At 36.4% G+C, this 1,138,431-nt stretch overlaps 9 protein-coding genes across 25 annotated transcripts; 5 read left to right on the top strand and 4 right to left on the bottom strand.

The window, feature by feature from the left end:
- The first annotated feature begins 2,233 nt into the window (after window positions 1–2,233).
- LOC102696041 (claudin-8-like) lies at window positions 2,234–5,580 on the top strand. The gene has a single exon (XM_015341832.2). The coding sequence runs from the start codon at window positions 2,375–2,377 to the stop codon at window positions 3,032–3,034; it is 660 nt and encodes a 219-aa protein (XP_015197318.1). The 5' UTR covers window positions 2,234–2,374; the 3' UTR covers window positions 3,035–5,580.
- Window positions 5,581–16,675: 11,095 nt separating this feature from the next.
- On the top strand, window positions 16,676–106,975 carry grik1a (glutamate receptor, ionotropic, kainate 1a). 8 transcript variants are annotated; one of them, XM_015341945.2, is made up of 18 exons: window positions 16,676–17,610; window positions 52,187–52,354; window positions 55,327–55,584; window positions 68,761–68,942; window positions 69,782–69,835; window positions 70,079–70,252; window positions 73,138–73,281; window positions 77,464–77,571; window positions 78,766–78,810; window positions 83,341–83,454; window positions 84,765–84,968; window positions 86,335–86,558; window positions 91,043–91,161; window positions 95,280–95,497; window positions 98,230–98,455; window positions 99,777–100,027; window positions 101,591–101,755; window positions 106,494–106,582. In XM_015341945.2, the coding sequence occupies exons 1-17, from the start codon at window positions 17,487–17,489 to the stop codon at window positions 101,738–101,740; spliced, it is 2,763 nt and encodes a 920-aa protein (XP_015197431.2). In that variant the 5' UTR covers window positions 16,676–17,486; the 3' UTR covers window positions 101,741–101,755; window positions 106,494–106,582. The 8 variants fall into 8 exon arrangements, with proteins under 8 accessions (XP_015197431.2, XP_015197430.2, XP_015197432.2 ...); XM_015341944.2 differs by lacking the exon at window positions 106,494–106,582 and having other exon boundaries at window positions 101,591–104,071; XM_015341943.2 differs by lacking the exon at window positions 101,591–101,755 and having other exon boundaries at window positions 16,677–17,610; window positions 106,494–106,975.
- Window positions 106,976–131,987: 25,012 nt separating this feature from the next.
- Window positions 131,988–147,901, bottom strand: bach1b (BTB and CNC homology 1, basic leucine zipper transcription factor 1 b). Its single transcript, XM_006628243.3, has 5 exons — window positions 147,774–147,901; window positions 144,746–144,991; window positions 142,847–144,145; window positions 138,114–138,320; window positions 131,988–136,763 (listed from the first exon to the last, which is right to left on the bottom strand). Exons 2-5 carry the CDS (start codon window positions 144,977–144,979, stop codon window positions 136,380–136,382), a joined length of 2,124 nt encoding a protein of 707 aa, XP_006628306.2. The 5' UTR covers window positions 144,980–144,991; window positions 147,774–147,901; the 3' UTR covers window positions 131,988–136,379.
- A 7,868-nt stretch (window positions 147,902–155,769) lies between these two features.
- On the bottom strand, window positions 155,770–181,151 carry map3k7cl (map3k7 C-terminal like). Its single transcript, XM_006628202.3, has 5 exons — window positions 180,758–181,151; window positions 178,416–178,496; window positions 176,105–176,166; window positions 162,924–163,039; window positions 155,770–158,292 (listed from the first exon to the last, which is right to left on the bottom strand). Exons 2-5 carry the CDS (start codon window positions 178,489–178,491, stop codon window positions 158,112–158,114), a joined length of 435 nt encoding a protein of 144 aa, XP_006628265.1. The 5' UTR covers window positions 178,492–178,496; window positions 180,758–181,151; the 3' UTR covers window positions 155,770–158,111.
- A 3,030-nt stretch (window positions 181,152–184,181) lies between these two features.
- Window positions 184,182–193,392, top strand: cct8 (chaperonin containing TCP1, subunit 8 (theta)). Of its 2 annotated transcripts, XM_015341804.2 has the most exons (16): window positions 184,182–184,327; window positions 185,707–185,797; window positions 186,094–186,173; window positions 187,015–187,164; window positions 187,364–187,544; window positions 187,786–187,847; window positions 187,925–188,062; window positions 188,383–188,561; window positions 188,787–188,853; window positions 189,331–189,418; window positions 189,794–189,909; window positions 190,171–190,242; window positions 190,326–190,490; window positions 190,965–191,084; window positions 191,657–191,774; window positions 193,110–193,196. In XM_015341804.2, the coding sequence occupies exons 1-15, from the start codon at window positions 184,268–184,270 to the stop codon at window positions 191,762–191,764; spliced, it is 1,677 nt and encodes a 558-aa protein (XP_015197290.1). In that variant the 5' UTR covers window positions 184,182–184,267; the 3' UTR covers window positions 191,765–191,774; window positions 193,110–193,196. The 2 variants fall into 2 exon arrangements, with proteins under 2 accessions (XP_015197290.1, XP_006628264.1); XM_006628201.3 differs by lacking the exon at window positions 191,657–191,774 and having other exon boundaries at window positions 184,184–184,327; window positions 193,110–193,392.
- A 1,708-nt stretch (window positions 193,393–195,100) lies between these two features.
- On the bottom strand, window positions 195,101–211,954 carry usp16 (ubiquitin specific peptidase 16). Of its 4 annotated transcripts, none has more exons than XM_015342050.1 (18): window positions 211,689–211,954; window positions 211,135–211,233; window positions 207,399–207,577; window positions 205,872–205,975; window positions 204,225–204,340; window positions 203,615–203,829; window positions 203,041–203,136; window positions 202,810–202,940; window positions 201,896–201,983; window positions 201,295–201,376; window positions 200,922–201,013; window positions 200,280–200,333; window positions 199,796–199,960; window positions 198,822–199,458; window positions 197,953–198,044; window positions 196,983–197,069; window positions 196,293–196,443; window positions 195,101–195,873 (listed from the first exon to the last, which is right to left on the bottom strand). In XM_015342050.1, exons 2-18 carry the CDS (start codon window positions 211,193–211,195, stop codon window positions 195,749–195,751), a joined length of 2,475 nt encoding a protein of 824 aa, XP_015197536.1. In that variant the 5' UTR covers window positions 211,196–211,233; window positions 211,689–211,954; the 3' UTR covers window positions 195,101–195,748. The 4 variants fall into 4 exon arrangements, with proteins under 4 accessions (XP_015197536.1, XP_015197535.1, XP_069046289.1 ...); XM_015342049.1 differs by having other exon boundaries at window positions 211,135–211,213; XM_069190188.1 differs by having other exon boundaries at window positions 203,615–203,826; window positions 211,135–211,213.
- A 56-nt stretch (window positions 211,955–212,010) lies between these two features.
- Window positions 212,011–216,336, top strand: rwdd2b (RWD domain containing 2B). The gene is made up of 5 exons (XM_006628200.3): window positions 212,011–212,099; window positions 212,554–212,771; window positions 213,728–213,795; window positions 214,016–214,378; window positions 215,733–216,336. Exons 2-5 carry the CDS (start codon window positions 212,565–212,567, stop codon window positions 215,977–215,979), a joined length of 885 nt encoding a protein of 294 aa, XP_006628263.1. The 5' UTR covers window positions 212,011–212,099; window positions 212,554–212,564; the 3' UTR covers window positions 215,980–216,336.
- A 507-nt stretch (window positions 216,337–216,843) lies between these two features.
- Window positions 216,844–248,810, top strand: ltn1 (listerin E3 ubiquitin protein ligase 1). Of its 2 annotated transcripts, XM_006628199.3 has the most exons (30): window positions 216,844–216,984; window positions 218,174–218,377; window positions 218,809–218,907; window positions 220,030–220,260; window positions 220,500–220,552; window positions 221,036–221,216; window positions 222,142–222,315; window positions 223,618–223,808; window positions 224,456–224,603; window positions 225,109–225,912; window positions 226,417–226,458; window positions 226,778–226,967; window positions 227,337–227,576; window positions 228,273–228,426; window positions 229,524–229,674; window positions 230,237–230,441; window positions 230,791–230,953; window positions 231,165–231,269; window positions 231,803–231,945; window positions 233,017–233,152; window positions 234,621–234,765; window positions 237,038–237,251; window positions 238,330–238,567; window positions 239,015–239,095; window positions 239,811–239,997; window positions 241,642–241,813; window positions 242,349–242,569; window positions 243,730–243,924; window positions 245,118–245,285; window positions 247,207–248,810. In XM_006628199.3, exons 1-30 carry the CDS (start codon window positions 216,943–216,945, stop codon window positions 247,267–247,269), a joined length of 5,340 nt encoding a protein of 1,779 aa, XP_006628262.2. In that variant the 5' UTR covers window positions 216,844–216,942; the 3' UTR covers window positions 247,270–248,810. The 2 variants fall into 2 exon arrangements, with proteins under 2 accessions (XP_006628262.2, XP_015197486.2); XM_015342000.2 differs by lacking the exons at window positions 242,349–242,569; window positions 243,730–243,924; window positions 245,118–245,285; window positions 247,207–248,810 and adding an exon at window positions 242,007–242,342.
- Window positions 248,811–412,067: 163,257 nt separating this feature from the next.
- On the bottom strand, window positions 412,068–1,110,550 carry LOC102695255 (cell adhesion molecule 2). Of its 5 annotated transcripts, none has more exons than XM_015342014.2 (12): window positions 1,110,151–1,110,550; window positions 619,364–619,390; window positions 561,666–561,815; window positions 506,896–507,048; window positions 496,978–497,115; window positions 461,329–461,490; window positions 460,873–460,963; window positions 457,571–457,749; window positions 444,411–444,530; window positions 437,220–437,258; window positions 417,187–417,312; window positions 412,068–416,052 (listed from the first exon to the last, which is right to left on the bottom strand). In XM_015342014.2, the coding sequence occupies exons 1-12, from the start codon at window positions 1,110,206–1,110,208 to the stop codon at window positions 415,934–415,936; spliced, it is 1,362 nt and encodes a 453-aa protein (XP_015197500.1). In that variant the 5' UTR covers window positions 1,110,209–1,110,550; the 3' UTR covers window positions 412,068–415,933. The 5 variants fall into 5 exon arrangements, with proteins under 5 accessions (XP_015197500.1, XP_015197502.1, XP_015197503.1 ...); XM_015342016.2 differs by having other exon boundaries at window positions 444,411–444,497; XM_015342017.2 differs by lacking the exon at window positions 437,220–437,258 and having other exon boundaries at window positions 1,110,151–1,110,547.
- Between the last annotated feature and the right edge of the window lie 27,881 nt (window positions 1,110,551–1,138,431).

Below are 1,138,431 nucleotides of genomic sequence, written 5' to 3'. Positions count from 1 at the left end.
TATGTTGCTATTCTTTAAAGAACACAAACCTATATACTATATCTCTATACCTTGTTCTTATTTCCATTGTAAATTCATCAGCGATTTCTTTACAAATAACAAAGTCCAGTTGTAATTTTAAGAGCTAAAGATTCTCTTTCCTGAGGACAACTATGTCACAAACAATGAAAAGTGATTAAGATTGAACTGTAATTTCCAGAGGAGTGTCTACCACTATACTGTAAGGCTACTGCTGTTACTGAGACAATGCAAAACATTAGAAGCATGCTGTTAATAAAGCTGGCATAATGTTGTTAGCATGTCTGCAGTCTAGTAATTAATTCCAGGCAATTTTGAATAGAGAATTCTGAAAATAACCTTTCTCCAAGTGTGTCTATAATTGGAACAAATGAGAAAGGTATCATCATTTCCTCCTGGGGGTAGCTTGCACTAGCAGCAAATTAATGCTTTGGATTCAACTGATGTCTGTTTTAAATTGGCCTTTGTAGATATGAGACACTGCATGACAACTAGTTTGTTCAGAAAACTTCAGTGTTTTGGCAACACAAGACCCTCCCATTATATGATAAAGGATTCTTATACTCTTTACAAACATGTCTTTTTCTCATTTAATTTGCCTGCAGTTAATTAGATATTTTTGAAATGAATTAAAATCGAAGCGGTAACAACACAATAAGGATTTGCAATATTATTGGGGAAAGGGTTCATGAGATCCACTGGGCAGCAAAATGCATTCATTGAAAATAATTCTTAAATAATTCTGACTAATTTGATTTTTACATTAGTTTCTGGTGCCTAGTCACTCTTTGATGTTATATTTCTGAAATTACTATAATGGTGCAAAGAAAAACGTAGTTTGGTTAAACATGTCAGCTGCTGAACACTTTTTTTCATTTGTTTTCTATCTGCCAAAAGCACCTCTGTGATAGTGGAAGACTTCTACAAATAAAAAAAAAATGACAGTAAGATTTACTTTTGTGTCAAGGTAATAGAACAAATCAGGAGGATTACATTGTTTTAGGATTAAAGAATAGTGGAAAAAGTTATAGATATTGTTTTAAACAGATAAGCTCCTCCATCTATCAGGCTTCAGATTCAACTTAAAACACAAGAGTTTTGGAATAATATTTTCTGTGGTCCTTGAACCTCGACACTTCAAAGGAGCAAGCACACTCAACTAATTCAATCTAAAAAAATAATTGAAATAATACAATTCTGTCAAGAAATCAAAAGATTTGAAAATTAAAAATAATACATTTTCAATCAAGTATTTAAATAATTATTGAGTCGAAACTGCAGGCTCTTCCAAAAAACCTGGAAAATGTGTTTTACTTTGATATGTAAAAAGCTTGTGAAAATCAACTAATTCTTTTTACTCCACACATCCTTGTCAATAGCCAGGATTTATTAAACATTCCCCACTGGGAAAACATCCAAGCTGTGCAATTTGTATCACTCATGGTCCACAAAGTCTCCACAGAAAATCTTGTTTCAAAACTCCAGAAAATTTGGTCTCCTTTCCATAAATTCTCATTTTGTCATGTGGCTGTTCTGCTTTGGGAATTTCAAATGTTTGATTTTTTCATGCCTGAATTGATGTGCTGGCAGATGTTGTGCTGAACATTTTTCACTGTTATTACCACTACATTTCCACGTAGGAGATGACTGTTTTGGATGTCTGCTACTCATATTACACATATGATGCTGCAGATTACATCACAACATGTTAATAGCCACCTTGCTGAGGGCTGTAATTTTTGATACACATATGCTGTGAGGTTTTATTACTGTCAAAAACCTGACGAGTCATTAGATCATGAGGGACATTATTCTTTAAATAAATTAAGTTTTGTTTATCCATTAACTTCAACACCACCTATACGATTGTATTAGACTTTCAATTGGAAGCCAAAATGAAAGAGATATACAAAATTTAATATGAAAATATAAAATGACTTTAACTTGTTTTTCGGTTGTATTGATAAGTATACACACTGAAATGATACATTAATAAGTATTGTATATATGTTTAATAATATATACTGTATATCTATTTTTTACATTCTACATATTAAGGTACACATTCCATTCATATTAAATACAGACAGTTTACAATGGGAAAATAATTTCTATAAAGGAATTGCTTGTTTTCCAATAACTCCATAAATCCTTCACATACCCTTGATCCGTGAAAGCTGCCAGACCAGTTCAGCTTTCAGGGAATGTGAAAACTTGGGAGCAGCAGACCATGATGCCCACACATCACTTGGCCAGTCAGGTGCAGGCAATTTTGTTTTCCCACAGGCAAGTACAGAAGATTTTATCGGCGTGTTTCTGTCAGGGTCTGTCAGAGCACCTTGGCCAGGAGTGAAAGATGGATCAGCGGCTGTTGCAGATCGTTGCCTTATGCCTGGGCCTCATCGGCCTTTTTGGAGCCTCTGCCGCCACGGGTATGCCGATGTGGAGAGTGACAGCTTTTATCGGGGAGAACATCATCGTGTTCGAGACCCGCTGGGAAGGGCTGTGGATGAACTGCTTCCATCAGGCCAACATCAGGATGCAGTGCAAAGTCTACGACTCCCTGCTGATCCTGCCTCCGGACCTCCAGGCCGCCCGGGGACTGATGTGCTGCTCGATTGCTCTGGGGGTCTTGGGCCTGCTGATAGCCACCATGGGGATGCAATGTACTGTCTGCATTCAGGACAATGACCACACAAAAGGGATCATCCTTGCCATTGCTGGTTGCATTTTAATTGTCGCCTGCCTTTGTGTCCTTATCCCAGTGTCCTGGACCGCCCACGTGATCATCAGGGACTTCTACAATCCCCTGCTCCTGGATGCTCAGAGACGAGAGCTGGGAGAAGCCCTGTACATAGGGTGGGTGTCTTCGGGTGTCATGTTTGCTAGCGGGATAATGTTTGTATGTTGTAACATTCCCCACAGTAAAGCGTCACAAGGATCTTTTTACCCACCAAACCCTAGACTAACTGCATACCAACCAGCTGTTTTGCAGCAGGATCTGCCGGCAGTGTAGGAGGAATATGTGTGAGCTGAAAATGGGACAAAGAGCAGCTCTCTTCTTCTTTTCAATACAGCTGACAAGAACGAGGAACTGAAGTCTTCTTAAAAAGATCTCTATTCTCCTTAAAACCCTCGTGTACCTACTTGTTGTGAAGTTGAAAGTGGGACCTTACTCACCACAAAGCCCATCACTGTGACGTTAAGCCTGAGACATAATAAGAAGAGGAAGGTGAAGTACAGTAGGAGGGTTAATGTGAAGTGTACTGACTTGAATGAGATGAGTTTACTGTGGTCATTTCTAAAGTGCTTACTTAAAACTCAGTAAACACTGGGACTGCTATTTCCTCAACATTGCTTTGTTCATATAAAGAAGGAAATACTTACGTCTCATTGTTTGGTGCAATTCATTAACTTTGCCAGATATACTTGTATTCGTCTTTCATGTGAATTTTCATCAAATTCAGGCAAAAACTGTTGCAAGAAAGCAAGTTGAGCTTTCTGATGGTTAAATTAGTCTTAAGGCTACTGTATATTAGGGTAAGACCACTAATATAATCACTTTTGACAAATAATTAAATGGTAATAAATCATATATAATTTACTTTATACGGGACTTCTATTTTTTCATAAAATAAGTGGTAATAAAACTCCCTTTCTCTATCTGATCTTTTTATTTTGTAAAAGAAACTCCTTTTCTCTATCTGATCTGTTTTATTCAAATTCTTTATAGTTACTGTTTTTTACACACATATTCATAATATATTCGCTTGGTGTTTTATATGGCTACTTTCTTGACATTTTTAAATATTGAACTGATATTTTGGATGAAAAATTGCTTGGGATTCTTCTGTTTCATTAAATAATGAGAACAAGTGGTGTTTGCAAATGTTGGTCAGAGATATGTTTAATTTACCACACTATTATTATCTGTTTATATGCTGTGTTAACATTGAGTGCTATTTTCAAAACACTTACGTAATCTGAGCATTTCACACCCGATTACTTCTCCTTGGGATTTTAGTGCCTAAGTGTTCTGTATATAGGATCTGTTTACATTGCATTTTATATTATGCTATTAACATTCTTTCCTTGATTTAAATCATATTTGACACCATTTGTGACACCAGAACTTGTCTTTATGTTCTATCTGTTATCTGTTCATGATATGATAAATATAGCCTATACTGCATGTAGCCAAATCAGTACCTTTTACTTTTTATAATTGTTACTTAAATAATATGTCAAAGAGATATTAAAAAGGGCTTTTAATAGAAAAGGCATTGTTTCTGAAGTAATGTAAACTATAATTTTTGACAACGTTAATACAACATGTATTGACTGTCAACACAACTCAATAAAAAACAAACAAATGTGCTTTTAAATTGAAGGTCAAGGCCAGATTTGAAAAAGAAAACAAATAATTTCTTATATGTTATTTTCCATTTGTTTATACTGTACAATCTGGTACATTCTTCCAGTAATTGATGTGGTTTTATAAGTAGCCTTATGCCAAAATAATATTTCCTCAGAACAGGAAAGATGGAACTAAATTTGGAGTCTGCATTTTTGCATGCAGAATATGTAATGCAAAAAGTCAAGGTGCAGCCTGAATTTGACAATTATGAGCATTGCTAAACCCTGGAATTGTGCAAATTACATTTTGAGTTATAGAATACACTGGATTGAAAAACATAAATCCAGGTCCATACAGTAAAACATACCATTAATCTGACATCATAAAGGGTCCAAAGCTGGAAGCCCTCTTCAATTCAAGTTCAGTAGATTGTGATAATGATGTAATTTGGCGCTAACTTTCAAATTCTAGGAAAGTGCTCCCTCAAGGCATCATTTTATGCTGAACTGACCAGCCTGCCCTTGAAAATATTTTTAATTTCAGACATCCAAATGTGATCTATATCTATACTTCTGCACATAAATCCTTTCTGGCTCAGATTTACTAATTAATATTCCATTTTAAATATTCAGTGGCTCTCCATTATCATGTCTGATTTTTATACCCACTCATTTTTGAATTATCATTCATTAACCACAGTGCTTGCACTGGTACTGGAGATAATAAATACCATGTAAGAAGTACACTTCTCAGAGTCTTGGTGTATTTTAAACTCCATTTTAAACTTTTCACTGCACTGGAGCCCTGGGTTCAATTCATCGGGTGCTATCTGTGTGGAGTTTGTATATGATGCCAGATTTCTCCTGGGTTTTTGCCAGGCACTCAGGTTTGTCCACCACAGTCCAAACAGGTTAATTGGCTTCTGGGAAGATTGGCCCTGTTATGAGTGTGTGTATGTCTGTGTGTCTGTTCTATGATGGACTGGTATCTCTGCCTTGTGCCCATTATTTACCAGGAAAGATTCTGACTCTCCCACGACCCTGTACTAGATAAAGCAGTCAATCTGTTTTGTCTATAATATTTGTATATTTTTAAAGTTTTTCATAACTGATATTACATGTGTAGTGACCTGTTTGTACCTTTCTGTAAAGCATTTCATAATTTGAAATGTAATCTGTAAATAAAGATTCTTATTCTTATTCTTATTCTGCCTCATAGCTTGTTTGTTGTAGGTTTGATTCTGGACTGGGGTGCCTTCTGAGCAGGGTTTGCATTGTTCTCCTTGAGTGTAAATGGGTTTCCTCCATCCTTCCCAAGACATGTTGGTCAACTTAATTGGATTAAATTGGTGCTTGGCCTTATGATGGGCTGCTGTCCCCATCAGGGTGTAGTATCATCATAGTATCAGACCCAAGAACGCGACAGTCCTGGGGGAGTGGCCAGCTCACTGAACCTCGGGATACACAACACAGCACCAGCCTAGGGTGAAAATGTCTGCTTAAGTCCACCAACTAGAATATGGGAGCAAGGGCCACTGGAGTGCTGCTCTCATTAATGTCGGAGTGGACTCCCGCAGCCAGGTTCCTGCGGAAAAGGGGGCCACAGAGGAATGACGGGCAGCCCAGGTTGCAGGCAGGCGGACTTTCAGACTGGAGCATAGGAAGGGGGAACTGCAAGGAAAATTGGTGTAGGACAGGGTGTAGGATGAGCCACCAAAGTCCAGAGCTGTGCTTAGTCTATTAGGCATCTGAGCCCAGTGGAGTCTGACGTCGCAGGTTGGGTAGGAAACTGTGGTGCTCTGACCGGAGGGAGCCAGGAGCTAGCTGATTCAAGACCAGACAAGCACTGTTGGAGCGGTCTCCTGGAAGGCAGTCCTCTGGGGAAGCACCTGGAAGAAGACAGAACAGCTTTCACAGGCACCATGTAGACTGGGCTGACAGTGACATCAGATGCCACTGGAATCTCCAAACCGAGCTGCCACGGGCAGAGCTCCTAGGCAGAGCCCGAGGGATCTGGAAGGATCAAAAACTGCATACCAGAAACTGCTTGGAATGGACAATCCAAAAGCCTGAGGAGTTTTCCCAGTACTTTAAAGGTCTTCATTTTTAACCTAAGACAGAACTCAACAGACCTGTACAACTCTTCACTGACAGGAAATCGATGGGTCAATTTACATCATCTAATTTAATACACGCATCCTGTAACATGTTTTCTCTGGTATTTCTTCTGTTTTCACATGGGCAGGCCACTTCATTTCTGGTTCTTTCTCTTACAATGTTCAAACAGAGCTCCTCTGCAGTGTTTGAATATACTTTGGAACCTTTAAAGGCTGAAAGATATTATAATAAGCACACATTACATTGCTTCCTTGTGCAGTATGTATTGTATTTAATTCTTGTATATAATAGCATATTTTGTTGTATGTAATTCTTCTTGGGGTATTACATGGCCAGAATTATCCTGTAACATGTTTTCTGTGGTATTACGGTATTTTCTGTGGGACCATTTGTTCCCTGTTCCTGGTTTAAATGCAAATTTGATTTAATCGGTTTATTCATTTCAACGGAAATGCTCTCTTCTGAAAAGGGAAATGCCATAATTGTGTTTCACCAACAAACAAAAAATCACAAGTTAGGGTACACCCTGTAAGGGATGCCAGTCCATCGGTGGCCACACGGACATGTATACAATCACAGCCGAGCCAATTCTCCCTGCGTTTTCTGCCCATAATACACTTATTATCATTCTTAAATTATGCTTAGCATTCTGTTTAGTTCCTTGTTCAGTTCCTTGGATTTAAAAGACAACTCTAAAACCGGTTGGAGTGCATTAAAATACAGTATCACACAGGTTTAATGCAGTTATGACTGGTCTTTAAAATACAGTATCACACAGGTTTAATGCAGTTATGACTTGTCTTTTGTTCCTGTATTTCACGCTGATGTGTGGCAGGTTCTGTCAATGTTTTAAAAAGGTATCTAAGATCAGCTACAGTAAGTGGTGCATCAGGTGCATTGAAATTGCTTCCCCTTGACAGCAAGTGTCCTAAACACAAACAGATTTTTTTTCAAATGAATATTCATCCTAACATTATGAATTGTCATTTGTTTTGTCCATGCTACAGTACATTATCTTAAGACAAATATATTTTTGCTTTACTTGGTTGATTTTTGCTAAATGAAGTTTGTGTTCTGCACGAGTTACTGTCTATATCTAGACTGCGTTTTTTGAATCTGTTGTTAAACAGCTTCAGCATAGTCATTTGAAAACTCAAATCAAAGACAAATGGAAGCAGTCTAACAGCTCCATGGACTGGCTAATAAGCTTTCATTGATTTTCAATGAACAAAACATCTAACTCAATATAATAATTGAAAGTCAGTTTGTTTTTTCAGTGATTGTTAACAAGTCTGTAGGGTAAAGTGATCATAGAGATCAAATATGGATGCATTGCAGTAATATGTACAATGTGGTCAAAAACAATACCTCGGAAAACATGTTTAAGGGTAATTTCGGTCATCTAATGGCCCCAGAGGGTGGCACAGCTGGGCAGTAGTTCTAATTGCTGCTCACAGTTCTGAGGCCCTCTGTTCAATTCCTGGGGTGCTATCCACATGGAGTTGTATTTTCTCCCCTTGTTTGGATGGATTTCTTCTGGATGCTCCGGTTTCCTCCCACAGCCCAAAGACAATTGGCTTCTGATTAAATTGACCCTTGTGCCTGTTACTTGCTGGGATAAACTCTGGCTCATATTCAACCTTTTACTGGATAAAATAATTAGAAAATGAATGGATGGATGTCTCTAGAGGAATTATATACAACAAAATATGATATTAAAACAAAGAATATGTAAACATAATATGAGAAGCTATAAGTAAAGTAACATGAAAAATCAGATCAGTTTAATCTGCACTTTAAAGCATATTATTATTGAGGCGTAAGTTCAATTTAGTATGAATCATACCAGAACAATTTGGCTAAAAAAATAAGAAATATTAATTTGCAGCCAAACCGTCTAAAGGGATGTCACAGGGGGCAACACAGAGTCAGTACTGGCTTGTCTGAAATTCCCAGAATGCCAGCTCCATTCCAAAACAGGCAGAAAGGTGACTCTTGGTAAAGTTGATACATATGAAAAAGACCAGCAGCCATGAAGCCAAAACAACTTGTTAATGTTTGTCAAAACTTCTGAACCATTAGGCTTTCATTAAATCATTAAATAGCACTCAAGACTTTTGCCAAAACATAAATTGAATCGTGATTAAGGTAGGATTTTCCAATAGTAAAGTACTTTGGAAATAAAAAGATTGATGTGTTTCTAATACCTCCATCATATTTACAATTATGAATAACAGCCACATTCATTTTCTACCAAATGGACTAGATGGAATGAATGTTCTCTTGGTTATAACTGTTCTTATGTCGCAAGGTCTCAGTACAGCTGAATGTACCTTCATTAAAAAAAATGTTTTTGCAGTACAAAAAAAATGCCATCTCTAAAAAATGTGAAGTGCACAGACCAGTTCCAACTGAAATTATTTTCTCCTTCAAGTCAACCTTGAAATAAAGCTTGACTAATGTATTTGATCGCTACCCTGTGCGTCACTGTGGGAGGCACAGTCTGCTAACCTTCCCAGTACAAGGCTTGACTCATCAAGTAAATACTTTTTCTTGCCAGTCTAAAGTACTGATATAATAATTGATATTTTAAGACACGAGCATAGTGAGCATTAAAAGTAGATAAACAAATGTAAACCTTTTCACTGGCACAAAGAAGAGTGAATCTTAACACATCAAATCAAACAAGAAACAATGCTTTTTGTCCTCTTTCCAGACAGGTAAGTTACAAACTTATTGATCAGAAGAAACTTGTCAAGCCAGCTCTTGAAAGATCATAAAGAAACATGGGATGAATAAGGTGAATCAATAAATCCCTTGGGAGAGACTGTAACTATCCAGTGGTGTTATAAAAGAAGAGACAGCACTAAAACTCGAGAGAATGCTTTTATTACCCGAAGTTCATGTTTATATCTGGTAATGCAGATCACTTTCTCGGAAATCTCATCTGCTGCTTTACAACAATTGATGTTACAGACAGAAGATGACAGACCAACCTCTATACCAAGACTAAGCAAGACATGAAGGTACAGTACTTGAACATCTCTATGAAGGGCTGCTACCTTGTTCTTGCTCCTTCATGCATGTTTTTATTACAGGTATAATATGAAAGTTTGCTGGTCAAATTGTCAATTCATGTCTTTTCATGGACACTTTTGAAGACGTTAATACACAAGAAACAAAGTAACTGAAAAAACCTCAGGTTCAGGATAGGAATTTGGAAATTTTCTGAGACTCAAATTTCAATGGGTGCTCTTATTCCAGTTCTCTAAAATATCTTAGACTCTTGGTTAAACCACTCATCCATAGTGAGAGGTGGCTTTATGCAGAAGCTACCATCTTGGCTCAAAACACAGGCCAACTGGTGTGGCCTTGAGCCAAGATGGCCAACTGTTAGTTGAGAAAAGCTCCAGAATGAGACACAGCTGGTGTGGATAAGTGGTTGGCACTCAGAGGAATGGGGATTCCATATGAAGGAAAGGAGGTGTCAAAATAGGCTCTGTAAGGAATTAGCCACTCCCCTGGGCTAATTAAGAGACTTATAAGACCAGGTGGAAACAAAAGGGGATTCAGTCTTTGTTGATAGTGGGAGGGACTGGAACACCTGAAAAAAAAAAACATATAGCCAAAGGGAGAACATACAAACTCCATGTAGAATGCACCCTAGGCTGAAAACAAATCCAGGAGTCAAGAGCTGTAAGGCACATAAACCACATAACCCTGCCACCCTCTTGGTCGAACAAGTTCTTATTTTTATGTGAAAACCATGGGCCAAGATGGGGAATGGGAGATTACTAATATACAATGGCAAAGAATATAAAAAACGATTTGACTCAGAAGAGACAGGTAAGTGAAACTGCACAGTTTCAAACCACATATATGCATAGTCTTATGGTTTCATAGTTACACCTACAAACAAGTACATTTACTCCATCTTGCAATAAGGTTTTATGTTCCTGTAGAAAGAATAAATTAGGCTGGTGTGCTGGTTGTTCAGCATAGTTTCTTTCCATGTGTTCTAGTCATGTGCAAGTATTTTTTCTTGTGCTGCCTCCATGCCTTGTGAACTTTTTTTTTCTATTTCATGAGAGTTTTTAATTCAGATGTTAAAAAAACAGCTCCATTGCATAGTCAGTTCCCTACAGGCGCTGTTATGTCTGAACCAGAGCCAGTACCTTCTACATAGGATCCAAGATTTAAATTGTCCAGGTAGCACTCTTGTATCATATGAAAGAAACTGAGAATACAACAGAATAGGGGTGTCCAATCCTGGCCCTGGAGAGCCAGTGTCTGCAGTTTTTAAAAGTTCTTTAAAACAGAAGCAGCTGAAGAACTTATGGCAAACCCTATGGTAAATTGGTCCAATTAAGTCAGTAATTGACTCGGAAAAACCCGCTGGGATTCTGGCCCATCAGGACCAAGATTGGACACTCCAACTATTCAGTCATAGATACTTCTAAATAAGTATCAATGTACAGCATAAAGAACATTTTCTCAATGATCAGACAACTTGTAAGATATGACATGAAAACATTGTAAACTTTGACATAATTAAACTCTCAATTGCCTTATACAGTACTGATAAAGGTACAGTATCTCAATTCAGTGTACCTGATCAGCAAAATAAGAGTGGCCTCAGCATAACAAATCTGTTTTTCAGAGACAAGACTGTTATTTTCAGTTGAACTGGAAAATGAATGAAAGAGGAATTCATGAAGGGGGCATAGGCACTAATATCTAAGAAGGGAAGAAATCAAAGAGCTAACCAATAGCTTACACATACTGTATAATAAAATCCATCCATTTTCTAACCATTAATCCAATTCAAGGTCATGGGGGACCTGGAGCTTATCCCAGCAAGCAACAGGAACAAGGTGGGATACACCCTGGAAGGGCACACCAGTCCATTGCATGGCACATACTGTAGAATAAAATTCTAATAAGATTTTCAGGATGGATTTCAGCAAGCAAGTTCTTCGCCTGTTCTACCCCATCCATCTGTTCCCAATTATGTCCTGATTGACATCACGTTTCAAATCATATATAATTTGCCATGTGATTGACTACTATACACACTGCACTGGTGGGCGGTGCAGTGGCTCTGTGGCTAAGGATCTGTACCCACGGCTGGAAGTTTTGCCGGTTTGTATCCCGCGGCTAGTAGAGGAATCCTAATCCAGTGGGACCCTGAGCAAGGCCCTTAACCCCAACTGCTCCAGGGGTGCCATATAAATGGCTGACCATGTGCTCTGACCCCAAGCTTCTCTCCCTGTCTGTGTGTCTCATGGAGAGCAAGTTGGGGTATGCGAAAAGACAAATTCCTAATACAAGACATTGTATACGGCCAATAAAGTGATCTTATCTTATATAACTACAGTTGATATCAACAAATTGCTGATTTAATGGTGATCTGTAAAGCCTGCTGGGCAGAGGCTGTCCAGGTCCAGGGCTGGAAATGCCTATTATGCAGTTTACTCCTTCACCAGACGGAAGAGTGCCACCTATTGGTCAGGTAAGGTTTTTATAGAGACAAAGGTTCTAGCGTACTTTAAGGGGGTAGTGAGAAAATCTGCTGAACCCTTTTCAATTATCACCAAATTTTGCAGAAGACTTTTTTTTTATTCAAGAGTTGCGTGATTAAAAAATTATGATCCAAACAAAAGGAGAATAAAGTCAATGATTTCTTCTATTACAAGTTCCATGTGTGCTCCTCTTCTTGTTAGTAACCCCAGTGTCTCTGGTACACAGAATGTGTGAACTACGTACGTGTTACATTTTCTATGGGAGTATCTAGTGTGTGATCCCATTGTTTTAGCTGGCCTGTGTGCTTGGCTGTGTTGTAGCAGTCATGGAGGTCTGATCGCTTGTATATACTAAAACACTGTGTGCAAATAAAATAAAATGAGAAGTACTGTATTCTGTTTGCTTTGGTTAAACGATTGGATTCCCACAGCAGCACTTAAGTGCTACATTGCTACAGTATGCTAGCTTGCAGTGTGAAGTGGCTCAGATCCATGTAGGTTTCAGTGTATCAAAGGGCTCTTAACAGAGAGTGCTTTGCATTCTTCATCAGGTTTAACATTTCAAGATTTCACCTGACTTACCAGCTGTCTTGATTGCACATGTCATTTTAGTTTCCAAGGGTACAAACTGCGACTTTCAAGCACATCTCTAGAGAATGAACATTGGACAAGGCCCATCTCTACTGTCAAACATTTACATTTATTTCATGTCCTGGCTAAGGGTAAAATGATTTCCAGAAAACAACTGCATATTTCAAAATATGTTGTCACCAGTATATGTTTGTAATAGGAATAGATATCCCCTATAGATTTATTTTCCTTTTGTCTGTTTGTTCAGTCTTTCACTTTATTAAAAATATATTTTCCTGATGTATTAATGAATATGCTTACACATGCTATAAAGAAAAATGGGTTTGAAGAGTGATTCTGCATTAGTCTTTGCTAGCTTCTCCATGTGCAGTGTAGCTCTTCAAACCAGGGTTGAGGGCAAAGTGGAGATATAATTATCAAAATGTGCATTATCTACGGCAATAGAACATACTAAAAATCTTCTGAAAGCATTCTAAAATACACTTGGGTAAGCCCTTTCAACCCCGAAGAAACTATTACAAATCACTGCCTTAATGGATAAGAGGAAGAAAAAAGTGCAACTGCAAATTGCAGAGAATTATGGTACAAAATTTCTGCAAGGTCTGACAGGTCATTCTTAACAGCAGGAACTAAATCCGGTAGTCTGTGAGGTGAGCAGATACAGTACATTTCTTGACAAAAAAATGGCAAACGAACGAAACAATTCAATTCTCAATTTGTATGCATGTAACGTACTTTTAGTGATGGGCTGAAAGGCTATTTTTTATACATTTATAAGGCTTAATATAAAAAAAATTAAAGGCATATAGCATTGCTCATCTCCCCCAACACTTCCTCAATGTGTTAACCTTTTAACAGAGTGTGTGAAATTGATCAATAAAAGAATGTGAAATATTTTATTTAATTTTCATATTATTATGATATATAAACGCAATTATCTGCGTTTTAGCATCGATAAAATACAAGAGTATTTCGCTAAATTGTGGAATCGTAATTGTAAAAGTATGTCTCCACCTTGTGGACACTGTTAAAAACCTGTTGTTTTCCAGACTAATTTTAAAGACACCTTTGATTTAGCTATGTATCGCTTCAATATTTGTTTGCACTTTTGTACGTGACAACAGAAAAACAGATATTTAAGATAAAACATTACACATTGGTAAACAAGTTATTCAAAAAATGATACTTTGATCAAACACTACAGTATGGAATAGCCTGAGATTGATAATGCAGGTTTCACAGGTGGCTCGGCAAAAAGAAGCAAACTTGAATCCCAACCGACAATCAGACCCTGGACCCAAGATATGTGAAACAATTGATCCAGCTGCCACCCCGGCCCACCGCCCCTGCCCAAATTCTTGTACTCACAAAAACATAGAAATTAATTTATATAATTAGAATACTCCGTCTACAGTTTGTTCTGTTTAGCCCCTTGATGTCGTCGTGTGAAATGGTAAACATAAAAAGCCCTCTGAAGCTGAATATTGTGCATTTTTTTTAATTGAACAATATACCTATTGTTATCTAGTATGATGTACATAAAATTCTTATAATTTATTTTAAGTAATACAAAGTAACTAAGTTATTGTTATAATGAAGCTGGTTTTACATCATAACCTATTGAAAAAAATAACATACAATAGTGGATACAGTGTAACAACAACTGGCGATTAAACAATAACACACATACTATTATGTGCTTTAACTGTAGATTATTTTTCCATTTGATTCGTCGTAATGATTTTCAAAGTTATGACTTTAAAATACTCAATATACTTTGTGTTCCTTCTCGCTCTCTCTCAATTATTTAATTGAAATCACCTGATCAGTAGAATGACCTTTTTTAAGAGCTATTGAAGCTCACCTGAATTCGGAGAAGGGATTGTAGTGATAGGTGTTGTATGGCGAGTTTTTTTAATCAAGCAATATTTAAGATGATTCATCCTGCAACCCTGTTTATTTTTAGAATTATTAAATGCGAAACGTTTCCTGCTGGTTGGGTTACTCTGTAGTCCGTGGACTCGCCATTAGGATTGGTCGTGTGCAGACAATGAAAGGGACAATCAAAGACTTATTCAAACGTTTAAACAAAGGCTCCCTTCAGCCCAGTTCTGGACGCTTAATTAGCAACAATTGCAACATCGATCTAATTATACAGCCTAAAGTGATATTTCCGAATAGACGCAGAATATAATGTGCGTATATTATAATGTTGTATACAGTATAATATATTTAGTTTTGTATGGGTTTTTAATCTGTTAAAGGGGTTTAGAGTGCTCTTGGATATATCCTCATACGTGTATCACCGTTTTTAAATGATAAATAACACTTCCCGCCTCTGTCGGCATTGGATTAGATATATTCCCTGGACGGGACATACTAATGCATTGGAATCGAATTTCAATGGACACTGCTGTCTGTTGTGAATTGCAGAAACTATTTGTCTTAACATCCCAATTTAATCGATGTCATTGAAAGGGTTTATTTAAGCCTCAAAGTCTCACTTTGGTCTCGAAGATGTTTTATAGCACAGAAATAATATTATTATTTATTACCACTTTCCCAGGTCTGAAGCAAGCGATGAACAGAGCCCCTTATCGATAAGAGCCCTTCTTATCGGTGAGGTACTGTACTATACATTTTATATCAGGTCAGTGTTTATTTCTTCCAGAACTGTTCGGGGCAGAATGGGTGTGTTGGTGTGGGACATTTACGATTTGAAGAAGGTGACCTTCACCTGGAACTGTACATAATAACTGGCCCGAAGTGTCTGGTCCTGGTTCTCCCCAATTATCATGTAATAATAATAATACAAAATGAGACACTACACTGTAAGACATTGTGAGAAACTACACCCTTAAACTGCTAACTGGACAGATTATTGTGAAGATACATTGTATGTCGATGCTTAAAAAAACAACCATAAAATGATGTCATCCATCGTTTGTGAAGTTGTCTGTAATATATAAGTTTACAAGCTAAATTGTATCTTCCTGCTCGTGGGCCTAGTCTTAGGCATACGTTAAAATTGAAATCATTGAGTTAATAAGACAATTATCGGCTGAGATAAGGGTTTAGAATCCGAGAAACCTGTGGCTCTTCAGGAGGTTACAGAAAAGGAGTTTCTTAAAGGGCTTTCTTGTAAGAGGACAATGCCAGCGTGACTCACTGTGCTTCTTAACGAAGGTGACGATTAAGATTCTATATTACTATATTTTATTTCTTTTAACTACAATTGATTTGTTATGCATGTCTGTTCTACCCAGCAGATGGCAACAAAGATCTGTTGATTTCATTAACTGTCAATGACGAAATAGACCAAATCTTTAGTTGAACAATTTTGTTAATCTTTTCTCCATTGTCCCCAAAGTTGACCAAGCAGGCAACATTCAACAATAGTTTAATATTATAGTGTATATCGTGCCTTTAAAAGCATCCAGTCAGTCACAGCTGGACATGATAAATATCAAGAGTTGCTTTTAGCTTTCATAAAAGCCACGGAAAGCTTTTTCACTCCTAACGACGTTGTTAGTAGTGTTGTACCAAAAGAGCGCTCTTTGTGGAATATCACTTTTCTGTAGAGATGTGTTTTGAATACATCTTACACTACACTCAGTCTACCTCTCAGCTGAAACAGATTAGATCAACTCCTTTGTACCCGAAAAAAAAAATTACACAAAGCAATTAAATGAGAATTCTTACAAAGATTTATCAAATAAAACACATAAGCTCATTATATAAAGATCTAGTAGGTTTTATTATCGCCTATTACACCAATATAGTGGTAAATCACCAAGCATCCTCACAGGAACGCATTTCTAGCAGGCCACATCTAAAACTTATTTTTTGTAAAGAAAAAGCCCGAAGACTTACTGTGGCCTATGGGTGTACCCCTACACGAAGAGCATAAACATAATTTATATTGCTATTAATACAGTTTCGTTTATTAGACTAATAACGTTTTTCAGCTTGTTCAATGTGACAGCGTTACAAAGATGACGAATCGAGTATGAAGGACACATAGGGAGTATAAAGGCCAGTGTCATTTACAGTTCTTATAATTTTCAAAGCTTTACACAGAGACCACATTTAAAAAGGCAGATGGCCTGTTTTATTTGAAAAGATTTTCACATAGCGCTTCCAAGCAAGTAACTAACACGCGATTTGCAAAAGCGCTGAAATTTCGATGGCACAGTTGTCAGAGAATTCGCTTGACAGGTGGTAGCTGAACAATGCGGTGCTTTTTTCCAATTGTTACAGTACCGATGGGATTGCAGGAATAATCAGAAAGCATTTCTGGATATTATACGCATGCCTAATTAAAACAAAGCAATTTTACAGCGAACCTAAAAGAAAAAAGAACATGGTTTCTAACAGCGCAGAAAAGCCGAACTGAAGAGGTACTTAATCTTCCGAGAGAGCGTCACTGGCTATTATGGAGATTAGATCTGCTTTTTCATCAGGACTCGAACGAAGATTTAATCATTCCTCGGTGTTCCATCGTAAAGAAGTTGTTGAGGGTGAATGCTGCCAGATTTGAGGTTAATCCGCAGGCTGTAGACTCTGCAGATTGTGTTCTTGTTAAAGTGTATGCAAGGGTAGGACATTGCAGTTCGGTGTTGTAACTCCGATATGTATCGAAAGACCTAAACAAAATACATGCATTTCTGGGACGTCTTGAAGATACAAAATGTTCATTTGTTAGCACTGATGGGGTAAAGAATGGAGAAGCGGAGCTCACTGTGAGTTTATCATCTATAGCGAGTGAGTTTTTTTCAGAGCAGAACGCGAAAGTAGAAAGAATGATGGGGGAAGGATGCCCAATTTTAAAGGAGTACTATAACAAGGACTGACGAAAGTATCCGCTTTAATTTAAAGGAAATGGAGATTAAAGCTAATTTCGACTCCAGCTTGTTCACAATGGAGACGAGAAAGGGACTGTTATTTTCGCTGGTTTACTTAATGGCAGAGTTTTATTTGAGTTCGCAGCAGGTCCTCAGAATCGGTAAGTCGCACAGGTTTTACTGTTGCAATTGTTTCATTGTGTATAAATCGGCTCTTCTTTTTTTAAAGCAGTGTTTTGTTTAATAGTTATATTGTCAATTTGCAACAATTTGCATTGTTGATAGCAGTTTCTTAAATGGACCAACTCTTTTTTTTTGCTATTGGTTGAAAAACTCACAGCAGTGAAAATCCGTCTTCAGGCAAGGATAAAACTGATTACATTCCTGGTGACAAATTGTTACAGAGGTAAATAATTAAAAATATGCATATATTGTAGAATAATTCTAATTAAATTACATCTTATACATGTTTTAACATTTCAAAGTGCGTCTATAGCCTTGTTAAAACGTTACTTGTATGGTGTCAGTTTATTCTCGTGAAAAAAATACCGTTTTGCATGGCTCAAGAAATATGTATTTTTCTATCTCGGTTGCATGATATTACTCCTATAAAAAACAAATGATAAAAAATTATTAAAATTAGACAAATATTGAACTTATTATAATAGAGACATTTTCTAAATAATATACAGACTTGACCCCACGTATTCAGTGCAAAATACTACATTTTAGTTGCCTAAAAAAAGTTGTTCATTTTAGAACATTATACAAAATGAGGGATAATTTCAGTTTTCTATTTTATATAAATCAGTGTACAATTCTATAAAACATGCTATCCCATATACAGTACATATCTTGATAATGTTTGGTAGTGTCATCGATAACGGATTAATAGGTAACGTATTAAAGCTTTCAAATTTAATTTCATTCTAGAGCATAGATCAAAGTCTTAGATTTATTATAATAGTTATTCATTGTCAGTATTACACGATTATTCACTCCATAGCCTTCAAAATAAATTGAAAAAAAAAAACCTGATAAGTCAAATGTTAGGCTATTGAATGGATAAAGAACGTTTGTGTGAAACCACAGTTTGTCTGCCCTAGAAAACACTAAAAAGTTCCTTTTTTATTTAAAATACCAACTATTAGTCTGTATCTAAGAACACATTTCTATTCCTACCTGTTTGACTTCATTGAACTCCACAAGAATGCACACATACTGTATGTTAACACAAAGTGTGTATAACAGAATTTATTTGTGGAATTTGTACTTTTGTAATTGGTCAAATTTTAATTCTTCACTATCTTCTAAACTGCAGGCCTTTAACTCCTTTTTAACAAAGCAGTTCTTGAGCATTGAATTCTTGCTTGTCTAGGAGTTTTGTAGCTGTGTGTATTTTGTTGCAAAATGTGTATCCATTTACAGTATGACACAGAGCCTGCTGTTGGGGCTCTAAAAAGCTTTTTAATGCTCTTCCTTGTTAGTGATTGAAAAAATCTGAAGTGAAGGTTTTAAAGAAGGTGAAATAAAAACACGAAAACACAACCGATAGATATTGAAACATCGTGCTTCCTAAAGCTCTGTATTTAGCCATTGTCTTTCATTCTCTTTGGACTGTTATGTCCTTATCTGTCCTTAATTTTGTAATCATTCCACCACCCCCCTCCTCCCCTCTTTAGTGTCTTCTAATCTTTGTTTCCTTATGACTTCTATTGAATACTCATAAGCTGCCCCATATGGCTTGGACTTCAATTAACATTTTCCATTTTCTCAGTGAGGACATTGCCGCCACTGATTTTTGATTACTGACAATTTCCATCATCCTTGCTGGTAATAATGGTAAATCTTTCCCCCAAGCAGTTTAAACAACCAACACTAATCTTCTTTACTCAGAAAGGCTTGATTTGACTCCCTTCCTCAAAGATTGCACTTAAGCAGAACCCGAAATCCCATCCAAACACTGACAGTGATTATTTTTACAGACAGCTCCTGATGTAGGCTGCACATAGTCCTTTCCTCTCTAATCTAGACTGACACTAAGATTCCAAGCTGGTTAAAATATTTATTTTCTATCTAGGACGGTCTTTATTAGTACTTTTCTAAATTCCCACTGGGACAGTATTGATATTTGTGATCTGTTGTTTGGTTAGTGACAGGTAAATTGCTGTCACTTCACTCTGTTCCCATGAGATGCTTTTTAAAGTTTGCATCTTAGTTACTCGGTCCTTCACATCGTGAGACCTGGGTTGGCTGATATCCTGTATTTTCATGTATGCCATTCACCGATTGAAACGTAAGTTAGTTAGGAAACATTTATATTAAATAAAAAACAATAATGCTTTTAATATCCAATAAATGAAACCGAGATCTCATAAAGTGGTCTCAAGAGCAGCAACACAGTTGGGTGGTGCTTCGACTGTGGGGAAAGATTTTTTTCTGGTGGTCTGAGTCTCAGAAATATTTCTGATCATAAGTTGAATGAGTATGCTGGTCTCAGTCTCATCTGGACGAAAAAGTAAAAATCCTATACACCCGGCAAAAGTCCAGAACGTAATGATGGGTGAAAATAAGGATCATCTGCTGTGAGACAAGTCTTTCATTGTATAAGTTGGCACTTTGCTCAGCTTCAGCAAAGCCACACTACCCTTACATACTAATGAGCCCTAATTTCACAGACATTGTAAATAACCTCTTTGGTAAAAGACATGGCTGGAGGACTCAGTACCAGGATACTAAGATTGTAATTGTGGCTGTAGGATATGAAGTCTCCAAGTAATACATTTCATATTGTTTAGACACCTCCTAATCAATTGTTGAATATATATGCAAATGCATTTAGGATTCACCCCAGATTTGGACAGAGAAACCTACATCAAAATCTACTGGCAAAATTCTCATCCTATTTGTTTTAAATTTAATTATCACATGCATTTTAATACATTTATAGAGCTTTAATCAAGACAGCATTTTCCAAGAGAGCTTTTAAACGCAGTCTGAAGTATTTTTTTATATTTCTGAAAAGCAGTCAAAAAGAAATAACTCACAACTAATGTGGTGCCTTAAGACAATGAGAATTAATACAAATCAGAAGAGACTATAAAGTCCATCTTGATTTTATTTAAGTAGTTAATTGATCCAGGATCTCATTCTTCAGTTTAATTAAAGAAGCCATGTTATGGCTTCAACAACCTGGCTTGGTAGCTTGTTTCACATTCCCACATTACTTTGGATAAAGAAGTTCCTCTTTCTTCTTGGTTCTTAATGCACTTCTACATAGTTTCCATTTGTCACCTTTGTCATGTTTCAGTGTTCACTCTGAAGAAGTCCACTGGGTTCACATTGTCAGAGCCTTTGAGGATGTTGAATTCTTGTAACAGGTCCCCTCATCATCTTCTCCATTCCAAACTGAACAGGTTCAATTCTTTCAGCCTCTCATCTGAGGACATTCCCCTTAGTCTGAGAACGTATCCTGTTGTCTTCTCTGCACTAATTTCAGAGCTGTAAAAACTTTATCATGTGGTGATCAAAATTGTACACAGTATTCAAAATCAAGCCTTACTAATGCATTATACAATTATACAACATAACATCACTTTTATAAGTGTTATGCTTTTAACTGTCTTAATATTTACTTTGCCTTTTTATCTTAACCTTGCAATCCATTTAATTTTGATATTTGCCCACCAAAGTAATTACCTGTTGAATTGTGATTATCATATTGCTGGACAAAAGATTATCTTGAGTTCATTATTCATATTAAAGTACATTACAAGATTCCCCTGTTCCTGACTCAGTTAGAAAAGTGTAGAATTAAGAAAGACCACACCTTAACCCTATTGCATAACTTCTGTATTGGTATACCCTGCAATATTTATGAAATATTAATTACAGCAAGGGATATTCCTTCTAATTAAAGCATCAAAGCTTTAATTAGTTGCTTTAAAGTTCTGTAACACACAATATGAAAGGGACACATTGTGGTCAGTTTTAACTTGCGGCTTGTTAGGCAGATGTACTAAACTAGCTCTTCTTCATTAGAGTCATGTAGATAAGGGTTTTGAGTAATTTTCAGTATATTCCTGTGCAGAAAATAAAGTATTGACTGTGATGTAATATTAGTTTTGAAAATCTCTCCTTATCTCTGATTTTGCAGAGAGTAAGGGGAATTGTAACCCATGTGTAACTGAATAAAGTAACCTTTTTCCACTTTAGTTGTTAAAAATAAATCATTCTGGTGACCGTGGCCCAAGGACAGACTTGGAGCCTAAGCACACTTTTTCTTATGGATTTGTGTAACACAGAACACCAGCAATATTATCTGCCTGACCAATTTTGGCTCTGCTTGACATGAAATTTAGATCCCTCAGAAGTGAAACACTTTGGATGACACATCTCTTGTAGCCTGACTATCTGAACTTTAATGAAAGTACTTGTTTCTTGTTTTCCAGCATGGCTACAGGAAACATGTTAATGGCATTTAAATTCTAACACTAAAAGTCATTCTAAGACTGTTATAATACTATATTTATAAAAGGCAATTTTGGATAAGACTTTTTTTTTGGCTGTGGAAGAGTGCCTATCAATTCTTTCCAGGAGAGTGATATGTGTTAGTAAAATTGGTGCCATTTTAACTTCTTATTTGTACTGATGTTTTTAAATTCTTGTACACATGTAGTGATGTGCTAGATGTCTTCCCTAAAAGTCTAGGCTTCTTGTTTTAATTCCTTCCAAAACTATGAAGCTGTAAACTTAAGAATACAAAAAACAAACCAAAAAACAAAAAGATTAATATCTGTAGTAAGATAGAAAGACCATATTTACTGTGCTGTGGCTAACACTTGCTGTCTTTCATCACATAAAAAATTGCCATGCCAGAAGCACAGTGCTATAGCATTTCTGATACGTGGTGCATACTGTGTATACGTAGTGTCTGGGGCACTTTACAGGATAAAACTAAACAGCCCCCCAAAAATCAAAATATCATTTAACAGAAATTAAGATGAAGAAAAAAAATGTGGAAAAAGGGGAAGAGGTAGACTAATTAATTAAGCCTGACTAAACAGATAAGTCTTCAGTCTAAAGTTTGTGAAAGAGTTGCATTTATATGCAGTTACAGTATATATACAATTACTTGTATTTATATTTGGACATTTACTTAGGAAGTGTTTTTAATTATCCTTCCGGTTTTTAAACCGTTTTATCCAGAAGGGTCTTGGGGGAAGCTGGAGCCTAGCCCAGCAAGGCAGGATACACCTTTGACGAGGTGCCAGTGCATCGCCGGGCTCACATAGACACAAACATGCTCACACTCACATCAGGGTCAATTTACAGAAGTCATTAACCTATGTCCAAGCCTTTGGATTGTGGGAGGAAACCAGAGTGCCTGGAAGAAATGCATGTAAAGAGCACCCCAGAAATTGCACCCAGGGCCCCAGAGCTGAGAGGCAGCAATGATAACCACTGTGCCACCTCACTGCACAGTGACAACTTAATAACGTATATTTAATGTTCTCAAAGAACATCTTCCACAAACTATACATAATACGTGACCTTGCTACAATGCTATAAATCAGTGTCTCATATAATCAAATTACTTTATTAAATTAACAATATCAAAATATTTATAAAGCACTTGTTATAATATAGCTGAACCATATCCTTTCCAGCATTATTTGGAAAAGATGCTACAATGCTTCATTGTTGGTGGAGGCTGAAGGTGATCTTGAGTGGGGGAGAAACCCAGAACAGTGAGCAGCATGTTGAAAGGACCTACAGTATTGCGCAGAACTGAAATCAAGAATTAAATGCTGTAAATCAGTGAGGAGAACTGAGGGAACTGGTGAACTACCATATGATAAAAGTCTTATTAAAAGAATTACCAACGTTTTATCTGCTTGTTCTGTGATGAAAGCTGTTGATCTTTACTAACTGAAATTTCTGGCTTGGTTTGTTTTTTGGGCAGGGGGATTGCTAATGCAGATCTTGCTGCTCCTCCTCTTAAGTGCTTTAACTGAAAAATATATATTTCCATTGCTTCTTACAAACCCTTGAAACAGTGCTGTGTTTCAAAATTCCTTAAATATTTCATTTCACTCTAGCACAGAAGAGTGTTAAAAAATTTGGAACTCTAGTCTTGGAGAACACAAGAAAATATTACAAACAGGAGACTATTCTTCTGGCCTTACTCATCTGGTTGCTAATAGCATATTGACTTAATTTATTGATCCTTTTGTCATCTTTAAAGCAGTAACTGTAGGCCTTTTAAGTCCTAGCAGTATTTAGTATTGTGTAGGGCTGCTTGTTTTCTTCATTCAGACATTGAATTCTGTAACCTCAGCTTGTCCTTGGACCCCTTTGTTCAAATTTCACCATAATATACAACATGAGTACTGTATGTGGTAGCTTTGCAAAGATGCTTTATTGTTTGAAAGGGGATCGTCGTGCAGAAGGAAGAGTTTAATGAGGCTTTTGTTCAATTCTGAGATAAGGTACTCCAGTAATAGATGTGATAATCTCAGAGGACTGTAAACCACATTATGAATTGTTGACTAAAATCACCACGGTAGACTGAACTCATCAAGCAGAATCCAGTTCAGGGTTTAGCAGAGGTGCCCCACAGATTCTGCTGGCATCACCAGATTTGTCCCTGAACCCTAGTTATATTTTAGAGCTGACAGTATGCCCCCTTGGCCAACTGAGAGACTGTTACCAAAAGACAGCTGCATTAAGCACAGAGCTGAATCTTTACAGTTAAACTAATTTGAAAGAAAAGGTTGGGAAAAGCTTGCTCAAACTGTGAGCTTTGGTATAAACTTCAGGTGGGGTGGAGGGAAGAACATTGGATTCTCTTCTTCTAGAATAGTAAATACAGCAAAAAAGTTGAATGTGTGCTTTGTTGTATTTTCAGTGAAAGCAGGAGTGATGCTGATGATTTAAGGTGCTAAAATGCTTATATTGTTAAAAACATCTTGTTCAGCAGCATTCATTAGCTATCTGGTTCTAAGTGATTTGCCCTCCAGATTTTTGTTTCATTAATTTAAAAGCCAGTAAACTTTGATTTCTTTCTAGCAGGAGTAATATGGATTAAATGTGGGACCAGTTTCTGATGTTTTTAGAATGATGTAAGGCAAAGAAAATCAGCAACAAATCCTTCAAGTGTAGCACATTACAGACGGACATCTGCATAGCTAAAAGATGTAACTAAATCTTTATAGTAACACTGGACTACAATTTCTTTCAAAAGTGTTGTTTCCCCAGAAGTTTTTGGTGATTATGATAGACCTCTTGAAGTTGAAGACAAATACTGTATAATTTTAGACTGTTTGTATCACGTAGGATTATTGAGAAAAAAGAAATTAACGTTGATACAATATAATGCGTTTAATCACATAATGGTGCTGAGCCCTTGCACGAGTTTAGCTGAGCTAAAAATGTTTTGTGGATGATTTTCATTTGTACTCAGTATCTGATGCTTCTCTGATCAGTATGCAACAATAATTGGCCAGCATCGATGGATTCCAGTTGCCCTAATACCTGTTTTCAGTGTCGCGATGTCCTAGTGAGACCTTTCACCATGCTCATCACTGACTGCACCAAGGGAAGAAGTCCAAATGTGAATGAAGAAAATTAATCTTTAGTGATATTGGACATTGTTTGGCACTCTGTAGTTGCCACGAAAGTTTTCAACAACATCCTTGAATGACTTCCATATTACTTTCTCGGGCCCCACTACAAGTTCTTCAAACTGTCTGTCACTGATGACCTATTTGATTTATGGACCAACGAAAATGTCTTCCTTATTCTTGGCATCACTTATTCTTAAAAACACAGTGGAAATATTGAAATCCTCCACATTCTTGTTCATTGCCTTCACAAAATTTTGCATGAGTCCAAGCTTGATGTGGAGAGATGATAAAAATATCTTTGTCGGATCAACAAGTGGTTTATGTGCCACACTCTCCTGGCCTGAAACCAAATGCTTGTGGAGTGGCCAGTCCTTTTTAGTGTCATGAGAATCGTTAGCATGACTATTCCACTCACAAATGAAACAACAGTACTTGGTGTATCCGAGCTGCATTCCTAGTAGCAGCGCCACTACTTTCAGATCACCACAAGATGCATTCCCACTCTAGTGTTTTGTGACCTGCACTGGGTGCAATGGCATAGCATACCCAGGATTGTCTGGAAAACTTTCTAGCATACATTGGCAGCAACATTTTAATAGGCCTAAGTTATGACTTGAAATAACAAAAACACTGCGTGATGATGAAATTCCATGGTTATTTATGTCATCAGCAGCCCAAAATCCATCAGATTTACCCAGATGTATTCAGGAAACAAAAACTATGTTGTCCAATTGAAACTCAAAAGCTTTTGTGTTTGTCTGTTTCTTTGAAAACACTAAATTTAAAAAATCTTTTTTGTTTTTACACACAGGTTTTGAGAGGCCAAATTTGCATAAAAGCATACAATGATCACAGCATGACAAAACTCCTAGCAAAGCGTGTTATATTGAAATAATTAAGCTTGAGTAAACCAACAAAGCTTTTACGTTTTAGGGCCAGATTAAATCAGAATTATTGCAGCACAGTAGTCATTATAAGGTATAGCTACCATGAATTAATATATTCCTAGACTTTTTGAATGTAATAATGAAAGCATCTAAAAATAAGTCACTTGTCAGATGCTTTCATCTGTAGTGATTTAGTGATTTAGAGATTGAACAAAGCATCTGCAAAGCATCAATGTGCTTGCATGGTCACTTAAAATAGATCCTCACTTTTGCTACTCCGCAGGCCTGTAATCAAAGCCAGGGTAAGAAACAGTTAGACAGTGGTAGATCCAGGGCTTGATCAAGGAGCCTCTTGATAACTAGTAGCCACCAGCATGATCTTGCATCTAACAGTGAAAGTTTTGTCAGCACACTTGGAATGCTGTGTTGGCACTTTAATGTTATAATAAATGCTGAACCCCCTTTTCTGATTCTTAGAACAATTAAATCTAACTTATAAATCAAACTGGAAAGAATAGTGTAAAGTATATTGAAAATAACTGGAATAACTGCTTGTAAATACATCTGTATATTTTAGGCAGATAATGCAAAATAACCCACTTTAATTGTACGTTTGACTTTTTTGCCTTTTCACTTTGTAAACTGCATTTCAATAAACCACTTAACATTGGAGTACCCTGTGAGCCTTAGTGTGCATTGGACAACTTTCAAATCGACAAAGACCCCAACAAACAAAGAAGAATCTCACAATACTACAAATGAATGCCAAACGTTTTTTTATGAATAGGAGAGCAACTAGTTGAAGTGAAATGTAATTTGATTAGAACTGCCGGCAAATGGTGAATGTAACCATTGCTTTTTAGACTGTTTTTTCTATGTGATTAAATGCTACTGTTATGTCACCTTTTATTTATGAAAAAAGCTTTTGAAGGAAGTGTTTGTAGTGCTGCCTTGATGCTGTTTATGTAGCATAGTACTTATAGGCTGAATGACACATAGGGAAATTTGAAATATTTGAAATATTCAGTGCTCATAATGTGTAGTCAGTCATTGTGATAACATTACTTCTTCCTCTAGGTCTTCCTTTCTTTTGCTTTGGGTTATGTGGATAAGGCTCTTGGACTTGCAGGCACATTTTTTGTGGTGGAAGAATCTGGTGTTTGCTTGTGCTATCTTAGTATTTCACCCTCCTCTCCTTGAAACTGACACATTCTTCTATTTTTTGTTAAAATTTCTCAGAGTAAGTAACTGTAACTAGTTATGATTTTGCTCAAGTAACCTGAAAGTGCAACGGATTATTCAACATCAGTTCCCAGCACTAGAAAGGAATTGCTTTTAACAGGAAGCACCTAATGATACTTAATGATATGTCACCAGCACAATTCCCTGCTCTGGCCCCTGTAAAGGGGACCTGAAATGGATGAGAGACCAGAGGCAATATGTAAAGGACTAAGGCTTTTCCTGAGCTGGTAGTGACTATATATTAGTTTTTATTTGTAGTGATTATGTTAATAAAGATCTACTGGTAGGTGAATTGGCTTCTGGGGAGTCTGGCCTTGGTGTGAGTGTGTGCCTGTCTCTGTCTGCCCTATGATGGACAGCCATCTCATCCAGGGTGTATCTTGCTGGGATAGGCTCCGGCTGCACCACAACCCTGTATTGGATTAACTTGTTAGAAAATAGATCGATGGACATAATAGTTTACTCTTTTTTTAGTGACTTCAGATAAACAGCTACAAATAGTCCCAATCACATGTATTTAAAGATCATAAGATATGAAAACGAACCTAGTTCATTATTCTGTAAAAGTTAAATTGTAATTACTGCATAATATATCTTATTATGAGGTAGAACATGCTGTAAGATCCAGGGCTCATTTTATGTGGTAGTAATGCCTCTTAGAATTGAAGTCAACGCAGACAATATATTGAAATAGAGAAATATTACAGAATTACTCAACTGACTTTATCACTGTATATTTCTTAAAAAAACAATTACTTCATTATAAATAATTATATAAGGCTATTCATCTTTTTTCAGCTGTTCAGAAATACATTTTCTTATCTTTCATTAGTGTCAGTGCCATTTTCATTGCTGTGTTTATTGTTGAATACTTCCCTGCCTGTCGCATCTTGGAGTCTGTGATAAAAGTAATCTTTGGATTACTCTGGCTACTTCTGGTTTCTCATCATGTCTCTGTGGAATGCTACTGTATCTCAATCAGTTGTTTAGCACTGGATGTTTGAGACTCTGCAGTGGTAATTGCACATTATTGGTGGACCAAGGGAAGACTGGACTGAATAATAAGAGTCCAAAGTGACCAAGATGAAGGTATATGGAAGTGGTATCCAAGTTCTTGGATAAATCTTGGGTAGGACTTCATCTTGCAGCAGATCAATAAAGGCTCAAGATGATGACTATGTTAACAACATGTATAGGGCCCTGCAAAAGTATTCACCCCTTCATTTGAAATTCGCTACCTTATAGGCAGGTGTATTCTGAAATTATGTTGCACTATTATTGCACGCATCAGGCAATTGTTGATTGCTTGTTAGTCCGTCAGTGATCTAAGGATGTTTCTTGAAGATCCAAGGAATCAGCCTCAAAAGCAAGTGAGTTTGCAAGTTGAATAACATTTTATTTGCCAATTTTAAGTGTTAGATTTATCATGCCCTCTGCAGGGAGATGTTTTTCCAGATTAGATACTCGTAACACCTGTGGTTTAAAATTGCAATATGTATCTGGTCTGCCATATAATGTGGCTGCAGAGCTGGGAGGAAAACAAAATAACTTCAAATCGTTAAAATCTGAGAGCATACCTTTTCAGAACAGAATTATTAAAATAGTGTGAAAAATATTACATTGATTTTCAAATAGGATTGCCATTGCCCTTTAAAGGTTCATATTAATCATTATGTTATACTATGTATGAGCTGTATTAAAAGAAAATATTTAATTTACGATTATACAAAGATAATACGTCTTGTGTACTAACAGGATAACTGTGGCTAACAGTGATTTATCTTCTGAGCTATGACATCAATAACTGGAGTTTATAACAGAAGTCGGGGAGGAAAGTTAAATACTAATCTCTCCCCTTTCTGCTGGCTTATGTTTCTAAGTCTTACACCTGGGACTTCCCTTCATGTATCTCACTTTCACTGCTCATCCCAACCCATCTGCAATATTGTAGCAGCTCCCTAGCTCATTTTTTTGCAATAACAAGAGGGGAGTGGGCAGCGGACTATCTCCTCTCCTAGGATGCCATTCCGTCGGCTAGGTGAGTCAAACTGAATACTCTGTTTTGTCTAACCCTCTATCACATTCATTATGAGCTTACCTCTGTGAATTGGCTTCATTACTCTGCTCTCCTCCCCACTGCTAGCTGATGTGTGGTGAGCGTTCTGGCGCACTATGGCTGCCGTCGCATCATCCAGGTGGATGCTGCACATTGGTGGTGGTGGAGGGGAGTCCCCATTACCTGTAAAGCGCTCTGAGTGGAGTGTCCAGAAAAAGCGCTATATAAGTGTAAGCAATTAATTAATTAATTACCAGACTTCTGAACTACTCAGTAACACTAAAAAACTGGAGTCATATAATTTCTATAAACGAGAATTTGATTTTATCAACTTCCTTGCATTTCCGTGAAGACTGACCTTTCTCTTGTCTCTTGCTGTTGTTTGCAAAATGAATACCATTGATTGAAATGTCAGTTTTCTGTCAGGTTTAAGCCTTCACATTTTAGTACATCTCTTCATATCTGTTCTACTTCTTAAAAATAACGTTATAAACATTTACAGGTATTTAAAATGAATGTTGAGAAGTACAGATAATACCATCCCAGGGGATGGTTATATCATGTTACATCAGAGCTTAACAGTAACATGGGGTCACAACTGGAAACTAAAAGGGGAATTCATATAGGATGGACAATGGGAAATGCGTCTTTACACAAAGAGTTGTGGGAATGTGGAACAGGCTTACAGGCCGAAGTTCTAGGCTCCTTCAAGAAATGGCAGGATAAAGTTTTAGATTCAATTAGCTACCAGATGAGCAGGCTCACCTCCTTTTGTTTAAAACCACCCATCCATTTTCTAACCGCTTCATCCAATTCAGGGCCACAGGCCCATTACTTGTCTCCAAGTAATGGGCACATGGGAGGATAAACCCTGGATGGGATGCTAGTTAATCTCAAGGGAGACAGGCACAGACGCAAGGTTTGGAATTGAGCTCATTCCCCCAGTGTTGCAAGGCAGTAATGCTAACTGTTAAGCTCTAATGGTTAAAAAAGTTAAATTCGAGTAATATTTCATTTAAGCAAGGGCACGAACTATCATTGTCTTTTTTTAGTTTGCGTAGGCATGCTTGATTTTATGTTTTAAGTATGCTTCTCTTGCATAATACAGATTCCAGACTGATTGCAAATTATTGATGCTTTCACATCACCCAGATTTACAGGTGTGAATGTAGGCATTTTTGTTGAACTTTACTTAATTGAAACCCTTTGTTAGTCTCTTGTAATTTCCTTTTTGTGGTGTTCATTTTCAGAGATTTCTTACCCTGGTTAGTTAAATGCTAATTTTGAACCTCTGAAGTTACTTCTGTCTTTTTAAACATCATAGCCCTTTACTGCTGATAATTGCTGTGGAGGACATCTGGAGCATACTGTAAGCTTTCCTTAGCATTTCTCCTGCTCCTGCCTGAATGATTGAGCGCTGGTACAGCACAGATGGCAAAAGTACAATTGATGCTACTCAATGTGAAGTTTTTGTGACAGATTTATTTGCATAATGTTCTTCTTTTAAAACATTACATATAGAATGTGTCCACATATTATGCTTTTAGTATGCTTTTCTGTTGTTCATAGCTTTGACAAGTAAAACTTGTACTTTACTATTCTTTATAACTGTTGTTTATACTGTTGTTTATAACAGCATATTCTGACTTAATATGTTTAATTATGACGGCAAATTCATAATTAGACATTATTGTTCCTTTAATGTTTCTAAATACAAATGTGAAATACAGTAAGTGCTCTACTAACTGTTCCTTCCAACCACATGTGTTTTAATTTTTAAAAACCAACCTCCAAGTACTGTCAGTGAAATTTATGGAAGGCCAGACATGCTGAACTGTTCTGATCAATTCCTCATCTAAGACCAAGGATATTAAGTGTAGTAATAAAACTCTGTGGGAGAAAATAATGAGTGCAAGCATTTATAGGGAGCTGATACTTCCAGTAGATTTAAATATAATTGATACAATTTGCATGGATGTTGTTGTTATTCTTGAGTGCATATGAGATTATAGTCATTCCATTTGCTGTGAAAGTCTATGGAGTACAGTATGAAACCAACTAAGTCTACAGAGACCAAACGCTATTAAAATACTCAAAATTATCAGACTTCCATGAACTGTTTTGAAATATCTTTGCACTTATGAGTACGAAGTTGTTTATATATTCAGAGTGGAATTCTGTAACAGTGTTGCTGTATGTTTTGTAATTTTCATTATTAGAGCACATTTCAGAAATGAATGTTAATGCACTTATGCTGCAAATGATAAGGGCACTTATTTATTAGGTAATACGTTAGTTAACACAGCAAGTGATGCTTTTTATAAGCATAAAAGACAAGCTTTTCTAACACTCATTTATGCAGATACAGTACACGTATGCATTGATAAATCATTTTTAGATGAGAACAGTCTGACATTAGTTAATAGATGTAGTTTATCTTTATTAGAATTCAATTACAGGTTATTCACAATCTGGTAAAGTTCTGTTAAAATAGAAAATGTTAGAATATATAGAAGAAATCTGCCATCTCAAATAGAAAAAGTAACCACTATCCCTTAGGGTAAACTACCCATGGTTAATTAATTATATGGACATAGCTAGCCCATTAAAAAAATGTCTGTTATTACACTATAGAAATGTTGCCAAAATAACAAAATGCTGCAGTGTTGTTATTTTTTATTCATTTAATTGGAAGTCAGACCATTTCTGCCATGGTAGATAAACTGTATGTATGCTCATTGCTTCTGAGACAGCTTATTTATATTGGGCCTCTGATCCCTGCTCTATCAACCCCAAGTTAAACATACAGCTTTCTGCAAACAAATCACTAAATCACGTTTTACTGCAAAGTCTCTAAAGAACAGGAGTTGCAAATTGCAGGAGTTGTTTCCAGATCAATTAAAATACCAGAAGGCACTGAAATTCTTAAAGGACAAGATTATAACATATTCCTACAGTATTTCTTTATGTCAGAACTATGTTTTACCACTATTTAGTTCTGCTCGTCTTGGTGAGATGTTTGGGTGCCATTCTGATTTGTAGCAAAAGCAATAACACATACATGGATATTACTCCCCTTTTCTTTTGAGTTTAGAATAAAGATCTAATATTAGGTAACAGTCAAACACTTGACCTACAAAACTACAGATGCAGCCATTCAAAATGGGTGAGGTATTTCGCGGCATACCCCGGTGGGTGTGTCACGGTATCACGCGGTATCACGCATTTCACGTGTGTCACGTGACTAACTATCCGGCGTCGCCTTGTAAAACCTCCAGGGGGAGCTTAACCTCTCATGTACAGCATTTGAGCCTTTAATTTTGAACTGTGTATTACAGCATGTTAATCATCAGTCATTAAAATGTTGGTATATTTTATGAAAGCAAGATTGCTCAGTTGGACAAAAGTACACAACCTACCTTTATCAGAAATATGTATGCATCAAAGCCTTTACTGAAGATATTACTAATAGTATTAATAATGGATGACTTTGGACAAGCTGTATACTCAAAGTATAATTTCTTTAGCACATTTGTACAAGCACTTGGAATCTGTCCAAGCCATACTTTGTCAGGCATTTTGTTTTACTTCAACGGACATAAAAACTTCCTTGCTTTTAACAGGGCGTTTCATAATTTCTAGCTACGAAAATGATTTAAAATGCGACACCTATCATTCAACTAGAGCTTAAAATATCACAAGGAAAAATACACACCGGTATTCCATTTCTCCCTAAACATTGTAAGCTTCGAAGTCTTTAACTAACGTGATACCGGAGTCAACAAGCATACTTTTAGAATTTGATTAAAAGGGAATATAATATGGAATCGCGTATCTAAAGAATTTAATAACGGTATGATTATATCCGTGTACTGCGGCAGGGCTGTGTAGGGCTGTTTCGCCTGCCTGATCATGCGAGCTGTCTTGTAGCCTACTGGTCTAGGTGCGTGACTACCAACTGGCAGGTCGTGTGTTCGAATCCAGCTGGTGCTGGACTTTTCATTTTTATTTATTTATTTTTTAATCGCGTAACATAAACATATTACCGTATGCAAACTGTACTGTATACAGTATGTATATGTATATTTAATGTCTTAACTGTGCCCGTTTAATTGAATTAAAAAAAAATTATTTAACACGAACATTAAGCTGTTTACATCTTCCGCCTGAGAACAGTCACCCGTTGCTACCCAACGCAGAATGGTGATTGGCTGACACTATCTGACACCCCTCTGATTGGAGAAAAAAGACATGCTGGTTTGCTATACACACTGTACCAGGAAGAGGATTTCTTTCTATTCAAAACGTGTATTTTAAAAGTTTAAGAAGTAAAAACCTTACAGCGTACACAGATTTCTAAACTGATCAGGATAGTTATCTTTGTCTTATGCATAATAATGTTCACCGCTCTGTCCAGCAAATTAATAATAAACTTTATTTTATATAGCGTTTTAAATGAATAAGTAATTAGATTGCTCATAAACCTAATCACTTGCTTTTTCTTTTTATTTAGGCTCAGATTTCAACTATAGATCGTATTATTAATAACCATAATAACAACCAACCAACAAAAACAACCATATAAACATAATGGTGGTGCTGGACCTTCCAGTTTTATTTATTTATTTTTTAATCGTGTAACATAAACATATTACCGTATGCAAACTGTACTGTATACAATATGTATATGTATATTTAATGTCTTAACTGTGCCCGTTTAAGTATTGAATATTCATATCTAATTTTACCACTGAAGGGAAATCTTAACATAAACATACAGTATATGGCTGGTCTCGGTACACAAGACCGTGTACACAAGACATCTCAGAAAGCTGCTACTGATAAAACGTTTGGAATTAGAAATTGGCAGGAGTACTTTGATTTAGTCGTCACTTTTCTATGGGTATTGTTAGTAATGTATTAATAGCTCATGCTCTAAGCCTTTATTTAAATCATGTCTTAGAAACAATTATTTTCAATTAAAGCAGGACTGGAACCTGACTGTGACCTCACTCCTCCATCCATTAAAAAACTTGACCTTAAGATATGGGATTTTCTCTGGAGTTATGACTATAAAAGCTCAACCATTCCTGTCTAAATTGGCCACTCACTGGCCAAAATATTTTGACACCCCCAGTCAAATTAATAGACTTTCTTTTTGGCAGGCAGTCTTTTGTTGCTCTGTGGTAGATGAGACATTACCATCATTGTTCCTAGTCAGAACAGGGAACAATCTGCTGATCCTGGAATGGAAAAATATTAGAGCCCACTCCAAATAAGTGAGATATACAAGAGGCATTTCTATACACAAAGGGTTGTGCGGGACTGGAGTAAGTTACCAAACTATGTACAGTACTTAAAGCTGATACCCAGTTTCTTTTTAAGAAATGGCTGGTCAACATCCTCAGATTAAATAGTAATCAAAAGCATTAGGTGGGCTGAATGGTTACTTGTTTATACCCTTCTTATGTTTTCAGACCAACTTAAGCCAGGGGGCTGTTTCACAAAGCAAGACAACTTTTTAAACATGTTGACAGATTTTCCATTTCATGAAGCAGGATTGAATTACATCCAGTTAAGTATCTATAGTAACATATTGTCTATTCTTGAGTTAAACTTAACCTGTGCTGGAGCAGTTTAAGAATAGAGATAAAGCTGCAAAAAACAAGGTCACCTTTCTTCAGGAATGTATTTGACATTAGAACTTTGTGGAGAGAATAAACGTTGTCCGTACTTTACAGTTCGCTGATCATTTTTATTTGAAAGATACCTGTTCAGCAGAGTATACTTTACACTTTATTCTCTTAAGCCCTTACATTGTTAATACAGCTTGTCATGGATGAGTGTTAAAAGAGACGCAAACTCTGCCCATAGGGCTATAATTCCTTGTGACTGGTACTGACAAAGTTGATGACAACTATGTTGGCAACTTGCAGTTCTTCATTAAAACTACAGTGTGTCATGCAATAAGGAAAATGGTGTTTGCATTTAAACAAATTTTGCGTGCGTTCATTACATTTCCCTGCCATACTGTACAGTAGTGAGTACAATCAAATAGGGGTTTCATTATATAGCTGGTAATACTCTCATATTAATTCTACCCACTGTACATGTAGCATCTGTTCTACACATTTCTTGCAGCATTTCCTAATATAACAGTTTTTCTGGACTACACAGACATCCTCACTAAAGCCCCCAGAGGGCCAAACAAGGCTCATTTTTTAACAGAAAATCAATTCACAGCATCAATGTACAGTTAAAAAATAAAAGTCTTGTCTAAAACATCCAGACATTTTTGTCTTCCCTGGCTTTTGCAGTGGCTACAGTATAGCTTTTTGCTATTACAAATGTTTTTATCCTCATAGTTTTCCTTTAGGAGCCACTGGATTAAGAAGTATGTTTTTTCACTGTGGTTTTGCTGGTGCAGATGAAGGATTCGATTCTCAACTCTCCTTTCCTACTGAAGTGTGGCATGAATGTGCAGTTAGTCAGATAGTTTAACCCTGAGTTACTTTAAATGGATAACTTGAAACTGAGTTCGTCTTCATTAAAAAGGAGTTTATCTGAACCAGGTTATCATGTTAAATTTAACTGGATAATTTGAGGAAATTAGTTAAACATGCTTTGTGGAACACCCCCCCAGGTCCTGTGTACCTGTAGTAACATTTTTGGAACCAGTAAAATGTGCAGGTCCATTACATTACCATTTCCCTTCTCACAATCTTAGTTGAAGGGGATGTTACTGGGAGATTGAGATTGGTCTGTGCATGACATTTTTTAAAACCTTGTGAATCACATGGCTCACAGAGCAACAGGTAATTCAGGGTTCATAATGTTTTGGTTTGCTGCATAAAACAAAAACAAATTAGAATTTAACTGCCTTTGAAAACATATACACCAGAAGAAAGCAATGTCAGCTAAATAAGAAAAATGGACACCGTTTCAGGGGTTTTGAACAGTGGGGGTATATGTCTTTTTTATGGTACTGGTGTGCAACACAACAATTCATGGATCTGGATTAACTTGTTGCAATTTAACAGAAGAAACATCAAGTACAGTACTTGTGCATTCAAATTGAAATCATTTGAAAAACGTAAAGGGCTTTGCAATGATCATGTATATGCAGGACCAGTGCAATAAATGAACCAGGAATGATGCCATGAATAATGCATATCTGACAGAGAAAGGTATTGAACTCTATCAAGCAGTGTCCCATGGTAGTTAAGGTACTTGCAGGATACTTTAATTCATCTACATCAGCTCACTGTGTTTCTGCTTGGGTGGTAGAATAGATCATTTAGCAAGAGAAGAATACCAGTGAATAATGTCTGTGAGAGAACTGTATAATTTCAGCAATGCTTAATGTTGGAAGTATGTACAAGATAGACAAATGGATCTGTTTTTTATGCCAGTTTTGGAAACGTTTTTCTGTTATGATGAGGGAAAGATGCTAGATTAACAGGAATGAGAGTGCTCCTGGCTTTGTCTTGCTGTGAAGACTTCCTTCCCTTGTTTGATACGCAAATGAGTATCTAGAAAACTGATTCCTTTCTCTGCTGACAATTGATGTTATCATTTATTTAATCATAAAAATGACACATGCTACCCATATTTGTGGTTTCTGCATTCTTCACAGAACGGCTATGTGATGCAGTATCATGGATTTCTGACAGAACAAAATAATAAATCAGACCAGTGGGACACTTCAGTTCCTTCAATCAGGAGAGTGGAAAATAAAGTTCTTTGCTTTATCCTTTCCATATTCAAACAGCACTACCTTTGGTATAATAAAGTGAAGAGATATCCCCTCTAGTGTTTAGCTAGGTTTTTTAATCAAGTCAATATTGTGAGTTGGTACTGTGTAAATTATAATTAATTGATTTAAAATAAGTATGATTAGAAGTGCCAGAAGATGAAAAACGAAGAAAGTAGAAGGCTATGCAGTTCTTCTGCTAAAGACTGAAGTATCTACTATATACCAGTTTTGGTAAAGACCAAAATTGTTCACATCCCTGTAATTAATTTAAAAATGAATATTTCCCAGCTAACATTTATTACTGTTATGGTCTATCTATAATACTAAATATAGAAATTATCAACAATATTTTAATAATAAGATTAATATCCAGTAATTATCTTTGGAGAAGTATGTATATGTGAACTTTAAAGTAGAAGGTATGCTTCAGAAGGTTTTGAATTGTCTCAAGATTTCAAGTCCAATTTTATTTAGTCTGCAAAGATAATATACACACTAATAAAAAAAGAGCCCAGCACAAAAATATTGTATGACCTTCAGTCACTAGTACACTTTTCATATACAAATTCAGTGAAAGTTTGGTGGACTGTGTAGATTCAGCTCAAGAAACACAAGGTATTCTGCTCTTCTTCACATTCCACTAGGTCTCCATTGAAATGGGATATACTGGTTAATTAAGCTGCAAACTATGAAGCATGAAAAATTGATATTATCAATTTCCATAGTGTGTGGTCACGGGCATAAAATATTTAAAAGATTTCAAGCTCACAAAAGCAATTAATGAATTAGGCGGCTGACTAGGTAGTGTGGTAGATTAATTCACCTGCCCTTGATGCATGCAATTTTATATTTGGGATTGCATTTCAAATCACACAATGAGTAAATTGAGTGTGGTGATCGTGACATAGTTCAGCCATAGAAGTCGGTGCACCAAAACCAAACAAAATCCATAACACATTCTTTTACTGATGCAGGCAAACTTTTGTATGAGAGGCAGAAGATAAGTCTGGCATTATGAGTTACCTCATCTCAGGAAGTTATGTGCTTTTGTTGATCATTGGGCACCCTGCCCACTTGGAAAGAGTTAGAAAGGCCACATGTTGCCTGCACTGCACAGTCCTCAATCACCTTGTGAACTGTGCTGTCCAAGCAAGCTCTTAGACTGAAACTGAGTTCAGTTGTGTGCCAAAGTGACCCAACTATTGCCACACCAGATGGTGCAATAATGGGCCAAACTGGTTTATGTTATGTGGTCTTTTATTTCCTCTCCTGCTTTTTAACAGTTTTTGAGATGATGAGACCTCTAAATTAAAATATCACAGAAAATATTGAACTAACATCAACTTTGACTTTTGATTTTTTTTGTGGCTTGAATACACCTTTTTAGTGATGATTCCCAGAAGAAAGTGGCCTCTGATTTAGGTGGAATTAAGGCAGTCATCCCTGTTTGTGTAGCAGCCTTACTTTTGCCAGATTCTCAGCTTTCATCTCCTCCTAACATGTTACCCTACATGTAATCAGGTTGTTTTAAACGTCTCTGTTTTCACTGTAATTTCACAAGCCTTTTTCCCATAAAAATACAGAGATCTGTTCTTCTCCACAAAATCTCCATTTTGACAGCTGAAATTAGATTAATAATAAAGGTTTCAGAAATGCAATATGTGAAATATCATTAATGATTTATAGGTTTCGCTGCTGTAAGAGGGCATATTAAATAATGATTAGAATTCATTTGTAAGTTATTTGAGTTATGGTCTGGCAGTACATATTAATAATGTGCGACAAGTGTGGTTTCAAATTTATTTTCTAAATGGAGATGAGGGAAGGTTGTTAGTTTGGTAGAAATAATTGAATGGTTCAAGATTCAGTAATTATAATTCAATACTATGGACACGAGGTGGACATTACTTGAGACATTCTGCAAATAGTCCCACAAAAGAAAGATGTAAGCAATTCAGTAATGTCCTCAAATAGGCATAAAGGACAGTATATGTGCTTGGAATTGCTTTGCTTATGAACTGTTTTCAGGTAACCTTTTAAATGGGTAGTCTAATTAATCACATAAACCTTTAAACAAAACCATTTTTTAAAGAAAAAAGGAAAATCCACTTTTTTCCTGATACGTCAATTACATAACTTTAAGGTTTCCAGAAACCACATTTCTTTTTATAGTCTGAAGTTTTGTTTGTCTTTTCACAAACAAAAAACACAAAATCAGAACTTTTCTGGAAGTTCCTCTATAAATACAATGCAGAGAAATGTGGTTCAGTATTATAACTGCATTGCCTGTGGCTACTTACAGTACTGTAACTGGTGTATCATGAGAAATGCTCAGCTATATTGTGACAAAATGGCAGGGTAGGGCGGCAATTTCTTCATTATGAAGGAAACAAGTGCAGGCTAATTACATCTCACTATGTCCCCTATAGGCTTCTGGAGAATATCCAAAACATTTGAATAGGACTCCTTGGGACATTTGCAATTATTATTTGATAATTATTCTTGTGCTTGCTTAGGATTTCAAAATCCATGTGATTTCAGTTCATCTAATGTGTTGGCTGTAGTATAATTTTTACCTTCCCATATACAGTAGGTAGAGTATTCGGTGAAGAAACTCGGACTATAGGCAAAGTTACAGGTTTTTTTACAGAAATATGGATAGAGTGGAGTTTGCTGGAGGTCTTTTACAAAAGTGTTGGGCAGTTTAAGAGACTCTTGAACCACTAATGGTGACAGTATATGTGAAAGAATTAATTCTCTGAGTGTTTATTTGCCAAAAACTAGTACTTGATCTGCAGAGATTAATTAATTGTATTCAAGGATCTTTGCTACAGTGTTCTGAATGGGATAAATGGTGAGGATAAATGTAGGGCCTGTTTGCCTTTAGTGGTTGGTTCACAGTGCTGCGAAATTAGCCAAAGTTCACAGCCAGTGAACTAGCTTCTAGGTGAAATAGGCAAAAGTAGGAAGCCCAGGATAATAAAAAAAAAACTACATGTGAAAACACAGCACTGAGTTCACGGGGAGAAGCAAGGTTTATTAAAGTACAGAAATAAAGCACTTGGACTGTGCTGGGAACCCGAGTGGTCCTTATGGGCTGGTTGGCTCAGTGGCCATGACATGAAAATATAACCACCCCTGACTGGCTGAGAGTCATGTGAGAAGTGCTGCAGGATTTGTGAGCAAATCCCTAAAGGGGAAAAAAAGAAAGAGAAAGAACACCTTGACTCAAAGATTAACTTTGAGAGGGGCTACCCCAGGAGTAGAGAATGAAGAAAGAGAGTGTCCTTGACTCACTGAGAGTCACTCTGGCAGGTGCTGTCTCAGGACTGGGGTTGACCTGCAGGGGAACTAGGAGAGTAGGTTTAGAAAATTAGTAGATTCGAGCTGCTGAGAACAGTGTGGCCTGGGGTCCCTTCTGACTCCCACTGTGAGAAGCTCCTCATAGGGTCAAGGGATCCAGGTACGTGCAGTGATTCAGAACGAGGCAACAAAACTTCCCGTGATGTGCTTACTTACTACATTGTGGACAAGCAGGTTCTCTTAACCAAATAGGAGTCTTGCTTTTGATTTCGAGGCGATCAACGGATTGATTTTGTTATTGAGATTTAGTATAGAAGTAAGTTGTAAAATATTAAATTGGGACTGCAGTTCCCCTTTAAGGTTAAAATAGGAAGATAGATAATTGAGTAATAGAGGAGAGGAGATCCCCCTCAGATCCTCCTGCTTCTGTCCCTGAGCCTTCACTTCACAGTTATCTTGTCAAACAGACCCAGCCTCATCACTAAAAAATTAGGTGTGGGGGAGAAACACAAACCCCCCAAAATGTAGAGGTAAATACTGTATGTCAAATATTGAACTTTTTATTTTGAAACACAGATCAATAGGATAAATGTTTGTATTATCATAACCAGAAAAATAGTGCACAAGCATTTTTCACCTTCCATATTCTATATTATGATTCACAGTTGCTTTTTGTTAACCGTATAAATCTGTTGTTAATTCAAGATAATTTGGCTGTTTTTTGTACCAAAGCATTAACTGTCAAATATGTTGTTTATACGCTATACTGTGTGTCAGTTCTGTCTTTAGGTTGAACTTTGAAAGTAAAAGAGATCACTTTCTAGTGATTAACACTGATCAAACACTGATCAGTGGTGTGTGGGACTAATGGCAGGTTGTGAGATGCAAGTCCCTAGGGTTAGGGTTAGAGGTTGATATAGGGTTAGCTTAGTTTCCACTCTTGGCTGATAGAAAAAGCCAAAATGCAGGTGGAGGCCTGGACTGACATAATTGTGGACTTTAAAGGAACAAATAAAAGTTTATTCCATGCTGAGAAGAGAAGAAAGGAAACACAACGTTTTAGCTGTGGAGCCTTCTTCGGATGTGTGATTTTATATTGTGATCAAATCAGATTTTAATTGTGGACTAACAGGGAAAGCATATCGCCTTGAGTTTGGAACTTTATTTTCGGGTTTGTGGTTTATTGCATATTGTTTTATGTTCAAATGTTCAACAGTTATGTATCAATTCAAACTGGTAAGACATGCTGCAAGTATTCAGGTGAACCTCAAATCTTCTCACCAATGTGTGCTTTAAAGGTTTCCTTGGAAATTTTGATAATTTATTTCAGTTAGGTTGCCTGTCCAAAACATTGCTTTGTTCATTTAAAAAAATTGCCAGTAACACCTTACAAGACTTATCTTTGCTTAGAATTGAATTACAAATGTCAGGCATAAATAGTGAAATGTAGTGTGTTCAAGGGCTATTCACATGACTTTCCCTTTTCCCCAGGCATTAACCAGTCCCTAACTGTCACTGAATTGTCTTATAAATTTCAAAGAATTTAGGTTTACTAAGAAAAGTGAAGAGCCAGGTGGACAGATTAATAGTTGGTACAAAAGGCACAGATTTTAAACCATCTGTACAAGAATCATTAATTATCAGCTGTCATCCAACAATCTCTTAAAATAACCTTGAAGATAGCAAGAAAAGGCAAGCTTTGAAGGAACATCTTGAACAGACGATGCTTTCCAGTCTGAAAAGCATTATATTAATGCACAATTCACAAACAAGTTTCACAGCCAAATATGTTATGACAATTAATGTTGAAAATCCCTCTAGTGTCTGAACATAATTGGACTACTGAGATTTGTTCTGTAGTCTTTTGTGCTATACTGAAAAACATGTAAGAGAAGAGTGGAAAATGAGTTGGAAACTCAAGTTACTAACTGATTAGGTGTGCCAGAAAATGTCATTTTTTTTAAAGTAGTGAGTTTCTGGTTCTCAGTCTGACATAATTTGGCCACAAGCATGTGTACCAAAGTGAGGGAGATTTAACTCAACTTCAATCAACATGTTAAAATATAGATTCATATTAATATATCGTGGGTTATATTATTATAAAACCCATGTGATATTTTCTGGACACTCCACTCAAAGCGCTTTACAGGTAATGGGGTCTCCCCTCCACCACCACCAATGTGCAGCATCCACCTGGATGATATATTATATTAATATAATTATATTATATTAATATTTGAGTAGTTGTGAATCTCAGTGTTGAAAAGTACTGTAGGCTTAAAGCTAATTGAGTCCAGTAATTTCCTTCTCAACAGAATGTTTTACAGTGACAAACCAAGCTTAGCATAGCTTAGTGGGGGGCAAGGAGGAATGAACAGGGAACAGACAGCCGCGTCACGGGGGCTATTCCTCACAGACTCTGTACTGGGAAAGGCTATCAAGATGGGCCGATATCCATTTTCTTGTTGCTCATTGGATGCTTTAACATTTTCTTTGTCTTTTTTTTTGGTTTGGGAAAAAAAAGCATCTTGATTTTGTAATTTACAAAGACTCATTTCTTTGGTGGTTTTAACATGTTGTTATTACTGGCATGCAATGTATTGTTTCTAATGAGAAAAATATTAGACAGAATTTGCATGAAAACAGTTCAGATTTGCTTTTCACAAGCAGCATGTGTTGCAAACCAGAAAGTTAAATCAGTTTTTCTTCAAGAAAGTAAATGGAATCAAGCTCACTGTTACAGAAAAATATAAAACAGGCAAATAAACTATTTCGTATTTATTAAATATATAATAGATTGTTTTCTTCAGGCTAAGATTTAGCATTGATACAAAATATCTTACCCAGCACATTGAGACTTGGAGTCAGCAAGTTCACTTTTGTTTTTCTTCTACTGCTCCTTGATAAGAGCAATATATTATAAAATTGTTCATGAATGTGTTCTGATTTTAACAATGTTTATGCACAAAAGAAAAAGTAGCTTCAAGCATGCGAGACAGGTGTTTAATATTGATGAATGTTGCATTCTTCATGGGATTAAGTTTTATTCTCTGTTGTAGTTAATCTTCTCATTTAACCTCTTCATACACATTTGTGTTGAGGTTTTTTTCTGGCATTTTTCTCAAAACAGTACAGATAAATCTTTTGCTGTATATTGAAACATTATCATTAATAAATGGCCTTTGATTTGCATAGCACTTTTCATCCAAAAGGATCCCAAAATGCTTAACATTTGGGCTGCATTACATCTATTACCTGGGTGATGGGCAGCAGTCATTCTGCTCAAATAGATAACTGTATAGCAGATAAGTGTCACGATTGTCATCCCTTCTTTAGAGGGCACTCCCACCTTGTATTATTTGTCATTACGCGAACCTGTCACCTGTTCCACCTCTTATTATTTAAAACTGGCGTCTCTGGTGTTCAGGGCTCAGCATTGGAAGACGGACGCCTGGAAGCCCGCCTACCAGCGGGTCCAGGAGTGGCCCGAGGGCACAGGCAACACGGCGTCCTGACCATCTGAGTCCGGGGCTCATCGCGCCTGGTCTCGTTATGGTTTTTAACTTCCGTGTTCCTGTTCCTGGTTCCACGTCCCCATTCCCTAGTTCCTGTTTTAAACTGTTGTTGTCTTGGATGGATCTTCCAGTACCTGGACCCTGGACTCCACCCTCTTTTTCCTTTTGGACTTCCCTTGGATCTGGATTACTGTCTTCACCGCCTCCCTGTCCGTCATCCCGTCCATTCCTCGCCATGTCTTCCCTGATGTCCTTCTCCAGTCACTTCCGGATTATACTGTCCCGCATAGGGTCTTAAACTACACGCTACAGGTGGTGGAAATGACCATCTGAGGAAGCCTATATCACAAGGTAGCCAGGTTACTTGGATGAATATCCCTAATCCTCCCAATATTTTCCCTTTGGGTGCTTTTATAACAATGGATGGCCAAAACCTTAATGTGTCATTCAAAGGATGGAACCCCTCAAGCACATTGTCCTCTGTCATCGATTTCTGGCCCATCATACTGGTTCTAACGCCAGCCTGATTTATACTAGTATTGTCCTAATAACATACTATACTTTCCAAGCCCAGTCCTGCTTAGCTTCTGTCTGATGAGATTAAGTTTGTAATTAAAGGTGTAGCTGCTGTTGATGTATGTAATTTGGACCAAGGTTACAGAGCGAGTGGCCTTTCACTTTTCTACTGTGATCCAACCAGCACCTTAATTGTTTTATGGATCCTGCTATTCATTAGTTAAATAATTGAGTGATTTATTGTGGCAAGATTTTGCAAAGAAAAGATTGGAAAAAGTCAATTAGTCCTGATTTGTACAACTGTGGGTCAATCTCCTGAAGATATAGAGCAGTGGTCCTTATTCCTTATTAGTCCTGTATTACTGTAGTCTTGCAAGTTTCATAGTGAACTCATAGTGAGCTGTTAAGTCAATAATTGATTAAATGATTGTGATTTGGATCACAATTCGGAAAATGAAAGATACCAGATCATGTGATTGTATGGGAAAAAAACATTATTGAGACACCTTAACATTGTATTCATAATGTCACTATTTCACATCTGTGAATCTACACAACAAGCCACATGTAATTGGGCAGTAAAATCAACTACTAAGCATTTGTCTTACATTAAATGTAAAATGTATAGTAATTACGATGAAACGCATAATAGAAATCAAAATCTGAGATAACAGAGAATGACCAACAGAATGTCAAATAGGTAGACCAAGAGAATACCTTAATTGGGAGGTTTGGAAAATAACCACCAGTCTAATTTTAATAAACCAAAAACTGAAAGGTAATTCAGTATGTTTCTAAGGTGAGTTGCTATGGCTGCCCTGCACACACACATCAATGAATAGAAATAAAGAATTTAATAAGGAGCAGCAGGTGCTCATTCAAGCATTCACTCGGTAGCCAGAATTAAGGACTACATTTAATAGCCTTCTTGTGAGTAGTTTGTGAAACGAGACAAAGGCTTCTCAGTTTTAGTGTGGAGTCTGCACTTAACAACTAACTAAAAGGTCATTCACAGTCACGTCCCAAGGAGAGCATTTTTCTGTTTACAAAATCAATGACAATTTCTCAAGCAATTCCACAAAGAACATGTTTATAGAAGACTGGTGATCTAGTACAATTTGCAAGTTTATTGTTCCAAATCTGCAATTTTCAATCAGGTGTGCAGCAGAATTAGTCTATTCTGAGTTCCTGTAATTTCAACAGAATGCAGATACCCACTTTCTTTTAGTTCCATTGAAGATGAAATGCCTATTAGGAGATAACTGTTCCATGAAATGATAGAATTCCATTTTATATTAAGTCCATTTTGCTGACTTTGAATGTTTAAGGTAGACTTAAAGGAAATGGAACTAAGCTAAAAAGAAAACAATGAGCATAAACTAACATAACATAATTATCTTTTTGCTTTTTAACTTGCCTGTCCATAATCTGTCCTATTAATAAAATATAACTTACAATGCATGACAAATTAATAACAGAGTTAGATAAATTTTGAATGAACAAGTACTGTACTTAGTGATCTGTTTGTCTGTCAAGGGTTTCAGCAGTTTAACAGATGCACATTTTTGTCTTCCTTTCTTTAATAATAATAGATTGTTTAATAGATTGAAGTCTGGGTTTTGGAAAATGCAGCACATGTTTTCACGTACTTTCGGCTCGTCTGAATATGTTGCAGTGATGTATTTTATGAGTTTTGATAAAGAGCTTCCTTGAAGAGGCCAGTGACTTTAACACTCAGGGCTAAAACTGTCTTCTACTCTTCCTCACGCTGACAATCACTTCTGGACTGCTAGAGCACCATGCGGCTCACCGGACCATCACTCTCTCTCTGCTGTTCATCTCTATTTCACAGTTTTCCGATCCTAGACATCTTCTGTTTTTCTCCCCTTGTGTTCTCAGTCCATTGCCTTGGCAAATTGTTTCATTGTTTTTATATCACTCGGTGATATAAAAGCCTTCCTTCATTTAACTCGGCCCTAGAATAAGATCTGCATTTGATTTTCAAAATTTGAGGTAAGGTCTGCCCTTGAACTCGTGCACAGTCCATACTTGAGTCCAGAGGCTCATTGGCCCAGAATTTCTCCCTGTTCCCTGAGCATAAAGAAGACAGGATGGGATTCATGTCCATTGCTGGGTACTTCTCAGATAAGCTGGTACCTAGTTGTTCAGCTGGGTGGACTGGAGCATTCAGGATAGAGTACCCTGGACCAAATTAGGCCATGAACCCACAATCTCGCAGTCACAAGCCCAGAGCCCAGAGATCACTATAATTTTCTGATACCAGCCCAGAATAAGACCACATAAAGACAATAAGGTTATAGGGTCAAGGTAAGAATAAGGGTCATGTTCAAAATACTGTTACATTAGAAGTTCAGAAATAGAACACATTTCTTTGGAAGGTAACCAGTACTGCTGCATCAACTTCATTTAAAAATATTAACAGAAAGACAGGAACACATTATTTAAGTTAATTATTGCATATGTAGTACACACAAATACTGAAAAAAAGTGTTGAAACATTTAAATTTTAAATCCGTTTTGACCCTGTCTTACTTTGGTGGGAAGTTGGAAAGTGTATCAATTTGAAGTGATAACGGTTTGTTCATTATATTTGTGTGTAACTTTTATTCTGCCTGTATTAAAAAGTTTCACTCTTAAAAGTAAAACTTTTATTTAATCACAGTGGCAGAGGGATGTCAGTCTGTAACATTTTTTTTTACAGTACTTTTAGATTTGTTTTTAATATTTGGGGTATTTTGTTAAATTGAATGCTTATTCTCTAGGTACATTTTTATTGTTATAGCAATAATTTATAATTTTATAAACTCCCCCCTTAAATTGCTGTTGCAAATTTTTTGTCATTTAAAAACACAAATGCCACATCTTTATTTAAAATTAATGTCGTATTTAAATGTGCTGTTTTGCCTACTCTTTAATTTAAGTTTTGAGCCTTTTCTCCTAATTGTCTACTATCAGTTTTGTCCTCTGAAGTAAATATTTTCTTTTGCTTTGTTTAAAACCTCTTCTCGATTGCAGCCTTGAAACAATAAAGTGCTTCCCCTCAAGTCAAGTCATAAAAGCTGCAATCCTTTGCATGTCTCTTTGAATAATGACTTCTTTCAGACCATATAAGATGTTAAAATTGATTTGATTAGTTCAATTAGGCGATATGGAACTCATGTGTAATGAAAACCCAATAGGACCCATGTTTTGCTGTATGTATAGGGAAAATCTGTCCTCTTTCATGAGTTATAGCCAGTTGCTTCTCAGAATTATCTACAACATCCCGATCTATCCACACCAAAGCCTGCACCATCTGAAAAAGATATTTTATCTCCAAATTAATTTCTGACAGACTCTGTCTGGGTTCATTTTTTATTACCATTTGTCAATGTTTCTTCTTCTCCCCTAAGGGCTGTGGCAAATCACAGAGTGATACCATGAGCAATGAATTTGGCAACAGCAAAATGCTAAATCACAGTATTGCTATCTCTGCAGTTGTGCTCTAATCCTATTAGTCTCCTGGAATGATATGGTCACCTCTGAGGCAGGCTGTTTCTGCATATTCTTAGTGTGCACCAGGTTTGCCTTCTGTTATACTGCCTGTTCCTTTCTAAAAGAAACAGCTGCAGTCATCAGTATGTTTATCCCAGACCATTTTCTTCTACCACAGGTTTAATTCTCTTGCTTGTATAATTTTAAGCTTGATTTTCTTAAATTCTTCACTAAACCATCTTTTTGATAATTAATTCAGTACTAGAAAATGGTAGTGAGTAGCGGGCACAGATTAGGATTTGCTTCATATTTTCATACATGTTGAGTGAAAAGGCTGTGACTAGTTTTGAAATGTTTCATATTAACATTGTGTCTAAAATTGAAATTGAGTAGACTGTAAATGCCATGGCAGGTCATTGACCATGACTGTCACCAAGAAGTAGCCCAAACTGACCTTAGAAAAACAGATTAAATTGTTATTGTTCATTACCAATTTTTAAATACATACAGGTAAACATTCTTCTGAGACTTCAGTTACTGGCTTTACTCTGAAATGGATTGGATTTTACATGTCCTTCATTAGGTTGTTAAGATGTTGTGAAATGTGCTTATTTATTTCATTAAATTATGTTGTTTAACATTTAATGGTCCTTTCAAAGGTCAGAGATTTGCATGAATGTTGTAGTGAAACTTGAGAGACAGTAGTGATTGTCAGGGCTATGAAACACATTAAACAAAACCAGAGTTGACTTGGCATGAGCATTTTTAAATTGGATTTTCAGTGGATGATTAGCTGATTGTGAGGGGAAAATTTTTAAATGATTGATGATAACACACTTCATTTTCCAGGTGAACGTGTCTCTGACAAACTGCAATTCATTCTATTTGCTCAGTCTGTTAAATGACATACTGTACAGAGTAACGGAAACGGTCTTCTTATCAGTATATTACTATAAAATAGTTAAAGCATTAAAAAGTTCAGTTTTGAGGATCTAAATCTACCATATGTTTTGCTTCCATTAGCTCAACTTCCCAGGCTCCTGGACTTGAAATTCAGTCAGTTTTAGGTTTTGAAATTTCATTTATTTTCCTTTAGAATTCTTTTCCTTACACAATTTAATTTTTTACAGGACTGATGCAGGAATGTAGCAGAATCTCATGCTACCAAGTAAAGATGCATTTTCAAAGCTTTCTTTTGATCACCTTATCTCTTGCTAGGCTCGACAACAATGCAAGAGTTACCATTTTGTGTTACAATATCATACATCTATGGGGTGTTGATACCCCTGATAGTTAATCATTAGATGAATGCAGGTACAATGTTGTCTACAGCAGGTGAAGCTTTAAATAATCATTGACCACAACATTAGACAACATTAGACATTATCTTTGGATCTCTCATGGTAAACTTTTCCTGTCCCCTGTGGATAACCTTATAATGAGACAGTCAAGGACAGATGGCATTAGGAATAACTGTATTGACTCTACATTTACACTTCTTTAGTTGACAGTTGTGTCTATAGTCATTGGAGGTAAATTCTTCGACTTTATGACAACTGGCAATCTAGGGCAGGAATGTCAAACTTTTCTGGTTGCAGGACATCTAAATCTGAAATCTTTTTTATCAATAATGCTGCTATTACTTACATAGTTTTGACGGCTGTGCTGCATGTCCACTGATCCACTGTAAGTGCTGTCAGATCAGGTACTGTACACTGTAAGAATACTGATTTTACACCACTTGCTGATAGCCCTAGTCTAGTAATAAAAATTAATAATCTAGTTCTTGATTGTTCCCTTTGTCAAAAGGTAACCTCTCATCTATTTGTAAATTGCTAACTAACATGAATTTAATTAGTTTAATAGGTTGTATCCTGTATTATACAGGTTACAGTATATTGAATTGAAAAAGTATGCTTGTTTGACAAGAAGGAATTATAGGTCTCCACTGCTAAACAAGATAACTTCCTTTAAATACATCAGAAAAACCAGAAGTGGTCTCAACAGATCTCTTATATTACTGTACAGTACGTGTTCTAGTGTCTTCAACTATCCTAGTTAAACACCATACTTTATGGAATATAGTGAGCCAATCAAACAAACCTGCTTGTTTTAAAGCCCAATTAAATAAGAAGAGGCTCTTTCTTCTTTGAGACCTAGTTCCTTGAGATGTACACATAAGTAGACTTCGGTATGAAAGTCAGTTGTGCAAATTTGGATATATACTGTACATTACAGTGGTTTCACAAAAACTCTATGAATGCCTACTGTATGCCAATGCCACATATTTGCTGCAAAGTATTTGCAGCTCACTTGCCATTCCTAATTTAGCACTTTGAGTTGGAGTACATCTATTTTTGAAAACATGATGATTTTATTACATGTAAGAGGTAGATGCTTCAAATGATCAAAATTCAAAAACAGCTTTAATATATGGTTGTGTGTGTGTGCTATAAAATTGATCTCTAACTGAAAGCTCTGGCAAGAGGACAACCCCTTGGAATACATTCCCATTTAACTATAAATATGGCTACTAAGCACCCTTTCGGCTGCATGATGCTGCAGTGGTCAGCATTGCTGCCTCACAGCACTGGGGCCATGGGTTCAATTCTGGACCAGGGTGCTATCTGCATGGAGTTTGTATGTTCTCCTTGTGTTAGTGTGGGTTTCCTCCAGGTGCTCCATTTTTCTCCAGTAGTCTAAAGACATACTGGTAGGTTAATTGGCTTCTGGGAAAACTGGCCCTGGTGTGAATGTCTACATGTCTGCATCTGTGTGTACACTGCAATGGACTTGCATCCCATTCAGGGTGTGCCATGCCTTGGGCTCGTGGCTTGCCGGGATTGGCTCCTCCTTGACTCTGAATTGGATAAAGCAGTTAGCAGATGGTTGAGTGGGAGCTGCCTTTTTCTACCCCCTCTTCTTTTCCTTAACCACCACCATTGCAGTAGCTTCTCTGTTCCAGTGTGGGAAATAAGAGAAGTGCAGTAACCTTGTACTGATAGCCAAGTTGTCTTTGCCAGGTGGGTCAAAGCCAAAACAAAGTCTCAGATTGCTTACCCACTGAAATCATCAATACTATGGTGGGGGGGGGTTGAAGATTCTGAAACATTATTAGGGAGAAGTGGTGACCAATGCCAGTTCTGGAAAAATACACTACTATAAATATACTATACACTACTTGAAACGTGTGTGTTTGATCAATTTAAGAAGTTAATTTGTGCAATTAACTCATGAATGGCCCACGGTGGGGGTAACTCAGTACTCAGAGTTAAATCTTAAGCAGAGTTGAAAAGAGTGCTCGGTAAACTGATACGCATTGGCAGGTTCACAGCCTCTGCAGGACTCCGTATTCCATTAGCTGCTGTGTGCAGGCACTGAAGCACTTCCACAGCCTGCTTTCTCTGCAGTGTAGCACCAAGTTCCTACTGCAGGTATTCAAAAAACTAAAGCATTCTGCTTGAAAGCACTGCGGCTGCTTTTTAAAAATTGTGAATGCTCTTCTCTAATAATAATAACAACAATTATATACAGTATTATTACATATATTGGAATATCTAAAAAGTTGTGATCAAAATGAGCAAAATAATGCAGCTTGGATTTTTCCCCTTTTTTGCTTTTCTCACAAATTAAATATTATTCTAAATGATTCTATATACTGTAGATTGGATCTTTTTATTTTCATTTTGTACTTCACAATAAAATGTGAAATATATATGTACGTTAAACCTTAAAAGCACAGGATTTTGTCTTAATCTATTTGTGGTGGTCAGTAGACTGTAAAGTTGTGCAAAAGATTATTAAATCATTCCAACTTTTCAGAGCTTTTTGACTTTCACACTTAAATAGTCATTAGAATACCTCGCCAGGTGGAAGCAGAAAGCTGCCCTTTTCAATTTACTTCCTTTGTCTCCAACAGATTTGGCTACTTTTGACCTTGTCTGACAGACTGATGGGCAGGGAATACTTTGTGTGATCATGTGTTTAGTTGCGGCCTGTCGAATAAGAATGTTGAATAAGAAACCTACTGTGCTTGCTCCTTCAGCAAAAAGTATCCATCTAAAATGTCTCAAACATAACCTTTTACATATTTGTGTTAAGGTTACAGTAGGTTTACAGTACTTCTTCTATATGTCATCATGAACAATCGCAGTGACAATAGCCTGATATAACAATGTTTCTACCCTTTTGTAACAGCACATTTTTCTATTGCTGTTCCCTAAAACTAATTAGAAAAGAGAGAAGCCAGTTTTAATATGTGTGAAAACCTTAGAAAGTGTGGAATTCTGTATTGATTAAACCTTGGATCCTCAAAGAGTCTTTATTTCTCTTTTCACAGGGGGGATTTTTGAAACCCTGGAGAATGAGCCTATAAGCGTAGAAGAATTAGCCTTCAAATTTGCTGTCACCAATATAAACCGAAATAGGACCTTAATGCCAAACACCACACTTACCTATGACATTCAGAGAATAAACCTCTTTGATAGTTTTGAAGCCTCCAGAAGAGGTAAGTCTTTTACTGAGTAAATATTTGGAAAATATTGATTTCATTTCTATTCCTGTATGTAGACAGAGATCACCCCATTTTGCTGAATGTAATGTACACTTGTCCTATGTTTGTTGAATAGTGCTGTATGCATTGTGTGATTTCATGCTTAATTATTTGGCTTGAAAACTATGGATTTTATGGAAATAAAGTAAAACATGAATGTTTGACGTTGCAAAGTAGCAATTTTGCACTTTCAAAGAAAGGGCCATTCTATCTAAAAGATTGTACAGTAAGTTTATCACAAAAAACTAATATTTATGTTAGAGATTGAGAACAACTACAATAATATATTTATTTTATGAAAAAGCTTTCAAATGCAAAATCTTAAAACCCTTGTATGGTTATCCAAAACCTAACAACCAAACCTAAGGTTGCTTTTTTTAGTTGCATGTGATCTGAAGAAGCCTCATTTTGGTATTTCAAGAATATTTAGTTTTACTCTGTAAGTCCTTTGTATTACTGTTGTTATTAATATTGCTTTTTTATATCAGAATTTACAGGTAGTTAATTCTCAACATGTTGAGTGAACAGAGTGTTGAGAATCTTGTTTTCTGACCTAACCATGGTGCAGAGAATTATGAGTTATTCGTATTAGTGAGACATCAAATCTGTGCTTTTGCTAAACTTCAGCATATATGTTTTTCCTAGAAATTAGATTAGTATTTTTTATTATAAGATCCTACAGTATATTGCACAAATGACAGTGAACAATTAATCCAGGCAAACTGATGATGACGTATTGGGCTTAGCCTGAAATGTAATGATTTTCAACCCTACTGAAAGTTTATTTTTTCAAACTTCAGGATTTAAACAAATACATTATACCACACTCACAAAATTAAATTGTTTCAAAAGCCTGAGCAGTTTTGTAAATGCGCTTCTCTGATTTCATTGCTGTGTATTAATCATACTGCAGGTGACACCTTTATGTAATTTTAAATAAGTTTGAGACTTAACTGGCCATATACTTTTACAGAACACTTGCAGAATCGTGTATAAATGTATAAATTATAAACTAGAACTCCTCCACTCCAGAAGTCTGACAAATTTTGATGAGGGGGCATTTGCAAAGTATCTGTATTTTTATTTTTATAGTCTAGGTTTTAATAAAACACATATATCTTCTTACAGTTCAATGACATGTTGTCCTGGTTAACTGCATCTCTAAAGTGCTTCCTGTTGTTTCTGGGCTTTGGGATGGACTGGCATCAACTTCAGGGTATAGACCTGCTTTGCACTGTGTATGTGCTGGGTTAGGCTCCTCTTTGGCTGCAAATCTCCAAACTACAAAAGTAGATGGATGGATACAGATTTGGCCATTTCTAACCTCTTTAGCAAATACAGGGTGGCTCATATCCTGGCAAACAATGGGTGCAAAGTGGCATACACCCTGGACAGGACACTAGTCTATCGCATGACTTGTCCACTGAATGAATGACTAACATCATTTAGCAGGCTGACTAATATTAGCACCCAAGAAAAACTAGTCTAGTCACTGGTTTTCTAGTGTTTTCCAGTCCTGCACAGAAACTATTTTCGGTATAAAATGTTGATTATCTTCTACATTGAATGGTACATGGTAACTCTTCTAGAAATGTTTTCTGCTGTGAAAGTTCCCCAAAATTTGAAAAACTTTCATACAGATTGAATTGACATACGGATATTTTACAAATGATCCACTGTTTTATAACCTAATTTAAACAGTTATACCCTCTTGAGCTCTTGAGTGTACCAGAGTGAGAGCTTCATCTTGATGATGATAAATTTAAGATTATCAAAATGATTGATTACCCCCCAACACATTAGGATTTTCATAATTGCACAGCTCATGACACAGTATGAGGGACTGAAGATTCATATATTCCCTAAAATAACACTTTGTTTCAGGAGTAAAGTAAAAAGCTAACATGTTTTTATAGAAGTGCTGTAAAAAAATGAATAGAAAAGCAAATTTACTGTTCCAGCAGCAGAGATGATTCTTAGCTAAAGCCATAATATTTCTCCATAATCCTGATACTCTCATAGTCTTCTGATTTTCTTTTCTTCCATTCATTATCAGAAAGATGCCAATCCTTGGTAAAGATAACCTTGGATCTACACCCTGAAGTCCATCACAGGGCAGAGACATGCACATAGGGACATTTAGACACTATTTAACCCAGCCTTCATTGTGCCTTGGGCTGTGGGAGACCACCCAGATAAAACCAATACTCCTACTCACACATGCAATCTCCATCCAGAAAGTGCCCAGAGTAGTGTTGAACCCAGGACTGAAGATGTGGGAAGCAGTAATGGTAACTGCCATGCAACTGTCAGCCTATTTTAATTTAATATTTACTGAATTTATCTGAATTACCAACCTTTTAATTTTGTGATGCTGAGCTGCCTTTAAAGCTGTGTTTATAATTTTAAACTTTTGAAAATAAAAACACAATTATGACACAAGGTAAATATGAACTTAACAAATTTCCTGGATGCCATTAAAGAAAACTTAATGGCGTTGACTCAGCCATTGAGGGGTTGTAATACTCAACAAGACCTGTAAAACGTATGGCTCTCCAGGACCAGGAATGACTGCCACAGAGCTTTACCATCCTGCTTCTACTTCCTAAGCCCAGAACTGTCTTTTCTAGTTTTTTTTAATAAAGCCTATTGAGATTCTTTATCATTTGTACAGTACTATTTTATATACAGTCTATATATAGTATGCTTCCTTTACTACTACTGGAAGGGTACTGTTTGGCCAGAGGGGAGGAGAGGGTGAGGGGGAAAGGCAGATGGGATGGGATAGCTTGAAAAGGGAGAGGAGGGTGAGACGAAAGAGATTCATGTCGTTCTTGTATTTTTGTACTATACCATTTGTTTGAAACCAGCCTCGTGAAAACCTAAAACACATTGTTTAAAAATAACACTGTTCTGCTTCTCTCCAGCCTGTGACCAGCTCGCACTTGGCGTGGCTGCAGTTTTTGGCCCTTCTCACAGCTCCTCGGTCAGTGCTGTGCAGTCCATTTGTAACGCGCTGGAAGTTCCCCACATCCAGACCCGGTGGAAGCACCCCTCAGTGGACAACAAAGACTCGTTTTACATCAACCTCTACCCAGACTACGCTTCTATCAGCCGCGCCATTTTGGACATGGTGCAGTATTACAAATGGAAAACGGTCACGGTGGTCTACGAAGACAGTACTGGTAGGTGCTAGTTGTGTTAAATGGTGATGCTGTCAAAATGAGTAACCCCTCCTTTCCTGTCAAACACTATGGATTCTCCTACCCTCATTTGCAGGGAGCACAACCACCAGTCAAATGCAGAGAGCTTAAAATGTCTCTATGAATTTATAAATTCATTTAACTTGTACAGTCAAAAGCTGGTTCACACAAATATTGTTCCTCTGAGCTTATTGTTTTATTTTACTCCTAACGTGATGTTCATAATATTAATAATGTTTTACCTGTCTTTGTTGTTCTCTTGATTCATTTGTGGCATTACGTGGGGGCGTGTCCAGTGTGGCGGCGGAGCTCTGGTAGTAGGGCGACGCCTTGCCTCTGTAGTCCCAGCTGTTTTGGCTTCCAGCTGATGAGCCCCAGCTGGGCGGGTCTTATAAAGGCACACTGGACACACTCCGACTGGACGAGCAAGGGGACAGCAGGAAGGGGGAGAGTTTTTTCCGACAGCCCCCGGGGGATTTCAACCGATTTAAGGTTTTCTTTTTCTTTTTGCCTGTTCCATCACGCACTTACACTGGGGCAGGCATACACATGCATTTTTGTTACGCAATCAGTTCTTGTTTTGTTTTTACCTTACGCGCCTTCTCACCAGACTGGACCCCGTCTAGCGGCTCTTTTTTTCCCAGGCTGAACCCCATTAAATAGGGTAAACCCACCCTAGGGGTAATGCAGCACTTTTTCTTTTTGCCTTTTTGTTGCCTTTTTGCCACTCTTTCTGTATTGTTTTTGATCCCTGATAACCTCACACTGGTGCCTCCGTCCCCTCACGCGGGGTGTTGAGTTTTTACTGGTGCCCACTACACTGTCACACATTTGATGTTTGTGTATTGTTATATACATATAGACACTGCAGTTTGTCCTTAATTGTCATATTTTCTTCTTAGTATAGTGAAAACAACTAAAAACAACACAATCAGTAACGTGACTGCATCAGGTAATCTTTGGAATGGAAGAACATGTGGATTGAATAGCAAAACTGGACTGAATGATGTACTGTATAATAATGGCAAATATTATAAATAATGGCAAATATTATTGATCTGAGAGACTTTTAGAGAGGTGTTGTGGTAGAGGCTGTCTAGAAGGGTATCAGGGGTGTTTCACACATGGAAAATGTCCGGCTGGGCAACATGTGGGCTCAACATGTGTAAAGGAATAGGCACAGTTAGCTTCAGATGTGGTTCTGATCCATCCATATTAACGTAAAATGCAGTCAATATTACTAAGTAGGGGGTCCTAATAATTTGGCTAGCCATTATAGCTAATATGACTGTGTGTAAGTACTGTTAACTGTTCTGATTTTTTCTGTGAATGCTAATGAGAGTAATCATGCTTTTTCCACTGCTTGAACAAAGAGCATTGGTTTATATATCCTAAATCAAGAAAATTAATATGTAGATTTAAAAAAAATAAAATTAAACCCACTTCTCTGCTGTTAATTGTTTTCACCTTTATAGATCCTGTATTGTGGGATGTATGTCATTTTTTTTTACATTTTTTGTATGAGTTATCTATTTAATACTGTGTTGTTTCACTTTATGGAGGCAAATATTCATTGGTTATAGGTCTGGGGTAATAGGTTGATAAGTAGACAAGACCTTCTGTGTTTCAACTTTGTGTTGAAAGGAATTGAAATATATTTCGAACACCCCAGGGGAAGAAATATTATCAAATTTCCCCCAGTATATCATTACTGTACAGCATAATTTTTCAATAAGTCTGAATGGTTCCTAGCAGTCGCTGTTGTAGAAATAAGATAAGACAGAAATGCTCATTTAATTAAGTTGTGTTGATGGCAGTTACATATGTGTCATGAATCAGCACAGAACCTAATGAAGTTTTGAACTGCATTTAATGGCTGGAATGATTTGGTCAATACACAGACTTAAAAGAGGAAATTAGACACCAGCGGTTCAATTTTCAGTTCATATCAATTTCTTAGACCTTCCCGTCTCCCCATTTTACTTCCAAGTCAAAGAACATCCTTCAGCTGGGGATGTTGTCTGAACTGAAAGACAAAGTGTATTCTCAATGCCTATTTTACACCAAGAAAGAAAAAAAATGAACCCCCTCTGCATATTGTTGGCTATGCAGGCTGTTTTTTTTTTCATTTTTTCAAAAACATAGCCTTGTGTAACCTGATTTATTTCATTTACATGTGGATTCTGTGTATTTCTCATAGAGCTCCATTCTTTGTACTGAGAATTTGTTTGAGGACCTGATTATTTTTTGCCACGGTAATTATATTTTGTCTTCATCTGCACAGCCCTTTTGTTCTTAGCTATTCACTCCTCTGCAGTCCAATACAAAGAGGAACTGATGACATCACAGCAAGTGGGCCTTAAGCCTTTTAGAAAAATGAATTAGCATTTATTTTGATTACTGTTTCTACGTGCTCTACATTCACTGGATGTGCTGTGAAAGAAATTAAAATTGTCCTTGTGAATCTGAAAACTAATAACTGGAGTTATTATAAAAAACAACTTTTTTTTTTCATTTTACATTTGAAATGATCAGTGGGTTAGGAGCTTCCACTGTCATACTTAGAAACTGAAGTTTCTTAAACACAAATTCATATTCATTGATGTGGGATAACTATGATGAAAAATGATTCAGTGACTCATGGTGAAATAAGCAATAAAGTCAAAATAATACACAATAAAGTAATCCTTCAAATTGATCTATATGTATTGACTTTCAGGATGTCTGTGACCTGCTGAATAACAGGTGAAAATCAATAAGATACAAAGCACCTTTTCCTGTGATTGAAATAAACTTTGAAGAGGAAAAAATAGAGGATGAAATGCTTTAGTGTCAGACTACTGCACGTGTGGTAAAGGTGGATTTATTGAAATAATCTATTGCTGCTTAAGTACAAGATCTGGGGAACCTAGGATGCAGTACTGTATGTGTGAAACTGACGATGGAGGTGGATGTGATGTTCACTGCAGGGGATGCACACAGACAGCAGTGATTCAATGTTTGACAATTAACTGACACCTTAACTAACACCTTCAACTGTGGCGTTATAATCAAACTCCAGTAACTACCATCCGTACTTAGTTTACTAGTTATTCTTTTAATGCATGAATCTGAAGGTTTTAAAAAGCAACACAGGTATTTCTTTCATATTGGCATGAGAATGGCTTAAGTAAACAGAGAAAAGAAGAGAATCAAACAGCTTAACAGGCAGCTGGCAGCAAGCACCAGCTGCTCTTGGCACTAAACATCTCACCTCCCTGAACTTGTGCAGAGGAACCAATCTTTATAGGCTTTTGGGGTCGGTGGTGAAACAGTGCTGTTCAGGTTGAAGTCAGTAGGCCAGCTCATGCCAAACAGGGTCTAGAAGCCTTTATTTTCTGCAATACAGTCCCTCAGGCCCTTTGCGTTACCAGTTCCCACCATCAAAAATTAACCATTTGCATAGTGTCTGTCTCCCCAAGAATATACTATACCCATGACAAGTCATTAAAATACTGTATTCCAAACTGCACTGCAGGGGAAATAGATACTCAGTGTTTCATTGATTTTAAAACTTCACATTTAATCGCTGTAAAGCTGAGTGGTAGTGATTGGGTGACACAAGAGGGCTGCTTTATGTCTTTTAAAGACACACTGCGGTTAGTGTAATCAATACACATAGAATCTCCATTGCTTACATCTACATTGTGCGAAAGGGTTTTCTGACAGATATGATGTTTAAATTGATATACAGTGTGTAACAATTTGGTCTGCACAAAATAATTATGAAATTAAATTATATTTATGTTGGCTTACTCAGCAAGACAGTGGCTAGCATAGCTGCCTTTCAGTGTAGGTGTCCTGGGTTTAATTCCTGGTGTTCTATCTGCATGGAGTTGGCATGTTCTTCTCATGTTTGTATGGGTTTCCTCTGGGTGCTCCAGTTTCCTCCCACAGTCTCAAGTCATGCTGGTAGGTTAACTGGCTTAAAAATTGGCTCTGCTGTGATGGTATACATGTCTGTGTGTGCACTGTGATAGACTGGCATCCTGTCCAGGCTGTATCCTGCCTTGCATCAAACGCTTCTCAGCCTAGGCTCCAGGCTGACGTGACCCTGAATTAGATTAGAGTTTATTGAAAGTGATGTGATGTAATATCTATGTTTTTTTCCTTTGAGGTTTGTGTTGCAATGGAGCAGACAGAAGCAATCACAAACCACCAGTCTCAAAGTTAAGATACGTCACTAATTCTCATCCTGTTAATGCAACCACGGTGTTTTCTTTTAATGAGCAGAGAAGGAGGGCATTGCTAAGCCTGTAGCACTTCCAAAAAGCTGAGTTTTGTTGATTGCTGTTGGCAGTGCACTTAAGGCAAACAAAAATCTAATTTAGAGATAAGTCCATAATGAAGGCAAAAGCATCAGAGAAAAGGCAATTATTGTATTGACTGATGTAAATAACACCACCTTTCTGAGCATGGCAAAGCAGTACTAAGACATCATACTTGAGTGTAATTGCTTGTAATTAACTTAAGCCTATTTGAAAAATTAATAACAAACAGTGATCACCAGGGACCTTTGTTTTACTGAGAAGTGGTTAGCTGAAATCACTACTCTGTGTGATGCAATGTAGGAAATGTTTGTTGATGCACAAAAGGGTGAGGTGACAAATGGCAGTGCAGTCAATATCTATCTTGACACCACAGGTTCAAAGGTTTGCTACTTTCCTTTACTAGGATACGCAGTAGCATGTGGTCAGGATAAGCTTCATATAGCCACATCTGAATATGTCTTAATACAAGCAATTGACTGGTAGAAACTGCTTCATTTTACAGATTAATTGGAAAACAATCCTCAGGCCCAGCTGCTTAATTGGAATGAAGTACTGTTAACCATTTATTTAACGGTATTTCCACTTAATGTTCACTTGTGATGGCGCAACATGTTTCTGTCACCTTCTGCATAAGATCTGTCTCTCTCACTTTTATTTATTATTTATTATGTATCTACTAGTTTTCATCCCATCTGGGCTCTAAATTGCTTGATTGAACTAATAATGTCATTGGTATGTAATTGCGTTTTTTCCTTAACAGAATTTGCAATTCTGAAGTTACAAATATTTATACTGTAGAAAAGTTGAAAATCTGGAATCTGAGATCTGGCGGATCTGAAAATCTATGGGTCAATTAAATAGTCAAAATTTCAATTTGGGTAAAATCCAGCATATACTGGAGAAATTAAGATTTGGATTGGGAAACTCTAATCCTATATTAAGAACATTTACTATTTCCTTCACCTCTTACCCTCTTTGCCTTCCCCTTTAGTGCTCTCTTATGATTGTGATATTGGAAAAAAAGTTGGATTAATCTGGACACGATAGCAATTTTCTTCTCCACTTATCTTTCAATAATCTCATTTCACCAAATTCTATAATCTCATTTCATCAATCCCTTTCCCTTGACTCAGTCACTGTTGAGGTGTGTTATATTATTTGATAAAGTGACCTTTTCTTGTCAGATTATTTTCTGTGTTGATCTCCAAAGGCATATTATTATATTACTGTCTAGAATGCTTAACCTTTAAATTGCTAAAATTGTTATTGAACTTTACCTACCTAGTGTCCGCTGATTCTCTCATTGTCTAAACTGTTTATATTTTTCCTTCTGAAAGCTTACAGTAATAAATATGCAATTTTTTCTTTTAGTGTGGCTTTCACCTTACATTGAGCCATTTGATTTAATTGTACTTCTTTATGGTTATGCAAGGACTTTCATTGGTCTTTACTACTATAATCTAAGAACCACGGCTTGTTTGGAAAAAATAATTATAACATTCATGTTCTTTGATTCCACCAGTTCATCATTGGACCAAAAACAGGACTAAATCACTGCACTCTTTAAGAATATTGGATGTGCTCCTATAATAATAAAGTAGAAAAAAGTATCAGACCAGGACACTATTATTTGCACTCAAAGTAATTGCCATTCACCTCTGGAACCACATGGAAACCTCTTTGTGACTTTTGATTACACACAACATTGTTCAGTTCAGCAAAAGACCAAAAACAAAGAACAGGTTGCTCATTGTTGACTTAAGGAAAACAAAATTTAGAGGGAACCTGGGCTGATGTATAGGAGGGATGGCCATTCACTTTATGGGTCGCCTGTCTAAGTCAAGGCATCAGTCCTGCTCTGGGATCCCTTCTGCCACTCATCAAACCATATGTGCTGAAAAAGGGAGACACCTTACACGAACAGCAGAGCGGGATGAAACCGAGCCAAAGGTTAGGTGCAACTCTCAATTTAACTGTGCAACAGACTAGGATCATGAGATGAATCTAGCTAAAGAGTGAACCTCTCTCTACCCACTCCCCAATTACTCACAACCCAGTACCTGCATCTCAATGTAGTCTTGTTTTTATATTGTAAAGAGCATTCCTGGGTCTGTGTTGGTGGCATGGGGAATGACAGCCTGGAGACAATTTCACTATTTTATTGCCCTTTTCATGACAGTGGGGCATTCTAATCACCAACACAGAGAGAGAAAGTGCAGATCAACTGGACGCAGAGGATGAAATCATGTTGTTTATTTTAGCTGGTTACTATAAGCCTGTAGTGAATGTTGATCTATGTTATTTTAATTAACTTAAATGCATGCAATGCATGCAATGCATTAGTAATTTAATGATCATATAAGGGTTGGTTACTTATGTCTTTTAATCATACTTAATATACAGTACTAATATACTAATGTACTGCATAGTGTAGTACTGTACATTATGTGACAGTATAGGGATAGACTTGGAATTATATGTGATTTTGGCTTTTAGCGACAGTTCTCCACACTGAGCAATTGTGAATGTCAAGACACTATTGTCATATACGGTACTGTATATGTGTAAACCTGTATTCTCATCATGCAGTCCCACATTGCTCCACTTAGCATTCACTATGGCAAATAATGGTATTAACATAATTGAGCATTACCATAGGAATGTGATACAACTGCACATTTAGTGGGGAAGGCGGAGGTAGTCGGCTTTCCTGCACTTTCAGAAGCCATGTTTTGCAATTGAAATTACATTCAGATAATAATTGTCATGATCATTTGTCCCCAAAGACTGTCTAATATCTATTGATTTAAATCTGTCTTGGCTGGTGGAAAAATCTAGGTCAATCCATGATTACCTCGTGTAGGGGCATTTGAAAATTGAGTTCGAAAGACGTCATTTACAAGTTCAACCATTTCAATTGCAAAACTCCCAGCTGAGCTTTCCCAATCAATGCACGGTTTCTTCATTATTGTAGTGTTCCCCATCATGGGCACACTTTCAATTTTGTCTGGATTTTTCATTACTTGGAGATCTGTAACCTACCACTGTTGCTATTTTTTAATTATCCTCTTTTTATAGCATTCATGGATTCTGAGCAGTCTGTCTCTTCTAGGCCATTGATTTTATTTTAGTGAGTGAAGAGTTACAAAGAAATACATAATGTAGTAGCTCAAATAATTTCTGTGTGCTCTGTTGTGTGCTCTGGAACAATTAAAATGCATTCAAGGCAATACTTTTCAAGCCTTAACACGTTTCATTTTCATTTTAAACAGCACTTCCTTTATATTCTGTGAGTTTTGTGTCTTTATGTGTCTGTGAGTCATTGCTTTTGCTGTGGCTGAAGAGGTTTCATTTCTATTGTGTGTAATACACACTAACGTGCTAAATGATATTCAAATTGGACGGGGATACAGTCCATCACCATACTGTGCATGCTTGTTTTGTACTTCTGAAATCCATGCTATCGAAGTTCTGCGAATGTAATCCAAAATGTAGATGGGCAGTATAAGAATTTCTAAAATGTAACTGAATGCTTGGAATTTGCAGTTTTATGACAAGGTCCAAGGGAAATTCACTTTCACCTTGTCAGTGACTATCACATTATACCAATAGGTGCAGATTTATCAGTGGTCCTGGCAAACCCACCTCAGTTTGTCTTGTCCAAAGGGAGAACTCACACCTCGTCCTTGACAGCCTTTCCTATGTGTTCTCTTTCTAACGGTTGTCTCAGCTGAGTCTCCTGGCTGCATTTGTCTGTTACACACTTGGCATCCTTCATACCCTTTGCTAAACATATTCATCTGTCTCATGATGTTTGCCAGTTAACTCTTTATAAACTGTAATCTAGTCTAGTCTGAAACATCTTTACACGGTACTGCATAGGGAATCTTTCAAGGGGATACAGGGATTGTTTCTTACTAAAAATAGGCTGTTTTCTTTTTGAAAAAGCAAAGGTTAACAGTTTTGATTATTTGTGCAGTTGATGGATAAACATTTCACATGGTGTCTTTACATCAAGACATTACATCATTTTTTTATAAATATTTTGCTTCATGTTTACATATGCCTCTAGTGGACATGTCCTGTATACATTTGAGATCCACCTTAGGTTTTCATAATTTTCTGTCATAACCGATGAATATTTACTGTCACATTAGGCTTTGCATTTCTAAGATGTGCTGCTGAATAATTTCTGGGTTATTAAACTATCCCATGGCAGTTTAAGCTTATATAATTAACTAGATGTACATCTGCACGTCCCTTTATTCATACATTTTGAATCATGAATGGAGTACAGGAAAACAGAAGTCTACATAAAAATTAATAAAAGAGTTGCAACAAGAAAGATTCTGAGGTTAATTCTGAAGACCTAATGTTGTTTTTGCTTAAAGTAAAGCATATTTTAGAAAACAATCTAGCCATTTGCTCATTGTCCAAAAAACTAGATTAACATAAATAAATAAAGAATACAAACATAATGACCTGTCTCTCTTCTTCACCAGCTCTAAATTCAAAATCAGTCAATAAAACTGTTTTAACAAGCGACTTTCATGGACAGAATTATTTGCAAAGTGCTGTAGACAGAAATTGAATACCATAGAAATGTATACAGTATATTAATATCAGAAGGCAGCTAATAACTGTTGATGCCTTTAAGCAATTCTGATTGTAATTACTGTATACTTCAATTTTGTTCAAAAATAAGAACTGCACAGTACTGCAAAATATAGTTTCAATTATTCTGTTAGAAAATATTTTTTTCCACCAACTGTTTTCGCTTTTCTTTGGGCCAAAATCTAACTGAACTTCTATAAATGATCTATTTTATGTTACTGTTAAGTGTTTGCCCCGTGGTCTTTCAAATCCTCTTGTCAGCATGTACTGTATGGTTAGCCAACTAATAGAGCTTTTACATTTCTTTGATGTTGTGTTAATTCTCCGGGTGTTTATTTGAAGTGACATGGCTGCATAGCAAAGGTACTTCTTTAACCTGTATTTCAGACAAGCCACATATTAGTAAATGTCTTTGGCTTTAACATGCTTGGTCACCTAACTATACACCTAACTATACTAACTAGGTGCCCATCCCTCCCAAATAAGGAAGTGATACTGGTTGTGGAATGGGGATGACAGAGTTGCTGAGCAAAGATTGCAGGGGTGGAAACACTGATTGTTTGTCCTTTTTTAAAATTCAGAACTATTCGGACATGAATTGCTATCTTTTTCCTACCTTTTTCCTTAAGATTAAGGCAAAGGGATTCCTAGTATGCATGAGAGATTCAGTCTCTCCAAATTTCATTTTGTTGAATTCCGATAAAATGGTAAAATGAACGCCTATTTTTTATCTTCCCAATATCTTGGTGATTTTACCTGGCCAACTATGTATTGTAATTTTCTATTACTCAGTGTGAGGGTTTTTAATTTTACAATTTTTCTTTACAGTATATCTTAGGTTAGTTTCAAAGGCCCTAAATAGCTCTAATGCTTGTTGACTCTTAAGGTTTGTGACCCCACTGGTTAGAGTTTAATAAATGTACATCTCAGTTTTCTATTTTCAGAAGCAGAACTTTCAAGGCTTCTATATTGATTATACAGTACTATGACATTTCGGGGTTATTCATGGCAGCATGGGTGTGATCAGTTATCAATGCCCGCTTTCTTTTAAAAGTGCAGTTTTTACTCTAATTCATGACTTTTCTCCAGGATCTTTTCTTAGAATAGGAAAGATGGGGAAGATCTTTAGTAGAGAAGTATGGTTTCTTTTGCCTTTCTCTTATATTATTTTGAATTCCACAAGCCATTATCACTGCGCAGCTTTTAATTATCAGACCTGGACAATTTCATTTGCATATTGACTTTTATTGGCTTTGGAAAACAAAATTTACCAGTAGCTAATATGTGACAGCACAATATTATCCTGACAGTGTGTTTAATGAATGAGGAAAATGCACTACTTTTAAGAGGAAGATGTAAATATCCTTTATTTTTAACATCTCTGTTTGGTGTTTTATTTCTGTTTTGCCAGAAAGCCTTGAGGGTTGACCACGCAGATGTGTCTTTCTCTTATTTCCGAACAATTACCTTTGAGTTTAAGATATTTCTGCATAGTTGCCCTTTGTGGTGATTTTTAAATTAGATGCATAGCTATTCATAGACAAGTGTTTATAGCTGCAGGAGGCTGGCAAATTACAGTAGGAATGATAAGAGTCTGAGAGTTCTGATAGCCTGCCAATCACTTTCACAGTGCAGAAGAATGCAGAAGTTGCCTTCAGATGTACAGATTAGAGCCTAATAACTACCAACACATGACAAGCTGTATTTCCACAAAGTATACTGCAAGCTAAACGCAAAGCTGCATTAGGAATAGTTTTGTAGTGCTCAGTCCCAGACTAATTCAAGTCATTTTTGTATAAGAGCAGATGATTTTGGTGATTTAGAAAAGAAAAGGGTTGTGCTGTTATAGTGTTCGTCAAAATAATTAATTGGTACTTTGCATTTAAGCAGAGCAGAGATTAATCCATCAATAGAGAATATATTCCCATTGTAGTCCCTTGTATGAGGTATACCGTAAACGGCATTCAGCAGGATTTTGTTTGTGCCAAGGGATGCTGACTTTTATACAGATCAAATCTGTACATTGAAAGAATTGAAAAACTGGGGTTATATAATGTATGCAAAACATGAGAGGAGTGACTGTACATTGTGTACTGTTGTTAAAAGAATCTTCAAGATTATGGTAACAAACCACTGTTTTTCTTGAATTTGTCATTTGTTATTTTTATTCTTCTTTTATTTTATTTAACCTTTTATTTCTTATTTAACTTAAGCATTCAATTTGTTTTTGATCATCTGAATTTTATATTTTCTTTCTGTGTTGTTTATTTTTTTCTAGAACTAGTGTGTCAGCTTTTCTCTCAATATCCTACTCTTTCTGGTATTAAAATTGCTATCTGTTTTAACAACTAGTTCCTGGGTTCAGTTTGAGGCTCCTACAGAACATTTTGTTCTGTGGCTCCACAGAACTCTACAGACTCACTTTCAGAGTGAACAATGAGAAAATAGGAAACAGGATAAATTACAGCAGCTAATACATGGTTAATATTGCACAGTTTAAGATTTGAAACTAAAATAATATATGTACAGTATACACATTAAATATTTTTTTATTAATCTTAAATACAGATACACATACTTCTGTTTCTACTTTAAATTTCACTTCGTCCGGCAGCGTTTTGACTTCCAGGTTTGAAACTCCACAGAAGTTAGACCTTGACTTCATCAGCACCAATGAAATTTCATTTCTCTCAAAACTAAGAACATCTGTCTTTCTCAAAGGTTTGTGAGGAAAAGATGAAGGCCTGATAATCCCATTTTCTTTTGAGAAGGCTAGAGAGCAGAGAATGTAGTTTATTTTCCGATATTACATGGTATTTGCAATTTAGTGAATGGAGCATACCATTTTAAATGTGGAAGACAATGCCGTGGATGTATCCTTATTTAATGCTTTAAATTAATTTGAAAAATTATGTAAGAAAGGGTGCTTGACAAGAATAATTAAATATATTGAAGCTGTATTTTTTTCTCTTTTAAAAGTTAATTAATTCTCACATACCTTAGACCTTATAATTATATATTTACTGGGGTTGTCCTGCTACCCAGAAACAGAAGTCAGGTCTCGAAGTGTCAAATCTTGACTGAAGGCAGGTGAGGTGCTGCTGTTGCTCAACTGGGCGATGAAAATAAGAATTTAAACCCTTTCTGTCAGTCACTCCATGTTCCCTCTTGCAACTTCTTATATTTGTAGTGATTTAGAATTTGGTGATAATTTAAAATAATAATGATTAAGGATGGTATGGTGGCACAATGGTTAGTTAATTGGCTTCTGGGAAGATTGGCTCTAGGTATGTGTTTCTGTGTGTAAGGACTGCAATGGACTTGTGTCTTGTCCGAGGTGTATACTGTCTTGACCTGTTGCTCTGGCTCCCCCGTGACCGTAAATTTGGATGAAGTGGTTAGAAAATGGATGGATTCATTATTTAATATTGACAATCCATATTATCCAATAATGGATTGTTCCGAAGATTTCTACTGTCCTTGGTCATTTTTGCTCATCCCCTTAGTAGCAGCCAATGGCTGGAAGGAGTTAAGGCTGAGCTAGAATGGTTTTAGTCATAGGGTTGACTCGGTGAGACTTCTGTAGCTGATTGACATTGAGAAACAGTGAAATAACATTAGAAAAACAAGGGCAAAAACAACAACCACATTGATTTGACAAAAACCTTTAAACCATCTTAAATTGAAGTTGACTTAACATTTATCATGCTTTCAGGTGAAGGATACGACATTTGTATCCAAGGTCACAACTCTTGAATGCAATTCTTGTACTAAAGGCATAAATATAATAATGTTTATGTCTCAAGCCAGTCAGTGGTGAAGTCGTAGTATTCATTGCTGGCAGGTTGTGGTCTTTAAGTCTACCCAGCTGTATACTGTATTTTGGGACAGCAGTGCTGGGGGGGTAATCCCTGTGATTAACCAGTTTCCCATCCATGGCTGGAGGAAGGTGCTCTCTCTAGTCTGCTTAACACTATAGAAACTAGAATGTGTTCTAGTCCAAAGAGATGTTCTGGTATAAGAACAAAAGAATAAGAATAACAGGCATCTGGCCTGTTTGGTAGTTAGTAGCTTATTGATCTCATAATCTCATCCAGCTTTTTCTTGAAGGAAGCCAATATATTGCTTCAATTACATGGATGGGAGAGTACAGAAGTGCCATTTATTATCAGTTTTAAATGCACTTTCATGTTCTTTCCACTTCATTTCATTGCTTATTTTTATTTTCTTTTAGGTTTGATACGCCTGCAGGAGCTGATCAAAGCACCGTCCAGGTACAACATAAAAATTAAAATCCGGCAGCTTCCCACAGGAAATAAGGATGCCAGGCCATTGCTGAAAGAAATGAAAAAAGGAAAAGAGTTCTATGTGATATTTGACTGCTCCTATGAAACAGCAGCAGACATTCTTAAACAGGTGAGCTTAAAGTACCATAATGTTAAGGCTGATATCTTTGCAACATTTTTTAATGCTTAAATATATAGTCACGTGTTGGGTGTATTCAAAGTGATCTCAATGTACAAAAAACAAGACCACGCTTAAGTGTAAAAAAGATACCCAGTGCTGCACAGAGGTTTTGACTGTGTATATTTGAATATATTCTTCTGGGGAAAGTATGGCATGTTTTTTATTCTCTCACCACCTTTTATTATTTCTGAAAGTCGCAATATTTTCAGCTTAGGTCCCAAAGTAATTCTGTATCTACTCAGTACGTAGAGAATGTTTTAAGATCTCTCAGAGATATCTTGTTAATTAAGAGCTGTATATCCTTTTGCAGATACTTTAATATCTACAGGTGTGAAACAACAGTGAAAGACAGAGTTAGAAGCTAATTAAGTGGGCCATTAGTTTAATTAAGAGCCAAGTGAAGAAAGTGAGAAAATCGGTCTAGGTGACATTCCTACTGGACCAGGATCAAAAATACTTCTTTTCAGACTGCAGTATTATCCAATCCATAGAGGGAATGGTACAAAAGTACACTCATTTCACTGAGTAGAGAAATGATGTAGATTTTATTGCTGGGTCCTGGGTTCAATTCCTGGGGTACTAGTTAGCATGGAGTTTGTATGTTCTTCCCATGTTAGTGTGAGTTTCCTCTGGGTGCTCCAGTTTCCTTCCACAGCCCAAAGACATGCTTGTAGGTTAATTGGCTTCTGGGAAAATTGGCAGTGGTGTGAGTGTGTGTATATAAGTAGGTATTACTACAGGTATTACAGGTACAGGTATTACAATTCATGACTGTTTTGCCTTCACAGATTCTTTCCATGGGGATGATGACAGAATATTATCATTTCTTTTTCACCACCCTGGTAAGCTGTTCCTGTAAGAGTATGCTTTGGCATATGTACTGTATAAATTAAAATAAAAGGCTGTTTTAATTTTAAAAAAGCAAGAATACAGATCTGATTGTGCTGATCAGTTACAACTGAATAAGTAATCAATAAGTACTGTAAGTATCCTAGTAATTAACTCCCAGACTGCCTGACAGACGTTATTTATACAAATTAAAGGTGTATATTAGAAAACTGACTTCGAATTGTATAACTGCTTAGGACCTGTTTGCTTTGGACCTGGAGCCCTACCGCTACAGTGGAGTGAACATGACTGGATTTCGACTTCTCAACATAGACAACCCAGGGGTGGCTTCTGTCATTGAGAAGTGGTCAATGGAGCGCCTTCAGGCACCGCCCAAACCTGAATCTGGACTGCTGGACGGGATGATGACAGTATGTAGAATTCAGAACATGAAAACCTGTGTTCTGAATGCAGGAATTCCGTTAAAAAATAATAAAGGTGCCCAACAGCCCCAGAAAACTTTAAGTGTCACGTAGTAACTAATGACATTGAACAATGACATGTGCCAAGATTCAGAGCTGGTAAGGGGATCTGAAGTTTGTTCATAAAGTGTAGAAGATGGTAGCTGGCATTACAAAAGTGACTTTCTGAGCATAGCACTAATGTATTACTTTAATTTTAATATCGATTTGAGTATGTTTTGCTTCAGAACACCTCCATTAATCTTGTTCAGTGACTGGTCACTGAACTGTCAATGCCGATGAAATTGTCTGTTGGTTACTGTTGTATCATATTTGACACGCAATATATTCTGGCTATATATCACAAAAAGCAAACTTAGTCCTGTAATGGCTCACCATTTATGTTGTGTAATGAGATCACCATGTGATTATTAAACTCACAACCGGTTAACACCTGAGAGAAGTGCACTTGTATGCAAAAAATTGGTTCACACATGTAGATGGATTCCTCCCTCTTTGATTGCTTTCAGTATACAAAGTGTATTTGCAAGTTGTTCATTGATAATTCAGCCAAGATTATGCATAATGCTTTGCTAGTCACGATATGGCATGAAATCCAAGGATTATCTGTGGGATTAAAAAAATTGTATAGTATTAACAAAAATTCTAAAATGAAAAGTTCATTTAGATTTTCTGAAACAACATTATACCCAAAGGTACTTGAAAAAGCATAACCCAAATTCAAGTTTTCTTTTTAAATGCATTAAGAGGATAAATGAAATTATAACAACTTATAATAGAAATTCTTCCACTCACCTGTGTATGGTGGCTATAAAAAGTATTTAACCCTCTTGGACTTTTTTACATTTTTTGTGCTTCAATATGGAATCGCAATGAATTTAATTGGGAGGATTTACCTACGAGTGACAGAAAACACTCTATAAAGTGTCAAAGTGAAAACAAAATTCTATAAATTAATTATAGATATAAAGCGCAAAATAACTGGTTCCTAATTTTATAGTGTAACGTGGTAAAATGTTAAAAAGTCTTAGGAGCATGAATACTTTTGATAACCATGGTGTGTACAGTGCAGTAAGTCTGGTGCTTTCCATTGTGAATGTGTCTTTTAAACCTCCCACCACCCCATCTACACCCTGCAGCAACTCCCTGGCTCAATACTTGAAATACAGAAGGTGGCTCTGGGCAGCTTCATCCTTTTGGTGAGGCTGCCAGAACTTCCCACAGCCAGGCGAGCTACTCCGAATATTCTCTGCATAATAAGTCTCCTACATTTATTAGGATTTAAACAACTACTGAACAGCGTTTTGATAGATAATGTGCCTCTTTGAGAACTGCAGATAAGAAGTTTGACAAACATGAACGACTTTTGACTGCAGTGCAAACATGTGTGAAATCCAAAAATGAACTGATGGGTTTTGATCATTTCCAACTAATGCATTTTGCTACTTGTTGAAGTTCCCTTAAATTATCAATCTTAAATCCTCAAACGTCTGCCAGTCTAACATCCTCATGTTCTGGAAATAATACATTTCATTACTGTCATTACTAATAAAAATAAAAGATTTGACTTCTGAAATGCAGTTGTGTCACATCTGTAAGCATGTTAGCAGAGAACTACTCAAAGTAATCTTTATGGGGTCATGACCCATTATGAAATATTATGGACACTTCTGTAGAATTGATCTACTTTTATAGTTGCCCTCAGTCAACGGGCCTCAGAGGTTGGTATTTGACCAAATAGATCTGTTTGGTAAAGCTGTGGTTTGTCTCTCGTCCTTGTCAGTTACCCAGAGTATATTCTTAAGATAAAAACAACAAAAACTCTAGTGTAAAAAAGAAGTCTATATACAAGCAGTTTTCCAAAGTGCTCTGTTATGTGTTAATTGTAGCCTTGCGTAAGATAAGTGGAATAATTACCAAATCTTATTTGGAAAAGGAGAATTGCATGACACACTGAAAATAATCATTAGGCGGTTACGGTTTCAAAACTGTACTCGTTTGCAATCGATTTTCTGACAAGAGATGTGAACATTTCCTGCTGTGGGGCAAGCTGATAAACAGTGTTGTCTTTTCAGAGAGATAAAAATATGACTCCTAGTCACATAAACCCTACCCCCATCCTAAAAAAAACTCTTCATTAGTAAGCGGCACATCATACACAGTGGGACATTGAAGGGAAGATGACAAGATGGTCAATTCCCTCCACTTTTCTTCATTTCTTGGTCTCCCTGAATGGAAAACTAGTTTAATATCATTTTAAAGCCATTAGTAAGGAAGATGTATGATAAGTGTTTTTATGCAATAAGCTAGTGCTTTCTTATTTTACCTTATTATGGTTTTGTAACTGAGAGTACTTGTTTGTTCTGATGGATAGCATGGAGGCACAATGCACTAAACATCATATTGCCTTTTAAAGTACTTCACTTAATCTGTGCTGAGCTTGTATTTAATAACCTTGACATTGTTTTGCAGCTTGAAAAGTTATTCTGTATCATGGCAGACTTAAATTCCAATCTACTCAGAAACACAAGGGCGGATGGAAAGATTTAAAGCCTAATCAAGAGAATAATTTTGCCATGCCCTGCCAAATTCTCCTTTGCTTCAGTGCTACCTAGCATCAAATGAGGGCCAGCATGGTGCTTGCATTTTATGATGTTCATCATTAAGTGCTGATTTGCTTGCAAAACAAGGAATAAAGCAATCTGGAATGTCTTGCTGCTCAGCAGCTGCAACAGCACTAGTCCCTTGGGTTGTCTTTCTCTGTTCAGAATCTTTTAAACCTCCTCATGCGTGCCAGTTGTGTCATTGTGTGCAACACTTTTTGTGCTTTCCAGACAGAGGCTGCCCTGATGTATGACGCTGTGTACATGGTAGCAGTAATTTCGCAGCGCGCCACTCAGATGACGGTCAGCTCTTTGCAGTGCCACAGGCATAAACCGTGGCGATTCGGCCCAAGGTTCATGAATATGTTTAAAGAAGTAAGTGCAGCTTCTGTTCACAGGTTCTCTTCCCTGTCAGGTGGACATGTGTATTTCATTTAAATGTGCTGCTTATGTATTTTATGAAATGAAAAATGAGACACTATGCTCATTTAAGTCCTTGAACATATTTTTTCAAAAAGATGAGAAATAGAAAAGAACATTGCGATTCTAAAAAAAGCATACGTTTTTTAATATCACAATAAGAACGGAACAGGATAGGATTTGTTAATGTGTCTCAGAGATAATAATGGAGAAATGTTTAAACAAATAGAAATAACCAATATATTAAATACGTGTTTCCCTCAGGTGTTTATCAAGAAAATAATTGACAGCAAGCCTCAGGCTGGGCAAAGACAAATGTTCTAAGTTAAATATGGTTAGACACAGCAAGGCAACTCAAACTTGAGAAGTAATGCATCAAAACTCAAATATCTTATTAACGTTTTCAGTCTGCAGGCATTGTTTGTCAAATTAAAAAAATGATATTAAATTACTGAGAAAATTAGGTTGTTGACACTATAACATTTTATGCTAATATTAAACTGTGCTTTAATACTTTAGAAATGTTCACCATTCAAATGTTCACCTTCATAGCCTCAAGTATTCCAGATTTCCATACTATATGTTCACACAATAATAATGAATTGAAATATTCTCTTCAGAATCTCTGCTGTAATTTTTAAAGAATATTGCAAGGGAAGATGCCTTGACTCTGGACTGTAAAATACAAGGTTGATACTCAGAAAATGTTCATTCCTTTTGCAAATCCCCTAGTTGTTACTGTATTTCTGAGAGCTGAGCAATAAACTGAGAGCTTCTTTTATAGCTATAGTGCTAAAACAGTTTTTGAAATGTAAGATTCTTTAAAATTAAAATGTTTGATAAGGAAAAATTATAAACCCTCCTCCATAACAATAGTGAAGTAAAGTACATAGCAAAATGTGTATTTTGTGCTCAAAGAATGCAATACTGTACAGTACATAGATTCACAATATTGCATCTCCTACTCCTCTACTACATATTTCCATGAATATACTACCCTATTTGTATATATTGTAATAAATGATGTCAATTAAGGAAGATTAAACTGCAGGAAAGTAAGGTCAATTTTAAAGAAGTAAATGCAGATGTATCCCAATTCACAGTGCAACATTACTTTATCAAGGTGTGTATCTTTCACTTACCTGTTCTATCCTAACTTAGCAGGTTACCTTCTCCAATAAGCCCTCCTCAGCCCCTATGAAATCTGTCAAGCATCTATTAGAGACATCTATCAGTTTGAAATTATACTTTCACTTCAATTCTCATACCTGAAGAAGGCTCGACAGCCAAAACATCGTGGTTCTCCTTTTTACTTGGAATTAACCTTCGCTTTTTCCTTTGTAACCAATGCACTCTAACACAGCCCCCCGCTAACACTTTTAAATTATTATCATCATTAATTTAGCTCTTACATTTATTCCAGGCAACGAACATTGGTACCCGTTTATACAGCTGAGCATTCTACCAGAGCAATCTGAGTGAACAGTACAATGGTGTCCCAACAGAGATTTCAACCCACAACCTTCCAATCCTGAGCCCAGAGAAATTATTCACCCTCTAATGTGCTGCAAGTCAATTGTTTGGCAAAATCATTGATGTAGATCCTCACTGAAAATCTGTCACTCAAACCCCTTCTATTAGCTCAGCAGGGGTAATAATGTATATTTCACATCCTGATGCTCTCAAAAGGTTTTCTGCGATTCAGTGCGGGTACTTTATGAATCCATTAGTAAAAGTGAGAGTGACAGTGGCAATCTGTTTCTTTTTCTTTTTGTTTGCATCGGTATGATAAAAATTCTTTTCTCTGTTCAGTGCAAATGCATATATGCCAATAGACATTATGAAGGAGAGAAGCTGTGATGTACAGTACTGTATATGGATGTACCTTTTACATCAGTAGCTCATTGGGAACATGTTGATTGCATTTTACGTTTTCAGGTGTGAGTAGTGTTGTGATTTCATTTTTTAAAAATCTCTCGTAAAAATAACAATTCAGAAAGAAAAAAATTATTAATGCAAGAACAGTGAAATCTTAAAGCATATCTTGATTTGGGATCATCTGACATGAAAGACACTATTTAAATGCAAGGAAGTTTCGCGTTTGGCAGGAATAAAGAACTACCCTAACTGCCATACTACTGTATCTGTAAGGACTATTTCTCTCTAAAATAGGCTTCTTCAGTTTAGTTATTCAAAGAAAAAGCCTTGTTTTCAGGAATTCATGATAAAAACTTGAATTTAAGCTTTAAAGAATGTTTTGTTTCCTGAGAATATTAAATGTGGAATCTATTTCAATAAACCTATATGCCATACAGTATATGAACATGTCTCCTAGGATTTATGTACTGTTTACTTTCAAAAATGATAATATATTTTACATTTAAAAGAGAGACCTAATTCTTTAAGCTTAATTTCACTTTAATTGCTTTTTATCTGTAAATACAAATGATGCATCATATAAGAAAAAAAACAATTATAAAATTTAATGTGTCTTGATAACTGAAAAAAAAACAATATTCCAAAGTGTGTCTACAGTGTAATTATAACAAAAGAAAAGCTTATGCATTAAAATGTAATAAAGATTTCTAGTTCGTGTTGACTTTTGTAGGAGAGCCATATTGGTAATTGACCATGATCAGCAGTGCATGGAAGCGATTGAATGTAAATGACAGATGTAAGAAGAAATGGATGATATGGTCTTTGGGAATTATTCTCACTAGCCTATTATGATGCAGTCTTTCTCATTCAGTCACAGCAGACCTAGCAAGCACGTCTCATTAAGGGTGTTTAGCTGTTCCATCCATCAGTGAGGGAATCTGAATTAATTTGTTTCAGCTTCTTTCTCCTGCAAAATCTATTTTTCAAGGAAAAAATGCGGCAGGACCAGAGCTCATCCCTGTCGCCACTGAGTAATGAAGATTAGAGGTGACTTAGTTATTTAACAGAAAATACTTTATTAGTGGAAGTTGTAATGAATTCATGACTAGCTAGGTTCCCAGTGCTTACCCTGAAGCTTATTAAAACTAAAACGTTATTTTGGACCAGTTCTGAAAGACCCAGCCTCTTCTGAGGAAAGTGTTTTTACAAAAATGACCCAGACTGCCCCAGGAAAAAGGTTACTTCATGTCTGCAGATGCATCTCTCCTTGTAATTTGTCAGGAAACCTCTAAATTCATTCTTCAAGAAGCATACCAATGAATGAAGTTATGAACAGCTAATCTGGAAATGGCTTTGGAAAGATGATGTAATAGCTAAGAGCTAAAATAAATCCACTTTTTCTTCTAGGTGTCAGGTAATTTTTGTTTAATTCCTTCCTATCTCTTCTGGGATAGGAGGGAGCTAAAGCAATTCATTTATGATACATTCACTATCTTTTAAAAGCATTTAGCAGCACTTGTTGGGACGTAGGTTTTTCTAATCATACTGTAATAGTGAACAATCTTCTTTGTAAGAATTTCTTTACTTATCACCTGACTGCCTGATTTAATGAATGTTAATTGAGTATACAAAAAAATCCTACAATGTACATTTCAGGTTGTGCCAAGTAGAAGAAAGATTAATATCATTTGGTACATAATAAAGAAAATATATAAAAGTGTTGATATTTTCTCATTTTCAGTTTTAAACTAAATGCCAAAACATTTTCACAGAGCACAGGTTTTGCTGTCGATATTTCAGACAAACTACAGCTAGTTTATGAAAGAGTTTTTTCAACTTTCAGTAACTTTTCCTCTCAAGATGTCTGTATCCACAATTATTTTACAATTATTTTTTAGGAAAATAGGGGAACCATTTTGCTGAGAAGCAGACATTTTTTTTAAAATAATAACTTCCTATTAATCTAGATCCAGAAAAGGTGAGGAAAAAGTAAACCAAGTTCAAAGGATGACGTGAAAACAAAAAACAATTTAAAATACATTTAAATATTTGCTTAAAATAATTATTAAAACTATCATTAAAATAAAGGTGAGAAGTAACTGTTTTCAGTCAGCTCAAGGAAAGCAAACCATAGGGTTAAACCTAAACCATACAGAAAGCAAACCAATTCTGATAGATTCTCAAATTTTGGAAAATTGTTACAGAAGGTAAGGACTAAAATAAGCTGAAGAGTGTGTATCTCTTTTTTTTTGCTTTTAGGCACAGTGGGATGGTTTGACAGGACACATCACCATAAATAAAACAGACGGTCTGCGGAAAGATTTCGACTTGGATATAATCAGTCTTAAGGAGGAAGGAACGGAAAAGGTGAATAATTTCAGTATGAAGTAGACTGGAGATCATTGCATTTCTTACATTTATGAATTTTGTAACCTATAGAATTGCCCTATCAATAGAATACCTCCAATAGTGTGACTGTAGTCTGCCTCCAGTAGTAATTACATCTGCCACACACCATGACAGTGAATCCACTTAGTGCTACAAGATGTCCAAAGAAATGTGAGAACATCCAGCCAGCAGTAGCTGATGTAGCTCTGCATGAGATGGGTTACTAATGCACTGCTCCTAGTGTGCAAAATAGAGTGAAATCCAGCGACTGTAAGTGTTGTTAATGAAGTACCAGAGGCAAGTGTATAGACTTCTAGACCTTCTTTCCCAAAGCACATCACACTAAGGAATAGGTCTGGTCTGCTGTCATTTTACAGCAGTTAGGAAGTATATAGTACTTAGCAAGGATATTCCACAATCTGAGCCATTCCTACAGCTTTGGCCAAGACTGGTTCATCCTATTGAACAGAGGCAATATGGCAATGTCCAAGTTATTATCCCAGTGCACTCACTTTTCGGTTATTAATTGAGTGCACCGGGGGTGTGTACTCAAGACAGCTGTCTGCCTGATATCCAAGTGTTCTAGCAGCTGCATGTGAAGCTATTAAATACGCTTCGAAGATTTTAAAGGAAAGGCATTTCTTAACCAGCAGCAAGTGACTCCAGACAGCAGTCTCAAGGACACACTCCTGCTGCTCTGAATGGAAGCTGAGTTCTTAGAATGAATACCCTGGACTTAAAAGCTGAAAAATAATAATGTTACAGTATATGTACAGTAACATTTATCAAATGTCTGAACATATGAGCATTGAAAAAAGAAGTCACAGTTGTGTTATTTAAACAGCTGATACATCAAATGGTGTGAGTTGCCACGTTTTCTGAAATTTCCACACTTGGCTAAAAAACTAAATCAGCAACTAAGCATAACAACAGAGTAAAAACATGTACTTATACACTGAAAGACATTGAAACCAATAGCAGTATTTGTGTTTTATACAGTGGCATATTGATCAGGTTTAATTAGATGCCTCTCAAATTATTTCAAGATCAGATAAATTATACGGTAGCTTCATTAGCCAGGGAATGCTGGAATGAAAATTACAGAAAATGTGACATGTTTGGTAAGTAACTTAATTCAGAAACATGTTCTTGTATTTTTTTCTGTTTCACAAGCCTGCTGGTGAGAGTTCTAGCCGCCTAAATAAAGTATGGAAAAAGGTTTGTATTGTGACAGATCTGTCACAAAACCCATCGTGGTGTGCTTTCCCTGCAAGTCCCAAGTTTCTAAAGGAGCCCTCTTCTTTTTCCTCTGCTTTTTCCCTTTCCCCATCGGCAACATTAAATTGTGGTATTTCTAACAAGCTCCTCTGGCTGCTTTTAAAATTTCTGGTTAAGTCTTAGTATGCAGCAATTGGGGTGTCAATTCTAGGTCTTCGTAAACCACAGTCGAGCATACAGTAGGTCTTTTTAAATCATTTACATCTTAAAGAGCTATAGAAAAGGGCTAAATGAATCCAAATTGGTTTCAATATTTTGATTTGTTCAGTTCTACAACCTTACAATTGCAGAGCTGAAAACAAAATATCTAATCAGACAATTGTCAGTTAACTCAGGGGGGGCAATTACTGTAAGTATTAAAGACCTCTGACCTAAAATAAACAGTGGATACTAAGGTCATTTGGACTTGGAATGGAAAGTCCTATACTAAAATGAGCTCTTTTATGGAAAATGGCACCCATAGTCCTTTCTGTGAAATTGAATGTGCTTGTCTCTTGGGTTAGGACATTTTTATCTCTTGCTCCTAATATTAAGCTCCAGAATGTATTGCAGTAAGCACATACTGTAGCACCCCATAGCAATACTAAGAAGGAAGTGGGGTTAATTGTATTAATTTTTGGAGTTTTACAATGTAATGTTATGTACTGTATATCTTTAAAAAAGTCTCATATTCTGAGTAAATTTCACGTGGAGCACAGGTGTGCCTCAGGCAATTCCTTTTATTTTGTGTTTGCCAAATGGTGATTGCTAATATCACAAACTCCCATGAATACTGACTGGATTATTCATTATTTTTGTACCTTGGAAGTTTTTATTTTAAAAAAAGCAGACAAATGACTCTTTATTTGAATATGTGACCAAACATCCCCTGCAATCCTCACCAAATATTTCTGGAAATTGACATTATTTGGGGTTTTCCTGAGTGAATTATGAGTTTAGTAGTTTAAATAAATCTTAGTTTGCTTCAGACATATCTGCAGTCAACTCTGAAAAATGGGTAAAGTATATTACAGCTGTCAAGACCAGAGATCTGCAGAGACGTGTACCGGGCCATTAAGAAGAAAAGTACAGATATATTTTCCTTAACTGATGCCCATAAAACATCCAGGCTGTCTTGCATTTGAAGAATGTGTTTCTCAAAGGAAACAATAAATAATCACTGCTGTGCCCAGGTTTATTGTGTTGTGTGGAGAGATTATAGAGAATAGTAACCCAAGAAAGACCTTATACATAGTAGTTCTTTATGCTGTGAACACAAGTACATCAAAGGCCACACTCAGGAAATAATCTTGGCATACTTAGATAATCAACCTTCCACAAATCTTTGTGCTGCTAAGAATAAAATTATTCCATCAGTTACAAACATTTCTTGCTTACCTCTACCTCTTCAACAGTTTTCAAAGTGCGTTTACTTTGTTTTAATATGCTGTACTTTCCTACACTGGTGAGGACAAATTACAAAAGTTTTATTGAATGGGGTTGAAACAGATTGTTATCTTAGATTTATTACATAATAGATCTCCAAAAAAAGAGTAGACTCCATATATAACATCCCTTTTTTAAGGAACAAGTAATAGGTTTGTTCCATGCTGAAAAGAGAAGAAAGAAAACACAACGTTTCGGACATGGAGCCTTCTTCAGGTGTGAGCTCACACCTGAAGAAGGCCCCACAGCCAAAACGTTGTGTTTCAGCTACCCACCTGAATCTCTTTTTAAGAGCCTTGTTAATAAATGAAAGATCACATCATGTGATGTGAACTATTGACAGTGCGTTAAATGGCTCATGTAATGGCTTTGTCTTGTGGAACAGCCATTCCAATTCTGCTAGTAAAGTTGCTTAATTATTGTTGGGGTAATTGCTAGAATTTAGTGTTTATGTCTTTTTATCCTGGCTCTGATTGCATTTCTAGTATTCAAGTACTGTGATAAAGCTTTTTTTAAATATATTTAATTATACACTTAACATATAGTGTACTTCAACATTTTCTACAGTGACGCCTTACTTGAATAATGCAAAACAATCACCATAATTCCTTCTTAAATATTACGCAGCACAATGAAACAACAATTCTTTTACAACCGTTTGTCCAAATGACATTACATCCCTGTGCTCACAAGGGTTTCCTCCCACAGTCAAAAGATTGGCCCTGTTGTGCATGTGTGTCATGTCAGTGTTTGAGTTTATCTGCCCTGTGATTGACTGGCTTGCTGTCCAGGGTGAGTCCTGCCTTCAGCGTATTTCTTGCCAAGATAGGCTCTGGCTCCCACGCATCCCTGAAATGGAAGAAACAGTTAGAAAGTGGAAGAATGGATGGTTTATAACAAGACAGTTGCTGTCTAAAGCTAAGAGCAGAAATCCCGTTAGAGAGGAATCAGATGAAAATGATTGAAGACACCAATAAGGACTTGAAAGCTGTGCTGAGAAGGACTTTCTGCAGCTCAGTAACAGTAATTTTGGAATGTTTTAGGAATTTGTATTTTGCTAAATATTTTGTATGCATGTTATTTCATCATGTCATGTGTACTGTTTATTAAGGAGCTATAAAGGTGTTTTCACTCAAGTAATGCCTTATAATTTTTATTGTCAGTACAGGAAGCATTACTTTTAAACACTTAAAGGAAGATTTATAAATGAATGTTGGTTTGCTTTGTTTGTTTAAGCTACCTAAATGTAAATTCACCATAAACTGCTTTTTAAGGTTTTTGGTCAGCAAATGTGCTAGTCAATCTAGAATGGGAGACCTCTCAGGAAAACCAGGTTGCTACCATAAATAACATTACTAGACTAGTAGGAGGCACATTTCACTCTAGACCAGAAGTTTCAAATTAGTGACAGAGAGTTATAGGAGGTTTCATCCTTTGGAATGAATTATGAAATTCCATCTCATTAAAGATCCTATTGCTTGGTTCTTTAGTGTAGGGGTGTGAACCCCCATGTCCCAATTAAATTCTAAATTGACTTGCACAAACCTTAATCCAGTTGATTAAGGAAATATGCCCTGCTCTGTACAGTCTGCTCTGTAGCATTGCTGCTGATGCACAATGGCTACTGTATGCCACTTAGGATTGTGCACGTCAGTGGTTTTTAACTATAGCAGCGTGGCACAGTGGCACAGTCGTTAGTATTGGTGCACTGTTCAATTCCTGGAGTGTTGTTTGTATGGAGTATGTATGTTCACCCCAAGTTTGTGTGGGTTTCCCCTGGATGTACTGGTTTCCTCTCACAGTCCAAAGACATACTGGTATGATAGTTGGCTTCTGAGAAAATTGGCCCTGGTGTGATTGTGTGCATGTTTGTTTCCCCTGTGAGCCTGTAGTTAATTGATGGATAAATAATATGAACAGCTTTTTGGTATTCTTTTGTATGAAAAGAATATAAAAGGATTGGTTTTTTCTGTTCTTTGAGCCTTTGACACTGCAAAAGAAATGGGGAAAAAAATAGAAATTCTGTAAAGCAGTTTGAGTGTCATTGTGTTGGGTTGTTCATTTTCAACGTATCGTTTTTATATGTGCATATACAGCAATGTGATAGCAAATAAATGACCTTTTTAGAGTTTGTCTTGTTTACTTTAAGTTTGGCACTTTTAAATTATTTTATTAGTCTAGACTCTAGAGAATGGAAATGTTGTCTGTGAAAAGTGATAGGTTTTTTATGTATTACTCTCTGTCCTTTAAGTATCTGTGGGTTGTATGTTGTCACTCAGATGTGTTTGATAGGTTTTAATGAATATATTGAATTTTAAGAAAAGAAATATATTAGAAAGGTGACAATCAATAAAGATCTACACTTTATTGCACACTGTATCACTGTATACATTGATTTACAAGTTATCACAGTGCACTCAGCCAAATCTTCTGCCTGAAATAAAATGGAAGCAATTGAAAATACATAAACTAAATCAGACGTCTGATAGATCCAGCCTGGGTTTCCCAATTCTAAGAAAATGAAAGGAAAGAAAAAAGTAGATACTTCAAACGCATCTAATCTGCCATGTGCCCAAGTTGAACTTTTAAGCGATCTCTCTGTGTCCTAAAGAAGTGTCAGACACATTTCCAAAACATCAGTTTTTACAGAAAATATTCTGTCAGCTTTTCATCTTTGTAAGTGAAATTACCTTCATCCTTGCATTTCTCCTTTCCTTCAGTGACCCTCGTCACCAGGATCTTCTTGAATAATTTTAGGTCTCTTTGAATTATTAGCATCTGAAGAGCTGTTAAACTGTTCCAATTAAGACCAATAAAGAGAGGTGCTAGAGTGAAAACTTGCAGGATTGTCTTGGGGACCACTTCTCCATACCACAGAGAGAACATATATATTCCACATATATAATATATTTTGCATATATATTTGCACTGTGAACCCCACCGGCCTGACTTTTCATTTTTATATTTGATGTGTTGATTTAAATGGAAAAAGCAACAAGTCCCATCCAGTCTTTTAAGCTGTTGAGTCTTGGTATTGCATTGCAGATTGGAGTTTGGAACTCAAACAGTGGCCTTAATATGACGGACAGCTATAAAGAGAAATCAACTAATATTACAGATTCCATGGCAAACAGAACGCTCATTGTGACTACAATTCTGGTAAGTGTCATTCCCGACGTGTCACGGGAGACGAATCCGACTCCTGTGGAGTGTGTTAAAGACCCTATGCGAGACTGTATAATCCGGATGTGTCTGGAGAATGATGTTAGGGAAGGCACAGGGAGGTAAGGTAGGGATGACAGACCAGGGGCGGTGACTGAATTGATCTGGTGCATGGGGGAAGCGCAGTTGAACGAGTCCAAAGGAGTTCCAAGAGGGTGGCGGGGTCACTGTCCATAATCCAAAAAGCCAGGAGGTCCATCTGAGACCAACAATTTCAAACCAGGGAAGAGGGAACTGGAACCAGGAACATGGAGGATTAAAAGCATAACGGGGCGAGGCGCTTCGGGCCCACAACCCAGAGGTCAGGACACCATGCTGGAGCCTATGCCCCAGGGCCACTCCTGGACCTGGAGACTTCCGGTTGTCCGTCTTCCAAAGCTGAGCCCAGAACCATGGAGACACCAGACTTAAATAATAAGAGGGGAACAGGGGACAAGTGCGCGTAATGACAAATAACACAAGGTGGGAGTGCCCTCTAAAGGAGGGATGACAATCGTGACACAAAGGAGATAAAGAGACCTGGCCTTTTGTGGAGGAAATATGATCCTTTGTAGAATGTGACTAATAGATTTACCCCGAAATGATCAGAAACAGACATTTCTGCTTTAAATAAAATGGGAAATTGAAATGTTCTACATGGACTGAACAGAGACAATTATGAGGGGACCTTAAACCAGAGATCAAACATGGAAAAGATGTTGAGGTGCAAAACTGAGAATAGAATGCACATTTTACACATGGATCAAGCTGCTCAACTACAGTATGTCATAGAACCTAATAACCTTGCTTCTTTCATGGAAACACTGGATGAGAAACCTGGATCACTTAAATACTGAATAAGCAAATTGGGCACAATGACATGCTCTCCTTTGTAACCTTTGTTATGTAATACATTTTTGTATTACAGGTTCTATTCTGTTCAGTTCTATTTTTAATTAGCTTTGATTTCTGCATTTGTCAGTTACAGCATGTGCAGAAAAGCTGTTGGTAGAAATGATGAGAAAGTGATATTTAGAATACTATAGGTGTCTCTTACTAGAGAGGCTACGTGAGTATATTTTAATGTTTGTATCATAATGGAAGAGGGAAGAGGGGTTAATAAGATCTTTTTAGTGGACATTATTGTGTTGTGTTGTGTTGTGATGTTGAGAAGATGTTTGGCTATACAGTATATTATTTTAGCACTAATACATTAAGGCTTTCAACTACACTGACTTTTCTATTTTTTTTTTCCGGTTATTTTACAGGAAGACCCATACGTTATGTATAAGAAGTCTGATAAACCTCTGTATGGAAATGACCGATTTGAAGGTTACTGCCTGGACTTGCTGAAGGAACTCTCAAATATTCTTGGTTTTTCTTACGAAGTGAAACTGGTATCAGATGGCAAATATGGGGCACAAAATGACAAGGGCGAATGGAATGGAATGGTCAGAGAACTCATAGACCATGTAAGTAGTGCCATTTTTTACCATACTGATTTCTTATGCTCATGCTTTTAATGGTGTACAAATAAGTAGCAAACGGGGAGTTCAGAAGCTGAAGCCAAATTAGCCACAGAGGTTTTTTGCACTGTTTTTAAACTGATCGCATTGTCCATCTTCCTTTTCAAATGTCTACCACCTGCATGTACTTTACCCGGCTCATGTGCCTCTCCAATCAGTCTCTCCCCTAACACACGTTTATCATCCTTCTGTGCTTCTATCCATTTGTTTTTAATTAATTATTTATAAATTAATTATTGTTTTTAACAGTTTTAAACCCATAGACCCAGCTCAGTCACCTAGTTATAAGGTTTTCTCTTGTTCTTCCTATTTCAATGCCCAGTGATGACTTTGCAGTAAAATCAAGGTTTAGAACACCTAATAATAAATTATAGTTCTTAACAGGTTATAATTTCATAGTAAAGGGAGGAAATTAATTAGCTGCAATATAAATTATGCAATTTTTGCATGCCAACAAAAGGGGTATTGAGCCTTTGTAGTGGGTACTTATCTAATAAAATCGTCATTTTATGATAAGTAATGTCAATCGAGATGGTAATGAAAACAGACTTTAAGTACAGAGTAACCAGATTATATTTGGCTTTGCTTTAGCAGTGGCCTCTTCATGGTAAGATGGAGTTAACATGAAATTGCCAAGTGGGAAAAGAAAAGCCAACAAGCATCAGCAACAATAATGTAAAACATTTTTGGAAGGATTATGAATATGGATTTCTATGCAGAGCTCATAAACAATAAGAAAATGTGAAGATAAACTGTCAGTTTAATAGTCTAATACTCCATTTAATTCTAAATGACTTTTATCTCTCACTGGGGGGAATAGGATTTAAACAGGTTTGATTCAATTTAATTTGTGGGACTTGTTTATGTTTTGCCTTCACTAGGCAAAACGTGCTATCCCATTATGGCATTTTAAAATAATTATAGCTTTTCAGATTACTATGTTTCTGTCCCACTTAAATGTATGTACAGTGACTGTGTAAGTGAAACCATGGCCGGAGATGTAATTATGGTAATCTAATATTTTAAATGAGCACAGAAAAAGCCTTTAAAACCTTGAATGGAATAACACTGTGACACTGAATCAATGGGAGCTCTTGATCAGGAGTCCAATACAGGGCTTCTTTTGCATCTTCAGTGTAAATAAACACAGTTAAAAAATAAAGACTTGACAAGAAACTAAGACTAAGAGTGTGAGATTGTTTTTAAAACAATTAGGGTAAATGTATGTGGAAATACTCATATAGGACAGTTCAGAGAACTAACATCCCTTTGTTCATTGATTTTCATAGCAATTAATTATTTGCTCCTACAGATTGCAGATCTGGCAGTGGCTCCTCTCACCATAACCTATGTGAGGGAAAAGGTGATTGATTTCTCGAAACCCTTCATGACACTGGGCATCAGCATCCTCTATCGCAAGCCGAACGGGACCAACCCAGGGGTCTTCTCCTTCCTGAACCCTCTGTCCCCGGATATCTGGATGTACGTCCTGCTGGCTTGCCTGGGTGTGAGCTGCGTGCTCTTTGTCATCGCAAGGTATAGTACAGCCAGCAGAGGGCGCTCTACTGTCTTCCTCTGTTGTGATGAGACAGGTCATCTGGATGGGTAGGAATCAGCACCTGCATTACCTGAATCTTTCCAGTCCTCGTTATTACCATTGGAGAAGTCAAATGGCAACTGAATCCCTTGGACTTAAATGGAACAATTTGTGGGTAGTGCCTAATGTGTTTACCCTTTCTAACACAACATCTTATTTTTACCTGAAACATAATGTTTACAGAAATGAGAATTAACATTATATCCAACTGCAGTGCTACATAAGGACAAACTTCATATATATTCAGATAACATTATATATATGCAAAAGTCTATTAATACTATTAATATGTATTAATAGTCTAATGAGTTCCCAGATTATTTTAAGGAATTAACTTTATTTACAGCAAATAAATTAATAAAGACCCTTAAGAATATTGAGGGAGGAGAGTTACTTTTAGTGCTTTTATTGCCCCTCGTTTATTTAAACAATTTTCAGTCTCATGCTGCACTGTTGGGAGTATAGGGAATGAGAGAAAGAACAGGACACATTCAGCACTATCATACTGTGAACCAAATCTTTTTTTCTTTTTTTTTATTAGTCAAAACAAATTCTTAAATTCACAAAAAATAATTAAAACACAACAAGAAAAAACTATGAACCAAATCTTATTTATCTGCCCCTTACAATAACACAATAAAATAAAGTAGACAATTTATAAAAATAGAGAGCATTTATCTTTGTTTCCTCATTCTTCAGCTTTGTTATTATTGGGCCAGTTACCTATTTATAAAACGCCCCACTGCAATACAAGTAAGGTATACAAAATTCATTCCTACAGTATACATGTATCCACTTATTCTATAATACCATTTGTTAGGCTGAGGAAATTGTGTAAGTTTCCATAAAACTGCAAAAAACTTTAGTTTTTCCTCTGAAACCCTTTCACATTTCACTGTTCATAGTAGTTCTTCAAAGTATTTTTTTCTTACAACAGATTTTTGGGCTAAAGCACATATTCATGGCAGCTGATAAATACATTTATTATATAATTTTCAATAATCGTGACACTACAGAGAACACTGACTAATCAAGAGCATTTCTTGGCACCTACAGTACTGTATATACTGTAAGCTTTGTCTCATGTCGTCTAACTCCAAAAAATATTGATCACATATACAGTAAATGTGTGGTTTCCATTTTTACCTTATAGTCTTGAAAAATACAAAAAAATATACATACTTTATTATCATGGACTGTCATCTATATAAACAAAAATATTACATAGAAATTTGTGGGAAAGAAAATTCTTCAGATGGAAAGTACTGTATAATTATGATATTATAAGACAACTGTGATTACAATCAGTGTGCAGCTATCACAACTAAAATAATCCCACCAACAGCTGTCAGTAGCACATTTTTAGATGTAGAATTTTGAGCATTTATTTTGACTGAATTCCTTTTTATGTTGTCCTGAAACAATTTCGTTTATTAACTAAAACCACATAAGTCTGTTAACCGTAAAACAGTGTTAGTTCTCTTAACATCATGTCTCAATAAAACCACTGTTTTGTTCCACTGATAATTCAGGGTTGGCAGATGAAAATGATCTCAGTCAACCTTAACTTACACTTCATTCCTCTACTGACACAATGAATTACCTTGGTGATACTGTGATTATTGCAACTAGATCAACAAAGTTCTCCTGGCAAACAAGTTACAACTTTGATGGTTCTGGATGCATTTCACTTAGGGCAGGGAAAGCCTCAGAAGGAATTAGTTAAGATTTAAAGGGAACTATGCCATTAAAAAATATAAGCCAAAAACCAGAATCCCATGTTATTAATCAATGTGAGAAATGATTATTTTCTTGCCGTAAAGCTTTCTTCATTTAGTTGAACTAGTTCATGCAGCTAGTTGATATGATTGGCACAATTACCTACCACCATAGTGCGTTTCTGTCGATTATTGTTTTCATGCTTGTTTGAGATGATACAATTATTTCTGGAAAAGAGCTGAAAATTTTCAGGTAAAGCAGTGCCTAAGAGAAAAACTGTAAAACATGTAGCTGGAAAAAAGCTAGATTAAGGAATTTAAATATCTCAGTGCTGATTCTGTGCAAGGAGAACTGAAAATCCACTATTTTAAAAAATCACAAACTTGATTTAAAACGTACTGTATAATCTTATTTAGTGTGAGCAGCTATATGCTATTGTAGGTTTAAAAGCATATGAATCTATATTTAGATGCTATTCTAGGATTACAGTACAGAACTGCTCTATGTGAATTTGTAATGTTTAGCAGTAACCTTACAGTAATATTGACAGAATTGCTGATATATTTTCTAAAAGCGATGTTACATTCATGTTCATTTTACACTCATTTTACACTCTGGTCAATTTGCTTTACTTAAAAATTTTAAAACATTAAAAAGCCCAAGATGATCAATCAAATACACCTTACTTCCTCATATCTGAACAGTTGTGAGTGGTAAACTACACTTGAGGTACAGTACCTATAGTATGTACAGTACTGACTTGCACATTTGTGATGATAATCTTTTTTAAAGAATATCATTGATGATAAATATGGCTTACTTTAGATGTTATGTAAAGTGATGAAATTATGCAGTGGTACCATAGCCTATTTTCTTGTTTGGAACAGAAAAAATACTGATTAATATTCATTATTTCTGTACTGTAATTGTAGCTGTGTAATGTCCATTCTTATATTGAAAGTTACCTTACTGTGGATAATATGTAAGGCACTGAATTCACACCTATACTATATTGAAATTTGGTGATGTCTATGTAGTCAAAGAATCTCAGCAATGTATATAATCAGCACAAGAACTAAACATTTAGTGTACACTTTCATTTAGTCTGATATTTTTAAATGAGAAACGGTCTTTAAAGATTGTAAAACATCTACCCATTTAATCAGGCTAATAACTTGCACTTAGTATCACTTAATTACTTAAGAAACCAATGTTTCAGTCAAAATGACCACATTCAAATACTCTTCAAATGATCATTTGTTCATCCAGTTGCACATATGTTAATTGTTAACATTCAATTAGTGTTACAGGCAAATCAGCATTGAATAATCACAATTCAGTTTCCAGTGCTAGACAGTGATTAAAAATGGAGCGATCGGTAAAACTGACAATGACTTCAATAGTGTGGAGTGTTTTTAATAAGCACTTTTTTACGGTGATTGCTTTATATTTGATATACAGTGTATAATTAAAGTTAATTAAAATATAAAAAACCTTACTCTTACTTAAAAGTCATTACTTTTATATCTACATTGTTTTAGTTTTTTTAATCGAATACTAATGAATTGTAAAAGTTTTAGAAATTAAACTGTTTCTGAATAACAGAGAAGACAGTACAGAGGTACAGCGGTTAGCATTGCTGCCTCGCAGTCCTGGGGCTCTGGGCTCAATTCTGGACCTGAGGTGCTATCTGTGTGGCGTTTGTACATTCTCCCTGTGTTTGTGTGGGTTTCCTTCGGGTGCTGCGGCTTCCTCCCACAGTCCAAAGACATACTGGTAGGTTAATTGTTTTCTGGGAAAATTGCCCTGGTGTATGTCTATGTGTGCCCTATGGTGGACTGGCATATGGTCCAGGGTGAACCCATAATTGCTCCTGTGAGCACTGCGGCTCTCCCATGACCCTGTAATGCATACAAGTGTTGAGACAATAGATGGATGGATCATAAAAAGAGTTTTTCAAACAAGAAGGACATCTTGATTAAAAAATGGGCTTTTTAAATACATTGTAACAAAAAAAATAGATTTGTAAATGTAGCATGTGGGAGCTCTTCTTCTGTTCAGCAAACTTGAAAATGAATCTTTGTGAAATACATCCGTGACAGCTACTTCTTCAGTTTTAAGTTTTGTTAAAGCACAGCTGATATAGGGAAACTGGAGGTAAGTTGCATATTGCTTGTGAGTGTTGTTGTTTGTTGTATTGTTGGACATAATATTATTCCAGTCCTCATCAAAAAATCTGTCTAGCCTAAGATGGCTTCAAAATAGGCCTACTTTTTAGGAATCTTGATTGCTAAGTGAAATATGCTGTTCTCCAAACCGGTAGTAAATGTGGCCTCTCATATTTACATCAGAAACGTGTTGAGAATGACTACCAGAAAGGATTATAAGCAATGATCAGCACAGTATTTCAAGGATTAAAAATGACACAGTCAGCTTCCATGAAACGTCAGTACTGATTGCTTCAGAATATTTCCTCAGTCACCACAATACAGCTAGCAAAGGTAGAAAGCAAAGGTTTAATAAGATGTCCATTATTTAGGCAACATTTTGTTTTACAAAATACTGTTATAGCTACCAACTCAGACTTATTTTGATGCATTGTACTCATACATGATTTCAGTTGGTTTTCTCATTAAATTTTGCTGGAAGCACTGTTTCTTTTTGATGTAATGATTTCTGGACTTGTTTTTGTCCACTACCACAGGTTTACACCTTATGAGTGGTATAACCCCCACCCATGCAACCCTGACTCTGACGTGGTGGAAAACAATTTTACATTACTAAATAGTTTCTGGTTTGGAGTTGGAGCTCTCATGCAGCAAGGTACATAGGTCACATGTCAATATTGCACACATCCCATAGTCTGCTGGGGCCTCTGTGCTGGTAAACTCCATTTTCAGTGAATTTACTGCTTACTGTAAAACCTGATCAATGCTTCTTACGTGCCTAACCTGCATCAGCATGCGGTCACTGCACCCAGTTATTCCAATGCCTAGTTAAGACCCTTTTTAAAAAAATTGAGAAGAAAACCTCTAAAAAACAGAAACACAGGTGCATGCACAATTAGCTGATCTGCGATGTACTGTAATAGATGTTCGCTGTCAGCCATCGTCAGGAGTGATTGCATTACAGGGCTGTTGAAAAGACATGACACACACATCATCCATACACTGAATTTTCCCCTCCTCCTTTTTCTTTTCTCGCTGTCAGTTATAAATGCAACACAGACACAGGGATATGCGACTGGACGCCCTTGCTTCTCAGGCAGCGTGGGGGCCGTCGTCTCCATGGCTATGACTTTTGCAAAGACATTCTTGTGACCTGCAGGCGCTATGGGAAACTGAGCATGTGAAAAGCAAGCCGACACCCAGTCAAATTAAACGATTTCAAATACGTATGTCAGGAAATAAAATGTTCTGAGACGGAAGGAGGAGAATTAGAGCTACCCCTGCACAGTTTTTCTTTTCTGCAAAAGGATGTGCTGTAACAAGCATGCAAGTGACATCACTACTGTTGTAACTAGACCACATAAGCTTTGAAAATCACTTCCTTAGGTCACTTTGGTATGTATGCAATTCGCCATTTTTATAATGTGGGCTCATGCTTGCATTATAAACGGAAACCTCAATCAAAATCCAATTGTAGCCAACTGCCAGCCGACTGGATCAGGTCTTACAGTATTTGCTAGGTGTGTCCGTGTGGCTGCCCCAGGTGTGAGTGAGTGATGAGAGCTGATTGTGAACCATAGTTTCTGGTAAATGTCCTACCGCATGGAGTTTACCGTCATCCACAGCATTCTGTGGGATGCAGTGTCTGCTAGTTACCACTACCTTGGGTACATGACAGTCAGCCCCAACCAGATTCTGCTTGTCTTTGCAAAGCACGATAAACATTTGTGAGCTGACAAATGTTTAACTCTGTACAAAGTCATGGTAATTGTGAACGTAAGTGCTCTGTCTTATCTATTTAGAAACTAATTAAGGAGAGGAGGAAAAAAGCTAGAAAAGCTAGAAAATGCTAACCCATGCAACTGTAGCTGTGTTGTTCATATCATTTTTCTTTGTGTTAGCAGTTGTTCTGTTTGTGTTGAATTTGGAGCCTTTTTTGTTGGAAATTAAATGTGATGATCAGACTTTCTCTCTTCTACAGACCGTGAGCAAAGTCTGGATCAGGATTGGCTGTCATGTCTGCCATAAGGCACTTAGGAGGCTTCAGCAAGTACTGTCTCTCACCCAGAGTGTTGCTAGCGAACACATTTTGATTTGAATGGTATAGCTTGGGTTTGTAATGTACTGTAGGTATAACGTGCACCGCCTGCGATTAGTCCCTTTAGCACGTACCATTCTGCACACTTTACTTAAAAGTGTGACATTAAAAGTACAGCCATCAACGGTGCCCATAGGAGCCATATGACTCCATAGGGAATATATCAGAAGCAGCTTAGCCGAGGCAGAGAAGTACAACAGTGTCTTTCATTTCATGCCTCATTTCAGTATTACTTTGTAATTCAATCATCCTCATCCATACCAAAACCTTCATAAATTACTCTGTATCTTGTCAACATATTCCTCCTACATTGCTTCGCACCCTTAACAAATACTGGATAGAACAAAAAAAACGTGCAAATCACGAATAATTAAGTTACCACCCTTTATAATTATTGGATCTGTAAATTCTGTGTTAAAGCTGATATCTGCTTCTCCTCTTTTCATATGTCTGACAGCTTTAAAGCAAATTTAAATACTATGTTTTAGTAAACGAATTTAGTTTTTAGAAATTTATTTGGACCATTTCCAATTTACTTGCAGGCCTTGTTATAATAATTATACTGTTTTAGATTTTTGCAAATTAAAGAAAGAAAGCGTATGTTGAAAGTGTGAGTACAATTTTAGGGTTCTCTGCATATGTCTGACAGCTTTAAAGCAAATTTAAATACTGGGTTTTTCTAAATGAATTTTATTTTTTAGAAATTTCTTTGGACAATTTCCAATGTACTTGCAGGCCTTCTTTGATATAATAATTAACCTATATTATTATACTACAGTAACATTTCCCTTCTGGAATAAATTCCTGGAATACAACCTTTAAGGTAGCTTCCTATAATTCTGTCAGCATTTTAACTTCCTAAAATGATGCTTGATATGTGACCAAAGACTAGGTACTTTTACACCTACAGTATGTAGCAGATGAATTCATAAATAGAGCTAATATCATACATACAGTAAAGCAACCTCATTTACTGTATCTCTTGCAAAAAATGCCCAGCTATCTTCTATATGTTGGGGAAACCGGAAGGAGACTAGGAGATTGCTTCAGAGAATATGTTAGGGCTGTGAAGATTAAAGATTTCTCCAAGCCCATAGTTTCTCATTTCACCACAGATGGCCATCATCACACTGATCTCTCTGTCTCTGTTCTCAAAGAAGGGTTTCTCAACTTCCACAGCAGAAAGACAACAGAAACTAAACTCATCCTGAAAGTAGGTTCACACCTCCCCCCTTCTCTCAATGATAGATTTATTTTCGTGTAATCTTCTCTATTCTCGTGCAAGCTTTAACTTCACACCTTTCTCCACCCCTCTCCACTTTGCACTTCCTGAGTGGCCTCACTACCTCCCCCCTCTCCCTCCTCCTCCACTTTTCCAGCTTTTGTTCTCCTGTGCTATTTAATCTTTGCCATCTACCCTTTCTTTCTCACACCTGAAGAAGGCTCCACAGCCGAAACATTGTGTTCCCTTTCTTTTCTTTTCAGAAAGGAATAAACCCGTTACCTGATCCTATGTATTATAATGCATAATATATATAATATATATACTGTATATTAGTAAGGATTCCCAGTATAATGTTGCAGTGCACTGTTAAAAGCAGTCTACAGCAGGTTCTCTAATTATGTTGGATTAGGATTCATGACCTAGATTTCAACTTGTTTATCCAACTTTCTTGTATTAACATAGACAGGACATTTGAGAAGGCAAATATTGTACTCTCTGTATTTAAACAATTATCTTGAGCCTAAATTTAAGGGAATCACTGAGACATTTGATTGTTATTAACACTACTTGTTTTTAGGAGATTCCCAAATGATAAATTAATTTGAGATTTTAATGTTAAGTTAAGGGAGATGCTAGAGGGGTGGCTCACAAAAATAAATAAAACACACATAAAAATGTATTGAACAAAGATTCCCATTCAGTTGAAAATGATTGTTGCAGAAGTTTAAACAACTTCTGAATCTTGCCTCACAAATATCAGCATTATCCCATCCCAGAATTTCAGCTTCCTGGAAGATGCAATAATGCTGAGTATGCTAGACAGTGTACAAATAGCATTATTAAAAAAAGTTTTAACATAACAAAATAACAGGTGATAAAGTTCACTTTCTGCTGACTAGAATAAATAATCTGTTTGAACAGTGTGTGAAGACAAATCTCTACTTTAAGCACCTGTGTCTGCTAAACAAGCATTACTCAGTACTGCTGCTGACCCCATTAAACAGTAAAAAACTCTAGCTGTAGCTGATGTGACAGCTTCATTTCAAGAGATGCAGTACATGAAACTAAGAGTCTAAGGAATAGTCAGCACAAACTGTTAAGTTTTTTCAATTGCTACGAGCAATTCTCTGCTTGGTAATAAAAAAAAAAACATCTTGGATTTAACATTGGAGTTCAACACTGGTCTCGCTGAAGAATTTAGAGATGCTTTGTTTTAATGTGAATTCAGTGTTAACCACATTGTACGGCCACAATTATCATGTACATCTTCATTCATTTCATTCACCTCCACGCATGTCTCAAACATGTCTTCATAAATAGTCCTCTGTTTACTCGATTTAATGAAAAGACCTGAACCTGCCTTGTTTTAGCTTGCTTAATGTGCCTTGTTGTGTTTACTGTAGCAAAGCTGTCCATACCTAACAATATATTATTGATGCTGTTGTAACAGGATCAGAACTGATGCCCAAAGCTCTTTCCACCAGAATAGTTGGAGGAATCTGGTGGTTTTTTACTTTAATAATAATATCATCCTATACTGCTAACTTGGCTGCCTTCCTGACTGTCGAAAGAATGGACTCGCCCATTGATTCTGCTGATGATTTAGCAAAGCAAACTAAAATTGAATATGGGGCTGTAAGAGATGGATCAACCATGACCTTCTTTAAGGTAGGTGTAACATTCTGCTGCATCCAGTTTTTCAGTCTTGTTTCAGTATTCATGAGATCTATTGAACCAATGAATAGATCTTACACCGAAATAATATAAGGTGAATTGTAACACATAGGGTGGTTAGACCCCCACATCCCATGTATAAACTGTGTGAGAGTGATGCAATAAATGTGTTATCTTTAATTATAAACTTACACAGTCACTGGGCCTCTCATGTTGAAATACAATGAATCAGCATGAAATATTGATTTACAGGAATCTTTATTTACCTTATCAGAACAAAATGCAGTAGAAGGCTTATTTAGCTACCATTAGACTACACACCTTTCTTGTAAAAATACTTCTATGTTGCTATTCTTTTTTTCAGCACTAAGGCACAATCTTTTAAGCAGTTGTAATTATATTATGTGGGTTGCAGTCAGTTTTTTTTACTGTTTCTGTCAACAGCAGTTCAATGAATTTAAATTCTGGTGAGACTAGCACTCCAGTTTTAAAGCCCGTTGTTTGTCTTTCTCATTTAAGTCATTTGGTGTTAATGAGGCATTGTGTATAGGGCCATTATCATGGTGAAAACAAATCTTTCAGGCACAAGTCAGGATCCCAGGAAAGCCACAAGAGACAAGTGTAATGATAATGTACAGTAGTTGTCTATTTCTGCAGAACAATCTGAGTCTCAAACTGAGACCTTAAACAACTTCATACTTTGTTGCAGACACTACAAAACATCTTGACAAGGCCTTCCCTCTTTGTCTTCCTAGACATTCATTACTTTTGGATGTGAAAACTATTCGCATATTGTTTTGAACACATATTCTAGGCCTCTCAAAGCTCTTTGAGCAACAACTCTCACATCACAATCCACATTGATTTTTCTTCCTTTGACAAGGAGAGATCTGTTGTGAAATAAGGATCACTGATTAGGAAATAGTAAATATTGGACACTGAACATATAGTTTTGTCTTCTTGCTCGGATATCACATTTCCCACTTACTGTACCTTAGGCTAGTGCCTATAGTTCAACATGGATGCTGAAGTGTTAACTTTCTACTGCATGCCACTGAATGAATGGAAAACAGAATAAGTAGATTTGTAAAGGTACTGTATGGCAAAGATTCAGTTGTTAAGAGTCATATACAATATGGTGTTTGGGAAAGGGTTTTTAAAACACATTCAATGTTTAGCAATGGCTTTTGAAGTAGGTTTGAAGCAGGCTATGAAAGAGAGCAAACATGACAGTTCCCTGGAAATTGTTAGGACATTCTTGATATTAATTGGTGACAGAATGCCCATAGCACGTGAAGCTGTGATAGCTACAGAAGCATGAATATTTTGATGAGTGTGGTTTGTACCACTTTGATGGATTGGCATCCATCCAAGATGTATCCCGCTTTGCGCCTGGTTGCCATTATAAGCTTCGGCTCCCCCGTGACTCTGAATTGGATGAAATGTTTCGAAAAAGGATGAATGGTTTGTACCAAATTATAGCAAAACATGTTTGCAGGTGCATTTCCCTAGAGGATCGATAAATCAATCATTTTTACTGTTCCTTTTTTCCTTGGTTATAGTTCAGGAAGGTTTCACCACCAGTGTGTACAAATGTGATTATTAACTTGTGTGAGTAATCTAAGAAGAAAGAAACCTTTCATCATAAAGAAACTCACAGACACAATGGGATGAATTATATATTAAAATTAAAAAAAACGCATACAATGAGCATCCACGATACAGTACCTCCTACATGTTCTGTTTTAGTACTAACAGCCAGTTGTTTATTTGTACAGTTACTGTACTGCCACTTACACTACAATGCACAATAAACTTTTTTCCCCACAGTGTGCATTTTTTTAAACCTTGCAGAGGTAGCAAAGTTGTATTTTTTAGCTAGTAATCTAGCAATTCCAAAGTTAGGAGGTGTTTTGGTTGATTTTAACAACTTAATGGTAAAAAGGGCTATAATTTCTCTCAGTTTGAATATTTTTTCTCGGACATAAGCAATACTCTTCTGAAATTTGTCGATGCAATGTTACAACAGCCATACATCTTGTCAGTTATCTCACAGTGTGATGATTCTGCAGTAGGCCTGTTAAACGTTTTGTGTTTATAGGCAATCGAAGTTGAAAGCTGTAGGGGATTTATAGCTAAAGAACCATGCCAAAGATTACCACCCCCCCCCCCCCCCCCCCCGTCTCTATATACAGGCTGCAGATGTATATGACAAATTGAATCAGCTGGAGGAGAGTTGTGTGCAGCTGTCAATCTTACTTTGATTGAGTACCACAAAGTATATGTGATGTGTGATTTCTATTTTGCTACGGGCAAAGCAGACACACAGTGGGTCTGGATTCTAATGTTTTTATAAGAAAGTCAGCACATATTTAACTGGTCATCACACATTCACACGTCCAAATACTGTCCTTATGCTTCTACTTCTACTGAACTCAGATTCAGTGCGTGAAAAACCTTATTGTAGGGAAATATATATGTATATATTATATTTATATACAGTATATTGTATGTCACTGTATGGTTATACTGAATAGAATACATTATTAAAAAGGCAGATTTCTATTTAAAATATACCAGAAAATCTCGAAATCTCTACAATGGCGTTTGCACTTCTCTGAATACAATACTTGAAACTGTTTTCTTTGTTGTGGTCTTTCTGTGAAAATGAATTGTGAAGGCACTTCAACCATGGGATAACCAGATTTTCTTTTTTTTCCCTTTAGAAATCTAAAATTTCCACATACGAAAAAATGTGGGCATTCATGAGCAGCAGGAAGCAGACAGCCCTGATAAAAAACAATGATGAGGGCATTCAAAGAGTCCTAACCACTGATTATGCACTATTGATGGAGTCTACCAGCATTGAATATGTCACACAGAGAAACTGCAACCTCACACAGATTGGGGGCTTGATTGACTCCAAGGGCTATGGTGTGGGGACTCCCATTGGTAAGACTCAGCACAATAAAAAAACTCAGAGAATCCTCTGGGCCTTAAGGGTTTCAATTAATTATGGATGTCTTCACTCATTTTTTGTCTCTTGTTTCTTTTTCTTTCTTTTGTCCTGTTAAACAAATTGAACAACAGCTGCTTTTGTTTTGCAAGATCTCTTGTATTTCTATACTAATTCTTTCATCTCTGTAACCCTGGGTTTCAGTCCCAATGAATTGAACAATGATGTGATTTGGACAGCCTTAGCCTGTTTCATCATTAAGACTTAAAAGTAGAAAGCTGTTCTTTGCAGTTGTGCAGTGGATAAAGGGAAATGCTGAGGTGCACCTGTGTGGTTACTAAATCAAAGGACTGGATTTAATTACTCTTTCACTGTGGTGTTTTTCATTTGTATCAAGAAGCTCAAAATATGCATCCAATAATATCACTGGTCATTCTGTATAAAACATGACAACGATTCTCATAATATATCTATATCCAAATTCTTAGTGGCTCAAAGGCCTGATTTTACTTCCAGTGTACAGTATATGTGTAAAATGACTTGGTGGACATGAAAAATGTCACCTGTGTTAGCTATCAGCTTACTAACAATAGTAAACTGTAATGATTGTAAATGACTACATTGGATAGACGGTGACTTTCCGGGACCCCTTTTAAAGTGTACTTGTTTCATTTTGAGCTGCTGCACTCTAGATGCTGGCTGATGGCATCAGCATGTAAGCATTTGTACACTGTTTCCAATAAAAATAATAAAATCAACTGGGTTGATTTTAAGTTCCTGCTGGTCACCTCTTCCTTTAGTCCTGCGTAAGCATGTTCTTCAGTTTCCATGATCAATATGTCATGAGTTCAAGTGTGGGTCAGGGCATTGTTGTCTGTGAGTGCACACACCTGACCTAATGCCTAGGCTGGGAATTTGTTTGCAATGGCTCTCTCAGCTCCCAGTCTTGTATTGTCTTGGGCACCTGCAGGCTTGTAGTGACAGTAATAAGTGCCACTCATCCAACTGGGGCCAAGTCTCCTTTAGGCATCTAAAAGTCACTGTAGAGGTTGTTGAGTGTGGAAAGGTGAATTGCCCTATGAATAGCCTGTTTTTGCTATCTTCTTCTTCCTGTGTCAGTACAGGTGTCTTTGCTGAGAGTAGGCCTGTACAGACACAAATGGCGGTTCCCGATTGTGCGGACACATAGTTATAAACATAATTGACAAGTTTTCTTTACAAAATTTGGAAACCTTGTGTGATCACCCTTATGTGTAAGCTGCTGTTTATGAATAGGTCCTAACTTGCTTTTTGTTTTGTGTGCTCTTGTATACTTAGGTTCCCCTTACAGAGACAAGGTCACAATTGCCATCCTTCAACTGCAAGAGGAGGGCAAACTGCACATGATGAAGGAGAAGTGGTGGCGAGGCAATGGCTGCCCAGAGGAGGATAGCAAGGAAGCCAGTGCTTTAGGGGTGGAGAATATCGGAGGCATTTTTATTGTGCTGGCAGCTGGACTTGTGCTTTCTGTCTTTGTAGCCATTGGAGAATTTATATATAAATCCAGGCAAAACACGGATATTGAACAGGTGAGTGTGGGGCAGTGCGCATGGCACAACAGATATTGATGTGCACAGCCTGTGGCAAGTGCAGCTTCCGATGGCTTTATGAAACCTAAAAAAAAAGAGCTAGTTGTTGAAGCTGCACAGAGTATGCATGATAATATACAGTACAGTCAGGAGAGCACAATTACATTTTTGTTATGAATGTTATTTCTTTTTAATGAAGACTGTTTTATCAGGCCAGCAAAACCATTTTATTTCACTTCACTGATGTGAAAAACTGCATCCCCGATGGCAGACCCCTCAGTTTTGACCATATTACCTCCATTTTATAGTTTCCTTTTAAAAGTATAACATACTAGTACTTTAGGCTTCTATAACTATGTTGCAACGACACTTATATTGAAATTATGAGATGCAAGCATTTGTAGCCTGTCTTACGCATGCTGTTTTACACTTTGACGATTTTTTAATAAAACATTTACACAAATGTGCAAAGTGTACATTTGTCTGTGTTGTTAAGTCAACACAGATGTACTGTATGGTGAGTAACTGATATTATGGATGGACAAGGACATATACAGTAAATGTCAAGTTCTCATTTTTTTTCATGCTAAGATTGATAATTTGATTCTAAAGAAATGATTCCCTGGGATCAGATAGTGTTTAGATATTTAACTTGTGTCAGCATCTTTAGGATTGCCAGCTTTTGGTGTTTATTTCCTATGAATATTACTTGCTTGTCTTTTGTGCCTCCAGAGTGAGTAAATTAGTGAGATAAACTTAAAACTCAAACTCACTGCACAAACATGTGGTACATTGACAGAAGGTCCTTGCTCAAAATGGTTCATTGCTCTATGTCCTGTGAACTGCACTCTTTTTCTGGAACAGAATTAATTATTTATTATTTGCTCATTTGAACTATATAGAATTTTTCTTGTAATGACTATATCCTTTTTACATTTCATATTTTTAAGGACAATGTAACAAAAATATCTGGTCTCATTTTGTCATTGTGAGACATGCGTTAATTAATTAGGGAGCTGAAGCATTATAAAAAAAGTGAATTAGAACTTCAAAGACAGGTAGAGAGAGCAGAAATGAAAACCAGCAGCTGTCAGCCCCAGCTATACAGTATATATTTCAAACTCAAGTTCAATATGCTATTGAAATAAATGCAAATGTTCTCTGCACACCTCTTCAACAAAGACATGAGGAGAAGTTACACAAATATTTTCGGAAGCTTGGATCATATTTTGAAGTGATAAAAGAGAAAAAAAACAACTTTCCCTTAATTTCTCAGTCTGCTCTGTTGACTAAAGACACCACATGGGAAATAAGCAGAAGGCTGAGCTTGAAAAGAAACTCAGTTTGACATTGAGCTTTTACACCAAGTCATTTTGCATGTGTATCCTTTGCTTTTGTATTATCTCCAATGCTTTTGTTCATGAGAAATGCACGTTTTGTTTTGGCTTGAACATTTGTGACTGATGTGATAATAATGCCATTGAATGTAATGCTTTTTTGATTTATTTTTTCCTCCTGTGATTTTGCTATGACTCCTTTTCTGTTGTTTATTCTGCATGCAAGGCCTTTTGTTTCTTTTATGGAATGCAATGCAAGCAAACGCATCCCTCCAATTCCACTTCTGGAACCACGTTATCCACGGAGTTAGAGTGCAGGAAGCTTCTCCGGGAAGAATTGGGGATGCGACCTCAGCACTCTATTCGCACTGTCTAGTCGTTGTGGTGTGAGGTGTGTCTGCCAGCTGCAGATGGGTAACTCCTTATGTCAAGGAAAAAGATGGGAATGAGCACACCTGCACTGTAGATGCTCAGATTGTGGAATTCCTAAATTACGTTGAAAAGAAGAATGTAAATTTAAGAGATAACAAAAAAAAATCATTATCACTAATATTTACTATTGGCACTGATTGGTTACCAAAGCCTGTCTCTGGCCAGACTGAGATACTGTACCTATTATTTTGATTTCTCCTAGAATCCTATTAGATCATATGGCCACTATTTGGGTCATGGCACCTACACTGTAGATGCTGAGCTCATACAATCCATCACATTGGGGTCTATTCTCACCCAGTTTGCTCCAGTCTGGTTGTTTTTTTTAATTGTTTTGTCCCTCTCCTGGTAGAAGCTGTATTTTTAAAAGCTGTTCTAATGTAAGCTATGGTGAAGATGGTTGTGATTGGTTGATATGGCTGTCCCTGCAAAGCTTTTGTGTTCCCTAAGGTTTAACTTCATAGAAAACAACTGGATTCCTTTTGTCAAGCACTGGTACAACGGTGGGTGTAGTAACATATAGCCTCAGGAACCAGGCTGGTCTGATAAATGTCCTTGTCCTTGAAACAGCTACAGGTATGGAAAATTGCCCCAAAAATCTAAAAAGAATAGATGTAAATAGAAATTAGGTTATAAAGAGCATTTTACATTGTCCTTTCCAGAAACTGAAAAAGACTGGAGCTTAAATATTTGAGAATAGTGCTCAGTGCTTTTAATGCTGCGTTCTTAAGTAATATTTTCTAATATAGAAAAGAAAGGCTCTTGTAAAAACTGGAATCTTTCTTTGTTTCACAGAAGCATTTCAATAGTTTAAACTATGCATTTTTTTACACAATCATTAATCTAGTTTTTTACAGATTTAATTTTTTTTTATAAAATGGATTTTTAAAATAGAATTTATACATTCAGCTGAACTTAAGGGACTTCGCAAAGCACCGTAAATTGTAGAATTTTTGGTCTGACATCTTGAAGGGTACAAAACCGAATGTTTTTAATGGTAAAATGTTTTCCGATATTTTATCAATAAGATTACAGGGCAGACTTGGAGTCTTCTCGGTTTCCAAATCTACTGTTGTGTTAATAATCAGTCCCAGACTTGGACAAGTCAAGATATAATTTTTCTACCAATCATTTGAAATCTTTCTTTTGATTATTTTTTTATTAAATGAAAAACTGCATCTCTCACTGTTAGGTGTGGCAATATAACATTTCATCTGTCAATCAGACAAAGTGTTTATAAGACAGGCCTCTTTTCCATCATCTGCAAGTCATTGGGCACCTTTTGATAAGTATTAGGCACAAGGTTAGTGAGAAAAACTTACAGTCCTCGTTTCCAGTGAACTGAAGGGTGGAGAGATGTGACAGACCTAGTGCACTTTTCAAAGGAAGCAGATGTTTGCTGTCCTCCTCACTGAAGTGAAATGGAGTAAAAAAAAAAACACCAGGCAGATGATAAATCTTTCTTCAGTGACAGTTTTGTTTTTGGCTTAACCTACTAAAAATAATAACTTCCTGCCTACAGAGATTCAAGTAAATCTCATTAACTCATTACTTTTTGGTGCTATCACTGGCATGGGGTGTAATTGGCTTATGGTGCGTGGCTTAAGGATTGAAAGATGTCTCTATCCAGGAAACACCAAGGTTGTTTGGCTGTTGAGAATTGTATCACTGTGGAAATTTGTCCCTTACTGGTAGATTTCAGCCATAAATTGTAACAATTAGAATGAACAAAAAGGTACATATGCATGCTAGAGTTACTTTGCTCAAGGTGCTTAAACTAATATAAAACCTCTATATGTTATTTAACCTTATATTCAGTTTTTAACATTTTCATACTCCAAACATGATAACAGAAATGGACTGTTTCTGTCCAGCAATTTCTTCAGTCCTATTTCCTACTTTAGCTATCAAATTATAACAGGACCTTGCTGTGATCAGAGTAATTTGTATCACTCTGTATCTCTGGCTCCCATTCATCTATTGATGACCCTTGTTTTAGCTCTAAGACTTACTGTTCTGTCATTTTGTTCCATCTGTATGTTTTCATAGTTGAGGATGGCCTACAGCCCCTTAGCTAATAAATTTGAGAAATAGAGAGCTATCAAACTGACTGCTTCAGCTTCACAGGTATGGGAATTGGTAGCTCTTTAATGGACTTAGATGGTGATATGGTGGCAAGTAATAAACACATTAACTGTCCATTAATTTTCTAACCACTTTATCTAATAGGGTTATGGGGGAGCCAGACTATCCCGGCAAGCAATGGGCATAAGGCTGGATACGCCTTGGATATGAAGCACTCACAGACACAAACACAGACAATATGTCTTTGGACTGAGGAAATCTAATCCACTGGAGAAAACCCACACAAACATGGGGAGAACATTCAAACCCTCATAGCACAAATGAAAGGGGAACTGCTATGCTAATTTATATTTTGGGGTTAGAAATGATCAGCATTGATGAGTGCATTTCAAACCCCAATCAAAGTAAAATGTACAACATAACTTAAAACCTCCAATTTACATAGTAAATTAGGCAAAATTTCCAGATATGCACAGCTCCATATTCTCAGATTCAAAATGAAGTAACAAAACCTTGGTGACGTGATGCAGCCTTATTGCATTGAAAACAAGCAGGCTTGTTTTAGAGTATACATCATTTTTAATCCAATAGAAATATTTCACTATGAGATGGTTTTGCAGAAAAACACTACTTGTTAACCCTGCATGTACTGTAGATCATGCTGGAACATTTCTGCAGTGAAATGTCTGCTGCACAATCTGTACTGAATTCATTCATTCATACTGTACATCACATTACATTAGTCATTACAGTAACTAGTGAGCAGGAAGGGCAGTGTCACATCACAATTTCTGGACTCTCGCTCTTAACTGTGGTGAGACCAGGGGTTTGTGACAAGATGGTGACTTACACTGTATAGTACTTTCACAAAGTTCATGATTTTGTGCTTAATTTGAAATTTGTAGGAATTTTCTATACTGTCAATTAATTCATTTTGTTACCAAGATATAATAACCGGTCTGAGAAACTTGAATGGCGGTTTGCCTTTAAATCCAAGAATTGAACCCAGGGCCCAGTGTGATTTCACACAGTGCGACTTTTCTGCCCTAAACATATTATAAGGAGATACAATATGTTTATATTTAAATTTTAAAAAGTTAAATTTGATTTTGAAAGTAATACACAACTTTATTACAGTACACACTCTTCAAAAAATTGTATTTATTTGAATTTTGTGTCTAAACATGCTTTTAAGGATTGCATTTAAGGAAAATCATTGTGCTTTTGCAATGCAAAAGAAAAACTTAACTGTCACCAAAAGTTGTATTTTTTATCAATAAGATTTATTGGATATAGATATCTGAGATAGTGAGAAAACCATGAACTCTTCATAAACCTTTTCTTCTCAACTGCAACCAATTGACTAATTTTCTACCCCCTGCTTTAAATTATTTGGATTATTTTGATCAATTGAATATCCTACAAATGATGTTTTGTAGTTAAAAAATATATTAAAGACTGCATTCTTTCTCAAGGAATCAACATTATTTATCTTGATAAGTGAAAAAGTGTGAAATTGCAGATACCAAATAACCCCTTGCTAGTGATTGTACTATTTACAAAAACATTTATTGTATTTTTTTAAACATTTCAGTGGATACAGGGAGTTATAACAATGTGAATGTAGGTAGATTCCGATTTACACTATAGGACATGCTGTATGTGTTATATATAATCATATACATTCAATATCCAAATGGTATATTAATATGAAAATCAATATACTGTATATGAGGTCTGTTTTTGACCAGGTTCATTTTTATTTAAGGTAAATAGAAAATAAAACAGGGATCTGTCACCTTTTAACATGCAGCTTTAAAATGTTAAAGTACATGGACTACAAAAATTCTGTTAAATGAAAACACAAAAGTTATAGATAGCTGAATTGTTAGCTATTCTGCATACCTACACAGTTTGATGTTAAAATTTAGAAGCCTATGAAAGAATAATTGAGATAAGGATGTAATGAATCAATATCACCATCACTTAAAAATGGTATCAAAATTTTCAGAAAGCCAAAATACTTCACAACTCTACTTTAGAGCAGTAATTCTAAATCAATATCCTATGTTAAACTGTATGTATGAGGCATTGGATGTTACTGACCTATAGAAAGTCAACTGCATGTCTGTTCCAAATTGAGAACTTTGTTGCTCAGCTCACTTTGTAACCAGCATGTTAGCTTTCTCCCCAAATTAACGCACAGTGACTAATGAATGGTTTTATTCTTTTGGAAAACTAGTGAACTGTATTACTCTGCCTAGTGCCTTTTGTATGTGCTTATTACAGAATTTTAAGAAATCTGTAGGAGTAACTTCAGATAACAAGGAATAAAAATAGCATGAGGCTTAGACTGTTCTACCTTCTTCTAGAAATATCTGCTTTCTAAAGGCTATCAACGGGACTTAATGCAACAAGGAGAAGGAACGATAAAATATACCACCAACAACAAAAGACTTGTACTCTGCTGCACCATATTTTTTTGTTTTTTTTCCCAAAGAACTTGTTTTGTTTCCTCCCAAATTCTGTTTTCATTAGCCATGAAGCTTAACATGAGACAAGGCTTTCCCTAAGGTGATTCTCATTGAAGTCCTTCTGTTCCTTTTTGACAGTGTATTTCGTTTAGTGCTGTAATGGAAGAACTTGGCATCTCTCTTAAGTGTCACAAAAGTGTAAAGAAAAGGTCAAGGATCAAAGGAAGAGCAGGAATCTCGAGCATTCTAATGTGCCATCCCAAACGTATTCTGAGGAAAGAAACCATGACATAGACAATGGACTCCCTCAGTTTCCTGTCATGTAGGATGCACTGTAAGACATGGACTTCATTCTTGTTCTTCAGATAATCTTTGTATGAACTTGTTAATGCTTTTTAAAAAAAAAATAATGCTGCCTATGAATATCCAGGTTTGATGATGATGCATTATACATCATTTTAACCTCCTAACAACAACAAAGAAAAGTTTTTTGTTTTGAGTGACATTAATTGAAAAATACAATGTTTTGAATAACACCCTGATCATCTCATTATGTATAAATCCCGCATTTTCCAGTGCTGTACCTGCTTTTCAAATAAAGATGTTTACATTTTTTTTCACAGCTCTCTTTCCTTTTTTTTCAAAAAGCAACTTTTAGGTGCATATGTAGCCTGTTTTGAGAACTTAGAAAAATATTTATGAAAGGCATTGAAAGACAAATATCACCATATTATCTCCCAAGTGTTTTTAAGAACACCATAGCATGTTAAAGTTTTGAACATTGCATAAAGTTCATGTAGGCCATTTAAATATTACATTGTTTTCTACCAATTTGTAGAAATTGGTAGTGTTTTCTTTTAAAAAAATAAAAGGTTTGCTTTATATCCAGTAAAAGCTAATAGTTTTAATATTTGAAATTAATAAAAGGAAATCTGTCTTGCTAAATTTATAGCATATTTTAGCACTTGGTGCCAACACCAACCCAGTTGTAGTTCAGACAGCAATGGTAATGGGTTCCCTCCCCCAACCGGGTGCAGTTTCAGTCCCTGACTCTCTCTTCCCACCCTGTGCTTTTCCACCTGTGGCGTCTGTGGACACCCTCTCAAATGTACTGGACTCCTATGTGACCTCAAAACACCATCGCTATATAGAAGGGTTCTGCTTGGAACCCCCAAAAAATCATTCTCATTCATTCAAATGACACAAAAGGAACTGACAGGACCTGACATTCATTACTTCGCTCTCGATTCAATTATGAACCTAACGAGTCTGTTATTCTTAACATTTCCTTTGCTTATCTCATCCATTCTGTCCAACCCTCAATTCTCTGATGAACATCCTCAAGTGGTAACTCACTACCAGTTCCTACATCTCCGACACATCAGACCCACCAGAACTGACTGCTACAGCAGAAGTTTTCAGATTCTCTTTCGAAGTAAAGAGAATAATAAAGTAAATTACATTACACTACAAACATAGGAGGCCCAGATAATGTCTAATGAATAAGCTCTAGTGTTAGTCGCTACTAGAATATAGACTTGATAAAGTAGGAAAAAGAATGTGCTTTTAGACTGAACATGGTTTAAGCCTAAGAGAAAAATGGAATTTCCTTCATTGCCTCCTTGTCACACAATCAACTATGATCAGAAAGTGGCTCACAGGGTAAAAGGACGGATTACAACTTGAATAAGACTCCAGTCCGTTGCCAGGCACACACACAAGGACACACACACCTAACCTGTGTGAAATTGGGGAAGGAGATAATACTTTAGCTCCTTTTCAAAACATAAGTGGGGAAATCACGCAAACCTACAGTCTCACTCCAGAATCAAACTCTGCACTCAAGACCCTTAGGTCAGCAACACTAACCATCACACTATTATGCTGTTTCAGCTTTGCAAAAATACTAGAGTAGAGTGTAGAAATCCCCTAGTGACGGCCAAAACATACTTCAGTAAATTTCTACCCAGGCTTTATCCTTCACTGCCACTCCTTTCTACTTTTAAAGACAACTATTACATTATTTACTGGTGCTCAATATTGTTTAAGCTTGATGAGAATGTGTTTATGTTCACAGCGAGTAAGTGCATACACTAAAACCATGGTGATATATTACAGGGAAAAATATTCATTTATTGTAAATAAATTATTTTGTTTTCAGAAAACAAGGGATGACTGCTGAAGAACCAAAATATTAATTTAACTTGAATATGACCTTTTTTTTGTGACATGGCAAAAACAAACATAAATCCATCAGCTAAGTTACTAATTAGGAGTCATAGCTGTTTGATTTCAAAGGTCTTTGAAGCTGTGTGAACAAGGTGTGGCTTGTCAGGTTAGTTGTGTTAGTTAATCCATGTAATTAATGCTGATGCTGTCTTTGATATGAGCACCGTGAACCCGCTGGAATAGAACAAGAACATTCCCACTCCTAATGGCAGGGAAGTTCAGGCACTCAAGACGAATTACAGCTGATTTCATATTTGTCAGTGGTCTCTTTTACTTTTTTTTCAGATATGACTCAATCTGTTGTTTAAATAAACGGAGGGTTCAAGTCTCCTACAACTGTGTAGGTTGGGTTTTATCTCCAGTGCTGTTGAGAAATATCTTGCGGAGGTCTTCACTTATTTAGATAAAGAAAAACTGTCAATGAAGCAACTTGAGTTCTACACAGATTTTCAGTCTGAATCTCAGTCATGTGGCACAGTGGCTCATCTCCAGTGTACAGGCTAGAGAAGGCAATTAAGCAAAATGATGGCTTAGTCAGAGAACTGACAGTTCCACAGCATATCCACATGATTCATTACATATCAGCTGCAGTAGATTCTAGCCAAATTTATAACATAAACATCCACATTTAACAAATAACACAGTATAGAATTATGACCTTATGAGAACTGCAAAGATTTTATTTCCCAATTGGATCGTGCATACTTTCAAAACCATAATGCATTGAAGGATCTCAAGAGGTTAAAGAGTACTCTGTCTATTGCACACCCTTTCTTCACATTACAGTCTGCCTCGACATTCCTTCTGATTTCTCCTTAGAGTGGAGTAGTAGCTATTCTGCATACCTACACAGCTTGATGTTGGTGGCGCATTAAGTAGCAGCTAGTTGTTTTGAAAGCAAGGCATTTTAAAGAGAAATGCCCAAGGTCAAATAATATAAGGCAGCATCAAGATTGGTTGTTTGTGCCCTTATAAACAGCTTATTACAGCTACTGTACATAATCACTGGGCATAGCAGGGTGTGAGTTAGTGAGAGATAGCTTTGTGAGCGTGCAACCTGGAAAAGGCCTATGGAATTAGACATACCTGGGAATGAAATTCCACATGAGGAAAAAGTACTGACAGGATATGCTCAGTGTGCAATTAGTCACACCTCTGGGCTAATTAAAAGGATTATAAGAACAGCCAGGAGAGAAAAGTGGTTTAAGAGTGTGTCTTGACTTTAGGCTGTAATGTGTGAATGAGTGTGGTACAGTGGGGGTGGCCTCATTAGTAACAGATTAAGTTGGTGAGTCTAAGTATGATAAAGACTGATGGTAAGCATTGCTCAGTAGTATAGTGGTGTATAATAATAATAAAAATCTGTCACATAAGCAAGGGAGGGTGAATGCTAACTATTCTGAATCTTAACATCAGTTAAGATAGGTGGGCAGTGTCAGAATGTATGATTTGAAAGAAAACTACGAAATGACTGCTGCTGCTGTGTCAGGGGTCAAGTCTTGGTTTAAAGCAATGTCTCTGGCTAAACAGAATCAACTGGAAGTTAATGATGGGGAAAAATTAGTGGTTGATGATAAAAGAGTGATTACATTGAGTTTAAGAAAGCTGTGATTGCAGTGACTAAAGCGAAGATTGAGAGCTGGGTGTTGCAGGATAAGTTTAATGTTCCAATGTCTCCTGAGTTAAAAGACATTTTTTTAGTGAATATTGCAAAATAGTGGTATTGAGTTAATTGTTTGAATTCAGTAGAAGAGTGTAAGAACATAACATCACTTTATTAGCCCAATACCATTTCTTGCATTAGGAATTTGTCTTTTTGCATACTCCAGCTTGCTCTCCATCATACAAAGACAGGGAGAGAGAAGCTTGGGGTCAAAGCATAGAGTCAGCCATTGTATAGCCCCCCTGGAGCAGTTGGGGGTTAAGGACCTTGCTGAGGGGCCCAACAGATTAGGAATCCTCTGCCAGTTGAAGGATTTGAACCAGCAGCCTTCCAGCCACAGGTGCAGATCCTTAGCCACAGAGCCACCACTCCACCCGAGCTAGATATTACAGAGTGAATATGAAGTACTAGTGTTAGTGTGAAAGTAGAACTTAATTAAAAAATATAATTGTGAAGGAAGATAAGCCTTCCAAGAGGAGACCAATGTATTAAATGTAGGATCTGGGAGGGGGTCTAAAACACAAGGACACTTGTCTTAAGACCACTTAAAACATGAAAGGCTAAAGTATGCTGGCAGTGTTGGACCTCTGGGGTTGACTGTGATGATGTTGTCACATTGGGTATACCTTTAAATTAATTTACATTCTGACAAAAAGGGAAAATGTCAGTTAAAAAAGTGCATAGTAAGCATCAGCGGAACCCAAATGCAGTTGAAACTAAGGAACCTTAGTCTTGTCTCAATAATCGCGAGAGCTCTTTTTCAGCAGCACAAACAGATCCAGCTAAACCAGTACAGAATGAACAGAGAATACCAGCCAACACAGCAGCTTAAAATCAGTAGAAGCTAAAGTTCAGGGCCCTCCCAAAAATGAAGAGTTCAGGTATCTAACTCCATTCATGGTGAACAATTGAAATATTATGAAAATTCAGTAAAAATGTACAGAAGTTTTTACTTTATTTTAGTTATTTCAAAGACCCATGATATATTCAAGGATAAAATAGGGTTTTGCAGATGTTATTCAAGAAGCAGAAAGCTCCAGTCCTTTTGTGCCGGATTCCAGCGGGATTGAGACACACCTTAACATTAGCAACCGATTAAGACCTAGTCATTTCCCTTCTTATCCATTCTTATAAACCCATTAATGTCCGAGATTAAAAACCAAAAACAGATATTCTGGGACCAGGGTGATTGAACACATTGAACAGAATATAAGCCAGCAGGAATTGCTTCAGATGGAAAGAACACTGATATTTCCATGATGAGTGGTTTTCATCTCACATTCCCCCCTGTGCTTTCAGCACCCATCCAATTGAGAGAAAAAAAACTCAGTAGTACTGCTTGTAGTGCCTTCAGTATCCAATACGGCATTAGTGGATATGAACCTAAAGAATGAAAGATAAGGCTGAGGATAAGAAAAGTTTGCTTGAGTACATCGTGAGTACATTTTATAGCATTTCTGATCAATGTCATTGTGAAGCTGACTTGTGCCAATTGCATAGATCCCATGACACACTGCACTATACACAAGGGTATTTTATATCACATCAAGATAATCAAATTATGGACTGATTGCATAATCCTCAATAAAATACTGCCGTCTTTTATGCTTTGTACTCATAATCAGCTGTTCTGTGCCTTGTTATCTCAGAAGAGTGGTACAACAGGAGTCAAAGGTTGCACACTAACTACAGTAAATAATGCTTATAGGAATATTTTAGTTAAAACAAGGGGGGTGAATTCCATTATGGCGGATAGGAAAGTGGTGACAGAGAGGTTTACAAAAGGAAGCCGAGATAATGCTTAGGAAAAGCGGGGGATAAAAGCTGTGAGTCTCCATGAGGAATATGGCTGGGGTTTTTGCAGATACCGAGGAAACATGGAGTGAATGCAAAGACTGAATAGTGATCTTATGTGGTCACTCTAGACTAAATACAGGAGTGAAAGGGTTGCTTGCTAATGAAGAACATTTAGAGAGGCCCATTTTACATACACTGTGTTTTTCAGCTGAAAGAAAAATGCGTGGCAGGGGACCTGTTTGATAAAACTAACATTTAAGCAAAAATCTCCATTATTTCTTGGAGTGGTACAGACCCCTGAGTGTAACTAAGTAATGGACTTTACAAGGTCATTTGGAGGTTTGTGTAGCTTTGCAGGATGACTGTGGGGAATTAGAATATGTTGCATTTAGTAGGATTGTGAGAGAACTAGACTGTGCTGAGGTTATTAAAAAAGGGACCATTTAGATGACCTAAAAGCAAAAAGTAATATATAGGGATGTGTAAACAGATTATTGTGTCCCTTATAAAGAAAACATTTGTTTACTCAGTGCACTTCTGGCATGGAAGCCAGGACTTTACAGGAAAGTATGAAAAAGGTTGATGGCAACCATTTAAAAAAATAATTTAATAGAATTGACACTTGAGCAGGCTATGGCAAAGTCAAGATGCCAATCTTTAGAGGACCAAAAATGTTTTACTTGTTTTATACTGTATATTAAAAATTAATTTCTGTCCAGATAAAATAAACATTTCATCGGCCACTGCATCTCTACAGTACATTGTTTTATGGTTGATCAGTATGCAGACAGGCTACACCTCACCTATTGAAATTTTGCCTCTAGGCCTGCCTTAATTATGAGCAGGGCCAGATAATGGCATCATGACTCTTCTAAAGCTCATCTGAGGAGGGAGAAAAATTATTCCCGCCTAGGGCTAGCTCAAAGCAAAAGAGTCTAGGGAGCTAAAAAGCTTGACATCAGGGTGTCCTTTTCTCAAGCAAAGCACCACAGAGCTAAGAAAATAATCCAGACTAGAGACCTTTTCTTAACTACTGGCATAGTCATCTCCAAAACTGCTCTAAACCTTTTTTGGTTTTGTTTTCACGTTGAACAATTATTTCCCACCACGTCATTCTCAAAGCACATTTGCCTACTGCATAGACCATTCAAAAGCAAGTCAACAGGAGGAGTCACAATCACTTCAAAGTTATATGACATGATGTATCAGAAGAAATAGTGAACAATAAAATAGATTACAGTACATTTGGAAAACTGCTGTAAACCCAAATCACAAAATGGGAGACCAGACATGGCTGTTGAACAATGAAAAGAGTAAGACAATGGAAATCCTTAAGAAAATAACATTTACAAATGAGAGGAGGCCTTTTCACCCCTCTACCCTGTTTGGTGTTTTGTAGGTCATTGATCCAAGGATCTCATCCAGCAGAATCCCAAGAAGAAGTCAGTATATGCTGTAGGTTTCAACAGCATAGTAAAGCAGTTTGCTCCAGATTCCCACAACCCTTCAAAGCAGCTTGTCCTGTTCGTAGTTTTAAATGCACTTCCACATACGGTAGCTTTCACTTGTACTAGTGCTTCACTCTTTATTGTGAAGTTCATTGAAATTTACTTTATCAATTCCATCAAATTCCATTCCATTAAATCAATTCTCCTTGTGATCTTTCTTTGTTTAATACTAAAAAGGTATACTGTAGTTCCTTTAGCTTGTCAATGTACAGTAAGACATTGCCTTAAGCCCCAGAATGCATCTGGTTGCACTTCTTTGGACTGATTTCAGAACAGCAATATGTTTTCTATAACATGTTAAACAAAACTGTATTGCTAGTATTATCTGTAATACTGTGTACTAGTGTATAAGCAATTTTAGCATAACATCCTTTGATTTATATTTTAAGCTTTTAACCACATATCCTAACATTTTATGTGCCTTTTTAATTGTTTCCTCCTTTTTTTAGAAGTCTTAAATAACTGAAACAAATTGATGGAATAGATTATATAGTTTCAATACAACAGACAACCTCAACAAATTAAAGAAAAAATAGCTTTCCCTTTAAGCATTACAAACTGTCTTTACAACATTATCACAGCAATTGTATAAAAGATTATCTGCAGGGCTAAGAATTCCATCATAGTAGTGTTTTTGTGTTTAACCTTCATCATAGGAGCCTGGATGTTTCACACAAATGGTCTTTTATTGCAGATGCACTCATGTGAATTATAACTATCATAAACACACATAATGGTGACACTGAGAATACATAATTCATATCCAGTGTTCAGCTTTTCATATATTGTTTATTCAGTTACTTTATTTAAGTGTATAAATTTCCTTCAGTGAAGATCACCCAATACTTGTGAGATTACACTACCAGAACTAAAAAGATAAGTGTTAATATAAAACATTTTTGTACTTTTGATATATTTGTTGATGTAATAATAACGACAAAACCAGAGAGGAGCACAACCTTCACATAACCCAGAATGCATTTTTTTTTAATTAAATGTAGCGTATTTGGAACTTCGGGTTCAATTGTGCCCATGCATGTTTGTTGGACATAATCTAGTTGATCTGTCATAAAACAAAAGACACTGAAGATAGAATAAGGGGAAACAAATGTCATATATGTTTTTCAGATAAAATTAGTACACTTTTCTATTGCACCAGAAATAGAGCTCTGTCTGGCAGCATGTTGGTACAGTGGTTAACATTGCTGCCTTGCAGTGCTGGAGCCCTGGGGCCTGTTCTGGACCTGGGGTGTTATACTTTATGTGTGGAGTTTGTATGTTCTCCCCGTGTTTGTGTGGCATTCCTCCTTGTGCCCCAGTCTTCTCCCACAGTCCAAATACAGTATGTGCCCTGAGATGGCATGGCATCCTGTCCAGAGTGTACTGTATATTGCCTTTGTGCCTGTTGCTTGCCAGGAAAGGCTTCAGCTCCCACATGACCCTCAATTTAATAAATCGGTCAGAAAATTGTTGGGTGGAAGGAGCCCTGAAGATGTAAGTTCTGGTGCTCCTTTTTTTGCCATGTCTACTTGTCAGTTTGAGTGTATGTGTGGTCCTGTGAGTGTATGCTTCTCTACTGTGCTGTCTGTGTGCAGCTCAGAGCCAATTCTGGCATTCAGCAGCTATGTACCACCATGGGAAGAGGAGAGACTGTGTGATAACTGTCTGTATCTGACAAAAGTCTTGCCCGGCTGCAGAACTGCACTGATTTAGTTCAGTTTTCAATATACGGATGATAGAAAGGCATTGTCCTCTTAATAAGCATGGTATATTAGTTCCTTTCTGTGTTTTTTCCTGATTTTTACCAGGTTTCAACAGTTTATCAGCTCTGAATCTGGGCTTCTGGCAGTAATGTCAAAAGACATTAAACTGCAGAATGTTGTTGTTGAGTTTCCCAGAGAGCTAGATGCACATTCTGTGTCACCAAAAATCTGAATCTCAGTCACATTAAAGATGCACGCATTGCAAAGTTTTCCTTTGTGTGAATGAGAAAATGTTTTGAGTTACACCACACATAAAAGTTTTCATTCAATTCTTGAGTCACACTTTGTAGCTGAATCATTATTCTATCTCACTCATCATCCTTGAAAAATGTGTTTTATCATAATTTGTATAATATATGCACACTTAGTATGCTCCTTATAACATCATATTATACAACAATGGTACATTCAACTTACTGTAGGTTGCTGAGAGACCTATTTCAGCTAAGTCCCATTGCTTGCACAACAATGAAAATTTGTTTATTTTTCTAGCAAAGAAAGCATGGCTGCATATATAAGCACTTCTTATTTTTTACTGAGAAATTTACAGAGAAACCAATAAAGGGTTAAATCACCTTATCATCTGCGCCCAGTCAGTTTTCTCACTTATGTTTTTTTTAATCACTACAGAAGTTTAATGAATGTCCAAAATTCATATTTTAATTTTCGAAACAACATATGTGAGTAGTCTAGAAAATGTATTTTGTTGCTCTGTGTATGTTAAAGTGTATAAGAATTTGTGGAATTTCCCATTAGAAGCTGTTCTGTTATATGCATCAGTGCTTAGATGCATTTGTAGCAAACAAATGTGCTAGCTCGTAGAAGTATAATCTTAGATAAATTAAGTTGTGGGTGTTTTAATGCATTAAAGATCTCACAAAATGTGATTTGTCAGATGTAATGGTCCAATATATATGCAAAATGAAATCATACGAGGTATTACACTTGAATTACTTTACTCAAATAAAAAATTACCCAACTTGGTTGTTCAGGTTCCATTTGTAGGTAAAAAAACAGAACTAAATATAAATAAATAAAACTACTGTAAATGGTTAAACTGATTCCTAGGGTATCTCAAAATACTTTTTGTGTGTGTGGTTGATTTTACTAACTAGTGTTCACAACTCTTCATTATGTGCCAGGACATAACTATAACAGAAGATCCTAATTTCACACACTTCTCCTTGTCTACATACAGTATATACGGAACAAGTAAAGGTTAATTCCATGCTGAAAGGAGATGAAAAGAAACATAACGTTTCGGCTGTGGTGGTATGGTGTCACAACTGAGAAAGGTTTCACAACCATTTCTTTTAATCTCTTTTCAGCATGGAATAAACCTTTACTTGTTCCTTTGCAGCCTACGCATGCTGATGCAACTACCTACTGTACTTGAACTAATACAGTATATAAGTCTTGCACCCAGGACTTCCCTTCCTGCATCTCTCTCGCATCCCTCCCACCACCCCATCTGCACATTTGTAGCAGGTCCCTAGCCCACTCCTTGCAATGGTGGGGTGGTGTTAGTCAAGCCAAATACTGTTGACATATTTCGTCCCTCTATCACATTCATGAAGATCACATGCTAAACAGCAGGGCCATTCCTTCTAGGAATTCCTTCTAGGAATTAACCTACAAGTATGTTTTTGGACTGTGGGAAAAATTGGAGATCCTAGAGGAAAGTTACACATAGACAAGAAGAACATACAAACTCCATCCAGATAGCACCGAGGACATGAACCCAGGGCCCCAGCACTGTAGGTCAACAATGCTGAAACAGTCAATGATATAGTAAAGAATATTTTTTTTTCATTTTTACAAAATCATTAAGAAAGCACAAGCCAAACATCCTATCATAATAGCTGTACAATTTAAAATTATGTAGAAGCAACAGTTGTATAGTATGAATGCTCATGGGGGAATTAAATAATTAAATCTGTTTGATATCTGCTGTAATTTACAATGTCTAAAGGTATTTCTTAAATACAAATAAAATGAAGAAATCAGCGCACAGGGGAGCACTGTGGTTCTTCCCAAGAAGTCAAACTATTCCATCATCCCACATAAAGCCTAGTGAGAGCTAGTTTACTCTGGTTTTAGGCAGAAATGCCTTGTTTTCTTTTGCTTTTCATATTGTTAAGCACTTTAGCTAAATAAAACATCAAATGTATTCCCAGATGATTCTACCATTAATAATATCCATGTTATTGGAGAAGGGGAGAAGTGACACCTCACTAGTAGGCAAGCTGCTCAAGGTTGCAGGTACATAAGAGACAAAAGAATTATCACTCTGGCTTATCAAGCCCCTCATAAATATTTTATTCCTTCCGTGCACTGCGTGTATGAAATATCCAGTGTGCTTCAAATTCCTTCTACTTCCTCTCCAGAGTCTTTCACTCACCACCTGTCACCTAACAGATGTTTTTTTTTGTTTAATTCCTACACAGTACCAGCTTCCTGCCTTTGACCCTTCTAAACAATTAATGGGAGGAGGGATAAGAATGCAGGAGCTATAGGCTTTCTGCCTTAAGATGTCCAGCAGCTAATAATCTCCAAGCTTATGGACGGATATGCTGAATGCTGTTAAATAAATCTTGAGCGCTAGATCAGATAAGAATTTAAGCCTGGAGTTCAATGTATTTCCCCAAGTGAGTCTCATTGCAGGGATCATGGGTGGATGAGGAGCTAGGGGAAACCTGTTTTGTGCATTTGTCACTAGAAAATGTCCATCATGTCTGTGTCATGTCTGCTGTTTTCTGTCATATTTGTGCTTACATATTCTACAAATCCACCCTTTCATTTTCTAATTACTTTATCCAATACAGGGTCACCAGAACATATGGTCAATGTTAATAGACATAGACAGCTATTTTACACTTATCAGAGCTCATCAATGGATAAGATAACTCTAACGAATGGAATAGTTAAGTGTCCATCCTAATAAACAAAACATATCCTAACCAACACTAAATCTCCCTCTAAATGGATCCTCAATAGGAACAAATGTTCCTATTCTAACAATAATCCTCTGAAACAGGAGAAATGGTTTTAGTCTGTGAATTCCACAATAAGGGGAATCAAAATTTCCAAATAAATAAGACAGCAAGTTCTCCTATATAATAAAGCTCTGAGAATCTGGTTTCAAGCATAACAGGGGCACTCTCTCACAGCAAAAGCTTCTGATTAAAATTAGGATGATGATGGTTGACCATCTGATCTTGGCTTCCTCCTGCCCTTGCTTACCTGTCTGTATATCTGTTTTGTGTTTATGCTATGGTCTATTCCTGTGCAGGCTACTTAAAGACCTCACTAACAATGGCCAAGTTACTGTTGAATATTTATGATTAAATAAAGCTGATTTAATGATCTATCAGTGACTTTGTTTAGCCTGAGTTAATTATTATCACATGATAATATTTTTACTGTTAAATTTCTCAGAATTATCTTTTACATCCAAGCAGCTTTGCACACAGATACTTACAAGAACACATAAACATTACATTAAAAATAAATCTAATATTACATAAAAAACATCAACCCACACAAAGGCATTACACACCAGTCCTACAGGAATCCACACAGGTTACCAGAACTTGTAAGTTTACTCTCCCACAATCACCCTAAACCCTTTAAATTGCACAATATCCTTTCATTTTTGCACATAACCATTAATTGCCCTTGCATCTAAACCAATATTCCTTTATTGTCAACTCATTTATTGAGTAACTTTGTTGAATGTGGGTTAAAGAAATTTTGTTTGTTACACTTGCATTGAGGTACTCTAAAACATCTGTTTGAAGGCATTATAACTTCTTAGGGATCAGAGAAGCTAGTCTCTACATACATTTAATGTAAGCAGTTTGAAAACTCTCCTCAATTGGCTCAATGGGCATCTCACTATCTTAGAACACATCTTCAAGAATCTGGACATCTAGTTTATTATAGGGAACACTCCTTTGATTGTATAGAAGATTAGGAGGGAAGATGACAACCAAGCCTTTTGGTTAGCTTTTCTAAATCATAATTATTTCTAACTTAATTTCTAGATCTGTTTTAATTTCTAGATCTTAAGAGTGTGGAGTAAAGACACCATTACCTTGAAATATGTTATTAGACAAGAGAGACATTCAGTCAGAAGATTGATTCATAAAGTGTGTACTTGGAGGTTACAAATACATTGAACTGTATAATTTGGGAATTATTTCCAAAAGATGATTTATGCTATGGATTTTCTCATAAAAAAACACAATATTAGAATTCTTCTAGTAAAATTCCATTCTCCTCCTCAAAGGGAATTTCTCCTACTGCCTGAAAGATACAACAAAGGTACTACAGGTATATGGAACAGGGCCTTCATCAAGATTTAAAGGTGGTACAGGCCAATGTGTTCAAAGAGTGTTTTTACCTGAATTACAACACTAGCATTCAGCCAAACTGTCTGAATGATTTGCTAACTAACTAAGGGACGCTTATCAATTAACCTTTCCTCTATCACTCGTAAAAGTTTCTCCTATGAAGTTCGCAGATACTGAAGCCGGTCGGTGTGAAAGAGTTCAGATTTCCATCTGTGCTCCAGTTTGTTTGTAGTAAAGAGTGCTTACAGTAGGTTATTAGATGAGCTTTCATTAAAAGTGGATGAATCAAAAGTTCATAAAAATAAAGAGATAATCTGAAGACTGAATGAAAAACAACTCTGAGGTATACAATCCTGTTGCATAACAAAAGGATCACAGGAACAGATTGAGCCTCCGTGTAAACAAACAAATCTCTTTAAGGCAAGTGTCCTGTACCCTGACATGAATATTGAATTGACCAAATCCCAATCTGCAGATGGCAGACTATTACTGATGAGTTAATAAATTATTATGATACTACATCAGCTGTTTCTAGGGACTGTTTTAAAATGGGGGGAAATGGGTAGGTGTTTACAAGATTCAAAGTATTAAACAATGTATAATTTTCAGATCTTAAATGTGTACAGTATATACAGTATATGTTTGTGGGGGATGTCTTGGCATAGTCTAGTGCCCTTAAAAGATTAATTTACAAAATGAATTGCAGTTATTTGTATTTCCCACAAACATAAATGCCAGCAACAGGGTAAACTGTGGTTACTAGTGAAATGGGAAATTCTGACAGGTTATAGACTAATTTATTATGGAATGATTATGGATTGAACATGGTATCCTGCAGTATTCCATTCCTTTTATACAACAGTTTGTTACAGTAAAAGAAAGGAACATCACCATATTTTTGTCCATTATAATGAGATTAATGCATTGGAAAATAGCCTTTTACCTTTTAGAATAGTTCCTGTCTCATTAGTCAGCATTGGAGGTGTGGTATATTAATACACATTAATGCAGATAATTTAGACTTGTTGGGACTTAATCTGTGATCTTCTGCCAATCTGATATATTGGATCCTGCCCTAGATTCACTAATCAGAGACCAGCATCCTACTTGCCAATTCTGTCTTGCCAATGCAGTCTGTCAATGTATGTGTGTCAAGGTATTTTCTTCAAGCAAAATTGTCAATATTAAAAATCACCACTGTGTCCATACCGTTATTTTGGTAATTAACTCATCCTCAGCACTAAAATGATTATTCCTGCTGCAGGGGAAATCCAATCAAGAAGAGCAATTACTGGCTTGGTGATTTAAAAAAAATGGTTAAAAACTTTCTTGAATCCTTAAACACAATGTAAATTACAATATGCATTTTTATATTTTCCAATGGGGTTTAAAACAAAAGTTTAGAAAGAGGTGAAACTCTAATCTTGCTCACTTCTTGCTTGGTCACATGCGCACTTTGTCTTTGAATTAGGCATTTGCATTCACAAGCAACAGACCACACTTTTCTCCATGGGTCCTCCATTTCTTCTGCTTGCTTGAAGGACACCAAACCCCAGAGCTTCTTCCGACTCAGTAAGCTAAGAGAGAGACACCAAGCCCAAAAGCTCTGCTGTCAAGGGTTGGTTTCACCACACTATCCCTTTACAGCCACAGGAGTCTGCTCATCTTCTGCCTCAACTTTTCCAGCAGTTAAATTCATCTTCAGCCCAGCACCTCTTCTCTAAATCTATTTTTTTGCAAGCAAGACCCTCCAGTTTGACATCTGAATGCCTGAGAAAACAAAACTGCACGAGTCTTCAGCATCAGAGGATGAGTCTCTTCTTCCTTACCCCAACCTGTTGACACAACACCAGCCAACAACAACTACGCCCCCTGGGGACACCCTCTGTCCTTCCTCTCTGCCCACCTTTTCTGACTATTTCTCCTTCCGCTGTTTGCTGGGAATGAAATGTAAGAGAAACGAAGAGTGCAAAAAAATAATGAAAAATGCAATTGGCTTCACATGATACTATTGTATGTATGCTCCAGACAGATAAGGACTTTAACTGTGGCTTCTTCTACAGGCTCAAAAGAAATGTTTTGTCACCATTTAACCAAGTAAATCCATTTCGAGCTTTTACACATTTCCAGCTTTACAGTTTTTAGGAACCATCCATTTTCTCAGAGAAACAGTGTGTGGCATTGGCACACAGCATGTGTTCATTGATCCTGTTCAATGCAGGAGTATGCATGATTCCTTGGGAATCACAGAGTCTTAGATTTGATTTTTTAGAGTCTCAAATGAGAGGTTGTGGGTTCAGGTTACTCTTGAAGACACCCTTTCACAAGCCATTTTGCACCAATTATTCCTGTTTGAACCAGCATCGACCAGCTTCCAGACTCTGGTTTCCAGTTTTGCAGAGATTAAATCTGAGATGAACTAGCATCCAGTCCATGGGATACTCTGGCCTGATGAGCCTTTTAATAATGGACTACACATTGTACACATGGTTATGGCTCTTGTTCGTTAACTTTCCCATCAAATATATACCGTATTTTTGGTTTAGGGGAGGAGAGGTTAAAATTAAATTTGGTGTCCTGTGGTGTGGTTTTCTAATGAATTAAATACATAAGAAACTGGGTGTCGTTATGATGATGAGGTTCAATTCCAGATTTTTGTTCCTTGCATTGCATATTCCTCCCATGGTCAAATGGCTTTTTGACCAGATGTTCTGATTCCATGCTGGTTAACTTATTCAGTGTCTCAGATTGTCCCTCTGTGTGTGCTCTTTGATGGTCTGGCCAGAAGTCTTCATTGATTCAACAGTAGCTATAAATGCAGTGAAATTAATATTACAGTAGTAGAAATAAAATGTAATATACACAGCCCTAGTCTGAGCCTGGACATTGACATTAGCAAACTCTGACTGGGATTCCACAGAAATGGTGTTAGTCCACCAGGAAATGTGATGATTTAAATACTAATTGCTGATTCTAATGTTGTTCAAAAATGAATGCTTGAGATGAATGCAAAAAAAATATTTCACATTAACAGTATATTTCTGATTGCAATTTCTGAAAGAGCTTCATTAGAAGACAATGGCTTTAATTTGGATGCTCATTTTGAAATAGGACTTATCCTGTCTTTAGATATGATGGGGTATAAGATTAATCAAAGGTTCCCTATGCTAGATAATGATCTGGGTCCACCCTGCCAGAGAGCAGATAAATAAAAAAGAGGATATCAGTTGCATTTACTGAATATGAAGAACAAATATTAATAAAGAATTATGCAAATATCTTGCTGTATTATAGCACATCTAAAGGAAAAGAGGTCAAAACAGTTCCTGCACCTTCTAGGACATAATTGGTAGGATAGACAATGTTTGTTACCTTACATGAAAAGTTGATGCTCCATTAAAAAAAAAAACAACTTACAACTGCATACATAACACCAAATCCTAACGATTTCTCGTTAAAGTCAGGCTCAATATTTCACAAGATTCATACTCAAGATTCTATACCCACCATTCCATGTGAAACTAGAGCATTGAAGCTAACATAGAAAATAAGATAAAGGTTCAGGGAAGCTTTGTACTAATCTCATGTTGTAATGACAGCTTAAGGTTTTGGTACTTTGATGAATTCTGGGATTGGACTTAAACCGCTTTAATTTAGTTTTGTGGTATTTAATCTTTTAACCCTGCATCCTTAATCAATACTCAAAGCAGGTTTTTAATCTTTGTTGAATGAGGCAGAGGATTAAAGACCTTTGACCTTACACTGATGCACAGCAGTCTCTTTCTCAAATCAAGGTATTTGGTTTTCTTTTTTCATATAACAACATTCTGCAACATTTTTAGAACCATCAAAATAGTGATGCAACTGCAAAGAAGAGACTTAATTTGGTGGAAATTACACAGCAGTAGTTAAATACTATAACAGCATATTAAAGGAAAGTGTCGTCTCTTTAAGTTATGAAAAAGTTTCTGAAACAAGCATTTTTACAAAACCAAATAAATCTGAATCTAAAAGTAAATTAAAGTTGAAGAAATTACATAAATTATACATTTTTCATTTCTGGTGTATCTTTGTAGTACATACAGCTCTGCATAATGTAACAGTGTAATTTTGCATTTTTCATTATGTAGAGTAATTGTTGAGTCTTGCCTTAAATTATTTTTTGGACTGAAGCATTCAGTGCTTTGACTGGATCACTCAAGGACATTCACTCTCTTCTTGTTAGACCATGTCAGTGTGGCTTTGGCCTTGGACCTTGCTTCCCGTTATTATCCTGCTGAACACAGCTGAATACGGTATCTCTGTGTGGAGATGTAAGGTGGGTCTTTTTAACTAAAGAGTTTTTTATTTGTCACTTATCTAAACAGGCCACCTTTGTGTAAGGATCATGACATTGCTGATGTTTGAACAGTGACTCCCATCTGAGACATCCAACTTTGTAAATCTTTCATAGTCACTGTTGGCTGCACAGTTGTATACATAGCCAGTTTCCTGCTCTATTTGGGAAGTCGGCCTTATCTAGGTACTGTCTGGGTGGTATATATTGTACATTACCCTTAGGCATTGTATTGTATTAAAAGGGATTAGTAACTTTCTCCTGAGCTGTGCCCTTCTACTTCTCTCTATTCCTCTGCATCTGAACTGGAATATAGTAAGTTGTATACACACTAGTTAAGTCTTATATGAAAGTGTCATGATTTCAGGATCATGTTGCAGGGCGGTAAATGCATTTATATATATATGCAATATGTACTGTATATATTCTTTCAATTATTGAGAGGAAAAAAAAGGAAATCTTTTTTTCTAAAGAAAATGTATGCGCATATGTATTGGTATGTAAAGGTACATAAAAATCTGTACAGTGAAAGCTGTCATCTTTGCAGCAAAAGACTATTAAGAACTATTACTTCTATAGTACCTTCACTGTCTGTTTTAACTGAAGGGCTCAAAGATTGGAAAACAACTTAAATTGGAATATCTAGATAATCGCCATACGTACTGTATATGTTTTATCCCCTTGTGTGTAGTTGCACACTCTCACACAATTGTGAGAAGTTAAGTCTATGTGCCAAACGCCTGCAAAATCCTATAAAAAGATGATTCATTGGAACTGAAATGACAGTGGAATGACTATTGAACTGGTTTTAAGCAGGATAATAATATGCAAATAGCTTACAATCAAGGATGTGACAATACATGAATAAAGATACTGTAATCTTTTCTTTTACAATAAAAGCTGACAAATTTGATGAGGCTGCTCATTGATATTAATCATTTTCCTTTGTTAATGAATAAGGAATGAGTATGAGACAGATTTCAATCACTATCACTGTCCAAAACAATCCCCAGTGAAAACTGTTAGAATTGGGGAACATTTTTGCACTTCATTTTCACATCCTTAGCTGAAAGCAATTCTGCTCGAAGGGAGAAGACAGAATTGCAAATATTTCAAAACCTCTTGAATTACGCTCTTCGTGGTGAAGTTATCCTTGCTGCTCAGACGTCCTGACACATTGGTGGGGTTTCTATTATTTTGGCCAGTTTGGGTAAATTATTTTTTAGAACTTCCTGCTGAAATGACTGACTAATGAAATGAAGTTAATTGAGATTCTGGGAATAAGATATCAAGATATCAAGATATCTAAAACCTGAACCGACTTTATTGGAGATTTTTGCGTTAATGTACTCACGATATATTTCATGAAGAAGGATGAATGTTTAGTGGCCAGCTCTGCTAAAACATACTCACACACTGCACTGAAACACATTTAGTCTATTCCCACTCTCATCTCTTTTCTTCTGTTTTCTTACATTTTTCCCCAATATGAACCTTAGTCATACGTTCCCTGCCTACCTTATGCACAGGGTAGAGGCAGCTGAATGTTGCTCTGAAATTCAAGAACAGAGGCTTAAAATAAACCTGTTTGAATATTGATAAATATATCCATACCTTCCCTGATATGATACAATTGATCTACCACATTTTTACAGAAAGGTGTTGACAAGATTTCACATGAAATACTTGTTACTTTAACTCAAGGAAGATTTAAGCCTTCGTGATCTTATAGAAGTTATCTCTGATATGCTACTGTAAAGGCAACGACGGATACAAAAAAAGCACAGTGAAATCTTTGTATATGCATGGAAAGGCATAAAAGAGATTGGTAAGGAAAGCTGAAAAGTGCAGGAAACCATGGCAGAGTGAATAATAATCTTTATTTTACTGCATAGCACCTTTCATGACACATAATCTCAATGTACTTTAAAATATAACAACAAGAAGCAGGCAGGCCTACAGAAATTTAAACAGTTAAAAACTAAAGTGAAAAATGATTTTTAAGACAGGATTTGAAAGTGCTGACTGACTTACATGATCTGATATGTGCTGGGAGATCATTCCTCAGCCTTGAAGCAATGTAGCAGAAAGCTCAGTCTCCTGGGGTCTCTCAGTGTTTGGAGCCTCCTACTGGGAACTGAAAGAAGGCCAGAAACCAAAGAGGCCAAGTCACGTATAACTGTACAGAGGGGAAACAGCTCACTGTAGTCAGAAACCAAACTGTTCAAGCCCTTAAAAGGTGAGCAGCAGGACTTTGACAGACAGCCAGTGCAAGGAAGTTAAAACAGGTGATCTACGTTTAGTTTTCAGTATGATCTGAGCTGGTGAGTACAAAACATGCTGCAGCTTATTAAGAACATGTTTGGAAGCAAAAGCACAGACTTCATCACTTCATTTCAAGTTATAAGCATGGTAAAGCCTTCAGAAAAGCATTAGCATACACTGTAAACAGTCCTAAGAGCATCGATAAGAATAAAAAGTGATTAACATACAAAGTGCAGAATTTCTGTGATATGAGGTAGTTGTTCCCGGCTCTGGCGTACTGCAATCAGCACACCTGGGAAATTAGCAGATGATTGCCTTTTGGATGTGTGTGCAAATGTCTACCACTAGAAAAGGAATTTGAAAAATGAAATGGGCCTGATGTAAATATGAATGTAGGGATGGGAAGTAAACTTTGGGAAGGTGAGCGCATGTCCCGAAATGATAATTAGTCCAGAGAAAAAAGAGCAAATTTGAGAGAGTTTGAGTCATTATGTGGATATGCTGAGTCATTAAAGCCTTTTTCAATGTGGGGAAACAAAGGAAAAGTTTGTAAAATATTTCTTGGACATACAATATAACACAAAAGGTTAAGTTGAATTCAAAGGAACTGAAGACAACTTCACAATCATCAAGTAGGTCCTTAGTTATTTCATTTATAAAAAGTAGGATCGATTTAATAATAATAATAATAATAATAATAATAATTGCTTACACTTATATAGCGCTTCTCTGGACACCCCACTCAAAGCGCTTTACAGGTAATGGGGACTCCCCTCCACCACGACCAATGTGCAGCATCCACCTGGATGATGCAACGGCAGCCATAGTGCACCAGAACGCTCACCACACATCAGATATCAGTGGGGAGGAGAGCAGAGTAATGAAGCCAATTCATAGAGGGGGATTATTAGGAGGCCATGATTGGTAAGGGCCAATGGGAAATTTGGCCAGGACACCTCTACTCTTTTTGAGAAACACCCTGGGATTTTTAATGACCACAGAGAGTCAGGACCTCAGTTTAACGTCTCATCCGAAGGACGGTGCCTGTTTACAGTATAGTGTCCCCATCACTATACTGGGGCATTAGGATCCACATGGACCGCAGGGTAAGCCCCCCCTGCTGACATTTTTAACAAATTTCATATTTAACAATTAAATAATAGGACCTGGTTACTAATGTACTGAATAAACTGTATTGGAAAGTTTGCAGTTTGAGAACACCTGCTTTGGAACAGTAACAGAGCTCATGACAAGAATGGTCTGTCCGCTTTTCAACATAGTAACCTATTCTATTTCAAAGTCAAGGTTTTACTTGAAAGTATCAAGTATCAATGTATCCCTGGTGCTGCTGCATCATTTAAAATATGGGGTCTATCCACAAACCTTATTGCTGCTCTCCAAAGCCACCAGTGAGTAACAGCCTTCAGGACTTGATTGGCACGGCACAGAATACTCGTAATCACAAGGTGAACACACAATTGCTTATCACTCAAAAAAGACCAGAAGCCATCCTTGAAAAATGAAGAGACTCAAGACTCCAGAAAAGGAAAGCTTTCTTTATGAAAATGTTGAAAGTGTATGGAGCAGACAGACAGAGTCTATATGTTTGGCAATCTAGCTTGTTGAGATGCTGGGGTCAATATAGTTTTAATGAGCAGACCATTAAAACTGAGAACAGGAGGCACTTTTACCCAGAGGGTTGTGGGTGTATGGAACAAGCTACTCAGCCACATTGTTAATACCCTGATGTATTTCAGGAAACGTCTAGATGAGATCCTTTTCACAATTGGCTACTACCACACAGGCTAGATATTTCAAATGACCTCCTCTTATTTGTAATCTTTCTTATGCTCTTATCCTTTACTCAAATAGATTAATCATGCATTTGTAAAGCTCATCCATGGGGCAACAAAGATGATTGATATCATTATTTGCATTTTTCAGTTTTCCCTGGACTTCAGGTGCTCCAACAAAATGACAAGCCAGATATTAAATCAATAACTGTCATATCACTGGTCTTATTTATACAAAACAAATGTGTGAAGGAGTTAGGGTTAAGGTGATGTTGTCTGTTCTGGATATGCACAACATTCAGTTTCAATGTGAGCAGAAATGTATTGATTGCTATATCCAAAGAAAAAGGTCTCTGTAAAGAAACCCACCTATATTTTTCACTACATTTATAGAAAAGATTGTTCCAAATGTTAGAAAACATCTATTCAATCAAAAAGAATGACAGAATTTAAAAGTGACAGAGGGAAGCGTTTCTCAAACTTAGTTCTGGAGGAGCACTGAGTCTCCTCCAGTGCTAATTGATACCTTAATTGCTCTGTTTACAGAAATTATTTAACATCAGCTCTGAGCATTAAACATACTGTACACTACTTCAAGGGTACTGTTTCCAACAGCTTCACCACCCAGACTTTATGCAGGTTCTCCTCAATTTGCATATTGCTATTTCTGACTAAACAGCCCTTACTAGCTGATCAGCTGATAATGAACAAACACAGGTGGGAATGACAGTGTATCAGACAAGCCCACAGTGAGTGATTTTTACATCTGCAAAGGTCCAATTAGTTATATTTCAGGCAGCACATCTGAATAAGGCCAGTTCTGAAACTCAGTAATTGGTACAAGGCATGATACCGATTACAAATCCCATCTGACCTTTTAAGAGCTGAAAGCAAATTTACAAATATGCTCCAGATAAAAAAATGGAAATCAATTAGCCTGTGATTAAGAGCTCAGCTGGAGCAAAAACTGGAAGATACTGTGCTCCTTCAGGACCTGAGTAGACAACTAAGCTAAGGTAGGGTTAGATAAATACTATTAAATTCACATTTTATTCTCACACTTTGAAATGTTTTCACTTTGCTCTTTTTATTGATTTTGTCTTAATAACCTCTTTTAATCAACTGACCCATCATTAATTGTGTTGTCTCAGATTCTGTTATCTGTGGTTGAATTAATGAAAACAATATGTTTACCACAGCCGCGAGCAGTAAAGGCCATTGACCCTGGATAACAAACAACCATGATACTTATCTGAACATGTTTACTCTAAAAAGTGATAGCTGCAGCTGCAGTGATCAATAATAACGCCAAATGGAAAGTAGCTTGGATTCAGAATAGAAGTGGCAATTTATCTTGAATATCGCTTTACCACATTAATCCAGCTCTTACAGTCTAATTAAAATGACTTATATGGCAATTACCTTTTGTGATTGATACAGTATGCTTGTGTTTACTGATTAGGTGCATCATTTATAATTGGCTTCAAAATATAATTGCTTTTTAAACAATTTCTGAGGCAGTTTGCACTACTTATGATTCATTGTAATATTTGCTTTTGCATGGTTTTTAGGCAATTTATGATTCAGGAAGTGGCACATAGTCATTTAAAAAAGTGCAATATAAAGGGTAATGAAATCTGTATCTTAGGTATGCCAACAACCAACTGAAAGCCTTAAGCACTTTGTGTTTGCACAGGTGTTCAACTAATACTGGAAGTATTAATATTGTCCAGTTTGTGTATTTGTCGGAGAACTGCCAGATCCATCACCAATGAGTGTCACTATTGCTGTTTAGAAATACATTGCCATCAGGTCAAATTCATCAATCGTATTACTCATCACTTTACAAACAACAGAGACAGGCAACCTCACTTAAGGAGTCACCATTTTGCAGGACTGATAGGTCAGAAGTAGCTACCCTCAACCCGTCCAAGGTGATCCATTTCAAGATAGTACCAGAATAAAATTGACAGGACATCTGAAGATCACTTCAATAATTAAAGTTGGAACAAAGACTTGAAGCATGTGATGCATAAAAGAAGCGCCAAGGCTGTTTAACCTTGTAACTGATCACTCTTAAATCATCAATTTTAAAAAATTCAAAACAAGTGAGTTTGTGATTGATGTTTCAAGTTCATTCGAACTGTTGAGTCAGGGATGCCCCACCAAGAACCTTGAGAGCTGTAGAATGTGAAATGTTTTAATTTCGAAGAATCTCTTAAAAATATCAAAAGCTAAAGTACTTAATTCAGGGGTGACCAACTCTAGAACTGGGAAGCAATTTTTGCAAAGTTTGTAAATAAGGAATTACAGATGTAAACATTGGACGTCTGTATCCAACTCCAATCTTTTAAAACTCTATTCTTTCTAGAAAATGGCAGGTGTTCTAGTGTAATTAAATTTGAAGATACTGGGTACTTTACCCTCATCTACAGTACCTATGGAACTAGACACTATACAATATTGTGTCACTTAGTTGTCTTCATTTATAGTATTAATAGTCAACATAATTGTGACACACAACTATTTCATGCCTGGCTTTAGTTTTTTTTTAGCTGTGTAGAAGGAATTCCACTGACATTCTTACTAAAACATCCTTAGTGAACACAGCATCATTATTTCATAGGAAGATACAGCCCTCTGCTGGAGTTGCTTCCACGAGACTATTTTTTTTTAATCTGTTCAATAATATGGCCAGGCAAATTACCATATGTGGATATTTTCTTTCATATGAAATGATGAACACGTCTGATAGAAGAAACATATTAATGGGTGCTGAATTAAATGTACTATACTATTACAATAGAATAACATATGGTAACATTGGGTCATCAGGTTTGCTCTCTGACTGTTTAATGACATTGCGTACTACATTTGATCAATTTTGTTTTATCAATTGCATACCCAATATTTCTCAGTCCACACTGTCTTTAAGACATGTTTCTGACCTGACAACCACAGATCACAGTGGCCAGTGATGGCCTTTCTTTCTCAAATCTCAGTATTTTTATTGAAGCCCCAACTTAGCTAATGCTTAAGATTTAATTGTACTTGTTCATTTTCCAATCATAAAAAAACATGCAGTTTACATGTTCCTTAAGCTTTTGTTATACATGAAACCAAATCTGCAAGCATTCGGGTCTCAATCATAAAGATACTGTATTCCTGCCTTGCAGAAATGAAGTTGTGTGACCTCGCCACACACGATTCTCTTCGGTACACGTTGTCAGTGCATGGAAGTCAGTTTTCCCCCTTCATTAACATGACAGTGCAGGAGAGATGAACGGTTCACAGGAACACAAAGAGGATACAAATCTTCATTTGGCTAAAAAAAAAGCTTGATCTGAATTCAAAGACTTGGGGAAAGTGATCTTGCAGTATGCTGTGGTTTTAGGGTTCAGGTTTCCTCTCTCATGAGGGGTCATCTGTGTGTTTTGCTCTTACCAGAAACGTATCAAAAGCCAAAAGCTTGAAATTTAAAACAGACCTAGGTACAGTATTTTTTATTTTTCTATTTCCAGAAGTCTATCTTTTTGGTAGGTTTTGATCTCATTTGATCCCAAAGAAGGCACAGCATTACTGGCTCGTTGTGCTCTGGGCCTGGAGAGCTGCTGTGTGGAGCTTGTCTGTTCTTTGTGTTTGTATGGGTTTCCCCTGGGGCCTGAGGCTCCTTCCCAGAGTCTGAAAAGCTGACAAGCCAATTGGCTTCAAGGAGAATTGGCCCTGGTGTGAGTACGTGTGTATCTTGGGATGGACTGGTGTCCCTTTCATGGTGTACCACGTACCATGTACCATATCTTACTGGGATAGGCTCTGATGACCCCAAAGAAAAACAGATTATTAAATTTATTATTTTTTAATCCATATTCTTTTTGCATCTAAAGACAAGATAACTTTCAGGAAGCAAGAAATAACCACCGTGATTTTAAAAGTTATAAGTGCTTTTATTCAATAAATAAGCTTATACATTTCTAAATCATTCTAGGTTAATTTTGTGCTTTCAAAGATTTAAATGTTCAGAAGACCCTTAACCCAGTGATAGAGGATTTGCAAATTTCAGGTAATTTTCATTTTCTCCTTCAGAATTTAAATCATGCATTAGAAAAACATTTCATATTACTGTTTCTGAATTAAAATTCTTGATATATTTACTCTACTGTACATAATGTGCACCTTGTCTTACCATTAACACATCTCCTGCCCTGAGGAATACATTAACTGACCAGTAGAGGGTACTCATGTTACTAGTTTACCTCTACAACACTACCTAAGGCTTTACAAAACTTATAAAGAACTGAAACAAAACCTCTTTAGGATACTGGTAAAAGGCAGTGACAATCATGAATGAAAACTTTCTAAAAATAAGGTGAAACACTGGTAGCAACAGAGATTTTCATACAAATGGAAGCTTTTTCTTCTATAATGTGTTTGAATATAAAAGAATTTAAAATCACAAAAACAGTGCTTACTCAAATGAAGGTCTTACATACCAGTGCCACCAAGCAAGATGAAGACCTCCTGGATTTAGCTGTGGGAACCCAACCTAGACACACTATAGATAAGATGTTAAATTTGAATAGTGGGTCTGAAGGATTCTGATAACTAAATTCAAGCCAATGTAAAAAAAAATAATGAAAATGCATTTCAGTCCGTTCAACAATTACATCAAAGTTATACCAAACATGTTACATTTTAAAATACTAACACTAGATGCCCCACCTACACAGTTTCACAAAGAAGGCTGAAGTGACAGTTTGCCACTGATACACCAAGAGAACTTTCTCAAGGGAGCATGGCGTTTATTGGTTGCAGCACATGATGGTATGAACAAGCCTCTCTGATCGTGTAGCGGCACAGTTCTGTACTCCTACGGAGAAAAACAGCAGCATACCTCAAAGCTCCTCTCACCTGTCACTGTCCACTCCTGTATCTGGTCATTTTAAACAACATGTCGCATGTTTTTGAAATTCCTGTTGCCTCACGACTTTGCTCTGCTGTCACACATTGGTACAAGGGTTGCCCCTTAGGAAGCTTGATTCTCTATATATCAGAGGTCTCTAATGCGAGCAGTCAAAGTAACTCATGTAAAACATTTCACCTGGATTATCCACAAAAAAAGTTACACTACTTGGATTTATCTTTAATTTGTAAAATAAAACAGCATCACTGTTTTTGAGTAAGACAAAGTTTACCTTGTTTACAAGACAAGTGTATTTCACACTGAAAAGAGTGCATCAATCAAAGACAGCAAAAAGAAAAGAACATTAGTACAGAATCAAAGAACAGGGAATTGTAATTTAACAATGGCTTCTTTCGTGCATTTTTTACATTAAAGACACTGAGTAGGAGATCATTTCTTTGTAATATTGATTAACCAGACTGTCTATACCCAACATTAACCTGGACACACCGCTTTTCTCTTATAAATAAAAGCCTTAAAGCACGACTATACATGATGGAAGTAACATTTGAATTGGTGATCCCTGTTCTTCACTTCTGTATTATTTCAGGAAAACTTGAAATTCAAATTGCTTTCCAGGACATGGAGGAAATAAGACATAGAAACAAGATATTGTGGACATCAGGAAAGAATGTGTGCTGGTCAACGCTGTTATGATAAAAGTATCACTTTTTGTGCAACTAGTTACAAAACCAACATGGAAGACTTATATCTTGCATTAAATAAAAATACCTTAGAAACAGTAATCATTTAACCCTTTATGGCCTATCAGGCCTTAAAGAACCTGCTAGTAGAAAAAGTCCATGAACTCTGAAATTTGGGCTTCTGGCCTGACAGAACTACAAAGTAATGTCATAAGACATTAGACTGAAGAAGCAAGATAGACATTGGCCAAACGTTTCTCCTAAAGAGCCGGATGTGAATGGTGAATTGTGTTCCACTTAAAAAAAAAACTCGGCCACATTCCAGGTACACACACTCCATTCCTTGAAAGTAGGTGGAAAAAAGACTGCATGTTTGAGTTTTAACACACCATTTTTCATTGAACTCTTAGCTGAATCACTATTCCAAGAAACTTGTTCATCTTCGGGAAATGTATAAACCTGTTAATTGTATGTTTCTAACAAAGCATCAGATGCACACACCTTATATAAAAACAACTGACAAATATAAATCAATCAACCTAATAACATCAGAACATTCAATGTAGGTACAGAGAGACCTGTCACAACTTCCAAAATCTTCCCATAAATATTGTTTTACAACAGGAACACATTTCTTCATTAAAGAAAGCACTGCTACAATACATCACTCTTTTTAGACCACAAGCAATAAAGGTTCAAATACCAGGAAATTAAAGTGTGACCAATAGCAATGGCCAGTCAAAAGCCAGAGTGATGCTGTTCTTTACTGATCAGGAGGTTTTGTAAGTGTTCTTAAGTGAACATGTCTCTTATGACAGATTGCACAGACTTGGGCAGCTGACCTCCACCTTTCACCTGTCCATCTGGAAAAAAAGGAATTCAAAATCGTACGAAACCAGAAAATACAGAAGTATGAGAAACAACAGCACGTTTGATTTACAATACTTTTAAGGAACCAGAAACTAGAAGATCTGGAGTTGCACGGAGTGATGTCATTACCCCTGGAACTGTATTTCCAAAAAGACTTACGCAGAAAACCTTTACGACATGGAAGTTGTTACAAACTTGTTTTTTTAATTAAAAAAAACTTGAACAGATTCAAATTGCACCTTTTCTAAACAGTGTAGGAGAGATTCAAAAGCACGTTATGACAATGTCCATTCAGATCAATCAACTTCCAGCCAAGAGCAGCTTGATCTGGTGGTAAAACATGGCAGCTCAGCTACCCTCAAACCACACCACAGCCTGGTTCCAGGAACAGATGGAATCACTGGCCAAGTCTCTTACAGAAGAATTAGAAGGGAACATACAGATTGTGTAGTATATGCTTGTTTGCTCTGGTCATACTGCAATTTGTAATTAATAAGCAGCCCATTTTTCTGTTATCATGTCTACTACTACTTTTGGCATTGCACATTGAGCACCACAGCTCACAAACAGTACATTGGGAGGCAAGTGAAGATGAAACATGCAATAGATCCACAAAAGTTTAGGACCTACATGTTTTGTTAGCATTATTAACATATGCACCTTTCACAAGTTAGGAATATTTATCAATACTGTTTTACTGAATTGCAACCACTTTCCATCCAATGAAACCAGCTGCACCTTGTACTGGGATCTACTATGGATGTTTCTCTGTACAGGAGTAATAAAGTCCTGCAAAATACACCTGCTCTTCTTGGATCTCAACATGGTCAATTCGATTCAAACATGACAAGCCTCAAATCACAGCCCCAAAGCAGAAAACTGGCTAAATCTTAACTGGAGTTGTCATTCATTCTGCCCTCAGTCGCATCCCAATGTGCCCTTTTAAGTGCCTGTAGAAGACCAGACAAAGCTCCGATTGTGCACATCAAATTCTGCTGTCGCCCAGAACTGTGACAGATCGATGGTTACTGTTATACAAAAACCGGTGGGCAGTACAGCCCACATAATCCAAATGCATCCAGCCCAAGTTTCACAGCAACAGTACACTTCAGTGCACTCTTGACAAGACTACAGAACCTAGTTAGAAATCTGTCCTTCCTACATTTGAGTGTTTTTATTGTGTCACATCATAGAGCAGCACCAAGTTATCTTACTCTTTCTATACTATTAAGCACCATAAGCTTTGAAAGATTTCATGGGGGAAAAGATGCTTAGTGACTTTCATAATGACAAAGCAAGACCGAGTTTTGATAAGAGCGTTTTGTGAAAGAATCCTTCAGCTGCATCTCACTCGTGAGGTATGTGTTGATCTCTTGGTCCTGAGGCTATCTAGTGTTGAGCCATTATCCCGGATGCAGCACCTTACTTTCCTTTTAAATCCAACTCAGTACACTAACCAGGATCTACTGTGCTTAACTCCTGTGATATGACAAAATCAGGCACCAAGTTTATTAAATAATGCTTCCTGAAGTGACGGTATGCTCCTTTAAGAGTTCCTGAAAAATACATAAGACTCCAGTGTAGCTTTAGGGAATGCTTTATAATTATCTTGCATAATGACATTGTTTTAATATTGTTTTGAGAAATTACATCATTAAAAGTTAAAGAAAGGTCTCCAGCAAGAATATTAAAGTACCATACTAGTGGAGTATTTACAATTTCCTTATGAAATTTGCAATTTCTTTATCAATTGCATTTTTTTAATAGGTAAAAAGCAAAATAAAGGCAATTTTAAAATGGGGATTGGGTTTTAAAGTGTACATAAATGATAAAAGCAGTAATTACTCTGTGGTACATTTGCTTGTCATTTCCAAACAAAAGTCGGAGATAACACTCTGGCAGCAGTGCTCTGTGGAGGGAGGGTCTGCAGTCCTGGGGGCAGACTCTCCCTCAGGCTCCCCTGTTAGCTCGGTACCACAGGAGTCTCCCGCTAAGGAGGAAAGCAGAGGCCCGAGTTCTGGGCAGGCCGGGCTCCCGCTGGATGCAAGCAGCGAGGAAAGGGGGCAGTTCGGAGAGGAGTACTTGGCAAACACCTGCAGCTGGTCCTGCGTCAGCGCCGCCTCGCTGCATAGCCTCTGGTACAGCTTGGACAGATCCTGCCGCGTCTCTCCCATCCTCATTTTGAGCTGCTGCTTCTCCTCCAGGAGCTTCTCCTTTTCGGTTTTCTGTAGGACAAGTGGTTTTGAATGGCTGCGAACCTTTAGCCATTTGAACATGATTCAAAAAGTTATCGAACATACAAAGAGTTTTAATATTAGACGGGGCACATGATTTTTGGGGAAAAGGCACAATTCCTAATAGGCTGTGTGATTTCAGAGGCTCATACACATCAAGGCCCTGGGTACGAATGAGGCACGGGCTGAAGCTGGGAATGAGCACAGAACAGATGTTATATGAGAGCTGGAGGACTGATTCACTGAACAAATGGTTTGGTGTCATGTGCAAACACGTGGCACAACCTGACAGGGGGAAGTCAGTGTTTGGCTGAAGGGAAATCTGCAAAACAAGGCCATGCACTGGCACGGTAAAGACTTGACAAAGTACGCTTGATTATCAGAGTGAGAAATTCACAGTGATTATTTAACAGGCCCTATCTTTTGAGGTAAGCCTACCCATGTCAGGGGGTCCCTAGTCCTGACCTGGGCCTACACTCTGTTGCTGTTCTTCTGTCTAGCTGAGAATTTAGTTGGTCAATTGAACCCTTACTACCTACAGCTGTCCTACTGTCTTCAGCCTTTTAGCTATTGCACTTCCGTAAGTAAAATAAAATCCCAAACTTTTTAGCAGAAAAACTTCCACACAGAAATCTGATAGCTACAACTAGGTGATTATGCCTGGCTGGAATGAAAACCTAGTGATCCTAGACAAGAATGGGAACCCCCGCTGTAAAAAACCTTTCAAAGCACAGCTGTTTAACTGTAATCATATCTTTAAGACCAGTCAAGAAAGTGGGTAGAGACTGAGGTGGAGGAGGATTGAGTTCAAATGCCCAGACTAACTGATATTTAGAGGTAGCTATAAAAACCCCTTGCTTTCCATTCAGTGCATGCTTGTTTATAATTAAATGAGTGCTTGTTACTCATCCTGTAATGTGAAGGCATATAGTGAATGAGGCTGAGATCTAGCCTAATTTTTTTTTTCGGCTCACAAAAGAAATTGCCTGTCTGTTTCACTCGATTTCTTTCATTTTAAGGTCCAAGAGTGAGACGCATTAAATTACGGAAATCCCTTACAGCACAGTAACACCTTTGTCACTTGGTTTTAACTTCTATGCTTATGTGAGGGCTGGTCTAATTTAACTGATATGATAATGTACAGTTGTGTTCCTTCTAATCCCATGGTATAGCCTTTGTTATGATTCTATATCTGCTACACAAAGAGTGATTAAGTGTAGAACTCGTTTTACTTTTAATAAAATCATTTTGAAAAGTTGTGAGCCTAATTATAGGCTGTTTTGCTTATTTCCCGTCATGGCCACAATAATTAGACATGGACATTCAGAATGGCATACACACCAGCTTATCGATTTCAGACTCCAGGTTTTGAATGCAGTCCAGCTTTCTCTTGCGGCATCGCTGGGCTGCGATTCGGTTTTTACTTCGTCGCCTTACGTCGTGAACAAAGTCCAGCTGTTCCCGAGTTAGTTTGTGGTATTTCAGCATTTGCTGGAAATCGTTTCTGCTCAAGGAGGCAATCTCTTCGACAGAGAATGGCAATGCTACCTGGAATTGAAGAAAAAAAAAACACTTAGCAATTGACCATAGAGAATTAAAGACTTTTTTCAAATTAAATACTTTTAAAATTGGTGCTCATTTGGTAGTCAGCTAGAAATGGGTAGAGGAAGTCTAACAGACTAACAGACTTTGGATTTAATGGACTAAATGTGCAAAAGACAAAATTTGTCTGTAAAGACTTTCCCTGCAATAATGGGAAAAGCACAAATAATAAAACAAGATAAACATAAATATTGCATACGTTTATAATTCAGGGGATACAAATGTTGCCCTATAGTGGTAAATCAGTTGCTTATGAAGGGTGCTAATTTTACACAGTATATCTATGACACATTAAATAAAGAGTTTGTATATTTATGATGAAATGGTAAAGGAACAATTATCATTGACTGTGTTGATTGCAATTGTTAAAAAATAAACCAAAAGAAAGCATTAGTTTATATAGTATTTATATCCTCAGTGTGTTTTTAGGCTGAAAAAAAATGTAATTTGTGCTTTGAAAGACTTTTTTCCCCTTTCCCCCTACCAGTCCATTAATCCAAGAGTTTACTGTAATTACAGTGCCATGAAAAAGTATTTGCCCCCTATCTGATTTCCTGCATTACTGCATATTTTTCACCTTGAATGTGATCAAATCTTCAACCAAAGCCTAATGTTATATAAATGGGACCTTGAGTTAATAATTACCACAAAGTCATGATAATTTATTAAAGAAAGTTATACAACACCCAATGCCCCAGATGACAGTAGTAATGGCTCCCTTAGACTCAATAACTGGTAACACCACCTTTAGCATCAATAACTGCAACCAGACATTTCCTGCAGTTATTGATCAGTCTCTCACAGTACGGTAGAAGTACGGTAGATCTTGGCATACTCCTCCATGCAGAACTGCTTCAGCTCGATGATATTTGTGGGTTTTTGAACATCAACTGCTGGTTTTAGGTCCTACCACAAAATTTCAATGAGATTTAGGTTAGACAAGGCCATTCCAAAAACTCAAAATATCTTGTTTTTCCACCATTATGATATAAATTTACTTGTGTGTTTCGGATGACTGTCAGCTGCATGACCCAGCTGTGCTTCAGTTTCAGCTAAGATAGTCTGACATTCTCCTCTAGAATTAGCTGATCCACAATGGAATTCAGGGTTCCTTCAATGATGGCAAGTTGCCCAGGTCCTGACACATCAAAGCATCCCCAAATCATGACACGACCACCACCATGCTTGACTGTTGGTATGAGTTTCTTACTGTGGAATGCAGTGTTTGTTTTCTTCCAGACATACCAGGCCCCACTTCAGCCAATAAGTTCTACTTTTGACTCATTGGTTGTTGGAACACTTCCAAAACTCGAGAATTACCCAGGTGTATTCTAGCAAACACTAATGTTCTTCTTGAACGTGAGCAGTGTCTTTCTGATGCTGGAGTCATGAACACTGACCTTAGCCAAGGTGAGAGCGGCATGCAGATCCCTCGATCTTGTTTAAGGTTCTTTGCAACTGCAGGATGGCCACTCCAGGGAAGATTTAATGCTGACTCAAACTTTCTCTATTTGGACAATATGGGTTTGACTGTGGTTTTGTGAAGCTCCAGAGCCTTAGAAATGGCTTTGTAACACTTTCACACTGATACTAGACATTAACAATGGAGGTTTTCAGGAATTTCTTTTGATCATGGCTTGACAACTCACAACTTGACAACTCTGATGATAATGGCTAATTACTCAAATTTATATTGGGAAAGGCTATTGGGAAAGGCTGGCCTAAATCAGGTCTGACTGTAAATCAAAGCATTCTAACAGCTGACCCTAATTAGCCCTTTAATTGGGTTGAGTTCACTGGGGGAGACTAACTTTTTCACACCTGAAGATTGCATATTTGATTACCTTGCACACCAAAACAAATGAAAGAAGTACCAAACTTTGGTAACTTTGGTGTCATTTATCTCACAGACTCTCCACTATATACTGCTACAACCCACAAAAAGACTTAACCAAATTCACTGTGAAAAATGTGCAAATTTGTAGAAAATCATACTGGGGGGCAAATAATTTTACATGGCACTGTAAACGCATGACACAAGACATGTATGAACCACACACTACTCATTTCAGTCCCAATTGTTTTCTAAAATTCAATCATTATTCTTATAAACTCCTCCTTCCATTATCAGCAGCAAAGGCTACTGCACACCCACTGAAAAGACGCTATTCAACATTTGATAGTATAATTTGAAAAAAAGTATGAAAGCTTTACCAAATTGCAGTTCTGTTTCATATCTACAAGTGCAATCGGATGTAAATTGAAACAAAAGAAGTGATTGAGTACTGGGAAATCTCTGAATATTCCATTTTAGCCTCGTTACTGTTCACTATTGCAGCCAATAATTAAAACAGCACAAAAGTGAGAAAATCAGATCTGGACAGCATTCATCTGAGCTTTCCTATGTTTGAGAGAACTGTGGTAATCCAGAGGCTACATGACAGAATGTTTCCATTGCTCATCTGTGCCTCAGAATAAGCAGAGATAAAGATAGAGGCAAATTCATAAGAATAAGCAGAGATAGAGGCAAACATGGCCAGTAGAGTTATCGCTTACAACCTTTATTGTAAAAGAGAAGAAAAGAAACACACCCTAAAAAAGGCTCCACAGCTGAAACGTTGTGTTTCTTTTCTTCATGGAATAAACCTTTACTTGTTCATTTGCAGCCTACACAAGCTGACACAGCTACATACCTGAACTATAACAAAAAAGTGATTTGTATTTCAGGACTGCAATGTTTTATAAAAGACCACATTCAAATAACCCATCCTCACCACATAAAACCCCAAACCCTTTTCAACTACCAGGCAAGACATCAATTTCTTGAATTTGTCCCAGAGGAGCCCAAACTCTATATACACAGGGGATGCACCTTTCATATATATTGGAGGCTCACTGCAGCTGAAACATCTTTGCTAACGGAGTTAGGGGGAATGTGGAAGTGTATTAAAAACGAGAAGAGGAGGCACTTCTTTACCCAAAGGGTTGTGGAAGTATGGAACAAGCCACCTAGCCATGTTGTTAAAGTTGATACCCTAGCTTCATGAACAAAATGGCTGGATAAGCCCTTGGTTCAATTAACTGTTGACTATCAGAGAGGTGAGAAGGGTAGAATGCCCCCCAGTTTGTAACTATTCTTATGTTCTTTAGGTAGGCCATAGAGAAAGTCCATAGAGAAATTTAGGACATCCTACCTAGATACCCTATATCCCTACCAAGAGTATCATGGGAATTTTAATGACAAAATAGTTAGGCTTGGTTTAAATAGTTATCCATTTTGTTTTGTTCCTGGTTATTGCTAACTGCTTGAATTTCAAGAGATCATTTTTATTTCACCAGGATACAATATAACGTATTACACTATGAACTTCCACAAGCAGTAAGCCCATTGTATGCTCTTTTCCAAAAGTGCCAAATGCATACTGATCTGACTGAAAAAAAAAACAAAACATTCTGTATGGATACACAGAACCTACCCTACATTTTACGCAGAATCTATGCTACATTTTTAGCACTCAAAAGCAGGTGAGTAAAGAATTAAGGATGACCAATGTTATAAATAAAAACTATATAACTCCTCAATAAGCCGTCTGTGATTATATAAATAAAAATAAAATAAAAAACAGCACCACAGGCTCCAATAGCTGGTTGATTAACCATCAATTTAATTTTTGACATGACCGGATTGTCTTTTAGGAGGGCAGCACACCTGGTATCTCCAAAGACTCCACTCAGCAGCTGTGGAAAAAGTTTTCCCAGTTACACGTCAGTCTGCCCCACCTAACAGCACAGCCATCCAACAAAGACAGACATGCTCAGCTGAGTCAACTTCCTCAGTGTACTCTGTATTTTTTTAAAGAGGAATAAGTCTCTGGTGGACAAAAAAAAAAACTCTTATGTTTCAGAGCCCAAGAAAACTGCATATGAATTATTTTAAAGATATCAAAATTGGTACAAGGAATATAATTATTGACTCAATTTATATGTTTATTTATAAGATTTTAGTTTTTTTCTTACAGCAGCTGTACTGCATTCCGAAACTAAACATTGCAGTGTGTAATAGCACTTTGCATTTTTTTTATTACACCGATTAGATAAAACATATGAGTAAGACACTAGACCAGTGGTGAAGTTTTAACTCTGTGTAGTGTGTAGATTAAAACTGTTCTGTTGTAAGTTAAATTTCAATGCGTCTACGAAGTACTATTAAAACCGAGTGCCATTTTTTACCTCTTCTTTTTAAAGTCAACCATCTTTTGAACATAATCATTGGATCATGTATACTTCCATCACCCACCAAAGGTCATCCTATCACTTAAAACATAAACACCATTAGGGTTACTCTTTCTGAAAAGCACTCGGGTAAGTGCCTAAACCTGTTCAAAACTGGATCACAAAAATAAAACTGATGACCCAAGTTTCAACACTTAGGTAGCTGTGCAGGAGAAACCCCAAATCCACTACCCACTCACCTCACGGGCTCGCTCTCTTGTGAAGGATTCGCTGTCCCCCTCCGTGTCAAAATCGGAGTCGTCCCCCGAGTTGATTGAGGAGATATAAGGGCTCTTCTCCGGCTGCGAGACGACCCCGCACTCGATCTGCTCCTCCGTGAGGTCACAACAGTCCTGAGTGTCCAGGTCCCTCAGGAAGGGGCAGTCCGCTGTGCTGGCAGTCAGATCCAGCTGCTCGTAGCTCTTGTTGATGTTCATGGAAAGCCAGCGAAACTCGGTGGTTCCTTCCGAAGTGGCCTGCTGCGAAGGACCCCGATCTCCATCCAAGCCTTCTGCCGGAGGAGGGCAAAGCTCACTCCAGAACCCCTTGGCTAGGTGTTCAGCTACCTCCCTCTCTACACTGCTCCTTTCTCCACTCTCTCCAGGGCCAGGCTGGTCCTTCAGAACAAGACCAGGGAGCACAGGATCTGGCAGGCCAGCTTTGATCGCTTGTTCTTCTCCGCCATCCTCCAAAGCCCTGTCCTCCAGAACACCACACATTTCCAATGGATCGGGACGCAAGCCGCTGGACGCCGGGGAGCTTAACGCGAGAGACCGACTACAGCACGGTGTAGACGTCCCCGCGGCACAGAGAGTTTCCAAAACCTGCTGGCCACAAGGGTGGCACTTGTCCGTTTCAGATGTTCCATTGTCATGGTGCTCCTCCATTTCCAAATCGCTCTGGCCAGTCACGTTTCCCAGTGGATTCTCTTTCCTGTTGTCACCGGCTCCACATGGCTGGCTGCTGGGGCTGAAAGTTTCAGGTGCCGCCGAGAGAAAAAACTGCTGTATTTCTTGGCCGCAGTTCTCAAGGCAAAACCTGTCTTTCCCACAAGCAATCTGAAACTTCCTGTATTTTGGACACAAAGAAGAGAAACCAGCCTGGGTACTTCTCTCTGAACAGTTTGGGCTGCAGCCTCCGGGCATTTCTGCCTGCAATTCAGGGCACTGGACTGTATCACTCTTCTTTTTCAGAGTCCCAGTGTCAGGGGATTCAGTATCCAAGGCATCCTCTCCCACATCATCTATATTTACAGACTCTGCTGCCAGCAATTTCTCTTTCCAACATCGGCTCCTGCAGCATAATTTTCTTGGACTTCTTTGTGTGTTTCTTCCACTCTCAAAAAACTTTGGAACAACAAAATCAAAGCAGGCTTTGTCCAAGTTGTGGAAACCCAAGACCTCGGCACAATTTCGGATCTCAAGGACATTTTCTTTGGTAAAAAGGAGCTTTGCAGTGTAGGCAAACTGAAGCAGTGGGTCGAACCCTTCCACTGTTACCTACAGAAAAATATGAAGGTAACATTAAGCACAGCAGGAAGTTTTCCATATACCTGAGTAAACATAACCCTCCTTGTAGTTATCCACCCTTTGAAAAGGAAATGAAAACGGAGGTTTATTGTGATAAGCAGCCTAATAATGCATACAGGTTAGAGTAGGGAGTTTTGTCAGCATGAGTCGGCTATAAATGAACAGGTAAAGGTTCATTTCATGCTGAAAGGTTTTTCAGCATACAACAGAATGAACCTTTACCTGTTCCTCATAATGCATATCTGCCTGACAACTATCTAAAATGTATACTATATGAAAATAAGTTAATATAATATAAGTTCATAAGAATCTGCCCTAGTCTCCAACAGCATAGCATAAAAGACTATCTCCAAGCACAAGCAACAGCAAGGGGCTATGTTCTACGCATGCGATATATTCTTTAGCTAGACTAGACCAGTTTAAAGCTATGTCAAATTTTTCAGCTCTGAGCTCGTGTTAGAAGGACATTTGGGTACATGCGCATGGCCCCAGGGAAAGTTTGCAGTATTGCTAAAAACAAATCCAAAGTTTTTGGAATGAACCAAGATGTGCACGTCTCCGTTAGCTTACCTCCTTGGGAAGCGTAATGACATGGTCATGGCGGCTCGTGACTCTTGACCGGAAGTAGTCGCTACAGGCTGCAAGCACCGAGCGATGAGCTTGAAAGCTCTTGTCTTCGACCACAACAGTCACATCGCACAGAATCCCCTTCTGTCTCTGCTCGTTAAGGCACAGAAGGACGTGCGAGCTGTGTATCGAGGACTGGTAACTGAAGGTCGACGTCCTTATGCTCTCGAAAGTCATTGTGCGGTACAACTGCAAGAAAATGCAAAACATTGTCGCAGTCAAACTTCAAAATTCTGTCTGAGTTGCACAATGTTGTAGTGAAAGGTTTTTTTGAAGTGCGGCTATCAAACGTTGGAGATTTCTACATGGGTGCACTACGCATTCAATTGGATTTGCTCTTTGTGGGTGCTAAAATGCAACAAGTATCTCAAAAGAAAATGCCAGGTCTTTCAAGGCTGTCCCCTGCACCCGGTTCATGGGTGTAGTGGAGGTATGGAGCTCATTTCAACTGCCAGCACCAAGCCTCTGGAGGTGTGTCTGTGACCCTAGGGTTCAATCACCTCCCTTACTCAAGGAATAATGCGGAAGCTGTCACTGCCCACTTCAGAAAAAATATAACTAATCTGAAAATGGATCAGGTGTTGTACCTTCCAAAAAAAGACCACAACTACAAGCAGTCACTGCAGTCAGTTTGGATGATTTAGTTCAGAGTTAAAGGATTTATGCCAGCTAGTGTGTTACACTGCTTGCTTTCAGAGGACTTGCCACTACTATAAAAAACTATTCAGCTTTGCCCAATTACAGCGTCACCTCCATGTACACAATACAACACAAAACCATAAAATACTTCCAGAGCCACACATCAGAGTGTAAATGTAAAATTCTACAGATCCAACTGCCTTCCCTTAATCTACACCAGACTTTGAGAAGCCAGTCTGTCTAGCTGTTCCTGAGGCAGACAGATCCTGTATCAGTCTGAGATGCAGTCATGACAGGCAGACCTCAAGACTTGCAACTAGAAAGGTTTTGTATTTCATCTCTGATACACATCTTTCTGTGGCTCAGTTTTGGTAGATTTGATTGTATTATACAGTGTGAAAGAAAACATCTGCACGTCTGTATTCCATCTTATCAAGGAGGTCAGTGTTGTTCTATGCGTGAAAGCAAATGTGTGAATTATGGGCATAGTGTTTTGGACTAGTGCCTCACGGCGCTGGGGCCCTGGATTCAGTTCCGGACCAGGGGTGCTATCTGAACAGTTTGTATGTTGTGTGGGTTTCCTCTGGATGATCTGGTTTCCTCCCATAGTCCGAAAAGATACTGGCAGGTTAACTGGCTTATGGGAATGAGTATACATGTCCTGTAATGGACTGGAGTCCCGGCTAGGGTGTGCATACTCCTTGTCAGGATAGGCTCCGTCTCCCCCTTGAACCTGAATTTGATGAAGTGGTAAAAAAAATGGGTGGATGTGTGAATTTTGATATTTCAAAAATAGATGAGAAAAAAAATATTTACAACTTTAAAACAACGTAAGACCTAGTATAAATCATTTAAAATAATATGCATATCTACTACTAAGCCAATGCGATTTAAAACCTAAAATAAGATCAACGCTTCATTAAATGAAGCAGGTTGCAGCTTGGCGCAACTACAGCTGAGCGATGTCAAGTCATGCAGTGTGGTTAAGCAACAGCGTGCTGACTCACTCGCTTCTGCTGATAAAGGATGAACAAGCATTTTCCTGCTTCTCCGTTCATTAGTTCCCGCAAACAACTTCGTTACCTAACCGAGGCAGCATTCGTTGATATATTATTACGAGACAATAGTAGTCTAGTCGCTGTAACTGCTAAGTGTATGATGAAGGTATCTGAAAAGGGTGATGTATTTTTCTTTTTTTGAGCATGTAAACAAATGTCGGAGACTGGTTTCCACTGTTAAAATATGCATCATGTCATCTGGTGAACGGTGCAGGTACTAAAATAATAATCTACACAGTGTCTAGAAAGGCTAGCCCTTCAGCCCCAAGCTTCGCGTTTTCGTATTTCATGGTAGCCTTTTTCTTGCAGCTCATGTATATTTCCTTGGATATTATTTTTTTAAGCGGTTTGAAAAAGAGGAAGAGAAACCTGCTCTGTTTGCTTTTATACAACCCGTATTTTATCTATGGTTTGCGTAACGTCTTTCCAGATATGTAATGCCACATCATATTCTCCAACTGAACTCGTGCGGAAGAAGATACTCTAAATCGTGACTTGTAAGAGAGAAACAAAGTATTTTTCCCCGCATCCCAACGCGAATCCCGGATTTGTTTAAACTGCTTGGCACACGACACCCTTCACCGTATATTTTCGGGTTTCTGTAATCCAGAAACGTTAGCTGAGGCGAATAGTTTAAGATGCCACGGTTAGCCATGCTGTATCAGTGTGTACACTCTGATCCCCCTCTCGATGATGAAACCCTGTTACACAAGAAAAGTGGGACGTGAAATAAACAGGAAGATAGTTATCCTGAGATGGCAGACTTTACTAACCACAGACCAAACAGACCACTACGATCGTCCACGTTTTTGTTTTGTTTAAATGATTTCTCGTAGATGTCCAGTTAGCACGAAACACACAGGTCATTTTGTAACGAATAGTAATGGCACCAGCTAAATATCACATGTGTTCCTACCGTAATAAGTCTCTACTACTATCATCCTCTTTGCCCGAGTAAGGAATTTCTTAACAACCATAAACTACCACTGCAGGAAAAGACACAAATTTAGCTTGTCACTCACGACAAAATCCAAATTAGCCTTACCAAATACACATCTTGGCGTGCACAGCTACAGATTTCACCGTGACATTTGCTGGGCCTACCGAAACTTTAAAGGCTGGGATTCTCCCAAATGCCCCCTCCCAGCCCGACAACTGCAAAGTTCCTCCGTACCACCACAACACATCGCAAGACACTCCGTGGCACCGAGCGCTTCGATCCCTGTTTACATTAACCCTGACATGCGAGAGAATGCCAAAAGAGTCTTACTAACCTGTCACATCTCCTCAGCAAGAATCGATTCGGACTTTTACCAAGGAGCCCCGTGCTGTGGCAGTAAACATCCTCCTACTACCTAGCCCCATTAGAACCCTGCCTGACTGCAAGCCCTTCGCTCGGGCTGCGATCATGTGACTTTAACCCAGGGCGTCCTCGTCCCGCCCTCTAACGTGCAGCTCTTTCCTGCTATTGGCCGAAATGGCTGCCAGCTTCGTGTATTTTTATAAACCCTCACTTCCGGTTTCAGGCACTGATAAGCTTCAACTGGGTGGCTTTGTGGGTTTACTTTCAGAGTCCTTTTTTTTTCTTTACATTTTCAGAGAAGGCTGGCACGATCAGTTTCCTATCAAGGGACGGTCGCAGAGCGACAGAAATCAAAAGTGCTTTGCACTGAGTGAGAACACGAAAAAATTAAAGTAATGCATGATAATAAAAATACTACCTAAACATGGACTCGGGGGTTTAAACACATCGTATTCAAAGCACCTTAGGAACAACCTCCGTACAGGTATTTCGGGTATTAAACGTGTGTCAGTAATTATAAACGTTTTTAAAAACGCTATAAACTAAAACCTTTCTGAGACTTGCAAGTTTTATAAAATTCAAAATCTTCTATTTCTAAATGTTCCTGGTCAAAACCATGTAGAAAGGTACTAGACTACAACCACACTGTTAAAACTTTTAGTTCTTTTTTGTCTTAAATGTTTATTCTTGATTATCACGTGTCCTCTAGTTTTGCTTCATTGTTGGTTCTTAGGAAGGCCATTGGGTTGATTAGGGCAGCAACCTCCGCTTAGAAATGTGAGAAACAATTTTAGAGTCAGAAGAATGAAGGGAAGGACGACGTTAGAAATGAATGAAAAGAGACGAATAATCCAGCATTTAAAAAATGTCTTGGAGGTAGGAGCAACTAAGAACAAGAGTTTTGTACTGAATGGGTGCAGATATAAGGAGCCAATTAATAGTCTGATTTGAAGATCCAGTTGTACATTAGGTGAGATTAAAAGTAACTTGACTGTGACAAATAAGTGTTATTAAGAATCTCTGGCTTCCAATAATTTGGCACATTCTAACTGAATTTGAAAGTTATAAATGGAGGCGGACGTTGACAGATGTGATATAATGTGGGTTTGAAAGAAAAAAAATGCTAATTTCACTCTACATTGACCTTAAAGTGTTCATTTGAATGTAACTTTGTCTTTTTGCTTTATGTGCATTAAATTTGTGTTTTGTGTTGAATTGTACCTACTCATTCTTCCAATAGTGTTTTATGCTCTAACATTTTGTGAACTATGACAGATTTTACTTATTTTTGATTATCTATCAGAAAAGTGACTTACAGTTGTTCACAATAAAATAAAAAATGAGATTTTTTTGTATACAAGGAGCGATTGTTTGAAAGGACCTGCTCAACCAGCTATCTATGAGATATATCGAGGTGTGTCCACGCAGAAATGTAAGTTATTTTTCTGTGAACATTTTGCTAGACATTTCAAGATAATTCTTATTATCTTGAACTTTAGGCAATACTGCTTTTGAGGTACTACAGATGTTAAAAGCAGCAGCATCTAGTGTTTTATCTGTTTTCTTGGTTCGCTTGGTTTTAAGATAGACTCTAAGAACTAATTTTGTCGCAGAAAACCATGCTTTGTGATTATGAGACTAAAGACAAGAGTGGTTATTAAGTTGATTGCCTTAGAAAAGCAAAACTGTAGAAGACATTCCTAGGAGATTCCTTTACAGTTTTGCTGCTTACACATTTGACTTCTGTTTTGAAAAAGCTGTAGTTCTGGGAGATGTGTATTTTTTTATTTGCTGGGACTGTTAATGTCCTAGGCTCTTGTCTTTAAACTAATGTGTTAAAAAGATCTTACAGAGATCTTGTGGTGTTGTCATGCATTCATTTTGTAACCATTTTATCCAGCACAGGGTTGTGGGGAAGTCAGAGCCTATTCCAGCAAGCAGTGGACACAAGGATACACCCTGGATGGGTTGCCTGGCTGTCAAAGAACACACACAGACACAAACATAGTCATACTCACATCATGGCCTATTTTCCCAAAAGGAAATTAGCCTACTAGTATGTCTTTGGACTGTAGGAGGAAACTGGAACTTGACGAAAACAGAAGAAAACACTGAGAGAAAATTCAAACTACACAGACAGCACCCCAGAAATTGAGCCCAAGTCCCCAGTGTTGTGAGGCAGCAATGCACAGTGCGCCACTGTGAGGTTCCCAGTATTTCATGTCCTGGTCAAATTTAATTTCATAGTTTGCGCAGGCAACAACATTAATTTCTGTATCTTTTTATACTTTTTTATTAACATTGGAAGCAGGATAGAGCAGTAGTTAGGGTTCTGGACTTTTAACTGGAGGTATGTGGGTACAAACTTCAGATGAGACGCTGCAGTAGTAACATTGAGCAAGGTACCTCCCCCATATTTGCTCTAAGAAAATATACAGTTATATAAATGGATACAAATGTAAGTTGTTTTGGATAAAATCATTAGCCAAGTTAAGCCTAAGTTAATAAATAGTAAAATAGCATTCCTCTTGCAGGATACATCTTGTGCTTTTATATTTGCGATGTGTGATTGTAATTTTTGATTGAACCTATATCCATATTTATCAAGCAGATGTTCTCCTTAAGGGGCAGTGCCCAAACTGAAGGTCACCGCCAATGCTGTCATCCATGCAGCTTCCTGGAGAAACCACGATCAGCTGATGGTTGTTTCGGAGTTATTGGCTGAATTGTGAAATAAATTTTCCCGGATTGTGTAAAAGTAAGTCGATGTTTTGGGCAAAAGTGTTACATTTTGTACAGTACATTACACATAACACAGTCACAGGGGTAAGGACAGAAACAGATCAACTGTTCATTTGTCTCTCAAATATCAGGAAGAATTATTAGTACAGAGGAAACAAAGCAAGTATGTTTCCTTTTCTGTGATTTTAAAAAAAGAATTCTTCAGTTCAATACACTAAGCTCCTCATTTCATAGTGTAACAATCATTGAAAGTATGAAATTGACAGCATTGTACTCTTCTGCTTGTATAAAGGATAATTAAAAAAACAACAACACAAGATTAAAAACAAGGCATTTGAACTTAAATAATCTCTAAATTAAAATTAATGTAAAAGTATATAGTGATATCAGGAATCCCTATTGAGTAATCATATGGTCCTTTGAGACCAGTAAGAAAAGGTTGAACAGGAGGTCTCATGGAACTTGAACTATCTGCAGTCCAACTACACCCCATTCATATAATAGGTTGGCTCTCAGCTGGTCTTAGTAATAGTGTGTGGTGTGTACACTCCATCCAGTAGCTTAGATAGTGAATGAATGGAGGCTTGTGTACAACTGAGTATATAAATATGTCATAACATTAAAACTGAGCAACGCTGAATAGTGTAAACATCACTAAAATAAACAGAAATGTTCATTTTAAGATGTTTGTGCAGAGCACCACAATTTATTTGTCTTAAAATGTCAGATGTTATCAACAACATAATTCCTTGAGGATACAGTAAGTGCACCTCAGCAAACTGATACCAAGACAGCCCTAAAGAGAAAGCTCTGCCAGGAGTCATAGGAATCAGTCAGTTGACCGTACATTTGGAATTAACATTGTAATGACTGTCAGAGAATAGGAACCCTGTCCTCAAGGACCTGAGTCTTGAAGATTGTACTTTTAGATAACGTTTAGCAAATGAAACCCAACGAAGCATCAGTTCACTGGTGATCTTACAAGTAGGTTGACTGTCTGATCCTATCCAAATAGTGAGCTCACTTAAATCAATTAAGTCATTACATTGAGATTTTAAAATGAATACCAGACCCTGCCATTTTCTACCAGCTGTTGTGGATATTTTATGATTTTATTTAGGTTAAACCCGACTGGCACATTTGTTATTGCTGCCTCGCAGGCTTGCGGCGCTGGGACCCTGGGTTCAATTCTAGACCTTGGGTACTATCTGGGTGGAGTATGCATGTTCTCCCCATGTTTGTGTAGGTTTCCTCCCAGTGATCTGGTTTCCTCCCAAAGTCCAAAAACATACTGGATTTTGATTTTTAAGAACTTTTATTTCCTTTCACAAATAGATACAGAATAACACAAAGAAGAAACTTGACAATATTAAATAGCTAAAACAGTATATATGCACACGTTCAGAGAAGATTACAAAGCCAAAAGAAAAGTATATTTGCTCAGGTAAATTAGATCGTATATCATACATCATCTTCTGAAGAACATTTGCTGGTGTTTTTTTAATGAGAAATTACATTTTTCCTTGCATGCTTCTTCTTTTCATTATTACAGAGTTTTGAGATGCAATCCTACTTCCTCTATTTTACACAGATTTTCTGTTTCCTCCTTCCTCTCAGAAGTAATAGTTATCTTTAATAATGGATAGCGCCAGACTACCCACTCCTTTGATTGGAACTTCGATGCCTTTTGACACCCCCATATTCCTCACTTCCCAGGGGGTGTCTTTTTCACTGTTTACTATAGCCCAAAACCTGTCAAAGATGTTGGGGGGTAGTTTGACAGGAGAGATGCCAAGCATGATGAAAGCAGAGGTAAGGAAAAGCTAGGCAAAAAGGCCTATAAACTGGGCCCAGAAAGCCTTAGCAACATAGAAAACCACAAGAGAGTGGTCAAAGTCTCTTCCTCACAACAGGCCATTCCAACACAGTGAGGGCTGGGAGCTGGTGGTACAAGAAGGTTTGTGCGCTCCAGTCTAAGTTTTTGTGAATGTCACACTAAAATGCAGTGGATGTGTGTTTCCACACTTTTCTTGTTTGGGCTTCTGTTAAAATGTCCACAGTGCTCAATCTATATTTATGAGGCATGTCCAGATCCTCCAGTTGTTGGAAGCTGACCTCTCTGAGGGGAATGTGACCAATTGAATAAGATCTAAAAAAGTTTCTTAACATCCCATAAAGTACTGGCATGTGTCAGAGAACAGGACATCCAGCTTGGGTCTGAACACCTCCCTACTTACCTAAAGCAAAATAAGTCCAGATACCCAGATCAGGTGCTGTCGTGAAGCCCTTCAGTACGGAGGTACGGAAGATGCACACCAGCCTAGTAGTAACATCTGGGAAGTCTACCTTAAGGACAGCAGCCTATATATTATTTTTCCCCTTAATCTTTCCTGCTTCCCACCCATAGATTGAAATATCAGTTTCCTCAACACTGCCACATAACCATGTGAGTTTGGGAAGGTGGAAGCCAGAAATATCAATGCAGGCAAGAGCTCGGCTTTAGTAACCACCCACCCTGTCAGGATGAGGTCCCGGTCTTTCCACTGCATATGTTTCCCGTTTAGGATTGGCAATTTTTTCTGCTAATTCACCATTTCCATCCCTTCTCCAAAAATACACTCCCAGGATCTTAGTTCTGTTCTCTCGCAGTTCAAGATCATGTTCTAACTTGTTCCCTCCAGTTACGATAAAAAATCTCACTCTTTGACATAGGGGTAGGTTAATTGATGTCTGGAAAAAAATGCCTGGTGTGAGTATGTGCATATTTGTGTCTGTGTGCCGTGCAATGGAGTGGCATCCCATCCAGGGTATATTCTGCCTTGCCCACATAGCTTGCCAGGATAGGCTCTGGCCACCCTGCAAACCTTATTGGATAATGCTGTAAGAAAATGGATGGACGGATATTTTAATCTTTTATTTAACCAGATAAGTTACAAATAACTCAGTTAGAAAACAAATTCTCTTTTACAATGATGACCTTATGTCCCATGTGTACAGCAAGGCAGAGACTGGAGCCATGTACAGTAAGGGAAATATCATGCTCATGGAGACAATACCAGTGTCCTACCCAGGACTTGGGCTAACAGCCCATTGGCTGGGAGTCCAGAACACTCATCATTCTTCCACACTGCTGTTAAAGCCAGTTGTAAAATGTGACACTGCTGTAAACATGAATTGTGCATTCAATAATTAGATCACATCCTTCATTTGGGTCAGTGGTACAATTCCCTATTGATGATGAGATTCAATCTGGACTGCAGGGGCAAATACTGTAATGTGGTTGTCTTGACTGAAATTGCTTGAGATGGGATAAGAAAGTAAAGGAATCTGCGTTCTTTTTCTTACTAATTAAAGGTGGATGATTTTTGAAGCAACAGCACACATCACACACATTTTCCTGTTACTTAATGTCTTACTTAATGTCTTTTTCAGATTATGCACAGTGTGATATTTCCCATTTTAGTCATAGCCTGGGGAAGGCTCTGTCAGACCTGGATGTGAAACAATTGAGTAGGAAGTGTATTAAAATGCCACACATTTCAGTTGAACTTAAAGAAGAAAATCAGATTTTTCATTAGTAATTGCTGAAGTTGGTCAATTTTTTTCAAAGAGTATTATTGAGTACAATTAAGAGTATTATTGTTATTATGTATGTGGGTCATTATATACTGTTTACATTCCATTTGTCTTTCGCTAATTCAGCTGAAAACCAAAATAAGAGTAGTGTTACTATGTTAGCATTAGCTGACTCTCCGTCTGCCTTGGCATGAAATCAGAAATTTCTGGTACTGCTTTATGATAATGATGTTGATCATCGCATGTCGAAAGAGGGAAATGCCATGAATGTATTTAGATTATTTCTGTGTGTTTACTTCAAATGCATTTGATATGAAAGCCATATTAAATCATCTTATTTACTGTAAATGTATTATTGCATTTCAATTAATATATAAAGAGAGTTTAACAACAAAACAAAGAAGTACAGTATTGGTAATTTTTGTGTTTTTAAATGCGCCTTAGATCATTGGAGAGAGAGATGGAAATAAACAGTTCATGAAATAATAAGGGATTAGTACTGGAAGATAAAAATGAAAATAGTAAATCACACACGTGTTTATAAAATATGTTAATCAAATGTTCTTTGTTAAATAAGCAGTTCCGCTGGTACTGAGTAATTTTAAGCCAAACTAATAATTATTAGAAGGGAGATAAAACAAGAACCTACTGTATAGAGCACTAAGTCTTGTTTCTATTACATTTCCTGTATAATTCTGGATTATGAGACAGTTAGTCTTATTTTTTACTAGGAGTATTACTAACATATATATACTGTAGGTAATTATATATACATTCCATGTGTCTTTTGCTAATTGTGCAGAAAACAAAAATAAGACTAAGAATGTATGAAGACCTCAGCAGTGGAAAAAAGAAATGTTGTTGGAAACTACATTAGTTACATTATGGGAGTTAATGTAGGGTGAATAATAATAAAAAAACTCTTTACACTAAGAATTGTGGGTGTATGGAACAGGTTTTGAGGCTCAAACTCTGGGTTTCTTTACAAAGTATATTTTATTTGACTAAACTTCAAAATGTTCATGACGGGTCAAATGGCCTATACGTATGTTCCAATTACACTTATTTTAAAGTGTTGCCCTGTTTTCCTACTAATAATTATTGCCCACACCAAGGTGCAGATGAGAAGCACCTTTGGCGAGAGTGGCTCTGTGGCTAAGGATCTGTGCCTGTGACTGGAAGGTTGCCGGTTCAAATCCCGCGGCCAGCAGAGTAGTCCTACTCCCTTGGGCCCCTGAGCAAGGCCCTTAACCCTGGCTGCTCCAGGGGCACTATACAATGGCTGACCCTGTGCTCTGATCCCATGCTTCTCTCCCTGTCTGTGTCTGGTCTGATGGATAGCAACCTGGGGTATGCGTATGTGAAAAGATGAATTCCTAATCCAAGAAATTGTATAGGGCTAATAAAGCAACATTATCACATTAAGAGACCATGTACAGCTTGCTTGACTACTCCTTATCTGTTTGTTGCTTCAAACCCTGTTAAGGTTCTTCTCATGCTGCCCTCAGGGGCTTGGCAACTGCAATGTGACATGATAGTTTGTGCCGCTTACCCACAAAGTGTCGCACGTTGTTGCTCCTCCTGTTCTGTTACATGGCTCTCTGCTCAGTCTGACGTACACGTGTAAATTGACTTTTCTTTTCTTTTCTTTTCTTGGAGAACAATTCTTTATTGTTTAACAAAGTACATGTACCCAGAGACAGCATACACCAAGAACCTTCAAACATGAAGCAACAATTCAGGAGCCCCAGCCCATCACATACTCAGATGAAGATCATCTAGAGTCAGCCAAACTAAAAGACCAGTATAGGAGAAAACAGATGAGAAAGGAATGCCAATAGAACTTAAAAGGTTGCAACAGAAGCTGTATGATTTCTATTGCAGATGTGTGAACATCCCAATTAAAATGGACTTTTCTTAAGCTGCAGACTTCAGCCACGAGTTATTTAAAAATAATCTTTTTCTAGACTGGCTTTTAAGCTTTTTAACCCAATGGCCCACCAGTATATACTGTACAAAAACACTTGGATTTATAATAAAATGTACTTTGAAAAAAACATACAGATAATTGTTAGTTGTATTGCCATTCTGGTCTCCTGTTGCAGAGGTTCCTGAAAATTATATTGTACCTGCAAGTTGTGTGTCACATTTTGTGCCACAATCCTGCTGAATGCTGATTGCCAAAACATGCAAATGCTGTTTCACAGTGTCTGCCATTCAAATCTTGCATACTCCAAGCAGATGGATACCACTGATTCCATCCTTTCACAGTTTTAACACAAATCCTACAATAATAATGTCAACTGTAATTTTCAAATTTACATTTTAAAACAGACAATAGTGACCTACCTGAGTATTTCGTATACGCTTGCACCCACAAATTGAAAACCACTAGGACACCCACACTTTCCTAATTGATTTTGCTATTATGCTTCTCCAGATTCTTCTGTAATTGTTCTTGTTTTTTTTTTCAAGCAGTTATTTAGCATGAGAGAGTATCTTTTGAGCCAACAGGAGAATCAAACAAAAGACCACAGAAAACACAACGAGGTGACACCTAATCTTGTTAGAATTTTTATTCCCAGTGAAAAAAAACAATTAAAAAACAATTCTCAATTTTGGAGGCAACAAAATATGAAGAGTGGGGAGCTGAGAAGAAACAAGCTCACACTGAAAAGAAAAAAGAAAGGACACAAAGTTTATGCTGTAGAGCCTTTTTCAGGTACTGTATGTGGAGGAAAGAGATACTGTATAGTGGGTGAAGTGGTGAGATAAAGTGGAGTAAAGAAAGAAAATGAGAAGATATAGAAGATAAACCTACTCCATCTTAAGGTAATATCTTATTTAACTGAATAAAAACAGGCTTATCAAAAATTAGGTTTATCATTTTCTAATTAAACATTAATTTCTAATGAAACAAAATTAATTTAGTGTAATAGCCTGATTAAATTATTTGTAAATTTGTCTATGTTTTCTGATTCAGATACTTTCACAAGGAATTTCAAATATTTCTCTGTTTTATTTTAATGATGTAGCACAACTTCAAACATCTGTTCTTAATGTTGAATTACTGTACTATCTGTAGATTACAGTACCTGATAATACTTCAATAAACAGTTCCACCTGAGTAATACTTTACTTTACCTTTTGTAAAGATTTCAACTCTTAGCATTAGTGTATACATTGAACATGGGTTGCAGAAAAAATACACTGATTGCAGTTAAATATTTTTTACAATTTTTATATTAATTTGTTTTTACTTTGAATACTAGAAAACCAATTTTGAAATTACCTTTTAGTTGAAGACCTCAAGAATAACAAATAGGCCTTTAATTAGATAACCAAAGTTAAGTTAATATGTTAGTTTTTTTTATTTTTATATATTCATTTTGTCTGGTTTTGTTTAAAAGTCTGGATTGGTTCTATTATGAGGAACAAAGTTTCTATAAAAAAGGCAAAATTAGTTTTTTTGTGTTTCTGTCATGTAAGTCCCCATTCACAGTTTTTACTCGGTTTGGTTCTCTAAATGGCCTCTAAAAATTGTCATGGGTGCCATTTCACGTACATTTAAAGCAAATGAGCTAACAAACAATAGACCTTGCAAATGAGATTCAAACATTTTTACATTGGACTTTAATAATACTCCTAATTTGTCTAATTTTAATTATGCTATAATTCAGTTAAACATTTTGATGTATCTGGAGTGGAAATAATAAAGACAAACCAACTATTAGTAGTAGGTTTCAGAGTGTCCCCAGTAGTAGTTTTTACTTATCAGTCTGAAGGGCAAGAATGAAGAGGCATCACTGTGTGCACTATTCCATTCCCAAGACATCATGACCTTGTTTTTCCTTGGCCTCTGTGTTGGGGCCTCTCTCAAAGAGCAGTACAAACCACAATGTGCCACGGAATTGCAGAAATCCACTGGCAGGGCTAGGCTACTCCATCGTCAGCCCTGGCTGATACTGGCTTAAAGGTCCTACTGCAAGGGTCATGAGGATCCCTGTCTCTTCTGGTTCAGTACGCGGAGTTTCTCCAGCTGCTCACTGCGCTGGCTCTGGACTGTTATCAGCGTCCGATTCTCCTCGGCAAGCACGCTGAACTCCTCCTGAAGATGAGAAGCTTCCTGGCTCATCATTTCATCTTCAACCAGGGCAGCTATCAGCTCTTTCCTGTGACAAAAAAGAGGAATCTGTCATAGTCCCATATTTTATACTTTTTTAACTGGTAACAGCTGCAACGAATGAGGCATTCAAAGTTCCAGAATTAAATTTAGAACTAACAGTGGGCTGAAATTAAAAAATAAAATATATTTGAGACGTTGTACTATTTTGGTTCCATCAGAACCAGAGTGGAAAAAAATCTGACTCAGAAAATCTGTTCAAGGTAAGTTCAAGGACATGAAACTTAACACTGACCAAAAGTGTCAAATTTGTGTTTCCTTCCCCATGCTTAATGTCAAGATGAACTCTTACATTAAAGTCAGGAAAAACGTCATGTTCTATTATCATCATTAATATAAAACTGATCTGCCGGTGCTGCAGATTTTTTTAATTCCAATGCGTGAGCCAAACACTGCAGAAAAAAAAATCTGTTCATGAATGGGATTTACTGTAGCTGAAAGAAAACGTGTGTGTTTCTTTGTTTGATTTTATGCGGAAAATTAATCTCTATGCCTTTTTTTCCAAATGAATCAAATTGAGGAATTGAAATCTCAGCAGGGCATTTCCCTGTGACACACTTGAGTTTCCTGTCAAACACAGCAGAGAGCACAGAGACAAGGATTGTTTCCAGTCTTACAACCTGTGTGTTGCTGATAAGTATTTAACTGTTACAGGGTTTATGCTGATATGCCTCTGTAGATCAACAACACAAAAAAGGAACATGTGGAAAAGCTTGTAAAAACCGGCCTTTGTACACAGAAAAGCTTTTTTGTGTTGTGCTGAGGGGAGGTACGGTAAAGTATGGTGCAATAACCTTGGATAAATTCCAAACTAAGCATTGTAGTTAGGCCATAAAAAAAGCAGAAAACTGACTTTTAAAATGACAAGGAAGCACTATGAACTATAGCCAATTAAAGGAAAATGAAGTCTTGTTTATAGACAAATATTGCTGTATTTGAAGTGTGAACATTCATTTTTGTTTTGTTTAATCCAATAAATATTTTACACAGTGCCCTGAAACATTCATGCCAAGTCACAGTGTTTTCTATTTTCTCCCTATAAACAGCAAGCACGTACTGTACATAAACACAATAGAATGATATGTCCTTTGAACTCAAAAACTAATGATTTGATAAGTGCTAAGGATTTATGTTAATAATGCAACTTCTTATGTTTCATTTCAGAGCATATGGGGGAGCAGTATGTGTCACTGGTTGCTGCAGTACAAAAAAAGTAAACTCCGTATCAGAGCCACAGTGACTCATCAGGCCAGAGCTTATTTTGGTTTCCTACCACAGTAGAAGTAAAATCAACCTTGTCCCATGACTTAAAACTCAGATGAGTCTTGGCAATAATGCACAACCAGTTGTGTGTAGCTCATGTATGTTTGAGCAAAAGAATTTCTCAGACTGTGAAGAAATGTAGACTTCACCCAGTCATTAATTTCCTAGCCACTTCTTCCAATTCCTGATCACAGGTGAGTCACAGCCAATTAACATACCAGTATGTTTTTGGACTGTGGGAGGAAATGCACACAAACACAGGGAGAACACACAAACTCCATGCAGATAGCACCCCGGGAAATGCTCCCTTTTTATTCTGGAATTTTACTGTAATGTACAGTATGTTTCTCTCGCCTTTCATGCGCATGCTGAGTATAAGCTGTAGTTGCATTTCTTATCTAGATTATACTCTGTGCTGTAATAAACAGCTGTTTATTTGGATTTTTCTTTTTCTGACCTTCCAGCACCAAAGTGTAATAATCTTACCTCTGTGAGCATGTCTTCTGTTATTGTTCATATTATGTTAAATTCTATAAATCCAAAACTTATTCCATGTAAAACGTATTATCTTTTTCTCCCATAAAAGCGACTAGCTAATGAAGATGGGAATAAGAAGAACCAGATTAACAAACCTCAAGAGGCGGATCCTCAAAAGACACTAAGTAACATGATTTTAATAAACAAGGTTTGATTCTTTGCTGATTTGCTTTCCCTGTGATTCATTTTGTAAGCTTTAAAAGTCCTTTGTAATGATGTATGTTAACTACAACTGTATAAGGTGAATTTGCTATATTTTTTCTGGACAAGTACTTTTGTCATATATAGAAATGTTTTATTTACATCTGGCCACTGGCCCAAATCTGAGATGGAATCAGTTCAGACTAATAGAACATGTGGCTCTTGTTATTTATTTCCTTTGAATAAGTGAAAGTATACATTTATGATTTTGCCATTTTTTTCTTTCACATAAATCTAGGGTCATGCTACAGCCCACTGCCTAAAGTCAAGATGGGAGAACAGGACTATCCTTCTGACCTAATCTGGGATATTAGCACATCTTTTTAAGAGATTTATGGAGACTGGTTGCTTACGTCAGGATTTAGTGAGAATTGCAGCAGCTGTGTCGAATGAGCGCGGCTGCCTTCATTCCTCCCGAACTTTCATTAAAAACTCCATTATGAAATGTTACTCTTAACATATGTAGAGTAACATATTTTTTCTGAAGGAATTACTCTTGTATTCAAGGCATTGTCCGGAAAGTTACAAAAGTCTCTTATACTCCTGGAAAATGAAGGCGTGACTCCCTAGAGTGTACTGCATTTAGTTCTACAGCCTTAATGGCAAATTCTTGAAGATCATTACCCTATTTCTTTTGCTAGGGATTAGAATTTTCAGTAAAATAAGGGGTTTTCATGCAGGATGATTCATTGAATAGGGCACATAAAATATTATGTTAAAAGCTGACTTTCAGGGAGCATCTTAAGACAAAGTAATAAAAAAATAACTTTTAACGTTAGCGATTTGTTGAAATATGGGTTGGGAAGATAGGGCTTTTCAGAATATTTACTGCTGTTTGTTTTTGATTGAGTAGAGAGGTATTTTATAATGACGTATTTTGAAAATAACAAGGTATTAGAGGTACTGTAACACGTGATTGATGTAATGATAGGGTGTATTTTTAAACAATGCCACAGCACATCAGTATGGTTACCTCCAGATCATACAGTGCTGAGCACAGTGTGTGGAGTTGTGTCAGACTGGCAATGGACTCTGCAAGGTTTAATGGCTTCAATTACAGGTTTATTAAAACAATTACATTTATTCTTTTTTTTAATTCATAATGTGTCCTAAAATGTCAGCCAAGGTATGGTATGGTTTGGTTTCACTACAGTAAAAATAAATAAACCCAACCCAACAGACAGTTTTTTAACACTTTTGTTGAGTTATGTTCAGGGAAACGGGATTATGATTATTAAAGGAATATTTCAACCACAGCAATGTAATTGAAGCTACTGGTATAGGAGTCATAAGATAAATAGTTCTTTCTACAGTGTGATTATTCAAGATTCCAGACATTTTTTTGCAAACACTAGAGCATGTAACCTGTAGTTATACATGATTTGATTCAAGCTGTCCAGAAAACAACTGCCCGTCCAAGTTCTCCTGAACTGAAATTAATTCACAGATGGAATTCCCCTATCACTCTACACACCCCCAGCTGTACTTTTAATGTTCTGCCTTATCTCAATCATGGCCTAACCTCAGAACTAGACTTAAAATTGTTGAATAGTGAATACCTACTCTACATGTGAGCAACAGTGCGCTTTTAAGACATGCAATATTCATTACCATGGAGTTGGTTTCAAAACTTCAAAATAAAAACATTGACGCAACCTGGAAATCCCCTGATTTCATATACAAAGTGAACTTAAAATAAAGTTGACTAAGCTTTTAATAGGGGGCAGGGGCCAGAGTGACACGGAAGAGACACCGTTGTAATCTTTTAATGTAAAGAGGTTCTCATTCCTTCTTTGGATCTATAAGTACAGCTATAGTGTTTATATCTTGATACAAGTCCAAGATAATCCATCCATTCATTTCTTAAACACTTCATCCAGTTCAGGGTCACTGGGGAGCCAGAGCCAATCCTTGCAAGCAGCGGGTGCGAGGTGGGATGCATTCTAGATGGGACGCCAGTCCATCCCATGCCCATCCCAGGGCCCATCCCATCCCCATGTCATGCCCATCCCAGTCTATCCCATCCACATGTCATGCCCATCCCAGTCCATCCAATGCCCATCCCAGTCCATCCCATGCCCATCCCAGGGCAGACAGACCCAAACACTGTATGCTCTTTCACCACGGCCAGTTAACCGACCAGTATGTCTTTGGACTGTGGGAAGAAACCAGAGAATCCGGAAGACACTTACACAAACACAGGGAGAACATAAAAGTCTAAGTAGCCTGTTTCTCTGTGTACAAATCTGTATTTGTTCATAGTTCATGCATGGGGGCTTAGATAAAACTAGAAGTTATTTTGATAGTTTTCAAAAGGAAAGTAGCATAGTGAATTGTGGTTGAAACCTATGCCAAGTTACTGAGCCAGTAATATTAACAGCATTAGGAAATGTGAAATGGAAATTTGTTTTCATTGGACATTTCTTACCTTAAAGAAGTGAAAGTAAATGACATAACAAAACAGGAAGGGTGACATCAGCAAACAACATACCTAGATATGAACAGAAAACCTATTTAGCTGGCAACAAAATATTGCTTGTTTTGTGAACTTTCTGATGCTCCGTTCCTATAAAAGATGTCAATTTGCATTTTCCAAATCTCCTTTTTGCAATGACTTACTTCCGTTCCTCCAGCCGAGCAATCTCCTTCTTGACATCGTGAAACTCTTTGGCCATTTTGCAGTGGTCCTTGTACACTTGCAGGGATTCAGGCAATGACTGATAGGGAGGCAGCGGCTGGAGAAGAAGTGAAGAAATGAATTTGTATGCATGAGAAGAGGCAGGGATAAGCATTCTGATAAAAGCCAAGTGGAAGCTGGGGCATGTTGAGAAGCAGGTCAGAAATAACAACTGAAAGGAGTGTGATAAGCCTATCAGCTAAGGCCAGTCAACTCTCAGCACTGCTGTGAGAGCTTAAGCAAGCTGCCTCTGGCATGAAGATGACACTCTTGTCTTCACTTGACTGACTAAAGAAACAGGGCAACCCCAAAAAAAGCTGAGAAAGACAGTAATAAAAGTTTATGTCGATAATTTCGTGCAGCATTTTTTGTAGTTTTTCCACCGATTTTATAGTATTAAAACTCACATTTACTTTACTACGACACAGCATTTCTCATTCATCATTTTACCATATACAGTATCTATATTTATGTTTTCTCACGCCTTACTAATCCTTACTCTGCTTTTCCCTTGTTATACCAGTGAAGATTCTTAAGGGTCCACATTTGCTCATTAATGCCTCATTTTCCCTTATATGAATTTATTGTTGTTATGTACTGTACTGCTTATGCTAATTGCTAAATAAATCATAGTAATCCTGTGCATTTATATGGCACTTGGGATGTGGAGGTGACCCACAATGGATGAAAGGTCCAACCTTGAGCTATAAATAATAATACTGTATCTTGTATTTCCTTTTCTTTTAACATACAGTATGCTAACATGTTTATTTCTTCAAATTGGTCCCATATACAAGAATTCAATTTCCAAATCCAAGGGTGTACAGTAACTTGGCTTAAAATGGATGTAGTTATAATAATACAATCAAAACATTTAGCTTATTCCTTCATGAAAGTATGTAATGTAGGTTTATTGTGTGCTCTAACTGTACAGATACATTTCAAATTAATTATTTTCGTATTGTCTGTTTTTTAAGAGCCCCTTCTGAGAGATGCATGTTAGCAAAATATCTAAGGAATTTGAGATGGGAGGTAGAATACTTCATTAATCATACCTGCAAACAGATACACACAAAAAAAGCCTAAAAATCAAGATATACGAGGGATATTGTGCAATTTGAGCAGCTAATTGTGATTGTTGGGGGAGTCAACTTTCAGGCTCTGGTAAACTGTGGGGATTCCTGTAGGAGTGCTATAAGGAATATGTGTGGGTTAAACTAATTTTACTCATTTTTAATGTGAAGTTTATACATATTGTTTGTAGAGTTTTGTAGGTACTTTTCTGTGTGTGAAACATAGCTGCTTAGACACAAACTAGTTTCTGATAATAAAATAATATTATTGTATCGTATATGAATTATAGATAGTCTATTTAGAAGAGTGACTTGGTGGTGAGGTAGATAACATTGCTACCTTGAAGCGCTAGGGTCCTGGATTCAATCTGTGTGGAGTTAGTATGCACACCCGTGTTCATGTGGGTCTTCTGGATGCTCCGGTTTACTTCCACAGTCCAAGACATTCTGGAAGTACTGTATAATTGGTTTCTGGGAAATTTGGCTTTGGTGTAATTTTGATGGTGCCCTGCAATGGACTGGCGTCCAGTCCAGAGTGTATCCTGGCTTGCGCCTGTTGCTTGCTGAAATAGGCACTCTGTATTGGATAAAGTGTTGGATGAAGCTATTAGCAAATGGATGGATGACTATTTAGAAGTCCATGTCCAATATACTGTACATCTCAGGAAGACCTACTTCAGAGCTTTTGTACATTGGAAAATTCTGACATGATGTCTTGGCAAGTCTTTGACAGTATTACTCTGTCTTCCCAAGAGTGAATGAATTGAACCAAAGGAGCCTGAGTCTTTGTTCTTATAAGTGGGACCATCTGGAAAGAAATGAAGTGCATTATACGTGAAGCCACAGCAACTGTAAAATGGGTTTTTAGAGGGAAACCCTCATGGGGGACGAACAGTAGCAGCCCACACACATGCTCTGAAAACAGTTACAACACATGGAAATTCGATGGCAACACCACTTCCCATGTGTTCCCTGTGGTTCTTACTTCTGCTTTCAGTATGAGACAGAACAGACAAGTTAAAAATAAATTTCCCTTTGAGACTCTGACTAGCTCTTTCTGAAGTTTTAATTCCCTTTTAATTCCCACTCTGAATGCCTTTTAACTTCTGTTGTGTCTGAGATCATGTGTTTAATAAGTACTAATATACTGTAATACTAAATACACTAAGGTTTCAGACCACACACCTTAGAAAAGGTTTGGACAATGCCCTAATCATGGTCAATGTATTGTAAGTAATTAAAATATAGATTTTTTTTAACAAACAGCAAATGTTGGTTATTTGCATTTAATCCCTTAATTGAACATGTTTGATATTTAAATTAAAATCTGGACAGTTACCAAGTGTCAAAGACAAAGACACATCTTGCAGTATGTTTCGTTGTCTATAGCATTTTGGTTTCTGTAGTACAGTATATGGTGGTCTGAACTGAATAGAAATTTAACATGTAATATACTCTATAAATATTACATTATATATAATATTCATGCCTCCATAAACAGAATGCATACCCAGTAGAAAAGAAATAAGCAAAAATGCAAGTGCTGCTACCTATGAGGTTATGGGTTTGGTTACAGATTGCAGTTTGCCTGTTCTCCTTGTTTTTTCAGGGTTTTTCCTGGGAGCTTGTATTTCTTCCTACCTCCTAAAGACATACTGACTAGGACCATGCAATGTAATGGACTGGGTCCCACCGAAGGTACAGTCCTGCCCTCCGCCCTATAATACCAGGATATACTCTGCACACATACAGTACAGAATATAGTTCTGCAAAAGTATTCATATCCTTCCTAGGGTTTCCCTTTTTGTGAAATTACAAAATTATACTCTTCTTTTAGATTGAATATTTGAGTTCAAAACCTAATTGCTCAAACTGAAGACTCCTAAGGGTTAGAAAAGTTGATGTAAATGTCAGCAGAAACTAAATAGGAAAGTCTAAAATGTATTGATTGCATTATTAATCAGGCTCTTGAGTTCAATATTTTGTGGGGACACCTCTAGTAGCAATTACAGCTGCAAGTCTTTTTAGGTAAGTCTGTGCCAATGGTACAGATCGGCTAGGTGCAATTTTTGCCCATTTTTCATAGCAGATTTGCTCAAGCTCTCTCATGTTGCTTGGGGATCACTTACAGGCAGCAGTAAGAGTCAACAGTCAGGACTTTGACTGGGCCACACAATTTATTCTTTTTAAGTCAATCCAGTGCAGTGGTAGATTTGTGCTTTGGGTTCCTGTCCAGCCAAAAGGGGAATTTTTGTCCCAGTTTGAAGCAGGTTTTCTTCTAAGATTTGCACGTGCTTTGTTCCATCTATGTTTCCATTAGTCTTGATGAGCTTTTCATCCCCGGCTGCTGAACTATAACACAATGCTGCCACCATTCATGCTTAACAGCAGGAAGATTGCTGACTGAGAGATGCCCCATGCTGGGTTTGTTTGAGATGTAATACTCTGCATTTAGACCAAATAATCCGAACGTTGGCAGGTCTGACCACCTAGCTTTTTGCCACATGTTTGCAATATCATTTATAGAAAGTGTTCTGTTGCAAAACCCCAAGTGAGATGTTTTCTTTTCAGTTCTATACAAACCCCTTTGTGAGATGACTGGAGTACATTGAACCAGAGATGTTTTCTCCCATCTCAGGTACTTATCTAATTCTTTAAAAGTCACCATTGACTTCATGGTGGTCTCATTAACCAGTTTCCTCCTTGACTGGCTGCTCCATTAGGAGTGATGCCCTGATCTAGACAGTGCATCCAATGCCTTACACTTCTAAATGATCAACTTCACCATCATAAAGAGATATTAAGGGTCTTTGATTTTTTTTTTGTCATTTCCTCATCTGTTCATTTATACAATTTTATACCTGAGTTGTTTTAAAAGTTCTTTGGTTTTTGTGGTTGAAGGTTGATATATTATTAAGATAGATATACAGTTGTATTTATTTTGAAATCCTGAGATTTATATTTATTTTGAATGTGCATTTGCCAAAGCAAAGGGTTGGAATACATATGCAGTCATAATTTTCAGCATCATGATGGAAAGCTTTAAAACAACATAATGTGAAAAATGTGCCAAGTTCTGAATACTTTAGCAAGGCACTGTATACTGTACATACATATTGTATATTTACTGAGCAGAGCTCCAATTTACTGTGTGCCAGGGGTCAGTGATATACTGGATCTATATTAATATTGGTCCCCCCTTCCTACATTCATTTAATACACATGGAATTAATACTAATGTTAGCTGCAATGAATAAGTGTTCATTGAAGACTGAAAAACATAGATAAAGACTGAAATATATATAAGAACAAGTAATAGGTTTATTCCATGCTGAAAAGAGAAAAGAAAACACTGCGTTTTGGCTGTAGAGTCTTCTTCAAGAAAAACAGGGCAGTAAACAAAGGTAATGTAGCAGGAGAACAAAAGCTGGGAGAGAGGAGGAGTAGGAGGCAGGAGCAGGGGACATACAGAGTGGTCAATCAGGTAGTGTGAAGTCAGGATAGGTAGAGAGAGGTGTGAAATGAAACCTACAATGAATAGAGAGAATTTAGAAGAAAATTAGCCTGTGATCCTAGCTGCAGGATAATTTTAGTTTCTGTTGTCTTTCTGATGTAGGAGTTAGGAAAACCATCTTTGGGAACAGAGACGGAGAGATTAGTGTGTTCAGGGCTGTCAGAGGTGAAATGAGAAACAATAGGCTTGAAGAAATCTTTAATCTTAAGAGCCTTTCCTGTTTCCCCAATGTAGATGGTTGGACATTTACTGCAAGAGATACAGTAAATAAGGTTGCTGGAGATACACAATGTCATCTGAGTGATCGGGAATTGTCTTGAGGGGCCTTGGATGAGTGTGGTGTTAGATATGTACTTGCAGGTGATACAGCGAGCTCTGTTGCAGGGGAAAGTGCCTGGTGTGGATGATTGCTGAGGGTGGTCAAGGGAGCTGTGAACAAGAAGGTTATGCAGATTAGGTGGTCGGCGATATGAGATGATGGGGCAGTCAGAAAAGAGGGCCCCAATGGAGGGATCATCCTGTAGGATGGAAAAGTTGTCATTAATAGTCCTGGGAATAGAAAGTGTGTTGGGGTGGTAGGGAATGCGGTTGTTACGGTGGGAGTTCCTGATTAAGTTGATGGTCCGAGGGGTGTTTTTGACTCAGGCAAGGGCCCTGTCAATAACACTGTTAGGGTATCCTCTGTTTAATGAAAAATAGTACATTTTGAGGGTTTGGTTCTGGAAATCGATGTCGTCGCTGCAGAGTCGTCGTAGCCGAAGGAACTGTGAAAAAGGGAGAGAGTTTTTAGTGTGTTTGGGGTGAAATGAGCTATACAGGAGATAGTAAATCAGTGGGTTTGTAATGGACTGAAGTAGAGAGTCGGATGTAGTTAATGGAGAAGTTGATGTCTAGAAAATGTTTGTCTATTGTTTCTAATTTCACCTCTGACGGCCATGATCACACTAATCTCTCCGTCTGTGTTCTCAAAGATGGTTTTTCTAACTCCTACATCAGAAATATGACAGAAACTTAAATTATCCTGCTGCTAGGATCATACTTTCTGTCTTCTCTCAACAACAGGCTAATTTTCTTCTAAATTCTCTCTATTCATGGTAGGTTTCATTTCACACCTCTCTTCACCTATCTTGACTCCACACTACCTGATTGACCACTCTGCCTGTCCCCTGCTCCCGCCTCCTGCTCCTCCTCTCTCCCAGCTTTAGTTTCCTGCTACATTACCTTGCTTACTGCCCTGTCTTTCTTACACCTGAAGAAGCCTCCATGGTCGTATCATTGTGTTTTCTTTCTTCTCTTTTCAGCATGGAATAAACCTATTACTTGTTCCTTTGCAGCCTACGCATGCTGGCACAGCTAACCACCTGTGATATTTAAAAATTACTCTAACTGAAAAACTTGATACTCGCAGAGGTCCATTGTGTTACTGGGTGGATCATTCAGAATATTTTGGCAAGCATGTATCGGTAAATGTTTGATTGCAAATTTACCAGTTGCAAAACTTCATCATCAGTTGCATGAACTTCAGTTCATCATGAGTGGTGTTTGGAGTTTAGAGGTTCAGTGTGGATGAATGTATCAAAATAGCTCACTCATGCAAATCTGATTTTAGTAATGGGTATCAACCACTAAACTATTATAGTTGTGTTGTGCTTGTAACATTTGATTTATTTCCTCTACCATTTGCTTTTACAGTTTTAAGTTCAAGCCCAAATGCAAATGTAAGTGCATACTTGGCATTATCCAAAGTCCACGTTCTTTTTTTATAAATTCTACAGCAGTCATAGATCATGAAATTCCCAAGGAAACACTAAATGACACAACATCTGAGGAGGACAAGAATGACCAGAAGAAGGACACAAATGCAAACATCATTGGAAAAAAAGAAGAAAAGCTGTCGCTCAAGAAGGCACCTCAGACCAATAGCAATAGTGTAGCTGTTAAAGGGCTCAGAAACCTTGGAAACACATGTTTCTTCAATACTGTTTTACAGGTAAAATCAGTTTTCATAAAGCTATAGCAGAACAGAATGTGCCCAAGCATGTTCATGTTTGTCTGTTAATGCTGATATTCTTCACAGGTATCTCCTTGCTTTGATGTTATTGTCTAGTTATTTAATGTGGGTCTGCAGATAGTTGCTTTGTATGTGTTGGTATTTTTTCAAAGATGAAGAACAGTAATCTTTTTACTTCTTGTATAGACATCTACGTCTTATTGGATTTTTCACAGTTTAAAATGCCTATTTTCTCTATAGGCAGTAGAAGCCAGTATTTATACAAATGAGGTCAAATAAAAGAAAATTACAATCACTCCTTATGTAAATCTTTGGACATAGTGCTGGTTGGTATGTGTTTTGGGTGTAATGTGCGCTTTAGTTCTGGGAAAAGGTTCTTGGATACCAACAAAGTAAAAAAAACACATTTAAATATTTTATTTCTATTAAATTAAGATTAGAAAGATATAGATAGATATTGACCATAGCTCAATAGCTCAATAAACAAAATAAAAAAATAAGTAATTAAATAAATCAACAAATAACATTTTTCAGCTGAACATCTTCTTTCATCTGTGACTGTATAAATGTGCCTGAGTTGTATTAAGACTTAGCTCTCTTCACTGGCTTCTTGTCAGGTACAGGGCGGACTTCAAAATCCCTCTACTTACTTATAAGGTTCTCAGAGGTCAGGCACCTGTCCATCTAATTAAACTTATTAATGTATACAATCCAAGTCGCCCGCTTAGATCACAGAATGCAGGTCTTCTTCATATTCCACACATTAATAAAAAAACGGTAAAGCCTTTAGTTACAGGGCCCCTAGCTTATGGATCCCATGTTTGGGATGCCAAGTCAATCTCAGTATTAAAATCCTGACTGAAAACCTATTACTTCAACCGAGCCTACTCACACCTTACATCATAGCCTGCTGCAACCATGGCTGCTGGTGCTGCTGTACATGTCATTGTGTGTCTGTATGTTGGCCCACCAGAAAGATACATCTGTTCTGACTAAACTATTCTATTTTCCTCCTCACATGTCCGGATGGCGCCCGGGTTGGGCTACATCTGAGTTTGATGCCATGGATCCAAGAGGGACATTGTGGATATAGCTAGGATAATTTTGCTGGTCTACAGAGATCTGCATGGAGTACTGACATACTGTACAGAAGACATGATAGATGGATTAATACCCTGTTTTTAATTGTATAACGTTAGCATGCCATAAAGGGTTTAGACAAACAGTTGACCTTGGACCCCTAGAGATTTTTTTCTCCTTACTAAGGAGTTTTTGGTACCTCTCCTCCGATGTCTTCTGGTCTTTTCTGTTCTGTATTCACAACATGTATGGTCACTTGCTTTGTTAAGCGCCTTGGGGCAACCTTGTTGTGAAAGGCCCTACAGTATATAAACATAAATTGAATTGAAGTGAATATTTAAATATAAATAAATGTATTCTTGGAGCACATTTCTTGAAACGTTTTAGTGTCTCTTCATTTATAATAATAATAATAATACTACTACTAATAATACTACTACTACTACTAATAATAATAATAATAATAATAATAATAATAATTGCTTATACCTATAGTATTATACCATAGCTCTTTTCTGGACACTCCATGAAAGCGCTTTACAGATAATGGGGACTCTCCTCCACCACCACCAATGTGCAGCACCCACCCAGATGATGCGACGTCAGACACTCATCACACATCAGCGAAAGCATGAAGCCAATTCATATATAAGGGATTACCAGGAACCCTTAATTGGTAAATGAGAAATTTGGCCAGGATGCCAGGGTTACACCTTTTTTCAAGAAACACCTGGGATTTTTAATGACCACAGACAGTCAGGACCTTGGTTTTATTTCTCATTCGAAGGACGGCACCTTTTTACAGTATAGTGTTCCCATCACCATACTGGGGCATTAGGACCTTCAGGGTGAGCGTCCCCTGCTGACTCCACTAACACCTCTTCTAGCAGCAACCTTAGTTTTTCCCAGAAGGTCTCCATCTAGGTACTGACCAAGCTCACACCTGCTTAGCTTCAGCGGGTTGCCAGATGTGAATTGCAGGGTGACATGGCTGCTGGCAATTTATTTAGTAGTTAGAAGTTACAGTAATTGAGGGTGATGGGTCTCATCTGGCTGTTTCTTGAAAGAAACCAGTGTTTTGGTTTCAATATTATTGCTGGGTAGTTTGTTCCATACTCCCACAACCCTTTGGGTAAAAACATTCTCCTGTTCTCAGTTTTAAATGCTTCCACATGGGGCCATACTGGCCATTCCATCCATTTTCTTAGAGTGTTCTTAGGTTAGATTTTAAGCTGGAGCATAACATGACAGGTACAGGGTTCAAGGTGGGACTACAACCATGCTGGGATACCAGTTGATTTCAGGGCCCATACACCATGATGGGAAGGAGCAATATAGGGAATATAGGCAATTAACCTGGACAGAAACTCAATATACAAAAACATGCAAACTCCACATAAATGCTCCTGGTCTGAATCCAACCCAGGACCCAAGAGCCTTGGGGCAGAAGTAGTAGCAGCATTTATTTAACTTGCATATGGAAGGCAACACATTTTTGTACCCATGCGATTTATATGAACAATTAAAGGTATTTAAAATGCAACACATACTGTAACTAAGCCTGTCTTAATCAGTGACTTATTAGAGCTTCACAAACTTGTTTGCTTGATGATCACGGTATTAAAGTCCACTAAGTGAGTAGGGTTTATTCTGGCATATTCTGAAAATGTGCTTCCAATATGCACTGCAGTCCAAGAAAATAGTCGATTCAGAAAAATCTGTTTTTTTATCAACACAAAGTTGTAAGCATGAATATGCATACTAAGCATGAACAGACACATACCAACCCTCAGATATCTCTACATACATACAGTATGCAGCATTAAATCTGTTTGCCTTATTAATCTTCATTCTGGGCAGTGAATGAAAAACTATAGGAAACTCCTCTTCACAGTGTTTACACAGTTGTTCTTTTCTCTTACCTTTGGCTGGGGAGCATGTTTACTGTATCACTGTCTGCTTTTCCTTCCTCATGGTAAGAGAAAACAAAGCTGTGGTTTGGCGGTCTCTAGTGGATATCAATTTATCGCATATAACAACGCCATTCTTTGGAAAATACTCTTGCTTGCAGCACATTTACTCAATTTGTTGGAAATCTATCTGATTTATGAGGGTAAATAAGCTTGAAAATAATTTGATTACATTTATTGCTTGGTAAAAGGAATCTCTCTTCAATATGGAATTACCTGTTTCAATCTGGAATTACCTGTTTCTAACACTTCCCCCTCAAGCTCTGTAAATTTCCGCAACTGGCAATAAATTTATCACCCAAGGTTTGCTAATTCTGTTCTGTTCTCCTTATCGTGTTTCTCTTCCTCTGACCCTCTAGAGGACAAAATACAGTTACTTGACAATGCTCTTATCTACCCTCGACACCTTTGCTCCTTTAAAAACTCGAACCATCTCCTTCTCTCGCCCTGCCCCCTGGTACAATGACCATCTGCGATTCATGAAGGCAGCCTCTTGCAAACTTGGTGGCGTCTTTCCGGCCTAAGTGTACATTATCAGACCTGGAGAGATTACTTATCTGATTATAAGTTTACTATCTGTCACACTTCAGTTACATAACCACCCATGACAAACAACCTTTTCGAACCCCTCCAATCTGGCTTCCGTGTCAACTTCACAGCACAGAAACCGCCCTAGTCAAAGTCACCAACGATCTCCTAATAGCTTCTGATTCTGGTTCTCTTTCCATATTCCTTTGACACTGTTGACCATAACATCTTACTTTCTCGTCTCGAGACTGTGTTTGGAGTCTCTGACACTGCCCTCAAATGGTTTAAGTCTTACCTCACTGATCGCTGTCACTTTGTCTCTCTCTCTGGGTACAGGTCTGAAATTGGTCTTGTCAAGTCTGGTGTCCCCCAGGGCTCAATACTGGGCCCCTTGCTCTTCAGCATTTACATGTTCCCACTTGGTCAGTTTTTAAGATCACATGGCCTCAGCTTTCATTTTTACGCTGACGATACTCAAACATACACCCATACCAAACCCGACACTGATGTGGCTGTCTCTATTCTATCTAATTGCATCTCTGACATAAAAATTTGGATAACTCAAAACTTCCTTCATCTTAACTGTGACAAGACTGAAGTCATGCTTATCGGTACCCCCCATCAACTTCGTAAAGCCAGTCCTGTAACCCTGTCTGTAGATGGCTCTGTAAAATTGAAAAACCTTGGGGTTATATTCGATTCTGGCTTAACATTCGACCCACATGTACAGCATACTGTCAAAACATCTTTTTTTCACCTTAGAAATATCGCAAGACTACGCCCTATGCTATCATTAACTGTGGCTGAAAAGCTGATCAACATATTTGTATTCTCTCGAATTGACTACTGCAATGCTCTACTCCCTGAGGTATCTAAATCTACTCTGGACAAGCTGCAGTATGTCCAAAATTCAGCAGCCAGAATCCTGACCAGGTCTAGTGCAAGTGTTCACATTACTCCAATCCTGGAGTCCTTGCACTGGCTTCCGGTCAAATTCCACGTAGACTTTAAAATCCTCATGCTCACTTATAAGGCTTTACATGGCTTGGCACCTCAATACCTGTCTGAACTTTTATCGCCCTACTCCCCACCTCGCAACCTCCGCTCTTCAAATTCTGCCCACCTTACTGTCCCCCAAGCCTGTCTACATTGTATGGGCGACAGGGCCTTCTCCCGCTATGCCCCCAAGCTCTGGAACTCTTTGCCCAAAGATATTAGAGAGTCACCTTCTCTAAACTCCTTCAAATCCAGACTCAAAACCTTCTTCTTCAGAAAAGCCTTTACTTAACTGGTTCCATTCTTCACCCCTCTGCTCTTCTTAATACCACCTTCCACGGTCTCCTCTATTGTTATTGTTGTATTGTTGTAATTATAATTGTGTCCTATCTTGTGAAATCTTCTTATTTATTGTTGTAGTCTTCTTATTTATTGTTATTGTCATCCTGTAAAGCGCTTTGAGAAGCCACCTTTAAAGGCGCTATATAAAATAAAGTTTATTATTATATTATTATTATTGTTCATGTACATGATTTAATCAGAACAGAAGACATAGCTGCTGCATCAATATTTGAGGGAGTTTCCATGTGTATTTTAATTTTACTGTGGATGCATTGCTTGACCCAACAACAGCCATTAAAATATGGACAAATACTAAGGCTTCCAGCTCTCCTTCCTTGTGAGCCCATTTTCTGCTGGATTTTAGGGCTTATTTAATTGAACACCCAAATCAGCTCATAATATTCAAATTAAATCATTTCGATTTGTTTTCTGTATTGGAAAAGAGATTTTACCTGAACTAAAAAAAACCTTGGTAACTTGAAAAAGTCAAATTATTTCGAATAGAAAGCTCTTAAAAAGCTTTTGTTAATTACAATGTTAATTCAATTAAGGTTCAAACTGAGCAACTGAAAGCCTTCCTAACGGACTTTAGGGACTCAGAGCTGACCTGCATACCCGAACATCCTCACTCCTACTGACCATCTTCTTGCTGATGCTGCAGGTCCTGAGGGCTGCAGACCAGCTGCTGTACTAGACAGAAAAGTTGTTCCTGACCTGTGGGCCATTCACATCACATTGCTGATCACACTGGAGCTTCTATCTCCAGTTTCTCAGTGCTTGGCTCTCTTCTCCAGCCTTGGAAAGACATTTCTAGTTGCTGCATTGGTAGGAGGTGAATTTCCTGTTACACAGTAGTGCAACCTTCTTAGTGCCACTCTTTCATTGAGACAAAGATTTTTATTCTAATTATTTTGCAGTTCTATGAAGGGATGACTCTCTCTGGTCCATTCAGAATCTGAGGACACCTAAATCTACTCCTTTCACTTTTATACTGCTTTTGTACCACCTACTGTAACTGATCTGGGATTTGAATTAACTGGGGGAAGAGCTCTCTGTCGCTGCTTCAGACCTCTCTGTTTTTGGGAGTAAGACTGGATTCAGTCCAGACAGTAGTGATGCTTACAGAGCAGCACCAGGCTTCAACACCTGATCAGTTTTTTTTTTCTCCAGGAGCTGTGTTGAACTTTCCACCCATTCCTGGAGCTGATAGTGGCAGCGTTGCAGGTGATACCAGTGGACCTGGTGGTCCAGGGCACTGGAAGCTTGTTTCAGACTCCCACAACCCTTTGTGTAAAGAAGTGCTTCCAGATATTAGTTTTAATACACCATTGCTTAGTTTCCACGTGTCCTCTAGCTTGAGTGTCACAGATCCTCACAAAAGGTTCATCCCATCATTTTAGTTTATTAAAGTAAGAGGCTATAGGATGTACAGTAGTAAAAACTTTGTAACAACATCTCCTGCTGAACCCAGCTATCAGTGACAATGCCCAGCCTGTCATGTTGTTCCTATACTTTACAGTACTGTTCAAAAATTGACTGCTCCATAAATTTCTTAGGAATGTCACATGGTTTTGGAGTACCACAATGCTACTCAGGTGTTAAAACTTACCTGTAATTGCTGCTCAAGATCTGGAAAAGTCAAGGGTAATGACTCTTCAGCATCCTTCAGATCTATAAAAAAATGGACCAAAAAACATTATGCTAAATCAACAAAGTTTCTTTAGCAGAGCAAATTGAAACTCTTTAAAATATGTTTTGGCAAAACATTATATACAGAAATCAATACAAGGCTTTACCTAGCCTTTTCTTTAATCCTGCTCAGTGTCCTGCTGCAAAAGTGCAACATTATCAGCACAAAAAGAACACTTACTTAAAATACTTCACAGTGGCTGCACTGCTAAACTCCAATGAATATTTATTGTCAGCTTCTTTGGAACTGTTTAAAAATTAGGTCTATGCCCTGCAAGGCTGGTCTTAGCAGGATTCAGTTACAATTCACCAGAATTACCCTTGAGTTGGTGCCATTAAGGTGTCACTTCACAGCATTTGCCCTGAGAATGCTTGATTATGTTTTTATATGTCCTAGGGCTGCTGTAGAAGTGTATTTTTTCAGCTTCACAATTGTGTAATGTATTATGTATGTTAGTGTATATGTTTTAGTACTGTAGAAAAAACATAAGTTTTTCAAAACACTTTACATGCCAATTTGTATAATGCAAAATATATCCAGTAAGTACAGTATATGTAATGTACTACAGTATATAATTGTACACAGATATATATTGATTGTACCTCTAGAGCCTGTTGTTCAACTAATTATTCTAATTTCTGTACCTTGTACTGAATTATTTAGTTAAAAAATTTCTTTACTGTGTTAACTAATTTCTTTTAGTTTACACTACTCTAGATTGTGTTTTGCACCATTAAACTTTTACAGGTCTTTTGTTATTTCAGATGTAAAGTCGCCTTGGATAATGTGTCAGCTAATTAGCGGAATAATGAATTATTATAAAAAGAATTATAACATCCATAACATTTTTAAGGTCTCCTACAATGTGGGAGTGTCACAGTCATCATTACTTTAAGTCCAGGTTTTGCTGCAATTAAGGCTTGAAATTATGTTAATATAAAATTTTGTATATTATAGTGTATAAAGAGACTGCAATTTCCAAGTGTTCTGGGACTACTCTTGAGTGTTCACAGTCAAGTAGGAAGTCAATAGTGGCAGGTGAAGTGTTAAATGTTTTTAAATAGAGGTCAGTATTCTAAAAGCAAATGAGTGAATCATGCGCCATAGAGGTATTAAACAGGAAATATGATGCCAGGATGTCAGCTGTTCAGCTGCTCTTGAAGCATTTGGCTGAATAGCTGTAAAACACTTTGACAGCAGTATAGCAGAGAGTCCCACTGTGCAGTTAGGGTGATATTTTGTTTTTAAAATGCCAAAGCTTACCAAAATAGAGAACACTTGCCAGGCTAAAGAATGACTAAAATTAAACTGATAAAACACACAAAGGCCTATGGTGAATAAGCTCTGGAAGTTTCCCACAGAGCAACCCAGTGGAAAACTGAGAGACGGGTGATTTTATTAAGACCAAAAAGAAACAAAAATGAGACCATGATAATGAATCTCAGCATCCCTTTACTTTTCTTTGAAGCTTATTTTTTGTGGCAATGTCCTTTTAAAACCAGAGTACCTCTTTTGTTACAATATTAATAATTATCCCCTCAGTCCAGGTGTGACAGATGTGTCACTTTTTATGTGGAGCACATATATTGATAAAAACATATTATTTAATTGTCAAGGCTAAATGTCAATGTCAATTTTAATTTAATTTCTGAGTGTTTTGCTCATTTTCAAAAAACAACCATGCCATATACAGTAGTCTTAGTTGCCACATATGACCCCACTAGATGGTAAGATATTTTAGGAAAACTGGCAGACTTCTTGATACTTACAAAGAAAATATGTATTTTATGTCATAAACGGAAAATTCTAACGTAGCATTTTTGCGGTAGTGAAGAGGCTAAACCACTTAGCACTTCAAATGGCTTTAAATTAGAAAAAACAATATAATACATTTTACAAATGAGAGGAAGCTTTTTAGCCTTCAGCCTTCTAGCCCACTTGGTTGTTAGTACAGTAGTTAAATGATCCAAGGATCTCATCCAGCAATTTATTGAAAGATGCCACAGTATCAGTTTCAACTACATGAATGGATAGCTTGTTCCATACTCCCACAACCCTTTGAGCAAAGAAGTGTTTTCTGTTTTGGGTTCTGTTTTCCAGTTGTGCCTACTAGCTCATGTTTCAACATCTATTCTGAAGAAATATACTAGGTTGACTTTGTTCGATTTCAAGCCTAATCACCTTGGGCTTTTCAAATACCAAAATGAGACAACAGAAATTAACCTCTTACCTGTGGAATCATTTAAACTGAAGGCTATTTGGACTTCTGGTTTATCAGGAGACACGTGCCTTGTTGTGGTGATCATTTATCCTTTTAAAGAAAGCAAAACTTAACTGAAACAGCAGCTATTTAGGAGCAATGGGTTCCGATTATAATAAATCAGTGAACCCACTGTTGTGTTGAATAACAAAAGTGGCCATACAATAATCAATTATAAAACAACACTGTCATTGGAATGATTTTCTTTTGCAATCATCCATATTACACTAATAATGTGTTTGAATTTAAAATTGAAACTTAAGTCAATATACAGTATAATATAAGCATATTAAACTAAGAGGAGAACTTAGTCTTCAGCTGTTATTGATTTTTTAGAAGACTCAGTAATAAAATAATTTTAGTACCCTGTAAAAATGCTTTGGGGGGTTATTGTGTATTTGAGGGACAACCCTAAGCAAGATTTTTTTAGGTTGTCTGGTCCAGGGATTCACAAGGATGTTGTTAACAATTGTCAGGCATGTTCCAAATGCCTCTTCCCTGCCCAGATCTCTGCCAGAAATAAGTGTAACATGAATCCAACACTGTTGGTTTGAGATTGTTTTCAAAGGGTTGCCATGGATATTGAGGGGCCTCTCCCAACCAGGTCTTTATGTAGGAGTCATGGCTTGGCGATTAGTTACTGTTACCCAATATTCTAAGTCTTATGGAATCCTGTTGATAAGTGAATAGCATAGACCTTGAACAGTAAAGGCCTTAAGCATGGTGGAAATTAATTCTTTTTTTGGCTCACTTTTCCTGGTGAGGGTCACAATAAATGATACAGGGTCACAAGCAATGACCACATGGCAGGATACACTTTGGACAAGACCTTAGCCTACCTCAGAACACACACAGGCACAAACATGCACAAACATGCACACACAATCACAACAGGGACAATTTTCTCAGAAGCCAATTAACGTGTGCACCATCAAAATTTTACCATATTAAACTGTATTGAGAAGGTTTATTTCTGTTCTGGTTATTTGTTGGAAATGTCTTAGGCTTATGTGTAGGCCCAAAGCTCTCTAAACCTCTATGATTACCACAGCTTGAAGAACTATTTTAACTAACTTTCTTGTATCTTTAATAATTAATACTTCTATTTTGTGGAGTGGTTTTAGCTGTACCATAAAATATTTAAACAATATTGTTTTATTCTCAGCTTTTTTTTTGCATATTTTGAATCTTGTGTTATTAATCAAAGCTGAAAACTCAAAACAATTCCAAACACTAATATATAAAGAATTGTAATTTATCCCTGAAACAACTCAACATAATTTTTCAGTCTCTAATGTCCAGCAGTATGACAAAGTATATTGAAAATGATGATATACAACCTCCAATCAATACATACTGAGAGCATCTATTTACTATCTATCCAATAAAGTAGATTTAAAAAAGCAGTGGAAGTTCAAAGGTACAAACACAGCTTATGAAGTCCAAACTATCAGTCTGATTAAGAAATGTTGGCCTTCTTCCTTATATTGTCAATATTGCTAACACTTTTCCTGTTGAATTGTTTGAATTACCACAGAAACCCTGTTGTAACCAAAAAGAAAATACAAAGCAAATCACATAGGCTCGCCTTTCAGCTGGGTCTCGTAAAACAAAAACATGATCCCAACATGGATAGAGACAAAAACTTAACATACTACAGTACCTTCACTGATAAACAGGATAAAACAGTGAATACACACATTTTGAAATATACATTACTATTATAAATCAATTGTATTAAAATACAAACAAGTGCAACAGTGTATCTTGCCAGTCTGTCACTGTTACTCCTCATTTTCTGAGTAGAGACAATTTTGTTTGAATACAAACTGTCATATTAAATGTTCCAGAACAGAAAGTTTCTCAAAGTAGGAGGGACCTAATTTGGCTCCATTTGAATTTGTGCCTGTCAAAATTAAACTAACAGCTACATCTGAAAATGACAATATTATATTTGAAACAGATCAAAATGAATGACTGCAAGCTGCCAATGCCAACAAAGCACTGTAGCAGTGAAAAATTATTTAAAAAACACATGCTCGCTAGAGAAGGCAGGAACTACTCTCTACTAGAAGCTGAGAATGAAACTCAGTAGGCACAGAGCAGCACAGTATTCTGACACTTGATTAGAAATCAGTAGAGTTTCCAGTTCAGGAGAGAAGATGCTTTGTGTTAAACATTACAGGCACATTTTGGGTGAAAGTTAACCAGATACAATAATCTATCATGCCATGGTTTATTTATACAGTATGTACTTCAATAAGGGTCCAATAACAAAAGGATAAAGGCAATATTAATTCACACTGACTTACCTTTAGGAAGTCAATCCTAAGGGTGAGGTAAAACCAGGGCCAGCCTTGTTTGCCTTGCTCTCCTACAAACAAAAGATCTGACAGCCAACTGCTGTCAGCACTCATAAGTTAAGACCAGAGATGGGTAAAGACTGCATATTGCTACTAACCGTCCTTTCTCTGGTGTATTTCTAAACTCTAGTCTCCCTTCTTTGTGGGTGAGCTTTAGATTTTGTCTTCGGTTTTTGATGGGAATGCCCGTTTATGCTCACAAGGATGTCTTGAGAGAAACCTTCTCACGAAGGGTGCTTAGCAAGCTCTTCACTGCACACAGTCAGTCGCCTCCGAACATGTTCACATTGAGATAGCTTACAACACAGACAGCGCTTGGCAGCTGAGGGACGTTGTCGGCATGCCCCTGTCTGTCAGTTGGGTTCCAATTAAATTGCTCAGATGGCATGACTCTAGACACGAAAAATGCCTCCAGCTCCAATCAGCTTTGAGTGACATAGTTGTGCTGGACTGAACGCAATAACTCTGGAATGATGCAGTGTACCAGAAAGAGGCTGCCTAATTACTTGGGCACAACCTTAACCTTTGCAGTGCAATGCTCCCTGCTGACGCATTCGGCATATAAAAGAAAAGGACCAGCTGGATAAAAATGTTTTTTTTTTAAATAAAATGTAAATTAATACTACATAGAGGAATGGGCTAACAGAAGCATTGCCTTTGACATGGTATGATGACCCAGAAAAAAAACAAACTGAACATAAACAACAACAAGAGAATATAAGGCAAGTTCAGATCAAACAGATGCCACAGGACTCATCCATGTCCAGTTGATTTGATGCATGGACAATCCAGACATGTAATAGTTGCTACAGTAGTTAGGAGGGAAAAAACACTCCACAACTAATCCTCTGATTACATTGATCCTCATGACTGCATCACATTTCTTCTTCAAGTGTCTTGCCGTTTCGTTTTAAATAATTCAGTGTTATGTGCCATACTTAAAAGCTTTCATGTTTGCTGTAAAACTCTTCCTTCTCCCTTTGTTCTGAGGTTGTCTTTCTTCCAAGGCTTTCCTCTCTGGAACCTTTAAAAATAATTCTCCACTGCCCTCCTTGTGCTACAGTATATGCCTTTTTTACAATGTATAGAGCAGGTTCAGAGTTTCCATAACATGATAATTTAAGACTAAATTAAGGTTATAGACCACATACTGTAAATAGATACCAAACGGCAGTACCTAGTGAGAATGATGAGAATACGACGCAATCCAGAGAACTCCGCTCTTGCAGACAGACTTGTTTAGCATAGTGTATTGACTTCAGCAAGCACTAAACTGAAGATACTGCTGAGTTCAGAAAACATTTAGGATCATTTACACATGACCAGAGCTGGGCAGTGTTAACCTTTACTACCAAACAGTCAGAAATTACAATGTGTAACTATACATGCAGTAGTGAAGAAATGGTGGCATAGTGGTTAGTATTGCTGCCTCAGGGATCCAGGATAAATTCTGGTTGCATGCCATCTGCAAGTTCATGTGGATTTTCAACAGGTGCCCCAGTGTACTCCCACCTCCCCTCGACATGTTGGCTAGGATTGATTGGCTACACTAAATTCTCAATTTATGGTGCCGTGCTAAGGAGAGTGCAACAAGTACTGGTTAAGTGACTATAGAAAGAGAGAACCAAACGAGCTCAGTGGGCTCTCATTTGTGACCTTTTCTGCTGTGTTTAATTGACTGTTACCAATGTTGCAAGTGCTACCTTTAAATCCAGGTTAGGTGTTTTATGACAAGGTCCATGGTCCTTTGAATGGTCCACCAGTTCTAGTTGGGCCATGAGTCACTGGATATGTACCTACAGTACAAATAAAAATTACACTAAATCTGTTTGAGAGTGATGTCTCAATTGACTGATTGAAGTGATTATGTGCATAAAATTAAGTTAATACTCAAGATCATTGACTCATCAGCCTGCATCTTATCCTAGTTATTATGCCTTTTATATGTATTTATACAGTATGTAATACATGACACCCCTATCTCACGGGAATCATCAGAGATACCACTCTTTTAAAATATTGTCCAACTTCACTAATTTAAAGTCATAGATTATCATCAGGCAATATAAAATACAGATTTTAAAGAAGAAAACATAAATTAAATCAAGAGGGTACCCACCACGACATATTTGCTTAATAATGGCTAAAGCACTTTTCTCTAAGGATTAATATATAAGTAGTTCAGGTGGGTAGCTGCATCAGCATGCGCAATCTGCAAAGGAGCAAGTAATAGGTTTATTCCATGCTGAAAAGAGAAGAGAGAAAACACAACACTTCGGCAGTGGAGCCTTCTTCAGGTGTCATCATGTGCCACACTTTACACCCGAAGAAGACTCCACTGGCGAAACGTTGTGTTTTCTCTCTTCTCTTTTCAGCATGGAATAAACCTATTACTTGATCCTTAATATTGTAACGCAACGGGGGCTCCGGCGGGCGCCCTTGCCGCATTAGGTCGGCCCCTGCACCGTCCGGGGCTCGAACCCGGGACTTCCGCGTCTCTCTGCAGCGACCTAGCCCCGTGAGCCAAAGAGAGATCTCTCCACAGCCCAGTAGCTGTGGTCCTGCTATCACAGGGAAGGGCGGTGACGTCACCCGCTCTGGTACGCCGGCTCTTACACAGCGCCTGTCGGCCGTAAGCGTTACACTCTCCCCCGCTTAAATCGCCGTCCCCGGCGAAGGGCTATCCCATCCCACTTCTGACACCAATGTAACGCAACGGGGGCTCCGGCGGGCGCCCTTGCCGCATTAGGTCGGCCCCTGCACCGTCCGGGGCTCGAACCCGGGACTTCCGCGTCTCTCTGCAGCGACCTAGCCCCGTGAGCCAAAGAGAGATCTCTCCACAGCCCAGTAGCTGTGGTCCTGCTATCACAGGGAAGGGCGGTGACGTCACCCGCTCTGGTACGCCGGCTCTTACACAGCGCCTGTCGGCCGTAAGCGTTACAATATACAAGTGTTTCATTCCTTGTTACAAATACAGCATATCACCCATTATTAACAAAATAGTTTACCTATTATGATTGTGATCATATTCAAAATGTACGGTGAGTAGGGACACCTTTCAATGAATACACATATGGACGTTTAAATTATAAGAAAAGCTTTGAAGATCACTAAAACAATTTAATAAAATAATACACATGGCATTGCTCTTTTAAAATTACTTGTATGCCTTTTTAAATAACGTTTTTTACAAGAATAAAAAATATTAATAATGATGGAAACGAAGTAATCACGAGTGTAATCTACCATCAACAAAAACAGGTAGATGTTAATCCCATGATGAAAAGTATACGAGTTGACGCACATCCACAGGTTCAGCCCACTACCAGCTACAGCGATGAACTCGATACTCGATTTACTTTTCCTGCTCCGCCTTTGCTCGTAGCTCGATTGTTCTGACTCTCCGCACACGCACCGGTTCTTTTTCTGTCTGTACCGGGGAGCAAAACCACTTGAAATATGGCTCTTCACGTACCTAAAGCTCCGGGCTTTGCCCAGATGTTAAAGGATGGTGCAAAGGTAAAGAACATTTAGTCATCTGTTTTGAAGATTAACCTATGTATGACCTTTTATGTCCAATTTTGTATCAATTGCAAGGGAAGTGCGGTTGGACGCTGTGTCATGTGGGACACTTCTAGAAAAAGCCTGTGTAGGCCACAGTTAGATTAGTTCATCCTATTGTGATATATAGCATTCGTTTGCTCGTTTTGTACGGGCTTTTTGAAATTGTAGGTTGTTGTGGCACGAATAACTCGTAAATCATAACTTATTAAACGATCTTGCAGCATATTTGTGTAATCAGTGCCTCTTTAAGCATTTTCTGTACTGTAGCTAAATGCAGTAAGACGAGGGACATGTGCTTTCTAACGGCAGCCGTAGTGGAAATCATTCATTGACGACACTCCGTTTTTACCCATACATGGAGATATTTCGGGAGCTGCCATTCGGTGTTAAAACAGCTCTCGAACAGGAATGTAGCTAAAATCCGTAGTATTATTATTGCTAACGCTTTTGTTCATGGAGGAACAGTTAGTACCAAGCATACGCCAGTTGATTTTCATGAACTGAATTTTCCGAATTCAGACTAATTCGGATTTATAATAGAGAAGGGCTTGTTTTAAAATCGCTAGACGCTTCTGTACTTCAAGTAACAATTGTATATACAACACAAACGTATTCGGCATGATGCTACAGGGCGTTGCCAGGCAAAGTTGCCGTAACTGTTGTCAATTCTACAGCAGTGTCGCGGCAGTAGACTCGAACTCAAAATTGTAATTGAATCTATGGTAAATGCTGGGCTTATTGTTTTATCACTGCTATTTCTGGAAGCATTGTTGTTTAACGTTAATGCAGTCTGATCACAGGTGATAAAGATGGCACAAGCAGTACAAAGCCTAATTTGATTTAAAGTTGTTACTCTATGTAAAATAAATAATTTACAGGAATACATGCCTGCAGCCATACAGTAGTTTGTTTATACACACTTTCATGCAGTTACTCTAGTTCAGGAGACAGCTATCCAAATGTTAACATCAGAAATAATTGCTTGACACATGGCAGATGTGTTCAGGGGGCTGAACTACCTCTGTGTGGAAGTGAACAATATATGCTTAGTACTGTTAGGTCATCATTGGTTCCATAACCTGTTTTAGTGGAATAATTAGGCTCCATGAACACGGCACAGTCTGTATGGAATGTCCCATATACAACAGTATAGACATAGCTCTTATTTGCAGTACTTCCCAAAACAAATATTGTATTGTTAGTAAATGTTATGGTGATGACAGTGAAAGGAGTGGCATTCACAGATGCAGGGCAGACCAGATCAATTTTCAGTTAATCATTAGGCTAGCTGTTTTAAATAAGTTGTTTTATTTTTTAAAACCTGTTCATTTCAGCACTACTCTGGGTTGGAGGAGGCAGTCTTCCGAAACATTCAGGCCTGCAAAGAGCTGGCACAGACCACACGGACAGCCTACGGTCCAAATGGTAGGTCTGGACTGTGCTTGTCAATATCAGATGTTTGATCAGTGCCCAATACAATATTACAATAGAGGTTGAGTCTATTTTTTTATGAGATTCTGTGATTTAAGACCTACATGGATAATGAATAATTTTGAAATGTTTTTTAAATAAGAGATGTGACTGGGTGTACTACTACTGATTTGATATTTTCAGGATGTGTGTTTAATGCTATAAGCCTACAGAAAAGTACACATAAATATTAATCTATAGGAATGCAGAATTCTGTTTTTTAATATCTGGGCCTTTTTACTTCTTTTCAGGCATGAATAAAATGGTCATCAACCACTTGGAAAAGCTCTTTGTCACTAATGATGCTGCAACTATTCTGCGAGAACTTGAGGTATTTAGTTCATTTTTGAACCGCCTTAATTCCTAATTGTTTAACTAGTGTTTTGTGAGAAAAGCCGAAGACAGAGATCAGCAGAAACTTTTAATTTCTTAATGATGGATCTCCAACTCTGGTTATGTGGAACCCAGTCCAAAAGTTTTTATGGGTAATATTCCTAAAGGTTTGGAACAATTTATCTATGATCAATTAACAAGGCGGTTGACTTAATTAATTTAGATATCATTTTGAACAAAATCAGAATATCTTTTAGCCTGTAAGGACCAGTATTCCTTTTTTTAAACCTTTACTGTCTATGTAGTACTTCACCCTGTGGCTTAAATATTTTGTACTCTAGCAGAGAGTGTGCTACTGCTGTCTCCATCATTGTATGTCAGGCTAGGAATACGTAAAATAATATATGAATAAAATAGGTAGTCTTCATGCTATAGTTGTAAAGGCAGAGGAGTTGTAATGGTGAAATCTAAAAAAAGACAGGGATAGTACCCATGAACTGTAGAATAGTGCCCATCAATAAGACAAGTGCCCAAACCGACCCAAATAATTATAGATCAATTAGTCTGAATTCTATTACATGTAAGGTTATGGAATTAGTTATTAGAATTAACCTAGAGGATTACCTATATGGAATATAGAGTCCTTTGAACAAGTATCAGAATTAATGAAACACATGGAGCATATAATATTTAGATTGGTAAATTTAGATTGTCAAAAAGCTTTTGATAAAAGTCCCCATTGCAGGAGAAAGGTATTCAGTGACATGTGTACAGTGTGAGAATTGGAGAAGAAACAAGGTGCATAAGATCTTTTTTTTGTTTGTTTGTGCACCCACCAGGTTCAGCACCCTGCAGCTAAAATGATCGTCATGGCTTCCCACATGCAAGAGCAGGAGGTTGGGGATGGGACCAACTTTGTTCTGGTGTTTGCTGGGGCGCTGCTGGAACTGGCAGAAGAGCTTCTCAGAATGGGACTGTCAGTGTCTGAGGTGAGCCTGTAGAATCACTCACTTTCCACTTCAGTTTAGGACGTGAAGTACACATGTAATACTAACATGTAATAAGAAAATAATTTCTTATTTTCATTCCTCTGTTTTGTGGCCTGGGGCTTGTGAGCTGTTTGGGGTTTTGTTTAAAACTGTTCCGCTGTATAGGAGTACAAGGAATTTAATGTCTTTTTCAATGTAGGTGATTGAAGGATATGAAATGGGATGCAAGAAAGCTCTGGAAATACTTCCAGACTGTGTGTGCTCTTCAGCCAAGAACCTCCATGATGTGGAGGAGGCCACCTCTCTGATTCGTCCTTCTGTGATGAGCAAGCAGTATGGAAACGAAGACTTCCTGTCGAATCTCATCGCACAGGCTTGTGGTGAGATATTTTTACTGTACATTTGGATAGATTGGAAGTTTTCAAACCTCGCTGAGAAAAAGTGGTTTAAATGCTAAGAAAGCACTAACCAAATATTTCAGAAATGCAGAAATGTAAATGATGACAAATTAATTGTTGAGTTGATGATCAGAGTGCAGACTAAGGTACCTGCAGAAAGAGGTTTTATATTTGTCAGTACTCGGGTAGAGTTTTATTCAATGCACAATTATTTGTTTTGCAGTTTCTATTTTCCCTGACTCCGGTAATTTCAATGTGGACAACGTTAGAGTGTGCAAGATTTTGGTAAGCCCCGTGATCTATAATAATTTAAATAGAGCAGGTGCTATCTGTTGTACTAATGACTGTTGTTGTCACTACAGGGTAGTGGATTGACTGCCTCCTCCGTTTTGCATGGAATGGTGTTCAAAAGAGAAACAGAAGGAGATATCACTTCCGTCAAAGATGCAAAAATAGCTGTATTTTCCTGTCCATTTGACTGTATGGTTACAGAGACCAAGGTAAGGCAGTGGTTGACTGAAGGTGCTAATTCATATTTGTATCGTGTACATTATTATATTTAAGCATTTCCCTAGGATTAAGAAAATACCATTTATGGATTATTTATATCTGTTAGATTCATATTGTCGTGTGTGGGGAAGTAGTGTCACATTGTAAGTTAGAAATAGTCATCTGGGATATATCTGTGGAAATCAGGCTTGGATCTCCTTTCCCAGGGTGGGGGGTGGTATGGAGGAAGGAGTATAAGCTGATTGGTGTTGTTGGGTGGATCTGTGATACATCGCCAAAGTACTTTAACACATGTCATTGCCTACATCAGGGAACCGTCTTAATTAAGAATGCAGAGGAGTTGATGACCTTCAGCCGGGGAGAGGAGAATCTGATGGAGACTCAAGTCAAAGCCATTGCTGAAGCTGGAGCCAATGTAGTGGTAACAGGTGGCAAAGTGGCAGACATGGCTCTGCACTATGCCAACAAATACCAACTGATGGTGGTGAGGTAAGGCTGTGAAAAATTCAACTGCTTCATCTGTTTTGGAGCTGGAAAAGGTTGTTGTTTTGACCTTTTGTATGATAGCTTTAGTACTTCTTTTCAGGCACAGGGAACTATAAAAGAGTTTCATTACATGTCACTCTGAGGAGCTCAACTACAAACAGGTCCAGCATTAGTTCTTAAGTGAGTTTTCTAAGTTATGTATTTAATACAGTATTTGTTATTTCACAGGCTTAATTCTAAGTGGGACTTAAGAAGATTGTGTAAAACATTGGGAGCAGTAGCACTACCCAGATTGGTAAGTTTTATAAATGAAACTCACGAGTGAATGAATGATACATATACATGAATGATACATATACAGTGCCTTTCAAAAATATTCACCTCCTTCCATTTTGTTGAATTTGTAATCAAGACCTGAGTGCTTAAAGCCAAACATTTATTGGGGAAAGAGTAACAAAGAAAAATAAAAAAAACCTTACAGTGTTAAGTTTGAGCATTCAAATATTTATTGTCACGTTGGAATGCCAGTTCTATTCATTACAGTCAATTAGTAACGCCTATATAGCTATATTGATCTATATTTGCCTGCTTTGCTATAGATATAGGTTATAATTAGTGTGAATTGATTATGCTTTCATACATTTCATATGTGATATGGAGATTTCTATTTCAAATAAATATTTGTATTTCACGGTGAAACAAGTTGATCTGAGTATCAGATTCATAGTTTTAGTTGAAATCCATGGACTCTAACCTTTAACTCTTTCCACAGACACCACCTACTCCCGAAGAGATGGGACACTGTGACAGTGTTTATCTCTCAGAAGTTGGGGACACACAGGTTGTTGTCTTCAAACATGGTAGGCATCTTGAATTCATGATTCTTTGTGAAGGTTTGAAGAAACAAAATTGGCCTAGACAAGAAAATTGAGACACATTTTTTATCTGAATCCACTTGTTTTTGTGAACATACACACTTAAAATAAAGAACATAAAATGGTAACTCTGAGCTTATACTTTGTCCCTATTAGTTAATTATGATAAAAGTAATGGGGAAGCAATCATTCTGTGGCAAGAGTTATATATGTTTAATAATTAGCACTGAGCATTTAAGCATTTTTGAGCCTGCTTTTGTGAATGACTTATTCGTGAACTTTCATTTATTAACTGTATGTATGAAATGAATTATTTTTTCTGAAGTTTGTACTAACCACGTTGCTTTTTAACAATTTCAGAAAAAGAGGATGGTGCCATCTCTACTATTGTAATCCGAGGCTCGACAGACAATCTCATGGATGATGTTGAACGGGCCGTAGACGATGGAGTCAATACATTCAAAGTTCTTGTGAGGGTATGTTAAACAAAACAGTGTGTTGTATTAAAAGAGCTGATGAAAGCAGTACTTGCCTAAGATTTCTAATTGAGTTTAACAATAAAATATACATAACCTAAAATCTGATAATATATTGCTCTGCATTTGAAAACTAAACATAAACATACATTTGCATAATAATTGAAGATTATATTACATTTCAAGTTTTATATAATCAATTGGATTAATGTCTTCAAAAAAGACTGCTTCTTGATGCCCTCACCCAATTACTCTTTCTAGGATAAACGTCTTCTACCAGGAGCTGGAGCAACTGAGATTGAGCTGGCCAAACGGATCACGTCCTACGGAGAGGTAAGTTTGGGGAAATCACAATGTCCGATCTGTGTGCCTGCACACAAGCTTCTACCCTTACTGCACTGTTTTTTTTGTTTCAGTCGTGTCCAGGTCTTGAGCAGTATGCCATCAAGAAGTTTGCAGAGGCCTTTGAATGTGTACCCCGTGCTCTGGCAGAGAACTCTGGAGTGAAAGGCAAAGAACTTATTTCCAAGCTGTACGCAGTTCATCATGAAGGCAACAGAAACATTGGATTTGATATTGAGGTGAGGTGATAGGATACAACAGGTGTCATTTTAAAAAGACACTCCCATGATAAGTATTTGGTATGTTAGAAAGAAGAAAATTGAAATCAGTGGAGAATAGTGGTTGAGGACATTAGACTTTCTTAAGATCTCTGGGGTACAAACATGATGTATCCTACAAAATGAGATCCAGACACTTTCGGAACATTTCAAAGGAACTAAAGGATATTTATAAACTTAAGTCTTAGTCTTCAATGTGGAGTAAATCCATTGTGTGACTTTTGGAATGAATGATTGGCTGTCACTGCATGCGTTTCAACACAAACATCTAGGAATGTAGATACTGTATTAAACATTAGCTGAAATGTGGTGTGATGTGTGATAGTTGGGGGACCATATTGGGACAGGGATGATTCAAAGTTTATGTACATTGTGATCTTCTTATTTTCTGATTTGGAAACCTATCTTAAAAATAAACTTTCTGTTTGTATAAAGGGTGAAGGTGCTGCTGTCAAAGACATGCTGGAAGCAGGTATCATGGACCCCTACCTGGTGAAGTACTGGGGAATCAAACTGGCCACAAATGCTGCCGTCACAGTTCTTAGGGTGGATCAGGTGAGATCAGTGTTTCTGGTATCCCTTAGAAAATTTTAAGTAATAAGAATGAAAAGACAGCTTTGTTACAAAACATCTTTTATGTAGCTTTTATGTAAAGGTTGTTTTCATGCTGCAAACACCATCTCCTCTGGATAACTCGGTTCCATGGGAGACAGATGAATTTATTTTACATATTATTTTAAATAGAAACAGTGATGATTTCCTTACAGTTATTCACACTGTAATACTCTGGAGGAGAGGTACACCGTGTTATTGCATAACACAGCTAAACTTCCTGCCCCCGATAACATTTTGTGTACATTTATTGAAATACTCAGGAATTGACATTCCAGCCATTCAAGTTTTAAACATTTGATTTGTAGCAGAATCCTTACTATGTACCTTGAAGATATTTCTCACTTTTAAATCCCACACTAGAACCATTCTGTTCAAGTGTTCGTTAAGTGCCTGGCTGGAGCATGGTTCTGAAGTTCAGATACACTGTAGATTCCATATCAGACCTTTGGTAGCCATCTTGTTTTGGTTTTTCACATATTGATGTTTCAATCCTTTTTGTGTAATCTTGTCAGATTATTATGGCTAAACCAGCAGGTGGACCCAGACCTCCCAAACAGCAAGGACATTGGGACAAAGACAGTTGGGAAGATGAACCAGATAAATTTGACACCCATTTTTAATTTTAAAAAGGTGCCATGAGTGTCAGGAGTGTTTTAATGGAATGGGACATGCCATAATGTTGAGCACTGTTTTTGCGTGTGAAAGTGCAACTCCTATGTCACAGTCAGTTCACACTAGCATGAGTAAAGTAGAAAGAGTTTTGTTAAAATCACTACTTGAAACTAACCAATACTAACTTTACACAGGTGTCTAAACATCATTTTGCACAAGTTGTCGAAGTTTGATTTAGATTTCATTATTAAATTGTAATTTCATTTATTGTGAGCTTCTTCATAGATAGATGTCCATGATGTCTTGCTAGAGTTTTAAATTAAGGACAGAAAGTGAGAGATTAGTGGATTTTTAGCATTTTAAGAGCCATTTGTGGAGCTTTTCAGTATGTTTTTGTTTATAGTACATAATACCAGAACAAAATTGTGTTTATAGATGTGAAAAATCACAGACTGGGGAAAATATTGTATATTATATTTTATATTATATTTTTAAAAGCTGTTATGGAAATAATATGGAAAATTAGTGGCCATTATGTAATCATAGAATATTCTATTTTTTTTTGTACATGCCTGCAATGTTGCACCTTTTGATTTTAGTGTAAATATATTGTTACAATACAAATGAAAGAGATATGCATGGATTTCTTGCATGTATTTTGCATGGAGAGAGAGTTACCGTGTTGTCAGAACAGTTACACATTCTGTTCTACAGATGTCCGAATGTGAGAAGGACAGTTATTGACCTTTATTTTTTAAAAGGTCATTGTGCATATTATTTTGTGGGCCTACTCGGACAACTATAAAAACTATATGATGAAAACTGCATGGTGGAGTAATGAAATTTGGTGCACCATGATTTTAAACCGTGAGAAATGCTAACCAATTGACAGTGACTACATACCACAAGGTATCCACATTTCCAGTGTCTACCATAAGCCATACATTCTATTCTATCTATACAAAATAGTCTCCTACCAGTGTTTGCCTTTTTGAGTTTAGAGTTGTTGCCCATTGTAGTGTTACACATGGTACCATCTGTATGTGTACCAAGCCTCATTGCTTAATCAAGTCTGCTTTTCCAAATTGTTGACTGAATAGGCACCATAATTAGAACAGTATACAGTAGCTGCACAAGCATTTATCACAATTCTGCAAGTTCTGTTAAAGAGCAAAAAACTTTGATTCAGTTGTCCTTAATAATAAAATCACAGTCTTGTGATGTTAGCAAACTAAGAAAAAGAAGAGGAAGATCCAGTTAAGTGGTTGGAATTGTTGGACATGGAAATCACATGGTCAGTCTGGGCCTCAGTTGTGAACTGTCCAGTGATACACTTCTCTTGCCTCTTCACAGATCATCATGGCCAAGCCAGCAGGCGGACCTAAACCCCCTCAAGGAAAGAAGGACTGGGATGAAGACCAAGACTGAGTCAGTGTGCTGGTTCTCTTCCCCTTACTGACTCTGGGTAGAACTGGACTGACTCAGACCACCCGGTCTATCAGTCTGTCCCATATTCTGTTTCACATTTATTTAATCTGTCGTGCACCGTGTTATTAATATTTTTAGGGAAACTGAATTGTGATGAAGCTTTTGTCCCCTAATAAAAAGGCACTTCAGCTGTCAGTGTTTTTCTGAACTGTTTCATTGTCTTTTCTTTTCTACACAGCTGTAAGGTTCTGAATTTCTGAATCATTCTTTGTTTTTATTGATGATGGTACTACATTGTTTTAATGGGATTGTTGAATTGTTGCTTTTCATTCTCAGTAGGTCCAAGTAGACCGAAGTAAAGTTTAAATAGATTTCACTTTATGCATTGCATTCCAGTGCAATTTCACATTTAAATTGAAATAAAAGATCTACATTTCTAAAAAAAAAGGTAGCTGCATCAGCATGCGTAAGCTTTAAAGGAACAAGTAAAGGTTTATTCCATGCTGAAAAGAAACTAACTTTATATTAGTAAATTAGCTATATTTTGCTATAGTTCTTATCAGAGTCCCATCTGGCTAGAACTGAGACATTAAAATCTATCTGATGTTGACTCAAAGTCAGAATAGGTTATGCTGTTGGAAGTAGTTGAACTAATAATTCAAGTGTCACTGTTGAGCCACCTTTTTAAAGAACCTTTTACTGTTTACTTGAATGAACTCCACATGAAATGATCTCCTCTAGAATACCTGTAATCTTTCCACAGTTGGAAGTCTGGCATGAGGTGGGTCATCCCACATACAGAGAAAACATCCTGCCATTGCGCTGCTCTTCAGCACTGTATTGTAGGTGTACTCTGCTGTACCTAGTGTTACAGTATGAAAAGCAAGCTACTTTAAATATGATACTGCTACCTATTACCACCAATTGTGTTTTTGCTTCTAGCTACATCCAATGTGGGATATGAATGGAATAAAGTGACTATTGGGAGTCACGCTGCTTTGAGGAATACTTGGAATAATGCTTTTTGGAGTAGAACTGAAACCATAAAGTTAGTTACTCATGGAATAGATTCAGATTTGTAGCTCTTTTGACTATGTGATCAGGAATGAGATGGAGACAAAAGAAACTTGCCTAGATGAATCCACTTGAACTGTTAAGGTATACTGTACATGCGTCAGCAAAGACAGAAGAATCTTGTTTACAGGAATCTATTGTTCTTGTTTAATGTTTGCTAGATGAGTTGCTTAGAAAAACCCATTCTTTACACACAATTACTTCAGGAGGTGACTGAAAAAAATAAATACAATTGGTGTGTTAGAAAGGCACCAGAACAAAGTTAAAAACTTACAAACCATTTATAAGCTTGTTTATAAAAAGACACAGAAGAAACAAGTGTGAAAAGTTTTAACACTATATACATATATAAAGTCCTGGTTAGTATTGTAACAACCTGGAACCCATTCTGGGAGGGCAAGGCAGGGTTACACTCTGAATAAGACACCAGTCTATTGCAGGGCACATCCTCACAAGCATACATGGACTATTAAGATACATAACTTTACTTAGCCAGCATGTCTGTGGAAGAGTGAAAGAATTCCAAGTGCACGCACACAAGGAACATGCAAACTCCACTCAGAAGGTGACCTGTTCTTTGGATTAAATAACGTCAAGGTAGCAGACAGCCATGTCATTGTGACACACCCATTCTGGAATAGATTTTGTAATCTTTTTAATAGCAGTTCTGCAGTGTAAAAGCGCTCCACCTTGTATTTTATGCCAGAAATCTGTGGTCACGGATTCTACAGAATCCAAGGTAAGAGTGATTTTCTCCATACACCTGCTCAATGTCAATCAAAAGAAGTAAAATTTCACAAAATTCATAGCTTTAGGGAAAAACAATCACAATTCACAATGTATAAAATAAAAATACTTTTTAATTGTTTTTGCAATATAATATAAAAGGTTACAGAAATAAATCTTGTATTGCATACAAATTAAGTTTATCTGAAATATTTTCAGTCAATTCAAGTTTACTGCTTTTCAGTACATTATTTTAGCTCCTAGAGTTCTTAGAGTTAAGCAATAAAATTACTTGATGTATTCCACAACATACATAGTCCTTTCACTGCAATGTAACAAATACACATACACATGACGTCAAGCTGAATGTGCTGTTTGCAGAATTCGCCACCTGGGATCACAGGTTACTAATGTACGACTTGTGACACATTTTCTTTCCAGGATTGCTTATAAGACGCTAGTGAGGTTTTTATTGCTATAACAATGAACTGGTTCCCCCCAGTGGTGGACTCTGGGAATGCATCTACCATAACACCACACACAACATACATTCTACAAAGTGCTGTGAATTAGGGATTCAGAAGCAGGAAAATACATTAAATAATTTTATTGCTAATTTTAATAGAATTAAACATTTTGCATTTTTTATGGGATTATTGGTTATTTAAATATCCAAGAAACGGTATACTGTATTGTTCTTCCAGGCAACACAGCAGTTTCCAAAGCAGCTGAGGGTCAGTTTTTTGGTGTTTCCAAATTGTCAGTTACAGAATCCTCTCGTAGAAGAGAAGGTAGGCCTGTGAGTTCAGCACCTTGGTTTCAGGTACGGCTTGGACGCTTGTATCACTTATGTGGAACCACGATCCTTTCACTGATTCACTATCACTTGCTAGGAAAAAAAAAGATTTTAGTATTTGAGTTAGTATTTCTTGCAAGACTGTCCTCACAATCATGATAATCCACATCCAGTTGCATGGTGCAAAAGTGCAGTAAATTCTGACAACTCTTTATCAGAGTCTTGAACATAGTAAATGAAAGTAACTTCATATTAAATTCTTGTAACCCCAAATCCAATCAAAGATGCTTTCTTTCTGCAAAAAAAACATCTTACAACAGGAGAAGACAACTCTAAAACCTGCTGGTAAAAAGCATGAACAATGAGTCAAACAGGACCACGTGTCACTGTGAGACAAATAAGAGTCAATGGCCCACTGTGTTTGTACCCTTAAATATTTTAAAAAGATAGCTGAAAAACAGCATTGCCCCTGTAGATGGTTTAACTGGAATTATACATGTTCTAATACATACCTTGAGGCGTAAGTCCATTGAGCTGATTAGTAAGACAGTTGTTTGGTCGAACTTTGACATAAGCTGTGTAATGGCCCGACCTCATTGTGCCACTGTGTTCCACTATTCCATAGAGACGGTACAGCACTTTTTTCTCTCCTTCAGGTACGTTCTGTAAAGAAACACAAAGGTGAAATATATTCTGTTTAAGATTTTCAAACACATATGGTGCAGCATTCAGATTTCCCACAATTCCTTTTTCTGGTAAGATATTTTAAAGGTTATGTTGAGGTGGTTCTGAGTGGCTCAGTCACTGAAGGTGCTCACCATGAAAGTGGATTGACATCTAAAGTCCAGGAGTCCCTAGCTCGAGCCAATTTTGACCAGGATTCCAGAGACATGCAATTGAGTTCGGTGATGGTCGGTCTGGGATTAGTCTGCTGGCCACCTCAGTAGTCTGGTAAACAGCACCTCCTGCTGACTTGCCATTAGTTACTGATCAGTTGCCTATGGGTTCACTGTGATGTTGGGGAGAGATGTGCCTCCTATCCACTCAGTTTTCACTCTCCTGTTGGGATGCTGGGTGACTTGTGAGGTGTCAAGTGGCAAATGGCTGTACAGGTGGGTTTTGATGGAGCATGTGCGCATTGCCTCAGGACTTTTTCCAAGGCTATAATACAGTCTAAAAAACTTCAATTAAAAAAAAGTTACCTTGCAGTTTGTAGTGCAGAAAGGGGCCAAGTCTAGGACTTGAGGAAAAATTACATGTCTATTCACTTTACACACACTGTATCCAACCTAGAATAAAAAGACAAGAGACAATAAATAACGTGTTGTAGATGCAGCCTAAACTGACAGCTTGGAATATGTGTTTAGATCACCTTTTATCTGGTTCATGTCATATTGATCTGCATTCAGAAATATCACATATTTGCTATTTCCAAGGATTAAAACAAAAGTAAAGAGACAATACAGTAAGTAGCAATAAACTGCCTATTTTATAGATATGATGTTAAAGTCAGTTTTAATTAATGATAACACCAAACTGGTGGCAAATGCTTTTACATTATAGGTCCTTTTGTTCTAAATGTTCTGTACTGATAGAACTCCGGTTCCTGGCCACAGTGTCAGAATATTAAATATTGCAATGCTTATAAATGAACTATAACTGACATGATTTGGATTAATCATGTTGTCCATTTAAATAATTTAAAAAAAGGACAGGACTACATGTTCTATATTATTCTTTATATAAAGAATAAAAGATGTGTGTAATTGATTTATGAAAGATGCAGGGTGCTTTAGATCTTACATTTACTTTTAATGTTTTTTTTTTTCTTTTACAAAGCATTTAATACTAACAACATGAGGCACAGGGGTTGTGGGACAACAAGCAGCCCAGCCACATTGTTCATTTCACTTCTTTCAAAGAAATGGCAGATTGAGGTCACTGGATCAATTAGTTACTGAAAAACCGAAAAATCGAGAGATGAGGCCAAAGGCCTGTCCTCGCGTTTGAAACTGTTCTTATAAAACCTCGACAGGTTCAATTCAATTTTAAGTAAAACACAAAAAGAAGACAATCACAATGCAACAAAACCAAAGGTTTCAGCACAACATCTTCCTAATAACCTAATGCTACGCTCACCGGAGCAGATTAAAATAAAGGGTGAAACTTTACCTGCTGGAATCGTTTTAAATGAAGAGTAAGCACTGGTGGAGGCAAAGAGATGAGCATCTGCTTTAGGGCATCGGTATATACACACTTCTCGCCTGGCCAGCAGGGATTCAAAAGAAGCATCAGATTAGCACAATTAGATATTTGCTTTTGGAAGTAGTGCTTTCATTTCATTTTGAAGCGACTCAAATCAGACTGGTGCTGTGCTCTGCTCCTGGTCTAAAGCCACTAAGACTTGCACTGTGTGGAGAAAAAACACTACAAGGCTGCCAGTTCACCTTCCTTACAAAGAGAAAAACCAAAGAACACGCTTGTCACCCTCTGCCAAGCCTAGCAGATCAAAATGTCTAGATGTAGGACTAGTCTGCACATCAGGAGTAAAATCAGAAAAGGAGCACTAGATTTTAGCCTTAGACCAAGGTGATCTTTTTAGAAAGGCATATCATTTTAGAATAATAATTTAATTGCCGGTGCAAATGTTAAATTACAAACTGTTAAACAGTTAGAATTACATAGCTTTGATTTTCAGGAACTTTGTCAAACACATTCTAATCGATTTTTCATCTACACAAAAGCCTGAGGGACAAGCAAATATTGCTAATTTACAAAAGCAAGTTCTTTTGCAAACCCCTACAGTGGGTATGGGGCACCTCCACTCCTCAGGAGCCAGGTACTTTTAAACTGGAAACAAATAAAGACATAATAGTAGGCAGTTTGACTTCTGATTCAGTTAAATAATTAAGCTCAGAGATTAAATCAAAGCCAAAGGATGCTTTGGACCTCAAACAATGGAGCTACCCTACAGTACCTTCATGTTTTACTTTGCGATATTGTGAAATGTATTAAAAAAACAACAACAACAACAACAATACCATCCGAGGAAGATCTGGACCCCTTGTTTTTGTGCTGCGTACAAGTAACGCACTGCAGGCTGTTGTTGGTGGTGAGGTGTTCCACTTCGGTAAACTGGTACAAGCAGGACTGGACAGAGCAGTCCTGTTTCCCCGGGGCCTCTCGGTCCGCAAGAGTGGTGAAAGCCAGTTCTGGGTCTTGGTCCACCACAGTGTATGCCTTCGTGTCTACTGCATCGCCGCAGCTATCGATTTCGAAGTCTATGTCATCAGGAGATATGAAATCTTCGTTTATGGTAAGGGAATTCATATCCTTAACAAGTTCATCTTCCCCTAAGCCCTCCTTGTTATCCAGGGCTTTGAAGCGGTTGTCACTACAAGATTCCGAAGGTTCACAATCTTCAGGCTGTGCTTCCTCTCCCGAGTGGGTTTCCTCATCGCAGTGGTCTGGCTGTTTGCTGTTCTGCGAGTTGCTTGGCGGCGCGTTATTCGGTTCGCTGCTTTCCAAACACGCTTCTCCTTGTGTTGTGGCTCCCAGTTCGGACTGATCTATCTCCTCCTGTGCTGCCGACTCGTCCCCATTAACATGCTCTATGTCCTGACTTGATGTGGAGCCAAGTCCCAGCTTCCCTGCCTGTTTTTGTTGACGCCTTTGGATCTGGAAGCAAAATGCATGTCAAGCTATTTCAAAATTTGCATCGTATTGTACAATAATGTGATTTTCATAGATGCATTGGTTTATACTGCATAAATTGTTTATACCTCTATCCATCAATTTTTTAACCGCTTCATCTAATTCAAGTTTGCAGGTACTTGTGATACTGTCAATCAATTTATTTTGTTATCGAGATTTAATAACTGGTCTCAGAAATTGTGACTGCAGTTCCCCCTTGAAGTATACAGGTTGTGCTTGAGCACAATATGAAAAATTAAAAGATTTCGCAAACTGTAAATGTTTATAAAAAACAGAACACCACCCAACGTGACTCTTCTACCTTTGCTTGCTTCTTTGCTTGTTTCTTTGCTTTCTTTTGCTGATATTTGCTGCCAGAGGGAAGTTCCTCAATTTCAGCAGGAGACACAGAAGTCTTCTTAGAATCACCTTCCTCATTATCACTGGTCCTTCTCACCACTTTCTTTGTGGACTTCTTCCTATAAGCCTTGAAAAGGACAGAACATGGAAAAAAACAGGAAAACCACTGGGTGGACAAGAAAAAATATTTTTGTATATGAGACTACTTCATTGTAATGTATAATACTGTGTGCAGTAACATGTACAGAACAGATACAGTAATGTGTGTATGAAGCTCATTATTTGTTCTCCAATCTGTTTTTCCATGTCTGTCACATGTACCAGAATTCTGAATATAACTCTATTGGTGAGAGAAAAATGAAAACACTGAAATAACAGATGCAGATTTCAGCACCACTAGATTATTTCCCATCATTTTAAACAACACTTTGTAAAGGAATTATTACCTCATCTGAAACAGGGAGAGACAGATCCAAGAACATCTCAGTGACTAGAGAGACCTGGAAAACAGAGCAACTTGAATGGGGTGGCTGTGTGGAGTAGTGGTTAAGGTACTGGAATGGTCATTGGTTTGAATACCTGGAGGAGACACCATTAGCAAAGTATCCTGCTGACACTATCATATCCAACTTGGAAGTCCAGCTGCATAAACGATCACCATACATATGTAAAGAATAATTGTAAATTCATTGCTTTAGATAAAAGTATCACCCAAATAATAGAGAAACCAGAATCCTTACAGTGCTGCTTTAAAAGTTTTAAACTGAATGCTATGCAATAGCTGCAGAAAAGTCATGTTTATGTTTCGAATCTATTAAACAGTTCCATATAAGAACCTAAGATAAGGAAAAAAACAGTACATTGGTTTAAGCAGCGGACAAAGAAAGGTTTATACAAGATCAGTATCATACAGTCTGAAGCATAAACGTGTCATACTTCACATTGGTTTGGATGTAAATTCCTGATTTATTTAGTTTCTCCTTTTTTCTTTTGGTAAGCAATAAGTTTTAAGATTGCTGTTTGATATCAAAAACAGTTGCAACAGACTAGGCAAACACAAATGAGGAAAAATCAGATTTGCCACTCACAGTTTTGCATTCCTTACACATAACCGTACTTGTGAGCTCTCCACCGAACACTTGGTCAACAAAGTTCCGAGGTGCTCCATTCTTTTCATACTCTAGGAGGACAGAATGGCGATTCATTACTGTTCAGGGACTAAATACTTTGCTTCAAAGTAAAACCCAACTAGCTATTTCTAGAGCAAAACACAAAAGTTTCTTCGTCACTAACATGTTTATTTAAATTAGGTATTTAAATGAGGTACTTAAATTCCCCCACATTTGAGGAAATTAATATACAAAATTAAATACAGATTAATCAAATGACTGATTAACACAACTTCTATTAAAGGAGAATTCAAATTACAATAACGTATTGTCATGCTATGTAATCGCTTACCTTTAACTAATTTTTTGGATTCTTCTGCCTCTATGAGTTTGCCAGAATTATTTAATGCTTCCAATATTCCTGAACTTACTCTCTACAGAAAAAAAAACACGAAAAAATATGAAAGGACATCAGTTTCAAGATTACTTTAATACCGTTTAATTGAAAACAATGAAGACTTTACAGTGAACATGAACTTTGTAACATGGTGACTTTTTTGGGTCCCTGCCAATCTGATGCGTGCCAGCTGTATGCAACAGTACTACAGGCAAACTGATAAAAGTTGCAATCTGCAGAACCTTCCAAGAAGATTGTTGTCTTTTGAAAAAGCAAATATCAGATAAAGCTGAATACAGAATACTCTGTTGCTTTTCTAACTTGAGGTAAAAGGCATTGGAGAAGAAACCATCCTACCAGGAGCAACAGATAACGTCTGATACTGAATAAATACTAAACTCTTAGTGACACCGAGTAGATATGTCCATACAACTCTAATGGGTAAATGCACAGATTCAGTGCACAGGTCTTAAGTATTTGCTTGGTACCAATTCTAAGACACTACTACCTGGAACCCTCTGCACATATAAAGCAGCTCTGCCCTAGGTTTACTCACCTTCATCTCTTCAGCCTTCATACCATCCAATAAGTAACGTAAAAGCTCCTGGCTGTCTTGTTGCTGAAAGCCTTTGAATCTAGCGGCCCTGGATAACACAGCAAAGAACCATTTACCATGTTTTACAGTGGCGTAGACATTTAACTGTGGTTGAGCAACGGATGCCAAGCCACAAAAATGAGCTTCACACATCCTTGCTCATTTCAAATGATGGAGGATGCAAGGTAGAAAATGAAAGTGTAGCTCAAGTGGTTGAACACCAGACTGGCCCAGCCTACACCACCACTCCTGCTAGCCAACCTGTTACCTGTGACATCAGTGCCGTGGATGTCACTAGATAAACCATGCGATGTTTGGATTAGGTTCTCAGAAGCATTAGTGAGATGGCAAGTGTAATCTGGACTCGGATCAACGAGAATGATGCCTATCACACACCGAGTTTGCTGAGGAGAGTGTACACAGGTCTCACGGTGTAAGGCAAGAATGCTAGGACGATGTGACTACTCAGGACTCGAGATTAAAAAGCATTTAACACTATGCAGGAAGGGACTGATCTTTTGTTATAGGGGATTAGGCCATCTAATGTTTGGCTGAAATAGTTATTGAATATGGGGTCTGACCCCATACATAACAGGAGACGTCAAACTGCACAACTATATAAGCCCCAAACCCACTGCAATAAACAAATCAGTCCCATGGGTTTGCAAACAGGCTTAGTGGACAATATGACCGCCCTTACACAATCCATTTATTCCCATTTTCTAACCTACAAAAACTGAAGCTGAAGAAGAGAGAACCTGCAACATTTTATCCATTAAAAATATACTGTAAACTTCTGAATAGCAAGCAAAGTATTATCCCACTTTCATTCAGTGACTGAGAAGATGAAAAAGAACACTCTTCTTTTAACTTACTTTTTACAGACTTGGGAGAAAAGTTCTTTTGGAGTAACAACACCCTTCTTAGTTTCTTGAATTTCATTCAGCACCTGACACATCGCCAGTGTCAGAGAGCCAGGTCTGTCCAGGTTGATGACAAGGGGCTCCTAAAAATACATCAGTTTCCACAATCATCATTGGCATGCCTTTTCATTCATGTCAGGTACAAACCAGAAAAAAAACACAATGCACACAGTTGTGACATACCAGTTGAGAGGACAGATGTGGTGTAATTTGAAGAGTAGTCTTTTCATCTTTCATTTCATTGAGAAGCTGTCTCAGGAACTGAGTCTGGGAAAGGTTCTGTTAGAATAAATTGAAACTACAATATAAGGATTATTTTTAACTTATTTTGGTATCCAAGAACCTTTTCCCAGAACTAAAGCACACATTATGCCCAAGACACATACCAACCAGCACTATGTCCAAGGATTTACATAAGGAGTGATTGTAATTTTCTTTTATTTTACCTCATTTGTATAAATACTGGCTTCTACTCCCTATAGAGAAAATAGGCATTTTTAACTGTGAAAAAATCCAGTAAGACAGAGATGTCTATACAAGGAGTGGGAGTTCTTAATGTTTGAAAAAATACCAGCACATGCTGTACAAAGCAGTGAAATAACTGTTGAAGTTTTTCTTCAACTATTTGAAGACCCACATTAAGTAAGTAGACAATAACTCCAAAGCAAGGAGATAGCTGTGCAGAATATCAGCATTAACAAACAAACCTGCTTGGGCACATTCTGTTCTGCTATAGCTTTATGAAGACGGATTTTACCTGTAAAACAGCATTGAAGAAACATGTGTTTCCAAGGTTGCTGAGCCCTTTAACAGCTAAACTATTGCTATTGGTCTGAGGTGCCTTCTTGAGCGACAACTTTTCTTCTTTTTTTCCAGCGATGTCTGCTTTAGTGTCCTTCTTCTGGCCATTCTTGTTCTCCTCAGATGTTGTGTCATTTAGTGTTTCCTTGGGGATTTCAAGATCTATGACTGCTGTAGGATTCACAAAAAAAGATTGTGGACTTGTGGATAATGCCAAGTATGATCTCACATCTGCATTTGGGCTTGAACTTAAAATTGTAAAGGGAAATGGTAGAGGATAGGCACTCTCCCTATCTGTGTGTCTGTGTGTCTCATGGAAAGCAAGCTGGAGTATGCGAAAAGACGAATTCCTTATGCAAAGAATTGTATAGGGCTAATAAAGTGATGTTATGTTATTTTATGAAAGCATGACACTGAAAAAATCAACTGCAGAAGCTCAATTTTGGCTTGTGGGAAATGAGGCAGACAGATGATTTAGGGTGATATTTCTGAACAGACATGCCTAATGTTTTAAATACCACTATTCTTGTAAGACAACAGAGGAAAGCAAGCAAAGCTGGACTTACTTTTAGTCAGAGTTTTCTTGGTCATCTCTGAAAGGGCTTGCTTCCGAATGTTGTTCACGAGCTGAGCCAGTTGTCCAGTACGGGAATACTGAACCTCATCATCACACATATAGCACCTGTACCAAAATACACAGACAAAACAGCAGGTTAACCTGAAAACCTGCTATCAAATGTTCACAGGAACGACACAAATTAAAGATTAGGTTTGACTCGCATTAAGTTCTTAGCACAGTTGTTAATATCACTTGTTTCAGTGTGTGTTCATCTCCACACAGCACAAACACTGACAAGAATATTGGCAACACAATGCTGAATTAGTCCCAGTCTAATGTTCACAGCTGCTGTCTTTCAATGTTTCTTTTTGTCCTCTGCAACTACTTTTAAACATATCAACAGAATTCTTATTGTATCCATCCATAACTTTTTTAACTACTTTACCCAATACAAAGTCATATGACAGTAGGAGCCTATCCCAGCAAGCAACAGGTGCAAGGCAGGATACACCCTGGACTGGACACCCGTCTATCACCAGGGAGAACATACAAACCCTACACAGATAAAACCCTAGGAACTGAACCAGGGCCGCAGCAACTGTGAGGCAGCAATGCTAACCACTGCATTACTATGCTGGCCAATTCATATCATATCTACTTTTTAAATAACTCGTCAACATGATATCTGATGATGGTGAAGCCAGTATTAATACAGGGCAATTTTTATATTCATCCGATTGTTCTAAGCATTCAGAATTCTGTCATGTTTGAACCATGGTGTACTTATTTCCTGAAACTGCAAAAGGGAGGAGAATCAAATCTTCCGGTATCCCGAAATAAAACAATACAGTTATTAAATAAGTACAAAAAATGAAAGCACTGAGGCTATGTAAAGAAAAAATCATTATTTGAAAGTTTTTATGTACGGACAATACTCTGCTCTAAACATTTATAGTGACATATTTTAAACAGGTTCACTAATATCACCAATGGAGGACTTAAGCCATTTACACCACCTGAGCTGAATCCAAGTGAAGGGTGACATATTCTTAGTCCAAGCTACACCCTATTGAGAATATAAAGGCAGCAGTTGAGGAAGGTGAGAAATGCCTCAGTATATTGTGAAACGTGACTGCTTGGTTGAGGAATGCGTGCACTTGCTGAACATATTTTGAAAATGAATATAATCGTATATGTATTAAACACAATTCACAGATACAAAAATGTTTAAATCTTTCAAATACTTTAAGCAAGCGAAGTGATAGGAGGAAGAAAAAAGAAATCGCCACTGTTAGCTTTATATCACACTGCTTGCTGTAAAAAACATTTACTACACTTGAAGTACAGAAATTCAACTGCTGTAGAACGAAGCACAGTGGAAAAGAACAACTAAAATTGAAAACAGTTGAGGAGATCCATTAATCATTTTCACTGAAAACAATGTTTAATGTACAACCTGCCTGCATCTGCCGGAGGACCTGTCAAATAACTTAGTACAGCTGCTCAGTGTGGCATGAAAAGAGGTTTCACTTAAAGTAATTTTACTGTTAATTAATATGCTTCATAAGATAAAGAAGATTACAGGGCAAAAAAGTTTGGCAGGTTTAAATGCTTACCATTCAACTAAACTGCTTTCTCTCACTTTTCAACTCACCAAACACTCCAGGTGTCCGGGCTGAGCACCAAACAATGCGGGTCTGAATGAGGCTTCTCATAGTGCTTAAAGGCATGCTGATTTTCAGAGTGTCTTCCACAACCCTTTAACACACAGAAAATCACTTCCTTAACAAAGTCAGAGTCGTAGGTATAATTGAAATTGACGATGCAACATCCATCAGTATGGATCGAAAATGACTTGGGGTGCACTGTCTAATTAGCTTAATTAGAACCGATATGCTTTTAAAGCATGAAAATTCTCTCAAGGGTTTAACCTTATTCAGATCTAGCAGATTTTTAAAAGAGAACCAATAACAAGCAAACAAATTACTAGCTGACCTTAATTTTTCTGTGAATTATGATTGGCCTTTCCGTTGCAAATTGTCTGTTTTTTGAGGTACCGGTACAACTACTAAACATAGGTGCTGTGGCTCCTTTAAAGCACTTTTATAGCTTTAAATCATATGCTTTAAATCACCTTACCAAATTAACTTTCAAGTTTAAATCCAATTTTGAATAGGTAATCACATTCACTTACAGTTTCTTATTGTTGAGATCTACAGTATTAAGAGAGATCAAAAGAAGTAGGTTCAACCCATTTAATTGATGTACAGAAAAAAAGAGGCGAAGAGCCCTTCAATAGCTAATTCTGATTTCTGTAGTGTTTCTCCAGTCCATCACCGCGATTACCCCCCAGCAATGCCCGTTTCCATGTATATAGCTGGGTAGACTGGAGACACTGGGGCAAAGAACTTCACTTAAGGATATGAAAGCCATGTCTGCATGCAGTGGGGATTCAAACCCACAACCTGTTAGTCATGAGCCTAAAGGCCACACTATGCCACAACTTCATGAGGATAAAGTGGGGATGAAACTTTAAAAATATACAGAGAAGACAAGTCCATGTAGAATTGTTTTTTTACAGCAAGTCAAAATATTGACTCAACCTAAAAAGATGCTGGAAGGAGTTAAAAATACACTCAAAATAGTAGGAACCTCCAAAAGCAACCAATTGTTCTTGCAGGAAAGCCATTGGTTGATAGTGTCAAGAGTTAACTGCTACTGAAATACACATTTCTACCAGTTCCACTGGTTTTCAGTAAGAAATCTTGGGTTTATTCTGTTCAGCAAAATATATGGTTACATCTTTCTCACAAATGTTTAATCAGCTGCCACTAAGTGGTCTGATTGGGAGTTCCTAATATTTTGGCCACTAAGCCGTTTCAGCATTGGTTACAGCCTCTTCAATAACTAACCCCAACTGCTCCAGGGGCACCCTAGAAATGGCTGCAGGGTCAGCTCTGACCCCAAGTTTCTCTCCCTGTCTGTATGTCTCATAGAGAGCAAGTTGGGGTATTGGAAAAGACAAATTTCTAATACAAGAAATTGTATAGAAAATAAAGTGATCTTATAACTGAGGCTAACCAGATCTCTTCTTTAAAACTGTCTAGTATTATCTTGTTAAGTATATGAATTCAATTTGTTTACACCTTTGATTCATGTCCCTAATGTCATAGATATTTACCCGGTGACCACATTTGAGGCAGAACCAAATCCCCGGGCCTTCACTGTTTTCTTCCGCAGATGTGGATGCAGGAATCTCCTCACCCTTACAGTCTTGGCAGGCATTCCAATTGACATCTTGCACAGTCTTTTTAAGCAGACTGCTGTCTATTCCTTTCCGAATGTGCCTGCAATTAGGCCCTACAAGAAAGAGTTCAGTACTTTCTCACTCTCACTGAAATAAAAATAATTTGTCCCTCATAAACGTTTTTAAAACATTATTTAAAATAACTTTGTAAAGTGGCCAAGCTCCTGTGCCACATATTTTCACTGCAAACTGTATACACAGTAATAAGATATATATATATATTCTCTAATTCAATCAGCAATATACTAATTCCTTAATCTTAGATTATATCCACAGCAACTTTTCACATCATTTTATAGTTTAATGCTTAAAAAATATTAGCAGGTTCTTATTCCACACAAATTGGTTTTAAATGAATGTCCTACACAGATTGGGTAAAGAAACTGGATCTCTTTCAGCATGAAAAGTGGAGATATAATTTCAAAATCTTCACACAACACAATGGATGGCTACCTTAAGATCAACAACAAAACACAGACAAGGTCAAAAGTGTATTTTTAAAAAGAAGAAGCATTTAGAATGGAAAATACCAGTCTATATATTATACATAGTGCCTTGCAAAAGTATTCAGACCCTTGACCAATTCTCTCATTTTACTGAATTACAAATCCTACACTGACATTTAGTCCTCTGTGATATTTTTTATTTCTAAGTACTGAAACTCAAAATTATTTTAAGGTGTTTTATGTTAGAAAATATTCTTAAGAAAAAAAAACAACTGAATTATGCTGTTTGTATAAGTATTCAATCCCTGTGATGCAGAAGTTCTGACAGGTGAAAAACAATTGTCCTAACGAGGTCACAACTGCCTTACAATTGGACTCTACCTGTGAATCATTAAAACAACTGCCACATTTTTTGGGATAAACACCCCACAGTTAAAGGATCATTATTCAGGTTGTGAATCTGAAGGACTTCTGTGAAAATGAAGACTAAAGAACATTCTAAAGAAGTTAGAGATGACTTAAAAAATGCATAACTTAGAAAAAGGGTACAAAGCAATATCCAAGTGTTTGGATGTCCCAGAGGGCTGTGTTGATTCAATTATCAGGAAGTGGAAGCTACATCAAACCACCCAGGCACTGCCTAGAAAAGGTCGTCCCTCAAAACTCTTTATGCAAACAAGGAGACTTCTGAGAGAAACCACAGAGAGGCCAATGATCACTTTGAAGAAGCTACAGAGTTCAATAGCTGAGAGCGGAGTAAAGGTGCATCAGTCAACCATATCAAGAGCTCTGCACAACAATGGCCTGTATGGGAGAATGGCATAAAGAAGCCATTACTCAAAAAGAACCATGTGAAAGCATGTCTGGAGTTAGCCACAAAGCATGATAGTGACCCACTTGTGATGTGGGAAAAGATTTTGTGGTCTGATGATACCAAGATCGAATTTTGGCTAAAAGACTAAGCGACGTGTGGTGCAAATCTTACACTACCCACACCTCAAAAAACACCATACCTACATTAAAGTATGGTGGTGGTAGCATCATGCTATGGGGCTGCTTTTCATCAGCAGGGACCGGGCATCTTGTTAAAATAGAAGGAAGAATGGATGGTACAAAATACAGGGAAATACTGCAAGAGAACCTGTTTCAGTCTGCTAGAAAACTGAAGCTTGGGAGACAGTTCATCTTTCAGCAGGACAATAAACCCAAACACAAAGCTAAAGTAACATTGGAGTGGCTCAAAAACAAAAAGGTGAATGTCTTAGAATGGCCCAGTCAAAGCCCTGATCTCAATCCAATTGAAAAACTGTGGCACTATTTGAAAATTGCGGTGTACAAGCGTCATCTGACTAACCTGAACAACTTGGAGCAAATCTTCCTGAAAGAATGGGCCAAAATCACTCCTGAACAGTGCACAAAGCTGGTACAAACTTACCTCAAAAGACTTAAAGCTGTTATTGCTGCAAAAGGCAAAAGGTGTCTCTACAAAATATTAAAATGTGGGGATTGAATACTTATGCAAACAGCATATTTCAGTTTTTTTTTCTTAAGAATGTTTGGCAACATAACATAATGTCACATTAAAATAACTACTTTTGAGTTTCAATGTTTTGAAATAAAAATATCACAGAGAACAAAATTTCAACGTAGGATTTGTAATTTGGTAAAATGAGAGAATTGGTCAAGGCTCTGAATACTTTTGCAAGGCACTGTAGTTTTATACATTGCGCAGTCAAAGTCTTGAATCTGACACACTGTGATCTGTCAATAGAAAGTTTTAAGGGAATCTGGGACCTGTTTGTTACCCACAATTGAGTAAGAAGGATGGGCCACATAGACTCAATATACAAAGATTTTAAAAACGACTTAAGTGTACATTTTAAACATGTCTATTTCTGCTCAAACAGCATTTCACAGGACATCTCCTTTAAGGGATGAACTCAATATCAACAGTCAAATGTGAATTCACAATCAAGACAGTTAAACAAACCTAACGATAAAATGACTGTGGATTTAATTAAGAACATACCATGAGAACATAAGAAAGGTTACAAACAGATTAGGCTATTTGGTCCATCTGTATTGTTTGCTTCTATTTTTCAAAGAAACTAGAGTATTATGGCTGGGTAGCTTGTTAGTCACTCCCACAAGTCTTTACATAAAGAAGTGCTTCTTGTTCTTGATTTTAAGTGCACTGCCCACAGTTTCCACTTGTAACCCTTGGTTTATGTTTCACTCTAAATTCTGAAGAAGTCCTTTGGGGTATCTTTATCAAACCTTAAAGGGATGTCACATGAAAATGGGTCCAAATTTAAGAACATACAGCAAACCCTCAGGGAAGGGGTGTCCATTATTGTTGAATGTCTAGTAAATTACAAATGACTTTTTCAGCCCCAAAACACACTATTATATGAGAAAAAAAACATATATACAGTATATATACACACTATATGCTTACTGGATCTTTTGACTTTTTTATCAACTGTAATCAGCAGTCCATGAAAATTGTTAATAAAGCCTTTGAATATACATAAGCAAGTTCTTTATTTCTGTCATAAACAAACTGTATAAAATTTGCTAAATCATTAGAAACACAAACCTATCGCAAGCAATTAACCTACCACAATAAACCACAGCTGATATTCTTGAATTTCAAACATATAGTATTTATTTGAACTTTGCTTTATTCTGTCATTTCAACATTATTGCAGGGAACATCAGAATTTTGGATTTTACCTATGTAATTCCCCTTTAGCAGATTTTGTCTGTTGAATCTGAAGTCCTTTACACCAAGGGTTTACTATAAATGTCTAGCTTTGTTACAAAAATATAATGTAAATTACTTCCATCAAAGTAATTAAAACATCTTTAACGGAAAACAGTACAAATTACCTTCTATTCAGTACTATAACAAAAGCAAAGGCCTGAATCAAAAGTACTTGCAGTTTCAAACAGGCGCGTTACACATTTAAATTAAGCTAGATAGATTCAACACAGACCTACAACACATATTAAAAGATAAGAATACCAAACATACCGATCAGAAAGTTATGGTTAGTAGAAACAACAACATTCTAAGAGACAGACAGGTTTAACAGTTTAGATCCAACTGAGATGTGAACATGTAAGTAGCAGTTACTCTGCAGTTATCTTCCTTTTCTTACCTGTAACGTCAACTGGATCTTCATCTCTGAGATGTTTTTCCTTTGCTCTCTTCTTACCCATTACTCTCCAGCAGGGTGACTATATGTGACAAAGAACAACTAAAAAGTTAAAAAGAAAATAAAGCTGGCTTTCGATTGCTCTATTTGCAAAATAACTCACGAGATCGATACAATACAATGATCACATACTGTTTCTCGTTACTTTTTTTCTAACAATATGCTGCAATACGGTTATGATACTCATTTTGGATGAACTAAATTGTCTACTGCTACAACTATGTCTGATGGGATAACTGCGCAAGAAAAACATTTCTAAGAAAGAAGAAACTAATATTCAGACGTATGTGTATATCACTTAACATGCACAAGAAGTATTATCAGAAATCATCTCCTGGGTTAGCTACAGTGCTCTCGTACTGTTCAGCGATAATCCCATTTCTCACTTCGTTATACCATCAACTTTATTACCGAGGTAGAACACACATGATAAGTATTTGAAGTACAAAAGCAGAAAACTGAGTGTTTTGTAACCTTACAACATCTTATATCATTACCTGCTTAAAATGATCAGTCACAGTAAGACTGAGATCCCCACTATAACCTCAATACTAGGTATATAGATTTCGCATGTACACTTTTGCTGGTAAATAAAAGTACTGTATGATCTTGACAGACAACTACTTAAACTAGAAAAATACAAATCCTTTGTACTAAATCTAACAGAAATAAAACACAAAAGCTAGCAAAACACCGGTATATTTACGCTGAGACCAGCATATGGTTTTACTTGCAGCAATACATGTAACGTGTAACGTGAGCCGCTTCCCATATCCGGGGTCATACTGATAGACAGAGCACGTGTTTCCTATGATCCCGGAATCAGTTCAACGTCAAAACGTGGACTTGTTTTGATTGTGTCTGGGAAATGTTAGTTACAGTGGCTCTAAAAATACATTTCCGCTGAGGTAATTCACAATTTTGAAAATCAAGTTCAACTTTGATATGTTTTATGACTTCTGCATAAAGCATAGAACCATGCCTTTAATTATATAATAACTGTGTTAACTGAAAAGGTATAAGAAGATAAAAACAGCATTAATACCGCAGTAAAGTTCTCAATGATAGTATGTATAATTTTGTCACAGGCACTGTTACGTTTTATTGGGTATAATTATCTTAGTATTTCACATTTCGTAATGTTTTAAACTTGAAACATATGTTAAAAATGATTTTGTATCTGCATAGTTATCGAATCTTCAAAACTGTATTTCTTTAGCGTCTTTAAATTAGCATTTGTAGTATAATATAATAGTATTATGACTAATACTAATAATACCATTCCCCTGAAACCTCAGATTTGCTAATTCTCCTGTTTCATGTATTAAAATCAAGTCGGTGTCTGTTTTTCTCTTATTGCAGATAATTTAGACATGGCTGGAATAGAAGAAGCAGGCAAACAGCTTTCTGAAATTGAGCTGCTGTTGAGCATGTTTCCTAGTCAGGAAGAGTTGGTCATTGATGACCAGCTGGCTTTAGCAGAGCTCAGAGACTATGTTGAAGGTAGAACAAATGCCATTCCCACTTCCAGGCCTCAGTTTACCATACAGCAAAAACTGGACATTTACAGTGAGAACCTGGTAAATATTGGTCACTGCAACATGAGACATTGTCTTCTTTCCGCTTGCATAATTGTACCAATAAGGAACAAGTAGACACCAGCTTGTTTTCACCTTAAACCTGTTAGTGTACAGCGGTTAAAGCACAATTTGCAAGTAGCCCTTGATCGTACAGTTGTCACTGATCCATTTTGAGAAAATATTTGCTGACTGAAATAAATGTTGTTAGCCATGGTTAATATTCTAGGTACATAACTGTTAAATCTGCATCTAGCTTCATTTTCATGGCAGAAAATATCCTAAAGGCAAGGAGCAGGGTACAGACTTTCATGGGAATTAAAGAGGATGGCACTAACATGCATTACTGTTGGGTAGCCCTGGTCCTGGAGAGACACAACCCAGCAGGTTATATTGGGTCAGCGTCCAGTCATGTTTTGAGCACTTCAAACAATTTTATTATGATATACCAATAAAGTTTGAGAAATTCTAACTGACTAAGTGGTTGAGAAATTTTGGGAAATGAAAATGCTAACACCTCATAACTCACAAGAACCACAGTTGTAAATTCCTGAATCAGTTAGTTTATTGAGTTGATCAAAATTATGCACTTTAGAAGTTTTTTCAAATGTGATTATTTAATGGTGACCTATGAGACCTGCTGGACTGTAGCTCTTCAGGATCCTAGTTTACACATCCACTCTGAAAAGAGAATATAAGAAACACAAAGTTTCTGCATCTGAAGAAGGTTCCACAGCCGAAACATTCTGTTTCTTTTCTTCTCTCTACAGTATGGAATAAACCTTTACTTGTTCCTTTTCAGCCTATGCATGCTGAGGCAGCCTTTAATTCTTTCTACACATCCACCCTTTATCTTTCTGAAGTTTTGTTGTTAATAGAAACTCTTGCCTCTACCATGTTGGTAGATGGTTTTGCTGTAATGGCACGGAAAATATTCCATGGGCTGTTTCTTGTTGCAGGTGACTTTCTCAATCTCCTGCTCCTATCTTGTAACCTATCCCACAGTTCTACCAGAAATCACGGTCAGGTATGTATTGAAGAAAGGGGTGTTGAGTAAAGGATAAAAACTAAATCATGGTAATGCATACATAATAAGAAACAAGTACAAAAATGAAAGGTACAGAGTAGTAATATTATAATATACAGAGTGTGTGTATATATATATGTACTGTATTATATATTATAATATGCAGAGTAATATTATAACCATTCACCCTTACCCTTCCAACATTGTGCTTTCTTTTTAGGTCTTCAGAACTCAATAGGACACAACAGACTCAGTTACATACAGATCTAAATGCATACTTGAATGATACCTGCTGTGGGGACGTCTGTGTGTTGGCTGCGATTGAATGGGTTAAGGACAATGCTCATCTCTATATTAATAAAAACCCAACTTCAGCTCTGAAGAAGCAGGTGGATTCTTCGGTGGCAGAAAATATGTTTTCGAGGCTCTGGATTTACAGCCATCACATTTACAACAAGCAGAAGAGGAAGAATATTCTGGACTGGTCCAAAGAGCTGGGATTAACTGGGTTCAGCATGCCTGGGAAGCCTGGTGTCGTGTGTGTTGAAGGACCCCGGTCTGCTTGTGAGGAGTTTTGGGCAAGGTATAGTTAATCTTTTTAATTTATTTTTAAAGAGCCATTCACTAAAGATCTTAAGCCTTGTCCAAATCAATATTGTAATGTATAATGTAATCAATATTGATGCGTACTTGGTTTGTTGCTTGTGAACATTGTTTTGAATATGCATGCAAGGAGAGGAGGACTTGAAAGCAGCGTGAATTCCATAAAATAAACAAATCAGTGAGTTCTTGTTGCAGTTTTTTACATTTGGGGTATTTTTCTTATTTTCAATATTCCAACAAAATTGAAATCTCAGATAGTCCATCACCTTGACATAAAACCTTTATAGAAGTGTAGGAGAGATGACAGCCATGTTGATTATCTGCTTTTCTGTGTCACCCTGAGCCCCTTGGCACCTAAAGGAGCAGAAGCAAAAAGTGGTGGCCTGATGCGGCTCTTACTGATAACATGACAGGCAGCAGACATTAATAAGGAAATCCTAAAAGATCATAAAAATGTTACGTAATGCAGGGGTGATTTAATCCATGACTGAGGTACAACAGCCATTATGTGCCAGCTACCCTGCTCAGCACTCAGATTAGATAAAGACAGAGAACACAAATTACTTAACACAAAGGGAAACTTTAGGAGGAACATTAGGGTGGAATTTAACCAGGACATTGGTTAGTTCCCCTACTCTTTTGAATGTTTTCTGGGACAAAGTAGATGGGACTTCAGTTTAATGTCTCGTCTGAAATACAGCACCGCCTACTGCACAATGGCACCCAATCACCAATTGGATTCTGGTTTAAAAATTCTGCTTGCCCACAAAATTCACTTACTGTAGTAATTTCCTTTGAGCTCTCCCGTCCCAGTACTGACCAGACCCAGCCTTGCTTAGTAGAGATTTAACAAGACCAACCAAGAACACCTTGGCAAATACAAACCCATTTGACAGAATTCCACTTGGAAATAACATAGCCCAGAATCGAGAGGGGAGGAGCTGCACTGGACTAGCCTTCACTAGTTAAGCTGCTCAGAAGTCTTACATGACCAGTGATTTTGGACAGTTAGCTGTTACTTCTACCACACCAGAATTATGTCTCTTCATAGATAATGCAGAAGAAAGTGGGAATGATCCTTGCCGTCTTGAATCATTAACGTTATTTATTTCTAAATATATTTGTTTTAGCAGCAAATATTCTGGAAATGTGTGCATTTTACATGTATTTTTGCTTTCAGGTCAGTGAAATTACAGAGAATTTGGAAACCCCTTCTAGACTGAAGTGGTTTCATGACTTGGTAGCAACGCTCATCAGACCCATCGACTTGTACAAAATGGTTAACATTTTGTAATAAATGCTGAGAGGGTTCTTTTCTGTTCTTTATTTCCTAGGGTTAGGCGTTTGACGTGGCAAAGAATCATGATTCGCCACAGGGAAGACATTCCTCTGGACAGGGATGGCGTCGATACTCACGTAGAGCTTGATTTGCATCGTCGATTCACTGTGTTTGAGGAAGCGATATTTGATGCACATGGAAACAGGGGAAATCACATGGACCTTGGGCAGCTCTATCATTTTTTGAGTGAGAAGGGCTGTGGTGATGTTTTTCAGCTTTACTTTGGAATTGAAGGAAGGTAGTTAATGTTAAACACTTTGTATATGAAGAGTGTTATTTTAGTTTGAAATGCTATTATTGATTAATTGTTCCACATCTTTTTGAAGGTGCTCTAGCTTTTGCAGTTGAGACTGGTGACCTGTTGTTATATTGCATACAACCACTACTGAACTGTTAAAATGAAAACCAAGAAAATACTCATTTATGAATGAGGCAAATTAAGTCGGATAGTGATAATGCTGAGAAGCTAGCTTGTCCATTATACTATTATTGCATTGTTTTTGAAAGAAAAGTTATAAAATTTCACATTTAAGAATTTTGTTTTTCCCCATTTCATTTCCAGGATTTTACATTTTATTAAAAATTCTTTGAACTACGCAGCTCCTCTTACTGTGGTTTTTATGGCATAAATAGCATTGTTATTGCCAATTTTAAAAATAAAACTTGTGGGGATGATATGTGTGATATGACTGCATTTTTAATGTTACTTGGCCTTATCCTTTATTTTCTAAACTTTATATTTTACACACAAGCCATTAAATAGCCATAAAATATGTGGTATAGTTAAAAATGTTAATAGTCACCATATTCACGTTGTGTAAAGGTATACTTAATGCGGGCTAAAAGATTGTTATATAACGTGAAAGGAACGTGCAAAAACTTTCTGACATGCCTTAAATATAATTTATCTATAAGCATTTGGGGATTTTGATTAAAAAGACTGTTTTAGCAAGTGCAGGTGACAGTTAATATTATCCTGGGTATTCCAGACTTCAGAATTGGAAACACGTCACCACAGTGTGCCAGTACTAAAGATGGCTTCCTTCATGTACACATCTTGCCACAAGTGGTATACGTGTTTCCGTGTCCGTTCCGACCTTCCTGGTTACAAGCACTGCTGGCAGAGGAGAGCTAGTTTCATGTCTCTGTCTAGAGCGTCACTATTGTACAGTGAATAAGTTCATAGACCTTTAAACCTTTAAAACATGGGAGGGAAGAATAAACAGCGAACAAAAGGAAATGTTCGGGTAAGTTATTTCCATTTTAATTACTACTTATGATTTGTACGTTTCCCAAGGATCTTGAATGTCCAAATCCATTCCTGTATTTTTTAGATTAGTCAGCCCATGTGCGTTGACACTGGCAGTGACAGATCTGCTTATATAACTTCTTTCTGGAGCTTATAAGATCGTGTATATAACTTCCAATAATTAAAATAAATCTGTCATTTCAGAAAATATTTCTACCAGGATGTGTCGTGTCGGTATCTGTCAAAGTGTTTAGTCTTGTGTCTGAGTTCTGATGTTCTCCCTACGTGATCATGACTGAATTTTAGTGTTGGAGCGATACATAAGAGAAAGAAACGAGATATTGCAATTGTAGATTATATCAAAATACTAAAATAACAACGCTTGTGGTAAGCATTCAATTTACTATTTGGTGATAACTGATATTGCGGCCCTTTTTCCTAGCAAGTGTCGACGCTTTCTTGCATAGGAGTTAAAAAATCGAAAAGAATACAAGAACAATGAAGTTATCAAAAGCTTTATAGTTTATACAGTTTCTTTGTAGTTTATGGTTAGTGTTTGATACATTTGTTAATAGAGATACAGATGTAGTTCATGTCGTTTTGAGAAATGTAACTTTTAGTGACCTTTGTACTTCTTAAATGATGCCACTGTATAAAAAAATAAGACTAGCTTATCACCAGCTGTGTGTCACTTTGGAGTTAATCAGAAAAGAAAAAAAGGACCAACCACTATTAATGAATGTTATTGTACTTTTATAAGCATCGTTGCATGTTCTACTTCAATTAAGATTGCTTGGAAATTTAAGGGATTAACTAAGGAAGAATTCATTATAAATGGCACTGTGATCAAGACCGGAGAAGCTGATGAACTTTATAAGCCCGTCTTGGATTTTTTTTTTCTCACAAAGTTCAGTGAGAACTCAAGAGTACATTTTTGTACTTTTGTAAAATACATATTTGAACGTTTTTCCCAGTTAGCCCTGAGATCAAGTAGAAAAAGAGGCGGAAATGCATATGACATTAAAAGGTTTATTGCTGTTAAAATTTGGGCTCTTCCTAATGTTTTTTTTTTATTTTGAATGGGAGGATCTTCAGCATTTGACTGTTGGTTCATGGTATCCCTTTGCATCCCTTTGCATCCCTGAGTCCTAATGATGCTTTTTTTGTCCCATTTCATATTGTTATAGCCATCTAGCAGTGGCAGGGCCGCAGAGCTGCTGGCGCGAGAGAGGGGGTCAGTGCCTGGGTTTGTGGGGTTCAGCACGTCATCAGCTGACCTGGGCTACGTCCCTGCGGTGCACGGCGTGGAGGAAATTGATAGTCTTGTGGATGCTGATTTCCGCATGGTTTTGCGTAAACTCTCAAAAAGGGACACCGTTACAAAATTAAAGGTAAATGTCAAATTTATTTCGTTTGTCTAGAATAGATCGTTATAAGGGTCTGAAAAAAATCTGATTACTGTTTATGTCACTGTTAACACAATTTTCTAAAATTACAGCAACGCTAAAAGGATAGAAAAAAGACCATGTTTGTACAGCTGAACAGAAGTGAACACTAGCAGTGCTATGTCTTCAGTTTTGCAGAGACTGACAGTCTTATTTTCTACATTTGCTTTAGTAACTTTCATATGTATCTTTCATATGTTCCTAACAACCAGATACTCACTGATTGAGTTTTGAATTATATTTAATTGAAACTCCCAAATAAAAATAACAAGCCAACTGTTTTGTAAATGAAGCTGACACCTAGGGCTTCTTTCTAGAAAATGTCCTTCCTTTGCTTAACCATTCTTAATCTTATGTGAAAATGCTTTATTTTTAAGGCAGTGCAAGAGTTTGGGGCAATGTGCAAAGAGAGAGATTCGGAGATTGTGAAAGGTGTTCTGCCTTACTGGCCCAGGATATACTGCAAGATATCAGTGGTAAGACTTTGAGAGCTTATAGTACCTTAATTAAAGTCAAAGTTTTAAGTCTCTGTGTCCTGAAACGTATCTGGAAACTTTTATTTCCTTTCTAGATACTTGTATAAAAATGTACATTTTTATAAACTTAGCTTTGATATTGTTATAGACTTGGTTCAATAGAAAGCTGTCTTTAGGCTATGGTGCCCTGTTTTCTGTACTCTACACTTTTGAGCTTCCAAATAGCTCAATCACTTTAGCAATATAGTTTTTCACTTAATCTAGATAAATAGGTTCGAATTCTCATAGACTACCGTGAAAACAAGGCTTCAATTATATAGAAGGTCAAACGTGAAGAAATAAGTAACTGACAATGATTATGCTAGGCCTGAACGTAAGAAGATTTTCAAGCATAAATAATGGGTAAATACCTTTGTAAATAGGTATTTCCATGTCAGAGGGAAAAAAAAAACACAAAGACAGTCTTAATTCTAGCAAAAGTAAGTAAGTAATCCTTGCCATCTGTCGCTTTTACTATAATAATTGTTTATATCTAGAGGAAAGGTCAAATAAAGCAATTTGTGGTACCAACTCATTTGGAGCTTCCTGAATGAGTAAGTGAATAAGGTGGTTCTGTGATCATGGGTTTGATCCGTGGACCTGTTACTAGCCAGCTGGAGTGATCTGGAGTGTCCAAGCAGTAATGTATGTTTGTAAGAGTGCTGCTGGGTTTGGTCTGAAATGTGCAGGCAGTGGTTTCTTGTGATTTACTGGGCCCATGCAGTCTTCAACCTGCAGGGATTTAAGTTAGAGAGACACAGCTCTTCCAGTTGTCTCTAATTTTCCTGTCAGGCATTGTGGAAAGTTATGCACAAAATTACCTTAAATTTTTTTTTCAAAATTTTAGAAATATTCATAGATCAGAATTATGTTAATATAATATTAATAGATTACCATGCCAAAAATGTAATCTCTTACCGTTATTTTCCATACAAGTATACAGTGCTGCTGGATAAATGTATTTGTTTAATTTAGGTTTGTGACATTACGCTCTGGATGGCAACAATATGCAGTTTTTTTTTACAATATTCCCCCGGTTTTGTAGAATAGCCTGGATTTCTGAGTTTGTGTCCTTTTAAACAGGATCATGACCGGCGTGTTCGTGAAGCCACACAGCAGGCTTTTGAACAGCTCATTCTGAAAGTGAAGAGGAATCTGGCCCCTTACTTGAAAAGCATCATGGGACACTGGTTAATTGCACAGTGTGATACTTACTCCCCTGCAGCATCAGCTGCAAACCTCGCATTTCAAGCTGCTTTTCCAATAGGCAAGCAATCGGAGGCTCTAGCCTTCTGCAAGGAAGAAGTCCTGAATGTGAGTATGAAAAACAGCTTCCAATAGGAATCCTTTCAGGGTCGTCTGTCTTAATTTTCTTGACACAGCTTAGCTATTCTCTTGGAACAATTTTGTATTCATGTGGTTTTCATATGCAAAGGTATTGATTTAAAAAAAAAAGTTAGTTTTTTGTTGACTTTGGAAAGATTGTGAATAAACTGAAGTTAAAATATATTTCTATGGGGCTGTTAAAAAATAATCTGTGATTCTCTTCCCAGATTCTTCAAGATAACCTTCTGAAGGAAACTCCGGATACACTCAGTGATCCTCAGTACGTTTTCCCATTCTGACTAAACTAATCAAACCTTTTCTTTTATTTTAGTTGGCTTTGTTCTTCCTGGTAAATAATAGCATTTAAAACTGAGATAGGAGACATAGATTCCGTGTAAGGAACAATGTGGTGTTGAATGTTTAATATATTGTCAATAATTGGTTGTGTATTGGTGTGTAATTTTAGGACAAGATTCAGCCTGGTGCATTAAGTTTGCAAAGATCACAATAAAGCACTTAATGGATTAAAATGTAAAAAGCAGCTGTTTTAACCATATAAATTTTCTGAATACTCAGTAAGTTGTCAATTTAAATGTTTGGAACAATCATAGGCCTTTTTTCACGGTAACGTGCTTCCTACTATAAATCGTATCTCCTCCATTTTTCTGTTTTCTAACTGTTTCATCCAATTTAGGCCTATAAATCATATCTCCTTAAACTCAGAAAGTAAAAGGTGTTGCTTATGTCTTCTGTCTTTCCTCAGAAGTGTTCCAGAAGAAGAAAGAGAAGCTAAGTATGCCCGCCTGGTTACCAGCTCCCTTTTAGCTGTAAAGAAGCTTCTCGTCACACTGCCCAAGCAAGAAATTGACTGTCTGACAGAGAGGCTGACTCAGCTCATATCGCAAAGCAAGTTCTGGAAATACAGCAAACACAAAACCTCACAGGTAATCATTGTGCTAAACTGTATTGATGCTGTGAATGTTATTTAAAGCTACTATTAATATTGCTGTCCTAAACAATTGCCCAAAACAATGCAAAATAAACATTTTTATTTGTGGTAAGCTACTGGAGTAAAGTTTTCTTACCCAGAATTATTTTTGAGAAAAAATGCATATCCCTTTGCCGAGTTTCATTTGGTTGTATGTTTTTGTAGGTACTAGTGGTGTCTGGACTGTAAGACTCTTAACTAATAAATACAGCCCCTGAACTACTGAAAATATTTGATAAAATATAAGATATCCAGCAGCTATTTCACCCTGCAACTCACAACTGGCAACCAACTGAAGCTAAGCAGGGTACCTGGATAGGAGACCTCCTGGGAAAGCTAAGGTTGCTGCTGGAAGAGGTGTTAGAGGGGCCAATAGAGAGTGCTCACCCTGTTGTCTGTGTGGGTCCAAAAGCTCCAGTATAGTGATGGGGAAACTATACTGTGAAAAGGCACCGTCCTTCAGATGAAACGTAAAACTGTGGTCCTGACCCTCTGTGGTCATTAAAAATCCCAGGATGTTTTTCGAAAAGAATAAGGGTATTACTCTGGTGTCCTGGCCAAATTTCCCATTGGCCTTTACCAATCATTGCCACCTTATAATCCCCATCTATGAATTGGCTTCATCACTCTGTTCTCCTCCCCACCGATAGCTGATGTGTGGTGAGCGTTCTGGCAGACTATGGCTGCCATCGCATCATCCAGGTAGATGCTGCACATTGGTGGTGGTGGAGGGGAGTCCCCATTACCTGTAAAGCACTTTGAGTGGAGTTTCCAGAAAATTGCTATATAAGTGTAAGCAATAATTAAGATATTTATTGGTGCAGATAGTGTAAAGGAAATGTGTTATCTTTTAAAAATTTACTAAGCACGTGATCTTACAGATCCGGGGGGCTTTCTTCGAAGCTGTGACCGCTCTGTGTGAACGGACCCCAGAGCTGATCCAGAACGAAGGTAGCCGGGCCTGCCCTGCAGTGCTGCTGAGCATCGATGACACTGACCCTGTGGTTGTGCCTTCTCTGTGGGAGGCAGTTCTTCACATCATTACTAACATTCCCGTGAGTACAACGGCTCATTTGCTGCCACAGGAATTCTCAAGACTATAGTTTTAAGTAATTTGTCCCAGGTGTATCGGTAAAAACATCTGATCTGTTATAAACACGGGGAAATCATGGTGCCTATTTCACTCGTTTGTTGTTGTTAATTGACCCAAGGTTCTCATCCACCTGTTTTATGGAGTAAGCCAAGATGTCCGCGTCAGCAACATGACTTGGAAAGTTTGTTCCATACTGCCGCACCACTCTTGGTTGAAGTGCCTCATGTTGGTGGTTTTAAATGCACTTCAGTGCCTTTTACACTTATGCCCCGTGGTTTGTGTTTCACTGTTAATATGTAAGAAACCTGCTGAGTTGACTTTAATTCCTTTGAGGATTTTGAATTCTTGATATTTGTATCAGGTCCCTCATAGTCTTCCCTGTTAAAGATTAAAAAGGTTCAGTTCCTTCAGCCTGTCAGTAATTATTTATTTTTGATTCAGAAGATAATTTATTCTGTTTCTCTTTGGCTTTTCATAGTTTGTGTTTGCTCAAAGTGATACACTGTAGTGTAATGTCTCAGTAAAAAACTACTTGTGAAAGCCGAGTGAGTTGGAAGGATATGTCAGGTATATTGATTATCTGGAAGACTGTTCTTCTATGAACATCATCTCTTTCTTGGAATGCTAGCTTCCTTTCTTCACAGCTTCTTTGTGTACTTTTAAGAAAATTCTTTTGGGAATTTTAATATGGCTGTTCATACCACAGCCTGAACAGAAAGGCACTCAAGCACAATGCAAAACAAAATGCAAAATGAACTATTGTAGCAGGAAAATGCAGATTGTGGGGACAATAGACAAGTGATATGACAAACATTACATTACATATTTTCCCATCTTAAAAATAGATTGCCCGGTATCTTTGAAAGAGTAGTTTCTTCCTCTGTAGTTAAAATCTTTTTGAAAGTTTTTAAAGCTTGATCTTCACCTGATTGCACCTAAATCAATATTTAGCACGTAAGTGTGGCTTTTAGTCACATGTGAACCCAAATTTTACTGCATTGGTCTGAGATGAACTATAATGAGAGTTAAGAAAGTTAATAATTAGTTGCTTTTGTTTAGTAATCTGTATTATTTTGAAGGATTTTTCATTTTGAGAAATGAACAAAACAGACTTTTATGGAGGATGTCTAAGTGGTGTTTTTGTCTGCTGTCTGCTTGCAAATGCCTTTAAAATACATTGATGTTTGTCAGTGTTCTATACTTGTAGTTGTAAGCTTGCTTTGAGTGTTGCTCTTCTGTGTTAACAGTGCTTTGTTTTTTTCAGGACTGCTGGAATTATGTTAACTCAAAGAAAGGTTTTTTGCCAAAATTGTGGCTTTTGCTCAAAGAAGGAGGCAAAGGCTTAGCCACAGTCTTACATCCCAACCTTTTGCCTTTCATTAGTAAATTACCCAGTGAAGTCATCGACCCCAAACTAGAATTTTACAACACATTCTTCACTTCCATTATCCTTGGGTAAGAATCCACTCCTCTCCAGTTCTCTGCAGTTAAAGAAGATCGTACAGCATGAAGTTAATCCAAATTGTGAAAATAGTAAAATGTAATTTTACTACTCCATCTTTATTACAGGAATATTGTTTCTTTTTGGGGTGGAGACTGGAAATCTTTCATATTTGTATTCCAACATATCTTATGCTTGAGGGGGCAAGCTGATCTCAGTTCATAGATTTCAGCAGGAAGGACATCACTAATGATCACCTGCTTGGATAGAAGGAGAAGGTTTATGTATTTTGATGGTAGAAGAAACTGGAAAATATTGCATAGAAATTCATGTAAAGCAGTCCAAAAGTCGGATAAAATAGAAATGTGACACCTTTCCAACATCGAACTTTCAGGCTTAGTTTGTCCACCCAGGTATTTTCTGATTAACAGATGCCTTTTGGTTCAGTCTAGGCTTCATTCAAGTTAACTGCAAATAATAGGGAAGAATTCAGTAAACTTTCAAGCATGTAATTTTGCCTGTTGACAAAAAATCTACCCCAGTTTAAAGAAAAAAAGATGTGAGTTGTTCATTAAAAATGTGGGTACCTTTTGATCGATCGTATTTTATGCAGATGTTGCCGAGGACCTGCAGTAGATGTTTATTCGCTCCCTTCTTCTAGGTTATCAAGCGAGCGTGCTGTGGTCAGTCCCTCTGAGAGTGCTGCCATTGTTTTCGCCACAATGGAGTGCCTTCGTTTTAGTCTTCTGCAGAACTGTAGTGAGGAGGAGGAGAGTCGTAAAATCCAGCAGATGCTTATCGCAGACCAGGTAAAATCACTCTTTCTATTGAACTTACTCTTCAGAGCTTGAGTTTTGAAGACTTTTATAGAATGATATCATGAAGGACCCCCAATTAAAAATTGAAATAATGCTAAACTGTATGTTACTGCCATACCTGCTGTCAGTTCTCTGAATTTACGTATTATGCTATGACAAGGTATGGTATCACATGCAGTACACAGTTGCTCAATTGAAATATCAGTTAAATATACTCATTTGTACTGAAATACTCAATTGAAGTATTTGCTAATATAGTATTAGGGTAATGCTATCTCACCGCACTTTGGTTAGAAAATGGATAGATGGAATATTAGGCTAATGTATTCCAAAACTTTTGCTTTTATTTTTTGATTTATGAAGTGGTTGAAAATTTGAAAGAAGGGGTTCACTGAAGCCCTGCCGTATAGTCTATTTTCAGATTTCCCAACGGTCTAAAATGGAGAATTACAAGATAAGAAAGAAGTATAACTCAAACTTTCCTCCCCCTGCACAGCTCCTGCCCTTGGTGGACTGTGCCCTGAGGAACCCTAGGCTGCAGGGCGGCCCTCTTTTCTACCATGTAACAGACATGCTGGTTTCCTGGGAGAAACGAGCAGATTCTGCAAGTGATAGCGTCTCGGGGGACAGTTTCCAGAGGCTCCTGACAGACTTCTGGGAGGGGCTTATGCGCCTCTGCGTGCAGCAGGTTGACAGGACTGACGCAGAGGAAGGCGCGCTCTCCGGCATCTCGACCTTACTGCAGGCCATGCAGAACCCAGGGGGGACCAGGAAGCAGTCCAAAAAGAAAGCGGTGAGGATTTGCTTCTCCGGTCTGGAAGGCTCCGACGGGAAGGAGGGGGATGTGAAAGATCAGCCAGTGGAAGAGGAAGGCAAGCATGTGCCGCTGTGCTCCAAGCAGTTGCCTCTGAAATCGGGGCATCTGGAAGAACTTGTGTGCCAGCTGGCAGAACTGAACATGGTGTACGTGAACGAGCAGAACTCCGAAAAACACCTGAAGTTCCTCTCCTTGCTCGTCGGTTCCTTCTCCTCCCGAAGGCTCTTTGAAGTGCTCCTGGACACCCACAATCGGATGGAAGGAAGGGTCTTGGGGCAGGGTGGTGAGCCAGAGAACTGTGGTGAGCTACAGAGCGCAGTAGCTCAGAACCCAGCCGTCCAGTTTCTTTTGCAGAAAGTAATCATGTGGCTCAAACAAGACCATAGAAAAGACACTGATTTCCTAGTCAATATGGTGTTTAGTGTTCTTCACTGCTGCAGCACCAAGGAGGAAAAAAGGCTCCTTTTGGATCATATTACTAAGGTATTTTTTTTTACCTGCAGAGATTATCTAAAATCTGTTGTCGTGCAAAACCTTGCTTACACCAGATATAAGAGGTAATATTTTATGGGCAAATACCATCATTTACAAGACGTAAAAATATAATAAAGGGATTTTTGGTTTGAGTAAAGCAAGGAGATTATTTGTGTAGCTTTTTGAGCACACATCATTTTGACATAATCTTTGATTCAAACTCTGTTGTTATGCTACTTAACTGACAGGTCATAAACCTTTACTTCTTTAACTGTATGTTAATTACATTCATAAACGTAATTAAGTAACTTGGTTTGTCTTTCATTATTGATATCCTTGCCATGATAAAAGGTATCTCAGCAGTTCAAATGGAGTTTACTGAGCTGAAAGAAAGTCAAAATTATTGATCACAACTTTATTAAACATTTCTCATGAGGATTACCAATATTGGGGAAAAAAGTATGGCTGTTTTTTATGAAATTCTAATCTTTTTCCTATGCTAACATTTTTTAGATGGATCTTAAATGGGGAATCCTACTTCAGATCATACAAAAGGTACTCTTTTCATTTTCATTTAATTTCATTATACTCTTTTCATTTTTTTGAAAGATTTTGAAGAAAGAAGGCTTTTAGAATATTGAATAACGTTGCTTCTATTTCTTGTATTGGTCAAACTCCAATGATGGACCTCAGAATGTTTTTTTTATTTAAGTATAAATAAATTAAATACATTTTTCTTGTCATTTATCTTGTTGTTTCTAGAGCATTGGATTTTTAAAATCAAGTGTTTTGTTTTGCGGAATTAAATGTCTGTGGGGTTTTGAGTGCAACTGAGGAGAGCTGCCTTCTTAAAAGCCGATGCTTTGTGTTTAAGGCCTGCGCAGATTCAGCAACGTTTGAAGCCACTTCAGGCTGGCTTAAAGGAGGTGTGCTGGGCGAGAAACTGGTGGTGCTGGCAGAGGCCCTGTGTGACACAGGGCTGAAAGAGATCTCCGCTATGAAGCCTAGCCATTCAGACAGCTGGGCTCTAATTAGCATGGCGCTATCACAGCACGTTCAAAATGGTAAGTAAATATCTCAAAAAAACAGACAAAAGAAAAATTAAATGTGATTGATGCAGTACGTTTTACTGCAACAACTTCCTGAGAAGTCATCACAGTGGCCCATATTGAAGGAGTCCATCCTGTGTTTCATTCTCCTGGCTTTAGTACTCAATACCAGGCTTATGAATAGTAAAGTTTTATTGCTTATATACATTTCTGTTAAGGTTCTGAAATTGGTGTCAGATACATTTATGCTTATTTTAGTGATTAGACAACATCAACATTTAGTGACTGCTCTTAAAGTGTGATTTATGAATTGTTTTGTTTAACTTTTTTCAGAACATACGTCTTCACAAGTGTTTGTTTCTGTTGTTTTGTTTTTTTTGACAGAATCTCTTGTTGGCGAAGCCTATGTGGAAAAAATCATCGATAAGCTCCACAGCACTCTGACAAAAGCTAAAAATCTGTCTGATGCTGGTAACATTGAGCCTCTGGTGTCCTTCATCTGTGATGTGGCCTCTAACTTCTTTGGCTCTGTGAAGGACTGCCTGCTGCTGTCGTCGGCCGAGGAGCTTCTGCTCACTTTATTTCAGCTGTGTGCACAAGGACAGGAAATTACTCACCTGTCAGGTAATAACATTGACAGTCTTTTTTTCATGAATACACAGCTGTCGCACTTTATTTCTGAATTTTGGTCCGTTTCTCTTTTGAATAGCTTGATGCCACAGTGCAGTTACCTCTGCTTGTATTAGCCTCTCTATAACGTCGCCCAACTCGCGTTTTCAGTGCCTGTTACAGTTTTGGTGGTATGTGAAAGGAGAGATGCTTCCTTCACATCGCATTTTAGCTGCTTTTGCAGGTAGACTTTTTCCTCGTGTTAATTTTTATTGAATTTTGGATTGAGCTCGTTTTGCCATGCTCTTGTTTGTATTAAACATAGTCGCTCTTGTCTGGGAGTTAACTTCTCTTTAGTTTGCCATCTAATGAAACAATGAGCTGATCTATATACGTCTGAGAATTATTGCTCCTAGGCATTGCACAGGTCAGCATCTATCTTGAAAGGATGCATCAGATATAAACACCAATGTTTGTAGGCTACTGTTGCCTTTTGTTCTTATTCTACCTCCGTTCGTAACGACTTATTTGAGCCAGGTGCTACGTGTTTCTGTAAAACATGCATGACTCCAGGCCTGCTGAACCATTGTTGTCTAGTCCTGCAATAAACACTGTGCTCATCTAATGCAGTTCTTCTTTCCATACTGACAACTCGTGGAACAGATAATGTCTTCTTTGTGAGCATTAGTGACCTGCTGGCTTGTTTGACAGATTCGCTCCTTCAGAAGCTTAGCCACACTTGTTTCACTGGAGTGCACTCGTTGGTGAGCTGTTTGGACACAGATTTTAATGAAGGGACCTTCCTGCACAGTGCTGCACTTTGGGTCAAGAAACAAATTCTGAATTCATCTTTTGGTGTGAAAAGGTAATTTTTTTTTTGTTTGTTTCTTGGTGAACATTATGCTTGAATCACTTAACGGCACATGGAAAGTCAGAAGACTCTTTTAACTGCCGAGACATGTTGCTCAAGCAATCTGGATCAGCTTTGTTGCAAATAAAATAATACTGCAATACAATTTGCAAGATAGGCCATTTAGCCCTATTTAATTTGCAACAAAATTCTGCTACATTTGTAGATTAATGTGTGAATCTGCATACAAATACATATTAATATTATGAATTACAAATATTTTATGTGAATTGCAAAATATCACAAACATTTTTGTTAATGCAGTAAATGTATTCTGATCACTGCCTAGGGCTTGCATTGCTGAATAGGACTCAGACGCCTTGTTTATCCTGCCTTGTGCCTAGTGTCTGCTAGGCTCCAGCTCATCATGACACTGTTAGACAAAGTGGGTTTTGAAAACAGATGGACGTCATAATAAAATGGGATTCAGTGTAACTGTAAAGGAAGAAAAATAGGTTGGCGTTAGCAGTGCATTTTGAGTTATGAGGCCTCTGAAAATAATGCAAACTTTTTAGTCTTCCCTAAAGAGTTTTAAGATGGTCTATATTTATATTATATTTATAAACTGTACTTGTGCAGCTCTTTCTTAACTTTATTTGTGTAGCCGTAAACAGAATCAGAGACGAGACTTCATTTCGTCCCTGTTATTTTTGTTTCTTAGAAACAAAATTTGGGCGCTTCAGTTTTGTGACGATGTCCGATAAACTGAGGACACTTGGGTGTTAGGATAGACAAATAAGATGCCTGCCTTCTATTGTAATGATAGCATGAGATAATGAAAGCATTATGCAGAGTGCAATTGCTTTTTTATCTTATTGATATCCTTGCCATAATGTTTAAAGTTACCCTGATATCTCAAGTACCCCCAATCTGTGGTTACTGGCTGCTTAGTATGCAGTGCTAATGCATGCATTTTGTGACACTGAAAGCCATGTGTTAAGCACAACATCTAAATGAGATGGAAATGATAGGCTTGGACTGTGAAATGACATTGTGGGGATGCTTAAGGACTGTTTACTGACTGGAAATATGATTTGAATTTTTTTTTTCAGCCTACAAGTACTTGTTTCTGCTGTGCAGAGTTTGGCAGAAACCCTCATAAAGGCCAATAAATCCAGTCATAAGATTTTGGAAAAATTCCTTTCTTGTTTAACACCCACTGATTTGGAATGGAAGATGATGAGACTGGCACTGCCTCCACAGGTTGTGAGAAAATTGCACGTTATCAGACGTTGTGGATTTCTGTAGTGCTGTAATCCCATTTTAGCTTTAATAATAAGTGCGGGGATTTTTCTAAACGTTTTATATTATGAGTTATGAAGTATCCAGTGACTCATTCTTCTCATGTGAAAGTCTGATTTGTAGTCTTTTATGAAGCAAGACCTCACGTATACAGAGTCATGGGGGGTTTTATACACTAAATGTTAACAGTTTGTGTAATTAACCCTGACAACTGTTGTAAGAACCAGAAAAAATGGTGCTACAGCTAAGAGCTCTTTGTAAGTACTCTGAGACTTTTTTCCTTTTCGTGCAAATAAAGGTTTTCATATTATTTTACAACTCTTTCTTCATCTGATTGAAGAGAGGCTGTAATTGCATGTGTTTGAAAGACCCTGAAACGGTGTATTGGTAAGGTTAGAAATACTTTGTTGAGAATGATTTTTGGAATCATGTCCTTCCTACATTACATAAATTACTAATGAAGAGCCTTGTCTTGGAAAACTTCATTTTTTATAACTTGCGTGTTGTCAATTTGGTTCTGCAGTGGTTGAAATATCCTCTGCTATCTGGGAGGCTGCGGGTAAATTGTGAATATCCGTGTTTGGAGGTGTGGAAGTTTCGTGCCTCTCTTAAGGTTCCCAGTCACCTCTGTGCCTCAGCTCTGCTGGGCCGAATCATCTTCACTTCTTCAAGCTTGGAAAGCTTTCATGAGAAAGACTCTCTTCATCTTCCGGACGTGAAGCGCACAGGTAATACAGATCATTTTGAGATCAAGTTCACATAAGAAAAGTTACAAGCAAGAAGAGGCCCATCTTCCTCATTGAGGTGTAAGAGGTTTGTCTTCCTATTATGAAAGGGGAATAAGCATATCTGAGAGGATCTAAGAGCATCTTTATGTGGTATTGATGAGAAAGAACTGATTTTGCCTAATTCATTTCACATTATTTTCCCAAAGGATTTTAAAGGGGAAGTTTGGTACATGTTTCCTGTTTTTTTTTCTGTTTTTCACTTTGCATAGTCTTTTTTGAAGTGTATGCATTTGATAGTGATATATTTGATGTCTAATGAAATTACTCTTCTTTCTGTTTTTCTAATTAGTCTCAGAAATCCTTTATGCCCTACAGTGGTGCGAAGAAATGGAATATTCTCCTACTGTTGTATCGGAATATCATGGAATACTTCAAGAAATGAACATAACACAAGACAGAATTAGTAGAGAGAGTGGAGCATGGTGTGACGTCCTTGAAACACTGTATTCTAGGTGACTTTTTACCATAATCTTTTAAATGCTATTTTAATCGACAGTAACTTTGTTTGGGTTTTCTGTGCTTCTTATTTGTTTGTTTGTTACAGCCCCTTGCTTCATCTATTCTTTTTTTTCATATAAATGTAAATGTTTCTCTCAAAATAACGGGGGTCTGATAAAATCACTTCCCAAAACAACCCGACAGTTGAATTTCTTCTTCAATTAGGTCTTTGGAGGAAGGCTCGTTGTGGGCCCTGACTCTGGCTAAATACATTGAAAGAAGAGGCCCCAGGAATTATGATATTCAGAACCTATATGGAACAGTAGAGAGGTAAGGGCTTCACGTGAAGTGATTAATCCATACAATTGATAAATGTTGCAGGCATTTTAAAAATGTTACATATGTTTAAATGTTACATATTACAAAGTCTTATTGCCATTGTTTAAGTTACAGTTGTGCTTACAAACACCCATTACTGCTTGGTTTGTGAATCTTGTAAAGGTTGTATTCGTTTGGTTTTGATAGGGAGCTTACATGTGTCAGACCATAGACTCAAGCAGGACAGCAGACATACATTATTCTAAAACTTTATAAAACTTTTCCATAGTCCTTGTAATTGGTTTTGGGAAATATTTTTAAAAGCTCCTTGCAAGAAAAAGATTTGTTGCTGTGATGACATTGTGAAAAATGTACAGTAGGCAAGAAAAGGAAATGTGCTGCATGATTTAAACTGGCTCGTCAAGACATTTTATACAAGCGAGTAATTTAAAAAGTCATAGAATTTTTCCTCTGGAAAGTTTAGCTCTAGTTTGTTTTGGGTGAAGAAAACGGGGATGATAATAACTGCTCCTGCTTTTTCTTAGCTTCTTCCCACTGACCGAACAAAACATCTCTACCATTCAAGGCCTCTGTTCGTTCCTGTCAAGAGATGAACAGGAGTCATTAGTGGCTCTCTCCATTGCGGAGCTTCTGAGGTGGCAAGAGACTAGTCTCTCCAGCATTCAAAGTAAGTGCTAAATGTTTTTTTTTAATTCAGTAATTCAATAACAACTGTATCATATTGAAAGTTAATGACACTGTTTATCAAACCACACAGTTAATTCCTTAAAGAGATTGTTTAAAATATTTTTCTTCAAATTATTCTTGTCCTTTCAGTAGTCTTTCAGTAATAGTATTTATATTTAAGGAGAAGAACTATGATGGTTAGGTTATTTCGTTTGTGTGCTCTTTGTTCATGCAAGCTCGTTTGTAGTGTTGTACACTCAGTTTCAAAACCTTTTGCTTTTAACTTCTTTCAAGTGCTTAAAATGAGTGCTTTGCTCATAGTGATAACTGAGGTTTTTAAGCGTATTGATTTCACGACCATTTTTGAAAGCAGTTGGAAAGAAAACCACTTAATGGTATAAAAATGCATAATTTTCAGGCCTCCTGAGCAGCTAAATCAGTAAAGGTGCTTGTCTCAAGAGCAGGTTGAGGTCTATGACCCAGATATCATAAGTTACAGCTGGGGCCCTGTTATGGGCTGGCAGTAACCATGATTTCCCCAAGCAGCTGCGCAGATTGGCTACGCACTGCTGGGCATAAGTGAAACAGTGATTACTGCAGTTTGCCAGGAGCCTGTGGGCTTGCAGTAGCATTGATGAGTGAGGCGCCTGCCAGGAGACGTGTGTGCCAGTTTATAGCACGTCAGATAACAAATGGTTCTGCAGGTGTGCGTGTTAGAGGGGCACATTACCTGTCTTATTCTTTTCCCCCTCCATGCGGGTACAGAAGTTGTTGCCAAATAACCAAGTTTTTAAAAACCAACAGGACAATTCCAAATGAGGTGATTTTATTAAAAACTGGTCGGTATGAAGTGCTATAAAGAAAAGAGGTAATCTAATGCAATTTTACAATACAATCACCAGAACAAAGCAAAGCGGCAAAACCTTTGCAGTCTTAAGATGAGTGTAGACATCATAGACAATAGATGAGACTGGAATAAAAACCTATTTGGTATCCTTTTTCTTCGATCTCTAATTCAGATTGATTCGTCCTTTTACGTAAATCATTTTTTTTAAACATTGTGCTGCTGTAGGTGGCCGTGGATGCCTAGCTGTCCTCCACTGCTGTTTAAGAAGTGAAATCACTGTAGACCAGGAGGTCTTACTGGCATTTCTTACCACAATGATGGAGTGGAGAAACAGAAAAGAGGAGTCATTTCTCTTTAATGTGTAAGTGATTTTTAAAATGAAAGTGCTATATCAGAATTTGCTATTTTTGCAAAGTCTGTTAAATTTACTATGCTGTTCATGCCGGTCATAAAACTATAATACCATAATTAATTCTTTAATTAAATCGGCATTGAACCTTCTTGTGTCCTTTAAAAATCCATCTTTTGTGCCATCACAATTTGGCTTACAGAATATGTTCCATGTATTTAAAATTATTTATAACAAACTCTTATAGCAGTGCAGACTTAACTATTGACATAATTTCACTTGTGCTTCTGTTCTGCTTGCTTGAAAGAACTGTTGAGGTTAACCTTCTTGATTACTTTTATAATTTTATATATAATTTTTTTATATAATTTTATATATGACAGTCTTGAAATGTATTTGTTTCTATTTTGTTAGTAAATAATATCCGTGATCTTAAGAATTAGCCTTCTCTGGTATATGATAATTGTCACTAAAAGTAGCCAGAGTACTTTACTTTAGAATTGACAGTTTTGTTGAACTTGTAGCTTTTCTTCCATCTCTCACCGACAAGTTAGGTTGTTGCAGAGCCGATATCTGAATTCTGCCGACACAAAAAATGAATTAAACACATTTAAATCCTCAAATGTTATTTGAATGCTGGAAAGAACAATGATAAATTGGCCTATTTGGTCCATTAATCTTCCAAAATATTAACCATGTTAATATTAATTAAACTATTAATCATTGAGATTCACTGCATCTCCAGCTGTTTCAAAAGTATGACTGAATAAAATGTATTAGTGTAAATTAAGTTCTCCAGCCTTAATTCTTCAATCCTGTAAAATATTTTTTCAAAATTATTTTAAAATAATTATTGTAAAAAACATTTCAAATGTGTTTCCCTGGTAAGTGTAGAAAATGTTTGGTAATGAAAAACACAAATTTCAGCTATTTTGTTTTAACCTAATAGTTCATCCTGATAGATCTGTAATTTGCAGCATAAAAAACCTAAATTCACCTTTTTTAATATGTATTGTGGAACAGAAGGACGAAGAAGACTCAGCAGGTAGATTTAATAAGTAAAAGTGATGGATTAGTTACTCAAACACATCTTATTAGCTGTGATAAGGTTTTTGAAGACTGACTCATGTGAGTTATTGTATTTAAATGACAAGATTTTTCTTCTCACCCAAGCTAAGCAGTGTTAATAAACCTGCTATAATAGCAGAAAATTCTTCTGAAAGCTTTGAGTTAATTATTGAGTAAATTGATGATGTTCTTAATGTACATACATTGTGACTCCTGATTGTTTCTACAATAGCTAAGATTTTTGCACAGCAGTATATGTTTTCATTTTTTTTCTCTCCATAGAAATTGTAGGATGTTTCACTTAATTATATGTAATCAAAAGTGTTCAGCTCCCTTTTACTAACTACATCTCAGTTTACAAGCTAATGTTAAAGACATGCTTTGTCATCTGATTTTCCTTCTTGTGTTCAAGTGACCTAAAGGAGGCTTCTCCAGAACTCTTGGCTCTCAATGTAGAAATGATTCGCTTCCTGTGTTGGCTGTCAAGTCACTCTCCATCTTTTCTGAAAGATTCTCAGTGGGATTTTATCCTCTGCTCAATGCTAGCTTGGCTGGAGGTAAGGTTATGTCAGTTCATTTCAATTTTCACTTGTATTTTCACTGTCAGGGCTTGTTGAAAATGTTCTCATGGAGAAGTGGTTATTCAAATTTTATTATGAAAGACTGGGATATAAAACTCTCTCTGATAGTGGTTATTTCACATTCTTTAGTTTCTTTGAAAAAAATCATTTGTGGTGCATTTTATATGTTAAAAGGAAAGGTGAAACTGGAGGTTTTGCCTGTGTTTTTTTTAAACAGACTCAACTGATCATTAATTTTTGCAATTTCAGTTTATATATTGTTTTTAAACAATAAAAGTTGTTGTTTCTGGTGAGAAATAGGTTAATAAAAGTGTTTGTACTAAATGCAAAGAAGTTTAAAATCAAGTTAAGATCATAAAATAAGTTAATATAAATATATGCATGATCTTGGTCATAGCAACCTGGAAGTATAGGGCATAAGGCAGGACTGGGTTATCTGTCTCTCACAGCACACACACGGAGAATTTAGAGTTAGCTGTTAGGATATGTCTTAGGGAGGGGGAAGAAAAGCAGAGCACCCAGAGAAAACCCATGCAACCCAGTAGAACATTCATCCTCCACACAGATAGCACCTCAAACCAAAAGCGAACCCAGGACCCAAGAGCTGTGAGGCTGCAGTGCTAATCGCTATACCATTTATACTTTATATATACATTATAAATAATATTATTACAAGTTAGCAGGGCCAGGAAATAACTGAAGTATTATAACATAGATGTACAAATCTACAGTATGTCAGAAGGCCTATACAAATAGAGTAATCTGCATTTTTAAGAAATGGATCCTAAACATAATTAAATGTTACTTCCTCCAACATTGATGCCCCAAACTGAATGGGAATCAATTCCTGTTTTAAAAATGGAGCACTAAAATCAGATCAGATCACTTTATTAGCCACATACAATTTCTTGCATTAGGAATTTGTCTTTTCACAAACTCCAGCTTGCTCTCCATGAGACTAACAGACAGGGAGATAAGCTTGGGGTCAAAGCGCAGGGTCAGCCATTGTACAGCACCCCTGGAGCAGTTGGGGTTAAGGGCCTTGCTCAGGAGCCCAACGGAGTAGGATTCCTCTGCCAGCCGAGGGATTTGAACCGGCAACCTTCCAGCCACAGGCACAGATCCTTAGCCACGGATCCACCGCTCCAAAATAAAATAGGATAGAAGTCCTGAGTATTACACAATAAAGGAAACCAAAATTTCCTAAACTAAGTTAGACCTCATGCTTTATATTCCAGTCATGAAGAAGTCAGGAAATGGTCCTCTTGCATTGCTCAAGCTCAAAGAGGAGGGTGGTGGTGATATTCCTTCTCTTTCCTCTCTTTGTCTTCTCTGTTTCTTTGTCTTTTTTCCTTGTTTTTTCTCTCCCTTGCCTGTGTATTTTGGATGTGTTGAATCTCTATCCTTTATAATAGTTCTAATGATTGACCATGAAGTTCATTATCCTGAGTAAATCATCAGAAACACGCTTTTTATAATGTGTTTTACCTTCCCTTTAAACCACCTATGGTATAGGCAGACAAACAAGCAAACGATATTGTAAGATCTATTGTAAGACTCTTTTAACCTTGTTTTTGCAAATATTGCCACTCCTCCTGGGTCACAAGGATTTTAAAGTGAGTGTTTTTCAGAAACTATGCATCCATTTTCTAACTGTTTCTTCCAATTCAGCAAGCAACTGGCGCAAGGCAGGGTACACTTTTGATGGGATGCCAGTTCATTTCAGCGCACACACACAAACAAAAACACGCGCACACACATCTAGGGTCAATTTTCTCAGAAGCCAATTAACCTAACAGAATGTCTTTGTACTGTGGGAGGAAACTGACCTGGAGCACCTAGAGGAAACCCACATGAACACAGGGAGAACATACAAACGTGCAGATAGCAGCCCAGGTCTAGAACTGAACCCAGGGCCCCAAAGCTGCAAGGCAGCAATGCTAACAACTGTGCCACCCACAGTTTATTCAGTATTGCAGAATTGTAATGATTTCACACAGATTCTCTGTCTAATTTTATTTTGATTGTAGTGATTTTTGAGTAGCACTTTTGGTTGAAATTATGAGTCCTTATCAATATTTTGAAAGCCTCCAGAAAAGTCTAATAAGTACTTTGTTTTTCAGTTCAGCTAATCCTTGCAAGGATTAAAGTCCTGGCAATGTGTTCCAACAAATTTATTACAGGCTTTTACTAATGTTGCAAAAAAAGTGTTGCCCCAATGATGATTGCTTCCCTTCCTCTCTTTTAGACTGCAAGTGAGAACACTTCACTGTATTGGAATCCTTGGGTACAGCTGTTTGTGTGCCAGACATGTGACTTAATTGTGGCTCTGAGTGAATTTTTCACCGCTCCCCCTGCAGCTATGGTGGAGCTCCTCCCAGTTAACCTGATGAGCGAATGGGAGGAGTTCTTTGCTGAGGGGGTGCATAGCCTGCTTCTACCGTTGCTGGTAAAGATCACAGGTGAGCACAGTCCTTCTTTTGCTCAATCTCTTTCTTAGCCTCCAGTTTTACTTCTTGAATACTGAAACTATGTGTAGAATGAAAGTGTGAGACACTTTCAAGCTTTTTAATAGGAATAGAGAAACTAGGGTTACAATTCAACAGTGATGGAAAGTACTGCACAAAAGCATTTTCAAATTGTCAAATTATGAAAAATCATTTGCAAGCCTGTTATCCGACACTTTGCACTATTGTGATGTTTTGGTTTCACCTAATGCTGGTGTAACCAATAGTTCTAAAGCCAAGTAAAATAATGCCTTTGTGATATACTTTATTTTGGTAAATGTGATAAGTGAACAGCACAGCTTGAGGCAGTTACAGGAACCATGAAGATCAAGGAGCTTTTGAACACAGATCACCGCACAGATCAGAATAAAGTTTTTTTTTTTCCTTCGATTACAGTGAAGTCCATCATTAGAAATATTACTATAGGCGAATCTAGATTTCAGCAGAAAAATAACCTGAAGCACTAGACCAAAGCCACACTGGTGGGGTTAGAGAAGAAGAGAGTGAATATCCTTGAGTGGCCCAGTCAAACTCCTGGCCTGAATCCTAAAAACAGTGTATGGTGAGGCTTGACTATTGTAGTTCCTCAGCTATCAGCTGTGCAAAGTTGGTAGAGACCTTTCCAAACTACTGACAGTAGGAATTACTGTCAAAAATGTTTCCACCCAGGTATTAAGTTAGGGGTCTGAATACATATGTAATCAGTAACTTTCACATTTTTGATATTTTTTGCAGATTTTTCTGACATTCAACATCCTTCACTAATAAGAATCTTCAGTTTGATTATTACATTTTTGAATAGTACTTTTGCAAAGGCATTGTGTTTGCAGCTGGATCAGTTTCAAAAGATCTTATTGATATCAGTACTATTAAAAACAGTAATATACAGCATATATAACGTTAAATTTGGCTATTGTATACAGTGATAGCAGTCAGTTTCGGAATAATAGATGTGTGGCGTTATCACCTCAGTTTTAGTTTAATCTACATGTGTTATAAAAATGAACTAATCTCTTGTTCTCTCTCTCCACAGAAGAGTTTACTGAACCAGATGATCCCCTCTTCCCTCTTCCTGTACTGAAGGCTTTAGGCGATGCCCTGAGTTATATTCCAGTTCAGCAACTGATCCAAAATAAACTGCCTCCCAGGTTTATAGCAGGACAGAGAACAAACCTGCCAGATAAATTACAGACTTTACTTAACACTCTTGCCCCACTCCTGCTGTTTAAAGCCAGGCCTGTCCAGATCACAGTCTTCCAGATGTTGAACAAGTAAGCTGAAAGTTTGCGTGTGTGTGAAACAATTATCTCTTCTTTAATTGGAAACTAATACAGTCATATTGTCGTGCTGTTCAGGAGTTTTGTTTTTTTAGTAAATAAGATAACATTTGAAAATGGCAGTGGTGCTTTTAAAATCTCCTATCTGATATTACATCCACTCAATGTGATTTCTTAACCTCCAGTCACACATGAACCCAGCAAGTTACTTTTAAAGATTCAGTTTTTTTGTGACACAGGTAATTGCTTCATTAGTAATAATGAAAAGTCATGCCTGCCATAGAATCTGTACAAGTGTATTAATCATTACAATAAATCTATTGATGCTAATAATTGTGATACAAATGACAGATAAATTATATTTCTTTCCGTTTTGTAATTGGAAATTTAAAAAGTTTACTAACATGCGTTTTACTCAGCATGTGTTTTTTTTCTCTCAAGGGTGATGCCTCAGCTTCCAGAGTTTGACAGTGAGAGTGACAGTGCCAGGTCTGAGGATGACGAGGGCGAAGAGCCATCTTTGTAAGTGTCTTTAACCTACAACACCCCAGCACAGTCTCAATACGGCTTTACTAATTTTGGCGGGGGGGTCATGGTGGCTCAGTGGTTAGCAGTTCTGCCTCGCAGCACTGGGGCACTGGGTTCAGTTCCTGGGGTGCTATCTGTTTGGAGTTTTTTTGTTCTCCCTGTGTCCATGTGGGTGGGTTTCCTTCAGGTGCTTGGTTTCCTCCCACAGTTCAAAGACATGGTGGTAGGTTAATTGGCTTCTAGGAAAATAGGCTCTTGTGTGAGTGTGTCTATGTGTGCTCTGCCATAGACTGGTGTCCTGTCCAGAGTGCTTGCCTTTCTTGCGTCCTTTGCTTGCCAGGATAGGCTCCAGCTCCCCAGCGACCCTGAATTAGTTAGTTGATGGAAGAGTACACTAGGCATATCGAATCCTGGTCCTGCAGGCCTGTTTGTCTGCAGGTTTTCATTCCAACTCACCTCTTAACAGGTTCAGCTCATTATTGGCTTGATGGGACGAGTTTCACTCTTAATAACCTGCATACACACCAGCCCTATAGGACCAGAGTTGACCACCTCGGTATTAGATATTTTAGAGTAGTTTTGAATATATGTTCTCATGTAGTATACACTGAATGGCTTCTAGAATTCTTAGTTAATGAGGCTATTTTTATTACCTTACTATGATATGTCATGTATCATTATGCTTTTAATCTTTGTTTCATAAATGTAGGTCACCACCTGCTGCTCTAATGTCAGTGTTTGCTGCGACTGAAGAACTGCTAGATAACATTCTTGGGGGTGTCCAGGTCGGAGAATTTGCAGTTGTCCAGAGCTTAAGTGACGAGTATTGTTGTATATTGGGGTATCTGCTGACCTGGAAGTTGGTTCTGACTTTCTTCAAAGCTTCTTCCTCTCATGTAAGCTTTCAACACTTTTTTTTTTTTCCAAAAAAGAGCTGAACATATCGGGGAATATTAGATTCTAGTCAAAACTGATGACTTGTCTTTTTCGACATGTTACATAAGAAAGATTAATTTTATTCATTTTAGTCATTTTATCCCTTTAGAAAGTGTTTTCCTGCACTGCATGATGACAATGTTGTTTATCAAATCAATTTACACAAGCATGAATATTTATTATTAATAATAATGCCTTTTTGAGTGGCTTCTCAAAGCTCTCCAAACTATAAATAATATTGAGTATAAAAACAAAATATGAAAGTCTTAGACTTTAAATCCACCAAACATCTATATAATCTTCTCATTGATTAAAAAGACAAAATACAAAAGTTAATGTGTATTATCTCTCTGTTCATAATTGTTGATTTTGTTGATTTAACAATTATATAAAATCAAGAATGTTGTGTTTTGATGTGTTGATAAAATCATAAGGCCAGAAACCTTTTTCTAGTGATAATTTTGCAAAGGCAACATTCTGGACAGCGCCAGTGGGACTTTAGATCAGGTGAATGCACCCCAACTACGGTATATCTGCATAGATATTAGCACTTCATAAAATGTATAAATGAATAACAGATACCACTAAAAATGTTAAGGCAAATCAGAATTATGTTCAAATTAGAAAAATGTGTAAGAAAAACTTGCCCTAACCCTTTGGAAGTCATACCATTGGAAGTCATACCATCAACTGTGGTGTACTCATGGTGCATATGATCACTCCCAAGACACTGGCTGTTTATTAATTGTCTACCAGAAGCTCTTTCCTGCCCATTATGGTATTTCTTTGCACAGAACATTTTATATATGGTGTAGCATTCTTTATTTTGAGCAGCTGGCTTTTTTGTGAGCTGTTTTCATAGAGATTCTTTGAAGAGCAACAGTTCTTGTTTTATTTCACAAGACGCCTGACAGGTCTATCAGTAAATCAACTAGAGTTCTAAAAGTGTGTCTACCATCATAAATTGTCTTGAAATATATCCCATGTATCAAGATTCCAATTATGTCCTTTAGTGTGGCTCCACAGCAACTAGAACAGTCAAGATTGTGGAATGACACTTTTAAACAAACAAGATGTTGCAGTGGTGTAAGCCTCACACAGGGTGTTTGAACATTAAGTAAAATGAAATGCATTGTAAATAAGAATTCCAGTCTTCTGTTTAACAAACGAAAGATCTTGTGATGCTTAATTTGCTTGGAACTTTTACTGGCTTCCTACCAGTCTTTCATGTATTGTGTAGCTGAGCTTTTGTGCTGGTGACAGTTTTCCGAAGGGTGGTAACTTTTATTTAAATTTGTTTAAATCTATTCATTCTAATTGCTGCACTTGATTACTGCCCAGCTCCAAATCCATGGTATCTATTGGCAACTTTAATGTTCATCTGTCATCTATAATTATAATTATTTGAGTCATAAACAGTCTCTTTGAGTCAGGAAAATGCTTTTAAAACTTAATTATCCATGTGAAATAGCATACAAATCTAAACATTTTGTGACAAAATCTTAAAACCTAAAGACATTTAAAATTCTTAATTGAAATCCTCTTTACAGCTAGACTACAAGGTTTTATCTTTTAAGCTGACCGTGCTCTTCTGCTTTCTTCAGTTGAGGGTGCAGTATTCTCTCTATTTGCGGAAAAGCAAATCTCTGAACAAGCTGCTCTTCCATCTGTTCCGCTTGATGCCGGAGAACCCAGTGTATCTGAGCCAGGCGGTAGAGCCAGGGAACAAGGACAGCAGGACCTTCTTCACAGAGAGCCTCCTCCTGTCTGTTAGAGGTAAGTTTGACAATCGCAGTAGTGGCAGATCTAGTTCAGGGCATTCCTGAGTGGTTCATCTGATAAAACAAAACTGGCAGTTTAGGAATCTCCCATGATAAAGCCAAAATAGTCTGAATACTTTCAGAAAAGCATGCAGTGATGCTGGCAAGTGAATCCTCATCTAATCTAAGTGTCTCCTGTCTCTGGCTAGGCGTCTCAGGAACCTAGTGATAGAAGAGCACATTTACCCATTTAGCAGTTCATTTTGCTTCGCCGTGGAAAGAGCCTCCAGGAGTCCTCAGTTTTGGAGAGGTTGTTTGTCTTTGTTCACTTGGGTAATTTCAGGACCATTGTGGCGAGAATGGTTCGCTAATCCACACGGGCGTAGAGGTCAGACGAAACAATTACAATTTTGTGTGCAAGCTTTTATGTGAAAAATGAAAAATGGAAACTTTTGATTGGAGTTCATGGTTGAAGCATTAAAATCCAAAGCCCTCTCAGTACACTGGGTTAATAGACATCCGGTTGCAGTAACGTCATGCCTTGCTTCCAGAATCAGATGGCTTGAAGTGGGAGATTCCCCACCTGGCATGCTCCGTCTACTACAGCACATTGAAAGACCTGCCAGCAATGGTCCGGCTTTGGTGGAATGGTCAGGAGAAGCGCATCTTCAACACCGTCGATAAATTTACCAGCAAATATGTGAGCAGCGTGCTGTCCTCCCAGGAGATTACATCCGTGCACACAAGCACGCAAACATTTGAGAGCATGACAGTAAGTTTTGGTAATAGAAAGGTTACTTTTCAGTTTTATTTTGCCTTGTAAAGTGTTTGTGCCAAACAGTTGCAGAATTAACTGCTGAGGACGTGTGAATTACTGAAACATCTCAGCTGCCAATTACTAGGAAGAATGATTGTTCAATAAAAACAAGAGGTGGTGAATAATCATTTAACATATCACTTAATCAACATTCCCTTATTACTAAGGCTCAGGCAGTTAATTAAAGACAAATTATTTTTTAATGCTCATTAATTGCACTCCTATGCTCTAACCCTCTTTATTTGCCTTGCACGGGTTTCTGGCAGAGTTTCACTAATTGTAATTTTTTGTGTTTTCTGTAATTTGAAGTAGTTAGCTTAGATTTTTAAATGATTTTATGGAACAAAGCAGAGAAATTGTAGCAATTCAGAAGATTATTAATGTACGTCTAATTGCATTATCTTTTACCCCTAAAGTTTCCTCTTAATTAAACTAGTGAAGCTAGTTTCTGACTTCTTTAACCTGTTGTGCAGTGGGTTTGCAGTAAACTGTCTAGGTGTGGTGTGATGGCTGTGGTCTATCAAGTTTGATCACTTCAGTGGCAGATGAAATGGGACCCCATCTGTACTTGAAATGCTTTTAGATCCTTTGGCTTAAAAAAGAGCTATACAAAGTATTAGTATTAGTAAAGGCCCAGTTCACAGCAGATTAGGTGGAGACATGACAGATTCTTCTCCATTTGGGAATGTCAGGTCAGTCAGATATTTTTTTCAGTCAGGTTATTTTTGTATTTATTTGTATTTAATTAAAGCATTTCTTATGCTTTAATTTCCAATACGTGAATGCAGTTTGTTAATTATGCTTCCCAAATAACTAATTTTAAACTGCACAGATAAAATGGGAATGTGAAAAACATCATAATACATACATTTTCACTTACAAACTGTGCTGATCTTCACTCAATGAGACACATTTAGTGGCAAAAAAAATCCTCAAGATTAAATAAATCATTCAATAAATACAGTACATGATCTGAGCCATAAATATAATAAATGAAAATATGTGCTAATGCAGCATGTTTGAAGAAAATTTGGAATCAAAAGTACTTGAAAAAAGTAGAACCCTGTCAAAAGGCATTCTGGTATGGGTGTGTACCTTTGTTTTCTCTGTATCAGGTAAAGGCACGCTCTGCCACCCGAGAAGTGATCGCGACCTACTCAGTGGATGACATTTTCATCGAGCTGGTGATCCAGTTGCCGCCCAACTATCCGCTGGGCTCTATATCGGTGGAAAGCGGGAGGAGAGTCGGGGTTGCTGTTCAACAGTGGCGCAACTGGATGCTCCAGCTCAGTACTTACCTCACCCATCAGGTACACTTAGTGTGGTGGGAGGCAACAGGCAATTCAGTAATTTTGGTTAGATGGGGTTAAGAATGGAGTAAAGAATGCAGGATTCGGCTTGGTCCAGGCTGCCTTGCACCCATCAGGTTAGGCTCCAGCTCCCCCTGCAACCCTGTATTGGATAAGAAAATGGATGTAATAACGTTGAGTTATTATATATTTTGTATAGCATTTTATCTTTTCATTTTTTCGAGACCATTTAAAAATAACCAATTCTAGTATTCCATGCTTTCCTATTGTCTATAATAAATATATAGATTTTTTGTCTTGCCAATTTATAGCCTAATCGATGATGCCAAACTCATGAATCCAGGAGTATGGAACTGGCTATCATTTGCCTCAGTAAAGTTCACACTTTCCTGGATCATGTAAGGGATATGGTATAATACAAGCTGCAGAAAGAGTGAGAACAGCAATTGGAAAATCAGGTTGGCTTGACTAAAAAAGAAAAAGGAGAAATAAAACTGAATTCACCAAGCATGTAATGCTTCATAAGAACTTCCCCTAAGTGATGTTAATGCCAGAGGAGCCATTGAGAGCCAAGATAATAAATAATAATAATTCTTAACATTTAATAGCACTTTTCTGGAAACTCCACTCAAAGCACATTACAGATAATGGGGACCCCCTTCACCACCACTGGTGTGCAGCCCCACCTGAATGATGCGACAGCAGCCAAAGTGCTCCAGTACACTCACCACACATCATCTACCAGTGGGGAGTAGAACAGAGAGATTAAGCTAATTCATAGATGGAGATTATTAGGAAGCCATGATTGGTGAAGGCCAATGGAAAATTTGGCTAGGATGTTAGGGTAACACCCCTAGTCTTTTCGAGAACCACCCTGGGATTTTTAATGACCAAAGAGTCAGGACCTTGGTTTTACGTTTCATCCAAAGGACGGTGTCTTTTTACAGTAGAGTGTCCCCATCACTATACTGGGGTATTAGGGCCCACACAGATCACTCAGGGTGAGCGCCCCCTCCTGGCCTCACTAACACCTCTTCCAGGAGAAACCTTTGTTTTTCCCAGGTCATCTCCCATCCAGGTACTGACCATGCTCACACCTGTTAAACTTCAGTGGGTTGTCAGTTGTGAGTTGCAGGGTGATATTGCTGCTGGCTGTAGATAACCTGCTGTGTTGTTTTCTCTGTGGCCTTCAGAACGGCAGCATCATGGAAGGCCTCGCACTCTGGAAGAACAATGTCGACAAGCGCTTTGAAGGAGTGGAAGACTGCATGATCTGCTTTTCCGTTATCCATGGCTCCAATTATTCTCTTCCGAAGAAGGCCTGCAGAACTTGCAAGAAGAAATTCCATTCCGCATGTCTGGTAAGAAATGCTGTTCTAACAATCATCTTCTTAGATTGTTGGAAACCATATGGTACTAAAAGATTGAGCTATTCCATTTTTTGTATTTACTGTGTGTCGTCATGGCATTGTAATGTTGCACAACCGGGGTTTGACTTGGAGCGCAATCCAGGAGAGTTAGAGAGCCCCACCTGCTGAATGAAAAGAGCTACATGTTACTGAATCTAGAGGGAGCGGGATATGCACTTTCTCGGAATGAGGAGCAGGATGTTTGCAGACTGGAGAGCCAAGTAGCCACGCATGCAAGCAGGTGCTGTGGCTATCTGGGGTACCAGAGTGTGATGCAGGCAAACAGTCAAGGGTCAAAATCCAAAATCCAAATTAGCAAAGGTTGTTACCAGGGAGACACTGTAACGAAGCACTAGGGGATTTAAGATAAGATCACTTTAATGGCCATACACTGTACAATTTCTTGTATTAGGAATTTGTCTTTTCGCATACCACAACTTGCTCTCCATGAAACACACAGACAGGGCGAGAAGCTTGGGGTCAGAGCGCAGGGTCCGCCATTTATACGGCGCCCCTAGAGCAGTTGGGTTAAGGGCCTTGCTCAGGGGCCCTACGTAGTAGGATTCCTCTGACGGCTGGAGGATACGAACCGGCAACTTTCCAGCCACAGGGATAGATCCTTAGCCACACAGCCAACGCACCACCCAGGAGATAAGTTAAGGTCCAGTCCAAGTTAAAAGCCAGGGTCAAAGTCGACACAGTTGGGAGACAAGGCAGGTGCCAGAGAACCAGCTAAGCGAAAGACAGGGGCAAACACAGAGACAAAGGTGCTCTATGTTCAAACTCAATGGCAGAGCCCTGAACTCCAGGTGCAGCAACAAACATAGGTCTCTTATTCCAGATATACCATCTTCGTCAGATCCAATTAGTACTTTGCAGTATACACTCATTGAGGCTTCACTTTTCAAATAACATTTTCTAAATACTTTTTCATAGTCTCCAAAATTACTATCCTGGATTCTAAGTACATTTTTTAAATGGAAAATTAACTACCATTTGCTTTGTACTGTTGTAAGTATTGTAGTAAGCATATGTCAGAATGCTCTTGCTCAAAATAATATACTTTTTTGCCAGGCAGTGACCCTGAAAACAATTTACTTGTAAAGTATAACATACTTGTATTGATCAGTTTTGAACATTTTCATTAATTGCCTATCAAGTGTGTTTTGAAACTGGTCAAATTATATCGGTTGACACCAGTGCATGTATACAGGTCAGAAGCAATGAAAACAGCTGTCAAAGGAAAGTTTGTAAAATATATTCAATACCACCTTGCTTGTCAGCTCTGGACATGTTCTGATACCATTAGTTATGCAGGTGAAGTATAGTGAAGTCTAGTCTGGCTTGCTTTTCTACATCAGTTAGGCACTCATTTTCATAGTGCAGTGTGAATGATAAGGACTATCTTGTCTTTACATAACTGAAGGGGAATATTACCTTCATTGGCCACTGGTATTTAAGACCACTGAAAAGCATCACAGTGCTAAGTTTCTAAAGTTGAAATAGTTGTGATTATTTCACTCAAGTGATAGGATAGAAATACAGAGATAGTTTTGATGGCAAATTTGATTGATAAAAGTTAGAATATTAGAATTCTAAAAAATATATACTATTGTTTTTGTTATTTTTAAGCAGACATGCTAGAGTCAGCTGCTAGAAGTACAAGTAATGGGTTTTATTGACTTTATTGATTTGGGTAGGTCAAGTTACTTATCCAGCACCACAGGAAGATTTTGTTTACAGTATCATCTCTCTGGTTAAAGTAGAGGTTGTATCACCTCTAGCATGTCAGACCTATTGAAGCAAACACAATCAGGATATTTACTCGGTGTAAAAAAATAATCATTAATAACGCTTTTCTTTTGCCTTGCAGTACAAGTGGTTCACTTCAAGTAACAAATCGACATGCCCCCTGTGCAGAGAAACCTTCTTCTAATGTATGCATCTTGAAAAAAACCAAGAAGAGCTTTCTGCTGTCTGCATTTGTATATTTGTAAATAATTTATTAAGTAAACCAGTGTATCTGTAGTAACACAAGGACAATGTAACTTAGGAGTTTAGAAGGTATGACTTATCACAAACTAAGAAGCAGTGCTTCACTGGAAAAGATTGGACTGAATTATGCCAGAGTTTTGCCTTAAGAGATGAGTTGAGCCATAAAATCTACAGGAAGAATCAATCGTTTAAGACTAAAAAAATGTACATGCCTCCTTCATTGTTTGTCACTTCTGGCTAGTGAAAAGTGCAAGCTGCATAAACCAGCGAGAATTTCCAACAGTGCTCCTTTCCTGAGCAATGATGATCTGGATGATTAAACAGTACAAATGTGATCGAAATTGGAAAGAACTTTCTTTTTTTTCTGAGAATTGGAATTGGTATGCTTAATGCAGCTTCATAGCTTTCAAGACAATACTTATCAGAAAATTAAATGTTTACAAACAATTTTTCCAACATAACACACACCCACAGACATATATACACACATGCATGTTTTCGTAACTAAAATAATCAGTGAACTTTTCCAAGCTGACGAAATCTTAAAGATTGTACCTGTGACGTGTGGTTTGAATCTTGTCAGCAGGGGTGATTTTTACACTGAAATTTGAGTCCCTTTGTAGTGTAACCAAGCTATTTATCAGTTACAAGACATCAAACTTTAACATGTTGGAGTGCCTCAATGCCATGCAAATGGGATTATGGGTTGGGCCACAGAGTTTAGATGTTAGTGGCACATTAACCATAATTCCTTCCTTATATGGAAGTTCTTAAATGTTGGTGTTTGCGGCTGGGGAATGATTAGAGGGAAATGACTAGGACATCCTCAACTGTGACAGTGAACACTGTATCTTGCCAGACAGCTGTGAGCTTGCAGTTTTACTGGAAAGAGCCTGAGCCCTAGCTCTCTTCTTGCAGGTTCTCTTGGCTCACAGCCTGAGTAAGAAGTAAATGGCTTGATGCATTTCAGATTTGAGGTCACCTACATCCTTGATACCTTTCCCCTTTGCAGTCCTGTTTGTGGTGGATGTTCCTGGCACATAATAAAAAACAAAGTTTGAGGTTTTTTAAACAAAAGGTCTCTGTACAGGAGATCAGACCATTACACCTCTTATCTGATTTTGCAGAGCAGCTCTTGAGGATCCTGAAAGAATCTGCAAGATAACGCCAAGAGGGTTTTTTTTAGGTGCAGAGGTACATTAGGTATTGCACGAATAATACTTGATGTATTGAACTCTCGAGCAAGGCTTTTTTAGAAGACAGTGTTGTCAAGATGAAAACTGCTCTTGATCAACTCATGCAAGGCCAAGATATTGTTTAAACTGTAAATATTTAATACTACCACTGAACATTCAGAGTGAAAAGGTGATTTGGAGGCTACAAATTTGATTGTACTTTTTAAAGATCAATACTTTTTATCTTACTGTTTTGTTTTCTTGCCTTGGAAAGTATTACTATGAATAAACAATGGAACTGAATGAACACTGCTTTTGTCTAAGTGGGTGTCATTCTGTTTTTCCCTCTGTTAAGAATATAGTATGTATTGCATACATTTTGCTCATGGTTAGGATAATGGTTTTCGAGTATTTTACTTTCCACATATATTCTTCTCAGAACCTTAACATTGTGCTAAATTAACACCTCCTTTGGCCTTACAAGAAAACACAAAACAGGTTGGGAAATGATCTGCTTCTGATAAATCTTTTGGGACAGTAATAAACCTTTTTAATGTTTTAATTATTAACAACTGTATTTCCATTTACAATATTCTGTGTACATTTTCATTCTGCATAAAAGATTATCTAGTGGAATGCCTTATTCAATTATTGGTAAAAATATTCAAATTAAAAGTGGTGTATACACATTTAATTAAATTGAACATTTTAAAACAAGACCAAAGATGTTCATGTATGTTAGCATAAAACTGCAAAGGCAAGTCAAAAACTAAAGTATGTGGATTGCATAAATATTCCCCCATTTTGTTCTGCAAACCCAAATTGTCTCAGGTGCACAATTTTATTTTAACAAGTCTCACAATTAGTTGATAGCCTCTTTGTGCAATATTATTGGTTTAAATGATTTCAAAACAGCTGTCTCTATAAGATCCCTCAGTAGTGAATCTCAAAGACTAAGCAGCTTTCAAAACAGCCTATGTTTTGATTGCCAGATTTTCAGTCCTTAAATCTAATTTTGATCTCCATATTTACTGACAATGCTTATTTTGCTAAAAGCGTCCAGTCACAGAAACTCTAAAGTTCCAAAACTCCAGTGGTTTAAGGTGAAAGTCACATCTGTGAGTGACACCAGAATTAAGTAATCTATTGGGTTCCTGCCAGTTTCCTGAACCCTTGACTGAAATGAGTTCAATGCTTAATGCCTAAAGGGGAAGGGTGATGTTGTCTTTTACTATAACACAGAATACAAGGTCAAATTGGTGAATGCCGCCTTCTATGCCTGTTGTACCAAGAGGTCATCAGCCAACAAAATTCAAACTTTGTTGTTGAAATTTTTTTGTTATACTGCTTTAGGAGTATTGTACAGGCTGTGCAGCCATTAAAAGTACTTTGTATGTGACTAGGAAAAGTAATAACCAGTTGCAAGAAAAATGTAATAAGTCAGAGGTAAATTATTGCTCCCTTACATAATGTGTCCAACCATTTTAGATGCAGAACAATTGTATCCTCTAGTTGTCTGAGTGTTTTAAATATTTAATGTGTTTATATTCCATTTTTTCTTACAGCTTTATAACATGGATGATTCATACACTTTTAGGTATTTACTGTGGATTCTGTATTAAAACGGAATTTACAGTTCAGTTATACAGCTATGCATTTAGTAACTTACACAACTTGTGCTTGTCTGCAGAGAGAACTACAACAAGAAGAAAAGTCAGTAGAAGTCACTGATCAATAAATCACTAAAGAAATGTTGTTTACTGGTTCAGTTGTCCCTTTAACCAATTCTGAAACACTGTTGCAAAGCCACACATGAATCCTCTAAATAGGAAATGCCTTTATTTTTCAGGCTGATTTAAAGTATTTCCCATGTTTCTGCCAAAATTGATAAAAGAGGGAACTATTCCTTCCCTCTGTGTCATATTACTGATCTACAGGGTATATGTATGCTCCTCCACTCCGTTGGAAAAATGCTATTACTTATATTTTAGTGCCCTGGTAGCCTAGTGATGAGGATTTGGTGCTCTCAGTGCCACAGTCCATCGTTTAAATTCAGAGAAGCTTTAGTCACATGTTAGGCTGCAATCCAGTTTAGGTGCCATGGTGACGTGACTGCTGTAGCTTCCTCATAGCCCATGAGTCTTGGGGCATTCAGACACCTTTCTGAATGAATTCTGCATAGTCTTCCTGCGTTCTAGTGGGTTTTCTTCAAGTACTCTGGGTTTGGCTTAGGATACTACATTTAAGCCCCTCTAAGTTATGTCTTTCTCACTGGAGGAGGTGGTTCTCAATGTGACTAAAACTAAATGGCAACGACAGGTATAACAGCCCCCTCTCATTTGTAGACATTCTGATGTACTTGGATGTTTTCAGGTTTTGATTTATTTTAGTTCTAGTTCTTAAGAAATGATCCAGAAATATCAAAGTGAGTTTTTTCTCTACAAGGTGCTTTGGCAAAGATCTTGCAATGCAGGGAGAATCTGGGTTCTCTTATGCTTTGGACAGCACTGTAGTGATGTAGGAATTTGGTGTGATACCCCCAGCAGTGGGTGAAAACCCTGCCCAGATGAACCAGTTGTTTGAAGGTTTTTTCCCAGTGCATCACTAGGCAATTCCCTTTGCAGCCTTCTTGAGATCTTCAGTACATCCGGTGTGTAAGCAAATTATAACCCTAAATAAGATAACTTAACTGTAACATAGTTACCAAAGTCATAAAAGAAAAATATTGAAATGTGCGTTAGTTATTAGTTTGTTTTTCCTTTCTTAATTAAATAAGGACAGAATCATCACTTTTCTTCCCTGTGTTTTGTCTTTTTCTGAAATAAAATGAGCAGTCTCTGTTGACAAGTCTGAAAAATTATAGTTTTCTTCATGAAAGTACTAGGAGTCATCTCAAAATCTACAGTGGACTGGCAACTCATTAATTACCCTGAATTAATGATTAAATGGAATAAACAAGCAAAATGCTGATTTTCTTTTCTGTCAACCATTTCTTTGGTGATTTTGAAGCATGTTTTGGAATATTGTCATGTTGAAAGATCCTCACAGCCTCCTGGCAGAGGCAACTAGGTTCTTGGCCAAAACTTTTGAGAATTAATTATGGGCTCCAGGACCACTAGCAGAGCAAAGCAGCCCCAGAGCATCAAAGATCCCCCACCATATCTTACAGTAGGTACTGTATGATGCTCTTTTTGGTATATGCTTCCCTCTTCTTACGCCCCACATACCTGTGGTAATTGTGGCTAAAAAGCTCAATTTTGTTCCCATCTGACCACAGCACCCACTCCCACTCAAAATGTCAATTGCGTTTGGCAAATTCTAGGCACTTCAATTTGTCCCTTCACAACAGCAGGAGCTTTCTTCTGGCAACCCTTCCAAATAGCTTGTTGGCATGGTGTTGTCAAATAGTCGTTTTTGGAACAGAATGACCCCACGATACCACCAATCCTTGTATTTCTTTAACTAAACCCTTTGGATGTTTCTTTTTCCACCCTCACCATCCTTCTCACTGTGCATGGGGACAAGATCAGCTTGTGTCCTTTTCCTGGCAAATTAACCACTGTTCCAGTGGTGTTGATTTTATTTTAATTACTGCTCTGCTTACTCATTGCATTGTCTGTTTTGAAGGTTGAACAAAAAAAAACTTGTTGGTCCAAGGACTTTTATCAGTGTACAGTAATGAGGCCCTCATTCTATATCAAAGATGCTCTGAAATGCGATTCCTCCCCATATGCTCACACTACCATTAGAACTTTAGCATAATGCTCACCACAATGTAGTGATACCTGTGGTCTTCTTTCAGTCTTATCAAGGCAAAAACTGCAATAATCAGTTACCCTCTAACTCAAAAGACAGAAATGTTCAATTGGCATCACGTTACTATTGAACCACCTTTGAGCATATAGATCGTTTTAATGTACATGTTGAGCTGTAGTTATTCTGGTGTTGTCTTACTTCTTCCTGGAATTGCACATGCTATAGTCACTGCAGTCTGAGAATGATTATTTAGATGGATTTCATGGATGTGACTTCCATAGGCTGGTGTGATGACCTACTGTCTTTCCTGGTTTCTATGGGCAAAATAAACAGACTATGCCCATAGCAACCAGATCATTACTCCAGGTAGGTGTCTTTCACCATTCTTATGTTATTTCAATTCCCATTGTTTCGAATGGCTATTTACATTGATTCTTTATCAACACATTAGTGCAATTTTAACTAATTTTAATGTCAAATACCAAAAAACACTAGTCCTGTTGGTCTTGATATGAAAACTGTTAATGCCAAGGACAAATATTACTCAAACAATCAATAAATCTATCACTTAAAATGTAAGTAACACATTTCTGCCTGATGAGTAAGTTATGTAAAAATTAAGTCTTAATGTGTATTCATTGTGTGTTAGTATAATAAGTATGTAGCTGGTTTAAAGGAAATGTCTTAAGTGTGTGTTTGTAGAGCATAGATAAGCATCTCTGAAAGGGATTTAATATTCTTGCAGATGTTTGATTTTAGAAATAAACAGTAGCAAGGATTCTGAAGCACTGAAGAGATTAACCTGTCAGGAGCCCAATCAAAATAGTGAATAGATGAATAAGGTTATTTTGGTAATGAAATCCAGTATCTTATTTTTAGTAATTTATCAAATTATGATAAAAAACACATACGCAGTCTGTCATCAAGGAAGTGTTATTAATAAATGATGAATCTAAGTTCTGCAACTATAAAAAATTGCAGTATCCTTTCATTACTCATCAGCTTTAAAAATGTTGAAATGTTGGGATGAAAGGAGAAACACAGGTGTGCACAAAAAGCCAACACATGAATCTTCATTAGGAAAGTTTAAGGGTTTCTCTAACAAAAGAAACAACTTCATTAGTACCTTTATTTTGATATCACTGCAAGTAAAATTCATTCAAAACATTCTTCTCAACTCAGTATAGCTATCCAGATTTAGAACTTCTAATTATTATTAAATATGGATTATGAGGGTCATAATTCAGTTTTATTCAAATCAGACAGATATCCCAGTCTCTGCATCTACTATTTAGTGTGGAAAGAGTGTAAGAGTTAGTGAAGAGATGCAGTTTTAAATACAGCAGTTTTCTAAAACCCGTTTCCACGATGGCTGATCATAAGGATGGATATAAATACCTACTCATATATTATGTTTACAAGCAACATAGCCTTTGGCTCATTATTTCAGTAAACACTTTTAATATGATAGAAATGCCTGGCATCAGTTGCATTCAGTTACACAATATGCTTTTCAGATCATGTGTAAAATAATTTATTGGCTAGTGGGCATGAGGTATCAGAGATGCACATATTGAATTCATTGTGGTGAACATGATGGATGGAATTATAATCCTGCAATATCAGAGGGTGTTTTTGTAAGGTTTCATTTGCAATTCAGTGTTTTACACAGAAGATGGCACCCATTCACTGTCAAATTGTAAATTCGTCAGTGGCCATGAATTGGTACAGGAAAAAAATCTGATTCTGTTGTTTTTCTAAATCTTATATTCAAAATAATATTAATACATTTTTGGGGGGATATAATAAAGAGGAACCTTTAGTAACTTAAATTTAATTCACACAGCAAACACATTTTAGAAAATCACTTTTTTTCCACTACATTCTGAGCAAATATCATAAATTGTCTCCACCCTAGATTAGGTCTGCCAGAAAAAACAACCTAAACAAAGTTTTAGATTTCCTTTGTAATACAAGACTTGAGGCTTGAGTGTTATGGTTATCAGGTTCGAGTTTTCATGTATCCACAGCACCTGAATGATGAGATATTGGTTTTGTGGTGTATTATTGTATGGGTGATTCTAGTCTGCAGTTAACTTCAGTTCTTAAAAAAACATTAATGTTCAGTGTAAAATACATGTATAGCCAAGGGTGTTCACCTTCAGTGCTGGTGGAACATCGCGGTTGATTCCACATTCTTGTTCGTAAATACTGTAACTATCTACTTAGTTTTAACACTTTTGTTATTTAACTGCCACCTTTATCAAACATGACTCACTCTGAGAACAGGTCCTGAATTATATAGATTTAAAGCTGAAGTTTATGGTATAGAGTGGCTTAACATCCTTTATCCTGAGGAGAGCTGTGGCGAGTTTGTCCTGGTAGACAAGGGCAGGACTGTCACGGATGTCTGAAGGGAAAAACCGTGGAATGGCAGGAGAGCGAAAAGACCCTATGTGTAGCGGTGACACGGGGGTTAGCCCAGGCTCAGCTGTTCAGGGAATGCCGTATAGAAACCTATGCCCTCAGGTAGTGGACGTGGGGCGATCTGGTGCTAGGCGGGTTTCAGGACATCTGAACGTCAATGCTGAGTGAAGGCAGACTGAAAGACCCGGAAATATACAGCCCCAGAGAGAGAGAAACACCGGAAGGACAGCAAAGAACCGGAAATGAGAGACAGGACAGAGAAGGAGCGCCCTCTGGCTGCAGAGGGCGTGACAAGGACTCCACCATGTAGGGGAAGCCAGTCGTTAGTGGTGTAACGAAGCATTTTTCAGGACCCTATACAGACGGCAGAATCAGGAGGGGAATGAAACAAACACCGGGAAAGCAGACTAGCATCGGGGCTGGAAGAAGAATAGGGGGGCGTGTCGATGGTGCGCTGGTGCTCAGGGGGGCATGATCCAAGGCAAACAAGTCCAAAGGGAGTCCGTAGAGTAATCCAGAGTAGGCAAGGGTCCATAGCCCGGTAATCCATCCAAGACAGAGATGTGACAGAACTTAAAAGCTGGAGCAGGATCAAGCGAAGTGTTGGGGGAATGAAAAGGGGTAACAGGACCAGGTGCTCCAAGCCCCAAACCCGGATGGTCAGGACGCCGTTGCGAAGCCTATGCCGTCGAGTCACTCCTGGACTTGCTGGTAGGCAGGCTTCTGGGCATCCATATTCCAAAGTTGAGCCTGGAATGGTGGAAGTGTCTGGCTTTTGTAGGGAGGAGCTAAAACAGGAGGCTGGTGCAAAAAATCAAGACAAACAAGAAAGAGCGTCCTTCAGAGCAGGGGCTTACAATCGTGACAGTGGAGCACATACAATACACGCAGAGACCATTTAGTCACTCCAATTAACACAGCTAGAGTGTCTTCAGAAGGTGGGAGGAGACCAGAGCACCCAGAGTAAATCCAGATGAACGTAAAAACTCCACATAAAGACCCATCCATCTGGAATCAAGAACTGTGGGGTAGCTGTGCAAACCACTATGGCAATGCGCTGCCTAATGGTACAACTAACAAAAGGATTTCATTATCATACAGTAAGATATAAAGCAGGCTACTTAAAGTTAAACAGAGCAGCTCTAGTTATTACTCTACAATTAAAGGAAGTACACAGCACTATTTTGTTTGAAAACATCCAATGTAAGGAAAGCTATTTAAATATCTGGTGTAAATTGGTGCTGAACATTGGCTATCGCAGCTTTCTAAATTTTCTTTGCAGTGCTTGCTTGGTCCAAGATTTGTTTTATCGTGGGTCTATTCTCAAATGCTTTGTATTCAGTAATTCAATAATGCTGCTGTTGTCCCTACAAATAAGACTGCATCAAAAATGTCTGCTGTGGTGTATATATTTTAGTCAAGGAGTTTGTTACAGTGCCCTGAATTCAGGAAAGGTTTAATGTAATTCCTCTATTATCAACCCTTTTAAAAAAGGAACACCATATGAATGAAAATGATAATGCATTAAGTCACAGCACACATGGTCTAATTTATGGATGCTCTGCATGATTAAGTCATTCTTTATTAACGTTATGGTTCATATACATTTCTATATCTATATCTATATGTAATTTAATGGTAAGTGATGATTATGGGCACATGCGTCATTCGTTTCAATGTACATGGTGTGTTTTTGTTTTTTGCAACTGTCCAGGTTCTGTCATGTTTTCAGCTCTCAGTACTTCAGTTTTTCCTGATCCTACCTGTTATGTCAGCACATGTAAGGTATAAGGTTTGTAGTTGCGACAAAGTTGTGTTCATGTTTTGATATTTCATGACAGCATGAGCAAATATTGAGCTCACAGCCATTTTGTCAGGCAGTTCTGTGACGTGGTGAATAAAGCCTTTCTGCATTATAACACTATGCAAATCAATGAGTCCAGCATATCCCCTGCCTCTATCATTTAGCCACACCCTTTTAGTTTATTTTTGTTTGTTGCATTCTGGGACTTGGTCATGCCCAATTACATTGTACTCGCAATGAAATGCAACAATTTCTAACAGTATCTTAAAGCCCATGGCCTTGAACATTTTAATATGTGTTGCATCTTGGCTTGCAAATGGCCTTATTAAAGTTTTATGAAATTCTACTATTTCTTTTCCTCTTTATTAACAATTCTATTTGACACAGGCATTATCTTATGTGGCAGGATTTTACAAATTAGTTAAATATAAAGAAGTAACAGTGACTGAATATAGATCACTTGACTGGAGGAAAATCACAGCTCTTCTTTTCCCTTTTCCTATTGATAACTGACATTGCATTCTCCCTTGTATTTAATAAATAACAACACAATCAGCAAGCAGAGTTTATTCATGGCCTCTCAAACCATATTAACTATGAAAGCTAAGCATCACTACTAAAAATGAGCCATAACTCTTGCGTCTTAAATATCAACTTCAGCGATGATTTTAACTTGTACTTGCATGTTTACCATACTATCTACCTGTATTAATTATAAAGCTATCTCTAATACAGGTCAAGCCTGCAAGAATTAAGCTACATGAATTATAGCTACGTATAATGTAATTATTGTTTATGTTGTTTTAGCTTCTTAAACATCTATATCTCCATTAGTGAATTCTATTTTGCCTGTTTCACAGTTATGATTGTTTACCTTAATCATCTGACATTTTCTGCACTTTGTATGGGACATAAGGTGAATTGCAATTGCCTCTAATAAATTGTCTCGAATCTTCAGAATACCAATAAACCAACAACATCCAGAGAGGCATTAATAATACATGAGACTCAATACTTCAGATGACTCCTTAAGTGGTGTATGAAACCATGGTTTCCCCAAACTGAAGGAAACCAAGAAAGGTCAGTTCTGGTTTGAGTACATGCAGCAATCAGTGGCTGTTTTCAATTACACATTTTGATGGTGTCCGAAGTTTTAGAGAGATTTGAGCCAGAAACACATCAAAAATGCAACACTGGACTCTCTTCCTAAAGTTTTACAAGTAAAATGTACTGATGGGAGTATATAGATGTATGCCTGCTGTCAAAACCAACCATCTTTTGATTTGTTGGTTTACCTTTTACCTGTTAATTACTGTTGTGAATTCATCTTAACATTAATTTCATCATGTATGACATCTGTTCTTTGACATTTTTTCATCATTGATGATATCAAATAATTGTTGTGTTCAATATTTAAAAAATCGCATTATTTTTATATAGGCATTTGTATGCAGATGGTTATATGTGAAAGATATAGTATAGGAATCAAAAGGTATTGTCACATCTAAGAAAGAGCTTGAATTAAATGTAAACATTTGTCCTTGACTACATATCTCATTACTAAGGAGGGGATTGAAAGATAACTACACACACCACAATCTCAATTTGTATGTTAATAACAAAAAGGGCTCCAGCACTATGTTTGTTTCCTTTTTCCAAGGGCTTTTAAGCTGAAATATATCATAAAAATTGAATGTAATTATGGCAACGGGAAAACATGTTAATGTAACAAACAATACAATGCAATTTCCTTTTGTTTAGTGTCGAACCAAGAGAGGCAGTAGTAGCAAGGAACAAAATTAACTTTTCCCATAAAACCAAAACTCAAATTTATATACATTTTAAAAGACCCTTTATAGTCATTGACACATACCTTTTACTGAATTACAGAACCAGACCACCAGGACTAAGCAATTGCCCCTTAACAGTTTTCTTTGATGATTATTTTTTTTCAAGAAAGCCTATTGTATCGACTGGAATCTATGCAGGCCAAGTATGTGTATCTCACACTCATTACGTTCAGTTGAACAGGCCGTTTCATCTCCCTCACCATTAATCTCTATCAATATTTCCATCTGAGAATGCTGCTTTATGGTTTGGATTTCATTATGAGTGGAGGCGGAGGAGTCTTGATATGAAATGGGACCCAAATTGCCTGTAGTCTTCAAGAAAAACAGTTGGGTAGATCCTTTCATCTCAGAGTCTTTAATCTCTTCCATTTGTGAACGGGGATATCTAAATTAGAGTCACAGGGCAAAAGGACACCTCGTTTTTCATGATTTCTTGTTTATTCACTGGAATGCTTGAAGCTGGGTGCTCTAAAAAAAACCTCTGGGGTAGGTTAAGACAAATTCCTTTAACTGTAGCATTTTAAAAATGGAGAAAGGCTGTTGGAATATGAAGCAAGTTTTAAATTTGCTTTTTGATGCAAATGTTTAACTTATGCTGTAGTCATGGATGTTTAACGAGATATGTGTAAAATGTTATATGTGTCTGGAACAGTTTACTAGGTGATGCTATTGAAGTAATGGCAGGTTGAGATTCTGGGATGAATAAACTGATAATAAACAAGCAAACACATAATCAGGAGGCTGTCAAATAGGTTGTCAGCTGGAATATTTCTTAGATTTTTAGGTTGAGATTGCATTAGTTAACTCACAGTGCTCTGCCCACTTAATTCAAAGGACCTACCTGAATACCAAATGTGTCAACATTTTGAAAAATCAATCTCACTTCAGCACTACTTTAAAAAACACTGCTATTCTACACTATTGTTCCACTCCCCAAAAAGGCAAAAGTGACGTGCCTGAACAATTGCCACCCAGTAGCATTAACATCTGTGATGATGAAATGCCTGGAGAAGTTGGTGTTGTCACACATCAAGTCCTCCATCAAGGAGTCCCTGGACCCCTTGCAGTCTGCCTACCAACACAACAGATCAGTTGATGATGCTGTCTCCCTAGCTCTACATACAGCCTTGGAACACTTGGACACTAAGAATTCATATGTGAGAATGCTGTTTGTGGACTACAGTTCAGCATTCAATTCCATTATACCCAGTCAACTGGTGACAAAGCTCAGGGGATTAGATCTGTGCAACTCTGTCTGCAACTGGCTGCTGGGCTTTCTAATCAAGAGACCACAAGTAACGAACAGTTCTTTCTGGACCCTATGCGGACGACACAGTCCGACGGAGTGGGGAAACACTGGGGAAACGTCATGCAGGAAAACGGGGCTGAAGACAGGGGGGCGTGTCCAAAGTGCGCTGGTGCACGGGGGAGGTGTGGCCGAGGCGAACAATCCGAGAGTAGTCCTTAGGGAAAATCCAAAACGCAAGGGTAAGTCCAAAACCAGGAGATCCATCATAACAGAGAATAAAAAACCACGAAGGCCGGGTCGGAACCGGCGGACAAGGAACAGGAACGGGAACGGGAACCGAGATTAAAACCTTAACGGGACCAGGCGCTTCCAGGTCCCGGACTCGCACGATACGGAAATCAGATGCAGAGCCCGGATGAGCGTCAGCGCCTGGCTTTTAAGGTGGGCTAGGTAAAAGGGATCAGGTGCACAGAATGAAGTCTTTAGTGAAAGGGCTGGAGCACCCTTAAGGAGGGGGGACTATAATCGTGACACCACAGGTGTTGCGGATAGGCAATAGAACTTCACCACTCACCCTGAGCACTGGAACCCCAAAGGCTGCTGTCTGAGTCCAAGGTTGTACTCCCTGTTCACTCACGACTTCACAGCAAGACACAGCACCAACCGCATCATTAAGTTTGCGGATGACACCACTATAATAGGACTGATCAGTGATGATGACGAGTCCACTTACAGGGATGAAGTCATACAGCTGCTTAGGTGGTGTCATGCAATAACCTCGACTTGAATAATAATAATAATAATAATAATAATAATAATAATAATAATAATTGCTTACACTTATATAGCGCTTTTTCTGGACACTCCACTCAAAGCACTTTACAGGTAATGGGGACTCCCCTCCACCACCACCAATGTGCAGCATCCACCTGGATGATGCGACGGCAGCCAAAGTGCGCCAGAACGCTCACCACACATCAGCTATCAGTGGGGAGGAAAGCAGAGTAATGTAGCCAATTCAAAGAGGGGGATTATTAGGAGGCCATGATTGGTAAGGGCCAATGGGAATTTTGGCCAGGAGGCCAGGGTTACACCCCTACTCTTTTCGAGAAACGCCCTGGGATTTTTAATGACCACAGAGAGTCAGGACCTCGGTTTTACATCTCATCCGAAGGACGGCGCCTGTTTACAGTATAGTGTCCCCGTCACTATACTGGGGCATTAGGACCCACATGGACCACAGGGTGAGTGCCCCCTGCTGGCCCCACTAGCACCTCTTCCAGCAGTGACATGGAGTCACCAGTTTTAGGTTTTTGGGAATTCACATCTCTAAAGATCTAACCTGGACTGTGAACACTGACTCTATCATGAAGAAGGCTCAGCAGCGCCTTTATTTCTTGAGGTGCCTCAAGCGATGGGGGATGCCAGTACCTGTGTTGGTGAACTTCTACTGCTGCACCATTGAGAGCATCCTCAACGGGATCACCGTGTGGTACGGCAACACCTCTTCTCGAGAAAGAAAGGCACTGCAGAGAATGGTCAATATGGCCCAGAAGATCATCGGCTGTGGTCTCACCGAGATTAAACAGCTATATGTGGACCGCCGCCATGGTAGAATTCTGGCAATCACAGAGGACAGTCACCACCCCAGGCATGAGCTCAACCCCACTGCCCTCAGGCAACAGGCAAGAGATAGAAGAGTATACGGACACTTACCACTAGATTTTTCAATAGCTTCTATCCACAAGCAGTGCGATTGGCGAACACATTTAGCCATGCCCCTCGGACCACACCTGCACCATCTACCTCATTATGATTTCTCATTTATTGCACATCTCCAGTCATTGTTTACACATCTGTATTGTTTGCATTCAAACTGTTTACTTGTACATTGTCTACTGTTTGTTTGTATATTATCTCGATGCACCGTCTGCACTTTGTGTTTTTACACTTGTTTTAACGATCGAGAGACTTTCTGTAAGTAAGAATTCCATTGTACCAGTACATGAACCGGTTACATATGGCAATAAAGTTCACGTTCAAGTATTCCCCAAACTGTCCTTTTTAGAGTTGGTCAAGTTCACTGCTGCCATAGGTTGTGGTTCCTTACAGGCTTCTGGAACATGGGGCCTTCAGAAAGCTCAAAACTACAGAGCAATGAAGTTGTTTCTTGCACAAACTAACAATTACTGGATAATACAAACAAACCCTGTTATCAGCTTCTTTTGGCCCTGTAATCTATTTAGTTTTGTCTTTGAGTCCACCTTTTCAATACCACCTAGCAGCTGTAGAAAACCTTCTATACTGCTGAATGCTTCCACACAGTGTTCACTACACCATAGATTATACAGCAATTTTCAATGCCTTTGCCCTAGTAATTTTCACCTTCACCTTTGTGACTGTGTTGTGTCCCCATTTTCAGCAATTGTGAGAAATCTTATCTCAAAGAGACATTACCTCTCCAAATGTATCGTCCCCTGACAGACCTTATCACTGTCATTATGATAAAGAAATTGATATAATTCCTGCATACCAACAGGTATTTTTTTTTACTTTTGCACTTGCCTTTATCCTTATTGGTGACTCAGAAATACCTTTTACTTTGAGGCAAAAATATATGATAGAAAAAGTTGCTCATGTGTGCAATTGGTTGTGGTGTCAATCTGAAGTACAAGGGGTGCCATGTGTTTGAGGATGAGGTGGTGTCTGATTAGATGGTTCTTTGTAGGCAATTGTAACCCTTTTTCACCCACTTTACTTGCAGCTATATATCTGTTTAACCTTTCTGTCAACAGGCGGTTGCTACTGGGTTCATTGTCAGAAACTGATGTTTCTCATCATGTCCAAAACTGCAAACTTCCCCTCTCCATTTCTACTCATCATTTTTAATAATTCACACTCCTCTAAAAAAGAAAATACTTGCATACACTTACTGTATATACTGTAGCGCTTTTCTGGTCAGCAATTTCAGATTTGCACTTCTTCAAACAAAGAGAAGAAAAACTTTTCTCACATGGAATATGGAAGAAATAACAATCGAGAGCAACTGCAAAAACAAGAGAAAAAAATCATAAAGAAATTAGAAAGAAATCTCACTTTAAAAACCAAATCTGCACACATTAGTCTGAAACTCTGTTCTGCTTTAAAGTTTATAGTGATTTTGGGACAATCAGACTAGGAGATCTCTCAATTGTAAAACTGTGTGGACAAATCTAAATATTTATTTCTCTTCCATTGTATTGCATATGTAGTGTGCTCTCTGAAGGCACCAGTTCTGTAGGATATGGGCATTTACTGGGACAGTTATTAATTGTAGCAGTAAATAACTAAATTGATTCTTTTGATGGCTTTAGAATCCAACCATGCGATATAACTCAAACAACGCACACACACAGGTACTAATACACGAGGATACATTTATTAATACATAGAATATACATGTAAACCTAACAGATCTTATTGAGAGGGTTATCAGAATACAAAAGGTATATATTCAGTCAGTTACAAAGAGTTCCATATATCAAGAGGACATACGTTCAGTATATCATTCATTTAGACCGTTTCGTAAATGCACTTGGTTATAACTTCTACATTGGGTACTCAAAACAAATACATAACTCTTAGGAATTAAATTGATATCAACTGGTTGGGATAACAATTGAATTTTCAAGGTGTAATGCATTGAAGTTGAATACTCATCCAATCTCTGGGGATTCAGATCTCCTGCGGGCTCAAAGAAACAGTTGCAGGCTTCTAAGCTGTCCAATCCGCGCTCTCGGTGCCAGGCTGTGCTGTGCTGCTTGCGACGGTGCGCTGCTGATGCTCACTGACCGGCTAGTTATTGTTGGCTTTAACTAGCACAGTTTGTGCACAGGAGAAAAGATGACTGTGGGTCCCAGCAAGTCAGGAAGAGGACCGGTTCGTTCCTGATGAAGCGCTAGTTCTGAATAGTGATTCAGCTGTCCACAGTTCCGACCTGTTCATGAGGCTAGCTGCTGATGCTAACCTCGGGTGGATCCTCTGGTTACTCTCTGGCAACCTCCGCTCTAGACTCTTAGAACAAAGGAAAGTTCTGGCACTCGGACACACTGGCCGTTCCGTTGTCCGGTTGTCCGGGCTGAGTCTCAGGATGGTCAGGAGGTGCGCTGCGAGAATGTCCTGCCCTTGGGAGCCTTCTGCTCTTGGGCCGTCCTGCCCTGGAATTCTCCTTTGAATTCCCTTTAGAAAAGTCCACAGAATTCTCCTGGAGCTCTGTGTTGCCTGTTTTTACCTGGAGGAACTTCAGCTCATTCATTGGCTGAAAGTTCCATGGGCATCAGAGTCCCACGTGGGTTACTCAGCCCTACCAGTCCCTGATTGGTTGATCAAGGTGAGATATGAGTCACTTACTCCTGACACTTACTCCTGAGATGTCCATCTGGCACCCCCTAGACAGATAGGCGCCAATGGATGACCATTGATCATGATAGCCAGGCTTAGCTAAGTGCATCCCCATTTGGGAGCTGTCCCTTATCAAAAGAAAACATCTTTAAATCAGCCTGCATGAATAGTTTCTCTGTGGCTGCACCACAGAGATGAACAGAGAGATGAGGCCTCATTTGGGAAAGCACAGCAACACTTAATTCTGTCTTATTAACAAGCATTGCCGCTACACATAGCTTTATATAACCCGAATGATGCCTCTGAATGTACATTTTCCAATTTTCTGTATTTCTTTTCTGCTGTGGTACACAGGGAGGAGGGGAATTTTCACTATTTTCTTGACAGCTCAGGCTCACAATGATGTTTTAATGTGTTTCACTCTCCTCACAGATCAATATGTTATGGGTTTTGAAGGTTGATGTAGATCCTGTGAATTCAATATTCCTTGTTTTTGTTCGAAAGGGATTGTTAAAATAGAATTTAATTTGAGGACTGTTATAGTAAAAGGCAATCGTCAAACAACATTTAAAGTATTGGGTATTGGGTAAAATCTACCTTTTGGTCACAAGGTAAAAAATTAAGTATTGATGCTCTGGGATCAGTCCAGAGAGGAGCAACCAAATATGTTCCATGGCTAAGAATGTCCTTTGCTGACAGCTTAAAAGAATCTTTTTTTGTATTGAACAGAGAAGACTATTAGGGGACATCAAAAGCACTGGAAAAAGTCTGCAGAATGAACAGTGAAACACAAACCAGAGGGCACAAGTGGAAAGTTCTTTACACAGATGGGGTGTGGGAGTATGGAACAAGCTATCCATCCATGTTGTTGAAGCTGATACCCTGGCTTCACAGATGTAACCCATTTTACATGTCTTGGAAAAAAAAGAAATATATTTCTTTGGATTTTATACTTTATACAGTATGTAAGCCTCAATTCCCTGCTTAACTAATTTTAACTTTCTGCTTCTCAAAATGATGTGAAATACTTAAACAAAAAGAAATGCTGGTTGTAATTTCTTAGTTTGGGGGTGGGATCAACACAAGATTCAATTTCTTTTCTGAAATATCACCTCTTATACTGTACTTGCGAGGATGAATTTCACATTTAATGTAGTTTATTTCCAGGATGGACAGAGGTGAAAGTCATTCTTCTTTTGTTTCTTCCTATGATTTATACAAGATCTTACTTCAGGACATAGTGGCTCAAGATGCTGTGCATTTTTTTACTTTGTATATGTACCTGTATGTATTTTACAGTATCTACCCAGGAAGTTACAAATATCTATTGTGTAATATATTTACAGTATTTGCATACTCGTATTTGTTCTTTCTTTAAACATTTTGTATTTCCTGGCATTTGTGCAGGCTCCTTGTTTGAGTATTTACCACTTACGATTTTTTCTTGGCTACTGTGATAAAATCTGGCACTTCCTATGAGCTAGGAACATGATTGTCTTGTGTAGAATGTGCCTGGGTAAAATATTGGAAAATGAAATGGGGTGTTGCTGGAAAAGAAAATCTTTATATTACTGAGAGCAGCAGGGGGATTGAGAGGGACAGAACTCGGCAAATAGCAAAGGTAACAGATGTTCAGAAAGAGATAACAGGCTGGATGTGAGAAGTGGACTTTATGGTACCTACAGAGAGAGTGTATATAGACAAGCCACAGTAAGCAGCAGTATTAAGCACAGTGCAGGGCACAGATAGATAGATCAGCAACAGCAGAAGTATAGGTGTTCCAATGTTGCCTAGCAACTGAGATTGTTTCAGAATGGGCTCATCTTAGTTTAGGTCGTTCTTTGAAAAATATATGGTTAAATATTCACATTATGAACCTTGACTTCTGTAGTCTTTTGCAGTGATATTATCTCTTACTAGCTAACTACAGTATAAGTTCCTATTTTATTTTACTTCCAGCATTTACTTTCTTTTACAAGAAACTGTTGCTCATAGAATGTGATTTCAAAATGATGTTTGATAACTTTAGACTGCTACTCCATTCATATGATGTACATTATAAATAGTAGTTTCTTGCAGTTAAATAACTCTTTTTTATGGATGGAGAAATGAGAAATTCCTAGAATTAAAGTCTGGGGGAGAGAGCTTATATAACACATTACATAATTTTTGAAAGCCCTAGAAAGAAAAAAAAAATAGACCAAGAAATTACATAACAGCTAATACTGGAAAACATCCTAAAACTGGAAAACAACAATGAAGAACATCCTAATACTAGAAACCAGCAATGCAATCACAGAACTAATACTACTGTATGTATAGTTGCCAATGAGCCACAAAAAGACACAAACCGTGACACACTTTTTCCAATCACTAACACAGTATTTGCTCAATATTTATGAGCAAAGTTCAAACCATTACATTTCAATGTGAAAATAATATTTGTCATGTAATTGAATGTTAATATTCTATATTTCCCTTTGGTGTCTCGAATTATATTCTAGCACTTGATACCTCCACATACTGTATATTCAAATCGGGATCATAAGTAATTAATAAAGAGTCTTAACAGTTAAAAGGTTTTACTCTAGGATAGTGTAGTCACGCAAAGTCACAAAGGGAATCAGTTGAATTATTTAAACCATAATCTGAAAGAAACCACATATTTGTCTAGGTTTGCTAGATGAGCACAATTCAAATGCTGGCAATGATGGGCTCAATGGGTGTTGAACTTTTTTTCAAGGCTGAAGCGAATAAAAGCGCAATAAGCCTTCAATGCTGCGTGACTTCAAAGAAGACATCTTAGTTTCACATTCTAACAAGGTCAGAGCTGTCACAAGATGAAAAGGCAAGAGAGTAATGTAGAAAGTTGCTGGAAATACCATTTTTCAAATCCTTTTAAAAGAGCTAAGGAGACTGCAGGATTTTACACTGTGGAGCCAATTTCTGAGTCCACTATAACTTTGAACAGCAGGAGACATGTGGATGAACAATTTTTGCAGGCAGTTTAAAACTAGCTAGTTGCTCCCAAAAGAAATGTAAATTTAAAGTGGTCTTCACCCACGAACTGACAAAATCAATATTCTCTCTTTCTTTGCTATGACTGTACTTGTGATTTCTGTCTTTTAAGCCCAAGCAAAACAGGACACATGTACTGCACAGAAAACTGGAATTTTGCTTCTCTAGAGAATCATCCTTTCATCCACTCTCAATAACACCTTACTCCAATATAGTGTCATGGTGAGGTGGAGCTTAAACTGACCCACAATGGGCACAAGGCATCCCTGGGTGGGATGTGTGTCCATAGCAAGGCAACCACATTCACCAAATTGTATACAGTGCCGAGAAAAAGTGCCTGATTTCCTTTATTATTGCATATTTGCCACACTGGATGTTTTCAGATCTTTAGACAAAATCTAGTATTCGATAAAGGTAACCTGAGTGAACAAATAACCCTTTTTTATTATTAATTCCCCAGTGTGAAAAATTAATTGCCCCCTTACACTTAATAACTGGTTGTGCCACCTTTAGCTGCAATAACTGCAACCCAATGCTTCCTATAATTCTTTCACATCACTGTGGAGGCATTTAAGCCCACTCTTCCTCGCAGAACTGCTTTCATTCAGAAACATTGGTAGGTCTTCGAGCATAAACTGCTCATTTCAGGTCCTGTCACAGCATCTCTATTGGGTTTAGGTCTGGACTTTGACTAGGCCACTCCAAAACATTCATTTTACTTCTTTTCAGCCATTCTGATGTGGGCTTGCTATTGTGTTTTGGATCATTATCTTGCTGCATGATCCAACTACGCTTCAGCTTCAGCTCATGGATGGATGACCGGACATTCTACTTAAGAATTTCCTGATACAGAGCAGAATTTATGGTTCCTTCAATTTACTACTGTTCCAAGTGTTCTCCATTTGGAGATTATAGCTCTCAGTGTGGTTCAGTGGAGTCCCAGACCCTTTCCACATTGATAGATATCAATAACTTTCTTCAGATCTCTTTAGGAATGTCCTTTGATCGTGGCATAATGCGCTTATTGAATCTGTGTGCTCGTATCTTGACTCTGATGGTAAGGGTAAAGAAAAGTGAGGTTTATATTGAACAGGGCTATAATCAAGCTGACTGTATTAAATCAGCTGACTCTAAATTATCCCTTTAATTGGGTTGATTACTTTTTCACACAGTGCCAGCTGGTGTTGGATACCTTTGTTCATTAAATACATGAAATAAGCAAAAACAATGTTATTTGTTCACTCAGGTTCCCTTTATCTAATATCAGATTTTGGTTGAAAATATTCAGTCTAAAAAATCTGCAATAATAGAGGAAATCAGAAATCAGGGCAAATACTTTTTCACTGTATATTATACATTCATGCAGAGTGACATGCATTAAAAGCAAATTAAACTTGTGCAGTATTGTATCACTGAGTCAGCAATATATTTCTACTATAACATTACATTGTGGCAGCAATGCTGTCCTTAACGGAAGAAGGGTTTGGCATCGCATGATAAATCATAAGTGGATAGTATTTGCTTGAGCCATGGTGAATAGTTTTGACTACTACTGCTACAAACATATTATTATAATTAATTAATAATATAAATAATTACATTTAAATTATTTGTTCATCCAAATAATCTGAAACAATCCTGTAAACTCAATACAGTGCCATAATGGAGAGTGTGATCATCAAAAAGAACTGCAGTAATTAAACGAACTAAATTAAATAACTGACCCAACGTAAAGGACTTATTGTAATTCTGAGGTAAATCACAGTTGGTTCTTAATGAGGTACTCGAAAAAACTCAAAGATGTTGCAGTCCTGCTACAGCACTGTAGGTGTCTGGTTCAGTCCCAAGGTTGACAGAGAAGAGAAAGAGCAGAAAGAAGCAGGAGAGTGCAAAGTAGAAAAACTCTACAACCAGCAGATGAGGAAACAAGGGAAACAAGGGAGCAGAGAGATGAAGAGAGCTGCAAATGCAGACCAAGACCAAGGTGAGGTTTAATATGAAATACATTGCCTGTAAAGAGGGTGCAGTGCAGGGGTGGCATGGGAGGAGCAAGCATTTACTGTAAGGGTTTTGCCTTTGATGTACAGAGCACATGTACAGTAAAACACCCAATTCAGTAGTATCACTACGTGTTGCCTCTGAACCAAAAGAAAGGCAGAATTTTAATGGGAGAAATAACCAAATTCATCAGCCAGTCCCAATATCATGAATGAAAAGTACAGCAATAAACTAATCTCAGTGTATCAAATCTCCCTGTATAGCATCCAGGCGAAAGAGGTTAACAAGGTGACATAAGACTTACCAACAAAAATGAATATGACCTGCTGCTAAGTACAGTATAATTAAAGATCATGAAACCATTTGCTGATAGTAAAGTGCCATTAATGAAGATCTAAAAGAGCAAAAGGAATCTTGTCCTCTTGCTACACATAGAAATTATAAATTTAATAGGTTTATATATCTCAACATGTTATGTTTTGCTCCAGGTTGCAGCTTGGCCTACAGTGCCTTGCGAAAGTATTCGGCCCCCTTGAACTTTTCAACCTTTTGCCACATTTCAGGCTTCAAACATAAAGATATAAATTTTTTATTTTATGTGAAGAATCACCAACAAGTGGGACACAATTGTGAAGTGGAACGAAATCTATTGGATTTTTGAAACTTTTTTAACTAATAAAAAAATGAAAAGTGGGGCGTGCAAAATTATTCGGCCCCCTTGCGTTAATACTTTGTAGAGCCACCTTTTGCTGCGATTACAGCTGCAAGTCGCTTGGGGTATGTCTCTATCAGTTTTGCACATCGAGAGACTGAAATTCTTGCCCATTCTTCCTTGCAAAACAGCTCGAGCTCAGTGAGGTTGGATGGAGAGCGTTTGTGAACAGCAGTTTTCAGCTCTTTCCACAGATTCTCGATTGGATTCAGGTCTGGACTTTGACTTGGCCATTCAAACACCTGGATACGTTTATTTGTGAACCATTCCTTTGTAGATTTTGCTGTATGTTTGGGATCATTGTCTTGTTGGAAGATAAATCTCCGTCCCAGTTTCAGGTCTTTTGCAGACTCCAACAGGTTTTCATCCAGAATGGTCCTGTATTTGGCTGCATCCATCTTCCCCTCAATTTTAACCATCTTCCCTGTCCCTGCTGAAGAAAAGCAGGCCCAAACCATGATGCTGCCACCACCATGTTTGACAGTGGGGATGGTGTGTTGAGGGTGATGAGCTGTGTTGCTTTTACGCCAAACATATCGTTTTGCATTGTGGCCAAAAAGTTCGATTTTGGTTTCATCTGACCAGAGCACCTTCTTCCACATGTTTGGGGTGTCTCCCAGGTGGCTTGTGGCAAACGTTAGACGAGACTTTTTATGGATATCTTTGAGAAATGGCTTTCTTCTTGCCACTCTTCCATAAAGGCCAGATTTGTGCAGTGTAAGACTGATTGTTGTCCTATGGACAGACTCTCCCACCTCAGCTGTAGTTCTCTGCAGTTCATCCAGAGTGATCATGGGCCTCTTGGCTGCATCTCTGATCAGTCTTCTCCTTGTCTGAGCTGAAAGTTTAGAGGGACGGCCAGGTCTTGGTAGATTTGCAGTGGTCTGATACTCCCTCCATTTCAAGATGATCGCTTGCACAGTGCTCCTTGGGATGTTTGAAGCTTGGGAAATCTTTTTGTATCCAAATCCGGCTTTAAACTTCTCCACAACAGTATTACGGACCTGCCTGGTGTGTTCCTTGGTCTTCATGATGCTCTCTGCGCTTTCAACAGAACCTTGAGACTATCACAGAGCAGGTGCATTTATACAGAGACTTGATTACACACAGGTGGATTCTATTTATCACCATCAGTCATTTAGGACAACATTGGATCATTCAGAGATCCTCGCTGAACTTCTGGAGTGAGTTTGCTGCACTGAAAGTAAAGGGGCCGAATAATTTTGCTCGCCCCACTTTTCATTTTTTTATTAGTTAAAAAAGTTTCAAAAATCCAATAGATTTCGTTCCACTTCACAATTGTGTCCCACTTGTTGGTGATTCTTCACATAAAATAAAAAATTTATATCTTTATGTTTGAAGCCTGAAATGTGGCAAAAGGTTGAAAAGTTCAAGGGGGCCGAATACTTTCGCAAGGCACTGTAAATACAGTAAACATAGACAGAAGGACTTAGGCATTTTGCAGTGCATAAATTCACAAGAATGTTACACTCCTTATTGCTATTCTGTCATATGTTCATTAATGCTTATCACATAAAGATCTGTCAATGTTCAAATGTCAAGAGCTGGTATTGGTTTTGAAAAACAAAATCAGAAGGTATTCCAGAGAAAAAAAATATTCTACAGTGTTACATCATTGCCATACATCATAAACACAGATGTCTTGCCAACGAAAGATAACCTCTACTGGTATCCTGCTCCTGCCCAAATGCATGGAAAAAGACTTTACCATCATTACACCCTATTCCACCAGTAAAACCAGTAAAAGGCTGCGTAACAACTCATATTTACTTTTGATTGACTGTCCTATTGTGTGTCATTGTTCATTCCATAGTAGGAACAATTATGAGACCAATCACCAAATATCAGGCAGTTTCAGCAGAAGCAATGCAGACAGCAATTCAACATTGAAGGAATTCAAGGACCCAATCAAGCAAGACCTCTTCCAATTGTGTTGAAATGAAAGATTAATGAGCTCCAACCAAAAAGAGTGGGAAAGTGCCAGAAATGTTTAGGGTACTCTCAAGGGTATCGCGATCAGTGCCTTTGAAGTGACACTTGAATTGGTTTTGATAACATCTAAGAAACCCACTATAAAATCAAATTCCTCCTTGTAAGAGTAAATGCATTGGAGGTGAAACTACGGGAACTGAAATGACATTTTAAGATGAAGGAACTAGGAAACACTGGCCAACACAGAGGAACTGACAAGAGGAGGTGGTACCAGGTAACATCTATAGATTATCACTGAATAGGTTTGCTCTACTGTAGAACTTGGTGGCTGATGATCACAAACTAGAAATTCAAGGCAATAGCTCCTGCTGCCATCTCACAGAAGCTTTTGACTCCATTAACTGAGATGACCAAAGATTCCAGAAATGTGTTAGTTTTTGTCACATAAGTCATGGCAATGCAAATAAGAATTCCAATGTGCTGTACATGTGCATATGACAATAAACTCCTCTACACTTATAGATAAGCAATAATTTTCTGTAATGGATCAATCACAAGCTCTATCTGATGTGAAGACAAGAATTATGTTGAGGCTGTGGCATTGCCTCAACACCCCCACACAAGCTTCCAGCTAGAAAGAAAGTAATTTACCAAATGAAAGACAAATTATTTACCTTCATTTGACTCAGACTCCAGACAAGAGCAAAATTATGTCAGTCAATGAGCTCCTGTATTGTGATGATGCTATACTATTGTAGTATCCTCTCACGAGACACCAGTAAATGTAGGGGTTTGTGCTTAACTGGGACAATTATTAATTGTGGCAGTAAGTCACAAAATGATTCTTCTGATGGCTATTAGAATCCAACCTTGCGGGACAACTCAAACAACGCAGACACATGGGTACTAATACACGAAAATACATTTATTAATACATAAAATGTGCATATAAACATAACAGATCTTATCGTGAGGGTTAGCAGAATACAACAGGTATATTCATTCAGTCACGAAGAGTTACAAATATCAAGAGGGACATACGCTCAGTATATCATTCATTTAGACCATTTCGTAAATTAACTTGGTTATAACTTCTACACTAGATAATCAAAACAAGTACATCACTCATAGGAATTAAATAGATATCAACTCAGGTTGAGGTAACAATTGAATTCTCGAGCGGTAATGCAGAAAGTTGAATACTCATCCAATCTGTGTGGATTCAGATCTCCTGCAGACACAAAGAAACAGTGGAAGGCTTGTTGCTGTCCAATCGGCGCTCTCTGGCTTGGTGCCAAGCAGTGCTCGGTGTGGCTTGAGAGAAATTCCTGCGATGCATTGCTGATGCTCTCTGAAGACCGGCTAGTTAGTGTTGGCTGAAACGAGTTTGTGCACAGGAGAAAAGTGACTGTGGGTTCCAGCAGGTCAGGAAGAAGACCGGTTCGTTCCTGATAAAGCGCTAGTCCTGAATACTGATTCAGCTGTCCACAGTTCCGACCTGTTCACGAGGCTTGCTGGTGATGCTAACCTCAGGTGGATTCTTTGGTTACACCCTGGCAACCTCTGCTCTCGACTTTTAGAACAAAGGAAAGTTCTGGCACTCGGACACACTGGCCATTACGTGGTGGTCTGGGCTGTCTGAGGATGTTCAGGAGGAGCCCTGAGGCTGAATGTCCAGCAGGCGCACTGCGAGAATGTTCTGCGCTTGGGAACTGTTCTACCCTTTGTAACTGTTCTGCAGACGCTCTGTGTTGCCTGTTTTTACCTGGAGGAACCGAGGTCGTTCATTGGTTGAAAGTTTCATGGGCATCAGAGACCCACGTGGGGTTAACCTGCCCTACCAGTTCCTGATTGGCTGATGATGAGTAACCATGCACTCTGACCTTAGGGTTGTAAACCAACTTTGAATAACACTTTCCCTTGGAATCTCCCAGACTTTGAGGTGCCAGATGACCATTTATTAAAGTTGCTGGAGAATATCAGCATTGGGAGTTGCTCCTTATCAGGACACTATCAGCTAGAAAAACGCCTTAGATGTGAACCAAATGAAAATGGCCTCTCTGTATCAGGCACCACTGAGATGAAGGAGAGAGGGACTGGCAAGGGAACAGAAAGCTTAATTCCTGTATTTTAATAAGCCTTGCCGCTACACTATCTTCTTATTTAGAAAGACTTGTAAACAAATAGTGGGGATAAATGTTAAATAGGACTTAAATATTTGCAACAGACTGTGAACTGAGTCTTTGTACAGTGTGCATTTGAAGTAAATGTTTTAGAGAAGAAACATCTGTTCAATTTCAATTAAACTTTCAACACTTTCAATTAAACTTACCATGAAATAATATAAACAATCTCACAATCATTAGGGTTTACATTTGTGCTCTTTTCACCTTACTGAGTCCACAGCTATTAATGGTTTCCATATTGAGGGGCTTCAGTTAATCTGATTGCTCAGATTAAATATTATACTTCATTATTCATTTTACAGTGTTGTTCCCATCTCCTGAAAGTACTGTAAATGTTATTTCATTGTTGTTTTTAAAAAAGTATGTTTTAAAGTGCTTATAGCCAATATGTGTTAAAACTCACAACGTTTAATTGACAACAGACCTTGTTTTGAATCAAACTACCAATTATTTTCTAGATGTATTTTTTAACTGTGTTTCTAGCATTTAGTCCATGAAGCCTGTAATGAGACAAAAGACAATGCTGCTTCTCCAATGATACCTGCACATTTATATAGCTGTAAGAGGTAAAAATAGAGTTGAAGCACAATTGCCAAATTACTTTACGCATGTCTATACAGTAAATACAACCTTTCAAAATTAGTCCCAGCAGGCCCAATTTAATCACTGTTCATTCCCACCACAAGATATACAGTATATGGAAATACCTCTTAAAAGAAAGTAAGTGGGGATTGTGTTTTATTGGGGCCAATTGTGATTTGAAAATATTTCACCAGCACTGAATCTCAGTATCCCTACTGCCAGTAGAGCCTCAGGGCTTGATTTTAAAAGTGATTGGTATATGCAAGACCACAGGGAGTCAGTAGGGAATGGACATTTGTGATCTTCTTTCAAAAATCAAGTCGCCTTTTGCCTTGGTAGACAGCATTTCCCAGGTGACACATGTTCAGAAGATAACTTCCCTCCTTACACAAAACATTCTTTGAAAACCAACCTTTTATAGAAAACCGTCATTCACCTTAGATCCGCATTATGATTAAAACAGAGGTCTTTTGTACTCACAGGTGTTTCTGCTTCATTTTACTGTGTCTGTCTACTTTTAACTCCTTGGGGTTTCTGTTCAAATATTGCCTGCAAATGTTTTCAGTTTTTTGTGTGCATAGCTGACATAGTGCTACACATTTGACATTTTATGTTGATAATTTGACTGAAAATACAAACATAAAAAATGCAAAAAATAAATATGGCTTGTTGACAATGCCTAGGCTTCATAGTCTTTATTAATAGTGGGTTCTGAAGGGGTGTTTTGTAAAGCAATGAACAGCAGAGTATATGTATATGATATCATTGCATTATTCACAGATACTGTACATACACATACTGTAGAAACAAAAAAGTTGCATGATTATGTGAATAAACAATACAGTTTTGTGCAAATCCCCAAGCGGTGGAAATGCTAGGTTTCTAAGAGAACTCTAGATGACCTATTCTTACCCTCAGTGATGCTCAGTCACTTGGTCTTTCACAGTCACAGTACAAAAACAAGATGACCCAGTCTTGAACCAATGATTATAAAGCTCATATAAAGCTCATATTATAAAGCTCTATCCGCAGTTACTGGTTGAGTTACTTGGAAGGCCTCTCTTATTTTTATACTCTTTATGGGAGTTAATCAACCTTAATGAACGGCAACACATATTGTGAATTCAAAGGGTGCAATACAGAATTTTTATTAATACAAAAATAAAATGTGCAAAACAAACCATTGGAAGAGTGAAATTATACAGTACATGGATCTGCCTTGATCCATGTACTGTATAATTTTTATCCATGTTTATCCATCCTGTTTATCCATGTATCATTGTAAGTATAAAAGTTGTATGATAGTAAAAATACATTGAATATAATGTTTGTTATTGTAGCCAGCTCACTTCATGTCTCATGATGTCTCACATACTGTAGCACATCAACATTCTTACACTTCAAAGAGAAGTTAATATTTAATTATTGTTGTGAATTAATCTTTATCAAACGCATTTGTGGTACAATACTTAATTGTAGAGGATTATAATGTGAATACTGAAATTACAGTATACTCATCCAATCTAGAATTGTTTGACCATGGCATTCTGCAGAGATTTTAAACATTCTGACAAGGAGAGAAATTTTGGATCCAGGTCATGTCCACTGCACCTCTGCCAGAGGAAGACCCTGTAGCACAGAAAGGGAGAAGCGTCACACTGAGCGTAGGTTGTATGCAAAAATTCAACAATCAGGAATATCCACAAGTCAAGACTTAAATGATGAGACAGTCGGCTTGACCTTCTTTCTGGCTGTTACACTGAATGTGTGTTGATGTTCAAAAGTTGAACAAAAGTTCAACAGTGTTATTTCAATAATCGGGTGAAATTAACATTGAGTAGTTCTTCTCAAGACTTTTTTTTTAGTAGTCTCAGGCAGAATTTTGATGTAATAATCCCTGTGAGTCTGACAGTTTACATTCAGTTATGTCAGTTGCAGCTCCAGGTAAGACAGCAGTGGTTGCACTAACATGATTATTTAGCAGGAAAGTTGCCAGGATCTCAAAGTGCTAAAGAAAGAATCCCAGTTGCTTGACTTTTAAGTGAATGCACTATGAGTGGTGATTGGACATGTATTGACAGGTGATCTCCAGCTGGGGTTAAAGTCCAGATATCTCTCCCTCTTGGAGAGGTAGACTTAGATGCAGTGTTCAGTTCATATTGGAATTGTTCATTGTTGGAGTTGATGTGTCCATTTTATAATGTTCTAGTTTTTGGTGGAATCCCAACACATCTTGCTTATCGGGCCTGTCTTACTTGCATTCCCAAAGAGAATGACTGAGAGTTCTATTTTAGATCTTTACTTTTCTGAACGCCTTCATTCTACTACATAAAGACATCTGTGTTACAGAGTTCAGACATCCAAAGAAACACCCATTACTAGTATATAGCCTTTTGGCTACTTTAAGAGTTGTATCCTAATCATGTGTGAGCAACTATTGGCAACATCTTAAATTTTTTTTAATAACATATTCAAGTTCTTTTACCATCAATGGAGTTTACCCCTCATAAAATGTTTGGGTTGAAAACAATCTTAATTTTCAATGATGGATATTTCATAAGCAGATACAATATTCAATCCAGTTTGAAATCACCCATATTAATTTTTATATTAACAGCAATGTAGATTTATTCATATTTAGTCTTAGAATATTAATTTGAAACAGCATGTAGCATTATTAATTCCATGTATAGATTACGTCCATTTTCTATTTGTACTTTTTTCCCTTGATTCTAGAACCTCAGATATCTTGTTAACATCACTGTAGCACAAAAGTGAGGATAACAAAAGGGTTCTTGAAATCTGAACTAAAAGTCTTTGTTCAAGATATCCCTAAGAGCTTCTTACTTTTTTACCAATAGGTACATTTATCCTCTGGTGCTGTAATGAATATGCTGACAGACAATTTAGCAGTGTGTGGTGTACAGGATTAATGGATGTGAGAACTGTGCCTGTTGGACAGAGATAGCAGTTACTGTTATTTTTATGGAAAACATTAAGCAAATGTTTTATGGATATGTATTTTATACCAAGCACATGATTTGTAGAAGCTTTTCAAAGTTGCACAATAGCATAAGACGTAAAGTCTAACAAATGGACTGTCATGTAACTAGAGTAATGCTCATTAAGAGTATGATGCAATACATTTAAAACTTTCAGAAACTGTGTGGTGGGATGCACATATTGCGCCACCAAAAATGAAAAGATTTTGAAATATCGAAACTTTAATTTCCTTTGACCTCCTTGTTACTGGATCGGGTGATCATTTGGATGGTGTAACTTGATGTATTCCACGTACCGAGCTGGAAGAGATCAAGATTGTGCCTAATCCCCTCTGTCCTAGATGCACTTAGTGCGTACTCAATTCACCTGCACCAATAATGGTAGTCCTTTAACAGACTGGTTTTGGGCGTACAGTATGTGACAAATGCACTTTAAGATGCAGCCATTTATTCTGTGGTGCTAGTTCATGAATGTTTTCATTGATGACTTTCAAGTTAGTCCCTAGTTACTTCCAGTAAGCACATGCTTTACTGGCAGGTCAAACTAAAGCCTACACATCTTCCTTATGTGTCTGGATGGAGACATCTTTAGATCTTATTTGGTGGCTTTCTTTTCCAGAAATCGCTCTTAGAACCATGGCAAGCTTAGATTTTGCCAGTGCAAAAAATTGTTATAGTATGGTCTGTTGCTTTATCTCAGCTCCAGAACCTGCTTATTTAATCCTCATTCCCTTTTGTTTCTTAGCCTGAGAACTCACATTTTCGGTACATGGTTTATTTTTGTTCAAATACTGTAGCTTTTTCCTTGTTCTGAATTGAAAAGCAAATAAAAACAAGTATACTTGTGGATGCTATCTAGCAGGTCTGTTAGTGGAAAGTTATTGATTGAGGAAATTTAAATTAAGTTTAAGGAACATCCCTTATTTATTTTTAAATAATGATGCACATGCAGGTGAGACTGACACAGTCTGACACATAACACAGCTTTAATAACATATACCTTTTTAGTACCTTATAGGTCTATTGGTTATCTTCAGACAAATCAATGAAACAAACCTAAATGAGATAAGACATGCCCCACATCTGGCACAGGTTTAACTCTAATGTCTATCCTATTTCTGCTGTTTAAGAGTTGAAATTGTTTTAAAAAGCAGGCAAACAGTTTAATGTAAGTACTTGATGAGCCAAACTAACAATGGTTAAACAATTAAAAAACCCACCAGGATTAGGAAGCACTATCATTGACTGTCCTTTTTGGGGTTTCTTTAAATGTTTTTTTTAGTGTGGAGCGTCAACACTTATACTGTGCAATTGTGCAGTTTGCTCATATCAAAACAAGAGCTTTTCTAAGGCACTGTATCCATTTTCACTGTATTGTTTTCCCAGGACTGAACCTAGTTTAAATTGTATGAGCTGTATTTTTAAAATATGATTAAAATATTATCAGATATTTGACATAATTTATATTTAAAATATCATTTAGAACTACAGTAATTGAACTTTTACTCTGAGGACTTCAGCATCTTTTATAAAGTTGACCTATGAAGGTGATCATACATATGTTTGCTCATTCTGTGCATGCTAAATACATCTCAAATTAATCATTTTCCGTGTTTCTTCCCAACGTACTTAATCAGTCTCACTAAGATATCTGTCTGTGAGTAATCCCCAAGGCTAGCTGCTGAGATGACTGGCATTACAAAGATTTATAGTGCGTGTGCATTTTAAAATGTGGTTCAGCTCATTTTGAAAATGTCTCAGGAGGTTCCAATTTCGCTTTTTAGAGTGGCGAAGTAAAATGCTTCAGTGATGAGGCTGAAGTTATGAATTTTACACCATGGGATTTACTGTGATGTTCTAAACCTAAGCTATTCTCAGCACCATCGGCCCTTTTTTATCCTTGGTTATCTCATCCGTGTCTTTCTTTCATTTAGGATTTATTGCCCCTCATATTCTCATTTAAATTGTGGGACAGAACGTAGCCTAGAAGCATCTTAACAAGTTTTAACCACAAAAATGGACCTCTCCATGCTTGATAAAATGTACCTATCAAACATTACTGCTACTTCCACTGGCAAAACTGTGGTGAGATTACACAGGTTAACAGACTTCAGAATTAACAGTGAAATACAAACCAGAAGGGGTGTGGGAGTCTGGAACAAGTTGCCAGGTCATGAAATAGAAGCAGATACCCAGGTTTCTTTCAAGAAACTGCTGGTTGAGATCCTTGGATCAATGAACTACTAACTACCACACAGGCTAGATGGCCAGAATGTCCTCCACTTGTTTTTTAACTTTCTTTGCTGCTTAGGATTTCTATTTATCTATGTAGGCTGCCTACCCACTCTCTGCAGTTTTGCTGGCTTGACACCCTCTTGGCTTTTATGATAAAGATACTAACATTAAGTTTGCATTACACAAGAAACAGATATTGCTTCTACAATTCCACCTTGATTGTAGACATTACCTGAATATTCAGATTCCACAAATGGTGTCCATGCTTAGATAAAAAGACAAAAAACACATTTTTTCTGTGTCTTAAGACAGTAAGTGGAAAATCCTTCCTTTTGTCCAGCTTCTCCAGGAGTCTCTCTCTGGTCCCTCTAGCCATCCACTGTTTTCTTAGCTGTGTCACTGTGACAATATATTGGTGTGACAATATATTATTACACCCATTTTAGCATTGCTGTTTTGTGTGCCTTTCAGCATCTCAAACTCTTATTGAGCATCCAATGCATCAGAATGAATGACTCCATTTGAGCCTCATGCAATAATAAATACGTCGTTAGAACCATCTTATTATCATTGAATAAAGCTCATTAAAGGAGATGTATCAATTGCTTCCACATTGTCTTACAACAGTGTAAGAGCAAAACTATTTCATTTTATGACCTTAAATGTGCTGTGTACTCCATTTGTTTCTTGTTAATTGAGACTGTGACAATACATTGATAAATCACTCATTTTAATTTTTGTTTGTTTTTAAACTGACTATATGCCATTAGGTTATAGTTTTCTCTGGGACTTTGACATTTAATTCACAGAATCTGTTAATCATTTAGCACATTTTCCTCCTCCTGCCTCATTCCTTAAAAAAAAACAATTTTACATCATAGATAACACTACTAACAAGCTGCTGAGAATAGGGATACATTATTTAGCCTTGTTAATTCTTCATTTTATGATTTAAACAATTTTTCTTTTGACATATATTTGTGTTTGTAACAGCGGGTTTTTCTTTAACCTCCAGTACAAGTATACACTAATGAGGCAGGCAAGATTGCCTTCTTAAATCACTAGTTGCAGAAACAATTAGGTTATTTTCCTTATAATTATACATATAAAGTTTTTATGTAGAAATTTCAAATTAATAAATTTCTGGGTTATAAACAAGTTGAAAAAAGTAATGGGGCCCTTGTTAATATAACAAATCTTCAAGTAACAAAGTACAAAGTTTCAAAATGAGATTCTTGCATTATACAATAAAGAAATTTAAGAATACTATTATTGTAAAATTTTTAATGGCATTGTTTAGAACTAAGGTTCAGTTGTAGCCCGGTTAGATTGCATTCCTTTAAAATAAACCTTGAGGCATTTGTCTAATCCACTTGATCTGTTGTCTGTTATGACAAAACCTAATTTTATTTCTAAATTGTTGGGTTTAATATAGAGAGGTATGAGGCTTTGTTTTCCCAATTTATCAATATTACAAAGTGTCCTTGTATCGGATAGGACTTCAGTCATTTCTAAACTAGAGTATTTTAATCAAATCAATTGCTTTGGTCATTTCCAAGTATTTTGGAATGAATGCAGTATGGTTGTGCACATATAACTATGATTTATAAATTTACAAGGTATTTTGATAAATATTAGGCCCAGATATAGATTTTCCAGAAATCATAAAAGAACATAATATTTAAAATTAGTGGAGTGTTTCTTAAGATTTCTAACATGTTCTTCATGTTTTTTTTTTTGTTGAAAATGGTTTTGCACCAGTTCTCTCATGATGTTATGTTGTATGTCAGTATTTTTACATTGGGTTTTATTAAAAATTGCTGATGTTGCTCCCAGTAGCTCAAGGTGTGAAAGTTCATGTTGGAAGTGCAGGTCAAGATTTGATGATCAAGACATTGCAAGTGTGAACCTGGTCACATCATTAGCCACCTGTGATCAGATTTCTCCAAACTTCAGCTCAGATTCAACTCAGTACCAGAAGGAATTAGCACGGAATCACCCAAGGTTAGGGATTATGCCAGGACTCTTAGTTTCCACCACACCAGTGATCCCAACAACCTCCTGGCTCCCTGTATTGTTGTGGTGATACAGGAATAGAGAAAAAGAAAAATACTGATTAGATCGATTTATCGATTGAGTATTACTGTTCCTTAGGATAGTCAAGTCATGGGATTTCATTAAAAAGCTCAACATTTAGAAATTGAGTTGGGACAGAATTGCCAAAATAAGATGATTAAGAACCCATATAGATATTCAAAAATACATTATTTTAATGCATACATATAATATACAGTAAGACCATACCCTGTGCAGGAACAGTATAAAGCTGATATGGTCTTTCCCAGAGCATGAGATGCCCTTTTTCGACAAACTGCATAGAAACAAGTACAAGTCTATAGAAACTAGGAGACCAGCAGCAGGATTTACTTTGTCCTAGAAAACAGCTGGTCACCACAGTGCAACCAATACATTCACCTGTATAATTGTAATTAATTGAACTTCTCATTTAAAATGTTTTCAATAATTATATAACACAAAATAATTGATCAAATTAGGATTTTCCTTGCCCCAGGTCTTTGCAATATTTCAGATGTGATTAATTTTGTTTTTGTTCCCAATAAAGTGAAATGGATAAAAATTGAAAACATAATAGCTACTCTTAGGGATTCATTTAGAAACAAACAACTAATCTTTACCTGGGCTACTTCTTAGAAGTATTGGAATGTGCTCCTTCAGCCATTGAATACATATTTTGCTTTTAATTGAGTCCCTGTTGAGATACAGAAAGCATTTTCTTGCCTATGATTGAAACAGATGGTACGCTATTTTTATACTCACCTCTTCTCACATGCATTTTTGTGCCGCATATTCTCCAAGGCTGTCAAAGAAGTGGCTTTAAGTTCTTTAAAAAAGTTGCCAGATGCTCACTGGTATCATACTCCACTTCAGAGGTATATAATATTTTACATTCAAGACTCTGGCATACCTACTGTAAATGCTTGGAAGAAGCAGATGGAAATCACTTGATTTTAGCTAAATTCCATTTTCTGGAATTCAATTACCAGAAAGCATCCAATTATAAGTTTTAATTAGAAAGAGAATCTACCTGGATTAAATTTTGAGGACAGCTATTGATGTTCAGTTCCTGTTCTGGTTTGTCTAATAGATCTCCTAGTATAAGATGACATTAGTACTGGTGTTCAAGACTCCTACAGTATATGGGATAATTTAAAAAGTGTTAAATTCTATAATCTAGGCAAATGGCACCACTCTACTTAACTAATACAGCAAGGCTATACCAGCTGGCAAATGGCCACAGGCAGAAGTAGAGGTTAGTTAAAGATAAAACAGCTAAGTTTGTGTTATGACACGCCCCCACAGGACTCAGCATTCCACCTTGCATTGCAGCACGGTTCCCAATTAGCCCTTTTCCCCAGTCTATTTAATGCTCAGTATACTGGTGCTCAGTATTAGGTTTTCCTGGCTAGAGCTACCCTGTCTTCCTGCGATTAGTTACGTCTTGGTTTTTGGCTTCCTGACCTTGGTTTGTTCTCAGACTACGTCTCGTCTCAGACTACATTTTCTCTTCCTCTGTGGGTTCCAAGTAAGGACTTGCCTTAGTTGTTGGTTTCCACATTCTATGTCTGATCCAGCACCATTTTCTGCATTTAAACTCTGCATTTAAAAGTTTGGCCAGTGTATGTCAAGGATGTTTCTCAGGCATTTGTTTATGAAGTTTTGAAGTTGATTTTTTTTTGTGTTTCTTCTTGTCCTCCATGTCTCTGTATTGTATAATAAAACTGACTTGACGTTGGATTGAAATATTCATACTTTGGCCTTTGTTGATATATATTTGGAGCACCATATTTGTTGTATCTTTAGAAAAGCTGTTCTGGCCTGCCCGATTCTGGTCTGGATGGCTTTGTCACTCCCTCTGTTTTTCCCAAAGACACTTCCTAGATAAGTGAAGGTATCCACTTTCTCCTGTTCTTTTCCATCACATGTGATGGGCTCGTCTATTCTTTGATTAGTACTCATTTCATAATATTTCAAAATTCATAATATTCCCTGAGTTTCCATAAGGTTTTTTTTATCAATGCTGTCAAAGGCTTTTTGGAAGTCCACAAATGTGAGACAGTGTAAGGATATATTCCACTCTATGGTCTGTTTGACAATGATATGCAGTGTAGCAATATGATTGATGCATGATCTGTCCTGTCTAAATCCTGCTTGCTGGTCTCTCAGTTCTTTATCCAGAGCTCTTGACAGCCTTCACAGGATAATCCTGCTCAAGATCCCTTTCCCTGGCACAGATAAAGGCATGATACCCTTGTAGCTGTAGCAGAAATTGCCTTTTTGTTGGAGTTTTACTAAATGACTTTCTGTCAGCTCTCTGGATACTTTTTCTCCTCCCACCTCCACCCAAAGTGTTGGTGAAGCAGGTATATTGATTTGGCTGCATGTGCTTTAATGGCATCTGGAAGTATTCTATCAGATTTTTATTGCTTTGTTTATTTCTTGTTTGGGGGGAGTTGCTAGTTTTAACCTGCAGGGGGTGTTCTGATGGGGGGATGTCATCTGGCACTGGTGGTGCGAGCCTCTTTAAGATCTCCCTGAAATGTTTGCCCCATCTCCTTAGTTGATCATCTTGCTTTATGTTTTTCCATTTTTATCTGTGACTGGTCTGTCAGGGGCAGAGTGTCTTACTGCCAGCTTTTGAGTGGTATTGTAGAGCTCCTTGTTATTTTGAGTGGCTGCATTTTCTGCTTGGTTTGCAAAGTTTTTGATTGTGTTGCTTTTTGTTTCTTTTGATGCTCTTTTTCACTTTTCGTCTGCTTGAAAGTATTCTTGTTCTGCTTTTGCAGCTCTGGTGTGGCACCAGTTGTTGTGTTTAGCTTGTTTCCCTGTTTGGATTTTTCTGAGTCATTCAACTGCAATCCATTCTTTTTGCAATCTTGTTTACCTGCCACAGGATTCCTCTTTCCATTCCTTCGGCAGTCTTTGCTACCTCTGTTTTTTTTGTCCCTGGGTTTGTGCTACCTCTTCCTCATGGGTAATGAGAGATTGGAGTCAGTTTGAGAGGGTGATTTGGTAATGCTCTTGTATGTTTTTGTCCTGGAGTAGACCAACATCAAACCATGCCTCCGCTTTCTTTTTTATCCAGGCATCTAGCAGGCTAACTGGAGCCAATTTGCAAATCATTCTTCCATCCATCCATTTACTAACCATTTCTTCCAATTCAAGGTCATGGGGTCATCTCAGCAAGCAACGGAAAAGGTCCACTGCAGGGCAGACAGACACAAACACTGATGCGGACACACACACTCACAATAGGGCCATACTTTCTTATTCACTTCTTCCTGTACCCACAATGACTGTACTCCAACACCACTGCGTACATGACAACTGAATGTAATCCGAAATTGTACTTAAAACTGTACTAGTTGTAATATTTATTAATCACCGTATTATTTTTGCACTGTTCCCCAAATTACTTTTGCACTGTTTTTGTCCTGTTGTATTCTTTTCTCTGTGTATTTTCACAGTTTTGATTACAGTTATGTTATTACACTGTTATTGATATTGTGTTACTGTCTATTGTCTTGTCTTCTGTTCTATTTATATACTGTACCTGAGTGACTAATGAGAAACACTTTTCACTATATTATGCACCTGTGTAAGTATAATGACAAATAAAGTTGAATTGAATTGAACACAAACTGAAAGATCCTAATAACTGTTACAGTTCCAGCATCCCGCCACCAGATGGCACCCCAACCTCTAGTGCCCACTTCATCTGTGCAGCAGAGGTGCAGATCAAGCAGACGGCAGTAGCCAATCCCTGTTTGCCAAGTGTCCCTACCACACCACTCCTCCCCTCAAAACTTACTTAAATCCTTAAAGTAAGTAACTTAAAGCTCTTTGTTCAAGCTGTGCTCAGTATTGTTTACAACTCTTTGAGCTCTTGATCTAGCCTTTGCTGGATTCTTCCTGGACTCCTTGCCTGACTTTTGGATTTTGGCCTGTTTCCTGACCTCGGCTTTGGATTGTGTTTCTGGCCTTAAATTTGTCTTCCTGCTTTGGACTTGCGCTTTGGACAAGACCCTTGCCTTGGATTTCCCTTATTTACTCTCTTAGGATTTTTGTGACCTTGAACCCTGAAAAGGGTCCATTCCTTGTTTTCTGAGCTGTGGACCAGCTTAACAATAAGTATGAAAGATTTAGCGTAGATAATTTGAGCATTTTTATGATCAATAACAAACAGGATTGTATTTAAATACAGTCAAACTTCTTTAATTAACCAAAGGACAGATGAGAAAGGGAGAATTCTCATACTCCTTGAAACCTTGCTATTTAAAATGGGGAACATAAAAAAGGTATATGGTGGAATCAATTTCAATTCTATTAATATTCTGATGTAAAAAGTAAGTGATAAATTAAAATAACCAGGCAACTCTAAGGTTTTATGAAAAATGTCATCGCATTTCAGATTTGTCCATTTGTCAATTACAATGTTCTGTTTATAATTGCTTTTCGGATTGGAACGACATGTATTTGAGACTGTTTTAAGAAAGAGCTTAATTACACAGTAAATGGATTGATGCCATTTAAAAAAAATGATCCAATTTAGGCACTGAGGGGCAGAGATATGGGGACAATGTTCTGTCTTTACTTTAATTAATAATGCCAGCTTGAAGCCTAGTCTTATCAGATCTAAGTGTGGTGGGTTATTTTTGGAATGAGAGGCCTCTAAAGATTTCAGTTTCCAGTAGAAACACTATGATTGAACCAGGAGGTGGCACATTTTCTCTCTACAAGAAAGGTCAAACCCATAGAGCTAATAGTTCAGTAACAGTCTTGTTTTGGACTGTCCTGGCCTACCTCTTACGACATCCTTCAGCACACTTAATAGAAACATGCAATGACAGATCCAAAATAGGATAGAAAAACTACTTTTTAAACTGCTGTGTGGTGTCAAAAAGATGAATTCCAGGCACAAGGTGCCTAACCTTCATTGCATGAAAGTTAGTCCAAATGGAATGTCTGGTTAAAGACTGTAGCTTTCCAATCCCAGGTTGATGGAACACAGGCAGTTTAGGGGCTAAATAAGTGTATGAGGAAGTAATTTTGATAATGCACTGTCAGTTTACATGACACATTCATCATATGCACTGGAAAAGGAAAGTTCCAGTCTACAGGCAGCCATCTTTGGTGAGCATCACTAAACTATTAGCAGCTCAGAGATGTTACAAGATTTTCAATTAAATGAAGCTTCAAGCAAGGTTTTAACAGAAATGTTCATGTACAATTGAGAGAACCAGTTAATAAATGTTGTGTGCATAGTTCAGTGTTGCAATGGATTGTGCTATGGTATAAAACAGATGAGATTAGCTTAATCTATCCACAGGTTACACAGGGAAGTAAATGTAAGGAATTTAATTTTCCATCTGGTTTTAGGGTCTTCTATTAGCTCATAAAGGTGGTGTGTCAAACAGAAAATGACATGAAATACTCAGACAAATAAGGATGGAAGTTTAAGTTAAAGGACAATATATTTCATTTCTGATCTACTATTCAAATAACCTAGATAATACTTGCAAAACCTATGCAGGCATGTTTTACTTTCATCTTATGAGATACTCAGGATCCTTAGTGCCTCAACCAATAACCAGTGCTTGTTTGGAGCTCAGTTTATTCAGCCCAGTAATTGCGGATTTGACCTTGGATGGTGTTATTAGGCAGTTGAGAATTCCCCATACAACAGTGCACAACTGGACAAACATCACTTAGATTTGGTGGATTTGAATTCTTCAGATGTTCCTTGGCTAGCTGTGTAACAGAGCTTTCTACGATCTGCTGGACTCCTGCCAGTGACAGCAGTGGGACATGTCTTTCGTCCAGTTGGTACTAGGTCTGTTATAAGCAGCTATGGAGCTAACAGCTGTAACAGGTTCACAAAGTGTTTGCCCATGTCCTCATAGCAGTAAGCCCAGCTAATTAAAAATTGGGGAAGTAGTCCCGGATGGTATTAAATTTAAAAATGAATGTAAATGGAGATTTTAAATTAAAAAAAAGAACAAAAAACTGCAGAGCTCTGAGCATTGCCTTTAATACACATTTTGTATTTGTTTTTCCGACAAAGCCTTTTTAGACACAGATTTCTGTAAAGGTGTGTAATAAAGTATGTGTAAATCACCCTTATTTCTAGTGTTAAGCTTCATGAAGTTAAAGGTTTTCAAGGAATTAATTTAAATTAGACTAATAAGAAATACATAAACACCTGCCGCTGAGATGATTAGCGGGAAAGAGAATAAAATAGTCACCCTTTCTTACACCTGTGAGATTTCCACTTAAATTGTTCTTTCTTAGCTTCTCTGTACCTAGCTGGTTGCTAGGTTACTGCTAAGTAGCAGCTATATGCATTTCGGAAACATGAGCAGAATGATGACTGAGTGGAATGAGCTAAAAAAAACTAAATGGAACAAATACAAGTTTTATAAATCAGATAGGACTGTGCATGCTATAATGAACGATATTCATCAGAATCCTTCTGTCTTCTTATACCTGCTCATTCTTTATGCTTTAGGGCATTTTGTCTGACATCACTTGTTAGAAATGCATAACACATCATAGTCTGGAATTAAGTGCTTTCTATTCATCATGCCACTCAAGAGTGAATGGGATGGCAAGGTAAAGGTCAAACCTCACTTTATTTTTATGCTTTAGCAGAAAACAGGATTCTAATTATTTCCCACTTGATCAAATGACAACATTGAAGGGATGAAGATTTTAAATCTTTTCCCTTCTTCCTCACCTCTCTCACTCAATATACCATGTACCTTCTATCACACTCTACAGCTCTACACTCTTTCTTTGTCTGATTTAGTATTAGTTGGCATATACAGGTTTAATACATTACCATCTAGATCTATATAATGTCTTTAGTGAGGATCTACCCTTCCAGACCCTTTACAAAAATTCAGAAACCATAAGGCAGAGGGGTACACAAAAATCAGTCCAGGAGAAACTGCCTGACAATTAAGCCCAAAGATGTTAAGTCCAGAGACTTTAGAAAACAAAATACAAGTACCAAGTGAAATCCATATTTTTAGCAGCACAATAGAAAAGTAAGACCAGAACAGTTTTTTATATGGCAATAAAACAAATTTTCAATTGAAGGAAAAATAAATTGAAGGCCAGTATACATATTTTTAATAGGTGTCACTTCAAAATTAAGATGCTCTTAGAGAGTGCCTTGGAAAAGTATTCAAATCCTTGCACATTTTGTTTAGTATTTTGTTGCTTCGGGTCTTGCATTCAAAAAACTCAAAATAGCAGTTAACGTTTGTTTTGTACACAACCTATTTCACACATTCAAAGCAAAAAAAAAAAACAGATATACAGTAGGTAAGACAGAATCCTACTGGTGCTTAATTGCATGTTAACTAACAGTAGTCAGATTGTCTTTATGAATATAATTTTGCATTATTTATTTATTAATTAGTTTTTGAGAGATGATAGTTTGACATACATCTGTAATAAGTCAAATTAAGTTTAGAAGAATTTAGGACAGAAAACAAGGAAAGACTTCTTCACACAAAATCAGGGTTCTAGAAAAAACATCCAAGCCATTTTGTTAAAACTGATTCTGTGAAATAATTTAAGATTGAGCCTGATGGGATTCTGAGTTCACAAAGCTAATAGCTCTCCAGTAAACAAAATAGGCTGAATGCCCTCTCTTTGGTAATCTTTCTTACTTTTCCTATGAAACTGGTTTCTCACATCTTTTGCCTGTCACTATAAAAGCCAAGCAACTTTCAAAACAAGTATCTTTTATTAAAGCACCATTGTAAACAAATATATTTATATGTAGCTGTGGCAAATGTTTAAGTCTTAGCAACTCTGAAGTTATCCATCCATTTTCTTCTGGAGAAAAGCATGGAAGGTATCTGCACACTCTTGGTAATACCATTTTCAAATGTGTGATATGATGCAGATATCTTGAACCACGATTTCTCCAATGTACAATATAGTCTAAAAATCAATAATGTATCCTTCATTTGAAAGTATGGCAGGTGCTATTTTTTATACATGAATAAAATCTATATTGCATGATGAAAGTAAATCTCTTTTACAGCATATTACATTCAGTTGTTTACTCCTGTCCTTCTGATGGATTGTAAAATAATAGTAATAAAGAACTTTCTATCAAATTCAGACTCCCTGGATAACCTGTGCATGTTCATACTTAAGAATTTACTTACAACACACATTACATTCAGCCAAAAGCCTATAACTGTGTACCAAGACAATATGACAAATTGCGCAAGAAACTAAGTGAATTTTAAAACCCTGTATTTTCTTTTTTTTTATTAATGCTGTTTAGATTGATAAAACTCATAAAGTTTTCAAGAAACTATAGAACCATATAAGAAAACACTGGAAACTAACCTTATAAGCACAAACCTACATAAAATATATCACTGTAAATTGAAATTTTACAGTTATGATAAAGCTTTAATTTTTTCCAACTTCATAGAAATAACATGCTTGCCTTTTCTAGTGATTGTTGCTATGCATCCCTTCCTGTTTCCCTTGATGCAGCAAGTACTTGGTAAATTCTGCCTAGTAGGGTGCTCCTCATGGCCAGCCTTGTAACCCAGTACCAAATCTGTACCAAATCATAAAAGTTCTTATTTAAGAAAGCAATTAATCTGATTGTTTGGTATAGCACTTGCAGAGAAAATAGGGAAAGGTCAAAGGACCAAAGAGACAAAATGCACAGAGCTCCTGTGATGGTGTTCTGGTAAAAGTTGGTTTAGAGAACAAGTTGTCCTTTTAGGTACAACAATGCTTTGGTGTGTCTTCATAAGCATACCCAGTGTTTTGGCATTGTCTTAGTCCTTCTATATAACTATATTCTATTATATTTGTATCAATGTCTAATTCATGGCTAGTTTCCAGATTCGTCTTTGGTCACAATCCCTTTAGCTCAATGTGGTCCATGTGGAGGGGATTACCTAGAACAGCTGTCCCTGACCCCCAGAGCTTCTCAGAGTAATTCTCTGGAGTTTCATGGCAATGTTGTGCAACATACTAATATTTTTCAGTCCTATACTGTACCTATTGGTAATTTATGATAGAGTTAAAACCTTGCTTATTTCATAATTTGAATTATACAAAATCTTTCTTTTAAGGGCAAATGTGACATCCACACATTATAGTAAGAATTTTAGTTATTTTTTTGGTTTAAGGTTATTTTGAAAATAAATTTGAGGTATTTTTTATTACGTATACAAGGAAGGAAAAGTATCTTTAAATGGTCAAGGCACTGGACGGTGTAATTTGCATAGAAATATTTGATTAGTTTCTGGTTTGTAAATATGAGAGTATCAAACAATCTCCCCTGTTGGTTGAAGGAAATACCATGGTTTTATTCAAGAAATGGATGATGCCTTTGGATCAATTAACTACTTTTGTTTAAAATGTTTTAAATTGAGCTAGTCATTTCCCATTGGCCCTTACAAATCATGGCCTCCTAATAATCCCCATCTATGAATTGGCTACATTACTCTGCTCTCCTCCCAACTGATAGCTGATGTGTGGTGAGCGTTCTGGCGCACTATGGCTGCCATCGCATCATCCAGGTGGATGCTGCACGTTGGTGGTGGTGGAAGGGAGTCCCCATTACCTGTAAAGCACTTTGAGTGGAGTGTCCAGAAAAGCGCTATATAAGTGTCATATTTTTATTATTATTATCTTGTGGACGTTTGGTGGAATCTCAGACACACACCCTATTTAGACAACTTGTAGCTGTGTTTTGGAGGTAGGAGTATTTTAGTGTTATTATCAGACCAATTGGAGCCAGTATGCTATACTCATTTGTACTGTACATGGCCATTTTTGTTGCATCTACATTAGCTTCTCTTTTGATCCCTCTTACTTAGTGGTTTTTATCTTTGACAAACTATTTTTAATATCATGTTGGCAAAATATATTACCAGCAGTTCAGGTTTTACAAAAATAAACTCACCTTGCTTCAAAGTTATCTAATTTTAGGAAAAAAACTGGGAAACAGAATGTGCAAAACTTTTAAGGGTAAGCAAAGGTGCATGTTTTTCAGCTTTGCTGTTAGAAGTGGTGTTGGGGGACTTCTAGGTGTTGCTTTGTGCTCTTAATCAGAAATTCCAAATAAGCGGTCTTGGAAAACTCTAATGAAGAAAGTGACATCTTTAAAATCCAGTATTAAACCGAGTTGAGGACAGGGCTGCAGGGCTATAGATTTTCAGAGAACCCCCCCCACCAACACACATCACTCCCAACTAACAAACACAACTGTGCCCTACGTGTCATTACATTTAAAATTCTAATTCAAATCTTGTTAAAAACGTACAAAAACAGAACTTCAGATCAGTTCGATTCATTTCTTAATAACACAATATTATATGCTACTATAAGTGAAGTCTTTTTGCATACTGGCTGACATACAATTTTTTTTATTTTAGTCCAACATCAAGAATTTGAGAGCGACTTAGACAATTACAGTACGTCATATTGACCTCCCCATTTCATTTGTTTAATTTTCTTACTGGTTAGAAACGCTATGACAATCATCACACCATCATTTCTGTCTTTTAAATGACTGGGTCTGAGAGGAATCTCTCTTTGCCTGGGTGGCCAAGGCTCACCCGTAGCTACGCCCCTGAATTGGAGTATTGACATTTTTTCTGGGGGGGCACAAAGGTCCATCTGGGGTGGGGGGGGCATTGCCAGAACAGACCTTTCATGTTATAGAGTGACTTTGAAGAATGATGTATCATGACAATGAGCCTATCGATACGTGCATTTCAAAAGTTTGAATATCATAATTTTATTCATTGGATGACACAAAACATGACACAAAAGGTTTCCAATCGATAGTTTTTTTTTTAAATGGTGGAGGGCATGGAAATGACCCAAAAGAGTATTTGATTGAAAGACATTAACGGTACCGGTACTAAGTGATATACGGACAAATTGCAGTAATCTATTGTCGTCTCCTAATTATACCTCAAGTGCCCCAGTTGGGCCTCCCCTGGGCTTTGACAAACTAGTAAGCACAGTAAACCCATGCATTAATACATCCCTGGCTGAGGGGTGCAATGTTTAGAATTGCTGCCTAATGGTGCTTGGGTCCTGCATTCAACTCCTTGGGTGATATCCGTATGGAGTTTGCATGTTCTCCTCATGCTGATGTGGCTTTCCTCTTAGTGCTCTGGTTTCCTCCCACTATCCAAAGACATAGTGGTACTGTAAGTTAATTGGCTTCTTTAAAATTGGCCCTGGTGTACGCATGTTTGTCTCTGTGTGTGGCAAGGTACAGTATATTCTGCCTTGCATCCATTGCTTGCTGGGCTAAGCTCCATCTTCCACCTAGATCCTGTATTGGATAAAGCAGTTAGAGAATTGATGGATTAAACTGGGGTTGTAGTTAGTGTACTTTTATTCATTGAAAATACTATGACACCACTGGATATATCTTGATCAGCTTCTGAGACCTGATGTGACCAGGCTAAATCAGACTAGAAAGATTATCCCTTTTAATTGCTTTTAAAAGGCTAGTTTTCCTTTTCTGTTTGACTGTTCATCTCTGACAGCTTCCTTAGAGGAGTGCTGTTGCAAGGAGTAAATGATTTTCATTAAAGCCAGCTGAGTGAAACTCTGTCAATCATTGCCTCAGGAGAGAAAACTGCAGGTGCTGAGAACGGTGATCACTGACACAGATGGGTTCCCTTGACATAAAAAGAAGGTGGATATTGACAGAATGTGTATCTTTAGGAGCATATTAATGCAAAAGAATATTTTATCTAAACTGTGTACTCCTGCACTGGTCCAAGCTAAACGCCTGATCAGACTGCAAAAGACTGAAATTAATGGGCTGAAACAGGAAAGCAAAAGAAAGGCTGTATTGAAAGGTCAACAACAAGCTGTGCTGATATGTTCAAAAAAAGAAAAGGCCAAATGCTGGACAAAATGTATTCCTCTCTGCCATCAAAAAACATTAATTACTACTTAGCTGATTACTGTTAGTAAACCAATACATTTTTATCAGGAACATACAAATTATAAGCTTTATTCTAATGTACTTTTTTCATTTTAAGGTTGTACCATTGCTTCTTAACAACAACTCCACAACAGCTGTTTTGTCTGACTTACTTGTTTGTCATAGAGGTTTATGTACCAAGATCGTGCATATTTAAACAGCCCAGGTATTTCCTATTCCCCAGAGTACCACACCACACAGGATAAAGAGCAGCAGCTTCTTTGCACTCCACAATGTGTTTAGTCCTCGCACAGCATTAAAATTCTGAACTGTACTCTTGCTTCTGTTATTACAACTTTTGCTATATGAGAAAGAAATATCTGACATATATGTGACAACTGCCAATTGATAAGAAGAGACAGCAAAAGAAATGAAAGTGGTTAGAGTGCAAACAGGAGTCTGTGATGTCAATGCAATGGGGACGAGACTAAAATAGCAATGGTCTGGAAATACAGCAAAAAGAATGGATCATCACTGGAAAGAGGAAATACTGGGCTGGATTTCACAACACAAAAGAGTGGAGTTCTTGGAAGAACTGTGGACAAAATAAGAGGCACCCTTTGTCTGAAAATATGTTTTCTGCAATTCATTTACTTTGAAAACATTATAAATTGATTCATATGTATTGATCAATGATATTTTTTGCACATTTACTGAGCAGTGATTCTGAGAGACTTGTGCTAAGGATTACATCTAAATTACACAGGGGTAGCACAACTTTAGGTTTGTAATGAAATAATTTAAGAAAGGCAGTTGAACCAAGAAATTAACTGGCATGCTTAACTTAAAAAAACATTCTTTGTTGTATTCTGTCATCCTGAAATGACCTTCACACTATCTCATAAGCACTTCCTTATTAAAAAAAACTTTTAATAACATAAGACCAATGAATATTATATGACTATTATTGTCAGACAACCTTTATTCATAATTGAAAATTTCATTTGCCATTTGAATGTAAAACCCATTAACAGAAATGTTTATTCTGTGACTTCACACAGACTTTTTCTCCTACTGAGTCAGAAGCTTTTGATATTATTCTCTATGTAAGGATAGCTGATTAAATACATTTTCTGTTTGAAAAAAATAATCTTAAGGGACAGAAGAAGGCATTAAGATTGACTGCATGCTAGTCTTTCTGTGTTTTAGTCAGAGTAAGAGTCAAATTCCTGAATGTTTTAACTTTTTATGTTTAATCAGGGATTACATCTTTAAAATGTTTGTCACGGACTTATAGTAGACCCTATGTGATGTGGTAAGAGCTGGAGAAAACAGGAGGCTTGGTAAAAGGGAACACACAGGGGTTAAATAGTGCACAAAATAGTGACAATCCGTGAAACAGTGAACGGGGAAGACAAAGAACTGCATCCAAATCCAAACGGGTCCAAACGCAGGTCAGGGTACAGTCCGAGAGTCCATCAGCGAGAAATCCATCCTGGGACGCGATGAGGTTAAAATCCTCGGGAGGGGGGAACACACGGAGAGACAAAACATGGAGGTCCAAGGGTGACAGAGCGAGATCCTCCAGACCCCAGGCTCAGGAAGCGGGAGGGATGTTGGGTGTGACATTTATGGAATGTTTTAGGAAGGGAAACAAATAAGTACGAGTACAAAATTGTTCCTCAGTGAAGGAATACCCACTAGGTAAGAGAGTTTTCACAGTCTTATGAAACACTACTGTTGGAATATTCAAGATACAGCATACAATTGTAGTGTTGCTCTTGGTATTGCAAGGTAACCAACATTACCTTTTCTAGCATTCCTAATCCAAACACCTGACCAGTCATGACACGTGGATGAGGATAAGAACAATTGGAAGGCACTAACCTGCCTAACTAAAGCAATACACATACATTTTCTTCTTTCTGCAAACCCAAATGTAATAAAGTGAGCAACCATAATTTATTAGTTTGCTCAATGTTTGTCAACAGTCAACATTTGTTTGCCAGGAACAGCAAAATCAAAAGTGCTTTGTTCTAAGTACCTTTTGTAAGTAGCTGAGATCCTTTTGCATTATGTATGCACATTATTTATTGACTAAAAATGTATTTCCTTTTAATTTTTTAATGCTTAAGGCTTTAGAACACGGAGTGCATTTAAAATGTTTGACAATTTCAATTAATCAATTTGTAATTATTATTAATTCAACAAAAGCCAGAATTTTCTATGTTAATAATTCCTGCTACATTGACAATGATAACATACTGTAATGATTCATAGTAGCTATTGTCATAGAGTAGTGATATGTAATAATTACTTACTGTATTATATGAGTATGATCACTGAAGTGCTATATGAAAAGATGAAACACCGAATCAACCAGAACCCTGCTGTCCCTCACTGGAGATTTAATAAGGTAGGGAAATAAACTACATTCCTGAAAAGCTGTAGTGCTTCTGGCTTTCATTTCAATCAAGCTCTCAGCTACCTAATTGGTTAACTGCTACTTAATTGTCTCATTAACAGGATGAATTTAATATTTCTCTGCAGGCTTCAAAAGGTTCTACAGATATTGTATCATTTGAAGTATCTGCTGCATCACAAAAAAAGAAAATACTAAAAATCTTAAAATCCTAATTAAGCAAAAAACTAGATTAATTAAGTAACTGCTCCTGGGATGAAAATCAGAAGATGTTGCCTTCCAGAAATGGAGTTTCACACTATGTTTTAAGGTTTAACGATATAGTCTCAAAGGAACCAACAATCTTGCATGGAGAAGTCAACTGAAGACCTTACAATGCACTCATATACAGGTCTTTGAAGCAGCCAGTCCCTTAATTATGAGATTGATCAAATTATAATTTTAAGACACAGTTAATGTGAGTTGTTTGCACACAGTACAATCAAATATGATCTCATTTGTCTTTTTAAAACTGCAATTATTTGCAGACAACTTACAATTAATAAAGAACACACTATAAGGTGTTACTAGAGTGTTAATTCTGGGGGAAATAACTTGTGTCTTCACTTTCTGTGATCAGAGAACACTTTTTAATGTTGACTTAGAGCTTATTCCACAAGACATATCAAGATATGCCAAGGCTGGTAGGAAATCTGCCCACTCAAATGTGATTCTGTTAAATGGCATATTGTGGAGTGAAGTCACTCTTCTGATTAGGTCAATCATTGGTGGGTCCTTTACTGCCTTTCCTTTTGAATGTAAATTCCTTTTGGTCATTCTAGGTAGTGGTATCACTGTGTATTTAACAGCACACAGTATACTAGCCGTTATCCACAGAACTTTAGTTATTTTACAAAAGCATCACCAATAGTGTAAAGGTCTTTTCTACCTTCACCCTCCACTCTCATTCAAGCTCCTTACTAACTGTAGAGACCTCATTTCTGTGTCCAAATTGTTGGACGAGTTAACACACCTGCAATTGCTCTACCGTGCGGCACGTCGGGTTATTTATACCATTCTTACCTGATTCCCGTTGCTCGGTATTGAGTTCACTACTTGTTGCTCTGCCTAGCGTTCTTACCCCCTTTTGCCTTCCTGGAATTCTGCCTACACCTTTTGCCTTCGGACTTCGGATCTCGTCTCGCCCCTTGGATTGTTTGCTATCTTTGCCTATTTAGGATTTGATCCTGCAGCCCTCTTTTCGACCACGATTCTGTCTCACATTTTGAATTGTTCGCCACCAGTGCCTTTACTGGATCTTGACCTACCTTCGCCTTCGGAATATGACTCAGCTCCTGGATTTGCTCAGTATGCTTACTTACCTCCCTGCGACTCCTGCATCTGCATCGGATCCTTTTCACCTCTACAGAGCAGCGTTACAATTAGTATGTCTGGGATTCATTTGATGAGCAAATGTGGTCATTCAAAGCATATATTTAAGATTCTTAAGTAGATTAATGTTGTTAGAGTCAGAATGTAGTCTGTTATTAATTCATTTTTCAACAAATAGATACTATTATTATTAATAATAATCTGATTTGTATTGTGATAATAATATGATTGGTAATGTTCACGCAGTACACTACAAAAGTAAGAAGAAACTGGAAATAAAAAGTACAGCCAACAGAGAGTAAGTGTAAAGGAATGCAGTATAGAAACCTATGCCCTCAGGGAGCGGACGTGGGGCGCCCTGGTGCTAGGCGGGTCTCAGGACATCCGAACGTCAATGCTGAGCCAGGACAGAGTGCAAGACCCAGAAATAAATAGCCCAAGGGAAAGAGAGGGACAGGAAGGACAGCAGACCGGAAACTAGGGACAGGACAGAGAAGGAGCGCCCTCTGGCTGCAGAGGGCGTGACAGTACCCCCCCCTTCATGGGCGGCTCCCGACGCCCATACAAATAAATAAGCTGCCCAGCACTGGGGGGAGGAAAAACCTCATTTAACTGAAAGGAAACCTTCGGGAATCCACGGCTGAGAGCTACCCCTTCCTCCGGGGTATAAACCTTTATTGGGTGGAGGAAGGGGGGGTAGAGAAGAGCTCCGGAGACTAAAACAAAAAAGTACACAAGCACAAACACAACAGACAAAAACCTGGGAAAGACCAGGGAGACAAACCACACAAAAAAGATAGGAACCAAAAACAGGTAGGAACCAAAGTTCCAAAACACAGAGAGCAGGGGGGGGACCAAAAAGGAGGGGAAACCAGGAAGAAAAAAATTAAAACAAAAGGCAAAAAAAATACAAAAACCCCGGGGAAAAATACCGCAGACTGGGCAAATGGCACATTCACATTCTAACTCTGATATCGGAGTGGACAACCTGAGGAAAGCCAGACCGAAGTCCACTCACAGACACAGATGCCCGGAGTGATATCCAGCGAAAAAGAATGGAGGAATGGCAAATGGGCACGTTCACATCCTAACGCCGATATCGGAGTGGACAACCTGAGGAAAGCCAGACCGAAGTCCGCTCACAGACACAGATGCCCGGAGTGATATCCAGCGAAAGGCATGGAGGAACGGCAGAAAGCTTACCATTCTATCACTGATATCGGAGAGAGCAAGACCAGGAAGAGCCAGGCAAGAGAACCCGCTCCAGACACAGAAGCTCGGAGTGATATCCAGTAATAAGAATAGGCAAGCCAGCTCAACATTCAATCACCGATAACGGAGTGATCTACCCGAGGAAAGCCAGGTACAGGACCTGCTCACAGGCACAGAAGATCGGAGTGATATCCAGTGATTACAATAGAGGAACTGAAAAAAAAAAAACAGCCCGGAGAACAAGAAAAAAAAACTGCGGCAAGACAAAAAAAAAACACCGCTCGCGGGGTCAGTAGGTGGCTCAGCATTCTGTCACGGACTTCCAAAGGGACTAACCGTGGGGAGCAGGAGAGCAGAAAAAGACCCATATGCATAGCGGCGAGATGGGAAAAAGGCCCGGGCTCATTAGTGCAAAGAGTTCAGGAATGCAGTATAGAAACCTATGCCCTCAGGGAGCGGACGTGGGGCGCCCTGGTGCTAGGCGGGTCTCAGGACATCCGAACGTCAATGCTGAGCCAGGACAGAGTGCAAGACCCGGAAATATATAGCCCAAGGGAAAGAGAGGGACAGGAAGGACAGCAGACCGGAAACTTGGGACAGGACAGAGAAGGAGCGCCCTCTGGCTGCAGAGGGCGTGACATTCATGCCATGATGCTGATTCTGGTGATAAACTCTTAGAGTAGACTGTTACAAAAAGGAATATGGGCCTTTTATTTTACAGACCCAGAAAGGGAACACTATACCTATGAGAGTTGCGAAGCTCTCTCATAGACTCTTAAAAGGTTTATTGTTACGGCTATACTGGGCAGGGTTGTAGGAAGTCAGGACCCTATGAGGTAGCAGGTCAGAGAGCAGGGATCGAGCCAAAACATAGAATTGTTGTTATAAGAGTTGTTATAAGGACTTAAATGAGGAGCTCTACTGGTATACCCAATACTGAGCACCGTGGTAGTGGTAAAGAGCCCTTAAATAGTGTGAAACCTGGAGGAGTGGTGGTGAACAGAGGGGCGGGATTGGATAATTAGTTCTGATCCCTGCATCTTCTGGAATTGGAAGAGGCTTGTTTCAGATTATGGGGAACCGTGACACTTATCTCCTGTATAAAGATGCTCCTGGCTGTGATGGGACATGAAGTTCACATTCTGGCAGGAGCTGGTCCTGCACGGTCATTTTCATAGAGAAGCAACCACACCACCTTGAATGTCATTTCTCTGTGTGCAATTGCCCCAACTCAACTTAAATGTTCACATCCAGATGTACAAGCATGTGGCATCAAAGTGAGCATGATTCAATGAGTGCAAACTCTCTTTAAACCGCACCCTTGTTTAAAATGCTCAAGCAGATACAGTATATGCTTACTTAAGGTTTCCAGATCTTCAGTAGATCAATCAAGAGACCGTTTCACGTAGCGGGTAATATGATTTCACAGCACAAATGCATTATCCTTCACGAAGAATAATGCATTTTGCATTATTCATTGGATACTACTACATATTTTTCTGCAAAATGTTTTTTTCTTCTTGTTCACTTTTATCTTCCCATTTTATTAGTTGCATGTTGATGAACAATGAATTATTCAGGAGAATAAATTTGAAATGTATTCACTTGATCAAAAGGGATATTAAAAGATAATCCACTTCAGAGTTCCTTGTGTGTTATTGTCAGGTTTGTACGGACCGCATCTGACAGGACAGGAAGGTTTTCAATTGTACTCATACTAATAATGCCATTGATTCTGAAATCTAGGACAAACTCTGAAGTGAAGGGTAACAGAATGAAAAAAGATGTAGACAGGGGCAGGACACATGGTGAGATTGAGACACTTGGAAGAAATTTAAATTTATATATTTTTTTTCAAGATAATTTGATTGCCAGGTGAAAGAGAGTTGGAGGAGTAATAGAAGTTTCAGCATGAATAGAAAATTGTACTTTCCAAATGTTTTGTATTTGGTTTTGCCTTTTCTTTTCTTTTTAGACATCTATATTTTAGGGAAATGTACTAGCAATTAAATTTTGTTTATAGACAGCACAGTTAAAAAAAGAAAAAAATATTAAGCTCTTGCAAAAATATATGCATCAGATTCTTGATCAAGGAAAGTAAGCCAATGGCTCAAAATCTTATGTTGTGTGTGGGTAAACAGATAACTGTATATTTTGCGTATTAAACATGGACTGCAGATTTTAGTGTCCTTCTTTGATCACTTTTTCATTCATTTCTGGTAAATAAGATGATGAAGGGTACTTCTAAAATATGATGGGAAAAATCTGACGTGAGTTCAGAGTTTAAAATAATTGATCATTCGGAACACTTTGATCTAAGGAAACAAAAGAAAACTAGATGGGGATTTTAATTATCTACAAAAAAGTGAATTGGTTGATAAATTAAAAACATCTTGGGAAGAAAAATGTTTCTTCTACACCATCTTCATTAAACATCTGACAATATTTATTAATATTAAAAAATGCTAAAACAATGAAAGTGACTCAGTATTATCTCTCAGCTTCCAGTCAATATTCATGGTATCTATTGGAAAGGCCACTGGAAACATGATGGCTGAATTAAGGCAAGTAATTTCTGCTCTCAAATCACACATTAATAAAATGGTGTTTGGTCTCACCAAGATGTCCGTGTTCCCTTGGGATTATTATTTTCTTTTTTTTTTCATTTACATCCAAGGTTTTACCTGCTGAACAATGGTTAACCCCTTCTCTGGCATTAAAATAAGATTAACACTCCATATACAGTACTGTACAGTAGCTAGAATAGTCAGCATGAACTCTTTGCTCTACGTCAGTGGTTCTCAAAGTGTGGTCCACGGTCCACCAGTGGTCCAGGACCGTGCTCCAGGTGGTCCACGAGCTGACCTAATAATCTGTCTTAAAGCAAGTCTATGCTGTTTAAGTCAGCGGGAAGAATATTGTAGTGTCCGCTATGAAGGAGCTCCCCCTAGGAGCACTGTTAAGAACTGCAAGCTGTGTGTTGGTTCTAGGTATCGGAGTTTCACCAGCCTTCCTCCGATTTCTCAACAAAAGCAGCTTGATTTTTCAAATTAACTTTAAGTAATAAAAACATTTGCAAAATATGCAGCTTTGATTAGTACTTTTCATAATATTTTATTCAATATTAGTTATTTTTAGTACATTAGTAGGTGATGATTTTTACAGGGTAAGAGGTGGACGTAGGCATAGGTGGTCCACCACATCTGTGACTTGGTGTAAGTGGTCAGTGGACCATAGAACTTTGAGAACCACTGCTCTAGGTAATCCATAATTATCAATGATCTTCACTGCCTGAGTTAATTAAGCAGTTAAGGATCAATTTCAGTTATTCATTTTTGGAAGTATCAAACTCCTTACGGTATTAGGGTATGGAGTGTCAAGGCTGACTATCTTTGACTGCAGAGAATTCAGACTAGAACTGAGAAGCTAGAAGCTTAAACATTATTAAACAACATTTCCTTTTTAAGATGTTAAATCTGTATGCAGGATGCAGGAGCCCTTATATTGGTGATCTGCACTGGATTAAGCTAAGGAAAGTTCAATCACTTAACAACACAGATTTGGTAATATATCAGATAGGTTAGCCAATTACTCAAAGTTAATAAATGGTAATTATTGCTAGAAAATTAGTAAATACCCTTGTTAGAAGCCACCCTGGATCACTAGGTGGTAATTGTAATTATATGGCAATTGTACAGTAAATGCACATTGGCAAATAACTTATTAGTTTGACTTCCAACAGCAAAATTCTCATTTGATATATGTTTGATGTATGAAGAGTTTTGAGTAAGGAGCTGTCCCTGCATGTGTTTACTGAAAAAAGGTTTTGGCTTTTGATCTTTTTTCGGGTGTGTGAACACCAACACCAATGTATTTATAAATTGTAAAATATGTAGTTACATGTATCTGTCATGTTTTTATTTAGTGTCACAGTTTGTAGCATAAAAGGTTCTCACATGGCTCCAAAGCACAAATATTTATGTTTGCTTGATAAATGAATTGTGTACCTTCATATCAAATCACACTGCAGTTGTGTGCAGGTGTCTTCTCAGAGTTTACTATACCTCATCAAAGCATACTTTCCCAGTTTCTGGACTTTCTCATAAACAACTCATGAAAACAGGAATGTATACAAACCTGTTTATTGTACCATTATTGTGCATTTATTCCTGTCAGAATTCAGTGTGCTGTTTTCAGTCCTGGAGCAGATGTGGTGTTTGAAGTTACATCAGCACTGAAGTCAATAATTCTAGGCAACAGCAGACATAACATTTCTATTCCTTGCTTAACAGTGCTTATAAATAAACAGAGACAATAACACATTAAAGACAATATAAAGTGTTGAAAAGATGTACTTTTACTCATAAAAGTGATAATATATTGAATACTTAAGTTACAAGTGGAATGAACAAAGAAAAGATGGAAAACAAAGAAAAGCAGTGGAAACAAAACTGACAGAAAAAAAAACAAGTGTTTAATGAGCAGGTAAACTAAAATATTATCGAACAGCAGTTCTTGCTCCTTAAGATGTGGCAATTAAAGAAAGATACTGATCTCACTAGCTTATTATTACTGCTTATTTCATATGGATTCAACTGCAAGGTTGGTCTCTATAAGGAGCTGGGCCGAAAACTGTTCAGAATTCTGGTAGGAGTAACTGGTCTTTTCATAATGTAACCATGTAGGAACATGAAAACAGAAAACCTCTGAAGTAAACATGGAGACAGGTGGCAACATGGAAATTAAATGTTAATATTTAATTTAGAAGTCTATTTCAACAAGTTGTCCAGATGTCCTGGTATTAAGTACAGCGTTAACATCCCAACATAAGGTACTGTTTTGTCTGGGTTTCTCTTTCAATAGATTGTTTGCTCCTATAAATATATATATATATTTTGCATATAACCTTTTTCTGTTTCAATTTACCATTGTGTCTTATTATGAAATATATCATTGACAAAATCAATCAGGTAATGATTAATTTAGCATGGCATTGAATTGACTTGTATTTGCATGTTAAATTTAAATGTGGGCCAATTAAAGGGCATTTCATGTTGCTCATATTCTCTTCTTGAAAACTTTTAATAAACATGAACTTAATTAAATCTAAAAATAAAAATTATTTTAATAAATATTAATAACTGTATTTCTTTGATATAATTTTGGCTACTTATTAGAACATACAGTATGAAACAATACAGAGGACTCTGTGAATAATAACAACTGCAGACAAGTGCACCAGTAAGTTTGCCAAACATCAGTTATCAGTGGGGAGGAGAACAGAGTGATGAATCCAATTCATACAGCAGATGGGGATTATTAGGAGGCCATGATTGGTAAAGGCCAATGGGAAATTTGGTCAGGATGCCGGGGATTTTTAATGACCACAGAGAGTCGGGACCTTGGCCTTATCTGAAGGATGGTGCCTTTTTACAGTATAGTGTCCCTGTCACTATACGTGGGCATTAGGCATTATACTATACTTGGGCATTAGGACCCACATAGACCACAGGGTGAGCACCCCCTACTCTTCCCCACAAACACCACTTTCAGAAGCAACCTTAGTTTTTCCCAGGAGGTCTTCAGCTAGGTACTGGCCAGGATCTCACACCTGTCAGTGTTGAGTTGCAGGGCACCTGACATTATTTATCATTGTATTTGTGGTATTTGTGGGATTGTGCATTTTATGTGAGCCAACAACTGTGACTAGGTATTTGAAATCAAAAACGTTTTTTTCTTTGGAAGCTTGAAGCTCCACATGACCCAATACCTGCTTGGTACAGCAAAGACAACCTGTTATTTTAAACATGATGCCCATGGTGGTCAGTGGGAAGAAGAATTGTCAACATGACTGAAGAACGTTATGCTGCACATGGTTGTAACATTATTCTTAAGATACTCTTAGAAAACTTGTTGTTTCCTTCTGTGAAAGAACTCCTTTGGATATACTGGAGAACAAGAAGGTATGTAGTAACTCTTGTCTAAAACAATAAGTCACTACACTACAAGACAAAATGCAAACATACTCTCATACTCACAAGTCTTTTACACAGTCACACCTTTCTATAAACCAGCTAGCCACATTTGATTACTTAGTATCCTTTAATCTAGCCCATGTAATGCTTTACATAAGAATGGCATTTCAAAAGAACTATAGGCAGGGATGTAGTCAGTAAATCACTAAAGCAACAAGCCATTGACTGTGCTGTAATACAGATATCTATACATCAATAAAATGGCATTGATTGAAAAAAGATACCTCTCTTATTTCCAACATACTGTACGATTTAGTGAATAAAGTGGTACTGTAATTGAGGGGTCAGGTATTCTCTGTGTACCCCAGACATAGAGCTACTCTTTGCTTTTTTGCATGTCCCAGTAATGTAGTTATGGGGTATGCTTATGTAAAGTTAAGGCAACATCCTATGAAAGAAAAATTGGATACCAAGAATTGCAAAAGAAAAATGTCATATATACCTCAAATTAAACCTCTGTTTGTCTACTTTTTACGTTCGGTTAATGTTTTTGAAAGTACACATTGTTAAACAACACCTGCAAGGGAATGTAATAAAGTGTTGCAAAGTAAATTTAACAGTATAATTAAAAAATGCAAAGTTGTTGAGAGACCATCTGCCAGGGAGCAAAAATTAATTTGATTTGTGAAAACATGCCAGTTCAACAGAAGCCATGGTTTCTAAATACATGAAAATAAAGAAAGATTTTAAAGTAAGAAGACCTCAATAAACAATTTGAAAAAAACAATGTAGAAATGTACTTGCAGTCATAGATGTGCATTTATTTATATTGGTGTATTGTAAAGACATTAAAGACATTGTATTGCTACACTGTTTATGAATTCCCTGTTGCATAACAAAGTGGCTTTGTGGTTAATGCAGTGCCCTCCCAGAATTTGAGATCTAGGCTTGATTCTAGACTGAGGTATTTTTTGTAAGGGGTCGGCTCATTTTTATTGTGTCCACATGGAACTTCTTCCCATGTTAATTGGCTTTGCAATTCATGGTGTAAACCCTAAGTCTGCTGAATAAGTATCCAGACCACTGATACCCTCCAAGAACAAAGTTTTTACTTTAAATTAATGGGTGGACTTCATTGTCAACTTGATGTTCCACACTCTAAACAAAGGTTAAATACATAGGGACAACAAGAGTCATGATATTTTATACAAAGCTAAAAACAGGGGCCGCAGAATTAGAAAGGTAATGAAGCCGTGTGTGATAAAGCAATACACTAGCTCTGATTCTTTTTAAATAATTAAAATTGAGTTTTTTTTTAAATACAAAAAGGCATTAGCTTGATGTTTCCACTCATTTGTTACCACACTTGTTGTTTACACTGGTAGTCTAAAATCTCTAAAATTATCTTACACACAGTTTAATATAACTCAAATATATCACATTTTAATATAATTAGAGAGATAATGTCCTAATTCTCTTTGTCTGATAGCTTCTGGCATTTACATTTAAGTTCTTTACAGGCACACTCCTGCAATATGTATTCCCAGATGATCCACCATTGCTGCAGAGTTTGACCAGACAACACACAATTACCCAAATCTCCATTCTGTATGCCAGAGGATGATTTGTATCTTAATTAACCTGTGACAGGGTGAAGGCTCTTCTTCTTGGAACTGTCTGGCCTTCTGTCTGATAAGAGGGCTGTATAGACAGCACCTGACTTTCCTCACAATGATGTCTATGATCTAGTCAGAGATCAAAAATCATTGTGAGTTGAAGGTCTGGGAACTACAGGAAACAGAAAAATCTGACAAAAGTGTTTTTTTTTTAGTTACTCCTATCCACTTCACATGTGGATATAAAAAGTACTGTATTTCACTTTTAATATATGAAATTACAGTAAGTGTCTACTTGGTGGCTCATGTAAGTAATTATGTAAATAAGAACACTGGGCCCATCTAGCCCATCTATCTTGTAGTAGTAAAAAGATATTACTGGCTATATGACATTACATTTTGAAATTGTTATAAAATATTAGAAAAGTCCATTGATATCTGTCATTGCGTAACAATTGTTGACAGTGGTCAGCCTTGTATTTGGAGGAATTATTTTGTGCAGACTTGATATTATTTCACCCAATCAAATATTTTATGGCTTATTTTTAAGGTTAATTTAATATTAATTTTGGATAGTTTATGAAAGGTGCAAATGCATTTAAGTCTTTCATCATGTGAGTTGATTGGAACCATAATCACCCCAGATAAGCATCATTTCTTTGCAGAACGCATATTTTCGAAAGCTACTAAGCAGGTGCTGTACATATTTAGCATATCATATACTACTGAGAGCATTGTTTATTAATATTTTCACAATGCAGCGCTTCCGTGTTTTAGCATACTAAGCAGCTGAATACACATGCTGCATTATTTAGTTGAACTAAGATTCCTATTAAGGTAAAATAAATGAATCAGGCAGTTGCCAGCACTACATCTCCTTAAGAAGTTAATCAGGCTTCCTCCGTGCTGACTTAAAAACAGAATAAACAGTGTCGTTTTTACATTAACTGGACCCCATCTGTGGAAATCCCCAGATCCTTTTATTCCAGACTAATCACATCTAGGATTATTTCAACAATCACTCTTGGATAGTGTGAAGAATATGCATTTATTTTCATTTCAGTAGTTTATGACTAATATAAACCCTGCATTGATTCTGACTTGGCAGGAAAGATACACAAGCAAAATTAAGTCTCCAAGGAGCACTGAAGAAGGGGATTTCATTTCTGATCTCTTCTGCCTCAGCAGATTTGAAACAACTATTGCTGAACTGAATCAAAAAATTAAAAAATAACAACAATCTAAATAAACAACCAATCCTCCAAATATTTAATTTCAGAATACTGCAGATATTTTGTTCTGCTTCTGTTAACACATAACATTATCTTAAAATTGGAATGTCTTGTTATGTACAACTATATTAAATGCAGCATTTTTCAGGACTTTTGTAAAACATATTGTTAAAAATAGAGGTTACAAAAATAGTGAGTTTAAGAAAATGACTGAGCAGGTTAATAAATATTAAAATAAATAACCAAACCCTACAATTGTAAAGATTTTGGTAAGAATGTACCCAGAAAGTTGGTATAATTGGAGGAGACTGAGTTCTTTGTTCACTGGCACAATTTTGATGAAAAGCCTAATAAGTCAGGTACATTGGGTTAAACAAATATGAAATATCATTATTCATGAATATTTGTTATTAAATAATAACGATACACAACAACTAAGCAACACACAACATAAACATACGACATACAAATTATGCTATTTACAAAGGAGTCCCAGAGACCTATGTCTTGAACAACCAGAAAATAGCAGACCGCTACCAAGTATTCAACTCCTACTGTACATAACACCTACACATACCAACAAAAGAGATAAATCTGTCATCTGCACCTAACAGAATACAACCTAGAGATAAATCTCTCTTCCTATAAACACAGATCCTTCAAAATGAATGGGGAACCAATCTCCCTATTCCAAAAACATATCATCTAACCTGAAGAATCAAGGAATCCTTGATACAGAAAATCAGAGTTTCTTAAAAACAACAGAATGGGAAATTCTCTTAACGAGGTTCAAATACTTGATCAAATCTGGTCTATACAGATGATCTGGAGAAGGACCTTTTTCTTGGCACACATTGTTCTCTTTCCTGTACTTATTTTCTCTTGTACTAAGTTCATACAGTGAAATATGTACAGTACTGTACATTTCTCTGATTCTTCTTTTCTCTTCTATGTTCTGTCCTTTTCCTGTTTTTTTATGCTGAGTTTCTGTACTGTTGATGACACTTAATTATTTACCCAGAACTTACAGTAATTAACCAAGGTAAGCCAGATGATTCCTTTGATCAGTGTGTCTCAGACCAAGTACAACTCAGTAAACACCTCAGTTCTTCTCTTGCTTTGAAACTCCCCAAGAGCTGTAAATATTGAGAGAAACCAGGTGTTAATTATTTATTTCAACATTCTTAAAATATTTCAATAGTCGCTTCCAATGACCAAAGCAATATGATGCATGAAGATATACCTGAGTACCTTGCTGTGGTGACCTATTGCTTTTACTGCATAGCAGTCATTTGCGTAAAGAAATTCCAGTATGGCACTATTTAACGTATAATGGTGCTTATGGGTAATTTAGCATATCCACAAAAATACTTTCAACAGCAGAAAGAACAATGGGAAGAGATTAACTGTTGTTCCTTTGTCATTTCATAACTTGATTTGGGCCGACCTTACCACTTGGTATTAAAATTACTTACAAATTACCTAGTATACTCATTTGTAAACAATTGCTCAAAGTATAGGAATAATGCCAGAATTAAACAGTAAGCAAACAAAACCCCCTAAACTTAAAAGTTATTCTTTTAGAGAATATCTTCAATAGGCTCGGATTTTTGCTTCGTAAAAGCAGTGCCACATTTAATTTTAGGGAACTTAATCTTTTTAACAAAAATGTTTGCCTGGCCTTGACGCAGGTGATCAAAATTCTAGATATGTTTTAGAAAGCTGACTCCATGGGATCCCAGTAAGAAATGGTTTCATGGAATGCTTGGATCATTAAGTTTCATTAAGCTTCTAGCTACCTTACAAGCAAGATAGACCAAACAGCCTCCTATTGTTTGTGCTTCCTATGCAATTATATTCTTAAACACTGCTGTTTCCTTCATTTTTATACATCATTTCACTGCTAGGCAACAGAACTACTGGCCCTGTAGTTTTCAATGGAATTTGAAATTTGAATGACTTCGAGATTTTGAAATGAGCTTGCTACTAACAGTTTATTCTAATTTCTGATGTTTATAGCATTCATGCATTTTTGTGGACATAGAGTTTAGATCCATAGATACCAAACCAGATTATTGTTGTACATACATAATTAGTTGGAGAATCATTCGTGGCAGGCTGATAGGTCAAGTTCTGTTTTACACAACAGGATGGAACCAATTTATATATGTTTGGCTGTGTGACCTTATCAGCCTTACTCTCATTTATATTTTATTCATCTTATTCATTAGTACAGAGCCAGATTGGTGAAAATATGGACGCGATTTCTAAACGAACTCTCCACATTTTAAATTAAATGCACTTATCATTTACCAGCATATTCAGTCTTATTAGTTGGTAACCTTGGTTACTTTTTTGTGAGAATGTTCTTTTTGGGGTGTGGCATTAAAATAATATAACCAAGAACAAAAATTAAGAGAAATCCTCCCACCTCCATGACCAAGGATCCCTCTCCCCAGCCACAGAGGGCTCAGTCAGTCAGTCAGTTGCACCAATACAGAATTCCAGATGAGCAAGCAAACAGAAATCAAATAGGCTTCTTTATTTTTTCCTGTGTGTGTTAGTCAAATAGTATTTGTGCCTGCATGTGTATATAAACTTTTTTGTCTTTCTTTTTTAACATGGACTTGAAGATCGGCCTTTTTTGTTGATGTTGCAGAAGGTCTGCTCTTTTGCATCAAGCGCGTCGTTCACATTAAATGGGTGCTTCACCTCCCCACCCACGCAGGACCCCAAAAATCTATCTCAGTCAGATACAAGTATTTAAAGCAGGGGGTCAACAAGGTTTAGATGGAATCCCACTGCTAAACCCCAGCCTTGGATAGTCCCCTTCCTGGCTCCATGGATTAATGTAAGAGAGAACTCCATACATACAATAACAAAAAAGGAAATGTCTCTCTGACACCAGAGTGTCACGCCCAGTACACCTAGAGGGGGCTCTACTTCTGTCCTGTTCCTAGTTCCCTGTGATTATTCATGTCTTTCTGATGTCTTGTTGTGTAATCTATTAACTTCATAAGTCTGCTTTGCTCTTCGCTCAGCATTGAGTTTCGGATGTCCTGAGACCCGCCTAGCACCAGGTCGCTCCTTTTGTCCGTGGCCTGAGGGCATAGGTTTCTATACGGCATTTCCTGAACAACTGTGCCCGGGCTAAACCCCGTTATGCATAGGGTCTTCTTTTCGCTCTCCTGCCATTCCACTGTTTGCCCTTTTCGATATCTGTGACAAGAGTAGGAAATACAGGAGGCCTTTATAATTGGTAGGTAAAATCTAAAAAATAGATAACTTATAATACTCCAATTTACAGTATTATTGGAGAACCAATGATGTATTTGGCTTTACTTTTAAAAATGTGTAATTTGAAGAGCATGTTAAGAGCCTCAAAAAACATCTTTCTTCTTATTACCTCTCTACCTTTATTATTAAATGCACTACTGTAAAATCAATACTATAATGTAAAGGTTACTTTCAGAGCTTGGTGCATGTGTTTTAAGTGTGTTATTGTTCATCTTTTTAAGATTATTATTATACCTTATCTTACTACCTTTATTATTATTGCTACAGGTCTGTGACTGATGACATGGAGATCTGGGTGATTTGAATGCTCATTACCTATTTATTAATTGTTCTTTCCTTTACGACATAAGCAGGCTAAATCACAAGATAGGACAATTATAAAACTATCAAAAAAGATCCCACTGTACACAATTGAAGAAAGAAAGACAGAAATGTTCATAAAACCTAATAAAAACTCTGAAATAATTTTTTTGTGTTTTTGTGTCACAAATAAAGATTCTGTGCGAACAATCTTCAGAGTTGAGATCAATACTTTGAATATGAAAAAAGTTTTTTGTCATGAATCTATTAAAGAAGAATCCACAGGAGGTTTAGACATTTGAAAGTTATGTAGAAATTTTGAAATTGATCATTGATCCCCTGCTGATTCATAGATACAAAGCCTGATTGTTGTCGAATATATGTAATTAAATGGAAAGTGGCATTCAAGTGGAGCTGATGAGTCAAGTTCTGTCGCACACAACAGGATGTAAAATCTGAGAGTTGTTCTCCTTGTTTTGCTGGTAAAAGATCAAACTTTTGGCAGAGAGACCAGTGGCTCTCAGCACAGATCAAGCCAAAGAGAATTAGCATGTTGTTGATCTCATTATAAAGCCTAATCCTGATCTAGGTTGTTTGATGTGCCATGCTGACTAACTAAGTGTACAATTTTGATTCATCTGTAATGGAAACAGCAGGGGAATTTCTTGCAAGGCAATAAATACCTTTTGATAAATAATAAATGGGTTACTCAGTTTAAGAACAAAATGGAAATCAAAACTGCATGCTGTTGAGCTATTGTAAGTTTCTACTTCACCACACATGGGAGAAGAAATTGGTTGAATGAGAAGAAACTGCTTCTGTGATTTTCTTTGCAAAAGAAAATATAAAAGATGACAGGAGATGCTAGAAGTTCCCTCTGTAAAGTGTTACAAGTAAACTTGTAAGTCTGAAGATCTATTGATGGCTAGTCACATAGGAGCCGGATTTGTACAGTAGGTACCTTATGTACTCAAGCACTATTACTGCTAATGTCACGAACAGTTCTTTCTGAGCCCTATGCAGATGACACAATCCGGATTAGTGAGGAAACACTGGGGAAAAAATCATGGAGGAGACGGGTATGGAGACAGGGGGCGTGTCCTAGGGGTGCAGGTGTCCAAGGGAAGTGAGTCTGGGGTGAACAATCCAAGACGAAGTCCAAACGGGGAATCCAAAACAGAAGTGAAGTCCATGGCCAGGCGATCCATCCAGAGGATTAAAAACCAGGAACTGGGTCAGGACCGGCGGGGGGGATCAGGAACAGAAAGCTAAAACCATAACAGAGCCAGACGCAGCAGGACCCGGGCTCTCACGAAACGGAATTCAATGAAGAGCCTCGAATGACGTCTGCATCTGGCTTTTAAGGAGGAACTGAAATAAGGAACAGGTAATGGTAATGGGGCAGAACAAGGAAGGCTGGAGTGCCCTTAAGAGGAGGAGTAGCGATCGTGACAGCTAAGTTATGGGTGAATGTATATTTGCTTTTTTGTGACCAGAGGACTGTCTGTACAAAATGCTAAATATTATGTTTTGTGTCAGATAGTATAGTCACCTACTTTGACTGCTAGTTGATGTGTTGTTTAATGACATAGGAAAATATTGAACACATGATAAATTATGACATAAAGGAAATACATTCAGGTACTCATTAGTAATTGAAATCTTTTTCTGGATGTTGTACAGTAAATACTGTAGATAACTTAATTAACAAGAGCACAACATGTAATATTTGGAAAAACTGGCTCTTAAGGGTAGGTACAACCACTGTGTCAATAACATCCTTATCGTTATATACTCTGAGATATGGTAACAGAAGTGTTCACAGTGAGTCCAAACAGGTAAAAACCAGTTTAATTGTCTGTGTCATTTCAGCTGACCAGGCTTGATCACCCATCGATTTTATAATTGTTATATAGCAGAATGTATGATCAAAATGTTTTTGAATTAAAAGGTATACTAGTGAATTTAAGCTTTTATGAATAAAAGCTATACTCGTGAGATATATACAAAGGACTTTCAGAAGTTTTAGCATTTCAGATAAATAGAATATCTTTATTTTTTAATTTAATTATCCTTCATTCTTAATAATCTCTACAAAATACAGCAAATGAAACTTTGAATACTGTATGTACTGTAGAGTATCTATTTTTCTGACCCATGATTGCAAAAATAATAGTGACTTAATAAGAAAAGGGAATAATGAAGGCAACCAGAAAATCTAACGAAAACAAAAATCTCTCTTTTCATGTAATGAAAACTGTTCCTGAATTTTAGCAAGATTTTAAAATATATATATTTAAATTCTCATGAAAATATATTTTTGCATCTCCTTTTTTCTCCCTTGTATACCTCAGTTTGGAGTCACTTTGACAACTCCCAAATCCACTAAATTGAGCCAAGCATTAATGCATAATGGCCTATGAGATCTACAATCACACCAGTAGACTATATATGCTGCCAGTGAGAATACACACAGTAGAGCACTGCTAAGCAGGAGACAGACCCAGCTCTTTTTGACACTGCCAACTCAATGCTGCACAGCTAATTTGGCACTATTGCTGGCTGGAAAACCTTCACTGTCATTGGTAAATGACATAATTGGGGCTTCACTTCACAAATTCAAAGATACAGAGTTCATCCGCCATACACAAAGACGTATTTGGTAGAAGAGCATCACCAGGACAGGTTAATTAGTGTTTCTACATTGCCCATGTATGAAAACTATTAATAAATTAGTGAAAACTCACAATATAGAAAAATAATTAAACTAGTGGTGTCTAATAATTAATACATTTAATGGAGTTTATAAGAGAAGTCTGGGAGGAAGATTAGATCCTAATCTTTGACAGTTCCACTGGCCAGTGCTTATATATCTCACGAAAAGGGCTTCCCTTCATCTGTCTCTCTTGCATCCCCCTCACTTCCACATCTGAACCCTTGCAGCAGCATCCTAGCTCACTCCTCACAATAGTGAGGGGGGTTTGGGCACCTTATCCTCACAGCTAGGCTTCTATTAGGTGCGTCATGCCAAATACACTATACAGAGAAACACACTGTAGCTTATGTACTTTCACAAAAAGTTGTCAATTTGTTTTAAGCCCTCTGACCAGCAATACAGCTTGTGCAGTGAGGCATTGCAACTTGCTAATCACATGAAAGCTCGTTAGATGGTCTTTCACCCAACAAGGTCCAGGTGGAACAATGCCTGATCAGGTCAACTTTAAAAAGGCCTTAATTCAAAGCTTAGGTCACTGCAAGAAGAAGACCACACTTAGTTTTCATAATGCCTCGAATGTCACCAGGAGCAAGGGAGAGGGTCATTGGCATGCTGTGGGCAGGCATGTCATGTGCCAGCGTTGCAAGACACTATGGAGTAACCCTCTCCACTGTGTCCTGACTGCAGAGAAGGTTTCAGCAGACCGGTAGGACAGATGACTGTCCAAGATCCGGTCGCCTTCGAGTGACCTCACCAGAGCAGAACGGACACATCAGACTGGTCCATCTGAGAGATTGTTTCAGATCTGCCACCCATACTGCTGTTGACACTGCCGGCAGACACAATGCCCGCATCAGTGAAAGAACAGTGAGGCTCCATGCTGCTGGCCTTAGAGCAAAGTGACCTGTCAGATGGCCTCTGCTCACACTTCCTAGACATTACATCCAACTGCCTTGGGCCAGACAGAGGCTTAGTTGGACTCGTCAGCAGTGGCATCAGGTCCTCTTCACAGATGAGTCACTCTTCAGCCTGTTTCACGCAGACGGGAGGCCCAGAGTGTGGAGGAGAGGGTATTGCGTTTCGTTTTTCCGTCATTTCGTCTCTCTATTGCATTCGTTAGAATATCACACTTTTCTTCCACGAGGATCTGCCACTGAAGTGCAACACCCCTCTGGATGACACACAGCAGCCATTATCTGTATGTTTCAGTAACCTTAATACATAACAGATTTGATAAAAAAGTGAGAAACTACTTCGCCAGGTGAATTAAGTTTCCATCAACAATTAAATGAAATTAAACATGAGGTTACATTGTGCAAGCCTAGAATGGAATCTAGCCAGGACTGCAGTATTAAAATCAGTGTCATAGTATCTTTTAGTCTAGAGTGATGAGTAACACTTATTGACCCACCAACATCATCTACAGGAGCAACCTGTCCTTCCTTAGCAGCCTTTTATCCCGGTACTGACTAGGTCTTCTTTAGCTAACAAGAAATGATGAGATCAGGTCAAAAGGCTATAACACTGCTGTCTGATTTTTGGCAACATACAGTACCTTAATTAACTACAGTTCAAGATCTGATCAAGAATGGAAAGTAATTTTCTTTTAAATAACTTCAGTTAATAAGTGTCATTTTAAAAAAACTCATATTAATTTTGTATCAAGTTCTTGCATTACTGTAAGCAAATAATATGATTTGATTAATTTTTATAAATTGGTTTAGGGTTAGGTAAACAAAATGTAAAGCTCCAGCATGAATATTTCAAGTACGTTTGCACAATAAAAGCAATTAATAACAAGCTCATTTCTGATTATTTTGAATATGTGCTCAAGAATAAATCTGTTGTAGTTTTTCAATGTTTGTTTCAAAAAGGAAAAAGCAAAATCAATATCAAAAGCATGACATGAAATTTGCAGAAAAAAATAAAAGAGGTGACCATGGTTTTGTGAAGTTGTAAAGATGAACTTTACAAAATTCACTGGAATACAAAACTGAATTTTTAAAAAACTGATTCTATGATTCAGAATCAGCCTTCAACGGTACTCTCTACAGCACCGAGGAACACACTTTTCACTCAGAAGTGCATTAAAGAATTCAAACAACTAATGTTTGCTGATTATTAACGCTATGATGCTGATGCGAAATCTTAATGGCACATCTTTACTAAATATTTACAGGAGTGTTGGGAAGCTATTAAAAAACATTACTTTTAAATTACTTGGGCACCTCTACAAAATCATGGAGATAGCAATCTTTCCATTTAAAGGAAGGACAGGGAATGAAAATGAAGATCCTGGCTTAAATCAAAGGCTGTATAATCAGATTAACAGAGGTCTTGCTGAAGTGAACAAGATATTTTGGTTCTGACTGGGATTTTGGCTTTTCAGTTGAGAGATGATACCACTTCAAGTCACCAACAGCCTAGGCTGCTTAAACTCACATATCAAAATTACCAGCCATTATGCTGATGAAAGCTCCTATGGTGAACCTTATAGAGCAGAGAGGTCTTGAACCCTTCTGGCACATGTACTGTAATTAAAAATAATATACACATAAAGTAGCTGTACTACCCTGTTCATGAACTGGAGTCCAGATCTTTGGTATGAAATACAGTTTTCCTCATAAAGCTGGATATCTGCATACAGTGAGACTAGGCTAGTGTGATATTTACAGTACAACCCCAGGGTCAGAACTTCAGATCCACACTTCCTGGATAAATTAACAACTGTTGGAAATCATTAACACCTCTCGGGTATGGTTTTCTGTTAAAGTCATGATGCAGCAGTGCCACAGTACCACCTCTTACACTTATAAATATGCCATTCGCTGTCATATGTACATGTTTATTATAGCAAAGAGAGGTGGCAATTTTCATAACAGTGGGGTGGAAGGCATTGCACATAGTGCTGCTTCCTCTCAGCATGGGGAAACCCCAAATCATGTTCAAGCTCAGCCTGTCTGTCAGTGTGTGCTGGGTGTGCATATTCTCCCGATGTTTGCAAGACGTTCCTGGCCTTTTGTATCACTAACTTTTTAAGATAAAACCTATTGCCATTTTGGAAGCATTGCAATACAATGCAAAATATTTTGTTACTTACAGCATTTATGACTTTGTTTTCTCTTTGTTTGGTAAGACGATGCTTGTAGTACCTTTTTTAGTTTTATTTGCAAGGGTGATTAAAAATCTTTTTGTAGCCTTTCCAGAGTGGTCCAATACTTTTTAGACCTTCACCTGAGCTTTGTCTTTAAATGAATCAACTGGAGAGCAGCTGTTATTATACATTGAATCTGGGAGGGCTTCTATAAACAGTTTTATAATCATTTGTGTCAGTAGTTGAGTCCATTACTTAATTTCTATTCAGATCAGTTTCATTCGAAATGGCTGAACTGACATTTTCACGGTTCAGGCTGAATTACAGTATAGCCAAGTTGCACTAATTCTCCTCCTTATAATGTAGGACCTACTGACAACCAACATGTTCAACAATGCTGGAATGGAAATGCCAAAAGCAAATTGAAACAAACTGCAAGAGACTTAATTAGGCTAACAATTCTACAGGTTCTGACAGCAAAGTGATAGGGTATGTGGCAGATAGGGAAGATGTAATAGGGTAAAATGCCTATGGAAGTTCTCAAACACAATTGATTTTCTTACTCCATACATTGAAGCACTTCTGGTATCATGCATTCTTCTTTTTCAATGAGGCTTAGAAGACTGGAGGAATTCGCTTTTGTATTTCTACATTCCAGTCATGTCAATGAAAGGGGAAAGAGTGGAAGGTTAATAATAAAAACATGCCCAGTATGCAGATATTTGAAATATCATAATTTATAGCCTGGTACTTTAAATTTCACCCATTAACCACTGAGAGCACAATTTTTAATTTAATTGAAATTGTATTAAATATAAAATCTACACATATGTATTAGCATTTACTTGTACTGTATATGTATTGGATAATCCTTGGATGTGATTTGGTAGTGTCAAGCAGTGTTTGAATAACACCTTGGACCGGGTTCTGCCCTGTATGGAGGAGTGTGCTCCAGCTGCTCTCAATTGGTGGGCAGTGGAAGTGTTTTCCTTGGCTACCTACAGAAGTGCTCACACAGGCTCTGTGAGGTCTAGATTTACAGTCTTGTCTCCTTCTACATTACTGGTAACTTGGCTGTGTGGCAGATCGTAAAATCTTTCTGAAATGAATTTTTGAAAGACTATGAAACACCTTCTTGGAATGGGGGAATGGTAGGAGTTGGTTCGGTGATTGTCAATGAAAGCCATGTCTCTATTCCCCCACCATTCCTAGTACCAGGCCTCACCATAACACTGACATCAACATGCTGAGCTGTTCTGTGCAAACAGGATGGCTGGAATTTGTCATTCTGTTTTCTTCACAATCATACATGTCTTCTGTAACAGAACTGCTAAAACCAGGATTCTCTATAGATTACTGCTGTCCTTCAGAACATAAGATGGTGATGCATTTCAGAGCCCAGGAAAATGTCTGCCTTACATCTGCTGTAGCCACCAAAGACTTCTTCAGAGCTACAAGACTTTTGTAGCTGTACAGGATCTGACTCACTGCATCATCAGCCCTGCCTGCTGTTTCTGCAATATCTGACAGGTTCTGAGGGGGGTCTTTTTGAAAGTGCCTTATCAGTGCCTTTTTGTCATGTGATGTAACACTTGACTGACATCTAGAGCAATGGATGGCAGCTGTTGTGATAAAACTGGAAGACGATGTTATCCACACATCCATTTGACATGCTGAGAGGTCATATGATAGCTCCCTCACTCTGGCTCCATTTAAATTGACCCTTTACCGAAACTTTTGTAAAGGGAAAAATAACCCGAATACAAATTGTGCATGACATTCTAATGACGGATCTGATACTTATATACAGTAACTTATTGCCTCTACTGTATATATCTTTTACACATGAAGTTTAATGGATCACAGTATTTTATAATTTATGAAAATTAAATATTTTAGGTGTGCTAATTTTATTCTGCAAGGGCATTGCATATAAGTTTGATTTTGTACGGCTCTAACATGGTTATTATATTTTAATTACATTAGCAACTTACACCTGATTAGCACGTTAATGATCTTTAAAAACCGAAAATTCATACAGACTTTCAAAACATGTTCCGCATGGCTTTCTCTGTATTCTTCACATTTTCCTGTTTTGCAGGTGTACAGCTAAATTCTGCAGTAGCCTGAAGTGTATCCAGTGAGATTGAACTTTCTTCCATTTTGGTTGCTGCCTTTAAATCCACAATGGTTTGTGGGCTAGGCTGGAGTATTTGACCTTTCAGGTATCCTCACTGGTACAAGGTCAGGTGACCAAGAGGATTTTTAATAATGGATTTCAAGGCACCCTCTTGAAAGAATTTTACATTCAAAGTTTTCTGTTTGTGCCAGGATACCTTCCAAACAGGTGGTTTGTGAGGCCTGGGTATGTGGAGCCTGACACCGATAGCAAAAGATCTTGAAAAAAGGTGTTATTATACAGCCAATACTTCCTGACACTCTAAGAAGACTTTCTCAAAATCAACTCGATGCCAATGACTAAAGTGAGTTCCTTTATATGCTGTACCAAAGAGTCTTAATTTATCCTCATGTGAGAATGTGGCTTTTAGCCCCTCACCATTAACTTACCAATGTACCCCATGTGAACCTACAAACAGACAACAGGGTCCTTAACGGCCTCTAGTGAGCTGTAGTAAGGATATTAGTTGTGAATGATCTGCCACTATTTTGAAGAAACATTATCACCTTTCAGTCCTTCCTTTAAACAAGGGCAGCCAATTTTCACTCCAACAACAAATTTTCACAATTGCTCAAGATGTATGATGCCATCTTCAAGAACAAGTCTAGCACTGTGTATCTAGGATATTGATTTTTAACTATATAATCTCCTGATGTTTTTTGAGTTCCATAAAAAAATCAATGGCCTTTTCGTACATAGTTTGGAACATGTATAGAGAACAAACAAATAAATTGTCCCTTACATTCATATAACAAGCCCCTGTTTTAATGTGATAATGCTAAATTTTTTTCGAATTAAGTGTACTTTGGTGTATGTGAGTACTACAGTGAGAAATACGTTTAAAAAAACCATAATGAGGAAGAAAACAGTTCATACAATGATTAAAAAAGAACAGGTTTCAATTAAAGAAAAGGAATCTAATGAATTGCAGGCAGATACCAAGCGAGAGATGGATAATATCATTGCAATTGAAAAAAGAGTGCAACAAATAAAAAAATATACATTGTAAAGGAAGAGGAAAAGTTAACTTTAATTTTTTAGATGATGAAAGTGAAATGGGTAATATATTAAATTTCATTCAAGTATTTGTGAAGGAAGAAATGAAAAACATTCCTCAGGCTACGTTAAGACAAACTTCAGTATTAAATGGAACAAGTAATAGGTTTATTCCATGCTGAAAAAAAGAAGAAAGAAAACACAACATTTCGGCCAAGGTGCCTTCTTCAGGTGTGAGCTCAGAAAGCCTCACGGCCGAAATGTTGTGTTTTCTTTCTTCTTTTTTTCAGCATGGAATAAACCTATTACTTGTTCCTTTGCAGCCTACGCGTGCTGACGCAGCTACCCACCTGAACTACTTCGGTATTAAATGATATTTGCATTACAGCTACTATCCAACAATGCATTTTCCAACTGCTTTACCAATGAGGGGGAGCCAGTGCCTATCCCATCAAGCAATGGGTGCAAGGCAGCCTAAACCATAGATGAGACACCAGTACATTGCACGACAAATTAATGTTTATCACAAACACACACACACTCACACCAGTGCCAATTTTATAGAAGCCAACTAACCTTCTAGCATGTGTTTAGACTGCTGGAGAAAACCCATGTAAACAAGAACGTGGAGATACAAATTCCACACAGAGTTGACCCCAGGGCCTCAATACTGAGAGGCAGCAATGCTACCCGCTGACCCACTGTGCTCCCTTTGTTATAGTTGCTAGTAGCACTTAAATGAAACAAAACTTCACGGTCTAATGGTATTCTATCAATAATACTTTAGGAAACACGATTTTATTCATGGGCTGTTAACAAAACTATTCCTACATTCACTCAAGACAGAAGTAATTCCCGTTGACTGAAAAATTGCTAATGTAGTAACAGGTTTGGAAAAACAAGTAAGTCTTATTTGTAAGATTATGAAAACATTAATTGGAATTAAACAAGAAGATCATATATATGACAATGGTGTTCTAAAGTATAGTCAGTATGGATTTAGAAAATCTAGGTCTTGCTTAACTAACCAGTTTGATGACTGAAAGAACAACAGTAATAATTGTAATTACAATTGCAGAGTGTTAAATGCAGAGTGCAAGCACAAACTGTAAATATAAACTGGGAAACACTGAACTAGAAAAAACTGTGTCTGAAAAATGCTTAAGAGTTTATGCTCATGCATCATTTACAGTATGCAAAAGAATTAAAAACAGAGTTAAAAGAATTAAAAACAGAATTAAAAACAGAGTCACCAGTGACACTTAAACCACAAACACACATGGAAACTACAGGGAAGTGTATTTAAGCAAATGCTATACATAACAGGAACATTTTTGCACACAAAAGTCTGGGGAGTCTGAATCAACCTTCTCTGTCATGTTTTTGATTCTGATTCTGATGCCTTGTTTTGTTTAGAAACAGTGGGCCATTCTTAGATCAATTAACTACTAGCAACCAAAACCCCTCTTGTTCCTAACCTTTCTTATGTTCTAATTTCTAGCTAGCTTTTCGAAGTATTAACTATAGTTAGCAAGCAAGTTAACGTTTCTCTTCCATGGGAAACTACATAGCATTGTGCTTGAAAAACACAATTACTGACGTTAACAGATTTTAACAAAAAAACAAGAACATGAAAAGGGTTCCAAAGTAAAAGATATTATTCTACTTATCACACTTGTTTGCTGGCTGGGAGCTTAATGATCTGAGAATCCTATAAAGATCCTATCAAGCCATGTTTAAAGAATATCACAGTCAGCTTCAACAACAGGGCTAAGTTTTTTTTTAACCAAAAATCAGAATTGTGTAGAGATGCTTCTCCTTTTTATTCAACAGATTTGTCAGACACTTCATTTCCACTTGTATGTCTGTTTCTTTTGTTGCTGCTGACATTGCACATGTCTCCAGATTTAGCCATGTCAGGATGTTGAATACCTGATACATCCATCCATTTTCTAACCACTTTAACTAAGACAGAGTTGCAGGGGAGCTGTAGCCTGTCTTGGCAAGCAACAGAGGCAAGGCAGGGTACACTTTGGATGACAGTCCATTGCAGGGCACACAAATACAAAACAAGCACACACTCACACCAGGGCCAATGTTCCCGGAAGCCAATTAACCTACTATACCGGTCTGGCTCTTTGGACTGGAGCACCTGCAGAAAACCCATGTGAACCCAGGGAGAACATACAAACTAAATGCAGATTGCATCACAGGAGCTGAACCCAGGCCCCTCTGCTGTGAGGCAGCAATGCTATCCACGGAGCCACCATGCCACCCCCATACCTGATTCAAGTCTCCTCAAAAATCAAAACCTGTGTATGACATTTTTTAGATCTCATTTGTATTGCCTCTAGAGCAGCTCTCCTGTTGCATGATGACCACAATATTCCAAATGGGTTCTAACTAGTGTCTTGCATGCTTTTAATAATGTTTCTCCTATATGAATCCTATACTTTTAAATATGCTGTACACCCAAAGATTCTGTTGTTCTTAAAAAAAACTTTTTGTGACAAAAATACCACCCTAAACCATGTAACTAATTTTTCTGCTGGTCAAATAGTTTCTCTATGAGTAGTTGCTTGTTTAGTGAGGGTCCTAGATCTCAGTAACCAAAATACCACCCTAAAATGCTTATATCTTGTATCTAAAGCTGAAGTCTATCTCTTACGTCTGTGGTATTCCCCTAAGTGTTGCTTTTATCTCAGTGTTTGATGAATCTTAGTTTCTTTTTCCGTGATTTATTACATCACTGTCAAGCTTGTTTCATAGCTATTTTTCTTGATTCGGCACCCTTCTATTCATATAGTATAATGTAGTTTACTTCACTTCTTCAAATCCATGACAAAGTTACTATGTGCTTTTCTTATGTGTGTATCTCTGGTACTCACTTTAAATGGATACAGTCAGGGTGGCAGAAGAGATTTTTTGCCCCTATGTGTGTTAGTGGTTTGGGTGTGGTGTACCTGATTGTCTTAGAGTTCACCCTGCTTATAGTATAAATTTAAGCTAGGAAATCAGTGCCTTTATATGGACTATTCAAAATATCCATTGACTTCTCAGTTGCAGCACCCCAAAAAGACCTTGTTAGAGATACAAAAGATTAAGGATCACCCTTTTCTTAAGCAGTGGAATTTGGTAAGATTGTGTACAGTATGTATTACAAGGAAGGAAAATGGTAGTCTTACAGTGAGTATAGGACATAAAAGCAATTAGTTAATTTTGGCTTATTCAACAGTAGCAGAAAGCTGACCACAGACAATCACTCAGTTATAGTTGCCCAGATCCCTGGCTGACTGTAAAAGAGACATCATCTTTAAACTGCTAGTGACACAACACATCAGTGTGCAACAAGAGTGACACTCCTCTCGACTGCATTGAGTAAGCTCAGCTATAACTCTCCCTTTACTGCAATGTCAGCAAACATACTAGTGCCACATTATACATAATTTAAAATATTTGTTGACAGTAGTCTAACATCTAAATTTCTTTAGAATTTAATAGAACAGTCAGAATAATGTTAATACTTCAGTGGTTGCCTCACTTCAGTATGCTAGCAGGTATTGACATTCAGTGAGGTCTCTGCATATTTTATTCATTTGAAATACAATATTAATCTGTACCTTTAGACATTTATTTTTTAGGGAAACAAAACTGAAAGGTAAAGACTATCTACTACTACTATCTACAAACTCAAGGAATTTGACATTCCTATTAACTCAGATATTATAACATTTTTTGTTTAAATTCAATTTTAATTGTTAAATTGCAATTATGATAGTATGCAACAATTCACTTCATATATATATATTCACTTTGTAAATATATGTATTATACATACAGAAATATTTTTGTAGAAATACTTTCATAGAATGAATGAATATGTTTGAAGCATTTATAAATTCCCTTTTTATTAAAATTTTAAGGAAATCGTATTACTCATTCTAGGTTTTGTTTATTATTTAATAAATGAGTATTAATGTCTGACCAAGTCTGTAAGACAAATAGTCATGTTTGGGACTTGTTTTGAATATTATGTTGAAATGTACAGTAAGCTACTGTAAATGTATTACAAAATGCCTTGAAAAATTAGATCTAAACCCTGAAACAATTCAAAGTTGCTCGACCTTAAACAGCTCATACTGACTAACCTGACAATACCTGAACATGAATCTGTGATTAAATCCCTCCATCACTATAACACACCTCTCTCCATTATTCTGAAGAGGGAGTAAGAGCCTAACTCTAATGTTCTGAGCAACAGCAATTCTCCACTTGAGAATCATATTATTTCAAAGGTATCACAGTAGCAGTGATGGCAGCACAGCATTAAGGCTCAAGCCTAGGTAAAAAGCTTTTGTTTAATGACTGTTAGGAGAGGCTTCAAAAATGATGAGAGACTCATTAAATAGTTGAGGATTGCCAAGAGCAGTCTGCACTGTCAAAAAGTAGCTCTAATATTTTCCAAGTTGCTGTAACTTTCACTTTTAATGCCTATCATTTTCTTCGCTTTCTCGGTCAGCCTACTGTTAGTTTTTCTTTTTTAATCCATTACCTCTGAATATATTACAGCAGCAATTTTTGGTTTTACACTTTTCCAGTAGGCACTGGGGTATCCAGTGTACAAACATGTCCATGTGGTGGCAGGCATAGGAAACTCTGCTTGGGCCTGTGTACTGAACAATGAGGTAATAAGAGGCTTAAAATGTGGACCAGTACTGTATATGCTTACAAAAGGGCAACTCTCATTGCAAACCAGAGTTGTGTTGGCTCTTGTTAGACACATCAGCCAATTGCCATAGAAGAAACAACTGTAGTTCTAATGTCAAGAAGTTTGATATTATAAGCCCTGTTACAATAAACTCATTAATCCAGATGCTAAATACCTTGCTGCACTTGTGGCGCCTCCATCATCCTTCCACTTTCCCTCTGTACAGGGACTAAGGTCCCAAACACATTAGGTAGTTATTATTTGAGGATGACACTTTTGCAAATTTGACAAAGAGCTGGTGCACTCCTTCATCACATGACCTCTGCTGAGGTCTATCACAAACTTTTATTCTTCTGTTGTCATTATACTGTACTTCAACATGTCAACCTCTTTATAATTACTGTATAATTATTGTAAATAAACTAATATATATACTGTATTTGTTGTTTTGTATGTATATTACCTGTTGTAGACCCACAATATTGCTCTTATCTGTTTGTTCTGCCATGTTTTGTGAATTATTGTACAGAGCCTGTCTCACCATTGTTTAAATGGTGACTTCCTGTCTATCAATAAGAACTGGGGGTGGAGCTTAGAGTATCTTACCTGTAGCAAGTAACTCTTTTTCTAACCTTTGGTAGTGTAGTATGTTTATTGCATTTTGTCTGTGTAGCACAACCTGGTGTTGGTTTAAATTGACTAAGTCTTGAAACTGCTAATTGGATCCTTCCTTGAAAGATTGCAGTTTACTTTTTTTGCTTATTGTTTTTTTTCTGTTTCTGTAAATATTTTTCAATACATAATGCTTTTAGTAGACAAACAGCTTTTTTAATGTTTTATAACTTTTGTGACAACCCCTGGATTTATTGGCATGTTTTTCTTCACATGATCCAACAAATTATTAATCATTTTCAAGATGTTGCTTCCAAATTTGGATTAACATTTAGCATAAAGAAAATGAATTCCCTACTGGTCACTACCTAACACTTTGCCTTTTGATCCCCTTATTCCTCTAATATCAGAAACTGAAAAGGGTGACATAGAGCACTTGGAGGCTATAGTCACATCAGGGAATATCTTGCATAATGATCTTATTAAACAGATGCACTGAGCTTCCTGAAGCTTTCCAGAAATATGGACGTACAGTATGTGATCACAATATAACTTCAGAACTTTAACAAAATTCAAGTTCCACAAAACCATTGTTTTCCATTTTATTTTCATTTTGCTGAAACCCATACAGTGTAATACCCTTCACTGGATACTGACCGCCTTATGAAGAGATAAAACACCAGAGCTCTAGGTTCTAAAATGTGAAAAGCATGCAAGCCCTTTTGACAGTCACTCAGCTGTGCGGGACAAAAATATATGGTAAAATACTGTAAGGGACATTATTTTATGATTAGTTAACTACAGGCCAATAGATATCCAATTCAGGGTTGCGCGGGAGCCAGAGTTTATACTCGCAAGCAATGGACGCAAAGCAAGGTATATCCTGGACAGGATGCCAGCCTATTGAAGGGCAGACAGACACAAACCCGCACACAATCAGACCAGGACAATTTTCACAGAAGCTAACCTGCCAGTATGTCTTTGGAGCACCCAGTGGAAACTCACATGAACACAGGCAGAACACAAAGAAAGCACCCCTGGAATTGAACGCTGGGCCCTAGTGCAACAAGGCGGCAATGCTTACCCCTTTGACATTGTACCGCCCCAAATCGGTACAGTATAACACAGTACAAAGCGTAACAGCAGAAAACACGTACCAGTGGGTGTGCCCCACTCATAGAATTCTGGCAGACACACAACTGGGATTTTGATGCACCAGGTGGCCTGGCCTGGTAGCACAGCAACCACTAACAAATACAGTACACCATCCTTGGGGGTTCCTTCCAAACATACTGCCAGAAATTCACATACTAAATTTGTGTTTTATAAAAACATATGCAAACAATCATCCTTATTTAGATAAAAGGGAAGCTTTAGTAGAGTATAAACGTGAAATAGTGTTAAATAAAAATAATTATAATACTATAATTTGTCTAAATGTAGCCTGCAATTATTCAGTCAACATACATATTTACAGTTCAGTGTCTGACTTTTTAATATTTTTTGCTGTCTCTAGTGGCAAATGACAACAGCAAAGCAATTAAGTTTTTCCCTAGAATAAATGTTCAAATTCATGGTTGCTACATATGAAGAAAAAAATTAGGTTCTCAAAAGAAAATTAAAATTATTTTTGTTCATTAAATTAAATGTAAGTTTCCGCAAAGAAGATGGAGACAGAAATAGAATAAGGAAAAGTTTAAAGATAAGCAGCCTACAAATATTTTCAGAAATGTAAGAGTGGTGAAAGGGAGTTTTATGAGTAATATTTCCTTTGCCACAAAGAAACTAACTGTATTGAACATGTGAACACAGATTATTGAAAAATCAATCAAAACCTTGATTTAAAATGTCCTTGACATTGTCACTCAAAGAGACTATAAATTCAAACCACAATTAAATTGTTTCACAAACAAAAGAAAGCTTGAAACAGTTGAAGTTCTATGAGAAAAAAGAGGTGTGGTTTACTGTTGCTGCATGCAACAATCATCCAGAGAAAGCCTTTAAAAACATAGATTCTATTTCAAGGGTCAAAGGTTTAAGACCCGATAATCCAAATCCTCACAAAGCACACAAATAAATCCTTATTTTTATTCCTTCAGCTCACAACTCACTTCATGACAGACTTTAAAGGTTCATTTAAGTGAGGAATTCGAATTTGGATTTGCAGTATAATGATCAAAGAAGTTATTTATATCATGTACTTTCCTTCTCTTCCAATTAGCTCAGCAGTCTCAGCTTTGATATATAGGATCCCCATAAACTCTGGTAAAATAAAGTGGACAGTTTTTTTTCTTTAGGCAATCTGTAACTCCAGTTTTATTTATATCAAAGACAAATGTTAAATGTGGTGTTAAATATCCACATTTCTGGTGTTCTTGGCCATGAACAGTCACATCTGCAGGCAATGCAGAATGCAGTGGCTTAGATTCTCAGTATATGTAAGAAAGAGTCTGTATTGCCACGGCTCCTGCTCAGTAAATTGACTTCCAGTAAAGTTCGGAATTGATTTTAAAATTTTATTACTGAGATCTAACGCACTAAAAGGAAATGCATCTGAATATTGAAGGGAGCTTCTCATCTTCTCTGTCCTTCTGTGACCTTGGAGGTGATGCTCATCTTCCGAGTCTTGGTTGACACATACTGTAGAAAGGAAAATAAGCTTCACCTTTTGCCCAAATCACTTGGTTATACCTGTAAATGTTTTGCTCTTCCATAGGCTTTTCTTTTTAAAAAGATAAATTCCAATTGTAATAACAATTCCTTACACTTATACAGTATAGCACTTTTCTGGACTCCTTACACTCAAAGCACTTTAAAGGTAATGGGAAAGCCCCTCCACCACCAATGTGCAGCACCCACCTGGATTATTCGATGTCAACCATAGTGCACCAGTACGCTCATCACACATCAGCTATCAGTGGGGTGAAGAAAAGAGTGATGATACCAGTGCATAGATGGGGATTATTAGGAGGCCATGATTGGTAAAGGCCAATGGGTTACACCCCTACATTTTTCAAGAAACAGCCAGGGATTTTTAATGACCACAGAGAGACAGGACCTCGGTTTTACATCTAATCCGAAGGATGGCGCCTGTTTACGGTATAGCGTCCCTGTCACTATATTGGGACATTAGGACCCACATGGACCGCAGGGTGAGCGCCCCCTGCTGGCCCCACTAACACCTCTTCCAGCAGCAACCTTAGTTTTTCCCTAGGAGGTCTCCCATCCAGGTACTGACCAGGCTCACACCTCCATAGCTTCAGTGCTGCTGGGATTATCCTTTAGAACCTGTGACACTGGCCCTTTATTGTCTTTCACAAGGCCCTATTTCAAAATTACATGACAACAGACAGTATTCAGATCAACAGCTAACAGAGTAACACAGAGAAAGAATTAGTTGTCAGAGATTACCTCATTTGAATACCTGAACATTTAGAAATGTTACAGCTCAAACCTTGTCAATTTGTTTTACATTATTAATTCTAGGAGTTAGTAATATTAATAGTAATAGTTTCTAACCTTTGTTATTTTCTTGTTTAATATTTTTGCATGAACCACTAGATATTAATTATGTTGTTAATGTCGTATGCAATGAGGAGCCTTATCAAACAATTTTGGTCAGGTTAAGGTAATAATCTTTATCGGCATGTATATGGGATATGGGATAATGCTGCTGTGCCCTTGTAGAAGTAAGGTGTTTCTCTTCTACAGTATTTGCTACAGGAAAATGCCCTTTTGTATAAGTGAATAGAAACATAATGTCACGATCGTAAACCCCTCCCCTTAAGGACGCTCCAGCCCTACCTTGTTTTCATTCATCTCCAGCACCTGTCTCCAGTTCCAGGCCCTGTGTTATTTAAACCAGACATTCCCGGCTACTGGGGCTCAGCTTTGGAACATGGACACCCTGAAGCCCGCCTACCCGCGAGTCCAGGGATGGCTCGACAGAATAGGCTTCACTACGGCATCCTGACCATCTGGGTCCGGGATCAGGGAGTGTCTTGTCCCGTTACCCCCTTTTTATTCCCCCGACCCTCCACTGGATCCCATTCCAGTTTTTAATTCTTCTGCGTGTCTGTCAGGATGGATTCCCCGGCTATGGGCTTTCGCTTCATTCTTAGATTTGCATCGGACTCCCTTGGACTGTTCGCCTCGGCCACACCTCCCCTGAGCACTAGTGCACCATGGACACACCCCCTGTTTTCCTTCCAGCCCCTAGCATGCCTCTTTCCTCGTGTATTCCTCATTTCCCTTCGGATCATGTTGTCTGCATAGAGTCCTGAAAGAACTGTTTGTGACACATAAGTTGCTTTTTAGACAAAAGAGATCAAATAAAATAATAATAAAAAAATATGCAAACTCCCACGTGAACAGTGAGATAATGTACAATCTTGACACAAACAGACACCAGAAATCCCAAACCAACTGCTGAAAGTGAAACAGAATCACCCAAGTAAGCACCCTATAATTCTACAAAAACAAGCAGCAAAATTGTTATGAAAATTAGACTAAAATATCAATTTGGATACTCTTGTGAATTGAGATTTGGCAGATTTCCTGGGATGAATGTATTGATGTGCAGCAACAATTTAATTTGGAACAAGTAGAGATTAATTCCTTGCTGATCCATCCATTTTCTAACCGCTTCATCCAATTCAGGGTCACAGTGGAGCCAGAACCTATCCCAGCAAGTAGAGTGCAAGGTGGGATACACTCTGGATGGGACACCAGTCCATCACAGGACACATAGAGACACCAGGGCCAGTTTTTCCACAGAATGCTTACTGTAGTTAGATGACTTATCATAGGCAATTATGTTTAAGCTGCCATCCATCCACTAAAAACAAATTACGAACTAAACTTTATGTGTGACTGAGGTTTAATTCCTTCTTCCACTGGCAAAAAATAGAAAATAAGTTTTGTGTTTGAAATCTGCAGCTGACATATAACAATGGAGGATGAAGATACAGTATCTCTTATCTGTTAAATTGTTACTCTTACTGTTACACCACCACAAAGATAATTATATTACAACTTAGGGGCTTTGAGAACCCTTTCACCACCTTGCTAAGCCACCAGACACTGGACATCTCCCCAATCCCAAGTTGACCTTTTACTGCAGAATTCGGCTCAGAGCACATTTTGCTGATGACACATCCTCACCGGCAGCTGACAACAACCCGGTTATCGATGCCATTAACAATGTCAATCCTAAACAGAGCTGTTAGACTCCCCCTTCCAGCTGTTTTCCACCAGTCGATTACTTCATTAATCAATGCAACAATCAAGCTCCCAAGACCCTTTCCACACCCATGAAAACCCAGGTCTAACCTCACCCAAGGAGAAATTCAGGTGCTCCAATCTCTCTCGCCCATAGTTTCTCATTTCACCTCTAATGGCCACGATCACATTGATCTCTCCATCTGCGTTCTCAAAGAAGGGTTTCTTAACTATGTCAGAAAGCCATCCGAAGCCAAAATTATCCTGAAGACTTGGTTCACACCATCCCACTTCTCTTAATGACAGACTCATTTTCTTCTAATCCTTTCTATTCATTTGCAGGTTACGACTTCACACCTCTCTTCACCACTCTTGACTTCTCACCACCTGAGTGCCCACTCTGCCTCCCCCTGCTCCCGCCTCCTCTACACTCCTGGCTTTTGTTTTCCAAAACTATATAATCTCTGCTGACATACCTGTCTTTCTCACACCTGAAATAGGCTCCACATCCAACAAACCTTCTACTTGTTCCTTTCCAATATGTAATATATTTTTGGATATTTCAAAATAAATAAGATTTCATTTATTTTTGTTGTTCTACTGTATATTTATTAAACTACTACTGGAAAACCAGGACAAAAAGTTAAAAACTTCAACTGTTATACAGTAAATAAAGTATACAGTATAAATTTATATGTGTAAAGTATATAGCATTTTAATGATAAGGCAGTATGGATGGATTTGAAGTTGCTTTAAATTGTTAGAAGTGCTGAACATTTGCAGAAATAGACTGATTTTTTTGTTTGTTTTATTCTCTTAATTTTAAGATTTGAGTTTCAGAAATCCAGATCAAGAGGCATGTCTGTTACATTAGGGACATTTTAAAGTGGTTTGAATTAGGCACAGGTAAAAGTTTACCACTTACTGTTGCTGATGGGAACTGTAATGTATTAAAAGATTACAGTTGTTTTGAGTCAAGTATTATTCAGCACTTGTTTAGTAGGCAGTAATGGTTGCTCTGGGATGTCCTTTAACAACATTTACAGTGTTTTGCAAAATGGTTGGGTTCATAAGTGTAACCTTTTTAAAAACAATGTCTGAATACCCAAATTAGCTCTTTAACAGGAAATCAATTTTCAGCTAAACAAACAAGCTTGATCATCCATAAGCAATGTGTTTATGCTTTTTTAATGAATGAAGCAGCAACTATGAGTTGGCTGTTGGTTAGAAAAAAGTCAGTTCTTTTGTTTGACTATTTTTCATTTCTTACCCACCTACACAACTTCTCTGTCTTTACTTCCCAGCTCCCATCAATGATTGCTTTGCTTCTTGACAAGAATCCAGATGGGTAGACATGCTCCTTCAATCCACCCACACTGTCTGAATTTTGTGCTCAATCTGCACTTGAAGTGAGTCCCTTCACTAGTTGAACCATTCAAGTTCCTCCTCATATCTAGACTTTTCTTCATCATACATTGCTGTGAAAAGCAAAACCATGAAAATCAGTAATCAGACAATTATGATGACCTTGTTATAGTAAATCAATAATGGAAAAGGTTTACTCTACATGCTGTAGGATAAGCACACTCCATCAATTCTAGCTGTGTCTTTATTTTGATGTTTTCAGCAGATATTTTTTTAGAAATCCTATTAGGTCTGACAATGCAATGTAAAGGGAGTGGGTATGATGCAGTGCTACCATTATAAAGCTGGAAATATAGTCATGAGTAATTTTGTTCAGCACTGTGGCCATAGGAGCTGGAAAGTGACAGTGCCAGCGTGCCAGGTGAATTTTCAATGGAAACTGTTCATTCCTGCTAAAAAGGCTGTCAGGTATTTGGAAATGAATAATCATTCACAGAATAAAAAGGAATAACTGTACTTCAATTTAAGTCTGACCTCCTAGGGAAAATAAAAGGTTTTAATACAATTGAATTGGAATGTTTTGTGTTTCTGCTACATGGATAAGGTCTTTCCTCAGCAAGACAGTTGAGGTGTAAATGCTTCTGTATCTTCTGGTACAGGTGGGTTTCAGAGTTTGCCAACATGAGCTTAATTCTTTTTAGGATGAACATTTATTTACAATGCATTACGTCAGGTTGGTAATGATGAATTTTGTGATCCTTCACTTCACACTGTAATAATAATAATTATTTTAATAATTACTGTAATAAATAATAATAACTCTGTTTTGAATTTTTTCATGGTATACAGTTTATACAGTATAAAGTGCCTTGCAAAATCACAGTTGTCAGATTTTGTTGCATTAAAGCTTGGTCATGCCAGTTTGAAGTAGCAACTACTACTGGGCGGTGCGGTGGCTCTGTGTCTAAAGATCTGTGCCTGTGGCTGGAAGGTTGCCGGTTTGTATCCCGTGACCGACAGAGGAATCCTACTCAGTTAGGCCCCTGAGCAAGGCCCTTAACCCCAACTGCTCCAGGGGCACCGTATAAATGGCTGACCCTGTGCTCTGACCTCAGGCTTCCCTCCCTGTCTCTGTGTCTTATAGAGAGCAAGTTGGGGTATGCGAAAAGACAAATTCTTAATATAAGAAATTGTATATGGCCAATAAAGTGATCTTAAGTAATACACATTATACATTTTACACAACCTATTCCATGCATTCAGAGCAAAAAAAAAAAGAATTCCACAAAATGTGACTCCATAGTGAGGATCAGAATACGTTTGCAAGGTGCTGTATAGTATTCCAACAGGAAAGACAATTGATAACAAATTCTCATTTACAATGACAACCGAAACATCCATTTATACAGCAGGACACCTACTGGAGCAATTTGAGAAAAGTACTTGAGCAGCAACATCCTACCTGGGACATGAATCCATGAACTTTCACTCTGTATTGAAGATATCCAATCCCTTGAACACTTACAGTAGGTACACCACTTATAGCTAATCTAAAACGTACAGTACAGCTCAGTGATTGTTTTGGATGTAAGTCGCCTTGGATAAAGGCATCAACTAGATAAATTAATAATAATGTAAAACCTGGTGTAAAACCTGGACTCTGAATAGCATGAAAGGGTAGAAAAGAGTGAGATAGAGGTAGGGGGAGTATTGAAATAATAGACTGCATACATACTGTATCAATACAAATTGATCACCCCAAAACCAAGGAAATTCTAAAACAGATCCAAAGAGAGAAGATTGAACAGAAAAGACGGCATTAGGAAATTTGCAGGACTAAAACTGATGTGAAGAGCCAGAGATGGGGAAGTATCTTTCTCAGAGGCCTTAGGGGATTCAGGGATTGGACTTGAAAAGAGCTGTTGATGATTAATACTACTAATACAACTCTGGTAAAGCGTTCCCAACCTTCATTAATGGTTTAAAAGTCTTACATTTCTCTGTTCTGTTTAGGTTGCTTCTGCAAGCATAATTTCCCTCTCCTGCTTTTAACATTACAGGTTTCAACACTTGGTTTTAACATTCATTTTTCAGCTCAGACCCAAATTGTTTTTATTTAAACACTTAAAACAGACTTTGTGCTCATAGTGATATTCTCCTTTTTCCTTAGGAGTACTTTTTTCCTAGGGATAAGTAATGTTTCTTTCAAGGAACTTTCTCCACAGCCATTGAATAAGCTTCATATAACAGTTACCCTACCTTAAAATTAGTTGTTAGAACATTGCTTTAAAATGTAATTTTGGTGATTAGGATGAACAAGACCTTGCCCTCCCACTGTATTGAAAATGCCATCACTGCCTTCACTAGCGATGAAAGTACAAATGCTGTGCAATTAAACTCACAGCGGTAATAATTACACACTTGAAGTAACCTATCTGTAAAATGTGTACTGCAATGCTTTTACAATTTACTGCTAATTTTGCAGATTTTAATATTTTTAGCTTTTGTCTCACAACACAGCTTACAATTTTCATTAATGAGAAATATTTGCAGTCCACCCTTTTAAACGTAAAGACTTTTCTTACTAAAAATGAAATTAATAGTGGCTGTAGTTCAATCACAAAGTATATAAAGTATGACAGATTTTCTTTACACTTTAAAATATTTTACATTAATAATTCATGTACACAAATTTCAATATTTAAATAAAATCTGAAAAGGCTTATTTTGCTTGGATCTGCACTTATACCAGTAGTGAAAACAACATAGCATAAGGCAGCTCACAGTTTGAATTTTCAAATATAATTTTGACTGCAAGTGGCAGCCCTTTTGGAGGTGTTGTTGAAACATTTTTGTAATAAAAAAAACCTATTGTGTTACCGAATGAACTGGAGGTAATTAAAGCTGCAATAAAATCCAGCACAAAGTGTGATAATTTAATACAAACAAAATTAGAATCTAGTTTAAATGGCAATAAAGCAGTCAAAACAACTTTGCCACAAAAGCTAAACTAATAACAACATTGCTAAATTAGGCTAGTTAAAATTTTCTCAGCATGCTAAAGACAATTATGTGCAATCTTCATGCTGTTAGGAAATCAAACTATCAAGCGGATCTACTGAAGTCTAGGGTCTTTTGTAAATGGTTTATTCAGCTATTAATCAGGCACTATCACCCTAGAATAAGAAAAAGTAAAAACAGTAAATTCAGGCCATCCATCATGCTGTTCTCTTCAAAATTGCATAAGCAATTATTTTCTAGTTTTCAGAGAGACATCACACAACACAACAACTCCAAGTTCACATTTATTGTCAGAATGCAATATGGAGAGAAAGCAGGCTTTTCTTGTTCGCATAGTAGTTTTCATGAATATCTGTTCTTTCCAATATACTGCTTTTAAAGTAATACTGATATGCATGGAACTGATTGATTTAAAAGTAAAATAAAAGCTCTCTTTATCACTCACCTAGAGAATGCAGACTTACATTTGAACGCACAAAGAACAAAGCTTACATTAAATGTAAAGTGCTATCCTCCATTAATTTGTAAAAATCTGGTCTGTTGAATTTCACCTTAGAGAATTGTGTGCTAATGAGCATATTAAAAAACTGCTAACCTAGATAATACTTTGATGTTAAAAGTCTTAGTTCTTCAAATTGTAGAGCCATGCAATTTGCAGTGGAATCTTGTCACCTCTACTTAAACCAGCATACTGTATATGTAAAAGTGGTTGTATATTTTAACAAAAGTTAAGCATGTCTTTTACTAGATGCTTTGATTGAAAACAGATGGATATCTTTGTGAGCTAAGTACCTGCTTTTATTTTCCAGTATCAGAACATCCAATTTGAAGTATGTTTTTTTTTTATTTTCAGAAGCACTAGTAGCACATCTCATTTGCATAGCTCAGCGCTTTCTCTTTAGGGAAATTACCACTTCCTTTTGAGCAACTAAATTTACCTTGGCAGGATTCCTGTGGAAGCACTTAAGTGAATAACATTTCTACCTGTATAACAGATCAGACAAACTTCTGATGATTTTAAACCTGGAGTGCTCTCACTGACCAGAAATGTACTGTCAAGTCTTGACAGCTGGTGATCTGATGACTTGTGACTGCAAGAAAAGCAATCTAATGAAATTTTAGCTCAATTTCAAAATATGTACTTGTACTCATTACCATTCTTGAGTAAAACATTCTCTTGTATAGTTAACGTTCCCTTATTTAACATTTAATAGATATCTACAATTACAGTACAGTACTACTGTATATGAAAGTTAGCAAACGACAGACAAATGTAGCAACCATTCATTCACTGAGATCTTTATATGTCACTGATTGAATTAAAAAAAGCATGTCAGCATAACAGCCCAACAGGCATCTCCATCATATGATGATGGTTCTGGTTGTGTGTGGTGAACTACTCCCTACATTCTATGCTGGTTTGCTGTTTCCTCTGGACTAGTCTTTAGATTGCTGAAGCAGAACACTTCATATCCCATACTGATCCTTACTGACCCTTACCACACAGCATCCACACAGTATTCATATTTTTTACTTAAGTGAGATGTGGTCATATCTATTTTTGTTCTAGCATCAATTAAAATCGTATCTTTTTGAATGACTGTGATTCTTGATCAGCTCATTGAAGTGATCATAACTATTAAATTAGACTTAAGCTCCTTATAGTATTTTTATGCTGCCAAGGAACGATGCCACTTAAACATTTACGTTTTTTCTATTCAGTATTTAAAATGTAAGCAAAAATATGTATATGTGGTGTGTGCCTGGATTTGATCATGATCTCTCAGTCACCTCCCAGCCCAAAGCCATACAGAGCCTCCTCAAAAAGAAGTGTATTCTATTATGCCAAAATGCTTGTCTCCTGCCATGTGATAATTCAAGACTATTGTTGTTCCTAGGGGATTACATCACCGTAAAGGGCTTATGGACCAAATGAGCATTGTTTCAAATGTGCCCATTGAGCTCTTGTCATAAAAATAAGACTGTTGTGTTTTCACTGTAGAAGATTATAGTTAATGGCAACGGGATTTTTCTGAAATTTGAAGAGATGCAAATAAATAATTTATTCATGTGAAGGTCGGTAAATAGCATATTTAACGACTTCCATGTTTAATTCCACATGAACACAAGTTAGTGAATGTCTTTGGCAGGACAATGAAAATAATTTCAGTTTGAATCAGCTGCCAATGCATGTGAAACACAACATTTTATTTAAAAATTGCTCTTAATTATTTGGCAGCTTGTTATTTGATACTGCTGCACATGCATTCCGTCCCAGCAGAGACCAGTTAGGTAATACATAATTCTTTATCCACCTCACAAGAGAATGATAATCATAGCGATCAAAAGAAAATCCAAAGATATATCAACAAAGACATTGCTAGATATTATCCTATGTTGCCTAGCAAGAACAGAGTAAATACACTGGAGAATAAAGCTTTGTGCATTCAGAAGAGTAGTGATGTTTACCCTTGGTCTCAGAGAATCACATCCTGAAATCTTTATTAGTACTGTAAGTCAACACCCTCCATTGATACAAGTAAAACAGAGCTTTTATAGATCAATTAAGTGAATAATTGATTCAATAAGGCCATCAAGGATTCAAGCAGAAAGTAAAGTCAAAGAAATACAGTATTAAATGGAAGAAATATCATAGGTTCTCAGCAAAGATAGTATGTCCAGACTGTAAAGTAATGATGTAACAAACTTTACTAACAATTTGACACATGGTCAAATATTTTTGTTAAATCACATTTTAATAATGAACTGAGAATTTTGTTTGCACACATCAGTATATGTACTTTATTTATCTGCCCGGGTTACACATTTTGTTTTCTCCATATATTCGGTTTTCAACTGACCATTTAATTATCATAAATGGCACAAGATTCTTATGAGGAATTTAAATTTATGCCAAAATTTTCTTATAAAAGAAGTTTGATGTAATGAAATGACATGTAATGACACGTATAGTAAAGTCACATCACACTTTCATGTGTGACTGGTGGACTAGCAGAACAACTAGAATAGGCCACTGCTTAGGTGGCTCTTAAAATATCAAGTGAGTTCATCAGGTGTCACAGGCTAAATATACCTGTGAATCCTGATACCTGAATCTTTATCAAATTTAACTTGTTGTCATCTTGTTCAGGTCTATATCAATTTAACCAGTTATTTAAAAGAAAACATATTATCAATATTAAAATAAAGTTATGAACTTTACTTGTACTTTTTACGTTAGTACTTGAACTTTTTGTTTATGTTAACGTTTGATTCTTTTTGTGAACATTAGTTATGTGCCTTTACATCTTCTGTAATTCTTTGTTATTTCTACCCGATGAATAAAAAGTTTATCTGGTGTAACCATATTATGTGGTTGTGGCACAGTGCCTTTTGGGTTAATAACTGACATGTTGTGGTACCTTGAATGAGGTATATTAAACCACTTTTTCAAGTCCACCCACTAACTAGTATACAGAATGAATGGCTCCATCAGAGGAGTAATCCTTGAACACTACAGAAACCAGGATGAGCCCTGGACAGATAAGCTGCTGAGGCTTTTAGTTTTTTTATATGGTATTATGTTCTCTAAAGAAACTGTGGCTTTCACAATGAGGGCTACACAACTGTAAAATATGAACAGGATAGTTCAAATTTTAAAATATACTGGTTGCATGAGGGTAAATAGAAGTATGTTGCAGTTAAGTTGATGAAGGTCCTATTAGCATCTAATTTGCAGCTGTCTGAAAATTGAAAGCATCTGAAACTTATTGTAAAATGGGAAATAAATTGCCTCTGTTGTACCCATTCTAGGTACATGGCAGTCTACTTTAGCATTGTTTTTTACGTGCAGAGCTTTTTAAGGGTTTCAGAAAACTTCATGGTCTGTAGATTGTTTAATTTCAGCCCCATTTTTCCTTTTTACTAGGGTTTAAAAATAATGCTATGGACGTGTCTCACATTGATACACAATGTGAAGTACAGTAGGTAGGATCAATGGAACCTACTGTAAATCAATTGAATGTAGGAATAATGTGCTAAGGTGAATAGTGAGAAAATGCACTGGGACAAAAGCCAATTAATTAAAAAATAGATGCAAATAGACTTCCTTGGGGAAACCAATTATTTTATGTTGCCTTCAAATTGGTGTCCTAGCAAAGGTGAGTAAAATAACTATCCTAGTAATTTTTCTTTTGCACAGAAAGAAACACTCTGTAAAAACATCACCTGATGAAGCATCTTGTTATCAAACAAAATACATGAACCCCTTGCACGAATATTGCACAATACATATTGTGTACCGTATATTGCAGACATGTTGGGCAACTTAGAGATGCCTGTTAACCTAAAAAGTTTGTCTTTGGATTGTGGGAGGAAGCACAGTCTCAGGTACAGGTACAGAAGGTGCCAGAATTAAACCTTGAACCCAACTGATGTAAGGCAACAACTCGCCACACCACTGTGTCATGTGCTTGACAGCTCTGTAATATTAATTTATCATCAGGTATCATCTGAACCAGTTTGCACATTTTAGTTGTTTTGGTGTTCAGTGATTTGAAGAAACCTGTGAACCCAGCTACAGTATGTTGTCCACTACTGTCTTTGCATCAGTCTTATCGTCACAACAAATGTCCTGCAACCAATCCATATGGGCCAGATATAATCCATAAAACATTATTTTACTGTAAATACATACTGTATGGACACATGGCAAAATAAATGTTAACTTCCATCAAGCTAAAGCAATGGTTCCAGCATGGAACTCACTTGTGTAACTTAAGTGTATTCAAAGTATGTTCGTGATGCATTTGAGATCCTCTTAAGTTAAGAGGAGTTTGGCAAAGTCATATCCAACAATTACTCTTTGCTGTCACCTCCTCCTTGCCTCCCCATGATTTTTTGGCTTTGTCTCAGGAACATTGCTGACCCCAACTAAGGGAATCCCATTGGCCAGGATATTTGCCAAATTGCTTTGAAAGCAAACATAATCCATAGAGCATTCATTTAAATATGCACTGTGTGGATATATGGCAAAAACTGAACTTTTTAGTGTAACAACTAAACAACAACTAAACAATTGTGTGAAGATCTGAAGCCAGGGATCATGGTGGAGAAAGAGTAAAGAGTATCCCAGAAAATGTCACATGCCATTTTCACAGTGTTACATTCTTACTGGCTGTTTTATCTGCCTTATCCAAATAAAGATGAATAATCGGATGAGGAAGTAAAGATATATATGAACAATACTTTGATCCAGCAGGAGTATAAATATAAGTAAATCTCAGTGGATTTGGGCAGGAAAAAAGGAGCTGTTTCCAGCTCAGTCTTGGTTATTATCTTAAATATAACATCCTCCAGATATCCACTGTAAGAATTCCACATGCTGATGAAACTATTCGAATGTCATCAAATATAGCTATATAAGTTAAGCAGGACAGTGATTTTTGCTTACTTTAGTGTCTTATTATTAGCCCTCAAGGCTAACTGATGGTCATAATAGTACCTTCAAAATTAGATATGGTAACTGTCACTAATTCCATTTACAGGCACCCAGAATTGAAATGCAACTGTAAGTTAAAAGAAGATAAAATATATTTTTAAGTTTTGAGAGTCTTGATTTGCATTTGCACGCAATCAGCATTGCTGTTTATTTTCAATCCATGTTATTTTATGTAATTTCCCAGGTAAAGCTAAAGATATATACAGAAAAGATTTCATCCACATAACAGTGTATTTTTTTATTAATTATGAAATTAGACTAGTTCTGCTAGGAACCTATAAATAAGGAATCCCATGGAAATGAAAGAAAATAGAAAATACAGCACCTTACTTATTGTTAAAATATTGTTCAACTTGACTCATTTTCATATTAGAAACCTGTGTAATGGTAATGAATACATAAACTTAGTATGCCTGAATAAATGTTTATCATGAATGAATAGATAAATAAGGGTAATTATTTTTTTTTATTTTACACTGCACCTTATGAATTCAATTCATCTGCTGCAGGCTATCAAATGGAATTACTCTCATAATTCAATATTTCTGTAAACAACATTATGAAAAAATTGAATATTAAATATTATTAAAGATACACAGCATTGTATCTACAGAGGGAGACAATATAATGGCAACAATGTATTATTTTAATTTAATACATTTTAAACATTTTAAAGTGCATATTTTAGAAGCCTTCAAAGACACTAATTTTACAACAGATCTGACTGATCTTTCCACAAAAATGCCTCCCAAACACTGCAATATCACTTCACAAGATTTGGTGAGTGACCAGTTTTCTTTTGATTAAGACCCTAAAGTCACCAAATCATCATCATCATCACCATCTTATTATTATTATTATTATTATTATTGTTATTATTATTATTAATAATAATAATAAAAATAATATATCAAAATGTGTACTGTAGTTACATGTTTTACTTTAGCAAACATCCTCATAGATCTTGCTGCCTTCAGAAATATTTAATTCCGAAATGGAAAGAGACCTCATGTCTTTGAACAACATCCAAGCATGTTTGACAGGTGTGGAACTGGAACAGTTAATACTAAGATGTGTTAGCAATATTTTATTACTAAAGTCTGCAGACTTACGGTTAGTAATTGGCTCAAGCCCTGGAGAATACTGCTGGGGCAGAGTATCAAAGACAAAGTAATTATTGTAGCATGCCCTCTGAGGCTTAAGTAATTAAGGTTCTTTCACCAAAGCCATAAACTTCTATTGAAGTGTTATTTCTACAGGACTCTCAATTACAGTGATAGGACAGGACCAACTCGTCATTTTGTCATTGAATTTCATGTTCAATTACAGGTCTGTCAGGGTACACAAATACATGGAGAACACATAAATTATCTTGTATTATGTATTTTAAGGCTGCCACTGTGGCTCTTTATCAGAGGCAATTATACATTTAAAAGAAGAATCCAAAAAGAGGAAATCCAGTCTTTGAAGAAAACATCTGAGAGTTCTCAGTTCAAAGATACGGTGGAAAAGCACAAGTAATATGTTTGTTCCAAGTCTGATAAGATGGTTGAGGTCTGTATTTTTTCCAGGCCTGAAGGGAAATTCATATTTGGACAATTCTTATTTTCATTCAGCCTTCGAGTCTTAAATTGCTTGATTTAAATCAATTATGCACTTAATTGGTCTATATTGTCTATATGGTCTCCAGTTATGGAGGATAAAAACTACCCATAAAACCAAGTGAATTATGTCACTCCAGTATGAATCACTCCAAGAATGAATACCACTGTATTCAGGGAAATTAATCAGTTTAACCTGGAAGAGAGATGATGGGTCTTTATTCAGGTACTAAATACTCTGAAAGACATGGGTCTTGTCAGTTCAAGGGAGTTCATATGCTGGTAAAGCCTTATTTTCCAGATCTAACTCTGTTGTACGATGAAATGAAAAGACACTTTTATTAACTATGTGAGTTACTGCTGTTAAGCAATGAATGTATTGACCTGGAAGTAAAGTTTTAGATGTTATTGCTGGGCTAAAACATAAGAACAGAATAACAGCCATGTTTCTTGAATGAAGTCAAGGTATTGGCTTCAGTTACTTGGCTGGGTAAGTTATTCAATGCTCCACCAATTGTTTGGGTAAAGAAGTGCCTCCTATTCTAACTTTCAAATGCACTTCCACATAGTTTCCATGTGTACCCTCTGGTGCATGGTTTACCAGGATAACTTTAACAGTGCTAAAGATTTTTGAATAGTTTCATCAGGTCCCCTCATGGTTGTCTGCATTCACAACTAAAAGGTTCAGTTTGGCAGGTCTCATTTAAGACATTTCTCAAAATGCATCTGTTATGACCCAGCTAACTGACACTAAAGTCACCTCTTACTGATAGGCTTGGAATCCAAATGTTTGGAGCTTGGTGATCTCCGGGGCCCTAAGGAGATTGCCAAAGAGGTGGAATATGGAGGCTGCAGAAGTAGGGTGAGGAAGGAGGAAGGTGGTGACGGGAAATGGCAGTTTTGAACAGGGCTGAAAAGAGGGTGAGTGCAGTCTCCAGGGCGAGAACAGATTTTGGGAATCTGCACTGCTGTGAGGGAGAATGGTGGCAGAGACAGAGCCACTGACCTGGTGCTGAGTAGGAGGCTGATGTTCTCTGGTGAGTGAGGTTCGGGGCTGATTAGGTAGTCTCGGGCAGATTCAGGCAAGACAAACTTGGGGAGATGCAGGTCAGTACTGAAAGCACTCCTGAGTGTCTGAAAGCAGCTTGATGACAGAACACTGTCTCAGTGACATAAAAGCATTTAAATAATGAGATACAATCAGTGAAACACAAGTTACATGGATGAAGGAGCCTAAGATACTTGGCCCGAATAACCTCTGATTTCCCTGGGCAGTATGATGTCTCTCATGGGAATGTGCTTGGGCTCTGAGGAGAGCTCTCCTGGGCATGACAGCATCAGGTTGTTTTCTCTGAATGAATTCCAGAGCACCAATATCTTCTTTGTAATGTGGTGACTCAAATTGTACACAGTATTCTAAATGAAGGCTTACTAATGCATAATACAATTTTTACATGACATCCTTTGATTTGAATTCTAAGCTTTTAAATATTGTATGAAATGAGATCAAACTCCAGAACTTCTAACATACAATCATCCTATTTAAGATTAGGCTGATTTGGATTCAAGCAATTTGAGATTAGATTCACAAAGTGGGGTCTGGTCAGTACTGAAATGAGAGACCTTTAAGTAAAAGCTAATTTGCTGCTGCAAGTGGTGTTGTAGGTGATAACCGTTTTCCTGGACCAGAGTTTCCAAACCAAAACTCTTTAGATCTTTAGATTAGATGTTAATCCAAGGTCGTGATCACTCAGTTATTAAAGATCTCAAGGTACTATTTTTCATAACAGGAGTGTTAATACTGGAGTCTAGGCTAATGTCTGCTCTGGGCTTGTACAATCTATCCCATAATTCAATTAGTCAAGCCATTTCTTACTTTTGCTCGTGATCTGCTGTACAAGAAAACTGCTGGTGCATAATGGTTCACTTTGCTTCACCCAGGTGGGAGATGCACTTCAGTGGTTTGAGGTTGGTCTCCTAGAATACTGAAGTTCTTTGGGATCCCTTGGGAATATAAATGTGAGGCCTTATAATTATTATTAGAAGGTTTGGCCAGAAAATGCAGTATTCTTTACTCTACTTTATAAATAAACAAAAACAGATTTTTTGAAGGGATAAGACCATGTAAAATGTTGAGCTTAACAGTCCTATTATTGAATAGAAAACAAAACAACTGTAATAAATTACATGGCTTCATAGAAGAGCAAGATATAATTGTACAGAGGACACAAAGGAAAATGCTTGCTCTACTGGTCCAGGAATTCATGAATTATTTTAAAATGTGTTTCAAAGCCATTAACCTCTGATCCACATTCATCTTTATATAAAAATTAGAGATCTATTTTTCCCCACAAAATATAAAAACTTGTTTTGGTATAAACATGCATTCTACCTTGTGGGTCCAATTAAATGTAGGAAGTACATTAATGCTTCAGATTCATTAAGATTGTTTTAAAATTTCCAATAAATATGTAAAAAAAGAAAATTTAGACTGGTGTGTCTTTTTCTCATTTCAGTGCTGACCCCCCTCCCCACTGTAAGTGGTTGAATGCACGGGAAAAAAGGACTAAATTTTTTAGCTGATCTTATCAAACAGAGAATACGTTTACAAATGGAGTAGAAAGCAGTTTGTCAGGAACAACAATTTCTGTTTGATTCATCCATATTTTCTGTAATCAGAGTAATTTAATGAAATAGTATATGTAATTTGTTTCACAATCCCCTATCTTCAAGTTCCTAACTTCCATTTTCCTTGGTGACTGTTTTAATCACTCCTTGCGGATGGATGAAATTTACAGAAAAGCCTTCCAGCTCAGAGATAATAGCACATCTTCAGGAAGTGTAAGTTCATCCACATGAGAAAAATAGGCAGCACAGGCTACAGATAAGAGAAGGACATTTGACCTGTCTTGCGTATTTAATAGCTACTGTAGTAGCTTACAGATTTAAGGATCTCACATGATCCTTTCTCACAGAATCCCAGAGAAGCTCCTTTGTGGTTCTCTGTTTAGCCCTTTAGCTAAAGAAATATCCTATTTTGAGTCCTAAATGCAGTAACAACAATAATAATAATAAGGCAGCACAGTGACACAGTAACTAGCATTTCAGCCATAAAATACTGGGTCCCAGTTTTCAATTCCTGGGGTGCTACTTGTGTTTGTATGTTTTTTCCTGTTGTTATATGGGTTTCTTCCAAGTACTCAGGTCTTCTCTCACAGTCCAAAGATATCCTGGTAGGTTAATTGGCTTCTAGAAAGTTGGCCCTGTGTGGTGTTTGTGTGTTCGTTTTTGAGTGTGCTCTACAAAGCACTGGTATCCTGTCGAGGATGTATCTGGCTGTTGTGCCAGTTGCTTGTTTTTCTTGCATCAAAAACAATTCAGAAATAATCTAATTTACTTTGCTTTTCTACCTTTTATGGCTGTGTCTTCTTAACAGCTCTAAATGAACTGATGATGAACTCTTAATCCATCGTTTGAGGTTTACAAGCCTGCTTGTTTTCTATCGGTGACAGCACATGCTGTCTGTCATAATGAATGATGGAAGGGTGCCTATCCCCTTTAAAGTGTGCCTTGCTGTGACACTATACAGAGATTCTTGCTGTTGGGATTAGTGAAGTGAAACACAACTGATTCTGTGGCTGTCCTCTTATGGGAATGTCAGTGTCACAAAGACCCTCCATTTGCATTATTAAACAAGATCCAAAATGTGACACAACCAGAAATCTTAACAGAAGTCATGCGAACATGCCACAGTTTACGAGAATGATTTTTCTATTTGTTTAATCACTGTTGCTCATTCTAGAACAAATGCCCAGACAAATACATGCGTGCAAATTTGAAAATATCCATGTGTTCTTGCAAAGGTGTGAATAAAATCCCTTTCAATGAGTTACTCTTTGTTTTTCAAGTTAATCTACAGTATAGTTCCCAAGGAGAGGATGCACACATGGAGTGCAATACAAATTAATGTGAGAAACAGTGAATGAGAAAAAATAGAAAAGGGCATTCTTGCATGGCTCAAGCAGAAGCCTCTACTTGAAATGCTGGTTCAAATCTGCTTTATAATTTGCCATCTTTGAGTAGAATTACCCTGGGGATGATATGTTATTGGCAACGAGGATTGAAAGGGTTTGAACTTGGCTGTGGTTTGCATGGTTTTGTTGTCCAATAGCAACCACTGTGACTGGAGTCTGTTCTCTAGAGCTGTGAAGCAGATGGCCTGATGTTTCATGTTTTGAAGGATGCATTTTATGTATCAACTTGCATCTTGCATACTGTAGGAGAATGAAGGTTTTGAATGTGGACCAAGTTGACCAATTATAACATTTCCTTTTCAGTTTGTTTTCTGGGGGGTTGGGGGGCATATTAGGCCATAGCACTGAAAAGACATATTGTGTCCAATGGGAACATTGCTTCATACAAACATGGACAAAGATCTAAAATTGATTAGCTTTAGTTATGTGGACTCAAATGATCTAAGAGTTATTGTTATCAATTGCTGCTCATTACTTATTTAGTTCTGGACCAGAGTTTAATTACCAAATATTTTTCAGAACCTAAATACTTAAAATGTGTATGTATGCTGTAAATATGACTCAGGTTTATGATTAAGTTGAGAACAGCCTATAAAGTTCACTATTTTCAAAAAAACGTATTTATGTAATGGAGCAATGTTGTCTTATAGTGTACATTTTGGTATGACTGAGTATTCAGATAATGTTTTACCATCTGCTCGGAACAACAGAGTTATCTCAATGACTAGCAGATAAATCTCAAAGTGTGAAAATCGCATATTTATACATGAGTATAAATACACATCCAGAGTTTTATTTCCTTGATAGCCATTTGAAGTCTGATTAACATAAAGCAGGAGAACACTATTGTCTCACTGACAGTGCTTGCAATAAACTTCATAAATGACTCCATTGTATGAATAAGAAAGTATTCAACTGTGAATGTGATTTTAAAAAATGAAGCACCAAATCTATGATTCTGTATTGTTTAGTCCTGTATGGGAATGAAAAATTAATGGAAATATTGTATCAACTGAAAATCTAATCTAATCTAATTAGAAAAATCTAATTTGTCAGAGAATTTTAACAGGATTTTGTCCTCATTAATTTTTATTAATTATCATTAGTTTTTATTTGTTTCAGATTCAGATGGCCTGAACCACAGCTAGAGATAAACTGACGAAGAAAAAATAAATGAATACTCTACATGTGAGAAAATGCTTGTGTTTCTTAGTGGTACAGGGAAGCATACACACATATTCCAAGATAATAAAGAGGATGGAAAAGCACAATTTTTTTGTGCATAAAAAAGTGATTTTTAACTTTTAAAACATTTTTTTACCTTGATGGTTGCACTGTATCCTTGCAGTGGGGTGGGCACTGAAAGGCACTGTATGTTAAAGACTACAAGATCTACAAGAGCAACACTGAACATCTTTTCACTGTTTTTCAAATACATTTCTTCCCAAACACATATATGTTATTGCAATGGTGTGTCACTCTGATTGGATGACTGAATGTGTGGGACACTAGGAAATGCAGTTTCTTAATTCATATATTTAATGCCACAAGCTAAATTACAAACAATATGCGTTGCTTTGTGATGAGTTTATTTGACAGGGAGTTTCATTTTTCCATTACACAGCAACGAATATTTCTAAAGACAGAAAGACATGGAGTCATTTGAATAACTGGTTTCTGGGTTGATTTACATGACAAAGACACATCCCATGCAATTTAATGCCAAACAGCTTTTTGCCAACTGCAGAGAATGATTTGAGCACTTTTGAACACTTATCAAAATAGCAGTAAATATTTTTTTTCAAAAAGCTTTTATTATGATAACTTGCTTTAAATATGTATACTGTACACACATCACATAATTTAGAAATGTGTTTGGATCATTGAAGAACAATTCATGGATATTATACAGTACACCACTTTGAGTTCCTTGACTTATTTTGATTTTACATTTTTAGAAATAAAAGAAACTTACACTGTATTAAATATCACAAAGATGAAATCACAAAAAACACATTGTGGTGTTTTTCTTCTTACATTTGAAAATCACATTTCAAATGAAAGCTTTCATAAATTTTTCTTCTAGACATTTCAAGTAGCTCATTTCTCTTCTAGCTCATTTCAAGTAGAGGTATTTAGTGCTTACAGACACCCACCAAAATCTATCAGTGCATTTTCTCAGAGAACTTGGCTCTGCGGTATATTTACTGATCATAAACACCCACTAAACACTACTGGAGCATTTACTCAGAGCACCTCGCTCTGTGGTGCATTAACTGCTCAGAGACACTCACCAAACATGAACACATTGACCTTACTTAGACTTATAAACTTATAAACTTATATAAACAGACACTATATACAGTACCAGCTATTGTTATCCTAGCATCCAGCCAGTATTCCCCTTGACATTGTGTTGGTTACTCCTTGACATTGCACATATCAGTTCACTCCGTAATCTGCCACTCTATCCTGCAACATTGCATCAGCATACAGCCAGTAGCACCGGTCAGCAATATTAAAACACAAATATACAGTACATGTACTTCACAGACATAAATCACACAGAGAAGCAATATAATTCTCATACACTGTCAGAGGCTATTGCCTCTATGGCTGCTCCTGCTCTCTGGATTTCACTCTGCAGACTCTAGCTTCTACAGCCCTGTTCCTTTGGCATGCCTCCTGAACACACCTGTTTTAAAGTCTCAGGGTACGAACATTTTCACGTTCCTAGAATTCACTCACTGCCCTTCCCAGAGGGACCTGCAACTAGGTCTGCTTAATTTTGTAGTTTTCTGTTACCTGGTTAACCTCGATAACCTGTTGTTAAAACAAGCACACTCAGCAGCCAGCCTCACTGAATACCCGGCTGTTTTAAACACACATGCAGCAGTCAGCATTACTGAATACTGACTGTTCTCAATGCATTCAGTGGCCAACCTTACCAAATACCTGGTTGCTTTCAACACACAAGGAGCAGCCAGCCTTACTAAGTAAGTGATTGCTTCAACACACACATCAGCAATATAGCCTCGCTGTCACGCCCTCTGCAGCCAGAGGGCACTCCTTCTCTGTCCTGTCCTTAGTTTCCGGTCTTCTGTCCTTCCTGTCCCTCTCTTTCCCTTGGGCTATATATTTCCAGGTCTTGCACTCTGTCCTTGCTCAGCATTGACGTTCGGATGTCCTGAGACCCGCCTAGCACCAGGGCGCCCCACGTCCGCTCCCTGAGGGCATAGGTTTCTATACGGCATTCCTGAACTCTTTGCACTAATGAGCCCGGGTCTTTTTTCCGTCTCGCCGCTACGCATATGGGTCTTTTTTCACTCTCCTGCTCCCCACGGTCAGTCCGTTTGGACGTCCGTGACAGAATGCTGAGCCACCTACTGACCCCGCGAGCGGTGCTTTTTGTCTTGCTGCAGTTTTTTTTTTCTTGTTCTCTGGGCTGTTTTTTTTTCAGTTCCTCTATTCCTATCGCTGGATATCACTCAGATCTTCCGTGCCTGTGAGCGGGTCCTGCACCTGGCTTTCCTCCGGTAGATCACTCCGATATCAGTGATTGAATGTTGAGCTGGCTTGCCTATTCTTATTACTGGATATCACTCCGAGCTTCTGTGTCTGGTGCGGGTTCTCATGCCTGGCTCTTCCTGGTCTTGCTCTCTCCGATATCAGTGATAGAATAGTAAGCTCTCTGCCGTTCCTCCATTCTTTTTGCTGGATATCACTCTGGGCATCTGTGTCTGTGAGCAGACTTCAGTCTGGCTTTCCTCAGGTTGTCCACTCCGATATCAGCATTAGAATGTGAACGTGCCCATTTGCCGTTTCTCCATTCTTTTCGCTGGATATCACTCCGGGCTTCTGTGTCTGTGAGCAGACTTCGGTCTGGCTTTCCTCAGGTTGTCCACTCCAATATCAGCGTTAGAATGTGAACGTGCCATTTGCCCAGTCTGCGGTATTTTTCCCCGGGGTTTTTGTGTTTTTTTTTTGTTTTTTGCCTTTTGTTTTGATTTTTTTCTTCCTGGTTTCCCCTCTTTTTTGGTCCCCCTTGCTCTCTGTGTCTCGGAGCTTTGGTTCCTATCAGTTTTGTGTGGTTTGTCTCCCTGGTCTTTCCCAGGTTTTTGTCTGTTGTGTTTGTGCTTGTGTACTTTTTTGTTTTAAGTCTCCGGAGCTCTTCTCTACCCCCCCTTCCTCCACCCAATAAAGGTTTATACCCCGGGGGAAGGGGTAGCTCTCAGCCGTGGATTCCCGGAGGTTTCCTTTCAGTTAAATGAGGTTTATGCTCCCCCCAGTGCTGTGCAGCTTATTTATTTGTATGGGTGTCGGGAGCCGCCCATGAAGGGGGGGGTACTGTCACGCCCTCTGCAGCCAGAGGGCGCTCCTTCTCTGTCCTGTCCCAAGTTTCCAGTCTTCTGTCCTTCCTGTCCCTCTCTTTCCCTTGGGCTATATATTTCTGGGTCTTGCACTCTGTCCTCGCTCAGCATTGACGTTCGGATGTCCTGAGACCCGCCTAGCACCAGGGCGCCCCACGTCCGCTCCCTGAGGGCATAGGTTTCTATACGGCATTCCTGAACTCTTTGCACTAATGAGCCCGGGCCTTTTTCCCGTCTCGCCGCTACGCATATGGGTCTTTTTCCGCTCTCCTGCTCCCCACGGTTAGTCCCTTTGGACGTCCGTGACACTTGCAGTATACTGTAGTGCTATGGGAGGAATACGTCCAGGGTATACGCTATCTGTTATTGGATACAAGTATACAGAATATTATTTGCTATGAGCATACATTATTCCTCTCCTGCCAGCACTCTTCCTCCTAGGAGGCTGGCAAGTAATACCTTTAAATAATGCTGCTGTAACAAAGCCCACAGCTGTCATTTGTCAAATCACTGACCATTGACAGCTGTAGGCCCTTAAAGATGCTGCTTCAAACCAAGAAGCTCTTCCCCTTGATACCTTGGGTGGCTTTACCTTCCCTCCCCCTTGGACAGAGGAGAAGTTGTGCTCTCGCAGTGCGTATCTCAGGCTGCAATACAGGAGCTTTGCGGAAAAAAAGTAACGCCCTGGCAATCCCTATCTCTGGTTGCATTACAATGGGTAAACTAAGAAATGTAATATATGCATAATAAATAGAACTACACTTCTATTTATTTAAACATAAACATGTCAGCAAAGCCACATACTATATTTCCTCCACCAAGCAATTAGTGGCTCAGTCACTACTTGTGGTTAGTCATTAAGTTGGGGTTCATACAAACTCCCAGATAAACTGTCCTGGATTGGTGAAAGCTGGCTTGTGGGCCAATTTGCAGATAATAAACCATCCACATGTCACAGTGCCTTAATTTGGAGTGTGCGTATGCATACACAGAGGTGTCAGGATAGTATCCAAGAATTTCCACATGCTGCTCACAGATCAAGAAAGAGACGGAAGTGGAGCACATACTAAAAAACTCAATCTGTGTGCTTCTGCTTTTGCACTGTGAAAATATAGTATGCATATTTGATGTCCATGGACACCAATTGCCAGCATTGACCAATTGCCAGCACTTGTTAAACTCATGGGACCTTAAAGACTTTAAGTGGATTCAACCACCAGAGGTCCAAAATGGGCAAGAGGGATCTATCTTTTTGGGACCAGGATGAAGGTGGAGTAAAAATCCTCCTGCTTCCATGTAATGGCCTGGAGGCTATCTTAGAGCAACATTTCTTGACTCATGTGCTGTGGCACAATGCTGTGCTCCAGAATTTTGGAAAAGTCACATATGAGAATAAATATTTAGATATCTTTATGGGGTAACTGTAGTATTACTTTGCACCTTCAGTGTACAGTATATGCTTAAAAAAGAGGCAATGCTCTGGGAATACAGTGTGGTGTGATTTAAGTTTTTATGGTCTGTCAGACATATAAAGTCTGAGAATGTATTTCACCGGCATCAATTCCTTCCAGGATAGGGTGATTGTGCACTTTGGGGTAAATTACAGTAATACTTAATATTGAGTTTATAATATTGATAATAGGTCAATGTGGCTGGAGAGGGGTGGTATGCCACAATATGATTAGATTGACAGTATGCAATTGTCCTGTGGAATGGGTAAGTTGAGAAACACTGTTTTAGCAGGACATTCACTGACTTCCAAAGGCCCACTGTTGGCTTCACACTCTGTTTCTCCTGCATGCAACCTGAAAACCACAGTGTTCAGATTCTTATGCAGTTCTGTTAATCTGCTGTGTCCCAGCCCCAGCCCCCTGGGCAGTGTCCCTATAATTCCTAGATGGGAAGAATGGAAACCAAATTGGTCATGGGACTGATGACTCAGAATCAGGTGTCGGCATGCAAGAGTCAAGCAAACATATAAAGCTCTCAGTGCTCCAATCCTGCTCCTCCCCTTTGGTGATAACTGCATTCTGTATGAAAGGGAACAAGTAGATCTGGAGAAGCAAGAACTTTATGCACAAGCTGGCACCGAATAAGAGAAGCTGAAAGCATAACAGAACTGTGTAGATGTAGCTATTCTGCAGGGTTGGATGCTAGCAATAAGCTCCTATGCTAAACAAGCTCAGCAGGACAGGCATTGTGGGCAGTCAATAAGAAGGTTGAGAGTAGCATAGTCCAAATCAAAATAACTTGTGAATAGCCCCCAGGAAGTAGACTTGAACAGAAACCATAAGAACAACGACAAAGGTGCCACACAGAACCAAACACAGGCATCAGTGAAAATGAATCTCAAATGCTCAACACTACTGTTTAATGTAGATAGCTTTAAATATCTTTAGGAGCAGATACAAACAAGAGGAAGCCATTCGTCCCATCAAGTTTGACAGTTAGCCCCTTATTAATTAAAGAATTTCTTCCAGCAGTTTCTTGATGTAAGCTAGGGTTCAACAACATGGATGGGTAGCTTAGTACATACCCCCACAATTATTTGCATAATGAAGTGCCTCTTGTTTTCACCTTTAAATGAGAACCTTAACATTCATTCCTTGCCACTCATTAGATGTGTTTGCTTAATTAATATATACTTATCACCTGTTTTGCTCTTTGCAAGCCCCTACTGTGCTAAATAGATGGAGCATTTCACAAAAGGTGATCTTCTTTAAGATGTCTTTCAGCATGAATCTAAATGTCATACATATTCTTTTAAATGTTAAATAGCCTGAATTTATACTTAGCAGTTATTCTTTTAATTTCAGAAAACAACCAAATAGGGAGGGTACAACCAAAATAATTGCCAAGAAATCCTCACACTTCCAAAAGCCTGTTTTATAAACACATACTGTATAGTATTTGGCAAAAATAGATTTATTGATACTATAGCTGAAAGACAGACGTCAAAACCTACAGCACTCTACCACCTAAACTCCTACAGATGTACAGTACATTCTCTGTGTTGTTTGAATCTGCAGCCATAATGGCTATCCATCTTTCTAGCTCTGGGGGTGGTAATTCAGAGACACTTGTAAGTTAAAATAGATTTGACCTTTAATGACTGCTGTTGGTGCCATGATAATAGATGAATGAGGAGGATTTTGTGACATCTTACATATGAAACATACCTATTGATTTTTGATACAGAATAACAAATGACTTATACGTGGATGGCTTATATAAGCTAGGGGGACTTTTGTAATTGCACCAGTGGTTATGAAACCAAAATCTCTGCAATTTGAAATTGACTTGTAATTAATGGTTGTGTTTCAGCGTAATATTACTGTCTCTGAGGGTTGTTAAAGGGACATTGCTATAATGACCCGACAAGTATACCAGTCCATTTTCCAGATTAGTTCCATGTTATACATACTATAACTAGAATACAACCCTTGTACAGCTTGTAAATAGCAGTGATTTAGAAAGGCATCATTCCTTTGCTGCGAAGATCAATGATACTCACTCCTGATCTTTGAGAGCCAGGGTCTTCTGTTTTTTTTTTCCATGTACATGAACTCTTAATGACTTAATTAGCCCCTTATGATATTAACTGGTCTTAAATGCCACTATGTCAATTATTTTAGCATTTATAATTTTAAGTTACATTTTAAATCTCCAAAACTATGCTACATGCAGGATCAGGAGTAAAACTAGTTTACATCATTACTATGTGCCATAACAGCTGCCAGTGCTGCTTCATGGCTGAATGATCAGTATTTCTGGAAGACACTTATGGTACATAAATCTGATTGAGAAAAGGTCAGCACCGAACACGATTAGCCTGTTTACTTTATGCAAAAAAACATGTCACAGCAGTATTTAAAAAAGTGCAACTACTAAATATTGTGCCCTGGTTACATTCAGTTCAGAATTTATATGGCTGGTGATCTAAATGTTCCCCTCTAGAAAAGGTTTTGAAAGTAATTACAGTAACACGTTATTTAAAAATTGCTGAATAATGGCTTCATAATCCATTCATAACTGCTACAGAAGATATTTTAATCACATACTTCACAGGGTCATGTGCATAGGTCATGGCAACTGTTTCACTTTTAGTAGTTGGTACTATGACTGTCAAATAGCATGACTTCTTGCACACGTTATGTCATTTGTACATAGCCTTATAAAACATTATGAATGTGATTATAACATCTTGTGTAGCAGTTACAAAGACATTATGAAGCTATAATGCAGTGGCTATGGCTGTTTCAGAGTATAGTCCAAACCTGACGCAAGAAAGTATAATTTCTCAGTTCTCTTTTTGCTTGGAACATAAGGATACAAAACAATGCTTACAAACTAAAGAATTCTGTACATTCTGTTCATATGAGTATTGGTGGGTTACTCATCCTTTCACACCATTTGTTTCAGATGACAAGTTGTGGTACAAAATGTGCTCCAGAAAAACACATCAGATGACGAGCAGCACACTCTTCAGTGATGAACAAAATATGTCTTATCTGGTTCATAATGTGCAAGATGAAAACTGATAGAGTACAGTCTATTAATGGAAGGCATAATAATAGAATTCGTGGCATTTATATTCTCATAGTAAAGCCTAATTAAGACTACTGTTTAGCTATGCAAACAGTCAAACGAAAAACTCCTGTAAATATTTTCCTTGAATGTTACTCTACAGAAAAATATTAACAGCCTACATATTCTTCCATATATAGCCTTAAACATTCTTCTGAATGCTTAAAAATACATAGATTTTTTTAATTTATCAAATTGGAACCAAGATTTGTAATTTAATTTACAATGCTTGAGTCCTAGTTCCAAAATTAAACAAAAAAAAAACAACATCGACTGAAATGGATTCTGGTGATGAAAAGTTCCAAATTACTGTTTCAGTCATCCAGTCAAGCTCTAATTGATACAACAAGGTGATGGAGGTCATAGGGAGGTAATAGGGTTCAATTAACTTTATTTGCCTAGCTGAAGAAATTGCAACCTCACCCTAATGTCGAGGATGATGTTACTCCCTTTGTTTAATAGGGAATGAGCTGGGAGTTGCTGCTAGGGTGGTGGTGGGGTGAAAATAGAGGTGCAAGAAAGTTGTGCAATAGTGTGCTCAGGAGTTGAGACATTTATGTGTAGTAGAGCAGAAATTGTTAAGTGGAAGCTTTTGGCACCAAGCTTGGCAGAAGTTAAGACAGAAAAGAGGTCGTCCTTGGTTAGAACCAATGTGGAGGTGGTACATACTGTATACTGTATAGTAACCACTAGACCAGTGGTTCTCAAACTTTTTGGACCAAGTGCCACCCCTAATACAACCAAAGCATCCAAGTACCACCTACAAGTCATCATCTCATAGGAACCCCAGAAATTCTCAATGACCAACATGAGCGCGCGTGCACACACACTCACACATACATATAATAAATATTATAATAATAAACTTTATTTTATATAGCGCCTTTAAAGGTGGCTTCTCAAAGTGTTTTACAGAAAAAAAACATTAACAACAACTAATAAAAAAGCACCATTTCAGTGAGAGGGGTGAGCCTGTTTAGTTGAGCAAAGCAGATGTGAATTAATTTTTCAAGACTTAATACAATTCACAACAGAGTCTAACAGATATTAAATCGTCAGGCATTTTCTTGACGGCAAAGGTCTCGCGGTGGATGTTGTAATGCGTACATTAATTTCTGGAGCAACCTCTCTAATTCGTGCAACTACACTGTTATGACAGCTTGTCATTGCTCTAGCACTGCCTGTACAAACTCAGACGCATTTTATCCAGTCGAGGCCATTCTCTTCGATAAATTCATTCAGAAGCTGAAATATGTGCTCTCCTGTAGTTCCTGTTGGTAGCGATTTACAGAACAGAAAGTCTTCATGGGACATGTGTCACGCCCTCTGCAGCCGGAGGGCGCTCCTTCTCTGTCCTGTCCCTAGTTTCCGGTCTGTTGTCCTTCCTGTCCCTCTCTTCCTTGGGCTATATATTTCCGGGTCTTGCACTCTGTCCTCGCTCAGCATTGAAGTTCGGATGTCCTGAGACCCGCCTAGCACCAGGGCGCCCCACGTCCGCTCCCTGAGGGCCTAGGTTTCTATACGGCATTCCTGAACTCTTTGCATTAATGAGCCCGGGCCTTTTTCCCGTCTCGTCGCTACGCATATGGGTCTTTTTCTGCTCTCCTGCTCCCCACGGTTAGTCCCTTTGGACGTCCGTGACAGAATGCTGAGCCACCTACTGACCCCGAGAGCGGCGCCTTTTTTTTGTCTTGCCGCAGTTTTTTTTTTCTTGTCCTCTGGGCTGTTTTTTTTTTCAGTTCCTCTATTCTAATCACTGGATATCACTCCGATCTTCCGTGCCTGTGAGCGGGTCCTGTACCTGGCTTTCCTCGGGTAGATCACTCCGATATCAGTGATTGAATGTTGAGCTGGCTTGCCTATTCTTATTACTGGATATCACTCCGAGCTTCTGTGTCTGGAGCAGGTTCTCTTGCCTGGCTCTTCCTGGTCTTGCTCTCTCCGATATCAGTGATAGAATGGTAAGCTTTCTGCCGTTCCTCCATGCCTTTCACTGGATATCACTCCGGGCATCTGTGTCTGTGAGCGGACTTAGGTCTGGCTTTCCTCAGGTTGTCCACTCCGATATCAGCGTTAGGATATGAACGTGCCATTTGCCCAGTCTGCGGTATTTTTTCCCGGGATTTTTGTGGGTTTTTTTCTTGTTTTTTGCCTTTTGTTTTGATTTTTTTCTTCCTGGTTTCCCCTCCTTTTTGCCCCCCCCCCCCCCCCTGCTCTCTGTGTCTCGGAACTTTGGTTCCTACCTGTTTTTGGTTCCTATCTGTCTTGTGTGGTTTGTCTCCCTGGTCTTTCCCAGGTTTTTGTCTGTTGGGTTTGTGCTTGTGTACTTTTTTTGTTTTAAGTCTCCGGAGCTCTTCTCTACCCCCCCTTCCTCCACCCAATAAAGGTTTATACCACGGAGGAAGGGGTAGCTCTCAGCCGTGGATTCCCGGAGGTTTCCTTTCAGTTAAATGAGGTTTTTCCTCCCCCCAGTGCTGTGCAGCTTATTTATTTGTTTGGGCGTCGGGAGCCGCCCATGAAGGGGGGGGTACTGTCACGCCCTCTGCAGCCAGAGGGAACTCCTTCTCTGTCCTGTCCCTAGTTTCTGGTCTGTTGTCCTTCCTGTCCTTCTCTTCCTTGGGCTATATATTTCCGGGTCTTGCACTCTGTCCTCGCTCAGCATTGAAGTTCGGATGTCCTGAGACCCACCTAGCACCAGGGCGCCCCACGTCCGCTCCCTGAGGGCCTAGGTTTCTATACGGCATTCCTGAACTCTTTGCACTAATGAGCCCGGGCCTTTTTCCCGTCTCGCCGCTACGCATATGGGTCTTTTTCTGCTCTCCTGCTCCCCACGGTTAGTCCCTTTGGACGTCCGTGACAACATGCCCTCAAACTCGTATCTAACGTAAACGAGCAAATTGGCCAAATCGACTACAGACTCATCTAATTGCAGTGAAAAACATCTGCTCATCTTAACGCGCTCTATCACTTTTGATATAATCCTTCATTTCAACAATTCTATGAATGACTATGTCTTTCAGGGGGAGGGGGGCAGCAGGTCGAGCTGTTTAGCATTTCTTTCTCTACACATAATATGTATCAGCTCTTTTGCCAACGGTAAATAAGGTTCTTCAAAAATAGTGTAGCTTACCTGCTTTAGCAATACGCAAGCTTGCATTTTTCCGCGTTTCCGTTTTTATTTCCGTATTTTTTTAAAGTTTTTATTTCATGCGCATGGGAGCTAAACACAGAGACGCTCAGTGTATTTTTCTCAAATTAGAACAGTTCTTAAATATTTTTCTTTTATCACGCTTTCGTGTGCTGACAAGATTACCTGCGTTCCTAGCACACATTTCTATGCATTCCTGTGTTTAGAACGTTGGCATTGTTCCAAAATCACGCACATTCTCCTTTCTCCCTATTTGCTGGAGATACAGTAGCTTTTTTTAAATACAATTGGTCACTTGCATCCATAGCACGCATTCCTTAAGAGTGGTATAGAATTACAGAGTATCTCTTGTGTCCACTGAAGTATTAGCGCGCACTGTATCGTAGTACGTTGGCTGCGTATTCGACACATATTAAAATACAAATATGAAAACCCGTCCCGATTTTTCAGCGCACGTGACACAGTTCCAGGGTCATTTGGCGTACCACTTGGCGGCACTCCACGTACCACTGCCGGTACACGTACCACAGTTTGAGAACCACTGCACTAGACGATGCTTGTTTGAATGTTTGTAGGCAAAGCAGGATCTTTCCAATAGATATTAAATTTCAAGACCTGAATGTTTAACAGCGGTAATTGGTATGTCTTAAAATCAAGAGATTCGATTTTTTCAAAGCTCGCGCTGTTTAAAGGTTGGGTTTAATTTGTTATAATGGGAGGAAAGGATGAAGAGGAGAGGGAAACCGGAAGTGGCCCGGAGGGCATGGTTGTGGTGGAGCTCTGGGGAGGGGTGTCGACATCGAAAAGATCAAGAAGAGCAGACCAGACAACATAGCAGCTATGGGGGGCTGCTTGCTTTCTGTGGAGCATGAAGAGGGAAAAGTAATATTATTGTTACTTATATTAAGAGCTGCTTGCTTGAAGTGGAGTGAGAAGGAGACTCCCCACACTAGCTTGAAAGAGGTGAATGATGGAGGAATCGCTAGGTTTAGCTGTGTTAAAAAAGCCTGTGAGTGAAAGCAGATTATTGGCCAGAGGTCGAGTGACAAACTGAGCTGCAGGAAGGGGAGGATGGAGGTGTCAAATATAGGGGATGAGCTAGAATGAAAAGTATATAATAAGAGCTGAAGAATTGGGAGGCAAAGCCTGTCTGGAATAAAGAAGCACATAAGGGTTCTCAGGAGACAAAATATTTATACTGTATATAGGAGAAAAGACATGGATAAGACTAAAGCTTGACCTCCCCCTGAACCTCTGTTTAAAAACTCCATTAGGAGTTTAATTTTTTGTAAATCGGAAAAGGCTCCCGATACCAGTTTAATTATTGTTATTGACTTAAATCCATCAGATTGAGCTTTTTATTAAACTAATGTAAAATAAATGTTTTAAGCATATTATTGATACATGTAGTAATGTTTAAATGCCAGGAAGTTAATTCACACAATTCAAAATGATTGTATATTACTGTATACACATACTATACTGTACAATACAGTCTATGGTTGCTACAGAATGTGTTTTTTAATACAATTCAGACAATATTGAAACAGGGGTTTTCTTAGGATGTACAGTACCTGTCTCTTAATGGCTTTATGTACTGTATATTTTAAAATTAGAACTAGAAATTGACTCATGGGCTGTGACAGTAAACTCATAATCTCAGTGAGAGCTCTTTATATTCTGAGGGGCACACATGTGGAAGGTAGTGTTCCACAAGCTTAGTGCTCACCAAAATGTGAAAAGCTTTTTTGCCCACTTAACTCTGATTTTGTGAAGAAAGAGAGACCACTGAGCAATGGTAAATACTGACAAGGCCAACAGGGAAAAAAAATCATGTGAAAAGTAAACAAAAGAAATCCATAATAACTGTGGTCAATTTGCTTTGAAGATAAGAGATACATTAAATATAATTAAATCAAAATATATAGATTTATCAAAGAAACAAAATGTGAACATTCTATGTTTTTAACCACAGAATTTTAATTACAGAATATTTACTGATGTTGTGTAAGATACAACAAGCCATTCCATGAATTTTGAAAAACAGTTTTCTAGCGCCGAGATTTAGCTGTAGTATTAATATATTTATTTTTAATTTTAAGTATTCTGAATATAGCTCTACATTAAGCATTATGGCTTATTGGAACATAGAACTATTTTTGTGAAACAGAGTTAACATACAGTAGACTTTGATAATGTCAGGTAAAATGTTTTTTTCCTAAGACAATATTTTATAGAAATTAAAAATAATTGGAAGGAATAAATTGGAATTTATGTCACTCTTAAACATTAATTGGCCCTGCAGAGTGATGAATATACAATAGTTGATTACATTCTCTGACACCCAAATCCCAAAATGCAAGTCTTTCGCACTGAGGAAAACAGACATACAGTACAATAAAAGCAATGCTGTGGATATAAAAACACAATCTGTATTTGGACCTCTAAATTTAAAGCAAGATAAAAAAAACAATTATGTCAAAACAATTGCATATCACAAAATAATAATAACAAATGAAGAACGCCTCCATCATACAAATTGTGTATATATGATAACCTTATGTTAATAAATCCACATCAGCAAACGACCATTACAATCTGTCAAATATGCAAATTGGCGAACATAAAGATATGGAAGGCTCCGTGCCTAAAAAAAATTAAACACGCTAAGGATTTCAGAACGATCTGCTATGCCGGTGTTTTTATAAGAATACAGAGGCAACATTGTGGTCGTGTTCAATTATTGACCTTGTGTGTTATCTTTGTGGGCTTTGTTCAGATTAACTGGTTTCCCCTTACTATCCAAAACATGCAGTTAGGCTAATTGGTGTCTCAAATTGTCACGTAATGCATGTGTCTGCTGTGGAATAAAATGGTACCTTTCCTGTTTCCTTGCACCCGGTGCTTACCTGACAGGCTCTACATTGGTGTAATCTTCACTAGTAATTAGTGGCTTTCTGCTTCTATACGGTTGCATATAAGAATATGCTTCATTTGCTGTGCAGAATAATACTGTATTTACCTTCATATTTCATCTGTAAAGATTACTTACTTTTGTTAATTTATTTTGCAATATTTCAACTGATTATGATCTTTTGAACCAACCCAATTCACATTAAATAGCTTATACATCTTGGATATTATTGTCCTTATCTGTAACTCATCAGTTCTAAAGCAACTGTTAAATTAGACAGCTTGGTAAAAATTAAGTGGAGTGATGGCAAAATTCTACAGTTTCTAAACATTAATCAAACACTTGTAAAAGTAATGTTAACAGGATTTTTTTTTCTCACAAGCATTAGTAATGCCCCTTAAAGGTACTTATAAATTGAGAAGATACAGTATCTATTTCCCGTGAGCAATTAAGGTATACATTATACTTAAAAGCTATAGTGTAAATAAAAGAAATTGATCTTTTTCCAATTAGCATCACTTTGCATGTAGATTCTCTAGCAGGTTTAAAAGAATACTATTCTAATATTGTGGGGAACATGGTGAAAACAGCCATCTAGGTTTTAATATTTTACATTTTTGACACTCACAGCCTAATTGAAGCATTTTTCCTCCATAATTTCCATGATAGAAGCAGAATATAATAAAGGTTCTATGTGAGAGAATATAAGACATATAATAAATAAAAAGCTTTATTGTATATAGTGCCTTTAAAGCTGGCATCTCAAAGCGCTTTACAGATAGACGACAACAAAAATATACAGAAGATATGCACAATGAGAATACACAATGAGAGGAGATGGGGGTACTGAATATGGTAGAGAAGGTGACTATGTGATACCCTTAAGGATGGAGTTTCAGAGCTCTGGGACATAACAGGAGAAGGCCGTGTCATCCATAGAGTGTCGACGGTCCTGGGGGACAGATAGGAGACCAGAATTCGAAGAGTGAAGGTTGCGAAGTGGAGAGTAAGATGATTGTAGCTTGGATAGGTACTGAGGTGCCAAGCCATGCAGAGCCTTATAGATGAGCATGAGGATTTTGAAGTGGACATGAAACCAGTGCAAAGACTCCAGGATAGGAATAATGCGATTACTTGCACTAGACTTGGTCAGGATTCTGGCTGCCGAATTTTGGACATACTGGAGTTTGTTTAATGTGGATTTAGAAACCCCAGTGAGTAGACCATTACACGATAGTCAATTCGGGAGCAGACAAATGTGTTGATCAGCAACAGTTAGAGATAACAGGGCATAGTCTAGCGATATTTCTGAGATGAAAGAATGATATTTTGAGAATATGTTGCACATCTGGGTCGACTGCTAAGCCTCAATCAAATATCACCAACATGGTTTTTCAATTTAGACTGAAGCTAAAGTACAGTACCATCCACAAATAGAGTTACAGCATTGGCTTTTCAAATTGATGACGACATTGTGCTGTTCATCCCATCTTGGTAGTTCAGAAGCTGAGTAAACCTAAGAATTCATTATGCTGCTTCTTAAAAGAGTACAGAGCTTGGTCCTCAACTAAGTCATGGAAGCCTGCTCCAGAAACACACACTGTTTTACATGAAGAAGTGTTTCTTATTCTCAGTTCCTTTATAGTTTGATGCTGTGTCTTTGTTATACTTCTGAACCTAAAACAATACGTCAAATTGACTTTATCTTTACCCTTTAGATTTTTATTAACTTGGATCTTCAGTAATTCACATTTCTTCTAGACTGAAGAGTTTAGTATCTTAGTATCTATTAATCTGTGTGCATATGACAATTTTCTGAATCCAAGAATTATTTTTATTTCTGCATTCTGAACACTTGCTAAGGTGGCATGGTAAGCAAAACTGAACACAGTAACTTTAATAAATTTACTGTCAATTCCATAATTCTTGCTATATTCTTAAGCTTTATGCTTGTTTTTATCTTGCATTGTCTTGATGAGGCCCAGAATTCTTGCACATGTAGCAGCTTTCTGCTGCTCTTATGTTATGTATAGTTCTGTATACTGTATGTTACTAGATCTTGCATGGATTACTTTGCATTTAAATTTGTAAAATGTAATTTGCCAAGTGTATGCCCAATTCATACTTTTTTCTAAGTCTCATAAATAACATTATTTTGTAAAAGGTCTTTCAGTTTAACTCTAATCATCGGCTCCATGCTTTTACCAGCAATAGAAGTATAACTGAATTCCTGGTTCAGTTTTGCCAAAATGAATTGGTGCTAAATTTGTAGTTCTTCAATCTGTGAATCCTGCTCCCATCTTGACAACTGAAATATCCTGGTTTATGAATAATATCCATCATATCCTGATATACCACTGGGAAAATACTGCTACATCATGGTGATTTATTATTTTGAAGCCATCCAATTCCCTGTAATACCTCATTGGAAGTTATGCTGAACTTACTTTATACTGATAGAGCGCAATCCATAACCTTAGCCAGGTTGTTGACATTTCATTATGAAACCCATTTTATTATGAAACAGTCTTTTCTTATTTCATATTCTAGAATTAATTCCACATTATCATGCAAAATTTTTGCTTCTCCCTTTACAGCTAACGAAATACTATAGTACTACACTATAATTCTTTTCTCTCTTCATGAATCTCCACCTGTAGTGTGTACTCCATATACCCTCTTTCTTCTTTTGAATCTTGGATCCTTTTATGTAATCTGAAGTATGCTCTCTTCCATATGATTTTGTTCTTAACTTCTCCATTGAGTCATTTAGGTCATGTTGCCCTACTGGTACTGTATAACTGTCCTTCTGAGATTGACTTTGAATCCATCTGTTCCCAAATTAACTGTAAGTTCTACCTCATTCCTACAAAGTCTGCTTTTTGAGAAATGCATTTCTAAAAATGCTTTATAATCCACAAAAACATAATTTTGTATTCAACCTTTACAAGTTTAAAGCATACATCAAAGGTTACCGTAGTGTGGTTACAATTCCCTATGGTTCTGTTATACAATCCTTTCATTTTATCTTTGATATCTGAAAATGTCCAGTATTACAAAAGATTTAACTAAAACAATCCTTAACTATTTCAAATATATAAAAGTTCATCTTCTGCATCTCCTATTCCCCCAGTTTGTGGATGGGAAGTCAAAATTACTCATTAATAATGTCTCACCTTTGCCACAGTACATACTTTCCATTACAGTACATTACAGTAAATATGTAGCATACTGTGTAACATTTGTTAAACCTTTAGAATTTTTATTTTTCAATTTAGCCCAATTGATAGTTTTCCAGTTTATTGATTCTAACACCCTTGTATTGTCTTGTTTCTGTTTCAAAAGGGTGTGAGCTAAAAATAATTTCAAGAAATCTAGAATTTTAGAACAATGTTAATCTTTTGCTTTCTAAATAGAGTGAAAACAGTAATTAAATGATACCTAAAGTTAATTAAAATGCTTATTATATTCTTTTTAAATGATGGTTAAGGCATTATTTCAAAAATCATCCACTTTCCATAATTGCCTAAAGCTTTCACACACAAAAATAGTTCCAACAGAAATGAGTGATTAGAGGGGGCAGCTTTTCCATCATAAATCCAGATACATTTTCTCAGTTCTGCATTGTATTCATTTTTAAATTGTTCAAACATAAACTTCTGTCATCCTGTTTTCAAGTGCAATGATTTTTTGGTACAGATGTAAAAAAAAATGTCATCTTGTTTTAGATCATAGGGTAGAAAATAAATGAATAAAGTTTAGTAACCAGACATTTTGTAGTTTATAATGTAGTGTATAATATTTTTCATTAAAGCTAAGGCAATGTGTATAAACTATGCATGTTATACTATATACTATGTGCTTTTACATTTCTAATACAACCAGTACTGTATATTACCCTAAATTTAAAGCTTTTGTTTAATTTACATACTCTTCTATCTTTATTCTGTGGGTCTATGACCTTCGCCTTGTAGATTCCCTTTTGTTTGTCTGTGTCTCAGCCAAATGTCTATACTAATATCTAGCATGAATAAATATATTGAATCTCCATAAATGAATTCATAACACTGTCATCCAGAGGCATGAGAAGGGGGCTTTTGTTGTCAGAATAATGAAAAATCAAAGTGTGACATGCTATTCAGAATACGCATGGCTCAGTTTATACAAATTGCCCAAGGAATTCAAGTAGATCATAGGCTAACAGGCTCTTATTAGGTCAACGCTACATAGCATTCTATATGAAAATACATCAGCTGTATGGGATGAGAAGCTGTATTAATAGTGTGTGCTGCTTAGATGTCTTTACCACAGGGTTTAATTGAAATGCTGTGAGGCCTCCGTATATATAAAAAAAAACACAATTCAATGAATATCTTGCTCATGTTCAATGTCTGAAATGACTGTTTCTCAGCAAGAGAAAATAAATCAAATGAAGCTAGAAAAGAAAGGGTGAAAATATTTCTCTCCAATACAGAAATACCCAGAATGTGTTTATTATTTTTGCTGCTGTTACTGTACTGTTGTTTTTCTTGTCTTAAGCTCTCCAGTTTAAGACCTTTCACATTTCTTGACTTGTATCCATTTTTTTACACTTATTTAACATTATAAGAGAATTTTGATTAAGCTACAATGTGTGAATGAGAAAGACTGTATCCACATGATTTAATTTAGGAAGCAGACGTCCCATGCCCCACTAGCATGTGTCACATTAAATTGAGATTTAAGATCAAATTAAAGACTACTTACCGCCTCCTAGTGTTTCTTTTACACACTGGTGACTAAGTCAAGACATGTTGGACTTCGCTATGCAATCGTTACCTTCAATAATAAAATGTTTGTACGCAAAAAAAAACATTTTACAGTAAATAAACTAAAAACTTCTCAAGTTGACATATCTTTAAAAGTGATGGTTGTGACAAATAAGTGGCTAAAATTATTAATTAACTGTTAATTAGAATTATCAGTCTGCTCTCTCTGGGATATGACCAGACATAATTATTTGCACTTGCACCCATTTCTCAGCGGCACTGAATAAGCAAGCTTAATTCTTCCCTTTTATTGATAATTAATAACAGTTAAAAGTGTGAAGCTCCAAGCATAAAAAACATGTGGGATTACACTTATAATAGTTAAAAAGCTGAATAATAATGACTATTTTTTACACTGATCCTCAATGTATCCCATTGCATATTCCAACAAAAACTGCCAACATACAATCATGAAAGCAGCAATATATTTAAAACAGACTGAGCAATCAAGAACAAAGTATATTTTGCAATTATCTAAAGACAATGAGTGAAAGAAAATGGGATTTTGTGGTATAGTCCATCTGCCTCTGTATTGTGTCATTTGCACCCTATGCTAGTCTACTATTTGCCTTTTTTGTGATTGCATTAATCATTTTCATTTTACAGCAAACCTACACACAGTCAAGGGAACATGTTCTAGATATGTCCCTGCAGTTCAGCCCCAGTTAGAGACTATTGCAATTTTTTAATAAGGAAGAAACATTTATTTTCATCTGTAGATGGCAGTAATCAGCCACGCGTTTTGGCAAAGCAATTATGGTTAGCCTGAGAAATGACAATGTTTTTATGAGCCCATCCTAAAATTGGTCAACCTTCTTTTTAACATTTAAACCCCTTTTTTTCTTTCCAGAAAATAATTGGGAACTGAAAGCAGCCTCTTTTTGTGGGGAAAAATATATTTCCAATGCAAATGGTCATCAATAATAGAAATCATTAAGGGCATGAAAATACTATACAGTATGTTCAGATACTTCCTAATTAGTCTCTGAGATTTTACAGACTTGTGTACTTGATATGGTACGTGGGGTATGCATTAAACTTAACATCCCAAATGTTTATCTATTTGTAATAAGATTATCTTATTATTTTCTAAAAATTCAAAATTAAGTTATTTTAAGAACTTAAAATTACATTATTTCACAAGATGTTGTCAGGCCCATAAGCACTGAAGGCCAAGCTGTAATATACAGAGGATTTTTGTTTTCATGTATTTTTTCAGTTTAGAGTTCAGTTTTTCTTCTGATTAGCTTTAGTTTTTCTAAAAAGATAATCAAAATATGTATTCTAACTTGTGCTGCTCAAACTCTTTTGTATTGCTCTGTTGTGTAGCTACTGTATTTACTTCTTCAAAGGGGAACAAAAAGGAAACTGCAGTATTTAGTTTTAAAATATATCCAAGTACTCTTAGGCCACATTTGTAAGTAAAAACATGCAATTTCCCTATATTTATTCTCCTTTTTTTAAAGCCAAGATGAAGAATCCTGACTTATGCTGTATACAAATTAACTTCCTTCTACATTTCAAACAAAGACCTCTTGAGACTTTACTCTCTAGAGGCTGTGCTAATGTGTGAAAATTACAATACTTTGTCCCAAAACCCGATGGTTTAATCTTGCTGTTGTTGAGGCTTAAAGGTCAGAGTACAGTGAAAATCATTAAATGCCTGAAAACCAAAATGATCTATTCATTAATTTTCTAACGGTTTTATCTAATATAGGGTCTTGGGGGAGCTGGAGAGCAAGGCAGGATACACCCTGGACAAGATGCCAGTCCATTACAGGGTCCACACAGACACAAACACACATACCAGGGCCAATTTTCCCAGAAGCCAATTAAACTACCAATACTGTACATCTTTGGACTGTGGGAGGAAACAAGTGCTCCTGGAGGAAATCCACATGAACCTGGGAAGAACATACAGACTATGCAGATAGCACCACAAGAATGGAACCCAGTGCCCCAGCACTGCAAGGCAGCCATGCTAACCAGTACACTACCATGCTACCCTACCAAAATTAAATACTTTCTTAAATATTTCAATTGGTTAGAATTATTGATAATACTCTCATTACTTTCAGTCCCCAGGCATAATATAGATTTATTCGTTTCCAGATAATAAATGATTAACAACAAGAACAATAGAAACCTTTTACTGTCTACCTGCTAGGTAAATACAGTAATGTACTAACTACTTTAACATCTCACATCTTCAGAAATTAACCTGACGCCAGGTTTAGATTTTTTAAACTCAGGTGAAGAGATATTTATTCAGAACTTTTATCCATCAGTTACATAATAATAGTTAATAATAACATAATAACAGACTGTTAATAGTTTGACAATAATGTGTCAATGTATACAGCTTATAGTGATGTATTAAGCTTCAATATGTAGAAAATAATTAAATATTCAAGATCTCTCCTACTGACACCTGAGGTAAAGACCATTAATGAAGATTTTAAAAACAAAGTTATCTTCTTTTTTTTTATAATTCACTTTCAGTGGTGTGAAAAAGTAAGTACATCCCATGAAAAGGTTTGTCTTTTTTTTTACATTTTTGGACAAAAGGATATTTGATCATCATTTCAACAATACTGATAGATAAAGGTGATCTAATTTTAAAAAATAACATTGAAAAATTATATTTTGCACTCATTTGTACTATTTAAATCAACAAAAATGCAATTTCCTTGTGCGGAAACAGTTAGTACACCCCTACCTTTATTATTGCATCAAATGCCTAAAATTAGAATCAGGTGCACCAAAAAAGGTGCAAATGATTAGAACATCATTAGAGAGTAACTTGGAGGGCACTGCCTTCTATAAACATCAGAAACCTGTTGTCTGGTTTGGTCTGGCAATTGAGGTGTGTGCCTACATCATACAAAGATCAAAAGAGCTCTCTGAGGCACTCCAAGGAAAGATTATTGATGCCTATGAGTCTGGGAACGGTTTTGAAGCCATTTCACTGTCCAAAAGATCATCTACAAATGGACAAAATTTCAAACCACTGGCAATCTATCCAGGCCAGATCATCCCACCATATTCAGCCCAAGGGCTGACCAAAAGATGCTGCAGGAAGTCTCCAAGAACCCCAGGATAACATCAAGAGATTTAAAGGCAAGTCTTGCCTCAGTCAATGTCAAAGTGCATGAGTCAACCATCAGAAAGAGTCTGTACAACTTTGCCCTACATGCGAGGCCAGGAAGGAAGGTAGAAGCCTCTTCTCTCAAAAAAGAATATAGATGTACAAATGAAGTTTGTCAGACAACACCTAGGTGAAGATCAGGACTATTGGAACAATGTGCTCTGGACGGATGAGACAAAGGCAGAACTGTTTGGCCCCAATGTCAGGTGTTATGTTTGGTGAAAACCAAAAATTGCCTCAAGAACCTTATACCAACTGTAAAGCATGGTGGTGGAAGCATCATGGATTGGGGCTGCTTTTCTGCCTCACGGCCTGGCCAGTGTGCCATCATAGAGTCAACCACAAATTTCACATTGTACCAGAGAGTACTTGAGGAGAATGTGAGGCCATCTGTCAAAAAGCTGAAGCTGAACCGTAAGTGAACCTTGCAACAAGACAATTACCCAAAACACTCAAGCAAATCCACAAAAGAATGGCTCAAAAAGAAGAAATGCAGGGTTATGGAATGGCCAAGTCAAAGCCCAGATCTTAACCCCACTGAAATACTGCGGGGGGACTTGAAGCGGGTAGTACATGCAAGAAAGCCCTCAAACATCACACAGTTGAAGATGTTCTATAAGGAAGAGTGGGCAGAAATTATTCCAAGTCAATGTAGGCGACTGATAGACAATTATAAGAAACGCCTATAAGAAGTGATTTCTGCCAAATGGGGCAACACCAGCTATTGAAGCTAGGGGGTGTAGTTATTTTTTCCACAGCACACAATTGCATTTCTGACTTTTTTGTTGAATAAATGATTGCAAAGAATTATTTCCATTGTTATGTGTTAAAGTAGATCAACTTTATCTTTCAATATTGTTGAAATGAAGATCAAATATCCATACATGCAAAAAGTACCCTTTTCATGGGGGTGTACTTACGTTTTCACAGCACTGTATAAATGACACATTCATCTTTCTTTATTGTTTAGACAGTATTGTTTATGTGAAGGCACATAAATCTACTTACAACAAGGTTTATCACTAGGGATAAATATGAGGGATGAATTAAATTATGCTTTTCTTCTCCTTTTGGAGAAGTGCATAAAATAGTCTACCTACTCTACAATATATATGACTGAATATTTTACATTGATTGCATAAAGCATGTCAACCTATTCAAACAATTCAATTGTGTCATAGAAACTGTGATCAGTCAACCACAGAATTGTACAAGTACAGTAAGGAATATATTCTTCAAGGAATATATTCTCATGGGTAACACCAGTAAATACAGTATCATTTTTAGGGAACTATTGCAGTACTTTATGCTCTCTTTCAAGGACACTCTGGAAGGCACACAGCAATCTTCAACAAACTGTTGGGTTTCCTGGCTAAATACTCTAGATTTATTGAACATCATTTATTAGGAGCTATCAACATTTATTAGGAACATTGCTTGCAAGGTTCATTTTTGCATGTCTCCCTTTGCCTCATCTTCTCCTCATCTTCTCCCTTGCAGCAAATCACAGGTTCATCCCAAATTAATGGGGTTTCTGATGGCTCTTACATACAGTACAGGTGTCACTAACATCAGTAAGACAAGTTTCCCTAATTAAGCTCACAATTCAAATTTCCTCTTTGCCTCAGTTAAGGTTTAACCAAACTACTGAAATTAAAGGGTTCCTAAGTCCTCTCTCTTGTCCCTAAGACTTAGTGATGACTCATGTGGGTCCAGCAAGAACAGGACTCATTCAGTTCCAGAGCTGCTTTGGTTTCAATGAACGTCTGTTAGGATTCTTACATCCTCACACTCAACAAACAGGGCTGTGGGAAACAAGCCTCAGTTGTAGAACAGGTGGTAGAAATTCTCGACAACACCTGCTCAAGATGTAAGAGACTGTGCAGATCTCATATTGGCCTTATAAATTCAGGTTTACTTAAAACAATCATCTTCAGTTGTGAAGGACAGCCATTAAATTAATAAGTTACAATATAATTTAATTCTAAAATCTCTGCGAATTGCCAATGATATGAAAAACAGCTTTAATTCATTTGATAGTCTTTCTATCTTATTTCAGCCTACAGTAAATAAATCTAATAATAGAACCATAGAATGAGCTCTCTCCAGTTTTAGTGTAATATGATTACTACAGTATAGGCTAGCAAAATGCTGTTTGGTCACATTGTGCTCTTAGTAAAACACTTGACTTTCTAATTAATCAATGTCATCTTACAGTTTCTAATATCCAAAGGGCATTGTAAATCATAGGTTGAGTTGATACACCCCTGAAGTCAATGAATTTGAAAGCCTAATGAATTAACAGAAATGTTCAATTGGCTACTATTTCAAAGTAGGTTTAAGCTTTTATATTCTTTTATAAAGATGGTGTTCTCCATCTTTATTGCTACTTTAAAACATCCAGTATTGAATAGTACTCGGCAAACAGAGGTCACATCAGCTACAGATTGCTAGATAGCAAACATGATAAAATGTTATGAAGGATATTTGCTTCAGATATACATAATTGTGAGGTTTTAGCATTTTTCATATTGGGTGTGACAGCAACCACTCAAAATTACAAGAATTTGGTGAGTTAACATCTTAATTTTTTGGGGATAGTTTAGTTGAGTACACAGCATCCAATGTTCAAGGGGTATGTGCTGCATGTGGATAGGAATAAACAGAAAAATATAGAAAATAAAAGTCTGAACAAAACATGTCAGTCTTAAAGGTGCCATGATGTTAACAAGATGGAGAATAAATTGCTTCAGATGGAATTTACCTGAGATACCCTAATGTATGCACATTTGTTTAATAATGAAGATTTGGTATCAATATTCATGCCCTTTAAAGTTAACAATGTTGATATGAGTATGGGGATCTATTCAGATAACACTGAAAAAGAATTTCAGATAGTATGAGGCATTCGGTTGGAAAAGAGATGTAAAGATAATCATAGCAATTGCACATAAAAGACAGCATTCCTTTAAAGTCAATTTGTGTGGGAGAATACAGTGTGATTGAAAGGGATAGACATACAATTTGAGTACAGTTCCAAGAATATTTGGAAGCTGATAAGTTCCCCTCCTGAACATGTACAATAGTACATTCTGCTTCAGCTCCAGAGCACAGTACAGTACAGGAAGGTTCTAATAATGACTTTCTCCAAAGCTTTGGTGTGTGAGTTTGTGTGACTGTATGTACTTTAGGAGAGAGAGCCCTTTCCTTAACTGTCAGTATTAACTAGAACGTTTGGACATTTTGGAAATAATGTTTTTGCTAGATAATTTTACAAACACAAAAGGGTAATGCTTTTGGAAACAGTACTCATAAATAGTTAATAAACAATCTACCAAGGCTAAATACTGTAGACAGTGGTTAAATGGTATTTTAAGGATAAACAATAATAATTCCTTCACCATCCTTTCTAATTGCTTCTTGCTACTATATGGAGTATTAACATTTATCCATAGACTGTTATACATAATCTAAACTATATTGGGTACCATATCACTGATTATTGCAACAAATTCATTATTTTTATTGGAGGTGGAGCAGGTGCACTGATATCTTATAGAAAAGGCATGGTATAGATACTGTACATTAATTATGTTTATTAACATTTGTCATCATCAGGATTGATCCTCATGGGATTTACTGTAAAAGCCACAGGCTAGTAACAGGACGGGCCACTGCTGGAAGCAATACAAGCTGTACAAGCTGTACAATAAAACTGTACATCTGCGACACATACTGTATTTTGCATCAAGCTGCAGATTTGTGGGATTCTTTCTTATTCCTCTCATATGTCATGGACCGCCATGTGCCTGATCACTTGTCTCAGAGCCATAGGCATCACGTGTCCTGTCATACTGTACAGCTTGACCCACAAATATTCACTGCTACTCACATTCACCTACTGAAATGATGACAAATCAGAAAGGACAGCAAGTGAGGTTCCAGGAGCAGATCAATGTACTGTAACACCAAGCATGTAGAGTGCCTTCAATCAGTATAAGTACTGTTTTGTGGTAATCAGAGACTCATGGCCACTTTGTCACAGTTGGATCTTCCCTTTAATTGGTCTGTTGTACATAACAACTAGCATATGATTCTGCATATCTGCAACATACTTTGTGATATCTACAGTATGTAGGTACATTGCTAAAGAATACTTGGTTCCACGGCAAATGACAGTGCTATTATTTAGTCCACCCTCCAGCATAATTGTGGCACAAAGCTTTTCTGAATAAGTGGGGTATGCTGCTTCCTTAGTCATTTGTTCTCTGATTTGCACCAGGTTTGACATTGAACAGGTCAAATCACATCATCACCTGTTCCCAATAGATTAACTCGCTACTGAGGTCATTAATTGCTCTTAATAAGGAGCAGTCAGACCCACTCAAATGTATTGTGGTCAGTCAAGAATGGTCAATTAACCAAAATGATGCCGCATAAGTTAGTCAATTTCCAAAACTGCATGGAGTGTGTAGTTTCATCTGTTGCTTGGTCTATTTAATCTTTGTAGGCTATTAAATATTGTATACCTTATTCTAAAGCATTACCAAACAATTTTTGTTAACAGAGATTTATTATGAATGAAGTAAAACACAAACATTTTGTTAACACGAGCATTTTGCTGAATGCCTTAATTCACAATTATTAATTAATTCAAAGCAAAATTTAGTGGGAGAGCAGAATAGTGGTTAAAGTTTTTCATTAAATTGAGATGTTTGTTTGCTTGTTCAAATTTCTATTTTTGAACTGTTCCAAGAAAGCAAGGTACTTTGAATACTATTGACCTTCTACATTTAATTATATGAATGGGTGGCAACATTGCTGGATGTAATCCTATGATGCACCACGTGATACAGACGAAAGGGTATACTCTGGCTGGATGATCCTCTGGGTTTAATTTTAGCAAGATTCTCTCTTAATATTTATATGAAATGTGTTTCTACAAATGGCTTATTAGGTATAAATTCTGTAGTGCAGCAAATGTGCAATGATTATTAAAATTGTATTTATGCTACAGTGTAAGAGGGACTATCTGGTGCACTAACACAAAATTCCAAAGCATTGTCTTAACAAAATTGCTTTGCATGAAGTTTTTACATGCTCTGTTTTGTTAAGGCTGCTTTAAGGTAGATCTGGAGCTCAAAGGTAGACTTTTCATCCTGTATCATCTTGTGCTCTCCTTTTCAGGTTTAGTTTATTCAAAAAGTCTATTCCCTCTCTGTCTTCTGGGACTCTTATCCCTCCTAACCCTCCTAACCAACAGCCTCCAAAACTGCACTGCCCTATCTGTCGCAGACAAACAGAGCTCTGTAACCCTTTCCCCTTTCTGTTTCTCTGGCTTCAGTGGAATATCTATTTTTTTTATAAACCGTATCTTTCACAATCCTACATTTGATGTTTACGGGAAGGTTTTAATAGATTTTGATAACTGATTTTACCTGTGATCCCTGCTCACCTTAATGTCTTTTTATTATCCATGCAGCAGTGATGATTTCACCAAAATATTTCTGCAGTGCCTTGTAAGGTTTGCTTGTGCTTGAGGGGCTGAAAAAAGGACTGACTTTATATTCACCTGCTGCATTCTTTTTCCATTCCAAGTGCTGTTTATTTTCTCGTGGACAAAGGTATCCATTAAACTGTATGATTCCACTGGGACAAATAGACAATATATTACAGATGTGCCACTGTAATCACCCAGAAATGTGTGACTCCTCTACCAAACCATGTTGAATTGAATGTCATACATGTTATAAAGCTGTAGATTTTATCAAGATTTAATTTTGTTTGATATTGGCTGGGGACACAGCTGCAGTCATAAATATTAAACAAGTGTTTGATGAAATGACAGCAAGATGACCTCCGATTCTCCAAGGAAAAATTTACCACATTGCAATTTCCACATGCTGCCATGTATGCAATTCTAATTAAATCAGGGATTTGACATTCTTAATGCATGGTGCAAGAGCGTGGGTGGGCATTCTTAAGGATTTTTTTGTTAAAACTATAGAAAGTGGTTCATACAGATTTATTCATGAATACTGTACGTAGTACGAGATTAGCCTTTGGACTGCTGACTGACAGGTTGTACATTCACGTCCCCACTGCAGATATATACAGTAAGGGTTGGACCACTGCATTGCTGAGTGGTAATCCCTATGATGGTCTGGCAAAGTCAGGTGTTCTCTAGACTCTTAATGATAAAGAAACCAGAAAAAGCAGTGGTCTGATGAGCTACCATGGTATGAATGTCATCTACCTTTTACTGTACTGTTTTTAGTAGAACATGTATGGGCATGAATATTAATTACCTCTTGTCCAGTCTTATAGCTGCCAGAGATGGGCTATAATTGCATGAAAATAACTATTGTTCATACACATAAACACTTGCACCTGCTTACTCATAAGACATAATAACTAAGAAGGGAATTCCTTTCGTTATGTATAATCTATATTATATACAGATATAGTATCTTTGTTTTCATAACCACAAATGCACTTCCATTAAAAGAATGAAAGGAAAGCCAGGTGAAATGTGTGATTGGTTGTCTGTGAATTAAACCTCTGTTCAGCTATGGGGTAAAAATACAAAGCCTGATACTTATGATTGAAGGGCTTCTTTCTGACATGTACACTAATCAGCCACATTATTGCCCCAACTCCCCCTCCCTCTGTACTTGTGATGAATAAGCCATTTATTTTCATAAGGAGTGCTGACAGAAGAGGTGATTTATCAGGTGACCCGCTGAGCCATAAGACTCCAGAAGTTCTCATGCCATTATGAATACAATGAGGATAAGCAAGGATATAGCTAACTTTCAAGGTTGCAGGGCAGTGAGCAGAAGGAATTCTATTGTAAGAGGGCCCGTTTCATTGGCTGTTTTTTTTCTCAGACACCCGATGTCACTGCTTCTCTAAGAAATCATGGTCAAAGTCATAATTTAAAATACAATGCATATAAGAAGTGCATGACATGCTGAGTTCATGTGGGGAGGCTAGCAGACTGTCTTGCACAGAAAGAACTATACATCTCATTATTCCTAACTGAAATCTATTCATCCATCCATTTTTTAACTGCTTTATCCGATAGAGGGTTGAGGGAGAGTTGGAGCCTTTTTCAGCAACCAATAGGTGAAAGGTGGAATAAACCTTCAAAAAGCATTCAAATGTTCCCCAAGGTTTAGAAGGTTTTGAAACAGGTTAGTTTTGGCCTACGATGATCTGGTGTGACAGAAAAAAATGCTGGAATCTCATATCAGCTCATAGGATAAGAATAGTGTACATTCGCAATCTTAAATGAGTATCCTATATGGGCAGGTTACAAGAGCAGAATCTTATTAAGTCTTAAACAAAGAAGACTATGTGGAGACCTGATTCAAGTATTCCTAATTCTTAAAGTCATCTCAATGGACTTTTTCAAAATTTAGAGTTAAACATGGAGACACAAGTAGAAACTATGAGAGGACACAAGTAGAATCTATGGAAGCAGTGTTTCATATTGTCCAGTAGGTAGAAACAGATAAGAGGAAACCTAGTTGCATAGAATTTTAGAAATCAATATATCAAGCTGTTTTGTTTGAAGCCAAAACTCTGGCTTTAAGTAATGTCTAAATGAAATCCTCAGATCAATTAGCTACTACCAAACAAACTACACATGTGCAATATGCTCTTATAAGATAGCAATTCGCATATTAACTTACTAGCTGACATCGGTTATCTCAATAAAACATAAACAAGCACCCACACAAAATTTAAGAACAATGTCACAATGTGAAAAAACACAAAATGGAAAAAAATATATACAATAATATAATAAATAGAAAATATTTATATAAATAAGATCCTTTTTTATCAAACAATCAGAAGTTATGGCAGTTAACGTTGCTGTTTGATAGCTCGGCTTGGGTTCTGGGTATACTTGCTGTCTGGTGCAGCTTCTGTGTGGAGTTTGCATGTTTTTCTGTGTTTCAGTTGATTCTTTTGGGTGTATTTCTTTAGTTTTAAGAACTTGGACAAAAGATGATACGTACCGTCTTTACATTTTCATCTGCTCTCTCGTCATTTAGAACAAAGAGCACAGCTGGAAAACTGGAACTGTTTGGAGACCACACTTGATGCACAATATGAGTGGGGGGGCACTTAATAAGGTTAATGGCAGTATAATGGCAGACAATTATCCTTAAAACATCTTTGGGCCCTGCCATCTGGAGTCTTGTGCATCTTCTTTACAGAGGACACAAGGCTACAGCTGTGTTATGTGTTACTTATTGAAGCTGCAAGTTTCAAAGGCTGAGATTTTATTGAATACTGAATGCATAAGTATTTAAAATTGTTACACTTGTATTTTATTATCTTGGTTGTTTAGAAACAAGTAGTATTTTGCTCTAAAAGCCTCATTAATCTGCTTCCTAAATGTTTAAAGTGAATCAGCTTTTAACTAAGATGGCAGTCCCAAACACCTGCTGATGTTTGTACAAAACAGCACTACCCATTTATTCACATAAATGCACTGGCAATTGCACCCCATTTGTCTCCTCTAGGCTTAGTTTCTTTCTTTGACCTGCTCACTTAACTGATATTTTTTACAAAATTCTGGCAGACTGTACACTTGAGTCCATTCCCTCTAAATTCCTCTGTGCCCTTAGCTAATGGGATTGAGTTTTTCATGTTTTAGTGTTTTAGAGAATGAGGCACCATTTAGCTTGGTTAATTTCTTTGCTATCCTTCTCAGGGAAGCAATATATTTTTGGTAATAAAACCTTTTTCATTCAGGGAGGCATGGTGGCATGGTGGCCTAGTGGTTAGCATTGCTACCTTGCAGTACTGGGGCCCTGGTTAAATTCCTGGGGTCCTGATGTACATAGTACAAGTATGTGTAGATTGTGTACTGTATGTTCTCTCTGTGTTCACATGGTTTCAGCTAGGTCCTCTGGTTTCCTCCTACAGTTCAAAAATATACTGGTAGCTTAATTGTTTTCTGGAAAATTGGCCCTGGTGTGAGTGTGTGCATGTTTGTGTCTGTGTGTGTCCTGTCATCATGTCCAGGGTATTTCCTGCATAATAAGATCACTTTATTAGCCATATACAATTTCTTGCATTAGGAATTTTTCTTTTCACATACCCCAGCTTGCTCTCCGTGAGACACACAGGTGGGGAGAGAGAAGCTTGGGGTCAGAGCACAGTGTCAGCCATTTACACTGCACCCCTGGAGAAGCTGGAGTTAAGGGCCTTGCTCAGGGGCCCAACGGAGTAGGATTCCTCTGCCAACTGCGGGATATGAGCCAGCAACCTTCTAGCCACAGGTGCAGATCCTTAGCCACAGATCCACTGCTCTGCCCACTGCTTACACCCATTGCTTGCTGGGATAAGCTCTTGCTCCCCCACAGCCCTGTATTGGATAAAGTGATTTTAAAAAGGATGGATGTTTCATTGAGTACAGAGAACTTAATGTTGCTTAAATCTAGACCTTACTTAATGTATTAATCTCATACTTCTCTGAGAAAAATAGGAATCCTAACAACCCACTCCAATCCAATACCTTGAGAAAACCTTGCACCTCTTCCGTGAGCAGGATGTACTGTACATGTAATCACAGCTTGCTATTATATGAGCAAATAGCTATCAGTCACAAACTAAACTGTGCATGACAAATGCATGTATCTATCACATTTCCTTCTGTTTGCATACTGATAATTGAAAACCCATGCAAAGCTCACGTCGGAAACTGCATAGATGTGAAAGCAAAGCAGACTTTATTGGTGTGTATGAATGCTTCTGTGTGCACCTGAGGGAATTCAGAGTACAGTATTTTAGAATGCACAGTCAGGAGGAATGAGTGGTCTCTTTAGCCTATTTAAAAATTAAGGTATTAAGCTTTTTCAGCCAAAACCTTGAAATACAAGAATAGATTTCTGTGCAGTTCTTCGGGTTTGCCCAGTGACATAACACAAATCTTATTGAAATGTCACAAAAGGTATTCTTCTCAGTAATGAAAAGAAGTACTAAAGGCAGCCTGGCTTTTTTAAGGTCACTGTTTGGTTTCACTATACTGCTAGACTACCTTCAATAAAATTGAGTTATTAAGCTGAATCCACATACCTGTAGGGGCATTGGAAGCATCTGAAATGGACAGAAAGGATTGGAGTTCAGATATTGTGCTTCTCTTACTAATTCCTATAGGAAATTAACAAAATAAGAAACTATATGTTCTACAAAGAAAGAAGATATTTCTTGAAATTAAATGTTCCTTCTGCAGCTTAAGTGATGAGCTGGTTTGTGATGAGACAAACAATGCACTGATTATTCTGAACAAGGAAAATCTCATATGAAGTAAAGTAATTACAGAGTACAAAAAAGTAAAGTAAAAAAAAACAGAAAGCTGCTGTAAGACTTGTATTAAATGTATGGCTGTCCCTCTACACTGCCTTATTTCATGACACTGCTCTTCCATACCAGCAGCTTTAGTGCAGAACAATTTTGCACAAATACATATTGTCTCTCTCCATATTGCCCCCTTTTTAAAATCACCCCTGCTGTTCTTCTACTCCACTAATCATCTGAGGCTTGGTAGCATATACTGAGTGAGAACTGTTTCGTTTGAGACAGATTGCATGAGTAAAGTAATAAGGACCAAGGGCAGTACAAAATGTATATTCCCTGCAGTCCTCTTCAGTAAGGGCAGCCAAGAAGTCCCATGGGATCTTAAAATTAACTAGGTATTTTATACTTGGTTAGTTGACAAAATTGTCCTTAAATTAGAGACAAGGTATTCCTTTTTTGTTTTGGGAGAACTCCTCTCTTGGTCACAGCTTGGAGATAGACAAAAAAATATTTAGAAATAAACAATTCGAGACATATTTAAATTAAAAAAATATTTTTACAGAAAGACATTTGAGAAGTGTATTGTTTATGTTTGGAAGTGAGACAGCTAGCCAGTCTTCAGACAGTATTGTGATGAAAAAACCTACAGTAGTTAGGACTCTAAAAAGGAATGAGATATTTGTTTCATGTTTGAGAACTCAGTAAATATTTTGGATTTCCAGAAATCCTTATGTTGATAAATCGCCATCTGCATTCTGCATCTGCATGGCATCTGCATTCAGAAACACATCACTCCCTCATCATTTTTCCAGAAACTGGATCATCCCTCTTAAATTGGGGGAAGGATTTCTGACAGTATTGTTCTTTCAGACAGGCAAGTTCTGCCAGATAAAAATACAGTACATAAAGCACATACTGTATACATAATTCAAATCACATATGTTGTTCTTAAATTAGGATTTGAAACGTCTGAAATTGGTTTATATAGTAGATTAGCTGCCTATATTCCCAAAAGTTTTAAAATCTCTGTAAATTCATTCCATTTTCTGATTTAAATAAAAGATCTCTGAGATATAGACTTAACCTTTGGTTGCAAAAAGCAAGCAAGAACACATAAACATTAAGCCTAGTTTAATATTATGAGCCCCCACCAAATAAAATATTGGACGTCTCATATGACACCGATCCAAGCACATTTCAACTGAAATCCATCCCTTTTTCTAGTAACATAAAACAATCAGATGAGGTTGTGATGATGGCAATGGTGTTTGTTATTGAGCTACACATTTCTCAGGTTTTTAATACAGTTGAGATCTGGGGAGTGTAAGGTGCCATGTGCAATGAAAAGTAATAGAGGTCTCTTCAATCCAACAATGTTTTTTTTCTGATACTATGTTCCAAATATTTTGTCTAATAATTGGTTCCTGCTTGATCAAATACTTTTATAGGCCAGTGTTCTTTTTTAATTGTGAGTTTCTTGGGATTTGTCCATAAAAAAACTTCTTAACATCATAATGACAGTACAGATGCTGACATCTGCTCTCCTTCCATTCCTCACCGATTTGTTAATTGCAGTGGTTGAGGCATTTGGTCCTACTTCACCTTTCAGACAACTTGGGAATCAGCTGTTTCCTGCAGGTCCCCCAGAGTGTACAAAACCAGTAATATCCACTAATCACAAATCAGTAGTTGAAGACAAGTTTCTATTTAATGGAATAAGAAGTCCTTCACAAAACAATGGTACAGGTCTATAGCCTACAAGTTCTGAATGAGTTAAATTTAATTCAGTCCAGACAAAGGTCTTTCTTTGGCAGCAACATATGATCTAGTTTTATAAGTTTTTTTTGTGTTAAGTCATGGATCAGGGCTACCATACCCTGTCTTTCTTACCCACTCCCTTGTAGTACACTGTAGGACATTAGTGCAGTCTGCATCTTGATTATAGTGATCTTTCTAATGATAAATTAAAGAATGAAATTATGTTGTTACAAAATCTTGCATTGGTTGAACAGTCCTTATTATAGATGTAATCTGCTATCACTGTTTGCACCTAAAAATTGGATTTTTGTGATCAGGCAATCACATTTTCAATTCAGGACAGATGAAATTCTAGAGCGGCTGAGATTATTTTATGTTAAATGGCACACAATTTTAGGAAATTGGGTTCCCAGGTCATTTGCTCATAGTTAATGAGTGAGTTGTTTCCATATAGTAGATCAAGCATTTATTAATGTGTATTATACGAGTCTAACAATAATTTTTTGTCACCCCTCTTCCAAATGATGATGATGTAAAATCACCTGCATTGTATATGGTGGATCTGGAACAGTACTTGTAGTTAGTGCATTGACATGGAAATCTACCTTTAATTTCTTTTAGAATGAATAGTAGCATCATTTGTAATAATTACAGACTTTAGATGGACTACCTGTGTAGTTTAAAAGAGGAGTAATTAAATAAATATATTAATTACATTTATTAAAAAAGTAGAAGGATATTCTTGAAAAAAAAACTACAGCTAGAAAATGTTTAAAAGCCTTGCCCTACAGTTAACCATCTTTGGTTTCTAAAGGATGTGAAACAAGTTCACACTTCACACCAGTCAAAAATATTTATCTTCTCTCTCGACAATACCTATCGGTGGGGTGTCGTCTGTCTTCTAAGCGCAGCAGCAACAGAGCAAAAAATAAATCAGTAACCCATAAAGATGGAACAACAACAACATGCACCTGTTCACTGAGTCGCTTCTGAACACAGAACTGCACTGGGATAATTACATAACCATCAGTATGTACCCTAAGAGAAAAACAGACTCACAGGAGTGATTTGATGCTGTCTTCTAAAACAGGCCATGTCTGCAATACCTCAAATACACAGACCAGAACCTTCAGAGAATCTCAGAGCTGAACTCTTTCCCCTTTGGACACTTTCATTTTCACCTGAGGTGGAGAACAAAGAACTGTATTTTTTTAAAGTCAACCAAAATCAAGCCAAAAGCAGGCAAACAAACCAAAGGAGCTAAGTGCTTCTTACATAAACTAGGCATTTACCGGGTTAATATTATTACAAAACTGACCTGATATTAAACTGTGAATTGTCTGAGATACAGTATGGAAATAAAAAAAGGCAGGACTCATAAATACAAAATCCCTGCTTTCAGCACCTGTGGAATCCTGTATTCCGTTCAGAAATGTTCTGTTTGTTACTTATTGTAAGTGTCTGGTGAAGCTGGTTTTATAAACAAAACAGCTTTTCTCTGGCACTTTGATAGAACAGTGGTGTGTGACCCTTCTGGGAGTGTGCCAACAGGCAGCTCTGGCTTTAACTTTCATGAGAGCACTGACAGTAACTTGACAAAATTTGCATTAAGAGAGGCTTATGACCAGCATCTATTGCAGAATTACACTCTCTTAGGCAGTAGGTTGACAAGCAGCTACAGCTGAAATATGCACCTTGAGGGAGGATGTTGACAGGCAACTGTGACCACAGTATACCTTTTGGGAGTGCGATAACTTGTCAGAAAGGCTTTAGAATTTTAAGGAAATGAATATCAAATGAAACTGCATTTTGTTACAGCAAATATTTCTTACCATCTTTTAAGCAGAGGTTTTGTGTATTCATAAATGGAACTGATAATAGATATACACCAGTGTCTTCAGAAGCTTGATGAATAAAATTTACAGTGATCTTTTGGAGTGGTACAGAGATTTACCAAAACCATACTAGGTTTAGTTTCTTTGGTAACACTTCAATCTAATGGCTTATAAATGCATATCGAACAAAACGTTAACAACACGCTATGATGCATTAATACAGTAACAATATACAACACCAGTCTGACTATAGAGTTACTGCTTACTTCATTACTTTCATTTTGCTGTTGAAAAGTTTCAAAAACAAAACTCAAGAATATTCAGATGTGGTCTTTCGATAATATTGTTAATCATAAAATGTTTGAGAGCTGATCCTTTTACAACTGGTTTTGGACCTTTGACCTGTAAATGTGAATCTAACATGCCAAAGAAGAAATAAACCTTTACCAGATAAGGTGAAAATAATGTAATAGATGTACAGTACTAGAAAATCAAATCTTACCTAAAGATCTGCCTGAGGCTCTAAACCTGATAGATTAAAAAAACGAAAAGTCCTCAGTTTTGAAAATTGAGAAGACCACATATGTATTTGAATTAATGCTTATACAATATTGACAAAGTCAACTCAAATGATTACCTGAAGCTCAAAACTGAAATAAATGCCTTGGATTAAAAGTGGAAATTAACTGAGATAAGTGACAGTTAATAAAGGGGTGTAGAACAGTCATGATTTCTAGGATTCTTCAGCAACAGCTGGATAAAATTCAGATAACACCGATTAGCTGCTAGCAACCAAGCAAGATGGTATTGGCCTCATTTTCATTTCAACCTGTTGTTGTTCTTATGTTCTGAAAAAAATGTGCTACCCATAACATAGAATACAGCAGATGAAAAATTACTTTAAGAAAATGGGGTGTTAAGAGAAAGAAAAGGTGTTATGGTAAAAGTTACTGACTTCTTTTATTTCTGTGACATCATCATGGAATCTGCTATGTGATATCAATATCTTGTAGCACATTCCCATTTTCAATCTTCCATACAAGCAGAAACAATATTACAAGGGAACATGGTCTTTGTTAGCACTTATAGTAGATTAGCACTTACAGTATGACACATTTTATTTGGCTGATAACATTTTCTTGGAGTTTATTCCAAGACATCCTCCAAGATATGATACAGAAGAGTTTCCATTTTTTTTTGTTCACAGGTTAAAATGTATCGGGTACAGTAGGTCTAAAGTCCAGTAAGTTAATGACTAACCTGATTTGATGGGTGAACACTGGTGTTGATCAGCCTTGAACTTAATAAATTCACTTACAAAAGTAATTAAATACAGTAGTATCAACCTTTAAGGATACAGGGATGCAGTATTCACAGTCTTGTCACACTAATAACAAATTTTCTGTTAACCTTTCCTTCATCGCTTCCTACCCCTAAAGTATAAAGCTGGATACCTCTCTCACTAAATATAACTTTGTAAGTGACTATAGTGAAAGACACACAAGTCATTCTTTGGCCTTGACGTGTTCTCTTCAAACTAGAATATGAAGATGAAGTTTCTAAAAACTGGCATCCTTGCTTATTACTGTACCTCAAAAAACCTTGGGGCAAAACATCTAAATAATTTGTTTGACTCTCTACTTCTATTACAATACCTCTAAATTGTGCAACACAATCACTTAAGAGTGTAGATTAGATTCAGAAGACAATATATGGATATTTTTGTCCAGACAATTACCTTGATAAACATCAATTATTCTACATCAGAAAAGATGCTTTTCCAGATCTAAAAAAATCTGGAAAAGCTTTTTAACCACCACCCAGTAAGAGACATGACTCTAAAGGCTGTAAAAGTTATTATACTTTTCAATTCATCTTCAGAAATAAAACAGTATTTTCTGTTTCACTCACTTTAAGATATACTGTACTTGCACCAGGAGGCATCTACAGTAAGTCAAATCTAATGATTCTCTTTTATATCCAAACTTACATCACAGCAATAAGTTGTACTTAATTTAATTAATTCTTGCCAATTTTTTATATTTCATGACATAATACTTCAGCACTTGTTTTTTTTTACATATGTGCTGTCTGTACTGCTGGAACACCCTTCATCAGAGTTTCCAGTTTCCAGGCTTTCCTCTAGCTTCCAAGCAATTAGTTCTGAACAACAAGCAAAACCCTGAAGATACTTTCAAATACAATATTAAACTGGAAATATGATCATTCGGCATCTACAACACTGAAAAGTATTTATACTGTATCTCAAGGACCCTCTAAAAACACATTAGTACACATTACATTATTACTGTATACCGTGCCCTCCAGATTTATTCATATTCCTGGTGAAATGGAGAAATAGGAACAAAATACATCATATATCAAACAGATTTACTAGGTGGGTAATGTGTCTTGCAGTTCTAAAAATATTTTACTGTAATCTGAATGGAATAGCTCATAGAAAAGAGATATTTGTCAGTGAAGTAAAGTGTAGAAAACACCAGGCACATTTATTCACATCCCTGTAGTGAGAATTCACTACAAGTAATCTCTTGTCATGGATTAAACTCACTACACTGACAAGATGCCTGCTGTATTACAGTATATCATTAGATTCTGGCACTCCTGAGAAGTTGCTGGAATGTCCAGTTTAGACTAAACTAGAGCTTTTTGGCAGAGGGAACCTACAGTAGTGTTGGGCCAACATTTCCTGAAATGTGTTGGAGGTTATGATTCATTCATTTTAACAAGGCCTCTAGGACCCATAGAAGCAGAACAACCCCAGAACATGACAGAGCCCAACCATATTTCACAATGGGCAGGTGCATATTATTTAAAATGTCATTCAGATGTAGGCTGGTAAACTCAGTTGCCTCATTTTATGGTTCATTGTCAGAAGAGCCTGTTCCTTTCAATCAAGCCATGAATACTACTGTTATGCAGTCAATGTTGAATGGTAATTTTTAACACATTGTATCTTCAAAAACCAATCTGTCTCAAAATGCCACCATTAGTTTTACAGTTGCCTCCTCAATCACTTGTCTCACAGCCCTAGGTAGCAAAGTATATTTCCTAGCAGGGTTGCCACTATACCAGTAGCTATAAATTTCTTAATGGACACTACAGTAGACAGTAGTGTCCATTGGTGGTAAGAACAATTTAGTTTTTTGTGGATTATTTTATAGCCAATGACCCGCAGTCTTCTGCAAAATTTTCTGTGTATTACCTTCTTTTATACCCCAGGGAAACAGGAAACCTTCAGAGGATTCTATATAGTTCCAGGGGCTTCGTCTGCACTACCAAAGATCAGGATGGTATTGTACTGTAGGTTGTTTTTGTTAGATTAAATAATTAAAAAAAAAACTTAAAGATGTAAATAAACGTGACCCTTGTGCTTTCTGAAATTGAAGTAAGCCAAATGTGGTTTTGCTTTGTATAATACTATCAAAATTTTTTAAGCCATGCTGATGCAGCTCAAGTAGGTAGCTGCATCAGCATGTGTAAGCTGCAAATGAACAAGTAATGGTTTATTCCATGCTGAAAAGAGAAAAACAGAAACACAACATTTTGGCTGTGGAGTCTTCTTCGGGTGTTCTTCTTTATCTCCTTTTTCTTCACACCAGCAGAAGGCTCCACAGCTGAAATGCTGTGTTTCTGTTCTTCTCTTTTCAGCATGGAATAAACCTTTACTTGTTCCATTATATAATCTAGTCATTTTTTTATTTAATATTTTGTTCCTATAGGAAGAAGGAGGGTACTGTAAATAAATACCAATAGTGGACAACAAATGCAAACATATGGGTAAATGAAGAACACTAATAATATTGAAAGCCAGGTCTTCCAAACAGGAGGAATATATTTATTGAACATATACCATCCTAGTATGTTTAAAAGTAGGTCATGAATAACATGCTGGACATGTCAGATTTCCTATGATTAAAGTTATCACAGCTGCAAGGGGAAAGCTCAGTGACTTTTGGGGCAGTTTTGGCAGGAGCTTCAGTGACCAAGATAGTATCATGATATCCATTCATTTGAAGTGCAAGGCAAAACATGTGAGCAACTGCATATGAATTGCAAATTTCAATCTAGGATACGAGCTGTTCATGGTCTACCAAGAACTCAACCGAGTTGGGTTGCAGTGCTCAAAATATCCATTCTACCAGCTGTGCACATTTGTGAGTCCAGTGATTCAAAGAGCACAGGCATTGGTCTATTGAGAAGTGGAGAAATGTGATATGGTCAGATGAGTACAGGTGTGGTGTCAACCTGAAAAACTCTACAGCACTCAGTGCTTCATTCCAACAGTGAAGGAGTCTGGTGATTCTGTAATATAGTAGGGTGCAGCCATTCCCTTAGAAGGCAAGGTCAATGCTAAGGTTAATCACTACTTAAAAGTCCTGAGACACCATCTTCACCCCATGTTGCAGCATTTCTTTCCAGCCTGGAATACAGTCCCCATTCACAGATCATGTGTGGTGGACTAATGAGCATAACATTGATGTTTGGTCAAGAAATCTGAAACAGATTGAGCATTTATGGGATATTGTCTGCATCTATCCTGCAGAATTCCTAGGCACATGATTCTCTTTCCCTAGGTAGACTCTTTGCTGAGGTAAATGAGGGCCACATGCTTCAAAAGTGTTTGACTACATTGTAGTGGAAGCCAATTGGAAAACCTTGTACAATACCAGAAATCAGACAAATACATTTCTGGTATTGTACAAAAATGAACTGTTTTTGACTTTAAATTCCTTATTCTAGCCCCCATCACTGATGTTTTGGCCAGGTAGACTCCCACCTACATTCTTTGACACACTTTGGTAGGTACTGTATCTTGTCTCCATGGTCTGTTGCTGTGGATCATGAGCCGCCTGTTGTCACGACCACCAACCTGCCCAGACCAGCCCCCAAGAGAACTAATCAGTACCAGCAGCAGGGCGATAATTACAAATGCCGCTGCACGTGTTAACTCAACATCAGACGCCCTACCGTGCAGCAGGTTGCACTATTTAAGCCTCTCCAACCCGCGTATTGCTGCTCGGTAATGAGTAAACTCCTTGAGAGTCCTACCTAGCGATTTCGATACCCTTTGACTACCTGGATTATCGACTACCCTTTTGACCTTCGGTCTTCGGATTTCGCCTTGCTACTCGGATTGTTTGCCACCTGTGTCTTTCGACCAACCCTCCGACACATTGGATGCTTTCATATCTCATTTAAAAACATTTCTTTGAACTAATTTTGATTAATACATTGGTTTTTGGTTTTACTATTTATTTTGTTTTCTTCTCTATAATTTGATTTTCCTTGTTTTATGTTCAGCAGTTTCTAAGTTAAAGATTATTCTAAACCTAAAATACAATGCAGTGTTGATACCACATTATGGTATTTCCATAATGTAAACTACTGTAATTGAATATTTAAATGGCTTTTAAACAATGTATTTTAACCTCCCTGATTTAAAGTACTGGAAAAGAACAGGCATTATGTATAACTGATTATAAAAAGTAGTACTGATTTCCATATACTAAGATTTTTCTAATTCTAATGACTTTTGTGATCTTGACATTACTTAAAATGCTATTTATTTTGTCTGTTTTGAAATTAAAAAAACTTTAATTGAAAGGGTGGCATCCTTGTTAGAGGTAAGACAGGGAAACGATGCTGTATTCTTTTATGTAATTAACATAATAATACTGGAATGTACTTTAAGGTACAATGCATTCACAGACTATTCATATACAGTAACACCCCCTATTCCCTGTTAATTAAACAGGAATGCCTGCACAGAACACAAAATGGTGAAGAACCAAACAAAGCACCATCTCTGTCTATGATGCAGGGTCTGACAAAGAAATACTGTATGCTGTATACAACATAATCCTGATATTGATATCACAGGTGCAAAAATGTGGTAAGAAACAAATCAGTTCAATTTGAGCGTGATCATTTCAATATGGAATCAATGCATCTGTATCTCAGAATATTGTATACAGTTAAGTTGTCCTTTCTGTAAATCGATCACTCATTTTGTTTACAGCTTTAAAAAATGAAAAAGGAAATGTTTATTAAAAACAAAAAAGCAAATTAAGTCTTAAAAGTCCCTTATTTTGAAAATATAGTGTAATTATTTCCACATCATTTCACCTTTTGGCTTTTGGAGTGCATTAAATACGAACCCTAAAGACCCCATGACACCCATGACTAATCCCCTTTGGTACTGGTAGTCTCCCACTAGGTGTCACTTTAAGACTGGATTCATTGTCCAACAGAACTGCAAAACAGCCATATAGTATATAAAAAAATGAAGCATAAACCATAGTGAGAAAAATGTTGGCTTTTTGACTATGTAACCATATAATTCCTTAAAATGTTATTTACAACACACATTTAACTAAAATTATTAAAAGAGCTCTAAAATACATTAATCCACATTCTTATCAATAAATTAAGACTGTCATGTAAAATCTCCAGCACAAAGAAAATACAAGAACATAAGACTGAGAAACAGTAAGAAGCAAAAATAATTATCTGTAATGAGCAATTTACTGGTGCACAGTTAGGGCAGATTTCTGGTTTTAAACACATGGTCGCCTTGTCCTAATGGAGTTTAGCATGGCTTTCTTTAATGAAGATGTTTTTTCTTTTCATTTCTAATACATTAATTAAGGTTTTACATGTTTCTTTTAACCACAAGAACGAGGATCAAGAGTTGGGCTTTCAAGAGGATTTTCTTGCCTTGGGCTTTTCCTTGTAGGCTCCCAGCTCCATTTATTGGCAGAACTAGTCATGGTGATATACAGCAGAGAGCTATTACTTGTGAAAATGACCCAGAACAGTGACATTACACATCAGTAGTAGAAACAAAGTTCTGACCATCACATAACACACACAATCAAAGAAATCAGTTGTGTCTGTGTGTTGGGGTCATAGGGTCACTAAGAAAGTCATGTATTTGTAGAGAAAGGAATCTGTAACTGAGAAATACCAGAGTGGACTGTATGTTCACAGAGCTTTGAAACCATCACAAGAACTGAGATGCCAGGTCAGACAGTTTACACGCATACTCAAAACCCTCGGGATAATATTCATATCAAATATCCTATTAAACAAGGGCATTTGAGTAGTCATAAAATAGAAAATGCAAATAAGGGTTAGAATCCTGTGTTGTATGGTTAAGCTACTGTATAAACGTGCCTAGTTACAGTATAAGTGAGTAGGTTATTACATTGTTTTACAGATTTCATATTTAGTTATTCACATGATTCAGTCATCCAGTCATATCAACTTCTAATGAGACTAAAAGGTGAATGGAAGTGAACAATTTGTTAGTGACATACCAGCTTATTTACGTCAAGAGGCAAACATTTGCTGAAAGCTGAGTCCCCCACCCACCCACTCAGTAACCCTCCTTATTTTCAAATGAGTAGACTACTTAGCAATTAGGAGCTGTTTCCAGTCTGAAAATACTAAGGGTCATTCCTTTAAACAAAATTGTGTTGTAATTACTTTAAAATATTCTGCCTCTATTGAGGTAAAACATTTTTAAAGAAGCCTTGCATGAGTTTTGGAAAGGAACTACTTGAACACAATATTAGAAAGCCTAGAAGTTCATTAATTTGGGGGTGAAACACAATGCTCATTAGATTCAGATGCAGAAAAAAAAATAATTTTGATGAGTGTCTATTATTAAAACTCACATTGGAGCCAACATGTTCTTCACAATAAAGAAAGTCCAAAACTGCAGTGTCATTGCGGAACCAAATCAGCTGATGCATTATACTGCATATAATACAGAAAACCTATTAGTGCTGCTGGTGTAATTCAGGTTGCTCATTAAGCATGGGTTCTGAAAGAGGAAGTGATGTTGTTTCAGAAAAAAAATATTTAGGGAGCAGCCTGTGCCATTGGGTCAGTTTGGCAAATAAGACATGTCCTTACCACATGCCTTAATATAGGGTGCCTGTCTCTATTGGCTCTCTACAAACAGAACATTCTAAAGCATTTCCAAACATTCACATCTCCTCACAATGGGAGTTTGAGTAAAATACACACTAAAGCCATACTAAAGCACAAACTGAAGAACAGCGAGAGGCTCATTTTGAATTCTTATGAACTGTAAAATAATTCTTCATAATTCTTCAAATAAAATGTTTAATTTCTATAGGTGTTATAAAGTATAAATTACATTTTTTAGTGTTGTTTTACTATACATGTAACAATACCAATACATAATAAATATAAGACATTTGGTGCAGTTAGTCTAATGAGATATTCATTTCTATTCTTTTGTTTCTGTCATGTTTTGTTCTCCTTAACATTATTGTTTTTGCATTCATCACAGACAGTTTTTAAAGGCTTTTTAAACAATTTTTATATTTAAGAATTAATGTTAATAAGGTTAATAAGGATATTTTATAATTCAACTATTTTTAATAAACAAAAATAAAAAGCCAAGTGTGGCCTTTGCAGCATGATTGGCTTTCTGGACACAGACTTTCAGGAAGAGTCTAACTGAGTCCAAGATAAGATGGCTTGAGCCCCAGCTTGTAAACCTCCATTGCAACACAGTTAGGAGAGTTGCAGAAGCTACAGTATCTGCCACTCCCAAAGGGAGTATTGTGCAGTGCCATCAGCAGAGTGGCAGGGCGCTTCAGACCAGAAAGGTGGAGATAAATGGGTGACCATAAGCCACAGCCACAGGGAAGGGTACTGAGAGCCTGAAAGAAATTGGGAGGACTGGCATATTGCCTCATGTGATGTGTTGCCTGCCTGTTTCCCAGGCTGCAGACTGTGGCAGAGCTTACAAGCAGTGATGTGGAAACAGATGGTTATAGAGTCAGTAAACAAAGGGTGGTCATACTTAGTATAAATCTAGGAAAACACTGGCCTAGATGGTCAAATGGAAATTTAATAAAATAATTATAAGAGAGTACTCCACAGATTCTGAAAGAGGTCCAAGGAGTATTTGGAGCTACAGAAACAGCTTAAAAAAACTTGCCAAGAGGGAAACAGTAATTAATATCACATCAGAAGCAAAAAAATAACGTAAAGCATTTTCTGCTGTACTGCAACAGTAAAGGAGCTGTAAAGGAAAGAAAATAATGATTTAATTTTAGCAAAAATTTTAGATAGATCTTTATATAAGAAGACATCAATAAAATTTACCATGTTACAGAACAAACTAGTGGTCTGGGTAACATCAGCATAATTGACGCTTCATGTTCTGACAAAAAACAATAAATCACTGGTTTTCCCCATCATACTTAAGGACATGCTGTGATGTTATTCATAGACCCTAGCTGGGATTTTCCAACTTTTACATTGAAAGGGAACAAAGACTGAAGAATTGCAAATATAAACATTTCAGGAGCCTAACGCCTATTACCCATGACGTTGTTCTTTGCGGTCAATCTGCCCTTTGTAGTTAGCCTGTTGCATCTGATATTGGACTAGGAACAGAGCTGGCACAAATAGAAGGGGTAATGGGCAACCAGTTGGCAGGAAATGGCAGCCTCAGAAAATTCTGCATTCAGTTGCTGAAAAAGAATGCTTGGCTACAGTATATAGCTGGTCCTTGACAGTTGTTGGTACTACTTATAAGGATGATTATATTTCACTGACTGAACCCTGACTCTGTTAAATCTTATGTTGGACTCCAACCACCACATGGAACCATTACCCAGATTGCAGATTTACAGTATTTCCTGCCATCCCTTATTTTACACTGAGGGGGGGCTTACCTGCATCGGCCCAGAGTCTGCTTTGTGGGAAGTGGGAGGCAATGTAATGGGGACATTTATACAGCAAACTCTCTCCACAGGCTGATGCATAAAAGAAAATGAATGATTTAATACTATTCTTTCATGTGTTTCTGGCAGATCAATATCCCTGACAAGCAAGAAAAAATGTAAATCACCAACGTTTTATTCTGGAGATCTGTGGTCCATTCAATAAATACATCAGTATATACATTAACTATTCACACAACTACAGTATGTACCGTATGTACTCCTCAGATCTAAAAAGCACAGGCTAATTGTTCCTTTGTGTCTTTCTCATGAAACTCTAGTTATAAAATTGAATAATGATCATTACAGAAATGGTGAATATGATTCTGTCACGACCACCAACCTGCCCAGACCAGCCCCCAAGAGACCTAATCAGTGCCAGCAGCGGGGCAATACTTACAAGTGCCACCGTACATGTTAACTCGGCACCAGACACCCTACCGTGCGGCAGGCTGCAGTATTTAAGCCATTCCAAACCGCTTCCTGCTGCTCGGTATTGAGTCTACTCCCTGTGAGCTCTACCTGGTGATTACTGTTCCTCGTATGACCTTGGATTTTGGACTTCCCTTTTGCCTTTTGATTTCGGACCTCGCTTCTCAACTCGGATTGTTTGCCACCAGAGTACTTCCCGGATTTTGACCTACCTTACTCCTTTCGACCACGAACTCGCCTCTTGTTTCAGATTGTTTGCTTCTGTCGGACTTCCTGAATACTGAACCACCTTTTCCTTTGGACCACAAACTCGCCTTTCACATTGGATTGTACACCTGCCGTGTCTCCTGCCTACCCCTGCATCTGGACAGGATCCATATCTCTTCATTAAGGATTCCTAACAGATTCAACTCCACCATATATTATTGGTTGTCTACATACTGCTGTGTCTGTACATATCTATTACCACCTTCCACAAGACATGTGCTGCCTACTGTTTGAAAAGCATGGACATCACTGTACAGTACATTAATCTTGTTATAAAATCCAGAAGAAAACTCTGCAAATGTGAAAATAGGCCGTTGGTGCCAGTGCCATCACCTATAACCAGGTGTTATAAAATGTTCACAGCAGTGTTTAAAGCAATCATCACTAGTTTCAATGTAAGTAATACTGTACTTCTGCACATAAAGTGAACTGTGTGCTGAAGAGTTGGTCTTCTCCTGTAGTTCAGGCGACTATTCTCTTTGTTCTTTGTTGGTGAAAAAATGATGAAGTCTGATGATGATCTTGTTTACAAATAGAACATAGTTAAGGCAACACTTTAATTTAACCACTAACAACCTTGTTGTGATATGGGATAATTTATTAGTTAAAATGACTTATCACTGTACATCATAACCTATTTTAAACTGGGGCAGTAAACACTCCTTAACATTTTTGTTAACTTAACTGTTTTATTATTTCATATTGCAAATAAAACTGATTGTCTGTTAGTCTCAATCTCAGATCCTTAACAAGGCCTGAAGAACAGAATACAGATGAAAATAATATTAAAGAGTAGAATAGTGCACTATTCCTAAACATTCTAATTAATGGATTGATAATTGATAGCTGTTTTAGCACATCACCTGCTCTATCAAAACCTATTGTAAAAAAATACTTTTTTACATCTACATCCTCTGCTCTGTCTGTAGTTAAGTAAGCCCATTCCATCACATGTGGTACCCTACTGTACCTACCAATCCCACTGTTTAATCAAAACACTGCCCTTAAAAAATTATCTTAACCTATTATATTTCGATAAATAAACATAAGGTAATTATAATGAGAAATCCAGTTTACTGTTGAATAATGCACGGGAAGCCTTGATTGTTCTCAAGGTAAAAAGGAAGAGCTGTGAATATCCTTAGTGGGAAGATGAAGAAAATGGAGAAAATGTCTATTTTTGCTGTGAAAATGTTTCCTGCTACTCATCAAGAAACCTTTTTTACCCATTTATTCATTTGAACATGCACACCCGAAGAAGGCTCCACGGCCGAAATGTTGTTTTCTTTCTTCTTTATTTCAGCATGGAATAAACCTATTACTTGCTCCTGAACATGCAGATTACAGGAGAACTTAAAAAAGGATTAGTCATTCTACTAATAACTTGCCAATCATTGCCTGTTGTTAACAAATTTAGAAAGGAACTTCAGTTACTTTCTTAAGTCACCTTCAAGAAAGCTTAGTATAAAATGATTTTCTGACCTTGGTAAAAATGCTGGGGCATTCCCTTCAAAATACTGGCAACACTTAATAAATGCTGTTCACATCTTAGCTGTTAGGATTCTATTTTCTGAAAGGTAAGTTCTGTGCTCTGGTGCTACGTTGTGATACATTGCGCAAAATATACAGAAACAGAATTTAAATGTATAGGCTTCATTTCATAATTGTTTTGTAAAATGGGATGCTAATCCAATTCACCTTGTTTCTTGGACAAGGAACTGATCCTTAAGAAAGGCAGGGCTCATTAAATAGAAATGACTAAATCTTTTAAAATTGTGTCCGATAGCTCAAACGCCTATCAACAAGAATTCCTAATTAAACTGCAGTTCTATAAAAATTATAGTATGAATAGCTGGGTTTGGACAAATCATATTAAATAAAAACCAAGGAGGGTCCTTAAGCAATGGGGTAGCAATGGGGTAGCCTAAGAAGATTTAAATGGTGGGTTGTCTGGTCTGCCTCTGCTCCCACCAACAGAATATACAGTAAGTGTTGTAAAATGTACTGAAAACACATTGAAAAATAGGGCCTGCAAATCACATCTAACAGTGCCTTAATCACTGTTTTTATAACAATTCTAAATTCCAGTTTAACCTTATTGGTCTCAATATTACCTTGCACAGTACATGGAGTTGCGGAAGTATCAGAGTCTTCAGTACATGTTTAAAACAGCCAGACCCTTCATAGCACAGTTTAACACCATTTCAGTTGAAGAAGACTTAGACCATTTAGAATACAATGGCATTGGTGGTTACATACAAGCAGCTGTGTTCTCAGTTGTATGTCTTAATCATGCAGAGAGACATTGACAGACCTGTGGGGATCAGGTACCATCAAATTAGTTTTACTCAAAACAGTGCTCTGGAGGTCTGGATGGAAAATGCCCGACTGTGACAGCACATGTCCTGTGTCTAGTCTGTTAGCATAATGTTTTTCAGAGACCACACTGACCCAACAGTGTTATCACATGAAAAGTACTTCAGTTGAGGCATTTCCATTCTCTCATGCCTGAGTAGCAAGTTATAGGGAGTTACAATATAGTGAATCATGACTTGATTCAATTCTGGACCTAGGTGCTATCTTCAGTATGTGGAGTTTGTATCATCTCCCCTTGTTTGTGTGGGTTGTCTTCCAAAGATGAAAGTAACTTTCCAAAAAAAGTCTCACAGCTGTAATTGCTGCTAAAGATGCTTCCACCAAGTAATGGCTCAGAAGGGTGGGCAGTTTTTGCCACTAATTAACTTATTTTACTCTAAAAAGTATTTGGTTAAAGCATTCACATTATTCATTTGAATAAAAATGTGTTTGTTTTTTGTAATTAAAGAAATGGGACATAGAAGGGGTGAAAACATTTACAAGGAACGGTCATTCATTTGAAATGATTTTTCGTTTAGTATTTCAATTTTTTTTCTACACTTTCTTAGCACAATATCAGATTCTTCTCCTTCCAATTTCAATACATGTTCATAGATGTCCATGGTGATATGGGACCACTCCCTGGTTATCTCACACCATATGAATCTTTTAGTTCAGCAGCATCTTGAAGTCTGAATTGCATATCAAGTTGGTGTTTTTTAACCAATAGCCATAGCTTACAAATGTCTGAGGCTGTCTGAACATATTATCCAGGTGCACCACTGACTTCAGTGATGGCCTCACAGATGCCTGCAACAACATGCCTCTTTTGAGACTGTTTATTTGTGCTTTCTTTCCCATTCAATTACTGTATTTAGGGCAGAGCATATACAGAACACACACATATATATATACACCCTACAATGAGCATCAAAATACATTTTGTATTCCATTTATGTATGTTTTTAGAAAAAGTATACAGATGTTGAATAGTAAATTGATTAAATATGGTTGACATAATTTTGATTAAATGATTATTCATGACTGTGATAGAGTCAAGTGACTGACTGTTGCTTAAACACTAAACCACCTCATTAATGAGGGAGTTGATTAGGCACAGGTGCTGGGATTTAACCCACTGAATGTCAAGTCTGATGCAAATCAATAAAGAACACAGAAAGGAGAAAATACACCCCGCTTATCAAGATACAGTAACAATGCCCTTGTTTTATAAGCATTTTGTAGCAATAAAAGGGGATTGCCATCCTGGGTGTTCACACCATAATTTCTAACCTAAGACTAGACTTTACAAAAGCCAAACACCACACATCAGTCATAAGCCACAATCTGGGAGATCTAGAATCATAACACCTTGCCTAGATCAATGGGGAAGTCGAAGTGTCATGATTTGACCAGAAGCAGTTAGTTGCTTTAAAATTTTGATTTTTAATTTGTTTTCTTCGCAACCAAACACAGAAACAGATAAATTAAACATATAGACAGGTGTGTTGAATGGGCAATAAAAAAACATACAATACATACAAATGCACAGTACAGGAGAACGGAAACTTAATCAAATGCAGTAGCCGGAATATTTTTAGAGTGATACTTAGTCATCTGAGTGAAACTGATATTTTTAATGTTGGTAGGGGAAATAATAAACAAATGAAAGAAAGTATATTATTTATAAATATTAAAAGAGAGGGAAGAGTAGCTGCAATTGAAATGACAATAGTCTATTTAAAAGCTTTAACTGTACAGTAGTGATAGACAGCAATGTAATTGTATGGCACTACATAGAAAAAGCTCTGAGACCTACTGGTGTTTTTGAGGTCTCATCCTGGCTTTCCATCAGGACAATGCAGGTCCTCATGCTGCTTGTGTAACAATGACATGTAAGAACATTGTTGCACCATGGGTGTCTTACTCATCAGCCCTGTGAGCAAGCCATCTTCACAAGCACTGAACAGGCATGTCCAGACTCTATGAGAGGAATCAGAGAGATTCCCACAAGACAGGATATGTAACTAGCTAAACAGCTTCACACATTATAATTAACACGAATGAACGTCTGTCTCCTTTGACTACTGGAGTGACCTAAGAAACATCCTTACCAGAAAAGGCATTAAATATTGCTGTCATAAGGAGTAAAGAAATCAGGTCAAACTGTAAGTACACAAGCAATGTATTTAGCAAATAGCAATGGCTGAGTCAGATTTCCTGACTGGGAGACCACAGAATGTGAGGGTCGATAGAAAGCTTTCGACCACGCTGACCGTAAATATTGGTGCCCCTCGGGGCTGTGTGCTTATCCCCCTGCTGTTTTCCTTGTTTACCCATGACTGTGTGGCCAGACACAGCTCCAATTCCATCTACAAATATGCCGATGACACTACATTAGGTGAATCACTTCTAATGATGAGACAGCCTACAGGGATCAGGAGTCTGGTGGAGTGGTGCCTCAACAATAATCTTTCCCTCAATGTCAGCAAAACCAAAGAGCTGGTCATCAATTTTAGAAACCAGGGTGGGAACCACACCCCTATTCACATCAATGGGGTGACTGTAGAGATGTTTAGCAGCTTCAAATTCCTGGATACAGTACCTTCATTACTATTGATTTAACGTGACCCCAGCATGTAACTGGAGCTTTAAAGAAGGCACAACAGCATCTTTACTTCTTCAGACAGTTGAAAAAATTTGGTCTGTCTTCAACTGTCCTTACGACATTTTACAGGTGTGCTATTGAGAGTGTGCTCACTTGTGTTATTACAGTGTGGTTTGGCAGCACCTCATTTTCTGACCAGAAGGCGTTACAGGAGGTGATCAGATTAGCCCAGTCCAATATTGGAGTACAGCTCCCCGCTATCTCTAACATTTTTACAACTCACTGTCTCAGGAAGGCTGGAAGTATCGCTAAGGATACCAGTCATCCTGGTTTCTTATTTTTCTGCGCCCTTCCGTCTGGTAAGCATTATAGAAGCATAAAGGCATGCACTTCAAGATTCAGAGACGGATTCTTCCCACAAACTGTGAGATTACTGAACTCTACCCCTACCATTTTCTCAAACTGCTGTTTTTTAAGTTGTATGTTATTTAACTTGTTGTTGTTGCCGAAGTTCTGTGTTTATGTTTTTGTGTTTTCGTTAATGTCTTTGTATTGGAGCATACATGCAAATCAGCATTTCATTACACTTGTGCATGACAATAAACTGAACTGAACTTAAACAGCTAGCTTTTAAAGCTAGGAATTAAAAATATCCACAAACTAATCAAACTGCTGCTGGAACATGATTAGGGCCTACTGAATGTTGCTCACAAGTGGGCAGGGAATTCAGCAGAAACTGTCTGAATTATGAGTGCTGATAGATGCATTTCCAAGAAAACATTAACAGTAATGCATTCGTTTTAGTTAAAAACATTGGTTTTAAAGTAAGCAAACCACAAATCAAATGACACATTTAATCAAGTCAATTAGTGGCAACAAAAATGAATGATAGGTTTTCTTGGTTCACAGAAGAGGATTTCAGGCACAGAAAGACTTAGTGGATGTATCTTAAATTGTTATAAACAATGTGGCACAAACATTAAATAAAATAACCCATCGATGATTTATTAAAATTAGAATGAAGGAAAATGCTTTTACAGCTATACACTTATAGTTCAACAATCGAAATGCATCATAAAACTAGTCCATTTTATTTTAATGAAAACTGTCACACTGTCAAACCGTAATAAGGGTGAACTTCTGTGGCTACTAATTGTGACTTTCTATGTACAAAAAAACAGACTGAGAAGTCATAAGGCAGTTCTGGTTCCCATTATGTTGCAATTGGATGTAAGCTAAATAATTATTCTCACCATAGCCATAGCCATTACTATAATGTGAATTCCTTTTCTTACAGAATATACAGACATACAGACAGGACATACAGAATACAGTAGTATTGAAATACACGTAATGTAAAAGTGTCAGTTTGACATTCCGAAGACGAATAGTTTTATACAGTATATTGAGACAATAAATGTTTGTAAAATGTCCACAAAATAACATATTAAGAAAACAAAGACTTATTTTAAGCAAGATACCATGACACAAGTCAGATTTCTTGTCCTTGAAAAAGCTGCAAACAACAATGTGTACTTCAGCTAATTTTGTTAAGCAAAAACCCATTAGTAAATATGAACCAATATTTTGCTCTTGAGCAAAGTGCTATCTGATCTATCTACCCTATTGTACAATCAAGGTCAAATGTTCTGTGTTTACCTGGAAAAAACAATGTGTCACTTCATCTGAACAGCTTACAATTGCATGTTGTCTTTAGGTTTTGCTCCTAACAGTTTCTGAAACAGGCAGCATTAGCATATCTGCACATTAGGGTTCATGGCATATTTTACCTAACATAAAAAGGTACTAAGATTCACAGTTGCTTTCTCTGATCCTCCTTGTCCTATACAACAAAATATATACTGAGAGCCATTACAATGTATTAAAAGATTTTGGTTAAGATATTCATTCACAGCTGAGAGGAGTTCCACACATGGATAGCCATGTATCACCACACCTGCACAAGATACAATGCTCTCCAGGTTCATTTAGATGCCTGATGGAAAAGGGAAAAATATCATATAACAGAAGGACTTATGGGCTGGATAATTTGTCTTTCTTAAATGAAATTCTGTAATTAAAGCAGCCTGACAAAAAGTACGTCACATTTATGTCTAAGACACAAATTATTTAAATTCAAAGGTCAAAATTATTCTTGCTAGACATTTATTGTAAAGTTAAATCCACCAAAACATATCTGCAAAATATTCTGCTCATTTGGAGTGCAATGGAAGCCTATGAAGGTTTTGCAGCATAGTAAAGCCAGAAAGATGACAAAAGTGTACTTTGCCACTGTGAGGCAACCATAAATCCAAAGACAACAACTGCTGATCTTCAACACAAACTGTTATCAGAAGAAGCCTCTACTGTGAGTGAACCATAAAAATAAGTGATTTTATCAAACTACTGTACACCTGAATGACAACTGAAACCATGTTTTATGGTCAGGAATTTGAGCTTTTTCTCATCTATGTTTAGAGTAGTGTAGAGGATCACACAATGTAGACAGTAAATTACAAAATAGCAATAGTATGTACAGTAGAACAATAAATACGTGGTAGTGAACAAAACACATGGTAGTCCAAGTCAAAAGTGCATAGTGTAAAGGTGCATTGGGTTCTGAGGCATTGCACAGTTGGTTGTAGTAGAAGCTGTTCTTAAGCTGTTCTTAAGTGTAGTGGTCCGTGCTTTAATAATGCCGGAGTGCAGTGGAGAAAACAGTTTGTGGCCCGGATGGTTGCGATCTGTAGCACACTAAACAAGTCTGTCAGTGTAATACCATACCAGAGGAGGATTCATCAACTACAGAATGTTAATTTAAACAGTGTCACAACAAGCACAGTCCTATCATAATTTTCCTTTCACAGAGTGTGAAGACATATTAGTAACTGTCCTAAGCAAAAACATGTTCCTGTGTTGTAACCTTGTATGGCAGCTTCTTCGTTGTTTTCTGCTGAGCTCTTATACCTTTCTTAATACACACAGTGGAACATCCTTAATGCACTGTGGAATAATAATAAAATTAGTTATTACACTATAAATGGAGAAAGTAGATGCTTTGGGAGGGGCAGATATCTTGCAATTTGAGGCATGAAATGCAAATTAATTAGAAAGCTAGATTTAATATGAATTATGCATATACGGTAGCACAAAAACATTTCACAACTTGCATATGGTGAAACCTGCATGCTCCAGATAAGCACTACACAACCAATTTTTTTATTTTTAAAAACAGAATCGCAACTGTTTCCTATTACAGAAACCCCTGCAGTAAGATTTGTAGAGTTGCAGATGAAATTTATCAATTGTCATTTTTCTACTTTTTAAATGGAATTTCCTCTGAGTTTCCAGAAATCCACAAAGAATGTGGAATGACAGCCTCCTGCTATGAAATGCAACATGACCATAAAGGCTGCTGCATCAGCTGAGATTCCTGACAAGTTAAATTTAATAAGTAAATTACAGAGTTAATTATATGATTATATCAACTTGCTGATGTCAGAGAGACTTGGTATTGGACAGAGGTGCTTTGCTTTAAACAGCAGCTTACTGCTCACTTCAGTTGCAAATTCATACACATTTCAGCCATGATAAACAAGATGACTTGTCTTCTGTTCCTTTAAAGCTTTAAGATTCCCCAAGTGCTTAATTATATTGCTACTTAGCATTTTAAGAACTCTGCTAATAACTCAATGAGGTTCATTTCATTGTCCTTTCAGCTTGTAAAAGGTATCAAGCTTAGGGTAAGGCATAAGGACAAGCTTGCTGCTATGATAGCTTTGCTATCACTTTTAATTAATACCACATCATTCTGTAAGGGGACACCAATTTAAAAGCAATCAAATGTCAGCTCTTACATTTCAATGTATACAATATCACAAGGCCCCCTTTTTAATTTATATTACACAGCTAACCTTTAAAGGGAGAAAGTCACCTATCACAGAAATTCTTGAAGAGGAACCTCTGGGAATGTTGTTGTACTCTCAGGCATTTAATATGGATTAAGAATGTGTTTCTCTGGTGTGTCTTCACAAGATGAATATCTTCATCTTTAATGGTTACCTATTCAACATCTGTTGAGTTCATTGGAATTACACCTGACCCCACTGATACCACATGAGCACAGAAATAATGTCTGGGCAGAGATATACATCATATTTCGACAACCTGGCTACATGTAGCATAGGAACTATTAACAAACCCACAGATAGTCATCTCGAGGTGCACCAATAACACATTTCCCCTTTGCCACCCAGTTGTGGGTTTGCCATCTGTTTTCTCTGGGTTGTTCAAAGATTGAGAACTAAATTATGCCTGATGACAGAGAATTCCACCAAGCTGGAAATTCTTAAAATAGATTCTTAAATTTTTAAAATATAACAGGTTCGAAATTCTTAAAACACACTGTACTAATGAGTAGCACTAATGAGTAACATAAACACGACTTAAGATTTAAAACACGACCAGTTACAAATCTTTTTCTTCTTCCATGTATTGAGGATGGAAGAGAAAGTCTACTTAACCCTAACAAGGTTGACTTTAAGGGACTTATTTTTTTTTTAATTTGCAATTATGATTTTTTTATTTTTTATTTTGGGTTTATATTATGGTGGAAAAGAGAGTTTAACATGATCCAAAACATTTGCATTATGCATTCTGCATAAATTTTTAAAAAATGAGAGGGGGAGCCAGGAACTGAGGCTAAGAAAGAACCTACTACAATGTTGTTCTGCCTCTTCAATGCATTCAAGTTCCACATTAAATGCTGTATTATTCAGTCAACAGAAAACACATAACAATAACATTTGTGCTCGTACTACAGTAGGTGTCATAGAGTGATTCAACTTGTAATTCAGGCAATAGTTTAATGAACGTGGGGAGACTTTCTTTCATATTTGTTCTGCCATTTGGACAAAAATTAGATGCTTCCATTTCCTAATATAGATAATAATAATCAGACTTTTTACAGTGAACCCTGACATCTTCAACATGCAGTCTTTCCATTTGAGTATGTAAAATGAAAGTCTATAATTGGTTAGGGTCAGAGAAATGTAGTTCTGTCTCTATGGGAACCTCTAGCTGTCTTTGTTTGACAATTTATACCACTTATCTGAAACTCATTTGTGAACAAAATGTGTCAGGCTCATCTGCGAGGTTGAAATTTTTTTTATTCAATATAAATAACCTTAAATACCATTATTATTACCAATATAGAGAGGTATTCAGGAGGAAAAACATTTAAATTATTGTGCTTGGTTTCATATTTTTGCTTCAGGTTTATACAGTTATGGAACAGTGTATTGTTTAATAACTGATGTATTGTTCCAAACCTTTGTATTTGTGTGCTTCTTGTATTTATATTGTATAACTTCAGGTATTTAGATTTAAGTACAACCCCCCCCCCCCCACCCCACAAAAAAAACAAAATTCTGTGTAGTTGCAATGCCTTGGAATTACATTCCCCTTGCAATGATGCCCCATATCGTAGATTACAGATGTATTTTTAAAAATAATATTTCAGTTTAAATGTGAATGTTCCAACTGATCACTTATGATTAAAAGAACTTAAACATCAACAAAAACAAGTAATAGGTTCATTCCATGCTGAAATGAGAAGAAAGAAAACACAATGTTTCAGCAATGGAGACTTCTTCAGGAGTGAGAACGACAGGGCAGTAAACAAAAGGTAATGTAGCAGGAGAACAAAAGCTGGGAGAGAGGAGCAGCGGGAGGCGGGTGCAGGGGACAGACAGAGTGGCCAATCAGGTAATAATAATATTAATAATTGCTTACACTTATATAGCGCTTTTCTGGACACTCCACTCAAAGCGCTTTACAGGTAATGGGGACTCCCCTCCACCACCACCAATGTACAGCATCCACCTGGAGATGACCATACCTCCCACTAGCCAAACTTAGTTCAAGACTTTAAACTCTCAGACACATATAGATGTATATATCCCACAACAGCAGGATATACATGGTCAGGGAGGAATAGCAGCTCCAGAATTGACTATTGCTTTGTCTCAGAGAGAGTGAAAGTAGTGTGAAGTCAGGATAGGTGAAGAGATGTGTGAAATGAAACCTACAAAGAATAGAGAGAATTTAGAAGAAAATTAGTCTGTTGTTGAGAGAAGGGAAAGGTGTGATCCTAGCTGCAGGATAATCTTAGTTGCTGTAGTCTTTCTGATGTAGATAGGAAAACCATGTTTGAGAACACAGAAGGAGAGATTAGTGTGATCATGGCCTTAAGAGGGGAAATGAGAAAAAATAGGCTTGGTGAAATCTTTAATCTTCACAGCCCTAACATGTTCTCTGAAGTGGTCTCTGAGTCTCCTTCCTGTTTCCCCAAAGTAGATGGCTGGGCATTTACTGCAAGAGATACAGTAAATAAGGTTGCTGGAGGTACAAGATGTCAAACATGCTGATTGCATATGTTTTCACTTCCCCTTGAGCCAATACTTGGTGGAAGCACCTTTGGTAGTGTAGCGGCACGGCTTGTTAAAATACAGGAATTACGTTTGCTGCTCCCTTGCCAGTCTCTCTCTCCTTCATCTCAGTGGTGCTGGATACAGAGAGGCCATTCCATTTGGTTCACATCTAAGGTGTTTTTCTAGCTGATAGTGTCCTGACAAGGAATACCTCCCAAAGCTGAGATTCTCCAGCAACCCTAATAAATGGTCATCTCTGGCGCCTCACTGTCTGGGAGATTCCAAGGGAGAGTTTCATTCAAAGTTGTTTACAACTCTAAGGTCAGAGTGCATTGTTACTCATCATCAGCCAATCAGGAACTGGTAGGGCAGGTTAACCCCACGTGGGTCTCGGACGCCCATGGAACTTTCAACCAATGAACGACCATAGTTTCTTCAGGTAAAACAGGCAGCAGAGAGCCCCTCTGGCACGCCTCCTGGACATTTTTCGACTCAGGGTGCCTCCTGGACATTCTCAGACTCAGCTCCTCCTGGATATTCTAAGACTCAGCTCGGACAACCACGTAACGGCCAGTGTGTCAGAGTGCCAGGACTTTACTTTGTTCTAAGAGTCAAGAACGGAGGTCCCAAGTGCGTAACCAACGGATCCACCCAAGGTTAGCCCAGCAGCAAGCCTCGTGAACCCACCGCAAAAGCTCACCTGATCAACAAGTGAACTACAGTCAGAACTGTGGACAGCTGAATCTAAGTATTCAGGACTACCGCTACATCAGGAACGAACCGTTCTTCTTCCTGTCTAAAGAGTGTGACCTGCTTGGACCCGCAGTCACTTTTCTCCTGTGCACAAACTCACTAGTAAAGCCAAAACTAACAACCCAGAGAGCATCAGCAGCATGTCGCAGCAGGAATCTCTCCCTCCTACTCCCACACCACCAGCCACACCGAGCACTGCCTGGCACCGAGCCAGAGAACGCCGATTGGACACAGCAACAAGCCTGTCGCTGTTTGTGTCCACGGGAGATCTGAATCCACACAGTGAGTATGTTGGATGAGTATTCAACATTCTGTATTACAGCTCGAGAATTCAATTGTTACCTCAACCACTGTTGATATCAATTTAATTCCTATGAGTGATCTACATGCTTTTGAGTATCTAGTGTAGAAGTTGTAACCAAGTTCATTTACCAAACGGTCTAAATGAATGGTATACTGAACGTATGTCCCTCTTGGTTTGTAATTCTTTGTGATTGAATATGTACCTTTTGTATTCTGCTAATCCTCACGATAAGATCTGTTATGTTTATATGCACATTTCATGCATTAATAAATGTATTCTCATGTATTAGTATCTGTGTGTGTGCGTTGTTTGAGTTATCCCACAAGGTTGGTCTTCCAATAGCCATCAAAGAATCATTTTGTGACTTACTGCTACAATTAATAATTGTCCCAGTAAATGCACAAACCCTTACATTTATTGGTGCCTCGTGAGAGTATGCCTACAGTATTAATTGCTGCTGCATGTCCTTTTGGATAAGTCTGTACCGGTTTTGCACAATTTAAGAGGGTGCAGTTTTCACGCATTGTTCTAAGCAGATTTGCTCAATCCTTCTCAAATTGGTTGAGGCTCATTGACGGCTGGTAATTTTCAAATCATGTTACAGTCTTTCTATTGAATTAAAAACAGGATTTAGTGAGACAGATGTTGCATGTGTATTTGCTGTTTTGTTTTAGTTGTTACCATCCTAATATTGTTTGCATGCCTGTTACTGTCTGAGATGCCCTCAACAGCTTTCTGGGGTGGCAAACTGTCCTGAGGGAGGTAGGAAGGGCATCCTTGGACACAATGTTCTTGGTTTTCTGGGAGAAAGATTGGTTTCTCTTGCCTCTTAACTTTCAACCACTAAAAATCCCAATCCCTGTCTGCACTTCGCAACTGCATTCTTCCAATCAAACCGCTGACTACATGCTTTCTTCTTCAGTTCCCCATGGCCATTCAAGCTTACTCTCCATCAGAACAGGTTGGAATACTTTATTTAACTCTGTAAGTGTGTTATCATAGGATTTGCATTTATTCTGCCTTATAGTATGGGGAACTCATTTGGTTTACTTCCCTGAGGGTCTGACAGACTCTTCCTCATGTCCTGGCTGCTGTCCCTCTTCCCCGGCAGGTTAATCTCAAATATGCCTATAATCTAAATTCCTCATCTCCTTACAATGTCATGGATGGAACTATCTATATTTATTTAATAGTTATCTCTCCTAAACTTGTACTTTAATTGCTAATCCTGTAACTAGATATGTCTTTATTTTAATATTTATATTATGCTTTGGCATAAGTAAAAATCAACTTGGGTTTCAGACTAGCCATTTCCCTTGGACAAACTTTACTTTACAGACTTTACTCCTCAATTCAAATATGCAAAACCCACCAGTATATTAGCTTACTGCTAATATATTCAAAATCATTCTTGCTCAGTCACAAAAGTATTAACATTTTACACAATGGCATTTTTTCTCTTCCCTACTAATTATGTTTCATTTATTGGATCTGTTATCTTGTGTGTTAACGTGATGTGTTCAATCTGAAAGTTATATCTGCATTATAATATTATCATTTGGGGTTATGTCTGCTTTGTCCCTTAGGCAGCTTTCAAACATCAACAAATAATGTGCCAATTTATCCTTAAAACTTGATTTTATTAAAGCTTATTAAAGTATTATCAAGCTAATGATTATTTTTTTTTATAAACTAAGTTTAAGATATTTGATTAAATCCGTTAAAGCACAAGTGTTGCATTTCTTTCGGATATCCTTAAACTGCACGTGTCATGTTTGTCACAGTGTCATAGTGGTTAGCCCTAATACTGTACCTCCCAGGGTTGGGGCTCCAGGTTCAATTGGGCCCTAGTGTGCTAGCTGTGTGGAGTTTGTATGTTCTGCTTGTGTTTTAATGGCTTTAATCCCACAGTTTAAAAGAAAAGACATGCTACTAGGTTAATTGGCTTCTGGGAAAATTGACCCTGGTGTAACTGTGTGCTTGTGTGTGCCTGTGTCTGTCCTGTGATGAACTGGCATCCAATCCAGGGTGTATCCAGCCTTGTGTGCATTGTTTGCCAGGATAGGCTCTGGCTCCCACGTGACCCTGTATCAGATAAAGGAGTTTGAAAAGGCTGGACATGCCATCACACTTAATAGGACCCAGTTTATTACTTTAATATTGCAGACACAGTTGGTAGTACAGTACATCTACAACATACTGTATATAAAAATAAGTGCTCCCTAAGACAAGGTTCCAATATTGGATGGTTTTGGCATCCTCTACATTTATCAAGAAACTCAGACAGATTTGCACAGCTGACATTTTAAAGCAAGGAACTCTAAAACAATGTGCAAATGCCTCTACCAGGGGTCATATATTGAGTGGTTTTTCATCTGCCTACTTAGAAACTAATCAATGTAAATAGGGGAAACATTGAGAACAATTCTATTAGTTGCGTTTAATATACTGTAACACAAGCAATAAGGTTTAACTTTAAAAAGTCAGCTCTGACAACTAAAGCTAGAGTTGAAAATGAGTCACGAGAGATTACAGGTTTAATCGGTTGCAGCTGTGTAGAGAAAATTCAGCCATAAAAGAAGGGGATTTGAAGACTCCATCAATGCAACCACTTACAATTACATTACAATGAAGAAAGCAGTCAGGAGATGACAGAATTTATCAGATCCACAAACAAAATATAGCTAGGAAAATGTTTCCTTTGTCAAGGGACAGAGACCATAAAGGGTCAATAAGAATTTTGTTTTCTAGGAAAAGGTGGTCTTCGTCTACCTTCAAACAGTAATTAAAAAAATGAAGGTGATGACATGATCATTCGCTGTCAGCTTTTTTACCTGCACTGTTTTTTCACAATACATTTGTCAAAATTGCAGTCTCCTGGCCTGCTGCACTTCAGATTCTTATTTTATTCTATACAGTACTATTTCCTTGCAGTTTACTAATACATGATAGGCTCAGAATGCTCCATTTGATTTCTATATATCCAAGATGCATGACAGCAATTGTAAAAGAATCATCCAAGTGTCCAAGGCAGTACTTTGTTTTTCCAGATGCATTTCTTTCCATTTCTTTCTGAGAAACTATTATTTCTAGTGGGGAAACTAATATATTAGAATAAAAAAGTACTTCAATACACCTGATAGAGGACTTTGGCCCACCTTTTATCTCCTAATACTCCTCCACTCATCCTTGGCCATCTTGTCTTTGGGGTGGTAACTTCAATCATAAAATATAGGTCAATTACAAACTACAAGAGACTGTGTGCAGAATCTAGCCAAATGAGTGAGCCGTAATGTTGTATTAATTTTGAATAAAATGACTTTGTTATACTATGTACTGTATTCCAAATGATATTTTTTCAGTGTCCAATATGCTTTCATTCCACAGAAAAAGGAATTCCTCACACACTTTGGAAAATTCTGGGAAATGGGCTTATTGGCACACTCTAGGAATCAAAGCAAGATACTTGAACATACAGTACGTAACATATTTTTCAATCATGATTTCATGATATTCCTATTCTATTGTTTAGAATTTCCATGTTATTTTTTAATTTATTGAAGCATTGTTCTTTTATCTAGCATTCAGTTTTACCCTATTAAACTCATGTTATTTAACTGTCTTAACAGAAATAATCCAAATACATTTAATTGATAGTATGCCATGTTCTGCATTGTTTTTTGAAAGTCAGAATGTGAATGTAGTGACTATTAATTCATAAGTAAGAGGACATAGAGCGTTACTGCGTAAAAGGACTGCATTGCATTGAACAGAAAATAATGCCAATAGAACACCCGTAGTTCATTTTCCATGATGTAAATGCATGTGTGAAGGTTACTAAAGTGTTAAAGTAATTTCAGCATACCTCCAAAATAAGAATCAGCAAAAGAACAGCACTAATTACGCTTGATGAAATTCATGAAAATGAAAACTACCTTGTCTGATTAAATAATTAATGCTTAATTCAATGCCATGATTCTAATCTTTCATGCAGCCAGAAGTTTCTAAATGGGCTCTGTTCTCAATGAAAGGCACCTCCTTTTAATGGTAGATCAATTTCTTCCTAACAAAATAAGGTACAATAGAGTGTCCTAAAGGAATATTTTGTAACATAACATCACAAATAGAGTTCTACGTTTTTCATGTTTTATATTTCAGACAGTCACATTGCAATATAAAAGGCTGATCCTTCCCCCCCATGGGGCCTTGGATACAAATTACCATTTTCAATTTACTTCCAAAAGCTGTGTTTTTTTTTAAAGCCTTTCTGTAAACAAACAGTTCATACAGGGAAATACTTACTCGGTAATTACACTGTCATTCAGCATTACCACATTATCATTCTTTTCATGAAGAATTATCATCCAACTTCATAGGTTTTAGTTAAAAATTCTATGTACAGAATTCATAACAACAAATAATTGATGTTTTTCAAGCACATTAAAGCACATTAAGAATGAAAGCAAGGATTACTGCATGTTGCAAAGTTGTAATGCATAATAGATATCACAAGCAATAAAGCAATAAAGACACAGTTGGTAAAATGTAGCTGGTCCTCTAGGATCCTGAGTGCTGAATCACTTTACTGACAAATAAATGAGCTAGAGACCACATCTCTTCCTTTTTTTACCATTTCATTAGGTTCCAACGTCCATATTACAACGTACTGTAGATCTTCCCTTTGTCCCTTCTATTCTATCTCCCCTACATGTGCATTCCACATTCCCTTCAATTTACAACACAATCAATGAACCCAGGTGAATCTGTCGGCAAACTATTTTCTCTATGCGGCGGTTTCTAGTGGTGAACGAAACTACAGTACAACTTCAATGGAATTTTAACAGGAAACTGTCATAATTTGTACCGGACGCCACATCTCAAGGTCACCCTGCAATAGACCTACAGTAGTTCCTCTGCCAATCCAAATGGAAACTTCAATTTGAAACTTTTCAAGAGTACAACAAATAAAATACTGAACATGGAATAAACTGAGATTCCCTAAAGGAATATGACCCAGAGGGATGTTGCTTTTCTTGTTAAAATGACCTTTATCAGTACCCTCTCTTTTATGTAAAGGCTTGGCATCTCGGTATCGCCATTAGAGATAAAAAGGAGCAGATGCTTCTGCCTATTAATGCAGTAGGTGAGGGACCCTGAAGGACAACAGTGATGGAAATTATGCTGCTCATCTTAAAGGTCAATGCATAATATTAAACAAAAAAGTTTAACCAGGTCAGAGTTATCTTGCAGGTTTTATTTGACGTGGTTTTGCATTAAATTGAGATGTTGAAATGCCTTTGAGCATCTTTTTTTCTCCTGATCTAAAGATTCTGGATCATTTAATTCTGGACACAAATGCAGAGAGCAAGCCTTCACTTCCCCTTGGTTTTCATAGACAACACTATTAGGAAAAGTTGAAAGTGAGTATCTCACCTCTGTGCTTTTTGTTTTTATGTCTAAAAATGTTTTCAGCTCTTTCCCTTCAGTAGGTTAACACTGTTAAACCAGACACAACCCAAGGGGAAATACAAGAGACACCTGCAAGCAGTGATGGACAAAGAGGTTTTGCTGTCAAAACTGGTGAGCTGTTTTCCTTCACAGTGGAAGAAAAATGGAGACATAATCTTCTGCACACATTTTTATTTCTTTTAAGCACACTCGGGAAATTAACTGATGATACTAGTCTCCACACACGGACTTTTTTGTGCTGTCAAAAAAACCAACTAATCTTATGAAATTACTAAAAACTACATGTTATTATTTTTTATGTTTTTCTCACTATGAATTGGATGATTAACTTGATAATGAAATTTAACTCTTTGGTTAATTATGTATGCTCACAAATTTTGAAAGCTGTACAGTTTGGTAAGGTAATCAACAATGAATCGTTGGGAAAATCCTTATATCAGGCAAAGATAATTTTTCAACATCTAAAAATATTATTGTTGTGTGTGGCTGTACTAAAACTTTTAACTGTTATATTGTATATTACCAATGTTGATAATTACATTTCAGGGTCTTGATGTGGGGTGTAACAAACATAACAAGTTATGTTTTAAAGGCAAAGAAATAAAGCAGACATCAGACAATGAAAACACGAAATTCTTTTTTATTAACAGTTTAATGGTTAAAAACCCAACATAACCAGGGTTTCAATGAACTGGGGGAAACAGGGTGAAGAGTGTTCTGGTTCTGAACAGGAACCAGTTGAAACATATTCCTGAGATGCAAAAAAAAAACTACACTACTTTTAATTATGATATGCTGTACTAGCCTAAATTTATGTAACAAGCTTTTTATGGCTTCAAAATTAAAACATACATAAATTAGTATTGAAAATGGTGAAGAACAGTGCGAAATGTTAAAATGTCTTGTTTCCATTATTTGTTTCAACACACACAGATACTGTCCTTTATTTCAAATGTTAAAAAATACATTATGTGGAAGCCACTGAATGTCATGCAACCAGTTTGAACTGTTTAAACACCAGACCATCTACAGTATATGCAAGAACAATGTCTTGGATTTTTTTTGTGTTTTCGATTTTGCTGTTTTTTTTCCACATTTTTTTATCCAGGAAAACATTTATCCTAAAAGATATCTTTCCTACTCAAGCCCATACTCATGTTAAATAACATCAGTGTTTTTTTTTCAAATAACAAAATGAGGTTAATATGTGTTGCTTACAGGTTGAGAGAAATTCTTCTGCTTTATATAAATGCTGCATTATTATCCATAGTGCCTTAAGGGGAAAGAAAAAAATTCCCAGTTTTAGTAGCAAACACAAAACATAAGGTCAAAAGTTATTAAAGCTTGCTGTTTTAAAATAATTACAATAAAAAAGATACAGATTACAAATGCAACACATACAACATTAACCTCTTATGTTGACAGAAATGTTTTGGACATCCCTATTTTACCTCTGAAAGCTGGAGCCAAATTATATACTGGGGGGCGAGACAGGAGAAAGGGAGATATTTTGACCTTATGGAAGGCACAAATGTCCCAGTTTTCTTTACCCTTGTTTAGAGGTGACACTGTCTTGCTTCTGCATTCAACATGAGGTCTCAACTTTGTTTCAGTGAACATTGCAATTGTCCAGAATATTGTTAATCAGTTTGCTAACAACACAATTTCACCTAAAAACATTAAAAAGCTCAACAGCTCTTTTGAAACAAACTTTCAATACAATACTTTTTTACCATAGATGTGTAGAGACAGTAAATAGAAGTCTGGATAAGGGCACAGTAAAACACCAATGTTTTGAGGAGTATTTTTAGTACAAAGGAGAGAACAAAACTCTCTGTTGAAGTGTTGCATTGGTGCTACAGTGGATCTGGAGGTTTTTTTGAATTCCTGCTTACAGGCCTCTGCCTGGCCAATGAATAACAATAGCCTACCTAGAGAAGAAAACAAAATGATACAGTATGTAGCCTTTTTTATAACATTTTACTCTACACCACTTCTTATTTTTTTAGTTGTTTTATTGATTTATTTTTACAATGGTGTTTCGATAGCTTTGAAAATAGACATTTTAACACTGGAAACACAAACACTTCACACACTCCAAAAAAGAAGGCAATTAAACAACTTAATAAAGAAAATAAAATCATTAGAAAAAAGTTCAAATCATGCTTGACTGTATCCACATTTGTGTTAAGTGTTTTCATCTTTGATAGAATTTTTCTGACATTTTGGGGTGAACAGTAATTTCCCATATTAGGGCTTACTATTCAACATGCCATCAACATTGTTTGCTGCGAACACAAAGGCAATCATGGTGATTGTTATATTGAAGCTGCTTGATTAAGTCATTTAAATATTCATTGATGACTTTTGCCTTGGTGAAGAGAAGTTCATCTACAAGACTGGAGTTCCAAATGACCTTAATTATGAACCAGCAAAATTTTCCAAACGTAGTCATTCTGCACGAATAATAAGTAGTTTTCCTTCTCCCATGCTCATGGTGCTCATGTGATGAAGAAACAGTACAGTAAGAACATAATGCAACACAAAAAAGGAACAGTTTGCAAGTAAGCAAAAACAAGTCAAAATAGCCTTCTTTTTCAAGTGCCAAAAATGAAGAGTTGCTACTTGAATGTTTAAAGCTCAAGTTAGGAGATAAAATCAATTGAGCAGCGCACTTCAGAAATGCAGTTTATCTCACCTAAGCCTAAAATAATGAATGACGATCATACCATACAAAATGACTGTTTGGTCAAGGTGAAAAAGTGTATTCTCGGCCTTAGTTAACACTGTGTTATTTTTACGCATTTCTATTTTCCACCCACTATGTGAAACTGATCACGTGAAATCTGGTATTGCAGCAGTTTTTACCTTCTCAGCAAACTTGTAATGTGACTACTGAAGGTTTCAGACTTTAATGCTGACAACCCCCCTTCAAAATTAACAGACTGGTATTTTAATGTTTGCAGAGCAGTTACAGAAAAAAAATAAAAAATTGAAAAAAAATCAACAAATATGTATTACTAAATTTTAGTACTTACACTGTATATACATGCTTTCTGGTGAAAGAAAACAAAGTTGTCATTTTTTAATATGAGCAATGACAAATAACAGATAAATTGAAAATATTTATAGATTATTTTCAATAGATAAATTGGCTAATATACAAATTTAAGGTATGAGGGATTCAAAGTTTAACAACAATTTTCACTATTAACCACATTTAGCAGACATAATATACAGCTGTATTAACAAGGGAGCTTATTTATTATATAAAGAGAAAATAAAAGATGCAGATTTTTATGTTCAAAAGGACTCTAACCCTTTATATTTTTTCCTTGTTGAATGTAGACTAGTTTGCTTAACCAACAGTATTTCTTAATTGGCCTAAGTCAGGAACAGCCAATTACAAATCACATCTCTTGATAGCCTAACAGAGTTAGTTCAAATCCTGAGGCAGTCTACAGGCTGGTAGATTAATACTGTTTCTCCTTAGATATTTGTGCTTCCATTTCTTTTATCAAACTATGATCAGAGAAAAAGCCTACTGCTAAACAGTGCTGGAATATACAGACAAAAATGTTAAATATTCATTAAGGATGCAACACAAATTATCATACAAGATTATAGCTTCACCTTGTGCTTTAATGGTGAGAGACCAGACATTTACATCTACGTTAGACACTTTATGTGTATTTCTGTGTTTAAATGGACACAAATTCAGGTCAGGACTCAGACCTTTAGTGAGACATGTTTATTGTGATCCACTGTATCTTACAATTAGCTACTTTTCAAATACTACCAGGTGGTACCACAAGCAACCACCTAGAAACCTTAAAGTCTGCACGACTGTCTTTAGATCCACTTTTTCATATCTAAAAACTATATACTTTAAGTAAATGACCTTGCTTCAGCCAATTTATAAATAGTACAGAAAGTTCCATATACAGACAGACACAGGAACAATATCTCCTTTTTTGTTTGGTTTGCTATGAGATGTTAAAATAAAAGGGTAAAGCACTTTCCTGCATCTGAACATTTGGGTCTTGTGATGGCACAAGTTTACATTGTTTGACTTACATGTGGAACTAATTATTTCCTTCACCTGCCCTTCTGTCTCCAGACAGATTAAAAGGTAAAATTAGATTAAAGAAGCAAGCTCCTTTCTATGGGATACATGAATTAAGCCAACAAACTTCAATGGATGTCTGTATATTTAGGCACTGTGTAAGCAAAGGGTAAACAGTATGGTCTAAATGGTACTGGAGGCTTTTGTTATATGGATAGAATGTAAATATAAAAGGCGACATCTTCAGCAGCTCGTTGCTTGTAAAAACCGGCAATTAACAGAAGGCTGTAGAAGTTTTTTTAAAGAATTACAATGAAAAAGAAAGAGTACCAGGGCAGGAAATGAAACTGAATAATAATGAGCTTAGGTGATTTGCCGGTTTTTACTTTAAGCAACTCAAATAAGCAGAATAGCCCGAGTCTAAATAAAATACTCTTTTTTTTCCTCTGCATTGGCCTGATTGCCTTCTGCATTGATGATGGCTGTATCGGCATCAGGGGCATCTTCAGCTCCTTTGGCTTCATTTGTTAAATATGTCCCTGTGTAGAAAAACAAGAGCAACAAAATAATAAGGACATTTGCAATTTTAAAAATATATTTGTTCATGGTTGGACCCCTGTGAAATTCAGGGGATTGAAATTGTGAAATTCCCTCATAGGCACACCTCTGAGCTCTTGGCAGACACAAATGTGCTATTCAAAACAGAATGGTGTGCTCCCCACAGTTGGAATATTTGTTAGAGACATCCTCAGTCCATTGTACACTAGGATTTTTTGCAAGTAGTTTTATATTAAACTATTCTCAGCATACAGTGCAGACATAGTGCATTCAAATTAAAGTTCACAGCAGGATTGCTGAAAATCTCGACTTTCTAAAGTCCAAACAGAAAACAGAATTGTTTGAATGTGCTTTTATGTAACTACTGATAATTACAAATCCACTCTGTGCTGTTTGTGACCTTTTCTTGTTTCCAATTTTGTAAAGGGCTCTGGGATGAGTTGGCTGTGAGGCCACCATATAAAATAAAATTGAAATGCAACCCATTTCAATTAAACTTTAAACAGGTTATGTGCTTTTTTACTTAATGTTTTTTTTACTTTTTATGTTTATTTTAATACAACAAAAATATGCTAATATATACATACTTTACAAGGCATGACCAGTTCTGTTATTACACTGTTCAGCTCCCTAGCTGTGCTGCAGCAAATCTGTGAAATGAGAGCGCAGTTCTATATTTTACTTTGCCCTAGTGTCACTTCAGCATCGCCTGTGGTCTCATCTCATCAACAGTACTGCTCTTTTGTGCCTTTTGCATCATGTTCAGTTTGTACAATACCTAATCCTATTAAACATGACTGAACATATCTATCATTACATTTCAATACTAACATTGATTAATGTTGTTCTTGTTGTTTAAAACAGAAAAAGCAAATATACTGACACAGGAAGCTCAGTTGCTCATAAGTATAGGTTTAAAATGTGAAAAGTCAACCATCTGGGTCTCTGTGATCTATAGTCTGTTTCAACATAGTCTGCATACTCCTCAATAAGAATATATACTGTAGTACTGTATGTATACTCTTATATTGTCCTCTACTGTATATAGTCTGTATGCTCCTTTACTCATGAATGACCAGAGGAGTATACAGAAATGACACTGATGTGAAACATACCTTTATGTCTTGCCAAATATCGGCCAAGGACAATTATTAAACACAAGGTGACGAAGACAACAACAGCAACTACTCCTCCAATGACGGCATGATCTGGCCCATTCTGATCATTCAGGGCGTTGGGATCTAGACAGGTGCATGGAGAGAAAGAGAGTGAAAACAAACTTATGTTACCTTCTTTAATGTTCTGAGATATTATGTCATCTTTTCACATTTTTGTGCACAGTTCATCCACCGTTACTGAATATTTGCAGCAGAATAATGAAAAATCAAAGCTGATGCTAAAATAAAGAGGTGCAAAGCTCTTACAGACTCTTAGAGTGGAAATACAGTACAAGCGCTGGGTGGTATGCTGAATAATTTAGAAACCCCCTGAAGTCAATGTTTCAAGCAGATGAACAGACTGCCAAGAATATAGGAAAAAAAGCTGACTTAAAGGATTTAAAGGCTCCTGAGTCTCTCCAGCGCTGCACTTGAACTGTAAATTAAATTGGAAGAGAGAAGCCTGTTTCTAAGTTAAATTCTTGTGTCAAAAGGATGGGTGGACACAGCATGTGACAACTGTTTTTAGTGTGAAGTGAAATGACATTACTAATCTTTACTGCTCATAACTGCAGTTATGAGTTTTGAGTCCAACTATTTTTGGGGCTCCCAAGTGGCTCAGTCTCAGCACAAACTTGAGCTTTGTGGTCCAGATGTCACGTTTGAGTTTGGGTCATGCCACTGACTACAACTAGGATTCCAATGATATTAGAGCATCATCAGGGGCAGGCATAGGATCAATCAACCAGGGATTTCCAGTCAAAATTATGAGTCCTTTAACTTTTATTGCTCACCTATAGGCTTTCAGTGATGCCAAAGATATCTGAATCTGAATGGGAGAGGAAGATATCTGCCTTTACATTTACTCTCTGTGCATTACAGAAGGAAACTTTAGAATTTGACACATCCAAATTGGTTGACTATAAAATTAAAAATATGAAAATGTTAAAAAAGGAAGCACTAATTTTGCTCACTCCAGCAAGATTTTTCATAAGAAATTGACCAACTTCTGTTCTTATGGATATAACATTGGAATATATGTCCAGCTTCTACATAGTACTCCATAGTGCGGTTCTGTCAGGTATAAAACGATAAAGCATTAGCTAATAAACTGTGAGAGACATCATTGTGAGCTTACTACAATTGCCTCTGGGGATCTTTCAGGAGACTTCACATTCCATGTGCCAAGTGGTCTTTTTGCATTAGAAAATTATGAGTCTGTGTGAAGACAGTTTAGATTTGGAGTTCAGCCACACATACTGAAGAAACAAAAAGTTGGTATTAAACTATTAAGTTTACAATTTGAAACTGTTGGGTGTGCCCTTGCTTTAATTTCAACTTCCCCATTCTTTCTTTGTGTATTGGCCCACAGTAATAATTTCTGTGCTGCACATGAATAAGGAAGGGCAGACATGTTTCCCTTATCCACCCACTCATCAAGTCTTTTATCCTTGACATTCTTAAAGCTCTACAGTGCCTGACAGAAACGTTAGTTCTGATTGGAATAATGGCATGTCAATCACTGACAACACCAAGAATCCACAGGAGCTATTGCTTCTCTGAGAGTTGCAAGAGTCTCAGCTGCTTAACTGAACTCTGCCCCCTGCAGTTCTCTACCCATGATTCTGATGTTTGTGAAATCCCAGACACAGTCAGCAAGTTACTCAGACACACAATGTCTGAGATACAGAGCTTAGTCTGCACCTTTACCTGGCTGGCAGAGCCACATAGAAGCCCTTCTTTTCTTTTTTTACAAGAAAGGTCTTAATGCTTTTGTAGGTGGCATAAGAAATAAACTGAAACATAAGAATACAGCCATGAAAAAGACATTTAACAGAACACAGTACAATATATAACAAATCTGAAGTCATATTTCTAAAATGTATTTTCTGCTATGCTGATTTTAGGTAAAGAAAAACACTCTAGCTGTCGTAGAATCCCACAGAAACATGTAAAGAGCCTTCTGGGACTCTGAATTTGGCATTTTGAAAGATGCTTCTGATGACTCTCTCCTTCAAAGTGATGTTTTTTTTTTTTCTGTGTGACTTGACAGTAGCTGTTTTAGGGAAGCCAGCCTAAATAACAGGAAAATGCAGATGAAAAAATGTTTGAACTGTACCTTTGTAGATCACCTTTCACATAGCATCTACAGTTTAGAGTACTAAATAACATTTAAATATAACCCACAAGCCATGCAGTAGCTTTAGAAAGCAAGGTGCCACATTTTCATTCAATTCATCTCTTATATATGATGGATCTCTTGTCAAATCAAAGAACAAGATGTTCAGGAGAGGAATAATATTGCAATTCATTTCAGCGTTAAGTTCTTATTGTGTGCTGCCCTGATTTTCTTGTTTTTGTTGTCTTTTAAACTTCATTAAAACTAAGAAACATACCACAGAATGCTTACGTGTCATTATTCAAGTGCTAGTTTTGCATCTCTCTTTAATTATGCCACTTGTACGCTCTCATTAGTTCATCCTGATTAATGGCTTTTACTACCAGCAACTCTGTTTTTTGTTTTGTCAACGACCATGGTTGCATGGAGGTCTTGTAAACAGATTTTGCTAAAATAATTATCCTCACTGTTAAGTTATTTATTCACATAGTTTAGTCATTCTTAATGGCTGTGTGGCCTTGAACTACATTAGTACAACAAGGACAACCTGCTAATCTTGTATCAATTTACTTCAGTAAAGGACTTTAGGTTTTGCAAAAATAACACCAATGAGGGGTAAAAGTAAACGTGTTTCTTAATATGCTAGATATTAAAACCCTAAACATCGAAAGATGTGATTGTGGAAGTAATGGTTTTCCAGCAATGCAGAAATAATACAAATCTTTTCTCTTTTCACATAATGACTGCATTTCTTTCATGAGGCAAATACGCAACAGATATTTTCAAAAGCCACTCGACTGAAGGAGACCAAAACTGTCATGTTGACTAGCAGAAGAAAGGTCTTTGAAGAGAAACTTGTAGTATTGAATTATTTCTGCTGTCAAACAATTGCAGAGAACAATAACACACTTAATTATGGAAACATTAAAAATCTAGAATATGCATTATGTGGTAGATCCTGTCTTAGCACATGACTTGGATGCTCTTTTAGACTTCAACATAAAATAGCAAACCTACATTTATTCATATGTTTGGCTTTTCCCTGCATGCTCTAAATGACCTCTAAATCACCTGACCACATGGATGAGGAAGTTGGAAGCTCTCTAAACTATCAAAGTTTTGGTACTTGGGATTGGGAATGGGCATTAGCATGATGAGCACTGAGGAAGTCAGAAGGCCTGGGTTTATGCCATAGAGTGCCACCAAATAAGTAGTGGAAACTTCAGAATAAATTTAATATAAGCTTAATTTCTGAGTGATGCATGAGGAGAACAATGTTTTGATGATGACTGCTGTCGGTGTTCTGCCTGAGGAACTTTGAGAACCACTTCACATGTGGTTCACTTTTCCCTCAGATCTGCAACCATAAATCTGCAGAGGCCAGTTGCATAAACATTGACCGATAATTTAATTTCCAATAATTTCAATTCTAAGCTTACCCTCAAAATTAAAGGTTTTGCACAAAGCAATTTAACATACTGACATCAGTAGCAAAGTTCACAAGGCAAAAATCTGCATTTAATACTTAAGGAATTTACTTTACACAATAAATGTTTTATACACCTGGGGCCTTACTCATTATTCTAAACTGTACTATGTCCAGCACAAACATCCATCCATCCTTTTTTAACCACACTATCCATTACAGAGTGCCATGGAAGCAAGGCAGGATACACCCTGGCTAGTTACCATTTCATCACAGGTCACCACCTCAGCAACACTTTTATTTTCATTTAGTAATCATATTTTTTTAAGTAACAATGAAAACTTCACCTTGGCAAAGCATTCTTAAAAATTCAGCCGGAAGACTGCATATCCTTCTCTGTTTAATCTTGTTAAAACAGCATAAAAGTTTCCTTCCCTCCTGCAGAGTGTCTTGTCAAAACTGCCTGTGAAACATACGACTGTTCTCCACGGATAACAAATCATGAGCTAGGCAATGAAAAGCCCAACTCAGACGGATAGCTACAGTAGGCTAAGGAGCTTGTACCGGGACTCATGGGGAGCCCTGCTGCACTCTTCACAACAGCACAGTAAGACCTAAGCATGCTTCACAAAAACACATGGAGATCCCTCATGGCTAGACCTTCAATAAACCATTAACCTAAAGCCAGTTGCATTTCTTCCTCACATGGACAGATATTGTAGTTACTCAGATGCTCAGAAAGCACCCCTAAGCCTTTTCTGACCATAAATTAAACATTAAATTAAACCATAAATCAAAACATTGCCATGGTTCAAGGCAGGTATTTCACTTAAAACCCATCAAAACAAAAAAACAACAGGACCATTCAATATTTATTAATACATAAATAATAACATTATTTAAAGAATGTATTTTGCTTATTTAATAATCAGCAAGAATCAACTAGAAAGTAGGTCTTTTTACATTTCTACATGTAAGTGTTGTTGTTCATTACTAAATCTACCTCCCCTTGCTACTTATTGCAACAACCCAACAACCCACAAAAACAGTAACCCCACCCTAGGATACAGTGAAGATACTCTGAATATGATATTCTAAGCTAAATCCAGAATGAAAAAAAATGTTTCTTACCAGAACAATGTTTTCCACTCACCCTAACATTGACCCCCCACACAACCTATGACACAACCTAAACAAAATGTTGTGTGTTGTATGTGGATGTATCACTGGAGAGAGACAGCTTCACATAGGATCCATTTATTTTCACAATATGCAAAGGTGCTAGGTTTTGGAAAAATTAAAATGACAACAGAAGGTACAAGCCCTGCAACCAAAGACAACTAAAAATCTAAACTATTACTACTACCATCAGTTTTGAATGAGATTATTCATTTATTCAAACTAGCTATGCATTTTTGATATATAAATGTTATCATAAATCAAGGACAGTGAACCCCTTTCTTCAGCTCAAGAATTGAGAGCAGATGCTTGCTTACATTAAGGGATGATTTGATAAGAATTTCTTAAACCACATTTTTCTGGCAAAACCATTTGTGCATTATTGTCAAAAATAATAATAAAAAAAACTAGATGACAAAGCCCCTAGGAACCTCTAGAACTCTAAACAGACCCATATAAAATATAAAGATATTCAGTTACTCAACTCAAGAATTAAAAATAACTTTGCTAGATAATTCTTATTGTTTCTGCTTTTGAAAAGGCTGCCGTTTCTGTCCTGTGTAGATAAGTAATTGGGAGGCATCTTTCCGGTTACTATATCCCTTTGATATGAAAGAGTAATCAATGCAAGCATGAGAAGTAATGGACTCATCTCTTTACACATATAAAGCAAAACACACTGCTTTAATCTTAATGAAGTCACTTATATTTTCTTAAACCAATAAACACTGCACAGATTAGCCTCCAACCTCATTCTTCCTCAAATGTCTTTTTTAGAGAATGATGGAACAGTGACTGATGAGGACTGTCAGAAATCATCAGGGTTTCTAGTCTCACAGCATTTTCTAGTAAAATTCAACTGGACTATATTTCATTAAAGTTTTTTTGAATGAAGCACTTCTAAAGCTGTTACTGGCTGAGCCCTACACTTGGCATTCTGTTGCCTAGCAACACGCAAGGTCTGCCACTGTCACTAAATACTGGTTAAAACCAGAAATAATTGATTAGTGATGGCGAGGAGGTCAGGCGGATGTTAAGATTGTTGATTCCAGATGGTTTTCTATAAACAAACAGTTGTACAGCCATGGTCATATCAATTACACCAGTTCCCATCACATTGAGAAATTATATATTTCATTTATTCAATTTTCCAGGGTGTGACTTATTTAAACATTATGCAGCATATCTGTGTATGTCTGAACTATACATCGTGTTGCAAATCTGTTGGGAATATTTCAATAGAGTACTACTGTATCTAGGAATTCAAAATTTTTTATCACTTTTGCATTGGCAATTAACATGTAACAGTAGTATATAAATGGCAATTAAGTGAGTGCCCAATAGTGACCCCTGGTGTATACCAATAAAAATAGCTGTTGTGGTATAGATACAATGAACAGATGATACGGATTACTGTATGTCCTATGATAAAGACAGGGCTCAACACAGAACTTTAATTGTAAAGCCAATAAATAATTCAAGCGATAATGTTATGTTGAAGTCTTAAAGTGAGGAGCACAAAACAGCAAAGGAGTGGACATCCACAGCCCCTTAAGGTACTGTAAGTAAGGTACGTGAGGTGGAGTTGGTAATTATTCTAATATAGTATAAGTCTATCAAATCAGTTGGCCATATAAATTGTTCTTTAAGTAATAATACATTATGTGTTGCTGCTGTTCATTCCAAAACATGATCCATTAAGAAGTAAGTTTTTTTCTCGTGCAATCATACTGGGCAGACTTCCATATTTATTGGTTTCAAATGTAATTTTTCTGTTGCTTTAGAAACATCTTCCTAAAAACAGTAACAAATACATTGCTGCTAGATTTTGTTCTTGGATCTTAATCCATATATTCATTACTGCTTTTCATCTATGATCTCCTTATGCCCCAACCTGCTAATTTTCTAGACTAGCTTTTAACAAACCACATCCAATGGAAATGCAATCCACTCCTGCTTTAATCAGAGGAAGATAACAAAATGCTGTAACTTTCCACACCTGTATTTTCCAATATATTTTTTAGTGTTATTTAGCATAAGCATTTGTAAAAATGGGATGCAAATCACATCCAAACACTGTACTTGATGCTTTTTGCTTGGCTCATGTTTTGACATTGGTTATTAAACATGGTGAGAAAACTATATTTTATATGTGCTACCCTAGAAAGAGGTTTAGAAGAAAGAAATAAAAATGTACTGTATACTGTACATACATTAAATGTAGTTTTGCAATTTGAGTCAGAAAGTATTTGGAGATGTCATTAAATGACAGAAATTATAACACACATTTTCATGGATTTTCTGGAAAGACATCTTTACAGCTCTCCAGTAGAAGTACCTAAAGCCTTTTCTTTTCATTTCCAAGGAGATGATTCATGTGATACTATACACTGGCAAAATGTTCATTAAGGGATGCCTCAATTCACAACCTAAGGCTTCTGCGCTTGAGAACAGTCTCTTATTGCTGTTTCATCAAGGTGCTATACTGTTTGGAACACATAAACTATAATAAGATGGTGGATTTTGCCATGTCTCCAAAACAACAATTTGACCAGAGGCAAGGAAATTGGTTTCTTCCATTCTCAGAATCTGGACATGAAATCTATAGAACATGATTAGCAGCTATGTAAGGACCATATCAACACCACATTAAAAATGACCAACCAGAAGGAAAGACTCACAAAATATAGCTAGTGCAAACTACGAACCTTGCTGGAATCCTGGGCAGTCGGTTTAAAGAACAGCTTAACTGGTTTCTAAAAATATGGGCTAGGGTGTGTATATTTTTCTTTCCATGTATATCATTCTAGCTCATGGATCACTTTTATAACTTTAACTACACAGGGGTAATGGGAAAATTCTTAAATGTCAGTGAGCATTAAGTATGATTTGTTTATGTATTGTTACTATACAGTACATGAAGAGACAACATTGTCACGCCCTCTGCAGCCAGAATGCGCTCCTCCTCTGTCCTGTCCCTAGCTTCCTGAGCTTTGCTGTCCTTCCAGTGTCTCTCTCTGTCAGGGGCTATACTGCATATTTCCGGGTCACTCATTCACCTCCGCTCAGCATTGACGTTCAGATTTCCTGAGACCCGCCTAGCATCCAGGTCACCCCACGTCCACTGGCTGAGGGCATTGGTTTCTATACGACTCCTGAACTGCTGAGCACAGGGTGATCCCCCATTCCGCCACTACATATATGGGTCTTTTTCTGCTCTCCTGCCTCTCCACGGTTCGTCCCTTCTGACATCCGTGACAAACATTTAGCAATTACCACACCTTTTCTGCGAGTGTTAGAATATTACCATGAACAGTACATAAATGTAAACCTGAATGGCTCGCATAATGGATGTACTGCAACGCCTATGAATCTCTCAAAGCCACCTCCCCCCTGCACAATTCGTAATTTATCCAGCCTTGCTACAACACTTGCATTACTGTATGCAGAAAAGAGGAGAGTATTTAATAACAACAGCTTTCCAGGTTAGAATTTGCAAGTGCAAAGCTAAAATGCATATTTCGAAGTATAAAACTATGCACTTACTTTAAGGAAGAAGGAGAATCACTTAAGAATAAAGAAAGGGTAATGTAACGTGTGTTCTAAACTGCTTCTAGCAATGCATGCTATTATTCAATATTAATATTTCAATGATCTCCCAAACTATTGTGAGCTACCTGAGGCAAGCACTCCAATGTTTTTATAATTGGATATCATGAGCAGAGACTATTTATGATCATCATGTAGCAGGCCACCCTATAAACGCTCCCAAGGCAAATTTACTGACTGCCAACACTTTAACCAAAATGGATAATAATATGAAAACTAATTTCTTCAGTTCTAAAGATTGATATGAATAATACAGCACATTTCATTACTCTCTGATGTTTTGGGGTTCATTATTTCTCTTGGAAATATGGCGGCTTAATAAATTTACATTTCATCTGCTACAGATTGACAGAATTCATCACCACTGGCTCTTAACAGATAGAAGTAGAAGCATGAAAAAAAAGATACATTTTTCGCACTGCAGAACACATTATCTTTTAATAAGACCGGAGACAGACCTTTCTATATGATTTAATATTGGAATATGTGTGCAAATTTCTGTTTAAATATTTATATTCCAATCCTCAATCCCTGCATTGCAAATTTTCCTCTAATAAATGGAATTTATTCAGATAATGTTATTCTGTCTCGCATGCAGAAATGTTTACATGCCTGTGCATTGCCTTTTCTGTATTCTGTATTATTTTCTACACAGATTTTTAAATTGTAACATTCTTTCATCCATCTGAGATAAAGACTCATAAAATGCTTTCAGAACTATTTTCCATAACTTTTGTTTCTGAATAGTTGTATAGCAACAAAAACAGTGCCAAAAGCGCTCCAGTGACACAAAAATCTGTAAGACAAAAAATAAACAGAATGGATTTTTCAGTAATAGAAAAGACACTGCTTTCTTCTTTAAATACATAAAATAGCTATGATTTCTGGAGCAATTCCTTTTTCATGAAACTCACTGTCAATACTCTAAAACCACAAAGACACTCATTGCTCATATTATAGATGACAACTTCTCTTCCAGGGATATTTCAAGGTTAAAAATTAATATTAATGAAGCTGGCACCTTCTGTGTGCTTGTCAGGATAGCAAGCTCAAATATTGTGCGATCATTTACACTGTTCATTACATCAATATTACAGTATACAGTATATAGTGGTATTTGAATACAGTAAATACTTGGAAAGGACAGTGGGGTTCCATTTTAATGATCTGCAACTGATATTGGGAAACAAAAAAAAGCAGAAAAACTAAAATGTGGTTATATACAGATAATACTGTGAAACCATTCAAAACAAAATAACAGAATAAAAATAAAGATGATGATGAAAGCCAGGCTATACACCAACATTTTAATCACTGTTGTACTAAGAAACACCCATAAATAGGCAGATCCAGACAATACTGTTAGACGGTGTGAGCAGCAATTGGGTTCTTACCAAAACATAAGAAAATATACTGTATTACAAAATGAGATACTGGACCACTCTGACCACCTTGTTAGAAATTAATTGTTAGAAATTAATTTGCCACCAACATTTCACCCACCCCTATTTTTTTAAATATCCCAGACTGTTATAAATCTCCACAAGAGAAAGAAAATCTTACTGTCATTGCTAAATGCACCTTCTCTTATTTTCCATGTGACAATGTCCATTTTTTGTAGTTTAACTTGACAGCAATCTCATGGTTTGACCTTTTAAATACCCCTGAGGATTCTAAGAACCTAAATCAAATCCCCTTGTAATCTACTCTGTTTGAGACCAAAGGAAGTCAGTTCCTTTTGCCTGTCTCTACATGAAATTCATTTGAGACCAGGAATTAGTCTGGTCACTTGTGTCTGAACTCCTTCAAGGTGGCAATATCCCTTCTGTTACTGTAGGTGATGATCACACCTCACCATATTGTTGAACTCAATGTTTTATTAGTGCTGGTTATAATATAGTACAACGTCTTTCAGTTAGAACTGTACATATGTGTTATAATTCAGAATATTCTGTTGGCATTTTTTCAGTATTATATACAGAATATTGAGCACTGATGAGTCATTGTAACTTACTAAATCCAGTTCATAAGCTGTTTTTTTTTAAAGCTATACATTTGCTGTTTGCAGTACATTTCCACTACCTGCATGTAGCACATTTGACAGTATGGAAAAAAAAACTAATATCTAATATCTACAATTTCATATAGATAAATATTAATATCTATTTTTTGCATCTGATACTTGATACTGCTATTACAGTAGTGACTTATTTTTGTATGATCATTGATAAATGTTTTAAAAAAGTGTGTGATGTTCCTAAGATAGGTTCTTGTGGTATACCACTAATTAACCAAGCCCTGTTATAGGTGCCTTCTTTCATTCTTTCATCCTTACCATTAGTTTTGTTTGCATCAGCTCATTGGTAATCAATGCATTTGCATTGTAGTTGGATAATTTTATATTTAAATTAAAATGGAAAATATAACCCTTTTTGGTGAACTTTAGTGAAGTCTTGATAATCTTTATAGTTTAAATGCAACTCCATTTTGCTAATGAATAAATAACCATGACAAAATTTAAATTTACTGACATTGACACCTTGATTATGAATAAAATAAATAAGGGAATTAGTCATGCTGAATTTCCATATCAGTTCAATGTAGTCTGTTTCAATTACAAGTCACTATTATTTTTTCATTTTGAATAGGGTGAGAATTATCTGATATTTAAAGTAACAAATTCATGTTGGGATTGTATCACTGTAGCCTTGGTTGATTATGCATTCTTCAATTAAGACTCTAGGCAAGATCTACTCAGGGATTAATTAATGCCTTTGTCTGTAAACCATCTGTAAAAGATTTTATACAAGCTCTGAGCAAACCTTGGCATGTTAAAGGAAGTTTGAAAGCTCAGATCCATTATATGAAAATTGAAGGACAGTAAATTACTCTACAGCAGTCACAGGCACAAGTAAAATACCTATTCTTTCCCATATAAGCAGACATGAAACATAAAAAAATTCACTGTTGATTTTCAATGGCACTGAAACCTACTGTAGACATTTATTTTCTAAAGCACTTCTATGATCTCTGATTATCTCTAATAATATCCTTGAGACTGCATCAATGCAATATTTGTAACGTAGCACAATGATGACAATGTACCATAATAATATAACTTAAAAAACCAAAACCAATAAAACAAAATTAACCATAACCCCAATTACCTATTGTTTGTTCTTTTAGTAACACTTGCAAAAAAAGGTTTAAATCATGACAAACTATTATAACATTTCTGTGAATAAAAAGCCCATAGTAATGAAATACATAGAAAAAAATTCAAGAGTGAAGTTTGTTTTCTTGTCATATATATACTAAATATACTAAAACTTGCCTCAAGGAAGAACCACTTTAAGGTAGTTATTATAGTGTTGACATTTTGACCTTGAAAGCGGTCTTATGATTCTACTCCTTTTTTCAGAAATTTGAAATGATTGAGGGGCTTTTTAGGCCAAGTCTTACCAGAGACAGGTAAACAAACTACAACTCTGGCATAATTTGATTTTTTTTAATTTTATATGCATTAAGAAATGTTCATGGATCCTGCTTTCATGTTTAACAAGCACTTCAGCCATAAAAAAATAATTTGCTTAATGAATGAATAAAATACAGTATCTATGATGATGAGCACTCCTTTTGACCCTTATGATTAGTATCCAATGCAGAAGGTGTAATTTGTTAATGGAGCAGTTAATTTCATTAACCCCGTTTGTCATGCTTAATAATATTTATCTATCCATCCATTTTGAGGTTGTTTTTCCTAGTTAGGGATATGAGCTTGTAACTTGCTCTTAAGTGATTGAACATTTTGAATTACATCAGGCCTGAGTTCCCATAAAATGGCCTTCAAACACACCACTTTAAAAGGCATGTAGGCTTTAAAATCTAGTATTACATTCCTAGTGGAAATGCAGTAGAAAGGATCCAGTGGTACAGTATCTATCGATGACCCATACCTTTCAGGACACAGGATTTAGCACACCACTTGTACACAAGAGACGTTTTACATTCTACTGAAAATTATTAAACAACAAGTAGAATTTAACTAGAATTTAACAGTTGAGACCAGTAAGAAGTGACTTGCTAATTTGCACTGAAAGCACCTGAAGTTTCCACTAGAGATTAAATTATCAATTGAAGATAAACATGATTTTTTCCAATTAAACACTAATAGAAATATATAAAAACATAAACAAGTAATCAATATTCTGAATTAATATATTTTCAAAGCAACTAAGATAAAAGTACAGTTGAATAGTTAATAGAGATTGTACTACAAGTTAATCTCTTAATTTGATAGTTTTTAAACAATATAGCTATAAAGTCTTATGCTCCATTACCAAATAAAAAAAAATCAGTCCATCTAACAAATTAAATGGTCAACATTTGTTAAACTTTTCCATTTCCAAAAAAAAGAGTTGTTCTTCTCTTTGCAGCAAAATAATTGTGTAAATGTTTTTGTTAAAGTGAGCATAAATATCAGTAAGCCAAACACAAGGTTGTGAGTATGTGTCAACAGTGTTATACTAATTAAAAACAACATTAAAGAATGATACTGACTTGGACAAAATTATGCTTGTGCTTTGAAAATAATTGGTTATGCAAACTAAATTGAAATTTGATCTCTGTAAACATGAATGAAGAATAAGCGAGATTGAATTATCTGGTCATTTAATTGCTTTCAAGCAACACCAACAATCCTGCAAAAAATATGCACTGGTTGTAACTACTTCAGCATATTTTGGGAAGCTACTGTAATAGAACATGGAAAATGTAATTCTAGAAACCCCTTTCGACAACTAATCTTTTCAATCCAGTTAAGAATACCTCTCTTTAAGAGTCTATGAACCAATGCAATCAATTTTCTTGGGAAGTATTGTGAAGTATTGTGAAGTACCTTAAAATGCTGTTTTCTGAAAAAGTAGCATTAATAAAACATACAGAATTCTCAAAATAATCTTTTTAAGCAGTTCTGAGATTCTGTTCTGAAAGATGCAACATGATGTACTGTAAATAACATTTATAATAACACTTATACGGTAGTCTAAAAATACCTTTTATCATCTTTCCATTTCTATTTTTCTGAATTTCAAAACTACATTTATGAAGTGATGATTCATAAAAATATACCTAATCAATTATGCATTGAATGTATGCAAAAATAGGCATTTTTGGAAAAGGATGCACTGAAAAGATTCACTGGTTACAATTTTAAGGTATTTTTTTTAAATAGAAACATTATTGTTATGCATCACCATGTGTTTCTTACAATTGTGTAAAGTTCATATTTGAGCCTTGGGGCTTATCACACTGGAGCTTATATTGCTTTTTGCTGTGTTAAGTGGTCTGACAGTATGTGATTCCCCCCTAGCAAGAGATGCTAACCCACTGCAGGGTATGATTTTTGATGCATGAACTAGGGCAATCAGGATAAAGTACCTTACTCAAACACACAGCAGAAGTGCAGTGTCCATTCGAGTTAGACTTGAACCCACAACTTTCCAGTCAGAAGTCCAGAGGGCTTAACAGGTGACAAACTGGATGGGATTTTTAATTACTGTTATAGATATCTTTTTATAATAGTTCACTATTAGAGGCTGAAATCCTTGTTAGGCTTTGCATTCCCTTATGCACTGTCCTTTTTATGTTTATGGCTTACACCTCTGATATGCCCTTCAGCATCACCAGAAGATCATAAAAAACAGCACAGCAAAAGCCTTAGCTTTACTATTCCCTGGGATATTACAGGCTGATGTTGGTGTGTTAACAGCTCAGTATTTATACAGTAGTGTGTGCAGTAATAACAATAAGTCAATGGATTTTGTGTTGACATCCTGTAAGAAGGAATCAAAGGACACCAGTTGATCATGCTACCCGCTACATATTGAGCTGATAGTGAATGCATGAACAAAGACATCTTGAAAACACAGTGCAAATGGATTTCACACTTATGATAACACTAATGTTAACTATGGGATGAAAAATGGGAGGTATATTATTAAAACAACTCTAGCAACACAGGAACGCACAACAAAATATGCCGTCAGAGACATCATTGCTTGCTCTTCGGAATGGTGCGTTTCTTTTCCATTTTTATCTATTCTAAGTAACTTCTAGGCACCTTGTCTTTGCACTTCCCATGCAGCTTGCAGTGTGAGCCATGCAGTTAAAACATTTTTAGACAGAGTAAAAAGGATCAGGCCATGCTATGTTGTCAAAGACAGCTGTACTGTGTTTTACTGCTTGATGGGGGAGGCTGTTAGGTTATATAAGCAGGTGAGGATGATTCACATCAAAAAGATTAAAATTAAAATTACTGACTAGACGGTTCAATAAGTCAATTATGCCAATTTCCTGCTGAATTCAAAATTCAGCAATTTGCATCTGACGTGGGGATGGTAGGCAGTTGCCAAGACAATGGGATTTAAGGATGCTTGTTAATGCTGAGCACCTCACATATGGGTTGCGGCAGTAATCACTTTTGAATTCAGCTTTTAAAGTGCAATAGAGCAAAGAAATTAATAAATATGAAAATATATATTTTGTCAGCTTCTCTTCACAGGCAGTCCACCTTAAGACAGATCACTGAATAATTAGTCAATTTAGAGGCACTGGACACTTCAGACTGATTAAAAAGAAATGAATGCACAAAGGTGTTTGTTGTGGGTCATGGTGGTTTAATTAGATTGAAAAACAAATTACAGAGCCTGATTGTTAAATATTGGGAATCTGGTAGGAGACTGTCATTTTAAGAAACGTTGTTTTTAACCTGAAACAAGTATGATGGCTACTTGAAATTTCAATTCATTGAGGACAAAGGGACCAAATTGTCTTAATTTCTATCTCTTTAGTAGAAAACCATAAAAGCAAAAGTGGAACTTGTAATGTGGTTTCTAAGATTATTTAAAGTGTCTCTATTGAAATTTAATGAATAAGCGAATATTTGGAGTAATTCATATTCAACTCCAGTGTTTAATGATTTTTTCCTTGTGCTTTATTTTAAATTGTAGCAATATTTCTTCCTTTGATGCAAGCTTAATGTGGCAGACCATCAATAACTGCAAAATATGACAAAGTAAAAAGACCTTTACATTACATTTCAATTCCTCTAGTGTGCCTATCATTTTCAAAGAAAGGGGGTAAGAGGCACTCAGGATGCTCATTTCCTCTTTTACTGTTTCTCTTGGGACCACAGAGATATAAACATGCCTGACCAGTTAGGCTGAATCAATATGGCTGTTGCAAAAAAAAAAGTAGCCGCCTACTTGGAATACTTAAGATCTTTGAGGGTATCATAAAGAATCGTCTTTGGTTTTTTCCATTTTAAATAAAAATGTTCCTCTTGAATGGCCCTAACTGTAAAAAGAAATAAAATGTTACAGTATTTAACTTGTTTTACCATTAAAGAACCATGAAAAAGATAGTTACGGAGCAAGGAGTGAGAAAAATTGCACTATCTTGTCTCATTTTGTATGTGAACTTTTCTCCTTATTACTTAGATCCTGACTTTTTGTTTATTTCTAAGTCTGATGTCCTCAGCTTCAAGATGGAAGCTCACTTGCTGAAGAAGCATTCAGCACCTCTCTCAGCTGCTGAGGAAAAAGTGATTAGATCAGCTGCCAAGGCAGCAGGTTTTGCAGACAAGCTAATGATGTTAGATATTGTAGATGGCAATCTGAATGGACACACCTATCCTAATAGAGTGTAAACCCTCTTTAAATTTGTTTATGAACATAAAAAATGAATTTGAATGATAAACAATTACTGGCATCAATTAACAGCTGTGGCAACATTTGCTAAACAATGCCAATTGAGAGAGAGAGTTATTTATACAGTATGCAGTCTTAGCTGACGTCACTGTTGATCCAATTGGTAATAGGGCCAGTTTAGCACCCCATCAAGTCTGTATTTCCAGGGCATATACTGAACTCTAATTAAGAATTCTGTTTTTTCAGGTGCTTTCTGTAGTTACTTTTAATAAAATAGAAACCATTCCCTCCAGTATGGAATTGACAGTTACTGCCTTCACAAGAGCTAAAGAGAGATGAAGGCAGTATATACTCGTGCTCTGAACCATGAACTTTCAGGCCATCCACTTGATTTACACTGTGATGTGCCCTTGGCCTGCAGCAGAGCTGAAGCTCCAGTAGGAGTATTGATGCAGCTCTCACCCAATACACTCCAGGTTCACAAGAGCCCTGCAAACATAGGGAGTGCTGCTGCAAGGCATACGAAGCGGTTGACTTTGATCCATCAGACTCTGCTATTTTATTCCTTGCAATAGATGCCTTTACTGGTTGAGCTGCTTGGGAAACCTGTAGCTGGAAATGTTGTATCATCTGGGAAATGCCCTGTACCCACTACTCAAATTACAAAACACCGGCACATAAGTTATTGTTAATACATAAATACAATTATGTATCATTCTCAAGTGCTAAATAAAATTACTGGCATTATATTATCTGCATACCAGACATTTCACAGATTTAAAGTAAGCTTTAATTTACTGTCCATTTTTTAATCCATATTCTAAAATAATTTGGTAAATTTTAGAAAGGAGAAAATTCATAAAACATATTCTCAGGGCTCTCTAGCAAAATCTATTTATTTGTCAGTTTGTTTGGTTATATTAACCAAACATTCCATGTACGTTTTTATTAAAATAACCGATGATATTATATCTCTATTTTCTTTTGTGGTTCAAATTACTCCTGTTGGATGTAGTAGTGTTTCTGTTCAATAGAACACATTGTGGTTTAATAAAAACCCCTTTAACATTACTTGTTTAAATGTTTTTTGTGGTTTGTGTCACATTTAATTATATACTCTATTAACCTGTATGTATGGCAGAGAAATTCTAGTGAAGATGGTAAAGCTCTTTAGTTGCTCCATAGTAATTAATCAAAATCAGGCTTCCGAATATTATTGAATCGCAAGGAAGTCTTCCTCTTGTGTGAAATTCTCATCACTTATGTGAGAGCTTGTCATGACAATATGCTGATAGAACATTCCCCAGAAAGTTGTGGCTAAAAACCTACTGCCCTCAACTGCCTGATCCATTGGAAGAAGACAAATACAGTAGAACTACATTCCCCAGAAAGCTGTGCCTAATGACCTGCTGCCTTCAACTACGTCACCAACTGGAAGAAGACAAATAGAACTACATACCCAGAAAGCTGTGGTCAATGTCCTTCTGACCTAATCTACCTGACCAATTAGATGAAGACAAATAGAACTGCATTCCCAGAAAGCTGTGGCCAATGGCCTGCTGACCTCAATTACCTGACCAATTGGAAGAAGACAAACAGACAGGTGACCGTTAATACCAGCAAGCTTGGAGGCTTCCAAGATGGCTTGTGACCTCTATCTGCTAGAACAATGTTATTTGATTACCTTCTTACTCCTTTTATCCTTTGTTATTTGCAGCACCAAAGTATAGAAAGTTCAAGAAGGCAACTGAAGGATTGATGCACACTATAGTGTGATCTTTCAGAAGAGTATGGTTTTTGCAGGAATTTCATTTTAGAAAATAATTTTCTTAACAGATGTAGTTTGTGGAAGAGAGGTTTTTTTAGGCTGATAACCATCTTAACTGCCCAGTTACTTATATAGTTACAGCTTGAAGTAAAAGCCAGCTTACTGTTTGGCTTTGGTTTATTTTTCCTTGCACTGCTTAAATAATGAGCACTCTTATATTTTACCTTACTTCTGTCTTTGTATGTCTGTCACCTATAAAAAAATATCCTGATACACCATTCCCCTGGTAATGCCACACTATTAAATTGTTAAGTTCCATTAATGGACTTTTAATCATGATTAATATCAGTGTATGAAAAAGCTATGGGGTGCCCCTGGAGTCATGGTGTGTGCAATGATGGTGCACTCCGAATTTTAAGTATGCATTAAGAGAAGGACAGAACAAAAGTTCTGACATTGACCTAAGATAATCTATTAAAGCTGTTTATGATAAGACAAAGCTTTTGTTTCCAAAAGTTAAAAAAAACATGAATAACACTTTCATTAACAAAAATTAACTTAAGTACTGTAATTATTTACCGAAAGGAACTGCTGCATACCTTTCAGAAACCTAATTATTATTTTAGAAAAGCAAGGGATGTCTCAGTTCCATCTATACGGTATATTCAGGACAAAGTAGAAGAGAAATTTGGTTCTATAAATAAATAAACATTAAATATAATACAGTCTGTTTCTGAATATTGAACAAAGGTGTAAAAATTGCTTTCATTTTGTGGTTCTGTACAACTAATACACCAAATGTCATAACAATGTTGATTATTTTGGCAACCAAAGTGCATGTGCTTGGAAACTGGGAGCAGCTGTCTTACATATCACAATTAAAGACTTAATTCTTAATCCTCAAATAATATCACTGTCAAAAAATGGTGCAGACATTCTTTAGAGCTTCTTCACTATGAAATGTATATTTATAAATAAAGCAAGTCCTTAAAACATGTACTGTGTGTTATCTTTGCAAGGCAAAACATTTGCCATGACAGTGTTTTCTTCATAATAGTACTACTGTCTGCACCATTTTTTGATGTTTAAGTTTGATTGGTTGTGTCAAATCTTTTGGTTCTCTGTCTCTATTAGTTATTGATGGTTTCTATTATATCAAAATTCCTCCATGAAGTTATCTTCTTATAATAAATTGCAGACGATTCAGTATTCTACAAAAGAACTGTACATATCCTGCATTGAAAAGGTTAAATATTAAAATATTACTTCCTACTTTTTTAAGAGTAATCTATTAAATGATTGTTTCATTAACTGAGGCAAACTGTCCCAGAGGGAGCAAAATATATATCTCAGAGTAATTAATCAATTCTATTGAAAAACAGCTGCTTGAATTTAAATAAATTGCCCTGCAGCAGCTACCCTATGAAAGTGGATCATCATTTTTTCATCGAAGTGAAAAAAGTTAGATGTGGTCTTACAGCAAACAAGGATGCTTTAAAAAAAAACACAATAATCAAAATTATTCTAAAATATGCCGTAGATTCCAATAAATAATGTTCTTGTTCTGGCAGTTTTATTTTTTGTTGTGCTTTAAAGGATTTCATTGGGTTGAATTACATGTGCTTAATTTATTATTATTTTTATATTGGGTTGAGTTGCATGTGCTTGATTTATTATTATTTATTATCACATTGGTTTGGGGGTCCGATTTTCAATGCTGATCAACGTCTAATTTTTGTCTCCCCTGCAACCCATATATGACAACAAGAAGTAATACTTGTGAGTGTTCCTTAAGCTCAGAGGGTATCCAAGGAGTCAAAACCTTTAAGTGAATCAACCCCCAAGATCACCCTCATCCCTGTGTGTTTTCATGTATAATAAAGAATAACCAGCAATGTTCCAGGCACATTTCTCCTAACACTGCTCAGCTTACCTTACCATCATGAAGCCTGGTGATCAGGTCAAAAATCTAAACACCTTTAAACTTCACTGATTACGTTCATATTTAGTGAAAAGAGAAAATTGATCAGGAAGGCAATAATTATTTAGAAAATTGCACTTTTCATGCAGGAAAAGTATTGATCATGCTGTGAAGAGCCAAGATCATGGAGTGACTTAATCAGTGCCTTATCTATATCTTCTGTGATGCTCTCTGTGTCAGAAAAGGTAGAACATATTTACCTTTTGCAGGGCCTGGTAATTCTTTGGGTGTTGTCATGGCTGCAGGCAGTGTAAGCAATAAAAGAAGATGAGGGGAACAATATCACGGATAAAAAGAGTCACATGAAGACAGAACAAATCACATGCTTTTGCTCAACTGGACCAATATGCATACAATGACAATGCTCTGAAACCTGTACTTCAGATTTGAAACCACACCTGAAGCATATTGCCAGCACTCAAAAACAGCAGGCTTGAACTTTCTTTGACTGTAATCAACAAATGGTAAGGGGAAAAAAAATCAAAACTTTTACAACTATGCTTTTGCTTGTCTAAGGTGCTGAGCATTATGTACAGTACGGAAAAATGCAAAAGAAAGCTTGAAAATGCCAGGAGAGGAAACCATATGTGCTTTCTGTCCCAAAAAAGATACATTCTACACAGACACAAATACGCACACCAGTGCAAATTTTCCCAAAAGCCAATTAACCTACCAGTATGTTTTTGGACTGTGGGAGGAAACTGGAGCACCCAGATGAAACCCATATGAAAACAGGGAGAACATACAATCTCCACACAGATAGCACACCAGATCTGGAACTGAACACAGGGTCCCAGCTCTGTGAGGCAGGAATGCTAACCACTGCACCACCATCCCACCCAAGTCATATTTACTATAAATTTTATTCTGGGGACTCAATTTAAATTAAGTGGAAATCGGCAAACAGTTTATGATTATAAGGCAATCTAACAAAGCTAGATGGTATAATTCCTGAACCTGATTCTTCTTTTCAAGGGAAGCACAGCTTAGTGCTTGATTACAAGGAAATGCAGATCTAGAACTGAAAAGCCTTTGTCTCTAAGTGACACATTCTAATTACATTGTGGTCTCCACCTTTTCGAGATGTGTCTTAATTAGACACTATGAACCCTTATTTCGAATTTATATTCTTTCCATTGCAATCAAGATATTAATCAAGATAATCTTAGAAACTACTGATTCTTAATGAAACTGTTAACTAAACAAAAAAGGGGTGATGGATTATATGATGGATTATAACCTGCGTTGGCTATTGGTCGTATATTGCTACACGTTTCCACTTACCGTTTCACGGATTTACCAAAGACCTCCTTCAGTGCCAAAATCGAAAATAGGAGCACTGCTTGTCTTTTGTCAGCATGCAAAAATTTAGCCAAATGAAAAAATGCAGGTTTATTAGTTTGCAAATTTGATTCACAGAATGCCTCTTTAACAAAAACTTCAAAGGAAGAGTTGATTATTTTACTGTTGTGTGTGACCGGGTATCAAGAGATTAACTAGACATACTGTATCAGTATTCCTTATCTTTAAGGCAAGATCATGTGCAGTCTCTGGAGTATTGGAGTCAGACTGATTGGAGCACTACAACTGTCCCTTATCAATTGAGGCAGGCACAATGTCCAGAGGCCAGGTGTCCAGGCAGGTTTAGAAACATCTTGAAATTACTAGAAAAGTCTTGAGGCCAGAAAGCAACCCCTTTTTATGATGGTAAATAAAACAGCCACCATTCATACAGTACATTCCCACTCGAAGCTCCGTGATCTCACTTACCAGTGAATATGAAATAGCACTGTGAGTAGGTTTCCTATTTGCAGGCAACTCTAAGGAAATCTACCAGGCTGTTTGAGCCTAGAAGATATCCATCTTAGAATTTAGGCAAAGTGACTTATATTTTATAGCTGTGCATATATGAATACTATTATAAATTAAGAAAAATGTTAATTTATTTTTTCCCTCATTAGCAAGGAAGGCTAATTGTAAATAACAGTAGTAGACATTCTAGATTTGTTTCATTCTATTAATAATTATAAATTAGAAACAAAGAACCCAAATGCTTTCATTTATTATTGCCATTGTATTCACTGACAACAATAAGTTTCACAAATCAGTTGGTAAACTGAGGTTAGGGCTTGATTGTATATTTAGAATTTTAGCCTCATTTATATTATTTGATCACAACATGCCGACATGTAACATTATGAAAGACTGGTCAATAGTTCTGTGTCTGGTTTTCAGGTCTGTGAGATACTGAGTTCTTTTTAGAGGTACAGGGATTAAGTTATTTTTAAAATAAGGTATTTTTGTAAAGTAATGATAATAAAACACAGCACTTTCTTGTAAACTGCAATTGCTGTGCAGGGCAATTGCAGGTAAGCAGAATAGATCACCATTACATAAAAAAAAATAGTTCTCTGTGTTAAAAAAAGAAAGACCTAACAGCATGAAGATTGAATCTTGAAAAGTGAGCTCAAACTGCTAAGTGCTGTACTGAGACATATCTACATTGAGTAATGACAGCAGGCATTTCAAGATTTAAAATCCAAACCATCTACCCGCCCATTTTCTAACTAATTCCTCCAGTTCATCCAGTCCTCCTGCATGGCTGCAGGAGAGCCAAAGCCTTGCACAATTTTCATTTCTTTTTCCTTTCTTTTTTGAAAAACAAACATATCCAATTTATATCCATTAAAATAATGCTTTCAGCAGTTTTACCAGTAACTTTGCTCCACTAACACTGGCTGATCATATACAACTGCAATACACATTACGACAAGATGAGCAAAGTGTAATGGTGACCTGCAATGAAAAGCAGTGCAAAATTATTTTGGCTAAATACTGAATGGCAAGGGAAGAGAAAAAGCTTAGACTAGAATCCCCAGAGACTAAAAGTAGCCAAATCAAAGCAGAATTGTTCTGAGACAAGAAGTTCAAGAGGAGACGCTGGATATGATGTTAAAGCTCAAGATCATGATTTTTTTATATACTGTAGTGTATTTTTGCTGAAAAAATGTACTGTACTTTCAATTTTCAATTCAAATTGTCAATGTTTTTTTTCATAAGATTTTCAAAAAACATAAAAGGTTAAGTTGCGCAGTTATTTATGGATCATGCTGTGCATACTCAGCATCTTCAGTGGGCATTCAATGGAATCAAATAAATTTTCTGTATAGATGTCTCTATCTCTGCCGCTGCTTTGTTTAAAATGACCATAAGAAGAGTCAATGAAATTGGGAATGTTTGGCATTTTTTGAGTCATGTAATGAATGTACTGTACAGTACTACACCCTTTCTTAAAAAAATGGCTATAGTAGTACCATTTTCTAATCTATTAAATCACCATAGGTTTTCCAAAAATGACTACTAGTTTTGTAAAAATAATAAAATCCGAAAGTGCAGAGAATTTGGTGTAGGCATGAGGTCATCTAGCATGCTAGTTTTTAGCCCTTACACTTGATTTCGGTTTCTCATATGAGTGGTGCTTTAGTATAAGACGCCACTGTAAGAATCCATTGATCTAATTATGCACATTTAATTGTGAGGGATATGAGGTAATAATGTTTTGTCAAATGCATTCTGGGATGATTTGAATTAAAATGTGCACTCTTGAAATTATGTTTAACATAGTGGGAGTTTCAATATTTACATTTCCCAATAATATTCTCCCATTATTAATATTCTCCCTATTATTTGTGATTTCCGTTTGATTTTGTGTTAAAATACCCTATTTATAACCATTGAGCCCTCCTAGACAGCTTAATATAAGCAGAAAACAAATAAGAAAAATTATGCTCTTGAAACAACTTACAGTTTTCAATTTTAGAAGATTTACAGAATTCAAGATTGTTGTCAGATCTGAGCTACCTTCTTGAAAAATTCAGAATATGCCAGATTTACCAGAAATATAAATGTAAATACCTCCTGTACTCTCGGGCACTAGAAATTCACTATACTGTACCTTTCAGCTGAAACTGTGCTCATTTAATGATAACTGTTTAAAACCAAATCCATGGTCTCATTAAAATCGCGATCACCATGATGCCCACAGGCCCTTGAGGGTCTTCTCTCATTTCCCTAATGACCCATCATTACAACATTAAATGCGGAAAAAGAAAATTGCACACTGAAAATCTAACCAGAATATTCTCAAATACTGTAAACTTTCTTTTTCACTTTTAGGGGAGTTATAACTATCCTAATCTACTAAACTGAAGCTTGATTAAAATGTAAAATTGCACTTATTTTTTCACATAATGAATAAATGATTTAGATTGTTGACTTACAGTACATGAGCAGAGTTTAAATTTAGAAGATTTGCATGGAGAGTTTGGATTTTCAAAATGTTTATACTGCATGATACCCCAAATACCTAGGGGGTGGTATATGCTGCTTGGCAACACGATTTAGAGCATTTAGCTGCAATATCAACAGTATATGGTTTCTAATGTGATTCCTGGAATAGCTCATTTTCTTAGATTACATCTGCTCTGCATGACATGAGTGTTTTTTTTCCATTTCACATTTGAGTTCAATTTGAAAAATATAAGAAAGGATATACTGTAAGTGAGATGGGGCCATCTGGCCCATTTTGTTCAATTCGTAGTTTAGTAGCTAAATTAAACTAAAATTATATCTTATTTCTTAAAAGATAATGGACCCCTACCTTGCTGGAAAGCCTGATATCCAGTACTCTGTATAAAGAAGTCTTTCCTAAAAGGGAAAATTAATTCCCTTTTAGTGACCACATGTCCTGGTTTTGCTTCTGACTATTTCTAACCACTCCCCAGGATTGACCATATCTACAGTATACCCCTTAGAATCTTAAATACTTGCATCCATTCTGCTCTTAATCGCCTTTACTCTAGAAATGTATTTATTTCCATTATCCTGTCTCAACATGAGGAATCATTCATGTTGAAATTCTTAGATCTCTTTATACAACTAGACCTTTTTTGGTGAGGTGATCAAAAAAATGTCCTACATGAGGTCTTTCTAGGACATAGTAAAACTTAAACATGACATGTTTTGAATTACACACTTTTTGCTATACTACAAACCCAAGCATTTTTTTGCCTTTTAAATGCATCTACAGATTTTTTTGACGAGGACATAGAAGAATTTAGATATCCATCGAGATCATGTTGGTATCTTCCTGCCAAACTAGATTATCTATGCAATGGATTATGAATATTCCTACAGTGAGGTTCACTTTACACTTATCAATGTGAAAGTTCATTTGACATGTGTCTGTCCAGCTAATGATTTTGTTTAAGTGTAGCTGTAATTCCCTTCCAACAATTGCTGTTTGATACTACCCCTTTTTTGTATCATCTACAGATACACTGAAACAAGTTTATTTATTCTAGAAATTGTATCACATAAACATTATCTAGTTTGTTAACTATATCAGAATCTAAATTATTGATATACTGTCAAATGGATCCCTGTGGCACACCACTACTTACATCTTCCAAATTAAAAGATGTGTCAATTAAGATGACAATCTGTTTCTTGAAAAGTTCTTTATCCATTGATGAAATGTGTAAACATAACCTCAGATTACATTTTTTAAAACCCTTTACTAAGGACCTTTACAAAAGTTTACTACTGTTCCCTAAAATGTTAATGCTTTCTAAGCTTAGCTCTATAATTTCCAAAACTTCTGTCTATGAATATCTCTAATTTCCTTGAGTATCCGGAAACGGTATGTGACTGTGAAGGTATGGGGTACAATTTTGATTTATAGAAGTAATACTAAGTAGGCTCCATTAAACTTCAGATTCTTGTCATACCTATCCTGAGACTTATTATATATTATATTTCCTAGAGCGCCTTCAAAAAGATTCCGAGATATGAATAATAATAATAATAATAATAATAATTGCTTAAACTTATATAGTGCTTTTTCTGGACACTCCACTCAAAGTGCTTTACAGGTAATGGGGACTCCCCTCCACCACCACCAATGTGCAGCATCCACCTGGATGATGCGACGGCAGCCATAGTGCGCCAGAACGCTAACCACACATCAGCTATCAGTGGGGAGGAGAGCAGAGTAATGTAGTCAATTCATAGAGGGGGATTATTATTAAAATTCGAAATTTGGCCAGGACGCTGGGGTTACACCCTTACTCTTTTAAAAAAAAACACCCTGGCATTTTTAATGACCACAGAGAGTCAGGACCTCGGTTTTATGTCTCATCCGAAGGACAGAGCCTGTTTACAGTGTAGTGTCCCCGTCACTATACTGGGGCATTAAGACCCACATGGACCACAGGGTGAGCGCCCCCTGCTGGCCCCACTAACACCTCTTCCAGCAGCAACCTTAGTTTTTACCAGGAGGTCTCCCATCCAGGTACTGACCAGGCTCACACCTGCTTAGCTTCAGTAGGTTGCCAGTTGTGAATTGCAGAGTTGTTTTTTTCTCACAGGTACAAATTTAACCCATGAAATGATTTTTAATACCGTGGTTATAATTTTAAGGCTTCCAACACATATCCTGTGTGCATACAGAGATAAATGCTTTCTCATAGCCATTGATTCCTTGTAATGGTGGTCTTTTGTGCTGCTGTGAGTTTGAAATACTTGTCCTACAACTTGCAGATCCATGGTGTTCAATCTATTACTCAGATGTGCCCATTATGATGACTGGACTGAGTCCAATTTTCCTTGTAGCCTGTTTATCAATACCTTGGTAAAGAGAACACAGACAATTAGAAACAAGTCTATTGGCCTGTAATACCTGAGGTATTTATACATCTGCTTTGAAATGCAGAAACATTCTGCAAATGTTCAAACATCTATATTAATGAATATGCTATCATCTCCTGGTGCTCTCCTAATTTTTCCATGTCTGGAATTTTAACCGTTCTACCTTTTGTTTGCTAGTTCACTACTGTTGGTGTAGATTTTTATGGAAGTTGTTTGTCCTTCAAAATCAACAGTCAAGTGTCAGAAAGTCAAAGACATTTAAACATCAGCATGTGTTGCCTGTGATAAGATATGGATGTGCAATCTGGAACCTGAATATAAAAATTAAGTCCTAGAGAAGTAAGTCAAGACATATGCTTGCAATAAGTAGAGAGGAAGAGAGATGAACAGGTTTGGGTCACAGAAGTTTATGATGTTACGTTAAGAGTAAATCTACAGTAAATTGTGAATATACAGTACATGACATAGATCAAGAAGGTTCATGGCCAAACAATAAATTAATTTTTGGTTTAAAAGACTGGAAAAAACCTCAAAAAAGACCATTGAGAAAATGATGAGATGGAGTTTGCAGAAGCAACTGAAGACAGAAGTTTATGGTAGTTAATAGAAGTATCTTCAGACAGGAAACTGATTATAGGCTGAAGAACATAGTAATACATACACCTTTTGGTACAATACTATACCTCCAGAGATGCTGGTTGTTGCTGAAGTGGTGGCAGTGGTTTCTAATAATACAGTGGTTGTGGCTGTTGTGGTGGTTTGGGAAGGGGCTGTTGAAGATGGAGGCATAGTGGTAGGTAAATCTGGTGAATGAAACAGAAACAAAAACAAACAAGCAAACAAACAAAAAAACTTATCAAGATGAAAATGAAAAAAAAAATAGGCAAACAAGTCAAACTGTCAAAAGCAAGAAAATATATAAACATTTCACTAACAAAAATGGGAGCGTGCAAAGCATTCAGCATTCACAAATGTATACATACAGTACATATAAAGACACAACATACAAGTGATATTCTGTATTTATTTTCCTGCTGCCCTTACTGGAAAATCTCTAAAACAAAATTCCAAGCTGAATGGCAAGACGAGCGAGACTATAACTTGAAAAGTAAAAGAAAAATGTAGAAAGAATGTGGAGATAAAACCATTGGGATATGAATGTCTTGGTTTAAATGAATGACCTTGTAAACATTGAATGTATATTAATGACCCTATTGTTCAATTTCTTTCTAGGATGGAGGATACTGCTCTGAAGCTAATGGTGCCAGAGATTGAAGATCTTTTGTTTGCTTAAACATCTGAGTTAGAATGTTAACAAGCGCACATGTTAGGCAATAAATCACCAAAGTGAGGCTGTTTTATGCTTCTTCTCCTCCTTCTTATCTTCTGGAAGTTTTACTTCTGTCATAGTTTTATATAACCGTGCTCTTAATTCTGAAGTTGTATCTTTAACAACTTCAACTTTCATTTTATTTCACACATGTGAGAACAAAATGAATGGATACAGAAATATACTGATATTAATACCATGTGCATACCATTACCATTAATACCATGTGCATGAAAGTATTGTTGAAAATTGATTTAATGTAAAACCAAGATTATTTTTGCCTGTGTTGTGTTTTATAAAACAACCACTTTTATAAAACAACCATGTCAACCATTTTGACTTTACATTCTCCAATAACACATATCAATGACAAAAGTAACCAAAATATGCAGGTATTCTGATGTTTGCATCTATTTGTTATATTTGACACATACAGTCCTGTATTTATATTTTGGGCTTATATATTTATATGATGGGCTTATGTTTTAAAAGATGCTTTTACTGCAAAAATATCCTAACAAATGAATACATTAAGCACGTGTCACTTACCTGCTGAGCTAATTGACTTGTTGAAAATTTGTTGATTTTTATAGATACAGTACGACACATTTCTAACTTAAAAGCCTATCAGAATTTACAGGAATTTTAGTTCAATGTTCTATTATTTTTTAATATCTGTTTCTATTATATACCGTATAAAGGGTTCTGTAAGATATTTGGGCATGTGGAAGGAAGTCAAAGTGAAAACAATTGTTTTTAGCAATGTGGAATTTCCTTCTACGATTTCCATTTTTATAGCTATGATATTTTGTAATGTGTTCATTATTTTTCATGTTGACACAGTTTTTGTTAGTGATTTAAAGACATGTCTAAACATTTAAATCACCTCTAGCCTTTATCGATCCAATGCTAAATGAAGGTCTCCACAAGCGTCTTGTTAGCATTAATTTCACCTTTTTATCTTACAGGAGGTTATCTTCTTGGTTGTTTTTGGCCTCTTGGGATCCTGCTACCAACAATGATCTGTCCTTCCTGTTGTGTGTTTGACCCACTGACATTTCAGTCTCTTCACTGTTATAACAATGCCATACACTTTTGTTTGTGCTCCAATCCATTTATTTTCTCTTCTGACTCTCCTTGTTATCCTACATGTGTATCTTTCCATGTGTCTCTAGGTGCTCTGTGGTCTCTCTGTTGTTTTTGCTGGTGTTTATGTTTAACATCCATATGTTAACACAAGCAACAGTAGCCAAAAACCTTGTTATATAGGTATAGGCAGATTACCCTTTAGAATCATACTTGATATTCCAAAATCATTGCAGATGCTATATGTTCTTTAAGCTGATTTTAGTTCTTCCAATGCACAAAGCTGTTGATGTCTTGTACTGTAGCTTAACAGTATTTGCTTTAGTTTCCTTAAGTAAACTGTATCTGTAAGGTGTGAACATTTAAATTAATTCTCAGTTCTGCTTGGATGCTAGGTTCATATATCTCTTAAAATTGTAATTGCAGTTCCTTTGGGTTTAGTACAAATTTAATTATGCAGTCAGAGAATCATGGACTATATAAGAAGGTTCCATTAATCTTCTTTTTTTCCGTCCCGATTCAGTATCTTAGAAACTGCTTGAAATGTGGCTGTGCAGAACTTTGGGGATATTGATTCTCCCTGCAGACACCTTTCTTGAATTTTATGATGAATATATTTATATATACAGGTATATACATTTGTGTATATCCATGCAGGTAAGCCAGTATGTTCTTTTTAAATTTATATTCCAATGTGTCGTCTGACATCACAGAATTGTGTTTTATGTTTTGTTTTTGTTTTTTTAAAGAGTCTACAGTGCCTTGCGAAAGTATTCGGCCCCCTTGAACTTTTCAACCTTTTGCCACATTTCAGGCTTCAAACATAAAGATATAAATTTTTTATTTTATGTGAAGAATCACCAACAAGTGGGACACGATTGTGAAGTGGAACGAAATCTATTGGATTTTTGAAACTTTTTTAACTAATAAAAAAATGAAAAGTGGGGCGTGCAAAATTATTCGGCCCCTTTACTTTCAGTGCAGCAAACTCACTCCAGAAGTTCAGTGAGGATCTCTGAATGATCCAATGTTGTCCTAAATGACTGATGGTGATAAATAGAATCCACCTGTGTGTAATCAAGTCTCTGTATAAATGCACCTGCTCTGTGATAGTCTCAAGGTTCTGTTGAAAGCGCAGAGAGCATCATGAAGACCAAGGAACACACCAGGCAGGTCCGTAATACTGTTGTGGAGAGGTTTAAAGCTGGATTTGGATACAAAAAGATTTCCCAAGCTTCAAACATCCCAAGGAGCACTGTGCAAGCGATCATCTTGAAATGGAAGGAGTATCAGACCACTGCAAATCTACCAAGACCTGGCCGTCCCTCTAAACTTTCAGCTCAGACAAGGAGAAGACTGATCAGAGATGCAGCCAAGAGGCCCATGATCACTCTGGATGAACTGCAGAGAACTACAGCTGAGGTGGGAGAGTCTGTCCATAGGACAACAATCAGTCTTACACTGCACAAATCTGGCCTTTATGGAAGAGTGGCAAGAAGAAAGCCATTTCTCAAAGATATCCATAAAAAGTCTCGTCTAAAGTTTGCCACAAGCCACCTGGGAGACACCCCAAACATGTGGAAGAAGGTGCTCTGGTCAGATGAAACCAAAATCGAACTTTTTGGCCACAATGCAAAACGATATGTTTGGCGTAAAAGCAACACAGCTCATCACCCTCAACACACCATCCCCACTGTCAAACATGGTGGTGGCAGCATCATGGTTTGGGCCTGCTTTTCTTCAGCAGGGACAGGGAAGATGGTTAAAATTGAGGGGAAGATGGATGCAGCCAAATACAGGACCATTCTGGATGAAAACCTGTTGGAGTCTGCAAAAGACCTGAAACTGGGACGGAGATTTATCTTCCAACAAGACAATGATCCCAAACATACAGCAAAATCTACAAAGGAATGGTTCACAAATAAACGTATCCAGGTGTTTGAATGGCCAAGTCAAAGTCCAGACCTGAATCCAATCGAGAATCTGTGGAAAGAGCTGAAAACTGCTGTTCACAAACGCTCTCCATCCAACCTCACTGAGCTCGAGCTGTTTTGCAAGGAAGAATGGGCAAGAATTTCAGTCTCTCGATGTGCAAAACTGATAGAGACATACCCCAAGCGACTTGCAGCTGTAATCGCAGCAAAAGGTGGCTCTACAAAGTATTAACGCAAGGGGGCCGAATAATTTTGCACGCCCCACTTTTCATTTTTTTATTAGTTAAAAAAGTTTCAAAAATCCAATAGATTTCGTTCCACTTCACAATCGTGTCCCACTTGTTGGTGATTCTTCACATAAAATAAAAAATTTATATCTTTATGTTTGAAGCCTGAAATGTGGCAAAAGGTTGAAAAGTTCAAGGGGGCCGAATACTTTCGCAAGGCACTATATTTAAAAGAGAACATGAAGTGTCTCTTTCACAGCATGTAGTTTTTAACTTGGTAATGTGAACCAAAAAAACTCTACATTTCCTGATGTGCCACACATTTAAAGAATACAGTGAAGTAATATTTTTACTGTACAGTATAATATTAGCATTGTTCTTGCAGACTGTCTTCATTATGATGCCATTACTTACACCACTGTTTTGCAAGTGATCATAAAAGTTATATTAAAACATTTTGAGTGGTGCATACTGTACCTCAATGGCAAATTGCAATATGAACAATTTAAATAGGGTATTGATCTAAATATAGTATCTGAATATAGTATAGTGACGAATATCAGCTACAATGTACATGGCAAAGTCTCTCAAATCACTACACAAAACATTTATTTTAATCTGGCGTCTTTTCCTACAAAATACAATATTTCTTAAAGCCATGATGTATAATATATTAAAATCTAAAATAAAATGATATTTTTTCTATTAAGTATTAATACACAATTATATTGCATGCTGTATTAATTACAAAAAACAATAATTATGTTTGTGTTATACAGGATTGTGACATACAGTATATAATTTGGAGTTAAGGTAGCAGGGAGACAACAACATTCTGTCTCATTTTTTGAAAAAAATAAACCGCCCATGATGCGGTGCTTCATGTGAAACCTTGGTGCCTACAGTGTATACTAACTAACAGCCCCTGCATTCTAGATAGCTGCGTCTGTATCTGAATTGAAGAGATATACACTGTATATACACGTTAGAAAATAAGCATGCAATATGAATTTTCCAATAGCACATGTAGATTCTTAGGATTTTACAACATCCAATCTACTTTGTCAATAGAAAACTCTCCATGTCATACTGCATCAGAGGGCTGGTGGGCTTGCATTCCCATTCAAACAGGGGTAACTTGACTAACTGGGAACGAATTAATCAATACTTGTGAGTTCTCCAGTAGAAGCTGGAATCTGTTGCAGAGAAAAAAAATGTCTGGTCTTCCCTAATCAACAAGCGGCATCTAGGGACCTCACTAGAACAAGCAGATTGAAAACAGATGAATGGAATACAACAGTTTATACTGTATACTGTATTTTATACAATACAGTATATATTGTACTGTAGTAAGGAGTGAAAAAGTGATTGTGGTATTCTCTACTGTATGGAATCACTTTGAAGAATTTAAATAAGAGCCATATAACATATTCCATCTTCTTACATCCAAATTCCAAAGGAGAATATGTTAATTACTTTATGTGCATAATATTCAATATCATTCAATAAAACATGAATCCTGGGTAATACTGTTAGAAACAATAAGTGAAATAATCCTACTTCAAAGGCTTATATGACTAAAAATTCAGATTTATAGCTCACATAATATTTGAGAAATTCATACTGAGTGACATAAAAATAACACAAATCCCTTTTCATAATAATAAAGTGCCCTTTTCTTAATGATAAAACTACATGTAGGGACATATTGAAGGGAGTCAAAAATGCACAGTACCATCATAAAAGTTTTCCAGGAAAAAACTAAAATATCACACACTCTGCCTAAAATAAATGACAATCTTTGATTCAATAGTACTAAAATTAATAAAACAAATACATTTTTGAGGAAAAGGATAACAATGGAGATAGATATTTGTAGCACTTGTAAGAGATGGTGAACATGAAACAACGTAAGAAATTGAATGCAAGAAAATTATAAATTGAAAGGGGTGATTCAGCAAATAATATCTCTTTGAAGAAAACTAGCACAGTTTTCTTGTTCAATCACCCTTTGAAATCTTAAAATCTGGTGCATATATTACATGCTACTCTGACATAGTCTAGCACATAATATAATAGCCCACAGAGGTGATAATGAAGTTGAAAAGCTTAATTAAAATGAGATATTTTCACATAGTGAAACATAAAACAGTAGGGGAAAATTAGTTTAAACACTACTATTGTAACAACACTTGACAGAATTAAAGTCAGTAGGATACCATTATGTTTCTTCTATGCACAATCACAGCACATATTCTGAAACTGAAGGAGCTCCAGGTACGGTTCAACAACAAAATGTCACAGCAAAATAAATTATGTCCAAAATGCAGCTTTCTTTCCTTCATAGATCATGTTTAAAGCACTCTGCTGAAAATAAACAAATTCTAAAAGTTAACTTATATTTACGTTTAATTAAAATCCTTCTTAAACAATATTTGGGTGGAAAGGAACAAGTAAAGGTTTATTTCTTTCTGCAAAGAGAAGAAAGGAAACACAATGTTTTTTCTGTGGAGCCTTCTTCAGGTGTCTGCTTTCGCAGCTACTGTACCTACTTGAAATATTTGGGTGCTTCTTTAATGTCGAAAGGAGCCCAAATCATTAATGAATAAAATGAGCAGGTTGTGCATTTTCAATGACACTAATGAATTCCAGCAGTGTACTCCTTTTCTGTGGCACCTAATTACCTTTGCACTGCAAAGTTGTCAGATTTATAACATCAGCATCATTTAATGCTTTTGTGTTACTGTTGTTGCTACACGAAGGCTGACATTTCAGAACACCAGGAGAAGCTGCTTGGGTTTTAAGAACATTGAATGGAAGTGCTAATTAAATTTCTTTTGGCCTTCTGAAAATACAAATGGCAAGACATTTTCTTTTTCAAAATGAAAAGGCTGGATGCTAACAGTTTCCAAAGAACTGCAGCAGTCATCAAGTCTGGAGGCATTCTCACACCTGCAGAGTTAAAGAGTTGTATTCGTGATTTTTAATCTGGTCACTCCCCTCACAGTCCTGTAAACAGGAACAATTATTTGTTCTCTGTGCTTAAAAAAGCAGCTTGCTCCATTTCTTAAATTGCAATGAAAGCCTTAATTTTTCTTTTCACTTACAAAACAACAACCTTTCTCAGCGTGACCACACTTTTTGTCACGCTGAATTAGAACATAGAATATAATAACATAAGAAAGGTTACAAATGTAATTGCTAATTAAATTTATTTGGGCTCTTTTGAAGAAAAAAAGGTTTTCCTTTTTTTTTCAAAATGAAAAGGCTGTGTGCTTAATTCTCTTCAATCAGTCATCAAAGCAACCTCAGAAAGGGAATTAACTGAATCTGAGGTTGAAATTCCCTATTGTTTATTGGCATCGATTACATGGATATTTTATTGGCTTTTTACTTGAGACGACTTCCTAAGCTTTGAAGTTTCAATCATGACTACAAAAAAAGAGAAATTTCAACAAGAAAAAAGTGAGACATTAAGTATTTGACAGTGGTCACTGTTATATTTCTTGGTAACATTAAGTGTTATTTTTGTAATAAACTAATTAATTCTGCTTACTGTAACACTACTACAAACCCTAGATGTTGATGTGCATGTTGAGACATACAGTACAACATTGGCATAAATAGCACACTTTTCAGACAAACCAAATTCCAATACCTTTTGAAATTTTGAAAACAAGAGTAGATCTACATCAGTGCTTTTTCTCAACAATCCCTCCTGTACCATTGCAAACCTGAACCAATAAAAATATGAATCTGCAAATACTGTATAGGTTTTTCACTCTTGGCAACTGGACCAAGACCATCTAACTACAGACATGGTGAAACATTTCTAAACAAAGTGGGCATGAGTCAGCCTGAGACAAGAACTACTGTACATACAAATTAATTTAAACTAGAATGGAAGTGGGGAAAAATGTAAGGGAGACATTTTTCTGAATGAAGAATGAAGAAGAGAAATGCAGGGACAAATCAAATGTCAAAGGACAACATAATTAAATGCTTACACCTAAATGTCAGGACTATTATGAATGAACTAGAAGAAATAGAACTGGTATGTAATTATAATGTAATTGGAAATAACAAAAAAATGACAAACATAAATGGTGACTGCAGCATTAGTGGATACACAGAATTATAAAGAGAAATGGAAGATACAGGAAATAAATCTGGATGATTGAAAAGTTTCAAAATCTATATGGTCAGAAAAGACTGTTAGAAGAAGGTTTGGGCCACAACAATAATTTAAAATGCAATTTATTGTAGTTTATCAATTATAATGATGTTTTAGGAAAATATGAGTAAAAGAAGAACTGCTTATTATGGGAGATTTCAATTTACATAAATATTGGGAAAAGACACCAGGTTCTGTATGTACAGTATGTGATGTCAGCAACTGAAACCACAATGACAGACATGGCTATTGATTGTTTCCTTACTCAGTTTTCATAGTACCTTCCCAAATTTGAATTATTAATCTAGTCTTTTCAAACCATTACAATTAAGTAAAAACAACTGAGGTGAACCATGAGGAAAATATTAGATTAATATACAGTCGTTTGATAAGAACCATACTTACTGTACCATTTAAAACATGAAAAAAACTACAGTAGTAGAAATGCAAAAAACAAACAAACAAACACAAGTGATAACAAGTTTTTTCCAGTGCAAAAGATGGGTAATTATTGAAAAAAGCATCTCAGGGATAAAAATTAGAAGATTTTATCAGACTAGCTGATGCATTAAATTAATATTTCACTCAGGTATTCACCAAGGAAGAAACTGACATTCTAGATAGAATACCTTTAGCATAATAAGACAGTTGTATTACAAATACTAGAAACACTAAAAGTAATCTCCAGGGCCAGAAAGCATTCCATCAGTTGTATAAAGATAAAGTCCAATGATTGGAAAGTAGATAATGTAGCACCCATTTATAAAAAAAAAAAGAAAAACTCAACCAAGCAAATAAAAAGCCAATAAGGTTTACTTATACTACATGTAAGGGAGTAGAAATAATAATTAGACCTAAAAATGGGAATTATCAGTATGGCAATAAGATTCTAGGGAATAGTCAACATGGATTGATAGGTCTTGATAAGCTAACCTGTTAATAAACTAGTCAAGTTCACAGATGTTATTGAACGTGGAGGATCAACAAACTAATGGGAATTTAAAAAAGTAAAATTCAAGACTGGGTAAGCATGTCATAGATTCCTTTAAATATAGTTTAGTGTAGATTGTGAAAATCAAACAAAACATAAGACAGCAGGTGCTTATGTTGGCAGATTTTTTGTGGGGAAGAAATAAAAGGGCAAACATATGCTGGGATATACATAGTTAAACAGAGAATTTAAGTGAAGAGATGTGCTGAAATACAGTAATAAGAATTTTAGAGTATTGTGCAAAACTTTTGGTAACCACATTGACTAAAGATATTTCTTCTCTGGAATCAGTGCAGAGTACAACAAGATAATGTACTGTATGTTCTTAGGCTTAAAGGAATTGTCCTACGCAGGGAGGATATTTCTTAAGAACTGTACTCAACTTCTGAGGAATTGCAGAATCAATAGTGAAATATGAATCAGAGGACAAAAATGTAAACTAAGGGAAGTGCATTTACATCTGAGAACAGCAGGTACCTTTTTAAATATAACTTACATGACATTAATCACCCAGACATATTATCAAAGCTGACACCCTGTCTTCTTCCATGAAATGGCTGGATGAGATCCTTGGTTCAATTAGTGACTAATAACCAATAAATGGTCTCCTCACATTTCTAATGTTTCTTATGTTCTTAAGAGAGTAAGTCGTTAATAAAGACAGCACCCTGCAGCCCTTTCAACAAAAAGTGTTGAGAGAATATTGGTATTGAAAAGGCACACACTGTGCTCTCACATTACAGGACCATTTGCAACTTGTGATTTTATAGATGAGTCTGGAGGTTGGTTTAACTCAATGTGACTATTTATCATTCTTTATGGTCTCAGATATATGCTTTATCATGTATCTTCAGAGTCTTAATGTGTGCTTTCCACGGATACATTTAATAAATTAGAATTAAAATTGAAAATGGTGATAAATTGCAGGCTACCAACTTCAGATGACATTTATTGCTTTCTGCACTTGTGTCATTAGCAAATTAGGTTCATAGGAGAGCCACGCTCAGTCAATAAGATGATCCTGAATCTTTAGCTCTTGATGAATATCAGTTCACGGCAGCCAAATGTATTTCACAAGAATTTCTGTCAAAGCTAATGAGGCTCTTTTTCATTCTATAACATGAATTTACACCAGTCAGTTCAAAGTCTGCTTGAATGTCTTCTATAAATATGTTAGTCACCTTTTAGCCGTAATTCTATGCAGAATTTTGGCATTGCAAAAATGTTTTGAAAATGATCTGTATTAAAGTGTTTTCTTTTTTGTCAGGCTAGACTAAAGAAATCTAGTAATGCAGCTGTCTGTGTGAAAAAAAAAAACTATGAGTACTGTACATAGGAGGAATTTTATTGGTTAATCCCCTTGTCAACAAACTATCCTTTTTTTGTACAGTATGTTCAAAAATAGTAACCCGACTCTATCATCATTCTAAAAGTGTATAAATTTAACTACAAGGTGTTCTAGGTTTCTAGGTGTACATTATTTGTATTTTTATGAAATTACTAACTTTGAGTTTGCCATTTTTATGCTTTGGCCTGCTTTTATGGACTTTTAGATAAGATAGGAGAATTTCAATTTCATAAACTGCAGAAATTACACACATTACAGCTGCAAAACTTACACTAGTATTGGCTGTTTGATTAAAGAGCCAATACTAGTATTGTGATAATACTAGTTTTTTTTGTAATAATACTAGTTTTATTGTGATCCTTCCCAATTAATTATAAAATGATCAGGTTTTTGAATGAGGACTTTATGTCTGTTTCTGTGGTAGTTATCTTGGGATGAGGTCTGTTTAATTGATTCCCTTAGCCCGATGGCTTTCAATAAATGACTTTTATGAGAAGCAAAGCAGCATCTCTTGTGAGGAGCTGAATGTCCTTGAAGTTTACTAACAATTATTATACTAACAATTTTACTAATAATTATTATGGAAATGTTGACCTTATATTTATCAAAGCATGTCTTTATTCATAAAATATACCTGGTCTTGGGTGCAGTGTGTGTCCCTTTTTCATCATGATATTGCTCAGTTCAGAGCACACAAATTAGTAAAATGAAGCAATCTACGGTATCACACCCACTAATGAACATAACCTACATGAAAATTATTAATGCAAGTCATTTTATCTTTGTTAAAAGAACTAATTCCAAATAGAAATTTCTGAAATGAAAGTTTAGGGTGCAGCTTCAACACTGAGTCCTGTACTCCTAAGCATGTGTATTTGTATCTATTCTTAAGCCATAATTCCATTACAAATCAGTCTAATCTTTGGCAAACACCAGTTTGTAAGTCAGTCACTTGGAAAAAAACAAACAAGTGAAAAAACATCGCCACATGCCAGCTTGTTTGTTCCTTAAACATTTTATCTGCACCCATTTCAGATATTCAGTAGCAACCTTCTTAGGTTTATTGGCTCTGACATATGCTATCTCCAGCTCTTGTGGAATCCTTCACAATCTGTTTTCTCTGACATTTAGTCTCTTTCTGTTAATGCCTTCCTGCCGTTCATGGATTAACTTCTCTTTTTGCTCGGTGTGCTCCATATCACAGCACTAAATATTGCATCCTTTGCAATTTTTTGTGCACTTTTCTTCGGAAAAATAAAACACCTGAGGTACTTGCCCATAGAGGCAAAAGATAAGCAAGTTATTGGATGTGTCCAACAGCTTGCAACTGCTGAGAGGCTAAATTATTGCAAGGGTTTTTTTTTTTAATCTGCAGGGATGCATTGGATAAAAATGGCCACAGGTGGAATGCATCATAAAATATAATAATAGGTCTAGAATACAGAATGTTTGGAATTAATAGTAATTAATTAAATTAATTAGTGACAAATAATTACAATTCTTTATTACTGTAACTGGCCTTAATAGATGTACTGTATTAAGGCCTTAATAGAGGTGTTCAAATGCCCATATTACTGTACAACACAGTTTGCTCATTACATTTATTGTAAGTTACTATGAATACAAGCCAAATTAGCAAAAAATAACAAAGAACACCAACCACAATAATGATGACAACATCAACTGAAGAAATAAAGTGAGAGATATGTTCCTGGGCACCAACTGCAAGATGTCACAAATCAGTATGTTGGTACACTTAATGAATGTCAGACATTTGGCACTGAACATGAATAGTCCTGTTAGTGAAGAGTGGTACTGTACTTCTGAGGATTCATTAATGTCCCCATCAATGAAATCAAATGAAACAGTGAAAAATGGAAAACATAAAAATGTTGGCAATGCCCTTGAATGACCCTGCTTACAATGTATTAGTCTATTGGAAAAAAAAATACAAGCAGTATGGTTTAATATTCAAAGAATATGTCACATGCAAACAAATACAAATTACTGAGGCTTTATTATGGGAAGAAAAAAAGTTTTGAATAATGTATTCAAAATCCTCAAATTATTATTATGAGCTTTACTTGACTCTCAAACAACAGAAAAAAAAATGAATTAGTGAAATTACAAATTTATTCAGGACTGAGAAAACAACAGGTGTTTTTTTTTTTAATTAGTGCTTGGTGTAATAAAGACACTGAAACACTGACTTAAAAAATCTTGAACCTAAAAAAAAACTGCAACTGAGACGGTTGGGTTTTACTGAATCCTTAATATTGATAAGCATTCATGGGCAGGAGAACAGGCACCTGTGGGTTTCACAACAGGCTAAAAAAACATGGGTGTCCCACATCAATTCACTTTTATTTGGTGAAACTGTAACACTGTGAGAAAATGTATACGGTAATTTAGTGCTTAATTTGAGTCTTTTACAACAATGGTTTCAAGCATTCCCTCAGAAATCCACAAACATGCAGATAAACCTGGACTTCAAGGTAGGAGAACAGGATGGATTTGATAAAATAGTAAAAAGAAAGTTTCAATAGACAAAAAAGTAATTATTTTTGAAGCAGGAGAGGCACATCTATCTATAGTACCTATTATCATGCTGTCTTACACATACTTGGACTTCAGGAGGTATTTTACCTTATGTTCTAGATGCTGGAAAACAGAAGATGGATGTTGAATGGCCTCTTGTCATTTTCTGACTGCCTTTCAAATATTCGTTTTTTTGCCTCAGTGTGAATACTCACCATACACATACAAATTGTACTCTGCACTGCTCTTCCCAAGGTGGTTGCTGGCTTCACAGCGGTAAGTGCCGTTGTCTGTCTTGTTCAGAGCCATAATGGTCAGTTCCCTACCATCGACAATTATTCGGTCAAGATCAGGCAACTCCCCACCATCTTTTGTCCATAGCACTGGGTCAGGTCTATGGAAAACATAAAAGCAAAGTGAAAATAATTCACTAGCAAGCAAACCCTCCAATCAACTTGGTGCAAATCTAACAGGTCTCATGGTGTGTAAGATAAGTGTGTAAGATGTGCAATATGATGACTTCACTCCCCAGGACGTCCAGTGTAATTGAAGCTTATAATATTGTAGACTTTGAAGTATATTTTGAAACTGTGCAGCTAGAGTTAAAAAAAGAAAAGGTTTACAATTCCAGGAAATCAGGCCATGAAAAATGGAGACAGGGTTTTAGAGAAGTAGAATAGGATAGGATAGCTATGGAATGAGTAGAGAATTGCTGGTCACAGTTTAAAGATATTCTGCTTTAAACACAGGGCAGATTCACCCCAAGAGTCCCAATTGGCTTAAGAAATCTATTTGAATTTAAAAATAATGGGATAAGGTAAAATTAGAGGAATAATGAATTACAAGCACAAGTAAAAAAAAAGATATTTAGAAAAGAGAGACATACATTCATTTTCCAGTATTAGAACAGCAAAAGATGAAGTAAGGAATCTAAACAATAAAACTGGAAAGTTCTAGATGCGAAATGGGTGATATATTAAATTAATTAAAATAAATTAATACTTCACTCTGTGTTTACATTGAAAGAAAAAAACATCATGCCTCTGGAATCAAAAGTTCTGTATTAAACAGCTTTAGCATTAAAAGAGTCAAAAGTTTAACATGTGCTAAAAACACATTAAGATGTCTGCAGGACCTGATGATTTCCTACCGGTTTTACATTCATAAGCCATTAACAAAACTTTTTCTGACAGTCAGTTGATACAGGGGTCCACTGACTGAAAAATTGAAACACTGAGCTTGAAGAAATTACTTACGAAAATAACTTAGGTATTGTAGATCATTTTGATTCAGGGTTACATTCATACATAAGTATATTCAAGGATTTTTTTTTAATATGAAACAAGCTATAGTACCTAGCCAAGTTGTTGAAGCCTATACCCTGAATTATTTGAAGAAATGCCTGGATGTAGTCCACAGATCAATTACTTTTTATTAGTTATTAACTACCAAACAGTCTACATGGACCAATGGCCTCTTCTTTTTGGTAACCTTTCTTATATTCTTATGATACAATCCTCCAGTAATTGCTATTTTAAAGTAATAGCAAAGTTGAATTAGGTTAGGTTAATGCACTAAAATGTTAAGTTATGGTTCAGATAAAATGGTTTTGAATTTAGATGTCAAACATGCTTGTTTTAAAGTGGACAAGTGGATTTAAATGAGTGGTGCTGAAATCCAATCCCAGTGGACATTTTGTCGGTGGTTGCTGTATATGTACTGATTCAACACTTCTCCCAGTGACCTAATTCAGCTGATCAGTAGCTTTGCTGGACCATTTTAAATCCTATCAATAATCGTCATCTGATGAATTAAAGAGACCTAGAAAATCTGTTGGATCTTGTCCTCATGGGCTGGAGTTGTACAGCTAGGGTCTAAGGGGTCTGAAAAGTATCCGTATACTTGGAACAATTTACGGTATCTGTGATCAGGTAAACACATGATATGTTGAATTCAGTAGTTTTGTGCTACTTGTAACAAAATAAAAAAAAACTGTTTTGAATCACTTGGTTAATTTATCAGTGATGTATAAGTGTTTATAATATTTGAAACTAAGTGGTAATATAAGAAACTTCAAGTGGTAACAACAAAATACTGTAGGGTTGTGTTACATGTGTAACATACTCTTTTCATTATTATTTCTATCTTATTTCAAGAAGGCCTGTACTACTATGAATCATATTGAAGTAAAGTAGTTTAATTGAACATTGTGTATACAGTAACATCATGAATGAGGACTTTGGAAAATAGGAACAAGCATACTCCATTTCAGTATGTGAATTTCTAAGATGGGCAAACACTATAATGACATTTGACCTTCACTTTTACATATACCTTTCACTTTTCCATAAGCAGCAAATCTAATACAGGGAGCTTTAGCTTCATCAGTCTTTTTTCCTGGTTAAATTCTATTTCACTATTTAAAAAAAATCATAACAAAATATCACAAATCTGATTCCAATATAGCCTCTAAAACAGAAAATGTTTTAATCTAAAATGTATTCTTTAAAGTACCTTTATTTAGTTTTATATAAACTAAGAACTAAGTATATGCTGTACAATAGTCTACCATTTCCAATAAAGTTTATCACAAAACTTCTGAGTTTAACTGTCTTTTAAGAATTACAGTGAAATTTCATCTAATGTATTCAAGCAAGGTACCAAAGAAAGGTCAAATTGGTTGTTAAATGTCATGGATTACAATTTCCCTATAAAATCCTTTTAAATATTAAGCTGTGATTTTTTTTTAACTTAGGGTTATTACATAGTAACTTTGAATAATGGACATTGATTGGGAATTCTAAAACCCAATTGATTTTAGTTGCATGTTAAAATCTTGGAGAATGCCAGAAAGCAACAAAAATGTACAAACAAAAACATTTTGAAAAGAGAAGTAACGCAATGAAAGGGTTATTCTTACAACAGCATGTGTAAATTTGCCTATAGTTTTGACTGTTCGTACAACTAAGCTCTTGATTATGATTATGGTTGTTGATGAGAAAAAAATATTTTTCAAACTAAAAGTAAACAAACTTGATATCTTATTTACAAATTGTCTTATGTCTATTTATACAAATCATTTATAATTATTTACATCCCTTTACATAATTAGCAAGTTTATTTTAATAGCAAAATAATCACAATGAAAATCGGGAAGATAAGAACATTCCTTACAATGTGATGCTGAGAGCTGTTGTATAAAGGAGAAGGGCTTTCATTACAAATTATTTCTTATTTATGACCTTACACACAATGACAACATTATATATCTTTTTTTATAAGACACAAACATGTAGATATGGAATTAATTCCAAATATAAATATTATATCTAACATGGCTACAATAAGTTGAATTTTACCTTCAAAACTTTCATAAAAACAAAATATCAGCTAAAATAAAAGGTTTCAATGTTTCAGTTTTACATGTTTGTTTTTATTCTGTTAGCCTGTGCAATGTTCTTTTTATAATAAAATGAATTATTATTCTTTATTATGAAAAATGAAAACACAAACTTACACAGGATTTCCTTTGGAAATGCATTCCAGTTTAAAATACTGCCCTTCTTGAGGAAAAACCAGTGGGTGGGTGATTTCCACATAGGGGGCATCTGTAAAGAATAAATGACAAGGCAGTTTGAAACCTATACAGACGATATTGTTGTGAAACAATCTAGCATACCCATGAAGTCTTAATTATCGTATTCTAGATTTAAGACAATTCTACAGATTATGAGGGAACTATTTTTGTGTTTTAGACAAGTTTTTCATTCTACCGATGAGATTCAAGAAACTTCTTGACATGTGAATCTGCAAGACGACCCCAGACCTCTTACTCCCCTTATCCTGGTGTCTAACTGGTACAATGCCAGCAGCCAAATAGCTTCCCACACAAGTTTTCACAAATGGCACCTCAAGCGCATTGAACTCCTATTTGCCATCAGGACCAGCACTTTTAAAGATAAGTGTGACTTACAGTGCACCTCCAGGACCTGAGTGGTTTGCTGTGGTGAGGTGTTCAGGGCAACGTGGTCTACCCTGCAGGTGTAGGCAACTCCGTCATCATTGCGATCCACCTGCAGCTGCAAGGTACTTGTCACCGTAAAGGTCTTTCCACTGGCATTCACTTCCTTTGCACCTTGGGAGTTTCAAATAAAACATACTTAAATAAAACCAACAACACTTACCTTCACAGATGGGCTACACTTTCAGGTCAAAATATTAGGAACCCCTACCGAAGTGTTGGGCTTCTGTGAGCAGCATATATAGTACAGTTTGAAATGGACATGTCTTGTAGTATGGACACCATAATGTTCTAATAATTTGTATCTCAGTTTGCAGTCTCTAGCAAATACTTTCATTTTTGATAAGAGTAATGATATATGCGACTGGAATATACAGTATCTTCCACCTGTTTTCAAAAGGGCAGAGACCTGAGCAGACCTTGTTTTTAACGAGGAAGGTGATGGAAGTCTCCTGCTCCTTAAACTAACGAACCATACTGTACTGTACATATCTTGCCATGGGGATTGCAGTATATTCATTTTACTGGGTTGTTTTCCTGATATTTTGCCCAACACTTTTATATACTCAATGAACACAGTTGCAGACATAATACATATCTGAAATTATTAATTACTAACTTTGGAGATGCAATGAATAATGAATGGTTATTGTTATATATGATAAATACATTATGAGATTCTATAACACCTATTCATCCCAGCAAGTCAAAGATAAAATAATCTACTGAAACACTGATGTAAGACAAGGATATACATGTACTTTCTTTCCTGTACTCTGTTTTATATATATATAGATTATATAATTTTTTAGATCTTTAACAAATATCTAAAATAGGTCAAGTAGACCTTAGGTATGAAGTTACAAATCTTTCAAAAGGGAACACAAAATAATAATGTTTTAATTTTCCCATACTAGCTAGTTAGCTTTTTGGATACAATTTTAGATAAGGGGCAAATGTAATATATAACGTGTTTATAAAATATTTAAAGAAGGTGGAGCAGTGGTACAGTGGTTAGCTTTGATGCCTCACAGAATTGGTTCAATTCCAGAACTGGGCTGCTATCTGCATGTTTGTATACTCTCAGTATGTTCACTTCAGTTTCCTCTAGGTACTATACTCTAGTATCCTGCCACATTCCAAGAACATGCTGGTAGGTTAATTTGCTTCTGGGAAAATTGATCTGGTGCGAGTGTGTTCACGTTTGTGTATGTGTCTTTGTGTGTGCCTTGCGATGGATTGGTGACCTGTCCTGGGAGTACACTGCCCGACCCCCATGACTGTGAATTGGACAAAGATGTTAGAAAATGGATGGATGGATGGAACTCTTAAAAGAGTGAGATACATTTTGCAATAACTAAATAACTAACCTCTGTAATAGAATAACTGGATATTATTAACAAAGCCATAATCCTGATCACAGCCTGAATCAAACCCCAAACCCTAAACCAATTTTTATTTTTATAACCATTTTAACAGCATTAGCACTATTAATGTAGATCAAAATGAAAGCGTCGCTGCTTTTTTTTCCAACATTACCTCCAAAACTGGAATGCTGTGCTCAAACATATCAGAACAAGCAAAAAAAGCTTTCTAAGAATAAACTTGAAGTTGTCATGCGACTGATGGCAGTATGATGGGAATCACATTGGCTTAACCTCTGACTGATCTCACCAGATGTGTGTTCAATAGGGGGTTACTGTAATATAGTGAGGGGTATAAGCTTCAGATTATTTTTATTTACAGGCTCAGAGAAACAGACTGAGGCTCAGCAGGTCCACATCTGTGAGAAACCAGCGGTAGAAATCATTACTAAAGGCAGTGAGTGTGGATTAAACCAGTAATATCCATGTCAACTATGTGTGAAGGCTCAGGTGCTCCAGAATATTGAATGGCTGAATTATTGCATTACTTTAAAGCTCTACCTCAAGTGAACACAAGCAGCTGCTCCCTGATTAGTACAAAGACAGGTGCGCAGTATGATGATTGTTCACTACCTGTGTTGGAACCCCTACAGAAGAGTGGAGACTGAACATTTGGCATCTTAAAACCTAGTGTAGAGAGCCTTAATAATCAGGAAATGACTTTGGGGAAACATAGCCAAAAAGACAAAAGTTCATTTTTTTGTTTTAATAAAATGTATATGTAAAATAATATAATATAATTATAACAAAGGCAAGACACAAGAGTTGAATATTTCCAGTGTTCAACACCCTGGGCTATACAGGAATGGAATAACTACCCTAAAACCATGGGTGGAAACTACTGTATCTAACTGCAACAAACATCAGCAAACACTGGGGTTTGCAGTGTTTCTTTTCTTGGTTATTAAAGACTTGTGAAGAAAATATTTGATTGAATAAATTCATAAGTGTGGCCAGTCTGAGAGTGCTGTGAATGATTCCTGATTAATCTGCCTTTAAAATCCACTGTAGATTTTAGGGATTTTGGTTTGAGTTTCTTATTTCTGAGGATTTAGTTTCACAGAAACAAGACAACAGTAAAATAGCATATACTAGCATATACTTATTAAATAGATAATTTAATAAGGAAACATTTTATAATAAGACACATTGTTGTCACTGTTTTTGTTCTAGAAATATGGGACCTAGTCTTCTAGGTTCTATTTCTCTTAACTATGTCTTTTATACTATTTCTCTTAACAACAAAATCTGCAAATGAATACTATCAAGTGCAATCAAAAAGGATATCAGTTTCTCTGCACTGCTGGGGTTTCTTAACTGGATTTGTTGCTTGCATTTCTTAATTGTACTGGCTAAAGATATTTAGGAACTCTACAGGGCAATAGACATCCATGACTTGGCTTGGCCACAGAAACTCTAGGTCCAATAAATAGAGAGGTTTATTTCATAAAACTTTCAGGTGGCTGGATTACCCTTGCCAATGCCCTAAATGAAAATACTAGTTTCATTGCAGTCAAAAACAGAAAGGCTCCTTTGTCAATTTGTAAAATAAGCAAATACTGTATTGTCAAGTTAAATCAGTACTAGTGGTAGATGAGGCTAGAATGCACAACTCTATAGAGAGTAACTTCTTCTGTCTTTAGAATTTATTTTCCACAGGCAAAGATGTGTTTCAGGAATAAAAGGTTGACTTATGAAGGTTTCCTTGTTCCAAAGTGCATTTAATCAAATTTACACCTTAATCTGGTCTCTTTACTGCAGCAACGTTCCTTTAATTATGTAGAAAAAAATGGAAAAATTACCACTTAATTAAAATCCTAAATTCTCAAGAGCAGAGATAACGTTTACTTAGTTTCCAAAAAGAAATGTCAGTAAATAATAAATTTATACCCTAGGGGTTATTAACAAGTTGAAAAATCCCTTATGTTAAAGTACTGTACATAACAATAGGAATCATTCAAAGGCTAAATTGTTTAAACCAATCTTGAATACAGTTAATAAAGTCATATAGAACTTAACTACTGTACAATATCAGCACAGAACTACTGTTAATACCGTCTAAAACCTATTATATAGAATCCAATAACACACAAACTATATTCATGATCTGTTGTTTCTACACATATCAGTGTAAGTCAGAACGTAAAGACTTTGATCATTAGTAACACAAAAATGTCCAATGAATTGGCACTTCAACTGATCACTCTTTTGCATTTGAATTCTCTTCCTCTCTCCTCATTGTCCTCATTGGGTTTTTGTCTGATCATGCGGATGACAGGTGCTTTACCCCTTGCTTAGGACTTATCTCTGACCAAGGATGCTAAGAATCATTGACTTAATGATAAAGACAGAGGTGTCACAGAGGTTGAGGGCAAAGGTCTATAAACAAAGTGATGTGGCATTGCAATGGCAAACACTATTGGTACTGTATGTATATCACTTGGCAGTGTACCAAGTCAATATTTAAATGATAAACTCACAAATTCTCCCTCCTAAAGTTTTGCTTTTAATATGCTTACTATTATCTGAAAGTTTGTCTTGCAGGAATTACACATTTTATTAACAGAAGATGGCTCTTGTTTATAAATAGGATTATTAATGTAATTTAAATTATACAAGGTTAGTTTAAAACATAATGAAAATACAAAATAACCATGGTTCTGTGGTACCTGTTATTTGAAATCAACAAAATCAAGTAAAATACACCATAAGAATAATCACAGAGAACCACTTTAAATCATTAGATAAAATCAACATATTTTGAATAAAACATGAAGTTTGTAATTCCCATTTTGAATTACTGCTGAAGCACAAAAGATGTCATTAACAACTACCGAGAAAGAAAAAGACATTTAATCGCTTTTTCAGTTAAATTACAACATTTAATTTAAATTATAATGAAGGCTAAATATCAAGGTCAACCACTAGAACACTCTAGACAAAATAAAGTTTGTATTTGCAACTCTGTACAGTGTGCAGTACAAACATATTCTGTTAACAAGGCAGGATTAAATGAGATTGAAATGTTATTAAAAGTGATTCATCTGTGTTAGCAGCAAATTAAAATAAATATTTCTAAAGCTGTTACCATTCACGCAGGATCTGGAGACTGGAGTCTTTTTAATATTATTTCTTTCATTCATTCTGTTATTGCTTATATTATGCTTGAACGTTTCTACACTTAAGAATGACAGGCGCAACAAAGGAATTTATTCAGATACTTTCTACATTAAGGATTTTGTTTTATTTTTTAGAGTTTGAGCTGGTTTCTTTACAAAGACTAAAAGTTACACAAGTTGAGAAAGGTCAGGATGTATAGATCTGTACGAAATACAGGATGGCTTTGTAAAACTGATTTAAAAAGGAATGGAAGAAAAGTGGATTTGAGAGGGAAAGAATCACCAACCATGAAGAGCTTCTGACATTTCACAAACTAGAAGAGGTCCTGAATAATACCAGAGGATTATATAGGTCTAGTATTTTTTCCCAGGTGGCTTCTGAACCACACAGAACAATCCAACTTTTTAGAGTAACCATCACCTGATTATAAAGATGAATTAAATACCTTGTTTTAGGCATTATTTTGCAATGAATAAGACACAGTCTTGTCCTCACTTAGTTTATAATGAAAGAAGTGTGCTTGCCTCACTGGTAATATACATACTATAACATGAAATAGAAGACCAGGTACCACATCGATCCAAAAAATTGTTAGAAGTTTGATGAGTATGCTTTGTATCATCTCAACATTAGAAACGAGCAGAAAGATATACTAGCTAAATGTTAAAATAAATGTTTATGGACTGTCTGCGGGCACTACTTTCAATGGAGAACAAAATGACAATTTCTCTATTACAAATGTTATTTGTCCATAGATTCGCAATGTACTGTAAATATTACCCATCAATACATTTTCTAACCACTTCTTGCCATTTAGGGTCGCAGTGGAGCCACAGCCTACCCTGGCAAGCAATAAGCACAAGACAGGGCACACCCTAAATTGGATCATCCATCTCAGGACAGACGTAAAGACACAAACACAGACACCCACACACTCACACTTGGGACTGTGGGAGGAAACCAGAGCATCCAGAGGAAACCATTGGGAACACAGGAACAACATGTAAATTCTTCAAAGATAACACCCCGGGAATGGAATTGAACGAAGGGCCTTAGCACTCTGAGGCAACAATAAAAAACACTACGCCACTGTGCTGTACAACTTACCTTTAATGCAGGACTTAAAAATGTGTTTTATTGTGCAGTTTATCACATGGGTAATGGAGGAGGTTAAACAAAGTGCCAGTGTGTTTTCAGGGATGTCACACTGATGCACAATTCCTAAAATGTGATGTTTTGCGACACTGGTGAACTTCAACTTCCAGGATACTGTTGCTTGTACTCCCAAAATGTATTCAGCATGAATACAAGCAAAGTAATTACATATAAAGTAAGCTGAAGGCTTTCCCTGGGACTACAGCAAAATAAAAAAGGGTCAGTAAGGTTTATGCTCTAGGGTTATCCTAGAAGCAATTTTATGGTAATTTTGAGAACAGTAAGGATTTTAATATGAACGTGCCTCCAATGTGTAATTTCTTTTTTGCAAGATTTAGTCACATTTAGTTTCAAATACAGTATAATATTATGACAAAATACTTATTCTGGGTATTTTCCACTCTGTAGATGGAAAGTAGACTGGAACAATCATCCTTCAGGTTTCATTTGTTTCTCTTGATGAAACAATACTGTTGATATACTGTATATTGATACTACAGAGTAATCCCTCATTTACTGAAGTCTTCGCAAACAGATATGGCACTGTATTTCCATTTTTTAAAATCTCTTACTGTATATACCAAGCAAAAAATTAATACAGCACAAATAGTTACAATAATGGCAAAAACATCTAACTGAAAAATGACACCAAAAATCATACAGATAACATCCACTTACACAGCAAGCACACATATGTACTGTATACTATAAAACGTCCTTTGGATTGTGACTATAATTTACCTTGACAGGGCACTGCATAAACTGCATCTAGAAGTTAACTACAATGAATCACAAGAGGGTTTAAGCAATTTGGAAGCATAAATTATGAATTTAAAATCTTCAGGGCATACTTTAATAATATGCACCTTTTTATTCTTAATGGGGTTTCTTAAAAAGAGGTACTGTACTAAGAAAAAGTATAAACTATTACCAGTCTGATAACCTATTATATTTTCTCTAACTAAAAGCATGGTTAACAATAAAAAATTCAGTTCCAGGAGAAAAATAGCAAAATTTGTGAATTTTGTGATATTGATATATACCTGTGTTGAGTGTAAAGTACTGTGTATTCTTTAGTGACACCAGTCATATACATGTCCTTATTTGTTATAGGGATTCTGTAAAAACAGAAACTCTTCAAATTAAATGCAATCGTTTGTTTGTGATAAATGTATACACTTCCATTATCATTAATCTGCATTATCCAATTACAAATTATGAAATCTACTTAAAAAGCCATTTCTTTCCTCAAATTTTGGCAACGCATCAATAAATGTTTATACCACAGATTCAACAGGATTACAACTGGAAGAGACAGAAAACCACAAAAAAGTAATTTAAGTCATTTTATTACCCTTGTCAGTGCATTTGATTCATACATTTTCTTTGAAAGGCTTGCTGCACTGGAAGCCACATCTCTCCCTTGGAGAGCGAGACTGCAAACTGTACTCACATTATGACTAATGGGTTGCTGCCTCATGTCTCAAAGAATAATTGTGGGTTGGAGCATAATGAAGATTTAAGGGGCCTCTGCTCAACACTTATTCCAATTCAATCAATATCATGGCCAAGGAGACCTAAGGAAGCCTAATTTGCCTATAAATTATAGATTTGCAATTTGCTTCTAGTCGGATAAAACTAGTTACCGCTAATTAGTTACAAGCATGGCTTAGCAATGATGTACTGTGCACATAATATTCCCTTCAGCTAACAGTAAAATTCTTTCCTTTCCACCCACACTTCCAGACACATTAGGCTATATAGGTTTAAAATTACATTTATTATGAAACAAAATCCCTTACAAAGCAGCTTTGAAAGAAATGGCAGAAAATGATTGCATTTCCAGGCAGCATACAGTAGTGGTTAGGAGTCTGAACTGGCATGTAATCATAATCCCACTGCTGTTCTCCTTTATCCTTGAGTAAAGCCCTCTGCCCTGTTTTCTTCAGTCCATGCAGCTCAATGAACGGATACCAACCATGTCTTTTGTTTTGGAGGTTGAGTCCTGCCTAGGGACTACAGATGTAAATTAGCTTTTTAGTTAACTCTGGTGCATCTTTAGAATAGTGTGCTTTCACTGTTAAACAAACTAAGTTAAAACTTTGCAAGGAGCAATTCTGCAATTGATCTACTGTATGTCCCATCTAAAGATGAGTCATCTACTGTCAGTTTGCTTAATGTTACAGAGAGCAGCTTAACCTTTGGCATCATAAGTCATGATAGGCTCAAGCATAACTTATTTTTTACACACACAAGCACACTATTGCACAAACCCACACACATATATGACATATACAATATTGAGCTTGTTGTGGCCCTGCTATACTTAAGTATTGAGAAAAGAAAGCTGTATTTTCTTCAAAATGAGTTTGGCCATTTCAGTATGTAATTCAAAAATGTGTTTCATCTGAAATATATCCCCAAGGCTGCTTTCACAGTGTTCTCTGTCCCAATCTATTAGCTCTGCCTTCAGTGCAGTAAAGATCTATAGTTTTAATGTTTATCTAAAGAATAGATATAAGAATAAAAGAATTTATTGCAAGCCTGTAGTTCCCTTTAAAAGAAAAGCTTAGGATCAAACTCAGCAGATATGGACTAATTGCAGACAGCAGTCTAAAAATATCCTGTTTGTTGAATTAGTCTTTATTTTTATGTCCTTTCCTTTTTCACTTTTTCATTAAAGGTAAGATAATGCTGATGTGTGCACAAAACACAAAAACAGTGGTCATTTTAAAGTAAAAGGCTGAGGTATTCCTGTATTTTTCTGTGCACCAGTTTTCTGAAATCTCTTCCTCTAGAATTTATTATAGGCCCATCTAATTTTTTAATGTGGATGCACTTGAAATACGTTTTCAGGCTCCTTTGCTATAAATATGCCTTTTAGAAATGTGAAAACACTACTATTGCAATTCTAAAACTTGACTTCTGGTGCCTTGTGGAAGTTATCATTCCTGTGTATTTGTGGTCTTCAGAAAAACATGAAAATGAAAACAGAACTGTCTGTCTAGGTTTGTCTCTCATCCAATCTTTATAAAGAAATATTTTATATAAAATACAGTTGATTGTAGTTGCACAAGATGTTAGCCTTCAGTTTGAAGCTTTATAGGAAGCCAGAAAGACTCTGGGGGATGCTTTGTCAAAGTAGCGGGGGTCGTGAAGCTAAAACTCCAGTGCATAGTGAATCTCTTTCTCCAAGTAACAGAGCTTCTTCCGTTCCTCCTTATGGCATTAATGCTATCGTGCTGGAGCTGTCATTCAACAGCATCCACAGGGAAAACCAAGGATTGCCATTCTGTTCAGGACCATCTGAGCATGCAAAAATATAATTTGCAAGACTGGAAAACGGAAAGAAAGAGGTATATTGCTTCGAGTCTGATACTCGCGGGAGAGGAACACTTTCTTCAGAATAACAAACAAATAAACAAACTCTGCTAGGCTGTAATGAGAGGCATCCAGTTCACACATATGTTTTGAAGTTCGTTGCAAACAGTGAAAAAAAATATCTCACTCTTGGATTTGAAGTAACACACAAATCCAAAATAAACATTTTCTAGTAGGTGTTTCCATATGCATTCGAAACCTTTGTTAAACTCAATTCTTGCTCGGTTTCTCAGAACCACAGTGTCAGGGTAAAATCTAACCTATTCACCTCATAGTGCTTTCCATTTATATAAAGTAGTTTGAAAAGAAAACAGGACAGCACTGAAAAACTACAAGCTATTTCACGAAAATAAAAAGGTACATTTCTGAAATATTTATTAATCCAGAATGTGGATACTTTATCGGAAAACAAATAAGAACATAATAAAGGGTGCAAATGAAAGAAGATCCAAATCAGAAAAGGTCCCATATGGTAATTTAATAGCTCATCAGATCTTACATTTCATTCAGCTGCTTCTTGAAAGAGCCCAGAGTTTGAGCCTCACCTCCCTGGCTAGGAAGCTTTTTCAAGATGGTCACAACTTTTCTCCCTACTCTCCGACGTAAAAAAAAAAAGTTTTTTTTTTTAGCTTTCAACAACAGTTTTTTTGTGTGCTACATAAATGGAGCTAGTGATAAAAACCTCTTCTGGTTCAAGGCTCTGTGCTGAAAAAGTATATGCTCAGGTCAGCCTCTTGTTTAGTATCATGTTTCCATCTGGGATATCTTTTGAAGGAGATGAATTTGATCTATTGCTAAAAAGAAAAATCTAAGTTTAAAGCTGATTTAGAATTAAGGAAACACAAGCATTCAGAATACCATCCTTCTTGTTGCTTTTTCAATAAAAAAAAACAACATTTTAAATCTGCCTGGGCTTTGGCAGCATTGTAGCTTTAACTGGTATATTTCTTTTTTGACAGGTTATCATTATCCAAGAATTTCCTATGTATGTTTTATTCTTCCTCACTGCTTTTGAAACACATTTTAATTAAATGGATTTTGCCATGTTCAGTTTCTGCCTTGCTGGCTGACATGTGTTTAAAGAAGGTCTTCCTGCCACGATACAGCCCACCGATATGTGGGCCATCTTTCAAGATTTATTTTCGATTTTCAATAAAACCTCAGTTTATGAATCTAAAAAGGTGAAGCATCATCATATTTCAAAGAGGCAAAGATTGCATTATCCAAGGTTAACAGCAGGGGAGTGGGAGAATTGCACAGAAAAATAAAATACCACACATCCTTTGACAATTTTTTTTTTATCGTTTGAAATACACATATTCCTTGGAACACAATCAGCTGACAAGATCAGGGATCATATTTGTTTCTCATTTTGTTTGTTCAGCTGTATGTTGCATTATTTTTTATGAAGCTATTTATGTTTAGCAATATTATTTATTGATTTACTCCTTCTTTATAGGTGTGATGAATGACTGGAGATTCTTATGTGTCTACAGCCAAATTAAGAAGGCTGTTTGTTTCCCTCAACATTAGTATGGGCAGGTACTGTAAGCCAAAGTACTTGGGCCTGTGTTCATCATCTGGTGATTCATGATAGCCATTGACTATTTTTAAAATTTTAAACAGAACTATGATTGATTGTCATATTTACAACTTTAACTCAGTTTTCCTACCTGTCAATGTCACTGTCACCCACTGTGTGTACTCATTGGGTATTTACCCCTACTTACTAACTGGACACTCACATGTCACTACAGTATATCAAACATAATCACATGTCACTACATCACAACAGAGACTGGATGCCTAGTGAGAGTACATTGTCATATAGTCGATTCCATGGTATCTTACTTTACTTATATATTTTATTGTCCCAGACGGGAAAATGTGCTGTGCAGGGAGGTAAAAGACATAATACATTACACAATACATTTAGCACAACATGAACTCATAAATAGGAGACATGATTAGAAAGTGTTAAGGATGATGAGAAAGAAAAAATATATTAAAAAGTGAAATATACAGTAAATTGCAGTGAATTGTCAAAATTGAGCAGGTTAATACTGTAGCTGTGGAACTAAACAACTACTTAGTTCTGTTGCACTTGAATCTAGGCACTCAGAGATGGAAAGATGTCAAATTCACCGTGCAAGAGATGGTTTTGACAGTCAATGATTATATTGGCCTTCTGCACTTTTTGCTCCATGTAGATGTTTGCCAGCTATAGTTGTACACTAATTTTGCGGACTGCTGTACCTTCACAATCCTGCTCACTGCTATCTATTCACCACTTTACAAATACTACAGATGGCTTTCACTGGAGTAGCTGCTCAATATGCAGCTTTTAAAACTGATGTTATTCTGAACTTCACCCCATACACATGTCGCTTTTAAAAGGTAGTGTATGACAAATTACATCTTCATTGGAATGAGGAAAAGGTTAACAGTAAGATCTTGCCAAACAGATGAGACAGGATGAGTCATCTACATACAGACCATAATTTTAAACCAAAAATGTACTGCGAGGATTCACTGCAAATTACCGATGTTGGCTGATAATATCAGACTCTGTAGATAAGCAAACCTTGTAGAAGCTGCTAAAGATAGTGAAAAAGACATTGTCAAACTCATCAAACTGTTGCTCATTGACTATGAGTACGAGTAATACAATGACTTCTGATCCAAGTATTCACAATTTAAACAGACAGACATGTTACTGAAGCTGATAATCTGGCTTCCTCTATGAAGCCCTTAAAAAAGATCCCTGGATCTTGCTATGTCTTTAGATGATTATAACCAGAATTCCCCTTTAATTGGCACAAATTTAGATTTCAAACACAGCTTGGATTTGGTGGATTTGTGTCAGCATGTCTTTGACATCTTGCACAACAGCTGCTAGTCAAGACTAACATTTATCCACTTGAGGGTAATTCTTTAGAACTTGAGGCAAACTTTTCTCTGGCTAATGTTAACTCTTCTTCAGTCAATGTTAACTATTCTCCATTTAAGGCTACCTCTTTGCTGGGTGCTATGGGAAGTGCATGATGAATGGTTATGACTTAGTTCATTTTAAGATGAAAATACCAAATGTATAGTTGGCTAGTAAGGGTCATAGTGGTAAACCAAGCTAAATGACAACTGTTGATTTCAGATTGGGTGGTCATAAAATGAATAAAAAGATAAAAAGTTACCGGTTTCAAATTTAAAAAAAAATGAGTGTAATTTCTGAGCAAATCCTTTGGGCCGTATATTAATTCTTAACTAAAATGTAACATCTGTATCATCGAAGGCAAAGACAACTACTGTATACAGATACTATATACATTTATTGAGTTTAGGGATTTGTTCTTTAGTAGAAGCCATTTTTTCCTCCAAAGACCAGAGGTCCTCATTAAGATGAAGGATGAGCTGTGGTTGTATGCTTTATAAACTTCCCCTTGCTACTCCTCTGCTCTACCATTTTCACAGCATCTGCTTCTGCTTTGGTGGTATAATTCATTCTTGAAGAAAACGTGAACTACATTGAGATCTCAAATCCACTAATGTGGTTAATACTTGCTGTACAACACTAGTGACAGGAAAAGTGGTGTAACTCTTGAAATTCAACCTCATGTTTTCAAAGAACAGTATTGGTACTGACCTTAGAACACAGCCCTGACATACTTTATTCAGTTGATAGATTTAGAAGTGTAATTTGCTTAAATGATGACTTGTTGATCATAGTGCAACAATTTATGACATGATGCTAGTTTATATTCAGTGTGTCATGAGCCTTTTCACCTTTTGACAGATACTAATAATCAGGACTAAGTGGTGGGAAACTCAGGCTACAAGAAAAGTGAGGCACAAAATTTCAATAAGACATGCAGGACAACAGTAAAAGAATGTGGAATGCCGTCTTAAAGGATAATTAGGCCAGCAATAAGTTTATTTTTAAAACCATTGTTTTAAACTGTACTGCAGAACATTTACCCATTAAACTGAACAATATAGAAGGGTGTTTATGGGTACAGTATTTCATTAAAATCTATCTATGTTCTAATCATTACATTTGTACTGAATCGTGTGGATGTGATGGTAAATGTTTATGCAATTTCAACTATAATCCATTCTCCAATATTCACAATAGATAAAATGTATAGAGGATGCATGTCTGTCTAAGACATTTTATGTCGTGGCATGGCTTTGGCACAAAATACATGGTTTCAGACTTCCATAAAATATTTAACAAGCAAACTGTATTTCACAAACAGCAAAAGAAAGGGTTCTTTGTTCAGTAGTTATTAGTCCATCTTGTTATTTGTGCTTTTATATATACAATATATACTGTATATATATGACACAGGTGTTCATTTCCTTTTGCTAGGGCACTGTAGTATATTAGTGATGTGAAGATATACTGCTAAAAAGCAATAGTCTTAAAACATTACATTAATATGTATGACTGCAAATCTCTGAAGAGAAACTGAAAATGTGACCTAGACTCTCAGTATTTTTTATACAATAGAGCTTGGAAAAAAATGAATTCTAATCTTTATTATACACAGCAACTCGTATAATTATGCTCATAGCAGGATATAATTTGCTGCAAATAAAAGTATGCTTAACACTTCTAATTTCAGTTTGAGGGTATGAGTCTCAGAGCTCCTTAAATTGGTTTGCTTTCCTGTTGTTTAGTGATAGCTGTTGCATACGCGGGGGCTGACTGAAAAAGATTAACATTTCATTTACAAAGTAAATCCAAATTTAAATGCTTATTTTCCTCAAGCAGCGGGAATTTAGAACAACTACGGAAACAAAGACGCTTGACTGATTAACCCTAGTATTACATACTAGTCTAACCAGGATTTGCAGCTCAGAGGTATGCAGTTTATTGAATGGCTGACAGAGTTGTTATAAAGTTTAGCCTGTGAATTGCAGACCTGAAAAAAAAGGATTTCCTTAAGTCAATAATCATGCAATGGTATGTCATACCCTCTACACACCCTCTGAGGAATTACAAAAGCTAAGAATTGCAAACCTTTCTAAATGTATGCAAATGATATGTAATTTGAGAGTGTATCACAATACATTTAGCTATTGTATGCAAATCCTATAATTCTATAGCTATAGGTATTATTGTGTCTGACCCTACTTCTGAAGAGATGGGTTCCAAAAAACTGGGTGACACTATAGTGGCACTGTAGTAATTTAATAATTTTAATGTGGTCTAGCAGCTAGCAGACAAATACAATTTTGTGTAGTGCTCCTATTAGAAATGGTAGATGCCCTTAACTCATACTGTATCTCTTTCTACTGGTGGGTGCAGCACTGGGGCATGTAGGGACACAGTAACAAACCCCCCTGCCACATAGGACAAAGGGACCCACTTCTCAAGCCACATCCTGAGCCATGTGGGAGGAGCACCCAATGCAGACAGAAATTAGGAGCAACTGAGGGGAACATCTACATGAACAGAGGGAAACAATATGAAGCATTCGCAAACACCAGGAAAAGCCTATTACACAGTGAAAGTCATTTTGAAAGGAGTCTCTTGAGTTCTCGCGTATATAAATTGATATATCAAGCAGCAGGTTTGAGTCACATCCCATTGCAAGTTAGCTGAAAGCACTAAGCTAATTTCATTAACATACTGTCCGTGAACACTCTCCAAGAAAGAGACCCCAATCACGACCTGAACATTCTCGTTGTGGCTGTCATACAGTGAGACAACTGTTCTGGACAACATGGAGGTCTTAACATCCCATAGTGCTGTGCTTAGCCAAACTTGTGTCATACTATCTTCTAGAACTACTGTATTCTTCCACATGTTTATAGTAGTCTGCTTAACATTGGCTGTGGTGCAAGTACTTGATAAATGAAAGCATTCAATTTGGTCAAATCTGAGAAAAACATATTAAGTTAAAGCTGAAAACACATGATACACAACTTTTACAATATTTTTGCTTTATTTTTGTCCACACAGCACCTTTTTAAAATATGTATCACACAGCTGCCTATCACAATGCACCAAAATGGATAAGTTTAAGAGTCTAGTACAATATGATCACAACACAAAAGGCAATCATTCCAAATGTTTCTTTGGAAGTACAGGCTGTACCATTTAGGGTTAGTGAGCCCATTTTCATTGTGAAATAAATAAAGTACTTAATTAATGTTCACATGGCATCCTCTATTTATCTGCTTCTGTTTAACACAATGTGTCGAGGGTGACATTGATAAATAAAACCTGAAGTAACTATGCCTACAAGTCATTTAGAATTACTTATGCCATGGAAATATAATAACAGCAACACCATTACCCCAGGAAAAAAGCCACAAATGGAAAAACAAGCAGCATCTCCAAACAGACGCTTTCATATATTTTTCATAGACAACCAGCCTGGGGTGTTCGATTTTAAAAATGGCAAACACGCCGTTAGACACTGCAAAGTATTACCAAAGTAAATGCTCTTCACTAATGTTTACAGAATCGTTTACTTGGCTTTTCTTAATTTCCACAATTACACGCTTATCAAAACATTACCACTTGTACCTTGCAGATACGGCATAAATGTAAGTGAATGACATGTTGCATACAGCTGGTCTGAAAAGAGCTCGCTCAGCACCAGTTTGAGTAATCTTCACAGCACTTAGCACCAACTGTCTGGATTTTCAATGCTGTTGTACAAAGTTCTTCAGAGTACACCCCCAAGAAATGCGTACTACCTCTACAGATTATTTTCTAAAACTAAGACTATAACTAATGATTTAAAGTAATTGATAGAGATAACATTTTTTGGCATACAAAGTGTGGTATCAATTAATCAATTTCCCTTATAAAGGGTTTGCTACCTTACCCAAGTGTTGAACAATACTATCCTCACATGAGATCAGAATCCATGGTCATATAGTATAATCTTAACCTCCACTTCACAAAATAAAGGCTATCACCTACTCAAACATCTTCAGTCTTCTAATAAGTATGCAAAAAATCTTTCCAAACCATAAATTTTATGTAGAAAAAGTAAACTAGAAGCCAGAGAAACCATAATCCCTCTTATCATTTTTCTGTCCAATGTATCCCCAATGAGCTTCCACTGTTTGAAAAGCAGAAAACCTTCAGCAACTTTAAAAGTGCTTTAAACCTGTATAATAAATCAATCAATTATATCCTACAAGAAGGTGCAGTCAACACTAATTAACCTCAAATCATTTTTTGCACTGTGATGAAAATGCCCGTGCCATTTTTTAATTAAATCATTTCTAATGAAAATAATCACGGAGGCCAACCCCAAAAGAGTTGAAAAGAAATAATCATGTTGAAAACCAGCTGGTTATAGCATTACATCTTTTAAAAAGCAGTGTAGCACAGCACACTTTTTATAATATATTAATGTACAGTATCTTACATTTAAATATCAAACCTTTAAAAGTAACAGTAAGGATTAATAAACTAGTCTTTATTTTATCTTAAAGATGAGCATCTCAATGTACAGTAGGTGAGTATGAAAAGGTGTTTATCCAGTACAACATGCAGATTAATAATTATTAATAATAATTGCTTACACTTATATAGCGCTTTTCTGGACACTCCACTCAAAGCGCTTTACAGGTAATGGGGACTCCCCTCCACCACCACCAATGTGCAGCATCCACCTGGATGATGTGACGGCAGCCATAGTGCGCCAGAACGCTAACCACACATCAGCTATCAGAGGAGGAGAACAGAGTAATGAAGCCAATTCATAGAGGGTGATTGTTAGGAAGCCATGATTGATAAAGGCCAATGGGAAATTTGACAAGGACGCTGGGGTACACCCCTACTCTTTTCGAAAACCTAGAAGAATACTTGCTAGAAGTATTGAGAACTAAGAATTATGTTCCACTAACTTGTATTATTATGACAAGTTTCATTGTTGGAATTGCAGAACACAGAGTTCGGTAATGGAGGCATTGTTTTACTTGGGCTGTGAAGATGGAAAAAATTGAGGAAGGCAGGAATAACAAAGGACAGCTTTTGAGTAGTTGCTTAATAGTGAAAGTTTCTCTGAAAATCAGTTTAAATTAGCTAATAAATGATCTGCCAATAAAGCTTTCAATTCACACAGTGGTTAGCTGAATATTTAGTAGTATAAACAATCTGTCCCAGGTACAATAAACAGGCAATCACAATTAATTAAATATTAAACTGAAATGTATCAGTTTGCATTCAGCTATTTCTATTTAAAGATGGTGTTAGATAATTATTACATACAGTACTACACTGACTCAGTTCCTAGGTTTGAATTCTAATCATGATCTATCATGCATTTTCTATAAAATTGGATTTAAAGCAGTTCTGCAGTCAGACTAGGAGAAGAGTAAAAATTCAGATTAACAAAATGTATTGCCAAAGGCAAGTGACATGAAAGTTTTAGTAGCTATGCTGTTTCTACACAATTTCCTTAGACAGCAGTTACCCAATACTGGTTAAACTCAACTCGTGTAGAAACTGAAAATCCTTATTGAAGATTACAGGTTTGTAAGCATGACATTCACATTGTGATTTTCAGTCATTTCCCCAAGGGGAAGGTGCATAATATATTAAGGAAGGAATATGATGCTATGGTTTTAAAAAAGTTGAAGAAAGGAAAGAAATGTCACCACATACATAAACAAACTGAAACAAACACTCATACAAGAAGTGCCATTAATGACCTTATGTTTAAGGTTGAATCTCCCATTCACTTCAGAAAAGTTTTAAATCAGGTGCTCTATTTACACTGAGACCCTCCAAGACAGGGCTACTCAATTTTGTCCCTTCCAATCTACTCCATTACAGTACTTTGATACAACTTGTTCTTTAAATGCTAAATTGATTCTGCTAATTATTAACAAAAATAATTAAAGATCTCCTTGCGGCAAAACCATGATCAGGAGTGGGATGACATGACATGACATGAGTGGGTTAGTTGTTTAGCCCTGCTCCAACAACAAAATGGTTACTTAAAAAGGATGTTCTCAAAACGGTGCTGTGAAACTGTTTCCTGGACTTCAATGCTGAACTCTAAAGTTCTAAACCAGGATTACCTAGATTCCATCCTCAGGAGCTGCTGTCTAGCAGGTTTTATAGGTCTCTTTAAAACTCCAGCTTCTCAAGAGCAAGGAAAGGCTTCAACTTGTCCAATTAAGCAAATAAAATTAGGTACTGTAATTAAGGACTCAGGTAGAAAGAAAACAAGAAACCTTCTAGCTCTTCCGGACTAGAATTATGCACCCCTGATCTAAAGCTGCTTATTAAGTTGTTCATTTGTTCACAAATTAGCATTTTTCTTTTTAACTGTTTACTAACGTTAGTTTCAGAAATACCTTGTTGCCAGAGTATTTCCAAGGCAGTGAGAATACAAAAGTCTGTTCAAGCTGCCTCAACTTGATTATCAGTCACACTTCTATTATTTAATTAACTTATTATCTATTAATAATGCAAGAATACATCATCGATTATGTGGGAATTGCATTGTATCAGTTTGTCAGATCTAATGATATTCTAGCTTCTTATCTTTTTAACACCTTTATAGTCTTTACTCAGAACTAAAAAAAAAGGGAAAAAGGGTCTTATCAAACAAACAGTTCAATTAAAATGTTTGATTAGTCTAAGCGATGTAGAGCTCAGTAGAATGAAAACAGTATTTCACCCTGACAACAGGCTGCTTTTGCCTGTGTTTGCATCAACAGAGTTGGAAAAAAAGGAGTCAATTTCTCACATTTAAAATGAAATGCAAGACCACAATACATGCCGTACAATTCATACAATTATGGACCTGCTTCTTTAAATTTGTGAAACCAGCATTCAACACAAAGTGTAAAGTATTATTTTATTGTTTTGCACCTATTTCCAGTACAGTAGTACAAAAATGCTAATTGGTTTACATGTAATTTTGTTATTGTTATGATTTTGTTTTACTTCGCTACATTTCCTGTTGTAAGCCTATTATGGATGCACTTGGACATCTTTTTTAGCTGTGTTTGGTGAAAAAAACAGCAAATTCATTTAGTTGTCTGATGGAACAACAGATGGAGTAATCGTTTGTAACCAGGATGTCTAGCTGTTTAACACAACTTTTACAGGGGTATGCACATATGTATTGAGATATTCTGATCTTTATCTTTTATTGCATGGATTATGTGTTAAAAACCACCATGTTTCTGCATCTACAGAAAAATAATCTTACTGTTCACAAATAAAACTGTATAATCATTTCAGCACATATAAATACAAATGTGCTGTATTAAAAATACCTGTTAAATTTAAGGTTCATTTGGAAGGCTGCTTATGTATTTATTCTTATCTGTAATTTCAGTGTTCATAAAATCATGATTTTTCATACTGCTTTCCAATTTGTCACCAGGGTAGATTCTTTTTTGCATTAAATATTTGACTGCATTTACAGTACTTCAGCCAAACAAAATACATGGCTTATCTTGTTTTCTGAAATTAGCCATTGTGTTGATGGTTCAGAATAGAACAAAAAAGTTCAGATTGCACCAGTTAAAAATGGAAGCTGTTGGCACAACAGTTATTTTGTTCTTTAACTTTTTTTAACTTTTATGCATATCTTAAACATAAAAGTTTTTTAAAACTTTAGGAAGAGTTAAGTGCTCTTTCTTTATCTTGTATAATCAACTAATCTAAGAAGAATTGAGAAATCCCAGCTGTTTAACAGAAGGTTTCATCCTCAGAGACGTACAACTGAAAAACATGTCAAAGGTTAAATAAGAGCATAGATTTTCATTTCTGTTTTTCAATAACATCAGTGCAGAAAAGGTTTCTCTGCAGAAGTACTTTAATGTGAGTTTACAATGCAATTTCTGGTATAATAGTCTGTGCGTGTGTGGAGACGTGATCAGATTCTGAAAACAGTAAGTAAACTTTGAACCCCAAGCATATACAGTCCTTAACTGCAACACCGGGGTGCATCCGTCTAGGATTTAACTTAATCATCTTTATCTTGCCTCTATATTAGTAAAGATGAATACATTATTAACAAATTGAAAATGAATTTCCCAGATGCATGGCATACTCCTGAGAAAGGTTAATTATGTCCACTATCCAAGTGTCCAAACACATCATCTAGACTATTATTCAGAACAGTAAGGTAAGGTTGGCATATCATCTACAATCTGGAAAAAGAAAGACCTTTCAAGGATTTATTAAGGACAGGATTTACCTAGTGTTTCACAGATAAACGCTACTAAACATATACTTTATAAGCATTTATACTTTTTCGAAAGCCTGAAATTGTTTTCTTGCTGGAATATTTGCTAGTGTGAAAACACATTTTGTTTCACATAAACATGCTAAGGACAAAGTCTGACTTACTGGGCTCCACACAGCAAAAGGAAACAGAAATGTAGTCTCTGTTTTGGTTGTGCTACTGTTTGTGCTAGACCGTGTCCACAGATGAGAAAGCTATTATTTCTTTAGTTAGTTGTTAAGAACAATAGAGAATAAAAATAATTTTCAAAAAATACCATTGCATTGTTGTCCTTCCATATTTTCATTCTGGCACTTGATTTCAAATTAAATGATTCAAATAAAGAACTAAAAACAAGAAAAATGTTTCTACTTTAATCAGCAGGACTGGGATAATCCAGGACTGCGACACTCAAAGATGTCGTCATACACTATTGAGTCAGCAAATTTGTAGCTCAATTCAAGCACATCTTTAGAATACAAAACACACATGCTCAGGTGCTTTTCTAGGCAAAAATACCCTCTGGCATTTCTTCTCCCTCAAAAAGTAATTCAACATTAATCTCTGAAACAAAATATTTTTGCATCTCATTGGCTTCAAACATGTACCAAACCAGTAGGCACAGTGCATGAAAAAATAATTTTCTTCCAAACAGATCTTCAACAGTGCATTTGCACCCATGAGAACATCTAAGATAATCAGCTAGCTACCAAGCAACAAACATCTCATCACTGTACAAAAAGGATGAAACTTGTCATCACACATTTTGCAACATTTTACCTCCAACACTATAAGTTAGTAATTCAAATAGGTAGTATCGTCAGCATGTGTATCTTGCAAAGGAACAAGTAAGGTTTTATTCCATGCTGACAAGAGAAGCAAGGAAACACAACATTTCGGTTGTGGGGCCTTCTTCAGATGTGGTCTCTTTTCAGCATGGAATAAATCTTTACTTGTTCCATAATTTAGTAATGCTTTTCACTTTTTTTACTCCTGAATTAATTCGTTTGGTTCCAAATCTAATGAGAGGGAGTAACTCATTAGTACTGAAACATACTGAAGAAGAAAAAGTCTATGTACTGTATAATGAAACCAGCATCTCATACTTAATGAAACACTTTTGCTTCTGGAATGGACTGTCCTGGTGTAGCCTCCAGTCCCTGCCTACAGAACAAAGACTGAACACAGTTCCAGCACCTCTCAGTCAAGGACGTTTTGCCTCTGGTCATGTGCAGGGCTGCCAAGAATCATTCAGTGGAGGTGCCTGAATGGGCAGATTACATCCAAACACCATGAGTTCGAACTTGGCTCATGTCAACTGCCATACGCTCTCCGTGAGGTAGCGCACACCTGGTATTCAGCCATACTGGGAGTTGACCTGGGAGTTCTTGGCCTATAATGACGAAGAAACCCTGGCCATTTCCTGGGCATCTGCAAGCTCAAAATGACAACAGTGAGCAGTGCACCTCTCTTCCAGTTGATGCTGAGCCTCCTTACATCGCACAGAGTGATCTATGTTAGAAGATGAATGACCTGACAGCGAATCTGGACATCCTCCTTTTCCCCATGTAGGCAAAGGGATCGTCACTGTTAGCCAACCCATAAAGACACTGTTGGTGATTCCAAAGTGGGAGGATATCTAATGAAAAATAATTATTGACTCTAAGTTCTAAACACATTATACTTTAGTGTCTATTTCTCAAGTTCTTCTTACGGAGAATTAATAAGAATTAATTTATTTATTTATTTATTTTGTGAGAGGCGTTGACATAACATAGTGGTTAAATCTTTGAACTCGTCCCTTAAAGACATGGCTGCAGTAACCTGTACCCTTGTACAGATCACATGTTTTCAATCTGCTTTATGCTACATGAACAAGGATGATCTTTGGCCCAGTGAGCTGATCTAGCTCTGGTCTGGAGCTACCTTTTACTTTTTCTATTATCTGAGAGTTATTAAACAGCTTTTTTCTAGATTTGTCAATGGAGGCTCATAAAATAATATGCAGGTGCATGAGGGATGCATTTCAGATACTACAGAGTTATCGTAATTGAAATATTTATCAAAACATTTCTAAAAAGATTTGTCAAACTGTTATGTTGCAACACTTTGAAATTCAGGCATTGGAATTCACAAATTGAACTAAACATTTTCCTTAAAATAAACTTTACCTAGAAATCACCTTAACATCTTCCAAACAAAATTCACAAACCTAAGACCTGTTTATACTCTCATAACTATACATGGGCAGTATGGTTAATCAATGTCTTTGTACCAAACCATGCTAATTTCACAACAAAATGTTGAATATGAACAACATTGTAAAAAGCAGATATTTTATTTTAGAAGTGAAATAGACTACCAGAGATGCAACAGTTTGTTTTATTTACTTTCAAAGAGGATCTAAACATGGAGATACATGGAATATAAGCTGAGCTACTGTACTGTCTAAATGACATACACACAATAATTGCAAGAGGCATGCATTAAATATTTAGAATGCATAGATTTAGCTTTTTTTAATGCATGATTTAGACAAACATGCTTTCTAGCCTAAATGAACAACTGATGTGCCTGTGGAGGAACCGTAGACACATTTCAGTAAGGCCTACATAAGGCTTTGATGGCAATACAAATGTGAAGTTAATGTTAAGTAAAATAAAGCAACAATAAAACTGTTAAAGGGAATAGGACAGTCCGAATGGAGGAAGTCACTCACTGAGCATTAGAACACACTACAGTGAACTGGCTTCAGTTTATGGCTCAATTTAACATAAATACTAACCATGTGCATTTCTAATATGCAAAAAAAGATTTAAAAGCAGAACTCATGCTAAGACTTCACTAATGTGGGTACTGCTAAACCAGCTGGACGTCACAGTTCTCAAACATCATTAGCAGTAAGAGAGATCCATAATTGGCCACCTGCCTTTCAGCAATGAAACATTCACTGAAAAGATATATACAGTATATTCTGTATATGTAAAAGAATGCAGCTTTGATTAAACCCATTTGAGCATAATGCATATATGGGAAAATGGATTTGAATTACATGAGATATCCAGCACATTTGGGTTGTGCTCTGCAGGACTCATATAATATATTTCATATTCAGCATAAAAATAATAATTAAATCTCTAGGTGTTTCTGAATAGTATATCAGGTAAAAACTTCCATCCATTTTTCATGACTGGTCCTGTGGCCGGAAGAATGCTTATGTCGATTAAGTGCTCTACCGATCCTATGCAATGATTAGGATTTCCCATTGGCTATGCCAAAATGTACACGATTAAATCTACTGGGAGACATTCATCTTACCATGGCTGCTTATATTGAACATGTGAATCAGCTCCTGCACTATAGGCTACATTGTAAGCTGACATTTCTTAAGAGTTTAAGATTGCAGTGAAATACAAAGAGCAGTGGGTGGAATAATGTTTTACTTTGTAAAACATTCTATAGGCTATTATAAACCCATTTGAAAAGAAAAATCTAAATACAACTCTATCTCACTTCAGTGCTGTTCCAAGAGGCTGTTATGCTTGTGCGTTTTCTAGTGAAGTGTCTGATGTGATGAGGGACCCATTAAGATGCATTTCAGATTCATTCAAAGACACTACAACACTGCTCAGACACTCTGTATTTGTGTGTTACACTGCACACTACTACATAAAACATGAACACTGCATAATAACACAGGCCACTGAACAGCAATGCACAGTTTGAAATGTCTGTGTTGTGATTTAGTCAGAACAAGACTCTAAATGTGATTATGTTGCCTTAGAGCAAATCATAGTAAGTGGGAAAATACTACATCTCTTGCACCTGCCATTAGACTTACTGACTTTTTAAAATTACAATTTAATATTTCTCAAATCTAGTGTACTGTGTAATTCAAAGTTATTATGTTGTTCCTCTATTACTGTAATATTAAAATATACCAATACTGACACTTAAAAATCTTAAAATTGTCCTTAGTCACCAGTCAGACAATCAGTATTTTCTTGACTAAGTCAATTTACTTTCAGTGTCTACATGGGTTGTCCAAACACTTTTTCAGTAAACTACAGAAATTAATTAATCAAAACAATGTGAGGAACTACAGAATAAAAATACATATTTTAAATTATAAACCATAATAAAATATATATTCACACGTCTTCTGACTGAATTAGTCATCTTAGTCTTCTACAAATGAATGAGAATCAGACCTTAAAGCCCATGTCCTCAGCTAGGCAATGTATTGATTGATATAAAAGTAGATCTGCTCATAAACTAAAAAAATGAATGGAAAAAAGTATGCTTATCACACCACACTCATAACTGCAGTGATCAAATAAACACAGTATCTATATTAGGCCACAATATCATAATATAATAATTACAATTTGTATACAGTGCTCTATACAAAGGGTAAGGGAATCATAAGCACTGAAATGCTTTCTGTTAATTTTTGCCCTGTCAGAAATTTCCATTTTTTTTGCCCATGTAATTTCAGGGCTGTTCATGGTCCTGTGTGTTGCCATGAAGAAAAAAACGTGGATACTTTTCTTCTTTCCAGAATCCTACCAGAAAATAAGAAATCAGACTGCGGCAAATTGCCATTTTAAATTTCAATATCCGATATAGAATTTTCCAAATAAGTGGAAGGGCATGCAGTGGAAGAGCAGGTCTGATTCAAAATGCCATTATGAGACATTAGTTATTAATGCTCAATGCATAGCTCACAAGACTCTCTCGAGGTTTACTGAAAATAAATAAATAAGCTAAATAAATATGTTTTTACAATTAGTTATTCTGATCATGCCCTCCCCACGTAGAACTGAACAACTATAAATCATCTTAGTCTTAGTAGGGAGATTGAGGACATTTTTGAGCATGTGCTTCTCTGACACACCCATCTACCAGAGCCTTTATTTGACTAACTGCCACCCCCAGTTTTCCTACAGGGAAGCACCAAAAAGAAGAGAACTCTAACTGACAACAGTGAAAGCTCACAAGTCCCTGGTGTGCCACAGGAATTGCTGCTGCACAGCAAGAAAGTGATATCTTGGTTGAGTTGAACCTATTCAACCCTGGAAGCACTCAACCAAGTGTGTGCCAGTGCTTGGGGAATTCCAGCCTAGGCTGTGTCTGGGCTCACCCTGTGCTCTAACCTAGAACTATTGATTAGGCCAACTGGGAGCCATGTCCCAATTTACATCATGCAATTCAATGGTTTGTCAGACCTAACTTCACTGACTGCAAAGTATTGTGTTTCATTAACACAGTGTTTAATTTGTTTTTCAATACAGGGAATGTGAGCTCAGACTAAACTCACAGGCAGAGGGGGAAGCAATTAAATATATTTTGAACATATGAGAAAGCGACTGACCCTGCTGTCACAGATTTTGCGCTGGCAAAAAGTAACCAAGGTGATCTTTTTTCTGGTTTAACGTGTCCAAATATTAGCATCCTAGTGCAATATAAAGACATACAGTATCAATCTCTAACTTAGTTGCAGTTTGTCCTGTCAGTAAGACAGAAAGGGTATAACACAAAGACAGATTACACCAAAACTGTTAGAACAGGCTTCCTAACTTATCAATGAAGAAAACAAACTGCAAAAATAAAGCTTCCTTTTACTCTGTTACTCTGTCATTAGCAAATGTGCAAATTTACTGATGGATTGTACAGTATACCAGTTATATGAGAAGTATTCCTCACTAATGTCGTAACAGGATTTTCTTTCAGGTTTTAATTTGAGAACATTGAGCAATTTTAATACCCAACGGTATAAATTTGTAGATGTTAAGAAAAAGCAAATGCATACTTAAATTTAAAAAGTTTTATTTCTCATTGGAAACTCTATTTAAACAAATTACAGAGGGGTTATATAACAACATTCATTCAGTAGTGGCATCAATACAGTATATCAGTTCATATAGTTTAAAAAATTGTTAGACCACAACTAAAACTAAAATACATGATACATGCTTGCGTGGAAATCCTTGTTAAAAGCTGCAGGTAATAAAAACAAAAAAAAAATGAGAGCTGTAATTTTGAAATCTCTTCTGAAGTGGAAAAAATAAGCTCTTGTGTGCGCCCAAAAAAAAAGGCTTGCTCTGAGGTGCAAGTATTACATTGGTCCACAAAATAAGTCTGAAACAAAGTGTTAGCAATGCAAAATGTAATTATTCAGTTCAAAAAGCTCAATTTTAAGTAAAAAGCCAAAATAATAATAATAATAATAATAATAATAATAATAATAATAATAATAATAATTGCTTACACTTTTTCTGGACACTCCACTCAAAGCGCTTTACAGGTAATGGGGACTCCCCTCCACCACCACCAATGTGCAGCATCCACCTGGATGATGCGACGGCAGACATAGTGCGCCAGAACGCTCACCACACATCAGCTATCAGTGGGGAGGATCCAAATCCATGGAATGGAACAAATTCCATGGGACAATGGAACAAAATCCATTGTTCTAAGAGAGTATGGCAGTAAAGAATCCCACAGTGTGCAGAAAAGCATTTTAAGAAAAATACTGTAACTTTAATTTCCCCAAAATGAAATTCAATGATATGGAGTACCAATATTATTACTTCCGTGGGAACATCTGAGTCCATCTCTGAGGGCTGCATTTTCAAATTTGGAACAGACATTTGCAGGAAGTCTTATGATTTTTATACTCAGGTCGAAAATATGATATTTGCTATGTGATGCTGTAGCACAATGTCATTTGTTCCATATGCAATGGATTAGATTAAGGGATTTAAAGATCAGTCACTGGGCTTAGAATGTTTAAAGTCCATATTAAAGGGAACCATGACCTTATTTTATTACTTTATTATTTTCATTTTAAGTGATCCAGAAATGTTTAAGTGGTCCGGGCATAAGAACATAAAAGTAAGAGACAGTTTTATGAAAAGAGATGAAGGCTGCTTTCAGATGTGTCCATTTTTTCAAAGGATAGTGTGGGCCCTAGTGTGTGTTATATGAGCTTAAGTCCAATGCCTAGAAAGGCAAGCTTTAAAACAACACAATGATAATTTCACCTTGCTCCTGATTTAAAATAAGAAACCGAGAAATACTGTAGGATGAAAAGAATTAATACTGTGACTTCCAGGGCCTTGATAATAATAATGTTCTATACAATAATGACAGATTCCACTTACTGTTATTAAGTGGCAGGTTATTAGGTTAAAATAACTTACTGTATGTACACAGCTTCAACATTTTTCTTTATCTGTTTTAATTACTCTTACTGTGTTCTTGGATAAAGGTATTATTACTGCTACTAACACCAGTAACATAATTTTTAATTAATAATAATTGTAGTCTTTGTGTAACTTTTGATATTTTTGTCTTTGGGTGAGGCAGAGTGGTTAACACTTTGTTTTAATAGAATAATAAGCCTTCTTTGGAACTATAAAAGGTATTATATTTTCAGTGTTATAAAGGTCACAGGAGGGCAGGCCAAAAATGATTTCACCCAGAGAGGAGAAGAGAAGGCTGAAAGCAATAAAGAGCTTCCCCTAGCCTGGATGAGAGAGGGGCAAGGAAGTCAGTGACCTGCAAAATGAAGGGATCAGAGCCCAGTCCAGGAAGGTAGCAGCTACAGAGGAGGCTGATCCCAATGGCAACCTTAAACAGGGTTGTCCAGTCCTAGTCCTGGAGGGTTCCTACACCTGTTGGGTTTTGTTCCAGCTGTCCAATTTCTTGCTTAATTGAAACATTAATTCAATTAGGATTGATCTGAGTTATTTGTTTTGAGCTTTCAATACATTACAGAGATAAGATCACTTTATTAGCCATATACAATTTCTTGCATTAGGAATTTGTCTTTTCACATACCCCAGCTTGCTCTCCATGAGTCACAAAGGCACACAGACGGGGAGAGAGAAGCTTTGGGTCAGAGCACAGGGTCAGCCATTTATTAGGTGCTCCGGCAGCAGCTGGGGTTAAGAGCCTTGCTCCAGTGCCCAATGGAGTAGGATTCAACTGCTGGGAGCGGGATTTGAACCAGCACCTTTCCAGCCACAGGCGCAGATCATTAGCCACAGTACCACTGGTCCAGTCCGATTGCCATTTAATTATCACATTTTCAGGTAGGTGAAAAACTCCAAATTTCAAATAGAAAAAAAAATGTAACTAGTTAGTTCAATTAAATGTTTACTTTTGTTGAGTAAACAACTCAAATGGAACAAAAACCAGAAAGCATACAGGCCTCCCAGATCAGGACTGGGTAATCCAGGCCTAAAGGATCTGGAACCCCCCTGCCACTACATCCCGTTTGTTTTTGGGCTGCAAGAGTGGTTGAACAAGATACCAGGAAACTGACACCCTGGCTGGACAAGATTCTTGTGTCATTTAGCTCCTAGCAACCAAATTAAGTAGACCTTATTAAGTTTCTAAAACAGTGAACACTCAGTGTTCGTCTTTCCAATAGCTGTGTTTGGTAGAGAAATAATTTAGAAAAGCAAGGGTATAATGTGAGGGTATAGGAAGAAACATGGATTAGGCCATCTGTTATTGTTATCTTCAAGGGATGTTCCTCTTCATGCTTTGGGAATGTCCCATGATTAAATGTTGTCAGGTATTATTAGGTGTGACTAATATGCTTTATTGATGTGACTGTTTCACTGAGCCTTTGAATATTCCTTCTTGATGACAATTCTGAAGTTGATATCAATCTTCAGACACAGCACATTTCACGTGCAGGTACATCCTCATCCAAAAATATATTTTATGAGACTCGGTAGAGACTGAGCTATGTACATCTAAACCACACTTGTTTATTTGCAGAAACTGCTCTGACAGTAAGAAGTACAGTTAGATTACATTTTGCTAGTGCTTTCATGGTCACGTGTCATTACACCTTTTTCATGTGAGCTCCAGTTTCCTGCATGTTATCTTATATTTGCTGCATTGTGTTGTTTGGTTCTATTTGGTGCTGATTATGAATTAAATAAATTGTTTAAAGAAGTGAGACCATGGAATCTTTCAATTTACAACTGCACAGCACAAGTTTGAAATACTTGCACTAGTTCTTGATCATGATTCATGATTCCTATTATATTGTGGAACTTTGTGGTAAAAAATGGTCATGGTTTTCTGAGAGAGGCACAGCATTTCAGCATCACTGGTTATGCTAATGCCAGCTGGAGTGTCTCTGAGAGAAAACAAAACTTTGGCAATTCAGGTACCAGTAATACAAAATGGTTTCCAATGCACGATCTGTCACCGTTTCTGACAAGAAGAATGATTACAGGAAATGCCTGTACCAAAACATATGGGCCAAAAAGCAATATCTTTCACAACACTTTGTAGATAAGACATAATAAAAATGTGCTAACGTACTTTACAATTTGTCCGTCTTTGTGATGGGTGTCCAGAAACTCAGTCTTACCTTATTGAAAACATCTATCATTGTTGCACTGGACAATCTTTTCTTGGCTCAGTTTTAACTCTTTAAATAGACAAGCTCACATAGATTTGTGGAAAGATGTTATACCGTAATTCACACAGTAGTAAAGTTTACTAAAATATAATTCAGTTGAAAAAAAATGATGCTTTCCTTAGAGAGTCCTACAGTGATAGGTTAAAATAGTTTAAACTTTTTATACATATGTGATGTGACATGATTTAAGAACTTCAGACTACTCAAAGGCATTGACATGAGCTAGAGGACACATGGAAATTATGTGGAAGGGCAAAACTCAGAACAATAGGTAATTCTTTATACAAATGGTTGTGGCAGCCTATAGCAAGCTGACCAGCTACTCTGTTACAATTAATGCCCTGGTTTCAAGAAACAGCTGAAAAAGATCTGTGGATTAATTAGATACTTAACCAAAAAATGTTTGAGTTGAATAGCTTTTGATCATTTGTAACTGTTCTGGATTCCAATGAAATCTGCTTTTTCTACATGTTCACATCAGTCTATCTACTGCTACAGTATTTACATAAAATGTAAGATTATAACAACAGATTAAAAGTGAAACACAATTACAATATAACAGTATTTATAACATTAAAATTAGACATCCTGTGATTTCCATTTTAAAAAAACTACAAAACCTAACCCAGACAACAAGGCATGCTATATGTGTTTTTTTGTGTTCTTTCTGAAAGAATTACCTACTCTTAATACTATATTTGACATTGCCAAATTCTGTTTATTAATGAAATACTGTAACTGATAGCCGTTAATGAATAGGATAGCACTTTAATTTAGCCATCAGCATGCTTCAGATTAGATTTTCTTTTATTTTGTTATTGAAATCGTGGATGCTATACCCATTTCTTAAATTCTGCCTGGAGTCACTCTTGTTAAACAGATAAAATAAAACAAGAAGAATTAAAGGGAAAATCGATTGGAAATCAAAATTAGACAAATGCATAAGTGTCTCTCTTTAAAATGGGATCAAGGGTAAGTAATGAACTTATTTGCACAATGACACTCAATCCAATTAAAAGTGAAAGAACAATTGGGCACATTTCTTAGATAAAAGTGTAACTCTAGTTTAATTTTAAAAATCTGAACATGCAATTAAAGGAATGTAGCATTGGCAATAGCAACAATGAAACATACACTTATATTAAACATACCCCCATGTTGCTATAGAAAATTTGATAATTCTCTTTTCCTTATAGTTTCTCTGCACTTTAATCTGTTTTTTTGTGCTATACTTATTTATAAGAATAGTAACAAATGAGTGGAGGCACTTTTAATTGGATTGGTTGTTAACAGCTAATTAATCTAAGGATCTCACCCAGCCATTTCTTGAAAGACACCTGGGTATTGGCTTCAGCATCATGGCTGGATAGCTTGTTCCATACTTCCACAGTATGGAAGTATTTATTAAATGTATTTATAATTTTTTAAGGTCGAGGCCATAGATAAATTAAAAATATAACCTGCCTCACTTATTCAAATTGCCTGTCTACATCTTTATGACACCGGGGCATAAGTCAGTAAGAGTGTTTTTAGCCATCTAGTAATAAATCAGTGCCACATGCTTCTTTCATTTGTCTGTACAGCTAATAGAATAGTAATTAGGGATAGAAATGTCAAGCAACATTCACTATGTACTGTACTTTGATTTTTCTTTAGAACTGCATTTTTCCATTTTGTGGAATTTTGTTTTGTTAAAAGTGTAATTACTTTTTTATGACAACAAAATTCAGTCATAAGTAAATTGTGAGTTCCAAAAGCAATCATTTTTCTTGTCTGTCTTTGTCCAATCATCACTGATTATCTGGAGCCAATGTATGGCCTTTATGTTATCTTCTTAAGAATATTGTTGTTTTAAATAACAGGAGGTCATTCATACATTCCATCCCATACATTCAGTAGCCAGTAACCAAATGACCCTCTAAGCCATTTCTTAAAGAAACACAAGTAGTTAGCTTACAAATTGTGTTCTAGTACTCCATGTATGTGTGCAAAGATGTGTTGACCTAGCAGGACAGCCAGATAAGGAGGTCTTTTACAACTGGTGACTTTAAAAGAAAACTGAGCTTTAAGTTGTAGCATTTCCATAATGTACATGACCACTTTTACAGTTTTGCTTCAATTATTATAATTCACTACCGAGGCTCAAGTATTACAATGCATTGGATACACACAAGTAAGGAATTGTTTGTTTTAAATAGGAATGATTAGAGTTATTCTTCAAATTAAATTATCCTACTGTAAATTAAAGGAGAAAACAAAATCCAAATTCATTGGAAGTCATTGGAACCAATAATAGCTACAATATGTTCACTTTGTTCATAGAATATCGCTTGTTTGCTGAGGGCGATTATTTTCCATGAGCTCTAAAGTTCACTGATAAGACCAATAGGGATCTACACACTCTCTGGCAGGGTGAGTCTCTGTTATCTTGGGAAAAATCTGGTCATACACTGTGCTTTCTAGTTATGGTGAGCTCTGTTAGAGTTCACCTTTCAATTTTTGTCTTCATTCTGATATCTTTGGTTTCAAATTGCTGGGCCCCTTCCCAGATATGCCCCCCCCCCCCCCCAGGAGATGACATTGAAACAACATTTCTTCATGCTTGCTTTTACCATGTTAAATGCTTCTTCTTCTATCCACTTCTTATGTAATTTGCTGGGCTATGCTGGGAGAATAAGACATTCTATGACAGCCTGGAGTATCACATCTGGACCTCATGATCAAACCAATGGAGATGATGGGAGATTACTACTGCTTCAGGTGCAGTAGTTTTCTCACTTGATATGTAAAATTTTATTAAAATGGCACTGATGATATGACTGTTGGAATGACATAGGAATGCTGCTTTATGGCAGATCATTGGTTTGGTTTCAGATTTATGGTTGTTATGGGTCCCAGTGTATCATAAATGCTCTACATTCTCCAGACACGCATTGTGAATATGAACTGGTGGCACAGAGGTACAGTATGTGCATTTGGAGCTCACCAATGGAGGATTTCTGAGTGCTAATTAGAAGTCACATATTTATATGGCAATCCATTTCTGTCAAGGCACATACAGTATTGCAGCATCACCAGTAGATTTAAGTTCAATGACTGAAGATGGGTTGTTTTCAATTTTGGACCGAAATTGTTGGAGGTTACATAATTTACTGTCCATTCAGTAAATTAGTTGAAAACCAGAAGGGAGTTGACTATAATTAAATAGATCATGACACTCAATAACATTGAAAACAAACCTGGGGCAATAACATACCCTTGTTTGATTCTTGTCTGAAATTCAAGGGGATATATAAGAGTTATATGGATATACTGTATGGAGATAAAACATCTTTTTCAAGTCAAAGAATGCACAATAGAGAGGCTGCTGCTCTTCCTCCCATATGTCCTATAATTAATATGCTGTAAAAACATGTTAGTAGTGCCTCTTGAGGATGTCAACATCCATAATGGGACTGGTGGGAGAAGCTCTCCAGCAGGAGGAATGAGACGGTTTGGAGGTAAAACTGTTTGCGGGCATTGCCGATTGGTCATGTTTCTCTTGATGTCTTCCCAAGTGGTATGTGGGCTTTTCCCACATCATTTTAAAAAATAAATAAAAAATATATATCTTTGGACTGGATTCCCCCAGTGCTTCAGTTATGATTTCCAGTGATGTTTGTGAGTCAGTATTCTAAATGACATTGCTCTGGTGATGCAAATATCTTTGTAATTCCAGGCATAGACAGTGAAGTAATCAATCAGATATCTTTGGATTGTGGATGTTGCCAGGATGTTCTGCATCTTTTTTTTTTCTAGAGAAACAGGGTGTTAGTGATTACAAACCTCTACACTGTGCATTTGTTAAGAAGTCTGGTAAAATGACTTTGGACTTTTCCAACTTCTTCCTTGTTAACGCATGCATTCCAGAGGCTGGCATCTTTTCCAGCTCTGGCTTTGACATTCCTAAATAAAACAAGCCTGTCCTTCTTGTTACTTTGTAAGAATTTGGAGTAGGTGCTCCAAATGTGATTGTGAATATGCTGATTTGAGTCATGAGGCACCCATTAACTCCATCAAAGAATTAATGAAACCGGTTTGCAATTTCACTCTTGATGTAAAATCCATTAAAGGAATTTTGTAATTCACCCTGTCAGTGCTGACCCCTATTCGTTATTTATTACCAAACTTCCACAGAGAGGACAAGGACGTACAGTAGACTTTGGAACCCTAAAGCCTAATAATGTATCATAAATCTAGAATAAACACTCATTTGGTTAAATGTCACTTTTCTACCAGCTTTTCTAAGTATTTTAGTTATCTAATTGAACTTTAATTATCTAATTATCATTGTGCTTTCTATTTTAATTAGCAAGTACTTTACTTTCACAATAAAAATATTAACCAAGATGTCACTGCTCTTTAAAATGTATTCACTCCAAATCTAAATGAAGCTTAAGGGTAAAGTGATAGAGCACTAATTTTCTGTGAATAGTTTGTAAATGCAAACTATTTAACGCTTGTATTGACCGACAAAAAATCTTACCTACATAGCCATATGTATTGTATGTATAGTACAATGTACATTATTTACCAATCTAATAAGATAAGATCAGATCACTTTATTGGCCATATACAATTTCTTGTATTAGGAATTTGTCTTTTCACATACCCCAACTTGCTTTCCATGAGACACACAAACAGGAAGAGAAACTTGGGGTCAGAGCGCAGGTTCAGCCATTTATATAGTGTGGAGCAGTTGGAGTTAAGGGCCTTGCTCAGGGGCCCAACGGTATAGGATTCCTCTGCTGGCCATGGGATACAAACCGCCAACTTTCCAGCCACAGGTGGATCTGTGATTCTTAACCACAGATCCACCGCACCACCAATCTAATATCAATATTGTCACAGATGTCAGAAAGGCATGCCGTGGAATGGCAGGAGAGTGAAAAAGACCCTATGCATAGTGGTGGAATGGGGATTAGCCTGGGCTCAGCAGTTCAGACGATGTCAGGTAGAAACCTATGCCCTCAGGCCGCTGAGGAGACGACCTGGTGATAGGCGGATCTCAAGACATCCGAATCCTCAATGTTGAGCGAGTAGGAAAGTGTGACATGGAAATATATAGCCCCAGACAGAGACACACTGGAAGGACAAGCAAAGCACAGGGAAACAAGGGACAGGACAGAGTAGGAGCACCCTCTGGCTTTAGAAGGAGTGACAAATATGCTTTTGTTAAAATAGTCTTTAGAAATGTGGACATAAATGTACATTTATGGTTTGAAGCTGGTTTCACTGTTTCATTGGGAGGGTTTTGCTCTACTCCAAAACTAGAGGAAATGTGCGTATTGCCGCTAAACCTGTATTGAATAATCCATGATATTTGATATTGAACAGATTCCAGTAGTCATGAAAATTAATTTCAACTGAGATATTCCTTATTTACACAGAAGACATTACAGTAGATATCAGTCTACAAAAATGTTGATGCCTCCTGTTGGAACTCTAACTTCTAGTCTGAAATTATGACTTGCTAGGATGGATCGTCAATCACAAAGGTCTGAAAGAGTTCATGTTAATAAGTTTTTAATGTTAAAGTGTTAATTATGATAATGGTTAATAAGTGTACTTTTAAACAGACAATATAATTATTGGCTTAATTATTAGCACTGACACATTCTATTTATATAGTCATCCTATGCTTGTACTGTAGTCAAATGGTGTTTTTAACACCATTATTAATTCAGAGCTCCTTTTAGGTAGAGGTGGAAGAAGACATCAGTGCTGCTGCAAAACTCTCACCTTTGCAAAATGCTGTAATCCAAGGAACCAATGCTGAATGCAATGAAGGCATCAATCCCACACAATGCATTACCTTTAATCTCTTTTTCATTCCTGAACCATCGGATATCGGCTGCGGGCTTGCTCCCAGAGGTCATACAGGTAAGTGTGATCTGGTCTCCCTCCATGGCAGGTTTTGTAAAACCACCAATCTGTGGTTTTTCAGGGACTCCTGCAGAAACAAAAAGTCTATTTTTATTTTTTTGGAATCTTTGCCCACATATATTAAAATGCTTCCTTACAGAAAAATGATAGTGAACAAAAGACTGCATTGTTTACCTTAAAGGTCAGAGACACTACAGATATTTATATACACAAATGTTTGGCTGCAAGCTATAACACTTCAAAATGAAGAAATATTAGAATATAGGTCAACTCAAGGCAACAAGAAGACATAAAACAAAGTGAACTACAATATAATGCATGCGGTTGAAAAAAGTCCATTCCCACAGCTAATTTAATAAAAATAGACTTTCTTTTTTACTTTTCCCTACTTGGCAGGATGCTTTATACTAATAAAATTCATAATTCATCAACAGACATTATTTTCATATCCCGTGGAAAAATATGACACCTGTAGATTATTGTCTGCATTCCAACAGCACTGTCACACAGATGAAAGAATAAATCTGACCTTACCATATACTACCATGAAAATATAGAGTATGCTCTTTACAAGCAATTTATCTTTCTCTCTTTGATGTTGTTTTTAAAGGTTGTCATTGGCTTCCGCATCTCTCTCTCTCACTTATGAGATTTAGATGGCATATAAAACTGTTCCTATTGTCAGAGACTAGAAAAAGTGCCTTTTGGTTGAAAGAAGATATTTAGGGTTTTATTTATCAGATTTCTTATTTTATACTTTTCAACTGAAATATGCAAAACAGCTTGGTAAATGTACTGTGTATTAATTCCTACTTACACAAAAATTAAGCCTTTTTGTTGTCCCATCTGTTTAAATCTAAATCTAAAATGGCTTTTCCAAACTGCACTTTGGGGAGATTCACTCAGCAGAACATATGAATAGTTATGGTTGAGAGGAGGCTTTTTCATGCCAGTCCTGTTTGGCTGCTCATTGCTAATAGATATTCAAAGTCTTGTCGTAGGGGATCCCAGAGTATTAGTTTCAATACAGTGGCTAGAAATCTTGTTCCAGACACCCACAGCTCTTTTTGTAAAGCAATACTTATTTTCAGTCCTAAGTGCATCTTATTTTTTTACATTTTCATATCCCAACCTCTATGGCTTCATTGTTAACACTAAAGTAATCCATTTGATTGACTGCAGAGAGGAAGTTCCTTTAGCTTGTACTGTATATACTGTATAGGGCAATGCTTAGAGACCAGGAAATAATCAAGTCATTCTTCCATAACAATATAACAGCAAATTGCACCCCAAAACAATAAGTAGCTGATTTCCATACATTTATGAAGTTCCTGCCTTTTTATGCACCCCATTTTCATCTAGAGAAAACTATTTTTACCTGTGAATTGTCTGGGACATAGAGAGCTAGAATAAATCTTAACAGTGCCTAGAGGGAATATGAATTGTTGTCGCTCTGTTATAAATTACAACCACTGATGAAAATAAGTAACATTATGTCCACAGTTTGATCAGCTACATCCTGCTGTACCATAGCTCATCTTTCTGCTTTCTTTTCACATAAACCATCTGGCATCTTGGAATTCATTTATGAAATACATCCAGTCCTAATGACTCTGAGAATTTTACAGCTCTTAATAATATTCATAGATTCCAACAGCCTCAAACAAAAAGAAAATGGATCGAAAGACTACATTAAAAGTGCCAATAGATATACCACTTCCTTTCTTTGCCTCTGGCAATTCACATTGGATGTACCATAGTATAGAAAACTGATTATCTCAGAAGAATATCGATATCTTGATAAGTCACAAGTTCTACAGTACAATGCAATATTTAGGAATTAATCTTAATGTTGTAGCAGTAATTAGAAGACTTATTGCAAATCATTGATGTAGATGAAGAAGTGGGGGATTAAGGAATTTAATTGAAGGTAATTTGACAGTGTGAGGTGTAAAGTAATTGCAGAGAAAAAAGATAACAGGGATTTTCAACCTTAGTCTTATATCAAGTGGTGCTGTCAGTGAAGAATTATTTTATTACAGTCAATTCACAAACTAATTTTTGCATTTCATACACAAAATATACATTTTACCAAATAATTCTGGTAAAACAGGAGTAACATCTTGTTTTTCTGTTGAGGAATTTATTTCAGTAAATATTTTTTTTTAATTATTCAAATAAATTCTAAAGTCATAACATTTACTCTAGATTCACGGATGGTTTTACATGATTAAATAAATGCATCTATTTAGGATGTAATAGCATTACACAGGTCACTTTGTTCTGAATAAGTGGTATTTTCTTGAATGTGAAACTAAATTGTATGAACAGAATTTCGAGCAAGTTTCAAAATTACTGCTGTAAAGAAGACGTCACATGATTTTGACAACATTAACCAACATATGGATTACAGATTAAATTCCTTTAATGGGCAGTATTTTCTGCTTGCTTGACAAAGGTCAATGGGCAGAATAACATTAGTTATTGCATTTTTTAGATAGTACCATCCTTTGACAAATTGTAACCCACTTTTCCAGTAATGCTATTTGCAGTGGGTTCTTTATAAACTGTGAATCACAGTCCGGAGGACACAGGTGGATACCATATGGAAGTGCATTTATGAACGTATGTTCTTACTGTTTGTACTAGTGAGAAACATACAAAAGTTACTGTACATATGTATATGATTACCATGTCTTCCTTTTTTTGATTACATGTCGTATTTAGCAAATACACTTTGTCCTGTTCTGAATATTTTACAAATGAGTATATTCCCTGGGGGATCTCATTCATTGCTTGTCGCTGTCTGTTTCTCTGTCAGCACTAACCATAGTAACCACACTGCTCAAACTAGTGTTTGAGAATTCCCATATACTTCCCATATGCTTGTAAACTCTGACTAAAACCAGGGGCAGTTTAACTAATATTGCTTACTTAATAGGCAGCATAAGCTTTCAAGTTTTTTGTGTTAGTGAGAAGCTTTGTCAGATGGTTTTTGTTGCCATTAATATCTTTGCAGATATTGGATGCAACTCTTTCTTCTGCAAAGGATATCCCAAAGCTGACCTTGCAAGGTTACTTGTGAAACACATTCAGCTTAGCTCTCCGCTTTAAGAACAACTGGTGTAGGAAGAACCACTGATACTAGATTCACTCTCTAATTCTCCCTTTTAAAGTCATTGCTGTCAGGAAGGGCTTTTAAAAATGATACATGTTACACCATTATATTTAATGGTCTTCAATCAGTAATATTTAAGCTTTTTGGCATTTAACACTGCAGTTCTTCTGGTGACTGAACTTGTCATTCCATTTACAAATTCAAACTATTTGTTGATGGTATTTTATCACAGTTGGGGATTGTTGGAATGCTGGAACCCAAACATTCTTCATAAGTATGTCTTCTATTTAATTTTATATTCAATCATTAATAAAATACAGAATTTACAGAATTACAATGCAAACATACACTTTCATATCATAGATTAATACATGTACTTCAGTCAACTTCAACCAAGAAGATAATGACTGGGGCTAGGTTTAATTTATTTTAAAAGCTTCTGAAATACACCCTGCTGTAAGCCATTCATGCTGCACACAAAAGTCAAACGTTATTTGTTCTTATTATTTCTGCCACTGAACACACTCATAGTCTTAGAAACATGCACTGTGTATAAGATTATAAGTTAGTATTGTCTTACAAAGACTGGGGTCAAACATTTTTCTATTTTATTGAAATCACTTGGAGCATATTTTTTCTTTTTCCTTCCTTATAATATGCTGTACTTCTATGGCCTTCATAGTAACACAGTACAATAGGGGGAGGGGTAACTTCCCAAGTCCCTTCAAGGCTATGGTTTTTAACGTGCTGACTGCTGATATCAGTGTAGAAATCAGTGTATAATTCCTGCTGGCTTTTATTACAGGACAGTTTTGTGCTTGTTTTCAAGTTTTCAATGAGTCATTCCTTTTCTGTCTCAGTCTATGGTCTGTTTTATGTTCTGATTCTTTTGCAGTTCAACAGATAGTTCACTCTAAATAAAATGGATAGATTAGTTTGTTTTAAAAACATTCCAGTTTTTATGATACAGCACAGCTTTTAAAATAATGCACAGGTGTAAAATAGGGCATTAATTATTTTTAGACTGAACATGGTGTTACTACCTCAAAGCTCATCTAACCTTTCTACAAAGGATTGTGGGAGTCTTAAACAAGCTACTCAGCCATGTTGTGCCAATTCCTCAGCATGTTTAGATGATACCCTCACTTAGCATGTTGAGCCGATACCCTCACTCGGCATGTTGAGCAAATACCCTCACTTCTTTCAAGAAATATTGGCTTAATGTCATCCAATGACATGCTGTCTAGTTTAATTGGTGTCTTCCAAAATGCCCCTGTGTGTGTTTTTATAAAATTGCCCTGTATTGGACTGGGATCCCTTTCAAGGTGTAATCTCACCTTGCACCCTGTTTCTGCAAGGTTAGGATCTAGCTTACTTTAAATTGATAGTTGGATGAACATCCCTCTAGGATGAACTGCTTTTCACTTGTGAACAGACCACATGACATACTGTATTCACAGTAATACATTTGAAGAACTTCCCCCTGAACATAATTTTGCTACACTGGTGGGAAAAAGAAAAATCAAAATAACATCCAGACAATTGGGAAGCAAACTGATAGATGGTGATAGGTGGCAGTGTTAAGACTGGATTAGGGATTTGGGGTAAGGCTGGAGTTTCATGATTTATGAAAGTGCTGAGGGGAAAGCCTTCTTAACTCATGAGCTCTCTGAAATTAAGAAATGGAAAGAAATATTGAAACTCTCACAATCACCTGCTTTCATTATTTATGGATCAAGAGACTTATGAGAGCCAAGTATACTCAGTAAAAGGCAAACAGTAAAAAAACAGGGTGATAAAGGAACCATTAGGATGTGGAAAGTAATCCATTCCTCAAAGGGGTTTTGACATGTACATTGTATAACAAACACTTCATAGCTATTCTTATATGTCATTTGAAGTTTGAGAAACACAGTTGAAAGTTTTGAAATTCACTCTTTTAAACATGTTGTCAGTATGTCAGTATATGGACTTTTGTGTTATGCATATTCTAAAATGTTATGGAACAATGCACTTAACTGTTGAAAATTTGCACAACCCCTGAATCCAGAAAATGCCATAATAACAGGTACAATATATAATAAGTATCATATAACGGCTGAAATGGAAAGTACTGTATAAGCTCCATACGTGCAAAGTTTCAATGGGGAGAAAAATCTCTAATGGGGTTGTTTTTTATTTCATTTTCTTCTGACTGGCATGTATGATTCATTTCCATTTTTTCTGGCTTATATTCAGTATTGGAAAAAATATAATAATCAGTATGAAACAATCTTCAGAACTGAAGCATAATTCTTGCTTATAGGAGACAAGAGAGTATAGGAATCAATAAAAGCATAACTCAGGAAAATGAGATATTGGTTTCTTTTGACGATAAATGAAATGGTATCACAGATGAGATCTTTAATTCAGTTAGGAGAGCATTTAAGTACTGGGAGCATGACAGCTAAATCACTGTAGTTTTAAAAAATGATACAGAAATACTCATTAGGCACAACTGTTATTAACCTAGAGTACATGAGCAAATGACATTTCTAATGTTTATATCAAGTGAAAATTTGCAATAATCAACTTATAACCTCCATAAAGAAGAAAAGCATATACTGTAGTGACAGACATTCTGAATGGCCTTTCAAATACCTTGATACGTCAATATATTTTGGGAATCACTTTTGTAGGGAAAACAATCATTCTGCTTTTACAAAATGTATTTATAAACCCTTATGTTTTGGCCATTGTTGGGTTAATAAATTACCCCCCACCACCAACTGGACGCGAAAACACAAATCGGTCTTTTCAGACTGCATGCAGTGCTTTGTGTCTAGCGATAAATGAATTGTTTTTGCTGCTGCAGTTAGATATGTCACATCAGGTGTGAGACAGCTGTGTGATGTGATAAAACAAAAATGTCTACATTATTAAGTTTCAGAACAGCTTAATCCTGTTTCCAATGGATTGACTTTGAAACTACAAATTGTTGGAGAGGCTTCTTTGCCTTTCTGGATGTAACAATACAGTGCATTACACAACAAAAAAAAGAAGACATTTTCATTAGGAGCTATGCTACATAGAAGGAAGTGTCCCACATCGTGAAAGCAATGGAGATGTTGCTTGAATTAGTCCTGCATCAGACACCTTCTTAAGGGCTGTGCCAGCTGTTCTAGCATAAAAAAAGTGTTAAATCTGCCACTGCAAATGCTCACATGTAAATGAGGAATGACAAAGTGCTGTTTGTCAAAGCGGTGAGTAGCAAGACACATACGGTTATTGAACTGAGCGGCATCACTCATTCCATTAAAAAGTGTCTCAGGCTGCTTCTCCTTTCTACCTGCTCCTCATCTGACAGATGCTATTTGTCTTTCACAATGCAGACATACAGTACTACTGGTATGGAAGAGTTAAGTGTTTCAACAGCTATTCTACTTTTATAGATTGCTCCTTTAATAAGACTTAAGAAAGTAACTAAGAACCACACTGTCACACATTTTAATCACTAATTTTTGAAAGTATTTATCCTTCAGCTTTTACAGCAATTAAAACATACTGTGTGACTCAGATATGGTCTAAAATGGCAGTATTTAATTATAAGAAGAGCTTTGACAGGATGATTAATTTACAATACAATATGGAATATGTTTAAACATGTTTTCTTTCTTTTTGATCTTCTAACAGTATGCATTGGTTATTTGTTAAGTTTATTGCCCATAAGTGCAACTGTTAAACAGGAATCCAAATGCAGTTTCTGATTTTGTCCAACATATGCTACCATGATGAGTAATTGCCTCAAAAACTCTGGACAGTATAATTAGCATCTTTTTCCAAGTGCTTAACAGGCATAAACCATTGTTGTTTAAATGTCTGTACAGGTTTAAAGATTTATTTAATTATTTTTGTATCACATTGCACTGTACAACTAAAAAGTGTCAAGCCTAAAATGAATAGGGCTTGATGTTATGTATGCTTGTTGTCAAGTACAGACCATTAATGGCTGTCATGGTGCAGGTCAAATTATGAAAATCAGGTGAGTTAATTGGGCACCTAGAGTACAGTAATTACTATAACATTTACAAATGAGATAATACGATGTTGTCAATTCCAACAAAATTTAAACACATAGAAATACAGGCAAAACAATAAAAGGAAATGTAGTTTGGTAATAAATAATTAAGAATTTTCCATAACCCAGGAAAGTATGGTATCAGAAGACTAATTAAGTATTTCAAACAGGCATCTAAGAAAGCTAAGAGGGCATTTGCCCATCAAACAAGTTAGAAATGCAGCAGAAATGTCCCTGAACAAATACAAGGTTTAAAGCTCAAGGGAAAATGACTAGATATTTTTTACAATAAAAATCTAATTACGTTTCCTGCGCAGGTGTATTCTAAAGTGTTTTGCTGAACCATGTGTTTGCTTTGGGAGACTGAAAGATATTGTTAATTAAAATCACCAAAAGAGTAAACACTATTTTCCCTTGCTATTTCCTCTTGTTCAAAGGCAGCACAAAAGCAATGTCAATAATTTAAAGATGTTTCCATCCTGACCTTTCAGAATGAGCTGGAGATGAGGGACACCACCGGTTTATTGAGGATGTTTAATTTTCAAATGCATTTCAGGAACTAAACATTTAGGTAGCTTCAAGTTGGTCCCTCCACTCCCATGAAATTAAAGAGTTGTAAAATGCAACTATTGGTTAACACTTCCTCGCTATCTTAGCAGCAGGTTTTCCTCAAAATATGTGCAATCCTTGAGATATTCTATTATACTCCTCCCATTAGTGTCAAAATGATTTTTCTTTGAGCCTGAATTGACAAAATCACTGCCCAATTAGGAATTCCTACAGTGGTGGCACAAAACAGACAGAGATCTGCCAGGTCTCTCTTAGATTTCAAGCATACACCAACTTACTGTATGTGACTTCTTGGGGACCAATAGTCTTGATATCAGGGCGAGATGTGTATTTGCTCCTCCAGTTAGTGCTAACTCTCCTGTTAAGCGCAGTAGAGCTTGCAGGGTGTCTCACTTTGAATTTCTCTGGAGATGAGTATTGAAGAAGAAAGCGTGTGATCATGTTTTTTTTAGGTGCCAGAGTTGCCGTAAACTCTTTAAAAAAAAAAAAGGATATTCCAGATTGTGTGGGTATATAGTGAAAAACTAAGAGGGCAATTGAAAACATATGTATATTTCCACAAACTCAGCAAATTAGATCTGCTTTAATCTAGCCTTAAAGGGATATTTCAATTTTCTTTCTGTTCCATCTGGTCTCTTAATTTCTTCATTGAGTTAGATAAATTAGGCAAGATAACTTTTCCAGTATGCACTTAAATATTCAGAAAAAATACTGGTTAATATGCTTTATTTCAAGCCATGAATATGTTAAGGTCACTGCTTCACATTAATAAAAATATTCTCTCCCAATCACTCCCATCAGAAACACTGATCAGCTCTTCTTTCAGGCTGAACACTCTCAGGAAAAGTAAATCAGCTAAATGGAATACCTTGCATTGTGATTACACAACTGCATCCATCCTGGCAAATGTGCAATATTTTCAATTTAAATAAAAATGTAAAACCCTTTACTACTGCCCTAGTAATTGTCCCAGTATTCATGGAGAAATGTGCTCATTTTAAATTATTTCTATAAATAGTTCTCATTTAGATTCAAGTATATTTTAAGATCATTAATTACAATAAACATACTGTATGTACATACTAATCCTAAAGTGGAACACATATACTGATGTACAATACTGTATATCAGTTTTCGAGGTCTCTTTAAAGCACCAATACGTGAAAACGTGGGAGAAGTTGTAAAACTGGTACAATTAAGCCAATAATTAAGTTAGGAGCCAACAAAGAGTATAGCGAGACAGCTGGAATGGAAACCTTCAGATAAACCAGCACCAAGATTAGGATTGGTCTAGTCCTGCTCTAAGGACATCTGTATTTAATCTCAATAATACAAATTCACTCCTAGCCAAGTCAGTATGCCAGCTTTGCGTACTAAGAGCTGCATCACCATACAGTGTAGGTTCTAAAATCAGAAGCTATTTAAAGTAAAATGCTTTTAGAGTCAATACTCCAGACATTGGTGGCTCACATCTAGGCTGTCTGAGCTGATTGTAAGTGATGCATAATTGCTTGGGGTAGGACAGACTTCAGTCAGAAAAGTGTCTTCAGCCTCTAAACAGCAACACCTGCAAGCTTGAAACCTAAGCAGCATGACTTCTCCAGAGAATAGTACCTCAGTTACAAGGAACTGTGGTCTGTAACCTGAAAGGGTGCAAGATCTTCATTCCTATCCAATGTGCAGATACAAGAGGTGTAATAGTAGATAATTTGAATTGTGAAAACAAGTAACAAAAAAGACTATTTTCAAAGTACAAAACAACTGGATTACTAAATTGGGAGCTAGGTGATCTCAGCTTAGGAAGATCTAGGACTAGAAAGCAATAATGAGCCCTAGTAATTACTAGGCATCTCTGAGCTTGCAGTGATAATCAGCTCATGGAGGTTTTGGAGCGGTATACCAAGATAAAAGTATAAAATCTTAGATTTTGAGAAATAAAGCCAAAGATTCCATAGAAGTCCCTGCAAGAGTGTTGCAGGTAAAGAAATAAACTTAAGATATTATACTGTATGTTTCATCAGTTCACAGTGACTGGGAATTCCACATGCTCTCAATCAAAGTGAGCTCAATGCAGCCCTTTATTTTCAAGTGCATGTACTCACCTAGCACTGTCAGGAAGGCCTTGGCAGTCTTGACAGGCATCGTGAAGAGGGAGCAGGTGTACTGTCCTTCGTCTGACAGGGTCACATCGCTGATGCTGATGCTCAGCTCGTGCCACGAAGCTCGAACCAGTTCGATCCGGTTGTCCCTCAGGGCTGCAAAATAAATTTAAAAGAGTAAATGATCTTTAACAACCCCATTACAAGGACGGTCACCTCACACTTGCACCATTTATGCAAATTCCTCAAGACATCAAAGATTCATGAGAATTCTTTAATACTTAAATTACCTTGGGAACAGTCTTTTTTTATTGTGTGGCATCAGTGTTAATACAGACCCAGAAATTAATTTTAAACTTTTTTTTCTGATTGTATAACCCAGAGAAAAAAAGAGAGGTATTTGACTTTTTAAATGCTCTTCTGAACGAAAATTAATAAGAGTATTAAAATCAATCATTAAGAAAAAGGGTATATGAGTATTATAATGATATATCATCCAGAGGCAAAAGAAATATGGATTTACCGAGATTATAGCTTTCAGTGATTTAGTGTATTTTTAGCCCTTGGTATCTGAATCAATTAAGGTGTCTTTTGCGAGAAAGAAAAAAAAACAGTTTTTGAAGCATAACTGCAAAATTGTTTGTTTCTGGAGAATCCATTCTTAATAATAAACAGTGACAGAACTGGTTGTTACAATCTAAAAAAAAAATACAACTGAAAACTAAATATGGTAAATATGGTGCTGTACAAAATAAAATTTAAAAAAATAGGTTTCAGAAGTACAGTCCAAACAGTGAATTTTGTTAGCTTGAAATGACTATGAGTTGATTCTACTTTACTAATCTGTATGCAAAACCTTGTGTTTAAAAGATTAATGAAAGATGTTTTCCAAAGTAGTGCCATCAGCAATGGGCCCCTTTGGTTCATGAGTTCAGAACTTACTAATTTGAGAGTGGATTTTCATGACCAAGCTGTGAACAGAATTCTCAGAGAAGCTGTACAACCACTATTTGAGTGCCACATGGTATGGATGGGTTGACTCGGCCCAAACATCCTTGGCTTGCTGCCAATGGTTTAATGGGTGCCTGTGAGCAAACCTGCACCATCATGTAAAGCATTTCTGAGGAAAGTCCTTATCCCTCCTTGTACCAGTAACATAAGTTGATTGAAAACTCAAGACTGCAAATCAGGAGTTTTAGAAAGAAAAAAAATATTTGGTAAAATAAAACAATATATATTATTATTCTGTATTTTATTCTGAAGAATGATAAAGATATGAAGCACTTCTTTATATTAGATGGGGGGTGTCTGGAACAAGGAGCCAAGCCAGGTTGTTGAAACTGATTCCCAAGATTCTTTCAAGCAATGGCAGGATAAACTCCTTGAATACTGTAAATAAGCTAGAAGCAAACAAATGCACAAGGCAGGCTGAAACGCCTCCTATCATGTAATATTTCTTCTAATATTCTAAAACTAGAGGTTCTGCATACTTTGTCCACTAATTACAAAATACATTTAAGACATATCCAATCTGAGCACTAGGCAGACTCACTGCATCTTGAATTAAATATTAATTTCTTTATTTTATTCTGTAGGATTAAAAAACTGAGCTATGAATTAACTGTGTATCTTTTCTGTAAAATTTTCATCCCTTGGTATGTGGAAGTATACTGACATTTAGATACAAAGGATTATATATTCTTTCACTTATCCACGACTAACTCTAGCTGATGATTTCTGGACAATGCAAGTTTACAAACTTATTAACCACAGACTGACCTTGCATAGTCTTTCTTCGCAATACTGAGCCAATAACGTGTGACTTAAAACTAAAGATTTACAGGCAGTATAACACTCTCGCTGAAGTAATGTGTTTAAAGTTTGCAGCTAATTTATGCTTTCAAACACCTTCAAAAATGGGGTCAACCTGCTGCAGCTGAAAGGAAAAAAAACAATGTGAGCCCTACAGAAAGGTCATGGAAGTTTCTCAAGTGTCTCAAAGGAGATATGGAGTGCTTAAAATACACGATCATCTGCTGGAAGAATAATAATATTAAAAAGAGTCCAGACTCTTAATTATATAAATTACACTTCCAAACTAAAGCTCTCCTCCCTAAAGGATTTGGCAGTGGTCCCCCAGGATAGACACTACTTTTAAATAATTGGACTTAATGAGTTCCATTATACAGGGCAATCCTAGTTAACATGTTAATGAAAATTGGCTAAAGTAAAGACACCACATTTTTCACCCCTGTATGCATTTGTACTCGTCAGTGTTTTAGGAGCCATGAACCCATGAAAATAAGGATTGCAAAATTGGCCTATTAATAATGGAGGATGACCAAAGAGGGAATGAGGAGATAACATTAATAAAAATGGATAAAAGTCTCTAGAGTTGCCAGCATTAATGAATGGGTCATACATTATTCCAAAACCCCACCTCATTGTTTTCAATTGTTTAAGTTGTTAGAATCCATTTAAAATTAGTAAAGCAATTCAGTAAAATGTCAATCATTTTTCAGCTTAGTTGACTTTTTAAGCACAACAAAGATACATGATCAAGGTAGAATATAAATCTATGGTCACAATCACCAAAAGTTTTTCTGCATGAGACTTTTTCAGAATGCCTGCCATATTTATTTACTTTGATTTATATAATTTTGGGCACCCAGAGAAGTTTGGAGGGCTTTCAATATACACTTCCAAAATAATAAATTTGTACTGATTTGCCAACCTTCATGTACTTTATACTGAATAAATACATCTACACAGGAGAGATAACCTGTATGTGGATACAATGTACATGATTAAAGTTGATTTCTTTAAAACACAGCAAAATTATTTTATTAATTTAGATCAATAACAACACAGCTTTTAAAACATTCTTCAGTAAATTGAAGCATGGCTTTTAAAAGTCGTTTCTCACAAAATCTGATAATGTGCAAAGAAACCATACAGAACTTTGGTTAGCCTCAATTGAAAATAGCATATATATTATCCGAAGGTTTGAGAATGCTTAAGACAAGAGAGATGGGTTCAATGAAAATTAATGATGTGCATAAATACAAACACACAAACACACACACTGTGAAGGTGTCATCAAAGGAATGTACCAAGAGAATGTCTGATTGGGAAGTAAAAAAAAACTGAAAAGATAAGTCACACCTAAAAGATACTATCTATCCTATTGAGCCAAGATAAATGAAGGCTATTAATCACATCACTAGCAAAGGATCATTTAAACACACATGTGGCAATAGTCAAATGGACACAAGAACAATGATAAAATTAAAGTAGGTAATAATGGACCGATCAATCTCAACAACTCACAAGTTTATAAAAGGATTAAAAGGTTGTAGTGTAAAATCAGAAGATTGCTTTATTAGATTCACACTTAATTGTAGTAGTCAGACAGGTGCAAAGCAGTGAATGCAGGTTCCAACAATATACATCATAAATTGAATGCAGGTAGGTACAGTAGATAGATAATACTTTATTGATCCCTTATGGAAATTGATGAAAGGTACTGTAGCACTGATCTTGAAGAAGCAGTGTTTGAAAGAATTTATAGAGTTTATTGACTTATTGGTATTCTCTTGTGGACAATATAGAGGAGCCAATTCCAAAATTAGTTACTGTGCCATTTGGATAAACACTTTAAACAAGAATGACTAGGAAGGTATACAGTACATCAATAAGAAACCAGTAGCCAGTCACATCAAATGACTCAAATTCCCACCTCTTTGTAGCCTTTTTGTGCTGCTATGCACAAGAAAGATCAAGAGCATGCTTCGGGTACAGTATCAGACTTCTAAGAGAAATGTTTTCCTAAAATGTAGGACAAACACATGGCAACCAGCTTTCCAGAAGTGCTTTTGAATCTTACCATATGAAAGATTTGATATGAAAGTCATATTGGTGAAAGATCACAACTAATTCAATTAGGACTAAGAATCCAATATACTGTATACAGTATAGAAATCAGTGTCAGTGGCATTAGGTTTAGAAGAAATAAAGCAATGAACTTGAACTTGAACTTGAACTTTATTGCCATATGTAACCGGTACTGGTACAATGGAATTCTTACTTACAGAAAGTCTCTCGATTGTAAAACAAGTGTAAAAAACAAAACAAAGTGCAAACAGTGCATTAAGACAATGTACAAACAAACAATATACAATGTGCAAGTAAAAATGTTTGAATGTAAACAATACAGACGTGTAAACAATGACTGGAGATGTGCAATAGATAATAAATCATAAAGAGGTAGATGGTGATGGTGTAGGTGTGGTCCGAGGGGGATGGCTAAATGTGTTTGCCAGTCTCACTGCTTGTGGATAGAAGCTATTGAAGAATCTAGTGGTAAGTGTCCGTATGCTCTTATATCTCTTGTCTGAGGACAGTGGGGTGAAGAGCTCATGCCCGGGGTGGTGACTGTCCTCTGTGATGGCCAGAATTCTACCACGGCAGAGGTCCTCATAGAGGTGTTTAATCTCGGTGAGAATGCAGCCGATGATCTTCTGGGCCATATTGACCATTCTCTGCTCTTTCTCGAGAAGAGGTGTTGCCATACCACACGGTGATCCCGTTGGTGAGGACGCTCTTGATGGTGCAGCGGTAGAAGTTCACCAACACATGTATTGGCATCCCCCATCGCTTGAGGCACCTCAAGAAATAAAGGCGCTGCTGAGCCTTCTTCATGATAGAGTCAGTGTTCACAGTCCAGGTTAGATCTTTAGAGATGTGAATTCCCAAAAACCTAAAGCTGGTGACTGTTTCCACTTCCGTTCCATCAATACTGAGTGGGCTGTGAGTGTATGGCCTGTGTCTCCGAAAGTCCACTATTAGCTCTTTCGTTTTCTTTATGTTCAAGTCCAGGTTATTGCTATGACACCACCTAAGCAGCTGTACAACTTCATCCCTGTAAGTGGACTCGTCATCATCACTGATCAGTCCTATTATAGTGGTGTCATCTGCAAACTTAATGATGTGTTTGTTGCTGTGTCTTGCTGTGCAGTCGTGAGTAAATAGGGAGTACAACCTTGGACTCAGACAGCAGCCTTGTGGGGTTCCAGTGCTCAGGGTGAGTGGTGTTGATGTTTTATTGCCTATCTGCACCACCTTTGGTCTCTCGATAAGAAAGTCCAGCAGCCAGTTGCAGACAGAGTTGCACAGAACTAATCCTCTGAGCTTTGTCACCAGTTGACTGGGTATGATGGAATTGAATGCTGAACTGTAGTCCACAAACAGCATTCTCACATACGAGTTGACTTAGTGTCCAGGTGTTCCAAGGCTGTATGCAGAGCCAGGGAGACAGCATCATCCACTGATCTGTTGTTCTGGTAGGCGAACTGCAAGGAGTCCAGGGACTCTGTGATGGAGAAGTTGATGTGTGACAACACCAGCTTCTCCAGGCATTTCATCACCACAGATGTTAATGCTACTGGGCGGTAATCATTCAGGCATGTCACTTTTGTCTTTTTGGGGGTTGGAACAATAGTGTTTTTTTAAAGCAGGTGGGGACCATGGACTGTGACAGGGAGGAGTTAAAGATCTCCTTGTTTCAATGGATTTAATTAAATTATTAATTTGTTTGTTTAAATGTATACTTCATTTGCATTTTTTGTTCCTCACAAGAAATGCAGTTTCTTTTTAGTTTGTCCTTCTTGACAGATTTCCTCCTGGCATCTCTCTTTCACTTGTGTCTCCAGAGATATCATGAGACTAAACACTGACAAGATGAAGCTCTGAGATTCAGAAGATAAGCCCAGAAAAAATGATGCTACACATCTTAAGGAAAGAAACCATAGAAAGCAATTACAGCTTTCCACTGTGTTATATAACACCAAAACTGAAAAGACAAAAATCAAATTGAATTCAAAAGACATCTTAATATTGAAGTATTAAGGTACATTGGGAAAGATTAGGTGTATTACACCAAATTAAGATACCATATTAAGATGTAGGCTGGTAATTCACACAAGTGGCAGACATAATTAAAGTAAACATGTAATGGTAATTTTGTGCTAAATACTGAGAATCTAGAGAGAACATCTCTACAATGTCTTCTACGTTTCTAAACACAGAAAAGACATAATTAAGACTGAGGTATAGCTGAACAAAAATATTTATCTTGCTCAATTAATTAATGTATTAACTTTGTTGTAAGCATAGGTAACAAGATATATGACTGCAACCATCTACTGTATGTTAACTGTATTTAAATCAAACCTCCTCTTCATAACTAATCTAAATGGAAAAATACAAGGAAATTAACATACAAATAACATATTGCAACACAGTTGTGTTTAGATGATAAAATCGATACCTAACTCTCTAATAATATAATATATTATACATACTGTATATAATATAATAGTATACTGTACAGTAATATACTGTAACCTTAACTAGAACAAATAGACTGAAAATAGGCGTATTGATATATAGAGTAGCATGATGACTAAACATGTTGCTGATATTGATGTTATGTTACTGTAATGTGCATAGCATTTAAGCATGTATAACATCATTCATCTCTTTGTATAAATTTAAGCCAAAATTAAAATATTATTTTACAGGGAGTGCACCCAAACAGTTTCTGCTGCAGGCAACATCTGTCTCTGTTAAGTCATGAAGAGGTGAAATGATATTGAATGTTCAGAATGGTTTGGATATTGAAAGTCTTAGACTCAGACATTAGAAAGACTTACATGAACTCTGGTCATGTTCAATAATTTCAGCAGGGCTATGTAATAAGACAATTACTTTTCTAAATGTAATAAGCAATTTATATTTAAGCAACACTAGATAAAAAAATCAGAAACGATAGAATTTCATTTGACTAAGCTGGGAACTATACTTACTATAAGTAACTCCAGGTATATACAGTATATTTTTTGAACTATGATGGTGCATCCTAAGGTTGCCTCTACTTCTCACAAAAACATTTTTTTGTACACTATTCCTCTTTAGCCTTAACAGTGTTCCTATTTAATGCCAAGTACTGATGGAGAGACTCTGACAGGGAACCAGAATCCTGACTGCACTGGTATGGACTTGGTGGTGGTAAAACATACTATGGAGTGAGAGGATCAAGGCCACACAGACTCTAAGGGCTTTTGGATATCAAAGTTCATATCAGCATCTTTACAATCAAAGAGACAGTGAGACAGCCTAGCTTCCTATTGCCTGTACAGTATGTCCCCAAAGCACAAGAGAAAAAAAATAACAGCTTTTGTTTTTGAAGACTACATAATTCCCAAGTTGTTGTGAAGATGACATACTGCAAATCTGTTTTCTTATTGCTGTATAAGCTCTCAGCTGAACAGATTTGCAGCAACGTTATCAGTCTGTGTAATTCAGGGATGCCCTTCTAGTTTTACACAAATATAATTTTGTTATATTTTTCCAACTAAATCCTATACACTGTATCAGGCAAGCATATCATGAGAACCTCTATTCCAAGCTTGACCTTATGGCAGTGTGCCATTATTAAATATCACACCCCCGAAATTTAAAAAGTAGTACTACTGTAGATACATACTGTACATTGGTTTAAATGATCCTGTAAAGTGACATAAATTATTCATTCTCCAGTTATCATTAAAGATCTAGCAACGCTAAGTATCTTTACTTAGCAACGCATTTTTAACTGCAGTTAGTTTACATGAATGCTCTTATTGTACTTGTACTTGTAATCTTCAGGTATCCCTATCTAAATGTGACACACTATGGACAAACAGAGTGGAAGAAAGAACAATGGAATGGATGGACCACTTTATAACATTATTATGAAACTAATTTCATGTGAAGGAACAATCCAGGACCATACAGTTACTAGTTACTAGTCAGCTGAACATATTATCATATTTGCTGAGAAGGCCTGTTCAAATAAGATAAATAAATGAAACAGAAAAGAATGTAACATTAATCCTTTTCAGGAAACTGCTGTTAATTTACAATCTCAGCATTGTTGGTGATACAACCAAAATAGAAAGACAATGATATAATAACATTAAACATGACATTTTAGTTCCTGTTAAACTGACTTATTTGTTGTCTTCCAATGAATGGGTGACTAATCAAGGCTCACACAACTATGCTCAGCTCTTGTCCCGACATGATTGTAGTATTTAACATAACTCATTGGATTGCAATCATTCTTTTCAACACATGTACAATGGTGGCTGTTCTCCTATCTTTACAAATCTGTCTCACAATAGAAACAACATGAGAATTACTTTCTAAGCAATAGAGCTTGTCAGAATAACTGAATATAATTTGGGTCAATCATGACATGGTGTTCAACTTAAATTGTGATAAAAGCTATTACTTCAATGGCAGTACAAAGGAAAATAATTGCAGCTGATTGTCTGTTAATATTTTGTAAACTGCTCCAAGTTGAGCTGGAATGTGCTTTTGAAAGCACAATAATGGGTGGCATTCACAAAGCTTTAAGAGGATAAACTTTATTCCCTGTATTAATCATTGCCTCAGTACACATCTACTGGTTTGATCAATGCTAAACTGGAATTTAGTAACTGTAAAAATCCAAAGGAGAAATATTTCTGCAGAAACCTTAACATCCTCTATAAATTATTTTAGAAAGGGCAGAATTGATCACCCTCAATTAAAATACAACCTGAAAAACTATCTTTTTTTCTGCACTGTTGTGTTAAGGATGATGATCAGTAAGGAACAAAATCTGCATTAATTTGTTTTGTCAGATTGTGTTGTGTACCTTGAGAGAAATCGTATTTTCATGTATTGGTAAAAAATAAAAAGCCCAAATGTGAGAACAAATCAAAGTGTAAAAATAGAATTTTCTCAAAAAGGAAAAGTTACCAAAACAAAGTCTTCATTGCAAGCCTCTCCTGTATTTAATATAACACTACACTATTTTCAGAAACTATGCACCTTTTATTTCAATTTATAAACTTGATCTATGGTTAGACATTCAGTTTTCCGAAGTCCAGTATCAATAAGAAAACCTTTATGTCCTTGCCTGCTTCCCAGAAGGACATTTTCCAAGATTATAAGAATTCAGTTTGTGTGGAAAATGTTCTGTCAGAACATCTCATTAAAACTCATTGATGACTGCAAAACTTGCTCCTTTATAAATCCTCTTAAATCAAGCGTTTTTCTTCTTGCTGCAGGTCCTCCTCCAAATAATGCAGATTAGACTGAATAGGAAAAAAGGAAAACTTAATTCCCAGCCCCTCTGCAAATATAGATCTGATGCTCAGTTACGTGTTACATTCTAATGTTTTCAAACACCCCTTGAGACTTTAATTTCCTTTTAAAATATTATATTCAAAAGAAAGCCTACAGATGAAAAGGTTGTAATAAGTTCAATAAAGGAAGATGTTAAATAAACTGCAACATTATAATTTTTGCATTGCACTAGAAGCTGTATGAACAAAGGGATGAATTGACCCAACTGATTTTTGATTCTTTGCCTTTCATCTGTTGTTCAAATGGAAAGTGTACTTGATTCTCAGATAAATGCATCTTTTCAGCTTTTACGTTAGAATACAAGGGATTATTGGAAAGCATATTTCCTTTCAGTGTACCTATCATAACACATGTCCAACACATGCCCAGCACATGCTTATCATAACAGGTGGGGGGTGTAATTGTTCAAGAACTGCTCATGGATTCTGTTCTCAACTTCTGCTGTTTTTATAGCAGGATTGGAGCTGACTTCCACAGGTAAATCTGGAAAATAAAACACCATCTGTAAGGAGCCAAATACCTCTTTTCTGCAATAAAGTAGAAAAAGGTAGAATAAGGTAATAGCTTATTGCCTTTGCTCCCTATTACTGTACGTACAGTATGTGCCCCTGTGTTTCATACAGTACTTCTCTTTCCTGTATTTCTCATTTTATTTTTAAGAATTTGCAGAGAATCAAAACCAACCCAGAGGAAATTGAAGGGATCCCAGTGGATAAGAATGTAAAGAATAAGTAAACCAATCTTTGCATATCCTTTCATGGCATTTTACTGGTTCTACAAGCAGAAAGTTCTACTCTACTCAAAAGTTCTACTTTCTTATCTCTCTTATCTTATAGAAAGCCAATAGAGGAGTGCAAGCTATTATATTATAATATATTATTCAGTTGATTGTCTATATGTCATGCACGGTCATTTTTGTTTCCCTGCCCTGTTTCTTTAGCATTATGCCTCAACTGGTTTTTGTTTGGGATGTCTAGCCAATAAAGCACCTGAGTTGCTCTAAACATCTAAACAGCAAAGAAAATAAGGCTACAATTAAAGTGACTACATGCAGCACCTAAGTGTATAACATCATCTAGTACATAAAGTCACACAGTATAAAAATAATTCATTAATTGGATTTACATACAGTAGGTTTTTTCATTCACAGCTGATTCACTACCCAACTGTGTGACATGTAGCAATCATGATGTGCCTTTATCACCACTGCATAGCACATCAGGTAGAATGCTATGAAATGCATTGTCATTTGAATTAGGGGGGAAATGTGGAAGGCAAGATTCTACATTTCCAGGGTTAGGTTTAGTCAGAACAGTGAAGTAAACTCATCAGGATTTCAGTTGAATCCCTCCTGAGAAGAACATCATCTGATACAACACAGTATCCTTAGGAATCATCATGGGGTTTTGTTTTTTCTTTTCTGAGTAACGGGGTGCAAGGGTGTGCAGGGGGTACAGAGGTGAATGAGGCATTGGAGAACAATATGTCAAAGGATTGCAAAGATATGGAAGGGCTTCTTGTAAGCACTAAATGCATGGGGGTACCAGGCACTGAAAAAGCAGGGTACACATGTGTTAGTGACACTCACAGAGGCAAGGTATTCGGAAGGACCTATACAGGGCACCGACATTCACATTAAAGAGCTATTAGATGGAAATGTAGGCACTGGTATTCATGGGTTGTGGAGCGTTAAGGGGAAGAAGCACAGAAGAACTGAAGTTGGATAGAGATTTGACGAAGGAAAGGAGGGAAGAGATTTGCGGTCAAATTCCACGTAGACTTTAAAATCCTCATGCTCACCTACAAGGCTTTACATGGCTTGGCACCTCAATACCTGTCTGAACTTTTATCGCCCTACTCCCCACCTCGCAACCTCCGCTCTTCAAATTCTGCCCTCCTTACTGTCCCCCAAGCCCGTCTACATTGTATGGGCGACAGGGCCTTCTCCTGCTATGCCCCCAAGCTCTGGAACTCCTTGCCCAAGGATATTAGAGAGTCACCTTCTCTAAACTCCTTCAAATCCAGACTCAAAACCCTCCTTTTCAGAAAAGCCTTTACTTAACTGCTTCCATTCTTCACCCCTCTGCTCTTCTTAATACCATCTTCCACGGTCTCCTCTATTGTTATTGTTGTATTGTTGTAATTATAATTGTGTCCTGTCTTGTGAAATTTTCTTATTTATTGTTGTAGTCTTCTTATTTATTGTTATTGTCATCCTGTAAAGCGCTTTGAGAAGCCACCTTTAAAGGCGCTATATAAAATAAAGTTTATTATGATTATTATTATTATTTGTGAAAGCGCTGGGTTCTGGAATGCATAGAAACACAGAGCAAAGAGCTACATATCAATGGCTTGACTCAAAGCAAGAAGGACAGATGTAAAACTTTGGTGAGATGTGCAGTCCAATAGCAGAAGTCTGCTGTACACTATCACTCTTTGCTTCTCCTTTTGTCAGTGCTTGTTTGAGTTTTCAACTTCTAAAAAGTAGGCAGAAATATGTGGAGAAGGCACTGAGCTTATGCAAGCAACAGCGAAAAGTAGAAGCAAGCTCAAAAATAACAAAAGATAAGATTCTTTGTTTTTTTTTAAAAGAGGGAATCTATCCAAACTAACAGCTCCACCCAAAATAATACAAGTAGAAAACAGAAAAGGGAAGGAATGGGGCAAGCACAATACCCGTCATTTACTGTCATTTAAAAGAATGTTGAAACTACAACTTTAAATCCCTCTCATTAGTAATAAAATATACAGGTGGGAATGGACCTCCACACATCATTAATAGTAGTACCTACAGTAGTAGTAGCTTAAACAAATAATTAAATGAAGCAGAGTCCTGTTGTGAGAAACTCTGCGGTAGCAGCTGTTAGCATACTCTGTACCAAGTAGTCTCTCTTACTCACAGTGGACGAAACTTCCGTGGAACCTAATTAAAAAGTTTAATATTTATATAGAGGATCTAGAGAGAATTGTAGAACCTACTTCAGATTTGCTGAATCTAAACCTTTGCTATAGACATTATACAGTTCTTGTCTGCTTGCTAAGACAATGAAGAAAATGATCTCTTGTTTAGTCATCTCACATTTTTTTTAAAAGACAGGCTTGTCAAACTAATGCAGGTATTCATTAGATGCATGTGCTTTAACTGGGAAAGCTTATGAATTTTCCAGTGTATGTCTATGAGCTATGAAGGTATACCCTTTAACTCAATAAATGTGTATATTTAAGCATAGAACAGAATACATTTATATATATGTGTGTGTGTGGGTGTGTTCATGATGGCATGGTGGCACAGTAATTAGCATTTCTGCCTTGCAGCACTGGAGCCCTGGATTGCTATCTGAGTGGAGCTATGTCCTTCCCATATTGGTATGGGTTTCCTTCTGTGCCTCTGATTTCCTCCCACAGTCCACAGACATACTAGTAATTTAATTTGCTTCTGGCAAAACTGCCCTGGTGTGAGTGTGTGTGTCTGTGTGTGCCTTAGGATGGACTAGTGTCCCATCCAGGGTGTACCCTACCTTGCGCTCATTGTTTGTTTTGGCTTCCCTGTGAGCCTGAACTGGTTAGAAAATGGATGGATATATGTTCAATGATCTGTAAAGTCTTTTAGATCTCCAAATTAAGCACACAAAGAAAAACACAACAATTACCAGGTGTGTTTTGTGAAACCATATTATCTTTAACCTGCCTGACCTTGGTGCTGAATCATAGACAACAAATATAAGGTGAAAAGGCAGTGAGGAAGATACTTGTTTCAATGAAAACTGCTAAAGCTAGGAAGAATTTAAAATGTTGGGCTGAAAACATTTCAAATGAATCAAAGTATTTAAAAAATAATAAAATGTCCCCAAAATAAAGTTAATTTGTTTATTTTATTTTCCTTTACAGGATGCTTGCGTTGGCATAGACCACAAAACATTCTGAAGCATGCCGTCACACAGCCCAATGTTCATCACACAAAACCTGATGCCATTTATTTCTCTGTGATTGAACAACCATCTAATTATCATGGATAATTACCCCATAAATTACAACATGATTGATAAATATGTGCAATGTTCAGAGCAGCTAATGGACACTTTAATTACCTTCTACTCTCATAATCACAGGAAGGCAGATTTTCCTTTCTTGTAATATTTCATAAAAATACATCAATAGTAACAGTGAAGCAAACAATTAACCCATAATGACAGGTTTGGAGGTAGAGATTTTGATATTTCTGTGTCACAAATATTAATTGATGTTGAAAGCAACATCTAAGTAAACAAATGTGTTTCAAGATGAAAAATAATTAAAACAAAGTTTTGAATTATTTCCAGAGGATGGGAAGTATGGAACAAGCATAGTCATGGAAAATATTAATTGTATTTAATTGAAAATATGTAGAAAATATCAGTTATTGCTGTTATACCAGTGTGCTGGTTTATTTGAGTGTTTGCTATTGTCCCCAGAAATATTAAGATGATAAATATTTAATTTAAAAAAAGTATTTTTTACTAATCAGGGAATTGAAACATTCATGAATCCAAGCACTAAGTATCTAAAAAACATTGTAAAAAGTTACCACTCCTGACTAATATTATAGTCATATATCTATCACTGACTAATATTATAGATAAAATACATCACATGCAATATAATAAATTGAATTTAAGCCCAAAACCCTTCTCTGGAAATGTTACATTAAACTAAACGCTTTTATATTACATATTATGACATATGACAACATGAGACAATTACTAATGATTAATATCAGTAATAACAAGAAACTCTTCCTTAAGAATGTTTTGCAAAAAAGTAACATTCAGCTATTGCATCATAAACAATAAATGTCTGTATTTGCTAAAATTGTGAATATCATTTTACTTTTAGGCTCAAAAACATTTAGTGATCAAGTGAGAAATTAAAAGTCCTGATTTTCCCATGCTCAGAAAATTAAAATGCATTCAGGGGAGATATACTGTAATGATGGACAATATTAAGAAGTTCAGAAATATCAACAAATATATCTGATAATTAAACAAATATGATTGTAATTAATCATTTTTAAATATAATGAAAAAATGTTTCAGTCATACATTACAATATGCAATGGATTCATTTATATTTTTTATAATACTCTTCATGATGATTTCCATTAAGCTAAGTATATTTTTTTCCAGGTATTTATTTTATATATTGCTGCCATAAGGGACATTAAGGCAAATTACGCCAATAATTGGGATGAACTGAGAGGATTGGTGCATAATATCCACTGCTTGGGGTTTTTTAATGATTAAGAACCCGATGAAAAAAAAGCCTTTTTTTTTTCATCAGCCTTTTTCAAAAGCCTTTTGTTCAACCTCCTGAACCTGGAGTTATATGATATTAATTTTTAGAATTTGTACCACAGCAAAGGGTGACGCATATAAATCTGCACTGTGACCTTGTCTGTAACAGTCTTATGTGCTGGCTTCAATTGCTCTGTATATTCCTTCTGATAGAAACCATCCCAAGGCCACCTCATATCACTAACTCTTACTGACGTTTGAGTAGCCTCTTGGGGACTGCATATTTTTAAAACCAGTTGTTGTAACAAAATACTGTTTCCCGTACTCCTGTGACACTCACCCACACCACAGGCCATGTTAGTAAGCAACATTCTCTTGCTGTCTTGGTGCTTCATTGATTTTCTTTCATGCACTGTGTCTGGGAGGAAAACAGTATCTCATCATAAGGCTGGTGTTTATAAATCCACAGTGATAGTAATGCTAGGAGATATTTTGGTCATTTGATGATTCATGACTTACGGCTACTGATGACAGTGTTGATATTAATAATCATAATAATCATAATAGCAACTTTTTGCTGTTTTATCACTGTTTGGTACAGAAGACATGGTACGGTATTTTGAAAAAGAGTTACTTAGTTCCTATCCAAAGATAAATCAACATTTCTGAGCAAGATACATCTGACATACTCTCACAGGTTTGCTGCTACTAAAAATATAGAATAAGTAAGAAAATTAAATTTTCATTGTTTTCAATTACTTTTTTGTACATGAATCCAATCTGCCAATTACTTTCCATTTCCATTCACTACCTTGGCTACACATACTGTAGATCTTTGCTTTCCCCATAGGAAAACAGCTCACTTCATATGAAATGAATTATAATGGATGAATTCACCTTACAATGCATGCCCTGCTGTGGGCATTGACTTGATGGTGGTGTTTAGTGCCACCACATGACTGTCTTCTAGTGGGCATCTCAGCTGATGGCAATGCAGGTTGCAAAAAAATGCAGATGCAACCAAATACAGTATTTGAAGCTCGAGCAGCTTGTTGGCAGATTCATTGGGTCAGTAAGTGATCATAGGGATGGCTGAATACCAAATACTGAAGTGGAGACAGGGACTTATGTTCCATCAAGCAGGTGTCTGCAATTAAGAGAATGATAGCTGGTTCTGATGAGTCATTGTTCCTAATAGCTCTGAGATTCTTTAATGGATGACAGGTGCCAGATATCAATAAGTGGCTCCTAAGATGGTGAGGGAAGCATTGTAGTATTTCATAGTAATGGATTATCCTCCTCAGCCTTCCTCCCAGAGAAACAATGTTAAAATATCTCACATGTACATGACTGAGCTATTCAAAGCCATTGACATTTCTAGAAAAAGAATCCAATTAAACATTTGATGAACTTTTTGTTCCATTAAATTCTAATATTACTGTGCAAACCTGCAACAAACCATTCTCTTGGCAGCAAACAAATTATATGGGCTGGCTCCTTGCTTCTTGACTTCCAAAAATAAATTATATCTCCTAAAAATATATATTTGATTCTTCATGCTGTTGCTTACATTACAGATACAGATGAATAATGGAAATGAAAATAGATTACTATCGATAAAGATGATGTCTCCTGTATCAACATTGCAGACACTGATTTGTAACATCACTACAGTAAATGTGTGTTTTTATTGTGCCTTTAATCTTATCATTAGTTTCTGTACACTTTATAATCATGGACAGCTTACTGTTAGCACGGGGTGGCATTGTACTAGCAATAACACATTCTGGGTTACAGATAATGGTACTAACCTTTTATTAATCAAAAGTCATGATCTCTTTTACAGTTGATGAAATCTGTTATCAAATTGTTGCAACAGGAAATACTGTATAGTGTTTAAACTGAATTGCTCAGAATGACTGTCTAAGATGACTTATTGTACATATTGTACAATGAACGGGAACAGAGCAAAAAATGTGATGCAGACATATTTCTTCATCTGAGAAAAGAACACAATGAAATCTGTACATAACAAACAATGGCAAGAAGGTAGTTTCTTTTTCCTGTTATGGATGTGCAATGGTGATAATTGACAAACAAAACACTTTGACAGGGAAATGCACTGAATGGGTCAGTAATGAAAGCAATGCAGTGCTCATTGCTGTGATGCTGTGAGAGAAGAGAACAGCTGTATTGTGTGATGCAGTCCTAATTTTAACCAGATAAAAGTAATTTCTACCATGACAGAAGAATATATATATACAGATATTAATCTCTCATCTTTTCTTTATTTCCCTTGACTGATCATTGGCAGATGCATGGCAGGTTGTACAGAGGCAAGCAAAAAATATATTCAGACACCCAATATAAAATATAGTATTTATTAAAAAGAAAGAGTAACATACACAAAAAAGCAATGGAATATAAGTTAATAATATTTTCAAGATGTAATGTTGGAAAGATCAGCAAAATTAACTTCATAATGTATATACTTGATCATGTGTTTCTCTTTCAGTGGCTACAAATAAATTGATACCGATCAAAGAGACCTCAAATCTGACTACAACCCCAGGGGAAACCAAGCTAATTCATTTGAGAGTATATATACTGTTGAACAGGGTCCTGCTGGCTACAAATCTTCTCACATGTGCACCAACGTGATTGATGATTGTAGATTATGGAAAAAAGTGTCAGAAAAGACCCCCAGAACACAGACAGTATACCTTTCATAAATTAGTAACATAATTACTAAGTGTTCACTCTCAGCAGAGGAGTGTGGGTATATCCAGATAGATCGGGTATGTCTGACAACGTTCTTGCTACTGACCTGTGATCCCCTTTAGCCACTTATTCTTGGTAAGGGTCAGTGCAACCCTGACTCTGTCCCAGAAATATAATGTACTGTGATCCTGGACTGATCCATTGCAGGACACACATTAAGCTAATCACTTTGTATTTTTTCTGTACCCAATACTGGTTTTACTGGGAACAGCTACCCCAAATATGAAATCCCCTTAACCCCACACTCCACAGAGAGAGATGAGAGGGTCAATTTTAGAACAGCCTATGTTTGGAAGGTGGTATGAAACTAGATTCTCCAGTCCCCCATAAAAGGAGGGAAAACTCTATCTGTATTTATCTCCTGGGGTTGAGGGGGATATAAATACCACCCAGGAGACAACCCAGGGTGGAATAGAATTGACCATTAAATGTTGTGAGGAAGCAGCACTACTACGCCACCATACAGCCATTCAAAACAAATGTCTTGGAGGGCTGTGTGCTCGTCCAGTGAGACAAACATCTTTTTTCATGAACATATTACAACAGAAAAACGAACAAAAAAGGCCTATTTTATCAACATAACTTGTAGAATGCAATTTCACACGTTGCCCTGGTGAATGCCTATCATTACTACATATGGCCTAAGGTATTGCTATGCACTTAAAATTCCATTACACTTTCTGAAGATAATTTGTACACGGTAAAACCAATGATACACTCATTTCCCATTGTCCTCTTGATCGAGGATTGAAAACCTCCAAACTTCGGCAAGTAAGTAAAATACTTTGAAATGCTACAACTTTAATATACTTGAAGGGAACATTTGGGAATCCATTAAAAATGCAATTAAACTTTGTGATGTATTGGTGTCTGATTTAAAGTTCTGCACTGAGAGAGAATTTAAACTGAGAAAGGTAAAGGCCAAGACTGACAAGATGTATTTATACATACTGTAACTTGTAATGTCTTAGTCAGTTAAAACTAAGAGAGTTGTAAGCTTGAGTTTACAGTTATACATCAGTTCAATGCAGAACATCCTGCTCTGGAAAACTGAACTGCTGTCAAGAAATTGTTGGAGCCTACGCAATAGCTTTCACCACAAAAAAGTATGTCTGCACTACCCACCTGTCCAATGATAAAGATGTCAGAATGCCCTGTTTAAAATTGATATTGAAGTGATCATTCTCTGTTTTAAACTGGAGAACTATGAGCCTAATAAACCTGAGAAGTTTATTTTTTTCCTCAGTGAGTTTGCAGAAGTCATTATTTTAAGTAGTATACACTGACAACATTACACTTCCTCTCAACCCTTGTCATAACAGACTATTTTGGGGGCTCCTATAACTATATAAAAGTGTGATACTGGGCTGAACCTACTGGGTATTAATTTTAAAAGTGTAAATGAGAAAAGTTTTTAAAATGACATTATATTTCCTTTTATTATAAATAAACTGTTAAACATAGACTGCATTATATGGAAAAATTATCAGTTAAAAAAAGAAAGTCTTATACTAACACAATTCTTTTCATATGCATTGGACATTAACTGCAGTGCCAAATCAGAGCTCAAAATCAGAATTTGGTCATTGGATCGTAACTCTGGGCACACATTAACAAGAGTTGAATCTTACGGGAATAGGTGACTTTCAGGTTTTGTTCTGCAAAGACTATTTCTGTTTGAATTTTGGACGGTAGTTTTAATTCAGCTGTGGCCTGGAAAAGAGATGGTGTTTGAAGTCTCTCCTAAAGCTGGACTAAAACTGATAACAGGCAATAGGAAAACATTTTTGTGCTTTAATTGATGCATACAAAATGACAGGGGGTAAAATAAGACATGTCACCATTCTTTTTGTTGAAAACGTACACTACCATTTGTCATAAGATATAAATGGCTGTTACCAAGTAAAATATGATCAAAATAAAGACTGAGAGACCTAACTAAACATTTGCACAAAGGGATGCTTAATTAAAAGGAAAAGTAAAACTATTACCTAGTCTCAGGCTTTCAACAAGTGAAAACATAGACTAGGACATTTTGGATTAGGAGTACTTGTTACTAGTTTAACTTCCTTATTATTACCACTTATTCCTTTCTAATTCAATAGTTTCAAATGTTAGTTTTCATCTCCGGTCTGAGATGGGTTGAGGGAAAACTACCAAAATTAGGCTAAACTAAACAATGGCAGAAGTAAATATTTCGCTCACTTCAGCAAATCTTAATTCTCCAATATGTTTTAAATACATGCTTTGGAATGTCCTTAGTTAATACCATTTAAATACGATTAGAATAAGTCAACACTGAGCTAGGGAAAAAAGTAGAAGAGAAAAAGCTGGCCATCTAGCCTGTTTCAAAGTAAGTGGTTTATTGCTACAAAAATCTCATCCAGCCATAGTATCAGCTTCAACACCATAGCTGGGAAGCATGTTCCTGACTCCTGAAACTCTTTGGGTAAAGAAGTACCTCTGAGTCTTAAGGCGCTACCATAAAGTTTCTATTCTTGCCTCCTGGTTCATTGACCTATTTGTAGGTGTTAAAGCACTCACTGTACTGATGAAGCAGAAAAGCAAATATATTAAATATATATATTTTTAACTTCACCCATCTATCTGTGTCAGATTGTTTTTTAGATAATAACCTAGTGTTACCTTATAGAGAAGCCTGCGGCTGGTATCACTACTTTCCAGAAATAGTTTTTTTAAGACCCTGTTGTACCACATTTCAGAGTGAGAGGTTGACATTATAGGTCATTATTACCATGAAACAGTTTTAGCAAAGGATGTGTGAGAAATTGAGATATGTGTCCTGTCTATTAGACAATGCAGATGGGTAATGAAGTTCTCAGAATATGAAGGGGGGGTTAGTTGCAGTAGTCAGCTCTTATGTCAAGTTAGCCAGATGCTGTGCAATGATATATCAAAACATTTTCTGACATTTTCAAAAGGCTTTCAGTTTTCTGTCTCTCTTTTTTTCATCTATTTAAAACAAATTTCCTTGTAGAGCATTTCCTGCAAGTCTCCTACAGTATATGTTTTTTATCTGAAATTCGCAGGAAAGGTTTTTGTCTTGTTGGAATTATTTTACTGTACCTTTCAAATACCGATTTTAATTTTTGATTTAGACATTCAAAAGTAATTTGATAAAAGAGCTTTATCTATTTTGAATGTCTTGACATACATTTTTCTCAACAAAGTAGTTAGAGTGTTGTCAAAACATATTTGCTTCATCTTAACGTCAGAATTACTAATATCAGTCACATTTAATTTCACAAGTTAGTTAAACTCGCAGGTGCTGTTTCATGATGAATGGAAATTAAGTTTGTTTAGCGGAGATCTTCACATTTATTTATTTTAATAAAAATGCACAAATGTTTTTGATAATCACTTCAATTTCAGTAGTTTTGACAGGTCTTACAGTAGTTCTCACACATCTAAAGTCTTGATGCTGTTTCAGAGCCAGAGGATAGCTAATACTGTACATTTATTTTCAGTCATTGTGTATTAAGTTATGATTGCGAATTATCTGGTTTGTGCTTGTCTGTTTGAAATTAAAATGACAAAAAGGTGGTCTTAAACATTAATGTGACTCACATGCATTAAAAAAAAATCCTTACACTATTTTAACTTGAACAACCAGTGTACATTATAATGAAAAATATGTTGAAGTAGTGGACCAACAAATGTACACTGATGATATAAAAAATGGCAAAGATTATGAACAATAGTCCCTGCTTTTGATATTTTAAATAAATAGGTTATATGGAACAGTGATTATGATTTCTTACATCCCAGAAATCCTGGGTCCCTTTGGAAAATGGATCATTTAATGATGTAAACAGAAGATAGTTAATGTTTATTGTTGAAATAGTAAAGCAGAGTAGTGGACAATCAAAGTACCAACCAAGCTTTGTGCTTTTAATAAATATCCCAGAATATCTAACCTATCATATTATCAAAATTATAATCTGTGAAGGTTTTCAAAATGTAATTCAATACATACTGTACTGTATAGAATACAATTTCTTCTAGACAGATTGTATCACTGCGCTTTGTAGAAAAGAATACTGTATCTATGTACTTTTGTATCAGTCTGTTTATTTACTTTACATTTTCAAAGCTTAGTGAGAAATTTGTTACCAAAATGTTATGTTTCCAGAAACACTGGTCCAGAAGCACCAAAACTAAAATCCTGCAAAACCTGAATTGTTTGTTTGACTGTTGAAATTTTGGCAATCTTTTTGAGACAGTGAGTTTCCTGTTTCATGACATTCAAATTGTATGGTTTACACAATTGGAAGTTTGGTGCTCACCTATATTTTCTCTGAAGCTGCAAAGACAATCAATGGAAATTATATACTGTATAGTTTTGACTCCAAGTGTTCACTGGCCTTTTCTCTTAATGAAAATCAAGGCATATGTGTGATCCAACACCCCTTTACTGCTGATGTGGCCCTTGGCAAGTGACACTGTGTGAACAGAAACACATCTGCCGGCTGACTGTTTGGTCTGGAGCACTAGACTGGTGAAAAGTGAGCCATGTTCAACAGACAGCAGACAGCTTCACGAAAGAGACCTGATGAATTTTACAGGTAGAAATGTTAGAAAGTAAAGTGGCCACTTGCAGTCTTCTGAGCCCTGAAATGACTCAAGATGTAATTCATCCATATACTGTATATTTGCCCTCCATGAAAAGCACACATTTCCTTTCCAAATATTTTGAGTTTGTAATCTGCAACAGGTTTTTCAGACAGTATATTGGCTCCTTGTATTATTTCTCATCTGTGTCTTTTTTCAAAGTACTGTACTTTACATTTACAACATTTGCTGAAATTCAAAATTAACTGTTGAAAGTTGTTTCACTTTTATTAACCCTAACTTCAAAATTGTAAGTTCAGGGTCAGCAGGATGATAAGAGTACCTAACACAATTACCGTACATTCTCTCTTTAAGAACATTATTATACTGATTTATTGATTAAAGAAAGACTTATGCAGTACAAAAGAGTCGCCTTAAAGTTCTCTCATGTTTTTCAAACACCATTCTTGGAATTTTACTATAACCTTATAATCAAAAAGGAGATGCAGATCAAGCTGTTCCCAAATTACCCACTAAGAAGCAAGGTTATTAAAATAAAGAGAGGATCTGGGTTCTTTTGTGGGTTCTTTGCTTGCTCCATGTGCTGGAGTGCAGCAGGTATTACCATTCAAAGTCAGACAGTAATAATCATGTACATACTATATATCTATATAAGAATGTCTTATTGATTGTTTGATCAGCAAGACAAGTCATCTTTAATATGAAGCATAATCAACAGTTTTCTGAAATCTATTCATATTTATGCTTGCTAAAAGATATTTAATAAATTGGTCAGAAAAGAGCTGTCATTGTTAAATTCATAGTGACCATCTCTTAGAATATGTAGATAGGATACTGTACATTACTAATATTTCAAGAACTTCATAGTGATGACTTGAGGATATTGGATCACCAGTGGCTGTACTCTTCCAGGTTTGTGCTCTAGTGTGGGAAGCACAGACATGGGAACAGATTTCCATGTTAAGTGACATTGTGCTTTATATTCAGAAGTGCACTCAGTCCAAAGCAACATTCCATAAAAGATCAAGGCAGTTACAAGACAGCAAAAAAGCTCATCTGTTGGAGCCCTGATTGAACTTTCATTACACAGGCCAATCAGAAATATCAAATTGTTAATCAATATGTCAATCCTTGAACAATTGCAAACAGGTGCTAGTCTCTAACCGTGGTCCTGAAGGGCCAAATTTCACTTCACCTTATAAGACACCTATTTTTAAAGAGTGGCATCACTTAAGCATATGAAACTACCTAGTCCTAAATGATCTTTTTATTAATTAATTTAACAAATTACCTAATGTGATCAAAATGGAATTTAGACATTTTTGTTTTAATAGTGACTAATAAGATCTGCTGGATTGGAACTCTACAGGACCTACAGTATGTCTAGAGATCCAGTTAAGACAGAACTGGGGCCTATGGAAGAAGGAAGTTTTGCGAGGCAAATTGTAGTAGTCGGACACAGGAGAGGACTGAGATACCAGGGACTGCGAGCAATAAAGGAAGACCCCGGCATCATCTTCCTTGACTCTCTACCCAAAACTGGACTTGGAAACAAACAGGTAGAGGGGGAGAACATCAGGGACACATTGTTCAGGACAACCAGGACTGGAAAAGATGCCTAAGAACTATCAAAGAGCTACACAGAGAACAGAACTGCATGACTGAATTAACTTGGGACATTTATTGGGTAACTACTGTCCAACGAGGTGCTTATGGCCAGCCTGAAATGTGTCTTTTTTATTTGGGTTTGTATTTGCCCTGGGTGTTGGATAGACAGTATTAACTGTTGTATCTTTAGAAAATAAAAAAGGATACTTACTATATACTGTATACTAATGTAAATTGTTGGTCTGTGTATGCACTGCTTATTCTGGAAGATTAACTGAACCTGTGGCAAAGAGAAAAGGTGCTAGCATCCTTTAAATTGCTAGGTGGCCTAGTTATGCATGAAGCATGAGTAATACTTGTTTTCAAGATCATCTGTGAGTATGTCCTACAGGATGGCCATTATTCCTGAAGGATTTTACAAGTTATTTATAATCCAGGGTGCTGATGCCAACAAATTAAGTACTAATGAGAGAAAACGATCCTCTAATAAATACATAAATTCTATTACCTGTTGGTGAAATGAAAACATTAGATATTGAATTAAACATGGATGAAAATAGTTACCCTGTTACACATATGCAATACACAGGAGGTTATAAAGTGCTATCAGAGTAATCTAAGAAATAACAGATTACAAATAATCATGAAATACATTAATAAGCATTTTTCTAAGACTGTCAAATGAAATATTCTAATAATTAATATAGTATGAATAACCTAGTACAACCAGACCTCTACTAATGATAATCCCATTCTCATTAACAAATTGATTGCTTTCATTTAGGAATTATTTAATAATTCATTTTTTAATTGAAAAACTCTAATATGCATTGTAAATAAGAGGTTGTTGTATTCTTCAGAGTGGTCATGTTTAGACAGTATAGACTGTGATGTTAGTTAAACACTATCCAAAGTTTTGGCCACCATGACAGAAATAGGACTTTGGCAGAGGGTTCAAAAGATCCTAGAACATACTGTAATCATGTGTCCTTCTCACATAGATAAAAAATAAATAGGAATCCTTGTACCTCAGCACAAAGAAAACCTTGGATGGATTTGATAGAGGTATTGAAAATCCCACAAGGGGCTACTAAAGACAACCTTAACCACTATTTCAAGCTCAAAGGAGAAATGAAGACAAGGAGACACCAGGAGAATTTGAGTGCAAGCATATTCAGTGAATGTGAGGGTGAATGTGAGGGTTTTGTTAAACAAGGAGTACCATTCAATAGTTTGAGAAGTTAATTGAAGGTGAATGTTTGAATAACTATTCACAATATTCTATTCATGTCCCCAATAGTCACACATGCACAAACACAGTTCCTAAACACTGTTCCTTTACTGTCAATTGTCTGGAAAAGTAAATGATTTTTTTTCCACAGACACAAAACAAATGTGAAGTCAGATTAAGTGAATATCTTAAAATTGTTTCATTCTCTTGGTCATGAATGTGTTTTTTTTATACAGCAATGTGCTTTTGAATGCAACACAGCATGGCCTTCTTCACCTTGGGAATTATTACTGTATTTTACATCGTAATCTAATTATATATAACTTTAATAAATACATAAGTTAATTTCTGTGTGTCAGCATGTCAACTGAAAATCCTATTAAGGACTACAGTTTGACACTGTGACCAGTATTTTGATAGTTTGCACATTTCACCCAGACATCAATTTACCAATGACTTACTGGGAGACATTTTTACAGCACACTGCTAATATCTTGAAACATTAAGATACTACATTTTGAATTCATGGGGAAAGAAAACGTGCAAGATCTATCATGCAATTTTGTGAAAAACAAAAGAAGGCTAGATGTATCAGAGCCAGGACACTTAATTGTATCCATAGTTACAATATATAATAAATATTTTGACATCAAATTCAGTATTATTATACATCAAGACTCTAGAGCATTTTTGTGTTTTGCTCTGTGGCACGACAAATTTCCTTTCAGTAATTCAGCATTTCACATATTTTCTAAGTAATGTTGCATCCATTTAACTTTCCTCAAAATAATTTTCTGTGTTTTTTGTGTGTTAGAGTTTCATTCTCAATTGTTCATTCACATTTAAAAACTTTCAAAAATTGCTAACATATAAAAAGAAAAGTTACAAATGTGAATGGGATGCTTGTGATACAAATTGATTCTTAGATGTTCTAGATGTAACAGCAGAAGGCCATCATTTCTAATTGCACTGATGTATTAATGGAAAGTCTGAGTAGTTATTTTTATAATCTATCATCTGCCACAAATGATCTCTGGGCAGTTTAAGATGCCCTCTAGCTTAGCCAATTCTCTCTTGAGATAAAGGAACCACGAGGAGCTGAGGGCATCTACAGGGCAACCTTCATTATTTATAAGTTAATAAGTACAGTTCAGCATGTCCATTATGGTATAAGACTATCTGCCCAGCTGGCTTTTCAGAGAACTACAGGAGTAACACATGCAGTTAATAAATCAAATTAAAGAGTACCTCGAGAATATACAATTAAAGTTGAATATTTCATTACCTTTTTCACTTTCATCAACATCTACAGGTTTTATCAATCTGCTACTGAATGAAAATCTTCCCATAATCCTTCAGCAGTCCTTATCCAACTTCCTACTGCAAAGTTACTAATTTCATTATAACTATCTGTGCATACTGTATTATTTAATAGACATAGTGCTATAGCAGTACATACTGTATGTGCTGATAACTGACTTGAGTAGGAAAAATCTGGAGCATTGAAGCTCCTTATCTTCTTATGGACAGAATGGGCCACTCCTGTGGAACATTCCTTTCACTTATATTTAAATATATCTGTGTACAGTAATCCCTCGATATGCAAGCTTAATTCATTCCTCAAAAACTCGGAAAGTGAAAACTCCTATTGGTTCCAGAAATCAAAAATGTTCCCTCAAACACCCAAATTTCACCTTAATACAGCACAACATGTTACTTAAGTGTGAAAGTAATAGCATTCCTGGTTAATTACTTGACTAACATACTTACAATCATAATAAGTAATAAATACCATCCATAATAACCATACTGAATCATAAGTGAACAAGAGTGTTATTGTTTTCCTACCATAAATGATAGGTAGGAAACAGGTATAGTATAATAACATAATACAGTACAATAGTAATATAATTTTAGTTGATGGCAAATGCATAAACATATTGTAAGATACTACACTGTAAAATAATATCAAAATCACATGTCATCAGAAAACAAAATCTGGTATACTGCAGTCTGTTCTGGCATACCGAATTTAGTATTTCAGTGCTCAAAGAAGACTTATACGGTATGTGTAGCATGTTGTTGAATATGTTAGTGAAATGGTAGCTTCTTTTAATGTCTTTTTTCTAAGTCTAATAAGCACATTAATTGAAAATATAAAATATTTTACAAGTTATATACTGTAAACATATCAAATAAAAAGCCTAGCTACCATTTACCGTAAAGTGGCTGTACAGTTTGTTTTTTCTGAAAAGGGGATTACAAGGCAAGAATGGAGCCTGGATTAGATTAAAAGATCTTGTGTTAGACTTTGAATTGAAATACTGTAACATTCATGTACTGGAAGCCTACTTTTTTAAATTCACTTAATATGGAATCATGTAACTTAAAGAGAAATTTCGGTAGCCAAAAATAAAAATAACATACCTGTAAGTATAATAATGTTTCTGTACACTATAAATGATATTTATTGTTGCATATAAATATTTTAACATATAAATTGTATATAATCTAATATATATATATATATTATATGTATAATATAAATATATGGTAGTAGTAACTAAAATAAAAAATAAGGTACAAAAGTATTCCACCTTCTTCAAAAATATTTTATGCATCAAATTCTTTAACATGGTTACTTGCTATCATTAATTTTGGTAAAGTTTTGAAGGTGTCCTTTTAATACTTTTCCCGTGAACACTTGCTGTTGTTATTTTTGGAAAGCTTTAACATGCTCCTTTTAACGACATTTCCCATGAACACTTACAAAGTTCAAATTACAAACAATAAGCAACATATAACTGAAGAAATATGAGTTATATACTGTAAGGACTTATAAACCACCAAGGTTGGGTGGGACCTGTAGGAAGCAAGAAAGCAGAACCATGAAATTCTGTGAGGTGCAGTTTTTGTGAGTATTTTCAGTTTTCTTCTACTTGTCTTTCTCCTGCATTATTTTGGAATTAAATGTTCCTTCATAACTTCTTAATTACATGTCCCCTCAAATATGAAAATCAGTTTTTACTCAATTTTGCAAGTTGATTCAATTAAATTATATTAGCTTATTTGTCATTAATTTGAAATAAATTATTACTGTTGTCATCTAACTCATGTTATCATGTCAACTGTGTTATACTGAGATCAATTATGTTACTTATACTGTACATTTATTTGTCTTAAATAGTATTTTAATATTTTGATATTAATTTTGTATTATGCAAGAAAGAGGAATATTGTCTAATTTGCTCAAATTGATGATATTTTTTATTTTAAATGTGAAGTTTTTGAGAAAAAATGTAGTACCTTTATGGATATTTTATTTTTTTAAATTGATTTGCTCTTTAGATAAACACACACTTATACAGTGCCTTGCGAAAGTATTCGGCCCCCTTGAACTTTTCAACCTTTTGCCACATTTCAGGCTTCAAACATAAAGATATAAATTTTTTATTTTATGTGAAGAATCACCAACAAGTGGGACACAATTGTGAAGTGGAACGAAATCTATTGGATTTTTGAAACTTTTTTAACTAATAAAAAAATGAAAAGTGGGGCGTGCAAAATTATTCGGCCCCCTTGCGTTAATACTTTGTAGAGCCACCTTTTGCTGCGATTACAGCTGCAAGTCGCTTGGGGTATGTCTCTATCAGTTTTGCACATCGAGAGACTGAAATTCTTGCCCATTCTTCCTTGCAAAACAGCTCGAGCTCAGTGAGGTTGGATGGAGAGCGTTTGTGAACAGCAGTTTTCAGCTCTTTCCACAGATTCTCGATTGGATTCAGGTCTGGACTTTGACTTGGCCATTCAAACACCTGGATACGTTTATTTGTGAACCATTCCTTTGTAGATTTTGCTGTATGTTTGGGATCATTGTCTTGTTGGAAGATAAATCTCCGTCCCAGTTTCAGGTCTTTTGCAGACTCCAACAGGTTTTCATCCAGAATGGTCCTGTATTTGGCTGCATCCATCTTCCCCTCAATTTTAACCATCTTCCCTGTCCCTGCTGAAGAAAAGCAGGCCCAAACCATGATGCTGCCACCACCATGTTTGACAGTGGGGATGGTGTGTTGAGGGTGATGAGCTGTGTTGCTTTTACGCCAAACATATCGTTTTGCATTGTGGCCAAAAAGTTCGATTTTGGTTTCATCTGACCAGAGCACCTTTTTCCACATGTTTGGGGTGTCTCCCAGGTGGCTTGTGGGAAACTTTAGACGAGACTTTTTATGGATATCTTTGAGAAATGGCTTTCTTCTTGCCACTCTTCCATAAAGGCCAGATTTGTGCAGTGTAAGACTGATTGTTGTCCTATGGACAGACTCTCCCACCTCAGCTGTAGTTCTCTGCAGTTCATCCAGAGTGATCATGGGCCTCTTGGCTGCATCTCTGATCAGTCTTCTCCTTGTCTGAGCTGAAAGTTTAGAGGGACGGCCAGGTCTTGGTAGATTTGCAGTGGTCTGATACTCCTTCCATTTCAAGATGATCGCTTGCACAGTGCTCCTTGGGATGTTTGAAGCTTGGGAAATCTTTTTGTATCCAAATCCGGCTTTAAACTTCTCCACAACAGTATTACGGACCTGCCTGGTGTGTTCCTTGGTCTTCATGATGCTCTCTGCGCTTTCAACAGAACCTTGAGACTATCACAGAGCAGGTGCATTTATACAGAGACTTGATTACACACAGGTGGATTCTATTTATCACCATCAGTCATTTAGGACAACATTGGATCATTCAGAGATCCTCGCTGAACTTCTGGAGTGAGTTTGCTGCACTGAAAGTAAAGGGGCCGAATAATTTTGCACGCCCCACTTTTCATTTTTTTATTAGTTAAAAAAGTTTCAAAAATCCAATAGATTTCGTTCCACTTCACAATTGTGTCCCACTTGTTGGTGATTCTTCACATAAAATAAAAAAATTATATCTTTATGTTTGAAGCCTGAAATGTGGCAAAAGGTTGAAAAGTTCAAGGGGGCCGAATACTTTCGCAAGGCACTGTATATAACATATCCATGATATTCAAGGGGAGAGCATTGGCATTAATTTTCCTTCCCCTGCTTCAAAACATTGCCAGCAGTTGGCAGAAAGCCATTAAATTGCTCAAGAGGTGCCTTTATCATGTAAATTGACTCATTGTTGTTTTTGTCAATTGACAACACAGACAAATTTTGTGACACCATTTAGAAAACAGGGACATTATAGTTTTCTTTAGAAACTCTGCTTCTTTAAGAGAGACAGAAAATGTTTTTTAATACTTTTCAAATGTGATTTTAGATGCTTCCTTACTTATTGGATTGGAAACATCAGTACTGTTAATTGTAGTCTGTTGAGAAAGTTTATGAAGATAAGCAGCAAACTAAATAAACTAAGATGGCCTAAATACCCCCTATAAACAGAGGATTCTAAAGAAGGCCAAGAGCATTATTTAGTATGTGGCACACCCTATCCACTGTGAATTGACACCACTCCCATCTGGGAGTAGTCTGTCAGACACACCTCTGTGTCCTCAGATATACAGTAACCTTTTCAAACCTTTATGTAATTCAATAGTTGATTAAACCTAGTAAACTAGTAATGTTAAAAGATCATTCGGGAGGATTAGCAAACATTGTAGAAAAATAAAAATTAAAATTGAAAAAGATTGTGATAAAATTCACATACAGTACAATATGGGCAACAGCTGGCTAGAACTCTATAATATACAGTACAGTATAGTAAACAATGTGTTGATTATCTTCCCATAGAATTTGTGTTATTATTTTTAATAAACAGTCAGAAATGCAGTAATGCAGAAATGTATAAAAGTAGACTAAAAATGTTGAAATAAAAAAAATACTAATGTCTGTTCAGTTACTGTCAGCATTCTGGCATTCAGGCTTCTGGATTTTAAGGTAGCTCTTACAGTACATACTCTCTTCAAGGAGCAAAACAACACTTTTGCCACATCCCCATCATATTTACAACAAAATGTTTTTTAAAATGTTTAATTTAATGTACTTTTCAGTCAGCATGTTTTACTCATATTGTTTTACTTTTGAAACACTTTTGGCTTGTTTGGTTTCATGTCCTTAGCTAGCTATTATAACCTTGGTAATTTTAATTATTTGTTGTTTATATATTTATACATAATATATACAGTAATTTATATTTGCCATGTAATGGAAAATGAAGCTTCCTTTCAAAACCCTTCACTAATTAACACTTCTAGTTTTTTTAGTTTTTATTTATTAAAATTAGAAGTGTTGCTTAGTGATGGGTTATTGAAGGAAACTTCATAAAAAACATTATTAATTGTAATATAAATAATAAAAAGTTAATTATGCACCGACGAAGATGCAAGAAAAGAAGAATGTCTGCAATGCTTTATGAGAGCCTATTCATAAGAGTGAAAAATCTGCTTGTTAAAATAAAAACAAAAAACTGGTAGGAATTACTACAGTACATCCACTACACATATAGTACAGTACAGTACAACGACAACACATATAGTGTTTGCTCGTATAGCAAGGAATTACTACAGTATATTGATATTTTTCCTGCTACAGGATTTGCTTAAATTAAATGAAATAGTGCTTGAATGTTCCATTTTACAAAGCATCTAATGAGATGCAAAAGATACAGGGATTTAAACATGTTCCTAACATTGGACTCTGCCATTTCCTGCTGTACAAAGGCAAGCTATTGTACAGTGAGCTCCTGGTTAAGTAACTACTGTACATTCAGATTAACTCAAATTTTATTTTGCTCCTGTTTGACACATATTCTGGACATTATAAGACAATGTAGCATTCTGTATCCACAACTAATAAATACAATAAAGGAAGTCATATAACGATTGTGTATTGTTAACATTTGTAAATTGCATATATGATTGACTGCATCAGTTTTTGAGTTTGAAAAAACATTAGTGCGAAAACAAGTGCAGAATACAGTATGTGCAACATATGGAATACGTTTGAGACAGACCACCAATCACCATTAGAGTTGCCCAGTGGGCTGAATAATCAAGGTGTTTAAAATTACCTTACACTGGTGGAATGCTTGTAATATGAGTTAGGCACTTGTTGAATAGATTTGAATTGCTTAAACGACTGGACAAGAGAATACGTGGATGTATGCAATAAATTAAATAATCAAAAAATGTCTTTGTAAATGCATTTTCTCATGAAGGTCACTCATATTAGTCTAGTTTTCTCTTATCACTTTTTCACTTATTATGACCCACCTGTCAGTCCTTAATTCCTGCAGAATTAAGTAAACCATTCATCAATTAACATTTCCGTAATTTGCAATAGGCTGGGGGTCAAAGTTTTGATTAAGTCTGTTCCCTACTAATACAATTTCTGAGATTTTGTATACTTCTTCACAGTTAAACTATTCCAGAGTTTTCTTGTATACAACTCTTTTGATGCCTACAGTATGGCATCATCCTTACATACTGTAGGCTGAGATTTACCATAGCTGATTTATTTCCCATTGTCACAGGATGAAACAGAATAGATCTGAAAGTTCTAGTTTACATGGGTGTTAATTGTGCACAGCAGTGATTTTAAACAACATTTTATTTCCTGACAAAATACCATAATTCTTAGTGCAGTAGCTACAAAAAAATAAACACATAAGAGATCTCCTCTGAAGGTACTCAGGTATTTTGTTTTGGTGACTAGCACTCAAACCTGAAATGCTTTGCTGGTAAGTGCCAGACTTCTAATATTTCTAGTACTAGGTGTTCCTCCTTATCACATATGCATACAGGGAGTAATGGGCACACTGCACAGACTAATTAATGCATCCTTCTTTCTCTTCCTGTCTCAGACAATCCTTATGTCCTCCAGATACAAATGACTCTTTATTCCCTCTGGAAAGCTGCAGCACTCTATCCTTTACTGAAACTGTGCCTCACAACAAGGTCCCCCGATACACAGCCAAGAGGACGACACTTCATCTATATTCCAGAAGGACTCCAGCTAACCACAGTGACTGTGTGGTGTGCGAATCAAAGCAGAGTATGCTCACACATTGATGCCATGCCTTGCCTCCTGGATTGTTCTACTGAGTGAGCATGACACATAGTTTGTAATGCATCTTCTTTTCTCCCTGAGATGTTTAGGTTTGTGTATATATAATAGATTTTACAAAGCAGTCTTTGCTCAATAGCTCTGATGTGGCTTTCAGGCTGTTCTGCATAACAGTTCATATATACAATATATGTACAGTATAGTTCACAAACTGTGTGCAATATATGCTGATTACAAAACATTTACCACAGCACAAAATTATACTTAAACCTGTTTTTTTTTCTTCATAGTAAATACAACAAAAAGAATTGAAAAGTCTAAAAGTCTTATATACATTTCACAGAATGTGTGTTACCAAAACTCAGATTTTTTTTTGGATTTTTTTAACATATGTAAAGAGCTTGCATCCTTTTTAAAAATGGAGGGGAGGGTAAATATAACATAAAAACTTCAGGAGGTTTACCCTAGAGGTTTACTTCTATCAAACTGTCATACTGTAGATCAGGTGAAAATCTGCAAAATTTAGTGTCTCATATATTAATGTGGATATTGAATGTAATTTTGGTCAGCTAATTTAAACTCACCAGAGCTTCCCAACTGCACTCTCCACCTCTTTGTTTTTCTTTTTGAACCATGTTCTTAATTCAGTATTAATATAACTGAAATCTAACTAACATATGGCTTTATGAAGTGAAGGACATTTATTATAGGAAATGGATTTTGTTTCCTTGTATCCCATTAAAGGCTACAGCAGGCATTGTAATGATACAGAAAAAAAAATCCCTGGTATTGGCAGACAAAGCTATTTTTATAATACAAGTTCAGTATCAAGATTAATGCCCTTCACCAGTAGAATGGTGGTTAGACTACCTCACATTCCTTAGTGCTGCAAGTCCAGCAAAAGTCATCAATCCACTGGAGGCTGGGGCAGCAGCATTTCAATTAAACCTCACTGATACTGTGCCATCCTACGTGCTGCTACATAGCTTTACAAAAAAACACTTGTGCAAACACTCATAACAGCAGTTTCCCTTATAAATTCCTAATGTGCTTCGTGCAGACAGTCAATAGCTTTTGTGATTTATGTCTCATTATATTAAAAAGAATACAACCAAAGGGTTTAATATGTAATAAATATACTCAAGCAGAAGACTGCAAAATCCCTGCTGGACTCCCTTTTGGGTATACTGTGTAGAGACTGTAAAGGGTCATGGTAGTGATATAATACTGTAAGTCATGAATCATGGTAATGATATAATACCAGGTTAAACGTATTGTTGTGCCTTTTTATAAGTATTTATTTTAGGGGAAGTGGTTTGTTTTATTTGTATTTTGTTGCTGTTTGGAATTCTAAACAACTAAATAGGAGTCCTTATGTCCTTATTTTCACATTTTTTAGCAGAGTGGCAAAATGACTGAAGAATGAATCTTACACAAATCCAGTAATTGCAAAAACAGAAGAATCAGCAAACAGAAGCTTATGGTATTTAAAGAAAACACACGCATACAAATCCTGGTGATAAAATGTCTACAAATAGATCCTGCTTTCAGCATGTGACTGGGCATATTATCAGCTAACAGCCGCAGCCTCTTTAAAAATAGAAATCTAAATTATTTCATTTTTATTTCATTATGAGAATACAACCTTAAATAAAATGCATTAAAATTAAAAAATAAATTAAGAAAAATAGTCTGAAATACTTTATCTATCCATGTTATTAACAATTTAATCCTTTATATAGAATCATGGTGGGCTAGAGTCCACAGGCACAGAACACAAGCCAGGGCTACTTCCTTAATGGAATAGCATCACAGGCACATACAAAAATTGTATCCGGAAAGCAATTAAATGCCAATTAACTTGGAGACCATGTGTTTGGACTGTGTGAGAAGATGTGGACACAAGGCAGATTGCACCCAGAAGGTGCCCCTGGGCCAGAACCCAGGACCCTAGAGCCATAAGACAGGAATGCTAAGTACCATGCCATCATTATTTCTTTTCCTATTGTAACAATTCAAATTGATTTTCTGTTAGATATCAGACATATGATCTTCAAATACAACACAGGACCACCACTTCCCTGGACCTATGGTTGAACTAAGCATCTGAATAGTTTCAGGCAGTAATTTCAAACAAGATAAAACATCACACAGATGGCCATACATCTCACTGATTTTGCCCAGAAAGAGGTTACTATGCTATGCAAAGCAAGCATCTTTATACAGTAAAAGCCCTATCTCTGTGCACAATATTGATTCCCTCATTCTGGATTCTTTACAACAGAGAGAGGCAAAGCCAGGGATCTAACTTTCAGTCTTCAAAGCTGAAAGCACCAACAGCAGTGTCTTATACAGAAAGACATTGCAGGAAGTCCTATCATTTAGTTATTCAACCCACATTCTGTCTTACATTAGGCACTGCATTAAACACTACCAGGTGTATGTCAGTAAGACCTTAAGATTTTAATTTCAGCTGTGGAATTTTGCCTGATACTTTATATCCATCTTTAGGATGTGATGTTAAACTGATGTTTTGACCTCTCATAGTCACTAAAGACTGCATGGCACAATGAAGAAAAGGAGGAGTAGTGACCCAGAATAAATTCCTGCTGAAGCTTTGTAAAACTGGCCTACTTACAAATCTTCCCTCTGGTTTAATTGAGTGAACTATTTTTCACTTTTCCACAGTTTTTACTCTGTACTGAGGAGCACAGAAAGACCTGATACATGAGAGAGGGGTGAAGGCAGGTCCCTGCACTTGTAAACACTTTGGAATCCTGTGGAATTAAATATCTTACAGTATGTAATACAATTATACAGTTATTACTATAGGTATGTAATTCTGGAATCAGGGTCTTTCTGAAATGGATGACTATATAATTGCTTAGGATATGTAAACATGAACTGATACCAAAAAAGGTTTTAAATTTCATAAATGGTCTGAATATGTTTCATTATTGTTATCCATTTATATAAAGAAATCTGGCCTTCATTTGATTAAACTGCTGTCATGGGTTCCTAACACATTCAAGGCAACAAAGAGGTTGTATTGAATGAAAGAGAAACCTGACACAGCTGGGGGAGCTGCAATTAGAGTGTAAGATGGCAACTATTGTAGTTCGATAAAGACTGAATTTGATGAGGATACTGTGAATATACAATGTCTATGTACTGTATGTGATTGATTGTCAGGAAAGCCAGCATTAAATGTGGATCTACAAAGTTAAAAAAAGACAACAAAACTGATATAAAATTCTGAGCTACAGAAAATATTCATTCTCTGCAATGGAATCTTGCAGCAGGATTCCACAAGTGCCCATCAGCTTGAGAGTAACAGTTAATACATACCCCAGGAGAATAACAGCTAAGCACACTCCAAAAAGGACAAACAAAATGACAGTGTATATTGCTCTCCTGGAATTGTTGATACGCAGCTTCTGACAAAATAGGCTTGACTGTGCACTCGATCCAAACAGCTTTCTTTCTCAGCGGCTTATGCTGAGCAGGCCTAGAGGCCATGAACTGGGCTTCAAGCTGCAATCCCAACAATTTCAGTGTTCAAGGTTTCCACGGCTACAAGTGCTGTCTTTGTTTTACAGCCGTTGAATTCTTTGATTACACCAATTCTTTCAAATACTTCAACTTGTTTTATACAGCCTTTTAAAGTGGCATCCTCTACAGAAATAAATGAGGCAGGCAAGACACTTCAGGGGATAATAGTTAAAAGATAGTGCCCCTTAAAGAATAAATGGATCCATAAGTAAGCGGTAAGTGCCATTTTCTATGCACTAAGTCTCAAGTAAAGTAAAAAAAAAATATCAATAGATAGCACTTTTAATGTCACTCCCCAGGTCCAGTATAGATGTAAACTTGTATTATGTACTTCTTTTTAAAGTTTGTAAATCCTGCTGAAGTTTTCTTTTATATAAATACTAGTTCTACAAAACAATACAGTATATCTGTCACATAGTATTTAGCTTTGATGGAAGGTCAAAGAAAACAGAAGTGAAATAAACAATAATTAAATGTTCTGATAGAGAAATATAAAAGCTATGAAAGATAAATGTAATCTTTAGTCTAAAGATGAACCATAGAAGCTGTAGTTTGTTTCCTGGAAAAGTCCCAAGTTATGCCATGTATCTGAACTGACATCTCCTTTGTCTCCAACAAATATCTAAACCACGATGTTGAAGCAAGTTTCCTGTGAACCTTCAAGAATTAGCTGACTGACATCCTTGGATCAATATATTACTAGCAAACAAACAAGCATGATCAGTTGAATAACACCTCTCATTAGAAACCCTATTTATTTTCTTATCTTCAAAGTGGAATGAAGCATAATAATCTTGTGAGGAATGGCAGGCCAAAGCTCATCACAATAGAAAAATATTATTTTGAGAACAGATAATATGAAAATATGCTTCTGAATGGATCTGTATGGATGCCACCAAGAAACCCTGAATGGAAGAAAATATACAACACCTCCCAAGGAACAATCAAATTAAAAGCCTGATGATGTAATGAAGGCGTTCTTTCCAGTTCCTATGCAGATGACACAATCCGGGGATGAGTGAGGAAAACAAGGGGAAAAAAGCATGCGGGAGTCGGGAATGAAAAACAGGGGGGGATGTCCATGGTGTGCTGGTGTTCAGGGGAGGTGTGGCCCAGGCAAACAATCTAGAAGAAAGTCCAAGGGGGAATCCAAGCTGAGGCAAAAGTCCAAAACCATGCAGTCCATCCAAGACAAACAGGGTTAAAAACGAGACCTGGGTCAGGACCGGCACGGGAACAGGAACAGGAACTAAAAACGTGACGGGACCAGGCGCTTCCAGGTCCCGGACTCACCTGGTACAGAAACCAGAGCACAGCCCGGAACAGAGTCAGCGTCTGGCTTTTAAGGAGAACTGAAAAGGGGGTTGGAACAGGGAGCAGGTGCGGTGGATGAGTATAAAACAAGGAAGGGCTGGAGCGTCCTTAAGAGGAGGGGTTTACGAACGTGACAGATGAATAACCTGAAATGGATTAGAACATAAACTAAAGTATCTGACATCAAAATCAAAAAAGAAATAACAAATACAGAAAAATTTATCAAGATAAGGCTCATGACAGATGGAAGGATAAATGTCCATTTGCAGGAATAAGATAAATGAGTACAGTATACTGTAGCTAATGACAGATGTTTGTTTAAAGTCTTGAAGAGACTTTATTTGTATACAGTACCTATAATGTTTCTGTACCTTTCACTTCTGTGCAATCATTTAAGGAAATCAGTGGGGAAGACCAGTAATCAAATAGTGTTGTTTGCATAAATCTTCAGCTAGGAAGTGGACAATATACATTTTTTTTCTGTCACCTGGAGACTTAAGTGACTGCACCAACAATACAGTGCTAGACATCATCAAATTATTCTGTATGTATCATGATGAATCTGCACTGCTTAACATGGCCCTTAGAAGCCTTGACTCATTCAAGTGAAGGATGAGCTCTGTAATAAGGCACTCTGATGCAGAGCTAGTATAATTGGTGACCTCCCTCAATCATTTTGATCTAAATTCACCCTGTCTCCATTCAGAGAGATGAAACATTCATTATCTCTTGTCTCCAATCATCAGTCTAAGCCATATTTGCTAAGATCAATGTTACATTTAGACCAAAATTTTAAAGACAATGAACTAATTTATCATTAAAATGTGTTGCTCCTCAGTAAGCCTCAGTATTTTAAAGGAATTTTATCATCACAAACTTTACTGACCTGTTGTCCTGATTATAACACAGACACTGCTCCTCAAAAGTATTATAAAATGGTGCATTCTATCGGTAACAAATAACAAATCCTGTCATTAGGGAATGGCAAGTGCTCTAGTATAGCATATCCCATGATTCATGAGAAATGTAAACTAGTAGTAGATCAAGCCTTTTCCTCAGGAAAGAAAGCTGATGTACATTACTTCACATGGACCATAATTGTTGGTATAGGTGCCCCTTGTGCATTGCTGAAGGCAACAACAGACCTGATAAATTTGTCAATTCAGACAGACTCTAGGTTTAAAAGGCAGGAGCTGGCAGATAAAAAAGAAGAGCAATTCAGGTAGTTAGAAGCTTCGTAACTGCTGTCTACATCTTGTGCAGAGCTATGTCAACTTCTGTTGGTTAAATGGTCTCTTGTCTCTATGGACATGATCATCAGGTGCTGTGATGGCTAAGCTAAGTAGCACGTACAGATGTGTTTGTTGGTATGAATACTGAACAGCTCTCTTCTGTTTTTTCCTGTTCCCAATGCTGCATGGCACTTTGCAAAGCATACATATTTACAGCATGTGTGCATGAATGCATGTTCATATCAGAAAAGCCTTTTTTTGTTATTCATGAAAGTATAGGAATTTCACAGAGCCCATTTCTTGATATATTAGCTTGGAGCTTAGAATGATTTTGTGCCTTAAATGACTAACAATGGCATACGCGTGGAGGAATAGAGACCTGAGTCGTTCCCACCATTTAGAAAAGACATGCAGGGAGGACAAATGACTGGGAGTTGACAGTTGTGTTGTGTGAAGCTTGGTTCAACATTTGTCCTATTCCCTAGGGTTGCCTTTTGTGGTGATAAAATGTTGAATACTATTAAGATTTGACTGGGAAAAATGGCAGCAAGAGTTAGTTTTTTGGAGGTTTGATAGAAGAGGGAAGTCTGTCTTTTATCATGGTACTTACAAAGACTATAAAGATTTACACCACAGCTTACACCAAAGAATGAGATAATTATTTTTGTGTGCCTAGGAATTTAGCTCCCTGTTCTTCATTTTCTGCAATGTTCAATTATACTTGTATTGCAATCAAAAAGAACTGTACAGAATCACTGTAATACCCCTGCAAGAAAGGTAAAAAATATACAACCAGTTAATATTTAAAGAGAAAAAAATACACAGAGCCTACAACTGATCCATTTTGCTATATGAAAATCAGTATTTATGCATGGATTAGTGCACGTAATAGTTTGGGCTGATTGCTTTTATCATATTAGAAAGTTTCAACATATTATAGTGACTCTCTTCTTATTATTGTTTCTTACTTTTTATATCCTTTACAACATATTGAATTGTGTTTTCCTGAGCACTTTAGTCTACTGTTTAAAGAACAAAAAGTAAGATGACATAATGGACAAAATGAGAAGTTTTAAAGAAATTAAGGTATGAATGGAGATACAATCTATGTACACACACACATGGTGTAATCTCATATTACATCTTCCAAAATCATTTAAATCACAGCTTGAATCACAACTAAATTTAATAATTTAATGGTCTGAAAACAGATGAGAAAATTGTATGCGCAAGTTGGAAAGAGACACGTTATTTAGATATTGACACATTTACAATAACAAAAGTGATTGATCTTCAGTGTGGGAAACCCAAGAAAGAAAAATTAACTCTCTGTGAAAAATTAAATGGAGAATTGTGCAGCCAATCAATTTAAGACAGGATGGCATTGCATAAAGGAAGCTGGCAGAAAAAATAGGAGGGTTAATGTATAGAGGAAGGGCATAATTTATATCACTTTACCCAACAACAACTAGGATACGTGTTGTTTACAGGATTAAAAGAACAAATACACAAAACATAGGGGGTGATTATACTTTGGGTGAGTAGAAACAGAGAAGTCACTTGACATGTGTGCTAATTTGCAAACAGGGTCTGCCAAAACATCTGTTCAGGACTGATGAAAAAAAGGTGGAAAAGATTGGCAAGAAAAGACTGGAAATGTCTTGGAAGCAAATGTGAAACCCGACCGATATGACATTGTGATACAGAAAGCAGTTAAATTACCAACTACTGTAAATGCTGAAAAATAGAACAACAGCGTTGCCAAAGGGTATTGTCGCTTTTCTAATCAGGAAAAGCTCAATAAAAATTACATATTCTCCGAGAAGAAGGAGCACCCTGCCTCAAAGCCAGTAAAAGCTGAAGTCTGGAAAGAAGATCAAGGAATTCAATTATTAGCATGGGTGGCTCTAAGCCCAGATTTAAATTCAATAGAATGGCTTGGTGGTAGCACCAAGATTGATTGACTAAGAACTATTTTTTAGTGAGTAAATGTTTTTCATGTAATGATAAAGCAATAAGTTCACAAATACATTGAGGATTTGTTTTACATGGAATCTTCCTGAGTTAATATCACCAACAAATCATATCATTTTCAGAATTCAAAATAAGAAAAAGGACATATAACTGTAACGAACAGTTCTTTCCGGACCCTATGCGGACGACACAATCCGACGAAGTGGGGGAACACTGGGGAAACGTCATGCAGGAATACGGGGCTGAAGACAGGGGGGCGTGTCCAAGGTGCGCTGGTGCACGGGGGAGGTGTGGGCGAGGCGAACAATCCAAAAGAGAAGTCTTTAGGGAATATCCAAAAACACATGAGTAAGTCCAAAACCAGGAGATCCATCAGAACAAAGAATTAAAAACCACGAAGGCCGGGTCGGAACTGGCGGACGGGAAACAGGAATGGGAACAGAGGTTAAAACCTTAATGGGACCAGGCGCTTCCAGGTCCCGGACTCGCACGATATGGAAATCAGATGCAGAGCCCGGATGAGCGTCAGCGCCTGGCTTTTAAGGTGGGCTGGGAATGGGAAACAGGTGCACAGAATAAAGTCTTTAGTGAAAGGGCTGGAGCACCCTTAAGGAGGGGGGACTATAATCGTGACAATAACAGTATAATTAATTATGTAATGCATTATGTAATATATAATTGGTAAAGAGGCTGTGACCCATTACTTTTTGTAGGAAGCTTCACAGCTATCTGTCAGATGTTTTTACATGTAAACAAAAGTTTAGATTAGTGTCTTACAAAGTCAACAGTACCTTGCTTAGCTGAGGAACTTAAACTGAAAGGTGGTACTAATTTAAAAGTATTGTCTTAGCAAGATAAGTTTATCTTAATGCAAAAATAGCAAAGCGGATCACTTCCATCGTGCCATACAGCAACAATCGTCTTAGCTCCTCTCAGCTTCTGTTGAATCTCAAAAGGGCACGTGGACTGAATGATAAAGTCTGCACAAATGCATGAACTGCAGGAAGTGACAATGACATCTGTTAATACTGTACATCTGTGAGACTGGGCCTACCATCCTGTGGAGTAATGAGAAACTCGACCAATGCAATGGATGAGTATGGGTCTGCAGACAATCAAAAGGAGATACGTTTTGGACCAGGAATGTCCAGAACTCACAGTGCAGCACAGCGGTTATCATTCGACACTGTGGGCACATTGTGCTTCTGGCCACGAGATGTCTACTCTGTTGAATGCTGACCAGTATAATCGTAGAATGATCTTGGAGAATACCCTCCCAGGTTACCATAGAGCTTTTTGTAGTGCAAATGTAACCTTTCGGAAGGACAATGATCCCCATCACAGCTCAAACACTGTTTGAGGACAGCCAGTTTCATCACTTCCATCATGCACTGCATGTGGTAGCACTGCTTAAAGGACAGTGGTGGTACCACGTCTCCTCTGTGCTTTATGATGTGATTATACCAAAATATGTCATGCCAAAATGTCTTTCAGGTGAGTTTCTGTTTATACATTACAACTAAAGCACAGGAGCTTCCCTTTCAGGCACTCAAAAGGCGTTTGTAGAGTTCTGTGACCAAAAATGCACTCTGTTAAAGCAGTATAGACGTTAGATCATAGGACGCATGACATTTTAGAATAATATCCTAATGTTATATTCGATTTCTATCACCCATTTTGTGATCTCTTAGTGCTTTTGTGGGGGTTGAGTGAGGGTTGACTGTATAATTAAGATTTTTGTTTGTATAGCCACTCTCATGTCAGTTTCTGTAAATCCCTCAGAATCATGCCCTTAAAAACAGTATTTTTGCAATAAAAATCGGTAATGCATCAAGAGTTTGCAAAAGCATTATCCTTGTGTGGTGCTTGTAAAGGAAGCTTTTCAGACTTTTTTGTTAAAGGAATACCTTGTTCTTCTGGTTTTTGTTTCACCAGAGTTCCAAACTGAATCCTTGATTGAAACATTTAAAAACATTTAAACTGATATAGATTTTAAACTGACCATTTTACCACCTTCAAATCAGCTATCATTGCATTGTAAGCAATTATTTTAAGCCACGTATGGATACTAAAACTTAGAGCTCATTCAAAATGAAAACCACTAGAAGCAAGATTTATTTAACAATCCAGGAACTGTACAGCATACAGCGGTGATGTCGGCAATGAAATGCTTTATCCGTGAGCTGGTTAAGAGGGATAGAAGACTAGAAGGACAGACGTTTATAGGGAATTGGTTAAGGTTATGATACAATAAATTATACAATTGCAATTAACAATACAGTTTACAGATTGTGCGAAAGTAACACGAGGTATTTAGCACCGTTCATATGTGTCCTGAGAGTGCAAAGTGACAGGAGGGTGCTGGTGCATGCTATCAGATCAAGTACAGTAGGTTGCCTATTCGCCAGCGGCCGTTTGGGTAATTGCAGGTATCTGCTGTGGTTGGCTGTTTAGCAGTCTTATTGCCTGGGGGAAGAAGCTGTTTTGAAACCTGTTGGTCTTGGTCTGTATTTGGTCTGTACTTCAGTATCATTTTCCAGATGGTAGTAGAGAGAACAAGTTGTGGTTTGGGTGACTGGGGTCCCTGAGGATAGACTTGGCCTTCTTGTGGCATCTAACAGAGTAGATATCCTCGATGTTCGGTAGCACATAGCCGGTAGTACTTTGAGCCAGTGTCACCACCCTCTGGAGTACCTTGCGCTCTCAGGCAGAGCAGTTACCATACCAGGAAGTGATGCAGCCGATTAGGAAATATGGACCAGGATTTGATTTACATGACTTAAATACGTGATTTAGAGTTTCAGAATTCAACAGCATCTTTAAGTATCTAAAATCATCGACAGTTTTAGTGTAATGGAAGCCGGTATAGGTTCCTGCGAAGTGTAGTTCAGGACCCTATGCGGACGATATAATCCGGAAGTAAGTGGAGAAGGACAACAGGGAGGAGACAACGAGGATCAGGATGGGTTGACAGGCAGGGGGGCATGAATATAATGATCTGGTGCTCAGGGGGCATGGCGCAGGCGAACAAGTCCAAAACCAAAAACCGGGGGGTCCATCCAAGACAAAGACAAGAATAAAAACAAGGAACGGGGACAAGGAACCAGGAACAAGGAAGTTAAAAATAGACTGACGAGGCCAGGGACTCCAAGCCCCGGACAGCTGGGTCAGGATGCCGATAGGAGGCCTATGGCTTCAAGCTACGGACATAGGGCGACCGTCTTCCAATGCAGAGCCAGTAGTAGCAAGACCACCAGCTTAAATAAAGAGGGAAAAACAGAGGGCAGGTGCACATATTCAACTAAAATATGAAAGGACCGGAGCACCCTTAATAGGAGGGATTCCGATCATGACATCTAGACTGTGATGGGATACAATTTTCCAGTTAAAATATTAATTGGATATGTTTAAGTCTTCTCCCAGGTGTTTGTAACTAAAAAAAAACACCTTGAGGCTGGCATTGGGCACCACTGCAAGAATTCCTAGGATGTTTCAGTGTGATGCCACAGGGGACCTTGTTTATTAGAGTGCACACAAATAAGCGAGTACCTGACCAATGGACACATGCCAAATACAAGCTGTGAGGTTGGAACTGTGCTTTTTATTTACAAAGTACAGAGGTAATCAAACCAGTCATCAGCACGCAAAATAAAGTTGAGATTGCTCCTTGCTGAAATTCTTGCTAAACCTGTTGAACCTGAACACCAGAAAATAAAAATTGTATGAAAAAGTGAAGATCTGTGGCTCAATGTACAGTATTTTGAAATGAATTTAAAATAATTGGAACTAATGGCCTTTTTCATGTCAAATTATATACTGTGCAGCAAAAAATTAAGACTTAACACCAATCTACTGTTCGGTAACAGTAATGAGATAAAAGAGAATATTGTTTTAGCATGTGCACTGGGTGCACTGACATTTTATTGAACAGACATGGCATAGGATCAAAAAGAGGTCTATTGCTACAGTAGCAGCCTGTGTATCCACCAATGAAATAAATACAAGCTGTACATCTGTGATGTGTGCTTTGCACCAGTTCATAGATGCTATTTCAAAAAATTCCCCTTGATAGGGGAAAGGGTGTCTCATTCCTGTCTGGATAATCATGTGTCTTTTCAATTACCTCGGCTCATCCCATGGATATTTAAATGAGCTCACAACTCGTGAGCAAGGCATGAATGAATTCTCATCTTTCTAGAAAGCCATTGTGACACAAGCAGCCTGAGAACATGTGTTGTCTACAGGAATGGCATCAAGTAAGGTCCCAGAGCTTGATCAATGTAACACTAAGTGGTGAAATTGCCAACAATCACTGCAAGTGCAGTACCAACTACACAATCCTGCTCAGACCATCACACTTGGATTGGTCCATTTAACAAAACAGGTAGCATATTGTTCTGCCCAACTGCACTATGTTCGCAGACCAAGGAGTTGTACATAAAACTTTAATTACTTGCAAAAGAGAACTTGGTTCCATTGCTGTCACAACCACCTGAGGTGCCATAGTCTAGCTACCAATGTACCAATGGTACAGCACATAGTCATTGTTTTCTTGATAAGCGGGGCACACTCTCTTATTTCTCTGTTCTTTCTTTTTCATTTTAACCAAGCTTGAGATTCCACAGGTTAAATCATCTCATCACCTCTGCCCAAACAACTCTCTTACTAATGAGGAGTTTTAGTGCTTATGCATCAGTGAAAGTCATTAGTATCATTACATTGTTAGTACTGACATTTTTACTAATGATTTAAAGATGCACAAGGTTTGTGCAAAAATAAATGTACTGCATACTGCTGTGCTCATTGCTTTGTGCACTATTTGCTCTGCTCCAAATTGCTTCATTTACATCCACTGAAGTGAGGTCTGAGTGCAGCTCAACCACATGCTTAGCAGGTAGTTGAACACTGTGTTGTAAGGTAAGACGGTAATTTATTATTTTTACAAAAAAAAAACTACCACAAATGTTTCATTTTTAGACTACTGCTTGAGGCTTTGTTTTGCCCTTGTTTCACTTTAAAGTATATAGTTCAACTCTGTCTCATTGACAATTAAAACAAAAGTAATGAATAGAGATAATGTATGTACCCATTAGTGTTATTTGGGCTTTTTAAGACTATGCAGACACCAAGAAGTATGGGTTCAAATTTTAATTAGCTCATCCTCTATTGCAACACCTGGGAGATACAATACTCACAAGGCTTCTACTTCCGCTTTTTGCATATATAAAGTCAAAGTTGATTATGCCACGTTGATAAGTCCTAATAAGGGTGAACAGCTGGTGACCTTGACTTTATATGCTAGTTACATCTTGCAAATATTGTGATTCGGCAACCTAATTAATATCCATATACAGAAGTTCTAGTTTTATATATTAAAGATTCTATGGCTTCTATGCCTATCTATGAAAAAATAAACTATTTCTTGCATCTCAATGCATTTGTCTGTTTCTGCTTTGTGTTTTGTTGTAGACTTCTCAAATCCTCAAATTCTCACGAGATTTTGAATGACTGCACAATTTTAACCTAAGAAATCATGGCTGCAATTTTAACCTGTGTTTTCCTCTCCTGTCCTTGCATAATTTGAGGAGAAAACATTATGTTTTGTGTCTTGCATTTAAAATGGAGCTAAAAAATAAGGCAAAGGTACAAAGAAATGTGAGATAAACTAGTAAGAAACCCAAGACTCATGTTATGACATTTTTTTTTGTTTTTGTGGAAAGGTGTGCATAACCCCTGGAGTTATACAGATGTGTATGATGATGAATCTCTGTCTCAGAAATATGTCCAAGCAAGTATCCAGAGGTCCTAGAGAGTACCAAACCTGCATCAAACACACTGTAGCAAAAAACAGCTGCGTGATGTGGGGGGCCTCTTTGGAACTAGGAGGAATGACTTGACCAAGACCAACTAACTATACACTATGAGCCCTGTTACAACTACCCTAAAAAAACATTTTAGAAAGTAAACTTGTTTGATTGATTGATTGATTAACCCTGACTGGACAATGAATTTGAGTTAGGGCTGAACTGAGCCACATCATTCAAGGATCATCTATCCCTAATATAACACATATAAATCTTATTTTAAAGGTGTAGAGGACACACACTGAGACAGAATAGCTTTCTGCCACCCGATTAAGCAATGAGCCAATGCTGCTGTAAATCTTCCCAGAAATTCCCCCCCGGCAAAGCTCAAAAGCGCAATTCTGTACTGTTCCCAGCCTCCCATTCTTCATTTTCGCACTGCCATTGTATTAGTTGTGCCAAAAACCTTTTCATCTGGCTGTTTAAAAGGAGATGGAATGTAAGTGTTTCACACTTAGCCCAGGCAACCTCTGCTGAGCAGAATACATTTCCTTTCGCCTTTAACATCACAGAAGAATGTGCTAAGCATTACAAATGCTCTTTCCCACACTGAAGTGCAATGTCCGCAACAAAAATACATCTTTCTTCTACAGCCTTTGCCATGTCTCTTCCACAAAATACAGCTGGCAGCTGTTTTGTCATTGGTCCAGAAGTTACTATTACAGTTCTACGGTGCTGTCATGTATTGGTCTATTTATTTTTGTTTGACCCAAATTACACAAAATATGTATGCTGTTACGACCCCAAGTGTCTAGGGGAAAAGGGGTGCAACATTTAGGATAATTCTTTTGGAAGCAGGGGGGGGTTTGGTGAGGGACTAGGAAGTAAGATAACAAAGGTGAGGGAAAGCTAATTTGACTACAAAAGAAAACCCGAAAAACACGGTCTTCGGCGTCTTCAACACCCTAGCTAACCTGCACTGACTACCCAAAACCATACAAGACAAACGGCACTCACCCGTACTAAACTAGTGTACTAATACAAAATCAACTAAGTGTGTTAGTGTACCCAACAACCTAAACTAACCTTATATACAAAAGTTCACACAAAAACACAAGTGAACCAGGACGACAAATAAGGGAAAACAAGAGTAATAAATAGGAGCAGGGTACAAAAAGAACACAAAAGTTGAACATGTAACACTGGGGCAAGGTAATGACAAAACAAGGATGAACACACAAACAAACGAAAGTACAAAGAAACTAACGTAAATCCAACAAAACAACAAAGCCGAAGCTATATGAAAATACACACACACAAAGCAAAACAAACCAACAAACGAAGCCGAAGCAATAACCAGGAGCGGAGCGATAACCAAAACCGAACAGGACCGAAGTCAAACAAAAGGCCTCTCCTTGCTGAAAGCCTCCATGTTATATAGTGAATAAGATGTGTTCTGATTGGCTGAGGCTAATTAATGATGACATCATACTGAAACAGTGGAGTGATGGTGGGCCAATGGGGAAGGGAGAACAATCAAGGGTCAGCAGTGTGGAACATAGAAAAAAACACACACAGAACACACACTGGGACGTAACATATGCTCACTGCTCAAATTGATGGTCCTGCCCCATTCCATTAGACAAATTACTTTAGGAAAATGTTCAAACTAAATGTTTTCTTCTTACTGCTAAAAAACTACGCCACCTCCAAAAGCTGATCAGTCTAATATGTCGTAACTACCTTCCCTTCTTAAGTGCATATACTGTATAATCATGGGGCACAGTAGCTTATTGTTATTTACATGCATGTGTAATGAGGTGGTGCAGAGTCTACAGACCTTTCGCAACATAATTACCAATCACATTATTGTCCATAGGAATGAGATTAATGCAAGGCTTTCTGGTTAGGAGTTGAACAAAGAATCTGTGAAATCCAGAAAAAGAACAGGAGGCTCTGTCAAACCTGCTCAATAAACACAAAAACTCTGTAATCACACCACTGTTTACATCATAGGTTTTGGTAAACTTAATTAAAGAACAGGATGCAAAATAACTTACATTTATCTTTTGAGAGGTTAATTTTGGATTTATTGAGCGCTTTTTACTTTGGAGTGCCAGTAAGACAGACCTACAGTTGTCCCTGGTATACACCAGGTGCATATTTCAATATGGGTCTTCAACCTTTCTCATTAACCACAGGGGAGTTTAAATGAATTTAATAGTGTGAAAGTCTTAGCTGCTAATAGTAGTTTGTTTTTCTTCTGTTAATGTAGTGCTCAATTAAAACCCATATACCTGTGAATATAGTCTTACTTTGCATCCTAAGCCTTAGTATTATCATAAAGGTATTGGATAGACCTTTACTTTAGATACATACTGTACTTTTAACAGAACAACCTTTAGCCTTTTCTGAAGTAAAAGGAACTTTCTGAAGCATCTTAATGAAAAAATCTCCATTAAATTAAGCCCAATATTGCAAACAAAAATATCTTTCCTCCATAACCACAGGAAGGGTTGAATACAAATACTGTACACAACAGAAGCATATGGTGAATTTTAGAATGTGCATTTAACAGCGAAAACATGATTTTAGCAACATGCATAACTTAAAAAATTGTGAAATCATCATTTTTACCACAGTTCAAGATCCTTGCCATTTGCTTTTCAACTTACTGCACAATTTAACTTCTGCAGCAGCCAAAAGTTGCTGATTACAAATGCTACCTCTCTTTCAATAGCAAAATAGAAAAAATGGATTGACTAAGCTTCCTTACTTGTGGGAGAAGGCAGGAAGAACTACCACTGAGACTATATAGTCCTACAGGCCCAATATTTGTCATTACATGATGAGAACAAGAGTCTCTTCCATTTACACCCTATGATATTCAATTAGTTCTCAGGAAATGACACAAGTGTCAGTGGTATTTGATAATGGCTGCTTAGGTGAACAGGAAAGGTGGACTGAAATTTCTATGGTACACTCTACGCTCCACAGACTACAGAAACAGCCTCATACCAGAGGCCTTCCAGCAAGTCACAGAAAGAGTGGATATATTGATATTGAGATATAATTTAACCCAGAAATAGAGTATTGACCAGTTTTTATGATAAATGAACTCAGTGTGACTGCAGCTACATGATTAGAATAAACTCAAATCAAAGAAACAAAAGAAATCCATCTGTTTCTATCAGTTCTTTTCTACATAGCAAAAAATTTAGCAAGAAAAAAAGGATATTCCCCTTTTTTATTGTGCCACTTTGACTCCATTTCTCAAACCTCTTCCACAGATGAACTCCCATTAACACCTGCTCACACCATCTTTTTTGCCCAAGGGGCAATCTCCACCCTTCCCGAGAACAGAGAACACACAATCACCTTGAGATAAGAAAATCTAAACGCAAGAAGTACCCAGCCTTGGACAGTGTGCTCCCTGGACCTATGTACTTACACAATGGAGCTCTATATACAGTACACTACATCAAGAAAAGAGGGGGGGGCACTGATGGCATGGAAGGGAATGAAAAGGCTGCCAGCACTGAGTGCTTATCTTTGCGGGAGCAGCAATGCCAGCCAGTCAAATCTGCCTCTGTTGCACAGATACATTTAGTGATGAGCCGTCAGTCGAGAAAATTAGACCAAAGTAGAAGGGATTTTTTTGCTCAAAAAGAGTGAAGTAACCCTCTCTGAAAACATAACTATATCTGAGCAATCCCGCATCACATTAAAAAGGAGTAAGTTACTCCCTGAGGGTACAGAGCACACATGATGGTAGTAATGAGACCCATTAGGAAACTTTTGACTTCTCAGACAGGTACTATGGCTGAACTTACGGCAAAGCAACTAAATTTCAAACAATATCCCGAATATATCTCTGTTTCAGATAGCGCTTATCAGCAGCCTTTATATGAGGTTTTTATCAGATAGATCGAGAGTTAAGACATGAGATCCATTGTTCTTGTTGTTAATGCTGGAGTTTTGAAAAACTAACCTTGATATTTTTCAAGTGGGATTTAAAAGGGAATCATTGGAAAATGTGTTTATTATTTGATGGATTTTAATGACGTTTCATTCATTTTCAACCCTCACTTTCTTTTAGCAGTAATCTAGCAAAAGAAGAAGTCATCTTCTGATGATCAGATAACCACTTGGTGGGGTTTACGAGTGGAGTTTATTATTTGACAGCAGTGCTGCAGGAAACATGGATCAAACTGTGCTCTTAAACATATTTCCTTCCCTGGGGCGGATTAACGAACAGGCTAGCAAAGGCTGTAGCCTAGAGGCCCAGAATAATCAGGGGCCCCTGATTTGCCAGAATTATTGTTTTTTTTAGTTTTGTAACAGACCTGTGGGCTCCCATTGGTCCATAAAAACGTTAAATAATTTGTGAACCGATTGGTTAGATGCAGATCAAATTTATTTTGCATGATTTAATATCACTGTTGTGTCATTCAGTGGATCATCACTGGTGCAAGTTTACAGTGGTTAGCATCAAAATGTGGGCTAGAAAATATTGTAACAAGTTCAAGTTCTCTGGCTTTTGCCTTCACTGCATGGGCTCAAACCCAGGTCTCTGGTGTTGCTCAACAGGGGTCTTGTCGGCTGAGCTGAAGGAGACCTTCACTTGTCCTGGTGGCCAACATCCCTGTTATGCGGAGGGAAGTAGAGAGCAGTGCCGTCACCATGCTGCAACCAGCTCGTATAACCTGTATGTTGGCCGTATCCGTTACAATATATTAGTGGGGTGTAAAAATAAAAAGCACAATGGTTAAAAGATCAGCGTGAGCAGGATCTTCTTAAAAAGTTCCCGGATTGACTGGTCATCCAGTCAGCCTAGATAGTCATCCAGTCAGCCTGAGCCAGACCCCTATGCCGAGTTTACTGCTAACTTTGCAGCCAGTGACACAATAACCGAGGTTGAGAGGTTAGCTGCAGCTAGCTCTAGCCTAGGCGCACATCACATCAACACAGATCATGATGACGAGCCAGCTCGTAGATTGGCTGTAAATCTGATTTATTGGTTGCAGTGCTGTACTTACATTAATTTACAGGCTATAGTAGTGTGTGTGCATGTTCCCGGTGTGTGCAGCATCATATTTTGTTTGAATCAATGGTAGCACTCTCTTACTCCAAACGGGTCACTGAATTATTAGTTCAGTTCAGTTCAGTTCAGCTCAGTTCAATTCACGTTTATTTGTTATTCCAGCCATATACAAGTATACAGAGGAGCGAGATATCGTTCTCCAGGTCTATGGTGCCAATACAGACAAGACTCTGACAAGACAATGCTAAAGACAATGCTGACATAGACATTTTCTGACAGGGTACAGGGTACATAAAGTGCAATGTGCATGGTGCAATTTACTTTAAGGATTGTGCAAAAGTTGTGCAAAGAATACATCAGACAGTATGTCTGACATTAGGCAAAAAATAACTAAGTTTCCAGATTTGGAGTAGGCATAGTAGGTGCCTGGGTGTTGAGGAGCCTGACAGCCTGTGGAAAAAAGCTGTTACAGAGTCAGGTATATTGGTATACTGGTATATTACAATATTTTTCTCTCGCTTGTAATTGGGATGGGTAGGGGGGCCTACACAACGTGTAGCCTAGGGGCCTCTGATCACCTTAATCCGCCCCTGTAATCCTCCCTAATTAAAATGAAACTAATTCTCTTTATTCTTTTATGTGTAGTATTGGACCTCAACCAGCTTCTGCAAGCATCTATTGATACTAGATTGGGGCTTTTTGGGGAAACATTTCCAAGTAATAGAAAAAATTCCAGGGTACGCTTTGAATTATAGAAAGCTGAAGAAAAATACTTTTTTGTTATGTTTTTTGTTCAGTGATAACAAAAGGATTCACACATTTTTTAAATAGATTTACTTTCTTTTAATACATCCAAAATAGCTCCAAGATTCTTTTATCTATTTGATGGTTTTACAACATTTGAATGTGCACCTTTTGGTACAGTAGATTAATAAATAAACAGGAGCAAGGAATCTCTTTTAATCTTTTATTATTTTTATTGTGGTAAGATATAATGAGTTTTTTTCATTAAAGTGAAGTAATACACATACAATGATTGAAAATAAGCAAAATGGGTATCTCTAACATGTAAATTAATTTCTGCATTAACAGAGAACTTCAGGACTAAACTAATTTTCATACCAATACCAATGACATCGCCCCCTGGTGCTAACTAATGAGCTTCTTCATTCTCATTTGCTGCAAGGCTTTAACAATCATTCTTCAAGACTTCAGGAAGAGCTTTCACATACACAAGTTAATTCTCAAGGGTAAGCAAAAAATATTTCTTATAAATATTATTTCAGCAACTATGATATTGTAATATTTCTTGAAGTTAACGAAAACTTCAGAATCACCAATGGCCATCTAGTAAAATCAGTGCAGGAGGTGAAACGTAAAAAAAAAAATATTGATACACCTCTTCTTCTTCTGATAAATACTGAAAGTGAAAGTACGGGAAGAAATCACCAGAGACTTTGGACCTTCCTTTATGCAACATTGATAAAGGGGTCCCTCAGGTAGGCTCAGCACTGGAAGCACCAGTCTCACAAGTCTGTGCTAAGCCTTCAGTCCCATAGGGCAGTATAATAAGAAGTGCGCTGTACTCTTGTCTCTTTCTTCCTACAGGGCCACCTGCTCTATTTCTTCCCCACATTGAGTTCATTTATCAAGTGTCTGATAGAAATATAATTTGTTATAAGTTTGCAACATTAATCACCTTGCTGTCCTACTTCTTGTTTTTTTTGTGGGGACAAGTAATCTTTCGCTTTCTTTGGGGATGTAACACTCAACTCGAGCAGCTGTAAATGTGCATGGCATTTCTGCAGGCACAGCTATAAGCAGGCCTCAATCCACCAGTGCAAGACTAACCCCGTCTTCCTGTCATTTTACATTTCCCATTGCGTCATTTATGCTCAGCCATCACAAACTACATGACAGGGCTTCTGAGCTTTGACAATAAACTTTCAGAAAGAAACTCAATGATTGCATGATCAGGGACAACGTCTAATAACAGATTTAAAATAAATTGGTTTCATTTGTGACTCAGATGCCTGTCACCTCTTTGACTTGCATAATAGCTCAATGATCATGTCATGTACAGTAATGCCAGGTTTGCATGTGTTAAAGTTTAAAGTTAAGAAGACAGAAAAATACCTCTCCCTTTTTATCATTACAGGAGATGATGTGGTTTGTGATGACTGCCATGGAAAAACAAGAAGTGCAGATATGAAACATGGTGATCTGACTGTTTACCAAAGTTTTTGCAGTATTAGGACAAAAGAACTAATAAAATGCAAGGCATGTACTAGAATGCCAGAGCAAGTCATCTTGCTTCAACTCTGATGGAAGCCGGATATTCTGAGTGGCTTTGTGATTGAAGCTAATCTATGAGACATTCTGCTTTTGTTGTGTGACCACATACAAATCTATACCTGTTTGATGTTATCTCGACAGAAGCACATCTCTAAAAGCAGGCATAATCATTTTCTTTAAATCAGTACATTTGTAATGCAAACTTTACAAACTGCATAATTGTCTTTTTAATGTAGTGGTATACGAATATCACCTATTTCTATGACCTACGATACTTAAAACAGCATGATGGTTTTGAATTACTGGCATCCATCATGGACCAATTTCATTTTATCAAAAAACTATTCTGCAAGGTGATGGCAACCACAAATGGTGAGGTGTTCAGTGAGGGGAGATAGAGCGTGACTAAACTAACATGCAAATCAGTTTTATTTGCTTTTAAAAAGACAACTAAACCTGCCAAGAGCGGAAACAGGCTTTTGTCATGTACTGTAGGTGGAATGACAGAAATTATTGTTTACAGGGAAGACACTGAAATTATGTTTGCCAGTCAAGACAGAACTAAAGGCATCTTCGACTCTGACAGTAAAGTACTGATATAAATGCAGTTGTGTTGCACTTAAAATCACAAACCCTTATTGTGAGGATTCCTCAGAAAGCTAAACATTTTACATTACAGTGGTACAGTTGCAAATGCTTTCTCTTGGGCTTTGCTCTTCTCCTTTGTCTAATACATGTCGCAAACTAAGAACAACAACAAACTGAAAGGAAATTAGGTTTATGACACAGAAAGGAACAACTGGGTAGAAACCAGCACACTAACCTTTCTTATCACCAAAATAGAGAGTCTGTTGAGCTGGATTTGACCACTGGAGGGAAGTGTTGTCATTGTGATCCACCCGGCAGGTCAGGTTTACCGTTCCTCCTTCTGTGACTGTCACATTCTGAGTAATTGGAAACTGCCCTTGGCCTCCTGTGACAGAGAGAGAGAAAAGAAAGATACAAAATATAGTAACCTGTTGTGTTTTTAGTATTCATGCTATAAAAGAGAGAGATATTATCATGAGTCTCCCTCACAGCTACAGTAAGTCTCAAAGAAAAGGTTAAGAATGCATCTATTTCAAAACTAACACAGGGCATTTCTAGCACATACTGTAAATTTTCCACTTATAACTAACAGATGTACTGTATCATTACAATGACTTCAAGCAAAGAAAAACTTTTTTGGATCAAAATAATTAAATAAAATATGATTCTTTTGTACAGGTAAAGACCTGTTTTTCCCAATGGAAAATCAGAACACTTTTCTAAACAATACAGTCAGGGAATGTATATTCAGAGTGAAAACTTTGTGAAGGATATTATTAACCATAAGGGAGTGGGTGTTTATCTCTTTACCAGTTATTTTCACTGATTGCTTCAGATCCTTTCACTATGTCTACACTGTCAACATCCACCTGAGCTAGTCAGCAAACTACCCTTCAATTACTTTAAATGTAACCATGTTAACATGGTGATTGAATTATACTTTTCAGTTGAAGGGAGACAAATAAGTCAACAGAGCAATTACACCAGCAGTGAGAACTGTGTCAATAAAGAAAGAGAAAAACAAGTCAGTGAGTTTACATTCCTTAAAAAGGTTGATGGCAGTTTACAGAGAAAAATGAAAAACAAAAAATCAGTAATGCAAGGGGACAGCATGACAATGCATAATGTAAGGAACTGCTAAAATGGTGTGTCAGCATCCTTAGTTTTCTATTAAGGACAGTTTCAGAGAATTGAACTGGGATTGCGTGGCTCGAAATCAAACACGCTGTCAGCGTGTCTAAAGCTCCAAAACTCTCTGAGCCATGCAACAGACACGGCTATAGAAAGTGTTTAACTCAAATGCTCAGGAGTTCATCATAAGAGACAGGCATAACAGAAGCATGGGGATACAGCACAGCAAGGCACACTATAAGCATAATGTTAATCTAAAAGCAAGAGAAATGGAATAGGTGTAAGGTAAAAGCATCACGGAAATTCTAAATCACAGCAGTCAAACAACAAGAGTGAGCACAAGCAAGAAAGAACAGTTTCTTATGAATTCAGTGTGAAACAAGGGTGCTACTTTGCAGCTATTCTTTGTCTCATTGTTCTGTGCCTCTAATTGGCAGCATGGCCCAATTAGTGTCGGTTATGTTCTGCATTTAAGTGTCTGCTTTTGCAACTGGGTGGTAAATTGGCACATAATCCCAAACATACGGCTCTTCGCACCAAGATGATGCATAAGTACAGCAATTCATGATGGAGAACACAGGGATAAAATTCTCATAATCATAAAGCTTTCATTTTGAAATATTTGAAAGGGTTTATTCATCTGAAGTCTTTTAATTACTTTCTAGAAGTCTTACTTCAGTGTTTTGGGTTTCCCTAACTACAGAATGTTTTAAAGACTAAAAACAAGCAAAATAACACATTCCATTAGAGCTGCTGCCTAGTTTGCCCTTTTGTAAAAATACCACAAATATATCAGCTTTGATATTGTACTTACTGTAGTAATTCAATATAATTCAAAGCATTTTTAACAGCTATCTTAATAAACTCACATTCAGCATTAAACAAAAAGTGTAACAGGTCTATATATTGCAAATAAATGTGAAACTCATTAAGTTTTTCTTTTTTGTCTTGGTTGCCTCTCGAGGAAATAAAAGAAATGACTATCACAAAATGGGAAAATTAAGGTCACCCAGTGCTGTAAATGTTACATCAACCTTAGGTAACATGTCGGCATATCCCAAAACAAAGTGAATAGAAAAGATGGTATAACAGCAACATCACGTAACCCACCCTGAACTTTAAGTTGGAAACATTTTATACTCTATGGGGCCTGCTTGTCCCAAATTACATATAGTAAACACTTCTTATCTGGCCCACTGAGAGACTCTAAATGATTAACCACCGTAAGTGAAGGTCATATAAATCGGAAAGACATTTCAGTCTTTCACATGGGGATGGTGCCCTGGTAATAATAACAGGTCATAGAAATTCTCTGCCCCCGGGCACTGGGCTGTTTTTACACTGCAAGTTACATCAACCAACAGGCTTGCTTAAGGGGACATGTGTATGCCCTGTATATATTGTGCATATGTTGTACATACAGTAATTTGTATATGTTCTTGTATTTTCAAGTAGGGATTGGTTGAATATTGCCTTTAAATGTCTCCTTATTTCAATATCAAAAGGCTTCGCAGAGACTATAAAGGAAGCTCTGGAAACCCTGTGATTCCATGCCTTGCTGTGACTTTCATCTCTCAATAAAACTAATAAATAATATAAGTAGATTTTTGAAGGTATCTGTTAATTCAACAAATTGAATTTGCCCTCTCCTCTCTAAACCCGACTTGCTTTCTTGTTTCAAAAGTGCAGGAGTGGCTGCATTAGTAATTGCCACGGAACAGGCTTGTGAGGACTTGCTTCCAGAACATGGGCACCATCAAGGACTGGCCCAGAGCTAATGATGTAGTGTAATAATGAATAACAACATAAGAATGTTTACAATAACCGAGGAGGACATTTGGTTCATCTAGCCCATTTGGGTTTTAGCAGCTAAATCATCTGGTGATCTTATCTACCCATTTAATGGGAGAAGCCGGGGTTTCAGCTTCATCATCATGGCTGGGTAGCTTGTTTAGGACTCCCAAAACTCTTTGTTTAAATATAAATTGGAAGTAAATTATTATATTACACCCATCTATCCATTGATGGACCCCGGCGTCCTGGCCAAATTTCCCATCGGCCTTTATCAATCATGGCCTCCTAACAATCCCCCTCTATAAATTGGCTTAATTACTCTGCTCTCCTCCCCACTGATAGCTGATGTGTGGTGAGCGTTCTGGCGCACTATGGCTGCTGTCGCATCATCCAGGTGGATGCTGCACATTGGTGGTGGTGGAGGGGAGTCCCCATTACCTGTAAAGCGCTTTGAGTGGAGTGTCCAGAAAAGCGCTATATAAATGCAAGCAATTTATTCAATGCATAATAATGGGGGAGACGGAGCCTATCCGAGCAATCAAGGGATGTAAGGCAGGATACACTCTGGACAGGAAGCCTGTCTGTTGTCTTTGGACTGTAAGTGGAAACCAGAGCACCTGGAGACAAAACACATGAGCGCAGGAAGAACATACAAACCCCACGCATATAGCACACCAGGAACTGAACCCAAGGCCCCAGCACTAAGAGGCAGCAATGCTAACCACTGTACCACAATGTCATCCGCAATGCAATGTTTTATTATTTTTGATAAATAGTGCTGGATAAAAAAAACAATGACCCAAAATCTGAAAATAATTTCAGGATTTACATCTAAAAATAGTGTAATTTACACCATGTGCACTAAGGGTATATGGTTTATAGCTTTGAAAAACATTACTCTTGCTGCCTTCAGTTTGTCTAATCAGACGTCCACATGTGTATTGATTCCCTACCTCAGAGGGTTATGTGATTGTATCACAGTTCTGTCATTCAAACACCAAGCTCAGCTCAGCCTGTTAGCTGCAGAGGATTAGTTGTTCCTCTCTTTAGTATTAAGGTCAGCAGAGGTTGAGAGAAATGAGGGTCCTTCTACATATCCAAGCTCTAGGATTCAATGAACTTTCTTTACTAAGGCTCCCAGAGGGGGCAGCTAGGCACTGAAGCATGGAGTAGTGCTCACTGTGGAGAGAAGATCACAAAAATCACATCAAATGATAAAGGGCACCTGTGTGAAAAAAGTAAATCTTTTGTATAAAACATAAAAATGAACCTTTATAATACAATATAATTTGTTGTCTAAATCTGAAAAAAGGTAATTATGTACTTTATTTAGAATAACAAATTATTGTTTTCTTATCCAATGTTGTTATGTTATAACATTAAAGTAAGATATTGAGTTACCAAATCATAGAGGTCTAATAGGATATATGTAAATCTTTTAGGAAATAATGTAAAGTAAGGCTGTTGATAGTGCCGTGTCTCTTAAAATCAGGCCATTGAGGCTGGTTTATTGCTGCTGACTGGCTGCTAACAACGGGACTGTCTATATAAAAACTGAACAGTTGGCAATCCTAGCTTTCCTTTAACCAGAAAGAGGCATTTCTGGAGAATTAATGGAAATAAAGCCCTTCTATCTACAAATATATATCCTGTATGTATGCAGCTCAAGTTTGCAAGGTAGGAGGTGTATTAACACCCATGACGGTTATGGGTTGTGATTAACCTATGCCAGTAGTAGGAAAATGAACAGCAACAACAAATGCTGCACAACAGTGACACTGACAGCTGACACGGCAGGAAGCACCACTGCAGCCTCAATCCACTCATTTCCCTGAGGTGCTTAATTGATGCATACCAGGTGACAAGGCCAGCTACAGAAGGTCTGGGATACTGGAGGTACTGTGACAGCTATTCCAGCCACAGGAGCCCCTGCTTGTCATGTTGAGATGGGTGTAAAATGTTGACGATGTCTGAAAACAGCTTCAGAACGAACGTCAACACATCAGCTGGGTGAGCTTCTTTGTTAGTGTGACTGACAAGAATAGGGGCAGTCCCTAATGCTGCCTGTCCTTCTGTAATATTTCCAAAGTATTGTAACAGCTGGATGGTGACAGTGCACTTTTGTTAACCTCAGGCACCTGTAGTCTGGCATGTAGCATATCTAAAGCTCTGATTTGCATCTCTGGAATCAATCTCGTGAATGTTTTCCAGGCTGGCAAAGCTCAAATGTTTAAAATGACAGTCACTCTGAAAGCTTTATACCTTTGTGTGCATGTAGAATAAACGTAATCATGTAATAATGGGTGTTATTGGATTGGATATCGCTTTTCTTTGTAAGTAATGCCAATGATTTAGTAACTTTACAAACTCATGATTTTAAGTACCACAAAGATGTATAAACGCAAGAGATCTTAAATAGTTTTAAATAGTTTTATTGCCTACATAACAATTGCATTACTAGTATGGTTATATCATCTCTGGGAAATATTTACAAATATTTTATATTACTGAGTTAAATATCTATATTCTTAAAACAACTAAAATAAGCATACAGTATCTATCTTGAGTTGTTTTACTGACTAATTAACCATTACTTTAGAATGCAACATTAATCCCAAGCATTCCAGTTCATATTCAAGTAATTTTGACATAGTGACCCCAAGTAACCCATCCTTTCTAACTGCACGCATTCCATTTTAGTCTTAAATCACTCCTGCCATAACAGCAACCAGCTATTTCAAATGGGTTCATATAATGGACCACCTGTCTCTCTAAACTGTCTATATCAGTTTGAGCTGTGGGTGGGAAGCTTAAAGACCATTTTGGAGAGAAAATAAGTGCAGGCATTTACACGAGGTTACAAGATAGAAATTTACTGCAACTGAATTTTATTAGTCATCTATTAAAATAGGTGAAGAACACAGGGGAAGTTATCTAATTGTCTATTAATGAAATTGGTTTAGTCACAGTGAGTGCAGCTTAAGCGTTATCAGTTAGAACAGGGAAGAGAGAAGGTACTTGGCAGAGAAGGGAGGGCTGGCAGTTCAGCCACCAACTGAAATATTTTCCATATATTTCAGAGGAGAGAGGCAGCGTATCCCATAGGGTTAAGAGGGTAAAGGTTGGTTCGCTCTCCCCTTCCTAGGTTAGGTTAAGAAAGAAGCAGCATAGTTCACTCTCCTGCCATAAGGTTTAGACATAATGAGAATCCAGTCACTAGAAGCAGGTTAGGAAATAATTTAGAGTGGGACAATTATTACATTAATATGGTTGGTGCAGTCTTAGACCTGCTTTGCAATTCTCTGCAATTTACCAAACACTGTTCTGTAACAGTTTTATAACTACTGTATATGGCATAATAATAGTAAAAATGGCACGAAGGTTCTCAGATGCCATGCTATCTAATAAGGAGGATCTACCAAAGTTCAGAAAACAGGATTGTATTGGATTACTCATTTATGAATAGTAAAGTGGTTGCATGATGGGTTAGCATTACTGCCTCAGAGGACTTGGGCCCTAGGTTCACTTTCTAGGGTGCTATCTGCATGGAAGTTGAATGTTCTCCACATGTTCCAGGTGCTTTTCGTTTCCTCCCACAGTCCAGTGACATACTGATAGGTTAATTGGCACTGGTGTGATTGTGTGCATGTTAGTGTCTGTGTGTGATATATCCTGCCTTGCACCCATTGCTTGTTGGAATAGGTTCTGGCTCCCTTGTGACCCTACATTGGATAATGGCGGTTAGAAAATGGATGGATGGAAATAGAGAAGGAAAAGGTTATTACTAAACAGCACCTGCCAGTCGCCATATTTGCTTGATGTATATGATCTTTGGGTTGACAGTGTGCACAGGTTGTCTTAGATACTTTAGCAGTGGCTGCATCAATGTAACAATTTTCTGCAACCAATGAGCTTATACTTGCTTAACTGCTTTGGACGTTTTTGCTATGGAACGAAAATCATGGTTCTATATTTTCTGATCAGATAGAGAGGGCAATCTTAAAAAAACATAGTAGAAAAAATAACATATCTGGACATGTGCTGACAGAACATTTGATTTCTCATTCTATTTATGGTCAGCTGTACAGTAGCTTAAGTAGGGCAGTTAACATTGCTGTCTTGCTGTGATGGGGTCCTGGGGTGCTATCTGTGTGGAGCTTGTATGTTCTCCCTGTGTTCACAGGGGTTTCACAGTCTAAAAACATACCGGTAGGTTAATTGGCTTCTGGGAAATTGGCCCTGGTGTGTGTGTGCTTATCTGTGACTGCCCTGTGATGGACTGGTGTACTATCTAGCTTTTATCACTCCTTGAACCCATTGCTTGCTTGGATAGGCTCTAGCTTCCTCAGTATCCTGTACAGAATAGAGCAGTTAGAAATTGGATATATTAAGTTAAAGTATAAGAAGCTCCTTAGAAAATGAGCTATATCTAAAAAAGGAAACAAAAGTTTCACACAATAATATTAATTCCAAATGTTATTTTTAAGGTAAAGTTTAAAGTTGCACTTTCTGTAGCCCATACACACAGCAATACCCAATACGCACAGCAATATGGATGTAGTAATGTACATACCATAGCACTTCTTGAAACTGGAAGCATTTACATTGCATGCAAGTCTTACAGAAAAAAAGTTACTCGGCAGGAATGTTATGACATTATAGTGTCATTGTTACAGATCTCAAAAGCTAAGGAAAGCTGGGGCTGCTCAAAACTGGGATGGGAGATTTTCAGGGAACATCAGGTTGCTATCTTAAGTTGTGTTTGTAGACTGGTATGCAATGTTTTTTTTTCATTTGAAGCAGAATTTCCAAACCAATGCCCAGGTACGGTAACCAAGGACATTATTCTGTTAGGAGCTGACATCCTTGTTGATCAGATGTTAAAATGAGATCCTAATTAATATTAAACTAATATTAAAAGGTAAAAAAAAAAGAGAATAAAACTGAACAGCACTGTGTGAAAGATTAGGGGTGTTAAACGTGGTGTTTAATGTGGATCAATTTCACAAAGTATATACTAAAGCCCTTGCTGAATAAAACCCTATACCTTTTATGTAACTTGAAGAGTAGCATGTGTCTTGAAACAGGGGTTCTCAAAACTGTTCCATTGAACCCATTCACCGGCTAGTTTTTGTTATAGACACTCTTTACTTAATTGAATCAGAACCTCTGCGTGTTTTTCTATAAATTCAAAAGTTGGAAATTTAATAAATGTAATATTCACAAAGTCAAAGCAGAGAAAGAAGTTCAGATGAACCTACTTATTAGATCAATCAATGGTTTACTTATGTAACTAAGAGTTCAGCTGAAATGAAAACCAGCAGGAGTGTGAGCTGGGAATCCATTTCTTAGGGGACATACAGTAGTAAAATGGAGTGTACTCTAAAGACAAAAAACAATCAATCCTTAATCTATGCTCTTCCTAAAAGACTGCTATTTTTCTAAAAAGTACTGTGTGTTTTGTAATTACACTGCAGTCTAAGCAAGACAAAATCCAATAATTTGCAGATAAATGAAATGAAGTCCTGGGAAGACATTTACTGTAACTTCTTTTTCAGAACAAAATCCTTCCAGACCTAGTTGCCAACCCCAGGGTTTTATAACCACTGCCTTCTCTATTGAATCTTTCTGTCAAATTTTTCCATTCATATCAGCTCAGCCTTTTTTTGTGCTTATTTTGCTTAGATTTTGAATATCACAAGAACACGGTGAAAATATGCATTTAAAGGTTCTGGGGAATTAATTATAAGTTCTGCCCTCGAGGCTTTTGGCTACAAAATAAAAGCTGGGGCTACATGTTAATTATCTACTTGTGTGTAGTTTCGGCTGGAGTAAATTAAGCATGGTCCAGCTGTTAAAAGGAAAGTGCTGGTCTATTGGCAGGAATGATTCCACATTTTAACTGCCCTCCAGCACAAGATTGAAAAGAGAAATGTGAATAAAGGTTTTCCAGTATGAGAAATGATTTGTAAACGAAGCTGGCACCCCTAGGGACCCCCCAGGGAAGACTTGAGAACCTGGGAGTAAATCACTGCTAAGACAAGGCAAGAGAGAGACATAGAGAGACTCCTGAAGAATCTTTAAACATTTCTACTTATTGTGCATGTGGAAAAAGCTTTCTTTTTCACGCAAGAAGACAATTGTGTAAATCACTGCCTGTGGAACAGATTACATTTAATAGAAAACCCTCCTAGGTTAAGTAAAAAGCCCACGTGCAAGCCAACATTTAATGAGAAAACCACTGTATGATGTGTCTTTCTTGTGTTGCTCTACAAACATCTTTCTTCTAGACTAAAGGAAAAAAGGAGTGTACTTTTTGGATCTGAAAAAAAACCTACATCAGAGACAAGTGTTTAGAAGCAATTTAGTTCAAACACTTCTGGTTTCCTTACAGTTTTAATTACAGCATATACAACAATTAGCTTGATTTGATAACTGCTCATAGTGTCTGTTTTATAAGAAAAGAAATGCAACATAGTATCTCCATATGCTTTTGCCATACAGTATGTTTTGCCAGCTGCACATACTGTAGTTGCTTATTTAAATCCCTCTAAATCTCATGTGAGTGGCAAACTGCACTGATTTTGAATACAAATGAAATAGACCTGTACATGGATTTCAATACAATATAAATGGCAGGCAGGTGTTAATCATAAATCAAAAACTACCAATTTACCACCTCACCAACCCCTAATTAATGTAAAAAAACACAATTCTGCAATGTACCATCTTGAAACATTTATCAGGCATTTCTACTTAATTGCTTCTTTACATTTAAAAACTAAAAAATAAATATTTGTACATAAAGCATGTTAAGATATAAAATATAATCCATTTTATTGTGACAAAATCCAAATACATTTTCAAATACTTGACTTTCTAAGGTCACAGCATTTATTCTGTACATCTGTATAATTGCTGTAAATTACCAAGGACATAAAGGAAGAAAGTGTTTTGGAAGCAGTTTACATTGAGTGATTCTTTATCATCTTAATTGCATCATATAAAGTAATCAGTTTGATTTGGTAACTAATCATTACCCACAGTGTCTTGTAAGAAAGTAAATGCATCACGGGGCTTTTCATTGATCCTCTTTATTCACTAAAACAGATGATCCAATGGAGCCGAGAAGCTGACATGTTCAGGTGACCAAGCGGATACTAACTCAAACTACAAAGTAAAACATACTGTACACTGCATCATGGTAAATTGTGTAAAACAATGCTTTACTCATATTGCAAAGCCTTTAGATTCTTAAAACATGGATGTAGTGTTCTGATCACTAAAGGGCCAGAGAAAACAGCCAATACTTGGTGATTCTGGCATTTATTTCTGTAATTAATTAAACAAAATTAGTCAGCTATTGAGCTATGACATTACCCTCTTTTTTTTTTCTCAGGGTATAAATGACAGAACTTGATATCTTTGCTACATACCATGGGATAAAAAAATAAACCCATTTCACAGAGACCAAAATACTTTATATGTTGTAATTCCCAAACGTAGATGTATTAATAAAGATTAAATTACAAGTTAAAATGAAAGTATAAAGGTTCAGGGAAATCACAGAAAATAACTCCAAGTTGCACTATGTCTGGTAAGATATGGTCAAACTGTATTTTCTGAAAGCCATTTTAAAAATGTATGCTATTTTGTTACAATTTGCAATTTATATGTAAAATGAAAAACAAAACCGACACAAAAAACATGAAAATGAACATCTATCAGTGTGCTTTCAGTGTGCTTTCAATTGGCTACAGGTTATATTATGCAGGCTAGAAGGCTTACAGTAGGAAAGTGGTAATGCCAGCATTTCTATTGAGAATAAGCAGACATTGGGAGCAAAAACAGAAAAAGTGAAAATCAATGTATCAGGACTAACATTCCCTTTAAGAACAATTGTGCACTGCTATCAGCAATGATGAGGTATATTGGAAGACTTCACACCCTGAGAGAACAATGGGAATTGGAGCTGCTGGTAGGCAGCAAAAAATAGGCAGTAATGGTTCTAGTCAGGGTACCTAAGGCAAAATAAACACATATAGAGAATACTGTATATACTACAGATAAAATGAAAGCATGTCTATGCATAGATAAAGATGATAAATAACTTATATAAAGTGACAATGTGTTGTATTGTGGTTGTGCCTTTTTCTGCATTTTTTATAAGTACAGAATGTGCTGTACATTATGCACTGTGCAATATATAAAATAAAGATAAAGTCCAAACAAGGGCTGATTCTGGCTCATGCAGCATTAAACACTTTTCGGAAGAATTTGCTGACATTATTTTAAAATGAATTATTTCTTAGAAGAAGAACTTTAACATATTTGAAGTAAGCTGTTAAAAAAGATACTTAAAAATGTTATAGAGCACTAACAGAAAATATGTTTCATAACACAACAAAAATAGAATACTAATGGAGGAAGGAATGTGTCAGAGATAAAAATGGGAAATGTTCAGAAGGAAAAGGCAAAATGGCTGATGTATTTAATACATTTTATTCTGGGGTTTCCAATCAAAGTAGTCAACGACATTCTACAGTGTGTGGCATATATAATTGCATGCTGTTGCAAGAAGTATATACAGTGGAAAAGTATTAGAGGTACTAGAAGCACTCAGATTTTCAAAATGCTTAATATGAACTATGAGGGGACCCTATTCAATTATTCAAATATTCTTAAAAGCATTGGCAAAGCTCTATGAATTTTGGTTCATGAAGCTAGAATCAGAGGACACTAATAGACATTTAGGTAAGATTATTCAAAACTGAAATGCTTCAGTGAACAGGACAGGTACTTATTTACAAAAAATAAGCTAGATGGGCTAAATGGCTGCTTCTCATTTACAATATTACCTATGTTCTAAGCCAAAAGTATTGCATATGGATGTCTGCATCTGCCCCATGTTGTGTTTGGCATTTGTAGCTACAAAGCTTGATATCTTTCTTATATTGCATGGGTTAAAAAATAAAACCATTTCACAAAGAACAAATTACAGCTTTCTAGCGGTATTATATCTGACCATAGATGGTAAATATTCATACAACGTACATTCAACAAGGATTTTCAATCTTTTGTGATCTTTTTTTACTACATTTGATAATATTGAATATTATATGGCTCGGGTCTTCCAAATGGAAGCCAGTCTCAACTGAGGCCAAGCAAAGGAGAAGCACTTAAATTCACACATTTTCAAGATTGGTCTCTACTTTGGTGCCTGTAGCCATGCATTTATGTGAATATTTGATCCACAAGCAACAGGAAAGCATAATCTCAAACAGAGAAAGTTGTATGCATTCTGCTGTGGTTCAACACAGGCAGGAGACTGAATAATAAAATCAGCTGTTACATGCTACAATGCAGATGATGTGGCTGATGCATGCTGTATAATCAATAGTTCACTTGAATTAGCCAGTGGCAAAGAAAAGGAGAGCGACTGAAATGTTTCTGCTTGCAGGTACTGTACATATCATAGTCTAATGCCTGCTTCTCCAAGAGTTTCTTGTAGCTGCTAGAATACAGTATATCAACCCAAGAGTTGAGCTGCCTTCAAAGGTATTGTTGTAGTTCAGTTGTTCATTCATCCTGAGGTGCCAGTGAAACCTCGAGCTTATTTCAAGTGCATTTTAAATATGGATACTTCAGAACTGTCCATTCTACAGTGCTGAAGCAGACTGTTAGACATTCAAGCCTTTTAATTAAAATGATCAAATGTATAACATCCGATTCAAAATTAACCCCTCTGTGCTTTTATCCTGCTTTTTTCAAAGCATTTTTCAAAGGGTTGGCTTACCAACATATTTCTACAGTGATGCAGGGAAATTGCAAACAGCCCTACCCATCATCAGCATTCAAATTAGCACTACTTTTTACTAAGTGATCAAAAGAATTGATTGGCAACTCAACTGTTTATGATGCCCACACAATGACCCAAACCAAACCTGCATAAAGAGATCCTAACTGGCAGTCACAAACGTTTGTATTGTAGATACTTCTCTTCTGGACAGCTAGAAAGAAGCACAAGGCAGACACACTTTTCTATTTGATATTTGTTTCACAAAAGAAGAAGAAGAATAAGACTTTAACTGCAAAATACTGTTGCACAGTGATGCAGTGGTAGGTATTGCTGCCTCAGAGTACTGGGGCCCTGGATTCAATTCTGGACCCTGTTTGTATATTCTCTCCATGATCACGTGGGGTTTCGCTGGGTGCTCTGATGTCCTCCCACAGTCCAAAGACATCCTGGTAGGTTAACTGGCTTGTGGGATAATTGGCCCTGGTGTAAGTGTGTCTGTGTGTGCCCTGTGATGGACTAGTGTCCCATCCAGGGTGTAAGCTGCCTTGTGCCGGATGCCCAGCTCCCCCATGACCCTTAGCTGTTAGAAAATGGATGGATTGATCTGTAAAGTAAAACTATTTGCTATTGTGGTTGTTGAAGATCGTAAAAATCTGATTAAAAGCAGGAAATATCTTTTTAAACACTTAAGTACAAAGTGTTTTATGAAATATTTTTTTATAGTTCTCACAATTCTGTTTCCTTATAATCACAAAAAGCATTAAGTTAACCAACATTTGAGTGTCAGATTAACCATTTAAAATACCGTTAATGTTACTTTCCAACTTTAGAATAGTAGCTGTAAATGAAATATTTCTGTGTTTTGGGAGTACATACTACATTTATTTTATGTTCTTTCAGCCCTTTTCCCACAGGAATGAAACCGTTCCTTCCTAGCTTCCTGGGATAGCACATAGAAGACATTTGTGAGGTTTTTGTCATCATCAAAATCGCTTTGCAAAGAACTGTTAATAAGCTCATGACTTATGACCAATGCCAACCACTGTCATTACACCAGTGCTAAAAACACGACTGAATCATGAATCCAAAATCACACGGCAACATAAATAAGGTTTTGCCTTGACTTTGATCATGATAATATGATACCAAATCTATCCATTTGCCAGAGACAATACTTTGCACCAGGTTTCTCATTTGACACATGAAGTAATGCTACAGTTCTAGTTTCTGTACATTTGTTTTTTGTACATGTTTTTACATCTTAAGCAATATTGTATATAAATAATAATTTCTAGAGTGGTTCATTATATCAAGTTTAATTGTTTTCTCTTACTATTTGCTAAACCATTATAATATATTTACATCTGTGGTGACTTTGTACACTATCTATTAAATCAGTACATCAGTATGACACTAGAAATCTTTTAATTAATTATCTTTCTTTTTTCAATCAATTTACTATAATGTTACTTCTCTATTTATTTTGAATTGAAACAATTGAAAAGAATACTTCAACAATACAATACAGTGAAATAACATTTTTTAAAATGTAATGTTAAAGAATTCTTTGGCATTTATGAAGATGAGATGCAGTTCTTATCTTTCCTTTTGTTTTAAAATGTCAGCTGTTTTTGTGAAAATAACTATGTTGGCTCTCTGGATTAGAATATTTTATTCTGTCTCATTACAAAGGACATGTGAAATCTATTTAGGGAAAATATATGCAGCTTTTCAACACAAAAGGAAAGAAGACATTAACACTGAAATTCATTTTCAAGACTAGAATACAGTAAATGTTCAATATCAAAGAAGGACTTCTATTTAGTCATTTTTATGAAGCAAAAATCAAGTGTCAATTTACCATCTGCTTAGAGATTGGATCAAAAAAGTTGTCGGGGCTTGTCCACTTTGAGAGCACATATTACAGATATTTATTTTATTTCCATGAAATAGCCTCTTAAAAACGTAATGATTCAGAAGACTGAGGAAAGCTGATCCTGAATTCTTTCTGACAGGCAGAACTCTCTAAGGCATTTCTGATTCTCCAAGTTCTTATCTTCTGTAAGTACAACATTAAGAAGATAACAGTTTAATGAAACGAGATGTTCCTTTTATTAAACTAGCAAATGCACAGACCATGAATGCTTTAATCATTTAGGCTTGTGCTTTATGGAATAAACTGATTAGAATGTCAGCACCTTATATCCTCAGAGGTTCCCTGACTAATTTGAAGAAAATGAATAAACAATTTAGTGAATCTGTCTAGCTGGCACCCTTAAAACTAACTACTCCTATTATTTGCACACCAATTACTGTTAAAAATATTTTCTTCAGTTAAAAATATCATCACTTTTTATACTAACCTAAAAATTGCTAAAGTGAAGTTAGAGCAAACACTGTATAACTTCACTTAGCTGAGACAGTTTCTTGATGCATACCAACATTCTGAATTTGCATGCTCAAGTTATGTAAAATTTGATGGCTAATCTTAAAAATCATTTCGCTCCTGTAAACTTACATTTAAATGTTGCATTACATTATGACAGACTGCGTCTTTAAATGAAAGGAAAATTAATTGATTGATTGATTGATTTTCTAACATGGCTTTCCCCCAAAAGAAAAAAAACAGCCAATAACAGTTCAAAAACAGTTTTTTGAAATGGCATAATGAGTGTGCTGAATGCATGCAGACTCTGCTGAATTTTAAATGCAAGGAAAGGTGAGAAACCGAGGTCACTATATTTATAGTATTGATTAAGGTCCCTCATGGTTAACAGTGTGTGTTGAAGATGAAAAAATTACAGAGAAATGAATCTGTATTACTTTGGGTTAGAAGCATACATTATTCATGAGATTTTGCATGAAGCATGACTCGCCATATTTTGCTCAGCTTTGATGTCTCATACAGCAGTAATTTTCTCCGTTTACCCAACAGATTTGTGAGAGATTTCCCAAATTACAGAACACTCATTTATTTATTTGCAGTCAGATTATTGACTGAAAATGTCTTAGTTAATGAAGTATCAAGTAACCATGTGGAAAAAAGACAATAAGAGATATTTAATATCAATGTTTTAAATTACTTTTTATTTTAAAAGAAAGATGTGCTCCATACCCATTATCCTTCCTGCTCCACAGTTCATGCAGAGGAAAAGACTATCAAAAGGTTCTCTTGAAACTCCTTCCCTGCATATTTTTACTAAGTAACATGGCTCCTAGTAATTGCTGCTGTGATTAAGGTGTTGTGTTACAATAAAGTAGAGTGGAGAGCCATGGACATTTATTTTATCTTTTATATAAAAATTTATCAACTTTGTCTTGTTTTCTTCAGCTGCCTCCAAATATATTCAAACACTCGATAAAAGCATAGTTAAAAGTTGATGTAGTAAAACAAAAAATAAAAGAGTACATGGTGGTTTTGGGGTTTTCAGCATTTGGAAATTTACAAAAATGCAATCTTCTCCAATGTTTTTGGTCATCTTGCAAAGTGACCTTGATTACCAACAGGATTCTGGATGCTCAAGAAAGTAAGTCAGAAACATTCATCATTATTCTCAACAAAGAGAAGTGTCAGATGTTCTCCAGCGAAGGATTTCTGACCTCCTTTAATGACGTCAATAAAAAAGACACAGGATGATGAACACTACTTCTTGCTGTGGTATCATTAGGAAGTTCACGGCTAATGGAATGGTTCCTATCCTACCAGTAAGACACACAAAAGTTTGACTAAAATGTGCAGTTGCAACTGTTTGGGGCCTAGATTCAAGGACAATCATTATGAATCCCCAAGAAACTTTGGCATCATCAAGGTAATATTTCTCTGAGACTACCACTCTAATCTAGTCTTGTGAATCTGGTGTTTGGAGCAGTGTGTATGAATTAACTGAATGCCAATTCAAATAGAATAATGTGATGTTGTAGGATGAAACACAAACCATTTTTTTGTACCAGCAGTTTACTTAACACAGAAAGTAAAATATGCTAAGGCAGTTAATTCTACTATCTGCATCTCTCAACTATAACTTGTATAAATTAAGAAATTAACATTTTGCAAGCGAGCAATAGCTAGGTGAGACAGGGTCATGGCTGTTGAATTATGTTACTTAGATATCTGAGCTAAAACAGTCTATGCACTACCTAAATGTTTTATTAAGTTTATTATTATTATAAATGTGATGACTGATTACTGCATTTGCAAAGTTCTGATTGGACAATGCTCTCTAACTCTTTCCCTATTCTTACATTATTAAGATTATTATTTTTCTCAAATTTATGTAATAAGGTCCTTTTAAAAAAAAACATTCATTACTAACCTCATTGCATCAGTGTCCAGATGAAATGTCTCCTTTTATGCTTAAAACTTGTAGTACAGTAGGCAGCTTCTTATTTTTATTGTTTTTATTTTGTTTCATATGGTTTGAGTTCATTAGAATACTGTTTGCCTCAGTTACACTTATTTTTTTCATTTTTGCAAAGGATATGCACAATTCTGTTGTCACTCAGGTAACTACTGTATATACTGTATAGATACGCCTTCTGAAAGATATGTAATTGGCCCTTTTTATTTTTATTTTATTTAAAATATTAAGCAAATGCAAAATAATTATAATGACATTGTCTTTTTAGCTGAGGATAAGAAATCAAGGACATGGGAAGAGGCCATACAATATGTTCCCAAACCAACTGCATCATAATAAGGAAAGCAGGTCTTTAATGATGGGGATGACTAGCCAAGCATAGAAAGGCAGTAACAAAATTGAATAAAGGAGGCAGACAGCAGACCACTCATCATCTCATTACATTCTTTAGAACAAAACAACTTAATCAAAAAAGGGAGGTTAGCCGAGGCTCGTTTTTGTACATTGTGATCCAATGAAAGAGAACAGAAGCATGTAACCTGGTAGCCATATATGATAACATCTATCCTGATGTTAGCAATCATGCCTCCTGGCCTGCTTGGAACATTGTGGCACTTTACATTCATCATAATACTTGTCAACAACATATGAAGGCCATCATGCATTATTTTAGCCTTGGACTAGAAGAAATATTTATACAGATTAAAATGAGAATTAAACACTGCATGCCCCAGACATTTTAGGATGTAGAAGGCCATGGTTAAAATGTCATAAATAACAGGTTGATTTCCAGTAACCACTTTGAGCTAAAATGAATAACTATTTAAGACTTAAAGATTTAAATTAAGTGGACATCTGTGCTGTTCTTGAATTTTGGGACAGTTTTTGAATTTTGCTTTCTTTATGAGGTGTCTCTTCCCTTGAGCCTTTACTCTGTGTCTTTAAGCATTTATACCGTCATCAGCACCTTTATCAGTATCTACAGTATATCTGTAAGCATGACTTTTTCAGTTTATTAGATCATTCTTACTTGTAAGCTCTTTAATAAAGAGAAGGCAAAGGGAACAAGAGATTTAACCAAATCATGTTCACATCTTTAGACAACTGGATTGGATCACTGAATTGCCTATTTTGTATGATATTGTTTTTATTTGAGTGAATTTGTTTTGTATGTTGGGAATGTTTGATCTAAGTGTGCAAGTGTTTTTGATTATAAAACTGTAAGTACATTTCAGAGCTCTGAAGAAGACCAACATATTGGAGCAAGATTTAGTCCTTTATATTTCTCCTGTTAACCTGTTATGCTTTAATATTTGGGAGTGGAGGGGATTTGTATGGCATTTGAAATGGTTACGTACTGTACATGTACATTACCTTTCAGTGACCTTATGAACCTTTGTTGTCTGCAAACCACTTGCTGTTTCACATTTCCCATGCATTAATTATGCATATAATTAGTTTAGTGAATACAGGAGACACTGATTAATTTTTGCACACAGTGTGGCTTCCTCCTACTAGATGATAATAATAGAAAATCACAGCATTTTAGCAAATGCCTTCAGAGAAGTGATTATTGATCTAGCCTTAACCCTTCATTCTGCATTTTCACCCATATACTGTATATATAATTTAATGTATTTAGAATAGCACCTTTCTATGAGTGGGCTATTGATGAATTGAGATTTTGTAACCCATATACTGTAACAATTTCTATTTTGTTAATGTCTCCAGAAGAAAAATATATATAATTTTAACTTTTTTTCTCATTCTATAATAATTATCTGGGTTTTCATATTGGCGTTACATGTATATTGTTAAGGTGTACTCAGAAACACCATACCAGAAGCACTGCACCATTTACACCCACAAATTAATCTCAGGTGTTTGGCCTATGAGCCCTATTCTATATACAGTAAAATGACAACAGGATTTTTCTAGCTTTCATTCTAATTTGGCTAAAGCCAGTATTGTGCCTCTATGTACTGTAGTATATCAAATACTGTAGCAAAATAACCTTTATAGAAGTCTATCACATAAATACACCATGAAGTCCAGTTATCACATATTAAAGTAGAACAATACATATCTGTAAACTCCAATTGCTGGAGACTTTGAAAGTAATGCACACAGAAATTACATTATACAGTATGTAAAATAGCTCATCAATGCAGTGTAGATCTCAAGATGGCTCAAACTAATGTAGTAACATCTCTTACTAAAACTGCCTTTAAAGGCTTGCAATGCGAACATATTGTACCCGTAATGTCCATTGGTTACTGGTTGATTCTGGTGTGGATTAATCAGTTACGAAAACAGTTTGTGATGAATGCACACTCAACAATTAATTTGCAATGAATCATTGCAAGGCCTTTGTCACTGGCTCCTGTTGTTTGCTTTCCATTAGAGCTCCCAAACCACATGTGAGAACAGACTGTCAGACTTATTCCAAGTTTTAATATCCATGAGTGGATTTAATAACATTATGAGGTGCAACTAGAGAATTCTTATTAACGTAGGAGGTTTGCAAACTTAATTGATGCCATTAAATCAGCTTAGGCTGTGAAGGATAGAAAATGGAACTTTTATGACTAACTGAGACATTCACCAAAGCCTTTCTTAAGCAAATATCGTGATGAAAAGGACAATGTTTGTTTTTGAGCTTCTTACTGGGAGCTTCTATGAATGGTAATTTTAATTACAGGTCCAAGTAAAGCCCTGAAGGTACTACAGGATACCCAATTTATAGACCACTGCTCTACTGTATGTCTCAGGCCTCATTTTTAGAACTGCTTTCATAATTTTCCATCTACCACTTCAAGCTGTTCATTTATTCAACATGCTGGTGATCTGCTTTCCAGCTGAGGTAGTAAGATTCAAGACGATCAGTAATAAGTTTGGATTTTTCAGATGTTGTTCTGGATTTTCATTGATTTACTGTATGCTGTTTCAAGGTTCTTTCAATATTCTTCCTCCAAGCTGAGCACACTGGGTATCACACAGATAAAATGTAGTAAATTCAGAATATACTGTATAGCCATAGACAGAAGTAACTACACTTTGGAAAATAGTGCAAGTTCAGAGTCAAAAACACGTAAAAAGTGGTGTCAATTTAAATAAAAAAATGCTTTTACACGATCACATATATTTTAACAGAGGCGGAAGAAGGTAAATGATATTGGCTACAGAATGTACAGTGTTCAGTCTTATAAACAGAAAAAAAGAAACCCTCATTAGTTTATCAGGACTTTCATCAAAAGTTGTTTTATTTTCCTAGCCTTTAAACTCCATTTGAAATGCATCCACTGGAACCATGCTTTGTGATATCAAAAGCCTTTATATTAAATATTCACACAATCAGCCTTCCTCTGCTCCTCTCCCTGTAACCTTGTATCCAGCCACAGGTTGTATCATTTCCCTGGTCAGACAAGAACTCCAGCAACTACCCTTGGCATAGAACTGTTAAGGTATTCCAAACTGTTGATTACTACAAAAGTTCACGGTTTCTCTTTGCTAGAGATATTATCGCTTGCACCTGAATACTGTATCAGTTTAAACTTTTTGCCTAACTGCAGTACAAATAACTAAAAACTAAAAATGTACTAAGAAAAGCATTGGTTAAATGTTTGCATACATTTCTTATCTTTTGATGTTTTTTCTAAAGTAAAAATGTATTAAGAGAAAAGCATACCACTCAGATCAATCTACACAGACATTTCTTGACATATATTCTTTAAACTAATGTTTAAAGTAAACTGTAGAGCAGGTTAATCTTTCATTAATTTTTACTACATTTCACAATTTCAATTATAATCCTTAATTAAGGAAGACATTAATTAATTAATCCCATGCTGAAAAGCAGAAACAAGAAACACTATATTTCAACAGTTGAATCTTTTTCCTCACGCCTGAAGAAGACACAGGAGCAGAAATGTTATTTAATCTTTCTACTTTTCAGTGTGGAATTAACCTTTAGTTGTGTCTTTGCAGCCAATGTACACTGATGCAGCTACCCACTCAAACATCCTTAATTAAGTCTAATGTCTACAGAGAAATAGCAACCTTTTTAATCAAGCATGCATACTATATTTATATATTTGAGAAACAAAAATGGAATATGCTACAAAGAAAAAATAATCTTGATGTAGTCATAGTAAAAGAAAGACTGGAAGGGAAACGGGGAGCAGGAGGTTTAGGAACAAAGGTACTGCAGTTAAAGTTTGAAGAACAGTAAAAAGCAAAATTAGTGACAGTTTCAGGGAAGTAAAATGAGCAACAAATGAAACTGCCATTTGTTTGAAGTATAGCAATTTTTTTAAAAAATAAAGTAGATCTGGCCAGCAGCCATATCACCCTGCAACTCACAACTGGCAACCCACTGAAGCTAAGCAGGTGTGAGCCTTGTCAGTACCTGGATGGGAGACCTCCTGGGAAAAACTAAGGTTGCTGCTGGAAGAGGTGTTAGTGGGGCCAGCAAGGGGCGCTCACCCTGTGGTCCATGTGGGTCCTAATGCCCCAGTGTAACCCTGGTGTCCTGGCCAAATTTCCCATTGGCCTTTATCAATCATGGCCTCCTAACAATCCCCCTCTATAAATTGGCTCCATTACTCTGCTCTCCTCCCCACTGATATCTGATGTGTGGTGAGTGTTCTGGCACACTATGGCTGCCGTCACATCGTCCAGGTGGATGCTGCACATTGGTGGTGGTGGAGGGGAGTCCCCATTACCTGTAAAGCACTTTGAGTGGAGTGTCCAGAAAAGCGCTATATAAGTGTAAGCAATTATTATTAATCTGCATGTTGTACTGGATAAACACCTTTTCATACTCACCTACTGTACATTGAGATGCTCATCTTTAAGATAAAATAAAGACTAGTTTATTAATCCTTACTGTTACTTTTAAAGGTTTGATATTTAAATGTAAGATATCCAGATGTCCAGAAAAGTGCTATATATGTAAGAAATTATTATTATTACTGGTGGCATGGTAATAGTGTTTAGCATTCCTGCTTCACAATTATGGGGTGCTATCTGGATGGAGTCTGTATGTTTTCACCAGGTGCTCCAATTTTTTCTCACATTCCACAGACATTTTGGCAGGTTAATTGGCTTCTGGGAAAACTGGACCTGTTTTGAGGGTGTGAGTGTCTGTGTGTGCCCCTTGATAGACTGGTGTCCAATCTAGGGTGTATCTCACTCGATATGTTACAGCTTATCTGTTACCCTGAATTGGATGAAGCAGTTAGAAAATGGATGGATAAAGTATACAGATTTTGAAGATTGATTAAATGTTTTCCCAATCAACTTTTGAAACGTATCATTCATGACTGATCAGGATACAGTTTGTTCTCTTGGACACTTGTTGCATAAACACCACATTACTTCTTTAGTGAATGATTTGATTGCACTCAAATGATAAGGTGATTTAAAATATTGTCAAACAATGAAGTTCAAGAAAAGAACAAATAAATCCTTCTTATCAAGAGAAAAATTATTCATGTGTACAGTATGTTAAAGCAAGACCTCAGTGGAGTTACTGTACTAGGACTGGAGTTCTCTTTAATGCGGAGTAAAGTTTTTTTATGGACCAGCCAAAAGCCAAATGGCACATGCTGAACAACAAAATTATACCGTAATGTACAACACCACATATTGCATGCTTCTTTTTTTCATTCTATTTTAGGCCTTAATGATTTAATTGAACTAATTAAATGGAAAACAAAATCAGATTAAGGAAGCTCTAAAAGCTGCAGAAATCTATTACTCAAGGACTTTAGTTGTCTAGCCCTATTTTATACCATCAGGAGCTTTAATAAATAAAGTGCAATTTTAAGAGAGGGTATTTGACTATTATTGGAATTATATGAAAATTAGATTAGAAAAAAATCTTCAAATAATCCCATGATGAGATTAATCTGAATTGTGTAGCTCCCATTGTTGCCCAGTCCTGGTTCTGGAGGCCAGAGCTGGTTTTCTTTGTCTTTTTTAAAGAGGTACTCTAAGATCTGGGAGATGTTACTAAATTGGTTCAATTAAGATAATACTAAACCTATTTAGACCATTAAGAGTTGAGTTGTAACGAGAGCCAGTAGACACATCGGACCTTCAGCCCTGGTGTAAATGAATGTGATTTGTTTTAATTATATAAAATAGGGTTGTCCAACATCAGTCCTGAGGGGCCACTGTCTAAAGATTTCATGCCAACTCAGATCATAAGCCAAATGACCGGATTATTGGACTAACTGGAGTTTAACAAGAAATAAACATCTTATTTCCAGGTGCTGCCGATTTAAAGAGATCTTGTTTCATGGTGACCTACTAGGACTGGAGGTGGAAGATTTTATTTTGAAAGCGAGCAATTTCAGTCACACTGAACATTAGAGTGATTTATGTCATACGACTTTGGACCACAGTTTAAACTGAGGTTGCAGCCTGTTTTTGTACCATACACATAAAACTCTAAAGCAGGGTTTCAAATTCAGTTCCTAGAGGACCTTGTGTCTTTTGGTTTTTGTTCCAACCTGAGTAGTCAATTGAATAATTAACCTCATTATTTTCTAAATTAGACAATTAGTGTTTTTTTTTCTAAATAGTTTTTCTTTAATAGTTGAATACTCAAGATCTTCACTTCATTAAATGTACAGTTACTTATAAATCACCTCATAGTCTGGACAAACGTATATCAATCATGCAGCAAATTAAATAATTATACCAGAATTAAATGTAACTGAGAATTTGGGTGGAACCCTAAGCCTGGCAGGAAGTGAATTTGAAAGCCCAGATCTAAATTATGGTATTTTGGTGGCAGATATGGTTCACTTTGAAGCTACCTTTAATTGATTGTTATTATTATTATTATGTAGTATTATTAGAAGTAGTATTACCAAAATGTCACAACTGAAACACAAGCCTTAATTGCAATTTTAACTTGAAATTATATCAATACCATTTTTCTTTTTTAACAACATTTACCAATGAAAATATATGGAAATACTGTAGACATTTAAGAACCATATGGAAATTAAAATTGAGTGAAAGCAGTTAAAAATATTTTTCTTTTTCTCCTGGGAAGAAGAATAAAGGTTTTCAATAATTGCATTCACATAGCCCACCTACATTGTGCATGTTTTTTTAGATATATTCAGAAATTTTAATGATAATTGAGACATTGTATTTTTTTCTCTGAGTAACAAAACATGGTTATGCCTTGTCCTTTACTAACAGCTTTCATAACACCGGTACTCTATTTCAGTCATTACCAAGCAGCAGGCTAACAACTGAAACAACAGCCTTACTCTCCTGCCATGTCTAAACTGAATCAAGTTAACAATAGTACTGTAGGATTATTTACTGTGGCATGGGAATTCTGAGCTGATTTCACTGACTTAATTGAACACAGAATATGAGATTTTAAACAGCAAGTAAGAAAGACATGAAACAACTCAAATGCCCTTTATAACGCTGTAGCATACTGCCCTTTCTCCATGAAGGGAAAGTGATGGAATATCGCTATTAACCTTTGGTGGGATAGAGCTGTAAAAGAGGCAACAGGATTTTTTTTATCATGTGCAGAGGCAGAGATTTTGTGAGATAGTAGTTTGTACACAGGGTTACAAGAATTAAAGTGTTGGAATTACAAAAAAGGTAGAACAAAATGGCAGGCACTCTTCTTTTTCACGTCTCAGGCAAAACGGCTTCATACTGAAGGCTTAGCACTGATTAGAGTAGAGGTGCATTCGTCACTGACACTTGCCAGCAACTGCACCAGGAGGGTGCAGGATACAGGACTTGCTGCTTCGCAAAGAGGCTCTGGCCATTTAATCCCATGCTACCCTTAGAGTCATTCAGCCAATTGTGTGCATGTGCTTGGATAGGTGCCTTTACCATTTGAGCCACTCAAGAGGCCCTGAAATGCATTTTCAGTGCCATCTGCCATTTTTCACACTATGCAGCCCGCAATGCCAATGGGAGCAGTGAGGCAGCTTTCAAAGACAACACTGCGAGATCCATTGCAGTCTTGCTAGTCACAGAGATTTCTGTTGCACAGCAGGCCTAGGAGACCCCAGTTAAGTCTAGTGAACGTGCCTTGCACAGTCTTCATCCTTGGGAATCCTGGACTGAGCTGTCCAACCTCCAACATAGCCTTTAACATAAGACTGAACTTTAGCCTCATCCTTTATCTGTTTGACCTTAAAACTACTACAGTGTATAGCAATGTTTTCATAATACAGCAATTTGAAGCTCCTTTAACCTCTGGCACACAGAAAGGTAATCTTAAAACCATGTACTGCAAAATATAAGCAAAAACTTCAAATGTCAGAACAAATAATAGCCAATCAGGTCTACGTCTGTGATGTAGGGTCAGTGATTCAAGTGTCACTAACCAGATGAGAAAGTCTCTGCTCGAACAATTTTGACAACAATTCCTGGAGTCCAGTCTCTGGTATACAGTACTACACAAATGTGATTTTGTAAAATGCCTCCTTAGCAATAAAACAATATTATGTTAGGTTTCCTAATTTTCTACATTTCTACTTGTGCTGTGCATTAAATCCCAAAATAAAACACCACCCTTTTGATCCAAAAGGATTGTTAACTTGAACATTTAGCATGCGCAGTATAACTGTACAGAATATGTATTTTACTATTTAAAATTTGATCTTCACCTTTTAAAGTTAATGATACATCTGTTTTAAGACTTTCACACAAAATATTTAAATATCTAAAACACTGTAAGCATTTGAATGCCTACCCCTCATTTTTCAATTGTTAAAAAGATATGTTTTTCACAGCATTATGTTTAGGATTAGTATAAAAATCCTACCGTACACAGCTAATTAACCAACAGTTATAACTATAAATGGAGAAGCTTCCAAGCCGCCAGTTAGACTGAGAAAGCAATCAGCAGGTGTCAAAGTCATTTTAGGCAAAATGATTATCTTTAAATAAACAATTATCTTTAAAAATGTTTCAATATGGTATTTTTTGCACAGCAAAAATCTAAATGTCAAAACTGGGAATGTCCAATTTTGCTGTCCAGAAGACAATTTTTTTTTCTGGGCTTGTTGAATCTTAGTCTACACCTTGAGTCATCTCCAATCAATCCTCTGCCATGTGTGAACTCATTGCAATGGTTGAGTACCAAAAGGGCATCTAACACAAAGGGCACCTAACACAAAAGACAGGAGCTTGCTTAATTCTTTTTTCATAACAATATAACCAAACTTTGCTTAAACTTTGAAAAGTCCATAAAAAAACGGAGATGTACATTATTAGTCATCCGCAAATGGTGATATGGACACGAAAGAAGGCATTAATTACGAAAGCACATATATTGCTTTCAAAAATGCATATGAACCACACAATAATCAGAGTTTGCAACTGTTCAAAACATTCTGAATGTTCTTTATAAATGTTGATTGTTGACCTTGCTATTACATCCTTTCTTATTACCTCTTTAAAATCGGATATAATATCACTGACCTTGCAATAGGTCTGCAACATCTTTTGTACCACACTGTGCTGTAAATTTGCAACACATCATTAATTTCCCACTGTTATTCTTCTCTCTTTTTTTTACTCTCATTAAAACCAAGTGTCATCCACCCACTCTTCTTGCTTGCAGTTGAAACATGGCTGACCTATTACTTTTGTGCTCATGTCTGCAGCATCAAAACTCCATCTAAAGTTACACACACTTCGACTCCCACTTAAAAAAAAGGATTATGAGCACACCATATATTATTTGGGTCATCAATAACTGCCACGGTTTGAATACTGAGTCCTCAACAGTTTAATCCTCCCCACGACAGATATTCAGCTGCAACATCATCTGCATTTGCATGACACCACTTGCATACATAATGCTTCCTGCTTTGTGATGACAAGGAGAGGCAATGCATTTAAACAGCATAAGATTTCGATTTTGAAAGATCATATTGCACTTCAATAAGATATATTTGTGTACATAGGGAATGTACAAAGGTAATTCATCATTGTTTTGGAAAATATCTGCCTCAAAAGTAAACAGTTAAAAACTGTTTGGAAAAAAGTAATGTGGCAACTACTGTACCTTTATATTATTATTAAACATAAACTGTTGGATTATGTTTTATTTTCTTTTTTACATTTCCGTAGCCCATCCATTTTGGAATCAGCAACTGTTAATAAATACAGCTTTACATACAGTAGCTATCACTCTTTTATTAGCATGGAGAGAGGAAGAACATTTTTAAACAAAGGGTTGTGGGAGTAAGGAACGTTGTGTGGTAGAAGCTATTACTTTGGCTGGATGAGATCTTTAAATAAATTACAGTAGCTACGTGCTAGTTTAATCGCATTTTCACCAGTTGGTTGTATTATTGAGCATCATTTCAAATCCACCTTGAAAAAAATCTAACATGGAAACAGGGACTGAAACGATATGTTTTAATTATTACGCTCCTCGTGAAACAATTAATGATAAAGCTATACTTCACACAGTTTAAGCATCAGTCAAGTTTGTTTTCATATGAGTTCCCTATTGAATTATTAAAGCATAACTATAAAAGTTCTATAGTTGTAACCAGTGACCTCCAGCATTGAAAAGTCCAGTGCATCAAATATGCCATGATCCCTACTGATTGTATAATAGTAGGTTTTCGATATCTGTTGTTTAGTATAGTGTGCTATGGGAACAACCGCTGATGTAAGTGACCTATTGTAGTGATATAAGAGCTAATGATGATGAGTTGGTGTAAGACTCTCATGCAACAGCAGACCTGGCTAATGTTTCCATTCAGGAAGTCTCAAGGGTTTGCATACAGTGGTTTGCAGAGACAAAAAGTAACAACAAGTAGAAAAGCTAAAGCTGCAAGAAATAACTGAATTGTGCACATCTTACACAATAATGTCAACCGCTGTTGTCTGAGTCACCCCATATCTCCACAGATATACAGTAAACGAACATCTAGCTAAATCAATACTGCAAGATGTTAAATCTGTAATCACAACTGGAAGTAGACTGATCTGCTAGTAGAGTAAATAGAGAATAGAGGTATTCTCTATTTTGTTGAAAGATCCACGTGTAATGTATACATAGATACAGAGTAGACAGTGGATTTTCTTTATTTAAGATGTGAGAGTCTAACCCTGGTTCTCAGGGAAGAGCTCCAAATTATAAAACTTCTAATGCCCTCCACCCTCAGGAAAGCTATAGGGAGCACAGGTGTCAGAGAGACTGCTGTAAGGCAGATGGACTCCAGTGATGCGCAACTAGATCATTGGTCTAATCCAGAATGGTAGTTTACAGAAGGTTAGTAGTGTGAAATGATTTCCACTTACTGGCATGCAGCAATCAACATTTTCCCCTTATAAATTAGGTAAGGCTGCAATTGTTTTTCACAGAGTGCATCTGCAATTATGTATATCTGTATGGAGAACACCTGGTGATGGTGATCTTTGAGCTCAGCTCTCCAAATGTGGCACTAAGAATCCCCATACAAGGTCACAATGACCCATATGATTTTGATAAAAGACTATACTGTATATCTGTACATCTCACATGCAAGATAACACGTCTCTCTGCCTATACAATTCCATTATCCATTGATTTGAACCTTATTTTTAGGTGTTGTTGCATTTTTGTTATCTTAACTTTTACTGTGAAAAAAATCAGTTAACAAGAAATCTTGTTAATGTGATTCCTTTCTGAAACACTGTATGGGTTCAACATATTGACTGATAAAGCTGAGTTAGTAGTCAAACTGACATTACAGACTAACTACAAAGACCACAAAAATAAATCAGGGGGGAAAATGCAAACGCTAGTACTTTTTAAACTTTCAACTTGATGCTGAAAAGCACCTTGTGGAGAAGTGTCTAGGAGTTTATAAAAATAACAATGCTGAGTTTGTATGGCAGAAGAATAGTCTGCAGCTGTAATTTCTAGCATAGACCAGATTGAACAATGAACATCTATTTTTGACAATGTGGCACTACCTATGTATTTATTATTATTCCCAAAAGTGAACTTCTCATCTTGCAGATGCTACATTAGTGTAAAGAAACATAATAATTACAGTAGTAATGTAACAGGTGCTTTAATCTACAGCCACTTACAGATTTAGGGGTTAACACATACAGTATATCAACTACTGATGCTTTAAAATAATTTTAAATTGTTCTTACCATGTATTCTATACTTTTCTTGTGATGATTTTCTGTATTTCCTTTATTTTCAACACTAATGTTAAATTAAGAATTTTTATTGTGATGTTTTTTTCTGTATTGCACAACATTTTTGTTTTTACTGACAAAATATGAATAGTATGCATACTATGTTATATTTTTATTATTAGCTCAAATTTATTTTAACAATGTTAACCTTTACTGAACCTTAATTGTTAAGCTTTTGGATAGACTTTTGTAACTTTAAAAAGTGCTTTTCCCTGGCCTTGAAAAAATATACAACAAGTATGCTATGTGGTAAATTAATAAATAACAAATAATAACAGCAATAATAATGATTGAAATGCTGATAAAGAACATATATTAAATTAATCACAAAACCCTGAACTGTAAAAACTGTATGCCCATGCCTGGCATTCAGGCAGCTCTGCTACTAAATCAAACATTTGAACGTCAATTATGCAATTGCATTGAAATGAAATTACAAGCCTCATAACTAGGCAATTTGTAAACATCAAGTCTGAAAGTAATTTCTAATAAAGTATTGGAATATTGTAGAAGGAAAAAACAGTGGATGTACATTGATTTTAGCAATGAACAGTTTAAATCCAAAAGCTTAATCCCTTTTTCAGACATTTGGTATTCCCAGATATGGTGTGTAAGATTTGAATCTCAATGAATGATGGATGTTTTGGAACATCTCAGAGTAAAATCAGCAAGATATGTGCTATGAACCATTCAGTGAAAGATGCAGTTAAGTAACTTAAACCTGTTTCTTGGGAATCAGGGTTCAGTTAGGCCTCAGGCTCAGCATTCACCAGGCTCACTTTGATATCACAACCAAATATACAGTACATTTAACAAACACAGTACAAGTCAGTACACCCAAAGACACTATCCTGTGCATTTCCTATCCGATATATATATACTGTATCAATCCGCTTTCTTTTCACTGAACCTTTCATCTGAATCTATGGAGACATTTCCATTTTCCTTATCCAGTTTTCTTCTGTATTAACACTTCCAGTGCCTAATGGATAATGTTGCTGAAACCTTAAGCCACAAAACAATGTGTACATTTTAATTAAAACCACATGGTTTCTCTTAATGTTCACCTTCATGAAGGCAGATGGGGGAGGGGTTGGAGCACATCTGAAAAATGGAAATTAGAACAGTCTTCAGGTCAAGCTTAATGTAGACTGCGGCAATCTTATGTCTAATTTTGAAACTCCTTGTTGCATCATCAGCATTTTCACTCAGTTCCCCCAGAGACTCTGTTTGTCCTTTCAGCCTCCCTAAACTGCATCTGCAGATTTAAGTGTCTATTAAATCCAATCGTCCCTCTACTTTTTGATGTCAACTTCTACTCAGCTCTGAAGTTTCCTTGCTGTTCTTCACAGATGAATTAGAATTCACCTCTGGCTTATGCAGAAAAGATGCTATTGCAGTAAGTCTGATGTAATTCCATGGCAGTAAGCCATTCCAATAATTGCCTTATGAATATGATCCATACAAAATAACAAAACTAAATACAAAGGAATAATAAATAAATATATATTTAACATACAAGTATTAATACATAAATGATACTCTGTATCATGCAATGCAGACTTCCCCCAGTTGTACAGCTTTCCTGGTAAAAAGATGACATATTGAGCTGTCGTGATTCTTTGACATCAATGTCTGTTGTATATTATTACAAAGAATGTAATCTGTGCTGGGATACGATGATTTTATTGAATCAAAAGATTACAGTAAGAAAAATGTTTTTCACTTCCCAGTCTCCTCTCTATTGTATATGGTGTTATCAAACTTTTAAATGGTGCTATGCAGCACAGCATGGTAGCCATAAAGACAGTCATATGCACAAAAACCATTGCAGGTTTCCCTAGTAATCAGACAGGTCCATAAAAATATGATGGCTTGCATAACGGAACACAGAGTAAACCAGCAGAACCTGCCAATTACTGGTGAGCCTTGGTGTTCCGAAGAAGGTGATCTAACAAGTGCTCATTTCTTTGCTTTTCCTTGCTTCACAATGACACCTCTCTTCTCTCAGAGCTTGCAATTAAATGCTATTTGGAACACAGCTGCCATTTAAAATTATAATGCTCTTTACTTCAACACGCTGGCACTCTCCCTGTTCCCTCCCTTCAGCACATGCAGAACGTTAAGTCTCCTTGTATACATAATTTATCAACCTTTGTCAGATAGTTTATCCGACTGCTCATCAAGAAAACTTTAATCAGGTGTTCTGTCGATGTTTCTTAGTGCTACTTTAAAGCTTTTTTAAAAGTTAGCAGAAAAATGCGAAAAAAAAAACATATGCCTTGATGATTGCGTCTGCTGTTCTCAAAACCTGATCTGCCTAATCTCCTTGCTGATGCTAGTCATAGGCTTGTGTTTTGCACGACAGTTTAATTCCATTCTGCAGCTTCTGAATTTCACACCTCATCAACTACAATCATATGTATAGGAGATCTGAGTCAAAGTCAGCCAATTTAAGTGCAAAGAAAGCTTAGGTTCATTCTCCCACAAATGCCAACTGCATGTGGGACATGCGAGCCTTGAGATTATTTCTCTCTGCTTTGTTAAAGCTTTTTTTGTGAAAAAGTATTCTACATACAGAAAATATCACAGTAGGATATCCAAAGCAATCTCATGCGGAAGTTGATAACGCTGGATTTACTGTGTTCTTTTCCCACACTTTTTCTATAGTTTCACTTTGCTTTTGCTTTGGTTTAAACCCCTATGTCCTCGCTTTTGTTTAGCGTGTTGGACAACAGGAATAACATGAAAAGGTGTTTTGTATGGATATTATTTCTATTGAAGGACACCATTGTGAAGGATGTGTTAAAACAGCAGCAAAATAAGAACTTTGTGACTTTGTGTCATAATGATCAGGTTCACCATGACAAACATTTAGAAGGAAAGTTACTGCATAGTTTATTGTGTTTTCCAAAAATTAAAATGTGAAAGCACAGCTTGGGAAATATGTCATTAATAGATAGATGGTTAATGGAAACAAATTCAATTAAAGCTCAGAAAGACATCCATTACTGTGTACAGCTTGGACGGCAAATATTTAGAGACAAGCCACAGTTTTAATTCATAAGCATAATTAATTACAAAACAATAAGCATGCTTGGCAATTTTATTCTCATTTGCAGAATTAGATCAGACCTCAGCTGTTGATCATTTGTTAACAAATATTCATAAAGTGCTGTTCTAATTACCGTGGTATTTTACTATAATAGCCAGTGGGAAAGGAATAATGTAGATTTTATGTAGAGTTGTGTTTGTAGCTTTGATGATACACAAATGATTGTGAGTCCTACAGTATATACTGTACATCATGACCCTTTTTTTCATGGCTCCCTAGATTGCTGAATTTGATGTTCTTTAGATTTACTTACACTGGAAATATAGTAAAGAACTTTGGAAAGTCTCACACAGATGAGTTTGTATGAATTAAAAAGCAACAATTTCAACGGTATTTTGGGGACAAATAGTAAAAATAATTACTTGGCAGCTCCATCCAAAATTAAAATCTGTTTTATAATTGATCATTCAAATCAATTTGTTTTTTTGTTCAATTATGTGTGTGGCACTGGATATATCTGGCCATTAAAAAAAAAAAACAAAGCAAAACAGGGAAGACCATTGGTCTATGCTTTAAAGATAAAGAGCAGGACTTTAATGAAAGCATTATTTATATTTTTTATTATTTATATATTGTGAAAGAGCAGTACTAGTGGCATGGAGAAGTAGGTTAAGTAGTTGAACAAGTAGGTTAAGTGCACTCTGTTGCACGTGAGAGCAGAGTAACATACCTTCATGTATAAACAGTGCACTTGACACCCATTTGTGCCTATCAGTCTATTAACCTTTCTCAATCTATTAACATTATTTAACCCTTCCCATGGCTCTCTAGACACCCTAGACAACCTAACCATGCAAGCTCCCTTCACAGCTACCACTTACCTGTTACAGTATATTCACTGAGGGTAATGAACAGCAAATATTCATATGAAGAAAATATAGATTCCCATGTACAGTAGGGTTACATCCTAGTTCTGCAACTTATTGGTTTCATATTAATTGAATATTCCGTTTCTTAGGTTTTCTATTTATATTTGATTCATAAACAACTTTTTTTAATAAATCAAAAATATTTCCAAATTAAACAAAACTATATGCAGTATGTATATATACTACTTTATTATTTCAAATGCCTGTTATATTTACAGTATGTAATCATGGGGTGTTCTCCGTTTATACACTTCTGTACAGTTTTAAGCCTCTCTATACTTAAATACGTCCTGAAGTATTATAGATTACCTCTGCATTTTCTTTGTATTGTTATCCTACACCTAGTATGGGAGACCATCTGGTGTACTCCATGTTCACAGTGGACAAGAGAAATTAGCAAATTTCAGAAGCAAATCAATGAAGAATATAAATGAGATTTGAGATACTACAATTAATTGTTGAGAAAGCACTAAAGATTGGTCAGGTGGTGCAGAGTTTTGATTGCTGTGGGTAATTCAAATCACCACTATAGAGCAAAGGTGGAGAGTGAACTAGCTCTGGAAATATGATGGTGGAGAGGGGATATAGAATGTGTGGCAGAAGAGGAATAAAGAGAGTGGTAAAGAGTATAGGGACAGATGACTGAAGATAGGTGCCATAGGAACAGAATGGTCGAGAAAATGGTAGGTAGAGGCAACGTTTTGATTGGATTTTTGTGTTGACAGGGAGTTGGTGGAAGCACAGGCCTAACTGTAGCATGATAAAACCTACAGTAGGAATAGAAATGACAAGGCAAATGGTAGAATTTTAGACAGTTTTAGCCAGGAATCCTGCAAAGATGGAGTTACAATAGTCCAAGACAGTACCAGATATTGGACTACCATATGTGTAGAATATCTGTCCCCTGCCAGAGAGGAAATGTGTTGGAAATAGGAAAGGGAAGGATCAAAAGTGATGCTGAGGTTCTTGGCAGAGAAAGAACGGCAGAGACTGTTCCATACCTGTTCCAAGTTGATAAAGCCAAAGTAAATTGAACACAGACCATAATGACACTTGGACTGTGACATGGTGGATCTGGACACTCTTGCAACACACAACTGATTAGAAATAAACCTTTTCATGGAACACCTGTAAGGGGTTAATATACACTGCCCGAATATGAATAATGTAATACTTTTTAAATGCACAAACTATTCTATTTCAAACTGTGTTCCAATAGATAACTTGGATGAGATTTCTAAGCCATTATTCTAAAGACAATTACTTATTGCAAGGGATTTATATGAAGCCTTTAAGAAACAGTCATAAATATTGGAACCAGATATCTGTCTGACCACTCATATCAATTAAACAGTATTGGTTATACTATACACCAGGGCATTCCCTAAGCCCACATTTCTGAACAAAGGATTAGCATGTAAGACTTTGACATTATTAATCAACTCTGGTCCTAACCTCCTGTAATCTAGAACTGACTAAAGATATGACTAAAGATATCCCAAGTGTAAACAGTGAAAAGTTTTTTTTTCAGCATCCAACAAATAAATTGCACAAAAAAGAAATGTACAAAGCTGTGTTGTCTCATATATGTTGTTAAATTCCAGAAACTTTTGATATATCAAAACTGTACCCTGTTTGATAAGGATAAACTCTCAGTTTCAAAGCTTTTATGTTTGGCATTTTCCAGGCACATGCACACAACTGACTAAGTGATTGAACTGGATGGAGTATTCGTGGTGTGTGCAGTTTTGGAGATCATTATTTTCTTGCACCAGAATAAGGATAAAGTGATTCGGGGAATATTACTTTTTTATATAATATTTATTTTAAATGTACATTCTACTACTTGTTCAAAATACAATTTCAAGTTAAAAGCGTTGCCTGAAATTACATGATGACAAGGGATGATCAGATGATCAGTTCAAGGACAAGTACTGTAGATAAAGGATAGCTGTAATTGATAAGAAACATACATATTTTAGATGCTTTTCCCTGCCGTGTGTTGCTTTCCAAACAACCTGTATAATTCTGTCTATGAAATTATAAACAAGCATAAAAGAAGGAGAATCTTAATGAAGCAGTACGGAAGCTACCATAAACTTGACATGCAGTTTTATTGCATTGTTTTCAGATATAATAAAATAAATTTAGCTGCAGCATTTCTACAAGGTCATGATAATGCAGGCTGATGCACATTTAAAATTCCGTTCCAATTTAATTACAATTCCATGTCCCCTGCTAACAGAGAAGATAACACAGTAATGTAAAAGCAAACAAAAATCATAATTTGTTGCATAGTCTGACAGGGTATCTAAAAATATAAATGATCTTTTTTAGTCTGAACAGAAAAGGCAAAATTGTTTTTGCTAATTGAAGAAGGAAACAGAAGATCATTTAAGATCATTTAAGCACATTGAGAAAGAAGCTCAAGATGAGACTTCAGTATATTTACTTTTTATACATATTCCTGCAGCACTGACCATTTTTTATGGTGATGTAAAATAGTTATTTGCACACTGTGAAATCCATCTTCTTTAGTGAACTGAGGGCTATACGATGAAAAGCTCAAGGCACAATATTTATCCACCTAGAACGTTTTGCTGTTGTGGCTCTTTTATAAAATTGCCAAAACTGAGTTCTCAGCAATAGGCCTAACAATCTATTGCTTTAACTGACTTTTTGTATGCAAGGAGAAATTCAACACTTTTGAAACATATTTTAAGCATTAAATATAATTTGTGGTGTTTGCTGTGATGGATTGGCATCTCTTCCTGGGTATATCATGGGTTGTCCCCATTATCTCCCATGCTAGGTTCTGTTTCACTCTGGCCTTGTATTGGATTTACTGATTTCAAAGTAAAAAAAAAACACTCCAAGGGCTTCCAATGTCTTATCAAGTAAATTCCTCTGACCAGAATGATAGGTTGGGCCTTAAGGTTTCAGAACTGATGATGTAAGACCAGGCTTATGAATAACAACTCAAAACTGGCAAATACAACAGAGATTAAGTGGAAAATAGATGGATGTTTTTGGAAGATTTTGGTACAGTATGTGCTTAGCTAATCTGGCCACCCTTTAACCCTGGTTTACCCTGTAAACGTTTAATGAAACACAGGTTATGAAGTTCAAGGTTTTTCATGATATCATTGCTATAATATCAGGAAAAAAAGTGCTGTTTGTTTTGACATGCATAAATAATTCAGTTTGATCACTTTAATTCTGGCTGACAGTCAGGAATTAATACAATGATCTCTGTTTGATCAGGGGCAAAGAACAGTTTGTTGGAGCATGGAATGAATAATAATTAAAAGAAAATTAATAACAATTTTAAGAAAGTAATATTCTCCAACCTAATTTGGAAAGGATGAAAATAGGTTTTTTTTTTAAATGTAGTTGCAGACAGTATTGACTATGTGTCTGAATCCAATAGTAGTTTAATGTGTAAGATGTACAGTAATAACAGTGTTCTATTTCTGGTGTACTAGTTCACTGTTATACAATACCTATTCTCAGTACACAAAATCCTAGCAAGAACTAGAAACTAATTTCTTCTGTAATGGTATGAGATCCAGTACCAGCCACTGTAGTTCTTGATTCTTTTCAGTTTAGTGTATAATTCAAACCTGTCCCATCTTAAAATACTGTTGGATTTTGTTTCTTATCAGACACCCTTATCTAGGTTACTTATAACATATACAAAATTTTGTGCACAGTAAGTACAATAACATACAGGTACAGCAAAATACAGAATAGAATAGTATTAATATACAGAACAGAATAGTATTAAAACATAAAATGACAATTAAAATAGCACAAATAAAACAACAGCAAGCATATATATTATTTATATAGTGTGGGTAAAAACAACACTCTGTACTTATATTTCATGTTAAGATTGAATAAGTGCATTTCACAAATGACTACCAGTTTGAGAATTAAAAACATTAGTGCAATACAGTGTAATAGTTACTAAAGGCTGTGCAAAAGACATGAGAGGTCATAGGTGTGGGATAAACAGATGAGAGTCATCTATTATATGACAGAGGTCTAAATGTGGTCATGGACTGAGCAGTTTGGAAATGGGAGTATAGACAAGGGGTCATCGACAGGCTGGCTGATGTACATGAATGCAGAGGACAAGAGTGGGTGCAGAGAGACTTAAGAGAGTGACTGAGACAATGTTAGACGATAAATGGATATGTGCAGCAATAAGGAGTGGCTGGTGTAATAAAGTAGCATTACGAAAGCACAGAAGCGAAAAGATAAAAACAGAAGAATTACATATTAGCTGAAATGGTTACGGTAGTGGCAGAGGGTTTAACAACAGTTTGAGTAAAAGAGTACCAGGCCCTGGACAAAAGGTACAGTATATACTGTAGAATACTTTGTCAGGAAGAAGTTAACTTTGTGATTTGTGCTTCAAATGTAAATGAGAGGAGTGTCCCACAGAACAAAAGTACTAGGTGGTGGAATGAAGAGGAAAAGAGAAGGAGACATCCACAGAGGAAGGAGACAAGGAAAGGAGGATTAGTAGGCTGGACTTCAAGAGGTTGAGAACAAGATGTTTGGAAGCCATTTCTGAGCATTGGAGGTAGGAAAAGAGAGGAACACATTATTACAATACAGTATCACATATATCAGAAACATAAAAATGATAGTAAAAACACTATGAAGAGATGACAGGACCAAGCATGTGGGTGTAGAAAGAAAATAGTAGAGGACCAAGGATAGAGCCATGGGGGACATCAGTTGAGTGACAGAAATGAGCAGAAATCTTGCCCTGCGTGTAATCATCAAGATAGGAAAATCAAGAGTGAGCAGTACCAGAAATTCCCAGGTCAGTAAGCATTGGCAAGACAATACAATGTTGCACAGTATAAAAAAAATCAAAAAGGATAAAATAGCACAAGCAAACTAAAGAAAAGCCATGACAGAGAGGAGTGGAATTTCAGTCAAAATGTTGTGTGAAGGCAGACTGAAGAGGATTAAGCAGTGAGTTCTGCAGAAGAAAGTAAAGACCTGGAAGATCTGGAGTAGCTTGGTGACAAATCATACACTTAACTGCAGACTCTGTTGCTGGCTATGTGTCTGGAGTTTATAGTATCAGTGAGAGAATACTGTTGGCCAGAGTTGCTATTCTTTCTAGTTTGGGAGCTTTGAACGACAGCTGCAGACAAAATTCCATCAAGCTCATGTGTATGAATAAACGGCTATATCTTTTCATCAGCTCTGAATATTAATAACATGAATCTGAACACTAAGAAGTAAATAATTGAGTGCACACAATGACATTTACATTTACTTTACTGGTTTATTATTTTCTTTGTTAGCAGGGTGCATGGGAGTATGTTTAGACTGGAATGAGATTTCAGCTGTGCATCTGTGTGCAATGCAATCACTTACAAAAGTGGTAGCAGATATCATTATTTCATTTTTTTTCTGAAAATGCAATAAAACTGCAGAAGGCCAAGTTATTTTTTTTTTCAATTTAAAAGATTTACTTGTGGGATCCAACTGTCGTAATCAATACAGATAATACTATAAAATGTAGACTAAAAGCAGGTTTTTCGAGGCAAGTGGGGGATGAACTATAGGATTCAATGTAATGAAATGGAGTATTTTACTACCCAGTTTACCGGGTTCAAAACAACACAAGACAGTGAGACATCTTCCATACAGTTTAACTGAGTAAGTCAAATTTTTCAACAAAGGTATTCTTCTCAAAACAAATAAAAATGTAAACTCAAAATATATATTTTTATATGTCAGGAAGTAACTACAATATGTTCCATTGCCAAATTAGTCAGAGTTGTGTTTTGAGATAACATTTTCATATATTCTATAACAATATTTATTTATTAAAGAAATAATCTTATTTTCAATCATTCTATTTCTATAATTATATTTTTCCCGATACTGTAGTAAAGTAAAATCTGTTTTGTTTCACATAAATCACTGTTTAATGTTTCCATGACAGCAGTATTGTATCTCTAATTATCACAAGAATTTGCTGTTGTTATCTGTTTTAAGTTTTTTAAGTTTTAAGTTTTAATATGTAAATGACAAGTTCAATGACATTTTTCAAGTGTCCATGTCATAAGCAGGAAAAATATACAGAGCATTCCATGTGTTCATACATTAAGAAGAGGCTTGTCCTCTTTCGGAAGGTAGGTTGCATCCTTCAATAAGGAAACTACAAGTGTATTAATGTTTCCTTTATGTATTATTTATTATAAAGGGTCTATACATAAATGTACACCCCTATACTGAAGTGTTACCACAACTTTCAATCACTCACAGTCTAAGAATTGTAAAGTTGTTTGCATTGCAACCCATGAGTACTGCTTTGGCATTAACACAGAAAACAGACACAGCTCCTTAATAAAGGCCAGTCTCACAGAGGTTTGTCTGCCCCGGTGAGTGGTAAACTCAGCTTTGTCCCTTCAATTTAATCTAGTCAAACTCGGGCAGCACTTAGTCCCCTCATGCACTGCTTTACAAAATGGAACAAACTCCCCATACAAACCCTGCACATACAGTTCTGTAAGAACAACCTCTATGTACAGATAAAAACAGCAATGTGTGCAGGTCAAAATTAGGCAAATACACACTGCTAATCAACATACAGCCAAGTTTAGTCCTGGACTCCCAGGCTAGCAGGTTTCATAGATAATCATTAAATCATAAAATTCTAAAGTCACAGAACAATTTAATGAGTTAAATTAAGTAGGTGATATTTTCAAGTAGTTAAGAAAACAAAAGTCTGAACACCTTTCACACATTGAGGGAGAAAGTTGCACTCTTATTGGTTGGTAAATTTTGTCAGTCATTGACCCACATGAGACAATAAAGCTTTATTAAATAGATTTATCAGTGGATGAACATACAGTACATGTGTTCTCACTCTATGGATGAAATGGATGATTTAGGGCTACTTATAAAAAACTCACTGGATTGGAGCTCTGCAGGAGCAGGGTTGAAATCCCTGCTTATCCTGCTCTTGAGCAGATTGATCATATTTAATGCATCACTCGAGGACCCTAACATTATTGTGAATTGTTTAACATTGTGTCTCTTTTGGAGTATTTGGAGGGAAACTAATTACTTCAGAAAAAATCTTTCTTATTTTTTATTGGCTGCAAAGGGTGTGGCTGCATTTCTTTTCATGAATGCTTACAGAATTGTAATTTCTTCAGATGAAAGCCAGTATTGCTCAGGCAAGATTTATTTAGTACTTTAAAGCAAATGTGACATAGAGTAGATTATAATATGTTATAATGAAATGGGAAAATTATTAGCCTGTCTTTTACTGGGGTTAGCTATTGGATATTGAATACAGTAAATATAACAACGGCTGCTCATGATGTACTTTTCAAATGAATTGTACTTCAGTACTGCCTGTTGTCATTTTTACTTGGTAAAGGTGAGTTTTACTATATTATAATTCTCAGAATCTATAATTCTGTATACTGTAGGTACCAGATAATAAGAAAAAATAAGCAGTATTAAAAGATACAGTGCATCTTTGTGTACTTTGTGTGCAGCTAATATAACAAAACCTAAACATTAAATCACTATGAAAGCATTCAGGAGTATAGGAATGAGAAACTGTTCTTATTGTCTTATTGTGAGATGTTGCATTTATACTGTACAGTATATCCAGCTCAGAGAGAAAATAGAAATGATTCCACGAACCAAATGGTGGTTGACTTCTTATTTCCTGAATAGCAGTGGTAGCATGTGATGTGATATACGAACTATTTTAAATACTACTTTGATAATTCCTTGATTTATACACATTTCAATTTGTATGTTAATTGAATGGAGAAAACTATGTCAAAGTCTTGTGAAGTACAAGATTATTTTTTTGTGCTTTCGCATTCATATGCAATCTGTGGGTTATTTTCAGTATCAGGCACTGAGGAGAAAAACACATCTGTATTTTAATACAGTGAAACATACAGTAAATTGCTTACTCCATATTAGTGAACGCTAAATTAAATACCATAAATAATCAATGATCAAATAAATTGATCTAACAGTGTGATATACAGTAGGATTGTCTGATTCAGACTAAAAAGCCTTTATCCTGTCCTGTTAAGTTTAGCATACCAACACAGCAAACAAATTGAAAAAGAGGGGGACCTAGCAATTAACACAATTTAGAGTAACTGTTTCTGTTAAATTATTTGTAAAGTAGAGAATGATCAGAATCGCCTTTAATTAATTTTTGCTTCACCTAACGAGGTGCCACTGCTCATTAGTTCTTTCAAAATGATCTACACCTTTCCAAGCACAATGTTTTAAATGATAGCTAATTACATATTTTTACACTCCTGAAAAAGAATTTGATTTCGATCTTGATGTGACGTTTACTTGATTGTTGTACAAAGAGGTTCTTCCATATGTTTCTACTATATTTCAATTCAATTTTAGGCATTTTGCATCTACGGTATGCTTCAGGTTTACTGTAAACTGTACTGTATGGGCTTCTAGTTAAATACTTAAAATTTTGTCAAGATGCTCTTATAAGAAGCAATAGGAATAACATTTGTCCATTAGCTTGATTTATTATTAACATTTAGCCATTTAGCCAGTAATTAATATGTTAGATCAATCACCAAAAAGTCTGTTTCCAGACTGCAAAATGGAACCCCAAACAGTAAAACTGCAAACTTTTGTACAACACTTTAAGCATTACATTTGCCTGTATTTAGAATGTTTATATTAAGCAATACACTGAGCAATATTTATTCCATCTTCTCCATTGGCTTTAGCAGGATATTTGTTTTTGTTCTGCTGAATCTTTTCTTCTGGTTCTCATCTGTGTTTTGTCTCCGTGAGTATGAGTTTCAAATTCACACCACTTCAGTTATACTGCTGAGCAATTTCAAAAGGAAATGAATGGGGATGATGTGAATGATCTCCAACATGCTCTCTGTGGCAGATAGATTGCATTTTATAAACCCTGCATAAGGCATTAAATTTTTATTTCGCAGAGGCTATGTCCCTAACCTTCTATTGCATTGAGTTTATTGTAGCATAGGAAAGGACATGAATGCTTTCTGTACCATTCAGTCTAGAGACGAGCCGGGTTTTTTACAGTGCACAATCACCTGAGCTTTGGAGTGCAGTACTGAAAACAAGTTTCAATCTCTTTATTTCAACGATCATAAAATCCTAATACTGTACTATGCTTTACTTCTTTTTCAGTATTACACAAGGATTGCATCCTAATGTCTTGGCATAGACTGGTAAATGTACTGTATAACCACCATAAAAAATTTAACAGAATAGTAAACAACATGAACAATATCTTTGTTATCATGAATGAAACTAAAGAAAAAAAATCCTCCAGTAACTCTGTTACTGTGTCCAGGACTGGTTACTGTATAAAATTAGGTTATTCATTTTAAAACAAGTTCTTAATCAAATATTTATCTTTTCTTAAAAGATTTGAAAGAGTATCAAACAGATGTTCTTACTGGTGCTATAGAATCTGCTGCTGTGATTTGCAAATCAAGGATTTGAACTTCTGAGTTAAGCAAGAAAGAACCTGACAATATAGCTGAGTAAACTTTTCTGCACTAAAATGGACTGTATACCACAAAGGGCCATTTTTATTTCAAAGAAAAGAAAGAAATTGAAGAAAAAAGTACAACCAACAAGAAACAAACAAAATTAAAAAAGAAATAAAGGTGAATTGGAAGTAGTACACAATAGAAACAATGCAAATCAAACACCAGTGGACCTAAAAATGAATTTAATTAAAATCGACACCAAAGATTGCTCAAAACTATGGTTTAAACAACAAATTAGATCATCTGACACAAAGCTTTAAAAAAACTACCATGAAATCATGCTTATTATATTTCCAAGAATAAATAGCACTACAGTATCCAAAATAGAACTTATAATTTTGTGAATTTGAAAGCTTTTAAGAGCACAAATGACTGTGTACATCTAGTGAAATTACACTGAATTTCAATGTTGGTTCCAAACTAGTTAATATCACAGCAATTAACAAGAAACAAAAAAACTTACTTACTTTTTGCATACATCTTTTTTCTGTTTTTTATAATTAGTAACATGTCAAAATCTTTCAAACTGTGCTTCAAGAGCTCAAGCACACTTACATAAATTCCATAAATTTAACTCTCCAAGCTAATGCAATATAGACAAATATTATGTAATATATGTACCTGTAGCTTTGCAGTTTGGCCTTTTCTTGCAAAGTATAAAAATACTGGGAGTGTCTTTAATACAGTATATTTTTTTAAATGGTCTGCATTTGTGGATATGTAAGTTGCATTTTGCAAGACAGCCAGTGTGAGATCACTAAAACCTTGTTCATTTTATTTATATTAAAATATGACTACTGTGTAAAACTTGCACTTATTCAGATTCAGATGCATCAAAAAGAATATTTCTTCCCATTTATGCTCTACTGTGGAGGCAGTTTCAATCTAAGGACACAGGAACGTGCTGTTTGGCTACATCCAAGATGAGATGTTTGTAGGCCAAGTTGAAAGCTTGATGTCATATAGTCGAGAATAATGCAAGATCCTTCAAATGTTTATTTCTTATGTTCTTAGTTTTCTAAAATACTCTTACTCATGTTGAAGCTGTAGTAGTTTTACTGATCTCATACAGCTGAGCACAGCTGGAACAGAACTTCATGTGTTCTCCTCCTGTAAATAAACCCATTTGCCATTTCATACTCCAAGCTACACTCTGCCTCACAAGAAGGTTAGCACTGTCTAAATCTCTAAATACTACCTGTTTAGGGAAGAATACATTAGAATGATGATGAAAAAATATTTTGATTTTTTTTTTAGAAATATAAAACAAACATCACTAAGGAAAAGAATGGTAGTCTATCATACTGCAGAAGGACCAGCAAGACCCTGTGTTAAAAAATACTTGAGAATTAATCACAAACCTGATATGACAAGAGATAAAAGCAGATATATAAAAGCCCTTATTTCTCGTAATGTGCTCATCATTATTCATGTAATTCAATAAAATGATCTTTGATGTGCTTGAAAACAACTTTTTGAACACTGTAATTCACACAGACCTGTATTACAGTAGATTCAGTACTTATTATTGCCTGGCATTTAATACTTCTAACAGTAACCGCCAGGGAAAATTCTAATTCCAAAATTCTTTCTGCCTAATTTACACTGGTAATTCCAGAGAGAAGAACTACTTCACTAACAAAAAAATGAGAAATATTATTAAGACATTAAAGATGGGATTTTCTAACCATGCCATTGTTCGGGAAACAATTGATCGTCTCAAAATCAGAAAATGCATTTAGATTAATGACAATCTTTCTTAATGTGCCAGAATTGTGTAAAGCTTAAACATATTTGGTAATGAGCTTCAGAAAATTGTACTCTTAATTGAAAGCGGCCCGAAAAATGTTTTAAGTCTGTCATAAGGTAATAATAAAGTAAATTAACATACCTAAATTGATCCAGACTTATTTTAAAATGGAGATGTTTTATATTTTTTTAATTGAGAGCCCAAACTAACACCTTGACATTTCAGCTCAGGAGCTTCTTGGACTATTTTACAGTACATTCAATCTTAGACATTATGTTTTTTTCACCCCATTTTGGGATAAGTAGTTTTATTTTCAGCTGGTTGGTTTATTTGTATGTAGCTTCATTACAAGTCTTAGCTCATTCATATACAGCAGAAGAATGGAGGCCCCCTAAACATACCTTTGGTAGGCCATTAATATGAAGACTGAACAACAAACAACAGGGGGCCAAATATTGAACCCTGTGGGACTCTCTTTCTGTATCTTTTAAAAGAACACTTAATATTCCTTATTTCTTTACATTGTTCTATTGTTTTAATAAGATTTAAATTACCTCAAGGCTTCCCCTGAGAAGTTAAAAATAATTCTGACAGGGGAATATCATAATTTACAGTATCAGGCAGTACCTTCAGAATTAATCTACAAGAACAGAAAAAATTGCCAGTTATTTTTTTCAGTAGTTTGTATAGATCCTAATGAATGCATTAGAGGGATGAACATTTTAGAGGACAAATAATGACATTGACCAACCCCCACCTGACATTTCAAGAGATGAACTAAGTAGCAGAGGCGTGCAAGTGATAAGCAAGATGTACTGTACACTATATACTGTATATACTGTATGTAGGAAAGGAAAAGTAGATACGATTAGGATTTAACCTTCCTCCCAAACAACTAAACTCTATTTGTTATACAGTACCTTTCAGCCAGTTGTATGTTTTTCACATCTCTGCTCACAGCTATGGAATCCACAAAGAAAAAACGCTGAGAAAGTGAAAGCAAACTCCTGCAGCTTGCCCACTTTCAAGTCACTCATCCTTAAACACATCACAGCCCTGTAGTAGAGGTTTCGTGTTAATTGGAGGAGCAGAAAATCCATCACTGACATTCTCTCATGCCTGCAAGCCCAAGGTAGCTTCAGGGGTTTTCTGAGTTACTGATAGTTAAGAGAGCCATGGCTGACTAATTCACCCTTATTGTCATAGTCCACCATGTTTTGTTTGTAGCAATTGCTGGCAAGAATTGAAACAACTTTAGTAAACTATATTACCTGTACATTGAGTGATAATGTACATTAAATGGTTTTCACCATTTATTTAAAACTGACACTACTTACATTGTTTTAAGTATACTAGTTTTAGTATATAAACATATTCTAATATGCTACTTATAATAGTGGAATGGAGCGTTATAGAAAGAGATGTACAGTACAAACGTACTTTTGTAAGCTACTGCAGTATTTTCCACTGTTTTTTGACAGATTCACAATGCAAAACAGAAAATTAAAATTAAGTTATTAAGACTTGTGGTATATTTAAAGTAATATAAAAACTATTTTTTTAAATAATGGCCATCTGGAATTTGGAATGATCTGGTATGAAGATCAGGATACTGTATTTTGAAGCTTAAACAAAGTAAAAAGGGTTCTGCTTAGTGAAACGTGAATGTAAACAGTTTCTACTAACCTCCCCTTTGCCATCTGAAACTTATGAAAGCCAAGATGTGTTACTGTAAAATAATACAAATCAATAATGAAACCAACTCAACACAATCTACTGTTGATTATTTTGCAATTACCTTCTGAGTCCATGTAATGTTCCTCAGGCTGTAGAATGGGAAGGGGACAACAGACTGTAAGAACACAGGGAAACAAATCTCTACACCTGTTTAAACACATGCAATCTATTTTGTAATTTACAATGATTGACAGTCTTTTGAAAAGAAGCACCGAAATCTCAACAAGTTTTAATGAGTATAGATTTGGCAACAGAGCGGAACTTGTGCCTGCTTATTCTGAGAAAATGCAAAACCATGTTTAACCTAAGCAGTTGAAAGCCTTAAACAAAACTACCAAACTGGCATTTCTGTTGGATGAGCTTTGGAAATTGGATATTTTTTAATGAATTAGTATGATGTAGAGTAGCTAATTTCTGCTTTATATTACAATATTGTAACAGCACAATAATGTGTCCCCTCATCTATCAGCCAAAGACAGGAGACATAAGGCTACCACAAAATCCAGGGGAAAAAAATTACTATTCAGTCATGGTGACAAGTCTACAGTATATACTGTATTTCTATGTAGACTTTAAATCATGTTTGAAACCACTAAATTATGTCTGTCTCTAAGCATATTGTTGTTGAACAAAGACTTGATAGACACAGGATACCTGTAATTGTGGCCATGAATCAGTGAACTAAGTTCCAAACAGGTTCATAGTCTGAGTCCTTGAGTACCTTCAACACATTAGGTTTTGTTCTACAGTATCTGGCTCTCAGTCACATAATTAAACAATTGAACTAATAATAAGACACATTTGAAATACCTTTGTTTCTTCAACATGTTGGATTTTACAATTTAGCTGTTACATTATACTTAGTTCTTAAAATCTCATAAAAGTTTAATCTTTTTCAGAACTCGCTTGAAGAGATAACCAGTAGGAGTGTGGTCCCCAAGACTGCAATTAGGAAGCCCCCCATTAGATAATTGGGCCAATCATCTTGATACCAAATTCAAAGACACAAAGGTGACAAGCAAAAATCATGGGAGCTTTAATATAAATTCAAGATATTGCATATGCTTTGTCAACAAATAAAAACAGGATATAATGCTTAGATAAGTTATAAACCTTTTTTTAAATTAATAAATGCTTTCAACAGCTAAAATTTGGAGTTAGAAAAATCAATTGCACTCTGCTATCTCATGCTATTAATACTTAGCAATGCTGGATTCTTATCACTGGCACAGAAAGGGTTATAAAAGTCAACAATATCTGGCAGTTCGGTGCCAAATAATAATTCAATTGCGTTTTTTTTCTGACACAGTCTAAAACAACACAATTGCGAAAAACACAAAACCTAATAACATAGTCATGCAATTGACTTTCATCAGCCCTGACCATTGCATCAGCAGCACGGATAATGAAATAAATTTAGTGGCAAGATTGAGTGATATTTAGCTGGAAGATATAAAAATATAATAGCATAATAACTGGACTTACAGTGTCTGGCTTATGTAAGAAAGGTTCACAGCTGAGTGTGATACTTTATTTTGTTGTAAAAAAATCAATCGGGACTATTATACAGACAATATCAGAAAAGATTTCCTTATCAGCCCCTTCAGTCTGATGGACAACTGGCTGCACAGTGTTCATCTCACTTTAATGCACAAAATGAGGGGTGGTTAGTTAATAAACTGTGCTCCTGGTAAATAACAGCCTTTGGATGTTGCTAGTACCTTTCTGAACATCTAGGTGAATCTATAAGGCTTTCTTTTTGAAGGTGATAATGTAAGACATCTTCCAGTGCACTGACAATTATATTTCAAGGAAAGTGGTAATCTCCCGTGGATTGTCTCTGCAGGGGAACGCTGCCAGCGGTATGAACAGTGTGTGCAGACTGCTCTGCTCTGTTGAGAATAACAATGACATCTTATTTTTCATTTTGCAGAACAGGGACAATGAAAACAAAAACAAAAAGGGGGACATAAGAAATACAGGGTGACCAGAAGCAGCACTAACATTGTTACTTGCTACAAGGTCATGAGAAGCACAAGATTATTTCAATAGGTAAAGACACAAATAGGGTTGCAATTTGAGCGCTGCAGGAATCTTTATTTATAATCATCCAATTTTAATTACATTGGTTGTTCTCTGTGCATTTCCTTTATATTTCTTAATGATCATTTGTAGCCTCCAACTAATGTTTTCTCCCTGAGAGATTCACTTATACTCTTTAAAACATTAGTATGAAATGAACACAGAACACAGCATCACATTTAGTAAATAAAACTAAATGTCCAGGCTAAAACAGATTTTTTCAGTAGGAGGTTTTGCTATACTCTTTTGAATAAGCACAAAATGCAGCGTCACAAAATAGACTTTTTGCTTGCACTAAAAAGAAACCCACCAGCAAAAGAAACTGACACAGGTATAATCTTGCCAGTAGGGATAGTCTAGGGGTCATAGCTGTCTGTTATCAAAACTATCATGAATGTGAATTGTTTTAAGGACTATGAGTACTAGTAGGTAAAAGTTGGAGAACCAAGAAATAATACACAATTACTCCAAATTAGTGATAGATGGTAAAATTTGGTATAGTTTCAAAAAAGCATTTCACTTTTTTCCAGTATCCAGTGTGTATGCCATAATAGGGCTCATTCAAAGAGAGAAAGACCTGTTTGTAGTGGCAGAAGATTCTGGAGAGGATTAACACATGAAACGTTGATATACAGGCAAGTCTCTTTAAAATTTAGACCACTGTAAAGGTGTCAATCAAACCCTTGGCTGACATCCCCTCCAAATAAATTTGTCAAGATTGATTTAATTTGTGGGCGTCACAATGGCTCTGTGGTTAGCATTGCTGTCTCACGGTGCTGGGGCCCTAGGTTCAATTTTGAACCTGGTGCGCTATCTGTATGAAGTGTGTATGTTATTCCTGTGATCTTGTGGGTTTTGGCCAGGTGCTCTGGTTTCCTGCCACAGTCCAAAGACATACAGTACTGGTACAGTAGGTTAATCAGTGTGCTCTGCAAAGGACAGGCATGCAGGGTGTATCCTGCCTTGCGACTGATGCTTGATTGGATAGGCTCTGTCTCCCCTGCAATCCTGTATTGGATAACGGCATTAAAAATGGATGGATGGAATTAAGTTTTTGTACATATTTTGAGGTGAAAGAAATGGGGATCACAAAAAGCAAGTAATAGATGCAAGGAAGTATATTTATTTTATAATGGAGAGTCTATTATGCAGAGTAGGAAGGAACGGAGGAAGAAATCTACTTTTCAAGGTCATTAAAAACTGTTTGTTTCTATTTGATATCCAAAAGGTCTGCCACAATGATCAAATACAACCAGAATGTGGATAGATGAACTGGAATATCACATAGATACAAAAGTATATCATCAGCATAAATTGCATGTTTGGAGTCATGCACTGTGTAGTAACAGGAGCAATTCTGATATGCTTTCTATTAGCTTTAAGAGATTCAACCCTTTTTTTCTGATTAGTGCTAGTTTCACATTACAAAATTGAAGAACTTAATAATAAAAGGACAACTCAATCCCAAACTGCTGGCTGTAGCTCAGGTGAAATGTCATTAATGCAAATCAGTCCAAGTTTTGGCCTCAGCTAGTGTCCACCATGTGGGAGCTCAAGATGTTTAAACTGCCCAGGCAATTACAGCTAATGCAAAAGAATTCAAATGAGAAACATGAGCCTCAGAAAAAAAAACAGTTTATCTATCTTCACTCAAAATAAATGCATTTCCACTTGTTTCATTAGGTCCTTTTTTCATTGTAGAGCTTAGACCAGTAGTCCACTGGTTTGACTGTAAATACCTTTCCAAATTTCAAATACTTGTATTGAGTGCTCTTTTCACCTATTTTGTTCAAGTCTGAAGGGATTCATTTCTATTAACTTTTCTTGTCTTGTTTTACTGGTTTGTTTCACAGATAGCCTTATCTTGAATCTGTTTTCAGTATAATTTTAGATTTTAACGAACTAGAATTCACAATTTCATTATGAATGCATACCACTAAAATCGCATATTGTATTTACTGTTGGCTGAGATGAAATATTCCAGTTTCTCTTCTTTGTGAAACCTAGATCAAATCAACCATGCCTGTATTCCAAATGTAAATTAAAAATTAAATACACATCAAATGTACAAATTTCCAAAACAATGTTGTATAATAGTGATCATATCATGATAAGTAGCTCTATTGGTTCTTCTGATGTGGGAGAAATTGAAGCAAAACATTCCTTACAATCAAAGACAGTTGTTTACATATTTGTTGCAAAATTTAAAGAAAAATGAAAAAATCAAAAATGGTAATAGAAAGCAATATCCTGATTTATATGCCATTCCCACATGAAGATGAAAAAATCAAATTTAAATCAGCAAAAAGGTAAGCGTGCTATATCACCTCAAAACAGTTTGTACGTTTATTTGGAAAAAGAATGCAAGACTATTGCAAAGCTGCTGATTACTCCAGAATGTATAAACTACCTCATGTATACATTTGTGCAATCTATAAATACATTCAGTAGAAAGCCTGATTTACCAAATATTGATCTCTCTTTATGAATCTTGTAAAAAAAAAAAAACATTTATTCCAAGTCTAATTATCCAGTGATGAAGCAGAAGTAGTAAGTCACACATACAGTATGGCATAATCTGTATTGAAATTCTTTTTCGTTTCATCATTTTTTTTATACCGCTGAATATCAGTCTATCAGCAGCAATGTTTTCATCCTTATTTGCCATCTCTAGCTTGCACATAACAGGCAGTGAAGCTGGAATCCCAGTGACAAAAGATAAACAGGAGAATAAATCGCACAGGCAGGAAACTGTAAACTCAGAAGATTTCACACCACGGGAGTTCATTTTCTTCCATTCTCCTGGTGGCCATCCGTTATATCTTAAGTATAATCAGAACTTCTGTGGAGAGAGACCGCGGTTTTGAAGAAACCACAGGTAAATGTGTGGGCACAGTTTGATAGCCTCTGAGGTGGGTGAAACACAGCGTGCTCCTTGATTTTTGTCCCCTCAGCAAAAGCTCTGCCTCTCCTGATGAATGCAGTGCGTCTTAAATACCCTGTCCATTTCCCTCTTCTCCTCATTAGCTACTTCTGCACTGTCACTTGGGGACCTAAAGATCCCAATGGTTCAATTTTAATTCTGCTTTCTACTTTAACTACTCCAATTCTAGCCCTGGCCTCTGTCTGTCATTCTTGTTATCTCGCTTTTACAATGTCACCCCCATTACATACTCGTCAAAGGCTGCTAGGGTAACTATTTTGGAAATAAAAGCCTTGGTTCTGTGGGATGTACATTTGAAGCAGTCGATGGTATTATGTCCAGTGTGAGACAACAGATAAACAAATTTCACTCACAATGTGAGGGAAAAAAATCCACCACAGCTCTTCTGAACTCATGAGGTAGTGCACTTGACACATCAATGTGCAGCAACTTCTGCCGACTCTTTCCATTCCCACAAAACAGAACTCTGCTGCTTTTCATATTTTATTTCATATCATACTTCTGTCTACAGGCAGCTTGGACCAATCAATACTTAAATATTCCTTACATTTGCTTTTTGAACACATATCTTTTTTGATACTACACTAAAGCTTCCATGATTTTTCTTACAGTATGTCTTTTTCAGCTCTTCCTGCAGCAGATACAGTACATTATTTAATAAAGAAAATGTCTAAGGAATCAATGAGACAAGAAAAGGATAATATATACTGTATATGGCATCTTTGTGTTTTGATAAGATATGTCTTCATTTCTGTAGTGCTTTGATACGTGGTTATCAAATCTAGCCTGGAAATATGGCAATAAATCAATTAAACAGCCATATCCCCCTGCAACTCAGAACTGACAGCCCATTGAAACTAAGCAGGTGTGAGCCTGGTCAATACTTCCTGGGAAAAACTAAGGTTGCTACTGAAAGAGGCATAAGAGGGGCTAGTAGGGGGCGCTCACCCCACGGTCTGTGTGGGTCCTAATGCCCCAGTAAAGTGACGGGGACACTATATTGTAAAAAGGCCATCCTTATCATGGTCTCCTAATAGTCAACATCTATGAATTGGCTTCATCACTCTGTTCTCCTCCTCACTGATAGCTGATGTGTGGTGAGCGTTCTGGTGCACTATGGCTGCCGTCGCATCATCCAGGTGGGAGTTGCATATTGGTGGTAGTGGAAGGGAGTCCCCATTACCTGTAAAGCGCTTTGAGTGGAGTGTCCAGAAAAGCAGCATATAAGTGCAAGGCATTATTATTATCATTAAGTTGTAGAACTGAACAGAGACCAGTTTGACTGAATCTACAATACATCATTTCACATTATGATGAGTTCAATTTGTGGGCTCTTCATACAGTATGTCAAGTTCTGAAAATAATAATATAAAGTAATTAATTTCCTGACTTTTTATTTTGCAAGTCATTTATGAAGTCAAGCATTTCAAAGTAAATACACTGCAGATAGAGATGAGGTTTCTGAAGAAATTCACACTGTATAAGCTACAGGTACAGATTTAGACAACTATTGCAAGATGCAGGATGCAGGAAACCATCTCTATTTAGGCCTTAAAAAGGGAATAGAAATACTGATGTGTAACTAGGAAGAAATTCAAATGCATTGCTGCACTCATCAACAAGGATTTGGATCAAACACCCTGTACAGGTTATTGAAGATGTATCCACACAACCCTTGAAAAATTGGCATGATGGGATTCTTGGATCATTAAAAGACAGGCCTGATTAACCACATCAGCTTGATTCCAAGCAGTATGTAGAAAACAGAGCTGTTCTTTATTCAATTTACCATTTCCATTTCTTTGGTTTGAGCATTCTGTTCAACAAGAAGATGTGTTCCACGTTCGCCGCCATCACCAACACTTGTGACAGGCAATGGGGATGACTTATCTATTATAAAAAGTTGCGTAGGAATGGCAGAAAATTGTTTACAGTTAAAAAATGCACTGGAACTGAAGAAGTACATTTTAAGCAGATTCGTCTACATCATTATTGAGAAAGCAGTTGTAACTACAGTATGTATCAGATAGTGAGAAAACAGAGTGTAAAGTGATTAAAGACAGGATTTATATTATTATAAAGAAAGCTTTGGGAAAATAGTGGGTTACATAGGAAATATACAGTACTGTATATATAATGGAAATTCTTCAGCCCTGATTGTGCTTCTATGACATCAGGACATGTACAGATACAGTAAGTGTGATTGAGCAGTGAATGAAAAGGTAATATGTCTGCAAATGTACAGGACATATATTGCTGCTCCCTTTCCAGTCCCTCTCTCCCTCAGTGGTGCTGGACACAGAGAAGCCATTCCATTTGGTTCAGATTGTTACTCATCCTCCACCTCAATCAGCCAATCAGGAACTGGTAGGGCAGGGTAACCCCACATGGGTATTGAATGCCCGCGGAACTTTAAACCAATGAACGACCATAGTTCCTCCAGATAAAACAGGCAGCACAGGACCCAGAAGGTGCCCCTCCAGGACATTCTCAGACTCAGCACAGACAATCACGTGACGGCCAATGTGTCCGAGTGCCAGGACTTTGTTCTAAGAGTCGAGACCAGAGGTCACCCACGCGTAACCAAAAGATCCACCCGAGGTTAGCCCAACAGCAAGCCACGTGAACCGCCAGTACCCCACCACAAACGCTCGATTGATCAACAAGTGAACTACGGTCGGAACTGTCAACAACTGAATCTCAGTATTCAGGACAAGTGCTACATTGGGAACGAACCGGTCTTCTTCCCGTCTAAAGAGTGTGACTTGCTTGGACCCGCAGTCATTTTTCATGTGCACAAACTCTTGCTAGCTAACTAGCTTAGTCTTCAGAGAGTAACTGCCAATGCGATGCAGCAGGAATCTCTCCTTCCTTCTCCCACATCTCACGCCGTACCAGCACTGCCTGGCACCGGGCCAGAGGACGCAGATTGGACGCAGCAACAAGCTGTAAAATCCTACTGTATATAAACCTTAAGGCTCAATAGCCCATGACAGAGGAAATAAGACTAAGGTACTGAATGTATTATGACAAAATGTATATAAGGCACAGTAAGGACAGTTAAATGACTGACAATGATTTATAAAGTAAAGGAAAATTTGATAACACACCAAATTCTACATTTTTCCAAACTTAAAGCCTATAATACAGTATGTTGTGGCTTATAACAAAGGTTTTTCAGTGTAAAATGTATCATAATATTAAACTGCGTTTGTTTTTTCAGGATTTCTTAAGTGGTTAACAGGATTTCATTCATGAGTTTATTTCAGAGTAAAAACTTCCTTAGTGCTTTCATTGGAATTATATTACTGTGGTCTATACAAGTAAATTAAGGTAAAAACATGACAAAACTGAAAAAAGACTAATAATTGCTTACACTAATATATTGTAGTATAGTATATACTGTAAGTACACTACTGTAATATACACTCCACTCAAAGCACTTTACAGGTAATGGGGACTCCCCTCCACCATCATCAATGTGCAGCATCCACCTGGATGATGCGACGGCAGCCATAGTGCACCAGAACGCTCACCACACATCAGGTATCAGCAGAGTAATGAAGCCAATTCATAGATGGGCATTATTAGGAGGCCATGATTGGTAAGGGCCAATGGGAACTTTGACAAGGTAACCAGGTTACACCCCTACTCTTTTCAAATAGTTTTTTTATGACCTCAGTTTTACATCTCATTCAAAGGACAGCACTATACTATACTGGGGCATTAGGACCCACACAGATTGCAGGGTGAGCACCCCCTGCTGGCTCCACTAACACCTGTTCCAGCAGCAACCTTAGTTTTTCCTAGGAGGTCTCCCATCCAGGTACTGACCAGGCTCACACCTGCTTAGCTTCAGTGGGTTGACAGTTGTGAGTTGCAGAGTGATAAATTTACCATGTACACTTTTATGTAGATAGCCTTGCAAAGAAATAGCCGGGTTCTGGTGCAGTTCTACAGAGAGACACATTGTTCTAGGTGCTGTGATATTTTGTTAAAAACACTTGCATAGATAACGTCATTATTTATAATTTATTATTATTCAAATGTATCATTAATAGTCTACAGTAAATATCAGAAGCTAGCAGCATACTGTACATGGCCACCACTGGAAGTAATGCATGTTGTACGTTTTATATATAGCAGCCATAAAGAAAGACAAGCAATCAATTACAGTTGACCACATTTGTTGAGGGAGATCAGTATTTTCTCATATGTACATTGATCAAATGATAACTGGGCTCTAGGGCACTGCTGTAGACGGCAGTTTGAATCTTTATTTAAAGTTACAGCTTTCATTGTCTGGTGATGTCTCTTCAGAAGCTAATGTGCAGCCCCTTCCTTGTGAAATGCTACTGTTAGTTGAAAACACTGGTTTCTCTCTCTGTACAGTATCTGCCTTGTGCATTTTCTTGTCTCTTTCAGTACTGCTCCAACACCACCTCCTGAGCAGCATCTGTGGTTGTTTGGCTTAGATGCTGCTAGGGGTATCTTAATTGTTTTGACATGAGTATTTGCTCATTAGATTTGAAGTCTGAGGGAATATCTAAATAAATTAGGGAAATAAAGAGGAATGTAGCCTCAAATTGGCATGTCTTTACATACAATGCATTTGTGTAAGAGCATACATTCACAAAATAGCACAGGTGAGCAAATTTAATGAATTTGATGCTTTTAATTAAAATCAACAATACTTTTTCCTGTCTGTTACGCGGTGCATAAGCAATAAAATTGAGAACAATATTTGGTGGTTATACTGGCAAATCATTCTGGTTTTAATTAGTTTTCAATAAAAAAGATTAAAGAATTTGTATAAGTAAACTGAAATAAATGGAATGCATTTCCAAAATATTTTTTTACAAAAATACTACTTTCTGCTTATTAGTATATTTTATCCAATGCAAATCCCAATCATATTGTCCATTCAGAAATTATTAGTAGTATTTCCAGTGTTAAACAAATGCTAGAAAAGGAATTAACATAACCCCTGTCCCCACAATGCACTTAAAGAATATTCAATGGCATGAAATCAAACCAAACATACTACTATGCATCCAAAGAGAACAAAGTAGTGAATGGCTATAAGCTGTGTCTTACAATTTGTAATTTTAAGGTTACAGAAAAACTGAATCAGGGAAAACACTGGTCAGATACTTATTAATATCTTATGTATATCAGTATTAAAGAATAACTTCAGAATTCAAAATATATATAAAGATATAAAACACCATCATCAATATAGTCTGTAATCTGTAATCATTGAATCAATAAAAGCATGTTGGTATGTACTGTAATTTATTAATCTCAGTGTCTAAATTGCCAATAGAAACTATAACAGAATTAATTAGAGGCAGTTGTAAGAATTAAACCTGGTTAAATAAAGTATCACTTCCATGTAGTAGAAGTATATCATTTTGAACTGTCAAAATTGGTCATGTAGTGCAGACAAGGTCTGTTACTCCTACATCTTAAAAAAGAACCTTTAAATTGTGTTCTGTTTTACAACTAATATGCTAAGCCACGTTTCAATAAGTAGTGATCAAATGCAACATAACAGATTTTAGGTACATGGTTGTAAAAACACTCCATAAATGATGACACCTCTTGAAAAATACCAGTAAGTGTTCTTTAGTAAACCTTTTTTTTTTGCTGTCAGCTTGAAGCAATCAGCTGTAATGGACATGACAATACAATACTAGTAAAACTAACAGCAGATCTGTGCCTAAACTATAGTGAGATCGTAATACATGATAAACCAAAGATGAATGGCAAATGATTGTCTAATGTCTCATCACTTCAAGAAAACAGATCTAAAATGCAAGGCAATGATTTCTAAATTCTTTATGAATAACAGTGTTACAATTAAAAGTTCCTAAAAACAACTGGAGAGGCTAAAAGAAGCACACACAGAAATATAGATTAGCTCTTATGCTGCCTAACAAAGAATTCAAATGCAAGATCAAAATGGTAAGAGGCCACATTTATATGATTACCACAGACTCCCGACAGGGTAGTGCCACAAGTTCCTTCAGTGCTTGAGGATTCTCCACACTCTATTGTACCAGACTTTAACTTGATAAAATATTCTAGAGAACCTCTTCCAGTAAATATAAATGGACTCTAGGACTGTCTCCCAGAGAATGAGAATTATGCATCAATGTCTCTCAGCTTGGCAGCTAGACAGCTGTTGTAGTTACAGTACACTCACAAAAGCAGCAACTAAGAAATCAAGAAAATTTAAAGAAACATATAATTAAAAAAAGGAACAGGCGTCCAGAGTACAAGACTACATGGGAAAAAAACTATAGAACTTCTTTTAAGTGACACATCCCATATAAACAGCGTGGTTATCTCCTAAACCAAGGAAAAAAACAACACTTCAGCACATAATGGATATGCAAAAGGTCAATTTATCAGCTCTCTAACTCTTGGGTCCACATTACTGACTATATGTTAATGCTTGCCTCTTGAATATGAGATAAAGGGCTATCTGCACACTGTTTATTGGGAATTGTGTTCACCATAAATCATGCACTGAAGAGACAGGAGAGATAACTCACCTTTCACTTTGTTTTTCGTTGCAGTTGCTGGGATCGCAGGGGGAAGGGAGAAAGGAAGGGGAAGAACAGACAACAATAGATTAGGGGTTTCATTAGGCAAGAATGGAGAGAAACAATATTCAGTGCAGATTTCAATCTCATACAAAAGCAACATTCTGATCGAATTTGTTCACTTTATTCAAAGATGTATCTTTTCCCTAAGAGTTGTGTCAGAAGGATTTTGACTAACAATCAGATCCCTGACCTTGCGCTTAATGGTGAAGAAAAGTTAAAGTCTGAACATCATTTTCATCCAGTTTATGTTATACAGTACCCTTTCCTTCTGTATAACCAAAGAAGAAAATCAAGTGACGTTTCTGAATTGAGCAATTGTGTTTTATTGCTACATTTGCTGTAAATATTGGACACATCCACCAAATCTATACAGGGTTCTTTCCATTAAATGTTTTAAACACTTTTTTCTAATCCAATGCATCTTAGCCCTAAAATAGACAATGTTCTTCTCTAAAGGAATTTAATACGAATTGGAAACAGATATTTTCAGTGGGAGTAGTTTAATAAAAACAAAGAACACACTGTTTCATGTTTTTTTTGGAAGTCTGTTACTGTATGTTCATAAAATGATCTTTTAGAAATTCTTGCTTGAAGAACAAAAGGTGACATTTTTATCAGAAATTGACTTCATATAATAAAAGCTAAAGTTCAGGTTTACAAAGGAAGAATATAACAACAAAAAGTTACTGTTATGATCACTGTCCTGCAGCTTCCCTTGGCCCGCAGTTACCCTGGAAAACTAACATTCTCACAAGGGCTCATGGTTTTCAAGGGCTTGCTGCTCTGACCAGACTTGGTGATCTGTCCCCATGAGCAATTATGATTTTAATTATTAAATTGCTCTGTTTCCCTATTTAATGATGAGGCACCGCTTTCACCCTGTCTGCAGTTCTCTCTCCACTCTCTCCATTATTCTCCAGTTCAGCGGACTGAACCTTCAGTTTCAGTTCCAAGTCTTCACTCCATCCTGCATTGCGGCTCCAGTTCCATGTCTTCACTCTGTTCTGCATTTCAGTCTGCACAGCAGCTCCTGGTCTTTGCCCTGGAACCCTGAGCTCTATTCCGCTGGCCTCCACTTCTCCGTCAATTGTCCAACTCACTTTTGGGGGCAGCCTCCGTCATCCAGAATGCCAGGTTCTTTCCATGCAGTCAAGGTAGCATCCCCATTTCTGTCCCACAGAGGGTCCTGTACACTGGCACTCTCTTCGACTGCCGCCTTTTTTGGCTTCGCTTTAGGACACTCTTGCTCCAGATCTTCAGGACTCTTTCCTATTTCTCACCCTCTTTTCTAGGGCTGTCTGGGTCACATTTTTCTATTCTTTCCTTCTTAGCCATTTTTCAGCTCCCAGCAGAGCCCTTCCCTTCCTTCCTAGGGAGCCAGGCAGTAGAAATCTGCTCTGTGACAGAAAGAGCAGCATCCCGTTAGCCTAGACTCCCTGAGAGTTCTTGAGCTTCCTGGCTCCAGCTGGGAGCTCCGCTCCACAGCTGTGTTGACCCTGGACTCTGGAAGTTGAGAGGGGACTAGAAAAGGAGTCCCTTCATGACACGCTTCCTGCAGACATCACCCAGGTTTGGTCCAAATGCCACCTGCCTGCACCTACTCTTTTTTTTTATGACCTAGCTAGGCAATCCTTGCTCTGCCGGCCAGTATTTCTTAATTGTTTCCTTGTAAATTCCATTACAAGGGAGGCAGTCCGTCTGCCTGCACCCTAAGCTATTTAGAGAGGCTGCCCACCAGGGCCGTGTGATCCCCCTTTTCCGTGAGCTTTGTCTTTGCCTTTTCTCTTTCTCTGCCCTGCAGGACAGTGATCTATTATTCTATTATTATTCTAGGAATCCGTTCTGAAGCCGAGAGAACGATACCCCAAGATCCGAGGCTCTCGCATTCCGATTGACGGGCTGAGGTGGGCAGTTTGCCATGCCACCTTTTTTCCGTTTTTTGCCTGGGATGCAAATGCTCTCAGACCCATGTCTTTGCCTTTTCTCTTTCTCTGCAGGACAGTGATCTATTATTCTATTATTATTCTAATAATCTATTATTCTCCTATTGCATTACTGCTGTCTAATCTGTCAGGACACTCCACCACTCTCTGGTCCCTGACCAGTCACCATCCCCTCAGCTGTATCCAGCTGCATTGTAACAGTTACTCTCTATAACTTCACTTTGCAAAATGGGACATTTCTTTATTTCCCATTCATAAGTAAATTACTATCTCTTAACAAGTCTGATTCAGGAAAACAATCAGGAGTCTGCATCTAATTTAATTTTAATTTTAATTTAACAAACGGAACAGTAATATTAAATATGTGATATGTTAAGTAATTTTTGTTAATGAAAGATATGTGATTAGAAGATGATGTGTTTCATGTGTTTCATATTCTTCAAAAAAGATCTTTCTACTCTACTGGTTTTAGTCACTAGTTTCATGTTTAAAAAACTGCCTATATTTCTTTCTCCTTTAAATAGGAATGGCTTAGCATTTTAAAGATTTTACTGTGAGAGCTGTAAATGATGCCAAAGCTAAACTTTAAAAGGATAATGTAATTTTTCATTAATCTAGCACAAAAGCATGTGTTATCTACAGATCAGGGTCCTCAAATGAAGAGTCTGTCAGCCAGCACACATTATATATTACTGAGTGAATAGAATTGCTACCACCAACAGTATAACTGAAAACTCATTATTTTTGACACCAGAGAAACTTTTTTTCCACTTCTTACATGGAAGTTATTAATCTCTGACATCCTCTCTGGTTCCTAAATCTAATAGTGTTGACAAAGTCAGAAATGGGGATAAGATTCTCTTGGCTGTGCTGAGAGGTTTGAAATTACTCTGTAGGCATACCAATATATTTGTCAACTGCTTTAACTACAGTGCGTAAACAATCTCAGGATTCTTCTCTATACTTTAAGTTTTTTTTTTTTATTCAGCATGTTTACTATAACTGTAAATATCTCCAAAACCTCCAAAAAAGCAATAACACTAAATTAAGTTTGCCAAAACAAATACAAAGTTCTGAAACATCTTCAAGGATGAGCACATACTGCGTCTCATGTTCATGGCAAAATACCACAATTTAAACAGAACACAAAAGTTTCCTTTTAAGCGAGTGAATTGTTCAGCTTTTTGCCTAAAGCATCAATTGTTGTTTATTGAAAAATAATTTAAAATGTGTTTGATATTGCAGTGCTCATAAATTAAGTAGTGTCTCTTGCTGTGCATATAGCGGAGCAAAATGCTCCAAAATAATTGGCTTTCTTTTATTGTTTTATATAAGTATAATATGAACGCAATTATTAAACACTTTGATGTAAATAACTACTCAATTGTTCTATTTACCTCCATTCAAATGGAGTGAAAGAAGTTAATAAGTTTCATGCTTAAATGATTTTTGGTTATTGATTTAAGCCAATTGTTTGAGCTGAGTCATAAAGACAAAGCTTACACTATTTGGAATGAACCCAGGATCTGGTGTGAGGTCTATGACAGAGTGGAAGAAGGCATGCAAAGAAACTAACTTTGAGAAGTTGTACTAGAAACGGATACCTGTGCTTAGGTGAGAGGAGGCAGGTGAGGTGAGGTTTAGGACGTTCTAATGAAACTTTGTTTAGGTTTAAGTTCCATTCCGTAAGTGCATGAAGATTCTTTCCTTTAAACTGTTAGGTACTTTTAATTGTATAATTCAATTTTCAAGTCAAATTCCAGAGAGATAATAATTAGCTCTCGCAAAAACAGTATGGAATGTATTTTATATCTTTGTGTCAAGAAATGCAAAACGCTAAACTCCAATTTACAAAACGTAACCTCCACTTACAGTCAGATGATAATAAGAATAAAAAATAATTTATTTTCCAAGACATGCTTAACTGTCTCTCTGATACAGTGCCTTTTTGTAGCACTATGCTTTTAAGTCAAGAAGCCCAAAGCATAACAAATGGGGTGAGAGCTGCTTTAGACCTCGTAGAAGATACTGCCAAATTTCTTTCAGTTAAAATGGACCTCCCAGTCTCTAGGTTTCAGTGTGGCTCTTGACCTTCAAGTAGATGTATTTCCCCGTCTAAGGTTTCCAGGGCTACAGTTCTATACTATAAGCCTGAATGCATTTCTTTTCTGGCAGACCTTTCCTGCTCTGAAGTTGCAGCCATGAGACTTAACTGCATGTGCTGGTCCCCATGGTGATTTGTTTAACAGACCATCATGTGTCTGCTACATATTGTACTGCAGATAACAATTTTGCCCACCCTACAACTGGATATTTTCCACCTTTTTCAATCATTTTCCTAAAAGACTACCTTTGGTATTCAATGGCTCATATTCCAGCTAGTACTAGCCAAACTAACATTAAACTCAATATACAGTATACCCCCAAAAAAGAAAACCTCAAAAAGTGATATCTGGGTTTGGTTACAACATTTCAGATTTGTTTAATGCAACATTTGTCTTCTGTGTTATACAGCACATGTTATACAGCATATTCCTGGATTTTGGATCCTAGGTTACGAAATTACAAAATGATGCAAACACTATTATTTAGTAAATTATTCAAAACCTTTAATGTTCAATCTTAATACTTATATGAGTAACTTAAGTTACAGTAAATGTCAGGGAAAATAGAGAAAAATAGAGAAAAAAAATGAAATTGGTTTATTGTATTAGTATTCAGACCCATTTACTCAATATTTTGTGGAAGCACTATTGGCAGCAATTATGGCTCCAAGTCATTTTGGGTAAGTACCAAATTTGCACACCTGCATGGTGTGTATAACAAATCTTAATCTCTTCTTCAAAACATAATGACTGCAAGCTTTAAAGCATAAGAATGTGAAATGTGCAATCATTTGTGCATGTTAGAAATGTTTCATTTACTGAGTACACCTTTTAGAATAAATTAAACACCTAAATGGGTCAAAAAAGGTTCATGAGTTAAATGTGCATAGATTGCTGTTTGTTAATTACTGTCTCCTCCCAATTGAACAGTTAGCTTGAAACAGCATATCCTCTAACAGTGCATTAAATGACATGGCAGGCTATATGTTATCCTGAGAACTTAGTAGTGTCCCTTTACCTGTGGCTCGTCGTATGAATAATTTAGTACTCTTGCATAATTGATGTCTTTTGTACAGACATGATCTAGACTACAGCACTTCAACTCCTTGGGGTAAAAAAAAAGATGTACCAAAGAATTGCACAGTGGTGTCATAAGCATTTGTGTTATTTATGTATTTTTTCTCTCTGCTGGCAATGACTTCAGGCCTTTTCCACAGCTCGTTCAAAGACACTATGATAAAAAAGCACTTATGTACATCTTTTAGTAGAACAAAAAAAACAATGAAAGAAAGGCTTTAAAACTCTAGCCTAAGGGCAAAATGAAGTCAACAGTCCTCACTAGTGTGACACTAAAAGCAAGGCACTTAATACATAACACGAAAACATGTGTGCACTTAGAAACAGAAACAACAGAGGTGAGTCATGTTCTTCTCTGCTACTTCCATATTATTATTCTGTATTCTGCCACAACAAACACCCTGATATACCAGAAAACACAGTTATCTGAAGTAAAAAGTAATTTTCAGCTTCATCACTTTTGTAAATACTCATAAACTATTAATGCTTACATGAAGTGTGTCCGAATTGTATCCATGTATTTATTCACAACCATCAGTATACAATATACTGCACAGTAGTACATTTTTTTACTACTTTTTAGTTCTAGATTAAGGAAAGTTCAGTTTAGTTTTTCAAGCTTATCTCATTATCAGCTACTGTAGGTAAAACACAGTAGACATCGTTGAGAAAAAAATGTGACAAGATAAAGATACTGGAATATTTTACATAGATATTGTATGCACTTTTTTTCCCCTTGTCATTTGAGGATAGAGGTCCCTGGGATAAAAGTAACAAATTCAAATTATAGTTTTCTTCTTTTGGAAAATGATGAAGCTGGAACATAAGAACAATTTCACTAGAGCAAGAAACTATCTTGTTTGTTTGGTAGCAAGTAGCTTAATGATCCAAAAATCACATCAATTTCTCAGCATCAGCAAGATGTTTAAACAATTTGTTCCAGACACCTACGACAACCAGTGTTTCCTGTTGGTTTGTATCATTTCTTGTGCTTGGAGATGACTTAAGATAAAGTGGCTCCGAGGGTATGTACCCAATCCTGCTTGTTGGCATTTCAGGCCAGTTTGTTAAGACTCTTCTGGATGCTTCTTATCACCTGGAGTGGTGGCAAATGTATGACCCATTCAACTGAAATTCGCTTAATTAATTTAAAATGTGAGTGAGCACAATATATGCTGTCTAACTCTAAAAGATAAGGTTTGCCACACAGCAAATAAAATGGAAATATTTGCATTTTCTTTCTACACACCTCCGCATGATAGAGTAAATTGTTGCACACAAGCTTTGATATTGGATATTCTAACTTTCATGTCTGACAAAATCCATACAATAAATATACCCTTTCTAATATCCAACCAAAATCTAACCTTGAAGTATCTTCAGGGCTGAGAAATCAGTGATCAGACTACATGCAGCATGCATTTTCAGAAATATACAGGAGTTTTAAGAATTTGGTGATATACCGTACAGTACGCATCACAAAATGCATGCTTGTAAATAGTGTCATTAAAAACCATCCATTAAGGCAAGCGATTTAAATGTGGCTGTTGAATATTAATTCTCCTTTCCTAAGTAAGGATGAAAGTAGTGAAAAGAAAATTGCAAATGGTAATGCATTTCAGTAGATTTCAAATTTCGTGCACGGAATTAATCAAAAAGGAAAGGAAATAAATGCATTACATGTTCATAATGAAGTGACATCAGCACAACTAGCCAATGGCCAAGACAGATATGCTCCCCAGAGAGTAATTTGTCATCTTCACACCACATGCAAATTCTTCAAAAACCCATTTCTGACCCTCAGTTTTATTTAAAAAAAAAAGTAAGAGCATTAAAATGTTTCTGCTCAAAGGAAACATTAGTACAAAGAAACACGATATTGAGTTATGTGGCAGTTTTCCTCAAAGTCCAGAAAACTGCATTCAATTTGACTAAGCTAGCATAATTTTGAGCTCGACAAAGCAACTTAGTGGCTGGCACAGCTGAGACCAGGACTGGGTCTTACAATTTCAAATCCGTCATATTCAGAAATCACTGCAAATACATGTTCAATTAAATTAGGAATAGTGTAGTTCATAAGATTGTCCTGACACAATTTGCTTCCCATATCAGTTTCAGTTCCTTGCTACATTTTTTATTAACTTATCATATCACATCCTGTTTGTAATGACTTTCATATTTCTGTTGGACTCTGAGCTAAATAACTAAAAATGTAATTAGGAAAGTCAGAAGTTTATTATTTATAATTCACTTCATCTTCCCAAAGGATGCTGTTTCTGTTTACACGTGTGTATTGCCAGGCTGTCTTCCACTAAATGACAGTAATTAATGTTGTGCTTTTCTATTTGCACTGAAATGCACCAAAGACAGACAGGCTCACATGTTTCTGTAAAGGGATTATTTGGAGGCAATTGCCAGAGGATTAAGATTTTTAATAGGTTTTTACTATGTTTCCTAACCCAACAAAGAAGAACTGTCACAATTATTAAGTGAAAACTTTATGACCCTGATACAACTGTAAAATTATTAAATAGTAATATACTGTATACGCAACTGCGAAGGAAAGTCTTCCCATCAATGCAGGCTGAAACTGAACTGGAGTTATGACTACTTCTATCACCAATGTTTCACAATATTAATCTACTGTAAGTAATAATCATCAATTAGATACAATCATTCATGGCTGCACCCTATAATATCTCCCAAGCCTTTTCACATTCTTACAGGAGCTGGGTCAGTGTGGCATTGTGGAAAACTACTGGTCATGGGAGATTGAAATGGTAAATGGCACTTCTTAGCAAACTATCATTCAGCTCTTTATAAAACAACAGAAAACGTTTTACAGCTGGACATTAATGATGTGCTAGTCTATACATATGTGTACTGTAAATGTCTCGTCATGTGTACAAATAATCTGCTTGTTACATTGAGCACCTTGTGATAATTACATTCAAAAGGCATGTAATACTCTTTCCAGCTGAGGTAGCATAGATGCAGGGAGTGATGGAGGCCATCATCTCAGCATTAAATTTCTGTTACAATCATTGTACATTGTGTCCAAGGAAAGAGCTCAATTACTTTCAACAGCTAAATAAATTGAAAAATGCTTGGTCCATTGAATTACTTTGATGAGTTGCAGTCCAGACAGGAAAAAAAAAATATCAGTACAGGACAGATAGAAAAGGTATGCAGAGTTGTGATGTTGGCATTTAACTTCTAGTTAATGGGTTTACATACTGAAAAGCACAATTTACTTCTTTGAAGCTATCAACACATGTATTTAGCCTTTATCAAATATATACAAGCACATATTTTAATATTATACCTTTGAATCCAACAAGTGGTTATCGTTATAAATCACATAAAGACGCTGAGGAAACAATACATTACTCCTACGTCTATATGCTGTATACTATAAATTATATTAAAATTGCAAAGTAAGATATTTTAAATTGCCACTGAATATATCCCAAAGGGTACATACAGTAAAAAAAACCTCCAACAAGTGGTCAGATCTCAGTGCATTTATAGCAGGGCATTGGACTATATTTGAAATACAAAGATATAGAAAAAGAATCAAGAAACATAAGCCTGGGTTTGCAGTCAGCAGACTGTGTGTGTGTTGCCATCCTTTTTTCTGAATGCCAGGTTGTGACAGTCCATTTGATTCTGTTATTTTCTGGAGCTTGGAGCTGTAGTTTTTCTTCCTAGCATAACGTCTTTGTTCCCACTGAGGGACTGCTCTGTTGTGCCTTTCTATTCCATCTTAATTTCAAGTGCACAGTGTAGAAATCTCATTATGATATTGCTCCCTGGCACTTTCCATTGATTCATTAAAGTTTTATGGTATCTTATAGCTTCATTTATGTTCTTGTTTACTATATCTTTTGCTACTGTTACAGTACGTCTGTCTCTGGCTTTTTCTGAGAAAGGCAGGATGCCCTGGCTCTGAATGCTTCAAGGTTGCTAATCAGCTTTAAACTAAAGCATCTTAGCATCTGTGAATGGCATTTTAAACCCAGTGTGAAGTGACTGGAGAAAAGCCATTATCTGGACTCTCGGTAATCCAGTGGCAGGGTGAGAAAACCAAACTGTAGTTCTCAGCTCATGTTTACATTAAAAAAGAATCTCCATGGTGATAATTTGACAATATGTTTGACAGGGGCCCATTGGCTTGGACTGTAAAATAGAAAAAATGAGTGTAATAAAGTCAGCAGGCTGGACAGAGGGCTTTGAAGCCAACTTCCCCGTGACAATACATACTGAAAGGCAGCAGTAAGGGGTTGCAGGGGCTAAGTAAATACACAGCAACAGGACAAGGAATATATTTTCAGAACTTGTGTGGATGTATTTGATTGATAAGCAGAGTGTCCTTTCAGAACCACGTTCTTCTTTTCCAACAGTTTCTGGCTGTAATAAATTCTAAACTGTAATAAAGCATTGGCTGTCATGTATCATCCAGGTGGGTGCTGCACTCCATGGGTGGATGAAGTGAGCCCCTCGTATATGTAAAGCACTAATGAATCCTTTGGAATGAAAAGCATTATATAAAAGTCTAAGAATTATACAGTAAATGAGATTATATAGTCACCCAAATTCATTAATTGAATTAACACAACCCTGTTAATGTAATGTAACATTGTGCAAATATGTTTTGACACCACCTCTCTCTGTACAATTTCCAAACTTAAAATACTGTATGTTACTAAAAGGGACAGCTGTGATGCAACAGTCTGTCATGGAAACAACAATTAAGCATACTGTATTGCCTCATTGAGATAACCAATAGCATCTATTCTTCTCTGACCCACTCTCTCACAGTGAGTGCCCCTGTGGACATTCCACAACAGTTACATTGTAAATTAGAACCTAAAAATGAGGTTCTTATTTACAATGTAACTCCTCTCATTTGTAAGAACAAATGAGAGGAGACTATTAAGGCACATCTTAATTGATATAACAATCTCATCCAGGCATTTCTTGAAGGAAGCTGGCATATCAGCTTTAACAACATGGCTTGATAGCTCGTTAGCTTGTACCCTTACAACTCTTTTTGTATATAAGTGCCTCCTGATTTTGGTTTTAAATACACTTTGTGGTGATATGCAAGTGTAATTTGGTATGACTTAGCTGATATTTCATGATTAGAATGGGAGTGATGTAAGAATGGAAAACACAAAGTGAGACGCATTTTGTGTCGTCTCTTGGATGTTCTAAATGAAACCTTGTTGATCAACCATTGGCACCCTTCTTCCACATCAAGTCACACTACCACACACAGTAATATCAACGTGTGCCCCTTGGATCATGTTTCACTGCTCATTCTGAAGAAAAAAGCTGGGTTTACTTTGTCAATAGCTTTGAGGATTTTGAATTCTTGTATCAGGTCCCCTCCTAATATTTTCATTCAGCCTCTTAGTACAGACATTCCGTTCTGCCCTAGATTGTATCTGAGTCCTCTACTCTGGACAGCGAATATATTTTGTTTATTGCAGAAACCAAAATTGTATACATTATTTTATTAAAAAAAACACCACAGTTTTTTTTTTTATATGTTGCATCTTCTACATCAGTGTGTCCCATTTTGAAACGTGTTCTACCGGTATCTGTAAAATCACTGTTGTACTTTAGACCCAAGCATTTGTATGGTGAATGTAATTCCTCTACTGCATACTAAAATAATTTCCAAACTCAATACAATATACACTATATACACTATAATTCCCTGAACAAAAACTGATGAATTTCAATATTTAAACTTGTCCACGTGGTAGACTTTAGACTCTGATGTGCCACTATAAGAGTAGAAAATACAAAGCAAGATTTCCCGGTCACTTAGGACAGGAAAAGTATGTTAAGTGAAACTGAAGAAAAGAGAATATACTGTAAGCAGTTCACATGACCCAGGTGACAGCAGCCTACCCATAAAACACTACAATTCAAATTGTAGATTTGAGAAGAGCTTTCCAACTAGGAAAAAACAAGTAATAAAAACAAATCACATGGAAACAATGTCAACCTTTCTCCTTGTGTAACTTACAGTATAGTGACGAGCCATGGTTCTAAATAATAACCTCAAATTGTTGTGATTATTATTCTGTTGTATCTTTGAGAGGCAGCTGCTGCAGAAAATTAAAAAAAAACAAGGACAAATTCTGTCAAACAAAAACTTTTAAAAAGTTTAATGGTTTGTCATTTTCTAAAACGTTAGTATACTGTATGTAATGGTCTCTGATCTTGATTTAAGATTTGATCTTGGTACCAAGATTGGCTGGGCTTGCTCTGAGATTATAAAAATCCCTAGAGAATGACTGTATTTAGAGCATTGCAGGAGAAGATATGTTCCTGATTTGATCTCTGAAAAGGCTTTTTTAGAACAAAAATTAACAAATTTCAAAACTTTACTGAGCTACACTGTGACTTCTTGTATTCCTACACTGGCAGCAGTGATCAGATTACTTTAACTTGTAGTGTGTGTTTTATATAATATGGAGATTAGAATTCAACCTTGCCAGCTCCTCCTTCAAAAAGTTAGCAAGACAGTCCTGGGAGAGAAGCACCTGCCAGCCTTCAATGAGACTGACTCTCAGAACACATCTACAAGGCAGCATGTTCTTCCTGCCTGTGGACACAAAAACTCCAGAAGAGTCAAAATGCCATTCTTCTTAAAAGGCGTAAATTTTGAAATCTTAAAACAGAGCTGAGATATGGATTTCAACTCCACACACAATACATATGCACCTAAAGAGAATTCTTTATGTCTTGTTTTCATTCTTTATATCTTTCCAGGGTTTATAAAACTGCAGGGAAAATTCTAAGGATGGAGAATGAGGGAAAGATAATGTTTTAGATAATACAATTGATGTAGAAATTTAAAGGTGTAAAACTGCATAATTGCTTCTATTAACCTTGCTCCTAAATATGTACATTTTACCTCTTTCTATAAATACATTAAAAATTTAACATTTGCAGTACAGTTTGTATGCAGCAAAAGTAGAATAATGTACTTAATTTGTATTTAATGGTTTTTAAAATTAAACTTCATAGCATGTCCACCAAATGTCATAACAGGAATGCATAGAAGAGCAATACTCTAATAAGCAACAAGGTGCTGTATATATAAGACAGGGAAACTTGATTCATTATTGAATAAAACCTTTTGTAGAATGTTTGCAAAGTTTTTCCCCTTCTCAAGATCCTTTTGTCATTATAACACTTTAAAGGTAGAATTTACAAAAGGCTGCAACAGGGGTAAATATGTCATGGCTACAAAGGCTAAGCTTCATGAAAGACCATGACAGGTTGACACATATATAAAAGCACTCTCCGGGAAAAAAAGACAGGAGGTATCCTCTGTGATGTGCGCTGGTCTGCTTGACATGTATGCAATGTAAGAAAGGTTGAATTGCAATGTGCATAGAATACAGTTTAAAAAAATGTGTTGTAGTCAGTATAGTGCAATTCGTAATTAAAATCACACTAAAAGCACCATTTTGTTATTGGAAAATAGCTGTTAGGAAAATAATTGTTTAAGCACAAGAAACACCACAAAAGGAACAAGGCCAGTAGTCACCTCAATACCTCATTTCTGCTATTGCACTGCAGTTACAGTTTAAAGTCCCTCTGCATCTTAGTCCTGGACATGCTGGTCGTGGAAAGTTTGAATACAGATGTACTGTACCAAACGCTCTGCAGTAGGTCTAGAAAAAAATAAGCTAAGTGGGCTCCCAAGTGGCTCACTCAGAGTGCAGGTGGTGCCCTAGAGCCCAGATGGTGCCAGTTGGAGCCCGAGCTACAGCAAAGCTGAATGTGATGTGATTTCCTGTAGCTGCAGCACATGATCACTGGTGGGGTTGAGTGATCATGCAAATGTGTTTTTAATTAATTGTCAATTGCAGCTTAGATAGGTATAAAATAATTATCGACTGTAAATTTTAAAGAAAACAAAGAAAGCCTAAGAAGGTTTGATATTTGAAACTAAACATCTAATGAGTTATAATCTAGATTTGTTTAATGTGCTATAAAGTAAGTGCATTTAGTGTATTTGTCTGCGGATTTAGCACGCTCCATTAACTGCATATAGAAATATTTGTTTCAGTCTGGCACACCTGAAAAAAACTACTGTCATCAGTAATTAAAATGCTATATTAATTTAATTTATTGCATCTTCTAATCCATTTTCCAAGGACATCTAAAACAATAATGTACTACACAGAGAGAAAAAGAAAAGTTGATTTTGATGAAGAGTATTCAGAAACCAACAAACAACCAATCCAAAATTGTGGTTTAAACACATAATTTGGGTAAAAAGATAAGAAACATAAACAAAGCTTGTCTGTATTTAAGACTGAGGATTGGAAATATTTAGATGCTCATCCTTTTAGCACCAAGAATGTCACAGCTTTTACACAAGAGAGAGCATGGATTTATTCTACGGATGCTTTTTCAACAAGACTCTTGGACTCTGTGACCTTCTGAAATACATCCACTTAATCTCTTTTTAATCCATATAATCTGTAATCTTTATGACCATGAAGACAGTGATGCCCATATCTGGAACTTTCCTCTGATCTATTGTGATAATACCCGTTTAGAAATGGACAAACATAACATTTATTTTGTAGGCAAGTACAAAACTGTACGCTGATCTAAATGCCATTTGAATTGTTTGTGACAATTATTTAATTCTAGAATAAAATATATTTTGAAAGCATAAACTGTATCTTAATATTAAATAATGTCTATTGTTGGTTAATTTTTGACATCCCTAAAAAGAAGTCCTGTAAAGATTATTCCTGTTTCCATGAAAAAAGCACATAATGTATATCTTGAAACTATTATGTCTCTTTAGATAAGTAAACTGTTATTTTCACACAGCCCCCCCAAACATTGGCAGAAACTCATTTTGGTTCCATACCTGTTTTTTTTTCCAACTACCTCTAGTTTAAGCAGCATGTTTATATACTATTGATATGGCCATTTTTGAGAGCTATGTAACTTTCTCCTCTTGTGAACAAGGTATAATAAGGGTAATGAGCTATGAAAAAACAACTCAATGTACTGCAACTTGCCATATGGAGTGTCCACAGTTATTTTATTACCTGGAAAGTTGTTCCAGACAAACAGATTCTGTAAACAAGAGCCCATTATCTGGGAGACCATGAATCATAACTCCAAGATCATGGAGTGATGGTCTGGACAGATGTGTCTAGTCATTACAGAACATTACTTGGTGGTTGATGGCAACAAGACTTCATGGTGTTGTGTCAATCAAGTCTTACTTGTGGACTCATGCTAGTGAGTCCAAATGCTTGCCAACAATTGTCACACCCTCCACATCTAGAGGGTGCTCCTGTTCTGTCCTGTTCCTAGTTTCCCTGTGCTTTACTTGTTCTTCCGGTGTGTCTGGTTCTCAGGGGCTTTTTATTTCTGGTCTTCCTATCCTCCTCTCTCGGCATTGGAATCGGTTGTCGAGAGGCTCGCCTCACCAGGTCACCCCACATCTTCTACCCGAGGGCTTATGTCTCGTCCCGACACCACCCGATACCTTGAGTCTGGAGTGAACCCTCTCATTTGCTCCGTTCCTACCGTGTCGCACAGGGTCCTCCCGTCTCGCCGGTCTCTCTCCATAGCTAGCCCCCAGTGTCATGATTGTAATCCCTCCTTTTAAGGGCACTCTGGCTGTTTTTATGTTTTACTTGATCATGTGCACCTGCCTCCTTTCCAGCCCCTGCTTAAAAGCCAGGTGCTCACTCTGTTCCGCGCTCTGCATTGGAAGACAGACGTCCGGAGGCCTGCCTACCACTAAGTTGCCCTACACCTGCAGCTTGACGGCATAGGCCTCCTGTCAGCGTCCTGACCAATCTGAGTCCAGGGCTAAGAGCACCTGGTCCAGTTATTCCCATTTTTTATTCCACCTCCCTGCACTAGATCCCATTCCGGTTTTTAACTTTGTCTTGTTGTCGTCTCCTCTAGATTTCCCAGTTTTTGGACTATTGGAGTTCGTCCCTGTTTTCCCCCCTGGACTCCCTCAGACTTGTTCGCCTGGACCACACCCTGCGAGCACCAGTGCACCATTGTTACAACCCCCTATTCATGATCCTGCCCAGTTCCACGCCGTCTCCTCCCTGTGTTTGTTGCACTCCCTTCCGGATTCTATCATCTGCATAGAGTCCTGAAAAACGCTTCGTAACACTGGGCTGCTGTGACAACAATAAAAGTGGAATACAATCCCACTAAACAGCATCTGCAAAACATACATCACAGATGTACAGCATGTATTGCTTCCAATGGTGGATACACACTCCTACCCTGTGACTTTTACAGTAGACCCCTGTTCACAGCAAATGTTAATCTACATAATGAAGTTGCCACTGTCATGTGTATAAGATAAACTGTCATTACACATGCTGCAAAAATGACACTCGTTTCCTGGTATTATCTTTGAAAATTTGTTGCAGGTACAAATGATGTTTCTTTTGATGCTTGTTGTTATATAGTTGGCAAACACCAGGGGCACACATTAACTCTTTTTTTTTCGCATGAATGAAATAATTTGTACAAGGTTAACTGTATTTGTCTTTTTACACAGTTGCATTGGCTTCCTACACACTGGAAGAGACACTTTGCTATATTTTAAAGGTACTGCATGTGGAAAACAAATAATCATAAAAATGCATTTTGTATTTCCTGGAATGCAGACTTTAACAAGTGGAAACAATAAAGAATGTGGGCTTATAATATACTCAAAGAGTTTTTTTTAATGTTGTCATTCCAGATCCTATTTGCATATGGATGAATAGAATGCACATTTCTATTGTACTGAACAGCAAAGCAAAAGGCCAGGAATATCATTCTGCAGTTCTTAGCCAAAATGAGTCTCATTATGTAAAAATATGTCCATGAAGTTTTTCTAGCTTCATCTTTTTTGGAAGATGGAAATGGATGATCTTCTGTTAAACTGAATAATAAAGCTGCAACAGTAATAGGAAAGATGAACACCAAGAAGCCCCATACCTTACCCTCCCATTATCTGCAGCAATGAAATATACAGTACTTACAGTATCTAGCATGAGTCTTAAATTCAAATTTCAAGTACTTTCTTTCTACACATGTTAAACACATCATGAGATTTATTATCCAATAGCCAGGGTGATATTCTAACATGGGATTTTTCAAGGCAGAAAACTAAGCATTTAAAAAAAAAGCTCATGCTATAAGCCCCAGGGAGATCAATAAATCTGTCAGCTTTTCCAGAGTACAAATCATCTTTCATTGTGAAAATGTTGCATTTTGAGTAATAGTTCACATCCTGTAGCTATATATAGAAACAAAAGTGGCCACTTTAACAACCTAAGCTAAATACTGTCAAGAAAATGTTTGAAAATACAAGGAAGTCCTTCACAATGTCTTTCAGATGATAAAATAAAGGAAAATAATTTTGGATTTTGTGGAGCTTTCTTCAATAAACAAAATATTTCCAAAAATCTTTTTGGACTCCTATCAAGGGGACATACTGTATACTGTACAGACAATATAAGAAGACCAATTTTCAGTGTACTGTATGTCGTGTATCATTGCTATTTTCTGTAAGGACATTACTAAATTTAGCAGCGTACAAAATCCTTCCTTTCTATCATGTGATCAGGTTCCTTGCAATCAATATCAAGGGAGAAAATTAGATGACCAGAATACCTGTGGTCTGAGATATTTTCTTTGAACAAGGGAGAATATTACTATACAGAATTCCCAGTGGCACAATGAAACAAGACTATAAAAGTCAATTTTGTGCTATTATTGACAATGGTTGGTCTTAGTTTTATTTGCAGTCATACAGAATCAAGTTAGAAATGAGCTGTTACTCAGAAAAAAAGCTGGTTTACTAAATTGGACTTGACTGAAGATATACTCCCAGTGTCCTACCCAGAATTATGATCTTTGCATCAAATTTAGGAAGAAACTCACACGGCCAAAAGAGAGTGTACCTTATCTATTCATACTACTGCATACAGTATGTGAGGTGTTTTCATTGAATTTAATAAGGATCTCAATCTTGTTTTTAAATGAATAAATGTTTCTCAGTTGTAATTTAACCTACTGTAATTGGGTACATTTAGTATAAAGGAAAAGTTGTATTGTTCCATCCAGTTTCTCTTTAGACAGTGTTCCCATATACCTTATTCATTTTTCTACATTGATTTCTGTTTTATTACCAGTGCTGAAGTCTCTAAAAGGCTTTGTTTAAGCCACAGGGAGAACCCAAAGGGCCTGATTTGCAATGCTTGGCATCAGGAGCAATGTTTTTTTAATTATTTTGTTTTTTCCAACAGAGGATGAAAACCTGCTGACATTTCAGAACTCAGCACAAACAACTTAAAATATTAATTAAATATCTCTTGCATGTAATTAGAGTATTTAGGCCTCACACTGCAAAATAATCCATCTTAAATTCCCTATAGAAAAGAAAAGAAAAACTTTGTCTTGGAGCTCAGCTTTGGAAATCTGATTCAATTAGTAAAAATGATTTTATTGTGATTATTCTAATTAATAGATTTAAAGTCCTCTCCATTATTATTACAACATTCTTTATATCTTCATATTTTTAAATTTAGTATTTTAAAAAAGTCTATTTAAGAGATATCAGATATACTCTGTGATATTGAATAGCACCCCCTACTACACCATTCACCGATGACATAAAGAAGAGTATGTGACCATTGTGGTTCTGCGCGGTCTCATGCCTTCCGCCACCCCATTCCATCCCGCCCCGCAGCACCTGGGGCGCGAACCCAGGTCTCCAGTGTAACACAATAGGGAACCAGCCACATGAGCTAAAGGAGACCTCCTCCCTCAGCCCAGGTAGCTGAGGTCCCTGCTACAGTATGTGCAGCGAGGGCAATGAAGTCACCGTTTCCGAACTAGCTCCGCTACAAGTAGGCATTAAATTTCATTGGTGAACTTTCTGTAATGTTATACTTCTATGTTGCATAGACTTTTTGATTGCAGGCTTATAGTCTTTAAATAAACTGTCAGAATTTCCATTTAAAGTGTCCTAAGTTTTAAACTATTTTCATGTATGGTAAGGCTCTAGCACACTGCAGGCATCTAAATACAAACCTAGGTAATCCTACATTTGAGGAGAAAAATTCTTGACTTGGGGTAAAAAATAATTAGAGAGAAAATAATGGACAGCAAATGAAGTGTCTCAGCTCAAGAGGAAGGAGCAGGGTTACCGAAGGATGTAATTAAAACTAGACTTGGTAGACTTCTGAATAGGCATCTCAGGCCATATCTCCTTGGAGGGTTTGGGTCGGCTGTTTTAATAGAACCCCTCACCTGTGAAAAATAGCCTCCTTTCTCCCACCAGGCTGTCACTTGCAGTCAGTTCTTTATCTTCCTCCCTTTTTCGCTCACTAGCAGCTAAACCACTTCCCCTGAAAGGGGTCAGTTTTACGCATCCCCCCTTTTCTTACACTCAGTAAGTCTGGGTCTCAATTAGAGAGGTTTATTGGCATGACAGGATGGAGAAAATCAGGAACCATAACCTGATTCACTCATCAAATGCCACATCGTCTAAGAGAGAAGAAACACAGGGCAATGCCATAATAACTCACTACACTTATTCATTTGCAGAGGAGCCCCACAGCCTTAAAATGTTCACTATGAATCATGGGATATTTGATTATTTCTAATTGCTCTACTTCACTGGCATTTAAGTCAATTGAGAACATATTCCTCATTTTTTCTGTAAATCTGTGAGAGAATAAGAGATACTGTAAATTAAGAAGATGAGCTACAGTAAATTAACAGGAAAACTAAAATACATACTGTATTAGTATTAGTATAGGTCATATCAACTCCTTGCTTTTTATCAGCAGGTTTACAGTCTTATGAAGATGTATTTGAATGCAGTTCACTACTGCAAGTTTGATTTATTGAACATATGGAATCCAACCACTGATTTTCCAGCATTATTATTCTGAATTTGATATGCGACTTCTTAATAACAATAAGAACAAATAGTGGCATGAGGTGACATGCTTAGGCCTGGAAGTGACATAGGCCACTTATTCACACATAAACAGGGGAACACTAGAAGTCTGTCACCAAGTGCAAAATATGTAATATAAAACTGGGGATGAATATGTGCATTAAACAAATTTATTCATACTAGCTGAATAGTTATAAAAACTAAAACTTTAAAAAGACAACTATAAAATATCTGTAGATATTTTTCTAATTTTTGGTTCATTTTAATACTTACACTACCAAATAATGTAACTTTATAATGTATGAATTGAACTTACCAAATTTACTAACTACATTTGTATTTCTTTAAAATGTATTTTTAAAACAACATAAAGTGTCTTGCAGACAAAAAAGATTTGAATTGTAAATAGTGTTCCCTATTATGCAGTTCCAGGTTCAGCTGCTAAAGTATTGCAGAGTTCATGAAGTTTAAAATGTAAGATTTAAAGCGATTGTTTTCGGCAGATTGAAAAACAATAATAATCAAATAATTTTATAATTAAACACATTTGTAGTGTATTGAAAGGCTCTATTTCTGTAACTGTGAGTTCATCTGGAAAAAGGACATTAGTGTCCTGAGGATCAGATTTTGGAAATTCAGCTTTTAGTAGCTTGTTTGTTTTATGTCTGCAAACAGCATGCCCAGACTGTCTCTGACTGTGTTGCAAACTTCACTTACATTTATAAAAAGCAGCAGTGCTCACCAATATTCTCTTAATCATATGTTAAATTTTAATAATCACCTCTAATTTTGCTTAAAGATGCAGATAATTTTAAATGTCACAACTGGAAGTGTTGCAATAATAAAAGTATAACTTCTAAAATTATTTTAATTAAACAGTACTTTCAATATCAATTTCTTTATAACTTAGAAAAACATTACAAAATGCAAATACCTAATACTTCTTATCCTAAGCATAAAAGTACATTTTTATCTGTCTGGATGTATTAGCAACACATTTCTTCTTTCAAATCTAAATCTCTTGAAGAAAAATAACATCTTGGCACAATATGCGACAAGATTTTACCATGTTTCATGATTTTCATGTTTCTAGTGCTGTTGTCAAGCTATAAAGCCTGCATAACTTGTAAGGGGAGTCTCATAAAAATTAAACTTGATATCTATTATCATGGTGGTGCATTGGTTAGCAATGCTGCCTTGTAGCACAGGAGCCCGGGGTTCAGACCTTTGGTGTTATTTGGTGTGTGCACTTTGTACTGTATATACTGTACACCCAGTGCTTGTGTTGGTTTCCTCCAGGTGCTCCCATATCATCCCCCAGTCTAAAGACATACTGTATTGGTACCTTATGGGAAAATTGGCCCAGGTGTAAGTGTGTAGAGGTCTGTCTTTGTATCTGTGTACCTGCCCTGTGATGGACTAGCATCCTGTCTTATTACTGTAATGCCCTGACGAACTCCGGTGCTCCTGCATCAGCACCCTCAATCACCAAGGCACATTCCACACGTGCAAGGAGCTCATCAGTGCCACCTCTAATGAGATCAGGCTGGTCTTATCAACCTCGTTAAGAGCCTCGGACACTATTTAAAGCCCGAGGAACCATTCCTCAGGGGTCTGACATTGAGTTGACTAACAAGAGTGTGTATGTTTGCTCTTTGTTTCAGGCTTTCCAGGAGTTACTTTACAGTTTCACACCCTTCCGGTTCCTGTTTGCAGCACTGCCACTCGCTAACTATCTATCATCCCCATCTGACTCTTTCCCCTGCACATCTCAGCTAGCTGCCATTTTCCTTTCTGTCTCCCTTTACTACATTATCGCCCAATCACAAAATAAACTCTGTAATCTTCACTGCTAATCAGGCTCTGAGAACAATTACTTTGCGGTGCCCTTTTTCTTTCCTCCTACGGGCCCGACGTAACAATTGCAGCCAGGACAGTAAGACAGTCCACTGCAGGGTTGATACACAGACAGAGACAAATTTCAAGCACCAAGTGGTCTAACCAGCATGTCTTTGAAAGGTGCAAAAAGACTAAAACACAGGGAGGACATACAGTACAAACTCTACAGACGGTGCCCCTGTCTGGAATGACACTCAGACACAACAGTAAGTTGTGAGCTAATAGCTCAATAGCATGAAGATTTGATGTCCTGTTGGACAGCAATGGTTTTTCATAATCGACTACACATTAATAAAAAGTATTACAGCGGGGGGAAATGCAAATTTGCTTTAATTTGGTGATTTACAGCCATTTAGAACACACCTAGTCCTGGAATTATTCTTTTATATGTTCAAAGCAAGCATGTTTGGAACTGCATATTTAAAATAGACTGATACTTTTGGGTGATTTAGTTTAGCTCTGGCAATATTGTCAAATGCAAAAAACTGCACCTTGTGAGTAGATACAGTGTGAGATTTGGGTAACACTTTATTTGAATAATGTTGCCTAATGCTGTATAAGGACCTCTTATACTTACTGTAGGTTGTGTTATTTCTATGTACAGTACTTACAAAGAATTATGCATTTTATTATAGCATCTTGTGTAGTGTAGCACTTACAGAGGCATTATTAAGCTTTAATGCATTAACATTCAAATAAAGCATTAGCAATATTTGAAAGCCGCTTTGGCTCTTGGTAACTTAGTTAGGTCTAAGTTCATACATAAAATTACCTCTTCCCAAATTCATCTTTAATAATTTCTATTTTGTAAGTATATCAAGACCTAAAAATGAGAAGTATGCAAGACTTTTCAATTCATTTCTGAGATTCAATGTAGCTCAATGTAGCCTTTATATTGAAAAGAGTGGAAAATTATAAATGCTGATTGAAACTCACCCTCTCTACACAAGAACAAAAAACCCCAAAAGAGAACAAGGATTAACATAAAACATAATTGATTCTTGTTGATGGTGAGTCCTTTAATAATTTATTTAACAGTCACCATCACATTTCAAAACATTTAGTTGGTATTAAGAAAGTTGTCCCCCACTGATGAAGGCATGAGAAAAGTTTATCCGTTTCTAATGTGCACTTTTCTTCAATGACCAGCAAATCAATGCTGACAAAGCTTTTTCAAAAATGACTTTTCATTAAGCTTTTCCTGACCTCATTGCAGGACCTTCAGAAACCAAGCAGACACAGCAGGAAAAGGTTTCTAAAGGAATTGTGGCTCCAAGCGCAAGTAAAGCATGTGACCTTGGTCTGTTTTTTTAATGAAAACTTGAATGATCCTAAAAACACCATCCTTACTGGCAGCTACATATCCCTTGGCAATAGAGAAACAGGAGAAGCACTATTGACATTCATGTCCAGTGAGAGCATTTCTAGTACAGCAGCTTAGGTACAGTACCCCTGAGTATGAGCCAAGCCCTTTGTAGTCTAAGATCTATTTTCAAATGCCTACACTGTATAAATAACCTGAGTTGAGAAGAAAATCAATGACAACCACTTATCACTACTTTATAATATGTTACTTTTCATTCTAAAATTCCATGTTGGTTCACAATGTTTCCCATACTCTTTAATACTATTGATGTATGTTTTCATTCATTAAAACAATATTTTAATCAGTCTTGACTAGTGCTGGGATGGTGTGCATTCATAGAATATCAGCATTTCACTCAATGTGGCTGCTAATTTATCCTCAAGAAACATCTATAATAGCTTCTGGTGAGATCATTTATATTTAAGTAAACCCATTATTAATTGCCTACATCTCAATGCTAGAAGCATAAGAAATAAAATGCAAGATCTCAAGGCTATTAGTTATTATACTGATACTATAATAACTGAAACATGGTTTGAAGAGAACTATGGATATTAAGATGGGATATGGAATGCATATGAAATAGACAGGGTTAATTATGGTGGTTACTTCAGGTTCAGCTGTGAAACAAGGTCACTGTGTCACAACAGGAAAGTAAAAGAAAATTAAATTTTAGATGGAGAATAAAAAAACATGTCTTCCTTGAGGAAGTAGGCTAAAAAAAATAAGGGTCACTTAGCTACTAAACCATCAAATGTAAAAGACAGGCCAATTTGCCTCTTCCTATTGGTATGTTTCTAGTCTTCATAAATGCTCAGGAGGAGGTATGCTGCATGCATAGCAACTATCAAAGTATAATTTTAAAAGCTGACAGATGCAAAAATTGATAGAAGCAATTAGATACAAATTATTGTTAATTGCACACAGTTTCAAAAATAATCTACTGATATTACACTTTATAAATACCACTGAGGCAACCCTGAGCCTATCCTGGAATTACATAGCGCAAAGCAGGACTACCCCCTGCAGAGGGCAGTGGTTTATGACAAGAAAAACATTTTATTCACTGTAACATATCTGACACCATCTCAAAAATGGTTAATCAATGGCAATATCTTTTGTATTAAAACAAAAACAATAAAGAGCAAATTTGTTTTAGCTTTATGGTTTTGTTAAGTAAACAGTGACATAAAGTAAAATGTGGAAGATGGTGCTATGCTTTCTCTCTCTATTGCTGTCAATCAATCCTTTTTCTAATGATTTTATCCAATTCAGGGTCATGTGAAAGCTAGAGCCTATCCTGGCGCAAGGCAGGATACACCCTGGAAGGGACACCAGTCCATCACAGGGCACACACAGACACAAACACACTTCAGAGCCAATTTTCCCAGAAGTCAATTAACATACAGTACCAGTACAGTATGTCTCCAGACTGGGGGAGGAAACCGGAACACCAGTGAAAACCCACATTAACAGGGAGAGAACCTAGAAACTCTATGAAGAAAGCAGCCTGGGAATTGAACCAAGGGCTCCAGCACTGCAAGGCAGTAACATTTACTAATGTGAGACCGCAGTGCCCTCTTGCTATTACCGACATAGTAAAATCTATAAAACAATTTCAAGAAACTGTTTTCAAGTTCCTTGATTTTCTCTATTCCACTAATGTTCTTCTTAAACTAAAATCTAACATTTTCATTAGCAACAACAATTCTAATAAAAATGTTTTTTTTGATTATTTGATTTTTCTGATGTACATAGTAGAAAACCCATCCTTCCATGTCAGATGATCTGATCTGATGGTGGTAACTAAAAAATCACATATCCATTGCACATCTGAGGAGTATTCAGTTTATTTGATTTTTCATGACACACTTCATAGTAAATTGTGGAATTTGACTGTATGTTTTCAGAACATGGTTAAGTGTATAAAAGGACACATTGAACACTGAACATGTTTTGAAATTTAGTATTTTCCATGTAAAATGAAATTTATATCTTAAATTATTAGAATAGCACAACTACTGTATGTATAATGATCAGTTGAATACAAATATTCCACTATATTTGATAGTAATGATGGGAAAACCATAAAAGTTACTGTATATCAATATTTTTTGTTTCTTACATTCTGAAATAGGGTATTTCACAATTTTACAGCAATCTAATGCCTGTCTTGCACATATCAGGTGTAAAAAAGTGGGATTACAGACTAAAGTCCTTCCACAGAGCAGTTACGTTATGATCTTAGCATATGAGCAAATCTTATTTTTGCAATTCTTCTGTAATGTTCCTCAAACTTGCCCTGGACATATCACCCTTTAAGTGACTTAGTAAGGAATGTTTTGTCTTTCTTCTAAAGTTTTTTATCATATTACAGTGAATCTCAGAGGGCTAATCTGAAGCTACCAAAATTGTATAGATTTTAAAACAGGTTTGTCTATACAACTTGAAAGGTGATACAGTTTTTCGTTTTTTAAAGGTGGCCAAGCGCAGAATTATGTAAATTAGACCTATGACAGAGTACAAACACACAGATGGATGTGGTGAGGAGGCAAATGTCAAGTTCTAAAAACAGGAACATTAACAGACTTGTTAGAATTAAGGTGCAATCAGATTGTGGAATTGAGTATCAAAGTGTCAATCTGTCATGTATCAAAAATAAAACTTGGCTAAAGCCCAAGAAATGAATAAACTGATCTCAGTGTGTTCTGATTTAAAAATAAACAACAACATCAACAATTGTGAATCTATAAAAAAACAGCTCCTGTCTTTTTTTCACATTGAAAATTAAGCAAATTCTAAAAAGACAATTGTCTGTGCAATAGCCCTGTACACCTGGAAGCATACAGTACATCTATCCATTTTCTAACCATTGTATTCAATACAGGACCACAGGGGAACCAGAGCCTATCCCAGCAAGCAACAGATGTAAGATACACCCTGGACAGGATGCCAGTCCATCGTAGGGCATACACAAACACAAACATGCACACACTCATACTGTACCAGCGCCAATTTCTTCAGAAGCTAATTAACCTACCAAGACAATGTCTTTGAATTATGGAAAGAAACTGGAGTACACAAAGGAAATCCACATGACCATGGGGACAACATACTGTATAGTACAGACTCCATGCAGATAACACTTTAGATCCAGAACTGAACACAGGGACCCAGCACTTTAAGGCAGCAATCCTAATTACTGTACCACCATGCCACCCTAGAAATTTAGTAACTAGACCGTTTTACATTTTAATTCACAATTCACAGATTCAAATAATTTTATGGGGTTCTCACAACAGCAAGAATCTCTATTAGCAAGCAGAGTAGATGAACATGAAAGTACTTTGTATACATTTTCTCAATTTTTATTTCATTAAAGCAGTTCTGCATGCAAATGTTATATACTGTATAGAACTGGTTGAGAGACCAGAACATTCACAACATGACATGGGGTGAAGTAACGCAGTTAATTCCTGATTTATACTTTATATTCTTCTAAAATAAAATAAAAAAACTATAAGTGATCACATTTAAAATCACACAAACTTCTAAAAGATTGATTGATTGATTGATTAACTGATGACATGAGAATATAGCCAAACACATTTTCATGAGTTGGATGGTCAATCAGTCAATTACTCAGCAAGAGCAATTAGTAGTCATTTTCTACCTCTATAAAATGAGTTTGTTTTCCTTGTATTGGAGACTAGACAGTGGAAATTTTTATGACACTATTGCATTGTGTTGAGTGTCACGATCGTCATTCCACTTCTAGAGGGCGCTCTAACCTTTTTTTATTAGTTTCATTATTACGGTACGTGCACCTGTCTACTGTTTAACCCGTCATTATGTGCCTCCTAAACTCTGCACTCAGTATTGGAAGATGGATGGCACAAGGCTTGCATATTCCCTGGGCTCACGGGTAGCTCAAGGGCAGGTCTTATTCCCCAGCACCCTGACCATCTGGGCCCGGGGCTTGGAGTGCCTAGCCTCGTCGTTGTGTTTTTAACTTCCCTGTTCCTGTTCACGTTCCTGTTCCTGTTTTTAAGTGTTTGTCTTGGATTGATCTCCCGGCTACCTGGACTTTGGAATGCACCGTTTTTCCCTTTTGGACTCCCACTGGACTTGTTCGTCTGTGCTCCCCCTTGCACTTGGATCACTGTCAGCACCACCCCCTCAGTTCTCCCATCCATTACTCTCCGTGATTTCCCTATGTCCTTTTCCAGTCTCTTCCGGATTTTACAGTCTGCATAGGGTCCTAAATACATACTACACAGGAATCAGGACCAGCTCCTGTGACATTGAGCTCTATTGAAGCCATTGCTTTGTTGCTTTATTTAAAATAAACATACACTTCAGTTCTGGAAAATCCTGTTTTACCAACTACTACATCTGCATCTTCATTATTATGCAAAACAACAAGACTAAGAATGTTTATTATTAGGAGAGAAATCAGCTACAGTTTTCTTAGTTCTTGAGCTGATTCACTATTGCTTTAAAGTTGTGGAATCTATTTTCAAGCTCTATACTTCTTTCTGTAGTTTCAGTATTCTATAAGTGTCAATGTGTAAACAGGTGTGTTTGATGTTGGTTTGCTCAATGGTTTATGATGGCATCCTTATCTTTGTATTTTAGGCCATTAAATAGGATTTTCCTTTGCCATTGTGGACATATTGTATGACGTATACACTGGGCTACTGCTAGTGTTGTGGAAAGTCAATTTTAAGCAGTTGTCAGTTACAGTAACAAGTTCTTTCTGTAAGGGATTTTTTTTAAAATTCATGACAACTTGCGCAAAATTGCTTTAAAGAGGCAGTGCTCCTTTACATATAATGTACACAATGTAGTATTTACACAAATGATCATTTTAAGAGTATTTTTTACTCAGATAATTTAGAAAGTAATCCATGACACAGGTGACACACAGTAAAACTCTTACTGATTTACAGTATTTTAAGAGTATTATTCCCTAACACCCACAATACCCAAGTTCATTACAGTTTTGTCCTGTTTACCTCTGGGCTACTATAATTATAACTATTTGGGTTATGCTGCTGTGCAAAACATCTCTCAGACAAGCATGTTACAGGAAAGTCTACAATGCAATGTGTACAGGAATTGTTATAAATTTGAGTTTATATGTCTGTGCACCAATTAAGGAACTGCAATTCTATTCATCCATTTTCTACCCTAATTCAGAGCTTGTCTCCGCAGGGCACACATAGACACAGACATGCACAAACTCACGTTAGGGCTGTGCGAGGACTGGTGGATTGTAGGAGGAAACCAGACCATTTGGGGGAAACCCACGCAAACACGGAGGGAGCATATAAACTCCACACAGATAGCACTCCAGGTCAAGATTTGAACCCAGGGCCCCAGCAGCGTTAGTAACTACTGCACCCCTGTGCAATTACATGTAGTATAATTGTATATTAATGAAGAGAGTAGGCTTTGAAAAAGGACCTGATTCCAAAAAATGATGAACTGTAAGGGTAGTTGAAAGCCATGCTCTGTTATCAAAGTTTGAAAAGTGAATATACTGTATTACTCGGCAGCCGGACCTTTCCTTTATTGACCTACACTTACTGTATACTCCTGTAACATCTATCCATATTTCTTATTCAAAACATATGTTCAAGTTACAATGTGAATGCAAAGCTTTACAAAGTTTTTTATACCATAGATGTACAGTACTTATAAAGAGCAATAAAGTAATTCACTGTGTGACAGTAGTAATGCCTGGAATTTTTACAGTGCATGATTTTCAAAGTACCACACATTGAAGAGGGCAATAATGAAAAAAACAACTACAAAAACATTTCCAGATCAAAAGCTGGATTACATACATTACATTTTTCAGTGCATGATAAGAATGCACTAAACATTGAAGATAATACTAACTAAAAAAGGTTATTTTTATTTTGTGAAATCAATATAACTGATATTACATACTGTAAATGTGGATATATAATAAAAAATACAATTAAAATACAAAAAAACATCACTGTTTATTCCACTGTCCGCATGTGTTATAGATTTGTAAGTTTAAAACATTCCTGAACAACAATAGCCGAGATCAGGATTTATTTTTTCATAAACTTTTGTATTGACTAAGTGCAAATTCAAAGTGCTTCAATTTGCTTTGAATGCATTTTCTAGTTTATGGACCCACACATATCTGTCTGACTACATCACCCCAGTGCTAAAGGCTCTACACTTGTTACCTGAGAGTTTCTTTTTACTTGACTTTGAATTACAGCAGCTGTGATACCATATACCAAGTCCCTTCAGGAGATATCTTCAGGAGATACTTTGTCCATATGTACAGTATTTAATTACTCACTTACTGTAGATATGATAATGCAGATTTACTGGTTTTAACAAGATTGTCTTCATTTGGCAGAACGCAGAGCCATTATTTTCTATATTCCTTGTTTGATGCCCTATGATTTATTATCTAGTGTTTAATTCTGTTGTTCTTGTACAGTAATTTGTAACTGGACATGTATTTCTTGTTTTAGTTTAGTATTTGTACTGTATAACACTGCATGAATAATACTTTATAAAAACACAATTTATTGTTATAATGCTGCTTTAAGGTTTAATATACCACATTTCATTTTGCATAGGTTACACTAGAAAGTACATATTTTTGTGCAGTGGAAATTGCGTCACAAATGGTAGTAATCATCTTGCATGTCACATATTGCATTGCATTGCATATTGCATTGGAGTAATTTTTCCTGTGGTCATATTGAGAGAAACTGCCTGCTCCACAGTAAAAGCTAGAAGGAAAGCTTGCCCACAATGGCAAATCCACACCATGAAGCTATTAATCCATTATTAATAATAATTTAAGTGGTTAGTAATTGTAATGTGACTATTGCAACCTGCAAAGTGCTAAATTGTTATAGAATTGTTAGAATGTGTTCAGCATGACTGTATTTCTAGACCTCTTACATACAGGAGGCTCATTTTGACTTATCTTAGGTCTTTTTTCCAGTAATTTAAAGTGCTCTTTATTCAGCAAACCCCATTTCTCAGAGACTGGTTTGAAGTGACTAATAAGGAGCAGTCGCTTACAGAGATAAGAGTCTCAAATTGCACACCATCTTCTTGTGATAGAAAAATTGAAAAGCTCCAGACACAAGTCCCATTTTTTTTTCTACTAAAGGAGACCTCAGTGCATTATATACTAATGCAGAAATGAAGGCTGTTTTCACAATGTAACATCTTGTTAAAAGCATTTATACATGGAAATCAGACGTGTATATACAGTATAATTCTGAATATCTCATGAAAACATTTGAAGCACATTAAATGGGATATAGTCGTAACTCTATTTTTAGATACTGAATAAAAATGTTGTTTTGCTCTTTTTTTAAATGGAGCATATTTAAAATTGGCTCCTTAAACTTTTATGGCAAACCCACTTACTGGTGAACTGTGGTCTTATGCTGCATGTATTAATATAGTCATTGATTTCGTCATAGCCTTAGTAAAGTCAATTAAAGTGCCTAACAGATATAGTTACACACTATAGCTTAGATTACTAGAATTTGTTTGAAATCACTATTTTAATAGACTAAAGCTGATTTAGTTTTCGGTGCACTTTAGTCCTGAAATTTAGCTTAGTCACATAAAATGTATAAAAGGTTATACCTGAATTCATTTTTAGCCTTTGGAATAATAAGGAAATTAAGCTTAGTCCTTTTTTTACTATACAATTAAGACTGTTCAAATCTGATAGTGTTTACATGTATATAAAAATGGTGCAGAACTGACCAAGCAAGAAAACCCTCACAAAAATGTGAAGTGAAGGATGTATGGAGGACGGGAATTGCCTGATTTACAATGACCCTAACACTGAAAACAGTGGTACAGTCACCTGGAGCATGGACATCTGGTTCATCACTGACTACAGCAACAGACTTGGCTAATAGATCAATTCAGACAACCTGGAAGAATACAGGCTAAAGGAAGCATTGTAAGACATTACTGAATTGCTGCCCAATCTTCATATGGAGTTCTGACAGCTACTTTTATTTGGTGAAGGGTTCTATATTTCTACAGACACCAATGAGGATCTAACAAAATCTGTGCAATGATATTCTACAGTTATTCACTTCTAGAACTACTTTAGTCTTACCCCTCAGTTAGGGGTAACACCTATTAGTTATTTCTGAGAGTATTTATTTACATCAGTTGAATATTTACTTTCTGAAAATTGAGTTAGAAATACCAATGCTTTATTGAAATGTTTCTTTTTTTAATTTTGGAACATTGTAGTTTCCATGAGAAAAAGAAAAAAAGAGACAACAATGTTAGAACTTCCATTTTCCACTCTCTATACAACATTTAACAAGCAAACCACAATACTCTTCAAACATTGTGTTTCCTTTCTTCTCTTTTCAGCATGTAATAAACCTTTAACTTGTTTCTTCTATTTGGCTTGAAGAGGCAGACAATTCAGTCCTATGAAATACAATGTCTCTAAAACAATACTGGAAAGCTTTTTTGGAAGTCTGACTAAAGCAAGGAAAAGGGTTTTTATGTTAAAGTATTTAATCAGACAAATATTAAATATATGGTTTGTTGATTGTTGATAAGAGATCTAATGTATTAATCGCCAATAAAACATTTCAGTATGAGGGTATTAACATCATAGTTTAAATTCATCCAACCATTTTCTAAGTGCTTCGTCCAATTCAGGGTTGCAGGGTAGCCTATCCCTGCAAGCAACGTGTGCAAGGTGGGATACCCCTGGAAAGGACAACAATCCATCCCAGGACACACACACAGACATGCACACATCACACCATGAGCCAATTTCCACATGAGCCAATTAACCTAAAATACCAGTATGTCTTTGGAGTGTGAGAGGAAACCCACACAAATACAGGGACAACATACTGTCTAAGCTCCACTCTGCAGAAGGCATTGCAGGCATGGAACTAAGATATTGCTAACCACTGTGCTACTATTTCTCCCATTGTTTACGTCATCATATTCTAATATTTAAGTCGGTAAAACTAATTTGCTTCCCTCTTTACTCTCTTCACTGCACATTGGAGTACAGAAGCTTTACCATAGTTTTAAAGGAAGTCTATCTTGTGTAAGGTAAGAGGAAGCTTCTGCATTTTTAAAGAATTCTGAAGTAATGCGATTACAGGGTGTATAAACTCTTTACTATTGCTATGTGGGGATGCAAGAAGTCAATGCACAGTTCAGTGTAATCTTGAAGTAAGTCAGACAGCTGACCAGAGAGATGCCAAGGTACACTATACTCATTAAATGTCACATCGTCTTGGATGTGGCCACAAACAACCTTCTTTGTTACCATAAATGTCACATTAGAAAAAAACCTCTGTGGCAAGAATACAGTAAAAATACAAATTCTATAGAATAGCCAGCTACTCAGAACAAATATCACACATTCTACAGAGACCCTAGCAGGTAAATACAAATTTCTCAGTTTGGCAAAGTCACAGTAGGCAGTTGTAAATTCATAAACACGAAGGGGGAAAATGTTTATCCCAGCTTTATTTAAACTCTACAGTTCATACTGTAGCATGTCTTTTTTTCTCCTTAAAACTTAACACTAAAAAGACCTCCTACCAAAGTTCTAGGAATACTCGCTGGTATACAGGTCGCAAAGTGTAATGCTTGGAAGCACCACGCGTGGGCGTTGGCATATTGTTCACAGCGGCTCCAGGCAGATGACCTTCCCTGCTACAGAGGGGGATCCTGCTGCCTACTCAGTCACCAACACCTGAGTCAGCTGAGGTAAACAAGCAGCGAAGAGCTACAGCTTTTCTTGATGTTGAACAAGGCTGACCGCATGACTTCACCTTTCATTACTTCTGCCTCAAGAACAGATAATGCCATGCCCCACTGTTTTGCGGAGTGCTTATAAATAGTCACTTTCCATTCTGAGCTAAGGTTTTGTTTGACAATATGCATTTGACTTTACTTGTCAGCTGGTACACAGTGAGACCCTCTTAATTCCACCTCAAAGGGACTGAACAAATAATGATATTAAGCAAAGGTGACTTTACCAGGAGTGGTCTTATAACCTAGTAAAATACCTGCTTCCAGTTATCTTTTGTATTGCATGTATATAGCACAGTACTGTTGGGGTTTCATTACAAACGGTATTACAAAGAGGGATAGCCTGGAATATTCAGTTGTAATTCATAAGATGATGGGACAGGTTTCATTTTAATATGTACAGTAGATATTTCTTAAAAGTACCCCCATTCAGACATGCTTAATGGTCTTCATGAAACCTTTTAAACTTTAACAATTCAATAGATTTGAGGAATCCACCTGAGTATTGAAATAATACCCTTTTTCCAGCTTTAAAGTTATTTATGAAAGTGAGTTACTGGACAAAACTACTTTTTTTGTGAGAATTGTATAATTGCTGTAGAGGGTAAAATTGCACAAGCAAAATGTAGTAAAGTATCAATAATGTGTCAAATCTGATATTAAGTGAGCTAGAACTCATTTGTATGGCTGGTAATTTTTCATTGATATTAACAGAATGTCACATATTCCCAAGTTAATATCAAGAATATGATTTTGTCCATAATTTGTTTCCCTGGAAATAATGTGTTTGGGGGTTTGGTAGGGAGGGAATCCTTACAGCATTGGGCTCAAATGAAGTTCAAAGAACAGATCTTCATGATTAAGCTGCTCCCTAATGTGGAATTACTCCATCCTTCACATTGCATCAATTTCCCTACCGCTCAAGGGATTATTGATATCACAGTTTGGTTTTGCACCACGCTTTGTACCACTCATGGTGTATGAATAATGAAGGCATCCATCCATCCATGATCAGAAAGATGATTATTCTGCAGAAGGGCTCCAGCAGCAAAAAGCGTATCCTGAAAGCTCAGGGCTCAATGCAGGCCTACATGCATTTAGACAGGGACATCAGTCCATACAAGTACACACCCTTTGATGTGCCTATCCCTTATACATGCAACCAGAGGGACAGGTTTGAGACACCAGTAAACCTAACCAGCATGTGCCTGGTGTGCAGAGACTGAGGCTGAAAAATAATAATAATATTATGAAGACCTGATTCTTGTTTAAGAAGTCAGAGAGTGCAAGAAACAATATTTTTCATTTACATGAGGAACCCCTTTGCTTTGGGTTTGCTATAACACATCCTTCAGTCTACATTTCGAACTGCAAAATTGGATACATAACTGGATTTGGTGAAGGAAGGAAGCTTAGGAGGAAGCTTTGGTGGCTGGATATTGGATCAAGAGAGAAGGGAGTTTGTTTACTATTGTATGTGGCTTTCAGGGTGATTGCACTTTGAATGATGTCTATTTAATTAAATCTGACCCTGCAAAATTCAATTACAGAAACCACAACCAGCATTACAATTCTGAGCAATAAGAATCCTCCAGCAATGCAAACCGTCATTACTACAGATGGATCTCTGCAGTTTAAATTATGTTTTAATCATTTTCAACTGTCTTTTTTTACACCTTCTGGTTTGAGCAATTCCAGCCTTTATTATCTTGATATAATGGCTCAAATTTGACACACATAATTAAGCATTAATACCTGGGGAAGAAGCCTTTACCATCTGGAAAAGCCTGCCCCATACAGTACAGCACACCAAACTGGATGTTAACAACTGCTTCACAGAGTAGCAGTACCGTCAGAAATGAGAACAACACTGTTTTTGTCGAAAAAGGAAGATTTTTTTTAGGAATAAAAAAAGCAATTTAAAACTTCTTTAGTTGGCCTGTTAAAAAGTTTTTAACAGGAATAACATTTCCTTATAACTGTTTTGTACAGTAGTCAACATAGTTGGCTATAAACTGAAAAGGCAGACCTTTGGAGTGACCTTTAAAAATCTAGTACTTATGGCTCAGCCTCTTAGGATTTTATGTTCCTTTTGTATGATGACTATAATCCATCTACAATGTGAACTGCAGTGAGTTTATTAAACACTCCTCCTCCCAAAAATCTAGCTTTCATCATCTAAATGTATAAAATGTAAAGGTTTACACCTTTATTACTATTCACGATATATTTGCCCCCTCTTCCGTACTTAAAGCCTGTCAATCCTTCAAAGCAGAGCTGAAGAGCTGGGAAGAGCTGCTGAATTAGTTCAGTTAAGCCAATAATGAGCTGATATATACTATTAAGAGATGAGCTGGAAAAAACATACACACTAGGCCTCTAGGACTGCTGACTCCTACTTTAAAGGTTTACATATAAACCTCCACAAATGTTCCACAATTCTTAAAAAAAAAACACTTTTTGCCCTCATTACGTTTTCAGTAGGTTTCACATTTATCTGTATTGCACTTTTTTCTGTTCTGAAGAAATCAAGGGACCCTGACAGACAGGCTGTACAGTAGCAAAGAAGGAGAAGCCTTAAAAGATAAATGGCTTTGGCCACACATTGTCTACTGAAATTGTTGGTTTTCATCACAGGTACATTTTTTGTGGTCGAAAATATTGCAGGTACACTCAAGATCTTTGTGATTCTTAGAGAGCTCTGCCATTAAGGCCCAAACTGTATAGATATTTTGAGATATATTTGTGGCACGGTGGTCTCAGGAGGGAATGTAATAGCCAAGAAACTGCCACTAGAGGTCACCAAAGAGCTCTAACTATTGTAAATAGGCTCACTGGGGCTGTTATTGTATACAGTACATTGGATTTCAGTGGGTGGCTGGGGTTAGGAAGTAGTGTTCTGAATATTGTTATTGATTTAGGTAGTAAAGAGAGGTTGGTGGCTTCTTTGGAGATTTTAAGTGTAAAACCTACTGAAATTCTGCATATATATTCTGTAACGCAAAGCCTCCTGTACCATTCACTGTCAACCTGATAAATTATTTTGTGTTAAGGTCTCTGTGGCTACCTTACTTAAGGGTAGGGTCTGTAATAAAATGTTTAGAAGCTGGAGATGGCTTCAAACACACGTTCATGGCAGATATGCCCTTCTAGTCTTGTTTAAATGTAAACTTTAAAAATGTGACTATCTTTCTGTGACAGCATACTGGTGCAGTGGTTAGCATTGCAGCGTTGGAGTCCAGGGTTCAATTACTGACCTGCATGTTAATGAGTTTCTATGTTCTCTCCTTGTTCTCATGGGTTCTCCTCTGGGCTCCAGTTTCCACCCATAGCCAAAAGACATACTGGTGTGCTATCTGTGTGGGATTTGTGAGTTGTTGGCTTCCACCAGGTGGTTCGGTTTCCTGCCACAGTCCAGAGACATTCTGATAGTTTAATTGGCTTCTGGGAAAATTGTCCCTGGTATGAGTGTATGCATGTTTGTGTCTGTGTACAATATTCATACAATGGATTGACATCCCATTCAGGGTGTATCCTGTCTTGAGTTCACTGCTTGCTGGGGATTCTGCCTCCCCTGTGACCATGTATTGGATAATGTGGTTAGAAAATGGGATGGATGGATTGATGGAGAGACTATCTTATAGTATTGTAAAGACAGAAACATAGCAACTGTTATGTACTGTATAACACCTGACTGCCCTCATATCAAAGTTATTATAATTTGGTAACTGACAACATATGAAATGTCTCACCGTTTTCTGCGGTTAGAAAGCTATTTTTTGTAAATAAAAGGCTGATTCATAATAGGCATTGATCATGAGACTCCAAAAGGCAGAGATTCTCTGCACCTGAACAGAAGAGCTTTACTAAATTTATAGCGCAAGACTTTAAACATGATTAGCATCTCTAACCTCATTACAGTGACATGCAAAACAAAATCTGTCTGCCTAAAATTGACTTCCAAAGATTTATGCAGGCACTCCATGATTGCACTTTTTCATCTCCAACCTTCTTTTATTTCAAGATAGAAAGATCTAATTGCTGTTTAACCACACAGCTGGCAAAACATCCCTTCATATACTGTATGTGACGTGGCTGGAACAGCTTTTGGAAGGAAGAGGGAGAAAACTGTCAGACCTCAAGGGAAAAGGGCTCTTCTCAAATACCCTAAAAACATCCTTTCAAAGAGATTTATAAATAATGTGGATCCGATTATTAATTCAGAAGGAGGCAGATGCTTGTGTGAATACTCTACTCCTTCTGAAGATTGCAGTTCTGGAGTGCTGCGATCAAAAGCCCTCATCACTCACGATGGTGGCATTTGTGCTCATTCTAAACAAGATACATTTGCATTTGAATGTCTTTTACAAAACAGGATATATAATATGCCTACTAAGGGTCTCAGCTCAAGACATTTGGCAGCCATTAGAATTTAGTCAGACTGATTTTGTATGCATATAATAGTAGAGATAATAATAATCATCATTATAATATCATATCCTTCAAGGTTTATTTCAACTCACAACAGGCAATATGATAACATGACATTTTTATTCATTCTCTTTTATTTAAAGAATGATAATTTGTTGCTAGTGAACACCTCTTTATCCCATATTTCTGTTACGAAAATAGAAATAAAAGATGAAAGCTGCATATTTACATCACATTAAGTATATAATCTTTCTCTTGTATAATAGCAGAGGATCTAACAGCATCTCATTGTCAGTTGTACTGTAAATGATTATAGTTAGAAATCGAGCTCAAGTACAGAATAAGCACAGGATGTCTATGAGCAAAGCAAAATTTGATTTACTTGTAAGCCTGGGTTCAAACATGTTCTTAGTCTGCACTTTCCAGCACATATTTTATCGCTGAATGTAAAGCAATGTAAAGAGATGTAAAGAAACACAGTATCTCTATCAGGATAGAAGTGCTACAGTAGGTTGATTTTATTTTTGACTAGATGATGTCCTTGGATCAAATATTTATTTACCACCAGGTGGACAAGTCACGGCAAAAGGTCTCCTCTTGTTTGTATCAATTATTAACTTCTGTCTTCACAACATAAACTTACAGTTTAGACTTATTGCCAATCAACTTAGCACCCTGCTGCAACCTGCATATTAGCACAGGAGGGGAAGGACTGTGCTTGCATCCTTTAAGGTGTGCAATATTGCTCTTTTTCCAAACAGTTAAGCTCTAACATTCACAGGAGAGTGAGCATCAGATGGAGTACTGATACAGTTATGACTAATACAGCACTGCAAGCCCGCAGGAGTCTGGCAAGCCACAGGGCATGAAGTTGTGTGATAGGCTGGGGATTCCCTGACAGATTCCAAACCGCCTGAACCATATCCCTCTTGGGGTCTTGCCAACCCCTGGAGGAATCCCGGACACAGCCCATTCAGACCAATGATGTTCGGACTATAAGGCTTAGCCTGTGCTGCAAATAATCGCACTTACTGGGAGCCCTGGAAACAGTTTTTTATGGTGATGTTAAAAAGGAATGAACTGAGTAATTTTGAATATAAGCATCTCCTAAGAAATCAAGAAACCAACCTAAAAGAAGTATTTTGGAGGTTTTTCACAAAGCTGTAAGTGACAAACAAGCCATATTTCCTCACAGAACGATTATAATGACACAAGTTCAAACCCTTTAAGGTTAGTATTATGTTTCCGAATTCTAAATAATTAAATACATATTATTTGATTAATTTAAATAAATAACAGCATCAAGTAAAATTTAAAAATGTAAAAATGAGCCTTGCATTGTTACTGACTTTGTCATGATATAATGTAATAGTTAATAGTAATAATAGCACTGTAATAGTTCTCAAGAACTTACCTATTTAAGGTGATTGTAACGAACAGTTCTTTCCGGACCCTATGCGGACGACACAGTCCGACGGAGTGGGGAAACATTGGGGAAATGTCATGCAGGAAAACGGGGCAGAAGACAGGGGGCGTGTCCAAGGTGCGCTGGTGCACGGGGGAGGTGTGGCCGAGGCGAACGATCCAAGAGTAATCCATAGAGTATCCAAAACGCAAGGGTAAGTCCAAAACCAGGAGATCCATCCGACGAAGGAATTAAAAACCACGAAGGCCGGGTCGGAACCGGCGGACGGGGAACAGGAACGGGAACCGAGATTAAAACCTTAACGGGACCAGGCGCTTCCTGGTCCCGGACTCGCACGATACGGAAATCAGATGCAGAGCCCGGATGAGCGTCAGCGCCTGGCTTTTAAGGTGGGCTGGGAATGGGAAACAGGTGCAGAGAATGAAGTCTTTAGTGAAAGGGCTGGAGCACCCTTAAGGAGGGGGGACTATAGTCGTGACAGTACGCCCCTCCTTTTCAGGGCAGCTCCGAAGCCCTAAGAAAAAAAAGGGAGAGAAAAAAAAAAACCGATGGAATCCGGGCTGCCAGGGTGCCGTCCGCGGGGTCCAGGTGTAGGCTCTGCATTCTGTAACGAACAGTTCTTTCCGGACCCTATGCGGACGACACAGTCCGACGGAGTGGGGAAACATTGGGGAAATGTCATGCAGGAAAACGGGGCAGAAGACAGGGGGCGTGTCCAAGGTGCGCTGGTGCACGGGGGAGGTGTGGCCGAGGCGAACGATCCAAGAGTAATCCATAGAGTATCCAAAACGCAAGGGTAAGTCCAAAACCAGGAGATCCATCCGACGAAGGAATTAAAAACCACGAAGGCCGGGTCGGAACCGGCGGACGGGGAACAGGAACGGGAACCGAGATTAAAACCTTAACGGGACCAGGCGCTTCCTGGTCCCGGACTCGCACGATACGGAAATCAGATGCAGAGCCCGGATGAGCGTCAGCGCCTGGCTTTTAAGGTGGGCTGGGAATGGGAAACAGGTGCAGAGAATGAAGTCTTTAGTGAAAGGGCTGGAGCACCCTTAAGGAGGGGGGACTATAGTCGTGACAGTGATTATATGTTATTTCTACTGGAGTACACCAAGTAAAGCATTTTAAGACTTTTAATGTTGATATATATGCCAGACACAAATTCTTCTTTGAAACATTGTTTATTTTATAACATGTACAATGTAACCCATTGCCTAGATTCAGCTTTTATTTTCTACAGATGTGGCTGTTTTGCATAATGAGCCACTCTTGCGCTATTTAAAATGCAGACTACACATCTAAAATGCAGAAACACATCTTACCAATCTTATCAATTAAAATGGTTCCATTGTGGTTAATAAAGTAAGTGCATATTAAAGCCATTTATTCTAAATATGGACGACAAGTACTGTAAATCATTGTTGATATACTAGTCTTATCTTTTAAAATTGAATGTAATGCTACACAAACTACCTTTCACAAGTTAGTTTGGCTGCAAAAGTAATTACTAATTCAGACTGATTTGTTTCTTTTAAAAACTAGGTTAAAAAGATGTCACCAAAATTGGTCCTGAGATAAGAGCTTTCTGGCCTAATGAGAAGTAGTTTATACTTGCATGTTTTGTGAGAATAATAAAGGGAAAAACTTGTATTTCTTCTTCAGTTGTCTTTTAATTAAAATGCAAAGTGAAATGTGAACCAGATCAGTCAGCAGGAAAAAGAACAGCTGTGTCCTGTATTAAATCATAAGAATTCAGGCATGCATTATTTCTAAAGATGACAGTAGATTGGTAGAAACAGTTGAAAAATACTAAAATAATATTAACATATTAAAAAAGAACTATTGAAGATGTATACTAGTGCTATGAAGAGTCAGTACTGTATATGCTCTGTAATTCCCTTATTTCTGAGATAACTACACAAAGAAACACAGTGTCACGATCACTACTCCTCCTCTTAAGGGCGCTCCAGCCCTTCTCGTTCTCTCCCATTACATGCACCTGTTCCCTATTTCCGTTCCACCTTAAAAGCCAGACGCAGACGTCACTCCTGGCTCCTCATTGAATCCCGCTTCGTGAGAGCCTGGGTCCTGCTGCGTCTGGCTCCCTTATGCTTTTAACCTTCCGTTCCTGATCCTCTCTGCCGGTTCCAACCCGGTTCCCATGTTTTCCGGATGGATCGCCGTATGGACTTTCGCTTCTGTCTTGGATTACCCATTTGGACTTTTACATGGATTATTCGCCCCAGAATCACTACCCCTGGACACCTGCACCCCTTGGACACGCCCCCCTGTCTCCATACCCTCTCCTGCATGGCTTTTTCCCCAGTGTTTCTTCACTAATCCGGATCGTGTCGTCTGCATAGGGCCCGGAAAGAACTGTTCTTGACACACAGTTGCACTAACTGCACTAAGAAACACAGTTGCACTCATACTATACATACTGTATCTTCCCTTAAGAATAAAAAACAGAACAGCTTCAAAAAGAGCAGTGCCATTCTTTTTTAAACCACCTGAACAATACAACTCTTGTCTCTGATATCTGAATATGATAGGTAATATAAGAATTCTTATTTATACAGAGTTGACAGTTTATGTTAACACAACATATACATTTTCTTGACACAGGTCTAGATATAGTTAGAAATTAATTTAATTATAATTAAATTTGAATAAGAATTAAATAGAATTAGAATTGAATTAGAATAAGAATTTAAATTGAGGGGTTTATGTCAAAATTGTATAATGGATAAGTTACATACAGTACTAACTCATTTAGGATACTGTGGTCACTTTTGTGTGCTAAAGAGCTGTTGTACACCCTCATTATGTTACTGTACCTCTGTTACACCATTTTAAGTTGCGTAACAGACACTGACTCTGAAGTTACCTGTCAAACATGAGGAGTTGAAATTGGAAACTGCAGTTTATTTTTGTTGAATGCTGTGTTTATTTTTTGCTTTTGTAAATATATTCCTGTGAACAAAAGGCCTTCAGTCAATAGTTATAGTCCTTTAACTTTAGTTTTTGTGTTCTGTCTATTCTTCATGACTTTTGCAACCATCCCTGGATTTACTGAGGTTTAGTCACAGCATTACAGAAAAGATATTGCTACTCTAGAATCAGTTCAAAGAAGAGCAACCAGATACATCCTGGGGTTTAAATGAATGTCCTATGCTGACAGGATGCTATAGGAAATTAACATTTTCATTTTAAACAGAGACCATTGCAAGAACACTTGGTACAAGTATTTTGAATCCTTAATTTCCTTGACTTCGTCAACACAGGGGACCTCTTCAAACTGAACAGTGAATTAAAAACCAGTGATTCAGGTAGAAATAATGTGGAAGTGCATTTAAAATTGAGAACAGGTTGCAGTTCTTTACCAAAAGGGTTGTGGGGTTTTGGAACAAACTATCCAGTGCTGTCATTGAAGCTGACACCCTGTAATGACTGGGTAGTATCCTCAGATCAATTAGCTACTGTACCAACTACCGAAGAGACTGGGTGAGTCAAAAGGCCTACGCATTCGCTACAACTACTAATCGAGCTGAGAAATTTTTCTGAATCAGTAGGATACTAATTGAAGCAAATAATCTAAATTAAAATGTTCATACAATAAGACCACAAAATGAAAATTACCAGTTAATACTGAGCAAATTTAATGCCAAAGAAAATACTGTACCTACACAAAAGCTTCATAGTGCGTCCTAAACCAACACTATTCTGTAGTGTTTCTCATTCTTTACAAAATTGCATGTGCTGCATTAGGAACAAAAACAACAACAACAGAGAAATATAGAAACTGAACATGATTTTAGTAGCAAAAAATCATAATACTAATATAATACTAATGCTAATACCGAGGAAAACTCAGTCTTTTTAATGAAGCACCAGCCCTGTTAATTGTAAAGTATAATTTTTACACTGACCTTTGAGAAATATTAAGCTAATATTTGTGTGCCTACCAAAGAACCACGACTTCAGAAGTTAATTACGGGGTCCATCTGTCACTGAGCACAGTAACTACTGTATATTTGACCAATAATTGTCAATGATGAGGTTAATGATACTTGCTTCCTTTAGGACAGAAACCTTACTATTCTATTCTATAGTCATATATAAACAATTTATTGAATACACAAAACAGTTGGATACATTTCTTACCAGCTTACAGACATAAAAAAACAAACTCATTCAAAATGAAACTCCCTTAGAAAAATAAAGATGCTACAGTATGTGTCTAAAGTATCTGTTAAATGTACACAGTACCCTGGACATGTACTGTATGACAAGAAAGAAGCAGTATTAGTGAATAGGGAACTGTATGATTATAAGTGTCTTCATAAGTCATTCATCATAACATTGTCACGTTTGACATAAGCCTTTTCTTGAAAACCAGATAAACATTCAGCACAGTACACATAGAAAAACTTAACTTGTAGTTCAGAACTGTCCAGAAACTGATTAGAAAATAAATAGTCCAACAGTTGGACTAATCAACTCAAATTCTGTTGACATTGTTTTATGAATGTCAAGGACAGTCTGCAGCATTTGAGACTAAACAGAACCAGATCCACCTCTGTATTCAAGCCACATTCTTGAGAAAACTAAAGAGCTTTGACAGTGAACCTTACAATCTTTACCTATATTATTATTCCTGTTACTGTCCATTGTGAGTAACTGAAATTTTGCCATCTGCCAAGAGGAGCTCCCATTATTAAGTTTTGAAACAATTGCATTTAAATACCTAATCGATACATTAAAAAATCCTTTCCAAAATATTTATTTGGATACTTATCATATGCATTCAGTTTAATTTAAAAATATGTGACCTAGCCTGTGATGTAGTAATGTAGTGTAACAATGGAAATATATACTGTACTTGCATACTTCATAAAGGACAGTTGAAAAGGAAACTCAGGACAAATAAACACATGATTAGTGCAGTGAAATCACAATGTTACCTTTGATTACCTAAACTGCAGAAAAAAGTGAAAAAGAAAGGAATTTTCTTTCTGTGCTCCAAATCTAGGCAGACAATGCAGCCTCTGCTAACCCCAGGAACATTTGCAAGTATGGTGACCTCTTTACCAGGTTAGGCGTAGAATCTTATAATGATTGCCAGCAGCCGGAGGCAAGCATGACATACTGTATATTTGAAACCCCTTCATAGAAGTGGATGTCTATGAACCAGCTTCATTTCTGAAACATTAGCTTGCTGTTTAACCTGGATGGTACTCTAGCTTTGAAAATGGAGATTATCCATCTGCAAATTGTTGTCCAATTGATATCAAAGTAATCGTCAGTAAGATCTACACTTTAAAAAGTAGCTTCCTTGTTAGCTTCTACATGTCTTTGAGAATCCACTTTTCAGTATAGAATATACTTTTCAGTATAGGAAAATATTAAAAGGTACAACAATCATTACAAGAGACGAGGAGGCCATTCAGCCAGTTGGTAGTTAGGAGCTAGTAGATCAAAAGAGTTCATCAAGCCATTTCATGAATGCAGACATGGCATAGGTTAAGATACTGCAGTTGAGTAGCTTGTTTCAGACTCGCACAACCCTTTGGGCAAAAAAATGTCTTCCATGATTATCCAGTTTTTATTTGTGACCTCTAGTTAATGTTTTAAAAGTCAAAATGAACTTTAGGAAAATTTTGAACCTGTATGTCCAACAAAAATTTGAAGGACTCCATCAAGGTTTCCAAGCTGAATTTCACAATAATGTTGGACACCATGCAGTGTCAGTTTCAATACTGAAATACTGTAAAAGTAAGATCAGTTCTCTTTATGTGCTCATTTTTTAAACTTCTGGAGAAGATATATTTTGAACTCTTAATCAGGGAACTTGTTTGATTAAATAAACCTGGAAAATAAAATGAAAGTCTCCACCGTTCCAGGAACAAAATTACTTTAATTTTTCATATTGACTGCTGAATCAAAAAGATGAAATATTTTTTATAAACTGAAGACAGAGGAAAGCCTTTAAACCATTCCAGACCGTAACTACAGAAGGCCATGGGGGTGCAAATCCCAACCCTGACTTTAAATATAACATTTACAGTACCTCAACCTTACATTCTCATACCCTAACATCATAACTCAATATATTGTAAACTGAAATGTACCCTACAGGATATACAGCTGTACAGTATATTGCTGACCACAGCATCATATTTGCTATTTGTCTGTGCTTCCATTGATGAAATGTGGAAGCTGGAAGGCCCTTGATATGCTGACATCCAAAGGTTCACTCAGAGTATCAAGCACTTTAATTATATTTCACTGAAGTTTATTCCTTTATAGGTTTTGAAAGGGTGTCACACATTAGTTGCAAATCCATATCAAACTAATCCAGGATGAGACTAACACATCAATAAATTCTGTAAATTTCATTTACTGAAAATGAAATGAAAAAATAACACAAATGGAAAAAATGGAAAACCTCAATGTATTTTATCATTTTCCTATTTTCTGCCCTTCCATGTGCCTATTGTCAGGTCTGAAACGACACATTAAACATCAAGCGGTCAGCCTGTCAACTCGCTGACACTTCAATGTCTGAATCAGTCTTCCTCAGCTGTCTGCACCACTGCGCATTGATCCACATCAGAGCCACACAGGAGGAAAGAGACGCATAACCTTGTGTAAACTTCAATGACATAACTGCTCTTCCTTGAGACAGTTTCACGCAACTCGGTAAAGTTGCTGGCTCGCCACAAAGGGCACTCAAGCTTTCAAAGTGTGACGCTCCTTCTTTTGCACTTAATTTTCTTTGCCTGTTGTAAAAGAACAAGATTTCCTCCTTAATGAGTGTCATTAATAATACACACTCAGCTTTCTTGCATTAATTACATGGGATGGTTTTCTGAAGCCACTCTCAGAAGCCAGGGTTACGTTAAAATGTTCACAAGGCAGGAGAAATCTTGTGCAGATTAGGCTGAATGATACACTGCTTTGGCTAAAGGATACTCCTGGATATAAGAGGTAGTGATGCTGCAGAAAAAGAGACTCTGACTGAAGCACATCTGAGAGGATAACAGTGCTGCAGGAGGAGAGAAGAAGTGAGGCACAAGAGGAAATACAGACTTAAGGCAAGGCTCATCACAGAGTTTTCACAGAGGATGTCCTTATCACAGTGCTTTCAAAACACCTTCAGCATACAGCACAGCTGCTGCATACCAGGCAGTAAACATACAGTACTTGATACTTTAGTCAGGAAAAAAAAACAAGACACATATTTCTATCAGTGCAGTGTGAAAGCAAAGAAGAAAAAGATTATATTTTACAAATATTACAAATATTTTTCTTATTTTGCTAGTCTATTCCAGGGCAAACAACCCCAATGTGGGACAATTAATAAGTAATCATCCTAACCAGCACACATTTGGAAAATGGGAGGTAACTAGAGAACCCAGAGAAACACCATGCAGAACTTGAAAACTCAGTGCATAAGGTCCCCTGGTCAAATGCAGGACCAAAAGTTGTGAAGCAGTTGTGTCACGATCGTAAACCCCTCCACTTAAGAACGCTCCAGCCCTACCTTGTTTATACTCATCTCCAGCACCTGCCACCGGTTCCAGCCCCCTGTGTTATACAGTATATACCAGGTGTTCCTGCCTATCGGCACTCAGGTTTGGAACATGGACGCCCAGAAGCCCGCCTACCGCGAGTCCAGGAGCAAATCAACGGCATAGGCTTCACTACGCCGTCCTGACCATCTGGGTCCAGGATCAGGGAGCGTCTGGTCCCGTTACCCCCTTTTTATTTCCCCAACCCTCTGCCGGATCCCGCTCCAGTTTTTAACTCTTCTGTGTGTCTGTCAGGATGGATTACCCGGCTTTGGACTTTTGCTTCGTTCATGGATTTGCCTCGGACTCCCTTGGACTGTTTGCCTCGGCCACACTTCCCCCGTACACTAGCGTACCGTGGACACGCCCCCCTGTTTTCCTTCCAGCCCCTAGCATGCCTCTTTCCCCATGTATTCCTCACTTCCCTCCGGATCGTATTGTCTGCATAGGGCCCTGAAAGAATGCTTCGTGACAGTTGCTGTATAAGTTCAATATATTTATATAGCTTAATTTATATAGCTATGGGGGCCTATATATATATAGCTATAGATAGGGGCAGAGTGGTGGCACTGTGGCTAAGGATCTCCACCTGTGGCTGGACGGTTTCTGGTTCAAATCCTGTGGCAGGCAGAGGAATCCTACTCTTTTGGGCCCTTAACCCCAGCTGCTCTAGGGGCGCCGTACAATGGCTGACCCTGCGCTCTGACCCAAAGCTTCTCTCACTGTCTGTGTGTCTGTGTCTCATGGAGAGCAACCTGGGGTATGCGAAAAAATAAATTCCTAATGCAAGAAACTGTTTATGGTTAGTAAAGTGATTTTATCTTATCTAATTTATATGTATCCACATCTTGAGTTTTAACTCATCTTTTATCTTTTACTGACAATCAAAAGTTTTTTTTTTATTTTTGTGGATGGTATGGTGTTAAAAGACCATAATAAATAAGTAATAGATAAAAGACACATACCTAAAGACGACATATTTCCAACAGCATGTTAAGGTTGCATAAACACTCAGTGGCTGTGACTACACAACATGAATAACACACATTGGTATACTGTTTTCCCAGTGCTAATTTTCATTTCTGGTGTACCCATGGTGCCATTTAAACATTAAGTACATCAATCTACATTGTAATAGGCATGCCTTCGGGTACAGTGTCAGGGTGGTACAATCCAGTCCTTCTGGTAATACAGCAACATGCTTTACATCAGCATTGGTGATTGGGTTTGCCAGCTATCTCCTGTCGCATGCTAGAGTTAACCCATATATGGTATACAGACATCTGACAGCAAATATGATTGATTTAGGTCCAAATTTAATTTGTTGGAAATGATTCAAAAATCATTCCAAAATCAAAAGCTTACAGTATTTTTCCATGGAATACATGCAGTGAGTCTTTGATTTTGTGCCTGGTGGCTTGTCAAACTTTGATTTAATTTATGGCCTTAATACACTTGAGATAAAGGCAATGCATTATGATATATTATGGTATATTTCACATACATATTTAACTTTTTGCAACTTGTTATTTGTCCTTTAACAGTATGATAAACAGCTGTTTTTTTGTGCTTGTACAGTAAAGACTGTTTAAAAGGTATTTTTAATGTTGGGCTGGAAAGTTGGTAGTTAGTAGATTTTCAGGCTAGCTAAACAATTTTTAAAACTAAGTCGAAAACCAGAAACCTTTAAGTACCTTAAAGAATACTAAAAACAATACCATGTGTTATATGCTATACAGTATTAAGGGCTTACTGTATATTTCCTAATTATGCTGCATCTATTTGCAAGCACTTCCAAACGGCAATTTAAATGAAGTAAATGAAGCTGATGAAGTAACTTGAGAAAAGCATCACAGAAAAACAATCGATAGGGGACAGTGTTGTCATGGACAGAAGGTTTCCAACCAACACAGCCTCAGGGACTGAAAGACGAAAAACAGAGGTTCTAAAGATCATGCTTATTGTTATCTAAAAGGTATTTCAAAATCAGCATTCCATTTCAAAATGAGGTCACAGAAGACTGACAACTCCAGAGGTACCTGACATCTACAGACCGACAAAGGACTTTCGCTGAGCAGGAAACCAAAAAGGATCTTCAAAAGCTTTTAGCACTATACACGTAAAAAACACTCTGTGGTGAATAGAACAATTAAATTATAGAAGACATAAAAGTTAAGGTTTGTTTGGTTTGTAGAAAGCTTTAGTCAAACTACTGCATGGAATTCTTTTTTAGAATTTCAAACACACAAACAATTATTGGTGCTCTTTGCACAAAACTGGTAAAGCTACAGTAGACAGAATAACAACAACAACAACAATAATTATTATTATCTGTATTTTTAGAGGGTGGCACTACCCTCTAATGCTAACCATACAGTGGTTAGCATCACTGCCTCGCAGTGCTGGAGCCCTGGGTTTTAATTCCTGGGGTGGAATCAGTGTACAGTTTCTATGTTCTCCAAGTTTTTGTGTGGGTTTCCTTCGGTTTCCTCCCACAGTCCAAAGGCATATTGGTAGGTTAATTGGCTTCTGAAAAAAGTGGCCCTGCTGTGAGTGTTTGTGTCTGTGTGTGCTCTGCAATGAACTGGTGTCCCATCCCTGGGTACTGTGTATCCTGCCTTGCAACTGTTGCTTGTCAGGATAGGCTCTAGCTCCCCTGTGACCCTGTATTGGATATACAGTAGCGGTTAGAAACTGGATGGATGTATTTGTATAGTGCTTTCTATCCCAGGGACTCCCAACGCAGCTCACATATAGGAAGATAATTACTTTATATACCACTGATATGTATCATCTGGGATGCACATGACCTTCATTTTGTACTAGCAACCCAACTATACAGCAAGTCAGGTGGAGAAGAGAGAACCTACTTCATCAGTTGAATCAAGGGGGATATTTAGGGATATCATATTAGACAAGCCCTAAGTACATTTTAAAAGGGGTCTTGGAGTTCATACCCTTACTCTAAAAACACTGTAATTGGACTTAGCCTTAATGTCTCATCCAAAATACATACTCTTACTCCCACTTTTACCATAACAGGCTTTGAGAGAGATTATATACAGCCACAGAGTTCTGTGCTGAGTCCTTTTCTCTTCCTAGTGCTACAGTATACCTCAAACACCCTTGATCAGAATCATAAAATACTCCTATGGAAATTATTAAACGTGATTAAAGCAACATACCAAAAAAGATAAATAAAATAATTTAAATTCTAATATTAAAACAAAAACAGAGTGACAGTTTTACAGATAGATGCAGAACACATTCTGATAGTTGGACAGATAAACAATAATAAGAAAAATGTTGAATAATGCATAAACAACTAAATGAAATAATCAAATAAAAAAAAGTAAAATATCCATGGCTTACAAAATATAACTGTATAGACTTACAGTAAATTATATTAAAGGGCTAAATCCAGGGTCAGACAAAATTACATTCTGACAGCAGTTTATTTTAATGCATTTTTTTTAGCCAAGTGCCTTTGTGCTTAAAAAAAAAAAAGAAACTACATTTTGCTTCATCTTATGCAATTGGTTCAATGATGATGCTACACAACAAGCACTAGAGGGTAAAAACAAACATTTTCTATATTTTCATCTGAAAAAAACAACCTTAAACCACACATACTGTACAAACGATTATAATCAGCAGTCTATTAATGGCAATTACACAATTCTTCCTGGGCACATAACTACACCAGGTTGACCTAGTCAGTATTGCTGACATCTGTAGGGTATAGAACTGGGGCTTATTAATCGGTTACATTTGAAAGTATACTACTGGTCAGAATACAGTATAAAAACTACAAAAAAGCAAAGTGAATCTTTCAAAAATGTGAGGAGACAAGTTATTTGTCATGTGACATTAAGTTAATAATGTTTGCTATGGGGAGACCTGAGAACCCACAGAATTAAGCCACTGTATGAATGAGATGCCAGTCATACTATACATACAGTACAGTATGTACATACCTTGCCTATGAATTGCTCCATTTAATTACTCATTAATCTAATGTTAGGTGTTTTACATTCTTTCAACGCATCATGTTCTGCACTTGCATTCATGTCATGAATTTTGAAAAAGATGTCTGGAACATTGAGGTCCTGTTCTCACTTCACTTTGCATTTGTCTTACAGTTGAGATTGTTCCTACATGCTAGAAAACACATGGCGTTATCAGTGCATTTGGAATGTATTACCAGAAAACACCATGGAGGCAGACACCACGGGAGTTAGCAAGTTAAAGTAAGACACTGTGACAGAATCACTTGTGTACAGAATAATGACAAGCACTGATGTGCTGAATGGTCTCGTCTTTAGCTCTGCTAACTTTTTTACTTTGTGTGTTGTTCTTGTAGAAAGCACACTTGACATTGTTCTGTAATAATGCACAGGAATGATAATGCAGCCATTCCTTTGCTCGATAATTACTAAAATGTCATGCAAAATGTCATCCAATGTCATTTTGGTCTACATTTTTTCACGTGTTTATGTTATTGCAGCTTTGTGTAAAAAACAAAGGACACATACTCTATATGTGTGTCCCCCCCACTTGAAGCACCTTTTTCCCGATAATGTTCCTCTATCATATATCCCCCTGTAAAGTCTACCAATCAATATCTGAGATCTTAAATTAGATTTCCTTTAGTATACAGCTTTAAACTTAACAGAGAAAAATACCATGAAGTGCCTGTGACATTAATGCCCCAGATGACACATACATGGTTTATCTTCTTATATACAGACAGCATTAAGGTCTTTCTGTTTTTGCAAAACAGATGCTTTTTTTTCCATTGGTCAGATGTAGAAATTCCTAACAAGGTTAAAGATAAGATGAATTGGAAGTGTATAAAGGTTAAACATGATAAAAGAGCACAAACAAAGGCTAGTGCTTCCTTAACACAATTTCAAAATGGTGTTTAAATATCAGGTAGGCATTAAGAGATAACTTTCTTAGGCAAGTTTGGATATTTGCCTCAGCTGCCACATGCGTTTCAAACTTGATACACTTAATTTAAACACCCTCTCAGGTATGCCTGTTCTTAGATTGCAGAAGAGTACATAAAGTAGTACTGGGTACTCATAAGCCATACCATAACTGATCTCATAACTGGACAGTGCAAGCCCTATATGCTACTTTATCCCCTGCTCTGTTCTGGACTATGCCCTTTTCCTCCCTTGGCAGAAACAGGGCAGCTCTTTTAAAACAAGGAAAAGACAATGTAAAAGTGAAACAAAAGGCATAGAATTTTAAAATGCAGGATCTGTTTCACCTCTCTTTTTTCATGTTTGCCATTTGCCAGTGTTCCAGAACATATTTACAACAAGAGAGAAAGCAATTTGTCCCCACCTAAAAGGTATTCATTCTTTTTAGAGACTTTTCTTCTTCCCATTCCAGGAAAAAAAAAAAATCTCCTTTTAGATGAGACTATTGAGTTAAAATCCCCTTGTGGCCAAAACTAGCTGGGAAGTTCAGAAGACAACATGGAGGAGGTATTACAAAACTGAAAGGCAATTTACCTGTTTCAAGGACGTTACCAGCTTCTATGACCTTGAGGGTTTTGCATTTTATTTTCTCTTTTTAAAGGGGTTTAAAGGCACTAAAGAAATGGATAAACAATGGATACAACACTTTAACATATTCCAAATACTGTAGCTTGTTGAATATCTTTCTTTGAAGTATTTGACTGATCCTAGATAATCTCAATTTTTTGCATTCTTTCTCCCCCTGGAATATTCAAAGCAGCCAAATTAAAATCTTCTGGTCTTACAATAACAAAGGAAAAACATTTTTATAGTGCATACATCTCAGCTGGGTGGGAACCATGTTCAGTGTATGAACATACGTATACGTGTCAACAAAATAATCAATTGGTGATCCAAAGGTAATTTAGGCTCGTTTATTGTCTCATGAGGCTAAGACTGAAAAGACTTGCGGAACTTAACTTATCTATAAACATGTTTGAATAACAGTTTGAACAGAATTAAAAAATTAGATGATACAATTCCAGACATCCTTTTTCTAGCTTTTTCCATTTCTGGGTCGCAGGGAAGCAATGGCAAGCAATGGACACAAGGCAATGTACTCCCTGGATGGGAGGCCAGTCCATCACATGGTACAGTACACACAGACACTCACACCAAATGTCCCAGAAGTCAATTAACCTACCAGGAGGTCTTTAAACTGTGGGAGGAAACTGGACCATCTGGAGAAAACTATGCAAAACACAGGGAGAACATACAAACCGCACCTAGAGATGATATAAATATCAAACCAAACCACTACAGGATTATTTCAAATGCAGTGGAAATAATTTTGTTTCTATAAAGATCAGGTCATTGATACAGTAGATATTCCGATTTTGAAAGTTTTCAAAAATATCTTCTTTGTGATCTAAAATAAAAGCTTATTAAAATACTTAACGTAGAAGTTCAGCATTTAACATTGTCACCATAACAATTGTAGCAATTTTAATTTTAATCAGCCCAATTAACAGGTATGACAAGAGCAAGCATCTACATTCTTTAAGCACAATACTGTAAAATATGATTTAAATAGTAATTAATTTAGTCTCATCAGTACAGCATCACTCACATGCTACTATAACATGCACTTGTAAAGTATAATGATGCATAAATTTAAAAAAATAAAATGAAGCTGGTCCATGCTCACACCACTACCTATCTTTTTAGAAATGGCAGAAATATTTATGATATGGAAGTTATTAACTGAAGTTCAGGAGAGATAACAAAAGTCAATCTCACACAGCTTAATCTAATCACCACCATGATGAAAGCCATATAGCCATATATTGAATGCTGAAATTAAAATGCTTCCCTTTGCAATTGTCCCAATTTCACCTAAATGTTCATAATATCATGTTAAAGTAGAATTTTAGATTTAGAACGTTACAAATCTCAGCATAAAAGTCATGTTTCATGGCAGTTACTGCATTTTTTTGTATGACACAAGCTTAAAATTAAAGTGCACTCACTAACTGCACACTTCTTTGGACTGATTACTATTAGCTATGGCCAGCAGATTATGTGGTACCACTCATCATGTAGAGAGAGAAGAGAGTCAGTGCCAAAGTCCCAAAGTACTAAATACATTCTCATAGTGCTCTACAGGTATGTGTGTAGGATATTCTTTACTGAACCTAGTAGATGTATTCTAGCAAAACCTTCTCAGAAATCTCTGTCATAGAATATTTTCTAGGAATGAGCTGTAAGGAATGGCAGACCATAATTGCCATCTTCATCCACACAATGTTGCTGTCTGAATCACGTGTCTGTACCTTGCAGGCGCTCAACTGGAAGGCAGCACACAGCAATGTACAGTACATTAAGCAAAATGGTGACAAGCCATGCACCACAGAATATTATCATGCATTACATTTCCCAAAAGATCGGTATGTGTTGTTGTATGCTGGTAGAGATGGATTGAACTATACTGTATCAATTCCATTTGACCTGACATCCGAGTGAATGGCAAATGAAGAATATTTAAATCGCTTAACCCTGGATTTTAAGAAGTGTTTAGAAAATGGATAGATGGATCCAAAACCTGGGGATAAGAAGACTATGACTTCTTCTGTTTTAGTGGAGTGATGTCCAGGTCAAAATACAGCACTGAATGAGAACTCACTGAAAATGCAAATCTACAGCTTTACAAAAGCACTTGAGTGTACATGAGTCCCGATGTAGTGCGTGAAACCTCATTTATGAAAATTGCACTCATAGCAGAAGATTGTCTGATTTGATCAAATTCTGCCAGCAAAGACATAGGTTAGACGTCTAACAAGCACCGAGGTGTCATGTGAAACTCAACATAATTGAGAGCGAGGGAAAGGAAAATTCTAATTAAGTTTATAAATCACTGATGTCTGTATCAATTATTGGAGCTGTAATTCCAAAGAGATACAATCACTTCACTTAAAGCGCAAACAGAATGCTGCTTTATTAGGTGAAAAAAAGATAATTAAAAAAAAAGTTGAAGAAGTTAAACAGTGACAGTAATTGTGAGGTGAGCTTTTGTTTGGTACGTAGCAACTAATTAAAAACCAAATGAGCCTTGGAGGGAGAAGTTTGTAAGTAAATAAACACATAAATCAAGTGTTTGAATGAGCTCCTTTTGAATACAATGTCTCCAGAGAGCCCACTGACTGGATCAGACAAAGCATCTTATCAGATGGAAATTAAATATTTAATAAATAAAAATAAAACAAAATAATATGGGCCATTTCAAGACATTACAATATAGCATTGCTACTCCACCTTTTGCAAGCAAGCTTTAATTTATTGAACTTCATGCATTCTTGCTGTTGCTGTTAATATGCAAAATAAATTACATCGCCTGCTCAGAGGTTCTCACTGTGATGGGAAAAGCTCTGAGACAATTGCTGGAAGTGCTGAACAGGCAGAAACAGGTCTCGTGTTTTCTTGTCCCAGGAAATCACCTGCTTCTCATTAAGCACAATAACAAAGCCAAACCTTGTAATGGGAGTTAAAAAACAAATGTGCATTCTAATGTCACCAACCATATGCCTGTAAAACTCAAAACAACAAATTCCCCTTTGGTTCAATTAGAGATCTGTATAATTTTGATTCTGGTAAACCTTAAAATCATGAAATAATGCTGTCTACACAACATTAATATGAAATATTGATGTTGCATTGTACTGTATTAGCATTCTTGAGAGATTTACTTTAATAGACACAAGAGGATACATAAGGAGTACTTTAAACACAGAAAAAATAGTGCACTGAGAGAACAGAATCATCTAAGATAAATACATTGTACAGACCCTGTTATGAATATATAAGTAAAACGTATAATCAGTTCTTTTGTTTTGTAGAGAGGAGTCTATTACCTGAGTTAACTTATATTGTTTTTGCAGAAGAAAACAATAAGTCAACTCAGCAACGATCGTTATCAATTACTAAAAAAACAGTTCTTAACAAAAATCTTTTTTAAAGGTGGTTTATAAATTTAAAATATTTTCATTTACACTTTACAGTATACTCCATTTATGCATAACTGAAGTAAAAATATAATCAATAACATCCTATACAGTATATGGGCAACATTTTATTTTATTTTTTTATCCTTCAACCTTGTTACTAATGGGCTTCCAGTTGTAAATAAACTGTAACGCAAGAAAGAGTGATGTAAAGCAAACTTTCTTCTTAGGTGCAAAATGCAATTACCTAAAAGATGCGTTTCAATTGTCTCAGGCCTCTTTTCTGCACTAAAGTCCTATCCAGAAGCTTTCTGATACTAAGACTCATTTTCCACATTCCTCCAAAAGTAAAACATGACATCTGACTAAATAAAATCTGTTTCTTTTGAAATGAGCTTTAGATTCAATTGGCTCCTTATGGAAATTGTGTGGGCTTGCTGATAAATGTATAATTGAATCAGTTGTAAGGTCAAACTACTTCCTTCTGATTTGTCATGGGCCCTTAGTGTCAAACTGTCACTGGCCTGGACCTCTGAAGCTTAGTTAAAAAGAAAACATCTCCGGAAAACAACAAAAAAACTGCCTTGCAGCTGTAAGGACATTCTAATTGGCATTTTGAAGGTTATTATAGGAACGCAAAGGTGAGAACAGTTTGTGTGTGACTTGCCCTTTCGAGAACGCAATGATACAAATGCTTCATGGCATCACTTCAAAATAGCATGTTCACAACACAGAAACTGGTTTGATTCTTAGACCTACAATCTAAGGAAGAGCAGGAAAAAAAAACGTAGTTTCTTTTTTGACCATTTACGTTTTCTGAATTTCAAGCTGAAGTACATTTTCAGCCCACTGCTTAAGCCCACACAGGACCAACGAAATTTGATGATCATCTGATTCCTTTTTATCTCATCTTATTTTAAATGGGGGAAAAAACAGTGTGGCCTTCCTATATAATCCATGAGGCTTGACAAAGCTTGGGAGATCTTTTTACAGCTTCAGGAAATTGTTAGACCAGGGAGAAAGAATTAGAAGTGGACATTTCAAACTAGTATAAAGTATGAAACACATTAAAAAGTGCAGAAGCTGAAATTAGGTTAAAGTACAGGATATAACAAAAATTGGTATATTTTTGTACCTTTCATTCTAAAAAAGAACAAGTTAATTCATGCTGTATACTGTAGCTAAAAACTAATGCATTTTTGTACTGACTTCAGATGGTATCTTTTTAATCATTTTATTACTTGGAAATCGTGGCGACCTCACCAATTTCAAGGTTTCACATGAAAACTGAACTTCCTAGCTACTAAAACATAATCTTTTCAAGGCAGTCCCATGCATATTCCACCAAATTTAAGGTTACATCAGTGGTAGAGCAAGCCTACAGTACTTGTTAATTATCATAGGCAAAATATTTACAGTGACCTTTAAGGCAGCAAGAAACTTTGTCTTCAAACTTAAGAATCCGTAACTGTAACTGTTACATTTCTGTTAATTAAAGATTAATTAAAAATTACTTTCCTACACACCTTCGCTTCATGATCTATTGTCTCTGAGAATGGTACGACTTCATAAGCACCTTAGGATGAAAGAGTTTGCATTGTTAAAAAAAAAGATTGAAGAAAGGTTAATTGCTAGACATTTGAAGGGCATAATGTCTGACTTTAACCCAGTCAACAACCACCCATTGTGTTAACCCAAATCATGCACCTGTGTGGAAATCGGTAGAAGGACCTGTATGGACAATCATACAGATACTATAACTGATTAATTTCAAACTGTTAATTCCATAATTCTGGGATTCTGGAATTTTTCTAAAACACATATTGATGCCACAGGATGGTCCACTCATTTTTTTGGAAACTAGTGTGCTCTCTGCTCTGTTTAGAGCTAAGGCAACTAAGGCATTTAAATATGACATTGTGAAAAACAGTGTAGTCTTTTCCGTCATCCTTTATCCATAGGCTCTTTATCATACAGAGCAGAGGTCAGAGGTCTCCAGATTTACTAAGGCTCTTTAAAGCACCAGCAAATGAAGAGCTCTGAGAAGCTGTTAACATGGTCCAGTTAAGTTAATGATGAGCTGATTCAACTCATTAAGATCCCAGATGGACTGAAACACTGTAAACACATGAATCCTTCAGGACAAGGATTTGGGATCCTGCTACTGTATAGTTGGCTGCAGCAAGCAAGAGCCAAATCCTAGCAGACACAGGGTGCATGATAAGACTCCCTGGAGATGAGACCAGTTCATCACAGGCCATACACATAGAAACAAACATGCAACCAGAGACATTTGAGAGACACCAATCACAGTCACATATTTTGGAGTTGGGAGGATATCAGAGCATATGGAGGAAAAAAAAACATGCCAATAAAGGATGAATGTGCAAACTCTGCATTAAAGGTGCTGCAGCCTGAATTTGAACTCAGGACCCCAAACGCTGTAAAACGTTTATCATTGTGGTAGTTTATATGTTTATATATTTTGATTTTCCATTTGTATTTTATATAACTTATTAAAACATAAACTCACCTGTTTCTCAAACAGATATGTTGAGGGGACAGGCCGACCCTGAGATACCTGGAAACCCACGCAAACATACAAATTCCACACAGATAACACCTCAGATGTGGGATTGAACCCAGTGCCCCAGTGCTGTGAGACAACAATGCTAACAGTGCTACTGTTTTGCACTCAACAAACACCAAATATCTTTATTAAATTACTTAAGCCCTTGTTGTCCCTATGTACTGTAATATACATTATAGGACTGTAAATGGGGCAGGTATGACATGCATAAATAAAATCAAAATTAAAGAAAATTATATGTGTATTTGATCTGTAACCACAATTGTTATTACAGTATGTGCAAAACTATCGAGGCTAACAGAGAGTTGAAGACATTCTCCTTAATCAGAATGAGTTTTACAAGGTATACAATATTGGCAATGTTGGTAACCTAAAATAAATTCAAACCAAACTCATAACAAATAGGCAAAGTTAATGTATGCAGACTTACTATAAATACTTGATTTACCTTCATAAAGCAGGAGTGCAAAATCAGACAAAAACAAAACTGTTTTAAACATGATTTTAAAAATCTGCATTTGTGTCATTGACACAACCGTAATGTTAAAATACTGTAATACTCACAAAATATTTCATACTCAACAGAAACCTAGGTCAGTTTACGGTGTACAGTATACAGTGTGTATGTATGTGCATTATCAACTATATGAAATTACTCTGAAACACAAGACAAGGTAGAACCACTGTTGCAATTTATGGCCTCAGGGTTGAAAATCAATCATGTGACACGGCTGTCAGAAACAAAGGTAGCACCAAATGAGTTACGCTCAGCACTAGGCAAAGCCATTTTCTCCTTGTCACATTGCAACTGATTCACATCAGTTAGCAATTAGCAGAAAAATAGCTCACATACACTTCTGGCCACTGCAGCTAACATTTCTCCTTAGTACCTTGTAATGACAAATGCCATAACCTTTCCGAGACTAGCAACCAAAACACACTGCTTACAGCAAACGCCCCTCAATAGGGAGGGTGACTTATCAGCCAAATGGATTTTTTTTTTCTTTCAAGCTTGAAGGTATTTCAGACAAACCAAATATTTCAAACAACATCTCATCTCTTCCCCTTAGCCCCAAGCACATGATCCCCATAAACTGGATTTCTAACGAAGGGGAGATAAATAGCGAGTGTACAGTATGTTAAAACTAATTTATAACAGATGGCATATTGAGTGTTGTGTGTCAATAGAGTTGTAATGTTTCTGCTGTATAGAACATGCTTTGGGAGATGTATGGTAAAAACAATTTGTTGCACATATAAGAAGATATTGATTATCTGAGTAATAAATCATTTGGAGTCAATTCATTTTAATATCAAGTATCTGAAAACTGTCACTTCATTATGTCCAATATACTGTATTGCACAGTTCAGTGCAGTTGTTTATACTGTATGTAATCTGAAAGGCTACAAATACTGTACATCAGAAACAGAGTTTGTTTTTAAATGTGTAATGTCACTCTAATGTGAGTAAAGCACAGTATTATTTTAATTAATATTTGTGTCTGACCTGGCTATTTTGTTGCAAGCTTTATTTGTAATATTTATTGTAAGTTTTACATTTCTTTTCTAATTTAAATAGGATTTTTCAAGCTTTTGTGAAATAGGAGTCTTGACACATTCTTTTGAGAGAGTGTGTTTATTACTTCAGTAATTCACAGGTCTGTCAATTACATCTCAAACAGACTCCAACAGTATCATTTCATGAGAGCTTTCTGTTGGCATAGTTTTGTTGTGGCTAGTGTGGCTAAAGTTATTTAATATAATCCACAAATTGTAATACTTTGTAATACTAGAATGTTATGGGTGGTGCAGGGGCTAAGGAGTGGCTGGAAGTTTGCTGGTTTGGATCCTGCAGCCAGCAGAGGAGACCTACTCCGTATGGCCCCTGAGCAAGGCCCTTAACCCAACTGCTCCAGGGGTGCCGTATAAAGGGCTGACCCTGCGCTCTGACCCCCCACTTCTCTCCCTGTCTGTCACATGGAGAGCAAGTTAGGGTATGTGAAAAGACAAATTCATAATAAATAATAAATCCTTCCCTGAGCAAGTGACAGTGCAAGTAATTCAGCATGAACATTTACAAAAAAATCTGTAAATTATGAGCTCTGCTATTCTAAAACAGTGCTTTGTGGAAAGCACACAGATATAACACAGGAACTCTAGTCTTGAAAACTGGAAAAACAAAATCTCTGTTGCCATCAAACAACCACAATATCAAGAACGTGACAATATTATTTTCTTCTTCTTCCTTTTTATTGGATTTCTAAATGATCCTTTGAAACAATGTTTCCACTTCTAAAAGCTCAGCCTCAATTGATTCTCAGATTCTACTAGTAAATATACATACAGTATTATTACTATGTTATGTAAAATTTTCCCTTTGGATAAAAGCCTTTACTAAATGAATACATGTAAAAGCAATTGTAGGTAATGGCTGGTAAAATGCATGCAAAATGGATACTGTGCTGAACACCACACTGTGGTGCTGCAGTTCAGGCAAACCTAATTAACGCAAACCAGATGTGTGATACGAATTTGTTATTCAATTGGTGTCCTGGCTGAGGGACCAGCATCCTAGCCATGAGGATAAGAGGAATTAACCAGGGAGCTGTTGCCAGCATGTTGGGTGGAGGGAGATGTTCAAGAAAAGATGCAAGAATGGGTGAAACATACTGTAGACACAGGAGAGAGGAAATGGATGTGATTAGGTTGCTTTGATTTTCTTCCCAGCTTTCAACTAAAATGCCATTACTCACATTTACTTATGAGTGAACTCTTGGAGAGTAGTTTGAGTTTCTTGTGAGGTTTCTAACATCATAAACAGAAAATGCAAATACAGTAATACTGTGTATCTGGATACAGTAAATCTAAAGATAAATGATTGCCTTTTAATTCACTTTATTCCCCTACACCTTAAGTACTGAAGGTCATCTAACAAGCATTTCACAGCATGAAGCACATTACACAAACTGAACATCTCCCAAGATTATCTCTGACTTCTCCCTAATAAAGCAAGATCATTTACATGTGATTTACTGCTAGTTATTAAGTACTGATTTAGAAAATGACAATAAACAGCAGAGAAAAAAAACATACAGTACATAAAGAATAAACACATGTATTTAAAAAAATGAATAATGACAGCAGAAATTAGATTGAGGGTTAAGAGGTTAATTTACTTAGGTAATTAGATGAATTAAGGGTATTTGAAAACAATAGAAAATTATGTTTTACTTTTTTTCTTTTAGGTTTCACTCATTCTTTTATGCTATGCACCAGAATGATTTCCATGTATGTATACATTTGTGATTGTGTGTATTTCCCCTATATCACCAACCTGGACACTGGGCCTAGGTTCAGTACTCACCATACTGGGTGAGGGTACAGTAGGTGAATCTAAAGTTTATACAGTATCTTATATACTTTTGCATGAAAATGAAGCAATCTTATAAGTTTAATACAGTAAGTGTATTAGCATTGAGACAAAAAGGGATACAGCTCTTAAAGATATGGAACCTCTTTAGAGCTCTATTAAGTACAAAGAAGGTGTGGATACAGTGATCTCCACCTTACAGCAAAGGGTCTTACACCATTATATATATGGTATTATTTTTAAAGAAAATATAGAGAATTGTAGTGAATTCTATAAGAATGTATCTAGTGATAGATGTATAATTTATTATACTGTATATATAATGTATGTCTTCCATAACTTATAAGTTATAACATTATGACGCTACGATACAAAAATATAGATGCAGAATCTGACTACCAAATTATGTTGTTAGTCTGACACACAACTGACCCCAATTACTGGCTAATGTCAGCCTTGTTCTGCTCCCAAGGGTTACAGTGTATAAAGCACTATGGCATTTGACACTTTCCCCCCTACTTTAATGATACATTAGTTTCCAATGTCTTTTAAACGGACAGTCAATTTCAGTTATTTCCCCTCAACTCATTCAATTAGTGCTTCTACAGAAAAAGTAAGTCAAGCCATTCCAATTGTCTCTTCCATGGGCATTTACACTTTCTTCAGCAAATTAATCCTGACAACCATCCCTGTTATTTAAATCTTATGACACATGCCCAGCTACTGGAACTGCAGAAAACCTTTCAGCTAATATATTCCCATTTGTATGAACAAACAGGTCTGCTCAACAAAGAGACAGTGGCCTTAGAGCAGCTTTGTTCTTTTGATGTCCTGATGAAACTAATTTTCCAAGTAATGATGCACATTTCAGTTGATTAGCAGCTGCTAGATAATGGGAGATGGCAGTCAACAAGGAATAATACCGGTATTCCCCTGACTGTTCAACAAGGATTTATTCTCTTTTCTCTAACACAAATGATACAATCATTGTAATGTGCTCTATTGAATGTTACAACTTCAGCAGCTCTTATGAATAAACCCACTTATGACATACAATCTGTTGTTCTATTACATAATTTTCTTCTCCTGAAACATAAACTGTTTTCAACTTTAGAGTACCTAATTAGTAACGCTACCTTTACCTTAAAAATGAACATCTAAAATCATGAGAAGGATTAAAAGTAGCACGAGGTTAGTAATGAAGTAATGACCCAGGATGTAATTTCTGTAAGGATCCCACACAGTGAGCTTCAACAGAATAACAAGGGAGCAACTGTAAATTCCTGGGTCCTTCTCTCATTGTCGATTCAGATGATCTCTGAATTGACCTTCAATACCGTGAAGTGTTTTAGCATTAGAAACAAGCTCTCACAAAATAATAATACAACGAAGAAGAAGGTAGAAGAAAATTTGGAATATTTCTACCTTGATGGATATACTTCAGAATATAGTCAGATATATTCTATCTAGATATAAGATTCAGATCCATCACTTATTTTAATTAAACTCACATACTGTACAATTTGGCAATTAAAAGTCAGACTGAAAAAAATTGAAAACAATATCATGCAAGTATTCTGCTCTTTCCAAAACAGACAAGACAATCAGAATGTCAAGCAATTAGAAGAAAAATCCAACTCACAATTAAAGCTGACTCACAATCTTGGAATGAAAAAAATAACAACCTCAGAATTTCTGTTTATTTCTAGTAATCACCAGGATCTTTAAATTTAAAATGTATGGTGCCTAAGAACTAGAAATACAAAACTTTTTCAAAGGGGAAAAAAATGCACTCACATTTTCAGTTTTTTGTCACAAGATAAAGCAGCATATACATTCTGTATATATACAGTACAGTACAGTATCATTGCATTTGCCTTTTATAATCAACTCCTTAACTTTTACTGCTTACTATCAAGAAAAGCATTAGGGGGTCTCTACTGTTGGGCAGCTATTGAGGTTGGGTACTCCTCCTTCTCATTAAAACCAAACATGGACCAAATCCCAGATCATGAAGTTAACAACATTACACTCACACCCTCTGATCTACTTGCTCCATTTTTTGTGTTTACTCCACCATTAATTTATGATTGCACACTAAAATACACAATATTTAACAGTGTTTAAACCACAGTACGTTCATTGCCAACCAGATAAATCTCATACTGGATGTCAGGTGATACATATGGAAGCCCGTTCCCGCCAGGGAGTAAAAAAAAAAACGCGCTATGGTATCTCAGAATTCCGACTTAGTATCTCAGAATTGCGACTTATCAACTCAGAATTCCGACTTAGTATCTCAGAATTGCGACTTAGCAACTCAGAATTCCGACTTAGTATCTCAGAATTGTGACTTAGTAAGTCAGAATTCCGACTTAGTATCTCAGAATTGCGACTTAGCAACTCAGAATTCCGACTTAGTAAGTCAGAATTCCGACTTAGTATCTCAGAATTGCGACTTAGCAACTCAGAATTCCGACTTAGTAACTCAGAATTCCGACTTTATATCTCACATTTGCGACTTTGAAATAGCCATATTTCATTGTCTGTCCTTTTGTTATTGTAACGGATTCGGGTTCTAGGGCTTGTGCCCTCGCCGCTCCCACCCTAGTTCGTGCCTAGTTCGAATTCTGAGATACTAAGTCGGAATTCTGAGTTGCTAAGTCGCAATTCTGAGATGCTAAGTCGGAATTCTGAGTTGCTAAGTCACAATTCTGAGATGCTAAGTCAGAATTCTGACTTACTAAATCGCAATTCTGAGATACTAAGTCAGCATTCTGAGATACCATAGCGCGTTTTTTTTTTTACTCCCTGGCAGAAACGGGCTTCCATAGATACAGGACTATAATGGAAATTAATTTTAAAAGTGGTGAAAAAATGGTTTCCTTCCAGAGTCCAAAGACATGGTAGGTTAATTGGCCCTGGTGTGAGTGTCTGTGCCCTGTGATGGACTGGCATCCCATCCAGGGTGTATCCCACCTTGCATTCGTTGCTAACCGGGATAGGCTCTGACTCCCCAGTGACCTTGTATTGGATAAAACGGTTAGGAAATGGATCAATGGAACAAAATGGTATGACATATGAATTTCACAGTCCGTTGTAAAAAAATACAGTTACTGTATGAACAGTCCTCTTAATCCATTTTCAATAAAGTTAAAAATAACTTCCATTTGTTGGCTCCTGGCAAAACAGTATCACAAATGGTACAATGTTAAGGACAGTAGGGTCAGGCTGTTTTTTTTAATCATACCTCATGGCATGTTCACATCACTATGTGAAGGAAGTTAGCTTTAATAAGCACAAGGGCCATGAGTACAACGTTACTTGGGAGTTTGCAGGCGTAAATGACAAAAAGGGCCAGTAAAGCAATTGATAAGTGTTACACTGACGTAAACATTTCCCAGAATGTTTCACTCCTGGGTTCTATTGATTCCTCTACTGTTTAGGAACTCTGGCAGCTTTCACTGATTTCCCACTTTGTAACAATTATCAGGAAATTGTGGTAAGGGTTGGATGTTCAGAAACCTCTAAAAAAAGTATTCGTTTTGACATTTACTGAGCAGTTTTATGAGAATAAGCATAGAAAAATTAAAAAAAAACTCAAAATTCTCATTATTTTGCATATCATTCCCTATTCTTGTGACATCTATTTTCTTGATCTAAACACACTCTTTGAGAGAGAGCAGCTTTGTATTGAATGTCTTTCAATTTTGCACATACATTGAGGAGGATTTCAAAAGATTCTTTGAATCAAAATTACAAGACATGGATTTCCAAAGCCTTAGTGCATAACTGGCTGAATGCATCCAGGAGTGAATGGAATTCAGATGGCTTCAGGTTTTGGTGAAACAAGTGAATTCTGCACCATACTGGTTGTTTTGTCAGTATTTTTCTCATCTGTGGTACATTACACATTGTGGTATATAGTCTGCAGTATAAAATCACTGTAATATTTGCAGTAGTCACTGATCCCATTAGTACAACCGGCAATTCCAGATTCAGAGTGGGGGTGTAAAACAGAAAAAAAAAACATTTTTTTTCAAAATATTGATTTTATTAATATTAGATTTTTTATTAAATAAAATGTATGGATTTTGATGTTGTTTACTGGCCTCAAATACATTTAAGCTGCTAACAAACACCTACAGTAAGGAACAAAAATATATAGGATATAATGAATGTTCAAACAGAATTTTTATGGACTGCAAATGGATTCAAAGGCAGTGCTCTTCGGTGTTTCCTCAATGTTAGATAACTGTTCAAATCTCTTTACCTTTCTCAAGTAAATAGAGAATGTAAAATTAAATTGAAACATGGTCGAAATTGACACAATTTAGTTTGCCTGCACACCTACAGTAATTCTTAAGTCTAAGGAAAGAAAACTGTGCAGCCTATCCTGACATCTCACCTACAGTAGCACCACATTGACAAGCTTGTGTGCTGCACTTTAGAACTTGGAAATAAACATTCAGGACTTCGGAACTCAAGACAACAGCGTTCAGAGCACCACTAATATAGCCACTGAAGTCCAGACACCAGTCACAATAACTGCAATCAACGGTAGTGACACTAAAACTATTAGAAAAACAGAACTGCTGGCTGCTGGAGACTCTATTTTCAGGAATGTTGTGAGTGAGAAATGCAGCTGGGACGATGAGTCAACAACAGTATGCTTTCTCCCTGGAACAGAGGTGGCTGACATTGACCACAGACAAGAAAGCAAAGGCAGATTGATCAAACTGTTAACATGTTGGCATTGGGATAAACAGAACACTTTCCAAATGAAAACTATTTAAAGATCTTGGCAACAGATGAAAGACTAGGAACAGATCAGTGTTCTTGGGGATCGCAGTAGTGAACAACTGGAAATGTTAAGTCATGACAACACATGGCAAAGGCTTCAATGTTCTCAGTTCCTGGACACCAAGCTATTTATTTATTCATATGTAAAACAAATCTGTATAGACATAATTAAATAGATTTGAAAACAATGAGCCCTGGTGCTGCAAAATGTCTTTCTGCCTGAAAGAGTGCAATGCTGGCATCATCTACTCAGCATAAATGCAGGAACAGGTCAAGACTCAATTGTATTGTTTTTATTGACAAACACAACACTAGCATACAGTAGAAAACAAAGTTAAAGATAATTGTTTGAAAAACTGCAGAGTAGGAGAAAACAGAGGTCGTCTCATGGATCCTGCCTTCACCATACAAAGGTGAGCAAGGGCAAATGTTCATCCATAACACCACTCTTGTTCAAGGACATTGTTTGCTAAACCAGTTTTTCAGACTCTGGAAACCTTTTTTTTTGCATAATTGTGAAGGATTATGGAATTGATCTACAGAGAATTTATATCTTAAACTAGAATGGAAAGAGTAAGAATCCCAACAAAATCTTCAGGGGAGATACATAATGTCAAAAACAGACCCCAAGGGAAAAACACAACATCAAAGGACCAGGTACTTAAGAGCTTATTAGGATTATTAGGAAGAAAGTACAAAAGAGACAGAAGCTGCTGTATTTGCATATGATTATGATGTGATTGGAATCCCAGACAGGCTAACAGAGGGTGATGGTAAAGAATACAACATTAGATTTTATGCAGCATCCTGGACAGAAAACAAAAGATGGGTTGGCATGAAAAGGCGGGCTGACACCAAAAAGAGCATTCAAGCACAGGAACTTAACCTAAATAAATCAAAAGTCATTGAAACTATATGGGACAGACCTCTCAAAAACTGTGATAGGAGTGAGCTACAGTATAGACCACCAAAATGAAAACAGCAGGCAAGTGCATTTAAAAATGAACAGGAAGAATACTGTAGATAAGGTTATGGGAGTTTGGAGCAACAGTACCCAGTCACACTGGTGAAGTACTGTATGCCAGTCACCTGGAATCTTTCAAGAAATGATTCTTGGATCAGTTAGCAGCTAGCAACCAACCAGACTAGACAGGTATAGAATTACCTCCATTCATTTGTTCTTCAGCTTTCGATCTTGATGCAGATCCTATTTTTCACATTGTGTGTATCATTCTGAGTTGTTGACTGCACTTACTCAGCATCAACAAAAATAGCTTCTGTTAAAGGAAAGTATGGTGACATGAGACCCCAAAAGAGGGGAAGAATAAACCAGTTACAAAGGAATAAACAGTTATATAAATGAATTATGTAATTACAGTATGTAAATAACAGTATAAGTTGTGCTGTAAATTTACTTGTCCTGTATCTATGAAGAAAACAAATGCATCTGTATGAAAGAAACACATCTTGAAGGTCAGTGCACAGATCACCATTCCATGCTGCTTGAGTGATAGTCTGACTAATGACAATGAAGTAGCTCACTGTTGGTTTCTGTTTATTAGACCACACAAGAGAAATTAACCACATAACACCAGTGACTCATGCTGCTCAGGCCTGTAAGAGCTCCTTTAAATAATTAATATTAAATGTCAGCAAAACCTGAACACAAAAGGTTAATTTCCAATATTTTGGTTTCCAGAACTGACTTTTTATTTCCTTTCATCTTAAGTGGCAGGGAAGCAGTTAAGTTTAATCTAAAAGGTGTAATATATGTTGTCCTCTCAATACATACTTGTCTTAGGCAACTTTAGACTTTTATCTAATGGATTTGATGCCATGGTTCACTAGAAGTTTTCATGTAATACAAAATATGTGCAAGTATGTCCTTGGAGAAGATAAAGAATCATGTCTAGGTGGCTGGTTGAGCTCTTTGATCCAGGATAATATTTTAAGAAAAGATAATGTCACTGGTATTGGCTGAACACTGGGTTGGGATTCATTGTCTAATGCTCTTTCATCCCCACGTAGATCTGTGGGACCCGAGACCTTCTCAGTAAATGTAAGCTTGTGGTGATAACAGTGAGGGATGCACCTCTCCTTCACTTGGGGCTAACTTTTATGTACTGCATTACATCACTCATCACTACAGACTTGTTGTCCATCAAATTATGAATGACTCAAAGAGTTGGCAGGCCAGGAACCCTGACAGATACAGTAGGCAGAGGAGTATATTAGACCTTCCTTAATCTTTTAGAGTGGGCATATCCTTAAATTGCCATATCTCATTACAGACTTTAAGGTTGTGCAATATACTGTATGTATATATAAGTGTGTAATATGCAAGGCTCATATTGTAAGCCAGATTCAGTTAAACTTCTCTGTTAGAGATTCAAGGGCATGCCCATTGATATGCATTAAAATCTTGCTTTTATGGAGACCAAAATTTAGAATTAGATTTAGTGATTTTACCCTTCTTGTTCTTTCTGACAATATAATAAATTTCAAAAGTATTAAAGAGAAAAAATAGTTCTTTATGTTGTCCATATATCTTCTACCAAAAAATGTGGAATAGGACTGAAACACAAATTATATCAATATACTGTATGTGTTCTACAATACTTTTGCTCTGTAAGGTTTCTGAACAACAATGTTAAAGGAAACTTCTCAATATATGGAAACAATTGTTCCTTCTTCAATATTTTTCCTCAGAAAGATGAATTACTGTACAATAATATCTACAATATGAACATGCAATAGATTGTTAGAGGAGACCTTATTTTTGTAGCTATTTTTGCTTTATTGTTTCGACAGAAAATTATGATCATCCAGAAGATGATGGACTTAAAACCAATACAATACATTGTCAGTAACATTTACCTTAATTAGTTCTTTATGTATTTGTGTCTTAAGTCTTGTTATATATAAAATATATTTTAAATTTAAGGAAATGCTATGAGCTAGGTTGAATACAGACTTGATGTGGTAGTTGTATGTGATTCGCTCCCTGTCTGCTCCCCCTATGAAACAGGATAATACTAAGTCTTTTTGCTGTATTACCTTTCGTTTGTTTAATGGTATAGTATGACAAATAAATCTGTAATAACATGTTCCCTAAGTAAATTCAAGCAATTAAATTTGTAACTACTGTATGAAGAATACACATTTTTTTGGGTGAATCATACCTCCCTCAACATCATGTGATGTATAGTATTTTTAATGAAAGTAAGATAACAGCAGATGTGGAATACATTTGACATTAAATGAGTGCTACTATGAAATAACCATCATTGAATTCTCATGCTTTGGGTGAAATAAATACTGCTACAAACTATGATCTCTACTATTTGAAAATAGTCTTACAAACCATTACTCCTAATACATGCAAGACTTACTTTGAAACTAGTAATAATTAACAATTAACATTTAAACACTGTAATTAATAAAGTAAATCATAAAATTCATATTATGCACTTACTTTTAACATATTAAAAGTGGTTAGTCTAAGGTAACTTCCATTAAACAAAATTAATGTTTCATAGGAGTGCTGTGCACTACAGTATGTGAGGATAGATGTGTACAGTATGTATGCTGTAAGGAGGAGACTTACAGTAGAAGGAAACAACACTGGGAGGAGTCACTGCTGTGTGCTTATTTCACAGGTCGCTCACATGAGCCAGCTAATCGCAATTTGCACTGTCTACTGTACAGTACATGGCAGTACAGGAACATACTGTATTGTGATTTAAAATCCCATTTCTGTCTTCTTCCAGATAAACCATCTGTCAAAACAATATTAAACCCCACTTGGTTAAATCATAACCAGTGCCAGAAGGCATCACAAATAGAAATCAGCTGAAACGAAGCACACCTACAGCTTGAGAGTCGCAGCTACTTCAAACACCCTGCTGTGCTGAAGCACAGTCCATTATCAACATTGAAAATACAGGTTGGTAAAATAACCCCTGCATCACAGATCATTCTATAAGTCACACCTTATCATTTTATGGAGTGTCATTCTTTGTCAGTTGTGATGTCTCAAAGATATTTTTTCGGATATGGAGCAAAAGGAAAAATATTGCAGCATCCTATGTCATATGCTATCTGTAATCATGTCTCAGTGGTTGTCCATTTACTTTTAAATCATCTTCTCACATCAATACCTGTGAATAATCTGTGTGCTCTTTGTTTTCAGAATTCCAGTTCGAACATACAGCTCCTGTGCCAGTGATAGAGGACAAAATAAATTCCATATTTTTTCTTCAGATCTGATGTATTTCTTCTTAAACAGAGAGCATGAAATTCACCTCCAATTGAATTGCTGACCACTGTAGTGTGTTTTTTATCCATTGGTTTCTGTAGTCTTTACTATTGCATGAAATTAAGCTGAGTTATGTGAATAGACAAAGTGACAGTATGTCAAGCAGCCAACAATATCACACAATAGCATGTCCTACAGTACTTTTAAAAACTGAAGGAAGAATACAAAAACACAAGGCTATTAGACTTTATTAACACTCAATGTTCCTTAGTCCAGACAGCAGTATAGGGAGTTTTATTTTCTGACTGTTTAAATTTGGAGCTTGAAATATTTCATCGAGTTACAATATGAATAATTCTACAACCAGCAATCACCGATGCTCTTGACTTAAATACTGTATCTCCTACAATTCAATCATGACCCCCAAGTGAGACTTGGTACTTTGGTAGGATTCATCTTAAATGTAATCAAAAACAGCAAAGGAAAACAGGAGAAAAAAATAAGGTTGAAAAGGTGACAATTCTGATTAATCAAAGTTTTAATGTCAGTTTATATTGCTAAAACAACATGGTTATTATCAAACAGAAACATTGGCGGTAGATCCATTACAGAAGGTTCGTGAGATATTTTCTCAAATGATACTTTAAAGACCATGATTTAATAGCCCACAGCACTACTCACAGCAACAGATGGAAGACCAGTTGGCATTTTCCTCATTATTATGGTTTTGAAACTATCTTCTCAAATAGTGCCACCTGTCCAGTAATTCTAATGTTATGCTGGCACCTGGGTGGCCAATCAGGTGACATCATCAAAGTGAATGAAAGAGAAGAGCTCATTTTCAGAACTGCATGTAATAATCAATAGAGGACAGAACTAAGGGGGAAACCAAAAGTATCATCATATGCTCTAAATTTTATTGAATGTGGAACATTTTTTTGCAGGTCTCGTCATCCCCTCACCATAATCCAAAAGGAAAGATTTTTTCATCATTTTCAGAACTAAAACATATGATTTAGACTGTGGATGAAGATTCATATGTGATATTCAAGAAACATGCTTGCTTCTCATACATTTTCTCCACTGACTCTTAGCACATTTCTGTTACTATGAGAAAACCATGGCTATAAAAATGGAAATATACAGTGTCTTGCAAAAACATTAACTTAAAGTATGAACTTAACAGTCACCCCTCTGACACAATACATAATGGAAGACTATTTGGTAGCAATATTTGAATAACTATCTTTTTCTCATTTTGATCATTTTTCTTTGCAAACTTGCTCAAGGTTGGGGATTGTTGGGGATCGTTGATGGACAGTAATTTTCAAGCATTCTACAAATTTCCTATCAGATTCAAGTCACAACTTTCATTCGGCCAGTGAAGAACATTCACTTTCATCTCGTTAAGTGACTCTAGTGTAGCTTTGACATAGTTGTTTGAGTCATTGTCCTTGTGAAAGGTGAATTTTCATCCCGGTTTTCTAGCTTTATAAGCTAAGATTTTCCTGTACATTGCTTCATCTATTTTCCCTTCAATCTTGACAAGCTTTCCAGTCCCAGCTGATGAGAAGCAGAACTGTAACATAATGCTGCCACAATTGCATTTGGCAGGGATGGTGTTGACCAGGTGATGCATTGTATTTGTTTTGCACTGAACATAATGCTTTGAATTTAGACCAAACACTTCCAATTGTGTCTTGTCTGACTGTAAAACCTTTTACCAGATGTTTGAAGCCTCACTTAAGTGCCTTGTTTCACATTTCTTGTGGGATATCTTTTCTTTTCAGTAATGGCTTCCAGATTGTCATTTTGCCATATGGGCTAGCATTGACTTAAGGATATTTAATCCCATCTCAGCTACTGAACTCTATTGCTCATTCAAAGTTGCTATTGGCCTCATGTATCCCTGTCCAGATATCTTCTTGCACTACTGTTCAGTTTGGAGGGACAGCTTGATCTAGACAGTGCCTGCATGGTACAATACATCTTTCACTTCTTGATGATTAGATAAATATTTTTAAGACTACAATTAGCCCTAACATGAGTTAAAGACATAAAATCATGACATGACATAGAAGTAAAATAGAGAATGGTTATATAATACCCATTTTGTTGCTTAACTAAAACTCTCATCTAGTCATTTCTTGAAAGATAACTGGGAAAGAAGTTAAAGAACATGGCTGGGCAGTTTGCTCCAAAACCATTCAATACAGAACATGGGTCCCTTGCTGGGCACACATAGACACAACGTACACACACACTTACACCAGGGCTGGTCGTCACACAAACACCACACAGATATTGTACTCAGGGCCCAACACTGTGAGACAGCAATGTTTACCATTATGCCACCACCCATATTATAATTGTTAAAACTTATTTTTGCATATAAAACATACAATATATAGAGGCCCACTAGATTAATTCCTACTGCCAATGAAACAACAACAAAAAACATAATATATTTGAATGAGATATGGATGGGAGATTGTGTCTCATGTAAAAAAAAATCTATTAATGTTATACTGTAATCATAACTGCATGAACTATTTGTCATTGGAGAGGGCTATATATTTGTCACTTGTTTAATTCCCCAAAACAAAAAGGTTATATTATTCATGCCTTTAAGTATTTCTGCAAGTAAAAAATACAAATCTACAACATTTTGCTCTATGGAAGTGCAATGCAAGCCTCCGGAATTATATAAAAGCCTCTAAAGGTTTCCTGTTTCCCCGGGGTACAAAAAGAGGTATCGTGAAGAATCCATTCAGCAGGAGCATGCATCATCATGGTTATGGTCTCAGAAGACTACAGGTCTCAGAAGACTACATTGACCCTTTTCAAGTTAGGGATGGCTATAAAAAAATTCACAAAAATCAACCACTTTCCACTACTAAGACATTTTAGGGTACAAGTGCAATGGCCACACTGTGAGGAAGAGGAGTATATCAATCCACCACAGGCTGTGAAACAAGTTGTTTGGAAGGCAACCATAAATCCAGAGGCAACAGAAGTTGCAACCACAACCTGCCTGAATATAGCATTCATATCTGGGTTGCAAGAAAGAAGCTTCTTGTTAGGGCAAATCATACAAAAAGCAATTCAAACTTACTGAAAATCATTTGAAAAATAATTAGAATGGGACAAAATAGATTTTGGGACATCATCTGCATTATATTGGGAATAAAAACACACAAAGCTGCTGTGGGAATCATGAGCTCTAACGCAAAACAGGACATTTTGGCCAGACGCCTCGTTTTTTTTCTGCCAAGAAGCACAAGCTTGGCCAATGTCCATACCAACAAAAGAATTGTTAACTGCCCACAAAATAAATGTTCTCAACAGGCCATTTCAATCTCCATACCTCATTTTAATTGAACATACTGTATGCAATTTGAACTCAGAATGGCAGCTCTTTAATGGAAACCAGAGGGTCTGAAGGACTTCAGTCTTCATGGAGAAATGTTCATGCATTTCCACTCTGAAGTGCCAAAACCTCCTCACACACTACAGGCGGTGTGTAGTTAGTGCATTCAGAGGTAGTTTTAGGACACAGTAACTACAGAGGTATAAATAAATCTGATCCTCATGTTTTTTGGACAAATTATTCATTAAAAACACATCTCTTTGTACTTTGCAATACCATTAACATTGTTGTGGAACGTTTATATTTCTTAAGAAAGAGAAATATTATCCAACCTGCTATCTTTCTGTTGTATGATGTTTATTGTTCCAAATTCATTGGAGGTATGAATACATTTAGTGGTCACTGTAAGTGTATACATTTTGATAGCATGTACTGTATGTACAGTATAAAGTTTAATTGCAACCCCAAAACTAAACTGTAACCTGTTAAATTATACTCCTAATACTATAAGCGATAAAATATGTTTAAGCATGCTTCTGTAAACAGTAATATATTGTTTGAAATAATGGGGGTATTATGCACAGTTCGCATTGTCTTTAAATTAGTATTAAGAATGGATTACACAAACACCTATGGCACTGGAAATAAATACTATATTAAGTGAGAACATTGATATTCTTTCTGCTTCTGTGCCCGACACAAGGCTGCTACTTTATATCTGAATCAGCCATAATGGCCTTATTAACTTAGAAGAGTGCATGACCTTCCTCTGACAAAAAAGGGGGCAATTTGTTTCTGCTTGCTTTACATGCAGCAGAGCAAATAACATAGCTACAGTTAATGAAGATTTTATCTTAGTTCTTTTCTTCTTCTTGCTTTTCTTGCATATTCTGGAAATGTTCTGTCCTAAATACAATTATAGGGCATGGAGCGGTAAAGAGGAAAAGTCTTTGGGGAGATCCCGAGTAAATAGAATGCAGTACCAGTGAAGTTTCCTGCTACCTAATTTAATTCAAATAGTCTCACTGAGAGGTCCCAAGTGGCTATTAAAGATATCTGCAGTCTTACTCCTATGTTCCAATGTATAGCAAATGATGCCACTACACCCCCCAGAGCAATATTGAAGAGTGGCACATTGGGATTCTATTCAAAGGTATATTTAAATGTGAGATTAATATTAGGGAACAGAAATAATTGCTGCAATGTCAGGTGTGCTTGTGTGCTCAGAGGGAATTAACCATTCTGGGCTACTTTCAACTGTAGAGCAAACTTGAATTTTCTTACATTGTGCCATAAAGCTGTACAAATCACTGATGAGGTGCTTTTGAATTATGTTCTTTGAGCTTTCTGCATCACTACAACTCTTCATCCATTTAGCCAAATAAATAGCAACTAGTAATTATTAAAAACAGATATAAAAAACGCATATACTGTATTCTCTTTTCAGAGGTTTAATATCCATTACAGGACATATCCCTTGAATTTGTACAATTTGTACAACATTTACTACCACTAGCAGTGAATTGTAAAGCATCTGAAATTGAGTCTTATCACATGTATCGGGAAAATGAAAAGTTTGTAGGTACCATAACATGTATATGTTAAAAGAAATTACTTCACTTGTGCACTATAATTTAGTTATGTTTTAGGTGGAGTATAAAAGAGATCAATAGGAAAACACCCTTCCTCTACTAGATTCAGAAACTGCAGTCATGTTTTCATCAATTTACAGATACAGTACCAACAGGATTAGAATTCATTGCTGAAGCCTCAAAATGAAGGTGATAAGCTTTCTCTGGATCTGGTAGCCTGGCCTTGCCTGCTGACCCTGAACTTTGAAAGTAGATTATACTTCAGCAGGTAGATTTCTGTTGTCATCTTTCTCTTCTTTCTACAGCAGTTAGAATAGGAGTATTAATAAAGTTGTATTTCTTTGTTTTACATAGTCAGCTATTGTTTTCATTCTTTTCAGAATGTACAATACATTTGGAATAATAATAATTGTCTACACAATTCTAACATCTATCCATTTTCTAATTGCTTTATCCAATAGTGTACCTCAAGCGAAAAAGTAAAAGCGGCATTGTATTTTTTGTAGGTATTACTTATTTCTGGAACTGTATCTACAGTATCTCTTATTTATTCACACACAGTATTACAGTTTCTAATATATTTGAAGTATTAATCCACTAAATGCTAGTAATTCTATCCATCTATCCACTTTCGAACTTCTTTATCCAAAATGGGGTCATGGGGGAGTTGGAGCCTATCCCCACAAGCAAAGGGCGCAAGGCATGATACACCCAGGATGGGATGCAAGTTCATTGCACGGCGTGCACAGAAATAGACACAAACATACAGTACATTCTGTATACTCACACCAGGGCCAAGTTTCCCAGAAGCCAATTAACCTACCAGTAGAGTATGTCTTTGGATTATGGGAGAAACCGGAGTACTCAGAGGAAACCCACGCAAATATGGGGAGAACATACAAACTCCACTTAGAGAGAACCCCAGAAATTGAGCCCAGGGTCCCAGCACTGCAAGGTAGCAATGCTAACCATCGTGCCTCCTTGCTAGTCATTCTAGAAAGAGCTAATTAAGGAAATATTAAAAATATCAGCTTTTAACTCGGATGATGCTAGTTTGAGCCTGGGTTGTGTCACACGTGAACTGTGACGAAGCTTCTGAAAATGATAGCACAATATTAGCAGACACCTGCTAAGTTAAGGGAAGGTAAGTTTTTACCTAGGGTTTTCTCAACTCTCGGTGAAGGATCGACTCTTGCAACTTACACATTCACTTAAAGTCTTGTAGTGTCATCAGTCAGAGATGCATTACTCTTCCAATTAGCGATAACTGTCCTGTCAGGCTCTGTGGATCTTGCAGTACAGTATGTCAAAGGTCAAATGACTGCATGTCAGAGAAGCATGCCTTCATGTGTCATTCTCTCCCAAGTAGGGACATGACTTGTTGCTGGAGAGATGAGTCCTACAATGTTGGCAGACTCCAAACAATACAACATTAGGATAGGTAGAGTATACAGTATGGTACAAAAATAATTGGTGATTTCCAATTTTTATTTTATTACAGCAGGTGATAAATGTATCAGTTGTGTCTGATTGATATGATTTACTTGTAGCAAAGCCAATAAAATCAGAAAAAAATCTGTCTAGATATGCATCCTCTGCTGCCTGTGTACTTAAGGCTATTACTGGTCCACAAATCAACATTGATCACAAGCCACACATCCCTTCCTAGTTTAAGAGTATAGAGGATTTTAACAACAGTTATCTATCTAGTATTTAATGCATTAAGCTAAGGTGCTGGGATTTCAATTGGCAAAAGCACAAAGCACTGTGTTGATGCTAGAAAGAAGCCAGTCAGTAGCAGCAGCACATGCTGTGTTCCTAGGATTTGTGATGACCTTTACAAAGCACAAACCCTCTAGATCATTAGGGGTTGGTCTTCACTCTGACAGGATGACTGGTTTTCCACAGAGTGAGTGAATTACTCAAGCCAGGCAGCTTGATATAGTACCACTGCAGGCAGTGCGGTCTCTTCCCCTGCACTGGGCATTGACTTCATGGAGCTAATAGTCTATTCTCTAATTGTCCCCTTGCCAAGCTGAATCACTGTGAGAAGCAGCTGACAGTGATTCAAATACTCTGTAACTAGCATTGGAGAAAATCTGACAAACACTCAAATATGCATGAAGAACATCTTGCTCTGAAGCAGCTAATGACAGTTGTTCACTACACCTTTAACTGCATTCTCAACATCGTCCATCCATCTAAATGTCCATTTTCACTGTGTTTGCCATGGTATGGATCACACAATGTGTAGTGCTGCAAAAAATATTGTACATTGCTGTCTTCAATGCTTGTGTATGTTTAACATTTTTAACAGCACTTGTACAGGGATTAGATGGAAACGTTTTGCTGATGTGATCATTGTTTTTCCAGTATTGTGCTTTCAATTTTGATATTTAACTTTGAAAGCACATATCAAAGAGCACAAGTGACATCTGACACAGTACTGCTGCCAGAGCACATCCAGTTTATTCATTTCCTAACCTAAATGGAGGCTTTTTTACAATGGATTTTCAGCAGGTGTTTCAGTTGAACTGTACAGTAGTTTGCCCCTTAGTAACATATGATTGTCTATACATTTTGAGATAAAAAATAAAGTGTTACTTGAAAACTATCAATTTTAGGTTTTAATGTAAAGACTGGTATCAATGAACTCCTCAATAGATTTTTTCCACATTTATGTCTCTTAACATACATGACTTCTGCATCCACAGATGATCATCACCTTGCTTTTTTCTTTACCTTTGGTATCTAATTGGCCAATCTTGGGTTGAGGCCTGAGTGTCTACATTTACACCTAAGCTGATTGCCTGATTTGCTAAGCCAACCTAAACCTGCAGGCTGGTGGGCAGAGGCAAGATATCTAACAGAGCATATACAGTAGTGCACAGATCAATATCTGAAAAGCTGTCCTTTGTGACTGCACTAGGAAAGGACTATGAAATTAAGCACAGGAAATCGGTCCAGTAATCTTCCTTAGAGGAAGATGCATTAAACAGGTTATAAAGTATTACAGCCATAACAAGAAATTAGCTACGGTACAATTAGCTTATAAAACGTTACTGTGGCATTAAACTGTAAGAGCACAGTAAAGGGTGTTTAAACCATGGTAAATAGGGACGTACAGTCCCATCTCATCCTGTTAACATAAGTTTCCAAATGTTAACATTCCTTTCATTCAGTTCCTTTAGTGCGTTCATAAGCTTTGCTGTAATGGATGAAGTACCGGAGTTGTAGCACATTATGGATCCTACCCATTGTGTCTCAGTGCAAAGTACAGTAGGCTGTCTTGGATCTGTTACTTAAAGAAACACTTGCTCTCTCAACAAAACGGTGCACAAACAATCACTAGTATAAAAGAAAAAGCCAATTTCAAACATCATAATACCAATGGAAAACTTAAGGTACTGTATTCATTAGAGTATAACATTAGAGTAGTAACAGATCTAAGAGTAGAGGGAGGCATCCACAGGACAAAGGTAAAGAAGTGAATATTTCCTTAATAGTAAATCATCCTCCTTAAAGACATGACATACCATGTCCTTCAACAACCAATTAGGTTTTGCAAAGACAAAAAAAGCAGGTCATGCAAAATAAGGAAAAACAGAAGGTCCACCAACACTTGGCTAATAAAATTGGAAAGACAAACTACTCTAGGTCAATGCCATTCTTCAATCAATTTCAAAGTAATACACAGCACTCTGTCCATATTAATCACATCCTGGGGGGATTTTATTTACACAGAGCATGCAGAAACTGTTGAAGTCTTCCCAGATCTACAAAGTGGCAGAGAGGAGACAGTTCTCATGTCCTTAAAGGGACATTTCTGTGGTACATTAAAACTATGCCTAAAACATAACACAGCCCTACAATACAGATACTGTATGTGTAAATAAACATTCAGCACTAGCAAAATAGCTGACAAAGTTATAGAAAGCAAAATTCTCATTTAGTCTTAAAAAGCTAGAAAATATCATTCAATACATAAATCACAAACAAAGGAAATAAGTTTGTGCATTATACTCTGAGTGATTGCGGTAAAATGTGGTATGTTTACAGCTGAGTAGCCAACCTTTTGGATTCCAAGTCTTTTAAGGGGGCTTAGGGGCACTGTTACTAAATGCTTGTTACTAAAGTTACTACAGCACTTTTGGAGATTCTCATAATCATGTGATAACAGCAGTGCTGGGTCTAGAGTGCTAAATCTGGAGTATACTGTATATTGTCCTACAGTATAGGGCAGAGGCAGCCCCTTCAATGCTTTATATGTTAGAAGGAGAACTTATGTTAGAAGGAGAATCTATCTTGTACCATATTGGAGAACTAAAATAATCTCTGGTACTAAATCCTATTGGAAACCAATGGAAAAGGGGGAATATGCAGTTCAAGGTTATACTGTATACCATAACCTTCTTCACAACCACAAGTAAAGGCAGTCCTATGAGATGAATGATATGAGATCACACAGCAAAAAATTTATAAACATTGTGAAAGACATGCCATATCCCAGTTAAGCTGTTTCTGTGTTTGCAGTGCCTTGTTTATTAATTAGTCTGGGCTCCATGTGTATGTAGTAAAGCTTTGTTTTAAACAGAAACTTTAGAATTTAAAAGAGCACAAAAGAGCGGCCTACAATGTAGTGTGAGTGATGTTAAATCCAAACTACATGTGACAGTACACTTCTCCACACTACAACTCTGCAGCGAGTAAAGATTACACACAGCAAAGTGGGAACAGTTAATTATTTTGGCACTGCAATAAAGCACACAAGACAGTGCTTCGTATACAGTATACTGAACCAGCAGTTCTGTGAGTTATCTTTTCATCTAAGGCCATTAAAGAAATGTATTAGCTCCAGTATACCTTGACCCCCAGTTTGCAAGTAATCTCTTTGGAAAACCTGATCCCATCTAATGTGTTACACCCAAAGAGGTCCCAGTTCCTTGAGGCTTTAACTTTCATCTTTAAAACACAGCATCTGGGACTGACACAAAATAATCTAGTTTAAACCTGTGATCTCTTGATCACTGATTATTCTTCGCCAATTACTTTAGTGATAACTGAAGAAATCAGACCTTACCAATTTCTTTAGTAGCAAACTTTGTAGCCCATTTGAAATGCGCTATGTAAAATTATTTTTTTATTTTTGTGAAGGTTTTGTCACACATAAAATTAAACAGAAAAAACAATTAACAGTCAATTCTTCGTTTTATCTGAAAATGGTTTATTCTTTCAAAACAATGAAAAGTCAGGTTTTATTTATAGTATTTGTATTATTATTTTAAACTTTTATAGGTTAGTAATCTCAGTTCAAATAACTTTCCACTGAAAGAGGCACTTGAACACTTGAATATTTTTTTTCTCTCGTCACAACCAAACAGATTCGAAATCCTTATTTTACGATCATTGGCACATTCTATATGTATTCACACAGTGGATGAATGAAAATGTTAATTTGTGATGTGTTGTGGTTATCCATCCTTTTGAGGCAGTCATGGTGCTGATTTTTTTTGTCCTAATTAGAGAAAAGATAATAAGGTCCCAACATACCTTTAGTGTATCCATACATCATTGAACATGTCATAGTGGCAACCATCCAGCAGGACATAAGGAAGAAAAGAAAAACAAAAAAGCATTTCTTTAACATACTGTATGATAGAAGCACACATACTGTCTATGCCAGAATTTGTGGCAGAATGTCAGGTCCTAAATGTCTACTCCATTCAGATGCACAAGGCTGAGAAAAATCTGGACAATTATATAGTTTGATTTGCTCATGATTTGCTTTGATTTGCTGAATATGACTTTCTAAAAAAAGGTGAGCTACAGCACTATTCTCCACACTTAATGACAGGGAAATGTGATAGCCTTTTTACTGATGTTTAAATATTTTGATGTTTAACTTTGTGGTTTAGCCACTAAGTATCAATATCATACACCTGCCTCAAAATACATAATACACATGCATATGTAGTACAGTAGATAACAAGGGACAAAATATTTAATATGTGAGAAAGAAGATAGTGTTTATACTGTATACAGGGGGTCGTTTGCTATTTAAGTTTTATAGGTTATTTAGGATTTTTTTAAGTCTTTCAATGTGTTGTATTGACCAAGAGGTTCACAGGTAAAAGGCTGCCAGTTGCCTGTGAGTTTAGATCGTTTGGTCAGAAAGATCACAGACATCTCTGTTTTCTTTCTTCTTCAGAGCAATGTACAGTTAGACTGTAGGGCTTTGAAGTGGGTCTCCATGTGTTGATTCACTGAAACAGTACATTTTGGTGAATGAAGACTTCAGCTTTGTCCCGGTGTCTTAGAGGGGTTCAGGTAACTTAGCCGGTGAGTAAAGTACCGACAGTAACAAGTTCAGTCTCAGCCTAGTTCCAAGGAGGTAGGAGGCACACCATTCCTACTCTTTAGACACTGGAGTTGTAATGTTGCTGATTTGGTGGCCTGACACACCACCAGATGTGACCAGACTCCAGAAAGAAATATCTCTCAGGCCCTGAATTAAACATGCTTAATAGTAGTTTTTTGCTTGTCAGAAGCTTCTTACTTTAACTCAGTGGAAACCGTCCATCAAGTGCTGAGTTTCCAATTTGCGGCTGGCAGGTGGGTTGAAGTTTTGCTTAGTGTCTTGCTGTGAAATTTGTATTCTGTTTGTTGGGGAAGATTTATCTGCAATTTTCTGTTTGCTTTAATAAAGATAAACCTGGTTTCTCCACCTAATCACTTTTAGTAGTTATTAACTGGACATGTGTATCATGTGGCTTAATGAACCTCAAAACATGAAGTTTACAAGATTTTTGCTGTTTACAACTATTTTTGGCATGGTAAAAACCTATTAATAACTAAATCCAAAAATATCAAGGCCTTTCTAAAGTGATGGATTAAATACATTTTCAGTAATATACTGTAGTTTCCAGTTTGGAATAAAGTGAGTATCTGTTCCTAAATGATACTATGGCCTAGAAAAGCATGCTGAACTCAGAAGACTGCTTTCCAAGGAACACAGAACAACTGTTGCAGAGGCCTTCCTAATTAATTTTATAGTTGCACAGCACAGTTCTAAAACTCCAAAGGCTGAAATAAGCAAGTGTAACTAACTTCCTCTTTAAAATGGAAACTTCAATTTCAAGGGAAAAAATGAGATCCAGGCTAAGCTTTCAAATCTTCTATACTTGATTGGAAAAGGAACAAGGAAGAGTAATATGGTTGCTGAATCCAAATCCATATGAATTATACCATTCTAAGCATTATTTCTGCATTTGTCCTCAGTATAGTATAAATAATTCAATTTTACATCATGTAGAAAATTGTACATACAGTCCAGAACTAGTTATTCTATGCCTTGTGGGTCATACACATTCTGTGTGCTTTAATGCAGTGTAAGCCTCCGCAATTTAGAAACATTTGTTGCATTTAATAACCGTTTCTAGCTTGATGGCATACTGCTGCTGTATGTTTGGGCCTAATGCTTCTAGTTCCCTAGCCACAGAAAATTAATTCTTATTCAGCTGTCAGCAAATTAATTGATGTTGGCAATAACTTGCAAACTGCTGTAGCTACTGAAAAACAATGAAGTTGAAATCCCTTTCTCAGTAAGATTCTCTACATCTTATTGTTTTAACTATCCATTAATCCACTGATTAATTGGAAACAATGCTGACAAAAAAGACTTTTGGTTTTGCACATTCTGTTATGAAAGAGAAAAAAATCTGCTGTCAAAAGATGAACATTTGCTTCTTTTTTTGTTTTAAATAAATGAAAGAAACTTCAGATGAACCAAGGTCAAATTTAATCAAAGACGATGAAAGAGAAATATACATATACACTTAGAATGTCTTCCAGAAAACTCCATATGGATTAATGTTCTACAAAGAAAGAACAAAAACATGTTTGTATTTATTAATTTAATTATTCTATGCTTAGAAATAAAATAACTCATTAAATTCGACCACTATTAATACCCTTCATACCCTTCAATCTCAAGTTATATTGACAGAAGTTTGGCAGCACTGCAGTATACAGTATGAATCCGGAGGAAACTTTTTTTAAGTTATAAGCTCTTGTCTTCATTTCTGTCTAAGTCAATCCCTTATTTTACTTGTGTGTGTACAAAATGGATGAACAGTTATCCAGTTAGAAATACTTAGTAAGCGGTATCGGCTACAATGAGGCTGACACAACTGATGCAGAAAATTATTATACTAAGACATCCCTTTAGGCCCCACTATGACGGGCTGCTTTACTAAATTTGCATGGCAACTTCTTTTTTTATTTTTTTTTATTTCTCTTTCGATAATGTAAGCTCTCAGAGACCGGCTCTCTATTTAGTATCAAGCTGCATATTGAAACCCAAAGTTTAAAAAGGCCCCCAGGCATCAAGTCAAGATGTGCTAACCAATCACAAGAATCAAGCCAGGGCTGCAATACCTTAGGTGTTATTGTGCATACATAAAGCATTAGGGTCTTAGTTTTCATAAGCAAGGCTAATTCTGTTACAATGACTCCTTGGGGTCTGCCAAGAACATTAAAACCCAACACAATAATCAAATAACTTTTCAGTAGCAGCAGGTTAAAAGCATATACAGTACTGTATGTCCTGTGCTCTGTGTGTCTGATAACAATTCACATTCAGAATCTGACAACATATGGTATATTTTTAAATCTTTTTTTTCTACAGTTGTTAACAGTTGGCATATATTTACAATATACCACACTCATTCAAGGCCCCTCAGGACCATTCCGGATCACCCAGATGGCATCTTGTACCTCCAGCAACCTTATTTACTGTATCTCTTGCAGTAAATGCCCAGCCATCTACATTGGAGAAACAGGAAGGAGGCTCGGAGACCAATTCAGAGAACATGTTAGGGCTGTGAAAGATCTCTCCAAGCCCACCTCTGACGGCCATGACCACTCTGATCTCTCCGCCTGTGTTCTCAAAGACGGTTTTCCAAACTCATACATCAGAAAGACTACAGAAACCACAATTATCCTGCAGCTAGGATCACACCTTCCCCCTTCTCTTAACGACAGACTACTTTTCTTCTAAATTCTCTCTGTTCATTGTAGGTTTCATTTCACACCTCTCTTCACCTATCCTTACTTCACACCTCCTGATTGGCCTCTCTTTCTGTCCCCTGCTCCGGCCTTTCGCTCCTCCTCTCTCCCAGCCTTTGTTCTCCCACTACATTACCTTTGGTTACTGCCTTGTCTTTCTCACACCTGAAGAAGGCTCCATGGCAAAAACGCTGTATTTTTTTCTTCTTTTTTTCAGCATGGAATAAACCTATTACTTGTTCCTTTGCAGCCTACGCATGATGACGCAGCTACCCACCTGATCATATATTTACAATATTTACAGTATAATTAACTCTGTCATGTATGATGTTGCATGGAACTACACTTTCCTAACCCATTCATGGTGAGCATTAAAACTATGAAAAAAGCCAAAATCTCATTTGAACAGAGTGCAGTTTAAGAGGAAAATGTAACATGTTCTCTAACATGATTATAAAGAGAAAGGGTAGATATCTACTGTAAATAACAAAGGATTTTTGCTGGTTAATTGTGCTTCAGCCTAAAAACCAATTTTCATTCCAATAAATTGCATTTGCATTTTGGACATGTACTGTACCTCTGTTTTAATAAACTCTACTTCCTAATGCTCACAAAAAAGAACAATTTGCAAATGCATCCATCACTTTCAATCCAGCTTTTTCTCAGAGCTCTTTGCTGATACCTCCTGCCAAGAGAATCAGTCCTCACTGCATATCAAGATAGTTGCCTATAGTGAATGCTAACTACTTTCAACATGGGTATTGAGACAATTGTTCTCCTTATAAAAAACATACTGTATATGCAAACATAATATAAATTATGCAATAATGTGTGAATATTAAGAAGAAAAGAAAATGTTTAGTATGTTGTAGTAAATCAGGGAACTGGGGGTAGATTTTGTATTATAATATTTCTAAGGGAACCAGTAGGGATGAAATGAATACGGTCTGTATTAAACATCTGACTTAATTAATGGAAGCAGCAGGTTCAGATGGTATAACCCAGTCAATCAATAGGCAGACCACAGTGCAACAAGCAAAGTTAGAGAAACCCTGAAGCATTTATGTTTAAACGCTAGAAGCATTATCGATGATTTGCCAAAATAGTTTATATGAACTTTCATACTTATGATAGTAAGGATATTATAGACACTCTGTTAAACATGGACGTTAGAGAGGATTATGAAATTGTTGTATATACTGTACAGTAATCCCTTTAGGCAAAACGGACCAAGAGGAGGAGCAGTTTTTTCACATCTAAAAAACCCTTGTGAAAATATATGGCTTAAACCTATGGGAAAACATGATGAGAGGTATAAACTATAGGCTCTCAGGATCAGACAGTAACTCACTATATAACTCTGGGAGATTTTGATCTGACTCCACCAACTGGACAAGCTTAACAAATTGTTGGATATAGTGAATGACTGCATATCACATTAGAGTATGCAATTCAACACAGTATATCAATACAACAATGAGAAGTTGACCTTGTTTTCTATGATAATTGGAATACAATAATTGAAAAGGGATTATGTTGCCATAAAAATGTCTGAACTCTTTTAGCCCAGACCAGCACTATTGAAACCAAAAGTACTGTATTATATAATATCTTTTATCTTGTCATAAATCAAGGGATATTAAATAACAGACAATTAAGGCTTCATTTAGAATCTTGAATAGATTACAAAGGGACACGGTACATTTTAAGTATTCAAAAACATCAAAATGGATAGATTATGGACAGATTCAAACCCAGCAGATTTCTTTAGAATGAACAAATTTCAACCAGAGCATATAAGTGGAAACTACTGTACATAGAAGGGCCTTCAAAAACAAGAAGAGGTGGTACTTCTTTACCCAAAGGGTTGTGTGAGTATGACACAAGTTACTCTGCCATGTTGTGTTCTAGTTTTGTTCAAGAAACTGATTGGTGAGATCCTTAAATCAATTAACTCTTAACTACCAAATGGGCTAGATGGTATATTCTCATTATGAGTAATTATTTGCCATTTTTAAGTTCTTATACAAATTAATCCTATACGAAGTGTCAATTTTCATGATCGTAATCGCTATTCTTGGCTCAGCATTTTGGGGATGGACACCCAGAAGCCCACCTACCAATGGTTCCGGGAGAAACTCGACAGCATAGGCTTCATCATGGCATCCTGACTGGCTGAACCTGGGGCTCAGAGCCCCTGGCCTCGTTACCTTGGTTTTATTCCGGATCCCATTCCGGATTTTAACTGTGTTTTTCTCGTCTTGGATGGATACCCCGGTTTTGGACTTTGGACTGCGCCCGGATTCCCCCTTTTTAACTGTGTGAATCTTTTTGCCCTTGCCACGTCCCCCAAGAACTGGATTACTGTGATCACACCCCCTTGTCATCCAATCCTGCTGTACCTTCCTCTGATGTCCTTCCCCACTTGCTTCAGTATTATACCGTCTGCATAGAGTCCGGAACTGCGCCTCACAGGAGCCTGGACTGGCTCCCGTTACACCAGTATTATAATTGGGAAAATAACTTTAGTAAGGAGGTAAAGTGCACTAGAAGTAGTAATGAAATGAAATTTAAAATTGCAGATATGCTCAATAACTTAAGTACTTCACTGATGTCTTTACTAACTAAACTGCCGTAAATTATGCTCATTGCAGATAACACTGTATATAAGTAAACACAGAAAATAAGTCACCAGGACCATATAGTTTATTGTAAAACACGGTTCTTAAAGAGATCAGAGAGGTTATTTAAAAAGGCACTAACAGAAATATTTTGTCTGTCAATCAAATTAAAGGAATTCCCAGATATTGAAATACTGCCAGAATTATACCAATGTGTACTGAATGTATGATTACATATAGAACAGGTGTAGCGGTGAGGCTTATTAATAAGGCAGAATTAAGTGTTTCTGAGCTTTCCCAAATTAGGCCCCATTTCTCTGTTCATCTCTGTGGTGCAGCCACAGAGAAACCATTCATGCAAGCTGATTTAAGGTTCCTGATAAGGACAGCTTCAAAAAGGGGGATGCACTTAGCTAAGCCTGGCTATCGTGATCAATGGTCATCCATTGGCGCCTATCTGTCTAGGGAGTGCCAGTTGGACATCTGGACTGCATTACTAAGTGTCAGGAGTAAGTGACTCATATCTCACCTTGATCAACCAATCAGGGACTGGTAGGGCCGAGTAACCCACGTGGGACTCTGATGCCCATGGAACTTTCTGCCAATCAATGAGCTGAAGTTCCTCCAGGTAAAAACAGGCAACACAGAGAGCCTGTGAGATTCAGATTCAACAAGATTCAGAAGGGATTCTGGAGAGGATTCTGTGGACTGTTCTAAAGGGAATTCAAAGGAGAATTCCAGGGCAGGACGGCCCAGGAGCAGAAGGCTCCCAAGGGCAGGACATTCTCGCAGCGCGCCTCCTGACCATCCTGAGACTCAGCCCGGACAACCACGGAATGGCCAGTGTGTCCGAGTGCCAGAACTTTCCTTTGTTCCAAGAGTCTAGAGTGGAGGTTGCCAGAGAGTAACCAGCAGCAGGCCTCGTGAACAGGTCGGAACTGTGGACAGCTGAATCACTATTCAGAACTAGCTCTTCATCAGGAACGAACCGGTCCTCTTCCTGTGCTGGGACCCACAGTCATCTTTTCTCCTGTGCACAAACTTTGCTAGTTAAAGCCAACAGTGAGCATCAGCAGCGCACCGTTGCAAGCCGCACAGCACAGCCTGGCACGGAGCCAGAGAGCGCGGTTTGGACAGCAACAACCTGCAACTGTTTCTTTGTGCCCGCAAGAGATCTGAATCCCCAAAGATTGGATGAGTATTCAACTTCAATGCATTACAGCTCGAGAATTCAATTGTTATCCCAACCAGTTGATATCAATTTAATTCCTAAGAGTTATGTGCTTGTTTTGAGTATCTAATGTAGAAGTTGTAACCAAGTTCACTTTACGAAACGGTCTTAATGAATGATATACCAAACGTATGTCCTCTTGATGTGTAACTCTTTGTAACTGACCGAATATACCTTTTGTATTCTGATAACCCTCTCGATAAGATCTGTTAGGTTTACATGCATATTCTATGTATTAATAAATGTATCCTCGTGTATTAGTACCTGTGTGTGCGCGTTGTTTGAGTTATGTCGCATGGTTGGACTCTAAAGCCATCAAAAGAATCAACTTTGTGATTTACTGCTACAATTAATAATTGTCTCAGTAAATGCCCAAACCCTACAGAACTGGTGCCTTCAGAGAGCCACTATGATTACATATTTGGCGTCCCTGATCCGGTTTTCTTACACAGGTAAACTCTGGAGTCCATCATTAGGGACAAATTAAAATCATATTTGTATAACAAGGCTATTATTGGCAGCAATCAACATTGGTTTCTCAGAAGGACAAATCTTCATCTGGATATGAATGGTTCACCATCTCAGATCGATCGAAAAACAACTGTATTGTGAGTAATAATAAAGGAAAAGCATCTGGATTAGCCAACGTACAGTATGGGATGGAGTTCCGCAGGGGTTGGTGCTGGGTCCTGTGTCCTTCCATGCATACAAAGATGAAATTGATAAATGTGTTGATGATACAAAGCTTGGAGTAACGGCAAACAATCAAGGTTCAAAGAGGTCAACATAGGCAGATCTAGTATGATTCAGATGGTGGCAAATACTGTACTCGGCAAACTAAATTTAGATGTTAGAAAGCATAAATGTGTGCAAAATGGAAAAAAAATACATGACAAAACATTGAAGGTGCAGAATTTGAAAGTACACTAGTCTAAAAAGTAGATGAATCACTTGTATATTAAGAATGCAAAGGAGAAATAAGGAAAGCAAATATAATGATTGGATACGTGGCATTAAGAATAGAATACAGTACACAGAATACAAGTATAGAGAAACTGAAACTGCAGAATACACCATTAGACCACATCTGAAGTTCTGCATACAATTTTGGTTCCCATTTTATGAAATTAACCATTTCTTAAAGCCCAGAGAAAGGCAACACAGCGCTTTCCTTGACTTAAAAAGTTACAAAGGCAAGATGAAGGAGTTTGGGGTTCTCAGAACAGAATGATAAGGTACTCTCTAGTAGCTGTTCCAATATATGTTAACTGAGCAGAATATGCAGACATGACTGGATACTGATTTACAAATAATCTAGTGCTACCTCAGTTAGTTTAAAGATTAAAAAACACATTTTTGTGCTTTGTCTTTTTTAGTGTAGAATTAACATCTACCTATTTCTCAAAGAACCCCAACAGACTGGGGTTTGTTCCATAGTCCCAAGACTCTTGGTACAATAAAATAAATTGTCTGAAGTTCTCTTCCTCAAACATCTCCTAAATTCAAATTCCACTTGTGCCTTCAGATCTTTGTACTGTTATTGGTTCAAGATTTTGAATGCCTTGATCAAGTTCCTATTAAATGTAATTAATTTCAAGCTTATTCCCTTAACACGTCTCATCATCACTCTTTGCAGACTGGGATTCAATCCGATACACGTCTTTTGTATTGCTTGCAGGACAGTAATTTATCTTTGTAGTGTTATCTATAACAGAGAACCCAATAACCCAAATATAGTGTATCTAGTGCATCATACGATTTTAGCATTACGTCTGTTGGACATACAGCATAGCACAATACTGTATATGCCCAAGGCATTGATGGCAACATGCACTTTAGTGTAACGAACAAAGCTGGTGATAGCAGTGATGGGAACAAGGAATTGCTTTTCCATTCAAATGTAACAGATGGGGATTAGGTGCAGAAGAAAACAGGTCTATTAAATTTCACTATAGGATTTCGTTGTATGAGTTAATCATGTCTCAAGGTCATAAAGCTATTTCTAGCATTTCTTGGCCAAACAAAAGCAAGGCAGCGATATCTGTTACTGTCCAGTCTCTCATCTTTCACAGAGGATATAGCTTGAATAGTTCTGAACCTGTTTTTCAGACAAGTTAATAGCATTCTTGCAGAGAAACCCTACTGCACTATATTTGTAACCTTTTAATGTCCTTTTTTAAAAAAATAAAAAATAAAACCAACAGTCTTTCTGTATTCTGCACAATGACTAAGTCAAACTGAAGTTCAATCATTTTAATACCATTTGTTTCACAATGTAATCCAGAGGCATGAATACTCCTTCAACGATTTACACACTCCATCACTGGATTTTTTTTTGCTTGTTTAGTCTTTAAAACAACCTCAATGGATTTAGGTAAAAAAATAAATGCTAATGAGGAATTATTCAATAAACAATTTTCATGCCAGCAGATTACATAGAAAGCACTACAAACATTATGTTTATGTTATAGAAAAAGAAAAAAAAACAAAGGATCATTAGTTTCTAATGCGTCCTAATATCCACGTTCAAAAGGATGAAAACATAAACCTCCAGACAAAGACATTACTCTAAGTATCAATATTTAGTTCCCATATACCCAAAATGTCCTGCATGTGGATTATAGTCAAGAACAATGTTAATTAAAGGTCTACCAGACTGGCTGACAAAGTTGAGTGCTGCTGTTTAATGGTTTTAATTATTGGATCAAATAAACCAGTTGAGAAAATCAGGAGATACAGTAGATCTTCTTTGAATTCTCTGGTGTGCCATCAGAAGCTTTCCCTTTATGTTTAAAATAAAACAGGATAACATAGGCTAAAAACTGTTCATGTCAAATTACAAAAGTCCGTTGGCTTAATTGCTTTACATGAAATTGTTGATAAATGTAGTCATTGAAAAAGCTTCAACAGAAAAGCATAACTCAGAAGAACTATCTCAGCTGCGTATTAACTGTTTTAGGACATCCAAATAGTCCTTAATATTTATACCTTTAATTTATCCATTATAATCACAGTAATAACAACACTTTAAAAATTAATGTAATTCAAGGTTTTGAGCACATGAAGTAATATGTAAATTTTCTTTCTACTGCTAAAATATTAGGGTTTTGTCTGATTGTGTAGAAAATGAGTGTTCATGTGACCCAAATGTGTCTGCATTGAAGCCTGAAAAAATGTCCAATAAAATAGTCCTATAATATTTAAAATTGATTATTTTCCAACAATTGCATACCTTTAAATTACAAAAATTACAAAATTACAGGGGAAATCTTGTATTTACAAGGTCAACATACACCTTCAATGAATGTTTTGTTGCTCAAACATTTCATATAATGGTTAATTTTGCAAGCATAAGTACTGTATATTATTGTATATAAAGGGTAGAAAACGTCTTCCTGTAATATCTTTTTTAAAATATCTACTGTACATACCAATGCTAAACTTCTATAAATACAGTACATCCTTGAACTTAAAGTAAGCTTGATGCTGTGAAAATCAAACCTTATTCCTATTGATTATTCACTAATACGTTTCATCTTGCCCTGCAACATAGATTATCATGTTCCTGTAATTATGTGACCATTCCCAGCCTCTAACAGTATTTTTCATGTCTCTCTTGATGCATGTCAGTGTAGGAATTTTTTTAAAATAATAGTCTCAAGGCTTTAGCTTTCGCGCTGAAAATTTCCAGACCTTTTATTTTCTTCTGTATGCCATTAAACAAAACTATTAAAATAAAATGTTCTTGAGGTATGTTTATATAAATTATTTAAAAAAATATTAAATCATGCATTATATTCTTCAAAGTAACAGGTTACTGACTGGGGTAGATTACAATAAAGATCTATCTCTTAGCCTTTTCACCTTTTAAGAGCAACAGCCTGTGGTCCTCACAAACTCTTTTATTCAAAAAGTACACAGTATGCAAAAATCACTGAAAATGCTTTTTTCTCCAAATACCACTATTCCAATGCAATGGATATTCTAGGGAAGAGATTCTGTTGCTGAATTATGCTGGATGCACCTGTTCCTATCACTGTTTACTGTCTAATTGCCAGAGGCAAAGTCAGGAGTCATCTTTAACAAGCTTCATTTCAAACCCAGAGTAACAAGATCTTTTAGGTGATTGTGAATCATTTAGGAGGAAGGAGGGGGGATTTCAATGTAGCCTTTAATCAACTATCATTTTTCAGCACCTTCAGGGAACCTCACAAAGCCATTTTCTCCACAGAGTCTCTGTACAAGATAGAGAAAAAAAACTTACAGGTCCTGATATTAACATGTAAGGAATGACATTTATAGTCCCTTAGGTATCATTTTTATTTATTTGAATTTTAAAAGTGCATTTTTTTTCTTTCAAAACATAAAAGAAAATAATGACTTGAGAAAAAAGATTAGGTAATTCACCATATTTAGTATGAAATCTTGCCTCTCTGGCATAATATGGTCTATATTCAACTAGAAGGAATAAAATGAGTGACTGATCTCTTGAGAAAAGAGTGTAATGAACCTGGTTTTAAGTCATAATCTACATCCTCAGCAAGAAGGCCACTTCTGGCATAGCAGTGAAAGCAATGAAGACATGGATTTCATCCCGTCAAATCAATTCAGTACAATCACTAAAGGAATCACGAGGAGTACATTTTCTTGGTATGTTAACAAAGGTTTCCTGTTGCCCATTTACAGTATTTTCTCAGTATCTCTATCAACAGAGATGACTGCTGTGTAAAGACAGATAATACTGTGATTATTATCTGAATTGATTTGTAGTTTACATTACATAGTAAAAGTATGGAAATAGATATAGAGAAAACACAATGATTTAGGACTAAAACACTGAATAGAACACAATGCAGTATATGTGGTTGCATTTTTGTTTTAAGGTTATCCTTTTGTAGCTCTGTGTAGACAGGTACTGGGAGCTCATGGTTTGTTATCGCCCGATGAACATGCTCAGAAGACATTGCTAGAACAATTGAAGTCAGCCAAGCAGATCTCTGCTTGGCTTCACTGCGTGTTGTCTCATTAAGGTTGGCTGTGGTGCAGGTAAGCTCATCAAAATCCTGCCAGTTTTCTCACCATGACCTAAGGGAATGGCAAAGCTTATTTTACTAGCCAATACTGAAGCCCAGTTTACACAACTAGGCCGGAATGATGCATCAGAAAAAATGGCACACCTTCTGAATTATATGCTGTGCCAGCTTACTGATGTGTGACACCCAGAACTTGACTATTGCTGGGCTGGTGTGATGGAAGTAGATTCAAGGTTTTATGTGTTGTATACAGGTTACATAGTCTAGAGTTTCTCAGTCATAGTCTTTTGAACCCTCTATACATTTAGAGCTTTTTTACAGATGAGTTATTAATCATTTAAAGTTTTCTGAACAGGTTTCTTGGATATATTTTTGCACTTAGTCATGTGTTTATGAATCATACACTGATCTAGATGTGTAGTTGCTGAGATAGCAAAACAAAAACACTTGTTTAACAAAATGTTGTTCCTCCATAGACATATAAACCACTCCAATTTGCTCTTCATAGGTTAAAAATTAAAGACACATACACAGGTAGGGATTCACACTGTCAGATTATCAATTTTTAAACAATACTAGTTCTGTATGAACCTAAATGTGTAAATTTCAGTATCCTGGTAACCTGGTAATTACAACAAAATGCCTAATGAAGAGACTTCACCTCTGTTATAGGCTTAATGGTAGCTATTAAACTCAACTAACTTTTTAAGAGCAGAAAACCAAAAAAGGGCTAATCAAACAAATAGTTCAATCAAAGGGCTCAATTATCCCACATAATCAAGAGTGCAGCTGGAATCAGGATTGAGAAATTCTTCCATGGCTCAGTCTGTAACAATACAGTGTGTTTTAAGAGCAAGCAGTTGCTATGAATTGTGGAAATGAATATTTCACTTTCAGTTTCACAATTTTGACAAGCAGGACTGCCTTTGGACTTCTAATTCTACTTTGCTTTGCCACAGTTAATGGTTAAAGCTATGAATCTTAATCATGCTGTCTGTGGCTGTTAACTTTCACTTAACACAATGACCTGGTGAGACTCTGGTTCTCAATTCGTCCAACAGTATTTGCCATTTGATATGATTTCTCATAAGCCTGCTCATGATAGATGAAAGAAATACAGGTTCTTGTCTTCAATTTCTTTAGAAAGATCACAAGTGAATCTTTCCACAGTACTTGTAGCATGTAAGTATGAAATTGTAATGTTTGTTCCCTAAGTAATGATAAAACTGCATTCAAAATAAACATCCTCTTTGGGTAGCATGGACAGCTCATGCAGATTAATGGCCAAGGAAGTGAGTGGGGGGAACTTTTTGATGGGGTGCATTTTGTCATGTTACAGTGGCGCCAATGGCACTCTTCAAATGTATGTGCAGAAATCACAAATGTATTATTTTCAGAATGGCAAAGCTTATGTGGTGCCAGACGTCATTGAGCAGACATTTCTCAAGTCTGCCAAACTTTCATAAAGGGAATTTAATGCTTAAAAGCATCCAATGTAAACTATTCCTTTGAAATCAATATTTAATGACTATTAATCATCTTTAATATCTCCTGGAATCAAAAAAGTAGTTTATTCATAATTCATGATGAAATAAATCATTCAATAACTCATGAAAGCTTAGAGTACAGAACCTAGAATGTCATCTCTTATTACTTAATTGAATGCTACACAAAAATGTATACTATGTACAAAGCATATTTAGTTTATATATATGGACCATATTCATTATCATATACAGTACATGTATATATTAATTTCCTTGTTTAGAAGACAGGTGGACCCCTGTAGTCCAGTCTATTTCTGGGCTATGTTATTAGCAGAGTCAGGCTTGAAGTCTCCATGCAGTAGAAACAGCGTTGAAACTGGGGTTGGCTGTGCTTGAGCAACCAAGTTAAGGTTGGTTTTCTGAGCAACAGTAACTCTGGTGAGTCATATCTGTGAATTTGTAATGTTGTCAGAGATTACCATATTGTGTCCTTAAGGATAACACTCCCGTAAGCACTGTGGGAATCCTTGTGTGAGAAATGGCAGATGGCTTGACTTTTGAGATGAAAGTGCTACTGTGTCCTCATTATTCCTGGCCTACAGTATACCTACTGTAGCTGGTTAACCAACATTAAGAATTTAATATTAATGCAATTACATTTATATTCATAAATACATCCATAAATGCAATTGTCTATTTCATAGCCTTGAAGATTATGTGACTTCATGTTTTATTTGCAGCTTTTAAGGCATCCTTCAATCCACAATTACAAATATATAATTATCAGAGTACAGTAGTAGATAAAACTTTGCTAGATTATATCTTGGTCAGCTTTAAAGAGACTACGCTTCAGGCATTATTCATATGATGACTCAATGCTTTGATTGTACTACTTTTCTGTTCAGCTTTAGCAAGACAAAGGCTATGGTAGAGCAAAACTGCCAAACAAAAAAGAACAAAGTACAAACCATTTTGTCAGACTTGCTGAGAGAGGCATTCAAACAGATATCTAAAGATCTTGTACGTTTGTGCAGCCTTACAGCAATGTAGCTGTCATTGCAAGAAATGTAAAAATGAATACATTTAAATAAATCTTAAAATTAATCAGTAGTTTGGAATATGCCCAAGGGGCTGGCTGTTTTAACCTTTTTTGCAGTTTTGGTATAAAGGTCACCTAACTGTTAAGCAGTGGTATATTTTAATTAATCAGATTCCAATTCAGGGGTGTCCAATTGTAGTCCAGGCATGCCTTCAAAGTAACTTCATTTGTCTCATTGTGTTCACTGCATCTTTGTGTTTTCATTCCAGCTCAGCTCTTACCTTAATTCAGCTTATTATCAGGTTAAACAGAACCAGCCACTGCTAAGGACAAAAGGACTGTATTCAAGGCTTTGCTACACCTGAGCAGCAGAACACACTATTTGAATTTCACAGATGCTATATACAGTACTGGCTTTCAAGGAATAACAACTGTGCCCCGACTGTTTACAGCTATTTTGTGTATTTGTGTGTGTCATCCTTATTTACAAGAACTAAATGAAACTCCAGTCTCTGTAATCATGTTATCTGCAATTGCTCTAACTCCTTTGCTTCTTTCCTTGGTGGTATACAGTATTTTCCACATTCATTTTTTATTCTCTTGCCATTCTGTTATAAAAACTGTTGTCCTATTTTTCTTTTCTATGATGATTTTAAGATAAGCAGTGCCTATTTTCCAATTCAGTTATATCCAAAGAAAAGTTTTTATTTTCATTCTTCTTTTTTGTGCAAAATTGGATATGCATATTGTAGGAATCTCTTTCAGGCTTAAGGTTAAGAGCAAATATGCTTGTCAGTTCTTTCTTGCAAAAAATGATGTCAATCATAAATGTTAGTCTTTCAAGTTCACTAAGTTTTCACTATGGCCTGTGACCTTAAGAATACTGAATGTCTTTAAAAATTCTGTATCATAATGTCTATAGCCACATTAGTGAAAAAAATAATTAGGGGTCTCAAGGTAATACAGTAGTTAGTGACTACTATATATGTTTGTGCTGCTGATCCACTAGAAAATTTAATATAAAAATGCAAGTAATCAGACATCAACATTCCAGCCTCAGGTGATATGTTCAATGAAACACTATAATGAGGATAATGAACCAGTTTTCTAATCTAATTTCCAATTCTGTTTAAAAAATAATAAATACAAATGTCTTGGATAATTGCAGTCTTCCATATTAAACCATAAACACAGAGTATAAGTCTTTATGGACTTTTGTTTGAAATTTCTATAATTAAACGTTTCTAAAGGTATGCAATTGTTGGAAAATAATCAATTTTAAATATTATAGGACTATTTTATTGGACATTTTTTCAGGCTTCAATGCAGACACATTTGGGTCACATGAACACTCATTTTCTACACAATCAGACAAAACCCTAATATTTTAGCAGTAGAAAGAAAATTTACATATTACTTCATGTGCTCAAAACCTTGAATTACATTAATTTTTAAAGTGTTGTTATTACTGTGATTATAATGGATAAATTAAAGGTATAAATATTAAGGACTATTTGGATGTCCTAAAACAGTTAATACGCAGCTGAGATAGTTCTTCTGAGTTATGCTTTTCTGTTGAAGCTTTTTCAATGACTACATTTATCAACAATTTCATGTAAAGCAATTAAGCCAACGGACTTTTGTAATTTGACATGAACAGTTTTTAGCCTATGTTATCCTGTTTTATTTTATACATAAAGGGAAAGCTTCTGATTTGGTCACATTCCAATGACATAGATGTATTACTTTCTAAATTAAGGAACATGGTTATGCGATACATACAGTATAAAATGTACAAATCTTCTTAAGGAAACTTTCAAAACAGTTTTATTAGGAGAAAGAGAGAGAGAGGAAAGGGATAGCATTTGCCACTATTTTACCAAGGCCATTAGTAAAAAAAATAATAGAATGCATTTTAAGAACTGATGCATAAGAAATTCTGTAAAATATTTAATAAGATGTCAATGATTGCAAGACTGACAGATCCAGTTTATTTTTCTGAAGCTTCACCTATGTTACAACAAAATAACTGAAAAACGTAAAAGGTGAAAAAATGTCTACTATTGTCATTTTACCGTTCTCAAAGCATCCACAGATGTCACTATCCACAGAACAGGGATTTCTAGAAAATATTTTCAATCCATTTATTTTTAATTTACCACTTGCATTAATTCAAAAGTCATAAAGGTCAGCTACATTAGCTGGGAACTTAATTGTTTCAGCAGGACACTACTTCCCCGTTTGTCTCACATTTTATATTGTGAACTAGAAAACCATTACTTATCACTGTCATCTGAACGACCTAAGCTGGAAGTGAGAAACTGCACATTACTGAGGAGAAAGAGGAATGAAAAAAATAAGGTGAGATTATCTTGATACCTTTTGGAACCCATGAACACTCTGTAACAAAATTGCATTGGGACTGAGTAAAGTTGCTCGAAAACTGGCATCACAATAAATGAGCCCTGAGTTTTGAGGAAGCCTTGAGACTTTATTCCGAATAGCTGTCAGCTATAATTATATCACAGCCTTCTTCTGAATATCGCCCAGGGAGTTTGCTGATCCAATCCCATGTACCACGAGAGCCATCCCCAAGAAGGCTCGCAGCAGTACACTTCTTCTGCATTAAGGCAAAGTAATTCTTGGAAGGCCTCACACCTCTGCTTGCAATACCAGGTTGAGAAAGATGATGAATTATTTTAAAAGTGGAAAAAATTACATTTTCACTTTGTAACATTACATCATTGATAGCAGTTTAAAGAACTTGGCTTTTTATATGAGCCTTTCTTAATCCGGCTGTTATTGGTATTTGTTTTATTGAGGCCCCTGACATTTGCTATCCTAGGCCATTAGCATTTGTTTTTAGCAAATGTTTGTTTATACTGCTAAATGTGTTTATGGTAATGCAGGATGAAATTCCTGAAAAATGAACACATTATATTTTAAAATGAATGCTCAACAAATACACAAAAGCAAAATACATGCATCAAAATCAGCAAAATACATTATATACAAATATTAAACCTCTTTCGTCTAAAAGTTTTAAACAGGATTAATAGGAACTTTACTATGGGGGAAAATGAAAAAAAAGAATAATCAGATATTCAGTTTTTAAGCTAATAGTTTTTTAGCTGGTAAAAGACTTTTACTCTTCCATTTCACTTATCCTTTTGTCATACAGGCTACCCTATGTCTTACACTACACTACAGAAGCTGCAAGCCACCAGACTGCATTCCTTCCAAGATCAGCAGAAGTTACATTTTGCAAAAAAACAACAGGTTGTTGTTTGCAGTGAGTTCTGATGCAGCAGAACAGGTCTGAGATTGCTGTAGTACTATGACTGAACACAGCATTTGCAACTGCAAGCCACTTAACAGGGCCAGGATAGTAGTTTATTCTCCATGTTTTCATTCATTATGTGAGCTCCTGAGCATACACATTAAGCACTTTGCCTAGCACACTTAGTTAGTTAAAAATGTAAAAGATTGTTCCGTGCATTAACCACCACCACCTATAGGTCCTGGTTTATTCTTGTCATATTTTATGTAGATTCAGCACATTAAATGCACCAACATGGGGGGTTTTTAATACAACCCGCCCACCATGAATTTATCTCCACACACATGCACACAAAAAAAGTGTTTAGAAGATGGCAAATGTAGCAGCCATTGTACTCCGAGTGCTTGCTGGAAATGGAAATCAAAGCCGTGCTGTCAGATAGGGCTGACTTGAATAGACTCGTAAGCTTTTTAAAATGCACTTAATTATGAGAATTGTACTTGTGCAACAGGGAAAGTGCACTGAGACTTGGCATCATGAAGGGAAGGATCCTGCTTAATCTGTAAAGCAAGCAATCACATTTTTTTTAATCCACGTTTTAAGAGGTTAGGTCTAATTGTACTTGAAACACTTCGCAACTAATGCATTTCCTTAGGTGACAGCCTGTTCATTAGAGGCAGGTTGAGTATCTAATTAACTTTTAAGCTGTATTGTGTTTTACAGTAAAGTGTTTATACTCACAAATGGGAGAGTAGAAAGACTAGACCCAGCTGGAGATGAAGATCTTATCAGTAAGAAATGACGCAATCACAATAAAATAGGTGGAAAATGCCATCTAAAGATGCCTTTAGATATATAATTAAATTTTTTCATTGCTCTTTTTTATCCTGTTTTTGCTTTGATTTAATGTCATTATTGAATTGGTGTTGCCTACATTGGAAAGCCCCCTGCAATGGAAATGGAATCGCAGGTGTCAAAGTTCAGAATTCTGCTTGTGAAGGGCTGCGTGGAGAGCAGAGGCAATGTCAAAATAAAGCTGAGGTAACCAGCTAAGGAAAAGCTGGTCAGCTACTGAAATACAAAAAAAATAACCAAGCTAATATAGAGTAAATGCTGAGTTAAGTCTCTCATCTTTCACATTGCTAATATAAGAGTTGATACTGAAGGTGAAGAACAAATCAGTAAGAGATTGCATTTAGAAAGAAATAAAAGCGATCCATCATGAAAGATGGGGGTAGTGGGCAGAGGTTTAACATCTGTTTTCACTGGCAAGAGAATATCAAAGTCCTCATTAAGGTGAAAAACAATGATACTTTTACTAATATATTGAAGAAGCTTTTTCACATGATTCATGAGTTGCAGATATTGCATGGTGCAGGATGCAATCACCCCAATGGGCTCAGAATCATTAGCTAAATAGGAACCAGAGAATACGAAGAGAAATAATGAGAAAGTGGATTTAAAAAGGAGAAACAGAAGAATTACTTTACACAAGGGGCTGGAGGAGTCTGGAGCACCTAAATGAACTAAATCAATTTAATGACACCCCCTTAGTTGCAATGTTTTTATGGTTTGTATTGCTTGGCTATTGTTAATGTTTTCTGCAGCAAGTAAAAGTTAACTGCATGAAATCACTAGGCATCCTGAATATGAGCATATACTGGAAGCCCCATAGCTATGCAATTAATCATTCCATGCCAGGGGAAGCACAGAGCTGTTGGTCATAAACACAGGTTGCGTAAGCATGTGGGAGGGTGACTATGTTCCTTTTAAATGCCACTGCATGATGAGCTTCAATCATTCATTCTTTTGTACAACTTAGTAGGCAAAAATGTTTTGATTCCAGTGCTGCTTCACACTACTAAAGCACCCTGATAAGTTGTGAAAAAATGTCCTATAAAATGAAATAGGATTCTCAAGAAGCTTTTTAAAAATCATACTGTACGTTTACATAAAGGCAACAACTGAGAGAAAAGTAATGGGGAAAAAAATAAAGAGGATTCAACACCACATAAGTTCAAATGACTAAAACTACTAGTGCTGTAAAAAAAAGAAATCCAGCTGTAGTGCCAAAAGAATCTGTCAGTAAGTCTTCACCTTAACTGGCTTCCAATGCTGTTTGAGAGTCTCTTCAAGTAAGCAAAAAATAAATATTAGCATACAGTTCCAATCCAAATTCCACAAATGTCGAAAAATGCATACAAACACTGTTCTTTCTCTGACTTCAGTGCTCAATTAAGGTTGAATTACGGTGGGCTATTGGTTTCTTGATAAAAACAGCAGAATCAGGTCACTCACGTTAAGAAATGGCATTATACAATTACAGCTATCCATGATTCTCTTAATGCATTTTGCTGCAATGCTATACTGCATAATCAACAGAATCTAAATGAGCAACATTTCTTAAGAGCCTTGTTATATAATGGTGCACTTTTAAACAGCACAGTCACTGCATCTTTATTTTGTATCCCCTGTTTACCTTGCCCACACCTCATTCTCAAATATTCGTCATAGAGAAATTACAGATCGGGATCTGTCTGTTTGACCATTATTCGCAGCTCTGCAAGGTCACACAGGGTATGAAATTGAAAATTTATCTTATAAGCAGTCATGTGGTAAATTACCTTCTACGAGAGTCACTTGACACCTAAACAAAAATACAAAGTGTGGCTGTCTAACTTTCCCCAGAATCTTCCTCAGCACCAACCTGAGTATATCAAGAAGGGGGAGGAGGTGGTGGGGGTGGGGGGGGGCAGCATTTAGCTGTTGTTGATTTGTTAATTGATACTAAGCTTTTTCTCCACTCTGAAGCAAAATGAGATACAGTTCCTAAAGAAAAAGCACCCTATATAAATAAATTTCACATTTAAAAAATACAGGTTACTGTCGGTGAAAATGATTATCTCTGCATATTTTGATTAACAGCCTAGAACTGGAAGTGTTAGCTGCTGGTTAGAAAGAAGACAGTATTAGGAAGACTGGCCAAACAGGTTCAACTGAGTTATATTGCAACTGTTACTATCTGTTTAAAGGGGCAACTAGCTGTGCGTTCATTTATACAAGGATTAAGTTGGGAAGGCATCATACCATCAGGGTGGTCCAATTGGCATCCATTATAATGGGTCAGTTTTATGTACAGATTTACCTGCTATACTCAGTGAGTAAAGATTCAGAGGAAAAGAAACAGAGATAATACAGACCAAGTGAACAGTTGTTTCAAATAGATGACTAGAGAAATAAAAACAGGATAAAAGCCATAGGAATATCAGCAGCAGAAACTAAAAAAAATAACTGTTATATTACTCAGTTTTTCAATTAGTGAACTGTGATCACAATGTGAGGTTCTCTGATCTATAGTTCGAAAATGTACAGTGAGTCCAAATCAAAAGTTTGCAATTTCAGGAAAACAGAGTTTGAAGGAAGGAGACAGCTTATGAAAAGTATGAGATAGATATATACTGTAATTGGTTGAGAATGGGTGGCAACATTTAAGTATTTTGCTTCAAGCACAGAATTGTTTTTTGCCATGGGTAAATCAAAATCTAAAAACAGTATCCCAGACAAATCATTTGGGAAAATATAAAGGAAAAGGAGCACTTGATAAAATAAAAACAATAGGATCCAGTTAAAGAAAAAATATACAAAGAAATTCCAAACATAGGGAAAAAAGGATATTAGAAAATCCAAGAAAGAGATGCAAACTAAAATACTTGAGGGTAAAATAAGTAACAAAATATTCTTTCAGTACTGAAGCAGAAAAAAATGTAAAGGATTAAATAAAATGTATCCGGGACAATATGGAAAAACATCTACAGTATGTGCTGGAAAGGAAATGACTAATGTTCTAAAGGACTACTTAACTCAGGTGTTCGCTAAGTAAGAAGTAAAAAACATGTCTCAGGCAGCACCAAACACATTTGTAGAAGCAGCAAACAAAATTCAAGAAAACTTAGATACAATTCAGGACATCTGGCAGATGTTGTTTTATGTAGACAAGTGCAGAATATTACATGCAGGTAGAAAAAAAACGAACTATAAAAACAATGGGAAATACTGGGCTTATGTTGACACGTTATTTACATATTTTAGGGAAAAATGAGGGAAAGCAATAAATAGGCCACTTAAATCTTAAGATACTATATATAATTAAATTGTAGATTTTATTTTAATATTTGTATTAAATTTGTAGAAAATACGAGTATGACCTCATTTACGCAATTATGGCTACCATGTTATAAAAAGGATATTTCTGCTCTGGAATCAATCAAAGAAAGTGCAAAAAAAAAGTTCTAACAGAACATCCTATACTGACACATTGAAAGAGATGAACCTTTTTATTCCTAAAGAGAGAAGACTACAAGGGAAACTGGTTTAAGTATCGAAAATCTTCAATGACAGTCAACCCAGTGGATGTCTTTGGAATAAACTGCCTTTTCAAAAAAAAAAACTTCTTTTAAAAACATGACTGCCTGAGATCCTTATATCAATTTCTTGATCATTTCTAAACAGGCTAGATGGGGTAAATGAGCTCTTCTCGTTTTAAATTTCTCTTATTTTCTTATGTTTCTTGGTTGGTGTATTAATGCAATAGTACAATGATAGGGTGACCTGCAAAACTGCTTAGAAATTACAGATGAGGAATAAAAGTAGTGGGATTTAAAAGAAAAATGCAAAAGGATTGAAACAGCCATTGTAAACAGAATCTAAAACAAATTACACCTGTATATAACTGGTTCACATCAACTTGGATATGTCCTGAAGACAATTGCATTTTGATTCCTCATTCGCATTTGATCATTTAAGCTGCATTCATTTCAAATTGTGTTTTTGTCAAAGCTTATCTCTGAAGCACAAAATCTAAAAATAAGAGCACAAACAAAGGTAGCACACTGAGTGTACTCCATCGGAGGCTAACAGCATTTCTGGAAAGGAATGGCAAATCATTTCAGCAAGTGCTGTCCGGGTGCACTAAATTTGAGTTGAAAGTGTTAGAAATCACAGTGACATGCTCACCAGTTGTCTCTTCTAATCCTGTGCCTGTATAGGAGGAAAGTAAGTGCTCAAATTGTCTAAGCCTATACTATACTCCAGTATGCAGAGAATAAAGTAGGTGATTACATTTAGTAAAAAAATTAACGCAAATAGTCTCCAACATTTCATTACTCTACTAATTTAAGAGCTGCAAATATGGACTCTCTTGTTTATGTTGCTTTTACACCTGTAAACTCCATTTTCGATACTTTAATCCTGATTTAAGCACTGCAAATATGGACTCTCGTTTATGTTGCCTTTAAAGGATTTGCTCCATAGAAATACTGATAGATATCTTTTTTAAAACTCTAGTTTTCACATATTCTGAATTAGTGTTTTTAACTACACTGGTGTCGATTTGAGTCGCAAAAAGCAGCAGACTGTGGTCTTTGCCCCAGGTAAACCATCACAGCTTGTTTCCTAAGTCTGTTAAGAAACTCTTTTAGGAACAGGCACCTGCAGTTGATTAAAAATAGGTCCCTGATATTTCTGCCTGAAAGGAAAGAAAGAACTGGAAAGTGGCAGAGGGTGAAAAATAATCTGCATTACCACGATCAAGGACTGAAATATCAGCTTAGCCTCCAGGAATTTAACAATCAGGGGCAATAATGCCACCAGCAGCATGACTGACAGAACACAATACAGGCCAGACAACACAAACTGTGATAAGGTTTGTGCCACTTATTCTCTAACTGGGAGAGTTAAGAAGGTCACACTGATATTCTGTGCTGGTTGATACTGTAACACCAAGTGCAAATGTACCCTTTCAATCAACCTTGCTTGAGTTCTATTTCCAGCACCAAATATGTTTCATTTAGGTAACAGGCTCTGATCAATGGAGAGTGAAAGGGGATATAAACCTTGAAATAATGACTGGAAATAAAAGCTGCCGGCTGCTGTACTTTTCTTTATGTTCTCTGAAAGGACCCTTTTATTGTGATTTTTTTTTTAGAGGAAGATAATTAAATACCATACAAAAACATTGCCACTGCAATTTTGTCTATTTGTGCCTCACTGAATCAGTGCAGAAGACAACAATTCTTGTTGAGAATATTTGAAAGGCCCACCAAAACAAAAGAAGGAAAGGAAAAAAGGAAAATAAAACTTTTCCATTTGATTGCTAGCAGTTACAGTATTTGATCCCCGAATCTTATACCTCTGGATTGAATCCCAGAGTGTCAGATTCAAAGTAAATAGAGAGGCTGGAAAGTTGGCTCTTGACGCTTTGTAAATTGACATTTAGCTTGTTTTCAGTTCCTTATCTTGTGTTCTGCTACTGGAGAACCCAAGTTATGACAACAGTGCAATCTGGTACTTGGAGAAATTACCATAGTCAATCTTTGTGGGTCAGAGTTTGCTCGTCCCGATAACAAAAATAAAGCTAATTTGAGTTGGTGCTACAGTTGTATTACTAGGGGATCACAATTCCCTCACCTGTAAGTTTCTACTTCCAAAATGCCAGCTGATGTCATTAAATGAATAAGTAGTGAAAAGGACAATGTATATGAATAGAACTTTAGTGAGAGCTCACATTGATAACAGCAATATAAAATACAATTGACACATTTTGCAATTACCTCCTCATCAAGGTTAGGTATTTCTGCAATGTTTAATAAAGTTTCCAGTTCCCATGGTATCAGATATGGAACTGGGCTGAATGCAGGTTAACCTGGTTCAGTTTTCAATTACATTTAATCTTAGTAAGTAAAAAAGGAAAGCCATTGTGTCAAAACAGTTTTCTGAATATCACAGTCAACTCAATCACAGGAGTAAGTAAAGAAAAGAGATAAAAATTATTTTAGCCATGTGAAGATCTGAGGCAAATGTACAGTAGTTGAAAAGTCACTGTGGACATCAGTGAATATTTACACAATCTGAATAAAATCTTTAAAAAAGCTTCAGAAACAGAAAAAGTAGATTTAACTTAATATCAGTCAAATAAATGATAACAATAAGGGATTTGATCAAAACTCTGAAATGGAGAGGATTGGAAGGGTTACATGTTGAGAAACGCTCACATTTAGTCTTCTGCCCTTAGTGACCAGAGGTTTTTTAAATAAATAGATTGCTTGTTTACGCCATTGACAATTTACAGGTGTTGTCAATCTTAAAAACAGATTACCTATTAGGATAACTGATCTGGTAACAGTTACCAGCTAATAGTAAGTTACTGCTGTTTAACAGCTGTGTGAGGTTGAGCTACCTTGAATGCAAACACGTTTTTTTATAAAATATAATAAACTGAAACAGAGTAAATTTAAATACATGCATCATATTGGCAAATATTTTATGAAGAAAATATTAAGAAAAACTACTGCCTTGTTCTTGACTTCTACTGTATGTAATTTCTAAGTCAGGATCCCGCTGTTCATGATATGACTCATGTACCCTCACTTGTTTGTCAACCAACATAAAACATTATAAGAAAGTCATTTTAAATTTGTCAAAGTAAAAATGTATTTTACAGTGGATATTTCCCATAATTAATTAGCACAAAGTAGAGTATATGTGGCAAATGTAATGCTGTTGAAGAGATTTAGATTTATTATTAGTTTGTCATTGACTCTTTCCATAAATCTTCTTGTGTGATTCCCCAGGCTGTATCGCAATACTCACCATAATATCCCTGGTGCTTATAAGGGTTCTTCTTAATATGTCTTTAAAGGGTATTTTTGGTGTTGATAAAGAACTAAACAATTATAGTTTTACAGCTTGAAACTAAGCTCACTAAATCAACTCAAAGGATTTTACATACCTCTTATTATCTGAAAGCCTTGAACCTTTCATGAAAATCTCAAATTTTAGACTTTCATGTAATGTTTTACAGTGATTATTTAATTAAATAAGAAACACTGTAGAATGTTAAGGCCCCTACGTTTTTTCAATTATAAAGGCAAAGGATGTCATGTTAAGAAGCAATAGATGTCATAAACTAAATAATATGTATTAGATTGAAAAACCATTTAGGGTAAAGCTAGGGTGAAGGTACCTCACAATATGTTTCAATTTGTAGTGCAAAACTAAATTCTATCCTCTCCCCTAAACTATTTTCTGGTAAGTAAAATTAATTTATTCTATTTTAAGAAAATATATTTAGATACACAGTATTATCTTCATAACAGCATTACAGCAAAAGACATAAGTCAGCTTATGTAGTCAAATGTTTAAACACAGTATATAACTCATCAAGCTACACTGAAGATGACATTGTGTTTAGTCTAGGGAAAAACTATTCTCTCGTTAAGGACACTATTATCTGTGGATGAAAGATACAGTATGTTTTGTATTGATGAAATGGTGCTTGCACATTTATTCATGTGTCACACTGTAAAGTAACATATGAAGCACCCACAGGAACACTCATATCAATTATGAAATTTAGAGGTATGGTTTGATAAATGGATCCTCAGGGTCCATATTTCATAGAGGAGCCTACTATATATTTCACCATAGCATTCGGCCCAGTTTGGTCCAATATCGCTGGCTTGAAAAATTCAATCTTACACTGATCATTACCTTGACATGGACTACAGGATTCATACTTTTCATAGTCTTTCAGAAAATAATCTTATTACAGCTGTAATAATGTATTTTAATTAATAATAATAATAATAATAATAATAATAATAATAATTGCTTACACTTATATAGTGCTTTTCTGGACACTCCACTTAAAGTGCTTTACAGATAATGGGGACTCGTCCTCCACCACCACCAATGTGCAGCATCCACCTGGATGATGCGATGTTAGCCATAGTGAACGCTCACCACACATCAGCTATCAGTGGGGAGGAGAACAGAGTAATGAAGCCAATTTATAGATGGGGAATTAGGAAGCCATGATTGGTAAGTGGCAATGGGAAATTTGGCCAGGATGCTGGGGTTACACCCTACCATCACTGTACTGTGGCATTAGGACCCACATAGATGGCTGGGTGAGCACTAACACCTTTTCCAGCAGCAACCTAAGTTTTTCCCAAGAGGTCTCCCCTGCACGTACCTACAGACAGGTAACACTTTCTGTAGATGGTTCTGTACTTGAGCTTCAGTCTAAATTGAAAAACCTTGGGGTGATATTCGATTCTGGTCTAACATTCGACCCAAATGAGCAGCATTATGTCAAAACATCTTTTTTTCACCTTAGAAATATCGCTAGACTACACCCTATGTTTTCACTAACTGTGGCTGAAAAGCTGATCAACGCATTTGTGTTCTCTCGAATTGACTACTGTATATGATACTCACTGGGGTATCTACAGTAAATCTACTTTGAACAAACTGAAGTATGTCAAAAATTCAGCAGCCAGAATCCTGACCAGGTCTAGAAGTAAGTGATCACATTACTTCTATCCTGGAGTCCTTGCACTGGCCTCCTGTCAAAGTCCATGTGGACTTTAAAATCCTCATGCTCACCTACTGTACAAAGCTCTGCATGGCTTGGCGCCTCAGTACCTGTCAGAACTATTATCGCCCTACTCCCCACCTCGCAACCTTCGCTCTTCTCCTAACTGTCCCCAAGCTCATCTACATTGTATGGGTGACAGGGCCTTCTCCTGTTATGCACCCAGGCTCTGGAACTCTCAGCCCAAGGATATCAGAGTCACCTTCTCTAAACTCTGTAGTGGTTTGATGGGTTTACTGAGACAATTATTAATTGTAGCAGTAATCACGAGGTTGTTCGTTGGGACTTTTAGAAAATCAATCGTCAGAACAACTAACAATGCACACACACGGGTTCAATACAGGAGATACATTTATTAATATAAATTGTGCACCAAACATATACTAGTCTGCCTGGATACGAGCGGCAGACCTTACTGTGAGGGTTATCAATATACAAGGTATATAATCTCGAAGGGATGCAAACACAAAGAGATACACAACAGAGAATATATGTCAATATATATCGTTCGGTTACCAAATCGCTAATCAGTGTTATTACCCACTGTTACTCTAAACTCGGAAGTAAATACATTACTCATGAATTAAATTGATAACAACTTGTGTTGAGGTACAATTGAATTCTCGAGACGCAATGTAGAACATGGGGTTTACTTATCCACTGTGTATGGATTTGGAATTTCCCGGCACGAACACCAAACCAGCTGACAGGCTCTGTTGCAGCCTCTGTTCCAGCGGTTGTCCAATGGGCGTTGTCCCGGCGTCATCTGGCTACTGGCCAACCAGTCAAGGTGCAGCTCGGAGTAGGAAGGGCGGAGGAATCTGATTGCGGCGCGCAGGGCAGTCGTTGCTCCGAGGGGATCTACCAGCAGTCCGGCTGGCTAGTAGAAAGTCTCTATGCACAGAGTGTGACCGCGAGTCCTCACAAGTCACTCTTTTGCCTGGGAAGAAGCTGGTTCGTTCCCAGTCCAGCGCTGCTTCTGAATAAGCTATTCAGGTTGTCGACAAGGGTCCAACTGTAGGCTGCCGTTGATCAAGCGGAGCATTCACGTTGGTAGAATTCTAAGTACGTACGGGATCCTCGGCCTCGTGCTTAGAACAAAGTCCAAGTCCCTTTGCAGACAACAGCAGTTGTCACGTGATTGTCTCTGAGGATGCGCGAAAATGGCCAAGGAGAGCCCCGATCTGAGCTTGCACTCCCTTTTTGACCAAGACACAGATGTGTGCTGATTGGTTGAGAGTTTGGCGGGCATTGGAGACCCACGTGGTATTACCACGCCCTGCCAGTCCCTGATTGGTTGGTCAAGGTGAGATATAAGTCACTTACTTTTGACACTTAAGAATGCAGTCCAGATGTCAATTCGGCACTCCCTAGACTGATAGGCGCCAATGGATGACCGTTGATCATAATAGCCAGGCTTAGCTAAGTGCATCCCCGTCTGGGAGCTTGTTCCTTATCAAAAGAAAACATCTTAAATCAGCCTGCATGAATACTTTCTCTGTGGCTGTACCACAGAGATGGAGGGTGAGATGGGGCCTCCTTTAGGATAGCATACCAACGCTTAATTCTGTCTTATTAACAAGCATTGCCGCTACAACTCCTTCAACTCCAGACTCAAAACCTTCTTTTTTAGAAGAGCCTTTACTTAACTGGTTCCTATCTTTATCCCTCTGCTTCTACTTTTCTTAGTACCACCATTCACAGTCTCCTCTGTATATTGTATTGTAAAGTTTTATCTTGTGTATTGTTTTTATTTATTGTTGTTGTCATTCTGTAAAGCCACCTTTAAAGACGCTATATAAAATAAAATTTACTATTATTATTATTATTAGTAGTAGTAACCAGGCTCACACCTGCTTAGCTTCAGTGGGTTGCCAGTTGTGAGTTGCACAGAGATATGGCTGCTGGCTTAATTGTAATTTTATTTAATGAAAAGTCTGTGAAAGTGTTCCATAAGACCCTATGATAGTAAAGTACAAAGATTTTAACGTACACTTTGAACTACAGATTGCAACATTGTTGAAATATTACCTTACCTATTAATTTGATTCATTCACATCAACTACCATTGCCATCTGAAGAAGGCTCCACAGCCGAAACGGTGTGTTTTTTTCCTCGTTTTTTAAATGCAGGTTTAATTTTCTAGCAGTTTAGTATTTGACAGATTTCATGTATTGGATTTTTTGCTTCTGCTTAAACCTAATAAAACTTTTTTTTTTCTATTTTTACATGCCATGAAAAATAAAAGCTGTACTTTTACTTATGGCTCATGAAGCCCAAGTGGCAAATGAGAAAACTGCCATTTATCTCTTAATGAGAAATAATTATAACTTTTAAACAATATATGATAATGTACAGTTTATATATTCATTGAGTGTTAAAAAATGGCAGTAAATTAATTTGCTCCTATTATACGATGAATTCCAATAAATGTGCAGTAAATAATAACAATGAAAGGTTAGTATTACAATTGAAAAAAGAAACTTCTTGAAAATGTTCCTCTTAGATGGGAACATGTTGTTAAGAATAGAAACAGAAGAGTTCAGAAAACAAACAGCACAAATGGAATAAATACTGTATGCAGCATATTTAGAGCTTCTCAATTTATTTTATTATTATTTTTTAACTGATTCTCTTCCTTTAACAGAAACTAAATTCCAGTTAGGCAATTCTTCAGCATACAGGATGATTTTTCATTAGTATTAGCTAATGCACTTTAGATTATATTTTTCTATGTACTGTACATCTCCATTCTGCTCAAAAGAATATTTGTTCAGATATCTTGCTTAACTACTGGAAAAATTAAACCTGCAACTATAAATAAAATCCACTCCAAGCGAAATTGTGAAAATGCTGGACTGAACTGCAAGTTAAACAGGCTCTGGGATCAGTGATCAGCATTCACCTGTAAACTCTGCTTGATGGTTGATGAAGCAAAACACTCAGCGACTCTGGTACTAAATGAAAAGCAGCTCCCCTTGCTTTTCAATTATAAGTTTTAGTTTTGTAATTAGGAAACAGAATTAGTTTATGGAAAGTGAGAACGAATGTCATAAGATTAAAAAATACTTTTTATTATTTTATTCTTATTTGATTTAATGTCTGGAACAATATCCAATCACTTCCGAACAATATTGATAACAAATCCTGCAATGACAGGCAAGTTTTTGCATTCTTATGCCCAGTGAATTATAAAGGGCTATTACTGTAAAATTCTTGTCATTTGGTTTAGTTACATTTTTAATAATTTTAGTCATTACAAAGTGCAGCCAGCAGCCATGTCACCCTGCAACTTACAATTGGCAGCCCACTGAAGCTAAGCAGGCGTGAGCCAGGTCAGTACCTGGATGGGAGACCTCCTGGGAAACACTAAAGTTGCTGGTGGAAGAGGTGTTAGTGAGGCCATCAGGGGTTGCTCACCCTGCAGTCCATGTGGGTCCTAATGCCCCCAGTATAGTGATGGGGGCACTATACTGTAAACAAGTGCTGTCTTTTGGATGAGATGTAAAACCGAGGTCCTGACTCACTGTGGTCATTAAAAATCCCAGGGTGTTTCTCAAAAAGAGTAGGCCAAATTTCCTATGCCTCTAATAATCCCCCTCTATGAATTGGCTACATTACTTTGTTCTCCTCCCCCCTCTGACTGCGGGCGGGGCGATGAGCCGGTTGGAGTATTCTCGGCCGCATTTAATGGCAGTGTCAGCTCAAAGATTTGGTTCAAACCACCAAATGGAGATGGGCATGCCGACAAGCGGACCATGCTGATGCAGGATTAACGCTAGGACGAGAGAGAGTCATTACAAAGTGCATTATACACCTGATTTTTGAGTCACAAATAAACTTTTCTTTGTTTCCTGTGTGTTCTACAGGACAGTACAGTATGTATTAGTTATGTTTTAGTGGTTTTCTATCCTAACTGTAGGCTGCAGTTAGTCCAAGTGAAGATCAGAAAAAACACTACGGAAACACACAATTATTTAGAGGCCAAAATGACCCCTTTACATTTCTGTCTTTTTATTTTCTTCCTGTATGTCTTCATTCATATACTGTACTATAGAGACCACGATGAACACAGTCATTAAAACTGTTTATTTCCAGGCATTCTTTTAACTCTGAGCATAGTTCTCTCAAAAAAGACCTCATTTGAGGTAAAGATGAAGTGCCTTGGATTTCTGTACAGTAATAAAATACTTCCTGCCATTAAAGATCAGAAAATTGGCAGTTTCACTTGCTATCTAATTGCATATTCTGTGTTTGCTGCTAGACTTTAGGATTTTGCAGAGCATGTGTCACTTTCACTTGTTTTGTATCCTTTCTGTGTAACATGTAATTTTGAACTGTCTAAAGTGATATCTTTAACAGCCTTCCCCACACTTCTTTCTTAGACTAACAATCATCAGATTTGTCCATGTTTTCTGAAAAGAGTTATCTTAACAGAGCTGTCTTTATGAAGCTCTATACAGTACATTAGAATCCATGGACAAAGAATAAACTACTACTGATGTACTGTATGCAGACAGTAATTAATTAATCAAAATATAGAGATATTAGAATAAATACTGTATATAAAATAGGCAAAATAAAATTATTTTAACTGAAGGAATGCCTTCAAATGCAATATATAAAGATTTTATTTTTCTATGCTTTTTAATAATTCTTATTATTCTTCTAGATAAAATTCAACAGCAAGCTATTTATCGATCCACATAATCAGATAAAGTGCATTAATTATACACAATCTGCATACAACAGGGTTTGTATAGCAGAAAAGAAGAAATGTGCTCCTCAATGTTATGCTTTCAGAAATCAGTCTTCGCCATATACAGTACAGTAGTACCAAGAAAATACTTTTAAGATGTCAGAGACGGTGAGAGCAAGGATGCAGAGTTTATAAAATATTCTGCAAGAAAAAGATCATAGTCAATTAGTTTCTTTGTTTCTAATTCTAATTCTTCTTCAGAATGTATTCAGACTTCTCATTCCAATTTGTGACAGCAAGATCATTAATAAATAGCCTATCCATTTCAAATCCCACTCAGCTGTGAAGTAACTAGCCGACTGGGCACAGTTTGTGTTTGTTATAATTCTGAAAAGCTGTCATACAAGGAGAAGTCTGACACTCTGTCCAAAGCTTCTTCATGCAAATAGGTACAGACATTGCAATGTACTTGAAAGAATGTCATCAACTTTTTCTTTTTTTTACAAGATAATAAATATGATAAACAGTCATAAGTTTGCACAGCAGTTTCCCCGACAAACAAGAAAATGCAAAACTTCTTGATTTTTGTAAATGCTCTTTAAACCTACTGTACTTCTAGAAAAAAAACTAGAAAATATGTGTCCAAGTTACTTCAGAAATACTGAAGCAATAATGCAAGATTTCATTGTAGCGCTCTCGGGTAATCTCCCATCAGCCCAGTGGCTGCGGTCCCTGCTATTCACAGGGAAGGGCGGTGACGTCACCGTGCTGGTGAGCCGGCTCGCACAACCTGCAATGTCGGCCATATGCGTTACGATATTTATACAGGGTAATTAAACATTAAGTCAAAATAAGGTCAATTTATTAAGAATAAATAAACTACACAAATTACAGTACATGGGTCGCAGCTCTGGGATATATAGTATCAGGTACAGTATATCCTACATGACTCAACTCTGCCTCATTACAACTGTGCTAAGCGTAGAGTGCACCTCCAATGTCTGAATTCAATCTAAACTACAGACAAGCAACTTTATCACATTTAGCACTTCAGAAGCTCCAGAGCATTTAGTTGCCTTACAAACTATATGGCATGCTATAATATCCAGAACTTTAGAAGTAAAAGATAATGCAAAGTAGTAGTGTAATGCAGATGATTTCAGTCATTTTTGTGGGACTCAACAGGAGCAGGGAAAATCAGGATATTTTTTAAAAATATGTATTTTATTTAAATATTTAACCATGTAGTAATACCCAGTTATAAAAGATCAGTTTTATCTTTTTCAGAAAGAGTACCCACAGGATTACCATGCTAAGCGAAATACTGTGAGTGTTGAACAGTGTTGAATGATTTAATAGTTATTGATAGCAGATTTATTATAATAGAGTAGATTTGTTCAATCTGATCATTCTTCATTACTGACATCTATTTGGAACAAATGTGTTTGAAATGCATTATTATAGATATGCTATATAAATATATTATAAAAAAATATACAAGCAAATTAAATTCAAGCAACATTTATTACAATTTTGTTCACTTATTACTGTGTATACAGTATTTGAAATGTTTGTTCTGCATGAGCATATTATTGTAGTAATTATTTTTCATGCTATCATACCATTACAGATTTCACATCCTCACTCGATCAGGATTCCCTATTCCATTACAGATCAATTCAACATTCTACTGTGCATGTCAGCACTGGTAGCCTGGAGATAAACAGTGTTCATGTAAAAAAAATAAAGCCCCTATTAATCTCCTACATCTTGCAGTACACCTGATGGCTCAAGCATTGCTCATCCAAGGACTCTAACAGCCAACCTTAAAAAAATAGTCAAGTTAAGGTTGTGGTCAGAGACACTACTTTATTTTCCCAAATAAATCAAAAACCTTTTGATAACAAAACTGTAGTGGCATTAGATGCTGCATGTCCAGTACCAGTTAATGAGAGACTGACTGTAATTTCTGTAGCTTGGAAATAAACTTACACTGAAATATTTTGAATGTAATAAAATCTGTGTCTCATTCTGAGTAGAATACCAGAACCTTTATTTATTTTGTGCAACAGACAACTCTGATAGTCCTGGAGAGTCCTCTATTGTCAATTCTATATTTCACAGGTCTAAATCATCATTATTGAAACGTACTGTGTTGTGGGTTTACAATTATTTAATGTTTAAAAAATTATCAATGCTGCAAATCCTAACCCATCCAAAACTAAAAAATACAAAAATGTACCCCTTTGCGGGTGACAGAGGATGTGGTTTGCCATTATCCTTCGAAGTTTGCACAAGCAATTTGAAAAAAAAATGCTACTGTATATCAAGATAACAATGGCCACTACTGAACATGAAAAAAAAACATTGTATTACAATTTATTTTCACCCCTAGAAACTTAAGTTCAATTTAATTAATCTCACCCACTAAAACTGCTTGCAGGCAAGAGTGTACAGTTCAACTGCATTAAAATCGATACAGACAGTATTAGCCCCACTGGTTTGCAGTTTTTAATAAGTTTTTGCCCTTTCGTCTTCCAGATATAGCCAGAAGTCCCATTTCCAATATTCAGTATACTGAGGGCTGACAGAATCTCACATACTTTTATCAAGTCTGAGAGTTTGCCTGGCAGGTTTTCCTGGTACTCTTTTCCTCATTGTAGATTAAGGTAACCAATAATTCTGTAGGTTATATGGATCTTTAGGGGGTGTGCCACACTGAGTTCTCAATTTAGAAAATGAACATTTGGGGACAGATCAGCTTTCAAAGATAAACAAATATACCCATAAATAGAATACAAATCTGGCTGATGTTCTGTTTAATGATTCTCAAAGCTGTATACAGCACGCCTTTAACTTGTGTGTCCCACAGCACAATAACAACAGAAAAATCTCATTAAATTTATTCACTTACTAATTTATTTCTCTGCTTCAGTTTGAAGACCCCAGTATTAGATGTTCAGATTATAATGACCCTTCTCTTTTTAAGCTATCATTTTGTACTGCATTACATGCATTACTGTGGCAGAACACGCAGAGTGAGAGATTTGATTAACCCTTTATTTTGCTACTGTATGTACATTTACAAATCTTTGAAACAGGACAGATCTTTTTATTCATTTTAATCTACTGACTACTATAATGTGTAAATAACTGAAGATCTGAAAAGTGACACATCCATAGTCACAATGGATGATAAAGGAGTGCTGTTGTCTGCATAATTTAGAACTTTGAGACTGACATATTCTTGATGTACTGTAGCTATTGCATTCAAAGAGCTTTTACATGATTACATTACATTTTTCTATTATACATTTTAAAACTTACGGAAAACAGATAATACTTAAAGACACTAAACATATACAGTATAATAAGGAATTCTCTGTACTGTGTATAAAAATATTGGCTGTATAAACTACAGATTAAATTTCTAGGAGTATCTAGAAGGGACTTGTGTCAGGATGCATGAAGGAACAAGTGGTTAATGTTACACACAAATGTAGAAAGAGAAGATAAGAAACAACACTATTGCTTATTATACATATCTCACATACTGAAAATAACTCCTTGCTTGAGGAGGCACTTCACTCTTATTTTAAAGTAGCAGGTACAGTAGGTCAAGTTAGATGAGAAGTATTCACACATCTTTCAGTAGATAGACTAACACACTCCCTGCAGTCCAGGTTGTAAGTTCTGGAGTTTTTTTCTATTGTATCACAGTTTAATGAAGTCTTTTTTTGAAAAGGAGGGGGGGGCATCCTTCTCAGTACATCAATTTCTACAGCGCACACCACACTATTTATTGGTTGGGGACCACAATCCACGACAGAATTATTTTATCTAAAGATATCCCCTACTTTTCTCACATGCTCCATTATTTCCATAGAGGCCATGATGCCAGGCAGAAATGATGAAGTGAAGCCTCCTGACAGGACTTAGACTGGACACCTAAACTGCGCTGGGAGGATGATATTGAAGTCCTGTCTCTTCAGTTGTATTACTTTTCTCTCTTCAGGGGATTATGACCTAGTTGCAGCATAATTACCTTAATCTTCAAGAGCTGTTCCATTGAGCAAAACAAAACAACACACAACACACAGCACAATTATATTAAAATTAAACTACACCACTATTATATTAAAATTAAGCAGTGTTGTTAATAGGGTCCTGAAGGGTAGTTATTTTGGTTTAGTTTAATTCTGCCATGATAACATTATTCGATAACTCAACCAAAGGATCATAAAATTTTAATAATGGAGAAAACATTCTAAAGTATGGATAATGCTTTAGCTATACCTACATATTTGCAACCAAAATAGTAAAAGGAAGGACAACTGATTAGACAGGCAACAGTGATTAAAATTAATAAAAGGATGAAGACATTTAATATAATGAATTTACTGTAAATTAGACGTCATGTTGCAAATTGTCATTTTGGGAAATAAAGTTCCGCCCTTTATAACAGAAGATCAGGAGAAAGGTTAGATCCACACTTCTGCTCACCTACAGTACATACAGTATATTGTATAAGCAGTTTGTATAAGTCTTGCACCCAGGTTTGTCCCTTGCATATTTCTCTAACATTCATCCTGCCTCCACATCTACAGTACACTGTTTTAGGAAACTCCCTAGCTCAATCTTTGCTATACTGAGGGGGACTGGGTAGCCTTTTCCCATTGCTTTACTTTCATTCCATCAGCAAGACAAGTAACACCAAACAATTTACACATACTTTCCGCACTCTTCTCCCTTTCTCATTCATTCTGATCTAACTGAACTAATGAAACCCTTAAAGGGAGACATTTCTATTCCTTTGTACACTAAAATTTGAGAACGTGCTTTTGGCGGCATTTGACATTTTTTGCACATCAGTGAAGAAAACTGAAACCTTTTCATCTTTCCTCAGTTGCTAGGTCACTATTGGAAAAAAAAACGACTTCACAAAGGGGAAAAGATGCAATGTTAGTAATTTTCAATAGTCGATCCATTTTTGTTAAAAAAATGACAATCACACTTTACACCTGCTCTCTTCCCTTCTACTGTATGTAGAACATCACATTCTAGATATAGCTAACATAAGAACTCCAATATGCCTTTTGTGTGACTAATGTAGCAGTGATTAAGAGCTAGGATTTGTGTAAGCTACATGGATACCTGGCCAGATATCCTCAGGGAAACAGCCTGTGTGTTCTTGGCACACTGCCTATTAGGACTCACAGAGAACCCTCAGAAGTGTACTATGATGACCTTAAATTAGATTGTGGCACCCCATCATTTTTAACATGATATCATTTCAGATTGCGGGAGATGATTGTCTTTTATTTGTAAAACAGTGTGGTAGATATACATTTCATGCAGATACCATCTGTTTCTAAAACATAAATTATAATGCAGGCTCCTAATTTCAGAACAATACAGTGATTAATAGTTATTCCTGTTCAACCAGAGCATGCGCATACTAAATCTGAAAATCTCAACATGATACCCCATTAGAAAAGCTTAACAGTCCACTTAAAGTTTTAGATGAGCTTCACTGTGCTGTTCTTGGATTTATAGTTGGATTCAAAGATGAAATGGTTTACTCACACTTTATTCTCACAGTCAAGAAATAAACAACACAGTTAACAGAGTATATGATCTCATTGGTTTCTATCTAACTATCCTTAGTATTTGCAAGTGAGTTCTCATGTATACTGTATAAATGTGATGTTGCCACACATTTGCACATGTGACAGATTTACAGAAGTGTACATCCTGGCTGAAGATTACAAAATAGTTTCCATTGCAATGATGTAGGATTTCTGAATCACCTTGTTTATTAGGAAACTTCACCCTAAACTGGAATAAAAAGTATGGTATTCAAAGTGTGTTTTCCCTTGCGCATAATTTAGTAATCTTTGCTTTCTGAAAAGGGACAAAAGTAGTAATTATCTGACAGCAGTCGTTCCAATCAAATGAAGAATACTCTGAAAAAAAAGAACTCAAATGAATTACTGTTATTCAGTTCAAGTTGCGATAAATGAGCCTTTGTAAATTATACCTCCAGTATTTGCAATCTGTAGGTCCAAGGTTCGCCTATCCAAGTGGGAGACTTAAACTAAATCAAATATATTGTTGTTCATATGAATTACAGTCCGCCTCCCAATTTGTATAAGGAACCATACCAGCAGTAATCCCACAGAGATAAACTGGGAGCATGTTGTGTAAAATTATATTTCAAAAATCTGCTTTTGACCTTCACAACAACAGCAGTAATTTTTAAAAGAGAACAAACATTTTTTTCATGGTCAAAACATAAGCTACAGTATATTTAGAATAAATTACACTCAAAAAGTATAAACAAGATACTGTATATGTCAGGAGAATTCTATCGCAATTTGTAAAAGCCAACACAAAGTCTATTGGCACAGTCTATCAAACTATAATCTACATTTTAATCAGGAAATTGAGTTAACATTAAACAAAGTAATTCCACAGTGCTTTGAGAAGAATAGAGCGAGTGAACTGTGCAAGAAAATGTCAGTTTTCCCTTAAACTAAAGAACAGAGAACATATACAGTACATAAAGTAACCTGTTCAGGATACCATGTTGAGTCAGTGGAGAGATCAAGATTTGAACTGGGAACTTCTTAGAACAGTTACCAGTCTCTTTTCTTCAACATCATTTGCCTAATCCTGTTGATATCTTCATTAAATAGGATGTTTTATTGCTGAAGCTAAACATCCAACAAATTTAGCTAAATTTAAATGGTTTCTCGTGTAGAAAAGCATATTAGTCAATCAACGCTGCTGAAGTAACAGCTTCTATGTTTTTAAATGCTACTTTTACAGTCTGATAATTCTTTCAACCTTACTAAACAGTTAAGGTAACAGTTCTTTGAACTTACGAGAGAGAGAGAGATCATTTTATTGGCCATATACAATTTCTTGTATTAGGAATTTGTCTTGTCACATACCCCAACTTGTTCTCCATAAGACACACAGACAGGGAGAAAAGCTTGGAGTCAGAGCTCAGGGTCAGCCATTTACTGTATACAGCACCCCTGGAACAGTTGGGGTTAAAGGGCCTCGCTCAGGGGTCCAATGAAGTAGGATTCCTCTGCCAGCTGCAGTATACAAACCAGCAACCTTCCAGTCACAGGCGCAGATCCTTAGCCACAGAGCCACCACTCAGGTAGTGCCACTATTATGGGCAGCAGTTCCATACTGTAGATACATTTATGTTCTATTAAAACAAATAATAGAATTTAAAAGGGTGCAACATTCTCTAAGGGAATCCATTTTTGCATCTGACAACCACTACTGTTTCATACACTGATATTGCTAAAGAAGTGTATTATCACTTCTGTAACCCACTGTTACATTCTTTAGTGAAACATTTATTCTTTTCAGGTGTTTTTATCAGAATGGACAAAGGGATTTGCACTGGTTACGTCTGTGATATAACCACATTTAATCACTCATTCATATTCTTGGTTTAAAATCATCTTAGAAGTAAAATGTAAATTACAGATATAGACATAGAATTATATTAAAACAAGAATTCTGGATTTTGGCTCGTTCATTGTAGGACAACAGAGAATAGAGATAGAGACAATTTAAAAAGACAACAAAACCAAGACAACTTTGCCATTGGGAGAGAAGGAAAACAATGCACTGTATAGAACCCGGAATAAAAAATCCTGAATATAGAGAAAACGTATATTTCACAAAATCCTAAGATCTTAGACACGTATTATCACACTACCATAATCCTCTATCTTTATGTTTTGACAAAATGCTTTATAACTTTTTAAAAGTGTTACAGGAAGAATACTGTCCTGTTTTGTAAGGTGTAGCCTTATAGCAACATTGCAAAACAAGATATTTAGCTTATGTCTGTGTTTTTAGATGTTACTTGGGAATTTTTTATAGATGATATTAGCATGCCACAATTTTACAAAATCCATAGCCATCAACAGAAAATTAAAGTGAGTCTATGTTAATTTAGGCTGTGGCTGTGAGAGATTTTTTTTGAAGAAACATTTTGAAAATGTCTTAATACTGTACATATGATAACAAAAGCTGTCAGAACTAACTTACGGTGTAGACAGTTATTACATGGATCTGTCTAAAATACCCTTTTTATCTTCTAGTTTACCTTTCAAATGAGTTCTCAGTTAATTGCTAAAATCTGCAATTAAAATAAACTTTGATTAACTGACTTCAAGGTCAGTTAAAAAATGCTATCCTTAAAAGAAGCATACTCCTTCTTGATCATTCAATTTAAATGTTGACTTGAAATCTTCATGTGTTTGAAAGTGTTTATAGAGTTAGAAAGATATAATCAGACAAAGCATGAGCTGGGCTATGTTTTCAATTAACTTATTGAAAGCTCAGCTGAATCTAAAGCCCGGAGAAACAGGTGCAATGATGTACAGGGTTTCAAAGTCTAATCTATTTGGTTTTTGAAAGGCTTGAATTTTGATTTATGTGTTTATTAGACAGGCTAGAGGCATTAATTGTTGAATTATTCTATAATTAACACTGAACTTTAGACACAAGTATCCCTTCAAAATGTGTAATACTTATCTGTATTAACAGGCTACCGTATATAATATTATAGAATTACATCTCAAGGAATATAAACAGAAGTGTATACTGCTCCACAAACTATTCAAGTGCAAAAGCTGAGAATGATATTGAAAGAAAATATGATCATTTATGGTGGCATGTAGCCCATGTAGCACATAGGTTGTTAACATATTAAATTAAGTGAATTTAGAGAGAGCAATAAGCCCCTTGTCTTAACCTCAGAACAGGATGCTCCCAGTCTAATGCAGGTTAGAAGAAGTGAGTAAAAGGATGCAGAAGGAACTTTCATAAAGTTAATAGAAGGTTTGCTACTCTTCTCAATGCCTTCATTTCCTCCACAACGATTGCTGCTTTACCCTTCTGTGTGTTTTGTGTCTCCAGCCAACCATTTTCTAACATTATTAAGCAAAACAGGGTCCAGTGCCTAACCCAGCAAGCAAGGCGGAATTGGGGTGCCAATCCATCAAATGTTTTGAAAATATTTGATTAATTGTAGTTTCAAATAGATACAACACTGATACAGTATATAACTTAAGCATTTTGTACAGTACATACAGTATACTGTATGTAGCACCACAGTGCATACTGCATTTTAACAGTGCATTTTAGATTACTTTAGATTTTCATTTAATTTTAATTCCACCTGGTACTTCCTTCTCTTACAATGCTGGTCACTGAAACTTCATGAAAGAACATGTTATGGTTAAGGACTATACATGTTCATGTATATATAAAGGAAGTATTCGTTCAAAAGGTTCCATATCATCACCCAGGGATTAGCGAAGGAGCCAGGGCTAGAGCATGTCATACAGTAGCAATGTCACCTGATGGTAATTAACACTAGAACTATCATCAGTGTGTGGTCTGACTGCACGTTTTCTGTTCATACATCATTTTGCCATTTCACAAAATAGGACACCACGGGGTCTGTGTATTTTGTGAGGCATTGCACATCAAAGGGATTTTAGGTGTGCAACACTTTCCAAGTACATTTCAACCTTGTAGTGCACTGTACTTGTTATATGTTGGGTGTTATACAGTAACCTTACATAATCCTGGTGTGACTGCATATACAGTAATTGTAACTCACAAAAACAGCATTACTAATCAATACCAAAGAGATTAATTCATGCATGTAATATTAATTACAAAATCACTCGGCTGAGAGAATAACCAGATAAAAAAATACAATTGGTTTGACTTGGCAAAACAGGTACACTCTTAGAAATATGTATAGTTACAAATAAATGCAAACTATGCATTGGACACATAGGGACTGTTAGGACCAGGTCAGTCTTAGCCTTTCCCATTTAAGTTGTTCACATTAACCTATGCACCCTTCACAGTACTGTTTGCTTTTTTCAAACATCACACTTTTATTGTAATGCAAGCACCTTTTACTTTCCATTTGGAAAACAAATCCCTGAGCAATATGTTGTCCTTTTTGCACTACCTTCCTGGTATTGTAAACCACTGTTCATCTACTGTAAAAGTGAAAAAAAAAACAGATTCTAAGGCCAATGCAGAGTTTACATACTTTATTGTACTAAGTTAAGAAGATTTAGAGAAGATAACAAGTAATCGTCTTTTCAGTGCTTCAGTATAGAATAGGTATACTGTATATCCCAAATACTATTACAATTCTCATACTAGAAACATCAAATAGGATATCTATAGAATAAACATTTGTTCACATATTACTTCTTTTCAACTGAACATGCATTGCAACATTTGTTTCATGTCTCATTTGCATTTGCATAGCATTGTTTTCTAAGTAGCATTTCTCCAGGGTTTAAAAAGAAGGAAATGTTTGTCATGCAGTTTAGTGACACCACTTCTGATTTGGCCTGCATTGTGGGTGAGGAAGCTTCGAGAATGGTACTGACCAAGGTCATTCAGACGAGAGCACTCCATAGTAACATTTCAGATGACTACAAACAAAGCCCGGTGTCTCTGCTCACTCATCAATATAAGCCGATCGTTTTAAGGCCGATTAAAGGGGGATTAGTGCTGATGTTCCAGTTATTGGTTTGTGACTTCAAGTGGAACTGATGAGAAGAAATTTGTCAATAACCAAGTTTTCAGCCTCAAAGTGCATAAAATGGTACCTCTGATACTCATCCCATCTGCCTGCCCATTTGAAGCCAACTCACAGGCTGAGAAAAAGGCATCTATTATGTGATGATACAGCCTGAAAATGGCATGTATCACAGCTGTTTGATTACTGCTGGGGAGATGACTTGCATCTCCTTTATAGCCTTCTATCAGAATCCAGCAGTGATGGATTGAATTTCTCTTACTTGAGCAAGATGATGGATTACCTCCACAGGGCAAATGAGAGTAGGAGTGCCAGGACAGGGAAATTAATTAACATCTTGACTAGAACATGCTAGAAGTGATCTAAAGAAGGTTCAGAAAGTCAGTTGAACAGCTTCTGAAAACATTTGGAATAGAATTCACACAAGAGAATGTAAATAATTCCCTGCAATGTATTTCAAGTCCAGAGCCTATTACCCCTTTTTTGCCACAAAAAAAAAACAAAATACATACAAACTCAACAGTGTAAGAAATTATTTTTTAACCATAATTCTTATTGATGGCCTGACTGTTCTTGAAATTGGAGACCATAATTTATGCAGAAACTGTATGCACTTCCAAAAGACCTGCACATTATTTCTCCCTGAAATTATCTAAATGTTCACGTCTGTAAGATACAGTATTTCAGACCCCATAACATTTTTATAGATCATAAGAATACTGAGAAGGCACAGTGGAACAGTGGTTTCAATTATGGACCTGGGGTGCTATCTGTGTGAAGTTTGTATGTTCTCCCCATGTTTGAGCGGATTTTCTCCAGATGCTCTGGTTTCCTCCCACAGTCCAAAGACATAGAGTATTGGCATCTTAAATGGCTTCTGGAAAACTGGCCCTGGTGTATGTGTTCCCTGTGTATGTGTATGGTGTATGTGTATCCTATCTAGGGTGTATCTTGTCTTGTGCTCATTGCTTGCCAGGATAAGCTCTGGCTCCTCAGCAATCCTGCATTGGATAAAACAGTTAGAGATTGGATGGATGGATAAGCATCCTGGAAATTTGTGAGCCTTGGCTAGGACATATGGGACAGTGATTCAATGGGTCTGGGGAAACATCCTGGTTCATGACCTGTAGAAGATCCCATGACAGATGTTTGACATTGACTCTCACAATAAGGGTTCTCTACTTCATCTTTTGCATCACCCTCAAGAGACAGCTATAAACAGGGGAACTTCTGTGTAGGCAGGTGTTTAGAACAGAGGACTCAACACTGCACTATTACGAACAATTGACAGTCCTAATGTACTGTTTACACCATATACATACATTAAATTAGTATGTACAGTATAAAGGCCCTTGTATATGACATAAGAATGCCTTTTTTGAACAACCATATGCTTCAGGCCTTGTATTATGCACAAAGCTTGGCTAGCAGTTACAAATGTGTTTTTGTCTGCTGCATTTCTGAAGATGGCATTATGTCTAGATGTATTATGTTACCTTTATGATAAGCCTGCCATTTTTACTAGGTTTAATATGACAGGTCTCAGTGTAGAATATATATGACTTACAGTAGATCTCTTTACCAGCATGATAGATATTTTCTGTTTTATGTACCGTACCTGTACAAACATTATCATCTAGTGGTTTTAATGAGGACTATAATGAGATTTAATCCTTTCTAAAACTCAGGCTCTATGTTCTATATTGAACTATGTTTGCATAGCAATTTTACTTTTTCATGAAACTTTCAAATTGATATCTATTTACACTGTTTTTTTTAAATATATTAAATATAGTGCACAGTATATGTACTATATACAATACAGTGCCTTGCGAAAGTATTCGGCCCCCTTGAACTTTTCAACCTTTTGCCACATTTCAGGCTTCAAACATAAAGATATAAATTTTTTATTTTATGTGAAAAATCACCAACAAGTGGGACACAATTGTGAAGTGGAACGAAATCTATTGGATTTTTGAAACTTTTTTAACTAATAAAAAAATGAAAAGTGGAGCGTGCAAAATTATTCGGCCCCTTTACTTTCAGTGCAGCAAACTCACTCCAGAAGTTCAGCGAGGATCTCTGAATGATCCAATGTTGTCCTAAATGACTGATGGTGATAAATAGAATCCACCTGTGTGTAATCAAGTCTCTGTTTAAATGCACCTGCTCTGTGATAGTCTCAAGGTTCTGTTGAAAGAGCAGAGAGCATCATGAAGACCAAGGAACACACCAGGCAGGTCCGTAATACTGTTGTGGAGAAGTTTAAAGCCGGATTTGGATACAAAAAGATTTCCCAAGCTTCAAACATCCCAAGGAGCACTGTGCAAGCGATCATCTTGAAATGGAAGGAGTATCAGACCACTGCAAATCTACCAAGACCTTGCCGTCCCTCTAAACTTTCAGCTCAGACAAGGAGAAGACTGATCAGAGATGCAGCCAAGAGGCCCATGATCACTCTGGATGAACTGCAGAGAACTACAGCTGAGGTGGGAGAGTCTGTCCATAGGACAACAATCAGTCTTACACTGCACAAATCTGGCCTTTATGGAAGAGTGGCAAGAAGAAAGCCATTTCTCAAAGATATCCATAAAAAGTCTCGTCTAAAGTTTGCCACAAGCCACCTGGGAGACACCCCAAACATGTGGAAGAAGGTGCTCTGGTCAGATGAAACCAAAATCGAACTTTTTGTCCACAATGCAAAACGATATGTTTGGCGTAAAAGCAACACAGCTCATCACCCTCAACACACCATCCCCACTGTCAAACATGGTGGTGGCAGCATCATGGTTTGGGCCTGCTTTTCTTCAGCAGGGACAGGGAAGATGGTTAAAATTGAGGGGAAGATGGATGCAGCCAAATACAGGACCATTCTGGATGAAAACCTGTTGGAGTCTGCAAAAGACCTGAAACTGGGACGGAGATTTATCTTCCAACAAGACAATGATCCCAAACATACAGCAAAATCTACAAAGGAATGGTTCACAAATAAACGTATCCAGGTGTTTGAATGGCCAAGTCAAAGTCCAGACCTGAATCCAATCGAGAATCTGTGGAAAGAGCTGAAAACTGCTGTTCACAAACGCTCTCCATCCAACCTCACTGAGCTCGAGCTGTTTTGCAAGGAAGAATGGGCAAGAATTTCAGTCTCTCGATGTGCAAAACTGATAGAGACATACCCCAAGCGACTTGCAGCTGTAATCGCAGCAAAAGGTGGCTCTACAAAGTATTAACGCAAGGGGGCCGAATAATTTTGCACGCCCCACTTTTCATTTTTTTATTAGTTAAAAAAGTTTCAAAAATCCAATAGATTTCGTTCCACTTCACAATTGTGTCCCACTTCTTGGTGATTCTTCACATAAAATAAAAAATTTATATCTTTATGTTTGAAGCCTGAAATGTGGCAAAAGGTTGAAAAGTTCAAGGGGGCCGAATACTTTCGCAAGGCACTGTATATACTGTAATTCAATTATGTTTAGACTAGTATTTATAACAAAATGACAATACATATTTAAATGTAATATACTTTATCTACTGTATGACTTTACAAAATACCACGTTGAACAATTTTTCTCTATTTTGTAAAAGAGTAAAAAAAGACAAATTCAGTATCGTTAGATGTTTGTCTTACAAGTCTAAGCTTATGGCTATTAACACTGCAGTCACACTCAGAACAAGGAAGTGTAGAAAAACTCCTCTTTTCTTTCTTCCTTTGAGTCTTTCACCTTCAACATACAGTACTATGGCTACTCCACTCTTTATAGTGGATGGTTTAGTACCAACTGGAGGAGAAGCACATCCCTCAATCACAGCACGACACTCAGCCAGATGTCTGAGCTAATGACATAATCCAAGCTTGAAACTGTGACACCTAGAACATACTTTACAGCTCAATCTGCACTCACAAATACAGGGCCTTTATTGGTTGATTGACTAGACTGCCCCGATCATTAGACAAATTGATGTGATTTGTTATTTGACAACTGTGGGGGGATGTGTAATGTGAAATTGTACTGTTGTCTTTGTACTTGGCAGACGGGGTTGCTGACGGTCAAAGTCACCGTGCGTGGTCATGTGATCACACGAAAACCAAGGCGCTACATCTCTGGAATGAAAGCAGCACAAACGCTACTTTCAACAGCAGAAACCGGCACAAACACAGCACTAATGAATGAGACCGGTCCGGTGCCCCTGTGACATTGTAGGGGGGCTGGGCAAGGTCACCCCCGAAAAAAAAGGTGTTATATCTCGGGAAGTCGCTGGGAAATAACTTTCAACAGCACAAACCGGCACAAATGCAAACAAATGAGACTGGTCCGGTTCCCCTGTGACATTGTAGGTGGGATGCGTGACATCACGACACCGAAAAAACAAGGTGCTATATCTTGGAAACGAGAGCAGTACAAACACTACTTTCAACAGCACAAACCGGCACTAGCGAATGAAGTGGGTTTCATCGTTTGCGCTGTTTGTAGGGGTGGGAACTTCACGGAACTTGAAGTAATTTGAATTCTTCTTATTGATCAAGGTCTCTGATCAGGTCAAAATATTGCCCATTATGGGTGTGATGTGAAATAGAAACTTTTTTGGAGCATTTAGGCATTTATGTGCATATTTTTTCTGTTTCTTCTGCACCCTGAACCCCTGAACCTTAGCAAACCATGGTGTGCATGTGTTCCACCATATACTGTACAGTATGCTATGTAGACAATGTCAATTAAGTACATGTGAAAAAGTGTGTACTTGTACAGTATGTTCATAATTTCACAAGATTAATTAAAATGTGTACTGCGTATAACTGGGTCACTGTAACATCAGAATTAAATTACCACATCAAGCTAATAAATCTGTTGTTTGATATTATCATGCCATAAGCAATGATAAACTGCTAACGATTGCCATGGAATATAATCGGTATTGCAGTTTATTTAATAGTGATGGTGCCCTTTAGAAGATTTTGCCATGTCTAAAACTGAATATTTAATTGTTCAATTAAAAAAAACATACATTTATGTTTTATTGCATTATAATGCTTAAACTTAAAAACTTAAACACTATTTGATTTCCTATAGAGAGTTTAAAATCAATTAAAAACAAATCTTACCAACCATGAATTTTCATTTACGTAAATCTTGTTGTTTGGACATAGGCACTTTGTACTGTAACTGCTACATTCAGACACAGGATTAAAAAGCATCCAAGTTCCTTATTGCTCCTGTAGTGTTTCTGGTCCCATCAAATTAGCAGTAAGCACTGTTCAACAACAGCTTTAATCATTATTAATGGGCATAGTCTATGAAGAAGTCAGAAAAAACATCTCATTCCCTGAAATTATTTTATTACCCTGGTAATTGCATGGACGCACAATACAAGATTATTAGCATTCAGTACAAGTCCACTTTCCAATGCACACAGAGAGAGATGCCAGCATGCATACAGATGCATACCTCAGTTTTGCTACCTTGTAACATATTAGGTTAAGGTTAATGTTCTTTCAACACAACCACACAAAATCTACATTGTTTCATTTTAGAACATTATATCAAGGATCCATTTTTATCCATTTAAATATCATTACGCATAACCAATCAATGCATGCTTTGATAACTGATGAATGTTTGTTTAGATATATTCAGTAGATACACAGGTTTAGCATAATTTACATACAAACAGTTGTTTGACAGTTGTGACTTCTAAAGAAGGCTCTTCTTTTGTGTCTCTTTTCTTTTCCTTTCAGTGTGGGAAAAGGTAATAAACCTTTAACTGCTCCTTTGCAGCCTGTGCAAGCTGACACAGCTACTATACCTACTATACTTGAACTTCTTCAATAATATGCATAAAGTCCTTTGTATGCATTGTTTGTACATTTTCACTTAAAGAAAGAACACTCTCTGAAGCAAAATAAACTACCCTCAGTTTAAGCTCTTCATCATGTAAAGCTGAGTGCCCAGGGCTATGTACAGTAGATGTCTGCATCTGTCACGATATTAGTCCCCCCTCCTTAAGGGTGCTCCAGCCCTTTCTCTTAAGACTTCATTCTCTGCACCTGTTTTCCTTTCCCAGCCCACCTTAAAAGCCAGGCGCTGACGCTCATCTGGGCTGTGCATCTGATTTCCATATCGTGCGAGTCCGGGACCTGGAAGCGCCTGGTCCCGTTAAGGTTTTAACCCCTGTTCCTTGTCCCCTGTCCGCCGGTTCCGACCCGGCCTTAGTTGTTTTAACGTCGTGTTTTGATGGATCTCCTGGTTTTGGACTTTCTCGTGTGTTTCTGTAAACTCTATGGATTACTCTTTGGGATTGTTCGCCTCGGCCACACCTCCGCCGTGCACCAGCGCACCTTGGACACGCCCCCTTGTCTTCTGCCCCGTATTCCTGCATGACGTTTCCCTAGTGTTCCCCCACTCCGTCGGACTGTGTCGCCCGCATAGGGTCCGGAAAGAACTGTTCGTTACAGCATCACAGTCATTTTCAGTGCTGTTATAGTGAATGGTGTTAAAATCTGTAAAGGCTTAACCCTGTTTTTTGGTGTAGTGCAGTGACATTGCTGGTACTGTACCTAATGCACCAATATACTGTGAGGTCAGCAACATAAAGTACAAAATTATAAATAAATTATAACTAGCCCAAGTAGTTTATATGTAGGTATAATTCATGATACCTTAGTGCACCATAACTGATATATTATTGAACCCTGAATCAATTATGGAAAAACTTGACTTAATCCAGAAACAACTTTTAAAGTTTGTCATTAAACAACAAGGTGAATAGTTTGCAAACATAGGGGCACATTTTGGAGATGTCTTAGAGGAAGTACAAAATTGCATTGGGTTTTGCAGTTGCACGTTTTCTTTAGGTAGAAGCAAATATCTGGCAAATATAATGATTACATAACTCTTTTGGCAGATAGTGAGTGCAACAGGGTAATGATTTCTACCAACCATCAGTTTATTAGTAGGAATTATTGTACTTGATGAAAAATCCACTTCCTTGGCAGAACAACAACACAAAGAACGCCCACCACTGCCAGTTTCCATCACCCCCACCTCCCCACTTGGCACGCACTTGCTTTGCAACACGAAAATCACTTGATCCAGATCAAGCACTTTAAACAGATTCATTTTTAACTTTCTACACTGTGGACCAATAACTAAACCGTGGTTTTCATGCACAGATAGGGATTTCATGGTGCAAAACATTTTTTGGAGCCGTTCGATAATGTAAAGTCATCCCAGTATCACTATGAGTCATCTCATGGTGTTGCAGCAGCTGCTCATTGCCCCCAGGCCATACACAGTGAAAGTTTTTAACTGGCCTTTTCTTTTGCTTGCTTTTATCCCTGCAAGACCCGAACAGTGCTGCGCTCACTAGGGTGAGTAATATGCATTATGTTCGTCATTGATTTTTTTTAAATTCTTTTTATCCTTTCCCGCTGTCATTTTACATTTTACATAGAGTTTATGTTAGGCAATGAGTACTAGGGATAGAGACTCGTGTCCTCAAAGTGACATCCTTTCATACCCAGTGCTGCACAGCATGGTGCGTCATTAAGCAAATTAAATGCATTAGGCACAGATGAAATCCCTGAATTTAGTCATAGAATACATCTTGTTATTGCATTTCATACTCAGTTTCATCACAGATATGATGAGGATCTCTTTGCCCTGCTTCCCCTATGTTTTCACTTTTTTATGCGAATGTGGCAGTTCTAAATAAAAATAAACAGCTGAAACATGAAAAAAAAACCTGAATCCTTAATACAGTAATGCAGTACGTGTGCCTTACTATTCACTGAGAGGAACTTATAACCGGGATCACCGTGTGGTATGGCAACACCTCTTCGCGAGAAAGAAAGGCACTGCAGAGAATGGTAAATATGGCCCAGAAGATCATCTGCTGCGGTCTCACCGAGATTAAACAGCTCTATGAGGACCGCTGCCGTGGTAGAATTCTGGCCATCACAGAGGACAGTCACCACCCCGGGCATGAGCTCTTCACCCCACTGCCCTCAGGCAAGAGATAGAAGAGCATACGGACACTTACCACTAGATTCTTCAATAGCTTCTATCCACAAGCAGTGAGACGGGTGAACACATTTAACCATCCCCCTCGGACCACACCTACACCATCACCATCTACCTCATTGTAATTTATTTATTGTACGTCTCCAGTCATTGTTTACACGTCTGTATTATTTACATTCAAACTGTCTGCATGTTTACTTGCACATTGTCTATTGTTTGTTTGTACATTGCCTTGATGCACTGTTTGCACTTTGTTTTGTTATTTTTTACACTTGTTTTACAATCGAGAGACTTTCTGTAATTAAGAATTCCATTGTACCAGCACCGGTTACATATGGCAGTAAAGTTCAAGTCAAGTCAAGTCAACAATAATGTGTATATTTAGTGTAATTCCTGTTCTTTTAGAGGACTTCACTTCCTACAATTCAGTTACCAATTCCGGTAAATTCTCCAAATATTACTTGGATTAGGCACCAAAGTTGTCTGGACACCACAATCATGCCATGAGCAATGATACATTTCTAGGCGAAGATTGCCAAGGATTAGAATTAGTACTGCAGTTTATTTAATAGTGATGGTGCCCTCATGAGAACTTTACCTTGTGTAATCCCGAATATTACTTCTTACATTTAAAAAGACGTCTTTTAGGGAAGACTTCTCTCACAGAGTTATTTTCACTCAGCTATTTTGTTTTAAGTAGCAAGCTGCAATTAAAGTCAGCACCTTTGAACCTTTTTTCAATTTTGAGTATATTTGCAAAGACATACTGTACAGTACGTGAGGAATTAATGCTGATTAGGAATATTATTTTTTTTGCTTCATGTACACACTTTGAACAACAGCCTGCAATCCATCTACCCCAAAATGGATCAAACCACTCTGAAATGAGAATGATCCTTGCCCTGAAAATGAAGAAGATGCAAGTCAGTTAATTAGACATATTGCCTCTCCTAACTAGCTAATAATAGAAGGCTTATTTTAAACTCTGTAGTCTCCAAAGACCATTCCCTGCTGTATACTTCGGTTAACGTCGCAGAAGAAGCCACAGGCAAGTGCTTCTACTGCTTTGTGCATGTTCTAATGCACTCCCTTATATAGACTTTGACAAAGTTTAAAAATACATTTCTATAACGGGGAGAAGGAGACTGTCGGAATTTGCCATCTAATTTGAACAGCAGTGTGGGGCACTTGCATTCACATTATAGAAAGCCTCTTGAAAGACACTCCTTCGAAAAGAAACCACTTCCCCATGTTGAAGGAGTGAGGGAGACAAAGCAAAGAGTAAAAAACTGCAATATTGCAGTGGAAGCTAATTTATCAAGGAGATCAAAGTGCTACAACTAAAACAGCAGCTCGCAGCAAATTGCACTTCACTCTGTGCCTGTAAAAGCAGGACCAGAGAACTGAAGGTTGATAATGTTGGCCAAAGATAATGTATTTGCAAGGAGTGCAGAAATGCTGAATACATGTCAAAAGGCATAATTTATATGTTTGTTACAATGGTTTATTATATAGAGAATGAAGTTTTTGCAATGCAAAATTCATATCAACTAGAACTTGCTAAAGTTGGGGGAAATAAGTAATGTCTGCCTTTGTGAATAAGTCAATTACATTGTTGAATAAATAAAGAGTATAGCCCAAGAGTAGAATATACTGTACACCTGAGAAATGAACACCAATTTTTATGGCATTTTCCAAGAGCAGGAGCCCACAATGGGTTTTACCAGTGGTATCACAGACTCTGGTTATCACTGTTCCTGGACTACTGAAACCTAATTTTATGTCAGGACTATAATATTTCAGACTAATAGCTAATAGAGATGTACGAAACCATCCCTAATTTTCTAAAGATTAAGTCCTGAAAGAAAAAGGTGTACACAAAATTTAGGCTGATGTAGAAAATTGTAGGCTCAGTAAAATTGAATGGCTTTTAACATGCCATTTTTCAAGAGACCAAAATATTGAAAACAAATATAGAAAATGAGCATCCTGTCATTTAGATATAATCAAAAACCAGAACCCCTACTTATCTGTATTTTCTATTTATTTTTCTTCCCTCTTTTTTTTCCTCAATGACACGGTCAGGGCTAAAAGCCTTCATGTCTGAAGTGATCTTTGTTATTGCCAGTGATCTACTATATAAGCAGATATAAGATCTATATAAGATCTACTATATATTTGCCTACTGCCCTGTCTCTCTCACACCTGAAGAAGGCTCCACGGCCGAAACGTTGTGTTCTCTTTCTTCTTTTTTTCAGCATGGAATAAACCTATTACTTGTTCCTTTGCAGCCTACGCATGCTGACGCAGCTACCCACCTGAACTACTACCGCCTACAGCTGCTGCGACCCACTATGCCTTCCTCCAAATCTTTTTCTAGATCTCTTCGTCATACCTTCTCTTCCTCCCTGGGCCACTTGCCCGCTTCTCTCACTAAACCAGCATTCCGTCTCTTCACAGCTATCTGTTCCAAGACCAGGCTTTCTAACCACCTTCTATTCCTTTACAGATGTCGTCGACATAATATCATCCCTAAAGGATTTCGCCTTAAATTTAATACCTTTTCTTTTGACTCTGATAACACCCAGAGTAACACTCAGAGACTTCTAAAACAATTTTCTAGGAAACTAATGCTCTCTACCATTTTCTCCCTCAAAAAACAGATTATCCTTTCTGACAACAACATCAAAGAGGCTAAGGAATTTCTACGGCTGACAGCTCCACACCATCTTCCCTTCATAACTAACCTCATTAGATCTCTCAACTCTAAACTCTACCAGTTTCTCACTACAGAAAAGGACAAAAAACTCAGTCATCTTCTACAGAAGAAAACCATCAACACCCCGGACACCCTCACCAACCCTAACCTTGTTGTCACCATACCTTCTGACCTTTCCCTCTCACAGGATGAGCGATCCCTCCTCAGCAAAGGGCTCAGTTTTGTACCAGTTCCCAGGAAGCTGGACATCCCCCAGACCAATGTCGACCTTAACCGCTTTTACCGCAGGATCCGTCTCAGAGCACATTTTGCCGACAATTCCTCTTCACAGGCAGCTGATAACAACCCGGTTATTGATGTCATTAACAACATTAATCCCAAACAGAGCTGTTGGACTCCCTCCTCTGGCCGTTTTCCACCAGTTGATTATTTCATCAACCGATGCACTAATCAAGCTCCCAAGGCACTCTCTATACCCAGTAAACATAGGTCTAACCTCACCCAAGGAGAAAATCAGGCGCTCCAGTCTCTCCGCAACAGGGATGATATCGTCATCAAACCAGCGGACAAAGGAGGTGCTGTTGTGGTGTGGCGTAAAGATCTATATATCTTTGAAGCCTCTAGACAACTAACTGACACTTCTGCCTACCTCCCTCTCCAACAGGATCCTACCACTGACTACCAAAAGGAAGTGGTATCCACCATTTCCCTTCTTATCAGCAGCAACGAGCTCCCCCAGGAGGCGAACCGGCTCATCATGGAACACCCACAGGTATCTCAATTTTACCTCCTCCCCAAAATCCACAAACCGGACACCCCTGGACGCCCCATCGTATCAGCATGTAACTGTCCAACTACTAACATCTCAGCCTTTCTCGACAACCTCATGAGACCGCTGGTTGAAGATCTTCCCTCATACATCAAAGACACCAACCACGCGCTCCAACTTTTCAATGATTTCCAATTTCAGGGTACCGAATGCCACATTTTTACCATGGACATCACATCTCTGTACACCGTCATTCCCCATAATGACGGCCTTACAGCCCTCAAGCACACGCTGGACAAACGCACAGTGCTTGATCCACCCACCCACACCCTGGTACGCCTTGCAGAATTGGTCCTCACACTGAACGCATTCTCTTTCAATAATCTTTTTTACCAACAGGTCAGTGGAGTTGCCATGGGCACCAGAATGGGACCCAGCTATGCCAACATTTTTGTCGGCTGGGTAGAAGAACGCTTCTTCGCTTCCTACACTGGCTATGTCCCTGACCTCTACAAACGATATATTGATGACTGCGTCGGTGCCGCCACATGCTCCAACGATCAGCTTGAATTTTTCCTGCACCATTTCACCAACTTCCACCCGTCCCTCAAATATACGGTTAACATTTCTTCCACCACTCTTCCGTTTCTAGACATCCACTTGTCTATCAACTACCCCCAACTGTCCACTTCAGTTTATTACAAACCCACGGATTCACACAGCTACCTCCTGTACAGCTCATTTCACCCCAACCACACTAAAAACTCTCTTCCTTTTTCACAGTTCCTTAGGTTACGACGATTATGCAGCGACGACATCGACTTCGAAAACCAAGCCCTCGAAATGTACTCATTTTTTATCAACAGAGGATACCCCAGCAGTGTGATTGACAGGGCCCTTGCCCGAGCCAAAAACACCCCCCGGACCATCAACCCGATCAGGAACTCCCGCCGTAACAACCGCATTCCTTTGGTGCTTCCTTACCACCCTAACACACTTCCTATCCCCAGGACCATTAACCAGAACTTTTCCATCCTACAGGATGATCCCTCCATTGGGGCCCTCTTTTCTGATCGCCCTATCATCTCATATCGCCGACCACCTAATCTGCGTAACCTCCTTGTCCACAGCTCCCTTGACCGCCCTCAGCAACCATCCACACCAGGCACTTTCCCTTGCAAAAGAGCTCGCTGTATCACCTGCAAGTACACAGCCACCACCACACTCATTCAAGGCCCCTCAGGACAATTCCGGATCACCCAGACAGCATCTTGTACCTCCAGCAACCTTATTTATTGTATCTCTTGCAGTAAATGCCCAGCCATCTACATTGGGGAAACAGGAAGGAGACTCGGAGACCGCTTCAGAGAACACGTCAGGGCTGTGAAGATTAAAGATCTCTCCAAGCCCATTGTTTCTCATTTCACCTCTGACGGCCACGACCACTCTAATCTCTCCGTCTGTGTTCTCAAAGACGGTTTTCCGAACTCATACATCAGAAAGACCACCGAAACTAAAATTATTCTGCAGCTAGGATCACACATTCTCCCTTCCCTTAACGACAGATTACTGTTCTTTTAAATTTTCTCCATTCATTGGAAGTTTCATTTCACACCTCTCTGCACCCATTCTGACTTCACACCTCTTGATTGGCCTCTCTTTCTGTCCCCTGCTCCCGCCTCTCACTCCTCCTCCCTCTCAACCTTTGTTCTCCCGCTACTTTACCTTTGCCTACTGCCCTGTCTCTCTCACACCTGAAGAAGGCTCCACGGCCGAAACGTTGTGTTCTCTTTCTTCTTTTTTTCAGCATGGAATAAACCTATTACTTGTTCCTTTGCAGCCTACGCATGCTGACGCAGCTACCCACCTGAACTACTATATAAGCAGTTGTTTACATTTTAGTTAATGTTCTTCCACCTAAGCCAGGAATGCCTATTTTGTATTTTCTCATTACTTTTCAGTCTCATAAAAGAAAATCACTTTACACTGTTTACCTAGTTGCAGTTTACCTAGTTGCCCAATATACTGTATAATGAATGAGCTTTTCACTATTCTTCAGGCGGATCACACCGATTGTTACCATAGCATTTACAAATTAGATAACATTTTCAATCAATTACAGAGGGCTTTACTCTGCAAATGACTATAGATCCAGCTCACTGTTCTTTTTTTCTTTTTCCAAATGTCCTTGATGGTAAACCTATTCTAAAGCTATCTGCTAATCTCAGCAGTGCAATTTTCTCTTTATTGCAAAAGTGCAATAAATTAAAAGTGCTTTCTGCATGTGGTCTCTGAGAAAAGAAAAGAAATACTGCTTGCTAGCTGCAGCAATGCTATAGTGATTTTAGCAATATTCAATTGTGAACAGAGTGTGCATTTTACATTTATGTACAGTGGGGAAGGAGACAAAAAGGCTGCAATTCGTAAGGTCGAAACTTTCATCATGTAAAACTGGAGCACATACCGTACATTCTTTTTTTCCCCTGCAAATCTGTCTAAAGCAATAAGAAAACAGACTTATCAGCCTTCACTGTATGATCTCATGCTCCACTGAAATTGTGACATCAGGTGATATTGTTATACATTGCTATTGACTGACTCCCTGTCTTTAAATCCTGACATAGGCAAAACAGCCATTTCATATTATTGGCTATCTGTTGAAAATGCTTTAAACGGATGTTTTGTATTGGCAGGAGTACCAATGATTGTTGTCTATTTTATTTGTTCAGAGAGCTGCAGGGGGAAATTAAGCTGAAAAACTGTCTTGATTCACTGATGAAATCATAAAGTTTTGCTTCCTGGATCAAAGATGGATTTCATTCTGCAAATCTGATGTGGAAGTCCTACACTGCCATAAACAGGGAGGAAAAGAAAAACTTGATATGCTCTTCAGTTTAGTTTCTCTGTATTTCCATATCCTTTCATCACACAGAAAACATCACCACAGAGACATCATGTATGCATTGCCAACAGAAACTCAGATTACACTTTAAAGAAAGTAAAATATAGCAATGTCTCAGAATCATTCAGAAGGATTGGCACAAGGGAGAATAAAGGAATGTGTAGCTTCAATGATAGACAGATAAAATGAATAAAAATTAACTTCAGAGGAAGTTAGGTCAGGCTAAAAAAGACTTTTTTGGGTTACTGAACTTAACTCGAAGTAAGATTAATTTTGAGAAATGTCTTTAGAATAAACACAAAAAGCTTGCTGGTTTTGCCATTTTAAATAAATGAATGCTCAAAAGTGGTGCTTTTGCAAATATGGGATGGCTATTATTCCTGAACAGCTAATGTGATCAAACATCAACTAATAACTATCCTACATGAAATGGAGCGGTTTTTGTACTCTGCTGTATGAGTCTCTCATTATTAAGTGATCACATTACTCCTATCCTGGAGTCCTTGTACCGGCTTCTTATCAAATTCCGTGTGGACTTTTAAATCTTCATGCTCACCTATAAGGCTCTGCATGGCTTGGCACCTCAGTACTTGTCTGAACTATTATCGCCCTACTCCCAACCTTGCAATTTTCATTCTTCTAATTCTGGTCTCCTTACTGTCCCAGAAGCCCATCCACATTGTATGGGTGACAGGGCCTTCTCCGGTTATGCCCCAATGCTCTGGAACTCTCTGCCCAAGGATATCAGAGAGTCACCTACACTAAACTCCTTCAAATCCAGACTCAAAACCTTCTTTTTTAGAATAGCCTTACTTAACTGGTTCCATTCTTCACCCCTCTGCTTCTACTCTTCTTAGTACTACCATCCACAGTTTCCTCTCTATATTGTAATTGTGTTATATCTTGTGTATTATTTCTATTTATTGTTGTCATTCTGTAAAGTGCTTTGAGAAGCCACCTTTATAGGCACTATATAAAATAAAGTTTATTATTATTATTTATATGCATTCATATACCTATTTTTTTTTAGAATACTGAGAGGAAAAATAATTGCACTGTAAAGCCCATTTCCTGAAACATGATGACTAACCAGCAGCCATAATACCCTGCAGTTTACAACTGGTAAACCACTCAAGCTAAGCAGATGTGAGCTTGGGCAGTACCTGAATGGGAGACCTCCTGGGAAAAAACTAAGGTTGCTGCTGGAAGTGGTGTTAGTGGGGCCAGTAGTGGTGCTCACCCTGTGGTCTGTGTGAGTCCTAATCCCCAAATATAGTGACTGGGACACTATACTGTAAAAAGGCACCTTCCTTCTGATGAGATCTAAAATTGAGGTCCTGACTCTCTGTGCACTGAAAACAATTATTTGAACTAAATAGATTCTAATTGATTTTCTGTATGTCCAACAATTTATCAGAAAGCTACTGTACTTCCTTCTGGTGAAGGCTGTGGCAACCTGGTGCCTATCCTGGAAACTGAGGGTGCAAGATGTGACTGCACTCTGTACTGAACACCAGTCTGTTACAGGCTGCACACAGGGAGAATTTATAAACTTCAGAACTAGATCAATTTACACTTTGGGAGCTAGGATGACGCATGAGCTCTTCGATTAAAAAAACATAAGAAGATGAAGAGAACATGGACTGGCACCTTAGTCCACAATCAATCTCAATTGACCCAAGAGCTGTGAGGCAGCAGTGCTAACAGCCAAGCTACCACAACCTTTTTTTTTCTAAAACTTTATTTTCAATAAAATGGTTCTTTCTAAATCCACATTTTTTCTTCCACAACTTCTTTAGACTTATAAGAACACCCTGCTTGAGATGAAAAATACATTGAAACTGCTAGTTCAGGAAACACTTTAATTGTCTGCAACATCTAAAATGACTTTTTCCTGTTATGAGGAAAATGTTTTGTTTTATTCTGCCTTCTACTGTAAGTGTACACTAATAAGTATGGCTTTATTGGTTTAAGGAAATTCTTATGAACTGTTGGATTTACACTGGCAATACTATATGTATATTTAAATGGTTAAACATCCATTATTATTCTTTAGAGAAAACAACTTTTAGCTACCCCTCTGCTCTCAAGAATATCCCCAGTGAGATGATATCCGTAAGCACATGTGCACTCAGGCTAGTAATTACTGTTCTGTTCCCAACCTCAAAGTCAATTTCTTACTCATAATCTGTTGTTTCAGAAGCTCTATTAGATTAGTCCCTTAACGCACATCATTTAAAATTCAATTATTTGCGGATTTTAATAGCATCAAATACAGTGTATATATATTTTTTCAAGATAACTACTTCTACTGCATATTTGTACTTTATGACAGGAAAACAAAACAGAATCCACTTTGATGGCACTTTGTTCCAAATAACTGTATCGGATTTTCATCTGATTCAAATCCATAAATGAAGCCCCTATTCTAAGATCACAATAATTCTGAAATTGACATTTATTTATTTCAACCTTTTAAAGAGGTTTAAATTGCTTGAATGCCTTGTGCTGTTATAATGTTAACAATTGCTGAAACTACTTATTAGGAAAGCTATTACAGATTTAGTGAGATTCTCAATCAAGTGCTTAAGGTCTCTTTCTTCCCAGTGGGAATGTCCTACATCTTCTTCTCAGTGGTGAATTTACTTAATAAAGGAGTTGTTCTTCTGATGAATCGTGGAATCAGTGCACTGGGATATGTCAACTGTGAAAAGTGAAACCCACTGTGGTTTAGTATAGAATTGTAATTGGCTTGCTGGTGGATATTTTTTTTTTAATTCCAAGCTCAGAATTTGAGACTGAAAGTGATATTATCAATCATTGAATCAGCAGGAAAATATTTTCACAAGCAAAATCATCCTTTTCCTAAGACATACAAAATGTAAAATATGCATCAAAATCAAAACGTACAGGTACACTGTCTCCATAATCACCAAACAAGATGGAATTTTTATTGCAATGCTCTCATAGATAGATTACTTCTGTGTTATCATGCGATTATCAGGAATGTCTCTTATACCTGTACAGTACACCACCTGCTGTTTAATATGTCTTGTCTAATATACTGTTCTCATTTAAGACACATCCCTTGTACTGTACACTGCTTTACTCCCACAGACCTTCATCCTGCTCTTAGCATCATGGCATGCTAAAAACAACAGTTGGGTATGCTGCTCTCCCATACAGTACATACAATCCTAATTCAGAGTCCCAGGAGAGCCCCACCCTATCCTTGGCAGGACACAGGTCCATTGCAGGGCATAAGCACGCTCACCAGGGTCAAATTTTTTATGATGCTAGTATGTCTTTGTGCTACAGGTGGATGCCGGAGCAGTCGGAGGAAACCCACACAAACATGGGGAGAACATACAAACTCCACACAGATAACACCCAGGGTCCAGAATTAAGCCCAGTGCCTCAGTGCTGTGAAGCAGGATTGCTAACCGCTGCACCACTGTGTCATTAAATGTGCACCATATAATGTATAATATATACTGTACATATACCATGTATGCAATAGTACACATATAATTGAGTTTGAACAACAACAGATGCAATGCAAGGCGGTTACATTTTTTTCTAAATACTGTAAAAATAAAAAAAGACTAAACCATTCTTAAACAAAAACAACAAACATCCTGAAATAAATCAGGTGGGTAGCTGTGTCAGCATGCATAGGCTGCAAAGGAATAAATAATAGGTTTATTCCATGGTGTGAACTCAAGCCTGAAATAAATTCTTTTTAATGTATTATTTTCAACAATTGAAGCCCTGTATACAACATGAAAACAACATGTAAACTGTGTATACGCTGCAAGTAAACCTTTCCTTAAACCACATACTGTACTGTACTGTTTAAACACAATATTTCCTTTATAGTATCCCTATATGGTCGAGAAATTCATAAAAGGGTGCATACAGTATGTTATTTTGAAGATAACAGAATGAAAACTTGACTTGTTGAACTACTTAAAGTAAGACTGCAATAAAGACTGAAATAAAGTACTTGCCACTGTGAAGCATTGTGTGTAATGACTCTGAACTTCTTCTTATACCTGACTAAAAAAAGGATCAAACACTAAAAACAAAATTTGAGTGTTTAAAATAAATAATAAAAACAGGATAGAAAAACAACAAGATTATGAAGAAAAATAATATATATATACAGTATAAAAATAATATATAATACAAAAAAAGTAATATATAATTTTCTCAGTCTCCCACAATCTAGTTGGAGCACTTCAGCTAAATGCAACTGTGTTGTGTAACATAGTTCATAGGTTTTAGTTACTGGCTAAAACTTCAATTCACGAGGAATGACAACACCCCAGAATCAAAGTGTGGCGAACTATTGTGGAGCGAATGTTTGTCTTAACCCGCTTGGCTGAGGGCCGACCCCCTGGCCACAGGACGAGGAGGCCAGGACCCCCACGCAGGGTAACCAAGGGGGAGCTGCAGAGGTGGAGTTGGGGTGGAGGTGGGATGCAAAAGTTGCACGTGAAGGAGAGAGATATTGCATTTGGTATTTATAGCATTCGGTGGAGGAAGGACGAAGGGAGTGATTGCTAATCACTGACGGCTGGGAATGATTGAGCGTGGTTGTTGTCATCCCTCCCGAACTTTCATTAAATAAATTCCATTCATGCTCATTACTCTAGATCCACTGATTAAATCCTCCCTATACCAGGTGATACTGTATATCACTCCCTGCATATTCAGTGTGGTCCACTGGTTTCAGATAAACAGTGATATTACTAATTTACTGGTCATATCACTACATTTCCCCTTCAGTGTGTTGTTAGAGAACTTTATTTAAAGGTTTGGCATCATAAACCTCTTAAGTTTCTCATTCTGATAAACCCTGCCAATCTCTTACTGTCTGGGGACTGCTGGTTCATATTTAAACTGTGCCTCTTTGCTGACAGTAGCTAGAGGTCCCAAAGGCAGAAAAAGAACATTGGGAGAGTGCAGGCCAGGGCTAGGTCTGATTGAGTGCTGAAATATGTGTTTACTGCTCAATTGTGACCCCAACTCACTAGCTGAGAGCCATGAGCTGCATGTGTAACAACTGTGCCTGTCCTTCAGCTAACCCATAAACGGTACCTTATCTATTTCAAAAGTACAAAGATAGAAAAACTGTTTTTCTTACAATATCTTGCAGAGGATGTACATTTGTGTCCGATTTTGTCATAACAGAGCTGTACGTATTAGCAAGTTACCTTGGAGTTAAATATTCAGAAATATCAGACAGAATTCTGAAGCATTCTGAAGTAGATATATTAATAATATATGGCAAGACACTAATCTAAAAACTTTCTCTTTTAAGTAGGAAAGAATGAGCTCTTGTCATCTAAGAGAAAAACACCAACCAAAAAAGGAATGAAAGAATGACAATGTGCAACTGCATACATTGCATCTCATTCCCTCGCAATCACATACAGTACTGTACTGTATAAGCAAAAAGATTTTATGAAGAAGACTCCTCTTTTGATGGATTTGTGTAGGCTGATTTAAATTAGAGAGTAACAGACAAAAATAAAAAAAACAAAGCTTGAAAAGGAAAATAAAAAAAAAACTTTGAGATCACTCTATTAAAAGCAAATCTACTTTTATTCAACTGCCATGCATAGGGGTTGATAGAAAAAGATATGCAGCTGGCTGCTCTAATCATATCTGACACATCGAATCACAAATGCAACAGTGGCAGGTGCATTTCAGAATGTTTACAATACTGGAGGTCAATTACCTACAGCTCCAGATTTCCTGTTGAACATCATCATCAGCACCTTGCCCCTACTCTGCTGCTCACTGCTTTCCCTCAGCATACAGTAAAATGAACAAGTGTGAAGTGATAAAAAAACAGCCATTCATCTTCTTTTTGCACTGCCCTTTTCAAACTCTGCAATGAACATGGTGAGTGGGGAGTAGCAAGTTATTTCGATGCCTGCCTGACCACAATCTCAGAGCTCATAACACACATAGAATACAACTTTACAGTGCAGTACATTCCGCTGTCTCACTTTTCCAGATTAAATGTAATGCAATCGGTTTTGACGCAATGTACAGAAGCACAGAATGACTGTCAGATCACTAATTCCACCAAATAGTCTGGGTCCTCTCGCCAGTGTGACATTGATTAATCTGCTTATTAAATATTTGTGCGTTCTTTCATTTCTTCCACATTAATCACATGGAATGATCTTGACTGGTGTGAGAGACAGGCTTCAAACTTGGATTCACCTAATAGACATGGATAGATTTACATAACTGACCCCTTGAGAACCCAGGTAAGTACAGTAAATGTAAGCTACTGTACAGTAACCATTCCGGGCCAATATTTGTTAACTTAACTTTTGCTAACTTACTACTACAGGGCTACCTCCCTGGATTTATATTACACACAGTAGTCCAACAGGATTAAATTGTTTATTAATATAAGTCTGCTTTGTAAAATGTGCCAATCACATTAAGTTATTTGCCCAGTGATTTCAGCTCACTATGGATAAAAATTACCCCAAATTTTATTATGGTGCTAATAGATCAGGGCGGAAATGATGGACCAGCAGTTGCAGGTTGTGTGACCAAGCCTTTTTGAATCTCATAGGTTGTAGCAGTCATGCTCAGAAAATGAATGTACTGTACATCTGTGCTTTGGGGGATTTCTAAGTTACCAGCTTCATGTGCTGAAATGTAATGTAAATATTCAATGAAAGCCATGCAGACATAGGTAGTAACTTTCATTCCTCTGAGTTTACTATTTGAACAAAACATTTAATTTACTAATACTGAAACACCCATCACAAATTACATAATTTTGTCAGCCTGCTTTATCTGACTTACTTTTATCTCTAATCAGTTTGGACTATTTGGTAAGATTATGGTAAAATTTAGGCCATAAGAAAATAATGCCTTTCAAAGGGGATATTGCAAAGGCACTTTACTCCATCTTACTCCATTTTCATGTTTTATGGATCTTAATGTTAAAAAAGCATGCAGGCAAGTCTGAATATTAAATCCCAAACCTTCCATTGGGAGGGCTCTGAAAATCGCTTGCATGGACAGATGCGCTCTTGAAATTTGACCAAAAACTTGAGAAGAATCTTTGTGGAGATATATTGTTTTACGGCTATGCTGTACAGTATGGTTCAGCTTGAGAGAATTTCAAACAGTTTAAAGTACAGTACATCATTTTATGAAAGACTGCAAAGGGCTGGTGAATTAATCCGTTCAGTGATCCCTTGCACCCCACTGTCTCTGTGCTTCCAAGATGTACTTTAAACTGTTTGAGATTCTCACAAGCTGAACCATATACAGCCCTAAAACAATCTCAATGAGCATAGAAAAGCTTGCAGCTTCTTTGTCATGATGTGCACATGATTCCATTTCTTGGATCTTGCTGGCCTAATCAAATAAACTTGACTTCCTGGCTACACAAGTCTCTCTCACAAGAGACCTGCAGACGTGTACATTGAGGAAACAGACCTTACTGATATTAGTGTTTGTCATAATTGTTTTCCATAGTTTTCTCTACTAAACATGAACAAAAAGCAAGTGATTCTATAAACAAATAAAGAAATATGTTTAATCTTACATGGTAGCCTATTTATTTCTGAGGCTAAATAACCTTTTTTTCACTCTTAAGAATATTTCAAATTTCCTACAGTATCTTGTACAGTATGCCTCTGTGGATGCATGAGATATGAATTGAATTGGCCTTCCCTTGTTTTTCCCTGAATCACTGCAGTATGTGCCCATTTATCCCCATCCTTTGTTTTGTTTTGTTTTATTTGTGAGACGGTTCAGCCATCGGTAGCCTACTATTGTTTTAAGAACGTGATACTGATACATGAGCAGAAAAAAATGGCTGCAGAGTTCAGAATTAAAAGTACAATTTGCCATACTTTATTTAAAGTCTTCTCATTATAAATAGGCTATGAAAATATGAGAGATGTTTCCTTAAAGAGCTATAGATATTTTAGGACACTTATTATTTTTGTATTAATGACAGTTTTGTCATGCATTTTAAAATCTGGAGTACAGGAAATTTCCCATTTGCTCCTTGGTTGTTATGAATAAATGTATTCATGTATTTTAATTAAGAACCTTTAGGAATATGAGCTCCATTGCTACAGTATACTTATTTCTTTGTATCCAATGTAATATAATTATATAAATAAATGATCAATGTAAATCTTTATTACCTCAATTGTTAATATGTACCATTTGGCATTTTGTCATTGATTATAAGGCAATTATAGGTGATTAAGCCAATATTGTTCTACAAATGTGGCTTTGCAGCTTAGACAAATCATGGTAGCTAGGATTTTCACTCTATACTACTGTATATTCAACAACAAAGCTATAGGTAGGAGATTGATGGACCAATTATCCGAGAGTGAGGAAGAAGTTGCCTCCTTCAAAAGACTGGGGCAGGTGCTGTCAAGCAATGCATCATTGACCTTATTTTTGTCAATTCATTTGTAGATATAATCAAATTCTGTGAATTAAAAATGTTAATACTGTTAATAAGTATTTTAGAACTTCAAAAAATGTTGAGTTCATTTATGATGGCAGCCTAGCTGAGTTGGGCACAAGAGAAAAATCTGACATGATTAGAAACATTTACTCACTCTCAAGTAACACATTCTTGCAATATAGTCACTGATAAAAGGTGTAATGTACAGACCTGTCACTATCATTTTTTTCCATACAAATATTTCTGTAATGAAACTGTATTGATTAACAAACTCTGCTTAAAATGCCACCAATGCTGTTATTGATATAGAACATTTATTGCAATAATGCTATTTAACTACTCAGCACAGTAGTTTTTCAGCTATTAGAATCTATACTTCTAACATTTAGGTTTAGCTGGTTGTCTGTTATTACACTCTAGGTAATCGAGAGTATTTATATACAGTAAATACCTATCAGTACCATTTTCTAAATAACAAATGTTAGTGATTTCAGTGTCTTTTTCACCCAAGAGAAGGGAGGTTTCATCCTTCTGTATGCATTTAATGTTATTTGAAAAAAATAATTTTCACTTCTGACTGATTAAAAACTAATAAAAAAAAAACAAATTGCCCAAGAAATGAAAATACTAGCAACTGAGAGAAAGTTTGTATTTTAAGGCCAGAGCAATTGTCAAGGCAGAACCCTATATGAGAATACCCCTAAGACACACAAAAAAATGTACATCTGCATGTAATGTGGCAAGTGTAAGCTCATTCGAGATGCAACTTTTGCTTTGGGACTGCAGTACCAAATAAGATCTGTTATAATCGTATCTACATTTCCTGAATATTTTTCCTGCTCCAATGTTTGGTATTCTTTTCACGATTTGTGAGGCCAGCCAAGTGTCTCAGAGATCACCGGTTCAGACTCAATAATGATGTAAACTGGAGATCAAGTGCTACATATACATTTCAAGTTTATTTTCTCACTCAATGTTATGAAGAACAGACAGTTGCATTGTTCAGAGTTAATTGTGAGAAAGAATATAATGTTTTGGGACATTTGAGTGGAGAAACATAAGAAAACAAACATCACATTTTTTATTATGCTATCAGTGTTTACTGCCTCTAGGAAATACGAGAGCTGTGCATTGATGCATAACATATTGCAAATTAAGAATTCAAAAAGAAAAAAAGACTAGCATGAGTACAGCTGCTTTGTCTTAAATGTCTACACACTATCTTGTATGTTTATTTTTATTCAAAAAGAAAAGTTACAACTTGGTTACTCTAAAATGCAAATTGACTAAGTGGACAAAATTGTGAATCTTATACAAAATGACTAATATAAGATGAAATGAATGTGCCATTACATATGCTGTACATGCATTACTGTGTTTGAAATTGATCAGTAATGACAGACATGAAAACTTTCACAGAGTGACACCAAGCTTGTCGCAGCTTATTAGCAAGGTTTGTTTTAAATGTCTTCTCCCCAGATTAAGAAAACTATGAGTCAATATACCAATATCTCTTTTTCCATGTACTTTTATAGACAGTATGTCTTGCAGCAGTACACACTTTTCATTATTTCAATGTTTTTAGTATTAAGCAAAAATACCATAAACATAAGCTGTACATTTATTTAATAACATTTCGAGCATAAGAATTACAAACAAAATAAGTCTATAACTATACCACATTTCCAAAATGTTAAAGGTGTACTGTGTTTGTATGTTTGTAAAATGTTTTTATCATCTGATAAAGGGTCAGGTGCTGGTGTGATGGAAGATCCATTTTTTGACTCTCATCACATGACCTCAACAGGTCAACAGCAATATCTATTCACTTGCTCACCTATAGTTATTGCTTGTTGAACAAAATCACTTCCTGTGTACCTTGATGTAAAGTATTGTAATACATTGATCTACAGTATGTCCTGGTTATGTTTTTACCCATTACAGATCCAAAGTCTTGTCCTTAGCTGTTAGTTTTGCCACATTGTGTAAGAATTACCATACAGAGCCTGTCTCATTCCTGGTTTAAATGGTGGCTTCCCGTCCATCAATAGGAACTAGGTCTGGAGCTTGGAGTATTTAACCTGTAGAAAGTAGTCTTTTGTCTACGTCTTTGGTATTGTAACCTGTATTGCACTCCTGGCTGTGAGTAACATACAGTAGCCTGGTGTCTACTACTGTAAATCTTTGAAATTGCTAGAACCTTCCTAAAAAGACTGCAGTTTTCTGCTTTAGGGTATTTTGTCTTCTCTTTTTGTAAATAGTTTTTGCAGAGAGAACGACTAGTAACAGAAAACAGTAACAGACACAATTTTTATGAGTGTTTTTCTATGACCACCCATCGATTTACTTTCAGATTCTTTCATCGTACCTGGACTCAAATCACATTAGCTGACTATATATCTATTTTCTAAACCACTTTATCCTGTACAGTGTTGTGGGGGAGCTGGAGCCTTACCCAGCAAGCACATGGCAGGATACACCATAGATGAGATGTCAGTCCATTGCAAGGAAGGCACAGATGCAAAAACGCACACGTGCACACACTCACACCAGGGCCATTTTTACAGTCAATTAACTTACAAGTACTGTATGTCTTTGGACTGTAGAAGGAAACTGGAGCACCTGGAGAAAACTCACACAAACATGGTCAGCATATAAAAAGTCCATGCAGATAGCACCACAAGAATTGAACCCTGGGCCCCAGCACTAACCACAGTACCACCATGCCACCGGAAATAACATTATTTTAAAAGATAATGAAAGACTTATTAAAGAAAATCAAAGGTTTAGAATTAAACCTTAAATTAGAAAAGCCTGGCATTACCTTCCTTAATGACAGTAACACCATTCAACTTCAGTCTTTTGAGATTGTTAAATGGAACATTTTTCTTTCATATGAAAAGCAAAGCTCTATAGCCTTACAACTCATTATTTTATCAGTGAAAGAACATGTGGAGGTTAGTTCCACTCTGAAAAAATAAAATGAAAGTGTTAACAAAGAGTAAATAACAAACGATTGAGCTCTGGAGACCTTTTCAGTTGTGTAATGGTGGGGAAAGTAAAAAATAGAAAATTTGAGAATGGCTGGAGGTGAAGGTAAAGGAACAGTGAGATAAAATCCAAAGAGGTGTGTGAAAGGCAGCCTGTGGTTTGTCATTTATGTTGTGTTCAGATTGCTGCCTTTCACACTCTTGGATTTTGTCTCACTTTGTCTGAAACATGTGTTTCATGCCTTATTTTTACTTCTCAGCGTAAAATTAACCTCTAATTGTTTCTTTGAAGCCTCCAAGTCGACACAGTTCCCCAATCTAAGCTTCTCTGTGAATATTTTATATTGTAAAAGCTGGCGTTTGATGTACAGTATAAGGATTCAATTATAACTCTAATCCTGTTTCTTGTGTTTGCATCTCATTTATTAGCATTACCTACTATAAATCTGTGAGACCATATTTTAAGGATAAAGATTAGAGGCCATGACAAGCCTGACTCCTTTTCTCCTTTGTTCTACTTTTTTAATTGGTTAATTGTCTTCAAAATGTCTCTAGTCCTAGGTAACACTTGAGCAGGAGACACCAATAAATGATGCAATAGGTCTGTATTAATTATATACCTGCACTTAACACATGACGGACAACCCCTGAGTAAGGCTGGATAGCTACTTACAGTATTGCTTTTTATCAGTTACAATTAACTAAGATAGTCGTTCAGGTGGGTACCTGAAGAAGCCTGAACCTGAAGTGGGTACCTGAAGAACACCTGAAGAAGGCTCCACGGCTGAAACATTGTGTTCTCTTTCTTCTTTTTTCAGCATGGAATAAACCTATTACTTGTTCATTAACTAATATATACCTTTCATGTACCACTACTAAGGCAACAAGCTGTGTTTTGGAAATAAGGCAGTAGTGTTTGATTACAGATGCCTCCTATTCTAAAGTGTTATCCAGACCTCTAACATATCAAGCTGTTCTGGGACCAGTGTCTCACCAATCTGGGTCACAGTCTAAAATTTCCTGAGGGGAAAAATACATGTGAAGGCACTCCTCTGCTTTCAACAGAAATATTTTATTTTTGTACTGCTAGAAAATGAATGCCCTTCAAAGTTCCTTTAATCAGTCATGATCTTTTCCCATTGTTACAGTCATGCTAAACTGTGGAATTAATAAACAGCAACCTTTTTTATTATTAATTTATTATATAAACCATTGGAAAAACATGGTTGGTCACACATTCCAAGGTCTGGAACAAGTCTGAAAATAACACTAAAAAACAGAAGAGTTAACTAATGTAACAAGCACCTACTGGAACAATAGGACTGACAGCAAAATGCTTTATTTCCATAGAAACACTTTATAAAATCCATCTGTTGCTATAGTATCAGAGCTATTAGAAGTAAATGTATGTGCCCTCAAAAAGTCCTGACTCTACCATCAAAATGGCATACCTTAAACTGCTACAGTATTTGTTTAATAAAAGCTGAAGCTGCTCTTCACCCAATAATATAATTTAAAGAAATTAATTCAGAAGGAGTTATAAGTATAGGTTAATCTCTTACTCAGATGAGCTAATGGCTCTCTGTAATCTATTATAATATGAAGGAGACAGTTAAAGCCTTTTGGTTACATTTCAAAAAGAGACAGAAAGAGTTGGAAGGTGGTGTTAGGGGAAGGTAGGCATGTATTTACACCCAATGCAGCGTGTACCCAGTTTATCTTCCTGCACACAATGCAGAATCCATATGTAAAACAAAACAAAATGACGACACATGATTCAAAACTAAATTCCCCTTGCCAGTTTTGTTTCAATTTTTAAAGTTGTATGTTGTAAAGTTTAAATGTTGTATGTTATGTTAATTTTAAATTATGTAATTTTGTAATTTTAAATTACAATAAATTTGTGTCTCGGGTTTTGATTACTATTTGAAGAAACATACTAATTGGGACTAACCTGTATGTTTTTTAATGGCTTTTTTTACCACTCATGAAATCAAATAGAAGTAATTAAAATACAACATTAGTTCTATCCTCTATGCAACTACAATCTCGAGGGGGGTATTTTAATGCATTTTTTAAACTTGCTGAGTTCTGAACTGATTATTTCTCAATGTGTGCATTGGTATAAACATAAAACAGAAATGTGTTTTTTATTCCTGATTGGGATGGCACAGTGGTGGCATTTTGGCCTCACAGTGCTGGGGACTTGGGATCAATTAAAAACCTGGGGTGCTCTCCCTGTGGTTTTTATATGTTCTCTACTGTGTTCACATGGATTTCTTCAGGGTGCTCTGGTTTCCTCCAACAGTCCAGAGACATAGTGGCAGGTTAATTGGCCCTTGTATGAGTGTGTGCCTGTCTGTTTGTCTGCTCTGTGATGGACTGGCGTTTCATCCAGGATGTATCCCACCCTGTGCCCCATGCTTGCTAAGATAGGCTCTGGCTCCCTTGCAAACCTAAATTGGATAAAGTGGTTAGAAAATGGATGGATGGATGATCCCTGAATGATTGAGATAAATTATTGCAACTTGCGGCTGTGGTGCAAAAAAACAGTATTGGCTGACTCCTGTGAATAAATACTCTAACCAAAAAAACAAACAATAAACATGTGTACCCATATAAGGAAAAACAAAACAGCACAGATATTGAAGGGTCGGTTTGGAGATGGGAAGACACCCACTGACCCTCAGTTCTCCTAGGTTGTGGGGCAAGAAAGAAACCACAGTGACTACGTAAAGAAAAACAAAACAAACAAAAAAGGTCATGGTGAAGTCGTATTTATGAGCTTTAGACACAGAACATTTAATAGTGAAATAAGTCACCCTCACTAATGGATTCTGTAGTCATTAGCAGCCTTAGCTCTCTGATGACACAGTAATCGAGGCCCTGCTGCCAATTCTATTTTCAACAGTTCTGTTCCAGCAGACCTAATGGGGCAAATAACAAAAATAAAAAAAGAAAGGCAAAAAGGACTACATGCACATCAGCGCACCTGGATTTAAATTAGTTTTTGGTCTGTATGCAAGAACAGTTGTAATGAAGGACAGAAGCCAGAAAAAGCAAGAGGGTGCTAAATAAATGAAGTGGATTATTTCCCAGCATTTCATCTCCGGAAACCAGTGATGCAAACAGAGAAATTTGGTACTGCTGAAAAAAATAGGAAAGTGTCAAACATTTTTATTCTGCAAAAGTTGCAATATCATGCAACACGTACCACGATCAATAAAAAGATTTTCTCATTAGCTACAATGTCAACAGAATCGATAGAAAAAGAACCTTGATGAACACTATTTAACGAAAAAAAAACAGAATAAATCTATGTCTAGGCAAATTGGATCCGTAAATCAATATTTACTGAAAGAATTAACTAAAAAGACTTTATTTTTATAAAAGTAACCAACATGGAGAAACACTGAGAACACAAAAACTTATGGATAATTAACAAGGATTCTAAGAATATTCTCAATTACAAACCCCATAGCAGAAAGGGTTTTCCTTTAGGTTTGAGTAAAAAGCTCATCATTTGGCATCTAGAGTCTCAGTTGTTGTTACAGTACATTGCTATTGTCTTCTCTTTAAGATTTTTTTTTGAGGGAACAGAACTCATTTCCAGAGCGAATTTTCCATGTACAATTATGAATTTGATCGATCAAAGTCTTTCTACATCCAAGAAAGTCAAACGATATGAAAATATAAAAATGCTGCACTGTATGCAACACAGAAAATCCTTCAGCTTGTATATCAAAAGAGACTCTCAAAAGAGACTCACAGCAAAGTGATAATATCAGTTCTTCTGTTCTTTAAGTGATGTTTAAAGCCTGAACATTTTATTTTTCTGACAAATCAGCCTTCTTAAAAACACAGTGTTGGAATACATCAGTGCAGATTTCATTTTTTATTTTTGCCTCAAATAGCCTCAACAAGCAATTCTAGCACATGTGAGTTTTAACTCAGAAGGTAATTCAGCTTGGATTCCAAAGTCATCAATGAGTAAAAACTATACAATAGCTTTGTGTGTCCCAATACTAATTTTCTTCCTGTCTTTGATTGTGGTTTAAACCACAGGTATTCCTAGAAACTCTTAACACTGCTCAGGTGGTGTTCACACTCTTCTGTGATCCTATTAGTATCACCTAGGCAGTGTTATAATGGTCATTAAAATTCCTTACAAGGACAGAAACTTCATGATCTTAGATGTTAGTGATGTGGTCAGTTAAAAAGCATAATATTATATATTCTGAGAGAGAGAAAGATAAATGAAAGGATTAGAATACAAACAAGATTAAGTGAAAACATTTTAAGGGTGAGTAAAATAGTGATAGACTGGACACACAGAAAAAAAGAATAGTTTTCAAATAAATAAATGCTGACTTGGATCTTTCAATGCCAAGATGTGAGCAAGAATGAGGGCTCTCCAAGGAAGGCAGGACAAAACCATTAGGTTTTTACACTCAAGAACGCAACATGAATGAAAAGGCAGCTGACATATACAGTATACTGTAGCATACTATTTAGATGCTCATCTTCACAAATGTGTACAAACACTTTCTCCTGACTTCTCCCTGTGTATCATCTACAGTACATGCAGCTTTGTGTCTCTTGATAATAACAGGTTCCTGAGAAGATGCTTTGCCTACAGCTGCTATGTAGGGTCCAGCACAGTGTGACGCTATGTCCAAAGGGGAAAGAAAACCCAAGAAGGGAAATAATTTGAATCAGTACCAGTATATACTGTATTGGTATTGTGCCAATGACAATACTGCAGAAACGTGGATTACCCTGTGCTCCCAGCCCAGCCCCTGAATGGTATTTTCCAACTTGCTAGGTAAACCGTTGCCCTACAGTACATTATGAGGTCACCAGACTTACAGACATCCTCTGTGATCTACTGTATCTATTGCCGTAGTGCTTGCACCAAATAACTGAGCTTCTGTGCTTTGGATATACAGCATTGTCTCTGATACCTCTAAAGATTATGTCCAAGCCACAGTTGGCCAACCTAACAGCAGCATCACTAGCAGAAACTCAGAAAGGCTTGTGCATTTCTGTACAGGAAAAAAAAAAAGTGTCTTATGGATCTAGTGGCACAGCACTTACAGGTTGTTACTCAAACATTAGCAGTACAGAATGTAGAAAGTGTTAACGTATATAGAAAAAGAAACTGACAACATGCTTATCATTTCAAAACAGAAAATGTGCTGAATATAGTGCAGCCTGGCATTTCACACACCACCCTGTTATTGCAACTATCAATGACCAATGGAAGATTTCCACCATCCCCCCCAAACTCAAAGAACAAAACAATTTTACATTAACACCAAATTGATGATCTCTCAAACGAAGAGTGGATAGACTGGGAACTGTTTCAAGTCTCTGCAAACAGAACCACCTTATGCTGACCTGCCTCAGAACCTGCAGCAACAATAAAATGGGAAAGATCGGCAAATAAAGACATATTGTAATATAGAAAACAACACAAAGCACAGCTACAAGTGTAAAAAGACTACAAGGACCCTAGAAAGTGATCCAAGACCCATTCATACATCTGCTGTAGAGGAAACATGAAAATGGCTACATCAGAGATGCTTTTCCCAACTACAAAATTCCAGCCTAAAAATAGATGCTAATGACCAGTGAGAGGAAGCAGCAACTACAACGCTAAATGCTGAATCATATCTTGTTTTCCCACTTTGATCACCTCTTTCAAGTTGTAGCAATAGCACCTGAAGATATCAACATTTCCTGCCTTCACTAAGGCTGAAATGGAAACTGACATCAGAAAAAGGAAAACTGACATTGCATACAGAATTTGTAGTATCTCAACAGAAATGCAGACATCTGGAGGTTGATTTGTCATCAAAAGGTTAACTGGGTTCAACATACATGGAGGACAAGTTAATTACTTGCAGACAGGAAGAAAGATATCATTCTGACATTCTGCATGGTTAAGGGAAATAGGCACAAGTGACCACAGTACAAGCTGCAGTTGTAAAACTGACGCTGAATTCAAACACCGTGATCTTGACCTACAGTATACTCAAGACCATGGTGAACACAGAATAAGCCTCCTGGGTGGCATCTCTTTGTTACTGCAAAAACCCAACTAGATGCAAGTGTCCCATGACTTCCTAAGACTTCTCAAGTTACTGGCATTTATCATTTATCTGTTGGTTTCTGTTTGACTCTAACACATGCAGTATATTGTATTTTTGATTAGATTTTTAAATACAGTTACTTATAGTAGATCCAGTACAGGTTCATCAAATTCAGGGTTAATTTAAAACCTCTTCATTCAGTGAAACAAGGATTTCCACCGCAAGAAAGCAGTAGAGAATAATGTATGAAATAAAACCAGTTCTTTTACAGAATTCAGTGTTTAATAAAAAGGAAGAGCCTACATTTATAACAGAAAATTATGCCAAAGGATAGTAGGATTTCTTGGCTCACTACTGCTGGCTGATTCCCAAAGCAGAAGTGTGCCAGAGATAATGTAGAAAAACAGAAGGATCCTGCAGCTGATCATTATTAGGGACAAAGAACAATGTACTGACTGCATTTCTTCTTTACCTCCAACATTGTAAAAGAAGATAACCCATCATTTTGGACAAGCTTTAAGAAGCTAATGGAATGCATTTTAGAAGGAATAAAGCAATAGGACGTTTCTTACCTACTAATAAACAAACGATATTAATTTTGAGTTACCAAAATCATCCTCACATCATTCTGGACTATACTGTATATTAAAGGTTACAGTTACCATCTGATAAATAGCTACTGAACAGACTTTAACCACTTGGAACCGTTAATTTATAAACAGCCAAGAAGCAGAGTTTGGAAAAACAAATCATAGCATTGTATTCCCTTATGTTTTTGCAAATGTGAAAATGTATGTTTCTTCTTCCCTTTTAAAGATGTGTACTAAGGTAAATGGAGGGGTTTGTATGACATTCTGTTCTGTACTTTAGCTCCATCCAAGAAAACCATTTAGAAGAAAATAAGAAAATGTTTTCAACTATTTTGTTAGGATATTATTTTGCTCACACCCAAGAACCGGTATCATAGCTATAATTTCCCAAGATATTACGGAACACAGAAAGGCCATAGTATATTTTTGAAGTGTTTGTAAATCCAACTTTTGTGTTTAACCTGAATTTCTATCAAAGGTATCGAAATCAATACAGTTAGTCTAGTATTCCTCTATCTGTATCACTTTCTCTGTAGAAAGAGACCTCAGTATCTCTTTTTAAGGTTCTATTTTTCATACAGTAGCAATCAAAAGCTCTTACCAACTCAAAGAAATACATGCATTAATTGCAATCAACAGTCAGTTACAATATAAAAAAGTAATGAAAGTGTCTTAAAATACAACAGAGTGATGAGGTTACTGTCAAAAATTAGTTTCATTACTTGAAAGAAACATAAATCACTGCCCATTTGCCAATTCAAAGAATAATTTCAAAATAAAACAAAACACAATTAACAAGCTGACTTAAACAATTCACCACTTATGCCAAAGTAGAGAATTAAAATGTAAAACAAAATACTGAATTGCAAATCGCATTGATCACTTCATCTGGAAGACATGGTTTGCATATATTTAATTTGTGTAACTTATTGATTTGGCCAGTTTCCATTGAGACCAGAAGGTAAGAATGTCCTTATTGTAATTAAGGAAGGTCTTGCCTTGAAACTTTCTAGACTTTGAACATCTTGCAGGTGTGCTGTAGATACTGTATCACACTGAGCAAAGTGTTTTAAAGCACCCTAGACCATTACATTTGCACTTAACAAAGATAGTCCATTTCTGAAATTAACTGAAATGGAATGAGAAGATTGGAAATGACACAAAGAAAGAGATAGAGGTTGTGCCACATTAAAACCTGATCTCAGAAAGTAAGCAACATTGTGCTTGATCAGAATTTGGATGCAGGACCCCTAAGGAAACTTTACTAGTGAGAAACGTTTACTACTGAAAACTGGTTTTGGCAGAACGGCAGGTGGCACTCTTCCCTCTAGACCCAGGAAAACCCAAACGAATACCCCAGTATGGAGATAGAGAAAATTGTGCTTTAGGAGGTGTTGTATTGTGTAAGAGATATCAGGCCAAGGCCTGAAATAGTCGTAATCCCTCAAGATCCTATGGCTATATTTATATGCATGGAAAGGTAACTGGCTAAATTACATGTAAGGCTTGCTCATGAATATTATGATTTTTGCAATGTGTCATTTGATTTAAAAAAGGCAGCTATAAAAGAAACAGCAACTGCACCACTGATATTAGCAAAAGATTTCTTGGTTTCTTATTAACTTAATTCAATAACATATGTACAGTACAAACTCTGAAACCAACAGATTGTGCTGCAACAACAGCAGAACATTTCAGAAGCATAAACCTTAGGAAAATGAAGCACAGAGTTATTGAATTGTCTATTGTTCTAAAAGCACTCGGTGTAATAAAGCTGTTATACAGTATGTAAATGTATTTGTATGTACAGTAAGTCATTTTCTGTATTTATTTTAAAGCATCTGGTGGGCTACAAACAGAAAAGGCTTACACTATTCAAATTCAACAGAGCATCACACGGTAAGTGCTTTATTTCAGGCCTAAGTAAACACCATTTATCTTTCTGGTGGAGTACTGGGCTCCTGCATCACCAGGAGTCATCGGAAGAGCTGACTAATTATATTTCATTATTCTAATGAAGTTCTGCACGATTTACAAGCGTTAATTTGTTCTGAAACCCATAACGCCAACTGCTTTACTACCTGCATCACATTACTGACACATCTGCTTGAGCATAAACATCCTATCAGGCCAAGACTTAGGAGATAAGGGGACATGCAATAAGGTTCATAAGAGACAGAGGGTACAATGCTGCACAAATAAGAATTTAAAAATGACAATGAAAACAGCCTTAAATGCCTATACATAAGTATACTGCATATTAAATACAGATCAAATAATTAAACAAAACCTCCAAGCTCCAATGAATCTATTTGTTATGAAGTGAGTTATCTCCAGAATTTCAGTGCTTATTCTTTTCAGCCATACCAAATTCACGTTTACTCATTTTTCACTGCTGAAGTGCTTTAATGTCCTGTGTCTGCCATTGCACAAGTCAGGCAACAGCATTTATAGGTCTTCAACCAAACCTCACAATATTTAATTAGCAAGACCCAGGGAGGCAAGCTTCAATTGTATTACAAATCATTTTATTGATTAGAATGCATCATTTTAATTGGGCCTTGCGGATAAAAAAGACCTTGTGCCTGCAACCCCCGACCCAGTGAAGTTTAGCAGCAAGTAATTGGAAAGATGCAAGATTGCTTTTCTCAAGCACGTTGCAGGTCTCATGTCATCACTTGACATGTTTTGCTTATAAAACAGACCTGCCACACACTCACACACCACCCACTGATTCAAGCAATACCTTTAAACTTTTCATCATTGTATTCAGCCCATATAGTTCATTTTTTTGCTACAGGTAGAAGCTAATTGAAAATGCTAGATGAGATCTCCTTGGATCAGTTAACCACTAGCAACAAAATAAACTTAATGGGCTAAATGGTCTCCTCTTCCTCTTGGTGAGCACACTTAGAAGGTCTACTGATTTTGAACTACGTAGACTGATTAGAATTGATTAGAATGATTAGAATTTAGACATTCAAAAGATCACATTTTGAGGAGCCTGAAGATCTGACTTACATAAAAAGGTATATATTTTATTTTTGAAAGGCAACAATCACATTCCTTTTCTGAAACTCTTCCTCAGCAATTGTGCTTTTCAACTATTGTACATAAAAACTACATCGTTCAGATATGGAAGTACTACATATCTACCACAGCCAATCGAACTTCAGCAGTATGTCTGCGGAAAATGTTGGAAACAACTTGTGCAGCTGCAGAAGACCCATGAAAACATAAGCAGACACTGGAAAAATCCAGACAGAAGGCACCCCAGGTCAGAATTGAATCAAATAACTAAAGAACTGCAGTTCTGACCACCGTGTCACAGGGGGCTACAAGGGGAAGGAGAGAGGGACCCAAATACAGTGCAGATTGATGCTATGCATTCACACCATTGGGGAAAAGTTGGCATCAGGGGCATTTTAAGGGGACGACAATGGGAGAACTGGGGAAGGGGTAGAGATAAAATTAGCAAACAAGCAGATTAGGCAGATGCAGTGGGTTGGATGCACAGCCAGAAATGGAGAGAAAGAGTAAGAGAGAGGGTTTGAGAGGAATAAACAAACTAAAAAACAGAGATATAATAATGGAAGAAAAACATGATCCACATAAGCTAGGGAAACATAATCATCTAAAATCACGCAAAGGGAAAATATTTTTTTAGTTAAGAAGGCAAAGGATGGCATGAAAACTCATAACTCTTTGCTACTCTGGAACATGTCATTGGATTAGAAAAATAATGACATCTAAAGGCTGGAAAATTATATTATAGAGACTTTGGACCTTCATTCATTTCAATTTGATGGCAATACATTTCGATACAATTTGGGAGAACCTAGTGGAGGCAGACATAGTGTGTGGACCAATCCAAGAAATTTAAGTAAAGGAAGTGACAGAAGCTATCAAAGAGATGAAAGTGGGCGAAGCAACTGGACCATCAGGAATAGCAGCAGGACACTTTAAGAACCTTGATAAAGAGGGGATTCAGTGACTGACGAGATTGCTAAACAATATTGCAAAGGAAGAGAGAATTCCAGAAGAATGGACAAAAAGCAGTATGGTTACCATCTACAAGGAGAAAGGAGACCCAATGGAGTGTAAAAATAATAGAGGAATAAAACTTCTGGATCATGGATTGAAAATCCTGGAAAATATTCTGGACAAGAGACTCAGGAAGATAGTCAGGATCCACAACTCACAATTTGGATTCTCAGTGGGGAAAAGCACAACTCATAATTTTTGTGATGAGACAGTTACAGGAGAAGACACTAGAGAAAGGGAAAAAGCTGTATGTGGCCTTTCTGGACTTGGAGAAGGCATATGACCGTGTGCCCAGAGAGGTGGTGTATTGGTGCTTGAGGAAGAAAGGAGTACCAGAAAGCATGGTGAAGTTAGTTCAAGCAACCTATAGAGATGCAACTACGAAGATGATAACACAACGGGGAGAGACAAAAGAGTTTGAAAACACAGTTGGAGTACACCAAGGATCAGCACTAAGTCCTTTCCTTTTCATAAACATTATTGACACACTGACAGAGGAGTGTAGCGGTGAGGCTTATTAATAAGAAAGAATTAAGTGTTCTGAGCCTTCCCAAATGAGGCCCCATTTCTCTGTTCATCTCTGTGGTGCAGAAACTATTCATGCAGGCTGATTTAAGGTTTCCTAGGACAGCTCCCAAAGGGGGATGTACTTAGCTAAGCCTGGCTATCATGATCAATGGCCATCCATTGGCGCCTATCTGTCTAGGGAGTGCCAGATGGACATCTGGACTGCATTCCTAAGTGTCAGGAGTAAGTGACTCATATCTCACCTTGATCAACCAATCAGGGACTGGTAGGGCCAAGTAACCCACGTGGGACTCTGATGCCCATGGAACTTTCAGCCAATCAACGAGCTGAAGTTCCTCCAGGTAAAAACAGGCAACACAGAGAGCCTGTGAGATTCAGAAGGGATTCAGTGGAGAATTCTTGGACTTTTCTAAAGGGAATTCAAAGGAGAATTCCAGGGCAGGACGGCCCAGGAACAGAAGGCTCCCAAGGGCAGGACATTCTCGCAGCGCGCCTCCTGACCATCCTGAGACTCAGCCCGGGCAACCACGGAACGGCCAGTGTGTCCGAGTGCCAGAACCATCCTTTGTTCTAAGAGTCTAGAGCGGAGGTTGCCAGAGAGTAACCAGAGGATCCACCCGAGGTTAGCACCAGCAGCAGGCCTCGTGAACAGGTCAGAACTGTGGACAGCTGAATCACTATTCAGAACTGAATCACTATTCTTCACCAGGAATGAACCAGTCCTCTTCCTGACTTGCTGGGACCCACAGTCATCTTTTCTCCTGTGCACAAACTTTGCAAGTTAAAGCCAACAGTGAGCATCAGCAGCGCACCGTCACAAGCCGCACAGCACAGCCTGGCACCGAGCCAGAGAGCGCGGATTGGACAGCAACAGCCTGCAACTGTTTCTTTGTGCCCGCAGGAGATCTGAAACCCCAGAAATTGGATGAGTATTCAACTTCAATGCATTACTGCTCGAGAATTCGATTGTTATCCCAACCAGTTGATATCAATTTAATTCCTAAGAGTTATGTACTTGTTTTGAGTATCTAATGTAGAAGTTATAACCAGTATCATTTATGAAACGGTCTTAATGAATGATATACTGAACGTATGTCCTCTTGATATGTGTAACTCTTTGTAACTGACTGAATATATATATATATCTTTTGTATTCTGATAACCCTCTCGATAAGATCTGTTAGGTTTATATGCATATTCTATATGTAATAAATGTATCCTCGTGTATTAGTACCTGTGTGTGTGCGTTGTTTGAGTTATGTCGCATGGTTGGATTCTAAAGCCATCAAAAGAATCAATTTTGTGATTTACTGTTACAATTAATAATTGTCCCAGTAAATGCCCAAACCCTACAGAACTGATGCCTTCAGAGAGCCACTACATTTACATTTTGGCTATGGCAACGTTACAGGAGGTAAGGAACTCCTGTTTGCTGATGATGTGGCGCTGATGGCAGATTCAGAAGTAGAACTACAGGAGAAAGTGTTTAAATGGCAGAGGAGTCTGGAAAAGGATGGACTGAAAATGAATGCAGAAAAATCTGAAATAATGGTAATGGAGAGAAGAGGAGATACTATGACCAATGTTGAGGAGACAAATGGAGGAAAACTGAAACATGTTGATGGCTTTAAATACCTTGGATCAAAACTGGTAAAGGGAGGAGAAACACTGGAGGCAGTAAAACAAAGAGTGAAAGCTGGATGGAACAAGTGGAGAGAAATAACTGGAATAATCTGTGACAGGAAAATTCCTAGAAAGTTAAAGTGCAAAATGTACAATACTTTGATTAGACCTGTACTACTATATGGAGCTGAAAGCTTGGCAGTTGGAAAGAGGGAAGAGAACTTGATGAGAAGAACTGAAATGAGGATGTTGAGATGGATTCTACAGATTTCAATGAAGGATAAGATCAGAAATGAAGAAATCCATAGACGATGTAGGGTGATGGATGTGGTTGAGAAGATGCGAGAGGCGAGGTTACGGTGGTATGGACATATCATGAGGAGGGACGTTGAGGAAGTAACAAAGAGGGTAATGGAATTTGAGGTGGAAGGTAACAGAAGAAGAGGCAGGCCTAGAAAGAGATGGATAGATTGTGTGAGAAAAGATATGGACGTATGTGAAGTGAGTGAGGAAGATGTGCTCGACAGAGACAAGTGGAGAAGAGCAACCAAAGCAGCTGACCCCAGGACAGTCTGGGACTAAGGCTGTGAAAAAGAAGAAGAAGAAGAAGACATTTTGATACAATTTCCATAAATAAAAATATTGTGACATCCTGTTTTTAGTGAGAGGTGGCTCTCTGAGGAAACGTCTATCTTGGCTCATTTTTCAGACAAAACAGTGAGGTCTAGAGTCTAAATAACTGCCTAGTAACTGCCTGTTGCAGAATGTACTAAAGCAGGGCTGATTGAGTCTAGAGCACTCAGAGGGACGAAAGACCCATAAGAGGCTGCCAGTTGACTTAAGAATTCAGCCAGTGTCTAATACTCAGCTTAAACTGGAAAGGAATGAGAGTTTGGGGTGTACAGCTATGGGTTTTTGCTAGAAATGAATGGGCTTGTGGTCTTTGCTAAACTGGAATAGCTTGAAAAAGACAGAGTGAGAGCTGTTCTGAGGTGCATTACAGGACCTGCATAGGTAGCCTGTTTGCCAGCCTAATAAAGAAGTGCTCTGCTAAGGAATGGATCTGGCTTGCTAGAGCCGGGGCGACAGGAAGCATCACACCCTGAAGGAATAGGACATTGCCTGGTAAGGTAGCAGTGTATGTTGCTCCTTACAGATGAGAGTCTAGGCTTTACTTTGCTTGATTCACAGGCATACTTTTTGTAAGAGGTGTTCTGTGAGAGAACAAAATGAAAACCACAAATCAGCAGCTGCTGTGTCAGGTATACCACTGATTGTAATAGAGAAGCCTGGCCAAACAGGATAAGTTAGGAAAAAAGTAGGGTAAAAAAAGAGCAATTTGGATTCTTACTGTATGTGTGGCACAAAGAAGAGGAGATGATAACAATTCTGTATATGTGAGAGAAGAGACAAGAAAAGATACCTGGCCAATGAGAGAGCTAGGATCCTGGAGTGGGTCTAATTGTAGTAGTAACATGAAGGCAGACCACAAAAATACTGAAAGATCATGTGACATGATTGCAGCAATTAACGTAAGACAGCAATGGCTACTTTTTTACACATGCTTACATTTTTTGTCACTTTTGCCGAAAGTGATCTATTGATCTATTATTTCAATGCTTTGATGGTTCTTACTGTACAGTATATCTAGGAAATTATTTTAATTGACCAGAAACAGTTTATGACCTGATACTAATAAAAATACTAAGAAATATCTGCAGCTATTTTTTTCTTTTTTTTCAGACAAAGATTATCCGCACACTATGGTATATATTAAAACCTGATTTAGACATTTCATGTGTGAAGCAATGTCCTGATATGGGATAGAAATCTTGATCCTATTTTTTCCAGGGCCCAATAAGACATTGAATTTCATTATTATTCATAGGCCAAAAGGAGCACCTCTCACTGAAATACAAAAAGCAACTAATTTCAATCATTTTAAGCACTTTCTACAGTATGTTTTTATGGTGCTTTATTTTTAAGAATCAATAGGTTTTTATCCCCAGCTGTGTTGAAGTTATTATTTTTACACTGCAGGGCCTGTTACAGAGATTGCATACATAATATCCAATTAGATTTAACAATAAAATAGCTCCTAATAAATCATGTTCTTTGCAGCAATAGAAACACTATCAAACTCTGTCACTAGATAGAGTGCAAAAGCAGATCCCACCAGAGAGGTAAGACCCAAAGAGTTCATTATTCCTCTTTCGATGAGAAAGTGCAAAGAAGGCATTTTTTCCTTACATCCTACTGCCATTATTTCTGACACTGCTTACTCTGTTCTGTTCAGTACTGCTTGTCTAGCTAAAACATTTGCTTATTATACCATGGTTTAGGGACTAATGAGCTTCTCAGGTAGTCAAAAGTAGTTTTCTATTGAAAAAGCACAACATCAAAGGCAACAGAACAGAGCTGGTGCAGGTACTGTAGTTTTAGAATAACAAAGTGGAATTTGTGTGTACTGTAGGTTACAACACATTGCCAAATTGGCATAAGCACCACATTCACAAAAGATTTTATAGTCTTATAATACAATGAAAAAAACAACTTATTTTTAAAGCCTTCTAAATATAAAGGCTATTAGATGTTTCTAAACTATGTTCTGATAACTTTAGTTTGTGTTATTAAATGTGAATTTTCATAAAGCATCTGACACTTAAAATGCAAAAATACAGTATTCTCCAGCAAAGGACACTGCAGAAATAGAAAAGGTGTACTCTTATGTTCTGTATTTTATTGGTAATACAACAGTACCCCAACATCTCAGCATAATTTGCAGGAAGGTTTATGTATACTGTGTTTCTTTCCTGTTAATTGTCCTTGCTGTTTCAGACATGGTAAGGCTGACATCAATATTGGGTATGCCCACTACTTTTAGCTTTGACTGTATTACATTAGCATGACTGACCTCATCAGAGCTTGATTCTGACCTTGAGAATACCATTTTAAAATCTGTTCAGCTCCTGTCTGCTAGGCTTTGGGAGAGACTGAAGCTGACTATCTGTGTCTAAGATAATCGGGTATAAATCAAAAGAAAAGCATGCGAACACACCAAATCAGATTATCCCAAATATATTAGCTAACTATCTGAAGCTTGCATGTGCCTTCTCAAATTGACTTCTCTTTCAAAAAGTCACCTCAACATGCTATTGATAATAACTGTACAGCATATGAATTTGTTTGTTATTTTGATTAAGTGGTCCTAGGAATGCATCATGCAACTCAACATGGCAGCATCTTCTGAGCTCAAAAATGGTCCCTCTATGCACTATAAAAACCACATAACATGTGAAATCAAGGGGGCTGTTCGGTGGTACATTTGAATTTGATTTCATCATACTGTAGATATCTACAATCATGACATTAAAATGAAAAGAAATTGATTTCCCATTTTTCTATTTTAAACTGATTGAGACTGATTTCCCTAAATAAATCCAAATGTCAACTTCCAAACTGTAAGAAACTGTAAGAGTACATAACTATACAGGATGCACAATACTTGAGTCAAAATACCTTCAGTACACTGATTTTCTGTACCATTTTTCAGCTTTGTGGAAATTCAGACAGGTTGTCTTCTTTGACATGAAAAGGTGCTACTATTTATTTACAGTTTCTCAAAAATAGGATTTTATAAGTGGTGCATCTTTAAATGCTGAAAAAATGCACATACTGTACATCTTTATTTATAGTATATACTGACTCTACATGGGACTTTTATGATGATTCACACCAAGTGTGACTGTTGTGGTTCCACCCGGGCTCGTGCCCTCGTCGGTCTGCCCTGCCAGTTCGTCCCTCACTACCTGGACCCAAACCCGGGTCCCCACCGTCACGCAACAGGCGACCAGCAGGCTGAGCTAAAGGAGAACTCCCTCAGCCCGGGAGTCTGAGTTCGCTGTTATGCGCAGGGAGGGCAGTAATGTCACCACGCTGCAACTAGCTCCACTACATAAGCTCAATTAGGGCTTGCTTCTTCATTTTGTAAGGAAAGAGTTTAAAGTGTCATAAGCAAAATATAATGGTTTTTTATGCTCCGTTTTCAGTATATATGTATTAAATAGGTATTTACTGATACACATTTATACAGTACATAAACATGTCTTTAAATTCACCTTACAACTTACAAACTGTTACAGCCAATGCTGTAGTCTGACACCACCTACTACAAAGACCAGATGACAAGCACCTCTTACAGAATTATTTTTTTAACATAATGCTTGTTGTTGAAGCCCACTATATTGCAGTTCTGCATATAATGTACTTTGTAGTGTTTTTCCTTTATTATGTAACTACACTTATACTTAACTTTCCTAACCTTGCATCAGTTGATCGTGTCATGCTTTGAATTACCCTTAATAACCTACAGTGCCTTGCGAAAGTATTCGGCCCCCTTGAACTTTTCAACCTTTTGCCACATTTCAGGCTTCAAACATAAAGATATAAATTTTTTATTTTATGTGAAGAATCACCAACAAGTGGGACACAATTGTGAAGTGGAACGAAATCTATTGGATTTTTTAAACATTTTTAACTAATAAAAAAATGAAAAGTGGGGCGTGCAAAATTATTCGGCCCCCTTGCGTTAATACTTTGTAGAGCCACCTTTTGCTGCGATTACAGCTGCAAGTCGCTTGGGGTATGTCTCTATCAGTTTTGCACATCGAGAGACTGAAATTCTTGCCCATTCTTCCTTGCAAAACAGCTCGAGCTCAGTGAGGTTGGATGGAGAGCGTTTGTGAACAGCAGTTTTCAGCTCTTTCCACAGATTCTCGATTGGATTCAGGTCTGGACTTTGACTTGGCCATTCAAACACCTGGATACGTGTATTTGTGAACCATTCCTTTGTAGATTTTGCTGTATGTTTGGGATCATTGTCTTGTTGGAAGATAAATCTCCGTCCCAGTTTCAGGTCTTTTGCAGACTCCAACAGGTTTTCATCCAGAATGGTCCTGTATTTGGCTGCATCCATCTTCCCCTCAATTTTAACCATCTTCCCTGTCCCTGCTGAAGAAAAGCAGGCCCAAACCATGATGCTGCCACCACCATGTTTGACAGTGGGGATGGTGTGTTGAGGGTGATGAGCTGTGTTGCTTTTACGCCAAACATATCGTTTTGCATTGTGGCCAAAAAGTTCGATTTTGGTTTCATCTGACCAGAGCACCTTCTTCCACATGTTTGGGGTGTCTCCCAGGTGGCTTGTGGCAAACTTTAGACGAGACTTTTTATGGATATCTTTGAGAAATGGCTTTCTTCTTGCCACTCTTCCATAAAGGCCAGATTTGTGCAGTGTAAGACTGATTGTTGTCCTATGGACAGACTCTCCCACCTCAGCTGTAGTTCTCTGCAGTTCATCCAGAGTGATCATGGGCCTCTTGGCTGCATCTCTGATCAGTCTTCTCCTTGTCTGAGCTGAAAGTTTAGAGGGACGGCCAGGTCTTGGTAGATTTGCAGTGGTCTGATACTCCTTCCATTTCAAGATGATCGCTTGCACAGTGCTCCTTGGGATGTTTGAAGCTTGGGAAATCTTTTTGTATCCAAATCCGGCTTTAAACTTCTCCACAACAGTATTACGGACCTGCCTGGTGTGTTCCTTGGTCTTCATGATGCTCTCTGGGCTTTCAACAGAACCTTGAGACTATCACAGAGCAGGTGCATTTATACAGAGACTTGATTACACACAGGTGGATTCTATTTATCACCATCAGTCATTTAGGACAACATTGGATCATTCAGAGATCCTCGCTGAACTTCTGGAGTGAGTTTGCTGCACTGAAAGTAAAGGGGCCGAATAATTTTGCACGCCCCACTTTTCATTTTTTTATTAGTTAAAAAAGTTTCAAAAATCCAATAGATTTCGTTCCACTTCACAATTGTGTCCCACTTGTTGGTGATTCTTCACATAAAATAAAAAATTTATATCTTTATGTTTGAAGCCTGAAATGTGGCAAAAGATTGAAAAGTTCAAGGGGGCCGAATACTTTCGCAAGGCACTGTAGTTTTCTATGATATTGCTGGCCAACATATATAGTAGTTTATTCAGAGATATTAACTATTGATATTAACACACAAGAATTCATAATTCCCTGCAGAAGAATGGCTGTTTTATACAGTATGATAGGGGGAAATGAGGATGTTGAAGGTCTTGGAATTTATATTACAGTATGTCAGAAAAGGAGGATTCGAATACGTGGTTTCCTATGTCTTCTATAATTTAGTAATATGTTTTGGAAGCACAACATTAGGCTGTTGTGTAGTGGAGTATTTGCTTTCTTATGGTATTTTCCTCCTTTGGTACTGTATAAGTTATTTTATTTTCGATCAAACCTTTCTGTGAATAGCTGTACTGGTGTCTTAACCCGTCATGGTGTGAATGCATGGCCACTTATTGTATGTAACTGGATTTAGAGTTACTGTTATTTAATTGAGATTAACTGTACTGAAACTATGTGACTTAAGAAATCACACTAAATGACAGTCTTGAGTATCTCCACTTTTATCCTATGGATTTTGAAGGCCTCAAGTTATTGTATAAAATTTCTAATGGGAACTTTTTACAGCATGAATTAGATAACTTCTGTTGGTGGAAGAGGTCAGAACTATGAAATATGCAGAATATATTTTACTTGTGCCCATGTCTCTACACAATTAACAATGAAGGGATCCTCAGGAGCCAAAGCCTTATATAGTACAGTACATAACCAATCACATACTGTAGATTTTCTAACAAAATATAAATGCAATTCATTTAAAAAAGGTTTAGAAATGGAAATCTAAGAAAGAGTAATCCTCATAGAAATGAGGATTTCTAAGAAGAAAGTAATCCCCATAGAAATGATTGTACTAATTTTAAAAGTCTGTTTAGAAAACAACAACAATGCTTACCACAATTTGGTCATAATTCAGCTAAGAATCACTGTAAAGATCTTTGAAAGCACTGTTTTATCTTCTTCAGCCATCCAGTGGGTATTACTATCAACATTACCATCTGATGTACTTCATCTCTAATGTTCACAATGCCACAAGGAGTTTTTGTATTCTTTTTCTTCCATTCAAAAGGTCAACAACCAACATATCAGCATGAATCTCAGCATGAACTGGAAATCTGCTTACCTGTGGAAACAAAAGAACAGAGGGACACCAACATCAACAGACTGTCATTTTACCTTTCTTTTACAGTTGGGGTGATAATACTCCTTTACATCTCCTGGAACATAATTGCCAATGGGGAAAACAGAACATCTTATAAAAGTGTTGTTATATACAGTAGTTCATGTTATGTATTTTGAACAAAAACAATGTCTTATCCACTTCTCCTGAAGTCCTGAAGGTTTACCATAGTAAATGAACACCTTTTATTTCCCCATGCTTTTTATCATCAGTTTATTTTACTTTTAATGGGTTTCTATGGTTTGGACCACATTTTACTATGCATTTCAACACTACTATGTGTCAGAGAAGATCATCTGTCCAGATCATGCAAAACTAGCATTTTGACATACAGTAGTAAAATTATACAGTCACACAATATCACTGAATCTGAAATGATATTTAGACATTTCCATTCAGTCCGATCAGAGTAACCTTTCCTTAAATTACTTGATTTCTTAGTAAGAAAATTAACTCTGCACAAATGACCAAGTGAAATAATTCCCCTGTGTTTTTGCTTTGAGGCATAAGAATTATGACACAGGGGAGACCTAGAACCCAGTTTTGTTTCTCCACTGTTGACGAAAACACCAAAAAGGCTCCATATCAGAGGAGGAGATCTTTCCCATTTAGCATGTTTGGTTGATAGTAAATTATCATTTTGTTTTTTATTCTAATCATGCTGTAAATGCCATTTTGAATATCTGTATAAGATCCTCTTAAAGATCTTCTCTGATCTAGACTACTACCCTGTGAGTTCTACTATCCCTAGAGTGCTGAACAATTTTAATATCCCCTGATTTTAATCTTACACTTATACTATATACAGTACATTGCATATTATAATATTTGTTTGTCTTCACTGTTGTTTCTTCACAATTCTAGAAAATGCAAACAGTATGATGTGTTAACATAAACCCCTTTTAACATAAAACATAAAAGTATTTTTCATCCTCCTATTTTGAAAAACATCTGATAACTTGACTAAGTTACTACAACTACTACAATTACACTTTCTTTCACTTTTCATCCCAAAGAATCCAACTGCATTTTACATATTGGTGGGAACTCCTTATATCCTATGATGAGGTGCAGAACACATCTTAATGATGCAGGGCTGGCAGACATCATAATCTACCAGCCTCACTCCACAGCAGATCTGATGGAGAGGTAAGAAATTACATATTCAGGACGTCAGTTTAATGTGCCATTCAAAGGATGGTACCTTTTACAGTACAGTGACTCAACTCACCAAACCAGTGGGAAGTCTGGGGTGAAGAGTGCCACCTACTGGTCTTCTAAAACCACTTACAGCAGCAATCTGATTCTCTTTAGAGGTTTCCCATGCTGATTCTTAACAGGCCTAGTCATGCTTAGCTTCTTAATTATAGCAGTAGCTAGACCACTGATATCAATTAGAAAGAGCATTAAGATAATACAGAATTCTGTAGTACTCAACTAATTATGTCACACAACCTCAATCTGAGCTTTTTGTCCTACATACCGGTTTTATCCATTAACCATTTCCCCAATCCAAATATATGCAATTCTTTGACTATCACCTGAAATTTGATCATTAATGAGGAATTTTATTAAAAACCTTCAGAAATCTAAAATACATCATATCATATACTGTTTGTATCTATTATTGCTGTTGCTATACAAACAGCTGTAAGAAGTTAATCATGTCTTTTCTGAATCTGTGTTGATTATCCCCTAGAATCCTATTAGCAAATTGAAGATCCTCTAGTTTAGTTTTAATGATTATTTCATTAACTTTACATGTAACATGAGGTTACATACAGTATATTAAGGTACATTTGTAGTTTAATTACTTGGTTGAGATTTGCTATCCTTTAATGAATGTGTGTGGCATCAGTATTTTTACAGTGAAAATGATTCCTTCATAGAGTGACTGTTGGAAGAGTTTTGTTAATTGCCTATGAATACCATCTCTTCTTTCCTTTAGTACAATTGGTAGAATTACCCTGGAGATTTCCTTAAATCTGTCTAGTACCTATAATACTTCAGGCATCTCTGTAATAACATGCTGTATACAATATAACTACACAGATACTGAAGTTTGCAATTATTCAGAACTAATTATTTAACAAGGTCAATTTAACACATAAACTAAATAAACTGTATGCAGAAATAACAGATGTGATGAATCTTGTCTCCAATGATTTTCAATGTTTTCTTTTTTTTTTCAATTTTCCTTCATCTATTTTCTATTTCAGGCTATTAATTTAAATGTTTTTTTGTTGGTCGACATTATTTTGGTCATAGCAAAAATAAAAAAAATATTTACATGACATACTTGCTTGGCACGGTCTAGATTCCTACACTAATTGCCTTGCCTAGTATAGAGTTGGGGCTAGGCCTCAAGACTCCCAACCAGAAAGTTAAGGGATTGAGGTTCTGTTGTGGATGTTGCTGCTCTACCCTTGAGCAAGGTATTTTACCCTAATCACTCCAGTCTACCTCACTGTAAACAGTAACAGTGTTGGGATAAAAACTAGGGGGGACCAGATACTTTCAGACTATTTAATAATACAGAACCTAGGATACTGCCAACCTCTGATGAGCCACCAGTGTATGAAAATGAGTTGATGAGTATGAGAATATACAGTAATTATATTGAAATTGTTTGATATATTAAACAGTTCCTCTGGTTTAATGTTTTTTATTTCTAGCCTAACATCGACAAATGAGCTGTCAGACTCCTCTTTTCACCTTCTTTTTGTCTTCTTATTTAAGCCACAACTAAACTTTGAATATTTTATTTGGCATTTGTATTTTGTATTCAAAACCATAGGGATACATACAATTGTCAAACTGTAAAAAATGAACACTCTGCTTTGGTGTGCAAGTGTGGTTAATATTGGTTTACTCATCTAAGATTGTGGCATTCAAAATTTAAAGTACCAAACTGAATTACTCTGGACCAACCCTGTACTGACCTTATCATCAGTAAACTGGAAGATCTCTATTACTTTCACTACTGCACCTGCCGTGTTGAAACCAAGTAGTTTGAAATGATCAAAAATAGGTGAAAGCCACTGTCAACTTGATGCTTAATGGCAATCAGAAACAAAGCAAAGATGTAACAACTCCTCACTTTCAGTAAATGTACTTCACAAAGAGAATCTCTTTCAAGGAAGGACCAGGGATGATTTTTTTCTTTTATACCTCATGTTGCTGCACTGCCATGAACTGCACTGGAGGAGATAAAAACAACATGCGGTAGTTCTCCTTAGAGACTCTAGCATCACCATTTTTTTCACACTGGGACCTTGGGAATGGAAACAACAGAGTTTGTAGTGTCAAAAAGAAGGCAGACATGACTTAAACTGTTAATTCTTAGTCCCATAGAACCTTTGTCTATGACAAGGGTCACCACAATGTGTGTGACTTTAGGAAGGTTTCCATTGGCTTCATTCTACCACAGAGCAGCAGAACTCAGCCAATTACAAGCTATCTACAGTACCCACAGTGAAATGCAGAGCTTGAGGTACATCCATGTTGTGTGTTCTGGACTCTAACTGAACTTTTACTGCCCCTTGATATGGACAATTAAACTTTTCAGCTCCCTTATGCTTGAAAAGGCTGGGTAGGTTAACCCAGGACCCTAAAGCTGTGAATCAGAAGCACAAACTACTACACCAACATCCTCTTCCATGTTTCACTTGTGGTCAGCCATGGAGTTGGATGACAAAAAGTCTGCAGGATATTTTTCAACTGTATTACTTCTTTTTTGCTTTTTTTTCTCTGACTTTTTTTTTCTCTTATTGTCCCATAAGGAAACATAAAATTTCAAAGATGGATACAAACCTGAGGCATTTTCTGTAAAAAAAAGCCAACATGTTCACAAAATGCAAATGTGTTCTATATTCAACAAGAGAAAAAAAAAGCACCAATTGGCCAAAAAAAAAAATCTCTCAAGAATCCGTTGTTGGAAAAGAAACGAGATACCTTTAAACAAAGTAATCCATCAGAATACATACAGTAGCTAAGGCCAAATTAAGGCCAAATAAGAAAAAAAATATTATTTTCTTCTGTTTACAGGCAATTATGCAGTCATTAGATTTTGAACGTAAGTGGACCGCATAGATTCTCTGGATGAGAGGATAACAAGAGGGCATGGTGATGAGAAGAATACAGATGTTCTATTTTTGTGGATATACTGTAGAGTTTGTTCTATACTGCAGGATGCAGGGGAGATGTAAAAAACCCTAGGGCCACTCTCCCAATAGGCACTGCTTTCAACATGAAACACTGATCCAGGGGAGTAGCTTTAAGTGAACAGAGTGTGAAGAAAAGGATTATCATTAGCAATTGTATAGGTGATAGAAACATAATGTTGACCTTTTTCTGTTTGGCGTTTCTGAGAAAACACTGTTACTGATATTTCCCATATTTTTTTTACTACATTCAGAGCAGCAGCTGGAGAGAAGGCTATTATCACAAAGTCAAAATAAGGTAATGTTCTTGGGAAAAAAACTATTGTCCATGCATTTTGAGTAAAAGAAGAATTCCTGCAAATTAATCATGGTACTCCCTTTATTCCAAGATAAATGTTAATAACAGTTAAATAAAAAGAAAATGGAGGCAAGGTGGTGAACAAGTCGATGCTACCGTATTATTCACAACTTTTTTATACAATGATGAATACCTAAATTGAATTAAATTAATCTACAGTATTTAGCAAAAATCATTTTAGCTGCAATCTCTTGTTTTCAAGTCATTACGTGCATACTGTACAGTACTCTGTAAATACATTTTGCAGGATACATTACTTGGCATAAGTTGTACAAATTACTTTGCTTCGTGGACACACAGCATTGCCTGTCCTCATGTAAAGGAAACACAACAAAAGATGTGGGATATGTATTCCATTAAAAATAAAGATAAGACTGTGATGAAAAAAAATCTGTATTTTTGTGGTTGTCTGCAGGCAAGATAAAAAAAAAACAAATTAATATTGTCACCTAGGTGTTAGCTGTATTAACTAATTTTAGATTTATCACACATAAAACCAAAGAAAGTAAAAGGTGTTTTGTTTACACTGAATTGGAGATTGTATCTATTGTTTCTTTTTCAGACGTTTTTTCTTTGTGGTGTTTGCTGTGGAGCTACAGTAGGTAGATTAAAGGGGACTGACTATTCATCAGAGAAAGAGAAACTTTGTTGTGCTGTTCTATGCAGTCGTGTGTCATTTTGCATGGTTTTTAAGATCTGCAATTTATAACATGTTTTAATACAGAAATGCAGGTTACTGAAATCCACCCAGAGGACTAACTATACCAAAACAATTTCCAAAATCTTTTGCCTTATACGTATACATGCATGAAGCATGGCAACATTCATCTCCTGTACTGTGTAGTTGTTTCCTACACAAGGAACTATGTTTAGATACAGTATGTTTGTTATGAACCTACATTAAAGCTCAACACGCCATAATCTCACATTTGATTGGTTTTAAATTTGAGATTATTTGTAGCAGTTAGGTTTAAAACAAAGTCAAAATAACCATAAACATCAAACTTAACTAAATGCATAAAACACTCAGCCAATTTATTTTAATTTTAACCATAGGCCAGTAAAACTGGCATTTTTTAAATTGTTTTAAAGCACTATTTATGGCATTTTTTAATCAGGCTTAATGATTTTCCCACAATTTTGCAATTGGAGTAAAGACTGATTTATGATGCAGACAGCGTTGAGAAGGCCTCTTAAACAGCTTTTTCTTCCACATAAAATTTCCTCTGTTCCTATAAACAAAGGCAGCTCTCACAGTCCAAATTCAAAATTGGATGTAATCAATAAACCTAAGCTTCTAGGATATTCTTTCTTGCACCAAGATAACAAAACATGTGAAAAATGACCAAATTTTCTACAGATCCTTAAGGAGAGAGGAAGGAAATATCATAATAAAAGGACGCTAAAATATGAAATACTGTACCAGCAGTTGATATCATTTAAGATTCCTTTTTCCCCTAACTAAAGATTCTTAATCTAAGCACATTTAAAAATGTCTTGTATAAATCTTTTATCAGTGTTGTGTTAACTTACTCACAAACCAATATATTTGAGTATTTGCCTGTGTGATAGATAAGGAAACAAACCATAAAAACCTATTATTTCCATCCTTTTATTCATATTGCTTTGTGTCTTATACTGGGTAATTATTTTTCTATGTGGCAGGAAACATATAAAACTACATATCCTGAGTGTACCCAGTGATGACCTTTTTGGATACCATTTTCATTTTTAAAAAATATATAAAAATGTGTTTGCTTCCACGCAACATAGTAGGATGGTACAGTAGGTTCTCTTTCAGCAGCCATGTGTGTGCCAGTGCATGATAAGGAAAGCGATGAAATCCTATAAATATTTCATATTGCACAACCAATTTTTGAACACACATTAAGCTTCAACTCTATTACCAAGGAGTATACAGAGTCTGTTACACTAAGCATAATGTAACAAATGTGGAAAAAATACACTTCCTAGGATTGACCTGTCAGAAGCTTAAAGCTAAGGTGCCAAGATAGTCAGGATTATATAATAGCGTACTGTGTGTGCATATAAACACAAACTATTCTATATCTTTTTTGATATAGAATTTTTTTTGAAAATATATAGGTAGCAGATACACTGTGCATATACTGTCTAACACGCATGTCAGTAATTCAGTTAGATCGCAATAAATGTGAGAAAGAGATAATATATGCAGAGTATATTTAGTATACAGTAGGTCACCTGATTGAGGGAATTTGACAGCCTCACCAAAAGGATGCTGCTGCCAAGACATCACTCTTTAAGAAGGATTGAGCCAGGGAGCTGCTGCTGGGGTGTAGATGGGGTGGTGGAAAAGATACAAGACATATGTGCTATGGGAAGTCCCAGGTCAAGATTTATATACACCTTACAGTATATTACATACTGTATATACCTTTCATTCCAAATTTCTATTATAGCTTTGTTATAATTCCATATAGCATTCTGCACGTCGATGTGCTGATAAACTGTGCCAGACTGTGCTTCATGGTTTACTGGTATAGCTAATTTTAGTATCAGGCTGTGCTGTAGCTACAGCCATTTGTCCATGTGGCTAGGAATGAAACAGAAATGTATGAATCAATGCAAATTTCCATTCCTAAAGAAAAAAAAACGTTACTGTTTACTGTAACTGCAATGGTTGTTGTAGCATGAAAATGACACACAATTACAGGACACCTACAGTAAGATAATGCAGACAAAATACAATGAGAGAAAAGAAAATTCTATGCACCTTTAGGTTAAAAGAAGTCTTATTTTCTGTAGGTTCATAATACATAAGTGCATTGGTGTCATAAAGAAAGGAACATAATGAAATATTAATATGTGATAATGTTTAGATAAATACAAGAAAGTAATTTTCTAATGTACTGTTTGGGTTTAGGACTCATTGCTGAAACAGAACCTGAATTATGAAGTCACAGGAAAAGGTGTGGTTATTTTCCAAACAACTGGTAAGAGATGTGTCTGGATAATTGGTCAGATTAAACAATAAACAGCTATACCACTCACTTAGAAGAAGAAAAAGCTACAGCATAAGAATATAGGGAGAAAACAACTGAAATCTAAATGTGATTACTGTTTTGATGTGCTAAAAAGTGCATGAGCAGAGTCAATTGTGGACCTAATACAGTCTATTTAAAATACAATGGTTCACATATTTTTTATGTATGTACTGTAGTACAATGTTTTACTTTTATCAGGTAGATAAACAGATTGTCCAGCAAAAAATACAGCTAAGATTCAAAATAAAGCCAGGTGTTTTGTTGTGGTATCACTGTTCATTGGTCCAATGTTATTTTCTCAGATCTCTTTCAAACAAAAATAAATTGCAATATTTCTTAGGGTGTGCAGTGAGATTCCTGCCTGAATAATGTGAAAAACTGCATTACACTAGGATCCTTGCACAGCGTGATCACTGTTGGGTCAAACCACAGCTAAATTGTGTTATCCTGACTCTTTCTATCTTTATGTCACAATGGCAGTGTAGGCTAGACACAATCTTTCTATAATACTAGTCCCTTCTTTAGGTACCTTTTAAAGTCAGAAATGACGGTGCTTTTGCAGACTACCTGCTGTGAACATCCAGACAGCAAAGTGAACATGAAATGAAGGAGAGTCAAGGAGTCTCACCTATGTTGTGGTCTGGACATCCCCTGCAAATATACACTGAGCATATCTGTGTTATCCTCACTTAATCTGTACAAATGTTCCTGACTAAGCCATATCCATTCCCAGATTGTTACCAGGAAGGTAATGTAAATGTTTTTTTTTCCATTAATAGATGCAAACAAAGCATTTGATATGGCATATTTACGTTTTTAGAAAGTTACAGATGAAGTTCCTTATTTAACGTGTATTCTCAAATTGCAGGTGTTTTTTAAGATAATGCAGGAATTTAATTGACACCTTATTAATTAACTGAATAAACGCAGTACAGATATGCAGTGAATGCTTCAATTAGTGTGACGTAATTAGTGCAGTACAACTTTATCAGGGCCATTATCCTTCCTGATATACTGTATACCAATGATATTATGTTAAATGTTAGTAAAACAGTGATGTTTACACATAATAATAAAATAGAAGGATTAGCAGACAATGTAGAACCTGCAAAACTAATTCAAAGAGATCTATACAAACTACCTGGTAAATAAAATTGAATGTACGCAAATGCATAGCATTACATGCTGATGTAAAAAGAAAATCAAAGATGAAAACATGGAAAACATTGAGTGTGAAAAGGCTGAAAAGAATGTAAGTCAGGGTGTACAGTACACTGTAATTAAAAGTGTGGACTCAAGGAATGTTGTATTAAAAAGTACAATGTACTAGCAAGATCTCACAATGGTTATTGTGTACGATTTTGGTTAGCACAAAATGTTATCATTTGCAAAAGTTATTTCTGGTCTGCAATCAGTTAAAAGAAGAGAAACCAGTCAGGCTTTGACCCTACTCTTCCAGAGTAAACAACCAAATATTTTTAATCTTGAAAGGATTGGTCACTATGAGTAAACCAATACAACTATTCAGAATTTTGTAAGGGAATTTACAGAATCAACTCAATGACCTCCAGAACCAGAAGCAAAACACAAGCAAGAGGACAGAAATGGAAACTACAGCAAAATCTGTTAAAAACACAGAACATGAGGAATGTTTTTCCACAAAAGATTTTGGGGGTTTGGAACAAGATGTCATGTGGCTAAAGCCCATACTATTGTGCCCTAAAAGAGACAACTGGATGTGGCCTTGGATCAACTCACAAACAAATGAATCTTGATCTTGACAGGACAAATACCTCTCTCTTCTTTGCGTCCTTATATGCTACTGCATGTTTCACATATTGTATACTGTATACATACAGTACATTATGCATGTTGCTATCTGATTACAAACTTATATCAGTATTCTTTAGTGTACAGTTCCACAATGAACACTTTTGTGATTCATTAGGGTCTTGACATTTGCACGGTTTCAGTGTAGAGAACCATCACAAATAGCCAAGTTCGCATAAAATGAAGTGCTAATGCATTGGCTTTACGTTATGTAACACTAATACCAAACGTACTTTATAGCAATCCATTAAAATAAACAACACAAATCCCTCCTCTGTGTCCAACATGCACTTTCTCTTTCTGCCTGCATGATTAGCATGGCCTACTCTACTGTAATGGGCATACTGTAGAAGCTGGAAAGTTTGTTACAACACAAAAACAAGACCATGTTGAGATGTGGACGCTGGATAGTGCTTGGGCAGTTGGCATGGAGAGCTCACTAGTTCACCCACTACCTAGATTCATCTTACAATCCTTGTCTGTTGTGCTTCTAATGTGCTTCTAATTTTATTCTTCCATATAAGACCCCATCAGTCAAACTAAGTCGTGATTAAGCCAATTTGCAATTGTTAAATTCACAGATGTTGAGACCCTGCTGTATATTCTTTATAAACACAAAACCAAAAAATGCTCATTGCCCAGATTCAATCCTCAGGCTATTTCAAATGAGATATTTGTAAATCTATTCGATATTTATTGTTTCTTATTCCTAACTTGATTTTAATACTTCCATCTTGTAATGCAATGCATACGGCATCAATAATGCATTAGTTTAGTGGAAATATACGTTATGCAAGTAGATCCATCTGATAATGTGACCTGATATGTTGAAACTTAGTCCCTTTACACATCACCAGTGCAAAGCACTTCTACAAAAATACATTCAATTTTTTGGGTCTTGTCTTCAAGCCAAGAGTACAGATACAGTAATGTCCTTATTTTACTTGGAAGTACTGGAGATAGAGTGATAGACTGGCTAAGTCTTTTCATAGCACAACTGTTTCTAACAAAACATTTTTAAATCAGAATTTTGACTTTTTGCAGCAATTCTTTTGTTCAAAGTCATATTAATGAGGTACAATGTTACGACCTCTTGAACAGTGTAAATATAATATCAACATAAAAATACATAAACAATTGATAAGAGAACCTCATATTTTAACATGCATTTACAGTACTATCCCCCAAATTATATTAAAATCACTTTTTTAAACACTCAGAATGAACAAAGATTTTTATTTTTATTCTGCTCTCAGTCAGACCACCAACACTAAATTGGTCACTGAGGCTGCTGCAGAATTTGGAGAAGGATATTAAGGGGAAACTAAGGAATTTGGATTAGGATATTAAGGGGAGAATGTAACAAGGGTAATGTGGTGTGAATTCATTATGTTGATGTAACCCTTTGGAGCTTGAAAGTCTTTTCAAATTGGATGGGTCACATAACCGGTCTTTTGGCTTACAGGATTTGCTCAACTGCCTCAAGCTACTGTACAGTATATAACTTGGGGATGCTGAAAGGTGCCGTAGAGACAGTGAATTCATTCCCAATGGAATCTGACCACACATGCAACACCCACAGCAGAGTTGCCATCAACTGGGTAAGTGACTCTAACCAACAGAAGTGCAAAATCAGCCTGACAAGATGCAGAGGTTGACTCTTGAGCAGTATAATGATACCGAAGCTCTGGGGTACTTGACTAATTGTGTCTCACATCCCAGTCAGCTAATGACATAGCATACACTCAAGCCAGTGATGTCTTTGCTATAAGATTTTAGTGAAGGAGCCAATCAGGAGCCCCCAGGGAATTCATAATTAAAACTGTGCCCAGTAATGTTCTCAGAAAGTCATACCCCCTGAGCTGCAGTATGGATTTTCTAATGTGGTACTGAAAGTCACCTTTAACATATGCTTTTGTAATAATATGCTTTTGCATCACATTCATAACATTTACTCTGTTGTTATACACCCACACATGCTGATTTTTTAGCATAATGTTAGTGTTTTACACTATTAAGATATTTTATTTTTTCTATACCACCTTGACCAATTAACAGAGATCAAAAGGTCAATTCTGAGAAATTGTGCTCATAGAATATAACAGATCACCCTCTTAAATAACTTCCACTATGAGCTACCATGTATCCGTCAAATAACAGCTTACATCTCAGAAATTGAAAAATATTACTTTGGGAAATGAACATGCAGGCATATTAATGAATCCCTGAGCTGCAAGGCTTCATTTATGTTTTTTTTAAGGTGGGAAAGAATATATATTATGTTTTCATTTTAATCAACCCATAAGACATTCATGGTACAAGAATGATGTATTATTAACCATTCATACATTACTTGGGAAACAGAAAACAAAACTGTGGTTATCTTCTTTCTGTTTTTTAATTCCCAAAATTGAATTAAATTTGTTTGCCAAATGAATACACCATATTCCAGCAAAGACAGCATGCCCTAGAACAAACACATACAGTACACAGATATCCTCCAACACAAATGTAGTCAATACATATACAATACAATTCTCTTCCCTACTTCAAATCTGGAAAAGAAAACAGCAGACAGTAGGTACAGACTGAAGGATTCATATAACTTCCCTTGATACCTCCCAGGGCTGCAGGAACATAATTGGTGCTGTTATCACACAGCAATTCAAAATTCCCCAGTGTGCTCTGCCCCATGCTGTCCCTGCAGCAAATGGCTGATACACCACAACAAGACACTCCTAGGAACTGCAGGCTAGGGGCACACCCTGGATTATACCCGTGATCTCTGCTACAAGATCTTTCCCCCAAGAGCCCCTTGTCTAAATGCACATACTGAAGCATGTATTCAATTCAGTCACACCCTCTGATATCTTTACTCCAATTACCTTTACTGGGCTGGGCCCACTTAAATTTGTGTTTTAATGTACTGTAGTTGGCAGGTATGCTTCCAAATCCAAATATATATATATATTCTACACAGCTGTGGGGAGATGGTCCCATTTGAAATTAAGTAATTAATCATGTCAATGAACCTACAAACTGATCCTTTTGAGTTAATTCTTTTAACCATTATTGTTGGGCAGTATATTCTACAACCTTCTGTACTGCATATGTCATCAGAGAGTGTCTAAATCTTGAATTTATCATGACATATAAGACTTAAAATAAGTTCCACTGAATATGTGACACTCTAGCAGGAATTAAGACCAGAAGACCTTCTCAGAAATGATTTTCTATTACTTCAGTATGTCTGAAATACTTTGCTTTCAGCCACAGACTCCATTGAGTGCATCTTCGATGAATATCTCCACCTCCATATTTACATTACAGTTAGCCTCACAGCTCCCTTTTCTTCCCAGTTAAATCTCATACATTTTACAGTATATTTATGTAAACAACATGTAGTAACTGCTTTGATGTCTTTATTAAAAATTCATTATACTATTTAGTGCACAGTGACATCAGAGTGATCAGGGAACACAAAGGAAAATGATCTCAAACCTTTTCTAAGGACAGTACTGGGAAATTAGTTACACAAAGTCAAATGTATTTCATCAACAAGTAAAAAAAACAGTAGCGATATAAAGAGAACACTTCAAACTTTTCAAACTATTCTGATAAAGTTAAGATGGTGGAAGATATCAATTTTAGTGGGAATGAATACCTTGTGTTCTCCATACACTTTAACTAGATAAATATGTTGAAATTTGTCTGAAAAGCAGGATTTTTATTTTTTGATTAAAAGTACAAATGTGCTTTCTGTGAATGGATAAAGGAAGAAAGCATTTATTGCTCTGACTCATGACTTGCTATATTAGAATATACTGTATGCTGCCTCCTTCCACATGAACTTACACATGAAGGAAACAAATATTAAAAGTTTTTAATGAGCTGGTGATGTTCATCTGCTGAAGAGGTCATTTTTGCATGTCAATACAGCATTCAGTCATTTACACTAAAAGGAAATTTGCTGTCGAGTCCCTGTATTCTCTAAACATATCAACAGTAAAGCAAGACAAAACATACAGTACATCTGATACACAGAGTCACTACAGTGTTTCTCTTATGGAAAATCACATAATAAAACATACTTAGTTATCTTAAAGCCACCAAACCTACAGTGTAACATCAAGGGGAGTGTAAAACCACAGAATATTTCTGTACGGATTTTTTTTTTTTATAGTTTGAAGACCAAACTCATATGAAGTGAGATTTCCATTTTCTTTAAATCATGACTTATTTTTAGTACATTTTTAAAAGTTTAGATGTCTCTTCTCTAGGACATAATGTAAAGACTACAAACATTTCTTTGTTGATCAAAGGTTCCTAAACGCAGCCTGAGTGACCCTGCAGTTTTTCTTTTAAGCACGGCTGTTAATTTAATTAAAACTTGCTATTGGACTGTTGGTAACCTAACAGATTTTGCATTTGTACAGATGATGTTGAATTAAAGAGATCTATAAAAGCTAGAGGAGTGAGATCCAGAAGGAACCAAGTTGCCAACCCTTCGTATAGAGCATGATTTTATACTGGTAAAAGGGTTCAACATTTGCTGTAATGTTAAAATAATGTTAAAATATAAGTCTGCTGAATCATTATACCACTTACAGTAAATTAATGAATTATCAATTGTTAACAAGCCAACATTTTAAGGCCTTCTATAAGATCAACCCTGCTGCAGCATACAAACAAAATACAGTACATACAGTCAGGTTGTTGTTTAATGGGAATTCATTCTGTTATTTGTTCATTTCCTACAGTAGGAATGCTTTTTTAAGAGTTTTTGCAAAACAGTGTATGCTGAATTTCATCTCTCAAAATCACTCATTAAGAAAGTATTTTGTTCCAAAATAATTGCAAAATATGTTTGGAAACTGCAGAAAAATAAAAAAATCAATACACGTAAAAATTATATAATTCTTCTTTAATGAGAGATTAATAATGTGACAATGATAACTAATAATGAGAGATTATGTGAGAATAAGGAGATATGAGGTAAATAATCATGTTTTAAGGTGGATATTAATTTTAGGAAATTGCATTCTGAGAAATTAATGAAAACATTATGCTTTGATTATAAGGATTTATTACTGCTACTTCCTTTGGTGTAAAAAATAGAAATGCAGGCATCCTATTCTAATACTTTAGAGAATAAATGGAGTTTATTTAACGAAAGTTCGGGAGGGATGAAAACAACCACGCTCAATCATCCCCAGCCGTCAGCGATTAGCAATCCCTCCCTTCATCCTTCCTCCACCGAATGCTATAAATACCAAATGCGATATCTCCCTCTCCCTCGCGTGCGACTTTGGCATCCCAGCTCCACCTCTGCAGCTCTGCCTTGGTTACCTTGCATGGGGGTCCTGGCCTCCTCGTCCTATGGCCAGGAGGTCGGCCCTCAGCCAAGCGGGTTAAGCCAAATATTCACTCCACAATAGTTCACCACACTTTGATTTTGGAGCGTTGTCATTCCTCATGAATTGAAAGGCATTATACTCATTCTCTCACATTTACACCAATTTATTAAATTATTTAAAATATTCAAGGGAGTGTTCATGGTGTTTTAAGATAACAGTCAGGTTCAGCCTTTATTTCTTAAAATTACATATGAAGATAAATTTAAAAATGCCAAAACAGGATTCAAAATCTCATGAGACAGGACAGCATGTTCTCATGTTAGTCTGCTTTCAGTGTGCCATGGATCAATGGTAATTTGCAGGTTCGCCAATGAAAAGGGCACAGCAGGCTACTTATTAGCCATAATTATAGAGCAAACGAAACCTTTTACAAACTGTTTCATATCAATAGTTCAGAAAAAAAATAGAAAATAAATTAAAGTTAAACAGAATAATCCTTGTTGCACACTCTCAATAATGTGATAATGTCCAGTAGTCCCATTACATAGGATATAGGCAAATAAGTTAATAGATGTCATTCCCTGCTCTATAGCTCTGGAGCCAGATTTGCATAGTTCCACCTACTGAAATTCTAGCTATAAGGAAAACGGGCAACATTTTATATCCTTTCTTAAAGCTAAGTCAAGGATTTTGTTTCAAAATGTAGATCCTAATGAAACATCAGAGAGCAGTGTAGCATGTTGGAACCTCAGCACCTACTAGTTTTCATTGCAGATGACATAACAATGACTAAATTGAGTACTTAATTGCACAAACCATTTGATGAACTAGAGCTTTGATAGTTTTCAGCTCTTACAAAGTTGCATATAACAAAGTCATTGAAAACCCTACAAATGTCTAAACTGTGCAAATGAGTCTGAATGACCAAATTAAAACAATTAAAAATTCCAATGAATAAAAGAGAGCTCAATATCAGTAATTAATGTAACAATATACTGTACCAATATCAAAAGCCACTTCAATTATATTAAGAGATTGATTGGTTCAGTATTTAGAAATTGAACATACTTCTACAGTATAGGCTGTAGAGAAGAAGCAGAAAAGCAAATATTTTAAAAGGTTATAATAACTCCAAATATCACTCAATGCAAATTTAATCAAATGGAAAAAAAATAGAATATTAAAAGAGTGTTCCCTAAAACTACTGGGAACTGTGACTAAGAATTGTGCTAATTTGTTAATATCTTTTACAAACACATCTTGAGAGTGAAAATCATCAAACCCTGCAATGTCAATGTGTAATAAATGTTGTCCCTTAAGCTTGGCTATTGTAATTGCAGCAAGAAAGAGACATGCAATAATCAGCAACAAAAAGTGAAACATAGGGTGAAAAAAGGAAAAAGTATTTTTATCCTCAGTAGTTTCTTCGGTTATATGAATTAGCAACAGGCATTAGATGATCGAAATCATAACCTGGAGACTCTCGCCAAGAGAAGCCATACCATCCATGCTGTGGAGAAACTATTATTTCCACCCTGCATGTTATTGCCTGCAGCTGTCTTCAGGGGAGTGTGGCAGCAGTTACTGGATCTCCCAGTCCACATTTTCTCATGCATTATTAGTTGTGCTTCATACCTTATTGAGATAAATGCACACATTCTTATTTTTCCTTAAAAGTGTGGATTGACGTCCAAGCGTTGAAAATAAATTTCTGGTTTTCCAAACATGCTGAGAGCAATAGGCTATACACATGTGCTTCTTAAATCTCCCATGTTTTCTGGGTATTTGTATAGTAATGTGGAAAACACCTATAGTGTCAATAAGCAGGTGGTATATGATTCCAAGTTTAATAATTCACAACTGGATATCACAATTTAGTTCACAACTCATTTATTCTTAAGCGCAGTCTCATTTCAACCCAGCTGACAGAAATCAAATATGTCATGCCCCACTTCTGCACAGAATTTCTTAACCGTTTCCTCTACCAGAAGTGCCAAATTGTTATCTTGGAGACATACATATGGACATGACTCAAGAATACTTTTATTTTTCCTCAACAACACTGAAGTGGTGTTGCAGGTGTCAGGCTAACTGCAAGATACTGCTGTTTATGTTGAAAGTTGTCACAAAGCAACATGCTTGCTAAAGTGTCTCAATAAATATTTAAATTTGTATTTGCAGCTCTAATCATTAACATATTTCCTTTTCATAATGGGGATGCAATTTTCATTTGGCAAATTGTTGCAACATAAATACAAATTTCTATATATATATTCACTCCCACTGGCTTTTTAGTGCATTTGTTAGGTGTAAATTTGCAACTGATATTTCCTCTTACACAACTACAGTATGATGAACATTTAAGACATCATTCCTTTAAAAGTAGTCAAGAATGAATAAATGATACTTCACCAAAAAGCATGCACCAAAAACATTTAGTAAAGCACCAAGGGTTTGATACGTTCTTTAAAAAAAACTATTAATGGAAGCTTGCTATAAACAGGGTTCCATTCTGTTTAGCAGAGGAGTGTTTTTTTTCCAATTGACTTTCTATCTCAGGCATAAAGTGCAAATTCACAGTCATTTTAAAATCATGTACACTGTAGAAGCTAAACACTGATCATTGTTGACAACTGCTTCTACTTGTCAGATGTAAAAAGAAAACTAAATACAGTTAGTTGCAAATGGTCCAGTTGCTTACAAATTCAAGAGCAATTTTCTAGTGCAAAAGACACTTCATTTCCAGTTTAATGAAGGTAAAAGTGATGATAGTGTAATACTGTATAATACATTGTGTTTTTAATCAAAATCTTCTACCATAACATCACTTAAAAGGGAGATATTGTAAAAGCACATTTCAAAGAAAAAATAGTCAAAACATTTACAGAGCAAGTGAGGTGAAAACTGGAGCTTATTCACATTTGAACTTGTATCCATGGATAGTGCTAGTTTCAGTGTTTTCTCTGGGGAACATTAGATGCTTGTCCTGAAGTACCTGATTTGCAGACCTTTTCTTTCTTTCCATTTGAGCAACTTACAGCATAATAACTTGTTTTTAAAAGCACTGAAGCACACACTTCATGGTCAAAAGGGTAAAATATTGATGATTGCTTACACACTGAAAGCATTGATTTATTTGCCTACCAGCTGGTCAGATCTATAACATCTTATAGTACAGAATTTTACACCAAAACAAACTGACAAAACAAACAGATAGCATGAAAAATGAACATAAATAAGATTTTTTCTAACAAACTGGAGCCCCAGCCAGATCAAATCTCATTCCAAACACATAGACATGGTGATATACAAATAATGTACAATTTAATGTTTAAATACTGTATATAGTATATATTCAGATACTGTATATGTACAGGCTGGTTTGGTGGATATTGGTTTGCTAACAATGTTTTTCTCTGACTTATCTGTGTACTGTCTAGCTGTGCTGCACAATTACATTACAAACACTTGAATGGGGTAATAAATAAAAGAACCCACAAAACCTACAGCTATTTACTGCTTTAATGGTTTCATAATTACCTGCACTTTGCATTCAGTACCATCACCAAGAAAAAAAAAACAACTATTGACGTTCCTCTTTCAAGGCAGGAAGCAAAACTACTTGCTTAAGCTTTACTTCAACCGAGCCTGATATTAGGGCTGAATTACAATAAGTTGGCATCAGTTCAAAGGAAGTGACATATTTTTGCTGCCCTTTCCTTATGGAATTTTCCTGGTTATTCCACAAGCATTCACTCACAGTGGGGTGCAAGCCAGCCAGAACTTTTGAGGTAACTAAGTGGAACTGAAAAGAAATATCTGAGAAAACCAATGTAGTAGTTTAAAGCACAGAAAATATAATTTTTAGAGTTCACCTGTTTCTGGGAGTACTGTAGATATCAGCTCAGTAACCCCTAAAAGGTCACACAGTTACCTTCTGTTGTTTTTGGGTTATGTTTTGATTGAAGACTCACAGATTTTTTAAACTTCACATCACATTGGAGACAGGTGCATGCAGTGAATGAGAAACATGTCCCTTCCTTAATTTAGTCTTATAGAAGAAATCTGCTCCTCTCAGGCTGTAGCAATCTGTAATTAGGATGTCACTTATCACCAGAACCAAAGTGAATAGAAGCTCCTACAGGAATTGGGTGAGCTCAGCCCAAGGTAGACAGTGCTACATGCTGGGTGGCAGAGAAGTCAGATCCTGCCAACATCAGAATATTGTAGGATAGAGCAGACTGTAAATCAGAAAAGTAGAAATACCTAGGCACTAGAAAATTAAGGAACTGTATTTGTGACCATCCCAACATACGGTACAATATATGATTACATTGATTACATTCATACATGACTGACTGCTGCAGCAACTAATCAACATAATTTTTATGCTTCGTTTAGTATTATTAATTGATGTAATTAATAAAGGTAAACTCTAAAAGCACCTTCTTATTTTTGTCCAATTGTGATTAATGCTTTTCAGTGCTTTTCATTTTGATGTTATGCAGTTTTGTAGTAAATGAAAATACCAGGACTTGTTTAGTCGTTTGATCAGAAATGAAAAGATTTCACCAGCAGTGGCTCGAAAATCAGCAATTTTTGATTGCACAGTAATTCAGTGTCTACAAAGTTTCTTTTGTCTGAATGCTAATGTGAATAAGAAGAACTACTGTATATCTCCACACAATTGCTTTCGTTCTGTTTTAAAACAACACGTATCTTTCAGGACAGGTGTAGTATAACTACTGCATTAGTTTTGACACCTTACTGAATGTCCACATGAATAAACTTGACTCAGGAACTGGATATTTCTCCTCTGAGGCTTGTGTCTTTAATTCTACCCCACCCACTTGCCTTTATGGCTGCAGCTGTACCTGAGACCTGAATTATATGAAACCCTGGTAATAAGCGTGACAATGAATACCACATGGATGTTTAGTGTTTCCTGTCAAATGAAAGATCCAATGCAGCTAAACTATCAGAATACAATAACAAGTACAAAAACAGGTTAGAATATAATTCCGAGCCTCATAAAATGTGACATCTACAAAGAGTCAAGTTTTTAAAGACTGATTGAAGCAGTTAAACCACAAATGGAGAAGACTCACTCTCACCTTCACTTGTAACCAGCGTTTAATCTAAATTTAGAAGAAGCATAGAATCTCATTCATCTGCTGTAAGAGTTTACAAATCCGACACGATAACTGTATTAGCATTGTAGTATCCAGAAGTGCTGGGACAAGCACTCTGGATGCGGTCAAATGTTGAGACTCGGGAGCCATATGAAGTCCAGGCTGTCTTCTGACTCTGAATTACTAACACAACTCCACAACTCTGAGTCTAGATACCTGGGATGTGCCGAATGCCTCTACATATCAACCGAAATGAAATCATTGCAGTGCAATAACTCTCCAGAGCCGCAGCTGAGTCATGTCTCTGAGCAAGCTACGAAACTACCAGCATCAGTATTACTATCAGTATCTCAAGATGTGAGCAGAGCACTCAGATGGTCATTTTCTAGAACTCCCATTTTTTTAGGTTCACCAAATGAATCCATTAATGATTATTACAGTATTCAAGAGGTGGTCATTTTTTAAATGAATATTACTACTTTAGACGTGCATCCACTAAACATTTGAAAATATCTGGTTTCTGAGCACAAAAATCACTTTTAAAACAGGAATAATCCACATGTTGTGCATTTTCAGTTATTCTGTCTTTGCATATTTCTATTATATTGTGAGGCTGAAACCCATTCTATTGACATTTCATATGAATAATCAGTGTTGTTCATTTCAAACACTCCATTATTTTTATTGTTTCACAGGATATTGAAAAGAATTTATCGGATAAATGAAAAATGATTATCAAACATTTATTTCTTTCAGCTTCTATTCAGCCTTAATGGAATGTTTGCCATCTCTACGATGCTACAGTACATAGTGTCTGTGCGACAGTGAAAGCCCTTGAGTTAAAACATTGTTTACAATCCTGTGTTTTCCTCCAGTTTTCTGTCCTTTTGCACCAGTTTTCTGACCTTTTTTCTGACCCTTTTTTTTTAAATTGCCCTTTGTTCAAACAATTTGAACATGGCTGCTGGGTAATGTGAACAGTATTGATGCATCACTGAAACACAAACCAAAACATGTATGATTCATTAATTAACAAGTTTAGTTTCAGCTGGGTTGAAAAAGGTCTGTATAGTTTGCTTCATGGCAGGACAAAAACATTCTAGTTCCAGTCCTCTTTTTTCCACCTACATCTTTGATTTGCATTTCCAACAAAAACAAAAGGCAACTCGTTGTAGTCTGTATGACCTGCTATGCAAAGTGTTTGGCTGTGGTTAAGAATCCATTTTTTTTCTGCAGTTGAATACTGCCACTTTCTGCCATTCTGTGATGAACTTCAATATTTCCTCTCCACACAGTTTGTTAATGTTAATTATCTTAAGTGTTCATGGCTGATTTGGTTCTGCACTTTTACTTTTATGAGGTATAAGAATCTCTGCCCTTTTTTTGCTAAAAGCTCATCAACAATTTATTTGAAAATTATTTTCAGATGCAATAAAATTTAATATATAAAGATGTCCTTTATACCTGTTTAGCAAAACAGTAATGAGTTAAATTATCCATTAGTGTTTTTTTAACTGAAATATTAAATCCCAATAGAATTATTGTATTAAAAAATTACATTGGTCTCCACTGGGGAAAAAAATGAGGATGCTTATGCATTGGCTTAGAAAATAACAGCTTGTAGTAACACCTTTTGCTGGTTTACTTACAGTACATCTAAGGCAGGCTATCCATAGCATGGAAATATATTGTACTGTAGGCAGTTATTTCTTAATTTCTCATGTTTAGTCCAATTCCTATTAGTTTTTAATAAATATGTGCTGTCGGTTGTGAATAAATAAAAATAATTTACCAGCTGCAGCTCCAAAGATAGCAAGATTGTTATCCACTTATAATTGTGAAATGATTTAAGAGCTTGATGCCTTTATAAATTACCTACTTCTGCTGTACTGTGATCCTCCTACCTTTTCCAAAGAATTAACATTTATCCACTCCAGTATCAACCAGAGCTTGAAAATACCATTCACCACTGCTGCAGTAGCTGAATGTATGAGTAGGCCAATTTGATTTTGGATATACAGTACAGCTTTAGAATTTAATGATGGGCTTCAAAATTGAGTTTCAAGGAGGTCTGGTTAGTACCAAAAACAGAAACATACACTGTATAAGCAGAAAATAAATGCTTCAGGATGTTTACAGAGTTTGGCAGAAGACAAAACATTTGAATATACAGTACACTACATGTTCTGAAAACCTGTTAGTTTTAGAACTAAAGCAAGTGGCTATTCAACCTATCTAATAAGCCTCAACCTAATAAGACATGCATAATGCAGTGTGCTAAAGTATTTTGCAGAGTAAGTTTTTAAAAACATGGTTATACAGTAGAGTTAATCTAGAATCCCCTACATCTCTGTGTGGAGAATCATCTACTGTTTTCCATTCTGAACAGTCCTAAAATTTCACACTTCTGTACCCAGGTCCTTGTAATGTTAATGAACTTGAACAAAAACATTTGGATTGACTCAGTCAAAGCCTTGGAGTAATTTTTCCATACTTCCCTACATCTACGAATATTAAATTCAGACCAGTATTTTATCACTATTCAGCTTTCAGAAGTCCTTAATCAAAGTATATCATATCATATAATCTAAATATACCACATCAATAGAGCATATGATATGATATATTTAGATTTTAAGATAGCTACTGATAAAGTTCCCCATAAAAGATTAATTCCCAATTTGAGGGCAGCAAGCATTTAAAAAATGAGAACTGGTTAATCAACTGGAAACAGGTTGAAGATAAGAGGTGAGCACTCATTGGGGTGATGAAATTAATGGAGTACATCAGAAATGTGTTTTAGGACCACTGGTTTTGTATCAATGATCTAGTTTTCAATGCAGTTATTAAACTGCAGGTCTGCCAATGATTTTAAAATAGGGGTTAAAGTTAGGGATTATCAAACACTGTAGAAGTATGTTGAAATAACTTCCAGAAAGATATATACAATATATATCCAATTCAGGACTGGTATAAAAAAATCTGCAAGATAAGAGGTACATACAGTACAGGTGGAAAAACATTATAAATCTAAAATAGGACAAAACTAAGCTTTAAGAAACAAAAAATGATACACATTTTGGTGCTTATACTGACACATTATTTTGCAGCTTCTTGATAATGTAAGGAAACAATAAAAAACTAACGATATTAGTATATAGTTAAAAGTGGAGAATTTGTTGAGTTAGATAAACTTCTTATTTTTCTAATCTCTATAGGTATTAAAATTACCACTATTTTTCAACTTCTTTTTTATATACAGAAAAAAAACATTAAAATGCAACAAACAACAAATGCTATTACTTCCAATACTAAAAAGGATTCTTACTTATTAAAAAAACAATCTATGTCCAATGGTTCCCGCAATATGCAGCTCAATTGGAATAATGAAAGTGGAAATGTGTGATGTTTTTTAAATGCATTACGAGCCCTAGATTTTTAGGTTTAAATGAAAACCCACAGCACATAGTTCAATTTGCTTTTATGTCACACGGCACTGTGTCCGATTAACTGTTTCACTGACATGCTAGACTAATCTATAAAAGAACAAGTAATAGGTTTATTCCATGCTGAAAAAAAGAAGAAAGAGAACACAACGTTTCGGCCGTGGAGCCTTCTTCAGGTGTCACACCTCTCATAGATGGACTAGTGCACTGCCCTTTCCTAACATCTGAACCCCAGTAAACAGAGGTTAACCATTTCTGTGTTACTCTCTCCCCCAACTGCCCACTACAGGGTCTTTAAGTCCTCTGTCCTCTGTGTTGTTAAAAATAAATCTGTAATTTAATAATAATTCATTACACTTATATAGCCACTTATGTTTGGACACTTCACCCAAAGCACTTTGAACTCCACTTGGTTGATGCAACAGTAACACAGTACGCTCACCACACGTCAGCTATCAGTGGGGAGGAGAACAGAGTGATGAAGCCAATTCATGCAGTAGATGGAGATTATTAGTAGGCCATGATTGGTAAAGTGCAATGGGAAATTTGGCCAGGACACTGGGGTAACATCCCTACTCTTCTCCAGAAACACCCTGGGATTTTTAATGACCACAGAGAGTCAGGACCTTAGTTTTACATCTCATCCAAAGGTCGACATCTTTTTCTTTTCACAGTATTGCATCCCAGTCACTATACTGGGGGAATAGGACCCACGCTTTAGTGGGTCGGCAATTGTGAGTTGCAGGGTGATATAGCTGCTGGCAATTTAGTTCCAAAAATGTACATTGCATCTTATTTTGTCTACAATGTGCTTAATTTGGTTTAAGTTCCTTAAATATAATACAAATAAGCATAACTGCTACTATGTGTAACAGCTTTATTATGGTCAAAAAGGAAACAACAATTTGTTAGCAAATATAATGTACATAATTCATCTCGGTCTCTCACAACTTGGTATGTTAAAAAAATGGTTAAAAATAAAATGCTACCCTTAGCCCTTTTTAATCTTGTATCACTCATGCTGGAAATTTCTATGGACATTTTAGACACACTAAAGAGATCTACCAAACCAATGGTGGCAGATAATTAAGTTATCAGACATCAAAACCCTTCACCCTCATGTTTCAGTGAGAGTGACACTTTGAACCTCTTTTGTTTAACCCAACAGTTTAATCTGGCCTTTTCAAAATCCATCTAGACCTCTCGCCCTCCTTTCTTTCCAAAATTGCTGGGTTATGACTAAATCAATTTGGAATGACATGAGGCCTTCTCTAATATTGCCTTTTCATTCTTTGATTTCTTTCCACTTCTCTTTCTATTCGCACAATGCAATAATTGTAGCACCTAGCTGTGATTTAACAAGGCAACATATTAGCACAATTAAAAATATGAAAAAAGAAACCTAGAGGAGGGCTGTAAAGACATCACAGGCTACATTTTCATTAGCTGTGACCCTGTTTCCAGTTAAGGCCAGATGAAGCCCATGATATAGTACAAGATATTCCTGTACAATACTAATGAAGAGCCCAATGATTGCGTTAGGGTACATGAACATATAAATGTGACTGCAGAACTGCACTTTATTTTGACTCAAGTGTGAAGTGGGTGGGATGGAGCAGTCTTACAGAAATGTCTTTTTTTTTTTTACTTTACAGCAACACAACTGAATTCTAAATTTATCACACACAAGTAGAATAACACTAGCTGGTGGCATTTAGATTGAAGCTGTTTTTTTTTAATACAATTCCTCTACAGATTACCTTAAGTGAATAAGAAATAGGGATTCTGAATACAGAGATGTATTTCTATCACAACAGAGTACCTGTAGGTGCAGCAGCAGATTAATTTACATCTTCTTACACTTCTGAACTCTGGTGGCTTGTGCTCTAATTTTTCCAAAGATCCAGAACTGGTTCTGTACCGAACCTTACTGGAATGGCTTAGAATGAGACCCAAGGGACAAATGAACACATCACATCTTAGTTTTAGCACATAGCCTAACTTTTGATTCCCCCCATTAATTTCTACAAGATGGAGAAAAGGTCACTCTTCATGTATTTTCGTCCCTTTATAATCCAGCTAATACATGCTGTCTCCTGCTTATACTGTACAGTGGTTAGTGGTTTGTTTCAGTCCATCTGAAAAGTGTCAGATAAATAATGTCATGTCTATGGATGGTTTATACTACTGTCAGTTTACAGGGATAAACAACTGTATGTCATTGGCATAGAAGTAAAACATGATATGATCCATATACAGTACAGTGTAAATGTTCAATTATGTACTGATGACACACAATTGTATATTCCTGCCAAACCTATTTATACTGTACTTCAAGTAGTGTGCAATATGTCCACCTTATATTGCCAGCAACATGGATGCCTAACCATTTCTTAAAACTGAACTGTTTTAACTTCCAATGTTAAGTCTAATGAAGTAAGACATCACGAATAATACAAGATTTAAGAGTTTTTTAGCATCATAGACGCACTACTAAATAATATAATTTATTTCACCTGTTGAGAAACTGGTTTATGTATTTAGTACATCATGACTAGACTCTTAGAATGTTCTTTCTACTAGTTCCTCTAACCAAGCCTTCTCACACCTAGCTGCAGTATCTGCTGTATTACTCCAACACTGGCTACCTTACAATGTTTCCCAGTAAAATATAGGATTGACTTTAAGATTGCATTGATCCCCTTTAAAGCAAAAAAATAAAATGTTCCCAGAATACATTACAAAACTGCTTCCACATTATAAACTACAGTGTGCCTACAAGTCTGCGCTTCTTGAAATTCCAGGGATTGAAGAGTAGAACCAACTTTTATGAGTGCAAACGCCATCTTTTAAAACTCTCTTTCTGATCCTTTCTAAGTCTAGTGAATATAATAACTACGCAATTTCCTTTTTTTCCTGATGAGATTTTGCCTTCTCCTTTTTTTATTTATTTGTTATTTTTGTGTTCTGTAAAACACCATGAAAATATACTTTGGACTGAAAAATGTAATATAATATAATTAAAGGCTTAAACACAACAAACACTTAAACCTACTGGGACAAATCTACAATGTTGGTGTGACAGAGTGCTGGTTATTTTATTTTTTCTGAATGTGAAATACTCCAATACTTCCCTCTACCCTTCTGGTATGGTTGAGAGAGTGTATGTGATACGAATGAAGTGTGAATGATACTTACCCTTTTTGTTGTTCCCCTAAAATCACTGCAGTGTTCCCCATTGGAGTATTGTGTTGTGTTGTGTTGTGTTGTGTTGTGTTGGACAACATGGCCACCAGTCACCTTTCTGTTTGTAGTTCCCCACACAGCCACATCAGCAGCACATGCAGCTCAGCAGTGCTGATCTTAAAAGGAAAGGTTACTAGTAGCCCATCTATAAATAACTAATGTATGATTATTTGTTTGTTTTAAAGGTATAAAAGCTGTTGCATGACTTTGTTAAACTTTAAAGGTTACTCTGGATTTGTATTAAGTACTTTGTTTAAAAATTGTCCACCAGATATGAGCAAGTCCCTTTAAGAGAGAAGAGCCCTGGGATAGGAGGGGCTATAAAAGGGACTGGGAGAGCTCAGTATGGAGGAGGGTGCCTTGGAGGAAAGATGTGGAGAGCACTCCTGGGAAGGGGGAGGTTTGTTATCCCTATTTTTTTTTGGTAATAAATCCAGTTTTGTTTGCATTTGAAGACTGCTTGAGGGAGTTTCTTTTCTTTTGAGCCAAGCCTGGTCACGTGGCTGGTGACAAGTGGCCATTGCATTAGTGAGCAAACTGACTCCATTAGTAGAACTATTCACTAATTTGTCTATGTATGACATCAACCCAAATCAGTGAGGTCCCGAGATACAAAGTGCTAAATATCCTGAACGTGTTGTGGTCCAAAATCAGGATAAATGTATGTTTGTCCATTTTTAGTAACTTGATCCATACTTTTGGTGAATTAACTAAATTAAATAAAACAAATTAACTGTTGCAGTGTTCACAATTAATTATTCTGTGCATGGAAGGGGATGGAAGAATCACGGAAGTACATTCAAAACCGAGAACAGGAAGGACTTTACCCAAAGGGTTGTCGGAGTATTGAACAAGCTTTCCAGCCATGTTGTTGAAACTGATTCCCTGTTTTCTTTTCAGAAACAGCTGGATGAGATCCTTGAAACAATTAGCTACTGTAGTAACTACCAAATGGACTAAATGGTCTCAATGGCATCCTCTCATTTCTAACTTTTCTTATGTTGACTTTTTCTAATTAATTTTAATACTGCACTTCTAAATACAATTACTGTATGTGCTTATTTAACTCAAGTCTTGACACAATTCCCTCATGTTAATGAGACGCATTCAAGATACTTCACATTCCGAGTTCACATGCATGATTTCTTCTCTAGGGCAGCACAGCTATACAGTGGTCAGAATTGCTGCCTCACAGTGCTGGGGGCAATGAGCTTAATTCTAGACCTGGGGTGCTTTCTGCATGGAGTTTGCATGTTCTTCCTGTGTGTGCATGTGTTTTCTCTGGATGCTCCGTTTCTGGTAGGCTTATTGGCTTTTGGAAAAATTGGCCCTGGTGTGGAATGTGTATGTGCCTGCGTCTACTGTACTGTATATCTGTCTATGCCCTGCAATGGACTGGAGTCCCATCCAGGGTGTAGCCCTGCCTTGTGCCCATTGCTTGCCAAGACAAGCTCTGGCACCTCTGTGATCCTGAATTGGATGAAGAGGTTAGAGAATGGATGATAGAAGTGTTTCTCCCCTTACAAAAACGACTATTTCTAAAAATTTACAAACTAAACAGGAGGGCATATCCATTAAAAGTCTTTTTTGAAGCACTTGTAATCGGACTAATTTTGGTATTTGACAATGTTTGAACCCAGTACGAATCAAAGGTCAAAGAACAGGTTCCTTCTACATAAACAGTAATATTACATCTGTATCCAAGGTGAGGAAGGAGTCACCTGCTTGATCACGTGTTCATGTAAGCTTAGAAAGTGTTATTCTGGTTTTTACAGGCCCTTTTGTTGACTCTGAAATGTACAAAGTTTGCATTTTTATGGCTTTAAACATTTCAGCTTGACAGATCTTGCAAACTTCAAGACCACCTCCATTTGATCCCTAACAGTTCTTAATTCTAAATACATACAAATTCTTCCTGTTTTTTTCCCCGGATCTCTAGAGCTCTTTTGAACAACATATCCATCATCAGAAGCTTAACTGAACACTGTTAAAATACCATTAGAAAGTGTTCATTCCAGATTCCACAGCCACTTTGTCCACTACATAGTAAGCTTGAAAATCTTATTTACCTCCATATTTCTGTTATGACTACTGAATATCCTCAATAATGTTAACAAGGGTGCAATTTAAAATAAAAGACAATTCAACCAGCATTCAAAACTGATAACTAAGGCAGAAATGGCATTATCTTGCACTGAAACGATAGGGAAAAGACAACCTTTTAAGCAACAAAAAATGAATTAAAAGAATAACACTCAAATTAACTACACAGCCCTTTGTGTGGTTACTCCATCATGCAAGTATTTGCTGATTTTTTTTCATTTTTTAATCATATTTTAAACATTTACATATCAAGTTTCATTGATTTGGCTAATTTAATTAAGGTGATTCTTAATTAAATGCCTACACTATTAGAACTACACGGTCTGAAGCAGGCTAGTTATGTCTTAATTTTCCATTGCTCAAAGCCATCAAAACTATTCACAGAGTACTCTCATTTCACTTTACACAAGCAGCAGTAAGCACATTCCGAAAGCCTGCTTATAGAATGTATCTCAACATTTTAACTGAATGAAACAATGGCCCTAGCTGTTCGTCTCAAGTATGGCAAAAGAGATCTTACACATACTATACAATGTATCACTCCACTCTGCTTATCGCTTTGGGACACTACTACTGCACTGAAATAAAGATATTGGCCAAGAGTTGCTGGGATATGCTAAGGGGTAGTTTTACAACACTTTAACTTTGAATTATCAGAGAAAATATATTGCAAGCCATCAACAACATTGCCATCTGGCTCGGAAAGTCTAGAGGGCATCTTTTCTCCATCGCTTCAATGTAATTGCACCAGCGTAATAAAGCACTCTCCCCTTAGGTACTGAAATGCCCTTGGGTTTGCTTTGTGACCTGGAGTGCAAAGCTTCTCAGCCAGTGACCAATGGCATTATTAGATATTTACTATAGCAATGAATCCTGTTTAGTCTTTACTTTAAAAGATACCCCTTGGGGGATTGCTTAGTTTAACCACATTATTCCAGACATCTGTCACTTTTTTTTCCCTTTTTACAGTCTACTGCATGTGAATACATCTGTTAACATGTGAGTATTGAGAGAGGAGGAAAGAATGAATCCTGTTAAAACAACATCTCCAATGGCCCTCAACATTAAAGATATAAAGACTAAGGGTCTCCAGGTGGAGGATAAATGAATGAATCTTGTTTGTCTTTGATCAGAGGCAACAGCGCAGAGAGGAAAATGAGACTCAAATTCCCACAGATGCCCTCAGAATAAGTCACTTATCAAATCACAGAACATCAGCCTACCAAAAAAAGGTCTATAACATTACTGCAAATAGACCCCTGATTTTTCACTTTATTGTGGAACATGATTAAATATTCTTTAACACTTTTTTAAAGAATATTATGAGCACAGGTGTTTAATACTGTATGTGTGGCTTATTGTCCAGCTCTTCAAGGGCTGGTCCATAAAAGGGACCGGGAAAACAACATTCTCTAGGACTACACTGCCAGAGATTGTTCATGTCTGTGCTGCAGCTGAGTATCCATGCTTTTCAGCTAGTGTTTACAGAAGACTACTGTGTAACATAGCTTTGACGCTTTTTTTAAACAAGAGCATATACTATATCAATTTTGAAAAATAGGGAGTGCTTGTGATTGAAAAGAAACAGATAAAACATATATCAAGGATGTTGTGTTAGTACAAGCTACAAGATGACATATTATGTCATATTTTTAGCTTGACTCTGTTTTTTATTATAATAGCTATTTTGTTTACAAACTTTTATTACTCTTTTCTATGTAAAAAATGGTAGCTGTACAGTATTAGTGTATTAATGCTAGGAACAGAGTACAGGTTAATGTACTTGAAAAATAAAAAGAAAGCACAAAAACACAGTTTCAGTTGTGAAAAACATCAGGTGAAGGAGGGTCCACAGCTAAGATGCAGTGTTTTCTTTTCAGGATAGAATTAGCACCTAATATTTTTAATTTACAAAATTGTCACATAGTGCTTGTAAGAAGGCATCCATGAGAACACCAAAAGACAGTAATTATATTGAAAAGACCTGAGAACTCCATCAATCCATCTCAATCCTTGCTCTAAATACAACATTGACTCAATATTACTGTCACCAACAGACCTCGCTAGCTGGCACCATACCAATATTGAAATACAGCCCATAGGTTAGGAGACATGTTGATGTGGTGGCAGTGCTCCTGTGTCATAGCTATTGGGTTACATTGAATTCATTACAGAGTCCTGTGTTAAATTCTTGTCTTCTACGTGTAGGTTCCATGTTCTCCCCTTATGGTCTCCTTCTCATGTGGGTTTTCTTTGGAGAAAATCTGTTTTTTCCACCCAAAACCATACTGTCTACTGTAGCTCTTGTTTCTGAATTCTCCCTCCAATCATGTGTGTGCGAATATGTGCACTCTTTCATGGACTGACATTCCATCCAGAATGTAGTAGAGTTCTTCCTTAAGCCCTGTGCTTGCAGAATGGGCTACAGGTTGCAGCAGCCCTTTCTAGGAATAAGTGGCATTTTGTGATAATTATGAATATGTAAATGGCTGTAAATGTCCAGACAAAACTAATCAAGTATTGTGTGACATTTAAACCTTCAATATACAGTTATGAATGAAAGTTTGCCATTTTCCATCTTCATCCTTCATAAAAAATGACATCTGCATATTCTGAAGGATTTCACATGTAGTTAAATATAAAGTCCTGTGATTTGCATATCAGTATATTTTTCATGTACAATTTAATTTTAAATAATGTCACGTGCATATCAAAATACTGACACATTTTTGTGTTTTTTAATGTAATGAACATTTTAATGTAATGGAAAACAAAGCATGGCAAGTATTCAAATATTTACAATGCAAGCAGAGACTAAATCCAAATGAAATTTAAAAAGGAAAATATTATTTACTGTATACTGTACTGCATATACAGTATAATTTATATAATGCATACTGAAATCCCAGTTTTACTGTATAAGTGTACATTTCTAAGCACAAGAAATATTTGCATCACATGTAGACTTTAAAGGACTGTAACTTCCATCTGTAAGCATATGTATCAAAGGGTCAAAGCCACAAGGGCAGCAAGTGTCACTTTTATTTTGTTATCAGTCTTGAGAAAGTTTTTTTGCTTTTATTGAAGGAGACAAGTTGGAACATCTGGGAGTCTGTATGCACTCTTTCGTACAGCTTAATCAGTGTAAATAAATAAGAGAGCCCAAGCTGCTTGAAAGGACTTTGTTAAGCAAGTGCCATTGACTATTTACTGTGTTATCTTGAGTGATTTTATCGTCAGGGCCATTTGGACAGATTTACAGAAATGAGATCAAAACCATGTTTTAAAGAGAAAGTGGTATGACCATGTATTATATAACGGTCTCCTAGGATTCTTGACAGTACTTTACATAATTCTAAAATGAACTTTGAGTTTTGAAATTTTTGTAGCGAAAACAGTGTTGCCAGAGATTCATAAGGGGGGTCAGAACTTATAAAAATGATTGGCAAATTATATATACCTGTATGTACATTTTCCAAATGGCAGGCTTGACAACTACGGATGTCACCACAGTGAGACATGGTGCTCTTTTTAAAAAATATGCATAATTTCTTAAATACACAAATCAAAAAATCATACAGTTGACAGAAACGACTGAGGGAATGAGAAGCCGATGTGGCAACGGCATTCCTCAATTTGTAAAGCTGCCCCTTTTAGCAATTTTATGCAGCCCAGTCCAAAAAGATATCATCAGAGTCCATTCCATCTTCACTGACCCAAAAGGAACACATACTGTATTATGTACACACATACATGCACTACACCATCTCTCGCAAGCAGTTAGAACACTGGGACTAAGGCTGCATACTAAACAAGCCTCAAGTGGCCTGACCCAGAGCAGTGTGACTGCTGTGCTGCCCACTTATCACCAGCAGGAATAAGTGGTTGGAGTTCTAATAACCATAATGATATACAAGAGCACCAATAATCAGAACCCTCAGACCCCTAAATGTTTTTTTTTTTTACCTCTGCTGTACTGGAAACATTTCTCATTACAATACTATACCTCATTTATACTTTTAGTTTATTATTTTTTTTAAACTTCAGCTTGTCAGCTTTTTTTTCTCCTCTATTTTTGCTTCCTCGATTTTCATTTAAGATGAAATCAGAATTTCCACTAACACATTTCACCATGAACAATGCCAAAAAACTCTAAAATAAAGGATGTGGGTCTACCTTAGGAAGGATATTTTATGCTGTATCTACTGTACATACAATGAATGCTGTGCTGCTATTGAAGCATCTTGCTAGTGATTATCCCAAGATATACTGTATGTCTCATTCTATCTACAGTAGGCAAAATTGTAACATTACAGAGAAAGTGGCACATTCAGTTTGAAATTGCAACCTTTGCTTTCAAATAAAATTTGAAATTTGAAAATTTTAAAAAAACTAAATTCAGCAAAACACAATAAATGAATCCAAAAATTGAGATTTCCATACAGTACATTTTTATGGCTATGCATAGAAAGGAAGTATTTATGGCTACATAGCATAATTTCATAAATTACAGAATTTATTCCATGAGTTTTTTTACAAAGTTTGTTTAATTCATGAATAATTTTATTACAGAATTAAGTGTCTTCATTACATTTTAAAATGCGTTCATAAGAGCTAAGGATTGCATAGAATAGAATAGAACTTTCTACCATTAAGGTTTAAATAATTAATGAGCACTTGGCTGTAAAGTGACCTCCAACAAATTCAACTTCATGTACAGTAAGTGGAGGACAGTGTGTACTTACTGTACACTGCCTAAGTTACAAAAAAATATTGCCAATAAAGGAGCCCTTCAACAACAAAGGTGCAGTATAATCAGTGGATCAATTCCTCAATGAAGAAAGGTCTAGTTCTCAGTACTGCATAATTTCAACACCTAGGCAAAATTGTCAGATTATCCTTTGAGTACTGCTGCAGGAAAATTAAGATGATAAAGCCCTCAGAGGCCAATATTAAAGTGCGTTGTTAATACCTGTGTTGAGAAAGGCAGTATCTCTGTAATCTTAAATGGTGTTTACTTTCTTTTTTAAATGAACCACTTTGATCATATGAACTAGGTCATCTTTGCCTTAAACTGCGTCATTCTAAAAACCTTTGTTGCCATAATGATCATTGGGGATCTATTCTTCTGAATTAATAGTCTTTTTCAGCATCAAAAAAGACAGTTGTTCTACTTTCCTTAATCCTCCTCCCCTGGCATTTACCATGTCCACTGACTTCACAATGAACTGAAGTGTCATGGAAATTTCAGGCTTGCTCTAACGAGATTACTAATTTATACTAATAGACTGCATCTCTGCAAAAGTAAAACAAGCAGAGTACACAATGATATCTGACAGAAGCTCCACACCATGTGACTTGAATAGTAATGGAAGCTAAACACTCAGTTTCCAGTGATAACAATCACAGTTCCCTTTGCACCCAGTGTTAATGAAGTACTGCTGATTACCCCAGGTAGAATGGTACAGTAGCTCAAGCAATCTGTTACTTTTTTCACCTGTTCAACAAATTTGAAAGATGAAGTAATGGCAATTTTGTGTATTTGTGACTATACAAGATTGGCAAAAATCATTATTTTTTAATTTCTTCAACTCACTCATGTTTAAATTACTGTACACAATTTCCACTCTGAATGTGGGTTATTGGTGGGTGGCAGAGCGCAGTAAGATTGGGAGGACTACTGGAGTCTTTGCAACTCTGCTGCAGCTTCCAGTATTTTTTGGTATTTTGTGCAAAACTCATTGTCATGGCAACAGAGACATGCCTTTGTGATGATGGCACGGTATGAGACATTTAAGGAAGCTCTGCACCTGTGATGCTTGATAGCAATTGGAGTTGCATTATTTAGGTACATGTGACATAATTACAAAAGCCTTTTTCAGGCTTCGGTCATTTTGACAATGACAAAGCACAGCTGATGTCTGTTGGGTCTAATTACTCTTGTAATCCAGAGCCTACTGCGTAGATGCAAGATGCGCACAAGACCTGAAATTTAAAACTCATAGCCAAATATTTTAAGCTAAAACTAAATCTTTTATCCATCCATCCATTTTCTAACCATTTCATCCAATTCAGGGTTGCAGAAGAGCCAGAATTTATCCCAGACAGCAATAGTTGCAAGGCAGGGTACACACTGGATGTCAGTCCACTGCAGGACACACACAAACACGAATACAAACACGCTGACACTCAAACCAGGGCTAATTTTTCCAGAAGCCAATTATCCTACCAGTATGTCTTTGGATTGTGAGAGGAAAACAACTGAACAAAGGGAGTGCAAGCAGACTCCACACAGATAGCAATTGAACCCAAAGCCCTAGTGCTACAAGGCAGCAATGATAATCACTGCACAACTGAGCCACTCCTAAACTGTTCTATTTAACAAAACATATTCTTTGACTTTACACAATGCTTCTTATCCTTCAGGGTCCCAAACTGCTTTACATAGTGTAAATAAAGTACAGCTATATAATGTCAGTAAGAAAAAAGAAAAAAAGAAGTAAGAAAAAAAATGTTTAGGACAGCACAGTGGTAAGTATTGCTATGTCACAGTGCTGCGGCCCTGTACTCAATTTTCTGCATGGAGTTGTATGTTCTTCTAATTTTCACATGGGATTCTACCAAAGTCATACAGGTAAGTTAATTGGCTTCTGGGATAACTGAACCTGGTGTGAGTGTGTACTGTAGGCGTCTGTGTCTGTGTGTGCCTTCCAATGGACAGGATCGCGTCTAGGATGTATCCTACTGTACCTTGCACACATTTTTTTGCTTGAATAGTCTCTGGCTCCCCTGCAACCATGTGTTGGATAAAGTGATTAGAAAATAGCTGGATGGTTGTTCCTTTTTTATCTTAAATTGACAATAGCTTGTAAATGGAATAATAGTGAAACTTGTGCAGTAAGAAATGATCTACTGTATCCCTTATGCCATTAGATTTTTTTTTTCCCCAACATCCCTCTAGAATCAGTTAACACTCGGTTGTTGCCATTTCTTAGACAATGATGATGACAAGAAAGTGAATACTCAAATCTAAAATATATCTATAAAGCATGCAATAAAAATCATACAAAGAAAAAAAGTTCAAAAAGAAATAAGCCAGAAATATAACATTTTCATTCATTTTTTATTATCCTTTTTAATTGGGGTCAAACCTCATTCAATTCTCATACAGAATGAATTAAAATGATCTTTCATCTACTTTGATAAAATATGAAAGCAAACAAGAGCACAGATGGAGGTATTCGATCTTTTGCCCACATACATGTTTTATCTGGCCTCTTTGCTGTCATTGGCAATGATAGGCCAACATCTCTTTTCAGGTTTACTGTAGAAGATTAAAAAAAAAACAAGTGCTACCAGCATTCTCCATAAATGTTTTAATGGCTCGAGTCTTTGATTTCACTGCTGGCTGTGAACCCAATTACCTGAGACATTTCCAAATGGGTGATCTGAAGAATTCAGGGGTGGAAAATGCAAACCAACTTTAACACAGCCTCTGACACATATGTTCGCCTGCTCTGGACTCAGTCATTTTTGGCTTGCAATGATGATGTGTTCAGCCAACAGCTTTAGTTTGCTACAGTAGTTGCTGAACTGGGAAGATTTGAGCAGCTTTTATTGTGGAGAGAAATCACAGCCCTGCCTCACAAAAGGCACTGTTTGTGTATAAAAAAAAGTTCTGAGCAAATATTAGAAAACACTCCTGAATCTTAAGTGAAATTCAATCTGAAATAAAATACTCTATACTGCAAAAATAGAAGCCCTCATGTGGAATTTGGTGCAAAATTAAAAAAGAAACCAAAGCTTACTGCAGTAAGCACAGTTTTGTGCCTTTATACGAATTTAATGTAATTTACCATCATAAAGGATCTGAAGTGTAGTAAGGCACATCGAAGCCATGACTAAATTAATAAGAATGAAAGAGAGTTATGGTAATACACTATACAAATGGTGGAAAACCACAGCAAATCAAAATAAATGCCTGGTATGATCATTGTAAAACCACAGAAAAACTGTCAGATTTACAGATGAAAAACCTGAAAGAGTATTCTTGACTAAAAGGAAGAATCGAACCAGACATGCATCTAAAGGGAGTTGGAAGATAAAATAAATATAACAGATGAAAATTAAGGCATGTCTTTCTAGGATTTTCCAGTGCTTTTATAAGCTAACCAAATAAAAGCTGCCATTTTCTGTCATTTAAGGGTCAAACTGAAACTGTGTTTCCAGTTCAACAGTGTTTCATTATATACTCAAATGTATAACAGTAAAACAGTAAAACTGTTTCCAGTTTTATGTAAAAGGATTACAGAAGGTTTAGGAAACTGGGACAAGACATTATCAATTGTTTAATTCATATGCAAAAACTAAGTGAGCTGTCCAAGTGAGCTTACTTTTATTATATCTCTTCCTCTTTCCATAATGAAAGAGGAATAACTATAACTTCATAAATAAATTCAGCACCATTTTTTTAACCTGCTATATGCAATAGAGTGTTGAAGAGGAGCAGGAGAGCAATTAACCTGCAGTACCAGCATGTCTTTAGAATATGGGAGGAAACTGGAGCATACAGAAGAAACCTATGCAAATATGGGGAGAACGTACAAACTCCATGCAGATAGCACTCAAGTCTAGATTTGAACCAAAGGCCCTAGTGCTGCCAGATAGCAATACTAACCACTGCACAACTGTTCCACTCAAAATGAAATCCATTTTCATAAATATTTACTTGCAAAGTGATTGAGGTACAGTGGTTAGTATCACGGTCTCACAGCTCTTGGTTTCTATGATCACATTTGTACTGGGGCATGTTTTGTTTGTTAATGTCCGTGTGTGTGAATCTTACAATGCACTAATATACGCTATCCTGTAGACTTATAATTCCCAATTCCCACCTGATGCCCTGTCCTTCTATCAGAAAGTGGCTTTCTGACAACAGCTGTACAGTATGGGTTAAATTTATGAGATTATTTCACTGTGGGTTTGGTGCCTGTTGATTTACTGCCTCATCATATTATGATTTTTTGAAAGGCTGACATGTGTCTTAATTTTAAAACACAATTTTTATTAAAAAATATAATTTCTATTATTATAAAAATATAATAATAAGGGTTGCCTTATTAGTACCACAGTGAGACTTAGAGAACAATTTTACTATCACAACTTCTTGTAAACATGCTCTTTCATGGGCACATACTGTAAAAGCAAGAAGTTCACACTTCCCTGAAAAAGCAAATCAGAATCAAACCAAATAGAAGTCTGCATCATTAAATTCGTTAATTGCAGGTTCTTTATAACAACCTAAAGCATTTCACGGTTGAAGCTAGCAGAAATTACCTAACCTCTAACTGAACTTCTCCTTTTGGAGTTATCCACAGAAATTCTGCTTCTTCTTCCATGAAGATGTCTTTTTTCATTTGAATTTCTTTTCATCTTTGTAAAAGCTTATTTCTTGTCATTTATACACATTTCTAATGATGGAATCACGTGGCTTATCATACTAAGTTGACATGTTTTAAATATGTAATTTCCTTACTTATACCCTAAGAACAGGTGTCCTGTAAGTGTAAGTCCTGTAAGCCCAGACAATCATTCAGTACAACTGCAACCATTCCCAATTGGAAACCGTGCATGACATACACTGTATTTATAATGCATAAAATTGTGCTGGTCTAAATAACACAGACATAGTAGTGCTGATCCTTCTCCATCTGTGATGGTTACATTTCTCTCTTTTGGTTATGAATATAAAAAGTCCAATAAGCTTGTTAGATAGCCACAGGTAGAACACAGGGATTCACAGACCATAGTGTAGAAGACCCATATCAGTTAGAAGCAGCTAGTCCTGACTGAATCCCAAAAGATCTTAGAGCACAATATTGAGGCCAGACCAAAAAAAGCATAGCATAATCAAAAATACATCAAAATGTTCCACAAATTCAAATATGTCTGGATAGAGTTTACAGTCAAATGTTCAAATATCTACTATCTTTGAATTCCTCAATGTATTATTTCTGATCATGGAAAGCACAAATTAATATATTCTCTTGGATTCACACAGACGTAATTATTCATTTTTAGAAAAAATATTCATATTTTTCAGCAATATCAGCAATAACAAAAAAGAACCTGTTTTGCACCACTTGGCTGTTAAACCCAGCCTTTTCAAAATGCCTAAGGCCTAGCTTCAGTGCAGCTAATCTTTGAAGTATGTCATTCATTAGGCATATCGTAGATAACAGTACCAGGTACTGTAGGCAACTACAGATTTGGTAATACAGTACATCTATATATCATTTTCTTTTACTCTTTCGAGAGCCATATTTATTTACTTATGTACTGTAGGCATACAGTATATTACCCAGCTTGCCTTTATTGTCATTAATTCCAAATTGAAACCTTTTTTAAAAAAATGTTAGAATTCACATTATTTCAAGACACTTCCATTGCTGTTGACAACCCTTAGAAATGTTGTAAACAGGAAAAAATAAAGTTGAGTACTATTGTAGTGCTACAGAAATTAGCAGAACATGTAATGTTCTTGGCACAAACTGTTGTTTGAGTATTATTATTCCAAACAGAGAGTATATTTATGATGCTCTTTCATGTACTCTCCTGGAAATCTGTGGTAGGTTACAGAGCTTTTATCTTTTTATCCTGGGCTTTAGAAGAACCGTCCTTTCCTAACAATAAACCATAGCTTGGAAAGTGAAGAAAAAAATATTGTTTTTTGAGAAGAAAAAGATACATTTCAACTGGGCTTAAAAGAACAACAAGATGTGGGACTAGAAGACTCAGCAGTCCTGATCAAAACGGACATCAAAACAGACATATTAGAAAATTCTTGACAGTAGTGTAGACACAAAACAAGTAAAAACAAAAGAAAATGTAGTTTTGTTGTGTTATAGGATCACCCCAGCACGAACACTCTGCCCTCACCTATCAGTATTCAAGTTCAAGTTCAAGTTCAAGTACTGTATAAGACCTGTGATCAAGGTCAGACACAGAAAAGATATGCAATTTATACCCCCACTGGCCAAAATATTAGATCCCCAACCAAAGGAAAACATTTTTTCTCAGGAAATGTATGATTGGCTTCCAAAGCACGAGATATATATCCATTACCTCCTTTTGCCAGAGCAATCCTCAGATCTCAGTACTACTGGAAACTGGTGGAACCAGCAGAACGTGCAGTTCAATCCCACACACCATTACCCTCATCACAACCTCAGCTGAAGGCGAGCCTGCTAGATTGTGATGGGACCAAGCTGCAAAAAACCTCAAAATATTGTGAAATATAAAACATTGTGGAATATATGGCACATTCTCTTTAAGTTGTTCTCGCTAGTCACAGAGTGGATTTAGCCTGAAATTTAGTGTGGGCTGTGTTTTCAGTTCTGCATTGGGGAACCACGATCCATATAACTAGGTGCATTTGAACACGTACTGTATAAACCATTCGTTTCAAGGTTAGGGACAGAGCTAGGGTTGACACATTTCAATTTACTCATGATCATAAGTCTATAGTATTGTTGACTATGAACTCAACACAGTCCTACCACAGGAAATGCAGTTCTCTAATCTTCTTTCACAATACTCCTGATGTACTGTACATAGTGTACGATGTACACTTCTTCAGTATTTCTGTACACCCCTCATCTTATAGTTTTCCATGACAATTGAGCTACTAGATGTGAACGAGTTTATCATAAATAGCAAGAAGATCATTTGGTTGGTGCCTGACACATCCAGTGCCCCAAATCTTTATAAGAATTTATGTCCATATTTATTGTATCCACAGCACACAATATTTGCTGTAAAGTTAGTGTTACTGTACATCTCAAACTAATACAGATATGACCTGCATCTGATCGTGGCAGTACAAAGGTGGTACAGAGGTGAAAGACTGTAAATCAAGTAAGATACAGGATCAATATGACAGCTAATTTTCAACCAAAGACAGATTCAGCCACACCCTTATCATAGTTGGTAAACCATGCTAAACATTTTCCAAAATTTAATTTAAAATGAACTTTTTTTCTTTTCATGCCACCACAGATTTGGAATTCTATTATCCACTATGCAAACTCCAACAGCTTTATTAGTTACTATTAAGACAGCGCGTGGGTACATATCCTCCAAAACATGCACCATCAGACCAATGGTAGAGCTAAAGCACCAGAAGATCATTAGATCTGTATAGTACACAAGAAGCTAAGAATATACAGTCAGTTACAAACCTACCTGCTCTTAGAATTGCTTAGCCAGTTGTGAGCCCCAGCTGCTTTGGGAATTGTAGTAACAATCAACTAACAGCACAGCCAAGATTCAGATCAGTGACTCCTGGACAACAAAAAACAACCTTCTCTCTTAATGGGTGTCCATAGAATAGGATATTCATTTACTAACTTATCCTTTTGCTGTACTGCTTTATGTATTTAATGTAATGTCACATGTTCCTCAGGTTATGGAAATTACACCAAAGATTTTCTGATACTGTATGTCCACTAAATGTACAGTTCACATGTATGAATCTTTCACATAATTTTCTAATGTTTAACTACAAAAATAGTTTTAATAGGTTTTATTGCATTTTTTGGTGTTGCTAACCTGTCTCTCCTGATTCCTGACTACTGAATTTACTATAAAACCACCTTTTTGTTCCTTTTCAAAAGCCTACAGCTCTGGCCTCTGTTGATGAATAATTACATCCATTCTTGGCAGACCCAGCCTTTAATCATCAGCAGTATTTAAATTCCTTTTATAAATTCCATAAATGTCAAGTCATTTAGAGCACTTGTGAATTACAATGTAAAGAGAGAACTGTAAGCCTTAACCAGTGTGTTTTTCCATGTAACCACAGGATCTCCATATAAAAGAAATGGCACTTAACATTGCTGTGTGTACAGTTTGTGTTAAAAAACTATTTAAGTGAACTGACCTGAGAATGTCTCTGCATTCATAATTACAGCTCTGATTTTTAAAAATAATTCTCTTCTTGCTTACAGTTTATCTTGCATTATTCAATTTTATTTGTTCAAAAAGCACAATAACCAAAGGGAGATCTTGAGAATTATGTAAAATAGAAATTGCCGGATTGAGTTAGAAAACTGTTTTCTTACAGAAATAAAAACAATGTTGCTATACAATAGTTAGAATTGTTGCAAAGAGGCAATGCCACCATGCTCATGTATAAAGTATATACAATTTCACTGGATAAAGGTAATATAATCTTGTGATAGTGTACTGTATATTTTTAAGAAAACTATTTTATATTAGAATAAATAAGGATAGATATCTTTAGAGATGGCAGTAATGCTTTAAAAAACATTATCTACAGTATGTTTTTTTTCCCATTTACAAAATAATTTAAAATCAAACATTTTAACATAATAAAGCTTGTAATGCTGTAAAATACAGTACCTTTTTTCTGTCTAGCGATAATGATAATCTCAGAGTCTGTCCATGCTATTGACAACCACTTCTTCTGGTCATTTCTGGACTTCACTTTGTCATGCAAGTTACTGATATTTCAGATTACACTGAAAGTGTACAATTTGCTAGATACCATTCAATTGGATAGGCGTAAGCTGTATGGAGCTTGCTGCATTTCAGTGATGCTAACTGACGTGCCACATACATTACCTGTGAGCTTGAGGCGTGGTTGTTGAAAGAAACATCATTAACCTCACACCTGAAGAAGGCTCCATGGCCGAAACGTTGTGTTATTTTTCTTCTTTTTTTCAGCATGGAATAAACCTATTTCTTGTTCCTTTGCAGCCTACGCAAGCTGACGCAGCTCCCCACCTGAATCATCCCTGCTAACTCCCCTTTAAGACACTGTGGAAACTTCAGTTCAAATAATGTGTACTGTATGTTGAAAGAAAGTGGGTTTGACGCTTATCCCACATTTTCTGTACCACTTGGGAATGTGTTGTCTTCACAATACATATACTGTACGAATATGAATTTATAGTAGCAATTTAATTTTATTGAAAAGTGTATAACATCCACTGTAATATGACATCATACTGTATCACTTGATAACTGTCTATCGGTTCATCCCCAGGAATTGGGCTCATGGCCCCAAAAATGTGAGGCAGCGCTGCGATCCACAGCGCCACTGTGCCATCCGATAGCCCATCCAATCAGAATTCAGATGTGATTTATAGTGTATCTGAGATTTCTGCTCTGGTCCATGTCCCACTCTACAGTAACTGGACTGACAGGAGCAATAGCACAAGTCATTATATACTGTAACATGTACACATTCAAACAGGTACAGTAATTAGGTACTTTGGCCATTTTACAATGCCATACTGTAGCTAATAAATGATAGTAAAGTGGGCAGTGTAATTATCAGCACATGACTAACAAGGGTATTTATACACATAGTTGTGCAATATAATTCTCATCACTCTCCGACACATTAAAGAACTGCATTCACACACTTTTCTACTGTATATAAAATACAATATTCTTGAGTTAGTGATGATGGAATAAAACCTTTCTGGGGAAGAGGGGCTACTTAAACAGTTTTAAAACATTTTTAAATGTTAACCAAAGTGTGTATCACAGACATGCCTACTTGTTTTTCAGTCAATAATAATTTTTAAATTATTATTGATTTTAAGAATGATAGATTTAATTTAAGATATTTGCAGATGTAATAACTTTATTGTACAGATGAAGTCCTAAATTAAGTTTTAAGCTCCATTTTCACAGAAGAAAGGGTATCACAAATGCAAATTCACAAGCTTGAGGCGACAGTTGAATCAGTCATACATGTTACAATTAAGTTTATTAGTTTGGTTGCTATAGCAACCAATCCATAATATGTGCTAAATGTTATTTAAAGTGTTTGCAGTGCAGCAGTTCTTAATAATTCTGGGCCAAATTAATTTCAGTAGGCTGCTTAAAACTGAAACTTGTATTGGACTTTCATTATGTTACTTGCCTGTAAAAGGACTACTTCATAGACTCTTCTTTCCTCTGATCCTGAAGTGTTAGATCTAATCAGGGAATGTAATTCTTCCTGGGTGTAGAATGCACACAGATTTTATTTTTGTATTTTGCACCTGAAAATTACAAATTCATATACTTTCTACTGGTATGCATGTACTAATGTACTTACAATTAGCAATTTTGTCTATTTTAAACACAGCTCTTTATGAAGTGATTGCTTTTAATTTGCAGACGTTACCTTAATCAGCACTGATAAGCTTACCGTCTGTTAGTCTGCAGAAGTGCAGATGAGCATGTTTTGAGGTAAAAAAAAAACTGTTCAGAGACAGCAAAAGACTTTGCCAAATTCTATGGAAGACATTAGAAAATGGCAAAACATACAGGCTGAGATGTGCTTCAGAATATGTTTGGTATTAGGTTTTTCTGTTAACCTGTTTGTAAAACCTACCAGTTTCTTGTATCATTTTCCTTCATCACTGTCGAATTAGTTTAGATCATTCTGTTTAAATTCTTCTTTACTCATTTAAATTCTAAAATATTGTCTTTTCCCTCACTACATATATACAGTATTGGGTTGATACTTAAATATCACCACAGTTACACCACAGTTACAGTGAGCCTCCTTGTTTCCAGTGCTCACAATGTGCCCAATAGGCCCAATTACTGCTCTAAAAGTAGCCCTAAATGTTTGTCCTCATAACTTCTGACATAATCAAAAGAAACAAGGTGTAAAAAAAAGGTAGTTCCCTGAACTTCACAATTGACATACTGTACAGAGGAAAAGTTAACTTGTTTTAAATATGTACAGTACAGTATATACTATACAGTATATTTATGAGCACAGATTTCTTTTTTTTAATTCTGTACAACATTTTACTTGTAATTAAGATGTGTCCGGTATTGTCCTATTTGGTAAAGTTAAGCTGTTAGGTAAACAAACTTTTAAGATAATTCCATTGTTTTAGAAAAGAAAAGAAAACCCCTTGAACACAAATTCAAACTACAGCATAGTGTTTGCAGTGGTACAAACATTATTATAAAATGTCCAGCACTATACTGTAGGTCCGAAACAAAATCTCTGAGGAAATCGTCTGGAAAAGAAAATTCACTGGTGATGTGCAATTAACAGAGATATTACTATACTGTATGTATATTGTACACACATTATTCACTGGATCACCTTAGCAGTACAAGAAAAACAGAATTTACAAGCAGTGCTCTCCTGTGGCAGCAGAACAAAAAAAACAAGCCATAGCAATCTATAGCTCTCCAAATTCCCTTTGGCATATTCTGCCTGCCAGTACTTAAATCCAGCGCTTTCACATCAGAAACGAGACAATAAACTGGGATATTCTTCTAGCATTGCACGGGAGTGCCACTTGTACATCCTTCAGAAAGCGTCGAATTACAGCCAAGAAAACAAAAATGAAAATGAGGTGATAAAAGAAACACCACATGCAATAAAACCGGGAAAGAAGAGCTTGCAAAATCTGATCTAACAATGGAGGCTGGATTTTCTTATTCAGAGACACAATACTCATTCCATTCTTACCTTTACCCCACCTGTATGTAGTATTATATTAGCCCTTTAAACGAGAGCAAATGTAATAATACAGTATACATAATTTATATTAAAAATAATATTTAGATGTATAGGAAAACCATGGTGTAAAATAGCTCTTCTTTTCCTATAACAGAAGGCAACTACACAAATCACACATGTCCAATTTAATAATAAGAAGAAGACAAATGCTTTTATTTACTGTATATGGCGCTTTTCTGGACACTCCACTCAAAGTGCTTAACAGATAATGGGGACTCTCCTCCACCACCACCACCAATGTGTAGCCCCATCTGGATGATGCGAGGTGCTCCAGTACACTTACACACCACAAAGCTATCAGTGAGAACTGTTCACATAGAGTGAGAACACTGCACTCTTCAGAGAAATGAATATGGGGATTATTAGGAGGTCATGATTAATAAAGGCCAGGGGGGAATATGGCCAGGACACAGGGTCACTAACACCTCTTCCAGCAGCAACCTTAGCTTTCCCAGGAGATCTCCCATCCAAGTACTTCACAGATCCAGTCCCAACTACGAAAGGGGACATTACAGAGAGGTTTTCTACAATAAAAAACACCTTTCATCAAGGAGGAAACAGTTCAAAAATGAAATGATTTCACATGTGAATAACTTCATACAAACCAGAAATGAACAGAATGCTAGGATTAGTTATCATAAACAGAATGGATGCTCTTCATCTCCACAATGCAGCACTTTGATGTCGTTTTAGTAAGAAAAAGTAATAAGTTAATTTTAAGTGATAAACTCAGCATACACTGAACATTCTGTAAGCTGTAGTTAGAAATCCCACTTGATCATTTCCCATGCCTGTAGCATCTCACATACTATATACAGTAGATTGTTTGATCTTTTGATCTTCACTCTACTACAGGACTGTGTGACATTCTAGTGTAAATAGTGTATACACATATTCTAGTGTAGCTTGTATCAAGATTCTATAGTGCATGCACACCTTTGAAGATGATGTCTGTGTCATGAAGAAGAGTGATATTATTGACTGAGGTACAGTATTTAATATTTTAAAGGCTAACAAGATTAAATCCAGTGGTTATTTTAACTTTATTGCAACAACATTATGAACAAATTATATTCAAACCAGATATATCAAAAACAGATGCTAAGTTACAAGAAAAAACAAAAAAATAAATCTGTATGCTTGTATGCAACTCTGCAATATAATAAAGATAAAGTTTATCCCATTCGTGGTGATGTACACTAGCAATCGCTTACTTGAAATTGAAATATGAAATATGAAATATGAAATATGAAAATTGATAAGATCTATTGAACTGAATGGCCTTTACATTAACTCTTAACATGAAATCTTATTTTTTCAACTATATGAAGATAAGACAGTTTCCAAAGAAAAGGATACCATTTTGTCCATCTAGATTGCATGGCAGTTAATAGTTGATACAAGAATCTCATCCAATTGAACTTGAAAGAAACCAATGTATCTGCTTCAACAGCATAGCAGGGTAGCTTGATCCAGACTCCCACAACCCTTCAGGTAAAGATTTGCCTCCTGTTCTCAGTTACAAATGCACTTCCATGTAGAGGAAATCTGCTTTGTTGGATATAGAAGTTATTTATATACTATTGTATATACAGTATACTGTAGCTATTGAACATATAAATTTGTACTGTATATAGATTTTCTATAGATACTATAATTCAGCAATAAATTCATGCATCAGTTTTCAACAAACCCTTTAATATTATAGGGCTGCGGTAAGCTGAAGCCTGGAATGGCAGACATACAGTACAGTACATGAAGGGTGCAATATTGGAAGACACCTACTGTAGGTTTGGATGACAGTCCATGACAGAGCTCACACACAAGGCCCAATTTAGAAACATAGATTAATTTAAACAGGATGTTTTTGGACTATGGTAGGAAACAAAGAGAACACCCAGGGAACACGATGACAGGGAGAACATGCAAACTACACACAGAATAATTGGACTCACCAATTATTTTCTGTTTGATATCAACTTAAATTGAAATCAGGGTGCTTCTCTTATACAGCAGATACAACTCCTGTTCACACACTTCTCCAACATTCCCTTTTTTAAAAAAAACATTCTATTCATTTTATTAGTGTTCAGGACTACAATACCCTAATGCAAGGCCTCAGTTGCATTATTCATACATTTCACTGGTGTTTTTTTTTTTACTTTACACTGTATTTGAGGTTCCAGTGAGCAAAGGAAATCATCCCCTTCTACAGACCAACAGTGCAGATTGTAACAGAAAAATAGTTTGGCTCACAATGTTGTGAAAAGACATAACACTGCACCATTTTTAAACAAAAGCGTGGAATGTCCTTTGCTGTGTTGCACTGTACTGGTGTTGTACTGGTGAAGTGGAAATGATTGTAAAGTCTTTGAGATTCACCTAATAAGATTTCAAACATACTACTGTAGGTCTGACCAGATCACGACAGCAAACTGGATATAAAACATGCAGTGTTTGACCTTTTGCTGCAAGATGAAAAGGTCATACCCAGTCTGGTTCAGAACAAGCTGCAGCTCCGTTCTGATGAGAAACCTCTGTACAGTGTCAGGAAGTGGGGTTTACATGGTAACTGCCATGGGCATTGCAAAGATCTGTACATTCCCAAATACAACTGCTTTAGAGGGCCATGGGCCCTATGAGGGAGTGAAAGACTGCATAGTCCTCCTGTCATATTGGCTCTGACTTCAAGGCTGAGAGGAGTCAAGATGGCTGATGTTGCACGATACAACACAGCTTAGGAATGTCATGTAATATGGGGTGTGGCATAATGCGAGCTGCCTTACACCAGTTGGAGGCACAACTGATAGGGAAGCTCTTATAGATCCATCAATCTAAACATGAGGAGTGTATTTCATTTTAAGATTTGATGTTGCTGCTTTTGTTTATTGAAAAAAAAAAGGTAGCATGCTTTTTATATTATTTCCATTCACATCTGAAGAAAAGCATAATTACAGGTGACTACACTCATACAAGGACAAACAAAAATGAATATACATTTTGTATAGTATATACAAAAATGTTGTGTTTTGAGATTAAAATGGCATAAACAAATTTGTTTGGATGAAAAGCTTGTTCATTATATTTCTTGTACAATGTGCTCTAACAAAATAAATGAATTGATTAGTGTGTAATTCCTTACACCACCTATTATTAATTTAGCAAACTATGTCTTGTAATATTTACATTTATTGAATTATCTTTAGCACTGTAAAATGATTATTTTTTAATCAAATAATGCAAACTGAACACACAGATTTTTCTAGCTAATTCAGTGACAAATACTGTATACTTTTAAGGTAAAGAGAAATAACACAAGCTACAGCAGAAGTAAAAGAAAAAAATAAGTAAATAACTGTTAGTAGGCTGTTTAGCATTAAATGGCATTTAGCATTAATAAATTAAATTAGCATAACTCGCTTCATATTTCATATACATACATTTATACCCAATTTTCCATACATGTGTTGATAGTTTTTAATTGTCTTGCACTTTTGTCTACATATCCTATTCCACATATTCCACACATGCAATCCATGAGTACAGTCTTTTCAAACATTTCCTCTAACCTGAATGAAAAAACAGGTCAGAGCACTACAAGAAGCAACAAGGGTTACATCCCTGGTGTAATAAAAAACACTGGAGAAGGAGATGAGAAGAATATGGATTAGTCTGTTCATCTGAATGTTTCGAAGCCATCAGACCAGTGTGTTGATATTTGCAAAGGAACGTAACTTACAACACAAGGCATAATACAGAACACTTCGTGGAGTCCTCACTTGATATAACACAGGATAAACCCTGTTGCAAAGGTGATGGAATCCATAAAATATAGTATAAACGTTTAAAGAAATGTGGGTACCTCTTGGCATAGATCATGACATCACCAGCCCTCCTTGCTAATTACAACTGTATGCCCATCATTCTTAATGGTTTATGGTACATTTCCATATGAAATGTTTCAGTGACATATTTGCAATTCACAATTGGTAAGAAAGTCAGAGTTTTAGTTTTATTGAAACTTATACTGTACAGTATACTGTATGTTTCTTTTCTTAAGAAATGTTATGAGTGATTATATTTAATGAACTAATAACAGTGATAATGTTAATAATACCAAGTCATTTGTGTACAGTATAACAATGTGTCCATCACAAAAGTTTCTCTTTTCACATGATACAGTAAGTGCATGACAAAAGCACAGTTCCTACCAGGTTCAGTTTAGAGATCTGCAGCCCACTTTCACTTACAGTACATTTTGTTATCTGCAAAGATGCCCTTTGATTTCCTCTTTTAGGAAAGTTTAGTTCATTCCTGCAAACTGATTTTTTTCTTTGTTGAGAGTAAATCTAAAGGACATACACAAAATGATATACAGTAATACTGTACATATAATATAATACCCAAGGACATATAATACCCAATACCTACTGTATTACCAAAAAATATACAGTATGTACACCATTCAGGTACATTAAACAATAACTTTTATTTTCTGAGCAAAGGATGTTTCTAATGTATCACCTGGAATTAGTGACTATGCAGAGTTTTAAAACAATGGGAGTAACAAAAGAAGCTAAATGTCATCCACAGGGAATTGTCCAGAGCAACTCTCCCATACAATTTATTTGCTCTTGGCTAAAAGGTTCAATTCTCTTAACTTATCAATTTAGGTCACAGTCATTGCCCACAGGGGAAACGGTTCTTCTCTGGTCTGTATCCAAAGAGCGGAAACCAAAATCTGGAAATATTCAAGAGACATGCAGTGCTGAGACGGAAAACTAAGGATACACTATCAAACTTTGGGATCACAACCCATGCTTGAAAAAAATATTCAATTCAAGATCTCTGACTTTAAAGCTGACGAAAACTGAATGCAAATAAATAGTTTGTCTGTTGGCAGTGTGATTTATTGTGCTGTAGAGTATTGCCAGGGCCAGTGATATTGAACGGCATAACACACCTCACATATTGAAAATCAACAGAAAGAAAACGGCAAGACAGATGAATGACCTTCAACACAGCTAAGGAATGAGAGAGGTATACTGTACATTTCAGGAGATAACTGCAAGACCAATTGCCATTCTGTCTACTTATATGAAGTGATATTTCACTTGGCTCTTCGGCATTGTTGTTTTTAAAGCAACAGTGGACAAAAGCCTGATACTGTACATCTATGAACATCTGCAAACATTAAACATTTCTATCTGTGTATGAATGTGGAGTGCTTCATACAACTTGTCCAGTGCTTTGCTTAGAATATGATAGAATGATAAAAAATTGAGACCAACAAAGAGATTTTCAAAGAACATAATTTGCTATTGGTTTGCTGAATGTTCTCCGAACTATTTTAAGATAACTCGATAAAGACATACAGTAACACATGGAAAAAATAAAAAAAACATTTTAAATTTACATTAAATCAATATAAATTGATTTAATAGGACCAAATACAGATTATAGAAATATAGGAGTGAACATACAAAAGTTTCATTTCATATGATGTCAGCTACACTTAACCTCTTGGATGTGTCAAGGGAAATTGATTAGACCAAAAATGAAGGGGGGATTTTTGCTTTTGCAATTTCAATAAAACTAATTAAACCTAAATTAGTTGGGGTTTTGTGCTGCTGTTCTTGTCTTTTAAGCACTGGTCCAATGCCATGCATAATAATGCTGACAGTCACAGTTTTTTACAAATATATAAATATATTCTAATTTTAGCACAGAATACACATTACCCCAAATTACAGTACAAAACCATATTCAAATTATAAACTATTATCTAGGAGACTCAAGGGAGATTATTGCTCTCTGATGTCTAGCCTCTTCAGTCTAAATAAACTCTTATCTTAAAATTAAACCCCAGAAGACTAATCTCACCCAAATAATTTCTCAGCTGTACACACAGTGGCATTATCAAATTAATTGACTAATTATGTCCCAGCTAATGCCCAGGAAAGGGGTTGGACATATTCCACTCCCCTTTGACCAGTAGACAATACTTATTGCATATAATTGTATATAATTGTTTTTTTTTTTTCAATCTAGGTATTTTCAGTGATGCTATTATCAGCTTTCACTCCTTCACTCTCTCCATGAAGTTGTTTTCTGACTTGAAGGAAGCCCGAATACAGTAAGTACGCTTCTCTCTAGGAATGCGGGAAAATCTGGTGACCTTGTTTGTTTGTTTTTTTCACTCTTTCTGTCAACAGTACAGTACATACAACAAACTGGGATCGATTCAGATAAGCTTCAAATACAGTACATGCTCATGCCTTACTGTATATCGTTTCGACTGACAATCCACTCTGAATCACTGATTTCTCAACTCACTCATTAGTGTTATGCAAACTTAATTGTATTTCAGCATTGTGTCCTGAGCTAAGCAGTCTTGTGCATCACTATGCAAATACAGAACCTTATATCTTACAAAACAAAATGAATTGTATGTATAGCACATTGTGTTTAATTGTGTTAAACTTTATAAGTAGTATTAGGCAAAGCTTTCAGTAAAAAAACAGTATACAGTATGTTCAGGCAATGCCAGAATGCTCTAAGAGCAGCTGGTGGAGTTTCATATAATTCATAGAGTCGAGTGCAAGTAAAGGATTTACTTTGGATTCCCCCCTGGTGAGAAAAGTTTAACAAGTTTGTTTCACTAGAACACAAACCTAAGACCTCAAAAAGATACTTTTTGTTCTATTCAAGTGAGAAAAAGATGAGGTTGTGACTGATTGTGCAGCCACATCTTCAGTTCTGTGACATACTGTAGCTGTAGAAAAGACACAAATGCTTTTCACATAACATGGATAGGGAAATCAATTTCACATGCAGACCCAGAGGCAATTCAATTAGGTCTAAGAAAAATACCTGTATGACTGCCTGTCATTTCTTATTAGTCATTTTGAATATTCCAGTGCAGGGAATGCCATAGTAAACTCAGGAGTATCACTGTGCACAGAAATAACACAACAACTTAAAAAAAACATGCTGACTTATTCCATTTCTTGCATGAAAGTCCCCATTGTGCATTCATTAAACTTTACCTTTCAGAATCCCCCAGAAAGCTTATTTGCAACAGCCTACACATCTCAATTGCCGTTGCTTGGTAACATCTTAAAGTTATTGGGTTCTTTTTTTCTTGTATTTGTTTTTAGAATGGTCAAGCCCATCTTTAAAGCAGTAACTGACATGGCCAAGTTTTCTCCTTTTAATGATTAAAATGCATGTCTCTAAATGATGAGGCCCACCTGAATATTTTTAAGCTGACATGAATTTTATAAACAAGTCAGTTAATTGTTTCACACCTGTTTTGTAGAACTAGAATGATCAAAGATGAGATTAACCTATTATTAAAATATGCAAAACAGACAAGAAAGTTTCAGAGATGACAACTTAAATTTGAGTGTTACTTATTATGAGCCCCTAAATCTACATAGAGTATTTGTAAAACCCTCTTTATTTAACAGTAAATCTAATCATATGTGGCAGGAGAGACACACTTTTGGGTGACAAGAAAGAGGGTCCAGTTTAAAATGGAAATTTTAAGAGGTAAGAAAATAAATTAATTGCATTCCTCCTTCAGCTTCAACAATATAGATTTTTTTACCTTACATTGCAAGTAATTTCCTAGATATTCTGTTTGGTTTGTTTTATCACAAAATGTTTGCAAGTATTCACAGCATGAGCTTTCTCAGTTCTATTTTAATCAGCTGTCAGCACGTGGCATCAACAGTAATTGTAAAAGCATTTGACATGAATTCCCTCACAAATGTTCCACATGATGTTTTGTACAGTAGTGATAGTTTTCAGGGTCCCTATAGTGATCAAGATTAATGTTGAGTAAATGATTGTTGCACAGAGTAAATAAGGTACCTACCCTGATACAACAGCAATGTTATACCATTAACTGAATGTCTCAATTTTGCTGTATACACATCTGCCTTAACAGCTTACAATTTCCCAATACCCCAGTGGAATGTTATGATTCTACCCAGTGAGTATAAAATAAAGTTTCACTACTATTCACAGCTTTTATATCCATCTTCACTGGTAGCAATCCATCCATCTTGATCAGCTGTAGTTTATTCTATCTGCATCGAGTTACCTACAATACAGCGTACAATCTTATTTCTGTACTTTGTCATAGTGATGAGGCCATGTCATTTACAAGCAAAGACAATTTATCCCCAAAACAGCAAAGAAAAACAACAGAATAAAATAGGGCCGAGCAGCTGTGATAGCACCACTTCTGCTAATAAAATACTATAGGTACACCATATAGAGAATATTTTGATATTATTTAAAAAACAAACACAACCTCAAACTTTATGTTTTGAATTGACCTTAGATGCTTACATGTTTGCTGTATTAAAATGTAGTAAACAGTAAATGGTGGAAGAGACCAAAGATGTCCAAAAAAAAGAGGGGGACATTTTAATTTTGGGAATGGAAAACTGCTAAAATAGATATGTAAAAAAAATATTTTGATAACGCTTTAGAAGAGGACAAATCTAGAAGGCACTTGTTATATACTGTACATATATGTACATATATATTGTGTATACAGTAGGTTTGACCATTCTAATAAAATGTTACCTTTTGTCACAATAAAGAGCTATTTAATAGCTAATACATTACCTTAATATTAATGTACATGTTCGGCATTTGCTAGCATTCAAACTGTGCTTCAGTAATAAAGTTGCTGCAGGGGCTTACAGGTTTCTCCTACTCTTTTTTATATATAGATGCAGACTCCTACAAAGTTTTGTTGTGATAATGCTATTGCTAAGACATATTTAATTGCATGCACGGTCTTTACTCCCCATAAATTGTGTTAATCTGCTAAATATTTTGCAGAATATCTTTAGAGGCTTTTGGGAGAAAGGTCACATAAACAAAACATTCATTTTATACAACCTTCAGGTCTTCGGTTGTCAGACCTGAGACCTACGAGATGTGTCACCTTCTTGACAGTTCAAGCACCCAAACTTCGAGCAGCAATGCCTTTCTGTCATCAGTGTCTTGTAATCATCACAAGAAAGGCAATTTACACAGCCCTGCCTCTCAGAAGGGTGAAGGTGGCAAATGTCTACAGTACATAATGTGTGACAACTAATTACTGTGTTTATGAAAGGAATGTCCAAATCAAATCATTGTCCTAGTCCAAGAAATGTATCTAGTAATAAGTGACTCACCTTCAAATTTTTACCTTGTTTTTGTTGTACTAGTGTTTTCACAAACAGAATTTACTTTTATCTATACTGTACACTGTACATATTTTAATCCTGCATTTTTGCATTATGTTCTTTTCTTGTACTGTAATTTTATTTTCTCAATCGATCCTGCAACGTCATACAGTATGTCTCTTTGGATAAAGGCATCTGACAAATTGTTACTTTTAAAGCAGAAATTAATCCTACATTTGAGTAACAATTAGTTAAAAGACAGAATAAGTCATTTTTCCCACATTTTCTAAGGGTGTTTCCCAACAGCATAGCATGCTGGATAAAATCCAGTTTTAGACGTTTTACATCCTGCTAATAGAACTATTAAAGCCACAGAGGACAGCTTTAAGAAAACAAAACTGTTAAAACATACTATTCCGGTATATTGAAATGGTGCATATAACAGTGCATCAGTTTCAGATTCAATGTAATTTAAATTTGAGTTAATAATGAATAAGAAAAATAAATAAACCAAAGGAGTAATGCTTTGGTTTTCTTTCTATTGATTTGCTGCTTTGTTTGTCTTGTTTCATTTTAATATTTTATTAGGTCCTGCAAGGTGAATTACTTTAAAACACAGCAAAAAGAAACAATAATACCTTGATATTCCTAAGAGGTTGTTGAAACAAGAGAATTTACTGTACCATTCTGTTGTTGGTAATATGGGAGGTTCTCCCATGGAAGGATGGTAATAACAATAAACCTGCCTCTGGAGGCTTCCAAAAATGGGGCTTCATAGGTACATAGTTTTCAACTGTGTTGTCTCACCTACTGATTGCATTCCTTGATTGTATAATAGTGTAATTAGTTCAGGTGGGTAGCTGCATCAACATGTATAGGCTGCAAAGGAACAAGTAATAATTTTATTCCAAACAGCCGAAACGTTGTGTCTTCTTCCTTCTTTCAGCATGGAATAAACCTATTACTTGTTCCCTAATAGTGTAATTGTTTGGAACATGAACATTTTCACATGTATATTTGTTTGTTTACATATACTGTACAGTGGTGTGAAAAAGTGTTTGCCCCCCAAAAAATAAGAAATCAGGACGGGGGCAAACACTTTTTCACACCACTGTATATGGGAGAACAAGCAATGTGTTTGTTGGATTACAGTTCTAAGATTTTGAACAATTTGTCAACTTCAATAAAGCTGGTATTGTTTACTTTGTAGAAGTCTTTGTAGGAGACTTTTTTTTTCAATAAGATAGATAACCCCAGGATTTTAAAACCCATATCTGTAGTGTATTATGTACACAGTTCCACTGAGACATTCACACAAAAAGTAAGGATTTCCCACAAGCACTTTCTTTGTATTTGCACATTATGAATTTTGGCGCATCTCACTGCTTAATCAATTAGGAAGGACATTTTTCTAGAGCCAATAGAGAACATAACTTAGAAAGTGTTCTGGAAACTCAAAACGTACTAAAATGCACTAAGAACTGGAGTGTAGAACAATTCCAGCTGTTTAGTTCACAGAGTGATGATTGCTTCACTCAGCCCACCTAGCTCATTTGCTTGCTAGTACCAGTAGCTAATTGATCCTAAGATTTTCCAAGCTGAAAGATGTCAGAATACCAGCTTCAACAACATGGCTGGGTAGCTTATTCCGGGCTCCCACAACATTTTGAACAATTAAGTGCCTCCTATTTTCAGATTTGAATACACTTTCCAATAGTTTTTACTTTTGACTTCTGTTCAATCATTGTTGATCCTGAAAACGAGTACTGCTCTGATCTTGTCCATGATTTGGGGTTTTTGAATTCTTCATTCAGGGCCCTAACATCTTTCCTCTTAAGGACTAATAATGTCAGACTTGGATTGTATGCAGTCCCTCTTTTCTGGATTGATTTCCAGTTAGCAATAACATAGCAATACCAATTTTGTAATATAGTGTTCTCTATTGTATGCCATATTCTAAATGACGCATTACTAGCAGCTTTGTGCAATTTTAAAATAACATCCCTTCATTTAAATTACACTTTTAAATAGCTAGAAATGGCTGATTTACTGATTTACAGTGGCTTATTTACAAATGGATTTTGTAATTCCAACAATGAACGGGCATGATTTAACATCAAATTTGATACAATAAGAAATTAACCCCAATTAGCATCAATTTATTTGATTTAATATTATTTGAATCTAATAAATATTCAATTTATTAGAATCTTGATCAGGGTTAATGCATCACTACAGCTGATGATAATTTTGTATGACAATTTATGAATACTAAATTACATTTAAGTAGTTTACTAATAATTTAATTTGTTTATTGAATAGCATTTGTTTTGAATTACCCAAACTCTGTGTTTTTAGTACCAAGGGTTTTCTCCCTGTTGTAGCAGAATGGTAAGAGGAGGTAAGATGTTGATCATTGCCTCAACCATTTTCCCCAGAAGGCCATTACCTGCCATCTTTTGTCAGAGGAAAAGCATTGCTCAGGTGACTGTTCAGAAGCCAGGAAGTACTAGTTTCCCGAGATACAGTATGTACAGTATCTACGACTTGGAGACTGAGAGCTGATTCTCTGAAGTGTGGTATATCAGTAGGAGCAGCAGCCAGACAAGTGAGAGCCAGAGTGAACAAGATAGTAAATTGAGAGCTGGACAATTTATAATATTTATGAGGGGACAGCTGACCCACTTTGGTTAGGAGAAGGATGAGGACGTTGTTTTCAGCTCCAACAGAAGCTAGTACTTCTTGTGTTTTTGATGAAGCACAATATTAGATCATATATTATAATAACTGCTGTAATTTTAAATATCTCTTTTGGTTCTCCAGCATTACACAGCCTTTGTGTCAATATTCACCACCATGTACAGTATAGTACTGGATGTTACTTTTGCCGACTGAGCACAGCAGCAGAACTCTTTTTACACTTTCCTCTAGCACTCAAGACACAATAGAGATTTTTAAACTCTCCAGACAAAGGCAAGGATCTCCATCTTCCTTCCTCCTTCCATTATGTTACATGTTTTTCACGTCCCCTAAAACAGTTTGGACATTAAGAACAGTGCAAATGAATCTTACTTTGCCCTTTCACCCATCAGTTACTGAAATTATTAACTGATCCACTAATGGAAAATCTGTTTATTTTCTACACAAGTAGAATGGTTTTGATTACTTGACATTTTTTTTTCCAAATAAAACAGTATCCAAAGCTAAATTAATTAAGCTGTAGTAATAGTGTAGACTATAATAACTATGCTTTCATAAAAATGAAGATGAAGTTCTGGGAACACTTAAGTCACCAGGAAGCAGACTAAAGTTAATCATAACTTCTTTAACATTGGTTTCGGTAGTGTGACAATTACAATACTGTTTGTGTTGAAACAGATTGATTTTCATGTGGAGCCTTCTCAAGTATTAATTAAAAACTTCATTAGATTAAAATGAGCTATCAACTGCATTGTAGATTTCGGGATGGAAGGATAAACTATTTCTATCTGCTTTTTTCTCTTTGCAACAGAGTACTAATTCTAGTAAAATATATGAATAGTCTATAGTAAATAATGACAATTTTGTTGTTGAAGTGTGTCCATTTAAGAAGCAATTTTCAATTTTCTGAGGCTTTAAAATCTATCTTACTAAACAAAACTTATTGTTGTAAATTATTACAAGTGTTTTTACACCACTAGAAACTATGGATAATCATAGTCTAGATGTTATCAAATATACAGTAAGATGTACTGTACAGCAAGTTTTATCAATTCATTACACCAAATGTGTTAAAAACATTGAATAAATAACAATATCAAATATCTTTAATAAATAACAAATGTCAATTTCAATAACACATTGGTGTGAAGTTACTTATGTAACACTGTCCTTGCAAAAAAAGAAAAAAAGCCTGTGTGTGTTCAAAGAATAGATATACTTCTTATCTTATGAATGAGAAGTAAAACGCACATTTGTAATCACAGAAAAATTATACCCAGTAATTTAAACCTTCATAATCTATGTACAAATTAAAAATAAAAAAATGCTTAAACATACAGTATATAGTAATTTTTTAAAAACTTATTATTTTCTGTAAATAATACCAAAATGTCACCTTCATATGCATAGCTCTAAACACTTAACACAATTTGATTACTATTCAGGGATCAGATAGATAAATCCATATTAAACATGACAACCAAGCTATATCTCTTCATTTTTTGTAATTATTTAAGAAACAGAGAAGCATTAATGTCAGTTTTTTTGTAATCCTTTCTGTTATACAGTAGCTGCACGAACAGTGTCAAAAGCAGATATAGTAAATGCACAACCCTCAGGGACTTCACACTGTTTTTAATACATGCTGAGATGGTCGGACCACATGCTGTAAAGAGCGACTCATGCAGAGAGATATCCCTGCAGCAGTGCAGTCTATTCATGCTGGTATCCAATAGGGCATGACACCTTGGTCTTCACACATTTACGTATTGTTACTGTGAAGCTAACAGTGCTGCTGTTCATACACAGTACCTGTTGCCTCACAAACTAAATTTCAGACATAGGCTGATAGTTGGCTGCAGACATAGCTTATAGTTATAAAATACGTACGCCTTTACCAAAAAAACAAATAACAACAATCAAAGTTACATTTAAAAGAGAATTTTATTGAAAGTACTGTATGTATGATTTTTGGCTGGCTGTAAGTAGGAGACAGTGGTTCTGATTACTTTCTTTTTTCAGTGTCTAGAGCTTGATAACAGAAAAATGGACAAAGTGCATACATTATATTGTCATTACTGCAAATGCTACAGGGTGGGTACTGTTTCTGCTTTTCTGTTTTCACAAGGGACAGGGTCTGTGAGTGAGCATCAGTCTAGGATCAGTACAGTGTTTGATCCTGCTGTAGAGATCATGATTCCCAGGCTTTGGGAAAAAAAAGCTGGCCTTGAGGGAATAAGTTACAGTAGGTCTACATTTGTAAACGTTTGCACACAAAAAAATGTTCCACAGTGAGGTGGAATAAAAGCAGCTCTGAACTTAATGTAATAATAAGTGCCTATGATACACTTCATTAAATATATAGTTTGGCAGAAATATGAGAAATAAACTTGAATACAGTTGTGGCATTGTTGAGGATTTCTATAAATGCTGAGAAATTGAGGCCCAAAGATCAATTGTTACCACTTCTGCTACTTTATCTGAAGCCCACTGAATTCTGTGAGTCAAAATCATTCCTACACAGTCCTTGCATAAACAATAGGTTCTGTGCTATAATGTGTCCAGGGAATTCACAACCATTCAGTTTTTACAATGAGATTCCTCAAAGAGCAAGATGATAAACACAAAATTAATTTTGCTTTGATATCAATTAAGTAGTCCCCAAACAAACAGATTCAGAGACTACAGAATATCCTTTGATTGAATGACCAACACAGTCTACAAACATAACAGGACAAAGGGAAGTGAAAACTAATTAAAAGTGTTCGTGACTGAATCCACTATTCATGTACACATATTAAGTTCTACAGTTATTAGTAATAAGGATATCTCATTTGCCTGACATTCTTATGCAAAGCAATTTACATTTGTACCCAATTATACAGCTCTGTGTTCTACAGTAGCAATTTGAGTGAAGTATTTTCCTCAAAGATACAGTACATCAGAAGTTACTGTATATTGAGTTAATGTACGAGACTCCTTGCATTTCCCTTCCCCTAAATTTCACATCCTGGTGCACAATTCTGAAATGTGAATAAGTCTGTCTCAACCACTACATTATGAAGCGATACATGAGCACGGATATGGTTCTGACCAGCAGCTTGGATCTCTGGCTTTGACTCTCTAGTGATTCATACCACTGATACAGTTATTAATTAAACATACCTGTATAGTATGTGTTCACATAATCTAATCTACTTCTTTTCTTCTACTGTGACTAGTCTGTCAATATCAGTTAACAGGTTAGTATTGCAGATCACAAAAATTGCATCATCACATGATGTATTGTGGTTTTTTAAATGTTAAAGGGCTACATAGTATAATAAAATGTTTAAAAACCAACATAGAAGGTATATTTCGATGTCTATTCGTCAGAGAACGTCACACACCATTTTCAGTAAGCACCAACAACAGTCTTTCCTCTTTCTTTCACATGAAGAATGCGAACTAAGATTAGGCCAAACCCACAGATCAATTTCTACACTGCCTGACTTCACAATGGCAAGCATATACTGTACATCAGCAATTAAACAACACAATTAGATGGCACATGAAAGAGTTGTCAGTCATACTTTTGTATCACTTTTGTAAATCTATGGATAGAAACAATATCAGGTTCATAGAGTATCTAAGTTTTTGGAAAATGTCTCAGACAGCATGTGTTTGATATTGCTGTCTTCCAGCACTGGGGCCCTAGATTAAATTCCGGAACCAAAGTGGTATGTTCTCCCTGTGTTTGTGTGGGATTCCTCCAAAAGCTCCAGTTTTCTCCCACAGACCAAAGACATATTGGTAGGTTAATTGTCTTCTGTGAAAACTGGCAATGGTGTGAATGTGTACGTGTCTGTGTTTGTATCTTTGTGTTCCCTGCGATTTACTGGTGTTCCATCCAAGGTGAATTTTGCCGCTGCTTGCCAGGATAGGCTCTAGCTCCCCCGCGACCCTGTACTGGATAAGGCAGTTAGAAAATGGATTGATGGAGAGAAAATGTCACCAGCTTCCTAGGCTGTTGGTTGGTAGTTTTGCTGATTGATGTCCCTTCAGCAATACAGAGTAAAAGAAAATAAAGCAATCTTTATTACAGTACATGTATAGCTGTAAATCCAATAGCTCTTCTCCAAAGTCAGAACTGGAGGTCAAGGTTCATGATGCTGGAGATGAACAGTGAAGTACACCAGATAAGATATATTCTTCTATCCTGAAAACATACAGTCAAATATTTCATTTATAACAGGACAAGGTGTTGAATTATTTGCATATTCATAAGTCATACCGGGATGGTGCTCAGAATGTATTTTCTTAAGTCAGAAATCACTGGAGGTCAAGGTTCATGACAAATAGGTTTCATGAACACCTATTTCATGACACCTATTGTCATGGTTGGATGACAATAGTTGACCTATTGTCAACAGGTGGATGCTGCACATTGGTGGTGGTGGAGGGGAGTCCCCATTACCTGTAAAGCGCTTTGAGTGGAGTGTCCAGAAAAGCGCTATATAAGTGTAAGCAATTATTATTATTATTATTATTATTATTATTATTATTATTATTATTAAATAGACTGTGAAGTGTCGCAGCCTGGATAGACATAGACATATTTGCATATTTATAAGTTATACCAGGTTGTGCTCACAATGTAAGCTTTTGCAAAAGAAACAAGTAATAAATAAAATGTGAAGTCTGACTTGTGTGACTAGTTATTTCTTAGCATGCAGTAGCAAAACTATAAGGAAACAGGAAACTCACAAGAACACATTTAACTACTGTAAGCTGCTATTTCTATTGGAGGTGTGTTTTCTTCACAAGTCATCTTTTTGCAAGCAAAAAGGTAGAGCACTATCTTTATTCAAAATTGCAATGAGAGACAGTGAAGTGTTCAGCTACTATATGTTTGCAAACAGGGCTTCATTCTTACATATAATCTTCATTATCTAAATGCAGAAAATAGGTCTTTGTTTTTTGGAGATTAAATGCATTTTATAATCACCTATTTAGAATTATGTAGAAGCTATCCAAACATTTACAATCAGGAATCATTTCATAAGTGACAGATAAATACAATGTAATTAGTTGCATGGCTGTTTCAATTAGGTAGGGATCATTAATTTTGAACACTATAGAATGCATAGGTCAGACAATGTCATTAGCTAAGAGTGTATTTTTGACTACACAATATTGATACCATCTCAACTGTTTACTAGCTCGGGATGTCAGTAATGTTGAACGCTTTCAATTTTCCTGTGAATCAAGCCTTTCTTGTCACTTTTCTGGAATTGGAAATTATTTTTATATATTTCTAACAGCCTGCCTGGAAAGATACTTATGTTCATTTAAAAACCATCATTATGAAGTGTTTCAAAATAGGGCAATGCACAGTAAAGGAATACCTACAAGTATATATTAACAGCAAAACGACTTTTTTGTAAAAACAATCTAATATTAAAGTTGAAGCTTTCTTATATGTGCATACAGTATTAATAATGCACAGAAATACACACAGCTAATTCTATTTTACAGCACACACATTTTATTGCAAATAAATCACTACAATAGGCAACCAATTTTGCTTAAATTCATTCTCATCACCAGCAGAATTTCTAATGATTAATGTAGTCCTCAGAAGATCAATGTCTAATGCCCAAGAGTCAAACTGAATTTCCTTATGTACAACCAATTCTAACCATGCCTAACATTTATCTTGAAGTTAAAATGTGCTCACAGCAATATCTAACACAATCACCATTCACTTTCATAGTTTATTTCCAGTTATGAAATGATTGTTGCACACTGATGATTCCCCAACTTCTTATCTTTTCTATTTTTCTTCAATATTAGATGCATGTGTGTGAATTACAGCCTTGCTGAAAACAAAAGCATCAGAAATGTATATAAATGCCTTCATATAGACTCTATATTACACTATATTATATTAAATATACTATATTATAGAGTAAAATGGTTCTCATGTCCTTAATGTGGGAGTGACCCTAATACACTTACTAATGAAATCCATAGTATTAAACATTACATTTCAAGAATATTTAACAATAAATTTCAATGTATGATTTATATTAAATGACACCCCAGAGGATAATCTCTCACACAAAAATAAACTAATATGTTCATATAGAAACTACTGATTTGTGTTCCAATATAACATATTCCAATACCTTGCTTTAATAATAACAATAATACTACTAATAATAATAATAATAATAATAATTGCTTACACTTCTGGACACTCCACTCAAGGTGCGTTACAGGTAATGGGGACTCCCCTCCAACACCACCAATGTGCAGCATCCACCTGGATGATGCGACGGCAGCCATAGTGCGCCAGAACGCTCCCCACACATCAGCTCTCAGTGGGGAGAGAGAAGAGTAATGAAGCCAGTTCGTAGATGGGGATTATTAGGAGGCCATGATTGGTAAGGGCCAACGGGAAATTTGGCCAGGACACTGGGGTTACACCCCTACTCTTTAACACCCTGGGATTTTTAATGACCACAGAGAGTCAGGACCTCGGTTTTACATCTCACTATGTCCCTGTCACTATATTGGGGCATTAAGACCCACATGGGCCACAGGGTGAGCACCCTCTGGTGGCCCCTCTAACACCTCTTCCAGCAGCAACCTTAGTTTTTCCCAGGTGGTCTCCCATCCAGGTACTGACCAGGCTCACACCTGCTTAGCTTCAGTGGGCTGCCAGTTGTGAGTTGCCGAGTGATATGGCTGCTAGCTAGAGCCAAAATCGAATCGATTTGTTATTCATAAAATTCAAAGGTCTTCCTTAACAAAAATGTTAACTGTATATCATACAGATAAAACTTAGAACATTCTCACTTTTGCATGGTAATCTAAATTACAGATCCACAGTTCTATTTTTCTGTTATTTGATAATATTTTATTTGATTTTAATGTTTACATTTTAAATACAACAGAGCCACAGAACTTGCTTGCTTTAACTTCCTTTATCTAATTTATCTGTTGCAAGACCATGAGTGTGGAAGCCCTTTACAGCGTCATCTGGTTTTTGGCTCCATGTAGTAACTTAAGGGAAATGTGTGCTTAAGTAGAAAGAGTTCACATACTACATTGATGTATCTTACATTTGATTAAGACTACCTAGGATCCAGGATCATGGTCACAGACTATTGATTTAACACATGTTTCATTTCTAAATTCCTCTCTGTGTTATGTAACCTGTCATTGGTCATACATATAACCAGCATTAAACAGTAAGGATAATACGATACATAGGAACTGGAATAGGTCCTGCACTGAATAAATAATGCCAAAACTTTCCTCTTAAGGTGAAGATACTGTAGTTGAGAGACATGAGGATATTATTATTAAAAAGAAACAGCTGTCCTTCACCTTTGTGCAGAAAATTACTTGAAAGTGCAAAATGAATTAACATCAATATTAAGAAAAAAGGTACGGTAGCTTATATTTAGGAACAAAATGAGGGCATACACTACATATGTCAAAAATGTGGCACTTGCAATTATTTTTCAAATACCGTTTTTAGATAAATTGTCATCTCCAGTTGGTTTGGTGTGTTATGTCAGGATAAGGTCCACATTATCCACAGCAAACCAAATGTGACCTTCTCTTTCTATATGAAAACTGAATTGCTAGTGTAACTTTAGTGTGATTAAAACACACACAGTAGTGAAAAGTAATATTCATGTGGTTATGCTTTAGGTAATCTCTAGTGGGCTACAGTATGCCAAAAAAGGAAACAGAATTAAACTTACTCGCTGTTCCTTCATACACATTCCATTTTATCACTAGATATTATGGATCATTTCAGCGACTTGAATAAGGGGCAATTGGACACTTAGTTATTTTTGTTCAAACACATTATCACAGTAGATGGGAGTCTTCTTTGGTGCATTATGTTATATAATGGAATAAATTACATTAATTGACACAGGGTACTTTCCAATGACAAACTGAACTGTAGTAATGCATATTTTATGGACTAACTAGTGATTATGTTTGTCAAGTCTTTTCCTGAAGACCTCTTTTTGAGAGTGACTGCTGATTACCTGCAAATTAAATAATGCTTGCCAAAAGAGTAACTTGAACTGACCTAATCTACAAGACATCCTACTTTTTAAAAAGAGAATTTTAACTTCTGGCCTGCTTCTTGCCAGTGCCATGCCATAACAACCCATATTCAGTTAGCTAAAGGGGAGCAAATGAATTCTAACTTGAAAATCCTAGAGGCAGTAGGAAAGCAGAACAGAATAGGTGAAAACCTAAAGTGATATGTGAACATCCCAAAGAAAGGCCAAGAGCTCAAAAAAGAAACCTAAGAGCTGTGCTGCAATAGCACAAACCACAATGCCATCATTCTGACACAAGATATCTGGCAATTGATGTACAGTACAGTATATGCAACTGTTAAAATGACATTTTAGAAGGCTTTTGAATATAGGACTGCAACATGGCTAATTGAACCAAAATAAAATGATACTTTGTAATACAAAGTTGTTGTTTTTTTATTATTTTGATACATCTAATTTACTCAAGGGCCCAGTTTTATGTTAAATTCACCATTTCCGATCACCTCAGTGAACAAATTCCACAATCCACTGGGCAAAAAAAAAACTCCTTGAGGAGTTAAGAGATGATAACTTACAAACCAGCTGAAAAAAGCAGAAACTTGATCAAGTACAGATACTATGATGGCCCATAGGGAGTGGTATAACATAATCATCTGCAGTAGGGACACAGTTGAAAGGATCAAAACAGTTCTCTTTATTCAAAGTAGGCAAAACAAAAACCAGTCACTGTAGACCAAAATAAACAAACCAAACAAAAGACCTAGCTCTTCTTTAAACTCTAGACTAAACGTCTTCACCAAGTCCCTCCGTACTATACCAGACAGCTAAGCTGCCTACTGGCTTCAAAACAAAATGTCAGCCTTTCCCAGGGATTTTTTAGAAACTAAGTTCAAATTTCTCTCTGAGACCCTTCATACAATCTTAGAGAGGCACACAGTCTCTCCCTGAGACTTCTCATACGGACCTCAAAAATCAAACATTAACAGTGACTCATTCTGCAGTTCTACCCATTACTAGTCAGTTTTTCATTACTCTGGTGATTGTGCACACAGCAGCTCTACCTTCTTACTCTGGATAGCCAATATAACTAATCAAGGAAGTTTCAGTTTCCTACCTATTAAATACACACCTAACCAATCATTTTTTTACCAGCTGATCAGGTGTCTGAGGGTAGCAGCACCTCATTGTCCAAAGGCTTCTGGGTAATGTGGTCTAAACAAGGCCGACTCTTTGTCTGGACCACTTGTGCCCTCACAACACCCCAAAGGTGAAAACCTTTGACCACAGTGCATGTGACCAATTTGTCTGTGATGTCTTAAATTACTTATTTCATTGAAGCTGATACCCTGGTTTCTTTCCAGAAATAGCTGTTTGAACCTTGGATCAGTTAACTACTAACTACTACATGGAGATAGGATGGGACAGGAAAAAATGTTTGATCCATGTGCCAATCAAAACAATGAACCCAGTAAATGTCTGCCACTTTAAGCTTCACAGCCTGCCATCAATAATTTGGTTAAGTAGGACAATATTATTTAAACCAGGCCTTAATGAAACATTTTGAAATCTGAAGATGAATGCAAATTTAAGAAGAAAAGTGGGGGACACTTTTCCTTGCATACAATAGAAACACAAAAATAATTAAATTTGATGATAAAAAATAATTTGGTCCATTGAGCTTTCTTGGCTGTGTATTGCTATTACATGATCATGCAGAAGAAGATTCATCCAAACAACTTCTATTCCAGACACAGAATATCAGTCAATATATGGAGAAAATCTTTGTCATTACACTAGGACACACATAACAGCTGTTTCATGATTCAGTTTCATGCAGTGAAGCCATCTGACTTTCTGTGCTCTGTGTGGGGTCAGATGGAAGCAAATTCAAATGTACTGTAGGAAAAAAACAGAATTTGAGCAACCTGAAACAGATATAATGTTGTGACATGAGGAAATGCTTGAAACTGTATTCCATGTTCATTTTCATAGAATAACAACATATTACAGAACTTAGGATCACGACTTACTAAAGTAATATCAGACCTTTCTGTAGGAGATGCAGATGTAGGAAGCTTCAGCGACTGTGCACAGTAAACACTATAAATTTATGTCTGTATTCCTTAACATGCAGAGCAATATCACCCCTGGGGCAGAGAGAAATCTCCTGCTTATTGAGCTGTCTATCCCTAGCTATAGAGCAGTGACAAAGCATTAGAAGTCCATTTCAATTGAAGAAAAAAATACTATAAGCACAAATTCTACTTATTTTATTCCCATGTGGTATCTATCTAAAAAGATAGTGTATTTCATTTAGTTATGTAACACATAATAAACTAGGGAATGTGAAAAAGCGTCTTCTGTTGCCCTGACAGCTCATCTAATCAGCTGTTTCACGTATTTTAAATGCCTTAGCCATTGTCTATAATTAGAAAGTTCCTCTGTAAGGTTTTGTCAATCCCCTATTTGTACTGTTCTCAAACTCACTAATAAAAGTTTTCCCCTTTTAAACAGAAGGGATTGCATAAGTAAATATACAAATGCAAATGCAGTATTCAGTATATCTATATTATACATTCTGGTCCCAAATAATTTACATCACCATTACATCATTGTACATTGAAGTACTGTACAAAGTCATGTTGCAAATGGAGCATCCAGATAAACAACAACTAAATAAAACATTTAAATCCAAATCCTGGGCTAGATGCCATGTTGAACCTGTTAAGGTTTTCTCATATAGTCAGGTATCTGAAAACGTGTATGGTGATTCTGCCCGTTTTCTAATAAGCACTTCTGTTCAATAAGCCTGCTGCTGCTCTTGAAAGTGTATTCATTGCTTTTTCTGTTTTCTTTTACTTTGACCTACTGGACTCATTTAGCACTTCTGGAGAAATGGTTATTTAACTAAATGGATACCACTAATGGAGACAGCAGCACAGAAATTATGTGAATCAAGACTTATTATTTGCTTTTCTTCTTTCCCGATTTTCTCATTCCTCGTTGTGTTTAAAGCTCAATTGTGTGAAATGGAACATGATTTTTAGCCAGGCTAACCAAACAACTCTGGATTTGTAAATACAGAATGCTCATTTCAACCAACCAGTTATACATTAGACAAATGGGCATTTGACATGATTAATCTAGACAACAGTGTGCTCAAAAGTGCTTGGAGACATGTACTGTATCCACAAACGTATAAAACAGTTTATTTCAGATAGTTCTGCAGTACTATTGATGCATAAGCAGTATTTCAGTGTGGCAGTTAGCACTGTTACCTCACTGCTCTTAGGCCCCGAGTTCGATTCCAGACTGGACACATTCTATGTGGAGTTTGCGTGTTCTTCCTAAGTCTCTGGGTAACAGAGTTTCCTCCACAGCCCAATACCACATTTTTAGGTTTAATTTTCATCTATAAATTGCTTCATATATGCATGTGTGTACTGTATGTTTGTTTACACTGCAATGGACTTGTGTTGCATCACAAATGAAGACTGCTTTACACCTTGTGCTTTATAGGAAATCTATAGGGATCATGTCATTACTGAAAACGAATGGATGGATGATAGCGGATGATTTATAGTCAGGAAATGTTCTCTATTCATATAACATGCAGAAGTAGCTGTTCCTGTCACAGTCAGACCTTTCCAATCTGTAAGAATTTGGGCTGAGCATATTTCTGGTGGAATGTGAATTGATTACCATGCACCACAGTTATAAAAGTATCTGAAATCTTTACTAACACATTGTTTTTGGAGAGAAATCATGTACCTTAAATTCTTCACATTTAATAAACTGCAAACACTGTAGAGCTTTTAATCAATTCTTAAAGTTCAATATTCAGTTGCCACATAATAGTACCCCAAAGGAATTGCAATTTTAAAGTGCAGCCTCCACTGGGATGGGAATCTACTGTCGTTTTCTGTTGGAATATGGAGAATTTAGAAGAACTATCCTTTTTTATTTTTAAATTCACAACAGTGAAAGACCTCAGTTGAATTAATCACAGAATCTCATCTGATTATGACAGTTCTTCCAAGGGCATTTTCCTGCTATAAATGGGAAACTGTATTTCATTATAAGAAGAAATGACTAAAATTGTAGACTATGAGTTCACAGATCAGCTTAGGTTTTCAAGTAATAAAGGTCATGACCAATATCAGCCTGTTCAATTGAGAAATGCATTCTAAACTTGCAGTAACTCATGGCTGTAACTTATAAGCAATCAAAGAGGAAGATTCATTCTCTCCAGTCCCTTAGCTAAGATGAACGTTTGAACCACTGATCCTCTTGCAGCTGTAACATTTCAATGTTCCGCCTCATTTTTAATTTGCACAGTTGAATTACTGTATTCTAGGATGGACTTTTTGATTTTGCAAGCAGGTGAGCCCAAAAATACATCAAAAATAGATCAAAAGCCAAAGGCCAGCCCGCCTCATACATCATTATTTCAATAAAGGTCCCAATAGCTGTTTCTGAACTCTACATCAATGGCAAATGCCCCGAAGGCTTAATAAGATAAAAAATGCTCATACACAAAAAGGGAGAACTGCAATGATTTCCATGGTTTATACGAAATTCTGTAATTCATATTTAACTAGGAGAGAATATCAGATTAAGCAGCATATTCAACATGTTAGATTATGGATCTGTTGTGACCTTTTAAGCTTTTTTTCCCAAGACTGCAGTATATCAATATGCTTTCTGCATACAGTAGATATTTATTTGAACTACAGTTGATGGCTCATAGGCAGTGTGGTGGAACCGTGGTTAACACTGTTACTTTATCATTCTTAAATCCTGGGCTCATTTCTGGACTGGTCTTCTTTCCTTGTAAAGTTTTGGTTTAGTTGCCTGACTAAGTTTATACTGTCTCAATCTCAGTGTCCTGGCTGGGTTTATACATATACTTCAGTGTCCATTTACTCCAGAGATATGCTTTCTGGGTTAAGCAGTGTCTCTAAACTGTCTGTGTTTCTCAGTCCCTATGCTGGACTAACTAGATAATCTATCCATGGTGCAGCCCTGTACCACCATGTGCCATGTGCTGCTGGGATATGTTCAGCATTGCTGGGATGTTTAGGAGTTGCCATAACCCCTAGGAATAAACAGATTTAAATTACTGGATGTATCTGTGGACAGATGTCATGTTCACAGATTTCCCAAGTGTCATATTTACTGTTTTATTTAGACAATAAAAATACACAGAGTGAAGGAAAAGGCAGTTGTTTTTTTATTTCATCAGCTTTCTAGTGTAAATGCTTTAGGAATCTTTCCAATGTTACGAAAACTACAACAAATATTAATGAAACTACTGTAAGTATTGATGGTAACATCTTTTAAAAGGGCATCAACTGGAAGTATTTTGCTGTTGGTATAATATTTCACATACAGTTACCTGAACAAAAGGTTTAATAATGATGTTCACAGTATAATAAAGGTCAAAATGAGTTTTAACTGTAAATGTTTTTTGGGAGTTTGATCTCTTTGCCTGCGCATAATAATATTTCTGACTCTAATGAGGAAAAAAAAGTGTAACATTACTAAATTGCTACAGGTTACAGAGCATGAAATTAAATCATAATCCAAATTTCTTGAAATACACAATACTACTGAATACATATTGTAAAAATTCATAGTACTGTAAAGTGTACAGTATGTCCTAAATTGTGTAGCTATGTAAAACAAGAGTATATCTCCTATACTGCAACAGTAAAAAAACATTTAAGCGTACTGGAAATATTTGTATTTGAAACTCTTTGGAATTAATTAGTACTGGAGATGTAACACAAATCCTCAATAGCAAATAAAAAACAGCAACAACAAGCTCAAAAGAAAAAATGAGCAAATCAAGGACAATAGTGGGTAGTATCACATTAAAATTTGTGTAAGTACTGTATATACAGTAGATACTGTACGTTGCAATTTTTTGGTAGTGAGAGAAATAATAAAAAGTGTAAGTAGCTGTAATAGCTGTGAAAACCATTCCTGATGCCCTGCCGTTTTCTTACCACTGATGGAAAAAACACAGTATGTAGCCCAGCAATTTTTAACTGTTGCCCAGAAATAAAGTGAAAACTGCTGGTAAAAACAAAAAATTGCCCAGGCATCTTTTCTACATGCTCTGGGCTCATCTAGATTTGCTTTATTGAATTAAGGATGACGACTCAAAAGATGTGGTAATTTTCACAAACAGGATTTGCCCAGAAGCCTTTGGCTAAATTTGGCCCTATAAAAATAGAGCAAAACTCTATTCGCCAGATGATAAGATTGTAAAATAAATATGCACTACACACACATAGCATCTATAGATGTTTCTATTCAGAGTCGGATATAACTATTCCTGCTAGGTATTTTGTGTTTATATTGCAGAAAAATATGGCATATGAAGTGAAAGTAAAAGTATTTCAGAAATCATTATATTTCTAGCAATGTGAAATTGACATAACAATTTCATTTCTTACTGTATTTCCCTTAATTCATATCTTGTTGGAAAAAGCATATGTGGACAACAAAATTCCTGTTTACTTTAACGAAACAAATATTACAAATAAAACAAATTGCTTCTACAACTTGCTCTAACATTGTTTTCTTTCACCTTTTTATTGCTTGCAAGGTAATTTCAAATTAGTTGAGATTTTTAACTGGATTAGTCTGGATCTCCTTGAAAATAAAATCATTTTTGATAAAAAGGCTTATATTTTAAGTTTCTCTTCATAATACATCATGAGAGTGTCATCACTTACACAACAATTCCTAGCCACATCATTGTTTCCGCTAGTCAAACAGCTTTGTTTTACAGAGTGCAGTCAATATTCATCTTCCTGTTTTCATTATTTAATACTCCCATAATCCTGAGTAAAAAAAAAACTAATATAAAGTATAGCGTCTGATACATTTTTAAATTATTTCATTAGTGAACAGTTTAGAACAACTATTCTGCGACAGAGACACCTTTTAAGACACATTTTACATGAAATCACAGTTTACTTGACTAATACATTAAAGTTATTTTTCAGCAGAACTGATCTTATAAAAATAAACTAGGCTAATAATTATGTTAAGAAATAAATACTAATAAACTCAGAAGTACTGTACTTCACCAGGGGTTATAAATGAACCAGTAATACGTTTTAAGCTGTTCAGATTCAAAGTGGTACAACCCTTAAAGTAATGGAGTGGTATATACTGTACAGTATATACTAACTAAAGAACTCAGTGTTGTATATGGCATCCATGTTATCTTTTATAAACAGAAAAAAAATGCAATCAATAACAAGCTATCAATACTACTGTCATGATGCTTTGTCCCACTTACTGTACAGTATGTCAATTAAACATAAAGGTTTTGAAATACCCTACTCAGCCTTGACAGGTCTTTGCTGTGCATTTACGATTACCACGAATTACGATTTACAATTAAGTTTGTAAACAACACAGAAAATACATATTTAATATCCTTTACATAGAGATAAATTGAAAATACCTGCTTGGTATTTCCTTAAATTTGGAAACCACTTATCCTTACAAATCCAGAATCTTAAACTAGAATGACAGTTGCAACCATCTTCGTTTTGACAATGACAAAGGTCTACTAAACCGTTTTCTCTAAATCTAGCAGACACATTTAGTATGTGAATAACTGAAAGCCTTCATTAAGCCTTAATATATGCTGTCACTTACAGACTAAATAATAGATGAGATTTTAACATAATCAGAGTGAAATTACTGGTACCTGCTGTGGTTAGTGTCACATTGAAATTGACAAGATAATTTTTAGAGCAAGACCTGCACAAGCACTATCACGATCTGACATGTGTAATTTAAGCACAGAAATAGTTTTTTTTTCTTACCACTTACATCCAGTGAACAGAGCAAACAGCAAAAAATATCCTGCAGGTGGAAATTTCAAGCACTTTTCTTAACTTCCTTCCATGGATTGAAAACACAAGATGTAATAAATATTCAAATGTAGGTACTCAAAAATGAGCACTGCTCCTATTTAATTGATGAGTTATGAATAAAGAGGGAATTAAATGTGACATTTTTCCCTATACTAAGCTCTTCAAGGTTAATTCTTAGTAATAAGCTGTTAATCATACTAGCTCTGAACAAGAGCTTTAAAGAAAGTATAGTCAAGATCTTTGCCCAGAAAAAGTTTGCCTGAATCCAAAACTTAATCTTGAGGAGCAATATCAAATAGCTTGATTTTGGCAGAGGAAACTTATAATTGATGTATTTGTCAGAACTACAAAAAGCATACAGTACACTGTTGATTCATCATCTGGTAGTTTAATACTGAAATTAACACGGACTGATTTTTGGCTTTCCAAATTATACTGTATTGTTTCAGTGACTCACCTCAAAAATCAACAAGCTAAATATGGAAATCAATTATATGAATTGCAATTTTTTTTCAGTTTTCTCCTTGTTAATTCAGATCAACACATTATAATGATGCAAGAACATATGTTGTGCTCCTTTTTTTTAAATTCAGCTTTGTTGCTCAAATTCCATCAAGCGACATTCATTGATAAATTAAAAAAGAAAGATAATTGTTGCTTTATACTGTATCATGCTCACACTTATTTGCCAATAGAACTTTTCTATTAAAAAAATACAAAGTTAAGGCACTTTCTAGTATAAATTATTAATGACAAATTCCTCCTATCTGTAATTGCTCAGAACATAACTCAGCAATCAGGGTATATACATTTATCTGGAATCCATTTCTTATCAAATTTGAGACATTCTAGCATTTTATAATGAAGCTATCCAAACATGTATTAATTACAATATTTAAAATAAAACATTTTTTCCTTTCTTCTGTTTTACTCTCAATGCAAAATGTATAAGCTGCGGTATTAATGCACAAATGCATTCCTGAATACCTACTGAATGCCAGCTATTTGCTTCGAAACCATGCCTCGAAATTATTTTTGACAGAAAATGTGATTTTGAGATAATTTTACTTTCTTGTTGTTTAAATCATCCACTTATATACAGCACTAAATACTAATTATCCATGGTCAAAACCTTAAGGTTTTTATAGTATGTGCTACTATTGTATAATATATTCAAAACTTGTGTAGTACTCAAGACTGTTTATCCATATTAAAGTGTCTTTTTTGTACAAAATATGTAAAAACAAGGTCCAGCTGGTAAAATATTGTAAATTCTTGCAATCTTGGAGCAAGAATAATAACTCATGGGAAGCGACAAAAAATCAAGTGATGTTGCTACTGTAGGGCAATTATACCAGTTTGCCAGGTTCACAAATAATGGCTTTGACTGCTTGATTGCACATAATACAATGTCTTAAAATGGTCTTAAAATGTGATGAATACACTTCACAATGGAAATGCAATGCAATGACAGCAGCAAAACAAATGGAGTCAGGAAAAAGATGATCACTCCCCTCTCCCCCACCACCACAGATACATGTACAAACTAAAACTACACCAATAAAACAAACCATGTTCAAGAAATGCTAACCAACTGTTACAAAAAAAAAATGCAGCAGTTCAAATCAAACAGAAAAATTCACCTCTAATACTTATTTGCTTGGCAGGAATTTACAATAGACGCTCAAAGAGTCTGGCAAACCACATTTTCCATGCAGTTCACGAAGCGCAGTAAACCATCGGTCTCTGGCAAAGAGCAGTGAAAGACAGCTTCCTTGACTTGATTCTTCCTGACGCCTTCCTATGGGGACTACTGAGAAAGAACTGCTTTCAGCAGCTCGTAGTGTGCATGAGTGTTACATTACAGGAAAACAATGAAGACATCACCTCTGTTAACCTCGTTTCTTACAGCCCACCCCTCCAAAACCTGGCACTCACCTACCCAGAGCTTGGCTCAGGGCAAAAAAAAAAATCACATGGGGCATATGCAGCAACCCACTACCGCAGCAAACAGTACCGTTTAAAAATCTTATTATTTGTTTCTAAAATGAATTGACACCCACAATGTATCCATGTAATAAATCAGACAAAGATAAAATTGCTAAATTAGATAAAATCGATTGAATATTAATTATTAAATTAATTAATAGATTAAAACATAATAAAATAGAAATATAAAATACACAATTATTGTCTATGATTTTGCATTGCACTACATTTGTAAATAGCTTTTTCTTTTCACTGGTGGATCTAATGAGAAAGTTTGGTATCGGTTCATTTAGTAACTATGTAAATGATCATTATATAGGGTCACTTACTACCATTTGACATTGCATTAAGGTTCTCTTCAACTCTTCCTGGGTTATAAGTGTACAGGTTTATACATCAATTTGGAAAACCTACCAGTACACTGAAGTCTTATTGCAAGTTTCATTGTTTATGCAGGAAGGGGAACTAAGGTATATACAGCATGATCATGGAAACATATGGTTAGTATAGTGCCTTTGCCAAAGAAATTTGAATACAAACAAACATGGCTTACTTTTCTTAAATAAAAGACACTTTATTCTGGAATAGCTACTGAAGCTGTCTTTCATTTTTCTGCTCTCAGCTATAATCCCCTCAGCTGTAATCAGAGAATGAGCAGATTTCAACAACCCTCCCACCTACAAGACTTTTGACTGGTAACATGTCACATGCACCACAGCCTTGTACCAGAGGTTCAGCACTGATTGTAGGAGACACATGTCTGTCACCAAGAGTACTAAAAACCTGTAAACTACCAAGAGCCCTGTGTTGAATTACTGTTTTGCTGGGAGCCACTCATGTATACAAATAACTGCAGTCACTGCAGTAAGTAAACACAATTAACAATTCTATCAATTCCATTTGTCAAATATTGATGATTGTAAAGATTGCAACACACTTTCACCAAGATTGGGTTCACTGATCTGTGCCAAGCCTAGCAAATACTTTGGTCAAGACTTCAGCAAGAAAATGAAGCTAAAGAAGGTAGTCAACTCATCTCAGAATGAGAGGAAAAGCAGTTTCATAATGACGAATACTGCAGGATGTGTGGTTTACCATCCAGTGGTAAACCACACATATTACTCAGCTTTTGTAATTGCTTCTCTCTTGCAGCCAGTAAACGATTAGCAAAAATACGATAAATGAGAAATATTATTTAAAAAGACAAAAAGCCCTCTGATTCATTGTAGGATCAATATACAGTACACATGTCATGCCCTGTATGCCTACAGGGCGCTCTACTTCTGTCCTGTTCCTAGTTCCCTGTGATTATTCATGTCTTTCCGTTGTGTCTTGTTGTGTAGCCTATTTACTTCCTGTGTCTTCTCCGCTCCTGGCTCAACATTGAGGGTACAAATGTCCTGAGACCCTCCTAGCACCAGGTCACCCCACTACGTGGCCTTAGGGTCTTTATTGCTCTCCTGTCCATTCCACAGCTTGCCCTTCCGACATCCGTAACAACACAATATTTGATATTGCATTTGTTTTCATTTATGAAACCATGAACTTCTTTCAATATTTTATTAAACTCATTTATACTCTATTATATTATACTCATTTATACTGGATTGTTCTGAAAATTCTTTAAAATATTCGTTCATATAGTAAAGGATTTCCTCATATCCAGTATGAATAACTAATGGTACTGAAAATTTCTCCACAAAATTTCCATTTAAATTGCTGCAAATTTAACAATAATTTATTCTGTACCTTTTCTACCAGATAAGGACTTACCTGCGTAGTTCAAATTCCTCTGTTTTAAGAACTTCACCACTTGCATCCCAATTTTTTTCTGTGCTCAAAGTGCCAGTGAGGCAACTGAAAATAATTACTCTTTTGTTTTCTAATCCCTTTACCAATCTGTAGCAGGGAGACCACAAAGGCAATCAAGTTTGTATTTCAACGAACATTTCCTCAGTGATTCCTATTGCTTGAAAGCAGATGGCTTTTGTGTGTGGAAACATCCGTGGTGTTAATTAAGAATCCCATTTGGTTGCAGAAAAGTAGTTAATTGTGTCGTGAGACCCATCTCTTGAAGAACTGAAGTATATTTTGCACAAACATGTGTTTTTTTTATAAATCACATAATAATAATGTGCTTGTTGTCATAAAAAGATGCTGTTTTACTAGACTAAATAATATAAATGAGGCTATGAATACGTCTGACTTACACCAGGAGAGATTTGCATTCATGGACATCTGCTTGAGAGGTGACTTCAAAGCAGATAGGTTGCTTGTTGTAAATATACTGTATCCGTACACCTCAGAGAAAATCTCTCAGACCTGTGCTTCTATGTCGGTATGTTGCAGAAAAGCACTGGAAAACTCTGAAAACAATCCAGAAATGGTTAAATATATATATATTGATAGATCTGTGAATGGGAATGACAAGAGGGTCACAATTTCAGTTTTGTAGGGTACTTTTCAGCCTATTAACACTTTAAGATTTTAACATTTTTGTACTTATTTCAATATTTATCTTATAAATGTATTTATATGAACAGAAATGTTGTACATGTTGCTATTATTAAAATTTAAAATGCAACTGTACTATAGGTGAAGCTACTATAAATAATGAATAAACACAACTACAGTATATCTAGATTTTATTAAATGACTAAAAATGAAAGCCAAATCTCATTCAATCTAACATTTACATGTTGATTTATACATCATGGTATATTTTAGCCAATAGGTAGCAGAATCTTTAGAAGAATGTGCAGCCCCTACAGTTTATCATATCTATTTTTTGCTTCTTATTAATATGAAATATTTATGTCTTGTGCCCTTAGACCTACTGTATATTGAATGTATTCACCACTTTTTCTTAAGTACTGAAGTACAGCAGTACAAGGTACAAAACCAGACATTTGCCATGTCTGCAAACAATAGTAAAACAATGATTAAATAAATGTGAAAATTGAGGAAACCTGTTAATAAAAATGTCTATTGTATTTCTTCGTATTAAATTCATGTATTGGTTAATAAATATTGATATTAAATGTATCATATCTACAGTTATAATCTTAATGTCAAGGGTCAATGTATGCCAATACATTAATTTATCAGTACAAATATGTGTCTGTTACTGATGAACTACCAGCATTTACCACCACCACCATTGATAGGATCACATGAAATACAAGAGACTTTCTTAAATACTGTACATGTGCTGTTTGTTTTCACAATTCACATCCCACAATTCTAACCACTCCCCCCTTAGCACCTTACAGTATAGGTAATGGGGACTTTCCGCAAACACACCCATGTAGCACCCATCTGGAGGATGCAAATGCAGTCAGAGTGTGCCAGTACACTCAGTACACATCAGCTATCAGTGGAAAGGAGAAGAGAGTAATGAAGCCAATTCATAGATGGGGGTTATTAGGAGGACATTATTGGTAAAGGCCAAGAGGAAATTTGGCTAGAACACCAAGGTAACACCTCTACTCTTTTCAGGAAACGCTCTGGAATTTTTAATGACCACAGAAAGTCAGTTGTGATGGAAGACTCAAGCACATTCCATTGGTGAATTAAAAAATGTCACATGGGGATTGCCGGTCAAAAAATGGAACTGCACAGACATCAACTGGTGATGTCTGGATTTTAATCTGCACTCCAGACTAGGGCAGTAGAGCATACAGTAACACCAGACCTGGAGCCCCAGAGTGTCTGTGTGTTTCTTGCTTCAGCTTTGCTCTTAACGACCAGATTATGCTAAATGTTGATATAACTCAATCAATTTCACAATTTTCAAATCCCTCCTCTTTAATTTAGCACACAAGATTCTTGTACATTGTTGTACACCATGTGTATGAAAAAACATCAATTGTTTCAAACAATTCAATACTTTATTTTGCACAGCAGCATACAAGGGAATTATCACAAAGCTATAATTCAAAATAAATTATTTTTGGCATTCCACAGCTTTGAAGATTAATGAAAGGTTGTGTCATTTTCTAGATAAATAGTGGGAATGCATAATAAACCACAATAATAACCACATAATAAAATCAGCTGAGCTAAGGTAAAGTAACATATCAGCTAAATGATGAGGAACCATATCATACTGAGCCTTGAACATGCAGTAAACAATGGATTTAAAAATCAACTCAATACCTGACAGCATGCTTGTGCAAGGATATGTGGTCACTTCCATGTGATCTACTGTAGTCAGGGTACTAGCTATCAAATTCAGAACACATGTAACTGGTTAAAATCAGTATGTTACAATATTTAATCCTTGAAAAGACAAACACTTGAACTGTTTTTTTTTCCTGCTACAGACACAAACAGTGTAATATGCAACACAACAATAGTTCAAAGATGAAAAAAAACTCTTTTTACAAATTATCTGACTGAATCATCCTAAACCATCCCATTCTTTATATTGGATCAAAACTCAAGCACAGAGCCATTAACTGTCAAGGTTACAACACTGGTTATGATGGGAGGAACTCATTAACATGGCTTGAGTCTTCACAAATCACAAGATTTAAAAGAATTTGTCATGCAAATTTAATATCATGACTGTAATCAAACAGTAATAAAATGGCTCGTACCCTCTTAATACCCTGTTAAGGCAGTTAAGATTCTGAGTGCAATTTTAATTTAGGAGAACAAAGGTTATCATCATAAAATGTGGTTCAGGGAGTCTCTGCAGAGACCCGCGGTAAGGAATGTTAAGAATGTATAGTATCAGGTGGAATCAGGACTTGAAAACATCTCAAAGGAGCTGGCGGAAATTTTACTATTGCTTTCATAGGAGAGTCAAAAAATAGCTTTACTGCATTTACAGTACATGTGAGGCTGGGCAACAGTTTGTCAAAACACAGATTCTTTCATTTTCCCTCTATGTCAACAGCAGTTGCTCTGACTTATAAGAAACATCACAGTATCCATTCACCTTAGATATTTGGGGCATTGTGAGATTCACTGAGGCTACTACCTTAGTAATAATAATACTATATATGTGTTCTTATATAGTCAAAATATTTTATATTTGCAAAAAATATATTAACATATATTTACATATACATATACATATATTTAAGTTCTGCAGATGCTTCATACCTATAACATTGGCAAATATTCATTTTAAATCAACATGTTGTGAAACAAACTACAAACTAAACTGCACGTGCCTTTAAAATGAGTACATTATTAAACACAGCTTTACAGTAAATTAAAAGGAGGGTGAATTTCAAGTTCTTCTTTGAAGTCTGGCTTCCACAGATGACATTTTCCCATAAAACCCAACATGTAATTAATGTATATTTTCTTGGCAGAAAAGCCTAAGTCAAAAACAAGCCTTTTTGGTGAAAGCAGTTCAAAACTGTTTCTCAGATCTCAGCTATCCACAGCCTGCCCAGCTCTTTAATTAGTTAGCTTTGAAATACCCAAGGCGTGCATCACACAACATGCGCTTCATGTTTCTGTGAGGTCCTGACACCAAAACACATAAAAAATTCTTATATGGTAACAAAACAATCTTTTCACATTGTGCTGTGTGACAAATATGGTTGAGTCCCAAAGACCCCCTGAGAATCAGTCAGGGACTGTCATTTACATTTTTTTCTAGAAGTGTTTAAGTAACCATTCATAATATTACTAGAAAATTAACAGTACAGCCAGGAGACAGGTGATTTGTCTGGAGTGTAGTCCTGCCTTGTGTTCTTTGCATTTGAGAGGCTCTGGGTTACCAGGCATGAGAAGCTTTGTGATAATGGATGGTTATACAGAAAATATCAGCTCCCTGGCTCATCAGGTTCTCTGATCACCTGCAGGCATGGAATGTAAATTTCATGTCTGTGTTTGGGGATACAGAAGGTTGTAACTGCAGTACTCTCCAAAGATCCTGTAGTTTTTTTCTTCCTAAGAAAAAGATTCTCAACATTATACAGCAGGCATACACGCAGCACAGTTGTGATAATTAGCTTTGGAGTTAAGTGAGCTGATGGCCTTCTGGTGATAGAGATTATAGTGAGATGAATAAGAGTTTCAATAAAGATTGTGGAGAAAAACAATAAACTTTACTGGTGGAGGTTTCTAAGACCATTAAGGGCAGAATAAAATAAAACGGATTTTGATCAAAGAAAAAGGCAGTTTATTTCATTAACTGGTGAGGAAAAAAACTTGGAAAGCAAAATTACCATAGTAAATGTGGGTCTTCTCTTTAGGAAGGTTGGGAGGTCTAATGGGCTCTTTTCAATTCTTTTCATTATGTTGAACAGTTATTCGTTTATAACAGCACAATGCCCCCCCCCCCTCTTCCTCATCCAGCCTCCACACCAGCCCCCGCTGAAATATCACTACTGCTTTCTGTACAAATCTTAGCAAGTACAATTCAAGGTCAAAACCACAACACCCTCTAAACTGTGTGTCACATCGAATTATACCGTGGATCCAATTTCATTACTTCAGTCTAAGTTTAAAGAGTCATTATCAAGAAACGCCATGTAATTATTACTTACAGCTTGGTATTTTTAGCCATTAATTAACCACTTGTCCTGCAGAGTCTCTGTTTGGCACTTGTTTGTCAAGATGGGAAAAAGACCACTTCACAAATATTATGTAAGTATTTTTAATGGAAAATAAAATCAACACAAATGAGAATGCAATTATATTCTATTTGTTAACTCAATTCACTCTGTATACCTGAAAAACTTAATTCTACATTGACTCCATTCATAACCTATAGCCTGGTTTATACCACAAACCTGGAACACTCACCAGAAATGTGAGAAAAGGAAATTCTGCAGAAAGAAACTTCAGAGCTCAAGAACTAAAAAAAAAACAATGGTCAAGTTAAACTCCTTATTCGCGGTTAATTACTTTAAAAAAACTTTGATTCATTTTATTTCTCTAAAACAAACTTTTGGCACATCCTACCAGCTGGAAATATAAGAGAATAGATCATTTTCCTTTTTTCTAGAAAAAAAATGTTATGCAACAATAATTAAGTACTTTAAATGCATTTACACCTTTTTTAAAACACTCACAGCAGCTGATACTAATTTAAGCCTTAAATGTTTCAACTGAAAGTGTTTTTTAGTGAAATTATTTTTTCAGAGAAGTCAAAAAAGTGTAAACCTCAAAATACTCTTAAATGAAAACTATTTATATTGCTTTAATGGACCTACAGTACAAAATTCTATGAAATTCTCGTCTTTGCATACTGTACATTTTCTCTACAAAATTTTCAAGCAATGCATCATTGATACTGATCATGATAACAGTTATTTGGAAATTTCCAAATTGTTGGAAAAAAGCAGGCCAGGTTCTTATTCAATGAAGAAGTATCTCATTCATGAAGCAATTTATTCTCCTAATGTTCTGTCGTTTTGTCATGGTATTATAAATTTACCATATTTTATAAATGTAAGGAACAATAATTAGTAACTATCTCAGGTAGGAATATTTACTGTACAAGCCTCAACACAGCTGCTACTGTGTGCTTCTATAGATGTGGGTTTGAAAGGTCTTTTTTCCATGTCATATTAATGCATTGGTTAAACAGAACAATTTCAAATGCTGTCTTTATATTTTAAATTAAATGAAATTGCTTCATGATATTTACAATGAGGCACAATTTGAAATATAACAGCTCAGCATTTCTCCTTGATGGTATAGTGCAAAATGGCTAGACACAAATCATACTCTAAATCATTTCTGCTATACTGTTGATCAGAATTATATGCTCATTGTTGTAAAACTGATAAGAATTGAGTCAACCACGAACCAGTCTCCCAAACCAGATGCTTCAGACTTCAGTACAAAATGGGTGATAACATCCTGATAATAAATACTGATAAAGAAGTCCACCCATTATAGATAATAGCTATTAATAGAAGTACTGAATTTCTATATCTTGGAATGAAATTAATCCTGGTTATCAAAAGATACACACAGGGACCTTGTTCTGCTACATCTTCATGGTTAAGTAAGAAAAATGTCAATCAACAAAAATTAAAGCACTCCTTCTTGTAATTTGTTTTTCATCAGTTCTGGCACACAAACTATTCCCAATACCTTCTTGTTTTTGCACTCAGTAGGGAACAGATATTTCAGATATAATGTCTTGCAAACTACGGTACACTTGAGCAAAAAGATAATAAAGATAAAGATCACATAATATAAGAGTTTACTAAGGTAATGGCTCCCTTAACATAACTTTCCTGCAATACATGAAGTGTTTTCTATATCTCACTCCTCTGATAGGGTTTCAAGAAAGCACAGTGCACAAACTGTTGATACTCTTCAAAATTATATTTCTGTAGTCAGAAGGTAGCAGTTTGAAGGCAAATCTCCATGCAGCTTGTAAAGGGTGTGCCAAGCTTTTTGTCTTCAAAGAATGAGAAGAAGGGACCTCTTGACAAGCTGAGTTCCAAACAGAAGATGCTTTAAGCTGACAAGCTGACACCTAAACTGTAGTATATAGTACTTTTCTGACACTTCCAGGTGACGCATCAGCAGGTTTTGCACAACCTTGCTATGGACTCCATCCCTACGAAAGTGCTGTGAGCGGTTCCGCTTTGACAAGTTAGGGCTAGTGAACCGAAAAGTTTCAATGCACTCCTCATTCGAGAAAGATGAATACAACATGCTGTTTTTGAACAAAGAAAATATTTTCCCAGAGGTTTTTCTTATATTTTACAACCTTTTTTTGCATATATATTTATTTATTTATTTTTTAAAATGTGCTTCGTGATTCTTCCATTGTGTCCATTGCAAGGCTTTCAATTCTTATTCACAGAAAGGTGGCTGAAACACATTTCTACATAAATAAAGTGATTCCTCCTGAGTCAGTTAGTGATTCATGATTGTTTTGTAAGAATAAATCTCTAATCTGGTAGCAACAAGGGGATCTGATTCAAGTATAAAATTCATGTTGACATTGACACCATAATGAACAAATCCAAACCAGACGACACAAGTGGAAATGAAAGCGCATTTAAAACAAAACAACTGGCATGTCTTTACTCAAAGGATTGTGGGAGCCTGGAAGAAGGTACTCAGCCATGGTGTTGAATCAACTGGCTTCTTTCAGGAAATGACTGTATGGGATTCACAGATAAATTAGGTAGTGGCAAGAAGATAGATTGGTCAAATGCCCTTCTTTTCACTTTCACTTTTCTACAGAAAAGTACAGACTAGGCACTTTTCACTTTTCACTTTTCTACAGACTAGCCATACAGTATGCGTATTACTGAAGGGAAATATATGCATGTAGAAAGAAATGCAATGCTAAATGCTAAACCACATGCCACCCCAATACAAATTTAGTTATCTCAAATTTATTCTAGACATAACACAATACTCATTACTTACAGTACAGTAGGTCACTCAGGAATCATAGAGGACCTAGACCAGCTATGTCCAACAACATAAGCAAGATAAAACACAGACTGATATCTTGTTGTATAATGGGATGCTTAACTATTGACAAAAAGATGCTGATAAAAATTTAACATAAAATTAGGTGGATGAAAATACAATATGAAAGCTCCCGGTAAAACAGCATGTTTCAAGAGAAAACAAAGCAAAAAACAATACTCTTGTTAAACTAACACTTTAAACTACATTGTTTCAGAGTAATTTTCACATTTTTTTGTTAAGAATTATAGTCAGTGTGGCATCTCTATTGTTAAGCATGACACAAAAGTTCCAACCTAACTCCGGAGGTCAATGGTTTAATGTGTAATCTATAAAGATTGTTCATTTTAATACCCTACTGTAAGGCTGCCAGATTTATTATGCTGGAATGTCATTACTGTTTATCATTGATAGCTACGGCAAACATCTGGGTGACTGAAAGGTTCAATATTATTTATTCCAATCAAAGGTGAACAAATAAAGCTGGTTTAATGAGGAAACACAACCCATAAATATTTGCTTGATGGATTACATTTAGAATGCCCATAAATAACAAAGCACCACTTCTCACATTCTTATTCAAAGACATAAAGGTTACATGTACTTTCCTTTCCAGTTGGGGCTTTTACAGTTAGTTGACCTATTCAAAGAACAATATCATGAAAACTGAGCACTGAAGTAGGGATAAATTCGCACACTTACAGAGCTATGGAAAACATTAAGAGTATATTCCTATAGGTGACAATAGCTCACATGACCATCACAATATCAGTTTAATATTCCTATTTATCTCCAGAATGGCTTCCATTAATTCACTATTTGAAACCAATGATTTTTATGAACATCATTGTGTACTGTCACTGTCAGTGATCCTACTAATAGTGTAAGTACACCAAATGCCATTGATCCAAAGAGCACAGTTTTCATGATATAGTAGTTTCAACCAATATCTTTAGAAGCACCAAAAAATCTGAGAAAGAAAAGGACTGGGAAGCACTCACTGAGAAACCAAACAATAATAAAACTGTATGACTGTTTCATGCATGCAGTTTCAATAGTGGCAAAACTAATCAAGATCAGTATAGAGTAGTACGGAACGTTGCAGGAAAGAAGACGTGAAAAGAGACAGACACTAAATTTTGTGTGTAGACTAAAAACTGTCACATAGTCACTTTAGTCTTGATTACAACAGACAGGGTTTTTGAAAATGATCTGGTTGGGCCTACTTTACAGGAAAAAAGGCATTTAATTATGGAACTCAAATTAACATAAAGAACCTGATAAATAGTATTGAGTATAAAATATTAAAATCAGCTCATCTACTGCAATCACTATCATGGCAAAGTCGCTGTGCAAGACTGTGCACAGTCTATAATACTATGATACTATTGAACTTTGGGTGAAAAGCTTCCATTTTTTCTGGGACTTCTACAAAAGTCTCTGTCAACTTGTAGTAAGCCTTAAATGTACAGTACTTTATCTTCAATTAAGTAACTCATACCTCAACTTGACTGAAAACCTTAATATCAGACCCTTTCTCGGGAAAATCATAGGTGCACAATATTTTAATTCCAGTAGGCCTTTAAATATTTTAAGCAACCTTATGTGACATAAAATACTTAGAATAAAATGCGACAAATAAAACATATTGACAATAAAATGCTGTGTACTACTTTAATTTAAGAATTCAACTATATAAACTGTCACATTAGCTTAGAATTACTCACTTTGCAACAACATTTTAAACCATTCCCAATCTTGTAAGTTACAGTATATTTATATGACTCCCATTAGTGGTCCTTAAGTTATTAATAATTCAGTTCCAGTGCCATACAGAAGGCTTTCCAGTGGCATTACTACATGCTTTTGTAATTACAATGCAATGCTCATTTGACATTTTCTGTGGTGGAAGACGAATGTTCTTTCTCCACCTTAGGCAAATTTGCTCAATGGCATTGCTCTCTGGACTGTTAAATACATCTTAATGTGGTGGGTGATAACACAAATCTATTATCGGAAACTACTTGAGATATTTTTTCCACAAACTGTAGTAACACCACTACTAAGAAACGAAAACATTTAAAAAGCCATACAGTATGTACTGTAGGTCTATTTCAAACCCACCAACTACAGTATATCACAGCAGTGATTGTATTCCACATACTCATCCAGTACTACAGTATTACCTTCATTTATCCATTCATCCATCAATTTTCTAATCACTTTATCCAATACAGGATTCTGGGGTAGCCGGAGCTTTATTAAGGCAAGCAATGGGTGCTAGACAGAACAAACCTGGACGGGACGCTAGTTCATCACAGGGCACACACAGACAGAAATATGCACAGACTCACGCCATGGCAAATTTTCTTTGGACTGTAGGAGAAAATAAGAGCACTTGAGAAAATCCATGCAAGCACAGGTTGAACGTACAAACTCCATGCATATAACACTCCAGGTCCAGAACTGAAACCAGGGGCCCGGCACTGCGAGGCAGAAATACTAATCATTGTGCCACCAATCCACCCATTTTCATTTATACTGTATTATGAAAATGTATTTATTGGGGAGCAGTAAAAATATAAAACATTTAAAGAGATAAAAAGATAAGCAGTCTGGTAATACAATTACAAATACAATTATTTTGTATGTTTCAGCCTAAGGTTTGAAAAGACAACTAAACCCTTTTCATCTTTTTCTTCTACATGACTGGCAGTGTTCAGCTCAGGTGGAAGTAATAAGCAGAGAAAAGAAGTGCTTGAAAATTAAGAAGTCTAGCCACCGGAAAGTGTCATTTTAAATGTCTGTCAATACTTCCCAAGAAAATCTACACTTAAACACAGGATATGAGCTAACAGGTATCTGAAATCCTGCTCGCTGAAACCAATTTTACAGTCATTCTAAATGACAATATACGAAGTGGAAATTGCACAGCCCAGGAAAGATCTTCTGAAAGGCTCAATTTGGTTTTTGAGACTACCTTTTGTTGCTTCAACAAAAAAAAAAACTTCTCAAGGCAACAACCTTCTCCTTTCTTGCCCCCCACAATAAATAATTGATTCCAGGGTTGAAAATTGAGGGGTGTCTGTTCACTGCAAGTCAAGTGCTCCCTCATCAAAATCACTCAGGCATGGTCAAGGTCGCAGTAAACCAATGCAGGTCACAACCAGACTGCAAGAATGTGCTTTCCTAATGTCATTTTGTTTGAGGAAGGATGGCAGTCACCAAGTTCTTCTTTCAGAAAAGCTGAAAAAAACAGAGACACCACTGACAGAAATTTCATTGTGAAAAGCTTTTCAAAGTTGTATATACAGTATTAGCTTTTTTTAAATATACTGTGTCTGTTTTTAGTGTAATGTACTTTAGAACTTCAGCTCCTGGGGACAGTGCAGCTTCCTCTGATTTTGCTGAACATTACAGACTACATACAGTATGCAGTTACTGAGAGAGTTAAGGTTTGTAACAGAGAGAAGACTGCGGTTGTGTGAAGGGACAGTATGCTGCACATTAGAAGGTAACCTGCTGTATTGACATGACAGGTTGCCAGTCTCCTGGAGTTAAGGGTTCACTGCATGTTTCTAAGTGACAAAACCCCAGAGGTGGCAATTGAGGGGTTTCTTGAAGTTGAAAGCAAAGCAGGAAAACATCACCATGCATTTCAAAACCAGACAGTGCTATTTTCTCTATGATCCCGATGTATATATTTCATTTTCTATATATGCCTAGCTTAATAATTGCAATGATATTGAGTCCTTGAACAATGATTTGCAATTCTAAAATGAATTTGCCCCTTCTTTGATGCAAAAGTTTGAACAATTCTTACAGAAATTTCCACAGAAATTTCCACTGATTCTCAGTCAAGGAAGGCATTTACAGCACATACTATATGCTCTAGTCAAAGTAGAGGCTGCACACATAACATTTTGGGTTAATTTCAGATTTGCTGAAAACTGGAAACAAAACTTGAAAGTATTGTATAATCACAACCAGCACAAAAAGTATCTGCATTATTTTTTTGTACCTTAATGATGAAGTAGCTTAATGATGTTTTATGTCCCTTCATACTATAAAAGTAGGCCAGAAAATCTGTAGTTCAGTTCTAAAAATTAGAAATGAATGTAATGCATAATGCAAAGCTGTGCAAATAAGGGTACTGCAGTAAAAAAAGAAAGCACAGTATTATATAAAGCACCAGAAAGATGCAGAGCTTATTTTGTAAAGCCTGAAGAGCTTTGGGAGTTCCATGCACATCTTTTAATATTTGCTCTCTCACATTGGTATCATATGATAAAGCCGAATACATAAGTCATTCAACTTTTAAATATTTCCAATAAAGAACTACCCCATTGTAGAATCTTGACTTCCTTTTAGTCCATTCCAAGCCAGTCTTTCAAACATACACTCTTTATCTCTTCAATTTGCTAACTGCACTAAAAAAATAAGATTAAGACGAAAGGTAAAGACACCCAAATGATTTGGAGAACAATTAATAGTGTTGAAGGGCACGACTTTTCAAATCTCAGGAGTTCAGCAGTGCCCAGCATTACACATATGCTGCGCTATGATAACGATTACCACACTAAATTAATATGCTCAATACCCATTAACTAAAAGCCTGAATAGAGGTCAAGGAAGGATTTACAAACACATCAGCAGCACAAAGAAATCCTGCTTCATTAATGCATTCATGCAGACCTTAAACCAACAGGAACAAAATGAACACTGACAATCTTTTATTCTCTTATTGTGACTTGACAGATTGAGCCACTACATCTTCATAAAATTAGAGCTACAGTAGATATACTTTTTATTTTGCTTCTGGTAAGGATGCACAAAAAAAGTTTAAGAAAAGGGTTTAAGAGAAGAGTAAAGAAATATACCAAACAGATATCAAACAAAATCACAGAAAATGTAAACATAGATACGGATTGCAGTTTCATGACACATTTTTACTGTAAAATAAAACATTAGTTTTATCAGGTACGATCTCACTGAGAATTAATATATTCCTGGCAGTGCTAATGCATAGATCTAATCTAATACTCTGTCTGGTTTTGGATGTTCAGGCACTCTCCTGTGCAGTTAAAGCCAGCTGGCAAAGCTTGGTCAGTCACTGTTGTCTGCTGTTAATGACATCAGGAAGTTGGTCCCATGCAATAGACTGTTCTGTTAGAATCAGGTCAGGAGCAAATTCTGGCCAAGGAAAGTCCTTGATGGTGATTTTTTAAAGTTGTGCCACTGTAATTCCAGAACTGTGTGGACACTATTTTGTACAACTCAAACATCAACACTTCTAGATTACAGGCCCAAGGTTATCAATGTAGTATCTGTAAAGAAGCTCGCATCTGGACCAAACTCTTTCTTCTATTAAAGAATATTGTTTAGCACTTTTATTGTCCCTTTAGCTAGATTCAATAGTGCAGTATTTATTATAACGCCCACTACAATGTCTCCTCACTTGTACTTTATTAGGCCTGTCAAGGGCAAAACAAGACCTCCCCCAGTCTTTCTCTCTCTTTTCTGCCACCATGTGGTCAGATGTTCTCTGGTTTCCAGAAGATGGAGATTTCTTTGTTCAATTATATGTTATATGTTAACACTGAGCATACAGCTAATTTTCATGCAGCTAGAGAACTACATTCATTCTGGTGGTATTCAAGTTTTTTTTCTTATTGGAATTTCTGTTGCAATAGCCACTGCAGTCTGAAAATGATTATGCAGGTGGATCAAATGGATGTGACGATCCAGGACCAGTGCTGTGACCCATCCAGGATGTGGCCTGTCCCTTAATAAAACTGTTTCTAGAATCTTCCTTACTTAAGCAGGTAGGGTCATACTGTATCATTTGCTATTCTTTCACTAATTAAAATGTAACTTTCTGAATGGATGTCTAAACAAATTTGGCATTATTAACTAAAATACCAAATACTTAGCCCCTGGTGTTTCTATGAAACCACATGATTGGAGGTCAGTGTTTAGTCATCTCAAGTAACAGTAATACTCAATCCAAAAATTATACTCACTATTTACAACTTAAAAATATGTACTGTATACTGTATGCCTATTTACGTATGAGATAGTAATGGGAAACTTAAATTAATGCATTTTTATTTTACTACAGTATACAGTAAATTCACAATAGTTCCCTGATATAAATCTGTGCACCATTCATATGCATTGGAGCCTTTGTGGAGAACAATCTCGGTAAAGATATCCATATGTTAATTATGAAGAAATGAGACTGCTTTTAATAGCATATCAAGGGTAGTCTCATCTTGTACTCCTCATGATCCACTGAGTCTCCTGGCATTCATTCCATTTTAGTAAGTTTTTAGTAAATGAAGTGAGCCTATTATTTGCTGCTAGCTAGAGTTTCAAGGTCATTAGTCCTTGACGAGTTAACAATACCTATCCAACGAGAAGGACCACTGCTGGATTAGGGATTGCCATTCTTAATCTTTATATTTATGCATGAAATGGTTTATTCTTAATTTTGCACATTGCTGTGATTTAATTTTATACAAAGCATTTTGAGCACAAAATTTAAAATCTAATGTATTGCTGTACAAATTCTGAAAAGCAGTACTCATATATTTCTTGGCATTTCATCTTGAGCTGGTGCTAGGTTTTAATTTCATGTACTGCAGATGCATTACACATCAGTGTGAATATGAAGCTCAAATGCAAAAGCAGATTTTTATTATGTTAAAATTTGGTACAGTTGATTTAGCTGCAGCCTAAGAGATGCTTCAAGTGGATTGTCCCTGTTATAGCAATGAATAACTGAACTCTGTGTTGAGCACATTACAGGCTAAAGCATGCATACCAACATAAGAGAGAAACAATTTACACTGTAGATCTTGCACAACAGGGGACAAGGAACAGTTGAAGCTGTAGGCGTAAGAGTGAATCTCTGTAGCTGCAATTTCTAACAATTCAGTTGTGTTTATATGCTTATATTGCTTAAATATGGAAAAGAAACTCCCAAAAGTCGATTAATATATTTCAAGTCAAAATCTGTCAGGTATAACTATTTTACAGTGCATTATACATTTTGATTTATTCTGAGGAAATATGTTTAACACTCAGAAACGTAGTGAGGGACAGACAAATATATATATGTACAGTATATACAAATATAAAAAACCCAGGCAGACAGGTTTGTCATGTTTTGTCACAGATGACATACAATATTATTAAAATTACCTTCTAAGACTATATTCTCCAGTTTGGTTAAATTCTAATGTGAGAGAAAGATTAAATATGCAGAGTACTGTATATTTGGCATACAGTAGCTTGCCTGGCTGTGGGAATTCGACAGCCTCACCTTAAGAACAAGGCTGCCCAGACCCCCTCTCTGATTGCAAAGATCGAACCAGGGGGTCATTGCATGGTGACGAGAGGAGGGGTACGAAAGAGATGAGCCTATTTACAGCATACAGTTTGAGACTTACCCTTCTCACAGATTTCCATTCTAACTTTGTTATAATTCCATTTGAGCGTAGAAAGAAACTGTTCCCTTGTCCCTCAGCCCTAACTGCAAGTTGTTGTCCCAGTTTCAACTGGGTTGACGTCTGGTGAGAAGGACATTTATAGTATAAATGTCACATTCCCATCTCGCAAGAAAGTCATGGTTACATGAACCAAGTGGACATTTTCCTGCTCCTGTTGACACATCAGAATGAGCCTGCAGGAAAGCTAGTAAGCACTTAATCAATGCAGCGTTGTACTGTCTACACAAAATCTCCATTCATCACTAAAGAAGACTTGGCTCTATTGCTGTTGAGTCCATCTGAGATGATTTAGTCCAGACTGTAATATATAAATGGCACATACTGTACAGTAGGCATTGTTTACTTAGTAATTGGGGAATACTAATTAGTTTCTGTTTTTTTTTTCTTTATTTTTCACCAGGCTTGATATTCAGCAGCTTACATCACCCCATCACCTGTGCCCAATCAACTTTTTCACTAATGAGATGATTTATTGCTTAAGCAACAGTCAAAGTCACCCAAGTGAGTCATTAATAATCAATTATTTGAAGCGACAAACAATATTATAAATACAGTATATACTGTATTATTCAGGGATCCTAGCCTTTAAAAATGTCTCATGGAAGTTCTACTGGTCTTTATTTATAAAAGAGACATACTGGTTCATCCTGTTCATTTTAAAATGACAATCCTCCTAACATGTCTTGTAACTATCAAGTCCACAGCCTAAGGAATGGAACACAACTTCTGCGGTCAGTAGTGTGAAATACTTCATCTTTTGGCCTTCATTATCCCCTTTCTCCTATAAAAACATGCCTCCATGGCATTTCTGTAAAATATAGTTAATATTTTGTAAACATGAACAGTAATTACTGTATTTCTCCTTCACTGTAGAAATGTGCTTATGCAAAAGAAATACATTTAAAAGTTTAATGATGGTTCAGTATAGTCACAAAGGCAGCAATGATCTCTCCCTTGATTATTTCAAGACTACCGACTAATGTCTGGGAGATACCATAACTTAAAGAAGAATTGTGTTGGGAAGGTTAATATCTATTATATAAACAGCAGCATTTGTGTTTACTGCTCAGAAAGACAGGACATTAAGCAAAGACGGGCCTCCTGGTAAAATCAGGACTGTGTTTGTTATTGCCTCTGTGGATTATCCACCTCCAAGCCCAAAATACAAAATCTGTCCTTGATTGACATTTAGGAGTAAAGGTAGGTTAGAATGCCTTTCCCTCAATATAAGAGGCTTACCCTTTTTATTTTGGTTGCTTGAATATAAATTATCTTATTAACGTCCATCACTCTGCTCTAAAGAAAAGGAAAATGGATAAATAGGTAAACACTGCGAATGTCACGACTAATAACTCAAGAAATCAGTAAGCTGTTGTTTTCAAGGAAATGTGAAAGTGCATTCCTACCATCTAACACTGGAATGGCTCTGCCATTCCCTATGAAAAACCGCATAGATCTCAGCATATACAGTACAGTAGTGTATACTGTAAGGTTTGTGTCATGTCATTTAAAAGGCTGTTTTTCTAATGATCTTTTCCAAATGTAGCTATCCAATAGGATATCTGATACACAAAAAGTAAAATGTCTTTACTCTGAAACGTGCAGTGTACTGTAAATCCTACCCTGCCAGAGCCATGATTTTTTACGTAATTTTGAAGATAATCTGTTGTGCTGCTGTTCGTTCATCTGTGCAGAGAAAAGGGGAATAGACCCGGGAAGGAAAGGATAATTGATCACTTTTTATCTGGCTACTGTAGGATCTGCTTGTCTAATAGGCAAAGTTTGAGCACATATTGTAGAGCAAAGCTCCTTGAAATCTTGCCATTCTTTGGCAGAAAACCCAGAAACAGCATCTGTCAAAACAAATGGTTCACATGTTAAAAAATAGAAAATCACCCAAAATGCTGCTATAATAAAATAACAGAAATAAGTAGTCCAATGTTTGTCACCAAACAGTAAAATATGGAACATGAAACATGGGGGAAAAAGCTAGGTTTAAAACTAGATATCACATAAAATATTCACTTCCAAGTTCATAGCTTCAAGCATACATTTCCAGAAGTTGCTTTAAAGAAGGATTTAAAGATTCATTTTTCTGTTTAGCAAAAAGTTGAAGGGCAGTCAAATAATAGCTTTTCCAGACAAAGAGAGATGTGTTGTTAAAAAGTACAGGACTTAATCTACCTTGAAAGACAGAAATTCTACACAGCAGAAACTGGAATGAAGACGGATTCTCTTCTCTGCTCCGTGAACCGAAAGTCTGCATGTTACTTTGACCCACCTTTTTGATATAAGACTGAAATACAAACTAACCATTTGTGCTTCAGTGTAATTAGATGGTAATTGCTTGCTTTTTACTGAAGGCTGAAGACTTTTTCCTGTCAGATTTACAGATTAAAGCCATAGTGAATTATATATAAAAGTAACTGCATTATGTTTTAGGATAATGAGCTACAGTATTAGTTGATGTGGAGGTCTCTGGTCCTTTTATCACACAAGTACAGTATTTTATTGTTTATTTTTAAGTCCAGTGCATCTTGTTTGATGTCTTTCTACTGCTGTACCGTAATTACCTTTTCATGATCAAGCCTTCTTTACATTGCTTAAGGGTCAACTGTTGCCTTGAATACAATTTCAACTCTGAAATATGTCAAAAATGTAATATGATTGTAATAATATTATTTGACTGTAACAAAACAAGAATAAGAACTGGTCATTTTTCATCACTCTTCCAGTGTTCGGTTGAAGATGTTTTCTAAATGTTTCTCTATTACTGATGAATCAGACCAGGAAATATATGAACACAGAGGGATTTTTCAATTGAACCAAACAACATCTGTAAAGAGGTTAGTCCCTTCATTAATTAAGCATTGACATAAAGGGAATTGGTAAAGTCTAGAGCCTGGCTTTTTTTAAAGTAATGAGCCATAATTCTGCAATTCCCAAAGCAGTGCTGCTGCGGCAGTAGAAAAGATTGCAGGCGGATGGTACATATTTTACTGTATTTACAACTTTTTCAGCTATGTTGGGTTTTTTTTTTGCATTTGTTTTCATCTTGTCACTGCAAAAGTACATTTAGTCTTCATTGAGGAAAAATAAACATTTTAAATATAATTATATATAGGTGTGCATTTTTTCTTCATATAACATATTGGACTGTGGACCAGCAATTATTGTTGACAAGTCACACCATAAAACACAAAAATTAGATTAACCCACATTTAGCTTAACTTCATCATGTCATTTTTCTTTAAAGGGAAATCCATTTTATTAAGATAAAAAATACAAAATTCTAAAACATTCTAATAATTATACTGTTTGTAGAAGATTTAAATATACTTAATAATTTTAGGATTATATGAATTTATGTTTTTATGTATGACTGTTTGGGTGTGTAACACCCTTCAGTCCCCTACAAAAGTATTTAGATAGAAAAATCAGAATAATTATTTTTTCTTTACAGCCAAGTAATTCCTATTTGTGATTATGAGATTTATATGAATGATAAGTGCAATGATATGCATTTTATTTTTTGGTAACCCTTTACATACAGTACATTTGATAATATCAGGACAAAAACATACAGTATTCTGTGTTCAGCCCAATGATTTCAAGTTTTTCCAAGCACCCAAATAATGGCAACTCTATTTTAAAATCTGCTGCTAAAGGTAAGGACACAGTAGGGGTCTACGTTCTAATGTTCCATTTTAATTAACAATGGTATTTAAAACCCCAGATTAGCACGGCAGGGAGTATCATGCAGTTTTTTGATTGGAGATTGGAGACTGATAATAGAATCTCAGATTGTAAAATTGCAGAGAAATATAGGGAATGCAGTAGATCTTCAGACTGAAAAGCTTGAAGTATATTGGCAGTCATTAATACCCTATACAGTACTTCTGAAGTTTTGTTGTTTGAGAATGTCAATTAGCAGTAAACTAATAAGAACCATAAACAGGTTTGAAATGTTTTGCATATATCTGTCCATCCACTACCCACAGTCACTTCATTCTGCAAATACCAAAGGTAAGGTGGGACTTCACAATGCGTGGGAAACCAGTCCATTACATCTGACAAATATTCATCAGTACCATGTCAAAACCACTATAAATGAATTTTCAGTTCTTAGGTGTAACTACAGTATTTGCCTTTTGTCCAATATCCAGGGCTCTTGAGTATCTAGAACCTATCCCTGCTGGCAGGATACGTCCTGGACAGGACACCAGTCCACCATAGAGCACACACTAACACAAACACAGGCATGTACATTATCACACCAGGGCCAATTAACCTACCAGTATGTCTTTGGATTGTGGGAGGAAACCGGAGCACCCAGAGGAAATCCGTGAGAACACAAGGAGGACATACAAACTCCATGTAACAGCACCCCAGGAACTGAACCCAGGGCCCCAGAGCTGAGAGGCAGAAATGGTAAACACTGAGGCATCGTGTCACCCTGATAATAATTAATAGGAAAAATGTGTTTTCCAACTTTTTTTAGCATTGATTATTTTGGTCTGGTCTCTGCTTTAGATGTAAATTTAAAAGCCCAGGAATAATCCACATTTAGAGTATTAACAATATATTTTTTTTCATAAGGGCCTAATATCTTATCTATGGCATGTTATGGGCAACTGAAAATAAAGTTGGTTAAAGAAATAGAACATACTCATTATGTAACCTATCAACACTGCCTGAGGACTCTTTAATTTTTTTTATTGATCAGATAAAAATTAAATAACCCACTGTAAGACTGAGTGTACATCTAGATTTTCACAAAAGTAGGGTTTCAAATAATTTAAATTCAGTTGCTACCACTGCATGACCCTCACTTAATCATTAAAGAGGAACAGAACATGAATCATTCTGGAGTAATATTTGACAGTTCATCCCAACTCATATCAGGGGCCTTTCACGTTTAGCCAATTATACATGCATCTAGTTCCTCCTGATGTTCAAACTGAAAGTCAAACATGTCTTTTTATGATAATTTAATTCCTCCTATTCACTTTTAAAGCACCTATCTGCTCTACAATCTTTGCTTATGATTTGTAACAAAATACTAGGAAGCTTTTTCCTTGAAAAAGAGCTGCAGGCAAAAGTGATGAATGCTTTCATTTCTTTACATTTGCTCTTCCATAATTCTTACTCCATGACCAATTACTTGCTGCTTGAGCAATTATTGGTTATTGGTTGTTTTATGATATCAAAGAGCACATGAAAGTTACAAAGAAAGTTAATATCATGCATAAAAGAGCTCTACGCTGCAGGTGCAGTAAGTGTTCAAGTGCAGTTTGCACTATTCTGAGAACAAGGGCAGCATTAAGCCCTGTCAACTTGAAGACTGCAAATCCACCCACATTGTTGCAGGATTCAAAATGGAGCACAATTAGAAAGTAAAATGAAATCAATCATTTACATTTTAATGCATATGTTTATTTCGTTGTCATAAAGGTTGTGACAACAATGTCTGTTCTACATCTGACCCCTAGAGCAGTGGCTATTCAAGCAACAGACATTTATCAGCCTAAAAAAAACTAAAGCAATATTGACGAAAAGCTTTATGGTTCATTTTTCTATGTTTTGAAAACAGCTTATGAAAAGAAGATATAAAACGAAGAACTCTTACCTATTTGGGTTATGAACTAGTGTGCCACACTATCCCCTTCTCCCAAAACAAAAAGATTCAGACAAGCATACTGCTTCTCAGTTTTTCCCTGTAATGCTATCCGTCCGTTTGTCAGCAAACAGAAAATGCCGTACTTATTTTTTCTCTATCCTTTGCTTTGATTTCATATGTTTAAATGAAAGCTTCACAAACTCTTACAGTATGTGTGTTCCGAAGAACAAGAGACTAGAAGTGGATATTTTTATGAGCAAGGAGCATTCAGGTGTTTACCATTTCTTATATTAATTCATATCGTAACAAATTAAGAAAAAAATATTTTCTGCAGAAAAGTTCGGGAAACAGAAGTTGAAGGGGGTCTTTACCTGAAAGACAAAAGAACAGAATAGAAAAGAAAAATTAGACACAGCGTTGCAGTCCATGAAAGGGGGTTATCAGATACATTGCAGCGTAATGAGACATGTCCTATACTGACACGCTGAAAGCACTGAAACAACATTTTCAGTCTTGAACAGAGAAAACTGTTGAGGAGATCTGAAACATGTTTTCAAAATCCTCAAAGGCATTGACAAAGTCAACCCAGCAGACTTCTTCAGAATAAACAGTGAGTTTATTTTATTTTAACAAAACATAAGTGAAAACATATGCAGATGTAGATTTAAAACTGACAACAGGAGGCAGTTCTTTACCCAAAGGGTTGTGCGAGTATGGAACAAGTTACCCAGACATCCAGAAACGGATGGATGAGATCCATGGATCAATAAGCTACTAACTACCAAACAGGCCAGATGGATTGAATAGCTTCCTAGCGTTTGTAATTATTCTTATATTCATACAGCTAGCCTAATCCAGGAGTTTTCTCTATGCTTATATCTTCTTACTATACATAAGCAAGATAAATAGGCCTAAAAAGAGTAAAGCTATTTATTGATCTACCATTGCATTACTGTATATCAATTATCTGAGTGGACTGGAGGGAGTTTAGAAGCTAAAGTAAAAAAAAAGCCATTGCAAAATTATATCATTACAAGGTCCACATTTTTCTAATGATATCCTCCTTATCCATCCCAAACTAATGAAGTGTTACCATTAGCAGTAACAGGAAGAAAGAATCTTTCAATAATGTATGTGTTTGTTTTCATATACAGTACTGTATATTGTTGTTGGGTTTTTGTTTGCTGTATGCATAGGTTGCCCATATAATTCAATTTCATTGGGACACAGACATACAGAGAAAAGATGGGAATTGAACATTTTGTAAATTCCTTTGCCAAGATGAAAATCACTGTTTGATACCTGAATACAGCAAATGTGAAACACTGCTAAAACTCTATAAGACCAAACCTGAAATCCTGCTTCTGAACATCTCAGTACAATTGTTCAACAGTTCATAAAGTCTGACCATTGACAAAAGGAAAAGCTGACCAGTATTATACTGTCCATTCACTGTACAAGACAATTAATCACCAATATTCATCTTTGCTAAATCACCATGCTGAATTAACAAATTAACATACAGGTTACAGCTCATAATAATTAATGATTGATTAAAAGAAAGCATGGAAAAATGGATGAGCTTTAATAAACAGTCAGTGAATCATAACAGTGGATAAACTGAGGCACAGTGCTCCACAACCTTGGCACATAGACTATAAATGCCCTGTGTTCCAACAGTTCACAGTCTGGCCTCAGGGATAGTTAACAGACCAGCATCTGCTTAACAGGAAGCACAAACCATAGGAGTTTAAAATATTAAGAAACAATTCAAAACCATTTAAGTTAATGATAAAATTTTAAAATTGCCCTCAAACATCACAGTTAACCACAGCAATGAAACAAAATTGAAGCACTGTACAATGAGAATAGTTTATGAAGTAAGAGGGCGATACATGAATATGATTTTGTCCGAACTACATTCCCCAGAAGACAGTTGGGCTTGTCCTTCATTCTCATTCTGACCATTTAGTAGAAGACAACTGCTTGGGTGACAGTTGTAAATGAAGAATTGAAGGCTTACAGTGGCCATCAGTCTCCGCTGACATGGAAGATACCTTTGCCTCTGATACTGTACAGTATGTACTGCACCAGAAGGGAAAGGATCAAGGAAGAATCTGACCGACAGATGAGCCTTTGGACTTTGAAATATGTGTTTTTCAGAAGGTTTGAGGTTTTATATATGAAGGGAGGGGTGAGGGTTATGTTCTCAGCAAGCAGCTTAACTTCCTTGTTATTTATAGAGAAGATTAAAGAAAATAAATCTAATTTGAGCACTAAAAGGAGCTGGGGTCTTATTGTGTGGGATCTGGAAGTTTAGAACAAAAAAGCACTATTTTTGTTTTTACTGTATGGCTGTGTTTGTTTCAATGAGACCTGCTTTTTAAAAGATCCCTGCCATTGTGCTATGGACTTGATGGTGTCACAATAGTGACATTGAGTACATTTCTAGTAACTGCATCCACCCAATACCATCTCAAGCATAATCAGCGCATTTTCTGCAAAACAAATCAAGTCAAAAGTAGAAATAAAACAACTGAAACTGCTTTCAGTTTTTACTTTGTGATTCGTTCAAGGAGCTGAGTTTTATTGTTGGCACAAGATTAGAAGGAATCATATTCTGCCAATTGTCTACAACACATAGATCTTCGCTATCACCATACAACTGCAAGAAAGTCATCTATTCACTTCATGTGCAGATGGGCTCTTTGTTTCAATTATGTGCTGTTTAGCTGCATTTCAGCTGGCAGTAATGGATACTGCATTAATCTCTCTTTAATGTGCTAATTTCTGCTGAAAGATTAATACACAGTTATTGCCCTGAAGACAGGAATGTAGCTGTGTGTAGCCACATACTGTAGATGAGCACGGGCACTTGCTTTGTAGAAGCTCAAGACTAATCTATATAAAGAGCTGTGAGAACGAAGCAACTTGTTTGATGTGCAGTCAGGCATGCGATGTCCAGGTAAGTTCCACACTTTACATTTACCAAAGCTTAACGATAATAGCTTGCAATGTGTTGATGGTGCCCTTAGCATTGGCCTAGGGTAGATACAAATATAAGAGATATAGAGATATACAGTACAGTACTGTATAGAGAGATATCATGCAATCAAGTGACCAAGTCTGTATTTTCAGTTACAGTTACTAGAGACAATACTCAAAGGCAGAAATCTATTGTCTTCACCTTTCGCCCTTTATTGCATATAGTGGAAACAAACAACTTGAAAAGTGGAAAAGAACGAAAAGTGCTCGTTCTATTGTTTAGGGAATGTGTTCTGTGTGTTTTTGGAACAGTGAACGAACATGTCACTGAGAAGTACAAATATAAATCTTGTACATTGTGGATGTACAATCAAAGACCAGAAAATTCTTGGCTCATTATCGAGTAAGGGTCAGCGTTGCAGGACAGGCTGCAACCCCCAGATTGGCTGTGAAGGTTCCTGCCAGGAGACATTATTGACCTGACTGACCAGCCATGAGAATGTACATGTCTTGCTCTCAGCACATGGGCAATAATTCAATTAATCTGACTAGGAGGTCCTTTCAGTATCTTTAAAAGCCAGAGTGAATGCTTCTTTATTCATTCAGTTCTGGATTCTCTCTTGCTCAACATGCTGCAGTGATACCTTTTCATTTTGTGTTGTGTTGGCCTGTCTTTTAAAGGAAGGGGACTACTTATTAATTCATTTGTTTGCCTGCTTTCATTTAAAAATGTTTTTATTTGCACTATTAGCCTCCACATCACTTTGATTACGATTTTTCATGCAACCTCACAAATACAATTAGCTTTTTCTTTACTAGTTTTTTAAAAGGAAGTTAACTTTAAATATGATAGGATGACAACGATTGTAATTTCAAGGCACAAACCTATCCATTTCTTTAATGCCTATCACTTAAGTAGTAGATTCTTTCTTCCTCTGTTCAAAAACCAAGCTCATTGGGATTGAATAGTATAACCAATAAAAAACAATGAAACATTCATAAGGTTATTATCCTAAAATCCAAACATACTGTAAGTGCTCTTTAGTTTAGGGAGAATACACAGAGTAGAAATGCACATTACACTGATTACTGTGAATAAAAGAACTGCTTTAGCACTTTTCCATCTACAGTTGTTTTCTAAGTGGGATAGCTATTTGCTATCTCTCTTACAACTGCACTTAGAAAATATGTTTTCTCATTGTTTTTTTCCACCTTAGAGATTTAACAAGAGAAAGCAGAGTCACTGTTAAGGGTGGAGTACTAAATTATTAGACTTCAAAGCACTGTGCAACACTAATTTACTTCCCCACTACACTTCCACACAATCGATTCTGAACAGTCCTTGAAACCACAAGCCAAGTGCAAAACTTGGCCAGTGTAATTAACATGATAACAAAACTAAACAGAGCTTGAAATGTAATTTCCTTATCAAAGAAAGTGAAACATATTGTATATACAGTATAAGTCAAGAAGGCTTTCCAAATTGTGAATAAATACAGGACAGAATCAATGCAGATACAACTATCCACATTAATATCTTTTAAGGTTGAAGTTTAAAACTAATATATTTAGGGACTATTAACGTTCTACATTACAGAATACCTACAGTATGCACAGTCAATTTCATTTCAGTTGAGACCACGGCTGTCAGTTAACCAGGCCCTACAATACCTCAGACTTTACTGTAATGAGTACTGTACCACCCAGAAGGAAGCCCAATTAAGTCTTCCACACTGGAGGAACTCATTTGATGATTAATTAAAAAGTAAAATTAATTTTGATAATTATTGTTGAGCTATAAGGGAACTAAAATAAATGAAGGTTCCTCAACATTGGCCCCTTGTCATTTTCAAGGAGAAATGTTACATTGAAATTTCACAGTCATTTTTCACTTTTGACCGATAGTATGAAGGCAGTCGGCTTTGAAGACTTAATACAGCTGCTAACTGATTAAGACTGATATTTGGGCTCAAATACTGGGTCTCTATTAAACTCTGATCCTGTGTTAATATCACAAACATAATGGTTTTCTACATAAATGACATATTCTATATTTCTGACTTATACTGTATGCTAAACATTTCTTTAGACATAGGGTATACGTTTTTGTACGTTTTAGGATAATGATCCTAAAAGCACAACTGCTGCTCATATTCAAGTAATGCCACTCACCTCTAAACACCTGAAATCTGCTCACATGAAAACGTTTATTATTTGGATGTAATGACCACATAATGTAGCAGCAGTTCTTTCACACGGTAAACTGTGCAACCAGCTATCAAGATGGGCTAAAGAAAACTAGAAAACATGCCATCTGCACTGACCAAGTATTTACCCCTGTTCCTATTCCTTTTTGTAGAGCAGCAAAAAGAAACAGGTCCTGTATTCAAGTGGGTTTCAGACTTTGTAGAAGTGAGAATTTTACCACCAAACAAAAGGTTTTTCTTTCCATCCTGCCAGCGTCAGTGGGGTAGTTTGTATGCATTTACTGTAAGTACAACAAAAAGGTAGTGTACTATCCTCCCAAGACATGCTACCTGCGACCTATGCAGAACGCCAGTCATGTTGGACTATTCCTCTCCCTATGGGAGTATCTACTGTGCAAAGACCTTGCTGTCACAGCACATGGCTCAAATATAATTTGAACTACTACACATTTACAGGAGGGGACAATATATTTGATTCCAAACACATAAAATCATAATAATATGGGCAGCTGAATTTATTTTTGTAGGAACTCATAGAGTCTGCTAGAGAGCCAAATACAGTATGTGCACTGTGACACTAACCACATACAGTACTGTATTTTTTGTACAGCTGCTGAACATATTAAGACATATGTAATACCCCCCAAAAAACCTTTAAAGGGTAAAGACGTGTAATATGTTACAATTAATCACAGTATACAGATCTATATCAGTTTGTCAAAGTTTAAAATGTAAAATGCCCATTCTTTATTAGAGCAGTTTTCTCTTGTCAATTTTTATTTCATAAATAATTTTACTGAATTCTCATATTCTACAAATCATCCTAAAACTACAGTTTCTGTTCATAGTAGAATTAAACTGACCTATGAACTGTCGTACCAATTCATTACATCAACAGTTGCAGTTATTGTTATAACAGCTTCTTAAACTCGGCTGAATTTCCACTTTAGCATCTTTCGTATTCTGTTAAAGAAGATACAATTTCATGCACTTTCTAAACCATAAACTGCTACATGTTTTTTCTTTCAATACAATCTCATAGGGCAAACTCCAATATGACCATTTTCTGTCACTTGGCTCTAGGTTAATTATAGGCAAGTCAGCTGAAATGTAGCCACTATAGCTGAGTGATGTTTGAAGCTCATCTTTATCCTGATATCTAATCTAAATCATTTGAACCATTTTTTTTAAAGAGAGTCAAGCTGCCAAGTTAAAAGCTTAATGATATCAACACTTCCCAGCCCACATATCAGAGGGGTCCTAAGTGTAGATTGGAACAAAATAATTCCCTCTTTGGCAAATAAGATTGCATTTCCATTAGTCTTACAGACACTTCATTTCATGACTTTTTAACCTAATGCGATTTGCAATCAATCACAGTGACCGCACAAAACAACTTCCAAATTGCAGGAAAACCGTTTCTGTTCAAACGCAGCAGGGTGTATTTCAAAACCATTTTCTACAAAGAATAGAAATAACATAATTAATACCATGCAGTGGCTAAATGGAATGGGAGATAATAAAAAGAAATGGAATTGCTGGGGCTACAAGACAAATGAATTTGGGATTACGACATTTAAAAGCGGATACTGGGAGCTCAGCACTTCAGATTCTGACGAAGTCTAAAGACTTATCTACAGTTCAAGGGAGTTGTGGTGAAGACACAATATGAATGGGTTAGAGTAGTGGTATTTTGTGTATTCAGCAATATTATATGTTTCTGATAACTTTTTCATGCAATATAATGAAATCGGAGTGAAACTTTAATTTTGTATGTTTCTATAAACAGATGAGTTGTCTACTTTAGGCATTAAATACAGATTTTCAAGATATGCTTTTCTTTTAAAGAAAAACAAAAAATAGAAAAAAGACTGTATGGATAGGAATGTGTGAAAATTACTTTAAATCCAAACAAAATTTAAAAATACAAATAATATAACTTAATTGCTGTTTTGGACAAACTTTTGCCAATGGACGTAAAATGACAGGTAACAAGTTTAAACAAAAAAATTCTAAGCATTATGACACCTTTGATATTTGGTTGTGTATTTATTAATACTGTACACTGGACTGGGCAATCCCAGTCCAGTATTTCACTTATCCAATTCAGTCATTTCATTTCTGGTTCAAACTTTTTCCCCAATTTTCCTAAATTATTTAAAATATCCTAATTATACTTTCTTTGTATCAGACTGCACTTTTTCATTGGGAGCTAATTAGGTCAAATCTTCTATTAAGAAAGATCTTGGGAGATTGAGTCATTCCAGCCCATAATCCTAATAGGTTAACTGGGACTCAACTCCTATTAAAATCTGTAGTACAGAAAAAATCTATTATTGGCAATGTTAATTCTAATTACATTATGTTACCAGTTCACGTCTTTCAGGTGTAAAGTGAATTTCAACAGCTGGACTGGAGGCTGTGCAAAAGGAAACAGATTTCAAAGTGGTTCTAAATTTGTTCCAGAAATGGATTGTATTTAATCTTTCAATTATGTTTTTGTGGTGTGATATCTGCCCTTGGTTAATAGCTACAATACTTTTTATCATCTGACAATGCTTTAATTTTATAAATTTATGTTTTATTTTTACACTGATTGGGCACAATATTAGGAATAGTGAGTCAAATAAACAGACTTTTTTAATGAAAAGCAATGCATGGCAGGCTTGAAGAGAATGAGGCACCTGGCAGAAACCATTGTTTTTAAAAACAGGCGGGATGTGCAGTTCAGAAACTTAATGACCTGTGACTCAATGACCTCGAATGAAAGCGATCGCAGTAGATGAATCAGATGAGGCTGTGCTGCAAAAAATTTGAATCTGAATGGAACACAATACCATGGCATTTCAAACAGTACAACTCAAATATGATTTTGTAGGCATTTCTAATATTCTGGTCAGGAGGAAATACTCACTGTAGGGCTTGTACTAAGTGAAGAGAACTTTTGTTTAGTTGGCTGCTGTTTAATACAATGCATCAATTTTCTAACCACTTCATTCAATTCAGGGGCCCTGAGCCTATCTCGGTAAGCAATGGGCACATGGTAGGATACACCCTGGACAGGACACCAGTCCATCGCTGGGAACACACAAAGACACACTCACTTATACCAGGGCCATTTTTCCCAGAAGCCAATTAAACTATCAGAATGTCTTTCGACTGTGGGAGGAAACCAGAGCACCTGGAGGAAACTACTGTGAACATGTGGAGAACATACAGATAGCACTCCAGGTCTGGAATTAAAGCCCAGGGCCCCACCACTTAAAGGCGGCAGCTCTAACCACTGCATCACCATGCCATCCACTGTTTAATACAAACAATATAAATATAGATTTTCAACAGAAGAGATTGAAGCTATATAGTTTATTTTCATGTTTTAAAGTAGCTACAGCATATCTCCCACATCCATTACCTCTATTAAAGCTGTATTTAGTGTGTTATTTTTTTCAATTTTGTAGGAAACGAGTTACCAGGCTTCCTTTACAGAAGTAAATGAAACGCACGTAATTTGTAAACTGGGGTTCATGCTTGCAGTGGGTGCTAAAATTAATTGAATCTGACACATCCTCTTCAGCGTAATGAGGCAGAGGGAGCTGTAAACAAGACTCCAGCATGTATTTAATGTGCTCAGGTAAGATTTGCAGTCAAATCAAGGGATGTCCACAATGGCATGAAGCAATTTCTGGATACTAAATGGAAATAATGCACTCTGCTTTTGTATAGTATTTATTTCCTAACAACTGCATCCAGGTGGGGCATCACATGGATTTTCCATTTTAGTTTTAGTTTCCACTACAGGGACCTGCACTACAGGAACAGGGGGGAGATGCACAAAAACACCAAAATGAGCTCTTTGGTCAGAGGCTTAGGGACACACACCTACCAGTTTCAGAGCGAGGGATACTATAATGGTTAGAAATGGTGGGATACAAAAAATGGTGTACCTGTATATACACATTGTGCAGAGCACTTCAAAATGTATTCATGAGAAAGAATCCAAAGGAAATCAAGTAATGAGTTTCTGGAGAAGATAACATGAGCCAACAATATACTGTAAGTTTTTCATTTTGTAGAACCTAACCATGGAATAAGTCTGAATATTCAAAAGTTCCAGCCGCCCACTTATAATTTAGAAGCACTATGATTCTGCTGAAGAGTTAACTTGCAGAGCACTGACTTTACTCATGTTTACACATGACTTAGAAATAAAATGCAGCTGCAGATCTGAGGCTCATTGAATGAAGATCCATGATCATTGTTCAGCTAAGGTAGTGATGTGTGAGCAGTTTCCAGAGTGAAAAAAAATGGCTCCTACCTACAGTTTATAGTTCAAATTGAAAATGTTTAGACAAAAACAAAAATAGAAACTCCAGCCAGCAGCATATTATCCTCAATTATCCTAAACACCACCCTTCCCCTTCAGCTTTATATTAATTCATTCCCTCTCCAGGACTGCTTTCATTAAAAAAAAAACAATCTTACACACATATTTGAAGTAACATATAAACTAATATACAGTAAAATGCCTTATCCTAATGCTAGGCTCTATGCTGTCTTTAAAAAAAATCTATTAATAAAGGCCTCCAATTTACTAATAAAATCAAATTGAAGTCTACAATCATTATAAATAATGGTACTTGTAATCATAAAATATGAAAAGCTGCCCTGCAGCTACTGAATTACACACTATTCACAACTGGCCAGATAAATGGCAAATGAAATTTAATGTGAAACTTACTGTAAGTGCAAAGATCAGCATGTAGGCGGTAAGAATGCACATTTTTATTCACCAAGGATAGCACTGAGTACGAGGAAGTGGGTTATGAAAGGTATGACTTTAGGTCATATAAATTTGAATATATATTTTTTGCACAAAAGAAAAATTAAATAAAACTAAACTCTTGAGTGAACCACATGCATTTGCAACAACAATTTGCTCTGTACAGCTTTGTACTGTACATACTGTAGTAGCATTTTCTTATTTGGGGCAAAGAAAGCAAAAAAAAACATGGAAGTGTAAATTCTTCACTTCTAATAATGAACATACAATTCTAAAATTATCTTTACTTCTTGACATTGCAGTGTGACATTGTAGCATTATTAAGCTTTTTTATAGTTCAAGTAAATTTTAATGTAGCCACTACTCATCTAATTCATTCTTCCTCATCTAATCCAGAATGCTGATTTTCAATTGTAAAAATGTACAGTATTTGACTATTTTGCATGACATCCATTAATGCACATACATGGCTTTAAAGCAATTGCAAAAAAAAAAGTATTCAAACATTAATTCTACCAAATATTTCCCTGAACAAACATTTACTTAATAAATGCTTTGCTCTGTGCTCTCTTTGTGTAAAATAAATTATTTTAAAAAATAATTTAAGTAAATTATTTGTAAACTTTACTTTGCTGTTTTGTAAACTTTACTTTGTATGATCACCTGCCACCAGATGGCAGATTTCATAAGATCGTTAGACGTCCACTGAAGACTATACCAAGCATACAGTATGTCATTTTGTTTCCCGCTTTCTATTGTATTGCTGTCCACTGAGGGCCTGACAGTGAAAAGAAGGGATGAAATGCCAGGAAAACAAAATTTAAACATACAGTTTAAATGCAAAGAAGTTCTGATATAATTACACAATGCATTGTTTTACCTACCAGACCGTCATTTACACTATTTTATGTAATCCTGGTCCCTTTTTAACACTATTACACTGAAGTGCTGAAGAAGAACCATTTGATTAAGTCATTGATTGAAAGATACATCATACACAGTTATGGTAAATGTGACCATCTCTTCAGTCTCTCGACAGTTTAAATGAAAATTGGACATAAGTTTTGAAAATCATGAAGGATAGTGACGAAAGTTAATCCATATCTTCAGGACAATTTATCCCAAGAACCTGGGCATGCTACATTAAATGGTAAGCAATTTAAGAACAGGAATCTATGAATAGGAAGCAGGATGCTAACTGATATGGTGTTGTTTGTTGCTGAAGCTGAGTCCATGTGATTGTTCAAGAAATGGCTGGACATGATTTTCAGCTCAATTACAAGTAACCAAGTAATGAATAGCAACCTAATGGTCAACCTCTGGTTTGTAGTCAAAAGTAGACAGACATATTTCTCTACAAAAACTATTATATAAAAGCATCCTAAATATATAAAATATTTTTCATTTGTTTCTGGAGACAGTTTCTGAAAACTCCTGGCTTACACTCAGCATGTATGTACTCATGAAGATTGATTTTATGAGGCTGATGTCTTTATCATTTAACTTTATTATCTGATAATATATAATAGCTCCACAGCTCTTGGTGGAGAAATGACATATTTCCCATTTGTGTATGATATGGAGATGTGTTCAGGTCCTAATGATATTCACTTCCCTTTTTAAGCCTTTTGATAGTAATTATAACTGAGTTACAGCCTTATGTTTTACTACACGTCGAAACCATTTTCACCAATTACATGACTTCTGTTCCTCTGATATTTTCTAATGCTTTATTCATCGCATCCTCATAAAAAAGTAAAATGTTTTGAATTAAGAGTAAAATAAATAACAATAATATTGTTATAAAATAAAATATGAAAAGATGGTACATAGGCTATCCTTTTGGGTTGCCCTTTTGGATTTATACTCCCTTCAATTTCACTGATAAAGATCTGCTCCTCCAGAACTGGTTTAGTGGAACTGTCTCCTTTAAAATGGGTTAGACCTTATCTCTCAGAAACCTCACCAAGAGAGACTTTTGATCATTTTAGGTCAGAGAGTAAGTTTAGTTTAAGGATGACCCTGCAGGCTCAACATCTCACATCACTGCAGTTTTTTTGTATGTAGACCATATTTTCCTTTTTTTTAATAACTCTCCATACTGAACAGTTAAAGATGAGAAGCATTCACCTTCTCGCTATCTACAGTATGTCATACCTAGAATATGACATACTGTACTGGGAAGACTTACATAAAGTATAAGTTACATTTAACATAATAAAAAGCACTTGGATTCAAATATTATTAAATAAGACAACTTTGCAAAAACTGCAAAACAGCAGTTTAGGTTGAGGAAGGCTTCAACGTTAGCATGGCAATCTCATTGTTGCATGTACCGTAATTACTTAATAAAAGAGTGCAAAATCAAGTTTACTTTACAACTGTTTATCAAATAATTAACTACCAAAGATCTTTACTTTGAAGACAACAGAAAATACATTAACAAATTGTCTGCCCATAATGTGAGTCAAATATAAGCATAAATTGTACTGTATCAATAGGCACAGAGAATTAAATAGTGTTGTCATATTAAATATTGAGGACATAAGACTGAATCATGATCTATTAGAAGGATGAGTGACTTAAGCTCAAAACAGACAAATGTATAACATTTAAGAGAATCCCAGCTTTCAACAGTAATGCGGTCATTTGCAGGGTAAAGTTCAATAAGCCTTTCTGAATCTGTACTTTGTAAGGATGTTTGACAGCTCATTAACTTAAGGAATAAACTGAAATTAACCAAAATGAATCTGTAAGCTACAACACAACAAGAAGTAAACCTACTGTACAAGTCACCCATTTCATACAGTATGTAAGCTTTGCTAATTTGTTGTGAACTCAAAGCAAGCATCATTTCCATATTGTCCTTTGTACCACTATGGATCTTTCTTAATGAACTCCTACACAAGGCCAGAGGCACATGTAGAGTTAAATACCGATTGGTGACTAAGAATATAAAGGATAAAGTAAAAAACATACAATAAATTACAAATAAATACACAACAAAGCCTTTAAAAGAGTGCTGTCTTCTTTTTGTTCAATAAAGCATGTTGTAGTGTGTGAGACAATTCCAAATACAAAGCAGTGGGGCTTAATTTATGAAATAAGGAACATACAGCACTAATAAGTGGTCTTTGGGTCACACCACTGAACTGATGCAAAGCTGCTGCTATATTTTCCCATCTCCCACTGCACTGTCTGTGTAGCTATTCACACTATTCCCCAGTGCTCGTCTCCCTGCCCTTGACAATTTAAATTAGTCTTTACAATTTCATGAAAGCATGGCTGCGAGGGTCTCCCACTTCTGACAAACTAAAACATATCAGAATTATTGGGTAATCTACGGTTTATAACAAATTGATGTTTAATAGATTTCCCACTGGGCCTTTGCATTTTCACGATGACAACTTGATTAGATGTATACGACATGAAGGAAAGATGAGCATTCATGAATATATTGATATTAATGACTGCAATATTACAGGCTGTATCGTTGCTGATTTTTATAAGCACTTATGAACTGAGCTGGCTTAAAGTAAAGTGGTGCTCTATATCTAGACAAAGGACTGGATTCTCATTGATAGAGGCAGATTATGACTGCACCTTTTTCTATTTTGTCTTGAATTGCTTTAACAATTCACCCCCCTTGGCTTGGAGTTGGTCAATGTGAGCAAGAAGACCTTCATACCAGCACAAGAAGTGGAGTACACACTTACTTCCAAGGTACTGTACATACTTACAGTATCAGACTCATTTGCCATTCCATCGCAAGCCTTATAATACCTTACAGCAGAGTTAGCCTTAACTGGAGAAGTGATAGGGCACTAAAAAACAATGTAGCAATTTTCCATCAGTCATTAAGGGTGCTGTTCAGTGTAATCTGGGGATACCCTGTTGGACTCATACCAACCCAACCCTAGTAGCACATGGCCAGTCGTACTCTTGCTTGGGTATTCCTGGATTGGTTAATCCAGAGATGATGTGAATATAGAGCTACAAAATGCAGATGCAAGATTGAGGGCTTTTACCTAGAGAATCACTTTGGGACCCTGGTGTATTCTGTAAAACTCAAGAGAAAATGTGCCGGCACTGATTCCACTGTGTACAAACTGCTGTGTAATAATTGTTATAAGATTTGTTATTGCTGTGTTAAGACTGGTCATTTTAATTTGTCAGAACTTTGTGCAAATTGTATGTAAATAAGTGGATATTATGTTTATGCTATTATCCATGCATTTTCTAGCAGCTTCAATTTAGGCTCTTGGGGGAACCAGATCCAATCCCAGCAAACAACAGGAAAAAGGCAGCATATGCCCTGGACGGGACACCATTCCAATGCATGGCAGACACACAGACATGCGCAAACTCAAACCTAAGGCCAATGATCACAGAAGCCAATTATCGTCCCAGAATGTCTTTGGACTGTGGGAGGAAACTGGAACACCTGAAGGAACTCAGTGGCGCACGGGCAGAATATACAAACTGCATGCAGATAGCACCCATTGAACCCAAGCCTTAGCGCTGTGAGGCTGCAATGTTAACCACTACCCACTGTGCCATCCTTTATGTCAATATCGACTCTCATAATCAGACAAAGTGGAATGTCTCTGATCAAGAGGGTAAGAGACTAGTGATTAATCCCAAATTAATGAAGCATAACAATCAAATATAATTCCTGGAACTTTGGACATTTGACAAATCTTGGTTTTCAGGTTGGAACCCAATAAAAATTATTGAACATGCACAAATCCATTGCAGTTTTTGAACCTCAGAACAGAAGTTCATGCAGGGTAATGACGCGTGTAGCAGCTTTTATCACAGACAGTCCATTAGGTATTAAGAACTCAGCATGATGAAGGTCGAGGTTACACTAAGTGGTTGAGGTTACGGTAAGTGGTCGAGTGAGGCTTCAACTTTATCATGTCAATGTTATGGATGCATGTAGGTATTTAATAAAGTATAGCAAAAGCAAGTTATAAAATGGCCATAGTTCTTCAGTGGCTCATTGTGTTTTTGTGAATTTCTGGCCGAAATGCTAGGATAACAGAATTTGGACTTCACTGAACAGGACTGGGCAACAATGAGAATGCTTGAAATTCATGAGAATCACAATTTTTAATAACAAATTACATAAATATATTTTATATATCTGGAATATTCTACAGATACAAATTATAGTTCTATCACTGCACACTTCTATCACTCATGAGGAGAAATCAAGGATAAACAGCTTTCTTCAAGACCTGACTGCTTTTTGCTTTTTGTTTTTTTGAGAAAGGGCACACATAACCTTCTCATGCTCCCACAAGGCCCTGTTCTACAGGCAGAATGTCCCAGGAATCACTACAGAGTAGCACGATGAGGCCTCCACTACCTTTTTTACTCCAAATGTCTAATTGAGGTAATGTACCTAAGGAAACATCATGGAGTTTATAACAAATGTCTGGGAGGGATTACAATGACCAAGTTCAGTCCACTGCAGTTCAACTTAATTCCTGACATACTTTCCTCACATTAAAGAATTATAAGTACTATACATAATCAAACTTCTCTGCATATTGGATGTCTTTTGCATCCCCCCTCCATCCCACCCCATCTCCACCTATGGCCAGGAGGCTGGCCCTCAGCTAAGTGGTTTTACTGTGATTAAAACACTCAATAAACCTTTCACCTTTCCAGCTGATGCTGCTACCCATTTCAATTCATACATGCAATGCAATACAGTTTCTTACAAATCAACTTTATTCTAGTCTAGCTGGAATTATTCAGTAATTAACACAATGTTATTGTTATCCAAATCACTCTTTTTTGTTCTGCAGTTCAGTCGGCAAGATGCCAGCTCTGTTCTTGCAGTTATGTGCTTAATTTTGTCGCCACATCCCTGCAAAATCAGTTAACATTTTATAGACTAAAATTAAACAGCATGTGTAATATTTAGTGACCTTAAAAATAAACTGTGCACCCAATTAGTGATATTTTACGAGGCGTCCTGTGCAACACAAGCAATTGATGTGACCATTCTAAGCTTGCCTCTATAGAAAGGGTTCAAGCACTTTATGTGAAGATATACTCTACATCATATTATTGTACTGTATTAAATCAAATTAATAAGCAAATCATATTTTTTTAAAAGGTATTATACAACCACCAGCTTTAACTGTCTGCTATAAAAACAATTAAATTCCCTGTAATATTACAAAGGCGAAAATAGAAGATGTTTTATGGTGCAAAGGAATTGTAATCATTTGTGAAAACAAAATTATATTAATGGTACACAAGCATGTTTCACATGCTGGTAGAATCTTCTGCCATGGCCACCTGCAAATAAAAACATAAGCATGTGTGCTCCTTTTCTGAATGTGTGCCAGGTACTGCATATGCTTTGCCAAATGAGAAACTGTTGTAACATTTTTATTTTACTAGTGTAAAGGCTGTTCAAAGGATGCCAAGGTTGCTGCCAGATGAATGAGAAAAGACTGCTGAAGTACTGAGGTTGTTCCAGGTTGTCAGTACAGGGATTTGAAATAAGGTTATATGGCACAAAAGGACTGTTAACAGATCATGGGAAAATTCCTTATACCATAAGTACAAGATGCTGACTCCATTCAAATCGGCCTAGAGTACTAATGGTATCAAGCACATTTCCTGGAGAGCTGTAGGGTCTCCAATTACCTTACCTGAGCTAATTATGTTCTCAACTTCACATACTCAATATTTTTTCCAAAGGTGTTTCAAAGACAGTGATTAAAAAAGTAGCAGTTGATTTCACAATAAAGCAAAACTTTTTTTCAGTCTTCGTCTTAAAAGGCAATTATTCCAGTTAATCAAATAATCAAACCAATTAAAGTAGAGAACGATGTGATGATGCAAGGCTAGAAGAGGTTGTGTAAGGATCAGCATTCCAATTCAGCCAACATATGAAACTGCATTCTTCCCATGGGAAAGAGACCCTATGCCTAGTAATGTGCCTACAGAGTTACAGATGATGCATTTGTTAATTAACTGCTACAGAAGTAGCAAGCTCTGTATATCTTCCAACGCAATAACACATTTGCTCATGGTGTTCCGGCATCAGCACATCTTACACAGACAGCTCAGCCACCTCAGGTACAACCCGCCGAACACCTTTTGCATGAATTTAAATGTCTTCTCCAGCCTCTAGACTGGAATCTCCTATTGTCCATGAAAGGGCCAGAATACTATACTGTACATGAGGGGCTCATCTAGAGTCTCAGTCAATTAATGAGGCCATGCTGTAAGCGGCCTGGCCTTTTTATTTTTGCAATTGACAACCAGTATGAGATTATATTGTTAAGTTTTAAAATATAAAGCAAACACCAAGGAAAATATTGTAAAAAACTGCACAAGGTGTAATGGGGGAATAATGCACTTTTTGGATAGAAAGCCACTAACACCTAATTGGGTAAACATAACAAAACTGCAATATGATAATAAAAATAGCAAAAATAGCAAAAAAAAAGTTTTCCAGAATATGTGGCATGGTACCCAGAAAAATGACACAAATGATTTATTTCCTATATTCTACATAATGAACCACATACTGTACCAGAGAAAATCCTCAAATGGCTTCTGGGGATCAAGACATCCTTTTAATGAGAATAGGCATAACTGAAGAACAGAAAGTAAATGTGGAGAGAGAAAAAAAAACTCTCTGGTGTGAAAAGAGCATATGGCTAGACAACTGTACACTGAGGTGCACTCCTGGCTCCCTGCAGATCAACAGTCACCTGCCAAGAAGAAAGTCGGGATGTAATGCCTTTGGCCTTGTTAATATCTCACAATTAGAAGGAGTTTTATAAATCAGTCTCAGCTTAATTACTGGCATATTTCTATCTGTAGAAGAAATTATTCTACAAGTTTACAACTAACAGCTATAACTACAACCTCCAATAATAGCTTCTATGGCATAAATATTTAAAACAGATGAAATCATCTCCTATAAAGTTCATTAAGAAGTTTTTAGAGAAAGACATCTATCTCTAAGATAATTACTTTGTTATGCTAAGATATAGTATATTATAAGAGACTTCACATAATTTGGATGTGGATTAATACTGCCGGGGTCTGCGTTTAATTTTTTCTTGTCCCAGAAAACATATCTTCAATCCTGAGAAAAACACTGTAAAAAACATCCATAAAATGCTTCTAAAATCCATAGGCTCTGATGTTTTTATTGACATGCTTATGTTTTATGGATACAGGTGTGAACAGATGTGATTGAACTAATAATGGAGCCGTTTATTTATTTTAATACAAAGCTATTGATATGAGGGGTTGTCACGGCAGCATATATTTGTTTCCAAGAGAGATGGATGACTCACAGGTACAAAGACTGATTTATGTATATTACAGCCAGTACTATAAAGGAAGCATGAAGTCATGTGTTTCTATAAGAAGAGCAAACATATAACAATATGATTTTAAAATGTTGGTTTAGGTGAAAATAACCACCTTAAGGTTATGTACTGTGTTTCATTATGACTGCTTGATTTATTTATATCATTATAAATAAAGTCAGAGTCCTGTTAATTTCCAATGTACTGTATGCATCAATTTTACTTTTAAGAAGTGTAAGAGTTCCACTTACAGCTGGGTAAATTATACAAACGAAGACCAATCATATCCAGTGCAAAGCAAAAAAAGACGAATGCTGCTACAGTATATTAGCTGAAAATAAATCATTTATTTATGATATCTTGAAGAACATAAAAGTTAATGTATGGGCTCCAAAAATTAACCATTAACTTTTAATTCAAAACATTCCTAGATGATATAGATGATAAAAAAGCAACAAATTATTTGGAAGGCAAGAATAGAGAAGATTTTACTACAGTAATATACAGTAGAGTATATATATACAGTGCCTTGCGAAAGTATTCGGCCCCCTTGAACTTTTCAACCTTTTGCCACATTTCAGGCTTCAAACATAAAGATATAAATTTTTTATTTTATGTGAAGAATCACCAACAAGTGGGACACAATTGTGAAGTGGAACGAAATCTATTGAATTTTTGAAACTTTTTTAACTAATAAAAAAATGAAAAGTGGGGCGTGCATAATTATTCGGCCCCTTTACTTTCAGTGCAGCAAACTCACTCCAGAAGTTCAGCGAGGATCTCTGAATGATCCAATGTTGTCCTAAATGACTGATGGTGATAAATAGAATCCACCTGTGTGTAATCAAGTCTCTGTATAAATGCACCTGCTCTGTGATAGTCTCAAGGTTCTGTTGAAAGCGCAGAGAGCATCATGAAGACCAAGGAACACACCAGGTTTATCTTCCAACAAGACAATGATCCCAAACATACAGCAAAATCTACAAAGGAATGGTTCACAAATAAACGTATCCAGGTGTTTGAACGGCCAAGTCAAAGTCCAGACCTGAATCCAATCGAGAATCTGTGGAAAGAGCTGAAAACTGCTGTTCACAAACGCTCTCCATCCAACCTCACTGAGCTCGAGCTGTTTTGCAAGGAAGAATGGGCAAGAATTTCAGTCTCTCGATGTGCAAAACTGATAGAGACATACCCCAAGCGACTTGCAGCTGTAATCGCAGCAAAAGGTGGCTCTACAAAGTATTAACGCAAGGGGGCCGAATAATTTTGCACGCCCCACTTTTCATTTTTTTATTAGTTAAAAAAGTTTCAAAAATCCAATAGATTTCGTTCCACTTCACAATTGTGTCCCACTTGTTGGTGATTCTTCACATAAAATAAAAAATTTATATCTTTATGTTTGAAGCCTGAAATGTGGCAAAAGGTTGAAAAGTTCAAGGGGGCCGAATACTTTTTCAAGGCACTGTATAAACTGTATATTAAGATGCTTTCTTTTTCACTCATAAGAGAATGATAAAGTTTCACACTGGACCAAGAGACCTTCGTATAATCTCCCTGAGTGTTGGCATACGATAATTTTTCTTTCTTTCAACACAACCTTAGTGCAGGGTCAGGTTTCAACTCCCCAATACACTGTTAAACAAAAGCGCAAAAATGATGTGCCTCTTTGTCGACAAATGCATTTTTTTCTCACAGGATATCCCATTTCAGCTCAGCAGAGAAAGATTGATTGCCGCCTGTACCACTTGGTGACAAAAAGATTTAGAGCTGTGGATCAGAGCTACTGGAACAGGCACGGCTGTCGTGTGCTATTGGCTCAAAGGGAGTGTGGAGTTTAAGATGAATTACCCCCGAGATCTACATGTGGTGAATGACAAGGCCCGGGCAGGAAGGACTCAATTTGTATTGACACTGTGATGCAAACATCACTGGCTGTCCATCCCAGTTTAGTAGGAAGCTTTAATTTCAAAGCTTGGAAATCCAATCATCAAACAAAAAATGAGAATGACATATAAAAAAGATGAACATAAACATTCTGTCAAATGTCTTATAAAAATGGAGGGAATAATTCTGAACAAGTGCATCTGAAGTACCTTTCCTGGCCCATCCTACAGTTACTAGTCTAACATTATTACAACAGGCTGTCAACATGTTATATAGCAACCATTGTAGAATTCATAAAAGAAAGAAAAATGGAAGCAAGCAAAATATATTCCAGTAAATCTGGTTATAGCACCAAATTAATTTTTGTGGCAGAAGCATATAGCCTCCTCAGCTTCTGTTTCATTATTGTTTTATATGGTGAGCTTTAGACACTCAGAGGTGCTAGTGTGTAAATCTCAGCAACATGAAGAAACAGCTTCAGCTGAATTAATTTACCCAGTACCCCCACAAAGAGTATACAAAACAACGTAAATGAGCACTACAGCTTTAATCACTGAATTCCCATGTCTAGTAATATGAACTTCACAGAGTGTTGACCCAAAGCCCTGACAACTTCACCATATTCCATCACTGTAACAGGGAGTGAAGATATGACAAGATTCATCTCCAGCAAACGACGAGGCGAAACAGCCTCTGACCCAAAAAAAAGCACTCTGATCTAAGTCGAATTCAATCGTGGGGAGTGCCAAGTTCACCAGCTTGTATTTAAGTAATTTGCTACATGATGAAACGATCACATCTGCCTTCGACCTAACGGAGAAGGCCAGAGAAATGAATGTGTGAACACAAATTGGCAATCAATATTCTCAGAACAGTTCTGTACCACCTTGAACCTTTCAGGTCCCACCATACTTGAGATGTCCAATATTACGAACAACATAAAAATAAAAGAAAATCGGTAATAATCAATTTTCCACTTTTTGAACAATAAAGTCACTTAGAAAACAATAGCAAAAACTGTTTATCATCGATCATACTCACCTTAAAATGTTTTGTTCTATTATACAAATCAGGGACAACTTTGACTTTGAGAGTATCACGTGGTTGAAACCATATTGCTTCTTAATGAGCTTATTTTTGTTTTCACAAAATAATGCTGCAACAGCATGACTGGAATTCTTTGTTTTCTGTGCCCAGGCTGGTGAGCTATTTTTAGTAGGACAAGAATTTCTTCTATGTGAAGCATGCAGGGCTAATGGCGAAATTTCTGGATATGATGGTGGCCAAAAAAAAAGGAAAATACTGTACATTTCTTTTAACAAGCACAAATTGAGTACATTACTCCAGGATAATAACAAAAGAACTGTATATTTCAAAATAAAGCAGAAGTTAGTGTTTCCTGTACTTTGTACACAATATTATTTTTTATTCTTCTCGTACAACATTTTATTTACAATTGTACACTGTAATTGAATAACCCAGCAGCTTTATATGGGAATGTATTTTGAAAAGCACTGAAAGCTAAATGAAGTACTGTATATGTAATTATTGTGTTCCTATTTGAATCATTACAACTACATATTGTATGTTGCCAGTATACAGTCTGTACAGTATTACAACAGTCGCTTACAGTATCTGCTTTCTCACACATCTGCCTACACTCTGGTCCCTCTGGGACTGGATATGCAGCAGCAGACCACTGTACCTGTATTTGTCAAGTATTCACACTTGTCTGGTGCATAAACATCCTGCCAATAACTGGCAATCTCAGTTAAAAAACCCTGTAGTTGCCACCATAGCAAATTGCAGTTGCACTGGGATTGGTGTAAGGATGAAGGCATCTTCTGATCACCTGTTCATTACTAGGATAGTACAGTATATTTCTCTTTTAAGTAAACATTTTTGCCACAAACACAACAATAAATAAAACTAAGAATGGGAGTTCCCTCATTATAAAAAAGGAGAAAGAGGACAATTATTATTTAGACATGCCAGTAAAAGAAAATGACCTTGCTGTAGTATCCTTGCTGAAAAGGAACAGTTTTGAGCTCAGCAAGTAGTACAGTTATACCACTGATTTCCAAGGCCATATCATTTTTAAAATATTGCTCCATTGCAGGACTGTGTAATGTTCTGATGTTCTGAAAGCAATCTCTCCCTGGAATACCAAGAATGATGCTATACCATGTGTATATTCTATGTGCAGATTTAATGTAGCTAAGCTACAGTAGGTCTTTAGCAGAAAAGAAAGCATTATCCTCTACTGCACCTAAATCAAAACTTCAGTACCATTGTCTATTTCTCTATCAGATAACTGGGAGGGGAATTCATTCACATGAGAGAAGAGTGCTATGGGGAGAACAGATTAGACCCCTTGCAGTGGAACATGAAATAAGAACTGTAGATCAGAAACCAGGTGAGGAGAGTAAAGCCGTGATCCACAGCACCTTGCCGGTGCTGAGACTGACATACATGAAGTATAGGAAAGACTAGGGATAAAGTAAATCCTCTTCATATCTACAGTACAAACAGGTGGTGGTTGTTTCCAACAAAGATGTCATGAAGGATATAAACACTTCTTGTGGTATGGATCACACTGGGAAGGTAAAAACCTGAACAAAGTGATGAGCCAGGAACTATTCTTACTACAATCCCTGGGCGTATATGCTGATCCATTGACAATGTAAACAACGCCCTCTTGCATTTATACATAGTGTCTGTTTATTAATGTTTTATTGAAAAGGAAACTGCTGAGATTTAAAAAAGAAAAATCTAAAAAAACATATTTGTAATGATACAGTACCCTGTGGGGAACAGCTCTCTTTTGCTTTCATATAAAAACTCCTGTAATCATTATGCAAGGTAAGACACAACAATCAAAAAACAAGTGCACTTAGGCCACAATTCCTTACTGAGTCCTTGACTTTCAGCCAATTACTCACAGTTTTCATATCACCAGTTAACTGGTTCTAAGTAAAAGCAGCCTCTGGATAAAAACAGAGCAGACAGGCCTACTCCAAGCCATAGGGAGTACCACGCTCATTTTTCATAATGACCTAAGAGGTTTGGGTGTTCTCTGAAGTCCCTGACGTTTCACCTTCACCACAGAAGAACCGACTTCAGTTACTTGTAACTTTGCTCTCCAGGGTTACTGCACACACTTCAAACACTGGCGGTTGTTTTTCTCCAGCAGCATTGCATTATTATAATCAGATATGAAGCCCACCTTTCTCTTCTCCTGGTTCAGTGAGTTAACATTACATGGTAAACAACTTGAAAAACAGCAAGAATAGGCACATTATAAATTACAGGTCATCGACTCCATCTTACATAAAAACGAACTTAAATCAATTCATTCTTGCTGAGTTTTTGGAATTATTTATTGATGTCTGCAGCCACAATGTTTTCCAGTGTGGCTGAATTTGCTGTAAATTGATTCTATTTCATATAAATATGAAGTATTAAATATAAAGAGAAGTGGTTAGTGGACTAATGCACATTTAAATTCAAGGAAAATTGCTAAGGTCTAGTGCCTTGTGCTATTAATGTACCATATTGTAATTATGTTGGAAGAAAACTCAATTTTAAATGTCATAGACATACTGTACTTGCTCTGGAGTCTTCAATATATGAGTTCAGTGATCTATGTCAGTAATCTTTGACATTATATACAAAATCATGCCTTTTCTCTTAAAAAATTGTTTAAAATATTTGCAATGTACTGTATATCAAATATATTGTCTTCCTTATCATACAGTACACACTGGTCATTTTATAATTGTCACAGACGTCCAAAGGGACTAACCGTGGGGAGCAAGAGAGCGGAAAAAGACCCATATGCGTAGCGGCGAGACGGAAAAAAGGCCCGGGCTCAATAGTGCAAAGAGTTCAGGAATGCCGTATAGAAACGTATGCCCTCAGGGAGCGGACGTGGGGCGCCCTGGTGCTAGGCGGGTCTCAGGACATCCGAACGTCAATGCTGAGCGAGGACAGAGTGCAAGACCCGGAAATATATAGCCCAAGGGAAAGAGAGGGACAGGAAGGACAGCAGACCGGAAACTAGGGACAGGACAGAGAAGGAGCGCCTTCTGGCTACAGAGAGCGTGACAATAATGTTCATTTTATTTTAAACCCTTAGTTACATTAAGTCACAAAGAAATAAGGAAGTTTCTGTACTTTTAACTAAATTACTAAAAGAAAATGAGCAAACGGTTCTGCAGAAAATAAGTTAAACCAAAGCATTATAACAGGGAATAAACTACAAAACAGTTTTAGTATCAAAATTCAACAATGCCAGATAAATTCTGTTTTAGTTTGTATAAAAATGTTTAGATTTTAATTAAATCTTTTGTATCTTAGTTAAAAATTTAAAATTGGAAAATAAAAACGGAACTAAAATCTAAATTGTTTAAGAAAACCTATATTATTTTATGTCAAAACTGTGGACCTATTTTGTTCTTATTCTTGCATTCTCCATATATTTTCCATCTTCACAAAATAAATGTGTTGTCTCTAGTGTACTCCGCTCGTGATTATACTGAAAAACTGTACAATTTACAGCTTTCACATACTGTACGTAAATACTTTCCTTTTGCTGGATGATGTCAAAATACTACATCCAGCTTGGTAATGGTCATGCAGAGACTAACACAAGAGAAACTTGAGTAGACTGGAAAGAGCTTAAAGAAAAAAAACTCAGTTTGCAGCATTTGTAGGAAGTGAAAATACAATTCAAAGCATGAAATTCATGAGGTTGACAGTACACCTAATAGACATACATGGTTTGCTTCTGAGAAAAAAGCTTCAGTTGAAGAGGACTTTGTCCATTTTTGTATTCCTTTTCTAGAATAGTTGTCTGCATCAGAAAGAACCTGCTGGGCCTTAGATCATACTGTTTGAACAAAGAATGCAAGACCAACAGGTGGCTTCTTTGAAAGTGTAAACTAAACCAAGGCTAGGTTTGAAATTGCACCTAAATAAATTTGCATAAAAAAACAACAACTTTGTTGTGTAATTTGTGATCATTTTGTATCACACCTTATCCATGGCCAAAATACAAGTGGTTATTGAGCTTCAGAGTTTGAGCACCAGAATGTGAAAAGTGTTAAACATAAAAAAAGAAGATGTGAAAATAATTCTCTCAGTCCACTTAAACCACTTAAACTGAAACCACACAACAGAGATCTTACCATCAACAAGATTTTAGCTGTGATATCCAAATGGTAAAATACAAAGAAAGAATAGAATATTATTTCTTCAGTCATCTTTCTTATGGCACGCAAGACGTTTAGACATTTGGTTAGAGTCTACGAACTGTAAGCACTTCTTTCAGGTTAATGCCATACCCAGTAATCAGAATTTAATATATATATAAGTAGATACAGAAAAGAAGAACACAATTTGGTAAATAATGCTATTGCGATAAAATGGTACTGTAAATTGCCTGTCTATGAAATGCTCAATTTCAAAAAGTCATTATACCTGCCAGAACTCATTTACTAATTACTTTCTTCTGATACTTCTAAGCATTCCTGGCCAGCTATAAAAACAGAAGGTTATAAACAGAATAGTTTTAACCAGGCAAGTGCAAGCTGGGTACTATTAGAGTTAATGTGAAATTCATATTTAAAGATGAAATTGCATGCCTGCTTCCAAAATAAATCTATTTTCTTCTTCGATTCCTGGCAGCCTTTACACCTTCTGCAGATAAATGATGCAAAAGCTAACCTGAATTAAAGATACTATTTAAAAGAGCCTTTGTATGATATTGTGTTGTGGGTGAGATTAAATAGAAGATGTGAATTACCAATTCTAAATCAAATTTTAAATAATAATTCACAAAGCCCAGGTAATAAACATATCAGAAACAAAGAGCAGCTAAGGATCATTTACATGCAAGATACCATCGGTCCAAAGTGGGAGGAATGTTCCCTTTTCCAACAATGAGAAACTCTCTCCTCTGCAGGGACCTTATCAGACTATACAATTTGTAGCATTAATTATTTTTGTAATTGACAGAATCATGTATCAATACAGATTAATGTTAAGATTTTGAAAACAACTCCATACAGGCCCCAAAATGGTCAAACTAAGTTTAGTTTTGTATCTTTTTTTTTCTTTATGGTCTTTATTGACACAAGAAATGTAAAAAGCTGTTCAGTTTAATTTGATAAAACATACAGTATAAGTTATATGCATAAGTTAAAACTGTACTTTAGAATTAAAGAGCAAGGGATTTTGCCAAATATTAGCTTGTAGGCTTACAATGTTTTAAATTAGCTTAGCTTTACTGCTGACAAAGGAAGGGAAACAGCAACAGGTAATTAAGGCAGCATATTACATTATCAGCATGGAGTGTGTCTGAGAGGACAGAGGTTTCTGGAATTGATTTAGAAATGCAATAGAAAATACAAACCAATAAACTCGCAAATAACACTTAACATGGCATCTCTATAGGGGAAATGAAATTCAGCCACATAATAATTTACTTTGTTATCTGTGACTTTATGTTTTTAATAAATCTTTGATATAAAAATAGAAAAATAACATCTAAATGAAAAAAAAAACAGTTTCTTTTATCCTCTGGCAGCTGACAGATGTAAATAGATATTGCTATGGTAAATACCAAACTCCCTGCAGTTGTGACTCAAAGGTGGTTTATTCTTGTATCATGGCAAATAAAATTAGAAATTACTTTAGAAAATACATTTTTTTCTTTTTTAACACAATTTATCATTAATATGTCATTCCAAAGTTTAGTTTTGATTGATTTTTATTGAGGCATCATCTACTAGAGAGATAAATACAAAAAAATAAAGTCTAAATGTCATATTCAATTCCCTTCTGAATATGTGTGCAGTGTGAAACTACACTGAATACAGACTAGTAACCATAACACTCAGTATGAGTAGATAAGTAAGTTCATCTGCTGTTAAATGTAAAGAAAGAAAAATTACACTCTAATAAAACTAGTTTTTGTTAGAAATACAGCTGGTCATTTTGTATGAAATTTAATACAACTGTATAAAAACATGGTGAATGCGATTCTACCCCAATAAGGATTCTGTCAGTGTTCTGTTCACTGACAATCTCAAGCTCTGGAGCTACAAAGTATCCCACAGAGCATCTGTGAATTCAACTAAGCAAAAACAAAGTTCTACCTCCCCACTGCAGAACATACACTAGGTGAATAAAGCAGTCTAAACAGGGAGTTGAGCTTTCTGTTTCAACCCTGTAGGCAGACTCTGTTAATTGAAGCTTTAAATCTATTGAACCCTGAAGAACTAAGTTCTACTCCAGCTACCAGCAGTAAGCTACAGGGTACCAGCTCTCTGGAAATCACTGTGGGCTTGGATTCCTTCCTTAATACAGCAGTTTGATTGCAAAATGAATGGCTGTGATTCTCCTGAATGTACCCAGACACTGTATTTATGTTAACTTTGATATTTTTAGCACATTTAACCAATGCTGTGATGGACTGGTGTCCCATCCAGGGTGTACTGGGCTAGGTTCTGGTTCCCCTGCAACCCTGAATTGAACAAAGTGTTTAGTAAATGGATGGATGGTTGAAAGCAATGGATGAGATCAAGAAACATACAGTTGTGTCACAGCCACTGCAAAAGAAACTATAGAGTTGCCCTGGAAAGAAATCTATACCAGAATCGAACACAAAAGAGAACAAGCTGTAATTAATGTACTGTAAATTTAGGTAAATTAAATGTTTTGGGGCAAATAAGTGAACAGAATATGCACAAATATGCCATAGACAGTAAATATTCCCAGCCCACACTGCTAGGACAAGCTAGACAAGCAGGAATAAATGAAGACAGCTGCAGCTGGTTTAATCTTTAATCTTGTCAAGAGCTGAAATCTCCCTGCCATTCTGTTTGGAACTTTGACTACTCCAGCAAATTCTATGAGGGCTGAAAAAAAGTGGTCAATCCCGTGAAGTACAAATTAAATCTCTCAGAAATTTGCATTGAACAATATTTTCTTGAATGGAAGCAAATCTCTTGAGAAATACTCTGTATTTGCTATTTCTAATATAGTATGTGCTGTATATAGTGTTTAGAACAAGCTCTTGCTTTCCGCTTGCCTAGAAGTCTTCATTTGTTAGGCATATTTTAATGATGTTTACTCAGTGAGGAAAAAAGCATTTTTGAAAGGCAATGTCACAAGGTTTGTTCTGGATAATTCTGTTTAGCTCTGAAACGCAAAGGTTCAAGAGAATTTCATTAGAGAAGAAGACCTACAATGCCTTTCAGTCATTTACTTCCAGTGCAGGTATAGATAGAGAAAATCAAAAGCTTCCTTCCCAGCATTACTGTATTTATCACAATGATATTAGACTGATCATTGTTTCCACACCCCCATCCCTACTCTTTTAACAGCCCTTTGATTCAATATATGGAGGTGGGCTAGCAGTCTTTCAGCTGAGGAAAGTGTGTGATGTTTGAGGAACTCAAAGCAAATAGATTCTAAAGTGTTGGCAATTTTAGCCATAGAATATGTTGTTGTCCTAAAAATCAATTACGGCTGGTTTGAGAGTAGGTAAGAGTGACCTCCTGAGTCTCTACAATTACCACCCAAGGGGGCATATGTTTCCTGGTTTAAACTACTGTACAGCCTAGCATAGACTTGCTCATACAGTGCAGTTATTGCCTCAAAAGGATACTAACTTTTACACTCTAAAAATGTAGTCAAAGTGGATATCCTAATGCTTACCGTCACTTGAAATCACTGGGTTGAACCAAAATTATGTATTTTTTTCTAATATGATCAAAGGAGTTATTTGATCATGTCAGAAACAAAATAATACACTTACAGTAAAAATAAAACATATTCTGCGTACAGTATGTGAGACATGGATTGAGACTACCCAAAATAAAACATTTATTTTATGGTACTTACTGTATCATTTACATTAATCTTGTGATCACAGACACCGATTGTGAAAACAAAAAGAGTTTTGACTTTGGTATGAATACTTTTAGAGGGCACTGCATTTCCTGAAATGTAAATAAAGAAGGACTGTTACGAGAACAGCTGGCACCAACTGATCCTCATTTTTCAATCTCCTCGTCCCTCATTATTTGAACCCTCCATTCACTCCTAGTCCTCGCAAGGTATTAGGAATCTATCCGCCACCTGAGCTTTCTACATCCTTAAATCTCTGGCTACCGACATAAAGACACCTCTAGCATTGGACCTTTTGACTACTCTTTCGTCTCGCCCCCTTATTGGAATTGTTTGCCTTGCGGTCTTCTCTAACCGGACTCCAACCTCTAGCCTTGGACCTCTTGACAACCCTTTCATCTCGCCACTTTTTGGAATTGTTTGCCTCGTGGCCTTCTCTAACCGAACACCAACCTCTAGCCTGGCACTACCGACATCTCTTCTGCCTTGCTCCTCTCGGACCCGTAGCCATCGGACTCTCAGCAACCTGCACAGGGTTCATAACTACTCGTTCGTAATAAGAACATCTAGGTAAGGTGAAGCTGGAAGAAGGTGTTGACATTGGAGAGGCGGTAGGCTACATTTCTTTCAATTCAACAGTTTATTTTGAAAAATAAATATACGTGAAAGAAGCAAAAAACATTCAAGATATTCCAGAAAGCATGAAAATCACAAAACATGGCAAAACTGCTGTAGAAACTATTGATTTTCATTTGTTTGCAGTTCCAAAGGAAAATGAATACAATGTTATCAGTATAAAATACCGCAGCACACAAACCATCCTTAGTTAATAACTATAATTACATATGCTATGCGCGTCACTGTACAAAACTACAATAAAATAAACAACAAACAGCAATTACAGAAATGAAAAACTGAATCAAGTTTAAAAAAACATTATGCAAATACATGAGGTGTCTCTTTGGAATACTGGAATGAAAAACATGTGATACTGCATATATTACAGCTGCAACTTCCCTAATTATCATATGTTTTGTATTTAGAAGAAATATCTTTTGGCACTGCTCTAGTACAGTACACATTTCTCACATGAATATTCATTAAACAAGCTAATAAAAAGTAATAATAAATCTGGATATTTCAAAATCTTAACTAAATTGTATTTCTCAATTTAAGTATGGATCTTAACATTGAAGATAAGGGGAACTACTTGGCATCCAGATAAAGTGCAACCTATTGATTACACACCTTCATTGACCTATCATAGGTATTAATATTAATCAGCTCTTCATCCAATTCCAACACTACAGAAGATGGAACTATCTTCTCATTACATTTTTTTTGCAAATGTAGTCAAAGTTATCACTCTTCGACAGCTGTTTCACCCTAATTAGGCCTTATCAGCATGGCTGACTTTGACCAGAGACACAGACATATACTGTACAGTATACTCTATGCACGGTACTAAAAAGAACACTATCAAGGTTATGCTGGTAGTTAGAAAAACAGCAGTCACAATTAATTATTAGCCTTTACTGTAAATTTAAACTCCCACCTTAACCTGGAAGGGTGTTCCTTAGAATACCTATCTCCTGGAGGTTTCAACGCCAAACATTCTTAATTCTATTAACATATTATAATATATACTGTACAACTTTCTTTGTATCAACTGCATGTTGATATCCCAGGTTGCAGTCTTTTCACTACAGAGCCAAATGATCTCTGGAAAAGGAATATTGGAAACAAATATTTAAAGTGTTTTCAGAGAGTTCAGTCTAGATTAACACGTCACAGGAATAGATACTAATATAATATTTGTTATCGAGATCAGAGGGTACAGTAGATAGAGAGTGTTTCACCTTACTTAAACATTAAAGAAGGAATTTAAAGGTAATAAAAATTAAAATACTGAATATGAGTTTCAAACACTGTGGCAAACAGCTACAAAAGCCTGGACACATACCGTACCACTAACCTATAGCTGCTGAATGTCCAGGAACAGAAAAAAAGTTATTTACAAGTTTGCAGAGGTGATGCTGTTACAGTACTGAAAACAGCAGGAATTATTTCATTGCCTAACATCACATTACTCATATCATATCCTGTTTCAGCAGGCACAATCATTTCTCATCAGTTAACACAACTCTTGGTCTTTTTGTGTTTCACCACTGATTACAGTTGCTATTTTATTTAACTAAATCTTCCCAGGCATTTCTCTGTGCTCTTCAATTACTTCACTGCTGCTCTGAAAAGCATGCATTGTGCTACACAGGCCTCTTTTTTCTCTAATACTTAATAGGTTTCACAAAGCAATGACTGAAAACACAGCAACAAAAAGGGAGATTTTCTATTTATAAGGTGTCCTCCAACAATTTGGAAGGTTGTTAATTGGCCAGTGGGATGGAAATACAAGAAAGCTGGCACAATCTCATGACTCTAATTCTATAGAATATGTTCTGTTTGTGTGTGTTTCTACAGTACAGTATGTGTACTATAGTAGGAAAATGCCTTACAAAGCAGGTGTAATGGGTTTCCTGATATACTGTATAGTAACAGCACAGCAAATTAAATGGAATATCACTTTAATCAAAGCTTATCTGTGACTCCACAGAAAAGACTTCTTGGACCCCTTTAACCCAGGTCTGGGACATTTGTCTGGGAATCTGACACTGCAACTTACTATACTGTATCTATTTCTAGAACTACAGGACTTTGTGACCAAATGTGAAGGAAAGGTATGAGAACTTTCCCTGGAGAAACTGAAGAACACAAAAGCCTAGAGATGCAAGGTAAAACATTGAATTACTATTTGAACACTAAATGGTAAAATATTAAATACTCTTATAAACAACCTTGTTCCATTTGATTTCTCTTACAATTTTCTATACTTTACTTACTGTAAGTTACTTATGCATTGTATGATTACTATTTTTCTATCACTTTCCAGTCGCAGTTCCAAATCAGCAGTTGGTTTATTTCACAAGTCCAGTGTCAGTCCAAATCCAACTGTCTGGTATTATGGGGAGGCTGCAACCTTTAACTGAATATACAGTACCTGTTCTGCCTTAAAGAAAAGCCAGTTTTCAGCTATTCAATTAAATCAGTGGTGCACAATTCCAGTCCTGGAGGACTGCAGTTTCTGCAGATTTTCTCAGTCCCTCTGCAACCAATCACCTAATCGAGCTAATTATTATCTTAATTGGGCTAATCTAACACTTTTCAAAGGTTTGTCTGAAGCTGTTGACGACTGAAAAAATTCTGACTCTTGGAGACTGTAGTTGTCCAACTAAGATGTAGACATTTTGAACAAATTAGTTTTTTTCCAGACCCTTGACCGTGTGAAAAGAATAAAAAAGACAAAATATTTAAATCCTAGATGAATCCTTAAGAATCACCTCTGCACACCTATTCCACTATTTGGCATTGTGTATTCATCACTGGTACAAAACAGAAACCTGCCACACAAGTCTGAACATCCATCCTGGTTCTCATTAACATACTGCTGTTTAATGAGAGCAATCTATTTGCAGATCTGAATGACTTGCTTTGGATTCTAGCACAATTAGGTACTTGTATTTTTTATGGACAAGCACACGGAAAATGCGTTTTTAAAGTCATTCAAACATGTGGACAATTGAAAAAAGTCCCTCATTAAGTGCATAGGAAAAGCTCCTCAGCATACAGTATTTACATTTTTTAATATACCATAAAAGGATCTGAAAACAAAAGTATTTCCCCTCATTTAATGCAAAAACTGGTCAGGAAATTCTAATCACTTTTTGTTACAATAGTTATTGTGAAGTATAATGTTTTTGGAGAATGTCAATAAAATAAAATAAAATAAACATTCAGCATTTGATGACAAGGTAAATCAGATGTTTGCTTTTTTTAAAGATGGTCAGTTGCAGTAATGGTTCCAGAAGCCATGTGAAATACCTATTTAGTTTTGAAACAACCCTTCAGGACAGTGTGATCGTTCCTCTGCTTTCAAAACAAAGAACCTCAAAATCATTTTAATAGCTTCAGCAAAGGATTTTACTTTCTGTTTGGAAAGTGAACAAGCTTATCTTGTAGTTAAATTTGATCAGAAATTAAACAATGCATTGGTGCCTATCTTTTAAAGGTACAGTGAAGCAAAAGTGTGTGATTTCTACCACAACTTGCTCGGAATACAACATCAATTATCTGAATACCGTAAGTCTGATATCCGGTTTTGGTGTTCTGAGACACCTATTCTTAACAAAATACTATATACATTTTAAGTATTATATTACCACGGTGAAAGTACTGACCTAATATTGACAAAAGAACACCTTAGGTATCTCCAAAGACAGAAGAAAACGATTTGACTTCTGTAGCTATCTCTGCCTTCATATGAACAGAACACAAGCACAATCAAAAGAGAACTATTTAATGAAAGGTAATGTCACAGGGGGTGAAGGACCTGCTTGGTAATCCACAAATTAAAACAACAGGAATGAGGAATCATTCCCTAGAAATGAAAATTACGAAGCTCATCAAATGGTGCTGGCAAAGCAGCAGGCCAAAGCTGCAGCAGACGCCTGAGCCAAGCTCTGTCACTAATGATAAACCCCATTAACTACTGCTGCAGACACTAATGCAGCTATCTAGGGAGAGCAGGCTGCCACCAGGATGGCCTCGCGGCTTCACTAATCATAGTCTTGTTTTTCTCTGGAGCACCAAAGAAAAAAAAATGTCAACAAGAATTAGTGGCAGGTTGTAAAAGTTCATAAACAAGGAAAGAGGTCTAATAAACCCACAGTCCCATGGATCATTCTAAAGCATCCCAGGATGTTTCTCTCAAAGTTCAGTGACTCTTCCATAGAATCCTATTTACAGTAACAGCCAATACTTTTGTGTACTGTACAGAAGATAACCTACTCCTATCACCATTGTTAAAACCTTGACAGTTTTAGCAGACATTAAATCTAGTAATACGGCTAAAGATAGGCAAATGTCTAAGAATCACTACCTAACCTGCACAAAATGAGTAACAGATAAACAGTAGAAATGGACTGAAGGGAGAGATTTGAATTGCATTTGTCCTTTCTACTTAAATCTCTGTTTTAATTATTTGTAGTTTCTATCACTTATCTCTAATTAGCTAATGTGGTATGGAAACACAATAAATCCAACTCTTTATATACTGTACAGTATACTGAGCCTCAAAACAAAATTTTCACTATTAATTCACATATGTTTTATAAAAAAAATTAAGCATACTGATTTTGGATATTAATTATTTTGTTATTATTTTGATTCATTGATTATTCATGATTGACCTTGATACACTCAAGTTACTGAATGTTACATAAGCATTAAATCATGTTATTGCAAATAGAGTTGATTGACCATAGGTGATTAGGTGATTTAAGATGTCAAACCTAGTGAGAATCATAAAAAAAAACAACAGGTAAAAACCAATCTGCCCTTCCTATTAAGTGAACTTTGTGGTCTCGCTATATAGGAGGATGTGATCAGTCAAAGCATTGTTGTTCACTGTGTGGAATATTCATAGCCATTAGTTTCTACCCTTATATTATACACAATCACAGTCTGCCAGGGCCGGGCCATGATTTGTGAAACCTAGACTTAGTCACCGCACTGCCAATATTGATGATGAGGGTCATGTGTGATGCTCTGGGCAGCAATATCAGTGCTACTGAACTTTCAGTGTAGTGAATGACGAAATTTTACTTGACAGTGCTACTTTGATCTACTGTAGTCCTGGGATTTCATTGGGATCAAAATAATGCATATCTCCATGCTTGTAGTGTAAAAATGAGTGTGAGTATATTATGAATGTTGCCTTTGCTGGACATAAGCACCATTGATAATTTGGGGAACAAGCTGGTAAGATGTGGCATCTTGGAAGAAGCAAATTCTTGTTGAGACTTTATGAAAGGAATAGAACAAAATTCCACATGATCCGCAAACTAGTCTCAAAGTGTCACTGATGCATGCTGTAGGTTCTTATGCGAACAGTGGCCACACACGTTGGTCGCCTGTTAACATAGACCTCTGCTGAATGACTGTTGTTGAAAAAATGTTAATCGTCATAATGCATTTACCTTTATTATATTTATGTGTATTATATGCATTCAATTTATTATATCCAATTATGTGCAGACTAACAATGTTCCTTCTCCAAAACATTATGTAATTGTCCCAATAAATCTGTGAAGTTGTTGCAGATACAAGTAAAAAAAACGTTTTTTTTTATTCTCAGAATAAAATAACAGCACAAATTCTACTACTAGGGAAGATATCAATTCAAATTTCTGCCCTGCACTTACTGTACATTTACTTGCAAAATATGATTGTAGGCAGAAGAGCATCATTGTAAAAGAAAGGAATCATCTTTACCTCCAAATCTTTATTTTAACTTTCTTGTAACCTCCAAATCTGTTTCAGTTCCAATTTAATACCTAAGTAATTTGTGTAATTTTCATTTTTTTTCACATTCACAACATTTCTTGTGAAATGATTAAACTGTGAATTATTAAGTGCAAGGTTTGAATGTAAAAAAAACCTTGCACTTAATAATAGAAAGTTCAGTATTAAACGCTGAATTCAGAATGAATGGCACAAACTTCTGATGCTTTTATCCAATACACTATGAAACCATTATAGTCGTGAATAAATTAATAAACTGAGTAAACATCCATTCATCTATCCATTTTATAACCATTCTATCCAATACAGGGTATCGGGGTAACTGCATTCCATCCTGACAAGTAACAGGCACAAGGCAGGAAAGATCCCAGGTGGGATACCAGTCCATCACAGGGCAAACACACAAACATGCAAAAACTTGCACCTAGTGCCACATTTCCCAGAGGCCAATTAACCTAGAAGAACGTCTTGGGACTGTGGGAGTATACCAGATCACATGGAGGAAACCCACCTGAATACAAGGAGAACATACAACCTTCACACAGATAGCATCTCAGGAATTTATCCCTGATCCTCTGGGCTATATGTGCTTCTGTATATCATACAATATATATAATTAATTACTGTACATATCAACATGTTTTAATGACTTAATGACTTCAATGCACCGCATCTGCATTTAATTCAAAATATTAAGAGTTTAAAACTGCAATGAATCAGCTTCTCAACAAAGATGGAATTCAGAGTTACTCTGGTTCTTATTTAAACCACATTTTTAGAAATACTAAATCCTGAAGCACAGCTGTTTTTTTTGTGCCCACACAGCCCTTAAACAGACATCCAGTTACATTTCTATAGCACAACTTCTTAAGGCAATTACCATACATAATGAAAACTAAAAACCTCAGCTTCTGTCACTGCTGACTCCATCTTATGAGTTCCCAGATTTCCCTGGGTAAAAAATGTAGTCTCAATTCATATCATTTGACAGCTGCTGTAGCTCCTTAGACCATGTACTTTGATCCATCCTTCCTCACTCTCTCTGACTCCAACTGAGAGACTTCGGGACATGACAGCTTACCCTGAAGCTCTGCCCTTGGGATTTTACCAGCATGGACTGCTTTTTCTCCCTCTGAGCCTTCTCGTTTTTCTTGGACTGTCACTTCTGCCTGCATTTGTAATGTCAATCATGTGAAGAATGGTAATAGCACATAATGGTGGCTCAATATCATAATAATAGCGAAGGGGGATTATCCCTGATTTTTTAGCTGCAGGGTGAGCACAGAGCTTTAATTGGCCGGAATGCCCTCTGCAAAGAAATTCCAACGACAGAATGTCAGCATCAGCAGTGCTTCTGCTTCAGCAAAAGGGATGTTTCAGTCATGGAAAATGGTAGTCTTAATGTATGTGCAACAAACTTTTAACAAACTTTTCTTTTGGTCTCTAAGCATGCAGTTTATGTATATTCTACCATGATACTGTATGCCACAAATGTGAAGAATACCTAATGTGTTCACACATTTATTCTCTGCTTAAAATCATACACCCTTCACTAACGCTTAAAGTTAATTTAGAAAGCTGTATAAAATCTTTTTTCTTATCCAAGAAATAGTAATGTTCTCTTGAGTGGCTTAACGAGCTAAGACCACAAGTTGACCTCTAGATATCACCAGGTTGATCATGAGCTTTGAGATCAGGATTTCCCAAACAAGAGGTTAGAATTGGTTTAGCATAACCATTGTAGCTTTGAGTCCCCCAAGGCATTCTCAATCTTGTCAGCACCTAGCACGAGTTCACAGTATTTTCGGTAAAAGCAACATTACCACTCAAATGTGGTGAAAACACTCCTGAGTTGTGAATGAGAATGAATATGAATGAAATAGTGAGTGGTGTGACACTGTAGAAAGAATGTACTGATATCATTGACTGGAGTGATTAAAAAAAATTGCAGCTGTGAGTTGGGCTGATTAACTGAGTATGATTTGAGGCTCCCAAGTGACTCAACCTGTAAAAGGTGCTAAATCAGATTGCAGGTTGAGCTATTTCCTACAACCTTGAGAGTGTGCACCTGGATTAACTCACTGATGTCACCGGAATCCCCAAAATCAAGAGTGTCACCAGGGGTAGGATTGGGATTAGGTGGTCAGGACTTGGCATAATAGCAGTTCCCGTGAAGCTGTCAAACAGTATGTTCAATAACAGTGAGAAACATTCTGCTCCTCCAGTCAGCTTTAAACCTTCCTTGAGGTATTGTGGAGCTTGCAGCAAGTCAAAAGATGAATGGCTTGATGGATGGGTAGGTCAGAAGAGCTTGTCTGTCCAGCCTTATTCTCCAGTATGCATCGGTGTGAACAGAGATGTACTGTAATAACACAATCAGTGCATCTAAATTGACTACGAAATGAAAAAGTCCCACACAATGTTAAAAAATGGCAAAATAGCAGAGAGAAGAAAATTCTCTATGATTTTGATTGTATACCAGAAATAAAGAACACCTCTGGGTAACAAAATTAGTTTGTCAGTCATATTGCCTACAATTATTCTATGCCTTGGATTTTTTTTGTTCAACCTTATCTTCAGGCCAATCATAAAATATATGTGAACTGCAAATCATAAGGATTCACATTTTTAACTGGAGATGCTTGTAAGCACTTTTCTTCAGTTTCATGTATAAATTTCCCAAATTCCCAATTTTTGTATTGAGTTTTATTGAGTGCTATATAGAAAAATGTTTATAAAGAACTTAGTTCCGTTATATATGAGCATACTTAAAAGCAGCACTACCTGAAAAAACTGTTGAAGATTTCTAAATGGTGCATGATACTGTACCACACCAACAGTCATTATGTAAAGGCATAAAATTACTTGTATGCTTCAGAAAGAAAATTGTAAATGAAAAGGAAAGTTTATAATGGTATTATCATTAGAGCATAATCCTATTAAAAAAGGGGGAAAATGTATATTTGAGGTTCACAAAAAAAGGGGCTGTAAAAAGGAAAGCAACCTATTCAAACTAAGAGGACAAAAGCTATGTCTCCACCATAGGGTCTTGAAAGAAGACCTACATTTTCCTCAGTCCTACACATTAGATTTACAGTTTTTATTGCATGAGCTTAACAATTTAGAAATGGGCATTCCTGATAACTCAGCATTGTGTTAGGCTCAGTTCCCCATGCTTTCTTCTATCATATATTCCATCCATACATTTGCTAACCGTTTTATCCAATAAAAGTTCGTGAGGAACTGGAGCCTATCCTGTCAAACAACTGGCATAAGGCAGGATACACCTCGGAATGGGATGTAGTCCATCACAGGGCTGTCATATACAGTATTGATAGTTCAAAATAAGTAAAAAGGTCATATTTTTTGTTGTTCAATTAATAAATACTAGTGAAAAATGTATTGCACAATCTTATCTTTAGACATATTACTGTATAACAAACACCATTGGGCTCTAATAATCAGTAAATGAGTATGATAGCTACTGTACATGATCCATACTATTTTCATTTCAGTCAAGCTCAGCTTATTACCATACAGTAGGTGCTCATTGCCAAACTGGAACATACAGTATGTAGGAAAACTGTTGCTGTACAAAAGCTGAATAAATACAGTACAACCTACATAATTTCAGCTATATTTAAAAAAAAGAATACTAAAAGGAGGGGTAACGTTCTTAAAGGGTACAATTGTAAAAAAGTACTAAAGAAGGGGGTACAAATTCAAAAATAAACATGGCTTCTTTAAATAAAAGGGGGCTCCACTGAATTCATGCATGGGTTTATATGCAGTTCTTCCCAGTTCCTGAGAAAAAATATAGTGAAATAATGTTTGATATGCATCACATTTTAGTTTCTTCTCCTTCTGTCAATTGCTGTGATTTTTCTATATACAGTATATATGGTCTTATATGTGAAAATGTCAAATCCTTCAAATCCTAGCAAATGATATGGATTTTTATGTGATCAGACGCCAATTCCGTTCTTCTTTTGCACTTTGAATGATTTAACTCTTTACAGAGGAGGAATCTGAAATACTTGTAAACGGTATCTGCGCTGACTCAAGTGTTCCCATATCCATTTCCACGTTTTGGGAAAGTAGGTCCACAAATAGGAATATTTCAAAGAACAAAAAAATTACCAATCTTTTCTAGTAAAATACAATTCTGTAAAATATTACATATTGAAATACTGACTAAGGCAAAAGTGTTAACATCTAAGTGTTAACACTGTAGGGAATGCCTAAACCAAATCATGAATAGTGTTATGAAAACTCTGGAGATACAAATAGTGTATACGGTAGTTCTTCTTCTTTGCAGGTATTCTACATTGCAAACCAATGCACACATAAAAAATACTAAATAGAACTGTGTGTTATTTAGAAAGAAATGACCTCCAAACAAACAGATGTGCACACAGACATACACTCAAAAGGATGCAGGATTCTTTTTCATCGGTCATGGGACTCATGCATTACATTTAAAAACCATTTAGCTGAGAATGAATATTGATTCACCTGTGGAATGTTAATAAATCCAGAGAGGAAAAAAGTCTCAGGCAAATCCAATTTACAGAGGCCAAGCACAGAACAGACAAATACAGCTAAATTAGTATTATTTATTTAATTTGGAATCAGAGATTCATCAAGTAAAACAGCATGAACAGTGAGAAGCAGTGAGCCTGCCTGCAATCCAGAGAGTGCTCATGTGTTTGTGGCAAAATGAGATCATCAGAAGGTACTGGCCTGTGAAGGACACACTAGCCTTTCTGCCTGGGCTGAACAATGGGCTTATACATTTATTTTAACACATGTAATAAGCTCATGTTCACTGCTGAAATATTACTGACGTTTGAGAAATGTGAACAGATTATAAAAAATTGAAAATGAATCGATGGCCTAATAAAAGAATATAACTCTTGTGTGAACTAAATCGATCCAAAAAGGGCTTCTTTAAAGTAATTGCTTTCAACTGATCCAGGATTCATCAGCAAATAACAGTGCGATCTTAGTGCTCAAATATTTACAAATCTCTCCTGGTAATGGCACTGTGAAGCGGCCTGGGGTCGTAGATAAAGAGGGAAATGTATCAGATACCCAGTGATCAAGCTTTCAAAGGTTAATTGCAATCTTAATGCTACAAAAAGGACATTATTGTCATTTTGATATTGATTTCCACTGCAATTCACTTTCTTGACATCTCGTGCATTAAAAGCAGAGAAGGAAGAATGAACCTGGGTCAGGTTTCTTTCTTGAGTTTCAAGGTCAGCCGCGTGCATCCCTTGAACATGCTGAGAATAGCAATCAAAGAAATGAATCTGCGTTGTGTGCTCTCAAACTTCAATGGCGATATTATGGCTCTTGTACTTCTGTTCTGCACATGCCTCAAATCATAACCCTCTGAAGCAAAGCTGCTGTCAGGTTTCATGTAAAAAATCTCAGTTCACTGGTTCTGGCATCCTATAATAAAGATTTTGACAAAGATTAACATGTATTGGGCCTACATGGTTTCACCCGTAGAGGGCAAAACATTGAAATCGCTGCAGGTGTGCACTGGGGCAGGGAGCTGCAATCTGTTCCATACAAAAAAGATTTAAAGGTGTAAAAACTACCACAACACTGTCATTCTGAAACTAACATAATAGTGTGCTAATATTCGTAATGGAACACAGACACAGGGTTAACAGTTAAGAGTTGTTAAAAAAACTGAGGCTAAGAAAGACCTAGAATATTTCTGATGCTTTATGTACTGTATAGATCTACATATTATTCTCAAAATAAGTTATGACCTTTTAAGAGTTATAGCCTTTAAGCTAAGGGTAAGATATTACATGTTATTGTAATAGAAAAAGAAATACACTCATATTAATCACATTAACTATGTTTCATCATTAGTATGATAATATTTAAGATGAAAACACCTGGGTTTGAGACATTTATGTTGGGGGGACGGGGTTCACCACTCTTTGCTTTTTTGGAATGGGGACAGGGGGTGTTTTATCCCTTCTTCTTTACATTCCAGAAAACTGGATGAGTAACCCAAATGTATTTATTTTTTAAGGACATCTGCATATACAGTATGGTCTCCCAAATCAACAGTTTCTTATAAATGGAATATCTTTTTGACAAGAAAACTTTAGAATCTAACTGAAAATAAATGATGACAAAACCTATTTTTATACTGTTACAAAAGGTTAGTCAAGTACAGTATTTAACACTCCTGAACCATCGGACTTGGGCTGATTCTCATCTATCCATCAGTCTCTGGAGCAGAAAGCAGAAATCATTCTGCACCAGTATATTGTGGCTACGTAGACTGTAGACTAGTCTGATTATTTTCTTTTTATTATGTATTAACAGAAATAAGTCACATAGCAGAGCTTGTTAGGAGCGCATATTGAGCTTTGTGATTAGACGACTATGTCAAGGATTCTCCTTAGTTTGCCATGTATCAAAGATGCTCTAACCTGCATGACACAGTTATCCTGAGAGCCAGAACACTCCTTGAATCAATTCCATCGATGTGCCATGGGCACCGTGAAACATGCAGTTTAAACAATGGCAAAGGACTGCACATTTTGGTAGAAAGTGTTCACAGCAGTCACAACAGTCGTCAAGCAGTTTTTTTACTAATCTGCAAATTCTAAGATGATAGGTAAAAACATAATTGGAGATTCAAATAAAAAATCACTGAAAAGGTCATTTTTTCACTGATAAGGACATTTTCACTTCTGTATTTTATTGGAGATGTCCTATCGCAGCATTACTGAATCCATCCCCATCAAGCTTCCCCTACTGGTCTTTATTTTTCTACAACATGCAGACAACATTGTGTATTGTCATTCTCTGTGCCGACATTTCTCATAGATTAACTCCCGTGAATATCCTACACCTCTATGACTCAACTTCAATTCTTTTCCAGGAGTGAATGAAAAGCAGCGAAGGTCGGTGAAATCTGACAGTCAGAGCTCTGGGCTCAATCATGGCAAACAACCTAAGCTGTTAATTTTCTGGTCGCAGAGATGGCTCATGGTGATCTGAAAGGTGTTCATGAGTCATATTTGTTTCACAGCAAAACAGCCGTCTGCGGTGAATATGATGGATGTACTCTTTCAGGAGAGAGTGGGAGCGATCGTGAGAGAGAGAGAGTGAACCCCTTTGAAGAACCAAAGGACAGATAAATGTAGCTACTGTAGCTGTTGCAGGCCTTCACTTTCAATGGCTCTTTCCTTCATGCTGAAAACAACAGATTTAATCACAACAACGGCGCTGTTGTTCAGTTTATTTCTGATATTAAAGCATCCTGGAAAATTCCATCTTCTTTATATCTCTGTTAACTTTGTTAACTTACAGTTTTACAACCTTGCCAATTACATTGGTTTCTGCCAATTTATTTTTTGCAGCTCAAGCAGGTAAGTACAACGCATACATACTGTAGGTTTCTCCAAAAGTGTAAAGCGTGGGTGTTAAAATGTAACAGAATGATAGCAAAATTTAAAATGTTTAACAAAATGATACCTTTGTGATAATGTGATTATGAAGTATTCCTACTATTAACCATAATTTTAACTAGCAATCTGCTGTTATTTTAGTTAGAGACTCCTACAGTTCTCTCATATGATTGCACAAAAACAGCCATATCAACTGGACCAATTCATTAAGAATTGTTTTCAAACTCTGTAGCCAAGGTGCATGAAACAAGGTCTCAATGTGAAAAAAAGATAAAAAAATCAACAGTATATTGCATTACTCTGCTCTCTTGTTTGTATAGTTGGTCACTGTCAGTGGTGTAGAAAACTAAAATTCTCATAGCATATCTTCATCAATTATACAGTACATACTGTATACAGTTTACAAGACCCCAACATGCTTCTCTTCAAGTTCAATTTAACCTACAATAAAGAGTTGTAATATCTAGTTCAGGTTGGTAGCTGCATCACCTTTAGGCTGCAAAGGAAGAAGTAATAAGTTTAATCCATGCTAAACAAAGATGAAAGAAAACACAACGTTTCGGCTGTGGAGCCTTCTCTTGAAGGTTCCTATCATCTTCCAGTGTTCCTATCTCCAATCTTTTTAAATGCTAAAAATGTGAAATGCCCATGTATGTAACAATACTTTCATTTCACATTTCATATCTTTTATTTCTCTGAATCATTTGGGTCAGCTCTGTGACAGTCTACATTAGTGTATTACATTAGAGTGGTGACCCTAAACCCAGTGGCACTTAACTAATATCTTCACTCAAAGTTTTTATTTTTCCTTTTGCAAAAACCTTAGGTTTCCTGTCTATAATCAACTACCCTCTGCTCTTCGATGTTTTGTGTTTAAAAATGAAAATACTGTAGCTTGTTTACTACCCTGTAAAACCTAACCAGTCAGGTCTTTTTTTCAGCTACAGTTTTTTGAAGAAGATATCTCTAGTTGGTTTAAAAAAAATCATGATGCATGTACAAAAGGCATTTTTTTCACTTGCTCAGATAGAAGAGCTTATTACAGTTAGTACCTTTCACTTCATTTCCTCCTTGTAGACTTGAGCCTGGTGTGATTGCAAACACAAATATAAAGCTGGAGGATTTTTAAGTTCTTTGTTAATGTCTGATTATTGGACATTCCTCTTATCTTATCCTTTGTTTACTAGAAGCTTAACAAATTGAAAAGGAAAGTGAGGAAGTTGCTTTGCTAGCTAGAATGAGTGTTTTGCATCTCTTAAAGCTAATTACCAAGATATAATTGAATAATTTCTTCATCTGATCAGCAATAATAATGTTCTTCCCAGTCCTTATCTTAAGTTATTTTATTTCCTTTACCGGTTATTGCTCTTCATGCTGTGTGACCATAATCCATTTATCTCATTGCTTTTAAATTGATGACAAAACCAGCATTTCTTTTAATTGCATCCAGGGAGTGTGGATTGTTCGTCTTGTGCGGGTACCTTTTTACATACTTTATTATGCCCGTTGGAGAAAGAATTCTAAAAACAGATTTTCTGCAACAGATTTTATATGTTTTTCACTATCCCTTCTAAAGATACATGTAAGGTATAACAAAATAAAAACAACAACATTGAAAAAAAGGAAAATGGAACACACTTAGAGTTGAAAATTAACTTCTGTTATACAAAACAATAAGCACTTATAAAAATGTGGCTTTTTGCGATCCGCAAAACATCATTGGTCTTCATACAAACAAACTGATGAAAAAGGAAGGATATAATGAATATCAAATGGCAGATGAGATTCGGAATAACACAGACACTGTTTTGTTTCTCACTAAGGCAGATGAAGCTTTAAAGGGAAATATATAGGGGAAAGGGATGCTAGTACTAACTGACTTCGACATGTAGGTACTAATTTAAAAAAAAGACAATACTGAAGATGCCTCCGAGAAGTCATGTCGAAGACCTGAGTTCAAGCAATGTACAAGTTCTTTTGTTAATTGGGCCCTCAAGACTTTGCAGATACTGAGAACAGAGGCTCAACTACACATTCTTGCAGCAGTCAGGTTATTTTACTTTTCCTTGTGTTGGATTGTCTGTAAGGAAATGTGAAGCTTGTGCAGGAGAAAGGAGGAGAGTCAGAAAAGCACACATGTTCCCAGAGAGGTTTGCTTTAAGTGGTTTGCTTTAAGGTGTGCTTAAAGTGGAGCAAGATTATCACACCATGCTGTTTTAAGTAAAAGGTTCAGTGTAACATAGTTAAGAATTGAATGGCAGTAAGCCTAAATAATTTATTGTTTATCAGAGTCTTTCTTTCCCCTGCAGTCATTTTTGTTCTTGTATTATACTTTTTCTAATAATAATTATGACATGCTATAAAAAGTTGATTTCTGTACCTTTATGACAATCTTGGTTAAATTCAAAAGTTTAATTATAAAGTTCTTCCATATCTGTACAGTATGTGCTCTATTTTTCACTTTTGTACTGAATTGTCTCCCTTAAATACTGTAGCACCCCAGGTCCAGAAGTGAACCTGTGCAGCAGTGCAGCAATGCTACCATACTGTCCAATCTGCATTCCTGACACTGTAAACTATTTATTTTATAATACATATCACAAACAGTTCATACTGTAATCACTGCTGAGAACCACTCGTGTCTCAGTGTTTTGAGTTCCAAACAGAGTCAGTTATATTAAAATGTCAATTGCTGACTTACTGTATGTGCCTACAATACGTGCATGGAGCTTTGCTGTCATATGGGTTTCCAGTAGGTGCTTCATTTCCCTCCCACAGTCCAAAAACATGCTGGTAGGTTAATTGTCTTCTGGGAAAATTGGCCCTGGTTTGTGTCTGTGTCTGTCTGCCCTGTGATGACTGGCATCCAGGGTATATTCTGCCTTATGCCCTTTGCTTGCATAAAGCTCTGGCTCCCCTGCAACACTGAATTGGAGAAGTGGTATGAAATTAGATGTACAGAGTAAAGCAGACTATGAAAAAATAACAGAAGTAGAAGAGGACAGATACAGAGCCATCAGAGGATAGATTGAAACAGTATAAATATATTTTGCTTGAAGCACAGAAAAGATTTATGCCAAGATTAAGTAAATCAAAAGCTAGAAAGCAGTGAGCCAAATGGTATAATAAACCAATTAATAAAAATAAATGGCTGAAGAAAGCAATTTACACAATGATCATATTAGAAGAGGATCTAGTTAAAGAAAATTAGTATAATGACTTACAAGCATAGGTAAAAAAGTTAATAGGAAATTCAAGAGGGAGAAATGAAAATTTCAGTCAAGAGTTTACCAAGGATAAAAACATGTCTCAGAATAATGATAGAAAAAAGTTCTATATCTAAATTATCATAGAAAAAGTAGAAGTGTGAAAGGTTTTACAGACAATTCAGAAATCTCCAAGGTCTGATGGTATTCACGTCTCTTTTTTAAAAACTCAATTCTCACTTCCTGAAGAAGGGGGTAATGCTTTCAAAATTGCTAATGTAGTACAGTACCTTCCAGAAAAAGTGACAAATCTGAACCAAGTCATAATATAAAAATTAGCATTCTATTATACAGCTTGTACATTAAGTTTATGGAAATGATCATTTGAATTAAACTAGTGGGTCACCTACAGTATATGGAAATAGGATCCTAAGGGATTTTCAGCAAAGTAAATTTTGCTTCACAAGTTTATCAGACTTTTTGAACATGCAACAACATGAATAGTTACTGTAAGTACAGAGCATACAATATAACATCCTAACTTTGCAGAAAATTGTGAATAAAGTTAATAAAAAATATATTCTCAAATTGCAGTCAGTATAAATTCAAAGAAATGTATTTTTGGTTGACAAAGCTAGAATTGGAGACATGGCATTATAGAGTACATGGATCTGTCTTAGTACACGTAGTAAGTAACCTAGAAAAGTTCACAGATGCAGCCAAATATGAGGTTTAGGAAAAAACTGACAACCACCACTTCATGCATAGTGTAACAAGAAGATTGTATACAGTATCAATTACTGTACATATACTGTACATATAAAAAGTTAAAATGAGACTGAAAAACCTACTCATGAAAAAGACTTATGTGTTTCTGTTGACACATCATTTATAGTATACTGTACCTTCCAGGGAAAGCAATGGTGAAGGAAAACAGAATGCAAGAATAGCATGGCCTGTTCAAGGCAGGGTTAATGACAAACCATAAATCTACCTTCAAATTTTGGAAACTTCAAGCAGTATACAGTACTAGTCCCAGAGTTACTGTATTTTGATGATTTAACATACAGTATTTACATTAAGGTTCAGAAGTATTGGATGCACCCACCACCTTTAATGTTCAGAATTCAGCAGGATTTTTGGTCTTTTTCAATTGTCAGCAGCTCATAACTGTTAAATTGGTCCAGTTAAACCACACAGTATTGCTTATAAGTTAAGGACACATCGAAAACTTAGTGGCTTCTGGTTCTCTGAAATCTACAATTGGAAACCACTGATCTTGCTCCCTTGAGAATTCTTCTGTAATCTACCCACTACTGTTTAAATAGTTTATTTGTACAAATGAAGAGTTCAGTAACATACAGTAAAACCGCTTCATTTCAATTGGGAAATGACCCCAGAAAACACGGAGATAACAGCAATAGTAAAACAGGACTTCATATCCATGGTTTCTGGCTCTATGACACTTATCTCTCACTTCAGGAAATCACAGACAGCACTGAAAATACAACCCATATTAATTCCTTTTAGCAGCAGGTACCCAAAACATAAACTGTTAAATTAGCTGCATATTAACAGAATAAAGTGAATGCTCTTATAATCAAATGGCTTCAAAGAAATCTTATTTTTGCAGCTCTAAATAACGGCTTCCAATTCCTCCTCCTCACGACCCCTATGTCTGCTAGTTTTTGTTCCAGCTGAGCTTGTAGTTATTTAATAGAGCCCTTAATTGAACAAATAACTTGCTCAATTAGATTTTTTTCCATGGTTTTCAGTTCCTGAAGAGTTTCAGGTTTCAGGTTATCATTTTAAACTTGGAACCATCAATGATGGAATTCAATTAAAAAGGTCAAAATAATTAAATTATTAGGCCAGTAAAGTATTGTATTACTAAATGTGAACTCACTTGGAACAAAGGAATTTGGAGCTGGAATCCTAGTATCTAGTAAAAGGTATCTCTGGTGTACAGTAAGTCTTTTTTTAGAGCAGGGATCTGTCTCAAAGGAACAGTGACTTGTACTGTATATTTGGGCCAGCTGAATGACTAAACACGACAGACTGAAAGTCCACTTTTCCCTATTCATTGGGAATTAAAAAAACATAGAATAACAAAATTAAATGTCCAGGACCAGAGTTGCTGATCAACCCCTAAGAGCAATCAAATCAGAGCAATCAGACCTGAAACAAAAGAAGTGATCACACCCAAAATGATCGAGGCCTTCAGGCAAGTCATTAGAAGATTCTCAAAGAATTAGATCTGGTTTTAGCAAATGGTTTATGCTTATAAGTAAATGTGCTCAACAATAAAATCCAAAACCTTACATTGTAAGGCAGATACTTATTAATTAGAAAGCTAAATAATTATAATAAAAAATCATTAATTAAAAGGGCTACTGAGATCACAGGATAAAAATATTAGCACAGACCACTCCATTTCCTTATTTATGTTAATATCATGTGCCTACTTTGCCTTATCACGCCATGGAATACAGTTCTTAATGAGAAATATTAAAAAATACCATTAACCTAAAACAAGCACATTCAAGTATGGTCACATAAAGAAACATGGGGGTTTGCTATCTAAAGACACTGGCACACAGCACAAAACAATATCTGCTGAGGTTCCCCTATGGGGCATTAGATATTCCGAAAGCACTCTCCCAGTCAATCCTATCTTTCAAGCCCCTTCTGTCTCCTACAAACAGACCTCCCAAAAGGAACATGCAAGCAGGAAAGAACCAGAAAATTGAAACAATGAGAAAAGTGAACATGTCCATCTGCACTTAAAAATAAATAAAGCTTCTCAGCTTCATGTTTACTACTAAACAATAATTGTAATAATAACAGATGCAGCTATTAAATGCTATTAACAGTAATATGAGGTAATAAAAAGAACACTGAGTAATAAATGCATATACTGTACAGTCCATGATGGGGAATGTGAATTGTAATATGCGTTTTTAAAAACCATGAAGTAAAATCATCTAAACAGGCCTCTAATTTCATTTCAGTTTGACTTTATACAGAATATGTAAAGAGGGAATATACTGTAAGTCATTCCATTTTATTTTTTTAATATTTAAAAGTTTTATGATGTATCTTTACAAGTTAGAATGTACTCTATACGGTATAGGGTGAAAAAAAATGTCAGAGCAGATATGCTTTAGAGGCATAATCGTAACCTACTTTAGAAATACAGATGAAATTAACTTCTATTCCTGCCTCACAAAGGAAAGTTGTGATAGATAATAAAATTAGGAGATAAGAGTCACCATGAATACTTGCTTGTTGAAAATAGCAATATTAATATTGTGGGCCATAAATATCACTGTTATTTAGTACAATACTAAATGGCTAGACAGTAGGATGAACACTGAAATTAATTTCATAACCTTTATCCTGTGGCCTTGTTCATTGGTGCATGTTTTGCTGTCCCTTAAGATGGCAAAATTAATGTGAATGAAAATGATTCACTAAAAATACAACAGTAGGGACAAGTGGCACTTGAAGGCATCACCCCTGACCCCTACCACATGCACAAGCCAAATGCAATTCCAAATTATTTTCTCTTGTATCCTCTGCTTCATTGTTCATTGTCTCACAGTTCAATTGAGGATTATGGACACCTGAATCAGGACCTCTTGTAGAATTCTCTGCTCAAGACTTAAAAGGTTCAGTTCATCTAGCCAGTCAGTATACAACACTCTTTTAAGCTCAAGTATGCATCTAGATGTTGTTTTTTTATAACAAGTAGTTCAAAATTACACAAAATATTCCAAATGAGGTCATTGTAAAATTTCAATAAAACCTCTCTTTATTTTAATTTTCTTCTTTTAACTGTATATATCCTAACAAAATAAACACCATATTTTTTTCAGGAGTTGCTTATTGAAGCATATCTGAAGCTTATCTGTGTTATCCATCTTATGTCTATGGTTTATATTTTTTCTACCTGCATGTGTAACACTGCACTTGCCTATATTAAATTCCATACATCCATCAATTTGCTGTTGTGGAAGAGCCAGAGCCTATACCGAAATTCAAAGAGGGCAAGGCAAGACTCAACCTGAAAAGAATGCTAGGACATGCACAGACACAAACAAACTTACATCAGTGACGATTTTCCCAGAAGCCAATTAACCTACTAGTTCATGTTTGGACTGTGGGAGGCAGAAGGAGCACACAAACATGGGGAGAACATACAAACTCCACACAGACAGCACCCCAGGTCCAGAATTGAACCCAGGTCCCCAGAGGTGCAATGGAGCAATGCTAACCACTGTAACACCATGCCTCCCACTTGACTAGATTAAAATTTGTTTGCCAAATGTCCTGCCCTTGAATTTTGTCTAAATATTTTTAAATTTCCTCTGTAGCTTCTACAGACATTATCGATTAATTAAGCATTTATGATTTTAATGGGATTTAACTAGGGATCATAGTTAAATGAAATAATTTGGTCTTTGAGGACCGAAGAGCATGCAGAATTTTGTTCCAATGACCACTAAATTACTTTACTTAAATTGTTCCAAGTCTTCAAAAATTGGTGATTTAACAGTTAGCTATAAAACTGAGTGAATCAAAAAGGATCAGGGATGTAGAACAATGGTCTAAGAACTGAAATGACAGCATAGCAGAGAGAATCTGTGCTTACATAATGTTTTTGATTGATAGCATACTTTTCTCTAAGAAATTGGAATTTATTTCCCAGTAGTACTCTTTGAACCTTAAAGAAGTTAAAACAATTTATTTTATTCTTTACACATCCATATTGAAAAAAAAACTTTGCATTATATTGGTGTCTTAAATCGTCTGCACAAAGGCTACATACAGGAGGTTTTAAAGTTCTTATTACACCATTACATGTGGTCCACTAAATAGCTGTTTTTTTTAATTTACATTAAAGATAGTGTGCTTATAACTGACTGATTTTCCTAATGTAATTAATACATTTTTTCAGGAATATGTAAAGGAAGCTACTATGAAAAGAAATAATGAATGAAAGATGAAGAGACAATAATGGTGGCATATTTATCAAAGGGGGACTGTCTTTGTGTCACTTTTTTATTCAGTCTTATCAAGACTAAATAGAACAATTGGACTCAACACATAATGGTGCTGTAACCCCTTTTCAAGATTGTTCATCTACAGTATGTACTTCAAATTAAATGGGCCATAGTAACTACAGAAAAAAAAAATGCAAATCTAACAGCAGGTCATATGAAAGAAAAATGGAAAGGACTCTTCCACCCAAATAAGACACATCTTAAAATAAGGTACCACACATTGAACATCAAATAGGTTGTAGTTTCCAAACTATTTTACACAATTTCCATAGTACTTCCAAAGCTGGAGGTTAAAGTAGGTCTATAAATAAATCTTTCTCCCCCTGAGAAATTGGAGTTTTGTCAAACAGGAGTGACAGGCATGAAACCCTGTAGCCTCCAAGTTACTGACTGTGCAGTGCAAGGCTAAATTGTGTTACTCCATAACTGCAATGGTCTAACATGATTTTGCAGAACTTTGTATGACTGCTAATTGTCACCATTGGTGAATACTTCAGTAGCAATTAACTCAAGTGAATGATAAATATTATAATGGATATATTTTTAAGTGTGACGAGCTATTAATTGCAAAAAACACGATTCAATAAGTATTAAATATATAAGCATTATTTAAATAAATACATCTACCACTACAATACTAAGATTTCTAAAAAAATAAAAAATGAAAGACACTGCACACAGTATTATACTACAGTATATCCCAAATCTCATTGATTGTGATTTCACCAACTTTCATTATTGACAAAATATCACCTGATTGAACCTAATTAATCTTAAATCAAGTTGGAGCCACTCCAAATCAGGATTTTGAAGGCTAAAACACAGAACACCATACAAGGACAGCTTAAATACTCCAATCCTGTAATTTTAGCCAGCATGTCTTTATAAAATGAGAAGAAACTGAATTACCTTGAGAAACCCTACACAAACAAAAGGAGAACATGAATACTCCACACAAAAGGCACCCCAATCTGGAATCTTACCCAAGACACAAGAGCTGCAAAGCATTAATGCTTAACATTATGCTACTCCCACTAACACATCCATACTGTACATGTTTACCTTGTTCACATTTTCATCATTAAGCATTAGCTGTAATTTCTTTGCATTCTGCAGTAGAATCCAAAATGTATTGTCATTTTGCAGCCTACAGTCAAAATCCATGGAAACAGATACAGTAGTTATGCTTTATAAGATTTTAGTTGTGCACAAAATATTTGATTTCTTTGTTATGTTTCGTTGATTTTCTCAAAAAGCCACAAGGGCACTTTTAAGTAAATTCTAAAATTCACTCTTCAATTGTTGTTACACAGGAGAATGTTCTCAACGTCAGAAAGAGAAAAAAATGGTTGTTAAAAATATGGACCTCTTAGGGATTTCCACTGAGGATTAAACAGGAACAATGTTTTTTTTTTTATAAAACTGGGGAAATAAGGTCTGGTAAAAGAGAATTTAGCACTTTAACCAAAGCGGATTAATATTAGACATGTTAAATCAAACTATCCACAACAATACAAAGCAAATCAAGAAACTGAAATGTTCATTGCTTAACACTAGAATTATCATAAAGCTCATCTAGTTCTAACTTCTACTTAGTGCCTAAATTGTAGCTTCGTGACTCAATGTACATGAAGGTACCAACAGAATGAATTACATCAGAGAACATCTTGTACAGCAGCTTTTATAGATGTTACAGTATGTGGAGATTAAAAGGATACTGTTTTCTGTATTCTCTGGCAATTGTGGAAGATCCCTGTTTCCCAGGACAGCTGTGTGAGTGACTTTGCACTTGAACACAAACTCTGACTGATACAATCAAAGTAAGATTCTGCCTTTATTCAAAATACAATAAAAAAATAATGTTCAGTGACAGAAGAATATTTATCTGTACAAAGCTTGCAACATGTCTTCAAGTCAGGACAACTATCCAGTATTGATGATAACCAAACACAAAATTTAGAAAGGCAAATGCACATCCTAGGCAAATGTACAGTAGGCTTACTTTCTCAGATCTCTTTCAGACCATCTAACACTGTATTTTTAAAATCAATGATAAACCCATTTGGATAGCACTGGAAGTGTAGTTATTTTTTTCATCTGAAGGACCTGTTCTGGATTTTTTTTCTAATTTTCTGCAAAGGAAGGAAAGTGAGTTAATATTTTTAAAGTGAATTCAGGTTTAATCCAGCCACCCAATCCACAGAAAACCCATCTTAATGTTGTTCCTTCTCATTTCTGAGACTTGCCCTGCTTTTAATTGCATGGCTTATGCAAATACTGCACAATGTGTTAAACCTTGCCATCCATTAGTGCTACACGGTTGAGTGTATTCAGTAATGCAGCACGAACAAGACTTAACCACTAAACAGTGCAGACAATTTTGGGGAAAAAACAGCATTATCTATTCAGTTCTACTGTATACTTAAGCACCAGAATCCATGAGAGGTTTCTGGGGATAAACTAGCAGTTGCAAGCACAGTATTACTGTACATAGAGAAACAGCAGTGAGTGATACCGTACAATAAAGTACCTTTCCAAAAAATAATCCTAAAGAAACAAATGCAATACTTGATAGTAAGCATAACCAAAAAAGGGGCTTAACTGTGACTCAGAATTATAGCTTCTTCTTCCTGTTCTAATTTAAGTGGGTGAGGAAGGGGTAGTAACCAATTACATAAATGAATAAAATTATCATTCAGACTAAAACCTAAAATGAAGGTTGGAACATTAATGCAACAAACCAAAGGCTTGCTGTTTTGCAGGTGTCACTGGGGAGGGATGTTACCCTAGAGAGTCCATGATAAGGGGGAAGTGAGGTTTGTCCTTCTCCCATATTTCCATGAACTTCAATTATTGCCAGAAAAAGAAAAAAGACAAAGGACACAAAATGAATCATTTCTGCAAAGTATAAATTACATGTATAGAACAATAGAGAGCAGAATTCCATACCCTGTGGAACATATACATGCATTTTTTGAAGAAGCAATGTGTTGGAAGCACGATGTATAATTTGCCTTTCAGAGTAACTGCATCTTGTGCAATATTTCTTTCACTTTCTTCCATTGCCATAATTTCCTGCCTTTCAAAGCATGCTTTATGATAAAGTGGCAATAACTCTAGGCTGTGAAAATAGATCACAAGGTCCTATAAGTGACATCCAGTTAACATCTGACTGATCGTTAACAACAAATGGATGAACATATCTTAATATCTCAAGATGCTTCACTTTTTGACAAATGAAAGAGCTGCTCTGTCATGTTAATTTACAAAGCACAGAAAACACACTGTCTGTTAATATACTGCAAGGTGACCTTTGCCTTTAACTGTATGCTGGCCTTTGGGCAACATTATCTATTCAAAATACTTGTGCATGTGCTTCGCATGAATCGGTAGCTTGCAGAAAAACTCTTTACAGCCCACTGGTAGATAACCCAGATCAAAATGTCTTTCTACATTTCTGGTCCTTGATATGTCACATACAGTAATGTTATCACATAGCAACACCAAATTCTCATTCATGGAATCTGAATTTTATTTTAAATCTAAAAATCATAGGACAGTATGTTACGAAAAACATACTAAATATCTGAGATGTCCTGTACGGTAACATTCAAAACAGGAGTCCCTCAAAGGCTTTCACTCCCCTTGGCTTCAGCTTTGTAGCCTCAGTTATATACTCCAGCCCCTCAAGAGAAACATTTTGCTTAATGTGATTTACTACATGATATAACTCACAAGGCCAGAACGAATGGAGCACAGTTCTACATATGGGGAAAGGTTTATTCTGTGACAGAGTACTGATTTAGAGCAGCAGGTACAAAAAGGGGAGAAGGTGAATAAATTTACTACATTTGTAAAAACATGAAGGATAGAAATTGATTGTGCACTATTCAAAGCCTAGTTCACATGACATGGCAATAGTTCTACTTTTCAAAGTGATGTAATACTGTTGAAAGAAAAAATGGGAATGTTGGTACAGTACATAAGCTAAAGGTAGGCCTACAGCAGTGTCTCTCAACTCCAGCTCTTGAGCAGCACAGTCCATTAGTCTTTAATAGGTCATAATCTGATGCTTCAGTAACTTCATACAACCCCTATAGAATTGAAAAGTTTTGTGGATGAGTTAACAAAGGTAGAGAGCCTGGCTCTAAAATGCTTAACTGAGGGATGATAGCCTGACCGTTTATTTGGACAAGGCTACTTGAACTGCCCCCCCACACACACACCTCCTCCGGGTTGAGGCAAGAAGCTCAAAGGCAATGAGAAACAGTGAACTGGAAAAAGGTGTTTTTCTTACCCATATTTGTAATGTACACACAGGAAAGTGAGTCACACCCCCATCCCCCAAACTATAACTTTGTAAAACTACAATTAATTAGTCCAATTAAGTGAGAAATGAGTTACTGTACCTAATTAAGAGCTCACACTGAAAAAAAATGACAAGGTCCAGTCTGCCCAAATAACTACAGCTGAGGAGTAGCTGTACAGTATGTCCGATTTTCTTTTTTCACTGAAGACTTAAGTTTGACTACTAAAATCAGTGTTAGTAGTCATTGAAATTCAAGTAGCATTTTTGTTATATGAAAATACATCATTAGCCCATCTGAGCAAAAAAGGTACCTTGCATGAATTGTCTGTAAAAGGATTTTATTTATATTATATGGAGACAAAGGACGGGCATCTGTGTGTCACGAACCACATCCTTACGAGCACCTCTCAATGCCAACACCCACGCACTAACTAATCAATTGTCATCCCTCATGCTTTTCCCTATTTATACCCTCTGACTCTACTCAGTCCCCGCTCACTATTGAGAATAGCCCTTGGCTTTCTCTTGTGCTTGACCTGATTTCTGGCTACCCGACCTTGTTTTCTTCCTGCTTTGACTTTGTCTCGCCTCTCGTTTTGGAATTGGATAATCTCGCCCTGACTCTTCTACCTCGACTACAACTTTCGCCTTTTGCCTTTGGGATTTGGACAACAACCACTAGCTACCTTCAGTCTCAGCACCGCATAGAGTCCAACAAGGTGCTCCTAATGCCATTCTTGACACTGTGCTTATTGTGGACGTTCAGGTGGAGAAGGGAGAGATTCTGGGTTCTCCAGAAGAGAGGAAACTACAGAATCTCCAGACCTGGTGAATATGTAGTTCACATTTGTGCAATCTCTCACTTCTTTGAGTACTTGATCTTTTTAGTGGTCCTAACATTTTTATTGTCAGAAAAAAACACAACAATATGTGTAGTAAATTTAAAATGTAATCAATAGTATCTGAGCAAAATGCATATACTATGGCAACACCAAGTTACATTATCAAAGCCGATGAGAATTCTATGCTTTCCTTTCTTATTTCATTAATGCCAAAGTCATACAGTATTTAATACCTTAGTTGCATTTTATGCATTAAATCATTCCAATTACTTAGCTGAACTTTAAAGTATGACTATTTCTAGCTCAAATGTTACTAAATATCTATTCATATACCATGAATTACAGATGTTGTTTAAAAATCGCATTAAGCATTACTGAACCATCAATCTACAGTACTGCATGTCTTTATGGAGATTTCTTACAAGTACATAAGGGTGTCTTGTATATAAAATACAACATTGTACTTAATTTTAGAATAGAATAGGCAACTAGAAAAGTACTAAACTAGACAATAACAAGGGAATTTGAAAAAAAGACTAAACGACTTCAGAAGAAGGAGGAAGAGAAGGAAAAACAAATTTAGTTTCATTAGGCAATCGGAAGGCTGGGTCATTCAGCCAAAAAATAACATCAACTAAGGTGATGTAGGTTGAGCTGATCAAAATAGTTGAGGAAAGGTTGCAGAGTAGAGTAGAATTTGCTCACTGATCCACAAATGGTGATTTTTTTTTTCAATTTCAGAGACTGCAAAAGGTGCCTGATCCAATGAAAGGAGAATTGTGAAGCTGCTACTTTTCAGCTAGTAAGGATGAGGGATCTGGCTAAGAGAATTTCACAGGCCAATGTGACTGCAGTTTAGTGACAGGAACACCACCAGTTCCCACTCAAAGCAGTGCAATTAATGACAATGACTTGAGAAGGAATTGAAAGGTCTGAGAAACAATACAAAACAAATCAAGAAACTGAAATGTTCACTTCTTAAAACCAGAATTATCACATGTCTAGGCTAATCAATATGAAATTCACTTCTGTTGATTATTTTTTGCCAACATTTAACTTCTGTTTAGTGCCTAAGTTGTATCATCTTGATTTAATGTACATTAAGGTACCTGTACCAACAGAATGTTGAAAAGAGAAGGTTTTGTACTGTAGTTATTACAGATGTTATGTGGAGATTAAAGGGATACTGATTACTATATATATTTTTAGTACTTGTGGAAGATCCCTGACGGCAGTTCATAAATAGGAATACCACTTAGATACCACTCCAAATTTTGAAATTAATGACAACAGCTCGAGAAGTAATTGAAAGGTATGAGAAACAGTTGTAAAAATAAAACTACCAGAAAAATACTGACTTAGCACAACACTGAAAATGAAATGTGCAAGAGTTAGTCTGAAGCTTTTTCTATGGCATCATATGTCAAAGTAAAGATGAACTTTTTTACACATTACTACTAAAATACTATCCATATTTGTATAAAAGTGATAATTGTACAACCATCTTATATCTACTCTTGAAATCTAATAAAGGAAACAGATTAGTTCCTTTCTTCTGAATACGGGTTATATAAACAGAAATCTAAATTTGTTTTGTAAACATTTTTTTATTCCAATCCAACTAAGCTTCCATTATCATGATTCGCAAGTGCACTACTATACTGTATATTTGTTATAACTGTTACTTGTTACTGGCTATTGTACAAATAGGATGTCAAGGATGTGCAGATTTGAGCTTTTTTCTTCGGTTTTGTGAGTACAACTTACTACTTGTGATCACTTCACATATAATGAAAAGAAGCCAAAAAAAATAATTTAAATGGTAATAAGGAGGAAGAGCTAAGAACTAATGTTCTGACTTTCAATTTTTATTTTTTGCACCACTGTTTGTGTTGTTTTGAACAAGTGATCTCAATTGAAACCAAGTACAGGTGTGAATATGTTGTATTTTTGACTGAATAAAAAACACAGTTTATCTAAATCGTGGCCATACTTTACGTTGACTAAAAAATCTTTCAAATATCAATTTCCCTAAAATCTTAGTTATTTCAATTCTGAAATACTATATTTAAAATAATACCACTGGCATAAGAAGATGAAAAATATATATGAAAAATTGGTGGTGAAAAAACATCATCACAAAATCACATTAAAAAAGTCAAAATTCTTAAAAAGTAAAATTTAAGATAATTGAAGTTGAATGAAATAATGACTTAAGCAATGAACTTGGAACGAGTTTGATTAAAACTTATGAAAGCTGTAATTCACTAGAGGAAACGTATCACTCCTTCAGATCCAGAGACTGGGACTAGTTTAAAACTAGTTATCTAATTGATTAAAAGGTACAGTAAATTAATTAATATATTATACAGCAAGTGCTGATCAAACTGCCACTGCCTAAAGCCCAGCAAACAATTATTGATCAACACAAGTGAGCCTGACACATGTGCTGGTGTTATTTTTAAATGATAATTTCCTTATTTGCTGCACATTTCTGGTACCTAAGGCCATATAGTATCACAAACTGATTGAATAAGTGTTTGAACAAATATGGGATATACTGTTGAAGTAAAGAAGTCTCCAGCTGGCAAAGAGTTGTAGTTGGCATAACATGTTTTGCTAAAGAACCAGTTGGTTGTCTGATGTCTGATGTTGCAGGAGCACATGGTTAGATCTGATAACATTAGCATGCATGCTGGGATGTCAGATTGAAAGTTTGAAAAACACCTCCTCAATTCCAGTGAATTTCCATTGACATACTGTATAGAAAAAGATATACAGTAAAGAGGTGTTTGAAGGTGCTAAGATAAATCTCCTCTATCCCTTGGCATTCTAAGTCCAGTAGATTTAGGCAAGACTGAGAAAGTATGGTCCCTTGGTGCTGTCCAGTATGTTGCTAGCTCTGTTTTGTCTTGAGACTGTTGTTTGGAAAAAGAACAGAGTTCCTCCAAATCAAATGCAATAACAGTCCAGCGTTTCTACAGCTCTTTCATCCGCTTCTTGAACCACTCTTAGCATTCTGCAGCCATCTTCCAAGTCAGCAAATCTAAAACCTTCGGTTTCCTGTTAATTTAACTTTGAGGACTCACACGCATGCAAAACAGCATATAATGATCTGCTGGGAATGTGCATTTGTCATCTAAGGCAGTGTCAAATTCAGAGACTGTGAAAAGCACTGCATAATGAAATGCTTATTTAGAATAGTGAAATATTAATGTAAAAGAATAAAGCACATTTTGGAGTTGTGCCAAAGTATAATTAAAGCAAAACAAAGCAAATCCTACTGTACTGGTATAGCTCTGAAAAATATTTATTGTACTTTAGCAAAATAATTCAAAGATTTAAAAATCATGGAATGATGATGGTTTAATCTGAGGTGTAACTGAAATAGAGAATATACCGTATATAGAGAATGCCAAATTTCACATGGTAATATTTTAACCTGAATAAAGTAACCTCATCAGCTTAAACATTGACTGATTTTACTGTCCCTTATAGATTTTCCTCATTATTGGACAAAAAAATCTAGTTTGCAATCCAACAGAAATCAGAAAACAATGGAAATATTATAAAAGAAACATCCCCAGACATTCTATGTTTTACATTGTTTTGGAAATTGATGAGTGGCAAAATGATTCATAGTAACAAAGGTATTGTTTGTGGGTTTTGTGCTTCTTTATTTTTTATATATAAATCCTTAATCTATTCATTGAGTATGTACAATACATTTAGCCTACTAGCCAACGGTCCTCTTTAAGTGAAAGTTTGTATTTTTTCCGTGTTTTACAAGGAAATATTTTTACAAAAAATATATAGATATATATTTTAGATGGAACAGAATGTATGTGTTGGTTCCTTAGATGATAAAAATAAATAGAAAACAATAAAACATTGCTTATCATAGGTACATTTTGATGATATAGCATGTAACATGCTATAATTGACAGCTACTTGTACCATGAAGTCTACGGGTACCCAGGGGTGTTTTATGCTTTTTGCACGTACATTAATTTAATTTATATGAAGCAATGCTTTATTTATTTTCATGTGGCGATTCCCTGCAGGAAATACCATGACTGAGAGAACAGAATGAAAAATGGGCTGAGTGGTTTCTGGAAACTGAAGGGAAATGTTAGGGTTAAATAGCAGCTGGCCTTGCAAAACACTTATATAAAATATATAAAAGAAGACGCTGCATACAGTCTGCTTCTAATGAAGTAAATTAGAGTAAAACTTTATCCAGCCATCAGGCCCTCTTATTAGCTCTACACTCACATATTGCTGTACAAAGAATGAAAATAAGCATTTTATTGGGGATAATGTCCCTACCTGCCTCTGTCTCTGTGGACATTTATTTAATATAATGAAAAGTTCATTTAACAAGTGAGTTAACTCTGAACATTAATTACTGTGTCTCAAGGACAGGGCTACAGTATACAGTACAAAAGCAATTGTCTTTGACCTGCATAGCTCTGCTGTAAAGATATCAATCTTCTAGGAAATAAACTTCCAATTTATGCCTTTCAAGTGTTCTGAGTAGACGTGGCTATGAGAACAAAAAAATTATTTGAAATATCTTATTTTTGGCATGACCAGGAAATGAGGGCTGGGGTGCCGTGTTTATCAGCGTCAAACCAGATTCCTGCAACCAAGTTCCCAAGAATTGGGGCCACACAGGAATGGCAGACAGCCTCCTGAAGTCACCCGGAGTACAGACAAGCCATTAAGGAGACTGGATTGATGAAAGGGGAAGTGCATGGGAAACTGGTGTAGGATGGGAATGAGCCACAAATCCAGAGCTGTGCTTAGTCCTGCAGGCATCTCAGCACGGAGGGGTTTGACCTCCAAAGCCGGGCAGGTGCCAGTTTGAGGAGGTCTGAAGGAGGCCAGGAGCCAGCCAATTCAAAGCCAGGTGAGTGCTGTAAGCCAGACTCCTGGAAGGGAGTCTGCCAGGAAAGTGCCTGGAAGTGGACAGAACCAATTTCCCAGGCTCCATTTAAACCGAGGCGACATATACCGTACCTCGGCTGAGGTCAGGTACCCATTTCGGACCCAACCTCTGATCCCCTCTGGATTCCAACCATTGAAATCCTCCTGACAGCAGAGACAGGGGCAGAGCTCCTAGGTGGAGTCCAAGGGAACTGGAGTCCAGGAACAAGAAAAGCTCCACTGAGATGCTGGATGGTGGCTCAGAAGTGAAGAAATATCAATACCAGATTGCCGAGGAGAGAGCGCAGGGATTAAATACCCTGTGGAGTGGAGGCCGGGCTGATAGCTACTGCAACTGTGACAAGACCCAATACATCACACTCCCCGGCTGAGCAGTGTTGAGGCAAACCCTTCTCTTTTTTTAAATCCTTCTTCCACAAATATTTTAAACTTTACAACTTTACACTGTCTTGTAAGTTTATCTACTTTTATCTCTAATTAACTCCTCAGAACAATGTGTTTTCTTTATGTCCTCTGGAGTGCGGTATTTCAATTTTTATTTTTCAGCACAAATTCATAATTATGAGCCTGTCAACAATAAGCATGCCATAAGGCCACATTTCAATGGACTGTGATAAAAACTACTCCTAAAAAAGATCCCCACAAAAGCTTGAGTGTTAGGTAAACATTAAAAGCATTAAGGAGTCAATATTACTGTTAAAACATCATGCACAAAACTGAACCTCCAAGTAGAATCAGCAGCCTGTTGGTTACAAATCAAGAGCACATACAGGACTGTATGACAAATTTCGAAACACACTGCCTATGCTACACAATGATGCCATCTCTTTGAAATCAAATGCATGTGGTGCATTTAAGTCATTAAAACATGATAGTTATTTAAGTAGTTAGTTATGATATAATTAATATATGATATACACAGTTCTAAATATTTTACCTATTCTGCAGCCATGAGGCCAGCACTGAAGCACATTACAGATCATGCCGTTTCTTTGCAGCACTGGGGCTCAGGGCTCAATTCCTGAGCTGCTATCTGTATGGAGTTTGTTCACGTGGGCTTCCTCGGGGTGGTCCGATATCCTCTGACACTCCCGAGACATTCTAGTATGTTAATTGGCTTCTGGGAAAATCGTTCCTGTTATGAGAGTGCATAACACTCTCATGTTTGTGTCTGTCTGTCTGTTCCCTTTGATGGACTGACGTCCGTCAAGGGTGTATCCTGTCTTTGCATGAGTTGCTTGCCAGGATAGGCTCCGGCTCCCCCTCAACTTTGAATTGGAACTTTTTTGCACTAAAAAGGGGTACAGTAGATTACAGAAACACCCACCTCCTTGTTCCTTTTCATCCATTCAGCTCCCCGCCAAAGAGTGGGAAGATTTGTGTTGCTGTGTCAGACTAAGGTTCTATTCTAATCTTCCATCATTTTTACCTACTTTACAGGATCTCAAGATGTATTTAACTAATACAACCATGTTTAGTAATTCTAATTAACAGCCTCACTGTCCGTCTTCTGAAGAGATGGAGTGCAACTAAGAATGAGGTGTGTTGTTATACAGTATAGCGTCACTACTGCAAAATGTTGTTGCCAAGCTGGAAGCAACTGAAATTTCATAAGTGCAAAGCAATTCCAAACTGCAAGTATTGTCCCCGGGCAACAATTTCTTTACAAATGTGTTTTTTTCTTTCTTTATTGGATGGTTTCTGGATGCACTGTGGCCACTTCATTCCACCTAAGATTCTGCTCATTTGCGATAATCATTTAAACTGTCAATGTAATGAACTTTTGCCCTTAAAGTAAAAAGGTAAATTGAAGGTTATTTAAATCCTACAGTCAGCATCATCTAATTAAGAGTTTAATTTGTTCTTATGATATTGTGATTGCACTCCTTGAATGATGAAAATGTAACATTTTAAGCTCTAGGTTGACATTTGAACATTTAATATACTGCCAATGCTCACAATTTAAGCATTTAGGAAATTATACAATTTAGACTCATTTTTATGACAGTGAAGCTAATCATACAGTATGTGTTTTCTGGACTCTGCTATTTGTATTGTTCGGGTTGTTTTGCTAATGCAAAGGACTCCTGATGAATTTCTTATGCTTTGCAGACAAATACTCAGAGAGTGCAATCGGTGTTAATTAAATGTTCACTATAGATTTGCAAATACCACCAGCAGTGCAAATAAGGGATTACAGAGGCCATTGTAAGCAAGAATATTTTAATTGCTGCGCATGTCATGGTTGACTCTGTATGACAGTGGCATTAACTTTATTTTCTGAGCAAAACAATCATGACCTGCACATTAATTCAACATACAAAAAAATGCAAAGGGAAAACTTCACAATTGAAAAGGAAAAAAAAGGTGCAATTAGGCATTTCTTTGGCAGAGGAAGGAATATAAAAATTGACTTTTTCTGATCTAGCACCATTAAATCTGCTGGACTCTCAGTTTGCAGCAGCAGGATTGTCTACTTCTATATATAGAAGTATGTATACTGTATATAGACTCATAATGGGTTCAAACACTTAAAAATAACTAGATAAAGAAGAGACAGAAGAACAGAAAAACAAGTTATGCCAAATGCAAATGAAAGGCAGCACAGATAATATGGCTACATACTGTATATACTTTGAAATTTCTAAAAAGATTAGAAACAGTTCATATACATTTTTGTATATCAGGTATCCTGTATACCCTGTTTACTTCTGTGCCAATGTTACAATGTATATTAAGAGCATCAGAAGTCACTCAGAGGGTGAACAAAGTTTGGCTGACAGTTACTTATTCCTGATATGCATTATGGGGATTCAGAGCCTATCCCAGAAGAGCAGGGTATTATATGAGACTACAGCCTGGATTATAAAACAATTCATTGCAAGCCACACACGCACTTGCAGGAAAAATGTATCTAGACATTAATCTACAGTAGCTTTTTGGAAGGCGGCAAGAAACCAGATTATCTAGAAAAAAGCTAGATGAACACATACAGTATGAACTCTGCACAGAAAACATACCATTCTAAAACTAACTCCCATGCTGCATTGTCTAGAATTAACAAACCAGCCCAAAAAAACTCATGATAAAGTACAAGCAGCCAAAAGGATCAGCTGTAGAATCTAATACATCACATACAGTATAGTGTACCAATCAAATCTATTTGATTTGAATTGTGAAGTGTTCTCCATTTGTTTATACTTTCTACGCATCTATAAAGCCAAAGTATAGCACAAAATACAAAGGATCTACTTTTAAAACTATATACATTTTCAGTAGATGATGAACATAGAATTTTGCTTCTACTGAAATAAGGACAAACTTATTATAAGTAAAAATGGTGTAAACAAGTTTTTGTTCCACTATATGGAGAAAGGACAAAAAATTAGAGCTTGTCTGATCTAATGAATTTTTATTTTTATATTTCATGTGTGGGGAAATGTCACACCACCGATATACTGTACACAGTATTATAATAACAGTATACAGTATTATAATAACAGTTACATAGCCCTAGGCAAAACTGTATCTTATGGTCCCACAAAATTAAGCTGTTTTAGCATTTTCTCTCCCTTTAAAAATCCCCCAAGTGCCAATATCAGTATGTAGCATTTTGACATTGGCAATCCTGAAGCAACACATTGCAGTGCAATTATGTCTGTGCCAGTCAATCAAAAAGCCTTGTGTGGAGCTATTTGCAGCCTTCAAAAGGAATCTGGTTACATATTGAATTATTTCAATATGAAAGATTGTCAGTGTCGCGTAATGGCTGACACCCATATTAAAGGAAAACTTTTTTTTTTTTAAATAATGGCTTATGAACTAGCCAAATCCTTATTCTTGCCTGGTACTAAAATTGAAAGAGTCCTGTTAGAAAAAGCAATTTATGTAGTTACAAGCATCCTGAATCTTCCTTTGGGGGCAGCTGTCTTTCCAATTTCATCACTTTATTTGAACACAAATACCAATGTCCCCAGGTAGAAACACTTGGTGTGTTTCCATCAAGCATTTGCTGTACATTATTCATTTCAGGCGTAAGTGCTAATTTTGTCCTCAGATGCTGCCGCTTCATTAATAGTTGAAACACGTGTATCACTTTTTTTTGTTTTTTTAAACCCCCTGAAGGCAAAACACTTTTCTAGACAGAAGTCAGTTCAGTTTACAAATCCACAAATGCGTCACAAATGGTTTACCTCTTTCATGGGTTTATATCCTTGATATCAAGCATGATGGGAATCCTTCAGAACCACTCTGTGTGCAACCAACACAAACAGGTTTGTGTTCTGCAAACTACACAGGTAAATAAAGCTTTGTAAATAAGTGCAGACTGTCAATATGTGCATACTGCATACAGTATACACGAAAATATGTTTCTGAAAAGTATAGTCTTGTATTGTTAATATTCACTTCACAAATTGTGAAACACATTTACTGATTTACTACTTTAATTATCATTTTGAGAAATTTGCATTTTTGAGAAAGAATAATTATCTGATATGTTATTAAGAAAACAAAAACTAGAACACTAATTTTGACTTCTCAAAAAATCTAAAACTGAAATCCAACCATATACACTAATTTATTTATCATGTCAGACTTTTATTTAATTTGTCATTTTTTACTTTTTAAACTCAAAAGGGCTTTTCTGGGTTAAAAATAATGAATTTGGATACATTGTGATTCATACTAAAGTAAAACTTTTATAATAACTGAGTTAATTAGTAATAAAACATTAAAACAGTTTTGCTACCATTAAATGAGGGACTATTTTGGAATGTTTTGGTATTCACAAAAATCTTATGTTCTCAATATCATCTTTGGCCCTCCCCTTGCTATACTTGAGAATACAGTATGTAGCAGTATGTTAACTAGAGCATTGGATACTGTACATCTCATCACATGACGTCATATTACCCACTAAGTCTGGATATGCTAAATGCCATGCTAAAAATTTAGAAATATCTAATGCTCTTCAGGGTTGGTTTGTCAAAGAGGTATGAATTTTTATTTTTTTTAAGTATTATTTTAGCCAGTAGTATATTAAAATGTGATCTGCACTGCATAAATCTTCCTTACATAAACCTTGACTGGACAATAGCCTGGATGTACAGTATGCTTATTGAAGACCATATTAATTAATATAGCTTAAGCAAACTAAGAAAGGTTTGGACTGGTCAGTACTAGTCAGGTAAACCTTCAGGGAACAACAGGGTGATGTTATAAATGTTAATGGACCTGTAGGTGGCTCTCTTCCCTCCAGACTAGAACTTGCAAACCGGTGTCCTAGCATAATAAAAGATGATCTTGTACTGTCCATCACAGAAGAGTCAAGGCAAAAGAATGCTACTGTACCTGTTCTCTATGCATTGTAGAAAATCCTGCAAATTTGAGTCATTTACCGATATCAGAGTGACTGAATCAGTGAATGATACAATAACTTCTTATTGTTTTCTGCTAAACTTGAATTCATACTGCATACTTCCAGAATATGAACACAGGTGTCCTCTGTCAAAATAAGTGGGGATGTGTAAAGCAGGAATATGTAAAACAAATATACCAGTAAGGATATACTTAAAGGTTGGGGAGCACTGCTGAATGAAGAATTTGGGAACAACCTTAAGATGACCTTCACAGTTTTCCTCAAGGAATTTTCATTTGTTTAAAAATAAGGGTGTTGTAAACTAAACACATTATACAATATTGAAGATCTCTGATTCTTCGTACATGGAAGTTTGTTTTGACATTTGAAATGCAGTTTCAAATTTTTCCTGCACCCCATAAAGCATTGTAAGGTTTTAGGATTCCTGTCAAAAACAGGCCATTCTGAAAAAAAAACAATCACCCTCCCCAAAAAAAGCTTCAAATCCAAAGAAAGAAAAAATATCTTTACAAATAAAGGTTCTCAAGAGCCCGAGGTGTAATAAGGAGAACTCTAAGGGTCAGCAAGTGAACTTGCCAATAATCTAACTCCCGATAAGGTTTATCTGTTTAGGAGTCTCATTATTGTCTCAATCACTCACCAGGCCCCAGGGTTATCCCGTTAATACAAACTGAATTATTTGCTGTAACCCTTACTGCAGCATTTTTTTTCACTGCAGTTTCAGATTCCCATAATCTCTTCTGAAATTCACAAGGGCTCCTATAATCCAGCAGTATTTCCCAGATAAACACTTACTTTTATATTAGAAAATGAAGGTCTGTTCATTCATTTAGTTACAGAATATTTATATGCAGTAAAATCCGACTATATTGTTTTGAAAAGTTTGGACCCTTATTAAAGTTCGCTGTAATATTTTTGTGTATTTGTGTAGTATTTTATTGACTTCCAAAAAAATGCATAACTCAAACCAAAGGACAGGCAAGCAAAAAGCATGAGAAGGGGGATTACCTACAGGAAGTATTTTTTTATATGTTTAACAAAATTTAAAATTTTAGCAATAGAGAGGACAATTTCTGTAGTCACAGCTATATAGTTAGAAATGTATAAAATAATTGTAAAGAGAATGAACACTACTTTTTTTTTGCTGCATAAAAAAATACTAAAACAAAAATTATATCAAATGACAGCTGAGCCACAGTGAGGCTGGTGTTCTGTGAATTGAATAGAGATTTATTTTATTACTACAGAACATAGATTTATTTTATTATTACAGTCAAAGTCCTTGTTAAGAAGATTATCCTTTTTTCTGCTCACCATAAAATCTGTTGTTTTTTCTACAAATTTAACAGTGTCTTTATAAAGTGGAAGATTCCCATCCAGACCTCAGGCCCTGTGGTAATCAATGCTGATGAATGACTGGGAACAGTTTCTTTATTCCAGTCCTCACTGAATAGAAAGTTTCCATTATCTCTTTCAACATATTCACTCTATCAAATTGACAGGGGCAAGCACAGCCACACTTGGCTGGCTTCACATTGTGCCAATACACTGTTCATCTATCTGTTCATCATAAGAAAGGGGAAATGAAAAACAATCAAATATGGAGCAAAAAGGTCTATCTGTGGCCAAGTTAACACTGAAAAATAAATACATATATATGAATGCTATCCAGCCAACAAAGGGTTAGGTTCACAATTCAAAACATTCTGATAAACAATTTCTCCAAGTAGACTTTAAAGATCCCAGGAAATAAAAGATGACACACAAGATCCACAGCATTATAGACCACTTTTGCAGAAACACATATTATAATTCCCTTCTCAACAAATTAGGCACACATGTAATTTTGATTTAGTTTTCACTGGTAGTTCATACTACTGTAGTGTTACTAAATGGCTATAGATTACAAGTAACATTGTTCACATTTTTCTATAAATTGCCTGCAAATATACACGTCTCCCTGCTGCTGAAGCATCACTTGCTGAGCTGTTCTCCGATGAAGTATCAGTACTTGGTATGATCTCTTGTTGTAATGACCACAATGCATTAATACTTCAATTAACTTCCTCAAATACTAGCTGGCCTTAAGGAAAACAGTCTCTTGCTTCAATTTTGGATTGTTTCCAAAAAGTATAATCCATAGGATATCTCAAGACCCAAAAAGTTTGGACTTGGATTTGAATGAATTTGGATTCAGGATTCATTAAAGAAAAGTACTTTAGTCCATTCAACTTCATTCTCACACATGTCTTAGTTAAGCCATTGAAGTCGAGCTTGAATGTGTCTGGGAGCAAGACATGGTCACTGCACAGGTCGCCAAGCATGGATTCCTTTTTGACGTGGATGTGTATAAGTGTAGCATTGGCACTAATGTCCGGGGAGTGTTTTGTGCAGGCTGGCTGAGCACCATGAAAGCTTTTGCAAAGATCTGTCATTCTTATGCAACGTACCTATGCAGTTATCGTAACTCGCGGTCATCCATTTAATGACAACTTGCATGTGGGTCCAGATTTTTTTTTACCATTCTCTCCTGAGAGCACAGGTAGCTGTTCTCAACGCATCAAAAGTATTTGCAACATCCTCTCATCCTCCAGCTACTGTGGTATTTATTGTGATGAAAAAGCTAAGTATTTTACATTTTTCAATGGGTTCTTGTTTCTACACATTATAGCCCTCTTGACAAAGAGCAGAAGTTAGCTTTGGATGCAACCTCAACTAACTTAATGCCACACAAATGTTCCTTATGCACATTAAATTCAAACAAATGGTTTGCAATCTTTGAAAATGCTTTGCTTCCAGTTACTCACAGACATACAGTACAGTATACCATATACCAAAAATGTTTTCAGTAACAAATAGTTGGCAAGTGACTGTCTACTCCTCTTTTGGTGAAGGGGTGTATGTCCATACAGTATTTTATAGTCTATGTGTTTACTGTTGTACATATGTTTGTTTTCTAAAGGTAAACACCAAAATCAAACATTTTTCAGTACACAAATCAGCCATCACCTATGGATGGACTTAAACTATTAGTTTCAACTATTCATCTGCAATTATGCATCCCCTTTCTATACAATGGAATACATCTTAAAAGTTATGCATGACATATTTAGGAAAATATTTTACTCTAAGCTTATGGAAGACCTGAAGAAACACAGTGCCTGAAGGCACAGGCACTTTGGACACTTTGGCCTTCTTGTTAATTATGATGTTGAAAACATATGAGTGTACTTATAAAAATGTTTGTATTTAGAAATGGAAACAACATTTGTAGTTGTAAATAGTTACTGAAGGCAATAATCAAATAAGAAACAGCTGAGAGTTTCAGTATCAAGTATCAAGGACGGCAATGGAAGATATTAAAAAAACAGGATACTTGGAAACTAAACTTCATATTGAACAGGATAATTGGAAAACAACTCTCAATAACACTAGAATAGCTGAGCAATAAACTGCTCGCCACATTATTATACTGTAATGTATGAGCATAAAAGTGTAGGGTTTACAATCTAAAGGTGTGACCAAAAAATTTGAGTAGGTGATGAGTGGCAGCCTTTATGTAACAGGAACAGATGGTTTAAAGAAATGAAAATTACTTCACCAATTGCACCAAGTGGAATTTAATCTGGACAAAAGGGTTAACTCCTTTACTCACGAGTGTTAATGATTTTGTGTCATTTTGTGTGGAATCTTTAATGACCTAAAACACCTTATCTAAAAGTCCTTTCTGAACCAGTCTCATCTTTAAGATGGCTCTTCCTATAGAACGGTGTGACAAACCACTGTTTTGGGGGTAAATTCTGGTCTAGAGGGTCCATTAACAGCAGCAACCTGGTTTTCCAGTCTCATTACTCATCAGCTTTGCCTAGCTTCAGAGAAAGATAATGACAGTTTAAATACAGGCAAAAGGAATTTGTCACCTGCATATTTACTTCATAGAAAAGCTGCTTTATGGGGACTGTGACTAGGAGGAGATACTTTCTGATGAGATGTTTAAATAAGGTCCTATCTCATCTGTAAATGGTAAAGACCCTGAGGCACTCAAAGAAGAGCAGCAGTGTCAACCACTGTTCTAAATCCCTGTACAGCTCATTAAGTATATTGCAAACTGGTGTGATGCTAAAAAAAACAGGACTCCTACTACCCTTGATAATTGTTTACATCATCACCACAAATTAAACTGATCTTAGCTGTTGCCATCAGTTTAGACAAAGCAACTAAACTCAAATCAAATTTAGAATAGCTTTGTTTCCACACTCAGATATTTGGTATCAATGACCACTGTCAGGACCTGAAAAATGACAATACATACAGGGTGGAATAACTTGGCCTGCTGAATATTAATATTTCAAGATAAAGATCAAGAGAAATTAGTGCTCAATCCCTCATGACTGTGAAAGTGTCTAACATTGATTTTTTTTCCACCTTGAATTGTCTGATATTGATTCAGCTCTGCTCAGGATCTTGGGGAGGGGGGCACATTAACAAGTAGTCTTTGAATTCTAGCCCTTATTCATAGGCTGTTGACAGTCGTGGTGCCTCAGGAGCTTGTAAAGGTACAAGCAGCATCCAAGACATAAAAATGTCTAGGCATACATTTTTGCAATATTGAAAAGACCTTTCAGAATACTGTACAACATTAACATGTCATGGCTTTTAAAGTAGATTAAATAATTACTGTATATTAAAATGATACTCATTGTAATTTAACCTCTGCTTCTTCCATTCTGTTTGTGTGAATGACATTCATGGACTTGTATGTAAACAATATACTCACAAAAGGTATCACATCAAAAATGAGGTATTCCATGTGTGAAGTATCTTTTACTCACCTGAAAAAAGAATAGAAATGAAACAATGTTACCACAAATAAAAGTTATCTTATGTAATAAACAGAAGAAAAACACTTTAATATAGAATACATCCATCCATTACTAGAAAGTCAGTTATTCTTGGTTAGGGATCAAGGATAGTGTACATAAACAGAGACATTAACGGTAGGATCATGCTCATGTCATGGTGATGTCAGGGGTTTTGCCTCTGTCTGTGAACATAAAGTTCACTCCGATTTTAAGAATTCATTTTTAATGTAGCAATCATTGTAATTCTATGAAAAAGATACTGTTAATTACCATCTTCATGAATCAAGAACTTGCGACCCTCATCAAGTCAAGGGGAATGAAAATAGGTATAAAAATACCAGCATCACTTAGAACAGCTCCTACCCCCAAAAAATGACCAGGCCGAGTCTTGCTTAATTCCTAAGATATGATTAAATCAGACTACAAGTCTGTAAAAGTGCTACCATGTCTTTCCACTTCTATTGCCAAATTTAATCAAGCTTCTCTTTTAACTAATTAGTAAATACATACATATAAGAAATTATTCTGGTGTTTTGTTAAATCTATTAAAGATGAGCATGGAGAAATCATCTCATCTAGTCTCAGTGCTATTCAAAAGACTACCTTAAATGCATTGGGTTGAACTTTTCTCTAGCAAATGACAGCTAATACAGTATCTGCCCTGGACTGGCCTTCTTAAATTATTTTATTGCCATGGCTGATTGGACCAATCAATCCAACCAGCCATCAAATATCAAAAAGACTGCAAAGCAATTGAGAGTGTGCATCTTATACAGACTCAAAGGGATCCATTTAAAACTACAAAGATGCCACCTGCTCCAGTACATTTGAGTCCAATTTTAAAGTTATTAACTCATCTTGAATTGCTTCTTACAGTGGATATAGCACTAGGATTTGGAAGGGAATTATTTGTGATGAGGGAAATGTTTGTGTTTTGTATTTGCTTTGCTAAGGCTTGAAACAGTAAAAATCAATGTACTTTGGTTTTTGTATGTGCTGCATTATTAAAATAGCCCCGCAAAGGTATAAATCAACAATTTATTACAAATCAACAATAATTGCAATAAAGTATGTACACAATAAGGTAAAGCTCGTTCAACTTGTTGTGGCATTTATACAATATTAGTGGAGGGAATGTCACCATTCCAGATACTGACTGAATGACTGACCAATTGATCTTGGCAGTAGCCACATTTCATTGCTTTCATTGCCTTCATTCCAAATGAGATATTAATGAAGGCAAGTGTCACTGCTTCAGATGACGATTTAGGCCAAGTACCACTTGGTTCATGGAAGCAAATCTTAAAATCAGAAGTTAACCATTAAATTACTGGTCCTGTTCTTGAAGAAAACACTGTTCAATGAAGATTTTGCATCCTGAATCTACACTAATTTCTAACACATTAAACACATTAAAATTAATCTTAAAACTAAATTTAAAATCAGTATCACCCTGGTAGCAGGATATTTTCCCTTCAAAATCTTTTTTCAAAACTATACGTAAGCATTCATTCCAGCAGATGATACTTAATGCTAAGCTATGCTAAACCTTTATACAATCTTACAAGATCTATGTGAACACCTAAGACATTTTATAATATTTTATAACATAAACAAAAGACATAATATATTTTAAAAACAATCGTGTATGGTCTCTTGTTGACTTGTATTTTACAGAGCCTTCATTTCTGCCTGTGTATGATATACAGTTGAAATATCCTGTTTCCATATTTGGATCACATCGAATTCTTTATTAGACCAAATAAAACAGTTTGTGAAACCGTTAAGAACACCAAAGATTGTTTAATATGCACATTTCTGGAGCTTTATAAATGGAGATGCACTGCCCAAGCCCATAGCTGTTATTCACAGAGAGAAGCACATTTGATATAGGATTTGAGTTAAAAGATCAGAAGTTATGGTATGAATATTTAAAAGGCAATTTCCAACAGTCTACTTTCATGCGTGAGCAGATTGTACTATTCATTCTGCAAGTGTAGAGAATAAATTAGAAGATTCATTTTTTTTAACTAAATAGTTAACTGGAAGGCAACATACACATAATATGCACTGTAGAAAAACTAATTAGTGTAAGATAACAATATAGTATCTTTAGAAAGTATTATGAGTTTATTTTGTAGGTCTTACAATGTATAGCAGAAATAAAGATACAGACTCATGTGTTTAGGAGCAATAAACATTTAGAAGTAAAGACAAACAAATAGCAAATATGGTGAGTCAATCATACATAAATTTCTTTGGGCTTCCAGCCTATGTCATTCTCTGCTTTCTACATTGTTGGCTTCAGCACTGCATGGTAAAGCAAGAGCAGTTTAGTCTGGGGTTGAATATGGGATGATGCAAGACCTGAAAACACCAAATGATGAGGTGGGAGTAGTGAACAATGGCTGTATAATGGAATGCAAATGCATTCCTAATGACACACTGTGAAATTTGTAGCCATGCTTAACAGGCTTTATTTTTACTGATACCGACAATACTCAGTACAGGCATACATAGATAGGCTCTCCTGCCAAATCTGAAATGCCTGCTTAAAAGCTTTTCTGTTTGTATATTTTCCAAATAGTTAAAGTAGCTCCCATTGTAATGCATAAAAGCTTTGGGCATGGGATACAGTTTCCTGCTAACTCATCATATGCTTCGCCTACAAAGATGAACTGACCTAGTGACATTAAAATACTGCCAGGACTCAACATGGAAACAATGCAGAAGCTCCACTTTGTTTTGCACTGTGTACTTAGCAGTTTTATTTTCTGCCTTTCGGGATTAAGTCTTAAAAGTGGCAGCATGGCAGGTGAGTCCAGAGTGTTGAGAGAAAGTACATTGTCACTGTTGTGCTACAGGAACACTTCCAACACCAAAAGTTGTGTTTAGCAAAGATGAGCCATGTGATATTGCTCTAGCTTTAATTGCTGACACTAGCAGCTACACAAGTTGTAAGTTGACAGAGATATGATTTACAATGTAAGAAAATATTTTTGGTTTAAGAAAAAAAACATCCTGGTTGGTGCCAGTCCAGCTTTATAGGGGTAGAGTTTAACAAACTCTCAAGAGCAGGTACTGTAGCTTTCCTCCTAGTGCACTGTCAATTAAATCGGGGATGTATTACAATACCAGAACCAGTTTGCTTTTATTATGAGGCAGACAGACGTCTCCTAGACAGATTTGTCATTTAATGTCAAATCAATGTGCCCAAACAAAACCTTGTTTCCGTTACAGGTGAAAAATATTAGATTGCGTTACTTGCGACAAAAAACATTTTGATGCTGTTGAAGTATGGATGGGTTTAATGTTTGAAGAGGTTGTTAGCCTGTGACCTGTGCTGAGCACATACCCGCAAACTAGCCAGAAGCTCTGCTTAGCTGCCAAGGATTTCTAAGTGCTGAAGTTAATGTCAACAATAAAATACTGATGACTTTATCATGATAAGCATGACCACTTAAGTGGAAATAGATATTAAAAAAACATAAAGAAAAAGCTTTTGATGATATGAAACTCTGAATATACTTAATTTTGTCATCCACAAATGATATTTAGATTTTTTCATTAATTGCTTAAAAGTCATGCTTTTTTGTACACTGAAGGTAAAGCTATTCATCCATATTTTAAACTGTGAAAATCTTTTTTGTTCTGGTTTTTGAGCTTGGAGAAATGCCAGATGTCTAGTTAGCAAGTAACTGTCTCAAAGCAATAAGATTAAACATGACAGCCCCAGGACTCAATAAATGCAATAATTAATACTAAAAAATTGCTAAAGAAAATCCATACTTAGTCCCAGACTCTTTCTTTCAAGTATAATGATAAATCCAATCATGTCTCATTTCCACCAATGCCTTCTATCACTTACAACACTCATGGAGTCTTTTGATAAAATACAGCTGATTGCATGGCTAGAAAATTAAAGAGCTGTGGGAGAATTAAGCATTGGAACATCAAGTTCATCTTTGCCTTTAAACTATTCTTATATTTAAACAATGAGTTTCATTAGTCAGATGAATTTGTGACGGAATACACATTCGATTTGCAATATGCTGCTATTTGGCTGCAACACTACAAGCAGGTTGTTGGTTATGAAGATTTGATGTTATTCAAAAACATAATGAAGTAAACCTGTACAGTAGATATATGGAATGTTTAATTTTATATATGAAAGTTACAATAAAACAAAAGCCTATAATAACTGCTCACTAAGAACAAAAACAATCTAAAGTAATTACTTTAGCAAGAAAAGAGTAGCCTTTTTCATTAACCATTTGTTTGAATTCCTTAAGACCAATTCATTCTGTAATTCTTTTTTCCACATTGGCTGGACAGAACAACAGAGCTACAATAATTTCCTGTCAGTAAAAACAGGGACACCAGATCATTCCCCATCAATTCAAATTGCCCGATTCAGGTAAATTCCAATACTGTATGTCATACTTTATCATTATTGTATTCTAGCACAATGAATGTCAAATCAGATACATTAATTTCCTTTCCACTTCTCGACTTGCAGTCCTTTGATTCCGTGCTAGTCTGGGTTTATCTGATATGGTAAAAGAAAGTGATCCATAAGAAGGTAACGTGTAACGGAAGCTCAATTGCATAATCCAACATTTATAAAATATATTTGCACTACATCCAGAGTCCCCTTAAACACTCTAAATTAAAATTATAAGGGACAAATTATACTGTACATAACCAAATATAACCCTGAAAGTGGCTGGCATTCTTGAGAAAGCTGGCATTGGTATTTGCATACAATGTTCCTGCTGAAACAAGCTTTTTTTTAAAATAAATGTTAATCAGCACATAGTACTAGGAAAACCTGTAGTCTTAAGAGCTATGAGAGAGGAAAATATACCAATATATTATACAGCATATATACTGTAATAGGTTTAGTACAATAGGCTGCGTAACGCTATACCCATGGTGCTCTTCCATAGTATTCCAAAACAAGGGATTATGTCCTTTATGAAAGGGAAACATAGCTACCACACTACACCAGTATGTTCAAAAATAAATTGTGGCAGAACAGTAACATTTAAGATTGCTTCCCACAAAGGTCTTACTATACATATTAAACAATTAACAATAGCAATATTTTGGGACCAAATTCAATATTAAAAAACCCCGATAAACAATAGTTGCTGCATAGCTGCTGCTAATGTTTCATATACAGGGTGTAATAAACATGCAATAAGAGATCTCTATCAGTGGTAGAGGTTTAATTGCACATCACTGTACTCCCAGAAAAGTTAAGCTCTGATATTCTGCTTTCATACTTTTGCCCTTTACTGCATTCCAAATTAAAACATCTCTAACCATATCTAGCTTTTGTAGACGGATCCATCATAGTCATGGAAATCTGTACTGTATATTCTATTGCATTTTATATTGCATTACAAATTTATAATTTCACAAAGTATTGTCAGCATGTTAGCCACTGTATATTTTTGGTTATATAAAAAGTTTCAGAAATCAGTATTACAGAACCAAATAATAATATGGATTAATATTATCGATTATTTTAATATTTTGGGATTTGGATCCAAAACAAACATTTCTGTAATCTAGTCAAGTGTTTCTAAGAACATAAGGTCTGTACTGGAGCAGAAAATAGATAGAAACACTGGCTGACCTGTCTTAATTCCTATATTCAAGATGTTTTAATTCCACAAACAAATCAATTATGTACAGTACTGTAAAATCAGTCTATGTGGTATCCTTGAAAGGAAACCTTTTGATTGTCTATTCCACTTCAACTTATTCCTGCTCCAGAACTGGGAGACTTTCAAAGTGATTAGGTCACATTAGTGAAAATATTTTGAAATTTAAAACTCAAATACAGTACATGAGATTGGACTGTAGTCTCGGGAATATTTCCAAGGGTTCAGTCTCCAAAGTGCAAACATGCAACAAATCCACTTTGTCAAAATGTTTGCCTTGGCTTGTTGTGACTGGGATACCACAGTTGATACCACTTGGATACCACTTGGCTCAATGTGGCCGGAGATAGTGTCGAAATACGTTGGCCCAAGTTACTTCTCAGGTGTCAGACTCATGGTGACATCACTAAAGGACACACCCCATCTACAATTAGCACAGAACCTCTTGAACGTTGCTATAGAGCTTGTAGCACATATAATTTTCTTTGTGGGCACACAAGTCGATGTCAAGATAAAGAAACAACTTGCAATTCCTAGTTAGGTGCATGCAGAATGAATAATTCACCTATTTACACTTTAAAGAAAGACTGATCCTTTGCTGTGGGGAGTTTGAATGTCATCTGAAGCTTGGTCTTCCATGAAGATAACATCCTAATTCCTGTTAATGACCTAACTACAGTACATACTTAGCTGAACATTAAATCATTTCAAGGTATTTGGTTTAAAAGATGTACTTGGTACAGAAGTCCTAACACCTTCATTAAAGAATAAGTGTTTTCTAGTTAAACTGCTAATTGTTCCAACAAAGTTTGGACTTCAATAAAATAAAGATTCAGATATAAACCTATAAAACTTCCCCATATGACCACTTCACTATTACAGCAGTCTGAGAATACTGTAACTAAAAATTAAAAGCTCAACTGGCACAATGCCTGGCATTTGTTTTCCTTCACCCCTAGTGTGGTCTACAGCATGTGATCTCTTACTAGGGCTTTAAAGAAAATATTGTAACACTTTGGGGTTCTGGCAGGCGCCCTTGCCGCATCAGGTCAGCCCGGCACCGTCCGGGGCTCAAACCCAGAACTCCCGCGTCACTCAACAGGGACCCACCCCGGTGGGCTAAAGAGAGATCTCTCCACAGCCCAGTGGCTGTGGTCCTGCTATTACAGGGAAGGACGGTGACGTCACTGCTCTGGTAAGCTGGCTCTTACACAGTGCCTGTTGGCCATATGCGTTACAATATGTAGCAAGAGTTTGGTTCAACTATTACATGATCACTTTATTTGCTGACCACAAATTCAATTGTTCACCTGTTGAAGACCAGTAATTCACTACTTGTTATAAAAAGAAAACACAATTTTCTCAGGCACAGAATATGTCCCAAGGGAACAAGTTAATGTAAGAACAAGGCCTAAATTTTCACTTAGAATTAAGCGTTATTAAAGATTTCTGTGCCTCGACCAAGCAGTCCGGTGCCTCTCCTTAAAAGCATAGGAATGTGGCTAAAAATGCCCCATTGATAAGAGACAATGAAAAACTGTATCAAGCTAAACAATGGAATTACGATAGTGCAGATGGGCTCCAGTCAGTTTCCAGGATAGTTCATTCCCAAAAACCACATGTCAAAGGTCACTATGCATCACCCAAATGAAGATCAACAAATAGGGCATCTGTAGGGTTGATACTAAAGCTACACCTAATAACATCTTGGCCAATCACCAACAGGTGGTTTTGCCCCCATATACACTGGAACACAAGTTTTTTTTCCTTGGTTAACTGACTGACTTGAAGATGTCTCTCTAAACTGGCCAACTGACTTTTATCATGTGACTGCAGGCAGTTCAAGTCAGGGCTTAATCATTTCTCCAAGAAGCCAGGCTGAGAGCATGAGTCATAAAGTGCAGAATTCTGTCCCTCCTGAAGCAGAAGAAATCTTGTGTTTGCAAACCCCATTGTTATATTTGCCTGATCAACAAAATTAGACAGTTGGACTCTCTCTTTTGTCAACATAAAGAATATCCAGAACATTCTGAACAAAACTATAGCTCAGAATGAACTGGGGTCCCCTTTTGTCTACCTTGTGAACCCCAAGAAGACAAACTGTGCACAGACAGTTTTAAAGACCAAAGTCAGCAGGATGATGCTTTGGCAGAACCGCCTGAGCCCAGCACAAGGAAATGCTCTGTCTTGCTACAGAAACCCAGCCAGCTTTTATCAGGGCAAAGTTTAAACTCATCAAGGATGGCTGGATCATGGATCTTTGATTATAAAATTATGTTATCCACATAATATTTCAGTGTCTGAACTATTATTACAAACAAAATGTTTAATTCACAATAGTAAATGCATATTTAATTGTGCCTGAGAATAAAAATGTAATTTAGTTTCTTGAGACTGATTAAACCTACAAACTAGACTGTGCATTTACATTCTATCATGTGGTTTATTGTTAATGCTTTGATTACATCAATAAAATGTATATTGTACAGTTTATTTTGAACCCAAGGCTATAAGTTATTATGTTTGAATGGTTCTTAGAAGTCATCAAGTACTCTTGTAATTCGCTGTTACAATTTCTGATTGTTGCAGCAAATTAAAACACCCAACCTCCTATATATTAATCAACAGTCATAACAGTTCGGTTCAGTTAAATATGAACTGTTTTATCGCATAAGGACAATCATATCCTCCATTAGACAGGACATTCATTTATAGATCACAATGTATACAGTACAGTACTTCTACACTTTCAGTATACTGTATATTCTTTTTTCTATTTTTTCTATACTGCTTGTAGCAAAAGAAATCCAACAAACTATATCATTGTCTGTTACGCTATAAGTAATCACTTTTTAAACCTTAAAATTTAAACTAGGCTAATACAATCAAGAATGTACATTTCATATGATCATTTTGTGATTACAATATCTGAATTCTTGCTCACAAGAACTACAAGAAATACTTAGCCTCCATCTCATACAGTGGTATGAGATTAAGTTCAGTTTCATATTGCTAGCATCATTATTCATTATGTGATAATATGTGATGATTATATTTTAGAAGGATTTGAAAGATATTATTTTTAAATTCAAATACAACACAAAGTCCTTGATCCAAAGTGTACATACTTTCTTATAAAAAAATTAAGTAAATTGAAAATTAAAAAAAGACCCAGCTCCAGAAACCCCTTTGTGTCAAAACCATCACATACGCCACCTTAATTCTCTCACCTTGTTTTTATTCACATTACGTAATCTTTCATTTTTTCATATAGAACCCGATACAGGAACTTAGCCCTCCCTCCCCCCACCTCTTTGGGATGTCCACACGGCCTTTATTTTTTGTTGCTTTCCACTCAATGTCCCACTCAAAATCATTATCTCTACTCATTGCCTCTTTACAGTACTTCACTAATCCAATCAGGCACCCAAGCATTCATCTAATTCACTTCATCATCCAATTGCAATCCTCACTTCTCTTATGACACTCCACTCAATTCTTTTTTTTTCTTACTCCTTCAACTGGTCGTTCTTGGTCTCCACCAAGCACACAATCTTGACAAACAACTAATTACTCATCGACACCAACTGTGCCAACTGATCTTGTTTGGTCGGGGGCATCAATCTGTAACAAACACAGCAGGACCTCATTTGTTGCCCAGCACATTTGCCTGCTGATGGTAATTCCATGGAGTATTTACTGTAGGAGTCAACCTGTGCCATGTAGGCCCCTCTCTCATCTGTGGGGAGAAGATACACTGCTACCTTGCCAGACAATTCCCCACTCCTCTGGGTACCAACACTTCTAGCCAGCCCAAGTTCAGCAGGCCAACCCTGTTCCTTGCCAAGCATACTTCAACTTTAATCTAGCTCAAACAATGAATGGCTACACATGGGAACATAGGGTGCCATTACTCCCTCACCTTCAGGCCTGTTGGGTAATGAACAACAAACCCTTAATCACTGTGCAGCCCATTTGTCCAGCACCTGTGGTGCTCCTCAGTATAGCCTAAACTATTTTCTCAAGCTTCACTTATTGAATCCTACAGACCTCAGAGGTAGCTCAACCCAATGGCAGTGGGATCCCGATCCCGATCCATTGAAACCTAGACACAGACTGAAGCTCTTTGCCTCATGGCAGAATCCACAAAGAGTCCATCCTATCAGTTTTTTACCCTTATATGGCATTCTACTTCCTCTGACTGAATGTTTCAAACAGCCAAGGTGTGTCTCATTTTTACAGCTTTTTTCCATCCATAGGTGGAAAAAGTTTCTCTTTAAGTCACCTCTCAGTTTTTCACACCCCTTGAACACAAGCTTAACTAAGAATGAGACACAACACTGATTTCAGTTCTTTTCAACGAAAACAGTGGTTTGAAACAGACGGCTACTCTCTCTATTACTTTCACTCGCTACTTGAGAGCCCATGTCAAATAGCCCGATTTGACATTAACTATAAAAACTAAATGGTATTTCCTTAATAATTCTATGTCATTTTTCATTACTTCATAATGGACCACGAAAATAAGTCAAAAGTAACACCATCACTAAACTTATGATGAGATAAAATATAAATCCAAAACAGCTCTAGTAAAATCATTTTAATCCTATTTTAAATAACTGTGGAAAATTCACCTCTTATTGCATAACAAACACTTACTTTAAATTCTATACTTGACTATGGGTATGCTAATTTAAAATATACATAAAAACCTCAAGTTAAACACATGCACCTTTGTTGAACTTTTGCAGTTACATTTCTAAACAAATCAGACTCAGATAAAAAAAACTGTCAGATTCTGACGATCTGCAGTAGCCTTAATGTCATCATTTGCAATAAGACATTTTATTATGTAAGGAGTATATAGCTCCCTCAGAGGATTAGACATTAAAGGTACTATCTGCACCACTACAATAACTTCACATTCTAGATGAATGACAGGAAGAACAATTGATGCATATTTTTGTCCTTCATAATTGGGTCTCTCCAATAAGCAATGACAGGACTAGGTAAAAATCTGTCAGACTGTCAGACACAGAATGCCACCACATTCCAATTAGAGATGCTTATGATCACTTATGCAGAGAGTTAGGCAGATACACCTGTGATCAGTTCTCTTCCTAAGCCTTTTACCTGTTCTTGATGTTTTTGGATAAAACTAAAATTGAAGACTAAAATTTCAAAATCAGACTTTCAACAAAAAATGCAATGCAAATGCCAAGGGAAATGTTATTTATTGTCATGAATGAAAATATTGTTTAGATTTTGTTTGTCGTAGTCATACTTCTGCAATTAAACTGAATACAGAGTTACTATATCACTCATGCTAACGAAATACATTACCATTTAATGTAAAGTTATGAATAAACACTATTCTTACAAAGTGCAATTTATCTACAAACCGAGACCAAGACTACATCTGGCAGAAATCTGAATAAAGTTTTGTTGAGGAAAACCTGCATGCAAACCTCCTAATATTAAAAAGGAGAAAAAGAAAACTTCTAGTTTCAATCCACTTAGATTCTGTATGTATTAGCACACTGATGCTTTTGTGCTAATAAACAACAATTCAAACCTGGATGCTCAGTTTGGTTATGAATCTAAGGATCTCATACAGGTATTTTATGCCTTCAACAACATGGTTCGTCAGCTTCAAACACAGACCCACAATCCTAAATGTAAAGAAGTGTGGCCCATTTTTGGTCCTGAGCTTGTGTACACCAACTCCTCACCTCATTCTAGCCCTCAAGCATCAAGTAACACAACAGTCTGCTACACAATCAAAGCCACAGTCTCCATGGAGAGGCCACTAAAAGGATAAGTCACCAACCCTTTATCATGCATAATTTCAACACTGATGCAATCAGTGTCACACTCAAGCTGCTTTTACCATTGTTTGTGGTAAATACAAAAACAAGGAGCATACTGTCTGAATTATTACCACTGTTTTTCATATACTCTTCTGTAAAAACATTATGTCCTGTGAAAGACTTTTTGTGGCAAATTGTGCTTTTAAACTTTTGAATACCCTATTTGTATCTTTTTTAGTATGCCTATTAGGGATAGAGAAGATGATGCACCAATAAAGCACCTTCCCTATATGCAGCATATTTTATATTTATATGTTTAAGATGCTTCAGTTGTGCAATTAGAGGTGATTCAATTGTTCTAGGGATCAAAAGTATAAGACAGCTGATCTAGTGCATTTGCGTTTTTAAAATAATTCTACCGTATGTTCGCAGGAAGAAGAATAAAACGACTGTCCTTTTATTTCCTTTCACATCTGATTTACAAATTTACACAAATACAGTATACTTGTGACAATTGGTACAAAGAATTAGAAAATACAAAACTTGCCAGTAAATAAAATAATGTTATATGATGTATTTTGTCGTTCTAATTGAAATATTAACTTACAATATATATTTTGCTAAAGAGCCATCAGCAACAAAAAGAAATTAACTGCAGAGTGGCTCATACAGTAAAGATGCTCATTCAAATTAGAATAAGAACAAATGTCTAGACTTCACCATTTTGAGACTCAGCTTTGTCATTATCCGCCTATAACCAGGATTCACCAAGCAGTAACACTCAAAATGCCACCAGGGATGGGAGGCCTGAATTGGCCAAAATGTATTCACACACAAGTCCCACAAGAACACTGGGACTTGATAAAGTAGGTGCCAGTGACAGTTTAGCACCACTGCAGTATGGTCAGTGAGAGCTACAGTACATCATTCCTCCTCGATCGAAATCCGAGGCACTCCGGCCCTTTCATGTTTTAGTTGTTTACATGCACCTGCCCCATTTGTCCGTCTTTATTTAAGGAGGGCACTCCTGCTATGCCTGGCTCAGCACTGGGAGATGGACGCCCAGAAGCCCGCCTACCTGCGGGTCCAGGAGAGACCTGATGGCATAGGCTTCATTACGGCGTCCTGACCATCTGAGTCTGGGGCTTGGAGTGCCTGGCCTCGTTACCCTCGTTTTATTCCCAATCCACGTTCTGGGTTTTTGGACTGTGCCCCGGATTAACCCTTTTAGACTGCCTGAACTTGTTTGCCATCGCCACGCCCCCCGAGCACCAGATCACCGTAGTCACGTCTCCCCGTCTGTCAACCCGTCTTGATCCTCTTCTTCTCCTCCTCTGATGTTCTTCTCCTCTTACTTCTGGATTATACCGTCTGTATAGGGCCTGAACTACGCTTCGCGAGAGCCTGGACTGCCTCCTGTTACACCTCCAATCAGAGCTATGAAAAGAGACTGCAGTCCCGTACAGGCACCATGGAACTCACATCACATAAAATGACAGATTGCTCTGGCAAACGCCTCATACTACCATCCCTCTCATGCAAGTACAAGGTTCACAATGATGAGATGAATTGACTGGTGTGTAGGAATTCCCAAATGGCAGAGGATGTAAAAGGAAAATAGCTGGTGATTCGACTTTTTTTACAAAAAGAAACTCCAGTATGCTTTTGGCATATTATAAAAAGTCTGCCCCTCCACATTTTCCAATGTGACACTATTTTATCTCCTCATTCTGCATTGTACATCAAATAAGATTTCCAAAGTAACCCCTAGAGTGGCCTCGGATGTCAAAGCCAGCCTGTAGTATAAAGTAATCTAGTCATGAAAAACCCACACATTTTGATGTACTAAAAACCTTTGTGTTGCTTTCAATTTAAGACATTTCTGAAGTTACTTAAATCATAAACAACAGCAAAGCAACAACAGCCCCCTCAGCTTCAAAGACAAGCTCACCTTTGAAGTTCATACAAAGAAGAGGTAGAAATGACATTTGTTGAAAGCTTCACCTGCATCCCCAGTTTATATTATAAATTACTGCGTAAACATGTTGTACACCTCCCTTACTTGTACAGTACGGGGGAAGAAAAGCAAATTACTTTGCTGAGGCTGAAGAGTTTAGGACGCTTTCTTAAGTCAAAGTCATTCTTATGACCATAAAAAATTGCTGAACTCAAGATTTACAGTATGACATCATCAAAAATCCATAGGGAACATGCTCTCTGAAATTACAGAAATGCATTTACTTCAGCTTTACCAGAAAAAGAAATGCTAAAGAATTTATCAGGTACTGATAAAGAAATAAGGTAGTGTGAATATGGAAAATTTAACAGCCATGTTGTCAAAGCAGATACCACTGCTTCTTTCAAGAAACAGTTGGATGAGATCCAACTTCGACAATAGCTAGAAGCAACCAAATGAGTTAGAAGAACTGTCCCCCTCTCATTTGTAAACTCTCTCATTCTAATTAGTTGTCAAATCATAATTCCTTGTTTAAGTGTGAATGGCATGCATTAACTACAGTACCGTACTTGGTAATAGGCTTATAACATGGATATTCTGAAATGTAATTTTATTTCTTTGCTAGAACTTTCAAGAAGAAGGGAGGACTTTTCTATTTCTTATGCAAGTGGAAATCATATAGAACATGTTAAGTAAAATTTCTTTAAGAATTTTAGTTAAAGGCATTTAGGAAATGTTATCTGTACATTGTAACAAAATAAGCACAAAGGATTAACTTTAAAAGCAAAAAAAACAATGAATGGACAAATTGTACTCAGACAAAATGGAAGCCAGAAAACATTCATCTAGTGTAGGCATTAATGCAGAATGCAAAAATTAATTCTAAACTCACGGGTAATGGTGATGGATGCTTTAGAACTCTGCTTACACAAAAGAGGAAGCAGTAAGCTCCACGAAGCTGTCGCTTGACTGCATTAAGTTGCAGGAGATATTCAAACAACTGAGCCTCCACATCAGTTAGACAGGCCAACAGCTCTGAGCAACAACTGAAGGATGGCTGTGGTTGGTAAAAGATAAATCCAGCTGTCATCAGCACAGGGGAGGAATTTAATTCATGCTGATGGGAACTAATATGAGAGAAATAAACTTATTTTTGTCACTGCTTTTTAACAGTCAAATAATATCGACCAGCATGAATAGATTGCTCAACAGAACTGTGCAAAGGCTTTTATCTGAGACAAATGTTCTGCCTTCCTGGCTTCAGTCTTACTCCAGTTCACAGTGTAACTCTGTCCAAGAGACCATGGATTTACCCAAGGTGGAATGCTTTTAAGCATGACAAACTTTCAGATCAGAGGCTATATAAAGTGGTTTGAGAAGAATGAAAAAAAAACAACATGAATAACTTACATAAGGTTACAGCACATGTAGTTTTATATCAATCCATTTTATTTGAGGGTATTGAGTCAATTCTGGTCCACACAAAATGGAAATTTACAGTGACAGACATGACTATAAGAAGCAGCTTTCTGCCCTCAGTCTGACCTTCAGTCTGCCAAACAAGTCTACAACTGCCATCTTTTTTTGTTGGCTGTGAAATGTAATGGCAGAAGATTTCTTACATTAGTAAAGAAACTGACTACATTATTTGTGTAAGCTAACATACAGTATATAGTGCAGTAGAATCTCTGCAATGGAGGTCAGTGTATTAAGTAGGTGTGGAGAGAGTTGTGTTATAATGTGACATTGTTGTAAGTATTAAACAAGAAAAGAGTAAAAAGCTTTATCTTTTAATTAGACAGGGACAGCAGGGGAATATCTTTGAAAGCCAGTGAGCACCCCTGAACGAGGCTGTGGTTCTTAATGTTTTGTTTTAATATTGTATATGAAGAGATGTTTAATGGCTTACCTTGTCATCATGATATAAAAGCAAATGGCAGAATTTTAAGCTGTACTTTGTCTCCAGCTTCTTTAAGTCACAAAGTTACGGAAAGACACTCACTTTTGTTTTAATATCTTAGCACATCTTGGAAGTGGTCTGTATACAGTATGTAAGGTAGTAAAGCAGGTTAAAAATTAAAATCACGAGTACAAAAACATATTTTTAAAAGTACCAATTAAACCAAAATAAAATAAAAACTACAGACATTTAGAGAATATAGAATGTACTGTATTTATTGACACAGTTTCCCTCATTTGTGGTTGTGCTACTTGGTTATTTTGTTGGCTGTAGTTCTGACATATGTCAAGAAAGCAGTGCCACTTTCTCTTATTTACATAAAGTTTGCTTGTTTGCATAAAGTGTTGCTGGAGTCTAGAATAAGTTGCCCAGACATGTAATTGCAGCTGACAGCCTTAATGTTTTTCTAGAAACAACTAGATAAGGTCCTTGAATTATTTAGCTACTTGCTATAAGCCAACTTCTAGATGGGTTGAATGTTCTCTTCTTTTTTGTAACATTTATTACATTATAATAACAATGTATAACATAAATTAGAACTTGAGAACCATTTTAATGTATTTCACAATTGGAAATTATGTTTGCTTCCACAGATTGGAACGTGAGAATAAAATTTAAAAAATGATTCATGCCAGTAACTGATAAAGTAATAGAACCATACTACATTACATGCAATATTATCAACCTCTCTGCTGGGTCATCAGTAACTATTGTGCCCTGTGCAGCTTAACCAGATTTTAAAAGCATACTGCATTTAATCATCTGTCATTGCAATAGTTCTTTCCAGATGGTCCTCTTTTCCTGAAGATGGGATATCACAGTAAGCATAATTTTTGGTGCATCTTGTGTCAAACTCTTCATCTCACAAATTAAATGTATCACTTCCTCAAACCATATTTATACTTCACCAACTATTTGAAATATACTTCTTCTGAACTCAAGAGAATGGACTCTAATGACAGTCCAAAAAATCTTCTTGTGGGATTTATTGCTCCTGCTGTTAAGATTCCCAGCTTTCCGGCAACGGAGTTCTATTAGCAGAAGAAGGCGTAGACCACACTGAATTAGGCTACCCATCGGATCACTTATTCACCACCACACCTCCATCTCATTATATACTTAGGCACAGTCTTCCCTAACCTCCTCGCTCAGTATTGTTTTTTTCCGTATGAGCTTCACTACAGCTTTATGCTTTTCTCGATTATACCATTTCGTCTTTAAAATGCTTTTCTCTGTTGGACCTACGGCTTGGCTATGGCAAGTACCCCTCTCGGTTTGGGATTTCTGGCTTTTTCTTCTTAACTATGGCTCTTGGATTACAACTTTGACTCGGCAATCACACTCTCTTGATTTGGGATTACTGGCTTCCCCTTTTGACCTAGTTTTTAGAATTGTGGAAAAGATCTTTTTGCAGGTTTATTTTCCAGCTCCCGCATAAGGGTTTATATCTTTCTTTCGGTTTTATTAACTCGACTCGTAGCACCTGCTGACTGTCTTACAGCATACTGGACTCCAGCAGATCTTAAAGTTTTAGATTCATGGTCAATTCTAACTCATTTTTGATAGTATTGAGTACTGTGCATTTTAGAAACTACTTAGTCTGAAATGCTACTATGGTTTGTTTTACATGCAGTATGACCTTAACAGAACATTTCCTTGTCATTACCATTTTCTTATATAGTACATGTATTGAAATGTCTTTGTCAGACCCAATCACAGGTCAGCAATGCAGTCTCATATGTTAAAAAACAGGCTTTTTATACAAAAAAGATCTAAGTACATTTACCCCCTCTCCTCTTTAAGGACCACTTCATAATTTATCTAAACCAATCTATTATTTAGTATCTAATATTGTAAACTACTTATTGACCAAACAGACACATTTAATTGGTGTAACTGTTATTGTCACCATGCCTATTACCATTAATTTGCTTTGGATTGCTATTATCACATTTATGAATCATCTGGGTTAATTATACACATTACATTTTTGCATTTTGCAGTTTATGTGAAGAGGTTACGTGGAAAACCCTTACAAATTTTCAATGTCCCTGTGAAAAGTGTAAGGCAAATGTCAAAAACAAAAGCAAAGTACTGCAGGAAAAAAAAGTGTTCCAATACAAACTCAGAAATGCATACCCCTCTATACTAAGTTTGTGGCTAGTTCATATAATAAGACTACAATTAGCCTTGTTGAAAGTCTTAAAAAGAATAGCGTGGGCTCACAGTGCTTGTGAGAAGGATACAACTTTGAAATTATTCTGCAATGTTCTTGTTATGTAGTTTTTTCACCATTATAAGACGATGACTCAGTGTAATCCTAGGAATGGATGTTCTACTTCCTTTGAAAGAAGCAGATCTATTGCCTACACAGGAGGAGGTATAAACTTGATAGAGCGTAAGTGGTTAGTCCCACGGTGTTTAAGGCATGTTGTACAACAGGAGTATAATGAGAGGTGTACTTGAAGCCTCAGCTTCCCACTGGTGACAGGCACATACAGTATGAGCCAATAGACTTAGGTAAGGTAAGCACAATCCAGCCCTTCATTTGTATTGAAACCCGCAAGGCCCCTAGTCTTACTGGCAACATTTCATACTTTTAATATTTTATATGAAAATAAACCAAAGACATCAATTATTGTAAATAAAAAGGTCAGCATAAAATTGCACAGGATTAAAAACTTCAGGCAATTACACAGGAGATAATGTGAAATTTCACTGGACTGTTTTACTGCTTACTGTCAGTTAAGCTTTTTGGCTAAACACATTTTAGCAAATGGGTCCATTTACCAGTTATCATCGGAAATTTAATGTTGTTTCAGAAGTTCTTCGTAGTTCACTGAGTCACCACACTTACTTTTGAATTTCAACCACATGAGGAACATGTTATTCAAATAAAAGATGTTATTGCTAAACAAAGTGAATGAATTATCTCTCTGTGCTGTAAAATAGCTATGCAAATTAAATCAAGGACACTAGTTGTATTAGGGTCTTTTCTCTTTCATGAATGTCTGAATAATTTCAGTAGCGAAGGACAGGCAGCTTGTAGGCATTTTTCATTTTTGAAAATTAGTTTGTAGTTCGTAGTAATTCTCTTTGTCAATAATGTGTTCTTTGTTTTTATTTATTCCTGAGTCAAGTAGTTAATATGTACAGTGACACAGAATGCAAGTTCTAAGCACAATGATTTTTAATTATAGGCTTTCAGTACAATGGCTTTCTCAAACTTCTTTTCCTAAAGAAATTCTGAATCCTACAGAAGAATAGTCATTGCAGTTTTTTTTTTCCGGTATTCCAGTTTGTAAATAGGATGTTATAGAATTAAGCTTCTCTCACACAAAAAATACCATGTTTTTGTTTATTTTTACTTATTTACTATCTGTAATGCCCATGGAATGACTGCTTAGTAGTTCCACTCAACATGGAGAGGATTAAGTAGTACAGAATAGCTAGCAAGAATATAAAATATGCCACATTAAATATATGGATTGTAATGGTGACGGGCCCCTGGAGGTGGTTTTTTTTTTGGCTTTATTACCACATGAGCAAGTTGGAAGCTCGGGTTGTGAGTGTTCATGTTTAATTGCCTGTTTCTACTGTTTGTAAAGTTCAAGCTGTTGCTATACTACATGTTTGGGTACTGTGTGACACTGTGTGACTGGGGGTTGGCCCTGCATCTGTTTGTGAAACTATGAAGAGAACTACTGTAGATACCTCTTCTACATTCTACTGGTGTGAATTCTGGTGACAAATTCCCTATAAATAGATGTATTTTCTGTTATTCATACAAGTTTTAACTTGCCATTCTAAAGCCTATAACAAAAAAGGTAGTACATACAGTACCATACTGTATCTGCAAAAATCTATTCTATTTTGTAAACCTGAGACCTTGATTTCAGCACCTGAGATTTCCACTTTGAGAAGCCAGCTCAGTTGAAAGGCACCTTATTTTCACAGATGCAGCCCACTTCTAAAGCAAAATCACAAGCCTGTCAGGTCCTGTAGGAATTTGTACTCTACCTTTGAATCTGTTCCTGTTAAACCCAAAGGGGTCTGCAAAAAACCTGAGCATGTGGAAGGAAGCTAAACTGTAGGAGACATAATGATGCAATAGTCAAAGGCTGTTAATCCTAGTGTTTAGTGGGCGTGCGAGCACCATCTTGTATTACAGAGTATAACTGGAGTTACAAGACATTAAATAAATGAAAGGAAAGAAATTGAAATATATAAATCAGAAAAAAACACTGACGTGAAAGGAAGAAGGAACAATTTTAAAGCAAAGTTAAATTTTCCTCTGTTTTTTGTTAGAATTGTCACCCATATCTGATCTTTATTTTTCTCCACATTTATGAGATACTCTGTAGCACTCATCACAGACCCATTTTCTGTGTTTTTCTTTATATGTCCAAAGCTGGATATTTAAGTGTGTATCTAAATGTGTATGTGGTCATGAGGTACTGTATGTGATCAATGTAAACCATGCTGAATACAATATGGTTGTGCATTTTTCAATATTTCACAACAGATCTGTTGGTCAAGTTCATGATTTTAGATGGGTAAAAACTGCTGACACTGTAGGGACATTGCTATGACTATGCTAAGAATTAAGCATTCAGAAAGATTTTTTTTTACTCTGTCTTTGAACTGAAAAGTCCTAAAACTGCTTAATTCATTTGAGTCGGCCCTTTAGGAATGTTGCTGAGATAGAACTCATAAGCATGATGTTCAGGGATCATCTTGACACCTCCAGTAATGTCTGTCAGTCCACATCTCCAAGATGGAGGAGCATCTGGATTCAGAGCAAAGGTCACCTGTCATAAATCCACTGACAGGGATGTAATGCGGAATGTGCAAAACGGTTTGGCTACCATATCTTATGATGTCAAGACCAATCTCCATTTGAGATAATATAACTTTAAAGTAGCTGCAGAAGTAGTTACAGTGTTTGGCAGGACACCAGCAACTTGACAGCAAACTAATCATGTGACTGTGACCAGCGCTGTCTGAACCACAATGGCAAACAAACTTAGCTGAAAGTAACTGCTGACTGACCCTACTTAAACCACAATTATGTCCAAGATTACACTGGAAACAATAGATGGTCACTCAAATAACATACAGTAGATGGACATATATCGATATTCCTGAATATCAGCAAAGATTCAGTGTAGCAGGTAAAAAAATATGGGTGAGCAGACTTCGTAAGTTTCTGTTTCTTATGTGTGTGTTTCCAAGTCCTAAGCCAATGTGAATATTCCAGTGGATGACCTAGTAAACATTGTACCCCCCTCTTTCCATGCCAACAGGACGCACAGTGCCAGCAGACAAAGATAAGATAGGCATCGACACGGATTCAGTTTTTTTCCCCTCATGGAACTTATAAAACCTCACCAGAAGTGAGAACTGTGCTTGTTCAAATGTTTTCAATTCTGATGAGTATACAGTACAATCAAGGCTCACATTTTTATACTTGAGAATGAAGATGTTACTCCAAACAAGTATGTGTTTATGTGTGACAATATTTTGTCTTTAGAGTATTTTTTCATGTTGATGCTTGTTGTGAGATGTTATGAAATTATTTCAAAGCTGACTGGATTAGCCAGAATATTATAGTTTCTGTTTCAGAGACACTGCATTCTTAGTGTGTTTTATAATCCCTAAGATATTGATTAGCCACATGTACTGTACTGTATATCCTGTATCATTGTGGATTGAGTCACGTATACACTTGTATTAGTCTACTTGAAATATATGGTATTTTAAATGGATGTTCAACAGGACATCAAATATATAATCCTACAAACTGTACTTCTACACTCCTACCTTGTTGCTTTCCACCATACACAAATCTTTCTCTTTCCCCTCCCTCCACCCCATCTTGGCCTTAAGCAGCTATCTAGTTTATTCCTCATGAAGAGATGTTATGTCCTATTGGTGTTATGAACGTATTGTACTATTGTGTTAATAACATTGCATAGTGTATTCTTTGTACAGTATATCACTATTTGGTCAGATTGATTGAATTATAGTGGCACTATTATTTTAATGCCCCAGTTTCTAAGTAAATTCAAACTCAACTCACAATATAACCATATAATAAAAATTGATACAAATCTTAAACCAAAAGCATGATTTCAGCAAAAGAAAGGTATCATCCACTTTTGAGCTATTCAGCTATCACAATAGGCATTTCAAATCTAAACTTACTCTGCATTTTATCCTGCTTTGCTTTTCAGAGATTTGATCAACTTATGCTAGAACAAAAGTCATCCCTCTAGTAAAAAAAAAACAATGTGTTGAGTTTGACATAAAATACACATTGCAAACTCAAAATAAAAGAATTTCAGTGATCAAACAGTATTTAATTCATTAAAAAAACTGAATTTTAAGTGTTAACGTTGAGCATCTACAGAAATTAAAATTTGAATGCTATGCTTTTGCAGAGGCGTATCACCCCTGGAATTCACAAATAACCTATTGGTAAGTAAAGGGATAGTTCTATCCCCGCTTAATATGTTGGCAGCACCCAGATCAATCTAGCTCCATTCTAAGGAGAATTCAGTGACAACCTGATAAAGGACAATTGCTTGAAAACTGTGTGGTGTAAAGATCCATCTTGAAAAAGAATAATGTGTCCCTTGTACTTATTTAGAATAAGTCCTAAACTGTTCATTAAACCTGCCTTTATCAAGGTTAATTCCGTCATTCTCATGAATGGCTATTCATTCATTTTATGTGTTTTTTTATCTTTGTCTGGTGGTGGTACAGTAAGTGCCACTGATACCATTAATTCTGTAAATTAATATCACAAAAATAAAAATATAAAATTTATTCTTTCAAAAATGACCTTGAAAAATTGGGCAGTTGATTATACAAAAGATTACGGCTCTGATGTTTTAAGAAAAATGCCCTACTTAAGCAACATCTGTCACAAAGGATTAAATCAGTGTCTTTTCACTGAGCTACATTGGGGCTGTGGGAGTGGGGGGTAGTTTGAAATTATGATGTTTCTTATCTGAAGAGGAAGAAGAAAAGTACAGGATGAAATCAATGACCAAATTAAACACATTCCAGCTTGTGACAAATCCCACTGTGACATATATCCTTACAGATGAGCTTTAGTTAATTAATATGATTGTGTTCTAGATAGTAGGACCTACAAATCAGTTCTTTACACACACAGTTGTGTATAATACAATCCTAAAAAAGCTATGACAGAAAACAGTATTGCAAGTGCAGTAAAGTCAAAGCAAGACATTCTAAAATTTCATATTTTTTATTAAAAAAATATATTTCCACTGAGCTTCACTGAATGGATATATGTATAGTATATATTGTACATGCATACAATATGTATGTGCTGTACACATCAGTACGTGTATGAATACCATACAGATAAATATTTAGATACAGATAAATAATTCAAGTGATTTTCTGGGATTCTGAAAACAATCACTTTCTGTAATAGAAACAGTGGAGCCCCTATATTGTACATTGGAATAGTGCAGTTATGTTAGGCTCAAATTTAGCCCTTATTGGTTGTATCCTCACGAAGCAGCCTTGTTACCATGGTAACGTCATGGTTGATGTAAAAGAGCATCGCTGTGGTCACTACTGTTTAGTGACACACAGGACAGACTGGATCCACTTACTGCTTAATAGTATGGAGACACAGACCTATACAGAGTTATGGTCACACTTCTGCTGGCAAATGTGAAATATCCATGGGTCACCCAGTCAATATTTAACAATTTATTCCATTTTCCATCACATTATAATAATGTTGGACAGAACTCTGGCACTATGGTAAGCATTGCCACCTCACAGTTCTGGGACACTGGGTTCAAATCCAGACTTGGGGTGTGATTTGCATGGAGCTTGTATGTTCTCCCTACAGTTTGTTCACTTGGGTTTTCAATTGGTGCTCTGATTTCCACACATAGTCCAAAGACATTCCAATAAGTCAATTGGCTTCTAGGAAAATTCACTCTAATGTTAGTGTGTGCATGTCTGTGTGTCTTTGTATGCCCTGCAATGCAGTGGCAACCTGTCCAGGGTGTATCCCGCCTTGCCAGGATAGGCTCTTATAAAAATGTTATGTTCTGGTCACTAAGGTGTCCATTGAAACAAAATATAAAATAAAATATTAACCCATTTTTTAATGTCCTCATTCTTTTCATGACAGACATGCCTGTGTGCTATTTTCTGACTTACCCACAAAATCTTTACAAGAGAAGTAACAAGCCTGTGTTTTTAGATTAAATTAAAATATCATGTCTCAGTAATTAAAATTATTAAGGTATTAGGATTCATTGGATATGTCATGCTACAATTGTATTGTACACATTATTTTTTGCTTTTGTCTTTTTTAAATTAGATTTATATGTAACATACATATACTGTATCTCATCAAACATGGTCTTACCATCAACACAGTACAGTATCTACTATTCAGGTCTATTTAGAGTATGATAAACCTCAGTGAAATACACAGTGTACTAAAGATCATACAGATTTATGTTATTCGAACAATACACTGATTTTTTTAAAAGATAATTGCTGTCAACTCATTGCAGACTATCAGTATGAATGTCAAATAATGACAGCACGAAGAAAACAGCTCTGATTTCAAATAAATTATATGTCCTTGCCCTAGTAGTATTTAGAATCTAAACAATTGAATACTAACTCTACTTTCTTGAAAAACAAATCCTCACCACTGGCTCCTGAAACCCTGGAAGGTATTGTATGAAAACTCTGCTTACAGGAAGTGATCGTGTTCAAATAATCTTTAGAAATTCACTTTAGCGAGTGTTTCAATTTTCCTTCACTCAATTGGTGAATGGAAAGTTCTTCATTGACATTTCCCAGACTCCATTTGTGTGTTGTTACAGGAAATGCTAAAATGTCCATTACATTTGCAACACCAGTGCAATTCATCCGAGGCCATGCTTATTCAGCTATTCTGTTCTTTTTCCACATCACTTCAGAAAAAGCACTGTTGTTGGGCTACTTTATCTCTATGAGGCAGTGTTGTCCTTATGTAAAGTGTAAAGAAAGCACATAGAAGATGAATTTGCAGACCACTGAGGTAGCGATAGTATCCATTTACAGTATTATAAAAAAACCATCAAGTCTCCTGGCTATGAATATGAACCAATAAAACTTAATTCAATTAGTATCTACTGTAGTTCCAAATTGCTATTTAATCGTAACAAGGGGCAAAGTTCAGTGTTCCAAAGCAGAATTAATGCATAACTGACCAGAACATTATTAACAGAAAGGTCATCCTTAAGTACCTTGTACATTGTTTCTGTTAAGGAAATATGAATATATGAATATACCCTAATGAGTATACAAACCTTGGTCTCAAAATTAAAAAAAAATGACCATATCTCCCTTCATAAAATGATAATCTACTTTTTTGACCTTTTCAGTTTTTATGAAGTTTTATTAATGAGATGGTGTTTTGTTGTCAATTAAGTTTTTGCCTTGTGGTGTTTTGTCAGTATGCCAGTACTTTCCACTACCTGTGTAACTGAATTGGTAGCAACTTCATCATCTCTTCATTTCCCCCTCTTTGGTATGAAACACAGAGATACGAGATGGACACATCCATCAGAGGCAATTATCTTTCCAAATGAAATGCTGTCAATGAAATGCTACCATTGCCCTGCTAAATAGTGTCCAAAACAGAAATAATTTTCTGGAAGAAGTGTCAGAACAGTAGGATTGATAATAGGTGGTTACCAAGACAGCTCTATAATACAACGTCTCTCTGATGTTTAGGGATTTAAACTTCTCCCCACTCAACTTTGGTTGAGCTTGTTTCCATTTACCTGACCTTGTTATTACACGTTTCATTTTGATTTATCTCAGATGTTTGATGTATAATAATAACTATGTTACTTGATGCTAAACATCATATAAGTGCCTACTGTGTATCAGATAACATCCTGAAGACCATAGTTCCACATTGCTTAGATTCTCCTATTCTAAAGAGGGTAAAAACACAAAATTCCACAACTTTCTAATAGACTGGCAAAAGGTGTTGTTATTATTATTATTATTCCATTAATTTAAAGCAAAATAAGAAAAGAATAAAAAAGCATGTGAGAATGGATTGGTGAGGAGGGACAAAGGGGCTCCAGAGACAAATTCTGAGAGAAGTGTGGAAGAAAGAAATTTGCAAATGATTGGATATAATTGAAAATAATAGTCCATCGTTTTGAGATTTATTGCTCATTTGGCTTCTGATGTCTTTCTGGTATAGGAGTAATTGAAATTCGAGTGAAAGACCACACACAAAAATAGGCTGTCATGGTTGGTTGAGGTCAAATGGGGAACTATTGGCCTAGAGAGATCTCTAAACCTCACTGCTCTGATGTGTTTAATGAAACAATTGGCCAGTTTAAATACAGTATTTCACCTAAGATAGGACACTAAGAATCCAGTGTTGTTTGTTGAATGTTTGTTGAATTTCTTTCACTGCTCAGCCACACAAGTGGTCTTTGACTGTGAATTACACAGTGATTCACAGTGAAAGGAAATTCACTAACTATTTCAGGAGATCACCTGTTGGCTGGCTCAATGGCAATCAAGAAGACATCAAGCAAAATCATACACTATACACTGTTCTCCACAATGAACAAATCATTAATTTCCCACATTTGGGCTGGTCATTCATGAAATAATTCAAGGCGTCCTCAAAAGAGCAAGACTTCAAGGTGACAGTCTGGCTTTAAAAAAGGAAATACAAAAATCTTCAGAGCAGTCATTTCTTATCTTAACGTCCATATCATTAAAATCTCATTCAATCAAAAGAGACACTTCTTAGGCATTTTATTGAAATAAAATGCAAATACACATGAATCTATGTACAATATGCCATCATTTGGCGGCTTGTGTTAAATTAATTCCAGTTGAGTGCAATCAAATTCTTTTTCTCATACGGTTTGTGCCTTTGCTTTGACTGAATAAGATTTAAAAAAGAAACAATGACCTATCTACAAAGATTAGCCTTAACATAAATCATGCAGCCCTCAATGGCACTTTCATTGCTAGTTTAAACATGAACTTCAGCAGCAATTACTTTTGTGATCTGGACAGCCAGTCAGAAAATAAGGATAGCCAGCACCGGATGATAGAAGCCTACACTATAACCTGGATATACTGTACAATTTGTATTTTGTATGTCTGTTGAGAGATCTTTTGAAGGTGTGTATGACTGATTAGATGCTACACTATGTGTATCAGTTATTAATGATTATTTAACAGTCCTTTCTTTTATTGCATCAGATGCCAGTAAAAGCTTTGTTTCATAGGGAAGGTTTGACACACCACACATAAACTTATTTGCAAAACCAATGGAGCTTGCAAAAACTAAGGCCTTTTATCACATTATATCAATAATTTGACCCAACCACAAATTACAAATTACTAGAATTACATGTACTATACATCCTATTGGGTGTTTTTTTTAGTTTCTTTTCCTAGTAAGTCAAGGGTTTGTGATTTCTCATTAGTGAGAGGGATCAGGTTAAGATAAGATCAGTACTTATAAGACGTAAGATCACTTTATTGGCCATATACAATTTCTTCTATTAGGAATTTGTCTTTTCACATACCCCAACTTGCTCTCCATGAGACACACAGACAGGTTTTGTTTTAACATGGGCCTGCAAAAAAGCAATTCAATAAAATGTTTTGAACTTGCTGATAAGGGACACTAGATACAATACAATATGTTGAGCACTATGCATGTTTCACCAATAAAGTGATTTAATATAAAGAATGTTTTGTGTTTTAATTTAGAAAAGTAATGTTTACACCAAACTCTACTTTAAAATGTTACAGTAGTATTGTGGTAGAAAATAACAAATATTGTAAAACTTTAATTTGCAATATATACTGTTTTACTTTTGTGGTCTCCAGTGAACTGTAAAGTTGCTGCAAACAAGCCTGTCAATAACTCCTGAGCGTACAAAGATATTGTCTCTAGGGAGCAATCCTGTTTCAGATGCACTGCTGACAAATGCAAATAAAAATAAAATTAGAACACAGAGAATAAAATAGAAAAAATGGAAAGAGAAAGCAAGCAGAAATAAATGTGAATTCATTCAAGACATCTTATTCACACTGTAAATAGGATTTGAGAGCACATCATGTGCATATTTCAACTACTGTATTTCAGTTCTAATTCTGAAGATATCTAGTGTTGTCTAGAATTGTCTTGCTTTGATTTTACAAACATGTAAAACCTCCAGGATATATATACTGTAGTATATAGTAAATACTTTGCCTAGCTGATTAAAAGAAAGAATTCAGCGACAAATTAATGTTTCACACAGATTTTTAAGACCACTAATTAAGTACATTTTTTTCTAAGGCATTATAACAATTATACTCTCTGAAGAGAAAAACTACAGAATGAGGGTTGAGATTTGCTCTTTATGTACAGCATTATATTTTGTATTTTTGATCTTGTACATAATTGTATGCAATTATTTTCGGGCCTGGTATAGTGTCCCTTCACTGTCAAAATCTCAAGCAACAAATGATACACAACTATGAAATGTCATTGTAAAGGCATCACCTTCAAAATAATGTGCCTTAAAATAGTCCTGTGTCATCCACAGATACTACATTGCATTTTGGTATTTGATTAACTTAATTCCTGGGAATATACTGTAAAACACTTGCATTCAAAAAGCATTCAGACAATCCAGACACAGTATGTTTCCTCCATCTTCTTTTTGTATGGCAATAACAAAAGGTAGTAGTATACAGTATCTGAAACTAAATATAAAGGTTTCCTGTCCAGTCCAAAGTTTAAACGGTAGATATGTGAATGCTACATGTGAAAGTAGTGACTCCTTTCTTCAGCAACAACTTGATGTTTTTATTTACACTACATTTTAGTGATTCTTAATCTCCTAAATACTGTGGTGTTAACAGAAATCTAGGTATACAGTTTAAATTAGGTAGCACAGATGCAAGGTTGTCAGTAAATAAGTATGCCTAACACTGAGCTATTACAGTATGTGAAAGGGCATTGTGAGAATATGATGGGTCACATATAAGCTGTTTCAGTTCCAAAAATAATACTACTGGTGGGACTTATTACATGACAAGTTCAAGAGAAGTTTGACTAGGTGTTGTCCTCCACCCACATTGCAGGGAAGTGACTACAGATGTGAATACTGTGGGTATCATTCTCTAGTGCCATTGTAGCGTATGTCTGGAAGGTGAGAAGGAGTTATTAAAACCATTGGTTTTATCTAGGGATAACTTGTGCATCAAGACATGAATCAAAATGGGTGAGGTCTAGAGCCTTTATTTCAGACAGTATACAGTTAGGGAATGAAAAATGAAGATGAATATGACACAGAAGATGAGGTGATGTTCACTAGTAAAAGAATTTACATTTGAGGGTTAAAATATAGAAAAAAAGAGCAATGCTGCATAAAGGACTGAATAAAGCTGAAAGGACTCTTTTAATATGGCTAATCTGAAAAAGATTAGTGATAAAGTGTAAGGCATACATAATGCATCAGGCCAGATTTGCACAGCAAATTAATTCACTTCACATGTGTTTATTCACATCTGTGTTGTATGACTCCTGGTCATTTCTGCCTCATTGTACAAATTTTTTAAGAGGCCCTAGCTCTGAAAGAATAGATTTATTTTCTCTGGGAGCAGAGGAATGCAATGATTAGTAAAGGATTGGCAATATTATATAGTCAAAATCAAATGGTAAAACTGCTTAAAACAAGATGCAGGACCTCACAGTTTTGTTATACTTTAAGTCTGAAATTAGGCAAAGAAGAGCATCCATTAAATGCAAATAAAGTAGTCTATACAGTATATTCCTTAAATGTGGAATTGTAATGTGGAATTTTGTTCCAGCAAAGTGACTGAATCAAGTAGGATCCTGTAGCAGCTTAACTGGTAAGGAAGTTCTGTAAACTCTTCTACATTTCATTCCCCATTCTGCTATATAGTTCAGCCTGTGCTTTATAGGAACAAAATATTTTTATGAATAGTCTCAAAACTAAATCTTTTCCAACAAGTGGAAAAACATTTCCTGTGTCAAAAAATTAAAATAGATTTTCCGGAATGGGTTTTACTGGGGATAATGATATTTGTCGATGACAAAACATATAGTATACAGAAACTACCAAGCAGAGCACACTTCAAGGAAGTTCAGAAACACATATGACAGGAGCTTTTTGTGAAGACATTCTACATTTTGAAATTGCATTGTTCAACTGGCAATGCTGAACTCACATAAAACGTAAGAGCTGCTTTATTCAGAGCACCAAGACTTAAAAGATGTGAAGAAAATGTGTCACTTGAAATACCGTATGGCATATCATTTTGATGATTGTAGTCAACAATTAAAAAAGAAAAGAAAAATTTATAGGAAAGAAAATAATCATAGCTGGAGAGCCCCACTAAGCTTTCTCAATCACTGCAAGGGCAATCATCTCTTAATTATCCATTTATCCCCCTTTTTTATCCTTGTGCATTAGCATATTATATACTGTTCAATGCTCCCTACAGTACCTCCTCCCTCTTCCCAGACATCTGGTTACTTCTGCAAGGGCCAAATCTCTTCGAGCCCCCTCCCAACTTCCTCTGCCAAGGTAAAGGTTTTGACCAAGGCAGATCGGTAAGGCAATATTGCTTTCCCATTTCCATTAACTTAAATGAGTTACAAGACAATGCAAGTTGCTGAAGAAAATGTTTCTGCTCCCAGTAAGATCAGTAGGGGTACCCTTACATTTAAAGTTTTGTGTAGTTATTTCTAACTTTTATTTACCGCTACTTGTGATGTATTTGTGAAATCAAAGATGACATCTCCAATAACTAATACAGTACTTTCTTTGCAATTAACAATAAAAATTGAAAAGGATATTGGGTGGGCTTTCTGATAAGTTTAACTAGCAGCCATATCACCTTGCTACTTTCAATTGACAACCCACTGAAGCTAAGCAGGTGTGAGCCTGGATGGGAGACCTCCTTGGAAAAACTAAGGTTGCTTCTGGACATGGTGTTAGTGTGGCACTCACTCTGCGGTCTGTGTGGGTCGTTATGCCCCAGTGACGGAGACACTATACTGTAAAAAGGCACTGTCCTTTGGTTGAGATATAAAACTGAGATCCTGACTCTATGTGGTCTGTGCAGGGCTTTCCTCGAAAAGAGTAAGGTTGTTACCCTGGTGTCCTGGCCAAATTTCTTATTGGCCTTTACCAATCACAGCCTCTTAATAATCCTCATCTAAGAATTAGCTTCATCACTCTACTCCCCACTGATAGCTGGTGTGTGATGAGCGTTCTGGTTCAGTATGGCTGCTGTCGCATCATCTACTGTAGGTGAATGGTGCACATTGGTGGTGGTGGAGGGGAGTCCCCATTACGCGTAAAGCACTTTGAGTGGAGTGTCCTATATGGATTGTGCTATATAAGTATAAAAACTTATTATTAGAATTATTATTAAGTATAATAAAACAAAGTTAAGTCTGCATGACTTCCTACAGTACATTAGCATCATCATATCATAGTTAGAGCATGCCTTTCCAAACTCAAGGATGCTTAATGTATGCAATGTTTCAATTAAGAACAAAATACAATTTCCTATGAACTATGTCTCTCTGGGTAAAAAGTAGTTTGTGCTGTTTTCTTTGTGTGTAGGATATATTTCATGAAGTGTATCCTTTAAAATTCAGGATTATCACATCTGGAGTGTAGCCCATTAATAACAGCACTTCACCATCTGTTATAGAGGACAAACCTTGCTAATAAATTAAAAATAACTTTCCAAACATTAATTTCACCACCACTATATGGCAAGGGGCAAATTTAACTTTTCAAGTCATACAAAGTCTGAAACAGAATTAACAACTACTGTATTTATGGCACATGTGAGGATGTCCAACACAAGGTTAAGGCTTTAAAATCTAGTTCATTAAAAACAGAAGACATTCTTCTTATTTTCTGCAACATAATTTTGCAACTTAACAGTCCTTAGTTCTTTCAGAAGGTGAGTCACCAATACTCTTCTTCTACAGAAACTGGAAGCTAACTTCTATCATAAACCCAAGTCTCCAGTCACTCATTCTAAGAACCAAGCTGTTTTTCATTATTTTCCTCCCCTTAATACATTTTTAAAGATCTTTCCACATGGATTTCTCATAAGAAATAAACCAATATGGTTTTAGCGAAAATTTGCTAACTCCAGGCATAAATTTAAAAAATCAGTGGGACATTATAAGAATAATGGATTGGACTGTGCTGTGAACAGTAACCCTGTCACCAAAGTTCTAACACTTCCGCTGCTTGCTACTTACTCCATTAAGCTGAAAAACAGTCTATTGAAAACTGTGCTGCAAAGGAATTTAAGCATGTACCCCGGCTAATTTTAATTTTAATTTTCAATTTTGCTTCACAAATGATGCCGATAAAGTTCCTTTGAACTTTTCTTCTTTTCACTTACCTGTAAATAGTAGAACCAATACATAATCATATTTATATTAATAACAATAAAAAATAGTAATAATATAATAGCAATATTTTTTATATTTATAGAGCACCTTTCATACAAATAGCAGCTCAAAGTGCTTTACAAACCAAGCAAAAATAATTTAATCTCAAAATTAAGAGATATACTTTCAGTTGTAAAAGAAAACACAATAATAAAGTAAAGCAACATAAATGTCAATTTATGCTTGAAAAAGAAATAAATTAAAATTTGGAAAGTTGTAATACAATAAGAACAATAAAAGATAAATGAAAAAGAAAGATAAACAGAAAGAACAAAGAACTTCATACTTAGAAGATACAGGAGAATATTAGCTGTCCATTAGGACATACTTTCAAGCAGAAATTAATTAAGTCAGAATTCTTTATGTAACTGAAGATGTAAAATATCTATATGTACAGGATTAAATTATAAAATCCAACCCAATAATATTCACAATTGCAAAGCTGGTTCTGGATGGTCACTTTGACAGCAGTTTTTCACTACTAGGACAGTGCTCGCAATGTGCAATGAGTGGGAAAGTTGGACTTTCCTCTAACCCTACATTTAAGGGTGTCAAACAAATACAAAATGAGCCTTGAGGAAATGAGAGGCTTTAACATTACTTGCATCTCACATTTTTCAATTTTGTTCCTCACTTTACAAAAACTAAAGCTTTCCCATTATGTGTTAACATGTCTATCCATTTAGTTGGATAGAACTGCAAGTTTGAAAGATTTTCTCCTGAATTTCTTCTTGAATAACCTGCCATTGAGGTAAAAATTCTTGTTCTGATCTATTCTATTCTTGAAGCTGTAATAGCTTGGTATGAAAAAAAACTCTAAGCCTATTTCCTGTTGAGCTGCTAGGTTATATTATCAATTGATGCAACAAGGAGTTATTTAATGTACTCTTTCGAATTAATACAAGAGATCTATCATGTCCTTTGAATTAAAACAGACTGCACTGTTTGTTTGAATGACCTATTGCAATTAGAACCTACATACTGTAGCTTATCAACAGCTGTTTACATTACTAATTGTCTTTACTCACTTTGATGAACAAAGTAACCTGGGTCTGGCACTTACTGTATTTCAGGGTTATCTCAAGGTTAGTACATGAGTATATTGACAGGTGTCAAACAAACAAGAAAATTACATTTTCACTTTTCTTTTGTCCCTTGACACACAGGACTACCTTTCCCAGGTTGAGAAAGCACCAATAATTATTCCCGGATCACCTGTGATAACACCCCTGGAGAGATATTGTTCTCTGGTCAGAGAACCTGTGAAAATGCCCTTCATAGAAGAAACCTGTGACCCTTAAACACTTAGAAATGCTACTTTGTCTTGATATTCTTCCAAACGATGAAAAACTCCACATGCTTCAACCCATTAAAGGTGCTGGGGCCAGTAGCAAGATAAAATTCACTTCACAATGGTTGAAATCTATCAAGTAGTCGATTAAAAATAATAGTTTCAGTAACCCAGAGAGCATACCTGGCTATTTGAACATCATTTTTTTTTCTACTGGAAAAGGGATTTTGGATTCTAATCCACATGAATGACATGAAATATTGTTACAGTGAAAAGAACCAAATTGTTACTAAGTGAAACTATAATTGTGTCATTAGCAAAACACACACACTGATACACAGGAAATGAAACTTTAGTCTGACAATGCAAAGGTAATATACTCAAGGGGGATATATTAAGCGATTGCCCAGGGTATATCAGATTTGAGATATCCCAATTCGTTATGATGTAGGGTGTGACTCCGTATTTTAGTAAAAGCTTTTTATCTCTAAAAACCTAAGATCATATGAAAGGTTACAAACAAAAAAGCCATTTGACCTTGCTTGCTATGATGCTAGAAGCTCCATGATGTTAGAATCCCTCAAGTCAATTTGTAAAAGAATCACATAAAAATTAGCTTCAACACGGTAGTTATAGTACAGTATATCGCTTATTCAAGTTTTTTGCTTTTTTGTCTTCTGTTTGTTTTCCAGGATTGAATTAACCTGTTCTTAGTCCAATATACAGAAAAGCCTAACAATTCCTTATCAATATTCAAAATTCTGTTTATATCAAATGCTGTAACAAAATAATGCAGAAGTACACAAATTAGGATGCATACCCTGCTAATTAAAAATTAAATCCAAACATTAGCATTCATTTTAATGTGAAAATAAATGCAACACTAATGAAAGCATATTTATGGCAGAATACCTCAATCAGTGACAGCAGAAGGATCATATTTGGGGCACTACAGCTATTTTGTTAATGTCTGTACATAAAAAACATTTACATAAACAATTACATCAAGAAAATAACGTGATGTGCACATTTGCTATCTTTAACAAGTTGACGATTCTGTACTACGGTCATAGGAAAAGAAGAACACAGTAGATGCCATTGCTGAACATTAAATTAAATTAGAACATTAAATTAGTAATTTTTCAATATCAGAAGTTACTTGATACCACTAATAACAATACAGAAATGCACTATACAGTATGTACAGTAGGTGACATTTATAGAGGTCTGAATCCATCAGCTCAAATAGCTCTAATAGCAGCTCCAAGGTGCCTCAATCTCCTCTCATTTCCACTAATCCATCTAATTTTACTGGAAAACCACTGACTCAGGTTTCATTTTTCTGTACCCTAGCAATTATGTATTCCCAGGATGTTTACAGATAATTACTACATTTAACAGATAATTAGCAACAAATTCCAATCACTATTTCTAACCCAACTCAAATTCAAGGCAATTTCGCAATATTTTCACATCACCACACATCTGAAATGCTATTTGCCTTAGGGTCTTACAATATACATGATATTTATCTTGAATTTACCATGCCCTTATTTCCTGCAGAACCTTTCTATTTTAGACACACCTCCATATTATAACCAAGGCTACTATTTCTTTATAATTGTTGTTAATCAACTCAAAATGTCTTCTGTTCAGGAGCAAAGTTGTCCAATGACTTTAACCAGTCTACAGTATGTACAATATGACATTAGAGATTGGGAATTAATCCTGTTAATTCTCATCACCGAACTCTTTTCAGGGCAGCAGTGCATAATGTCACATTTGAGGAAAAGCATCTGATTGACTTATTTCTGCTCCATCACTAAGAACTTGTCATATTTTTTTCCAGGAAGCCAAGCAAAATATGCAGTGAAAACTCATTATACAGGCATTAGACGGTGACATTCAAATGTTAAAATTCTAGAAGTTCAATATAGATCTTTTTCTTCTTTCAGAATTAACATTTAAGTAAAACATTCATACCCAATGAATAATTTAAACCAAAAAGGCAGCATCCAGTTTATTTGAAACGAAGTCGTTTGTAAGGCAAATTAATTTTGAACTGTTAATGTGTCTTAAAGAGACATGGCAGGGGACATATAAACCTTGTTATGAAAAGAAAAAAGCCTTAATCAAAATGAGATAATTGTACACGTTTATTTTGCTATATTCTTTGGTGTGCTCATTCAAAGCAGGAATTGCTATAAGTATTTTAAGGTGCTATGCGCATCTCACGTCCTAATACCTAGCCCCTGAGGTAAACCTGCATTGTAAATGTTGCTGGCATGTCTTTTATGTTTGCAACAAAATTATTTTCCTTTTCCTCTTCCTTCTTTGAGGTCTCTCTTAAATATTCCTCATTCTAGAAATTCTGTCCTTGTTTTTCTTAACCTAAGGATAAAAAAAAGAATGCACATTTTTTTCTTTTCATGTGTGTAGCCAATACTTTAACTAGGAATTTAAGAAGGAGATACAGGCAATACCCCCACTATTTAACTTGTTTTACAGGTTATGCAAAGGCTTACAGCACATTTGGCTTAAACAGTTTGGCTGGTGATTGAACCCTTGGATATGGGAATAAGGCTAACACCCCCACATAAATGAAGCTGTGAGGGAAACAGTACAGTATGGCTGATGGAATAATTCAGAGAAAAATAAAGAAAAATGGACAAAAGGGCAAGAATTTAGATCAGCGTTTTTTTTTCCCCATCATGGGTGTTTGTTTCAAAATTTTGTGAAAACACACAAACCGAAGGTGTCTGATTGACCTGGAAGCCAAGGTCAGTCACATCCGTGATGTTACAAGTGCTTCACTGCACCCTTAGAAGTGGACATCTGAAACCACATCAGACCTCCCCATCCATCATCTCCTTAATAAAATTAACATGTATCTGGAAGGGGGAAATATGACCTACCAACAATTCTGAATTTGTCTTTGAAGGTTACATTTGTCACAACTGAGCGAAAACAAATTGCTCCCGAGAATAAGTCAATGAGTTGGGGGTGGGGTGGGGAAGCAATGAAGACAAATTGATAAAAATGAAACAGCATGGAAGCATGCGCAGCTTAACAAATGTGGCACTTAGCTGAAATTCAAAGCTCGAAAGAAATTAAAATAAACTTACACATTAGCTGCACTTACAAAGCCATTTCTGAACCGGACCGCATGTTCCAGAATATTTGAGCGAGGTGCATTTGCCTGCCTCTGTTTGCCCTGTTGGTTTTCACCATATAATTGAAGAATTCTGCTCCGGGTGCCATACAAATCTCTAATTGAATACAGATTTATAATATGGTCACAGGTTACAGCCCGCTATGTAATTTATATATTTGATGTGCTTTCTACTGCTAGAAAATAAATGCCGGTTTTTGACGTTGACCATATAATAGTAATAGTAATTTTCGGAAGATGAAATATTGCTTGAAGACCAAATATTTTTTTCATTCAGATGTGAAAATGGGTTCCAGAAAAAAAAAAGTATTATTCATTTTTTATGAGATTTCAAAGTATTATATGATGTTTTCTATAAAACAACACATTATTATTTACTGTGCTGAATACAAAATAGAAAGAGACATCACTCTTTCACTTATACGCCCAAACTTTTTTGTGGCTTCATCAAGGACATCATTACCACCCTGCTGAACGCTATTTGCAGCATCTAGAGTGAATTGCCGCACAGAAATATTACCTTTAAAATATAGCTATGAACCAGCAGTGTGTCACAGGGAACATTAAGAAAAGTGCTGTGTGATCTGCTGGCATGTCATGTGGTACACAGGTCAAATTTGAGAAACCCTGAGAGCTTCCCATGTGCAGTTTGAGTAGAAGTCAATAACTCTTGTGTAACAAACAGTTCTTTCCGGACCCTATGCGGACGACACAATCCGAAGAAGTGGGAAACACTAGGAAAAAGTAATGCAGGAATACGGGGCTGAAAACAGGGGGGCGTGTCCAAAGTGCGCTGGTGCACGGGGAAGGTGTGGCCGAGGCAAACAATCCAAAAGTAATCCATAGAGGGAATCCAAAAACACAAGAAAGTCCAAAGCCAGGTGATCCATCCAAATAAGGAATTAAAAACACGAACCGGGTCGGAACCAGCGGACAAGGAACAGGAACAGAGTTTAAAACCTTAATGGGACCAGGCACTTCCAGGTCCTGGACTCTCACGGTGCGGAAAACAGATGCAGAGCCAGGATGAACGTCAGCGCCTGGCTTTAAGGTGGGCTGGGAAAAGGGGTCAGGTGCACAGAATTAAGTCTAAAGTGAAAGGGCTGGAGCACCCTTAAGGAGGGGGGACTATAATCGTGACATCTTGTGGTTGCATACTATGACATACCCCTGAACAACACAGAGGAGCAAGTACACACTGGTTTTCACAGGAAGCTGTAAACATATTTTATCAATAAAAAAATGAAAAACCTGTTTTCTCCTTGGATGGATAATTCTGGAATGTTTTTTTTTCTGCGGCTTACTGAACCATGTTAATAGCACTGTGCTGCAATTAATATAATTGTATCCTGATCTGTACAGTACCTGTGATGAGAATTTGTTCTGATCCAGTAGTGTTAAAATTCCAATGTTAAGCAGAATTGCATGTTACTTATCCAAATAAAAAAAAAGTGCAAATGTGCTTATTGTCAACATTTAAGATCACAATAACTTTTGAACTACAATAGTCCACAGGCTCAGCTCTAAGCAGCATGAATGACAGCAACCCAAGGAAGGAGGCAATGATCCACTTGTTTTTTTAACTCCTTTTTCTCCACAAACATATCTACAGTACCCATCTCCCATGGGATAACAAAACAAGACAGCAGAACCTGGCCATTTGCATGCTATATTTAAAAAAAAAAACTTTTTGAAGTGAGAAAGGCAGGTCAATTCAATAAATAACATAAGGAGTATTACAAATAGTAGCAGGCCTATCTAGTTTGCTTGTGTAGTTGTACTGTACATCACTGTACTGTGTTTACAGAAATCTCCACTCTGAAAGCAACAATATTATTTGTGTGATGCATTTACTTAGCAGATACACTTATCTTCAGAAATTGCAATCATATATAACGTTTGCATTTTATGTACATACAACCGAAAAGGATCTTGTAAGAACAGTACATCAATGATTCAGTGACTGTTTTCCAACATTTTCCAGTATGTAACATTTTTAGAAAGTTAAGAAATTCACAATATTAAAAACATATACTGTACACAACACTGAATAATACAAGGTTATATAAAAATGTAAAAACATTACATATAGTAACTTTTTATATTTACACATGCATCTATTCATTATTTACTGTGTAATAATATTCATTAACAAAAGTAAAAGTGCCATAAAGTAGGTCAACTCCCTTGCAAACCAAAATTAAACATCAGGAACAATTTCAAACATGTACTGTACAGTGTGAATACAAACCAGCAATGTAAGGACCCCATAGAAATGTACAGTATTCCCTGTCTGCTAAAACAAATAAGTGCAATTAGCACTTACAGTATATAGAACAGGATTGTGTGAAAGAGGTGATACACACTTATGTGCAAATTAAATTATTTCACATTAGGTAAGAAAGGACAGCAGTCAGTTTTCTCAAAGCAAAAGATTAACACTCCCTGTCAAAATATTTTAATGCCTAGGGTTATTCACCGGCTTTTGTCACATAGTTAACGCCTGTCTGCAACAATATACACTACAGAACCGAAATTATAATACATTTTAAATGCCTGAGGAGCCCCAGAGAAATGCATCTGTATCTCGCACTAATAGACCTCAAATTAGTTGCTAATTTGAATTACAGAGGGCAATGTTAGTTCTTGCGAGGCTTGTTTAACGAGAGATCTTACGTCATGAGAGTAATCCCCATCTCTTTGCATTTCATGGGCATTAAATCATTATTGTTTATGTGTTTGTATTTATTTCCAGTTACTTACTGTATGTGTATTGTGTTATTGCATTATCAAGCCTCTTTTTACAATTTGGAACATATGAATAATAATTCAGGTGGGTAGCTGCATCAGCATGCGTAGGCTGCAAAGGAACAACGTTTCGGCCGTAGAGTCTTCTTCCGGTGTGAACTCACACCGGAAGAAGGCTCCATGGCCGAAATGTTGTGGTTTCTTTCTTCTTTTTTCAGCATGGAATAAACCTATTACTTGTTCATATGAATAATAATGTTGTGCACCATGCATGCAACCACCTACAGTATTGTTCAACAGCATACAGTATACAGTATTTTAAATTGACATGATGTAAGAGTAAGAAAATCAGCACACCAGTGAAGGTGGTGAGAAGAACAAAATGTTAGCTATTTAGGAAATAGTGACATTTGCAAAGCACATCGTGTGGGAGTATTTTCTTTCTATACCCTGTGGAAACTGGAAACTATCAGAAATTTCAAAGAACTATAAAAGATTATATATCCATTAAACTAAACTTGTGGCTGAACACAAGGTCCTAACTGAGATGGAAGAAAGTGCCTTTCAAGTATCATAAATAGATCACACATGTTTAAGTGACAAACTCACGCCAGCTTTGTCGCACATCCTTATGAAAGAACCTCAGAGACCAAAATCCTCTCCATCCTAACAAACAAACTCAGACATATCTATGGAAGCCCTTGGTCTGCTATACCAGGAGTCAAAGGAAATTCCAGTGCTGAAAATGACTAGCAAGCTGCTACCTACAATACTTACAGTAGGTGATTAAAATATTTAAATAGCTTTTTGAACCTGGAGTCATTTGAGTTGTTTGGTTTCTGTTTTAGTTGTGCAATTAAATATGATATATCTTATATAGCGATTGTATATTTGTTTAATACATGTTGATAAGTCCCTTAGAGGTCCTTATAACAGTAATGACTCAAAATTACATAATGCATAGAACATTTCAATTTTAACATCCGAGAGAAAAGTACTTTCACATAGACAAAAAGCCTAAAGCACTACCACTGTATCTTGCTGTTTATACATTAATAAGAGGATATATGTATTAAAATTATAAATAATGTATATGCAGGGAAACAAATAGCAAAGCGAACAATGCATTGAGCATTTAGACAAAGCATCTGTCAGAAGTAGACCCTATTCGCTGTTAGAAAAGTAAAGCCTGGAGGCACCAGTTTGAACAACCACAAGCCAGCTCTTGAAAACAGAATCAATGTTTCAGCTCCAATACAATTCCACCTAGTGGCTACAGAGGCTAACTATTTCAAATAAATAAGCAATCATTAAAAACATTGTGATAGGATAGTTTATATACTTCCTCTGAAGGTGCTCCATGCAAATCAGGCCTAAGGTCTGAATTGGGTAATCTTTTAAAGACTCTGCTGCACTGGGCCCTCAAGCACTGAATTTGAAATAAAGTGCCACAGGTAGGCTGTGTACCCTAAACAGAGAAGAAAATAAATCAAGATTTGTATTGATTTTTTTAATGATCAACCTACAATAAAAACCTACAACTCTTTTATAAGTCTTTGGATAAATTATTGAATGAGGCCCCAAGCATTTTCTCCATTACATCATACTTTACGACTTCATTCAGTTTACTGCCTCAATGAATTGCAGCTAACCATAGTCCAATTTAGCAATGCAATAAGTGAGCATGATGATAACTAAACTGTTAAGAATGTTTCAGCATTTAAATCATCATTCAGGAAAGGCACGGTGGCTATTTGGCCCAGGTGAACAGGACCAGGACTTCTTAACAGGAAGATGCCAGTTCATTCTTAGTTTTTGCTGTTGGCTCACTGTGGGTTGCCTTGAGAAGTATGCTTAACCTTTTCATCATCTGAAAAAGGTTTTGTGAGAGCATGCATTCTCATCTCTTGTTCCCGCAGCCTTTGGTTGGTCTAAAGGTTTGACTGAAGTAATTATAGCAAATGGAGACATACAGTAGTCAATAATGTAATCATAATACATAGCATTAAAATGGCATTAAAAAAGAAACCAAGATGTGTAAATAAGCTTGCATAGCTGTTTATGCATGTTTTTATAATATCTGAGAGGCTATCTTCAGTTTTCCAATATAGTTCAGTATTTTATTTTAACCATTGCCTGCACTATGCAACAGCCTTAGTAAAGACTCAAACAGTAGAGTAAGAATAGATTTACAATAGCTCAAATAGTAAGGATATAGTAAGGATAAAGGTAAGAATTCTAGGTGCATATATAAAAAGACAGCATTCACACACTATGTATTGTACATGTACAGTACATATTATGTACAGTACATCTCAGGATAGTACTGTATGGCACTATATTATTATTGAAAGAGAAAGGGTGCATTTTCAAAGCTCAGAAGGACTGCATTTTAAAACTCACAGAACCATTTTGCTTTGAAAATCAATGAGTAATCTATCTTGCCAGATACATTTCAATTCCAGGAATTAATTGAACAACAGAACACAACTGCACTATCTTAAGCAGACTGCAATCAAGGGGGGATGAGTGCAATGAGTACCTTAGCTGTTTTGCTTTTGATTGATATTCTGTTAATTTTCCACAAGATGTTCTTGGATCCTGTTGACCCCATCATTTCATAAGCATCAACTGAATACAGTACATTGTCAAAATGCTATTGCAATCATCCCTAAAAATCACTTTTTTGCTTTTGTTTTTTTCAAAAGAGAGATACATGGCTAATAACATTAAACCCCCACATGAATGTTCGTGATTTCCTAACAGCTAAGAGTATTTCAAATATGCACGGACACTGACTCAAAGAACACCCATGGAGGCCACACAACATTCAATTCTAGCTGATTTACAAAACAGAGAGAGAGCATGCAAATCTCTGGCTGAAAGATCTGAGAGTCTGGTCTTCTTTAGCTTGTTTTTGTAAAATTTCAGTATTTGAGGACATTTAAGAAGTGTAGTTTAACACATTTATTTTGTGATTTAAAATCACTTCTTAACTGAAAATGAGAAAGGGAAGGACAGATTATGCAGATTTCTTTTAGTTTTTTTTTTAATAGACCCATTTCAGAAGATTTAAAGATTGTCCTGGTTTGCTTACCTGTGACGATATAGTGTTGGTTATGGTAAATCCAGGTACCAAAAAAACTGCCGTAAAAGACGTAATAAATCTTATATTACAAGCAAGAAGAAAATCATGGCATGATGAGTGCAAGTCAAAGACATTAATATCTGGAAAATTTTGTAATTGAACTGATCTAACTTTGACACTTTAGTTTTAGTGCTATACAGTTGTTTATTGACTGGGTATTGAAATATTCATGTTAATATTATGGAAGGTGATTAATTACCACTGTACCACTGTATATCACAAAACTCAGGTTTGCCTTAAGGCAGAAGATTTTGAAACCATGTTCCGTTGTCATAAATAACACAAGGTAGACTAATATTCAGAAAGGTAGCCTAATATTCAGAAAATAAGAAAATAGGCTTCATATAATAATGCTAGTTGAAAGCAAAAGTTAATGAAAACCAGACACACAGTAGTTACAAAACAGTAAAATGGCAGTCCATATAGCAACTTAACTGAAATTATTAAGTACATTGATGGAAACACAGACTGTATACTGTATGTTCATATTAATATAGTGTTATTTCATTCCACAAAAAGCCAGAATATATTATCTGAGTGTTTAGCTTTGAGTTTGTATATCTTTACAACAGACAATTTAATGCAATTAAATACAACTTACTTGAAAGGAAAGTTGACAGTATAGTGATTAATCATGGAAATAAATTATCCTCTAACCTCAACCCAGGGATTCTGGTACGGGCCAGTGCTGCCATATTAAGGGAAGCTGGCACAAAGCCTGCCCATAATGTTTGTGGATGAAAAGGATGTTTCAACCTCTACAGGTATTGATTACTCATTTTTCATAGTCTGTAAATTAAATGGAAACAGCACAGAGAAAAATATATACTGACTGAAAAAAACATTCAAATACACATTTGGTCAGGCTGATGTTTTAAAGGACAGTCTGTTTTCAAAACCCACTTTACAGAGTTTTTTCAGCTTCTTGGACTGTTAAAACACAACATGAAAGAAAAAAAACTGTGATTATAATACAAAGGGTTCTTTTTATTCAAAATAGTACTATAAAAATTAAAGTTTATCGAGACAAATCCTGAAATATGCCACATGCCACAAAACAAAAAAATATTTTCAATGTGTTATTGTACTTAAGACTGATCTTATTCCAAATTCATAATTAATGGAGCAATTAATTGCTTAAATTCTTGCTAAAAATACTGTCTTTTTTAATTTGTTCTGTTATATGGTCTAATAAAGGTCTAATGTTCTTGTGAATAATAAAACCATTGTATTAGAAACAATCATTACAAAAGGTTCAGAAACTGCATGTACAGTAGTTTGAGATTTGCAGCCTTATCTAGAAGATACTACTGTATACACCAAAGAATACAGCTTCAGCACCATGGACAGTATCACACACACTAGCAAGTTTACTTAAAAAACTCATTATTGGTCTCACTGATGAATATATGAAAAAGTCAATATCTAATAAAACAACCAATAGGCCTTTTTTGTGAGGGGGAAAATTCTACTGCATAGTTTAAATAGAAAAATAAAGGCTTGGCATCTGTGAACTACAATATAAAGTATTATGAAAACAAAAATTACATTCGTCTGCATGACTGCTTTTATTAATAGCATGTTTTCCTCACAATAAGCTAAACGTTAATCTATAAGCTGAAAATGTTGAATTTTAATTGTGTTTATCTTTATCTAGGCTTTTTATTTACTGAGAATGTCTCTCAGTCATAACTGTAAGATACTTTCCTTTTTATTTTTGAAACAATATCAGAGCACAAACCAAATTAAATTTTAACTGTGATTTAAATTTTAAGTTACATGTACATTTTGTGGCTTCAATAGCAAAGAGTAACATACTAGATTATGACCTAAAGCTTTCGGTTAGGCCATTGTTAATTTATCAGTTTTGGTCTCAACATTTCAGTAGTTTTTAAACTAGAATTACACTATAACTGCTAAAACTACCATAAGGGGTGTAAATCACAGGGTAATGAGAAAGAAAATGTACAAGTAACATCTAAACTAGGAAAGTAGATTATAATGTATACTGTATAATGTTTGGGGCAGAGCGGTTGCTCTGTGGCTAAGGATCTGCGCCTATAGCTGGAAAGTTGCCAGTTCAAATCCTGCAGCTGGCAGAAGAATCCTGTTCCACTGGGCCCCTGAGCAACACCCTTAACCCCAGCTGCTCCGGGGGCGCTGTACAATGGCTGACCCTGCACTCTGACCCCAAGCTTCTCTCTGTGTCTGTGTGTCTCATGGAGAGCAAGCTGGGGTATACGAAAAGATGAATTCCTAATGCAAGCAATTGTTTATGGCTAATAAAGTGACCTTATCTCTTATCTTATGTATTGACTGTATAGTATATGTGTCAAAACTTTGAAAGCCAAATTCCATAAAAATGAAAATTAAACCAGAAGTAGTATTACAACAGCAGTTGAAAAGACAGGTACACAGATTTATGTCATTAACATTTCAGAATGCTAATTTTGAAGAATAGGAATGAAGGCTTTTGATAACTAAGTAAGAAGTAAATAGGAATAAAATAAGCATGACACCAAAACAAAGCCAGGGCAAAATGGTTGTCAGGAAAAGTAAAAAGAAAAATAGGCATGCGTTCTACAACACCAGGGTGGTTGTCATTAATACAGTATAACAAACCAGTATAACATTATTCTATGTAGACAGTGATTCCATAATATTCTCAGAGCTGAAGCCCACATTATTAATTGGGCTGTCTCAGTTTACATGGATCACACCAGTGAGAAATGATGCACACAGGAAGTTAGGGTGTATACAAACACAAGCATCCTGAAATCTTCAATCAACATTACAAAAGTAGGAAATAGGAAAAATAGGAAAACCTAATAAGAAAGCCTTTGCCATTGAGGCAACAACCCCTATGCTATCACCTGCTCCATCTCATACCCAAAATCCTTTTTTTTTTATTTTTCAACCTTAAATATCCATCAAAAATATTGTACAGCACTGTAACAAATCCACTGCGAATAATAAGTATTGATACATTAGAGGCATATTATCTCCATTAAGGAAGACAGGAAATTTATTTATAATATTACAAATAATTTTCCTGTACTTTAAGGTACAATCAATACACAGGAATTGTGTTTAATAGAACAGACAGCAGACTATTAAATCAAATCAGTCTCCAGGACCTGGTGGTATTGTCCTCAGAGCTTTTAGCAAGATGAGGGATATTATCTACAAGACTTTAAAAGCTACACTGTCTTTTGATAATCTTCAACAAAAGTAAATGTTCAGGTTGGGTGCAAACTTTGCAAAATAATATCAGTAAATAAAAGTGGATATCATATTGACCAAAAACCTACTGATCCCTCAGTTTAACCACACTAACCTTCATACAGTTGATATGTTGGAAGTATATATTATCATTTTTCACATTTTTAGAAAAGATCTTCAAGGAAACTGGTGGTGAAAGACAGGATACAGTAGAAAGAAGAGGAGATAAAAAAGCTCTAGGACCTTCTTTACAAAAGCAATATTTCATTGAAATACTGTATGGTTTATGAGGTTGTGTAGCTTCATTTTCTGAATGCAAATATCTCCCAAAAAAATCTGTTCTTCAAATGAATTGAGAAGGGAATTATAACCTTCATAACATCAGCACTGCACTGTTCATACTGTGATGCTGAGTGGGGCAGCTCACATTAGGGGCATTGATCCAAGCGGGTCCAGACCAGCCAACACACCCCATCGCAGTCTGAGAGTATTGTTGAATTTCAGCCCCCTTTCAGGAAAGGTTAGTACTTGAGGCATCAGGGTTATAAACAGGCATGCCTCCGGATATTTTTTCTAGAATACATCTGAGTGATGACTTAACTAAAGATCTCTGATCCCTTTTTTCATAGTAGCCCAGGCTCAGAGGTCTGTCTGCCAAGCTACATCACCCTCAGTGGATCCACAAACTCCCTGTGTTATCCCTCTCACGCCTCAGATCTACCTTTTATGAGCTCCTCTGAAGTCATGCTCGAAGCCTGAACTAGGGATTACTGAACTCTTTTCTAGTGGAATGGAAGGCTCAACAATCCATACACCATTACTTACCTCTTGCAAGCTAAGGCTTGACACTGCCCATGCTCCTGGCCCCTTATTAATGGATTCAGAGCATAACAGAATGAAGAGCCCATGTGGGCAGGAGCAGTGGAAAATCCAGTTCTTGATCATTTCCATTTGGCTGGCACCATTCTACTGCTTTCTTTACCTGTGAGGCATGGTAATATGCAGTTCAAAATTGTGATATTTTTGCTTATTGTGTAACAGCAAATCTTGAACCCTCAGAGCTACCATGTTCCTTCCACATCAGAGGTTTTCTAAAACTTTAATTTTTATCACGTCTGCATTAGAATATAATTAAGACTGCTGTTTAAACCAGCTTCTCTATTCACTCACTGCTTAGTCCTGAAGCTTGTTTAAGTCTGTGTTCTTTCTTTTCTAGTTGTGTTGCTACAGTATATCTGGTTTTGATCCTTGCTTTCTACAGACTTCAATATGTGTCTTGACCCTTGCTTGCTCTGGATTTCGACCTTGTGGTTTTCTCTCGGTTTTGACCCTCACCTGTTTGTTGACTAGGCTTCTGCCTAATGTTTTTGTTTGGTTTTCCTTTCTCTACATTGCCTATTCTGCTGCTGACTGATACTGCTACAGGATCCAACGCAATCATCACATTACCTTGCCGGCAGGACGACATGGTAACGACCAAGTCTGCTATTATTCTGAAGCATTTTCGTAACTCAGAGCTCCCAGCTCTGTGGTGTATCTAATAAGAGTACTTGGCTCCTCAGTGAAATTACTGTATAACACTCTAAGTAGAACTATAACTCCAAGCTCCCGGCTCCTCAGTGTATTTAAACATCCTGACAAGTGCTGGCTTAACTTGCCCTGGGTCAGACTGGGACTTCACCCCTGTCTGACTACAGCCACTGGCCCTCCAGTCTTGCTCCACCAGGCTATAATAGACGTTACTGATCACACACTAATTGGCACACATGGCACCCAACCAGTCTGGTCTTCAACTTCCCATTGGTTGCATCAACATAATGTCAGACTATAAATGTTCTAATAGTAATTGCCAGTGCGCCTGGCTTCTAGCCAGTCTGCCCTTTGACTTTCCATTGGCATACAGCCGCTGGCACCTCTACCTTATACCACCAGGCTGGGTTAGTTATCAGCTGCTGCCGCATGTGGGTGCCACCTTTCTGCAAAACTAAAAATAAACATAACGCATTCATACAATACACAGGTGCCAGAGCACCTTCCTCATGCCCAGCCTCCCTGTTACAACCAGAAACTACTGGCACACCTTGTGTTCTGCCAGCCACACCACTGCCAGAGATGAACAGCTAGTCATCTTCTTGGGAACTTCTAGGCCACCCCTCTGCTCCCTGGGCATCACTCAGTAATTCACTAAACTTGTACTAAGTGGAACGTCTCTCAGACAGCCCTGTTACCTGTTACTCCTAGAACAGGCTGTCTCTTTAAACACAACAGTCTTAATACCAACGGGATTGCAGGCACAAAAATTATTATCTCACTTAAGACCATTTAAGTGGTGCTTAGACTGCTAACTCGCATCACACAGTGTAACTCACATACGGGCATTCCTACTGTTGAACTCACTCACTCCCCTTCCAGGGGAGAAAGCTGCAGCCTGTTTTGCTTCCTGGCTTTCCATATCACACAACTACACATGCAGCTGCCAGCCTTCTGCTGTATAACTGGCTGCTTACATATAGCAAAACCGCTTGCACACAAAACAGAGTCTGCTAGCTCACAACACTAACACAGACAAACACATGCCGGCATCACCATAGCTCCAGGCCGGCTGCTTTTGCTTTCTGCACCTCCTCATGTGCTAGGCGAACACAAGAACAACACAGCCTAGAGAAACACACTGTTGGGAGGTACATTCTCCTCCTTCCTTTCAGTGTCCTGCCAGCCCTCTCCCTTAGGAGAGACAAGCAGCTCATGTAAGTAATATCTCTTTAAGGCCACCCACACTTGTCGCTCGCCAAAATCACTATCTATACAGTAGCTGGAGGCTTTTAAAGGCACATGCTTCGCAAGTAGAAGCTTTGCCCCTCTGCATTCCATGCCTTGGGTGGTCTTACAGTACATACAGTATTGCAATCTTGCAGCCCCATTAGCAGTAGTTGCTTCATGTTGACATTACAGTGTAATGAACTGTATTTCAATGTAAACAATATTCTTACATTTCTTGCATTTTTTATACGGCACTCATTTACCTAGTGTTGCAGCATTAAACTTCTACTCTTAACAACTGATTTCTAAGGCAAATGTGCTGTTAAGTGTGTAAATGTGTCCTATAAAAAAGCAATGTTTGTATGTTTGTTTCTCTGTTGTTGGCTCTAGGAGGCAGGCAATGGAAGAAAAAAAAACACAGATTCCCATAGGGCTCCATGTTGAGCCATTTGCTCCCACTAATACATGTAAACAATCTGGACTTGTTAATATGTTCATGACACAAGAATATGAGGAACAGCCAACATTTTCAAATCCACCTCTTAGGCAGACAGAAAAAAGTCAGAAACACCAAAAAAACACAATTCAAAGGATATTTAACAATAACAAATGCAAACTGATGCAGCTTAGAAATAAAAAATGTGTCAAATAAATGACTGAAAAATAGGTAGCGTCTTCTGGAAAAAAAGATTTACATCTTCCAGGCATTTGGGAGAAGGAATGAAAAGGTATACTGTATGTGTTACTTGGGTATGGCTTTGGGGGGGATAGAATACATATCCACAGAGATTGCAAGTGACATTGTTCAATACCCTCATTGGTCTACATTTTTAAAGCTGTGTTCAGGTCTGGGTGCAATACTATTGAGAAGGACACAATGCCGTCTTAGAAAAGGCTAGGAAACTGCAGTCTATATACTGTATATGTGGATAGATATATTTTTTTCATATCAAAAACGTATTTATTTTTTCAGATGTATAATATTTAATCAGCCAAAGCACCATTTATTTAATGATATGCACGAATTATCATTTTTAACATGCCATCAACAAAACTAAAGATACATTTCATAATAGAATTAGAATTAGAATTATTCCGACTTTTATTGAACAGTGTACTTGTTTTAAAAATGGGCACTAACCTACAAAATCATGAAATATCCATAATTTGAAATGAACACCTACTTCTGTACCTACAGTATAGTACTGTGCGACTTCTGTCAAGTATCAGAATGAATGGCTTCTGTTTTTTACAGATGTTATGTTTCTAACAGAAACCCTGCAGAGTCTTCCTAAACCTTCGCTAACTTTCTGCTTCCTGTTTGTTATATCAAGGGTTAGTTTTGCTCTGCTGATGATGTGCTATTATAATAGTAATTCTGCTGCAAGAGCAACTGCAGTTTCAGACAATTGGTGTCTGTACTTAGCTGAGGAGCCAAAGAGTCAAAGTGTCCACCTGTGGGATTATGACTGAATGCCTCTAAACCAGATCACCCCTTAAAAGGCTTCAATTTTGAAAGGTAAAAGTACTGAAAGGCTTGTACTGCAGCACATTTAATGACATTAAGCTGTAGGAGATGTAATGATGTAACAGGCACAGCTGTTAATGCTAGCATTAAATAGACAGGTGAACATTATCTTACTGTAAGTTATGGAAGATAATGTATTAACATTAAAGAAATTTTAAAAAATGTATAGTAATAAAACAGCAAGGATAATGTCTGACGAAAAACACCCCAATCATCTAAAGAACTGATATTTTTATTATTTTTCAGATTATTAGTCATATTCTCTAGACATTTCTCTTAATAGGAGAAAACACAAAACTCAAGCATATATAAGTGATACATTTTAACAGTATATAATGAGTGTGGATCACAAGAGAAAGCACTCCACAGTCCAATATGAATATTTCCATAATTTACTTATAGACTGCTTCCTTTGCATTGTGAAATTTCTTGTAAGAAATACTGCCTTGTTATAATCATATCTATAAGTACTGTAAATCTGATAGCTTGTCTTTGCAAAACTGACATACTGTAAGAGTGATTAACATGCAGCCATTAATGTCCTTTTTGACAGAAGAAAACGTCTTCTTGGATCTGCCTTTATTTTTCAAAGCAGTAAAGAGCCAAATCAAAAGCTTATCACCACCTAAACTGCAGGGCAACATTACTATGAGAACATGCCATAAGAAAGTTATTTTGTTCATTTTTAAATTCAGATAAATGTTTTCAATCTGTGAATTTGCAAGAATGGGCTTTGTTTGAAAGCTCCCTATTTGAGTATAAAAGAGATACACCTGGCTTAATTAGATAATTGGCATCCAGTAGGAGTGAGATTCTAAGGAAAAGAGCAAACAGACTCCATGTGTATTTGGACACTCCACTAGATTACTGAGCTGGTACTGTATTTAATAGTAGCCAAGAGGAAAAGAACAACTGGTCTGTGGTTAGGCTCCTGTAAGACAGGAAGCACAGGTTCGCTCTTGTACTTTAACATCAGCAGACACATTTGCAGCCTCTCTGGTAGAAAGTTTGATAGGTGTGAGAGGGAAGGACTTACAAAGATTATGATTAGAAACAGATGATTTCTGCAGGAAAAATAGTGGCTTGCAGCTCAATCTCTTGGACAGAATATTCCAATATTTAATTTATAAGGGGGTGGCACAATAGTTAGCACTGCTGTTATCCCACTGCTGGGACCCTGCGTTCAATTCCTGAATTACTATCTGTGTGGAGATTGTATTTTTTTATCCCTGTGCTTATGTTGGTTATCTCCCACAGACCAAAGTCCTACTGGTAGGCTAACAATTACCCTGGTGTAAGTGTGATGTCTTGTCAACCATGCATCCTGCCTTGCACCTGTTGCTTGCTGGGATAGGCTTCAGCTCCTCTGTGACAGTGTGTTGGAGAAAGTCATTAGAAAATGGATGGATGGCTTATAAGACTCCAGTGACTCACAAGGTGATTTAGTACTGATTAAAGTGAACTTGGAAAACTGGGCATAAAGGGCTAAGCATATTGCTTATATAAGGACTTTGGTGTAGAGTGCACAATATTTAATTTTCATGTATTGCACAGTGTTATGTGAAATGTTTGGAAATTACACTCAAAAGGGCTTTGAACTGCTGGTTTTGTAGAAAAAACAAATAAACAGCACTTACTGTAAGTAGCCTACAAGAACCCCTGGGTTCAAATCTCAGTAGTATCCTTTTATATAAAAATGCTATTTACCATTAACAATAATAAATATCACTTGGAAATAATATACATTTTTTCACAATGATGTTGTAAACAAATTAGGCTATGAAGTCTTTGTTGATGGAAATTTACAATATTCCATAAAGTAAGTTGAGATTTTAAATGCACTTTTGTTTTCAAGGAGCCAGAGGCTAAAGCACATTATTTAAAAAATATGCCGGTGACCCTTTCTTTTAACTTGGAATCTCTTTCTAAGCTCTCCACTTTTAATGTCATTTTGTCATTTAGCCATTTTTGTTCAAGTTCACAATGCAAACCATATTCATCTCAGAGACGTTTTCTTCAATAAAAATGTCATGGGTGCATTTAAAGGATTTGAAGAAGGGTAGCTATATACTGTATAATCTCTGGAAGGAAAGTGTCTCTAAAAACTGAAAAGGCCGTAGCTTGTTTTTAAATATCAGTGCACATCACCCTAACATTAAGAAATAAAGTATTAACAAAAAGGTCTTTCTCCCTCTTTTAATCTACGTATGCTTTTGAAATGTGATTTTTATCGCTGTCTAAAACTTTTGTGTGTTTTGAAACTTATTTTTCTAACCTCAGAGGAATATAAAAAGATGCTGACATACTTATCAGAACCATGCCTCTGAACATTACCGAGCTATAAACACAACTGTGGCTTCATTTTTCTTTACATGCAAACTGCAAATCATAGATTATTCAGTTATTCTTAATTATAAATCATTAATGTCTTATTGTGCAAAACCATTTTCAGCACATATTGTTTTTGACAGATTTTTTTCTATTGCTTCTGAGAATTTTATTTATTTTTTATGTGAAAATATAACACATAGACGTTCTGCCATGTGTACATAACATGAATGAATTGCTGCAAAAATAGTCATTCTATTTTCACTAACATTATTTTCATAACACATTAACAACCCCTGAAACCTTTGTAACTGGCTAAGTAAACTGGCAAACCAACAGTATTTTATTTTTTTCAATTACTTGCAATAATTCTGCAGGATTTTTTATTATTTTGTGTACCATGAATTTTTTACTAGTAACAGCTTCAACAACAATATAGAATCTGTTAAATGCATTTCTTATAAAATGCAGAGAAGGGAAGCACACAGCATTGATTACGATTTGGAAGGCACTACGAAAGGTTTGTGGATTCAAGCCCCAAAACACAGAGAGCTGATGCCTTCTTGAGTAAGGTGCTTTATTCTGATTACTCCAGGCCAACCAGCTGTATAAATGGGTGCTACCCATTGCTCTGGGGGTTAATTGACAATACAGTATACTAGAGAATTCTATTCTATTCTCTTCTGTTCTATAAAATAATATTCTATTCTGAGTTCACTTAACACTGTAGAAAATGGGATACATTCTGGCACCTGTGAGCCAGTAGGTTTGTGAAAGACCTTAAGCTTTCTTCTTAAAGTGGTTAAATAGAAACATTTTGAGGAACTCTTAAGGAATTTGCAACCAATCTCTCAGAAAACATACCCTGAGTGAGAAGTTTCAGTTCTGCTACAGTAAAGAAGTCTCTGGGGATTGTACTGTACAATAATCTGTCAAATACTGACATTTACAACAGACAGGCAACTACTGTACTGTATTGTGCAAGGCTGACTTACTTTCCAGTCATTGCTAGTAAAGTATTAAAGAACAAACATCTTTTTATCTAGATTTTATCTGAGAAAAGTGCTAAAAAGAGTAAAGAAACCTAAGAAAACAACAGCTTTATCACCTAGTGTTCCTATAATTTAATAATCAAAAATATGGTACAGTATATATGGTAAAAATCAATAGTCACTGAATGTTGAATAAGGAAAGGTGCAAAACTAATTTCATGGCTTTATAAAAGAAGAAAGCAACATGCTGCCTTAAAATTGTTTCAAGAGACACCTGTAAAGTTTTGTTTCTGTCTACAGAAGATACCCCAGAATGCCAAGCACCACTACACAGCCATTCATGGGTTGTGGGTCACAGTAGGTAAAATATCTAATTTAGAACTGAAGCTGTTCCTGAGGCTCCTCAATAACAGAACATGTATTCCCCAATGGTTGTTGACATTTACCTCCCTTTCACAACCATACCATTTAAGAAGCGACTTTTATAGAGATCAAGGAGGTTTGCCCTCTTCTTCTGAAGGCTGCTAAACGCCATGGGCCTTCTGGGAAGGCCAGACCATGAGGTCAAACTGAAAAGAAACAAGTCAAAGAATAGATTTTGACTTGGACAATGTCAGTTCATTCTAGTAAAATGCAATTTCATTTTATCTGATTAATCTCTTTCTTACCAAGATGTTTCTGCTTCTAAAAATCCAGTGTTTGAACACTCAATTGAATTAGATTGTGCATTTTAGTTCTGCACCTCCTGTAAATTAGAAGCAAATATTTTGTGTACATATTCATAAGAATAAAGGTTTGTTATGACCCCAAGTGTCTAGGGGAAAAGGGGTGTAACATTTAGGATAATTCTTTTGGAAGAGGTTTTGGTGAGGGACTAGGAAGCGTGATAAGGGTAAGGAACTAGAGTGGTGCCAAAGGAAAGAAAACAACAAACAAAAATGGAGCTGGCTAGGACAGTGAGGGAAGGCTAATTTGACTACAAAAGAAACCCTGAAACACTCGGTCTTCGGCGTCTTCAACACCCTAGCTAACCTGCACTGACTACCCAAAACCATACAAGACAAACGGCACTCACCCGTACCAAACTAGTGTACTAATACAAAATCAACTAAGTGTGTAAGTGTACCCAACAACCTAAACTAATCTTATATACAAAAGTTCACACAAAAACACAAGTGAACCAGGAAGACAAATAAGGGAAAACAAGAGTAATAAATAGGAGCAGGGTACAAAAAGAACACAAAAGTTCAACAGTGTGGACATAACAGAAAAAACACACACAGAACACACACTGGGACGTAACAGGTTCATTTTAGAAAATTGATGTTTCAAGTGACTACACTGTAGCACAAAGTTGCTAAGGTACAGTGCACTCTACTTTAATGCATATTGCTTAAATGCATAATTTGCTAATTTGCATGAAATATTGAAAAGCACCTCCTATGGGAGCTGTGGAAACAGCATCATTTAAATGTATAATTTCTAAATACAAATTTCATTTAGCTGCATTGAAATTTTTAAGTGTTGGCAGTTTTTTTTGTATAATTCTGCCTCTGCTGCCTACATGAGAAATTGTTCTGCGTCATGAAATCACTTAATAAATTCCAAATGCCAGAATGTAGGAGATGGAGTGCTGCACAGCTGGTGGTTACTAAATAGTAAATACCACAACTTAACAATTTCAACTATTTAAGAAGATGTGACTGCAAATTGCATCTCAGTCTTAGGGTTCAAGTGCCCCCTAGCAATGAAATAAAACATGCAGAAATCAAACTAGATACTTGATTGTAAAAAACATGGTTTCCAGTAAAAGTGAAAAACAGAATAATGTCAAAACACGATATATTTTTTGTAGATTCTGACTCATGGTCATAATACATTGTAATATAACTTCTGAAACAGAGACAGTCCATGTCAAACACATGGAATATGATCAACTAGAGTAGAGTAGAGTAGAGTAGAGTAAAGAAACAACTGATTTATTGCTTTGAGTGGCAAAAATATATTGAGAAGTTAAATGGTGAGTCTTTCAGATTTTAAAATACAGTAAAACCTGAGGAAATATGGGCTGTTGTAACTCAATCTCAGTAATACAATTCATGCTATTAGAGACCATCAGGAACAGAAACACTGAGGTAACAAGTTTGCAAAGTATAGCTTGGTGTTACATTGGCGCCAGGGTGTTTAAGTCCATACCATTGTAATTGATCTTGAAATCAAATTAAGGTTGAATACCAGTATTTTTATTGCTAATGTAGGCAGTAACCTAAGAGAATCTATTGCATCAAAGGTGTTTTTTACCACAACCTATTTCCAGATGGAATTCTAAACTTGGAAATGTTCAAAGCCATATACTGTAAGTATTAGAATAAACCTTTTACAGAGTTCAGGGAGACATAAAGAAGCTCCTAAAGTGACAAGGCTTGGTAAAGCAGAGCAAGTCTTCACTCCACCAGAAAAAAAACAAACAAATAATATAAATAAAAGGGTGAACTTTGAATTTTAAATAAAATAGTGTTCTTCAACACCCACCAGGAGGAATTGCATGCTAATTACATATAGGAGACACTGATGCCTTTCTTTCCACTGTCACATAACATGGAAAATGGGGATTTTGCAATTTATACTGTTGCATCTCAAAATGACTGAAATTCAGGACTGAATTCCGGTCAAAATAAAAACTACTTTTTTAATCTTGACATTTTGTGACTAGTTTCCTTTTTTATTTGGGGTAAGAATTATGTATTAAGTACAGTATATAGCGCAGATACTGTAAGAAAATATTGTGATGATTCTTCTAAATAGTTGACAAATGTAATCAGATGTCAAAATATGCACCAAAATGACATCTTTGTGCTTACAAATATGTACACATAAATTTTGTAATTGTACATACAGTAAGAGCATTAGTGCTATCTGTAAAAAACTTTAGAATTCTACCTCCTTTGGCACAATGCTTAAGTTCAAACTGAGATCAGGACATGTGTATGGCATACTACTCTGATGCTTGTGGAGATAAAACTCATAAGCATGTGCTTGAAAGTAGTTAAATCAGATGTGTTTAAAACTTAAATTGCCAAATTTCCATTAGTATATATTTTCTGCAACTCCAAAAGCAGACTCTGGGTTAATTTTCAGAATCACCTTTTTTTTTCTGCAAGCCACAGGAAAATATGACAAGAACGTGATGACTTTCAAACCTTTTCCTTCAATCATAAACCCTTCGCACAACAAAGAATATATACTGTACCATGATAATACAACTGAGCTCATGTCAGTTATCTGCTTTCCCCAAACTCTTCCTACAACCTCAAGCGTATGAATCGTACCAGATTAAAAGACTGACAATATCTCTTACATTTTTTAATGGAACAAAGAAAAAAAAAACAATATACTGTACTGTACTGTACATCTTCCTTTTTTAATGAAATCTAATGGAACTATGGAAATTGCCCTATGTGCCACCCCTCCAGCAAATTAACGAATAGCTTATCTTCCTTCAATGTATCTTAACAGTGGGAAAGGATGAGGCTCAGCTTGACTAGTGTGGCCATGTTGAACCTACACAGCAGGGAGCAGCATGACAGGCCTATTGCATTTGTCCTCCCAGTATGCAAAGATTTCAGGACTTTTTTAGTCCATATTATTATTTCTGGACCATTTGTGAACTGTCCCTGTAATACCGGGAATGACTAAACCTACTATAATTATTTGTATAAGTACCACAAGTTAAAGTGCCATTTTAGTTTTTCTTTTCTAAGTGCTCCTTATCCTGTGGATTGTTAAGCTACTTGAACACTTTGAAAATAGTCCCATCCCAATACTTAAGAAAATACATTCCCCTTTGTTTTCTGAAGTCGAAGAGAGGCTTATTTTGATGGAAAATGTAATCTTGGTATCTTTTTTTTCCAGGCAGAAGTTAATAGAGATTCTGTTAGTGTGTGCTTGTGCTGGGATGAACATCATCTGGCAAAAAAAAAATCAATGAAAGATGAAATAAATCAGAACTCCTCTAGCAAGGTCAACAGGATATGATCCCTGATGCCTTGATCCTGCTTTTAGAACCATCTGAAAATCCAATTGATATTCTCTTTAAGTAAACCCTTGACACTCACAATGAGACAAAGGCACTGAGGGGTTTCCTGTCTACTGAAACATTCAGTTAGAGCTTCATTACTAGTAGAAATAACAATGGGAACAAGGACACTAAGATGCAAGGAGTTACCTTAAAACTTTATTTACTGTAAACAAATAAATAGAATGCTATTTACACTTAAAGTCATAATCTGGAACAAAAGATGTCACCTCCGTCAGGTTAAACTGTAGATTGCCCCATGATTTCCATTGTACATGATTGTATGTTAGAAGGACACCAGAAATCACAGAAACTTAAAAAGCAGAGTTTTTCCTGTTTAATAACATTAAATGTCCTGTTTTTGTAGTAGTTAGCATGGCTGCCTTGGATGCTGGGGCCCTGGGTTCAATTCCGGACCTGCAGTGCAATCTGTGTGTATGTTTGTGTTTGTGTGTTCTTCTCATGTTTGTGTGGCTTTTCTCTGGGTGCTCCAGGTTCCTCCCAGAGTGCAAAGTAGCTTAATTGGCTTCTGGGAAAACTGGTCCTGGTGTGAGTGTGTGGGTGGATGTGTCTGCCCTGTGATGGACTGGTGTCTCATCCAGGATGTGCTCTGCCTTGTGCTTGCTGCTTGCCTGGATAGACTCTGGCTCCCCTGTGACCCTGTATTGGACAAAGTAGTTAGAAATGGATGTAGAACAGTATGATATCTATTGACTCTGAATAAGACCCAGTTTGTGGTTAGTCACAAGTGTCTAGCTGTTCCTTGTGCTTTTATTTTCTCTTTAATGATCAGTTAATCAGTTCATTTGCTTTTTGAGAAAATTATATATTGATATTTAAAAATCGAAGATAGTCATTAAGACTTTATCTGAAGTGGAAACCAGAAGACTAACTCTCCTGGGCCAGGAGTAAGAATAATTGACTAACTGCATGCCTGGTGCACAAGCACTTTTTCAGAGTCACTGGTTATCATTAAACAGTATAATAATCGCTGATTTTCTAACAGTGATTTTACTTGCCAGTTTCAGTAGTATTGGTGTGCTTTCCTCTAACATACAATAAGTCAAATAACTACGATAAATTAATATTACCCATAATCGTACTGTATTTCTACTATATTTATTGTTGGGCTATATTTTCAATTACTATAATTCATCTCTGAGTTGTTCAACTGCAAAGCTTTGGAAATGTAACCGTACACTGCCGATTGCTTTACCACATCTAGCCTCAATGATACTGAATATGTATTTTTGTCAAAATAATGTCAAGGTAGCTGTGTGACCATGTCACATTGTCACTTTTATGTTTTTATTAACTAAATAGTGTAATTAAAATACTGATTCAGGAATTTTGAACTCAAATTGCATAAGTCAGATAAAAATGTTATATGTCCACAATAACAGTAGCTATCTTTCCAGCTAGAATTATACTCTTAATTAAAGTACTTTAATTTTTTTTATTCAATACTTTTAACTAGTTACATCACTTACATGTACAAACACGTTTACTCATCTCTACTTTATGGTAATTTAAGTTTCCATGAAGAAGAAACTACAATTCACGTTAACTAAATTATCATTTTTTTCACAAATCATTTCCCACCAAAAATGCCTGAAACACATTCAATTTTTATTCAGTGCTAATGAAAAATCTCAATATCCATAGGTTTGGATTTACTGTAAATTGGTTTTTAATATCTATAAATGTAAAATATTCTGCAACTTTCTGAAAAATGTATGGGATTAGCTCAAACAACAGTAGTTCTACTTTCTTTTGTTAATCACTCCTCGGTAAGAAAAGTCTGTCCCCTCATGTGACAGCTAACCTACATCATCCAACAGTTACTCCTTCAGAACATCGGGGATATATAGACTGTACAAGTGATGAGACTTGGAGATATTGAACACTTTACAGTCCTCAGGTCCGACACTTAAGTCAGAAAGTCAGTGAAAATCTCAAGGATGATGTTTGGGAGTCTTCTTCAGGTTAATCCAAACAAAAGATATTTTAGGATGGAAACAGTACTGGTATATTAATGTTTAATATTATTTTGTTGAATTACATGCATGCAATGCCAACCTATACAATATTCATTTTTGTGCAACACTGTAATGTCAGAAATGAAGTGTAGAAGTGTCAATATTCTCCTGAAGGCACATATTTTGTTAGAAAATGAAAAAAGAATCCAGTTTGCAAAGATGAATTATAAATTGCATCATTCTGGTGTCAAAAATGACTAAAAAAAAGTCATCTCTGGGGGGAGGGGAGCAGTTGAGAAGGAAAAAGAATCCCAGAATCTACCCACAGTTATATGAGTAAAAATCTATTACTAACCATATTAAAATGCAGAATCTCTCAGACAACAATTGCGAATTTCTGAAAAGGTAGCGCATTAGGAAGTAATCAGAAATCATTCAATTAAACAAGCTATTTCCATCTCTGCAAACCTGCATTCTATGATATATATATATATGCAATACAAATCATTCTCCATTTACTACCCATCAACCTTATGCATTCAAGCCTCACCCCATTATATTGCTAAGCACAACTGTTTGTGCACCATGGTTCAGTGTTCATTTAATTATTCTGATGGCCCAACTGTCTTCACCCCCAATTCAATAAGCTGGATCCAACCAAGCCCTGAATCCAATCACCTCTATGCTGACATTTTATCCTTTCAGAGCTTATAACTGTCTAAACCTTATGGCCACAGATGATGCTCAGGGACAACTTTTGCAAGCAAATTATGAAATGCTGAAAAACAAACCACACTCTGTCTTCTGTTATTAAGAAAACTCACTTGTCAAAATACAACAAGCTTCATCTCTTAGAGTGATTTCTGGAGACAAAAGCATGGAGGTTTAGAGGGAAACGAGTATCTTGTTGTAAGATTAAATATTATCAAAATGGATGATGAATGGATCACAATAAAAACAGAAATGCAGAACATACAATAACAGTTCTATTATTTAAACAGTTGCAGAGTTTATAAGGTACTGAATACAGTAGGATATCTTTTTTATATTATTTTGTAAGGATTGTGGATTGGACAAAATTTCATTCTATTTTTAAGAAAGATAGTGTGGTAGCTGGGACACAATAAATACTTTAAAAGCTCTTTGCTCTTTAACCATCACAAGCAGTAAAATTACTTTATAGTGAAAAGATAATTAAATGTAAAATAATGTGCATACCCTCCAGTATAGTTCCAACTGGATGCACATAGACAGCAGCCAAAGACCTTTCTGCCATGTGGTTTGTGGGCTTTTGGCACTACAGAAATAAAGTTGCCTGCAGAGCAGGCAGTCTGGGCTCAATCACTGGCCTAGGCTGCCTTCTCCCGAAAAACCACAATAGTGTTAGTCCTGTCACATTATATAGCTACTTTTGTAGAAGGTGACAAAAAATCTTTTAGAAATAAAAGGGAAGCAGTGGGTCTTTTCACTATTAAGATGTTTTCTGGCATTGTATTGTATACTTGGTATACAGTAGAAGTCCTTAATACTGCATACAGTATGGCTAAAACATTCAGGAAAGGATAGAAAATAGCAAATATTACTGTTACTAAGATACAGTGATGAATGATTTCTTAATACGGGAATGATAAACTTCTCTTTGCTTTCTCTTTGAAAGCAAATTCTGCATATTCAAAAGCACAGAGGCAAACTGAATTAAATTGGACATTCACATCTCAGTCTTGTCTAAAAGAGATGCAATTAGTAATGCTTTGCTCAAGTTGTTGAAGTTGGCTCTGAGCACATATCTGTCAGACTCATTGTAGTTCAAATCCCTTTTTTATCACATCTTTTTGGCTTTGCTTGTTTCAGGACCAGACCCTCAAGGCACTGGATTTGTGTTTGAATAGTCACAGGATGAAAATGTGTGAAAAGTGACAGTTTATCTCATGGTGCCATGTTTTGAAGGTACAACAAAATGGCTGCTTCCTGTAAATTGCAATATAGAAACCTACCTTCCTGATGGATGTATAATAATAAACTGTTAGTAGACCATTGCAAAATAATACACCATTTATTTGTTTGCTGTGAAACATGACCTGAAATGCCAATTAAACACAGAGTATACTTGAGTTTGTTCCCAGATGCTGAAGAGAAAAGCGATTGGCAGTATACCATTAGTGTGCCTCATTAGAAAACACATCCCGCGCATGGTTCTGATTCACAAGAGACTATAGACTTGAGTGGTGGGGTATTGACCTGCGAATGGAATCTATGTCATTATTTATTGTTAACCTATGACTTTCAAACTCTCCAAACCAGTTTCCTTATTTTAGCTAACCCAGTCTCCAATAACCAGCCTAGATTTCCTATCAACACTAGAAAACCCAGGGGTTCTATTACAGTATCTGTGTTTTTGTTTTAAAGCATTTTTTGTTTGTATACAAAATGAAAGTTTAGAGATACAAGAAAAATAGATATTGCTTCCTTTTAATAAAACATCTACTTCTCCAAAAGCATTATCATTTATTAATATAACTTATACAATTATTTACAATTAATACAATTATTAATATAAATTTTACCCACCATTGAAAATTGTCTCATGTATAGTAGATAATGGTCTTGTGAAGTCCCATTACTTCAAACATTGGCAAAAAGCTACAGTAGTGTGGAGAGAGAGGAGCTAGAAAAGATGTGTGCAGAGATGTGTGCAGCCAGCGAGTATTTATATGTAGGAGAGTGGAAGTGTGAGGTTAGCATTTGACCTTCTTCCATTTTTTTAAATAACACCATTAATCATTCATTGTTAGGAACAACTGAACAGTGTTAAGGTCAACGTCAATTTTCATCTTCACAAGTTCTAGCTAGCCTCTTGTTTGTCATAGCAGATTATATTAGTCCCAGGGAAATTTGTAATTTGTGTATCTCAGGGTTTGTGATAATACAAATCTGATACATAAAGCCTCAACACTGTCAATGACAAAGGATCATTTTAAATAACTACGCCTTCAAGAAGCTCTAGTGATGCCGTTTATTTCTGCTAACTCTCATTTGTAAGAAGTCCGAATTTGGTGATCGTAATGCAGATCCCTATAGACATGGATCCCAACGGAACTGTTGACAAGGAGTTTATGATGAAAAATTAACACTTCAAAGGCCATTTCTTAACAAGGTCAATTTCAAACAAAAAGAGCACCACCACATTAAATGATAATGAATTTCAGTGGAGCAGAAGAGCTGCCAATGATGATTAAACCATGCATATCTACAGTACTAACACTTGAACAGTGAATATCTTGGCAAGAAAAGTATTTTCTTAAAGCGCAAAGGGTGGGTTAAAAAAAGTGTATGATTCGACTTTATGTTGTAATAAATGTGTTTTTTGCAGCATCTTTACTGGGGGGTTTGAGAAAGGGGATGAACTGGAAGACCAACTATTAGAGAACATAGAGAGGCACCTGTTTCCACTACAAATGTTGGCATCCTTTGTATACTGTCTCAAGGGGTGAACACCCTAGTGACGGCTTAAAGGCTCCCAGGCAAGTCCCTACTAACTTACTTTAAATTGTGAGTTGATTGCGACTGAAGCAGAATCTAGAATGACACAGGTTGGTAAACCCTGGCTGAACAGTTTGTGAAGAGTAGTTGGCAGTTTTACCAAGGAGATGAACTACTGTGGGAATAAAAAGTGTTACTGCATGAGTTTGAAGCATGGATTAGTGTAATGAAACTTGCCAACTTACAAGTCAATTTGCTCTAGTGGTAGCTGGTAGTTTGTGAAGAAAGACAAGTCTATCATCCTGGTTTAAGCAGGAGCCTTATTTCAACGTTTATTATACAGTATGTCACTAGAATGAAACAGTTTTGTATGTGGTTTAGGACATATACTGCATACTGTATACAAGAGAAGAAAAGGTCAGAGGCAGGACAGAGGGTCTGCCTGAGTTATACAGAACTCTACTCACCGTGTTATAATTGTAGTGTCACTGCAATGATACCGTACCTCCCAAGTGTGAACGTATTTAACAGTGGGCCTAACAGTTTTTTAGAAGTAGATATTATATTACCAGATACCATGTTTTGCCAAGAAGGTGATGACTCAAAGTGGATTAATAAAACGTATAAATGAAAAATAATAAAAGCACTGACTATTACTGCAGCCTGCTGGGCGCTGGTCTGAATTTCCGTTTTAGTGCACAGAACCCGCAAAGTTTCAAGCCAATTGATATGACTGTTGCAAAGCAATAATAGGCTGAAACTTGTAGGCAAAATATCAAGCCGGCTTCTTACGCCCCAATAACCCAATTCCATTATATGTTAAGTGTATTGTCACTCAAATGATATTTACCACTAAAATGACATAAACAAGGTGCCAGATTAATGGAGAATACAGTGGTCTCTAAACTTTTGCCACGGTAAATTCTATACAGAATGACATGTAAAGCCATGTGAAACCAGTGTCCAAGGCCATACTGTACCTAATAAAACTGGCAGGTTCTTATAAACACTTACTGTACCTACTGCTAGTTACACACTCAAACTTCATGTACATCAAACACCGACAAAGTTATGTGAGAGAATCTCAACCAAGTCTTAAATGGAAAAAAATATCATAACATAAAAATAACATTAAAACGTACAGTGACATTCACCTCAATCAGCAAGCAATACTTGGCTTTGAGGAGCAGGCAAAGGACATAGACAGAGCATACTTGGTCCTAAACCTCATTAAACTGAAGCCTTTCAAGTCTGTCATCTTTAATAAATGAATGACTTCATGTGTGTTAAAGCAATGAACAAATGTCAACTGAGAGGACAGGTGGTACATCGACTATAAGCCCCAAAGACCTTGCCAGCTGCAGGATTAAAGCAGGATTAATCAAAAAGTGTGTATGGGGTATATATATATTGTATCTGATTTAAGAACATAAGAAAGCAGCCAGTAGCCATATCACTCTGCAACTCACAACTGGCAACCCACTGAAGCTAAGCAGGTGTGAGCCTGGTTAGTACCTGGATGGGAGACCTTCTGGGAAAAACTAAGGTTGCTGCTGGAAGAGGTGTTAGTGGGGCCAGCAGGGGGCGCTCACCCTGCAGTCCATTGTGGATCCTAATCCCCCAGTATAGTGATGGGGACACTATACCGTAAACAGGTGCTGCCTTCGGATGAGACATAAAACCAAGGTCCCGACTCTCTGTGGTCATTAAAAATCCCAGGGCGTTTCTCAAAAAGAGAAGGGGTGTAGCCCCGGCCTCCTGGCTAAATTTCCCATGGGCCCATCTATGAATTGCTTCATTAATCTGCTCTCCTCCCCACTGATAGTGTTCCCCACTGGTGAGCATTCTGGCGCACTATGGCTGTCGTCGCATCATCCAGGTGGATGCTGCACATTGGTGGTGGTGGAGGGGAGTCCCCATTACCTGTAAAGCACTTTGAGTGGAGTGTCCAGAAAAGCGCTATATAATTGTAAGCTATTATTATTATTATGATTATGAAAAGATGCAGTACATGTACAATTAGCCCATCTGCTTAATTAATAGCTAATTGATCCAAGGACTGTATCCAGTCATATCTTGAAAGACACCGGGGTGTTGGCTTCAACAACATGGCATGACAGCTTGGTCCATGTGCCAACAACACTTCAATCTAGTGCATTTCTGTTCTTACCAGATGGGCAGCATGGTGTTTAGCATTCCTGCCCTGGGTTCAATAATGGACATGGGGTGCTATCTGAGTGGAGTTTTATGTTCTACCCATGTTCTCATGAGTTCTCATGGAGTACCACAAGGTGCTCCAGTTTCCTCCCACAGTCCAAAGACATACTGGTAGATTAATTGGTTTTTGGGAAAACTGACCCTGGTCTGAGTGTGTGTACAGTACATCTTTCCTGTTATGGACTGACATCCGATCCCGGGCGTAACCCACTTTGCTTGCCAGGAGGCTGGATTGGATTTTCTAAGTGGTAAGAAAACAGATGGATGTTTTTAACAGAAAATAACATGTTACTTAGCAGTTCAAAGTAAGGTGACATTTTATGATCTAGAATTTTATAAAGCAATTCAATGGTGTAAACTTTGTTAGGGACAATAGGCATTAAAGAAGAACGAAATGGCTGATCGACAGGCAACCTTTAGGTTTAAGCAGCAGCTACTGTCTGTTTAAGGCAACACAATAGTCTCCATGTTAAAAAAACCCATGGAGCATTTGTATTTCGTGGCTTATTAAACTGATAATGGAGGACACTCATAAACTTGAAGTATTAACAGATTTCAGGTTTCTATAATTTTCTTCAGTGCCGGGAAGGATATTAATGAAATCAAATTTATTTTTGGACTAATTCCTGTAAAGAGCATGCAATGATGAAAAAAAGAGATTAGGTATGATTAATAAAGGACATACTATAGAAAAACTCCCAGCAAGCCTTTTCTTCTACAGTGCATGCTCCAGATAAATTGTTTAAAGAGTCTGCGTTATCTTCATTAAAAAGCACAAAATCTTTCTGAGCAACTGCTTGAGGTTCTTGACCTTATTGAAAAGATGTGGTGAGAATGTGTAGAATGGAAGCCCCCCTTCGCTCCTCAGCTTAGCACAAGACTCAAAGGATTTGTTTCTCATTACTGTTGCATTGACCAATGATTAAACCTGAAATCTGCGAGGTATGACAATAATGTATTTATTTTTTCAGTCCTTGCGATGTATTGTCCTTATAAATATATATATATATCTGTGATATAATTCCAAGAAATGTAAACTACATCTCTTTTGTACCCTTGTCAATATTGGTAACAACTAATATACAGTACAGTAAAGCTGCAGTGTTAATGCAATGCTAATTTCTGCATTTTATCAGTCAGATATGATCTGGAGGCTATATTAGTACTGAATTGTTCTGTTTTGCAACAGAAGCAAATTAATTGAATGAGCAGAACATATTTAAAGCAATATTTAGGGTCACAGTTAGCATGTAATAAATGTCATTATATGGCTGTTTTCTATCTGTGAATGCAGTCCCTAGGATATGTAATTTACAGCCACTTCCAGACTTAAAAGAGTGCAAAAATCACTCGTTCTACTTCCTTACATGAATAACAAAGACCAAAAAGCACATCACGTCATTAGTGCTGCTCTTTGTTTTCCTTTCTAATATGTGCATTCTTCAAAACAAAAGCAAGATTAAGAAATGTATACTACTGTATATTTACTTAGAAAATGAAGGACCATGCACTACCTTTCCACTACTGTTAAACCTCCACTGCTGTTAAAACTCCAGAAAGCTAATAAGAGGTATACTGTAACTATTTACAAGACTACTAAAAACAGAATTTCAAGTACATCAGACAACATGTATTTGTCATTTAGGCTAGAGATATCTAACGTTAAGCTTTCCTTATTTTCCTTCTCATTTCACTGCTTGGTTATTAAACTAATAACTAGCTAATATTTATATACAGGATTTTTCCTAACTATTTAAATACAGTATACAAAGCAAACTGCTATCAAATTATCAGTATGGTAATATAGACTTCACATTTACACAACTAAATACATTACATGACACCTGGAAGAGTTCATTCAATAAACCTACCTACTAAGCTACACTATCACAAGAAATAGATATAAAACAGATATGTTGTTATTATTGGGCAGCTCCGCCAATAGAAATGGGTAAATACCCAATAGACGTAAAAGATGTGAATATTGATTTTGCATAAGACTCAGATGGATTCAACAGGTTTTTCTTTGCATTGACCATCGCAAATCCCTCAAAACTATACATTCAGACAGGCAGGATTTACTGTATATTCACATGGTTTCCTTTTCATTTAAAAATCAAAGTGAAGTTATACAAATGAAAAATCCATGTTCCTTTATTTGGCAAAATCAGCACTGCCAGTTTGTAGTTAAATCTATCAAGCTAACTAAGGCTTTATCCTTTAAGGCTGATTTGGTTGCCAAAATCACTACACATATGGGAGGTTTTCAAAGAAATCCAGGTTGCTACAGCAAGTTGTGTTTATGGACCAGTAGGCGGCACACTTCCCTCTAGACCAGAACTTTCAAACCCTGGTATGGTGACTGGAGACACTGTGCTGTAGAAGGCGCCACCATTGGTGAACATGTTGTAATTCTTTACAACATCTGTGAGGTAGTAAGGCTGCTGGTGCACCATGACTTCTGCAAGTTACTTACAGTACTGTAGGTACATGTTGCGATTTAGTGCACCTTGGGATTCTTTGGGATAAGATATAAAAAGCACTAAATGAATGTGAAATCAATAGACCAATCATGTTATTTCACACATTTTAAGAAACAAAAATCACAAGGAATGTTTTTAAAGGATAGATGAAATTATTTTTAAAATAATATCATTTTAAATGGCTTCAATAATATCAATACCCCTGAAGCTTCAGATATAATTTACTATTTTATTCTATTGGATAAATTCACAATGTAACTACAGTATATGCATACAGTATAGTGGTAAAAAAAATCACATTTGTACAGTGTTGTTTTGTGCAACAGACTCCTCTGCCAGTCACTGTACTGTATTGTGTAGGCCAGCGACTGATTTCCAATGCTTAGTAGAACACATACATCAATTAAATCATCATTTGGTCTATGTAGTCATTGATCCTATTTAGATAAATGATCCTCACCTAAGCACATTTTTAGATATTTAAATGTGTGCACATATCTTCTTTTCTTGTCTTTAAATTACCCTTCTTACACTGCATTGCAGGGTAAGCAATCTTGTGAAATAAAAAAGGCTTTTGTCTTACAATCTCCTTCTCTGTAAGCAAGAGAGAAATGAGCTACACCAAGTTCATGTAATTTATTTCCACCCTGGACTTTATTTGAAACCTGCTAAAACACAGCGGCACTTCCCTGCCTTGTATCAGTGTATCAGCGGGGGATCTGTAAACAAATTCTCTCCAGGGTTTTCTGACACTGCTCTATCTTCCCAGGCATTTGAGATGTGTTTACAGCGCAGATTCAATTGTTCACCCTCAGTGGGACAGGAGCGTGCTCATACGAAAGAGGCTTAAATAATTTAAAATATGGGAGCAAAGAGGCTGAAAATTAAGAGCTTTCTCCTCCCAATCAGTACAAGCAAACACACTAACATGCTGTAGCATTCAGAAATAAAGAATCAAATAAAGAATATAGGAAATACTAAAATTAAAGGGCTGCCATAGTGAGTCTGCTGTAGTAAACTTGAATATGCAATTCTGTGTTGATAGTCCACTTTTACACAGCCTACCTGCATATTCCTGAGAAAACAAATTACAGTAAATGAGTAAAATGGCTGCTAGCCTGAATGATACAAAACAAAACTGTTTTGCAACATTTAGTGTGTAATACTAACGGCTCTTTAGTTTTGTTTAAAATTTTCATAACAGGTAAGTGCAGAACTATTTTAACATCTTAGAGCCATACTGCAATTTAAAATGCACATATAACTCAATTCATACAACAAAACTTAAAGCACATGTGATCTTTACTGGACCCAGGGATTCTGAAAGAAAACACACAGAACTCTTGATCTTCAGCCCTGTGCTGCTTTGGACATGTGGTGATTGATAACCTTTGCATTTCAGAAAATGATTAAGAACAACAGTAAAGGCCAGACAATATTGATGTGTTTTCGGAAATTAGAGTAATCCATTAGAAGAGTTAGTTGACACTCAGGGTTGACAATGATTTTGTTAGCAGTCTGTTAGATGCTCCTCATCTAATTCAACCAAAAGGAGATGCTTTACTTGCCTCACTATAATGTACTGTATTTTCTTTCCTGTTCAGAAAGCATTCTGCGAAGCCGAGAATTGAAAGACAATGCAAACTTAAAGGTCAGACAAATACACTGATTTCAAAGAGAATTTCTTTCTCTTTTTCTCTCATCTTGGTGCAATGCATATCCACATATTTTTCGAGTGTCATACCCACTATCATGCACTCCTCCTGTTCATTACTTTGGTCATTGCGCTGACAGGTAATTCTCTGCTAGGATACAACGGGCTACAGCAGATAACTTTAAAAGGATGCTTTTTAGTCTTACAATGAAAAATTGTATTTTTTACCATAAGGGAAAGAGTTCATCTGGGAGTCTTACACAATTTAACATTTATGTGCTGGCATGTGATTGAGAGCTTATATGCATCAAAGCTCTAGACAGTTCACACAGGAACTTAAAAAAGAGAGTTATATTTAAGTGTGAAGAGAAAATTGGTTTATCCTTGTTTCTTGCAAATAATACAAATAATGATCATAAAGCTACCTCTCACCATTCACATTATGGAGGAAAGCACATAACATTTGTAAGCTTTTGATTTGGCAACCAAATCAGGGCTAGGATTTGCAGTGATAAAGTCTGATTTTAAAAGAACATAAAATATGATCAAACAGAAGGGTGGACTCTATACATCAAGTCCATAAATAATAATAAAAAATAAGACAGCCTTTAGTCTTTTGATCACTCATCACTTTTTACTACTTCTACCTACAGTATTTACAAGAGCACACTGCTTTCTTCAAATGCCTGGGTCTTTCTATGAATCATTATGAATTAGTACTTATTTTGTTTTGGTTTTTACAATAAATGTCTCACAAATTAAGCTACTAAACTAATGCAGCTCTTTATTTGAACTAAACAAAGCACCACTAAAAAGACATTCATTTAACTCTCTCAAGCACTTTTCTTTGTTTCATATTCATATGCTTTAATGTTACAGTATGCCACACACTTTGGAGTACTGGTCACCTTAGCCAGGCTCTTTTTAGCTTGTCTCTACATGTCAGTGCTGTAAAAAATGAAATCTTCCTATTGTTTTAATTTTTTATTTGTACAGTAGGTTTCTATGGTCCCAAACGTGATACACAGACCTCAGTAAGTTCTGATCAAATACAGAAGAAATCCCAACCCTTTTCAGATATGATTCTGTAAAAAATGGAACTACATGCATGTATCAGGTACCTGACTTTTCTCAAATGCATTCTAAATAAATATAGCACACTAAACAAACTGTTATCTGACTCATAATACGAAATGGGAATGAAGTACAGTATGGTGTGTTCCTCTAGACACAGTTTAAGAATTTTAAAAGATGACATTGCATACTTTAGCTAATTTGGTACTTAGAGAACAGATTTCCAGACAACACAAGTGGGCATCTTTTGATTAGTACTAGCATACAATCCTGTCTGTGATCACTGAGAGCTTAAAGTCAGATAATCAGGTAATAACCACAAGAGCATGCACTTTCCTGTGCTCTTTGCAAACTGGGGAAATCAAGTGGAGCACGCTGTTAAAGTTATTGTGGCACTTGAGCATCATTAAGCCAAATTGGTTGATTAGCTTTATTTGCAAGTAAAATCAAGAGAAGTGGCAAGACAAACGGAGGTGAGTATACATACAAATCTTACTGTTGGAAATGTTGTCGCATGTACAAACAAAGTACTGTGGAACTGTAATGATTCTTTTCTGTCCATAAAATAGGACAAAAATGTATTTTATGTCAACGGTCTTTCCAAAAACCAGTGATTAACACATAGCCTTTACCTGGTAGACAGTCCTAGAACATAAAAGGGTTATTATACATTTGAAATCACTGTGGAAGTCACAACTTCCATGAATGTTTTGCACTTTCTTCTCATGTCTGTGTGCATTTTCACCAGGAGATTTGCTTTCCTTCTACCTTCCTTTCTTAAGTAGAAAGTGTGTCTTTTAATTGTCGCTTTGATAATGAGTGTATATTTGTGACCTGTGATGGACTGGCAGTCCTGCTTTGCTCCCTGTGCTTCAATGACAGGCTCTGGAGAGCTAAGGCTCTTACTAGAGATAATCAAATTTCTGCTAATGGAGGGATGAATGGAAGCTGTAAGTTTAGTTATGCTTAGAATAAAATATTTAGGGTGACATCATAATAATAAAAACATGGGTCTGTTATAAGGGCTGTTTACTATCCTTTATTCTTCTAGGAATTCTGTGTTGCATGGGTTCTATGCAGACACTTGCTGCAAATTGCACACTTCCAGGGGGTCCATTTCTTGGATAAAATAAATAGCAGTCATTTCTCTAAATGCACACGTGTTCCATTTTAAAAATACATCTTAGTTATAACTAAAAAGTAAAGGTATTTTAGAGAGACTAACATGATTCTTAAGCTGTTTTTTTCTTGAAATTAAGCTTTCCCAGCCTTAAATGTTCCTTGAGTTTATTGATATCCCACAAATCAGCTGAACCCAATGAAGGCAATAACAAAATAATGGGGGGAAAGTACCCATAATTACAATAGTTCTACACATGTACTGAATACTAAAAATGTTTGTGTAATCAGGTCCAGTGGCTAGATACACAAAATAAGTTAAAACATTCCATAATCTTCTCTATATATGTTTGCTTAAGTGCTGCACAAAAGCAGTTTAACACATTGAAATCAATAGCCTTGTTAAGGGAAACAGAGCCCATACTTAATACTTAAGGTATTCCATGCTTAAAGGGTTTTATGCAAACAAAACATGGCTTGAAAGAGTTGATGAGAGCCATTTAGAAATGGCAATTGTTACAAGGGTGATGATGGGAGAGACACAAAAATGCTCATGAGCAAATATTGTAGTTAACATGATAGTCAAATTGAATCAATAAACACAACTAATTTCCAGCTCTCACTTAACTTGACTTCTGTTTAGTATACAGAGGATAGTGTATCATTAAAACACAAATAACCACCATTTTATTTTTTCTCAATACAACAAACACAACAAAGAAGTGTTCACCAATGAGCTATAATGAGCTAGACAATAGTGAGGGGGGTTTTCATTTCTCCTGTAGTCTGAAATAAGGGTTGCAGCAGCAAGATGAACTTACTGTATTTGAGAATCGGGTCTCCCAGATCCGTCACGGATGTTGGAAAGGCCAGGAGATCAATAAAGACCCTATGCGTAGTGGCAACATGGGGGTTAGCCCAGGCTCAGGATGTCAGACAATGTCGGGTAGAAACCTATGCCCTCAGACTGCGTAGGAGACAACCTGGTGCTAGGTGGCTCTCAAGACATCCAATCCCTCAATGCTGAGCGAGGAGGAAAGGGTGACCCCGAAATATATAGCCCCAAACAGACAAACTGGAAGGACAAGCAAAGCACAGTGAAACTAGGAACAGGACAGAGTAGGAGCTGTAGAGTGCGTGACAAGATCGAAAGGGTATAAATGTTCCTTGCTCTTTATTTGACATTTGCAAGGCTGGGCCTGGTCAGTACTGAGCTTGGAGAAGAAAATCCAAGTTGTTGCTGTAAGTTTGGCGGGTGGACTATTGAGACCAATGATGAACTAGTCATCTTTGGATGAGACAAACTAAGATCCTCACTATTGATCACGAATGTTCAGTGAATATCCCGTGGAACTTTTATTAAGAGTAGTGGTTCTACCTGGTATAACAGGTAATTCTGTACTTCATTGAAGTGGTTGAAGCAATTTCTTACTTCTCCACCTGAGCTGTTGTGTACTGGGGCTGCTGGCCTCATTAATGGCTGATTGCCAATACCCAGGGACTATGAAAATCACAACAATATCTTGAAATAAAGAAAAATCTGAAGTTATAGTTACAGTAAGTCTTAATCCTGTGACTATTATTAGAATTAAAGCATTTCGTTTTAAAAGAACATTTTGGGGAGCTTTCTATAGACAAACGTAAAGTTGGAAGATAAAAGATATGTCAAACAACTGAATATTTTAATTACAAAAAAAGTTAAATCCAGACCTTAAAACTACAATTAAGTAAACAAGTTCACAGTCAACATATATGCCAATCTCCCTAATTAATTAATTTGATTTGTTATCATTTAAGAACGTTGCCTGGTAATACGAACGACTCAAGGGTGCTACTGCATTGCATATTTACAGAAATGCACACTTAGAAATTTCTCATTATAGCTACTCAGGTGTCTTTTCTCATCCCTGTAACATTGTTTTCTCAGACGGATGCAAAGAAATGAATACATACACTGTACATATATTGTATATTACAATCACTTGTATGTACAAATCAGAATAATAGACATACTGCTGATTCTAGAACTGTCCTTAAGTTGCAATATGTGTAAAATTCAGCCACGTAGATTTTGAAACAAATTCCTACAAATAGGTTACAAGTATTAAGTCTAGAGCATCGACTCCCAGTGGAGTTACAGACAAATTTAATATTCTACTATTAACAGATAAAGCACTGAGCGCTAAATTACATTAAAGACTTGATTTAATACTTGAGGTTTTACTGTTTGGTTCTTTACTGTCTTCTGTTGTATGAAAATTATATACTGTATTCATAATATAATATAATACATAATATAATATTATGTAATTTATTTTATTCTTGAGAATCACTTTGGGATGGTTCTTACATGAGGGGAGACATATAAAATAAAGATCTATCTTCTATTGTTATTCCACCCTTTTATTGAGTAAATGCTAAACATCCATCTCTCCAGGTAATTTTTTATGTTTTTATTAATTTACAGCAGACATTTGGGATGAAAGAATTTATAAAGGTTCTCCACTTTAAAATTACTGAAATAATTTCCTTTTCACAGTAATGTCCTCCTATCGTTTCAACAGAAACATTTACAAAAAAAACTCTTTTCAGAGAGTGCTTTCAAAACTAAAATATGAAATGATGCTTAAGGTGGTCACAAAAACATTGACAGCAAATATGGGGCTGGGAGATTTAATGGGTGTAACTCTACTCCACCTTCTGAAGGGAGCAAGCATCAAGTTTGTAATTACTCTCAGTGTCACAGGAGAGAACACAGACCTGCATGGGAGACTTTTAATGGTATATGGAGAGAGGTTTATAGGAGGAACTGAAACTCAGGAAAAGTAGAACAGTTTCAATTTGCTAATGTTCAAGTCATGCACTACAGCTCCCAAGTCTCCATCTGTAATGACTACAACCTCCAAAGGGTTATCATAATTACACTTATGAAAACAGGAGAGGAATGGCAAACCACGTATTGGAATGCCAAATCCAGTATTAAAACTGATGCTAATCTCATTTGCCAGAGAAAACTCAACACTAAGATAGGGCAAATTATCTTGTTTTTATCAGAGCGGGGACCAAAAAGTATTTTAGATTGGTTCTGTAGTGCTCTGGTCAAAATTAATTTAATATAACGTAAACATTTTTACTGTAACAGCATAGATGTGTCCACTTTCATTAAAACCTAACCTAAAACATATTTGTGCAGAGGTTTGGTAGTAAAACCATGTGGTTAAACTTTCAGAGAATTGTAGTACCCATCTCACCTGCTGAACTTTTAGCATGTAATTATAATATAAAAATGAATAAGGGGTCTTCATAGTTTATGACACAAATTTTATATCAAAATGTTTGGAAATGCCAGGTTTTAATCCGGTTCAAATATTGCATTTTTTTGTTCATTTAATCTATATAACAATTGCATGATGTATGAAGCTTTTGTTTATTTGTTGATGGACTGTAATAAAATCCTGGCTAGAATTTACCTAGGGGTATTGTGGCACACCTAGAGGTTGGAGATCCTGGGATATTGTAAGCAGCCTTTTAACAGGTATGTCTCAGAAAACCAGGAACAAATGCAGCCACAAAGTACAAAAACCAGCTGGTTTTATTAGCAGTGCAGGAAATTATTAAAAATCGCAGAAACGTCTAGGCACTTCCTTTAAAACTACTACTAGACTTCTTTATATTCCTCTCTATACTGTACACATTGGATAACTAAGATGCTTAACTGCTAACCCAAGTTTCTGTCAAAATTCTCTTTCTCTGTTAGTGAAGGAAGATGATTCCCAACAGCATTCTCAGAATGTAGATCAGACAAGGATCTCCATCTTTTACAATACCTTCATGCAAATGTTAAATTATCCAAAACAATTTTCTTGGAGTAAAAACTATATTCATTCACCTGTTAGTAATAAGAAGCATTGTTTAATTCGCAATTTGTGTAAATTCTGTAAATTCAAAGAAAAGAGGTCAAAGCAGTCTATCTCAATGTAGGACTAAAAGAGAGTTTTTCCAGACTTTAAACTCCAAATATCATTACAACATGCACAGTTTTCTTTTTTAATATGTGAAAGAATAAAAAGCATTTTAGAACTGTGTACTTTAGTCATTAGAAAACTACAGAAATAATGTTATTCATATATTTTACCAATTTGAGTGAGTTGTTTATAATTCTTAACTTAAAATGGTTGACAGGAGAGTGAAGGAATGCAGGCATTTTCATATAGTACATTTTTCAACTAATTTTTATACTGAAGAAGAAAACCTGTTTATTTTTGCAATGCATTTCCACTGGGGTCTCTGTGTCAACACTTCAGAATATTTCTGGGCTGTCACTCCAAGGAGTGTCTGGGCTTTTCGTTTTTTGGGGGTATTATTCTTTTTATCTCAATTCTTTTATAAAAAACATATTTTCTGAGTTGAAAGGAACTGACAAATGTGTCTACAAAAATAGAACCATCCTATGACTTTTTGTTTTCTTGTTACTTCAAACCCAGGGTTTATGCCCAAGAAATAGAGCTACCATCAATTCTGATTCTAACCTAGATTTGACAAAATAGCAGAGGCTAAAATGCATTTGCCTTCTGAAGGCCAATGTTTTGTACTCCAGAAAGCCATAGTTGCACAAAAAAGCTGCGTTTGCAGTTATGTTCCAAACTGCTGTTCTGCATGTGATGTGTTTGCATATGTACAGTATCTTCTGACTAAATTCAATCACCTTCATCCTAACAATGATACCAGAAGATGTGTACCTGTATTTTCCCCACCACCAGAAAACTCTGTTAATGCAATATTGGATTGTCCCATTTCAAAAACAAGCAGCTTAAAATGCAAACATTGTACTTAATACCATCTGGAATCATCTATATATCAAATCCTGCTGAAAACATCATTTAAAGTGTACACTGTGGATAATTTTAAAACATGACCTAGATTTAGGGATTGATTTGAGTATGACGTAGATAGACTTGTAACAAATCAGATACTGTATTTGCCAGCTCTGTCACAACCCTGTGTGATCTCCTTAGAGAAGCTGTCTATTCAGCAGATACATGCACGGAATACTCACATTGTAAGTAACCAACAGTATGTTTTATTAAATATGCTCTTTAGCTTAACAATTGTAAATACAATAACCCAGAACAATCTGGAATACAAGTTACCTTAGTGTTAAAAATAAAATATCACAAAGATTGATAAAGATGGACAACACAGTTGACTACAATTATTGTCCAATGAGCAATCCATATTTCTTTTCTCATCTTCAATATTTTTGAGTTTGAAGGTTAAAAAGATTCAAATTTACTTACTGAACTAGTACAGCACCCTGGTGTGTTTGACACAAATTAAAACTAATTGATGCTCAGGTATTACTAGTTTTACTTTATGCTATAGTTTGCTAGCTTGAAGAATTACTTTTACAATACAAATACAAGCTTATTCTTACCAAGTGCTGTTCAACTGTTTTTGCCTTACTTAAAACTTTATACTGTACCTGCATTAAATAAGAAAACTCTTGATTCTTATTTTTAAGAGTTTCACAATTTGGTAGGCACACCATTAAAGCTGTGACGGTACATGCTTGCTTAGTTTGTGATTAAATATGCCATATTTACCGTACCTTAGGATGTTATCTATTTTCAAAAAAGAAAACAAGCAGAAGATGCTTTGGGAACTTAGGACATAATCCACCTCCTCTGCGACATAAATGTAGAAAAAAACTGAGAAATAAATATCTGTTTCGGAGGATATATTTTACTTTCCACTTGGATAACAAAAAGCGAATGCCCTGCTGAACTCTCAATATGGACAATGAAAAGTGTTCTTTTCCCTCACAGACTAGACATATCCTTTTTGCAGATAAAGGAATGGGCCTCCTTGGCCTTCTGTGGAGCCTTGTTTGATTAACCAAAGGCGGAGTGTGAAATTTGCAGTAGCAAGTAGAACATTAGCTACTGTCGCCCACCTACAGTCCTTTTCAGCAAGCAGACTGCCACTGCCGCTCCTTCCTGGAGGTTCATACAATAAACCAACCAACATATTTAATCCCTTTAGATGTGCATGATGAATCTTTCAAGACTGAACATCAAAGGGACACCCCCAACATGACTATCACCAGGCAACTACAGTATTATGCCTGGGCGCTGCAATGAGGCCCTTTATGCACCGGCATCCCTTTTGTCCTTGGCTACATTTTTAAGAAGAAAATGAAAAAAAAAACACTCAGAAAGGCAACATGTAGGCTGATTTAAATAGTTTATCATTGTGACTAACAATATCTGCATTCACCACTAAGAACTGTTTTATGGGAAATGACACAGCTCGACAGAACCAATTCAATCCACTTGCGCAAGAAATGAGATGTTAGTGCCCTGTGAAAGATTGTGTGTGCAAGACAGTTTATATTCCACAGCTCTATAAATTCACGACCAAGTTTAGGCTTCATGATTAAGGCAGTAGACGAGTACTAAGCATGAATGGCTAGCTAATTAGAACTGACGGACTCTCAGCTGAATAGCTATGGGGAAGCTTACGTTCAGGCATGTATTAACCACGAATTATCAACTGAAGATAAATCACTCATCAATGACTTTGGGGAGATTTGTTTAATAGGTAATTATTAAGTACATACTCGCTAATTAGCAACTTGCTGTTATCCATGCCCTTTAATCTATTAGTCATGTGTTTAGGGTACGTAAATGACTGATAAATCAATGACGACTCTAATTAATTAGCAATTTTTATAAGAAGTATGCTCTTTACCCAGGCAGTACAATACGGCAGTGGTTTACATTGCTGTCTTGCAGCTCTGGGTCCTAGGTTCAATTTCCAGGGTGCTATTATTGTGGAGTTTGTATGTCCTCCCTGTGTTTGTGTGGGTTTCCTCTGGATGTTCCAGTTTCCTCTCTCAGTCCAAAAACATACTTGTACAGTAGGTTAATTGGCTTCTGGGAAAATTGACTCTGGTGTGAGTGTGTGTGTGTGTCTGTTGTGTCCTGTCCAGGGTGAAACCCACCTTACACCTGTTGCTTGCCAGGATAAGCTTCAGCTCCCCCATGACCCTGTATTGGATAATGTGGTTAGAAAATGCTCTTTACCCTTATATACACACATCTCACAGGTTAAATAAAGTGTTACTTTAATACAATAAATATGGTTGCTCTAACATTTTGCCCGGACCTGAGCAGTTTTCACATCTAAAGGTAAAGGTGTGGTTTTGTCTGATACAATTGGAGAAATCTCAAATATGAGCTCAAGGTGAAAATGGAAGTTATGGAAAGCTTTCCATGATTCATGTAGCTCTGTGTCTTCTCAGACCGCAGTAAGATGTACTATAGCACATTGAGCAATGATTCAGGCAAATGCTATCAGGTATAAGTAAAGGATATGATTTTTTCCACTCTAGAAGATGATTAAACACAAAAAATGACAGAAAGGAAAAAAAAGATTGAGCACAAAATGAGTGCATTAAGGTATATTAAGGGAGACTTGTACTCTGTCTCGTCTGCTAGTTACATTACCGGATAGAGGCATTTAAATGTAAAACAACTGAGAAGCCAGAGCAGTTGATTTAATAGATGATGTTAACCCATTTGCCGGATCATAATGCTTTTTTTGATTTTGATGTCACAGTAGGAAATGGCAAAGCTATTCTTTCCTTCTCTATCTCAGTGGTAATATTGCAATCATAAAACCTGAATCACTCTCATTTTGTGTCACTTGGTTCTCCTGGACAAGAACTAATTTAAAGCTTTGTGAATCTAAAAAAAATCTGTGACATGTGGGCAGCAAGTGCTCTTCTCAAAAGATCGTTGCATGTTGGTGGGATGTAGTTCGTATTCTTTCTGCTTCTCTTCAACTGCACGGTTTTTGCATCCGATCCAGTCCTGCTCACGTTGCCTTGGCCAACCACTCCTGCCCTTTCCTTGATTCCTGGCCTCTCACACGTTCCTCACGCCCACCATGGTTGAATCAACAGCCAGAAAATATCAGCATTGCACCATCTCACACCATCTTCAGTTGCCTCCTCAAAACTGTTCAGACTATCCCTGGAGATACCAAGGTAAAATGGCCTCCTACTTGTTCCCCTTATTGTACAGTTGCTATCATACCCACTCCATATAGTGTTAAGTATTAACACATTAACTATTCTTCTTCTATATTTCCTACTCAACACTGCACTGGCCTTTGTAACCTGATTTGAATGGTATCTGCAATGCAGTTTGCTTTTACTATAACCGTTGCAAGTCCAAATAAGTAAAAAACACATTAGTCATAAATAATAAATATGGCAAGAACAGGGTTTAGTATTATGTGAATTTGGCATCCATTGCCTTAAACCATTGTTATAAATCAGAGAACCCTTAAAATTGTTTGTGTTGAATATGTTAAATATAAACTCATATTAGACAGAAAATGAAAAGTTATTTGAACCGTTTAATGGAGAAATGCATGTATTTAGAGATAGGAGGTTTTTACCACAACCAGCAATGAGATAAATGTATTTCAGGAAAATGAAAATTAACAGCCAGGTTTAGATTATAATAATTGTGGACTGTAAAAACAAATTAATCATGTTGAGCAACACTAATGCAAGCCAAGTAGCCTCTCAGAACACCAAATTCATCATGAACTAACCTACTGTTGACAAAATAATTGGATTATTAATATACAAAAATTCTTTATTCTGTGAAATTTACAAAATATCAATATTTGTAACATTATTTTATATTAACATTCTTCTAGCATAAATATTTAGATTGTAATGATAAACAATTAAATTTATTGGGAACTGTAATACACTGGCACATTAAAATAACAATTAATGGGAAGCAAATGTCTTAACAGATCCTGCACAATTCAATAATCACTTTTGTCAGAAGATTAATTGCAATTACTTAAAAGAGCAGAGCAGCACAGGCCCTTTAAGAAGATCAAATTCAAATTCAAATTGGAAAATTTATAATATATTAATATTGTTATATATAAATTAATATTAATTATTTCTCATGAAAAACTAATTTTCAAGACTATTTAAAGTTCTAACTGATATTTGATTTCCAAAATGTGATGGTTTGTTATCTTGAATTACAATTACTGTAATTGTGTGCCACAGATACAGTAATAAGAAGGTAACGTCTGTATAGTGTTTAAAGGTTTTAAATGAACTGTTAATACCTCTCTTACTACCTACAGCCCTGAAGAGGTGATTTCTGCCTGGAATTATGTGCCCTTCAACATCTTGCATCTTTGAAAGTATAGCCAGGTCAGAAGGGAAATGAGGAGACTACATGCAGGGAAGGCAGTGGATCTTGACTGTGTCAGCACCAGGGTGCTAAAGATCTGCGCGGACCAACTGGGTTCAGTGCTACAGTACATCTTCAACCTCAGCCTGAAATTAGAAAGTGTTCCAGTGCTCTGGACCCTCTGGTGCCAGTACCCAAAAAGGGGCACCCAAAAGTCTTGAGTGACTACAGACCAGTGGCACTGACATCACACCTAATGAAAACTCTGGAAAGGCTTGTACTGGACCACCTCAGAACCCTGGTGATTACAGCACTGGACCCCCTGCAGTTTGCCTACCGGTTACACTTTGGAGTGGAGGATGCAGTCATCTATCTGCTACACAGAGCTAACTCTCACCTGGAGAAGACAGGGAGCATTGTGAGATTTATATTCTTTGACTTCTCCAGTGCCTTTAACACCATCCATCCACCTTTACTGAAAGATAAGCTAAGGTCGGCGCAGGTGGACACTCCCCTGGTGTCCTAGATTATAGACTATCTGACTGCAGGCCACAGTATGTATGGCTACAGAGCTGTGTGTCCTAACAGGTTGTTAGCAGTACTGGGGCTCCACAGGGGACTGTTCTTGCTCCATTCCTGTTCACCTTTACACTTCTGACTTCAGGTACAACTCTGAGGCATGTCATCTGCAGAAGTTTTCGGATGACTCTGCAATTGTGGGGTATATTAGAAAGGGGAGGGAGGAGGAATATAGGAGCTTGATTACCAACTTTGTGGAGTGGTGTCATCTTAACCATCTCCAACTTAACACCAGCAAGACCAAACAAATGGTCTCGGACTTTCGAAGGAATAAGTCTCCGCTAAACCTTGTTTCCATCCAGGGTGAGGACATAGAGGGCGTACAGTCCTACAAGTACTTAGGGGTACACCTGGATGATAAGCTGGAGTGGTCTGGTAACACTGACGCCCTGTACAAGAAAGGTCAGAGCCGAGTCTATTTTCTTAGGAGGCTCAGGTCCTTTGGTGTGTGTGGAAGACTGCTACACATTTTTTAGGAATCAGTGGTGGCAGCGGCTATCTTCTATGCGTTTGTGTGCTGGGGCAGCAGCATCATGACAAAAGATGCAAATAGGCTCAATAAACCTATCAAGAAGGCTGGCGCTGTGTTGGGGCTGAGCCTTGAGCTGAGGTGGTGGCTGAGAGGAGAATGCAGACCAAGCTCACAGCTATCATGAACAACGCCTCTTATCTGCTTCATGGGACTGTTACTGGGCAGCGGAGCACTTTTAGCAACAGACTGCTCCAGCTACGGTGTTCAAGGGAACGTTTCCGCAGGTCTTTCCTGTTCCCCTAGGCTAGGACTGTTAGCCCTTCATTTGCTCGTCTATGGACAGCATGTTGCTCCATTGTACTTTTTGGACAATCAATCTGTATAAACCTATGCACATTTTGCACATATTTTATTGTTTTTACAGTGACTATGATCAGCATATTTTGCACACAGCTATGTATTTATTTTTATTTATTTTGTATTATTTTTCATCTATTCTGATCTCTGTTTTTGCTTGTCTTGGGCTGGACTGCTGACATCAATTTCCCTACGGGATCAATAAAGTCTTATCTATGTATCTAGAATAGCCAGGCCTTGTTGAGGGCTTGACGTAGGGTAACCCCTTGGACATCACGTCTGAAGCACTGGCTTTTTTTATACAGCATGCCTTAGTACGCACACTAGAAAAAATGTATTCAAACTAAAAACAGAAAAAACCAAGAAAGTCATTTTCTACAGAAGTCTTTTTTTCCAAGTTGTAGCGCAGGTAAAGTAGAAACCCATTTTTTTTCCAGGACTCCTCCAACATGTCTACTGCTTTGGATAAAGATCTGAGACTGAGAAAACAAAGACAAAAATTCTATAGGTTTTATAACACCAGGTCTTGACATGGTTGCCTTACTGAAAAGAATGAAAGTTCCATCATTATTATACAGCTATAGGTTTATAAGGCTGACTACTGTTCTTATGGTGGTTAAACTGTAAAAATACTTTCTAGGCTGTAGGAGCCAAACAGATAGCAAAATGATAGCCTTTTGGTGGAAAACAAAACTTCTGGCGTTTCCTCTGGACACCTTTAAACCTTCCCTAAATTTCTAAATGGTCAGAATTCATTGAGTGACAGCTAGTTTCACCAATTAGAGCAGCATAGTTAACTCCAAAGTTGGGGAGCTTCTTAAGAATTCTGCATAAAGACCCAATTCTTGATCCTTCTTTTCTGTGTTCTAATTTGGATTTATCTCTAGCAATTAGGAAAATGCATTTGCAGCTTCATAGTAAAGACACTGGGTTTTTTATATTTTGTTATAAATATAAATTTGCCAAGTTTTGCATTTAAATTCTTTACAGAAATAAATAATAATTTGCAGGTTGTGGACTTTGAACCTAGCTCACCTATTTATACTGCAAATTCAGAAAATTTTAAATGACTGGTTTTCTTCTTTCTTCTGATAAAGTATATGGTGTGTTGTGCTGTGTTTTGATTTTTAAGTTAATGCTGTGTCATTGATTTGTTCATTTAAAAAATAGTTTCACTGTTGTTAAAGCAAACTTAATGGTTGGATTTTGATGGTACTGGAGATCACTTGCATGTCCAATATACTCTGAAACAATTAAAAATATGTTGTTTATTATGATGCAATTTGACTTTAGGGTAGTCTAATGACATAATCCCTCCAGCTCCACCACTGAGCACTACAAGGTGAAGTAAATATTTTCACAGTTTAATGCTCTCAATTTACTGACTAGACTGTCACACCCACTAATTATGTGTTGACCCTGTGTCAGTGCAATGAACATCTTTAAACTGGACACTACTCAAACTGTATTTCATAAGTTCTCATAACTTTCGTCTTATAACTTATAACTTATGTACTGTATAACTAGTCTTCAACCTAGGTCCTTCTCATTGTTCTAACAGGCTTACCTTCAGTTGAGGTTGTGACATAGAAGTTATTGTTTGCCTCTAAGAAAAAGATTATTCATGGAGTTCACAGGATATTAATGGAGATTTTGACAAAAGTGTGGGAGGGATGACAGCAACCTTGGTCTCCCTCTGTTATATTAACTCATAATTGTCCATGATGTCACAACTCAAATCAGCAATGAATACTATAATACAGTAAGTCTCTCTCACATTTATCTTTCTGGATCTTTCTTCCTTCCCCTCTCCACCTTTGCAGCTTGGTTAAATTTCTTTCTGTATGGGGGTTGTGACTCTCTCATCCTACAGACAATAGGTGTGCTCTTAGCCAATTGGGTTAAGACAAAATTTCTTATGCTGAACTCATCTTGAATTCATTTTCTTATTGGATGATGTTACTTCTGGTGAACGTATGGGGGGGAGGGGGGGGGGGGGTGTTACTATATACAGTACATTACTTTCATACTTTCTCTTTCTTTTTGATGTATGTATATTTTCACTTCAAACACCTGTTGGAAAAAGTACCTCACTGGGTCCCCTCTTACTCACTCTACATTCAGAAGAAGCTAAATGTGTCTGAAAATGGATCTCTGCTTATTGCATCTTCAGTTTGCTGAGGCTTTCTGGGCTAGAGCAGATGGCATTAAGCAGTCAACATTTTAAGATGGAAAATAAACTAATATTACTACAGGGTTACACGAGGGTCACGCCCCAAGCAACCCAGACAACAGTTAGTTGTCCACACCCTTGATGTCACTCTGCTGCAAAACTCTGGGCAGCTTTCCCTCCACATATATTGAGACTTTAAGATATATTTTAACACTTTTGGCTATTTGGCTGATCTTCTGACTTAAACCCACCATTTTATGGCAATTGATTCACAACTTCCTTGAAGCCCCATTACCATCTGTCTTTGAATCTGTTACAAATTAAATGAGAAATTTTCACTGTAAATAAATTGTCTGCCTCTTTTACCTTCCACAGCTTGTCCCGAAGGTCAAGCATTTTTAGTAGTTTTAATTACTGTTGACTTGACACTCACATTTCACCTACAGTACAACAATGTCCAGGTATTAGCATTTGTGAAATGGTAATACAACTTTAACCTCTTGTACCCTTGTTTAATTTAGCAATAGCTCATAATTTATATAACAGCCTATCCCTAAAAATGATGTAAAACCTAATTAATGTACAGTATACCTACATTATAAGTAAATAAACACAGAGCTCCTTACAACCCAAGGCACCTTTACAGAAGGCAAAAAATAAAAGTTAAGAAAAGTTGTTGTTCTTGATTAGATTCTTTAGATCTTTAGATCTTCCCTAGATACTGTACGTACACTCTTTATACCCAGAGTACCCTTGATGGGAAGAACAGATGTTAAGTACTTATAACTTCCATCTCTTACTTGACTTCTACAACTCTGACTTAAGACTGTTTGAATTTCACTCAAGCACATGAAAAAATTGCAAATTACCCCCTATAATTTGACCTTCAATCGTTTAATAATAACCAACCTGGGAATACTTTTAGTTTTAAATAATTGATGACAGCACAAATGAAAAATCAAGTGTTTTATACACAAATTGCAAGCAGAAGGCAGACGGACTTTCGGTGTTAATCAGATTTAATGGAGGTATTAGGAATGGAATGCTTGTGTCCATAATATTCTGAATGCCGATAGTATTAACATGCAAAGTGCACTGAGGGCTCTGGCCCACATCCTTATGTATGTGGCAGTTAGTCGATGCAAAACACTGAATAATTTATAAAGGATGAAATGAATTCAAGTCATGCTGTATCAAACGATGGACTCAGAGCTGGAATGGAGATAAACAATGAAATGATGAGAAAGTTTCACTCAATGATGCCAATAAGAAGATGTTCATTATGGAATCAGCATGCTGTGAGGTTGTATTCATGCAAGAGCAGTTTTGACTTTAAAAAAAAACAACTTTTGCATTTAATCTCATTCCAGATAGAAAATGGCATTACATTATTTTATTACTTTTTTGGTGAAAATTTTAATGATTTCTATAGATTCCTGTAAAAAAGCAAACAGTTCAAGGACATACTGTACCTTGTAAATTAAAACCTTCTTCAGAGCTATGAAGCAGCTTGCAACTGTGAAATATTTACTATGCAAAGATTAGAAATGGCAAAAGTAGCAGTTCCAATACCTTATTCAGTTTGTACAATGCCCAAAGTCATTGTTTTCTCAAAAGCACCAACTTAGGTCTGGAAACAAATCTGTCCATAAACACATAATGCAACCTGAGCAATAGTTACAAATACAGGTCATCATCTGTTTTTTCTACAGTCTGTATTTATAGTCTGTACACCTGAAAAAGGCTCCACAGCCAAAACATTAAGTTCCATTTTTTTTTCCTTTCAACACTGAATAAACCTTTACTTGTTCCTTTGCAGCCTATGCATGCTGATGCAACTACCTACTCGAACAGTCTGTTTATCTATTGTTTTGCCAATTCAATTAAGTATGTTTAAAATAGGTTTCTGCAACTTTTGCATTCGGCAAGACAGTGTTATCGTATATTTTGAATGCTAATGAAGTCTATATTTTAACCTGAGTCTATGGATTTCTTTGTGAATAGACCATAGTAATTGTCCATAGTCCATGTGAATTGAAGATGTCTGTGCTGGTAATTGCATGATAAATTCACTTGATATCATTTTTAAGTTACATTTACACTAAAATATAGGTAATGTAGGTAAATATGTATTCAAATTGCACAGTATTTCCCTTAATAATGTTGAATTGCTTAAATCATGTCATTATTACAGTCAGAAGCTCCAGCATTGGATAGATATTCATAAACATAGCTGGTAAAGTTAAGTATCAGATCAAGCACTGAATTTTAACACACTGAAATAATGTCTAGAACAAAACCAGGAGATTCTATATACTGAAATATTTAAGACTATAAATGGAACTTCAAATGTATGTCATAGAAAAAAATCTGTATTTACAGAATTTATTACAAACTAACCTTTGGATCTTTGCACATTTTGCAAATTACTGCTCCTTCCACTGCTCTCTAGCATAGTATACTGCCTTCTTTGCAGATTTTGAAGGTTTGAACTGGAAAGTTGAAAGTTTTTTTTTATCTCAAAGCTTGTTTCTTTCCCTCTTGACACCACACTTCAATCAAAAAACTCAACTTTCTCAACCTAGAATATGCTCATTTGCATAGTTTGGGCTTACCTTTAGAAGACCAAAATAATATTGTTTGCTCTTTTAACAGCACTATAGAACACAGTTTACTGTATACAGTATCTGAAATTTGTAAACATGCTCCATGCCCTTTAAAAGTGGGTTACTAAACAATATTCATTATTATTCTTCCTCCTCGTTTCTCATTATTCTTTAATTAGCAATGATTTCTCTATGAAGCTTTATGAAGTTGGGAAGAAAGATGAGAGCACATCCTCTTGAATATTTATGAAATATTTTGCCTGCAGTTTTTGCTCCTAACAGATATTGGTACACATCCAAAGCTGGATTGACTGGATAGAAAATTATCTAAGGTTTAACTGAGGGGCATTTTGTTTGCCTACAGCATCAGAACAAAACAGGAGGCTTTGCTTTGATTAAAAAACAGCTATAAAATGTATGTTGTGCTTTGCATTTCTTCAGGAACTGCTAACTATCCATTGAATGTCACTGGATTTGACACTCCACTGTAAAATATCCTACAATTGTATTGTGATATTTAATTTTTTTTCTCAGTTACTATCCTTTACAATTCCAACTGGCATTGGCAACTGGACCAACTGCTGACACTGATTTTTGTCCCCAGTATTATATAATGTATTAAACATTTCTGATATAAATATCCTGCCAGAAGTCATCTCTACTATTTACCTCTGATTACCTTGATTTACTACCCACCTTGCTGCACACTGCACTTTGGTGTCCTTCATTTTTTTTAAAGTATCTTCTGATTTTCAGTTTTGCAGGAATTTCTTTTAAAATCACTACTTAAATGTAAATTATACAAGTGCCACTCTTGACCAGAATCTAAAAACATAGACGTGCTATTGTTGAAAACAAGGAGAGTAAAAGAAAATATATAAATAACAGAAGCATCAATATAAAAGCAAGCAAATGGAATCAACCAGCTGGTGTTTATGAAAGTATATCACATCTTTCTTTTTAATGTACCATACTATGCAGTACAACACAGTGGACATTGAAAACAGATACACTGTACAGATGTACAGAAGCATTCAATTTTAATCCTGAGAGAAGGGTGCACAGGTGCCCACAAATTCATATAAAACCACATACACTTTTCTACTACACTCATTTGACATGTCATCCCTGTTGGAGAAACAATAACTGTTAGCAACTAGTGTGAGAAAGGTCAGTCAAGTGCCCAGGGAAATTTGATTTCTCTGGAACATGATTTTGGACAAAGCCAATGCAATATTTGTACTCTGTTAGCAGCTGCTACTTTTAAGATGATAATGCAGCCACCTGTTATGGACACTCTGCACAAAATTGCTCCAAGGACAGTGAGAAACACCTTTGGCATGTTTAACAACTATTATATTCAGCAGCTATGTCACTTTCAAACCTGATCTCATGAAATCTCAGAATCTAATAAGTCAGTACCTGTAAGGGTGACAGCTATGGAAATTTGGGTTGCCACCAGGCGTAGTGTTGGTGGACAAGTAGCTGACAGCCTTTCTTCTGTACCAGGGATTCTAAACAGGTCCAATACGGTGTCACAGAGTAAGGGGGTGTAATATGATGTTTCCTGTTTGAGATATTACAGGGAGACATTACAAGATACTAAAGCACATTTGACAAGAGAAATCATACCTACAGTACCAATCTTACCTGCCCTCTGCAAAACAAACTTGGCCTGTTTAAGGACTCCATTCCTTAACTGAGTAAAATGTTGCTTAGTTTCCAATCTAACTAATTGGGTTCCCCTTGAAAAGGAGATCTCACAGTTAGTGGGATTTAACAGATCAAAGCACTGAAGGAAATAAATTGTCAATTTTGACAGCCTATGCATGCAGTCCAGCTACCCACCTGAACTAATAAATTTTCAATTCTATTTGCTAAGGGTATGACTGTTGGATTATCCTAGTGTACCAAATATTGTAGATGGGACCAAAAGGTAATCCATAAGCATTAGAACCACAAAAATATATTAGTTTAAAGTAATCCTTCCTGATTCTAAAGGTGACATTCCAGATATTGTCAACTTTTACCTGTGTCCAATAAATCAAGCACTATTAGAACATGCTGCATATACTGTAACCATACATGAGTCCAGACCCTTTTGTATATAAATCAGTAGTTCTGCTGAAACTAATATAAACAAAACTGCTCATCTCAAAGCAAAATGTCAAAAGTGCTCTACGTTTTTGGACACAATTGTAAAAAAAATATGAGACAGATGAACAAAAAACAACAATTTCCAATTAAAGTGTTTATTCATTTTTTATTTCCTCCACTGGCATATTATTGTGTGAGGGGCTTAATGTTCAGTTCTATAATGCAAATGTATCCCTGAAACTTACCAGGTTTGTGAAAACATCTTATTTGGTCTATTTTTTTATGCCTTCCTTCTTCATTCAGGTATAAAATTGACATTGCATGCCTGTTAGCATAACTTTACCATTGCTTCATGTTCACATTTTTGTTATGTTATGCTTGTGAAATAAAGTTTAAAAAGTCAATTCTGTCCTTGTATCTTACATAAATGGTCCATAACAGCCAGTGAAACTGGTCAATAAGTGGGTGGTTTTATAACAGTTGCAGGGCAAATAGGAACATTTTTACAGAGACAAAACCAATGATTAAAAACTTGTAAAATGTGGATGGACACCTAGGTAGTTCAAACTGTAAATGCCCAATGTAGAATTCAGCCAGGTCATCTGGGTTAAGCTTCTATTCTGTATGTATGTTGGGGTGCCATGGGATCTTTATTGACAAGTAGTCAGAATCTTAATTTAACATCTCAACTGAAAAAACAGCACCTTCTACACAATGTTTACACATTCACCATACTGGAGCACTCATTTGGAAATTTTGGGCCAGAGAGAACAGTGCCACTTGTATTATTGACAGAAGCAACCTGTTTTTTCTTTGTTTTCCCCTCCCAGTACTCACAAGGCCCAGCTTTGCTCAGCTTTTAAAATGTGAAAAGATAAATCTAGGCAGTGGTGATGCTGTTGCGAAGTTGTTGTGGTACTCTGGAACAAAAGGTACAGCCATCTTGTTGATACACATTAAATCAAGCAAATACAATGGACAATAGCCTGCTCTCATTTGTAACCTTCCTAATGTTCTTTCATCCATCCATTTTCTAACCACTTCCTCAAATTCAGGGTCGTGAGGAGAGCTGGAGCCTATCCTGGCAAGCAACGGGTGCAATATAGGGTAGAACCAGGACAGGATGCTAATCCATCACAAACAATTACACCCAAGGCCAATTTTCCCAGAAGTCAATTGACCTACCAGTATGTTTTTGAACTGTGGGAGGAAACAAGAGCACCCGGAGGAAACCCACACAAGCCCAGGGACAACATATAATCTCCACAAAAATACAGCACTCCAGGTCCAGAACTGAACCCAAGGCAGGAGAGCTAATTGTTGTGCTTCTGTGCCACTCCCTAATATTCGTATGTTAAGATTTTTTTCAGATGAAAAAAACTTGCTCTAGCTGTAAATACCACTTGAAGTTGCTGATGTTGCCATCTTGTATCAATAATCTGAAATACAATAGGTAGTTTAAAATAAAGAATGAAAGAGCTATGAAAGCAATCTTTTGTATTAAAAACAAATTTTATTGCCTTAATTTCCATAATAAAGACTACAAAAATACACACAAACATCAGCCCCATAATGGACATAAATCTATAAAATTTCTGCAATAAACTTTCCCACTTGAGCAGTAGATAATTGCACTGGCTTCAAAGTTATGTTTGACAAGCAACCTCCTTGTGATGCTGCATATTAAATTACTATAAACCTCCAGAAAGCAAAGCTCATAAACTCTACAGCTTGTCTTCCACAGAAATGAATTCATTTTAACACAGGCATCACAATCATGTCATTAGCAAGGAACATCCATCGAAGGATTGGCGTGAGTATGCCTATTTTCAGATGGGGTTAAGTGTGGTGATGCTTTAAGCAGGAAAATTAACAGCTGTTAAGATAGTCAAACAAATAAAGTGCCAACATAGAACAAATAACAGCATTTCATTTAGTATTAATTTGTGCCATGTGCCATGACAAACATTACTGACATACTAGATATTCCAGGTGTTGTCATTTGAAAAACAATATTGAGTGTGAGACAGCAGCATTTGACAACTTATTAACACCATCTGCAAATAGCTTGCATTTAATGCAATCTGCAAGTCTTTAAATGGATTTTGGTGAGGACTAGTTCCATATAGCACTATTAAGACACACTTTAATGTTTATGACTGAATATTAAATGGTAGGCTTTATTTGCATCCCTTTAGGAATGAGGTGATAACAATAAAAGTAGCTGTACCATGCATAGCATGTATTAGCTTCAAATCAATAAAACAATATTTTTCTGAGTCCATTAGTCCCATAAAGTGTAAAAAGAAATTCATTCAGTAAAAGCAATTCCACAGCAATCAATTACAGAGCACAAACCAAACAGCTTGAAATTCAGTACTTTATATAGAACTTTGTTAAATTCAACATTCTTTAACCCTTTTGTTTTGAAATGAAAAGGATGAAAAAATCCCTTTAATTATTTGTCAAGGGATATAAATTAGCTAAAAGTTAAAAGACCTTTGACCCTGTCATTACTTTGTTGGCTACATTAAAATCCCAGATAAATGGTGCAAGGAAAAAAATGGAAAGTTTGGTATATGATATTTATTCCAAATTAAAGTGAAAAGACATTTTAAAGTTTTTATATCTAATCAAAGGCAATTGTCTGAAATCAGAACTTGAACAACCAAATTTTTGTATGACTAATAAGAGTATAAAATGTAACATTTTAAAGCCAATAATAAAAATGGTTATCATAACCTTTAGTCAAGGTCATATTTCCATGCATATTAAAGTCTAATATATATATATTTCTATTTTACTTTGGCTTTCTGGACAAAAGGTTTGAGATGCTTGAATTGAACACCTGGTTGTCAGAAGAGACATGGTTATCAGGAATGCATCTATTGGGTAAACTGAAAACTACAGTACATGCACATTTAGCATATTTTGCCATGATGAACTGGCATAGTATTTTCTCTTTCAGCTTTTTTAATGGTTTTCTCTGCTCTGCCTCTGCTGCGCTTTAATATCAGCATGGTTTCTTCTTGTTTTAACGTAGCTTAACAGTGATTTAATGTGCTTTGCTTTTCAGGTGATATGGGCTCCACAAGGGCAACCACATACTATAGATTAGTTTTCTTCCTTGCACCCCTGATAGGAGCATGGTAGCTTGCATTATTTCTCAAAACACCTCCAGTCCAACCTGAAGTGCTTACGACAACAGAAACCATCAATTTGACACAATTAATAAATTAGGCTGTCAAAAACAGGTGCCTCAGTGTGATCCTCCAGAAAAAAAAGCTAGCACCTCCTCAATCATTTTCTTAACTCGTTGCGCTTTTGAAATAAGAGCATCAGTCACACAGCTACATGTAAATGGCATTTTCATTACAAAACTACTACAGGGAGCAAATTTTATGAGAAAAACAGCAAATACATCACTTTCCGGGCAAGAAGAGTAACACTTGCAGAAAGGACAAACAAACAGTTTGATGTGACAGTTTTAATATTTTTTGTTTGCAAATTCATTTGTACCGATTCTCCTCAGTAGGATATGATCTAGAATATCATTTAATGCAAAATGAACAGCTTTACCAACTTTCTTTGCTTTTGAAAAGTGAGACAAAGGCTGAATGATGAAATTCCATTCTTCCATTTTATTATTTTGAGATTAAACCACCAGTAAAACTAGTGTCGCTATTGTCATAATCAAATCTCAAACACAATCATCAGGGACAGGCAATAGATCATACCATAAGATTGTTGTGAGGTTCATATTATATACTGTATACAGTCTTGGCATTATGGGGAGAAAGGTACGTACTGTACAGTATAAAAGCTTAAGAAATAAATTAAGAGTATCTTACAGGAGTAATTACTGGTTCATATTAATTAGATACTACAGATTTGTGTATTTTTATTTGGTGCAATTTTTAAAAGCATTAACCATATCTTGTTAATGGCCTTCCCAAAAATTTGTAAAATAAATTTGACAATACTCCTAGGACAGACTACACAAGAGACTAGCTTCATATCAAGGGTTCAAGGAAGCTCTGTGAAAAGCATTTACATCAGTCATTCAATGAGTAATCATTTGGAAACCATTTTTTTTAGTATCCCAAATAAATGTTTTTTCTTCTTTTTATAACATTCATGCTGCTATTACAAATGTTTTAAATAGGGCCCTTTACATTAAAGCAGAATGAGTCTTAGCGTTGAAGGAAGTACAAACTATGTCCACTGATTCCATCTTTCACCTACATTAATGATACTTAAGACAAAGTCTTTCCCTTTTCTAAATTGGATCTTTCATCGACTAATATGCATCGTAGCAAAAAAACAGAATGACAAAACTACAGCAGTTATACTACAAATATCCCCACAACTTTATATTCAGACAAATATAAATGGCCATGAATCCTTAACAGATTTATAGAAATGAATGTGCAATAGTTCAAGAGTACCCACTGGATAACATTTCATCCAAACTGTTTCATCAAACCTCTGCTTTATTTTCAAAACCTTCCTAACTTTATAAATGTATTGTATATTCCGACTGCACTTAAATAATTATAAAAAATGATTGCCAGAGAAGTGCATAGTGTACATTCATTCACATTGAGGATCTCTAGAGAAAGGCTCCCCTTTTGTCCCCTAGTATCAACAAGAACAGCTTTTTTGAGCCTTATTGAAATTCCTAATAATGAAGAACAACTAACAAAACAGGTGACAATTCTTTTCTAACAAAGACAAGGATTTTAATTTCCCTGAACCTAGTGTCATCTCAGATGTGAGTTTTTTTTCTTAATGTTCCTATTGCTCTGCCATGATTCTTGAAATGGCAAATATGTAAATGCAGGAAAACACTTGTCTACGGTGGGAGGAATCAATGCCCCTGATGGAGGAAACAAATGCAGAATGCAGAAGTGAAACTATACTTCTACATTCTTGAGAGATTGCCAGTTGCCAGTGAACATTGAAAATTATGTTTTGGGACTGCAGGGATGCAGAAAACCATGGAGTGAATCCCACTTCCCCTTCCCAAGTTGCAAAAATGTGACCCCCTCCTCCTTCCACAGGAATAATTTTATCTGTGTTTTTTTTTTAATTTGTTTGTAGCTTGGAACGGTTCTGACCACTGGACTAAGCTGCCTGGCCTTCCTTTCGTTAGAGAGGCCATGCATCTTACTGTGTGAACAGTTAATTGGCAGTAGAAAAAGACCAGAGGAGGATTAGAAATGGCATTTCTCTCTCTTTTTTAGAGAAACAAGACATGGTAAATGAACAAATGTACCTGGGACACAAGCCTCTCTGGTCCACAAACTCACTTGCCATTCCTCTCCTCTCACAGAAAATACAAGATGCAAGTTTTCCCTCAAATGTTCAAAGAGCTAATTTGCTCTCCTCCCTGAATACAAATCCTTTTTATAGGCCAGTAATTGCATTTTCCAACAAGGAAAACCCCCTCCATGGGTCAAATTATTTCAGAGAAAGGGATTTGTTTTATGTTACTCCAAGAGATTTCAGCATTTTCACAGCTCAGAGCAGACCCACAAGCTCCACCGACACTAAACATTCAGCTCTTCTACCCTCATAGTAAGCAACTTATCTGTCTGACGTGTCGTGTTCACCCCCACACTCCCCTTTCTCTCCCCTGGCTCAGACAAGCAATGTTTCCACAAAATCCATTTCGAATATTGGCAGATTCATTTTGCCACAATAACCATGTCAGGGACACTTTATCAAATAGCGAGTATGGAGCAATCCTCTCTACCTACTTTCAGCATTCACTCACAGGCCTCATTCCATACCAGCCTTATCATTTTTTGTCGACCGTTCATTTCAAAGACTAATAGGTTTCCTCCAGTTTTCACGTTCCTCTGTACTCATCCTTTAGAAATAGACTCTCCCCCAGGAAAAAAAAGACTTCAGCCATTTTAGTATTTCTGAATTTATTTTACACGATACCTTTTTTCCTTTATTTTACCAGGTAAGTCAATTGAGATAACATTCTCATTTACAGTTACGGCCTGAAGCCCCATTCATACAGCAGGGCATTTACTGGGGCAATCCGAGGGAAATCCCTTGCTAAGGGGGAGAACAGCAGCAGCATCCCAGAAACTGGGGCTCTGAAACAAGCCACTATGACACGGAATAAAACATGTTAAACAACATAACATCTTTCAGTCATTCCGCTCAAAGAACAAGCAAACAGGGTTTCAGAAAAGTTACACTTCTTCATGTACTGCAAGAGTTAATGCAGCATAGCTATACTTTCTTTTGCTAGTTAAAATTTGTATTGCAAAAAGATGCTCATCTCTTTGTGCTGTCAAAATGCTTTGTCTCTTGTGCATTAGTTGTTTGATACAGAGGCCATAGCATGGCCCTGGAGTGTTTTATTTTAAACACAGCTTTCCTTTTTGTCTATGACATCTTTGATTGTCAATACTACGTTACTATTCCAGACACTTGCCTCCTAATAATCCCCATCTGTGAATTGGCTTCATTACTCTGCTCTCCTCCCCACTGATCGCTGATGTGTGGTGAGCAATCTGGCGCACTATGGCTGCTGTCGCATCATCCAGGTGGATGCTGCACATTGGTGGTGGTGGAGGAGAGTCCCCATTACCTGTAAAGCGCTTTGAGTGGAGTGTCCAGAAAAGCGCTATATAAGTGTAAGCAATTATTATTATTATAACAGAAACCATCTTAAAAATGGAATCAGACAGAGTTCAACATTCTTTACTTACAGTTGCAGTGAAGAATGTTAGATGTACAGTAGCAATATAGAAGGATGTACTACACAAGAACACAAAAAAGGTTACAAACAAGAGGAAGCCATGAGAAGTTTAAATGAATTAAATTCTATCTTCTAAAGGAATCCATCTATTCCCTTTGGTTGCTAGCAGTTAATTGATCCAAAAATTGCAATTCAGCTGTTGTGTGAAACAAGTCAAATCAAATCAAATCAAAGTTTATGTATCAAATGCACAACAATACAGTGTGCAGCAGTGGTTGCTGGCAATTAAATGTCTTTTCTGCAAGCTCCCAAAAATCACAAGAATCACAAAAAACACAAAATTAAGGTTATGAAAACAAGGTTACATAATCATAGATAATAATGTAATAGAAATGGAATTAAACTCAATATGAATACAGCTGCTATATGTCCATGCTGTATGCAATATACAGTATTATTGTAATACAGCACTATTAAAAAAGTAGTGCAGTATGCTGAATACAATGAAAACTGTATGTCCATGTAGCCATTAAGGGTGATTTGCTAAAGGAGCTGCAGGTTGGCTGTTTAGCAGTCTTATTGCCTGAAAAATGCTTGGGTGTATTCATATACTGTATCATTTACATCTTGTAGAAAATACCATTTAAAAGGCAGACAAAATGAAAGAACATACACTTAAAAGTATGTTATGTTCAAATTGGAAACTGCACAACTCAGAAAATGGCTTCAACAACATTGCCAGTTAACTTGTTCCACACTCCTACAGCCCGTTGAGTAAAGACATATCTCCCCTGTTCTTGGGTTTAAAGTCATGTCATTTCCACATGTTCCCTCTAGTTCAAATTTCATTCTTCATTCTGAAGAAATCCACTGGATTGAGCCAGTCAGTGACTCTGGAGATTTCAAATCCTTGTTTAGTACCATGTCCCCTTATAAAGCCCTATGTTGAAGATTAAAAAGAATCTGTTCTTTCTGCCTGTCAGTGTAGGACATTTCCATCATGTATATGGTTTCTCTTCTCTGGACTGATTCCAGGGCAGAAATGTCTTTTCTGTAATGTGGTGACCAACATTGTACACTGTGTTCTAAATCAGGCCTTACTAGTGCATTTTACAATTTGAACATAACATACTTTTAAGTGTACATTCTTTCATTTTGTCAGCCTTCAAAATTGTATTTTCTACAAGATGTAAATGATTCAGTATATGAATACACCCAAGCATTTTTCATAAGTAGCCCTTTCTAGTTCAGCGTTTCCCATTTTGTATTTAAAGTTTGTTCTTACTACCTGTATGTAAAACAAAGCACTTGTCTACATCAAAGGCTCATCTGCATGACATTTGCCAAGTCTTGAATTCTATCTAAATCTTTTTCAACCCACTCACTTGATCTTTATACCTAAATATATTCCAGCTAAATGCCCACAAGCATTCATTTTTAAAATTTAGAGTTTATAAACTAGATTTAAAGATATCAGTGATGACACTCATTCATTTGCATTCACATGATTGGATTCCTTTCACTTCTAGGATAACCCAATAACCTGAAGTTCATCACTTTGTATTAACATTCAGGCATTTTTTTCTCTGCTGACATTCCTGTTTTATTTCTAAGGTATCCTGCAGCCAGTTTTCAAAGCTGGAAATACCTAAAATCCTGTCTACTTTCCTGTGTTTTTTAGCAGATTTTTCATGTGTATAGTGAAGTACAGTATTTTATTTAAAGATTTATTCTCTCTTTGGGTAAGGGGGAAGGATTGATCTATTGAAATAAATGCATTAGCTGACTGTCCTTTCTATTTTTTGCTCCCAGGGTGGATACCAAGTGATATACAATGTGACCTTTTATCAGGGGGGTCTAGAAGAGTCAACAGTTGGAGAATAACATGAAAACACACGAAAGAAGAGCTATCGAACATTAATGACTCTCCCACGGCTACTTTTGTACGCATGTACAAAGGCAGTTAACAGATGCTTTTAAGACTTTTCTCTTTAGGCGTCTTTCTGCCATCTGGCCCTCCCTGGCAATGACATTAAAATAAGAACTTGCTAATCACTGTATGACTCTGCAGGATTGGTTTTTTTTAGCGGCAGCTTTGGAATATCAAAAGTAGAGGCCTGGAGAAAAGGAAAGCACCATTTTCCACCCATGAATAATTCACACTCTGTTAAAATCTGCCATAGTATCCTGGCTACTTTATCTTCTGTCTACAGTAAATAAAGGAGATAACCAATTTCTCAAGTGTGATAGTTCTGGAGCAATTAAAGTTATGAAACCATAATGAACTGACTCATTAGTACTTTAGGAGCCACAGCCACATGTCTTGTTCCACATGTATCAAGGGGTTTGGTGATGTATTGGATATGATGGTGATTCTTCCACTGTCATTGCCATAAAGGCCTTAAATCCCTCGTGGAGCTAGTTGTGCCCTTTTAAAAACTGATGATCCGATATTATATTAAATAATGCAACATGCAAGTGGAAAAATGTCCCTGCATTTCTGAAAGACTCCAATAGTTTTCAAATGTTATTTTTTTCTAAATAAATAAATTTCAAGTCTAAGATCATTTTGAATGATTTTGGTTTGATATAATTACCAAAAAAGTATAAATAAACATAATTGTCCTTGTCTCGTGGTGGAATTTATAGATGGCTAAAATTAAGTAACCTCTGTATCACATATCTGGTCAGTTTGCCTTGAAAATGAAATTAGATTAATATAGAAAGTGATTCCAAGTAAACGAAGATACATAAAAACACTCACAACGGCAAGCTGACACTGGATTCTGACAGACATCCTTTCTCAAGACAGACTTCATCATTCTGAACCACATAATGGAAGGGGAGGCCTCTTTCACTATTTAAAGAACTGTGCATTTCAAATTGAGTAAAGGAATTGGCCTGCAGCTCCTCCCACCTTTAACAAATGTGGCAGCCCATGTAATGGTTGAAGTGACAATGGGGCCGTTACAATAGGCTAAACTGTATAATACTCTACTGGAGACAGCCTGAAATTGTTTTTAGAATTTACCTATGACAGATGGTAAGAATATAAGAGACTAAAGAAGGTAGCAAAAAGAAGTGTAGCAAGAGCAAAGGAAAGAGCCTGGAAAGAATGGTATGAGAAACTTGAAACAAAGGAAGGAGAGGACCAAATCTACAAGATTGCTAAACAGAGCGAGACAGAAAAAAGATATTATCCGGGTGGCAGTACTCAAGGATGGAGAAGGCAGAGTCTTGATTAAAGAAGAACAGACCAAGCAAAGATGGCTGGAGTACTTCAAAAATCTGTTAAATGTAGAAAATGAGAGGGAGAACCTAGTGGAGGCAGACGTAGTGTTTGGACCAATCCAAGAAATTTCAGTAAAGGAAGTGACAGAAGCTATCAAAGAGATGAAAGTGGGCAAAACAACTGGACCATCAGGAATAGCAGCAGAACACTTTAAGAACCTCGATGAAGAGGGGATTCAGTGGCTGACGAGATTGCTAAACAATATTGCAAAGGAAGAGAGAATTCCAGAAGAATGGACAAAAAGCAGTATGGTTACAATCTACAAGGAGAAAGGAGACCCAATGGAGTGTAAAAATAATAGAGGAATAAAACTTCTGGAACATGGATTGAAAATCCTGGAAAAAATTCTGGACAAGAGACACAGGAAGATAGTCAGGATCCACAACTCACAATTTGGATTCTCAGCGGGGAAAAGCACAACAGATGCCATTTTTGTGATGAGACAGTTACAGGAGAAGACACTAGAGAAAGGGAAAAAGCTGTATGTGGCCTATCTGGACTTGGAGAAGGCATATGACCGTGTGCCCAGAGAGGTGGTGTATTGGTGCTTGAGGAAGAAAGGAGTACCAGAAAGCATGGTGAAGTTAGTTCAAGCAACCTATAGAGATGCAACTACGAAGATGATAACGCAACGGGGAGAGACAAAAGAGTTTGAAATCACAGTTGGAGTACAGCAAGGATCAGCACTAAGTCCTTTCCTTTTCATAAACATTATTGACACAGTGACAGAGGAGGTAAGAACAGAAGTGCCTTGGGAACTAATGTTTGCTGATGATGTGGCACTGATGGCAGATTCAGAAGTAGAACTACAGGAGAAAGTGTTCAAATGGCAGAGGAGTCTGGAAAAGGGTGGACTGAAAATGAATGTAGAAAAATCTAAAATAATGGTAATGGAGAGAAGAGGAGATACTATGACCAATGTTGAGGAGACAAATAGAGGAAAACTGAAACAAGTTGATGGCTTTAAATACCTTGGATCAAAACTGGTAAAGGGAGGAGAAACACTGGAGGCAGTAAAACAAAGAGTGAAAGCTGGATGGAACAAGTGGAGAGAAATAACTGGAATTATCTGTGACAGGAAAATTCCTAGAAAGTTAAAGTGCAAAATGTACAAGACTGTGATTAGACCTGTACTACTATATGGAGCTGAATGCTTGGCAGTTGGAAAGAGGGAAGAGAACTTGATGAGAAGAACTGAAATGAGGATGTTGAGATGGATTCTACAGATTTCAATGAAGGATAAGATCAGAAATGAAGAAATCCGTAGACGATGTAGGGTGGTGGATGTGGTTGAGAAGGTGCAAGAGGCGAGGTTACCGTGGTATGGACATATCATGAGGAGGGACGTTGAGGAAGTAACAAAGAGGGTAATGGAATTTGAGGTGGAAGGTAACAGAGGAAGAGGCAGGCCTAGAAAGAGATGGATAGATTGTGTGTAAAAAGATATGGAGGTATGTGAAGTGAGTGAGGAAGATGTGCTCGACAGAGACAAGTGGAGAAGAGCAACCAAAGCAGCTGACCCCAGGACAGTCTGGGACTAAGGTTGTGAAAAAGAAGAAGAAGAAGACCTATGACAGATGGTTTGTGATGATAGTTGAGTGGAATGTGAGGAATTGCCACATGGGTCATCTTTGTACAAAAGCATGTAACACTACAGAAATATACTATAAAAAGAGCTTTTAGAAAGTTAGCCGTAGAAACAGAAAATGTTAGTTAGATACTTAATTGGGACTAATAGGTTCAGATAGGCTGGCATTCCCTCAGCTAGGCAAGCTTCGCCAAATACTTTATACATATTTGACTTTTCTCACCATCATTAGGATCAAACTAAACTACTGAAATGTACTATACCTGATCTGCAAAAAAAAATAAGACAAGCATGAACAATCAACAGGCATGCAATGATCAGACACAGCATTAAAAATAAACCATTTATATGGTATTCATATAAATCAAGTTAAATACATTGTTTTCTCTTTTCATGCAAAATCTCAAACATGCATGTTATTTTATGAACATCAATGGGTGAGTTGTTAATGTCTTGTTTTATCTACTATTTCTCTAAAGTCAACCTGACTTAAAAAAAATGCTATGTTGTGCTGACAAACTGGTATTTTGCCGCCACCACTATAAAGACTAAATTGAACTATTCAATTCAAAGGAAATAATAAAATAATAACACAGCAGTTTTTTTATCATCCAGTACAAAAGTCAACAGCTCAAGAAAACTTTTTAAAACAAATTTAACACTAAAGTACCAGACGGGTTTGCAATCGAATTTCAGTTTACCTGGAATCCTTACTATTACCGACAGAAGTAAATTATTGTCCAATAAAATGCTAAAGCAATATAATTATAGTTTCATAGTATTTCATAGTATTCTTTAACTGACATTAAGATCTTGTCCAGTCATTGCTATTACAATAAAAAAATCGCTTCAGTAAGAGAATATATTTTCCTGTTTAATTCCATATAGTAAAACTTATACCAACACACCGATCAAAAATTTGGTAATCAGTGACTAAAAAAGGCCTGTCCATATTCACATTTTCAAAAGTAACATGCAAATTCTATTTCAATTTGTTCTTGTACTTAGCAGGTCACTTCCATTCTCTGAAGTCTACTTTGAGCCATGCATTACCTAAAGCACCACATACAGTACATCTAGAAAAAATACAGGTACTCTACATTTAATGAATTGCACCTTACTGTAACACCTCATACATAATAGTATGAGAAGCCCACATGCATTATTACTGACTTCTAGGTATTGCATTCACCAACTGGTGTTCCCCAAAATAGCACCACATACTGTAACTGTCCAATAGTCCCTAGAGTAAAACAGGCCTGAATGAGGGTGTGGTCAGTGTCTCACACAATTGGAGAGACCTGTGCAGTGCCTGTGGGCTTTCTAATGTTATCATATCATTTGATAGCCATATCGTCTTCCTTCCTGCAATCATTTGTGAACAATATTTTACATGTGTATCTGGGGTATTCTGCTCTACTGCTGGCAATAGGAGCCATCTGCTATGAAAGATTCTATGCGGCAAACGTTATAGTTCAGCCCAAAAGTGTCTAGTGCCACTTTTGAGGACAAGAGTATCATTTTTACTAAAGACACTCAATACTTAAGTATGAACTTTATGGTGCATTTTGATAAAGGTTATGAGTCACATATGAATATAGGTTTACTACTGTATATGACTGAATCAGAATACAATCTCCACAACAATTACAGTTTTATTGGACAGGGTTGACATACTATATAAGATATAACTATCCATTAAAAAGTGGAAGGAATATTACATTGTTCATAGTTTGTTTCCAAATATATTAATTACATCTAACCTACAACTACTAGGACTTCATATAGTGTATACAGTACATATATATTCATTTATGAGAAACAGTTGTTTCTTTTTCCTTCTTATATTTTCTGCAATTTCCCTCATGGGATCAATAAAGTATCTATCTATTTACTCCAGCCAAAAAAAAAGTGGTAAAAGAGACTTCTATTGAATAGCTCCAATACCTACTGTAATTCACTCTAGACATTTGGCAGGGTTCAAAAACACCCAAGACAGACAACTAAATAAAATGTAATCTGTCTACAGTGCACATCTCAATCGAGTCTACTTGTTAGCAAGAAGGGAAAAGTGAATTGAAAAAAGGGAAGGTGTCTTTCCATGTCCTCCCATTGAATGAAGCCAAGCATTTTGAGTACTGATTTCTCAAGACGTCTTTAAAACTGTCAATGGAATGTTTGGGGTTTTGTATTTATTTAATTAGGTGTCATTTATTTCCGTCTTTTGGTAACAGAGTTGGCGGAATGCCCAGCGCACACTGCGGTTGCTGAAGAATAAAGGTAAGAAACTCCCCCTACACTCACACACTCCCACCTTTCACTCCAGCATTCCACCTGCTGCCTTCCTCGTTCTGTTTCTTTTCAGCACCTTTCTCTACATCTTACAATGGATTGAGACACTTTAAATACTTAGAATGACTCCCAAAAGCTTAGAAGGATAATAAAGACAACCTTAAAAATATGAACAATGTCACTTCTTTTAGGGTTGCTTTTCATAAACCCAGGGTTAATTAAAATACAATAACATGTAAATGAGTCTAGCCTCCCTTCTTATTCTGCAAATTGTGCTTCTTCTTAATTCATAAGTAACCTCCTACTAAGACCATCTCTTTAATACTTTTCAGGTTCTGAATCCCCCAGTAAGCAAGTCTTTGTTCCCTTGTTGGCCGTGAGCTTTTCGAAATATCATTAAAGGCCTGGGTTTAATGACACATACAGTACAATTGTAATGAATTCAAATTTTAATGTGGCAAGCCTGTTATTGATTAAGAAGAACTGAAAACAAAATCACTTTTTAAATGCATAACAGTTTGAAGCCACATCAGTGGACATGGATCTCTTTTGGTCCTGTACAGGAGGCTGAAAAGAAGGATGGATGCAACAAATTACTCAAACAACCTCTACAAAGCACTGTTGATAAATCAGCAGGGAGGCACTCTTCTGAGTTAGAGCATTATGCTGACATACTACAACAGGCACTGAGGTAGAACTGAGATGGTGTAAAAAAAGGACCAGCTGACAACCTTTCTAAGAGGCCTCTTGCTTTAACTCCACTTTGAAGACAAAGCTGAAATGCTGTTCTGGCTTCTCTTCCCTCTGAACATTCCCATTCTAACCTTTCTTCACAGTGTGTTGCCCTTCAGGATATTTACGACGACTCCTCTCAAAAAATCAAAATCTCTTATGGGGAATCTACCTCATTCACCCATCTGCATTTTCAGAGAATTGTTTCACTGCTTAAAAACAAAGAGCAAGATGTTTAACTGAGCTCTTTAATGCAAGCAGGAGTTATTTTTTGCACTCTAGGGGGAAATAATTCCATTTTCATGAAAAAGCTGTATCATAAAGGCTCTCATACCATGCATCCAAGGAACCTGTGACTTAAAAAATGAAATAACAGCATAGTTGCTATGGAGAAATACTTAATCAGTACAGAAAGTACCTTTAAAATGGTGCAGGGAAGGCCCATCTGTTATTTCAAAGTTTAATTTCACAGGAACATAAAGGAAGTATGTATTACCAAAGTGTTCCTTCCCCCTTCAGCAATACACCAGAACATGCTGAGGGCTTTAAAAACACTGACAGATAGAAACTAAAAAACATGAACTAGCATAAGTATACACTGCTGAATTAAATGCAGTTCTCCTCCATACGATTGTATAAAGGTAGTGTAACAAGATGAAGTCTTTCACTGAGGTCTAACTGAAAATAACGTTGTGTTACAGGACAATTAATAATGAAATTAGCATAAACACACCATATGGCCATACGGATGAAAACCTTTACTCTACCCTGTACTAAATTAAATATCATACTCAATACAAAAAAAAGCAATTCAGTCATCAAAACTGTTTTTTTTTTTAAGTTTCAAACTTTCCAATGCAAATTTATGAGAAATGGTCTTCGTAGTATGACAAATTGATCTGGTATTCACTTTTTTTAGAATATCCACTGGAGAAGAGATAACAATTTTTTAAATCAAATGTAGCACCATTTATGAAGTTTTGTAATTTCAGAAAGAACAGCCTTATACAGTACTTAACAAAGAAAGGCTATGCAACAAAACAACTTAAAAGCTGCTTATGGCGCACAAATGGGTCTTGCTCCTGTAAAATGTCTCATTCCTCACTTGACACATTTTTCATTTTCCTATTCAGTAAAAGCATCACTCTGATTTTACGCTGCCCTGCTACTGCGACCCAGAAGTAGTCTTTGAGGATTCATTGAAATCACATTTACCTATTGTGTGCCTCTATTGTGTGCATAGCCCCCAGTTAAAAGTGTGCATTTAGAGCCCATTCTTTTCCTGTGAGCAGCCTGTGAAATCACAATGGAACCAAGAACCAGCGGATTGAAAGTTCGGGTAAGGAAGGAATCTCCCTTCAATAGGAAGAAAAAGAAGGTTTAATGCCTTTGCTAGAGTTCTATCGTGGAATTAAGTCTAGAGGATTCTGGCGATGTAGATAATCCATAATTTCAAAGAGTGAATTGAGCATCTTTGTTACTCATAAAGCAAGTACATTACCACAAATTACCATAAGTAACTGTCAGGAAGTCTGGGAAACAAGAATTAAGAACTTAGTCACTGTTTCTCCAAAGAAGATTGTGATAAATGGCTATTGCAAACCATCGCAGCACGACCTCTGAAGAGGTCCCTCATAATCTCTCATTATCATTTCTAGTTTACCTGTTTCAACATGAAAGTCATTCCAGAAGACATGAAAAGGATGTTTAACCATACAGTACGTTACACAGTACAGTACTTATTTTTTAATTTTAATATTTTCATTTGAGTACAAATATTGGATGCATTGGCTGTTACTTGTATTTGTTATACTGTATCTGCCATGGATCCATAGTGCTGTCCTTGTCTCCTGTCCATTTCATTACTTTGTGACGGGTTACAGACCTTGATTCACCTTTGGTTTAAATGGAGGATTACTTGTTAATCAAGCTGGGGGTGGAGATTAAGTATTTAAATTGGCACACACTGTGTAGCAATTAGTCTTTGTGTTGAATGTATGCTTGTAGCATGTGATGTTACACATTTTGGATTATTCTCAAGCCAGTGCCTCTTTAAAAGGTGCTAGTGGGAACTCCCTTGGAGAAACTGCAATTTATCTTCTATTAAGCTTTTTTCTACTTACAATGTAAATATCATTCTTCCACCAGAGCACTTCAGTAAACAATTACTGGTTTTGCACTTAATTTTTGTGTTTGGCCTATTATTCATTACCATAAGCCTGGAGTTACTACCAGGTAGTTTAGTCACACTGATATCTTAAGGTTTGCTTTGACACTTATTAATTGTTTTTATTTGAATGACCATTATGGATAATATATGAATATATATACTGTATATACAGTACGATACGATTTTAATTAATTTTCATGCAGAGAGGTAAAGTATACAAATATGCAGCACTTCAGGAAGTGGCTGATCATTCTCTACTTTATTATTCTAGCCTTTCAAAACCATCAAAGGTAAAACCTCCCCTCAGACAAGTGTGTCTGCTGGCAGTTGAGGATGCTCAGTCAACCACGTCAAACACGTGAACTGCTTCATTATGTAGATTACTCCTGCTTTTCTGCATTTTTTTCCCTCAGCAGATGTAGGTTTCACACTTTTCTTTTCCTTTACTACATGAGTTGCTGTGTTTGAAATGACTAATTGAATCTGAACAAGAACCACAACGGACATACAGTACCACGGCTGCAGCCACTCAGTAGGAAAGATTCAAACACAAACTGTTTCGACCATTCCTTTGTTACGATGCAGAAGTTATCAGAACCACTGAAAAAGCAAAATGGACGCTTTCTTAAAAAGTGCAAATCTTACAGAAATACTGCTGGGCATTGCAGCAATCGTGTTTGTTATGCACACTGGACAGTTTTCAGCACAGCCAGCTCAATTTAGTGAGCCCTGTCTTGCATGACTATGAATTGGATCCAAGCTGATTAAGTCTAACCCTGTGCATGCTTCAGTCTTAAAAGGAGAAATAAAGATCACCAAAGAAGGTCTGATTAATTTAAGGAGGATTAATGCTAACCTGCCTGGTTGAGAAGAAATGACACTGTCACATATAAATGAGGCATCTCATATCTCATTCTAATAGATTAATTTTCACAACAAAGTTTGAGGTAGACAGTGGGGTCATCAGTACCCTAGCAATAAGACCTCAGCCTCAACTTTCACTACTTCTTTACTTGCATTCACAAAATGTTTTTTTCTTTTCTGCATAACCAATTTAAAAATAACATAATATGGAGGGCTGTTTCTGAGAATAGAGTATTTTCCCTTCCAGCTAACACAACTTGAAAAGGATAAGTGTTATCTTGGTTGTTCTCTGATTTGACTCTTCTCCAGTCCGAAAAATGTCCCCTACTCAGCTTCAAATTTGTGGCTCAAGTTTGATATGTGGTGTTGATAAACATGAGAGGGCTGTTTCTGACAAGAACAATAGTCTTAAAACAGCTTGTGAAAAGACTGTACCCTTGAAACAGACCCAAGGATTACAAACAGTGTGCCTGAACGGTGACACTTTACAACACTCAACTGAAAGGAATGTTGTCACAAAAATGGATGTGATGGCAACAGCCTCACTCTTTTAAGGCAAGACATTTGATAACAGGAAGTGTTCCCCTTTTGTCTGCTTTCCAGTTCAGCCCTTCTAGGTTATCCGGTATATTCAGATCAGCTCACAGACCGCTGCCTTTTACACCTCACCTTGGATTTCATTTTACCATTTCTCCCCAGCATTCTCAATTTGTTTTTCCTTTGCTTTCCCCACCCCACCTCTCACACAATTGAGTAAGTCTCAAGGGCTGAAACTTTTTTTGTGTGTTATTCTCTCTTTTAATTTTCAGTATGGAATTAGCCCTTGCACCTTCCATATTCCATATTCCATATTCATAACATGTTTTATTTACCCAGTTAAAATACACAGTTGGGATCCATAATTAGGAGACCATGGTATTTGTATTATAACACGTTGTGGCATTTGTGTTGCTCAAATAATTTGTATTGCCCTCAAGCCAATATATGCTGTGTATAAACCCCTATTCCACTACTTGAAAGTTTGCACCACTCTCTTCTTTACATATTGTAATTTGTGAGAAATGTTGGGAATTATAAATAACAGAACCTCAGGAAATTTATATACAGTACATTATTGTTTTGTAATATTAATGGATATTTGACTTCTTGAAAGAAATACAGTGTACAAATATGATACTGTATGTCCATGTTTCATCTTAATTGGATTAAAAAAATTAAAACCTTTTTCTCACATTTTCTAAAAAATACTTAATTTTGCTGTGCCGTAATGTATAATGGCTGCACATGTTTTGGATAATGAAACATAAAACAAGCAAACTGACATAAACCTATTAAATACAAGGCTGGTGTTTTACCCATAGAAAAAAATTGTGTCAGAAAAGCAAGTCTAAGAAGCATTCTATAAAACAAAACACTATTTTGTATACTTACTAACTTCTCCTGCCTAATGGCATGCTTCTAAAAGCATCACGACCACTGTATGCTTACTTTAAAACTGGGTTGATCTCCTAAATGCATGCTGGATTACTGTGCCCTTGCACGCTTTATAGTCTGGGATTCCCTGCTGATGTTCTAGCATAAAGCAAGAAAATAAAACACTTTAATCAATTCATTGTCTTCAGCGCAGCATATTTTTCCTTTTAAGCAACCCTCATTGGAGTAAGTTGTACTAAGAAAAAACAAGAAAACTATTTTTTTTTGTTCTTGTATCCTACTTGTATAAAATCTTATCATTAGTATCATTTAATTGCTTACCAGGGGTGACTGGCCAAACATATGAGACATATAAGTAAAAAATAATCAAAACAAGTTCAACATAGATTCTACCTTGAGAATGTTTAGTATCGTGTTTAAACTTTTCTCACTTTATGTACCATGTTGAGTTTCAGTTTCACAGAGCAGGATGCTGGGGAATTGTGGTCCTCTGTGCTCTGTGCTGAAGACCTGTAATGTTCAGGTCTCACTGTATTATGCTGGAAATGAGAGCCAAAACATTACAAATCTGATAACCAATTACACATATTAAGGGTTAGACGTGTAGATGCAAAAAACCTAGTGTTTCATATTACATTGATGGTAATATGCTAGTATTCTGAGAGAATAACATTTCAGTAGTATTGAATGTTTTGTGAATTTTTAGAGTAGTTGGTTTAGGTTTGGCGTAATCCGCTTGGTTAATGGATAGCCCCCTGGCCACAGCACAAGGAAGCTTGAATCCCATTCAAAAGGAGTGAACCAAGGGGCAGCGGCCAGGTGGAGGAGGGATGCTTGAGATGAATGTGAAGGGTGGCATTTGAGTTTAGTATAAATAGTTAATTTCATAACGATGGTGATTAGGTACAGCAGTGTGAGATTGACTTGTCATTGTCATCCCACCTGAACTTGTGCTAATAACTTCCATTTGTACTTTTTAGAGTTGCAAACTGCCATACTTTACAAGCAAAAGCCACTGTCTTTAAGCATAGTAAGACTAGGGTCTGTATATTATAGTTTTTAATAAGATGAAAACGGTCATTGGCTTTGAATAATTATTTTACAGAAAAACACATATACAGTATATTCTACTCATATCATCACGCATCCAAAGCATTTGTTAGCGGGCTAACTTATAAAGTATGCTTCTAATATTTTCTAATATTGACTTCACCTTTCCATGCTGTTGCCAAGAAGTGTACTGAATAAGTAACAGAGCTTTATCAAAATGTTAATGTGTGAGTTGGCATGCAAAGTTTTAGTGCTGCTTTTGAGGTCATGTTATCTGTGGCGGTTGTGAAGCTCCACATAACTAAAATAATTGGGATTACTGGCCAACTGGCTGGATGTAGCCAAGTTATTTACTAGGTAGTTTTATGTGCCATTCAAAAACTAAACAATTGGAAATCTTGCTGTGACACTGACTTCAAAAGCCTAATACCAAAATACACTACTCTTACTTCCATTTCTTTTTTTTGGCTCTTGATATGAATAATGTCTTTCCACCATAATCCCCCAAAATTAACAAATATACAGAAAAGTCTATTTTAAAAGGTTATTTGTGGAAAAAAATCAAAACCTTCTGCGAAGTGCAAATCTTCTTAATTTCTTCTTTAAATAATGCATTCAAAATACTTATATTGGTAACATTAAAAGCGGAATTGGAGCCTTTAGAATTAATTTTAAGCAAAAAGATTGAGTCTTTTATCCAAATAGATTCAAATATGTAACTTCTGTGGTTGTAGAGTAGATCTATAATTACATCAAACCGCACTAAAGTCATGAAGAGATTTGAGCTTTGTGAGAAGGTACATTACAGGCACCACAATAAATTACCTGTTTCATGTACTGTATATATTACGGGCGGCACAGTAGTGAAATTGTTAACATACAGTACTTGCCTCACAGTGCAGAGTCCATGGGATTAATTCCTAGGGTGCTATCTGTGTGGAGTCTGTACAGTATGTTCTCTCCATGTTCATGTGCGTTTCCTCTGGGTGCCCAAGTTTCCTCCCCCAGCCTGAAGAAATACTTGTAGGTCAACTGACCTCTGGGAAAATTGGCCGTAGTGTGGGTGTGTTTTGTGACTCTGGGTGAGCTGTGATAGACTGGTATCCCGTGCCAAGGTGTATCCTGTCCTGCTCCTGTTGCTTGCAAGGATAGGCTTTGCATCTGCATCCCTGTACTCGATAGGGTGGTTAAAAAATGGATGTACTGTATATATTACAGTTTAATCCTAGGCTTGTGTCACTTGCTGTTATAATATATGAGAATCCTGTTTATTTAATCTTGTATTAAAGCATACTGGATTTTAGCCCCTCAGATAGCCTTTTCAAATTTAAGATAACTTTGTAATGTGTTCTTATTTAAAAATACATTAAAAGTATCAGAGACACATTTAAACCTATTAAAACATAACTGAAAATCAAATCCCAGAATGGAACAATTCTGAATAATGTATTTCCCCTTCAGTGATGAATATATGAGCCCTTTTTTTCTCCACATACAGTAGGGTATATGTGGAAACATTAAACTTGATGAGGCAAATGCATTTAATATTAAAATGAAGATAGAGCTGTCTTCAAACCACAAGCCAAATGTCATAATTGGTTGTAAAAGAAGTCATGAAAGTGGCTTGAACTGAGAATTGCCAAGTCTATGTCACCTCTACTGCAAAATTCCTAACCTAGAAGAATACTGGGTGGGACTCTTGGGACAAGATTAAGGATGATTGACACAGTGAATCTGAGACTATCTAGTAATGACCTTCGTTGCTTCATTGCTCTTTTGACTGGGAAGGGGAAAAATGTTAATTTGTATGCATAAAAAGATTACTAATGAGCTGTTCAAATGGGATTTCATTTGCTCATTAACGTTTTCAGTAGAGGCTAAGAAACTATCAACTCACCCACACCCCCGCTCAAAAAATTACATTCCTGCACTAAAAATGTCTCCTTGTAAAAAAACAATTCCTACCTACTTTTTTTTTTCCAGAAAGCCATCTTTTCTATGATGCTTAGATGTGTGTCTATCAACAAAGCAATTACAGATGGGTATTTCAAACTTATTTCACCATGAGAAACATAGGTAGATAAAAGGTAACTTAGTAAAAGCCGGTTCAGAGCTGATGCAAGATCTATACCTATGAGATTATGATTAAAATACATGGTGCTCGTACAAAAATGCTGGATGTGCCATTGCAATGCCTTTGATAGAGAATTCATGCAGGCTCAGACGGACCTGTTTTTCTGAACAATCTTGTGTTCTTCAGTTAAGAAAGAACTTTAAATCAAAGCTCCTTTTCCTATCATGGCCACCTGTCCATCACAAAATACTTTCTTTCAAATTTGTTCAGAGACCGCTGTCCTTTAATCTTGGGAGTTGTGTGGCTCACTGCCAGGTTCTGTCCAGTCCTGAACATTATACTATTTGAAGAAAACATCAAACCAGCTTCTAAATCAGGAGGTAGATGTTGCATTCATGATGGAGCTGCCAAGCTGTATCTTTTAAATGCCTCATTGTTCTTAAGACTACCAACAACCTTTTTTTTTCTAGGTAGTGCAACTGTGATAGCAAACATATTGCAGTTTTTAGATAATTTGGAGTAAGGGGGAATCTCATTTCCTGCTTTTCAGTTCTTTGTTTTCTATATTGTTCCACCTTGGAATTGTGTCTAGTGAGTTGGGGTACATTTCAGTCTCCACTGAAATCATGCAAGAGATACAAGCTTTTCTCCTGGGAATATCAAAACGGAGGAAATATTGTAAATACAGTATACTGCAGCACTCCGATGGATTGTCCCAGAGACAATATACAATATAAACAATGCATGATGCTTAACTGGAGTGGATGTATGCATCATCAGCAAAGTTAATGGAAAAAAAGTCCAATGCATTCCACTTGAAGGATAGCTGCAGCTTTCTAGCGCTACAGTAGCAGTAGCCTACTGTACCTTCTGAGATGCAGCGGCACAAGACTTTAACAGCTTATATTTGAAAATAAAAATTACAGTACCTTAGACATAAGATACAAAGTATATGGAAATCATTTGTACTTATGTATGGAACAGGGATAGGCAACAGCAGTCCTTGAAGGCTGCAAGGTCCTCTGGTTTTCATTCAAAGGCTGATCTTAATTACCTAATCAAATTCCCAAGTTACTATTCCAGTCTGCTATACTCATTCCCCATTTTCAATTATTAAAGGACAAAGGAATGCATTTAGTTCACCACAAGATTTCCAAGAAGTCAAATCACATGGTTTTTTTTAGATCTGAACACATTTTTATTGAAAAAAATGTACAGTACCTGCAAAAAACTGCATAAATCCAAGCCTCGAGCACTGAAGGTGCCTTTCCCTGAAGTCCTGCACAGAGATCCAAACTTACTTACTCGGCGTGCACAGACTACCACTATGCCATAAAGCCGACAGCCTTTGAGCACTTTAAATGATATTCATTACAACTAGTGTCAAAATGCATGCACCTCAGAGAAAAAATTAAAAATGAATAAATTAAAATATGCCCCTTTATAATGTACTGTATATGGGCGTGGTTATTTGCCTTGTTATTTACCAAGTGAAAGTTTTATACGTAAACTTTTCAATCCCATTTTCAATCTTACAGTATGTCACCATAAAAGATAGAATGTGAGTGACAGTTCATACCAAAAGCAAAACAGATTAAAGTGTACATTAATGGGGTGGGTGTCTGCCACAGTGTGTGTCTATGGGGAGTACGAGGAGTCAGTTTTAAGTTGAAATCTGAGGACAGTATTACAAAACAAAACCCAATTAACCAAAAAGTGCCTTCGGCAATGCCAAAGATTGATTGTTTCATTAGTGTCCCGAAAAAAAGGTTGTCTACCTCTGTGGAGCTCCTATTGCAAGTTATTGCAAGTTATTTTAAACAGTTATGGTATCATCCAGAACTCAGATACGTTTCTATTCCAATCAATAAAATAATGCACGGCAAAGCAATCCTTCACTAGTAATAAGACTAGCTCCTGCAAATCATCTCCGAGTCTGTGAAAGTCCAGAAAATGAATACATAACACATATTTCCAGGAACTACAGAATAAGAGCCTTCTTTTTGCCTAATCTGCAAAATCTGAGCCACAGCTTTAAGACTAGAAGCAAATTAATGTGATGCAAACAGTGTGTTGGCAACAGAAAAAAAGGAGGGGGCTAATTGGTAATTGAATGGTAAGGATGTGTGTGCTCTGATTTTGTTAATCTATTCTGCTAGACTCATTTCATATTTCCATTAAATGCACAAATGAATGCACTTAGAACAATTTCAACGTTCAAATGTATAGAACATTTCTGTTTTCCAAGGTGTGTCTATGGTCATTCTGAGTCATCAAGCATTGGAAAAAGTGAAACACTATCCACATTGTAGGCATTAAAATGACTTTGATGTAGCAAAGGTGGTGGTTTCATTTTTCTGAAGCAGTTTATCAGTTTTGTAGGTACTGTAATATGCTGTGTAGAGGAGCTGATGTCAAACTGGGTACTGTAGTTCAGTTGTGGAGCAGCGAGACCTCTCCAATTTGTAAAGCATTTTAGGATCCCATACTTGGAATAAGGTAAAGATATCTATCTTGTCTTGTCCTGAAAAGCATCTAAGAGATCTCTAAATTGTTCATCCCCAACTGCTGGAATTTTCCCTCTTTTAATAGGCAGCTACCTCAGCAACAGAAGCACATTTCTCTGTCAGCCAGAAAGATGCACAGATACTAACTGATATTGCTGTAAGTTAGTTTTTTATTTTCATAGTGTTTGGTATGTGTTATTGTTTGCCCTAGACAAACACAACAATTCTATAAAAATTAGTTGTACATCTTCATAATTGGGAAATGTTCTTTTTTTTTCTGGAGTTATATTTATGAGCCTTACACTTTATTACTAAAGGTTAACTTGAAAAGCAAGAGAGGAATGTTCATATGTCACCTCAGCACATAAAGACAGTACGGGAATCTTAATCTTAAAATCTTAGGCAGTTAAAGCGAATGGCAGTAGTGCAGCAGCTTAGTATTCTCCAGGGTGGAAACTAAGACCACTTCCTTGATTTTTTGTGTGGAGAGAGAATGTTTCTACTAAAGTAAAAAATATATAAATATGACTGGGAAGCACAGTATTTTTCTGAGTCCCTGAGGAATGAACATTTATACACTTACAGTATATATTTTGTCACGTTGGCAGGTCTCTATAGCATGCAGGGCTCAATCCAGATTTCTTCATGGTTCTGTAGAATTATTTGTGACATGTCAGAAATAATTTCACTTTTAATGTGAATTCCGTTTAATTTCACTTTTAATTTATACACCTTAAAATCTTTTTACATACTGTATACATTCAACTGGAGTGTGTGGAGTGTTTTGGAAAGGTGTTAAAACATTTAAAAGACTTAATTATTGTTGTATAATATTTGCTTTCATTGTTCTTGAAATTCTACATTATGTTACATACCCAGCTAGCAGAATATGTCAAAGAATTGCTTTTAAAAAACAAAATTATGAGACTGAACAAGACCAGATTTTATATGTTTGTAATCAACCTCCCTCTAGGAGTTGAACTTGAACTTTGTTTTTGCGCTCTTGAGCTTTGACATTTATTTCTGACTAGCAGTTTTGCATTATTGCATTATTATTGTATTGTTAAAAAAACAGAAAAGAAAGGAAAAGGCAAATGATAAAAATAACTTTGTCACTGAAAAAATAAATACAGTATATAACCATTTAAACCTTTACTGTTTTCTAAAAAGTAGAGTTAAATTTAACAACAAGGTCAGCCTTCCATGGAGGGTGTAGTTAAGTCCCTATGCGAGGCGGCAAATCCGGAAATTGGAGGAATTGGAGATGGACTTTATGGAAGACACACAAGGTTTATTAGTGCTCACAGTGGTAACAGGGACGTCCGTGCAGTAGTGAAGGGTAGGTGTCCGATAGCAACCAAACCCAGGCGGGTCCTAGGGGGAATCGGGAAACAGTCCGTACATCCATTAACGGGAAATCTATCCAGAGACAAACGGAGACAAGCACACACGAAGAACAGGAACTAGGGATTACGGGGCTTCGCTCCATGCCTGGGCTCAGAAAGGTGGGGTGACTATAACAGGCCTATGCCCCCAGGCTTCCCCTGAAGCCTGGTAGTAGACTGGCCATCAGGCAACCATCTTCCAAAGCTGAGCCCCAAAGGAGGAAGTAAACTTAAATAGGGAGGGAGCCATAACTAGACACACCAGGAAGTAACACAAGTAATAATTAAAAGGACTACCAAAAGAGGATTGGAGCACCCTCTGGAGGAGGGGATGCCGACCGTAACAGGATTTATATCACTTTTATACTGAGTTACACAAGAAATGCATCACTCTGTGTATACAGTATATATATAGATGGAAAAAATAAATCCTCCTCCACACTCTGGCCCTCCCGCCTGCGTAGAACAGGCTGAAGAGTGACTCATCCGTGAAGAGGACCTGATACCACTGCTGATGAGCCCACCACAGCCTCAGACTGGCCCAAGCCAGTCGGTATGACGTCTAGGAGGTGTGAGCAGAGGGCCTCTGATAGGTCCCCTTGCTCTAAGGTCAGCGGCATGGAGCCTCACTGTCCTGTCACTGATGCTGGCATTTCAGCAGCAATACGGGTGGAAGATCTGAAATGATCTCTCAGATGGACCAGACTGATGTGTCGGTCCTGCTCTGGTGCGGTCACTTGAGGGCAACCGGATCTTGGATGGTCATCTGTCCTGGTGGTCTGCTGAAACCTTCTCTGCAGTCAGGACACAGTGGAGTGGCTTACTCCATAGTGTCTGGCAACACTGGCACATGACATGCCTGCCTTGCTTGCTTCTGGTGACATTCAAGGCATTATGGAATGCACAGAAAACTGACTAAGTGTGGCCTTTTTCTTGCAGTGACCCAATTGGCTCTGCTTTGAATTAAGGCCTTTTTAAAGGCGACCCGATCAGGCATTGTTCCACCTGGACCTTGTTGGATAAAAGTGCACCTAACGAGTTTTTGTGTGATTGTCAAGTTGCAATGCCTCACTGTACAAACTGTATTGCTGGTAAGAAAGCTTAAAACAAACTGACAACTTTTTGTGAAAGTACATAAGCTATAACTATTGTATTCTCATTCCAGAAAATGTGATGTTTCTTTTTTCATCAGTATACAGTATATTGAAAAATTAAATACATGGATTTTGGATAATAATTAAAGGTTTTTAGTGCAATTGATGCAATTCATGACTGGCAGTGATGACTGTTTTATAAATTATAAATCATACACTAAATTATACCTCTTTAATGTAAAAGTTGATTGGACATGAATGATGTGGTTGTTTAACCTGTTGAATGTCAAGAGATAAAAACACAGAAAAGAGCCAATATGCCCCACTTAGCAGGAGAAACTTCTAGTAGAGCCATGCAATTCATTTGGAAATTGGATGCAATTTCATGTGGGATGAGCTTGGATGTAATGTGACATCTAGAGGTCAAATACCAATGAAGAAGCACATCCTTTTCTCAGTTTAACAACAGGCATAGGACAGAATCGCGCACGTGCTGTATGTGACAGACTTCCTGTTGACTAGACTTGTTGATGACAAATATTAATCAACTTAATTAATTTTACCCATGTTATGTCTTTTCAGTAAAATTCGAGTACACATCTTGCAGAAGACTTCTCGTTTAATTCCAGCTATAAAGCTGAATTATGAAGGAAGTTAACATGGAGCACAGTTATAAGTGTATTGGCCAAAAATCAAGATCTACTGTAAGTGGCACATTCATTACCGTATCTAAAAAAAAGGAGCAGCATCTTTTCTATATTGTGGTGGATATGTTTTAATACATAAGTTATTGTGGACATGACTGAATGCTGTTTGTTCATATTCTGTTTGGAATGTTTATTTATTCAGAGACAAAGTGTAGAATAACAAAAAATACATGATGGAGGGAAAAAAGCAGAATTATAATAACAATGATGTTGGTGTTCACTGGACATCCAGCTGGAATAGAACAGACGCTGGCGGGCCACAGGTGACATACAGCAAGGCCCAAGAAAGTGAGTCACAGTGAAAGGAAACAAACAGAGATGTTTGCATGCCATAAAAGGCATGAAATGCAAATTAAAAGGCCGAACTTTGAGTGGCTGTACACCACATTTGTATATGGGTATTTAAAAGAAGCCTGACTGCCAGTCACATGTCACTGCGAATTTAAGAATACAGAAAAACACAGTACGGAGGGCTATGGGTGTAATTATCAGAAAGTATTTACTCTGAAAAAAAAAACCTCATCGCTACAATGAATTTAGCCTTGTTAAGCCATGCATAAACAGCAGATGCAGCCGAAAAACTAAGTGTTCATAAAATCCGAAAACATCACAAACCAAATTGTACACATTTGTAAGTAGCGAGACAATGAACATCTGGTAAAAACTAGCCTGCTGATGGACTGTTGAACTAATTCAATCCAAATTGTGCTATGCTTAGCTTAAAATAGACATCATAAGTCAAGTTTTAATTATCAGTAGCCACTGCAGTTCTTTTTAAAGTTCCAAGGGATCTTAGTAAAACACATATTTGACACAGAAACCTGTATGACTGGGAGAGACATCAAGTCCTTAAGAGATAATTCTAGATAAAGCAATGCTTGTAAATATAGTAAATGTTATAGCCCATTTGAAATGTGCAACTATTTGGAGAAGAGTTGTTTGTGTACCACATACCCTCTCTTCAATGAGGTGTTGCATCTCAAGGTATTTATCCTGGATAGTAAAGTTTTTATATAAAAATAGGTTTAGGAACTAGAGTAATAAGGGGAAAGTTGTTTTTTTTCTATGTTCTGTATAGCACAGACTTGGTTTACTGTCAGTATAAAGCCACCAATGGGATAAAGTATTTAATCAACACAGACATGAACAAAAAAGTGGTCATACAGTATTAACTATAGCGATGAGTATGCACTACAAGACCAGTTTCTAAGCAGACATTGCCAATTATTCTTGCCAATTCATCCTTTATTATTCTCTGCTGTTTTAGGTTATCAAACACAAAATTTAATTTCTTTTGATTTTTATCTAGCAATTGAGTGGCTATAATCAGTGTTTGTTTGTAATGCATGATGACAGTGTAATGCTTCATGTTAAGAAATATCTTTTTTTCTCACCACTGTCCCATAATTACTATTGTTTAATAATCATCACAAGATACTGAACAGTCATAGCCTTGTAGATTTAAGTTCATATGTATGTAATGGCAAGGCCAACATACCATCTATTTTGTCTTATTTGAATTGAACAAATTCACACTATTCCCTTCAAAAGATGCCATTTTCTTATAGTTCTTAGTGGTTGAATTTTTAGTGGTGTCGTTGTGGCATATTTCATCCACTTTAGACCTTCACGCATTTATATGACTTCACCAGGTAAGAAGATGCACTAAGTGGTCCTATTCTAAATAAATATTTAATTGAATAGGAAAATACTTTGAAGCAATTGAGATACTTAGCTGATTATACCCATCTAACCTGAATGGAAAGCCTATGCAAAAAGTTGAATAATAGAGGATGGCTTTTAAATTAGTTACCTAATGCTGAACCCACTGACAAATTACCAATAAATTGCATAAATATTGCTGTGCCAGCAAGGGTAGAATTCTAGAAAACATAGAAAGACAAAGTCATGCTAATGGAAATATTGCAAAGAGTTATAGCTTCAATTTGAAATGCTTTTCATTTCAAAATTCAAAACATTTATCATAGTGTTGACATTCATTATTTAAACTCATAGCTACTTCCAGGGTGGCGCCTAATTGCTTAGTGGTGACTGCCTCTGGATTGCTGATCGGAAAAGTATAAGCACAACTGGAAATGCTTTTAACCTTAAACGCTGTATTACTGTTGCTCTGCATTTTACAAGAATGAGCACTGCTGAACCAAATACCAGCGCACTTCATATTGTTATAACTCCAAAGTATTTTCTGTTAGGCTTTCCCATTAATGTCGCACACAAGATAGTAAACTGACCATTAGTCTATATTAAACAGCTGGTAAGGTCGCCAGGTGGAGTATTTACAGGCAAACCCATGTAATAGGATGTGATTAAAACTTCAATTAATTCTCTGGTCACATGTGGCTGAGCATGATTTAATATAAATGTTTGGCTTATTAAACTATAGGGGCAGACTGAGGAGTCAAAATTCCTTTAAATGTTAACTGTGGAGAAACCTTAATACTGTGTATCCCAACATTTTAAAGACCATTTGCTAGTTGTTTCCCTATACAAAAGACTTGAGGTCTAACAAAACAATCAAGAACTACAACTTAGCTTAACATACAGGTTACATTCTCAAAGCAAAACCAATGAACATCTGATGTGCTGAGTTGCACCAATACTGAAATAAACTTTTCCTTTTGGTATAAATAAACCTATTTTGAAATTTGAAAAAAATGTGTATCTTCAAAAAAGTGACGAGTCCCATGCCATTCCAGTAACTTATTTCTACCTTACATGTCTTATTTGCTAAATTTCCTCAATCAAAAACAAAATTCATTTTGAAGTAAATGCAATGGTGACAAAGGATACATACTGAATCTATGTACTGTATATCAAACCAGTATGATGTGCTGAAAATGGTCAACCAATGGAAAATCATTTTTATCACCAGACAAACACATCAGTACAGATCTTAAAGAAAATAAAATGAACACTACATGTATTTTCATTTGAGAATGAATACAACAGTTTAAGCATTCAGGAGTACAAAACAGAAATCTACCATGAATTGACAGGAAAGCACTTTCCAGCATTGATTCACATGATCACTGGCATTGATTATAAAACACACCCGTTTAAGAATTGCAAATTGGGATAGAGTTTAATTAACAGAAGGTCATATTTATTTCATCAACAAGGGAATTATTCATCTGTTTCCCGTGCGAATAACACCACTGGTCTGTGACTAACACTTTTTTTAAGTGTTCACTGTTCAGTTCCCAAATGTTTTTGCAGCCACGCCATATGAAGCACGGAAAAAAAAATCCAGTCTCTGTTCAACTTAGCTGTGAAGCCAGTCATTTCAGTAAACTGTGCATTCAATTTTCAAATCTGTATGCAAGTCCTGTGCAAACTGCAGATTTGTCTGTATAAGGACATGAAGTTTCTGAATGCTATCGGTTTCCCAGTGCAATTGTAATCTTGCCTCACATAAATCTTCAAGCTTCAAAAAATGTAATAACTTCTTAAAAAATAAATCACTAAAACAGCACAGATTTGTGTTAGGAAAGGTAAGCGTTTTTTTTTTACTTTAGGCTTTTTTTTGTTTAAAAAGAAAGAAAACAACTCCATAACTCACTTGGAGTGAATTAGTGCTTTATTATTGCCAAACCTGCCACAGCTCTATAGGCCTGACATTTACTAAATTATGGATAAGAGTACACAATTACTAAAAGCTGCTCAATAAAACTTGTTCCACCAATTTCACATATGATTGCAGATAGAGGATGCAAACAGAAAAACCAAATGACGGCAAGAATGATTTTGTGATTCTAACATCAAAGAAAATCAAAAAGGGCATCGATAAGAACACACAAAATAACATTTTAAAACTGTTCCTTTGAAAAATAACAAATGTATTATACCATTCTTCTCTGCTTGATGGTCCTGATGCATTTCAGTGTCTCCAATTATGATGATATCCCATTCTAATGAATTATTGTCGTTAAAAGTGAAATAGAAAAAAAAACACTTCTGGCATTTCAGCTGGTGACTCATGAAAATTGAAAGTATGAAAGCAGCAAGTTTGAATCTGGATTTACATTAACTGGGTATAAACTCACAGACAATTACTGATTATAAAACAAAGAGACTACTATACTGTACTTTCAATATAGCTTTAAACAGCACTGATTATAGAGAATGTGTTTCCTATACAGATATACTGTACATTCTATGTACAAATAGGCACAATATACAATATACATTGATAAGCAAGTCACATTTAAAATAAGTTTTCAGAAAGAAAGTGACACACTTGCCAGATGTGACAGTCTGATCTTACTGAATGTGTGGAACATAAGTGACTTTAAACATTCACACAGACCAAGAGTTATGATTAATGGAGTTTATAACAGAAGTTATGAAGTCTTCCAGTGGCACACTTCTGCTTGCTTGCGTATAGTGTTGTACCCAGGACATCCTTTAACGTAGGTCTCTCGCTCTCCTTCAACCATCCCATCTGTATCCTTTCAGCAGCTGTCTATCTTAGTCCTCGCAATAGTCAGGGGCTTTGAGCTGGTTATTTTGCCAAATACCCTCTACACATTTTGTAACTCTATCACATTATTTAGGATCTAACTGAACTACTGAGTAAATGATTGTCCAATCGGGCCATGAACAACAGTTAATATACAGTATATAACAAACTGTTCGTTTAAAATAATGGGCTGCATTTCAAAAACAATCAGGCCGATTCCAAAGATTCATTTGATGGCATTAGTCTCCACCAGAATCTTACATTGGTAAATATATTGGATTATTACAGTATTTTCATATATTTTTGTTTCTCAACATACAGAACAGTCCGACAAACAGTAAGCACTCATTTAGACAAAATCAATTTTACACATTTCTTCAGCGTCAACTGGGAAACATAAACTACAAGATGTAAGTAGAAACTATAGAAGAGTTCAAGTGAAACAAGCTACCCAATCTTGTTGTTGAATCTGATATACTGGCGTCCTCCAAGAAACATCTGGATGAGATCCTTAAATCAATTAGTTAATACCAAACAGGCTTCTGTATAACAGGCAAATGGCCTCCTCTCATTTGCAAACATTCTTAGGTTCTTAGGAAGACAATCTTCAAGCAGTCACCAAGTACAAGGCAATGAGTACCTCTATTTCATCAGTTCCTCCAGAAGTTCATCCATCCATCTCTAAATGCTTTATCCAATCACAGGAGAGCCTGAGCCTAACCTGGTAAGCAATGGGTGCAATGCAGGATGCACCCTGGACAGAATGCCAGTCCGCCACAGAGCAGGCAGAAACACACACACACACACACATTTTTTGAAGAAGCCAATTAATCTACAAGTATGTCTTTGGACTGTGAGAAGAAACCCATGCAAACATGGGGAGAACATACAAACACCATGTTGGAAGTGAACCCTGGGCCCCAGTGCTGTGAGACAGTAATGCTAACCAGTCTGCCACCACAGCACCCCTGCTGCAGTAATAAAAACTGAAATTACATTAACAAAGAAAAAACTTGACATTACTGGTTATAATTAAAAAACATACATATCTGCAAGCAGGGAAGACACATTTTTACCTTAGGAGATGCCAGAGATCAGAGGAAGGATATTACTTTCATAATGAAATATGCATCTCATAATAACTATGACCCTTTCTAAAGTGTAAAACAGTTATTATGAGACACATATACCTGTGAAAATATTTCTTTAAGCATGATCACTGACCTTTTATAAAGGTTCAATACATTTTTAAACAAACCATATAAGGGCTCCATATTACAGTATCTATGACCGAGTTACTGTATAAGCTTATTTTGCATTTCACCTTAATTACAGGCCAAAAGTCGCTAGAATATTGTTTTTGGAAGGTGCATACTGTATATATGGGTTTTTATATGTGTTCCAGAGGATCGTGGTCCTCAAAGCATTCTATAAGGAGCTGTAACAGTTTTGTATTTTCCCTTTAAAAGATATCAAAGTTCATGACTAAGAATATTTAAATAAAGCAAATGTAGTATCCTATATGTGTTTCATAATACACTCCGTGAAGGATTCCTGATTTTGCGTATGACCTTCTGGAAAGGTTTGGGGTCACAAGCAAGGTCATTTTTAATCAGAGCATTGAAGGGTTTCTATTTGTGTTCTATAACATCAATGACCTTATCTGCATTCATTATGAAATTATAAACGAATCTTGAATTTGACCAGAGTGGGAGGTCTTAGGTCTTATACAGCTGCCAAACCATGTTACCTATCAGTATTAGTCAATTGTGGACTATAATTCCCATTAACACTATTAACTTTGTAATGATTCTCAAACCTGTCATATTCTACAGATGTACATCACAACATAAGTAAATGTCTGTATATTAATCACTTCTCTAATTTGATTGGCCTGTAGTGGCCACATGTTTAATGTAGAAACTTTTGGCAAACAATGGTGAGAGAGAACCTCAATTAATATGTACTGTATTAATTTTATTCCCAATAGACGGGTTCAGAGAAATTATTAACAAACTGTCCTGATGTTTAAATCCTGGACATGAAGTACTGTAGTATCATGCCCAAGTTTCAGAATTTGAATATTCCAGTGAAAAACAACAACAATAACAACATGGTTACAGCAGCTTTGTTGCTTGCCTCCCTAATTAACACAATTTACTTTCAGTTTCTTATTCTATCCAAAAACTTACATTTAAAAAAAAAATACAGATTTAAAGTTATTCTTGTTCATTTGAGAAGGATTAGGCATTCACTGAATTAATTAGTATATCCATTTTTAGTATCAGCATATGCAAGTATTAGAACAGAATATTCGTTTTTACATACATAGAACATTTGTACTTGAATACTGTAAAACTAGCAATTTATTGTAAATGAATTTACTTTTAAAAGGGATGTTATGAAAAGACGTTTGGAAGGGACAACTAGTCGGTCTCACTCAGCTGTTCCTTATCATAATCATTACCAAAATTAGCTGTATATACTGTATATATCTAATGCAAACACCTCTTTTCACATTTGCTTAATACAACACTCCCCCACCTCACAGTTATCCCTTGTTTAACTCCTGAACTTGAATGGGGGTCAGGCCTGCTCGTCCTATCCTAGGTAAATATGAGAATATTCACAAAAGCATCTGAATTTTGCATGCTGTTGTCCTTTATGAACTGGTGTTAAAATTCATGCCAACCTCCACTCTTGTTCAGGTTTATACAGTATGCTTAAAAAGATCATGTATTCTATTGTATAGTTTCTGGAGGTTAAAACAGAGCAAAAAGCCCTGTACAATTAACAGAAAGCCATATGAATATACTGTAGCTATGTTAGAGACTGTAAAGAAATGTAGTTTAGAATATTTCAGAAACAGAGTGTAAGGACAATGTGACAGCAAACAACGAAAAGAAGACTGCTGGAGTGGGCACTATCCTTTTCTTAAGCATAGAAACTGCAGGTGCTGACTATTTTAAGGTTGCAGAAGTCAATTTTACAGTTAAGTCATTCTCTCTATTATTTTTCTCTCATAGTCATTTTGTTTGTAGCTCTTGGGCCACCCGTAACTGAGATAAGACAACAGCTGAGAAAATATCCAAAAACTGAAGCCTGAGGAGGTTTAAACAATATTTGTCATGCAGAAAGCAAACTTAATAAAGATTATTGTTTTCACTTTCTCCAATGGCATGCACTATTAACCTGATGTTTAAACAAACTGTATTTATACTTTCCAATATTTTGTTTTATTTTTTTTTAGTGTTGTGAATTGTTCTTTTAATACATTGCATTGTTTTGCAGAACCACAAATCTATGGTGAGCATATACTGAAAATTTAACCTTTTTGTTTCAATCTAACTGTTAGTCCTATTAGGACTGTAGTGCATGCCCTAATGCAAAACTTAGCAATTTAGCTTTATGGATCTGAAGAGAGGAATAAATTATTCTAATGTTGGGAAATACTTAAAAACAGAGAAGTCATCAATTAGTACAACACTTCATATTGGCTGCTGAATTTTAAGTTTTACCTTTGAACAAATCTGATCAAGCTGAAAAAAAAAGCTAAATGACATCCTCGGTCCCTCACCCAAAATAATCTCTGTTCATTATTAAAATCTGTTATACTAATAGAAAATAATAGCGAGCATTTTAGTAAAAATGCTCATACCATGCATATAATGTAAGATTTACTATACACTATGCAGCAGTGCATGTCACATTTGGAACAAACTATTGCAAATCAACTCAGCTAATGGCTGAGTGCAAGCAGTGGGGGGATAAGGACCATTCACATTTCCCTCTAACCACCCTTGTCAGAGTCTTCAACCATCCTTCCCACTGAAAGCCCCGTAGTGCTTGGAAGAGTGATGCGACTCTCACTGCCAACACTAAGCTCACAGTTAGTAACAGGGGTTGCTGTTATGTGGCAGGCATAGACTAATCTGGCCAAGTGAAACTTTCCCAGTCCCAGCAGTAGTGAGCCAATTGTGTGCTTCTGCTTGGGGAATTGTGGTTGCATTCAGCTAACTACATAGCCAAGCCACAGATTGGCAATGACTGGAATATGGGACTTAACCCACACTCTCAGCAAGCTCTTTTCAAGGTAAAGCCACTCAGGTCCTGCACCTTAATCAGTTTTGATGAACCAAAGAACCAGTACTAGAAATACTATAATATACTATAACACAGTAGTAGCCCACCAGAACAAAACACATTGTTTTGTTAGTGTTAACATTGCTTTTCCTCAGTACCATTTTAGGGTTTTGTGCTTTTTAAGTGCAGCTACAGTATACTCTTCATTAAACTTCCACAAAGGTCAAATCACACAAAACATGACTTTTTACACCATGTAAATAAATAACTAATGTCACACTTGCTTTTGGAACTAATAAGTAATACAGAAAATGAAATGTATTTAAACAAGTTAATATAATTCTAGGGTTTTGACAGATCTTGGTCATCTCTATTAAAATGGAATAATAAACACAAAAAAGAAATGCGTGTGCTTTGAAAGAAGGCATCAAATAGGTCCTATATCCTGAATATACAGTAAAGAGGGACAGTTGAAAAGCTATGGGCAGAAAATATATACTGTACATCTACAGTATACAATTCAGTTACAGAAGCTGCCAATACTGAATGAAATCTAATTATGGAAGATATAAAATACAAAGAATATCCATGGAAGCACATACCTTAAAAGTGTGGGCCAAGACATACTGTATTACATAAGATTGTCACTCTTGTTCAAGAACAACCTTTATCTGCAATATATGTTGCTAAATCTTTATGTATGCCATGTGTTTTTGAGGAGTTATACGAATCCACATTTCAGGTCTTAACTAGACCAAATTCAAATTTTCAAACTAAAATTTTGCAGACAGCTGCCAAGTTTAATTACTTAACATGAGAAAATTAGGTTGAATCCTGTTAACTTATCTGTCACTTATATTTTTTTCATATAAGTCTATTAAAGAACAAATCTTCAGAGAACCTTAAATACTGTATGTGAAATTTCTAATGTCTAGGGCGTCTATTGTAAATAAAATGTTTCACAACTGGTTGTTTTATCTTCTAAATCTGACAACATAAAATGCAGGACAGATCCCTGTTAATATATATTTTTTTATGATTTCCAATGGCTCTACACAATATTGAAGTTGTTTAATGTCAATTGTAACAGGGGGGTGGTAAGTATATGTTGGGAGCTCTCACATGAAAATGTGTGTTCTTACCCACATGTACACATTTTCCCAGATCTCTCTAATCCTCCTCAATCCTTTAGCCTAGTTTAACCCTTTATATGGTTCTCTAAACACCCAATCCATGCAAGCTGCTCTTGCAACTGCTGCTGCCCTGTTAGACAATTTAGGAGCTAATCTGTACCAAAGTAGACACAAAAATACAGAAACATTTAAAGGCAATAATCTAAACAATTGTGAAACACAAACAACATTTTGGATATACAAAGTGGAGTACCACAAGAACCTGTACACTGTGCTTCATATCGCAATTTATATCAATGATCTGGATTCTGGTATATTTTGTAACATCACGTTTACAACTAATACAAAAACATCAGAATGGCAAGCAATGTAGAAGCATCAAATTAAATTCAAAAACATTTTAAGTTTAGTTAAGTTTAAATTAGACAAGTACAAAAACTTACTGTATATACAGTAAGTAGACAATACATAAGCCATTGTTACATAATAGGAAACATTGAACTAAAACAGGCTACTTACAAAAAAGGTATTATATTAAAAGGTATTTATAAGATATAATGTATATCAGACAATGAAAGCAATAAAAAATACATTAAAGTGTTAGGATATACAGTATAATTAAAAGCACGGGACTAGTAAAATCTCATTTAGAACGCTGCATACAATTTTGGTCACTACAGTACAAGAACAAATTTGCTGCTCTGGAATAAGTCCAGATAATAGCAAGCGGATATACAGTATTCTCAGGCTTAAGAGAATATCGTGCACTGACAGGCTAAAACAACAGAATGAACCAAGTGACTGAGACTGACAGATGAATTTGTTTAAACAAGAAAGGCCTCTTTGAAGACTCATACATTCCAACATAATGGCAGCCTTAGCAATTAGTGAATGGAAATACAACTGATGAATGCTACAGTATATTCAAATTTGAGAAGTTCTTGAACCTGATTTGGCTGCCCCTGGTGGCAGCTCTATTGTTACTTGAATCTTCTGGCAGCAACCTGCCACACTTGTAAATTGAGATGTGTAATGTTCTAGGCAAATTGTTTAAGTAACTGCTTTTTCTAATATCCATGTTGAATTGCTTAGCTGCACAATGCACTAGTAAGAGTCCATTAAAAATATTGTGCACAATGTTGGTTATCATGATTCAACAAAGATATTGCTCTTTCAGAATCAGTCAGAGAAGAGAAACCCGTTGAGAGCCTCTGACAGGTTAAAAGAGCTGAACCCATTTGGTCTCAAACAGAAAAGACTGCAGATGGATCTGATACAAATATTCAAAGACCTCAAGAGACAAAGTCAATCTGACAGACATCTTCAAGATTAAAAGTGAAGCAGAAACCATAGGACACAAGTGAAAAATATGTAATAATTCTACATAAAATGGAAAATATGTGATAATTCTACATAAAAACTAAGATTAGGAGTTACATTTTTACCCACAAAGTTATACCCACAGACTATGAAGCAAGGTACCCTGCCATAATGTTGAGGCTCATACTCTGGACTCTTTCAAGAAATGACTGAGTGAAATCCATCCATCCATTTTCTAACCACATCGTCCAATTCAGGTTCATGGGGGACAAGGCTGACACCAAAAACAAAAAGAAACACACACCTACTGTAGGGCAAATTTTTCCAGAAGCAAGGAGGGGGTTTTGGACTGCAGGAAGAAATTGGAGCATCCAGAGGAAGCCTACGCAAAGCTGGGGAGAACATTCAAACTCCACACAGGTAGCACCCCAGGTCAAGAATTGAACAAAGAGCCCCAGCACTGCAAGCACCAACCACAGTACCACCTACAGTATCATCAACTGGATGACATACTGTACTCAAATCAATTGACTACTAAAAATCAAATACACTAGACTGCCTCACTGTCCTCCCTTTACTTTTCATGTTCTTAAAATGAACTGCAGATCCACTTCATCCACATTTTATGTATAATCTGCCAGTCTTTCTATGCATAAATTATTTAATCCTATATAGCATAATGTGGAAAGCATGGTCACTTAAAAGAGTCCCATAGGAAATCTAATCTTTCTCTGTGCTGACCAAAGCACAAAGCCCAGGTCATATTAAGAAGAGGATTCACAATAAAGATCTTATCTAAGCCTTATCTTAATGGTGAAAACAGAGGTTCCCACACTGCAAAACAGCTAGTCAACTGCTGTACTGTATATAAAATATATATTTTTTAAATTCTCTATATATCATCAATAACTACAGAGATATTTTGAGAAACATACAGTATGGCCTCTTGAATCTAGACTAAATACTATAGATAATTAGAGAGATACTGTACATGGCCTTTCCTTTAGAAAGATAACACATTCATACACACATACATATTTGGCATCATTGCAAGATTTATTTTTTTCAGCTCAAATCTATTGATTTACAGTATGTGTACCTGTATGATTACCCTGTGACAGTGAGCTTTGTTTACGCATAAGACCAATAACTTCACAAGCCATTTGCATCAAACAGCTAGGTCATAAACACAAGGTAACTCAGATCAATCTTGTGCTAGTGACACTTTCTTAATTAAATATCCTGGCACGAAACACATTAAACACAATGACTGTAATAACAGCGGACATATTATGAACAAATGCAGTGCAAAGGTCATCTCTTGTCTAATCTCTAATCCCCAGCTGTAATTTTGATAACCAATGGCCCTGTTAAAATAGAATCAATACTGTAATTACTGCAAGAATCAATTTTTGATTATATCATGACTGATACTTTTCATCAAAAATAATAACCCCAAATTTCTTGCAAAGAAGGATAAACATTAACATTTGCAATGACCTTTTAACATTTATAGATGCCCAAAGATAATTTAAATGATACAAAAGACTGGACACCAGGATCATTTGTCAAGGAAGCCTAAATGTTTTACTTTCACATCTGCATTTATTGATATTATAATACACTTTGCTATTACATTGACTCATGTACACACCCTGCGCATGTTAATACATGGTAATATCAGTCTAACCATAAAACACGTGGGTAAGCATTTAATTTAACGGTGAAAGCTTAATAGCATCAGAATGAGTCCTGCTTTTTAATGTGTTTGTTGGTTTCCAAATAAGAATGTTTCCTTCAGATATTCAATTACCACAAACCACAGAATCAAGAAATATGTATCTCAAATTCAACATTGTGCAAAAATAGAGGGCACCAATACTATATAGAAATATTATAATTTTGATTTATTCATTATAATTTGTTAGTGAGTTTAGGGTTTGGTTTTGGTTTGGATTAGTAGAAATACTACAATGTATCTATAGACAGTTTATAATTATTCTACAAAATTTCCATTTATAGTGTGCTGATACCATGAATATATACTGTATTAGACCATTTTATATAACAGCACATTATAGATATACAGTAGCTATTACTGATTGGAATGTCTTTTAATTCATTTAATACACATTGGTTAATTTGTTCTTTGAAGGCTATGCAAAATCTTTTGGAATACAGAAGAGGTAACAAGCAATTGAAGCCTCCTTAAATTGTGTTTAACGTCTATCTTGTAGCAGCTTATTGATCTGGAAAACACATCAAAACATTCTTCTTTTAATGACCTCACCCAATCGGCTTCCACAATATGACTTGGCTGTTGGTGCCTTACACCCACACACCCTTATATAAAGATGTGTTGTCTTCCAGCACTTAATTTCTTTGATACCTAAGGTCATCAAGTTAAGATAATGGCTGAATCGTTCTGACCCTTTCAAACTTTTAACTGTCACAATACGATCTCCTTGAAATTTACAGTATAATACTGCAGCTTTCAAAGCAACAGTACATTTGGTTTTTTTTCCAGTTATTCCACCTACTTATTAAGTATTTACTTTACTAAAATGAGGCAAAAAGTTAATTTACTACTGTATATACTGTAAACAGTTTATTAATTAATTTTCTAACTGCTTCTTCTAATTTAGGGTCGCAGTGGAGCAAAACTCCAGCATGTTGCTTGTATACAGTATATTTCAGTAAAATGATTTTTGACTTTTCAGTTACTATTACTACCTCTTTCTTTCTGTTAACACTTCACACTCTGCAAAATGCTTAATACATCACTCCATTCACAAAAGCTCAATGTCAATAAATACATTTGCTAATACAAATTTGTTGTTGCATGCAAAACACATGCTTTATTTATTCTTGTTTTTTTACTGTCCTTGTGTTTGTCCTTGTGTTTGTCCTCTGGACAAACCTCTAGATTTTAATCTAAGTCCAAAAACAACTCAGAGCATAAGAATGCAGTCAGTCCACTACAGACAAATTTAATGGCAAATAGTGCCAAATTTATTGGCACTTTAGTGTAATGCAAGGTTTATAGTGTGTTTCAGAGTAAATATGCCCAAGAGAATTTCCTTCCTAGGCAGTTTTCTGAGACAAGCATGGTCCAAATCGTTATCTTAATAGTAGTTATTTGAAATTAATAAGAGATTAATTTAGTTTTCCTTATTTTTTTATATTCTTTCTGCAATTCCATTATCAGCCACATAAGAAAGACTGATAGACTATTTATGCATTCTGTAAAGTTGAAAATGAATTTTGCAAATTTCAAACTATGATCAAAACGAATAAAACATCTGAAGGTGACAACCCCAAAAACCATTTTGATGTTAAGTCAGATATGGTACGGTAGTTCAGGTAAAGAAAAAAATAAAACAGGGAGCAAAATGCAACAATTTTCTCATTTTGACTCTTAAAACAATATATTTTAAGCAAGTAATTTATTTTGGAAGAAAAAGCTGAACCCAGACTAATTTCATCAATAAGGTGGAGGACTGATTAAGGTTTTGGATGACATTTCTTCAGAAGCAGTTGATCTCCAAAACTGAGAAAATTAATGAAAAAATCAAGGCAAAATGCAGCTGCAAAAGTAATCAGTTAATCATTTAATTTCCTCAGAAGGAAAACTCCCTGAAGGGTTCAAGCAGTTGGCTGTGGAGTGCTAAGTTTTACATTAAATCAGATAATTGTTTGTTGCCAACTACCCTTGTCTGATTTAAAATAAGCAAAAGAGGGTAACTATTAAATGTTATTCACAGCTTCATAAGGCCAGAGGCTCTAATTAACTGTTAAACAAGTGTTAAATGGCTTTTAAAGTGAATGCAATTTAGAAACAAGGCATTTAAGCACATGCAAGTTTTAACACCTTTTCTACTTTATCCATACAGAGATGGAAAAGTTTGTAAAACTAATAAAACCTGCCAACCAACACTTTTTGTCAATGCTTGTTTTCATTTCAGCTCAAAGAATTACTATCAAACTTTTGTGTAATTTTACCCATCATGCATTCAGAGTACTTATGATAAATGCACTTTCAGAGATGGTTAGAGTGGTGCGGGGATAGGGATATAGTTAGTGCAATGTTAGGATGAGGATAGGGATATTTGGGTCAGGGTTAGGGATACAGTTAATGTAATATTTGGTTGGAATTCCACTGAACTCACCACCTATCAGAGTACCAGATGTATCCCCAGAATGTGAAGATTGAAGCATACAGTACACATTCAGACCCTCGCATCAAATTGTCAGAAGCTCAACTGAAAAACCAGTCAGAACAGCCAAGATAAGCTAGAGAACACCCCCTATGAAAAAAAAAAGGCATCCCCTTTCCATGGGGAACCTTAACACTCTTGAGAGACCGAGGGTGTGTTGTTACCATAAGAGACTCATTTTATACTATGAGACATATTGCAGAGGGTCTTTACATATGCAAATAATTACAAAGATTCAGCACATGAGACCAAAATGCTATTAGATTATAAAAAAATAAAAAATATATAACTACTTAGGAAGAATGTATGCCGTTAAAGGTTAAGCAAACCGGTAGGCTGTAGTGTCTTTAAATTATATGCCCTGAGATTTTGGTAAAAAGAAGGTGATAAGCAACATTGCATACCACTAACTGGTAATTTATTGTTAGGCAGAAGAAGCTCTAAGACAACATTTCAGTTACTTCTTTCTCCTGTTAGAGGTTTTAATGAGCAACATTGTGCAACTGAAGAAATTTCAATAATGAGAAACTTCAACATTTGTAACATGAGAATTGCACTTATGCTACATTCTGGAAACCGCACTTTAATCCCCTAATGGTTGAGGATTTAACCAGGATGCTTACTGGCTGACAATAACACCAGTGTGCTAGCTCCCTTAAACATATACAGGTGGACTGGGCACTGTTTTTTAGTACATGGGCATTTTGAGATTGTCTTGTTGCAGCTTGAAAGGGCAAAAGGCTCATAGGGTCAAAAACGTTCCCAGTGAAATACTGTATCCCTTTCTGCTCCCCAATGCACAATCTGTAGATATTAAGTGTGAGTCACAACCATACCGGAATTATAGCTGCAGGTTTGCTCTTCCTCTGATTACATTAAATTGTTCCTAGCACTGAATTAAAGACATAAATCAATTATTTTACAACCCTATAATCTTACTAATACACACTGTATTAAATTGTACTTGCTTGTGTGCCCTTAATCTTTACACTTACAATTTGCTCCAGCTCTATCTGTTCCTGTTGGTTTCTGGGCCAACATGCAGAAATGCTACGCAAAAGATGTCTCTTCACACAAAAAGTTAATCACATTACTAAAGGCAGGCACAATGAACTAGATCACAACCCAAAACTCCAGGTTCAGTGCTATAATTAGCACTTTAGTAGGAGTAATTCACACTGCCAAAGTGTTGCTGAACCAACCTTCCAGGAATACCTTGTAATCATTTCACCATGCACATCCTATTTTACTTCATTTAAAAGCTGTCAGTTCTTTAAATGTATTAATTAGACTCAGACACTCAGACATTGAGATGTGTATGGATTGGCATATTATACCAGTTTACTGCTGATTTTCCTACTTTTTTTATTCAACACCTTGTTCCTTTTTTATTCAATTTGATTTACTGGTTTAAGGATTTTGCTAATGAACATCTGGCACTTTCTGCTAATACTTTGTGATATTTACTGTAAGTAGGTAAATCAAAACTCTAGTTAATTCCCTCTGGTTTTTAAGATTTGGTGTACTGGTTTTGGGGGACATGGAAACAACAGGGAAAAAAAACTTTTCATTAGTTACACTTGGATCTAAATCCCCAAGGTGATGTATGTGAGTTCATTTTTAGCATTCCTGGTGTTGTTTTTCTAATGGATTAATCTCTCTTTGTTCCACATTCAGTTTTACAATATGGGAATACCTGCTGTGAAGCAGGTCTAAACCCAGGGCTTAGATACAAAGACTGAGGGTGGCAGGGGCCTCCCTACAGTAGATTAATAGTTCTGAAACAAGACCATGGAGCTGCCACTAATTCTTTTATCAGTTGTAAATTCTGGGATCAGAAGCATTAATACAGTGACTTTAAGCTTTATTGGGAAATGTTTTGTCACAGATACTCAGCTTCATACTGAATAGAGGGTCCATTTTGTTTTACTTTGGGCAGTATATCAGTTAGCACTACTGCCTCATAGCTGTAGGGTCTTGGGTTTATTTCCAGTTTTGAGGTGCTTGTCTGTGTGTAAATTGCATATCCCCATGCATATGAGTGCTCCAGTTTTCTCATGCATTCCAAGTACAAACTAATTAGGTCTGATTGATTACTTTCCCAAGGAGTGGGGATGTTCAAAGGGATTCCATAGTTGAGGGGATTATTCCCAGTATGACCTGTACTGGAAAGGTGTACAGATTACTAAAAAGAGAAAGAGAAAGATTACAACAGTATTTATAGTTCAGTATTTTTACTGTTCTACCATTGATAGATAATATTTACTGTAAATGATGCATTAAATTTTCTATATACATTTAACCTTTATAAAAAGCTATGTACTGACATTTTATACTGCAGTTGCTTTAGGTACAGTATAGTAATACAGTATTATCTATGTTATATGTTATATACTATATAACAAAATAGGTTATCTGCTGCAAATTATAGTTGAGGACGAAGTTGATCCTCAATATTCTCAGTCTCTGTTCAGACTGTATTTTTGCTGTATGTTGCAAAAAATATGAAACACTGGAATAATGCACTCTCCATTACAAACCATGCACCAAGCCAATGTTTTACGCATTTCTGTTTAGAACTAGTCCACTCAAAAACAACACGTAAGTATATACCTCAAAATACTCTTCATCAGCATCCAAGTCACCACTTAAAAAGTTACCAGAACATGAAAAAAAAATATCTGTGCATGTTGTGTAACTATGGCTTAATAATGTATTTAAAAATGTCACACATTCTTGGTCTTAAACTACAGAATCTACTTTGTAACATGGCTGTTATATTATCAGTACTAATGAATTCCTGTGTTAAGTGATGACCTGGTTTAAGGGAGGTGAGAATGGGAAGAGCACCTCAAAATGACACTGAAAAACTGTAAATTGCCCACCTCCATGAGCCTGTGAAGGATTACCAAGAAACTCGCAAAGGTCACAATAACAAATGGGATAAAATGAACCTACAGTTTCATTCGTAGCACATACCGAGTCTGATAAGATGCTCTTCAGAATCTGCCATAAACACAAAAGTTCACTTCCACCCTGGATCAGCTCCTATGCATTTCTATTTTAATTTTGAGCCCAAAAGATTGTTTTTGACTTCTTCTGATACTTATACTTGCTCAGAGACAAACTTCTGAAATGTTGTTGCTTACTTAAAAAAACAGTTTTGCTTGCTGCTCAATACATCTGTTGATATATTCAGGTCTCTACTGTTCTGTCACCTCAGATCACATTTCCATATGAATTCCTCAGGCACCACATCCTAAGGCAATATCTTCCCATGTTTTGCTTCAGGGTGAACACGTTTCTAGACTACCAATGAAAGGCAAAAATACATCCAATGAACCACACAGCTTGGGAATTTTGCTGTACATTATTTTCATTAGAAACAATACACAAAAATGATATATAAACGTATGGCTGAGTGGTGTTTTTCTTCTTTGGATACCAATTTGACATTGTAAAATCTATTTCTTATTAATTTATTTAGAAACCTATAGATAAAGAAAAACAATTCTGTTAATAGTTTTAGGTCCCTGAAAATCATCCTCATGTTTTCTTAATTCGAACAGAATTTGTGTGTTTCAATATCAATTACATTTTATTGTTTGAACAACACATAGTTGTTAAAATTAACAGAACTGGAAAACAACATACTTTAGCATGAAAAACTGCATGCTGTTCAGGGCTCAATGAATAGATGTAATAAACATAAGACAAATCTCAGGACTCTTGGGGTTGATCTTTTTTCATATTAATTGATGATAATCTGCACACTGAAGACATCAGACTTCAAAGTTTTAAATATATATATATATTGTTTTTATGCCCACAGATTCAATACAGTCTGCAACAAAATAACATTGTAAAGCAAAAAGGTGCCCTTCAGAATCAAAAATATATTCAAATTGCCCAACATAAATAATTTCAGGATGTATCACGGCAACCCCATTAACAGAATAAAATTTCACCACATGGTGACGGATTGCAGACGGTCTCGTAAATTAAAGACATTCCTTCAAATACTGTAAGGGAGTCTAATTTAGAACTGGATGTACTGTAGGTACATATATATATATATAAGATAATATCTAGGATTAGGAAATATAACTGAGAGCAGACTTTTTTGGCAAAAAAGTCACAAGATTTTAATATTCTATTTGCATAAATTCAATCACAAGATGATTCAATTTATAGATGTAAATTTACAAGTCTAATTTTTAATTTACACTCCTCTCTTCAAGTCATGATAAAAACATGCTGATTAATCATTAACTAATGAAACACAGTTAAAACTGTGCATAATGTTAAATGTTAAAATACAGAAAATTGAAAAAATGGAAAACATTTGTCAATGCATATCCTATAACTGTGAAGTCAACTAGTACTCAAAACAAGATTCTGCCTAAATAATCTTCACTTTATTCGGCATTTTAAAAACAGGGATCAAGGGAGTCTTTTATTTATATATATTGCAACTAGTCTGTACCCTATATTGAAGTCTATCTATAATTTTCATTTGTGCATTATTGAATATGAGATGGTCAAACCAAAATAAAGATTTTTTTTCTTATTTTATTGTTGTCTTATTTTAAGACTGGTGGAAAGTAGAAAATGCTTTGCTTTAATGTACCACTTATTATCTCAAAGAACAAATAACAAAGATTTAACCACCACAGCACCAATTGTACACCAGCCAGGGCTGGATTTCCCATTAGGTACTGTAGGCACAGTGCCTAGGGCCTACAAAATTTGTTAGGCCTATGAAGGAGGGAAACATTAGGGACTAACGAAAAACAAGCTGAAACAACATGCTTGCGATCAACTCTAGGTGTTCCAAATCAATAATAACATGCTATCTAGCGGCTGGTCAAGAAACTAGAAGTATCGAAAGTGATTGTCGCTCCATCAGTCACGTGGTTTAGCATTAGAATAGTTTAAAGTGCATCATGTCAATTGACATACAGTAATTCAATTGGTGTTTATATCTCATTTTGCACATTTCGGAGTGAAAGTGCCTAGGGCCTACGAATACCAAAATCCGGCCCTGGCACCAGCATCCCAACTGCAGCAACTGAGTAAAGGGAGAATGCCAGGAAGCAATTTGTACAAGAACAGAATGGAATTTAGTCAGGACACCGAGGGTCACACCCCTACTCTTACCAACAGTGCCATCGGATCTCAAATGCCAATAGTCACTCACACCAGGGCAAATTGTAAACTACAAGTACTATACGTCTTTTGACTGTAGCACCTAGTAAAAACCCACATGAACATAGGGAGAATATAACAATTCTGCGCAGATGCCCCAATTCCAGAATCCAGAACATAATACTCCCGCACTGTGAGGCAGCAATGCTTACCACTGTACTACTTTGGCACGCCAGCAAGGATCTGACAAGATCAGGTTATATTGTGGTAATGCTTGTTAAAACCCATTATTGTGATTGTATACAAAGCAAAAGGGAGAAAAAAACCTTCTTCATATGGAAGTTGCCATCAGGACTGATGACAAGAAAAAAACAAGTTTCTACAATTGAACAAAGCAAAGAATATTACAATGGGCAGGAAGATTTTCTAGAAAATCACAGTATTTCTGAGCACAATGCATGACAAAGAAATCTGACAAATTTGGAATAAAATTCTGAATGGCAGAGTCCGTGCTGAAACGAAGGGGACATGCAGTGTTGTCCCAGTAAAGAAAATTTACTATGAAAAACCTATTGATGTGGTAATGTAGAGAAAAACAAGATGAAAGAAAATGTGCTCTCTTCATATATCAGTTGCCATCGGGAACAAGAAAAGGTAACAGAGACTTATTCATATATTTAAATTTATTTATGAAAACAAGGGCATTTATCATTCAACTTTTTATTGTATTTCTCCAAATATTCAGTATTTTCCTTTTGTGTTTTCCTGAGTGTTTAATGTGGTATTTTACTGTACTATTACTGTATATAATTCTTACTAAAACATGGTACAAATATAAGAGAATTTAGTGAAGACAATGTTATTTGGTCTCAAATATAGACAAGGAATGTGTCATAGTACCATTGAAATTTACTGCTGCACAAATGTATTAGTGGTTAAAGAAACAAAGTTAAAATGGAAGAAAAACTGCCTATTTTTTACAAGACACTTGTAAAGGTTTTGTATGATCATAATGATGGACTTTTTTAGTAGTTCATTGTCCTAAATTCAATTTCCCCATGATACAATAAATCAGTTTGCAATAAAGTGAATATCGTATTACATACAGTGCATACATATTGTGTATATACAGTATACTGTATGTTGTGGAGCTTGGATATAGACATACTGTAGTGTATTGTGTATAAGAATGTTAAGAGGCCTCCACCCTCTACAGCTCTGTAGCAACAGGAGGATTGGTATTTTGCTGAGCTAGGAGGAACAGATGTTGTTAATTAGGGTGTGTTTCAGAGTATAAAAGGGTGTGGCAAACACAACTTTAGACCTGTAGTTTGAGATTGGATTTGTGAGAATTTTCTTAAATATATTAAAAAAAAAAAACAATGGTGATGCTTGGAACTGAAATTTAAAAGCAAAGGCTTTCTACTTAAGTGAAGTAGTTTAAATACTGCCTTGATTAGTCAGTAAAGGGATTAAATATCTGGCTGTTTAGACAGGATTTGCTGATTGAGTTAGGAACTCCAGTGGGAGTTAGACATTTGTTCCTTTTTGATAACTCTGCACCTGGAAACTAACTGTATCTGTAGAAAATCCCAGAGCCTTAAATGGAACAGCTATCTGCAGTGACCTGAAACCCCAAACAACACCAAGGTATTACAATTTAGAAATCTACATAGTAAAAGGCACTTTTTTCCCACAAATTTATTCAGGAGATGTTTAACACATGGAAAAAATACCTGTCTTTAATCTAGTGCCACATGCAACAGTTTTTCTGAATCACCAAAGAAAAACCAAAGCTGATGAATACAGAGCATGATGAGGAAACACCAGGCTTTGGTGAGTCAAGTTGTAATGGCTAGTAAAATTAAGGCAAGAATATGAGGAATCCATATTGCTTTTACTTTCTTTAAATGCTTCTAAAAGTTTTTTTTAAAAATGTATTGCTTAATTTTACTTTGAAGAAGAGACAATATAATTTATTTATGAAATGAAACATGTAATTTGTCTGCCATGTTCTCTTATAGTGTTTAATTATAACCACATTTAAGAGTCACTGAATTTTTCCAGTCACCAACGGCAAATCCCCAACATGCCCTCTGGTTTCTGTCTGCAAAAGATTTTTAAATCTGTAAAGATGCTCTTAAGCATTGAGTTTGAGATTTGCAAAATGGAGTAGAAATCCTGTTTTATTCTGGGCCCTAAAGAGGTTATTGACCATAATCGGCTAGAACACTTTAATCCCTAATTCACCCCCGAACTTTGAGATTGTTACTTAATGAAAAGTATTTTACAAACACATTTTAGTGACAAAAGAATTCAAAGGCAATATCACTTAATCACTTATCACTTAGTTTTAAAATGAAAATTAAATCATATGTAAAATTGCAATTTCTTAAACAGTATTCTGTAGGTATTTACTATGTTCATTTCTTTACTCATGCAAAAACGTGAAAGCTGCTGTTGAATTTCAAAGACCAAAAAGACAATTGGATGTACTTTTTTTATATGAAGAAAGGAATGTCTGAGTAATGTAGGGGACATTGATTCCTTTCAAATAAAAGAGGCGGCTGTAATCAGAACAGTGTTATAAAGTCTCACTACAACTTGATGCACGGTCGCCTTGTTTACGAAGCAGAGAACCAACACTGATAATTTCTCCAGTATGAAAACACTTTCTGGCTCCTTTAATGTCCAATCAATAAGTAAAACCTGCTGTTCTTCCCCCTCATGCATTCTTTATAATGGATTTGTAATGTGGCAGTGCAAGACAGATGGTGCTAAGGTTTTCTGTCTACTGATATTTGCCTCCAACACAACAGTGCACAAGGGAATAATCCTGAAAGCCCATTATGTATGCATTCACTGAACCCAGGTCGCAGTTCATTTCTTTTTTTCCACCGTTATAAATTGTTCCACTTGAGTCCTTCGCAACGGCCTCATGCAGATATAGCATCACAATTGAGTTTCAAACATTTCCCCACAGTTAAGTTTCACTCAGTTCAGATCAGTCCAACTGAAAACTACCAAACAGAACAATTTAACTCCAACCTGAATGTACCTCAATTCAGCAAAGGTGGAGAAGAAAACCATCCACCACAGTACTAGTAAATCTAGTATCTAGCTGTCTGGGTTGTGAAGAGAAAATTAAAGGTGGTTAGGCATCTTTGTTACTTCTGTAATAAAAAAAGCATCATAGGTTTTACTTTAAGAGGAATCTCACTGTACAATTTAGGGATGGACAGCTTTAATCTAATAAAAGCACATCAACATATATTCATGCAGTACTCAACTGGAGTTTTTTTTCTTTATTCTACAGGCTCTGATAAAATCCTCTACTCCACACATTTCTATAAAGGTTATGCTATCTGAAGGCAGTAAGGTCTGGCAGGCTGATTTGAAAATGGATTGAAAATACTTCTTGTATTAGATTATTCATGATATACTGCTGAAGTAATGCACGACTGCTCATGCTGTAAAATATTTTATTAGAGACTAGGACCAGAACTCGCAGGCTTTAGATACAGATCTTCTCCATTCCAACGGGCTTTGCTAAGCTGTTAATTTATAGATCATACTCCCAAAGACAAAAGGAACGCAGTTTGATTTTAAAATTGCAGAAGACTCCAAAGTTAAGAAAAAAAACTTCAGAGAGTGTCCTTTCTTTCGGGAGCAAACACTGGTTTTATACGAGCTGCTGTAGAATTTCAGAATTGCTCCCCCAGGTTGCCCTAGCAATGTGAAGCAAAAAAAACTTCAAGAATAAGAAAAGCCCATTTATGCCAACCTCTCCTTCACTACAGTCTCATTTTCCATGGAGAGCCTTGCGTAAGTCATTGTTGTGGCAGGTTAATTCATTAGCCCTTTGTGCTTTAACCTCCAGAGTCCATGTGAATGCAACTGAGGACACAAGACAGAGGACCTTGCTGTCTTGTCCTGTGAAATATTATTCCCCTTTATAAAATTCAACACAACCAGTTATCCTTCAGGGCAGTTCCAGATATGAGGGCAGTACTGAATGGTCACTGAAAAAGATCAATCTAATCTTCTGTCTGCTAAGATGGTAGGGAGATGAAGCACACAGGTTGGGCTACATTTGTATTTGCTCCTTCACCTGTACAAGCAGTTCTAGTTCGTGTTATAAATGAATAGTTCTGCATTATGGTGACATTTGGCTTCACATGTACTTAGGAGTGAGACGTTCAAATAGTGTGGTATGTTTATTTCACAAAAATATCAACAAGTATCCCTGGATGCATACATCAGTATTCTATGATGGCATCATTTATATAGTTTTTTTTTTTCATTTTGGCCTTATAACAAACACCTAATCTGATACTATGTGGGTTTATCACCCATCACACAGAAGTTAAACACCTTTACAACGTCAGGCATACTGTATCACTGCTATTTAATCTACACTTCACTTTTGTTTTGATGAGGAGAGATGTCATGAGTGCAATATAGCAAAGAGGAATATATTGTATTCCATCTATTGTATGAGCAGAAAAAGATAGCATGAAAGCCACTACAGCAAACTTCCACTGTAAAACCTTATTCCTTTGATCTTTAATTTATAAGAGTTAGAAATTCAGGTTAAAAAAAATCAAGTCTCATTTACATTTTTTTTCTGTCATCTGCGGACTCCAAACAGAGCCTAATTAATGTGTCAGTTTCCCCCAGGGTAGGTGTCCATATTAATTGACTATGTCATAGAAACATTTGTCTTTTCAGCTATTGTAATCTGTCCAGTGTATCTTTTCTCTTATTAGGAAGCTCTTTTAAGAGGTAAAGAACTGTAATTGCACACATACCTAAGTTTGCACAACCTGAGTGATTTGCAAGCTTCTAGCAATTGGACTCTCATTCTTCTCGGAACATACTCATAACTAAACCTTATTACCATTATCAGACAAAGTGCATGTAGAGAAAATAAAGAACTTGCACTGCAGAAGTGCTCAATTTCACAGAGCTCTGCACTGTACTATACGATAGTCTTCAATACAACAACAACCCAAACTAATGTTAATTGTTCTTTAGGATTAGGTATTGTCAGTTGAATTTTAAAGATCTTAGACTAGTCCTGGACAGCCCTATTATATAATATAAGTAGGTTGCAGAGGGCTTTTTTGCTGAGCATTTTATATGTCCACCTTCTCTGCACTAAGTCATATTTGCAGTGCAAACCTGGAGGTGCCATTTAATGTTTTATACCAAATTATCTGTCAAACATCCGAATGTTAGGTTTATTTGTCTTTCAGGTATTTGTCCACTGGCTCAGATTACTGTTTTAGATTAATGTCAAAAGTAGAATTATTACATTAAACCAATGCCAAATTTCCGCTTTATCATGTATATATTTATAAGAGTGCTGCAGCAGAAAATGGATGGACAAAGCTTATGAAACTGGCACCCAGGGAAAAAAAACAACTCAGACTAGTTAGTAATGGACAAGGAAACTTTTGGCTTCCGATATTTATTCAGCACAGTTATTCTGTTCATAAATACTTATGTTGCTTGCATCATGTTCAAGATTAATTGATTGTTCAGTGTTGCTCTAGGTGTGAAATTACAGCCCACATGCAACAGATGGTGTTACCACCCTATAAACCAAACACAACAGGCTGTCAAAATCCTGTCAAATCCTGTCAAAATTTCAGATATCTGCAATGCAGACTGCACAGAAATTAGTAATATACCTATTTATATTGGTTTGCCACTTTCACTAAAAAAAGAAAGGAGATCTCCTGGAAAAAGGGCCACATCTAATGTACTATTGTGAAGTATGGAACAAAAATCTATTATCTTTGTATATTAATTTTCATTCTCTTTCTGTATGATGGTACAGTATTTTTTCCAGTAACCAAAAATGTCCTGTTCAAGTAACCACACCAGTTGAAATTGAATTTAAATATGCCAGTTCATAGCTGAAAATTACTGTCACCTGAGCATTTCATATTTGAAACACATTCAAACTTTTATTGGTCCATACACTAAATAAGTCTATAAACCATAAGAACTACAATAGTTGTGAACTAAAAATGAATGCAGGACCCCAATGTCCAAATCAGAATAATCTATATGCCTTCAGTATTTACTGACATAATGGAAAAACTAGAACTCGGACCAGAAGTACACCAGTTTGTCTTTTACATAAATGTTGTGTGACTAGAACAAGCTGCCCAGTGTAATTGAAAGTGCTTTTCTACCGTTTGTACATTTGGGTACATGTCAAAGGTTTTCAGACTGGTTAATTAGGATACATCTTAAGTAACGCCTTCAGGTAGATTTTTACACTTGGGCTGGGCCTATAAAGGCACACTGGACACCCTCCGACTGGACGAGCAGGGGGACAGTAGGAAAGGGGGATTTTTTTTCCGACAGCCCAGGAGGATATTGCAACTGATTTAAGGTTTTCTTTTTCTTTTTGCCTGTCCCATCACGCACTTTCACTGGGGCAGGCATACACACGCATTTTTGTAATGCATTCAGTTCTTGTTTTGTTTTTACCTTACACGCCTTCTCACCAGACTGGACCCCGCTAAATAGGGTAAGTCCAGTCTGGTCACTGCTGGTCACCAGGCTGGACCCCGTTATATAGGGTAAGCCTATCTTGAGGTAATGTGGCACAACAGTACTCGTTCTTTTTGCCTTTGTTGCATTTTTTCCACTCTTTTTGTATTTTTGGTCCCTGTTAACCTCACACCGGTGCTTCTGTCCGCTCACCCGGGGCCTACGACTATACAGATACAATAGGTTCTGATTAACGACCGTTAAGTCAGGTCTTCCACCTAGTGCTGTATACTAGTTGAACATTTCTTTAATGGTAACTTGCAGAGCTACTGTACATCGGTAGATCAACCTTACGGGAAATTAATAGTGCAGTAGAATTTCTCCACCTTTTTTTCTCAATTCCAACTTTTAATTCATGTTACAAAATGCAAAGACCATACAACTATTCTTAAAAATTGCAATTTCGTGCAATCATGTAATGTAACTGGTATTAAGAAAATATGCTTATTTTCACAAGTTCTTAAGTATTTTTAAATAACCATGTGTTATATTCTTCCCTTTAACATTAATGAACTCCCTTAGCTATCTAACAAAGATTTTTCTAAGATCAATTATAAACTTCAGAATAGTCAAATGTCAGAAAATTCTTTTAATATACTGTACTTCACAACATATCCAAATAACACAGGGTTTTATTTGTGACCCCATTTCTTCCTGATCCTCACCTGCCAATGAATATAGATGACCTCTGGTGGCAGATATCATTGTTTGAAAGGCTTCCTACTCGTGAGAAAAATGCATTCAAAATCAAAGACAATTATTGCACTTTCTATTCTGAAAACTTGAATGGATGTGTCCTTGTAATGGACAGATCCCAATTATGGCTGTTGTCTCACAGACTTACAACATCTTTCAAAGTGTATCTTTATACATTCTTCTGTCAAGAAAAAATATTTTTCTGGTAATGAAGTCTGAAATCGTATTTGTTATGTTGTTTTGCTTCAGTTTTATTTATTTTAATAGATACACAGCCCCTTGACAAGATGGCAGACTCTTTTAAAAAAGAAACAATGCTCCAGACTAAGTATTTGTCTTTAGACTTTTTGTTATACTTTATTCCTACTTCTACTTCAGTCTATATTGTATTTAAACAATCATGGTATTAGATTGACATTGCTACTGTAGACGTAGGAGATGGTCTAGGTTTTGTGTCCTGAAGATGTCTTTATCTACTGTACTTTTGTATGATTGACAGTGCAGGAACCTAAACTTAGATCAAACTTAAATCACCTTAAGAATGTGATTTATATAAGGATACATTAGTTATTACTTTAAATGCTTACTGAGAGTAAGTTATGATAAAGATGCAACTCTCAATAAAATGCACCATTCAATAAAACATTACCTGGCAGAAAGATTTCTGTTAACCATCACTCTTTGCACTGTTTAAAAACAAAGGAGGGGTCATCTCCACTGTTTTACACAAGATTGGACTTCTGGTCCGAAATGTTTCATTTGCCAAATGCATTTCAAGGAGAGAAATGCACATTTTTCCAATAACCTAAAGAGCCAATGACATGGTTTTAAAAACTGTTAATTTATTCATATGCACCAAATGTTTGGTTTACCAAATCCTTTCTACATTTATGAAACCACAAACAACTCCATTCCTAGTATTCACTATTTCAGTTTTTGAATTACCAATTTTCTATCAAAGTGTAAAATAACTCATGTACAGTAACTGGTGTCATGCAAGCCACAAAACCATTTTCATGTTCTACTGTACATATAGCAAAGCAGGCAATGTTGAGCCTGTTATAGGATCCATGGCAAAATTATCGATAAGCATAACTACAGTGTATGGAAATACTATTTTTTGCATCTCGTATACTGTATGCATAACATATATTCAATTTATTGTATTTCAGGCCATTTTTCCATTTTTACTTTTGGAAAGCAGAAGAATTTGCTGAAACAAATTTGATTGCAACTAATTAATCTTACTGTAAAAGTAAACCTTACAGGCTCTTTAAGCAGACAAACACCTGAATATTCTCAGAAATATCATTTTAATTAAAAAAAAATTAATAAGTGGAACTCCATGGGGAGGGAAATCAGAGGTAAGATATCCTTGCTTAATCAAAAGCATTACATTATTTGTGTTCTGCTTATGCGAAAGGGTCAAAGACCCATTCAATTTGTAAGGTGTGTTGTCACTGTAAATTCTATATAATATAAACAGATGATCTTTTCAAAGCTCATTCTCTAAAGAGTTTGAAGTATACTGAAGGTGTACACTATTCTGAAGAAGTATACTTTCTGCTCCTAATAACCTTTCATTCTACTTTTTTTTTCCACCTCAAAGAACAAAAGAGCTTCTTTGATCATTGGAAATTCCTAATATCTCAGCAGGTGTCACACTAGAGATGGGGAGGAGGGAACAGAAAGGACACTGCATGCAATACATTGAGGAAAAACTGCTATTATGTAGGAAATAAATTCTGCAGGTCTAGTCTTGTTTTGTCGTTATTCTGCCATGATTGCTTTTGTCCCTGACAATTCTGAGCAAACTACATAATGCAAATTCTGACATGAGGCAATCTGTAGAATATTCCTTGATAATTAAAACTAATTCTTTAAAAAATGGAAACCCAAAGGGGAAAAACTGAAATTGAAAAACACCCTTTTCCAATGTGTTGGCCAAGAAATTAATGAAAAACAAAAATGCATGACAGCCAACAAAACCGGCAACTGATGACTGTATTTATCACTTGTCCAAATACATGTTTTTCTGTCTTACCCATGTACTATAGATGTGATCTGAAGACACTACAGTTGCAACGAAGTTTGACAGACATGGCGGTCTCCTCTTGCCAGCATATTTATACAGCATACAGTACTGCAGTTTAAAGGGAAAAAAATGGTGACTGGCACTCAACATCCTAGTCATTCTACAGGGATTAGGTAACCCACGGCAGGGCAGAAACACTTCATTCCAGGATTTTTGCCAACCTTCCAAAATCAGGGACTTCCCTGAAACTGAGATTACCATAACAACTAAAAGGAGTGTTTCATCAAGTAGGTACAGTAACAGACATTATTTTGTTTTTCTTGTTGATAAACAAGCCCTTAAATGAAAGTGCGGCACAGCCCCCCCACAAAACAATGTAATATTCACAGAGCTTGCTCTAACATTGTGGGTTGATTATGGGAGCTAAAATGTTAACTGGAAGGCCAATATTACTGTTAGCCATGCCAGACACTCAATTGTCACATTATAAACACTTAAGACATTTACATTACAAAGATATCACCGTTACACAAACCCAAGAGGACAATCAGTAGGGCTGTGTAGTTAGACAGTTTTGATGTTCTCCTGGAGTTTACAAATTTGAGTTGCTACGCTTTCTGTATTTGCAACATTTTTCTATCATTATCTTATCTCAATAGTTGGAAAATTGCCTAATGTAAGAATTTCAAAAACATGTAGTTTTAAACCCTTAAAATAATGTGAAGATGTGGAAACATACAAAATATTCCCAAGTGGACCATGCCAAGTGTTGGTTAGAGACAGCAAATACTTTAAAACTTTACATGCCAAACTGGAAGATAAAAGCTCTGTCTACACTAATTGCATTGAGTATCAAAATTACACTGGATAATCCACGTTTCTGTAAAGTGAAAATAGCATCTTAATTTTATATACTGTACACACAGTATCTAATACACAAAAAGCTGAACCTAAAATAACTTAAGATTTTACTGACATTTTAAAAAGGTTTTGCTTTTAAAGCTGGTCAAAAGCCCCTAGCAAGCTACCATACATTCTCACTGGGATTTAGCCCAGTCACAGCTTTAAAAGCATAGTTCTTGTGCCACAAGTGTAGATAGGCTACAGAATGACCCTGACCTGAATTTGATGCTTTAAGTATGTAATTGAATTATATTTTTTTGCAACAAATGCAGGTTATTTAAGGTTCTATTAGGCAGTGTTACCTGAGGTAAACTACAAGCAGAACATATTTGTGAAATATTCTCCCACATTAAAAGTGTAATTCTCCACTTCCCATCACAGCATCCAACAATCTGGAAAATGCTCTCCACATATTAAAAGCTCTCAATATTTTTTTCTATTATGTAATTTTACAGTTTCCACTAATATCTCCACAGCTTTTCCATTACCTGGAATAACCACTGGAATCAACTTTGTTGGTTTACTTTAATATTAGATCTCTCTCTATATTGTGTACTGTACTAAGATTGTAAGAACTAAGTTTCTTCAACCTGTCTTCACATTTCATTACAGTAAGAGTGGAATGAATTTTGTTGCACTTCTCTGGATTTTTGTATACCTGTATGAAGGGCTCTAGATGTGATCTAACTAATGCATTGTACAGTTTTACCCTGTCTTGATTTGTATACTACATTCTTTACTAGAGTATGTAACCTATCATTCCATTTTACACTCCATTGCTTAGATGTTGGAAATATTTTTTTCTTTTTTCTTTTCCCCACTATGTCTTAATTCTGCACCTCACATTAACTATCCTTTATTGTTCTTACCTACGTGTAAAACCTGTTAATTATCACGTATCCGTCAACGTCTGAATCATATACTGTACAAATCTTTTCTATTTACCTGACTCTGTTGTTTGCTGGGCATTATCGTAAGATTTAGATCACATGTAACTGTTTTGTAAAGGACACATCAATCAATATTTACGATATGAATATATTCTGTATACATGGAAGAGTGTCATTCTCAACACTTAGGCCATTCTCCATCTTAGATGCTACCCCTTTTGTGGTGCCTCTGTACACAAGGTGCACCCCATAGCATGTTGACTGTAATGCAATAAACCTTGTATAAATGATATTGCTGCTTCTTCAACTGATGATCAATGTTTTATTTTTAAACTTTAACATGCAATTGAACTGTCAAATCGAGGCTATATTTCTCCACTAACAAGCACAATTAATTTTAACAGTACCTTTTTCTGCAGCTTTGGAGAGGTTTATGTGCTTGAAAAACTTAGAACTTAGACCGATTATGTAATCTTGTAATATGGTGTTTCAAGTCCCAGAGCTGTCTTAAGAAATAGATGTGCCTGGATAGCATAAAATAACAAATAATAGGTTTATTCCATGCTGAAAAGATAAAGAAAACACAACTTTTTGGCCATAGAGCCCTTCAAATACGTTGAAACCGTGTGAACAGTAGATTACGAAATGTTTTGTTTTCTTCTCTTTTTAGCATGGAATAAACCTATTACTTGTTCCTTTGCAGCCTATGTATGCTGATGCAGGTACCCACTTGAACTATCATAAAATAACGTTACACTGAAGATTTCTTATACAGGCAATTCTTTAATGTTTAACACAATCAACATAAAACATACAGTAAGGTACTGATTATCCTGCAGTGGCATGGATTGGAAAGATCCCATTTTTGTATGGCCCTTCCAAAGTACAATGGCTCTACTTACTATGTCCGCCATCAAGACTGCAGAGTTTGGCCTGCATGTATACTTGCAGTATGATAAAGTTCTTGAAATAAAACACAATTTAACTAATTCATTTAAATATAAATACTTTTGAGATTGTGATATACTGTATTATTAAAATGGGATACCATTTAACACAGAACAATTTATAGAGAGCAAGAATAAAGTATATTATATTAACTACTGCTGCAAACACTGTTCCAATTGAACCTCTATGTCAAATTGACATTTGACATTGAACATCCTAATCTTTTGTCCAGTAACCTGCTCTGGCTAACACTTTACCAGACAGTGCTTCTAGGATTCTACTAGAACCCAGTACCATCTGTTATGCTGGTAGAAAGTCAACAGCTGTATGTGACAATATTCAAATTTCATTGAGGATATGCGATGTTGTGGGATTTTCTGAAATTTGCTTTTAGAGGTTGTCTCGTTACATAAGTTTTTCGGGCTTTTAAATATAAAAGCCTAGAGAGCACCTGCAAACCAGACTTGAGAAATGAATCATCTCCAGATCAATAATTTATAACCTTTCCCCAAGCCAAGTTACTTGAAAACCACTTCACAGTTCATGACACTGACATAAAAATGGGGGGAAGCAATGCATTTCACTTACTCATTTATATGACAGGATTAAAGATCAGGAAATCTACTGAGTAGAAAAATAAAGCAATGATTAATAGTGTATTCACAGAAATGAAAAACTTAACTGTGGGCATCGCAGCTTATTAGTCACTTTAAGCTGTGCACACCAAATATAAATACCACGTATCACAGGCATTTCAAAATACGTTTTAGTTCTGATGTCTTCAATCCTGTAGAAGTAACTTCTGCCACCTTGAAAACAGTCAACATCACAAGCAGCAACGAGCTAAACGTAAGATAGAAGAATTCTTGCGGAACTTCAACCTATTCTAAAGGGCGTAGCGTCAATATCAGCCAGAAAGGGGATATAAGAATGATGTGTTCCTTCCGTTCTCGCATCCCTGTGATGGTTGGAGCTGAAATCGATCAAAATCCGTTAATTAACTCAGATTACAGATTGCGAAGGCCTTTCTCGGGAAAGGCTGACTAACTTATTTTTCCAGCCTTTTTTTTAGTAACCCAGTATCCTTAAACCGTGTCACTGCATATGGGAATGTTACAAATTTAACCTAGCGCCACTATTCACTTCCTCCACATCTTACGGGTATTCTTCTTACAGTACTGTATGTTTTGTTTTCGAGATTATTTTTCGCTTATCTTTATTAATAATGTTATGGGAGAGACGGGTCCGAACAAATGAAGTTGTAGCATTGACGTACTGTACTAGGCAGTGGCCGGACTTTATGGTTAGATTCACTAGCAACGCTAAATTGCTGCTGGTTACTAACATCGCAAAAAACCTTATGCACCTTTAGTTCGAATGTGTTGACAAGGTGATGAAACCATCAGTTACACATTTGAAAGACGAGGCACGTTTCACCATACCAGCAATTGCTAATAGTAACTTTTCTAAGCCCCGTGTTCACTTTGAAAGATGAAGAAAATTGTTGTAATGTTTCCTTAATAAAGCTTTTTTTATTAAGTGCAGAATTTAGAAAGTAAAAAAAAATGGCAAGAAAGATAACTGGCGAAAACATGAAATCCATTCCGTATTGCTGGGCGGTGGCTTTGCATCTTAAGGCATTGGTGGGACAGAGTGAATCGACAAAAGGATAAAAAGCCACATTTTCAAACGCTTTTAATGACTTTGACTAAAGACTTATACTGACTTGTAAAATAGTCATATGGTCTGTTTTTCTTTGTGCGCGTTTTCATTGTCAAAATCAGCCTAATTCGAAACTATCATCCACGATCATCACTGCTCTGAAGAGGGGCGCCTCATATTCTTTTCAGAAATATTTAAAACCCTTTCAAACATTCAAATAAGACCTTTAACAAAATATCCTGTAGCCTAAATCACTTACTAGTATTCTGACCTTGGACGCTGGTATTGTTTACGTGCGTGGACGATTCCTTAACTTTTACGCTAAGGTGTATGGAGTACTCGAGAGAGGTCATTGAATTCATACAGTATCAATAGCAAAGACAGTTCATACGTACTGTATACTATATCATGTAGTGTTCAGCATAAATACTATTTTTGAGCAACATGGATAGATGGAGAGCAGTAAAATGCAGGAAACAGTCATACTTTCCAATACCTTATACACAGGTACTGTACGTATTGTATAATTGTAGATTTAAATTTGTGGTAAAGGAAAGGCTGGTTCACAGATCAACCTTGACAGAATCAAAGAGAGAATCGTTCCTGAGCCGCCCAGAAAAATAAAAGCTTATGCTACTACGACCCCAAGATGCAGACTGCTGCAAATACCATATTCAGGTCAGCGAAGAATCCATGTGGAATGCCAACAATTTAAACCATAAAAACAAATAAAAGGGTAAAAAGCTACCAATTAAACCCTCCAAATGAATGCCCATAAAGCAATTATCCACACAAGATAAGAGGGTTTCAATGCATATATTAAATAACAAACAAAAGAGTAATTTCACTTTCTACAAAATGTACGGAAGATACCGAGAATCCCATCTCACACTAGTTTCAGTGATAGTGCCTTCCTTCACATTTTTAAATTGTCTATAACAATGCACAGTATCTTACATGTCTTATTGTGGTTATTTAAGAACTTAACTTAAAAGTTTAATAAATTGCTGCATGTCATCATTATAAATGAAATGCATCCATTTAATGCACCGTAAATGATGGAACATCCTGATGCTCAATGTGTAAAGCCCAGATCCCGTTGCAGTTAGCATAATGTTAATGCGCTAGTTAAGTAGCAAACACAACCTATCCTTTAACAACGCTTCATTAAAATCTACAACCAGCAAAAAGAAAAAAATACTCTCATCACCCGCAAACAAAAAATGTAAGTTTTTTTATAGATTTTTCCCAAGTTAACGTATAACCATTTTCATTTTTACTGCTTTCGCCTCTGAGATTTGATTTTTTTAAACTAGGAAAATACTGTATCCAGTATCAGGGGTTCACCTCCATTTTAATATAATCGTCCAAAGAAATGCTCTGATAACTTGCTTAATTTCAATTACTTAAAATGTGATTAGCGTTAATACATGCTACGCAATGCTTAACTGCTTAATCTTATGCTTTTGTCTTTTGCGAAATAAGAACATTCCACGTTATTTTGCTTTTAATTACGATGATGTTTTGGGAGCCTGCAGCCTAACAAAATGCATTTTTTATCAAATGAAAACATTAGAATTGTCATTCCATCACATCTTAAAGCATTCGTTATAAAATACCCCTATACCCTCTCGCATCCAACGTGCAAGGATTATAATTGGAAAAGTCTGAAGAGTCTGGCCAAAACCTATATCGCAAGTCGTTTAACTTTAAAGTTTTACTTTACCTTTTAAAACGATCCCACAGAAGCTGTAAAGAATAAGTAAATGCTGCTTGAGAATCATTCTTCTCCTTTCCTTCAGCTAAGTGAGCTGGCAACTCGTCTCGCTTCTTTTCCTTATGAAGACTGTGGTGTATCCAGGTGAGGCGTGCAATTTAAACAGTGGAGAATTATACGCTCCTGTGCGAATGGTGATGTTTGTCAGGTCCCACAGTTCTCCCGATCCTGGCGCTGAGACACCGTTACTGTGACTGCTTGCTAAGAGATGCTCTTGCTATGAAACAGAGAAGTGCAGTTTCAGCCTCCCTAGCCCAGGAGCCGCAGCAAACCGAGTCCCGCCTACGTATTTGACAGATGAAGACGCTTCACCAATAGCGGGCGCCTACAAATATTCCACGAGCTGTGGCTTTGGAAACCGCTGGGCGAGAGAAACCCAGGGAAAACAAAGAGCAGGCACTGAGCTGTTCGCGGAGATTGGCATGCACAATGTCCAATTCAAACTCGCCTTTGCGCTTGATTATCCAGTAATTTCAAGGTAAAGGCAACCGTCCAGTATCGGATCCTGTGAGACTTATTAGCAGGTGCTCCGCCTTGTTATATGGTTGCTGGCAATTGTAACCCAATCAGAAGCGTTGAAGTTAAGATTAGCACGGTTAAAATAAAGATTCCCCTTCTTACTTGGGAAGGACAAGTGTGTTTCTGAAAGGACAGTGACAGCTCACGCTGCTAGAGGAACCAAACCTTGAATTCAAAGTTTATTCAAGTTTACCGCTCGTTTGCCTAAAGAAACAGCGTGTACCGTAAATTAAATTACACCTCATATCATGCGATATTTACTATTTACTGAACTCTCAGTATTTGATTTGCCTTTCCGCCCACAGTATTACCACGTACAGTAAACAGGTACCTTGCCCTTTGTTCACTTCGGAACTCTCACGATGTCATAGTGTTCTGAACAGTTAAACATTTTCATTTCTGAAAGCGCACATAGTTTAAAACATGTTCGGTTGTAAAATTATAGATAGATAAGACTTTATTGATCCCGAAGGGAAATTGATTATATACAGTATATATACACACAGTATATAACTTAATTTGACTTTATCTAATCTGAATTATGGCAACGTAAAAAAAATTAATGCTTTAGCAGCACAATTGAACTCAGATCTAAATTGGTGTAGCGTTGACAACCGCCTCCCTTTCTCTTGGACTTTTTTTTCTACCCCACATTTACTCTTGAGTAAATTGGACCATAGCTCATTGTTATTCCTACTTTAAGTGCGTCTATTATTGTATATCTACTGTATACAGAGATGTACCCACGGTAATATGATTGTTTATAGACAGTTACAGATGGGTCCATTCCACTATGGCGTTTGGAAAAACAAATTAATCCAAGTGCGATAACACATGGTCACAGACTGTAATGTTAAGTATCGATAGATCCATGGCTTTGGCATTTTGGTATGAGCACAACACGTGTTTTATTACTTAGTCTTAACTTTTAACACAACCTTTCTCAACTTTTATCCAGGTAATTGAATACATGCGTCTTTTCTGTCTGCGTAATGGTATGGAGAACTTTACCACTGGTAGGGAAATGTTTAATGTTTAAAAAAGCATTTTCATTCAGTTTCATGAACGGCTGTTTGTTCTTAAACTCATACAGTTAGTAACTCTTTCAAAATTCCTCTTTAGTATTTTCCTGCAGCATTTTATCAATCCAGTATAATCCGTTAAACTGTCAGTTTAACTTTTTTCTTTCTTGCAGTACTATTCTAGGCAAACATTGGAACTTAAATTTACTAAGTTACAGATTACGTATTTTGGAGAAAAAAAGAAACAGTATCTGTGAACTCTGAATGCAAATTTGCCAATTCACCTTTAAAACAGTTTATTGAAAACCGGTTTTATATTCCCTTAAAATATACTTCCTTGGCTGAGCTTCTGGCATTTGCTGACTGATTTGTAAAATGACAAGATTTGATCGTTGCTAATTTTAGTATTGTCTATGTAAACGTGTGTTAGTACTCTGCATATTTTTGTTTTCAAAACACTATATTCTTTAGTGAAAAGTCACATTCTATTTCATCAGGATAGATGTACAGCAGAGGTGATCAGAAAGAAGGGTCAGATTTGTGAAAATTTCTACATCTTATAAAACTAGAAAAACAATGCAATGTGTTGCAAAAAGAAAGCAATGAAGTTCTGTTCTGATTTTTCCATTTTATACATGTTCCAGAAGGTAGAGTTTTGCACTTTACATTACAGGAAAAATCATCTGAAAATGCACTATAAAGACTTCATTGTCTTTGTTGTTTTCACTGATTTATTATAAGAGATTATTATAAGTGATAAGTGATATGAGCAAAAACACATTAAATGTAAACTTTACTAGAATAACAAATAGCTTCTACTTTAGGTATAGACACTTTGTTTTTTTTCTTATTTTGACTTTACAGCAGAAGAGCATGCACAATACTCAGTCTATAAGGTGCTTTTCAATGCTTCTTGGTAGAGAAGAAAAGGTATTTTTTACAGTTTTTTGTCCAGCAATATTTTGCCATTTCAGTCCCTAATTTCACACTTGCTATTTGACCTAGGTAGTTCTCATGTTGGCATGATATCCCACCCAAGCAGCCTCTCTTCTTTTTATGTACTTGTAGAAGACAAGACCATGATATCTACAGTAAGAATATTAACTTGGTCGATACATGTTTGTATCCCAGGGGGTTGGGGAATGGTTACAGTCCCTGTCCAATTTCTAAAATATCCTGAATCCTAAAGATTTTCAATGTACTGTCCAATGCAACAGTTTTCTATTATTTATTAGACAGAATAACATTTCTTCTTTTTTCATTTTCAAGTACTTGGTGTTGCAATGTTAACATTTAAGAATAAAATGTGGATCACAGTGCAGTTTCCGTAATGTGCAATGTTTACATTCAGAGTGTTTTTATATCCTAGGCACATTTGCATATGCTTTAGGTAAATGTGTATACAAAAACAGAAATACAGCTAACTTTGTTAGTTATTTCTTTGAATTTCAAAGAAATGTAAGTTTTGGCTAGAGCCATATCACCCTGAAACTCACAACTGGCAACACACTGAAGCAAAGCAGGTGTGAGTCTGCTCAGTACCTGGATGGGAGACCTCCTTGGAGAAACTAAGGTTGCTGCTGGAAGATGTATTAGAGGGGCCAGTAGGGTGTGTTAACCCTGCAGTCTGTGTTGGTTATAATGCCCCAGTATAGTGACGGGGAAACTGTACAGCAAAAAAACACTGTCCTTCGGATGAGACATAAAACTGTCCTGACTTTCTGTTGTCATTAAAAATCCCAGGTTGTTTCTCAAAAAGAGTAGGGATATTATCCTGGCCAATTTTCCCATTTGCCTTTACCAACCATGGCCTCCTAATAATCCCCATCTATGAATTGGCTGCATTACTCTGTTCTCCTCCCCACCGATAGCTGATGTACTGTATGGTGAGCATACTGTCTGTACTGTGGCTGCCGTCGCATCATCCAGGTGGGTGCTACATATTGGTGATAGTGGAGGGAAGTCCCCATTACCTGTAAAGTACTTTGAGTTTACAGAAATTCCTTATATAAATGTAAGTAACAACAACAATGATATGCATAATAATTATGTTTTGGTTAACAAAATGGGTGTATGTACTGTAGATGGATGTTTTGTTTTTTAACTAAAGCAAAGAAACAATGAGATATTTTCAAAAACCATATGCCAAAACATTGAAAATTCTTTCCATTTGCCATTTGTATTTGACATTTTTGGAAGCTACATCCATGAAGTAGCCTACTCAACATTTGTCTTGGATTTTATAACTCGTTCCAGGATATTTTAGCAGATGTCTGAAGCCATAGAAATACTGAACGGCTAATGTGGTAGCAATTGCAGAGGATTTTGTGGATTTTCTCAAGCAACATTTCAAACTTGTTTGCCACTTGGAAGTTGTATTATCATCTTTAGATTCTTGAGAACGGACACTTCTGTTCCAAGAAACAGTGCAAAGGCCAACAAATCTGACTGCTTGTGCGAACACATAGTGGACAGTAAAACATCCCTTTGGCTGTACACTTTAACAGATTTTCAAGATTTTTACATTCCTGACATTTATTTATCAAAGACTGAATAGCTAGCCGAAGCTACTGCTTACTCTCAGGTTATTGCACAATTAGCTATTTTGTCATTAATTTAATTAAAGGTAAAAATTAAGTGAAGTAACTTGCTATTTTCAAAGGTTACTTTTTGAAATCTGCAGCACCGAAAACAGGTAAAAATGATCACCCACAAAAATAACTAAAATAAAAGCAAGATTTAAACATTGGCATGCTTACAGGAAGTTGACTGAGAATTTTTAAAGGTAACATTTTGATACATTTTTCCAGACAGTGGTTTCCACAGAAAACCTGAATAAAAGTCAAGTGTCCTTCAAATAGACTGCTTTAAAGGTCACCAATCAGTACAAAATAAACATGTTTCATAGGCTTCTTTAACCGATTAGAGAAGTGATCATGCAGTCATCATGCCTTAAAATGTGTAGAAATTGCTTTGTATTTAGGGAGTACCAAGCATCTCTGTGAGGAGTTCCCAATGTATTAAATATTTGAGAAACTGTCATTTCCTGAGCTGTGGTGTGGCTAGAAAAAAGTGAGTGGTAGAATTTAAGAAGCTATTTCATGTCACTAATATTTTAAAATAAGACAAACCTTCATGGCAAATGCATAGGTAGGTACTTTATTATTAATCCCATGCAGGAAATTCAAGTAATGAGATGATTTAAATATTCAAATAAAAATGCATTTGAAAATTTATTGTAAAATATATTGCAATCATTTGGTAAGTATAGTCAGGAACAGAAACTTTGGACTCAAAGACTCATGTTGCTTTGACTTTAGCAAAGTATACTGTTAGAATTTCTGTTTAAGCTTGTCTCAGCTGCTACATCAGCTTAGTAGGCAACATTAAAATCAATGATGCACAACTTTTAAAATGTTTCAGTTGTTATCATGTTGTGCAATCCAGGCTGGTGACATTAGATCCAGTATTTGCTTTCCCAAGTTTGATGGTGAAATAGGAACTCTCTCTTGTCCATATTTGGTAAACCTGCAATAGCTTTGAAAATGGGATAAACAGTTCCATTACACTGAACTTTTGATAATGTTTTTCAGTGGATTTCCCAATGCTGCCCAGCGAATGTTTTGCATAGAAAAAAAGAGTATACAGTATATGTTAATTTTAACTTACAGGTGGAACAATTAGGTAGTCTTTTGAGACAACTAAACAGTTTTCATCCACAATCTGATATTGTATTGTACAATATGAGCTAGTTATAAGGTTTTGTACAGTGAATCAGTTTGTGTTTGTCAATCCTAGCAACTTTGATCTGGTGCTTTGCATGATTCTTTGCAAGACATTGCACCTTCTGGAAACGTGCTTTATAGGGACTCTGATAAAATCCAATTGTTAAATCAGGCTATTTCATCTATAGTACAGATAACTGAAAAGAATCCATGAGAACAAGCCAGCATGCATGGAATTGGAAATCACTTCAGTTGAAACAACCACATAATCAAGGTCTTCAGACTATGGATGTCCAAATATCAGCTGGCACAAATTAAGTCTTAATGCCCAAGATACAATTGAGTCACTGCTTTTTTGAGTACTGGTGATTTTCTCACTGGTAAACTTTAATTCCACTCACATTTAGATTGATTAATTGAAACCAATTTCACAAAATATTCTGTATGTAAAATTCCTCTACACCGTTGTCCATTGAATTTGTAAACTTTTTTGCGGTCATTAAAAAAATCCATTATGACAACAGAATTTCTGAATGTTGTAAATTCCAATATTTATGTTGAAGGTTCTGAGAATTGCAAGCCAAAAATGAACAATTTTTGGCCTTTTTTGGCTCTGACCTCTACAAATGATATATTGATGACTGCGTCGGTGCTGCCACATGCTCCAACAATCAGCTTAAGTTCTTCCTGCACCATTTCACCAACTTCCACCCGTCCCTCAAATATACGGTTAACATATCTTCCACTACTCTTCCGTTTCTAGACATCAACTTCTCTATCAACTACCCCCGACTGTCCACTTCAGTTTATTACATACCCACGGATTCACACAGCTACCTCCTGTACAGCTCATTTTTCCCCAACCACACTAAAAACTCTCTTCCTTTTTCACAGTTCCTTAGGTTACGACGATTATGCAGCGACGACATCGACTTCGAGAACCAAGCCCTCGAAATGTACTCATTTTTCAACAACAGAGGATACCCCAGCAGTGTGATTGACAGGGCCCTTGCCCGAGCCAAAAACACCCCCCGGACCATCAACGCGATCAGGAACTCCCGCCGTAACAACCGCATTCCTTTGGTGCTTCCTTACCACCCTAACACACTTCCTATCCCCAGGACCATTAACCACAACTTTTCCATCCTACAGGATGATCCCTCCATTGGGGACCTCTTTTCTGATCGCCCTATCATCTCATATCGCTGACCACCTAATCTGTGTAACCTCCTTGTTCATAGCTCCCTTGACCGCCCTCAACAACCATTCACACCAGGCACTTTCCCTTGGAACAGAGCTCGCTGTGTCACCTGTAAGTACACAGCCACCACCACACTCATTCAAGGCCCCTCAGGACAATTCCGGATCACCCAGACAGCATCTTGTACCTTCAGCAACCTTATTTACTGTATCTCTTGCAGTAAATGCCCAGCCATCTACATTGGAAAACAGGAAGGAGACTCGGAGACCGCTTCAGAGAACACGTCAGGGCTGTGAAGATTAAAGATCTCTCCAAGCCCATTGTTTCTCATTTCACCTCTGACGGCCACAACCACTCTAATCTCTCCGTCTGTGTTCTCAAAGATGGTTTTCCGAACTCATACATCAGAAAGACCACCGAAACTAAAATTATTCTGCAGCTAGGATCACACATTCTCCCTTTCCTTTTCTTTTAAATTTTCTCCATTCATTGGAAGTTTCATTTCACACCTCTCTGCACCCATTCTGACTTCACACCTCTTGATTGGCCTCTCTTTCTGCCCCCTGCTCCCGCCTCTCACTCCTCCTCCCTCCCAGCCTTTGTTCTCCCGCTACTTTACCTTTGCCTACTGCCCTGTCTCTCTCACACCTGAAGAAGGCTCCACGGCCGAAACGTTGTTCTCTTTCTTCTTTTTTTCAGCATGGAATAAACCTATTACTTGTTCCTTTGCAGCCTATGCATGCTGACGCAGCTACCCACCTGAAAAATGAACAATACTACTTTAACTGGAAACTAAGCAATAATCTATTGTCTACAGTTCTTTACAAATGGAAAAAACAGATGGCAATTGATCAATTGTTTCACTCTATAGAAGACTTGTACTGTAGGTATAGTAAGATATATATTCAAATAAAACAAAGAAGGGTGTGTTGTATAGCTGCTCAAATGTAAAGAAAGAACATTTTTGCAGTGAACAGTTCTAAAATGTTTTTGAGCTGAATACAGTGTTGAATCTGATTTGTATTCAATAAATGCACTCCACCTTTATTTGTTTAATGGGTGGATTATCTGCCTATTTGTTTCCATCCCTGTATGGGTTTTATGGCATTTAGAAGCTCGAGTGCTGAGTAGTCATGCCTTTTTATTTTTAATGCTAGGAAAAAAGTTATAAGAACAAAGTCAAAGTTTAAAATTTACTGTGTACCAACATGAATACCTCATAAGGAACAGATTGAAGGTTAAGAATGGAAGAGGTTATTTATTTAATCTTTTTTAAAAAATAGCTAAATGATACAAGAATATTATCAACTATTTTCTTAATGGATTTCACAGAAGCTAGAAAGTTTGCTCCAACCCTGTCTGTGAAGAGAACTGGCTCCTGTTTTTTTGTTCTCCTCTGAAGCTTAACGTCTTAGACTTCTTGTACTCTATAAGCCTAGAACATTTGAAAGACCCCCTGTTTTCAGTTTTAAATGCACTTCCACTTAGTTTCCCTTGCACCCTCTGGTTTGTAAAAGCTACCACCCCAGATGGTGTTTTACTGTCATGCAGCAGTACATTTTTATGGTATTCTAATTTGTATTCTTCACTTGAACGAATCAAAAAGCTGGTGCTGGACCACAATTTGTGCCGCCTAAGTTGAACTAAGCTTTATCAATTCAATTTATTTGTATATAGCGCCTTTCACAACAAGGTTGCCCCAAGGCGCTTAACAATGCAAGTGACCATACATTTTGTTAATACCGAACAGAAAAGACCAGAAGACAATGGAGGAGAGGAACCAAAAAACTCCTTAGTAAGGAGAAAAAAAAACCCTAGGGGTCCAAGGTCAACTGGTTGCCCAACCTCTTTGGGCATGCTAACATTATATAATTAAAAAAAGGAAATAAATTAATGAAGGTTTTAATCCATCCATCATGTCTTCTGTATGTTAGTACTCTATACAGATCTCTGTAGACCAGTAAATTCCTCCTAAACGATGCAGCAGGCTATGATGTAAGGTGTGAGTAGGCTCGGGTGAAGTAATAGTTTTTCAGTCTGCACTTGAATACTGCGATTGACTAGGCATCCCGAATATGGGGTGGGAGTCTGTTCCATAAGCTAGGGGCCCTGTAACTAAAGGCTTTACTGCCAACTGTTATTTTATTAATGCGTGGAATATGGAAAAGACCTGCATTCTGTGATCTAAACAGGTGACATGGATGGTAAACATTAATAAGTTCCTTAGATAGACAAGTGACTGACCTCTGAGAGCCTTGTAAGTACTGTAAGGAGAAGGATTTTGAAGTCTGCCCTGTACCTGACAGGAAGCCAATGAAGAGAGCTTAGTATGGGGGTTATATGGTCGTACTTTCTGCTCCTAGTAACAATTCTAACTGCTGCATTCTGAATTTGCTGTAAGGTGTTGAAAGAGTGTTGGGTGCTCCCTGATAATAGGGCATTGCAGTAGTCTAACCTGCTGTATACAAGAGCATGTATTAATTTCTCTGTCTTGAGTGGAGAGAAACTGCCTTAGTTTTGCAATATTTCTTAACTGTAGGAAGCATGTTTTAGATACTGTTTTAACATGAGAGCTACATGAGAGCCTTGTGTCTAATATGATGTCTAGGTTATGTGCTGAGTGTTTGAGGCAAATTTTTAAATCCTCTGAGTTAAGTGCTGAAGTTACAGTATTGTTGCCTCCAAAAAAACAGTACCTCAGTTTTATCACGTTTATCAGCTTTATCACTCTTTACATCATTGTAGATCTTGAATCATTGGATGATTCTGGGATGAGTAATTGCTTTGTAATAGAGCCATTGAGCCTGTATCTTGTATTGATGACCATCAAAGCAAATACCCTTTATTCCAACATGAAATAAACCTTAAAAGAAAACAAACATAATATTACCCCAGGAATGACAAGAAGCATTTGGTAGATTTTAGCATTCTGAGCGGAGATAAATATTAGTTTCTATATCCAAGGTTCATTAAGATTCATGCACTTAGAGATGGCCATCATAGTTTGCTCAACAGGTGGTTATCAGAGACTTGGTCTCTTATAGTTTCATCAATGGCTAACAGTATTTGATAGTTTGTACAAGCTGTGCTGGCCTGGTTACAAACATATCAAGTGTTTCCCCTACTGCTGCTGGCCTACCTGTCTAAAAATACGTCTTGCAAAGGTTGTTCTTTTTCTGACTTTAAATAAACATTTGACTTGGCAGGAGATGTTCTTTAAAAAATTAAACTTTTGCCACATCTCCAAAGCATCATATGGCCTGGAGCCAAAGATTTAATTAAACATCAGTGCATTTTCTTTTTTGTCACTTGTTGACCCCTTTGCTGTTACACAGTAATCAACTGGTCTTATGCAATTTGCATACCTTTGAGAACAAGTTTCTTGATCAGGTTTAATGCAGGAAGGTCCCAGGATTGTTACTAAATTGACCTATTTTGACTTTCCCTTTCAGCACTGTTTTCTATTAACATGAAAATTGCAATCATAGACAACATGCATATCATTCGTATTTGTTTCCTGTTTGCACATACTGCATCATTCAATTCCTTCAGAGTACAAACTATATATCCCTGTATCTTAATATAATATAATAAGATGTAGTATATAATTATATACAGTAATATAATTTTTCATTTTGATAAGTACAGTATTCAAACATGAAACTCGGAGCTCATTCAATCTAGTGGATCTTGGTACTAGTACTTAAACACTATAACCTATTAGGTTTAACATCTGTCTTGAGCACTTGTACTGTAAAGCTGAAGGTAACTGACCATTGGTGGTAGAAGAGAAAGTGGATTTTCATAGAGGTGGGAAATCCACCTCTTTTTATAGAGAAGTAAAATAGTGGATCCCAAAGCATACACAATTCCAAATTGTAACTTGAGATGCTTGCCTCCACATGGAGAGGAAAATATCTGTTAATTTCAAAACAGATACTCTATGTGATGTTGGTGACTGTCTTTACTAAAATTGTAACTACTGGCTCTAGAAATTTGCACGAAAACATTTTGCTTAAAGTGCGGTATATTGGACCGAGTGGCGATATTACAGTCGGATTTAATCAACAGTTCTATAGTCCTTGGATCTAGGACAGGTCTTATATATTGCCTGTTATATAAAATTGATCTAAACGTATTTGTTTCAGATCTTTACAGTTTGATATAATCTCATTGGTTATAGCCAATCAGTCCTCCAGAAGTGGCCAGCTGCTGTCCTTGAGTGCTGCACTGTTGGTGTTTTTGGTTCAGATGATCTCTGAACTTCATGTGCTGAAGTGTTCAGAATGATTTATTTTTAGAAATTAAAGGGTGATTAATAAAACTTGGAAAAACAAAATGACCTTCCTTGATTGCCCTGCTTTAAGTTGATCAATATACTGTAATTGATTTCTTCAGGTGTTAGTCTTGATGACTTAGAGACCTACTTATAAACCACAGTTGCGAACACATTCTAGACCTCTGGCTTTTTCAAAATGCTGCTTACTTTATATAACTAAAAGATGCATTTGAGTTGAGTATGGTGACACTGATGTGCTATTATAAGTTTGACATGATACATAAACAAGTTTCTTAAGGCGGAATCATTTATGGTTCAGCTTAAGACTTTCAACCAAGAGGTGGACGAAGTGTATGGTGTGGACTTTCCACCATGGTTCTGTTGCTTTACACAAAATACAAAGATTGCAGCTCAAAGCCTGCTGGTACAAACCAAAGAAAGCACAACAATAGCTTCCAACTTTCATGCAATGATCTTAGTAATTTTTTTTTTTTTTTGAAGATTCTGTACAGGGGCATATCAAGGCAGTCATTTAATGTGATGAGATTTCAGAAAGAAAACAAAACATGTTCCTATAAGGGTGAAAATCTTGACGGGAATCTGGCAGGTTCCAGAATGGCTCAGCCTATTTTCACTTTGAGTGTATGTTGAGCCCTAAGATCCAGATGTTGTGGGTTGAAGCCTGAGTCATATCATTAGCTGACTATGATGAGGATACTCTATGTGGTAGTGCATGATGGGCTCAACACTTCCAGTGGCTTGGTTGGGATCGTTTGGGATGAGCTTTCTTGGGTTTTGGTAAAACACTGACCCCTGCAGCATTCTAGAATGATGAAATCTGTGAGAGACATACTGTACAGTACAAATGTTCTACTGGCACTCAAGAGATGATCCCTCCTTCTCTCTTATGGATACAGGAGCCAGTTATGTTGACAGCTAGGAAAATAAGCAGGGAATATAGTTCCAACTTTAAAAAATGTAAAATTGAACTTAAAGATCATTCATATTTGAATTCTGCAATATAGCAGTAAGATATTTGCTACACTTTAATCCTTGGGATAGAATAATGGTACCAAAAAATCCTGATGCAAACCACTTTAGCAACGGCAGCAAGTGCGCCAATACACTCTCGACACACCGGCCATCGGTGGGGAGGAGATCAGAGTGATGAAGACAATTCATAGATGGGGATTTTTAGGAGGCCATGATTAGTAAAAGCCAGGGGGAAATTCGGTCAGGATGCCAGGGTTAACACCCCTATTCTTTTCGAGAAGCACCCTGGAATTTGCAGTGACCACAGAGAGTCTCATTTGAAGGACGGCTCCTTTTGTTTTTACAATACGGTGTCCCCATCACTATGCTGGGGCTTTAGGATCCACACAGACCACAGGGTGAGCACTCCCTACTGGTCTCACTAGTACCTCTTTCGACAGCAACCTTACCTTTCTCAGGAGGTCTCCCATCTAAGTCCTGCTTAGCTTCAGTGGGTTGCCAGTTGTGAGCTGCATGGTGATATAACTGCTGGCTATTTAAGCAAAACGAATCTTTACATTCAGGAACAGCTTTTAAATTTGAAATTTGTCTTGTGTCAAAATGTCCTGGTGTTATGGGACCAGGAAGCAATACTTTGGGCTGGGGGATTACCCATGACAGAGGTCTTCTACTATAGTGACTAACAATTTGAGCATTTTTAGAGGTATGGGCTTTTATTAGCTGGGAAATCACTGGCCTGCTGTGCACAAATGTCCTTAGGTTAAAGACCTAGAGTCCCAATGGCTGAGCTATTGTCAGGAAAGGCAGTACATGTCCGCTCTTTAATGATAAAGCCTAGCAGTATGCTCCAAGTTTGAAAGTAAATACATAATGTAGCTCACCGAGGATTGCTCACTCAGTCATGTTCAATCAGAAACCCAATCTTCTTTCAACAAATGACTGAACAAGTTACTTGGATCAATGAGCTATGTGTAGCCAATTAGATGAGCCCAACATATTCCTCCTATTTGTAAGCTTTGTCTTATGTTTGTAGCATTGCACATTAAGATTGATGTATACTGTACACAGATTTAATCTTTGCATCCTCTTGCTACCTCAAAACATAGAAGTACAGGCTTCAGCTTAGATATCATGTCATGTCCTTGTCCACTAGACATTTCCCATGGCTATTAGGCTCATTCTCCGCTATGAAGACGTCTACAACATCTGTCCCTGGAACATTAAGAATGTATTTCTGCTTGAGATTCTGAGTTTCTCTGTCATACCTTTCTCTACGATTGTCTGTAATAGCAAAGAATTGCATGTTCTATTTGCACTCTATCAAGGGGCACCAGCTGGATGCAAAATGCAGTAGCTAGAATTCTCTTTGCTAACAAGCAGCATAAACTTACAACTCCACATCTGGCTCAGTTTCAGTCTGCCTTTTAGATGTCAAATCTTTTGAATCTCTTATACTTACCCAGCACTTCATAGATTTACTATTAATTACACTTATCTGCTGACCTCTTCTGACTATATACAGCCACAACTGTAAGCTTCTTTGGACTTTATCCCAAAATGGTTTACTTTTGAGGGACACTCTAGTTCTGTGTGCCTGTTCGAATACCGTACAGCATATACACAGCACTAATTTCATGCAACAAAATGAAGGAATTATGTACTGACATAAAGATGCCACTAATGTATGTGTTTATTCCTAAATATGACCCTGTTTAATTTAAATTGATACTGTAAATGTTGTGAAATATTCAATTTTACATAGACTTTTGACTTTTGATCAGTAAAACCACCTTCTTTATTTCCTCTCTTCATTCCCACCTAAGAAAATTAGTTTTTAGTGGGGTAAAATAAGTTGTTTAAAAGGACTGAAATAAAAAAGAGTAAATAAAGGACACAACCAGCTGTTATTGTTTCACAAATCTAGATTTTATGCATCGGTGTGCCATAAAAACTGGATTTCTGTCTAGCCTAATCATAATCCACATATCGTGGGAATTTTTAAATGATTTACTTGCTCCAATCCGTCTGTAATTAAATATTTATATCAGTCTACATTATATATTTATGCACATTAAAAGCATACTAACCTAATGTTCATATTCTAAAAACACAGCCTTAAAGCACACCACTATCAAACAATGCAAAATGCTAAATAAAGCTTTTTTTTAGGATTTTGAAAAATGTTTTAGAAAGTATTATGCTTTTTAAAATTGCCATTTTCCAGTCAAACAAAAGGTAAATACAGTATGAGTTATACATGATGGTATTATGTTATCCCAGGTTTCTGAGGGTTGTCAGTTGTTCTCTGAAGAGTACTTTAACTACTGACTTAATCTCAGGTACACATACTGTAACAGTGAAAGAACAATACATTTCATGACAGTTTAATCAAGACAAAATTACTGAGACTGGAAGGGAGAATGTAACAAATTTTTGTTTGCTGTTTGTCTGACTTAAACCTTTTTACGTTCTTCAGGGTATTTTTCAGTTACATCAGCTTTGCTCCCAGAATGCATTTCTGGCCACCTGAAGGAACAAAGGAAGATTTTCTTTCTTATCAGAATTTATTCTTACTGTAGATTTTTTACCTTCTCGGGGTTAGTTATAACCAAAAACAATTCAAGATAAGCAAGTAGCCAGATTTTACATTAAATTATTGCTCTGTTTTTTTTTGCTCTAAGTTAAAGGTGTTTGGATGTCAACTTTAATGATTTGATATTCCACCAAGCACAAATCCTGAAACTAAATCTTCACATAGTTGGTTGTAGTGTGTGTTTATATATGATATGCATCTTTTTTTCTCCTACTGTCTAATATAGTGCCTTAATGTCTAAATACAGTTTAGCTAATGACTCTACATAGAATTTAAAGTGAAGTTAAATAACTGAGTTGCTTTTTAGAAGTTTGTTGGTCATTTAGTCGCAATTGTAATTTGGGGACTAAACAGTTTTTTTTCTGCATTTTTTTTCACATTTCTGTATAATTTAGTATTTAATTAGATGGGTATATTTCTTTTGCTGTGTCGAATTTTGAAACCCACTTCTTTAGGGAAATTGTGCATACAGACAAGACAGCATACCACTGGAAACTCTGCACTCTTCTCTGTGCAGTGTCTCCAGGCATTGATATGTGCAACTGCTACCAGGCCTTACTTGAGATTAGACTGGTGATCAAGCTTCAATCAAACTGGACAGCTTCACACAGACCAGGATTTTGAAGTTGTTCTGAGATTGAAGGCAATACTAATATATATCTGAGACCAAGGCAATACTACCTACATTAATCCTTAAATTCTTGTCACAGATCAGACTGAGAACAGGTGGTCAGGTTAGAATTTGATCTGATAGGTCACTGCAAATTAGCCAACTTCTATTACTACTATTCATCAGATAACTGAAACATTTTAATTGAAGGAGAAAGTAAACGTATGGTTAAGTTTCTGATATTAGTCAAAATGATATGGCAATACTTAGTAATAAACTGTTAGTGAACATAAGGCACTCACTCAGTTTACTTTTATTTTATTTAAAAACAAAATGTTCAGGTTCAAGGTGTTTAGTTTTTCAGGATCCAAGTGACCACCCTAATGGAAACACATCTGTATAATGACAGCCTGGAAACAACATGGGAAGACTGAGTGGCTTTAGGGTAGCCAAGATCCACAGTCCTCTAAAAATTGGGAGACAGAGATAGTAGGATGTTCAGCAATTAGTGGTATAGGATAGGCAGCGTAGTGAGCAAAAGTGAGAATGTGTTTGGTGTGTTGCCTGCCTAATAATGTTACCCACAGTATGAATAAGTATGAACCATAACAAGTATTAAGTTCATGTTGGAACAAGTAACAGTGGATAGTTTGACAGTGGATAGTTTGACAATTCAGAAAGCAAATATTAGGATTTGTTTTGTAGGTGAATGACATTTACAGTGCTCTTTCCCAGCATTTTACCAGTGCCAGATGTGTTGTAGTATATGTTGTAAATAACATTATACTGTATGCAGTATAGTGTATATCTATTGTAATCATAGCCGGCCCAGGGACGCCAAATATGTAATGTTGCCATAGCCAAAATGTAAATGTAGTGGCTCTCTGAAGGCACCAGTTCTGTAGGGTTTGGGCATTTACTGGGACAATTATTAATTGTAACAGTAAATCACAAAATTGATTCTTTTGATGGCTTTAGAATCCAACCATGCAACAGAACTCAAACAACGCACACACACAGGTACTAATACACGAGGATACATTTATTAATACATAGAATATGCATATAAAACTAACAGATCTTATCGAGAGGGTTATCAGAATACAAAAGATATATATTCAATCAGTTACAAAGTGTTACACATATCAAGAGGACACACGTTCAGTATATCATTCATTTAGACCGTTTCGTAAATGAACTTGGTTATAACTTCTACATTAGATCCTAACATAACTCTTAGGAATTAAATTGATATCAACTGGTTGGGATAACAATTGAATTCTCGAGCTGTAATGCATTGAAGTTGAATACTCATCCAATCTTTGGGGATTCAGATCTCCTGCGGGCACAAAGAAACAGTTGCAGGCTGTTGCTGTCCAATCCGCGCTCTCTGGCTCGGTGCCAGGCTGTGCTGTGCGGCTTGCGACGGTGTGCTGCTGATGCTCAATGACCGGCTAGTTAGTGTTGGCTTTAACTAGCAAAGTTTGCGCACAGGAGAAAAGGTGACTGTGGGTCCCAGCAAGTCAGGAAGAGGACCGGTTCGTTCCTGATGAAGAGCTAGTTCTGAATAGTGATTCAGCTGTCCACAGTTCCGACCTGTTCACGAGGCTTGCTGCTGATGCTAACCTCGGGTGGATCCTCTGGTTACTCTCTGGCAACCTCCGCTCTAGACTCTTAGAACAAAGAAAAGTTCTGGCACTCGGACACACTGGCCGTTCCGTGGTTGTCCGGGCTGAGTCTCAGGATGGTCAGGAGGCGCGCTGCGAGAATGTCCTGCCCTTGGGAGCCTTCTGCTCCTGGGCCGTCCTGCCCTGGAAGTCTCCTTTGAATTCCCTTTAGAAAAGTCTCAGAAGTCCACTCTGAATCTCTTCCTTCTGAATCTCACAGGCTCTCTGTGTTGCCTGTTTTTACCTGGAGGAACTTCAGCTCATTGATTGGCTGAAAGTTCCATGGGCATCAGAGTCCCACGTGGGTTACTCGGCCCTACCAGTCCCTGATTGGTTGATCAAGGTGAGATATGAGTCACTTACTCCTGACACTTAGGAATGCAGTCCAGATGTCCATCTGGCACTCCCTAGACAGATAGGCGCCAATGGATGACCATTGATCATGATAGCCAGGCTTAGCTAAGTGCATCCCCCTTTGGGAGCTGTCCTAGGAAACCTTAAATCAGCCTGCATGAATAGTTTCTCTGTGGCTGCACCACAGAGATGAACAGAGAGATGAGGCCTAATTTGGGAAAGCTCAGAAACACTTAATTCTGCCTTATTAATAAGCCTCGCCGCTACACTATACAACATTGTGTTATATACTGTACTGTATATACAGCATTCAATGCTACATTTTCTGTACAACATACTGTACAGTTTTATCACTGATAACAATAATCACTGCAGGTTAGTCAGGGATGGGTCTCTGACACACTTGCATAAAAGTACCACAGTCATGTTTTGGAAGAATTAAAATGGCTTTTATTATGTAGAACAATAAAAACAAGGTCAGTTAAAGTTTTCTGAGTTATAAATACAACCTCTCAGTCTAATTCTTAAAATAAACTTAATGTGTAATGTGAAACAGAAAAGTCTATAATTTACCCATGGAAAAATCTATTTTAATAGGAGCTGTTCCCCTACTATTTCCATCACACATGTGGTGCAGTAGTTATGTTAAATGCTGCAAAATTCTGAGTTTAAACAAAGAAAATTGTAAAAACTTAAAGTATAGTTGCTTACCTGTTAAAATTCAAAATAAAGGTACAGTACCATCCTAGTGCTAGTTGATCAGAAGTTTCATTTCACAGTTTAATTTGATCTTGAACTCAGTTTTCGTATCTTGTATTTTAATATTTATGTAGCATGAACAGCCTGTAATTACCATCAAGTCTCCTATAGCTTCCAACACAGGACAAGTGTGTAAAAAAGAAAAGTCAGTAAAATGATGTTAAATTTACACTTTACTGTATAACCAGTCATTTTGAATGTTAAGGGATTATGAATGTCTACAACACTCACTCACATTCACAAAACTTCATAGAGACAAGGGAGCAAACTGCCCATAGTGTGTAATGAGATGAGGAAGGTATGCAGCAATGTAGCATTATTAATGATGGATTTTAAATTTCAACACATCAAATTGGATGGGAAATACAGACGTTCATATACAGTAAATGTAATGGTTGTTGATTTTCCTCTTAACCCTATTCATAAAGGCACCTACTAGAGGATTCTAATCTGTTTATACCACCAGAACAGAACAAAGGGTTACTCCCTTTGTTCTGTTCTGGTGGTATAAACAGATTTCATATCATGTGACAGAACCATAGAGGATTGTGACCATAATATAGTAGATCTTGTCTATTTTCAATCTTTAAAAGTGGAGTCTAAATCCTAAACTTGTGCATTAGGAAAGAACTAGTTAAATTGAGCAGTAACACCAGTCCATTGGACTCCACACACAGGAGGAATTTAAAGTCGCTAATTAACTTTGTCAACTTAGAAACTTAGTCACCAATTAACATGCACCATGCAGCCCTATATCAGCCCTATTTAATTAACCAACTAATTAAATTTGCATATGCTACAAAAAGGGGGTTAGTGGCAAACAGAATCAGCAGCAAAGGACTTATAAAAATTAACAATCTTAAAATATTTGGCAAATGGAATAGAAAGTAATTCACGTAGGAAGATGAACATTAGAAAATGTACATACAGTATATCACATTGATAATTCTGAGCTGTACTAAAATACAGCATGTATGAAAGGCATCTGGGCTGATCTGGATACAGTACTGTATGTCCTCATCCAAAATAATGCAGGGAAGCAATTAAGGAAATTTAATTTTTGTATACTTATATGGTAAGGAAACGGATGAAGTTTTGCTCTACCTTTATACAGTGTTAGCTCCCATTTGTATTCGGTTTTCATCACAATAGAGCAAAAAGGATATTATTGCCTTAAAAAGAGTTCAAAGAAAAGGAACAAGGATGATTCTTGGTTTCAGGGGATTTTTTAGCAAACCTGTTAAATGAGCCTGAATCTCTTCAGTTTAAAACAAAGGAGATTGAAACAGAACTTGAAATACTGTAAGTATAAAATATCCTTAGGAGTACACAGAGGCGTCATCCCGAAGGAAATGATTCAGACTCTGTAGCAAAAGGGCAACAAGGGGTGAATTGGAAAACTAGGCAGAGAACATGAAATGCATTTTTGCACAAAGAGTTGTGGGTGTCTTCCTGCAATGTGGATCCTTCAGGAAGCATCAAGATTAAATTTTATATTGACTTATCAAACAACAAATGAGCCTCTTCACTGCAATCTTTGCTGTGCTTTTAAGTTTTTCTATGCATTTTTAGAAATAATTAATTAAAATTATTTACAAAGAAAATTGTACATATTTAAACAAAACAATGTCTAATTAATTTGAACTCCTTTTCAAATTTAAAACTTCTTAAAGGCTATGAGGGAAATACATCCAACTGAAATTACAGATATTAGATATGACAGGGGGACTAGCGTCATGTCCAGGGTGTATCTTGCCTCATGACTATTGCTTGCCAAGATAGGCTCTGGCTCCCCCATGACACTGAATTGGATGTCGCGGATAGAAAATAGATAGATGGAATTATACTAGCATATCTGGATAAAAGCCTATACAACTGGAAGGGTCTGTTTAATAAAATTATCTGCTCATATTTTTTTCTAAGTAGGCTTTCCTTTTATACTTTTGTATAAAATATCTGATAAGAGCGCATCAATCTCTGGCACATTCACCACCCGGAACTGGAATATCTAATTCCAAACATTATCACTGATGGCTACTTCTTTTATCAATGTTGTCCAGTGACAGTTGTGTAGCATGGCCCATGCCACTGTTCTTTTTGCTGAGTGTTGAAACCCATTGCCAAGGCTGAGGCAGTTTAAACAAGCTTTTAAGGTCCCAAAGGCCCATTCTGTCACGTTCCTGCTGGTACAGTACACTTCATTACATGATCTCTCAGCTTGCTGTTGCTAATTCAGAATGGGAGTGCAAAGCCAAGATTTCAAGAGGAACCCACTTTCGCCTGTAGAGATTTTATAACATGAATACATGTTAATAATAATTATAATAATAATTGCTTACACTTATATAGCACTTTTCTGGACACTCCACTCAAAGCGCTTTACAGGTAATGGGGACTCCCTTCCACCACCACCAATGTGCAGCATCCACTTGGCATCCATAGTGCGCCAGAACGCTCACCACACATCAATTATCAATGGGGAGGAGAGTAAAGTAATGAAGCCAATTCATAGAGGGGGATTATTAGGAGGCCATGATTGGTAAGGGCTAATGGGACTGTTTTCAAGAAACGCCCTGGGATTTTTAATGACCACAGAGAGTCAGGACCTCGGTTTTACGTCTCATCCGAAGGACAGTGCCTGTTTACAGTATAGCGTCCCCATCACTATACTGGGGCATTAGGACCCACATGGACCGCAGGGTGAGCACCCCCTGTTGGCCCCACTAACACCTCTTCCAGCAGCAACCTTAGTTTTTCCCAGGAGGTCTCCCATCCAGGTACTGACCAGGCTCACACCTGCTGAGCTTCAGTGGGTTGCCTGTTGTCGAGTTGCAGGGTGATATGGCTGCTTGAATTGAATGTTGTTGAATTGAACATAAGATTGCATTATCTGCAACAACAATGGTTACCTCATAGCTATACATCCATAATAACCATGCATCCTAACATTCTGTATACTTCGCTCTGTGGCAGGAAGGTAGCACTGTGGCATAATCTGTGAAAATTGGCTGGAATGCTGACAATTCTGATAATTCATATTATCTGAACATTTAAGGAAAGATCATGTTTCCTATTTCTGAATGCTGCATTATCACAGTTGGAGGTTTAACTGTAATGTGTGCAACCTATGCAGCCTATCACTTGGAGAAAGCAGAAAGTATAGTAAATTTCTCCTTTTCACTCTATCTCTGAAATAGGGAAATGAATGAATTTAGTAAGGTGCGTGATTAGATTGTAACCTTGGTGAAGCACTTGGAAATGGAAGATAGTAAAAAGACCCTGCCTATCCGCGTTTGAATTCTCTGAATGACCGTACATGTGAAAATGCAATGCCACTGTAACTTTTGACATTACAGGTACTGCACAAATGCACAATGTCTTTTTTTTGTTAAGTCTGGATTTTCAGAAAACATATCATAGTTTAATGATTGATTATGTTATCAATTAATTTAATGTTTTCAAATCCAGAAATTAAACATTGGATAAGGACCTTGATCTGCATAGACATCTACTATAGCTATTCCCATAGATTAGTGCTTGATCATGAGGAAACTCAGCCCTTTCACTACATGTGTGAGCACAATGCAAGATGTCTAAATTGGGGGAAACATACAGCAGGTGAGATGCATTACTAAACTGAAACAGGTGACTGCATTAGGCATGCACCTTATTAGCTACTGTAATACAACCAACAAATGCCAGAACAAGTGACAGAAACGTATGCAAAATAGAAATCCTTTAAGCATGACAGGAATGAAATGAGAATGCAAGTTGCCATAGATGTTACTGACCTTGAAAACTTATAAAATCCACCTCTATCATAATTATACTGCACTGTAAGCTTATACTATAGTCATGATTCACAGGTTTTCACAGATTATCAGATTCATCTAGTGTATTATTCTATATTTTGTAATCCATTTGATGGTATAGATCTCAAAATGCCTGACTGTGATTTAACAATTCTATTAAATTTATCAAACCACTGATACTATCATAATTCCTTGTAAAGTATCATCAGTATCATTAATAGTGCATTTTTCATTCAGATAAATTGTGTTTCCAGTATAAATTCCCAATCTCTGAATACAAACAAGTTTCTAAAAATCTATTACAGTATGTAAACAATTACTGGCTATTCACTAGTTCTCTCCCTGCAGTAACATTTGCAGGAAAGTTTAAGAAAATAATTGTTTATTTTAAAATATAATAATCAGTTGAGCTACACCAAAATTAGATCAGCCCATCAGTTGGGTTAGTAGTCAGACAATCTTACTCAGCCATTTCTTGAATGAAGCTTGAGTATCCACTGCAACAACAGAGCTTGATGGGTTGTTCAAGACTCCCACAACCATTTGTGTAAAAACATACCTTCAGTCTTTAGTTTTAAATGCATTTCCAATTTGTACCCTCCGGTGCATGTTGATTCAAAAGTCTGTTGGTTTGACTGTCTCCCTACACTTCAGAATTTTGAATACCTGAATTAGGACCCTTTGTAGACTTTCCTATTCGAGATGAAAAAAATGCAGGTCTTTATGCCTGTTTGGGAAGAGCATTCCTTTAACCCTGGGAATATATCTGATCTCTTTTCTCTGTGCCAACTCCAAAGCAGTAGGAAGCAGTATTACCATTTTTTAACATGGTTTTGTAACACAGCTCATTCTAAATGAAATCTTACTAGTGTATTGTACAATTTCGACACTACAATATAAAATTTTGTCTTTTATTACATTCTTACATTTTTCTAGGAGATTAAATTGTTTGTGCTTTGCCTCTTAAATGGCAGTAAATTATATTTTAAATACTTTCAAGACAGAATATAATTTTTTCATTTGTGTAATGTGCAATGAGAATTTGTCAGCAACAATATGACAAATTAGAGAATAAACATTACAGCTACATCTTTTGCTTTTGTTATGCTCTGGCATCATGCACATTTTTTTTTTTAACATGAGTTGGCAAAGATTCCCTCTGTTTAGCGGTAATGGCTATAGTGCTCTTTGACAGTCATGAAGCTCAGTTCCAATGTATTGTTGACTATACATGTACAATTGTACAGTTCCAAGCTTTGTTTCTGGTCACACAAAAGCTTCTTTAACTTACAATAGCTAAAATGTATGTTTTCATGGGCTAAAGAAGACATCTGTCAAACATTTCTTACATTGCATCATTTCAAGAATCCTACTAATCTACTTGCTAACTGTGTACAGTATATACAATATTGGAGTAGATACATTTTATTTTTGTACCACATATAGTTGAAAGCTTTCATGTTTTTAAAATGTCTACTTAAGATAATAAATGACCCAATCTATTTTTAAACCATATAACTCAGTGACAAATTAATAACATTGACAAAAAAATTAAACTTCATAATGATTTTATTGCCAGTTTTAATGGCTATTTGCTGTAGGTTTTATCCTTTTGGATTATTTTCCTATCTAAATGCATAATTAAGCATTCTAGTGCATGGTTTTGAAGAGTCAAAATCTGGGTGTAAGACTAAATTAAAGTCTAATAAGTACAAGCACAAATGGCCTAATAAAAAAGAAAATTAGAATTTATCATAGCTGATCTGGTTAAATGCATCACCTTTTCTTCTGTCCATGTGCTTTTTAACTGCTGTATTAAAATGCTTTCTGTGACTAGCTGTGGCCTCTAGAGGGCTCTCTGTTGGCTTGCCTTGATGTCATACTGTAAGTCCCTGTGGTTTGAGGTACAGGGAACTGCTATTCTAGACACATTTCCTGACTGTAGCAGAGGGAGCCTTTGCCTCAGGTTTTGGAGAGAAACTTAAGACTATTTTTTTTTCTTGGCATGCCATTTCTATGTGTTTTGTTCTTCCCTCTTCCAGATTAGTCTTTTACATATTGAAAAATATTGTATTTGTTTTTCATTTTTTGACCCTATTGACATATACACATTTTTGCTGGCACATTAAAAAAAAGTTCAGGGTAAAAGTAAGCAGTAACTTTGTGTTATGTACAGCACCTGCTGCCCTTGGTTTTATATCTAAAGCAGAATTACAAGACTGTTTTCAGTTTTGAGAAATGAAGAGCTAATTAATATTCATTACTATGATTCTTAGTTAGGAGGCCAAGCAAAGTTGTAGCTAGAACCATATTGTTCAGTTTTTTTTTCTTTCACTGCACTTTTAATCAATTGACAATACAGCTCTGATGTTGTAGACATGTTCATTCCCCTTGAAATGATCACACAATTTGGCTGCCACTTTATAAACTTTTATCACTTGAATAAAGCTAGACAAAATGGCAACTTCTTAAGATCTTTGGTCTCTCCTCCATGTCAAATGCAAAATTGAGTCCATAAGGAATGCTTAGATACTGTAGCCATTATTATCAAACACAAATACTCTCAACTTTCTTAAAGTGGAACTGCAGTCCCAATTTCTTTGACTGGTTATCTCTCTGTAAAAAAATAAATTCATTGACATTCTAGACAAAATTTACAAAGTTTAAAATCGTGGACTTTGTAAAACCACTGTAAGTCGCCATTTTTTTTCGCTAACTCACATTCAAGTTCCCACAATTTGCAACCCTATGCGGCCCTTCCTACTCACCGTAATGACTAATGTGATGCATGAGTGAATAAGTACTGGTTGTGTAGCAGAAATTTAACTTTAGAAATGTTCCAATGTGATATGCATGCAGAGTTAACAAGTATTTTACATTTTATATTTTGGCTTACAATTTGCATTCTGTTTAGGTTAGATTATTGGGGTTAAGGTAAGATTAAGATGCATTGTAAAAGACCAGGGTGGTGTGGTGGGGCAGTGGTTAACATTACTTCCTTGCAACACTAGGGCCCTTGGGTGCTATCTGTTTGAGGTTTGTATGTTCTCCCCATGTTCTCATGGGTTTCTTCAAGGTGTTCCAGCACACCAGAAGTGTGGTTAATTGGCTTCTGGGAAAATTGGCCTTGTTGTAAGTGTCTGCATCTTTGTGTCTGTGTTTGCTCTGCAATTTTTCTTAGTACTTCTTTGTAATAGTACTTACTGTAGAACTGCAGTTTCTTTCTAAGTACTTCTTGATGTGTTACAAATGTTATTTTCTTCACCAATTCCAGTTGTATAGGCTTTTATCCAGACATGCCATCATACAAAATGTTTGTACATCCTCCGTAAATAGATATCGGAGCTTTCAAGCATGTTTATAATGAAGTATTGGTAATTTTGACAGGTACAGGCCATAGTGTATAGCAGAAGAAATCAACATAAGAGTTGCTGAATAATTAGGTTTACGCTTAGGTTTAAACATTTTGGCTACACGATTTCATCAAGACCAGTTTGATTGAATCAGAGTAATTTTAACCCACATGGATGATAAATTGACTATCAAAGAGTTCCCTGGAAACACCTTCATCAGTGTTAATCAAGAGACCTTCCAAGACCACATTCTCAGACAAACACCATCTTAATCTTAAAGGTTTATATACAGTATATATATACTTTATATAGCTAAAGGCGAGTTTGATTGTAAAAGATTTGCTGGTACTACATTCATAATACACTGGTCACATTTGAAATGTGGTTATGGACAAAAAATAACTATTATACAGTACATACTGTAAAACCAATATTTAGATGTTATATTATACTGGGCAAAATGGTCATCTGTTTTTCATTTAACAGGACATACATTTTAAATAAGATTTAAGGCAGTTTATATAATAGTAATCTTCAGAATGTTACAATGACTTCTTGTAATTCTTTAAGTCATTTCCTCTGCTATAACGCGGCATATTGTACGATATATTTCTGCTCCTTTTACTTTTTAGGACTTTTTCAAGAATCAAATGTGCTGCACTGAGTTAAAATTATTTTATGGTCAAAAATAGTTTAGGGACATGCTTTTGGGATGTTTTGCATGATATGAAAGCATACACTTCTGTCACTTTTAGGAGTATTTCAAATCATGTTTTATTTCTTCAAAACCTATCAATGTTTTCAGTTGCAACACATCTGACAATACTTTATAGAACTTTTATTTCGTTCTGGATTCCATCTTCGGTTATTTTAAAATAAATCATTTCAGATGAAGTAGATTGGAACTTGGTTTCGAATCCTGGTCAATGCTGAGAGACAACCTTATTCCAATTATATAATTTAAGCTGTATACTGTTTAGACTTTTATTAATTTTAAACTGTGTATTACAGCATGATAAATATTAAACTAATAAAAAAATAGGTATTTTTTTAAAAACAAGATTGCTCAGTTGGATATATAAAGAGTTTATTATTATACTGTAGCTCGTGAATGTGATGTGCCTCTTTCAGGTTTACATCCACATAGAGAAAATCCAAAGGTAAATTTTGGTTGCAGAAAATAAAAACAGAAGTATAACATAGTACTGTATATACCTAATGTTCACACAGTAGATGGTATTTGTAGCTAAATGTAAAAAAGTACATAACAGTATTCCACCTTCTTCACAGATATTTTATGTTTCAAAGTCTTTAACTTGGTGACTTACAGTGGGTTATGGAAAAGTTTTAACATGCTTGTTCTAACATTATAAAGTTTATATGCTGTACTTCACAGAAAAGTTGAACTTGAACTTTATTGCCATATGTAACCGGTACTGGTACAATGGAATTCTTACTTACAGAAAGTCTCTCAATTGTAAAACAAGTGTAAAAAACAAGTGTAAAAAACAAAAAAGTGCAAACAGTGCATCAAGACAATTTTATCCTTTTGTAAGAATACATAGTAAGAACACCACTTGCTGTTATTGCTGTAAATTAGACCAAAGTGCTCGTTAATTAAACTCAGAGATCTTGACTGATTTGACTTTGTATTCGCCTCATTAAGCTGAAACGGAAAAAATATGTTGTTAAATTCATTGGAAGGCGCTCTGTTTTATTAACAGACACTCAGACTCAAACAACATAGACGTGGGTAATGTCATCCCCATTTAAAATTTGCTTATCGTGTGAATCCTGCTAATCTAGAAGCATTGCAGAAAGTGACATAGTACACATTATTTCCCGGAGCACAGTTTAGTTCAAACAAGGAGGTCTGTGGAGTTCTTCCTGTATATTGGTAACAAACTTTGATGGGTTTCTCTACAGATTACAGAAAAGTGAACACTGAAATTCCATCAGACATCTAGTATGTACTGTTTAACCATAATGAAGAACCGATGCGCTGTTCCCTTTTGTAACAGGGTTACGTCCTGGGAATTAGACAGAAAAAGGCAAGGACAATGTTGTGTGGCTCTGGGTTAATTTTTCTATAAACTGAAGAGTTGTAGAGGAAACATGTTGTGTATCACCTCTTTTTATATTTGTAAAAATGTTCCAATTTAAATGCAATGCTGAATATATTATTAATAATATTAATAATGAATGACCATGGACAAGCTGTAAGCTGAAGAGTTATTGAGAAGACACGTTGAGTCTTGTCTTTTCAGCTTGGAATTAACCTTTAGAGAGATCCATTTGGCTAATTTGAAATTTGTCTTAATACAAATTTCAGCAATAAGAAATTTAACTTTAAATTTTGATTAAGAAATATGATTCACACATACAGTACTGTGCTGTAGTGGCTTTGAAACCATATGGTATCATACAGATGCAGCCATTCAAAATGCACGGTAAAACCCCGTATCATGCGAAATGATCTACAGTTTAGTGCATTATACCGCAGTACATGATTGGCCGGCCAAAATGACAGACAGGCGCACTCGTGGTGCATTGGTTGTTAGTGAAGCAAATGCTTCATTTAATCTCTTTACTGTGCATGTTTAAATCTTCTTAATATTGAATATTGACATGGAGTTTTACAACTAAAGGGAAATTTTAGTAGCTGAGCATAAAAAGAAGAGGAGCATAATGTGTTTTAAGGTCGTAAAGGATATTAATTTAGAAATATAAACATTATGTAAACTGTATATGGCTGGTATTGCAAAGGAACAAGTAATAGGTTTATTCCATGCTGGAAAAAAGAAGAGAGAAAACACAATTTCGGCCGTGGAGCCTTCTTCAGGTGTGGCTGGTATTGGTAGATTTAATATAAAAAAACACACCAGTATTACACTTTTTCCATAAATATTTTAAGCATAAAAGTCTTTCATTCGGTTGCATACAGTGGTTATTTTGGAAACGTTTTTACGTACTCCATCTGACTTTATTAAGTTTATATACTTCATAAAGTTATAATGTTTTAACCTTTTCTATGAGTACTTGCGATCGTTATTGTAGTAAAAGAAACGAATACTTTTTAGAATTTGATTAAAAGGGAATATAATATGGAGACACGTATCTAAAGAAATTAATAACAATATAATTATATTCATATAGCTCAAATTATTACAGTAGTAAACTTTCTTTGTAAACATCTGCATCAATTTGACCTCTTCACCTGCGATTACTTGGAAACTTTTGCCTGCCCTTTTCAGCTATAGCTTAAGTTGTTAAGTGGCATGTTGGTTTAATGGATAAGGAGTGTGCCTTGCAGGCTGGAGGGTGGGGGTTTGAACCCAGCTCT

The sequence above is a fragment of the Lepisosteus oculatus genome, chromosome 5, assembly GCF_040954835.1.
Source record: "Lepisosteus oculatus isolate fLepOcu1 chromosome 5, fLepOcu1.hap2, whole genome shotgun sequence".
NCBI lineage: Eukaryota > Metazoa > Chordata > Actinopteri > Semionotiformes > Lepisosteidae > Lepisosteus > Lepisosteus oculatus.
Note: the sequence above shows the minus strand (reverse complement) of the source record. Positions and strands in the feature narration are given on the sequence as shown.

Coding starts and splice junctions, on each gene's coding strand:
- LOC102696041 (XM_015341832.2), top strand. CDS start 2,375: ATGGATCAGCGGCTGTTGCAGATCGTTGCCTTATGCCTGGGCCTCATC.
- grik1a (XM_015341943.2), top strand. CDS start 17,487: ATGGAGATTAAAGCTAATTTCGACTCCAGCTTGTTCACAATGGAGACG. Junction 77,572..78,765: donor AGGAGGAAGGAACGGAAAAG/GTGAATAATTTC, acceptor CTGTTTCACAAG/CCTGCTGGTGAGAGTTCTAG. Junction 91,162..95,279: donor TGGAGCTCTCATGCAGCAAG/GTACATAGGTCA, acceptor CTGTTGTAACAG/GATCAGAACTGATGCCCAAA.
- bach1b (XM_006628243.3), bottom strand. CDS start 144,979: ATGACTTTCGAGAGCATAAGGACGTCGACCTTCAGTTACCAGTCCTCG. Junction 144,146..144,745: donor TCATTACGCTTCCCAAGGAG/GTAAGCTAACGG, acceptor ATTTTTCTGTAG/GTAACAGTGGAAGGGTTCGA. Junction 136,764..138,113: donor AGTCTGAAATCGATAAGCTG/GTGTGTATGCCA, acceptor CTTGTCCTACAG/AAAACCGAAAAGGAGAAGCT.
- map3k7cl (XM_006628202.3), bottom strand. CDS start 178,491: ATGATCACCACAACAAGGCACGTGTCTCCTGATAAACCAGAAGTCCAA. Junction 163,040..176,104: donor ATCTTGAGCAGCAATTACAG/GTAAGTTTTAAC, acceptor CTTCTTCTCCAG/CCGCTGCCTCCCTATCAGTC. Junction 158,293..162,923: donor GCTCGGCTGGAGGAACGGAA/GTAAGTCATTGC, acceptor TTTTTGTCACAG/GAAAGAGCTGATAGCTGCCC.
- cct8 (XM_015341804.2), top strand. CDS start 184,268: ATGGCTCTTCACGTACCTAAAGCTCCGGGCTTTGCCCAGATGTTAAAG. Junction 185,798..186,093: donor GACAGCCTACGGTCCAAATG/GTAGGTCTGGAC, acceptor ACTTCTTTTCAG/GCATGAATAAAATGGTCATC. Junction 188,562..188,786: donor TACCAACTGATGGTGGTGAG/GTAAGGCTGTGA, acceptor GTTATTTCACAG/GCTTAATTCTAAGTGGGACT.
- usp16 (XM_015342050.1), bottom strand. CDS start 211,195: ATGGGTAAGAAGAGAGCAAAGGAAAAACATCTCAGAGATGAAGATCCA. Junction 207,578..211,134: donor AGATCCAGTTGACGTTACAG/GTAAGAAAAGGA, acceptor TCTTTCTTGTAG/GGCCTAATTGCAGGCACATT. Junction 198,045..198,821: donor GTCCAGATCTTCCTCGGATG/GTATTGTTGTTG, acceptor CCTGCTGGCCAG/GCGAGAAGTGTGTATATACC.
- rwdd2b (XM_006628200.3), top strand. CDS start 212,565: ATGGCTGGAATAGAAGAAGCAGGCAAACAGCTTTCTGAAATTGAGCTG. Junction 213,796..214,015: donor CTACCAGAAATCACGGTCAG/GTATGTATTGAA, acceptor CTTTCTTTTTAG/GTCTTCAGAACTCAATAGGA. Junction 214,379..215,732: donor TGTGAGGAGTTTTGGGCAAG/GTATAGTTAATC, acceptor TTTATTTCCTAG/GGTTAGGCGTTTGACGTGGC.
- ltn1 (XM_006628199.3), top strand. CDS start 216,943: ATGGGAGGGAAGAATAAACAGCGAACAAAAGGAAATGTTCGG. Junction 221,217..222,141: donor GCAAACACAAAACCTCACAG/GTAATCATTGTG, acceptor GTGATCTTACAG/ATCCGGGGGGCTTTCTTCGA. Junction 225,913..226,416: donor TTTTGGATCATATTACTAAG/GTATTTTTTTTT, acceptor AACATTTTTTAG/ATGGATCTTAAATGGGGAAT.
- LOC102695255 (XM_015342014.2), bottom strand. CDS start 1,110,208: ATGATTCTCAAGCAGCATTTACTTATTCTTTACAGCTTCTGTGGGATC. Junction 507,049..561,665: donor CTATTTTGGTGATAAGAAAG/GTTAGTGTGCTG, acceptor TTTATTTTGCAG/CCCTGAGGGACAACCGGATC. Junction 416,053..417,186: donor ATATTTGGCAAGACATAAAG/GTATGTTTCACA, acceptor TTTTCTACACAG/GGACATATTTAACAAATGAA.